Source organism: Choloepus didactylus, chromosome 4 (genome assembly GCF_015220235.1).
Source record: "Choloepus didactylus isolate mChoDid1 chromosome 4, mChoDid1.pri, whole genome shotgun sequence".
Classification (NCBI taxonomy): domain Eukaryota; kingdom Metazoa; phylum Chordata; class Mammalia; order Pilosa; family Megalonychidae; genus Choloepus; species Choloepus didactylus.
Window position 1 is genome coordinate 100,863,458 of NC_051310.1, and position 1,056,078 is coordinate 101,919,535.

The 1,056,078-nt window shown below is 40.1% G+C and overlaps 9 protein-coding genes, 2 long non-coding RNA genes, 1 other non-coding gene and 5 pseudogenes across 20 annotated transcripts in view; 13 read left to right on the plus strand and 4 right to left on the minus strand.

The window, feature by feature from the left end:
- TMEM266 (transmembrane protein 266) overlaps positions 1 to 66,687 on the plus strand; it is a 109,585-nt gene extending 42,898 nt beyond the window's left edge. For both annotated transcript variants that reach the window (XM_037833313.1, XM_037833315.1), the window contains 10 exons: positions 1,068 to 1,199; positions 5,018 to 5,206; positions 24,225 to 24,379; positions 27,402 to 27,475; positions 37,618 to 37,674; positions 38,912 to 39,050; positions 42,381 to 42,496; positions 55,074 to 55,263; positions 63,462 to 63,524; positions 65,532 to 66,687. In XM_037833313.1, coding sequence (XP_037689241.1) covers positions 1,186 to 1,199; positions 5,018 to 5,206; positions 24,225 to 24,379; positions 27,402 to 27,475; positions 37,618 to 37,674; positions 38,912 to 39,050; positions 42,381 to 42,496; positions 55,074 to 55,263; positions 63,462 to 63,524; positions 65,532 to 66,130 — 1,596 coding nt within the window. In that variant the 5' untranslated portion in view covers positions 1,068 to 1,185 and the 3' untranslated portion in view covers positions 66,131 to 66,687. The remainder of the gene's footprint in view (positions 1 to 1,067; positions 1,200 to 5,017; positions 5,207 to 24,224; positions 24,380 to 27,401; positions 27,476 to 37,617; positions 37,675 to 38,911; positions 39,051 to 42,380; positions 42,497 to 55,073; positions 55,264 to 63,461; positions 63,525 to 65,531) is intronic.
- An 11,098-nt stretch (positions 66,688 to 77,785) lies between these two features.
- ETFA (electron transfer flavoprotein subunit alpha) lies at positions 77,786 to 202,301 on the minus strand. Its single transcript, XM_037833317.1, has 12 exons — positions 202,165 to 202,301; positions 157,029 to 157,175; positions 151,626 to 151,707; positions 151,443 to 151,525; positions 144,476 to 144,575; positions 143,305 to 143,415; positions 142,569 to 142,670; positions 141,241 to 141,309; positions 123,615 to 123,697; positions 86,914 to 86,979; positions 83,766 to 83,846; positions 77,786 to 78,169 (listed from the first exon to the last, which is right to left on the minus strand). Exons 1-12 carry the CDS (start codon positions 202,201 to 202,203, stop codon positions 78,131 to 78,133), a joined length of 1,002 nt encoding a protein of 333 aa, XP_037689245.1. The 5' UTR covers positions 202,204 to 202,301; the 3' UTR covers positions 77,786 to 78,130.
- Positions 202,302 to 228,461: 26,160 nt separating this feature from the next.
- Positions 228,462 to 233,406, plus strand: ISL2 (ISL LIM homeobox 2). The gene is made up of 6 exons (XM_037835364.1): positions 228,462 to 228,519; positions 229,330 to 229,519; positions 229,785 to 230,047; positions 231,706 to 231,989; positions 232,620 to 232,787; positions 233,257 to 233,406. The coding sequence occupies exons 1-6, from the start codon at positions 228,462 to 228,464 to the stop codon at positions 233,371 to 233,373; spliced, it is 1,080 nt and encodes a 359-aa protein (XP_037691292.1). The 3' UTR covers positions 233,374 to 233,406.
- A 6,998-nt stretch (positions 233,407 to 240,404) lies between these two features.
- On the minus strand, positions 240,405 to 841,106 carry SCAPER (S-phase cyclin A associated protein in the ER). Of its 4 annotated transcripts, none has more exons than XM_037833320.1 (32): positions 841,088 to 841,106; positions 828,893 to 828,959; positions 816,269 to 816,386; positions 778,619 to 778,689; positions 749,589 to 749,786; positions 702,157 to 702,257; positions 681,962 to 682,078; positions 679,982 to 680,142; positions 650,007 to 650,269; positions 647,025 to 647,261; positions 643,017 to 643,187; positions 642,137 to 642,212; positions 641,816 to 641,933; positions 641,440 to 641,551; positions 638,351 to 638,491; positions 625,848 to 626,003; positions 620,745 to 620,887; positions 589,298 to 589,379; positions 587,705 to 587,857; positions 587,033 to 587,140; positions 559,842 to 559,978; positions 538,295 to 538,360; positions 505,150 to 505,276; positions 444,363 to 444,478; positions 393,304 to 393,427; positions 315,963 to 316,198; positions 304,846 to 305,001; positions 289,745 to 289,982; positions 267,790 to 267,939; positions 245,115 to 245,306; positions 242,697 to 242,748; positions 240,405 to 240,526 (listed from the first exon to the last, which is right to left on the minus strand). In XM_037833320.1, the coding sequence occupies exons 2-32, from the start codon at positions 828,935 to 828,937 to the stop codon at positions 240,423 to 240,425; spliced, it is 4,269 nt and encodes a 1,422-aa protein (XP_037689248.1). In that variant the 5' UTR covers positions 828,938 to 828,959; positions 841,088 to 841,106; the 3' UTR covers positions 240,405 to 240,422. The 4 variants fall into 4 exon arrangements, with proteins under 4 accessions (XP_037689248.1, XP_037689249.1, XP_037689246.1 ...); XM_037833321.1 differs by lacking the exon at positions 841,088 to 841,106 and adding an exon at positions 839,042 to 839,116 and having other exon boundaries at positions 647,043 to 647,261; XM_037833318.1 differs by lacking the exon at positions 841,088 to 841,106 and adding an exon at positions 839,042 to 839,116.
- LOC119531737 lies at positions 273,209 to 273,825 on the plus strand (annotated as a pseudogene).
- LOC119531735 lies at positions 373,035 to 374,495 on the plus strand (annotated as a pseudogene).
- On the plus strand, positions 420,504 to 422,454 carry LOC119531739. Its single transcript, XR_005216399.1, has 3 exons — positions 420,504 to 420,567; positions 421,887 to 421,955; positions 422,385 to 422,454. It is a non-coding gene; the product is annotated as an uncharacterized LOC119531739 (long non-coding RNA).
- Positions 462,994 to 464,239, plus strand: LOC119531736 (annotated as a pseudogene).
- On the plus strand, positions 787,003 to 788,023 carry LOC119531738 (annotated as a pseudogene).
- LOC119533660 lies at positions 826,873 to 827,007 on the plus strand. The gene has a single exon (XR_005216781.1). It is a non-coding gene; the product is annotated as a small nucleolar RNA SNORA70 (small nucleolar RNA).
- A 31,992-nt stretch (positions 841,107 to 873,098) lies between the features above and the next one.
- On the plus strand, positions 873,099 to 888,716 carry RCN2 (reticulocalbin 2). The gene is made up of 7 exons (XM_037833323.1): positions 873,099 to 873,487; positions 873,907 to 874,012; positions 876,087 to 876,283; positions 880,722 to 880,835; positions 884,262 to 884,358; positions 885,256 to 885,398; positions 886,468 to 888,716. Exons 1-7 carry the CDS (start codon positions 873,344 to 873,346, stop codon positions 886,618 to 886,620), a joined length of 954 nt encoding a protein of 317 aa, XP_037689251.1. The 5' UTR covers positions 873,099 to 873,343; the 3' UTR covers positions 886,621 to 888,716.
- Positions 888,717 to 890,927: 2,211 nt separating this feature from the next.
- LOC119531742 (centriole, cilia and spindle-associated protein-like) lies at positions 890,928 to 893,381 on the plus strand. Its single transcript, XM_037833324.1, has one exon. The coding sequence runs from the start codon at positions 891,041 to 891,043 to the stop codon at positions 891,851 to 891,853; it is 813 nt and encodes a 270-aa protein (XP_037689252.1). The 5' UTR covers positions 890,928 to 891,040; the 3' UTR covers positions 891,854 to 893,381.
- A 35,283-nt stretch (positions 893,382 to 928,664) lies between these two features.
- PSTPIP1 (proline-serine-threonine phosphatase interacting protein 1) lies at positions 928,665 to 970,976 on the plus strand. Of its 5 annotated transcripts, none has more exons than XM_037833326.1 (15): positions 928,665 to 929,121; positions 950,156 to 950,256; positions 950,572 to 950,646; positions 959,302 to 959,336; positions 959,632 to 959,738; positions 961,952 to 962,014; positions 962,635 to 962,733; positions 963,620 to 963,665; positions 964,602 to 964,681; positions 965,291 to 965,389; positions 966,090 to 966,186; positions 966,671 to 966,758; positions 969,181 to 969,230; positions 969,460 to 969,584; positions 970,730 to 970,976. In XM_037833326.1, exons 1-15 carry the CDS (start codon positions 929,086 to 929,088, stop codon positions 970,859 to 970,861), a joined length of 1,233 nt encoding a protein of 410 aa, XP_037689254.1. In that variant the 5' UTR covers positions 928,665 to 929,085; the 3' UTR covers positions 970,862 to 970,976. The 5 variants fall into 5 exon arrangements, with proteins under 5 accessions (XP_037689254.1, XP_037689256.1, XP_037689253.1 ...); XM_037833325.1 differs by having other exon boundaries at positions 928,668 to 929,121; positions 969,451 to 969,584; XM_037833327.1 differs by lacking the exon at positions 928,665 to 929,121 and adding an exon at positions 941,302 to 941,403 and having other exon boundaries at positions 969,451 to 969,584.
- On the minus strand, positions 937,887 to 957,874 carry LOC119531744. The gene is made up of 3 exons (XR_005216401.1): positions 957,763 to 957,874; positions 938,915 to 938,999; positions 937,887 to 937,980 (listed from the first exon to the last, which is right to left on the minus strand). It is a non-coding gene; the product is annotated as an uncharacterized LOC119531744 (long non-coding RNA).
- Positions 970,977 to 981,465: 10,489 nt separating the features above from the next.
- TSPAN3 (tetraspanin 3) lies at positions 981,466 to 1,009,752 on the minus strand. The gene is made up of 7 exons (XM_037833331.1): positions 1,009,491 to 1,009,752; positions 994,454 to 994,645; positions 994,142 to 994,216; positions 992,503 to 992,604; positions 991,367 to 991,519; positions 990,997 to 991,080; positions 981,466 to 982,375 (listed from the first exon to the last, which is right to left on the minus strand). The coding sequence occupies exons 1-7, from the start codon at positions 1,009,551 to 1,009,553 to the stop codon at positions 982,283 to 982,285; spliced, it is 762 nt and encodes a 253-aa protein (XP_037689259.1). The 5' UTR covers positions 1,009,554 to 1,009,752; the 3' UTR covers positions 981,466 to 982,282.
- On the plus strand, positions 999,411 to 1,009,407 carry LOC119530894 (non-histone chromosomal protein HMG-17-like). The gene is made up of 2 exons (XM_037831588.1): positions 999,411 to 999,670; positions 1,009,269 to 1,009,407. The coding sequence occupies exons 1-2, from the start codon at positions 999,411 to 999,413 to the stop codon at positions 1,009,405 to 1,009,407; spliced, it is 399 nt and encodes a 132-aa protein (XP_037687516.1).
- LOC119532750 lies at positions 1,009,618 to 1,042,229 on the plus strand (annotated as a pseudogene).
- Positions 1,042,230 to 1,056,078: the final 13,849 nt, after the last annotated feature.

Here is a 1,056,078-nt window from a genome sequence, read left to right on the forward strand (position 1 = left end):
CTTCCCCTTTGTGCCTCTGGTCCAGCTGCCTCTGAGAGCCGAACTTCAGGGTGGGGAGAGGGGATTTTATCTTGCTTTGGTTCCTGGGAGAAGCATTTTGTGGCACAATGCAGCTTACTAAAGGATTGCCCCTTTGAATAACCTCCCTAATGACTTGTTCAAAATCACCCAGAACCTGGGTAGATCTCTCTTTGTGTACTTTATTCTTTGATTGTACTATTTCCAGACGATTTCTAGGTGCCACTGTAGCATTGGTTTACATAAAGGTATAATTTATTTACCGGGTCCAAATTTTAATTTGGAATGTGGTCAGATTCAACATACTGTGGAATTTTAAATAATAATAATTATGGTAATAAAACTCAACATTTATGAGGGTTTATCATGTGCCAGCCACTGTTTTAAGTGTGTTACATGCATTAACTCATTTAGTTAGTTCTGTTATTATCCCCCATTTTGTAGATGGGGAAGCTGAGGACCGAGGGGTTAAGTAATTTACACAACAAGGTCACACAACTAGTAAGTGGGAACCAGGCTCTAACCCGAGTCTTCTCTTAGCTACACTGTTATGCGGCCTCTTGAGAAGAGGAGGACAGGAAAGTCTGGAAGAATGGAAAGTCAGAACTGCCAGAAGGTCAAGGGAAGTGGAAGGAAGAAATAAGTGGGAAAACACTTGATATTTTTTGAGACAAACCTTATTTTTCAGGTTTCTAAGACTGAAGTATGAAGTTACCCTGGCTTTCTTGGGTTTGGCCATTTAGTGGAAAGAGCTGTGGTTGAAGAGTCAGAAAACCTGAAATCCAACCTGAATCTTCCTCCATCTCTGTGTGACATTGAAAAGTCACTGAGCCCCTCCCAAACTGTCTCCTCATTCTAAAAAACAGAGAAATTATGCTTATTATTACACTTCCAAAGGGACAAGAATCTATTCCTCATTTATGAAAAGTTCTATATAAAGTACTATTTAAAGGAAGACCTTTGGACTTACATTTTTACATAAGCTTGAGTGGATCCCGATTTGGCATCTGACTGTAATAAATTCCTCCTATTCAATTCTTTGTTTCCAGGGCACCATATTTGTATGTCCTGTGGAAGCCACGCCTGGAAATGCTGACCGCAGGCTTCAGGACAGCTGAGCCCCACTAGACACCAAGAAAACCCACAGCTCTGGTTGCATCTTTCAACATGACCAATCCACAGTAAGTGACTTCCTTGGTTTTCTAGGGCCTCATAACAACATACCACAAACTGGATGGCTTAAAACAGAAATTTATGGCCTCACAGTTCGGGAGGCTGGAATTCTGAAACCTATAAGGAAAGAATCCTTCCTTGCCTCTTCTTAGCTTCTGGTGGTTTGCCAGCAATTCTTGGGCTTTACTTGCTATCTCAGGTGGGACATGGCCTTCTTACCTGTGTCTGTCTGTCCATGTCAAATTCTCCCCTTATAAGGAAACCCGCCATATGGGATTAGGGCTCACCCTAATCCAGTTTGGCCTCATCTTAACAAATCACAACTTCAAAGATCCTATTTCCAAATTTGGGGCACTGGGGGTTGGGACTTGAGCATATCTTTTTGGGGGACACAAGTCAACCCTTAACAGTGACATTGGGGTCTGCTCTCTGAATGCTGTCAGTACATTAGAATTGAGGATGCAACTGAGAGTCCTTCTCCAGCCCTAAGGAATGGTTTTGTCCTTGAGCCCTACATTAAAATGACTTGTTCAGATCTGCTTTTTCTCTGAGTTGCATCATTCATGTTATCTCATTTTTTTATTTCAAAAAGCAGGGGAACTCTGTAATCCAGAACTGTTGCTGTAAATCTCCTATAAGACAGGGATCTTCTAATTCAGGCAACCACACACACACACTTCCTTTAGCAGGAGGCCACAGAAAATGGGGGAAACTTTTCAAAAGCAAACCTGAAGACAAGATTAGGGAGTATTTACCAAGAATTAACAAAATGGGGAATGCAGAGAAATTTAGAAATCATGAGAGGATTCCTAAAAGCAGAGCCCTAATTCCTAAGCGCAAATTGCTTTCAGTTCCCAAAACTGTAAGATGCCATGAGGACCAACCACTTAATCTTACTGTTTGGAAAACCAAGCACTAGCAAGGTGGTCACTTATCCTGTGTTTTCCAACACATTGTTAAAAATACCAAGATGAGTACATCACTCTTTCCATTACACCATGGCGCCTTGGCCTCTCTAAGTATGGGCCTGGCTTCTCTGTCATCTGGAGAATTTGTGCACTAGCTGTTGCCACAACAATGCTGCATTACAGTCAACCACAGAAGCTCCATGGAACACAACGATAAGTTTTTATTGCTCACATGTCTGGGCTGGTCAACTTGATGGCTCTTCTGGTCTTGGCTCTGCTCACTCTTGGATTTGGGGTTCGGCTGGCTGTCAGCCGATCTGGAGGAGGACTGGTCTCTGCTCCAAGTGTCACCTTCCTCCAGCAGGCCGGGCTGGTCATCTAAGGGCAATGTTGGGGGTGCGGAACCACAAGCGGAAATTCACAAGCGCCTTTGCCTTTTTATGCCTCTGCTGGTAGCACATCTGCTAAAACATTCTGTTGGCCAAAACAGGTCACTTGACTGCACTCGGTGTCAAGGGCTGGGGAGGCAGACTCTTGCTTCTGATAGGAGCAGCTGCAAAGTCACATGGCAAGGGGTATGCAGATAAGGAGGGTCAAAGAACGGGGCCTTTGATGCATTTAGTCTACCACCTTGTTATTCCCATCCAGACCAGGGTGCAGTCTCCAGCCAATAATCAAACTGTGGACTGCAGGAACGTCCTCCCTCTGCTGAGATGACCATATGAGCCAAGATGGCCCCAGATCACTATGACCATTGGCAGAAGGGGAAGAGAGGGCAGAGAAGTCAGCAAGGCAGAGTAGCTTGTCCCATGCTCCTCGGAGCAGCATCCTGTTAGTCTCAGAAAATCTCCCCAGCCCTCCATAAACACCCCCTTGGTCAGAAAGCTCTATTTGTTCAGTCCAGCAATTCCTAGTTTCCTTGAGTGGTCCAGAAGAAAAGAGAACAAATCCAATCCAGTGTCTGCTTTATTGGAAACATCTGGAGGAGCTGGGATTCCCCCCAGAAACACCCACACTTTTATTTCAATTGTGGAGAAACACAGAATCCTCACATCCTGTGACTGTTCCATCTAAAGATCTTGAGTCATTTTGTAAATGTCATGCAATGATGAGTACTATTATCTGTGCTTGACAGGTAGCAAAAAGCAAAGGTTTAAATAAGGTCTGTAAAAGAGAACTGGGACATTGGAAATTACTTGGTGAATTCAGGTTGTTTAAGCAGCCAACCGGTGGTGTCCAAATAAAAATTCCACTTTTCCCTCAATTATCAGGATGATTCAAGCAAAAGAGAAGTAGGCAGGTTTAGCCCTTAACTTCTTGGATACCTGTTGCTGTGTACTGCTGGTTAGATTTCAATGGTTGTTGGGAAAGAAAAGTTTAGAATTTAGAGCTCCCCATCCAAGTGTAAGGATTTGTCACCCCAGCTCTCCTCCCACCTGCTCCATATTAATTTTTAATTCACACACATTTGTTTCTGTCTACTGTGGTATTACCTGATTTGTTTATCTTTATATTAGTAATATAATGTTTTACATTATTGGTTTATGTTATATCCGCCATATAATTTTTATCCATTCCAGATCATAGAGTAAGAAGGAATAGCTCTAAGGAGGCCTCTATTTTACGTCCTCATGTTTCCAGTAGGGCAATTGTGGCCCAGGGAAATGTTCCACTGAAGTTAGCATTCGAGTCGTGTCCAGAACCAAAGAACTGTGGCCCCTGGGCCAGTTTACTGCAGACCAGGCTGCCATCTTGGTATTAAAATTGGACTCTCATTACCCTGGCCACTGACTCCCAATCTTCCTGCAAATATTAATTTTTACTCCTCTCCAATGACACCGCTTTCCTTTCTAACCCTCATGGTTTGGCCAGAGGCACAAGACCCATGCTCTCAGATTCTACAGGGTGAGAGAGGGTCAAGGATGTAGTGGAGGGACCAAAGATGATACCCTGGGAAGTTAAACAAAGAGAAGGTAAAGATGGGCCCAGCATCCGGATGGGGTGCTGTTTGTATTTGCACAGGACAGTCCTTAGTTTTGAACACACTGCAAGATGTTTAATGTCCGTCCTTACATACGTGTCAGTAGTGACCCTCCCATCGTCATTGTGGCAACCAAAAATGCCTCCTCAAATTGCCAAATATGCCCTGGTGGGTTGGGACGTGGGCTGCCTCTGGCTGAGAAACCCTGTAATGCAGTGGAGCTGTCAGTGATCGGCAGTGTCCCAGGCGAGCATGAGAATAACACAAGAGGAGACCTCAAGTCTTCAGACATTTGATCAAGTGACCCCACTTCCTACACCCAACCTTAAAAGGCCGACACAATGAGACCCGTTCGAGTAGGAAAGCTGTGGCAACAAGGACACTGGGCCCTCCTGTCCTCACGTCCCAGGCCCACTGGCTTCTGCAGGTCTCCAGGGAGGCTCCCCAGTCACCAACAGGGTCACCAGTCATGAACAAAAACCTCCGTTCTCTATCACGGGACAGACACTGGGAACTTCTCAGAGGATGCACAAAGAAATCCAGTAGGCAATTTAAAACAATACATTACTCCGATACAAAGTCCATTGACCCAGAATATTTATCCTGAAAACATAAGCAATGGTTTTTCTGGTTGGCAGAGTTATCATGTGGGGCTTTACCTCCCCCTGATGGAAGACCCAGCCCCACAGGCTCATACTGTCAGATCTGAGCAGTTCCCCTTCCTTTTCTTCCACTTCTCCCCAACGGGTGGAGGAGACGGGGCTGCTTAGGGCCGTGGTTGAGCCCCTGGAGCGGCCAGCGGGGTTGGCGGCAGCCTCTCACGTCCCCAGCTCCACACCAGTGCAGGTTCAGGCTCCTTCTCCCTCCTCCCCACAGGGAACGGGAGATTCTGTTCCTGGGGGATGACTCTGCCCTGTTGCCCTCCTCCCCAACGCAGGCCTGCCATAGAAGGAGGAATTTCCGAAGTAGAGATCATCTCCCAGCAAGTGGACGAAGAAACCAAGAGCATTGCTCCCGTGCAGCTGGTGAACTTTGCCTATCGGGATCTGCCCCTGGCTGCGGTTGACCTCTCCACAGCGGGCTCGCAGCTCCTGTCAAATTTGGACGAAGATTACCAAAGGGAAGGGTAGGTGCTGGGCCCTTTGAGCCAGCTAAGAGGTCTCTTGTGCAACTCCTTGGGTTTCCAGGGGTGGGAACAGCAGAGGTTCGAGATGCTAAATGGTGAGAGGCCAGAAGTTCCCTTCAGGACCCCCAGACCCTTTTCTCCTCAGACGTTATTTCCTCAGAAAAAGGCTTTGGGCACAGAGAATACCTGTCACCACTAGACAACCTCTCATGTGACATTTACTTGGAACGCAGAGAATCACAGAATTTATTTCAGGATGGAAGTGTTCCTTAATGATCCATCGAACTCCCTCTCTGTAGGGAAACTGGAGAGCCGGGGGGGTTAAGAGACTGGCCCAAGGTCACACAGCCAATAAGAGATGGGGTGGACTGCACTTTCCCTTTTTCAAGGCAACTCTCACCAGGGAAAAAGCCGGGAAGAAAGCACTCAATGTGCAGTGACATGCCTTCTGTAAGGGAACTGAGCATAATTCTGCTGCGAGCTGTGCAGACATTGGCTTCCTCCCTTTCCAGTGAGGACATGTGGGATATGCCTGTCCCTGGCTCAGAATACGGCCCCTACCTCCTGCTGCTTAGCTTGTCAATCAGGTTGGATGCCTTTGTTTCCCAATTGCTTTTCGTTAGCCTAGTACTTCTTACATTCCAAAGGTGAATGGTGGAGGGTTAGAGCTGGAGGAGGTAGTTTGACTCCCTCATTTTACGGTAGCAGGGGAGGGATGCTGAAGAGGAGGGCAGGGGGCGGATCCTAGGGTCACACAGCAGGTCAGGCTTCTTACACCCACCAGGACGTCCCCCAGCCCCACCCTGTCGTTCTTAGACACAGAATGTTAAGCACTGGCGAGGACCTCAGGAACCTGTTCTGGGCCATTTGCCTTTCCCAGGTGCCTCTAAATATTTTGGAACACACCAGAAGCTTTGAATACAAAAACAAAGGGTTGATGAGTGTTTTAGAAACAAATGAGGAGCCTCAGCTAAAGGGAAATTTGCAGAGCTTGAATTCCCTGTGCCTGTTTCCTGAAGTCTCCCCCCCTTCCTGAAATGAACTGCCACACAATTGTGAAAATATACACCTTTTTTTTTGCAGAAATTGTACCCCGGGGGTTTTCTTTGAACACAACAATTTCTTCCCAGTACTGTGCATGGAGTCAGCAGGACATTGGAAAAGGGGATAGGCAAGCAGGTAGGAGTAGCTGAGTGATGCCTGGCTGTGGCGGTGCCATCTGGAGCACTGGCAAGACCCCCTGATGGCAGGGCCAGCTTCTCCCCGATCCCCACCGGCAAGAAGGCTGGGCTAAGTCCTTGAGGCCTCTGAGCCGGGGCCGGCTTCACGAGTGAGTGACCTTTGCAGTTGTACAGGCCCTGCACTTGGTTTAATGCTCTGCTGTCATCATTTTGAAATTCTTAATTTTTGTACAAGGCATTTTCATTGGGCTCTGCAAATCTTGCAGCCGGTCTTGCCCTGAACACCCTGTGTCACGCAGTGTCACTGCCCTCTGGTGGACAAAAGTGGTAGTGCAACCACCTAAGACAACCCAGCAGTTCCCAAGGACTGAGCCAACGTTAGGATCTTTTCAAATTTATAGTCAGAAGGCATGGAGAGAACTGTGAAAGCCTCTTAGGATTCTGGCTCAGGGCAGTGTCCACATCTGCACCCCGTGGGTATACTGCGCTGAGAGCATACCCCGTTCCAAGTATACTGTGTCGGGGGTGCACCTGCGCAGACCCTCAGCACGGAGAAGGGGGCAGGCAGAGGCCCCGCTTTATCATTCAGTTTGCTCCTGAATTGGGTCTCTGCACAGCTTCCTCCCATCAGGGAGAATACAAATGTGCCCGCAAGGCAGAGAGGCTCTTCATTTGATTTGAATCTCCAGGTGTGGCCTGGAAAGCTGCTCCTGTTGGGTAATCGGAAGCAGCCCGGGTAAAGGGATTTGCCTCGCTGCAGGAGCTCTCGGCTGGGGGTTCAGTTGGCAGCCAGAGGGCTTCTGGAGGCAGGAAGAGCAGGCACAGGACTGAAGCCAGGGGGAAAATGAAGCAAAACAAAAACACACTGTGCCTGGGGGAAAAGCCTCTGTTCACATGGCTTCTTGGCTCTTGCTACATTTCCTAGGGTTTTCCCAAAATTTCCAGCCTGGCCTTTTCTGAAGCAATGCAAAAGGACACAAGGAATACTCCCCCCTATTTGCAGTTCTAGGAGGTGTTCAGAAGCTTTGATTTTAAGTCACGTCCCAAACACCTATTCCTATCAAGGGAAATGTTATATATAGGAATGACTCTTTTCCATAGGAAATGAGACCTCAGGGACCCCAGCAAGGAAACACCCAGGCCTTATTAAATGGCCGAATTTTTCCAGCCATCCTGTCCTTCACTTCTCTGGAGCTCAAGGATATTTTGGGGCTTTTACGTTTCCCAGAATCTGAGCATGTCAGAGCTGGAAGAGCCCTTAGAATCTAATCTAAATATTCTAGGAGGACAACACAGCCCAGAGAGTGGAAGGAACTTGCCCAAGGTCACCCAGCAACAGAGAGAAATAGAACCCGGTCTCCCGGCCTCTGATCCAGGCTGGTGACATTGGGCTTCCGGTTGTCACCTCTCCCTCTGCAACGTCACGGCTGTGAGTGTGGTTAAAATCCTCTGCACATGTGATACCACTGCTAGGCTACATTGTCTAATGCCTTTAATTTTTCAGCATGGTTTCAAATTAATGTTCCCTTTTGTCCACAAAAACCCTGTGAAATGAGTAAGGAGAAGTCACCTTAATGCAGGGTAAATCCCTGGGCCCAGGTAACAGAGCTGCATCTTGGTCAAGTTCCTTGACTTTCCCAGAAGCCCTTTGCCCTTCTGCTACTCCTTTCTAGCAGAACCCAAACTGCAGAGCTACCCACTGTCCACCCTCTTCACTTATATACTCAGCCTGCCAGGTCTCAGGAAGAAAAATCAGACAACTCTGCACACTGGCACCTCCCAGACTCAAGGTCTCCAACCTCAACTTGGCTCTCAGTTTTGCCTGACAGTTGGCCCTGTGACCCTGGTCAGCTTTTCACACTAGCCCCCAAGCAGCTATTTCAGGTGTAGACCTGGGTGTAGACTGCCTCCATTTTCCTCAAACGCCCTCTGTCCTCAGCAGATGACCCCGTGTCCTCCTTCCCTGAGAAAGTGCAAACAATCACTGCGGGGCTGCACCACACTCCTCAGTCCCTCCCCGCCTCTCTTCTGGGGCACACCCCAAGTCCGTGATTTCCCTCCCCTCCCACCTGCTCATGACCTTGCTCCATCAACTACATCCACACCTGTGTCATCAGGCTCCAGTCTCTCTCATCCTCCCTCCAGTCCATGTCCCATGAGCTACTTCCATCTCCCTCTTCCTCTTTGCAGTCAAAATTCTGGAAAGCCTCACCCACACTTGCCATCTCTGCTTTGCCGTCTCCCATTCATTTTTCAGTCTTCTGCCTTCCAGCTTCAGCTCCTCCATACTGTGGAAACGGCCCTCCTTGGGCCACCTCCTTGTGGCCAGAGTTCTTATCTTGTCCTCTGCCCAGCATCTGAAACTGCCAACCACTCCTCCCTCTTGCAGAGCTCTCCCATGCCTGGGGCTACACCACTCCAGATTTCCTTCCTACTCCAGCGGCTCCTCCTTCCAGGCCTTTTAAAATTTCTTCCTTGCTTGTTCTTTACACATTGGGGTTCATTTTCTGTCTTTGGCCATCTCTCTCCATGAATTCTACACACTGGATTATTTCATCCGTTCCCATAATTTCATAAACGTGTAAATTTCCAAGCCGTGTCTCCAGTCCTGATCTGTCTCTTAAACTCCTGACTCATCCCCAGCTACTTGCTGGACATTTCACAGGGATCTGGAACTCAGACTCTTACCATGTTACCTGTGGGATTTTCTATTCTGCCTCTGAGTTGGCTTCATCTTTGGGAGGAGAAATCTTGTCACTACCCAAATCATTGCTGAAGTAGTCTTTTCAGCAATGGCCTCACCTCGGTTTGTACAATCCAGCCTGAGGGACCACAACCCACCCATCTCAGATTTACGGCCATCTCAGACTCAACACGCCCCAAACCGAACTGTCCTTCCCCCACATTTATTTTCTGTGTCCCCAGCCAGTGGAACCTCGGCATCACCTGGCTTCACCAACCTGTGGCTACCAATATGAGTCCCACGCACTGGGGCTCATTTACAGTGATCCTAAGCCTCTTTCCTACCTCATGGCTTCCCAGACACCCCAGTGCACATGAAGCCAGTTGGTTAGTTACTGAGTCTCTCCTGGAATCTGTGTCCTCCTTCCTACCCAACACTGGCTCCCTCTCATCCATGTCTGCTGTCCGTGAAGCTGCCGCTGTCGATGGTGTCCATTGTGGGAGGATGGGGAGGAAACACCCCCTCGCAAACTCTTCACCACACTGTCATGGGCCCGGAAGCAGCTCTGCTTATAGCCAGAGCTATAGTCTGGTTTATTTCTGGCCTTCAGGTCTACACCCAGGGCTCAAATTCAATCCAGCCAGCCAGGTCATCTTCCCTTCCCTCCAGCCAGGTGCCTCCCTCCTCCTATGGTGATAAAGCAAACGCCTCCATGCATAGCCACAGATGTGACTAGATACTCAGGGGAGGGGGGACAAGGGGAGTAGAAGGGGGGTCCCCACAGGCATGTCTAAGCTCCAGCTGGCTACTTCAGGTCTGTCATCTCCAAGTCCTGTAAATTTTACACCATTCTTTTCACTGGCGTACTTTGGACTGCATGTAATAGGAAACCCATCCTGAACTCGAACAATGAGGGCTTTCATTGGCCCATGTAACATGGAGTTCAAAGCCAGGGCAACTTCAAGGTTGGCCCAGAGGCCCAACAGTCAACGAGGAGCAGGTTCCTTTCATCTCTCCCCTCTGCTCTCAAGGTGTTGGCTTTATCCTGGCTCTGGTTCCCGTCACAGTTGTGAGAGCTGCCTGTAGCAATCAGGCTAATCCTTCCTCATTCATTTCTGGCAAGAGAGAATGGCTGCCCATCATTCTAAGAGCAGGGAAGAGCTTTCCCAGAAGCCTCCAGCAGCTCTTTCCTCGTGTCCCTTTGGCTAAAATGGGGTCATATGGCAAGGGATATGGGAAAATCTACTGACCAATCAACCCCACCCCTGTTACCCAGTGGGCAGGAGTGGGATGGGTAGTGAAGAATAACCCACAATGCACCACAGCCTTTGAGAGAGCCAAGTCTCATTCATAGACTTTGATCCAGAATTAGATCTTAATTTTCTTTAAACTTTCTAATCGTTGTTTGGTTTGGACAAGATCTAGGAACATGTCTGCCCTCTTAGTCTGTTTCCTCATTAACTCCTCATCTTGATTCTTTGACTCTGATTGCAATTTGACCTCTGTCTGTCATCCCTGTGGACAAATTTGGGAGCTTTGTGTTTGTATGTAACCTTAGCCTCTTCTGCCTCAATCTCATTCTTTGGCGTTGGACATCATCACCCCATTCAACAGAGGAAAAGTGAGGGTCAGAACTGCTTCTCGGTGAACCAACCCCCTTTGGAAGAAGGGACACTGAATTTGCAAGAGGCCGACTCATGGTACAGATGGGACGTTCTGTCTTCTCTTAATCAAATACATGCAGTACATTGGACACCTGGTTGTTTTTCAGGATCTGGGCTAGACAAGAGGCTACAGAAGACAGAAAATTCAGAGAGGCCTAGATTCCCGCCCCTGGCACGAGGTGACAGTGACAACGATGTGCTGAGGAAGGGAAAGCAAGGGTCAGCACCCCATGTTACAGATGGAGCTCTGTGGTCACGTGGAAAGGTAGCATTTCCTATGTTTTTGGTGAAAAGAGGTTGCAGAGAGGGTCATAGGAGTTCAGTAATGGGAGAGTAAGTGGGGTACTCTTTGTCAAAAAATAAAAATAAAGCCAGAAACAAAAGATGTCACTCAGTGTTTACTAAGGTAAATGTTTCTAGTTGAGGCCTCTAGAAGGTTCTCCATGAGAGGTCAGGGCCAGCAAGCTAGACAGGAGAAGCCTGGAGGAAGGCTGGGTCTCAGGTAGTAGAAAGGGACATCGTTACTTGGAGACAGTGCCAGTGGCATATTTCTGCCAGAACTTCATTCTCAGAGGAAGAAAACCTAATGGAGAGGTACAGGATGTTTTTTGAGATATCGGGGCGGACAGGGGAAGACAGGTCCAATGTAGCAACATCTCTAAATAAAGACTAAAATAATTTTAGATAACCCAGCAAAAGCTTGGGGCAAAGAGAAGGGAGGGGAGGGACCTAGTAAGCCTTAGCCTGAAATGCCTTCTCTTTTCCCCTACGGTCTTCTCCGGAACGCCTCCCGTCCCCCAGCCCACCCCAAGGTAGGGCCTCACCTCCGTGTCCCCAGCGACCTTGTCCACTCCATCACCGTACCAGTCTCTCCGGGCTCTGCTTGTCTGTTTACAAGTCTGTCTCCTGTTCTGGCTCAGGTCCTCCCCCAGGACGGGGTCAGATCACTTAAGCCTGGAACTGAGCAGGTGTAGACTGAACAAAGGAGTGAGGGGGTGGGGGAGGGACTGGGTGAAAATGAGGGTAAGAGGAGAGGAGGGAGCGCAGTGCATCTGGGGAGAGTTGGGGAAGAGGCACGGGAAGGGAGCAGGCTTCTCACACCCCAGAAAACAAAGACGAGGTCTGGCTGGCCCACTTCTGAGCACCCCTGCTGATTCCATGCCCCTCCGCAAGTTATCCTCAAAGAAATAAGTCAGATTTGCCTTCAGAACAAGCCAAGTTTACTTATTATGATTTTAGCATCCCATAGATACATTCAGTGCCTTTTGGGGTTCAGGGTTAAAAGATAGATTCACCCATGCCATGACCTTGAGAAGTCTAGAAGTTCTGCTTCATATGCTTTGCGAAGCCTTTTGTGTCATTTCCCCCCAAGGAGAAGAAAAGGAGCTTGAAATTCCACTTTCTTGATGTCATTGAGTTTTGACTCTAATAAATCACCACCCCTTCCTCTGGTGTACCAGCTGCCCCTGGCCCCCAGGCTGACCTTGTGATCAGTGGCTTCCTTTGTGTTTTTAGTAGACACAGGCTTTCAGGAGGGTTCTTGATGTCCAACCAGGAAATAAAAGTTTAATTCAGATCAAATAACTTTTTCTTGGTGTTCCAGTTTGCTAAAGTTGCCATTATGCCTAATACTAGAAATGGATTGACTTTTATAAAGGGGATTTATTAGGTTACAAATTTGCATTTCTAAGGCCATAAAGGAGTCCAAACTAAGGCATCAACAAGAAGATACCTTCACTGAAGAAAGACCGATGGCGTCCAGAATACCTGTCAGCTGCGGAAGCATGTGGCTAATGTCTGCTGGTCCTTTGCTCCTGGGTTCTGGTTTCAAAATGGCTTTTTCCAAAATGTCTCTGGGCTTCTTTCCTTCTTAGCTTCTCTCTCTCAGCTCCTGTGCATCCTTGGTTGTTCTTCCAGGGTGTTTCTCTCTAAGCATCTAGGGGGCCTCTCTTAGCTTCTCTGGAGCAAACTCTGGGCTTTATCTCTTGGCTTAGCACCTCCAAACGTCTTTCTGTCTGCATCTCCAAGCATCTGGGCCTGTGTTGGCCCCGATCTCTCTTAAGGACTCCAGTAAACTAATCAAGACCCCCAGAATGGGTGGGGTCATACGTCCATGGAAATAGTCTAATCAAAAGGTCTCACCCACAGTTGGGTGATTCACATCTCCATGGAAACAACCTAAAAAAAAGATCCCATCTATAATAAATCTGCACCCACAAGACTGGATTAAAGAAGCATGGCTTTTGTGGGGGGCATAGTAGATTCAAACCAGCACACTTGGTAACCAAAGGTTAGCCTTTTGCCTGCAGTCCAAGCGCCCCGAATATTTTGCATTGATTAAGATGGTAATAAATTCACAGGTATATTATTTCTCAGCAAAATACCCATCCATGCCCCCACCCATTCCCACCTACTGACAACACCCTGCAGAGTGTACAGCCTCATATGATCACTAGGTGGCAGCAGAGTGACTCCAGTAGCTGCCTGGAGTGAGGGTGGGAAAGTTTAAATCTAACACTGTGTCCCCCAGGGAAAGTGAGCTAGAATAATGGTGTCTGGGGATGGTATGGGATGGGGATCCCAGTCATCTGTGGAGGACCTAGGATCCAGAGTTTGGCCATGAAATGAGGAGCATGGCAGACCCAAGATTTGCCAAACCAGAGCTCAGAACCCGGAAAAGACTGGGCAGGGAGAAGTGGGGTGTGCCTGAAAACTGTAGCCAACTCGTTCCACCTGGTCAGGAAGCTGCCCTCGACCAGGCAGCCCCAGCTTCTAACCCTACAGGTGCATGCAGCAGTAGCCACAGTGGCCAACTTAGAACTGTGGCCGATTTCCAGAATTGAGGACCCTTGAGGTTGGATGGGCCTTACGGCCACTTGGTCCAACAGTATCCCGCTCCTTACCCCAAGTCAGGCCTGAACCCCTTGCCAAGGAGGTGGGCAGCCATGCCTGGACCACATCCTACCTATGTGATAGCCCTTCGGAGACCTGTGGGCCCCCTCAAGTAGAGGCAGCCAGCCAGGGGAGGATGTCAGCTGCTGTGCCCCAGAGGGGGGTTTCATGCCTCGCCAAGTGGGGTGAGAACCCCCACCTCCCAGCCCTGACTCTCACCACCACACTCTGCTTTCTTTCCCAGAGTTGACATTTCCAAGGATGCAAGAAATCTGAGATTCTGGGAAAGCAAATGTCAGACTCCGGTGACCCCAGCTGCACACAGCCCTCCTCCCTCGTTCCTCCCCAAGGCAGGGGGGCTAACCTTTAGCTCTGATTGCAGAACTGAAGCTGCCTATATGGAAAATCCAATTTATTTAGTTTCCTCAAAGGGCTTGGAGAATCACCTCTCACCTCTAAACTGAGAGTTCGTATTACATGAAGTGGGTTTTCTGTGCTCATGTTTCGAGGCTACTGTGGCTTGCCTCTTGGAAGTGGGAAATAAAGGGCAAGCTTGACAGCATCTCCTGTTGCTCTGGGTCTCTCTGGGGCAGTGGGGGAAAAAAAAGCCCCAAGAACCATTTCTGCTATTTAAGGAAAGGGTATCCCTGTGGGCGATAGGTTGATGGTTCTAAGAGGTCAATAGCATGTGTTTCTGGAGATGTCCTACACACTTGAGCTCATTTTCCTTTCCTCTGAGGTCTGCTTTCCCCCCTCTCTTTATTTGGTTTGCTTTTCAGGATAGGAGTCCTTTGCCTGGTTGGCGATCACTCTCGTGGCTCTGAGCTCCTGAGGATGTGGGCTCTTTGCCCTGTAAACTCTCTTGTGCCCAGCACCCAACCCAGTGCCTGGCACTAAGTGGCACATAATCATTGTGCAGAATGGAATGAACTTTGAAACTTCCCATATTTTGATAATTAATCCCCTTTCTAACACCCACATATCTAAATCATCAACTTAGTCAATACATATGGTAGCTGTGCAGTAAACACAGTGTTATGGGCATCACACATGTTATTTTTAATATTTTAAATCTTCACAACCACCTTGCAAAGGCAGCCATTGCCCATCTCCATTTTGGGGGTTAGGAAACCAAGGCTCAAAGATAGCAGTCCAGGCTCAGTCAATGGCGGCACTGTGATTTGAAAATAATGGTTGTCACCAAAACCTGAAAAGGAAGGAAAAGTTTGGCTTTCCCCACAGTGTCAACACAGAAAATAGTTGAGATAATTATCTTTTAAAACAGTTAGATAAGTTAACATTTGTAAAGTGCTAGAACACTTCCTGATGCGTTGTATGTGTTTTATAAGTATTTAAGTCAATAAAAATGAAGCCCAGGTCAATGCCAGAAGTTAGATTTAAGTCAGCCTCATGGCTTTCACTGACATTTCAATCATCCAGAATAAATCCAGTTAAGAAAAGTAAAATTGGGCCACAGGATGTTCTGCTAACAGTTGAAACCACCAAGTCTAGCTTTGCCGGGTTGGGGACACCTGGGTCACAGGTCTTCAGCATCGTAGAATTGGAGAATATGGGAGGCAGGAGACGGTCTCAGACCACCCAACCGTGGGGTTTTAGACAATCCATCAGTGAGATTCAAGGGCCCATCCTTCCCTTGAATTTTATGCACAGTGTTGGAGTTTTGGGCATTTGGAGGTGGGGACATAGCACTCATCAGTCATCAGAGAGATCTACAACTCAGGTTCTGAGCCCCTGGTCTAGCAGGGATTCCCCGAGGTCAGAGGCAGAGCAGGGTGGGAAACCCAGGGCTCCCAAGTTGCTTCTGGGCTCCTGCTACCAGACAGCTCTGATTCACCCTGACCCCCTTCCTCAGCTCCTTCATTGGGGGATTGATGTGTGAAAATCTCAGTATAGAGCTGACAGAGTCACCTGACCTGGCCCCCTACGAGGAAGTAGCCTTCTCCCAACCGAACCACCTCCCCCGGGGACCCCATGACTCTCCACTGCCTGAAGCACCTTCTTGGATAACTGGGGGGTCTCCACAGTCCCCGCACTCCAGCCACCCCCCAAATCGCACCCCAGGAGATCCAGTGCAGCCACCACTGCCGCAGCCCAACCGCGCTGTGCTTGGCTGGGGAGGGGGCGGCCAAGCCCCAGGAACAACACAGCCCCTCCCCACCTGGCACCGCTCAGCTGTGTCACCTTTCAAAACCATGCCGAGTGACACGCTTGGGAACACTGCCTGACGGAGCAGTGACCTGAGGCCTCTTTCCGGGCGACCCCCCTGGCCTTACCTCACCTGAAGGGCCCATCAGAAATGTGCCAAACTTCATTTCAGTATTCTAGAAGTTATTCTTTCAAACTTTTATCCAAACACCCAAGAATCTAAAGCAGAAGCAAAGGTACCCAGCCTCCCCTGCCGCCCCAGGATTTCTCGGAAGTCCTCAGGGGCTACTGGTGGGATCTCACAGAACGCCTGCCCACCTGCCAGGAAATGCCATCTGGCCCTTGGTATTTACAGACTTTGGCTTTGAAAGCAGCCTCCTGGAGTGGTCCACCAGGATGTGACATGTGAAGCACCTGCCCTCTGGTGGCGAGTCCAGGGATAACAGCACCCTGAGAACCAGCTCCACCTTGCCCAGTAGGGGGGCTGCTGAAGGGCTGGAAGGAAAGTACCTTTTCTAATTAAAGAATCAGTGCTGATTTCCCTTTTCGGCCGTTATGCCCCTTGAGTCAGGGATCTTTCAAAACTGGACACATTCGATTTTGCTGCTAAAACAGTCTCCTGGGAATGTCTAAGTCATTTGGATTTCAGAGGAAATTTTAACAACAGCTAGGGATTCCCAAACACCATGTCAGCCAAGAAGCCTGAAGCCCCTGCTCCCCATCCTCTAGGCAGCTGTTCTAGAGCCTTGGGGTTCATGGTCCTACGGCAGTGGCTCAGCCCTATTCCTGGCCCTGTCCCCTATCTCTGCCCTTGAAGAAGCCCAGCTCCAGAACCTACGTGGACTTGGGATTTGACCTGCAGTCTGTGGCTAAGACTGCTGTTACAGCCGTCTTCCCCCAGAGTCTGGGCCCCTCCAGACAGCCTGGCTGCTTCACCATTCCCTCAATACTGGGTGCAGCCCTCCAGCCCACACACCCCACCCTCCTAGGGGTTGGCACATGCTTGCCTGCATTATCTCATTTCTCTTGCTGTCAAACTCCCTTGGCCATGTCCTGCCCCCACTCCCAGAACACCAGTCACTGCTTGCTGGACCACCGATGCAGTGGTTCTCACCCAGATCACCTGGGGTCTCATTGACATGCAGACTCTTATTTCAGTAGGTATAGGAAAGGGCCAAGAGCCTGTAGTTCTAGCAAGCTCCCAGGCGATGCAGACGCTGCTGGTCTGCGGGCCCCACCCAGAAGCAGTGGTCCTCAAGCTCAGCTGCACAGTGCAATCACCTGGGGAGAGTTAAAGACCTCACCGAGGTCTGGCCTGGGCATGGGTGTGCCTCCGCTGCACCCAGCTCTGCCCAGCACTCTCCTTGCCCTGACCCACCCTGGACATGCCTGATGACAGATGACACTCACGGGTCTGATGCATTCCCGTGGGCTTTGGCACACACAGGGCAGGCTTGGGGTGTGGGCAGGTCCCCGAAACCAACTGCCTCCCTCCCACTCAAGGAAGCACAGCAGAGTAAGGCGACTCCGTAGGAGGGGTAACCTTGAACCCGCTCAATAACTGGTTCACATTTGTTGCTGTATTATTTATAACAAGTCATATGTGACACACAATGACCAGTAAGACACAACAATGTGCTTCCCCTAGAAATGGGCGACTCTGAGCATTTTATCCCTCTGCATCCCCCTCGCCCCTCTGGTACTGCCCTCGGGCTTGGCCCCTCCAGGTCAGGTCAGAGACAGGTGTTGCCAACCATCATTTTTAAAAGTTCATTAGGAAGTAGACAAGGGCTCGAGCACAGCTAACACCTGGGCTCATCCAGAAAGCATCTTAGTTCTGGCCTTAACACCTTTATGAATCCCATCCTCCAGAGCAGCGCGGGCCAGCAGGAATATGTGGGCCACATATATAATTTTAGATTCTCTAGTAGCCACATTTTAAATAGTAAAAAGAAGAGATGAAATTAGTTTTAACACTATATCTTATTTAACCCAGTTTATCCAAAATATTATCATTTCAGCATATAATCCATATTAAAATTGAGCTATTTTACATTTTTTTCATAACCAAGTCTTCAGAATCTGCTGTGTATTTTATACTTACAGCACATCTCATTTCAATATAGCCACAACCATGTGTTTATCCTATTGGATAGTGCAGCTCTTGAGATCCTATAGTCCTGGCCTTCCAGAAAGGTGGAAGTGACTTTCAGGGTGAAAGATCATGTCACAGGTTGGGGAGTGCTTGTTTTGACATCAATTTACTTTTGGCCTGAAGACACTTAGGTCCTGGACGTTGGCCCTGCCTTCCTGCCCTCTGATGGTGGGAGGCTAGGGTTGGATCCAGAATCCGGCTGGCCACCTGAACCCCCAATGCCGGCCCCGGGAAGGGCAGAGGGATCCAAAGGAAGGGAAGGCAGCTGCCCAGGAGCATGGGTGCATGTGCCCCCGCTGTGCCCAGCCCACCCCGGGACCCTCGTTTTCCTGATGTGGACACAAGCGTCCTCAAGTGCAGAGGAGTAGAAAGTTGATGCAGCTCTGCATAGCCATCGGGGCCCATATCCTGGGATCCACTCAGGCCATTAACCTCCCACGAATCCGGGCTGATCCCACCCTACCACCGCCTCTGCAGTTGCTGTCAGTGGCAACAACAAATCTGCTGATGGATTGATTATCTAATCTATCCTCTCACCCCTTACCCCTAAATTCTGCAGTGTGTACTTCCTAAAAACAAAGGCAATCTCTTACAGAATCACAGTATAATTATCAAAATCAAGAAATTGACATTGATAATTATTTTCTAACTTATAGACCTTATTCAAATCTAGCCAATCGTCCCACTAATGTCCATCATAGCAAAAAATATATATACATAAATTCTTCTGGTCCAGGATCCAATCCAGGATCACATTTTCCATTTAGTTGTCAAGTCTCTGTGATGTCCTTCAATCTGGCATGGTTCCTCTATCATTCTTTGTCTTTCATGACCTTAGTATTTTTAAGGAATACAGGCTATATAATTTGTACAGTGTCTCTCAATTTGGGTTTCTGATGTTTTCTTCTTACTAGATTTAGTTCATGCACTTGGGGCTGGAATATTGCAGCAGTGATGCTGTGTCCTCAGTGCATCTTTTGTTGCACACTGTACATTTTAATGTTTTAATATTATTTTAATAATATTTTAGTGTAACTGCAATTTAGCCTGTTTCTTAAATTTGTATTCAACCAGTGATATGCCAGAGATTTCCTTGAATGCCAGGAGCTAACAAAAACAAACAAATGCAAAAACATCTTTCACAGTCTTTGCAATTTGCCTCTGTGCTGGCTAGTGCTCTGCTTCAGAGCTTAGCCCCTCTACCAAGTGAACCCAGAGAACAGCCCAAGACAAAAGCACAGGGTCCCACCTCCAGTCTTTTCTGAGCACATGTCTTGTCCTGGGCGTGCACTTGCTCAGGGCTTAGAAATGTCCCTGTTTGCAGGGATCCAAATGACGCTCTTCTTCCTCTGAAATAATCCCTCTCCTCTCCAGTGTTCTATTGTATTCCTTAAAGCCAGTCTGTGTGTCTTTGCCCCAGGCCACTGCGATTTGATTGTTTTTTTACGAATTGTTCCTCCAAATAGATTGGCACAAACAAATATGCACCCAGTGTGCATGTAGGGGTCACCCTGCCCCCTCCGGGACCCTAACCAGGGACACACCCCGAGAGCAGGGCAGCCCCACACCACATCAGGGAGGGAGGATGGGGAGGGTCCAGCAAGGGTGCCGTGAGCTTTTCCTACCACTTTTTCAGTTGCCTTTTTCTTGATTCAGTGCTCGCCCAATTCTTGCAACCCTTTAACTGTTTTCTGGAGCGCTGAGGAAGATGACTCTGCCAGTTTTTGCTAGTTGTTCAAAGCTTCCAACGGGGAATGGAACCGCGTAGCGTCTTCCGGCGCGTGGCATCAGGAAGCCCAGGCTGTCTTCTTGCCTCATTACTGGTGAAGTTAACTTTGGTCACCTGGTGAAAGTGGAGCTACCAGGTTTCTCCACTATAAAGTTGCTATTTCCCCTTTTGAAATTAATAAGTATCTTAGGCAGAGCGTCTCTGAGACTGTGTAGATATCCCGTTTCTCATCAGACTTTCCTCTACTAGTGTTTGCATCCGTTGATGACTTTTGCCTGAAACAATTATTAGTATGGTGATTACCTAATTGTTATTTTTAAATTCCAGCACACTCCTTCTACATTTATTGGTTGGTATTCTACTGTAAAGAAGAATCATCCCCTCTTTATTAATTTATTTATTTAAACAAGTATGGACTCACGATTCTTGTCTCATTCTGTGGGTGACCTGTCACGATCATAATTTATCAGGATGCTCAGCTCATCCCCAGTTTGGCCGGTGGGGGCCCCGCAAGCCGGCGTGCCCTTTTGGCAGGCCTCACCATTCACCGAGCTCTTCTCTACCTTCTGGTGTGGGAAGATGTCACAGGCTCGTCTTATACTTGTCCAGCACAGTGATGGAATCAGGCATTGCTCCGAGGAGCTCCTGATTCCTTGGTATTTAAAAACCAAGCCACCAGGTGTGCTCATTACCACCAGGGTGTGTTGCTTCTAGGCTGTATCTCTATCTCTCTGTATTAAGAACCATACATTTATTTTGAAACCTACAAATCCAATCCAGTCTACCACGACAGGATTCATTCTAGCCTTCCCCTTTCATATTTGTAACTCTGTTCTCTAACAGGGAGACAGCTAGCTCCTGTAATCCATGCTGACGAATTTATGTATATGTATATGTATATGTATTTGTATATATGAGCCTGGTTGCCTGGATTACTCCTTCTCTGCAGCCCTTCAGGCTGGCTTGGGGTGGCACCTGGCACTGGCCAAGCAGGTGCATTAGAATGTTCCTGCTGCTGAGGCCAGAAGATATGGCTCACAAGCAGCCCTGATCCCCATGCCTTGCCCCGAACTCCCTCCTGCCCCCAGGCTCTGCACCTCCCAGGGTGGTACTTTTATAAAATGCACTTTGAAGGTTAATGATGTAAGAGGGACCAGAATTAAAGCTGGGCTTCTCAGCTCTGGGCATTCATTTGACTTCCAGGCCTTCCTCTGCCCAGTTTCCAAATCCTGCCGTCTACCTGGTCCTTCGTGGGCTCTCCCCTGAGGCTGAGAAGTGCTTTGGCATCAGGGCCAGGGCAGCTGTCTGCTAACTTCTAGGTGTGGAGGACTCCAGACCTTCCCTGCATCTCTTTACCTTGCTATGAGTCCCCGGGCTCAGCCACCCCACTTTGCACCCACAGCCTCTCAATAACCAACCCCTGGTCTGGTTCTTAAGTTTTTCTGACAAAAATAGTTATTTTAGATTTTTACATAGCAACATAAACTGACTTTTCCATTCTGTGGAGGCAGGTCAGGATTTGACTCCCATGTTTAAAAGGACTGAATATCCAGAAAACACTGCTCTATTTCATTCCCTTCTCACCTGGGAACTCTCCTCTCCGGGCAGGAGGGGCTTCTCTTAGGGGCTCCCCCACACTCATCAGATGTATGAGGCATGGTGGTGAACCAATACCGGAGCACCCTCTGTCCAAGGTGCAGCCCAGAGCCTTCCTGCTTCCAGGCAAACAGCCTTCGTGGGTGTCTTTTTTTATTCATAACTGTAGGAAGGTGCCTGGTTTACATTTCAAAGGACATTCAAATGGCATCAGTTTTAGGCACCACAGACAATTCCAGTTGTTTTTAAGCAGAATGTGGAATCTGTTTCATCTCCTTTAGGTCCTTAAAATGGCAAACAGTGATGCTCACAGCCATGGAGGTGGTGCTGACGGGCAGAGTGAAGGGCAAAGAACAGAGCGCAAAACTTCCAAAGGAAGTGCTGAGGCAGCTCAGAGGCTCAGGGCTAGAGGTGTGAACGATGAAAATAGAGCCCAGTGGAAGGGCAGGGATGTCACGTTGTGGGAGAACAAGCAGGAGGAGAGACACGCAGGATGACTCAGGAGGTGAGTCACAAAAGGAACCCGCAGCTGGTAGCTTCCCTGGGCCCCTGACCAGGCTAAGGCCAAGGCTGTGCTCGGCATGTAATGGAGGTTTCGCTGCACTGGGTCTCCTCCCCTGCCCCACCCAGACCAGCTCACCACCACCTCCCACCAGCAGCCTCTCTTGGGCTTTATGTAGGCTCACACTGGCTTCTTGCCTTCAGCCAAGGGTTTTCATGCATTTCTCTGACTGAATCAAGGCCACCCTCACCAGGCCTCCTCAAGACCCCTCTTCTCCAAGTTTAAGGTTGCCAGATTTAGCAAATAAAAATAAAGGATGTCCAGTTAAATTTGAATTTCCAGATATACAGCGAGTCATATTTAGTATAAGTATAACCTATTCACTCTTTGGGATATACTTATATTAAAAAATTGTTTGTTGTGAATCTGAAATGCAAATTTAACTGGGCGTCATACTTTTTTCCTGGCACCCCTACTGAACTGCACATGGTTCTTGCTTGTGGGTTGGCCCACGTGAGCCTGCGAGGAAGTGGAGAGGAGTGGTTCTGCAGTGGACTTGGAAATCCATTTGCCACGGATGGTGAAGGGATTCGCTGATGGTCCCGCAGTCTGGCCTTCACTGACTCTCATCCCCCGTCTTTCATTTGTTCCTTAATGAGAACCCTCTCTCTGGCCTGCCTGGTCTCCTCTCCCCCAGACCCCCACCCCTGGGCCACACGGGACTTATGTCGAGCCCCTTGTCCAGCATGCCCTTGTCCTCTTCCTCCGCCACCTGTTGAAATCCCCCTGCCCTCTTTCTGGGACCGGCTTCCCGAGAGTAGGGACTGAACCCCCAATCTCCAGATTCGTCGCAGGGCCGAGGAAAGGGCCTGTCATCCCCATAGGTGTTAAAAAATATCCAGAAGGACTTGAATAAGCCCAGTTCCCCACCAGGCTTCTTGAAGAGCAGTGAGCTCTTCCAGAAGTGAAGGAGGTGGCCCAGCTCCCCAAAACTGGAAGCTCCTTCATGCTTTCCCAGGGTAGATTGTGAGGAAGAAATCCCAACCTTGAGGGAATGACTCCAGGCATTCACCATTAGCCCTCGGAGAGCAGGGAGCCCTGGGGGGTTGAACCTCAAAGCTGAGCCTTCCTCCCAGCTTGCCTTTAGGAGGTGAGCCCCGGATCTCCTTGCGTGGGTGTCAGCAGATTGTCCCCTCTGGCTAGGAAGTACAGAGGCTGATGGTCAAGCATTTTAGACTATAAAGTATTTTATCATCATCATCATCATTATTAATCCATTTCAGCCATGTTGTGCTTTACAGGTGAGATACAGTCTCTCACTTAACTCCCATTAGCCCTGTGACTTAAGGAGTATTATCCTCACTGTACAGATGGAGAGGCTGAGGCCCAGAGTGGTGAGGTCCCAGGGTGGCATCCTGGCTAGTGCTGTGTGCTACTTCAAGGTTCTTAAATTCTCAGCACAGGAGGGCAGGCAGGACCAGCCCACCGCTAGCATCCCCAGTCCCAAACTCCCCCTTTGACACACCCCCTCTTTCCTGGGCTCTTGTGTTCCTGATCAAAAACCCTAGGGAACTCACCCAGCTCCAAGATTGTGTGGCTCCTTCCACTTCCAAACCTACTCAGGAAAGATTCAGCCAGCAGTGGACTCATCTCAGAATGCACAAGGTCATCTAGTCAAGAACATCCCAAAAGATAGTCCACGGAACACCAGTCCCACCAGCTCTGTGACAAATGTGTGCCACGGTCCAATGAGCTTGGGAAACACTGATAATGCAATCCTTTCTGAACCATGATGGTGCATTTTAGTATATTAAAGGCACTGAAATGTCCCGCAGAGAAAAATACCCATTTAACTTTGTTTGACCCACATTTTCAAAAACTCACTTAATTAAGGAAACTTTATCAAGTAACATTTTGTGGAACTAGTGTTTCATTCAACACACTTTGAGAAACAGGGATCTTGTTCAACTCTTTCATTTTATAGCTGAAAATTGATTCATTCATTCGTTGAGCATTTATAAAAAGGTGAATTGAGGGTCTACTCAACACCAGAGCCTGTACCAGGTTCTGAGACTACACAGAAATATAATCATAATAGCAGCTGATTTTCACGCAGCACTTGCCATATAGCCAGCCTCTCTACTAACATTTGTGATCTTCAGTGTTTACAGCACTCCTGTGAGATCTGGGTTTTCATACCCATTTTAAAGATGAGGAAACGGAGGCAGAGAGAGGCAGTGAGTTGCCAACGTCTGAATGCAAACCCAGGTCATTCTCTTAGTGAGCTGTGAAGTGGCCTCTCGTCTAAGCTTGCATCATCGCACTGAGTAGAACCCAGGGCAGTGGCGCGGGCTGGCTTGAGAGCTGGAGTTGCGGCCGGGATCTCCATCTCCTCTGCTGTGGATCCTTCTGGCTCTCAGCCCCTCCTCTCCCCACTTTTGTCCCTGCAGGTCTAACTGGCTGAAGCCGTGCTGTGGGAAGAGAGCAGCCGTGTGGCAGGTATTTTTGCTCAGTGCAAGTCTCAACAGTTTCCTGGTAGCCTGTGTAATATTGGTGGTGATTCTCCTGACTCTGGAACTTCTAATAGATATAAAGCTTCTCCAGTGTGAGTAGCAAGAGAGATACATATGCAAATACGTATGATGTCAATATTCAATGTGCATCTCCATCCATCAGGGGTCCCCAACCAGCAGATTGTGATCTACAGGGGACCTTAAAAGTCCAGCCCCCAGCCGGACGCACTGCTGAGCCCCCCCGGCCCCCTGCTCACGGGCATCACCCCCGGGGAGGAAAAGCTTCTGGCAGCTTCTCTCTGCAACCCCAGCCTCTCTCTCCCCTCTCTGCCCCATGCGGCCTCTTCAGTCCCCTTCCCCAGCATGCCATGATCAGAAACTGATGAGATAAAAAAATGTTGGGGACCCCTGTATGCATTTTTTATTGTGCCCATTTGGAATTTTCCAGGTTGGAATTTTCTGTAGTTTAAAAAGTTCCCATTTGTGGAGGTGTATCACCTTGTCATAAATAGTGATAACCACGTGACGATGATGCTTGTATTTTCATCCAGCCATAAGTTGGTAGTGTTACTTAGATGTTATCATGATAGTTTTTAAGCAAGTTTCCTTTCATTTGACTCTAACAATAACCTTGTAAGATGGGCAAGACTGATATTATCCCATTTGATAGACAAGGAAATTAAAACTTGGAGAAGTTAGATGACTTGCCCTAGGCAAGAGGTATTGGAGCTGGGTCTTCAAGCCACCAGGCCACTTACTAGCTTGGCCAGTGCTGTTTCCACAGCAGGCCCCCTTGGTGTTCGCTAGTTTTGCATTTATGGGAGCCCAATGCGCACAGCAGCAGGAGGCTGGTCTGCTGCTTCCCTGTCCTGGATGTCCTGTAGCCACCTGGCTGGCAGGGAGGGGGACCCGCTTCCTAGCTCCCACCCTTGCAGACCCGTTTGGTGCACCAGATAGGCTGGGACAGGGGTCTCGTCTCTTTTGACTTTGGATGAATGAGTGGTTTCTGGGTAGAGCTCCTGGTTCTCCCGATTTCCCTGATTCAGAAGATGAACTATCCAAGTGCAGATAAAAGAGTGGTGACATTACTGGCCCCAGAGCAATTTCCTTTCCTATCAATGGCAAAACCCAGGAGGATAGATCCAACCACCTCTAAACCCACTTGGTTGCCTCGGGCTTGTTTTCTCAAAGCCTTCCATTCCATTACCAGGTCCTCTCTACTCAGGGCTGTCAAAGCGCCCTCCAAGTCACATTAGCCTCCTCTGCTCCCTAAGAGAGGATGACAGTGAGCACAGAATTGCTTTGTCTGATAAGCCCAGTTGCGTTTTATGCAGCTGTTGACCCCTTGGTTCCAATTAAAGAATCTTCTAGCATAAAGTGACCGGCAGTAGTTTTACACTCAACCTGTCTTCAATTAAACCATGTTGTATACTTTCCCCTCCCACTCATCCATACTGTCTGCTTTTTATGAGATTTAACCATAACGGAGTCTGTCTTTCCCTGTGGTGGATTGTACTCGGGGCCCTCGGCTGCTCAGGTTGTGACAAGGCACTGAGTAGAACTGAGAACCCAGCCGACACTGGAATTTTGCTTAAAATTAAGTATCCAGGAGATTGATTTTGGTGGGAGATCCAATAGCAGCTCATAAAAGGCATCTTAAATTCCATAAAACGCACAATCAGAGATTTATTGCTCTTCTAAAGCAAACCGTAAAAAAAGGCCCAGGAATTCATTTGAGAAATAATGGGGAGAGATTTTATGTTTTCAGAATCATCTGGAGTGACACGGGCCTCAGCCTCTTGGTTCCCACTGGTATTCGTGTGGCCCGGGGCGGCAACGATCCACGGGTGTCTCTGAGGTTCATCTTCTAAGGGTCATATTGGCCTCAAGCCAGGGCACCCCAAAGTCTCCCACCTGGGAACCTGCTATTATAGTCTTCTTCCCTTTGATTTGCTCCAGGACTCGGTTTTTCCCACCCTGAGGGTTCGCAGATCCCAGAGCATGGAAGCACGGAGAGAGGCTGTGGGTTCCTCTCTTTTGAGCCAGTCCTAACCCCCGAAGGTGCTGGGCCTTTTCTTTTCGCCGCAGGGGATTCAGAGCAGCGTGCTGAGCGGGCCTGGCTGCAGCCCAGTAGGGAGGCAGAGCAAGCGTGTCCTCAGCACACTCCTGCACCCTGCTCCCTGACTCGGCCCTGCCCACTGCCCCAGGATGCCTGGCCAGTCTCCTTTGGGCCCACCCTCTGGGGAGCATCCCCTCCCACCCTCTCTCCATCAGAACTCACCTGACCCTTGTCCTGCTTCCCAGGGGCCTGCTTTTTGCCTCTCAAGTTGATACAGGATGCCATGCAAAGGTTTTGGAGGCTGATCGTGGCTTCATGTACTTTAACGAGGGCCTTCCAGACATAGTGCTTTTAACTCCAGGATCGACAGCTGGAGGATGTAGTGGGAACTTTCAGTGGCTGACAGCTCTCCCCTCTGCACATCAGAGACTGGAGGGCACGTGGAACAAGGTAGAGGTTTACCAGCTTACCAAGCTATTTGCTCTGCCACTTGCAAGAAGCTGACCCTCCTCCCTCCCCGCCCCTCTCCCAGCTCCCTCTTCCTGTCCTTGCTCCAGCCTTCCCTCCAAAACACCCTGGCTGACACTGCTGTCTCCACCACTCAGAGTTTTCAGAATGAAAAGTCAAAGTAAGCTTGCCCTGAGCCCCACTAGAAGCTTTGGGGGTGAACGGTTGGTGTGCATATCTGAAAGCCCATCTAGAGTTGACTGAAGCTGCCTCCCCAGGTCTGAAAGCCACAGATGCCTGGAGGGCTCTGTTCTTGGAGTATGGCTACAGCCAGAAGCCCACCAGGGCTGTTGGGACTGGGCAGGAACTTGGGCAGCCTGTGAGGGAGATGACGGGGGAAGGAGCAGCAGCAAACCTCCCACCACCTCCATCGCAGACACCAGTAAATCTGCCCTTGGTGTTCTCTGGCCAGATTTCAGCAAGAAATGATGTTTCTACAAGCAGGCCCCAGGTTCCCAGGGGTCCGCCTCTGTACTGCAAAGCCCCCTCTACCAATGCACCTAATTCCTTGCTCCTAAAATTTGCCCTTATCATTATGTTCGTTGCAGTTTCCAGTGCATTCCAATTTGCTGGTGTAATTCACTGGATCAGTCTGGTCATTCTCTCTGTGTTCTTCTCAGAGGTAGGTAAAGACTTGGGCCTTATAATCTCCTTTTGAGGGCAACTTCTGGACTGGGGAGACCAAGCTTTACCTCCCGAAGCATTTACAATTAAGTGCCAAAAGGGGCAATGTGACAGAGGGCGTTGAGTTCTGGGGTAGGAGGAGCACTGGGGACACCTGGAGGTGCCCTGAGGGGTGGCTGTGGAGGCTCAGCCAGAGCAGGTGAGCCCTGAGCAGGATCTCAGAGGATGAGCAGGTGAGGGGGTGGGTGGTGAGACAGGGCGTGCAGAGTTGAGGGAGAACGTATGGTTAGTGTGGCTAGTGAGGGGCAGGTGGGGGGTGAGGCTGGAGCCAGAGGGAGCCCAGAGGCAGGAGAGCAGTCAGGACTCTGGGTTGTGCTCCTGGGTGCACAGTGCACCTGACCCTCAGGTCTGCGGCAGGCAGAGGGCAGAGAGCAGGGCGGTGGACTCAGCTGGGTTCCGCAGGGGGCTCAGTGTCGGGCTAGGCACAGTGCACCTGGAGTGGGGGCATCAAAGCCACGGGCAACCCTCAGGCTTACTGGTGTCGTCTCATACAGACCAGGTCGGTGTCCCTACCATGCAAGGCAGGAGGCTCAAAGCTAGCACAAGCTCCTGGGGCACTCGGTCTGAGCGCAGGAGTTGAATAGCCTGAGTGTGGGATTGAAACATTTGGGAAGCCAGGATCTGTTTTACACAGGGCTAAGACACAGTCCTTTTGAGTAAGTTCCCTGGCTGTCACCATGATACCATGGCCTGCATTTCGGGGCCACTGACCTGAGAAGGCTGCACTTTGTCTTGTGGACAGTGGGAAGTCATTGGAGTCCTCGGAGCAGGAGAGTGTGTGTGGCAAATCAGTTCTTCCTGACAGCACTGAGCACTAGCCCCAGTTAGCTGGCCACTGGCCCCCTCTTCCCACTTCATCCCTGACTAGGCCATGCAGAGCCCTGCAGGGCCTTTCAGTGTAATTCAGCAAGCACAGGGAGAAAGAAAGGAAGGAGGCACAGAACTTGCTGGGAGGTCACATGCACACACACGCACACACACACACACACATGCACACATGCAGCTCCCACTGACACAGGTAGATTGGATGCTTCTATGCTGGAGGCACCCGAGACCCAGGATCCCAGAGCTCAGGGGGCCCTGAGGGGAGGAAGGGTGCTCTGGGGGGAGGAGCAGCATGGGCAGAGGGATGGAGCAGAGAATATCTGGGGGTGTGATCAGGGAGCCCGAGGTGTCAGGAGTGTCCTCTTGTGGGCCAGCTTTGGCCTCTTCTCACACTCTCCACCCTTGTCCTTAACAATCAGGGAGGGCTGGGCTTCAGGCCAGAGTCCAGAGTCCTGTGTCTGGGTGAGGGTTACAGCGGGGCTGGGCAGCAGGCATGTGAAGCCCGGAACATTCTCTTGCCCAGGCCTCAGCCCCGCAGCCCATGGAGTTGGCCAGTGAGCCTGGGCCAGAGGCTCCAACCGTGGGAGCAAATGCCAACTCTGTGACTCCCAGGAAGTGCCCCAACCAACTTGCTGAGACCGCGACCCTGGAGGCACCTCGGTCCCCCCCAGCAGAGTGCCTGCTCCCCAGCTAACCCCCGCCTTGAGGGTCCCACCCTCCTTGGCCCCCAAGTCTCTGCTCGTGGGGATCTGCTTCCACAAACACATGGGCCGCGGCCAGATGTCTCCTTGATGCAAACCCTGGAAAATGCACCATGTGTCTGTGACTGCCAACAAAAATGTTTAATCAGTTGCTGCGGCTCTTCCCATCTAGCCCTCTGCTTTGGTTTTATTGGCTTTTGCAGAATTTATTACCCAGTGTTAATTTGGCATTCCCTTCCTGTCACTGCCGGAGACGAGCCACCTGAAACAGACAAGCCCCTGTGCACGGGAGCAGCAGCCTCAGAGCCCCCTCCCCCTCCCCAAACCGGGGAAGGGGCTGGGGGGTCAGCAGGGAGCTGGGGGAGAAGGACTGGTGGGTCACTTGCTGGGGCCTCATGGAAGACAGTAAGGGAGGGGTGGAGCTGGCAACAGGAAAACAGGGGAGTCCTGCTGCCCTGCCCCCAGCCCCCTCCCCTCGAGAAAGGCCTGCCAGCAAACAGAGGGCTGGGGCACTGTTTTTTGGAGTGCAGCTAGTGAGTGTGGGTTTCCATGGTGTCCTAGAAGTGGAGCCTCGGGGCTAGGGCAGTCTCTTAGAGGTACCCCTTCCCCTCCCCTCCACCCCAGAGAGTTTGGAAATGTGAGAGGGCATTTGTGAGCCCTTCTCCTGGGAACGGCAGGTCAGCCCATTGTCCCATGGGCCTGCATATATGCCCGTCCCAAATGCCAGTAGTGCCCTGTTAAAAACCCTACATGGAGGAGGAGACCTGCCCATGATTGCACGGCCAGTGGTGGCCCAAACTTGGTCCCGGCCCCTGAGCTCCTAACTCATCGTCTCACCACCGCGTGGCTCTGTGGCCTTGACACCTGCAGGAATCTAGGGAAAGATCAGGGCCGAGGCCAGGAACTGAGAAGCAAAAAGTCTGACCCAGCAGTGCCTCTGGCCATAGATCCAGGGCTGGCTGGCCTGCCCTCCTTGCCTGGGCAGAAATGAAACGTCATCCCTCAGGTCAGCCCTTCTCTCTCTGGGAAGTAAATCCCAGGGATGCAGCTGTGAGCTGAGGTGGAAGGTCGCTCCAAGCCTTTTCAGGCTCAGCGAGGGAGCCGTGTTCCAGGAAGGTCCAACCTGCTTCCCTCCCCACGGCCACGGAGCCCTTCAAATTGTCCTGAGCAATTTCTAACCTTTGTCTCAACTGAGCCTTAGGACAGCCCGGGAAGGTTGGCAGGACATTTTACGAGTTGGGAAACTGAGGCCTGGAGAGGTGTGGAAACGCCCAGGGCTTCAGGGATGGCAGGTGGAACCGGACGCGGGCCTCGGGGACGTGAGCACCTTCCTCGTCCCCACCTGTGCCCGTCTGGGTTCTGAGGGCTGTTCCTGGGAAGATGGGTCAACTTGGGTCTGTGCAGCCCCAGAGAGAGGACAGAGCCAGGCCCAGAGAAAGGGAGTGAGGAGGCTTTGGGTGTGGGAAGGGAGTGGTTTGGGCTCAATTTGAAGATATCTGTTCAGACCGGCCAGGCTGCTCAGCAGTGAGACAGACGCTTCTCAGAATGGTGAGAGTGGCCGTCCCTCTCTCAGGCAGGCTGTGGAGGAGATTCCTGAAGGGCCTGAGGTGACAGAGGACGTCCTTGGGGCTGCCTAGGCCCTGATGTTTAGGGTCAGGCAGGGTCACTGAGCTTCCATGGCCCCACAGCCCCAAGAACAGGCAGAGCCTTTGGAGTCCAGATGGAGAATTGTGCAAACGGGGTTTCCAAAACACAGCCCCGCCCTTGGCTGGGACGAGGCCTGGGCCCAGAGTGGCTCCTCTTTGTGAGCCTGCACAGGACCTGGGGCCACCGGCCAAAGCCAGGCCACCTTGCAGCTGGGTCCGAGCAGAAACATGGAGTATGGGTCCCTCCCCTGGGTGCAGAGATAACTGGGCAGCCCAGCTCTTTTCCTGGGGGAGGAGAAAGCTGACCCACACTGGCCTTCTAGAAAGGAGCCCCAAGGCTGCAGCTTTATTTTAAAAAACGAGGTGAAATTTTCATAACATAAAATTAATGCTTTAAAGTGCACAATTTATAACATTGTGCAACCATCTCCTTTATCTAGTCCCAAAGCGATTTTATCGTCCCAGAGGAGACCCTGTGCCCATTAGCAGCCACTCGTATGGCTTCTGTTCCCTAGTCCCTGGAAACCACTGGTCTACTTTCTGTCTCAAGGAACTTAGCTCTTCTGGACATTTCACATAAATGGAATTATACAATTCGTGACCTTTTGTGTCTGGCTTCTTTCACTTAGCGTGTTTTTGAGATTGATCCCCCTTGTAGTGTGTATCAGAACTTCCCTTTTTTTTTGGCTGACTGATTTTCTGATATGGATATACCACATTTTGTTTATGCATTCATCTGTCGATCCACATTTTAACATCGGCATAAGAGCCACTCCCTTGCCCCAGCAGCGGCCTCTTGAAGTCACCCCTGAGCTGCACCGGGTCAGGAGCCTGGCCTGCTAGGGACGAGCTTCCCTGAGAAGTCCAAGCCAAACCAAACAAGCCAGGGCTTCATCTTTGCACGTCGGTGGCCAAGATTCAGGATCAGTCAGGGGTCCCTGTCCTGCCTGCTACCTCCTCCCAGGAGGGCCCTGGTGAACCTCATCAGACCAGTAGCAGAACGGTGTGCTGTGGTTTATGCTGTTAGATGTGAATAAGGAACATGCTTCCCTCAGTGTCTGATGAGAACTTGGCAAGAGGAGCCAGTTCAGCCACTAAGTCGCTGTGTGGCCTTGGGCAAGCCACTGCCCCTCTCTGGGCTTCGGCTTTCCCAACTTTAACACAAGGAAGTTGGACCCCCAGGAATTGCCTTCTTGACCCTGCATGAAACAGGGCCACTCTTGCACCTAAGGGGAGAGATTTTATTCTCTTACCCTTCTCCAACTTTCAGGGAGGTGAAGGGAAGTCAGGGTTGTGGGCCTGCCTCACCCGGCCACTGTGCATCCCTTCTGACCTCACCGTCCCATCTATAAAGTGAACACTCACTGCCCCACCCACTTGGGCTTTGAAAAGATCCTGCAGGAGTGAGCCATGGGCAAGAGCCTAGAGCAGCTGACCCATCAGAGGGTCAGGTTTTATCTTTGAAGTTTCCATCCTACCATAGCCCTGTCCTGTGTTGCCACACAGGGTCACAACCAGCAGTGACTCCTTCCTGGTTTTCCACCCCTGCCAGGAGCGCTTTGTCCCAGGGCTCCTCAGTTGGGGCCTCTTTGGTGCTTGTGTAAGGAAAAAAGAAACCAATGCCACAGTGTAAGGTCATAGAGATAGCAACAGAGGACTTGACTCACCCCATAGACATCGCAGATTTGTTTATCACAACAGTTTCCTGGAAGATGGCAGTCAGATGCCTAGTTTTTAAAAATCAGTGTATTATAACAGATTTCCAACAGATGGCTGAGTCAGGGACGCCTTTTTCTAATTTGCACGAAGGTGCCACGTAAGCTAGTGGCAGCCTTGTGGAACGCTGTGTTCTTATTTCGGAAATGCCTGGGCTTGTGCTTTCTGCCTGGACGCCAGGGTGCTGGCTACTGCCTCTCTGAGTCCTTCCCTTCCTTCAAGGCCCAACTCAGGCCCCCATTCCTTCAGCTCTCTCAGGCAGCCTGCGCTGACCCCAGCCCACATGGACCTCCCCTTCCCTGAGCTCCCACACCCATTCTTGTTTCATGTTCCTTGGGCACGGGTTTGTCCCCCAGCTCTGCTGCAAGCAGGCACCAGCGGCCTTGGTATATTCTCACCAGGCACAGGGCTGGCTGCGTTCACCCACCATTGAAGGAGTGAATAAATTCAACCTGATCGTGAGAAATTATTCCTCAAAATCTTGTTTCCAGTTTTTCATTCACCATGTCCTTAACTATGATCTTAGGTTTGGTCTATAATGATGAATTTTCTAAGCAAGTTGGAATGTACAGTTTAGATAGTCTCAAGCTCAGGCTAGATGAATTGGGCCATTGGACCCGGGATTAAAACATGGAAGGGAGTCAGAGCACATACATTTAAGGCTGTCCCTCCAGTTCTGAGATTCTAGGGATAATCCCAAACCCAGAACATTCCACCTACCTTAGCATTCCAGGCAAGTAGGGAGAGCTGAACTAATACTCGTAACTCCCGGAGCAGGAGCCTAGTGGGAAGGAAGCAGTCCTGCCCTACCTTGGACGTCAGAAACAGACTGAGTCCTGATGCCAAGCCATCCGTGCTACGCTTGGAAGGGGCTGGGAGTCACAGCTGGGAGGCTCCCAGACAGACAACCCAGAGGGCGGGTGCCCGGTGACTTCTCGTGCCTCGTCCGCACCAGGGTCAGTGCCGAGATGCCATCTGATCACCTGGTATGTGAGAAAGTCATCTTTACATTTACAAGAAAACTTCTGCTCATTGTAGAAAACTAAGAAAATATAGACAGGCCAAAATAAGAAAATAAAAGTCACCCATATTCTCATCACCCACAGATAACCACTATTAAAATTTTGGTTTATATCCAATCAGCCCTTTTCAGTGTCCCTCTCTCTATATATATACATACATATAAAAATATATATGTGTATATATATATACACACATACATACATATATATACACACACACACACACATACATATATATGTATATACACACACACACTTTTTCCTTAATAAAATGGGAATATAATTGAACCTGATATTCTGGAACCTGCTTTAATATTTGTCCATTAATATTTTAAAAATATCTTTCCATGTCAATATATATATATATATATATATACACACATATATATATACTATATATATTATAGCATTTTAAGGCACATTCTACCTAGTTATATTTTTATTATGAATTAGTTCAAGCATATTGAAAACATAGTGAATCGTGCACTGATGGTGCAGCCTTCTCCAGGATATATTATAAGAGAGTGAGGGGCAGATGACCTAATTTTTTGTGTAGGGAGTTCATTTAAAAAGACATACCTATATATTTGTGTCTGCCTCTATAATTTCTGGAAGTAATTTAAAAAAAGAAGAAGAAGAAAGAATTTTAAGAGCAAGGAAGCGGTCGATAGTGCCGCACACTGCTGAGCTAAGTTAGATAAATAATGGGACATTATCTGGGGGGCATTGGTGACCAAGGTGCTTGCTTCTAGTGGAGCGGTGGGGGTACGGTTGGATTGCAATAGGTTAAGGGGGAGTTTGAGATAAAGCGGAGGAGACACCTCTTTCCATCACCTTGGCTTGGGGAGGACAGAGATAAGGCAGACGTGGGGAGACGTGGGGCCAGGTGAGGGGATTTTTAGAATGGAGGAGACTTGAGAATATTCATACGCTGAGAGGAAGTTCTGCAAAAAAACCTTCTATGTCTTGTGTCATTCAGTCTCTCTCCTCCTTTCTGTCTAGCACTGTGCTCCATGCACAAGGGGCTCGCAGTCCATTCTGTCGTTTAATGGATTGACATCTGGCCTTGTTCTCCTCCACCTCATGCTCTACTAAAGGCCCTGAACCCATTCTTTTAAGATGGCCGGGGAAGAGAGCACAGCTTTGCCTGTGAGCCCAGGTCCCCTGGAGGTATCAGCTACTGCGTCTGCACTGGGAGGAGGCAGACGCCCTGGGTGACGAGCCACCATTCCTGGGAATTTGTAGGGAGTGAGGGCACGTGTTCTTTCAGTGCCTAACTCCAGGGGGCGCTCCTGTGCTGCCCTGAAATCGCTCTCAACAGCACTTGTTACCCGGGCAAACCCTTTCCTTAGACCAATTCAAGACTGTTCAGTCCCCACAAAGGTCTCTCACATTTTAAATGTTCCCTTGTAGTTGGATCCTGGAACCCACGTCTTCCTCTTGCTGCTCTGGTTTATCCCAGTGGGCTTGGGGGAGGGAGCCAGCAACCATGTCTTCAGGGAAAACTTCCCCAAGAGCAGATCTGCTTCTTGAGGAGGTGCCCGGGACTGCCCTCAGCTGCCTGCAACCTGCTGTGGATATGTCTTAGCCCAGTCTGCTCCCTCGGACAGGCACCACCAAACGCACACACCCTCTTGGGCTGCAGCATTGCAGAAGCACAGGCTGGGGCTAGACATGTATTACTCCCTTCTCCGGCTGGTGGGCCAGGCTGGCTTTGGGGATGGCTGTGCAGGAAAAAGGGTGCCCAGCCTCAGCTCTGCTCACCAAGCCGTGAGCCCAGGAATCTCTCTTCCGGGAAAAGGCGTGCCTTTTTGAAATTTGCACAAAGGCATCTTATAGACCAGCAGATACCACAGTGCTTCTGTCTGCACCCCCAAGCTTCCTAAACCCTAGGAACCTCCTTCCATGAGGCCCCTTCCCGAGGAGAGAGGCTGATACCCTGAGCAGAGGCACTTAGGCCTCAGGTATGTGGGTGGTTGAGGGTGACAAGGAAGGGGTGGGCATGACCAGGAGGCCCTTTATGCCACTCGGCCATGGCAGGGCCTGGGCCATAGGAAAGAGGCACAACTTCCCACCCTCCCCTCCTGCTCCCTAACGCTGAGCCCCCCTGCCCGGAAATCAGCTGGTCCTTTCCTTGGGAGAAATAAGGGGGGAGAGGGAGGTGAGTGACTTACTCACTGAGGTATTGATAGTCTGTAGTGTTCCTTCCTGAGAGCAGAGAAGCTGAAGGCACCTAAGAGTGAAGAAGAAGATCTGGGTCCCAGAAGGTTCATGTCCCACTCTCTGAGCCTCAGTTTCTGCATCTGTAAAATGGCACGAAATGATACATGTATGAGAGCTTGGCTCAGAGCACATTCTCAGTAACGACACCTTCCTAGAGGTTTTGCCAAGGCTCTAACCTGCCTCACTCATCAGGGCTCCCTAAGAATGAAGGAATAAAGAACCCCGAGGCCCCAGTGGGAAGGGAGGCAGCTGGAGAGGAGGATTCCAGTCCCCACAAACCCTCCCTCAAAGCCCTTTGCAATTCTTGAGTGCCTGCAGAGCAAGGCCCAGGGCCCTTGGGGTGGGAGGGGCAGGCAATAAAAGAATCCCTCTTCTTCGCACTTGCACTTATAGTCTACAAGCTTTTTCTCACTGGAGCTTTGTAGCAGGTAGTAAGAGGGGAGGGATTTCCACTTTCAGTCCAGATTGGCTGCCACCAGCATCCCACCTTTTCCTCAGCCATTCATGGAAATAAGGCCAGTCCTGAGGAAGAAGTGGATTGTATCAGCCGAGGCTTTCTGAGGCATAATGCATATGGGTGAAATGCATGGCGTTTCTGCAGTTTCGCTGACTTCCCCCTCTTTCCCTCTTCCTGGTGGGCATTCTGAAAGTCATGTTGGTTCAAGGAAGGGCCTACAGACAAGTGTACCAGGATCACACAAGGCCAGCTTTTCTGGAAGGCAGTGGCATTTGGAATGACTCATTCATTCATACATTTGTTCATTCAATCCCAATGCATGATCACTCAGGGTCTACTCTATGCCAGCAAAATAATCAGGCAGTGTCTCTTATGCCCTAATTGGGGGGACCAAGTAGGTAGTTATCACAAAGTATGATTAAATGTTCAAAGGGTACAGGGGCACCAGCCAAGCCTGGGGAGTGTGGAAGAGCGTCATGGAAGTGACATTTGAGCTGAGGCCAGAAGACAGGAAGGCCTTTGCCAGGCAAAGAAAAGGGAAAGGGCCCTATGGATTAGGACACTGGCCAAGGTGCTATCATGGGAAAACAAAAATATAGAGGCTGAAACAAGGTGGAGTTCATATCTCTCTCATGGGAGAATAGGTTGAGTAGACAGTGAAGTCTGGGCTGGTGGCTTGGGCCTGGCAGGGGCCTCGCATGCTTCCGTCTTGCTGCTCAGGCTCCCCTAGCTGAAGATGGCTCACCACCAACCTGGTATGACTACATCCTAGTTTTGGAAAGAGGGAGAAAGGAGGAAGAGCCTCATCCTTTTAAAGTCATAACCCAGAAGTTGTGCCCAGCACTTCTGCTCACCTGCCAGGGGCCAGAACTTAGTCACATGCCACCCCTGGGTGCAAGGAAAGCCGGGAAATGTAGTCTTGAGCTGGCTGGCCAAGCTCAGGCTTCACTCCTTGTGGGAGAGAACAGATACTGAGGGCCGGGGGTCAACCAGCAGTCCTCACCACATGTAAAGACAAGGCCTGGGAGAGAGCCTGCAGGTTTGAAGAGTTGCAAGTGGTTTGTGGCACGTAGGCTTGATGCGGGTGGCAAGAGATGAAGCTGGAGAGGGAGGCAGGGTCCTGAGTGTCAGTCCAAAAATGTGTGCTGTGAGCCCTGAAGGGTTTTGAGCAAGGCAGTGGCAAGGTCAGGTGTGGGCTGCAGAAGACCTCTCTGGCCGAGGGCAGATGGGCAGGAGGAGCTGGTCTGCAGGTGGAGGAGCCAGCGGGAGGCATTGCTGCCAACCAGACAGGGTGGGAGGACATGGGGGGCACTCGCCGTGGGGGTGGAGAGGGCATGTGGGCTGAGAGATGCTTTGGGGATGGTGAAGTCTTCCCTGTTATTGAACAAGGAAATCAAGCTTCTGATTCTGAGCTCCAGAGTCTTCTCCGCTGGGGGGTGGGGCAGATTGGAGAGCAAGAACCCTAACCTCTTCTCACTTCCTCTCCTCAGACCGTTCTGCGGATTGTGGTCCTTGGGATCTGGGATTACATCGAAAACAAAATAGAGGTAAAGACCAATGTCCACCCCCACGCCCCACGCATCCCGGAAGCTGGAAATTTCCAGTGTCTCATCCGTCCCAGGGTGGGAGCCATCCAAAACAACCATCCTCTCCTTCACACCCCTGGCCGCGGGAGTCTCTCCAGCTGTGCTCGGTGCCTGGGGTAGGGGAGGAGGCCGGGCCCATGAGGCGCGAATTTAGAAAGTTTCCAGCAAAGGGAGACTTTAAAAACATCTCCTTTGAAGTTCAGAAACGTTTAAAAAGCTGTTCTTGAATCAATTTGAAAATCTTTTGAAATGCGTTTTAAAAGAAATACATCCACTCTAACATGGTGCCAGGGTCGGATAGCTGAGCAGGAAACTGTAAAAATGCTTCACTTCTCGGCCTAGATTTCTGCAGAGGGTTTCCCAGCCAGACTGTTCTGCTTCACATAAAAGGGGGTGGGCTGGGGTGGGTGGGCCTACATTCTAGTAACAAGCCTCTCCCTGAGGGCAGACCTGGGTTGGGGGGGACCCGGCTGCCATCAGGGATATTTGTGCACATGGGACAAGGTAAGGCACTGCCGTCCACAACTCCCTCACGGTCCCATCCATTTTTTAGCCTTTCTGTATCTGGCCCAGTGCTGGGAGCAGACACAGAGGGTCCTGGCCCAGGAAAGGCTCAGACCAAGGCCAGACTGGGACAGGCAGAGGGATGGCCAGGGCCCAGGGCTTAAGCACGCCGGCCGGGACCCCCTCCTCTCCGAGCTCTGCCCGGCCCTGGCACCTGTTCAGGGACTCACACTGGACCCACGAGATGTGGATGCCGGGCTCCTGCTACCCAAGGGGAAGGAGGCACCCCTCAGCCTGCCTTCAGCAGCCCCTCCCCAGTGAGGCTGGCACAGTCCAGCCCGGCCCTTGGCCAAGGCCCTGGGACACGAGATGCAGGCTGCATCCTGAGAAGGGACAAGACACAGGAAATGAAACCATCCAAAGGCATCTTGGCTCAGAGTTGGAGAAGAGCTGCGGTCGCCTGGAGGAAAGAGGGTGCTCAGGAGCGTGTCTAGGAGGGGGAGGCCCCAAGTGACCGAGGAGGATCAGGAGAGGCAGCCAGGGGTGGAGCTGATCTGACTGGTGCAGGCCCCCTGAGAGGTTCCCCAGCACTCGCCACTTTGCCTGGCCTGGCCTCTGCTCCGAGACAACCAGGACAGCCCCGCAGAGCCTGCGGTGTCAGGACCCAGGCCCCGGAACGCTCCTCCTCTCGCAGGTGTTCGACGGAGCCGTGATCATTCTGTCCTTGGCCCCGATGGTGGCTTCCACTGTGGCCAACGGGCCCAGGAGCCCCTGGGACGCCATCAGCCTCATCATCATGCTCCGAATCTGGCGGGTGAAGAGAGTCATCGACGGTGAGTGGACGGAGAGGGATCAGCAGGGCCAGCAAGGTGGGGCGATGTGGGGGAGCTGCTCCGAAAATAGGAGCTGTCAACGGAAGGAGGAGAGAGCCCATGTGGTGTGGGCATCAAGGGTGGGGCTGGGGGCCACTATCACGGAGAGAAGCACCCCTCAGCCTCTCAGAGGTCGCAGGCGAGCATCTGGGTCTCCCACTGCCCACTCAGAGGTCACACGTTCATTCTGACACTGCTACACATCGTGTGCTGGGTGGTGAGCCCCTCACCTGAGAGCCTAGAGCAGTGCCTGCGTTTCTGGGGAGACCCGCTCTTTCCGTCACTGTGTCTTGATGCCCACCTGCCACTGGCCCCTCCCCGCCCCTGATGCCTGCAGCCTCACCACTAGCTTTGCTCAGATCAGCCGGCCAAGCCCTTGTTCCTGCAGGGCCCATCCCACCTTGTGTTCACCAAGGACAGCATGGATGTCACCTACCCCCCCCCAAGCCTGTTGACATGTGAGCCACTAGAGGATGTTTCTGTAGGAGCTGCTGCTTGGTTGGGTGACAGCCCATAAGCATCTCTAGTGGCACATTCCTAGCTCTGGGTTTGCATTTCCAGATGGAGTCTGATCTGCTCCTTGCTTTAGCACTGCCTTGGCTACCATCAAAGGCAGATGCCACCCCTCACAGAGCTGTCCTTTCCTAGGAAGTGGTGGCTCGGCCTGAGTATCTCATATTTTTCTAGCAGTTGGAGACAGACTAGGGTGTGTCCCCTAGAGGAGGAGGGCCGGGGTGGGGCGGGTCCTGGAAAGTTGACCCCTGAGGAACAGTGGGGGTTACTGGGGCGGACTGGCCTGCAGGATGAGGACGCAGCAGGAGGGCACCGACGCTGAGTCTCTGGGCTCCAGGGAGGGGCCCTTGGGCCCTGTGAGCATGACAAGGAGGCCCACCCCACCCCAGCCACAGAAGGACTCAGTGCCGAGCTCCCACGATTGACCGGCCACTTCTCCAAGAGGGGGGCTCCCTCCTAGAGTGTGGGGGCAGAGGGGCCAGACATAGCAGACAGGTCACACGGACTGAGGATTCCCAAACTTCTTGTTCTCTCTTTCTCCCTTTTTTTTCAGTAGTAAAACCCTTTCTTCCATAAAATCTATGCAGATGCCCAGGGTGTCTAAATAGATTTTGGGGGAAGAGAGGGTTGTTGGTTGGTGGTTTGGGAGTGTTTGTGTATTTTGGAAATTTTTCCACTGAAAAAAAAGAGTGGAGCTGTTTTGGTCGACTCCCAGTGGAGGAGGGCCAGAGCCCACACCCTTGTTCCCTGAGGCTCCATAAGGAACTAAAGGCCTTCTGGATCAGTTTTAAAACCACTGAACAGACTTTTAAGGTCTTTTCAGCCCTGAATTTTGATTGCAAATGACAGAAATTGGGGCCATGAGAATACTCCCAGCCTGTGCCCGGGATGTGAGTCAGGGAGCAGGGGCTCCGAAGTCTCATCCCCTGGGCTGGGCACCCTGTCCCCAGTCCCCGCCACCCCCCACACACAGAGTCTGTGAGCACTGAGGAGTTCGGGCCTGTGTTCTGCTCTGACACCTTGTCAGGGAGCCACTAACCCAGAGTCTGCCTCCAACTGGACGCAGTTGGGTCTAACTTTGGAATGCCCAAGCTGGGGAAGGCTCTGGGAGATCACCTAGTCCTTCCCCCATTATTTGACAAATGGGGAAACTGAGGCCAAAAGGTATGAGGGTCACACAGCAATTCACCGCCAGTGCTCTTTCAGCTGGTCTACTCCTTCCCCCCACTGCTAGAGCCCTGCTCTTGGCTCTGTCCATGAGAACGGCGGTTCCCTGTGGGGCAGGAACTACGCTAGAATCTCGCTGCCAGCATGGGCCAGCTGGAGGCCCTCACACTAATGGGTTTTGACATCCACCCTCCACCCCCGTGAATGTTCTCCCAGCAGTTCCCCCTCTTTCCTGACACATCAGGCATGACTGTGCCACGGGGAGCCTCACGCTGGAGATGAGCTGGGGTCCTGGATGGGTGCTGATTTGCTGCTGTCGCCCTGGATGTGATCTGAGATCTGAGGAGGCAGTGGCAGTTTGATGCAGCCCCTGGGGCCCTGGGCCGGATTTTAGGGACATCCTTGGGGCTGCCCTCAAGTCTGGAAGCAAACAGAAAAATCCTGATTTCTCTTCTCTACATGATCTCTGCAGCAGCCAGAGAACATCTGGATGCTGGGAGACTGCGGGTGGAAAGGAGACTTGGAGAGCAGACGTGGAGGGCTCGAGAAGGCAGTGGCAAGAGAAGGCTGTGACCGAGGTTTCCAAGAAGTGCAGGAAGGGCTGCGTTCTGAGAGGCTCAAGATGAAGATGAAGGGCAGGGGCCAGGTTAAGCTCAGGAGTTGATCCTGAGACTTCCAAGGAACCCAGAGCTGCTATGCCCAGAGAACTACCCAAGGGAGAGGAACATGGGACTGCCACTGGCTGGGAGTTCATGGGGCCCTCATGCCACAGAGTCCAGGCTTTCTCCTCTGAGTTTCAGTGCATGTGACAGTTATAAATATGACCATCTGTAACAGAGACCCAAAGTAACTATGACTTCAAACAGAAGCTGATTTCTCTCACATGAGGCTGTCCAGTGCTGATGTGGTATTGTCTCTAGTTAAGAGCCAGACTCCTTGTATTTTGTTGTTCTGCTGTGCATAGTCTACTTTCCAGTCACCTCATGGACCAAGATGGCTGCTTCAGTGCCAGTCATCACATCCTCATTTCAGCTAGCAGGAAGGAGGAAAGGAAGAAGATAAAAAGGCAAGGGGAAGGTTCCAGCTGCCTTTTTTTTTTTAAAAAAAATAACCTTTATTGAGATATAATTTACATGCCATAAAATTCATCCCTTTAAAGCATACAGTTCAATGGTTTTTACTATAGTCACAGACTTGTGCAACCACAACCATAATCTAAGTTTAGAGCATTTTCATCACCCCAGAAAGAAACCTCACACCCATTAACAGTCACAGTCCAATCCCCAACCACCCCAGCCCTAAATCACCACTAATCTGTCATCTGTCTCTAAAGATTTGCCTCTTCTGGAAATTTCATATAGATAGAACCATACACCACGTGGTCCTTTGTGACGAGTTTGTTTCACTTAGCATAATGTTTTCAAGATCCATCCATGTTGTGGAATCTATCAGTACTTCATTCCTTTTTATTGCAGTAGAGTGTTCCATTGTCCCCAGATCCTCAGGGTCTTGGGGCCCTCACATCTGCTGCTGGCTGAGTGCAGGGGCCAGCCCCTCCCTGCCCGGACACTGCCACTGCCGGTTCTTGACGGGGCTGTCTCTGTCTTCCAGCTTACATCCTGCCAGTGAAGGTGGAGCTGGAGATGGTCATCCAGCAGTATGAGAAGGCCAAGGTCATCCAGGACGAGCAGCTGGAGAGGCTGACGCAGATCTGTCAGGAGCAAGGGGTAACACGCGGCCACTCTCTGTTCTGTCCAGGGTCCTGCCAGGGTCACTGGTGGTTCCAGCCTAAAGCCCCAGGTGATAGGGCTGCAGGGGCCTCAGAGGTCAGGGAGCACCACCACCACCACCCCCAGCCCCTCATTAGGGACTGGAGGCCCAGAGAGGGCAAAATACACCTCTAGGGTGGCTCCCACACAGCCCAGCCAGGCCTGGACTCTGGCCCTGACTCCCAGGCCGGGGCTTCTCTCGTTGCTCCACGATGACCATTCAGCTGCCCGTCCCGAGCCTGCTGGATCACCAGCACAATTCATCCGAGGCTCAGGAAAATAGCCTCCAGGGCAGGGGACCTATTCCATCTACATGTTGGTGTAGCAGGGCTCACTGTCCTCCAGGAGCCGAGGGAGAGACTGAGAGACAGGCAGTGAGTCCTGTGAGGCTGTCGCCAGCAGAGCCAGGGGCAGGGGACCCGGCCAGAGAGGGGGCCCTGCCTGGGAATCCGGAGGCCTCAGGGCCCAGCCCCGCTGCCCCTCCCCCTGGGACTTCAGTCAGGTCCTGCCACTTCCTGCCCTCAGTGCCTTCATCTGTAACACGACGATGTTAGAGGCGGGGACAGGAGTGCTCAGGATGTGCGAGGACAGGGGGGCCAGGCAGCAAGCTTCAAAGTTCTCACTCTAGAAACAACGCAGCCTCAGGTGCAGGGAACGTTCCGGTACCAGATGCAGAAGGCAGGAGGTGGTGGGAACATGTGCAAGTAGACGGATCAAATGCTTGTATGTCACTCCCCTTCTGCCCCTTGGGTCTGGGGAGAGGACACGGCCCCTGCCCCTTGCTCCGTGAGCACAGGGCCTGCCTAGTGTGGAATGCCCACCCTCCATGGGCACTGAGCCCCTTGGCTCCATGCTGGGGTGCTCAAGCACTCTCAAGGGGGGCTCTAGGGGCCGAGGGCTCCCCTGTCCTGTGGCCCACCACAGTGCCTATCTCGTCAACCTCATGTATCTCCTTTGTCTGGTCCATAATAAGCACTGATCAAGCCAGATGGCATCCCCTGCCATCTGACAAGCCCTATGAGGCCCCAACTCTGCGTTCTGGTCAAGCTGTGCCCCCGCTGCATCCCTTCCCCTCACGAACTCTGCTCATCTAATTCAGATGCCGCCTTCTTCAAGTCCTGGCTTCCACAAAAGTGGGGCTCCCCTCCCATGGCAACAGCTGCACCCCCAGCCCCCAAAGCCCTCACACCTGGCAGCCACGGAGCACTGGGCACTCACGGCCAAGGGGAGTGGTTATTTGCACCCGGGGCTGCTTCTCCCCCTGAACCGGACCCTCCGGAGGGCAGGCCTATCTGATCCGTGTGTGTGAGCCCTGAGCCCAGCCTGCAGGTGCTGGTTGATGTGTGTTAAGTTTATCTCTCGGCTCCTTGAACCCAACCTCTTGAGCTGGAGGAGGGAAGCCTGTACAATGTCACCACAAATCAACCCCAGGAAACATCCCCTAGGGAGCCCGCACGCAGTGTCTTCCAAACCCTCCCCTCAGAATGCCTGTCAGGGAACCAAATCTTTTATCCATCTCAGGAGCACCCCAGCCTTTCATTTCAGCTCAGAATGCTTAGGAGGGAGCGGAGGGGACACTGGGGGACATGGCCTCAGGAGCACCTTGTCAGGAGGTCCCAGGCTGAACAGGGGCCTGGACTAGGAAGACAAGTGTCCCAGCCCCTCATTTCCCTCATCCCCTCACCCACTCCCTGCTGGTGCCTGCTCTGTGCCCATCCTTGAGCTGGACATGGGGGACATCACTGCAGACAAGAAGAGGCCCCCGTCCTCTGGGTGACTCGGGGAGCTTGGCAGGCCTGTAACTTGATGGTGGCAGCCTGGTGCGATGCCTGCTTCAGCAGGGACAGGTGGGGACACCGCATCTCAGGGTGAGGCGGGTTCCCAGAGGAGCCAGCATTTGAGCAGGGCCTTTGGAGAAGGGTGCCAGGCAGAGGGGACAGCGAGAGGCAGGAGAGTGGGTGGGGGCTGGGGGAGCCCCAGGCAGTTCAGTGTGAGCAAAGGAGGGAGGTGGAGAATTTGGTGGAGCTTGGGAAGGGCCTCCACGGCTGCCAGGGGACTTTGGACTCTGTCCTGTAGGGAAAGAGGAAACTTGAGAGTGTCGGAAGCAGGGGGTTATCTGCTCAGATTTGAATTTTTGGCAGATCTTTCTGGCTGCAGGTACAGGATGGCTGGTTGCCGGGCAGGGGTGGGGGTGGGACCCTGGGCAGGGAGGCCCAAGCAACCACCCAGGAGGGGGAGGTCTAGGTTAGGGGCAGAGGGGGTCATAGGGGAATGGGTCAGAGGGCAGCTCTGGGTGCTATTCAGAAACTGGCCAGAACCCTGGCCTGGCAGCTCTCCGTCTCCTTCCGGTGGGGAGACAAACGCCTGACTCTGCTGCAGCTGGTGACGTGAGACACTGACACAGCCGCATCTGCCCTTTGTAAATTAACAGCTGCCCAGCCCGGCTGGGATGCGCTGACCCCGCCACATGCCTCCCAGCAGCAGCCCATGTGCCACGTGGCCGGGAGAGACCCACGGCCCCCACTGATCCCATCCTGAACCCCTGGGGACCCCAGGTTCCTGCAGTCCTGGTTCAAGCCCCCCCATCCCCACATGTGGCCGCCTTCCCGGGGGTCCCAGCCAAAGGGATCCTCTCTTGGATTCTGCACAGGAAAGCGCCAATAAATAAAGACAGATTCCTTCTATGTAGTGACATCTGGAAAAGAGATGAACAGAAACAAACCATGTTAATTTAAAAACCACCTGAAGCCTGTCATCTTAGTTAAGACAGCAGAAAGGGCCAGACAGGCTGGAACCCCCACGGGCCGCGGAAGGGGGAGGAGGCCCGGGCAGAGCAGCCTTCTGCAGCTTCTGCAGAGAAACAGGGACACTGCTCTCCCAGAGCTTGGTGGTGCTGGCTCCACCACGGCAGAGCCAAGAGACCCCCACTGAGACCAAATCTGAGTCTTGACTAGGCAGCAAAGATCCTTAAAGATATGGGTGTTGGTCCACAGAAAGCCAGGCCAGCCCCAGAAAGTCTCTCTTACAGAGAGCAGCCCCCAGAATCGACTTTAGGGACAGACCAGTGTTCGAAGCCAGCTTGGCCACTTACTAGCCTCGTGGCTCTGAGCACTGCTGGGACCTGTGTGGGCCTTGGTTTTCCTGATCTGAGAAATGGGGATAGTCATAAAAGCCTTGGGGGGTGGTTGTGAAGTTGCTTAGCCTAAACATGCTAACCCCACAGAGCCCACGCCTTCCCAAACACACCCCTGTCTTTGTAAGAGCACCAAGGAGTGGTGGCTTGCCCGAGAGCACACAGCTAGTTCAGGCCTCTGCAAGCCGGGAACAGATCCAGGGGTCCCAACAAGAACACTGTTCTTTCCCAGCCTACCATGCTGCATAATCTGATGGTTATCTCCACTCAGCACCGAGACCTCAGGTTATGCACGAGGAATAACACACATAAAGCACAGCCTCAGCGCAGCTCGCTCTCAGCAGGCAGAGCCGCTCCACCGAGCTGCCTCGTAGCGTTTCCATAGGTGCCCTTGCCATCAGGTCACTGCTTCTCTGTGTCTGGCTCCCTCTCCCTGCTGGAATTCTCAGTTTAGTGAAGCAGTTTCCAAAGTGAGTTCATATGTGCTGTCTTGAAATCTGAAATTGACCCAAGTTCCAATGACATCTGTAGAGTCGCAGTTTAAATGCAACACCCACTCTGCGTTCACCTTGCTTTCTCCTTGGGATGTGTTTCTATAAACATTTGCCAAGGCTTTGCTCATCTTAGCTTTTTGTTTGTTTTTAAATACAATTTATTTTTTAGGACCATTTTAGAGTTACAGAAAAATTGGGAAGATAGTACTGAGTTCCCATATATCCTGGCCCCCTGGTTTCTCCTATTAACATCCCATTAGTATCATACATTTGCTACATTTAATGAGCCAATATTGATATATTCTTATTAACTAAGGTAGCTACTTGATCCAGCTTTCCTTAGCTTTTACCAAATGTCCTTTTTCTGTTCCCGCATCCCACATTACTTGTAGTTGTCATGCCTCCTCAGCCTCCTCTTGGCGTGACAGTTTCTCAGACTTGCCTTGTAATCGGTGATCTTGACATTTTCGAGGAGCACTGGTCAGGTGCTTTGTAGAATGTCCCTCTCCTGGGACTGGTCTGATGTTCTTCTCATGACTAGATGGGGATATGGGTTTTGGGGAGGACGACCGCAGAGGAGAAGTGCTGTTTCCATCACATCGTGTCCCAGGTACCCGCTATCGACTTGATATATAGCTGTCGATGTTGGCCGTGATGGCCGAGCTGAGGCAGGGTTTGTTTCTCCACTGTGAAGTGTTTTGTCTGAGCTTTTTAAGAACAACTGAATTCCTTTTTATCACAGTCCCATGGAGACTCCTGGGTGACATGTGGTTTGCCAGTTTCTTGCATGAACCCCACGGACATTTCATCTTCTGTGCCCCCTGGCCACTCGTTTCTTACCACAGGCCACACCAAAGGTGCCCCAGGAGCACAGAATATTATAGTTTGAAGGCCCCCAGGAGGGCGCCTGGCCCAGTCCTGGATTTGGCCCATGGAGGATCTGAGACTCGGAGAAGAGAAGAGACGTTCCCAGTATCGCATGGCTGTTGGGAGAGTAGGATGCAAACAGCAATCCCTTAGTGCCCAGCCCAGTGCTTTCCTCCTGGACCACACTGCCTCTCTGGTCCTGACAGGGAGAGAGGATCCACTGCTCTGGGCACAATTCATCCTTAATAAATTCCTCCCCGGAAAGGGGAGCCTGGAACATCCAGGGAGGGGATGAGGATGCCGTGCTGAGGAGTCGCGCCTCTCCCCGCTTCCAGACTGTGCCCCCGGCTGCCATGAAAGCATTTAGCCTCAGACCCCTGAGTTCAACAATTCATCAGCTGGAAGTTTCTTCCCGTTCACTTTTACTTTGTCCTCTGTCTGGATGCCAGCCAGAGGTTTCTTGAGAGCTAGTGTCACTGGAACTCACACAGATGAATTCCAGAGGTGGGATGCTAGCTACTGTCCTCTGAGAGGTGGCGTTAACCTTCTGTCTCTCCCTTTGTACTGGCTGCTTCAGAAATCGAGGCTATTTTAGATGCTGTAATGTGATGTAACAATATGTTGTTCTTACAGAACCACTTCTGAAACTTTATCTATGACCATGCCCAAGAGCTTGCTCCAATTCCAAAACAGATCCTGAAATATCCATTATACCTGCTCTTTGCCCTTAAAGCCTCGTAACAGCCTTTGGCCCAAAACGACAACATCTGACCTGACTCCCTGTCCAAGTTTGTTTCTCGCCTCTGCTGGGTGCTTTGGGAAGGATGGAGGGGAGTTAAGTTCTCCTTCCTCAGCATTGTTCACCCTGAGCTGGCCGGGTGTGGGGCTCAATGTAGGGAGGTTTCAGGCCTAGTGCCCAAGGAGGGCCAGGGGCCACCACAAGCTCTCAGGATGGCCTTAGGCCCAGGACGGGAGTCAGTCCCTGGAAGAGTCCTGTGTGGGGGCAGCTTGGAGGGGTGGAGACACTCCTTTTGCTTGGGGAGCTGGCAAGTGGATTCAAGCCTCAGCTCCACTGTGACTAGCTGTGTCCCCTGGAGCAGAACCATAATTCCTGAGCCTCAGGTTCCTCATTGGAAAAATGGAGGAAATAAGGCTTACATCCCATGGATGTCATGAGGATAAATATAATCAAGTACTATAAAGTCAGGCCCACTGGAGGCTCACAATAAATGCAGAAACAAGAGGATAAAAATGATGCTAAATTCATTTGTATAACGGTGACCATTTACAAATGTCCTGTCACATACTTTAGCTCATTTGACTTTGATCGTTCCTCCACCTTGGGAAGTTAGTAGGCGAGATATTATTAACCCCTTTTACAGATAAAAAGACTGAGGCCCAGAGATGCTTTTGCTAGCTCAGCATGCTGCAGTTTGTCATGGAAGTGCTGAGAATGGAATCCAGGACTTTTGTGTCCTTTTTCCCACACCAGAAATAGGGTATTTAGACCATTAGTTAGGGTGAGTAGCACTAGCTTCTGCATCAAACAAACCCAGAAACTTCAGTGGCCCAACACAAGAAGAGTATAGTTCTCACCCACGGTCCAGTCCAATGCAGGTGGCAGTGGGGGGGGGGGTATGAGGGAGCACTCTGCTTCTCACAGTCACTCAGGCCCCACGCTCCTCCCACCTTGTGGCTCCTCCCTCTTCTAAGTCCTTGTAGTCGTCTCCATTCAGTTATGAAAGGGAGAGTGGAGAGCTGTGCATGGAAGGGTTTCATGGGCCAGGCTGAAAGCAGTGACATCGCCTCTGCCCCCACTTCATCGGCAGAACTGGTTACCCTGTCATAGCTGAAGGCACCAGATGCTGGCAGAAACAATCCGTGTGCCCAAGAAGAAGAGAAAACAGTCACCTGCTACAGTCACCTCATCCATCTAATAGGCCCACTGGGCTCACAGCCCTTCCTTCCTCCTTCCTCTCCTCATATAGCCAGAGGCACAGCTCATTCATTAAAGTCCTCCCTTGATGAACGCACGTCTCCCTGGCCTGTTCCCTGAAGAAACAAGGTGATAATCTTGACCCCAACCATAGGCCTTTCTAAGGGAGGAAGGCAGTGGGGAGAGGGGACCACATCATGCTCCTCTCCCCCTCCATCCACTCCCTCTTTCATTTGTAGGAGCCAGAGCAGACCTGTTAGGTGGTGGGGGTCCTGACTGTAAAACCTGAGCCCGTGTCCCCCTCTGTGGGCCCCATTGCCACCCGGGGCTCAGCACCCCGAGAGAAGGCCGATGGCTCTGCACAAATAGCCCGCCTTTGAGGCTACGCAGACGGCTGGGAGAAGGGCTTCCCTGGTCCCAGGGGACCAACAGCCCCTCCAGTTGGCCAGGAATAGCCGGAAAGGGATTCAACCCTGGGTCCTGGGAGAGGGTTTGAAACTGGTTCATTCGGGAGCCCCTTCTTTTCCTGCAGAAGCCACATCCTCCAGCTCAGCCCAGTAGTCTTTGTTACCTGGTTATGCAAGCACTGCACTGTGGGAAGCAAAGGTTGTTTTGTTGTTGTTGTTTTTTTATCATGGGAAGTGATTTGTAAAACAGCCGATAGCTTTAATGACAAGCCTATTTAGCTGATAAAATTAGCCATCAGAGGAATAACTTATGTTATCCTTTTGCCATAATTTAAATTTATGGCCAACTGGCAGTCATCTTCACAGTGGATGGCAAAGGGCCAAGGTCGGACTCAGCTTCACCCTGCTCCTAAATCATTAGTTTTCAACTGTCTCCTGATTTTTATTGTTACCAACAATGGTGAAACTAATGGAAATAAACATTGGATGCCATCCCAACGGCAGATGGGTTTGAAGGCAGGGCAGTCTGTGCGGAGAGCACTAATAGGATGGAGCAAAGTTATTGCTATTGCATTAGAATCATCAAGCTTCTGGCCAAAGCGTGCATTGATCAGGCCAAGGCCCGTGTCAATTGTGCTCGCAACCAGATCATTAAAGCAGAGATGCGCTGGGTGTGCTCCACCCTGCTGCCCCGGTGGGCCCGGCCCTGCCCGGGTTTGGGGCTTGCATTAAAAGCCCAGCCCCGGTGGAAGGGGCCTGACTCACTCCAGTAATGCACACTGAGGTTTCCCTGCAGATCCCACTGGTCGTCAGGTTATCTGATTAGAAATACTTATCCAATGACGTGCATTAAGTGGGGCTGTGACTGTGCTTTAATTCTTCCCAAGCCTGGGGATGGCCTCCCCGCCCCCTCACTGGGCCTGTATGCCAATGGAACATTTGCTTCATTTTGTCATCAAAGCCACTGTGCCCTTTTTCTCCCAGAGGCCAAGGCCCATGTGAGCCCTGGAGAGTTTGATGCTGTGGGCGGGACTCTTAGTTTCCTCTGAACTTCTTGGATTTGTGGGTTGATGTCTCCACTTGTTTCATTCTTCTCCTTTTGAGCTCCAGTTGTGTGTTTTTGACATTGTGACCATGTGTTAGATCTTTCTTACACCCTGTTTTGTCCTTCTCATTCTTTTTTTTTTCCTGCCTGTAAGTTTTCATATTTTCCTTAGATGTATCTTCAAGTTAGACAATCCTAACTTCTGCTATGACCAGTCTTCTTTTAAACCCATCTAAGTGAGTACTCAATTTCAGATATTGTATATTAAGGTTCTAAAAGTTTCATTGGATTCTTTCGTATAGCTGAAATGCTGTATCCAATTTGTCCATCTTTTCTTGTATTTTCTTTAACATATTAATCACAGTTATTTTGCAGTTGCATTGTTAACTCAAATATTTGTATCATCTCTAGGTCAGCTTCTATTAACTGCTTTATGTCTTGATAATTGAACACTTTTTCCTGCTTATTTGCATGATTAGAAATTTTATTGTATGCTACACATTGTTGGTGATGCATTTTAGAGGCTCTGAGTTAGTGAATGCAAGGCCAAGAGAAGAAAAGTCAGAGTGAAGGGTGATGGCCAAGAGCCCAGGCTCCTGACTACAGCCCTTGATTTTCCTTCATGGGACCCTCTTGCTCCTTCCTGGCCCCTCTACCATCTAGCACCCCTGTATCCTCATCTCCACCCTGGCCCCATTCTCCACTCCAAAGCCAGCAGGATCCTTCCAAAATGCTCATCTGAATCACCACCTCACCACCTCCAACATTTTACCCTTCTGTACAAAAGGTTTCAGTGGCTTCTTGTTTAAAGACTGATGTCCTTAACACCTTACCGTGGCTACAAGGCTCTGCCTGGCATGGCCCCTACAACTCCCCACCCCCAGCCCATCTGGTGTGCTGGTTCTATCTTCTTACACACCACACTTCCACCTGCCACCAGTACCACCCCAGAGCCAGCCTTTATGACTCAGAGGAGACTCGTTCCCTGCAGTGCCTCAGGGCAACCCCTCGCTGGGTCCTCCCAGGACCTAACTCCAAGCTGGGGAAGGCATTTTCATTCCAAAACAAATACAGAATTTTAACCAAGCCCTCATCATGATTTACCTGACTTCTCAGTGATTGAATGAAGAAATGAATGAATGCGTGAGAGAACTATCACATACTTGGAGTTCATATCTTTAGCCCAAATCGCTTCTGCGTGCATGCCTGTGTCTGCACATGTGGGCTTGGGGCTGGGCAAGCACTGGCCTCAGACTGTCTAGCCTGAATTCCAGTGGGACACTCACTGGGCAGCTCCATATCAATTACAAGTCATCAATAATGCATCTGCTCAGAGTGGCCTAGGAGGCCATTAGCTGGGCCTGCCCGGCCCCGATGAGCAGCCTTGGAGAAAGTGGACTGGGTGTGCCCATGGGATGTTCAGATCAGCCTGGGCAGGAGGGGCTCCCAGCCCGAGCAGAGATCTGGATGGTTGCCTAATGGGCCCTCTGTGACCCCTGAACCCTGCTGCCAGAGGGGTGAGTCACACCCTCTTCCCCTGCACAGGAAGCCACCCTGTAATGAGCCAGCCTCTCATTCTCAATCTGAGACTGACAGTCTGGGTGCTGGGTCGCTGAGGTCCGTGGCCATAGCCCAGATCAGGGCTGAGACTGAGCTGGGGTCTGGGCCCAGTGTGTGACCAGGGTTGGGGCTCCATCTGTGCCTCAGCTTTGGGCTGGGGCCAAGTTTGTGACAGGAGTCAGGCTCAGTCTGCAACCACAGATTTAAGCAAAGAAGACTGGTTTTATTAATTCATTTAATCATTCCTTCAACAATATTTGTTGGTTGCCTCCTGTGTACCAGACAATGAAACAGACAAGGTCCCTGCTCTTATGGAGATGATATTCTGTTGGGGGTGAAGGTTGGCAGTGGTGTCCTGGGACTCACTAGGCAAGAGCTGATTTTGCACATCTCTTCCCAACTCTTCATGGCACCAAGTGGGTAATTGAAATTGGCCATGGCGGGAGTATTTACAGCACAGAAATTAGCATATACCACTAACCAGTCTTTTTTTAAAAAATATTATTTTTAAATTTTAACCAGCAAACGCTAGGGGTGAGAGAGCCGTAAATTAGTAGACAGAGGCCTTAAATAAAATGCAGGTGTGACCATGCATATGAATCTTTTCTCCTTTCCAAAACCTCACTAAATTGATAGTAAAGAAAAATACACTAGCAAATAAGAATTAAGAGAACCCATCAGGAAAAGAGGATAAGAGATTTCAGTGGGCTTGGGGAAAATGGAGAACAGACAAAGTGGTAACCTTTCTAGCGGGGTGGAGAATTTATAACCCAAGAGGGGCCAGTGAGAGAAACTGGCTGATTCTCCCTTCAGAATCCCCGAGAGTCTGGGAGGAAGGGGGTGAGGTGTGAAGCTGAAAATAGGGGGCAAGGGGAGTTGGCTGAAAATATACACACATAACAGTTGAACCCCCAAGGCCCCCTTCCAAATCCCACACAGCCTGGAGATGACATACCCCTACCCTAGAAGAATCAGGAGAGTTTATTCTCTGTAGAAATTGAACACAAGGGCCCAGCAGGCAGGCAATGGGTTAGGCACAGGATTAAGCGAAAGTCCTTACCCCAACTGTGGGAACTTCTGCCCACACAAAAGCATCCAGAGGTATATTCTCAGGCAGAAGGCTGGAGAATTCTCTAGAAAGAGAGTGATCACAGAGGCAAACTCTGTAGACATAGACATTTGAGGGTTGTCCAATGCCAGTTTGCTGCCCACTCATCCTAATGTTAGTGAATGCTTTTAGTTGGTACCTGTCTGTCTTTGACGACAATAAAATTAGTAAAACGTTAAAATAAATAAAAGTATCAGAAGGTGGTAAGTGCTATGCAGAGAATTCAAACAAGCTTATGTGACCTAGTGCCTGAGTGGCTGCTTCAGACCGGAGCCAGGGAAGGGCTCTCTAGGGGGAGCTGCCCATGTGCTCTGGAAGCGGTGAGCAGCTGGGGAAGTGGCTGTGAGGTCCACACGTGCTCGGAGTGTTTAAGGAGCAACAGGAAGTTCTGTGTTGCTGGGGGAGTGAGAGGAGGAGATGAGGTTGGCCAGGAAGGTAAGGTCAGATGATGCACCTGCCTTATGAGCCAAGGATACAAAGTCTGGATTTTCTTCCAAGTGAGGTGACAAACCACTGAGGTTTATGGACAAGGGGGTGACATCATCTGAGTTAGATTTGAGAACAAGCCCTTCGACTCCTGCAGGAGAACGGGTGGTAGAGGGGTATAAAAACTGCAGATATCTGGGTGGAGCTGGCAGTGGAGATGGAGGGAAGTGGGCAGGGATGTATTCTGGAGGTGGGGCTGGAACTTGGTGGCAGATTGGATGTTGGGGGGTCGGGGGAGGGAAAGGGAGGATGTAAGGGAGGTGCTTGGATTTGGGGCTCCAGCTAAAATGAGGTGAAAACATGGGAGAAGCAGGTTGGGGACATGGTGAAGAGTCCTGTTTTGCCCAGATTGAGTTTTTGCTCCCGTGGGCCAACCGTGTGATGCTGTCGTAGACAATTGGAGGTGCGAGTCTGATGTTCCAGGGAGGGCTCAGCGCTGAAGATAGGATTTGGGCATAATCAGCAAGTAGGTAACGTCCTAGGTAGGGAGCCCAAGCCTTGGACCTCACTGATAACCCCAACTACGCCTCAGGCCCTTGGGGGTTTCACCCAGAGCTCGTGCAGAAGCCCTGCAATGCGTCCTTAGAACACTAGGTGGCGGTGGAGGCTCTCCTTCCACACAGGCATCTCCGTCCCAAACCTTGCCTTGGCCCACTGTCTTAGGAAGGCCATCTCAGCCACAAACCCAAAAGGCACCTAAGAAGCTGTCCCTAACAAAAGAGAAACCAAGAGAAATCAAAATCAATATTTGTGTAGTTTTTTTGTTTTAACAAAGCCCTTATGAAGTACCCAAGTCTTCAAAGAGCTCTACCAGGTGAAAAAACCCATTTTGCAGATAAGGAAACCGAGGCCCAGGGAGGTAGAGGGACTCGCCCATGGCCTCATGACCAGTAGGCTGCCAGGATGGGACTAAAACCCAGTCCTGTCTGACTGGGAACCGTCACCATCCACGGAACACCTCGTGGAAGAGGGGAGGTGGGTGTTTCCAGGAGACAAATGAACCAGTGGACAGACCAGTGAGCACTGTGAGCCAGGACGGACTCTTCAGGCGGGCACGCCCCTGGCTGTAGATTTCCAGAGTTTCTCTCTTCCTTTACTGCTCAGTATAAAAACACCCGAGTAAGGCTTCCACTGTGACAAGCACTCGTGGGGGTCACACACCTGGGGAAGTAGCTAGGGCAGGAGTCAAATCTGGGCCACCCACGCCCGGCCCAGTGCTCGTTCCACGTGCAGCCTCTCACCACCTTATCCTCACAGGGACTACACGATTATCTGAGATAAGACACAGGAATACACCTTATGACTTGGAACAGGCTCCATAAACACGAGGTTCTTGGGATGATTGTTGTTCGGCGATTTCTAAGCGAGGCACATCCAGCCTTGTTCCTCTTTCCCCCGCATCCAAGAGCAAAGCCCCAGAGCGTCCCAGCCCCCGGCCTGCGCGTCCCGGCGCCCCCGCTGCTCCCCGCGGCCGCCCAGCGCGCGTCTCCCTCTTGCAGTTTGAGATCCGGCAGCTTCGCGCGCACCTGGCGCAGCAGGACCTGGACCTGGCGGCGGAGCGGGAGGCGGCGCTGCAGGCCCCGCACGTGCTCAGGCAGCCGCGCAGCCGCTACAAGGTGGTGGAGGCCGGCGCGTGGGACGAGGAGACCGCGGCCGAGAGCGTCGTGGAGGAGCTGCGGCCCTCCCAAGGTGAGCCCGCCCGCCGCTCAACCTCGGCCTCGCCTCCCACAGGCGGAAGGCCGGTGGCCGCTGTCCCCACCCTCTCCACCCACTCCCCACTATCTCCGAGGTCCCCTTGTCCCCAGCGCCTCTGCACAGAGGAGGCTGGGACTCAGATTCGTGGAGGCTGACATATCCCCCTCCTTGCAAGATGACACTCCCCATCAGCTCATACTGGGGGGGGGGGGAGTGCACCCTCAGATCAGTGACCCCAGGACTGCCCTTCTGAACCCAGGAGAGTCTAGTCAAGCTCTCACGACCTGAATTAGAAATATTCTTAGTGACTTGTGCCAGTTTCATGCCTTTGGGTTGTGTGCTTTAGGCATTCTCTCTCCTGTCCTCACAGGAGGTATGACTTTCCTAGTTTATAGCTGATGAAACTCAGACCCAAAAAAGTAGTGCAAAGCCACATGGCTAATGAATGCAGAACCTGACTTCAGGCCCAAGGCCTGGGACTTTCCCACAGAGCTACCCAGCCCACTGGAGCCCAGACAACAAGTTGCAGCCTTGGGGTGGTCGTGGATTGCAGGACGGTGATATTAGTGGGTGTGGAGACACCACCATAAAGCAGGGCAAGTTACTCTGTGGAAGGGATGTGTACCTAGCTCTGAATCCTAACCTTCGTTGGCCAGTGTGTGGCCCTGCACAAGGGACTTAGCCTTTCTGGGCCTTCGTCTCACCACCTGTCAAACAGGGGCAGTGCTGAGCCTTCCTACAGGGTTGTTGGGAGGCTCTGAGAGGGCTGTGGAATGCCCTGCAAGTGTCAAGTGGCTTTGCTTTGTGATCGGGGGTTGAAGGCTGTCACCTGGCAACACACCCACGTCCAGTTTGGGGCTTTCTGGGTGGGTTTGGAGAGACTGTGTTCTGAGCCTCAGCTCAGGAGATTTGGGAGACAGGCAGACGCATCACCCTTGTTCAGATCGGCACCCCCCGCCCCAGGGCGGGCCACTCAGCTTCAGTTGGTACTGCCTGTCGGAAAGTTCTTCCTCAGACTGAGCTAAGCCACTTGGCGCCCACCTCCCCCACTTGGCCACCGATTTTGTGCACAGGTCTGGTATGGCCTTCCCACCTGAGTCATCCTTTCAGGGGCTGGCCAGCAAGGCCCCAGCCCTTGAGGGTTTTCTCCACCAGTGATGTCACCTGTGTTCCCACAACCAATCCTCCGGGGACAAGCTTGCCAACTTCTTGCCGTGGTGTCTCCTCCCGGAGCTCTCCAATACTTCAGTCCCTCTTAGAGGGACATTGCAAATGGAACATAGTTCTCAGGGAGCTGTGAGACCAGGGCAGAGCACCAAGGGGCACCCCTGCCCTTGTCCTGGACACCAAGACCCCCCACCCCCCAACCTTGATGCAGCCAGAAGGCTCCTGAGCCTTGCGGTGGCTGCCTGGCCTGAGCTCACAGCTGACCCAGGCCCCAAGTGGTCCCCTCATGGCTCTCCTGAGCTGTGTCCCCCACGGCCCATTCTTGGGCCGTTGGCTTATTGTATCCTTGTGCAGAAGTTTACATTCATCTGTGTTCAACTGTAGTGTGATTCTTGCCTCTACTCCCAGTTTCTAGGACTTTTTCACAACCTGTCACCAGTTTCTGCTGGTTTTACTTCCCAAGCATATCTTGAAACAGTCCCATTCTTCACCTCTATCGTTCAGCCCTCATTATGTGTTGGCCTTGCCTGGCTCCCCGAGGTCCACTGCAGTCTCCCCTCCACCTCACTACACAACGATCTTTCCAGAAGCTTTCCTGTGACTCCCCGACTCAAAGCCTTCCCTAGGTCCCTGAGTCCATGGGAAAAAGCCCGAGCTGAAGTTGGCACACGAGACCCTTGATAACTTTGTTCCTGGCTGCCTCCCCAGCCTCATCTCCTCCCACCCATCTCCGCTTTCACTCGAGTGGACTAAACGTCTTTTAGTTCTGAGTCACATGTCTCTGAGCGTCCACACGCTGGTCACTGGATGGCCAGGCCTCCTGCCGCTCTCCATCCCCCAAATCTCCCTCAGATCAGAGCTCTCAGGCACCACGCCCTTCCCAGGCGACCTTACGTGAACTCCCATTAGGTGTGGCAGCCTGTGTGTGTGCCTCCTGCTCTTCCTTCAGGGCTGTCCACCTGTCCAGACCTGAGCGCAGGTGAGCACTGCCTGTGCAGCCGTGCCTCTCTGTTTCTCTCGTCAGGGTGGTTTGTTCTTGAGATAACAGCAGATTCACTGTTGTCTCTCAGCCAATGACCTATAGACCCTGGATACCTGATGCCACTTTTGGGCCCACAAACTATATCTTTAAAACAATCCCGCACATTCTGGGGGTGCTGTGAAGCTTTCCCAGTCCCTGTTCCTCCTCCCTTCACGATCCTCATAGTGAGGCAACTTCTAGGAGGAGGGGGTGTGGGCAGCAGGGGCAGAAGGGAGAAGAAAGCTGGGTCCGAGTCACAGCTCACCCGGGGTAGACTGACCGCATATCACCAGCCAGGGTGTCGGGCCAGCACTGACCCCGCTCGCCCTCCTGGAAACTAACAGGGTGTCTGAACAAGGCAGCCTTAGCCCTCCCTAGAGATGCCAAGCCGCCTCCTCCCATCCAGCCTGGAATCCCACCCCTGCTCTCCTCAGCAACACCCCCAGGTCCTCTCACCTGCCTGCACCTACCCCAGACTGCGCCACCATCACGCACAGCACATTCCTCCCTCCGCCACTTCCCATCCACTTCCCAGAACCACCAGTGGCCAGGCCGGCATCTGTGGGGCTGCGGGCAGAAGCTGGGGTGCTAGTGAGCAGCCTGCGTCCTTGTAATTCACAGTCTTGAAGGGCCGGGGGAAGCAGGGCAGCCCCTGACCGGCCTCTCTGACCAGAAGCTGTGTCCAGGGAGGATTTCCACGACACTAGAAATTATGGCCAGACAAGCCAGGGCCACTGCAGGCCACTCTGGAGACAGAGGAAGGGCAGCATTTGGTGCTCAGTGTGACTTTCAGGCCAGCGGGTCTCAGAGGCCCACTGGGTGCCCCGTAGAACACAGACCCCCGGATTCACCTGAAGTCATGGGAGGGTGAGTCACGGCGGCCTCCGGAGGGGTGACAGCCCGGGGTGGGAGTGCCAGCCCCTGCCCGGTGAGGAGGAGGCAGCTCCTGAGTCTCACCAGCTGCCAACAGGTCACAGACAGACTAATGCCGACCAGCTTCTGTTTAGACTTGCTTCAGCACAAATCATTTTTAAAACCCGGGCTGCAAAGTTCCAGGCTTTGGGGCCTGCCAAGTTCACGGTGCCCCTGTGTAGTCATTAATACTTCCCTCCCAAATTTATTAGTCTTGAAGCTCGCCCATAACTTATGAGTTACAGCCCCTGGTGGGAGTGCCACGGTTTTCACCATATATCATAGCAAACCTTGGAGTCCCCCCCTCGCTGCACCAGCGTTCAGATAAAGTACCGCAGAGGTGCACCAGGCCAAGCCCTGCCTGCCCTTCCCACTGCTGAGCAGCTGTAGTTGGAGGGAGCTGAGCTGACACCAGTGTTCACCCTTAAGAAAGGAGAGGGTCTTCCAGGCCATGGAGGGGGAGTCAGGTTTCCTACCCCACTGCTGGCTCCAAATATCAATGTCTGATGGGGGGCAGTGGGGACCTTGGGTAGCCCCAGAGCCATAGGACTAAACCTGGGGGCCTCATATAAAGTAGCATTTGAGGCCCCCAACAGGTTAGAGGGGGTAGGTAGTGCCAAGGTGGGACGTGGGCTTAGGACTCAGATCTGGGTTTAAACTGCAGTGCACCCTTGAACGAGTTACTTAACCTCTCTGAGCAGAGTAAGCTTCAAGGCTGCATGACGGTGCCGTCACCCAGGATCCCACCCTTGGTTCAGTGCTCTGCCACCACTGTCTTTAGAGTCTTAGTATTTCATAAACAAGGGGCCCTGCATTTTCATTTTGCACTGGGCTGGTCTTGTCTCTGAGCCCCAGTTTTTTTCCAGATGAGGATAGTAGCAGCAGCACATCTTAACTGAGAAGGATCGGATATTCAACTGTATGCACAGCTCTCATGTCTGGTACACAGTAGGTGCTCACTCAGTAAACAGTGGGGTCCCTATTCGGGGGTGGGGTTGGGGGCTGCTGAGCAGAGAAGCAGCCCCAACCTGGAGCCAGGGCCGGCAGCCCCCAGTACCCTGGCCCGTCCCCGCCACCTCCTGGACTGCGCTGACTCATCTCCACCTTGCTGGGCAGGTCAGGGCATCCACCCAAGGGCAAAACCCACATAATGAGCGTTGTCACTGCTGCACTCGACGGGGCTTTAGGAGGATTAGAAAGGCGCTCACACCCCAGGAAGAAAGGCGCCGGGCAGCAGGGAGCAGCTGCCACAGAAACCACTCGAGACCCGGCTGGCGGTAAACGCGGTAAATGCCGTTGGCTGGGGGTCAGGGACGTGAGGAACGGGAACTCACGGTCACCAAAGGCCTGCCCAGGCTAGACCTAACCCTCATCATCACATTAAATCTTCACAGCTCCCCGCCCTCCAGGGGTTTGTGGTCTCCATTTTACAGATGAGGAAGCTGAGGCTCAGGGTGGCGGAGGGATTTGCCCAAGATGACACAGCGAGTGTACTGCAGAGCTGGGTGGGCCCCCAGATCTGTTGCCTGTGTTTGGACTTGCCTTTCTCTCCTGGCTCTCCAGGGGTCTGCACAGCTCAGCCATCCAGTGGATTGGTTCCTGTGGGTCCACAGGGCTCCTCAGTCTGGAACCAAAACCAACGTCAGGGGCAGGAGTTTCTTCTTAGAAGGAGGGTGGGCAGCCCTCTGTGTCTGGGCCCGGCAACAACAGTGAGTGCTGTCTGCCTCCGCTCCTTTACCCCACGTTCCCAGGTGTCCATTGGTCACTAGGACTGGAGGGCGGGGGGGCGAGGCTGTGTGCCGAATGCTACAAAGAGCGTCAAGTGGTGGCCCTGTGGGTCCCTGGAGGATGGAGTGGGGGACCCTCAGAGGTCCCCCAGACCTCTGACCCATGCACACTCCTCAGCCCATGCACTCTACTTATTGGCAGCCTTCTGTTAAGTGCTGGAAAGACACAGTAACATATGGCCCCTGCCCCCCAAAGGCTACCGGGCCTCTGGGTGGGTGGGGACAGAACCCCAGCTCAAGTGGTCAGTTTTGGGAGAAGAGGAGCCATAGGCCTCCCCAAAGCAGAGAGCAGGCCAGGTGGAGCCAGTGTCAGCACTGCTGGAGAAGTCTGGGAAGGCCTTGCATTTAGACTTGTGCCTTAATGGCCACTCTGAGACCACTAGGTGGGCACAAGTCTGGAGCAGAGGGAGTGGGGGCGGGAGGAGAAAATGCAGACATCACAGATCTACAGTGGCCACCTGGGGACCCAGGGTCTGTATCAGGCACGTCCACGGAGCGAGCCACCTTATTCGTTAAATCCACGGGCACCTCCAGTTCGGAGGCGTGGCGATAGTCCAAAGGAGAAACTGTATTCGTTTCCTGTGGCTGCTCCACCAAAACTTCACCCCCCAGGTCAAGGTCACGCCACAGGTTACGGCCTTGGTGGGTGTTGGGCTGTTGGTGAGGAAAGAGGAAACGCTGAGCAGGCCCCAGGTCCCAGCCTGGTGGGGAGGGGAGCCATTCCCCAGGACGGGGGTCGCAGGAGGAGGAGCGGGTCGGGGAGCTGGAAACTGAGTTCTGTTCTGGATTGGAGTCAGAGGTGGCTGGAGGTCGTCCAGGAGAAGCGTCCAGGAAGAGTTGTCCAGACCAGGCAGAAGCAGGACAGACGTCCGAGCTGAAGATCACTCGGCCTAGGTTATCTTTCATCGATAGCTCGGATGAAGGTGTGAGCATCCTCTCAAATATGCCATCAACCCAGACCTAGGAGAGAGATCCAGGACTTTAATAGCCCGAATCGAGATTTAGAATGCTCCCAGCAGGCTAGACTTCTGGGTTGAAACCAACAAGCTGACATCTACCCAGGGCAATAAAGCCCTCCAGGGGGGCCTAAAACCTCAGTTACACGAGTGCAGGGTTGTGAGGCCTGACTGGCCCCAGCTCCTGCCCAGAAGACCTGAGCATCCACGTTGGCCAAACTCAACGTGAGTCAGTGGAGGAGGGCGGTTGCTAAACACACTTGAGGATGTTAGGGGCATTAGGGGAATGATCACACCAGATCTTGGGAAGGACTGGCCTATTAAATAATGCCAGCCTTGCGGGACTGGGGAGGATTAGAGAAGATCAGCATGTGACGTGCAGAGCCCTCTGGGTCAGGAGCTTTGATGGCAGACAGTAAACGCCAGCTCCCTCCCTCCCTCCGTCTCCCATCCTGGTCAAGCAGGAGCCCAGAGTGAAGCCCTAAAAGTGGAAAGGCTCTTATTGATGAAGAAACTGAGGCCCAGAGGGGATGTGACCTGCTCCAGCTCCCACGGTGGGTCAGGGGCTGTACCAGGACAAGGGCTTGGGGTCTGGGTTTTCTTATTTGCCCTGACCCCCTCCTGTGAGAGGCCCCCCTTGGGATGAAGGGCCATAGCATGTAGAAACCTTGCATTCCTCTTTGTCTTGCCTGCCTCGCATGGCCGCGTGAGTCCCTGTAGCCATGACCTCAGGATAAAACCAAGATCGGTGACCAGAACCTCGAGCCCCGAGCCTTGCACTGCTTGCTGGGAGCTGCCACACCAGCCCTTCCTACTTCCCAGAGTGGCCTGCAGGGCAGGACAGCATTTACAGCATAAATTATGAACGGCAAGGAGAAGTGTGCTGCCGTCTGATGCTGCTGGGAGTGTTTTTGCGGCTGATCCGGGAGCAGGGCCGGGAGCCAGCCCGGGGCTCCTCCCCCAGCTCCAGCATTAGTGCAAAACACACCTCTGACCGCAGGCATTTGAAGATCAAAGGAGGCCAAAAAAGCTTTTAAGAGCCAAGCCTCGTGTGTGCTGCACGCAGCTTCCAGCCTCACGTCAGATAGGCTTCTGCAGCCCTCTCAGGTGTGCCTGGGAAGGTGGCCTTGGAGAGCATCTGTCCCTTCACCTGCAGACTGGGGGTGCAGACTCAGGTTCTGGGGGCAACCCTGAGCACCTCCCCATGGCTTCCGTAGGAGAGGAAGGACAGACCCCTGTGTGCCAAACACCTTCTGTCCCTCTCCAAGCCCTGCCAGGCCCACCACCGGACCCCATCCCTCCCTTCCTTGTTGTCAGGCACCTCCTGCCTCCCTCGGCCTGTCTTCCCTCACCTGGGTTTTTGCAGTCTCTGGTCTCCCTGCCTCAAGTCTGGCACCCTCCAAGCCACTCTCCCCTTAACCTTGGGAGTGACTCCTCCGAATCACACCTGAGCATGTTCAGACTTTCCTGTGACTCCTCACTGCCTCTAGGACAAAGCCAAGGTCGTTGGGATGACTTTCAGGGTCTTCTCTCACCCACTTTTCCTCCCACTCTTGGGTCATTCTGAACGTCTCACCTCCCCTCTCTCCTCACCTTTCCTCTCTCCCAGTCCCTCTCTGTGTCCTCCCCTCCTATTGGTATGGCGGGGCGGTATTTCCTGAAGATTCTGTACCCGTGGCATCTCCCTTGGTCTGGAGAGTTTTTTCTCTTCTCATTCATGCATTCATTCAGTAACCATCTGCTGGGCACCTCCATCGGGCCAGGAGCTGTGCAGGTGGTGGAGGCTCCACGATGTGCTCCCCAGCCCTTGGGGCTCCATCCTTCTACTGCAAGGGGAAGATCGGGGCCCTCAGGTGGACTCATCCTTAATGTACCCTGCAGCCAGCTGTGTGTTCCCACAAGCGGAGCTTATGGAGCTTTTACACACAGGACAGCACTTCCAGGGACCCTGAGAACCTCAGGTGGACTCAGAGACTCAATCCATCCAGGTGGGGAAGGCCCTGAGGAGCTCAGAGATGGGGAAACTGAGGACAGAGGAGAAGGTCCTGTCCAGGTCACATAACAAGTGAGATGCTTTGTTGGAATCTGGGTCCCCTGATACCCAGTCCAGCTCACTCCCTGGGGTCACCAGGACACATGTGGTCCTCACGCTTCCAGTCCATGTCTAGCCATCGAGAATTAGGAAGCCACTACTGGAACAAAAGCACACAAGCAGAGGGCTCCTGGGAGACCAGTGCCTCTTCTTATGGTGATGGGGTTGAACCGAGAATATGGGGAGAGGAGTGCAAACTTGCCACGATCCCTACCTCTTGGACTCTCACTTGCTCTTCTCTGTCCCCACCTCCACAGAAGCCGCAGGGAAAGATGACATGAACAGCTACATCACTCAGTACTACAACGGGCCCAGCAGTGGTAAGTCCTCATTGTCTCGGGGGCTGCTCTGTATGTTCCAGAACCTCTGCCGCAGCCCCATGCCAGATGTAACCCCTGACAACACTGAAAACTGAGTGTGGGGTCAGCTTTCTAGCTTCAGAGACCAAGGCATGCCCATCACCTGGTGGCGTGAACCCCAACTGCAAACAGGGTTCAAGGTCAGGAATCCCTGGGGGCTTCAGTTTCCGGCACGTTCCAGTGCCGGAGCCGAGGATGCCCCAGTGCTGAGTCTGTGGGTGCTGGGTCTGGGTGCCCCATGAGCACTGATTAGGGCTGCGTGGGGAACCCGGGAATGGAAAGGGGCTGGAATCTAGAACTCTGAGTGAACTCAATACCTCCAACCCTGAGAACCTTTCGGGTGAGAGTGATGGAGGGTGAGATGGCAGCATAATTGGTCTTGAGAAGCAGCAGGCCTTAGGCATGTCCTTGCTTGATGGATGTTTCATTCTCAAACTTGAAAAAGTCTCAGGGAAGCCTAATGGTTTTGACTTACGGGAAAGGTTAAGTTTTAAAATAATACCCGGTGCTTTAATGTCTTGTTTCCCCATAGCAGATGTCTGAATCCTTGCAGTTTGGGTTTCATGGCCCTTAAAACCACTCTCACCCTGTAGCCAGGGTTCACGCCACCTGGTGATGGGCTTCCTTGGTCTTTGAGATCAAGGTTAGAAATCCCTGGGGGCCTCAGCTCCCAGCAAACCCTGGCGCTGGGGCTAGAATAGTATGTCCAGCGACACGTATAATGCATTTGAGTGTTTTTCCTCTCCACAGTCTAAGGCCTTTTCCATCTTCTCTCTTCCTTCTCAGAACCTCATTCCATCTGCTGGTTTCAAAGCCCACCATCTCCAGCCCAGACTTCTCCCCCAGTCCACTGTCCCCACAATTTGGGGGAAGACCTCCCCACACTATACCCACTGTAATTTGACCCCTTATGCTTCTCAGTTGAAGACCTTCTGAAGTGTCCTCTGGCCCCTCTCCCTACAGAAATTAGTCAACCTTCTGAAGGCTCTGATCACGTCACCCCTCTTCCACCCCCACATAAAACTTCCAGTGACTCCCTCAGACAGTGAAGGCCAAATTCCTTGTCCCAGCACACCATGCTTCCTGAGCTAGGATGGGCGAGGTTATGCTGCAGTGACAACCCCCAAATCTCAGTGTTTTAAATAAAGCAACCAAGGCAGGCGGGGGCTCTGCTCCCAGGCCCTCATCCTCACTCCAGCAGCCACCATCTGTTCTAGAACATCACTGGCTGCCAGGGCAGAGCACCAGCTGGCTCATAAGCTTCCCCCGGAAGTGCCCCAGGCCGCTTTGTCTCACAGTCCACACCTGAGTTCATTGAGATGGGGAAGCATAATCCTCCCTGTGAGGGGTGATTATCGGCAAACTGGAACTGTTTACCACAGCTCCTTCCCCAAAGGCATACCTCTGTGGAAAGAAACCAAGACCATCCAGATGAAAACAGGCAAAGTCCACTTATTCAGAGCTTGCTCTAGCAAGGGAGTCCGCCACCTACACTTGCATTTGGCAGGCAGAGTGGGGACGCTGTATAGTGGAATAAAGGGGAGACTTCACGTGTGCCCAGGCTGGGGGCTGGAAGTGGGCTAACTAGAACAGGGCATCCTATGTGACTGGTTAGGGGAGCATATTTGGCTTTCTCCAGTCGGTCCTAAGTTGGAAGCAGGAGAAAAATTAGGGAAGCTGTCAGTTATTGATCAAGCCCTGGCTTTTAGGGGCTGACTGTTATGGGAATGGTGGTTTGACTTCCTGAGCTGGTGGCTGTGGATGGTGGTTTGGCTTCCTGGGCTTGTTGCTGTCAGTTATGGCTCAGGGTTCTGTTTTTATATATGCTCTGGCCATTGTCGGTTTATGTATTCAGTCTCTCACTTCCCACCGCCCCGTTCGCCCTCCCTGCCCCACTGCGCGGCCCAGCTCCCTGACATGGGTGAGGCAGAGTGTGGCGCGTGACCGCATCCCCTTGCTTTCCTGCAGACAGCGGTGTCCCAGAACCAGCCGTGTGCGTGGTCACCACAGCTGCCATCGACATCCACCAGCCCAGCATCTCCTCCGACCTCTTCTCAGTGGACATGCCCCTGAAGCCGGGCAGCAACGGCACCTGCGCCAGCGCCACCTCCAAGAGCGCCTCCCGCTCCACCTGCAGCTCCGTCACCCGCGCCCAGAGCGGCAGCAGCCAGACGCTGGCCTCCTCCACGGACTGCAGCACCGCCCGCAAGGAGCCGTCCTCAGAGCCTGGCCTCTCTGCCCTGCCACCACTGCCACCACCCCCCGAGCAGCAGACGGCGGAGGCCGTGGTTCAGGACCTGCTCCCCTCCCTGTCGGAGGACCCCTGCCTGTCCCAGCAGGCCTTGGACCCAGCTCCCCTTACCCGGCCCAGCCCAGCGGGCTCGGCCCAAACTAGCCCCGAGCTGGAGCACAGGGTAAGTCTGTTCAACCCGCAGAACCAGGAGGGCTTCACCATCTTTCAGATCAAGCCTGTCATCCACTTCCAGCCTGCTGCACCCATGCTGGAGGAGAAGTTCAGATCTTTGGAATCCAAAGAGCCAAAGTTGCACAGAGTCCCCGAGGCCTAGAGCCTCCAGGCAGGCTGGGTGGGAGGAGGGAAGACCGCCATCTCGAAGCTCTCCCAGGGGGCCCTGGAGGCCGCCAGAAGCCATGCGTGGGGCCCAGGAGCCCGCCTGCTCCCCCTCAGGGTGCTGCCTACCTCCCGGGAGGTGACACCAGGCCAGGAGGCCACATGCCTCAGACCTCACAGCCCAGAGCTGGGGTCTCCTCTTGCCCTGCTCAGGGGAGGGTGGTGCTCATGGCTGGGTTTTTTTTTTTAACCATTTCTACAAAAACCAATCTGTGGCCCAGCTTCAGCAGGGTAGAGCGCGGGGGCCAGCTCGGTCTCTTCCGTTGCCTTTGTTCCTGATGCCCCTGGGGACCCTCAGGAACAGCACTGTGAGCAGGGGCCACCGAGCCCCGCCCCCACGCCGGCTTTCCCAGGAATGCTGGGTGGAGCCGCACAATCACCCCGAGACCGTCACCTGAGCCTGTTTCGTTTGTCCTCATTCTCTCATTTCAGCATGAGCGTTTCTGGGTATTTTCAAGATAAATCTAGTTTTCACTTTTACAGGACAGAAAGTGATGCATCTGAAGGTGGTGGTGGGGGGGTGGGGTCGTGGAGGTGGGGAGAACAGCCATTTTCCAATTTTGGCTTTAATAATAAAAACCAGCTGCACTGAGACTTGCACTGGTTGGGGGTTTTCCTTCGGTTGCTGGGCCCAGGTGCAGGCATCCGGGGTGGCTCCTTTGGGTTTGGGCTGGGGTTGGCACTGGGGAAGGCCCCGCCAGGGAGCCCCAGCCCCTCCTGTGGACCCGAGGCAGGGAGCTCTCCCGGCTGAGTGACCCTGGGCTAGTGCCCCCCTCCCTGACCTCGGGCCCCGAAATGGAACTCCTAAGGCTGCCTTCCTGGCTGACAACTCCCTGACCGGGGCCCCATCCCTCAGATGCAGCGGGTCCAAAGCCGAGCCAGCACCTTGCCAGAAGTCCACTCTTCCTCCTGTGTTCCCAGCAGGGTGCTGCCACCCACCTGGTAACAGTTGTGCACCCCATTGTTGGCTCCTCCTTGCCACCCCCCAGGCTGTCCTCCTCTGGCAGTTCTACCTTCCAAAGTGCCTGGCCCCCAGCCCCCAGCCCACTCCCCGTCTGGACTGTGCCCCCCACCCACTCCTGAGCCAGCCTCTGGTCCCACCCACCTGCAGTCCACCCTCCCAGGCTGCCAGGGTCGCCTGTCCATGATGTAAGCCCTATGAGTGTCTCCCCAGCTTAAAATCCTCCAAGAGCTTTTGTTTTTATAACTACCATATTTTATGTTTAATATGCCAAAAAACAGAAAAGGAATGAAAGGCTTTAAAAAACATATTCTTCAAGGGCTCTGCATTGCCTTGGGAGAACTCGGCATGGTTCACTGCATCCCCCTGGGCTGGCCTGGCCTGTCTCTCCAGCCACTCTGCCTCTTTCTGCTGTCCAGGACTATGCACACACACCCCCGGCCCCCAACTGTCACCTGCTCTTCCTGTCCCCCGCACCCCTCCCTTTGTCCGGGTTGTCCTCAGGGCTCCTGCTGTCCTTAGACCCACCCCTGACAGGCAGGGATCCCATGGCTCAGGCAGCATTGACTTCTCTGTTTGCCCCCGCCCTCCCTGCTCTGTGGCCCAGGAGCTCCTAGAGCTCAGGGATCCAGCCTGAGCCCCATTAGAGCCCCAGAGCCCTGCATTAGACCAGGCTCTGAGGAGGCCCTGGGCACATGGCAGGGCCTCGGAGTGAGGGGTGGGCTCGGCATGCCCTCCAGACCCTGAGAGCTTTCTGGGCAGCAGGATGGCTGGATGGGCCAGGTTTTCCGGCTGTGGGGAGGGGAAACAAGCATAGCCCCAAGCTTGTGCCAGGGACAAAGGGAAGCACGGTGTGGCCCAGGCTGGGACCGGAGGAGGCCCTTGGGGACAGTTCTCCAGGCTGGTCTCCCTGGCACCTTTGCCCCAGCCAGGCTGGTCTCCCCAGTGCCCAGCACATGCCAACCATCCCCCCCACCCCGGCCTGCCTCATAGCCCTCCACACTCATCTGTGCATTCCCAGCGCCTGTCCAGCAGCATTCTCCAGAGAGACCCCACACGCACACATTCACACTCATGCACTCACAGTCACACTCACATATAACACACCCATTCTCATACTGACACACACACCATACACACACACACAAGCTCTGGTGGGGCACAGTGCAGACATAGGGAAAGGTGATTGAATTGGAAGGGAGGGAAATGACCACCTGCAGGCAACTGCAGCAGAGCGCCCCCTCCTGGTTCATGGGGAGATCAGTTGTTGAAAAAAAGTGTCAAGGTGGCAGTACACGAGTGAGCCTTCCTTAGGGTGTCATCAGACCTGCCAAGGGGGTCTTTGTAAAGGACAAGAGCTGCCACCCTGAGGCATTCTGGCTATGGCTCCTGCTGCTGAGTGCTGTGCTAAGGCCTCTAACACTTGGGCCCGCTTAGTCTTTCAAATGACCCTGAGAGGCAGGAGTCCCTAGCCCCATTTTACAGGTGAAGAAACTGAGCCTGAGAAAGTTAAGAAGCTTTCCTGAGCTCCAACACTAATAAGACCTGCCTGGCACTGTGCTTGGTGCTGGGCTCCCAGGCTTTAGAGCTTTGGGAAGCCAAGTGTCTCAAATGACCACTCTCGGCTCTTGTCACACAATAGGCTGGAAGGCATTATGTGATTTACAATCTGAAGGGCAGGCAACTGGTGGTCCCCTCCCCTTGACCAGGCCTAGGTACAGAGTGGTGACTGGCCCTATTCACTGGCCCCTGTTGCCCCAGCTCTTGGGACTAGTGTTGCTACACCCCCAGGAAGATGAGCCTATCCTGCACAAGTGAGCACACAGGCAATTCCACTTTCCCCTTTGTGTGATCGGTACGGGGTTGCGTAGAGGTGGGCTACAAGACCAGCACTCACATCTGCTGTGGATGTCTACTCCAATGAAAGAACCACAGGACAGAGAGGGGAGCAGTGGGTAAGATGCTAGGCAAGTGGTGCCTGCTCCTTGCCTCGGTTTCCCCATAGAAAGTGAGGCTAGAGGAGAGCTCCACTTTTAAAAGCTAATTTCTTGGGGTGTTTACACATTGCTGTGAAGTCCTGTCTGAGCACTCACTGTTGCCTTCCTGTTTGAATAGTCAGTATCAGCGTTAGAACTGCCACACGCACAGACCAAGCCTGGGGACAGAGGCTCTCTCCCAGTACAGAGCCCACGGCCCCGGCATAAAAGGGTGTGTGCAGCCAGTGGGAGCTACTTGCCTGCCTGGGGACATTTGGAAGGCCTCACAGAGCTGCAAACCTTGAAATGGGGGTTTTAAAAGAATAAGTATACCAGAATCCTTCTTTCCATGTATGGAATGTGGGCAAGGAGAACACTTTCAACACTGAGCTACAAAACCGGTCCTCTTCAGAAAAATGTGAGCAAGGAAAATTTGGATAGTGTTCCTGAGTTAATAGAATCAGTATTTATTAAACCATTAAAAAAAATAAGGATAAGTAAGACTGTCAGATAGAGAATGACGGGACAGCAATGCAAGCCAAGGAAACAGCAGGGTGATGGGTGATGGGTGAGGTCTGTCTGGAGCAGGGGGGTGTTGGGTGTTAGGACAGGGGTGCCCGGGGGAAGGAGAAGGGGTGCAGGGGTAGGGGAGAGGCCGGTTGGGGGCCACATGGAAAAGGAAGGGTGGGCTGGTTACTTGATGCCCTGGATGCCAGCCAGGGACTTTGCCTTAAAGTCACAAAGAGCCAGAGAAGGGTTTTAAGCAGGGACTGGTTTTTTCAGTCCAAGTGATGACCAGAGGGAGGAGGCAGAACAGAGGCAGAAGCAGGTGTCAAAGGAGAGGGCAGGTATCAGGGAGAGTCAGCAGGAACTAGCAACCACTTGGATGCGGAGATGGGGAGCACCATACAAGGCAGAGAACACGGTTGAGTCCAGCCTGTGGTGTCTGTGGTTCCTGCAGGACATCAGAATGGCCACCTGGCACTGAGAGCCTGCAGAAAGGGACGTCCAGAGAAAGAAGGCCGGGCAGTTCTGCTGCTGAGCCTCCCTGCCCTTGCTCCAGGAGGGGGGCATCAGCCAGGCCCTAGTCAGTGGCAGGTCTCAGTCCCAGCAGCCCTGTGCCCTCCATGGGTCCTCAGGGGCCGGCTCAGCTACGGGGCAGGTGGGGCTCGGGCCTGGAGTGCAGGAGATGGAGAGTAAAAGCTTTTTGGCTTTCACGGCTCCCCGGGGCGCCATAGCACAGAGTTATGGCTGGTGGTCAGCTGGGGGCTGGTGGAGAAGGAGCCAAGCACTCCCGGGGAGGTCTGCAGCTCTGGGAAATGGCTCCCCCTTGCTTGTCCGCCCTTTCAGAGTCCACTCTGCTGGCCCAGGGGAGCTGGTCTGCATCTCTTTTGGAAGGCAGGAAGGTCCAGGTCCCACCACTGTCCGTGGTGAGTTGAGAAGAGGGTGTTGACGACAATAATGGCTACAATGACTATAATAGCGCTTCATCCCCGTTGTGACAGGTGCTCTGAGCAGTGTTTGCTCTTTATCACAGCCCTGCAAAGCAGGCCCCATTTCCCCTGTTCTACAGAGAAGACTGTGGCCGAGGATGATTAAATGACTTGGCCAAGAGCACACAGCTAATTAGTAAACCAGAGTGGCAGCCTTCAAAGCCGGGTGAAATGAGCTGCCTGGAATCAAACCAGGTGCCATCAGGAGAGCCAGGAACAGAAATCAGGATTCCAGACCCTGGCAGAGGCTGTCCGTCAGCCTGCACAGCCCCTCAGCCTTGCTGCTGGAGCCCTGAGGGGCCTGTCCTGTGGGGCAATCTTGGCATGGCAAACTTGGCATCAAGTGAGGACAGCAGGGTGCTGAGCCTGCATGCTGGTGGCTGGCCCCAGGGGGCAGAGCCAGAGTCCTGAAGCCCTGGCCACAAAACCCAGCCAGGCCCAGAGAGCTGCAGGCCCTCCCTGGTGACACAGCTGGCCTGTCTCCCGCCAGCCCTGGGCAAGGCTTCTGGCCGGCCCAAGGCTTGGCTTTTCAGATAATGTCACAGACTGGGGGGTTTCACAGCCCCTGTGTGGCTGGAGGCTGGCAGCCTGGAATTCTCTTCAGTGTGGTGGGGTTCATTCCAGCCATTGGGAACTCCCTTCTCACTCCAGGAGACCCACTGACGAAGCCAGGGTCATGAGAACAGGGCTCATGTCCCACTGCTGCCGCCACGCTCCTCTCTAGTGGGGAGACTGGGAACTGTGCCCTGCTCCCGGAGAGCTGTGAGAGCCTCAAAAGAGATAAGGAAGTCTTCTTAAAAGAAAAGCATCTTACCAGTAAGCCAACAGGACACTGCCCCACCTAGCACCTGCATAGAGTTGTTCAACGAGGGGCCGAAACAGCCAAACCCAGGTTTTAAATGGACATCCCAGGGCTGGAGAGAAGTCTGGATTGCCCCCAGACCCCCACCTCACCCCCTGCCTCACCCACCCCAGGTGCTGCTGTGCACATAGGGTGTGTCGAGGCCTGGGCACCTGGGTTCTCAGCCCAGCCCTGCTTCTGGCTTGCTCTGTGGCTCCAAGCAAATCCTTGGGCCTGCTTCCTCCCCCTGTACAAGAAGAGAACTCCTGGGCCCCCCAGCCCTGCTGGGATAGTTGGGATAATGAATGACATAATGGAAGGGAGAACCCTTTGAGAACCTTTCAAGGGAGACACAAACACAGGCTTCCTTGTTAATAATAAATGCCTGGGGTGTTTCACTGCCGGCCCACATTTGCACTTCTGAGGAAGGCCACCTAGGAGAGGCGTGGTTATTTCATCTGCTGCCTCTGATAGTTTGGTGGGGGGTGCAGGGGGGGGGGAGCGTATGGGTGCTAAGGCTGAAAAGACAAGTGCCACCACCAGTCTCCCACCCAGCCTGTGGCCAGCCCAGGCATTGTCTGCTCCTCTCCTGAGCAAATCCCTGCTTGCACACTCCTTTGGCTCTCCTGTAAACAGTACCTTAGAGTCACCCCAAGTTAGGAGAGAGAAACTGTTGTTGCCCAGACGGGAAGTATAGTTTCCGTCTTTCTCTCCCTTTTCCAAGACAGGTTAAAAACCTGTTTCCCTGGCATGAACCAAGAGAAATTCTTAATCATCCTGGACTTTTTTTTTTTTTTTTGGCTCCAGCGTTGAAAAGTTTGGTGATACCTCCTGGTAAATGGTTAATTTAATTATCCAAAGAGAATGATGGAACATTTGCTGCTAAAATTTATGGTAAGGTACCAAAGAGACAGGCCTGGCATGATTTTATGCAGAGCCCCAGGCTGCTGCTTAGGAGAGCAGGTTGCCTATTCATTCTGAAACAAGCAAATGAAATTGACTACCCCAGAGATCAATCAGGACATTAAACACTGTGATGAATGTGGCAGAATTCTTCAAAGTGTGAGATTTACAGGGCACCTTTCACCAAGTGCTCCAGGAACCTCCCCAACATCAATTAGGCCTTGTAACTCTGTAGGCTCCCCTCTGCCTCCACTGCCTAAAGAAGGGGCACGGGGCTTTGCTAAATGCCACAAAAGATAGCCAGACTGGATCCAGATTCTGGTACAAAGACCCCTGCTTCCTTCAATAAAGAGCAGTTCAGAATGGAGGAATGTCAGGCTAGAAGGAGACTCGAGGATCAGGGTGCAACTCCTATTTTCCAGAGGAAGAAATTTGAGTTGTCTGTTCTTGGGTGCTTTTGTACCTGCCCCATGGTGGGCCTTCTGTCTGGGATGCACGTCCTCATTTGGTGGATTCTGGACACTCCTTCAGGTGCTCGGCTGGGCTGTCAACCTCTCACCCCTCGCTCCCTCCACTTCAGCCCTCCGCAGCCAGGCTGGCTCGGGCGCGTCCTCAGTGCTCCCACAGGACTCAGGATGGAGAGTAGTAGACTTTGGCCTATGGTCACCACTTACCCGCTGTGAGTTCTCAGGCCAGTGTTTTAAGTTCTCTAAGCTTCCGCATTCTCATCCGTAGAGTGGGGAAATACTACTACACCTTGTAGGATTACAAGACTTAAATGAGATAATGTGTGCAAAAGGCTCAGGACAGCATCTTGGACATAGAAAATCCTCAAAAATGGTTGTTACTGTTTCTAGCTACCTACCCTGTTTGGGATCTGCCCACACATACACAGGTTAAAGCTTGAAAAATTACCTGGTCCAAGCCCCCATTTTACAGATGGTGGAATGAACCTAAAAGGAGAAGGAACGTGCCTCTATCAGACAGTGACACAGCTAGGATGAGAACTGTCACAGTGGCCAGCCCCCCAGTGCTCAGCCCTCCCTGGGTCCCCAGGTCCTAAATGCTCCCTGTGCAGTTCCAGGCTGGGAGGCGAGCAGCAGTAACCTGCCTTTAGCCAATGGCCACTCGCAGGAGGTAAAGAAGGTAAAGCTTCACCAAGGCCTTACCTCTCATTACACCCAACACCACAGACAGTAACTGTCAGCTTACTTTCCAGTAAATTCCTAACTCCATCAGTGTCCCAGGCTTCTAATGCCAGGCATTCTATTTTGAGGAAATGCGAACCAGAGGAGAGTCCTGGAGAAGCTGGAGGTGTTGGAAAGCAGCACGGTAGGCTGTGGCCTCCAGACCTGGGTTCCAGCCCTGGTGACCTGCCTCTCAACCCACTGTTGTATTAGAAGGCACCAGACACATAGTAGGTTCTAAAGTAATATTTGCCAAGACTTTGGGTTTGTGTTCCAGTTCCACCACTTGCTCTGTGGCCTGGGGTAAATCACCTCCTCTCCTGAAAGCCGGATTTCTTCAGTGCTTCCTACCCTTTGCCCCTCTGATAGGGTAATGTACATGAAACTGCTTTATAAACCAAGGATTATCAGCAACTCTTCTTCATCTGGGCTCCTCATAAGGAAAGATGAAAAATACTTGGAGCTATCGGGAAATTGTGGCAGTATTTTACCTTATGTGGGCTTTTTACAAGCCTCCTTTAGCTCAGCAACAGCTAACCAAATCTGTCTGTCGTGATCAGCAGTTCTCCAGGCTCCCCAGCTGCCTGAGCCCACTTTTACGTAGCCCCAAACCAAAACCCCTGGCGAGAGACAGCTGACCCTCCCTCTCAAGCTCTGCCAGCTGCACGGCTCTCCCACTGCCCTGGGAGGAAGGGCTGCTCCTTGCCAGCCTCGCCCACAGCACTGAAGCCACCTTACGGTCTCCAGGGAGCCGTTCTGTAACCAAAGAGCTTTCGGCCAAACCATCCAGGCATCAGGCCAGAGGATTCCTGCAACAGCCTCCTAATCGCTTCCCTCCTCTCCTCCTCCCTAGCTCTGTCCTGAATATACCATGAGGTCAGTTTCCTCCAGGTGCTTGTGTGCCTTCCTCAAAAATCATCAGTGGCTCCCAGTTGCAATTGTGGCAGGGCCCCAGGAAGTTAGGCAGCTCTTTGTGGAACACTCTTGACAGACATATTTAATTCCAACATACAAACAAGGAACACACTTATCAACTAGCAGAAAGTATTTTAACTATTCAACAAAATCACAACCTCACATGTCCACAAGTCTGTGGGTGGTCAGTGGTTGCTGACCTCCTGTGTTAATATCCACTTGCCACCTATCCATTCACTTTGGCATCTGTTCACATTCCTCACAGGACAAAGGGTAGCAGCCACCAACGTTTTAAAAAATATATAGGTGAGAAGAACACAAGATTGAGAATAATCTATTAATGTTTACTTCCTGCCAATCAGGAGATAACTTCCATGGTACCATCCCTGCTCCAGCTCCTGAAATGGTAGTTCCTTGGGGGCAAAGTTTGAGAACCATGGGCCTATGAGGATAAAGGCCAAAGTTCTTGGCCTGTCAGTCAATGTCCCCTAAATTCTGGCCCCAACTACCCCCCACCTTGGCCCGTTTCCTGGCCTCCCTGCTTCCACCCCTCTGATCTGTTTCCACTTTTGCCCCTACATGCTAAGTTCAAAGCCTCTACCCAAGGCATGGCCATGGCTGGTCCACTGAGGGTGCCCTCTCCGGGTCGCTTACACTTGTGTCTGTCTCTTCTTTCCTGGTGGTTGCAAGATCCTTGAGGGCAGAGGCTGCGCCTCAGCCAGCCCATATTCTCAGAGCGTGGCAGCTCACTGTTCTCCCTGCCAGGGCCACAAGCCACTCACAGCAGTGGCTGAGCCAGACTCTTCTAGGTGTTTGCTTGTTCCACACAGCACCACCATGAGTCAGAGAACCCCACAGGGAGTGCTGCCCACAGGACTGCTGCGGGGATGTGGGACCCAGAGAATGCTGGAGTCTGTCCGCACGCAATGGCTGAAAAGCTGAGACCAGAGGCCTCACTGGGCCTCAGTCCACAAAGTGAGGTGGTTTTTGCTTGACCCAGAGACCACAGGGAGCTATTCAGCTCTGTGCTTGCAGGGCTGCACTACTATGTGCGTGGTTTTTTTTGACATCTCTAGGACTCTGTGTTCTGCCGAAGGGTAGCCAGTCACCAAATCCCCAGGGATTTGTGTGAGGTTAACTAAGGACCTCAAAAAACTAGGGAGAAAGGCAGGAACCATACACACATACTAAAGAAAGCTACCTTAACGTTTTCCCCACATTGCTTCCAGAGCTACTGCTCTGGATCTTAAGGGAAGGCTCAGGGGCAGGGTCATAGGAACTGACAGCTTGGTCTCCAATAAAACATATAGATAAAAGGGTGCATCAAGTTGCACCTTCTGGCATACACAACAATTTCATTCCAACAACTTGCCCCCACCTCATGCACCTGAGTCTTTAAGGTAAATCCCAAGTAGGGACTCAGAGAGGCTTTTGAGTTGAGTAAATTCTGCTGGAGAGATGAGCCCAGACCACCTCTCCTTGACAACCACTGTCCTGGCTGTGTTCCCCACCCATCTGGCACGAAGCGCTTGGCACTTAGCACAGTGAGTCTCTCTGCTCCGTGAGCCGGGGTGAGGGAGAATCTCCGACTGGTGAAGCTGCTGCTCTGGAGATGACTGTCTGGTCCCAAATCCCGACTCTCACGTATAAGCTCTCTGAATCTGGGCGACTTACATAACCTCTTCGTGCCTCAGCTTCCCCATCTCTAAAATGGGGGTAATAACAGTACTCACGTTGAGAACTGACAGAGTTTACTATGTGAAAAAGTGCTAGAATAGTGCCTGGCATATAGTAAGTGCCTTACTTAATGCTGCTATTATTATTATCATGTTATGTTATCATGAGGCAAGCCCCTAGAGAGAGGGGGCTGTCGGCACCTCAATCTCCACAGACCCTCAGGATCTAGCAGAGATTTTGGTCCATAGTCGTACCCAGTAAACATTATTTCAGTGAATAGCTGCCTGGGGCTGGGGCAGGGAAATCATGACAGGAGAGAGCCAAAGGGAGAAAATCCAACCAGCTCAACCCTGGAGGCAAGGAACCATGCTGGGAGCCCCTCCCTGAGTCAACAAACCCTCTACTGGGGGAGCTTCTACAGCCACCACCTTCACCCTCTCCTGCCCCTCAATTATAGGGTCCAGTGGGAATGAGGGGTATGTGCAGAAGGCCCTCAGTCAGGCCAGCTCTTGGGAGAAGCCTGAAAGACAGCAACAACTCACGGGAATTACTTACACAAGGGTGATTCAAGCCCCATGGCCTTGGGCAAGTCACTTGCACTTCTTCACTTCAACTTGGTGCCTCAGTATCCCTATCTGTACAAGGGGGCTGAACCAGATGATCTCTCAGCACTGACATTTTAAGAGTCTATGATTCTAATGTAGAGTGTGTTAAAATGACGCTATTTGCAAAGGGGCATCGTTTTACTCCTCTCCTCTCACCTCATTAAAAGAAGGCTGAAATGCCAGAGATACTTAACTTCTAGAAGTGTTTCACAGAAAGTGACTGTGACACAAATCAGAAAGGGTTCAATTAGTCAGCAGATGCAGGCTGGTCCCCTCTGCACCTCCCTCGTGTATCACTGGCCACGTCCATCTCTCTCCTGCTGTTTACTACTGCCACTACTCCAGATCTGTGGTTCTTTTCACTCTACCATGGCCTGCTGGTTCCTGGCCTCACTGTGACTGCAGACACCTGCCCACACCTTCTTGCAGGCCTGTCCACAGCATCGGCAGCCTGTCCTCGGGCCTCCACCCACACCAGCCTGCAGCCCCCGGTGGGACTCTGAGCCTGAGTACGAGTTCCAGGTGGCCACAACGTGTGGCTGCCTTTCTATGAGAGCCCAGAGGAAGACAAGGAAGAGATCAGGGGACAACAGAAAAGCCAGAGCATGTGCAGGAGTTTAAACATTTATAACATATGAAACTATCTGTTTGCAGAAGGGGCCATACTGTTCAAAGCAGCCACTGCTTCCCCATTCCCCTCTTCTTAACAGACAAATTCCTATAAAGTGACAAAACCTTAAAATGAAATGAAAAATTAAATTTAAGTTAAGCCAACTAAATGAATCCCACAGGTTCAGGTTTAAGTCAGGTCCACTTTTGTCACATTAGCTCTAGTTTTCTGAAGACTGGAGCATCTTTAGGATAATATCACGCTTTGTGGCCATGATTTTTTAACTATGAATTTGCCCATCTAGTTCCATTCTTCTCTGAGATATGCCGTTCAACAATCAGATTAGGTTGATAAGGCTGGTGAGAACACTCATGTTTACAATCTTACCTAAAACATACAGCTCTCCATGAACAAGACCAGCAAAGAAAGAATAACGAATGCAGTTTTATTCCCTCTCTTCAATTTTTTCTCTCATTAAGGAGCAAGGCATATTTCTGGTAGTAGTTTTAGAGCTGTGGAAAGACTTTATTACAGATAATATTAAGGACTTAGAAAATTTCAAAAAATAATTGTTTAGAACCACACATAATTAAAAAGAAAAAAAAAATAATAGTCCCATAAAAAAACACTCTGGCATCTTATAGAATTTTCCCCTCAAATTATGAAATTTAGCTCTCAAGCTTTCCAATGATTGTTATAATACCCATGACTTTCTATGATTTCAGCTGAATACTTTGACACTGTTTTCCTTCTTAAGACATGATCATGATTCATTTTTTCTTCAATAGCTCAGTCATTTCAGGAACTACCTGCAAATTAAAAAGAAAAATGGGTAAGGAACTTGAGCCTTCACTGTGATCACTATCATAGCCCCTTAAAAGTACACGGAGGCCAAAAGAAACACAATGCAAATCACAGCAGTGTCCCATCTCCCCCACCCAGAAACCCCCTCTCCTCTATGGGGAAACTGCAAACCCTCTGAGGGAGAGACGCCCTGGACACAGGGCTGGCAGGGCCGAGAATTCCACTCATTTTTGTGTAACAGGCTTTATTTATTTATTATTTATTTATTTATTTATTTTTCTCCCTTTTTTTTTTCTTCATTACTCCAGGAAGCAAAAAAAGAGAGACCCCCAGATCCTGTACTTCATATCCCCTATCATTTACTCCTAGCATTGGTATGATACATGTGTTACTGTTCATGAAATAATATTGATACTACTGTTAACCATAATCTATAGTTTTCAGTAGGTATGTGATTTCCCTTATACCACTCTATTTTTAACTCCTTGTAATAGTTTTGTACATTTGTTATGGTTCATGGAAAAAACTTTTTCATGTGTACTGTTAATCACTGTCATCATCTACGACATGATTCACTGAGTTATACATTCCCATGTTTTAACCTCTGGCTTTCCTTCTATTGATATATATGACTCTAAACTTCCCCTATCAACCACACACACACACACCACAGTTCAGCATTGTTAATTATACTCACAATAATGTGCTCTCATCACCTCTATCCATTTCTACTCATTTAAATTCAACCTAGTTAAAAATTCTGCACATCTTAGGCCAGTGCTCCCCATTCTCTAGCCTCATTCTATCTCCTGGTAACCTATATTCTCGATTCTATATCTATGAGTTTACATAGTATAATCAGTTCATACTAGTGAGAGCATATATTTGTCATTTTGTGTCTGACTTACTTCACTCAACATAACGTCCTCAAGGTTCACCCATGTTGTTGCACGCATCAGGACTTCATCCCTTCTTACTGCTAAATAATATTCCACCGTATGTAGATACTGTATTTTGTTTATCCATTCATCAGTTGATAGATACCTGGATTGTTTCTGTCTTTTGATAACTGTGAATAATGCCGCTATAAGCATTGGTGTGCAAATGTCTGTTCACGCCCCTGCTTTCAGATCCTCTGAGTATATAGTAAGTAGTAGGCCTGCCAGATCACAGGGCAACTCCATATGTAGCTTCCCTAGGAACCGCCGAACTGTCCTCCACAGCAGTTGCACCATTCTACATTCCCTCCAGCAGTGAATGAGTGTTCCTATTTCTCTACATCCTCTCCAACACTTGTTCTTTTCTGCTTTCAGTAGTGACCATTCTAATAGGTGTGAAATGATATCTTACTGTGTTTTTTTTAATTCAATTTTATTGAGATATATTCACATGCCATACAATCATCCACAGTGTACGTCAATTGTTCACAGTACTGTTACATAGTTGTGCATTCATCACAATTTTTGAATCGTGGTTTTGATTTGCATTTCCCTAATAGCTAGTGAAGAAGAGCCTCTTTTCATGTCTTTCTAATCATTTGTATTTCCTCTTTGAAAAATGTTTATTCATGTCTTTTGGGCCATTTTTTAATTGGGTTGTTTTCTTTTTATTGTTGAGTTGAAGGATTTCTTTATATATTTTGGGCCATTTTTTAATTGGGTTGTTTTCTTTTTATTGTTGAGTTGAAGGATTTCTTTATATATTCTGGGTATCAAGTCCTTATCAGATATGGGATTTCCAAATATTTTCTCCTATTGAGTCAGATGCATTTTCAATTTGTTTTTTTTTTAAATGTAGTAACATATGTACCATAAAATCTGCCACTTTAACCATCTTTAAGTAGCATTAATTACATCTACAATGTTGTGCTACCATCAACACCATCCATTACAGAACCTATTTCACCACCCCATAACAGAAACTCCACACCCATGAAGCAATAGCTCCTATTATTCCCCCTCCTGCTAGCCCCTGGTAACCTCTCATCTACTTTCTGTCTCTATACATTTTCTTATTCATATAAATGGAATCATACAATATTTGTCCTTTTATGTGCCTTGGAGGCTTTTTTGACATAACCACAAGCCTCAGGAAGGTACCACAGAAAAACAGTAACTCCAATTTTTCTTGTTAGAGAGCAGCATGTATACATTTTACCTTCAAGTTTCCCCCAGCATTCTTCTTTCTCTCCATTACTGCCTCTCCTTCAAAGTCCACAAAGGTCTCTAGCTTAGCCAGGCTCCTGTCAGCCACCTCCAGCATTTGTTCTCTTGCTCATTCACTCACACAATCATTTCACAAACATTTTGGTTGCTGCCTTGGCACACATTACTATAATTTGATGCACATAAAAATGAGCTGCATGTGAACAATCAACATCACCGTCCTTTATCAAAATCAAGGCCTTCTTCAGTGCTAACACAGAGGCTGTTCAGCAGACACAATACGAAACCACAGAGAGGGGAAACTGACAAGTTGGCTCCAATTTTTAAAAGGATTAATTACTAACCCCTAGCCTTGGCAGTTCAGTGGAGCTGCTTTGTGACTGCCACGCAGGCGAGGACAGTTATGCACGGAGACTGCGGAGAATATTCCACAGAGCTCACCTGGAAACCAATATCAATTACTCAGACTTTCAAGGGGCTGTCAGCTGCCCTAGCTCACAAAGATCCCAGTTGAACTCGCCTCTGATGAACACAGCCTCTCAATTATTTAAGAGTGCTACATTTCCATTAGGTGGAAATAATGTGTTCGTACAAAATTTATTAAGGAAATTGTTGACATGTTGTTTCTTCCGAATGTCACTTTGTCTCCAGCTTATTAAAAGGCCCATGTTTACCACGGAGCCAGCAGGCATTAGCTCAGGGGCAGCATTAAGTGCTGGCACCACTTCTCCTGGCTCTCGTTGGTGGAAAGACCATGAGCTCATGCCAGGCACACGGATGACATGCTAAACGACCCTCATGTGGGGCCTTTATGTTTCATGAAAAATAGGCTACAGCCCGATTTCTTTCCCCAGGAGTCCAAACATTAATTTGATTTGGAACATACAATTTTTGAAAACCTTACAGAATGTCCCTACCACACTCTCGGGGTGGGGTGGGGGGGGGAAGCAAAATGGTTGGGGGACTTTCTTTCTCCATCATCTATGTCCTTTTTATTATACTAACCTCAGACTTTCCAAGCAAACCACACTAGGCCTTATTTAGAAAAAAGAAAATGCCAACTCTGGTTCATGAGTGTCTGATGGCCTGGGTATGCTGAAAGATCTGGAGTCATGTTTCTATTCTATTTTAGGTATTTCATCTCCCCACACAGGAAGCTCAAATGAGAGTGAACTTGAAGTTTAAAGAAGGACAATTTACTGACATAAGTCAAAATACACTTCTGTTTACCCCTTTACTTAGTACTTCCTCCTCAAGGTAAGCACTGAGGGAGATAGGAAGTTCAGGCCTGATCTCTGCCTGCAGGAATCTTCCCCACCTGAGTGAGGAGACGAGCCTAAAAACACCTGTTCAGAAATGTGCTCATCTTATCCTGTAGGGTAGGAGGAGGATAGGAAGAACAGCATTCAGTGCTCCAAATTCAAGAGTTCTGAAGAAGGATTAGGAAAATTCCTAACATCAACGTGGAGAAGAAAATGATTCTGGGCAAAAAATGAAGCATCAGAGATAAACACACAGGTTTCAGAAACAGTAAAGAGATTAGAATTACTCTAGTGAATAGCTGTGCTGGGGAGAGGTGAAAAGGAAGGTTTGAAAAAACAGGTAGTAAAACACTCAACAAACTAGGAATGGAAGGGAACTTTCTCAACCTGATAAAGGGTATTGATGAAAAATCCACAGCTGAAAACATACTTAATGGTTTAATGGTGAAACACTGAAAGCCTTCCCCACAAAATCAGGAACAAGATAAGGCTATAGTTCCCCCTATTTCCTACCCTTACAACAATTGCAACAATTTAACATTGTACTGGAGGATCTAGCCAGGGCAAGTAGGCAAGAAAAACATATAAAAAGCACCCATATTGGAAAGGAACAAGTAAAATTATCTCTACTTACAGATGACATGATTTTGTATATAGAAAATCCTAAGGAATCCACAAAAATTAGAACTAAAACATGAATTCAGCAAGCCTACAGAATACAAGATCTAAATACTACAAACAAATAATCCAAAAATGAAATTAACACAATTCAATGTATAATACCATTGAAAAGAATAAAGTACTTAGGAAAAACTTAACAAAAGTTGTACAAAGCATATACACTGAAAACTATAAAAGACCAGTGAAAGAAATCGAAGAAAAACTAAATAAATGGAAAGACATTCCATGTTCATGAGCTGGAAGACTTAATATAGTCTAGATGGCAATCTTCCCCAAGCTAATCCACAGATTCAACACAATCTCTATCAACACCTCTGTTGCCTATTTTCTTCTTTTAGAAATAGACAAGCTGATCCTAAAATTCATATGGAAATGCAACGGTCCCAAAATAGCCAAGATGATCTTGAAAAAGAAGAACAAAGTTGGAGGACTTACTCTTCCCAATTTCAAAATTTACCACAGAGCAACCGTAATAAGACTATGTTGTCCTGGCTCTTTGGGGGGCCTCCTAAAGGGACGCAACAGCCCTGTCCTAGACCCTACCTGAAGGCTGGGCCACTACCAAGTAATCCCTGAGCCTTCCTTCGTCACTGAGCCTACAGACATGCTCCCAAAGTGCAGCTCATTAGTTCATTTGGACCATATTCAGTGCTGGTCAAGTCAGGATGACAGGCCAATCCTCTCACCAAGGAGACCACCCCGGCTCTGTTCTCAGGCTGCAGCCTCCCCGTGAGGCCCACCACTCCTCATCAATCCCTGCACCAGTGGTTTCTGCACAAGGTAACCCAGAAACTTGCAGGCAGGCAAAGGGGACAAGAGGCTAAGTCATGCGAGAGCTGTGACCTTTAACTATAATCAGGTGCTGATCGACATCACTAATCAGAGTATTTCTCTCACTGGCAGGGCAAATACTGGGGTGATGATGGGGTAGAAAGAACACTTACAAAGTGAAGAGTGTGAGGAGTGGAAGGTAAGCATTGTAAGCATTCTCCCCTGCACCCATCAAGTGAAGAAGGCCTTTAACTCCCAGACACAGCAGGCAGAGCATACTTGTTGAGTCAGATCTCTTGAAAAGCTACAGTATTCTTGGCAAATCTCAAAATGTAGGGAGTTTAATGTGAATTTCTTTAAGGTACCTGCCAAATACAATACTAGGTTATAATTGCTTGAGTTAACTCACCCTGTGTAGCATAATTTAGCATGAGATGCAAAGAGCTGTGAGAATATTTTAAAGGCAATGGACTCATTTTTAGGGGAAAGTTAAAATATTCTATAAATAGCATGTATCTATTAGGGCAACTTCACTGTAAGTAGGTCAAAATTATGACCATATATTAATTGTATAGAGACACACACAGACAGACACAGACATACAGATAGATAAACATACACCCACACACACGTTTTACCATAATAGCTTCATCCCTGACCAACCCTGAGAGGTTCTAGGATAACGATGCAGATAAAGGCCATCTCTCTCAGAGCCATCTTACCTTAAATAAATCTGCGACTATTCCATAGTCTGCCACTTGGAAAATTGGAGCTTCTGGGTCTTTGTTAATAGCCACAATTGTCTATGGTAAAACAAAGAGTTTGGCCTTTATCAAGAAAATATACCACATACATTGATGGTTCTACTTTATGTCTCTTTACAACAAATTAATATTTTTATAAATGTCTACCAAGTAAGATCTATTTGATGCATCTCTGGTAATACTGTAAATTTATTAGAAATTTCTAGGTTGCAAAGTAAAAAAATATCTCCCACCCCCACTACCAGCCCAGTTTTTGAAAGTATTAAAAAGGTTTAAAAATTTTTTTAAGTTCTTTTTTTGACTTATGAAAAAAAAAAAGATTGATATTAGATGAAAAAGTAACAAATTCATGCCCCAATTCACAGGCTTTGTACTTTAAATTATTTCTCCCTTCATATATTCCAATCCATTTATTATTTAAAAAATATTATCCTAAGTCTATTCTGAGAAGATAAAAGCTAACTATCTAGTTAGCCTGTTAGTAAAGAACTTTGAAACAAAACATTTTAAATTCTTATGTATGCAGCAAATGTATGTAATAAAACAAGCAAATTACTGTATCTCCTGTGAAAATTACAAAAACTTTCTCTTATCTCTTATAAAAATATTTTTAAATATGAAAGCTTATAATGATAGATTATTAATAGTATAAGAATATTCATGCAAGAAGGTGCTGTGGTTATAATTATTCTATTATTAACAGCAGATGTATTTATATATTACAAATAGTTCAGGATTCCCCATGGATGCCTCTAACACCATTGTAATTAAAGTAAAATTAGAGCTTTTACTCTAATATGGTATTAAGTTATTTCAATAGATAGTAGATTATAATAATCCAAATTTCTAGAAGTAAAATTAAGTTTCTACATGCCAGTTAATGTATCTCATGATTATAGCTGGAACACATTTGGAAAGTGTTTTGATATATTCTGACTTAAAATATAGGACACACAACATACATGTAATTCCTTCTGAGGCCCTGAAGAGTGCCTCAAAGCGATGGGCAGAATATTGCAGAATATCTGAGACTGGGACACAGTGAAGTCCAAGTAACTGCCAATCCAGAGAAGCATACATATATATATCTATATATATATAAAGATGCCACGGTAAGAGACAATAATGATGGTTTCAAATATAAGCCTCAAATTCAAAGTCACAAGGACAAATTTTGAATTGCAGGTATTAATTTGCATCGAGGTGTTTCTCTTCTGAGAAGGTGTAGCCTTCTTCAGAGCTACTAGCAGAGATTTATTTAATTGATGATGGCTAATGATTCTCCTGGAGGCCACCTAGTCAAACATGTGATAGTTTTATCATCTGGAAGCTTTTCCATCCCAGTATATAAAAGCTATTTTATTTAAAGAAACGGCACATAGCTGCAGGCAAGGAACCACTAAGGTATTTAAGAAAAAAGTTGCAAGGTGGTTACAATTTTTCAGATTACTAAAATAATATTCTTGAATTAGCAACTGTAAATAGCTTATGATAAAGTCTTGCTTGCACCCTAAAGCTCTCCTAAAATCTCCTTAAAAGTTCACGCTCTTTCTTCTTACAGAATTTTTAAACCCACAGATTGTATTCAACCATACGGATATGTAAATAGTTCAAAAAGTGTTTTCATTTACATTTACTCATTTGACACAACAATTCAGTCTCCTATTCTTCCCACTATACCATGAAGCTAATTAAAATTGCACCTTGTATGCAGTGCAACTATCAGATTTATCCCATTTTAGAGCTGAACCAAAATTACTCCTGGACACTGTTCTGCCTCCCATAGAAGACAGTGACGACAAGGGATATTTCGTTTTCATTTAAAGCATCCCAGCTAGTACAAGGCACATGCTTAAAAATATCTGTTGATTGGATGGAGGGACAAAGTCTTGGCTCAAGCTTATTCTAATGGATGGGCCCCACAACACTGGTCCCCTTACTTCAATCAACTGTTCCCTATTTGCTTTGACATATACTATCTAGTCCTTCCCTCCCCAAGCGAGTCCTGTTGGTATGAAATGAGAATTTTCCCCTAAGATCTTCTTGGCAGGCAGAATCTTCTATTTTATAGAAACAGAATTCTACATGTGTCTGAATTGATCTTGATAAAAATATATTTTAAGGCTGATGGGTTGGAGTAGTTTTTTATCCTTTAATGCAGCAATCACATTTTCCCCACTGGCACAGCTGTTTCCATAGCTCAGTAAAGCAACCTGCCATCCAACTGTGAAATCTGACTGGTTTTGGGCCAATTCATTCAGAGGCTACAAGGAAGAAGTGCATGCATTTCTTCAAGTTAGAAGTTAAACCTCTTAAAAGTTTTATGACCTTTTATATCAAGCTTCCATCTGAATGGATAAATGCAGAAGAGTCAGAGGCATCTCTGACTTCATGAAAGACTCAGTTCATAACTCAAAACCATATTGTTATGCATGAATTAATGTGTCATATTCTGAAATATATGTTTCAGAGTCATTACGCAGGACTTGAAGATATAGTCCAAGCAGCAAGTTAAAATCAAGTGTTTCCTCTGTATGTGGTAATTTTGACAACTGCTGAGTTATTAAGATGGCCTGACACTCCAACTCAAAATATCTTGGTCACACTTTGGTAATAACCCGAGAAGAGGGGCCCTGCTGACTTATGAGCATGGTAATGTCAGGGGTCAAGGGCAAAGCAGACAAAGAGAGAATTGGGAATCAGGAACTCATAATCCAGTTAGAGGGTGAGAGCCTCATCAAGTGTCTATGCCCCGTATTTTCTACCCACAGACTATCAGAGCTGAAAGGGACCTCAGAGATCATTGTCCAACACCCACATCTGGCAGATAAGGAAGCCAAGGTATAGACACAATGCGTCGTGCAGTTAGCTAGAGGTGGAGCTGCGACTTGGGGTACAGGCCTCTTCCCATGACACAGCACTACCTCTCCTACCAATGACACATCTGCAGGTGGTCAACAGTGGCTTGCATTTCTGTCAATTTCCAAATCTGTGTTAATCCGAACAGTTCAACTACATACTCTGTAACTACATGGAAACACAGTGAAACTCAGATTTTAAAAAATGAAAACTTTTTCTCTTAACCATCATTTTTGTGTATAGTTACTTTGCTGTCTTTCATCCCAGCTAAATGCTGAATGGCTCCAGATATTCCCACAGCAATATAAAGTTCCTGAAACAAAAGAGACCACATTAATACAATAAATAAAATAAAATTTATATTTATTATATAAATAATATTTATATAATACTTTGCAACATATTTGATATTAACAATTCAAGTCTTAGGCAAAAGTTATTTTAAATTAAAAACAAAGATGCATATATATTACTCAAACTGTGCTTTCTTTCTTCGTTGGTCACCCCAATCACAGTCCTCTTTTTCCTCCGAATTCCTAAAGTAGTGGTTGTATAATAATAAATACGTGGGTAGTGAGTACTGAGCATTTACTACATGCAAGCCACTGTGCTAAGCACTTTAATCAACTGTTTCACTAACCCTCACAATGACACGTGATGCAGCATATTTTGTCTGTGCTACTCATTTGGATGTCACCCCCAACTCATACATACACCCATTTACACAATATACACAACTGCATATTAACATATAAGCACATATACACATATATTTTGACTTATTTGCTTCCTCACAAAAGGATATTTCTTAAGATAGGATACATTTATTAAACTTCATATTTAGAAAAATCAGAAATACAAATCTGTGTCAGATTCTAAACACACACAGACACACAGACACACAGACCCACACTATCTCCCTAATAAATAACAAACTTCTTGAAGGTATGGGCTGAACTTCATAATAAAAGGCCTCTGCAGTGTAGTTTCCAAGTAAATGTTGATGATGATATTTGGATCTCTTCCTTCCCCGCCACTCCCAATAATCAAAATATGAAGGGAATGATGACTGTCCCTGTCCCCTTATATAAAAGTTTTAAAGTATCCATGTTTGAAAATGAAAACTATCTTCAGAGAAAACCGAATTACTAAGTACTTAATGAAAAGAGCTTAGCTGCTTCATTCTCTCTACTCAGTAAAATCAAAGCTTCAGCGAAAAGCTTTACCCACACATAAACTGAACTAACAAGCCCTGGCTTGGGTAGGTGGTATGCCTAACATGTAACTAGACTGACACTATGGTTTGTCACAATTCACAAGAAAGTCTCTCCTCACCATGAAAAACAGGCAGAAGGCACTGAAGGGGGCTCTGTCATGCTCAGTTCTATTACAGGGTAGATAGTCTACATCCAATGACAGTGTCAAGGGGGCCCCACCTTGTTTCCTGTACTGCTCATGATCTAGTTTAACCACTGCTTGCTCCAAAATAAGAGCATTTCAACTAGGACCTGGGAATAATGTGATTGCCACTTAATGCTATTATTTTCACAGCACCTAAGTGTGTGTGGCCACATACAAGTCACTTCCCTAAAGTGCCCCAGGATACTCTAATGCGCAGTCTGAGTTGAGAAGCCCTACACCAGATGACCTCTCAACTCTTTCGCATCTTGAATCCTGTAACCACTCAGCATACTGGTGGTGTATCCCTGGGCCTCACCTCTAGAAGGTTAGCCTCTAAAGGCATAAAGTGTCCAACTGCTTCCAAAGAAAAGTATCTTCTAAAAAGAATTGGACTTGTTTTCTGATTGAACTTGCCCTATATTTATCATCACAGTTAAGTAAGAGCAATTTAACTTAGAGACACCGTGTCTTAGGGTGAGGAGGTGTACCGCAGACAGCAAAATGTATGGGTGAGGATAAAAGTAATCACATGACCAGGAGCTCTATCTTGAACAAATCCAGTGTGTTGATTCTGACCACACACAGTTGGACAACACAGTGAAGCCCTGTCGTTATACTGTCTCCTCATACACAGACACTCACAGGTGTGATAATGTGATTCTTTTCTTTGAAGAAAGCACCATCATTTTCTATTTCAGACAGACAGCCTCAATTGATAATTTGAAAGTCACTTTGTTATTCTGACAAACATTTATTTCATAAAGGGACATTCATTAAATTGTTAATCAAGACATACTAAGCAATCTCATATTGAGAAAAATCAGAAATAAAGTCAGGGCAACAAGTTCTAATGCAAAGTTTTTTTTTAAAGCAAGTCATTTAGATAGACAGAAAGAAACTGTCTCATGGCCACTCATCCTAACCACTCCACTAGGTATATTCTCAAAGCTAACATTGGAAAGGATCAATAGTCCTTCTGACACGTCTACATTAAAATTCAACAAGTCTTAAAAGCCTCTCCATTTGCATCACAAAATGCTAATAAAAATGTTGGTTCATTCTGGCAGTAAACACTTACATAACATTAATGAAATTTACTTTAAACCCCCACCTTCCCTGCCCTCCCACCCCCTGAAATGAATTCCATCGACCTTATCCTTCAATGCCGCTAAGAAAATAACAGATTCTGAACCAAAGCAAACCACAGGCAGGTGCTCCAGGGTCAGTCCTGCCTTTCCAACCAGCAAAAATAGTCTAAATGGGTCACATGACCAACATGTCCTTATTTTATTGTCTTGTAAACATGACTCTCCGAATAAATACAAAAGTGTGGAAAAGCCCTGAACAGGTTTAGGGATTTTGGGCTGCTGTTCTAAGCCTCTGACAGCTCTCTCAGGCAGGAAGAGAGGCTTTCTTTTTTCTTTTTAAAAAACATGTTCAGGCAATTAGACTAATACGCCAGGATACTTCCTTGTGGTTCAGAAAGCATTTTTGTATGTCAATAATAATAATTAGTATGTACAAAACTCTCTACAGATGCTAATTTATGGAGCACTTTAGACACTGCTTCACAATATAATAAGGCAATCCCTGCTCTAAGGCACTTTCCTTCTAAATCAAGCAGTAAGTAAATGGATAATTTGAAGAGAAAATGAGAGACAATGTTGGAGGGGAGAATAGCAATTAAGGATTCAAAAAGAAGTGGGATTAAAGAAAGGAACAGATATAGAAGGAAGGAGAGGTTGTCCTACAGATAAAGTCCTTAGAGTGAGAGAACAGATCACTCTCCACGGCTGGTAACAGTTTGGGTTGGTTATTCTGCAATTCAAGAATGGGGACTAGATGGAACAGGTAGAGTCACAGAGGGTGAGAGGACCGGCTTATTCTGAAATACAGAGAAAGGACAACACTTATCTCAATACAAACAAGGACTGGCAGAAGAAACCACAAATCCCTTTTCCTTTGCCAAAACCTAAAAAAAAAAAAAAAAAAAAAAGACTATAGCTATAGACTCATCCTAAGTCTATTAACTCAGAAGCTGAGGTCTTATTTACTTCACAGTGGGCTGAGATGGAAACAGCAGTAGGGCTTGTAAACTGCAGCATCTGATGCGGTTTAACAGAGGTTTGTCAAGGAGTATACTGCTGTGGTTAAGAACACAGACTCGGGAGTTCTACTGCCCCATTCAAATCCTAACTCTGCCATATGATAGATGCGTGTCGCTGGGCCAATTATTTAACCTCTCTATGCATCAGTTTGCTCATCTGAAAAACTGGAATTATAAGAATTCGTACTTCACAGGGTTACTGTGGGCTTCAGTTCTTAGCATGGTACACATACTGTGTGCAACTTAAGGGTTGTAGTTTGCTGAAATACTGAAATAATGATTCCCTCGCCCCACAGCACGGCCAGATGGACTCCCGAGGTAGTCTCAGGGCTGACATGTACAGCTGGGCAGGCTGTACAATGAACAACTCGGTGAGGTGGGGGTTGGGGGGCACCATTCATATCAGAGACATTATAGATCAGAATTCTTATTACAATAATTTTCCAACAGATGGCAGTAAAGTATCTTGAGAAAGAAAGGGGTACTTTTTTCTTAATTCATATGAAAGAGTTGTATGGAATACTATAAGTGCTAGGTAGCCAGAATTAGGCAGCCAGAATTCCCTGGGGTACAAATATTATCATTTTCTAAGTGTACCATAACAGGAAAAAGGTTGTGTGGCTCTGGCTAACTACTATTTTATTGTCATTGATGTTGTTGTAGGTAATATATAGGTAATATAAAGATGACTAACTCTCTTTGGCCCCTGTCCTCATGAAGCTCACAGTCTAATAACACAGGTGAGGCAAGATTATAAGAATCTGCAATCCAGCTAACACAGAGAAAGTCAAAGAAGTGTGAGAGTCTGACCTCTCATGCAAACCCTCACTTCCTGTACCTGCCATGGAAGACAGGGGAGACCTTTAGGAGCAGGAAACAGATCAGGAAAAGAGAACTCCTCTGTTGCCACCCTTACCCTCTGTCAAACAGGAGCCCACTTTTGCAGTCTATCCCATCTGTTCCTACTCCCTTAGCCCTTCAGACAAAAACAAGCTTTTTAAGCAGGTTTTATCGGTTCCAGCTTCATGACAAACCTGTATGTTTGAGAAGGAAAATGGATAGAATGAAATCTCAATACTTTCACAGAAATTTCACCAGCCTGTGGAATCAAAGTGGTTGGAGTATTCTCTGGTGGATGACTTATTTGGTTTTGGCTGCTTTCTTCCAAAAGAAAGTATGTCCTAACATCATTCCTGCTTTACCCAAACCTTGTGCAGGAAACCTGGAATCTACCAACCTAGAAATATTATCTAAGTCCTCCTTCTCCTAAGGATTTGAGTGTAAAACTAAGAAGAAAGCTGTCCCCTACTTCATGGTGATATTAACCTAATGCTTTTGTTAAAATCCAAAACAGAAATAGTCAACAGAAATACGTGAGCCACATATTTAATTTTAGATTTTCTAGTAGCCACAGTAAAATAAAAGGAAACAGGTAAAATGAATTTTAATTACATAAGCTCATTTCACACTAGCCACATTTCAGGTATCAACAGCCATATGTGGCTAGTGGTTACTGTGTTGGACAGCACAGATCCAAGATAATCATAGAATAAGCTAAAGAAGAGCCTTTTCGTAAGCCCTAGCAGGGTTCTGTGGCACAATGTCTGACAGCAAATGTTGAGGTAGAATGCTGTGGATTGTTTTTGTCCTGGCATAGAAAAAGATCATTTATAGGTTGTTTTAAACTCAGTGAGAGAACCAAAAATGGAAAGTCTCAGCAGTATGACAGAACCTAAGACTAGCATGAGAGACAGCAAGATTAAATAAGAGCACAGCCATTAGAGTCACAAATGGATGACTAAAAGCCATCAAATCTCTCAGTAGTGGACAATTTTGGGAAAACCAAATGCAGACAAAAACACCTGGTTTAGTACAGTAAGTTTAACAATGAAAAGAAAATTCTCCAACTATCAAATTTTGTTCTCTAGTAAATTATATTTATTCTCAAGACTCTGGAAGGACATGAAAAAATCTGTCCTCAAAAACTTGCACTTCTCAAAAAATTTATCTAAATCTATGAGTCAAAGAAACAAAAATGGAAATTAAAAAATCCTTGGAACAAAACACCAAAGGAAGGTGGAGTATATCAGAACCTGTGGAATGCAGCTAAAGTGAAAGATATTTAAAACTTTAAATGCATATTAAAAACCAAGGATGGCAGAAAACTGACGATGTAAGACTCAAGAAAATTGAACATGAACAATAAAACAAACTACTACATTTATTCAGTGACTATTATAACTAAATGAATAAGATCAGAGAGAACTGTTTAGATCTTGGTTCTGCCCACTTGCCAACTGTGTTCTTGGGCAAGCTATTTAACTTCTCAAAGGCTAATCTCCACATGTGTAAAATGGACATAAAGATCTGAGGCTTATAATAGGATTTTTATGATAATTAAATAACACAATGTATGTGAAGTGCTCAAAATATGTGAGCTATTTCTATTACTGTAATTATAATTACTAAAATTGTCATGAAATCTTTAAACTTAGAAGCCATTTTAATGTATTATAGTTCTGAATAAAACAGAAGACAATCAACTATCATACAAATTTCACTTTAAAATGATAACTATTACTATCTATAGTCAAGGAAAGTTATTATTAACTTAATACAATTCTCCTGGGATAATATATTGGGAAAATTTCTTTTCATTGATACCTGTGAGTTACTTCCTTGCATTCAGTACTAGCTATAAAGTCAGAATTTCTTCCCAACTTCCTAGACAGTGCTGGCCTAGGAAGTTGGGGTGAATTTCTTTACAAAGTTCTAACACAATGTCCATGCAGGGATACATATTCCAGATGTAGATACCAAGATATATTACGTTGGTCATGTTAAAAAAAAAAATGCAAAGTTAAAATTATATAAGTTTATGATATAAACTCATAAATTCACATTTTTTCTGGAATTTGAATGGTATTCTGCCTGCAGCGATCTCAGATCTGCTTTTCTTTAAACAAAATAGAAGGAAGAGATTTAAACATTTACTTTTTTGTTTATATGAAATATGAATATGAGCAGAGTGGTTAAATCTGGGGCATTCAGAGCAGAAAAACCAAGTCAACATTGCTTCCTCTCTTTAAAAATCAGTTTTTAAATTTTTTCTCCAGAAACAGTCTCCCTTTCCAGGTAGAGGTAAAGAAGGAACATGAAAAACTACATTTCTGCAAAGATAAAATTCTTTAAAAACATCACATAAGTAGTCATAACTAAACTAAAGTTCAGGGATCCAATGTTATATGTTCAGAAACAACACCCCTAAAACTGCCTCAGCCAAGACAAGAGGTTTACAGATTGGCAAATGCTCTCACAACTTTCTTTACTCAGTAAACCATAGAGGCATACCTTAAACAGCAACTTTTATAGCTAAAATATAATACACATAATAGGACAAATACCAGGTTAGGAGTTAAATGTAATCTATCATAGCAAATAATGAATCTGTCTTTGAGAAGTAGATTAACTGAACTACATTTTCTAATTATTGCAAGCGTAGTGTGCATTAATATTGCTATATTTCATCCTGATACTCATTTAAAAGGCCAAACTATTTCCTCTGTTTGCCAAATTGTGTTTAAGTCTCTTTTCTTTTTGGAAAAGGCTCCAAAATGCAAAGCACAACTATCTGTGGCTCTCTTCTCAAACAGCTCTCTGCCTGTATTATGAAATTCTCAGGCAGGATTCTAGCTAAACTGAATTTTACATGAATGGAAGACTTCATCCAAACTCTTGGTTTAGAAGATAAAAAGTATATCCCATCCAGCAGGCAATGTTTCTATAGAAAGACTAGTTTCAGTTTTATAAGGATTTAAGACTGCTTACTAATCATCACAGTTACATGTACTGAGTGTCGACACTATGTCTACACTACACTACATAGTGTATGTACTTTCTTTATATTATCTCACTTAACTATGACAGTAACTTTATTTGGGTGGACATTATTAGTCCCATTTTATAGAAGAGAAAGCAGAGACTCAGGCAGGCTTGATAAGTTGTCCAAAGTTATAAACACCTAGAAAAAGGCAGACTTCTCAAGCCAAGCCCTTTGATTCTAAGTTCAGTACTTTTTCTATTACATTGCAAACGACTCAATATTGGTACCACACTGATAACAAGCTTTAACTGAAGTCACTAGTTTAAAACTCCAGTAAAAACATTTATCTTAGAGATAAATCCTCCCCAAACAAGATAAGATAAATATGCTGTCATTTTTAGCTAATATTAGCTCTTACTCCATGTTACTACAAGTATCAGCTTGCACATTAGCTCTGGGTTCCCTATCATGAAAAAGGGCATAAGCTACACCTTCTAGACTTACTGCTCTGTCAATTGGAACGCCTCCACTGCAGACTTGCCACACAAGCACTAGCTGCAAGGCCATCAAGAACACTGACTCACAGAAGAGGCGAGACCTGAAATTATGCCTTGTTTTTCTTTTCTTTTTTTGTTATTTGTTTGTTGTAATTTATGTAACATGATGAAAATGAGCTGACACTTTTGGTTTAAGATTTTGACCTGGTTTCCAATGAAATCAATATCTGGCCCCAAATAACCATTAAAAAAAATGTCCAACATTCGCATACTGGTTTTTGTGAAGGCAGTATTCATGATTTGCAATGAGTGGAGGTAGCCTGGGGGTGCATCAACTGAGGAACGGAATATAACTGTGGCATACGCATACAATGGAATATTTAGCAACTACGAGAAGGAGTGAAGCTGTGAGACACACAATGAGGTGATGGATCCTGTAGACAGCATGATGAGTGAAGTACACCAGAAACAATGGCAAACACTATAATGCCTCTCCAATATGGACTAACTACAATGTGTAAACTCAGAATGGAATCTTAGAGCACAGCCTAACAGGGAAATGATTATTATAATGATCCCTGGATTGTAAGCTCTTGCAGCAGTCAAATCTATTCCTGAATCATAATGGCTATTTCCAAACTCGGAGATGCTGATCCCTTTGTGTACAGCCTGATTTTTCTCTGGAACATTGGGTATCTGTATCACACCTGAAAACTCAGAGCTAGAGCTCAGCAGATATGTTAGTATTAACACATACAGTAACTTTAAAAAAAAAAAAAAAAAAAAAAAAAGGTGAAAAAGAGCCCAGACTTCAATTAGATATATGAATGAAGCAGACCTGGTTAAGACTAGGGCAAATAGGGCCAAAGGGTAAAGGCTGAAACTGACTGTGTGTTAAAACTTCAGCTTCCATGTGAGACCAAGGGAAGAGATGTTTATTTAGTACAGAATCTATATTTTTGAAACAGTATAACTTCTACAGTCAGTCTGTTCAAATACCACAATTATATGAATTTTGAATATGAAGTGGGATATGATACATTTGTATAGGTTAGAGTGAAATAGCAACATATCCTGAAGTAATTTGGGTGAAGAATAAAAATATATATGCAGGGCCCCCCTGAGGAGCTGGGGGAAAATGCAGAAGTGTTGGACTTCCTCACCTGGATTGTTGCTGATGTTCTCACAAACATTGGGGAATGACGGCTTGGTGTGCTGAGCCCTCTGTCTTGGGGCCTGCCCTTGTGAGGTTGATTACTGCAAAGGAGAGGCTAAACCTGCTTATAATTGTGCCTAGGAGTCTCCCCGAGTGCCTCTGTTGCTCAGATGTGGCCCTCTCTCTAGCTAAGCCACCTTGGTGGGAGGACTCGCTGCCCTCTCCCCTGAGTGGGACATGACTCCCAGAGGTGTAAATCTTCCTGGCAACACAAGATATGACTCCTGGGAATGAGTCTGAACCCAGCATCGTGGGGCTGAGAGCATCTTCTTGACCAAAGGGGGGATGCGAGATGAGGCAAAGTGAAGCTTCAGTGGCTGGGAGATTTCAAATGGAGTTGAGAGGTCACTCTGGTGGACATTCTTACGCACTGTAAAGACAGCCCTCTTTGAGTCTTGGTGTGTTGGAGTGGCTAGAGGCAAATACCTGAAACTATCAAACTCCAACCTAGTATATCCTTGACTCTTGAAGAAAAGTGTATAGCAATGTAGCTTACAAAGGGTAGCAATGTAGCTTACAAAGGGTGGCAGTGTGGTTATGGAGACCTTATGGATTGCACTCTCTTTGTCCAATGTGTGGATGGAGGAGTGGAAAAATGGGGACTGAAATTAAATGAAGAATAGGGTGGGATGGGGAGGATGATTTGGGTGTTCTTTTTTACTTTTATTTTTTATTCTTGTTCTGATTCTTTCTGGTGTAGGGAAGATGTTCAGGAATAGATTGGGGTGATGAGTGCACAGCTGTATGGTGGTGCTGTGAACAGTTGATGGTGCACTGTGGATGACTGTATGGTATGTGACTATATCTCAATAAAACTGAAATTCATATAAAAAAAAGTAGAACAGATAAAATTGATTTATCACTATATTTTATTTAACCTGATATATCTGAAACATCATTTCAACATGTAACAAATATAAAAAATTATTAATGAAATAAAAAAAAAAAAAGAAAAGAAAACGTCCAGAAGCAAAGCCAGAAAATGCACTTGGCATTTGGAAACAAAAGTGGCAGTCCTCCTCTAGCCTCTGAAGGTTTCTCATATGAACAGACATTCCATGTCTCAGTAGATGGACTTGGTGTTAAATTGTAAGTCAGAGAATATGTAGCTTGGGCTTTTAGTCAAAGATTTTTTAAAATCCTAAATTCATCCTTAGATATAAGTTCTTCCACATTCTTTTTACCTACCTACCTTTTCTCCCAGGAAGTTTACAGAGCCAAGTAGATAAATGTCTTCCCCACAACTAGCCTAGTTATCATATGCCCAAAGCAGATGGCTATTGATACCACTAGCATACGCTTCGTTATGTACCTCACTTTTTGTACAAAATGTGAATTTAATAATCCAGTTGCTCAAATACAAGGTTAAAAGTTTTTTTTAAACAAGGACATTACACTGTGACTTGCAATTCAAAAGTTTAAATGTAAAACAGAAAAAGTGAAATTTGAATCTTTGACCTTTTAGTACTGTTATCTTAAATCACAAACTTCGATTACACAGGGTGTATGGGACCTGAAATAAGCTTTCTTATGAGAATATTTTAACATTAAAATATAATTTTAGTAATTAACTATTTTGCAATTAAATGGTTGGCATCTATCTAATTAAATGCTACACTAATTCACAGATTTTCCAATGTGGGAAAATAAGCTTCAAATATCCCTGGAATCATGGAAAGCCAATTATATGATTATACATTTGGCTAATATTCAGAGCATTGATTGTCATTGAATTATTTGGGTATATGACACTGAAATACTCGGGTATATAATCAGTCTATTACAAAGCTTTGCATTTTAACAGGTCAAATAAAAAGTTTGTCAAGTTTTTTTTTAATCAGTAAGGCTCTTCAATTGATCCAAGTCAGAATATGCTAAATTTTACATATCTATGTTGAATTTTGGAACTGTAAGGAGCCTCTGAAAATAACTATGCAATCCATTATTTTATCAGTGAAAAAACTGAGGCCTCAGGAAACAGCTAGCATTAGAACCCAGGTCTCCTGACTTCCAGGTAGTATTCTTTCCACTCACCAAGATGCCTCTTTCCCAAAACTACTAAGAAGAGTTAGGCCACTGCTTACTGCATAGTTTTTCTTGAAGATAATTGAAAATTACTTAGATAACTTCTATGCTAAGGAGTTCATCAGAGCTAAAAAGCAAACCAAGTTGTGAAGTTCAGCCCAAGTTACAGCATCTCCTTGAAGCACCGTCTAGCCTTATAAGAATTGGAGTAGATCTAATAATAGGGAAAAGATAATGCTTGTAACAATATAATAACAACCATGAATCTAATCTATCTGGGGGCCTCTAAGCAATTTTACTTTAAGAAAAGGGGTACATCCCCCAACCCACAATACCATTTATCAAATTCCTTTCCAAATCAAGTTTGGTTAATATTAATATAGACTTAAACTAAGTTATTAAAATTTTCTTTTGTACAACATCTTATTACTCATATCTTTGGCCCTGAAGTGAACACAAGTATTGAATTACATATGTTAAATGACAAATTATTCATTGAATAAACATTTCCTTCTAATATAATGTCTGAGTTTCTTTGATATTTGTGTGTGTATTTATCATACCTACAGCTATACCTGAAAAAAAATTAGTTCTTATATGAAATAACCAAAACAGCATAGTTAGAATAAGAAAAGAAATTTAGAATAGTTTTATTCTTTCCAGGTTACCACACCAAGATAGCTACAACAAGAAACTGTTGTCTACTCTTATTGATTTACATGCCTGCTGTTAAATAAGATTGATTCCCTACAAGACATGTAAATTTATCGTATCAGTGGCATGCTTTTAAACAGTTACAATATATATGAAAAGAGAATTCAATAAACTCTGCAAAACTTAAAAAATTTTAGCTTTTTATAATAAAGTGATAATGGATTTAAAAAACTTCACTGATAATTGCTTCTCTGAAATAAACTTTCAGATAAATCATTCTAATAAAAATTAGCTCAGAAAACACATTAAAAATAAAATTAGAACTCCCAATGTTTAGCAAGAGTTTTTAACTATTGCACCACAAATAATTTATATATCCAAAGAATAGTTTATAAATTCTATAACTTCTCTTTGTCATTTCAAGCTTTACTATGAGGACTTTGATCATCCAGACCATGTAATTACCTTTAAGAAGCATGCTTAGGGTGGTTTCTGGACTGCAGGTCCATACAGCATTTCTTTTGGTCCTCTTGGGAATAGAACATCAATTGCTCTCAGCTAAATGCACTCACATATGAATATTTTAGTACAATTTAATGCTTCTGTACCAACCCCAAAGGAACAGAGCATCAATTTGTGAACATAGTTCTCTTGGAGTTAAAAGCCAAGCTGGGTAATGCAGTATGAAAGGGGTTGTCAATCTTCAGCTTTTTAGCAAGTCAGAAAGGCAGTCTGTAAATTCAGTCCCAGTTATATACAAATAACTCTATAAAGTTTGTTTCTACAGTGACTTTTCAACATTAATGAATTTTCAAAAGAGGAACCCAGAAACAAAATTTCTTGTCTTGGTAAATTCTCCCACAGCTGCTTCTCCATCTAGTAACTCCAAAGTGGCCTCTATTCACCTAGTCTCAGAATTATTAATGGACCTCCTGGTCTAATAGGAAAATACCAACATGTAGGCAAAATAATCCACTTTCATTAAGAAGCTACACTAAGTGTGAGAGCACATTTCCCTGGCATTAGGTACATACTATTTAGTGATTGCAATATGCTGTTACACGTTTGGATGATTAGGAAGGTAAGGTTGGCATCATCCACAGTTAATAAAAAATAATACAGAAATAAATGTTAAATGAAAACTACCACCAAATATGCCATGGCTTAAAAAGTCATACTAATTAACGTAAATTCTAGTCATAGCATAAGATCTAAGACTCTATAAACTCAACAAATAACAATGTGCTAACAAAATCCAATGAGGCTGTCAAACAACAGTTAAAGAAATAACAATTCAGTACCTGTTCATGATTTCAAAATAAAACAAAATTCCTTAGCAAACTAGGACTTGCAATGGTAACTGTATACATAACTAACACATAGCACTTAGCTATATGCCAGGCACTATTTTAAGCGTTTTACATTTTATTAACTCACTTAATCCTCACAATCACTGTATGAAGTAGGGGCTATTACTATCAGCACTTGGCAGTTGAGAAAACTGTGGTACAGACAGGTTAAATAACTTGTCCAAAGTCACACAGCAAGCAAGTGGTAACACTAGGAGCTGAATCCAGGCAACCCGGCAAGAAAGTCTGCACTCTCAACCATTTTTTAACCATTATATAACACTGCCTGTTGTAGTAAACTTCTTTAATCTGACCATAATCCGACCACAAACATCACATCTACTAGTGAAATGCTGAAAGAATTTCCTTTAAAATAAAGGACAATACGTTTATCATCATCACTTCTATTCAACATTGCCCAGGGAGCCTCAGCTGACACAATAAAAAAATTAAACAAAGGATGAAACAAAACTTCATTATTCCCAGAAAACATGACTATGTGTGTAAAACACCCAAGAGAATCTAAAGGTAAATTAATAAGAGCAATATATACATGTCAGTTGCATTCCCATACATCTATGTACCTTTATAAAGAAAATTATAAAACTGTCTAAACAAATGGAGACATGAATCATAGTCATGGACAGAAGACCAAAATCACAAAATGTCAACTCTTCCCCAAATTAATCTCTACATCCAAAATTCCTTACATGAAGAATTTTTGTTATCTGAATATTTGTTATAACTTGTACTCCTTTTTTGCAACCCTGAATTCACTATGCAAATGAAAACAACTGTAATGAATTTGCATGAGTGCACATTTAAGGTGCTTGTGAACCCAAGAGAGACTGTCTAGTCTGCTGTGCTCGTATCTCAGCTAATTTTCCTGCCACGATGATATAGTACACTCATTCCGTAAAACACAAGCAAAAGGAACACAAAGAAAGCCACTGGAGATTTTTTTTCATCTTACAGCTTGATTTAAGATTTTGGACAATGGCTACAGTCACATATTTCTGGAGTCTCAGGACCAAGAAGAGAAAATTGCTCTCAGTTCTTTGGATTTAGCTGTGTGGCCCTTCACCAGCACCCTCCCACGCACCTTGTCCCACCACTGAACAGCACAGTGGTTACAGCTTCCTTCTACCTCTCATCGCCAAATCTCACCCAGCCAACTCTTCAGCCATCAAAGCAACATTGTTTAAGTGGCCTTGATTATTAGCTAAGAGTTATTTGTATTCATCGGTATCTTACCATATTTTTTCATTGTTTATTTACTTTATGGTACATGTTTGGGACAGTGTAGAATAACTGATTCTGTCCAGTACCACTGCATTCTGTCCAGAAACATACCAATTACTGAATTTAGTTAAATGTTAAATAATTAATTGGTGTTTTAAATACTTTTTATTATGCAGAAAATTTTGGTGGACTCATATTAATGTTTAGGAAGGTTTTAGTGTACTTTGGGGGTGGGAATTATTTGAGGTTTTTGGATGGACTGGGAACCAATCATTAATTTTCCCATTTAAAATAATATAGTCTTAGGTTCTCCAATGCTTCATTAGAATCGGCTAAATTTGGATAGCTACTTTCCAATCAAAATCCTAACTGTGGAGCTTGACAAATTGATTCTAAAACTGCAAAGAAGGGCAGAGAGCCAAGCACAGCTAAGACAGTTTTGGAGAAGCACAGGAAAGGGGGTATTGCCCAACTAGATAAGTGCAATACTGGAGCTATAACAAACAACTGACCAATAGGACAGAACAGAGTCCAGAAAGAGACCTGTGAATACATTTAAACTTAATATGCAAGAGGAGACATTGAAGATCAGTGCAGGGGATGTTGAGGGTTCAGTGGGGAGGGGTTGGGTAACAAATTATGCCAAGATCATTGAGTAGTCACAGGGAGGAATATTCAATGCCTACTTCAAGCCAAACATAAAACTCAAATAAAGTAGATTATAAATCAAAATGTGAAAATATAAAGTTAAAAACTTTTAGAAAAAAAGGAGAGGTGAATTTAAGACTCTATCTTAGGAAAGATTTCTTAAACAAGACAAAAAGTGCACATCAAAAAGGAGGAAAAACAGGTTCAACCACACGAAAATAAAAAAAAAAACTTGTTTGTCTAAAGACACAATAAAAAATGGAAAAGACAAGCTGTATACTGAGAGAAAAAGTATACAACACATATAACTAACAAAGGACTAGTATCCAGAATATACAAAGAACTTGGAAGAATCAATAAGAAAAAGGCAAAGAATCCAATAGAAAAAAAAGGAAGGGGGGGCAGGAGATATGAGCAGGCAATTCAGAGGAAAAAAACATAAACACATATTTAATAATGAAAAGATGCTCAACCCCACTAGTGATCAGGGAAAAGCAAATAAAAAGCACAATGAGATACCATTTCATGCTCATCAGACTAGCAAAACTTTTCAAAAATCTAAAAATCAAAGTTTAAAAATCTGAAAATCAAATTTAAAAATCAAAATTCAAGGATGATAGAAGCAAAGCTAACTTTTATACATGTTGGAAAGTGTGAACTGATACAACCACCTTGGAAAACGGGTTGTCAAAATTTGGTAAAGCTAAAGATATATATTCCCTATAACAGAGCAATCTCACACCTAATACGCAAGGAGACATAAAGAATCTCATAGTATTATTTGTAATAGCAAAAAATTACAGGCTACCTAAAAAAGCATCCATAGACAGGAAGAAGGGCAAAGTGTGATATATCCATATAATAGAAGACTATACATCAATGGAACACAAGTCAGAAAACTTCACCAGCCTCCACAGGAATAAACCTCAAAAATAAGATTGGCTTAAAAAAACAAAAAGGGTGAAGAACATCTATATGATGCTACTGTTGATACAAAGTTTTAAAAACTTTATACATATATATACAGTGCTTCCAAACCTTTTGATATGATGACACACAGAAAATGTTAATATTTGTAAAGCACACTGGCGCAAACAAACAAGACTGGTCACAACAACGACTGTTGCAAAGGCTGAGGGGACTGACATCTCAGCTCACTTGTAAACCACTCACAGTGCTCGAGGTAGCAGTTCTGCTGTGTACTATTTAGGGACCTGTAGCTATGCAATAAAAGTAAACAAACGTATTGAAATAATCATCATCACATTTAGAGTTACAGTTACTTTTGAGGGGAGGGAGGATGTGGATTAAAAAAAAAAAGCAGTACACAGGAGCCTTTAACTATATTTTAATACTCTGTTTCTTAAGTCTGGTGGTTAAAAACATGGATGTTCATTGTATTATTTTTAGATAATTTTATATATTTATATAAAGTTTTTAAAGAAGAAAAGAATGGGAAGTAAAGTGAATATAACAAATGTAAGCTACTTTTCCAGGAAGATTAGTGTAGCAAGAAAGGTGAAAGTCCTGTTAGTAGGGAAAAGAGGCTGCTGATTAAACAAAGAATTTTTCTTTTTTAAGGCTATAGAAAAGGAGGCAGTTGAGCAGGAGGGCAGGAGGATAAGGGTAACTAATGGAACACCGTCCCAAAGGAGGTGGGAAATGACGAGATCTAGAGGACAGAGAGAGATATTAGTATCAAATAAAAGGTTTACCTCTTTCTTTGATACATGTAGATATGTGGAGCTTTTGTTTTGTATTGTTTTGCTTTTGTAGAGAGGGCGATACATTGAATAGTAAAGTAGAAGGAGAGGTCAATGTCTGAGAATAAGGAAACAATACTAAGTAAGGGGTTGGTGACAATTTAAAATAAGGTAGTTGAAATACTAACACAAGGCAAAACCAAAATTCAGTTCAGGTAGGTATATTGGTGAAGAACTGTCTGACGCTTTGCAATCCACCAGTTTTTCCTGGACAAAAGGTTTTTATACTGTGCTTAGGACTGTAGTCCTATAATGTGCAGAAGTATCATGAAGAATCTCTCAGCAGCACTCGAGCAACACAATCCCATTTCAACTCCACTTTTCCCTATTTTATATATGGGACTTCCTGATAAGATTTCATTTGCAGAAGGTTTCCACAACTAAATCACTAGGCTGGAAATTTTACCCGAGGATAAGGCAGACCAGCAGGCCCCAAACCAAATGATTTTGGCACCTTGTGGAAATGTACTCAATATTAGGCAACTGGCCTACATCGAGGAACATCATAAGAAAAGGCCCTATGAAACCATTGTCCTATTTACAGTAAAAATATTGTTAAGGATGCCAGTAAAAATATTGTTAAGGATGCCAATCGATAGTGTCCTCTTTGTAAAGACTCAAGGGATACATATCTCTCTGATCTTGATTGCAAGTCAAACTATGCTTCTCATGTGCAATTAGTTTGTTTTTACCTCGGGGACGCTGTAAATCAGGGCACTGATCTTGTTTCTCAATATGAATCGGCTTCTAGAAAACCTAGTGCCAAATTTATGGACTACAGAACCATACAGAATTGATTTTATTTAAAAACTTCTCCCCTAGTTTAACGTTATCTTTCCAACCACCTTCGACCTGCATTTTCTCAGACTGCCCCCAACCCCTACTCCAAAAAAACAACACAAGGCAAACCTTGGCTGCCACACAGGTCAGGGAGTGGGAAGTAGGGCAGGAACACTAGGAAAGCGCTCTCCTGCAGAGGGTGTGCCTGTGACAGGCTAAATAAGAACTAAGAACCACCCCTTACCCCACTTTGAGACTAAAGGCTAAAGAGATATGACAACTGGATGCAACACTTGACCCTAAATTGGATTCTGTTTAGGGAAATATTAGGCTAACTGACAAAACTGGAAGATGAACTCACAAAATTGTAAAATGGAATAGAACTGTATTTTGGTTGTATAAGAGAATATTTTTATTTTTAGGAAATACACACTGAAATATTTATGAGTAAAGGGCCATGATGATACTTACTGTCCTAGTCAGAAAAAAAATTATGTATATATGTGTGTGTACACAAAAACACACAACTTTCTTTAAGCTCTAAATTAGTTTCAAATAAAAAGTTTCTTAAAAAATAAAAAGGAACAGAAGTCTTTGTGGCAGCAGTAAGCTAGAGACTACAGTTCCCATCACTGGGACATGATTACTACAGGGAGCATAAATCCATAAGCATACTAGGAACTGCTCCATATAAATAAGTTCACTTACTTTTCATATGTATAAATAAGCTATCATGAATAAAATAAAATTCATTTAAGAGTATAACTAAATTCATAGCATCTTATGGGTATTAAACATTTTCTCAAATTTTGTAAGAATAACAAAATTTTGCCTTTATAGTCCCCTTCCTTAAAGAAGTATGGAACTAAGTATTTACTACTTATAATCAGAGAAGAGAGAAGTGATACTTTCTGTAACAATTACAAAACTGGCAACAAAACAAAACATAAGATCCTCAAATAATACAATGTTGGGAAGAAAGTGAATGGGAAAAAATCCAACTTTAAAAGATCAAGGGGCTTCAATGGTGGGAAAACAAGCTCAAATTTAATAAAAATAAATGGAAGTACTACATTTAGCTTAAAAAACAAAGAAACACTATATTATTACAAGACAAGGGACATGTCGGGTTTAACAGCAAGTAATTCAACTGGTAGCAGGGGGTGAGCAGTGAGGGAGGGGAGAGACAGAGATTTTGGATGTCCACAAGTGTAACCCATGCCAGTAGTGGGGTATGGCTGCCAAAAACCTAATGCAATGTTAAGCAGCATTAATTAAAATATTATTTAGGGAGATAATAATCCAACTTTGCACTAGTCAGAGCACATCTAAAGTAATGCATTTAATTCTGGGCCTCAGACTCCTGCTTATGGTCATGAGGGAATAGACTGTATCATACTAATCCTCCTGCCGAGAATACTCACAAAACCTGGTTAAAATATGGGAAGCAACTGTTTAAATATATTGGAGAGCAACCAAGACAGGCAGCATTTGAGAAGGTAGAATTCTGAAGAGGAGGGAGGCACACTAAGGTCAGCTTTTATAGAGCTCTGCTTCTTCCCTTGGGGTATTTACAGATTTCTCCACTTCGGACAGAAACCTATACTTGCACTGCTTGAGGAAACACTCAGAAGACAGTATCTGCAGTTGCTGTATCAGCTGTAAAGTGAGGAAAAATTCCAAAGTGGAGAGATCCACAAAGGAAGACCACAAGCTCTGCGTATTAACTCTGCTAAAAACTCTGGCTAACACCTACCTATATTAGGCGTATGGGAGGCAAATTTTAAGCTGTCTGGCTAAGACCCAAAAGAACTGAACAGAGAAGATAGGATTTGGGGTTTGAGTTCTGCCCGCTACAAAAAAAAAAAATTAAAACTTTTTGTAGGAATGTAACAGAACCCAGTGTCCACAATATAATCCAAAAGTACTAGAACAGTGGTTCTCAAAATATGGCAGATTCCTAGAGGCCCCAAGACCTTTCATGGGGGTCTGCGGAGTCAAAGCTATTTGCATAGCAATACTAAGATGATACCCTCATTTGTTTTATTTTTGTTCCTCTCACAAGTGTATCGTAGAATTTTCAAAGGCTACATGACTTTTGAGGTCATCATCATTCTTACTGCTAAATAGAGTGTATACATGTGTATTTTTGAGTTTCTCAAAAAGTTTTAGGGTAGTAGTTTTAGATACAACTATGTGTATTTACAGAGATTAACTCAGTTTGTTCTCAGTACAGTATATAAGTTTGCGATCTTACAGTTATACCTACTATAGTCTCTGTAACCTCATTCCCATCCAATAAATCGTATTTTGAAATCCCAAAGATTTCCTTGTGCCTACAAGGAAACACAACAAGAAGTACACTTTGTCTTATATTACAAGAACATTTTTAAAATATTTGAAAACTTTTGTAAGTATTTAAGTTTAGCTGGAACTGTTATTTTATAGTTTAATAATATTTATACTATAATGCAGAAGACTAGCTTTTTCAATCCACAGCTGCAACATCAAATCTAAAGATGCTGAAAAAGATGAAAATAACAAAGTTCTCTGACTTACATAAAAGACAAATCTACTCCAAAAAAAAAAAAAAAAATACTGTGTAAAACCGTAAATAAGAAATGAAAGTTCAATGAAAGCTATTTTTCTCTTGGTTTTACAGATGCTAATAATTTACCTTATTGTGTCATATAACAAAAGTGATGGCCATTTTGAAAACAACCATTCAGAGTTTAAATAGAAATAAACTGGATATTTTAAACACAGAAATGATGAGGAGTTTAAAAGCTAAAAACTGAACTTTCCAAACCAGAAAGGAAAGTCACTGAAGCATCTTATAGGCTAAGTTATCATACTGTGTTAGCTAAAGAGGCACAGTTGCAAGTCAACACTGCTGAATGCCTGCTGAATGAAAAATCAGTAAAGGAAACTATTGTGCTGCCACATTCCAATGATACAGTAACTTGTTGAATAAAAGATTTACCTATTGTAAACATGTATACTAAGTTAACATCTCATCTGCAGAATTGTACTTTTGCCTGACAGTCAAATCAGTAAACATGCTGTTTTACTTGTATTTGTGCAGGACTAACATGAATTAATCATCAAAGAAAACTTCTTTTATGTGAATACTTGGCAACAAACACAAGTGCTGCTGAAACATTCAAAGTGTTAAATAACTTTTCCGAATCTCCTGGTTATCCTGGAAAAATTGTATTGACATTTGCACTGATGATGCAAAAGCAACAGTGGGTAAAACTGCAGCTGCCTTAGCACAAATCAAGGTAGTGGCACCAAACTGTCTAGTAATCATTGCCTTCTTCACCACCACACACTGCAGTTAAAAAAAAAGAAAAAAGAAAAAAAGATCAGTTTCACTCAAGAATGTCCTTGAGGAGGCGGGGCAAGATGGCAGACTGGTGAGCTGTATGTTTTAGTTACTCCTCCAGGAAAGTAGGTAGAAAGCCAAGAACTGCGTGGACTGGACACCACAGAGAAATCTGACTTTGGGCATACTCATGAAAACGTGGAACTGCTGAGATCAGCGAAATCTGTAAGTTTTTGCGGCCAGGGGACCTGCGCCCCTCCCTGCCAGGCTCAGTCCCGGGGGAGGAGGGGCTGTCAGCTCCGGGAAGGAGAAGGGAGAACTGCACTGACAGCCCTTATCGGAAACTCATTCTACTGATTCAAACTCCAACCATAGATAGACTGAGACCAGACACCAGAGAATCTGAGAGCAGCCAGCCCAGCAGAGAGGAGACAGGCATAGAAAAAAAACAACACGAAAAACTCCAAAATAAAAGCGGAGGATTTTTGGAGTTCTGGTGAACATAGAAAGGGGAAGGGCCCTGAGGCGCATATGCAAATCCTGAAGAAAAGCTGATCTCTCTGCCCTGTGGACCTTTCCTTAATGGCCCTGGTTGCTTTGTCTCTTAGCATTTCAATAACCCATTAGATCTCTGAGGAGGGCCCGTTTTTTCTTTTTTGTTTTTTTTTTTAAACCTTTTTTCTTTTTCTAAAACAATTACTCTAAGAAGCCCAATACAGAAAGCTTCAAAGACTTGCTATTTGGGCAGGTCAAGTCAAGAGCAGAACTAGGAGAGCTCTGAGACAAAACGCAATAATCCAGTGGCTGAGAAAATTCACTAAACACCACAACTTCCCAAGAAAAGGGGGGTGTCCGCTCACAGCCATCATCCTGGTGGACAGGAAACACTCCTGCCCATCGCCAGCCCCATAGCCCAGAACTGCCCCAGACAACCCAGTGTGACGGAAGTGCTTCAAATAACAGGCACACACCACAAAACTGGACGTGAACATTAGCCTTCCCTGCAACCTCAGCTGATTGTCCCAGAGTTGGGAAGGTAGAGCAGTGTGAATTAACAAAGCCCCATTCAGCCATCATTTCAGCAGACTGGGAGCCTCCCTACACAGCCCAGCAGCCAAGAACTGCCCAGGGGGGATGGCACTCACCTGTGGCATAGCACAGTCATCCCTCAACAGAGGACCCGGGGTGCATGGCCTGGAAGAGGGGCCCACTTGCAAGTCTCAGGAGCCATACGCCAATACCAAGGACTTGTGGGTCAGTGGCAGAGACAAACTGTGGCAGGACTGAACTGAAGGATTAGACTATTGCAGCACCTTTAAAACTCTAGGATCACCAGGGAGATTTGATTGTTAGCGCCACCCCCCCCTCCCTGACTGCCCAGAAACACGCCCCATATACAGGGCAGGCAATACCAACTACACACGCAAGCTTGGTACACCAATTGGGCCCCACAAGGCTCACTCCCCCACTCACCACAAAGGCTAAGCAGGGGAGAACTGGCTTGTGGAGAACAGGTGGCTCGTGGACACCACCTGCTGGTTAGTTAGAGAAAGTGTACTCCACGAAGCTGTAGATCTGATAAATTAGAGATAAGGACTTCAATTGGTCTACAAATCCTAAAAGAACCCTATCAAGTTCAGCAAATGCCACGAGGCCAAAAACAACAGAAAATTATAAAGCATATGAAAAAACCAGACGATATGGATAACCCAAGCCCAAGCACCCAAATCAAAAGACCAGAAGAGACACAGCACCTAGAGCAGCTACTCAAAGAACTAAAGATGAACAATGAGACCATAGTACGGGAGATAAAGGAAATCAAGAAGACCCTAGAAGAGCATAAAGAAGACATTGCAAGACTAAATAAAAAAATGGATGATCTTATGGAAATTAAAGAAACTGTTGACCAAATTAAAAAGATTCTGGACACTTATAGTACAAGACTAGAGGAAGTTGAACAACGAATCAGTGACCTCGAAGATGACAGAATGGAAAATGAAAGCATAAAAGAAAGAATGGGGAAAAAAATTGAAAAAATCGAAATGGACCTCAGGGATATGATAGATAATATGAAACGTCCAAATATAAGACTCATTGGTGTCCCAGAAGGGGAAGAAAAGGGTAAAGGTCTAGGAAGAGTATTCAAAGAAATTGTTGGGGAAAACTTCCCAAATCTTCTAAACAACATAAATACACAAATCATAAATGCTCAGCGAACTCCAAATAGAATAAATCCAAATAAACCCACTCCGAGACATATACTGATCACACTATCAAACACAGAAGAGAAGGAACAAGTTCTGAAAGCAGCAAGAGAAAAGCAATTCACCACATACAAAGGAAACAGCATAAGACTAAGTAGTGACTACTCAGCAGCCACCATGGAGGCGAGAAGGCAGTGGCACGATATATTTAAAATTCTGAGTGAGAAAAATTTCCAGCCAAGAATACTTTATCCAGCAAAGCTCTCCTTCAAATTTGAGGGAGAGCTTAAATTTTTCACAGACAAACAAATGCTGAGAGAATTTGCTAACAAGAGACCTGCCCTACTGGAGATACTCAAGGGAGCCCTACAGACAGAGAAACAAAGAAAGGACAGAGAGACTTGGAGAAAGGTTCAGTACTAAAGAGATTCGGTATGGGTACAATAAAGGATATTAATAGACAGAGGGGAAAAATATGACAAACATAAACCAAAGGATAAGATGGCTGATTCAAGAAATGCCTTCACGGTTATAACGTTGAATGTAAATGGATTAAACTCCCCAATTAAAAGATATAGATTCGCAGAATGGATCAAAAAAAATGAACCATCAATATGTTGCATACAAGAGACTCATCTTAGACACAGGGACACAAAGAAACTGAAAGTGAAAGGATGGAAAAAAATATTTCATGCAAGCTACAGCCAAAAGAAAGCAGGTGTAGCAATATTAATCTCAGATAAAATAGACTTCAAATGCAGGGATGTTTTGAGAGACAAAGAAGGCCACTACATACTAATAAAAGGGGCAATTCAGCAAGAAGAAATAACAATCGTAAATGTCTATGCACCCAACCAAGGTGCCACAAAATACATGAGAGAAACACTGGCAAAACTAAAGGAAGCAATTGATGTTTCCACAATAATTGTGGGAGACTTCAACACATCACTCTCTCCTATAGATAGATCAACCAGACAGAAGACCAATAAGGAAATTGAAAACCTAAACAATCTGATAAATGAATTAGATTTAACAGACATATACAGGACACTACATCCCAAATCACCAGGATACACATACTTTTCTAGTGCTCATGGAACTTTCTCCAGAATACATCATATGCTGGGACATAAAACAAGCCTCAATAAATTTAAAAAGATTGAAATTATTCAAAGCACATTCTCTGACCACAATGGAATACAATTAGAAGTCAATAACCATCAGAGACTTAGAAAATTCACAAACACCTGGAGGTTAAACAACACACTCCTAAACAATCAGTGGGTTAAAGAAGAAATAGCAAGAGAAATTGCTAAATATATAGAGACGAATGAAAATGAGAACACAACATACCAAAACCTATGGGATGCAGCAAAAGCAGTGCTGAGGGGGAAATTTATAGCACTAAACGCATATATTAAAAAGGAAGAAAGAGCCAAAATCAAAGAACTAATGGATCAACTGAAGAAGCTAGAAAATGAACAGCAAACCAATCCTAAACCAAGTACAAGAAAAGAAATAACAAGGATTAAAGCAGAAATAAATGACATAGAGAACAAAAAAACAATAGAGAGGATAAATATCACCAAAAGTTGGTTCTTTGAGAAGATCAACAAGATTGACAAGCCCCTAGCTAGACTGACAAAATCAAAAAGAGAGAAGACCCATATAAACAAAATAATGAATGAAAAAGGTGACATAACTGCAGATCCTGAAGAAATTAAAAAAATTATAAGAGGATACTATGAACAACTGTATGGCAACAAACTGGATAATGTAGAGGAAATGGACAATTTCCTGGAAACATATGAACAACCTAGACTGACCAGAGAAGAAATAGAAGACCTCAACCAACCCATCACAAGCAAAGAGATCCAATCAGTCATCAAAAATCTTCCCACAAATAAATGCCCAGGGCCAGATGGCTTCACAGGGGAATTCTACCAAACTTTCCAGAAAGAACTGACACCAATCTTACTCAAACTCTTTCAAAACATTGAAGAAAATGGAACACTACCTAACTCATTTTATGAAGCTAACATCAATCTAATACCAAAACCAGGCAAAGATGTTACAAAAAAGGAAAACTACCGGCCAATCTCCCTACTGAATATAGATGCAAAAATCCTCAACAAAATACTTGCAAACCGAATCCAAAAACACATTAAAAAAATCATACACCATGACCAAGTGGGGTTTATTCCAGGCATGCAAGGATGGTTCAATATAAGAAAATCAATCAATGTATTACAACACATTAACAAGTCAAAAGGGAAAAATCAATTGATCATCTCAATAGATGCTGAAAAAGCATTTGACAAAATCCAACATCCCTTTTTGATAAAAACACTTCAAAAGGTAGGAATTGAAGGAAACTTCCTCAACATGATAAAGAGCATATACGAAAAACCAACAGCCAGCATAGTACTCAATGGTGAGAGACTGAAAGCCTTCCCTCTAAGATCAGGAACAAGACAAGGATGCCTGCTATCACCACTGTTATTCAACATTGTGCTGGAAGTGCTAGCCAGGGCAATCCGGCAAGACAAAGAAATAAAAGGCATCCAAATTGGAAAAGAAGAAGTAAAACTGTCATTGTTTGCAGATGATATGATCTTATATCTAGAAAACCCTGAGAAATCGACGATACAGCTACTAGAGCTAATAAACAAATTTAGCAAAGTAGCGGGATACAAGGTTAATGCACATAAGTCAGTAATGTTTCTATATGCTAGAAACGAACAAACTGAAGAGACACTCAAGAAAAAGATACCATTTTCAATAGCAACTAAAAAAATCAAGTACCTAGGAATAAACTTAACCAAAGATGTAAAAGACCTATACAAAGAAAACTACGTAACTCTACTAAAAGAAATAGAAGGGGACCTTCAAAGATGGAAAAATATTCCATGTTCATAGATAGGAAGGCTAAATGTCACTAAGATGTCAATTCTACCCAAACTCATCTACAGATTCAATGCAATCCCAATCAAAATTCCAACAACCTACTTTGCAGACTTGGAAAAGCTAGTTATCAAATTTATTTGGAAAGGGAAGATGCCTCGAATTGCTAAAGACACTCTAAAAAAGAAAAACGAAGTGGGAGGACTTACACTCCCTGACTTTGAAGCTTATTATAAAGCCACAGTTGCCAAAACAGCATGGTACTGGCACAAAGATAGACATATAGATCAATGGAATCGAATTGAGAATTCGGAGACAGACCCTCGGATCTATGGCCGACTGATCTTTGATAAGGCCCCCAAAGTCACTGAACTGAGTCATAATGGTCTTTTCAACAAATGGGGCTCGGAGAGTTGGATATCCATATCTAAAAGAATGAAAGAGGACCCCTACCTCACCCCCTACACAAAAATTAACTCAAAATGGACCAAAGAGCTCAATATAAAAGAAAGTACCATAAAACTCCTAGAAGATAATGTAGGAAAACATCTTCAAGACCTTGTATTAGGCGGCCACTTCCTAGACTTTACACCCAAAGCACAAGCAACAAAAGAGAAAATAGATAAATGGGAACTCCTCAAGCTTAGAAGTTTCTGCACCTCAAAGGAATTTCTCAAAAAGGTAAAGAGGCAGCCAACTCAATGGGAAAAAATTTTTGGAAACCATGTATCTGACAAAAGACTGATATCTTGCATATATAAAGAAATCCTACAACTCAATGACAATAGTACAGTCGGCCCAATTATAAAATGGGCAAAAGATATGAAAAGACAGTTCTCTGAAGAGGAAATACAAATGGCCAAGAAACACATGAAAAAATGTTCAGCTTCACTAGCTATTAGAGAGATGCAAATTAAGACCACAATGAGATACCATCTAACACCGGTTAGAATGGCTGCCATTAAACAAACAGGAAACTACAAATGCTGGAGGGGATGTGGAGAAATTGGAACTCTTATTCACTGTTGGTGGGACTGTATAATGGTTCAGCCACTCTGGAAGTCAGTCTGGCAGCTCCTTAGAAAACTAGATATAGAGTTACCATTCAATCCAGCGATTGCACTTCTCAGTATATACCCGGAAGATCGGAAAGCAGTGACACGAACAGATATCTGCACGCCAATGTTCATAGCAGCATTATTCACAATTGCCAAAAGATGGAAACAACCCAAATGTCCTTCAACAGATGAGTGGATAAATAAAATGTGGTATATACACATGATGGAATACTACGCGGCAGTAAGAAGGAACGATCTCGTGAAACATATGACAACATGGATGAACCTTGAGGACATAATGCTAAGTGAAATAAGCCAGGCACAAAAAGAGAAATATTATATGCTACCACTAATGTGACCTTTGAAAAATGTAAAACAAATGGCTTATAATGTAGAATGTAGGGGAACTAGCAATAGAGAGCAATTAAGGAAGGGGGAACAATAATCCAAGAAGAACAGATAAGCTATTTAACGTTCTGGGGATGCCCAGGAATGACTATGGTCTGTTAATTTCTGATGGATATAGTAGGAGCAAGTTCACAGAAATGTTGCTATATTAGGTAACTTTCTTGGGGTAAAGTAGGAACATGTTGGAAGTTAAGCAGTTATCTTAGGTTAGTTGTCTTTTTCTTACTCCCTTGTTATGGTCTCTTTGAAATGTTCTTTTATTGTATGTTTGTTTTCTTTTTAACTTTTTTTTCATACAGTTGATTTAAAAAAGAAGGGAAAGTTAAAAAAAAAAAAAAAAACAAGGAAAAAAAAAGATGTAGTGCCCCCTTGAGGAGCCTGTGGAGAATGCAGGGGTATTTGCCTACCCCACCTCCATGGTTGCTAACATGACCACAGACATAGGGGACTGGTGGTTTGATGGGTTCAGCCCTCTACCACAGGTTTTACCCTTGGGAAGACGGTTGCTGCAAAGGAGAGGCTAGGCCTCCCTATGGTTGTGCCTAAGAGCCTCCTCCCGAATGCCTCTTTGTTGCTCAGATGTGGCCCTGTCTCTCTAGCTAAGCCAACTTGAAAGGAGAAATCACTGCCCTCCCCCCTACGTGGGATCAGACACCCAGGGGAGTGAATCTCCCTGGCAACGTGGAATATGACTCCCGGGGAGGAATGTAGACCTGGCATCGTGGGACGGAGAACATCTTCTTGACCAAAAGGGGGATGGGAAAGGAAATGAAATAAGCTTCAGTGGCAGAGAGAATCCAAAAGGAGCCGAGAGGTCACTTTGGTGGGCACTCTTACGCACACTTTAGACAACCCTTTTTAGGTTCTAAAGAATTGGGGTAGCTGGTGGTGGATACCTGAAGCTATCAAACTACAACCCAGAACCCATGAATCTCGAAGACAGTTGTATAAAAATGTAGCTTATGAGGGGTGACAAGGGGATTGGGAAAGCCATAAGGACCACACTCCACTTTGTCTAGTTTATGGATGGATGAGTAGAAAAATAGGGGAAGGAAACAAACCGACAAAGGTACCCAGTGTTCTTTTTTACTTCAATTGCTCTTTTTCACTCTAATTATTATTCTTGTTATTCTTGTGTGTGTGCTAATGAAGGTGTCAGGGATTGATTTGGGTGATGAATGTACAACTATGTAATGGTACTGTGAACAATCGAAAGTACGATTTGTTTTGTATGACTGCGTGGTATATGAATATATCTCAATAAAATGAAGATTAAAAAAAAAAAAAAAAAAAACACCAAGCACACTCCAGACACAGGGTTTTTGCCCTTGCTTTTCGTTCTGCCTGCATTTTTCTTCCTCCAGACATCCTCATCTCTGGCTCCCTCAATTCATTCAGTTCTCACTTCTGAGGCCTCCCTGCCCAGCCTGCCTGAAATAATCCTGTACCCACTTCCCGAGTCTTCTATTCCCTTCATGATTTTCTCCATATCACTTGTCACTCTCTGAAATGATCCTGTTTTCTTTTCTTCTCCCTTCTCCCTCTAACGTGGATCAGGAGAACAGGGACCTATCTGTCTGCTGCTTTATCCAGTATCCAAAAATTAATTGTTGCATGAATGAATGACTTTATAACCAAACCTGTCCTGACAAAACAGAAGAACAATGTATGGTTCCTGCCCAAAGAACTGCAGTTGGGTGGAGGGTAGGGGAGACAAAGGATGGCCATATAATTTATCATCAGGCAGGAATACATCTGGGAATGAAAGGGGCACTACTAGTAATCATGCCAGAAAAAGGCCTAAACCAGAACTCAACCTGACCCAGGCTGGTGTATGGCTGACCCCAACTGTATATGATGGAGGATCAGAGGGTCAAGATTTCTAAGAGAGGACACTGGAGCTGGACTTTGAGGAATGAGTGGTGATTTAGAAAGTGGGGCTGGAGAAGAGAATTCCCAGCAGAGCAAACTTCATGAGCAAAGACACTGGAGTATGAAAATGCATGTGTTCAGGGCACAGTATGTGTCCTGGGTGTGGCTGCTAGCAGGTGGCAAGGCTCGATGGGTAGGCTGAGGTCACTTTCTGAAAATGGGAACTCCACATGCCATGGCATTAACCTATGGACAGTGGGAAGGGGTATCAAGTGTGGTTCAGAGGGGAGAGCTCACAGGGCAGCTAAAGGAAAGGGGAAGTATTTTGCAACACCAGCTCTCTGATGTCTTCAGTTTGTACCTTATCCACCCCTCTAGGCTGCAATTCCTCCAGGAAGCCCTCTAAGATTGTCCCAGCCTGCAATATCCTCTGCTACTTCACAAGTACAGCCTAGAACCAGAATTTGGGACACTAGTGTCTGGCTGGGCTGCACCCTGTGACTTTCTTTTTCTGTGCCTAGCACCTGTCTCTGACATTCCAGGGGAATCAGGTGAAACTTTAAGCATCCTGTTGATCCTGGAAGTGGGTTCTCCACCCCAATCCTAGTTGTAGGCAGGTGCAGCCCACACTGAGTTCTGCTGCCTCCTGCACTTCCTTAGGCTCTGGACAGCGGTGCTTACCAAAAGAGATACTTGCCTATTCTACCTGCTGCATGTTTCCTTCCCACCGTGCCTGGCCTCAGCAAGAGGCCTTGGCAACCACATGTCACAGCTGCCCTCCAGGGCATGAGTCTCATCCTCAGAACCCAGTCCTGCTTGCTCACTTGTTCATGCCCTGATATATTCATTTGTTTATTCACACATATTAGCACGCCCTCTATAATGAGCACTGGAGGCATGAGATGACTCTGTTGTGGTCTCAGCCATCAGTTAGTTGAAGTCCAGTGGTGAGGCTGAGCTCGTCTCTCTTCTAGACACACACACACACACACACACACACACACACACACACACACGCTCATGTATATACACGCAAATACTCACATGAACTCATGCACAAAAAAAAAAAAAAAAAGAATGTCCTTGAAGCAGTAAAAAGTACTAATTTTATTAACTCCTGATCTTTGAATACACATCTTTTTAATATTCTGTGTGAGACAGTGAGTGTGAAGAAAGCACTTCTACTGCATACAATGGTGGTTGTGAGGAAAAACACTTGTGCAATGGTTTGAGTTGCCAGCTAACCCAGCTGCTCTTTTCACAGAATACCATTTTTAACTTCAAAGAACAACTAACAGACATTTAGGTATTTGGCAGACAGTTTATTGAAAATGAATAAAGTGAGATTGTCAATTATGAGAAAACAAATAAAAGTATTTGTTGCTAAGGATAAAATTTGAGATTTTAAGTGGGAATTGGAATTCTAAAAATCTTGTGTCCATGTATATGAGCTTTAAAGAGTTCTTACGACATCAGTGGTGATATGAAAGGATGTGATTTTTGATATTGATAAAATGGGTCAACATTTGGGAGACTGGCATAATTCAGTAAATCATTATTTTCTAAATGAACAGTGTCTGATGTTACAAAATCTTGAATGGGTAAAAGATCCATTCAAAGTGCAAGACAGATCAATGGATTTTAAGGTAAGAATATGCAAAGTTCATTGATATGGTTTCATATCACTCAACTAACATTTAAGAAACTACTACTTGTCAAGTTTTAATGTAGTGTAAAAGAATCGCACTCCTGGCAAAAGCAGCTTGAGACAGTGAAAGCAGTCTAAGAAACAATTGAGTCAGGGGCCAGGGGCAAAGGTACAAATATTTTAATTCTTGCAGTGAAGCACCTCAGAGAGGAAGAAGTTCTGTTTCCTAGAGAGAAGATGGGGCATTCAAATTCCTGTAAACAGAGGAACTCCTAAGGCCCCTAGCAAGCACAAGCCCAGGACAAGCCAGACTCAGAAGAGACAGGGAGGATCCTGTATTTTTCATTTGCCTTGGGCCTACCATCTTGACAGGAGAGCTGAACTCTGAAGGAGAGCACCAGCCAACACCAAGTCAATTTGCAAAGACTGTAAAAGGTGTTTTTTTCATTGTTTCAGCACTTTCTAGTACTCAAGAAAATCTAGTACTCACGAAAGAGGCAGCTAAGGGACTAAATCCCAGAGTTAACATTTTTAAATATTAAAATGTACAGTTGCAACAAAAGATTACAAGACAAAGAAACAGGAAATGATGCCCCTTTGAAAGGAAGAGGATAAAAATCTAGAAAACACTGAAGAAAAAACTGTAGACATACGAGACAAGGAATTTAAAATAGAATGATCTTCAGTATGCTCAAGGATATGAAAGAAAACACAGAGAAAGAACTAAAGGATATCAGGAAAACAATGAATAAACAATACGAGAATCTCAATAAAGAGAATTGTTTTTTAAAGGAACTAAACAGAACTACTGGAGTTGAAGGCCACAATAGCTGTAATGAAGAATCCCCAGGAAATTTTCGTCAGATTGGAGCTGGCAGAAGGAAAAATCAGTCAACTAGAAGAAAAGATAATGACTGAAATGAGTCAGGCTGATGTACAGAAAGAAAAAAGAATTAGAAAAGTTTTTGGTACAAGATTAACACCTCAAAATCAGTAGTGTTTCTATACAATAATAATAAACTGAAGAAGAAATCAAGAAAAAGGTTCCATTTACAATAGCAACAAAAAAATCAAATGTCTAGGAATATATTTAGCCAAGGATGTAAAGGACTTGTACACAGAAAACTATAAAATATTGCTAAAAGTCAAATAATACCTAAAAAAAATGGAAGAACATTGCATGTTCATGAATTATAAGACTAAATATTGTTAAAATTTCAATTCTACCCAGAGTAATTTGCAGATTCAATGCAATCCCAATCAAAATTCCAACAGCCTTTTTTGCAGAAATGGAAAAGCCAATCCTCAAATTCATTTGGAAGGGTAAAAGCCCCTGAACAGCCAAATGAATCTTGAAAAGAATAAAGGTGGAAGACTCATAATTCATGATCTTAAAACTTATTACAAAGCCACAGTAAACAAAAGAGCATGGTACTGGCACAGGGACAGACAAATAAACCAAGGGAACAGAACTCAAACTTCAGAAATAAACCCTCATGTTTATGGCCAACTGATTTTTTTTTTTTAGGGTTTTTTTTTTTTTAATATTCATTTTATTGAGATGTATTCACATACCACGCAGTCATACAAAACAAATCGTACATTCGATTATTCATAGTACCATTACACAGTTGTACATTCATCACCAAAATCAGTCCCTGACAGCTTCATTACCACACACACAAAAGTAACAAGAATAGTAAAAGTGAAAAAGAGCAATTAAAATACAAAAGAACACTGGGTGCCTTTGTCTGTTTGTTTGTTTGTTTCCTTCCCCTATTTTTCTACTTGTCCATCCATAAACTAGACCAAGGGGAGTGTGGTCCTTATGGCTTTCCCAATCCCATTGTCACCCCTCATAAGCTGCATTTTAATACAATTGTCTTCAAGATTCATGGGTTCTGGGTTGTAGCTTGATAGTTTCAGGTATCCACCACCAGCTACCCCAATTCATTAGAACCTAAAAAGGGTTGTCTATATTGTGCGTAAGAGTGCCCACCAGAGTGACCTCTCGGCTCCTTTTGGAATCTCTCTGCCACTGACGTTTATTTCATTTCCATTCACATCCCCCTTTTGGTCAAGTAGATGTTCTCCATCCTACGATGCTGAGTCTACATTCCTCCCCAGGAGTCATATTCTACGTTGCCAGGGAGATTCACTCCCCTGGGTGTCTGATCCCACTTAGGGGGAAGGGCAGTGTTTTGTTTTTTTTTCAGTTTTTTTTTTTTTTTTTTTTGCCAACTGATTTTTGACAAAGGTGCCAAATCCACTCAATGGGCAAAGAATAGTCTCTTCAACAAGCAGTACTGGGAAAACTGGATATCCATATGCAAAAGAATTGCTCCATGAAAATTTAAAACTTTTGCGAATAAAAGGACCTCATAATGAAACTAAAATGACAACCTACAAAATAGAAGAAAATATTTGGAAACCACATATCCAATAAAGGTTTACTATCCAAACTATATAAAAAAAATACCACAACTTAAAAACAAAAACACAAAAAACCCAATTAAAAAATGGGCAACAGACTTTTTCTCCAAAGAAGTTATACAAATGGTCAAAGAGCACACAAAAAGATGCTCAACATCATTAGCCATTAGGGAAATACAAATCAAAACCACAGTAAGCTACCATTTCGTACCTACTAAAATGGCTATTACTAAAAAACAAAAACAAAAACAAACTTACAAGTGTTAGAGAGTACATGGAGAGATAGGAACCCCGTTCATTGTTGTGGGAATGTAAAATGGTGCAGCAGCTGTGGAAGACAGTTTGATAGTTCCTCAAAAAGTCAAATATAGAATTACCATATGACCTGGAAATCCCATTTCTAGGTACACACCCTAAAGAATTGAAAGCAGGGACTCAAACAGGTATTTGCATACTGATTGTTCCAGTTTGCTAATGCCATCATGCATAACACCAGAAATAGACTGGCTTTTAAAAAGAGGGGTTATTTGGTTACAAATTTATAGTTCTAAAGTCATAAAAGCACCCAAACTAAGGCATCAACAAGAGGATACCTTCACTGAAGAATGGCTGATGGCATCTGGAATACCTTTGTTGGCTGGGAAGGCATGTGGTTGGCATCTGCTGTTCTTTGCTATCAGGTCGTGTTTCAAAATGGCTTTCTTCAAATGTCTCTGGGCTCTCTTAGCTTCTCAGGGGAAAACTCTGGGCTTCATCTCTTAGCTTAGCATCTCCAAATGTCCTTTTGTCTGCATCTCCAAGCATCTCTAAGCATCAGCAAGCATCTGGATCTGTGTCAGCTCTTAGCTTCTCTTTTAAATATTCTAGTAAACTACTCAAGACCCACCTTGAATGGGTGGGGTCCACACCTCCATGGAAATAATCTAATCAAAAATATCACCCACAGTTGGGTGAGTCACATCTGCATGGAAACATTCAATCAAAAAGGTCTATCCTAATCAAAAGACTAATAAATCTGCCCCCACAAGATTGTATTAAAGAACATGGCTTTTGGAGGGACTTATATCCAAACTGGCACACCGATGTTCAAAGTGGCATTATCCACAATTACCAAAAGATGGAAGCAACCCAAGTGTCCATCAACTGATTAATGGATAGACATAATGTGGTATACACACACAATGAAATGTTATTCAGTTGTAAAAAGGAATGAAGTTCTGATACATGCATCAACACAGATGAACCTTGAAGACATGTTGAGTGAAATAAGCCAGAGACAAAAAGTGAAAATATTGTATAATATCTCACTGATATGAAATAATTAGAATAAGCAAATTCATAGATTCAGAAACTAGAATATGGGTTACCAGGTGCTGGGAGATGGGTAGGGAATGGCGAGTTAATGCTTTAAGTTGTACAGTTTCTATTTGGGATGACGGAAAGGGTTTGGATATGGATGGTGGTGAAGACAGCACAACATTGTGAACATAACAGCACTGAAATATATATTTGAATGTGGTTAAAAGAGCAAATTTTAGGTTACATACATGTTATGAAAATTAAAATTTTTTAAAAATCCAGAGGTCTGTACATCACAGTGAACCCCAAAGTAAACCATGGTCTATAGTTAATAGTACAATTATAAAAATGTTCTTTCAATAATTGCGACACACCACAAATGTACCAAGGAGTTAATAATAGGGTAGTATATTTTATGAACATTGTATTTTATGCATTGTTTTTCTATAAGCCTGTAACTTCTTTAATAAAAAGAAAAAAGAAAAATGAAGAAGGAAGCCACAGGATGGGAAAAAAATAATCATAATATGTATATTGGAAAAAGAATTTGTATCCAGCTTAAAGAACTCCTATAAAGATACAATAAAAAAATGTAAAAACAATTTAAAAATGGGTCAAAGACTTGACAAGACACTTTAAAACAAACGTCAAAGACAAGCCTTAAAAAATTTGACACTGAGATACAAAATTTTTTAAATGGACATAACTTATTATCTCACTTTAAAATATATAAGAAATAAATTTTCCTCCAAACAATGGAAGTTTAAATGGCTGAGAATCCAATTCATTGAAAATTTATATGGCCTAAGAAATGTGAACAGTCATTCGATACTGTTCACATTTTTTAAAATTTCCTTTCTTAATTTTTTTATTATATATATATACATAACATAAAATTTGCCATTTTTAACTGTACAATTCAGTGGCAATAATTACATTTACGAAGTTGTTCTACCATCACAACCCTCAATTATCAAAATTTTTTCATCATCCCCAACAGAAACTCTGTACCCATTAAGCAATAACCCTACATTCCCCTTTCCTCAGCCACTGTTAACCTCTAATCAACTTTCTGTCTCTACGAATTTGTCTATTCTGGAGACTTCAGATGAGTGGAACCATATAATCTTTGTCCTTTGAGTCAGACTTTTTTCACTTGGAATAATGTTTTTAAGGTTCATCATGTTGTATCATGTATCAGAAGTTCATTCTTCTTTATGACTGAGGAGAAGTCTATTGTAAGTATATACCACATTTTGTTTACCCATTCACCTGTCCTTGGCATTTGGGTTGTTTCCATCTTTTGCTATTGTGAATAATGCTGCTATGAACATCAGTGTGTAAATGTCTGTTTGAGACCCTGCTTTCAATTCTTTTGTGAATATAACCAGGAATGGAATTGTTGGGTCATATGGTAATTCTATGTTTAACTTTTAAAGGAACCACCAAATTGTTTTCCACAGGTGGCTGCACCACTTTACATTCCCACTAGCAATGCAGGAAGGTTCCAATTTCTTCACATCCTCATCAGCACACCATATTTTGTTTGTTTGTTTGTTTGTTTGTTTGTTTTCATTAGGAGCCATCCTAGTGAGTGTGAGGAGGTATCTCTTTGTCGTCACGATTCACCTTTGAAACCAAAATTTTCTACCAGTCTTCTTTAAGTTCTGGATAGAATTAAACAAAGAATATTCCAGTATTATTTATCCATATGGGTCAGAATATTCTGAATTTTATACAACAAAATAAAATACAGAAATAAACTAGATGTTCTAGATGTTTAAGAATATATGAGACTTCAACTGCCATTCATAGTTCCCAATTCTGAACTTGTGTGTTCATTAAAATAGGTTCATTGTTCTTATGACTGATTTTATAGTTAAAAGCTTGTAGAAAATAAACATCATCAACGTGAACTTATAAAATCTATTTAACAATAAAATGCAGCTCATCAGTTTTATATATGGTATTGTGGTTATGACATCATTCAACAAGAGTTCCACTGCTTTAAAAATTTTGAAAACAATTACTAGATTTAAGAACTGCTAAGCGTTTTATTGAGACCAAGAAATCTGTAGACCTGAAGGGGGGAAAAAGCATATGCACAAAAAAATAAAATAAAATAAAAGTATGCACGGCAGTGAGAAGGAGGACATATCCACCATGGTACCAGCTAATGGCTTAGGAACATCTGAATAGGACATAAATCACTCAGATTATCGTTTAACAACTAGATACAGTTCTTTGCCCCATACAATTTTGCATAGCGTATTTTATGGCAATACTTACTGGCGCTACTATTTTTCCTGTCTGTCCAACTTGCATGTCATTGGGAACAAAGCCAGCATCAACAGCAGCACGGGAAGCACCAACTAAGAGGAAAAAACATTTATCATTTTGTTCAAGCTCAATTATTCAGCCACTTGGGATAATCGGTGATAATTATAAAGAAAGACACTGTTGTAAGACAGAAATTTAAATAAAACAGACCCCCTAAAAAATTCCTGTTACCAAATGAAAATTCTAAATACTAACTCCGAAAGAAAGGCACTATGAAGACAGAAGCAGAGATTGGAGCCATGTGGCCACAAGTCCAGGAGTTGGAAGAGGCCAGGAGCAGATTCTCCCACAAAGACCCCAGAGGGAGTGTGTCTCTGTCAACAACTTGATTTCAGACTTCTGGTCTCCAGAAGCAAGAGAGAATAAATTTCTGTTGTCTAAGCCACCAAGTTTGTGGTCATTTGCTATAGCAACCACAGGACACTAAAAAACGTCTGTCTCACACAATAAGAAATTTAAGTACTAAAATGACAGAGATTTTTGTTTATTTTGTTCACTGTCATTTCCCTACCAGCTAAAATAGTGCTGGCCACATGGCTGACATTCAACAAATATTTGTTTAATGAATGAAGGAAGCATGAATAAATAAACATCCTATATCAAATACAGCTATCCAGTTATAAGTCAATATTATGCTTTATCAGACAAAACCATTACTGTTTCTATAGGTACATACATTAGGTATTATAAAGACACTGGAAAAGCATGGAAACTCTTAAAAGTGGAGAGAAAGGTCAGAACTGGCACTGGTAGTCAAGGATGACTTCAGCATTGTCTATAATGTTTTAGTTTTCTATAAAGAAGAATATATTCATGTACCACTTGTGTAATGAAAAACTAATCTAAAATATTTTAAGTCTTCCTGATTATTTCATAAATATATTCCATTCTCAGCAATCAGCTTTTTTTTTCTAAAAAACTGAGGTGTAATTCATATAACCTAAAATTAAACATTTTTAAATGAACAATTCAGTGCCATTCAGAACATTCAAAACATTGTACAACCAGCAGTTCTATCTATTTCCAAAATATATTCATCACCTCAAAAGGAAATCCCTTACCCATTAAGCAGTTACTCCCACTTTTTCCAAGCCTCTGGTAACCATTAACCTGCATTCTGTCTGAAAGGATTTTATTTACTCTGAGTATTTCATATAAATGGAATTATACAAATATTACATTTTGAGTCTGGCTTCCTTCAATTAGCATGTTCCTGAGGTTCATTCACATTGTAGCATGTATCATTACTTCATTACTTTTCATGGCTGAATAATATTCCATTGTATGTATATGCCCTAATTTCTTTATCCAGTCATCTGTTGATGGACATTTAGGCTGTTTCTTCCTTTTGGCTGTGGTGAATAGTGATACTATAAACAAGCTTGTACATGTATTCTTTGAGCTCTTTTTTGCAATTCTTTTGGGTATATATACCTAGGAGAACTGCTGGGTCATATAATAATTCCATGTTTTACTTTTTGAGGAACTGCTAAACTGTTTTCCATAGTGACTGAACCTATTTGCATTCCCATCAACAGTAACGTACAAGAGTTCCAATTTCTCCAAATCCTCACCAACAGCTGTTATTTTCTGTTTATTATTATTATAGCTATCATAGTGGATGTGAAGTGGTAGCTCTTAGTGGTTTTGATTTGCATTTCCCAAATTACTCGCAGTGTTGACCCACTTAATGCACTTGTTTTCTTGCATATCTTCTTTGCAGAAAGTCTATTCAAGTCCATTGCCTAGTTTTTAATTGGGTTACGGTCTTTTTGTTGTTAAGTAGTACAAATACTTTATATATAATGGATACTAAACCCTTACTATATATATGATTTGCAACTGTTCTCTCCTATTCTGTAAGTTGTCTTTTTACTTTCTTAATAATGTCCTCAATGTACAAAAGTTTTTAATTTTGATTAAGTTCAATATATTTATTTTTTTCTTTTGTTACTCATATGCCTGTTAACATTTTGCATTAGTGTGATACATTTATTATAATTGATGAACCGATATTATTATTGTTATATTAGAAACTAAAGTCCATAATTCACATTGGGATTCACACTTTGTGTTGTACAGTTCTATGGGGTTTTTTCCTTTTAATTTTAATTGATAACATATTCACAAGATAAAATTTCCCACTTTAACCACTTTCAAGTATACAATTCAGTGGTGTTAATTATATTCTTAACGTTGTGCTCTTATCAACACCATCCATTACCAAAACCTCTCCACCACTCTAAACAGAAATTCCATACCAGTTAAACAGCATTAACTCCCCATTACCTACCCTCACCCCACCCCTTGTATTTTATATTCTAATTTCTGACTATGAATTTGCATATTCTATTTCCTATAAGTGAGATAATATAATATTTGTCTTTTTTCTTTCTGGCATATTTCATGCAACATGAGGCCTAAAGATTCACCCATGTTGTTGCATGTATCAGCACTCCATTCCTTCTTATGATGGAATAATATCCCATTGTATTTCTACACCACATTTTGTTTATCCATTCATCAGCTAAGGGACAGGGTTGCTTCCATCTTTTGGCAATTGTGACTAATGCCACTATGAACATCAGTGTGCAATTATGTCTGAGTCCCTCCTTTCAATTCTGTTGGGTATATACCTAGAAGTGGGATTGCCAAGTCATATGGTATTCTACATGTAACTTTCTGCAGAACCAGCAAACTTTTCCACAGCAGCTGCATCATTTCTTTCCCACCAACAATGCATGAGGGTTCCTATTTCTCCACATCCTCCAAACACTTGTTATTTTCCTTTTTTTTTTTAATACTAGCTATTCTAGTGCGTCTGAAATGTTCCCTCATTGTGGTTTTAATTTGCATTTCCCTATTGGCTAATGATGCTAAGCATCTTTTCCTGTGCTTATTGGCCATTTACATAGCATCTTTGGAGATATGTCTATTCAAGTCCTTTGCCATTTATTAATTGGGTTGTCTTTTTTGTCAGTGAATTGTAGTTCTTCATAAATTCTGGATATTAAACCCTGATCAGATATATAGTTTGCAACTATTTTCTCCCATTCCATTTTGATGAAGTCCAATTTATCTATTTTTTCTTTTGGTGCTCATGTTTTCATTATAAAATCCTGTAATCCATTAGCTAATACAAGGTTCTGAAGATATTCCTTATTTTTTCTTTCAGGGGTTTTATAGTTTTATTTCTTTACTTGGTCTTTGATCCATTTTCAGTTAATTTTGGTATAAGGTGTGAGATAGAGGTCATCCTTCATTCCTTTACATGTGGATATCCAGTTTTTCCAGCACCATTTAGTAAAGAGACAATTCCTTCCCAATGATCAGACTTAGCACTCTTCTCAAAAATCAATTGGCAATAAAAATGTTTAAACTGGTGGATCTGGGAATGTGGGGAGAGAGTATGTTGGAGCTCTCTGTATGGGTTTTGTATTGTTTTTGAAATTGTCCTATAACTTTGATGTTATTTCAAAATAAAAAGTTTTTTTTTTTTTTAATCAATTCATCATGAATATGAGGGCTTATTTCTGAACTCTCCATTCTATTCCATTGGTCTATGTCTGCCCTTAGGCCAGTACCATGCTCTTTTGATTACCATAACTTTGTAGTTAAGTTTTAAAATCAAGAAGTGTGAGTTCTCCAACTTCAATCTTCCTTTTTAAGATGGCATTGGTTATGTTAGAGCCCCTTACTCTTCCGAATAAATTTAATGGTTGGCTTTTCCATTTCTGTAAAGAGAGTTGTTGCAATGCTGATCGGGACTGTGTTGGATCTATAAATCACTTTGGGTAGAACTGACATCTTAACAATATTTAGACTTCCAATCCATGAATATGGAATGTCCTTCCATTTATTAAATCTTTTCAAACTTCTCTCAGCAATGTTTTGTAGTTTTCCATTATAGGTCCTTTACATTTTTGGTAAAATTTATTCCTAGATATTTGATTTTTTTAGTTGCTATTGTAAATGGAATTTTTTTTTTCTTCATTTCCTCTTTGGATTGTTCATCATAAGTGTACTACTGATTTTTGTGTGTTGATTTTGTACTCTGCAACTTTGATGAACTCATTTATTAGCTCCAGGAGCTCTGTTGTGGATTTTTTAGGCTTTTCTGTAAATAGGAACATGTCATCTGCAAACAGGGAAAGTTTTATTTCTTCCTTCCCAATTTGGATATCTTTCATTTCTTTTTCTTGCTTAACTGCTCTGGCTAGAACTTCCAATACAATGTTGAGTAACAGTGATGATAGTGGATATTCTTGCCTTGTTTCTGATCTTAGAGGGAAAGCATTCATCTTTCACCATTAAATATGATGTTAGCTGTGAGTTTTTCACATATGTCCTTTATCATGCTGAGGAAGTTTTCTTCTATTCCTAGTTTTTTAAGTGTTCTTATACCAAGAAGGTGTGCTATATTTTGACAAATGTGTTTTCTGTGTCAATAGAGATAATCATGGGATTTTTTCCTTCATTCTGTTAATGTGGTGTATTACATTATGTTGAATCATCCTTGCAAACCTGGGATAAATCCCATGTGATCATGGTGTATAATTATTTTAATGTGCTGTTGGATTCAGTTTGCTAATATTTTGTTGAGGATATTTTTCATCCATATTCATGAGCGATATGAATATGTAATTTTCTTTTCCTGTAATATCTTTATCTGGCTTTGGTAACAGGGTGTTGTTGGCTTTACAGAATGAGTTGGAAAATACTGCCTCCTCTTCAACTTTTTGGAAGAGTTTGACCAGGATTGGTATTTATTCTTCCTTGAATGTTTGGCAGAATTCATCAGTGAATCCATCTAGTCCTAGGCTTTTCTTTGCTGGGAAGTTTTTGATTCTTGATTCAATCTCTTAACTTGTTATTAGTCTGTTCAGATCTTCTTTTTCTTCTTGAATCAGTGTAGTTCGTGTGCTTCTAGGAATTTGTCCATTTCATCTAGATTATTTAATTTATTGGCATGCAATTGTTCAAAGTATTGTCTTGTAATCCTTTTCATTTCTCTGGGGTCTGCAGTTATGTTCCGTCTTTCATTCCTGATTTTAGTTATTTGCATCTTCTCTCTTTTTCCCTTTGTCATTCTAGGTAAAGGCATACCAATTTTACTGATTTTCCAAAGAACCAAATTTTGGCTTCATTCATTCTCTTTCTTTTTTTTTTTTTTTTAATTCTCTATTTCACTTCTCCATCTGAACTTTATTTCCTTTGGTTTTCATTTGTTTTTCTTTTTCTACATTTGCCAGTTGTAAGGTTAGTCTCTGATTTGAGATTTTTCTTCTTTTTATAATGTAAACATTTAGAACTATAAATTTCCCTCTGAGCACTGCCTTCACTGCATCCCATAAGTTTGATATTTTGTATTTTCATTTTCAATAGTTTTAAAATATTTCCCAATTTCTGATGCGATTTCTTCTCTGACCCACTAATTGTTTGAGAGTGTGTTATTTAACTTCCATATAGTTGTGGATTTTCAAATTCTCCATCTTTTACTGATCTAGCTTCATTCCACTGTAGTCAGAGAAAATTCTTTGCACAATGTGAATCTTCTTAAATTTATTGGGAGTTGTTTTTTGACCTAATATGTGGTCTATCCTGGATAATCATCCATCAGCCCTTAGAAAAATGTGTACCCTGCTGTTCGGGGTTACAGTGTTCTATATTTGTCTTTTAGATCTAGTTAATTAATAATAGTATTGTTCAAGTTCTTCGTTTCCTTACTGATGTTTATCAAGATTTTTCTAACCATTGATGAAAGTGGTGTATTGAAGTCTTCAACTACTATTGTAGAGGTCTCTATTTCTCCCTTCAATTTTGTCATTGTTCGCCTCACGCATTTTGGGGCACTGTAGTTAGGTGCATAAATGTTTACGATTATTATTTCTTCTTGGTGTATCAACTCTTTTGTCAATACATAGTCCTTTGTCTCTTGTAACAATTTTTGACTTAAAGTCTATTTTGTCCAATATTAGTATAGCTAGCCCAGCTCTCTTTTGGTTAATATTTGCATGAATTTTTTTTCTATCTTTTCACTTTCCTATTTGTGTCTTGTGGTCTAAGGTAAGTTTCTTGTAAATAACATACAGTTGGATCATGCTTTTATCCATTCTGCCAATCTGTGTCTTTTGATTGGAGACTTTAATCCATTTAAACTCAGTGTAATTACTGATAAGGCAGGAGTTACTTATCACTTTGTCCTTTGTTTCTAATATGTCATCTTTTTTGTCTCTTTTCCTTTATGGTAGCCTTCTTTTGTGTACAGTTGATCTTTTGTAATGATTGATCCCTTTCTCATTTCTGTTTCTGTATATATTTTAAAAACTTTCTTTGGGATTACCCTGGGGTTTGTATTAAACTACCTAAGTCTATAACCTAGTAGTTTGAAATGTACCACTTTAATTTCAAAGCATACATGTTTTCTGCTCCCATATCCCTCCCTTTCCCCTCTTTATGTTGTTTTTGTCACACATTATCTCTTTAAATTTTGCATGTCCATAACATGGAAATATGATTATTTCTTATTCAAGAGTATGTTAAATCTTATAGGAAATAAAGAGTAATGTACAGACAGAGGAAATTGTACTACTGCATTTTGCATTAACCCATGTAATTACCTTTACTGGATATCGTCACTTCTTCATACTACTTCATACATACTTCATACTATCTCCTGTACTTTCCTTTCAACCTGAAGAACTCACTCTAGCAGTTCTTATAGAGCAGATCTCTTGGTAACAAACTTGCAGTTTTTGTTTATCCGTGAAAGTCTTAAATTCTCTCTCATTTTTGAAGGACAGTTTGACAGATATAGAATTTTTGGCTGGCAGTTTTTCTCTTTCAAGATCTTAAATATGTCATACCACTGCCTTCTTGCCTCCATGGCTTCTGATGACAAATAAGCACTTGATCTTATTCAAGATCCTATGTATGTGATGAATTGCTTTTCTCTTACTGCTTTCAGAATTCTCTTTCATTCAATATTTTGATTAGTCTAGCTTTATCAGGGTTTATCCTGTTAGGAGTCTGTTGTGTTTCTAGAATATGTATATTTATGTCTTTTGTAGGAGCTGGGAAATTTCCGGTCATTATTTCCTCAAATATTCTTCTTGACCTTTGTCCCTCCTCCTCTCCTTCTGTGACTTCCACAATATACATGCTGGCTGGTACACTTCATGATGTCCCAAGGTCCTTGGGCTCTGTTCACTGTTTTTTTCATTCCTTCCTCTGCTTTTTTTTTTTTTTTTAATTAAATTCAGTTTTATTGAAATACATTCACACACCATACAATCATCCATGATATACAATCCACTGTCCACAGTATGATAACATAGTTATGCGTTCATCACCACAATCTATCTCTGAACATTTTCCTTACATCAGAAAGAACCAGAACAAGAATAAAAAATAAAAGTGAAAAAAAAAACGCCCAAATCATCCCCCCATCCCACCCCATTTGTCCTTTAGTTTTTATCCCCATTCCTCCACTCATCTATACACTAGATAAAGGGGGTGTGATCCACAAGGTCTTCACAATCACACTGTCACCCTTTGTAATCTACATTATTATATAATTGTCTTCAGAGTCCAGACTGCTGGGTTGGAGTTTGGTAGCTTCAGGTATTTACTTCTAGCTATTCCAATACATTAAAGCCTAAGAGGTGTTATCTATATAGTGCATAAGAATGTCCACCAGAGTGATCTCTCGTCTCCATTTGGAATCTCTCAGCCACTGAAACTATTTTGTCTCATTTTGCATCCCCCTTTTGGTCAAGAAGATACTCTCAGTCCCAAGATGCCGGGTCCACATTCATCCCCGGGAGTCATACTCTGCGTTGCCAGGGAGATTTACACCCCTGGGAGTCGGGTCCCACGTAGGGGGGAGGGCAGCGAGTTCACCTGTCGAGATGGCTCAGAGAGAGAGAGGGCCACATCTGAGCAACAAAGAGGTACTCAGGGGGAGACTCTTAGGCACCATTACATACAACTTTAGACTCTCCTTTGTGCTAATGAGCTTCATAAGGACAAGTCCCATGCTCAAGGGCTCAGCACATTAAACCGCCAGTCCCAATGTTTGTGACAACATACGCTAGGGGATCAGCATCTCAAAGTTTAGAGATAGGCCTTGCAATTCAGGGATAGAGTTAACTGCTGTAAGAGCTTACGATCTAGGGACTATTACAATTATTGTGTCCACATTAGGCTATGTTCTAAGATTCAATTCTGAGTTTACACATTGTAGTTAGTCCATATTGGTGAGGCATCATCCCTCTCACCATGTTTTCTCCAACACTTTTACTCCTATATATATATTTTCCTACAATTTTATAGAGTTATATTCACATACCATACATTTATCCACAGTGTACAATCAGTTGTTCATGGTATCATCATAAAGTTGTACATTTATCACCACAATCAGCATTTGAACATACTGATTACTACAAGAAAAATTGTTTTTTTTTTTAGCAGTAAGAAAAAATGATAAAAAGAAAAATAACATGTCATACAATACAATATACTACTAAGGACAGCAAATAACACCACTACCAAGAATCCCATATTACTCCCCCATATCCCCTTCTCATATACATTTAGCATTGGCGTATTGCCTTTGTTACATTTAATGGAGGTATATTACAATGTTACTGTTGACCATAGACTCCAGTTTGCTTTGATTATGTTTTTTCCTGAATACCATCCCTTTTTCAAATTTCTACATGGTTGACATTCATTTGCTTTCCCACATGCAAAAACATTTTTATATTTGTATATTTAGTAACAGTCATTGGCCACTCCAGTTTTTGCCACATTATACAGTCCCAGTCTTTATCATCTATCTTTACCTCTGGTGTTATACATTCTCCTATCCCACCTCTTTCAGCTTTACTCACAGACATCTTTGTTCAGTGTACTTACAATACCGTGCTACCATCACACAGTATTATGCTATCTATTTCTGGATCTATGCAATCAATCCTAAACATTCTGTAGTCCTTCAGCATCAAATGGCTGATCTCTGCCCTCTTTCTATCTCCTGGTCGCCTGTGTTGTCAGCTTTTAACTCCCAAAGTTTGTTCATTAATGTCCGTTCATATTAGTGAGACCATACAGAATCTGTCCTTTTGTTTCTGGCTAACTTCACTCAACATAATGTCCTCAAGGTTCATCCACATTACTACATGATCCATGTCTTTGTTCTGTCTTACAGCTGCATAATATTCCATCATGTGTATATACCACAGTTTGTTTATCCACTCGTCCTTTGATGGACATTTGGGCTGTTTCCATCTCTTGGCAATTGTGAATAATGCTGCAATAAACATCGGTTTACAAATGTCTGTTTGTGTCTTAAGTCTCAGTTCCTCTGAGTATATACCCAGCAATGGAATAGCTGGGTCATATGGCAAATCTATATTTAGCTTCCTGAGGAACCTCCATACTGTCTTCCAGAGTGGTTGCACCATTCTACATTCCCACCAACAATGAATAAGTGTGCCTCTTTCTCCACATCCTCTCCAGCACTTGTCATTTTCTGTTTTTTGGATAATGGCCATTCTGGTAGGTGTGAGATGATATCTCATTGTGGTTTTGATTTGCATTTCCTTAACAGCCAGTGAAGTTGAGCATTTTTTCATATGCTTTTGAGCCATTTGTATTTCCTCTTCAGAAAAATGTCTGTTCATTTCTTTTGCCCATTTTTTAATTGGATTGTTTGTCTTTCTGTTATTGAGATGCACGATTCCTTTATATATTCGGGATATTAAACCCTTATCTGATATGTGGTTTCCAAATATCATCTCCCATTGTGTAGGTTGCCTTTTGACTTTTCTGACAAAGTCCTTTGATGTACAAAAGTGTTTAATTTTGAGGAGATCCCATTTGTCTATTTGTTCTTTGGTTGCTTGTGCCTTGGGAGTGAGGTCTAAGAAACCACCTCCTTTCACAAGATCTTTAAGATATTGCCCTACATTTTCTTCTAAGAGTTTTATGGTCTTGGTGCTAATGTTTAGGTCTTTGATCCACTTTGAGTTAATTTTGGTATAAGGTGTGAGATGGACATCCTCTTTCATTCTTTTGGAAATGGATATCCAGTTCTCCAAACACCATTTATTGAACAGGCTGCTCGTTCCCAGTTGCTTCGGCTTCACTGCCTTATCAAAGATCAGTTGTCCATAGATGTGAGGGTCTACTTCTGAACACTCAATTCGATTCCATTGATCAGTATATCTGTCCTTATGCCAGTACCATGCTGTTTTGAGCACTGTAGCTTTGTAATATGCTTCAAAGTCAGGTAGTGTGAGACCTCCCATTTCACTCCTTTTTTCTCAAGACATTTTTGGCTATTCGGGGCACCTTACCCTTCCAAATAAATTTAGTTATTGGTTTTTCTATTTCTGTAAAGTAAGTTGTTGGGATTTGAATTGGTATTGCATTGAAACTGTAAATCAGTTTAGGTAAAATTGCCATCTTAACTATATTTAGTCTTCCAATCCATGAACTTGGTATGTTCTTCCATTTTTTCAGGTCTTGTTCAATTTCTTTTAGCAGTTTCTTATAGTTTTCTATGTAAAGGTCTTTTGTGTCCTTGGTTAAGTTTATTCCTAAATACTTGATTCTTTTGGTTGCTATTGTAAATGGAATTTTTTTCTTGATTTCCTCCTCTTGTTGCACATTACTTGTGTATAGGAACACTACAGATTTTTGCGTGTTGATCTTGTAGCCTGCTACTTTGCTGTATTCATTGACTAGTTCTAGCAGCTTTGCTGTAGATTTTTCTGGATTTCCTACATACAGAATCATGTCATCTGCAAATAGTGAAAGTTTTACTTCTTCCTCTCCAATTTGGATGCCTTTTATTTCTTTTTCTTGCCTAATTGCTCTAGCTAGAACTTCCAGCACAATGTTGAATGGCAATGGTGATAGTGGGCATCCCTGTCTTGTTCCTGATCTTAGAGGAAAAGCTTTCAGTCTCTCCCCATTGAGTGTGATGTTAGCTGTGGGTTTTTCATATATTGCCTTTATCATATTGATAAAGTTCCCTTCTATTCCTATCCTTTGAAGTGTTTTCATCAGGAAAGGATGTTGAATTTTGTCAAATGCCTTTTCTGCATCAATCGAGATGATCGTGTGGTTCTTCTGCTTTGATTTATTGATGTGGTGTATTACATTAATTGATTTTCTTGTGTTGAAACAGCCTTGCATACCTGGAATAAATCCCACCTGGTCGTGGTGTATAATTCTTTTAATGTGCTGCTGGATTCGATTTGCGAGTATTTTGTTGAGGATTTTTGTGTCTATATTCATTAAAGAAATTGGCCTATAATTTTCTTTTTTTGTGGTATCTTTGCCTGGTTTTGGTATTAGGGTGATGATGGCTTCATAGAAAGAGTTAGGTAGCTTTCCCTCTTCTTCAATTTCTTTGAAGAGATTGAGCAGGATTGGTACTAATTCGTTCTTGAACGCTTGGTAGAATTCACATGTGAAACCATCTGGTCCTGGGCTTTTCCTTTTTGGGAGCTTTTTGATGACTGACTCAATCTCTTTACCTGTGATTGGTTTGTTGAGGTCATCTATTTCTTCTTGAGTTAATGTTGGTTGTTTATGCTTTTCTAGGAAGTTGTCCATTTCATCTAAGTTGTCTAGTTTATTAGCATATAGTTGCTCATAGTATCTTCTCATTATCTCCTTAATTTCTGCAGGGTCGGTAGTTATATTTCCTTTCCCATTCCTGATTGCATTTATTTGCATCTGTTCTCTCTTTTTTTTTGTTAGCCTAGCCAGTGGTCCATCGATTTTATTGATTTTCTCAAAGAACCAACTTCCGGTTTTGTTGATTCTCTCTATTGTTTTCCTGTTCTCAATTGCATTTATTTCTGCTCTAATCTTTGTTATTTCTTCCCTTCTGCTTGCTTTGGGGTTAGTTTGCTGTTCTTTCTCTAATTCCTCCAGGTGAGCAGTTAACTCTTCAATTTTTGCTCTCTCTTCTCTTTTAATATAGGCATTTAGGGCAATAAATTTCCCTATAAGTACCGCCTTTGCTGCATCCCATAAGTTTTGATAAGTTGTGTTTTCATTGTCATTTGCCTCGAGGTATTTACCAATTTCTCTTGTAATTTCTTCCTTTACCCACTGGTTTTCTAAGAGGGTGTTGTTTAGCCTCCATATGTTTGTGAATTTTATGACCTTCTGCCTTTTATTTATTTCCAACTTCATCCATTGTGGTCTGAGAAAGTGTTTTGTATAATATCAATATTTTTAAATTTGTTGAGACTTGCTTTGTGACCCAACCTGTGGTCTATCCTAGAGAATGTTCCATGAGCACTTGAGAAAAAAGTGTATCCTGCTGTTGTTGGATGTAGTGTTCTATAAATGTCTGTCAAGTCTAGTTCATTTATCATACAATTCAACATCTCTGTTTCTTTAGTGATCCTCTGTCTAGATGTTCTATCCATTGATGAGAGTGGTGTATTGAAGTCTCCAACTATTATTGTAGAGGTATCTATTTCTCCTTTCAGTGATCGCAGTGTTTGCCTCATGAATTTTGGGGCATTCTGGTTTGGTGCATAAATATTTATGACTGTTATGTTTTCTTGATGAATTGACCCTTTTATTAATATATAGTGTCCTTCTTTGTCTCTTAATTGTTTCGCTTTTGAAGTCTAACTTGTCTGATATTAATATAGCTACTCCCGCTTTTTTCTGGTTGTTGTTTGCATGAAATATCTTTTTCCAACCTTTCACTTTCAGTCTATGTTTGTCCTTGTGTCTAAAGTGAGTTTCTTGTAGACAGCATATAGATGGGTCCTGTTTTTTAATCCATTCTGCCAGTCTGTGTCTTTTTATTGGGGAGTTTAATCCATTTACGTTTAGTGTTATTACTGTAAGGGCAGTACTTTCTACTACCATTTTGTTTTTTGGGATTTATATGTCATATCTTATTTTTTCCTCTACTTTTACCTTTCCTGATAATCTTCATTTCTGCACTCTTCTCCAACTCTCTCTCTCCTGTCTTTTCCTATCAGCCTGTAGTGCTCCCTTTAGTATTTCTTGTAGTGCCAGTCTCTTATTCACAAACTCTCTCAGTGTCTGTTTGTATGAAAATGTTTTAATCTCTCCCTCATTTTTGAAGGACAGTTTTGCCAGATATAGAATTCTTGGCTGGCAGTTTTTCTCTTTCAGTATCTTAAATATATCATGCCACTGTCTTCTTGCCTCCATAGTTTCTGCGGAGAAATCTGTACATTGTCTTATTGACTTTCCCTTGTATGTGATGGATTGCTTTTCTCTTGCTGCTTTCAGAATCCTCTCTTTGTCTTTGACATTGGACAATCTGACCAGTAAGGGTCTTGGAGTAGGTCTATTGGGATCTATTCTATTTGGGGTACGTTGTACTTCTTGAATCTCTAATTTTCTGTCTTTTATAAGAGTTGGGAAATTTTCAGTGAATATGTCTTCTATTACTCTTTCTGCCCCTTTTCCCCTCTCTTCTCCTTCTGGGATACGCATAACACGTATATTTGTGCATTTCATGTTGTCGCTCAGCTCCCTAAGACCCTGCTCATATTTTTCCATTTTTTTCACCATCTGTTCTTTTGTGTATATGAATTCGAATGACCTGTCTTCCAGTTCACTGATCCTTTCTTCTGCCTGTTCAAATCTACTGTTGTGTCCCTCCATTGTGTTTTTCATCTCCTCCATTGTGGCCTTCATTCCCATGAGTTCTGCCATTTGTTTTTTTAAGTTTATAAATTCTTCTTTATGGTCAGCCAGTGTCTTCTTTATATCCTTCAGCTCTTTTGCTATATCTTCCTTCATTTCATCAAATTTATTTAGCATTAGTTGCCTCCACTCCTGTGTCTCAGCTGAGCTATTAGTTTGTTCCTTTGGCTGGTCCATGTTTTCGTGTTTCCTGGTATGGCTTGTTATCTTAAGTTGTCTAGGCATCTGATTTTCTTGATTAGTTTATTTTGGAGCTTGTTTTCTGTCTTTCACCTAGTGGTTTTCTTGTTGGTTGGCTTTGTTCTCTGGCCTCTGTTATTCAGTTCAACTTATTCTAGACCTCTAACTCAGGTTCTATTTAGTTGATCAGAATTTTTCCCCTCTTGTTTTTTCTGTTTCTTGCTCTGCCTCTATGTAACCTTTTTGTGAGTGGGTCTCCTCAGATATGGTCGACCCTAGTCAGATTTTCCCAATCTAGTGAGGCCCAGGTCTCACTGGGAGGGTATGGCGTTTTCCTGAGAATGAGACCCTCCTATGAGGCCTTTAGAATTGGTGCTTTTCCTCTCCTGTCCAGCAGGTGGTGCTGGCCAGCCCGCAGCTCCCCCACCAGTGTAAGGAGGTATGGAGCCTTTAGTTCTCCTGGTGACTCTGATCCTGTCAGGGGCATGGCTGACTGAAGCTGGAATCTGAATTCCAGCTCCTGGGGTCTGAATTCCCAGGAGGACTGCCAGTTGAGCTGGGCCTCCCTCCACTCTCCCAATCCTCAGAACTCCAGTTGTCTCTCAGGGGCACTATTCCCTTCTCCTCTCTCCTCTTTGGGGCCTCTCCAGGTAGATTCCTTGGTCAGCCTGAGTTGCCAATTAAAGACGGGGCTGGAGGCCTTCAGTAGTGAATACAGAATTCAAAGACACCGTGGGTACTCTGTCTCCCCTCAAGCCCAGCCCAGTCCCTCAACCTGGGCTTTCTGATAGAAAATAACCACATATATTACTTTTAGATTTAAAAAAAAAAAAAAAAAGTAGAAAAGAAATCAAGAAAAAGAAAAAAGGAAAAACAAAAAAAAGAGTCTCTTTTAAACGTCTTTCCCCAGCCTGGAAGTTTTGTCAGTGTCAGAATAGAGCATTTAAAGATATGCTTTGGGCTATTGTCTGATAATTACTCTCCAACTGCTTCAGTTCCACCCCTGCCGGGGGCTATTGAAATGCAAAAAGATAAGGGATCAGTGAGAAGCCAGAAGGGACAAAATGTAAGGGAAAAAAAAAATGGCTTTTTTGGAGTCTGGGAATGGGTGTCTGCTTTTAGGTGCCCCCACTTCTTGGAGCCCAGCCCTTCTTTAGCACCCCAGCTCCCAAAGTTAGTTAATTAATTTGTTAATTAGTTCTGCAGTTGAGGCTGGGTTGAGCCTCCCTTCTTGCCCTCAGCAGATTGCTGTTTTTTGTTTTTTTTTTCCCCCCCTTTCAGGGAGCTGGCAGCAAGACAGTCTGTGAGGTCTGGGTGGGGAGGGGCGCCAGACCCCTGGTCCGGGGAACTTACAATGTTCGCTGCGGTCTCAGCTTTTCTTCCAATTCCAAACTTGTGTCCAATGTGTGACTGGTTACTGGAGATCCCGAAAACACTGTTTCATATAGTTCTTGGGTAATTGCCAGCTGCTCTAGGGGAGAGACGAAATTCTGCTCCTCACCACTCCGCCATCTTGCCTCCTCTGCTTTTTTGACTGTGTGATTTCAATTGTTCCAGCTTCTAATTCACTGATTCTTTCTTCTGCCTTTTCACATCTGCTGTTGAACATGTCTCCATTATTGTTTTTCATCCCCCCCCCCAAGTTCTGTTATGTTCCTTTTCACATTTTTTAATTCTTCTTTTTGTCCAAGAATAGTCTTCTTTATATTCTTTAGTTTCTTATCCACATTTGATTGATTTCTATTCATATTTTTCTTAGCTCCTAGAAATGATTTAGGAAATTTGACTGAATGTCTTTGATTAGTTGTTCCACTGTCTGTGTTTCCTCTGAAATTTTAATTTGTTCCAATGAATGAGCCATCTCTTTCTACTTCTTTGTCTGGCTTGCGGTCCTTTGTGGATGTCTGGGCATTTGACTGTTTGATGTGTCAGTTTCTCCTTCTTACCTAGGATTTTAGCACTGATTGGCTCTGTGTCAGGGTTCTTCTTCAATGCTTGGTCCAGCTTATGCTGAACATTTAGAGCAGTGCACATTTAATAATTTGGATTTTCTCAGGTCCTCTGCACCTGCCTCTTGCCCTGGGCATGCACAGTAACTTTTAAGTTTACCTTATTATATGCAACTGTTTCCGCTCCCCAAGAGGATTTCCTTTCCTCTGTTCTTCTTCTGGGAGTCCTGGGTGGTTCCCTTCATTTTTATACAAAGTTTCCTCCCCAGCACCTATGATTTGCTCATCTCCTCTGCTGCATGCTTTCAGCCATGGGTCTGCCCTGTCTTATATCAGTTTGTTTTCCCCTTTTTTTGCAGCTTTTCTGCCTCTGATAACTTCTGCATTAAGAGATCTCAATCCAGGGAACCAGATGGGATTGGTGTTCAAAAACATCCATTTTTTTTCATTTAGGTATACCAGGTTAGGAGTGTACCCAGCTTGCCAATAGTTCTACCATGGGTCACTCTAATCCAGGTGACTGCTTCGCATGCACCACCTTGGCTCTATGTGTCCTTAGATCCCCATGCTGGAATGTGCAAGGGCCTCTAAGTCGCTGCCATGGGTGGCTCTGTGGTCAGTGACCACAGCAGGAGGTGCCCAGGCCAGAAAGCTGTCACTGTGTGTTTCTTAACTGCATGGGACTGAGCACGGAGGAGGGGTCCAGACTATTATTTTTGGTAGGTGTTTTTTTATTCTTCAATTCAGCACTGTGGAGTCTTTTGCCAGTCTTTGTTGCGGTCAAGAGTTCCAAGTGAGTTAAATTTGCCTTTTATTTAGCTGTTTCTAAAAGGGAAACATTCCCAAAATGTCTAATGCTACCATCTTGTTCCCATCGGTGCACTTTTAATAAAGGTTCTATCTCTCCTATACATGTTTAACTATAATTTTAAAATAATTTTAAATGCATATAGATTTGTATGAGAGATTTATATTAGATCACCCATAAACAAAAAAACCAGGTAATCCTGAATCTGAGTGACATTTAAATTTTTAAAAAATTAAAGAACAACTAAGATTTGGCCACTATAAAAGTATCACATAAATACTAAGAAACAAGGACATCCTCTTCTGTTTTAGTTGCCTAGGCTGATCCAAGCAAATACCATGAAACGGTTCAGCTTAATGGGAATTTTTTAACTTACAGTTAAGAGTCCAGGAAAATGTCCAAATCAAGCCATCATCAAGGAGAAGCTTTATTCCCAAAAACTAGTTTCCAGAGATCCTTGGCTTCTCTGCCACATGGCAAGGCACAGGGTGGCATCTGCTGGTCTCTCCCTTCTCTTCCAGACTTCATTGATTTTAGCTTCTTTTCCCCTCCTCTGTAATAATTCCATTTATAAAGGATTCCAATAATAGGATTAAGACCCACCCTGAATGAGGTAGGCCTCATCTTAACTGAAGTAGCCTCATCAAAAGGTCGTACTTACAATGGGTTTATACCCACAGGAATGGATTAGATTTAAGAACATTTTTTTCTGGGGTACATACAGCTTCAAACCAGCACATCTTCCTATACTATTTACTTGGAGGAATAAGAAAAATTGTTTCAGAGAGAAAAGCAGAAAACCATAGAAAGCACAATAATTTGCAACCTTGAGTGACTTATACATAAATGGAAATAATGAAAAAAAAATTCCAACAAAAAGAGAACATTCTTCTATTAAAGAAAATAACTTTACCTGCAGCATGTAGTTGATCTGCCAAGTCATATAACAACTTGAAGTTCTCTGCATTCTTCAAACCCCGACCTCATTATGCAAAAAAAAAGCAAATTTAAATTCCATTCTATAAAAATTTTGCTACTTTGTATACCTCAGAGAACTTTCATATCACACAACTGCCAGATTTAAGCTTGCCAGCTCCTCTATAAAATGTTTCCTGACTTTTTCTAAGCTACTACTATAGCTGTACTTATTCCTGTACTTCTCCTACAGAGCATTCCATATTACTGTAATTAACTAACTAGTTGTGTAATTAGTCTTTTATGACAATCTTCCCCACAAGAACAAAAATTCTTTAACTTCAGGGCCCATACCTATCTTGGTAACTGTTACATCTGCGGTACTTAGCAAAATTCCTTATACGTAGTAAATGCTCGATAAATATTTGCTAAGTAACTGAATGAAATTATTATTTGAATGGAGATCATCCCACTAGAATTTAAACTTCTGTGCAAAAGAACAGATTGCCTTTTCATCTTTATTTCCCCAGCACTTTGCATAGGAACTGGCAGAGAACAGACACTCAATAAACATTTCTTGAATAAATAAATGAATAAATGAGTCACATATCTTCATGAAGTATTAAATTATTTCTTCTCAATGGCAACTGAAACACAAGGCTGTCTGGAACCTAAATTATTTTCTGTTTGATGTGATTATATTTAATTTGGAAAGATTTAAAAGTTATAGTGGTCCTTATTTTCTCAAAAAGTAAGTCAGCAGATTATTAAAAAGTTATTTTAATTTTTTAAATAACAAGCATGATATACAAAAGGAAGCAATATTAAGAGCTCTTATATTAAATGCACAATATTTAAGAGCTCTTGTATTAAATGTGAAGAAACTTTCAAAGAATTATCCCCAGAAACCTGAACAATTTTGGATGTCTTTCAAAGTAGAGTGAAGGGTGGGAATCATGTAAGATGGCCCTGAGATTGCGACCAGTTCTTTCTATGATTCAGAAGAAGCCAACCATGTCTGCAGATTAACATGTAAATCAGTGAATAAAAGATATACCAAGTTGCAAAGCTATGGAGATGAGAATTGTACCATGCTCCCCCTGGTGCCAGTGACATAGATTTGCAACAGAAAGCCCAAATTGTGTATTATGCTCATAATTTCAACTTCATTTTTCTAACTGGTAAAATGGGAATACTACTTGCCACTTACCCTACTTCTAATGTTTGAAAAAATCCTGTGTTCCTCTGAAATAAATACTAATAAAATCGAAGTATTACAAGTTTACATCATCTTTTAAAATTAATAAATTACAATATTCTACTTACCACCAGATACCACCACTTTGGCACCAGTTAACTCTGGTCGATCACTTTTTGTTAATTTCTGGTCAAGCCATTCTGATACTCCCACTGGTGAAGTACTTGATGCTGCATACATTGACACACAGAACAAAACAATGAATATGATTTTAAGTTTTATGATAATTGCTTTCAAGAGAAACACACAAATACATATTTCCATAAAATTGTCAGTTAACTTTCTGTGCCCCTAATTTCATTCTCTCTGATTTGGAAACAGTAAAGGACTAGATTTAAGCCTTCACCTCCTATTAGCTGTATGACTTTTAAGAAGTCATTTAATTCTGAGTTTACCTGTAAAACTGGGATAACTCCCTCTCTGTTGAGTTCAAATAAGATAGAGTATGCATTAAAGTATAACACCTCTAAACATTTTCTATTATTAATTTTTCTATTTTACTGAATCTCCCAAGTATTATAGAAATAGTGAGAAGAGAGTATAATAACTTTAACATCAATATAACCAATGAACCTTAATGGATCTTCTCTCTTACAACCCCTTGATCCACCAAAGCAACTACCCTAGTACCAAAAATGATGCCAAAAAGATGTTACAAATATTTCTTATTATTCTTATACAAACTTGGGAATATCATTTAGATTGAGCTTTCAAATACTCTCACAAGAAATCTACCCAAAGGCAACTTCTTCTTTCTGTAAACTAAAAATAAAAGCAAAAACAAAAAGGCAAATGAACACTCACCCTTTTCTGAACTGGCACTACCTCCACTTGTTGCCGCAGCTTCAAAAGATGTTCCTCGGACAGAAAACACCTTCACTTTTTCATCACACTTCACTGTACATATAGCATTTCCTGAAATACACAATTTACTTTTTAAAAACAATTTATTCAAAGGGCAAAAAACCAAACACATATTGGAGGCTAAGAATTTACTGCACAAAGACAAGAAAAGAAAATTACTGTGAACTGGATGTTTTCTATTTCTACCAAGTTTGGGGAAAAAAAGGCACCGTAACAGTGAAGAAGCATATCAATGGATATTTATATAAGCCAGGATGTCTTTAAAACCAGGACAGGTGCTGACCTGCCTAGAAGCAAGAAACTGGAACAAGGCAGCCACACTAGAAAAATACATGCTCCCTAAAATGAAAATAAACAAAACTCTGTTCTCCAAAAACAACACAATCAGTAACTCAATAATATGAGCTGCAACAACTTATTAAGAAGGAAGCTACTGTGCCTGCTAAAGAAGGAAAATAAGTAACAACATGATAAGGCATAAAAGACAAGTGCAGATGCGCCAAGATTTTAAAAGGATTTGAGATATTTCTTATAGATTAGCAACCACATCAAAAGTGACCTAAACTATGACCAAATATTTCCCTTCAAACATTTCTGAAGACGAAAGGTCTGATTTGAGAATTGACCATTTATATGGAAACACACAACTTTAATCAGAAGGAACAAAGAGTTCACTGCCTTCTCTAGCCCCACTAGAGACCAGTGTTCTTAGCGGCAGATCAATTAACTCAAGAGACACTGAAGGGAATTTCTTAATGCAGATGGAAATGAAGTAGGAAAAGCAAAGGCAATTGAGAATACCACAAAAAAGTTTTGCTTTTCCGGTGCCACTTACTAAATATATTGAAATGGTGAATCTAATTTGTATTGACCACTGGAAAAATCTTACTCTGCAAACTGAATAACAAGGCAGGAAAGAACTGTGCTCTGGATCTATCAGAGCAAATGCCATTTCGTGAGCAATTGTAAGATTTTTCTCAGAAACCTTTAAGATCATCCATTTTAAGCAACTACGTGGCTTATTTTAAAATCTAATCTTCAAGATTAATCTCTGCTTTTAAAATTTACTAAGATTCAATATATTGGTTAATTATTTTCCCTGGGTACTCACCTGCATAAATAGTTCTCACAAATGTATCAGGTGACTTGATGGCAATGATGTCAGAAATTGGGGCAACATCAAGTTTGGCTGCTATTCTTGGCAAAAGGTTCTAAAAGCAAAATAAGCTGTGAGTTACACACATACATGCTGATTGATGGCTATAAACTATCAGCAATGGCATTCTCTAAATGCATATTCCTTTGAGATTTTAATTCAAATATCTTACATCTCCTTTTTTTATATAATAAAAGTGCCTAAGCATGTGTTGCAGCTGTCACCACCACAGTAAGTTGGTTTACAGATGCTTCCACTGAGTGTCACAATAAAGTGTACCATGTGCTATGAAAAAATATGTATCTTATATCTCACATGAACTTTAGATAAACTACAATCTCAAACACAGCTTTTTGGATAGACTTTCAGATTAAGTGAGAGCCTACCATTACTTTAACAACATAGGAGTTTTGAGAGGTATAGTAAGTAAATCCTCTTGATTCAATATGTTGAATTATGAGATATGATAACTTGCTTTAATAAATTCACTTACAAAGTGTGACATTTATGGATTACTGACTTTAGATAAGATAGAAAAAGTGTTTAGAAGAGTATAATAATTCTCAAATACTAAGAAAGAAAGATTTATATTTGTGAATATTTACTTAATGTACATGAAAGAAAAAAATTTCAAAGCCAACATTTTGACCTTTTGTTTAAAGTGATATTGCATTAAAAAAAGAAAAAAAGATCAAAAGTAACCTAAATGCCCATCAATAAAATACGGACAGGTTATATAAATTATAGTTCATCTAGTTTATCCATAGAATGGAATACTATGCAACCACAGAAAATTAAAAGAATGAGGAAGATGAAGAACAGCCTGTAAAATATGCATTAAGAGCATACACTTTTCCTTATGCGTGCACATAACCTCTCCGGAATGGATACATGTGATAACTTTGCTCTCACTAGCTGGGCTCCTGGCGAAAGCCACTATCTTCATGGGTCTCATTTACCTCACCTCAAGATGAAGGGAAGAGAATCTTTACCCTTCTGTCTTAAAATCCAATGATTCTAGAGCTCTAAAACCAGAGAGAGTCAGTAAAGACTGAAAGTGCATACTTTCTGGACACAAAAGTTCTCCTAGATGATAATATCATTAACTTCAATACTATATAATCACCAATAAAATAAAGTGTTCCTTTTATTACCAGGTAGAAAAGCTGAATTCTACACTGATTTCTACACAGTGTAGAAATCTCTAGATTGAACTCAGATGGAATCTCCAGAACTTGGTCCCTGACACTGCCTCCAGTGCACATGATCTCAAAACAATGTTATTCAAGTTACTCTTCCTATCCCTCCCCCAAACCCTCTCTGTTCTCTAAGAATTCTCTCAGGATTATCTTCTAATTACTCCTCTATTCTGCAGCCTCCCACATGCATGTGTAATTATACTATATTAATATCTTATTTAAAAATAATTTTTAATATACATGTTATATGATCCTTAACCAGATTTAGAAGAACTCCAAGGACAGATGTTCTATTGCTTCTATTTATTTTGTGTAACCCTAAACCATATCTAATAAATGGTTCCACATAAATTGAAACTAACAAGTATTGAAAGCCTGAGTCACTATCCCTCCTGTCATATTTCCAACAGGAAAGGTTTCCTAATTTATATTACTACATTACATAGTAATCCTTTGTCAACCATGGTAGAAAAGATACTGAGAATTATCATACTTCATAAAACCACAGTTAGAAAAAATTAAGACCCCCCCCTCAAGGAGCTTGGGAAAACAATTTAAATGTCATTAAATATAGTTCTGACTTGTAAAGTAAGAGGTTTAGAAGACATCTAATTCTAAAACAACCATATTTATCAATACTGAAAACCTGCTTCAGTGACTAACCCATTTCCTAAAACACATTCAGTTCAGTTCCTAAACTGTTCAGGAAACATTACTAGAATACTGTTATCTGGCTGAGCAGATTCCTTACAAATTTTATATTATGCAGACTGTGCCTCTTTTTAAAGTTTTAGAACTTTCTAAATTGACTGAAATTTAATCTCTTTTTATTTCTTGTTTTATTTTAGCACATCTTGAAAACAAATTACCATGGGGCTTAAAAGTGTATGTCTTTCTGGTCTGGTCTTCCATCTCAATTTCCTGAGAGGGTGGGATAGTAAATAGACCTATCTCTATACTGTCCAACAGGCTTGACCATATGCGCTGAGAAGGGGAAGCAGTAACTGTCATTGTGTTCTTCCCATCTACAAAAAAAATGACATTTAAAAATTCTAGCACACCAGTATAAAAGTATAAAATAAAAAACAGTACACTGTGGATAACTGTATGGTATGTGAATATATCCCTATAAAATTGTAGGGAAAAAAAAACAGTATAAAAGTGTAAAACCACAGTTGGTGATGGACTACTATGAGGCAAATTGTTTAACTTCATCATATAGACTCCTGATTCCAAATCAATTTAGGGGCTAAGTACCACCCATTATGTGACCCTTGTTCTCAAAACTCCCATTATGTCACAACACAGCAGTCATGTCCAGAGTATTAAAATCTAGCTGGTAAGACCCCTCCTTTGTCTAAAAATCTTTCAAATGAACTGTTGTCACAGAAACTCAAGACCACTGAAATTTTTAAAGTCTTCCTACATAGAATCAAAATTCTCAGAGATGAAATGGTCCACAAAGATCTTTTAGTTCAAAGCTCATATATTATAGTAATCCCTTTTACAACATCCTGAAGAATAGTACTTGTATATCAAGTCTCCAACTTAATTACCTTCAGGGAAAGGGAAATTGACCATAAGAGAAAACTCATCCCACTTCTTAATATCGCTAATTGGTAGATCCTAGACATCACCTAGTCAAATGCCATCATTTTACAAATAAGAAAAGTAGACTTAAGGGAGGTAAGTGACTAGTCCATGGACATATATGTTTGTGGAACCATCTTAACTATCAATTACTAAAAACCTCATACAAAAAATTAAGCAACTTAGGACCATCCGCAATGTAACAACTTTATAAAAGAACCAGTGTCCATTGAATTCATGTGTTTACACTGTAGGCTGAAAATTCTTTTATTACCTAGAAATTCATCTAAAATCAATAATTAATATTAACCTTAAATGAAAAATTTTAAGGAGTTCAAAATGATAATTCTAGGAGTACAAAACAAACAACATTTACATGGGTGACTATATAAGGTCCCTCCATGGCTTGCAGTGATTCCTCATGCCCAGAGTCAATACTGTACCACAGATAGATATTCACCAGCTATTCACTTTGCAAGAAAGAGCAACACTTTGGAGCTGTTATTGCACTCAGAGGGTTAGTTGACAAAACTGCTCATATTTTGTTCCCCAAACTCCTATTTAAAAATCAGTGGTACACACTTCGAGTATCTGTGTGACACTTGAGACTCAGAGCTAGAGTTTGGCAGCTATGAATTCCAGTATTACCCCATACAGCAACTGCTTAAAAAAGCTGAAAAAGGGGTCAGACTTCAATTAGAGATATGAATGAAGCAGATCTGGTTGGGACTAAGGCAAGTCAGACTAAAGGGTAAAGAACGATATTGACAGTGTTTTAAAACTTCAACTTCTGTGTGAGACGAAAGGAAAAGATGTTTGGTGCAAAATCCATATTTTCTGTAGCACACTAAATAATTTCACTTGTACAATCAGTTTATTCAAACATCAAAACTTCATGGAATTTTGAATAGGGAGTAAGATCTGGTTGGTCTATACAGGTTAATGTGAAGCCCCAATACATCCCAAAGTAATTTGGGCAGAGAATAAAAACGTATTTGCAAAGCCCCCCTGAGGGACTGGGGAAAAATGTGGAAATATTAAACTTCCCCACCTGGGGAATTCCTGATATTCTCACAAGCATTGGGGACTACCAATTTAGAAGGCCAAGACCTTGATCCTGGGGCTTGCCCTTATGAAGTTTGTTACTGCAAAGGAGAGGCTAAGCCTACTAAAAATTGTGCCTAAGAGTAGCCCCCAGAGAACGTCTTTTGTTGCTCAGATGTGGCCTCTCTCTTGCTAAGCCCACTCAGCAGGTGAACTCACTGCCCTCTCTTCTACGTGGGACCTGACTCCCAAGGGTGTTAATCTCCCGGGCAATGTGGAACATGACTCTGGGGATGAGCCTGGACCCGGCATTGTGGGACTGAGAAAGTCTTCTGGACCCAAACAGGGAAGCGGAATGAAATAAAATAAATTTTCAGTGGCTGAGAGATTTCAAATGGAGTCAAGATATCATTCTGGAGGTTATTCTTGTATGTTATATAGCTATCTCTTTTTAGTTTTTAGTATATAGGAATAGCTAGAAGGAAAAACCTGAAAGTGTTGAACTGTAACCCAGTAGCTTTGATTCTTAAAGACAATTGCATAATTATGTAATTTACATGGTATAACTGTGTCATTGTGAAAACCTTGGGGCTCACACTCCCTGTATCCAGTATACGGACAGATAAGTAGATAATGGGAACAAAAATTAAGTGAATAGTAGGGGGCTGGAATATTTGGGGTGTTCTTTCTTCTTTACTTGTATTTTTATTCTTTTTTTTTGGAGTAATAAAAATGTTCAAAAATTGATTTTGGTGATGAATACACAACTATGTGATGGTACTGTGAACAACTGATTGAATACTGTGGATGACTGTATGGTATATGAATACATATCAATAAAACTGAATTAAAAAAACAATGGTACACAAAAAAATAAAAATAAAAAAACAAAAAGGAAAAAAATTCTTAAGAAAAAAATTTTAAAATAAAAAACCAACCAAAAATAAACATAAAAATCAATGGCAACAAATTCAGCAGGTGAACTCACTGCCCTCCCCCCTAAGTGGGATCTGACTCCCAGGGGTGTAAATCTCCCTGGCAACAAAGGATATGACTCCCGGGGATGAATCTGGACCTGGCGGTGTGGAATTGAGAACATCTTATTGACCAAAAGGGGGGTGCAAAATGAAACAAAATAGTTTCACTGGCTGAGACATTCAAATGGGAGTCGAGAGGTCACTCTGGTGGACATTCTTACATACTATATAGATAACGCTTTATAGGTTTTAATGTATCGGAATAGCTAGAAGTAAATACCTTAAACTATCAAACTCCAACTTAGTAGCCTTGATTCTTGAAGACGATCATATAACAATATAGCTTACAATGGGTGACACTGTGATTGTGAAAACCTTGTGGATCGCACTCCCTTTATCTAGTGTATGGATGGATAAGTAGAAAAATGGGAGAAAAAACTAAATGAAAAATAGAGTGGGATGGGGGTCATGATTTGAGTATTCTTTTTTACGTTTATTTTTTATTCTTATTCTTTCTGGTGTAAGGAAAATGTTCAAAAATAGATTGGGGTGATGAATGAGTAACTATATAATGGTACTATGAACACAATGGATGATTGTATGGTATGTGAATGTATCTCAATAAAACTGAATTTAATTTAAAAAAAAAAATGAAGTGCTTTAACCCAGCTCAAAAAAAAAAAAAAAAAAAAAAAAAAATCAGTGGCAACATAATTGTGATTTAAAAAGGAAAAAAAGCCAACTCACGACAATCCACAGAAGAAATAAAAATGAACATAAATATAAGAAAAGATGTTCAATCTCACTAGCAAGCAGAGAAATGCAAAACAAAAAGGATACAATTTTTCACCCCCCAGACCAGGGAAAAAAACATTAAAATGTATAATACCAAGTGTTGACAAGACATTCCAAAATGCAACCTTTCAGGAGAACAATCTAGTAATACCTATCAAAATTTTAAATGCACTTAGTCTTTGAACAAGATATTTCACTGGAGAACTCTATTTTAAATAAATACTAGCAAATGTATACAAAAATGTATGCACACGGTATGTGAATACATATCAATAAAATTGAATTTAAAAAAAATGTATGCACAGGGATGTTTCCTAGCAGCAAATCTTGTAAATGCAAAAAATTAGAAACAACCTAACTATCCTTCCTTGCTTAAACATGTCCCATAAAAAATGAGACAGACACATTATGAGCTAATATCATCAAGACATACTATTTAAGTAAAAATCACTAGTCACAAAACAATTCATGTGCTAGTATCCCATTTTGGAAATAAAAAAATATTTGTACACATATTATAATTTTTAAATCCATAGAAACAGGCCTAAAAGAATGTACAATTTTTAGCAGCAGCAACTTTGAAGAGGGGAGGGTAAGTTGAGGATAAAATAGGGGGATTTTGATACTTTAAATCATATGCATCCTTTACAATAAGAACAAAGTTGCTTACAACTCATTTTATAACTTTAAAAAGAAAAATCAAGACTAAAAACTGCAGCTTATTAGGAATGGAATAAAAGAAAAGGGAGCTAGGTTAATACCCACGGCCACAGAGAAGCAGACAGATCCACTGACAAATCTCACCTCTTGGACTCCCCCAACTTCATACAGACCACTGCCCATCTGCTAGCACATTCTTTCTTCAGACATATCACAACGCACATGATCAAATTACAGCTTTCTTTACCCTGAGGATATCTAACCATCTCACAGTCTTTCCCAAATCCCCCAAGTAGATAGAATTCGGTCTTTCTAAATATTCGTCAGCCGCACAAATAAACCATCCCTTAAGATGTGTTATTTACACAAATGACATTCTATCTCTCATACACACAGAGTCTAATTTGGTTTTTAAACAAAGATAATTTTAAAATAATAGCCTAAAGAAAGTTTTCTCCAACAAAATTTGAAACCTGGAAATGGCATTTTAACAGAAATTATGACAAAAACATGAAAGAATAAATTTTAGCAAAATTATCCTTTAATTGAGAAAAATCAGGATTGACTATCTGTACAATATCTGTTGTACATTTTCTCAAAATGAAATCCAACCCCTCCAAGCAATGACATCAGATTCCACATTCTCAATCTTCTCACCTTTCCAAAGGCAGATGCTCCAGCACAGATGTGTGTGTAATTGAACTGCTTCTGGGTTGACAAAATCAATGGTGTCAGTTCCTCTGAGAATTAAACACATTTGATAAACACATTTCATAATATTCTCATTTTCATACATTCAAGCATAATTAGGCACTCCACTTTTTCCAAAGGAAAACTCACCTGGAAGAAGGCCTTTGTACACATCATTCTGAGCCACAAGAACTTTTGCTACACCTGCTACTTTGCAGAGCTCCTGTGCCACCTGTGATTAAAAGTTTTTAATTATCCATCTAAGAGAAATATACAAATAGAGCCACCTCTACAAATACCAACAGAGTATAAAATTCTCATTGACCAATGTAAAAAAAATGGTCCCCTTAGAAACAGATTGTTAATGAGGAATAAAAAACTATATCCTTTGACAGAGACAATCTTATGCCAATTGATTTCACTGCCAACTGACCTTACACAAGCTTACTACAGAGGATTTTTTGCAAATACTCCTGACTTAAAAAAAAAAAGTACTAACTGATAAACCAAAATCAACGTGGCTCTCTATTAAAATTTAGATGTAAACTGTGCTCTTTACTTTGGTTCAAGGCAAGTGCAAATTCATCATTTTAGAAATGGTGAAAATGAGGTAATGGTTAGGTCCTCTCTCACACAATAACAACACAGCCAAAACATTTTACATTTACGGTTTCCTAGAGGTAAAGAACAGGACTTAACTATCCTGGTTTCTGGGCCATTGTACTTGATTTGGCAATAATAATGTCTGCTGATTTTCAAATTAGTGATCCCAGGTAATAGAAGAAATCTTATGTAATATCTCATTGTCAACCACTGAGTTTCTGTCCCAGTAAATTTATTTATCTAGAACAAAGCAAAATATTTTCAATTTCAATTCCTCATTTTTCTTCTTTGGGATCAAGATGGGGCTCTGAAAAAGCTTTCCAACCTCTCAATTTTCTGTATACAGACAACAATTAGAATTTCCCTTTCTAAAGATCCTTAATTACAGCATAACTGGCATCTGCTACAGCAGAGTCACGCCAGTCATGTTATGGTCTTCTGTCTTCTTCTTGACCTCTATGCGGATTCGCTGATTCACTGATTCACTGATGAGCTGGCATAAAAGGCTGCACCTCCTGTCCCCCTCAATGGACTCTGAGGTTGCAATGTTCACTGAAGAGAGGGCACAGGGCAAAAGTTACCTCTGGTGGACTGAAGTTCAAGATGGTAAAACAACATGCACCAGTGCTCTGCTCCCATAGAAGCTAGAAGCAATGAGCAGGAACCAGCAGAAACATCTTTCTCAAGCTCCAGAAAACAGTTAAGGGACTGCAGTAACAGGGCAAGCACCAAATCAAGAAAAAGGCAACCGAAAAGAGGTAGGATCTCCTGGTACCCTGGCTGGCGCCTCCCCCACCCCTCACAAGCTTGGCAGAGCCAGACAACACCCCCAGTGCAGATTGCTGGTCCCAGTTCTAGAAGGCACAGAGTAACCCTCACGCACATACAGAAAGCATGTACGTCTGGCCCAACTTGTCAGGTGGTGGCCTGAGGGACTCACCATCTCTGTGTGTAGAAGGCAGCTCACAGAGCTCTCCTAAAGAATGCTGTGGAAGAGGAATCAAGTCATGCTGCCTGGGTCAAGGAATTGCTGGCTACAGGACATACAGTGCAGTGCCCAGGACTGGGAGGAAACCGTTTCCTAGGGAAGATAGGACATTAAGAACCATGTAAACCACAAGAACAGGCCCAAGATGAGACTCATGCACAGAAAAGGATGAGGGAGGGCCTTAAGCTTTGGCCTGGAGCTGTTCTCTAAACTCATTGTTTGGATAAGCACTGAAGGAGAGCACTTGCATAGATCAATCTGCAAAGACTGGAAAGGTATTTTCTCCTCCTCCTCCTCCTCTTTTTTGTCAGCTCCTGGCAATCAAAGGAAGCTCTGTCATAATAGTAGCTGGATACAAGCTAAGGAACAGATGCCTCCGAGTCTAAATTCCACCAATAACACATTAAATATCAAAATGTCCAGGTTTCAACAAAGAGTCACAAACACACAAAGAAATAGGAAGTGATGGCCCAGGCAAAGAGGAAGGCTAAAGCATTAGAAATCATCAGTGTGGAGGACCAGATCTGGGACATACCAGACAAAGACTTTGAAAAAATGGTCCTAAATATGCTCAAAGAGCTAAAGGAAAACATGGACAAAGAACTAAAGGAAATCAGGAAAACAACAGATGAACACAAAGAGTATCAATAGAAAGATGGAAATTATGAAAAAGAACCAGAGCTGAAGACCACAGTAACAGAAATGAAAAATTCCCTAGAGGGTTTCAACGGCAAATTGGAGCTGGCAGAAGAAAGAACTAGAGAACTTGAAGATAAGACAATTGAAGTCATTCAGTCTGAGGAGCAGAAAGAGGAAAGAATGAAGAAAAGTGAACAGAGCCTAAGGAATCTGTGGGACACTATCAAGTGTACCAATATACACATTTGGGAATCCAGAATGGATAGAAAGGTGCAAAAAGAATATTCAAAGAAACCGTGTCCGAAAACTTCCCAAATTTAACAAAAGACATGAATATACACACTCAAGACACTCAACGAACTCCAAACAGGATAATCACAAATAGACCGACACCACACCATGTTATAATTGAACTGTCAAAATGCCAAAGATAAAGAGAGAATTCTGAAGGCCGCAAGAGGGAAGCCTGTATCACATACAAAGGAGCCTCTACAAGATTAAATGCCGACTTCTCATTGGAAACCATGGAGGCAAGAAGACAATGGGATGACATATTTATTAAAGTGCTGAAAGTAAAATATTGCCAACCAAGATCTCTATATCCTGCGAAACTGTGTTTCAAAAACGAGGGAGAGATTAAGACATTCTCAGATAAGCAAAAGAAAGGAAGTTCTTCACCTTTAGACAAGCCCTACAAGAGATGTTAAATAGAGTTCTGCATGTTGAAAGGAAAGGACCACAGAAGATAGATTAAAGCCACATGAAAAAATAAAGATCTCAGTGAGTGTAGCAACAAGGGTAAATATAAATGCCAGTACTATTCTGTATTTGATTTGTAACTCCACTTTTCACTTCCTATATGATAGTAAAAGGCAAATGCATAAAATGTAACAATAAATCAGTGATTTTGGACTCATAATGAATAAACATGGAAAGTGTGACAAGACTACATGAAAGTGGAGGAATATGGCATATAGAAATATAGTTTGTGTATACTATTGAAGTTGACATCAAAGAAAACAAGATTGTTAAAAATTCAGGATGTTAAATTTAAGCCCCTTGGTAACTACAAACAAAATATCAGAGAATACGCAAGCTCATAGAGACAGAAATTAGAATACAAGTTGCCAAAGATGGGGAACAGGGGTAATGGGAAATTAATGCATAATGGGTGTAGGGTTTCTGTTTGGGGTGATAGAAGAGTCTCAGTAATGGAAGGTGGTGGAGGTACCACAACATTGTGAATGTGATTAAACCCACAGAATGGTATGCTTGGGAGGGGGTGAGATGGAAAAGTTTATGTTGTATACATGTTCCCACAATTAAAAAAAAAAAGAGCAACTAAAGAGACAATGACAATTAAAAGCAATGCATGATCCTAGATGGCCATCTAGCAAGGGAGGATAAAAGGTTCAAAGGGATATTATTGGGATGTATGAAAAAATTGGAATATTTACTATAAGCTTTATATCAATGTTAAATTTATTAAACTCAACAACTGTACTTAAGGTGGTTACATAAGTAAATATCCTTGTTCTTAGAAAACGTACATAACAGTATTAAGCGTGAGGAACATGATATATACAACCTATACTTAAATGTTCAGAAAATGGCTTGATAAATAGGCAGATAGATGGACAGAAGAAAGAAAGAAAGAGAAAAAGAGAGAGGGAGGGAGAGAATGATATGATAAATGTGGCAAAATTTTAAAATTGGTAGATAGAGTTATCTGGGTGGGTAGGGCTATGTTGGAGTTCTCTGTGTGGGGTCTGCATTATTTTTGTAACTGTCTTGTAAGTTTAAAAGTATTTCAAAATTAAAATTTTTTTAAAAAAAGGACCTCTGGTGAATCATCAAATTTAAGCCAAGACCAGCAGACAAGCTTGTACAACAGAGGCCCCTACTATCACCACTATATTATGGATGCATTTAGCATCTCTATCTTTAAAAGAATTTCCAATTAAAACACCCTAGTTAATTCCAAAGGAGGTGTATACAAGCCCAAGATATAAAATGGAACAGAATTTTCCCATTGAAACCACCTCTTTTTACTGCCAAAAATTCCTGGCACTACTGAGAAGAATACTTGCTGCTTATGTTTATCATAAGCTAGACAAAACAGTGTAATACTGAACCTGGCTAGATTATCAATAGTTTCTTTATTCAGGTAGTGATTATTTTTCTTTAAGGCAGAATATAACCTGATAATAATACTGTGACTGAGGAGGGAAGATGATTTCTGTTTTGATTTTCCTTAAAATAGGCTAAATAAAATATCACTGTAAACATTTTCAACTAATATTAGAATAATTATTTAATCACAGCACACACACGCACACACAAAGCTAGAACTGATACATCTGAAAACAGAGCAACTAAAAAAATAGCTTAGCCATATCATTATGTATTGTGGCTTATATCACCGATATATTGTTAGCAGAATTCAGATAAAGAAATCCACATAATTTACCTAATCTTAATCCTGCTCAAATCCATTCTTTTAAATATCAATTTCACATAGGTAATTACACAGAAGTGACACTAGTTTTCTGAACACGAATTATCACATGCTCTGCATTAAAGCCACTCAAATAAATAAATAAATAAAATCCTGTAGAAAGAAACATGCCCTTACCAGATTTCCCCCTCTGAGGTCCAAGCCCCAACTACATGCTCAGCAGCTCCTGCACAGTGTGAGAGGGACTTAGTGGCTCAAGCTGTGCAAACTTAACTGAAGCACAGTTACAACTACACTGCATCCCAGTGGCACACACTCTGCAAACCACGTAACACCTTTCCAGAGGGTTTGTTTTCAAAGCTGTCATGGTCTTATTTCAACAACCACAAAACAACAACAAAAACAAAACAAGAATATCTCTTAGTGACAGCCATAGTTTGGAAAGAACAATAGTTACATTTCAATTCTTATACCAACTAAAAATTAACACCCATGATACTTTGTCCAGATTTACCACTTTCAGGAACTAAAAGCAATTAGCAAGTATATTCATAAATACAAAAAAGGGATTGGCTATTAACCTCTAAGGGGACTGAAATATTATAATTCTATTTTGTACCTGAAGGCACATCATGGTGCCAGTAAAACTAAATCAAGTATTCTTCCTCATTTCAAAAGATAAAACGCTTAGTGAGCAAACCTTTTAGTACCTTTTTCACACGTAGTAAGGGTGGTGACACTGGCCATTTAATGAGGATTAGAGCCCAGTTTGGGTTACAGTCCTCAGCATAATTCTCTGTTGCCATTTTTCCCTGTCTCTTGATGGAGATTATATTTGCTATGGCTGACCTTAAAAATTTCTCACCTTGTCACATTTGGTTCCAGCTACTAAGCAGGACACTTCACCTCCAAGACGTTTGGCGGCAGTGATGGTGTTTAAAGTTATGGGTGCTAGAGTATCATTTGCATGCTCAGCGATTACCAAGGTACTTTGAAATCGAAGCAACGAGGCCTACAAAGAGAGAAAAAAAGGGAAAGAATTTTGTCATACAAACAGATTTTTTTACTCTGTTAAGCATGCGTACTTTAAAGAAAACTGTTGTGTAAACAATACTCAAGTTTCATAAATATATTTATAAAATACTTCCTTAATAGCAAAAATTGGGCTATTATGCTTACCACTTTACTACTAACATTCTTAACTAATAAAATGGAAAATGCCAATTAGTTCCCTACTATTAAAAATATTTTTTAATTATTTCAAAACAAGTTTCCCACTAATCTATGCCTAATGGAAGACTACTAAATATACTAAATGCAAAATCCTTAGACAGAACTTAATGATCAAACCAGAAATTGGTCTAACTCTACTATCAAACACATTCAGTTACAACAATACTGCTGAAGAGTACAGTTATATACAGAAATAATGGGTCTGAAATCAACTAATGACTTCTATTGCTCCAGGCTAAATGTATATCAAAATAACTAATAATGGAAATCTGTTTTTTATCTTTAAACTTTTTAGTTTGGAATAATTTCAAACTTACAAGACAGCTGCAAAAATAATAGAAAACCCATTCAGAGAACTCCAACATACCCCCACCCCTAAATACCCAGATCCACCAATTTTAACTTTTTGCTACATTTGCCTCATCATTCCTTCCTTCCTTCCTTCTTTCCTTCTTTCTTATCTATGAATCATCTTCTGAACATTTGAGAGTAAGTTGTATAATCATGCTCCTTTAACACATAATACTTCCATGTACATTGCCTGAAAACACGGATATTCACTTGTGTAACCACTGTAAGCAAGGTTACCAAGTGCAAGAAATTTAACACTGATACAAAGCTTAAGGTCTATATTCTAATTTTTTCACAGTCCCAATAACACCCTTTAGAGCTTTTCTCCCTCATTATTAGATCTCCTCCAGGATCCTGTGCTGCATTTAATTGTCATTGTCTCTTTAGTTGCTCTTTTTTTTTTTTTTATACAAGTAACTATGCACTTTTATCTTCATTTAGCAGTATATCTTGAAGATCACTTCATACTTATAAATAAGGAGTTCTCTCTCAGGCTCATGTTATTAGACCAGCCCTCTCTTTATTCTTTTTTTTTTTTTTTAATTGTGGAAACATACATACAACATAATTTTTCCCATCTCAACCACTCCCAAGCACAACATTCAGTGAGATTAATCAATTCATAATATTGTACTATCCAATACTATAATATTACCATCACCCCAAAAAGAAACTCTATACCCTTATGATTCACTTTCATTCTCCCTGCCCCCACCTCTAGCTATTTCATATAAGTGGACTCATACAATGTCTGCCCCTTTGTGCCTGACTTATTTCACACAACTAATGTCTTCAAGGTTCATCCACATACGGCATGTATCAGAACTCCATTCCTTTTTAAGGTTGTTTAATATTCCATTGTATGTATAGACCACATTTTGTTTATCCATTCACTGGCTGATGGATACTAGGGTTGCTTCCATCTTTTGGCAATTGTGAATAAAGCCACTATAAACATTAGTGTGCAATATCTGCTTTCAATTCTTCTGGGTATACCTAAAAGTGGGATTGCTGGGTAATACAGTAGTTTTATGTTCAACTTTCTGAATAATCATCACACTGTTTTCCACAGCAGCTGCATGATTTTGCATCCCCACCAACAATGTACAAGGGTTCCTATTTCTCTGTATCCTCCTTAGCACTTGTTATTTTCCTGGAAATCTGTGTTTAAAATATAACACTGGCAGACTATCTCCACATTGAGCTCTGAACCTGCCACCATTCAGAGCAGCTCCTGAATCCATTCAGAGAAGCTCCTGAATTCAGGGCAACGTGACTCGACTTCCCACTCTATTCTTCCAGCCAGACTGCGTCCACCTTCACGTGGGAAAACCAACAATGGACATTTGCTGTGCTTCCACAAGGACACCTCCACAGTCCCACCATCTGCCATGGACTGGTAGCACAAGATTTAAAGAAAACGACAATCCCTGTGTTTCAGCATATCGTGCTAACCAGCAATTCTTTTCCAGAACTAGAATTACCATTAGTACAGTGGTGACCCACCTTGAAAGTTGAGGAAGGATGATAAATCAAAAAAAATTACAAGAGCCTGGACATCATATCAAGTTCTTGGGTACTGTCTGGTTGGGTAAAGCTAAAGCTATTTCTTCAGCTGTTGTTGTTAAAATACAAAATTATCCTACACTGCTAACTCCTAAACAATTAATAGCTTTTCTTGGTTTATTAGGTTATTGGACACTGTTTATACCCTATTTAAAAATTTAAAAACCTTTGTAAACCCCAATTAGAAAAGGAAAAGCACGGGAATGGGATTTTCCATGGCAGGCTGTGTATATAAAAGCAAAGCAAATTATCATGGAAGCATAGGCTTCAAGGGGGGTGGACCCCGATATATCCTCTGAATTGGATGTGGCCAGTGCCAATATGGCTTTGGGTGGGGTCTGTGGCTATTAGATTCTGGTCCCAACTTTGGAAGGGCACAGAACTCAGATATAGTCCATTGGAAAAGCAATTTTGTGTAGCTTATAATACTTTGTTACAAGTCAAAGGTCTAACTCAAAGGTGCCCAGTGACCTTATGGGTGACCATACCCATACAGGGGTGGACACAGGAGACTAAAAATAAGCCCCATTCAGGGAGTGCTCAGCTAAGCACACTGCTAAATGGAAAGCCTATGTCCTACAATGCCACATTTTTAACAATAGCCCTGTAAATGCAGAGATGCATGAAATTTTAGGACTGGTCTCCCATGTGGAAGAGCAACATGCCCTGCCTCCTGTTGATCCTCCCAAGGTGGCTTCTCCCATGCCCATCACTGACAGACAAGGGAGTATACCTGACTCTGCATGGTATACTGACAGATTGGCACTTGGGCAACATGCTACCTGAACGGCTATGACTGTCCAGCCAAGTACTGACATCATCTGGTGGGAGACTGGAACTTTGCAAAGGAGCCAGTGGGCTGAGCTGTGGACTGCAACTGTCCATGAACCAGGAAACACCTTGACCGTCTGCCCAGATAACTGGGCTGTATATCGAGGTCTAACAGTATGGATAGCCACATGGAAGCAGGAGCAATGGACGGTTCCTCCCCTATGGGGGAAGGAACTGTGAGAAGACATCTGGACGGCATGCCAGAAATGTAAGGTAACTGCTTTCCATGTTTCTGCCCATATTGTTTACTCACTGCCAGGTAATGCAGAAGTGGATGCCCTAGCGAGATTCCACAGCCTTAAACCAACGATGCACAAGGTGACTGAATGGCTGCATCGGAAAACCAGGCACCGAGGGTACCAGACCCTGTGGAAGCTGGCAGAGCAGTTTCAGCTGCCTATCACCCAACAAGAGTTAGAAGGAGTAGAGGGAGGAACCTAAGATGGCGGCTAGGTGAGACAGGGCAAAAAAACATCTCTGTGAAAAATACTAGATAAAAGCCAGAAAGTGACACAGAACACCAGTTCCAGCGATGCACTAGCCGGACAAGGGCTGCTAAATCCACAGGGACTGTGCATTTGGTGAAACTGGGAGTCTGCATTCTGAAATGAATGAGTGAGTCTGCTGAAAGTCCAGCGGCCGCACTGCAGTGTGAGGAAACCGTGGGGTGGCATTTGGAGATGGACTAGTTCTTTTAAAAAGAAAAAAAAAACACAAAACCTGGGAGCGGCTGCAGTTATCACGGTGAGAACCACGCAGTGAAGCACGGCAGGAGCTGGCTGTGCCAACCTCTCGGTGTCTGGCGTGGAGGATAGCCTGCTGCTGATTGTCTTTGGGCCAGGGGGGCAGAGGGGAGCTAAAAAGAGAAAGAAACCACACCCCTTGCAGCCATCTCCCTGGCGGACTGGGAACACTCCTGCCCAGGGCCAGAGCTATAGCCCAGAGCTGCGCCAAGAAACCCAGTGTGACAGGGAGTGTTTCCCACAGCACCGCGCACATATCACATTACCAGCCGTTGACAGTGGCCTTTAGTGCACCCACAGCTAACTGTCCCAGAGCTGGGAAGGCGGAGCTGTGCGAAAAGGGGGAAATTAACACACACCATTCAGCCATCTTTACAGAACGCTGGGAACGCCCCTGCAGGGCCTGGCGGCCCAGGGCTTCCCTGGAGGGCAGGCGCGCACTTCTGACATGGCACGGCCTTCCCTCAGCAGAGGTCCTGGAAGAGCACGGCTGAGAAGGGGGACCCGCTCGGAAATCCCAGGGACCCTAAGGCAATGCCAAGGACTTGTAGGTCAGCGGCAGAGACAACCTGTGGCAAGACTGAAATGAAGGTTTAGACTCTTGCAACAGCCTTAAATCTCCAGGAACATCCGGAAGGTTTGATTATTAAAGCTGCCCTGCCTCCCTAACCACCCAGACACATGCCCCACATTCAGGGCGGACAGAACCAACACCACACCCAAACTTGCTGTACCAATTGGACCCCACAAGAACCAGATCCCCACACACCACAAAGACAAAGTTGGGGAGAACTGACTTGAGGGGAATAGGTGACTCGCAGACACCATCTGCTGGCTAGTTAGAGAAAGTGTATGCCACCAAGCTGTAGGTCTGACAAATTAGAGATCGGTATTTTTTATATCCAGAAAGAACCCTATCAAGTAAAGCAAATGCCAAGAGGCCAAAAACAACAGAAAATTTTAAAGTATATGATAAAACCAGATGATACAGAGAACCCAAACCCAAACACCCAAATCACAAGATCAGAAGAGACACAGTATTTGGCACAATTAATCAAAGAACTAAAGTCAAACAACGAGAGCATGGCACAGGATATAAAGGACACGAAGAAGAGCATGGCACAGGATATAAAGGACATGAAGAAGACCCTAGAAGAGCATAAAGAAGAAATTGCAAGAGTAAATTAAAAATAGATGATCTTATGGAAATAAAAGAAACTGTTGGCCAAATTAAAGACTCTAGATATTCATAATACAAGATTAGAGGAAGTTGAACGACAACTCAGCATCCTCAAGGACCACAGAACAGAAAATGAAAGAACAAAAGAAAGAATGGGGAAAAAATCGAAAAAATTGAAATGGATCTCAGAGATATGATAGATAAAATAAAACGTCCAAATTTAAGACTCAGATTTAAGACTCTTCCCCTTCTGGGACTCAGGTGTCCCAGAAGGGGAAGAGAAGGGTAAAGGTCTAGAAAGAGTATTCAAAGAAATTGTTGGGGAAAACTTCCCAAACCTTCTACACAATACAAATACACATAACATAAATGCCCAGCGAACTCCAAATAGAATAAATCCAAATAAACACACTCCGAGACATATTCTGGTCAGACTCTCAAATACCGAAGAGAAGGAGCAAGTTCTGAAAGCAGCAAGAGAAAAGCAATTCACCACATACAAAGGAAACAACATAAGACTAAGTTGCAGCTACTCAGTGGCCACCATGGAGGCGAGAAGGCAGTAGCATGACATATTTAAAATTCTGAGAGAGAAAAATTTCCACCCAAGAATACTTTATCCAGCAAAACTCTCCTTCAAATTTGAGGGAGAACTTAAATTTTTCACAAACAAATGCTGAGAGATTCTGCTAATAAAAGACCTGCCCTACTGGAGATACTAAAGGGAGCCCTACCGACAGAGAAACAAAGAAAGGAGAGAGAGATATAGAGAAATTTAACAGACATATATAGAACATTACATCCCAAATCACCAGGACACACATTCTTCTCTAGTGATCACAGATCTTTCTCCAGAAAAGACCATATGCTGAGACATAAAACAAGCCTCAATAAATTTTTTTTAAAAATTGAATATATTCAAAGCACATTCTCTGACTACAATGGAACACAAATAGAAGTCAATAACCAACAGAGACTTAGAAAATTCACAAACAACTGGAGGATAAAAATGAGGGGGAGATGAAAACATTCCTGGATAATTAAAAGCTGAGGGACTTCATCACCAGTAGATCAGTCCAATAAGAAATGCTAAAGGGAATTGAGCAGGCTGAAAGGAAGGGACACTAAACAATTGACTAAAACCACACGAAGAAATAAAGATTTCCAGTAAAGATCATGTGGTAAATACAAATGGGTGTGCTGATTTGAAGCTATTGTAATTCCACTATTTACTTCCTACAGGATCTAAAATACAGAAATCAGTGGTTTTGGACTCAATGTAAAATATGTAATTTTTGTCAAGAACTACATAAAGGTGGGGGAATGGAGGAGTATAGGAACATAGTTTACGTGTCCTATTGAAGTTAAGTTGGTATCAAAGAAAAACAAGATTGTTATAGATTTAAGAGGTTAAATTTAAGCCCCATGGTAAACACTAAGAAAGTATCAGAGAATATGACCATAGAGATGAAAAGTGGAGTATGGGTTACGAGAAGTGGGGGAAGGGGCAATGGGGAGTTAAGAAATGAGTGTAGGGTTTCTGTTTGGGGTGAAGGGAAATTTCTAGTAATGGATGGTGGGAAAGTGATAGCATTGCAACATTCTACATGTGATTAATCCCACTAATGGAATGCTAGGGAGGGGTTGGAATGGGAAGATTTAGGCTGTATATGTTTCCACAATTGAAAAAAAAAAAAAAGACAGTCTAAATAGATAATGACAATTAAATGCCAAGGATGATCCTGGATGGGATCTGAGGATGGAGGAGAGGAGGCTCAAAGGGACACAGTTGGGACATAAGGAAAAAAAAAGGAAATATAGAATATAAGCTTTGTATCAATGTTGAATTTCTTGAACTTCTTAGCACAGCAATCTTAACGGGATTGCATAAAAGAATGTTCTTATTCATGGGAAATGTATATGTGAATTATATTGTTTGTTCAAGGATGTGTGCAGCCTGCTCTCATATGTTCAGAAGTTCAGAAGACAGAGCAATAGATGATGGGTGATAGGGAGGGAGGGAAGGAAAGAAAGAAATGGTGGCGTGACAGGATGCTAAAGGTGGTGGATCGGGGTATCGGAGAAGGGGGGTCGGGGTATGCTGGAGTTCTGTGTATGGGGTTTGTATTGTTTTTGCAACTGTTCCTGTAAGTTTGAATTTATTTCAAAATAAAATTTTAAAAAAAAATGGGTGTGCTGATTTGAAGCTATTATGTCCCCCAGAAAAGGCCATGTTCATTTAATCTGTTCCTGTAGGTGCAGACCTGCTGCGGGGTGGGACCTTTTGGTTAGCCTGTTTCAACTGAGATGTGACTCAGCTCATTCTAGGTGGGTCTTGATCCTTTACTGGAGCCCTTTATGAGAGGATAAAGGGAAGAAAAAGCCAGAGAGCTCAGAGAGAAACACCCAGAGAATTTTGCAGAGAGCTGAGAGGAAAGCCCTGGAGACGCTTATTTCACTCAGTATATTGCCCTCAAGGTTTTGTCATCAACCCATTTTTTTTTTTAATATGGTTTTGTTCACACGCCATACATTCCATCCTAAGTAAACAATCGACGGTTCTCTGTATGGTCATGTATTTATGTGTTCACCACCTTCACCACTATCTATATAAGGGCATCTATATTTCTTCTGCCCGAAGGCAGAAGCTGAAGCAGCAAAACCCAGGGGCGAAGGCCCAGCAGATGCCGCTGTGCACCTTCCCGCCTGGCAGAGGAGCCCCAGGTGCCGGCAGCCTGTCTTCAGAGAAGGCATCTTCCTGTTGATGCCTTAATTGGGACATTTTCACAGCCTTAGACTGTAAATTTGTAAACTAATAAATCCCCCTTGTAAAAACAAAAAAAAAAAGAAAAATGAGTAGAGGACACTAGCCCCTCCTGCTTGTTGTGACAGCCCAGAATGCTTCCTCACTGACTTGTACCCATCGGCTGAGACCAGATCCCATTTACCTGGTGGCAAGTAGACTATATTGGCCCCCTTCCTCTGTACAAAAGGGACAAAAATACACCTTCACCCCCATAGATATGGCTACAGGAGTGCTGGCTTTTCCAGGGGGCAAGGCCAAATAACAAGCTACCATACATAGTTTAGAAAAATTAAGTGCCTTTTCCAGAGTCCCCACACATGTGGACAGTGATGGGGGACCGCCTTCACCAGGAAATTAACCCAGGCCTGGGCTACAGAATAAAATGTCCTTTGGACATTTCACTTGCCCTATAATCCCACAGTAGCTGGGTTAACTGAAATAATGAATGGCCTTTTTTTTTTTTCTTTTTTTTCCTTTTTAATTTTTATTGGGAGTGTTCAGATTACCATACAATTATCCAAAGATCCAAAGTGTACAATCAGTTGCCCCCAGTACCCTCATACAGCTGTGCATCCATCACCACACTTAATTTTTGTTCAATTTTTAGAACCTTTTCATTACTCCAGACATGAAATAAAGTGAAAGGTGAAAAAAGAAAAAAAGAAAAGGAAACTCTAATCCTCCCATATCCTTAACCAATCCCCCTCAATTGTTGACTCACAGTGTTGGCATAGTACATTTGTTACTGTTTATGAAAAAATGTTGAAATACTACTAACTGTAGTATATAGTTTGCAATAGGTATATATTTCTTCCCTATATGCTCCTCTATTATTAACTTCTTATTGTATTGTCATACATTTGTTCTCGTTCATGGAAGAGATTTCTAATATTTGTACAGTTAATCACGGCCATTGTCCACCATAGGATTCAGTTTTATACATTCCCATCTTTTGATCTCCAACTTTCCTTCTGGTGACATATATGACTCTGAGCTTCCCCTTTCCACCTCATTCATGCACCATTCAGCAGTTAGTTATTCTCACATCTTGCTACCGACACCTCTGTTCATTTCCAAACATTTAAGTTCATCCTAGTTGAACATTCTGCTCATACTAAGCAACTGCTCCCCATTCTTAAGCCTCGTCCTATATCTTGGTACCTTATATTTCATGTCTATGAGTTTACACATTATAATTAGTTCCTATCAGTGAGACCCTGCAATATTTGTCCTTATGTGTCTGGCTTATTTCACTCAGTATATTGCCCTCGAGGTTTTGTCATCAACCCATTTTTTTTTTAATATGGTTTTGTTCACACGCCATACATTCCATCCTAAGTAAATAATCGACGGTTCTCTGTATGGTCATATATTTATGTGTTCACCACCTTCACCACTATCTATATAAGGGCATCTATATTTCTTCCACAAGGCAGGAGGGAGAGTCAAAGAAGGTAGAGAGGCAAAAGAAAGAGGAAAAAAAAATGACAGCTAGGAAGCAGCAAAAGGAAAAATAACCTTAAATCAAAGTAGAGTAAAGAGTCAGACAACACCACCAATGTCATGTGTCTAACATGCCTCCCCTATCCCCCCCTCTTATCTGTATTTACCTTGGTTTATTGCCTTTGTTACATTAAAGGAAGCATAATACAATGATTCTGTTAGTTACAGTCTCTAGTTTACTTTGTTGCATCCCTCCCCCATTGCCTCCCCATTTTTAACACCTTGCAAGGTTGACATTTGCTTGTTCTCCCTTGTAAAAGAACATATTTGTACATTTTATCACAATTGCTGAACACTCTAGATTTCACCAAGTTACACAGTCCCAGTCTTTATCTTTCCTCCTTTCTTCCGGTGTCTCACATGCTCCCAACCTTCCTCTCTCAACCATATTCACAGTTATCTTTGTTCAGTGTACTCACGTTGCTGTGCTATCATCTCCCAAAACTGTGTTCCAAACTACGCACTCCTGTCTTCTCCTATCACTTTGTAGTGCTCCCTTTAGTATTTCCTGTAGGACAGGTGTCTTGTTCACAAAGTCTCTCATTGTTTGTTTGTCAGAAAATATTTTGAGCTCTCCCTCATATTTGAAGGATAGCTTTGCTAGATATTGGATTCTTGGTTGGCGGTTTCCCTCTTTCAGTATCTTAAATATATCACACCATTTCCTTCTTGCCTCTATGGTTTCTGCTGAGAGATCCGCACATAGTCTTATTAAGCTTCCTTTGTATGTGATGGATTGCTTTTCTCTTGCTGCTTTCAGGATTCACTCTGTCTTTGACATTTGATAATCTGATTATTAAGTGCCTTGGCATAGGCCTATTCAGACCTATTCTGTTTGGAGTACGCTGTGCTTCTTGATCTGTAATTTTATGTCTTTTGGGAAAATTTCATTGATTATTTCCTCTATTATTGCTTCTGCCCCTTTTCCCTTCTCTTCTCCTTCTGGGACACCAATGAAACGTACATTCTTGTACTTTGTTTCATCCTTAAGTTCCCGGAGACGTTGCTCATATTTTTTCATTCTTTTCTCCATCTGCTCCTTTGCATGTAAGCTTTCAGGTGTTTTCTCCAGTTCCTGAGTGTTTTCTTCTGCCTCTTGAGATCTGCTGTTGTATGTTTCCACTGTGTCATAGCTAGAAGGCTTGCTTCCTTCCAGAGTCAGTACCTTCCAGCTGGCCAGCAATCTTTAGCTTTTCTGTCACATGGCCATGCACATGGTGGCATCTTCTTTCTCTTCCGGATTCCATCAACTTTCAGCTTCTGGCTGCTCCCTGTGTGCAGTGGAGTGGACTGAATTGTGAACTCTAGTTTGGACATGTTTTTCGTCTTGATCTTCGTCTTCGTCTGCATTCTGGTGAGTGTGGAACTATTATAAATAAGATCTCTTCAAGATGTAACTTCAGTTAAGGTCTGGCCCCGCTGAATCAGGTTGGGCTTTAATCCAGATTAATGGAGTCCTTTACAGGTAGAATGAAAGTCAGACAGAGAGAGAGAAGCCAGGAGAGGCCACCATGTATATTGCCATGTGACAGAAAAGCCAAGGACCAAGGATGTCTGACAGCCAGCCCCAGAATGCCATAGTCTTAGGGAGAAAAGCATCACTTTCTTTTGAACTTCTCCTAGCCTCAAAACTGTGAGCCAACAAAATCCTACTGTTTAAGCCAATCCATTGTATGGTATTTATTTTAGCAGCTAGGAAACTATAACACCAAGGCTTCTCTTTCTGTGTCCAGATTCCTCTGCTTATAAGGACTTCGGCCATACTGAATTAAGGCCCATCTTCATTCAGTTTGGGCACCTTAACCAACAGCATGTCAAAGATTCTACTTACAAATGGGTTCACACCCACAGCACCAGGGACTGGGACCTGAACATGCCTTTTGTTGGGGGCTGATTCAACCCCCAACAATGGCCTTATCTACTGCAGACTATCAAGAGACCATTAACAGTTCATCGTCATGTGGAATAATTTCATAGATTAGCAACATAAAGATGAACTAGTACAATCCCTGCACTCAAAAGACGTTACAGGAAATAAGACTTATTCACATACACAAAATTATTACAAAAGATAGAACAGTTTCAAATAATGAAGAGATCCACACGTTGGAAGCTGCACATCACTAAGTACAGAGAGAAGTGGAGGTTGAGAGGAAGGAAGTTTAGGTGCTCCTGTCACATGAAAAGAAGAAGAATGGCACCATAAGCAAGAAGAAAGAAGAAAATTTTGGAACTATCCTTGTGGAAATGGCAATGAGAAATGAGAAAAAGCAGTGCTGAGGATTAAATGGCAGGGTTGTGTGGCTTAATTCAAAAATAATCTTCAGTTCTTAAGTTGGAGTGGAGAAAGCATAGGATAAAATTTGCCCAGGGTTAGAAATTTACATGGAGGGTGTGAATGAAGGGAAACTAGTCATGGGACTATAATGCTGGTTCTACAACTAATAGGGAATTTTCACAAAACACTCGGTTTTTCATTGACGCTGTAAATATCAATTTTTATCTTTTAATACTGTTCACCTTTCTATTGGCATGGTATATGACATTTCAGTTTAACCAGTTTCTGCAAACTTGGGTTGTTAGCAATTCTTTATTATTATAAACCATGTTACAAACGTACTCAACAGATTAGAGTTCCTTTTAGTCTGGAAAAACCCTTCTGCTCGGAAGCTGGCCAGAGTGTACTCTGACTGCTCTAGTTCCACGGGCAATTAAGTCAGATTCTGCCCAACCCTTAACAAGATAGGTCCCTTCTCCACCTACATCCCTCTTCCATTACACCCCAATCTTCTCTCCAACCCTCTAAACCCCCTAACCCCGATGAACCCAATCCAGAGCTGAGGGCCAGAGACCCTACTCCCCTGGAGGCAAGTCTTCCAGGGCAGAATGCTTCCAGAACCACACCAACTTGAGAGTGGGGAGGAGGAAGAGGACACCAAAAGCAGGCTGTGCCCAGGAAGCAATCACTGCATTATGTATCAGCAAATGAGCATTTCTTGCCTTTTCCTTCTTCCCCCTTTTCTTTATTCACAGGGAGTAAAGGACAGGGGAAAAAATGAGACTTTTGTTGCTGCCAAATCAAGTACCTATTTGTATAATTTTGTATAACTTTTTCTTTTTTACAGCAAAACATGGCTATTAAGAAGGAAGGTGGTTAATGTTAAGGTTAAAAATCTTTATGAATATCTTAGATGCTTTTCTTATGACAAATTCGTACAAGTGCTAGATCAAGAGGAAGGCATATTTTTAAGATTTCTAATATTGCCTACAAACTGTTCTACAGAAAAGTTGCAGAAATTCACAATTCCTGAGGTGGAATGAAAGTTCTTGTAAGGCAAGTACGCTGACTGCTCATTTTTCTATTCCCAATCCAATACAATATTTTTTTTCAATATACATCTGTAGAATTAATTACATGGTATTTTTTTAATCAGAGAAGCACAATACCTTGTAAAGGACTTTGTAATTAAGACCCAAAGTTATAATTTATGCTTTAGATCACATTTCACAAGAACTGCCAGTAACAAACTATTTATTACCAATATATATAACACACCATATTTTTTATTATGTTTCATACATCATTTACCATAAAAACTATGAGATTTCTGCCACCATTTGAACAGTAAATCCAAGATTTGGTGGCAGAAGGCCCATATTTGCTGTAAATTATAGTCCTATCATAAGATAAACTGGGTACTTCTACCAAGGAATTGTTGAGCTTTTTAGAACTTCCAGGGGCAGATCGTATATTCTTTTTAAAAGACTGTTCAAAAAAAAGATATACCAGACAAATATAAATATAAATATACAAATATAAAAAATAAAAATAAATATAAAAAATAAAAAAATATACAAATATACAAATATAAAAAACAAACAAATATATTTAATTACCCTCTGAGTCCATCTATCTGATCCATTTTTACCAGGTACTATATACATCATAAAGGCTCTCTATATTACTTTATCAACTGACTCCTTTATAATTTTTTTTTAATGTTATGTTTCCTTCTATCTCAGTGTTCTACCTTCCCTTTCTCAGATACCACCTAGAAGAGAAGCGGCAGCCTCAAGGCACAGTTGTGTGGCTTAATTCAGTAACAATGTGGGGCCTGGAGAAGGAGAAATTCGCATTGCGACCTTTAAAATGTTATTCCTCAATTGGGAGCTCAGTTTCCTCATCTACAAATTGAGGGAGATGAACTAGATTAGAGGTTTTCAAACTATACTCCATAGAAGGCTAGGGGTTCCAAGGAGGCACTGCAGGAGCCACCACGTAGAGTAAAATGGAGACCAGGCAAGCAGGCTACCAGAATGCCACCCTTTCCTGCCTAACCGTCCCCTCCTCCCATGTTGCTTTAACCAAATTAACCAAACTAACATTTATAGAACACTCTTCCACGTACTTTTATATACATTATCTCATTTAAAACCCATGAAAAATCTCTGGTGCTGGTACTATTATTATCCTGAATTTACAGAAGGAGGAGACTGGGGCTTGTGGCCATTTAGCTGGGAAGCAGAGCCAGGTCATGAGCCCAGGTAGTTTGACTCCAGATTGGGTTCTTAATTACAAGTTCACCTAAAGCACCACCATTTTTACTGGTTTTATATATGGGTCATTCCTGTAAGATTTCACTTAGCAGAAATTCTCTTGCTTTAAAAAAGAAAAATTAGTGCTAGTGAAAAAGAAATGGAAAAGATGGTCTTAAAGTTCTCTTTTCCACCTCTAAAAATCCCATAACCCTAAAATCCTAAATTATTTTAAGTAAAAGAGTGGTATAGAATACCACTGAAGAGTCAAAAATTACAGGTCCAGTACTGAAAGGATTTTAAAGCAACAAATTTTTCATTTTATTATCTTATGATCCAATACCTCTGTACACTCCAGGTCACTCATTTAACAATAGTTGTGGAAAGAAAAGGAGCCATTCTTGAAACATTTAAAGACAACTACTGAAATATTTAATATGGTAACTGACCCCAAATGAATCTCAATCTCTCAAAACACTGCTACTTAAAATTAAGTAATGCAGACCAGTGCCACCATAAATTCTTGGTCACCAATCTTAACTGGGCCCTCAAAACTGTCTGGTAATGATGCTGACTTCCCCACTGGCACTCTTTCTTACTCTCCACAGTGACCATTTCAAGTATCCCTTCCTGATATTTCTCAAATTGTCAACACATTCTGCCCTCTATTCTCAGAAGAGAGCTTGACCTCCTAATTCACAAGGAAAACAGAAGCCATCAGAGGGTTCCTGCTTCCCCTTCCTGACAGCCAACAAGCAAATTCCCTCCCTTGTCCCTGGAAGATGCTACAGGACTTTCCTCCTATGTCTGATTCCTTCATCTGGGTTCTAAATCCCAACCCTTCAAATCTATTGCGAGACTTTCTGTAATCCCCTCTCGATAATGTCTCCAACTTCCCTTTTCCCTAGCTCCTTCTCATCAGCATTCACACATGTTTGAGACTCTGCCAATTTAAAAACATCCAAAAATTAAAAACCCACTGTACCACATTCCACTCCAGCTCCCAGCCTCTCTAATTCCTCAGCTCCCTTTCACTCCTCAGTTCCTTGCATTCTGGCTTCTGCTCTCACCAAATTACTGACTGACACTTTCCAGGCTTTAGCTTACTTATTTCCTCAGCAATGTCTGAAATTTTTGACTACTCCCTTCTTACTTCTTTACCACTTACATAAGAATGACCCACAAACAAATTTACATGATGAAATCCAGACTGTGCGTATATGAGTAGCTATAGATACCACCAGTTCAGATCTCTCTCCTAAGTGCTAGACCTATAATTACAACAGCTGCATAACCAATTGCTTTATTTGCCTGGCTCATCACTCTTCAACTCGGCAAATCCAAACCTTGACTCATCTTTCCCTCAGATGTCCCAGCCCCTTGCTATCCTGCAGGGGATGCACTCTCTACCAGCTGCCCAAAACATCATCTGAGAGTTATATCTGGGTTTTCTCTCAAACCTCATATACAATCACTAAGTCATAACAATTCTTCCTCCTAAATGCAGTATCTCCTAAATTCACTCACTTCTCTTAGTCATCAATGTCACTATCCTAGTACAGGCTTTTATCATTCCTCACCTATAATACTTCAACAGTCTCCCAACCCAGCTTGTCTCTGACTACAATTTTGATCCCCTCCAATTCATTCCCTCAGGGATCTTTCTACAACACAGATCTAGTCTCCTGCTTAAAATACTTCAATTGCTTCCTGCCACCTTAGGATATGGTAACTTAAACTCCTCAGGTTAGCTTACCAGACATTTATTTTATGACCTAACTATCTCTCTAGTCATATATCCCGTGCTCTCTTTATACCTTATTTTCAGTTACCTGAACCTGCTCTGCTCTCTCTAACCTCCAGCTTCCCACACACTGTTCCCTCTGCCTAGAGGACCTCTTCCCATTACTCGATTACCTTCCAGTTAATCATTCTTAGTTTTATACTGAAATGCCAATTCTTCCAAGAAGCCTTGGTATAGTGCAGTAGTAAAGCGCACAGCCTCTGGAGCCACACTGCCTAGGTTTGAATCCCACTTCCACCACTAACAGCTATGTAACCTTGGGGAAGTTAATTTAGTTCTCTGTGACTTCATTTCCTGATCTGCAAAATGGTGATGATGGTTGATGATGTTGATGATGATACCAATTACATATGGTTAGTGTGAGGACTAAATTAGTAAATACATATTTCTTAGAATAGTACCTGAAACGTACTAAGTGCTCAATAAGTGTGAGCTACATACAAACATTTTCTTTGGATCTCTTTGGACTAGTTAGCTTTGCTAGCACCATCACTTCTATTTCTTTCATAACAACACTTACACTTGACTATAATCACCTGATTCTCTTGTCTTCCCTACTTGATTTTGAGTACAGAGGCCATATCTGATTTTCTTACTACTGTAACTCCATTGTCGATCTCAGAGTCCAGGACAGAGTAAATGCTCCATAAATGAACTATACATTCTCTTTTCTAAAACCTCTTAAAAGACCACATTCTAAAACCTCTTCAAAGACACAACTTTAGCTTATAAGTAAAACTTCCAGTTTCAAGCCTTATTTTGAGTGTTTTTTTTTATAAGGTCACTCTGCTATCCTTATGTCACACTCCTTTCATACTTTTAACTCAATTCTCAAGCATTTCTTTCCTCAATATTTTGTCAGTTGTCATTCTCTTGCAGTGGAATAAGTCTTTCCTTTCCAATGTGCCACCACTACCCAATTCATCAGCTTGTTTAGGAAACACTGGTAGAAGTTAATAATTCTTGGGAAAAATATTTCTATCTTCATGGCTAATGGTACAGACATTAGCAGTCACAAAAGCCATGTTCTTTAATGCAATCTTGTGGGGGCAGACTTATTAGTCTTTTGATTAGGGTGGAACCTTTTGATTGAGTGTTTCCATGGAGATGTGACTTGCCCAACTGTAAGTCAGAACTTTGATTAAATTATTTTCATGGAGGTGTGGCCCTGCCCATTCAGGATAGGTCTTTAGATCACTGGAGTCTTTTAAGAGACTCAGTAAGAAACACAGGAGCCTGAGGGAACAGAGATGTTTAGATATGCTTGGAGATGCAGACAGAAGGATGTCTGGAGATGCTAAGCTAAGAGATGAAGCTCAGAGTTTGCCCCAGAGAAGCTAAGAGAGAATTCCCAGATGCTTAGAGAGAAACACTACAGGAGAACCAAGCAGAGAGCTGAGAGAAGCTAAGAGACCCAGAGACATTTTGGAGAAAGCCATTTTGAAATGCAAACTGGGATCAAAGGACCAGCAGATGCCAGGCACATACCTTCCCATATGACAAAGGTGTTTCAGGCACCACTGGCCTTTCTCCAGTGAAGGTATCCTCTTTTTGATGCCTTAGTTTGGACACTTTTATGGCCTTAGGACTGTAAATTTGTAACAAAATAAGCCTCCTTTATAAAAGCCAATCCATTTCTGGTGTTTTGCATAACGGCAGCATTAGCAAACCAGAACAGTTTCCTATTTGGAATAATGGAAATGTTTTGGCAATGGATGGTGATGATGGTAGCACAACATTGTGAACATAATTAACAGCACTGAAATAAATGTCTGAATGTGGTTAAAGAGGGAAATGTTAGGTTGTATACTGGTAGCAGAATACAAATTTTAAAAAAAATCCATGGAACTGCACAAGACGGTGAATCCTAAATTAAACTATGGACTATAGTTAATAGCACAATCACAAAAAATGCACCAATTGTAACAACTGTTCCACGCAATCCAAGGTGTTAACTATAGGGTGGTATATGGGCATCCTATATTTTACCTGTGATTGTTCTCTAATAAAGAAAGAAAAGAAAAGAAAAGTGCCTAATAAGAACATATACAGATGTCCTGGAGGTGACTCATCAACATGGTGACATAAACAGCTACTGAAAACTCCTCTCCAGAGATTCAACAAAAAAAGGACAATTCTGAATTGTTGGAAACTCTGGAAGAGGATATAGTTTGGAGAAGGATGCTGATGATGACAAATTGAAGAAATAGAAGAAATATCAGGTAGGACTCTTCTGTCCCAGACCAGCTGGTCCTCTCCCCTCCCCCTCACTCAGTCTCCATGGGGGAAAGGCACAGAATCAGTGGACAGGACCCCTCCCACCAGGGTCACTGATTTTAAAATCTCCCACAGCAGTGAGACTTACCCCTGTTTGAAGACCTGGGGACAGGAGAGGACATTTCAAATCCCAGGTCAGTGAGGGACAAAGAGACTGAGAAAACGTGGACAGGGACTGCATTTCCAGCCCTGAGTCTGAAAACCCGTTCCCCACCCTTGAGGGAAGCAGCAGCTGCAGGTCATTTCCTTGCCTTGGGGATGGCTGGAGTACTGGTTAGCTGAAGGAGTACTCTGCAACAGGTGTAGCCCCACATCAAGCCAGATTTTCGCCAGCAAAATGAGGGCATAGGAATTCCGCAGTTTCAACTCATCTGTGTAGAAACAGCCCACGCACAGAGGCAAAGCAGCCTTTGAGAACGAGTATGCTAGTGAACAGCATCATCTGCTGGACAGTCTGGAAAATGCAAGGTAAAATTGACAACTGGCCAGTGAGAGAAACAAAGAAATACAGAGATCAAAGAAAACCAACTAGAAAACCCAAGGCAAAAGAGAGAAAACAACCTATAGAATAAACTAACCAAGAAAATCAGATTCCTAGACAACAAAAAATCATGAGCCACACCAGGAAACACGAAGATATGGTCCACTCAAAGGAACAAACTAACAGCTCAACTGAGATTCAAGAGTTGAAACAACTAATTAGAGATGTTCAAACAAATCTTATAAATCAAATCAACAAGTTGAAAGAAAACGTGGCAAAAGAGATGAAGGATTTAAAGAAGACACTGGGTGACCACAAGGAAGAATTCGTTAAGTTTGAAGAAACAAATGGCAGAACTTATGGGAATGAAATGCAAAATAGAAGAGATGAAAAACACAATAGAGACATGTAACAGCAGACTTGCAGAGGCAGAAGAAAGGATTACCAAACCAGAGGACAGGTCATCTGAAATCCTACGGACAAAAGGATAGGGAAAAGAATGGAAAAAATATGAGCAGGGAACTGAATGACAACATGAAGCACACGAATATATGTGTTATAGGTGTCCCAGAAGGAGAAGAGAAGGGAAAAGGGGCAGAAAGAATAATAGAGGAAATAATCAATGAAAATTTCCCAACTCCTTTGAAAAACATAAAATTACAGGTCCAAAAAGCACAGCATACCCCTAACAGAACTGATCCAAATAGACCTACTCCAAGACACTTACTCATCAGACTGTCAAATGTGAAAGTCAAAGAGAGAATTCCGAAAGCAGCAAGAGAAAAGCAATCCATATCATACAAGGGAAATTCAATAAGACTAAGTGCAGATTTCTCAGTAGAAACCATGGAGGCAAGAAGGCAGTGGTATGATATATTCAAGATACTGAAAGAAAAAAACTGCCAACCAAGAATACTATATCTGGCAAAACTGTCCTTCAAAAATGAGGGCGATTTTAAAATATTTACAGATAGACACTGGGAGAATTCGTGAACAGGAGACCTCCTTTACAACAAATGCTAAAGGTAGTGCTACAGACAAATAGGAAAAGACAGAAGACAGAGGTTTAGAGAAGAGTGTAGAAATGATGATACCAGGAGACTGAAAGAGGGTAAAGATCAGGCATTTGATGCTGAAGGAGTACAGAATGTTCAACAGGATTGTATAGATCCAGAAATGGATACCACAATATTGGGTGATGGTAGCACAATACTGCAAGTACACTGAAAAAGATGACTGCCAGTACGGCTGAAAGAGAAAGGTTAGGGGCATGTAGGACAACAGAAGGAAAGATAGAAGACAAAGAGTGGGACACTACAACTTGGTGAAACCTAGAGTGTTCAATGATTGTGATTAAATGTACAAATATAAGAATGTTTTAACATAAGGGAGAACAAATGAATGTCAACATTGCAAGGTGTTAAAAATGGGATGGCATTGGGGAAAAAATACAGTCAATGCAAACTAGAGTTCATAGTTACCAGTAACACCGTAATATGCTTCCATTAATTGTGACAAAGGTAATATACCAAAGCTAAATGTCTATAAGAGGGGATGGATATAAGGGAGGGGTAGGGGATTCTTGGCACTGGTGGTGTTGTCTGGCTTCGTAATTGAATTTTATTTTAATTTTGTTTTTTCTTTTGTTGGTTTTTAGTTGTCATTTTTTTCTTTCTTTTTTCATCTCTTCCTCTTTCTTCATGCAAGAAATGCAAATGTCCTCTTATAGATAGTGGTAACAAACGCATTACTATGTGATTATACAGGGAACCGCTGATTGTTTGCTTAGAATAGAATGTATGGTATGTGAATAAAACTGTCCAGAAAAAAAAAAAAACAAAACAGAGGGATACAGGTGCTGGAGAAAATGTGGAGAAAGGGATGTACCTAATCACTGTCGGTGGGGAAGCAGAATGGTGCAGGCCATCTGGAGGGCAGTGTGGTGGCTCTACAGGAAGCTAAGCATGGGTTTGCCATATGGTCCTGCAACCATGTTATTGGGTATATACTTGGAAGAACTGAAAAGAGGGACATGAATGGATATTTGTACAGTGGGATTTATGGTGGTAGTATTCATGATTCGCAGTGGATGGCAGTGGCCTAAGGTACATCGACTGATGAGCAGAATGGCAAACTGTGTTGTATACATACAACGGAATACTGAGCTGCTACAAGAAGGTATGAACTTGAAAGGTGAATGGGCATTGAGGACAGTATGTTGAGTGAAATAAACCAGAAATGGAAAGAAAAACATTATAATGCCTCACTAATATGGACTAACTATAATGTGCAAACTCTGAGAATTGAATCTGAGAGAAGTTATCAGGGAAAGACTTATTGTAAAGGTCCCTAGATTGTAAGCTCTTAACAGCAGCTACATCTAGACCTGAGTTGTAGTGGCTATTTCTAAATTCCGAGATGCTGAGCTCTTTGTGTATAACTGGTCAGTCTCTGGAAGTTTGGGTATCTGTGTGACACCTGAGACTCAGAGCCAGAGTCCAGCAGATATGAATGTCAGCATTATCCTATACAGCAAATGTCAAAGAGTCTGAAAAAAGAGATCAGACTTCAATTAGAGATAAAATGAACTTGGTTAGGACTAAGGTAAATCAAATTAAAGCGTAAAGGACAATACTGACAGTGTTTTAAAACTTCAACTTGTGTGTGAGAACAAAGGAAGAGATGTTTGTTAGGTGCAAAATCTATATTATAAAAAAATATAAAAAACACACTATTTTAATTTGTATGGTTAGTTTACTCAAACACCATAATTACATGGAATTTGAATAGGGAGTGTGATTTTGCTCTGTACAGGTTAGCGTGAAGCCCCAATATATCCTAGAGTAATCTGGGTAGAGAATAAAAAAGTATTTGCAAAGCCCTCTTGAGGGACTGGGGTAAAGTATGGAAATATGAAACTTCCCCACCTGGGGAACTACTGATACTCACAAGCATTGGGGATTACTAATTTAGAAGGTCGAGAGGGAGGATTCAAGATGGCGGATTAGGAGAGACAGAGGAAAATTCTCCTCCATGAAAAACACTAGATAAAAGACAGAAAGTGCTCCAGAATACCAGCTCTAGGGTTCCACCAGCTGGGCAGTGGTTGAGCATTGGAGAAGCCAAGAGCCTGCATTTGGAATCGTGTACGTCTTTGATCTGGAGAGCCGCTGGGAAAACGGCAGCTGGACTCATGCTGTGCTTAGAGGTGGGTTAGAGTGGGATCTGCGGCACAGCCAGGGCGACACCAGAGGGAGCTGCGGTCAATCATGGCGGGGAGTGCCTTCCACACCCCAGGCACCCATCTCGGTATCTGGTGTGGGTGACAGCCCTGTGCACACCCATAGCTGAAGGCCCCCGAGTCAGGGATGTTCCGCTGCCACAAGCGGACGATCACAGAAGTGGTTTATTCCCCACACCCCAGCAACCATCTTTGAAGCCAGCTGGTAGCCACCCCTTCGGAGCCCTGCGGCTGAGAGCCTCCTCAAAAGAACTTAGGATTCAGCTGGCTTGTGAAAGTATAATACCTCTTGCACAGAAGCCCCATGGGGTGCACAGCTGAGAGGCACGGGAGCCACACAGAAGTGAAAGGAGCCCTACACCAAGCCCAGGGACTTGTGGGTCCATGGCAGACAGGGACTGAGGGGAGCCTGAGCTGAAGAGCAGGATGCCTGCTGGAGCCCTGGGGTGTCACAGCCGCAACCCCAGGAATGCCTGGGAGTAATGGGTCTTAAAGCCCTCTTCCTTGCCAAACTACACAGGGGACAACCCCCACCCACAGGGCTGGTGGTCACCACTGCACATGGAAAACTGGTGCACTGATTGGACATCCACATGATTTGAACCCCCACTGGCTGTATAAACAAGGTTGGGGAGAACTGGATTGAGGATAAGAAGTGGCTTGGGAGCACCACCTGCTGCTAGGTCAGGGAAAGTGCACTGCATCAAGCTGTATCTCTGTCAAATTATAGATAATTGTTTAAATAAGCCTCAATATCCTAAAAGAACCCTATCGAGATAAGCTAATGTCAAGAGGCCAAAAAAAAAAACAAAATAACAAAAAAACAGAAATTTATAAAACATATGAAGAAACCAGATATTGGATAACCCAAATGCCCAAATTAAAAAATCAGAGAAGATACAGAATTTGGAGATACTAATCAAAGACGTAATCACAAATACCAATACCATGGCTCAGGATATAAATGCCAGCAAGAAGACCTTAGAAGAGCATAAAGAAGAATTTGCAACAGCAAATAAAAAAAAAAAAGAGGATCTTATGGAAATAAAAGAAACTGTTGATCAAATTAAAAAGTTTCTTGATACACACAGGACTAGATTAGAGGAAGCTGAGGAAAGAATAAGCAAACTGGAAGAGTGTAGGTTGGAAAGTGAAAGCACAAAAGAACAAATGGTGAAAAAATTTTGAAAAATTAGAAATGGATCTCAGGGATATGATGGACAACATGAAGTGCACAAACATAAAAATCATTGGTGTTCCATAAGGGGAAGAGAAGGGTATAGGACTAGGAAGAGTATTCAAAGACATCGATGGAGAGAACTTCCCAACCCTTCTAAATGACATAAATAAGCAAATCATATTTAAAATTCTGAAAGAGAAAATTGCCAAACAATAGTTATTTATCCAGCAAAGCTCTCCTTCAAATTTGAGGGAGAGTTTAAAATCTTCACAGACAAACAAATGCTGAGAGAATTTGCTAACAAGAGACCTGCCCTACAAGAAATACTAAAGAGAGTCCTACCAGCTGAGAAAAAAAGAGAGGAGAGAGAGGTCTGGAGAAGGGCACAGAATTAAAGAGTTTTAGAAAAGGATACACTAAAGGAAATAAAGGGGGGAACATACATCTGACAAATAAAAACCAAAGGATATTGTTCTGGTTTGCTAATGCTGCCGTTTTGCAAAACACCAGAAATGGATTGGCTTTTATAAAGGGGGTTATTTGGTTACAAAGTTACAGTCTTAAGGCCATAAAGTGTCCAAGATAAGGCATGAACAATTGGGTACCTTCACTAAAGGATGACCATTGGCATCCGGAAAACCTCTGTTAGCTCAGAAGGCATGTGGCTGGCGTCTGCTTGTTCCTAAGTTGCATTTCAAAATGACATTCTGCAAAATGTTGCTCTTGAGGCATTTTGTCCTCTCTTAGCTGCAGCGTCTCTTCAAAATGTCACTCTCAGTTGCTCTCCAAAATGTCACTCATAGCTGCTCTGTTATATGGCTCCAGTGATTTAATTAAGACCCACCCTGAATGGGTGGGGTTAACACCTCCATGGAAACTATCCAATCAAAGGTCTTGCCCACAGTTGATTGAGTCACATCTCCATGGAAGCAATCAACAGTTTCCAACCTAATCACCACTAATACATCTGCCCTGACAAAACTGCATCAAAGCTAATAGCGTTTTGGGGGACATAATACATCTAAACTGACACATATATGATGGCTGATTCAAGAGCTGCCTTCACAGTAATAACATTCTATGTGAATGGATTAAACTCACCAATTAAAAGATATAGACTGGCAGAATAGATTAAAAAATATGAACCATCAATATGTTGCTTACAAGAGACTCAACTTAGACCCAGGGACACAAAGAAATTGAAAGTAAAGGATGGAAAAAAACATTCCACACAAGCTACAGCCAAAAGAAAGCAGGAGTAGTGTTCCAGTTTGCTAATGCTGCTGTTCTGCAAAACACCAGAAGTGGACTGGCCTCTATAAAGGGGGTTTATTTGACTACAAAGTCACAGTCTCAAGGCCACGAAGTATCCAAGGTAAGGCATCAACAACAGGGCACCTTTACTGAAGGATGGCCAATGGCATCCGAAAACGTCCACCAGCTGGGAAGGCACGTGGCTGGTGTCTGCTTATTCCCAGGTTGTGTTTCAAAATGGCATTCTCCAAAATATTAGTGTCAGCTTCCAATGGCCATCTTCAAAATGTGTCTCTCAGCTGCAGCACTGTCTGGGCTATGGCTCTTTTTAAAGCACTCCAGTAAATCAATCAAGACCCACCCTGAATGGGCAGGGCCACACCTCCATGGAAATAATCTAACCAAACATACTACCCACCATTGGGTGGGTAATATCTCCACGGAAATATCCAATCAAGAGGTCACACCCTAATCAAAAAGACTGATCAATCTGCCTCCACAAGATTTTATCAAAGAACATGGCTTTTTCTGGGGGACATAATATATCCAAACTGGCACAAGTAGGAATATTAATCTTAGATAAAAGACTTCAAATGGAAGGATGTCATAAAAGACAAAGAAGGACACTATATACAAATAAAACGGACAATTCAACAAGAAGAAATAACAATCATAAATGTATATGCACCCAATCAAGGTGCCCCAAAGTACATGAGACAAACATTGGCAAAACTGAAGGAAGCAACAGATGTTTCCACAATAATTGCAGGAGACTTGAATACATCACTTTCTCCTATAGATAGATCAATCAGATAGAGGAACAATAAGGAAACTGAAAAACTAAACAATGTGATAAACAATTTCAACTTAACATATATAGAACATTACATCCAAATCACCAGGATATACATTCTTCTCTAGTGTCCACAGAACTTTCTCCAGCATAGATCATATGCTGGGCCACAAAACAAGCCTCATTAAATTTAAAAAGACTGAAATTATTCAAAGCACATTCTCTGATCACAATAGAATATAACTAGAAGTCAATAACCACCAAAGATTTACAACATTCACAAATATCTGGAGGTTAAACAACACACTTCTAAGCAATTAGTGGGTTAAAGGAGAAATTGCTAAATATATAGAGACGAATGAGAACAAGAGCACAACATATCAAAACTTACGGGATGCAGGAAGGTGGTACTGAGGGGGAAATTTATAGTTCTAAATGCATATATTAAAAAGGAAGAAAGAGCTAAAAACAAAGAGCTAATAGAACTGAAGAAGCTAGAAAATGAACAGCAAATTAATCCTAAAACAGGCAGAAGAAAATAACAAGGATTAAAGCAGATATAAATGACATAGAGAACAACAACAACAAAAAAAAACAATAGAGAGAATAAATAAAACCAAAAGTTGGTTCTTTGAGATGATCAACAAAATTGAGAAGTTCCTAGCCAGACTGACAAAATAAAAAACAGGGAAGGCCCAAAATAAACCCAAATAAACAAAACAATATATGAGGGAGGGGACATTATTGCAGATCCCGAAGAAATTAAAACTATGATAAGAGGATACTATGAACTATATGCCAACAAACAAGATAATGTAGAGGAAATGGACAATTTCTTGGAAACACATGAACAATCTAGACTGAGCAAAGAAACAGAAGACCTCAACAAACCAATCACAAGCAAAGAGATCCAATCAGTCATCAAAAAGCTTCCCAAAAATAAATGCCCAGGGCTAGATGGCTTCACAGGGAATTCTACCAAACTTTCCAAAAACAACTGACACCAATCTTACTTAAACTCTTTCAAAACATTGAAGACAATGGAACACTATGTAACTCATTTTATGAAGCTAACCTCACTCTAATATCAAAACCAGGTAAAGATGCTACAAGTAAAGAACACTACAGGCCAATCTCCCTCATGAATATACATGCAAAAATTCTCAAGAAAATATTTGCAAATCGAATCCAAAGACAATTAAAAAAATCATACAACATGACCAAGTGGGGTTCATTCCAGGCATGCAAGAATGGTTCAACATAAGAAAATCAATCAATACAATACAATACATGAACAAATCAAAAGGGAAAAATCAAATGATCATCTCAATAGATGCTGAAAAGGCATTCAACAAAATCCAGCATTCTTTTTTGATAAAAACACTTCAAAAGATAGGAATTGAAGGAAACTTCTTCAATATGATAAAGGGGATATATGCAAAACCCACAGCCAGCATAGTACTCAATAGTGAGAGACTGAAAGCCTTCCCTCTAAGATCAGGAACGAGACAAGGATGCCCGCTGTCATCACTCATTCAACATTGTGCTAGAAGTGCTAGCCAAACCAATCCAGCAAAACAAAGAAATAAAAGGCAGCCAAATTGGAAAGGAAGAAGTAAAACTGTCATTATCTGCAGATGATACAATCTTTTTTTTTATTTTGAAATAAACTCATAGTTATAGGAACAGTTGCAAAAACAATACAAACCCCATACACAGACCTTCAGCATACCGACGCCCCTCCCCCGATACCCCAATCCACCAACTTTAACATGCTGTTACATCGCTATTTCTTTCCCTCCCTCCCTCCCTCCCTATCATCCATCATCTATTGCTCTGTCTTCTGAACATATGAGAGCTAGCTGCACACATCCTTGAACAAACATTATAATTCACATATACACTTCCCATGAACAAGAACATTCTTTTATGCAATCCCATTAAGCACAGCTAAGAAGTGCAAGAGATTCAACAATGATACAAAGCTTTTATTCTATATTTCCTTTTCCTTATGTCTCAACTGTGTCCCTTTGAGCCTCCTGTCCTCCATCCTCCAATCCCATCCAGGTTCATCCTTGGCATTCAACTGTCATCTATTTAGACCGTCTTTTTTATTTTTTACTATTTTTTTTTCAATTCTGGAAACATATATACAGCCTAAATCTTCCCATTCCACCCCCTCCCTAGCATTCCATTAGTGGGATTAATCATGTTTAGAATGTTGTAATGCTCTTTCTCACCATCCATTACTAGTAATTTCCCTTCACATCAAACAGCAACCCTACACTCATTTCTTAACTCCCCATTGCCCCTTCCCCCATTTCTCTTAACCCATACTCTACTTTTCATCTCTATGGTCATATTCTCTGATAACTTCCTTGTGTTTACTGTGGGGCTTAAACTTAACCTCTTAAATCCATAACAATCTTGTTTTTCTTTGATACCACCTTCATTTCAATAGGTCACATAAACTATGTTCCTATACTCCTCCATTCCCCCACCTTTATATAGTTGTCTAAAATTACATATTTTACATTGAGTTCAAAACCACTGATTTGTCATTAGAGTTTGTGTATTTTATATCATGTAGGAAATAAATAGTGGAGTTACAATTCAAAAATTATTGACTTCTATTTGTATTCCATTGTGGCTGGAGAATGTGCTTTGAGTATATTCAATTTTTTTTTTTTTTAATTTATTGAGGCTTGTTTTATGTCCCAGCTTATGGTCCCTTCTGGAGAAAGATCCATGATCACTAGAGAAAAATGAGTGTCCTGGTGATTTGGGATGTAAGGTTCTATATATGTCTGTTAAAATTCTCTATATCTCTTTCTACTTTCTTTGTTTCTCTGTTGGTAGGGCTCCCTTTAGTATCTGAAGTAGGGCAGGTCTTTTATTGGCAAAGTCTCTCAGCATTTGTTTGTCTGTGAAAAATTTAAGCTCTCCCTCAAATTTGAAGGAGAGTTTTGCTGGATAAAGTATTCTTGGTTGGAAATTTTTCTCGGAATTTTAAATATGTCATGCCACTGCCTTCTCGCCTCCATGGTGGCCGCTGAGTAGCTGCAACTTAGTCTTATGTTGTTTCCTTTGTATGTGGTGAACTGCTTTTCTCTTGCTGCTTTCAGAACTTGCTCCTTCTCTTCGGTATTTGAGAGTCTGATCAGAATATGTCTCGGAGTGGGTTTATTTGGATTTATTCTATTTGGAGTTCGCTGGGCATTTATGCTTTGTGTATTTATATTGTGTAGAAGGTTTGGGAAGTTTTCCCCAACAATTTCTTCGAACAATCTTTCTAGACCTTTACCCTTCTCTTCCCCTTCTGGGACACCAATGAGTCTTAAGTTTGGATGTTTTATTTTATCTATCATATCCCTGAGATCCATTTAGATTTTTTTTGTTTTTTTTCTCCATTCTTTCTTTTGTTCTTTCATTTTCTGTTCTGTGGACCTCTAGGACACTGAGATGTTGTTCAACTTCCTCTAATCTTGTATCATGAGTATCCAGAGTCTTTTTAATTTGGCCAACAGTTTCTTTTATTTCCATAAGACCTTCTATTTTTTTATTTACTCTTGCAATGTCTTCTTTATGCTCTTCTAGGGTCTTCTTTATGTCGCTTATATCCTGGGCCATGGTCTTCTTTATGTCCTTTAGATCCTTTGCCATGTTTTTGTTCCTCGATTGCAGTTCTTTGATTAATTGTGCCAAGTACTGCGTCTCTTCTGATATTTTGATTTGGGAGTTCGGAATTGGGTTCTCCGTATCGTCTGGTTTTATCATATGCATTAAGATTTTCTGTTGTTTTTTGGACTCTTGGCATTTGCTTTGCTTGATAGGGTTCTTTCAAGTTGTAAAAAAAAAGATACCAATCTAATTTTTCAGAACTACAAGTTGGTGGCATACACTTTCTCTAACTGACCAGCAGATGGCGTCCGCAAGTCACCTATACCCCTCAAGTCAGTTCTCCTCCACCTTGTCCCCGTGGTGTGTGGGGAAATGATTCTTGTGGGGTTCAGATGGTGAACTCGGTTTGGGTGTGTTGCTGTAGCTGACCACCCTGAATGTGGGGTGTGTGTCCAGGTGGCCAGGGAGGAAAGGCAGCTTTAATATTCAAATCCCCCAGGTTCCCGGAGATTCAAGGCTGCCGCAAGAGTCTAAGCCTTCATTTCAGTTCAGCCCCAGACCCTCTGACTCGCTGACCCACAAACCACCAGACTTTGCGCAGCGTCCCTGAGTTTTCCGAGCAGGCCCCCTTTCTCAGCTGTGATCTTCCAGGACCTCTGCTGAGGGAATGCTGTGCTACATCACCAGTGCGCGCCATCCCTCAAGGGAAGCCCTGGGCCGCCAGGCCGTGCAGGGGCGCTCTCAGCCTGATGCAAAGATGGCCAAACGGGGGATCTCAACCCCCCCATCCTCACACAGTTCCTCCTTCCCAGCTCCAGGACAACTGGTGGGGCTCTGGGCTGTGGGCATGGCCCGGGGCAGGAGTTTATCCAGCCCTCCGGGGAGCCAGCTGCAAGCCACGGGGTTTCTTTCTGCTTCCAGCTCTCCCCTCCACTCCCCTGTCCCTGAGGGTATCTGCAGCAGGCTATCCTCCAGGCCAGACACCGAGAGGCCAGCTCAGCCCTCTCGTGCTGTGTTTTACTGTGTGGTTCCCACTGTCACAACTGCAGCCACTCCTGGGTTTTTCCCTTTTTTTTTGTTTTTTAAAAGAACCAGTTGGTCTCCAAATACCAACCCCTGGCTTCCCCACACCGCAGCACAGCTGTGAGTCTTCCAGCCAGCTTACTCACTCGTTTCAGAATGCAGACTCCCAGTTTCATCAAGTACATGGCCCCTGTGGTACTAGCAGACCTCGTCCAGCTGGCGCATCGCTGATACCGGTATTCTGGGTCACTTTCTGGTTTTTATCTAGTATTTTTCATGGAGGTGTTTTTTTGCCCTGTCTCACGTAGCTGCCATCTTAGGTTCTCCAGAGATATGATATTTGGAAAACCCTGAGAAATCGACGACACAGCTACTTGAGTTAATAAACAAATTTAGCAAAGTAGCAGGATACAAGATTAATGCACATAAGTCAGTAATGTTCCTATTCAGTAATGTTCCTATACACTAGAAACGACCTAACTGAAGAGACACTCAAGAAAAAGATTCCATTTTCAATAGCAACTAAAAATAAACTTAACCAAGGATGTAAAAGACCAATACATAGAAAATTACATAACTTTACTAAAAGAAATAGAAGGGGACCTAAAAAGATGGAAAAACATTCTGTGTTCATGGATAGGAAGGCTAAATGTCATTAAGATGTCAATTCTACCCAAACTCATCTACAGATTCAATACAATTCCAATCAAAATTCCAACAATCTACTTTGCAGACTTGGAAAAGCTAGTTATCAAATTTACTTGGTAGGGAAAGATGCCTCGAATTGCTAAAAACATTCTAAAAATGAAAAACGAAATGGGAGGACTTACACATCCTGATTTTGAAGATTACTCTAAAGCCAGAATAGTCAAAACAGCATGGTACTGGCACAAAGATAGACGTACTGCTCAATGGAATTGAACTGAGAATTCAGAGACAGAACCCCAGATCTACAGTCAACTGATCTTTGATAAGGCCCCCAAAACCACTGAACTGGACATAACAGTCTCTTCAACAAATGGGGCTGGGAGAACCGGATATCCACATCCAAAAGAATGAAACAGGACTGTGCCAGTTTGAATGTATTATGTCCCCCAAAACACCATTATCTTTGATGTAATCTTGTGTGGGCAGACCTATCAGTGTTGATTAGATTGTAATTCTTTTGAGTGTTTCCATGGAGATGCACGCCACCCAACTGTGGTTGATGAATCTGATTGGATAATTTCCATGAAAGTGTTATCGAACCCATTCAGGGTGGGTCTAAATTAAATCACTGGAGCCATATAAATGAGCTGACAAACAGAAGGAACTCAGTGCACCTGAGAGTGACATTCTGAAGAGGAGCTACAGCCAAGAGGGACACTTTGAAGAATGCACAGAAGCTGAGAGTAGCTGCAGATGAGAGACAGTTTGAAGACGGCTATTGAAAGCAGACTCTTGCTCCGGAGAAGCTAAGAGAGGACGACCATTCCAAGAGCAACCAAGAGTGACAATTGTGAGGAACTGCAGCCTAGAGAGGAACAAACTGGGAGAAAGCCATTTTGAAACCAGAACTTTGGAGCAGATGCCAGCCATGTGCCTTCCCAGCCAACAGAGGTTTTCCGGATGCCACTGGCCATCCAGTGAAGGTACCCGATTGTTGATGACTTACCTTGGACACTTTATGGCCTTAAGACTGTAACTTTGTAATCAAATAAACCACCCTTATAAAAGTTGATCCATTTCTGGTATTTCGCATTCTGGAAGCATTAGCAAACTAGAACAAGGACCCCTACTTCACACCCTATGCAAAAATTAACTCAAAGTGGATTAAAGACCTCAATATAAGAGACAGCACCATAAAACTCCTAGAAGATAATGTAGTCAATCACTTTCAAGACCTTGTTTCAGGAGGTCACTTCTTAGACCTTACACCCAAAGCATAAGCAACAAAAGAAAAAATAGATAAATGGGAACTCCTCAAACTTAAGTTTCTTGTACCTCAAAGGAATTTGTCAAAAAAGGGAAGAGGCAGCCAACTCAATGGGAAAAAATATTTGGAAACAACATATCTGACAAAAGACTGATATCTTGCATATATAAAGAAATCCTACAACTCAACAATAGTACAGACAGCCCAATTATAAAATGGGCAAAATATATGAAAAGATAATTCACTGGAGAGGAAATACAAATGGCTAAAAACCACATGAAAAAAATGTTCATTTTCACTATTAGGGAGGTACAAATTAAGGCCACAATGAGATATCACCTCACACTAATTAGAATGGCTGCCATTAAACAAACAGGAAACTACAAACAGTGGAGAGGATATGGAGAAATTCGAACTCTTATTCATTGTTGGTGGGACTGTATAATGATATAGCCACTCCGGAAGACAGTCTGGAGGTTCCTTAGAAAACTAGATATTGAGTTACCCTTTGATCCAGCAATTTCATTTCTCGGTATATACCCGGAAGATCTGAAAGCAGTGACATGAACAGATATTTGCACTCTGATATTCATAGCAGCATTATTCACAATTGCCAAGAAATGGAAACAATCCAAATGCCCTTCAACAGATGAGTGGAAAAGCAAAATGTGGTATATATACACGATGGACTACTACATGGCAGTAAGAAGGAAAAAGGTAGTGAAACATATGACAACATGGATGAACCTTGAAGACATAATGCTGAGTGAAATAAGCCAGACACAAAAAGAGAGATATTGTATGTTACCACTAATGTGAACTCATTGAAAAATGTAAAATAAACATTTTATTTTGCAGAATGTAGGGGACCTAGGGATAGACAGCAACTAGTGAAGGGGGACTGATAACGTAATAAGAACAGATAAGCTATTGAGGGTAATCTCAATGTTATGGGAATGCTCAGGAATGATTATGGTTTGCAAATTTTCTTGGGTATGGTAGAATCATCTTGGAAGCAATGCAGTTATTTGAGGTTATTTGTTTTTCTTATTCCTGTTTTGTTAGGGCTTGTTAATTTTCTTGGGATATGGTAGGGACTTGTTGGAAGCAATATAGTTATTTTAGGTTATTTGTTTTTGTTATTCCTTTGTTTTGTTTTGTTTAAATTGTTTTTTTTAATTTTTTGATAAAGTTTAAAAAAAGCTACTGCATTAAAAAATTAGCTTCAATGTAGTTATTTCAGATTATTTGGTTTTTCTTATGCATTTGATTATGGAGTATGGTAGGAACATGTGGGAAGCAAAGTAGTTATTTTAGGTTATTTGTTTTTTTTTAATCCTTTGCTTTGTTTTGTTTGAAATGTGGGTCTTTTTGTTGTTTGTTTGCTTGTTTTAATTTTTCGATAAATAAAGTTCAAAAATTAAAAAAAAAAAAAGAAAGAAAGAAAAAGAAATTTTAGAAGGCCCAGCCCTAAATCTAGGGGCTTGCCAATATGAAGTTTGTTATTGCAAAGGAGAAGCTAAGTCTACTTACAATTGTGCCTAAGTCTCCCTAAGAGAACCTCTTTTGGTCAGATGTGGCCAATCTCTCTAAGCCAACTCTGCAGGTAAACTTACTGCCCTCCCCCCTAAGTGGGATATGACTCCCAGGGGTGTAAATCTCCCTGCCAATGTGGGATATAACTCACAGGGATGAGCTTGGCCCTGGCATCATGAGATTGAAAGAGCCTTCTTGGACCAAAAGGGGGAAAGGAAATGAAACAAAATAAAGTTTCAGTGACTCAGAGTTTTCAAATAAGAGTTGAGAGGTCATTCTGGAGGTTATTCTTATGTATTATATAGATATCCCTTTTCAGTTTTTAGTGTATTGGAATAGCTAGAAGGAAATACCTGAGACTGTTGAACTGCAACCCAGGAGCCTTGATTCTTGAAAATGACTGTAAAACCATATAGCTTACACTGTGTGACTGTGTGATTGTGAAAACGTTGGGGCTCCCACTCCTTTTATCCAGTGTATGGACAGAAGAGTAGAAAAATGAGGACAAAAAGTAAGTGAACATCAGCTAGGAATGGGGGTATGAGATGTTTTGGGTCTTCTTTTTACTTTAATTTTTATTCTTATTTTGTGTGTATATGGTAACAAAAATGCTTAAAAATTGTGGCTAGAGGCTCTAAGATGGCGGCATAGAGAGAAGTGGAAGCTAGTTAGTCCCCCTGGAACAACTAATAAACAACCAGGAACAACTAGTAAATAATCCAGAATAACTGCAGGGGGACAAAAGTGACCGTCCACTCATCATACACCAACCTGAATTGGGAGGAATGCCCAAGATTGCAGCATAAAATCTGTAAGTAAAAACTGCGGATCCAAGCTGGGAGCCCCCTCCCCCCAAGGCCCAAGCTGCAAAGCCTCGTGGTACTACAGAGCACCTCTCTCCAAGCAAGTGAATACAGCTCATCTGAGCTTCAACTAGGGTTTTAATTAACAAATGTGGACTGCTCGAAACAAGCTATGAATCCCCAATAAGGAGACAGAGGCTCTGGGTGATGACTGACCTTGGAGAGCCGGAGAGTGGCTGCAGACTGGCCCTGAAGGGGGTTTTCTGTCCCTGTTTCTGCTCAGTGGAGAAAGCCTCAGCCATTTTCAGTTCCCAGCACTCTGACCCAGACACGGGTGGAGATAGCACAGGCAGAGAGACCATTCAAATGCTAATGACATCTCCCTAGGGGGTCTATCTTCCCTAAGAGGAAAGAGGTGGGGCCCAGCTCTAAGACCCACCTTCCATTCAGAACCAGACTCCAGAGCCTGGGGGAAAACAGCCAAGGACCACAACTTCTTATATCAGTCTGGAGTGACAGGCTGACAGGCACTACCTGCTGGGCAGAAAAGCACAGTGACCTGAGGCCTCACAGGGTGTACCAATTGTCTAAGACACACCCCCAGGGAAACCAGATACTGAATAGTTCTTCCTTCTGGAACCAGAGCCCATTTTGGTCTGGGAAAATCTGATTGGGGTAACCAAGGAATCCATGCCTAGACAACAGAAAACTACAACCTACACTAAGAAAAACGAAGTTACGGTCCAAAGGAAGAAACTTACTCTTCAATTGAGATACAGGAATTTAAACAACTAATACTAAATCAATTCCAAAAGTTTAGGGAAGATATGGCAAAAGAGATGAAGCGTATAATGAAAACACTGGGCATACATAAGGTAGAAATTCAAAGTTCGAAAAACCAACTGGCAGAATCAATGGAAATGAAAGGCATAACAAAAGAGATGGAAGACACAATGGAAACATACAACAGGAAATCACAAGAGGCAGAAGAAAACACTTAGGAACTGGAGAACAAGACACCTGAAAGCCTACACACAAAAGAACAGATAGAGAAAAGAATGGAAAAATATGAGCAATGTCTCCGGGAACTTAAGGACAAAGTGAAAAGCAGGAATGTACGTGTCAGTGGTGTCCCAGAAGGAGAAGAGAAGGGGAAAGGGGCAGAAGCAATAATAGAGGAAATAATCAATGAAAATTTCCCATCTCTTATGAAAGACATAAAATTATGGATCCAAGAAGCACAGCGTACCCCAAACAGAACAGATCTGAATAGGTTTACACCAAGACACTTAATAATCAGATTATCAAAAGTCAAAGATAAAGAGAGAATCCTGAAAGCAGTAAGAGAAAAGCGATTCATCACACACAAAGGAAGCTTGATAAGACTATGTGCGGATTTCTCAGTAGAAACCATGGAGGCAAGAAGGAAGTGGGGTGATATATTTAAGATACTGAAAGAGAAAAACCACCAACCAAGAATCCTGTATCTGGCAAAACTGTCCTTCAAATATGAGGGAGAGCTTAAAATATTCTGACAGACAATGACAAGAGTTTGTGAACAAGATACCTACAGGAAACACTAAAGGAAGCACTGCAGACAGAAAGGAAAAGACAAGAGAGGTTTGGAAAACAATCTTGGGAGATAGTAGTAAAGCAATGTAAGTACACTGAACAAAGATTACTGTGAGTATGGTTGAAAGAGGAAGGTTAGGACCATGTGGGACACCAGAACAAAAGACGAAAGATAAAGTCTGGGACTGTATAACTCAGAGAAACCTAGGGTGCTCAACAATTGTAATAAAAGGTACAAATATGTTTTTACATGAGGTAGAACACATGAATGTCAACATTGCAAGATGTTAAAAAGAGGGTAGGATTGGGGAGAAAATACAATCAATGCAAACTAGAGACTATAATTAACAGAAACATTTAAATATGCTTCCTTTAATATCGCAAAGGCAATATACCAAAGCTAAATGCATATGGGAGTGGGAGGGGAATAGGGGAAGGATATAGTACTCCTGGCATTGGTGATGTTGTCTGACTCTTTATTCTACTTTAGGTTAATGCTATCTTTCCTTTTGTTGCTTTCTGGCTATCACATTTTCTGTGTTTTTTTTTCTCTCTCTCTCTCTTTCTTTTCTTTTTCTTTTGTCTCTGCCTTCTTTGACTCTTCCTCCTTCTTTGTGGAAGAAATGGAGATGTCCTTATATAGATAGTGGCGATGGTGCTGAATACATACATACGTGACTATACAGGGAACCGATCATTTACTTAGGACAGAATGTATGGTGTGTGAACAAAACCATCTTAAAAAAATGGGTTGATGAAGAAACCTCGAGGGCACTATATTGAGTGAAATAAGACAGAGACATAAAGACAAATATTGCAGGGTCTCAATGACATGAACTAATTATAATATGTAAACTCATAGACATGAAATATAAGTTACCAGGATATAGAATGAAGCTAAAGAATGGGGAGTAGTTGCTTATTATGAACAGAATGTTCAACTAGGGTGAACTTAAGCGTTTGGAAATGGATAGAGGTGATGGTAGCATGTTGTGAGAATAACTAACAGTGCTGAAAGCTGTGTGAAGGTGGTGGAAAGGGTAAGCTCAGAGTCACGTATGTCACCAGAAGAAAAGTTGGAGGTTAAAAGATGGGAATATATAAAACAAAGAATCTTGTGGTGGACAATGTCCATGATTAGCTGTACAAATATTAGAAATCTCTCTCACGAACTAGAATAAATGTATGACACTATAACTAGAAGTTCAGAATAGAGAGGCATATAGGAAAAAAATATACACCTATTGCAAACTATATACTACAGTTAGTAGTATTTTAACGTTCTTTCATCAACAGTAACAAATGTGTGATACCAATACTATGAATCAGTAATGGAGGAGGGGGGTGGTTAGGGGTATGGAGGATTTGAGTTTCCTTTTTTTGTCTTTATTTCTTTTCTAGAGTAATGAAAATGTTCTAAAAATTGAAAAAAAATTAATTGTTGTGATGGATGCACAGCTGTATGACAGTACCATGGGCAATTGATTGTACACTTTGGATCTTTGGAAGCTGTATGGTATGTGAACAATCTCAATAAAAAAATATACAAAAAAAATTGATTGTGGTGATGAATGCACAAGTATGTAATAGTACTGTGAACAAATGATTGTACACTGTGGATGCCTATGGTTTGTGAATATATCTCAATAAAACTGAATTAAAAAAAGAACACATATGATATGAACAGAATTTAAACAATGATAAACAGATGATTTACAATAAACTCAAAAATGAAGTGACTGTTTATCCAAATTAAATCCTTCACCCTTATTACTTCATCACCCAATAACAACAGTTGCAGAACACCTTAGTTTACAAAGTGAATTCACAGATATCTCTACAGAATTTCCCCAGCCCCTCAATAAATTAATCATAAATATACATACATACTCACTCATCCCCCAACACCCTATACATCCTTTCTGTAACATTTATCACACTTAAAATAATGTGTTCAATAATGTCTTCTTCAGTCTATTTGCATCACAAAGGCCTGTCTTGTTCTCCGCTGTGAACTCAGTACCCACTTCTGTGCCTGGCTCATAGCTGGCACTCAATGAACATTTAGCAACTAAATGAAGTTTCCCTCAAATGGTCAAAAACTGAAAATCAACTGGTTCTATCTCAATGATAACTTAATCATCTAAATACTTATAAGGGTCCTTAACAAGTACAGTACAAAAATAGTTGAATCACTAAAACAGATATGCTTATTATACTCGTGAAGAATTCACCTAGACTACTCACTAGATTTAGTTCAAAGAGTAAAATGTGGAAAGTTTCCTTTCACATACCAGTCACATACCCTTAAAGAATTGACTGGCCCTTATGAGATAGTTTACTTCTGAAGGGCAGAGTTTAAAGAGGTTGTCATCCTCCCTCCATCCTTTCAGAGCCAAACTTCTTCAAAATGTCCATATGTTCCAACTCCACTCCCTCAGCTCCATTTTTCTCCTTTATTCACAGCAAACTGGCTTTCATGTCCAAAACACTGAATACAATCTCTTCAATCTCAGTATAGCTAAGTCTACTGAACACATTCTGATCCTTCTCTTATTAAACCTCAACAGCTTTTGACACTGCTTTTGCTTCTCTGTCTTTTAGGAGCAATCAAGGAGATTTAATGCTCCGAAGTTCCTGCTGTGACTTTAACTGTAAATTAAAACGAGGGAAAAAAAAAGCAGCTGGGATCTAACTCCCTACTTTTCCCTTAGAAACCCACACATAACCTAAAGTAGTAAAAATAATTTTAATCCACCTCTCCCACCACCACCTTTGGAAACTAAACCAGATGAATGTTTGGGGAAGGGGAGTCTTTTGTCTCCTTAATTCACAAATAAAAACCAAAACAGCAGGAATAAGCTATACAGGCTCTCCAAGTTCTTCTCAAAGAGACAAATAACATATAATTGAAGTCACCTATCTCTATTTTAATATACATTTTGTAATAATAAAATGTATATTACACTTCTGTACTTAAATTACATAATGGACTTTAACCTCTTTAGTAATAAAATATGGCAGCTTTTAATCATGACTAGAAATGTCATATGACATTGATCATAATATTAAAAACACAGTCAATTTACTTCACTTTAAAAATAGACAAGACCCTTAGGAAACACATTGGCAGGCAGAATAATTTTACTAAATTCACCTTATGCAATAAATTATCTTTTAGAACCACACCAAAATTGGCTGTCTTCCTTCGTTCAAAAGAAATTAAAACTTCCATGTGCATTACAGAGTTCAATCTCATTCATCAATGCTAGACCATGGACTGTGAAAGTGTCATGTTTCTTCAAACCAATGTCATAGCTCCTGAATTATCAGCGTATTCTTTCCTATCTGGCAGTAAACACAGTAACAGGAGCACTCAAATGACCTTGAAAGCGTCACTTCACTTACCATATAAAATATTTCTTTGGCATCTTCTTATTAGTCAACAAATCAATTTTGAATGCAAATTAACTGCAAATGTCTGGCTCTTTATTTTCCTCCCAGTGTGTTCTCTAGCTTCTTATTGTAGATGTAAAATACCACCTTCACTGACAGATGACATTGAGGGAGGAACCACCAAACATGAAAGACTACTCAATGGCACAAACCAGTCAAAATTGAAAATGGAACTTAGATAGCAAATGCAAGTCATTTAACTTACATTCTAACAATTTAAGATAATCTTTTAAATAGAGTTTCAAACCCTATTATTAAAAACATGTTTTTGGAAATTATCTTCCTAAATTTACTCATGGCTAGCTACAGAAAAATCAGAAACATTTCAAGAGTGGAGATTTGAGATAAGCTATTGTGATTTTATGGCATCATGAATAAACAGGAGCCAGACCAAGAAGGCTCCCACTTTACAATGGGACAATCTGAACATCAAAATAAATAAGGAAAGTAATGGATTATAACCCACTAAATAAAACATGGATCTATGAATCCATATATAAATAAGAAAGAAGGCAATGTTCTTCCCTGTAGTAGAATGCTAACTAGTAAATGTAGAAGGAATGATGGACTTAGAAAGTTACCATTTTGTGAGCATAATAAACATTTCCCAGGCAAGAATCATGAAGGGATGAAAGTCTGATAAGAAACAGGATAGTTACACAGTCGCTTTGCATCTCCCCACAAATTACTTTAAAAATCACAAAGGAAGAAGAGTAAACTGCACAGTGGAGAAAGCTGGTGAAATCCACTTTAGCCAAATGATTAAAGTCACATCATCAATGATGGAATAAACCAACATTATGCACCACCTAATATGACACACTGAGATAAACACATTACATCTGTGATAATCCTCAAAAAAATAATAACCTGAATCTGATCTAAGGAATCATCAGACAAACTCAAATCAGAAGACAGTTTAAAAAATAAAAGACCCGTACTCTTCAAAAATGTCAGTGTCATCAAAGCCAAAGAAAGGCCAGGGAACTTTTCTAACAAAGACTAAAGAGACATGAAAACTAAATATAAGGCATGATCTTGGACTATCCTAGACCAGAATAAGAAAAATTGCTATGAACGACATTAATGAGATAATTGGCAAAACCTGAATAATGCCTGTATATATATAATATATACATACTGATATAATACTGTATCAGTGTTAAACTTCCTGATTTTGACAATTATACTGAGGTTTTTTAAATGAATCTCCTTTTTCTTAAAGATACACTAAAAATATTTAGGGGTAAATTTAGGGGTCCGTAACACATTCTCAAATGGTTCAGAAAAAAAAATATGTATACATAGAAAGAGCTAAAGCAAATGTGTCAAACTATCAACAGTTGGTAAAACCCAGTGAAGTATTTTGAGAATTCTTTGTACAATTCTTTCAACTTTCCTGTAAGTTTGAAATATTTCAAAATTTAAATATCTGCACATATATTTGTATGTCCTATTTTGGAAGTATTCCCACCATTTCTCATACACTTGTAATTCAAATCTCTCATACATTCTCAAAGACTTTAGAGCAGCTTCTCTCCTTAGCTTGACTTCTAAGTTTAAAAATAAATCAAGGCCAAAGTCTTTGGAAAACCACAATAAAGATTTGGAAATTCTACATATGTATATTGGTGAATGGTGTAAATTAGGATTACCATAAATTAGTCATTGTGATTTTTTTGTTAGTGCAACAAAATTAATGAGTCCAAAACTCTTAGAAGATAATATAGAGAAACATCTTCAAGACCTAGTAATAGGAGGTAGCTTTTTAGACCTTACACCCAAAGCACAAACAATAAAATAAAAAGTAGATAATTGGAAACTCCTCAAAAGCAAAAGCTTCTGTGCCTCAAAAGACTCTCTCAAAAAGGTGAAGAGGCAGTCAACTCAATGGGAGAAAATATTTGGAAACCATATGTGCCAGTTTGGATGTATTATGTCCTCCTAAACCCCATAACCCCATTATCTTTGATGCAGTCTTGTGTGGGCAGGAAAGCATTGGTGTTGATTGGCTTGCAGACTTTTGACTGGATGTTTCCATGGAGATGTGATCATTTAACTGTGGGCAAGATCTTTCACTGGATAATTTCCATGGAGGTGTGGCCCCGCCCATTCAGCATGGGCCTTGATTACCTTACTGGAGCACCATATAAGCTCAGACAGAAGGAGCCAGCTTGCTACAGCCAAGAGGGACACTTTGAAGAATGCACAGGAGCTGAGAGAGGAGCTTCAGCTTACAGAGATATTTTGGAGATGGCCCTTGAAAGCAGACTTTTGTTCTGGAGAAGCTAAGTGAGGACAAACGCCCCCAGGAGCAACTAAGAGTGACATTTTGGAGAGAAGCTGAAGCCTAGAAAGGAACATCCTGGGAGAAAGCCATTTTGAAACCAGAACTTGGAGCAGATGCCAGCCACGTGCCTTCCCAGCTAACAGAGGTTTTCCGGACGCCATTGGCCATCCTCCAGTGAAGGTACCCGATTGTTGATGTGTTACCCTGGGCACTTTATGGCCTTAAGACTGTAACTGTGTAACCAGATAAACCCCCTTTATAAAAGCCAATCCATTTCTGGTGTTTTACATCCCGGCAGCATTAGCAAACTAGAACACCATATATCTGATAAGAGATTGATATCCTGCATATATTAAAAAAATCCTACAACTCAACAACAATGGTACAAACAGCCCAATTATAAAGCGGGTAAAATATATGAAAAGGCATTTTTTCCAAAGAGGAAATACAAATGATAAAAAACACATGAAAAAATGTTCCTCTTCACTAGCTATTAGGGAAATGCAAATCACAACCACAAGGAGATACCATCCCACACCAATAAGAATGGCTGCCATTAAACAAATAGGAAACAACAATGGCTGGAGAGGATGCGGAGAAATTGAACTCTTAGTCATTGCTAGTGTGAATCTATGATGGTACAGCCACTGTGGAAGACAGTTTGGCAGTTTCTCAGAAAACTAGATATCAAATTACCCTATGATCTGGTAATTCCACTTTTTGGTATATACCCAGAAGTTCTAAAAGCAGTGACACGAACAGACATTTGTACACCGACGTTCATAGCGGCATTGTTCACAATTCAAGGGATGGAAACAATCCAAGTGTCCTTCAACAGATGAGTAGATAAACAAAATGTGGTATATACATACGCTGGAATACTATGCAGCAGTAAGAAGGAACAAGGTCCTGAAACATATGGCAACATTAAATTGAAGATATAATGCTGAGTGAAATAAGTCAGACACAAAAGGAGAGATATTGTATGTTACCACTACTATGAACTCCTGAACAATGTAAAAATCAATGTCTTATAATGTAGAATATTGGGGACCTAGTGATAGACAGAGGCTAGCAAAGGGGGAATGATAATCTAATATGTTCAGATATGTTAATGAGGGTAAATTAAAAGGTTATGGGAATGGATGGGTTGATGATTTTTTTAATGGGATTATAAGCGTCAGAGCTGTATTGATGGCGAACAGGATTGAAAGGGGTTGTTTAAAGGCATATATCCCACAGATCCGCACTACAAACATAGACAGGTGCATGCACAATATAATTCTAAGACATGACACTGGTACAGAGAGTTGACAACAGAGTGGTACATGGGAAAAATCTACCTATTGCATGCTAGGGACTATAATTAATAGGAATTCCTTACTAGTACCAAACAAACACTAGGGACAAATAATTAAGGGCTGAAAAGAGCTGAGATGTATTGGGTCATGAGAATTGTTTAAAATGGTGAGTGATGAGGACTATACAATTAAATGATGATACTGTGAGATAGGGATGGATTATCGTGGACAGAACATACGCTATGTGAACTTAGAAACCCCCTACTTTATAAATCAAGCCCTCGATCTTGGGCTTGCTCTTATGAAACTTATGGTTGTAAAGGGGAGGCTAAGCCCACCTATAATTATGCCTAGGAGTCACCTTCATAGACCTTCTTTTGTTGCTCAAATGTGGAGTTTCTCTCTCTAAGCCCAACCCTGCAAATAAATTCATCACCCTCCCCCAATGTGGGACTGGACCCCCCAGGTGAATGAATCGCTCTGGCGATGTAGGACACAGATTCCAGGAATGAGCCTAACTGTGGCATCAAGGGGTTGTTTTTGACCAAAACGGAAAAAAGACAGGCAACTAAATAAGGTTTCAGTGGCTAAGAGATTTCAAACCGAGTCGAGAAGCTGTCCTGGAGGTAATTCCTATGCAAGCTCTAGCTAGATATGCCAAGTGGCCATAGTACGATAAGCCCAAGTCAATAGTAGTCCCGAAAACCCTGAAGAATACCTGGATCCTTATCTAGACTCTATAAAAGTTTCACTCACTAAGTTTATTCTTCAGAAACTTAAATCCTCCAGAGAACTCCTATGCCAGCTAAGTCCCAAAACCCAGAGCCAACAGCCTCTTCAAGAACATCAATTACATGTGTTCCCTTTTCCCATAATGTCAACACCCCTTTTCAATATGAACAAGTTAGGATGGTCACTGCCTAGGCATCCCTGAAGATCAGGAAAGTGATTAAACTAGAGGAAGGGGTAGCAATAGACAAGAAGGAATTTAACAAAGGATTATGACTACCGATCTCTATATAATCTTAGTTGCTGGGGTATTGGAATAGCTAGAAGGAAAGAACTGAAATGGTGGAACTGTAACCCATAGCATTCTTTGAAATTAACTCTATGGCTACTTGTTAAACTGTAATTTGAAAGTTATCACCTTTTTGTAAATGTTATATCTCACAATAAGGATATAACTGAAACTATGATATTGTAACTCATAACATTTTTGGAATTTCCTATATAACTACTTGTTAAATTGTACAATAAGGAAATAACTGAAACTGTGGAACTGTAACCTATAACATTCTTTGAAATTTGTTCTCTAACTACTTGCTAAATTGCACTTGGAAAGTTATCACTTCTATGTATATATATTATATTCCACAATTAAAAAAAAAAAAGGAATCCACCCCACCACTATCATCATGTCATATAGGCCAGACTTGAAACCAGTCCACAAAACCACCTTCCAGTTATTACATAGATATGGAATATCTCATGAAAGAGTTTGCCTCTGATTCCTGGAATTTTCCCAAATGCAAGACTTTAACTTGTTTAGATCCTATGCGGGTGGGGTGGGGTGGGGGGACGACTCTTGGAGGAAAGCAAGGACACAGTCTTAAAGATGTGGGTTTTTAGAGGAAGGTGGGGGTTGGAATTTTTTAAGGAACAAGGAGTAAACCCAAAGAAACGGCCTACAGACATTTATATAGAGTAACGGCTACCTCCTGGGGAGAAAAGCTCAGCAGTGGATGGAAAATACGCAAAAGACAAAAACATGTAGAAAAGGTACAAAACATCAGGAAAGTTTCTGACCCAACTTTAGCAATCTTGTTTCTCACCTAACCTAAACTTCTCACCTAACCTAAATGTTAATTAGAAAATCTACATTAACTCGTTACTTGACTTGTATTCGGCTATTCTTCAAACACTATTCTCCCATAGCATCGGGACAAAAATAAATTCTCTATCAGCCCCTCTTAGGAGTAAGAAATGTGATAAACTCATGATTGTCACTACTGAAAGCACCAAACCTACTGCTATCAACAGTTTCCTTGGCTATTTAAACAATAATCTGCGGGTTTAAAAGCAGGTCAGATTGAGGATAAAGACGCCCGCCTTTCAAAATTGTCTGAAGTCGTCAAACTGGACCACCTGCTTTGCACACACACATCACCTAAAACCAGTTCTGCCCCACTAGCCAGAAAGCAGAGCAAGTTTCCATAACCCGACCCCCACCCTACCCTCACACTTGACGGTGAGTGGATCAGAGCAGCTACAATGTGCCCAGTGGAGATGTTTAATTCCTCCAGAAACGTCGGCTTCCAGGCTTGGACCAGGTTCTAAACTCTTCCAAGAGGGCATCCCACGGCGACATTTTGTTGCCTCGGGTAAAGAGTCTCAGCGGCCCGTTCCCTTCCCGGTGTGGAGAACCTGGGGTGCCCAGCCGGAGAGCGAACCGGAGGGTGGGGAGAGGGCGGGGCGAGAAGGAGGAGGGGCAGCAGGAGTGCAGGTTCATTGCTTGGGGTCATTTGGCCCCGATCTCTGATCCGACCCTAGCCCGGGGGAGGCAGGAGCAGGCCCAGAACCTCGCGCCCGGCCCGAGCCCCAAGTGGGGCTGGACCTGCCCACGCGAGGGCCGGTGACCTTCGCCAAGACCCTCACTGGTTGAGGTTGGACCGTCACCGAGCTCGGCCCTCCCCGCCCGGACTCACCGCCCGCCGGAGCTGCCCAGGAGCTGCCGCTCGGAACATGGTCTTCACACCCGTCTGCCCCGCAGCACACTTAGTCTCCCTACACCCCCGACCCGGCTGAGGCGCACGGCCTTTGCCGGTTACCCTAAAGCTCGCGAGACGCGCGAACGAGCGCGAACGAGCGCGAATGACCTCAGCTAGGCGCGCGAGCGCGCGGTTCCCGCCTGCCCATTGGACAATCGCGCAGCCAATGGAGACGGCGGAAAGTTGGGGCTGGACTTGGAAGTGGGGCAAAGGTGAGGCTGTTCGCCGAGAGGCCCCAGGGAAGGAAGGCAGCGGAGCGACGGAGGCAAAACCAGAGAATTCCTAGCGACTGTGGTCCAGACTGCGTCCCAGCGCCACATCAAGCAACGTTGTTGGAGTGAACTTAAAAAGCGAAGTGATGGCGTCACTCTCCCGGCTTCCCAGCCCTCAGGATGAAGTTCATCCCTCACTCCATTCATTCATTCTTCTTTTCATTTACCCACAGATATCGGTGCTGCACCTGTGATGTGCTAAGCACTTTTCAGGGTGAGGGGAATGTAATAAAAAAGATGCATAAGGTGTTGTCCTGCCTTTGGGACTTCATCAGACCCTGGAGTAAATATACAAATATGCATATCCTTTACCAATATGGGATGAAGGGGAATTAAAAAAGGGTGGGTGCACCGAGTTGATGATATTTGAACTGGATTCCAGAAGAAGAACAGCAAGGGCAAAAAGAAGGGAGGAACTTGACCAGATGGTTCAAAGAAAAGGGACAGAATTTCGTGTGCTGTAGGAGGAGGGTGGCATGACTGGAAGCTGACTTTCAGCTTCTGGCTGTTAAAGCAGATTGGGAAAGGCCTTGAATGGAGGCATCAGTTAGGGCCTGTGGTGGCTTGGAATTGTGTACCCCAGAAAAACACCTTCTTAATCTTAATCCTTTCCTATGGATATGAACCCATTGTAAATAGGACCTTTTGATGAGGTTATTTCAGTTAAGGTGTGGCCCAACTGTATCAGGACAGGTCTTAATTCTATCACTGAAGTCCTTTATAAACAGAATGAAAATCAGACACACAGAGAGAAGCCACAGAGGGAACAGCCAAAAGCTGAAAGTCAACAGAACTCAGGAAAGAAGCCAGAAGATGTGGCCATCTGTATTACCACATGACAGAAAAGCCAAGGACCAAGGATTGTCAGCAGCCAATGGGAGAAAACATTGTCTTGATTTGGACTTCTACTAAGCTCAAAACTGTAAGCCAATAAATTCCCATTGTTTAAGCCAACCCATGGTATTGCATTTGATTTAACAGCCAGGAAACTAAAACAGGGTCCCACTCTGGCCCTCTTCTCCCTCCACTTTACCTACTCTCCTTTGGCAATCCCACCCCACCCACCCCCAAGGCTTCCCTGACAAATCTCTCCTGAACTTTGGATCCATGTATCCATCTGCCTACTGGGCATCCACTCAGGATGTCCCTCAACACCTCAAGCCCACATGTCTGAGATTGAGTCATCATTCCCTCCCCAGATTAATTTTCTTCTGTAATCACTTTCTCAGAGAGTACTTCCACCTCAACCCAGCTGCTCAAGTCAGAAACCTGAGAGTCATACTTGACTCTGTTCTCCCCATTATCCTCTATCCTATCAATCACTAAGCCCTGATAATTCCATTCCCAGAACATCTCCCAAGTCCCTCTAGGACTCTCCTCTACCTTCTGGATTCCTACAGTTGCCTCCTTACTGTTCACCCAGCTTCCAGTCTTCCCCATCTCCCCCTGCAACCAAAGGACTCTTTTAAAAGTGCAACCTGGTGATGTTACTTCCCTATTTGAAACACTTCAATGGCTCTCTATTGCTTTTAGATTAAAATCCAAACCCCTTGTTCTAGTTTGCTAATGCTACCAGAAGGCAAAACACCAGAGATGGATTGGCTTTTATAAAGGGGGTTTATTTGGTTACACAGTTACTGTCTTAAGGCCATAAAGTGTCCAAGGTAACACATCAGCAATCGGGTACCTTCACTGGAGGATGGCCAATGGTGTCCGGAAAACCTCTGTTAGCTGGGAAGGCACGCAGCTGGCGTCTGCTCCGAAGTTCTTGTTTCAAAATGGCTTTCTCCCAGGACGTTCCTCTCTAGGCTGCAGTTCCTCAAAAATGTCCCTCTTAGTTGCACTTGGGATAGTTGTCCTCTCTCAGCTTCTCTGGAGCAAGAGTCTGCTTTCAATGGCCATTTTCAAACTGTCTCTCATCTGCAGCTCCTGTGCTTTCTTCAAAGTGTCCCTCCTGGCTGTGGCTCCTCTTCAAAATGTCACTATCAGCTGCACTGAGTTCTTTCTATTTGCCAGCTCATTTATATGGCTCCACTGATCAAGACCCACCCTGAATGGGTGGGGCCATGCCTCCATGGAAATTATCCAATTAGGGTCATCACCCACAGTTGGGTGGGGCACATCTCCATGGAAACACTCAAAGAATCACAATCTAATCAAAACTGATACATCTGCCCACACAAGATTACATCAAAGATAATGGTGTTTGGGGGACATAATTCATTCAAACTGGCACACCCCTTAACATGATTTACAAGCCCTCTGTGAGCTGATCCTTTCCTTCCTCTTGTGCCTTGTTTTTCACACTCCCCACCCCTACCCCCACCCCCACCCATAACCTTCATTTCCTCCAGTGCCTTGATCCTTTAGTCCCCTCTCTCCCACTTCCTTCTCCCCTATAGACCTTTAATGATTAATATCTATTCATTCTTGAAATTTCAGCCTGGTCTTTCCTCCCCCACCAAATCAGGATTAGATACCTCTCCCACATACCCTCAGCACCTTCTGGTACTCACCCTATAGCAACTGTCACATGGGTTGTAATGGCTGAGTGACTTCTCTGACTTGCAACTAGACTGTAAGATCTCTAAGAGAGAATATCCTCCTTTTTTATTATTATTATGTCCTCAACACCTAGCACAGTGCCTGGCCCATAGCAGACATTCAATCAGTATTTGTTGGACAAATCAACAAATACATAAATGACTTTGCTAAAGAGTCTTGACTTTGCCATGAAATGTTTAAGCAGGGGAGTGAGTGATATGTTCAGAAATTTTCTCAATTACCAATTTAGCAACAACCTACCTTTCCAGCCTTGACTAGTCTACCAACAAATCCTGTTAACTCTACCTTCAAAAGACATCCAGAAGCCAACCACTTCCACCATGACCCCCTTTACTCCTCCATCACTACAGCCTTCATTCAAGCCCCTTGTATCTATCTCTTGCCTGCATCATTGCAGGAGCCTCCTAACTGGTGTTTCTGCTCCTATCCATGCCTCCGGAAGCCTGTTCTCCACTCAGCAGACAGATCTTGTCTGTCTCTGCTCAAAGCCCTACAATGGTTCTGTCTTCTACCCATGCCCCTGACACACAGGCCTTCTTGCCACTCCTTGAACACACCAAGCCTGCTTCCCTCCCAGGGCTTTGTACTCACGCTGTTCCCTCTGCCCGAAATGTTCTTCCCGAGGTATCCTTATGGCCCACTCCTTCACTTCATTCAGGCCTCTGCTCAAAAGCCACATCTTCAGAAAGGCCAACCTTGGTCATCCTATGTTCAATACACTGCTCCCCTGCACTCCCTGTCACCTTGTGTGGTGGTCTGAATGTGCACCCCAATTTAGACACGTTCCTGGTCTTGATCTACATTCCTGTGGGTGTGAAGCTATTGTAAATAGGACCTCTTGAAGACGTTATTTTAGTTAAGGTGTGGCCCAGTGGATTACTGGAGACCTTTATAAGCAGAAGAATTTCAGACATAAAGAGAGAAAGCCACGGGGAGGAGTTGGAAGCTGGAAGCCAATGGACCCAGGAGAGAAAGGAGAGGACAGAGCCATGGGATGGAAAACCAAGAAATCCAAGGATGGCTAGCCAGGCAGAAGGCTACTGACCTCTGGAGGAAGCAACCCTTCCAGCCTCTGAAGCCCTGAGGTAATAAATTCCAGTTGTTTAAGCCAAAACCGGTTTGTGGTATTTGTGAAAGTAGCCTAACAAAACTAAAACACCTTGCTATATTTTTCTTCTTGGCTTTATCACCACCAAAAGCAGGATACACTGATTTGTTAATTTATTTGTCGCCAATCTCCCTGCACTAGAATGTAAGTTCCGTGAAGCAAGAACTTTGTCTGAACCACCAAACACTCCAAGGGTGCTGTGCTTTCTCTTTCCATGGCTTTCTCTCTTTATGTCTTTTTTGCTCTGTCCTTTATCTGAATCCCCTTCCCCACCTGACAGGCCTCTACTCCGCCTTTAAAACCGAGCTCAAGTGACATTTCCTCCATAAAGCCTTTCCCAGTCCTCCAGAGTGAGTGAATCCTTTCCTCCTTCTTACTCTCCTAATTCTTTGAACAAGGAGTTGAGGACCCAACTTTGAGCATAAGTTGCATCCACTCCAGACAGGTCTGGGCCCATGTGGTGGACCGGGGCTGTGGACCCCACAGTAAATCTGCACGTGGAGGGAGGGAACAATTCACAGTTCCCATTTTCACTACATTGCCTTCCAGCCAGGTCCCCCACTGGACTCAAATCTGTGTCTTATGGAAATGGACAGAAGAAGTGAGGGTACTTTAAGTAAAAACCAAAAGGGATATTTTGCTAAAAGCCACATAAAAATTTGGGATACAAAATAACCTCCTTCCCTGCCCCCTGCCCGTGACAAAGCAAAATACGAGGGGAGAGAGTGTCCCTGCCCACACCAGGCAGAGTTGGCACCTCCCAGGCTCCAGTGAATCAGCAGCAGCCGTGCCCAGCAGAGGCGCCATGCCCAGGGACGCGGCGGATCCCGGGAGAGCAGGGCCAGAGCTGGGGAAGAGGCACACATAGATGCCCCCTGGAGACTTGGGGGCAAGGGGATAGGGGAAAGTTCCTACATTTACAAGAGAGGAAAGCACCAGAGAAAGGTGTTTACTGAAACGTTAATAGCATTGGTGTCTGTCTCTCCCACTCCAGTATGTGCTTCTTGGTGGCCAGAAACATGGTTTTTGTTACCCGGTTTGTGTTTGTGGATGTTCAGTGAGCATCCATAAAAATGTGCACAGAGGAAAGGAAAGAAGGAAGGGAGTGCAGAGTTGTCACAGTCAACCTCTGAAGACTGACTCCTCTATTTTGAGAAACACCTCTTTCCTCTCCACAGGCCATTTTCAGGAGCAGCTCCTTCAGGATTCTGGTGGGAACGTCTTCCTAGGGAAACTTGGAATGGGAGGGTTAGTGAGGGGAACTACAGCCCCAGCTGCTGCAGCGACCTCAGGGCCACAACTGCTACTCACTGTCTCCTTCCTTGTTGTCCATTCTAAATTCCCTCCACCCTCAGCCAGCAGCTCAGCTGGGCTCAGTGGCTTACCCGGTGGCACGTTCCCTTCTCAGGCCAGGCTTGCTGTACTTGCCCGCTTATTGTACATTCGGGCAAGGGGGTAGGGAGAGCCGCCCAAGTGGTCACCCTTGGCCATGATGGCGACTCTTCTTGCTTGCTGGTCCCTGCATACAAGGTGCCCAAAGTGCCTAGGTAGCAGCTGTAACTTACAGTGCAATGGGACTCATGCCATGTCCTCTGGTGGGTTCCCCCTTTGGGGACAAAACCTCTAATCCCCCAGATCCTAGAGTTGTGGTGCTGGAAGCCCAAATTCCCCAAGTGCTCACTTGAGAGTGATGGTAAAATGAACCACTCCTGCTTCCACCCCTTGGTTCCCGGATCTATGCATTCTTCCCATTGGGGACACAACACCCTAGAAAGTTCTTTGATTCAACACGTACCTTGCATCCTGAAAGACGGGACCCCATCCAGGTAAGGTATTGCCTCCAAGCTGTTGCTTCACATGGGCCTTCAGCAAGCCATTGCAATGCCCTATCAGGCTGGCAGCTTCGGGTGGTACATACGTGACTCCATCGGTGAATTCTGTGATCACGGGCTCACTCCTGCATCTCCACCGCCGTAAATTTGGTCTCTGGTCTGACATGGTATTACATGAGCTCCCATGGTGGTGAATGAAATAAGCCCTTGGATAGTTACGATGGCTAGTGGGCAGGAAAGGTAAGCCATACTCAGAATATGTGCTGATTCCTATCAGAATGAATCATGGCTCTTCCAGAATGGAAGGGGTTCAGTGCAGTCAACTTGCCCCCAAGTAGCCAGTTGGTCTCCAGGAGAAGTGGTACCATATTGAGGTTCATTCAGTGGCAGCAGTAACTAGATCAGCCTTAGTAAGTGGGAGCCCATGCTATTAGGCTCATACTAGCCTCCTTCTCTGCTACTGTGGCCACTTTATGCATGTGCCCTTAGTGCTAGCACTGGGTAGCTCATGACAGAGGCTGCCTAAAATCAACTAGCAAAGTCGTTTTGGCCTTCTTGGTAATTTGGTGCCTTTTCCATGGTAGATGCTCCCTGTGGCCGTTAACATATGACACAAAGACCTTCATACTTTGTGCCAACTTCTATCCATCCATCCATGTGCCTGTACCCCAGACCTCCTTGTTCCCAATCTTCCACTCTTTCTTCATCCAGGCCCCTGACTAGCCAGGCAGGCCATTCATCACTGCCCCGAGTTCACAGATAGTCTAACCATGGAATGCTGCTCGGTCCACATCAAGCTCATGACCAGGTGCACCTCCTGAAGCTCAGTCATCGGGAAGATTTTTCTTCACCACTGTCTTTTAAGGCCACTCCCAAGTGAGACTGTAGTGCAACCGCCATCCATTTTCAGCTTGTATTCGCATACTGAACTGACCCTCCAAAAACCAAATGTGCAATTTTTCTTCCTCTTGTCAGCTGTTCATAAGGGATCCTACAGACAGCCACAAGTGGAGCTGTGGGAGGGGTGCTGGTATAGTAGTGGTGGGACCACATAGGGTCTGGCTGTCTCCACAGGCGGCTTACTCACGCCTTCTGGTTGTCATTGTGCTCCATCCCAGATGTTGACAGCTCCATCCTAGGATTAACTGTGGATGCCGACCTGACAGTACAACTTGATGAGTTTGACAGAAACCTGCTTGTGACATATGTTCCAGACCTATGGTCATTTGATGTCCTCTGGTCAGGCCCAGTAGCACACAGGAGTTATTTTTCAAAAGGCACATAAACCTTTGCTGCAGATGGCATGGCCTTGCTCCATCACCCAGGAACCTGTGATTCTCCCAGTGGAGCTTGCCATAAATGCCACACAGCATCTTTTCTACCACTGATAATGGCAACACTATCTATGGAAGCACAGATGGCCAAGTGACAGATTGCTTGCCCTGCAGCCTGGGGCTGCTGCATAGCCTTTTTCTGCTCTGAGCTCTGCTTAAAGCTGGCAGCTTTTTTGTGTGACCTGGCAAATGGGCCAGAGCAGTATTCCTGGGTGTGGAACATACTATGTCTAGAACCCAAAGAAGACTACCAGGCATTATGCTTCTTTCTCTATGATGGGAGGTGCAAGATGCAGTAATTTGTCTTTTTCTTTGGATGGCTTATCCTGGCATGCCCCTGAGATTGGATCCCTAACAATCTTACTGATGTGGCAGGCTCCTAAATCTTATAGGGTTTATCTCCCTCCCTCTGGAACACATGTGTTACAACAACGTCTCCAATGTGCTAGTCACTCTTTGCTCATCTGGTGAATTAGTATGACATCATCATGGATCATTGTGATGTTCTGCAGGACATCCAGATGGTCTAGATCTCTTCCAAATGCAAAATGTAAATGTGTCTGCTCCATATGAATATATACTGTTTCTGATCCATTTTCTTCACAGGGATAAAAAAAAGAACCTATTCACCAAATCAGTGGCCCTATGTGCCCAAGGCCACATTAATCTGCTTCTGCAAAGATAACCACAAATGGCATGGGGCTGCAATTGGACTATTACTTGATGGATTTGTAGTAGTCTACTGTCGTTCTTCAGCTTCAATCTGGTTTCTGCCAGTAGCATACTGGTGAATTAAATGGAAAAATGATGGAGATTTTTAGATCCTTGAAGGTTTTACACTCTTTGTCACCAAGACACCCTCTAGATTTTATATATACCTTGCAATTGCCTGTCAACCATTCCTATAATGGTTTCAGTTGCCTATAACCATTTCATAATTTTGTTCCTGTGGCATCAGTGGAGTTTAGCAGTAGCCACCCAATTCCATTGTTCTCATAGTTAGTATTTCCCCCATATTTTTCGTATGCCTAGTGAATTCCCTTCCATGGGCATACCCTCCCAATTCACAACCAGTGAAAGCTGTAACAGTCAGACCACTACTTTGTGCTAAGGGCTATCTGTATTCCTGCTACTGGCAATGATGGGGTCCTCACTGGCAGTCAGACAAAGAGTGATACGGCTCTAAAACACTAGCTTCCAACCTGGTGAATCAGACCTCTCCTATACTGTGTCTCTGGGCAGCAGCTCTGAGAAGAATGTGGTGTGCAGGGTGGTTTGGAGGGCATGCACTTGGGATCCACACCTGTGGAAAGGAGGGACCAAAAGGGGAATTGGATAGAGGGAGAAGTTGAGCTGCTCTGCAGACCTGAGCAATTGATAATCCACTGGAGTGGGGCTTTTTCTGTTATTGAATTAGGTAGCAAAGCATTGTATTTATTACACAATGACACTATAGTTGTGTTAAAAGAATACAATATATGTCTGTATTACCAGACTAAGCTCTCACCACAATATTTCCAACTCACAGAAGAGCAATCACAAGAAAAATTTAAGAATTTTGAAGGAACTATCTCATTTTATGCGAGATATTGAAAACAGAATACCTCATCACATCCAAATTTCTTCACAAAAGTGAAAATAAAGTTGCAACCCAAATAAGTTTCTGAGTGGCTCATTTGTTAGCTCAGTGAGGAAAGCTATTTACAGATGGTGAGTTAATTAAATTGTGTTTGATTGCAGCAGCCAAAGAAATGCATCCAGAGAAAATCAACTTGCTTACAACTATTAGCCTTTCAGTGACAACAATTGCTCAAAGAGTTGAGGACGTGGTGAGCAACATCCACAATTATTCCACAAATGATTCCAGGTGGTTTTCCTTGGTTCTTGATGATGAGTTCACAAATGCAATAATCCTTCTCAATTATTGTTGATTTGAGAAGTCAATGCCAAGTTTCAAGTGACTGAAGAATTAACTTCTTTGAATAGTCTTCATGGAACAATGGGGGAGAATATTTTCAAAGAAGTTGAGAAAACAGTAAAACCTGAAGTGGAATCTGTTAAGATGTGTTACAACTGATGGTGGTAAAATACAGGAAGTAGAGAAAGGCCTAGTTGGATAAATTTAAAAGCTTGTGTAAATGTAAGGTGTGTAAAGCCTACAGTTATTGTGTTATTCATCAGCAGGTACTTTTCCAAAAATATTTGAATCTATCTATGTGTGCTGTTGTAACAGTTGTTCTCCATTTTTTGTTCCCCTCAGTACCTTAGACTATGGCTGTGGGCAATCCCAGAAAGGTTGCTACAATTCCACATCAAAAATCCTCCTGGGATACTGTTAAGACGATAAAGCTCCCCAAGTGGATCTACAGATTGAACACAATCCCATTTAAAATCCCAGCTCCTTTTTTGCAGAAATTGAGAAGGTGATTCTAAACTTCATGTGGAAATTGAAGGACCTAGAATAATCAAGACAAACCTTCAAAAAGAACAAAGTTGGAAGACTCACACTTAATTTCAAAACTTACTACAAAGTAAGTGGTACAGGCATACAGACAGATATATAGACTGATGGAATAAAACAGAGTCCAGAAATAAACCATCATATTTATGGCCAATTGAATTTCCAAATAAGTGCTAGGACAATTAAATGGAGAAAGAATAGTCTCTTCAACAAATAGTGCTGGAACAATTAGATATCCACATGCAAAGGAATGAAGGCAGACCCCTTCCTCACACCATATACAAAACTGAACTCAAGATCATAGACTTAAATGTAAGAACTAAAATTATTTATAATAAAATATAGGAATATTTGTCACCTTGGGTTAGGTAAAACTTTCTTAGATATGAGACCAAAAGTATGTGACAAAAGGAAAAATAGATAAATTGGACTTCATTAAAATTATAACCTTGTGTGCCTCAAAGAACATCATCAAGAAAGTGAAAAAAACAATCCACAGAGTGGGAGAAAATATTCACAGACCATATATCTGATAAGAGACATATCCAGAATACATGTTTTTAAAACTCTTATAACTCAACAATAAAAAGACAAATAACCAAACTTAAAAGTGGGGAAAGGATCTGAACAGACACTTCTCCAAAGAAGATACACAAATGGCTAATAAACAGTCACCATTATTGGCCATCAGGAAAATGCAAATCAAAATAATAATATATCACTTCACACCAACTAGGATGGTTATAATAAAAAGGACAGATAATAACAAGTGTTGGCAAGGATATGGAAAAATTGGAACCCTCATACACTGCTGGTGGGAATGTAAAATGGTACAGCCACTTTGAAAAAGTCTCACAGTTCTTCAAAAGGATAAACATGGAATTACCATATAACTCAGAAATTCCACTCCTAGGAGAAATTAAAGGATATATCCACACAAAAACTTGTGCACAAATATTCATAGCAGCATTATCCATACTAATCAAAAAATGGAAACAACCCAAATATCCATCAACTGATGAACTGATAAACAAAATATCATATATCCATACAATGGAATAACATTTAGCAACACAAAGGAATGAATTACTGCTACATGTTACAACATAGATGAACCTTGAAAACATTATACTAAGTGAAAGAAGCCAGTCACAAAAGACCACATATTGTGTGATTCCATTTATATGAAAGGCCCAGAATAAGCAAATCCATAGAGTCAGAAAGTAGATTAGTGGTACTTAGGGCAAGGGGGATAGAGGAAAGGAATGGGGAGTGACTGCTATTAGGTATGATGCTTCTTTTGGGGGAGATGAACACGTTCTAAAATTGATTGTGGTGATGGTTGCACAACTCCATGAATATACGAAAACCCAATAAATTGTACACTTTAAATGTGGGAATTGAATGGTGTATGGTTTATATAGTGATAAAGCTGATATAGTTATAGATATTGTAGTAGTTGAACTATGTCCCCCAGAAAAAAACATGTTCTTAATCTTGATCCATATTCCTGTGGTTGTGAATCCACTCTAAAGAGGACCTCTTGTAGATGCTATTGTTATCTAAGGTGTGGCCCAGCTGAGTGAGGTTGGGCCTTAATCTGGATTACTGGAGTCCTTTATAAGCAGAAGAAATTCAGAAATAGTGAGAGAAAGCCAGGGGGAAGAGCCAGAAGCAGGAAGTCAGTGGAATCCAGAAGAGAAAGGAGAAGACATCACCATGTGATGGGAAAGCCAAGGAACCCAAGGATTGCCAGCCAGTCAGAACTCCACCAACCCCAAGAGAAAGTAAGCCTCCTAGCCTCTGAAACCATGAGCCAATAAACTCCTGCTGCAAAGTCAGCTCACTGAGCAGTATTTGTCCTAGCAGCTTGGAAATTAACACATCTGTCAATCTCCTGAGGCAGTGAAGTATGTCATTATGATAAGCACTCTTACCTATTTTCTTTTTTTAAAAAAAAAGGTAAATCATTTGAAAAGGCCAGTAATTTAGCTGTTAATAATTACAAAGATCTTGCATACATCTCACACACCAACCTCAACCCACCATGATTCAGGACTTGAGGAACGGGGACCACTGCTCTCCACCTAAGTTAATGTGTCTAACATCCTTCAGTTGTCTCTATGCTCCATCTGCATGATTCAGGTTCACTACTTTCTATAGCTGCTCCAGAATTTCTGTAGAGGAGGGTCTTAGAAGCAGCAGTCTGGTAGGAAAAGGTTTGTCTTGAAGCTGCATTATCACAGCGGGGCCATATTTTCACTTAGGTTTCAAGGCTGGTGGAGATTGCACCCCAAGGTACTGCTTCCGGGTGGTCTTTTCCTCTCTGCTTCAGTAAGGACTATGTGGAAATGGGTTTCATGTTCTTAAAACCTGCTTCACATTTTCAAGGCTTGGTTGTGTTCTCAACAAGCAATTCTTTTGCCATGGCATTCTGCCTTTCTAAATACAGCACATGAAAACGGACCTACCTTTCTGGGCAATGTCTGCCAACAGAACTTCTTTTTTCTTGCTGAAAATACCTACAGATTATTTTAATATGCCACTTTCAGATTTCCTTTTCAATTTATCTGTTTCTTCCCATGTGTTGTCATTTCGCTATTTGAAAATCATGACCGTGAAACCTCAAACATTTATGGGTTATACAAACAGCTTCCCTTGGTATATTTTTAATAATCATGGCACTTATTATTACCAGATGTTGAAATCCCAAATGATAACACAGTGACAGACTTTGAGGGCAAGATTATTTGGGCAAGAGAATGTGATGTTATTCTTACAAAAATTCTGAGAGAGAGAGCAGGTGTCTGACCTGGGTTTGTATTCAGCTTTTTCCATTTTTAGCTCAGATGTCTTAGTCAAGTTTCTTAATCTCTCTGATCCTTTTGTCTTCATTAGTAAAAGAGTGATGACAGTGCCTTTCTCTTAGGGTTTTGGTGGGAAATGTATGGGATTATATGTTATATTTGTTATCTATTGCTGTGTAATAAATAACTTCAAGATTTAGAAGCTTGAAACAATGAACATTTATTATCTCACATTCCATGAGTGGCTTAGCAGGACGATTTTGGTTCGGAGGCTCTCAGGAGATCACGTTCAAACTGTCAGCCAGGGCTGCAATCTCTGAAGACTTTAATGGGGCTGGAAGATTTTCTTTCAAATCCACTCACATGACTATTGGCAGGGGACTTCAGTTCCTCCCCATATGGATCTCTCTATCTGACTTCAACCAGAGCAAGTGATGAGAGAAGGAAGTGGAAGCTGCAGTGTTTTATAACCTAAACTTGGAAGTGGCATAGCATTGTGACTGCCATATTCTATTGACCACACTTAACCAAACCTGGTACAGTGTGGGAGAGGACTACAAAAGGGAGAAAATAACAGGTGACAGAGATCATTGGGGGCCATCTTGGAAGGGGGCTACCATGTGTGTGTAAAGTCTGATTTTCACTCATTAATTCAATTCAACAGCCGTTTATTGATCACTCATTATGTGTCGGTCCTCTCTAGGAACAGGAGGTGTAAGATAGATACAGTCCTTGCTCTCAAGAGTATATTCTACAAGTTCATAATGAGTGCTCAGTAAATATGAATCCCCTCCCCTTGAGGAAGAAAAATAAACCTCAGGCTTCAGAAAGGAGTCCTTGCTAATCAGAGGCACAGCCACCATCCAAGTAGCACCCACTTGGGAAAGAAGGGACCTTCCCCAGTTAAGGCGACAATTACAAGTTGGAGGACCCTTTGTAATGTTTGGTTTAGAGGCTGAGAATTTACATTCAGGATCTCATCTGTACTACATAATAAGGTAACCTTGATATTAAAATCTCCTAGCATGCACTCTGATCTTCTTCCAGTTTGTCCCACTTAGTAAGATTTTACTTTCCTGATACTTGACTTGTGCTAAAATATTCATATTTCAGGCTCTTAGAGGAGACATGTATGATTCATAGCATTAATGGCAAAGGAATTTGCCCACATTATCAAATTAGCCCTTGCATCTCCCCAGCCCTCATAACGCTGAAGTGAAGCTTGAAATTTATATATCAATATTGAAGACTTATTCTGAGCTTAATAAAACATGCATAGCTCTCCAATACGCCTGTGGATGGAAATGGACACCTGAACTTTTTCTGATGCAGAGAAGCCCACAGGTGCCCAAGAGATACCAACTGAGGCTGCATAGATGACTGTCCTTCCCTCTCATGCCCTTGACTGGCCTCTTCAGGGCACCAAAGACTTTGTGGTTCCAGGAGCTCTTTGCTGAGCCCACTCCCCTCTGCTAGTCCTGCAGAAGATGCAGCAGGGAGGGCTGTAACATCTCTGGTTTCATGGCCTTAAGGAAGGACACTTGTCCCAGATTCTTTTCCTCTGTGAGAAAGGGCAGGAATTATGTCTGTCTTGTTCATGACTATATCCTCAGTGCTTGGAAAAGAGTTTCCCAGGAATCTTCTTTATGAGGTTCCTGAGAACGCAATCTTCACTGGACCCCAGCCCCCATCAGCATCTCCACACTTAGCAACCAGGAAACCTAATGAGAGCCCTGAGGCCAAGCAAAGCAGTCAGACCTCCCATAGAATCTAAATATTATTGTTTTTGGTTTTGATTTTTCTTTTTTTTTAAATTTTCTTCCTTCCTTCCTTCTTTCATTTATTTTTAAAATTTTTGCCATTGCATTTTTTTTTTTTAGAATTTCATTTAGTAGCAAACCACATTTGTTTTAGAATTTCGTTTAGTAGCATGCCATTGCATTTTTTTTTTAATTCAGTTTTATTGAGATATTCACATACCAAACAATCATCCATGGCATACAAATCAACTGTTCACAGTACCATCTTATAGTTGTGCATTATCACCCCAATCTATTTTTGAACATTTTCCTTACACCAGAAAGAATCAGAATCAGAATCAGAATAAAAAATAAAAATAAAAATAAAAATAGAACACCCAAATCACCCCACCTCCCATCCCACCCTATTTTTCATTTAGTTTTTGTCCCCATTTTTCTACTCATCCATCCATACACTAGATAAAGGGAGTGCAATCCACAAGGTTTTCACAATCACACTGTCACCCCTTGTAAGCTACATTGTTATACAATCGTCTTCAAGAGTCATGGCTACTCCACGGTAAACACAAAGAAAGTATCAGAGAATATGACCATAGAGATGAAAAGTAAAGTATGGGTTACGAGAAGTGGGGCAAGGGGCAATGGGGAATTAAGAAATGAGTATAGGGTTTCTGTTTGGGGTGAAGAGAAACTTCTAGAAATGGATGGTGGGAAGGTGATAGCATTGCAACATTCTAACTGTGATTAATCCCACTAATGGAATGCTAGGGAGGGGGTGGAATGGGAAGATTTAGGCTGTATATATGTTTCCACAACTGAAAAAAAAAGACAGTCTAAATAGATGACAATTAAATGCCAAGGATGATCCTGGATGGGATCTGAGGATGGAGGAGAGGAGGCTCAAAGGGACAATGATGGGACATAAGAAAAAAAAAAAAAAAGGAAATACAAAGTGTAAGCTTTGTATCAATGTTGAATTTCTTGAACTTCTTAGCTGCGCTTAATGAGATTGCATGAAAGAATGTTCTTGCCCATGGGAAAGGTATATGTAAATTATATTGTTTGTTCAAAGATATGTGCAGCTTGCTCTCATATGTTCAGAGGACAGAGCAATAGATGATGGATGATAGATAGGGAGGGAGGGAGGGAGGGAGAGGGGAGGGAAAGAAAGAAATGGTGGTGTGACAGGATGTTAAAGGTGGTGGATCGGGATATCGGGGTATGCTGGAGTTCTGTGTATGCGGTTTGTACTGTTTTTGCAACTGTTCCTCTAAGTTTGAATTTATTTCAAAATAAAATTTATTAAATTAAAAAAAAAAAGAGTCATGGCTACTGGGTTGGAGTTTGGTAGTTTCAGGTATTTACTTCTAGCTATTCTGATACATTAAAACCTAAAAATGGTTATCTATATAGTGCATAAGAATGCCCACCAGAGTGACCTCTCAACTCCAATTGAAGTCTCTCAGCCACTGAAGCTTTATTTCATTTCATTTTGCATCCCCCTTTTGGTCAAGAAGATGTTCTCAGTCCCATGATGCCAGGTCCAGATTCATCCCTGGGAGTCATATCCTGCATTGCCAGGGAGATTTACACCCCTGGGAGTCAGGTCCCACGTAGAGGGGAGGGCAGCGAGATCACCCGTCAAGGTGGCATGCCATTGCATTTTGATGTGGTAAATCCATAGGTTTACCATCCCATCTGGAGCCTACCATTGTTATGCCATTTGAAAGGCTCATCTTCATCTCTAGGTTCCAAGATGAGTCACTTCCATTCTCATCTAGGACTGTTGTAGTTTTATCATTACATTTAAATTTTTTAATTCATCTGAGAAGGTTTTGGTAAATGGTGCAATGTAGAGAGGTCCAACTTCAACTGTTTTCAGTTGTACCATTGAATCATCTTTTGCTTTCCCACTAAATTCCTATCAAATCACAAGTCTAATTTTGACCTTTTCAATCTGTTACATCACATCTGTTAAGCTCTGCTTTAGTATAAAAATGGTTTCATTATTAGAACTTTACAATGCATTTGCATATGTAGTAAGGAAAAATCACCCTTCATTTATCTATTTTTATAAACTTTCCTCACTTTTTACACACGTTTATTCTTTCATTTTGTCTTTAGAATCATTTTGTCAATTCCATTGGAAATTTAATTATATTTGTGCTATACTACATTACATTTATACATTTATACACTTATAGATTAATTAACCAATATCCCATAATTCCATCTCAAAGCATGCTTTGGCACTCTATGTATTTGTTTTCTTTTACGTGGCCCTAGTAAAGATGGTTTCTTCATAGAGACTGTACACATTTCTTGTCGAATTAATGACAAGGTATTAAATTTTTTCACTTAAAATATACTAATACTGGAATACTTTAAAACTGTTTATGGCTGGATGAAAGGACAGGTATGTACTTATGTATGTATGTACACATATACATGTATATTTTAGTAATTGACCACCTTACTAAAACCTCTTTTTGATACATTATTTCCATTGTTTCTTTAGAGTTTTCCAGGTAGAAAATTATTTAATCTGTAAATGATAGTGGTTTGATCAGGGGAAGCTGACTTGTCTTCCCTAATCTCAGTTTCTCATTTGTAAAATGAGAATACGATGCCCTGCTCACAGATTTATTGTGAAGTGTAGAAGTCATGTGGTTAATTCCCGCTGCCTGACATCCATTCAACTCCCACCTCAGTGGGGGGTCAGTGGTGTGCCAGATCTGGCTCCTGAGAAACTGTTAAATTTCCAGGAATTTGTGAACTACTGTTAAATGCAGCTATTATTTAAAATTAAATTATTTAAACTTGTAACTAAACAAATTAATTGTGACCTGAGATTGGCCAGATTGAGAGTATTCACACCATGGAAATCTGCAAATGGCACAATCAGGGCTTGATTTATTGTTTCATTGATTTTCTAGGCCAGGAGCAGGGTCACCAAACAGAGGTCTACATGCCAAATCCAGCCAATGGTCTGTTTTGGTAAATAAAGTTTTATTGGAACACAGTCATACTCATTCATTTATGTATTGTCCATGGCTGCTTTCACTCCACAAAGGCCAAGTTGAGTAGTTGGGACAGAGACCATATATTTTACTATCTGGCCCATTACAGAGAAAGTTTGCTGTGCACTGGTCTAGACCAGTAATAGCAAAATGTTAATAATTCAGATTAAACTAAAAAATAATGTTGCCTTTACATTGTGGATATCACAAAGAAAAAATGAGGAAATATTCTTTTGATATTTAAAAACTATTATCTTATTCAGGAAAAAAGCCACTCATGTCATTGATAAATGAGTGAAGTTCTCACATATATCTACTCTGTTTCACTTTTCTCTTACTGGAAAATATCAGCCAACATTCATGTTTGAACTACATTCATTATTACAGCTTTAACCATAGTTGGTTATAAATACAAAAGTTTAGTCCTTCCTTGTGTTCAGTGCATGGGTGCATTGTCCTTCTCTCCCAGTACTCTCCTCTGCCCGCACAGGCCACTCTCAAGCTTTCTCATCCTTGAAGACCCAACTTAAACCTCACCTCCTTCTGGAAGTCGACCCAGCTCCTGGGGGTTTTTCTCTCAGCCTCTCCATCCCTGCACGTCCGAACCTCACCACATACTGGCATCTGTGGTTGCCTGTGCTTTCCCCAGCCTGGGTCTCATCTTCCCAGATAGAAGGAAACCGCTTGAGGGCTGGGACCATTCCTTGTTGCCTATTGGTCTCTGGCAGGCCCAGCTCAACGGCTTTCCTCTTAGAATATTCAGCTGGTATTTGGTGATGAGCCCACCAGCCATTAATCTCTTCCCCACCCGCTATCGCTTACTTTTTACAAGCTGAGGGCTCGGGCATTTAGCTCAATGAGATTCATCCAACAACACGAGGAGCATTATTATTTTGTTCTGAAGGTCTTTACAAGTGTAAGGCATGTCTAAAGTGTCCATAAATAATTTATATTGTCCATAACTCAAGCTGATCAAAATAGACCTCATCACGGTGATGCAGCAAAATCTGGTACAAGCTGCTTCTCTGCCGCCTCCAAACCAATTACATATTCAGAGCAGATGAAAATCTCACTGGATTCTCTTCTCAATCAGATTAATGCCCCATCCACAATCACATTAATCACAATCTGTCCATGATTAGCCATCGGATAATCCATTGGACAAGAGGTGACAGCCCAGATTCTATTATCTCATTTACTATCTATTTTTGGAATTTGCCAGTAACTCTAACCTCCAGGACATGTTTTCCAGTGAAAGAGAATCCTTCGTAGAGTTTTTCAGAAAAAGGTGTTGCTTGCTGTGCTTTGACTAGAAGCAAACATTTGGCGTCATTTTATAGTCCCTATTTTGTTTCAAGGGGATGAATAGACAAAATAGGACATGAGCCTGCGGTCCTTGTTATGAGAAAACAAACACATGTTGGCTTCTTAAAATGTGGTTTTGAGAGACTAAAAGTCATCCTTCAAAACCTTTAAAAGATGTTATACACAGGTATCCTCACATTCGAGGATATATGGAAAACTGTTTCCCTTTGTTTTAGTATCATAAAGTCAAGCATCTATGATTGGTCAAGGGATTGCAACTGGTCCCAAAGTCTTAGGGCCTGCAAGACCCAAACCCACATACATCTGTGCAGGACAGAGGAGCTTATTTCAGTATTCAGTTTCCCTGCTGGACATTTAAAAAATAAATAATAGAAAAAAACAATAAAAGATTTAATTAATGCATAATGCTTGGGTTGAACTGAACTCAGCCAGCTGACAATTCCTCTCATGCAAATGCAGAAATATGTGAGTCCTGGAGATTCTGACTCCACACCCATGTACATGGGCGCCCAACAACACCACAGAAAAAACCCGAAGTCACTCCCACCCCAGGTGGTGCGATTCACGGAGCAGGATTTTCCCCTTCAATATTGATGTCTATATCTCAACCCAGGTGTGTTTTTCAATATCTTTAACAAGTAAGCTGACAGTCCTCTTTCCTCGGGATCACAGATGGAAATTCTCCCCTTCACCACAGGTGAACGGTTGAGATGAGCCCATTATCCTTCCACCTACCCCCAAGCAGCCTTCCCCCAACATGCCCACTTCCAGGGAGGATCCCACCCACCCCGCGTTCCTTGGCCCCGTCTCCTCCTGCCCTCCTGACTTGGTCCTTGTCAGCCTTTGCCTTGCTTGACTTGTCTGTATGTTACTTTCCCACAGCTGTGTCCACGCCCTTTTCAGCACTCCGAGGGGCTCACTTCCCCTTTGCTGAGAGAATTCCCTCTGAACTCCTCACCTGGCACCGGAGGCTTCCCACACTCTGACCCAAGTCCCCTTGCTGTCATTTGCTCTTGCTCCTTTCCCCATGAAAGTCCACCACCTGGGCCTTGCATGGCTCGGAGGTCTTCCCTGTCCCCACGGCTTCGCTTATGCCACTGCCCATGTTCATTCCTGACTCCAGCCTCTCCTAGATGCTTTCATCCACGCCACCCACCTCTCCCAAAAATACACTGACTCACATGTCTCCCTCTGACTTCTCAGGCCATCCCCTCTTCCTGGCAGACCTTCCTGCTGCTTTTCTGCCTGGAAGAATCAAATCCACCCTACGAGGCTCAGGTGAGATGTCACAGGCTCTGGGGAAGCCTTCCCCAGCCATCCCAGTCCTGCCCTTCCTAGGGGTTCCTGGGCAGCCCTAGGTCCTGCTCCATCGCAGCTCTCCTCTCAGCACTGACCCTCCCACTTCCCCCACTGCCATCATCATCTTTGTCCTCTGTCCCTGCAGGGCTGCCTGTTTCAGTGAATGGCATCCTGTCCATCTAGGGCCTGGCCATAAATCAGGCCCATTTGCCCGGGGGCTGTCCTCTCTGCAGAAGAGCCAGCTGATCCTGGTCTGGTGAATCCATTCCCTTTGGAGCTCAGCCTCTCCCTCTCTTCCTCCTTTTGCTCAATACCCAGATTTTGGCAAGGGGAGGGCAGTTCTAGAAGAAAACAGAGCACTAGGAGGTAGACCCTGTGAGGCTGCAGGCTGGAAAGCCAGCACCCTCAGCCAATCTGCCCCAGCTTCTCCCCCACCAGGCTGAGCCTGCTGGGGGTCCCCCTTTTGGAAAGATAGAAAAGTTCTGTTCTCCTTCCTGTGGCCCCCACACCTCCCAGGAGCTAGTCTTGGCAGGATATCCTGCAGCTACTCAGGATATGATTCACAAAGAAGCAAATGTTTAAAAAAGGGGTTCACTTTTCTCATCCTTCTATAATGATACCACATGGCCCTATTATCCCCCCACCACAGGGCCCCCATTGATTCTTTAAGGACCAGACTACCATAGACTGTGGATTTTAGCTTTGTGGCTTTTTTTTTTTATAAATACAGAATGACCTTGGCACATGTCCACTATAAACAAACAAACAAACAAAACTCTTCCATCCAGACAGACTCAAGTATCACAAGTTCACTACTCGCCTCTGGGACTAGCGTGGGACGTGGGTTGGGTCTCAGCCCCACCTCTTGCTGGTTGTGCTAACTTTGTGAGGCTAGTGACTTACTCATTGCTGAACTGAAGGATGATAACAGGACCCAGCTCAGTGCCTCAGCTGGGAAGGGCCCTGAGCTTGGTTTAATTCTCTTCTGTCACTGCCTGGAAATACTTAATACTTTTTGAGCCAGGAGCCCACACTGTCATTTTGCACTGGGCCCAGCAAATTATGGAGCTGATCCTAATCAAGGGGCTGTTGGGCTCTTTAAACAGTACCTTCTATGACTGCTCAGCCCAGGGCCTGGTATACAGCAGGTGCTCAGTAAATGTCCAGGAAGAGAGACAGAGGCTCAGAAAGGAGAGAGAGGTGCCCAGCAAGTGCCGTGGGTACCTGCCTCCTTGATGCGAGTGTGGGGTAGGGGAGAGGCCGGCAGGGGAGAAAGCATGGAGTGTGGGTGTCAGGGCCCGCAGTCTGGCCCTGACTTGCCACGTTCCTTCCTCTCCCCGGCCTGAGTTGCCTTCTCTGAAACATGCTTCCCCGGTCCCCACCTGAGTGAATGCTAAGGTCCCTCTGGGCTGTCCCATATGCGTCTCCAGCTGCCTTGGAGGAAAGAAGAGGCCTATGGGAGGGCCATGGGGAGGGAGAAGGAGGCAAGAGCAAGATGAGAGGCTGGTTCAGTGACCCAGGGCATGGGGTGCAGGTGTCAGGCCTGGACAATGGCAGAATCCTGTCCACAAGGAGAAGCCCGGGTCAGGGGCTCTGGCTTTTGGCTCCATCCCTGTCACTTACTTGTTGGTTAACTGATCACTGGGCTTCGGTTTCCTTTACGGTCTGCATGGAGAGTATGAATGCCACTACCACGAGCAATGGCTTCCTTTCGTTGGTGGGCACCGGGCTTGTGGCTCCACTTTTGTGAGTGCTTGGGAGGCCACATGGTGCAGTGATCACATGTAGGATCTGGAGGCAGAGAGCCACGTTGAAATCCTAGCTCTGCCAGACATGTATGCTGAGACAAATTACTCCAGCCTCGGTTTCCTCATCTGTAAAATAATGATAATTTTAACAATAGTAACTCTTTCCTAGGATTGTCATCACAATAAAGGCAGCAAAATGTAAGAGTCACGTGGATCCAAGTAAGTCATTAGCCACAATGCTAACCATTAAGATGATGATCCTGCAGGTGTGGGGTAGGCCCAGCTCTCCCTCCTTAGCCCGGTGATTCCAGGAAGAAAAGGAGACAGAACATCACCGTCCAGCTGAAGGTCTCCCGAGTGGGTAAGAAGGGAAGAAGGCCGGGCAGTTAAGTGGGGAAGGAAGACAAGCTCACTTGGCCGCTCTGCAGCACCAGGCAGGGAGAGGAGGAGCACTGTGACATCTTCACTGCGTGACCTCCTCTTAAGCTAGTTTAGCAAAAGGAAAGCCCAGGTTATGGAAAACATTCCAAATACTATTGCTGTGATTAAATATATTAAATAACTGGTAACTCTGCTCAGTGCCTAGCCCCTAGGAGAGCCCTTCTCTCATTTTCTACAGCCTATAGAGTTGGAAATGGTCCATTCCTGCTTCCTCTTGGCCAGGGCACTCAGAGACACCCCTCCTCAAGGCCTGGCCCTCTGGGCTGGAAGGGGACAGTGGCTGCTCCTTGAAACTCACTGGCCTGGAGGAATTCAGCAGGACTAGACCCCATAGGGAGGGAGGAGGACAGAGCTCAGCCTGGGAGACATGGGAGATTCTTTCCTTCTCTGGCAAAGGAGAAAGGCAGGAGTAGGGTAGAGAGAGAACTGACCTGGAAGCCCAGTGTCCTGAGTCTGGTCTCAGCATTGTCACAGACTTGCTGTGTGACCCTGGGCAAGTCTCTTCCCCTCTCTGGGCTGCAGTTTTGTTTGTTTTAGTTTTGTTTTTTTTTGTTTTTTTTTCCATCTGTGAAACAAGAGCCTCAAATTGAAGATCTCCAAAGGCCCTTCCTGCTACCTGTTTCTAGAAGTTAAGAAGTAAGGAAGGGAAAAAGGAAGGATGGCAGGATTGACTAAGCAAAACTGTAAAATCATAAAGGCCATTTGTTTTGGTGGCCTGGCCTGATTTGGTGATCTCCCAGCCCCCGGCTCCCAGGCCTAATACTTTCCCGCTCTTTCTCTTGATCTTGTTTTCAGGCTAGTGGCTACTATTACTTTAGGGTGAATGGAACCACCTGGCCTCCCATGTCTCCTCCTAAAGATCTTTGCAGAGTAATCCTATATTGTTAGGAGAAATGTGAGCAGAGTTTTATACAGCAATGATTGGGGGCGAGGGGGGGGTGGTGGCATTTGGGGAGAAGGAATCCAGGGAGACTTACCTGTGCTTTTGAAATCTTACCAGGAGGAGGGTCAAAGCTAGGGCTGGTTTTACAGGATGATGCAGAATTAATCCATGGCACTCCAGCTGCTTTTCCCATTGAGGAAAAACAGTTCTCTAAAGCCCAGGAAAGGAGGAGACCCTGGGTCCCCTGTGTGTTGTAGCCTGGGACATGGAGAGCACTGTGGGCTTGGCCTCGCTCAGAAGGGGACCCTGGGAAGGCCAGGAGGCAGAGAACCAGGGCAGGGCCAGGTGAACAGCACCCTGTGGCTGTGCTGGGGAAAGAAGTTTTCTCTTTTCCTGCCCAGCACTAGTCTCCCAGGGGAGGCTATGACCTAGGAGACCCCCATGGAGGGATCTTGGAGATGGCTTTCTGGTTTTACAGCTCCAGAGAAGTGGAGCTGGTGAGTGATGGAGCCCACACCCATGGGGGTCTTCAATGGTACAGTGAAAAGCGCAAGGGAGTTGGAGCCAGACGGGCCTGGGTTCCAACCAACTCCAGTGTGATCAGGGGGCAATTATGTCATCTCTCTAAGCCTCAGTTTTCTCGAGGATTGAATGGGTCTAATATTATCCACCTGACAACATTGTTGTACGGTTCCAATAGGCTAATACCTAACAGGGGCTTTGCACATGGTGGGCACTGAAGAATTATTAGTTCTTGTTATGGCTGGATAAGTAACTGCTGGCCCCCTTCCTCCTTTCCAGGAGGGGTGACCATCTCCCAACCTCTCCTCCCTCGTGGGGGGCATGGTCTTAAAGAACTTGATCTTCTGGGCAGTTGGAGGAGGGCTTCTCCCCTCAACAGGAGAGAGCTGCCCCCTCCAGGCCACCTGCACCCCTGAATTACTGATGCACTTGCTCCAGATGGGTGCGCAGGAGGGGGTGCTGGGAGCCAGGCCTGGCCTGGGTTGCCTGAGGGTCCAGGCCAATAGGCCAGTGATATCACCTCCTCACTCAACATACACCCCATGCCGCCCACCCCCCATTTGGAGACTGCTCACACGGATACAAAGACATCACCTTTACATAAATGACACCCAGATCGTGTATCACATTCATTTCAAGCCCCATTCCCACAGCAAACACAAACACACAGACACACACACACACTCAGCAAGCACACACTGAAATATACAGAGAAATCATCAGATGACTTACACAGATACACACACACAGAGGCCTCACCTCCATGGCAGACACCACAGGCACGGCACACAGGAAACTCAACAGGCACCTAGAGACTCTCACACAAAGATACAGCCACAGTGACACTTATCATAGTTGAGCACTTACTGTGTGCCGGGTATTGTGTGAAGCCTTTTGGGTAAAGTAGTTTATTTAATTCTTACAATAGCAGAGGTAGCTACTATTATCTCCCATTTTACAGATACGGAAACTGAAGGACAGAGAAATAAAATAAGATGCCTGTGGTCACGGAAATGGCCTGATTCAGACACACGGGCACAGATCCAAGCCCCCTCGCTGTCTCCCCCATTTATTGACAGATATATTCATTCCAAGGCAACATTCTTCCTGTCCCTGACCCGCTCTGCACACACTCAGGGTGAGTGCTGTTTGAGGCATTAGTGACCCAAGACCCAAGAAATAGCCTGTTGGCAGAAGCTGATGGTAATGTGTGGAAGAACCGGATAGATGAGGAGACAGGAGATTCCAGTGCCGGAAGCAATGATCAAACCCCTTAAAAAATGGGAGCAGGGGCGCGAAGCGCTCCTTACAGCGCCGGCTGGGCGCCCACCGGCAGAGAGCTGGGCGAGAGACCACGATGCAGTAGTAATTTTAGTGTGCGCTCAGGTTTTAGACCTAGCCCAGGATCTGCGCAAAGCCTGACCCTGCGCCCTGGCTACACCCGTTTCACCGCCGGCCGCTCAGAACTTGAGGCCAACGCGCCTCGGGTTTTTAGAAGGGTCGCCATTCCCGACAGCGCCCTCAGGCGGACGAGCCCGCGGGGATGTGTGACCGGGTGTGAGATTCCGGTAGAGACGCTTTATCCCCAGGCCCTCACCGGCGCCCCACCCAGGCGCGCACCAAGTTCTTGCTACGCCTTTTAATGGAAAAACAACAAAAGCCACCCAGTTCGGATGAATGTTATTTATAATTCATGGGCCTATCTTCTCTCTGTAACGAAACCCATAGAGATTTCTTTGAAAGAAGATGTCCCGACTCTGCTCAGAGGTCACGGATTTTCCGAAGACTGACAGGCCGCTGCGCAGATAGTAAAATTACCACGCGCGCCACGTTGGTTTCTGATTATTTGCATTGCTGCGGGTTTGCGAAATGAAACAGAAGAGTTTGTGAAAACCGTTTATCCTGGAAGCGGGACGGAGCACTGTTCCTAGAAGGAGCTGTTCCATTCGGATGAGGAAAGGATGCGGGGAGTCCGTGCCAAATTAAAAACCAAATATTTTTGCAAGCAAGGACCCGATCGGGACCCATTCCGGGAGAGTGTTTTCGGATTCTGCATTCTGGCTCTACCTACCTAATGCTCCAGTGTGGGGAAGTTTTCCAGAGGCGGGGCGGGTGGGGGAGACTACAAGAGTTTATCCCAACCCAGGCAATCATTCCTTAGCACAAGAACAAAGGCGCACAAGAGGAGAGAGGGGACAGGCTGGACCGTTACGGTCACGTCCAAACAGGGCACTCCTGCCTTAACCCCCTCCCCAGCTCCTTCGTCCCAAGAGAGTGGAGTTTTAAATTGTTTACGTATAAAAGAAGGGAGCTTTTAAAGGAGAGTTCCCGTCCCCACCCCAGGTATCCATCACCCTACTTGGGCGCGCCGGGGAGACCGCCCGGCAAGTCCAAGAGAAGCTCAGAGCTGCGGCGGCTGCATCGCTACCTCGGCGGTGACGCAAGGTCCAGCCGGGATTGCCCGACCCGGGACCGGAGAGAAGGTCCTTGTGCATTTCGGGGGAGGGGGCTGCGCTCCATTGTTCACTCGGGACCAATCAGGGTGTGCCCACGTCCTCCCAGCCAATCCCCCTTCACCCCAGCCTTTCATCCAACCCTCCCCGCCCACCAGCCTCCAGGTCCCCTCACCTCCCCCGCAGCCCCAGCGGTTCTGGGGAAGCTTCGTGACGCCACAGGTCCCGCCCCCCGCTCCGGCCCGGGGCGAGTGCGTGCTGACGTCATGCAGCGTGCGGGCCGGTGCGGAATCGCTCCTTCAACTCCGCGCGGCAGGAGTTAGTTAGCGAAGAGCCGAGGCTGGGCGCGCGACCCTCGTCCTTCTGGCCCTGGCCGCACACTTTGCGCACATCTCTTTTCTGCATGGTGGATATTATTTTTCATTATCCTTTTCTGGGTGCTATGGGGGATCATTCCAAGAGTAAGTGTTTCTCTGTATGTCTGTGGGTGTGTATGAGTGTGCTTAATATGCAGTATTTCTAATGCAGAAGAATGTTTAGCGGATTCTACAAGTGGCTTCTATTTGACAGGACTGTTTGGGCGAGAAAAATAAAACGAATGTATTTCTCCTGAGGGACTACTTATCTTTTGGAATCTCGTTTTATTTTGTAATTAAACATTATTTCTCAGGTCGGCTCGGCTGACCTCACGCTGTGGAATCGCCTGTTTTGCGCTAAGGCAATTAGGTTTGATTTAGGAATGTGGGTTTTTGTTTATTCGTCTTTCGTCCTTTCAAATGAAGATTTCTCTAGCTTGATCTGGAATATTTAAACTAAGAAATGTCAGGATGAGCGGAGACTGGGCGTCTGCATTGGGATAGGAGGGAGTCGCTGTGAGAGGGGATGTGCGGGCGGAAATGCCGGGATGTCACCGTTGGATATTGATGCGGTGGCGTCCGCAGTGCTTAAATGTCCATTTGCTCTGTCTTCTCACCTTCGTGTAAGCGTTTAGTTACAAGACATATCGATAAAATCACTGTGTCCAAGTGAATGTGATGGCGAAAATATTTGGGGGGGAAGACAAAAAGCCGTCACAAAATCAGAAGATTTTGTTTTTTCGTTTCCAACTGGACCTTTGGAAAGCCGGTCTCCTTTTCCTTGTGGTCGCGATTATTGAAAGAGAGAGCGAGAGAGCGAGAGAGCGAGTGGGTTGGGTTGGGGCTGGAGAGGCCGAGGCTGGCCGGGGTCCGTGCAGCCAGGCCTGACGGGGGTCCCGCGCCCTTCCCCGGCAGAGAAGCCCGGGACGGCCATGTGCGTGGGCTGCGGGAGTCAGATCCACGACCAGTTTATCCTGCGGGTGTCGCCCGACCTCGAGTGGCACGCCGCCTGCCTCAAGTGCGCCGAGTGCAGCCAGTACCTGGACGAGACGTGCACGTGCTTCGTGAGAGACGGGAAGACCTACTGCAAGCGGGACTACATCAGGTGAGGCCGGTAGGAGCCGGGGCTCGGGGATGGCGGCCGCCCGCGTGCTCCGCCCGCGGAGAAGGCCGCCCTCACCCCCAACGCGCGCCGCCGCTCCGGGGAACTTTCCCCACGCGGGCGAGTCTCCGCAGCCTCGCTGTGGGCCACAAAACTCCCTGGGCGCGCGTGCCCGAAGCGGGTGAGCAGCCTAGAATCCGAGAGCAGCCGCAGGGGGTGGGCTGGGCCGCGGCCCCGCGCTGACGCCGCCCGCGCCCTCGGCCCGCAGGCTGTTCGGCATCAAGTGCGCCAAGTGTCAGGTGGGCTTTAGCAGCAGCGACCTGGTGATGCGGGCGCGGGACAGCGTGTACCACATCGAGTGCTTTCGCTGCTCCGTGTGCAGCCGCCAGCTACTTCCCGGCGACGAGTTCTCGCTGCGGGAGCACGAGCTGCTCTGTCGCGCGGATCACGGCCTCCTGCTCGAGCGCGCCGCGGCCGGCAGCCCGCGCAGCCCCGGCCCGCTGCCCGGCGCCCGCGGCCTGCATCTGCCAGGTAAGCCGCGCGCGCCGGGCCCTCCGCCGCCAGCGTCCGGGCGAGTGAGTGAGCGTGAGGGGAAATTGTCGGCAGAACTGTGTGCTGTGAACACGAGTGTGTGTTCGTGTGTGCCGGGGAGAATTCTTTGTGGGTCAGCATGAGCCAGGCTTGTGCGTGTGTGAGCGTGGGGGATTGTGTTCTCTGTGACGCGATGCGGGGAGCAGGAGGCTGTGGGACAACAGGAAACCTTAAGTGGTGTTTGTCTGGGGGACTAGTATTCAGGAATTTCTTCGAGGAATATGTGCTATTGTCAGAGAGGAAAGATAGGTTTGCTCGAGGCTATTTTTGTTACTCCAACCGGGAGCTGGGCCTGGGCTCAGCCGGCGAGGAGCCCTCTGGTAAAGACGGCTCCGAAGTTTGCCACCCCACAAAGAAGGAGTGTTTGTGTTTGTTTTTTGAGGCCCGGTTGGTTGGAGAACTTAGCCAAGTGGGTCTCAGTAGGGAGGGTATGTAAAGGCGCAGTGGACTTGGGGATTACAGAAAAATACCTAAGGGAATGCCCTGTGTCCTAATCAGGAGCCGCCGGAGGATGGCATCTGAGTGTGTGGTTAGGCCGGTTGGGGTGGTGAGAAGCAGTGGCGCTGGAGCCCCAAGCGGGGACAGCTTCCCGCAGGTAACCATAGGCCCTGAAGGGCCATCTCCAGAGCCGCCTGAGCCCCTGGGTGCTGTGTGGCCTTGCGCTCCTCCCTTCTCTGGATCTCCGTTTCTTCCTCTATAGAATGAGAAAATTGGGCTGGATGGAATATTTGTAAATGTTTGTCCAGATCTGGAAATCTCTGGAGAGGGATATAAATCGAAACAATGCGGCCCATATCGATGGGTGTGTAGATTCGGTTCCGCCGGAGGGGCGCTGGTGAAACAGGAGGAAGCGGGCATTAGGTGCTCTCCTGTCTCGGGTATTGGAGGGTCTTCCCCATCGTTTGTTGCGGGTTGAGGGCTGCAGGAACCAAGCTCTGCTTCCCCGCTGCTGAGAGAACCCGAGACGGATAGGGGAGCCGGCCCCAACGGTGGGTGGCCGCCGGGAGGGGAAACGTGGAGCGTTGAAGCAGGAACCCGGGGGCCGGGGCCCGAGGGCGAGCAGGAAGGAACCGTCCCCGGCCCCGGAGGCCCCGCCCGCGCTGCAGGCAGCTGATCTTCGCTTTGCGCGAGCGGCCCCCGAAGGAGGAAGGGACTTCGCGGGCCCCCGGGAGCGGTCGTCTTCCAGTTCCAGAGTCCCGGGCTCCCTTCTCCTTCCTCTTTCTCCGACTTCTTCCGAGGGGCTTCGCTTGTCCCGCGAAGGGACAAAGGGGCGCTCCTGAAGGGCCCGGCGAGTGGAGGAGGCTCGGCCCCGAGTCGCCACTCCCGTCCTGCGGTGGCCTAGCGCGGAACTCGGGCTCTGCTTGCGCTCCAGGAAGATCGATGCGGGGCGGGCAGCCCGGCTAGGGAGCGAGGGGGAACGGCCGAAAACGCACAACTCCCTCCGGATAAGGAGAACAGTTAGAGAGGAGAGACGAACAATAAAACGATATAAACGGAATAAAAGAAGTCGGGCCCGGTGGTGGGAGGACGGACTGCACCTGGGCAGGCGCCCGGCCGGTGGGTCGCGTCGTTCACCTCTCGCCCCCCTGTCCCCGTAGACCCCGGCTCGGGCCGGCAGCCCCCGCTGCGTCCGCATGTGCACAAGCAGACCGAGAAGACGACCCGCGTGCGGACCGTACTCAACGAGAAGCAGCTGCACACTCTGCGGACGTGTTACGCGGCCAACCCGCGGCCCGACGCACTCATGAAGGAGCAGCTGGTGGAGATGACCGGCCTGAGCCCGCGGGTCATCCGCGTTTGGTTCCAGAACAAGCGCTGCAAGGACAAGAAGAAATCCATCCTCATGAAGCAGCTGCAGCAGCAGCAGCACAACGATAAGACGGTGAGGAGCCGCGCGGCCGGAGGAGTCGGTCGGGTGGAGCATTGCGTTGGCGCGAAGCGTCTGCGTGCGCTTTTCAGGTTCGTCTCCCTTTGGAGAAATCCAGGGAGAACTGTACTCCCCGAATTGCGTGTGTTTGTGCCTTCGGAGCAAGGCTTGCCATGGGGTTTAAGGTCCCCTAATTACTTTATCTGAGGGCGAATCTTCTCCCTGACCTAGTGGCAGCCTAGATTTGAGAGGACCGGGGAGCAGCGAGGAGCCCAAGGGCGCATGGTTGTGTGCAGCGCCCGCAAGTTGAATGGCAGGTTGTGTCCTTCCCTCGGAACATCTTCGTTTGAATCTTTTTCCTCTGCATACCTGGCGAGGGATGGGAACGCAGGCTTCGCTTTCCCTCCCCACGTGGCTGGCTCCTAGCGCTGAGCCTGGCCTGTCTCTGGTGGCCGGTCTGCGGGCCTTGGGGTGTCCCGAGTGAGAAATGAGAACCCAATCTAGGGCCTGTTGAGTGTCCGCCATCCTCCACCCTCCAACCGCTGCAGGCCTCAAATCAAGCGCCAATGCCTCGGGCTCGTCTCGAAGGTGACGGAAAAGGCAAGATCCAACTCGAGTGACTCCCTCTTTCTGCTTGCTCCGCAGAGCCTCCAGGGACTGACCGGAACGCCCCTGGTGGCAGGCAGCCCCATCCGCCACGAGAGCGCTGTGCAGGGCAGCGCGGTGGAGGTGCAGACGTACCAGCCTCCGTGGAAAGCGCTCAGCGAGTTCGCCCTCCAAAGTGACTTGGACCAACCCGCCTTCCAGCAGCTGGTGAGGCTCTGCCAGCCCACCCCAGCCTCGGGACTCTCGCTGCTCCCCTATGGCAAGGGTGGGGATGGCATAGCCCTGCTCGGTGGGGACTTTGCCTTCCGAGGGGAAGAGGATGAGGTGGCTTTCCCATGGAATGGGGGTCTGGGGGATAGACCTCGGCAATAGGGTTATAGTGGCGGGGGGGGGGGGGGAGGCGTGGCTGCAGTCGCGCCCCAGCCCACAATTTGCCCTAAACCGGGTCTCCCTGGATTAAAGTGAGTACAAGGAGCTGTCACAGGGATTAACCAGCCCGGGCCCCCCTCCCTACTTCTCGGGGGTGAGCATGGGAATCTGGCCATCATCTCCGCGTGGCTTGCTGTAAGCCAGTGGCGGATCCCCACGGAACACCCCCGATTCAAAGCAGACAACCTCAGACGACCAATTTAGGCGCGTCTTCACCGGCTCCTCTCTGGTGTCTCCACCACCCCAGGTCTCCTTCTCCGAGTCCGGCTCCTTGGGTAACTCCTCTGGCAGCGACGTGACCTCCCTGTCCTCGCAGCTACCGGACACCCCCAACAGCATGGTGCCGAGTCCCGTGGAGACGTGAGGGGGACCCCTCCCCGCCATCCCGAGGACCTCGCATGCTCCCTGCATGAGACTCACCCATGCTCAGGCCATTCCAGCTCCGAAAACTCTCTTGCCTTTTTAATTATTATTATTGTTATTTAAAGAGATGGAACCGAGAGAAACGGTCAGGATCCCCAAAAGCGCCAGGACGCAACTGCTTTCACAAGACTGAAACCCCCGCTTCGAGGACTTTTATTTTTACAAAACCAGATTTTGGGATTTGCTAGGGTTTGCTCTGCCCTCTCCTCTCCGCACTCCGTGTGGCCGCTGCCGCTCTGTCTCTCCGCGCCCCCACCCTTCTGCCCGCCCTCGACGTGGAGGACACACAGGGTCCTTCTCGAGCCTGGCCAGTCCCGAGCTTTCCCACGGGCCCCTTCCCCAGGCCTGCCCGGCGCGCCCAGGCGGCTTCACCCAGGCATTAGCGAGGAAAAGGAAGGGGGGAAACCCCAAAGAACAGACTCTCCAATTCCCAAAGCGCATGATTGCTGGGGGAAAAAAGTAGAAATGAGAGTTTTCTTGAAAATGTTTTAAGTTATCAGTCGACGGAGGACAGAGTGTGTGAGCCTTTGCCGAACAAACAAACGTAAGTTATTGTTATTTATTGTGGGAACAGCCAGTTCATAGTGGGACAAATATTTTGATCTTAATAATAATAAAAAAATAATCCGACGCGATGCTGCTCCCGTGTGCTATTGGCGCAGCGGGAGGACTGGACGAATGTAAGTTTCGGAGGTGGGCTCGTTTCAACGAAAATGAGTCACGGTGGGGTGGGCGGCGGAGGCTCCGCGCGGGACCTGGCTGCTCGCGCCCGCGCCCTGCGCTCCGGGGGCCCGCGTGATCCCGCGCGGGCAGGGGGCGCGCCCGGCGGGGATTGGGCGCCGCTGGGGCGGGGTCCATGCGCGCGGCCCCGGGATGCGCGCGAGCGACAAGGCCTCCCGGAAGCCCGGCGCCTTGTGGTCGAGGCCCGCCGGGGGCTTGGGTGGGAAACGTGCTCCGCTCAGGTGGCGGCCCCGCAACTGACTCCCGCCTGAGCTCAGGCTCTCTAGGGGCGGGTCTCTTTCCGGCTCAGCCTCGCCCCCGCCCCACGCGCCCCGTTCCCGCAGCCGGCTGCAGCCTGGCACCCCGGAGACCCGGACCTCGGCCTCTCGCCTCACTTTCGGGCCCGTGCACTTGTGCCCTCCCGATGCTTCTCTTTTCCATGGCCCGAAATCCCCAGGCGCTCGTCCGCCCGCCGCGGAGCGTCGAGGCCAGCCGGCGGGCCCCGGGCGAGCAGGGGGGCCGACCCCGACCAGATCCGGCGGCCGTGACGGCTCGTCCTCCACGCTGTCCCCAGAGTGGATGCGCGACGTGATCAATCTCACTGCATTTATTAATTCCCCCGTCTAGACAGAGGAGAAGGCCGGGCGGCGGCTCCTTATCTGCATTTGGCATCACCTGCAAGCGATACACTGAAGGAACCACAACAAGCCCCCGCTAGGATCGCGGCTGCCGGGGGAAAATAAGTCCACCCAGAACCAGTCTGGCGTGTCCTCGGTTTATTTTCTTTCCAGACCCGAAATGCAGGGGGCGGGGGATAGCCCGGGTGGGAGGGGGCTTGGAATAGCCCCTGGATATGCCGTGCCCAGGTCACTTGGTGTGACATTTCAAACCCCTGCGACTTATTTTCTTGAAAACTGGCTTTAGTGATCGCAGGAAATAACCGAGAGATACCGAATCTCCAGCAGGCCCCCGGGCAAGCACAGAAAACGGGAGGCTCAGGTTTTACCCTTCACAAATATTTAACCCTTTGGCAGCCTGGGACGGTTCTTTTCCAAGACTAGCCCTCACTTGGTAGGAAGCTGCCAGCCTACCAGACTCCCCACTATTCTTAAAGAATCTCGGACACTGAGTTTTCGTTTCCTTTGTCCCCGAGTTGAGTTAAATGATCCACAAGTGTACCCTTTTGTCCAGAGTTTGACTTGAAAGAGGCCAACGTCCTAAGCGGATGGGGATAGTTGCCATCTTAGCTCAGGTAGTGACTGGTAAGGATAAAAATGTTTCCGAGGGGAAGCTGCGGTTGCGGATGGTGGAGTTGGTACCTTCTGTTAGAAAGCCACAGGCTGTTTGGACGGCTAGAGGCCACTGTAGGTTTTTCAGCAGAGCTGATGGCAGGATTCCGCGCCCCCCGCCCCCCCCCCGCCCCCATTAAAGAGGGAAGGCTTACTGACAATTATTGAAAGAAAATGGGAGGAGGTGGGAAAATAGACGCACGTTTATATTTTACTTCCTGAACGTCAAGGTGAGGCTAGAGAAAGATATTAAAGGGAAAATTCCCCTTCTTCAGGATTTAGGAAATGGTGCTGCAAACTTAGAGATAAGGCAGGAGATATGCAGGGTTAATGAGGACCAGCTTTACCTCTCAAGTGCCCAGACTAGGTTTTAATAAGCAGGACTGTGTTCTGTAAGGCTTCCTTCCCTTAACTTTGACCATTCCTTCCCAAATAGAAATACAGACATCTCCATTTACCTTCTGGCTGGCTATTGGCTAGGGGGCTAACTGTTCAAGAAAGCTTACTTTGAAATCCTTTCAATTTATTCAGAGTACTGAATTTTGTCATTTTAAGAAGAGAAATGGTTCTTGAATAAAGAATTTTATTAGTGGTTGTTAATTAGCTCTGAATTTTTGCTTTTGACAGACTGAAGTAGTGTTTTAATGCTACAAATGAAAACATCTGCCTATCTAATTAGCTTCGCTTATCATTCGTAAGCCAAAAACCTAATTCCTCTTTTTGATATTTATATTTATGTCTGTATTTGAATATTGGGTCATTATCCAGCTGAAAGGTGGGGTAACTGTGTATTAGGATGCCTGCGTCTGTATTTCTATGTAAAACATCGCATGTTTCTCTCTCCTGTAGTTTGTTTCTAGCCATGCGAAGGGGTGCATCGTTTTCCACGTGGGTTTTGGAGGAAAGGGTGTTTCTCTTATTACAAGGGTCCCTGGTGAGGTGTCAGGTCTATGGTTGGTTAGTTACACTAATAAATATCAGTTTTACTGGTTCCCAGGTCATCTTTAAATATCTTCTGTAATACAGTAGGGATTTCTTTGTAAATTAAATTACCTGTAACAATTACAAGTATAGTATTTTATGCTTAGTGTACTTTTAAAGTGAGATACCCAGGTGTGTAGTAAAAACTTGATTCAATAAAAGAATAAGCCATAGGTGGAAAATGGGAGTTAGTTATTTAGCTAGCTTCACTTTACAGTAAGATTTTCTCAGAAGATTTATCTAATGATTTGGATAGCTCCATGCAATTGAGGCAGGAAGGGAATTCCCAGAGACGGAAAGGTTTATAGCTCTTATACCACAAAATGTAATACTATTGAAAGATTGTATATAATTCTGGGAAATTCAGTCCTTGTGGCAGCATTCCCAACAAACTTTAATGTTTAATGGATTATGGAACAGAAACCAGTGTTTTGACTATTGGTTTTGAATATGGACTAGCTTAAAGCTCTCTTTTGTCAGAACTGCAAATAGTGGGCTTAAATGAGACAATGCATAAAATTGTTCGTTAAAAATTTTGAGATTCTGCCACTGCTGTCTAGGAGAGGGCATAAGTGGCCACACATTTAGTTAGTTGTGTTTTCGCATATGAATGTTCATCAGAGAGAGCATAAGAATTAGTCAAATCACAGCATGCTGGAGAGAGGAAACAATGAACGAATAACTATTTGCAGAGAAGTTTCCCATGGAGTTGTGATAAAAGCAAGAAATTCAGAAAGAATTTATTAAGCTGATGTAGGGAAGATTAGAGGCTTTTAAGTTTGGGTCTGATTGATGTAAAGGTAAATTTTTCTTGAAGATACTGGGATGCAGTGAAATAGGGAATCGGGTGACCAATTACAGACTAGCACCTTGTTGATGGGGACTGTGCATGGCAGATACACATAAATGGAGCTAGACTGAGAGTCGTAATGGGAGAGAGAAAGGGCACAAGGAAATAGTCGATTGAGAACCAGATGTGGAGCTGGGTGGGGAGTGGCTCAACTTATAAAGCACTTTGGGGGTGCTAGCAGCAATCGTACCACAGAGACGGGAGTGCTAGGTGAGCCGGGACCGAGCCCAGCCCTCGGGCCTCGTGGTCAGGAAGACAAGCAACTGGCGGGAGAGTGGGTCTTGGAGTGAGGAGAGGGACGGGCAGGAGCTCACCGAGGCTGAGGGGTTTCCTCATGGGGAAAGGGAGGTTTAAGCCGGGTAGTTTGAGTGGAGAAAACAGGAGACCCCTGTGTTCGGGGCTTGCGGGGTGAGGGGGACAGGGGAAGAGGGAAGTGGAAGAATGGGGATGGTGAATTATAATCCCTTTCCAGATTATTGAGACTCAATAAATTTGAAAGAGTGGCAAGAATCTCTGGAAGAAATGACCCAGGTGGTTTTCCCAGCTGTGCTGGGGGAGGAAGGGAGCGGCATTAGGGGAGACCTAGGTCCCGATCCCGGCTCACAGGGGCCGGGTTCAGGGTTCGAGGTCAGACGCCCGCGACCTCCAGTGCCGGGAGGGAGGGAGGGGTTCTGGAAGCGACGGGGAGCCCCGACATTCTGTTGCAGTTCCAGGGTGACCGGCCCTGCGGGGTTCCTCCCCGAGCAGGACATTCAGTTGGGCTAACGGCGTTGGCAGTTCAAAGGGCGCTGCCCTGGGTCCTCTGGGGCTGCTTCTTATTTGACGCAAATTCTGGGTCTAAAGCCTGGGCGAAGTTGTTGCTTTTGCCCCAACTGTGCCCAGTGGCACCGCCAGCTTCAAGGGCGGGACAACAGGGGCCTCTCGCCCTGGCCGGGTGGGGTTCGCTTCTGGCCCCTGAGCCTCGGGAGACCCGGGATGCGGCCCCCGCCCCAGGAGAAAGCCTGTGGGCGGCACTGCGTCTCCGCGGATCGGAACACGCTGTGCTTGCGCGCACCTGGGCGCCGCACTCTTCCCATCCCAGGAGAGTTTAGAAGTCGTAAAACCCAGGAGAATTAGAGCTTAAATCACGCGGGCCCCGAGCGCGCATTAAAGAGGGGAACTTGAGACCCACAGCAACCGCCCGGGTGGGGAATCACGGAGACGCTCTGGGGCGGCCAGGAGGCCCCAGGCCAGACCTTCGCAGCCGCGAGCCTGCGGGCTCCCCGGTGGGGGTGGGGGTTCCTTTACCAAACCCCCTCTTCTCGGGGACGAGGGCGGGGAGGGGCAATGCGACCTTTCAATTAAATGTTCAGTTGCGAATCCTGGTATGGTTTCTGGGAGGTTAATCACAGCTGTCTCAATTATTTATGACTTTCTGGCAAATTTCCGACCAGATAAGTATATTCTATTGTGAAGCGTCTTGTAGAGAATCTTATATTTGATTATTCGTTTCAGCCACAAGGATTCTGCGTCGACATCCCAAGTCGCGCAGGGCCAGCGGGGTTCGGGAACTTCTTCCCCTGTCGGGCGCTCGGGGTGACGGCTAGTCGCCGACTGGGCCTGCCGCGGACACCTGCCTCCATCCCCCTCGGGCCGCCGAGCTGCGGGGCAGACCCCGGCGGCCGCCGGGGAGTGGGTGCGGGTTCCAGGGCCCAGCCCCTCCGCCCTCCCTGGGCGCGGCGCGGCGAACGCCGGAGCCCGACCCGAGTCCAGGGTCCTGCGCCCGCGCGCCCGGTGCTGGCCCAGCCGAGCGGGAGGGGCTTCCCGAGAGCCTGTTCTCCCGCCGTCCAGCCGGGGCTGTCGGGGTGTGGGGCGGCCCCGGCCAGGCTGCGGCCCCGGCAGCCCGCAGTACCTGGAGGAAGCCCGCGTTCCGCGGCGGCGGCAGCACAGAACGCACAGGGATGAGTTCATTTTTTGTTGTTGTTTTGTTTGTTTTTTAATCGGATCTTTTTATTTTCTCTTGATTTGCAAAAAAGTATAAAAACAGCATATACAGAACTCGGCAGTGTCCTGAATGTTAGGTAGGTAAAAGTTTGCCTTTAAAAGACATATGAAACGCCTGTATTTTCCAGTTTTTACCTCCTGATAGTCTTGAGTTTGATAAATTTTCGGATCAGAATTTTTTTTCCCCGAGCAGATCTTTTTTCTAGGTAATGTTTGATCTTTATCTGACAGATACTATTACTGATATCACTCAGTGAACGGTTTAACACTGGCCATCGGCTTAAGGTGGAGAAACGATAACAAGATATGAAAAAGCCAACTTCTCCCAGGCAGACACGTCACAGGTTCAAGTGTGAGTGGTGCACAGAAGTAGTTGAAAACTTTTCAGAGCCATGCGATCTTCTGCTTTACTTTTACTTCAGTATTGCTTCATTTCACAATTATTTGAGAAAGTACTTTAGGATGATTTATTATGATTGGCCTTTTTGAATCACTAATTTTCATTCTGGAGAATAATTTCAGTCCACAATGCTAAAAAGGAAGTTCCTAGTATTCTTTGATAGGAAAGTTTAGGCAGACCAAGGAATACAATACTCTAATTTTAAATAGTCTGCTGCTCCAACAGATTATGCAATTAGAGTGCAAAAATGTTACCAACATCTTTACTCCAAACCTTAAAAAGGGAAATTTAGAACAGGTGAACTTTAATTAAATCTTTAATTAAAAATACTTCAGGTGTTAACATTTTCCTTTCAAATTAGAATTGCCTTAACAGGAAAAATCAGCAATAATGTGAAAACACCAATTTGGAAATAAAAGTCACATTGCAAACAGAATAAGTTATTTTTATTACAAGAACAAAACAGACTTGCTAATTTTATGTTTAATTTCACCCATGTTACAAATGCAAGGTATATATTATCATAGGATGGAAGTTATCAATCCCCCAAATATTGTGCATAACTGAAATAAACTCAACTTGCAAAATTAGCAAGCAGAGCATTTAAGTATCTACAATCATTATAAATAGTGCAAAGTATATACCATATCTACAGTGTAGGGGGAGAATATAAACATGAGAAAATGAGTTTCTTAAGGAATAATTAGAATGTTTGAACAATTTAAAATATTAATCAGGGTACTCAAATATAGAACCAACCAAAACATTTATTTTTTTTCTTTTTTCAAGAAAAACTGTCGAGCTTCTTCCCAGGCCTGCTGAGGAAATCTGTTAGCCAACTCGAGATAGTCTTGGGAACTGAGACATTTTCCTGAGAGGAAAAAAAGAGGGGGTGGGGTGGTGGAGAGAAGAGTTAATTAAAATGAATTGAATTCTTTGTAGTTTAAGAAATTAAATTCATTTTGATATCCGATTACTAAATGAAAACATACACTTTATGTAAACGAGGATATCTATCTATCTATCTAGTATAAACTTATATATTTTAATCACAATACGGTTTGTGCTTCTAACATACTTGGACAGTAACTTCTATGTAAAACATTGCCAAAAAATTATTTTTGGACTCCACAGTAATAAAATAATCAAAAAGTCAAATAAGCTGTAGTGGACAAAAGAAAATGAGAGTCACATCCTTCAGTTAGCCTTGAAAGGGCAAATCTGTTACTAAACAGTGACATTTGTTACTAAAATAGCCTAATTTAAAACAATTTTAGCTTAAATATAACATTAAAAATGTTGAAACTTGACATTTAGTTGCCTTTCTAATAAAGTAGAGGGAACAATTAGGGACTTTATTGACTAGCAGTGTCTCAAAGCAAACAATCTCAGAACTCTGGGGAGTTGTGAGCTTTGGGGATTTGGAAACCAGAACTCTTCCTCGATAAATAATGTGGCATTACCAGGAGCTGCTTTGTACTTAAAGGTTCACCTGGGCAATGAATTCAAAATGTTCTTGAAACATTTTATTGGGACTTAATCTAAGACCAAAAGGGGAACAGATATCCAAGCTGCAAACTGGTGCCTTAGTGAGGCATCATATTTTTTTTAATCAAGTAAGAATATTATGAGCTGTCACCAACACAGTGATGACCCTTTCTGAGCAAAGCAGAGACTGATTTCCCATTATCTGTTCTGTGAATTAAGCCCACTGTAATTGGGGAAAGAATGAAAATCAGAGAAGATGGTCCACTGGAAAAGAAAGAAGGCTGAGGCTCCCACAGGCCTCAGCCCATCAAGCAGGCAGAGGCAGCCCCTAGGACTCTGCCTTCCAGAAATGCAGCAAATGTTGACTCATCTTTTGTGATCAGGAGAAAGAGTAAGAAAAAAAGAATGTCTGTGGTTCTTACTGGAAAAAATATTGCTGAACAGTTAAAAAGAAATACATTAGGAGATTTTCCTAAGTTTTTCATGTATTCAAAATTTTAAAAAATTATAAGAAATTGTAACTTTATGCTGACCTCTCAAGTAGACTGCAATTGGTTAAAAAAAAAAAAAAGGCTGTGTCTGAGTCAGGGCAGAACTGAACTTGCACACTATTTCTGGCTTAGACAAATGGTTCCAACTATGATGCTGACCTGAATTTCTGAAAAGTTGCATAACTTTCTGTTTACTTCTCTGGGTACCTGGGTCAAAAAAACATGACATTTTTTCATGATATTGTAACAGTTTTAGCTATATTTTATTCTATATGAGTTGAAACACCTGCCCTCTGTAGATGACTTTTTCTTTTGTGGAAGAGTCCACAAATGACCCCCCTCTAAGTAAGAGCTTCTTCGTGGGTGCTGGGCCTCTGACTGAACAGTTTAAAGACTATCAAAGTAGCGTAAGAATCGGAGAAAATCTGGATTAGGGTCTCATTAATCAGAGATGCTGTCATGGCAGCCAGGCAGAGAGAAACTTGTACCTTTCTGATCTGCTCTGGGTAGCAGGACATTTTAAAAAAGTAAAAATACATCTTAAAATTCTAAATCTCCAACTCTGATCACAGGCAACACTCCAGCAGGAACACTATAGAAAAAAGCTTCTAAACCTCTTGGCTCCTGAACTCTGCTAATTTGATGGCTTTTTCATCATGTAAAACAATGATTTTCAATAAAAAAAAGTCCAAGAACTTAAATTTGGGGGGAAATATGGACTACTATCATTGATAACTTTATTCTGAACATAGATAGAGAACCAACCCTATGTGATTTCAGCATTTATGTAATTTAGGCCAATATTAATGATCTGATTGTCTCTTGTCTTACCAAAATGTTTTGTGCTTTTCTTTTACTTCCAGATTTCTCTGTAAATTATGATGCACTTATGCTTGAAGAAAAAACTGATTGTTTTACTCACTGAAATACGCTTGGTATCTGAATCTCAAATCTTTTAGGTAAAACATAATAAACTGATTTCTCTAACAGTTCCGGGGGTAGGGAAGAAACATGTCTGTTTGGCTAACAAACACATAAAATTCAATTTCAATAGTGACAAACCTTTGGGTGGACAAGACTGGTTATCTGCCTGACCTGGAGTCTGTGCAAAATCCTGTGTGAGATAAGAAAAATGTGTTTATACCAATGCCACAAACAGAGAATTTTGCTGAAGACAAGTTTTAAAAATGCTTCTGAGGCAACCGCTTTGCAACCTCTTTTGCATGATTACTTTGGAGCCAAAATACAAAAACTGAAGAAACTTTTTACATAGTCTAGGTTCTTATGAATTGAAACCAAATAGTGATGACTCTTAAATCTTGTTAAATATCATCCTGAGCCAGGTTGCTGCATATTATGGAAACTACAACTTTATTTTACATCTAACAAATTAAAAACTTCTGCCAAATTTATTCTCTTAAAAATATTGACAGATTCTATATATTTTTGAAAGTTCACAAATATAAAAGTCCTTATGTGTTCTGGAACTAAATCTGAAAATATGGTAGTTTTACTTTCAGCTGGAAAATGAAAAATGAAAAATATTCAGAAATAGATGATAAACCATTGGTGCCTATTTTAATATAATTTTCTAGTGAGTATTAATCTAACAAGTCTGACACATGAGAACCTTGAAGAACCACTTTGTAAATAAAATCCAATGTATATGTCTTTGACCACAATTGTTTACAGGAAACAATTTAACTTGCTATTCCAAATAAGCATTATAAAAAATTTCTGTAGTATTACAAAATTTGAGAGTTAAATATGAATTTTCTTGTAAAAGAGAAGGGTAGATTTAGAAGTACTCTGTGATCGATATCAGATGAAAACATATATATATATATAATACATATATAATCTTTACTTTAGATTCTGATATAATTTGTATTTTACAAGTTGTTTTCCAAGCTGTTGCAAATGTAAGGAACTGAGTTGGTACTAAATCGTCTTTACTCAAATATCACTGTCTCAGTCGAGGCCACTCTGCTCACCCATAGAAAACCGCACATCACTCTCCCGTCCTGGGCAGTCCCCAACCCTCTTTCCCACCTTACTTTTTTCTACAGCACTTATCACCATCTGAAATACTATATATATATATTTTTACTTATTTATTTGTTGTTTGACCCCCACCTTAATGAAAGATCTGTGAAGGCAGAACTTTTTGTCTGTTTTGTTCACTGATGTATCCCCACTGCCTAGAGCAGTACCCGCTGTGGGTACTCAAAAATTACCTCTGAATGAAGAAGGAATAACCTGAATTTTAACAGATTACAGTTAAAAAATTCTCTATAATGTATTTTCTATATTAAACATATTAGATTGAATATACAAAGAATTCTAAATGCTAGTTTGATGGTTATAAGAATTTATTAAGATTTTAATTTAACCATATGACATTTTTTGAAATCCCATACTCCACCTATATATCCGAATATTTGACTTGAAATTTTTTTCAGAAAATGGAACCTAGACTCAAACTAAAGCTGAAAATAAAATATCTCTAAACATAATTGACCTGTGTTTATTAACTGATCATCTCATAGGGGATAATTTAAAAAATATAAACCACTAATTACTGTCTAAGTGAAGAAGGCTTGGGGAAATTCTAGCCATCCTTTGTGTTTCCTAATGAGCTGGGTGCTCTAGCACCCATCCGACAGTGATATATGCATACTAGAATAAGGAACAATACTAATAGGGAGCTCTGCTTTCTGTTTCATTATTACAAAGAACAGAAAGCACTGTCTACTAATGTGACAGTGTGTCATGGAATGAAAACATGTTGACTTTATGGTGGAATATCTGAAAGGAAATGGAAGATTTTCAGCAAATAATTATCTACAGTGACAGAACAAAATCCAGGATTAGAGTTAGCTAATGTTAAAGAAGAGCCAACTTGATTTTTCTGTTGTGAGTTTATTGAGATGTTTGAGATGTGGAAATATTGTTTTGCTACAGCAGTACTTCTGATTCAAATCCTAAAGAATTTAATTGGGTCAGAAAGATACAAGGCCGGCATTTAAAAGTTTTAGGTTTAAAAACAAAACAAAAATAACAGATTTTAATCTTTATATATAGGAATTATATTTATTGAAAAATTTATGATAAACTCAAGTTTAATTGATTTTTCTTCAGCAATTATTATCTATTCCCTATGGCTAGACTAAAAACAGGATGAATGCAGCAGTTAAAGCTTTTAAGAAGTCTGGCAGACTTTTAAAAGCATTTCATGAGTGTGGGTTTACCATTTTGTTCATTGGAAAAATATCCTTTTCTTGAAATCCTCCAAGTAGAAATTATACAACACTCAACCCCAGTTCTATTAATCCTGATATTTCAGGAGTTAATTTTCAAGCACAGAAATATGTGAAATAGTGTGGAGGGCGATAATAATAAACAGCTGGTTTACTTTTACTTTTCAATCGCATTAGCTTCCACATAAAGCCAGAGAATTAGGCATAATATAGAAGGTACCTGAATAAACGTGGCCAGTAAAACACAGCTCATCTCTTGCTCCAGAATGATTTTGTTCTGATGGTTGTTGTAACAAGCAGCGATAAGTGAAGGGAACAGCACTTTGATCAGCCGTGGGTCACTGAAATACTGGAAGGGCAACTGGCAGAGCTTCTGCAGCACCGTGGGGTGGCGGCCGGACTGTACGATTACCTGAAACAGAGGGGGAGCCCAGGTCAGCTGCCGAAAAGCCCAGGCCTGGCCTCTGACGTGCACTACCTCCCCTACCCCCCGACAGTGTCGGTAAGACCCACGGAGAATGATATTTGAAAAGAGCAGAAAATAAAGAAATCTCATTTCCTTAACTTAAGGAAAAGATTCCAAAAGTTCTACAGCTATTTAAAAATTATTACAATCCATCATGAAAGGTACAGCTGCCATGGAAAGGGGATACCTGCAAAATGAATTCAGAATATACACGTGCTTAACAAAGTATGCGCTCACCCCCCCACACCCCCCTACAAAGTAGCCATATTTCTTAAAAATCACGGAGAACCCACTCACAAGAAAGTAAGATACCCTCTTCCATGGCCCTGCCCACTACAGTCTTCCTCTTATCTAGCTCACTGAATATATTGGATGCAGATATATCTGTTCTGTATGTAGGCAAGCCCTGGAAAGAAAAGGGGATTGTAAGGGAAATGGTAACAGTTTCAGCAAGTATGGGCTCCAAAAGACCCTTCCTCCTTATCTCTTTCTATCAGTGCCACTGAGTCTAAAAGGAGAATTGTTTAGACAAATGAGACTTGTCATCTTGAAGCAGTCTAGGTTTACAACTGTATACATTTTAAGAAATGGGGAAATGCAATTAATGGGCTTGCAGGGAAGCCCTCCTACTTTACTCCCTAGGCCTACACGATAAACTAAGAAATGTCAAAAGCAGATCTGTTTCAAGTAACCTTGACTGGGCAGGTCTAATATGAAAGAGCTGGGTGACCCACAGCCCACTTCTTTGTATAGGAGGAAGCTCCTAGAAGGTTAGGAACACTGTAAAACCTAAGGTCAGGACTGTAAATTGTACTTGGAAAAACACAATTTTACAGGTACATACCCAGACAGGACTGCATTCAAATTAAAACCAGAGGGACAGAATGAAACAGCAGAGGCAGGAGAAACATAAATTATAGGGATTTACAAGTTTTCAAAGTACTTTTAACAATACTTTAAGAACATACTCTTAGATGATAATGCAGTTTGGTTTAAGAACAAAATCAACAAAGTAATAGTTTACATATTTTAGTTCAATAGCTAAAATGACATCAAAAACCTTTAGAGAATGTAGATAGGGACCTGTTAATACCTTCAAATCCAAAAGGAATTTTAAAGACTTGCACTGTGTGACAATTCAGCACATGGTTATGTGCTGCCATTTCTGACACTGGCTCAGAAGAACATGCTCTGTCGTTCACTTTATTGATAAAGCATTTACCTAAGCCTTTAATTATTACCTACAAATTCTGTAACATAGCCAAATGGTCACCACTTGAGAATTTATAATGATACAACTATTAGAAGTCTTTTTAAAACCACTTTGGGCAAAAATTAAGAACAAGTTTTTTCTTTGGAACTTCATTGTTAAAATGCTATTACTGGAAGATTCACTAATTGAAAAGATATTAAACTGGGCAGTCTGGCTAGCACAGACACAATAACTCAAAAGACCACAACTCCTGGGGCATCAGCTCAGAACATGAGGCTTAAGCAGAACTTACTCCACCTGGACCCCTGAAATTGACTGGGTGAAACAGAGCCTCTTAGGGGCCTGTCAGTCCCCTCAAGGAACAGAGCTAGTTATCTATCAGTTGAGGAAGAGAGTTTACAGAGGTCACTTCTGTTGCAGTGAGATGACCTGCCAAAGGCCACTATTTTTAACTCGGTGGATTGCAGAAGACACAAACAGATTTAGGCCGTTTGGTTACCCTGAGCAAGGGCTTCTATCCATAAAGCCACCTACGATAGGAAGTAACCCTGGGACAAGTAAGGGGTGCACGAGGAGTGGTGAGAGCCGCATCCCCATGGCTTGGCTGTGAGCCAGAGCAGGCCAGTTTTGTTGCACTGTCCAGGGAACCACATTTCAGACATTGTGGGGAGACAGGATCAGAAGGTCCTGGAAGGGGCCAACCTATAGCACTGAGTCTTGATGGGTGAGGCATGGAGGAGTGGCCTCTCTGAGTCTTGAGCTCAATGGAACAGTCAGCTGAATTAGACTAAGCATTTTCCTTTGGGGCAGGCAAGCAAGGCCAGGAATGCAAACAGCTTGACCTCGATGCTCAGGGGCACCAGGGGAGAGTTGCACCAGAGGCTTTTGACGGATTGGAGAATGGGGGAAGGTTCAATTTTATTTCATCGAGACATTCACTCCTAGGCCTTACGGTGGTCAAATGTCACCTTGGACTGTTCAAGCTTTCTAAAGACAGAAGAAAGTCATCATGGGTCATGAGAGTCTTGTTGAATGAGAGGAATGTGCATAATCAAGAGGCATCTCTTCTAGAAAAACTCAGATTTACAATATGGTGCTCTCTATTTGCTTCCAGATGGAGCTGTAACAAAATCAGTAACTGTTGGTCTGTCACTTTTGTCTAGACAAAGAGTTGCCAATGAGTCCTGAGCCTGGCCAGACCACCTGTGCACCTTTCAGTGTGCCTAGGACCAACACAGAGATAAAGGGCTTCCCATAGAGCCCCTTCCCAGAGCACTGAGCAAAGGGAGGAAGTGGCCAAGCCCTAGATTTCTTTGACAGCCACTGTGATCAACTAGAGACAGTAAGTAGGGAGCAGGTATGACCCTACTAACAATAAGAAACTGCCTCTCATATATAACGTGCACTCTGATGCAGAACAGGACTCCAAGGAAACCAAAGGAATTTGCAGCAACATTCACATTAAGAGACTGAAATTAAACTTTCCGTTTGCTCTTCAGTGCATTTCTGAAATAGGTACTAACTAAAGAGTTAGGACATCTGATTTAATCCTGCCTTTATTCACTGACTAGTTTTGTGACCTTGGTTTGCAAACTGCTAAAGTGCTCTGAGTTTTAGCATAGAGAATTGTTTTTTTAAGTAAACTTCTTATTGAAGTATAACACACACAGACACACACCTTGAGTAACAAAGACACACATCCCCCTTGATTAAACAGTTCAATTAATTTTCAGAGAGTAAATATACCTGTGTCACCAGTACCCAAATCAAGAAACAACATAACCAAGGGTGTCAGATCTTTAAATATATTCTGTATCACTGAAAATCAGATTCTACATTTTGAATTTGAGAAAAAACATACTGAAACTATTTGACTGTATTAGAACACAAGGGAGCGTATTTCAAGGAGCCATTCTTGATCATTATCTACAGACAGGATGATGAGCAGCACAGGCACCTTCTCTAATCTTTTAAGCAGAGGACAGTGGGCACAATTCCACAGTCACTGAAGAAGGGCATCTTTTACCCAAATGCCCTTGTGACCCACCACTTTTTTTCTTTAGTATCATTGGACATAGGGTAGGGGTAGGGAGGGAGAAACACTAAGCAAGCCTAGTCCCTGACACTCCCTGTGCAGGTAAGATGGATTCCTGTGATCACTCCCTCTTCTTTTTGGAACTATCAATAGTTCTGGGAAGCAGTGGCTTTAGAAACAGAAAGATTACAGGCTGGCAATGTATACTACAGCCTGGTGGAAAGGGAGGGCAAGGAGGATCTTAATACCAGGATTAAAGAAGAATCTGGTAAAATAGGGGGGCATAAAGAGCATGGGTTTTTTCTTTTTGGAGCTATGAAAATGTTCTAAAATTGTGGTGATGTAAGCACAACTCTGTGATTATACAGAGAGCCACTGATTGTACACTTAGGATGGATTGTATGTTATGTGAATAAAATAAAAAATAAACACATAAAAAAAAGAATCTGGTATAAAAAAAAAAAAAGGAATCTGAAGTAGACAAGTGGACATGCTGATTCTTTTATCTCCTGACCCCTGGCCACCCAATAGGACTTCTGGCTCCAACCTTTGTGCTCCTCACCAAGTGGAGTACAACTTGGGCACTCCAAGAAGAGAGTGTGAGCCAGACGAGAACTCCAAATCCAGCAGACATTTATTGAATGCCTCTTGTCCCAAGTGCTATATTAAATGTTACAGGGACACAAAGAAGGTCTTTACACTCAACATTCACAAGTAAAGACGCAACACGTTGAGAGGGATCATGCTTTAGCTCTCAGGGGGATGAGATACGTACACATATGACAATAGTTCAAGAAACCTGGACACCAGAGAGGAAAGGATAAGGTGCTAGGGGACTCTGTGGGAGGGAGAGATTGTTCCTCACTTAGGTGAAGGTGGAAGATGGCACTGAGAAGGTGGATTGGACCTTGAAGGCTGAATCAGATCTGGGCACCTGGAAATTGTAGCTGGAGGGAAGAAATGGAGGGAAGAAGCAGCTCATAGATTAAATGCCAGCCCTAACTCCTTCCTACCTCCTCACCCCCAGTCAGAGTGACACTCCATTAGAAAGGCTACCCTTGCTAACCAGGTACATTTCAGAGTGGAGTGGCTTTTCCTGGGTCAACTGCCTCTCAGTGCCATTAGCCATGAAGCTATAGGCTCAAGAGTGCTGATGTTAGGTGGCCCTCAGCTGTAGGCCTGACTCTGCTCCTGATTGCTGTGGTCACTTAACCAGTTTGAACCTCAGTGTCCTTTCTATAAAATAGGGGTAGGTGGCAACCTTCAGGGTTTGGGTGAGGATCCAATGACATAGTGTCTGTGACCATAAAGTACAAAACAATGTTAGTTATGAGTGTTTGGTTAGCTCTCTGGCTCTGCTACTTTGAGCCTTCTCCTGCCAAATCTGGCTTCTGCACACTTGCAGGACTAGAAACCCCCTCCCAGTGCAAGATCTAATGAATGATTTCCATCATCTCACCACTGTCTCTCCATAAGGGCTGCTCATTAGAGCAGGGGGCTGGCAGCAGCAGGCATTGTTCCTGGCTGGGACCCATCAGCGAGCTACATGCCACCTGGGAAGCCATTTTTGCTGCAGCCTATGCAAACAGTGCTGGACATGCCAGCCAGGATCTTGTGGTGGTAGTACAGGAAATGCCTTCTGGCAACTCTGAAAAGAGAATCCCAGCATAAGCATGATCCAAGAAACACAGGTAAAGAGAAACAGGCTTAGCTTACAGAGCGTGTGCTCGTGCATGTTTGTATGTGTGTTTGTGTATGTGTTGAGGCTGTTGTGCTAGACTTGTCAATCTGAAAACAAAACAAGAAGGGCCAAAGCTAATAAGCTGGTATTGTGGGCTCCTGATTCAGTCCCAGGATGAATTTCCCAGGCAGTACAGTCAGAGACAGCTTCTTGTTTTCAACCCAAAGTTATGGCAACAGCTACCACATATCTAAGCATATATAGCTTAATTATTAGTTCCAAAAGGGCAGGAACTGTGTCTTTTATGATTGTGTCCTCTACTGTGCTGCAGGGTTAGGTACAAAGCAGGTCCTCAAAGTTACTGGAATGAATCAATCAAAGTGATGGAGGGCCCCTAGTTACACTCATTGGTACCTTGCCTCAGGGGAGAATCATACCACATCTCTTCTCCTGAGGTAAACTACCATTTTCTGACTCTGGTGTCCACATCATTTTGCCTTAGGTCTGCACATCTGGTCTCTAACAAATGGATTTTGCGACAAGCTATCTCCTATCCCAGAAGGAAGTCGGGTTCCGGATCTGTCTGCAGAGTCCTGGGCACCAACTCAGGGATACTTGACTTAGAGGTATTGGTTATAAAAAGAGGTCTGGAAAGGATCCTCTCCCTCTTGAGAGTGTGGGGACAATGGTCTCTCACATAGTGTGAAGGACTCCATGGTATTCTAGGGTATGGCACTGTCAAACTTTAGCAGTACCCTACACAGCAGAAAATATGTCATTGGCAGAGACACTACTCAATAGTCTATTAAGTCCTTCTAACTACATTAGATCTAAGTCTCTAAACTCCTTCTGAGGTAGGCAGACAGGGATGACTATCTTCTTAGAAAACGAATATTCAGAAAGTTTAAGAGACTTGCCCTAGATGCCCCAGCCAGTCAGTGGTGAAGCTGGGCCTGGCAAACTCTTATGACTCTGAGAACTGGCTTCTCCCTCACCAACCTGCACATCTAAGGCCATCGGGCTCATGAATCTGCCCCTTCCTGGGCCAAGAGGGCTCTCTGTCACCAGGCCTGAGCTTACTCCCATGGCTGGTTTCCAGCTAGCTTCTTGCATGACTTTGCCAGTCCAGATGAAGATGAGAATGACATACTGCCATTCTAAATAAACTTAACCAACTGACATACGCAGATTGAACCAACACAAAAGGCCTTTCTTCAGAAACCTAAATTCTTTGGGGCTAGCTAACAAATAACCAGTTCTTGGCTTATGTTCTGGACTGTGCCAAGGGTTTGTCTCAAATTATCAGAGGTAAGAACTTGAAAAAGATGAAGGGTTGGTGATGGGGCTAGACTCCCAGGAGTGAACTGTTGGAACATGTGACCCTGAAATGAGCACTGTCTTGTGATGGTCATGCAGAGTGGGCTGCCTTTTGGAGCAGCCTTGGACAGGTTTTTAGTGCCTGCAAACTTGGTCTTTATTTTGAGTGTTTTCAAATCTGGTCTTCTAATTTTGAAACAAATGCTCTCATGTATAATATATTCATAATATTAAAACTTGCCCAAAAGTTAAATTTAAAACAGAAAAAAAACCAAAACAACAAAAAAGGAAATGGGAGGTAGGGTACTGAATGGTTTTAAATCTGGTTTAGAAATGCAATAGGCCTGATCAAAGTTTGCAGATTTTGCATCTGAAAAATGACAACGGCTGCAACTTATAGGATACCAAGGAAAGTGGCGAGGAATGCCTGTGGGTAGTCTATCATGTTCTAGAAATGGAAAAACAAACTAATGCTTCTCACTCAGAGGGCTTGTTTCTTCCAGCTGTGACCACCTGGAATGTAGCCAAGATCTAGGAAGTGAGCAAACTGGCCTCTGAGCAGTCAGATTAGTCCACTGACCAAGTGTTTACTGAGCGAGCATCTACTCTGGCCATGTGTGGAGTGAGGCAATGGGAATGGAACAGTGAACAAGTCAGAGAAACCCCTGCCCTCACAGAGTGTCCAATCTTCCCACAAAATCCAGGTCAGTACTCATAGGAAAGTTTTGCAGCCTACCAATTCTCACTGCAGAAGCAAGTCTAATAAGAGTGGGTCTTCTGGTTACAATAGCTTGGAATTAGCAAATTAGAAAGACTGCTGGAGGCAGGTAAATTGACAAAAGGAAGAAGCATCAGCTGACACTAATAGGTGAAGGGACAGGAATTAAAATTATTTCAAACAGAAATGAGAATTCAAAAGATTGCCTGGAATCATTTGGTCTCATAATAAACATCTGTATCTTTTCAGTTGGTCTTGAAAGCATTAGTGTATTATAAAGTATCTTATTAATTATAACCCATTTTACCTTTACTTAGTACTTTTAAAATTTTGCTTTCACACTTAGAATTTTCTTTTACATACATGGTAATCCTCATGTGCCTAACACTATATTAGGAACTCATTTTTTTAAGGCATTAAAAATATCAAAATATACTCAGTATAGTTTGTTTAAGAAGGCAGGAAACTGTAATATTTTATAAAATGATCGATCAGAAATAAACAAATATTGTGTTTTAAACGTAAATTTGGTCATCCGCAAAACAGGAAACAGTTCCTTTCCTGACCATTCCAAAACCATGACACTGAATAACAAAAATAAACTAGAAAAAGGTTCTTTAGCAGTTTCTTGCAGAATTTATATATTTAATGGACACAACCAATGGGTCTTAATGTAAAATCTCTAGCTCTCTAGAACTCACCTAAATTCAAGGAAATACAACTGAAAATGGTCATGTTCTGTTTCACCTACTTAGACACTGAATCCTGTGGCTTTTGTTAAGATCAGTGATCCTGCATTCTCCTCTTATTTAGGAGGAACTTCAGTGGTTTTTGAAAGCTCTACATTTTGTTTTATTTATTTATTTTTTCTTTCAGAAGGCCCTCTATCAAATTTCTATGTACTCATGTCACTGGGGCCTCAGCCCCATGTCTGCCATAAATCAGAAGACAGAACCACACACATGTCCCTGCCTGGCCAGTGATTAGGTGGTGTTGGCTCCAGAGGCGTGTGCAGTTGCTTAAGCAAAGACAGGTCAATGTGAATCCCCAGCTTTCAACAGTCCTAAGGCTGTAAACTCCAAAGACAGGAGCAATGTCCCTTTTACTCACTGCTAAATTCCCAGGATTTTGCATTGTGCCTAGCATAGTACCTGACAAATAGTAAGTGCTCAATAAGTATCTTGGGAATGAGTAAATGAGGACTGAGCTTTGGTTCCCAAACTTGACTCCAGGGGGCCTGCAGAGACCACATCAGAGCCCTGGGCCTATTCACCTCGGGGCCTTCAAGGTCCTCAGGTCAAACTGCCTTTGACTTTGCTTGAGCAGCTGACTGGGTACTTTGGCCAATACCCTCTCTAGTCCAACAGTTTCTTAGCATAACCATACAGAGAGCAGGAATGTGGTGGGGTGGGGTGAGGTGGGGTAAGCTTCTTTCAGCAAGCCCTGTGAGCTGGCCAGTCAAACCTAAGGCCAAACCAGTTCCGATGTTCAGTGTGATGGGAAGAGTGGGGTAAAGACCCAGCCAGAAATGTATACACATAGTTAAATCTCACCAGGGCAAATTTTTCATGCCTAAGAATTCTTGTTTTGTTTTTTCCTTTTCTTGTCAGAGGCAAGAAGTCCTCAACAGAGGGGCAAAAATAGGCGTCTAGACATCTAAATTCATTAAGAGAGACAGCCACGAGAGTCTGTAAATCTTCAGAACAAAGGATATTTTTCTAGCAGAGCAGAAACAAAGTAGTTGTTGCATTCCTCTCTGTAAAACTGGCCCTGCTACAGTGCTCGAGTGAAGAGGTGGTGGCTGCAGTGGGCAGGCAAATGGACAGGCTAAGCCTCTCTGTCCACACTGCTCTTGCAATGTCGTGCACACCTGGAGCCCCGGCCCAGGACAGGAGCAATGAGACACGAGAGGCCTGGAGGCCATGACCTCTGAGTATCATGTAAAGAAAACAGCATGCCACCCCCCCCCCAACACACACACATATGCACACATACACACCTTGTTCCTTTAATCTGACACTTCGGGGTTAGGGGGTAAGATAGGAAGAGTGTAGAAGTGCCTTTATTTAAATATCTCAGAAAAAGAATTTGAAGAGACTGTCCACATATGTCATCAAACCAAATTCACTGCAGAGAAACACACAGATTCCTTTGGCTAGCAAACAAATTCCTGTCCTTCCAAGCTTGCTGCAGCCATAAGATGATTTCTAGGCTGAGATTAAATGTAGAGAACTTAGCAGACTGTATGGGAGGTAGGCTCTTTAAGCACTAGCCTTCTTCTTGGTGGTCCCAAGAACTTACTGCTGCCCAGCACTGAAACAGCATTAAAAAGGAAGGATGGGAGAGAGGTAAGAAGGGAGGAAAGCAGCTAGGTTCATTAGAAGAGGCTAAAGCCAGTGGTTGGGGGCTTGGCTTCTCACAGGTTTTAGAAATCCTGTGATCCAAGGGAAACAAGGGTTTTCCTTATGTAGGGAGCGGGTGGTAGTGGCTGTCTTATTGTCCTCCCTCTAAGGAAACGGGGTCAGAAGGCCCCTGACCTGCAGCTCTCTGCCTCCCCAGGGGAACAGGCCCTGTGCTGGGTGACATTAGCAGAGGGCTGTGAAAGAGGCTTCTGGGCAGGCCTCTCTTCAAACACCATTCTGCTCCTGTAGGGGAGGATAACGCTTCAGAACCTGCTCACAGCCTGGGTTCTGCGGAAGTTCTGGCATCCATCCCTGCATTATCTGCATACTGGAGTGGACTCTGAGGCATTGTTTGAGCATGTCATCCACCTGCTAGTAACTTTTAGGGGCTCCTTATCACCTTTAAGAGGAAAAATCCCCAAGTTCTTGGCCTAGTATGTAGGTCCTTTCATGCCCTGGGCCTGCCTGTCTCTTCACTCTCAGTTCTTGTTTTCTGCTCCTACATCCTAAGCTCTGGTCAGAATGAACAACTTGCAGTTGCCTGAACCTGTCAGGCTATTTTACATTTCATTACCTTTGCTCATGCTCTTTCCTTTACCTAAGATGTCTTTCCTACCTTGCTACCTGGTAAGTATCTACTCAGCTTTCATATATCAGCTCAAACACCACCTCCACCGTGAAGGATTTCCAAGAAGAACCTCTAGTACATGACATGATATATCCAGGTTTGTTTATTGTCTTTCTCTGCCCCCACCCCTCTGCCCCAAATGTTAGCAACTTCAGGGCAGGGACTTTGTCTATTTTGTTTCTCACTGTATCCTGGGTGTCTAGAACAGTGCCTGCCACATTGCCGGGCACTGCAGTGTTTGTAGAAAGAAGGAATGAATCTTAGCTCTGATAGCACTGCCTCTAGGCTGCAGACTCCACAAGGACAAGGTCTGGGTTGTATTTCCTTTTGTATTCATCTCCCAGCATATGGTTTGACACAGAGTGGGCACTCGGTAAAAGCTGATAAATGAGAACAAGGAGTGATGAATGCTCATATGGACACAAAGCCCATGATACTGGCATCTCCCCAAGAATAAGTCACCCTGCAGCTTTCTGTTGTGTGTTAGAAACTTTTTCCCTTCTTTCATGTTGTCTGTTCTACAAGGAGAATTGTCTACCTTTTAAATAAAGCATGTTCTAAATTCCCTTCAAACATGTCTTGAGGCACAAATGCTTGGTCTAACTCTAAACATCACGGATTCTATAATTCATGCTGCTTCCATTTACTTAAATTTGTATTTGAAAAAGAACCATGTCTGAAGAGCACAGACCTTAGAGATAATACAGAATCACTATATCACCATAAATTTGAGGGTCTACTTTATTTTGGATTTTCTGTTTATTTGCATTATCTGGGTCCCAACTGCCACTGGCAGGGGGAGGGCTGATGGTGGGACTGGTCACAGAAAGCCCTGGACAATGTGTCAGGACACCTGGTTCCAGTGACCTTGGACAAGTCCTTCTACTTTCTGGCAGTGAAAGGAATTAAACTAGATGAGCTTTGAAGGCCTATGAATGTGCAGACATAAAATAATTTTGTGCTATGAGCTTTCATACACATATATGCCCACACCTGCAGAGATGCTATATTTAAATTTCATGAAAAAAAAAAAAGCTTAGAATATGTTTTTCCTTAAGAATGAATGAAAAAAGTCAACAAGCGGCTCCTCTGATTTTCTAATCTAGCTTCTTTAAGAAAAGAAAACTGATTACTTGTAACACACACATGTACAAACACACACAGAGTACTGGAAAGGTTATATCCACTACAGATCTAACACGATGTGCACGTGGCAGTAGAGAGGTGGGTAGGTGCATTTAATAGTGCCTTAAAGCACAAATACAAATATTCCAACTGGGCTTTGGAGCTTTCTGTGAAGAGAACTTGGGACAAATCTTCTTCACCATGGAGCCTTTGGGTGGTGTGAGAACAGCAGGGTTAATAAATGCAGAGGATAAGATAATAGATTTTCTTGTCATCTAACAGCAGCCAGAGAGCATGGACACATTCCATGGAGCATTTATAGGCTTGCCAGCACTAGTCTATGACAATTTTATTTAATCATAAAAATATAATAGTAGTCAAATCTTTTTGTAGTTTCAGTTTACTGCTTTCTTAAGTGAAATAAATGGTATCTCAGATTTCTTCTGCTTTCATCTCTCTGCTCTAAGTACAGTAGGATAAGGTTCCAATTAAGGCCCATTAAATGTTCACATTGATTCATGTGAGCCATTTTCCAGTTTCTTTTCCTAACACAATCTCAATGCACCTCTGAGATATCTCTGTGGTGTGTTTTCAGTTTAGCAGTTGCTAATGCAGAAGAGAATTATTTGGTGGGAGGTCTGCCTCCCTCCTACTTCTGTAGCCCAAGGTGATGAGTGGAGAATCTCCTTCACTCCATTCCAGACAAGCATGTGCTTATCACCTATCAGGTATGTCCAGCTGAACCAGGCATGCCCCTTAGGAAAGGGAGATGGCAGCTGGCCAAGCCAGCCTGACCCTTCCAGGCTCCTTGGTGGTGTCAGAGCAGCGTGGTGAGCAGCAACCCAGAGACCTCTGCGGGAAGTCCCTCTGGTGCTTCTACATCTTTTGGGACCACAGAGGAGCCCCACAGAGCTTTCTCCAGTTTCTCAACAGATGGGGAAACAGCAGAGATGGCCCATTTAGGGTGATATCAAATGACAGAAGTGGATCCTCCAGGACTCTTCCCATTAAGAGAAGGGGCCCTGGAGGCAGACGAAGATAATTTCAACACAAAATCACGAAGTTAGCATTTGTTCGCAGGGCCAGGAAACGTGCTAATCATCACTGTGTGCATGATCTACTTTAACGTGTGCAACAACCACATGAGGTATTATTCATATTATCCCCATTTTATAGATGAGGAATCAGGCTCCAAGAAGGTAAGTGGTTCACCCAAGATCACAAAGCTAGTAAGTGATGCAGCTGGTACCAGCACTTAGGTCTGCCTGGCTCCAGAGCCCGTTTTCCTCTCACCAAGCTGCAAAACCATACTACCAACTCCTTAAAGCAGAGACCTAGCTGTGGACTGCTGCCTCAACATGAGCTCAACTCACCAGATAACCTTCTCTGACTAGGTGTGCAGCATCCGATGGCAGATTAAAGGTGCATATTCATAAAGCAATTATATATGAAGAGATTTAAGAAAAATATTTTAAAATATTTTTAATGCCCTCAGGAAACTTGCTATTATGTGTAAATTTTCCTACTGTGTGCTTTCTTAGAGCAGGACATATCTGAACAAAAAGTTTTTTTTTAAACCATTGTGGCAATGCTACCAAATTGGTGAGCAAAGACCACAAAAGCATCCCTTCTTGCAGCCGAGAGTCAAATAAACTTGGGGCCTGAAGTAATAAGGACAACATTCAATCTTCAGAACAACCCCATGAGTTAGGACTTCTTGTCTCTGTTTTACAGCCAGGAAACCAACTCTCAGGATAACCTGCTCAAGGTCCAAGTGAGAGGAAGAGCTGGGATTATTTTTTTTTTAATTGTGGTAATACATATATAACATAAAAGTTGCCATTTTAACCATTTTAAAACATACAATTCAGTGACATTAATTACTTTTTACAATTTCACTTTTACTTCCACCACCTTCTACTACGAAAACCTTTTTATTACCCCAAACAGAAACTCTTTACCCATTAAGCAATAACTCACCATTTTCCTCACCCCCAGCCCATGGTAAACATTAATCTACTTTCTGTCTCTATGAATTTGCTTGTTTACATATTTCATATAAGCAGAATCACATAATCCTTTTGTGCTTGGCTAATTTCACTCAGCATAATGTGCTCAAGGTTCATCCATGTTGTAGCACATAATATTTCAATCTTTTTTACGGCTAAACAATATTCTATTGTGTGAATATACCACATTTTGTTAATGCATTCATTTTTTGATGGACACTGGGTTGTTTCTACCTTTTGGCTATTTTGAATAATGCTGCTATGAACACTGGTGTATAGGTATATATGTTTGAGTATCTACGTTCTATTATTTGACTTAAGGAGCTGGGATTTGAACCCAAGTCTGCCTCCAAAGCTTTGCCTCTCATCTCACTGTTCTCTCAAGGACAGTATTTGCCTAACCTTAATCACAATAGTTTCCTTTGGATCTCAGAGCTACTGGCCCTGGAAAAAACACAACTAAGAAGTGGGCCATGAACAAAACAGACAAAGATCCTCCCCTCAGGTGCTTAGTTTCTAGCGAAAGTAGACAGACAATAAAATATATATGTCAGGGGTAGCAAGTATATGAAGAAAAATAAAGCAAGATGAAGGGGAAAGAGTTGACTATGGGGTAGATGTACTATTTTAGATACTATGGTCAGGATAGGCCTCTCTGATAACATGACATCCTAGACGAAAACTTTGGAAGTGAGCTCCCATTGATTTTTGAGGGGAGAGCCTTCCTAGTAGATGGCAGAAAGGACAAAAGGCCTAAGGTGGGAATAGCAAGGAGACCAGGGTGGCTAGAGTGGAGTATTTGTAATTCTATACTTAGAAATGAAAATGATTAAATTTGTCTAATTATACTGATCTGGTCATGACTTCCCAATTCATCTTAGACTTATATATTCATCATCTATCAGAGCTGGAAGGGCTCTTCAGAGCAGTCAGACTATCTCTTTTTTACAGACTGAAACTAAGCCCAGAGAAGAGCATGCAAATATCTGTTAAAGTCCCTGCTTTTAATTATTTTGGATATATGCCTAGAGGTGGGATTGCCAGGTCATATGGTAATTCTATACTTTGAAGAACTGCCAAACTGTTTTCCACAGTGGCTATACCATTTACCTCTCACCAACAATGTAGAAGTATTCCTATTTCTTGACACCCTCTCCAATATTTGTTAGTTTCCATTTAATAATAGCCATTCCAGTGGGTGGTTTTGATATGCATTTTTTAATGGCTAATGATGTTGAGCATCTTTTCATATGCTTGCTGGCCATTTGTATATCTTCTCTGGAGAAATGTCTTTTCAAGTCTTTTGCCCGTTTTTAAATTGGGTTGTCTTTTTGTTGCTGAACTGAAGGAACTCTTTATATATTCTGGATATTAAACTCTTATAAGCTATGTGATTTCCCAATATCTTCTCCCATTCTGTATCTGTAGGTTGTCTTTTCACTTTTCTTGATAATATCCATTGAGAAACAAAAATTTTTAAATTTTGAAGAAGTTCCATTGTATTAGTGAGGGTTCTCCCCAGAAACAGACCTGATAGGATATATATAATATTAATATTATGAAATTTATAATAATTGGCTCACATGACTGTGAGGATGGGCAAGTCCAAATTCTGTAGGGCAGGTTGTAAGCTGGGAACTCCGATGAAGGTTTCTGATGAATTCTCCAGGAGAAGCTGGCTGGCAGAAGTAGAGAAGGAAATTGTTCCTTTTGACTGCTGAAATCATCAGTTCTCCTTTTTAAGGTCTTCAACTGATTGGATGAGACTTTTCTCATTGTTGAAGGCAATCTCCTTAGTTGACTTTAGAAGTAATCAGCCATAGATGCAATCAACTGACTGATATTTCAATAGAGGAAATCTCCTCACAGTAACCATCAGGCCAGTGTTTGCTTGGCCTAACAATTAGATATCATTAGCTAGCCAAGTTGACACATGAACTTAACCATCACATCCATTTATCTATTTTTTCTTTTGTTGCTTGCTCTTTTGGTGTAAAATCTAAGAAACTATTGCCTAATGCAAGATCCTGGAGATGTTTCCCTATTTTTCTTGTAAGAGTTTTATAGTTTAGGTTCTTATATTTAGGTGTTTGATCCATTTGGAGTTAATTTTTGTGGTATGGTGTGAGGTAGGGGTCCATCTTCATTCTTTTGCATATGGATATTCAGTTTCCCCAGTACCATATACTAAAGAGACTATTATTTTCCCATTGAGTGGATTTTGCACCCTTGTCAAAAATTAACTGGCCACAGATGTGCAGGTTTATTTCTGAACTCTCAATTCAATTGCATTTGTCTCTATACTTGTCCTTGTGCCTGTACCATGCTGTTTTGATTACTGTAGCTTTGTAATAAGTTTTTAAATTGGGAAGAATGAGTTCTCTAACCTTGTTCTTCTTTTTCAATATGGCTTTGGCTATTCAAGGCCCATTACCTGAAAGGGATTTTTAAAGCATTTTCAGCATAATATAAAAGATGGAAATGGTCAAGTGAAAAAAGTCATTGATTTGATTACCTTAAACTTAAAAACGTTTTGATGGAAAATAAGCAAAAAATTCCTGTCTCAGGAGAGGCTTTTATCTGTGATTATAAATTGATTCTCTACAGTCTATCTCAGAGCGATTTATGAAAATGTTATGACTGAAGGCCAAGGCAGGCCTAGAAAAATTTAGATTTGTCATGGGAACATGATTTAAAGTTTGACAAAAGATTCCTTCTGGCCTCATTTTCTTATGTATATTTGACACCCAAATAGAAGAGTTTCAAGTGAGCCAAGGATAACTGAGGTTTGTGCACATACCTCCGATCTGGAAGCAGCATTTATCTCTACACCTTGCTCAGAGCTTCTGGGTTCGGGTATTCTGGGGAAAAAGTGCTGAAGGTTTACTGCTTGGCTTCCTCTTGTGTGTCTTATGCTGCTCTGAAGGAGGGTCTGGTCTTGGGATTGGGCTCAGAAGGGGCTGATTAACTTCACGTTATCCTGGGCTAAACTAAGCCCTCACAGTGACCCTACTCAGGCTTTTGGTCTCATGGCCACTGCTTAAGGAGCTTAGCGGATACCCAATTTTTTTATAGACTGACTGAGATGAAGTTATGGTTAGTTTTCAACTTCAAATTTGTGCTGTCAGATTTCATGACAGTTATTTTATTGAAGTGCTTGGAATCTGAGGTCTCCAAAAATGAGAAACTGAGAAGACTGGTAAGGGAAGGATAGTTTATCTATTCAATCCTGTTTCTTTTCAAATCACTATGCCAGAATTAAGAATTCAGTCTACTGTAATCAAATGTCTTATCCAGTGCCAGGAAGAAGATGATAACAGGGCAAGCAGGGATACCAACAACTGCCTTTCTTGAGCATTTACTATGAGTCAGGCCCTGTGTTCTCTCACTTAATTCACACAACAGCTAGGGAAACAGTGGCATCGTGACTTCCATTTCATAGATGATGAAACTGTAGCTCAGACTACACTGCTCAAGGTCACACTGCTAGGAAAAAGCAGAACAGGGATTTCAAAGCCAGCTGACTTCAGAGCCTCTGTTCTTAATCACTGTGCCATTTGATACATCAGAGTCAAATGGACCACGAGAGATCAAGTTCAAAACCTCAAATGCAGACTAATTCAAGGCGTGAATCCATTCATTTTCCTCCTTCACTACTGCATCATCCATAAGCAGGAGGATCTGTGGGAATTATAGTGAGTCGCAAATCAAAGAACAATCCACTATAAAAGGGGAAGAATGTTCCTTTCTCAGTTAAATACTACAAGTATATCTGGCCAATGTTAGCCTTGAGTGGCAAAGGTTTCCATCTGATGGCTCGGTCCGGGCTCCTTGGGGTAGCTGCCAGCTACTCCAGTTGATCCCCTGGCAATGCAGCCACAGGGCCATGCCAGGAGTTCCTGTGACCTCTCAGATGGTTTTTGTAGTCAAAAAGCTAACTGGTATGAGCATGTATTACTTCAAACCACCCTTGTATTAGAAAAATCACCAGAGTTGGTGGAAATAAAAGGTGTCTTTTTTGGATTCTGTGAAGTTGATGACTTCACTAGGCCAAAATTGCTAACTGGCAGATTTCTTCATTCTAACAACAGCCAGGTCACTCATTAGAAGTCTTAAAATAAACATTTAGGCAGGAGTTATTTTTAATGAAGAAATTTATGGCTCAATTTTGGGGGTAAATCCACATTTTTCTTTGGTGCTGTAATATTAAGAGTAATTTGGTTCCAAAATGGCCATATTTTTTAAATTCTTGGGCTCTTCTTTAGACATAAAGCATTTTTATTTCTTGAAAGAAACTGTATCTGTCACACAAAGAAAGAAAATACTGAAAGTAGAATGCTTGTGTGACAGCTAAAGAATGAGCTGCCAACACTGGAAGAAGAGAGGCCTTGAATGCTGGTGCTTCCTCTCTGAGACACCACAGCAGACTCCATTCATGGACTAGGATAGGCTGGGGGAATTTACCAAATGGGTGTGACCTAGGACCATCTGTCTGAGAAAAACAAAGCTTAAGGTAAGAATGTTTGAGCAGGAATTAGGCCACCTCTGAAAATTCTAAAAACTGGAATGGGGTTCTGGAAAACTGCCACTCTTAAAACACAATGCTCTGTTTCCCTCACCTGCAGATGGTATCCAACTAGGAGCTTCTGTTTCTGTGTTCAGGGAACTGTCTGAGGTGAGTGCAACAGATTCATTTTAGGAAACTTTAGTGACCTTGACCTTTGGATTTTCTTATTTACGTTGTGAAGTTACAAAAGAACTGGAAAAATGCATGTCACACAGCTCAGCAAAATCTAGTATCACAAGCCTCACTGTCCAGCTTACTTACCTGTTATGATCTCCCTGGAAGCATTCAGAAAACTATGGTACAATGTAGAGCAGATGATTACATGATCTGCATAAACTTCTCTACAGAGAAGCTGACTTGGCAGGGAGAGTGAGCCAAGGGTATCCTTCCTTTCAACTATCACAAGAGACTTCAGCTCAGATAGCTGGAATCTCTTGGGCCTTTCCAAATGAAACAGTCAGTCACTAACTAAAATGAATATGCAAAGGTGCTTACTCCCAATACAGTAATATGCAGGCAGTCAAATCATCTGTCATTCGAGTTAATTTAATTATCAGACCACATGTAGTTATCCAATATAAAATGTAAATAAAGTGAAGAGCTGACAGCACTTACTAATTATATTCATTATAATAATTAAATGGGAAGGAACTTAGAAAGAGTCATGAAAGTGCAATAAAATACAGGGGAGCTTTTGATTAAAACAGCATTTTAATTAGAAACTGCAACCCTATAGGAAGCAGATGATTGGTTCCATCAAGTACAGGGGCATTATTTTTATTACCCAGGTTTCCCCTCTGAAGTTATCCTTGGTATCTTGGGGCTCAGTTCTTCCACTTAATAGACTAAATGATGGCAAATAAAAAGTGCCAATCTTTATGCAAACAAGTTGCCTAAAAAAACAATCTTAGGCTGCAGCAGGATTTCAGGCTCTCCTGTCTTATAAAGATATCAGCTGTTTCCACAGAAGGAAATAAAGGATCCCCTGTGGGCAAATAGACCCAGCAAATTATTATTCTGACTAATAAGGAAGCATTAAAGGAATTGAGCATCATGATTTCTCCTCTGAAATCCCTATGATTTAGAGAAAATGGCATCAGGTTAAATAAATTCACTTTCAGAAGAACAGAAGTGAGCTAGAAAGGGTACTAACTGGACTGGCAGTCACATGGTTGGGCTGTGCTAGTTCTTGCTTGGTGATTCCTCTTCCTTCTCTGAGCCTCAGTTTCTTCATCTGTAATATGAGGAAATTGGAATAGACGTCTCAGAGCCCTACGAGGATGAAGGCTTCATGGATCAGTGATTGCGGCTTGGTTGACAGCTTAACACTGCACTTAATGCATCCCCTTAGCAAACATCATTGGGAAAATTACTGGGTTTTGGATGGGAGTAGAAGCTAGTTTTGAAAATGACAATAGTCAACCTTTTTGTTAAAAAAAAAACTCCCCAACTCTGCTGGAATATGAGCTGTTATCAACAGAGCAAGCCTGTGGCTGTTTCCCATATTCTGCCCTTGCCCTGCAGCCCAGCTGGCATGGAGCCCAGCCATGAGCTGGTGAGTATAGCCCTCTGGTGCACATGTGAAAAACTGTGGCTGGAGATGGCATCATAGAGCAAGGTACCTGACATGTCACCTATAAGAAGTCTCTGCTATGAGTGTCTGTCAATGAGTGGGATCCCTTCTGTTAAAACTGGGGGAGCCAAAGTATATTTAGCTTTTGATGATGAGTTGCCATACAGTGGATAGGCTGCTCATGAAGCCCTCCGCTGCTAACAGAAAAAGGAGTAGGGTGAGGCGGATTGGAAAAACCACAAAATGGTTTGGAATCGCCATGAGATCAGAATGCTGGTCTGTCTGTGGTTCCAATTCCAGCTTCAAAATATCCAGAGACTCACGGATAGGGGAGATCATCTAGCACAATCCATTTCTTTGTATAGTCAAAGATACTCAAGCTTCAAGAATGGAAAAGATTTATCTAAGACCACACAGCTAGTGGCACAGCTAGGACTAGAAGCCAAGCATTCTAACTGCTAAATGTTGGTCCATTTGTGCTCTTAAAATGCTCTCATTTATACCTTCCCAGGATCTTTAGGAGTCTTCCTGAGTAAGGATGGGAAGAATAGTATACAGCACTCTACAAATAGCAGAGGTTTTGCTTAGAAACAGGATCTCCATAAGGTACAGTGTCTCAGCTTTTTACAATTACTATTATTTCTATCAATTTATTTCTCCTCTACTTTTTAATCACATTCTTTCTTCCCCTAGATTGTTACATTCATAAATTGCCCTGGGGATGACTTGACTTCTTTGATCTTTACCCACATCAGAAGAGGATATCCAGGTTAGTATTCAATCTTTCTTAGAAGCAAGGTGTTGAAACACAAAGTTTGGCTTTTTTCACTTTTCTAGTTTCTTCTTGATATTGAGCGCACCTCTTAACAAATATCTCCAAGCCCCAATGCATCCTCTTCTTCCCCAACTGATAAGCCATAGGGTCTCTGTCTCCACCTCCTTACATTTTTTTCTTGTTTCAACATGCCCAGGCATCACTCTCTCCATGAGGTCCAAGACAGTTCTAACATGCCCTCTTCAAATACAAATTTCCCTGACCCTATTCCCCATTCATTTTGGTGAGCCCAGAGATATTGGAGACTTGTGTCGTACCTAAAAGAGGGAATTAGTCTGTGATCCAGCATCAGTAGAAAAACTCTCTGAAATCCCACACAATTCTGAGTTCAGTGAATTCACAATAGAATTGGTTTAAGCAAACAGTTTCAAATCAACACTGAGTACAAGGTGAGCTGAGAGATCTAAACTTTTTTTGCTGCAGAAACGCAGAGCAAAATATTATCACACACGTTACTCACCTCTTTACAAGTATAGTGAATAGTGTTATGATATATAGTAAAGAACTTAAGTATAAAAAAGAAGTTGTTAGGTAAATCATGGAACGTCCACACAAATAAAGCCAAGCAGCCATTAAAAATGAATATTCAAAAAGATTGATTCAGGTATAGTGTTAAGTGGATAGAGTAGGACATGAGTGTATGCACACTATGATCTCAGCTTTGTGGAAAATGCATAAAAAAGAAACTGGAAAGGCACCTGCCAAAACGTTAACAGCAGTTATCTTGGAATAGTGAGATCAGAAATAAGTGTAATTCCATTTTCTTCTTTATACTTGCCTGCCTTTTTCACGATGAAAATGGACTACTTTTACAATCAGAAAAATAAGAACAAAATTTTAAGGGAAAATAAATGCAGTTAAGTAACTCTAGTAAGCTTAATGGGATGTACATGAATAATAATAATAATAATCATAAACATACAGGAGATTTCCCTCAACCTTCCTTCCCTGAGCAGCTTCTAAGAGACTTGTGAACTTGCTCGGCCTGGTCCATGAAACGGACAAAGCACCACCACTTGGAGGTATTGGCAAGGGCAGCACACTGTCTGAGTGCTCCCATACGGGAGGTGAAAAAGATCCACCCTTCTGGCAACAGGGTCTGCAAAAGGGGAACTTTTCTATGAATGATATTCTGGTAAGGATTCATCTTCATTTAACTGTTGGAATCTTTCTAAAATGCACTGCATACTCCTCAACCTTCTTAAAGAGAATGCACTGAACATACATTTTGCCTCCATGTTCACTCAGGGTCAGCATTAGAGGCATCAACAATCATCTGGGAAATAAAATACAAGGCTTAGAGAGTTCTTTCAATCCAGATGCCTGTTGTAATTGCTGAGTTCTTGGGTCTGCCTTATTTTTTCTGCTTTCTTTCTCCTTGCCAGGGAGGAGATTTCAACTCTTAGTGTGCACCTTCTCACCTTGTACATGGCTCTGGCACCATAATCATCTCCTGTCCTTCTCGTGCTCTAGTTTGGTTTGTTGAAGGCCGATAAACCTAGTAAGTGTGCTTATTAAGAGATCTGCCTAACATAAAAATAAGTAAGCTTGGAGCAAGAGTTACACATTGTTTAGAGGCCTTTTTCTCAGCTATAATCCATGCAATTAAAGTTGCTGTGTAGGAGGGGATTCTGGGTAATTGAGGTGGACAGGAATTACTATTTGGTTTGTTAGTTATGCCATAACTCTTGTTTCAAAAACAAAGAGAAAAAAGATGCCTTGTTTTCTACAAAATATGTAATACAGATTTTTTAACTTCTTAAAGCAGCAGATCACTATTTACAAATGAAATCTTGCTCAGAAACCAAATAGTCAAAACTGCTGAAAGGAAAACTTCTCTGGGAGACTCAAGGGAGAGAAACCCAGAGACTTGCCTTCTCCATCTCCTCTCCAACGCCATCTGGCAGCCTCTAAGCACCTAGACAGAAGCTAGGCACCAGGCTCTAATACTATTTGTAAACTGATCCAGGTGGAAAGATGCAAGCTTCCCCATCAAAACAAAAAAATAGATGCACAGGACATCAGCATGTGTGCTAAAGAATCTACATCGTAAGGGAGCAGATGCTTCTGTGAGGTATAAGAAGGATATTTTATTTAAAATATTTTATTTTTATAGCTCTAAGAGGGAGGCCCTAGGACTACTCTAGTGCTGATCAAATCTCTTTGGAGAGAAGCAGCCAGAGACATAGCCCTGGAACCCGGTAATGGGCCTCACACAGGACAGATGGGTTCCAGCAGGCTAGCCTGCCTTTTCTCACTTCAGTACCTCACACTCACACTCTCAGTGCTGGGAGAGCAGTCCAAGGAACTCTCCGGGGCCTCTTACCTGATTATCTGGGTGGCTGACAGTGAAGTAGCCCACGCAGATGATGACTTCATGAAGGAGGCTTTCACAGGAGACTTGGCTGCAGTGGCCCAGCAGGGAGCTGGCAATGTGCCGGAATGCAAGGGACAAGCCCTCTGCCCCTACAATAGACTGACAAAGACAAGGAGCAGTTAGAACTCTCCAGCCAGGGCTGCAAATCACAAAGCAAGACTGGGCCCTGTGTGCTTTCTGCCACAGTGCTGGCAAAGCATATGAAAGTTTTAGAGCACTATGTTTAACAATTCATTGAGGGCTTCTTGCTCTAATGAATAATCATAATAAATGCAAAGTTTAACCAGAAAAGGGAGAGAAAATAGAGCACAGAAGACCAAATGCCTGTATCATATGGGTCAAGACACTATCTGTAAATCTACCATTTAGCTAACTTCTAATATATCCTTTCTTTTTTCTGAAGGAGAAGATATTTTCTTGTACACAGGGATAAAAATAAGCTTTTAATTAGTTACCTATGTCAAATAAAAGGAAATACAAATAACAACTAGCTATTATTCAAATAAACAGCTTTAGAAACTCAAGGCTCCTTAGAGAGTGTAAAAACAAAATTAAAAACTCCCCCAAATCATCAAACCCCCTCAGCTCTGATGCTTCTGGGATCCTTTATCTAGACAGGCAAAGGGCTGTCGGCAGTGGGCCACGTGAGAGGAGAGTCCGAGTCTGTCTGTGCAGCCTGGAGTTTCTATTTAATAAACATGTCAAACAGACAGAGAGACAGGAGGGCAAAGGCGAGAGGCAGAGCCCACAGAATACACTCGCAGCCGTGCACTGGAATGAAGCACCAGTGCTGGCCTGTGGGAAAAGGCAGTATTTTAAACTCATCTTTTGATTTGAGGTCTTAGTGGGCTTGAACTAGGTCAGATACATTGTAGCCTTAGAAATTTCAATTAATTCATTTTGCCTAACAGCGGGTAAAACAGTCTTTTTAATGAGTGTTGCTAACCAAAATTACTGCTAAATTTTAAGAGTAACTTCTGTCTCAGTTTCACAGCCCAGAGACCAAAAAAAAAAAAAAAAAAAAAAAAAATTGTAAGAGACTTCAGGAAAGCTTTACTCCTTTAAATCAAGCAGTGACACCTTCTCAGTTCAGCTCTTATTTAATTAGTTGTGTCCAGCATGCCATGACCCAGTGCCCTCTGTTTAACCTTCACTGATAAGAGCAGGTCAAAGGGCATGTAAGTTTGAATATAAAAATTAAGCCAATTTTTCAAGGAAACTATTTCCTTTTCAGCCAGAATTAATTGCAAAGTCAGTACATTGATTTGTTTCTTGAGACCACCTTCAATTGTAAAAACTGTCAAAGTATATACAATATACAATATCCCTGATCTCAAGGCCATCTGTGCCAATATGAATTCATAGTGAAATGCCATTCTTTGTTGATGAGAGAAAAATACTTTGACAGTGTTATGAAATAGAAACAGCTAAGAAAATATTTTAAGGGACAACTTTTTGTTAATACTACACGATGGATTTCCATACAAAAGAAGCACACAGAAAGAAAGGTATTGGAGCACTGGGAATGCTGCATTCAGCTTCTGCCGACTTTCTCACTCAATGTCTCTAAGATGGTTTGGGTAAATTCCTCATCAGAAGCTGAGTCAACACACAATTCCTGAGTACCTGTGTCCATCTGCATCAATCAGGTCTGTGTGGGTAGAGGCTGTGTTGCTTTAGCTTGCTGAACCGAGTGCAGCAGTCAAAAAAAGTCACAAATCTTTGATTGTCTTCCCATGGAAAGGTGGGGCCTTGACCTGGTGAAGGCCTGTGACTGATTCAGTCAAATGAGTGGTTAATATACCACTAAGTGACTTCTGAAGTGGGGTCATAAAAAGCCTTCTGCTACTTCTGTCTGGTTCTCTCAGAACAGTTGATTTCTAAGTTTCCTCTCAGGACACTCCCACTTAGAATCCAGACAGAAGTCCAAGTCTTATGGGCCAACAGATAAACCTAGTCTTCATGTCATCCTAGCTCAGGCTTCAAACATGACAGTGAAGGAGCCTCCAGATAATTCCAGCTCCCAGCTATCTGAGCCAACCCTCTCTGCCCTGACATCATGTTGCTGAGACAAGCCATCTCCCCAGTGATGAGGCCTGTCTGAATTCTGGACCCAAAGAATATGTAATCATAATGAAATGGTTGCTGTTTTACCCCACTAAATTGTCTTGCCTGCCTGCCTCCCTCTCCTTCCCTGTCTTTCAGCTTTGATAAAGTTTGTAATGATCTTTAACAGGTGATAACAACATTATATCATGTTCTAGTCCTTATGAAAATATTTTTAAATGATAGCAAACTACTTGCATTTACTGAATATTAAATATGTTCACAACATACCTTGAGAAGTGGGGATGCTAATATGATATTTAAAAAAATTTTAACTAGAGAAGTTGTAAGTTTACAGAAAAATCATGTAAAAAATACAGTGTCCCATAAGCCCCTTATTATTGACACTTTGCATTAGTGTGGTCCCTATGTTACAACTGATGAAAGAATAGTAAAATTGTACTATTAACTATAGTTCATAGTTTATATTAGGTCTTTATTTTTTTCCAGAAACCAACCTGTTACTAACACCTTGCATGTGTGCCACATTTGTTATAATTCATGAAAGAACATTTTTATACTTGTACTATTAACTATAGTCCATTGTTTACAATAGGGTTCACTGTGTTATACAGTCCTTGTTTTATCTTTTAATTTTTATTCTAGTAAGTTATACACAACCTAAAATGGCCTCTTTTAACCACATTCACATATATAATTCAATGCTGTTAATTATACTCACAATAATGCACTACCATCACCACCATACAATTCTAAAGTTTAAAATCAACCTAAATAGAAATTCTGCACAAATTAAGAATTTACTCCCCATTCTCTATCCCCAACCCAGCCCTTGGTAACCTATATTCTAGATTCTAACTCTATATGAGTTTGCTTATACTACTTATTTCATATCAGTGAGATCATACAACACTTGTCATTTTGTGTTTGGCTTATTTCACATAGTATAATCTCTTCAAGGTTCATCCATATTGTCATGGGCATCATGAATTCATTCCTTTTTATGGCTATACCACATTTTGTTTATTCTAGTCATCAATTGATGGACCCTTGGGTAGCTTTTGTCTTTTGACAATTGTGAACAATACTGCTATAAATTGGTGTGCAAATTATCTGTTCAAGCTTTGCTTTAAAATCTTTTGGGTATATACCTGGTAGTGGGATTGCTGGGTCATATGGTAATTCTTAGATTTCTGAGGAACTGCCACACTGTCTTCCACAGTGGCTGCACCATTTTACATTCCTACAAGCAATGAATGAGTGTTCCTATTTCTCTACATCCTCTCCAACACTTGTTCTTTTCTTTTTTAATAGTAGTCACTCTAATGGATTTGAAATGTTATCTCCTTGTGGTTTTGATTTGCAATTGCCTAATAGCTAGTGATGCAGAACATCTTCTCGTGTTTTTTAGCCATCTGTATATCCTCTTTGGAGAAATGTCGATTCAAGTCTTTTGCCCACTTTTTAGCTAGGTTATTTTTCTTTTTGTTGTTAAGTTGAAGGATATCTTTATATATACTGGATATTAATTCTTTATCAGATATGTGGTTTCCAAATACTTTCTCCCATTTTATAGGCTGTCTTTTCACTTTCATGATAAAGTCATTTGAAGTACAAACATTTAAAATTTTGACGAGGTCCTATTTATTTTTTCTTTTCTTCCTTGTGCTTTTGGTGTAAAGTCTAAGAAACCATTGTGTAACACAAGATCCTAAGGATGCTTCCCTATGTTTTCTTCTTGGAGTTTGATAGTTCTAGTCTTATATTTAGATCTTTGATCCATATTGAGCTAATTTTTGTATATGATGTGATGTAAGGATCCGCCTTTTTTTTTTTCTTTTTTTTTGTGCAAATGGCAATCCAGTTTTCCCAGCACCATTTGTTGAAGAGACTATTCTTTCCCAACTGAGTGGTCTTTGCCACCTTGTCAAAAATCAGTTGGCTATAAATGTGAGAGCTGATTTCTGAACTCTCAGTTATATTCCATTGGTCTATATGTCTGTCCCAGTGCCATTACAATGCTGTTTTGATTACTATGCCTTTGTAATACATTTTAAGATCAGGAAGTGTGAGTCCTTCAATTTCATTATTTTTCAGATGGCTTTATCTATTTGGGGCTCCTTATCTTTAAATACAAATTTGATGACTGGCTTTTGCATTTCTTCAAAGAAAGATGTTGGAATTTTGATTAGAATTGCACTGAATCTATAACTCCTTTGAGAAGTACTGACATCTTAATGATATTTAGTTTTCTAACCCGTGAACACAGAATATCCTTCCATTTATTTAGGTCTTCTTTAATTTCTTTTAGCACTGTTTTGTAGTTTTCTATGTACAAAACCTTTATATCCTTGGTTTGATTTATTCCTAGATATTTGATTCTTTTAGTTGCTATTGTGAATGGAATTTTCTTCTTTATTTCTTGTTCCAATTGCTTACTGTGTATAGAAACACTACTGATTTTGGGGTGTTGACCTTGTACCCCACCACTTTACTAAATTCATTATTAGCTCTTGGGGCTTTATTGTGGATTTCTCAGGATGTTCTGTATATAGGATCATATCATGTACAAACAGGGAAAGTTTTACTACTTCCTTTCCCATTTGGATGCTTTTGATTTCTTTTTCTAGCCTAATTGCTCTGGCAAGAACTTACAACACAGTGTTCAATAACAGTGGTGACAGTGGGCTTCCATATCTTGTTCCTGAACTTAGAGGGAAAGCTTTCAAGTACTTCACCATTAAGTAAGATGCTAGCTATGGGCTTTTCATATATGCCCTTTATCACGTTGAGGAAGTTTCCTTCTATTCCTGGTGTTCTAAGCGTTTTTATCAAGAAAGGGTGATGTGTTTTGTCAAATGACTTTTCTGCATCGATGACATGATCATGCATTTTTTCCCCTTCATTCTGTTAATGTGGTGTATTACATAAATTGATTTTCTTATGTTGAACCAACCTTGCATGCCAGGGATAAATCCCACTTGGTCATGGTGTGTAATTCTTTTAATATGCTGTTGGATTCAGCTTGCTAATATTTTTCTAAACCTTTTTTATTGTGAAATAAAACATACAGAAAAGTTATAACTTTCAAAGTATGGTTTAACAAGTAGTTTTAGAGCAAATTTCAAAGTATGGTATGGGTTACAGTTCCATAATTTCAGTTATTTCCTTCTAGTTGTTCTAATACACTAGAGACTAAAAAAAATCAATATAATGATTCAGTAGTCATAATCCTTTGTTAAATCCTACCTTAGGCAGGAGCCAGTCTGAGTGCCGACACTCTTCTCCGACCGAGCGAGCCGCTGACCCGCCAAGCAAAATGGGAAATGAGGCAAGTTATCCTTTGGAAATGTGCTCACACTTTGATGCTTATGAAATTAAAAGGCTAGGAAAGAGATTTAAGAAGCTTGATTTAGACAACTCTGGTTCTTTGAGTGTGGAAGAGTTCATGTCTCTGCCTGAGTTACAACAGAATCCTTTAGTACAGCGAGTAATAGATATATTCGACACAGATGGGAATGGAGAAGTAGACTTTAAAGAGTTCATTGAGGGAGTCTCTCAGTTCAGTGTCAAAGGAGATAAGGAACAGAAGTTGAGGTTTGCTTTCCGTATCTATGACATGGATAAAGATGGCTATATTTCCAATGGGGAACTCTAGGTGCTGAAGATGATGGTGGGGAACAATCTGAAAGATACACAGTTACAGCAAATTGTAGACAAAACCATAATAAATGCAGATAAGGATGGAGATGGAAGAATATCCTTTGAAGAATTCTGTGCCATTGTAGGTGGCCTAGATATCCACAAAAAGATGGTGGTAGATGTGTGACTCTTTTAAGAGTATTACCCAACACTTTTGCTTTCTTCTCCATCTCTGAAGTTCTGCTCAAGACGTCCAGCAATGCTCTGTGTGTATTTAAGTGGAAGTATTTTTCTCTGTGAAGCCACATTTTCCAACTTGAGCCTCATGAAGCCAACTAAGTGTTATTGAACTCTAATTCTCTCAATAACTCAGTGTAGCACTTTAGAGTCTGAAGGACAGCAAGATGAAAAGAGCATATCAATGTGGTGGAGAAAGGGAAGGGGTTGGCTTTTTAATTTATTTTTCTTCATCTTTTATGACAAGAAAGTATCTATATATACATATGTAAATATTTATATATAGATATATCTAGCTTTCTATATATGTAGTAGGTTGGCTTTAATTTAATATACTTGATTCAGAAACAAAATGATAGAGTACAAAAATGCCAAGCAGAACATAAAAGTTCAAAATCATGGATATATACATCCTTACTTTTATTTCACACAGTTTTATATATAGATAGAAGATTGTACAATTTGAGCTGGGTGTTAAGCCAGCTATTTTCCTTTTCCCGTGCTTTCTCCTTTGAGAGATTGACAAAGCATTTGTTAATGTCCTATTATTTACCTTAATTACATTTTTGTAACAAAAGAGTCTGTAACTTTATTTATACCTACAAATATATATATCCAGGGATTATGTCTCATTGCTGAACAGCTTTTAATATATCTCTGCCTGAGAGAATATAGTTCAATGCTATTGCCAAGAGCTAGTTCTTATGTTCATGTAGTGACTGCATAATGCTGGTGGCTGCTTTATTCTGTTACTTCATAACTAGGAGCCATGAAGTTTATTAAATGTCCCTAAGTAAATGTAAATTATGTGTAATTGCTATTTTATACAAGAAGACCAGAAGCTGTCTGAGGCAATCATGGTTAATCTTATGCATTACTTAGTGAAGAACACCTGAATAATCATGTAACTGCTTAGGATAGCCATTTTTTTGTTTCATTACATGGGTAAATGATTTGTCATTAAACTTATGTTTGAACCATAAATTTCCCTTCTGTGTTTCAGAAGATCTTGCAACTAATCTAATTTACTGGTGATATTTAATGTGCATGTACAGATCTAAACACCCACACATATTTGTTATTTAAATAGGAGAAATTCTGTTTATCTGTATGCCACAGAAGAGCAAAATTTTATCCCAATATAAACCTCTTAAGTTTCTTTACCACAGGCATAGAGTGCATGACAGCTTTATTCCTTTATTTGCCCACATAATTCATAATGAATGATAACTTAATAAATTTGTGTGATATAAAAGTAGCTTGTCATGTTCCACCACTTGATATTATCCCTTCCCTTTTCTGCAAAGGTACTATTGGCTGGAAGAAAAACATTTTGGTTAGCTTTCTAGGACAGTAGTCTTTCCCTATAGAGTTTTTCTATTTAAAAAACTGGTTTTATAATCATGAGTGGAAAAGGGCAGGCTGAATCAAGGTGACTGAATCAAATTGAGCACACCTGTCTGCCAACGCTGTTCCTTCAACTGAGTGCTGCACATCATGGGCTCTGTCTGTGAGAGAAAAATCCCGGTTCTTGGTGTCCTTGCATGACATGGAGTTTTGCATGCAGATCGATTTAAAATGTACCTCTTGTGTACATAATTTGCATAATTTTAAAAAATGTTGCCAAATTTTGGAAATGTTAATGTTCAAACTGAAAATCTCCACTACATGTAACTTTCTTCCTCTGGATCAGTACATGCTTTATAATCCCAGCCAGTGGTTTGATCTCTTCCAGTGTCAACTGCCATGTGCTCTGCTTCAAGGGGGAACTTGTCTTTTGTGAATTTTTTGTACATAAGTATTTGTTACAAATATTTTAGCAAATGCTTTCTATTTCTCTTGATTGTGCATATCTTGGCTGGTGTTACAGAAAATAGTGCAAACATTATTTCCTTACTGGGGAATGAGGGTTTTTTCTTTTTTTAGTTTGTGTGTGTATGAGGGAGGGGGAGGGGTGGTTTATGTTGAATGTTTAGTTTTTCTTCTGCATGATATATCATGATGTGGGATCTTTAGAAAACTTCACACTGTATGAATAAAAAAATAAAATATTTGAAACTTGAAAAAAAAAATCCTATCTTATCTGTTGCTACTTCTCCCTCTCATTTGATCACTGTCTTAATCTTCAGGGATATCTTAGCAATGGCCACTCTAACTTGTTCATATTGAAAAGGGAAGTTGACACTATGGGGAAGGGGGATGCAGCTGACTGATGTTTTTGAAGAGACTGGTGCCTGTGGGTTTTGGTATTTATCTGGCATAGGAACAATCTTGAGATTTTAATTTTCTGAAAAATAAACTTAGTGAATTAAACTTCTATAGAGTCTCAGGGACCATATTCTGTAGCATTTTTGGGAATACAGTTGGTTTGGGCTTGGTATACCGACAATTTGCAATTTATCTGGATGAAGCCTGATAAGAATAACCTCCAGGATGGCCTCTCAACTCTATTTGAAATCTCTTAGCCACTGAAACCTTATTTTGTTACATTTCTTTTCCCTCTTTTGGTCAAGAAGGCATTCTCAGTCCACGATGCCAGGGCTAGGGTCATTTCTGGGAGTCATGTCCCACATAGGGGGAAAGTAAAGAATTTATTTGCAGAGTTGGGCTTAGAGAGGGAACAACAAAAGAGGTTCTCTGAAAGTGACTCTTAGGCATAGTTATAGGTAGGCTTAGCCTCCCCTTTACAGCAGTAAGTTTCATAAGAGCAAGCCTCAAGATCGAGGGCTTACTTATAAAGCAGGAAGGCCCTAATTCCACACAGCATATATTCTGTCCAAAATAATCAATGTCTCACATTATCCTCATTTAAATGTACAATCATCATCACTATCAATTTTAAACAATTATCATAATCCCAAACACCCGATAATTCTTATCCCCACACCCAATTATTTACCCCTAGTATTGGTGTGGTACTAGCAAGGTATTCCTATTAAATACAGTCCATAGTATGCAATAGGTAGTTTTTCCCATATACCAGTCTGTTGTTAACTCTTTGTACAAGTGCCATACCTTAGAAATAAATCACGCAAGTACTTATTTCTATTTGTAGTGCTAATCTGTGGGATACATGACTTTAAACAACCCGTTTCAATCATGTTCTCTTTCAATACAGCACTGATACCTATAATCCCATTGTTTCGATTTGCTAAAGCTCCTGGAATGCAATATACCAGAAATGGATTGGCTTTTACAATGGGGGTTTATTAGTTCACAAATTTACAGTTCTAAGGCCAGGAAAATGTCCTAATTAAGGCATCAACAGGACAATATCTTCTCTGAAGAAAGGCCAATGGCATCTGGGGTTCCTCTGTCACATGGGAAGGCACATGGCCGGAGTCTGCTAGTCCTTTCCTGGGTTTAGCTTCTGGTATCTGTGACTCTCTCCAAAATGCTTCTGGGCTTCTATCTTAGCTTCTCTCTTTTAGCTTCTCTCTTAGCTTCTCCTGGAGACAAACTCTAGATTATAAATGTTAGCTTCTCTGAGCTCTCTCCAAAATGCTTCTGCCTTTTATCTTCTCATAGAGGTCTCCAGCAAGGGAACCAAGACCCACCCTGAATGGGTGGGGTCACATCCCCATGGAAACAACCTAATCAGAAAGTCCTACCCACAGTAGGTCTGCCCCCACAAGATTGGATTAAAAGAACATAGTCTGGAGTACATAACAGATCCAAACCAGCATACCCATTAACAAACTATCATCACCCCTGTCCATTACCATACCTTTAAGTTCAACCTCATTAACAGGTCTGTACATATTAAGTAATCACTCCTGCTTCTCTAGCTCTGTCTATCTCTTGGTCCCCTATATTCTACATTTTAAGACACTGATTTTACATTATTCAGGGTGTTCATATTAGTGATACCATATAATATCTCTCCTTTTGTGTCTAACTTATTTCACTAAGCATTATGTCCTCAAGGTTCATCCATGTTGTCACGTTTCAGGACCTCATTCCTTCTTACTGCTGCATAGTATTCCATCATCTGTATACAACACATTTTGTTTATCTACTCGTCTGTTGAAGGACACTTAGATTGTTTCCATCTTTTGACAATTGTGAATAATGCTGCTATGAACATCAGTGTGCAAATGTCCGTTCATGTCACTGCTTTCAGATCTTCTGGGCATATACCGAGTAGTGGAATTACTGGGTCGTAGGGTTAACTTGGTATTAGTTTTCTGAGGAACTGCCAAACTGTCCTTCACAGTGGCTGTACCATTATACATTCCCACCAGCAGTGGATGAGTTCCAATTTCTCCACATCCTCTCCAGCATTTATAGTTTCCTGTTTGTTTAATGGCAGTCATTCTTATAGGTGTGAGATATCTCATTGTGGTTTTGATTTGCATTTCCCTAATAGCTAAAGAAGATGAACACTTTTCCTGTGCTTTTTAGCCATTTGTATTTCCTCTTTGGAAAAATGTCTTTTCATATGTTTTGCTCGTTTTATAATTGGGCTGTTTGTACTATTGTTGAGTTGTGGGATTTCTTTATATACACTGGATATCAGTCCCTTATCAGAAACATGATTTCCAAGTATTTACTCCCACTGAGTTGGCTGCCTCTTCACCTTTTTGACAAAGTCCTTTGAGGCATAGAAGAATCTGATTTTGAGGAGTTTCCATTTATCTACTTTCTTTCATTGCTTGTGCTTTGAGTGTAAGATCTAAGAAGCTACTTCCTATTACTAGGTCTTGAAGATGTTTCCCTATATTTTCTTCTAGGAGTTTTATGGCACTGGCTCTTATATTTAGGTCTTTGATTCACTTTAAGTTAAATTTTTGTATAAGGTGTGAGGTAGGGGTCCTCTTTCATTCTTTTGGATATGGATATTTAGTTCTCCCAGCTCCAATTGTTGAAGAGACTATTCTGTCCCTATTCAGTGTATTTGGGGGCCTTGTCAAAAATCAATTGACCATAAATCTGGGGGTCTATTTCCAAACTCTCAATTTGATTCCATTGATTAATATGCCTGTCTTTGTGCTAGTACTATGATGTTTTGACAACTGTGGCTTTATAGTAGGCTTTTAAGTCAGGAAGTATAAGCCTTCCCACTTCATTCTTCTTTGTTAGGATGTTTTTGGCAATTCAAGACCCCTTTTCCTTCCAAATAAATTTGATAACTAGCTTTTCCAAGTCTGCAAAGTAGATTGTTGTAGTTTTGATTGGAATTGCATTGAATCTGTAGATCAATTTGGGTAGAACTGACATCTTAATGTTTAGCCTTCCTATCCATGAACACAGAATATCTTTCCACCTCTTTAGGTCCTCTTTGATTTCTTTTAGTAAAGTTTTGTAATTTTCTATGTAGAGGTCTTTTACATCTTTGATTAAGTTTATTCCTAGATACTTGATTTAGTTGCTACTGTGAATGGATTTTTTTCTTGATTGCCTCTTCAGTTAGGTCATCAATAGCATACCGAAACATTAATGATTTTTGCACATTAATCTTGTATCTGCCACTTTGCTGAATTTGTTTATTAGCTCAACTAGCTTTGTTGTCAATTTCTCAGGATATTCCAAATATAGGATCATATCATCTGTAAATAATGAAAGTTTTACTTCTTCCTTTCCAATTTGGATGCCTTTTATTTCTTTTTCTTGCCTAATTGCTCTGGTTAGAACTTCAAGCACAATGTTGAATTTTAGTGGTGACAGTGGGCATCCTTGTCTCATTCCTTATCTTAGGGGGAAGGCTTTCAGTCTCTCACCATTGAGTACTATGCTGGCTGTGGGTTTTCCATATATCTCCTTTATCATACTGAGGAGGTTTCCTTTGGTTCCTTCCTTTTGAACTGTTTTTATCAAAAAAGGATGCTGAATTTTGTTGAATGCTTTTTCAGCATCTATCAAGATGATCACTTGATTTTTCCCTTTTGATGTGTTAATGTGTTGAATTACGACTGACTTTATGTTGAACTACACTTGCATGCCTTGAATGAACCCCACTTGGTCGTAGTGTATAATTGTTTTAACGTGCCTTTGTGATTCCCAGGCTTCCAAGTGGATCAATCTCGGGCTGTGGGGCTGTGAGTTTCACTTTCTGCAGCCCTCAGCCTGCTCAGAGGGGAGCTTTTAATCAGCCTACAAGATCCCTGCCCACTGTATGCCTGCAGGCCTCTGGGGTGGGGAAGGTGCTCCTGGTGCTTCTGTGTGGCATCCTCCTTTGTCCCCGCCTCTCTACCTGTGCATGCCACAGGCCTCCACAAGAAAGGGACACATTCAGTGGAATACAGACTCTCTATCTTGCCTGCCAATTATCAGATCAGCTCTGCTCAGCTCTTTGTCCCCTATCCTCCTGAGGGGAGGGCCCCCACAGTCCTCCCTAGAGCCAGGCCCCCGCAGCAGCCCACCTCAGGGCTGAGGGGTAAGCATTGTGTACTGCACCAAGGTTTCTGTGTGAGCAACACAAGTCTGTGGGTTTCCAAATTCCCTCATGGGAGCTCTCAGCTGTGGGACTGAGAATGATTATCTCCCCAGCTGGTTGCAGAGATGGGAGTGTGGATGTATGGAGCTCCTCCCTCTCCCACTCCGGACTGCACATAGCTGCCAGCCTCAGTAGCAGTCATGATCGAATAAACTCACCCCATCCTTTCAGTCATAATTTCTCTGCTTTTTCATCCAGGTCCCCCTCTATATATTGTAGATGTCCTTCCTGGCCGCTCATACCCTGGAACTGCTGTCCTGATCGTTTTCTGCCTTTTCTTTAGTTATTCCATGGGGGAGAAGTTTTGCTCTGCCTCTCCTATTCTACCATCTTCCCGGCAGCCACCTCTATTCTAGGTTGCTAGTATTTTGTTGAGGATTTTTGCAACTATATTCATCAGAGATATTGGCCTGTAATTTTCTTTTCTTATGGTATCTTCATCCGGCTTTGGTATGAGAATGATGATAGCCTTGTAGAATGAGTTAGGGAGTATTCCGTCTTCTTCATTTTTTCGGAAGAGTTTGTGCAGAATTGGAGCTAACTCTTCCTGGAATGATTGGTAGAATTCACCTGTGAAGCCATCTGATCCTGGGCATTTCTTTGTTGGGAGGTTTTTGATTACTGATTCAATCTCTTTACTAGTAATTGGCTTGTTGTGATCTTCTGTTTCTTCTTGGGTCAATGTACGTAGTTTTTATGTTTCTAAGAATTTGTCCACTTCATCTAGGTTATCTAATTTTTTGGCATACAGTTGTTCTAAGTATCCACTTGTAGTCCTCCTTATTTCAGCACCATCAGTACTATTATCCCCCTTTTCACTTCTGATTTTCATTATTTGTATCCTCTTTCATTTTTCTTTGTCAGTCTAGCTAAAGGTTTGTCTATTTTGTTGATCTTTTCAAAGAACCAACTTTTAGTTTTGTTGACTCTACTCTTTTTTTTTTAATTATTCTCTATTTCACTTATCTCTAATCTTTGTTATTTCCTTCCTTCTACTTGGATTGGGCTTAGTTTGCTCTACTTTTTCTAGTTCTTCCAGGTTTCAGGTTAGGTCTCTGATTTGAAGTCTTTCTTCTTTTTTATTAAAAGCATAGAGCTATAAATTTTCCTCTCAGCTCTGCCTTTGCTGCAACTCATAATTTTAGTATGTTGTATTTTCATTTTTGTTCATCACAAGATATTTCCTATTTTTGCATCTAATTTCCTTTTTAACCCATTAGTTAAGAGTATGTTGCTTATTTCTACCTATTTGTGAATTTTCCCTTTTTCCTTCTGTTATTGATTTCTAGGTTTATTCCTTATGGTTGGAAATATACATTGTGTGATTCAGTATTTTTTAATTTATTGAGATTTGTTTTGTGATCCAACATATGGTCCATCCTGGAGAATGATCCAAGTGCACTTGAGAAGAATGTGCATTCTGTTTTCATTGGGTGCAGTGTTCTATATATGTCTGTTAGGTCTAGTTGATTTAGTGTATCATTCAAGTCCTGTAGTTCCCATATTGAAATTCTGACTAGATGTTCTATCCATTATTAATAGTAATGTGTTAGTCTCCTACTATTAATGTAGAACTGTCAATTTCTCCCTTCAAATCTGTTAGTATTTGTTTCATATATTTTGGGGCTCTGCTGTTAGGTGTGTATATAATTGTTACATCTTCCTGTTGAATTGCACCCTTTATCAGTATGTAATGACCATCTTTGCCTCTTGGAACTGTTTTTGACTTAAAATCTATTTTATCCAATATTAGTATAGCCACCCCAGCTCTATTTTGGTTACTACTTGCATGGTATATTATTTTTCCATCCCTTCACCATCAGCCTACTTGTATCTTTCACTTTAAGGTGAGTCCCTTGTGGAAAGCATATAGTTGGGTCATGCTTTTTTTTTTTTAATCCATTCTGCCAATCTCTGCCTTTTCACTGGACAGTTTAATCCATTTACATTTAAAGTCACTATTGATAATACAGGTCTTTCTTCTGCCATTTTGCTATTTAGCCTTTGTAAATCTTATACCTTCTTTTTCTCTAACTTCTGTTAAAACCTACTTTTATATTTATTTGCTTTGTTGTGTTGTATCATATTGAATGCCTTCCCATTTCTATCTGGATATATTTTCCATCTGTTTTCCTTGTGGTTACCACAGGGTTAACATTTAACGTCCTAAATATGTAACAGTTATATCTGGTTTGATACCAACTTAACTTCAAGAGCATGCACATATACTTTTCTTATACCCCCTGTTCTAGCTTGCTAATAATGCTGCAGAATGCAAAACACCAGAGATGGATAGGCTTTTATAAAACGGGGGTTTATTTCACTACACAGTTACAGTCTTAAGGCCACAAAGCGTCCAAGGTAACACCTCAGCAATCGGGTAGCTTCACTGAAGGATGGCCAATGGCGTCCGGAAAACCTCTGCTAGCTAGGAAGGCAGCTGGCGTCTGCTCCAAAGCTCCGACCTCAAAACGGCTTTCTCCCAGGAAGTTCCTCTCTAGCAAGCTTGCTCCTCTTCAAAACATCACTCCCAGCTGCACTCCCTTTCCTCCCCCTGAGTCAGCTCATTTATATAGCTCCACCGATCAAGGCCCACCCTGAATGGGCGGGGCCACACCTCCATGGGAACATCTCATCAGAATCATTTCCCACAGCTGAGTGGGGCACATTCCAACAAATCTAACCAGCACCAAAAACGTCTGCCCCACACAAGACTACAAAGATAATGGCATTTGGGGGACACAATACATTCAAACCGGCACACCCCCTGTTCCCATCATTTTTTTTTGTACTTGTTACCACTTATATCTTTGCACACTGTATATCCAAAAAGCTAAATGTAGCATTACTTTTATGCATTTGCGTTTTAGCACGTGTAGGGAGTAAGAAGTGGAGTTACATACCAAACAATATAATACAATAATCCTGGCATTTACAGTTACCCAAATGGTTACCTTTATCACAGATCTTTATTTCTTTATGCTGCTTTGAACCACTGTCTAGTGTCCTTTCATTTCAGTCTGATAAACTCCTTTTAGCATTGCTTGTAGGGCATGTCTAGTGGTGATGAACTCCCTCAGCTTTTGTTTATCTGAGAATGTCTAAATCTCTCCCTCATGTTTTTTTTTTTTTAACAGTCTTATTCACACACATAGACTCCATCTGAAGTGTACAATCAATGGCTTGATGGCTCTCAGTATAATATCAGAGTTGTGCATCAATCACCACAATCAATTTGAGAACATTTTCAATGCTCCAAAAAGAAAAATCCCATTCCTCATATACTCCCCTATTATTGACAATTAGCATTGGTATGGTACCTTTGTTACAACTAATGAAAGAATATTACAATATTACTGTTAACTATAGTCCATAGTTTGCGTTAGTTGTATTTTATCCCACATGCCACCCTATTATTAACTCCTTGTAATAGGGCCATACATTTGTCATCAATGACACAGGGTTCACTATGTTATACAGTCCTATGCTTTATCCTCTAGCTTTCCTTTTAGTGATATACATGACCCTAAACTTCCCCTTTCATCCACAATCACACCCATAATTCAGTGCTGTTTATTACACTAACAATAATGTGCCACCATTACCTCTATCCATTTCCACAAATTTATATTCAATCTTATTGAAAATTCTGCACAAATTACACACCTGTCTCCCATTCTCTACCTTCTTCTATCTCCTGGTAACCCATTCTCCAGATTTTAACTCCATGAGTTTGCTCATTATAATTAGTTCATATTAGTGAGACCATACAATATTTGGTCTTTTGTGTCTGGCTTATGCACTCAACGTAATGTCCTCAAGGTTCATCCAAGTTGTTGCAAGTTTCAGAACTTCATTCCTTCTTAGAGTTGAATAATATTTCATTGTATGTATATATCACATTTTGTTTATCCATTCATTGGTTGATGGACACTTGGGATGTGCTCCCTCATTTTTTTTTTTTTTTCATTCAACAGATTTTTCTTTTAATTAGGGCAGTTGTGGGTTTACAGAACAATCATGCATAAAATACAGGATTCCCATATACCACCCTGTTATTCACACCTTGCCTTAGTGTGGTACATTTTTTTACAATTTATGAAAGCATATTTTAAAATAATTGTACTATTAACTATAGTCCATGGTTTAACTTAGAGTTCACTGTTTAATAAGTAGTGCAGTTCCATGGGTTAAAAAAAAAAATTATTACATTCACAATGTTGTGCCCCCATCACCACCATCCATTACCAAAAAAAATTCCTTCTTTCCAAATAGGAATTTTGTACATTTTAAGTCTTAACTCCCTACTCCTAGCTGGTCTCCTAGTAACCTATATTCTAGATTCTGACAGTATGAGTTTGAGTATTCTAATTATTTCATATCAGTGAGATCATACAATATTTGTCCTTTTGTGTCTGGTTTATTTCACTCAACATGATGTCTTCAAGGTTCATGCATGTTGTGGCACGTATCAGAACTTCATTTCTTTTTACAGTTGAATAATATCCCGTTGTGTATATATACCACATTTTGTTTATCCATTCATTGGTTGATGGACAATTGGGTTGCTTCCATCTCTTGGAACTGTGAATAATGTTCCTAAGCAGGGACTTGAACTGATATTTTCAATAGATGTTAATTAAACGAGGCCTTTGACAGGGGTCAGAGATTTAAGGAAATGGGTCCCAAACCTGTCTGTGGCTGGAATCACCTGGGAAGCTTCAAAAGATGCTAATGCCTGCGTTGCAGCCCCAGAGATTTTGGTTTAATCGGTCTGGGGCATGACTTGGACTTTGGAATTTTAAAAACGATCTCCACATGATTCTGATGTGCCCAAGAGTTTGGGAACTGCTGCTCTAAGGGCTTTCTTCTTCATCTGTAGCAAGGAGATACTTTTACCCCCTTGGGCACATATTCTAGCCTCTAATGACCAGGAGCAGAGGTTTTTTTTTTTTTTTTTTTTTTTTGGTAAACGAAAGTGACTTGCCCACCTTTTCCTTTTCTGTTGTAGAGGACACCGTGAGAGAAGATAGACACAATCTCTGCCCAAATGGCGCTTTGGACCTGGCAGGGGAGACAGAGAGCAGCTAAGCCATTACCAAAGAAAAAAGGCAGAAGCTGTGAGCCCGGGGTGTTCGGTGGTGGGGCTGCAGTGGGGAGTGACAGGGCAGGTGGGCAGAGAGGACCCTGACGGTGAGAAGAGATGGTCCTTCCGATTGTGTCCTGCAGCCCTCTCGGCATCTTGCCTGTGTGCATTTCCCACCAGGTGGGCCACTCATAGTTTATTCAATGCACAGATATTACCTGAACGCCTGTATGCCCTGCATGATGCTAGGCCTGGCAGTGAACTAGACAGCAGAGGGCTGGGTGTGAAAAGTAAAAGAACTACCTCACTCCACCCTATAATATCTGGTGTTCTCCCTCATTTTTGAAAGAGAATCTTGCCAGATATAAAATTCTTGGCTGGCAGTTATTTTCCTTCAGCATTTTAAGTATTTCAACCCACTGCCTTCTTTCCTCCATGGTTTCTGATGAGAAATTGGTACTCAATCTTATTGGGACTCCTTTGTATGTAACACATTGCTTTTCTCTTTCAGCTTTCATAACTCTCTCCTTATCCTCTAAATTTGCTAGTGTAATCAATATATGACAGGGTATATTTTCTTCTTTTTTATCCTGTTGTGTTCTCTGAGCTTCCTGGAAGTGTATATTATATTCACGTCTCTCTTTCTTCTTCTGGAACTCCCATTATGCGTATACTGATGTGCTTGATGGTGTCCCATAGCTATATTAGGCTATTTTCATTTTTAATTTTTCTTTTTCCTTTATGCTCCTCAGCCTGACTTTGTTCAAGTGTCTTGTCTTCAAGTTCACTGATTCTTTCTTCTGCCAGCTCCAATCTGTTCCTGAAATCCTCCTGGGCATTTTTTGTTTCAGTTATTGTGGCCTTAAACTCCAGTAGTTCTGTTTGGTTCCCTTTTAAAATCTCTATCACTTTCCTCAGACTCTCATATTGGTCATTCATTGTTTGCCTGATATCCTGTAATTCTTTCTCTGTACTTTTCTTCACCTCTTTGAGCATTTTTAAGATTATTTTTTAAAAGGCTTTGTTTGGTATTCACATTATTGTCTTCTTTGTGTTTTCTGTATTTTTATCGTTTTCTTTTGGATGGGCCATCATTTCCTGTTTCTTTGTTTTGTACTCTTTTGTTGCATATTTAAATATTTTGAGATGTCAAGTCTGGCATTTACTCCCTGGGATGCCTGTTTCTTGGTTTTGTAACCAGCTAGTGATAAGACAGAGATTTTCTTGAGCTTCAGCCCTACTTTCAGGAAGGCCCAAGGCAAATGCAGTGTGCAGAGTTTTCCCTGTCTTTCTGGGCCTCTGTCTTGTCCTGGGCTTTCTGCTTGTTAGTTGTTTTGGAGTTCCTCTGTTTACAGGAGTTTAGTTGCCTCCTCTGTTTTCCTGGGAACAAACCTTCGTCTCCCAGGTATTTGAAGATGGCAGGGCTTTGTTCCAGACTGTCCACCTCTTTAGTAATTTACACTCCTTTTGTTGCTTCATGCTGCTTTTGCCTGGATGGCAAATTCTGGGAGGAGAGTCATCCCAGGGAGGGCTATCCCAAGTCTGTCTCCCTTAGTCAAAACAGGACCAGGGACCCACAAAGGGGGCAGACACCAGCTCCAAAGTGCCCTGTGGAGGGGGTCAGAAAGGATGCCAAAAACTTCTCCAATGGCTCGTCAAAGCTGATCTTTCCTGGCCTGCCAGCAAATGCAGCCCTTCAGCTAAGTGTTCCCTGCAGACCTGAGGAAGTCCTGTGTCTTTAAATCTCTACTTCCTCTGCCCCTATCCAGGGAGGCAATGTCTGCTGCTGCCTCCAGGGCAGAGTTGAAACAATGGCTGCTCTCAGAGCCAGGACCCAGTGATTTGAATTTGCTAATCAAAAGCTGAGATCAGTGATCTGTGGTGCCCACCCCTGTTCCTGGGGAAGAGGATTTTTATGTCTCTCGGTCACCAGCCTCTAGCCAAGGACCGGATCCCATAGCAGCCTGCCATGAGAGTGGGGTATGGGCACTGGTAGTTACCGTGCAGCATGGATAGAGCAATTTACAGTTCTTTCTCGTAGTTTATCAACCTCTTCCTCCTGCTCTTCCCTGGATGCTATACAGTGTTCTTCTGGCCTCTGAAGTTTCAAAATAGTTGTTTCAGACAGTTCCCGCTTGTTTAATAGTGGTTTTGGTGGAAGTACTGAGTCCTGGAGTTCCCTACTCATCCATCTTCCCCTTCCTTTCTTTTTAAGGTATATGAGTACCTGGAACAATAAGGTAATTATCAGTAAATGCATTAAAGGCCCTCATGCTAGAAATTATGGGTATTTGGGTCCCTGCAGATGCTGACAAGGAATCAGAGAGAAACGTGCTAGATCTTGAGAACCAAAAGGATGGTAGTGAGGACCTTGTAATGTTAGAGGATTGGGAAGAAAAGGAAAGTACCTGCACAGGCTTTCTTGGCCCATACTCTGGTTATGATGAAAAGGGGACCTGGGAATAACAGTTGGGGAGCAAATGAGAAACAGTGATGGCAAGACTAGCTAAAATAAAAGGAGGTGGGGTGGAACAGAGACAAAAAAGAAGACAGACCAGAAGGAAAGAATTAAGAAAGAAATAGGAGTTGCATGAAAGAGAAGAAAGAAACAAAGGCACTGCTAAAAATCAGCCAAGAAAGGACATTCCACTTGTGGCGCAGGACATTTGATTCTGAGAATGGCTTGAGTCACCCTGGGATTCTGTTTCTGGCAAAAGAGGATAAAGTGGGGCATACATTTTGGGCTGGATATGGCAAGGATATGGAAAAGAGAAATCTCGGTTTTTGTCTTGGTTTGGCATGAAGAGCTCTAGAAATAAGCTTCTGATTTTATCCATTGTGTTTAAAGGCCACTGGGGAGAAAGGATGCTTAGAGGTTCAGTGGTGCTCCTTCATGGGTGAGGCCATACAAGACATGAGCGCAAAGGAGAATGGAGGTTGCAGGGACTTGGGGTTCCCTGACACTCACAGTGACTGATGGAACGGCTGACTTAATATAGGTGCTTCTTTATGATGTGGAGTAACCTATAGCAGTATAAATCCTGGTCATAAGACCCATGAAACTAGACGCTAAGAGACAGTATTCAGATATATGCTTTTTCATAAACCCTGGTATCTCAGTTTGCCTGAGTTTCTATAATACATACCATAAATTGGTGGGCTTCAAAACAGGAACTGATTGGCTCACAGTTTTGGAGGCTAGATGTCCAAAACCAAAATTAAGGTGCTGGCAAGGGTTCTTTCTCCAAGGTCTGTGGTGTTCTAGTGGTGGTTTTCCAGGAACACCCAACATTTCTTGGCTTGTAGATGCTTCTGTGCTTCTGTCACGTGGCAATGTGTCTCCTTATGTCTTCTCCTCTGGCTTCCACTGGCTGACTGTGTCCCAGTTTCCTCTGCTTATAAGGTCTCAGTCACACTTGATAAAAACTACCCTGATTCAGTTTGAGTGCAACATCTTCAAAGGCCCTATTTACAAATGAGTTCACACTCACTAATTTCTTTTTGTGAACTGAATGACAGGAAGATGTTAATTAAAGAACTACACATTTTTAATCAACTACAAAACAGAAACGTTTCTTCCATCTCAGAATGGCCAAAGACCACCATTTTCATATATTCATATCTCTATAACCTTTTTCCCTCTGAGTAAAGCAATTCATCTAAATTATGGGTTCATCATCTGCCAAGTTTGTTCCTTTTTTAATGAAATCACTTGATGGTTAATAAACTGAAAGAGAGTCTACTCCTTGGGGCTTGCTCTGTTCTAAAGTTTCAGTGTTTTTGAAAATTAAATTTCCTTTATGAAAAAAATCTGTTTCTAAGATGACAATCTGGTGTTATAATATAAAGCAATTATTCTTTCTTTTAGCTATAAAAACTTAATTTATGGGGGTAGGCACATTTAACTATACATGTACTTTACATTGGACACAAATCAGTTAAATCCTCCATAGAAAGTCATATCAATCAAAACAACTTATCTAATTTTGGTTCTGTTTAGATTAGAAACCATTATTTCTCTAATATTTAAAAGTTGATGGGATGATAATGCCTTTAAAGAAATCAAGTCAGAAGATTTATAAATATCAGCGTAGCATGAATGAGCATAGGCTTTGGGGTCAGATAGTTATGGGTATCAGTCTTGCCTCAGTCATGTGTAACACCTTGGGCAAATTACTTAACTGCCAATTTCCCCATCTGTAAAATGGGTATAAGAATATTTTGCAGGGTAGTTATGAGAATAAATGAGAAAGCATATGGAAAGCATCTAATATGGTACCTAGAAGGTAGTAAGAGCTTAATAAATGCTATATATTATAATCCCATTTATTATAGCTTATTCCATATGCTGCATTCTAGGAAGAGAATCTCACATCCTTTCTCATTAAAATATTAACTCTTGGTTAGTTAACACCAACACAAAACAAGGCTTGTACCTGAAAAGCAGGCAGATCAAGAGCTGCAAAGCTGTTGAAGAAACGTAAACTCTGAATGGCCACTTGAACCGTGTTCTGGGTGTAACTGTCTTTGGGACTGGCAGTGCTGGGGTCTGAGATGGTGCCGTGGAAGAGGACACAGTAGAGCATGTGCAGAACTCCAGCGAGGTCTGTGGCCTGAAGAGCAGCTGTAAGCCCTGTGGGATCCTGGCGATTATTGTCAAATATCATGTATGACCTGACAAAGAAACATTCAATTCTTTAAGAAAAATCTACTTAAAGCATGTTAGTATTTTTATAGATCAAATGGAACAAAACAAGCAGACCATTAAAAGCAAACCATCTGAGTTGTGTAATAAGGTAACAAGAAACCTCAAGAATAAATGCTGCCCTCCCCCGACCAGTGCACTGTGGCTGGCCCTTTCTTCCCCCGGAAGATCAGGCTGCTGAAGCAGTGGCAACTGGGCACTCCACAGCCAGTGCTGAGGCTGCCACCACCCTCCTCATCCTTTTCAGCCTAGGGAACCCCACTTTGCTTAGTTTCTAGGTCTGGGCAAACTGGACAGGGCCCTTGAGTACTCTTGGGACTCACAGACCAAAAACACCACAGCTTCCTTTCTGGATACACAAAGGGAATCTTCTCAGGAAAGGCAGCTACCAGGAAAGCATGAGCCCTCAAAAATTCAGCAGTGTGTTGGCACACTGCAGTAGGGAGACCCTTCAACTGCTTTTGAAGGCACTGTTTCATCAACAAGGAGTACTGGCGGGGGCGGGCTATGGGGGCTGGACTCCCAAGAACAAGCAAATGCTGGATTAGTTTTACACAAATCATCATGAAGTCAGCTTAGCAACCATGGCAGGCAGTGCTATGGATGAACAAGAAGAAGCAATGGCAATGGCAAATGAATTCCTAAAATCAACGATAAAGTTAGCAAGAGCTTGCTAAATCTACCTCATTGCTGAACTCAGGTATACACAAAGTATCTAGTGACTAAGAATAGGAAGTTGTAGTAGACATTGATTCCTTCTATTGGCAAGCATTTATTCACCCTTGTTTTCCCCCCCTAGAAACTGTTCCTGATTTATCTTTGAGGAACCACCTTTCCCTAACTTGTAGCCAACGTTCTTCAGATGGGGCTTTCCTCTCTAATTCTCCTGGTTCAAGGCTGTAGTATGTAGCCTACACCTAAGGTACACTGCACATTTTCTTTCCCTAGCTGTTCAGTATGGTTTCAAGGGATGACACATGTTGCAACTGGAGCTAAAGAGACGGCAGAATAGTTTTGTTGAGATGTTTGGAAAGAAGCCCTCACTTTTTCTCTACTGGGTTGAATGTGAGAAGACGTAAGGTCTGGAGCTGCTGCAGCCTCTTGCTCTAACCACTGCAAAACTCTCAGGTCTTTCAGTGCTGTTCCAACAGGGCCAGTTGCCTTCCTTCATGGATGTAGCTTTTCCTCAGGAAAGGAAGTTATAAGTCCCCATTCAGTGTCTTCTTTTAATCTGGTAAGATATGCACAACATTGAGAAGTGCCTTCATATTTCTATCATAGGGATGATACCTTTCTCTGGTTTTTAACACTAACATAGGTTTTTCCCCATTTTTGGTTGTTTCTTTCAGGTGAAATCTTGGATGGGAGAGAGAAGTCAATGTTTCTTACCCAGAAGCACTCAAGAGATGCCACTAATTAAATAAGAATTTGGAGGTGCTGGCTGGAAAGTTTCTGATGTCTTGTCTAGTTTTCTCAATTCATAACTTACTTTTTTTCCAAAAGGATCATTTTATTTGTTTTCATTTGCTAGCTGCATCAGTTTTATTCATAATAATGGTAACCATTTATTTCCTGTGTGTGCACTATTTCTTATATTGCTAAGACTATAATCAAACAATATAACATCCTTGTAGACCTTGTTATCTTCTCAAGAAAGGTGCTCTCATGAAGTACTGTCATCTATGTATGTGGCAGGATGTGATAAATGCATTTGCATCTTCTACTGCATCTCACTTTTATTACAGTTTTTCGTGGTTGGTAGGAAAGGTATTATTCTTCCACATGAGGCAATTGAGACTTAGAGAGATTTGGTGATATGTTTAAGGTCATATAAACTTGTTAGTGGCAAAGGCAAAGGTTCCACCCAGGAATTTCGGTCCTCGGGTAGTATTTTGTCCAAGGACCAAAACCTCTTTTCTCTCAGTGTCTTCTCTTAAGACAAATTTTAGGATTATGTGAGGTGTTAAAGTACATAGAGTCTGTAAAGTTATCTTGTATCATCATGGAGAGATACTTTTTTGTCTTATGGCACTCAATAAAAATAAAAGGTTAAGAAATGATATTTATTTGCTTACAGGCACATCTGAACCTTTACACAAAGTTCTGCAAACTAATGTCAATTGGCCCTTACTTTCTTCCATCGTAGCTGTAAGAGGTAGGGGTCATACCCTGACTAGAGACATGAGTAGAGATTAATGTGTCTGAGTTTATTATATAGGTTCCAAAAAGGGGTCTGTGTTTGTTTAACACTGACTGCCTTTTAGAACCAATGACAAGACAGAAGACATTTCTCCCCAAAGCTAATTTCTAATAGACTTCCAGAATCTTGGGGATGAGTGACATCATTGCTGGTGACAATAGTTTTCCTGCTCTGTTATTCAGAGTGCTGACCTCCCCCTTACTGCTTGTGTTGTTTTAAAACTGATCATTAGCATATTCTAATGTAGATATTCAGGAATATTGCTTTTTTATCTAAAACACTTTGTAAAACTTTATCTCTTGAAATATTTATTAAATGACATGAATTCACTGCTATTACCTCACCAAAAGAATAAATTAAAAAATCTAAAAAATTAGTGAGTGAAGGTCACCAGAACAGCTTCTCTGTTCCTCTTCCTCTGCCCATTATTTAGGAAAACACGAATCTGATTTAAAACAACACATCTCAGGATGTTCTGCAATATTCTTCTAATAAAATAAAAATGTTGATTGAGAAAAATCAATTAAATATACATTCAAGAACTCAGGTATGGAAATGGTTCAAAATGAATGTATTGTTGCTTCATGGAAAAGACTATTCATTTTTAAGTGAGTCCATAGAACATATCCAGGGAGAGGAAGAAAAAGCCCTGTCTGAGCATTTGGTTTTCACAGGACTAATGCAGACCTGAAGGGATTTTAGAGAATGTTTACTTTAGATTTAGCCTGAAATACAGATAATTTGTCCATGAACAGGCCACTGGCTCCTGTTGGTCTTAACTGTCAGTTATAATCACTTAAAGCCTAAATGTTTATAATAAAAATGAAAAAGGCCTTATTCCTATCAGACATAGGATATAAAGTTTTCTTTAAAAAGAATACATGGAATTTGTGAAAAATCAGATCTGAAATTCTGTATACTGCACTCTGAGATTGTCTCTATTTTACAAGACTTTAAACTGCTTTTGTTTGGTCTCTAGGACTAGAGACCTCAGTAGTGTATTCATTTCTGTTCATTAAAAGCTAGATTCAAATAGGAAAAGCTATAACTGGGCCATCAATACTCTTGTACAGCACCTGAATACCCTACTCTAGCTTAAAGAAGAGTACAACTGGGCAAAAAATTGAATAAATGCCATACCATGAATCAAGTGCCATCCATTCTTTCTCTGGTATTTTAAGCCACTGGTATTTGTACTAGGCCTTAGTTGGCCCAAAAAAGCAGCTGTGATGGTCTCAGACACTATAAGCCCCTTTTCTCCGGTTTGTTCCTGGATTGTTTGCTCTCATCTTCCTGGACCCCAGATTCCTGGGGTGGTAACATCACGCTGATCTTTGTCACTAATTATCTTCCTTCTAGGTTGCTCTCCTGGATTCTTTGATTTTGGTTTTGTTCACTCCTTTATTTCTGGAATCCCTGCAGCATCTTGTGAAACTGTCCCATTTTAGCCCCTGATCCCAGGAATCTCCACTCAAAAGTCTCTGTAGTGTTGGGAGTAGGTAGGATTAACTCATTGTCTCTCCCAGTGATGGAAGAGGGCTTTGCTGTTCAAGGAGATGTGAATTTCTTCTTAGACTTATTCCAGATTTGGACTCTTACTTCCTAGGATATTCTAGACAAGCTGACCTGCATCTAATAATACCATTTATCACACTTTGTCCTAATTCAAAGGAGTACAACACTCAGTCAGATTTCTCTGTTTAAAAAATCAACATACCTCTGCTCAAGGAACAATGAGCAGCTCCTGTGATGTGCAAGGTCAAGGAAGACCACGCTCCTGCCCTAGAGAGGGTTACAGTCTAATAAGGGAAGTGGGTACATTAATTTCCTATTGCTGTTGTAACAAATTACCACAATCTCATGACTTAAAACAACACAAATTTATTATCTTACAGCTCTGGAAGTCAGAAGTCTGAAATTGGTCTCACTGGGCTAAAATCAAGGTATCAGCAGAGCTACAGTCCTTCTGGAGGCCCTAGGGGATAATCTGTTTCCTTGCCTTTTCCAGATTCTAGAGGCTGCCTGCATCCCTTGGCTGTTGATCCGCTTCTTCCATCTTCGAAGCCAGCAGCATAGCATCTTCAAATTTCTCTCCAACTCTGACTCCCCTGCCTCCCTCTTTCACTTATAAGGACCCTTGTGATTATTTTGGACCCACCTTTCCAGGATAATTTCCCCATCTCAAGAGCCTTAATTTAACCACATCTGCAAAGTCCCTTCTGCTATGTAAGGTAATATATTCAGGGTTTCTGGAGATTAGGATGTAGGTATATTTGGGGGGTCATTATCGTGTATCACTGTAGGCTATTCATGATTCATTCATTCAACAAATATTTATTTGAGAGTATACTATATGGCAAGCATTATTCTAGGCACTGGGGATTCGGCAATAAAATCTATTTCATTTTCTTTATGACACATTTTAGTGCAGGAAGACAGACAAAATACCAATAAACAAGTAAATATATAATATGTAATATATAGTATGTCAGGAGCAGGGGACACAAATAGGGAATGAAGAAGTAGGGAATGCTATTTTATATTAGGTGGTCAAGGAAGCCCTTTCTAAGGTGTTATTTAAGCAGAATTCTACAGGGAGTGTGGATATTTGTGGGAAGGAGGCAGAAGAGCAGCAATTTCTAAGACTTGAAGCCAGGATCATGCATGGTACATTCAAGAAACAGCAAGAAGGCCACTGGGGCAGGAGGAAAAGGGGAGTCGGTGGAAGAGTAATAGGAGATGAGGTCAGAGAGGGAACAAGGAGACCAGGTAGGGTATTAATGACCATTGTAAGGATATTATAAGGATTTTACTGAAGGAGATGGGCAGCCCATTTTGAGAAGAGGAGTGATGTAATTTGACCCAGGTTTTAAAAGGATCACCATGGCTACTGGGTTGAAAAGTCTTTAGAAGAGCCAGGGCAGAGGCAGGGAGACCAACAGGAAGCCGTTTCAATCATCCGGTGAGAGACCGATGGTGGGTAGACCAGGATGGTAGCCATGGATGTGATGAGAAGTAGACTCTGAAAATATTAGAAGGCGAATGTCACAGGATTTCCTGATATTGGATGTGGGTTACAAGAGAAAGAGGAGTAAAAAATGCCTCCAGGGTTTTGGGCCTGAGTAATTAGAAGAGTACAGTTGCCACTTACAGAACTGGGGAAGACAGTGGATGGCACATGTCTGGGAAGGAACATCAGGAGCTCAGTTTTGGAATTGTTAAATTCAAGATGCTTATTAGACTTCCAGGAGGAGATGCTGGATAGGCAGTTGGGTAAAATAAGCTTCTTTTTTTGTCTGTTTTGTTCACTGCTATATCCCCAGGGTTTAGAACAGTGCCTGAAACATAGTAGCCACTCAGTCATTTGTTAAATGACTGAATAAATATATAAGCCTGAGTTCAGAGATGTAGTGAGGGCTGGAGATATCTGGGAGTCAACACACAGAGAGTATTTAAAGCCAGGAGCTCATCTAGTGAGTGAATATAGGCAGTGATCTGAGGATTGAGACTTGGGGTACTCCAAAATTTAGAAGTTGGGGAGATGAGGAAAAACCAGCAAAGTAAACTGTGAATACAGGAATCAGTAGGGTAGGAGGAAAACTAGGAGGCTGTAGCACCGAGAAACAAAGTGAAGATCGTTTTTCAGAGAAGAGAAAGTGAGCAATAAAAAGTTTATTTAAAAATAAATATGAGGACTTCAAAAAAGATTACACTTATAGAAATGACTATTAAGTCCTATTTTTAGATTACAAAAACTAAAACTGCATATGTATAGGGTGGGAAGAGGATGAGTGGGAAAAAGATTGAGCAAATTAGCTGCCCACCAGTTCAGATGAGGAAACAGTGTTGCTTAATTACCAATCAATATAATTCAATTTTTGACTGAATCAACAGGAGTACAATTTACACAATGAGGAAGTATTAGTCCTCCACCATAGCACTGTCCGACGACCCTGAAAGTACTAGGTCCAGCACTGGTTTGCTGCATGATAAAGGACACTAATATATCAGAATGTTTCCAAGGAAAGTAACTTGAGTGGTGAAAACAGTGTCACCTGAGGAACATCTGAAGAAACTGGGATATTTAACTCAGAATTGGAGGACATGAAGGCTATCTTCAAACTGAAGAGGTATTACACTTGTAATTTATGGCCCGAGAAGAGAGAAATTACTGGAAAGCAGATATTAGATAAACTTACGGGAAATTTTCTAACAAGTATAAATACAAAAGTGAAATGGGCTGTTTGGTGAGGCCTTACATTCTTCCCCATCCTGGAAGAGGTAGATGATCACATGCCACTGATGTGGCAGAGGGCACTCAAAACTCAGCTGGGCATGGGACTGGATGACATTTAAGATTCTGTTTGATCCTGGGACATTATAAAAATATGAATCTACTTTGAAAATTAATTTCCTACATACACCCACACACATAGTACCACTCCCCCAACACTCTAGTTATGAAGACAGCAGATGTTCACAACAGATTGTTTAATGCAGACCTAATCTGGAACTCTGTTGAAGGGAATGGGGATGACTTAGTGGAGATGTGAGGGCAAGAGAATGCTCAGGATGGAATAAATGTACGTATAAGCACTAAAAGACAGTTTGGACATTTGGTTAGAGGAGAGGATAAATACCGCGACAAAGAGTGAGAACAGCAGGTAGGGAGAGGATCAGATATCTGGGGGGATTTCCAAAGTATGTGATTACACGTTTCAGTTTAACTCTTCACAGATATTCTTTTTACTTTTTAAGTAAATAAGATAATGCCATTCTCCTACTTAAAATCCTCCAAAGGCTTCCCATAACACTTAGAATAAAATCAAAACTTCTAATCTCTCTGTCCTCATCTCCTGGCCTTTAGTTCTCTGACTTCATCTCTTACCACTTTCTTTCTCGCACATCATATTCAAGCATATCTCCTCCTTTTTTTCCTAGAACACATCTACCTCAGGGTCTTGCCATTCTTCCCTGGATGTTCACATGGTTGTCTTCTTCTAAGCGTCAGTGTCAACTCCCCAGAAAGGCCTTCCCTGACCAGGCCATCTACAGAAGCCCCAGCCTAAGTCACCATATTATGCTGTTTTATTTTTTTCATATGACTTAGCAGTTAAAAATTATCTTATTTGTTAACTGATTTATTGTCTTTTCCCCCACTAGACTGTAAGTGCCATAAAAGTAGGTGTCTTGTTCATCAGCGGATCCCCAATATGTAGACAAGTGCCTAGCACAGGGCAAGTGCTCAAAAAATAAAGATTTGCCAAAGGAATGGAATGAAGGCAGAGAGAATTGATCTTAGCAAGGCATTCTAAAGGAATGAGGGCCTTGGGATCTTTCCTTCATACCTTAGAGGAAGAAGAACATGAAATGTGGGCAGCCTTTCTTCCTATGTTATGAGTAGGCCCAGGATACAGGGCTCTGGCATATATCAATGGTGCATGCTGGTATTTGCTAGCTCTGCCAATCAACAGCTATTTCCTGGGTTCTTATTTTGTTTCTAGCCTGGTGCGAGGTGATGGAAGGGGGAGCTGCTAAGATATTTGGTCTCCTTTCCTCAGGGAAATCTCTTTCATTGAAGACATAAACAATACACACAGAGCAAGAAAACAAGTGAATTAGAAGTAGGCAAGTATCAAGTGAAGTATAAAGAGGTGCCATCTCAGATTTCTAAGGCAAGCAGACAGGGCTGGATTGGATTCTGGAAGAGAGGAATCAAAGATGACTAAGGTTTGGGACCTCAAAATCTGGTCAGATGACTACAGTCATGAGCAGAATAAGGTAGTCAGGACAGCCAACCTTGGGTGAAGGTAATGAACTCAGGATCTGACATATATTAAATATAAGGTCCTGGTAGAAATTACCAGTAGGAATTCCAAGAGGAAATGTCTATAAGAGCCTTCATACGCATGCAGTTTGTGCCTTAACCTTACTTACCTCTAGCTGGGTTTACTTTTTCATACCTATTTTCTTTTGTTATAATTTTCTCATTTTTTAAATGAAAAATATTTATACCTCTTTAAGCCATATCATGACTTTTTGGAAAAAGGTGGGGTACAGTAAATATATATATATATATATATATATATATAAAATAGCATCTTAGGCAAGAGGTCAGGATCATAGATGTGTTGGTCTCCACTTGCCTCTACTCTGTCCAAACCTGTGAGGGAAGAATTATCAAATTCATTTTTAAATGTGAGGAAACAGGCTTCAAGAAGCTAAGGAACCTGAACCCAGGTAACAGGAGAGCAGGAACTGAATCCACATCTTACTGACTCCCAAATCTGTGTTCTTTAACACAATACCCAAGGGTTTCATTCTTCAGATTGCTTCTGAAAGTGCTAGATTCAATGGGGGTCAGTGGCCAGTATATCCTGAACAGAATCTGCTGCCCTAACTGGACAGTCTTCCCTCACTATACTCTATCCCCTCTGGGAGTGGTGAGTCAGTGAAGGCTGCTCCTTAACTTGGGCCCTGTGCATGGGGTCCCAGCCAGCTCTTTCTCTGGTATAGTGCTTAGCACATAATGGGAACTCAATTTGAACTGTACCAGTGAAGTGCTCATCTGTCTGTTCCTATATGTCAGCTGGGATGGATATTTCAGGGACAGCCCAGAGGTTCCTGCTCCTAGATTGTCTCACTCTCCAGATTTGAAGGACATTGACACTTACTCCTCCTTATCAGTCTGGGAGCTGTTTTGTCCCCTAGGACAGTGTGAGCAAGGCTGCTGAATGCTACTGGGGTAATCTGTAACACAGCCATAATAACTCGAACAAGGAAAAGAAAAGCAAAGGAGGAGAGTATGGAGTAGGGTGAGAAGCAGGAGAGTTCAAGGAGAACAGTAGGGTTAGATTACTCTGTAGGTCACCAAGAAGCAAGGAGGATTAATACTAATAGGTAAATTAAAGAGACAGATTATGGCTTGGTGTATAAGGAGAGACTTTCTAAGCATCAAAATTGATCACAGAGAGAACATTCTCCTTCAGCCAGTAGAGTTCCCAATGACTGCGAGATTCCAATATAGACTGTATGATTACATGGGAGGGTTACTGAAGAGATTAAATCTGAAAGGAAGACTGGATTAGGTGACTTTAAGGTCCTTTCCAATCAGTGGCAGCAGGTTAGATCTGGGGTGCCAGGAAAAGAGATGAGACAGAGATGATGAGGTTTGTAGCATGATGCTTACAAGGTCCTTGAGGACTCAATCAGCATCTGAGTCATCTCTGCTTTCTCCCAAGCCTAGCACCGGGCCTGGCACAGAGCAAGCGCTACATAAATATTTGTTTAATGAATGAATGAATAGTTCAGGCAGGCAGAGTTAAAGTTTACCCTTGAACACAACTGATTTTCAAGCACCCTTAAACACTTAAGAAGCACTCATTTGTATCCACATAATTAATGGACTAAATTACAAATCATTCTTTTCTTTTTATTACATAGGTTTCCAGAGATCTTGATTAGAACACATTTTGTTAGTGTAGTTTATGGATGTGAAAATGAAAAACAAACACATAAAACAACAAACTTTTTTGTGTTCAAATACCCTAAAATCCAGACTAGTCTTCTCCAACCAATCAGATTAGTCAGGTTTGACAAGTTCCTCTCTTTCTTCTGTGCAAAAATAAGGATCAGCTTTTTTTGTTGTTGTTGTTACTGTGGGTCCTCTGTTTCCTGGCCCTCTTGCTGTAGTACCTAGCATAGTTAACGAATACAGTAAATGATTGCTGATTTGGTGAAAGGCCTTTGTTGCCTACAATTTATAACCACTCATTTCTGTTCTGGTCCTATTCATTCTGTTATGCAGCCAGCACCTTTTGGGGGGTGGGGTGGGGTGGGGAGGGATGTTTTCAGAGCCTCAGCTAATTATGGCAGTTGAGCTGCTGTCCTGAGAACTGAAAACTACCCTTTTCTCTTTATTTTTTGTAGGACCAAGAATGGAAAACTGATCAAAGTAAAGGCCAAAGAAACAGGTATTTCTTAAAGTCCCATTCCAGATTGTTGAATTTTGTTTAAGTGATTAAGAATTACAGTTTGTGAACAATTCTCATATTAAAATTCTTGGGTAATACTAACATAAAATCAATCCTTTCACCAGAGGATCACAATTCCAATTTTTACTTAAATAAATGCAAGTTCATTGTTCAAAACCAAGCCTGTACAAAAATCATCAGTTAGCACTTTTCTCTCCCATGCTGATGCAAAGATTAACAGCACAAATTCTGACACCCAAATTGTCTTTCAGAAAACCCAGGTTAAAATTAGGAGATTAAGAGCACAATAGAAAAGGAGGGCAAAGGCAAACCTGCTGTAATCACCATCACAAAGACTGGGCCACCAGCAGACTGCAGAGTGTTTACTCAAAACCTTGTACTATCAATTAGTCCACTTAATTATCTCAGGGTCTGCCAGCACAAGAGGCAATTTTTGAAGGCCTCTCTGGCTCCTCTTTGTCTTTTATTCCTGCTGGTCACAAAAGGGCTTTCAGAACAAGCCTTCCTTGACTCGCTGACTCTTGTTGGCTTCTCCTTGAAGCCAGAAAAGGCATTATGTGAATTACTCTATTACAGCAACTATACTACTTTTCTTCCTGGACATGGCTGTGACCTAGCACAGAAATTCTATTTAATGCATGTTACAAAGTGCTTCAACAGGTCACTGTGGTTTATAGTTTAGAAGTATAATTTCCACAAAGAAATGGGAAGCAGCATGAAATGGTCTATAAATATTAGAGAAACAAATCTGTTCCCTTCTCTGTATTCCCATGGTCTGGTAGTGTTCAAGAAATGTTGAGTGAATGAAGAATGAGAGGAGGAACAGCAACTTGGGGATATTTCCCTCATCCCTTTCAGATATATGGCTTACAATGATGCTGCTAAGAATTTCCTAGGTAAATTAAGCCAGGAAACTATCTGAACCTTTTTTCCTAATCTGCTTTTATAGCAAGAAATTTGCTGAGCAATTGGGGCTGGGGGAGAAAATTATATGGGGGAAAAACGAATTAAGAAATATTAGGAGCCAACAAGAGTAAATCACTGATTTCCTTAAAATCCAGTTGTGGATCACAGAAACAATTATTATTTCAGTGTTTTGTATGTGTGCATGCACGCTAGACTTTCATCCACTCAGATAATCCTTAGACATGTCTACAGGAAAACTCATTTTTCTCCTATGGAAAATTGCTACTTGTATTTCTAATTTTGGGAACAGTACCACCTACCACTCAAAATTTTCAAATCAGAACTCTGGGATTCATCAAGCCCTATGCAAGAACCCCTAAATTTATTCTACCTCCTCTTAAATGTATTTGTGCCTCTGTATTTCCACTGCTTCTAAAGAACCCCAACATTTCTCACTTGGATCATGAGAAAGGCTCTTTACTATTCCTTCTGCCTCTAGGCTCATGTCATTCTAGTAATCTCTACACTTTTCAGGAGTGATCACTGTGCCAGTTTGGATATATTATGTCCCCCCAAAAGCCATGTTTTAATCCAATGTTGTGGGATATTTGGATTAGGTTGTATCAATAGAGATGTGACTCACCTAACTGTAGGTGGTACTTCTTATTAGATTATTTCCATGGAGGTGTGGCCCTGCCCATTCAGGGTGGGTCTTAATTAAATCACTGAGTCTTATAAGAGAGCTCACAGACAGAAGGAGCTCAGAGCAGCTGAGAGAGACATTTGAAGACAGCTGCTGAAAGCTGACGCTTAGAGATGCTTGGAGATGCGGACAGAAGGACATAGGGAGATGCAAAGCTAAGAAGAGAAAGCCATTTTGGAACACAGCCTGAGAGCAAAGGACCAGCAGACACCAGCCATGTGCTTTCCCAGCTGTGTTCCAGATGCCACTGGCAATTCTTCAGTGAAGGTATCCTCTTGTTGATGCCTTAGTTTGGACACTTTTATGGCCTTAGGACTGTATACTTGTAACCAAATAAACCCCTTTATAAAAGCCAATCCACTTCTAGTATTTTGCATAATGGCAGCATTAGCAAACAGGAACAATCGCTATAGCAGAAACTTGAGCCTGCTATTCCTTCTTTAAAAACTTCAGCAGTCTTCCACAGTGCTCGTTTGGCACATCGAGCTCTTGCCTCCCTTTGAGCCTCCCAGGAACTAACGTTTACTGAGCTCATTTCCTGCCTCTCTCCCACAGTCACCCCATTGTATAGTTACTTCTAAATGAACAAGAAATGTCTGATGTATTCTTATTGCTTTTTGGACTACCCCAAAGCAGACCATGAAACAAGGCTATAGGTACAAGTAGTTTATTTGTGAGGAAGCAGAGAAGGGAAACAGGGAAGGGAGGAAAGCTGATAAAGGACGTGCTAATGAACAGGTTACTGCTGGTGTTCCTCTGAGAGCCTGTAGAGAACACACTTCAGAATTGTCCCTCTCAGGGTTAGGGAAGCTTGAACGTCATTCCTGAGGGTGTAAACTTCCCTGAACTTCTAGGAAGTAGCGTCTTGTCCAGAGAACATCCTCAGGCAGAAAGAAGCTGTTGGCAGGTGACCTCTAGGGCAGGCTGAAAGGATGTGAGCAAGGCACCAACATCTGCTAAATTACACACTTTTCCTCAAATTTTTCCCTCCACTTGTCTTCTTAGTTAATTTGCCTCATCCTTTAAGATCCAGTCTGTTGGAGCCTTCCCTGACCTCTGGGAGTGCTTAATTCTTCCTCTGTACACATTCTCTTCTACTACAGCTCTTATGTTATAGCTATTTGTTTATAAGCCTGACTCCACACCAGGTTCTGAGTTTCCTGATGGCAGTATTTCTAGTAGCTAACTTGTTTCTGGCTCAGTGAATGTCTACTGAGCAAGGGCAGGGCTGTGCATTAAGGAGAAGAGGATCCTGTTTTCCATATAAGAAATTGAGAAAATCTTCAAAAAAATGAAATATATGCTTCCACATTTTGAATAATATAAAGTAAAATGTGTAGGAGGGCACACCAATGTAGGAATCTTGGTTTCTAATTTAAGTCAGTTTGGCTCAGGTGCTTTACCTGTAATATACGGGGGTGTGAATGACCTTTTAAGCTTCTTTCAAGTTCTGTAGATTTCAAGCTACTGACTGTGTGTGTAAGTGAAAGCTGAAGCCCACAAACTGTAAAACAACCAAATATGCAAACACTTGAAAGTTTGAAATATTCATCTGGATTCAAGAAAGAGTACAAGGAATACAGACTTGAGACACTGGCATGTTTGTAATGCTGCATATACAAAAGAGCCAGTATGGCAACAAGTCTCCTGGACATCTCCCAGGGAGGGTCCCAGTCACTGCATGGTAGGTAGCTGGGCAGTATGTAGCCTCCAAGCTGGCAGGTGCTGATGCCCTGCATGGAGCACTGTTACCGCTGCCAGGCTCTGTGTAGTATGGTGCCATCTGTCACAAACCCAGAAATAGCCACTTCCTGCGTTCTCATCTAAAACCAGAGGGTGGACTTTATTTGTATTTCCAGATGGGGAATGACTAACTTGGAACGCTGGATGCAGGCTATGTTTGGCATTCTTGACATCTTGGATGGTCTTACTCTTCCTAGAAATGTGACTGGGAGTGGAGGGATCAGGTAAGAGTAGGGAAGAATAGCTGGATTTAGGGGTCTTATGTGTAACAGACTAAAAAATGTTGGGAATATTCATCTTAGAAAACAAATTGTCTCTCTTGAAATATTCTGACAATAGTTGCGAGCATTCTGGGTGCACTGAATATATATAGATAATACTTCTTTAAGCATCTAGGCTTTAGAAATTTCAAATAATTAGCTTTTTCCTTGACAAAATCCCTAAAAATATATATTGTTTGTATGTTGTGCTGTCCAGGATTACTTTAATTGCAAGAAAATAGTTTTGCTGAATATCCTCAATATACATAAGGGGTATGACATATTCCTGTCAGAAACACTGAATCACTACTGTAATGAGCCTTACCTGGGGCACAGGGAGAGGAAAAAACACCCAAGGAGGTTTTCCCTGACCTTCTTAGAGAACTATTGTTTTTCATAGTAGTCCAGGGGTGGGATAGGGGGTTTAAACAGCCAACCAGGCCAACTGTAGTCCCTGGCATACTGGCTGTCACCATGCCCATGGGTATATGTAACTTCAAGGAGTTGTTTTCAGATATGCCCCCTGCCCCTGCACCCCCTCTCTCACTTATTCATAGGGGTACCTTGGAAGAAGGTAGAGATGGGAAAAAATAAACCTAGGAAAGAGTGTAACTGAAAGCAAGTGAATGGTGGTTGTGAACACTGTAAAGCCATGCTTTGTCAGGCTGGGGGCCTGGTTTTATCCAGTCTAGGCTTTGTCACTGACTCTGACTCAAGGAGAATTATTAGACTCCTCTGGACCTCAGTGGGAGAGGGACTGGATGACCTCTAAGGGTCTCTTCCAGCAATGATAGTTGAGTTTATGACACCAAGAAGAAAAATAGACTCTGGCCAAAGCATGTGGCCAGGGAAATGAGAAATGTAAGACAAGTCTCAATATGGAAGTCAACAAGGACAGAGAAAGGACAAAGAGGAAAGGGGACCAAGGTAACCACCTGCATACCTATGAAATGACCCTAAGACAAGCAAAATTCAAGAGATGTTTCAAAAGTTGAGGCTAAATTGAGATTGAGTAAGAGGCCATACCTTCCAGTGACAGCAAAGCACAGCATGCACATTCCATGTAAGAGTCCTGCGGCATGCTGCAGAAATGTGGCCATCTTGGGATTCTCGTCCACTGGGCCTTGCACTGAGAGGAAGCAGCTACACAGCTTGTCGATCAGACCTATGTTTACCACGTAGCTAGAAGAGGGGAGAAATGCACATTATCAGTCTGCAGGGGCCAGCAACATCTTCACCCTCAAGGATAAATCTTAGCAAACACAGGCCTGGAGGCTTCAAACAAGCAAACACTGCACAGGTTTGAATAAAGCATCTCACATAACAATATCCTTAAATGTAGGCCTGAATAATCACTATTTCTATTAAGTAATTCTTTTCTCTCTCGTCTTTTTTTTTTTTGGCTATTCTGATGCTATTTTTCAAGAAAGATGAATGAGAATGATTATCTGAGCATTCTTCTTACCAGTCTAAAGAGTCTGACAATAGTTGAAATGATTTATTATGACCTCTAGACTCGAAGAGTGGTACTTTTTAAAGACTAGAGAGCCAAATTCTCCAGAATGCAGGGATTCAAAAGATAAGATGATGATACCCAGACACAATATTGTTACAATATAAACTTCTAGCGCCACTGTAGGTTCTCCACTTTTTAAAACTCTGTCACCATTAAGAAAATAACAAACAGTGAGAATCTAATTGCTTTCTGTTATGAAAAGTGCCAGTCTGATGGTTGACAATGGCATTTAAGAATTCACTTTCACCTTTTCAGTCCATTAGACAATTTTCTAGAGCTGTTTATTAAACTGTACTGACAAAAGTAGAGTTCTTTCATTACTTCAGAAAACAGCAATTACTGAAACTAAGATTTTTAAACTGTAAATGACCCTATAGATAAATCAGCCTTGGCACAGAAATTTTATACTGATTCAGTGCTACTGCATTTACACGTATGGAAAGGGTGGGACTGTGAATATGGAAGTTATGAAAATCAACAGATATTAGCTTTCAGTGAAATGTGCAAAAGAATTGATGTTTCTGCAGGTAAGTGCACTATAACCCCCACCCCATCACTATTCATTTATCAATACACCTTTCTGCAAAAGGAAGAAAAATCTGATGAATAATTTACATTTGGAGCTTCCTCCAAGTTTACTACTTAGAAGATGCAATAATGACCTCTTTCTCCTTTTACATTAGGAAATATATTCACTCCTATTCCATGTGGTCCTGGTGGGGTTGTTAAATATGGTACACTTCTACTAGGCAGGATTGAACAAGTGTTCCAGTATAGCCAAAGTATTTATCACCCTGGACATAATGACTGGTTCAGGGATAGGAGGACCAATCAGAATCTTCTCTGGGATTACTCTATGGCCCTAAGAAGAAAGAATCTCTTTCCATTGGGAGACCCTAAATTGAGAGATGAGTCTGGGGGTTGTTAGTAGCAAACTTACTTGTTATATGGAGAACCTCAGCCTAAGAATGAACTAAGCAGGAATGAGCAGAACAGAGCAAAAGAGAGAGAGAGACAGAACCCTGATGGCATAATAGGAGCCTCAGCTTCTAGTTCCAGACCTTGTCCTTACCAAATACGTGAGTCATTTTATTATCTTTTGTGGTTTAAGTTATTTCAAATTAGATTTATACCATGTGCAGACAGAAGAGTTTCTAGCTAGAGGAAGAGAAAAATTATTTTTTCTAATTATATAAGTAATATAGGCACATTATGGCAATTTATATACTACTGAAAAGCCAAAAAAAAAAAAGAAGAAATTGCCCATAATTTCGCCATCTAAAGATAACCAAGTCTGATATGTTTTCTTTACTGTTTTTCTATTTGATTTTTTGCCCAGATGATTGACATTATACCAAATTTCTCTTAACTGACTATTTTAGGCACTTTTCAACGTCATTAAAATGTCTTTGTAAGCATTGTATTTCAAATCTTTAAAAAATTAGATCATTGACATTTTTGAACATACACCAAAAGTAGACAGAATAGTACAACAAATCTTCATGCACCCAGCCCTGAACACCAGAACTCCTAGCCAATCCAACCTATTCACACCATACTATCCCATCTTGCGTGTTTAAGCAAATCTAAGACATTAGATCATTTCATTTGTAAATGTTTCAGTTTGTATCTCTAAAAAAATAAGGACTTTAAAAAACAAAACAACACCATTATTACATCTAGAAAATAAGAATTCCTTAATATTATCAAATGATTTAGTGTCCAAATTTTCAAATGTCTCATAAATTAAAGGAAACATATCAAACTTGGTTATCTTTAGATGATGAAATTATGGGCAATTTTTTCTTTTTAAATAGATTTTTAAAAATTATGATCTAAGTAAGAGCCATGCATTGTAGCTGGTTGATATGTCTTTTTAAGTCTCTTTTAATATGTAGTTTATTCCTTCATCTCTTTTTTCTTTTCCTAGCAATTTATTTGTTGATGAAACCTGGTTGTTTATTTGATACAGTTTCCCACAATCTGAATTTTACTGATTATATCCTTGTGGTGTCATTTAACATACTTCTCTGAACTATATGTTTCCTATAAAATGATCTAGATTCTAGAGGTCTGACTGGATTCATAAACATCTTTTTTTTTTTTTAAAGCAAAATAGTAAAGTTTATTAGGGAACTTACAAACTGGAAGCTGGTCCTAGGTGGCTGCAGGATGTTCGGAGTAATGCTCTGTGTCACCCAGAGGATTACGGGGGTTACATCAGGTAAGAACAAGGAACGCACAGAGCCAAGTCAGGATTTGCAAGATCATAAACATGTCTCTAAAATTACTGAGCATTAATTTCTAATGGCTTATATTTTACCAGTGGAAAAAATTTGAAACTTTTGGTTGTTTTAAATATTCACTATTATAAACCATGTTGTGATAAACATTTTGCATACAAATCCTTGTCATAATTTCAGATTACTTCCCAGAAGTAGAATTACTAAGTCAAAGGGTATGCATAGTTTTAGGGTTCTTGATATGTATAGTCACATAACATTCCAAACTCTTTGACCGATTTACAATCCCATTAGTAAGGTATGGAAAAAAACATTTCATTTACGAGGAGGTTGGTATTACTTTACCCATTTGATAGATGAGGAAACTGAGGCTTAAGGAGGGTAAAGCACTTGCCCAAGCAAGAGAGCTAGGATGTCCTAAGGTCTTCTGACTCCTGGTAAGAGTCTTTTCACTAATACACTGCCTTCTCTGTGACATTTTTTTGGCCCTTACTGAGGTCTGAATTTTTTAAACAAGGATGTAAAATTATCTCTGAGACTAAAATAGTGACTATAGAAAGCCACAAAACCACCTAGTCTCAAGAGGAACACGGTTTAAAAGGAGTTTCTGTTCTGGCCTTGAAATAGCAAGAAAGGAGGAAAGAAACCACAATGAGTAGAGATAAAAACCACAGAAAAACCAAACCAAATTAAATAAAAAAACTACTGTTGAGCATGGGATACTTTCTGAGCCTGGTCTCTTTTGGGGTTACCTGGGGAGCTATCTAGGGTGCCTACTAATGAGTCTGACATATTTTTTCTAAACTGTCTGGGTCTTGAGCTACTGCACAATCTTCAGATGACTGACTAAGAAGATGCTGAAACTAAATAAATGCCTCTAAAAGGTTCACTGCAGAGAAATTAATTTTGTCAACTTCACGTTTCTGAGGGAAGAATACAGAATATTCTAATGAATATTAGGATCAAAGGCAACATATTTTTTACAATTCAACTCTTAGGTTGAAATTTTAATGTTGTGACTGTTACTATACCCAGAATGAAAATCCTTATTGTACAGAAACTGCCAGTCTTGGAACTTGCATCCTGGGAAACATACTGCTGTGAGTGCTCTGGTAAATGGATCTTTCCATTTGCTTTACCATTTCAGATTTAAAATGAGTCTCTCTACAGATTTCTGTCATTGGAATTTACAAATTAAAAGGGACTTCTTTATTGACTCTTATTTGTCCATCCTTGTCCAGCCATCCATCCCCATTAAGCTTTAATAGCTGTTAGTAAATTGGGGGTAAACTCATGTAATTCCATGGTTTCAACCATCCCTGAAATGCTGCTAACTCTTGATTCTCTATTTCCAGGCCTACTTTTTTTCTGAAGTTCTAGTTTCTGAACATTTCCCCTTGGGGGTCCCAAGGACCCCTACTTTTTATTAAAAATTCATTGCCTTTTCCTGAAATCTTCACCTCCAGGAGGAGGAGAAAGAATGTCACCATTCACCACCCCCTTAAGTGATACAAGAAATTTGAGGATAACCGTTTGTAATCAGGCATTCATCTATTCAATAATTCCTAAGTATGATGCTGGATTCTGACTTCAAGAACCTCTTAAGGGAGAGGTTCACACATAATTTGTACATGATATGATTAAAACTAATCATATAATAGAGGTATGTACAAAATATTACCCCAGTAAGATCTAGCAGATGTAGTGTAATTCTGTGGCCATTTGCTGTGGTGATGGTGGTGGTAGTGTTCTGATTTCTGGGCCAAGCTAAGGCAGTGAACTGAACAAATCCACCAGCTCAGCACAATTCTTGATTTTGATGGATGTAGCAACTTTTGATTTTGATAGATATAGCAGCTCCATGGTTTTGTGGAGCTGTTCTGGAGTCATTCCTGAAGACCAAGCCTAGAATAGACTCTCTTAATCCTTTTAATAATTTTGTAAGCACTAATTCCTTATATTAAATCCCCTCTGCTTGAAATAGTTACAGTGGTTTCTGTTTCCTACAACTGAATACTGTTTGATACAATGGCGAAAAAAAAATCCTCAACCCCACCAATGATAAAGAAAATACAAATGAAGACAACAATAAAATACCATTTCACCCCTATCAGATTGACAAAAATTTAAAAGTGTGTTAACACAAAACCCTGGTAAGGATACAGGGAAATGGGAACTCCTATACTTTGCTGATGGGAACTGAAATTTGTACAATCGCTTTGGAGAACAATTTGGTGTTACTTGGTAAAGCTGAACATTCATTTATCATATCATCAATAAATTCCTCCTTTAGGTATACGTCGTTGAGAAACTCTTACTCAAGTGCAGAAAGAAACTTCTACAAAGGATATTCACTACATCACTGCTTGAAATAGTGAAAAAGAAGAAACTACTGCTGTCCAGTGGAAAATGTACAAACGAACTGGGATTTATTCATATAATAGAATTCGTAAAACAGGTAAAATGAATTAACTACTTGAACAGATACTTGTACACCAATGCTCAGAGCAGCATTATTCATAATAGCCATAAAGTGGAAACAAATGAAGTGTTCATCAACAGATGAATGGATAAACAAAATATGGTATATTCATATGATGGAATTTTATTCAGCCATAAAAAGAAATGAAGTGCTGATACTTGCTACGACAAGGATGAACCTTGAAATCATTAATGTTGAGTGAAATAAACCAGAAACAAAAGGACAGATATTGTGTGATTCCACTCATATGAAATAATTTAAAAAGCAAATCCACAAAGACAGAAAGTAAGTTAGAGGATACTAGGGGCCAGGAGGAGGAAGGAATAAGGAGTTATTGTTTAATGGGTACATAGTTTCTGTTTGGAGTGATAAAATGGTTTTTGGTGATGGGCGGTGGTAATAATGGTAGCACAATATTGTGACTATAATTAATACCAATGAATTGTACAGTTCAAAATGGTTAAAATGGGAAATTTTGTATTATATGTATCTTACCACAATAAATATTTTAAAAATTAACTAGATCTATATAAATCAACATAAATCTCAAAAACATGTTAAATGCAAAAGCAATTTGCAAAATAGTGTATAACAACACATATATAGATATTAAATACACAGAAAATAAAAAGTAGAATATGCTGTTTACGGACACATAAATATAAAATTTATTTTAAAAATACACATGGGAATGATATACATAGAAACTTCAGTAGAGTGGTTTACCTACTGGAGAGAATAAGGGGAAAGACGGAGATGGAGATGAGGATTTAGCTGTATCTGCAACATTTGGCTTCTTAACAATAGAGAAAAAGATCTAAATCTAAGGAAAATATAGGAACATGGTATCAATTACCAGTTGTTAGTATATAGATGTCTATAATTTTTTTCAGTATGTTGACATACTTCATAATAAAACATTTAAAAAGGCAACAACAAGCTGTGAATAGGCATTTGTAACCTATTATTTGAAAGGTTAATGCTCTTAATATATGAAGAGCTTTTACAATGAAAAAAAAAAGTCAACATCTTCAATAGAAAAATGGGCAAAGTACATGAATAGGCAACTCACATAATAATAAAAACGGCCAGTAAACATTAAAAAATGTTCCAACATCACTGGCAATATAAAAATGAAATATTTTCACTTCTTATTTGGCTAAGATTCAAAATATTATATCCAATATTATCTAGAGTGAAAGTACAAGGACTTGCTCATGGGAGTATAGATTGGTAATCTTTGTGTAGGACAATTTGGAGATATGGATCAAAATCCTTAATACACACTCTTTAACCCAGAAATTCTATTTCTCAACATTTATCTTGAGAAAATAATCAGTTGTATGGAAAGGTAAGTGCACAAAGATGTTCTCCACAGTGTTATGTAATAGTAAACACACTGGAATAAACTTGTATGACTAATAACACGTTACCTGAAACAACGCTACATAATGAAATACTTATTTAGTCAATAAAAATCAATTTGCAATTTTCCGTTGATTTGGAAAAATGCATTAGAAAGCACATGATAGGTTGTACAATACTAGAATAAAAGTTAAAAAACAAACACAGGACTGTACAACACAAAGAGCCAAACCCTAATGTAAATGGCCTATAGTTAATAGTACAATCATAAAAATGTTCTTTCATGAATTGTAACAAATGTACCACACTAATGCAAGGTGTTAATAAGGTGATATATGGGGACTCCATATTTTATGCATGATTTTCTGTAAACCTGCAAATTCCCTATAAAAAAGCATGACAGAACAGTACTTATAAGTATTACACCATTTTAATAAAAGAGCCTTATATACAAACACACAGAAATAAAACCCAAAAAGCCCAATTCAGTGATTATCTTTGGGTGATAGGATCAAAGATAATTTTTGCATATTCTTTTAAATCCATGTGTTCTTCTGTGTTTCCCAAATTGCTTTTCTCATTGAGAACAAAGTATTCTATAATTAGGAAAGAAGTTACTTATAGGGGCTGGCTGAGGGAGACAGAAAGAGAAACACAGATACTTTGACTGCAAGAGAACCTGAATACCTGAGGCAAAGAAGTGGGCAATGGAGTGGAGGTTGATAAATCTGAGTGATATTTATAGGCAGAATCACTAGGTACTAGAGACTTCACTGAATACTGGTTTGGTAAAGGACTGCGAGGAGTCTTTTTACAATGCCAGGTTGCTGACTTAAGTAAATGAATGGATTTTAGTGCCACTGATAAGGGACAGAGGACACAGGAAGAGGAGCTTCTCTGGGTAGAAAGATCATGTATTTATAGTTTTGAACTTGTGCAGCCTGAGTGCTTGTGGGACATTCTGGTGGTACTTATTAGATATGGGGTCCGGGAGTTGTGGAAACTGAGTCTTCCATGTTGCCTGAGGCATATCTAGGGTGGTGGCTTAGAGCGCTGAGCTGCAGGCCTGCATAGAATGCCATGCAGGCCCGCCCTGTAAAGATGTGTATACACCTAATGTAAGTCTTACGATATACACCTGATGTAAGACTTGTGCTTATGACGTTCCTGATGTAAACAAGATGTACACACCTGATGTAACTACACCTGATGTAAACATAGGTATCTGGTGGGCTCTCCCGAGCCCAAGGATCTTAAGCATGTGCACCTGATGCTCTGTAATAAATAGCTGGAGCAACTCGGCATTGTAGTCCATTCGCCCTAGAGGTGAGTGGGCCTCCTGCTCCCTTAAGTCCTAGCTTTGTGTCCGTGTCTCATTCCTGCATCGCCCTGTCAGCAATAGGGAGCCAGAAAGTGCTAGGCTAAAATACAGTTTTATAAATTCTCCTTGATTACAAGCTTAATGCTTGATAACTGATGATTCCAAAAGGCTGCTATCAGTGATGCGGAGTCACCCACCTCCTGGATAGTATACAATTTGATTTTCCTGTTTTGAGAGACAGATATAAATTTGTACTTGAAACATGATGAAAATAAGGGTGAGTCTATTTTCTGAGCAAATTTCAAATCATTATCTTTCGAACTACAATTTGCTTCTATTCCACAAACAGTACTGCTGTCCTAGAACTATGCTAAACAATTTAACTGGCAGTATTTTCATTTTATAGAAAAATTCTGGTGTTTTATAGGTAATAATATTAGTTAATTATTAGTAATTTTATAGGTAATATTATTTTTTTTGTTTTTTTTTTTTTTTTGTATCCTAGCACCTTGTGTAGTATTTGGCACAAATTGAGTATACGTATATTTATAAGAATTGATAAAAATTTCCAAGGATCCCTTAGACCTAGAAACTTGACTAAACCACATAAAATAATGAGAATAAATGTTTTAACTACCTCATTTTTCTTGGACACACTTCCTGTCCCTCCTATAACAGATGAGGAGAAGGAAGGGATATACATCAGGGAGATATGCCATGCTACAGCTCTACTTCAGGGGGATAGGCCAAGGACTGTGCTGAAATCCCTTCCACTCAACTTCACAACTCTAGAGATATAAACTAACAAATGCCCAAGTTGTGGCAGGGGATGGGGTGAGATTTCTTGTCAGTTCATATCTTGGACAGTGGGAAAGAAAGCATGGACATGATTAAACATGCTCTATGTGCTCCATTAGGCAGACTTGACATTTTGTGGTTCTATACACAAGTATCGTCAAATCAACTAACAAGAATCTATACAAAAACAATATTCACCCAAAGTGATTTAAGTCAGAGAAAGAGTGGCATAGGTTGGTTCTCAGGGACTGTGGTTGTCAACTATTCTTTTTTTTTTTTTTTTTTTTTAATCTTCATTTTATTGAGATATATTCATATACCACGCAGTCATACAAAACAAATCGTACTTTCGATTGTTCACAGTACCATTACATAGTTGTACATTCATCACCAAAATCAATCCCTGACACCTTCATTAGCACACACACAAAAATAACAAGAATAATAATTAGAGTGAAAAAGAGCAATTGAAGTAAAAAAGAACACTGGGTACCTTTGTCTGTTTGTTTGTTTCCTTCTCCTATTTTTCTACTCATCCATCCATAAACTAGACAAAGTGGAGTGTGGTCCTTATGGCTTTCCCAATCCCATTGTCACCCCTCATAAGCTACATTTTTATACAACTGTCTTCGAGATTCATGGGTTCTGGGTTGTAGTTTGATAGTTTCAGGTATCCACCACCAGCTACCCCTATTCTTTAGAACCTAAAAAGGGTTGTCTAAAGTGTGCGTAAGAGTGCCCACCAGAGTGACCTCTCGGCTCCTTTTGGAATCTCTCTGCTACTGAAGCTTATTTCATTTCCTTTCACATCCCCCTGTTGGTCAAGAAGATGTTCTCCGTCCCATGATGCCAGGTCTGCATTCCTCCCCGGGAGTCATATTCCACTCAACTATTCTTTTTAAGTCAAATGAATTATTCTGTTTGGCAGATTATTACTGCTGTTTATTAAAAAAAATTTCTAAAATTTAAAATTTTAAAAATTTCCTTCCTTTAAGAAGCATCTGGTAACTATAATACTATATATGGGAACATATGTACTTTCCTCCGGAAGGCCCACTGGAATTGTACTGAAGCATTTGGCTGGGCCTTCTGCCTCATCACAGCTGAGGCATGCAGCTGAGCTGTATGGATAAGAATGCAGGCTTACTGTATCACAGGGTAGCCCAAGGGACAATGCCGGGACACAATGGTATTCATCAACAGAGAGCACTAGGTTCTACAGTGGCCATAAGGACATGGGGAAATTGAATGGGATCAAGCAACTGAGAGAAAGGCCACGGAGGGTAAAAGTCAAGTGCTGTAAGATAAATGGTTGTGGACCCAAAGGTCCTATGCTCTCCACCAATAAATAAGCTTGGGGAAAGAGGGCAGGCAGATGGAAGGAGTAAGTGAACAAAGTAATCAAGGGTAAGAAAGATATTGAATTAAACAACTGTTCCCCGGAAAGTACTAGAAGAAACCAGAGGAGTTTTATGGACTGTGAAAGAAGCAAATGCCGAGGAGGGCATTCTCTTCTTCCTTTTAACCTAGCTTCAGACAGCAACAAACTGCATAGATTTTGGGAGCCAGAGATCAGTGCAGACCACAGAAGAGTTGGTGATAAGTGCAAGAGGTAACTGATTAATACCAGATGAAACCCTGTTGGGAAATTAAATGTCCTGCCTGACTTAAAATTCATGAGGGAAAAAGATTCAGGTGCCAGAGGAGGAGTAAATTTCTCTGCAGAAAGGGTGACCTTAGAAGGAAGCAGGGCTAACCTTCAACAGGTGTCAGAAATTTGCACATCTGTGCAGTAGAAAGCATACAGGTGTTGGGAGTGTAGCTAGACTTGAGTTTTGGTCTCAGTTCTCCTAAATACTTTTTACTTATTTATTACATAATCCTGGGGAAGGAAACCTCTTTGAGCCTCAATTTCCTCATCTACAAAGTTTAAATTAGAAAACCTACCCTCATAGAGCAAAAGTAAGGCTTAACGCCTCTTCTGAAAAGTAAGGGATGCTCCATAAATGGTAGTTATTATTTTTTTAAGCCTGAACCAAATTCATAACGAGAAATGGCCTGAGATAAAGATCTCAGAAATCTCTTGAGTTGGAAAGGGTTTATAATAAAAACGCTGTAAAAGCTTGGACACTACATATTCTAATACCAAATATCTAAATATGAAGAATGACAGCTGACCTCTAACTATGGTGTTTTTCATGAATAAGATTTTCCTTCTCTACAAAATGTGGTATAGTCTCTATTTTGAATTGTGGATGAGACTGTGAGAAACACTGCAATAATACGGGTCCTGAGATTTAAACTGTTTATATAAATATATATACTATGTATATGTATATGTGTGTATATATATATATATATATATATATTTTTTTTTTTTTTTAAGAAATAAAGTTTTAAGAAGTCAAACAATTTTACCTGATGAGGTCCTGAACTCGACTGTTAAAAGTATCACCACCTTGTGGAGGTTTGTTTTTCATTTCCTGTGCAGATATTTTTGGTGTAGCTGGCCGGCTGGTTCCATCTGGTCGATTGGCAATTAGGCAGCCAAAAACCATAGCACTGACTTTGAGAAGTCCAGTTATCAAGCTTTCAAATACTTGCTTGTTTGTATTTCTTCCCAAAATAGCATTATTTTCATCTGGAACATAAGCCTAGATTTAAAAAAAAAGGACATAATTGAGTTTTAATAAAACCATCAAAATTGGACAGAAATGATTTGGGAAATTTCTGGAATCATAAATAATTCTGAAATTCTATAGGTGGCAATCTGAAATGTTCACGAGTATGGACTTTGAAGTTGGATTGCTGAGATCAAATTCAGCTTTGCCCTCACTAGCTGGGTGACCTTGGGCAGGTTACTACTTCTAAGTTCCAGTTTTGTCATCTATAAAACAGGGACAATGAGAAATCACAGGGTAGTTGTGAGGATTAAATGAGTTAATGCACATAAAAAGCTTATTAGCACATGCTTGGGCACACAGTAAGTGTTCAATAAATATTTACTCAATTGAAATACATATTAACTCAAACAACAAACTAATTGGTAAACTGACAGCACTGATTTTTGTCAAAGTGAGTTTTAAAAATATCTAATCTAAATTCCTCTATTAGGATGAAATTTGCATTTCTTATTGTAAAATGTCAAGAGTTCATTTCCTAGTAAATAGGATCACATTCAGCTCTTTTTATATAGTTTACAGGAAGTAATGTGGTTGTTAAAACTTGGAGCCTGGAGCCAGAACCTGGGTTTGGGTTCTGGCTTTCAAGTTATATGACTGTAGACAAGTTCCTTAGCCTCACTGTGCCTCATCTATGACGTAGGGAGTAACCCTATCCTATGGGGATAATCATGTTATCTATCTCATAGGATTACAGGGAATTTAAAATGAACCAATACATGTAAAACACTTTCAACAGGGTCTGGCACATAGGTAAGCCCCATAGAAATGCTATCTGCTACTACTCTTATCAAAGCTACTACTATTACCAGGAGTAAATGTTGCTGTGTATGAACACTGACTCTCACGCAGAAGGATGAGTAGAAGTACAATGGCTAGATATGGAGTCACCAGGCTGGGAGCTCTGGGAATCAGCCTGAGATACTGTCTACATGAGGCTCGCTCTTCCTAGGTAGAAGAGCGTCTGCCTCCTGAAGGCCTCACTTCCATGAAAGGGGCAGAGACAGTAAGCTAAGAGTGGGAGGGAAGGAGATCTGGACTTGGAAGCAGACAGCACTGTATTCAAGTTCATTTCTCCCCACAGATCATATAAAATTAAATTATTAAAATAATTTCGCATCTCCAAGCCTTGATTTCTGTATCTGTCTCCAAGGACTATGTGAAGTTCAAATAAGAAGATGAATGGGAAAATACTTGGTAAACTATTACATTCCACAAATGTAGTTACTTAGAACCAGTCTTTTCCTCATTTTCATTCGTTAGCTGCACCAGTTCTATCAAAAACTAGAGGAATAAACAATCACTTGGATCTGAAAAGAGGCTCTTTATAAACATAAACAGCCCCTCCATTCTCTCCCTCTCCCTCTCCCTCCCCTCTTTCTCTCCCACTCTCTCTATTTTCACTTTCCTTGAAAGTCATTTTTCTGAGAATAGCCTTGTTTAAGACTGGTGACCATAAGTCACTCTGCAGGATGTGCTCCAGTTACTAAAGTTCCTTCTGAAACTGTAATAGTTATAAACAATCACACAAATCTCTGGATTATGGCTGGTATAACCTAGTGATTTCTGAATACAGAAGGTACTTGGATTTGAACCCAGGATTTCTATATATGTCAGGATGAGCTAGATTATGCTCCAGTGATATATCCCTCAAAAACTTCAGTGGCTTCAAACAACAAAGCTTTATTTCTCATTCAAATGACATGTCCGCCATAGGCTGGATGTGGGCTGTGCTCTGCATCATGACTGTCCTAACCCAGGAACCTGAGTGACAGAGCAGCCACCATCCAGAGTAGCACTGCCCAACAGAAATTTCTGGGATGATCAAAATGTCTCAACCTGCACTGACCTATATTTGCTACTAATCACAAAGGGCTATTGAAGACTTGAAATGTTGTTAGTGTACAGATGGACTGAACTTTTAACTTTATTAATTTTAACTAATTTTAATTAAAATAGTAACATGTGGCTAGTAGCTAGAGCCCTTCAAAGTGGCAGTAAGGAAAATAGATCTTTGGAGGGTGTTGCATCAACATTAAACATTCCAGCTGTAACTGACACATATCACTTTTGCTTACAACTCTTTGGCAGTCATATTCCAACCTAACCACAAGGGAGTCAGGAAGTGCCATCCTACCTACCATGTACTTGGAAAGAGGAGAACAAGGACATTTGGTTCACTGTACTGCTGATTGCACAGTAATATTCATTGTTTCTTCCATTATGACTATCAAACATTATTCACAGCTAAGCTATTTAATAAATGATGGCTGTATTTGATAGTTTCTAGCTCAAATGTTTGGTTTCACTGAGACAATAATTTTTTTTCATTTGCTGGACTTACTAGTTATGTATCATTAATTCATCCTCATTTTTTCTGACTAAAGTGAAACTTCCTCTCAACAAGTTCAAATACATCTGGGATTGTTGATCTCCCCCGTGCCCCACCCCACTCCACTCGCCCCAAATGGAGACATTCTTCCTGCTCTATTCTGCACTGGTTACCCTCCTATACAGCCCTGATCTTGATGTCCTAAGAATTCCTTTTACTTCTCCTCTGTGTTAGTCACTTATTTCTGGATCTTTCCCCCTATATAATTCTTTCATTTTCCTGCAGCAATTTCTTAAGTGCATGGGAAGGAAAATCTTTTGAAATTGTGTGTCTGAAAATATCGTTATTCCATCCTTACACTTGACTGATAGTTTGGCTGGATATAGAATTCTTGGTTGGAACTCATTTTCCTCCAGAGTTTTAAATGACTGCTCCATTGATTTCCACCTCAATCTAATTCCTGATGTTTTTGTATATGACCTGTTTTGTCCTCTCTGGAAACTTCTAGGAACATATTATTCCTGATTTCTTGTGCTTTCATTCATACTGCTAAAACTCAGTGTCCTTTTCATGTGTTTCATTTCTGGGAAAATTTCTTGAATTATTTCTTTGCCAGTTTCTTCCTATTCATTTTTTGTTGGACTTTGGATCTGGAATGGGTCTCCAATTTTCTTACATTTTTTCTCTTACTTTTCTTTTCTTTTTCTTTTGTCCTACTTCTTTGGAGATTTCCTTAACTTTATTTTCTAGTCCTTCTACTGAGTTTTTTATTTCACCAAGTATATTTTTAATTTTTTCAAGAGCTTTTTTGGGTTCTCTGTGTGTTTTCTTTTCATAGTATCTTATTGTTTCATGTATGCAATATCTTCTCTGTGATATTATAATTTTTAAAGATTTTCTTTTGTTCCTTGCATGATCTCTGTTTCCTTTGAGTTCTTTTTCTTTCAGGTTGGAGGCTTTCCTCAAATGAGTGGTAATTTTTGGCTCTCTTCCTCCTGCTAGTTTAGGTTTTAGCTTCCAGGCAATTGCTTTTCAATCATGCTTTCCAGATTAAAAAATATTTGCTTTCCTTTCACTCTCATTCTTTTTGTCTTTGTGGGTTTATGACATTATTTACTTTAATATTACTGGAGCCTCAGGACAGAGAGAATGTAAACTTATGTGTTTAATCCGCCACATTTTAAAATTAACTCAACCAATCCTCTAAAGACATAAATTTCTTTTTCTTTTGCATGCTACAAAAAGAATGTTAAGTAATACATTTCTGGGTAATGTCAGGGTTCTTGATTTTCAGAAATTTTCATATTTCTTTCTTTTCAAGAATCTCATATTGCTTTTCATCATGAAGTATTTCAAATAAAACTCTGTGCATGAATGCATGTATATGTGTATTTAGCAAACTTTCATCTATCTAGAAGGATTTTATCCAGTAATTGCATCTTTTAAGGCTGCAGTTGAGAATCAAAAAGAAATAAAAAAGATGTCTGACATCAACATTTAATGTCGTTTATTTATTCACTCATTCTAACATTTGAGTATCTATTAATACATGTACAAGGCTTTCATTCGGACCCTAGAAACTCTGATTTTACAAACAATTTTAACAGCTATGGTTTCTTGGCTTATAAGAGAACAGAAAGAACAATACAGCAGAGCAAAGTGGTGAGGCAGGCACATTGTTAGTAGTAAGATGTGACACCAATTCTGGAAGCACAAGAAAAGACAGACATAACAACTCAAAAGGCACTATAACGTAGGGAGTTAGACTCACTTACCATTATTTCCTCCGAAATTATTATTTAATACAAATCAGTGTAAATTCTTATGTTCAAAATTACAACCTTCTGAAGAAAAAGTTACTTTATGAGCCATACTTATGGGGGGGGGGATGAAAACAAACATTTATTAGGTTTCTCTACTATGCCAGGTGCTTAAATACTTTACTTATATAATCTCCTTTACTTTTTCAAAATTTTTAAATTTTATTACCATATATACAACTGAACATTACCCTTTTAATCACATTCAGATATCTATTCCAGTTCTGTTAATTACATTCACAATGTTGTACTATCATCCATTATCAAAACATTTCCATCATTCCAAACAGGAACTCTGTACATTACTTGACTTACCATTCCCTATCCCCATCCCATCCCCTGGTAAGCTTTATTTTAGATTCTGACTCTATGAGTTAGCGTAATATAATTATTTCATATCAGTGAGATCATACAATATTTGTCCTTTTGTGTCTGGTTTATTTCACGCAACATGTTTCTTCAAGTTTCATCCATGTTGTCACATGTATCAGAACTTCATTCCTTTTTAATGCTGAATAATTCTCCATTATATGTATATACCACATTTTCTTTATCCACTCATTGGTTTATGGACACTTGGGTGGCTTCCATCTTTTGGCAATTGTGAATAATGCTGCCATGAACATCAGTATGTAAATATCTGTTTGAGTACCTGCTTCCAATTCTTTTGGGTATATATCTACAGTAGGATTGCTGCATCATATGGCAATTATATATTTAACTTTCTGAGGAACTACCAAACTCATCCACAGTGGCTGTACCATTTTACATTGTCACCAGCAATGAATGAGAGTCTTAAAAATTCTCTCCATCCTCTCCAGCACTTGTAACTTTCCATTTTAAAAAAAATTGTAGCCATTCTAGTGGGTGTGAAATGGTATCTTGTGGTTTTGAGATGCATTTCCTTAATGACTAATGATGTTGAACATCTTTTCATGTGCTTTTTAGGCCACTAGTATATCTTCTCTGGAGAGATGTCTATTCAAGGCTTTTGCCCAAATTTTAATTGGGTGTTTTTTTGTTGTTGAGTTGAAGGATTTCTTTATATATTCTGCATACTAAACCCTTATCAAATATGTGGTTTCCAAATATTTTCTCCCATTGTGTAGGCAGTCATTTTACTTTCATGATAAAGTTCTCTGAGGTACAAAAGTTTTTAATATTGATGAAGTACTATTTATATATTCTTTTCTTTTGTTGCTTGTGCTTGAGGTAAAAAGTCTAAGAAACCATTGGACCTAACACAAGGTCCTGAAGATGCTTTCCTATGTTTTCTTCCAGGAGTTTTGTGGTTTTCATTCTTCTCTTTAGGTCTTTGTCCATTTTGAGTTGATTTTTGCATAAGGCCTGAGGAGGCAGGAGTCCTCCTTTCTTTTGTAAACAGACATCCAGCTTTCCCAGCACCATTTGTTGAACAGACTATTCTTTCCCAACCGAGTGGCCTCTGTTCCCTTGCCAAGAATCAGATGGACATACATTGGCTTTGGGACCAGGTCATAGGAAAGGTCTCATGCTTAAAGGACAGTGAAGAAATTGTTTTTGGATGCTGCAGAAAACAGGGTTTTAAAATTAACGCAATTTAAATAACAAGAAAAATACTTGGCAAAACTGTTGCCTAGGGTGATACAGGAGGTAAAAAAGGTATGGAATGAAAGCCTGGATATGGCTAAGGGGATTTCCAGGCAAAATAATGGAAAAGCTGGCTTGTTTAAAGTAGAATTAGAGGAAATATAAAGGAGCCAGACTTTGCTGCTGGGTTCACATATATAAATTACTATGTAATTTCATTTTTTTAAACAAGGGGTTTTATTTCACTGATAATAAAAATCTCATAATGAAATGTAAAAAAAGTCATTCTGTCATAAATAAGTTATTAATCAAGAAATATGATTATTAAATAAATATGTACAATTATTATACTAAAAAAATCAGTTGGCCATAAAAGTGAGGACTGATTTCTGAACTCTCAATTCTATTCCACTGGTCTATATGTCTGTCCTTGTGCCAGTCCCATGCTGTTTTGATTACTGTGGCTTTGTAATAAGATTTAAGATCAGGAAGCGAGTCCTCCAACTTCATTCTTCTTTTTCAAGATGGCTTTGGCTATCCAGGAAGCCTCACCGATCCATATAATTTTTTTTTTAATAAAACATTTATGATGGTTAGGTTCATATGTCAACTTGGCCAGGTGATGGTACCCATGTGTCTGGTCAAGCAAGCACTGGCCTAACCACTGCTGCAAGGACATTTGTGGCTCCTTGATAAACCAGAAGGCTGGTTTGTTAAATCATCAGTCAATTGGCTGCAGCTGTGACTGATGACATCAACGAACGACGTCTTCCACATGAGAGAATGCAGTCAGCTGGATTTAATCCAAACAGTTGAAGACTTTTAAGCAAGACAGATAGAGGACCTTTACCTCTTCTTCGGCTGACCAGCAAAGCATTTCCTGAGAAGTTTGTCGAAGTTGCCAGTTCATTTCCTGAGGAGTTCATCAAACATGTTCATTGAAGTTGCCAGTTCGCTGCCTGAGGAGTTCATCGAACATCTTCATTGGAGTTGCCAGTTTGCTGCCTGCTCTAAGGAATTTGGACTTGTGGATACCCACAGTGCGTGAGACACTTTTATAAATTTTGTATTTATAGATATCTCTTGTTGACTCTGTTTCCCTAGAGAATCCTAACTAATACAACATTTATTTTTACATTTTCACAGAGTTCACATTAGTGGTAACATATAATATCTTTCTTTTTGTGTCTAGCTTATATCATGTAGCATTATGTAGTCAAGGTTCATCCATGTTGTCATATGTTTCACGACCTCATTCCTTCTTACTGCTGTGTAGTATTCCATTGTGTGTATATACCATATTTTGTTTATCCACTCATCTGTTGAAGGACATTTGGATTGTTTCCATCTCTTGCCAATTGTAAATAATGCTATGAACACTGGTGGGCAAATATCTGTTCATGTCACTGCTTTCACATCTTCTGTGTATATACCAAGAAGTGTAACTGCCAGATCGTAGGATAACTCAATATCTAGTTTTCTAAGGAACCGCCAGACTATCCTCCAGAGTGGCTGTACCATTATACAGTCCCACCAGTAATGAATAAGAGTTCCAATTTCTCCACATCCTCTCCAGCATTTGTAGGCTGTCTGTTTAATGGCAGCCAATCTAATTGACATGAGATGATATCTCACATGGTCTTAATTTGCATCTCCCTAATAGCTAGTGAAGATGAACATTTTTTCATGTGTTTTTTTAGCCATTAGTATTTCCTCTTCAGAGAAATGTCTTTTCATATTTTTTTGCCCATTTTATAATTGGGTTGTTTGTACTGTCATTGAGTTGTAGGATTTCTTTACATATGCAAGATATCAGTCTTTTATCAGATACATAGTTTCCAAATACTTTTTCCCATTGAGTTGGCTGCCTCTTCACCTTTTTGACAAATTCCTTTGAGGTACAGAAGCTTTTAATTCTGAGGAGTTCCCATTTATCTGTTTTATCTTTCATTGCTTGCACTTTGGGTGTGAGGTCTAAGAAGTGACCTCCTAATACAAGGTCTTGAAAATGTTTCCCTACATTATCTTCTAGGAGTTTTATGGTACTGTCTCTTATATTTAGGTCTTTGATCCAATTTGAGTTAATTTTTGTGTAGGGTGTGAAGTAGGGGTCTTCTTTCATTCCATCCATATAAATTTGATGATTGGCTTATCTGTTTCTGCAAAAAAGGTTGCTAGAATTTTACTGGGATTGCTTTAAATCAAAAATCTTTTTGGGTAGGATTTGACATCTTAATGTTTAGTCTTCCAATCTATGAATTCAGAATATCCTTCTGTTTATTTAGGTCTTGTTTTTTTTTTAGTAATGTTTTGTAGTTTTCTGTGTACAAGTCCTTTACATCCTTAGTATGATTTATTCCTATGCATTTATATTTTTTTGTTGCTATTCTAAATAGAATTTTCATTTTGATTTCTTCTGACTATTCATTGCATGTGTATAGAAAAACTACTGATTTTTGGGTGTTGATCTTGTACCACACCACTTTGCTGAATTCATTTATTAGCTCTAGGAGGTTTGCTGTGGACCTTTCAGGACTATCTGTATATAGGATCATGTCATCTGCAAAAAGGGAAAATTTTTCTTTTGCCTTTCTAATTTGTATGCCTTTGATTTCTTTTTTCTTGCCTAATTGCTTTGGATGGAACTTCTAGTACAATGCTGAGTAGTGACAGTGGGCATCAGTGTCTTGTTCCTGATCCTGGAGGGAAAGCTTTCAGTCCTTCACCATTAAGTATGATGTTAGCTGTGGGCTTTTCATATACACTCTTTATGATGTTGAGGAAGCTTTCTTCTCTTTCTAGTGTTCTAAGTGTTTTTATCAAGAAGGGGTGCTAGATTTTGATACATGCTTTTCTACATTGATTGAGATGATCATATGGCTTCTTCCCCATCATTCTGTTAATATAGTTTATTGCATTACTTCATTTTCCTATTTTGAACCACCCTTGCATACCTGTATGTTCCAGTGTGCTAATGCTGCCATTATGAAAAATACCAGAAATGGATTGGCTTTTATAAAGGGGGTTTATTTGGTTACAAAGTTACAGTCTTAAGGCCATAAAAGTGTCCAAGCTAAAGTATCAACAATAGGGTACGTTCACAGAATGGCCAATGGCATCTGGAACACCTCTGTTGTTTGGGAGGGCATGTGGCTGGCATCTTCTTCATTTGCTCCCAGGTTGTATTTCAAAATGGCTTTCTCCAAAATGTCAGCATCAGCTTTCAACAGCTGTCTTCAAGACATCTCTCTTGGCTGCAGCACCAGCTCTTTCTGTCTAAGCACTTATAGGGCTCCAGTGATTTAATTAAGACTCATGATGAATGGGTGGGGTCACACCTCCATGGAAACAATCCAATCAAAGGTATTACCTATAGTTGGGTGGGTCACATCTCCATGGAAACAAACTAATCCAAAGATTCCAACCTAATCAACACCAATATCTCTGCTCCCACAAGACTGCATTAAAGAACATGGCATTTTGGGGGACATAATACATACAAACCGGCACACTGGGAAAAATCCCACTTGTTCATGGTGTCTAATTCTTTTAATGGGCTGCTGGATTTGGTTTGCTAGCATCTATGTTCATAGGAGATATTGGCTTGTAATTTTCTTTTCTTGTGGTATCTTTATCTGGCTTTGGTATGAGAGTGATGGTGGTCTTGTAGAATGAATTAGGGAGTGCTTCTTCCTCTTCAATTTTCTGGAAGAGTTTATGCAGAATTGGAGTTAAACCTTTTTGGAATGTTTGGTAAAACTCCCCTGTGAAGCCACCTGACCCTTGGATTTTCTTTGTTGGGAGGTATTTGATTACTAATTTAATCTCTTTACTAGTAATTTGTTTGTCATGATCTTTGATTTTTCCTTAAGTCAGTGCAGGTAGTTTGTGTGTTTCTAAGAATTTGTTCATTTAGTCTAAATTTTCTAATGTATTGGCATACAGTTGTTCATAGGATACTATTGTAATCTTTTTATTTCACTGGGGTCGGTAGCAATGTCCTCCTTTTCATTTTTGATTTTCCTTATTTGTACCCACTCTTTTTTTCTTCACCAGTCTTGCTAAAGAACCAACTTTTGTTTTTGTTGATTCTCTCTACTGTTTTTCTTTAATTCTCTATTTCATTTATCTTCATTCTAATCATTGTTATTTCCTTTCCTCTGCTCACTTTAGGTTTAGTTTGCTCTTCATTTTCTAGCTCTTCTGGTTTTGAGGTTAGGTCTCTGATTTGAAGTCTTTATTCATTTTAAAAATAAGCATTTAGAGTCATAAATTTTCCTCTCAGCATTGCCTTTGCTGCATCCCATCAGATTTGGTATGCTGGACCTCCATTTTCATTCACCTCAAGATATTTCCTAATTTCCCTTGTGATTTCCTCTTTAACCAACATATTTGTGAATTTTCCATTTCTTCCTCTCCTATTGATGTCTAGCTTCATTCCGTTGTGGTTGGAGGAAATATATTGTACAATTTCAATATTTTCAAATTTATTGAGACTTGATTTGTTACCTAAGATATGGTCTATCCTGGAGAATAAGCCATGTGCACTCAAGAATGTGTACTCTGTTTTTGGGTGAAGTGTTCTATGTATGTCTGTTAGGTCTAGTTGATTTAGAGTACCATTCAAGTCTTGTATTTGCTTATTCATCTTCTGACCAGATACTTTATCCATTATTGTTAGTGGTGTATTAAAGTCTCCTAATATTAATATAGAACTGTTAATTTCTCCCTTCAAATCTGTCAGTATTTGCTTCATATATTTTGGAGCCCTGTTATTAGGTGCATATATAATTATAATTGTTACATCTTTTGGTTGAATTGACCCAATTATCAATATTTAATGACTGTCTTGGTCCCTCCTCTTTATGACTTAAAGTCTAATTTATCTGATATTAGCATAGCTAAAACCTCTCTCTCTTTCGATTAGTACTTGCATAGTATATTTTTTCCATCTTGTCACTTTCAACCTACTTTTGTCTTTGTACTTAAGGTGAATCTCTTGCAGAATACATATACTAGGGTATGCTTTTTTATCCATACTGTCAACCTCTGCCTTTTGACTGGAGAGTTTAATCCATTTACGTTTTTTTTTTTTAAATCTTCATTTCATTGAGATATATTCACATACCATGCAGTCATACAAAACAAATCGTACATTCGACTGTTCACAGTACCATTACATAGTTGTACATTCATCATGTAAATCAATCCCTGACACCTTCATTAGCACACAAACAAAATAACAAGAATAATAATTACAGTGAAAAAGAGCAATTAAAGTAAAAAAGAACACTGGGTGCCTTTGTCTGTCTGTTTGTTTGTTTGTTTCCTTCCTCTATTTTTCTACTCATCCATCCATAAACTAGACAAAGGGGAGTGTGGTCCTTATGGCTTTCCCAATCCCATTGTCACCCCACATAAGCTACATTTTTATACAATTGTCTTCGAGATTCATGGGTTCTGGGTTGTAGTTTGATAGTTTCAGGTATCCACCACCAGCTACCCCAATTCTTTAGAACCTAAAAAAGGTTGTCTAAATTGTGCGTAAGAGTGCCCACCAGAGTGACCTCTCAGCTCTTGTTGGTATCTCTCTGCCACTGAAGCTTATTTCATTTCCTTTCACATCCCTCTTTTGGTCAAGAAGATGTTCTCGATCCCACGATGCTGGGTCTACATTCCTCTCCGGAAGTCATATTCCATGTTGCCAGGGAGATTCACTCCCCTGAGTGTCTGATCCCACGAAGAGGGGAGGGCAGTGATTTCACCTTTTAAGTTAGCTTAGGTAGAGAGAGAGGGCCACATCTGAGCAACAAAGAGGCATTTGGGAGGAGGCTCTTAGGCACAATTATAGGGAGGCCTAGCCTCTCCTTTGCAGCAACAGTCTTCCCAAGGGTAAATCCTGTGGTAGATGGCTCAACCCATCAAACCACCAGTCCCCTATGTCTGTGGTCATGTTAGCAATCATCGAGGTGAGGTAGGCCAATACCCCTGCATTCTCCACAGGCTCCTCAAGGGGGCTCTACATATTTTTTTCCTTGTTTTTTTTTAACTTTTTTTTTTTAAATCAACTATACGAAGAAATATTATATGCTACCACTAATGTGAACTTTGAAAAATGTAAAACAAATGGTTTATAATGTAGAATGTAGGGGAACTAGCAATAGAGAGCAATTAAGGAAGGGGGAACAATAACAAGGGAGTAAGAAAAAGACAACCTAAGATAACTACTTTACTTCCAACATGTTCCTACTCTACCCCAAGAAAGTTACCTAACATAGCAACATTTCTGTGAACTTGTTCCTACTATACCCATCAGAAATTAACAGACCATAGTCATTCCTGGGCATTTCCAGAACGTTAAATTTACCCATGATAGCTTATCTGTTCTTGGATTATTGTTCCCCCTTCCTTAATTGTTCTCTATTGCTAGTTCCCCTACGTTCTACATTATAAACCATTTGTTTTACATTTTTCAAGGCTCACATTAGTGGCAGCATATAATATTTCTCTTTTGGTGCCTGGCTTATTTCGCTCAGCATTATGTCTTCAAGGTTCATCCATGTTGTCACGTTTCACGAGATCGTTCCTTCTTACTGCCGTGTAGTAGTCCATCGTGCGTGTATGCCACATTTTATTTATCCACTCATCTGTTGAAGGACATCTGGGTTGTTTCCATCTCTTGGCAATTATGTATAATGCCGCTATGAGCATTGGCGTGCAGATATCTGTTCGTGTCACTGCTTTCCGATATTCCAGGTATATACCGAGAAGTGCAATCGCTGGATCGAACGGTAACTCTGTATCTAGTTTTCTAAGGAACTGCCAGACTGACTTCCAGAGTGGCTGAACCATTATACAGTCCCACCAACAATGAATAAGAGTTCCAATTTCTCCACATCCTCTCCAGCATTTGTAGTTTCCTGTTTGTTTAATGGAAGCCATTCTAATCGGTCTGAGATGGTATCCCATTGTGGTCTTAATTTGCATCTCTCTAATAGCTAGTGAAGCTGAACATTTTTTCATGTGTTTCTTGGCCATTTGTATTTCCTCTTCAGAGAACTGTCTTTTCATATCTTTTGCCCATTTTATAATTGGGCTGTTGGTACTATTGTCATTGAGTTACAGGATTTCTTTATATATGCAAGATATCAGTCTTTTGTCAGACACATGGTTTCCAAAAATTTTTTCCCATTGAGTTAGCTGCCTCTTTACCTTTTTGAGAAATTCCTTTGAGGTGCAGAAACTTCTAAGCTTGAGAAGTTCCCATTTATCTATTTTCTCTTTTGTTGCTTGTGCTGCGGGTGTAAAGTCTAGGAAGTGGCCGCCTAATACAAGGTCTTGAAGATGTTTTCCTACATTATCTTCTAGGAGTTTTATGGTACTTTCTTTTATATTGAGATCTTTCGTTCCTTTTGAGTTAATTTTTGTGTAGGGTGTGAGGTAGGGGTCCTCTTTCATTCTTTTGGATATGGATATCCAACTCTCCCAGCCTCATTTGTTGAAAAGACCATTATGACCCAGTTCAGTGACTTTGGGGGCCTTATCAAAGATCAGTCGGCCATAGATCTGGGGGTCTATCTCCGAATTCTCAATTCGATTCCCTTGATCTATATGTCTATCTTTGTGCCAGTACCATGGTGTTTTGGCAACTGTGACTTTATAATAAGCTTCAAAGTCAGGGAGTGTAAGTCCTCCCACTTTGTTTTTCTTTTTTAGAGTGTCTTTAGCAATTCGAGGCATCTTCCCTTTCCAAATAAATTTGCTAACTAGCTTTTCCAAGTCTGCAAAGTAGGTTGTTGGAATTTTGATTGGGATTGCATTAAATCTGTAGATGAGTTTGGGTAGAATTGACATCTTAATGACATTTAGCCTTCCTATCCATGAACATGGAATATTTTTTCATCTTTTAAGGTCCCCTTCTATTTCTTTTAGTAGAGTTATGTAGTTCTCTTTGTATAGGTCTTTTACATCTTTGGTTAAGTTTATTCCTAGGTACTTGATTTTTTTAGTTGCTATTGAAAATGGTATCTTTTTCTTGAGTGTCTCTTCAGTTTGTTCATTTCTAGAAACATTATTGACTTATGTGCATTAATCTTGTATCCCGCTAGTTTGCTAAATTTGTTTATTAGCTCTAGAAGCTGTATTGTTGATTTCTCAGGGTTTTCCAGATATAAAATCATATCATCTGCAAACAATGACAGTTTTACTTCTTCTTTTCCAATCTGGATGCCTTTTATTTCTTTGTCTTGCCGGATTGCCCTGGCTAGCACTTCCAGCACAGTGTTGAATAACAATGGTGATAGCGGGCATCCTTGTCTTGTTCCTGATCTTAGAGGGAAGGCTTTCAGTCTCTCACCATTGAGGACTATGCTGGCTGTGGGTTTTTCATATATGCTCTTTATCATGTTGAGGAAGTTTCCTTCGATTCCTACCTTTTGAAGTGTTTTTATCAAAAATGGATGTTGGATTTTGTCAAATGCTTTTTCAGCATCTATTGAGATGATCAATTGATTTTTCCCTTTCGAATTGTTAATGTGTTGTAATACATTGATTGATTTTCTTATGCTGAACCATCCTTGCATGCCTGGAATGAGCCCCACTTGGTCATGGTGTATGATTTTTTTAATGTGTCTTTGGATTTGATTTGCAAGTATTTTGTTGAGGATTTTTGCATCTATATTCATTAGGGAGATTGGCCGGTAGTTTTCCTTTTTTGTAGCATCTTTGCCTGGTTTTGGTATTAGATTGATGTTAGCTTCATAAAATGAGTTAGGTAGTGTTCCATTTTCTTCAATGTTTTGAAAGAGTTTAAGTTAAGACTGGTGTCAGTTCTTTCTGGGAAGTTTGGTAGAATCCCCCTGTGAAGCCATCTGGCCCTGGGCATTTATTTGTGGGAAGATTTTTGATGACTGGATCTCTTTGCTTGTGATGGGTTGGTTGAGGTCTTCTATTTCTTCTCTGGTCAGTCTAGGTTGTTCATATGTTTCCAGGAAATTGTCCATTTCCTCTACATTATCTAGTTTGTTGCCATACAGTTGTTCATAGTATCCTCTTATAATTTTTTAAATTTCTTTGGGATCTGCAGTTATGTCACCCTTTTCATTCATTATTTTGTTTATATGGGTCTTCTCCCTTTTTGATTTTGTCAGTCTAGCTAGGGGCTTGTCAATCTTGTTGATCTTCTCAAAGAACCAACTTTTGGTGATATTTATCCTCTCTATTGTTTTTTTTTTGTTCTCTATGTCATTTATTTCTGCTTTAATCCTTGTTATTTCTTTTCTTCTACTTGGTTTAGGATTGGTTTGCTGTTCATTTTATAGCTTCTTCAGTTGATCCATTAGTTCTTTGATTTTGGCTCTTTCTTCCTTTTTAATATATGCGTTTAGTGCTATAAATTTCCCCCTCAGTACTGCTTTTGCTGCATCCCATAGGTTTTGGTATGTTGTAGTCTCATTTTCATTCGTCTCTATATATTTAGCAATTTCTCTTGCTATTTCTTCTTTAACCCACTGATTGTTTAGGAGTGTGTTGTTTAACCTCCAGGTATTTGTGAATTTTCTAAGTCTCTGATGGTTATTGACTTCTAATTGTATTCCATTGTGGTCAGAGAATGTGCTTTGAATAATGTCAATCTTTTTAAATTTATTGAGCCTTGTTTTATGTGCCAGCATATGATCTATTCTGGAGAAAGTTCCGTGAGCACTAGAGAAGTATGTGTATCCTGGTGATTGGGGATGTAATGTTCTATATATGTCTGTTAAATCTAATTCATTTATCAGATTGTTTAGGTTTTCAATTTCCTTATTGGTCTTCTGTCTGGTTGATCTATCTATAGGAGAGAGTGATGTGTTGAAGTCTCCCACAATTATTGTGGAAACATCAATTGCTTCCTTTTGTTTTGCCAGTGTTTCTCTCATGTATTTTGTGGCACCTTGATTGGGTGCATAAACATTTATGATTGTTATTTCTTCTTGTTGAATTGCCTCTTTTATTAGTATGTAGTGGCCTTCTTTGTCTCTCAAAACATCCCTGAATTTGAAGTCTATTTTATCTGAGATTAATATTGCTACACCTGCTTTCTTTTGGCTGTAGCTTGCATGAAATATTTTTTTCCATCCTTTCACTTTCAATTTCTTTGTGTCCCTGTGTCTAAGATAAGTCTCTTGTATGCAACATATTGATGGTTCATTTTTTTAAATCCATTCTGCGAATGTATATCTTTTAATTGGGGAGTTTAATCTATTTACATTCAATGTTATAACCGTGAAGGCATTTCTTGAATCACCCATCTTATCCTTTGGTTTATGTTTGTCATATATATTTTTCCCCTCTATTAATATCCTTTAATGTACCCATACCGAATCTCTTTAGTGCTGAACCTTTCTCCAAGTCTCTCTCTCCTTTCTTTGTTTCTCTGTCTGTAGGTCTCCCTTTAGTATCTCCAGTAGGGCAGGTCTCTTGTTAGCAAATTCTCCCAGCATTTGTTTGTGAAAAATTAAAGCTCCCCCTCAAATTTGAAGGAGAGCTTTGCTGGATAAAATATTCTTGGTTGGAAATTTTTCTCACTCAGAATTTTAAATATGTCGTGCCACTGCCTTCTTGCCTCCATGGTGGCTGCTGAGTAGTCACTACTTAGTCTTATGCCATTTCCTTTGTATGTGGTGACTTGCTTTTCTCTTGCTGCTTTCAGAACTTGCTCCTTCTCTTCCGTGTTTGACAGTGTGATCAGAATATGTCTCAGAGTGGGTTTATTTGGATTTATTCTATTTGGAGCTCGCTGGGCATTTATGATTTGTGTATTTATGGTGTTCAGAAGATTTGGGAAGTTTTCTTTGAATACTCTTCCTAGACCTTTACCCTTTTCTTCCTCTTCTGGAACAACAATGAGTCTTATATTCGGACGTTTTATATTACCTATCATATCCCTGAGGTCCATTTCGATTTTTTCGATTTTTTTCCCCATTCTTTCTTTTGTGCTTTCATTATCCATTCTGTCATCTTCCAGGTCACTGACTCATTGTTCAACTTCCTCTAGTGTTGTACTATGAGTATCCAGAGTCTTTTTAATTTGGTCAACAGTTTCTTTAATTTCCATAAGATCATCTATTTTTTTATTTAGTCTTGCAATGTCTTCTTTATGCTCTTCTAGGGTCTTCTTGATATCCTTTGTATCCCATAGTATGGTCTCATTGTTCATCCTTAGTTCTTTGATTAGTTGCTCTAGGTACTGTGTCTCTTCTGATATTTTGGTTTGGGGGCTTGGGCTTGGGGTATCCATATCGTCTGGTTTTTTCATATGCTTTATAATTTTCTGTTGTTTTTGGCCTCTTGGCATTTGCTTAACTTGATAGGGTTCTTTTAGGATTTGTAGACCAACTGAAGTCCTTATGTGTAATTTATCAGATCTACAGCTTCGTGGAGTACACTTTCTCTAACTAACCAGCAGGTGGCGTCCACGAGCCACCTGTTCTCCACAAGCCAGTTCTCCCCTGCTTTGCCTTTGTGGTGAGTGGGGGAGTGAGTCTTGTGGGTTCCAATTGGTGTACCACGCTTGCGTGTGTAGTTGGTGTTGCCCGCCCTGTATATGGGGCATGTGTCTGGGTGGTCAGGGAGGGGGGGTGGCTCTAACAATCAAATCTCCCTGGTGTTCCTGGAGTTTTAAAGCTGCTGCAATAGTCTAATCCTTCAGTTCAGTCCTGCCACAGTTTGTCTCTGCCACTGACCCACAAGTCCTTGGTATTGGTGTATGACTCCTGAGACTTGCTAGTGGGTCCCTCTTCCAGGCCGTGCACCCCCTGGTCCTCTGTTGAGGGATGACTGTGCTATGTCACAGGTGAGTGCCGTCCCCCCAGGGTGGTTCTGGGCTTCTGGGCTGTGTAGGGAGGCTCCCAGTCTGCTGAAATGATGGCTGAATGGGGCTTTGTTAATTCACACTGCTCCACCTTCCCAACTCTGGGACAACCAGCTGAGGGTGTAGGGAAGGCTAACGTCCACGCCCAGTTTTGTGGCGTGTGTGTGTTATCTGAAGCACTTCCGTCACACTGGGTTGTCTGGGGCAGCTCTGGGCCATGGGGCTGGCAACGGGCACGAGTGTTTCCTGTCCACCAGGATGATGGCTGTGAGTGGACACCCCCCTTTTCTTGGGAAGTTGTGGTGTTTAGTGAATTTTCTCAGCCACTGGATTATTGCCTTTTGTCTCAGAGCTCTCTTAGTTCTGCTCTTGTCTTGACCTGCCCAAATTGCAAGTCTTCGAGGCTTTCTGTATTGGGCTTCTTAGAGTAATTGTTTTAGAAACAGAAAAGAAAAAGATTAAAAAAAAAAAAATCCCTCCTCGCAGGTCTAATGGGTTATTGAAATGCTAAGAGACAAAGCAATTAGGGCCATTAAGGAAAGTTCCAGGGGGCAGAGAGAACAGTTTTTCTTCAGGATTTGCATATGAGCCTCAGGGCCTGAGCTCTGCCCTTCCCCTTTCTATGTTCACCAGAACTCCAAAAATCCTCAGCTTTTATTTTGGAGCTTTTCTTGCTGTTTTTTGCTATGCCTGTCTCCTCTCTGATGGTCTGGCTGCTCTCAGATTGTCTGGTGTCTGGTCTCAGTCTATCTATGGTTGGAGTTTGGATCAGTAGAATAAGTTTCCGATAAGAACTGCCACTGTAGTTCTCCCTTCTCTTTCCCAGCGCTGACGGCCCCTCCTCCCACGGGACTGAGCCTGGCAGGGAGGGGCGCGGGTCCCCTGGCCACAGAAACTTACAGATTTCACTGATCTCAGCAGTTCGACGTGTTCATGAGTGTTGTATGAAGTATGCCCAAAGTCAAATTGCTCTGTGGTGTCCAGTCTACGCAGTTCCTGGCTTTCTACTTACTTTCCTGGAGGATTAACTAAAACACACAGCTCACCAATCCGCCATCTTGCCCTGCCTCTAATCCATTTACAATTAAAGTCACTACTGATAATGCAGGACTTTCTTCTGCCACTTTGCTATCTGGACTTTGTAAGTTTTATACCTTTTTTGTCCCTCAATTATTCTGTTCATGTCTACTTTTATAGTTATTTGACTTTTTTGTGTTGTACCCATATCGAATGACTTCTCTTCTATCTTGATATATTTTTCAACTATTTCACTTGTGGTTACCACTGGGTTTAAATTTAACAACATAAATATATAACAACTAAATCTGGTTTGATACCAACTTAACTTCAATAGCATATACTGATCTATACCCCTTTTCTGCCCCCCCCAACCTTTTTTTATACTTACTACCATTATGCATTTGCCTTTTAGCACCTGTAGGAAGTAAGAAGTGGAGTTACATACTAAACAATACAATTCAGTAACACCAGTATTTATAATTACCCAAATGGTTATCTTTACTGGCGGTCTTAATTTCATTATGGTGCTTTGAACTACTGTTTACTGTCCTTTTCTTCCAGTCTAAAGAACTCCCTTTAGCATTGTTTGTAGGGCAGGTCTAGTGGTGATGAACTAGCTCAGGTTTTGTTTATTCAAGAACGTCTTAACCTTTCCCTCTTTTTGAACTAATGTCTTGCCAGATACAAATTCTTGGTTGGCAGTTGTTTTCTTTCAGCACTTTTGCATATTTCAACCCACTGCCTTCTTGTTTCCATGGTTTCTGATGAGAAATTGGAACTCAGTCTAATTGGGACTCCCTTGTACATAACATGTTACTTTTTTCTCTTGCAGCTTTCAGTACTCTCTCCTTGACCTTTGCATTTGATAATAGTGTGATCAGTATATGACAGCTTGTATTTTTCTTCATGTTTATCCTGTTTGGTGTTTTCTGGGCTTCTCTGATGTGCACATTCATGCCTTTTGCTAAGTATGGGAATTTGTCTGTCATTATTTCTTTAAATATTCCTTCTGCCCCTTTCTTTCTTCACTTTCTGGGACTCTCAAAATGTATATATCGGTATGTTTGATGGTGTCCCAGAGATGTCTTAGGCTATTTTCACTTTTTATAATTCTTTTTTCTTTCTGCTCCTCAGTCAAGACTCATTTCGATTATCTCGTCTTTGAGTTCACTGTTTCTTTCTTCTATCAGCTCCAATCTGCTGGTGAAATACTCCTGGGAATTTTTCATTTTAGTATCTCAGTCTTCAACTCTAGTAGTTCTGTTTGCTTCCTTTTTAAAATTTCTATATCTTTACTAAGATTCTCATTTTGCTCAATCATTGTTTTTCTGATATCCTTTAGTACTTTCTCTGTGTTTTCCTTCAACTACTTAAGCATTTTTAAGATCATTTTTAAAAAGTGTTTTCTGGTATGTCCACATTCTGATCTTCTTCATTGGTATTTCTGTATTTCTATCTTCTTCCTTTGGATGGGCCATCATTTCTGTTTTATTTGTCTTCTGTTACAAATTGTACCTTTCAATATTTTGAAATGTTAACTCTGGGATTTACTCCCTGGGATGTCTGTTTCTTGATTTTGTAACCAGCTGGTGATAAGACAGATTTTCTTGAGCTTCAGCCCAACTATCAGGAAGGTCTGCCCACGTTCTCCCTGTATTTTCTGGGCCTGTATCTAGTCCTGGGCTTGTGCTGGTTAGTTGTTTTGGAGTTCTCCTGTTTACAGGAGTTTGAATGCCCCTCTATTTCCCAGGAGACAGACCTCCCTCTCCCAGGTATCTGAAGCAGGCAAGCCTTTGCCCTGGGCATCCACCTCTAGAATTTCTTAAACTCCTTTCCTTGTCTCAAGCTGCTTCTGCCCGGAGGGCAAATTCTGGGAGACAGGGCATGTGGGAGAGGAGTTTCCCAAGGTAGTCTTTCCCAGCTGAAACAGGGCCACAGACCCATTGAGGGGGCACTGGCTCCAAATTGCCCTGGGGAGGGGATTGGAAAAGGAGCCAGTCACTTGTTACATGGCTCCCTTTCTTAACCTTCCCAGAAAATGTAGCCCTTCAACTGTTTCCTGCAGCCCTGAGAAAGTGGAGCATTTTTAAGTCTCCTCTACCACTGCTTTTTTCCAGGGCAAGTTGGAACAATGGCTACTTTCAGAACCAGGCCCCCAGTGATCTGAAGTAACTAATCAAAAGCTGTGATCAGCGATTGGTTGTGCCCACCTCTGGTCTTGGGGTAGAAGATTTTTATACCCTTTTCTATCATCAGCGAGCTAGCCAAGGACTGGACTCCATGGCAGCCTGCTGCGAGAGTGGGAGATGGGTGCCAGTAACTACCACAGAGGTAGCAATTTACTGATCTTTACTATAATTTACCAGCCTTTTCCTCCCACTCTTCCCTGGATGCTGTACAGTGTTCTACTGGCCTCCAGAGTTTCAAAATAGTTGTTTCAGACACTTCCTACCTGTTTAATAGTTGTTCTGGTAGAAGGACTGAATCCTGGAGCTTCCTACTCCACCACTGTCTGACCTCCTTTACTTTTTACAGATGAAGAAATCCAGAGATATTAAGCAGTATGGTCAAGTCTCATAGCTAGTTAACAGAAGATCTGGGATTTGAACCTTTGTCTGTTAGACTCTAAAGCCTATGAAGCCCATGTGCTTTCCCTTAATCCATGCTGACTCCCTCTCTTATGGTATCTCTTTCAGTGAGGATTCTAGAGAAAGTTTGTTTCTGGTGGAGGGAGGTAAAAGTTAGTCATGTGCCAAACACTGCCTTTCTGATGTTCCTTCTGTAAAATACATAACATGGATTCCACCAAAGCTTATGAGTCTCTGCTTTATTCTTGGCTAAAAGAGTAAGAAAATATTTATGGGCTGTTGGGATAATTCTGGGTGAAATATTCTGATCTCATTATTCAGAAACTGTAAATTTGATTTGGGGACCAAATCCTCCTCTACCCAAGAAAATAAACTCAATGCAAAGTAAATCAGATACAGTTTTACACTATTCTTATATTCTATGCCTATAAACTGACTTAGAGAAAACTTTTGATTTTGTAGCTCATTGGGGCTTGGCTTTAACTTTAGAAATACTATTTTGACTGTTTCTCATGAAAGAAAGACAAATTGAAATACTTCTGTGACCATTTGGCACTTTATCTGAAGTATCTTCATCACCTACAGGAGGCCATGTTAGGCTGATAGGATGGATCCTGGGACCTCAGACCTGGGTTTAAAGGTTCCCACAGACTAGTGGTTTGATGGGTTGAGCCCTCTACCATAGGTTTTACCCTTGGGAAGATGGTTGCTGCAAAGGAGAGGCTAGGCCTCCCTATGGTTGTGCCTAAGAGCCTCCTCCCGAATGCCTCTTTGTTGCTCAGATGTGGCCCTCTCTCTCTGGCTAAGCCAACTTGAAAGGTGAAATCACTGCCCTCCCCCCTACGTGGGATCAGACACCCAGGGGAGTGAATCTCCCTGGCAACGTGGAATATGACTCCCGGGGAGGAATGCAGACCTGGCATCGTGGGACGGAGAACATCTTCTTGACCAAAAGGGGGATGTGAAAAGAAATGAAATAAGCTTCAGTAGCAGAGAGATTCCAAAAGGAGCTGAGAGGTCACTCTGGTGGGCACTCTTACGCACACTTTAGACAACCCTTTTTAGGTTCTGAAGAATTGAGGTAGCTGGTGGTGGATACCTGTAACTATCAAACTACAACCCAGAACCCATGAATCTCGAAGACAGTTGTATAAAAATGTAGCTTATGAGGGGTGACAATGGGATTGGGAAAGCCATAAGGACCACACTCCACTTTGTCTAGTTTATGGATGGATGAGTAGAAAAATAGGGGAAGGAAACAAACAAACAGACAAAGGTACCCAGTGTTCTTTTTTACTTCAATTGCTCTTTTTCACTCTAATTATTATTCTTGTTATTTTTGTGTGTGCTAATGAAGGTGTCAGGGATTGATTTTGGTGATGAATGTACAACTATGTAATGGTACTGTGAACAATCGAAAGTACGATTTGTTTTGTATGACTGAGTGGTATATGAATATATCTCAATAAAATGAAGATAAAAAAATAAATAAATAAATAAAGGTTCCCACAATGCTGAACGGTCTTTACTTTCTCATCGTGATCTCTCTCCTATTTTCCAATAGGCTCAATGAGCTTCTCATTCAATTTAATTATCTAATCTTATTTTTTCTTGGAGTTTCATTTTTTTCTAACTTATTTTCCTCATTTAGTATTGGCCTTTTCATTGCTGATAATAGAATGTTCTTTTGCTTGAAAATTTTGGTGAAAGTCTTTGTATCATCAGGACATCATTTAATGTAAATACACACACACACACACACAGAAATTCTAGTTGTCCCACTCAATAGATTTGCTTCTTGCTGTTTTTAAATGATTTTGCAGAAATATTTTAGTAAGAAACCAATGTTTCACCTAGGAAAGAATTTCAAAGTTGCTAGATTTACGGTAAGTCAGTAAGACAAAAAGGTTCTTTCTAGTCTTCAAAAATGAGATTTGATTAAAAGAAACCTTAAGAAGAAACCATTTATACTGTGAGGATATTCTATGCAAAGCAGTGCACTGTACTTTTTCTTTCATCTTGTTGGATATCACCATTACTTGCCAGAGGTACAATAACTCATGAGGAGCCTGCTCTTTTGCTCTTTCGGGACACTAAATACATGAAATGCATGCCTAGAATTCTGATATCTGCTTATAGACCAACACTTGAGTTGAAATTCCTTCCAACACAGCTGCTGGGCCTAGGGCACAAGACTAGTTAAGGGACTGTCTTTAGTAAAGGTGTGCAAGCACCCTACCCCAATGCCCTGGACTGTTGCACACCTGGCTTACCTAAGCCTGTAACACATTCCCTCCTGGGGTGATTGGTCTGTGGAGGACAGGGGAAGGTTACCTTCCTAGTATGCAGCATTTTAACTACCACCTGCTGGTGTGTACCAGGCCAGGCTTGGGAAAAGACAGCTATGTAGCTTTTGGCCCTTCTGAAAATGTCACCTCTGAGGCAAATATCTTAAACCACAATTTCTCTTCAATGGAAGAAATGCATTGCATCTAGTATACTTCTTTAGAATACGCTTATTCTTATAGTAGCAGCAAATTTAAAGGTGCTTTCATGTACCTATTCTCATTGCAAAATTTTCCCTTCTCCTCAAAAGATATTTGGCCTTCTTAAAATTTGTAGATATTTTTTAAAATTCTTTCAGGTCTAGAAGGAATCTGAGAGTCAAATCTTTTCATTTCTATTTGGGGAAACCAATGTACAGAGGAAGAAGAGACTTTCCTGAGGATTCTGAAACCAACAGGGCTGGAAGTACTGTGCTGATTCTCTAAACCTACACCAAGGAGAAACAGAATATTTATAGGACCAAGTCCTAGGAAAAGTGTTTTTAGCAAAATTAAATTAAAAGTCTTTATCATCCTTAAATTCCAAGTTCATACTCTTTTTTTACCCACTACCTCCTACCACCAAAGTGGTTTCAAATACTTTCTACATTCAAATACTTTCAATACAGAAAGACACTTTTATTAGTACAAATTCATCCTTCTGTAACATGATGCCATGAAAGAGAAAATTAAATTGGTAGTCAGTGGTAATTCTATACAACTAATTTTTAGTATTTTGCAGTTGAGTTTGCATATTTTCAAGTTGTACAGTATGTTCACATTGTTCAGAATATGAATCAAGTTCACCAAGAACCAATAAGATATTGTTTAGGAAACACCTGTCGAGACAGTGTCAGAGAATAAGAAAAAAAAAGGCAAAAAACGTGGAAGGCCTCCAGAGCAGATACAGGTTTCTACATTGTTGGCTTCATTTTATTTCTTAAAGCTAAACCGTTATCTAGACATACAACAGTCTTTTGCCTTTGATATGTTATAAAACATCTATGCCATGTTATATTATGCATAAGAACAGAAGTGATGAAAAATATGTAACTTGATTTACTCAGGTTGAAATTATAAAAGGAAATTACATAAGAAAGGCTAATAGTTTTTCAATATTATCTTTCTTATTTTTTCCTTCCATTTTATCCCATGTCATGATAATATTAAAGAGAACATTATAATTTATCTCAAATATTATTACCCTAACATATCTGCCTTCAAGTCTCTTTTTATAGATTTTATGCAGCCAATATCCTAGCAAAACATAATTTCAGTAAACTTTACAGTACATGTCTTAGTGGTCAAGATGATTAAAAAACTCTGTTATAAATATCAGATCATATTATTCCTCTGCTCAAAACCCTCCCTGGCTCCTTATCTCTTGCAAAATAGAAGCCCCAAACCTCACAATGGCCAGTAAGGCCCTTCCTCATCTGTCCCCTAACCCTATTATCTCTCTAAATTCATATAGTACAATGACTCATTTGTGGGCTCACTTGCTCACTCATTTTCTGCTATTCCCTTTGTTTGGAATATGCTTCCCCTGGGCATCCTCATGACTCATTTTCCCCTTTCCTTTTGGTCTCTATTCAGATACCACCTTATCTATACAGCCTCTCCTGACTACTCCATTTAAAATAATATGCCCCTCCTCCAAATCCCCCCTCCCTTTCCTGTTTAACCCGCATTTCCCTCCATTGCAATGGTCACTTCCTGATGATATATATTTACTTATTTCCTCTCTCCCAAGTATAATACAAGCTCTATGAAGGCAAGGCTTTGTTTTGTTCACTGCTAAGTTCCTGGTGCCTAGAATGATACTGGACATGTAGTAGGTGTTCAATAAATATTTGCTGGATAAATCCAGAGATTGTTTTTCACTTAAAAAAAAATCCACCAAACCAATGATTGTGACTTATTCAGAGGCTCGAGTTAAAGCCAGCACTTTTGTTTTTTAACGTACAGTATTCAGTCACCCTGGTAAATATATAAAGTGAATAAAAGGAAGAAAGGATTTTGCACGTAACCCCCTTCTCCATGCAATATCCTACTGTGGGGAATCAGGGCCTGGGCGCCTCCCCTCCACAGTGATTTCATGTAGCCGTAGCCACCCATTTGACCTGGACAGACTTTAAAGGTCATCAGACTTCTCCAGGGGAGGAAAAAATGTATCGTAAATGGAGCTTTGAAACTCCCCTCCCGGATCACTGTTGATAACAAATCTCCATACCCTTGTGTCATAAGACCCTGCCAAAACTCTGTTCTCACAACGTTCCTTGTCCTAACCCTTATAAACTACCCCCTGGCACCATTATAAAAGAATAGCACTTTTGCTATTTTACTGTGCTTCCCCAAGGCTACATACAAAGCCTGACAACTGCCACGTTCTTGTGGCAAAGGACTTGGCTAACTGGAAAAGTCCTGCAAATGTAACTATTTCACTAACCAGTAACTCTCTTTAAGGTGCAATGTTTCCCCATGCTGCAAATACCAAAGCAACTAATGGCTTTCTTGGGGTTGTTGGAGACCTTTGTTCCTCACTTAGCCCAACTGTTAAAACCTTTGTATATTTTGATTACGAAAGACTCTCCCTGGGAATGGAACACCTCCCAATAGGCTGCGTTTAAAAAGGCAAAGGGGCAATAGCACAGGAACAAGCACTAGCGGGGCACAGATCCAGACCTGTCCTGTAAAATGGAGCAGCCAGCACTAATACTGGCCTTGAGTAGGGTCTGTGGCAGAGGCAACATTCTAAATGAATGCCTCTTGGCTTTTGGTCACAATTATGGAAAAGGGCAGAACTGAGATACAGCTCCCTAAAAAAACAATTGTGTGTTGCATATAATGCCTATTACAAGTAGAGGGAATAAGGTAAAGATGCCTAGTCACCTTAAAAACAGCCTTCCCTATTCAGGGGTAGATAACTGACACAGCTTTTAAGCCACACTCTGACAGTGCCCAATTGAGCAAACTAACAAAATGGAAAGCCTATCTGCTACAGCACAGCATTTTCAATACCAGTCCTCTGAATGCAGAAATGCATGAGATTCTCAGACCAGTGTCCCATAAAGAGGATTCAACAGCTAAAGTTGCTGCACTTGAGGTAGCTGTTGAAATGACAAGAATTGTGGAAAGACATCTGGGACGCCTGCCAATGATGAAAGTTAACTGTTGCCAGATATCACTAAAAGAGTGCTCTTCCTGCTGCCTGTGTCGACCATGTAGGCTACCACACCAGATGAGACATGTGGACTACGTCAGTCATCTTCCATTCTTGAGGTATGATTTTATTGCTGTGGACATGGCTACAGGACTTTTGTTAGCTTTCCTAGTGGGGAATGCAAACCAGTGGGCCTCCATCAGCTGTTTGGAAAGGGTGTGCACTCTGTATGGCATACCTACACAAACAGACAGTTATCAGGGGACCCCTTTCACTGAACAAATGATCCAAGCATGGGCTACGGACTATAAAATCTCTACAACAAAAACGTTTTATCAGCCTCTAACCCCCGTGAACTCCACATTGAAATGCTAACAGCAGGACCAATGCAAGCATTGAGAATCCAAGTTAAAGGGCCAGATGCTTTACAGCCTAAATGGGGAAATCATAATAATTTCTTGTTGCCTGTGCCTCAGACCACACAAGACAGGGGAAATGAAGTCAACTGGCCTTGGTGCTGGCCTATGCAGCCACGTCATTTAGGAATCCTAAGACCCTAGGGAATAAGAGTTACCTAAAATATTGTAATAAGAGCTAAATACCTGTTAAAATCTTTATCACCAATCTGGGGCCTTCTATTCCCACAGGAACTTTATGCATGACTATGTGTACCCTTCTTATGCTCAGATTAACAACTGATGCAATGGTAGAAAACTCAAAATTTGCAGAGGGAGAATATCTGGTATTTAAAACCTCCCCATAATGTTCCTCTGTCTGATACCTTGCTATCAACTAATAGATCTCTAGCATGCAATTCCCCACAAACATCTTTTCTTTTCACCTAGCAAACACCTTTCTACAGCCGATTCCAATAACTCATGCCCACAATTGAACCTAATGTTAGGTTTGCATGGATTTGCCATCTTCAGATGCTATTGGCCTTCCTTGGACTGTGACCCCTGCAAACTGGACTGTGTGGAATATACTGCTGGCTTGGCAGAATTCAGCAATTATCTGTAGACCCCTTGTCTAAATGGTTTAATTCCCTTTCTTGGCCATGGTGGCATCTTGTTGTGAAGTTATCTGTATGGGGGGGACTTCCAGTGTTCTGTTGTCTATGGATGCAATGTCTGTCCTATGGTCAATGTAGACTGCTACATGGGGGTGGATTGTGGGGACCCAGGGCCTGCACTCCCTCCCCTCCCCTCCATAGTGATTTCATGTAGCTGCCTACTTGACCTGGACAGACCTTAAAAATCATCAGACCTCCCCAGGGGAGGAAAAAATGTACTGTAAACGAAGCATCAAAACTCCCCTCCCTGATAACTGTTGATAACAGATCTCCACACCCTTGTGTCACAAAACCGTGCCGAAACTCTATTCTTATAAACCAAGCCTTGTCCTAACCCTTATAAACCCAGCCCTGGCACCCCATGCTTTTGCGGGGCGCTAACTTCCATCTTTCCCGGTCCGATGCCACTGTGGAACAAATCAACTCCTGTTCGTAAGTCCTATTAAACTCATGTCTAACTCCGTGCCTGGTGTGCTCTTCCGTCTGGGGGCTAAGCTGGGTTTTAACACCTATTTCTTCACATCATACTTCTCTTTCAGTTGTGGCCATTTATGGGATGTGTCTTCTATTTTCCCTACTCCCTATCATAAGTTATGTGCCTCAGTGTAGTCTCCAAACATTGTATATACACTCCATTTTACTACATCACTATCACAGTGTGTTTTAAATATTTCTTATCCATCTTTCCTACCAGACTGTGAGTTCCTGTTTGTCTCTGTAATTCCAGTACCCAGTATACAGTTGGTGCTCTACAATATCTGTCCAATGAAAGAATGAGTAGGCTCTACAGGCATTTACGAAGCAGCTGTCCTGGGAGTTGGGAGGCCTAGGTCCCATTCTAGCTGAGCCAAACAGTGTGGCCTGTGTTTCCAGTTCCTCATCTATAAAATGAGGACATTAAGCTTGAAATATTATTTGCTGATATAAGGCAATATAATATACTATAAGATGGTGAACTAGATATTTTTACATACATTTTTCTCATTAAATCCTTAAAATAACACTCTAATATAGTTATTTAATCCCCATTATACAAAGGATAAAACAGACTCAGAGAGGTAAGCAGCTTGCCTAAGATGAAGTCAGGACACAATGGAGCAGCTTCTCAAATTCAGAACTTTTGGCTCCACATTTAGTGACTTACTCTAGCACCAGTGTATCTTTCCTGGTAGGAGGCTGGACTGGTTAGAATCTCTAAGACCTCTATTAACTCTCAGGTTCTATGATTCCGTAGCTCTTTATTTATAATAGTAAAGTTATCTAAGTAACCTCATATATCTGGAATATAGGACTATAGGCTAGAATCAGGAAACAAAAAATAATGGAAAAGGATGTGGGGAACAGGCATACTGATGACTGTGAGAAAAGATCACTACTAGTTTAGCAATTACAGAGGAGGGTAAAAAAAGAAAAGAAAAGAAAACACCATTGGGGCGTCATCACACATTAACAATGTCAGAGGGAGGGCCTTGAAAAACTCAGAAAATCAGTGACTCTCAGAGTTGGAAGTTCCCATGGTCATTATCTGGTTTCTCTTCCCAAACAACACAGGGATTGCAAGAATTCCTTGTTATAAGTCTGATATCCTCAGCCATGTGGTGCTCACCAACTACTCACCACTGCAGGCTTTTCCAGTTTTAGACAATTCTAATTGTTTATTTTGGTTAAGCCAGTGTCTGTCCCTGCCCCAGCTCTAAAGCTCCTGCTGATCTATTGGTCACTGGTGTATTGTTTCCTCTGTGGCAATCAGAACAGGATTGTTTCCCTTTCCCTAGAAGAGTTATTCATAAATTTCAAAACAGCTTTCATATATATTGAGTCCTCGCTTCTTCATTTGTTTCTTCCATGGCATGGCTTCTATTCTCTTTAGCCTCCAGGTTACTCTCCTATTCTGCAGGAGGACTGTCATCTTCTTGTTCTGGACACCATTCAACTGCATGATGACAGGTCTTCCACAAGTCATGTAGCACACCTGACATACAGAGTTCATGGTTACCTATAGCCTCTGTCTTTCCCTCTAGCCCTAAGGCTTTTCCACTGATTCAACAGTAAAGCTAGTTTACCACCACACCCTGCACCCTGTAGCTGATTTTTTTAACCTAAATACCAGCCCACTGAAATCTTTCTCTATCCTTATTCTGTCATTCCAAAAGTCTATCCCTTCTTGTTTTGCAACTGCAAATTTGATATGCTTGCCTTCTATGCCTCATCACTAGATTCTCGTGGACACAAGGCTTAAGCCCAAAGACTCTGAATGCACACAGCAAGCACAAAACCCATGCTGTGGGATGCATCAAACCACAACAGCTTTCATTCTCTCTTAGAAACTCAAACCATGCAATTTGTAAAATGGAAGCCACTGGGGCTACTGGGCTAGAGTCAGGCATGGTGTGAAAGATTTGTGTGTGTGTCCATGTCCATGTGTGTACATATGAAGGAAGGACAGATGGTGAATATCTGTGAAGGCAAAACACTTGGCTTACTATCACTTTAGTGGGTAATTCCTGAACCAATTATTTGGCATTTCATAGCAAACAATATCCCTTTTGCTCAAAGCTACCATTCAAGATCCCTTCAAAGAAGAGCACAGAAAAATCATCCTTAACTAAAGTGGCTCTTCTCTTCCACATCTGGCCCTCTTCCCATTTTTCCTAATGTCAGAAAACGGCACTACCAGGTGCAAAAGCCAGAAACCTCGGTTTCATCTTTCTTACTTCACATATTCAATTACCAAGTCTGATCAATTCTACATCCCATTTTTTGACCTCTACATTTTCAATTGCAACCTTCATAGTCCAAGTCATCATCACCCTTCTCTCAGACTAGGAGGATAATCTTCTAATTGGTCTCTCTGCATCCATACTTGCCCTCTCCAATCCACTTTAGTATGTGCATATGATCGTATTTGACACACTTCAATAGCATGTTACTATAATTAGGATTAAAGTCTCACATCCTTAACTAAGCCCATAAAGTCCAGCATGTTCCACCCTTATCTAACTCACTTGTCTACACCCATTTCACCTCTTGCTCACTAAGGTTTAGCCTCAATGGCCCTCCATTCAGTGGTTCACTGAACTCAAGAAGCTTGCTTCCAATAAGCTCTGAGCTTTCTCTGCCTAGAACAGTCCCTTGCTTCTGCTTTATGCCTAGTTAAAACATACTCATCCTTTAGGATTCAGGTTAAATAGCACTTCTTCAGAGAAACCTTTCTTGACCCTGTTGACTTTGATTAAGTCCTCTGTTCATTCTTTCCCAGTACCTTGTACTTCTTTGTAGCACAGATCATGTTAGTGATTGCATAATTACATGACTACTATTTCTCTTATCCACTAAAATATAAGCTCTGTGAGGATTAGTATAAATATATTTCATTTGCTGCTCCACTTCTAGTGCCCAGTGTACAGTTCCTTATACACTATAGGTGCTTAACATTTTTTGAAAGAAAAAACAATCCTATGATTTGTCAATTTCCTCATCTTACAGATGAGGAGACTGGGTTTTAGAGAAGTGAAGTAATTTATTCAAAATTATAAATTAGATAGCTATGAAATTAAAATTTGAACCCATATAGTTTGATTCCAGAGCCTGAGGTTTATTATCTTCAAAGATTTAAAAGACACTTTCTAGGAGGTATCTTCTCTCTTGATCCATTTTTAAGAATCAAGTATTTTAAAATTATTTAATTTCTGGCAGATCTGAGTTCTAGCTGGGTGAGCTTGTATGCATTTTAACTTTTATTTAAAAATAATTATAGACTCACAGAAAAGTACAAACAAAAATAGTACAGAGTGATCCTGTGCCCCATCACCCAATTTTTTTTGCAATGGTTACATTTTATATGACTATTTGGAAATAAGGTCTTTGCAGATGTATTGGTTAAATTAAGATGAGGTCGTATTGGATTAGGTTGGGCCCTAATGCCAGTGACTGGTGTAAGAAGGCCATGTGAAGACACAGAGGAAAGAAGGTGTGATGATGGAAGCAGAAATTGGAGTGATAAGCCAAGGAACACCAAGGCTTGCTGGCAAACAATAGAAGCTAGGAAGAGGCAAGGAAGAATTCTTCCCTCAAGTCTTCAGAGGGAACATGGCCCTGCTGACACCTTGATTTCAGACTTGAAGCCTCCAGAACAGTCAGAGAATAAATTTCTGTTGTGTTAAGCCATCAAATTTGTAGTAATTTGCTAGGACAGCCTTACGAAACTAAAAAAAAAAAAAAAAAAAAAGTGTTTAAATCTATGCCAGTTTAACCCTTATGTAAACTGGTGTAACCACCATCACAATTAAGATGCAGAAATATTTTATCACCACAAAAATATCTCTGTTGCTAACCTTTATTTAGGCACACCCATCCCTCACCCCTGGCAACCACTTCCCATCCCTCACCCCTGGCAACCACTAATCCTTTTTTCCATCTTTATGCAAAATTTTGTCATTTTGAGAATGCTATACAAATGGAACCATGCAGTAAGTGACCTTTCGAGATTGGCTTTTTTCTCTCAACCTAATGCCTTTGAGATCCATCCAAACTGTGGTGTGTATCCATAGTTCATTCTATTTTACTTCTGACTAGTATTATACAGTATAGATGCACTAAGGTTTGTTTAACAATTTCCCACTGAAGAATGTTTTCGTTGTTTCCATTTTTGACTAGTACAAATAATATGGACCATTTATATTTAATGTAATTATTGGTATGTTAGGGTTTAAGTCTTGCATTTTTAGTCTTGTTTTCATTTTGTTCCCTTTGTTAGTTTCTCTGCTTTATTTTGCTATCTTCCAAAGGGTTAATGAACATTTTTTTGAATTCCATTTTGATTTATATACTTTTTTTTTTAAATTAAATAAGTTGTAGGTTTATAGAAAAATCATGCAGAAAATACAGAGATCCCATAAAACCCCCCTCACACATGCAGTTTTCCCTGTTATTAACACTTTGTATCAGTGGTAACTTTTTTTACAATTGATGAAACAATAATATTATAATTATACTTTTAAATATAGTCCATAATTTATATCAAGGTTTACCATTTGTATTGTTCAGTCAAAGGCCTTTTTAAAGTTTTTATTCTATTAAAATATATAAATCCTAAAAATTTTCCCATTTAATCACATTCAAATATATAATACAGTGGTGTTAATTACATGCACAATATTGTGCAACATCACCATCATCCACTACCAAAACTTTTCCATCATTCCAAACAGAAGCTCTGTATCAATTAAGCATGAACCTCTATTTCCTACCCAACCACAGCCCCTCATAACCAGTATTCTGTTTTCTGATTCTACACATTTGCTTATGCTATCATATCACTGACATCATACAATATTTGTCCTTTTGTGTCTGGCTTATTTTTCTCAATGATGACTTTGTAGTTCATCCATGTTGCATGTATCAGAACTTCATTCCTTTTTATGGCTGAATAATATTGTAAACACCACATTTTATTTATTCATCTCTTTATGGACAATTATGTTGCTTCTATCTTTTGGCCAGAGTGAATAATGCCACATGAACATTGGTGTGCAAATATCTGTCTGAGTCCCTGCTTTCAATTATTTTGGGCAGATACCTACAAGTGGGAAATTCAGGTCACATGGTAATTCTACACTTAACTTTTTAAGGAATGGCCAAACTGTTTTCCACAATGGCTGCTTCATTTTACATTCCCACCAACAATGAATGAATGTTACTATTTTTCTACATTGACTACAACATTTATTTTCTGTTTGGTTTTTTAATAGCAGCCACTAGAGTGGACATGAAATTTTTTTTGCTTATTATAATTAGTTCTCTTTAGTGAACTCATGCAATATTTGTCCTTTTCACCTGGCTTATTTCATGCAACATAATGTCCTTAAGTCCATCCATGTTGTCCCATATATCAGAACTTCATTCCTTCTTGCAGTCGAATAATATTCCATTGTATGTATATACCACATTTTGTTTATCCATTCATAAGCTGACTGACACATGGGTTGTTTCCATCTTTTAGCAACTGTGAATAATGTTGTTATGAACATTGGTGTGCAAACGTCTGTCTAGCTATATGCCTAGTAGTGGGAATGATGGGTCATATGCCAATTCTATACTTAGCTTCCTGAATAACTGCCAAACTGTCTTCCACAGCAGCTCCACCATTTTACATCCCACCAGCAGTAAATGAGTGTTCATTTCTCCACAACCTTCCCAACATTTGCAGTTTTCTTTTCTTTTTCTTTTTTTTTCAATAATGGCCATTCTATTAGGTGTAAAATGATATCTGATTGTGGTTATGATTCGCACTTCCCTAATAGGTGGAGATGTTGAGAATCTTTTCAGGTGCTTTTTAGCCATTTGAATTTCCTTTTTGGAAAAATGTCTATTCAAGTTGTATTAGTTAGGGTTCTCTAGGGAAACAGAACCAACAGGAGATATCTGTAAATATGAAATTTTATAAAAGTGTTTCATGCAACTGTGTGGATGCATGAGTCCAAATTCCATAGAGCAAGATACATGGGTCCAAATTCCATAAGGCAGGCAGCAAACTGGCAACTCTGAGGGTGTTTGATAAACTCCCCAGATGATGCTGGCTAGCTGAAGAAGTGAAGGTTCTCTCTCCTCCCTTAAAAGTCTTCAACTGATTGGATTAAATCCAGCTGATTGAATGCTCACATTGCGGAAGGCATGTCCTTTGTTGATGTAATCAGCCACATATGTAGTCAATTGACTGATGATTTAATAAACCATCCTTCTGGTTTATTAACCAGCAACAAATGTCCTTGCATTAATGTTCAGTCCAGTGCTTGCTTGACCAGATACCTGGGCACCATCACCTGGCCACCATCACATGGCCAAGTTGACACATGAACCCAACCATCACAAAAGTCTTTTGCCCATTTTTAAATTGGGTTGTTTTTTTTATTGTTGAGTTGTAGGATTTCTTTATAAGTTCTGGATATTAAACACTTAACAGATATATGGTTTCCAAATATTTTCTCCCATTGAGTAGGCTACCTTTTCACTTTCTTGATAAGGTCCTTTGAAGCACAAAAGGTTTCAATTTTGAGGAGGTCCCATTTATCTATTTTTTTCTTTTGTTGGTGGTGCTTTGGGAGTAAAGTCTGAGAAATCACAGTCCTGGCTCTTATATTTAGGTCTTTGATCCATTTTGAGTTAATTGTTGTGTAAGGTGTGAGATAGGGGTCCTTGTTCATTCTTTTGGATGTGGATATCCAGTTCTCCCAGCACAATCTGTTGAAGAGACTATTCTGTCCCAGTTGAGTGGACTTGGCAGCCTTGTAAAAAATCAGTTGACCATAGATGTGATGGTCTATTTCTGAACTCTTAATTTGACTCCACTGGTCAATATATCTATCCTTATGCCAGCACTCTGCTGTTTGGAAGCTTTGTAATATACTTTACAGTCTGGAAGTGTCAGCCTTCCAACTTCTTTCTTATTTGTTCAAGATGTTTTTGGCTATTTGGGGCCCCTTACCCTTCGAAATAAATTTGATAATTGGCTTTTCCATTTCTGAAAAGTAGGCTGTAGGAATTTTCATTGGGATTACATTGAATCTGTAAATCAATTTGGGTAGAATTAACATCTTGATGATATTTAGTCTTCTAATCCACAAACACAAAGTGTCTCTCCATTTATTTAGGTCTTCTTTGATTTCTTTTAGCAAATGTTTTGTAGTTTTCTTGGTACAAGTCCCTTCCATCCTTGGTGAAATTTATTCTTAGATATTTGCTTCTTTTAGCTGTTATTGTAAATTTGAATTTTTTTCTTGATTTCCTCCTCAGGTTGCTTATTACTAGTGTATAGAAACACCAGTGGGTTTTGTGAGTTGATCTTGTATCCCACCACTTTGCTGAACTCATTTATTAGCTCTAGTAGCTTTCTTGTAGATTTTTTGGAACTTTCTATATATAGGATCATGTCATCTGTAAACAGTGAAAGTTTGATTTCTTCTTTCCAATTCGGATGCCCTTAATTTCTTTTTCTTGTCTAAGTGCTCTAGCTAGAACATCTAGCACAATGTTGAATAACAGTGGTGACAGTGAGCATCCTTGTCTTATTCCAGATCTTAGAGGAAAAGTTTTCAGTCTTTCACTATAGAGTTCAATGTTAGTTGTGGGGTTTTCATTACATACACTTCATCATGTTGAGGAAGTTTCCTTTGATTTCTACCTTTCAAAGTATTTTTATCAAGAAAGAGATGCTGAATTTTGTCAAATGCATCAATTGAGATGATCATGTGGCTTTTCCCCTTGAGTATTTTAACATGGGGTATTACGTTAATTAATTTTCTTGTGCTGAATGACCCTTGCACAACTGGAATAAAACCCACTGAGGGAGAAACTAAGATGGTGGCTATAAGAGACAGTGCAAAAAACACCTCCATGAAAAATACTAGATAAAAGCCAGAAAGTGACCCAGCACACCAGTTCCAGCGATGCACCAGCTGGACAAGGTCTGCTAAATCCACAGGGACTGAGCACTTGGTGAAACTGGGAGTCTAAATTCTGAAATGAGTGAGTAAGCCGCTGAATATCCAGCAGCAATGCTGCGGTGTGGGGAAACCGAGGGTTGGCGTTTGGAGGCGGACTAGTTCTTTTTTAAAAAAACCCAAAAGTGGCTGCAGGTACGGCAGCAAGAACCACACAGTGAAGCATGGCAGGAATGGGCTGTGCGAACGCTTCAATATCTGGCATGGAAGATAGCCTTTCATGTACCCGCTGCTAACTGTCTCAGAGGGAAGAATGCAGAGGTTGCCAAAAGGGGAAAAATCCACACCCCTTGCAGCCATCTTCCCAGTGGGCTGGGAACATTCCTTCCTGGCACCAGAGCCACAGCCCAGAGCAGTGCCAAAAAACCCAGTGTGACAGGAAGTGTTTCCAGCAACACATGTACATGTCACAATATCGGGTGTGGACAATATTTCATGCACCTGCAGCTAATTGTCCCAGAGCTGGGAAGGCAGAGCTGTGTGAAAAGGGGGAAATTAACACGCCCCGTCAGCCATCCTTTCAGCAGGCTGGGAACACCCTTACGTGGCCCAGCGGCCCAGAACTTCCCTTGAGGGATGGTGCGCACTTGTGACATAGCACAACCTTCCCTCAGCAGATGCCCTAGAAGGGCACAGCTTGGAAGAGGGACTCACTCGGAAATCCCAGGGACCATTTGCCTATACCAAAGACTTGTGGGTCAGTGGCAGAGACAATCTGTGGCGAGACTGAAATGAAGGTTTAGACTCTTGCAACAGCCTTAAACCTCCAGGAACACCTGGGAGGTTTCATTATTAAATCTGCCCTCCCTCCCTAACTGCTCAGATACACACCCTACATTCAGGGTGGACAGCACCAACAACACACCCAAACTTGGTGCACCAATTGGATCCCACAAGAATCAGACCCCCACACACCACAAAGACAAAGTTGGGGAGAACTGACTTGAAGGGAATAGGTGACTCGCGGACGCCATCTGCTGGTTAGTTAGAGAGTGTACACCACCAAGCTGTAGATCTGACAAATTAGAGATTTGTCTTTGAATAATCCTACATATCTTAAAAGAACCCTATCAAGTAAAGCAAATGCCAAGAGGCCAAAAACAACAGAAAATTTTAAAGCATAAGAAAAAACCAGACAATATGGATAACTCAAACCCAAACACCCAAATCAAAAGATCAGAGGAGACACAGTACTTGGAGCAATTAATCAAAGAACTAAAGACAAACAACAAGAGCATGGCACAGGATATAAAGGACATGAAGAAGAGCATGGCACAGGACATAAAGGACATGAAAAAGACCCTAGAAGAGCATAAAGAAGAAATTGCAAGAGTGAATAAAAAAAACAAATGATCTTATGGAAATAAAAGAAACTGTCGACCAAATTAAAAAGATTCTAGATACTTATAGCACAAGACTAGTGGAAGGCCACCTATGTACTAATAAAAGGGGCAATTCAACAAGAAGAAATAACAATCATAAATGTTTATGCACCCAATCATGGTGCCACAAAATACATGAGATAAACACTGGCAAAACTGAAGGATACAATGGATGTTTCCACAATAATTGTGGGAGACTTCAACACATCACCCTCCTATAGATAGATCAACCAGACAGAAGATCAATAAGGAAGCTGAAAACCTAAACAATCTGATAAATGAATTTGATTTAACAGACATATATAGAACTTCACATCCCAAATCACCAGGATACACATTCTTCTCTAGTGATCACGGAACTTTCTCCAGAGTAGACCATATGCTGAGACATGAAACAAGCCTCAATAAATTTAAAAAAATTGAAATTATTCAAAGCACATTCTCTGACCACAATGGAATACAATTAGAAGTCAATAACCATCAGAGACTTAGAAAATCCACAAACACCTGGAAGTTAAACAACACATTCCTAAAACAAATGGTTTATAATGTAGCATGTAAGGGAACTAGCGGTAGACAGCAATTAATGAAGGGGGAATGATAACCCAATAAGAACAGATAAGCTATCGTGGGTAAATTTAATGTTCTGCGAATGCTCAAGAATGACTATGGTTTGTTAATTTCTGATGGGTATGGTAGGAACAAGTTTACAGACATGTTGCTATATTAGGTTATTTTCTTGGGGTAGAGTAGGAACATGTTGGAAGTAAAGTAGTTATTTTAGGTTAGTTGTCTTTTTCTTACTCCCTTGTTATGGTTTGTTTGAAATGTTTTTTATTGTATCTCTTTCTTTAAAGAAATTTTTTTGATAGTTAATTAAAAAAAGAGTTAATTAAGAGTTAATGACAATCAATGCAATACATGATACTGGAGTGGATCTAAGAATGGAGAAGAAAAGCTCAAAGGGGGCATAAGGAAAAATTGGAATATAGAATTTAAGTTTTCTATCCATATTAATTTTCTTGAATTAACTGCAGTTAAGTTAATGACATAAGTGAACATTGTTGTTCGTAGGAAATTTACATGGAAGTGTTATGAGTTCAAGGAGTATGATATATGCAACCTGCTCTCAAATGTTCAGAAGATGATAAATGGGTAGATAGATAACTGATAGAAAGATAATAGATATAGTTGAAAGAAAGAGAGGGGGAGGGAGGGAGAGAGGGAGGAAGGAAGGAAGGAGCGAGCAAGAGAAAGAAAGGTACTGCAAAGGTAGCAAAATCTAAAATTGGAAGATACGGATATCTGGGGGTGGGAGGGTGTTGGAGTTCTCTGTATGGGGTTTGTATTGTATTTGCAACTATCCTATATGTTTGAAATTATTTCAAAATAAAAATTAAAAAAAAAAAAAACCACTTGACCATGGTGCATAATTCTTTTAATGTGCTATTGGATTCAATTTACAAGTATTTTTTTGAGGATTTTTGAATCTATATCCATGAGAGAAATTGGCCTGCAATTTTCAATTCTCATAATTTCTTTATCTGGCTTTGGTATTAGGGTGATGTTGGCTTCATAGAATAAGTTAGGTAGTGTTTCCTCCTCTTCAGTTTTTTGGAAGAGTTTGAGCAGGATTGGTATTAATTCTTCTTGGAATTACTGGTGGAATTCACTTGTGAAGCCATCTGGTCCTGGGCTTTTGTTTTGAGGTTTTGATGATTGATTCAATCTGCTTACTTGTAATTGATCTGTTGATGTCTTCGATTTCTTCTAAAGTCAGTGTAGGCTGTTTGTGTGTTTCTAGGAATTTGTCCATTTCATCTAAGTTGTCCAATTTGTTGGCATAGAGTTGTTCATAGTATCGTTTTATGATCCTTTTTAATTCTGTGTGGGTGGTAGTAATGTTTCCCCTCTTATTTCTGATTTATTTAATGCATCTTCTCTTTTTTTGGTTGTCAGTCTAGCTAATGGTTTGTCAATTTTATTGATCGTCTCAAGTATCAACTTTTGATTGTTTTGTTAATTCTCTTTATTGTTTTTTATTCTCAATTTCATTTATTTCTACTCTAATCTTTGTTATTTCTTTCCTTCTATTTGCATTGGGATTAGTATGCTACTCTTTTTCTAGTTCCTTTAGGTGTGCAGTTAGGTCATTGATTTTAGCTCTTTCTTTTTTTTTTTAAATGTAGTTTAGGGCTATAAATTTTCCTCTCAGCACTGCCTTGCTTCATCCCATAAATTTTGATATATTGTTTTCTCATTTTCATTCACCTCAAGATATTTATTGATTTCTCTTGCAATTTCTTCTTTGACTCACTGACTGTTTAAGAGTTTGTTGTTCTTTGCCTGTTATCGATTTCCAGCTTCATCCCATTATGGTCAGAGAAAGTGTTTTGTATACTTCCAATCTTTTCAAATTTATTAAGACCTGTTTTGTGACCCAACATGTGGTCTATTCTGGAGAATGATCCATGTGCACTTAAGAAGAATGCATATACTGCTGTTTTGGGGTGTAATATTCCTGTATATGTTTGTTAGCTCTAGTTCATTTATCATCACATTATTCAAATTCTCTGTTTCCTTATTGAACCTCTGTCTAGAAGTTCTATTGAAGAGAGTGGTGTATTGAAATAGATCTAACTATTATTGTAGAAACATCTATTTCTCTCTTCAGTTTTGCCAGTGTTTGCCTCATGTAATTTGGGGTACCCTGGTTGGGTGCATAAATATTTATGATATTTATTTCCTCCTGATGGATTGCCCATTTTAGTAATACAGAGTATCCTTGTCTCCTATAACAGTTTTGCATTTAAAGTCTATTTTGTCTGATATTAGTATAGCTACCCCAGCTCTTTTTGGGTTACTGTATGCATGAAATATCTTTTTCTAACTTTTCACTTTCAACCTGTTTGTCTTTGGGTCCAAGGTGAGTCTCTCACAGATAGCATATCATACCTTTTTATCCATTCTGCCAATCTGTGTCTTTTGATTTGGGAGTTTAATCCATTAACATTCAATGATATTACTGCAAAGGCAGGGCATCAAACAATTTAGCTGTTTGTTTTCATGTTCCATCCTTTTTTTGTTTCTCTTTTTACCCTTTTAGTTACCCTTACCGATAATCTTCATTTCTACACTCTCCTCCAAGCCCCTCTCTCATGTCTTTCCCTTTCAGCCGGCAGAATGCCCTTTAGTATATTTTGTAGGGCAGGTCTCTTGTCAATGAATTCTCTCAGATCCTGTTTATCTATGAACATTTTAAACTCTCCATTTTTGAAGGACTGTATTTCTGGGTAAAGAACTCTTGACTGGGAGTTTTTCTCTTTCAGTACCTTAAGCATATCATACCTTTGCCTTCTTGCCTCCACGGTTTCTACTGACAAATTGGCGCTTAATCGAAAAGCTGTTCCCTTGTATGTGACAAACCTCTTTTCTCTTGCTGCTTTCAGGATTCTCTCTTTATTGTTGGCATTTGACATTCTGATTAGTATGTATCTCAGAGTAGGTCAATTAGGTTTTATTCTGTTTGGAGTATGTTGTGCTTCTTGGGCATGAATATTTATGTCTTTCATAAGAGTTAGGAAATTTTCAACCATTATTCCCTCAAATATTTTTTCTGCCCCCTTTCCCTTTTCTTCTCTTTCTGGGACTCCCATGATGTGTATATTTGACAGCTTCATGCTATAATTAAATTCTCTAAGACCCTGCTCAATTTTTTTTTTTTTCTCATTCTTTTCTGTCTGTTCTTCTGTCTGTGAGATTTCAAATGTCCTATCTTCCGGTTCACTGATTCTTTCTTCTGCCTGTTCAAATCTGCTGTTGTATGTCTCTAGAATATTTTAAATCCTTTCTCTTGGACCTTTCATTCCTGTAAGTTGTTGTGCTTCTTTTCATACTTTCAATTTCTTCTTTATGATCACCCAGTGTCTTCTTAATTTCCTTTATCTCTTTAGTCACAGTTTTCTTCATCTCCTTGAATTTATTTAAATTTGTATATTTTTGATGAGTTGTTTCAAGTTCTGAATCTCCCCTAACATTTTAATGTGTTCCTTTGATTGTGCCATAGCTTCCCGTTTCTTGGCATGGCCTGTAATTTTTTGCTGATATCTAGGTATCTAACTATCTTTATGAGTTTACTCTGAAGGTCAGTTTCTCTCTCTTATCTAGGGTTTTGCTGTTGATTGGCTTTGTATAAAGGTATGTGTTAGTTGTGGGTTATACATAGATGCCCTTTATCATATTGAAAATTACCTTCTATTCCTAGTTTTCTAAGTATTTTTATCAAGAAGCATTTCTGTATTTTGCCGAATCTCTTTTCTGCATCAATTGAGATGATTATGTAGTTTTTGTCCTTCATTTATTAATGTGGTGTATTACATTAATTAATTTTCTTATGTTTAACCAAGCTTTCATACCTGGGATAAATCCCACTTGATTAGGATGTATAATTCTTTTTAATGTCCTGTTGGATTTGATTTTCTAGTATTTTGTTGAGGATTTTTGCATCTATATTCATAGAGAATATTGGACTGAAATATTTTTTGTGTTATCTTTACCTGGCTTTGGTATTAGGGTGATGTTGGTCTCCATAGAATGAATTAAAAATTCCTCATGTCAAGTTTCTGAACAATTTGAGTGGGGCTGGTGTTAATTCTTCGTGGTATGTTTGATAAAATTCACCAGGGAACTCATGTGGTCCTGGGCTTTGCTTCACTGGAAGGTTTTTGATGACTGATTCAATTTCTTTACTTACTATTCATGTGTTGAGACCTTCAATGTCTTCTTGAGTAAGTGTAAGTATTTTGTGTGTTTCCAGGATTTTGTCCACTTCATCTAGGTTATAAAATTTGTTGGCCTACAGTTGCTCATAGTATCCTCTTATAATGCTTTGCATTTTTGTGGGGTTAATAGTAATGTCCCCTCTTTCATTTCTGAGTTTAGTTATTTGTGTCCTCTCTCTTTTTTTTCTGTCAGTCTAGCAAAAGATTTGTTGATTTCAGTGATCTTTTCAAAGAAATAACTTTTGTTTCCATTAATTCTCTCTATTGCTTTTTTATTCTCTATTTTACTTATCTCCACTCTAATGTTTGTCATTTCTGTCCTGCTAGTTTTGAGTTTAGTTTGCTCTTCTTGTTCTTGATTCTCCAGTTATGAGGTTAGGTGTCTGATTTGAGATCTTCCCTTTTTCCTCTTTTTTCTTCATTTAAAGCTATAAATTTCCCTCCCAACACTGCCTTTGCTGTATCTAATAAGTTTTGGGATATTGCTTTTTTCATTTTCACTTACCTCAAGGTATATCCTAATGCCCCTTGTGATGTCTTTTTGACCCTTTGGTTAAGATCATCGTTTTTAATTTCCTCAAATTTGTGAATTTTCTAATTTCCCTCTGTTAGTGATTTCCAGCTTTATTCCATTGTGGTTGGAGAAGATACATTGTATGATTTCAATATTTTTTTAATTAGTTGAGACTTGTTTTGTGACCTAAGATATGGTTATGATGGTTATGTTCATGTGTCAACTTGGCCAGGTTATGGTGTCCAACTGTTTAGTCAAGCAAGCACTGGCCTGATTGTCACTATGAGGATGTTTCATGGGCTTAAATCATCAGTAAGTTGATTGCATCTCTGGCTGATTACATCTACAATCAACTGAGGAGACTGCCTTCAGCAATGAGGGTCCTCTCATCCAATGAGCCGAAGGCTTTAAAAGGAGAAGTAAAGATTTTAGCAGTCCCCAAAAAGAATTTCCATCTCTACCTCAGCCAGCCAGCTTGTCTTGGGAAATTCAGTGAAAACTTTCATTGGAGTTCCCAGCTTGCGGCTTGCCCTTCAGAATTTGGACTTGCCCATCCCCACAGTTGCATAAGACAACTCTTATAAAAAATCTCATAATATTTACATTATATATATTCTGTTGGTTCCGTTAACCTAGAGAACCCTGACTAACACACATTCTATCCTGGAGAATGACCCATATGCACGAGAGAAGAGTATGTATTCTGCTGCTGTTGGGTGAAGTGTTCTATACATGTCTGTTAGGGTCAGGTTGTTTTATAGTTTTGTTCTGGTCTTCTATTTTTTTAAATTGATTTTTCTGTCTAGATAGTCTGTCCATTAACAAAAGTGATATACTGAAGTTTTGAACTATTGGTATGGAACCATCCATTTCTCCCTTCAAATCTGTCAATATTTGCTTTCTATATTTTTGGGCTCTGCCATTAGGTGCATATATATTTTTAATTTTTATGTTTTCTTGTTGAATTGACCCCTTCATCAGTATAGTGACCTTTTTTGTCCTTTCTAACAGTTTTTGATTTTAAGTGTATTTTATCTGATATTAGTATGGCTGTCCCAACTTTCTTTTGGTTACTATTTGCATGGTATATGTTCTTCTATCCATTCACTTTCAATTTAACTTGTCTTTGAATTTAAGGTGAGTTTCTAGTAAATAGCATATAGTTGGGTTATGCTTTTTTATTCATGCTGTCAATCTCTGCCTTTTGACTAAAGAGTTTAAGCCATTTAGATTTAAAATAAGTATTGATAATGCATGACTTTCTTCTGCCATTTTACTACATGGTCTTTGTAAGTCTTCTACCTTTTTGTCCCTCAATTCTTCTAATAGTGCCTACTGTCGTATTCATTTATTTTGTAATGTGCCATTTCATATTTCCCTCTATATGTATTTCTCAGTATTTCTATGTGGTCACTATGGGGCTAAAATTTAACATTCTACATCTATAATAATCACATTTGACTTGAAACAAACTTTTTTTGTTGTACTTGTTACAAATTATATCTTTATACACTGGAAGTCCCAAACCATAGATTTATCATTACCTTTTATGCATTTGCATTTTAGACTCTGTCAGAAGTAAAAAGTGGAGTTACACATAAAAAATACAATAGTACTGACATTTATGATTACCCGCATGGTTACCTTTACCTGAAGTATTTATTTCCTTGTGCCAGTTGGATCCACTGTCTAGTGTCCTTTCCTTTCAGTCTGAAGAACTCCCTTTAGTATTGCTTGTACGGCAAGTCTAGTGGTGATAAATTCCCTCAGCTTTTGCTTTTCTGGGAATGACTTAATCTCTTCCTCATTTTTGAAAGACAGGCTTGCCAGACAAAATTCTTGGCTGGCAATTGTTTTCTTTGAGCACTTTAAATCTTTCATTCCACTGACTTCTTAAGTTCAATAGTTTCTGATAAAAAATTTGCACTTTATCTTATTGGGCCTCTCTTGTCCATAACATGTTGCATTTCTCTTGCAACTTTCAGAACTCTCTCCTTGCCTCAGCATTTGAAAGTCTGTCTACTTGGTGTCTAGGCATGGTTCTTTTCAAGTTTGTCTTGTTAGGGGTTCGTTGGGCATCTTGAATGTGTATATTCAAATAAGGGAATTTTTCTGCTATTATTTCTTTGTATATTCCTTCTGCCCCTTTATCTCTCTTCTTCTGGGACTCTCATAATGTGTATATTGGTACTCTTGATAGTGTCCCACAGGTCTCTTAGGCTCGGTTAACTTTTTTAGATTCTTCTTCTTTTCTGCTCCTCAGTCTGACTCATTTCAATTGTCTTATCTTCAGGCTCACTGATTGTTCTGTCAGCTCCAATTAGCTGTTGAAACCCTCTAGGGAATTTTTCACTATAGTTATTATGGTCTGCAACTCCAGTATTTCTCTTTGGTTCCTTTTAAAAAATTTCTCTCTCTTAATATTGAGATTCTCATAATGTTCATTCATTGTTTTCCTGATACCCTTTAGTTCTTTTTCCTTTATCGCCTTGAACATATTGAAGATCCTTTTTAAAAGTCTTTTCCCAGTATGTCCATATCCTGGCATTCTTCATTCATGGTTTCTGGATTTTTATCCTGTTTCTTTGTTTGTCTTGTCATCTTTTGTCACACACTGTATATTTTAATATTTTAATGTGTTAACTCTAGGATTTAGTTCCTTAGCTGTCCGTTCCTTAAGTTTGTAGCCAGTTAGTGATATAAAAGAGATTTCCTTGAGTTTCAGGAGCTAATAAAAACAAAGTAATGTAAAAACACCTTTCACAGTCTTTGCAAATAGCTCTTCTCTCCAGAAGATTAGCTCAGGGTGAAAGTTAAGTGCAGGGTCCTGTCCATTCTGATCCTGCATCTTGTCCTGGAATCGTGGTAGCTCATGACCTTAGGAATTTCCCCATTTACAGAAATCCTAATGTCCCCACTACTCCCTATGAAACAGACTCCTCCCACTCTCCTGGATGCTCTATTGTATATCTTAAAGCCAGTAATACTTTACCCTAATTGTTTCTCAAACTGCTTTAACTGTCTGCAAGCTGCTTCTGCCTACAAGGCAAGTTCTGGAAGGATGAGCCAGAACTGATTCAGTCTTTCAAGCTGCCACCTGATGGACTGACACTGACATACAGGCACCCTGTTATGCATGAGTGTTACTCTGCTCTGTCTGCAACAGGGCCAAGAACCCACAATCAGAGTGCAGGTTTCCCCCACACCACACCACACTGGGAAGGGGATGGAGGAAGGGCCACCAACAGTGTCATGATCTTCTCCTATCATTTTTAATGTTGCATTTTCTTGATTTAGCACTCACCCAGTTACTGCCACCCTTTAACTGTTTTCCAGAGTTTTGAGGAAGTTTTTTTGCTAGTTGAGGGAATGGCAACCTGGAGCATCTTACACCACAATCTTTGTTGACTGGAAGTCCTATCTTGTTTTTTTAATTGCATTGCTTTGTAGATTTTTTTAGTGGTTGCTATAGGTATTACATTATGCATACATAACTTATCATGGTATACTAGTATTGACATTTTACCAATTTGGGTGAGGTATAGAAACCTTTATCTCCCTTTAAATCTCATTACCTTCCTCCTTTTATAATGTTATTCTCTTAAATATTCCCTCTACATACATTCAGAATCATGTTAAACAGTGTTATCATTTTTGCTTCACTCTTCAGACACAATTTTGAAAATTGAAAAGGAGAAGGAACATCTATTGTATTTACCCATTTTCTAATTCCTTCCATTGTTCTCTCATCCAAAATCATTCCAAGATTGCTTCTTTCTTTTTCTTAACAGATTTTTTTTTAGGGCAGTTGTAGGTTTACAGAAAAATTATGCAGAAAGTACAGAGTTCCTGCACTTCCCTCCATTTTCCCTATTATTAACATTTTGCATTAGGGTGGTACATTTGTTACAACTGATGAACCAATTATTAAGTAGTCTCTACAGTTCACATTAGGGTTCATTCTTTGTATTGTATAGTTGTTTTTTTCTTTGATTTTTACTGTGGTAACATATATACAACAAAAAATTTTCTATTTTAACCAATTCCAAATATACCATTTAACGGTATTAATTACATTCACAATGTTGTGCTACCATCAACACCATCCATTACCAAAAATTTTACATCACCCTAAACAGAAACTCTGTTCCCAGAAAGCAATAACTCCCATTTTCCCTCCCCACCCCTGGTAACCTGTAATCCACTTAATGTCTGTGAATTTACATATTCTAGTTATTTCATATATAAATGAGAACATGCAATATTTTTCTTTTTGCATCTGACTTATTTCATTCAACATGATTTCTTCAAAGTTCATCCATGTTGTCACATGTATCAGAGCTTCATTCCTTTTTAGGGCTGAATAACTTTCCATTGTATGTATATACATTTTGTTTATCCATTTTTTCCAGTTTGCTAATGCTGCCATTATGCAAAATACCGGAGATGGACTGGCTTTTATAAAGGGAGTCTGGTTGCAAAGTTACAGTCCTAAGGCCATAAAAGTGTCCAAACTAAGGCCTCAATAATAGGGTACATTCACTGAAGAATGGCCAATGGCGTCTGGAATATCTCTGTTGGCTAGGAAGGCATGTGGCTGGCATCTTCTTCTTTGCTTCCATGTTGTGTTTCAAAATGGCGTTCTCCAAAATGTTGCTCTTGAGGCATTTTGTCCTCTCTTAGCTTCTCTGGAGCAAACTCTGGACTAGCATCTCCAAAACATCAGCAAAAGTCTGCTTTCAACGGCTGTCTCCAAAATGTCTCTCTCAGTTGCAGCACCGAGCTCCTTCTGTCTGTGTGCTCTTATAGGACCCCAGTGATTTAATTAAGACTCACACTGAATGGGTGGGGTAACACCTCCATGGAAATAATCTAATCAAAGTATTACCCACACTTGGGTGATTCATATCTCCATGGAAATACTCAATCAAAATGTTACACCTAACAAGATTGGGTTAAAAGATCATGGCTGTTTTCAGGGGACATAATATATCCAAACCAGCACACCATTCATCAGTTGATGGACACTTGGCTTGATTCCACATTTTGGCTGTTGTGAATGATATTCTGAACACTGGTGTACAGATATCTGGTCAAGTCCCTGCTTTGAATTCTTTTGGGTATATACCAGGAAGTGGAATTTCTGGGTAATATGGTAGTTCTATGTTAAACGTTTTAAGTAACCACTTTACCATTTGATATTCCCACCAACAATTCCTATTTCTCTGCATGCTTGCCAACACTTGTTATTAGGATTGCTTCTTATATCATTTCTGTTTTATTTCAAGAACTTTTAACCATTCTTTCAGGGTATATTTGCTGGTGACAAATTCTCTTAATTTTCCTTCATCTGAGATTATCTTGTTTCCCCTTTATTCCTAAAGGGTATTTTTGCTTTTTCTGGCATTCGGGATCAACTGTTCTTTTCTTTCAGCACTTGAAAATGTTGTGTCACTTCCTTCTGGCTTTCATGGTGCCTTATCAGAAGACTGCTTTTTCTCTATAAGTAAGGTGTCATTGATCTCGTGTTGCTTTCAAGATTTTTCCTTTGTCTTTAGTTTTCAGAAGTTTGACTATTATGTGTCTTGCCATGAATTTCTTTGGGCTTATCCTGATTGTGCTTTGCAAGCTTTGTTCACAACCTATAAATTTTTGTCTTTTCACAAATTTAAGAAAATTTCAGCCATTATTTCTTAAATCCTTCCTCAGGGAGCTCTTTCTTCTCATCTTTTGAGACTCCAATGGCATAAATGTTAAACCTTTTGTTATAGGCCCACAAGTCCCTGAGGCTCTGTTCATTTTTTTTTCCTGGTCGATTTCCTCTCTGTTGTTCAGATTGGATAATTTCTATTGTTCTATCTTCAAGGTCATTTATTATTTTTCTTTCCTCTCCATGCTGCTGTTGAGCATATCCACTAAGTCTTAAAATTTCAGTTATTATAGTTTTCAGTTCTAATTTTTACATTTGGTTCTTCTTTACATCTTCTATTTCTTTGCTGAGACTTTCTATTTTTTTTTCATTTGTTTCAAGCATATTTGTAACTGCATATTGAAGCATTTTTATGATGGCTGCTTTAAAATATTCCTGAGATAAATGCAACATCTGTTAACTATGTTTTCTCATTCAAGTTGAGATTTTCCTGGTTTGTGGTATGATTACTGATTATCAGTTATAACTCATGTTATGAGACTCTGGATCTTATATAAATATTGTGTTTTAGAAAGGTCCTTATAACACCATTCTGGTGGTGGAAAGGAGGATGTCACCTCACTGCTACCAAGTAGAGGTGGAAGTCCAGGTTCCTGATTCGGTCTTCATTGAGGGGGAAGGATTCCTTATTGCTGGGTGGGTAGGAATTCAGGCTCCTGACTAGTCCTTTGCTGGCAATACTATGGTTTGGAGAGGGGGAACTGCCTTGTTACTGCTCCCCATCTGGCTTCCACTAGCATTGAACAGTGGGAGGGAAAGGGGGGCGGATATTGTTACAACAGAAGGTGAAAGTCCTAGCACCCCACTTGGACTTTTCTGACATTACCCTGGTGAATATCAGGAGGGGAGTCTCATCACCTCTAGGTGGGGGAGGAAATTCAGGTCCCCAAGATGATCTCCACTGACACCATGGTGGTAGGGGAGTGTTTCTCATTACTGTTTTTGGGATTAAAATCTCAGTTCCTCATTCAGCCTCCTCTGACACCACCATAGGGGGTGGCATATTACATGAGTGTTTAACCCTTTAAGTCTTGATTCTTCGAGAAAGTAATAGCCTCTGCTTGTAGTAGTAACTGAAGTGGTGGAAGAGGTAGCAGTAATAATAATAAGAGGAGCTAACATTTAATGAGAACTTTAAAGAGTGAGACAACATGCTAACACAGCTTCATCTGGATCTTCTCACTTAACCTCCACATACTCCCATGGATTGGTAATACTGTTATTCCTATTTTCAGGCAAGAAAACTAGGGTTTACAGAGGTTAAATTATGGCATGGTCAAGTATTCAATACAGGCAGTCTCACTCCAGAGCCTGTGCCCTTAACTACTATACTATACTATACTGATGATTAATCAAGATGACAAGTGAAAGTGCTTGAAAATTAAAAAGCACTAAACAAATGTGAGGGAAATTTTATTATCACTTTCCAGAACACTTCAACAGTGACTGTGACTAGGTAAATGAATATCCAGGCTGTATCCAGTCTAATGAGTCATTAAACACTGTTTCCCAATGCAAAAGCTACCCAAAAGGGTATGTTTCATATTTAGGAAAAGAATCTCTGAAAGTTTTAAAGGCTGAACTTCAGGAATAAACAAGCATATAATATTTTCTTGTAAGTATTTTTACATTTTGCATATACAGAAATGGGAGGTGAATTTTGCTTTGATCTCTTTGGGCAGGTTTAAGAAGAAACCCATGAGGAGAGATATGTTACAGATAATTGCTGACCCATGCTATCTATTTTACAGAATGGAGATCAACATTCTGGAGGAACATGTTCAGTTTAAAGAAGTATATGTAGATAATGAAGTAGAAATCATACGAGAAAGTACTGTCATCCACATTTCACCTGTAACTGAAATGACTGTAATTCTCTGATCCAAAAAAACACATTATCTTACAAAAATTTTTTATTCATTAACCAAATTAATTTTTGCCAGGTGTGTCCTACCCTCTTTGGAAGACAAAGTTCTGACCTTAAGAGTTCATAGGTAAGTAAACTATAATTAGAATTCTGTGTGATAATTACAACTGTAGAAGTAAACTTGTGGCACTGTACGATGACTGGTACAAGAAACATTGCTTTGAGGAGATAAGCCCTGAGCTGAGTCTCATAGCAAGAGAAGAACTTAGCTTGGCAGAGTGCTGGTGGTGTGGGTCAGTGAAGAGTCTACAAGAGCCAACAGCATGAAAGAAGGCATAAGAGAGTGTGGACATTCAGGCAGCTGCAGATTGGTGGGTGTAGTCAGAGCAGAGGAAATTAAGATTTGTCAGATTACAAAGGGACTGGCATACTTTATTAAGGAGTATGCTTTATTAAGGCTCTTAATCCTGAAGGTGATAGGTGGACTGGTGAAGGATTTTAAGCCACTGAAAGATTTCAAGCAAGAAAACGACATGAATAGTTTGCATTTTAGAAAAATGACTCATCACAACATGCTGGCTGGAGGACATTCAGTGCATTCCTCAAGACTGTGAGGAAACTGTTTCCCAGGGAAGAAGGGACATTCATATCCACATAAACCTGGGAATTCCTAGGTCCCAAGATAAGATGTGTGCTCAGAAAGAACTAGGGAGGCCTCTCTACTTTTGCTTGGAGCTATTCTCTAAACCCATTGTATGGATAAACCATGAAAGAGAGCACTGCATAAGTCAATCTGCAAAGACTGGGAAAGTGTTTTCCTTTTTCCCTTCTTTAATTTTTGTTAGCTCCTGGCATTCAAGGAAAGCTCTATCATAACTCTACCTGGATACAAGCCAAAAGAACAGATGTCTCACAGTCTAAATTCCAGAGATAACACATTATAATATCAAAATGTCCAGGTTTCAACAAAAGATTCCAAAACATACAAAGAAACAGGAAGTGATGGCCCAGGCAAAGAAGAAGAGTAAAGCTTTAGAAATCATCAGTGAGGAGGACCAGACCTGGGACATAACAGACAAAGATTTTTTAAAAAAATGATCTTAAATATGCTCAAAGAGCTAAAGTAAATTATTGATGATAATTTCATGATTTGTGTTCATGATAGATGAACACAAGTAAAATATTAATAGAGAGATGGAAATTATAGAAAGGAACCAAACAGAGCTGAAGACCACAGTAACAGAAATTTAAAATCCCCCTAGTGGGGTTCAACCGCAGATTGGAGCTGGCAGAAGAGAGAATCGGTGAACTAGAAATAAGACAACTGAAATCTTTCAGTCTGAGGAGCAGAAAGAGGAAAGACTGAAGAAAAGTGAACAAAGCCTGAGGAACTTGTGGGACACAACCAAGCAAACAGTACACACATTTGGAAGTCCCAGAAGGAGAAGAGAGAAAAGGGTGGAGCAAATATTCAAAGAAATAATGGCTGAGAACTTTACAATTTAACAAAAGACACGAATATACACCTCCAAGATGCTCAATGAATTCCAAACAGGATAAACCCAAACCTACACAGCATCATGTTATAATCAAAATGTTGAATGCCAAAGAGAGAGAGGCACTGAGAGGTGCAGAGAGTAGCAGCGTTTCACATACAAGGGAGCCTCAATAAGATTAAGTGCCAATTTCTCATCAGAAACCATGGAGGAAAGAAGGCAGTGGGAAGACATATTTAAAATGCTGAAAGGAAAACCTCCAACCAAGAATTCTATATCTGGCACAACCATGTTTCAAAAATAAGGGGGAGATTAAAACATTCCCGGATAATCAAAAGCTAAGGGACTTCATCACCAGTAGATCAGTCCTATAAGAAACGCTAAAGGGAATTGTGCAGGCTGAAAGGAAGGGACACTAAACAACTGACTGAAACTACATGAAGCAATAAAGATTTCCAGTAAAAAGCACATGGTAAATACTACTGTATTTTTGATTTGTAGCTCCACTATTTACTTCCTACAGGATCTGAAATACATAAAGTGTAATGATAAATCAGTGATTTTGGACTCAATGTAAAATATGTAACTTTTGACAAGAACTACATAAAGGTGGGGGAATGGAGGAGTATAGGAACATAGTTTACGTGTCCTATTGAAGTTAAGTTGGTATCAAAGAAAACAAGATTGCTATAGATTTAGGATGTTAAATTTAAGCCCCATGGTAAACACAAAGAAAGTATCAGAGAATATGATTACAGAGATGAAAAGCAGAGTATGGGTTACTAGAAGTGGGGGAAGGGGCAATGGGGAGTTAATGAGAAATAAGTGTAGGGTTTCTGTTTGGGGTGAAGGGAAATTCCTAGTAATGGATGGTGGGAAGGTGATGGCATTGCAACATTGTGAATGCGATTAATCCCACTAAATGGAATGCTTGGGAGGGGATGGAATGGGAAGATTTATGCTGTATATATATTTCCACAATTGAAAAAAAAGACAGTCTAAATAGATAATGACAATTAAATGCCATAGATGATCCTGGATAAGATCTAAGAATAGAGGAGAAAAGGAGCAAAAGGACATAATTGGGACATAAGAAAAAAATGAAATACAGAATGTAAGCTTTATATCAATGTTAAATTTCTTGGACTTCTTAACTACACTTAATGTGATTACATAAATGAATATTCTTGTTCATAGGAAATGTATATGTGAATTATATTATTTGTTCAAGGATGTGTACAACTAGCTCTCATATGTTCAGAAGACAGAGAGATAGACAGATGATGGATGACGGATAGATAGGGAAGGAGGGAGGGAGGGAGAGAGGGAAAGAAAGAAATGGTAAAGTGACAAAATGTTAAAGTTGGTAGATCTGGGTATCAGTGGAGGGGGTTGGATATGCTGGAGTTCTATGCATGGGATTTGTATTATTTTTACAACTGTCCTGTAAGTTTGAATTTATTTCAAAATAAAAGGTAAAAAAAAAAAAGTATATGAGGAAAGAAAATCAATAGCCCTTCCTTCAATTTTATTCCCATCAGGACACAGGATTAGGAAGGTAGTAGTATAGCTTAGAAAATGGATATAAAAGCATATGGAGATGGCTGCAGTCCTTAGCCCCTTGTATTCTCAATTCACTTGGTGTCTTTACATTGCTGCTTTTTGGAGAGGGTACTTTTTTCCCTCCAAATCCAGGGCAAAAATAAAATACCACTCAGCTTGAAATACCAAAAGCCAAAGGGGCCTTCTGCATGTAAACAAAAACACATTTCCCCCAACTTTTTATTTTGAAAAATGTATCAAATCTTTAGAAGAAAAAGAACAGTATACAGTGACTCCATTTCCCCTTTACCTAGGCCCACAAAAACTGATAACATTTTGCCACATTTACAAAAGCACATTTAAAAAATAAACTTTATTGTAAACTACACCTATTTCAAGGCACACTTTGATGAGTTTTGACAAATATATGTACTTATGTAACAGCCATCAAGATATTGAACATATTCATTACTTCCAAAAGTTCCCTTGTGCCCCTTTGAAGTAAATGCTGTTCCCTCCACTCCTGGCTCCAGGCAACCACTGATCTGTATTCTGTCAATATAGACAATTTTATAACTTCAAGTAGCTGGAATCATACAATAGGTAGACTTTTGAATCTGTTCTTTCCCCACTCTTGAATAATGCTTTAAAAATTCATCCATATTGTTGACTGTATCAGTAGTTTATTACTAAGTATTATTCCACTGATGGATATACAACAATTTGTTTATCAATTTACCTGTTAATGGATTTGTGCATTGTTTAGGAATTTTTGTTATTTATGAATAAGGCTGCTAAGATCATTGTTGCATGCCTTTCTGTGGACAAATGTTTTCATTTTTCTTGATAAATACCTAGGAGTGGAATTTCTACCAAGTAGGGTAGTTTATAAGAAACTACCAAACTAAAAGCAAACTTTTTAAAACACAGGAATTTGTTAAACTATACTGACAAAGTTCAAAAGAAGGCAAGTTAGTTTTAAGGAACACACCTACATACTAAAGTGTGGTCTATATTAAGACTTTCATTTGCCGCAGTCAGGGGTGTTAATGATACCTAATATTTCTGCCTTTTCCTCTCTAAACAGACTGCTTTCACAGGTGAGAATGAACTGAGCAAGAGCCAACTCTAACGAATGCTTTCAGGCTACTTTCCACATCGCATAAAACCCCAGGAGGAGTGGGAAAGGGCATAGAAACAGGAATTTAGCTGTGTGTATGACCATTTCAGTGTCTGGAGTTAGTTTTCTTTCATTTACTGGAAAAGCCAGGCCTCCTGCTTGATGCCCTGCTATGACTGAATACAAGCATGGTGACACTGCGATGTAAGCTTCAGGAGGGCAGGCAGAGGAACTTCATTTCAGTGGTAAAAAAAGGCAGAATGATACTCCAGCAGGATTTGAGATACAGGTCTTCCTGCTTCAACTGACAAGTTAATTACCATGTGGCATTATTTTCCAGAATATAGCAGCACAGAAAGTATATTCTTTCCTCAAATTTGAGACCTCTTCATGAGCTGATTCTTACTTACATCTCCAGCCAGAGCTCTCACCAGCAACAGTCACCCCTCTTTTCCCTACATTTACTTAGGCTGTAACCTTCGCTGAGGCTGATATTCTCTCTTACCATTTTGTAGCTAAGGATTATTTATCCTTCAGGTATCAGTTTAGATATCACCTCCTCTAGGACCCTGCAAGTCTCAGCACTTTGTCTGGTCCCATCATAACCCTTAAACATTATATTGCATTTTGTCTGGTTGCTTGTCTTAATTGAACTATCCACTAGACTGTAAATTCCAAGGGGACTGTGGCTTTAATTTTTTAATTAAAAACTTAATAACAAATCTAGAATGATACCAATACCATTATATCTCCTGCTATCTCATCCCCTGCCTCTCTACCAATGTAGCCACTAACATGAATTGTCTTTATTACTTTCTTCCTTAAAAAGTTTTTTATTAAAATTACACGTGTCTGGAACTTTGAATAGTAAGTGAGATATGGTAGATTTGTATAGGTTTGAGTGAAATAGCAACACATCACAAAGTAATTTGGGCGTAGAATAAAAATATATATGCAGGGCCCCCCTGAGGAACTGGGGGAAAATGCAGAAGTGTTGGACTTCCTCATCTGGATTGTTGCTGATGTTCTCACAAATACTGAGGACTGGCAGCTTGGTATGCTGAGCTCTCTCTCTTGGGGCTTGCCCTTGTGAAACTTGTTACTGCAAAGGAGAGGCTAAAGCTGCTTATACTTGTGCCTAGAAGTCTCTCCCTGAGTTCCTCTCCGTTGCTCAGATGTGACCCTCTCTCTCTAACTAAGCCACCTCGGCAGGTGCTCTCACTGCCCTCCCCCTTACATGGGATCTGACTCCCAGGGGTGTAAATCTCCCTGGCAACACAGGATATGACTCCTGGGGATGAATGTGGACCTGGCATCGGCACTGGCATCGTGGGACTGAGAACATCTTCTTGACAAAAAGGTGATGCGAAATGAAATGAAATAAAGCTTCAGTGGCTGAGAAATTCAAATGGAGTCGAGAGGTCACTCTGGTGGACATTCTTACACCCTACATAGATAACTCTTTTTAGGTTTTAATGTATTGGCATAGCTAGAAGTAAATACCTGAAACTATCAAAATCCAACCCAATAGCTTTGACTCTTGAAGAGAACTGTATAACAATGCAACTTTCAAGGGGTGACAGTGTGATTGTGAAAACTTTGTGGACTGCATTCCCTTTATCCAGTGTATGGATGGATGAGTAGAAAAATGTGAACAAAAACTAAACAAAAAATAGGGTGGGATGGAGGGGCATGATTTGGTTGTTTTTTACTTTTATTTTTTATTCTTATTCTGATTTTTTCTGGTGTAAAGCAAGTGTTCAAAAATAGATTGGGGTGATGAATGCACAACTATATGATGGTACTGTGAACAGCTGATTGTACACCATAGATGATTGTATGGTATGTGAGTATATCTCAATAAAGCTGAATTTAATTGAAAAAATCATCTGTCCCTAAAGAATATCATTTTAGTTTTGTCTGTTTTCACATTTTTATTTTTTTAAATAATTCAATGAATTTAATTTACTAATATTTTATTTAGAATTTTTGCATTTCAATTCATGAGACAGATTGCCCTGTTTTTTTTTTTTTTTTTTTCTTGTGCAATCTTTTCTGGTTTTGTTATCAAGGTTATACTGGCCCTCAAGAATGAATTGGGAGAACCTGGAAGTGCGAGGGACAGGAGAGACATGTGGGTCGAGCTGGTTTGCAGTTTGCATGGGAGAGTCTATCCTGCTGGCCGCCCCCGTCCTAGTGAAACAGGCGGTGCTGGAGACATTCTTCTCTCATCTGGGCATCTTCTCTTACAACAAGGCCAAGGACAATGTGGAGAAGGAGCGAGAGGCCAACAAGCACGCGGGGAGCAGCTGGCTGTCGCTGCTGGCGGCCTTGGCCCACCTGGCTGCAGCTGAGGTCTATCACAGCCTCACCTACCTGGGGCAGAAACTAGGGGGCCAGTCTTTCTTAGCAGGAAGGATTCCATCTGCACCATCTACACCTCCCTGCATAATGAGCTGAAGAAGGTGATCACTGGCCACGGGGCCCTGGGTGGGACTGCCCCTAGTGTGGAAGAACTCCTTTCCCACCTGTCAGAGCAGCTCTGCTTCTTTGTTCAGGCTCGGATGGAGATTGCAGACTTCTATGAGAAGATGTACACCCTCAGCACACAGAAGTTCATCAATGCTGAAGAGCTCGTTGGCCTCTTGGACACCATCCTCAAGAAATACAGCTCCAGATTACATCACCCAATCCTCAGTCCCTTGGAGAGCAGTTTCCAGCTGGAAGTTGATGTCCTGAGTCATCTCCTCAAGGCCCAGGCTCAGGTCTCAGAGTGCAAGTTCCTCCCATCCCTGGTTCATTTACACAGCGCTCACACCAAGCTGCAGACCTGGGGCCAGATCTTTGAAAAGCAGCAGGAGACCAAGAAACATCTGTTTGGAGGGCAGTCTTAGAAGGCGGTTCAGCCCCCACACCTTTTTCTTTGGCTGATGAAACTCAAAAACATGCCCCTTGCCAAGTTTAGCTTTTACTTTCATGAGGCATTGAACTGACAAACGACTGCTTCAGAAATGAAAACACTGACTGCAAAAGCTAACCCAGACCTCTTTGGAAAGATTTCTAGCTTCATCAGGAAAAACAATGCTGCCAATGTGTCCTTAATTTTTGACAACCGAGGTTCAGAGAGCTTCCAGGGTCACAGCTATCACCACCCCCATTCCTACAGAGAGGCCCCTAAGGGCACGGACCAATATCCAGCTGTCGTGTCTCTCCCCAGCCTGCCATGCACTGGCCCAATGTCATCATGATCATGACAGACTGCACATCCGACCTGAACAGCTTGGAGAAAGTGGTCCACTTCTATGATGACAAGGTTCAGAGCATCTACTTCCGACCTGCCCAGAGCCTCACTTTACCACTGTCATCATTTTTGAGTCAAAGAAATCTGAGAGAGACTCCCACTTTATTTCCTTCCTCGATGAACTCTCACTTGCACTTAAGAACCCCAAAGTTTTTGCAACTCTGAAACCTGGATCCAAAGGTTAGCAGACTATCTGTGTGAAAGGCTTTCAAGACTGGCTGGCAACTGTTGTAATTGCTCTAATGATCCATAGTGCTCTGTGATTCAGAGTTTGCCTTCATTCCTGCTTCCTTCCAAGCTGAATTAAAGAAAAATTCTCCCTAATTGTACTGCACACTTTATAAGCAATTAAGGTCAACTGAATTAAGTATCCAAAGAGTAATCAGGGAAGTGATCATGGCTACCATGTATCTCCATAGTACAGCAAAGTAGTTTCACTATTTTCTTCTTTTCCTGTGTTCCCTGCAGATCGAATACGGATTGGTCTTTGAGTTTTCTTTCCAGATGCTTTATATTGTTCTAAGCATTGTGTTATAATGTAATCCCAACCATCCCCTCCTTTCTTCCTGGAAGAGTAATTGTGGTAAGATGTTAATTAAATGGCCTTTTTAGACTTAAAAAAAAAAGAATGAATTGGGAAGAAGTCCCACTTTTTCTCTCCCTGGAAGAGATGAAGACTGAAATGATCTGTTCTTTGACTGTTTGGTAGAAATATTTTAAATAATTAATTCAATTTCTTCATTGGTTAAAGAATTGCTCAGGCTTTCTATTTATTCTTGAGTTGGTTTGGTGAATTATATTTTTCTAGGACTTTGTTCAAGTCATTTAAGCTTTCAAATGTAGCGATATAAAGTTGTTCTAAGTATTTCCTTTACTTTATTATTCCTCTTCAATCTGTGGCCAAATCCCCTTTTTTTATTGCTTCTATTATTTGTGCTTTTTTTTTTTTTTTGATTGGTCAGTGTGACCAGAGGTTTGCTTATTTTATTAGTTTTCATGAATAACCAATTTTTGCTTTTTTAATACTCTCCAACGTTTGTTTTCTAATGATCTTTATTATAACCTTCCTTCTCCATTCCTTGGATTAATTTGATTGCTCGTTTTCTCATGTTCTTCAGTTAGATGCTCAACTTTATATTTTGTCCTTTTCTAATATAAGTATTTAAGGCTATGTGTTTTTTTGTGGGTTTACTTTAGCTGTATCTCTCAGGATTTTATGTAATATTTTCATTACTTTTCTATTTTAAGTTTAAAAAACGTGTGATTTATTCTAAATTTGTTGTAAGTGTATCTCTAAATTTCTAAATGTATAGGGATTTTAAATTTCTTTTTGCTATTGACTTCTACCTTAATTGCAACATATTCAGAGAAAATACATTGCATAATACTTCTATTTAAAGTTACAAACTTTCCTCTAAGAGGTTTTTTTGGATATGTTATATTTTCGTTGTCATTTGGTTCAAAATATTTTCTAATTTCCCTTGTGATTTTGTAGACATATTGATTTCCAATTTTATTCCACTGTGGTCAGAAAACATATTTCATACAATTTCAATCTCTTTAAATATTGAGATTGTTTTATGGCCCAGCATATAGTCTATCTTGCTGAACACACCATGTACACTAGAAAAGAATTTGTGTATTCTTCAGTTGTTGGGTGTAGTGATCTGTAAATTAGGGTCAAGTGGTTAATAGTGTTATTGTTCATATCATCTATGGCTTTACTGATTTTTTTTTTTTTTTTTTTGTCTAGTTGATCTATCAGTTACTGAGGGAGAGGTTTTAAAATATCCAACAAGGAGATGGGATTGTTTATTTCTCTCTTTAATTCTGTCAATTTTTGCTTCATGTATTTTGAAGCTCTGTTATTGGCACATATACATTTATGATTGTTATATCTTCCTATTGATATGACTCTCATCATTCTGCAAGGTTGCTCTTTATCTCTACTAATACAATATATCTTAAAGTCTACTTCATCGATATCAATATAGCTGCTCCAGCCTTCTTATGCTTACTAACTGCATGATATATCTTTTTCATAAATTTACTTTTAACTTATGTTGATTTCATTTATGTTTTTATATTTAAAATGAATCTCATGTAGACAGCATATATTCAGGTCTTTCTTTTTATCCACTCTGGCAATCTGTGCATTTTAACTAGAGTTCATACATTACATTTAATGTGATTATTGATATGATGGGTTTAGGTCTACCATTTCATTATTTATTTTCTGTTTTCCCTTCTATGTTTTGTTTTCCTTTTCCTCCTTTCTCTCCTTCTTTAGGAATATTTGGATACATTTTAGAATTCCATTTTAATTTACTTATTGACTTTTTAAATAATTAAATTTGGTTTTATTGAGATATAGTCACATACCATACAATTATCCATACTGTACAATCAACTGTTCATAGTACCATCATATGGCTGTGCATTCATCACCTCAATCTATTTTTGAACACTTGCCTTACACTAGAAAAAATGAGAATAAGAATAAAAAATAAAAGTAAAAAAGAACACCAAAATCACCCCCCCCATCCCACCCTATTTTTCATTTAGTTTTTGTCCCCATTTTTCTACTCATCCATCCATACACTGGATAAAGGGAGTGCGAGCCACAAAGTTTTCACAATCACACTGTCACCCCTTGTAAGCTACATTGTTATACAATCGTCTTCAAGAGTCAAGGCTACTGGGTTGGATTTTGATCATTTCAGATATTTACTTCTAGCTATTCCAATAAATTAAAACCTATAAAGGGTTATCTATATAGTCGTAAGAATGTCCACCAGAGTGACCTCTTGACTCCATTTGAAATCTCTCAGCCACTGAAATTTTATTTTGTTTCATTTCATATCCCCCTTTTGCTGAAGAAGATGTTCTCAATCCCATGATGCAGAATCCAGATTCATTCTTGGGAGTCATATCCTGCGTTGTCAGGGAGATTTACACCCCTGGGAGTCAGGTCCCATGTAGAGGGGAGGGCAGTGAGTTCACCTGTCGAGTCGGCTTAGCTAAAGAGAAAGGGCCACATCTGAGCAACAAAGAGGCACTCGGGGAGACTCTTAGGCACAATTAGAAGCAGCTTTAGCCTCTCTTTTGCAGTAACAAGCTTTATAAGGGCCAGCCCCAAGATAGAGGGCTCGTCATACCAAACTGCCAGTCCTTAATGTTTGTGAGAACATCAGCAACAATCCAGGTGAGGAAGTCCAACACTTCTGCATTTTCCCCCAGTTCCTCAGGGGGGCCCTGCATATATATTTTTATTACTTTGGGATGTGTTGCTATTTCACACTAACCTATACAAACCTACCAGATCTCACTTCCTATTCAAAGTTCCATGTAATTACAGTGTTTGAACAAATTGACTGCAGAAGCTATATTGTTTAGAAAATATAGATCCTGCACCAAATAAACATCTCTTGTCTTGGTCTCACAGGGAAGTTGAAGTTTTTAAAATACAGTCTTACCTACTGACTTTTAAGCAATTTTTTTAATAGTTGCTCTTGGATTATAACATAAGTCTTAACATTTCACAGTCTACTTAGAGTTGATATTGTACTACTTTGTGTAAAATGCAGAAACATAGTAAACTTATAGGTTCATTTTCTGTCCTCCCCATCCTTTATTCTATAGTTATCAGAGGCAATACACTGACATGTTATAACCTTACAAGACAATGTTAAAAATTTTGCTTTAAAACATCATATACAATTTTTAAAAACTTTAAAGACACTAAAAAGAAAAAAAAATCATTTCCATTGCTCTTCATTATTTTTTAAAGATAGGAATTTCAACTGGATAGCATTTTTTCTTCAGCCTGAAGAATTTCCTTTGGCATTCTTGTAGTACAGTTAAGTGTCAACAAATTCTCTTAGCCATATATTTTTTGCTGGATATGGAAATTTAGGATGACAGTTTTTTCTTTTTCTTCCAGCATTTCAAAGATGTTCACTGTCTTCTGGCCTCTAATGAGAAGTCAGATGTTATCTGAATCATTATTTGCCTGTGTGTAATGGGGCTATATTCAAAATTTGGTTTTCAGAAGTTTGACTATGATTTTCCTGGGAATGGTTTTTTTCATATTTATCCTTTTTGGGGTTTGCTGAGCTTCTTGAAACTGTACATTTTTGTCTTTCACCAAATGTGGAAAATTTTTACTCATTCTTTCAAGAAAAATTTTTGGGACCCATTCTTTCTCTGCTCTCCTTATACAATGACTTGTATCTTAGACTGTTTGCTATTTTCCCACAAGTCCCTGAGGCTTTGTTCATTTACATTTTTTTCTCTATATTCTTCAGACTAAATAATTTCTAATGAAATAATCTCAAGTTCAATGACATGTTTGTCATCTCCATTCTGCGGTTATGCCCATCCAGTGAACTACCTGTTACAAATTTATTTTTTGGAAGTAATTTTACACTTTTCCCAGCTTTCCCTAATATTAACATCCTATACAACTACAGTACAATTACTGAAGCCAGAAAACTAACATCGAGAAAAAATGATGAACGAATCCACATACCTTAATACAATTTTGACAGTTTTCCCACTGACGCCTTTTTTTTCGGTCCAGGATCCAATCCAGGATCCCACATTGAACTCAGTTGCCTCTTTAGTCTTCACTAATCTGCTAGAGTTTCTCAGTTTTTGTATTTTGAAGAGTTTGGTCAGTTGTTTTGTAGGATGTCCCTCAATTTGGGTTTTCTCATAATTAGATTGCAGTATTTTTGGCAAGAATACCACAGAAATGATGTTGTGAGCTTCTCAGTACACCATATAAGAAGGAAAATGATATTGATATACTCTGTTACTGGTGATTTTAACTTGGTTAAAGTGGTATCTTACAAAATGTATTCACTGTAAAGTTACTGTTTTTCCCTTTGTAATTAAAAGTATCTTGTGGAAATTTATTTGGAAACTATGCAAATATCCTGTTTCTCAGCATACTTTTGCCAATTAATTTCTGCATACATCAAATGATTCTCTCCTTCAACAATTATTACTGGGGTGTTTGCCTAATAGAGATTTTCTATTTGCATCATTCCTTCTTATTTGTTAATTCATCCAGTAAATTTTCTATTTCAGTTACTGTACTTTATAGTTCTAGAATTTCCATGTGGTTCTTTGTTATGTTTCTTCTACTCTGCTAAGATTTTTTTTCATTATGAGCATATTTTCCTTTACGTCATTGAGCTTAGGCATAACAGTTGTTTAATATCCTTGTCTGCTAATTCTAACATCTGTCATCACATGGTCAATCTTCATTAATTTTCTTTCTTCCCGAGAATGGGTCACATTTTCCTTTCCTTTGTATGTTGAGCAATCCTGGACATTGTGAGTTTTATGTTGTGGAGGTTCTGGTTTCTGCTATATTCCTCTGACAAGTTAAAAAAAAAGTAAGCAAGCATTTTACTTCATTGGTCTCAAACTGCAAAACTCTATTCTTGTGTGGACAGCTCAAATTTCAGTTCAGTTCTTTCCTTTGGTTTTTTTTTTTTTTTTTTTAATCATCATTTTATTGAGATATATTCACATACCACACAGTCATACAAAACAAATCGTACTTTCGATTGTTTACAGTACCATTACATAGTTGTACATTCATCACCTAAATCAATCCCTGACACCTTCATTAGCACACACACAAAAATAACAAGAATAATAATTAGAGTGAAAAAGAGCAATTGAAGTAAAAAAGAACACTGGGTACCTTTGTTGGTTTGTTTCCTTCCCCTATTTTTCTACTCATCCATCCATAAACTAGACAAAGTGGAGTGTGGTCCTTATGGCTTTCCCAATCCCATTGTCACCCCTCATAAGCTACATTTTTATACAACTGTCTTCGAGATTCATGGGTTCTGGGTTGTAGTTTGATAGTTTCAGGTATCCACCACCAGCTACCCCTATTCTTTAGAACCTAAAAAGGGTTGTCTAAAGTGTGCGTAAGAGTGCCCACCAGAGTGACCTCTCGGCTCGTTTTGGAATCTCTCTGCCACTGAAGCTTATTTCATTTCCTTTCACATCCCCCTTTTGGTCAAGAAGATGTTCTCCGTCCCACGATGCTGGGTCTACATTCCTCCCCGGGAGTCATATTCCACGTTGCCAGGGAGATTCACTCCCCTGGGTGTCTGATCTCACATAGGGGGGTGGGCAGTGATTTCACCTATCAAGTTGGCTTAGCCAGAGAGAGAGGGCCACATCTGAGCAACAAAGAGGCATTCAGGAGGAGACTCTTAGGCACAAATATAGGGAGGCCTAGCCTCTCATTTGCAGCAACTGTCTTCCCAAGGGTAAAACTTATGGTAGAGGGCTCAACCCATCAAACCACCAGTCCCCTATGTCTGTGGTCATGTTAGCAACCATGGAGGTGGGGTAGGCAAATACCCCTGCATTCTCCACAGGTTCCTCAAGGGGGCACTACATCTTTTTTTTTTTTTCCTTGTTTTTCTTTTCTTTCTTTCTTTTTTTTTTTTAACTTTCCCTTCTTTTTTAAATCAACTGTATGAAAAAAAAAGTTAAAAAGAAAATAAACATACAATAAAAGAACATTTCAAAGAGACCATAACAAGGGAGTAAGAAAAAGACAACTAACCTAAGATAACTGCTTAGCTTCCAACATGTTCCTACTTTACCCCAAGAAAGTTACATAATATAGCAACATTTCTGTGAACTTGTTCCTACTATATCCATCAGAAATTAACAGACCATAGTCATTTCTGGGCATCCCCAGCACGTTAAATAGCTTATCTGTTCTTCTTGGATTATTGTTCCCCCTTCCTTAATTGCTCTCTACTGCTAGTTCCCCTACATTCTACATTATAAACCATTTGTTTTACATTTTTCAAAGTTCACATTAGTGGTAGCATATAATATTTCTCTTTTTGTGCCTGGCTTATTTCGCTCAGCATTATGTCTTCAAGGTTCATCCATGTTGTCATATGTTTCACGAGATCGTTCCTTCTTACTGCCGCGTAGTATTCCATCGTGTGTATATACCACATTTTATTTATCCATTCATCTGTTGAAGGACATTTGGGTTGTTTCCATCTCTTGGCAATTGTGAATAATGCTGCTATGAACATTGGCGTGCAGATATCTGTTCGTGTCATTGCTTTCCGATCTTCCGGGTATATACCGAGAAGTGCAATCGCTGGATCGAATGGTAGCTCTATATCTAGTTTACTAAGGAACTGCCAGACTGACTTCCAGAGTGGCTGAACCATTATACAGTCCCACCAACAGTGAATAAGAGTTCCAATTTCTCCACATCCCCTCCAGCATTTGTAGTTTCCTGTTTGTTTAATGGCAGCCATTCTAACCGGTGTTAGATGGTATCTCATTGTGGTCTTAATTTGCATCTCTCTAATAGCTAGTGAAGCTGAACATTTTTTCATGTGTTTCTTGGCCATTTGTATTTCCTCTTCAGAGAACTGTCTTTTCATATCTTTTGCCCGTTTTATAATTGGGCTGTCTGTACTATTGTCATTGAGTTGTAGGATTTCTTTGTATATGCAAGATATCAGTCTTTTGTCAGATACATGGTTTCCAAAAATTTTTTCCCATTGAGTTGGCTGCCTCTTTACCTTTTTGAGAAATTCCTTTGAGGTACAGAAACTTCTAAGCTTGAGGAGTTCCCATTTATCTATTTTCTCTTTTGTTGCTTGTGCTGCGGGTGTAAAGTCTAGGAAGTGGCCGCCTAATACAAGGTCTTGAAGATGTTTTCCTACATTATCTTCTAGGAGTTTTATGGTACTTTCTTTTATATTGAGATCTTTGGTCCATTTTGAGTTAATTTTTGTGTAGGGGGTGAGGTAGGGGTCCTCTTTCATTCTTTTGGATATGGATATCCAACTCTCCCAGCCCCATTTGTTGAAAAGACCATTATGGCTCAGTTCAGTGACTTTGGGGGCCTTATCAAAGATCAGTCGGCCATAGATCTGAGGGTCTATCTCCGAATTCTCAATTCGATTCCATTGATCTATATGTCTATCTTTGTGCCAGTACCATGCTGTTTTGGCAACTGTGGCTTTATAATAAGCTTCAAAGTCAGGGAGTGTAAGTCCTCCCACTTCGTTTTTCTTTTCTAGAGTGTCTTTAGCAATTCGAGGCATCTTCCCTTTCCAAATAAATTTGATAACTAGCTTTTCCAAGTCTGCAAAGTAGGTTGTTGGAATTTTGATTGGGATTGCATTGAATCTGTAGATGAGTTTGGGTAGAATTGACATCTTAATGACATTTAGCCTTCCTATCCATGAACATGGAATATTTTTCCATCTTTTAAGGTCCCCTTCTATTTCTTTTAGTAGAGTTATGTAGTTTTCTTTGTATAGGTCTTTTACATCTTTGGTTAAGTTGATTCCTAGGTACTTGATTTTTTAGTTGCTATTGAAAATGGTATCTTTTTCTTGAGTGTCTCTTCAGTTTGTTCGTTTCTAGCATATAGAAACATTACTGACTTATGTGCATTAACCTTGTATCCCGCTACTTTGCTAAATTTGTTTATTAGCTCTAGTAGCTGTATCGTCGATTTCTCAGGGTTTTCTAGATATAAGATCATATCATCTGCAAACAATGACAGTTTTACTTCTTCTTTTCCAATTTGGATGCCTTTTATTTCTTTGTCTTGCCGGATTGCCCTGGCTAGCACTTCCAGCACAATGTTGAATAACAGTGGTGACAGCGGGCATCCTTGTCTTGTTCCTGATCTTAGAGGGAAGGCTTTCAGTCTCTCACCGTTGAGTACTATGCTGGCTGTGGGTTTTTCATATATGCTCTTTATCATGCTGAGGAAGTTTCCTTCAATTCCTACCTTTTGAAGTGTTTTTATCAAAAAGGGATGTTGGATTTTGTCAAATGCTTTTTCAGCATCTATTGAGATGATCAATTGATTTTTCCCTTTTGACTTGTTAATGTGTTGTAATACATTGATTGATTTTCTTATGTTGAACCATCCTTGCATGCCTGGAATGAACCCCAGTTGGTCATGGTGTATGATTTTTTTAAAGTGTCTTTGGATTCGATTTGCAAGTATTTTGTTGAGGATTTTTGCATCTATATTCATTAGGGAGATTGGCCGGTAGTTTTCCTTTTTTGTAGCATCTTTGCCTGGTTTTGGTATTAGATTGATGTTAGCTTCATAAAATGAGTTAGGTAGTGTTCCATTTTCTTCAATGTTTTGAAAGAGTTTGAGTAAGATTGGTGTCAGTTCTTTCTGGAAAGTTTGGTAGAATTCCCCTGTGAAGCCATCTGGCCCTGGGCATTTATTTGTGGGAAGATTTTTGATGACTGATTGGATCTCTTTGCTTGTGATGGGTTGGTTGAGGTCTTCTATTTCTTCTCTGGTCAGTCTAGGTTGTTCATATGTTTCCAGGAAATTGTCCATTTCTTCTACATTATCCAGTTTGTTGCCATACAGTTGTTCATAATATCCTCTTATAATTTTTTTAATTTCTTCAGGATCTGCAGTTATGGCACCTTTTTCATTCATTATTTTGTTTATATGGGTCTTCTCTGTTTTTGATTTTGTCAGTCTAGCTAGGGGCTTGTCAATCTTGTTGATCTTCTCAAAGAACCAACTTTTGGTGATATTTATCCTCTCTATTGTTTTTTTGTTCTCTATGTCATTTATTTCTGCTTTAATCCTTGTTATTTCTTTTCTTCTACTTGGTTTGGGATTGGTTTGCTGTTCATTTTCTAGCTTCTGCTGTTGATCCATTAGTTCTTTGATTTTGGCTCTTTCTTCCTTTTTAATATATGTGTTTAGTGCTATAAATTTCCCCCTCAGCACTGCTTTTGCTGCATCCCATATGTTTTGGTACGTTGTGTTCTCATTTTCATTCATCTCTATATATTTAGCAATTTCTCTTGCTGTTTCTTCTTTAACCCACTGATTGTTTAGGAGTGTGTTGTTTAACCTCCAGGTGTTTGTGAATTTTCTAAGTCTCTGATGGTTATTGACTTCTAATTGTATTCCATTGTGGTCAGAGAATGTGCTTTGAATAATTTCAATCTTTTTAAATTTATTGAGGCTTGTTTTATGTCCCAGCATATGATCTATTCTGGAGAAAGTTCCGTGAGCACTAAAAAAGTATGTGTATCCTGGTGATTTGGGATGTAATGTCCTGTATATGTCTGTTAAATCTAATTCATTTATCAGATTGTTTAGGTTTTCAATTTCCTTATTGGTCTTCTGTCTGGTTGATCTATCTATAGGAGAGAGTGATGTGTTCAAGTCTCCGACAATTATTGTGGAAACATCAGTTGCTTCCTTTAGTTTTGCCAGTGTTTCTCTCATGTATTTTGTGGCACCTTGATTGGGTGCATAGACATTTACGATTGTTATTTCTTCTTGCTGAATTGCCCTTTTTATTAGTATGTAGTGGCCTTCTTTGTCTCTCAAAACATCCCTGCATTTGAAGTCTATTTTATCTGAGATTAATATTGCTACACCTGCTTTCTTTTGGCTGTAGCTTGCATGAAATATTTTTTTCCATCCTTTCACTTTCAGTTTCTTTGTGTCCCTGTGTCTAAGATGAGTCTCTTGTATGCAACATATTGATGGTTCATTTTTTTTGATCCATTCTGCGAATCTATATCTTTTAATTGGGGAGTTTAATCCATTTACATTCAACGTTATAACCGTGAAGGCATTTCCTGAATCGGCCATCTTATCCTTTGGTTTATGTTTGCCATATTTTTCCCTCTCTCTATTAATATCCTTTATTGTACCCATACCGAATCTCTTTAGTACTGAACCTTTCTCCAAGTCTCTCTGTCCTGTCTTAGTTTCTCTGTCTGTAGGGCTCCCTTTAGTATCTCCAGTAGGGCAGGTCTCTTGTTAGCAAATTCTCTCAGCATTTGTTTGTCTGTGAAAAATTTAAGCTCTCCCTCAAATCTGAAGGAGAGCTTTGCTGGATAAAGTATTCTTGGCTGGAAATTTTTCTCACTCAGAATTTTAAATATATCGTGCCACTGCCTTCTTGCCTCCATGGTGGCTGCTGAGTAGTCACTACTTAGTCTTATGCTGTTTCCTTTGTATGTGGTGAATTGCTTTTCTCTTGCTGCTTTCAGAACTTGCTCCTTCTCTTCTGTGTTTGACAGTGTGATCAGTATATGTCTCAGAGTGGGTTTATTTGGATTTATTCTATTTGGAGTTCGCTGAGCATTTATGATTTGTGTATTTATGTTGTTTAGAAGATTTGGGAAGTTTTCCCCAACAATTTCTTTGAATACTCTTCCTAGACCTTTACCTTTTTCTTCCCCTTCTGGGACACCAATGAGTCTTATATTTGGATGTTTCATATTATCTATCATATCCCTGAGGTCCATTTTGATTTTTTCAATTTTTTTCCCCATTCTTTCTTTTATGCTTTCATTTTCCATTCTGTCATCTTCCAGGTCACTGATTCGTTGTTCAACTTCCTCTAGTCTTGTACTATGAGTGTCCAGAATCTTTTTAATTTGGTCAACAGTTTCTTTAATTTCCATAAGATCATCCATTTTTTTATTTAGTCTTGCAATGTCTTCTTTATGCTCTTCTAGAGTCTTCTTGATTTCCTTTATATCCCGTACTATGGTCTCATTGTTCATCTTTAGTTCTTTGAGTAGCTGCTCTAGGTGCTGTGTCTCTTCCGGTCTTTTGATTTGGGTGCTTGGGCTTGGGTTATCCATATCGTCTGTTTTTTTTCATATGCTTTATAATTTTCTGTTGTTTTTGGCCTCGTGGCATTTGCTGAACTTGATAGGGTTCTTTTAGGGTTTGTAGACCTATTGAAGTCCTTATCTCTAATTTATCAGATCTACAGCTTCGTGGAGTACACTTTCTCTAACTAACCAGCAGGTGGCGTCCACGAGCCACCTGTTCTCCACAAGCCAGATCTCCCCTGCTTAGCCTTTTTGGTGAGTGGGGGAGTGAGTCTTGTGGGGTCCAATTGGTGTACCAAGCTTGCGTGTGTAGTTGGTGTTGCCTGCCCTGTATATGGGGCGTGTTTCTGGGCAGTCAGGGAAGGGGGGGGTGGCTCTAACAATCAAATCTCCCTGGTGATCCTAGAGTTTTAAAGCTGCTGCAATAGTCTAATCCTTCAGTTCAGTCCTGCCACAGTTTGGCTCTGCCACTGACCCACTAGTCCTTGGTATTGGCGTATGGCTCCTGAGACTTGCAAGTGGGCCCCTCTTCCAGGCTGTGCACCCCGGGTCCTCTGTTGAGGGATGACTGTGCTATGTCACAGGTGAGTGCCGTCCCCCCAGGGCAGTTCTGGGCTGCTGGGCTGTGTAGGAAGGCTCCCAGTCTGCTGAAATGATGGCTGAATGGGGCTTTGTTAATTCACACTGCTCCACCTTCCCAACTCTGGGACAATCAGCTGAAGTTGCAGGGAAGGCTAATGTCCACGCCCAGTTTTGTGTTGTGTGCCTGTTATTTGAAGCACTTTGGTCACACTGGGTTGTCTGGGGCAGCTCTGGGCTATGGGGCTGGCGATGGGCAGGAGTGTTTCCTGTCCACCAGGATGGTGGCTGTGAGCGGACACCCCCCTTTTCTTGGGAAGTTGTGGTGTTTAGTGAATTTTCTCAGCCACTGGATTATTGCCTTTTGTCTCAGAGCTCTCCTAGTTCTGCTCTTGACTTGACCTGCCCAAATTGCAATTCTTTGAAGCTTTCTGTATTGGGCTTCTTAGAGTAATTGTTTTAGAAAAAGAAAAAAGGATTAAAAAAAAAAAAAAAAAAAAAAAGGGCCCTCCTCAGAGATCTAATGGGTTATTGAAATGCTAATAGACAAAGCAGCCAGGGCCATTAAGGAAAGGTCCACAGGGCAGAGAGATCAGCTTTTCTTCGGGATTTGCATATGCGCCTCAAGGCCTGAGCTCCGCCCTTCCCCTTTCTGTGTTCACCAGAACTCCAAAAATCCTCTGCTTTTATTTTGGAGTTTTACGTGTTGTTTTTTTTTCTATGCCTGTCTCCTCTCTGCTGGGCTGGCTGCTCTCAGATTCTCTGGTGTCTGGTCTCAGTCTATCTATGGTTGGAGTCTGGATCAGTAGAATGAGTTTCCGATAAGGGCTGCCACTGCAGTTCTCCCTTCTCCTTCCCAGAGCTGACAGCTCCTCCTCCCACGGGACTGAGCCTGGCAGGGAGGGGCGCAGGTCCCCTGACCGCAAAAACTTACAGATTTCGCTGATCTCAGCAGTTCCACGTTTTCATGAGTGTTGTATGAAGTATGCCCAAAGACAGATTGCTCTGTGGTGTCCAGTCCACGCAGTTCCTGGCTTTCTACCTACTTTCCTGGAGGAGTAACTAAAACATACAGCTCACCAGTCTCGATGATTCCTTTTCTTTCCTTTGGTTTTTAATTGAGGTACCTGGAATCTGTCCTGTCCATACATGGTTCAAGGTTCATTTACACTTTTACTAACTATTATAGAGTCCTCCTTTCTGAATATTCTTCTCATTTTCTAGAAGTTGTCTTTATCCTAAACCCTACCCTCTGGTTCTTCAGGGCAGAAAGATTATGAACTCTCTACTAAAGTTTTAGTAATACCATGTGGCACAACTGTGGCCTGCCCTTGGGCTAAATGCCATAAAACTTGGAAACTCACCCAATGCTGTTCCCTTCTTCCAAGTATCTATTTCCATCAAGAATCTGCCTGCTTTAATCACTTTCCAATATCTTCAGGTACTTGTTTTTTATACTTTATCCAACATTTATATTTGTTATCTGCAGGAGCTTATTAAGACATACTGGAAACAAGTGAATCATCTGTATGGTAACAATTCTTTAGAATTTGTTAAGACTCACTTTAAGGCCTAGTAAATTTTCCATGTGTGCTTCAAGAATATTCTCTAATGTTGCACATAGGGTTCTAGCTATTGTGCATTAAACCAAGTTTAATTATTTTATTCAAACCTTTTACATCTTTATTAATTTTTTTGTTGCTTTACCTATCAATATTTGAAAGCAGTGTGCCAAAATCTCCACTTTGATGGTGAATTTGTCAGTTGCTTTTTCCAGTAGTCAATTTATGACTTTGTGTGATAATGATGATGGTGATGACACCATTTCATATGACTGAAGTGGAAGGGCAATAAGAGTTATAATACAACCCATGTTCTCTTCTTAGTTGCAAACTGAATGTAGCTCTGCGAGTAAAGCGCCACACCAGTTACAACATCCCTTAACTGCATTCATCAAATTTAAATTACCCATGCGATATGTGATATAGTGGAGAGAAGGCTAGGTTGGGATTTAGAAGACCTGGCTTTGAATCCCAGTTCTACTGGTAATGGGATATGGAACTTTTAGAAAGTAGCCCACCCCATACATCCCCTATCTTCGTCTCTTTGAATTCCATTGACCTCATTTGTAAAATAAGTGGACCAAATTGTACCAGACACTGTGAATGCCTCCTCTCTGGTTCTTATATTCTCAGTGTCAATAAGACATATTAGAACACAAACAAAGATCACATTTTTTATGAAGGGCAAAGCGTCATTGACAGGCTGAAGAACTGCCACACAGTGAGGAAAGAGGGAAGCAAGATGCAACTGATAATCATGAAGACTACTGTCACCTGTAGAATGCTGAAAGATTTCTGTTCCCATGTAATTAAGTATGGAGTCCATGTTCTGGCTCCTCAGTACAAAGAAAACAGTGTGGTGAATGGCTAGTTCCACTCCTCTGTTGCTATAATGAAAAGGAAACAGGCACCTGGATGGCTCTGCACATGACTCAGTGAAAAACAATCCTCTTGCTGATACAGGTTGCACTTAGATTTTCTTTGCATCCAGGGCTTTCTTGTCACCTTTTGAATAGCTCCCCAACAGCCTCTTTGATCCAATAGTATCATATCAATTATTAAGGTTTGTATATCACTTTTCAGTTAACAATCTCCTTGGCTCCAGAAAACACACACACAATTTATAAGTGTATTCTTTAAATATTTCATGAATAACAGGTCACCATGAATTAAAAATAAGACTGCTAATAACTACTTAATGCCTTCTGAAATGCAATGAAACACCAAGAAATTATAAGTCTTTTAATTAAATGCTTCTTTATTATATCCTACCCAGGTGACAACATTAAACTTGTACAGAAAAGAAATTAAGGTGTGATCCCTTTTCCACATCTCAGTATGCTCATCTGTATGTTGGGACTAGTTGGATCTTGTCCAACATTAAAATCCTGTTAGTCTATTTTCACTACGTGCAGTATTACTTTGACCAGTCTTTTATTGTCTTCCAATATGTTTGTCTGATCTCCTCAAGGAGACATCCTGAGTTAGAGACCCACTATTCTGTGCACTGGAATGATATAGGCACAGAAAAAATGGTTAAAATTAGTTACTGAAAGAAGGAAGAAATCTGCCTTATCATTTTTTTAAAGCTTTCATGCTTTTTTGAAGATGAAACATCTGTGTCAGACTTCATTCCTAGAGGAAGCCTACCTAAATGAACTGTTTTGCAGGGATCCAAATAAACTCCCCAAGAGCTTATCCTGAAAATCCTATTTTGCATCTACACTGAAGAAAAAGCATTTAAAGATAAGCCACACTCCTTTTACAGTGCCAGTGTATCTTTTGTAAATATTACAAGCCTAGATTTATAGAAGTTTCATCCATCCTCAAGGAATAGTCAAATCCAATTTTCTTCACCCAAGCCTCCCCATTGCCTCTAGTTAGAATTCATCCATCCTTTCCTTCCTTCCTCCCTTCCTTCACTCACTCATTCAATCATAAATATTTTATGACACCTATTATGTGTCAGGTACATTCTAGGTTTTTTGGGTTAATTCATAGCTTTAATAACATTATAAAACTTCTCATAGAACTTCTCATAGTTTGTCTATAATATTTATGTATACAATCTTTTCCCTCCTTTATTGTGGGCTTTGAGAGTGAAGAAACTGTCCAACTCACCTCTGTAATCGCAGCATCTGTATAGTGCTTTGCACATAGTAATTGAAATGAAATACAAGAATGCTAAAACAAACTCCAAGTGCCTAGATCTGAAGAGAAAGGTGTTCTAAACCATTTAGGCTGCTAAAGAACCAGGAAGGTTGAAGTGCCTTATAATGAGGTTATAAATTCCATAAGATTGTGAATAATTAGTTTCTTTTATGCTTCTTTCTATTTCTGCTGGAAAATGCCTTAATGAATATTTTCTATACTTATTTAAAGACTACTATCAAATTTGAAGTCCATTTTTCAGTTGCATGTAGATCAAAGCCAGAGTCTGTCTGTTAGCAAGAAAAATGGAAATGCACTCAAGATTTCCAGAAACATAAAAATCGCCATCACCAGCTATCCCACTGGGCAAAAAACAAAACAAAACAAACAAAAACAACCCCCCCCCCAAAAAAAAACCCCATATCTTTCTCTCCCCATTGCTACAAACCCAGTTATAGTAGTATCAGAATTGATAGAGAATAAAAAGCCTAAAAGGAACTGTAAAATCAGGAAATGTCACGTGTAAGGAGAAGGAAAAACGTGTTGGCAAACAAATGTCTCAGGATCCCAGTTCCAAATTGAGGAAAATTCACAGAGCAATTTAAACACAAAATGTGGTGAAATTCATTGGTTGAGAGATTAAAGGCTTTTCTGAGTGTCACAAAACCTTGAGGTCATAAGGAAGGGAATATTATTCAAAGGAAAATGGGGCCTTCAAAGAAGAGGGAGAGGATCAAGCTACTTATTAAGCTCCTGGCACAAGGTAAGCACTTAATAAATGATAGCCATTATGAGTAGCTAAGTCAAACTCAAATGTCCTTCCTTTGTGATGTCCCAGACAGAGCTACCAAACTCTTTCTTCTGTGCTCCCATAACCATCACACCGTTTACTATATGTCATCTATATGTCTGTTCCCACTCCTAAGCAGGGAGCTCCTGGAGGCAGGGTTCATATCCTGTCTTTTTCTGGAATTGGAACATAATAGGCACTAAATCATTAATAAATGAGAGGAAAAAATGAACTGTCTCAAATGATTTCTTTCAATAAGAATAGGCTTTGACCAGGTGAGAGTCAAAAGCCAGGATGGAAGAGCCTAATTATAAGTTTTCTTGCTCACTCCTTCATATTTCAAATGCTGTTCTCTTTCATTAGTTGTTCTGCTCAAAGTACACTAAAGTCTCTTCTTCCATTATCAATATAGAATAACTTTCACAGAGTAAATTTTTCCAGATGATGCAGCAGGTAATGGTGGGAGAGCAGAGGATTTTGCTTTTTGTTTTTCACCTCCAGTTTTGAAATAATGTTAAACTAACAGAAATGTTGCAAAAATAGTATAGAGTTCTCTTCACCCAGTATCCCCCACTGTTAACATCCTACATAACCATGGTACAATTATTGAAACCAGAAAATTAACAGTGAGCCAATAAAATTAACTATTCCACAGACCTTACTTGAATTCCCCAGTTTTCTCACTGTCCTTTTTCTGGTCTAGGATCCCACGTTAAATTTAACTGACATGTCTCTTTAGACTCTTCCAACCTGTGACAGTTCCTCAGTCTTTCCTTGCCTTTCATGACTATGATGAATAACTATTTGGAAAATAGTTATTTTGTAGAATGTCCCTCAATTTGGGTTTGACAGAGGTAAGTTGGACTCTTGGCTCTGTGACCTACTATCTACGTATACAGCCTTAGGCAAGCTAACCTCTCTAGGACTCAAATTTCCCCACTTGTAAAATGAGAATAATAATACTGACTTTATGAGGCTGTTTTGAAAATTAAATGAGATGATATATAATAAAATGCCTGAGAGATAAGGCCAACAACAAACTGTAAGCCTTTTCTCCTCGTTCTGCCTTTCAACCATTTCTGATAGAATTTTTTTGCCAAAATATCTTACTCGTATTTTAATTCCTTTGAAATCATCACATATACTTCAGCCTTCTACTGATGACTCAGGGTCATCCCTATATACAGCCATTGTTGTACTGTGTAAGTGTCTTTCTTTGTCCTCCCTGACTAAAGACGAATTAGTACGCTTGCCTAGAAGAGTCTCACAACCCCCTTTCTGATTTTCAGCTTGTGATGTGCTAGGATTACTTATTCATTCATTCAGTCATTCATTCATCCATCCATCCACCCACCCACTCATTCATTTAATGACTTACTGAATCCATGAAGTGCCAGGATCTTAGACATAGTAATAAGTTACTTTCTGTTCTTGTTGATTTGATTGCTAATAGGGAAATGGATAAGTAAATAGTGAACTAAATAAAATTCAATGTTATTGGTTCTATGAAAGCTTGTAAGTATGGAGATGTCTAGGAGAACATAAGAAAAATACCTAATCTGGACTTGAGGAGAGGGTCTGGTTAGGTATGGTTTCATGAAGAAGGTAATACGCCTGAGTTTAGGTCTGCAGAATGTGTAGAAATTAACCAGATGGAGAGGGAAGAGAGTGGGAGGCATGTAGTTTAGGTAGAGCTATTAGAACTGTGTGCTGAGTAAAAGTAAAAAGGTTCTGAAGAATGACTCTCCTGTGTTGTAAACTTACAGCTTGAGAACAATTTTGCTCCAACACCTCAGGGGCTCAGAAATTTCACCAGGAAACTTCTGGCCACAGGGCTCTGTTCTGGACGCTGAAACTGACAGGCATAAGTCTTTGAATATTATACTGCTCTTAACTCTTTCTACACCTGTGAGTTGAGGTAAAATTTACGGCTACTTTTGACTGCTTGTTTTGATGTTAAAGGTATAGCAGGTTTGTCCCTTTCTAACAGAGGAATTTCACCTTTTTTTCCCCTTAAATCTCAATGGCTATCAAAAACCCTTTTAAAATGATCTTTTTAACTGAACTGGCAATAGAGGTTTTGAGGCTTTCCTAGCTTTCTTTCCTTTCATTACTGCAGCCTTGGAGATTTGGCTTTGGGTCCAACTGATTTCAAAGTCCCAATCTAACCATGTAAATTTTTGTTCTTGGCAAGTATTGCAAGTCTATTATCCATTTAATATTGGAACTTCAGAGAATCAAAGATAAAATTTTCAAAGTATTTAGAGGTTCTTCAATCTTCTTCATTTCTTTTCATCTGGAGAGTAAACAATCCATATTCTTTTAGCTTTTCTCAATTGAGGAAATATTTTTCAATCTATAACTGCTTCTAACTTAGGCAATAACATTACATACCGTCAACTGCTGTATCAGGAGGTCCATTAAGAAGGTAATCTTGTTACTAAACAGAACATCGGTACAGTTTTCTGAGCAGTTATTGCAGGTGAGGTTGTAAACATTGATTGCATTGCAGAGAGACCTAATAGAAAGGAGAAAAACACCATTTATAAAAACTGAAAAGCTGTTCTCCGAACAGTTAAACATACATAAAATGAATGGTATGAAAGCTACAGGCATGGGTTGAAAGACACATACACGCAAAAAAACAAGTCGAGCAATCAGGCAAGAGAAATAAAATTGGAAAGGAAAAAGTAGAACTATCCCTGTTTGCAGGTGACATGATACTATATAGAGAATTCTCAAAAAGTCTATACAAAGTTACTCAAGCTAATAAATAAATTCAGCAAAGCAATGGGGTACAAGATTAGTGACAAAAACAAAACAAAACAGCGGTGCTTCAATACATCAGCAATGAACAATCTGAAAAAGGAAATCAAGAAAACAATTCCATTTACAATAGCATCTAAAAGAATAAAATACCTAGGAATAAATTTAACCAAAGAGTAAAAGATTTGTACTATAGAGAACTATAAAACATTGCTGAAAGAAATTAAAGATGACCTAAATAAATAGAAAGACATCCCTTGTTTGCAGATTGGAAGACTTAATACTGTTAAGATGTCAGTACTGCCAAAGTGATCTACAAATTCAATGAAATCCATATCAAAATTCTAGCAGCCATTTTTGCATAAATGGGAAAAACTGATCCTCAAATTCATATGGAATTGCAAGGGGCCCTGAATAGCCAAAACGATCTTGAAAAAAGATCAAAGCTGGAGAACTCAGACTTCTGATTTCAAACTTAGTACAAAGCTACCATAATTAAAACAGTGCAGGACTGGCATAAGGATAGACGTATAGAACAATGGAATAGAACTGACAGTCCAAAGATAAATTCATACATAAATGGCCAGTTGACTTTTCTCAAGGGTATCAAGCCCATTCAATGGGGAAAGAAAAGTCTCTTTAACAAATGGTATTGAAACAGCTGGAAATTCACATGCAAAAAAATGTTTGTGGACCCCTATCTCTCACCATACACAAAAATTAATTCAAAATGGACCAAAGATCTAAGTTTAAGAGTTAACACTATGAAACTCTTACAAGAAAACATAGGGGAATATCTTCAGGACTTTGTATTAGATTTTACACCAAAAGCACAAGCAAAAAAAGAAAAAATACATAAAATGGACTTCATCAAAATTATCAACTTTTGTGCACCAAAGAAAATTATCAAGAAAGTGAAAAGACAACCTACAGAATGACAGAAACTATTTGGAAACCATATACCTGATAAGGGTCTAATATCTACAATAGATAAAGAACTCCTATAACTCAACAACAAAGACAAATGACCCAAATAAAAACTGGGAAAAGGATTTGAATAGACATTTCTCCAAAGAAGATATTCAAAAGGCCAATAGGTGTATGAAAAGATGCGCATCATTAGCCATTAGAGAAATGCAAATTAAAACTACAATGAGATACAATTTCACACCCACTAGGATGGTTATTATTTAAAAAGTGGAAAATATCAAGTGTTGGCAAGGATGTGGAGAAATAAGAACCCTCATACATTCTAGGTGAGAATGTAAAATGGTGCAGCCACTGTGGAAGACACAGAATTAATATATGACCTGGCAATTCCACTCCTGGGTATATACTCCAAAGAACTGAAAGCAAGGACTCAGATATTTACTCACCAATGTTCATCACGGAATTATTCACAAAAGTCAAAAGTTGGAAGCAACCCAAGTGTTCACAACAGATTGATAAAGAAAATGTGGTATATCCATAGAATGGAATATTATACAGCTGTAAAAACAAGTGGTCCATGCTACAACATGGATGAACGTGGAACACATCATGTTGCGTGAAATAAGCTAGACATAGAAGGACAAATATTGTATGATTTCTCTTATATGAAATACTTAGAAGAGCCAAATTCATAGAGACAGAAAACAGAATAGTGGTTACCAGGGGTGGGGGGAGGAAGAATGGGGAGTTATTGCTCAATGAATATGAGTTTTGGTTTGGGATGCTGAAAACAGCGTAGAAATAGATAGTATTGTTCAATGTACTTAATGTCAAAAAACTGTCCACTTAAAATGATTTTTATATTATGTATATTTTACCACAACCAAAAACAAACTACGAAAAACAAGCCAAATACTATTAAGTACAAGGCCCATCAACTAGATATAAAAGCTTATACTTTTCATCCAAAAGCCTGGTGTTCATCAATACCTAAAAGTGATCTCTGATTAATTTCAATTAGTTGCACCAATAGACAATGGAAACATATTTATCAGATTATCTGATAATCTCCGAATAATCTAACATTCAGTATCATCACCCAGAAACTCTGGCATCTAGAATTTTTCAAATAATACCCAGAAAAAAGTTTCTGTCAAAAATCCTGTTGCCAAAGGAGAGGCTAAAGCTGCTTATAATTGTGCCCAAGAGTCTCCCCCTGAGTGCCTCTTTGTTGCTCAGATGTGTCCCTGCCTCTCTAACTAAGCCACCTTGGCAGGTGATCTCACTGCCCTCTCCCTTACGTGGGACCTGACTCCCAGGGGTGTAAATCTCCCCCCATCCTCCGCCCCCGGCAATGCAGGATATGATTCCTGGGGATGAATCTGGAACCAGCATCGTGGGATTAATAACATCTTATTGACCAAAAGGGGGTGCAAAATGAAACAAAATAAAGCTTCAGTGGCTGAGAGATTTCAAATGGAGTCAAGAGATCACTCTGGTGAACATTCTTATGCACTATATAGATAACCCTTTTTAGGTTTTAATGTATCGGAATAGCTAGAAGTAAATACCTCAAACTACCAAACTCCAACCTTGACTCTTGAAGACGATTGTATAACAATGTAGATTACAAGGGGTGACAGTGTGATTGTGAAAACCTTGTGGATTGCACTCCCTTTATCCAGTGTATGGATGGATGAGTAGGAAAATGGGGACAAAAACTAAATGAAAAATAGGGTGGGATGGGGGGGATGATTTGGGTGTTCTTCTTTACTTTTATTTTTTATTCTTATTCTGATTCTTTCTGGTGTAAGGAAAATGTTCAAAAATGGATTGGGATGATGAATGCACAACTATATGATGGTACTGTGAACAGTTGATTGTACACCATGGATGACTGTATGGTATGTGAATATATCTCAATAAAACTGAATTTAAAAAAAACATATAAAAAAAAATCCTTTTGCCAGATCTCCTGCTGCAGAATAAGGGTAGACAATGAAAGAAGGGAGAGCTCATGAGGAAAAGCTGGATGTTTTCTCTGGGAGACAAGAACTGTGGATATCTGGGGAGTCAACCCCATACCTGCCTGGAGGCTGTGTGGATATGGACCCAGAGCACCTGAGCAAATGATGACATCTTTCCTAGAGGATACAAACTGGGCTTTGCAGGCCCAGACAATCTACTAAATTGATCAAAGAAGTGTTTTTCTCTAAGGGATAAAAAGAATGATATGCCATTGTTCAATGAAATTTTTGGAGCAACACGTTCAGAGGGCACACCTTGGATGCTTTGAAGACCATGACTAAAACCTGCATTGCCTGAGTAATCAGTGTTGATTCTGGCCTGTCTGATTAAATTGTCTGCTTAAGTACTATTATAAGTGCTTTGATTCAGTCTCCTACAACCAATCCTCTAGGACAGTAGTTCTTAAAATGTGATGTGTGGACAAGCAGCATCAGCATCCTCTGGGGAACTGTGAGAAACAGAAATTCTCAGACTCCACCCCAGACCAATTTAATTAGAAACTCTGGGGATAGGGCCCAGCAATCCATGTTTTAAAAAGCTCTGCAGGTAATTCTGATAAATGTTCAAGTTAGAAAACCACTTCTTTAGGATAGGGGTCCTAGATCTTCACTGAGCATTAGAATCACCTGTACATCTTTTAAAAAATATATTTGCCTGAGTTCCTCTCCTGACAGTGCTAGCTGGGAAATGAGGTGGCTCCAGATATCAGCATGTTTCAAAAGCTCTATGTGCAGCCAGTGTTGAGAACCATAGATCTAAGAACCACCATGTGAGTTCAAATATCTAATGCCCATAATATTCCAGGCACTGTGTTAAGTGGGTAAGACAGACAAGCTCTGTCCTCATGGAGCTGATGCTCTAGTGGGAGAGAGATGGTGAAGAGAGCCTCTATTGTACTTGTAATCATCTGTTTGTCTGACAGTTATACCATGCTTCATATAATTAATAGATTTCTATAAACTGGAAACAGAGTATATGGGTTAGGTGTATACACACTGGAATAAGATATACTTGGGTTAGAATCCCACTTCTGCCACTTAAGATTTCAGTAAGTTATTAATTTAACATCTTAGCACCAATTTTCTCACCTATAAACCTGAGATGATAATACCTAAGTTTCATATGGTTGCAATAAGAATTAAATGAGATAATAGAATGTAAACTACTTGGGACAGTACCTGGCACATAATTAATTACTTAAATGGTAGACCTTATTAAGGTTATTAATGTTATAATTCTTGTTATGAATAAGGCACAAATGAAATGTTAATATATTGAATTAAATTAGAGCTTGCTATGGAAGCTTTTATTTCTTAACTTTTTAACTTGCTTCTTAACTTTTTTCATGGTATACTGGAATACATGGCACAAATGATGAAGTGACTCTGTCAGCTGGAGAAGCCAGGAAGAGACCTCATCCAGTCTCCCTGAGGACTGAACAGAGAAACCCTGGTCCAAAAATAATGCATTTGTAACACATTGGTTCTATTTAGAAACCCTTCACAAATGTAATCAGCACCATTTCATTTATTGATAGTAATCATTTTTGATTGTAAAAATAATTTTTAAAATAACTGTAAAAAATTTAAGAAAGAGAAGCACAAAGAAGAGAACAATTTGGTATTTGTATCTCCAGTCTTTTTTTCTATTCTTATAAATACGTATTTTTTAAACAAACATATAGCGAATGTTTCTCGACATTTAATAGTCTTGTGCAACATTGGTCTTCAGTTTAAAGAAAAAAGAGGCAGAACACTTTCTTCAAACAAAATTACTCCGAAGCTTAAACCACAGAACAGATAAAATCAGAGATGTACTGGCAGAAGCTGAAGTGGAGGACTCAGGGATCTACTGTGCCTCCCTCCTTTCAAAGAACCTTGAAGGTTCCTCAGAGGCCTGAGGGTGAGTTACTGTGGAGTTCAGTGAAAACTACTGTGCTACAATATAATTAAAATTTAACTTGGTAGTTTTTTGAATAGGTGATGATGACTATAATACAACATGCAGAACAAAACGATCTATAGTGAAAAACGACTCCCTCTTACCTGTAACCCCTAGCCACTCAATTCCCTGCCTTAGGAGCAATCATGGTTACTAGTTTAGGTACCCTTCCAGAGACGGTCTATGCATATGCAAGTGGTTTTTTTTTTTTTTTCCCTTTCCTTCTTTTCTACACAGAGTATTATAAAAGATTTGGAGATTGAAAATGAGTCAAAGCCACCTTACTGTGTGGCTCTTGGCTACTGCTGCTACTAAGCAAAGTTTGGAAATATGAGGCTTTCCTGCAGGAGCATTCCAGGGTCCACTTTCCAGTTTCCTTGAGTCAAGAAGCACTAGGGTGAGTTGTGCTCCTTGATTTGATTTCCTAATCTTTGGATTGCAGCTTCAGTTACCCATTCTGCGGTTTCCTATGCGAAAGACAACTGTTCGTTTGGCATTAGCTTGCTTCCTTTCTAACTCATGTTGTCCTCAGAGGGGATGCTGCCAATGGATGTTGGCTATTGTTTTTGGAGTCAATCCAGAGGTCTGCAACCTGCTCCTTCAACTCTACCAACAATTTTGTGAGCATCTAATATCTTATTCTAAAGGTATTTTCTGCTTAAAATACTTAAAACTGAAAAAGACTGCATGATTTTTGAAGGCTGCATAATGTCCCATCCTATGGATATGAAAATTTTTTTCAGTCAGTCTTTTACTATAATTGTTTCTAATTTTCAATGTTATAAATGATGCTGTTGTAACAGTTAGGGTTCTTAGTTGCAAGGCACAGGAAAAAACCACGGTTGATTTAAGCAAAAAGAGAACTAACTGAAAGGCGACTGGATATATCACAGAATTGGGGAAATCCAGGTGTACAAGTTATACTGCCAGGACCAACACCCAAATTACACTATAACTGGTCTGCTGGGAAAAAAAAAAAAAAAAAAAAGACCACTAGGCACCATATGCCACAGCTTGAACCTTGACATTGTGGCTTTGGACACTAGATGCAGCTGCCACCAACTGTCACCTGGTAGTTTGGGATGTCCCCACTTCTTTAATTCATTAGCTTCAGTGTCAAAGTCTCGAGGGATATGTTGTATTGTGAAATCTAGGTCACAGGCACACCTGCATCCCAGACACAGTGAAGACTAGAAAACCAAATACCTGGTATTCTCAGGTTCTACAGTGGGTTGGGGAACTCCTCAAATGTAGGATGGTGGTTGAGATATTGGGCAGCTCAACAACATGCAGCTCATACTTGTAACAGCTGTGCTGAACAAATCATTCTGTACAACTCTGCCTGCTTCCTCAGGATAAATTTCCAGTAAAGATAATTAGGATCAAAGGATACACACATTTTTAAGTTTATAATATAAGTTGCTAAATTTGAATTGCCCTCCAGAAAATTTTTTTTTTTAAAAATTCATATTTTTGGTAATTTTTACCAACACTGGATAATCTTATTTTAAAAATCTTGACCAATTTGAAAGCTGAAAATGGTAGTTTTAAAGGCTGCATTTCTTTTCCTTTATTACTAGTGTGATTAAAGACTTTTTCATGTGTTTATTGATCATATGTAACCCATTTTTCTACTTTTTAATTATGTTTTTTTTAATTGAAGTAAAATTCACATAAAATTAACCATTTTAAACTAAGCAATTCAGTAGTATTTAGTACATTCACAGTGTTGTGCAACCACCACCTCTAACTAGTTCTGAAATATTTTTAATACCCCAAATTATACCCTGCACACATTTAGTAGTTTCTCCGTATTCCCCCTCCCCTTCCAGCCCCTGGCAACCACCAACCTGCATTCTGTCTCTATGGATTTACCTATTCTGGATATTTCACATAAATGCAATAATTTTGTGTTTGGTTTCTTTCACTTAACTCAATGTTGTAAAGAGTCATCCATGTTGTAGCATGTATCAGTACTTCATTCTTTTTTGTGGCTGAATAATAATGCATTTTATTTATATACCACAACTTAACCATCATCTGTTGATGAACAATTAAGCTATTTCCATTTTTTAGCTATTGTGAATAATGCTGTTATGACCATTCCTATACATGGATTTGTTTGAGTACCAGTTGTCAGTTCTTTCAGGTATATATTTAGAAGTGGAATTGCTGAGTCACATGGTAATTCTATGATTAACTTTCTGAGGAACTGCCCAAATTTTTTACAACAGCCGAACCATTTTATATTCCTACCAACAATGTACAAGGATTCCAATTCTCCACATCCTTACCAATACTTTCTTTCTTTCTTAAAAAATTATTATTATAGTCATCCTAGTGAGTATGAAGTGGTATTTCATGGTTTTGATTTGCATTTCCCTGATGATATTGATGTTGAGCATCTTTTCATGTTTTGTTGGCCATATGTGTATCTTCTTTGGAGAAATGTCTATTCAAGTTCTTTGTCCCTTTTTAAATCAGTTTGTTTCTCTTTTTGTTATTGATTTGTAAGAGTTCTTTATATATTTTACATGCAATTTCCTTATATATGTTATTTGCAAATACTTTCTCCCATTCTGTGCATTATCTTTCTACTTTTTGATGGTGTCCTTTGAAACATATTTTTAATTTTCAAGTCTAGTTTATCTATTTTTTCTTTTCTTGCTCATGTTCTTGGTGTCATATATAAGAATCCTTTGCTAAATCAGAGGTCATGAAATTTACCCCCATGTTTTCTTTTAAGAGTTTTATGGTTTTTCACTCTTATTTTTAGGTCACCAATCCACTTTGAGTTAATTTGTCTATATGGTGTGAGGTGGGGACCAACTTCATTCTTTTACGTGGCTTATCCAATTGTCCAAGCGCAATTTGTGGAAGAGACTATTCTTTCCCATTGAATGGTCTTGGCACCCCTGTTGAAAACTAACTGGCCACAGATATATAGATTTTACTTTCATGGGAGGTTTACATCTTTTTCTTAATATTTATAAGGATTTGCTTAGATTATAAATATAATAAAGGGTTAATAAATGTTGCAAATATTTTTTCTGGTTTACTTTCTGCCTTTTGCCTTATGTTATTTTTAAGGTATTTTTTTTATTGAAGTTAAACACTTATGTAGTCTAACAATTTTTTTGTGGCTTTCTTTTCCTTTTTCTTTATTTTCTTTTATGCTTAAACAGTTTGCCTCACTATGAGATGACATAATTATTAATTTGCATCACCTTCTAGCCATTTCTATTTGTTTTTTTTCCTTGAATTATCACTGTGAGAGTTTTATGGTTTTATATTTCATTATCAATTCATTTAAAATTTATTTTGGAATGTGCAATGAGGAAGGAGTCTAAATTTATCCCCCGCCCCCAAAGAGATTATTGAATAATCCATCCTTTCTCCAGTGATTTGAAATGCTACATTTGTAACTATATGCAGGATATATTCCCTGGTTTCATAGTCTAATTGATAACTCTGTCTTGCTTTGTGACAGTATCACATTCTTTCATTTATTGTTGCTTTATACGTTTTTATGTATAAAATTGTAGTGCTCTGAAGGCTTGAAAAATATATTTAGGAGTATAACATTAAAAATGATGTGTGTGGAACCTTATAACTTCTATAATCTTATTTCCCCTTTGGTCTTGATCTACTATTCTGATCTATATTTTCTATGGTCTTGAATTGGGTTTCTGTTTTTCCTTTTTCTTTAATATAATTCCTATAACTTGTCTCAAATCTTTTGTGGACTATCATGAGGTATGGATAAAAATGTGAATAAAAAAGCAAACACCTAATGCCCTCTGTGTTTTACATTAAAGAAAACTCATTTACTGTTGAAGTGTGGAATGTGCACCTATATGTCCTTATACTCACAAAACTCTCTCACAAGAAACTTTCACAAAGAAACCACTTTCTGATGAGAAAACAAAAAGAAGAGGAAACCAAAAATCTCAGGGTCAGGAAAAACTTGTCCACTCAGTAAAACTGTTTGAAAGACAACCTCTATTTGAAGAGCACCTGTCTTAGAAAGATCACTTCTTTGAACTCAGCCTGGGTGGTCTGCCCAAGCAACTTCCCTGTAATTTAAAACCCAAATGACTGGAAGCACTTTTTAACATCAAACAGAAAGCCCCAGATTTCAAAAGTATCTTCTGAGAAAACATTAAAATCTCACTGTCTATTCTGTCAAAAGCACAGCACTGTAGTTGGGTTTAAGATAAAGGCTTTCTGTCCCAATCATGAGTCTCTGAGTGAATCTTGTGTCAGGAAGTCTTTCACTGAAAATGTTTCCTCTGAAAAAACAGAGGACAGAAACAACATCAGAAAACCAGGTCTTTTGGCAATAAGTACAGGAATATCTTACATGCAAAGACAATAATAAAATCCAAGCATAGTACATGCCTAAGATATCATGAAATAATTAAATAGAAAAGCCCCAGGTGGTTGCAGTCGGGGAGGGTTTGATAATTTAACTTAGAAAATACATAATTTATATCCTTATAAATTTGCAGTTTGCAGTGTTTAAAGCTTTAAAAACAACACTACTCACCAAAATTCACTGTCTTATACCAGTATCAAGAGAGAAGCCATTTTAAAACAGCCACCATGGGCAATTTTGCGAAATGTGAGTGGGGAAGAGTGAATGATCTTAAGTTCCTGCAGAGCAAAACTCTGTACTAAGGAGAGGCAATAAATACTACAGTTAAAGAAATATAGTTGCAAAGAGAAACTCAAACTTTTCAGCAATTACTGTTTCAGTTCTCATGTAATAAAGGGATTGGCCTGATAAGGAAAAATGTAGAAAAGGGAAAGATTTTCATAAAATAGAGAGGATGATTTGCAAATGATGTAGAATTAGTTTGTGGAAAGATTATCTAGACTGAATCATAATGTTCAGTTCTCAAATTTTGCCAATTTCTCAGGAAAGGGGAAATTGAATGCTAAAACAAAAGCCCCAACAAATATTATAATTTACAAATGCCTTGCTTTGCACTAAGCATTTAATAAATGGTATATAGTCGAAATGCATTAAGTAATTTTCAAATTATGCTTTGCCTAAACCAAAATAACTTCTTTATATTTATTAAAAAGAATTCTCTGAAACTTGGGACATCCAAACATAGTTAGAATTCTAAAGTCCTAAATGGATTCCCCAAGTGAATGGTACCCTCAAAGAATGGAGCCTGTGATCTAGGCCTGGCTCTGCAGTGGTGGCCCACTGGAAAGCTGTATGTGCTAACAACAGAGACATATGTCAAACCACTTAGAACTATTTTCTATTACATAACTGGAGTGTTTCTTCTTGACAAGGTCCTTGCCTGACTCATCCTTTTTGGAGTCATCACAGTGGGCAGCATAGAAGGTAGATGTCCAATGAAGGGACACCTGTCTTCCTTGTTTCAAGCAGAATATGTAAGAATGTGCAACTGTGGAATATTTTAATATATCAAATAACCATATCTCCACTATTCTACTTTTTTAACACTCATTTGATCATGAACATTTATTCCCAGTATTGTAGGCTTATTCTTAGTACCAAAGAAATGTTTTAGTTTTCATAGCCATCAAGACTAACTTGAAGAAATTTATAAAGTATTTGAAAGTTTTGAAGTTAGTTTAGAAAGCAAAAAAATTATTTTAGAATTTTGAGAATTAAATTGTGGTGAAATTGTGTTAAGAATTATGATGGAAAATAAAAATACTTAAAACAGCTACTACAGGCTTTGATCTAAGATGGCAGCATAGAGAGGGGTGGAAGCTAAGTAGTCCCCCTGGAACAACTGAAAAAAACCAGAAACAACTAGTAAATAATCCAGGATAACTGCAGGGGGACGGACGTGACCATCCACTCATCATACACCAACCTGAATTGGGAGGAATGCCTGAGATCACAGCATAAAATCTGCAAGTAAGAACTGCAGATACAAATTGGGAGACCCCTCCTACACAGCCCGAGTTACAAAGCCTCATGGTACCAGAGAGAAGCTTTCTCCCAGCAAGCGAATACAGCTCAGCTGAGCTCCAACTGGGGTTTTAATTAGCGAATGTGAACTGCTCACTATGAGGTACAAATCCCCAACAAGTAGATAGAGGCTTTGGGTGATGACTAACCTTGGAAAGCCGGAGGGTCGCCTTGGACTAGCTCTGTTCCTTTTTCGACTCAGTGGAGAAAGCCTCGGCCATTTTCAGTTACCAGTTCTGTGACCCAGACAAGGGTGTGGCACAGGCAGAGAGAGACCATTGAAATGCTAATGACCTCCTCATAGGGCATCTATCTTCTCTAAGAGGAAAGGGGTGGGGTGTAGCTCTACTACCTGCCTTTCATTCAGAACTTACACCAGTCAAGAATTAAAGGCTAATCTTTGCATCAGGCAGACAGCGCCCCTGCACAGCCCGGCGGCCCGGGGCTTCCCTTGAGGGACGACATGCACTAGTGAAGTAGCACAGCCTTCCCTCAGTAGAGGTCCTGGAAGATCACAGCTGAGAAGGGGGGCCCACTCGGAAAACCCAGGGATGCTATGTCAATGCCAGTGGTTTGTGGGTCTGCGAAAGAGAAAATCTGGGGCAAAACTGAAATGAAGGCTTAGACTCTTGCAACACCTTGAATCTCTGGGAACACCTGGGAGGTCTAAATATTAAAGCGGCCCTGCCACCCTGACCACCCAGACACACACACCACATTCAGGGCGGACGGCTCCAACAACAAACCCAAACTGAGTTCACCAACTGAACCCCACAAAAATCATTTCCCCACACACCACAGAGACAGAGTTGGGGAGAACTGACTTGAGGGGTATAGGTGACCCGCAGACACCATCTGCTGGTTACTTGGAGAAAGTGTATGCAACCAACTTGCATTTCTGAAAAATTAGTTTGGTGTTTTGTTTTTTTTTTACAACTTGAAAGAACCATATCAAGCAAAGCAAATGCCAAGAGGGCAAAAACAACAGAAAATCTTAATGCATATGATAAAACCATACGATATGGAGAACCCGATCCCAAACACCCAAATCAAAATATCAGAAGAGACACAGTACTTGGCACAATTAATCAAACAATCACAACCGAGGAACGAAAACACTGCACAGGATATAAAAGATAGAAGAAGACCATGGAACAGGATAAAAGGGACATAAAGAAGACCCTAGAAGAGCATAAAGAAGAAATTGCAAGATTAAATAAAAAAATAGAAGATCTTATGAAAATAAAAGAAATTGTTGGCCAAATTAAAAAGACTCTGGATACTCATAATACAAGATTAGAGGAAGCTGAACAACGACTCAGTGTCCTAGAGGTCCACAGAACAGGAAATCAAAGAACAAAAGAAAGAATGGAGAAAAAAATTGAAAAAATCGAAAAGGATCGCAGAGATACAACAGATAAAATAAAACGTCCAAATTTAAGACTCATTGGTGTCCCAGAAGGGGAAGAGAAGGGTAAAGGTCTAGAAAGAGTATTCAAAGAAATTGTTAGGGAAAACTTCCCAAACCTTCTACACAATATAAATGCACAAAGCATAAATGCCCAGCAAACTCCAAATAGAATAAATCCAAATAAACCCACTCCAAGACATATTCTGATCAGACTCTCAAATACTGAAGAGAAGGAACAAGTTCTGAAAGCAGCAAGAGAAAAGCAATTCACCACATACAAAGGAAACAACATAAGACCAAGTTGTGACTACTCAGTGGCCACCATGGAGGCGAGAAGGCAGTGGCATGACTTATATAAAACTCTGAGAGAGAAAAATTTCCAACCAAGAATACTTTATCCAGCAAAACTCTCCTTCAGATTTGAGGGAGAGCTTAAATTTTTCACAGACAAACAAATGCTGAGAGACTTTGCCAATAAAAGACCTGACCTACTTTAGATACTAAAGGAGCCCTACTGACAGAGAAACAAAGAAAGGAGAAAGAGATACAGAGAATTTTAACAAACATATATAGAACCTTACATCCCAAATCACCAGGACTATCATTTTTCTCTAGTGATCACGGATCTTTCTCCAGAATGGACCATATGCTGGGACATAAAACAAGCCTCAATAAATTAAAACAAAAAACAAAAAAACAATTGAACATATTCAAAGCACATTCTCTGACCACAATGGAATACAAAGAGAAGTCAATAATTTTTGAATTGTAACTCCACTATTTACTTCCTACATGATACAAAATACACAAACTCTAATGACAAATTAATGGTTTTGAACTCAATGTAAAATATGTAACTTTTGACAAGAAATATATAAAGGTGGGGGAATGGAAGAGTATAGGTACATAGTTTATGTGTCCTATTGAAATTAAGTTGGTATCAAAGAAAAACAAGATTGTTATGGATTTAAAAGTTTAATTTTAAGCCTCACAGTGAACACAAAGAAATTATCAGAGAATATGACCATAGAGATGAAAAGTAGAGTATGGGTTAAGAGAAATGGGGGAAGGGGCAATGGGGAGTTAAGAAATGAGTGTAGGGTTGAAGTTTGAGGTGAAGGGAAATTTCTAGTAATGGATGGTGGGAAGGTAGTAGCATTACAACATTCTAAATGTGATTAATCCCACTAATGGAAGGCTAGGGAGGGGGTGGAATGGGAAGATTTAGACTGTATATATGTTTCCACAATTGAGGGGAAAAAAAAAAGACAGTCTAAATAGATGACAATTGAATGCCAAGGATGACCCTGGATGGGACCTGAGGATGGAGGACAGGAGGCTCAAAGGAACACAGTTGAGACATAAGGAAAAGAAAATATAGAATGTAAGCTTTGTATCATTGTTGAATCTCTTGTACTTCTTAGCTGCGCTTAATGGGATTGCATAAAAGAATACTCTCGTTCATGGGAATTGTATATGTGAATTACAGTGTTTGTTCAAGGATGTGTGCAGCTAGCTCTCATATGTTCAGAAGACAGAGCAATAGATGATGGATGACAGATAGGGAAGGAGGGATGGAGGGAAAGAAATAGCGGTGTGACAACATGTTAAAGTTAGTGGATTGGGGTATCAGGGGAGGGGGGTCAGAGAATGCTGGAGTTCTGTGTATGGGGTTTGTATTGTTTTTGCAACTGTTCCTATAACTTTGAATTTGTTTCAAAATAAAATTAAAAAAAAATCTAATGAAAGGAAAAAAAAACAGCTACTACATTAAGTTTTCCATTGTTAGCAGTTTTGGGAGGAAGCACACTTTAATTTAGTGATTTTGTGCAAACGAGAGCTGAATTATAATAGTATATGATCGTTCATTCAACCACTGTTATTGGGCATTGACTTATTTCCAGGCACTATGCTAACTGTGGTAAGCAACAAAGAAAAAAGGTATTAGTACTGATCTGAAGACGCATGCAGACTCTTTTAAAAAAATCCTTTTTACTATAATACAAAACAGATCCAGCAAACCAGATAAAACAAATACATAGCTTAGTGAATTATTATAAGGAAAACACTTTTGTAACCATCACCCAGGTCCAGAACTTTGCTACCAAGAAACCCCACATCCACTTTCCTGTTCCCAATTATGGACCCTCCTCCCCAAACCAACCACTGTTCTGAGATTCCTTGCATTTCATTATGGATTTATCACCTAAGTTTGTATCCCTAGCACTACAGTTTAGCGCACCTCATTTTAAAACAAACATGTCTTCATATGTATTTTGTCTTTTAATCTACAGGTTCCTCCTTCATCCCTCTTTTCCTTACAATTTTGCAGACTGAGTACTCATGGTGAAGTTCAACATGTTCCTCTGTCCTCAGTACTTCCTAAGATTGGCAGCTTGATCAAGACTCAGGTTAGATTCCTTTTGGCAAGACTGTGGGTGATGGAATTCTTTATTTGGGAGGCATACAATATCGGAATGTCACTCTCTTTAATGTTAGCAATTGAAGATGATCAATACTCAGATTCATTAGTTCATTGGGGATTGCAAAATTGTGATATTCTAATTGTACATTTTGTTTTCATTTCTTAGATGAAATAAATTCATAAGGGAAGACTTCCCCTCATCTATTTGGTTGCCTAGTGGTATAGTACCATATAAATGTTTGAGTCTTTCATTTTTTCAGAATTCAACATAAATAATTGGTTCCCTGCCATACTCAGAAAGTGACCAATTAGTTTTATTTTAAATGTCATTACAATCTCATGGATTTAAACATATTTGATGGGTTTTGATCCACTGCAATTCTTATCCATACATTAGCTCAGTCTGTCCTATCTTTGGTACTGGAGCCCCTTAGTCCTTTGATTGGACCCTAGTAGTCTTTGATAATGTTCATAATATCAGGAAGAGCAAGAAGTTCCAGACTCATCATCTACATTTCCTCCCGTGGACCTGGAATCACCCATCCATCCAAAAAGTACTGGTTTATTTTAATGGGAAATAATCTTTCAGAACCATAATTTGGCACTAAGGATGCATCTCAAAGCTATTCGGTTTGTTGTTTTTTCTAGGCCTTTAGAATCAAGAGAATTAGAATATCCAGAATTACTCATTTTTTAATGCCATATTACAACGCACAACAGTTTCAGAATAACAATATTAACAGTACTACTACCAACTACAACTACTGAAAATGGTTACAACTTTTTTGGCATATGCTATATTCATTCCCCATCAATTTTTTATAGTTGTGCTATCTACATTGTCAGTACACATGGTCATTTCATATGATACTCTTTCTTTTTAATCCTCTTCAGTCTTAGGGCTATAAATAACTACATATTTAATGCTCATTACCAGTCCTCATGTCAATTATCTAGTTATTTGCTTGTCTAAGGCTTGTACTCTAGCAGATTCTTTAGAAAGGACTCACGGGAACAGTATTCCCTGAGTTCTTGCATGTTGATAACAGTGTGTCTTAGTCCTTTATAAGTGAAGATCAGTTTTGACGGATATAAAGTCTTTGACACAGATCTTCTTTTCTAGAGAACATTAACAATATTACTCCATTTTCTTCTGGAATAAAGCATTGTTATTGAAAAATTTGGTGAAAAATCAAATTTCTTTCCTTTGAAAGTAATGTATTTTTGTTTATACACAGTTAACTTCACTCTTTTTAGTGTACAGTTGAAGAGTCTTGACAAATGCTTTTAGTCATGAAGCCACCATTACAATAAAGATACAGAACAGTTCTGTCACTCCCCAAATTCCCGTGAGGCTCCTTGGTAGTGAACCCCTCTCTCAACACATGGCAATCATGTAATATTTTCTGTTCCTATAGTTTCCCCTTTCAGAATGTCATATAAATGGAATCCTACCATATGTGTAGTCTTTTAAGACTGGTTTCTTTCACTTAGCACAATGCATTTGAGATTCATCCGAATGAATCAGTATCCATCAATATGTTGTAAGCATCAGTATTCTGTTCCTTTTTATGACTGAGTAGTGTTTCATGGTATGGATTCACTATACCACAGCTTGTTTATTTATTTGCCAGTTGAGGGACATTTAGGATGTTTCCAGTTTTGGGAGATTATGAATAAAGCTGCTGAAAACATGCATTTATAAGCTTTTGTGAGAACATATGTGTTTATTTCTCTGAGATAACTACCTAGGAGTGGAATTGCTAGGTCACAAACTAAGTGAAAAAGTTACTGCCAAACTGTTATGCTAAGTAGCTGTACCATTTTGTATTCCACCAGCAGTGTAGGAGAGGTCCAGTTACTCTGTACTCTGTATGCTTGCCAACAGTTACTATTATTAAGATTTTTTGTTGTTGTTGGTTTCCATTGTTGTTGTTGTTTTTTTTTTTTTTTTTTTTTTAAGAGAAGCAGTGGGTTTATGGAGCAGTCATGCATAAAATACAGCATTCCCATATAGCAGCCTACTTTAACAATTTGTAATGGTGTGGTACATTTCCTACAATTGATGAAAGCACATTTTTATAATTGTGCTATTAACTACAGTCCATGGCTTAACTTAGGGTTCACTGTTTGTGACGTGCAGTGCCATGGATTTTTCAAAATCTTTTTATTCTAGTAACATATATGCAAACTTTTTAAACTATATTCAAGTACATAATTCAGTGCTGTTACTTACATTCACAATGTTGTGCCACCATTCATTACAAAAACTTTTCCATCATCCGAAATATAAACTCTGTACATTTTAAGCTTTGACTCCCTCTTCCCTACCCCCAGCACATCCCCTGGTAACCTATACTCTAGATTCTTACTGTATGAGTTTGCTTATTCTAATAATTTTATATCAGTGAGATCATATGATATTGGTCCTTTTGTGTCTGGCAAGGTGTATCCATGTTGTCACATGTATCAGAACTTTATTCCTTTTAACAGCTGAATAATATTCCATTGTATGCATATATAACATTTTGCTTATTCATTTTTCACCTAATGGACACCTGGGTTGCTTCCATCTTTTGGCAATTGTGAATAATACTACTATGAACATTGCTGAGCAGATACGTTTCAGTCCCTGCTTTCAATTTTTTGGGTATACACCTAGTAGTGGCATGGTAATTCTATACTTTACCTTATGAACAATTGCCAAACTGTCTTCCACAGTGGCTGCACCATTTAAAATTGCCACTAGCAATGAATGACTGTTCCTATTTCTTGGCATCCTCTCCAATGCTAATAATTTTCTGTTTTTTAAAATGGTAGCCATTCTAGAGTTGAAGAATGATCTCATTGTGTATTTTATTTGTATTTCCCTAATGGTTAATAATGTTGAACATCTTTTCATATGCTTTTTGGCCATTTGTGTATCTTCTCTGGAGAAATGTCTATCTGTCTTTTGCTGATTTTTTATTTGGGTTGGTTGCTTTTTGTTGTTCAAATGAGGGATTTCTTTATATATTCTGCATATTAAACCCCTATCAGATATGTGGTTTCTAAATATTTTCTCCCATTCTGTAGGCTGTCATTTTATTTTCATGATAAATTCCTTTGGAGCACAAAAGTTTTAAATTTTGATGAGGTCCCATTTATCTATTTTTTCTTCTGTTGTGCTTTGGATGTTAGCTCTAAGAAACCATTGCCTAACACAATACCCTAAAGATGCATCCCCATGTTTTCTTCTAGGAGTTCTATAGCTCTGGCTATTATAGTTATGTCTTTGATCTATTTAAGTTGATTTTTATATGAGGTGTGAGGTAGGGGTCTTCCTTCTTTCTTTTGCAAATGGAGATCCAGATTTCCAAGCACCATTTGTTAACAAAATTATTCTTTCCCAATTGAGTGGTCTCTTTCCCCTTGTAAAAAATCAGTTGTCCATAAATGTGAAGGTTGATTTCTGAGCTTGCAATTCGACTCCATTTGTCTATACGTCTGTTCTTGTGCCAGTACCATGTTATTTTCACTTCTGTGGCTTTGTAATAAGTTTTAAGATTGGGAAGTATGAGTCCACCAACTGTGTTCTTCTTTTTCAAGGTGGCTTTGGCTCTTCGGGGACCTTTACCCTTGCATATGAATTTGATGATTGCCTTTTCCATTTCTGCAAGAAAGCTGTTGGAATTTTGACTGGGAGTGCACTGAATCCATAAATTGCTTTGGATAGAATTGACACCTTAATAATTAGTCTTTCAATCTGTACAGATGGAATGTCCTTCCATTTATTTAGCTTTTTTTGACTTCTAGCAGTATTTTGTAGTTTTTTGTGTACAAGTCCTTTATATCTTTGGTTATACTTATTCCTAGATATTTGATTCTTTTAGTTGGTACTGTAAACTGAATTTTTTCTTGATCTCTTCTACTTTTTCATTTCTAGTGTATAGAAACGCTACTGATTTTTGGGTGTTGATCTCATACCCTGCCATGTTGCTGAAATCATTAGCTCTAGTAGCATTGTGGATTTCTCAGGATATTCTATATATAGGATCATGTTATCTGCAAAAAGGGAGAGTTTTACTTCTTCCTTTCCAATTTGGATGCCTTTTACTTCTTTTTTTTTGACTAACTGCTCCGGCATGAACTTGCAGCACAATGTTGAGTAACAGTGGGCATCCTTGTCTTGTTGATAATCTTAGAGGGAACGCTTTCAGTCTTTCATAATTAAGCAGGATATTAGCTTTGGGTTTTTCATATATGCCCTTTCTCATGTTGAGAAAGTTTCCTTCTATTTCCAGTATTATAATGTTTTTACCAAGAAAGGGTACTAGATTTTGTCATATACCTTTTCTATAACAATTGAGATGATCATGTGGTGTTTTTCCTTCATTCTGTTGATGTGGTGTACACATTAATTGATTTTCTTATATTGAACTACCCTTGCATACCTGGGATAAATCCCACTTGCTCATGATGTATAATTCTTTTAATAGGCTGGTGGATTTGGTTTGCTAGTATTTTGCTGAGGATTTTTGCATCTATGTTCATAGGTGATATTGGCCTATAATTTTCTTTTCTTGTGCCATCTTTATCTGGCTTTGCTGTAAGGGTGATGTTGGCCTCAGAGAGTGAAATAGAGAGTGTTATCACCTGTTCAACTTTTTGGAAAATTTGAGCAGGACTGGTGTTAATTCTTTCTGGACTGTTTGGTAAAATTCACCTGTGAAACCGTCTGATTTTGGGCTTTTCTTTGTTGGGAGGTTTTTGGTTACTAATTCATTCTTTTTCTGCTTGCTGGTTTGTTCAGATACTCTGTTTCTTCTACAGTTAGTGCAGGTATTTTGTGTATTTCTAGGAATTTATCCATTTAATATAGTTTATCCATTTTGCTGGCATACATTGTTGATGGAATCTTCTTAGAGACCTTTTGATTTCAGTGATGACTGTAGTGATGTCCCCATTTTCATTTCTGAATTTCTGAATACAAAATTAGTCATTTGTATCCTCTCTCTTTTTGCTTCATTAGCATAGCTAAAGGTTTGTTAATTTATTGGTCTTTCCAAAAAACCAACTTTTGGTTCTGTTGATTCTTTTTTGTTTTGTTTTTTTACTCTCTATTTTATTTATCTCTGGTCTAATCTTCGTTATTTCCTTCCTTTTGGTCACTTTGGGCTCAGTTTGCTCTACTTTTTCTACCTCTTCCAGTTTTGAGGTTACGCATCTGATTTGAAATCTTTCTTATTTTTTAATGGAAGCATTTCGAGCTATACATTTCCTTCTCATCATGCCTTTGCTCCATCTCACAGGTTTTGGTATGTTGTATTTTCATTTTTATTTGCCTCAAGAGATTTCCAAATTTCCCTTGTTCTTTCCTCTTTAATCCATTGGTTGTTTAGGACTATGTGGTTTAATTTCCAAATATTTGTGAATTTTCCATTTCTCCTTCTGTTATTGATATCTAGCTTTATTCCAGTGTGGTCATAGGAGATACACTGTGTGATTTAAATATTTTTGAATTTACTGAGACTTGTTTTGTGACCTTTTATTTCTTTTTCCTTTTATTTCTTTTTTCTATGATATGGTCTATCCTGGAGAGTGATCCATGTGCACTTGAGAAGAATTTATATTCTGTTGATGTTGGGTGAAATGTTCTACATATGTCTGTTAGGCCTAGTAAGAGTATCATTCAAATCTGTATCTCCTTATTTGTCTTCTTTCTAAATATTCTATCCAATATTGAAAGTGGTATATTTAAGTCTCCTACTATTAAGGTAGAATTGTCAATATCTCCCTTCAAATCTGTCAGTATTTGATTCAGATATTTTGGGATTCTGCTGTTAAGTGAATATATGTTTATAATTATTATGTCTTTTTGTTGAGTTGACCATTTTATCAGTATATATTGACCACCTTTGTTCCTTATAACCTTTTTTTGACTTAAAATCTATTTTATCTGTTATTAGTGTACCTACCCCAGCTCTCTTTTGGTTATACTTGCATGGTACATTTTTTCCATCCTTTCACTTTCAGTTGTCTTGTGTTTTTTAATTTGGGGCGGTGGGGGGGGGGGGCTCTTATAGACAGCATAGAGTTGGTTCATGCTTTTTAAATCAAGTTTTCCAATCTCTGTCTTTTGACTGAAGAGTTTAATCCATTTACATTTAAAGTCACTACTGATAATGCAGGACTCTCTTCTGCCATTTTGCTATCTAGTGTTCGTAGGCCATATGTCTTTGTCTTCTGTTAATACCTATTTGCATATTTATTTGATATTTTGTATTGTACTATACTGGGTTCCTTCTCATTTTTATTTGGATATATTTTTCATATATTTTCCCCATTGTTACCATGGGGTTAAAATTTAAGATCCTAAAAATGAAACAATCATATATGATTTGATACCAACTTGATTTCAATAGCATAAACATACACTGTTCCTATACCCCTCCTGCCCCCTTTTTATGTACTTGTTATTAATTACATCTTTGTACAATGTATGTCCACAACCATAGATTCATCATTACTTTTATGCATTTCCATTTAGCACCATTGGAAGTAAGAAGAAGACTTACATATAAATAAATGTAATACAAAGTACTGGCATTTATAATTACTTAAATGATTACCTTTATTGGAGGTCTTTATTTCTTTATGTCACTTTTAATCACTGTCTAGTGTTCTTTCCTTTCAGTCTGAAGAACTCCCTTTAGCATTGCCTGTAGGGCAGATCTAGTGGTGACGGTCTCCATCAATTTTTGATTATCTGGGAATGTTTTAATCACTCCCTCATTTTTTTTTTTAATTCAGTTTTATTGAGATATATTCACATACCATAAAATCATCCACAGTGTACAATCAATTGTTCACAGTACCATAATATAGTTGTGCATTAACCAAATCAATTTTTGAACATTTTCATTACTCCAAAAAAACTAAATAAAAGTAAAAAAGAACAGCCAAAACATCCCATCCCTCCCAATTTTTCATTTAACTTTTGTCCCCATTTTTCTACTCATCTGTCCATCCACTGGATAAAGGGAGTGTGAGCCTCAAGGTTTTAATCATAGAGTCACACCACAGAAGCTACATAGTTATACAATCACTTTTAAGAATCAAGGATACTGGGTTGCAGTTCAACAGTTTCAGGTATTTCCTTCTAGCTATTTCAATACATGAAAAACTACAAAAGGATATATATATATAGTGCATAAGAATACCCTCCAGAATGACCTCTTGACTCTATTTGAAATCTCTCAGCCACTGAAACTTTATTTTGTTTCATTTTGCTTCCCCCTTTTGGTCAAGAAGACTTTCTCAATCACATGATGTCAGGTCCATGGTCCATGCTCATCCTGGGGAATCATGTCCTCGTTGCCAGGGAGATTTACATTCCTAGGAGTCATGTTCTACATAGGGGACTCCCTCATTTTTGAAGGGAAGTCTTGCCAGATATAAAATTCTTTGTTGGCAATTGTTTTCTTTCAGTACTTCATAAGTTTTTCAATCCATTGCCTTATTGCCTCCATGATTTCTGATTAGATTGGAATGCAATCTAATTAGGACTCCCTTGTATATAACATGTTGCTTTTCTCTTGTAGCTTTCAGAACTCTGTTCTTGTCCTTTGCATTCCATAGTGTGATCAATATGTGTTAGGGAATTTTTTTCTTCAAAGCTATCCCTTTCAGCATTCTTTGGGCTTCTATGATGTGCATATTCACATCTATTGCTAGGTTTGGGAAGTTTTCTGTCACTATTTCTTTGAATATTCCTTCTGCTCCTTCCTCTCTTCTTCTTCTGGGACCCCCATAATATGTATAGTGGTATGTTTAATAGTATCCCAGAGGTCTCTTAGTTATTTTTACTCTTTGTAGTTTTCTTCTTCCTTTCTGCTCCTGAGCCTGATTCATTTCAATTGCCTTGTCTTCTAGTTCACTCTTCCTTCTATAAGCTCCAAGCTGCTGCTGAAGCCTTCCTGGGAATTTTCCATTTCAGCTATTGTTGTCTTCAACTCCAGTAGTTCTGTTCGGTTCCTTTTTAAAATTTCGATCTCTTTACTAAGACTCTCATATTGCTTATTCATTGTTTTCCTGATATCCTTTAGTTCTTTCTCTGTATTTTCCTTCATCTCTTGAGAACATTCAAGATCATTTTTTTAAAGTCTTCGTCTCATATATACACAGTTTGATCTTTGCTGATGTTTTCTGGATTTTAATCTTGTTCCTTTGAAGGGATAATCATTTTCTGTTTGTTTGTCTTGTAATCTTTAACTGCACACTGTACATTTTAATATTTTAATATGCTAACACTGGCATTTATTCCCTGAAATGTCTGTTTCTTGAATTTGTAACCCGCTGTTGATATGACAGAAGTTTTCTTGAGTGTTAGCCCTCCTAACAGGAAGGTCCACTCAAAGCAAATGCAAAGTGCAGGGCCCTCTCTGTCTTTTCCTGGCCTGTGTCTTGTTCTGGACTTGTGCTTGCTAGTGGCCTTAGGAGTTCTCCTTTTATAGGAGTGTGAATGTGCCCTGTACTCCCCAGGAGACAGACCTTCTTCCTTTGTCAGGTGTTTACTGCTGGATTTAAAGCAGGTAAGCCTCTGCCCCAGGCCATCTGCCTTGACTGTTTCTTGCACTGCTTTCTTGACTCAAGCTATTCTTGCCAGGAGGGCAAATTCTGGGAGAGGTAGGGAGAGGCACAACAGAGAAGAATTTCCCAAGTCAGTCTTTCCCAGCCAGAACAAGGCCAGGGTCCCACAAAAGGAGTGTTGGCTGGCTCTAAACTGCCCTGGAGAGGGGATGAGAGAGGGGTGAGGAAGGGTGCCAGAAGATTCTTCCATGTTCCTGAAGCCATGCTTTCTTGACCTGCCCAGCAAATGCAGCCCTTTAACTGTTCCTCACAACTCTGAGAAAGTGTACCATCTTTAAGTCTCCTCCATTGCCTCTGTCTTGGGTGGGTTGGAACAATGGCCATTCTCAGAGCTGGGCTCCCAGTGATCCAAAGTAGCTAATCAAAACCTGTGATCAGCAACTGACCTGGTCTATCCTGGATCTTGGGGAAGTGGATTTTATGTCCCTTTCTGTCACCAGCAAGCTACTCCAGGGGCTGGACCCCACTGCTGCCTGCCATGAGAGTGGGGGATGGGCACCAGTAACAGTACAGAGAGAGCAATTTACTGGCATTTACTATAACTTCCAGCTTCCTCCTCCAGCTCTTTTCTGGATGCTGTACAGTGTTCTTCTGGACTTCTGAGTCCAGAAGACTCTTATTTTGAAAAAATAGTTGATTCAGACAATTCTTGCCTGTTTAATAATTGTTCTGGTAGAAGGACTGATTCCTGGTGCTTCCTACTGTGCCATCTTAAATTTCATTTTTAAAGCTACTCTAACAGGGATATAGATGTGTCTCGTGGTTTTAGTTTGCATTTCCTAATGGTGTTGAGAATCTTTTCATGTGCTTATTTGTCATCTGTATATTTGCTTTGGTCAAGTGTATATTCAAATCATATTCCTATCTGTTTATTAACTATTTTGTTCAGTGATGCATCTACAGCACCTAAAACACTTTCTGGTCCATAGTAGGAACTTGAAAATATACACTGACAGAATGAAATATTAGTCTCATCACCCAAAAAAGGTAAAGAGGTCATACTACCTTGCTTAGGAAGTGAGTGGAAACCTTATGATCTTTAAAATTTTAAAACAAGTAAAAACAGCTCTCATTTACAAACATGACATCATCAGAATGACCTCTTAGTTTATCTCCATAGAAAGGACAATAACTCTAGTGTATATTATTAAAACAATGCATTTCAAATTACAAAACAACATGGAGTACTTATAGACTGTTAACAGAAAAAGAGAGTTACCTGGTTATGTTTATAAAGTTAATTATTGTGAAGGGGCAGAAAATTTTCCAATGGTACCTCATTTTAATAATATTCATTGGGTGTATTATACCAAATAGATTTTAGATGTGCAGTAGTGATCAGAATAAAATATCTTGAATAAAAGTAGAGAAAAATAGTATTCAGCATGAAAAATATATTTGTAAGTCCAATATTTGGTATTACATGTATGGGAATTTTTAAAAATATTACTGTATTGATAAAAATAGAAGACATTAATTTACTACAATTAGATAAACAAATCTTGGATAATAAGAAAATATCCTGTTATCAAGTAACTAGGGGAGACAGGAGAATGATGCAGAAAATTTAAAGAAGGGATTAGTCAGTTTTGACATTTTTACATAGGATTTTTTTTTTTTTTTTTTTTTTTTTTACAGTGGACAATCAGATAAGAACATCAATTGGGGATGGGGAGAACATAAATACATTGAGCCTGTGGGTGGAAGGGCATGGTGAACCTGACTCTTGCTAGTAATGCTGTCAAACCAAACAATCCTTACTATAGGGATGTAAATTACATGCATCCTATATGAATTTCGATCAAAAAACTCCTGTAATAACAAGTAATTATTACATTGCATATAAAATTATGCAATATATTTTACTAACATAAAAATTAAGTTTAAAATTAAACTATTTTCCTAATAATAATGATGCCTCACAGCAAGGAGTAAGAATCTTCAACAAGATATGTTCATTTCAAAGGGTTTTGTTTAATTGGTGAATTTGGTACAGTCAAATAGATTAGGCAATTTAATTATTCCATAGGAGCACATTCTAATTTAGATGGTAAGACATATATATTTTAAGCACCAACCTAATTAGACTTTCTGTATTTTCTGAAATTAACCTCCCACTGAGAAAGTGTCATGTTTCAAATATTACAATAATACAATTAAAAATGTGGGTGAGCATCAAATTAATACATATAATTTATTTTAAATTCTAGTGCTAAAGCATTATTTTTGCTGCTAACATAAATTTGTTAATATGTTATGACTAACAAGTCTTTAGATATGTTCTTAAATAGGATCTGGTTACGTAATTTTAAATTCACAATTAGACACATTGGCTCTGGACAAGACCCCAGGTGTTTGCAGTGTTAAAGAGCAGATTAAAGTTGACAAAACTAATTTCTTTACTTTAATCTTATTAGTGGTACAACAGCTGTCAACTGTAACCATCTCTGTAAAGCCTTCTGTGACATAAACAAAATGCTTCAATATGTCAAACTGAGAAGACAATTTATCAATTACTGTGGCTAATTAGCTTGCAAAACAATTTTTTACTTTTATTGTCTTGGGAGAAGTTATTTACTTTTAGTAAACCTTGATTTAAAAATAGAATTATATTAAAATAATCCTGCCTAGAAATAAGCAGTTGTTTATTAACAATGGATCCTATTCTAAATTGCACCCCACCCTGGTAAATTCTATTTTATCAACATTTACTGAGGGCCTATCATGTAGCAGATACCCAAGGTGGCACAGGGTTCCAACTCCATGATGTCTACATGTGTTACTGAAGTGCAGCTATACCCTAGAGTAAATCCTATGATAAATTTACTCCATATTTGTCATCTGACTTTGGGCACTGAAAAGAGTGTTTAAATACTTTTTTTTTTTTGTTTTTAGACTTCATTGCTAGATCTTCCCTGAACGTTTTGTCTCATACATATAAAGAGCTACAAGTGATTTCTGGTAGATGAGTTATTTTTGTTCATCTTTGGTCCTAGGTGGGGAAAATGATTCAATGCATTGTTTCCTATACCCACACAAATAAACCACTACAAAAAAACCTAAACCGAAAATTAAAAACCAATCAACCAAACAATACCTCCTCCACCAAAAGGAAAAAAACTAAACACCTCCCTCCCCAGCAATTCACCAGAATGACAATGGTAATTTTTTATAAGATATCAATGAAATTATATTTTACTTTTTTTAAAATACCGAAAGTTAAATGTTCATATAACAAAAACAATAGAGCCACTACCATGCTGCAAATATCAGTCTCGTAAGAGATCCAGCCAAGGACCTTCACAGACTCTTACACCTTAAATTGACTTCATTTTGGTGTGTGGTGTAGAATATTTTATTGATTACTCTTATCATCCCAATCATGATGCAAGCTCTTGGAAGAAAAAAAGTCGCATATTTTTCAGCACAGAAAAAATTTAACAAATACTTTCAGACTGATAATATTTCTCTTTGATGATACCATGCAGGCAATAAGGAATGGAAGGAAGAATACCAGAATAGGATGTTCAGTCCTAGCCCTGTTAGCTAATCTGATGACAAAGGGTAAGTCAGTCTTTTTAAGCCTTAGTTTTATCATTTATATAATGTGATACTTTGGTAAAGACATGCCCAAAACTCTGAATGTAAGAATATGTAATATATAAAACAGTGATGCCATGCTTACATTTCTGATAGCATCAAGTATTTTACAGGGATTCAGAACAACTTCCCAAAAGTTCCCTCTCTCACTCACGTATAAATGAAGTGCTAAGTACATGGTAATAAAAGGGGGTTAAATGACTGAATTCCTCGTTGTGTTTGATTAAAATAATATAAGCAATAGGACTTAAATCAGGGTAGTGGCAGCAATAGAAAGATGAGTGAGTGAAACCGATATGAATTCCCCCTCCCCTGATTGTAAAATAAATAAGGAATACAAACTTTTTTACTTTTAACTGAGCTAGTCTGCCCAATTCACTTTAAGTAATATTTCTTATATATTTCTGACAGTGTTCTGTTTTTTCTTCTTATTAGAACATTTTATGCTCTAGTGGTATCAAAATTTTACAGTTTCCCAAGCACATCCTCTCATTTCAGACCACAGTGCTCCTGCACATGCTGTGCTCTGTGCCTAGCGAGATGCCCTACTTTGTTAATATGGCAAACCCTTAATCTATTCTTTGAGACTCAGTTCAGATGTTATATGCTTTAGGAAAGAATTTGTGCCCTATTCTGAAAAAGCTAATTACTCAACCTTTGGGCTATGTCTGTACTTGGTGCATACTGCTATAGTTGTTCTTAGCACACTGTACTGGAATACTTCTTTCTCTGCTTAGCTCATGACCTAAAGAGTGAACCCCCGAGGGTATGGATGCTTTATTTATCACTACAATTCTATTGCCCAACACGTTCTCAATGTGGGGGTGCTACGAATCCCTCTAGAAGGCATGTGGAAATACATAATGGCATATTTGGTTGTCACAATGACTGGGGGCCTCTACTGGTATTTAATGGGTGGGATCAAGGGTTGTTATATACCCACAAAGTGCAGGACAATCCCACATTCTGTACTAAATGCAACTGGTGCCCCCTTTGAGAAACAGGGTGTTTCTAGAGTGTGACAGTTCACAAAGTCCATCGCACATTATTAGCATTTCATCCTTATAACCCTCATATGAGACAGGATTCCTTCCTCCATCACCCAGATGAAAAAAACACTATGTTTCAAAAAGCTGTTAAGAGACATTTCTCACATCAAATACTGGCAAAGCTGGTATCTGAACTCTTATGAGTTCTAAACTCCTGACTGAGTTTAATCCATCAGAGCACCATATTCCCTTTTCTGTAATTCTAAATCCAGGTATTTCTGGCTTGAATTCTAGAGCTAACAAAGTGCAGAAGTGAATACATTTACAGAAGGAATTTTCAGCTAAGATATATGTTAGACTGTGGTATGTATTTATAAAATGTGATATTATAATACCCATGCTATATAGGCTTTTCTCAAGAGTCGAAGTCCCAGAAGGTGACATGAGAAGAGAGGTTCCAAAATTAGGAAAGTGCTACATAATTCTGAAAGTGTTCTGGAATGTTTTCAATAGGACTCTGCTGCATTACAATTTCTAGAACACCAAAGACTTGGCCACCACCTCTATATCAATTGCTTAATCCACTGACAGTTTCTTCATAAAAATACACGGTTAATTTTATAAAGGAAATTAATGAAAAAACTGGGTGCACTTAACAGAAATTAGCTTTACAAGCACCTTGGCTGGAATGTATCAATTTGAATAAATGAGAGACTTGTAATTACATAAACTCAAATGCCAGTGCAGAAAACTATTATGTTTTTAAATAATATGGATTTTGATTTTCAATAGGGCAATAACCTGGTCAATGAATCAACAGCTAAATTTGATGGAAATAATACCCTGGAGAAGGTAATGGTACAAAAGAAATGGCAAGCAAGTTATGAGCCTCAGGTAAGTTGTGAGTAATGTCCCAGGAATGAGTTAACAGTGATAATTCAAGTTAAAGATTTTAAGTAGACAGGTAACCAAAAATGTTCAACCAACAAAATATTACTTGAGAGCTTTCTGCATCGAAAACAAATGAGGTAATGTAGAGTGGGGCTAAGAAAAAAAGTCTCAATACTGCTGATTTTATCAGAAAGCATGAGCCCTCCATCTTACCAGTACAATTTTCTCCTTTATAAGTTCTCTATTTAGTAGTATTATTGGCACCACAGGTAAAACCACCACCCCATCTTGAATGAAGTCTTGCATTTCTTATTGTGTGAGGGAGAGAGGAATTAGAGATGAAGCAATGCTCTAAAACCTGCATCTGATACTTGAATATGCCACGCTTTGGGATAGATATTTAATAATATGGAGATAACTGTTTGGTTTTGCTGACTCAAACAAAACTGCAATTCCTAAAAGCCTGCTTAGAAACGATACAAACCAATTCATTATTTCTTTCTGTTAAAGACTAAAAATTATGTAACCAAGAACCATTTGTCTTTTGCAAATATTGTATTTTTCTCCTAACAATTGTAACTGTGCTGTTAAATCTAATAATCTGGATAAAAAAAAAGAGGTATATAGTCAGTTTTAAAAATATAACAAAGCACTATTTTGTACTTGCAGGATTAGTTTTGAGCTGTGGCAAGCTGGAAGGATTTGAGAGAGAGATGTAGATCAGTGCTCTTATAATCTCACCTTCTCAACATATTAACCTCTCCTTCAAAATAGGCAACAAACTTCTAATTTCAGAAAAATAATTAATGAAATGATTAAGTTCCTCATGAACAAACATGTTTTCTTAAAAAGTTGGACTATGGCCAATCATGATCAAGTCTGAGAGGGCAAGATCTAAGGAAATGCACTTTTCAGTTGTTTATAAATATAAGACAATGCTACCAGGTTTCAAACTAAATCCTAATTATAAAGTTAATGATGAGGACCCAAAGGCCTTCAAAAAAGTAAAACTTGAGAGTTGAACTAAAATTGAGCTGTAAGGTATATGAATAGTACTGTCATTTGCTCTTAAAGAATGATACAAATGCATTTTTCTATCTTTGAGTCTGAAGACAAGCTCTTCACTCTAGAGTATGTTCAGTGTGTTTACTTTAGGACCCAGAGACAGCAAGTTTAATGTACACCTTTTTCTAAAGAGAGTCTCCAAACTGGGGTTAGTAGAAAAAAAGGGAAGTTCAGCTACCCCAAGCTTGTAGGAACAGCATTTAATGATCATAAAGTACTATACACTAGAGAACTTGTAGAGCATGCTTTCTCACTTCATTCCTGCTCTAAACCATGGGCAGTCATTCATTCTTCCTTGATATGAAAGAATTTAGAAAAACAACTATGAGGTCGCAAGGAAGACTCTATAGCACAGTCAAATATTTTCTACCATATCCAGAATAAAAATGATTTTAATATTTGTATTTAAGAGTATCAGGCTCATTTGGTGGGAAGGGACAGAAATTCATTCAAAATATTTCAAGTAAAAAGAGCCCTTTATTGTACGGCTATTGGCAACTTTCACATGGATCCAGGAGAAAAGGAACAACCAACCATCAGGAGGGGCAGGAACAATGCCAGCTCTCTGGCATTTATAACTTACTTCTTTCTCATGAAGCAACCCTTTTTTCTTCTTTTTTTCCAAATGACCTTTTTAAGTCCTGCTAAACTTGGAGCACACATAGCTACATAATGGCTACATCAGAAATTTCTCTACATGATTTTTCAAGTACAAACACTGAACTAAAAATGATTTAGAGTTTTGTAATTGCCCAACTGCAAATTCCTGAGAGAAACTTGATTGGACCAGTTTAATTTTTAGGCTGGGTTGTAAGTCCTTTACTGCTGGCTAGTTGATTGACTGGTTGCTCTTTAGTCAAATGTCTACTCTTCATTTAATCAGCTAAGTCCACAGGGGGAAGAATCACACGGTATAAAATACAGCTGCTCAAAAGAGGTAACAGTGAATGCCTGCAACAAATAGTATTCATAACACTCGGGAAAAAAAGGACAAAACCTATAGGAAGGGAGCTGAGGAGAACAGGCCAACCCAAGAAGAGAGATGAAAGAGTAACAGGGAAAGAAGTATGAAACTTGAGAAATCCAAATTATGCTGCAAATTTAAGAGAAAGGCAAAGAATGAACAGTAGATGAGCCCCAAAGAAAATACTCAACGGCGTCAAAAGACCAGAAAATCAAGTGATAGAGCAAATGAAGCCAGGCAGCTCAGGAAAATAAGTTGGCATGCAATGGATATGTAGCAAAACATTACTTTTATAAAGAGCCTTGTCTATACTTCTCCTTTCCAACTTGGATGCCTTTTCTTTTTTTCTTGTATAATTTTATTATTTCATTGAAGAGAAATCTGACAATATTTGTCCTTTTGTATCTGGCTTATTTCACTCACATGATGTCTTCAAGGTTCATCCATGTTGTCATATATTTGAACTTAATTTCTAGTTATGGCTGAATAACATTCCACTGTGTGTGTGTGTGTGTGTGTGTGTGTGTGTGTGTATACCACATTTGGCTTATCCATTCGTCTGTTGATGGACACTTGGGTTGCTTTCACTTTTTGATTACTGTGAATAATTCTGCTACGAACACTGGTATGCAAATATCTGTTAAATCCCTGCTTTCAGTTCTTTTGGGTATATTCCTAGAAGTGGAATTGCCAGGTAATTTAGTAATTCTATACTTATCTTTTTGAGGAACTGCCAAACTGTTTTCCACAGCGGCTGCACCGTTAGACATACCCATCAACAATGTATGAGGGTTCCTATTTCTCCACATCCTTGCCAACAAATATCTTCCTTTTTAAAAAATATTAACCATCCTAGTGGGTGTGAAGTGGTATCTTATTGTAGTTTGGACTTGTGTTTCTCTAACAGCTAATGATGTTGGCCATCTTTTCATGTACTTACTGGCCATATGTGTAACTTTTTTGGAGAAATGTCTATTCAAGTCTTCTGCCCGTTTTTAAATTGGGTTCTTTTTTTTGTTGTTGAGTTGTAAGAGTACTTTATGTATTCTGGATATTAAACCTTATCAGATGTATGGTTTTCAAATCTTTTATCCCTTGCTGTAAGTTTTCTTTCACTTTCTTGATGATGTTCTTTGATGTACAACATTTTAAAATTTTGATGAAGCCCAATTTATCGGTTTTTTTTTTTCTTTTGTTGCTCATTCTTTGGTTGTAAAATGTAAGAATCCATTGCCTAACACAAGGTTCTGGAGATACTTACTGTTTCCTTGTAAGAGTTTTATAATATTAGTGCTTATATTTAGGTCATTGGTCCATTTTGAATTCATTTTTGTATATGGTGAAAGACAGGGGACCAAATTTATTCTTTTGCATGTGGTTTTCCAACTGTCCCATTTGTGGAAGAGATTATTCTTTCCCCATTAAAGGGACTTGGCACACTTGTTTAAATTCAACTGGCCATAGATGCGTGGCTTTATTTCTGAACTCTCAATTCTATTCCATTGGTCTACGGATATTTCCTTATGTTAGTACCACACAGTTTCACTTACCATCCCATTAAAGTAAGGACTAAAATCAGGAAATGTGAATCCTTCAACTTTGCGCTTCTTTTTCTATCTTGCTTTGGCTATTTGGGACATGGTCCAATTCCATATAAATTTGAGGGCTGGCAAAAAAAAAAAATGGTGCTGTAATTTTGATAAAGATTGCAATGAATTTGTAAACCATTTTAGGTGGTATTGACATCTTAACAATATTCAGTATTCCAATCCATGAGCATGAGATATCTTTCCAATTATTTAGGTCTTCTTAATTCCTTTCAGCAATGATTTGTAGTTTTCCTTGTACAAGTCCTTTACTACTCTGATCAAATTTATTCCTAGATATTTTACTCTTTTAGTTGCTATGGTAAATGTAATTGTTTTATTGTTCCTTTTCAGATTGTTCATTACTGGTGTACAGAAACACCGGAGAATTTTGTGTGCTGGTCTCGTACCCCACCACTTTGCTGAATTTGTTTATTAGCTCTACTAACTCTGTTGTGGAATTTTCAACATTTTCTATATATATAGTATCATGTCATCTGCATGATCATATGGTTTTTTTCCTTTGTTCTATTAATGTGGTATATTATACTAATTGGTTTCCTTATGTTGAACCACCTTTGCATTAGTGGGTTGAATCCAAATTAGTCATGGTGTATAATCTTTTCAATAAGCTGTTGGATTTGGTTTGTTAGCATTTTGTTGAGGATTTCTGCATCTACATTCATGAGGGATATTGGTCTTTAATTATCTTATATATTTATCTGGCTTTGGTATTAGGTTGATGTTGGCTCCATAGAATGAGTTAAGAAGTATTCTTCCTTCAATTTTTGGAAGAGTTTGAGAAGGATTGGTGTTAATTTTTCTTTGAATGTTTGGTAAAATTCACCAATGAAGCCATCTGGTCTTTAACTTTGCTGGGAAGTTTTTGATTATTGATTCAATCTCTTTACTTGATATTGGTCTACTGAGATCTATTTCTTCTTGAGTCAGTTTAAGTAAGATTTGCATTTCTAGGAATTTGTTCTTTTCATCAGGGTTATCTAATTTGTTCATAGTTGTTCTAGTTTGCTAATGCTGCCATTATGCAAAATACCAGAAATGGATTGGCTTTTAAAAGGGGGGTTTATTTGGTTACAAAGTTACAGTCTTAAGGCCATAAAGTGTCCAAGGTAACACATCAGCAATCGGGTTCCTTCACTGAAGAAAGGCCATTGGAATCCGGAAAACCTCTGTTAGCTCGGAAGGCACATGGCTGGCGTCTGCTTGCTCCCAGGTTGCATTTCAAAATGGCATTCTCCAAAATGTTAGCTTTCAACAGCCATCTTCAAAATGTGTCTTTCAGCTGCAGCACCTCCTTCTGTCTGTGAACCCTTTTATAGGACTCTAGTGGTTCAATTAAGACCCACCCTGAATGGGTAGGGTAACACCTTCATGGAAATTGTCCAATCAAAGGTCTTGCCCACAGTTGACTGAGTCACATCTGCATGGAAACACTCAATCAAAAGGTTCCAACCTAATCAACACTAATACATCTGCCCCCACAAGACTGCATCAAAGAACATGACGTTTTGGGGGACATAATACATCCAAACTGGCACAATAGTATTCTCATAAAATATATTTTTATTTGTGTAAGGTTCATAGTAATGTTCCCCTTGCATTTCTGATTTTAGTTATTTGTATTTAGCTAAAGGTGTCATATCTTTTCAAAGAAGCAACTTTCGGTTTTGTTGATTCTCTATTGTTTTTCTATTCTCTATTTCATTTTTCTCTGCCCTACTCTTTACTATTTCCTTCTTTTTGTTTTGTGTTTTGTTTGTTCTTGTTTTTTTTCTATTTCCTCTAGGTGTGAGGTTGTTAATGATTTGAGATCTTTCTTCTTTTTAATGTGGGCATTTAAAGCTGTAAAATTCCCCCTGAAAACTGCCTTTGTTGCATACCATAAGGTTTGGTATTTTGTGGTTCACTTTAATCTATCTCAAGTTATTTCCCTATTTACACTGTGTATCCTTCTTTGACTATACGTTGTTTAAGAATATAATTTAATTTCCACAATTCGTGAATTTTCTAGTCCTCTGTTTGTCATTAATCTCTCGTTTATTCCACTGTGGTCAGGGAATATACTTTGTATAACTTCAGTATTTTAAAATTTACTGAGACTTGTTTTGTGAACTAAAATATGGACTATCCTAGTGAATGATGTGTGTGCACTTGAGAAGAAAGTGTATTCTATTGTTTTTCGATGAAGTATTCTATTGCTATTTGTCAAGTCTAGTTGGGTTATAATATTGTTCTAGTCCTCTATTTCTATCTAGATGTTTTATCTATTATTGAAAGTAGTATATTGAAGTTTCCTATTAGTAATGTAGAAATAGTTCTCCCTTCAAATATATCAATGTTTGCTTTGTATATTTGGGGTTCTGTTGTTAGGTGCACATATATTTATAATTGTTATGCCTTCTTGATTAACTGACATTATATCAATATATAGTGTTCTTCTTCAACCATTTTAACGTTTTGACATAAAGTCTATTTTGTATAATCATCTCCACTCTTTTTGGTTATTATTTGCATGGAAAATCTTATGATCCTTTCACTTTCAACCTACTTTTACCTTTGAATTTTAGATGAGTCACTTGCAACAGCATATATATGGATCATGCCTTTGTATCCACTCTGCCAATCTCTGCCTTTTGACTAGAAAGTTTAACCCATTTACATTTTTTTTTAAAATCAGTTTTATTGAAATATATTCACAAACCATACAGTCATCCATGGTATACAATCAACTGTTCACAGTATGATCATATAGTTATGCGTTCATCACCACAATCTATTTCTGAACATTTTCCTTACATCAGAAAGAATCAGAATAAGAATAAAAAATAAAAGTGAAAAGAGAATACCCAAACCATCCCCCCATCCCACCCTATTTGTCATTTAGTTTTTACTCCCATTTTTCTACTGATTTTTTTTCAATTTTTTAACTTTGTTTATCAAAAAATTAAAAACAAACAGGCAAACAACAACCAATAAAACCCCACAACATTTCAAACAAAGCAATGGATTAAGGAAAACAAATAACCTAAAATAACTACTTTGCTTCCAGTATGTTCCTACCATACCCCAAGAAAATTAATAAACCATGTCCAAACAGAGGAGTAAGAAAAACAAATAATCTAAAATAACTACATTGCTTCCAACATGTTCCTACCATACCCCAAGAAAATTAACAACCCCTAAGAAAACAAAGGAATAAGAGAAAAAAAAAACCTAAAATAACTATTGCTTCCAACATGATCTTAATATATCCAAGAAAGTTTACAAACCATAATCATTCCTGAGCATTCCCATAACATTGAGATTACCCTCCATAGTTTATCTGTTCTTATTAGATTATCATTCCCCCTCCACTAATTGGTATCTGTAGGTCCCCTACATTCTACAGTATAAAACATTGTACATTTTTCACAGAATTCACATTAGTGGTAACATACACTATCTCTCTTTTTGTGCCTGGCTTATTTTGCTCAGCATTATGTCTTTTTTTTTTTTTTTTAATCTTCATTTTATTGAGATATATTCATATACCACGCACTCATACAAAACAAATCGTACTTTCGATTGTTCACACTACCATTACGTAGTTGTACATTCATCACCCAAATCAATCCCTGACACCTTCATTAGCACACACACAAGAATAACAAGAATAATAATTAGAGTGAAAAAGAGCAATTGAAGTAAAAAAGAACACTAGGTACCTTTGTCTGTTTGTTTCCTTCCCCTATTTTTCTACTCATCCATCCATAAACTAGACGAACTGGAGTGTGGTCCTTATGGCTTTCCCAATCCCCTTGTCACCCCTCATAAGCTACATTTTTATACAACTGTCTTCGAGATTCATGGGTTCTGGGTTGTAGTTTGATAGTTTCAGGTATCCACCACCAGCTACCCCAATTCTTTAGAACCTAAAAAGGGTTGTCTAAAGTGTGTGTAAGAGTGCCCACCAGAGTGACCTCTCGGCTCCTTTTGGATTCTCTCTGCCACTGAAGCTTATTTCATTTCTTTTCACATCCCCCTTTTGGTCAAGAAGATGTTCTCCGTCCCACGATGCCAGGTCTACATTCCTCCCCGGGAGTCATATTCCACGTTGCCAGGGAGATTCACTCCCCTGGGTGTCTGATCCCATGTAGGAGGGAGGGCAGTGATTTCACCTTTCAAGTTGGCTTAGCTAGAGAGACAGGGCCACATCTGAGCAACAAAGAGGCATTCAGGAGGAGGCTCTTAGGCACAACCATAGGGAGGCCTAGCCTTTCCTTTGCAGGAACCGTCTTCCCAAGGGTAAAACCTGTGGTAGAGGGCTCAACCCATCAAACCACCAGTCCCCTATGTCTGTGGTCATGTTAGCAACCATGGAGGTGGTGTAGGCGAATACCCCTGCATTCTCCACAGGCTCCTCAAGGGAGCACTACATCTTTTTTTTTTCCTTGTTTTTCTTTTCTTTTTTTTTTTTTTTTAACTTTCCCTTCTTTTTTAAATCAACTGTATGAAAAAAAAAGTTAAAAAGAAAACAAACATACAATAAAAGAACATTTCAAAGAGACCATAACAAGGGAGTAAGAAAAAGACAACTAACCTAAGATAACTGCTTAACTTCCAACATGTTCCTACTTTACCCCAAGAAAGTTACCTAATATAGCAACATTTCTGTGAACTTGCTCCTACTATATCCATCAGAAATTAACAGACCATAGTCATTCCTGGGCAACCCCAGAACGTTAAATAGCTTATCTGTTCTTCTTGGATTATTGTTCCCCCTTCCTTAATTGCTCTCTATTGCTAGTTCCCCTACATTCTACATTATAAACCATTTGTTTTACATTTTTCAAAGTTCACATTAGTGGTAGCATATAATATTTCTCTTTTTGTGCCTGGCTTATTTCGCTCAGCATTATGTCTTCAAGGTTCATCCATGTTGTCATATGTTTCACGAGATCGTTCCTTCTTACTGCCGCGTAGTATTCCATCATGTGTATATACCACATTTTATTTATCCACTCATCTGTTGAAGGACATTTGGGTTGTTTCCATCTTTTGGCAATTGTGAATAATGCTGCTATGAACATTGGCGTGCAGATATCTGTTCGTGTCACTGCTTTCCGATCTTCCGGGTATATACCGAGAAGTGCAATCGCTGGATCGAACGGTAACTCTATATCTAGTTTTCTAAGGAGCTGCCAGACTGACTTCCAGAGTGGCTGAACCATTATACAGTCCCACCAACAGTGAATAAGAGTTCCAATTTCTCCACATCCCCTCCAGCATTTGTAGTTTCCTGTTTGTTTAATGGCAGCCATTCTAATCGGTGTTAGATGGTATCTCATTGTGGTCTTAATTTGCATCTCTCTAATAGCTAGTGAAGCTGAACATTTTTTCATGTGTTTCCTGGCCATTTGTATTTCCTCTTCAGAGAACTGTCTTTTCATATCTTTTGCCCATTTTATAATTGGGCTGTCTGTACTATTGTTATTGAGTTGTAGGATTTCTTTATATATGCAAGATATCAGTCTTTTGTCAGATACATGGTTTCCAAAAATTTTTTCCCATTGAGTTGGCTGCCTCTTTACCTTTTTGAGAAATTCCTTTGAGGTGCAGAAACTTCTAAGCTTGAGGAGTTCCCATTTATCTATTTTCTCTTTTGTTGCTTGTGCTGCGGGTGTAAAGTCTAGGAAGTGGCCGCCTAATACAAGGTCTTGAAGATGTTTTCCTACATTATCTTCTAGGAGTTTTATGGTACTTTCTTTTATATTGAGATCTTTGGTCCATTTTGAGTTAATTTTTGTGTAGGGGGTGAGGTAGGGGTCCTCTTTCATTCTTTTGGATATGGATATCCAACTCTCCCAGCCCCATTTGTTGAAAAGACCATTATGGCTCAGTTCGGTGACTTTGGGGGCCTTATCAAAGATCAGTCGGCCATAGATCTGAGGGTCTATCTCTGAATTCTCAATTCGATTCCATTGATCTATATGTCTGTCTTTGTGCCAGTACCATGCTGTTTTGGCAACTGTGGCTTTATAATAAGCTTCAAAGTCAGGGAGTGTAAGTCCTCCCACTTTGTTTTTCTTTTTTAGAGTGTCTTTAGCAATTCGAGGCATCTTCCCTTTCCAAATAAATTTGATAACTAGCTTTTCCAAGTCTGCAAAGTAGGTTGTTGGAATTTTGATTGGGATTGCATTGAATCTGTAGATGAGTTTGGGTAGAATTGACATCTTAATGACATTTAGTCTTCCTATCCATGAACATGGAATATTTTTCCATCTTTTAAGGTCCCCTTCTATTTCTTTTAGTAGAGTTATGTAGTTTTCTTTGTATAGGTCTTTTACATCTTTGGTAAGTTGATTCCTAGGTACTTGATTTTTTTAGTTGCTATTGAAAATGGTATCTTTTTCTTGAGTGTCTCTTCAGTTTGTTCGTTTCTAGCATATAGAAACATTACTGACTTATGTGCATTAACCTTGTATCCCGCTACTTTGCTAAATTTGTTGATTAGCTCTAGTAGCTGTATCGTCGATTTTTCAGGGTTTTCTAGATATAAGATCATATCATCTGCAAACAATGACAGTTTTACTTCTTCTTTTCCAATTTGGATGCCTTTTATTTCTTTGCCTTGCCGGATTGCCCTGGCTAGCACTTCCAGCACAATGTTGAATAACAGTGGTGATAGCGGGCATTCTTGTCTTGTTCCTGATCTTAGAGGGAAGGCTTTCAGTCTCTCACCATTGAGTACTGTGCTGGCTGTGGGTTTTTCATATATGCTCTTTATCATGTTGAGGAAGTTTCCTTCAATTCCTACCTTTTGAAGTGTTTTTATCAAAAAGGGATGTTGGATTTTGTCAAATGCTTTTTCAGCATCTATTGAGATGATCAATTGATTTTTCCCTTTTGACTTGTTAATGTGTTGTAATACATTGATTGATTTTCTTATGTTGAACCATCCTTGCATGCCTGGAATAAACCCCACTTGGTCATGGTGTATGATTTTTTTAATGTGTCTTTGGATTCGATTTGCAAGTATTTTGTTGAGGATTTTTGCATCTATATTCATTAGGGAGATTGGCCGGTAGTTTTCCTTTTTTGTAGCATCTTTGCCTGGTTTTGGTATTAGATTGATGTTAGCTTCATAAAATGAGTTAGGTAGTGTTCCATTTTCTTCAATGTTTTGAAAGAGTTTGAGTAAGATTGGTGTCAGTTCTTTCTGGAAAGTTTGGTAGAATTCCCCTGTGAAGCCATCTGGCCCTGGGCATTTATTTGTGGGAAGATTTTTGATGACTGATTGGATCTCTTTGCTTGTGATGGGTTGGTTGAGGTCTTCTATTTCTTCTCTGGTCAGTCTAGGTTGTTCATATGTTTCCAGGAAATTGTCCATTTCCTCTACATTATCCAGTTTGTTGCCATACAGTTGTTCATAGTATCCTCTTATAATTTTTTTAATTTCTTCAGGATCTGCAGTTATGTCACCTTTTTCATTCATTAGTTTGTTTATATGGGTCTTCTCTGTTTTTGATTTTGTCAGTCTAGCTAGGGGCTTGTCAATCTTGTTGATCTTCTCAAAGAACCAACTTTTGGTGATATTTATCCTCTCTATTGTTTTTTTGTTCTCTATGTCATTTATTTCTGCTTTAATCCTTGTTATTTCTTTTCTTCTACTTGGTTTAGGATTGGTTTGCTGTTCATTTTCTAGCTTCTTCAGTTGATCCATTAGTTCTTTGATTTTGGCTCTTTCTTCCTTTTTAATATATGCATTTAGTGGTATAAATTTCCCCCTTAGCACTGCTTTTGCCGCATCCCATAGGTTTTGGTATGCTGTGTTCTCATTTTCATTCGTCTCTATATATTTAGCAATTTCTCTTGCTATTTCTTCTTTAACCCACTGATTGTTTAGGAGTGTGTTGTTTAACCTCCAGGTATTTGTCTTCTTTATGCTCTTCTAGGGTCTTCTTGATTTCCTTTATCTCCCGTACTATGGTCTCATTGTTCATCTTTAGTTCTTTGAGTAGCTGCTCTAGGTGCTGTGTCTCTTCTGGTCTTTTGATTTGGGTGCTTGGGCTTGGGTTATCCATATCGTCTGGTTTTTTCATATGCTTTATAATTTTCTGTTGTTTTTGGCCTCGTGGCATTTGCTGAACTTGATAGGGTTCTTTTAGGATTTGTAGACCAATTGAAGTCCTTATCTCTAATTTATCACATCTACAGCTTTGTGGAGTACACTTTCTCTAACTAACCAGCAGGTGGCGTCCACGAGCCACCTGTTCTCCACAAGCCAGTTCTCCCCTGCTTAGCCTTTTTGGTGAGTGGGGGAGTGAGTCTTGTGGGGTCCAATTGGTGTACCAAGCTTGCGTGTGTAGTTGGTGTTGCCTGCCCTGTATATGGGGCGTGTTTCTGGGCAGTCAGGGAAGGGGGGGGGGTGGCTCTAACAATCAAATCTCCCTGGTGATCCTAGAGTTTTAAAGCTGCTGCAATAGTCTAATCCTTCAGTTCAGTCCTGCCACAGTTTGGCTCTACCGCTGACCCACAAGTCCTTGGTATTGGCGTATGGCTCCTGAGACTTGCAAGTGGGCCCCTCTTCCAGGCTGTGCACCCCGGGTCCTCTGTTGAGGGATGACTGTGCTATGTCACAGGTGAGTGCCGTCCCCCCAGGGCAGTTCTGGGCTGCTGGGCTGTGTAGGGAGGCTCCCAGTCTGCTGAAATGATGGCTGAATGGGGCTTTGTTAATTCACACTGCTCTACCTTCCCAACTCTGGGACAATCAGCTGAGGTTGCAGGGAAGGCTACTGTCCACGCCCAGTTTTGTGGTGTGTGCCTGTTATTTGAAGCACTTCCGTCACACTGGGTTGTCTGGGGCAGTTCTGGGCTATGGGGCTGGCGATGGGCAGGAGTGTTTCCTGTCCACTAGGATGATGGCTGTGAGCGGACACCCCCCTTTTCTTGGGAAGTTGTGGTGTTTAGTGAATTTTCTCAGCCACTGGATTATTGCGTTTTGTCTCAGAGCTCTCCTAGTTCTGCTCTTGACTTGACCTGCCCAAATAGTAAGTCTTTGAAGCTTTCTGTATTGGGCTTCTTAGAGTAATTGTTTTAGAAAAAGAAAAATGGATTAAAAAAAAAAAACAAAAAAATGGGCCCTCCTCAGAGATCTAATGGGTTATTGAAATGCTAAGAGACAAAGCAACCAGGGCCATTAAGGAAAGGTCCACAGGGCAGAGAGATCAGCTTTTCTTCGGGATTTGCATATGCGCCTCAGGGCCCTTCCCCTTCCTATGTTCACCAGAACTCCAAAAATCCTCCGCTTTTATTTTGGAGTTTTTCGTGTTGTTTTTTTTCTATGTCTGTCTCCTCTCTGCTGGGCTGGCTGCTCTCAGATTCTCTGGTGTCTGGTCTCAGTCTATCTATGTTTGGAGTTTGGATCAGTAGAATGAGTTTCCGATAAGGGCTGCCACTGCAGTTCTCCCTTCTCCTTCCCGGAGCTGACAGCCCCTCCTCCCACGGGACTGAGCCTGGCAGGGAGGGGCGCGGGTCCCCTGGCCGCAAAAACTTACAGATTTCGCTGATCTCAGCAGTTCCACGTTTTCATGAGTGTTGTATGAAGTATGCCCAAAGTCAGATTGCTCTGTGGTGTCCAGTCCACGCAGTTCCTGGCTTTCTACCTACTTTCCTGGAGGAGTAACTAAAACATACAGCTCACCAGTCTGCCATCTTGCCCCGCCCCCATTTACATTTAAAGTAACTATTGATTATGCAAGACTTACTTATGTCATTTTGCTCTTTAATTTTTATCAGTCTTATTTTTTTTGGTCCCTCAATTCTTCTATTATTGCCTATACATTTTTTTTATTTAGTTGATCCTTTATAGTGAACCCTTCAGAAATATTTCTCTTTTCTTTTTGTACATATTTTTCCAATATTTTCTTTATATTTACCATAGGGCTTAAATTTAAGATCCTCAATCTATAACAATCTTGTTTGATTTGATACCAACTTACCTTCAATAGCATATACAAACTAACTTCCTATACCCTATATCCCCTTATCTTTATGTTGTTCTTGTTGCAAACTACATATTTATAGATTGTATTTCCAAAGCCATAGATGTATCATAACTTTTTATGCATTTGCGTTCTAGATCCTCTAGGAAGTAAAAAGTGGTGTTACAAACTGAAAATATAATAGTATTGGCATTTATGTTTACCTATGTCATTATTCTTACTGGAGATCTTTATTTATCCATGCAGCTTTGATCTACTGTTTACTGTCCTTTTAATCTGCAGTGCTTTCTTTAGTCTTTTGTAGGGCTGGTCTAGTGGTCAGCTTTTGTTTACCTGGGAATGTTTTAATCACGCCCTCATTTTTTAAAGACAGTTTTTCTGGATATAGATTTCTTGGTTGGCAATTTTTTCCTTTCAGTATTTGCCTCTGTGGTTTCTGATAAGAAAGCAGCATTTTAAAAAAAAAAACTTTGTACTGTAGTAACAGATATACAATTTAAAATTTCCCATTTCCCACTTTCAAGTGTACAGTTCAATGATATTAATTACATTCACAATACTATGGTACTATCACCAACATCTTTTACTCCAATTTTTTAATCTTCTCAAAACAAAAACAAAAACAAAATAGTCTACACCTGTAAAGCAATAATTCCCCTTTCCCTTCACCCATTGGCCCCTGATAACCTATAACCTACCATCTTCCTCTATGAATTTGCTTCTTATAGGTCTTTCATATAAGCGAGTGTCTGGCTTATTTCACTCAACATGATGTCTTTAGGCTTATCTATGTTATAGTATGTATCAGCACATCATTCCTTTTTAAAAGTGAACAATATTCCATTGTTTTGTATTTCTTACATTTTGTTTAACCATTCATCAGTTCATGTGACACTTGGGTTGTTTCCACCTTTTGACTATATTGAATAATGCTGCCATGAACAGGGATATACAATAATCTGTTTGAGTCCCTATATTCAATTCTTTTGGATATAAACCAAGAATCGGGATTGCCAGGTCATATGGTAATTCTATATTCAACTTTCTGAGAATGCCACACTGATTTACACAGTGGCTATACCATTTTACAGTGTCACCAGCAATGTATAGGGGTTCCTATTTTTCCACATCCTTTCCAAGACTTCTTATTTTCTTTTTAAAAATAATACCCATCCTAGTGGGTGTGAAATGGTATCTCCTTGTGGTTTTGATTTACATTTCCCTAAATGTCCAGTGATTTTGAGCATCTTTTCATGTGCTTATTGGCCATCTGTTTATCTTCTTTGGAAAATGTCTATTCAAGTCCTTTGCCCACTTTTTAACTGAGTTGTTTGCCTTTTTGTTGTTGCATTGTAAAAATTCTTTTTATATTCTGGATATTAAACCTTTATCCAATATATGGTTTGCAGCTATTATCTCCCATTTTGTAGGTTTTTTCACTTTCTTAATAATGTCCTCTGACATACAAAAGTTTTAAATTTTAATGAAATCAGTTTTACCTACTTTTCTCTTGTTGCTTGTGCTTTTAGTGTCATATCTAAGAAATAAGTACCAGAACCAAGGCTATGAAGGTTTCACCATATGTTTTCTCCTAATAGTTTCATGGTTTAGTTCTTATGCTTAAGTCCTTGACCCATTTAGAGCTACTTTTTATATATGTTGTGAGGTAGGAGTCAACTTCATTCTTTTGTATGTGGATATCCAGTTTTCCCAACAACATTGGTTGAAGAGAACATTCTTTCCCCAATTAATGTACTTGGCACTGTGGTGGCTCAGAACTATGTACCCCAGAAAAACATGTTCCTAAATTTAATCCATTCCAACCCATTGTAAATGGGACTGTTTGATGAGATTACTTCAGCAAGGGTATGGCCCAGCTGAATCAGGATGGGAATCAATCCTATTATTAAAGGCCTTATAGGGAAGGTCACACACAAAGAGAAAGCCACAGAGAGAACAGCCAGAAGCAGAAAGTCAGTGGAATCTTGAAAAGAAAGGAGAATCCAGGAGAGGCCACCACATGCAATGCCATGTGACAGAAAAGCAAAGAACCATGGATTGCCAGCAGCCAGCTTCAGAACACCACAGTCTTTTGGGAGAATATATTAGTTGATGGGGCCTTGATTTTGGACTTCTCTTAGCTTCAAAACCAGTAGACAATAAATTCCCATTGTTTAACCCAACCCATTGTAGGGAATTTGCTTTGGCAGCCAAGATACTAAAATAGCATACTTATCGAAAATCAGGTGGCCATAGATATATGGGTGGCACTTAATCTTATTGAGGCCTCTTTGTATATAAAATTTTCACTCTCCTTTGCAGCTTTCCAGGTTTTCACTCTCTGCTTGGGCATTTGACCATGTGATTATAATGTGTGTTGTTAGGGGTCTATTGTGTTTATTCTGTTTGGTATTTGTTCAGCTCTTGGGTGTGTATATTCAAATCTTTTGTTAAATTTGGGAAGTTTTCAGTCATTATTTCATTATTTCTTTGAATATTCTTTCTGCCCCTTTCTGTCTTTCTTCTCCTTCTGGAACATCTATAATGCATATATTGGTACACTTCATGGTGCCCTACAGGTCTCTTAGGCTCTATTCACTTTTCCTTCTTCTTTTTTCTTTCTGCTCCTTAGAATGAATAATTTTTATTTTATTATCTTCAAGTTCATTATTGTTTCTTCCGTCAACTCCAATCTGCTGTTGAACTCTTCTAAGAAAGTTTTTATTTCACTTACTGTGGTCTTCAGCTCCAGTGTTTGTTTGATTCATTTTTATGATTTCTATCCCTTATTGAAATTTCCTTGTTGTTCATCTATGATTTTCCTGATTTATTTTAGTTCTTTGTTCATGTTTTCCTTTAGCTCTTTGAGCATATTTAAGCCAATATTTAAAATTCTTTTTCTGGTATATATATGATCTGGTGTTCCTCACTGATGGTTTCTTATCTTTATCTTACTCCTTTGCATGGGCCACCATTTCCTGTTTCTTTGTATGTCTTGTATTCTTCTGCACACTGGACTTTTAATATATTATGTGTTATTTCTGGAATTTAGTCACTGAGGTGTCTGCTCCTTAAGCTTGTATCTGGCTAGTGAAATGACATAAATTTCCTTGACTGCCACAAGCTAACAACAACAACAACAGAAAAAACACCTTTCTCAGTCTTTGCAGATAAGGATATATGAGTGCTCTCCTTCAGAAGTTATCCTGTCTAACAACGAGCTTAAAGAGAAGCCCACAGCAAAAGCATAGGGTCCTCCCTGGTCTTTTCTGAGCATACATCTTGTCCTGGGTATACACATGTGGCTCTAAGAATTCCTCCATTTGTCCCTTTTGTCCTAGGAATAGTGTTTCCTCCCAGTTCCGGTGCTACACTGTATGTCTCACTGCCCTAGGCAGCTGACCATTCTCCTAGTGTTCTAACTGCCCTCCAAGCTTCCTACACACAGGGAGCAAGTTTTGGGATCAGGAGCCTGTGAAGAGTGTCCTGGTTGAGTCCTTTAGACTGCCACCAGACAGACTGGCACATACAAACATGTACGTGAATATGTGTACAATTGTTACACTGCTCTGTCCAAATATGGGACCAGGCACCTGTACCAGAAGTGTATGCCAGCCCCACACCAAGCCAGAGAGGGGGTGAAGAAAGGGACATCAAGGGTGCTACAAGGTTCCCCTATCATTTTTAAGTTACCTTTTGTGTGTGTGTGTGTGTGTGCTGGGGGGGGCAGTTTGGCATTCACCCTGTTACTGTGACCCTTTAACTGTTCTGCCAGAGTTTGCTTGTTGTCTGAAGCTTCTGTGTGTGTGTGGGAGGGGGGGCAGAACCCTGGAACACCCCTCTCTGTCATCTTGTTGATATCTTTCCCCCTGGTTATACATTCTTACAATCCAAAGTGACAGAGATTTAAGGATTTATTGAGCAATAATTAAGCCATGTCATATGGAGTCAAATCAATAACAATGACTACAACAAAAACCATTGATATTAACTAATTGCTTCTTTGTATACTTTGAATCCTCAAAATAGCATTACTAGGTAGGTATTAGTCTCACCATTTAATTGAGCCTCTGATATAACAAGTAACTTTGCCCAAGATCAAATAGCTAGTAACTGAAAAGCAGAGATTTAAGCCTGTATCTGTCTTATTCCAGAGCCTATAAATTTGCAACCATACTGTGCTGTTTGCTTTGCTCCACATAAATGAGACTACATCTATGGAAGAAACTGCATTCAGTGAGATGACAAAGAAAGCTAACCAAGGCTGATAGAGAATAAACAGAGACCTGGTTAGTTTCCAAACAGAACAACCTAAAGTAACTTGGGAGTTAACCATTGGCCTCGTTGTTGTCCTTGAGGGTCTGTCAGAAATTAGGAATGCCAAGTAAGTAAAAGGCAGTGTGAGCAAGACTCAGTCCAGTGACTGTTTTTAAGGCCCAAAAGGTTTGCTGGCTTCCCTGTGAATTATGAACATCTACTGCCTCTGAAAAGGGCATGGAGATGTGGAGTGCCAGTGAGTGCCAACTCTCACTTTTATTATCATTGCTATTATGTAAACTTGCTATAAAAACACAATAAGCCTCCAGTTACAACAGACCCATGTTCTTCTTTACATAACAGGGGCTGTTTTTTTAATGCCCCCCAAAAATCACAAATCATCATTCTCAAACATTAAAAGGTATGTGAAACAATTGTTATTATCCTAAATCAAAGAAAAGGCTACACTATGTCATTCATTCTTTTGTACTTGTGTGCTGCAATTAAAGTTTGTAGGCAGAATACGAATCTTCCTCAAAGTAGATACAACATGAAATGAAAATTGCCTTGCTGCAGGGTGATATTTCTTGGCATTGAAAGAATATTATTGGAGCATATTTGTCAAGAAGGATGATTTTGGAATACCACATTCTGACTAAGTTCTCTCAATGGTAACTTGAAAAGTGTTGAAGTTTTATGGGCTTCCTTGGTTCTAACAAAAGCAAAACAACTCACTGAAGATTTGGAAAGATTTCAGAAATGTAAATTCCCAGAAGTGTGTATAATTCTCAATTTCATATTAAAAAAAAAACAAGCTGCTGGAAGGAAAATATCACTTACAAGAAGTTATCTAGCAGTGATTATAGGACAAAATATATAAGATATACAACTGTTGAGGTACCATTTGGAATGAAAAGGGTGGTGAGAAAAGAGGAAAAGGGATCTGGTTTCTTTCACACAAGCTCTAGGCTGTAGAGGCATGATACATCAGGTTTACAGTTACAGGATTCCAGATGATCCACATGGTAACTGCTACTAGACAGTGGCTTATATTTTTCAAATCTTTTGCTATTTATCATTAGAAAAATGAACTAATATAGGAGATTCAAAACCAGCCCTTCTGGGTAAGAGTCATAAAATGCCACAGGAGGAAAAGAACAGCATGAGCTAAGGTGGCAGAGGTTCACAGAGTCGAGGGGTGGGAGCTTATCGGGGATGAACAGGGAGGATCTCTGAGCAGGTCAAGAATAAAGAGAATAACACAGTGTGCTGTGGGACTATGGAAGTCCCGAGGCCAGTGCAGGGGTTTGTGTAGGATAGCAGTTGGAAGGAAAATGAGAAAGAGTACTTTCTGAATTAATTCACTGATTCATGCTCACCCATGTGCTTTGATTCTGCCTCTAAATCTAAAATAATTATAGAATTCTTCTTGCTTTTTTCTGAGTAAGCAGCATAACACTCTCACATCTTCAGCTCCTCTAGCCCTGAAACTGAGGCTACTTTAGAAACTAAAGTCATCATCTTGAGGCTGTGCTCTGGACTGGAGAATTTTACAGTCAATGCTAGAAGCCCACAGTGCTGGCCTTACTCAGAAAGTAATGCTTAGTTAAAAACACAAGCATACTGGCTTAAGGCGAGAAGAAGAAACAAGCTCTCAATCCTGGCACTGTGGTCAGCTAGTGGGCCTCAGAAGGGTACCAGTCTGTACTCTCAAGATTCCAGGGCACTTTTACAGAGGAGGTGTGTTAGTTCTTGCTTGAGTCTCTTTAGGAGCTGTGGAAACATCTCTGTTCCCTAAAGGAGAGGCACAGACGAACATTAGAACAACTGCCTTTTGCCACACGCCATTTCCTTTCCTATCTCAAATATTTACACTCTGATTCCTCCCTCCCTCCCTCCCTGCTTCCCTTCCACAGACTGCCAATTAATATACATTGAGTGATCTCTCTCTAGCTAAGCCAACTTGGCAGGTGAACTCACTGCCCTACCCCGTACATGGGACCTGACTCCCAGGGGTGTAAATCTCCCTGGCAACACAGGATATAACTCCCAAGGATGAATCTGGACCAGACATCATAGGATTGAGAACATCTTCTTGACCAAAAGGGGGATGCGAAATGAAACAAAATAAAGTTTCAGTGGCTCACAGATTCCAAATGGAGTCAAGAGGTCACTGTGGTGTGCACTCTTACGCACTATATAGATAACCCTTTTTTAGGTTTTAATGTATTGGAATAGAAGTAAATACCTGAAACTATCAAACCACAACCCAGTAGCCTTGAGTCTTAAAGATGATTATATAACAGTGTAGCTTACAAGGGGTGACTGTGATTGTGAAAACCTTGTGGATCACACTCCTTTTATCCAGTGTATGGATGGATGAACAGAGAAATGGGGACAAAAACTAAATGAAAAATAGGGTGGGTTGGGGGGATGATTTGGGTGTTCTTTTTTACTTTTATTTTTCATTCTTATTCTTTCCGGTATAAGGAAAATATTCAAAAATAGATTGGGGTAATGAATGCACAACTATATGATGGTACTGTGAACAGCTGATTGTACAACATGGATGACTGTATGGTGTGTGACTATAATTCAATAAAACTGAATTAAAAAAATATATATATATACATTGAGTGATGACAAGAAGCCAAACAACACACTGTAAATAAAGTCCATTCTGATAAAGAATACCACCTCTTCAGGGTTAAAAAGACCTCTCTGCATGCTGTAACTGCCTGATGTGGAGCTTTCTGCTCCACGGGAAGGGGCCCTGACTTAAGGATATCATACCTTCTTTCATGAATCTCTATTTTGTCAGTAGAGCAGTGGAACCCAAACTGAATTCCATGACAGAGTTTGTACTTAGAAATATCTCATGTCAAGTAGATGCACTGTCTTATACCAGCCAAGATTACTACTTTAAAAACTCTAACCTAATGTTTATATAACAGTTTACAGTTAAAAAAGCTTTTATATACATTATTTCAACTGGTCACCACAATAGCACTGTGAGGAGAATATGATTACTCCATTTTTCGAAATTAGGAAACAGAAGAAGTTTGGGTACTTGTCCAAATTCTCCCGGCTAGTAAATGCCAGAGGTAAAACTGGAACCCAGGTTTGTCTGACTCTAAAGCCAGTGCTATTTCTATTTTACCAAATGTCTCTCAAGAAAAAAGATAACATTCTTGCAACTTTTTTTTGTCATATCCAATGGACAAATGAAGGATTGATTTTTATTGGTCTAAATAAATATTATAAAGGTTTCTCAGTGATATACATTGACTTTATCAACACCTCTTATTTAAACTCTGCAAATGTAAGATCTCACAAAATGTCCAGAAATTGTGCATATTACAACTCAGGAATATACTTCTTCTGAAATAATGCTCTGTCACTATACCCCCGGGAGCCAGAGACCAAAGGGTAACTTAAGAAAATAAGAAAGCAGATATTAGGTCTATATGCAGTGTGTGATTCTTACGACAGAGAACAATTTACACTTAAAGACTAAACTGCAATTCAGTCTCCAGTGATTTGGCTGGAACTCGAGACTATGGCAGTTTTGGCCTCAGACTGCTCTTCCTGTATGTTAGGGACTTCTTCAAATTTCATAGCTCAGACCTTAGTTAATCTACTTACTCAACTCTTTTTTTTTTTTTTTGCATGTAACACAAAAAGTTAGCTTTCTGTTACTACTATTCATTTCTGTTCAATTTCTGGTAGCAGTTAGATTTACCCAGGAGTTCAATTCTTGATTTAGGATTAAAGCAGGTCATAGACTAAAGAGATTTCCTTTACAAGGCTTTTTAAAGGCACAGTATGAGTTTTGTAAGTGAAGTCAAGCATCTCTTGTTTTTTTTTTCCTCAATGGGGAGTATAAGCTTTTGCTATTCAGCCTGAATACCCAAGCAGATTTTCTTGTTCCCCATATGGAAACCATAGGACAGAAATGACTCACAAATGAAACGTGAAAGACAGATTAAAAAACTATACTTACTTAGGAGGAATTCGTGAAACTGTGTTCACATTTGTGGTTGGGACTACTACTTGAAGGATGTGTTCAAGGGCTGTTAATCCACCAGCAACTTGAAATGCAATCTGATCTGCTACATTCTAGACAGAAATATAAACAGAAGTTAGCCCAATTTCCCAGGCATAAAATTATAACCAAATGAAATATTTAGTTGTAGTTTGAAATATTCTTTTTGTTCAATTATTCTATAAATATTCATTTAATGTTTACTCAGTGCTAGGAACCAAGATCAACCGTAGTGACACAAAGACATGGTTGCTATCTCCATGAAGCTTAAAGTTAGTGGATGAGACCAACACTAATCAAATAATTACAAATAAAATTATTTCAATTATGAAAGTACCTTGAAGAAAAAGTCAAAGGTGTTTATGAGAATAATGGGTAATTTGGGGAAAAGGTCAGGGTAGGCTTTTGAGAAAACTGAGGTGTTAAGACAGGTAAAAGAAAGGCATAAGGGAAGAAGCATTCCAGGCAGAGGGAAAAACCACTTTATAAGGAATTTTTTTAGCAACACTTTTAATTAATTACCCCACAATATGGGGTAATTAATTAAACAAGATAAACTGACTTCTACAAAGCATTTCCTCTACTTTTTTTTTTTTCAGTAATACAAGATGATCTGATATACAATCATTTAGGTATATCTTTTTTTTTTAAATATTTCAGCTATTTTAGGGAAAATCTTAAGTAACCACTTTAGAACTCAATTTATGATTATTTCTATATAATTTCTAAATTGTATACAATTCTTGTGGGAAAGAACTTCAGGTTCTTTGCATTCCTCTGGCATGGGGAGGTCAAGACTGATTCTATCCTATACAATGTATTAGTTTTTAAACATACACAGAATCACTACATTATATATGTAAGAAAAAAAATAGCAATTCTTCCATTAGAATGGCACCTTACATTTCCCCAAACAGCATCCTAATGTTCACCAAACCTTGAAACCACTTTGAAATATTGAGGGTTTTTTTTGTCTGTTTGTTTCTGGTGGGAGTTAGGGGTGTGTGAGTGGATGTAGCTCCGTCAAACATGTTTACCTGATTCATCTGATGTTCTAAGCACAATGGTTGGCCTGGCTGATGTGGACTATCGATTACTGACTTTAGTACCTGTCTGGAGTTTGGTACTATAATAAAGCAAATATCTTAAACATTCAATTGTTCATTCTTTGTGCACAATAAAAAACATTTTGAGAATATAATAAGCTCATCATGAAAAGTTAGACAAGAACTCATATTTCCAAGATTAATTATTAAATTAATAATTTATTTACTAATGAGAAAATGTTCTTTGTACTAAAATTAATAACCAGAAAATTTTATAATTTGTTTAAAACGACAATCCTGTTACCACTCTTTCTTCTTAGGCTAGAATATCAACATAAATTTTTAAATATAACAATAACTTTTGTATTAACATGTAACAGCGAAAATTACACTAATCATAATTGTACAGCTGGATGAGTTATGGCAAACTGAACACACCCCTGTACCAACGCCAATATTAAAAAATAATACTTTACAACATGTGATAACCCCTGGAACACACACCACTCTCTCTCCCTCTTCCCCAAACTTAAAGGCTGTCCTGATTTTTAAAATTATAGATTTGTTTTGCCTTCTTTTCAAATTTGTAAAATGGAATCATACACTATTTTAGTCTATTGTTTCTAGCTTTTTTTGATTGTTTCTAAATTTATCCATGTTGGTGCCTGTAGCAGTTCACTTGTTTTCCTTGTTACATAGTATTCCTTTGTCTGACTATACTCCAGTTTATTTAAATGTTTCACTGCTGACTGACATTTGGATTATTTCCTCTATGAAGCTCTAGACAAAACTGCTTTAAACATTTTGTACATGTGTTTTGGGCAATGTGATATGCAGTTGTGTTGGGTAAATGGTTAGTAGAATTGCTTAGTCACAGCGTGTGCCCAGGTTCAACTTTATTAGACATGGGCAACAGCTTTCTAAAGTGTTTATAACAATTTGTGTATACATTCCAGTTATTCCACATCCTCATCAAAACTTGGTTTTATCAGTTTTTTGTTTTTTTTTCTTTTAACTTTAGACATTCTATTGGGTGTGTTCTGGTATTTTATTGAGATTTTTATTTGCCTTTTCCTGATTTCCAATGGGTTGAACACCCTACCTTTATTGGCTATTTGTGTGTGTGTGCATATTTAAATTTAAGTGTAGTTTACAACTGAATAAAAGGTTCAGATCTTCAGTAAACCATTGACTTAAATTTGATGAATGGTTATAAAGATTCAAAGAGTTCCATTACCAAAAAGTTCCCTTGTGCCCCTTTTGAAGTCAATCCCTCCTTACTGAAGTAACCACTGATTTGATTTATAGTACCATAGGTTAATTTTGCCTATGCTTGAATTTCATATAAATGAAATCACAGTATGTATCAATGTTTTCTGAATTTAATTTATCAATATTTTCTGGATTTAATTTGGTAGAGACTGTCTATTCTGCCAGCAGTTTTACCAGTGTGGCCATGGCAGCATTTGAAACATGGGGAAAATGGCAGAGGGACTCTGGATCAAGATGGGGAAGTGAATATCTCCATACACCTCCTTTCTTCTTATACTTGAAACAAATAACAATTATAAATAAAGTATTTTAAGATATTAAAAATACATGACAACATATAAAAATAAATGAAAAATCTGTTAAGTTGCAATGGAGAAGCTCATATTAATTCATAGGGCAAGGGCCCAACCCTCAGCAGATTCCCAAAAGAACATTTGCCCTTCTGGACTCTTCTCTTTCCCTCAGCTTTCACACTGATTCAGGTTCAAGGTTCTGATCATTTCATTTCTTTCTTTTATAGTTCCTGACTCTTGCCTTTTCTATTCAAGCCCACTGTTAACATGTTAATTCAGGTTCTCATTCTCTCTTAGCTTTACGTATTGTTGCAACCTCCTAATTAGTATCCCTAAGTCCAGGCTCACCTCACACCAGTCCAGTCTCTAGAGCAGTGCTTCTCCTCTCTGCCTTGAAAAAAATCTCTACTTCACTGTAAACTATATTTTTGAAATACAATAAAAATGAAATACTGGAAAAATAGGGAGAACAGATATACCAGATTCAAGTCCACATTTTAAAATATTAGATTCAACAGACATAAAATTACTCCATCAACTTGGCAAAGCTTACTCTTAATTTTGTACTTATCTTATCATGTTCTGATAAGTGTGTAGACTGACATTGGACTGTGGACTCTATTTTGAGCAGTATACTGGCATATACTTGAGGCCAGTATATGCAGTGAGAATAACATTCTACAAGGTAAATTTTTTTTTTGTCATAGTTTATTTAAAAATATTTTTTATTGTGAAATATAACATACATGCAGAAAAGTGATAAATTTCAAAGTACAGTTTGATAAGTAGTGACAAAGCATATTTCCAAGTATAGTATGGGTTACAGTTCCACAACTTCAGGTATTTCCTTCTGACTGTTCTAATAAACTAGAAACTAAAAAGAATATCTATATAATGATTCAGTAGCCATAATCATTTGTTGAATCCTAACTTCTCTGTTACAACTCCTCCCTCTCATTTGATCATTCTCTCAAACTTCAGGGATATCTGGCCAATGACCATTCTAACTTCTACATGTTGAAAAGGGGTGGCGACATTATGGGGTAGGGGAATGCAACTGGTTGATGTTCTGGGAGAGACCTTAAGTTTCAGGGCTTATCTGGCATAGAAACAATCTGGAGATTGTAAGTTTCTGAAAAACAAACTTAGTAAGTAGAACCTTTATACAGTCTTAGATAGAGCTTTGGGTTTTCAGGAATACTGTTGGCTGACAATTTGCATTATCTGGCTGAATCGCTTAAGAGTAACCTCCAGAATGACCTCTCAACTCTATTTGAAATCTCTTAGCCACTGAAACCTTATTTTGTTACATTTCTTTTTCTACAGAGTAAATTTGATCACGTTACTCCCTTGTTTAAAACATTTTATGTTTTCTTCCTTACTGTCTACAGAATAAGGCCCAAATTCCTTAGCACTATGTACACAGGCCTTCAGAATCTCTCTCTAACCAAAGTCCCTGAATTGTCTATGAACTTTCATGACTCCATAGTTTTGCATACACTCTTCTTTCCCAGAAAAGATGATCCTAGCTTTCCACCAACATCTGTGCTCCCTGAGGTCAGGGACTATGTTTCCTTCATCACCATATCCCCTTAGCACAGGGGATTACACTTAGTAAGTGCTTGATTAACAGCTGTTATATGATAGTTTTGAGAAGGAAGGCTGACAAAAATCCTTTTACACGATTTTTATGTGGAAACATAAATAGTCAGTAAGTGTTCTGGTATGATCCCAGGATAAAATCTTCCACTCTTGTTATTGGCTTTGCCTCATAAAACTGTTTATCACTGGAATTAGGCTTCGTGACCAAAGAATGAGATTCCATTTTTCAAGAGTGAAAGACATGTTCAGCTTGTATCTCCTTAACAACCCTCAAGGAAGGAAATAAACTCTCCCCTTGTACTCCATTTTAGTGTAAAGTTGTTATATATTGACATCATGTCTCAAGCCAAGCATATGCACCAACTGATGCAATCGGTCCACAGGAAAACAGAGTAGAACCACTGCGGTTCCTGGAGACTTTTCCACACAGGAGAAACGTGGTTCAACTTTGCAGAATCAGAGGGGAAAAGCACTGAGTAAAAGCAGACCATTTTAATGTACACATCTATGCCTTAAAGAAAACAAAACCTCAAAGCCTCTTATGCAGTGCCAACAACATGGATGTGACCTCTTAAAAAACTTAAGACACAGGCACTAATAAACATTAAGCAGGAAAAAATAAGCCAATTTCAGGAAGATAAATGCCATTCAAAGCCAAGTTTTTATTAATGTATTATTGAAAATTGAAGTTTTGATTTGACACTTGCAGCTTTTCAAGGATACAAAGCAAAAAGCAGCTGTGGAATAAACAACCTCAACATCTACCCTTGGAGTCAAGAAGTGTTATGGTTATTAATATTCACGGATAAGAGATGCAACAAGCCACCTTTGGACTCTCTTTCTTAGAGCATGGCCAGATGGAAACATTGCTCAATAACCTCCTCAACTTCTCTTTCATATCCTAGTCAACACCTATTCATCTCATTATCTCTGCTCTACCTCAGAGCCCCATTCTCTCTTGTCTCCTAGCTCCTTAAGGATGGCATCTCACTCATCTCTGCAGCTCCAGTCCTGGCAGAGAAGGCATGGTAAAAACCTGATGGGTGAACGCAGCAAAAATGACCTGCGAGATATAAGAGATTACTACAATAGAGGCATGGGAGCATAACAAGGCAGAACTTCCCCTGACACCCTGCAGCTGAATAGCTATTCTCCCTCTCAATTCATAGGATGAAACAATCCTATGATATCAGAGACGGCTTTTTCATTTTCATCTATTTCTCTCACGGGGGTGAAAAGGGAAAATCAAGCTGGCTATATGAGCCTCTCAAATGTTAAAATTAAGAAGAAGAAAAAAAACCTTCTCAAACTGTGGCATTAAACACTTTATAGCAAATCAAAAAAGATTGATATGTTAAGTCTGCATAACAATCCAGGTAGACTTAAATGATGCAGAAAGCTTCCCATCTCCTCTCTCTGCTCCCATCACACTAAATTCCTGTGTCGGTCACTCAACACTTCCTATACACTGCTGTCTTTTTGTTTCTGGATGCCTTACCTCCACAATCGGACTGGATGCTCTTGAGGACATCATCTTATACTTGGTTCCTATCCCTCTCAGAATGTAGAAGAGAAGCAAGCACACTAAAAACGCTCAACCATAATTATTCTCTCCAACCAAACTGTCACCTTCCCAACTTGTAATGTTCAAATGCTAGCTATCAATCCTTCAAGATCCAGATCAAATGTTGCTCCTTCCATGAAGCTTTTACTGACCCTCTCAACTAAAGTCAAAGCCCTCTGTGTATTTAACCGTTATTCCTCTAGTGGCCCTTATCTACTGTTATTTATCTAGTGGCCCTTTCTGCTTTATCCCAAAGTTATCCATGTTCACATACTAGACTGTAAAGCCCAAGGTCTCCTTTCCCTGCATCCCCATCCAGGGCCAAACACAGGATGCACACACTGTAGACACTGAGCAAAGGTTTACCAAATGACTGAAAATTTCTCATTCTAGAAACATGAACTAAATATCTTTCTTTCTCCTTTTTATCCCTTTTCCAAATACTTTGCATTCAGACACATGAAATTGGAAAAAACTTTCATAAAGAGCTTTATCATTCTGATTTGAGAAGAAATACCTCTAAAGATGAAATGTTTGGCTTTATTTATGTACCTGGAATAACACCTTAATAGCTCAGTCTTCCTCTGCTTTCTCCCACTGTGAGACTGACAACTGACTAATAGGATTAGCAGGCCCATTCTAATAACCCAGCTTAGCTAGCTAAAGGCCAGCAAAAATGACAGCCTCAATCTAAATTACATGGCCTGGGAATCCATCCAATTATTAACTAGAGTAACTTGTTATTACCTCTCCCAATCAAAGGAGAGGCAGCTGTTAATCTTTGGTGGCCTGCAAAGGCTGCTGGCCTTTGTACTTGACTTCTCTGCAGAGAGTAATTACGTTCTTTGTGATCAGGGAGGAAGGCCTTCCTAGCCTTTTAGACAGAGGTAGCAGATGGAGAAAACTGTTTGCATGTTTATTAGCAGGATGGGCTAGATTTGTTCTGAGCATCTGTGGCATCTTAAGACCTGTTTAGAGATAATACAAGTAGGTTTTGGCAAGTCTATATAAAGTCAGAACTCAGTAGCCCAATTTATAAAGATGAGAAATTCTGGGACTAAATTTTTTATAGTTGTTTTTCTCATATGGAAAACTTTCCAAACACTTAAAGGATACCATCTCTACTCATCTACTATCTTTGCCTGTTAATGTTAGCTTAAAAGAACCAAGCATAATGAGTTGATATTCCTTGTTCTATTATAGATATTTTTCCTTATACGCTTTCAAACTGCTCATTTCTTTATATTTCTATCTACATAAATGTCTATGCTCAGCTTCTCAGCTGTAGGCATTAACACTTAAAACAACTCAGGCTCTTGGGTCAAGGATACCACAAGGGCGAAGTTATAAACTTGTGGGAATGTGGTGCCAAAAAGAGTGAAATCATAACCTACAGTTTGAAGGGTTAGGTAATAAGGTAAGCGGGGCTGAGGGGAGCTGTAAAAGCTTTCTCAAGATCTGAGGAATAATTCCTTTGTGATGCTAATCAGAACTTGGACCCTCTGAAAGGATCTCCCTCAGGGAGCTTATTGTGCCTTTTCTGATCATTTGTGCTAAGGGAGATGGGGCAGGGTGAGTGAGAGGGCGTGTGTAGGAACTGAAGGATGGAAGCAGGACACAAGACCCAAGTGCTCTTTCTCTCTTTTCTTAAACTTGTAATGAGATATATGACCAAAGATTAGTGTACAGAGTTCACTAGTGCAATCCAACAAAACTCACAATAAAGATATTTTAATCAACTTCATCCTCGGGCTTGCCAAAGCTGCCAAATGGCAGGTACTGGGGCCGGACTCAGCACTCATACTCTAGTGAAAGACTTAAAAACAGATTAATGTAATATCTATGTAAAAATACTATAAAGTGGGGATGTACAAAAAGCTCTATGCACAAAGAGAAAATAATTCCTTTGACTAGTTCTTTAGGACACAGTGGGTACCCAACATAGACAACTTTCTGAGCTATCATGCCATCAAATCAAAAGACAAAGGACCCAAAGTTATGCACCTCCTTTATACTCCCACCTTTCCTAATTTCCAGGGCTATCTGCTGGTTTACAATGGGACCTGAGGGGTCTTACCAGAGCAGCTTGCTTCTTTCCTTGTCTCTGTATCACAAGTGTCCTGGTTATTTTAAGTTTGGAAGCAAAAGAAACTCAGGACCATGGGACCAAGGAGAGTCTTCTGGGGGCAAAGGGGTGAGGACATTAGAGCTTAGAGGCTTTTCTACCCTGAGACAGCAAGGAGGGGGAGAGGAGTGTTCTTACAGCACCCCGTTCTCTCTCCATCAAAACACTTATGGTTCTTTATTGATTTTTTTATTTAATTCTAAACTAGACCACACTGTTTATCTATTTACTTAATCACAAACTAGACTGAATTCTCTGGCAGGTGGGATTATGTTTATATTATACTCGGCAAAAAGTAGGTATTCACAGGACTATAAAACTCCTAGAAGAAAATATAGGGAAGCATCTTTAGGGTCTTGTGTTAGGCAATGGTTTCTTAGACTTGATACCCAAAGCACAAGCAACAGCAACAACAACAAAACAAATGGGATCACATAAAAATTAAAAACTTTTGTGCATCAAAGAACTTTATCATGGAAGTGAAAAGACAACCTACTCGATGTGAGAAAATATTTGGAACACATATATCTGACAAGGCTTTACTATCCAGAATATACAAAGAAATCTTACAACTCAACAATAAAAAGACAACCAACTCAATTTAAAAAGGGGCAAAAGACTTGAATAAATATTTCTCCAAAGAGGATATACAAATGGATAAAAAAGCACATGAAAAGATGCTTGTCATCATTTCTATTAGGGAAATGCAAGTCGAAAGCACACTGAGATACCACTCACACTTACCAGAATGGTTACTAAAAACAAACAAACAAACAAAATTACTAGTGTTGGAGAGGATGTGGAGACATAGAACAGTCACCCATTGCTGGTAGGAATGTAAAAAGGAGCAGCTGCTATGGAGAACAGTTTGGCAGTTTCTCAGAAAGCCCAGAAATTCTGCGTTATAAAATTACCATATGACCCAGCAATCTCTCTACAAGGTATATACCCCAAAGAATTGAAAGCAGGGTCTCAAAAACATATATCTACACACTGATGTTCATAGTGGCATTATTCACAATTGCCAAAAGATGGAAGCAACCCAAGTGTCCACCAACCAATGAATGGATAAACAAAATGTGGTATATACAAACAATGGAATATTATTCAGCATTAAAAAGGAAAGAAATTCTGATACATGCAACAACATGGATGAACCCTGAAAACAGTATGTGGAGTGAAATAAATCAGACACAAAAGGACAAATATTGTATGATCTCACTGATACAAAATAATTAGAATAAGCAAACTCATAAAGTTAGAATCTAGAAATTGGTTACCAGAGGCTGGGTTAGGTGTAGGGAGTGGGGAGTTAATGCTTAATTTGTATAGAAATTCTATTTGCGTTGAATATAAAGTTTTGGAAATGAATGGTGGTGATACTAGCACAACATTGTGAGTGTAGTGAACAGCACTGAACTATATATATGAATGTATATATAGTATTAGAATAAAAATTAAAAGATGAAACATAGGACTGTACAACACAGTGAACCCTATCGTAAACAATGGATTATAGTTAATAATACAATTATAAAGCTGTTCTTTAATGAATTATAATAAATGTACCACAGCAATACAAGGTGTTAATAATAGGATGATATATGGGAAAAAACACATCCTAATGTAAAACTATGGACTACAGTTAATAGTACAATTATAATATTTTTTCATTAATTGTAACCAAGACCATACTTATGCAAAGTGTTAATAATGGGGGGGGGGGATATGGGAACACTGTATTTTCTACATGATTTTTCTGTAAATCTACAACTCCTCTAATGAAGAAAAAATTTAAAAAGTAAGTGCTCAATAAATATTTGCTGAAAAAAGAAAGAAAATATGGTCTGATTACTTTAAGATGGGAAAATTCCCTTAAGAGGGGAGAAAGCCCATAAATCCACAATGAGAAAGAAAAGTCTTAGAAAGGCTTGGTAAGGTTATGAGGCAGTTAGAAACCATGGGAGGAGGAGGCAGGCCCTGGTCTCAGGCCTGCCTGAAAGGGACAAGCCTGGAAAGGAGTGGCCAGAGACATTCTGAAGGGCATTGGCAGGGCCTTTGCCAACCATCTCTGCCTATATCCTGAGCTGTTCATCTTGGGGTCAGTGTTTTGCTGTATTCTCAGGGAGAGTAATGACTCAAATCAAAAAAATATTTTTATTTTGAAATAATTTTAGATTTATAGAAGAGTTGCAAGGCTGATACACGGAGTTCCTGTATGCCTTAATTCAGCTTTCCCTAACATTAGCATCTCATATAAACATGGTACATTTATCAAAACTAAAAAATTACATTGGTTTTATATTACTAACTAAGCTACAGCCTTTATCTGGATTTCCCAGTTTTTCCACTGACGTCCTTTTTCTGTTCAAGAATTATATCTAGGATACCATACTGCATTTAGCTTAGTACTATTCTGAAGATAAGATGAAGTTATTTTTAGCTTTTGATTTTATACATTAGAGGAGGGATCCTGAACTCTCTATATCAGCATTCACTAGCAGCTAAAAAAAAGAATTCTTGAAATAATCCAGATTCAGAGAATGTAAAGGAATGCCAAATTTGACCATCACAAGTAAATAAAAAAGGAAATGAAAGAGCTAACTAGATTCTAGAGGACTGAAATATGAGTAGCTCTTTTACCTGGTAATACAGTTCTTGAGACTGTCAGGAAATGGAAAGAAAAGTGCACAACACAGCAGGAGGGAAGCAGGTCTTGGGTGAAAAGGGAGGGATGTGGGACAAGGATTAAAAGAGACCCCAGGTGGCCCAAGATGGGCTTGCCGCAGCTCCAGTCCCAACTGGCCTTCAATACCTTTCTCAGCTTGAGCAGTCTTTCAAAATCTTTTCCTTCCTGGAATTCAGGGAATTAGAATTTATCTCTGCAGGCTCTGCTTCCAACTTCAGTACAGATACTGCTTCAAAGTCTTTAGAGTATGTTTTCCAGCTTGTGCCCACGGTAGGATATTTATTGTAAGATTTTTTTTTTTTTTTTTTTTTCAAGAAGCAGCTAGGTTAAAAGCCTTGTGAAGGGCACTAGGAAAGTCAAGCACAGCCAATTTTAGAAATGATGCTGCTAGAAAGCATGGGGTCTGCTTAATTTAGTGCAGAGGAAATGAAAGGAAGGAAATGGGCTAGTGATAGGCAACATCAGTTTTTTCAAATTGATTATCTGTAGTCCACTCTGGTTTAGGCCTATCTGTTCTCTGGCATCTGGAAAGTCTATATAGGGAAAACAGAAGAGGCAAAAACAATACAAAATCTGTTACTTACAAGACTACCTGACACAAAGTGTGGCAAGGAAGAAGGCAAAAGTGAGCAGAGCTTCAGATCTGGATGAAAACTGCTTCACAATGGAGAGCTTTTGCTCTCCATTAAAATATTGTGAGCAATAGCTTCTTATATGGAGAAAAGTGTGAAGTGTGAAGGGCTTTTTCAGAATATCTGTTGTTTCTTCTTGATTTTGTTGAAGCAAACATGATCAAATGTTTATTGTAGAGTAATGTTGCCCCACTGAATTCCAACATTAGAGCTGTTCTGCACTACTGCTTTTAGCTGGTGAGAATAAGACAATATTTTTACCAAGAGCGAACCAGAATGTTTAAAAGTCTGCTTATTAAAGGCAAATGAAATTCATGGGAGTAATTAAATCTGGAGAACACTAGACCATTACAGAATCTTACTTCTTTATTAAAAGGCAAATATAAACTCCTTTCTCTTTACAAAGAACACTAAAGTTCATTTGAAGAGAAATTTGATGATCAATTTATATTTACACAAAGCCTTGAGTCTGGAGCCTGCAATAGGTGCTAGCTTTAAATAAGCATACAAGTCCACATTCTCACAATATGGGGAAGTAAAATTATCCTATGTGAAAAAATGTAAAGATTTTTAAAAGAACCTGTACCTTTGAAGATTTCCATTTGTACACACAATGCCAGAAGGCCTTTCTGGCAGGGAGAGGGAAAGGCAGGGCTCTAAGAAAGATAGGCAGAAATGATATAGGGCATGGGAGGAATCAGACAGAAAGACCATTCAGGGTTGCTAACGTAGGGATATAAGGGATTGCAATATAACTCTTGCCCTAGCAGTTTATCTCAGAACCATTAGTGCCCTCCTCTAGAATTTGAGCTGCTTGCAGGCATGGACCGTGTTTTTATTCATTGTTCAATGGCTGTTAGCACAGAGGCTAACAGCATGGCCTATGGAATAATTCTACCACGGTGTGAATCCCAGCTCTCCCACTTATTAGTCACATAACATCAGACAAGTTACTTATACTCTTATTGTCTCAGTGTTCTTATTCATAAAATACAGCTCATAATTCTTACCGCAAGTGGTTGTTGAGAAGATTAAATTAATCCATGTAAATATTTGTCATCTTCTTCATATAAGCATCATCTTCTTCATATTTCCCTCTCCAGCTAAGTACCTAGCATATATTGTCATTGAATAAATATCAGTTCCCACCCTCCTGAGGGTTCTTCCTTTTGCTAAGTTTCCAGGGTAGACCCTTAATGTTCCTGAGGGACATATCCTGGGATCTTTGTGATATCTCAAAATTGTATTACGGTATAATTTCTCCCATAAATACCTATATTTTTGCTAACAGCCTACCTACTCACCCTCTCAGTTTCAGATTCACTTCCTCAAAGGGGCTTTCTCTGACTGCTAGGTTGTGTTTAGTCTTCCTACTATATCCTTAGATAATACTCTATATTTATGCAATCATAATAGTCATTGCCCTTTATTGTAATTACTTGTTTAGTTGTCTGAAAGGGAAGGGCCTATATTTGTCTTATTCACCGCTATTACCCGTGTGTCTGGTACATAAAAAATCGCTAACATTTACTGAGTTTTTTATATTCATATCTGTATTTATCTATGTATCTATGCATCTAGACATACACACACAAACCAGACACTCTCCTAAGTGCTGTCTTGCATGCACAATCTCATTTAATATAACACTATGAGAGTGATACAAATACTATTCCATTTTATGGGGAAATGAAAGCTCAGAAAAGATAAGTAACTTGCTTAAGATTATATAACCAGTAAGTCCTTATCTGGGAATCAAACCCAGGTATGTCTAACTCTAAAATCTGAACTTTTAAGCACCACACTATATTAGTGTCTCTCTGCATATTATGCATTGAAAAACAAAATAATTTCACTGCATTAAAATGCCTGGAAGATAAGTGCAATGATAAAAAGAGTTAGTGTAGGGAGGTTTCTCTGGACAGGATGATAGCATTACAGATTTAATGGACAACAAACTTCTAGATTAGAAATGGCTCTATATTGTTCCTGAGAGAAAGGTTACTGAAGCTTTGAAAAAGGGACGTTATTCAAGTAGCTAAGAATAAATGGTAAGAGAAAAGAATTACAGAATGAAAGAAGTTTAGATAAAGAAGGAAGCTAAAAAATGATCTAATTCCCTTCTGAAAGTGGCAAAGATGTGTGACAAAATATATTAAGGTGGCCATTCTGGTTAATTTGTCAAATTGTATATGTTCTGTAGTCTCATTAGATTTTTATATGTTTTACAACTCAATGTCTTGGACTCATATAACGAACAGGTTTGTTATTGTATCAACTCAGCAAACAATCTATCTAGTGCCTAGGATATCTAAAGAAAACTGTACTAGGTGCTTCAGAAGAGTAAAAACCACGTAACTAATATCTGTACTTTGCATTCTGTATTCAAGAAATAAATGATTTAAGTTACAGGCTTTTTTGAGGTAAAAAATCTATATATTTTCCTGTTTCTTCTGGTCCTTGATATAAGTACAAAAAACTTCGGATATGTACATGAATGCAAACACAATGAGTAAGTCAGTCACTGTTATTATTGCAACACTTCAAGATAACTGATTTTGTGAAGTAATATCCCAGAACTAACTCTTTATTTCCTGGTATCACCAAATCTGCCAAATTGGCAACTTCTGTAAGTTTTTTGGCCCAGTCAATATCTGTCTCAGTATTTAAGAATTTGCTTGCCTTAAGGCAAAGACTGGACTGAACTGGAAGACAAGCCAAAACAAACAAATAAACAAACACAAACACACATACAAACTAAAAACCAAAACCAAAAATTTAATTTAACAAACATTTTACTGCCTGCCAGCCATGTGCCTGGCACTTCCTAAGAGGCAGAAATACAGAAGCAGCACACAGGACTAGGACCTGCCCTCAAGGACCTTACATTCTACTGAGAGAGAAAGAATTGAAACCAGATTAGTAAAACAAAGTGGAATAAGCTCTATGTATGATGGAGGTACAGGGTACACTTTGGGCTTACATGGAAGGTGCCTAATCTGGTTGGGAGAGAATCAGGGGAATGACAGGGAGTACTTCCTGGGGGAGGAAGACATGAGTTGAGCCTCAAAAGATAAGAAGTCATCCAGGTAAAGATATTAATTTATGGGGCAAAGGTGGGATTGTGGGGGAAGAGGGAGGAAACAGTTGGTTTGGCTGGGAGAGAACTCAATATTCCAGGGGATGAGTTTTTTTGGAGTTAGGAGGTGCTGGGCTCAGGCAAGGCACTCTAAGCCATTGGAAATTATTGGTGTGTGACATGTGAAGGAGGAAATGTTGAAAGATGATGCCAGAGTGGGTAGGCAAGACATAGATTCTGCAGTAAACCTTTTATGTAAAGATCGAGTCTGAATCTTATTCTAAAGTAATAGGAAACCACCGAAAGGTTTTAAAGCAGGGGAGTGAAGACCCACATTTTCATTTTTGAAAGCATGCTCTGGAAGCTATATAGATGATAGACTGGAGAGGGTCAAGACAAAAACAAACAAGCAAACAAACAAACAAAAAGCCAAAACCAGAAACAAAACCAAAGAGTACAAATACGAGGTCACTGTATTTCAATTGAGAAATGATTAGATTCCCAGCATCAGCAGTGACAACTCATAAAGAGAAGGCTGGTTGGCTAAATGCTATATTAAAAAATAAAGTCAACAGGTTTGGATACTGACTGGATGTGGGAAGCAAGGGAGAAAGATGAGTCAATTTACCAAGTATCTTTTAAGCATAAGGTCTTGTATAAAGGGTATAAACTGGTCTGATAAAGGATCATGGTCTCCTCCTGCAAAGACCTTAGAATTTAGTGAGTAAACCAGCATAAAAAGAATTTAACAATTTTCAAGGTAGTAGCTAAATGTTAAATTAGTATGTGGCAGTCACAGGACCCAAGGCTCAGGCAGAGATGGAGAGGGAGAGCTCTCATGCCTCTTTTACATAATGCCAAGTTAAAAACACTTTTGAAAACTACTGTATCCTCTACTTCACTTATAACCTTGGATCGTAATTTGGACAGAATTTACTGTGTATCATTAATTAGCTAGCTATCACTGTTGAATGATATTAATTCCATCAAAACATAAAGGAGTAAAATATGAAAAGGGAAGAAACAGAAGGTATACTGGTCTGCAATGATTGTCATATACTGGTTGCCATGCACTCCAAACAAAAAAGCCTACTTTTATTTCTCCTTAATTTGCACTATAAGTATTCCTGTAACATCACCACACAGGTGCCATTGTTCTCTAAGGGTTTCAGAGATATTGGTTTGGTATCTCTTCTCTGAAGGCAGCAACAGGGGCTACATCACAGGTCAAAGCATGTGGAACAGCTCAAGCAGAAGGCAATCTAATAAGGATTTTTGTATGCTCTTGACGTTTCCATGCACTAGGTAGCAATCACAAGCTCAAAGACAATGCATATTTAAGCTTTGTGAGTCGTTAGCTACCTACAGAGTTAACTGTGTCATTTCTCAGGAGGTGTATTTTATTAAGTAAATCCATTTCTGACATATCACTGTTTCTCCAACCTGCCAAGAAATTAGAGCTATCATATTTCAGATGCCCTGTGAGTGGCATTGCCTAACAGCCAGTAGATGACGACAGATGCAGCCATACGGCACCCCACCACAACTTTTAATTAAAAAAAAATACAATTTGAGAGGAAGAACTAGGATTATTTCAAGGTAAACTGGAGGTTCAAAACTCTTAAGTTAAAATTTCTATACAAGCTTAGACACCTTCTGTAAATAGTCTGAATATATTTACGTGAGTATAAGTCAGGTATATTTACTTACTATAGGTGGTGCTTTAAAAATTAATTGTATATTTCATCCACAAATCTGATTTAGTTTGGCTAATTAGATTTCCTTCCATGGATGTGAGGGAAGAAACTGTTCCTTATTCGTCCTTTTAACCCTAATATCTAACAGAGCACCTAGCACTGAACTGGTACTTAATTAAATATTTATTGAATTAACAAATGAATATTTTTGTACTAATGAACCACTAATCTAAAAATGTTAAATACCAAAACACACAAGCCGCACAGGAGAACCATTTTCTTTACAGATTGTTCTGCTCAGTACACATTACACCCAAATTTAAAGTTGTAATGTATATATACAATATATACATTCTAACTATTCAGAAATACTATTTTTTTTAAAGTAAATGCCGACATTGCCAGTAGTCAATGTGGATTTATAGAATCTAGATAACATTGCATTCCCATTTTACTCCTCCACTACTGGGTGGGAGTGGGGGATGGGGTGAGAACAGCTTCCTGCAGTTTTTATCTCTGGGTACCATCCTCTCTTCTTTTTTCTTCCTTCAGCCTGTCCAATAATTTTTGTAACAACATCTCTGTTTTAAATACCTCTCTTCTTGAAATACCTACAAAAGTTACTATTTTCTTACCTGGATACTGTCGGAGACACTAATTATCCCCCATGTCCTTCCTTTAGTACCTAATATTTCACTGGCCCTTTTGCTTAACATTTTCATTTACTTATTCAACAAACATTTATCAAGAGACCATGGTGGTCTTATACTGATGCTGGGGACAAATAAAACAGATATACCCATGTCTTCCTGGAGTTTAAAGTCTAGCATTTAAGTCTGGTATAATCAGTTTCTATTCATGAATATGTAAGGAATATAAGCTCAGTGAAAGTATGGTCATGAAGTACTACCCAATTCTGAATTGTCTAAATGTTTTAATCAGAAAGAACCTCTGAAATTAAATTTAATCCTTTATGTTAACTAAGCTATAAAAATATATTAATAAACCAAAGTGATAAGAACAGTCAGCCCTTCCTAAGGATTACTTTATGTGCCTGAACATGTAGAAGCATGCATTTCTCATTGCTATAGTTGTACTTAGTAATCCATTCATGCCCCTGAAGTAACAATGAAGTATCACAAAAACACTTTATAAATGATACTTTTATACAAAGTATATTCAAAGATCTCAGAGAAGCTGCACAGATTCACTGCAGACTTACCTAAAACTCTGTTTGAATTAGATAAGAAATTTATTAGATTTGTTTCTATGGTACTTGATGCAAAGATAGATGCAAGTCTAAAAAGTCTTCCAACAAATGGACTCAGCAGTCTAATTGCAATGGGTCCCCAGACACTAGACTACCAATTTGTTTATCAATGATCCTGATTATAAGGCCGTTAATGTATTATTCATAAGCACATTATGTGTTTTACTGCTTGTGTACAGAGAATTTAATTCAGAGAATGCTTTGTGCCAGCAAGAATTTAGTGTAAATTATCTAGATAAAAACATCATGTAATGTGTTTCTGACAAATGATTTATATAACATTTCTATTCATCAAAATAGACAATTTGGTGTATAACATTACTTGTTATTTACATAGGATTTCCTATTCTGAAAATCCAAAATCTTTCATGACGAGGTTTATTTTTCTTATAATGTCTAAATCTATGAAAAAGAATAATTTAGGTCAAGAAGTATAAACTGAATATACTTAATCCAAACTGCAAGAGAGAGAGAGAGATTCACCTGGTATAATTTATCCCTATTTGAATCTGGTGGAGAGATACCTCTTTAATCACCGTACAAATCACTGGTAGTGATTCAGTTTAAAGATTGATTTCAATTCACCAAATAAAGCAATGGCTCCTCTTCAAACAATACACTAATTTTTCAATTTTATACTCCAGAGGACAAAGAAAAAATGATAATATTCAAGTTAGTAAATCTGGAGCTCATTTACACATAAAGCTTGTGGCTAGATTATACAAAGAAACATTAATTGTTGAAAAAAATGCAAAATGTGAACCTAAGATTTTTATACTATGACAGGACAGGAAGTAAGTACTTTAACAACAGGTTTAGTAAATATTAACAGAATGCTAGCAGAGGGATGGAGAGGTTGGGGGATATTGACTAAAAGGTGTGGGGTTTCTTCTTTGGGTGATGAAAATGTTCTAAAATTGATTACAGTGATTGTACAACTCTGTGAATATATTAAAAGTCATCAAATTGGATGAGATGTATGGTATGTGACTATCTCAAAAATCTGTTAAAAATGTTAACAAAATGGTCTAATTAAAAAATACACAACCTACTGAAATATTAGTTTCCTAAACATTTGCTGCAATTCCAAAACAGATCGATTAGCTTAACTCTCTTGAATTACTAATGGCTTTAATAAAAGGGACACAGTGCTTTAAACAAACTTGATACATGAAATTGAAATTGGGAAAAGTGCTGCCACGAATCGGAGTCACCCAGTCTCTGGAGGCAGAAGTTCTTATATCCAGGGCAAACACAGCCACAAAAAGCTATAAAACTTAAGATAAATTACATTCTCCAAATAAAAGAAAACCAAGATCCATGAGTGGGCATCAATCAGCAAGGAAATGATGTAGAGGTTCTCACCCAGAGTCCCCTGTGGGCTTCAGGCATATGAGTCCTACAGGGTGTGTATTAAATAAATTGTTTCAGTTACCTACACCACCATTGTCAAGACACCAACTAAAGCGACTAGAAGATCACAAATATCAGAGTGTTGGATGGTCCCTACATGAACCTTTAACACAGGAGTATTGGGAAGGGCTAGTTGGAAGAGTTCCCTCCTGGACTGCCCCAGTCTCATTACCATCACTGGACTATCAATAAACATCTGTACAACTGTTTTATTAGTCTACTACTGCCTACAGCTACCGATCAGGCACCTCTGTGGGCATATATTGCTTGTGCAATATATGCATATATTGTTTGTGCATGTGGATGCTACAGATGGGAAACAAGCAAGAAGAACCTATAGTAATTCTCCTTTAGGAGGACTTTTTGATCATGATTATGATTCACTATCAACAGTTTTTGTGTTCCTTGGAACTTGTATTGCAGTGCAATTGGGAACAAACCCTGATTGAATGGTTTTTGTTGTTTTGCTGGGACATTCACATTTTATTGTGCACAATGGCAAACATGTTTCTGGAACACTGAGATTAGGAATAATTGATGTGACTGAGGTGCAAATCTTCCTAATAATCATGCATTTGCTGGCAGAGATTGGAGGACCACCTTTTCGGCAATCCATGATTCCAGTGCTGAATATTCAAATGAAAATTTTTCTTGCACTTTGAACTGTAGCAGGGACCATATTTTCCTGTACAAATTACTTCCATACAATCTTCACAGGTGGTGTTGGCAAAAATCGATCAACAATAGCAGGAACAAGTGTCCTTTCTCCTTTTTTCCATATTTGATCAGTGATTACATTAGCTGCAATGATCTACAAGAAATCAGCAGTTCAGCTTTTTGAAAAGCATCCCTGCTTTCATATATTGATATTTTAGTTTTGTATCTGCTAAAGTCACTAATAAACTTGTGGTTGCATACATGACGAAAAGTGAAATGCATTTGCATGACACAGCATTCATAGGCACAGCACTTTTGTTCCTGGATCAGTATTTTAAACAGCTTTATTGATGAATATATTGTACTTTGGATTGCCCTGATCTCTTTCTTTGATTTGATCCACTACTGTGTCAGTGTCTGCAATCAGACTGTATCTCACCTGCATATACATGTCTTCAGAATCAAGGTCTCTACAGCTCATTCTAATCATCATTAATGACATAATTGATGTTATATAGGAAACTCCTGATTTCTCCAGGAAAGAATTTGAACATATTAAGGAGATTGGGGTAAATAAGAACAAATAAAATTTATAATAATCAATGTTGTATGCCATTTATTCCTTGTTATTGGTAACATTCCTTAGTGATCCTATATGAGAAAGGGAATTTCAAGTCCCATCCTGTAAACTGTACATGTTGTCATGCAGGTTTGGCTCAAGAAAGCATGCAGGAAAAAACTGCCATGTGTTTGTAATTATCCTGGATTCAGAATGAAATTGTCATGGGAGCAGAATATTTGCAGGTCAAAAGATGGTGCCTTTAAAATTTTAACAAATCATCATCTTTTAGAGACATCCTTGTTTAGTGTCTTCTCAAGCTTTCTTTCCTAAGGAGTGCAACCTGTGGCACAGATAAATCCCACCTAGTTTGTGTGTTGGAACTAGTGATAAAGACCTTGAATTTGTATTGAAAGGTCTCCTATCTTTACATTGTTGTTGAGGAAGTAATTTTTTTTATTGCTCAAGAAATGATATCCCTCATGGGCTTGGAAAATCCTTTTAGCATGCAGAATAATGTGGTAACTCTGTCAATCCATTTTATTTTTTTTTAGATAAATATATAATCTGAAAGCCAAAAAAAAGGAGGAAAAGGAGGAAGAAGAATTGAAATTAGAATAACACTATTTTATAAAAATATTTTTAACTTTACCAAAGTATCTAGACTCAGTTGACCTGCTTGGAATGATAAAGTCTTAGATAATAGATCAGAAACATATATTTGGATAAAATTAAGAACAACTGGAATCAAACAAAAGTCCTTGATTCTAAGTTCTGATACGGACTGAGATGTTTTTCTCTCTGAGCTGCCAGTACATTTCCAAGAATGAGGCTATAGAAATACTGGTCTACTGGTTCCCAGGCTAGTCACTGATATCTCTTAATGAGAAAGTGATAGATCCAACTAACAATCAAGAAAGAGATTTGGTATCTGTGTGCTTCAGAAAATGTGATAATATAAATAATCTGAAGGACCCAAATTCCAAAGGCAATTAAACTACATTCAGGGATTCATTCATTCATTCAATAAACATTTTTGGGCATCAACCAAATTCCAGATACTGTGGTGGGTGTGTACTAAGAGGAAGGTAACTCATCATAATCTTACAGAAAATGCTGTAATAGATGTATGATCAGCAGGCCGAGAGAGCACAGAAGAGGAGTAATTGCTGCTTCCTTTTTTTTTTTTTAAAGAAAATAACATGCTTTAAAATAACTATTGCAGCATGATGTCAGGTATGCTTGACAAGATGATATACATTCCACTTCAGTGTCTTAGTCAGTAAAAAAAAAAAAAAAGGAAAGCATAAATCAACTATCAAAAATCTCAATTGTTGCATGTGACCTTGGTGAATTCACTTAACCTCTCCCACCTTAGTTTCCTCACATATGCCATTGATTCCTCACTCCCTTAAGACTGAAATGACTGTCAGAACTGAAATAAGACTTTTATATTAAACTATGGTTTGATGTTCCTTCAAACCATCAATAAAATCAGACTTACAGAAATCTTTCTTAATTACCCAGTTACTCAAATAGAAACTTATTTTTCCAGCAAATTTGTAAAATTTTCATAGCTTTGCATGGCAATATGCAGTAACAAATTTTATAAAATGCTTTGCTGATACAGTAAAAAAAATTCATATATATGAAACTTTCATGCAACATTTGTGGGCTGGGATGTATGGATTGTGTTAGTCTACCCTGTGGAGATCAGAGAGCCATAAAAAGAGATAAAAGTCACAACAACAAGCTATGAGCTAAGGCAAAAATTGGTACTTGTCCTAAAAGAGGTGCATATAAACTGTTCAAAGGACAAAGAGATCATTAACCCTGGGGAGATATTTTCAATTGGATTACTAGGCTTTTATAGCTGATTCCACAAAGAAACAAGACCAATATATATCTAAGTGAATTTTTAAAAATATATTTACTTATTATTTAACCCTTTTATATAATTATTTTTGCCTTTGTGTTATTTTTATGACATTTAGAAGTAGAAAATAAGGGCAGTCCCATATTCTGCTTAGAAACGTTCATTCTGTACTTTTCAGGATGCTAATAGAGCTTTTACTCTTTCTGAAGTCCTTTTACCATTCACATAAAGACTAAACATTACATGAGAGTACATCTATGAAATGAAAAGGGAATTTCAACCTAATTTTGAAAGATCTCAAGAATGAATATGACTGCCACTGTTTACAGGTTTACACGGGAGGGAGATTGTCTAAGAGATCAGGGCCATTCAAATAATCCATTATAGGTTAATTAAATTATGAATAATTAAACACAATTAATGTCCACATAAATATTGACTAAACCAATATATAATCATTAGGTAGGATTTATTTTTCTGTAGAGTTGGATTTTTAGATACTATATGTGTACTTAGAAAATACTTGGTATCCCTTGTGTAGTACCCATTGTAATTAACCACTATTAAAATTTTAACAATGTTCAAGGGTAGATCAAGTAATTTTATCTTTGTGTTTACTGTATCAATGGCCTCATCTACAATTTATCTGATTTTGAATCCTTGGTGAAGAGCACAAGAACCTTTTGAAAATTTTCACTCTCCCAACTAAATTCTAACCTTACTACTTTTCTTGTACATTCAGCAGACATCTTCTACTACATAAAATTTCCTTCCCTGAAATTGCAAAGTTATTTGCATATGTACTTAATTGTTTCCTCTTTCATGAAAATAGAAGTAGCATTTTTCCTATCTAAAGTTACTGCTTTTCCTTACAGTTTTTTATGGACTTCAAACCTATAACAATTATGCAATCTACAGGAGCTTCAATCTTTGATCTTTTAGCATTAGTATTCAAAGATGCTTAATGTTCAACATCTTTAAAATAAAAAAATCTTCCTACCTCTTCAAAATAAAAAAATCTTCCTACCTCTTCTAGCAGTTACCATCCTATTTCTCTGATCTCCTTCACAAACTTCTTAAAAGCTTGTCTACACTTGATGTCTCTAATTTTTTCACTTCTTATTAAGTCTTCAATACACTACAGTCTAGATTCTGTCCACATGAATCCTTTAAAACCACTTTCACAAAGTCACCTATTGTCTAATGGGCATTTTTTATTCCTATTTTTCTTGGTATCACCAAACCTCATCTTTTTAAAAAAAAATTCAGTTCTATTGAGATAATTTCACATACCATACAATCATCCATGGTGCACAATCGATTGTCCACAGCACCATTATACAGCCATGCATTCATCACCCCAATCCATCCTTGAACATTTTCCCCACACCAGAAAAAATAAAAATAGGAATAAAAAATAAAAGCAAAAAGAACACCCAAATCATCCCCTCCATCCAAACCTATTTTTCATTTAGCTTTTGTCCCCACTTCTCCATTCATCCATCCATACACTGGACAAAGGGAGTGTGATCCACAAGGCCTTCACAATCTCACCATCACCCCATGTAAGGTACATAGTTATACAATCGCTGCAGTTTGATAGTTTCAGATATTTACTTCTAGCTATTTCAATACACTAAAACCTAAAAAGGGATATCTATATAGTGCATAAGAATGCCCACCAGAGTGACCTCTTGACTCCATGTAAAATCTCTCAGCCACTGAAACTTTATTTTGTTTCATTTCACACCCCCCTTTTGGTCAAGAAGATACCCTCAATCCCACGATGCCGGGTCCAGGCTCATCCCCGGGAGTCATATCCTGCATTGCCAGGGAGATTTATACCCCTGGGAGTCACAAACCTCATCTTCATTGCTCTTCTCTATTGGATTTGTTTTTATATTTCACCCATTTCTGTTCAAAACATTACTCCTTTCCTTCTGATTTTTATTTAGCCCCAAGTTTATAGTTCATTTATTTTCAATTATTTTGTGTTTTAATAAACACAATAAAGACTAAATTTTCCTCAAAATGTCACAAGCTGCATGCAAGCTGACAGTGTTTTTATGTAGTATTTTCAATTTTCTATTCTAAATATATGTGGTAATTTCCATTTTGATTTTCTCTTTGATCCAAGGGTTATTTTATGCCACCTCCACCCCTCTTTTTTATTTGGTTTCCAAATATGGTATTGTTGATTCTAACTAAATTGGATCACAATCAGAAAAGTTTGGCTGGTATGACAAATTCTCTGAAATTTGTTGAGACTTCCTTTCACAACCAAGAATATAGTTCATTATTTTAAAAAGTTCCATGTGTTTTTTAAAATAATATATATTCTATATTCAATGAATATAAATATAGATCGATCTATCCATCCATTCTTAAAACATGTACGTAAAACGCTATTAGACTGATCTTAGAAGTATGGCTGTTAAAATTTTTCTAGAGGAGAAACTAAGATGGCGGCTAGGAGAGACAGGGCAAAAAACACCTCCTTGAAAAATAACAGATAGAGGCCAGAAAGTGACCCAGAACACCAGTTCTAGCAATGCACCAGCTGAACAAGGTCTGCTAAATCCACAGGGACTGTGCACTTGGTGAAACCAGGCGTCTGTGTTCTGAAATGAGTAAGTCGGCTGAATGTCCGGCTGCCACGCTGCAGTACGGGGAAACCGTGGGTTGGCTTTTGGAGGTGGACTAGTTCTTTTATGAAAAAACCCAAAAGCGGCTATAGACAGCAGTGAGAACCACACAGTGAAGCGCAGCAGGAAAGGGCTGTGCAAATGCCTCAATATTTGGTGCGGAAGATAGCCTTTCATGCACCCACTGCTAGTTGTCTCAGAGCGAGAAGGGCAGAGGAGAGCCAAAGGGAAAAAACCATGCCCCTTGCAACCATCTTCCCGGCGGGCTAGGAATGCTCCTGCCCAGCACCAGAGCCACAGCCCAGAGCCGTGACAAGGGACCCAGTGTGATGGGAAGTGTTTCTGGCAACACTGCACACATGCCATAATATCGGGTGTGGATAATAGCCTTTCATGCACCCACAGCCTAATTGTCCCGGAGCTGGGAAGGTGGAGCTGTGTGAAAAGGGGAAATTAACACGCCCCATTCAGCCATCTTTACAGCATGCTGGGAATGCCCCTGCACGGCCCGGCGGCCCAGGTCTTCCCTTCAGGGATGGTGTGCACTTGTGACGTAGCACAGCCTTTCCTCAGCAAAGGCCCTAGAAGGGCACGGCTGGGAAGAGGAACCCACCCGGAAAACCCAAGGACCCTACACCAATTCCAAGGACTTGTGGGTCAGCAGCAGAGACAATCTATGGCAAGACTGAAATGAAGGTTTAGACTCTGGCAACAGCCTTAAATCTCCTGGAGCACCTGGGAGGTTTGATTATTAAAGCTGTCCTGCCTCCCTAACCTCTCAGGCACACACCCCACATTCAGGGCGGACAGCAACAACAACACACTCAAACTTGGTGCACCAATTGGGCCCCACAAAAACCAGATCCCCACACACCACAAAGACAAAGTTGGGGAGAACTGCCTTGAGGGGAATAGGTGACTTGCAGATGCCATCTGCTAGTTAGTTTGAGAAAGTGTATGCCACCAAGCTGTAGATCTGACAAATTAGCGATTGGTGTCTAAATAATCCTTCATTTCCTAAAAGAATTCTATCAAGTAAACCAAATGCCAAGAGCCCAAAAACAACAGAAAATTTTAAAGCATATGAAAAAACCAGACGATATGGAGAACCCAAACCCAAACACCCAAATCAAAAGTTCAGAGGAGACACAGTACTTGGAGCAATTAATCAAAGAACTAAAGACAAACGAGAGCATGGCACAGGATATAAAGGACATGAAGAAGAGCATGGCACAGTTATATAAAGTACATGAAGAAGACCCTAGAAGAGCATAAAGAAGAAATTGCAAGAGTAAATAAAAAAATAGATCATCTTACTGAAATAAAAGAAACTGTTGACCAAATTAAAAAGACTCTGGATAGTCATAGTACAAGACTAATGGAAGGTGAACAACAACTCAGCGACCTTGAGAACCACAGAATGGAAAATGAAAGAACAAAAGAAAGAATGGGGAAAAAAATAAAAAAAAATTGAGATGGATCTCAGGGATATGATAGATAAAATAAAATGTCCAAATTTAAGACTCATTGGTGTCCCAAAAGGGGAAGAGAAGGATAAAGATCTAGAAAGAGTATTTGAAAAAAATTGTTGGGGAAAACTTCCCAAACCTTCTACACAAGGCATAAATGCTAGTGAACTGCAAAAAGAATAAATCCAAATAAACCCACTCCGAGACATATTCTGATCAGACTGTCAAAAACTGAAGGGAAGGAGCAAGTTCTGAAAGTAGCAAGAGAAAAGCAATTCACCACAGACAAAGGAAACAACATAAGACTAAGTAGTGGCTACTCAGAGGCCACCATGGAGGCGAGAAGGCAGTGGCATGACATATTTAAAATTCTGAGAGAGAAAAATTTCCAACCAAGAATACTTTATACAGCAAAACTCTCCTTCAAATTTGAGGGAGAGCTTTAATTTTTCACAGACAAATGCTGAGAGATTTTGCTAATAAAAGACCTGCCCTACTGGAGATACTAAAGGGAGCCCTACCGACAGAGAAACAAAGAAAGGAGAGAGAGATGCAGAGAAATTTAACAGCCATATATAGAACATTACATCCCAAATTACCAGGATACACATTCTTTTCTAATGATCATGGAACTTTCTCCAGAATAGACCATAGGCTGGGACATAAAACAAGCCTCAATAAATTTAAAAAATTGAAATTATTCAAAGCACATTCTCTGACCACAATGAAATACAAATAGAAGTCAATAATCATCAGAGACTCAGAAAATTCACAAACACCTGGAGGTTAAAAATGAGGGGGAGATGAAAACATTCCCAGATAATCAAAAGCTGAGGAACTTCATCACCAGTAGATCAGTCCTATAAGAAATGCTAAAGGGAACTGTACAGGCTGAAAGGAAGGGACATGAAACAATTGTCTGAAACCACATGAAGAAATAAAGATTTCTGGTAAAGATCACATGGTAAATATAAATACCAACACTACTGTATTTTTGATTTGTAACTCCACTATTCACTTCCTACAGGACCTAAAATACATAAAGTATAATTATAAATCAGTGGTTTTGGACTCAATGTAAAATATGTAATTTTTGACAAGAACTACATAAAGGTGGGGGAATGGAGGAGTATAGGAACATAGTTTACGTGTCCTATTGAAGTTAAGTTGGTATCAAAGAAAACAAGATTGTTATAGACTTAAGATGTTAAATTTAAGCCCCATGGTAAACACAAAGAAAGTATCAGAGAATATGATCATGGAGATGAAAAATAGAGTATGGGTTACAAGAAGTGGGGGAAGGGGCAATGGGGAGTTAATAAGAAATGAGTGTAGGGTTTCTGTTTGGGGTGAAGGGAAATTTCTAGTAATCGATGATGGGAAGGTGATGGCATTGCAACATTGTGAATGTGATTAATCCCACTAAATGGAATGCTTGGGAGGGGTTGGAATGGGAGGATTTATGCTGTAGATATATTTCCACAATTGAAAAAAAAGATAGTCTAAATAGATAATGACAATCGAATGCCACAGATGATCCTGGATGAGATCTAAGAATAGAGGAGAACAGGCTCAAAAGGACATAATTGGGACATAAGAAAAAAATGAAATACAGAATGTAAGCTTTATATCAATGTTAAATTTCTGGAACTTCTTAACTACACTTAATGTGATTACATAAATGAATATTCTTGTTCATAGGAAATGTATATGTGAATTATATTATTGGTTCAAGGATGTGTACAACTTGCTCTCATATGTTCAGAAGACAGAGCAATACATGATGGATGATGGACAGAGAAGGAAAGAAAGAAATGGTATAGCGACCAAATATTAAAGTTGGTAGATCGGGGTGGAGAGGGGTTGGGATATGCTGGAGTTCTGTGTATGGGATTTGTATTATTTTTGCAACTGTTACTGTAAGTTTGAATTTATTTCAAAATAAAAATAAAAAAAAAGTCTCAAAAAATTTTTTCTATATGCTTTCTAACTTTTTATTTGCTTGAGCTATCACTATCAGATAGAGACATTTTAAAATTTCCCACTAGGATTGTAAGTTTATCAATTGCTTCTTGTAACCTTGACAGTTCTTGCTAAAATGTACTGAGCCTGTGTGATTAGATCCAAACAAGTCTATGATGGATTTATCTATTTGTTAGACTGCTTCTTTTATTATTATGTTGTGTCCCTCTTTATTAACTTATGCACTAAATTCAATTTTGTCTGATATTAATGTAACTATACCACTTTTCCTTTGGTTATTTTTTGCTTTCATCCCTATGTCTATCTTTTTTTTTTTTTTAGCCAAGGTGATTTAATTTTTGGTATGTCTTTTCTAAGCAGCATAATAGCTGAATTTTTCAAACATCCAAATTAACCACGTGTCTCTTAATTGGAGAGTTTAATCTGTTTATATTTGTGATTACTCATTTATCTGGACTTCTCTGTCATTTTTTTGTGTTTCCTATTTATGTTTTTCTTTAAATTCCCCCCACCTTTCCTGCCTTCTGTTGGATTGACCATTTTCTTATCCCACCTTCCCCTTTGCTGATAGATTATATTTCTATTCTTTCAGTCATTAGACTTGAATTTTTATCATATATGCAAATTATACATGATCCTAATAAAGGCTGGATTAGTATTACTAGCATAAGATCCTTAGCAAAAACTCTCAACTATATACCCTCCATCTATCTTGTTATCACGAACTAAACTGTTAGCTTTCCTTCCTTTCTTCATTCCTTCCTTCCTTTTATTTTTTTGTAAATAATAAAAGGTTCAAAAATTGTCAATAGTTAATTAAATAAACTGATGTACTTTTCCAATTTACAGGCTCACCATTTTTTCATAGCCCATGCCTTCCTCTGAGGTCATTTTCTTCTTGTTGGAGTATATTTTAATTGCTCTTTTAAAGGAAGACTGTGGTAAAGTTTCCTTTTCTTTGAATGATGGAACATATCTTCATTTCGCCTTCACTCTTTTTATTTCCCATTTTTTTTTATTGTGAACCTTAACATATATACATAACAGTGATAACTTCCAATGTATGATTTCACAAATCTCAAAGAATGTCATGGGTCACAGTTCCACAACTTCAGCCATTTCCATTATTGTAAAATAAAACACTCATATAGAAAGGTGTCATCTCTTGATGTACAGCTCAACAGCAGTCATATAGGTAATTTCAAGAATTGTTATGGGTTACAGTTCCACAATTTCAGTTCTTTCCTTATTATGCAATACAAGGTATATACAGAAAGGTGAAGACCTTCAAGTTTGCCTTCACTCTTTAATCGTGTTTCACTGGGCAAAAAATTCTAGGTTGACAGTTAATGCATTTTGAAAATATTATACTCAATTATTTTCTAGCACTTCTTATTGCTAACAAGAAGTTTGCTATCAGTCTAACCGTCCTTCGAAAACAATCTGTCTCTACTCTGGTAACTTTTAATATTTTCTTCTTCTCTTTGATCTTCTGCAGTTTCACCATGATGCGAATTCATGTCTTTCTTCAATTCTTGAAAGTTCTGTTATTATGTGTCATTCTTAGTAGACCTCTCGAGTATTACAATTTTCTCTCCTGGAACACCAAATAAACATCTGGAGCTTCTCACTCTACACTCTATGACTCATAGCCATCCTTTCAGATTGTTTATCTGCTTTTCTTCAGTGTTTTGGATGTATTCCTTAATAGTATCTCCTAAAGTACTAATTCTTTCTTTGTCTATGTCTGGTCTAGATTTCACCCAGCTTTTTTTTTTTTTTTAATTTCAGAAACTATATTTTTATTTCTTAGATTTCTTTTTATTGTTTTACCTATTACCTGTTGTTTCATTCGTCTTTTTTTTCTTACTTTCTTGTTGTTTCTAAATAGATGCTTTCATTGATCTCTTTGAGCATAATAAATATTTTTAAAGATCTTTATCAGATAGTTCTGTAAAATTAATTTCATTTGCTATATGTTCTTGTTTCAATGTCTTTTGTTGTTCCATGGCTGTCTTTATTAATGTTTAATTTATGTTTGTAATTTTGGTTTGCCCACATATTTTGAATGAAAGCGTTTTTTTGTTTTATTCTATCTCTTCCTTTATGCTTACCCTTCCTTATCTAGCAGCTTCATCACTGCTTCCCTCTAGCACAGAGCCTCCAGGTCACATATATGGCAGTTCAGAGGTTGGAGTGATACTAGAGACATTGCAGATCCAGTCACTGAGCTGGGAAGTGGCTTGGTTCAATTCTCAGTTGTGAAGCTTTGTGCTCTCTTCCTCCCTACACCTGGAGATTCCTATATGCTGATGCACTAGGTAATGGTTAGCAGCAGTTTTTTTTCCCACTTCTTTCATGAGTAGTAAAGCCCATACCTCCACCTCTGACCTTAGGCTGTGGACATGGCTCTGCATAGGACATTTAGTCCCCTTTTAGTCTACTGGAGGACAAATGATGTGAATGCAATTAAGACTACAGAACTGAATATTTGAAAGTGGTTAAAATAGGAAATTTTAGGTTGCATACGTTACCAGAAAAAATACTTTTAAAAACCACAAAATTGTACAACACAAAGAATGAACTGTGCCAGTTTGAATGTATTATGTCCCCCAGAAAAAGCCATAATCTTTGATGCAATCTTGTGGGGCAGACATTTTAGTGATGATTAGATTAGAATTCTTTGAGTGTTTCCATGGAGATGTGCCCCACCCAACTGTAGGCGATAACTCTGATGAGATATTTCCATGGAGGTGTGGCCCCACCCATTCAGCACGGGCCTTGATTACTGGAGCAGTATATAAGCTGAGACAGAAGGAGCGAGCTTGCTACAGCCAAGAGGGACACTCTGAAGAAGGCCCAGGAGCTGAGAGAGGAGCTGCGGATGAGAGACAGTTTGGAGACGGCCATTGATAGCAGACTCTTTCTCCGGAGAAGCTAAGAGAGGACAAATACCCAAGTGCAACTAAGAGTGACATTTTTGAGGAACTGCTGCCTAGAGAGGAACGGCCTGGGAGAAAGCCATTTTGAAACCAGAACTTTGGAGCAGATGCCAGCCACGTGCCTTCCCAGCTAACAGAGGTTTTCTGGATGCCACTGGGCATCTTCCTGTGAAGGTACCTGATTGCTGATGTGTTACCTTGGACACTTTATGGCCTTAAGACTGAAACTGTGTAACCAAATAAACCCCCTTTTATAAAAGCCAATCCAACTCTGGTATTTTGCATTCTGGAAGCATTAGCAAACTAGAACATGAACCCTAATGTAAAATCTGCTAGAAGAATCTACTAAAATTGGTAGAGGGAGTCAGAAGATCAATTCTCTTTGAATGATTTAATGATTGCCTAAATCCTACAATGCTTCTCCTCTTTAGCCAAATAATCCTTAAAATCCCCTATCTGCCACTACCATCTAGCTTTTTAGTAGTGAGGGAGCTTCCACAGTGTGGTTCCAGAGACCATCACAGAGAGACATACTAACACACTAATTACATTAAATCAGCCTTCCAAATACTTCCACCAAGAAAGCAGTTTTGCTTCTCTCACCCATACATCAAGCCCAAGACTGTAGAACTGGAAGAACACTTGAAACTTCTGTTTCATAGATGAGGAAATTGAACCTGGAAGATTCTGTGATTCCTAAGGGCACACAAGTAATGGCACATTTGGGGCAAGAAGCTGAGGCATATCATTTCTGTGCTACTGCTCTCCCTTGTCGTGAAGATGACTACACTAACAGTAAGATGACATACATGACTAATATTGAAGCACCATTAAGATTATTTTTCCATCACTACTTTCCTCTGTTTACCATAATTTTTTTTCTTTCAAGCCTGCAAGCCAATGTTCATTTTTCATTTATCTCTATCACTCATTCATTTCTTTAGCAAGCCTGAGGGCTTATACTGTCCTCTGCAATCTCCATGGTACCAAAGACTGAGTTAATGGTAGGTTTTCTGAAGGAAATGTATCCTGTATATGGTCTTGAAGAAAACAGTAGCCATAAATAAGAAAAGGAAATGAGGGCCTATTATAGACAGAAGCAACATCACAAGGACATGCAGAAAGGAAAGACAGTGCAGGCATGATGTAGAGGATGCTGCTCTGATCAACAAGTGATGGTACCCTTGGAAAGGCAGGGAGTGAAAGAGCAAATGAGGGAGTGCCACGAATGCTAGGGTTCTAGAGCAGCAGAATGGTGTCCTAAATGAAATAATTCAACCTTTATTCAGCACCTATGTTATGCCAAACACTCTGCTTTGTACTAATGATATGTGGTTAAACAGAATACAGTCCTTGCCTTTTAGAAGCTTATAGTTTAGTAAAATCAGTAACTATATTATGAAGTAGAAAAAAATGCTATGACACAGCTGGGCAACAGAATATTAAGTAAAACAAGGGAGTGTTTCTTGCAGATTATTTAGATAAGTTTTGAAGAGTGAGAAGGGGTTGGCTTCAGGGAGTAGGTATTCCAGAGATGGAAATGGAATGTAGGGAGTCAGGAAGGAATTGTATTGTTAAAAATTCAATGTATCAAATATTTAGGAACATACATAAGATCTATAGACATCTCTTAGGCAATATTTATTTACATTTCCCTAAACAGCTCAATAAAAGACTATGAGTAAATGACTGAAATTGAGAAATTGGCTGCAATAAATAACACAACACTACACAAGCAAAGGACCACTCCTCCTTTCTAAGAACTCCTCTATCAGCACATTTTCTGAATTAACTTAGAGCTGATAGGATAGAATATTACTCCAGAAAACATACTCTATATGTGATTTTCTACACTTCATTTTTGGAAAAGACTCATTAACCAAAATGGTAATGTTTCCACTTCTTTGTTCTAATGGCTTCTTCTCATTCTTTAGCCATCATCTTTTTTGAAAAGACTAAAGCAGAGAAGTATATGGTAACTAGTACTAAAATTCTGTGCTATTCATCTTCTCCTGCAGCCATTGGTCACTATAGTGAGCAGGCCTGACAGTTTGCAGATTAAAATATAAACACTTGGCTTGACTCAGTTATGTTGAGGCCAACCATTTCTGACAGTCTCTACAACGTGATAAACACCGTCTGTCTACAGTTCCCCTGTATTTGAAAGTTACGACAAACATTTTGCTGAAATGTAAACAACTGACATCATGACTAGTGAAGCAGTGGGTTGCAAATTTATCTAAAATCAAGAAAACAAAGATCTTGTTTGACACTAGATAAACCATTAGTGGTCACCAAGGGAGCAGCTTTGGGAGGTCATAAGTGTTGTGCATCAGTCTTCAAAAAATATTGTCACAACTTAGCTGAGGCAAGAATATGTAATAAGAGAAACAAAAGAATTAGAAATCAATAAAAAAGGGAAAAATTTTCTCTTTACTCTAAAAGAGTCTAAATTGGAATAGAATCTAAAAAACCATTAGCCTTAATTTCTGTTTTTTCAATGATTTAAAATGGAAGAGCATGGAACAAAATTTATAATTCCAGTTTTCTAAAAAATTTAATGAAATTCATACTTCCATTTCCTCAGCTCTATGGATGATTGCTATTACTCCTTCCTACAGCTTTTCTGAAAAGTTATCCAGGTCCAGTGGGATGAACAGTTCTTTCGAGCACTTCAAGTTATCTTTTTAATTAAGATGGCACTGCAACTCAAAGTTAATTATTTTCTTTTTAAAAATAAGAAACATGGTAATTAAAAATATAGGGTTAGAATACTGCTTACTGAATGTTTTTATTCAGTGTATAAATGTTTACAATTCCTACATCTTTATTCCTGGGCTACATATACTTGGAGCTTAATGATGACTTTTAATATGAAGGACAAATATAGTAAATTCTTTATTTCTAAATACAGAAAAAAGTTTTTAAAAAATGGAATGGAGGTCACTTCAAGACATGATAATAAAATCTATAAGGTCAGAGTCCAAAACCAAGGACCTTAACTTGCCTTCTTATAGTTCATAATAAATACCAATTAAATTATTTTATCATTTTATATTAGGTAATTCACACTGCCACTGTATAACTAAAATCTTAAATTTTTCTAATGAATTTATTAAATTTTTCTAATGGATTCATTATGATTAATTATATTTAGTCATTTTACCAATATTTTGCATAAGTAAAATGCATTGCAAAGATCTTTTTTTTTTTAAAGACTGGAAAAGGTAAAAGAAACTCCTGCTATGCAAATGAAAACCAAAGAATTTGCCTTGATCATTATCAGCTGTAATAAAATGGACTTAGCTTTATTCATACTATACAATTATATCTTAAAATATTTTAAATCAAAACTACTAGATTTACTTTGTAAAACATGTCATTATAAAATCAAAGACAAACACATCAATTCCTTTACCCAGTCTAATCTTCTCCACTGATTAGCTCAGTCTTGTTTTTCAGAGAAAAACAGTAATATAACAAGCTGTCTACAGTTTCTTTTAAACTGTCATGCCTGTCCTTCAACATACCTAACAACAGGTAGAGAGGGAGCCCAGTGACACTGTCTAGTCACAGTCTAGTTCTAAATTATGTCTTGACCCAATCTGCGTGCCAGTTTCCATCCTTGCTGTTTTTTCTTGTTTTTTTTCCCTTCCTTTACTCTTTGCACTAGACAAGGTACCCAACCCCATTTTTCTACCTTAGAAACAGTCTACACTAGAATAGCCTGAGATAAGTACTCTGTCATCCCAGTTTGGTTCACCCTGGGACTATACACACACACACACTTTTTTAAAAGAAAAAAATTATATGCGTGTATGTGTATGCACAGGAATATGCATATTAAAAAAGCCTGGAAGGATACATTCCAAACTAGTAATAATAATTATGTCTGAGGAGAGGGACTGTGAGGGGCACATGAAGGTACTTTCACTTATTTATACACTTTTGTATTTTTTTCAATGGACATGTAGTACAGTAATAAAGATGATTTTTATCTTTAAAAACTTTGTGAAACTAAATGTCCCTCAAACAGATGAACAGCCAAATAAATTAGAGTATACTCAGATGACAGAATACTGTGTGTCCTTAAGATCGTTTGTAAAAGAATAATTAGGAAATGTTAATAGGTTACACATTTTCTACATCTAATAATTTAAAAGGATAAAATTAAAATTAAAATACATACAGCTTTTATTTGACATACTGGTAGTTGCAATACTGAACATCTTAACTGGAAGGAGCTGCTGCAATCAACTTTATATTTTCTGAGGACAATTCTGTATCCATTCCAGGCCATTAGCAGAGGAAAATCAATGCAACCAACTCATACATATTGGAGACTTGCACAGATTTACTCCTTTTCCCCTCCCCCTGACAGGACGGTATATATTTTTTCTCTTTGGGGAAATTCAATTAACAATATTAGCCTCCTCCTCTCAGTCAGTGATGGCCACCATCAAGATTCTCCTCACCACCTAAAAACATGTAAGATGGGCTTACTGATTCCTTGACTTGCTAGTTACCAGGAGAATTACTGCCCACTTCTATAAATGACTCTATATGCTTCTTGTCATAAACATAGTGACAGCTCCTGAAATCAATCTTTCATGACCTTATTGATTAGGATACTTAAAAATAATGAGACTTCACTAGTGGCAGAGTAATGCTTGGAAAAAGAAAAAAATACTCCAATGAGGGCTCGCCTATTAACACTGCCAAATTTATCTTCCCATTGCCCTTTTCCCATTACAGACATTCACCTAGAAACACATATGATAAAAAGTTCATCATCAATTTTGTGGTCATGTGATTTTTCTTTATACTTGCTGGTAACATTTTTTAAATTAACAAAATAAATAGATGGGAAAACATCTCTGATAACTGTCTTCTGAACCTGTGAGATCAGGAAACAATTTCTAAATGAGGGGAATACCTGGTGTTTTGTTTTTTGTTTTTTTTTTTTTAGAGTAACTATAGGGTAAAAGCTATTAGGAAAAATCTAAACATTGTAGAAAGGAGAAACTCTGAAAACAGTTTCACTCATCTGCTTATATGATCGTATTTTGAAGCATAACATCAAACAATTTTAAAGATGGACAAGACCCTAGAGATCTTCTACTTCAATCCTCTTCTCATATTGTAAATAAATTGAAGCCCAGATTAGGAAAGTGACTTGCCTAAGGTGTTTTCTGAACAGAGTTAGGGTTAGAATCTAGAACTCCCAGAGGTGTGATCTTTCCTTATTTTATAATGTTTCTTAAAGTGTAGAGCTTAGCTGACTAAAGGAAAAGAAAGAATTTGGTTTCTTTTTCTCTATATTTAAGTCTTAGGAAATCTAGGATATGGGTAGGAAACAAAACCATATTTTATTTAAAATACAGGCTTGTAAACATGCCTCTCATTTCTAATGAAGTGCCAGGTATACTACAGGTGCTCAACAAATAGGGGCATGCCTCCATAGTGTTGCCACAGTTAACATTTTCCTGGTAGAATGCTTCTTGATTTTTTAATACCCAAACTTGATAGAACATACTTATCTCCAATACAAAGTTTTTCAGTTGATGTATGTAGAGAAAAATTCCCTGAACTCAGTACAATATTTTAAATACAATAATGTACAAGTTGAGTTACATTTCAAATATAGTTTGTAGAATGTCAGAAGCACATGTTGACATTTTGAAAAATAACACATATTGAGTTTCAACATGCTTCTTCATAAAAAGTAAAACATTAACTGTTTTAATTGTTTTGATGTTTTAAGCATTTTACATTCTAACATGAGAGTCTGTTACCTACATAAGCATTTTACTATGTTTTAATACAGCTTAGGAAATTGTTTGGGGTTTTAGGTTGACATTTTATGCATTTTTTTCTCATTTAAAATAATGAGAAGTAGGCTTCCAGTTTGCATTTTCATATAGAATGGATTCATTTCAGGAATGGATTATGATGTTAAAAGGGAGATTTGCCATGTAAACACTGCTTACAACTCTGCTGAGCTCAGCACAACAGGTTGCACAATGGAAGGAGGAAACTGTGCTACCTCATCTTGTGCCAATGTTGGCATCTGGAAACTAGATGCATCTGTTCTACCCTCACTGGAATGGGTTCTTTGTAGTAGATTTCTTCTCTGCTTCCCCAGCCTCTGATTCAAAATTTGGCATAGGTACTTCTAAGTGCCTAGGTGACATGCCAAGGGAGGCTGGAAAAATGTACTCACAAGGCAGGGAATTCTCTTTTCACAGGAAGAGTACTCAAAAGTGTTTAGAGGCCAAAAAGAATGGCAACTGTCCACTGTATCACCAAAGCAACATTCTTTTGTTGGAAGCAAGGTGAAGGTGATATAACGTCCATAAAGTTTTTCACATACTATAAAGTTTGATAGCAACAGGATTACTCTACTGTAGTATATTTAGAGATGTAGCAGAAATCTATGTCACATAGTATCTGTGCTAACAGATCAAAGAATGACAAAAATTATTATCTGGAATATTAGGAGCAATAACAGTGGTAGAAACTAATATACAATGAGTGCTTTGTATATGCCAGGTACTTTTATAAACACTTTATATGCACTTCCATTTAATTATAAATAGGTACCATTATTTTCATACTGATTTTACAGATGAAAAAAACTGAGGCATAAAGTGGTTAAATGAGTTTCTTATGGTCACAGAGGTTAGGCAGTAAAGCCAGGATTTCAAGTCCAGGTAGTCTGGTTCACAGCCCATGGTCTTAACCACTATCCTATACTGCTTCCTGATGTAGAGAAAGCAATGGCCTTGAAGTCAGGTTGACCTAATCTTATTAGCATAGGGTAGGGAGAAAGAGGAAGGCCATTTGAAGTTGGGGGAACAGCAAAAGGAAAAGTGTGAAATATGACTTAGGTAAAGCTGTGCTCAAGAGATGTAGTGGGCACTGTGGTCATTTCTAGTCAACTCTTATGTGATAACATACAATTTATGATTTATGCCCTTATGTGCCTTGCTTATTTCACTGAGCATTTCACTTATTTCAAGGTTCTTCCATGTTGTAGCATGTTTCATAACTTCATTCTTTCTTGTGGGTGTATAATATACCATTGTGGGTATATATCAAATTTTGCTTATCCATTAATTAGCTAATGGACACTTGGGATATTGCCTCTTTTTAGCTATTGTGAATAATGCTGCTGTAAACATTAACGTACAAGTATCTATTTGAGACCCTGTTTTCACACTTTGGGAATATACCTAGAAGTGGAATTTCTGGGTTATATGGTGTGCTGGTTTGAATGTATTATGTCCCCCAAAATGCCATTATCTTTGATGTAATCTTGTATGGGCAGACTTATCAGTGTTGATTAGACTGTAATTCTTTGAGTGTCTCCGTGGGAATGTGCCCCATCCAACTGTGGGTGATGACTCTGATTGGATAATTTCCATGGAGGTGTTACCCCACCCATTCAGGGTGGGTCTAAATTAAATCACTGGAACCATATAAATGAGCTGACAAACAGAAGGAACTCAGTGCAACTGAGAGTAACATTTTGAAGAGGAGCTACAGACAAGAGGGACACTTCGAAGAATGCATAGGAGCTGAGAAGAGGAACTGCAGATGAGAGACAGTTGAAGATAGCTGCTGAAAGCAGACTTTTGCTCCGGAGAAACTAAGAGAGGAAAAATGCCCCAAGAGCAACTAAGAGTGACATTTTTGAGGAACTGCAGCCTAGAGAGGAACATCCTGGGAGAAAACCATTTTTAAACCAGAACTTTGGAGTAGACGCCAGTCATGTGCCTTCCCAGCTAACAGAGGTTTTCTGGACAACATTGGCCATCTTCCAGTGAAGGTACCCGATTGTTGACAACTTACCTTGGACAGTTTTTGGTCTTAAGACTGTAACTTTGCAACCAAATATACCCCTTTTTATAAAAGCCAATCCATTCCTGGTGTTTTGCATACCAGCAGCATTAGCAAACTAGAACATATGGTAATTCTATATTTAACTTTTTGAGGAACCGTCACGTTACTTTCCACAATGTCTGCACCATTTTACAATGCAATAGTGTTCCAATTTCTCTGCATTCTTTCTATCACCTGTTATTTTCTGTTTTTTAATAATAGCCATCTTTGTGGGGGAGAAATGGTATCTATCGCATTGTGGTTTTGATTTGCATTTCCATAATGGCTAATCATGTTAAGCATCTTTTCCCAGGAAAAATCTCAATACAAAGAACCACTGCCCACACAAGCCAATGTGAGTGTAAAGTACAAATGAAGAAAATTCAAGACTGGGATATTCTAAACTACTGATTGCCACTCATTTTCAAATTATAAAATATTATTTATGAAATATTTGAAATACACACAAAAGTATAGATAATAGAACCAAAACATACCAATTGCCCCCATTTAGTAAATGCTATTTTTAAAAAGTTACTACAGTTTTTTAAGGAATAAAATAGAACTAATAGGGTTAACATCCCACAATTTGATTTTTCAACCTCTTCAGAAGTAATGACTATCCTGAGATTGGTGTGTATTCTTCATATTGGTGCTTTTATACTTTTATGATATATGTATGTTGTAAACAATATAGCATCGCTTTGAGTATTTTAAAATGTTACAAAAATGGTAGCATACTGTATGTATACTTTTGCAATTTGCCATTTTTATTCAACATTATATTTATTAGTTTTTTAAAGTAAACATTTTAAGTATACATATAGAAAAGTGTGCATATTATAAGTACATAGCTTGATGACTTTAACAAAGGTAATGCACTCTCTACCTCTATTCATTTTAACTACCAAAATTTAAGTTCAATGTTTCAAAAGACTTTGTCTTGTTTACCACTATATCCTTAAACCTTGAAAAGTGTTTGTCATACCATGGACAGTACATTAATGTAAATGAAACTAACTGAATAAATTGCTCCAAAGAATTCTGTTTGTCAACTTTTCTACTGCCATTCTTATACTGCTGAGCATTTAGGTTGTTTTCCGGGTTTTGCTATTAAAATGATGATGTAATGCACATACTTATTTAGATCTCACTGTGCACAGATACAGGAGTTTCTCTAAAGTATAAACTTAGAAACAGAATTCTTGGGCCAAATAGGGTATGCACAGCTTCACCTGCACCAGATATTGCAAAACTGCTCTTGAAAGTAATGTCCCAATTGACACTTCCACAAGCGGTGCAGGAGGACTGCCATTCCCCATATGTTTACCAACATTTAGTATTTTGCATTTTTAATTTTTGCCAGAATAGTGGGAGTGAAATCCATATTCTTTAAATGTACAGATCTCTGATTATTAAAGAAGTTGAGTATCTTTCCAAATATTTAGATTTCTTTTTCTAGGACTCTGCCCAATTTTCCAATGGGTTGACTTTTTCTTACTAATCTGTAGGATAATACACATCCTACATACATACATATATTTGCTAACCTTTTGTCAGTTATATTTGTTGAAAATATCTTCTTTCTATTCTTTGGCTTTAACTTTATTTATGATGTGCTATTTTTTGAAGAATTTTATTTTTTAGTTTAATATGATCATTTTCCCTTTATTATTTATGCTTTGGGGATCTTAAATTCTCTCCTACCTGATGTCACAAAGATATCCTGTTCTAGTTTGCTAATGCTGCCAGGATTCAAAACACCAGAAACGGGGGTTCATTTGGTTACACAGTTACAGTCTTAAGGCCATAAAGTGTCCAAGGTAACACATCGACAACTGGGTACCTTCACTGGAGGATGGCCAATGGCGTCCAGAAAAACCTCTGTTAGCTGGGAAGGCACGTGGCTGGCGTCTGCTCTAAGTTCTGGTTTCAAAATGGCTTTCTCCCAGGACGTTCCTCTCTAGGCTTCAGTTTCTCTCCAAAATGTCACTCTTAGTTGCTCTTGGGGTGTCTGTCCTCTCTTAGCTTCTCTGGAGCAAAAGTCTGCTTTCAAAGGCTATCTCCAAAATGTCTCTGTAAACTACAGTTCCTTTCTCAGCTCCTGCGCATTCTTCAAAGTATCCCTCTGGGCTGTAGCAAGCCCGCTCCTTCTGTCTGAGCTTACATAGTACTCCAGTAAACTAATCAAGGCCCACGCTGAATGGGCGGGGCCACACCTCCATGGAAATTAGCCAACGAAAGAGCTCACCCACAGTTGAGTGATCACATCTCCACAGAAACATCCAATCAAAAGTCTCCAACCCAATCAACACCAATACCTTTCCTACCCAGACAAGACTGCATCAAAGATAATGCCGATTTGGGGGACATAACACATCCAAACCAGCACATATCCTATATTTAATTTCTTCTGAATTTTAAACGTTCCACTTTTTCACATATGGGTCTTTAACTCACCCAGGGTTACTTTTGTGTATGGAGTGAGATAGGGATCTTATTCATTCACTCACTCATTCACTTATTCATCAACTCACTGACTGACTGGTTGCTTTGGAAAAGCAATTATCACTCCCATTTACTGAAAGGTTCATTCTTTATCCACTAACTATGTCATATACCAAGATCCTCTCCCTCTCTACATATGTATGTATGTACAAGTGTGTGTTATGTTTGTATATGTAAAACAGTTTCTGAGCTAATAACTTCCACTGATCTATTTTCCACCTGCACCAACACACTTCTAATTACTACAGCTCTACAAAAAGTCTCATATATTTCTTCATCAAAGAATTTTGGTCCTCTCATACCTTTACTCTTCTATAAGGACTTTTAGGATCATCTCATGATATTCCCTGGAAAAGTCTACTGGAGTTTTAATTCAATTTTACTTATGTTTTCATTTATAGAGATTTAATATATTTACGGTATTGAGTCTTCATACATATGAACATATGTATCGCCATTTGTTTAAATATTCTTTCAATAAGTTTTATAATTTTATCCGTAAAAGTCTTGTTTATATTTTAAAGATTTATTACTAGGCATGTAATAGTTTTGTTGCTATTAACAATGGCATTAATTTTTTTACATTCCAATTGGTTGCTGGTGTCTATGAAAACAATTTATTGTGGTAAATGTATCCTATATAACCAGTTTTAGTTTTAAGAATATGGATTTTCTTAGATTTTCAATGTAGACAGGAACATCAACAGCAAATAATAACAACTTTGCTTCTTTCTTATCTTTTATTCAGGTATGATGTTTGAAATACTTTACAATCATAGCTCACAGATAACAACCAATTAGCATGGAGAAATGGCTTTATACAATTCACATGGCCGTTGGTACACACCAGCCAGTTTCCAGCACTGCTTTTCCTTATTATATTGAGCTGGCTAGGACCTCCAGGACAGTGCATAAATATTTCATTATTAAATATGATGTATATTACAGTTTTTTGGTGACTACCCTCTTCTAGGCTCTTCTTAATTTTCTAAAAAGTAGGAATGAGGGAACTTTAATTTATACTTTTTCTGTATCTATTAATCATATAGTTTTTCTCCTTTAATTTATTAAAACAATTTATATTAATTTATTTTTAAATGTTATATCATCCTTGCATTTCTATGATAAATACTATTTGATCACATTGTTAAGAAATTCTAATTTTCACAACTCAGTGAGGTAAGTATTTAATCCTGTCTTTATTTTTCAAAGGAGGAAACAAGCTTACAAAAGTTAACTAACCTGGGTGAACTCACAAAGCTACTACATGGCTGATGTGGCATTTGAATTCAGGGTGATAACTATAAGGCCTAATCTCTTCAACAGCTGCATTACATTGTATCAACATTTTCTGACTGCCTACTGATTGGGGAATTTAACATATTGTATCATTTAACAGTCACATAATCTTTCAGGATGTGTTATCATTTTACATTTTACCAATGAAGAAACTGAAGCTCAGAGAGATTAACTAACTTGTCAGGGTCACACAATAAGGAGGGAACAGGTTCTAGAGTCCATGCTTTTAACACTACTCTGATCTGCTTCCTTAAATACTTTCCCAATGCTGGTCCAATTCTGAGCCACATTACAGGCAATTTTTAACAATCCTCTACTTCTTCACAGTTCCAGGGAATGGAATACATGACAAGCAAACCAAGATGAACATGACAGTTTGAAGCTGTATGCATCCAAGAAAAACATGTTCTTAAATTTAATCCATTTCTATGGGTGTGAACCCATTGTAAGCAGGACCTTTGATGAAATTACTTCAGTTATTAAGGTGTGTCCCAACTCAGTCAGGATGGGTCTTAATCCTATTATTGCAGTCTTTTTTAAGACAATGAAATTCAGACGAAGAGAGAGAGAGAAAGCCACAGGAAACAAGAAGCTTAACAGAACCCAGAAGAGATGGAACAGACCAGGAGACTCTGCCATGTGCCTTGCCACCTGACACAGGAACCAAGCATCAATGGCAACCAGCCCCCAAATGCCTCAGTCTTTGGGAGAAACCATTGCCTTGATGATGCCTTGATTTGGGTATTTTTCTGGCCTCACAACCATGAATAAATTCCCATTGTTTAATCCACATCATTACATGGTATTTGCTTCAACAGCCTAGGAAACTAAAACGAGTTAATTTGCTCTAAGGCCGAGTCTCTCCAACTTTCCATTTAAGAATCTCAATTTCACAGAAAAGAGGGTTCCAAGGTATACACCTAGTAAAAGCAAGAGTATTTTATTTAAAAAATACAAATGTTTGCATTCTTTTCCATGATATGATCTATGCTTATTTTAATTAGAAAATAATGTTTTAAATTTTAAACTATTTAGGAAGAAAGGAGTTTTCTACTTGCCTTAGTTAATACACAAGGTATTTTCCACAGAGTCTACTAAATTATAAAATTGAACTGCACTGAAAACAGTTAATATCAAGTTCCATACACAGGCATTTTCTTGCTTCTTAGTGTCACTGTTTCCGAGAACCTAGACTTATATAAATGTGGTTAAAAACAGTAAGCATTTACTCACTGCATCAGGCAATCAATCACTAAGGTGTGCCCAAGAGCAAAATACTGCCAAAGAGCAGGATGGTACAATATTGTCAAGATTCTAGGGGCAGAAATTTCAACAAGCACACCTCCTTCCTGAGAGTTGAAATCACTTATGTCATATGGTAGGCTGAAAGGGTCTTTTCTACAGCCACTGTTACTTACTTACCTATTTATTTTTAATTATAACAAGTACAAAAGGGATTTTATTATTAGTGAAGAAATAACATTTTGTTTTAAATTTTATCATTAGAACTATCATTTTGAGTAACATAAATAAAGAGTAAATAATTCAGAGTCCCACTTTTGTCTCTCAAACATCATTTTTATGATACTTCTTGCTACATGCAATAAAAACATCGACGTTACTGAAAATTTCTTTATCAATTATTTTACCACAAAGTATTTTATAAATTACCTTTCATTAAGAGACATTATTAAAATGTCGATGACCAATTACATTTTTTTGTCCACAGTTACAGACAAAAACTTGAACGTAAAAAAATTTTCAATTCTTTTTCCTCAAATGTATGAATAAAACTGATACTCTAGGGAAATGTACATTTTGTCTTACAGTTTTAAGTAACCTCCCTGCTGTAGGGAAAGGCAATTAAGCACAGAGTGTATTTACCTTGCTAGATAAATAGAAAACTTGGTTTTGATTTGTCATACCTAGAAGTATTTCATATAACCTCTTGACTTCCAAGAAGAAATAAATAACCACCAAATGTTGTGTAGCTGGGATTCAGATAAAAAGTTAACTCTAGTGTAATGATCTATAGTCCTATTGGATAAGGATTTTTTTTTCTGAATGAGGACCTGCTTATCCTCAATCAGCAAAGATCAATCTCATTCTCCCCTATGTGTGATACTTTTCAAAGTAGAAGATGATACACAGCTGTTTTTCAAGATTTGTTACATGATTGATATGAAACAGGTTGTCCACACTTACACAAACAGCTAACTTAACTAGAACAGCCATATCCCAAACTCCTGATAACAGATATTATTTTAATATCCTTCCATTCTGTTATATATTTTACTTTGAAAAGATAGTTAAAAATGATATTAGAGGGATTTCCACATTCAGCAACAGCAAATTAGGGAATTAAGTTAAGCCCTCTTGCTGAAAAGAACTAGAAAGGTAGATGAAATATTTTAAAACTATTCTTAAAAGAATAAAAAATCCACAAGATAGAGAATTACAAGCTAAAACTCTAGAAGAAGGTGAAAACTCAGAGAGAAGCAGTTCTCAAAATTGCTTTTGCTGATCCATGAGAAAATTTACAAAAATGACTCTAGATAAACAAACCATTTCCCATGAAGACTCTGAAAAGTTTCACCCTCAGGATAAAACAGCCAATCCACATACTTTCAGCCTGTGTTCAGGATACCCAGACGGTCTAGGGAACCCCAGGCCTTGAACTTGGATTAATAGTAGTCTCAGTACCTACCAAAAATTAATGAAAATATTTCCAGAGGAAAGTACCATCAAATTAGGCTTCCAATTATTCTTAAAAATTGTGCAAATACAATAATCACAGGACAAAAATTAAAAAAAATCAAACTTATACAAAGCATCTTCTCTGATCACATGGGATGAAATCAGAAATCAGTAACAGAAAGAAATCTAGAAAATTCACAAATACGTATAAAGTAAACATTATACTCTTAAGTAAGCAATGGGTCAACAAAGAAATCACAAGGGTAATTAGAAAATATACTGAGACAAATGAAAACAGAAACACAACATTGCAAAACTTATGGGATGAAAAGAAGGCAGTGTTCTGAGGGAAATTTACAGCTATAAATGCCTTCTTTAATAAAGAAGATAGATCTCAAATCAAAACCTAACTCTACACCTTAAAGAACTAGAAAAAAGAACTTGGAAACAAGACCCAAAGCTAGCAAAAGGAAGGAAATAATGCAGATTAAAGTGGATATAAATGAAACAGAGAAAACAACAGAGAAAATCAATGAAACTAAAAGTTGATTCTTTTGAAGAGAGCAACAAAATTGACAAATATTTTGATACACTGCAGAGGAAAAAAAGAGAAGTCATTAGATCACCAGAAGCAGAAATGAAAGTGGGGACATTACTATTGACCTTATAGCAATAAAAATGATTATAAGAGCATACTATAAATAATCATATGCCAACAAATTAGATAACCTATATAAAATGGACAAATTTCTAGAAACAGAAAACTATCAAAACTGACTCAAAAAGAAATAGAAAATAGGAATAGACCTGTAACAAATAAAGAGATTGAATCAGTAATCAAAAACCTCTCAATAGAGAAAAGCCCAGGACCAAATGCAACTTACTGGCAAATTCTACCAAACATTTAAAGAAGAATGAACACCAATCCCTTTCAAACTCTTCCAAAAAATAGGAGTGTTATGAGTTGAACTGCCTCCCCACAAAAGATATATTGAAGTCCTAATCTTCATCACCTCAGAATGTGACTGTATTTGGAAATAAAGTCATTATAGACAGAATTTGGCAAGTTAAAATGAAGCCATACTGGTGTAGGGTAGTCCCCTTCCAATACTACTGGTGTTCTTATAAGAAGGGGAAAGAAGACACAGACAGACACAAAAAGATAAGGCAGCCATGTGATAGAGACAGAATTTGAACTATGCCACAAGCCTAGAAATGCCAAGGATTGTTGGCTACTGCTAGAAGCCAGGAGAGAGGCATGGAAAAGATTCCTCCCTACAGATTTCAGAGGTAACATAACTCTTCTGACACCTTGATTTCAGACTTCTAGCCTCCAGAAAGGTGAGGAGATAAATCTCTGTTGTTTCAAGTCATCCAGTTTGTGGCACTTTGTTATGACAGCCCTAGCAAACTAAGAGAAATAGGTATCACTTCCTAACTAGTTTATGAGACCAATATTACCCTGATATTGTAGCGAGACAAAGACATCACAAAAAAAGAAAACTATAGACCAATATCCTTTATGGATATAGATGTAAAAATCCTCAACAAATACAATAACCAGCATGTAGTAAAAAATTATAGGTAAAAAAGGAAAGAAGACTTGTGCTAGTGTGACTCTGTTATATACCCCATAAAAGCCTAAGTTCTTTTAATTCAATCTTGTGAGAGCAGACCTACTGTGGGTGGGACCTTTTGATTAGATTTTTTTCCATGGACATGGGACCCCATCCATTCAAGATGGGTCTTAATCATCTTTACTGGTGTCATTTCTGAGATGATAAAAGGCAGACATTTTGAAAAGAGCTCAGAGACGCTTAGAGAGAAAGCACCTAGAGATATCTTGGAGACAGCTGTTAAAATCAGAACCAGGAGAGAAGCTAAGAGATGAAATCCAGAGTTTGCCCCAGAGAAGCTAAAAGATGCTTAGAGTGAAATGCCCTGGGAGAAACAAGCAAGGACACACAGGAGCTGAGAGAGAGAAGATAAGACAGAAGCCCAGAGACATTTTGGAGCAAACAATGGAAACCAGAAGCTAACCCTGGGAGAGTCCCAGCCTTCCCATGTGACAGAGGAACCCCAGATGCCATAGGCCTTTCTTCAGTGAAGGTATCCTCTTGTTGATGCTTTAGTACTGTAGATTTGTAACTTAATAAATCCCCTTTATAAAAGCCAATCCATTTCTGGTATCTTGCATTTTGACAGCTTTAGCAACCCAAAACAACACCATAAGAGAGGACTCGTGAAAACAACAGACAACATAAATACACAAAGACTTGAGATACTGTAGTTATCAAATACATACCATAAAATAAGAATATTTTCTGTGATTAAATAAGTAAAAGATAAGACTGAAAATATAATCAAAGAACAAGAAATTATAAAAAGGGCCAGAGGAGATTTACAAAGAAACAAATAGGCTTTTTATACATGGAAAATAAATTACTATAAATTAGGAATTCAATAGACTGTTTTAAAAACATATCAGACACAATTAGAGAGAATTAATAAACTATGAGTAATAAGAACTTTCAAAGATATAATGCCTAGAAAATCAGACATGGGTAAATTCTGGCAAAAGGAAAGGCAAAGAGTACAAATGGAAAGAGTCAGGAAACTAGAACAAATCCATGTATTTTACAAACCTTTGTTAATTGACTAAAATTTAAAGGCAAAACTATAGCACTTAAGAAGACAATATAGGAATATACCTTCATAACTTTGCGGTAGGACAGGATTTTACAAATGAAAGCAAAATGTATTAACCACAATAGACTGATAAATTTGACATCAAAATTTAAAAAAATCTTATATTCATCAAAAGAACTAAAAGAGAGTAAAAAGACAGCTGAAGAACAGAAGTAGATATTTTTAATACAATGGAACAGCATAGTACTGGTGTCCATAAAATACAAAGAACTGCTACAAATCAGTAGAAAATGAGCCCAAGATCTGAAAAGACATGTCACAAAAGAAGATATCCAAATGGCCCATTAATATGAAAAAGTGCCCGCAGCTATAAGCCAATAGAAAAATGTACATTAAAACTACAGACCCACCAGAGAGCAACAATGAAAAAGACTGATAATATCAAGTGTTAGAAAAGACGGTGACATCAGAAGTCATAGGCTGCAGCCAATTGGTACAACTTCTTTAGAAAACAATGTAGCATTAACAAGAAAAGTTATTGATAGGATATCCAGCAACTCCATTCCCTAGAGAAATTCTTGTGCATGAGCAGCAGGATATGTGTTTAAAAGCACATTTTTCATAAAAACAATCCAAATGTCCATCAACAATGGCATGGATAAATTGTGGTAAATTAATACAATGGCATAAACACAACAAAACACAGCAATGGGAAAAAAAAAACAGAGATTCTTAAAAAAATGTTGATGGAAGCAAGACACCCAAATACACAGAGTAGATTCTCCTTATATAAAGTTCAAAAACGGGGATGTTTAAAACTAACATATATTGTTCAGTGATGAACACTTAGGTGATAAAACTATAAAGAAAAGTAAGGTAGTGATTATCAAAAAGTCAGAGTAATAGTTAATCTTAACATGGAGAGACAAGGGGTATGATTGGCAAAACAAATTGGGGGAAGGAGGAGGTGAGGTTTCTGGGGTGATGGCAACGTTTTGTTTCTCAACTTGGAGTTATGGGGATTTTGCCTCTATAATTATTAATTATTCTGTGCAAATGTGTTCTATGTAAATTCCTGTGTTATACTGCATAACACTAGTAGTTTTAAAAATAAGCCACAAAGAATTAACTTGCAATAGAAAAATATCACAAGATTTTGTGGAAAACATTCCTATAAACTAGCAACATCAATATTCATTACAGACTTTTTATAACACTTTTATTTACTTTTAAAAGAGTATTTTTCAGGAAGAAGCCACCATAAATGATTACATATGAGATGACTAAAACAGTTGATTTTATCAAGGCAAGCCTCACCTTGTGAATTTCAAAAGTAATTTAAACCATTTTGCAATCATTATCTAATCATATTTTTATTGAGCTATAATTAATAAACAATAATGTACACAAATTAAGATATTGAGTTTGATGAAGTATGACAATCGCACACATCTATGTAACAACCACCTAAAATAAAACACAGAACATTTCTATGACCATAGAAAGCTCCTCATGCCCCTTTCCAGGCAATTTGTCCATCCCTCAAAACTTTCTTGTCTGTCTTTGTTTCTTTGTTAAAAATACAAACCATATTTAAATCAAACCTCTGTCAGAATCTTGAAATAACAATTAATTCCATTTTTCCTTATACCAGTCTTCTAAGGCAAGCTAGCTGAAGAAGGTCTGAGAAACATTTTCATTTTATTTTTACTTGTCAACCTTCTGACAAAAGACGGGTGTCACATGAGCTATATAGTTATTTATCAGCTGCTCTGAAGAAACAACCACATAAATTGAGAATAGAGTAAGTGAGGGAATCAAAATGAGAGGTTCCTAGTATCGCATATTTTCAGTTCCTCCCAACTGAAGAATGGGGTTTGGGGGAGAGGCAGTGTGTAGCAGAACCTGTTTCTGAATACAATTATGTTTGAAAAGCTCTCAAGGTTCAGTGGTTTATCTCCTCTCAGCCTAGGCATGTGTTAAAAAGCCACAAGCCTCAGTGTCAAAAAGCAGGGAAAAAAAGGGAGGCAGAAGAGACTTTCTACCTTTCTACCTTCCACCAGTACCTGTTAGTGCAACACTACAAGGTGCATTTTGAAAACACCAAAGCATAGCAGGGTTTCTTATAGGTATCACAAATAGTGATTTGACACATCTTAATTCAGTTCAAATTATGAATTCTGCCAGCTTTGTGGTTTGCTTATTCAGGTTCAAAGTTTCACAGCTGAAACTTTACTTAAATTTGGCAGGATTCTAAAAAAGTCAGGAAAGGCAATTGGACAAACTCCATGTCCATTCCATCTGCTTAAACTGTTTACTTACGGTAACAACATACAAATGTTTCATGTTACTTATAAACCACAGAAAGCTTCTGGGATGCTGTTATTATCCAAACTGAAATGCAATGTTCATCATTGTAGAGTAATGAGAGAACTCAATGCATATACAAATTACTGTCACTTGGACCAAATTTAACAAATTAGCAAGATTGGGGAAAATGTCTTTGCACACATAAGAATGCTTTAGAACCTCTAATTTGAATTAATTAAACATTTCTGCAACAAAAGGGTCTTTGGAGCAATCTCTTTTAACTTGTATTTTTAAATATAATTTCACTGTGGAACACAACAAATCTAGAGAAAAATCAGAAAAACTAAAAAACATGAGAGTTCAGTTTAAAGCATTATTATAACTTGAACCTTGTGTAACCACCACCTGGTCAACAAAATGAGGACTGAAAGCACTCAAGAAGCTCCTCACCTCCCATTCTCCTTGAGTTACCATCATCTTGATTACTTTAAAGTATTACCATTTATGTACATATTATAAAACAATATAGGTATTTTTGTCTAGTCTTGTACTTTATATAATTGGAATTATGTTCTCATATATATACATACCTATATTATTTCTGCAAATTGCTTCTCTCACTAAACGCTGTTTGTGAGATAAAACCATGTTGTTATCCATAGCTGTAGTTCATTCATTTTCATGGGTGAATATGATATACATGTCTGCAACTTTAGTTGATAATAAACTGTTTTCTAAAGTGTTACTACCAACTTATACGTTCACAGTGTACGAGTTTTCCCATGGTTATAGATCTTTGTCAATTCATATTTTCAGTCTTTTTAATTTTTGCCACTTTGATAGATGAATCACTACCACATTGAGTTCATAATTTGTATTTTCCTGATTATAAATAAGGTTGACTACCTTTGCAATTATTTATTAGATATTTGGATTTCTTCTTTTGGAATGTCTATTCTCCTGACCATTTTTCAACTGGATTGTCTATTTTTGTCCTTAAAAATTTGTAGGAATTCTTTATATATTCTGGATACCACTGCTTTGTTGATCAGAAATATAAAACTCTTCTCCCACTCTGTTGCTTATCTTTTTACTCTTTTCCTGGCATCTTTTGATAACAGAAGTTCCTATTTTTTTTAAATACAGTCAAATCTATCAATGTTTTCCTTTTTGGTTAACGTCTTCTGTGCCTTGTTTTTGTTTGTCCAGGAAGAGGCTATTTACTGAAGAGGCTACTCTGTCCCAGTTGTGTTGGCTTGACCACCTTATCAAAAATCAACTGTCCATAGACGAGAAGGTCTATTTCTGAACACTCAGTTTGATTCCATTGGTCAGTATATCTGTCTTTATGCCAGTATCATGCTGTTTTGGCCACTGTAGCCTTGTAATATGCTTTAAAGTCAGGTAGTCATTCCTCTTTCTAAAGATGTTATTGGCTATTTGGGGCATGCTGCCCTTCCAAATAAATTTGGTTATTGGTTTTTCTATTTCTGCAAAGTAAGTTGTTGGGATTTTAAGTGATATTGCATTGAATCCATAAATCAATTTAGGTAGACTTCACATCTTAAGTATATTTAGTCTTCCAATCCATAATCATGGCATATCCTTCCTTTTACTTAGGTTCTCTGTGATTTCTTTCAGCAATTTCTTGTAGTTCGCTGCATATAGGTCTTTTGTGGCCTTGGTTAAGTTTATTCCTAAATATTTAAATATTTTGGTTGCTATTATAAATGGAATTTTTTTATTTCCTCCTCATTTGCTTATTACTAGTGTACAGGAACACTACTAATTTTTCCATGTTAATTTTCTACACTACCACTTTGCTGTATTCATTTATTAGCTCTAGTAGCTTTGCTGTAGATTTTTCCGGATTTTCTATACATAGGATCATGTCATCTGCAAGCATTGACAGTTTTACTTCTTCCTCTCCAATTTGGATGCTTTTTATTTCTTTTTTTTGCCTAATTGCTTTAGTGAGAACTTCTAGCACAATGTTGAATAACAATGTGACAGAAGCACAGTCTTAATAACTGTAGTTTGAAAAAAAGTTTTGATACCTACTAAAGTAAATCTTCTCGTATTCTGCTGCTACAAGTGTCTTGGCCATTACAATTTTAGAATTCCATACAAATTTTAGAATCTGCATTTCAACTTCTAGACAATAAACTGCTGGAATTTTTACTCAATCTAAAAGTCAGTTTGGAGATAAAAAAAGGAATATACTACAGTGATTTTTTTCTATACAAGACAAAGAAAGATTTACTCCTTATATTTAACACTTTGATATTAATTGCACACTTCAAAAAGTACATTTTTTTTTGTTGATTTTTGTACACTGTTCTTGTGTCTAGCAGCCTTGCTAAATTATTAAAACCAATAAGTGAATTTCTCTCTAAATTGTTTTGAATTTTCTATGTACAATGCACATTGCTAATAATGACTATTTCATGCTTTCCTTTCAATATCATCACTTTTATTTCTTTTATTTTACTTACAGCACTGGCCATAAATCTCAATTTTAAACAGGAGTGCTGATAGCAGGCATCCTTCTTTTGCTCCCAAATTCAAAGGGAAAAGTTTTCAACATTTCACCACTAAGTATAATGTTTGCTGAAAGCTTTTTTGTTGTAGTTTTATTTTATTTTATTTTTTTCTGTTTGTTTTGTAGATAGAATTTGTCAGGTGAAGGAAATTCCATTCTATTCCTGGTGTTCTTCAAATTTTTATCATGAATTGATGCTTAGTTTACCAAATGTTTCTGCTCCATCTTTTGAGATGATCATATATGCTTTTTCTTTTCTTCTGTTAATATGACAAACTATGATTTATTTTCTAATATTAAATTATATTTGAATATCTTTAAGAAATCCAACTTTGACATATTATTTTTTTAACACATTATACAATTCAGTTTGCTAAAATTTTGTTTAGGAATATTGAATCCAAGTTTATGAGTAAGATTGGCTTGTAAGTTGATTTTCTGAAGTGTCACAATGCCTGTAAAGTATGGGTTTCTTTTTATCTACCCTGTTGTGTTTTATTGGGATTCTTGAATCTGTGTAACGATTTGTGAGATTTAGAAATTTCTAAATGATAATCACTTCAAATCACCTCTTCTTCTGGCGCTCTGATTATACATAAATTAAGACATTTTCACTGTAGGTTCTATGCCTGTATGTGTTTTTCTCTTTATGCTTCAGCCTGGATTCTTTCTTATGACATATCTTCCAGTACACTATTTCTCTCTTCACCTGGTTTATTCTCCTGTTATCTCATCTACTGTTTTCTATTTTGATTACTACATTTTTCAGTTCTAGAATTTCTGTTTTCTTTCAAATTTGGTATACCTTTTAAAATAATTTATATTTATATATTTGAACATAGTAATCATAGTTCTAGAGCCTCTGTAGGTCTGTTTCTATTATCACTTGTTTCAGGTGATTTTACATGTTGTCTTGCCCCACTGTTATGCCTAATTACCTTTCTATGCCAGATACTGTATTTGAAAATTATTTTATCAAAATAATTTGAGACTTAGGGTTGGTATTGCCCTGCAGTGTAGATTTTCCATTTAGTTCTATAAGGCATTTGTGGGCACCAGCAAGTCAAGATCACTTGAATCTTTTTTTCACAGACATGGATTTTCCCAAGCCACCAAGCTGATTTGAAGCTGAGCTTCAGTCTGTGCAATAACTACTGTACTTTTTGTCTACCCTCTCTCCTAGTGTGGTCCTTTAAGATCACAAACCAAAAGGGGGTGCTTGCCACAGCTCTTACCACTCCAAGTCCTACACTCATATGAACATTTTTTCCCATCAGCTCTACAACGATTTTAAAAGTACTACTCAGTATCTCATCTACCTCCTCTGGATTACCAGTTATACCCAGGGCAAAAGCAGCCCCAAATGCTGAGTACCCAGATCTTGGCCCAAATAATTATTCGCTAACATTTTAGCAATTCAGTGCTCATTTATATTTTACCCAGCTTTAGTCATTGTCAACAGTGGAAGAACTGTTCTGAATTACCTACTCCGCCACTATTGTCAGGTTTACTACTGCAGATATTTTCAAGTTTGTCTTTTATTTCTTTAAAAGATAGGAAACAGTTTTATAATCTATGACTGGTAGTTGCAAAGCCTTGTAATTCCAGCTTATGCTTATTCTCACCCATAACTTATTAACTTCTGTAATTTTTTAAAATGCAATTTTGAGATATACTCACACACCATATAATCCATCTAAATGGCTCACAGTATGTTCACATAGTTGTGCATTCATCACCACAATCAATTTCTAAACATTTTCATTACTCCAAAATAAAGAAAAATTTAAAAAAGAACACTCAAACTACCCCATACCCCTTATCTGCCCCCCCATTATTTATATATTTAAAAAACAGTCACTATTTTATTACTCATCTGCTCATACTCTGGTTAAAGAGAGTGTCAGTCACCAGGTTTTCACTATCACATGGACATGTGTAATTATTTTTTGACTGTGGCTACCTGTCCTCAATGAAGGTATCTTCCTCTAATGAGGATCTGCATTTCCTTCTGTCAGGTGATAAGGGATACCACTAATCAATCTGGGATCCTATTAAACTCAATTCATCACTCAAAATAATACAGGTGTTGTGATTTAGGGCTGCAAATTTACTACAGGGTTGGATTATGGTTATACTTCCATGCACTGCAGCAAGGTGCTGCCTTTATAGTCCCTGAGGGTAGGTTGAGAGGGTTCATGATTATGTGAGGGGTGGTCTGTTGGGGCCTTAATTTTGTGGAGCAAAAATATCCACTGGACTTCATACCCTGGGCAGCCCTTATGCTTTTACTTTTGTTCCTTTGTCCCATGAAGTTGGGAAACCCATAATTCCCATTTGCCAGCAAGGCCAATGCCCTTGGGGTTATTCAGTTATAAGCACAAATTTCTTGCTTTTGCTTTGGCCAGGTAATTCTTTAATTTCATCTCAGCTCCTTGATGATTCCCTTTAATTTTATCTAGATTTTTTAGATGACATTTTTGGGAGAGTTGGTGCCAAGTACCCCAGACCACCATATTTGTGTAAATAAAAATGGTTGAAAAAATTTAAAAGCAAAACACATGCAAACAAAACTTATGATCTTTTTATTTATAAACAGAATCAGAAACCCAAAACATGAGAGGGACCTTAGACACAAAGAAGTTAAAGAACTTGTCACAGGCCACACAGATACCACTGGCACAATCAATAAGAACTATAGTTTCCTGATTCCTTTCATTATAGGAGTGTTTTTGTGCATCAAAAGTTTAAACTCTAGCTCTAAAGTAGTTCTCAGAACTTCAGAAAAACTGTCTAAGAAAAAGCTGTGTCAAAGCAATAAAAGAAAGAAGCAGAGCATAGAAGTCTAAATTAAGTGGATAAAGACCTCAAGATTCATCTCTCACCCTCCCTGAGAGCTTGTCCGAGCTCCACCAGTCCCACCTTTGTCACTTGGCTTTGGCTCTAATGACCTTGTTACTTCCGACAGCTTCCCCTAAAAAAAAGGAATGGTTATTTACAATTCCTGTCTTAAATTATAAATATCACCAGCTGAATTACACTCAAATGTGAGTGTATCTCTACAGAACAGAATTCTACATAAAGTGAGTCTGTCTTGGTTAGGTAAAAAGGATTTTAGTTGTAAAAGTAGCAAAAGGATCTTATTGTAGGTAAGTTTAGACTCTAAGGTGGTCCTGCAGTGTATACTCTGAGGACAGCTTTACAGCCAGGTTTCTGACACAGACCATTTAGACCTGGGGCCAGACTACATTTTTCTTCCCTAAATTATAAGGTGTAAGTAGTATTCCAGTAAATTGCCCCTCTGTGAACGAAATTACTTATATTCTCACACTGAATGCCTTTCTTATATAGACCATTTTAGTTTTCCTCAAAAGCTCTGTGGTTACTTAAATCTAAAACAATATTCATGAGATAAAAATCTTTCAAGGTGCATGTAGTGGTATCTTCAAGCAAATGCCTTTTAATTCAAAGTATAAGTACTCTCAATAAAGGCAAAAATAATCAGTCTGTGGTAATTCTAAAATGACTAGAGATTTTCCCTAAGACATATCAAGCCTCTAAACTCTTCATCTAGCACATGTTTGAAAATGACCAGTTTCTGAACTCCCCAACAACCTGAAAAGGATGTGTTGTACAGGAAAACTAACTCTATGTGGACCTGCCATGATGCCACACCGATTACTCCATGCTCAGTTTCTACTGAGCATTGCATTATTTGAGATCAAAATGCAGCTGAGCACTCTCTGATAAAGTTGTTCATTCATATAACTGAGAACCCATAAATTCCCTGGAGGCACAGGCCCTACACCAGAGCAACCATTCTCAAAATATAGTCCCTAGCATTAGCATCTCCTGGGAAAACTTGTTAGAAATACAAATTCTTGAAATCCGCACTAGACCACTGAATCAGAAATCCAGGGTGGGGCCCAGTAATCGGTGGTTTAATAAGTTCTCTAGGTGATTCTGATACAAGCTAAATTCTAAGATTCCCTACTATAAAGAAATACTTATTCATTCTCTCTGACACAACACTGTTGGCGCACCACTGTTTGTAATCACACATACAGAACACACACACACACAACAACCCTAAAAACAAATGTCACTACAACCCTGAAAACAAAGGTTCACTGACAGAATGGATTAAAAAACTGTAGCATTAACACAATAAGTACTTACTATACAACAGAAAACACATTAAAAAGAACTACATTTACAAGCTTAAATAAAACTTAGAACCATAATTTTGACTCAAAAAATTACAGAGGTCTATGGTATGATATTTTTTAAGGGTTAAAAAAAAAGCAAAACTAAAATGTCTAGGAACAAATTTAACTAAAAACTACCAAAACACTGTTGAAAGAAATTAAAGAAGACCTAAATAAATGGCAAGATATCCTGTATTCATGGATAAGAAGATTTAATATTATTAAGGTATCAATTCTACCCAAAGTATTCTGCAGATTCAACACAATACCTATCAAAATCCCAGCAGCATTTTTTGCAAAAATAGAAAGAGCTGATCCTTAAATTCATATGGAAACACAAGGAGCCCCAAATAGCCAAATCCATACTGCAAAAGAAGAATAAAGTTGGAGGTCTCACTCGTCCCAATTTCAAAACTCACTGTAATCAAAACAGTGTGGTAATGGCATAAAGATAAACATACAGACCAATGGAATAGAACCACAAGTTCAAAAATAAATCCATTCATCTATGGCCAACTGATTTTTGACAAAAGTATCAAGTACATTAATTGGGGAAAGAATAGTCTCTTCAACAAATGGTCTGGGAAAGCTGGTTGTCTACTTGCAAAAGAATAAAGTATGACACCTACCTCATAACATACACAAAAACTCTAAATGGAACAAGGAATAAATGTAAGAGCTAAAACCATAAAATTGTTAGAAGAAAACAAATGTGGGAACCTTCATAACATTGGATTTTTTAGTGGTTTCTTAGATAAGACCCCAAAAACATAAACAACAAAAGAAAAAAATAGATAAAATAAACATCAAAAATTTAAAACTTTTGAATGTCAATGACTACTAACAAGAAAGTAAAAAGACAACCTACAGAATGGGAGGAAACAATTGCTAACCATTATGTTTTCATTTTTCAGAAATACCATACAATGGGTTGGGTTAACAAGAGGAATTTATCAGCTCACAGTTTCAGAGGCCAGAAGGCTTGCTTCCTTCTAGGGTTGGTACTTCTGGCTGGCTGGCAATCTTTGGGGTTCCTGGCTTTTCTGTCACATGGCAATGCACATGGTGATGTCTTCTTTCTCTGCCGGGTTCCGTTGACTTCAGCTTCTGGACACTTCTATGGCTTATCTCTGTAGTCTTCTCAATAAATCTTCTGGTGACAGGATTAAGACCTATCCTGATTGAGTTGGGTCACACCTTAACTGAAGTAACTTCAACAAAAGGTCCTATTTACAATGGATTAAGATAAAGAACATGCCTTTCTGTGGTATATAACTCCAAGCCACCACACCATATACCTGGTAAAGGTTTAATATCTAGACTACATAAAAAACTGCTATAACTCAACAACAAAAGGACAAATAACCCAATTAAAAAATGGGCAAAGGACTTGAATAGGCATTTCTCCAATGAAGATATACATATAGCCAATAAGCATACGAAAAGATGCACAACATCATAAGTCATTAAAGAAATGCAAATCAAAACCACAAGGAGATACCACTTCACATCTACTAGTAAGGCTATTAAAAAAAAAGAAAGTAAGTGTTGATAAAGGTGTGCCATCTTATACATTGCTGGTGGCACTGCAAAATGGTGTAGCCACTGTGGAAATCAGTTTGATGTTTCCTCAGAAAGTTGAAAGTAGAATTACCATATGATCTGTCAATCCTACTTCTTAGTATATACCCCCCAAAAATGACAGCAGGAACTCAAACAGGTATCTGCACAACGTGGTTTAAAGTAGCATTATTCACAGCAGCGAAAAAGTGGAAGCAACCCAACTGTCCATTTACAGATGAATGGACAAACAAAATGTGGTATATACATACAATGGAATATTATTCAGCCATAAAAAGGAATGATATTCTGATACATGTTACAACATGGACAAACCTTGAAGACTGCATGTTGAGTGAAATAAACCAAAAACAAAAAAGACAAATATTGCATGATCTTGTGTATACAAAATATATACAAGTAGCAAATTTCATAGAAACAGATAGGAGATTACAGGTTAGCAAGGCCATTGGAGGGAGGAGAGGAGGGAGTTACTGCTTAATTGCTGCAGAGTTTCTGTTTGAGGCAATAAAAATGTTGGGGTATGGATATTGGTAAAAGTAGCACAATACTGTGAATGTAATTAATAATTCAGTAGTATAACAATACATTTACGTGACAAAGCAATAAAGCTATTTATAAAGGGAAATGATATACCTTTAATTCCATACAATGTTTGTTATACTTCTGAGGGTGCAGAGGCAGGGGGTGGTGGCATGAGGAAAGATCACAATGGAAGCTATGAATGTTCTGGTAATGGTCTAATTCTTAAGTTGGGTGGTTAGTTCACAGCTGTTCATTGTATTTATGCTCTTTTTATTGCTATATTCTTTTGTATATATAAAATATTATGTAATAAATTTACCTACCAGAGAGTGAAAAACATGCAAACAAAAAATAAAGCTAAGAAAAAAGATGGCCATTATTTAAAGTAGGAAGAAATGAGAAGCCACATAATTGTTATAAAAATTATGTTAACTGGGAAATTTTCAGTTACAAAGAATCTTAAAGACATGAGTAAATATTTATGATAAAATTAGCCAGATAAAGTAAAAAATAGACAGTAAAAGAAACAGACAAAAATACGATGAAATATTAACAGTAGATATTACAGGGAGTTTTATTTCTGCTTTGTACACTTAAATTTTTCTACAGTAAATAATACTTTCTAATTCATTCATGTTTTTTTTAACTGTCATTGAGACATTTAATGTTTCTAAGTCATTAAAGAAACTGCCAAATTTTCTGTTGTAAACAGGGAGGAAATTGGTTTTTGTGGACACCTCTCCTATTGTGATTTAAGAGTTTTATAATTCAAAATTTTCTATTTTCTGCCATAACATTGTCAGGTATATCTCTATCATTAGTATAACTGGTTAAATAATTTCATTACATTTGCATAGGGAAAAATGTGACTGAGAAATTCATGACCTAAAAATCATATTTTTGCCATTGAGAACTTCAATTAAAACAACTGAAAACAATTTCAATTTCATTAAAAAACAAAAGTAAAAACGTCCACCAATTGCTGAATGAATTTTGGAAACACAGAAGAAATGCATATGAGGGTGTGTAATATAGCCCTGTGTGCCGGTTTGGATGTATTATGCTCCCCAAAACATCATGTACTTTGATGCAACCTTGGAGCAGATGTATCAGTGTTGATTAGGTTGGAACCTTTTGATTGAGTGTTTCCATGGAGATGTGACTCAATCAACTGTGAGTGATAGCTTCGATTAGGGTGTGACCTCTTGATTGAATGTTTCCATGAAGATATGGACCCCGCTAATTCAGGGTCAGTCTTGATTTAATCACTGGAGTCACATAAAAGAGCTCACAAACAGAAGGACCTTAAAGCTGCAGCCAAGAAAGATATTATGAAGATGGCTACTGAAAGCAGACTTTTGCTACTCCAGAGTTTGCCTGGGAGAATACTTCCAGACACCTAGAGAGAAACGTCCTGGGAGAAAGCCATTTTGAAACGCAACCTGGGAGCAAGCAGACGCCAGCCATGTGACTTCTGAGCTAACAGAGGTTTTTCTGACACCATCAGTGTTCTTCAGTGAAGGTACCCTACTGTTGATGCCTTTGTCTGGACACTCTTATGGCCTTAGGACTATAACTCTGTAACCAAATAACCTCCCTTTATCAAAGCCAATCCATTTCTGGTATTTTGCATAATGGCAGCATTAGCAACCTGGAAAACCCTGTGTCCTGTAATAATGAGAAAGGACCACAAAGATTAAGGTTTAAAGGTCAGAGATTAGTCACATACCTCTTTTTCCAATATTCTAGCAATCTCGCCTAGGGTCCGATCCAAAGCAGAAACCTTATTGTTTGCCCACGAGCCACTGTCCTGTATCTGTAGTTGTTTTAGAAGATCTTTGGCTAATCGCTGAAGCCTTCAATACAAAATGAAAGGGAAGAATGACATTAATAAATTAGACTATACTACTTAACTTTCCTAAACTTTGTGAAACACCAGTTACTTTCAGTATTGTATTTCAAACTGCTTTGCAGTTCACTGGAGGGAAGGAAAAACCAGACAACTCATAATCTTGGTATTACCTTATATCCACTATCACCAATCTACTCCTTATGGCACAAAATAGAACTGGAGGACAGAATTATCCATCCAAATAGCAGCTAGAGCAATTGCTGCCATTAATTTCTGTATGACACACCAGAACAGAATCGGAGGTTGGGGGTTGGGGGTGGGGGTGAGAGGATGATAGCAGAAAAATGAACATGAAAGATCCTGAATGGGTTTTCACATTTTGATTCAAACTTTCAAGGTAGGCTTAAATATCACATTATTAGCACTGTAAACTCTCAGAATGTTAAACTCTCCATGTTCCAATTTACAGGCTGTTTGGGGACTGTCTGCCACTGCTGTCATTTACTTATACAATTGAGCAATTATATTTGCTTTTCACTGGGAAATACCACATATCACCTGGACTGTAAGATTCTTTAGGGAGGGGGCCACGTGTAATTCTTCCTTGTAGGCCCTACTTCCTCAGTTTTATACACCTTATTCTCTGACCAATCCTCCTATTCTTTCTATTTACTTCACCAGAATCTCCAGTTTGTGGATTTCTTCTACATTCCCCTATACATCATGTCCTGTTGTGTTTCCTCCATTTTTACCTACGGTAGATTCCATAGACCACCATTATATTCATTTGCTTTTAAATGTCCTACATTCCTTCTCTGTTGTTCTGTTTGTTACTAATACCAGTCAAACCCCAGCAGTGGTAATAATCACTAATGTTTGTTTAGCCCTTACTTATGAGCCAGGCACATTCTCAATGACTTGCATGTTAATTTATTTAGCTGGATTAATGAACAACCACCAGCCTTTTCTGTGTCTGCACTTGAAAAAAAAAATACTATTAAAAGACTGCTATAACTATAGATTCAAAATCTTACTAATTCTCTCTAGTTTACTCACTTTCTCACTCTCCAAAAAGATTTGCTTCATACCTTCCCTGTTCTCAAAACCCCATCCTTTCCTTTCTCCGTCTTGCTTTTAGAAGATCGTGCAATTCATAGAGAAAAATGAAAGTTACTGGAACAAGAAAACCCTCTAACACAAAATTTCAAGTCTATCAGTATTTTCAACCATCATCTCCTTTGCTTCTCCTATTACAACAGAGGAAAAGTAATTCCTCTTGTGTAGCGCTAATCTCTCCACACAGGTTCTTATGCCATGTCCTGTCTGGATCTCAATCCCTCTCTTCTTCCTGCTTCACTGGATATGTTATTCCCTCCTTCTGAAATGCTTCCCCCACCTCCACAAGACCTTGTATTTCCTAATTTTCCCTCAGTTCTTAGCTCAAACATTGCTTTCCCAGAATAATTTGACCATTCTTTCAAATTATTCATCACAAGTGAAATTTAATATTTATGAAGTTAGTTGTTCAAGGTCTGCTTCTCCTATTCAGAGCTTTAAACAAAAATCTCTGCAATGATGGAAATGTTCTATATCTGTACTATTGAACATCATGATTTCTAGTCACATGTGGTGAATGAGCACTTGAAATATAGTTAATGTAACCAAGGAACTGAATTTGAAATTGTATTTAATTTTAATAACTTATATTTAAATAGCCACATGTGACTAGTGGCTACCATATTGGACAGTACAGCAGCTGAGTATAAATTTCATGAGAGAGGGTCCTTTTCTATCTTGTTCACTGCCTAATCCTCTATACCTAACATGCTATGTATATATGTGTGCACTCAACAGATATTTACTGAATGGTCTATAGACATTTCTTCTTTATATTGATCTATTGATCTTAACAGCATCCATAACAGAAAAGGTTACAAAGTACTTTCATGTACATTATCTTATTTAAACCTCTCAGTAACACTGTCAACTAGTATTATCCTCACTTGAAAGAAGAAGAAACTAAGGTTCAGGAAAATTAGGTAACTTTTCCAAGATTACATATTTTGCAAAAGGTATTACTGAGATTGGAGGCAGGGCAAGATGGCAGCATACGGAGTTGTGAGATTTTGTTTGTCCTCTAGGGAAGCTAGTAAATGGCCAGGAACTGCCTGGAACAACTATTTGGGGGACTTCTGTGACTAGGCGCACATCATACACCAGTATTGAACAAGTGGAAGGGCCAAGATCACAGCAGAGAACTGTAAGTAAATTATTCCATACTGTGGAGGCTGGTGCCCCCCCCCCCCACTGGCATATCAGGCTAACTAGGCATCTCTCCCTAGTGGGAAAGAGAAGCCCTCTCTATTAGGAGCAAGAGAAGAAGAGCTGAACCAAGCTCCAATTGCAGATTTGATTAACAAATTTGGACTGGAACTGATGAATACCAGCTCCAAGCAAAGATAAATCTACAATGCAAACAAGAAACCGGGAAATCTATAGAAGCCCTGCCCCCAGTAGGGAGGAGGCAAAGCTGAAGAAAAAACAACTAAAAAAACAAAGGTTTCTAGAGTTGGCTGAGCTCAGAATACAGGAAAAGGGCTGTGCCCCAAGAAAAGGGGCACATAGAGCTGGGTACCAACTCTGGCTCTTGACTGGTGAAAACAGGGGCTGGGGAACAGCTCTGAGTATAACTCCCCTCCCTTCCCCTTCCCTTTCCTTCTTCCCCCTCTCTTTTTCTAATTTAAGCAACCCATTAAAGAAAGCAGCATGTATTCTTAGTTTGCAGTTTTCAGCCCTGCCCCCAGCAAGGGTGGAATTAAGGAATGACTAAAAGACAAAGTAATCAGGTGAAGGAAATAGTTCCCCACAGGTTGTATCTACCTCCAAAACGGGAGTGGGGGGAACAGGGCCCAGAGCAAGTGGTGGCCCTCATTCAGAAAATTTAGACCCAAGGTATTGTGATAGCAGCAGGAGTTTCAACCTACAAAAAGCAAGCCCAGCCTATCTCAAACACGTACTTGGCTGTGGGGGGTGGGGGGCAGGCAGAGGGGGAAAGAGGGCTGCTTGAGAGATACATTTCCAGCCTGCAGGGAACAGGGGGCTGAAGAGCAGCCCACCCCCACCCACCCAGTCAAAAAAAAAAGGAGCAAGGCCCAGCACAGGTGGTGACTATTATTTAGAGAATTTAGACCCCAGAAGCTGTAATTCAGAAACAGTTTAAGCTGGCCTTCAGCCTCAGCCTCTGTCTGAACCACACTCCTGGAAGGGACAGGGTCTGCTGAGAATTAAAGGCACAGTACCACTTTACACCTGTGGGGAGAGGCAGGTTAACAAAAGCTATCTGAAGGGCAGGACAGGAAAAGAACAGAATTAAGAGGTGCCACAGGAAAGACTGGCACCCTGCTGAATCTCATCTAGAGGGAACCTTGATACAGATTACACCCCCTTTGTGAGTCCTAGGCCTGTCTTATCTGGGAAAATCTGACTGGGGTTGATCCTACATGGGGAGATCCTTCTCCCAGAGCCAGAACTCCAAGTAAAAGTTGCTAAAAGTAAGGAAAGAAGTGTTAAAAACATACAGAGGCAAAAACCAAAACCAAAACAAACAACAAATCAACATTCCCTGAGGAGGAAGAGGGATGAGAGAGCTTTTTCCTGATGGTGAAACAACTGCACACACACAAAAAGGGCATCTCAAAAAACTTCCATATAGACAGGGCAAGAATCAAAAAAATAAGAGCTGAAAAATTCTTATCAGTTAAACAGAAGCTATGCTAGAGGTCTATAATAAGTCAAATCAAATGTCAAGGAACAACTACATAATAAAGCCAACCAACAAGAAAACACCAGGCAAAAGAAAAAATGACCTCCAGAATAAACTAATCAAGAAAATCAGGTGCCTAGATTATGAGTCCATGAACATATGGCCCAGTCAAAGGAAGAAACTAACACTTCAAATGAGATACAGGAGTTGAAACAACTACTTAAAGATGTTCAAACAAATTTTCTAAATCAATTCAACGAGTTGTAGGAAAATGTGGCAAAAGAGACCAAGGATATAAAAGAGATACTGGGTGACCATAAGGAAGAACTTGAAAGCTTACCAAAACAAACAGCAGAACTTGTGGAATGAAAGGCACAATAGAAGAGACAAAAAACACAATGGAGCAAGAGAGACATAAAACAACAGATTTGAAGAGGCAGAAGAAAGTAGAGGACAGGACATATGAAATCTTACACACAAAAGAACAGATAGCAGATAGGGAAAAGAATAAAAAATATAAGCAGGGTCACAGGAAATTGAGTGTCAACATGAAGCATACAAATATAGATGTTACAGGTGTCCCAGAAGGAGAAGAGAAGGGAAAAGGGACTGATAGAATAAGTGAGGAAATAATCACTGAAAATTTCCCAACTCTTATGAAAGACATAAAATTACAGGTCCAAGAAGTACAGTGCACTCCTAATGGAACAGATCCAAATAGACCTACTCCAAGATACTTACTAATCAGATTGCCAAATGTCAAAGACAAAGAGAGAATTCTGAGAGTAGCAAGAGAAAAGTGATCCATTACACACAAGGGAAGCCTGATGAGACTAAATGTGGATATCTCAGCAGAAACCATGGAGGTGAGAAGTAATTGGTATAGTATATTTAAAATACTGAAACAGAAAAACTTCTAAATCAAGAACTCTATATCTGGAAAATTGTCCTTCAAAATTGAGGGAGATATACGGCAACTGTTGAAAAAGCTGAAAAAGAATTCAGGCTTTAATTAGAGCTATGAACAAAGAGGACCTGGTTAGGACTAAGACAAATCAGGCCCAAAGGTAAAGGATGATACTAACTGGGTTTTAAAACTACAACTTATGTATGAGACCAAGGGAGGAGATGTTTATCTGGTACAGGATCTGTATTTTCTGTAGCTCACTAGATAATCTAACTTACATGATCAGTTTGTTTGAACACTACAGGTGCAGGGAGCGGTGAATGGGAAGTGGGATTTGGTGAGTTTATACAGGCTAGAGTGAAATCCCGACACATCCCAGAGAGGTAGGAGCAGAGAGTATAAGTGTATTTGTGGGGCTCCCCAAGGAGCTGGGGAGAAATGCGGAAGTGTTGGACTTCCCCACCTGGATTATTGCTGATTTTCCCGCAACCATTGAGGACTGCCAATTTAGTGGGCTGAGCTGTCGTTCTGGGAGCCTTCCCCGGTGAAGCCAGTTGCTGCAAGAGAGAGACTAAGCCCACTTACAATTGTGCCAAGGAGTACCCCCTAGAGAGCCTCTTTGTTGCTCAGATATGGCCCCCTCTTTCTCTAAGCCCACTTCGCAAGTGAATGCACTACCCTGCCCACCTACATGGGAAGTGACTCCCAGGGGTGTGACTCTCCCTGGCAACAAAGGAAATGATTCCTGGAGATGAGCCTGGACTCAGCACTGTGGGATTGAGAGGATCTTCTTGACCAAAAGGGGAAAGAGAGATGAAGCAAAGTAGGGTTCCAGAGGCTGAGAGATTTCAAATGGAGTCAAGAGGTCACTCTGGAGGGCATTCCTATGTGCTATATAGATATCACAGTCTTTAATGTGTTGGAATGGCTAGAGGGAAATACCTGAAGATATCAAACTGCAACCCAGTGACCTTGATTCTTGAAGACGATTGTATAACTATACAGATTGCACAGTGTGACTGTGTGACTGTGAAAAACTTGTGGCTCACACTCTTTTTATCCAGTATATGGACAGATGAGTGGAAAAATGGGGACAAAAATTAGATGAAGAATGGGGTGGTATGGAGGGGACGGAAAGATTTAGGTGTTCTTCTTTGCTTTTATTTTTAATTTGGAGTAAGGAGAAGGTTCAAAAATATCCTGGTGAGGAAAAGGTTCAAAAATATCCTGGTGAGGAATGCAGAACTGCATGATGGTGCTGTGAAAAACTGATTGTACAGTGTAGATGACTGCATGATGTGTGAATATATCTCAATTAAACCATATTAAAAAAAAGTAAATGAACAATAGGGGGAGGAGGGGAATGGGATGTTTTGGATAGTCTTTTATTTTAATTTTCATTTTATTTTTGGGAGTAATGAAAATGTTCAAAGTTTGTGGTGATGAAAGCTCAACTGTATGACGATACTGTGAACAACTGACTGTACACTTTAAATGACTGTATGTTATGTGATTATATCTCAATAAAATTGCATTAAAAATGAGGGAGAGTTAAAAATATTTACAGATAAACAGACACTGAGAGGTTTAGTGAACAAGAGACCTGCTCTACAAGAAATACTAAAGGGAGTGCTATAGGCAGATAGAAAAAGAAAGGAAAGAGAGGTTTGGAGAAGAGTGTAGAGATGAAGATCATCAGAAAAAGTAAGATATGAAATATAAAATCCAAAGGACAAAATGGTTGAATAAAGTATTGCCTTTATACTGGTAACATTAAATGTTAGTGGATTTAACGCCCCAATCAAAAGATACAGAGTGGCAAACAGATTAAAACAAAAAACAAAACAAAACAAAAACAGGATCCATCTATATGCTGTCTACAAGGGAAAAATAGGTTGAAGTGAAAGGTTGGAAAAAGATATTTCATGTAAACAAAACCAGAAAAGAGCATGGGTAGGTATACTAATATCAGACAAATTAGACTTCAAATGTAAAACAATGACTAAAGACAAAGAAGGAAACTATGTATTAATAAAAGGGACAATTCATCAGAAAAACATAACAATCATAAATATTTATGCACCGTGTCAGAGTTCCCCAAAATACATGAGGCAAACACTGACAACACTGAAGGGAGAAACAACACCTCTACAATAATAGTTGGAGACTTTGATACATCACTATCATCAATGCATAGAACATCTAGACAGAGGATCAATACGAAAACAGAGATCTTGAATAATATGATAAATGAACTAGACTTAGCAGACATTTATAGCACATTGCACCCCACAACAGCAAGATATACATTTTTCTTAAATGCTCATGAATCACTCTCCAGGATAGACCATGTCTGGTCAAAAAGCAGGTCTCAATAAATTTAAAAAGACTGAAATTAATACAAAACACTTTCTCAGATCATAATGGAATGAAGTTGGAAATAAATAACAGGTGGAAGGCTGAACAATTCACAAATATATGGAGGCTAAACAACATACTCTTAAACAATCAGTGGGTCAAGGAAGATATTAAAAGAGAAATCAGTAAATATCTTGAGGAAAATGAAAATAAGACCACAATATGGGTACAGCAAAGGCAGTGCTGAGAGGGAAATTGATTGCCTAAACACCTATATTAAACAAGAAGAAACAACAAAAATCAAGGAATTAACTGCTCAAACAGAGGAACTAGAGAAAGAACAGCAAACTAATAAAAAACAAACAGAAGGAAAGAAATAAAAAAGATTAGAGCAGAAATAAATGAAAATGAGACCATGAAAACAGTAAGGAAAATTGACAAAACCAGAAGTTGTTTCTTTGAGAAAAATCAATAAATTGATAGACCCTTAGCTATGGTGACAAAGCAAAAAAGAGAGAGGAAGCAAATAAATAAATCAGAAATGTGAGGGGGTACATAACTACCGACCCCAAGGAAATAAAGGAGATACCGAGAGGATACCATGAGCAACAATGTGGTAAAAAACTAGACAACCTAGACTAAAAGGACAACTTCCTAGAAAAGCATGAACAAACAACACTGACTCAAGAAGAAATAGAAGACCTCAACAAACCTATCAGAAATAAACAGACTGCAAAAGTCATCAATAACCTTCCAAAAAAAGAAAAATCCAGGATCAGATGGCGTCACGTGAACTCTACCGAGCATTCAACAAAGAATTAGTACCAATCGTGCTCAAACTCTTCAAAAACATTGAACAGGAGGGAAAGCTACCTAACTCATTCCATGAAGCCAACATTACCTAATACCAAAGGAAGACAAATATATTATAAGAAAACAAAATTACAGACAAATCTCTTAATGAATATAGATGCAAATATCCTCAATAAAATACTTGCAAATTGAATCCAGCAGCACATTTAAAGAATTATGCACTGTGACCAAGTGGGTTTTATTCCAGGTATGCAAGGGTGGTTCAATACAAGAAAATCAATTAATGTAATACACCACATCAATAAATCAAAGGGGAAAAAACCACATAATCATCTCGATACAAAAAAAGGCATTTGACAAAATTCAGCATCCTTTCATGATGAAACACTTCAAGGACAGGAACAGAAGGAAACTTCCTCAACATGATAAAGGGAATACATGAAAGGCCCACAAATAAAATCATATTAAATGGGCAAAGACTGAACGCTTTCCCTCTAAGATCAGAGACACAACAAGGATGCACACTGTCACCATCGTTATTCAACAATGTGCTGGAAGTTTGAACTAGAGCAATTAGGCAAGAAAAGAAATAAAAGGCATCCAAACTGGAAGGGAAGTAAAACTTTCACTGTTTGCAGATGAAATGATCTTCTATGTAGAAAATCTCAAAAAGTCTACAACAAAGCTACTAGATCTAATAAAGGAGCACAGCAAAGTGGCAGGATACAAGATCAACACACAAAAATCAGTAGTGTTTCAATAACAGTAATAAGCAATCTGAGGAGGATATCAAGAAGAAAATTCCATTTATGAGAGTAACCAAAAGAATCAAATATTTAGGAAAACATTTAACCAAGGACATAAAAGACTTATACAGAGAAAACTACAAAACATTGTTAAAAGAAATCGAGGAAGACCTATATAAATGAAAGGATAGACCATGTTCACAGAATGATGGAAGATTCAAAATAGTTAAGATGTGAATTGTACCCAAATCGATTTACAGATTCAATGCAATTACCAATTAAGATCCCAACAACTTACATTGCAGAAACAGAAAAACCAATAAATAAATTTATTTTGAAGGGAAGGGTTTCCCAGATAGCTAAAAATATCTTGAGAAAAAAAATGAAGTGGAAAGTCTCACACTACATGACTTTAAAACATATTACAGGGCAGGGCAAGATGGTTGAGTGGTGAGGTGTATGTTTTAGTTACTCCTCCAGCGCAGTAGGTAGAAAGCCAGGAACTGCGTGGACTGGACACCGCAGAGCAATTTGACTTTGGGCATACTTCATACAACACTCATGAACACGTGGAACAGCTGAGATCAGCAAAATCTGTAAGTTTTCGCGGCCAGGGGACCCGTGCCCCTCCCTGCCAGGCTCAGTACCGTGGGAGGAGGGGCCCTTCAGCGCTGGGAACGAGGAGGGAGAACTGCAGTTACGGCTCTTATCGGAAACTCATTCTACTGATCCAAACTCCAATCACAGATAGACTGAGACCAGACATCGGAGAATCCGGGAGCAGCCAGCCCGGCGGAGAGGAGATAGGGATGGCAAAAACAGCAAGAAAAACCCAAAAATAAAAGCAGAGGCTTTTTGGAATTCTGGTGAACAGAGAAAGGGGAAGGGCAGAGCTCATGCAGAGTCAGGCTCATATGCAAATCCAGAAGAAAAATTGGTTTCTCTGCCACCTGAACCCTTCCTTAATGGCTCTAATTGCCTTGTCTCTTACCATTTCAATAACCCATTACTTCTGCAAGGAGGACCCCCCCCCCCCTTTTAAAAATCTTTTTCTCTTTTTCTAAAACAATTACTCTAAGAAGCCCAATACAGAAAGCCTCAAAGAATTGCAATTTGGGCAAGTCAAGACAAGAACAGAACTAAGAGAGCTCTGAGACACAAGGCAATAAGTTCAGCTGTTGAGAAAACTCACTAAACACCACAACTTCCCAAGAAAAGGGCAGCATCCTCTCACAGCCATCATCCCGGTGGACAGGGAACACTCCTGCCTGTCGCTGGCCCCAGAGCCCAGAGCTGCCCCAGACAACCCAGTGTGATGGGAAGTGCTTCCAATAACACAAGCACACACCACAAAACTCGGCGTGGACATTAGCCTTCCCTGCACCCTCAGCTGGTTGTCCCAGAGTTGGGAAGGCGGAGCAGTGTGAATTAACATGCCTCATTCAGCCATCCTTTGAGCAGACTGGGAGCCTCCCTACACAGCCCAGCAGCCCAGAACCACCCTGGGGGGACGGCACTCACCTGTGACATAGCACAGTCATCCCTCAACAGAGGACCTGGGGGTGCACAGCCTGGAAAAGGGACTCACTTGCAAGTCTCAGGGGCCATACCCTAATACCAAGGACTTGTGGGTCAGGAGCAGAGACAAACTGTGGCAGGACTGAACTGAAGGATTAGGCTATTGCAGCAGCTTTAAATCTCCAGGAACTCCAGGGAGATTTGATTGTTAGAGCTGCCCTCCCTCCCTGACCACCCAGACACATGCCCCATATACAGGGCAGGCAACACCAACTACAAACGCAACCTTGGTACACCAATTGGACCCCAAAAGACACACACCCCCACGCACCACAAAGACAAAGTGGGGGAGAATTGGCTTAAGGAGAATAGGTGGCTAGCAGATGCCACCTGCTGGTTAGTTAGAGACAGTGTACTCCACGAAGCTGTAGGTCTCACAAATTAGAGATAAGGATTTTAATTGGTCTATAAATCCTAAAAGAAAGCTATTAAGTTAAGCAAATGCCAAGAGGCCAAAAACAACAGAAAATTTTAAAGCATATGAGAAAACCAGACGATATGGATAACCGAAGCCCAAGCACACAAATCAAAAGATCAGAGGAGACACAGTACTTGGAGCAACTAATCAAAGAACTAAAGATGAATGACGAGACCATGGGACAGAATATAAAGGACACAAAGAAGAGCAAGGTACAGGATATAAAGGACATCAAGAAGACCCCAGAAGAGCATAAAGAAGACATTGCAAGACTAAATAAAAAAACAGATGACCTTATGGAAATTAAAGAAACTGTTGACCAAATTAAAAAGATTCTGAATACTCATAGTACAAGAGTAGAGGAAGCTGAAGAACGAATCAGTGACCTGGAAGATGACAGAATGGAAAACGAAAGAACAAAAGAAAGAATGGGGAAAACAATTGAAAAAATTGAAATGGACCTCAGGGATATGATAGATAATGTAAAACGTCCAAATATAAGACTCATTGGTGTTCCAGAAGGGGAAGAGAAGGGTAAATGTCTAGGAAAAATATTCAAAGCAACTGTTGGGGAAAACTTCCCAAATCTTCAAAACACCATAAATACACAAATCATAAATGTCCAGCCAACTCCAAACAGAATAAATAAAAATAAACCCACTCTGAGACATATTCTGACCACACTGTCAAATACGGAAGAGAAAGAGCAAGTTCTGAAAGCAGCAAGAGAAAAGCAATTCACCATATACAAAGGAAACAGCATAAGACTAAGTAGTGGCTACTCAGCAGCCACCATGGAGGCGAGATGGCAGTGGCATGACATGTTTAAAATTCTGAGCGAGAAAAATTGTCAAATAAGAATTCTTTATCCAGCAAAGCTCTCCTTCAAATTTGAGGGAGAGCTTAAATTTTTCACAGATAAACAAATGCTGACAGAATTTGCTAATAAAAGCCCTGCCCTACTGAAGATACTAAAGGGAGCCCTACAGACAGAGAAACAAAGAAAGGAGAGAGAGACATGGAGAAAGGTTCAGTACTAAAGAGATTCAGCATGGGTATGTTAAAGGATATTAATAGAGAGAGGGAAAAAATATATATGACAAACATAAACCAACAGATAAGATGGCTGATTCAAGAAATACCTTCACAATTATAACGTTGAATGTAAATATATTAAACCCCCAATTAAAAGATATAGATTCACAGAATGGATCAAAAAAAAAGAACCATCAATATGTTGCATACAAGAGACTCATCTTAGACACAGGGACAGAAAAAAAATTGAAAGTGAAATGATGGAAAAAATATTTCATGCAAGCTACACCCAAAAGAAAGGAGTAGCAATATTAATCTCAGATAAAATAGACTTGAAATGCAAGGATGTTATGAGAGACAAAGAAGGCCACTACCTACTAATAAAAGGGGCAATTCAACAAGAAGAAATAACAATCATAAATGTTTATGCACCCAATCAAGGTGCCACAAAATACATGAGAGAAACACTGGCAAAACTAAAGGACGCAATTGATGTTTCCACAATAATTGTGGGAGACTTCAACACATCACCCTCTCCTATAGATAGATCAAGCAGACAGAAGACCAATAGGGAAATTGAAAACCTAAACAATCTGATAAATGAATTGGATTTAACAGACATATATAGAACATTACATCCCAAATCACCAGGATAGACATTCTTCTCTAGTGCTCATGGAACTTTCTCCAGAATTGATCATATTCTGTGACATAAAACAAGCCTCAATAAATTTAAAAATATTGAAATTATTCAAAGCACATTCTCTGACCACAATGGAATACAATTAGAAGTCAATAACCATCAGAGACTTAGAAAATTCACAAATACCTGGTGGTTAAGCAACACACTCCTAAACAATCAGTGGGTTAAAGAAGAAACAGCAAGAGAAATTGCTAAATATATAGAGACTAATGAAAATGAGAACACAACATACCAAAACTTATGGGATGCAGCAAAAGCAGAACTGAGGGGGAAATTTATAGCACTAAACGCATATATTAAAAAGGAAGAAAGAGCCAAAATCAAAGAACTAATGGATCAACTGAAGAAGCTAAAAAATGAACAGCAAACCAATCCTAAACCAAGTAGACGAAAAGAAATAACAAGGATTAAAGCAGAAATAAATGACATAGAGAACAAAAAACAATAGAGAGGATAAATAACACCAAAAGTTGGTTCTTTGAGAAGATCAACAAGATTGACAAGCCCCTAGCTAGACTGACAAAATCAAAAAGAGAGAAGACCCATATAAACAAAATAATGAATGATAAAGATGACATTACTGTGGATCCCAAAGATACTAAAAAAATTATAAGAGGATACTATGAACAATTTTATGCCAACAAACTGGATAATAGAGGAAACAGACAATTTCCTGGAAACATATGAAAAACCTAGACTGACCAGAGAAGAAACAGAAGACCTCAACCAACCAATCACAAGCAAAGAGATCCAATCAGTCATCAAAAAGCTTCCCACAAATAAATGCCCAGGACCAGATGGCTTCACAGGGGAATTCTACCAAACTTTCCAAAAAGAACTGACACCAATCTTACTTAAACTCTTTCAAAACATTAAAGAAAATGGAACACTACCTAACTCATTTTATGAAGCTAATATCAATCTAATACCAAAACCAGGCAAAGATGCTACAAAAAAGGAAAACTACAGGCCAATCTCTCTAATGAATACAGATGTAAAAATTCTCAACAAAATACTTGCAAATCAAATCCAAAGACACATTAAAAAAATCATACACCATGACCAGGTGGGGTACATTCCTGGCATGCAAGGATGGTTCAACATAAGAAAAACAATCAATGTATTACAACACATTAACAAATCAAAAGAGAAAAATCAAATGACCATCCCAATAGATGCTGAAAAAGCATTCAACAAAATCCAACATCCCTTTTTGATAAAAACACTTCAAAAGGTGGAATTGAAGGAAACTTCCTCAATATGATGAAGAGCATATATGAAAAACCCACAGTCAGCATAGTACTCAATGGAGCGAGACTTAAAGCCTTCCCTCTAAGATCAGGAACAAGACAAGGATGCCTGCTATCACCACTGTTATTCAACATTGTGCTGAAAGTGCTAACCAGGGCAATCTGGCAAGACAAAGAAGTAAAAGGCATCCAAATTGGAAAGGAAGAAGTAAAAGCGTCATTGTTTGCAGAAGATATGATCTTACCTGGAAAACCCCGAGAAATCGACAATACACCTACTAGAGCTAATAAACAAATTTAGCAAAGTAGCGGGGATACAAGATTAATGCACATAAGTCAGTAATGTTTCTATATGCTAGAAATGAACAAACTGAAGAGACACTCAAGTAAAAGATACCATTTTCAGTAGCAACTAAAAACAATCAAGTACCTAGGAATAAACTTAACCAAAGATGTAAAAGACCTATACAAAGAAAACTACATAACTCTTCTAAAAGAAATAGTAGGGGACCTTAAAAGATAGAAAAATATTCCATGTTCATGGATAGGAAGGCTAAATATCATTAAGATGTCAATTCTACCCAAACTCATCCACAGATTCCATGCAATCTCAATCAAAATTCCAACAACCTACTTTGCAGACTTGGAAAAGCTAGTAATCAAATTTATTTGGAAAGGGAAGATGCCTCAAATAGCTAAAGACACTTTAAAAAAGAAAAACGAAGTGGGAGGACTTACACTTCCTGACTTTGAAGCTTATTATAAAGCCACAGTTGTCGAAACAGCATGGTACTGGCACAAAGATAGACATACTGATCAAAGGAATCAAATTGAGAATTCGGAGATAGACCCCCAGATCTATGGCCGACTGATCTTTGATAAGGCCCCCAAAGTCACTGAACTGGGTCCTAACAGTCTTTTCAAAAAATGGGGCTGGGAGAGTTGGATATCCATATCGAAAAGAATGAAAGAGGACCCCTACCTCACACCCTACACAAAAATTAACTCAAAGTGGATCAAAGACCTCAATATAAAAGACAGTACCATAAAACTCCTAGAAGATAATGTAGGGAAACATCTTCAAGACCTTGTATTAGGTGGCCACTTCCTAGACTTTACACCCAAAGCACAAGCAACAGAAGAAAAAATAGATAAATGGGAACTCCTCAAGCTTAGAAGTTTCTGTACCTCAAAAGAATTTGTCAAAAAGGTAAAGAGGCAGCCAACTCAATGGGAAAAATTTTTTGGAAACCATGTATCTGACAAAAGACTGATATCTTGCATATATAAAGAAATCCTACAACTCAATAACAATAGTACAGACAGCCGAATTATAAAATGGGCAAAAGATATGAAAAGACAGTTCTCTGAGGAGGAAATACAAATGGCCAGGAAACAGAAGACAAACTGTTCAGCTTCACTAGCTATTAGAGAGATGCAAATTAAGACCACAATAAGATACCATCTCACACCGATTAGAATGGCTGCCATTAAACAAAAAGGAAACTACAAATGCTGGAGGGGATGTGGAGAAATTGGAACTCTTATTCATTGTTGGTGGGACTGTATAATGGTTTAGCCACTCTGGAAGTCAGTCTGGTAGTTCCTTACGAAACTAGATATAGAGTCACCCTTCGATCTAGTGATTGCACTTCTTGGTATATACCCGGAAGACCTGAAAGCAGTGACATGAACAGATATCTGCACACCAATGTTCATAGCAGCATTATTCACAATTGCCAAGAGATGGAAATAACCCACATGTCCTTCAACAGATGAGTGGATATTAAAATGTGGTATATACACACGATGGAATAGTACGCAGCAGTAAGAAGGAATGATGTCATGAAACATAGGATAACATGGATGAACCTTGAAGATATAATGCTGAGCGAAATAAGCCAGGCACAAAAAGACAAATATTACATGCTACCACTAATGTGAACATTGAAAAATGTAAAACAAATGGTTTATAATGTAGAATGTAGGGGAACTAGTGATAGAGAGCAATTAAGGAAGGGGGAACGATAATCCAATAAGAACAGACAAGCTATCATGGGTAAATTTAACGTTCTGGGAATGCCCAGGAATGACAATGATCTGTTAACTTCCGATCGGCATAGTGGGAACAAGTACACAGAAATGTTGCTGTATTAGGTTACTTTTTTGGGGTAGAGTAGGAACATGTTGGAAGTAAAGTAGTTATCTTAGGTTAGTTGTCTTTTTCTTACTCCCCTGTTATGGTCTCTTTCAAATGTTTTTTTAGTGTATGTTTTTTAAATTTTTTATTAATTTTTTTATGGTTTATATAGTTGATTTAAAAAAAATTTTTTTTTAAAAGAAAAAACAAGGAAAAAAATATGCAGAGCCCCCTTGAGGAGCTGGTGGAGAATACAGGGGTATTGGGCTTCCCCACCTCGATGGTTGCTAATGTGTTCACAGACATAGGAGACTGGTGGTTTGATGGATTGAGCCCTCTACCACAGGACTTGTCTTGGGTAGACTGTTGCTGCCAAGGAGAGGCTAGGCCTGCCTATAATTGTGCACAAGAGCCTCCTCCCAAATACCTCTTTGTTGCTTAGACGTGGCCCTCTCTCCCTAGCTAAGCCAACTTGGCAGGTAAAATCACTGCCCTCCCCCCTAAGCGGGATCAGGCACCAAGGGGAGTGAATCTCCCTGGCAACGTGGAATATGACTCCCGGGGAGGAAGGTAGACCCGGCCTCGTGGGATGGAGAACATCTTCTTGACCAAAAGGGGGATGTGAAAGGAAATGAAATAAGCTACAGCGGCAGACAGATTCCAAAAGGAGCTGAGAGCTCATTCTGGTGGGCACTCTTATGCACAATATAGACAACCCGTTTTAGGCTCTAATGAATTGACGTAGCTGGCGGTAGATACCTGAAACTATCAAACTACAACCCAGAACCCATGAATCTTGAAGATGATTGTATAAAAATGTAGCTTATGAGGAGTGACAATGTGATTGGGAAAGCCATATGGACCACACTCCTCTTTGTCTAGTTTGTGGATGGATGAGTAGAAAAATGGGGGAAGGAAAAAAACAAACAAAGGCACCCAGTGTTCTTTTTTACTTTAATTATTATTCTTGTTATTTGTGTGTGTGTGGTAATGAAGGTGTCAGGGATTGATTTTGGGGATAAATGCACAACTATGTAATGGTACTGTGAACAATCGAATGTATGATTTGTTTTGTATGACTGCATGGTATGTGAATATATCTCAATAAAATGAATTTTTTCAAAAACATATTACAAAGCTACAGTGGTCAAAACAGCATGGTACTCAAGGGAAGAGATGTTTATTTGGTGCAGGATGTATATTTTCTGTAGCACATTAAATAATTTAACTTTTACAGTTTATTCAAACACCATAATTACATGGAACTTGGAATAGGAAGTGAGATCTGGTAGGTTTGTACAGGTTAGTGTGAAATCCTGATACATCTCAAAGTAATCTGGGCAGAGAATAAAAATGTATTTGCATGGACCCTGAGGAACTGGGGAAAAATGCAGAAATATTAAACTTCCCCACCTGGGGAATCAGTGATATTCTCACAAGCATTGAGGACTGCCAATTTAGTAGGCCTAGCCCTCAATCTTGGGGCTTGCCCTTATGAAGTTCATTACTGCAAAGCAGAGTCTAAGCCTACTTATAATTGTGCTTAAGAGTCTCTTCTAGAAAACCTCTTTCGTTGCCCAGATGTGGCCTCTCTCTAAGCCCACTTGACAGGTACACTCACTGCCTCCCCCACTACATGGGGCATGACTCCCAGGGGTGTAAATCTCCCTGGTAATGTGGGACATGACTCCCAGGGATGAGCCTGGACCTGGCATCATGGGATTGAGAAAGTCTTCTTGACCAAAAGGGGGAAGCAAAATGAAACAAGATAAAGTTTCAGTGGCTGAGAGATTTCAATTGGCGTTAAGAGGTCATTCTGGAGGGCATTCTTATGCACTATACAGATATTCCTTTGTAGTTTTTAGTGTATTGAAATAGCTAGAAGGAAATACCTGAAACTGTTGAACTGCAACCCAGTAGCCTGATTCTTGAAGACAACTGTATAGCTATGTAGCTTACACGGTATGACTGTGTGATTTTGAAAACCTTATGGCTCATACTCTCTTTATCTAGTGTATGGAGAGATGAGTAGAAAAATTGGGACAAAAATTAAATGACAAATAAGGTGAGATGGGGGGATGGGAGGATGGGATGTTTTAGGTGTTATTACTTTTATTTTTATTCTTATTTTTAATTTTTTGGAGTAATGAAAATGTTCAAAAATTGATTGTGGTGGTGAATGCACAATTATATGATAGTATTGTGAACAATTAATTGTACTTTGCAGATGACTGTATGGTATGTGAATGTATCTCAATAAAACTGGATTTTTAAAAAACAGCATGGTACTGCCTTAAAGAAAAATATACTGACCAATGGAATTGAATTGAGAGTTCAGAAATAGACCCTCTCATCTATGGACAACTGATTTTTGATAAGGCAGCCAAGTTCACACAACTGGGACAGAGCAGAGTCTTCAAAAAATGGTGCTTGGAGAACTGGATATCCATATCCAAAAGAATGAAAAAAGACTCCTATCTCATACCTTATACAAAATTTAACACAAAATTGATCAAAGAACTAAACATTAGAGCTAAGAACATAAAACTTTTAGGAGAAAATGTAGGGAAATATCTTAAAGATCTTGTGTTAGGAGACGGTATTCTCAACCTTACACCAAAGTGCAAGCAATGAAAGAAGAAATAGATAAATGGCATCTCCTCTAAAGTGAATACTTTAGTGCATCAAAGGACTGTCAGGAAAGTAAAAAGGCAGCCCACTCAATGGGAGACAATATTTGGAAACCACATATCAGATAAGGGTTTACTATCCAAAATATATAAAGAGATCTTTCAACTCAACAACAACAAAAAAGACAAAAATTCAATTAAAAAATGGGCAAAAGACATGGATAAACACTTTTATACTTGTTATAAATCCCATTTATATTCCAAAGAACTGAAAGCAGGGACACAAACAGACATTTGCACACCGAAGTTTACAGCGGCATTATTCATGATTGCCAATAGATGGAAACAGCCCAAATGTCCATCAATGGATAAGTGGATAAACAAACTGTGGTATATACATACGATGGAATATTTCGCAGCTGTAAGATGGAATAAAGTCATGACGCGTGCAACAATGTGGATGAACCTTGAGGACATTACATTGAGTGAAATAAGCCAGAAACAAAAGGAAAAATACTGGATGGTCTCATTAATATGAATTAACTATAATGAGCAAACTCCGAGAGTTAAAGTTGAGAACACAGGTTACTACGACATAGAAAGACGGTAGAGACTGGGCATTTGATGCTGAAGGAGTACAGAATGTTCAAGAAGATTGATTGAAAATATTCAGAAATGGATAGCACAATACTGTAAGTATAATGAACAAAGCTGAGTGTGTGGTTGAAAGAGGAAAGCTAGGGGCATATGACACCAGATTGAAAAACAGAGGATAAAATCTGGGACTGTATAACTTAGTGAAACCTGGACTGGACAATGGTCATGATTAAATTCACAAATATAAGAAAATTTTAATGAGGGAGAACTAATGAATGCCACCAATGAAAGGTGTCAAAAATGGGAAAGTATACGGAAAAAATAACAATTAATGCAAACTATGGTCTATAGTTAAACAGTAACATTGTAATATTCTTTCATTAATTGTAAGAAAGGTAATATACCAAAGATAAACGTCAATAAGAGGGGGATATAAGGGTGGTCTACGGAATTTTTTGTTGTTGTTGTTATTCTTTTTTTTCTCTCTCTTCTTTCTTTGCAGAAGAAATGGAAATGTCTCACATATTTATTGCGGTGGTGAACATACACTATGTGATTATACCAGGGGCCACTGATTGTACACTTAGGATGGATTGTATGGTATGTGAGTAAAACCATTTAAAAAATAAACAGAAAGATAGAAGAGCTGGAGAAGATGTGGAAAGACAGACATACCTATTCACTGTTGGTAGGGAAGTAGAATGGTGCAACCCCTTTGGAGGGCAGTGTGGTGGTTCCACAGGAAACTATGTATAGAGTTACCATATGACCCTGCAAATCCACTATTAGATATATACTTAGAAGAACTGAAAGCACAGACAAGAATAGACATTTGCACGCTGGTGTTTATGGTGCCTTCTTCATAACTGCTAATGGATGGAGGTGGCCTAAGGGTTCACTGACCAATGAAGAGTGAACTGTGGTGTATACATACGATGGAATACTGAGCAGCTACAGAAAGGAATGAAGTCATGAGGCATGCAACTAGGTGAATAAACCTCGAGGATATTATGTTGAGTGAAATAAGCCAGAAACAAAAGGACAAATATGGTATGGTCTGACTTACATAAACTATAATGAGCAAACTCTGAGAACTGAATTCAAGAGCATAGGTTATCAGGGGATACAAAGTGGGCAGAGATTGGGCAATCAATGATTAAGGAGTACAGAATGTTCAATACGCCTCACTGTAAACGTTCCTAGGTTGTAACCTCTTACAGCAGTCACATTTATTCCTGGGTTTTAACTGTTATTTCTAAATTCTGAGATACTATGCGATTTGTGTACAAGCTGGTAGTACCCTGGAACTTTAGGTATCTGTGTGACACCTGAGACTCAGAGTCAGAGTTCTGTAGCTCTGAAAAGTCAGCATTACTCCATATAGAAACTGTTAAAGAAGCTGAAAAAGGAGATCAGACATTAATTAGAGATATGAACAAAGCAGATCCAGTTAGGACTAAGGTAAATCAGAATACAGGGTTAAAGGATGATATTGGCTGTATTTTAAAACTTCAACTTCAGTGTGAGACCAAAGGAAGAGATGTTCATTTTGTCCAAAATTTAAATTTTCTGTAGCACACTATCTAATTTAACTTGCCTGGTCAGTTTATTTAAACCACTTAATTACATGGAACCTAGGATAGGGAACAAGATCATGTTATTCTGTACAGGTTGGTGTAAAATCCTGATACATTCTGGAGTATTTGGGGCAGAAAATAAAGTATTTGCAAAGTTCCCTTGAGGAACTGATGAAAAAATGGGGAACTATTAAACTTCCTCACCTGGGGAATTCCTGATGTTCTCTGAAGCATTAGAGATTCCCAATTTAATAATGAAAGCCCTTAATATTGAGTCTTGCCCTTAAAAAACTTATTTCTACAACGGCGAAGCTAAGCCTACTTAAAATTATGCCTAAAAGTCAACCCAAGAGAACCTCTTTTATTGCTCAGATATGCTTCTCTCTCTACGCCAACTCTGCAAATAAACTCATTACCCTTCCCTCTCTGTGGGACATAGCTCCCAGGGGTGTAAGTCTCCCTGGCAACATGGGACATGACTCCCAGAGATGAGCCTGCCCTGGCATCATGGGATAGAGAATGCCTCCTTGACCAAAAGTGGGAAAAGAAATGAAACAAACTAAAGTTTCAATGGCTAACAAATTTCAAATTGAGTTGAGAGGTCATTCTGGAGGTTATTCTTAAGCAAGCTTCAGCCAGATATGGCAAACTGCCACAGTATGCCAAGTCCCAACCAACAGTATTTCTGAAAATGTAAAGAATACCCAGGGCTCTATCTAAGACTCTATAAAAGTTTTACTTGGTAAGTTTATTTTTTTCAGAAACTTAAGGCCTCCAGATTGTTTCTATGCCAGATAAGCCCTGAAACCCAGAGGTACCAGTCTATCCAAGAACATAATCAGTTTCATTTCTCTATCCATAAGGTCAGCATCCCTTTCCAGCATGAAGAAGTTAAAATGGTCATTGTCCAGATATCCATGAAGACTGAGAGAAAGATCAAATGAGACGGAGGAGGTGTAACTGAGCAATTAATATTTATCAAATGATTATGACTACTGACTCATTACATAGATATTTCTCTTTAGTTTCTAGTATATTATAATAGTCAGAAGGAAATACCTGAAATTGTTGAACTATAATCCAGTAGCCCTGATTTCTAATAATAACTGTATAACTATAGAGCTTTTATCTTTGACTGTGTGATTGTAAAAAACCTTGTGACTGACACTCCCTTTATCCAGTGTATGTGTAGATGAGTAATAAAATAAAGACATGCATGAAAATAAAATAACATTAGGTCAGGAATATGGGGAAAAATACCCATATGTAAACCATAGACAACAGTTATAGTACTACTTGAATAATCTTTCATCAATTATAACACACATAACTACTGTTAAAAAATAGTAGAATTACAAAAAATGTTTTATCATCAACTGTAAAAAATTTTCCACACCAATGCAAGTGTTGGTGGTGGGTGGTATATGGGAATCCTGTATTTTATGCATGATTGTTCCGTAAACCCACAACTTCTCTAATAAAAAATTTTTTTAATTAAAAAAAAAAGTACTACCAAAACTTGAAATCTAGGCCTTTGATCTTCAAGTCTCCTGCTTTTGTCTCCATACCATATTAATGAATTCAAACAAAGAAATTTTATACACATCTGGATAGTTTCCTAGAATACAATTTCACCTAAAATTTATTCATGTAAAATTTTAAAAATTATCAAAGAATATAACAGCAAATACAGCTTAAAAAGGCACTAGAGAACTCTAACTTAAACCTAAGCTTCCCCTACAAAGTCTACTTTAAGTCAAACTCTAAAATCAGAAATACCTATACTTGAATCCTGGCTCCAGCACAGGCCATATAGGAAAATGCTGGGGAGGTTACTTAACTTCTCTGAATCTTAGTTTCTTCATTTTAAAAGTGGGAATAATAATTTTTTCCCAGAAAGAGTTCTGAATATTAGACATAATTAATATACCTAATACATGTATTGAAGTAAACATTCAATAATAAATGATCAGCTATTATAAGTATGCATTGTCAAATGGTATCAATCTAACACAAAGGGAAAAGGAATATAGAAAAACACAAAAATAGAGTAATAGCAACATACTTCTTTTCCCTTTAATCGAATATGGGCTGGAGTCCCATCTGACTACATTACTGACCTTATCATGTGGAAGAATACTGGCAACGAGCTTAATTGTGTGATAGATAAGTAGCCACTTCAGCTTTTGGCTGAATAAAGCATGCATATCATGTAACTGAATATCCAGCAACAGATGCATATGAAGCCAGCAGTATTCTTACCAAGCATGCTCACATTCCACTGAAAACCAGGGGTACTTAAAGAGGCACAAGGACCATTTTAATTCACAGAAAACAAGAGGCTTGTATTTCACTCTGAGGTAAATCAAAATCTGGGATTCACATGAACCTACCACTCAGGGAACAATGCTTAATCAAGGGGATGCTTTGGTAACATGAGCTAAACCTCTGCCCCATTCCCTGCCTCCACGAAAGTACCACAAATAATATAGCCCCACTCAATAAAAAAGCATCAGATTTTGATTCATACCATAAATAATTACAGAATGTCAAGCCTTGGAAGCTGTATTTTCCCTACAGGTCAAGAATGGCAGCTGCTTACAGAGTATAGTTTTTAACACAGAAATTGTTATTTGGGTTTTGGCAGATAACTTTTCTAAAATAAAAAGAAAAAGGGGAGGTTCCATAGCCTAGAATATAAGAAGTATCTGTTAGGTAAACGGCTTTGTGGAGAATGTTGTAAGATAAGGTATTTTCTTCTCAAAACTTGAACAAACTCCAAAAAAATCTCTAAGCTCAAATCTGTAACTGGCAAATGTGAAATGTAAAAGTACCTCTCTAAGGAGCTTTTATCACAGCAAAGTTTTGGAGTGCCCACTAAAATCACTGGGAAGATTTGTAAAATGTAAGAAGGGTAAGTGGGTTGACTTTAGAAAATAACATGTTTTTTTAGTGTGGATGGACTTCACTTCAGGAAGTTATAAATACATTAATTTTTTTTCCTTTCATTCCTTTTATTTAGAAGGTACACAGTATGCATTTAGGGTTACCATCTATTTTTAATATGCTTAAGCCATTTCTAAATATATGAACTTAATAAATCAAACAGCCCCTTTTGATGTTCTCTATATAAAATGAAAAAAACAGTGTACATATATTGCTCCCTACAGTAGAAATATCTTTGTTTTTGCCTGCCAGCATCCCTTCTTACGGAAACAGAACCATCTGCTCCCACCCTTAGATGTGTGTGCTAGACGTGCTTAATGCTACTAGGGTGTTACTGCTCCCAGGCCCTCTCTCTCAATGGACAGAACCGAGGAATATGTTTATATTAATCTATAAATGAAGATAATATATATATAATATATAAACATATCCATATATTACCACCTATATTTATTTCTATATCTATATATATTTAAACAACATATGTTAACTCTTGTCTTAGTATGCCAGGCTGCCATGACAAATACCATACAGTGGATTGGTTTAAATAACAAGCATTTATTGTCTCACAGTTTCAGAGACTAGAAGTCCAAAATCATGATGTCAGCAAGGTTATGCTTTCTTCCAAGAGTCTATGACTTGCCACAATCCTTGGGCTCTTTGGCTTGTATCTGTGCAGTCACATGGCCATCTCTCTCTCCTTTGTGGCTACTCTTCTGGTTTTGCTGACTTCTGGCTCTTGTGTGGCTTTCCATGACTGTGTCTGAATTTCTTCTGCTTATAAAGGACTCTAGTAATACAGATTAAGGCCCACCCTGATTCAGCTGGGCCATACCTTAACTAAAAATAACATCTTCGTAAGATTCCATTTATAAAGGGGTTCATGCCCGCAGGAATGAAGATTAAAATTAAGAACATGTCTTTTGAGCAGTACATAATTCAATCTACCACAATGCTGAAACCACCAATTCACCACCACAAGGTTTTTCTGTTGTCCTTTTTCATATATGTAACTCTTCCCTAGCAGACTGCAACCTGCATTTCATCATCCTTAATATATTTATTTAACTAACTTCCATATATGTAAATCACCTCCTATTCTTTGTTACTGTATGTATTCTAGTATCTCTCTGCTCATGCTGATTCTACATGATGGGCTCTCCTGCCCTCCTCACTCTGCTTGGGTTTAGACACCCTTTGCCAGGCTCCCCTTCAATTGAGGTTTGACAGAACCTGCCAGGCAACTTTCCATACAGATACCATCCTCTTTCTGCTCTCAATCTCCTTACCAGGTCATGCATGGCTCCCCACCACACATGGAAGCCCCCTTTACCCTGCTTAGGTTCTGAGTCTCCACACCAGGCCACCCCCTGAATGAATGCCCTCCTCCCCGTGCTCAAGCTCTGATACCCTCTCGATTGTCCAGGGCTGCCCATTCCACCCCCACCCCCTACATGTCTACTTGGTGCCGCCTCATCTAATGGCTTCAGAACTGATATTTTTTTTAGAATGGGGGAGGGGCAACTGGAGGGAGACAGTAAGGGTCATTTTCATTGCTGGAATAATTTCATAAGGAGATACTTCTTTTCATCTACTATTAAGTTACTGAATTTATACAGGAAAGGCAAGAAAAACACTGATTCTTTCTCTTTATTTACTAGTTTTGAAATTAATGAATTGGTTTCCCGTCATCCTCTGAAGGTGACCAATTAATTGTTTCTAATATCATTATGAACTCACAGTTTTAGGTTTTAATCAGTTGCTGTTATTATCCTTTTCCAAGCTCTAATTGTCCATGGTCAGTGGGTGACTCTTCAAGTTGGCTCCTGAGTCCTTTGACAAGACACTAGCAGTCTCTCAGAGCTTCCTTTCTTGTATGACAAAACATTTAGACCTGGAATTTGGCATTTCTCCAAGAAGCCTTGTTTATTTTAGTGAGAGATGGCATTTCAAGTGCCAAAACATTGAGCACCAGGGATACTCACTGCTAGTGTGTTGGTCATTGTTTCCTATAAGACACACACACGAAAGTATGTATGTGTGCAGGTACATGCATATACCCAACTTTTCAAAAGATAAAATACCTCAGAAGTTCATATAATTCAAATTCAGCCCTACAGGGGGTTTTACCTGATCTCTACTATATTATATCTGCGGCAAATTGAATTATTTATCCCAGAAAAAATATATTCTTAATCATAATCCATTCCTGTGTATATGAATCCATTGTAAATAGGACCTTTGGATGAGGTTACTTTTAGTTAAGTGTAGGCCAAATGAATCAGTATGGGTTTTACTATTACTGGAGGACTTACAGAGAAGACCACAGAGAAAAAAATACGGAAGAAGTCAAAAGTCAAAGAAACCCAGAGAAGACATTGCCATGTATAATGCCCATGACAGAAAAGCCAAGGAACAAGGATAGCTAGCAACCAACCCCAGAATGCCACAGTACTCAGGAAGAAAACATCATCTTGCTGATGCCTTGATTTTGGACCTCCGGTAGCCTCAAAACCGTGAGCCAATAAATTCCCATCGTTTAAGCCAACGCATTGTTTGGCATTTGTTTTAGCATCTGGGAAACTAAAACAACATCTAAGCCCCCTCTTCCAGACCAATAATTCAGTTTCCAGGTACACGGAATGAAAGAATTCTAGTATCCTTAATCTCCTTTATTTTATCCTACATTGCAAGCATTAACAGTCTCAGAATAACATTACTAATAATAGAATCACCAATGTAATTAGGAGATTGTTAAATTTTTCACATACATTTTTTGCAAAAGTGTTAATTTTTTCTTCTAGTTACACTATAAAATTATCTGGAATATAACCATTACATATAAATTCTCTTCCTTTAGCCATCAGACAGTCTTAGTTCTACAAGGAAACTATAACTTTAATGTTCATCATCTGTCCTTATGTTGATGTCTCTTTAATCATTTTGAATGCCTGAAGGTCATTCTCTAGTCGCATTTAAGATCCTCAAGGAAAGAACATGTATGTGAAGAATTTTGCAACTGACAAAACTGATTTTGGGTAGCACAAAAGGACACAAAATTATCAACATGCAAGAATTAGAACTAAGAGGATATTGTCCACTTATCTTCTTAAGGTAGCTACTTGAGAATGAGGTTAGGTTCTTTTTCTCAAAGGTAGCTTCTTCTTAAGGTAGCTACTTGAGAATGAGGTTAGGTTCTTTTTCTCAAATTGGTCCCCTCCACATTCCAGTTAAAAACCTGTTAGTTATTCTGGAGGTATCCTTTCTTTAAATCTGTTAGCCCAGATGTTTCTCTTTGCTTTCTACCACATTGATGCCAATATAATGCAGGTCTTGTAGCTACTGGCTGTTCGTTCCCTTCCATTTGCAATTTCAATCTCATAGAGATACCTGGTAATATGGTTTTGTTGTAAATATTGAAGGATTTTTATTTTTTTAACTAGGTATTTGGTTTTCATGTGAGGATTCAGAGAGGTTGAAACATTAGCTTCTGCCACTACTGCCATTTTCCAGACTTACAGTTTAAAAGAACATCTTGGATGCCCCGTGGGGAATAGACTGTACTGAGCAAGGACAGAAGCAGTGAGACCAATCAGGAGGCAAATAAAATAATACAGATGAGAGATGATGGTAGGTTGGATTAGAGCAGTTATTATGGAGATAGTGAGTAGTGGTCAGATTCCAAATTTGATGACAGAATGAAAATGGAGTGTGGAAGAAAAAGAAAATGACACCAAAGATTTTAGTTTCAACTTAAAGGATGAGTTTCCAAAGATAATCAAGATGACGGAGAAGGGGGTAAGATATGGGAGTAAATTTCATATGTCTGATTTTGTACACGTGCATTTGAGGGGTACAAGTAAACACAGATATCTAAGTGGAAATGCTTAGGAAGGTGGATATGTTGAGTCTGGAGTTCAAGGAAAAGATCAGAATTGGACATATAATTGAAAATTCATTAGTGCCCAGATGTATATAGCCATCGAATTTGATGAGATTACCAAGAGAATAATTCCATATATGAACCCTCAGATACAGAATAGGTCCAAGGTATGCTACTGTTAAAGGTCAAGGAAATGAAAACAAATCAGGCAAAAGATATTGAAAAAGAGTTAACTAGTCAAATAAGAGAATCCAGAGAAAGTTATTTAGTGGCTTATTAATTAATGGCCCCCATGATTTCTGCCCCTTCCCACAGTAACTCAGGCTTTGGCCAAGTGACTTGTTTAGGGCAATGGGATATAAACACATATGCAAAGGAAGAGGCTTGGTAAGTGCTTACACATTGGAATTTTCCCTATTGCCATATAAAAAAGATCTGGCTCATAAATAGGAGGGAGAAGAACATCCAATAGCCAACACCAATTGTCAGGCATGTGAAAGAGATCATCTTAGACCCTCCAGCCCCAGTTAAGCTGAGAAATATTGTAGAAATAATAGTGGTTTTACATGAGAACAGCAGAACAACCATTCAGTTGACTCCAGCCCAACTTACCAACCCAAATAATCATAAGCATATAAGTGGCTATCGTTTTAACTTACTAACCTTTTGGTTTCTCAGTTATGCAGCAATTGATAACTGATACAGGGGGTATCCCAGAAATCAAATGAAGAAAATATTTCAAGATGAGAAGAACTGGATCAACCTTATCCTATATGCAGCTGAAAGGTTGAAAAAAAATGAGAATGGAGAACAGATCACTGGATTTAGCAACAAGAAGGTCACTACACACTTTGAAAAGAGATGTTTTGATGAAGTAGTATATAAGAAAGCCTTATAAGAGGAAAATCAAAACACAGTGGGGTACATTAGAAACAAGAAAGATTTCAAATCAGCAACCTAATCTCCCACCTACAGGACTAGAAAAAGAAGAGCAAATGAATACAAAGGGAACAGAAGGAAGGAAATAACAATAATAGATTAGAGAGAAGACATAAATAAAATAGAGGATAGAAAAACAATAGAAAGAATAAACAAAACAAAAGTTGGTTCTTTGAAAAGATCAATAAAATCGGTAAAACTTTAGCTAGACTGACCAAAAAAAGGAGAGAGGATGCAATTAAGTAATATCAGAAATGAAAGACAGGACTACTGACCCAACAGAAATAAAAGGGTTTATAAGAGGGCACTGTGAACAACTGTATGACAACAAATTAGATAACCTAGATCAAACTGACAAATTCTTGGAAATACACAAATTACCTAAACTGAATCAAGAAAGAGAAGAAACTCTCAACAGAAACTCTAAATGAGACTAATAACAAGTAGAGGTGGGATCAGTAATCATAAGCCTCCCAAGTTCAGGACCAGATACTTTTGCTGGTGAATTTCACTAAACATTCAAAGAAGAATTAATATCAATACTTTTATATCTCTTCCAAAAAAGCGAAGAGGAGGGAATACTTCCTAATTCATTTTACGAGGCCATCATTACCCTAATACCAAAGACATAAAGATACCAGAAGAAAAGAAAATTACAGACCGATATCCTTTATGATTACTGATGTCAAAAGCCTCAGCAAAATACCAGCCACCTGAATCCAGCAGCATATTAAAAGGATTATACACCATCACCATGTGGTTATTTATGCCAGGAATGCATAAGAAAATCAATCAATGAAACACACTACATTAACAGAAGGAAGGAGAAAAAAAATCACATAATCATCTCAATTGACAAGAAAAGGCATCTGGCAAAATCTAGCACCCTTTCCTAAGAAACTTCCTCAATATGATAAAAAGCATATATTAAAAGCCCGTACTAACATCATACTTAATGCTGAAAGAACAAAAGCTTTCTCCCTTAAAATCAGGAACAAGACAAGGATGCCTACATTACCACTGTTACTTAATATTGCACTGGAAATGCTAGCCTGAGCAATTAGGCAAGAAAAAGAAATAAAAGGTGCCCAAATGGAAAAGGAAGAAGTAAAATTATACCTATTTGCAAATGTCATTATCCTCAATATAGAAAATCACAGAAAATCTACAAGAAAGTTGCTAGAGTTAATAAATGAATTCAGCAAAGTGGCAGGGTATGAAATCAATGCACAAAAATTAGTGATGTTCCTACACACCAGCAATTAACACTGTGAACAGGAAATCAAGAAAACAATTAAATTTGCAATAGCAACAAAAGGAAAAACATACATAAATTTAACTAAGGATGTAAAGAACTTGTACATGGAAAAATACAAATACAAATCACTGCTGAAAGAAATTAAAGAAGACCTAAATAAATGAAAAGATATCACATAGTCATGGATTGAAAGACTTAATATTGTTAGGAAGTCAACAGTACTCAAAGAGATTCACAGAATCTGAATCAAAATTCCAACAGCCTTCTTTGCAGAAATGGAAAAGCCAATCATCAAATTCATATGGAAAGGCAAGGGACCCAAATAGCCAAAAACCATCCTGAAAAAGAAGAAAAAAGTAGAAGTCACACTTCTGATTTCAAACTTACTACAAAGCTACAGTAAACAAAACAGTGTGGCACTGGAACAAGGACATACATATAGACAAATGAATTAGAATTGAGAGCTCAGAAATAAACCCACACATCTATGGCCAATTGATTTTTGACAAGAGTACCAAGTCCACTCAACAGGGAGAAAATTCTTCAACAAATGGTGCTGGGAAAACTGGATATCTGCATGGAAAACAATGAAGGTGGGCCCCTACCTCACACCATATACAAAAATTAACTCAAAATGGATCAACCACCTAAATATAACAGCTAATACCATAAAACTCATAGAAAAAAAATCATAGGGAAATATCCTTAGGACCTTGTTTTAGGTAATGGATTCTCACACTCTGTAGCAACAGTACAAGCATCAAAAGAAAATTAGATACAATGGGCTTCAGCGAAATTATAAACTGTGTGCAAAGGACATTATGAAGAAACTGAAAAGACAACTAACAGAATAGGAGAAAACATCTAGAAACTAAATATCTGAAAAGGGTTTAACATCCAGAATATATAAAGAATTCCTACAACCCAACAACAAAAGACAAGCAACCCAATTTAAAAATAGGCAAAATAATGCCTCACTAATATGGACTAACTGTAATGTACAATGATGATATTGACTGTGTTCTAAAACCTCAACTTCTGTGTGAGAACAAAGGAAGAGATGTTGATTTGGTGGAAAATCTTTATTTTCTGTAGTATGCTATATAATTTAATTTGTATGGGCAGTTTATTCAAACAGCATAATTACATGGAACCTTGAATGGGGGGTGAGATCTGGTTGATTTGTACAGGTTAGTGTGAAACCCCGATACATCCCAGAGTAATCTGGGCAGAGAATAAAAAGTATTTGCAAAGCCAGATACTTTTGAGGGATTGAGGAAAAATGTGAAAATATTAAAATATTAAACTTCCTCACCTGGGGAATTCCTGATTATTCTCTCAAGCAATGAGAATTATCATTATAGTAGGCCAAGCTTTCAATCCTGGGGCATGCCCTCATGAAACTCGTTACTGCAAAGGAGAGGCTAAGCCTACTTATAATTGTGCCTAAGAGTCACCCCCAGAGAACTTCTTTTGTTTCTCAGATGTGGCCTGTCTCTCTCTAGGCCCACTCAGCAGTTAATTCACTGCCCTTCCCTCTATGTGGGACATGACTCCCAGGGGTGTAAATCTCCCTGGTAACACAGGACATGACTCCCAGGGATGAGCCTGGACCTGACCAAAGGAGGAAGAAAAATGAAACAAGATAAAGTTTCAGTGGCTGAGAGATTTCAACTGCAGTCGAGAGGTTATTCCTTTGCATTATATGGGTTTCCCTTTTTAGTTTTTAGCGTATTAGAATAGCTAGAAGGAAATACCTAAAACTGTTAAAGTGCAATCTAGTATCCTTGAGTCTTGAAGATGATCATATAACTACATAGCTCATATGGTGGATAATGGTTATAAAAACTAATTGCATTAAATCAGAAAGAAAACCTTGAATTCCAAAATAGGAAATCAGTGATCAGGATATAATTAAATTTAAGATTAACCAGAAAGGTTAGGGGGAAAAAACCTCTACACTTGGAAATTATTTTTTAAAATATTTCTAAATAATTCTTGGATTGACAGAAAATAAAAATCAGTTACGTGGAAATGAATAAAAGCAAAAACACTATAAAAAACACATAGGAAGTAAAAAAGAAATCAATGAAGTCAAAGTGAAAATTAATAAAATAGAAAGCAAAAAAACAGACTGAATCAATAAACCTTAATGCAATTTTTGGAAAGGACAAATAAAAAACAATCTTTGAAAAGCTTGATCAAGAACAAAAGAGAAAAAATTTATCAACAGTAGGAACAAAAACAGGACAAAAAATGTATTGAGAATTAAAATACAATATGGCATGTGTGAGAAGATACAGAGACTAACAGACTATAGACAAAAGTTAAACTAAGTAAATGAGAAAGAAAAAAAAAAAAAGGCCTGGCATAAGGTAAAAGCTTAGTAAGTTTATGTACTGTTGCTATTATCATATTAGTAATCAGCCATCTTACTGAATTGATTTTTCTTGTTTCTAATAGTTTTTCACTCGATTCTCTTGGTTTTTCCAGATACACACTATTATCATGATATTGACAATTTTGTTACCCCCATTAAAATTTATATTTCCCTTTTTTTCTTTTAGAATTATAATAGCTAATACTTCCAGAACAATGATAAATAAAAGTTATCTTATGGGTAACTTATTTTTGACAGGTAAAAATACTTATTGTGAATGTAAATAATGGCTACATAACATTCCATAGTATAGCTACACCAACAACTGGTTATAGATAGTCCTCTATATTAAGTATTTAACTTGTTGCTTGACTATTACATTATTAAAAATAATGGTAAAATAGTCTTTTAGTGTAATTATTTGAGTCTAGTTTGCACTCTTTCATTAAGCAGCCTAAAATTTGAAGCGGGCTTTCTAAGCTTCTGATTTCACAATGCATTTCAATAAGGCTACTACACTTCCATCAGCAGCTCCATCAGCAGTGAATGTGAGTATCTTTCTTACCGCCTCTCTATTGCCAATATTTACAAAAAGATATTTTTGTTTACTCACCTATGGTGTAATTACACTTACAGTCCAGTGGTGAAGAATAAATTCTCATTTATCTCATGGCAATAATAACAATCCTGACAGATATCTCCTCAGAACAAGCACAAGCACAGCCTTGTCTTGCCAGAACCTGATGTGTTAGAATAGGGTTTCTGAATCTTGGCAATACTGACATTTTGGCCAGACAGATTTTGCAGTGGGAGGCTGTCTTGTGCACTGTTAGATGTTTAGCAGTATTTCTGGCCACTTCCCATTAGATGCCAGTAGCACCTTCCCTGTAAGTTGTGACAATCAAAAATGTCCCAGACATAGTCAGTGTCTCTGGGGAACAAAATTGTGCCTGCCTGACAAACAGTGTTAGGAAAGCAATATTCCAGGCATCAGATATATAAAGCTCACGATCACAGGCAGAAAATAATGGCTCAGATACACGTTGGTTATAAATAGAGACTGAAGAAAAGAAGAATCAAAACGTGGAATGGAATACTCACTTTGCTTTATAAGGTGAGTCAGAGACAGAGTTTTTTGATTCCATTAAACTCTCATATTCCTTGGCCCTGAAGAGAGAAAAATTTTATCACTGTTAGTTATTTTGCCCTAATTTTTATGGCAAACCATAATCTTGGCTTTTGTTTTCCTCTCCCAGTATAAAAGTTGTGCTGCGAAAATGACAAATCAGGACCATTACTATATAATTCTGATACTTTGATTTCTTAAACGGCTTCTTGAAAATTATGATAAATGTGATCAGGAAAAACTGAAAAATACCTATTTCCTAATAGAATAATATATAGAAGATTCATGAAAACACTTCTGCATTTTAGACCTGGTTCAGAACAGTGTTTGTCTTTCACAAATGTTAGAATCATGAGAATTATGTTTCAAAGCATATTAAGTTTCCTCATGGTAGTTGAAGTGATTGAATACTTACGTACCTCAAAGAGGTATATAATGCAAAATTAAATGCAAGTAAAGAATAGTTATTTAACTATTAAAAGATAGTAGAAATAACTTGATCAGGCCCTCAAAGATTTTTTGTTTTCTTTTGTTTTTTGTTGTTTATTCTGGCTAAATACCGAAAGGTGGCTCCAGCTTGCATGAACCAGTACGTGATAGCCATCAACATCTTATTTTGAACATAGGAAGAAAAGTCTTACCATGGCAACCCATAAATATTAACTATGTTAATTCTTCTTTGGAGAAAAAAAAAGAATACATCAATTTAAATTTCAGTTCCCCACCCAAAGGGTCCTAGTCTCAAAGAATGAGTCTGGTGAACTCATTAAGCACAAGATATGATCAGTGACAGGTGGGAAAAAAATCACTCCTTCATAGAAAACATGAAATTGTAAGAACAATCCAAATGAGGAAATAGCAAACTAACACCTGTATCTAAATTAGAACAAAACATTGAATTATGTATTGGTACTAGCTAAGTACACTCACTACAATTAGCCCTAACATTAAGGCCTATCAAATCCAGGAAATAACTAGTTGGTAGCTGCAAATGATAGTGATCTCATCTGAAAGTGGTAAAAGAAACATTCAGCCAGGGTTGACTATGTTCCAGGCCTTGTGTCAGGTGCTAAACATTCATTGCTTCATTCAGTCCTCACAACTTAATATGGTATTATCCCCAATTTACAAAGAAGAAACTGAGGCTTAGAAGATGCCTGGTACAGACACACTTCATTTTCTTGTGCTTTGCTTTATTGCACTTTTCAGATATTGAGCTTTTTACAAATTGAAGGTTTGTGGCAACCATGCATCAAGCAGATCCACAGGCACTATTTTTCCAAAAGCATGTGCTCACTATGTGCCTCTGTGTCACATTTTGGAAATTTTCACAATATTTCAAACTTTCTCATTATTATATCTGTTATAGTGATCTGTAATCAGTGATCTTTGATGTTGCTATTGTAATTGTTTTGGGGTGCCACAAACCATGCCCATAATGTCTATGAGGTTCATCCATGTTATATCTGAAATATATTTTGAACATATTCCATTGTATGGATATTCCATATTTTCTTTATTCAGTTGGTAGACATTTGAGTTTTTTCCATTTTTTGGCTACTAGGCATAATACTATGAACATTTGTGTACATATTTTTGCACAAACTTACGTTTTCAATTCCCTTGGGTAAATAAATACCTAGGAGTGGAATTGTTGGGATATATGGTGATTCTATGTTTAACTTTTTGAGGAACTGTAAAACAGTTTTCCAAAGTGGCCACACTATTTTATATACCCACTAAGAATGTAGAAAGGTTCCAATTTCTCTATATTCTCACAAACTGTTGTTACTTTCTGTTTTTGTGATCGTAGAATTCTAGTGGGTGTGAAGAGGTATCTTACTGTGGTCTTGATTTACATTTCCCTAATGATTCATGATGCTGAGCATCTTTTTCATGTGCTTAATAACAGCCTTCTGTATATTTCCTTTGGGAAAATGTCTATTTAAGTACTTTTCCAACATTTTAATTGGGTAGTTTGTCTTTTTGTTGTTGGGGGATAAGAGTTCTTTATATATTCTGGATACCAGAATATATATATAAATATAATATATATAATAAAAATATATAACATATATTTTATATACCAGAATGTATATCATATATATGATTTGCAAATATATTCTCCCATTCTGTGGGTTATTTTTTCATTTTCTTGATAGTATCCTTTGATGCAAAAAAGATTTTAATTTTGATGTTCAATTTATCTATTATTTCTTTTGTTACCTGTGCTTGTGGTGTCATATTTAAAAAATCATTGCCTAATCCAAGGTCATGAAGATTTTCACTTAAGACTACGTCTAAAAGTTTTATAGTTAAAGCTATTATTAGGTCTTTGATCCATTTTGAAATAAGTTTTGTATATGATGCAAGGTAGGATCCAAATATATTCACCTGCATGTGGATATCCAGTTTTCCCAGTACCATTTACTGAAAAGACTATTATTCCCCAATGAATGGTCTTGGCATCCTTGTCAAAAATCAACTGACCATAGATGTTTATTTAACTTTCAATTCTAATCCACTGATTTATGTCTATCTTTATGACAGTACAATATCCTTCTGATTACAGTTGTTTGTAGTAAGTTTTCTGATGAGGAAGTGTGAATCCTCCAACTTTGTTCTTCTTTTTCATGACTGTTTTGGCGATACTGGATCCCTTGCATTTTCATATGAAATTTAAGTTCAGTTTGTGATTTCTGCAAAAAATGCAGTTGAATTTTGCCAGGGACTAAGTTGAATATGTGCATCAATTTGGGGAATACTGCCATCTTAACAATAAGTCCTCCAATCCAAGAACATGGAGTGTCTCCCAATTTTTTTTTGCTTCTTTAATTTCTTTCATCAATGTTTTATAGTTTTCAGTGTGCGAACCCTGTGTCTCCTTAATTAAATTTATTCCTAAGTATTTTATTCTTTTTGATGCTATTGTAAATTGAATTGTTTTCTTAATTTCATTTTCAGATTGTCCATTGCTAGTATATAAAATATAACTGATTTTTGAAGGTTGACCTGCAACTCTCTGAACTTTTAAAATAGCTATAATTGTTGTTTTCTGTGTTTTCTTCAGGGATTACTTTCTTAAACTCATGTCATCTATAACTAAAGATACTTTAACTTCTTCCTCTCTAGCCTGGATACCTTTTATTTCTTTTTCTGGCTTCAGTGTCCTGGCTAGAACTTCTAGCACAAAGTGAAGAGAGTGAACATCCTTGTCTTGTTCCTGATCTTAGAGGGAAAGCTTTCAGTCTTTCATCATTGAGTACATTAGCTTTTCATACATAGATGCCAATTATAGGTTGAATTATGTTCTCCCAAAGGGTGCAGTCAAGTCTAACCCCTGTTATCTGTGAATGTGACCTTATTTGGAAATATGGTCTTTGCAGATATAATCAAGTCTACATAAGGTCCTACTGGATTACAGTATAACCTAAAACCAATATGACTGTTATCCTTTTAAGAAGGAAATTTGGATACAGTCAGGAAAAGACAGTCATATCCAGACAGAGGCAGAGATCGAAATAAAGTTGCCAGAAGCCAAGGCATGCCTGGGGCTACCAGAACTGGAAGAAACAAGGATGGATTCTTTCCTAGAGCCCCCTGAGGGAGCTGGCCCTGCCAACACCTTGATTCTGGGCTTCTAGCCCCCAGAACTGTGAACAAATAAATTTTTGTTATTTTAAGCCAACCAATTTGTGGTACTTTGTTACAGCATTCCCAGGAAAGTACTATAATGCCTGTACTATATTAAGGAAATTGGCTTCTATTCTTAGTTTAAGTGTTTTCATCAAGAAAGGACACTGGATACTGTCAAACGCTTTTGCTGCATCAACTGAGATTGTCATGTGTTTTTTCCTTCATTCTGTTGACATGATATAGTACACTGATATTTGTTTGTTGAACAACAATTAGAATTTTCTTTTATGGAAAATTTTCTTTTATGGAAGGATTTTGATTACTGTTTCAATTTCTTTACTTGTTAGAGTTATATTCATATTTTCTGTTTCTTTTTGAGTCAGTTTTGGTATTTTATGTGTTTTTAGGAATTTATTCACTTTATCTAGGTTATCTAATTTGTTGACATACAATTGTTCATAGTGTTCTATTACAATTTTTTTTTATTTCTATATGGTAATTATGTCCCTACTTTTATTTCCTATTTTAGTAATTATAGTCAGGTCAGTTTTCCTAAAAGTTTGTCAATTTTCTTGATCTTTTCAAAGAACTAACTTTTGGTTTGTTGATGCTACTATTTTCCTAGTCTCTATTTTAATAGTTTATCTCTGCTTTAATCTTTATTATTTCCTTCCTTCTGATGGCTTTAGGTTTAGTTTGCTCTCTCCCTCAAATTCCTTAAGATGAAGGTTAAGTTTTTAATATGATAGTTTCTTTTTTTTTTTTTAATGTAGGCACTTGCAGCTATAAACTTGCTCTGAGCACTGCTTTCACTGCATGTCATAAGTTTTTGTATGTTGTGTTTTGTTCATTTATCTCAAAGTATTTTCTAAGTTCATGTTATTTTGTCTTTGACCCATTGGTTGTTTAAGAATGTTATTTAATTTCCACATATTTGTGAATTTTTTTCAGATATTCCTGTTACTGATTTCTAATTTCATTCCATGTCAGTCAGAAAAGCTACTTTGTATGATTTCAATCTTTTCAAATTTATTGAAACTTGTTTTGCAGCCTACTATATGGTAAATCCAGGAGAATGTTCCATCTATACTTAGGAAAATGCTGCTGTTGTTGGTTGGAGTGGTCTCTATATGTCTTTTAGAACCATTGGTGTTACTATTGTACAATTTTTAAAATCTTTTTTACTTTCTGTCTAGTTGTTCTATTCATTATGGAAAGTGGAGTTTAAGCCTCCAACTATTATTTTTGAACTGTCTATTTTTTTCCTATAATTCAGTCAGTTTTTGCTTCATATATTTAGGACTCTGTTGTTAGGTGCATATATGTTTATAATTTTTATATCATTTTGATGCAGTATCATTACATAATGTCCTTCTTTGTTTCTTATAACAATTTTTGTCTTAAGTTTATTTTGTCTGTTACTACCATAGTCACTCCAGCTCTCTTTTGGTTACTATTTGAATTGGATATTTTTTTTTATTCTTTCACTTTCAACCTATTTGTGTCTTTGGATTTAAAGTAAACTTCTTGTAGACAACATGTAATTGTTTAGGTTTTTTTTAATCCATTCTGCCAATTTATGCTTTTTAACTGGAGTTTAATCCATTTACATTTAATGGAATTACGGATAAGAAAGGACTCTGCCATTTTGCTATTTGTTCTCTATATGTCACATCTTTTTCCTCCATTACTATCTCTTTTGTTACATAAATATTTTCTAGTGTATCCTTTTGATTCCCTTCACATTTCTTTTACTATGTATTTCTTAGTTATTTTCTAAGTGGTTGCCCTGGGAATTACCCTTAGTATCTAATTTTATAATAATCTGGTTTAAATTAATAACAATTTATACTTAAAAGTTGTTATAAATTACATCTTTAGAAACTGTATCCATCAACATAAATTTATAATATTGTTTTATGCCATTGTCTTTTAAATCACACAGGAAAAAGAAAAGTTAAAAACCAAAATACAGTGATACTAGCTTTTATATTTATCTATGTAGTCAGCACTGCTGAGGTTCCTTATTTCTTCATGTGGATACGAGTTACTATCTATTGTGGTTTCATTTCAGCTTGAAGCACTCCCTTTAGACTTTCTCATGTGTCTAGAAGCCATGAACATTTGTTTTTGTTTATCTTGGAATGTCTTAATTTCTCCTTCAGTTTTTGAGAGAGAATTTTGTGGATATAGAATTATTGGTTGATTCTTTTTTTCCTTTCAGCACTTTGAATACGTTATCTCACCACCTTCTAGCCTCTCTGATTCTTCATTCACTTTTCTTCTGCTCTTCAGACTGGATAATCTTAATAGACCTCTCCTTCACGTTCACTCAACTTGCTTCTCCTTCTCAAATTTTCTTTTAAACCCCTCTAGTGAAATTTTCATTTCAGTAATTTAATTTTTCAACTCTAGAATTTCTATTTCTTCCTTCCTACAATTTATGTCCCTTTTTTGGTGTTCTCCATTAAGTGTAACACTGTTCGAATGGTTTCCTTTAGTTCTTTGTAAATAATTTCCTTTAGTTATTTAAGCACACTTAAAGTAATTGATTTAGAGACTATCAACTGAAGTGTTTGGGCATCCTCAGGGACAGCTGGTATTAATTCCCTTTTCTTTTCTTGCATATGGTCATACTTCCTATTTTTCTTTGTATGTCTCATAGTTTTCATTGAAAACTCGATATTCTGAATATTTTAATATGGCCACTCTGGAAATCAGATTCTCCCCTGCCTCCAGGGTTTTTTGTTGCTACTTGTTGTAATTTGTTTAGTGACTTTTCTTAACTAATTTTGTAAAATCTGTATTCTTTGTTGTGTATGGCCTTTGAAGTATGGCCTTTGAAGCCTCTGCTCTGTTATCCAAGTGGCTGGCCAGTGATTCTAGAGATTTCCTTAAATGCCTAGAACTAAAACAACAACAAAAACAACAACAACAACAACAACAAAAAAACAACTCCCAGTTTTTGCAGATGTGCTATACACGTATTGGGACATGCCTTGAAGATTCAGCCAGGCAGCTTACCCCCATTTCGTAGGTTGTATTTTCACATCATGTCTTTTGCAGCACAAAATGTTTTTAATTTTGATGTAGTCCAATTTATCAATTTTTCTTTTTGTTGCCTGTCATTTTGTTTTATAGATTCTGTTCAGTAAGGTCACTTTATTTCTCTTTTTGTATAATTTCATGTATTGATCACATTTTCTAGGCTCTGTTGTCTTTACCTGAATTAACTGTTCTTAACCAAGAATGCACATTCATAACCACTGTAAATAATGACAGTTTATTTCTCCTTTTCTGATCCTTATACTTTCAACTCTCAAATCTTACAGAAATGACTATAATATCCAGTATAATATCAGATATAATAACATCCAGCAATTGCAGGTATATCCTAGTCTTGTCTTAAAAGGGAATGCTTTCAATAGTTCATCACAAGGTATGATATTTGCTCTAGAGTTCTGGCTGATATCTTTATCAGATTCAGGAAGTTTCCTTCAATAACCTTATTTTGCTAAGAGTTTTTCTGTTAAACGGATGTACTGCTTTCTCTAAATCTACTGAATCATGATTTTTTTCCTTATTCTATTAAAATGGTAAATTACGCTGATTCATTTTCAAATATACAACCAACCCTACATTCTTGGAATAAACCCAACCTGAGATATTTTACAAGGATGGTGAACCATGTTAACAAAGACAAATTAAAGGTCACTCCTGTATTTTTTTTTAATATGGAAAATCACTATATACTTTAAAAACATTCCTAGTGTAGTTGTAAATTCTTACATAGCATTTACTATGTCATGAACAGTTAACATTAATTTATTTAATTCTTATAATAAGTCTATGAAATATGTAACCATTTTATAAAGAAACTGAGGCACTGAGAGGTTAAGAAGTTTTTTCAAGGTTATATGACATAGATGGATTCAATCCCAGGCTTTTGAGATGAAGTCTAACAGAAACCATCTGCCTTGTTTTTAAAAACAGGAAGGAAGAATAAGAAAAACAGGGCTCTTTTGCCAGAGGAAGAATAAAAAGAATCATCACATACTGGACTTGGACTTCTAACAGAATTGATTCGACTTGAATTACCTAAAAGCAGGTTGCCTAAGTACACATTCTCCTTTCAGATTCTTGTTTAATTTCTCTAGCAACATAAACAGGATACTGATTACCTGGTCACAGAGCAGAACTATAAAAGAAGGCTTTGGGTCAGGGTGATTATCTCCCAGTACATGAGATTTGCTCTTTTGGCAATATGATAAAACTGGAGAGTTAGGCAAGAAAGAGACATGGGAAATGAACAGCTAATTTCTGAGCTGTTGCTTATCATCATTTTTTTTTTTTTTTTTTTTACTTACTTTGTATAAATGAAGAACAACATGGTATCATGGAACATGGACATTAGAGATAAACAAATAGACCTGAATTTGATTTTACTTTTCCAATCACATTATGTTATAAGTTGAGTTGAGGCTACATGAGGTATAATACCACAAAAGACTGAATACAATAGCAGATGTGAGAATCTAGTTCTCTTTATTAACCCAGACATTAAAGAAATTTGCAAAAATGAAAAATAATGTCACTCTTCTTACTAAATTCTAATTTTTACAGAAATATGTTGACCTATTAGCAACTAATGGGTTTATTATCTTTAAATGATTTAATAAATATTTTTACTTCTCAGTTTTCATTTATAATATGACTAATATTGATACATATAACCCAGATAAACAGTTCTGTTGGGTCCTCAATAATTTTTACACGTCTAACAGGGGAATCCCACAACCAAAATGTTTCAAAACTACTTCAGTATCTTCACTGACCAAAAGAATAATAAATAGAAATCAAAGACAAAAAGATACCTGGAAAATCCCCAAATATTTGGAAATTGAGCAAGACACCTCTACATAACCTATGAGTGAAAGAAATTAAGAGGCAAAATAGAAAATATTTTGAACAGAAAATAAAAACATGGGATATCAAAATATGTGGGATGCAGTTAAAGCAGTGCTTAGAAAGAAATTTATAGCTATAATTGCACATATTAGAAAAAGAGAAAGGTTTCAAATCCTTAATCAAAGCAACTACCTTAAGAAACTGAAAAAAGCAAAATATGTACAAAGTGAAACAGAGGGAAAATATAATAAAGTTAAGAATATTAAATCAAAGAAAAACCAAAAAGTTGGTTCTTTGAAAAGGTTAATAAAATTGTTAAATTCCTGGCAAGACTGATCAAAGAAAAAAGAGGGAAACACAAATTACAATTTCCAGGAATGAAAGAGGGGATGTCACCACAGATTCTATAGGCATTAAAAGAATAACAATGGAATTTGTATCCAACTTTATGCTAATAAATTCAACAATTTAGATGAATTATTTTAAAGACACAAATGGCCAAAACTGAAGAAGAAACTGGTAAATAATTTGGGTCAAAATGATTATATTTTTAATTGGTAAACTACATCCCAACAATTCTCAACTTTCTTAATGACACCAGCAATCTCTTGATACCAAAAGCAAAGACATTACAAGGAAATTAAAGACTAATTTTCATCAAGAGCACAAATGCACAAATGCTTTGAAAAATTTAGCAAGCTAAAAGGATTGTGGGAAGATGGCAGAGTGGGAAACTGCAGGATTCAGTCCTTCTACCAAAACAATTATTAAACAGGCAGAAACTGTCAAAAATAACTATTTTGAAACTCTGGAGACCAGAAGAACACTGTACAGCATCCAGGGAAGAGCTGGAGGAAGAGGCTGATAAAATATGATAAAGAACAGTAAATTGCTCCCCCTGTAATAGCTCCTGACACCCATCCCCCTGAACTCGCACCAAAGGCTACAGCGGGGGTCCATCCCCTGGCTAACTCGCTGGTGACAGAAAGGGACATAAAAATCCTCAATCAGAAGAACAGGGTGGGCATGGCTGATTACTAATCACGTTATTTGATTAGCAAATTTGGATCCCTGGGGGCCCAGCTCTAAGGGCAGCTATTGTTTCAACATTCCTGGTATAAAGGTGGCAGCAGTTATTGTTTCCAACTGCCCCAGACAGGGTGGATGGCAGTGGAGACTTAAAGACAGTGCACTTCCTCAGGTCTGTGGGGGACAGTAAGCCGAAGGACTGCATTAGTTGGGAAGGCCAGGGAAGCTCAGCATTGGGGAGCTGTTGGAGAAGATTTTGCAGCCCTTCCTGATCACCTTCCCAGGGCATTTCGGAGCCAGGCTGGTCTGCAACCACTTTATGGACCTCTGGCCCTGTTTTGGTTGGGAAAGACTGACTTGGGAAGTCTTCTCCAATGTTCCCTCCTCCCAAAATTTGACCTGCAAGGAAAAGCAACTTCAAACAACAAAAGGAGAATAAAAAACTACAGAGGGGACAGTCTGGGATAAAGGCTTGCTGACTTCAAATACCCAGGAGAGTGAGATATGTCCATGGGAAACAGAGGGGACATCCTATAAACAGGGGAACTCCAAAACAACTAACAAACAAAAGCCCAGGACAAACAAAAGGCCCAGAAATATGGGGAAAACCCTCCACACTGTATTCACTTTGGGCAGACCTTCCTGATGCTGAAGCTAAAGAAAATCTCTGTCTTATCACCACCTGGTTACAAAACTGAGAAACAAACATCTCAGGGAATAAATTCCAGAGTTGATAGTTTAAAGTATTAAAATGTACAGTGTGCAACAAGACAAACAATGAAAGAGGAAATGACAGCGCATCCAAAGGAAGAGGATAAAAATCCAGAAAAAAACAACAAAGAAGATAAGAATGTGGACAAATCAAAAAAACCCTTTAAAAAAATGATCTTCAAAATGCTCAAGGAGAAGAAGGCAAATACAGAGAAAAGAACTACATGATATCAGGAAAACAATGAATGAGCAATATGAGAATCTTGTAAAGAGACAGAAATTTTGAAAAGGAACAAAAAACAACTACTGTAGTTGAAGACCATAATAACCGAAATGAAAAATGCCCAGGAGGTTTTCAAGAGCAGACTGGAGCCAACAGCAGAAAGAATCAGGGAACTTGGGAACAACACACTTGAAATGAGTCAGGGTGAGGAGCAGAAAGAAAAAAAAATATATAAAAAGCAAAAATAACCTAAGAGACTTCTGGAATACTATTCAGTGTATTGATATACACATTACAGGGGATCCAAAAAGAGAAGAAAGAAAGGAGCAGAAGAAATATTCAAATAAATGATAACAGAGAACTTCCCAAACTTAGGAAAAGACATGAATGTGTACATCAAAGATGTGGAGAGAACACCAAACAGTATAAACACACAAAAAAACACACCTGGTTATGTAATAATCACAATATTGAATGCAAAGGACAAGGAGAGAGTTCTGAACGCTGCAAAAGAAAACAAGGTATTAAATACAAGCCGGTAAAAAATTAGATGAGAGTGCCAATTACTCATCAGAAACCATGGGGGCAAAAAGACAATGGGTTGAAATACTTGAAGTGCTGAAAGAAAACAACTGCCAGTCAAGAATTTTATATCTGGTGAGACTTTCTTTCAAAAATGAGGGAGAGAATAAAACATTCTCAGATAAACAAAACCTGAGGGAGTTCATCACCACGAGATGTGCCCTACAATACTAAAGGGAGTTTTCAGACTGAAAGGAAAGGACACTAGACAGTTGTCCAAAGTGGCATAAAGAAATAAAGACTGGTGATAAAGGTAACCACTTGGGTAATTATAAATGCTAGTATTATTGCAGTGTATTATTTGGTATGTGAATCCACTTCTTACTGCCTACAGGTGCTAAAATGCAAATATATAAAAGTAATTATAAATCTATGGACATACAATATTCAAAGATACAAATAACAACAAGTACAAAAATATGATGGGGGGACAGAGGGATATAGGAAAAGTGTATGTGCATGCTATTGAAGTTAAGTTGGTATCAAACAACATATGATTGCTATATATTTAGGACATTAAACTTAACCCCATGGTAACACAAAGAAAACAGACGGAAGATATATTCTGACAGAAATGGGAAGGCACTCAATATGGTACAACACAGAAATCAAATCCATGTAAAAGTACACATTAATGGAAGTGAGGAACAAAAAGGGTATAAGACATACAACGGCTAAATAGCAAACTGGCAGAAGAAAGTTCCCTAATCTCAGTAGTGACTTTAAATGTAAATGGATTAAACTCTCTAAGCAAAAGGCAGAGAATGGCAGAATGGATAAAAAAGCAGGACCCAAATCTAGGCTGTCTTCAAGAGATTCACCTTAAATTCAAAAAGATACAAGTAAGTGAAGGGTGAAAGAATGGAACAAATATACCACGCCAGTAATAATCAAAAGAAATCTGGGGTGGCTACATTATTATTGGATAAAATAGATATTTATGTTAAAAAAAGTTACACTCCTTCAAATTTGAAGGAGAGCTTAAAATCTTCCCAGACAAACAAATGCTGAGAGAATTTGCTAACAAGAGACCTGCCCTATTTTAGATACTAACAGGAGTCCCACCAGCAGAGAAACAAAGGAAGGAGAGAGAGGTATGGAAAAGGGTTCAGAACTAAGGAGATTTAGTAAGGGAACACTGAAAGAAATAAAGAGAGAGTGGGAAAAAATATATCTGACAAACAAAAACCAAAGGATAGGCTGGCTGATTCAAGAAATGCCTTCACAGTAATAACATTAAATGTGAATGGATTAAACCCCCCAATTAAAAGATATAGATACACAGGATGAATTAAAATATATGAACCATCAAAATATCGTTTACAAGAGACTCATCTGAGACACAGCAACACAAAGAAACTGAAAGTGAAAGAACAGGAAAAAAATACTCCATGCAAGCTGCAGCCAAAAGAAAGCAGGGGTAGCAATACTAATTTCAGATAAAATAGACTTTAAATGCAAGGATGTCATAAGAGACAAAGAAGTATAGAAATATATTAATAAAAGGGATAATTCACCAAGAAGAAATAACAATCATAAATGTTTATGCACCCAATCAAGGTACTCCAAAGTACATGCAAAAACTGAAGGAAGCAACAGATGTTTCCACAATAATTGTGGGAGATTTCAATATACCACTCTCTTCTATAGATAAATCAACAAGACAGAGGACCAATAAGGAAACTGAGATCCTAAACAATGTGATAAATGAATTAGACTTAATAGACACATATATAGAACATCACATCCCAAATTACCAGGATATATGTTCTTCTCTAGTGCTCACAGAACTTCCTCCAAGATAGAACACATGCTGGGGCATAAAATGAGCCTCAATAAATTAAAAAAGATTGACTTTATTCAAAGTACATTCTCTGACCACAAAAGAATGCAACTAGAAGTCAATAGCCATCAACGATCAAGAACATTCACAAACAGTTGAAGATTAAACAACACACTCCTAACAATCAGTGGGTCAAAGAAGAAATTGCAAGACAAATTGCTAAAATCTAGAGACGAATGAAAATGAGAACACAACACATCAAAAATCAGGATACAACAAAGGCAGTATTGAGAGGGAAATTTATAGCTCTAAATGCATACATTAAAATGAAAGAAAGAGCTAAAATCAAAGAACTAAGGGAACAGTTGAAGAAGCGAGAAAATGATCAGCAAACTAATCCTAAAACAGGTAGAAGTAAAGAAATAACAAGGATTAAAGCAAAAATAAATTATATGGAGAACAACAACAACAAAAAGCAACAGAATAAATAATATCAAAAGTTTGTTCTTTGAGAAGACGAACAAGATCAACAAACCCTTAGCTTACTGACAAAGTCAAAAAGACAGAAGACCCAAATAAAATAATAAATGAGAGGGGGGACATTACTGCGGCTCTCAAAGAAATTTTAAAAATCATAAGAGGATACTGTGAAAAACTGTATGCCAACAAATTAGAGAATTTAGAGGAAATGGATAATTTCCTGGAAACACATGAACAACTTAGACTGACAAGAGAAGAAACAGAAGACTCAACAAACTGATCACAAGCAAAAAGATCCAATCAGTCGTCAAAAAGCTTTCTACAAATAAAAGCCCAGGGCCAGACGGCTTCACAGGAGAATTCTACCCAAGTTTCCAAAAAGAACTCACACAATTCCTACTTAAACTCTTTTAAAAATTGAAGAAAATGGAACACTACCTAATTCATTTTATGAAGCCAATATCACTCTAATAACCAAAACCAGATAAAGATGCTACAAGAAATGAAAACTGTAAGCCAATCTCCCTAATGAATATAGATGCAAAAATTCTCAACAATTTTCCTACAAACTGAACCCAAAGATACATTTAAAAAAATCATATACCATGACCAAGTGGGGTTCATCCCAGGCATGCAAGTGTAGTTCAACATAAGAAAATCAATCGATGTAATACAATACATTAACAAATCAAAAGGGAAAAATCAAATGATCATCTCAATAGATGCAGAAAAAGCATTCAACAAAATTCAGCATCCTTTTTTGATGAACACACTTCAAAAGGTAAGAACTGAAGGAAACTTTCTCAATAAGATAAAGAGCATATATGAAAAACCCACAGCTGGCATGGTACTCAATGGTGAGAGACTGAAAGCCTTACCTCTAAGATGAGGAATGAGACAAGGATGCCCGCTCTCACCTCTAATAATCAACATTGTGCTAGAAGTTCTACCCAGAGCAATCCAACAAGACGAAGAAATAAAAGGCATCAAATTGGAAAGGAAGAAATAAAGCTGTCATTATTTGCAGATATGATCTTATACTTGGAAAACCCTGAGAAATCAACAACACAGCTACTTGAGCTAATCAATTCAGCAAAGCGGCGGGATACAAGATTAATGCACATAAGTCAGTAATGTTCCTGTACACTAGAAATGACCTAACTGAAGAGACACTCAAGAGAAAGATTCCATTCTCAATAGCAACTAAAAAAAATAAAGTACCTGGGAATAACTTAACCACGGATGTAAAAGACCTCTACACAGAATATTACATAACTTTACTAAAAGAAATAAAAGCGGTCCTAAAGAGATGTAAGGATATTCTGTGTTCATGGATAGGAAGGCTAAATGTCATTAAGATGCTAATCCTACCCAAACTGATCTACAGATTCAATGCAATTCCCATCAAAATCCCAAAAACCTACACTGCAGACTTGGAAAAGTTAGTTCTCAACTTTATTCAGAAGGGAAGATACCTTTAATTGCTAAAAACATACTGAAAAAGAAAGTGGGAGGACTTACACTTCCTGACTTTGAAGGTTACTATAAAGCCACAGTAGTCAAAATAGCATGGTATTGGCACAAAAACAGATACATTGATGAATGGAATCGAACTGAGAATTCAGAAATAGACCCCCAGATCTATAGTTGTCTGATTTTTTAATAAGGCCCTCAAATCCACCGAAGTAGGACATAACAGTCTCTTCAACAAATGGGGCTGGGAGAACTAGATATCCATATCCAAAAGAATCAAAGAGGACCCCTACCTCACACCCTATATAAAAATTAACTCAAAGTGGATCAAAGACCTCAATATAAGAGACAGTACCATAAAACTCCTAGAAGAAAATGTAGGGAAACATTATGACCTAGTAATACGAGGTAGCTCCTTAGACCTTACATCTAAAGCACAAGCAATAAAAGAAAAAATAGAAAAATGGGAACACCTCAAAATCAAAAGCTTCTGAAACTCAAAGGAATTTGTCAAAAAAGTGAAGAGGCAGCCAACTCAGTGGGAGAAAATATTTGGAAACCATGTATGTGATAAGAGACTAATATCTTGCATATCTAAAGAAATCCTACAACTTGACAACAATAGTACAAACAGCCCAATTATGAAATGGGCAAAAGATATGAAAATACCTTTCTCTGAAGAGGAAATACAAATGGCTAAAAAACATATGAAAAAATGTTCATTTTCCCTAACTATTAGGGAGATGCATATCAAGACCACAATGAGATATCATCTCACACCAATAAGAATGGCTGCCATTAAGCAAACAAAGAAACTACACATGCTGGAGTCAATGTGGAGAAATTGGAACTCTTATTCATTCCTGTTGGGACTGTATACAGCCACTCTGGAAAACAGTTTGGCAGTTCCTCAGAAAACTAGATATCGAGTTACCCTATGTTCAGCAATTCTACTTCTTGGTATATACCCAGAAGATCTGAAAGCAGTGACACAAACAGATAGTTGCACACTGATGCTCATAGCGGCATTGTTCACAACTGCCAACAGATGGAAACAATCCAAATGTCCCTCAACAGATGAATGGATAAACAAAATGTGGTGTATACATATCATATAATATTATGCAGCAGTAAGAAGGAACAAGGTCCTGAAACATGGCAACATGGATGAACCTTGAAGATATAATGCTGAGCAAAATAAGCCAGACACAAAACGAAAGATATTGAATGTTACCACTAATGTGAACTCCATGAAAAATGTAAAGTAAGTGTCTATAATGTAGAATAAAGGGGACCTAGAGATAGAAGCCAGTGATGGGGGAACACTAACCTAATATGTACTGATATGATAATGAGGGTGCTCTTAATGGTAAGGGAATTGTCAGGTATGACTGTGGTTTGTTAATGGTATTATAAGTATCAGTGATGCATTAAAGGCGAACATGTTTGTAAATGGTTGTTTAAATGCATGTAACCCAGAGACTAGCACCACAAACCTAAATAAGTGATAGTATGATATACTTATACGGTATGGCACTGGTGCATAGAATTAACAACAGAGTGGTATGGAAAAACTACCCATTACATATTAAAGACTATATTTAATAGGAATGTCTTACCAATTCTATACTCATACTAGGGATGAATAATTAGCAGCTCATAAGAGCTCTGGGATGTATTATGTTATAATTGTTTAAAGTTGAGAGTGATGATGACTGTACAACAAGTGAAGATACTGTAAGAAACAGACCATTTATCTTGGAAGAGAATATAGATTAAGTGAAGTCAGGAACCCATGATTTACTAAATCAAGCCCTTGACTTGAGGCTTGCTCTTGTGGAATTTAGGACTGTAAATAGAAGGCTGAGCCTTCGTATAATTATGCCTAAGAGGCACCTCCAGGGAACCTTTTTTGTTGCTCAGATGTGGCCTTCTTCTCTCTAAGCCCAACTTGGCAAACAACATCCCCACAATGAGGGATATGACTCCCAGGGGAATGAATCTCCCTGGCAATGTGGGACATGACTCCAGGAGTGAGCCTGGCCCTGGCAGTGAGGGACTGAAAATTCCTACTTGACCAAAAGGGGAAAAAAGAAAGGTAACAACCTGAGGTCACAGTGGCTGAGAGATCCCAAATAGAGTCAAGAGGCTATCCTGGAGGCTTCTCTTATGCAAGCTCTAACCAGACATCCCAAATGGCCACAGGATGCCACACCCTTACTAAAAGTAGTTCCCAAATACCTAGGTCTCTACTCTGTAAAAGATTCGCTCAACTACATTTTGTCTTTCAGAAACTTAAATCCACCAAAGTGTTCCTATACCAGGCAAGTCTTAAAATCCACAGGCAACAGCCTTTGATGATCAACAATCAGATGCGGCCCCCTTCCCCATATTGCTGACACACCCTTTAATATGAACAAGTTAGGATGCTTACTGCCTAGACACCCCTAAAAGATGGAGAAAGAGATTCAGTGAGAGGAAGGGGTAGCAACAAACAAAATAAGATTTAACAAAGTCTATGAATACTGAAACTTTATATAATTATATATATATATATTTTCAGATGCTGGGGTTTTGGAATGGCTAGAAGGAGGTAAATGACATGGTAGAACTGAAGCCTATAGCATCCTTTGGGATGTTCTCTATAGCTGCTCACTGAATTGTGCCTTGAAGGTCTTCATCTTTCTGTATATACCTTGTATTCTGTAACAGGGAGTGGACTGAGACTGTGGAACTGTAACCCAGGACAATTTTTGAAATTATCTATATAATTGCTTTTTATATATACATCGATAGTTGATACCTTTCTTTACATATGTCATATTTTACAATAATGGAAATGGCTGAAGTTGTGACAAAAAAAAATACATACCATCAAAAAAAAATGCAATATAGAATAGAATTATGTGATGTGCATATAAAAATACGATACACCACACTGATAAAATAAAAGAGAAAAGGTACATGATTATCTCAATAGCTGCAGAAAAAGCATCTGAGAACATGTAATCAACATACGATGAAAACTCTCAGGAAACCAAAAACTGAAGAACATTTCCCAACCTGATAAAGAATATCTACAAAAAAACCTACAGCTAACGTTATACCCTAATGGTGAAATACTAAATGCTGCCCCCCTAAGATCAGGGCCAAGCCTTCTGTTACACATTTCACTGAAGGTGCAAGGTAGGAAATTAAGACAATAAAAAGAAATAAACGGTATACAAATTAGAAAGGAGGAAATAAAACTGCTTTTATGCTCAGATATCATTTTCATATACATTTAAAAATCCTTAAAAAATTTACAAAATCTCATACGTCAGTCTGGCAAGGACCCAGGAAATAAGGTTAACCTGAAAAAATCAATTATGCTACTGTATATTAGCAACATACAACTTAAAAATATCATTTCAACTGCATCAAAAACCAGAAAATACTAGAAACAAATTTAATGAAATATTTCTAAGATCCACACAATGAAAATTACAAAACATTAGTGACAGAAATTGAATCTCTAAAGAAATGCAGATATACATCATAATCTTCCCAAGTCGATCTATACATTCATTGCAATCCTAATCGAAATCCCATCAGCATTATTTTTTTAAAGAAACTGACAAACTGATCCCTGTATTTATAAGAAAATGCAAGAGACCCTGGATATCCTGAAAAAGAAAAGCAAAGGTGGAGGAATTCTACTACCTTATTCTAAGACTTACTATAGAGATTTGGCAATCAAGACAGTTTGAAGATCAACAAATGTATCAGTGGAACGGAACTGGACAGGTCCACATTTTTTTTTTTTAAATCAGAGTGCCAAACAGACAAGTAAACCAATGGAATAGAATAGGAAGTCCAGTAATAGACTCACACACTTACAGGGTAGAGTCTCTGTTTTTTTTTTTTTTTTTAACAACCAAAATGCCAAAAGAGTATAATGGAAAAGGAAAGCTCCATCAACCAATTGTGCTGGAGCTGGCTATCTATATAGAAAAATAAACCTGGACTTAAGCTTTATTATCATACCCAAAGATTTATTTGAGATGGATCATATATCTAAATGCAAAAGCTATAATTACAAAGCTTCTAGAAGAAAATATAGGAGACGATCTTTTTAAGCTGGGAGAAAAAAATCTGCAATACATATATCTGACAACTGGTATCCAGAATACATAAACAATTCAAAAACAAAATGACAAAAATCCCAATTTTTAAAAAATGGGCAAAAACCTTCAATAAACAGTTCATAAAGATTTTGAATGGTTAAAAAGCACATGAAAATAGGCCCAATACCATTAGTTACCAGGGAAATGTAAACTATAACCACAATGAGATAAATTACACTCCCATTAGAATTAAATAAAATTTAAAAACCGATAGTATCAAGTATTGGCAAGACTGTGGGGCAACTGGTACTCCCATAGACTGCTGGTCAGGTTTTAAATGGTGAAACCACTAAGGGAAACAGTTCGGCAATTCCAATTCTAGTTATTTACCCCAAAGAACTGAAAATGTCCACACAAAGACTTGATAAGAGTTTTATTTATAAATGCCCCAAACGTCCATCAACAGATAAAGAGATAAACGTTGTAGCCTCTCCATACAATGGATATATTTGGCTATAAAAAGGAACAAACTACTGATACACACAATAACAAAGATAAATCTCAAAATAACAGTATAACCGGCAAGAGAAGCTAGCCACAGCAGCATGTGGTTTCATCTGTTTGTATTTCCAGAACACAGAAAACTAATCTATAATGACAGAAAGCAGATCAGTGCTTGCCAGGTATCAGGGGGGTGGGAGAATGACAACAAAGAAGTACAAAGAAACTTTGTGGCATGATGGAAATGCTCTAAATTTTATAAGGGTATGGATTATATTGGTATCTGCATTTATCAAAACTTAAGCTGTACATTTACGATTGCTACATTTCACTTAAATAAATCATACATGATTGCAAAGAAAAGTCTAAAAATTAAGGTTTATATTCATAAAAAGGTTATATATGCCAAAACATTAATAGCAGCAAAATTATAGGTATTTTTTCCTATGATTATTTGTATTTCTCAGATTTTCTTTAATAAAAAGCATTACTTACGTAAAAAAAAATCAGGCCCTCAAGCGAGGCCTCACTGAAAAGGTGACATTTATGCAAAGGCCTGAAGAAGGTAAGAGAGCTGCTGTCTGGATGCATGTGAGAAAAGCCTTCCAGAAAAAAGGATAAACTTTAAGTGTAAAAGCCCTGAAGTTTTGAAAAGAGAAGTGACATGATCTGACTTACATTTAAACAAGCTCATTCTGACTAGAGTGTTTAGAATAGACAGAAATTAGGAGGTAAATCAGAGGACTACAGCAATAATCCAGGTGAGAGATGGGGGGGCAGGGAGAAGTAGAGTTAGAGAGAAATAGTCAGATTCTGGATGTATTTTAAAGCAAAGCTAACATTATTATCAGTTAGATTAGATGTGAAGGGTGGGAAAGACAGAAGTCAAGGATGACTCCAAGGTTTTTAGCCTAAGAAACTAGAACAGTTTCCATTCACTGAGGGAGAAGACTATGGAATAAGGAGGTTGGGGTTGAGAGTGTTGTGTGGACATAATAAGCTTGGGTTAAATTGGAGATTTAAATTGGTAGTTGTTGGCAAGTAGAGAGTATTTAAATCTACAAGACAGGACGTTCACCAAGGGAATGTGTAGACTGAGAAGAAAAGATGTCCAAGGAACAGGTTCTATGGCATTCATTGTTAAGAGGCCGGCAAGTTCTTAGCATAAAATAGAAAGAAAGGTCAGTAAGCTATAATTTTGTAAAACTGTTCTTTGAAAGAAATTTGAAGATACCTCAAAAGCCAAAATCAAAAAGCCTTTTCTATTCTTTGCTTGAATGAACACTCTGAAGTTGTTACTGGTTCTGTAAAATGAAATGGATACCTTATTTGTTCACAATCTGAACATGGAAACTAGAGAGAAACAACTGCAACATTCACCATTATTCTAATCCTATTTTTTCCTGTAATCCCATGGGTCAAGATTTTTCATCTGTTGAGAAATTTGGGAATAAAAGTAAAACAACATATTCAGGCTACCTTCCCTCAAATAGCAAACGATTATCTACTAAGGAGGAACTACATTTGTCTCCTCAAACAAGAGTCATCAGTCATCAGATGATGCTCCAAGCTTGTGAGGTAATGATGCACATAACACAGCTGTCTGATCTTCAAATGTCACTTTGGAGGATGATGATAAACTACAGGTCTGACAACTCACTTCCCATTTCAAGATATTTCTCCAACTTTTTCTTGTTGTGACAGGCAACCAAATTGATTAAATTTAGTTATGGGGTTTGACATTGTAGCCAGCAGACTTCTATTTGTTGATTGCTATTGATTTTCTTTGATACTTCATTTAAAAATCAATAGTTGGAAAGAAAAATAGGCTTGGTTTACACATACTTAAACATACTATTGTATGCTGGAGGAGGCACAAGTTTGGCAGGGCCTTGGCATCCAATTATAAGAAGAGCTCTTAACAGGTGAAAGCAAGGGCTTTCAATCGATATGCAGTTTTCTTTCTCAATCAAAGAAAGTGGCTATAAATTAGGCTCATCAGTGTTATATTCAAGGCTTTCCTGAAGCAAACAATTTTAAACTTTTTTTTGCCTTCTTTGGATATTCATTAAAGCAGGAATTTAAGGTACCTGGAGTTCATCCGTGCTTTTATCTTCTTGGCTTTTTTTTTATTTTTTTGCCGTTCTTCTCCATCTTTCAAAACCTCTGGTGGAGCTGAACTTTCAACTACAATGTCAATAATATACTTCTTCAAGGACAGATGCTCCTGAAAGATAAATAAATGAAACAATAACAACGATGATGTAAAATAATAAAGTATTGTTGCAGACTACAATGAGTTATAAAATACTATAGAGCTGAAACTAAAAGTAATCTCCATGAACACTGGTTTGCACAATTGCTCTGGAAAATGCTGAAGAAATTTTCTTAATTGAGATTTTCCCTGACTCACCAAACTTTCATTGTGAATCAACTGTATTAAGTGCTAAGGATACATCAACATAATCCCTGTCTCTGGGAACCACACAGTACAGTAGGAGAGATAAAACAGATATACAAAACTATAATACCAAGTGATAAATGTCCATTAGAGAATTAGAAATAAATTTCTATAGGAGCTCAAAAAGAGAAACAAGATCACTGTTCACTGGGGGTGAGGAGGGAAAACTTCAAAAAGGAAGCACCATTTCTGCTATCTCTTGAAGGATGGGTAGTATTTGAACATAAGAATACTGAGAATGTGTGTGTGGTTTGGGCAGGAGATGGGGGGCAGGGAAGGAGAAGGAGAAGAAGGGCATCACAGAGAATGCAGGCAGAGGTGAAAAAGTGGAATGTGGGTACCGGCAACAGAGGTTTGGTACGACTAGAGCACAAAGAGTTTGGCTCTACTCCTCTCCTTGTCTATCTTAGATTGTATAGCCCATCACTATGCCTATATGGTCCAAACGCACTCCCCTGCATAAACCCAAATTCCTTGCCCCTCTCTTCTTTCTTCATAACTTCATGGCAAAATAACAACCTTAAATCCAATTCTCTGCCTGTTACACTGTGCCTACACCTGAGCAGATGAATGTGGCTATAGACAACTGCAACCATGCTGACTACTCTCTTTAAATTTAAGACATTACACCCTAAGTGGGCTCTAGTATTGCCAAGCAATCAAGCTACATTATTCCAGTTAATTCACACACTCGCCTTCCTAGAGAATTATTTCAGAGCTTCTCTTCAAATCCCCCTCTATACCGTACCCCACCCCCTAACCATGGGACTGAAAACCATGCTTATTTGACTGTGGAAAAGACTATCATTCAGATGAGAACTTCTATACCCTCTCATATCCAAATTAACCATCCAATCTGCATCTGTGCCTATATACTCTGTCACCCCTCCTGCTTCCCTCCTTCACGTACCCATATAGGGCCAATGTCTCCAGTTGCACACTGGATCCCATTCACAAAGTTATTTCTCCTCTTTTCTGCATCAGAATTTCCCCTTCTCAAAACATTTTAATTCTTTCTTCTTATATGACCTCAAAAGAATCTTCCTTTGACCTAATTTTCCCCTCCAACTACTATCCTTTTATAAAACTAAAATTTTTTAAAAGAAGGCATATCTTCTCTATTTCCTTAACACTCCTTCTCTAGAGTCCAGTTTAGTACAGTTTTACCCTTCCCACTCCAAAGAACTGCTTTTGTCAAGGTCACCAACACCAATGGCCTATTCTCAGTCCTCATCTGACTCTTGCAGCCTTAGCCCTATAGAACATCACTTCCTCTTCCCTGAGACTCTTTCTTTATTAGACTTCTAGATGTTACAGTGTTCTCCTAACTCATTGGCTGTTCCTTCTAAATCTTCTTCCTCCTCTTCCTGACTCCTAAATGTTGGAAAGTCTCAGGGCTATCCTTAGATCTTTCCTCTTCTCCATCCAAACTCACTCATCAAGTGCAGTCACTTCAAATACCATTATATGCAAAAGCAATTCTCAAATCTTTATCTTTAGTCCTGACCTCTCCTTTGAGGGAGTAGTTGTGTAAATGACGATACATTTCTATGAGGAAGTATAAGTTATTAAAATGCTCATGAAGGAGGATTCTGAGAAGATGGTGGCAGTGGTAGCAGAGTTTTAGAATGTCTAAATCCCCACATAAAAACAAAAAGCAATTAGGTAGCAAAGGCAAAACCCATGAAAACATTTACAACAAAGCTATGTGACAAAGTATCCCCATAAACCCCAAAGAGAAATAGGTGAGGACAAACTATCAACAGATCAGCATGGTTTCAGTGACTTTGCAGGAGAAATCAGAGGGAATTGACAGTGTGAAAAATGGATCTGGTAACAGGAGAAGACTAAAATAGGAAAATTAATTCACTGGAAAGTTCAGTAGACCAATGTGAGAACAGCAGCCAAAACTGGGAGGTGTTTTGCTCATTCCAATAGCAGGTGAGTGAAAGGTGCCTGCAGTAAAGTGTTCTGAATGGACTGGTGTAGTCCAGCCCCTATGAACTCTTAAAACTGAGTCACGAGGGCTCCATTCTAGGATAGGGCCATCACAGAGGAGAAACTGCTGGGAAAGGAATTAAAATTGAGCAAAACCAGGATAAATGCAAATGTTATTAAAAGAAAAATACAATAAGCAGAATAGCAACCACACAATGAAAACATACCAGAAAGACATGCACAGAACAGATAAAAATGTAGCTTTTTATTTCAAAATAAGCTAAAACACATAAAGAAAATGGCACAAGCATGAGAGAACACAAGTCACAACTTTAAAAACTCAGAAATTGGTCATAAAACTCAAGGAAAACTTACAAATAAAAAAATCATTTAAGAAATGAAGATAGAAGACACATAAGAATGAATAAACATAACAGATAATGTCTTCAGAAAAATAAGGGTAACAGGAGGAAAATTTAAAAATAAAAAAGAAATAAATGAGAAAAGATTTGAGAGAAAGTAGAACTAATGAAGATTAAGCAAATATGAAATACACCAATAATAGGATTCCCTGAAAAATAAAACCAATGCAATGAACATAGCAAATACTAAAAAGTATTACTCAAGATGATTTTCCTGAAAAAAAAATTAAATTAAATATTTAAAAAAAAAAACAAAACACGCCAGGTACCTGAAAATTCTAGCCCAGAATGACCAATACCAAGACACAACATATTAAAATTTCTGCACTTTAAAACAAAAAGAAAATCTTCTTTGGGCCTCTAGGCAAAAATAGCAAGTGACTTACAATAGAAAAAAAAAAACAAAAAAACAAAACATTATCACCAGACTTTTAAACAGTTATATTTTATGCCGTAAGAAAATACAGTAATGCATTTTAACATTTTCAGAGAGAGAAAATGTGAGCCAAGGGTTTTATATCTAGTAAAATCAGCTTTCAAGTATAAAGAGCATTGTTATCAACATACAAAAACTCAGGGACTAGTGTTCTCATCAGCCCTTCCTGAGGTATCTACTAGAGAACAAACTTCAGAAAACCAAAATGACTTGGAGAGACAGTGACATAAGGACTGGTGGTAGATATAAACATATACTTATAGAAATAAGACTAAACTAGGAGTTAAAAGCTAATTGGGAGGTAATGGCTAGTATATAATGGCTATATCATAGTTTTTAATAGTAACACTATTAAAAATGATAAGAATGGGGAAGACATGAAAAATGTCTCAGTAATTATACTGGTGGTGGTAATTATCAGTATGTAATGTTATTCTGAGACAGTTATGGATGTAATGTGGGATAAAGAAATGAGATTATGGATATTATAATTCTATGATGCTCTGCGCCTTCAAGAACCTGAATGCTTGGAATGGAAGAAAACAGATACAATACAGAGGAAGTAAGAAAATCTCTCTAGTCCTGAATTTGAATTTTACAAATTTATGAGGCAATTATCTTTAAATAAATAGAAAGACAGATGTTTAGAAATGCATATATATATATATATATCTATATATATAGATATATAGATATATATATGTGCAGGTGTATATAGGTATTAAATACATGTAAAATTTATTTCTCTATTTCCTAATTCTGTCCACAATGGCCAATCCAATAGCAATGAGCATCATAGCACCCTGATTATGGTCTTTCTCTCTAAAAGTAACCAGAGCTTTTTAGAGAAATGGCTGATCAGAAGACTAAACATCTTATCATACATGCTAGGTAGCAAAAGAATTTGGGAACAAACTTTAAGAAGCTTCCACTAGCCAAAAGATGGTATAATTTGAACATCAAAAAGGGAAACTGCAAATGACTGAAACCCATCAAAAGTGTTTAAATTCACGAGTTCATAATGATATTTTTAAAACTAATTGGACACCATTAGAGGATAATAGGGAACCAATTCATTATCTTGAAAACTGGTTAAATAATCAAGAATTTATCCTACTTTTCCTATACAAATTGAATGACTAAGCAACCAAAAACATACAAACATATTCCAGTTAATACATGAAAATGAAATAAAAGAATTGGAGTATCCCCATATGCATGAACTAATGGATCTAGGAACTGAGTATCAATAGCTGCTAATATCCCCAAAAGAAACACAATCAGACATTATGCTCAACCTGCTGAAAGAACTCAACACCAATTATAGTTCTATCAAATGGATCGAACCTGAGTCTGATGAAGCCTCTAGATCCACCTGCCCATGTGCAGGAAAAACAGAAGATAGCAAAAACATATTGCATTGCGCTAGACTGGAAAATAGAGCTATAGGGAGCATGTCACACAACTGCTGAGGGAAGGACTGAATTTCCCAGTACTCCTTGTAACTAGAGGTGGCCACATGACTGAGTTCTCAAAGTGAAAGATAAATGCATGCTCACTGTTTTAAGGCCTATTTACTCTTTTCTCCTTCTTCAAACTAAGCACAGAAGTGGATGTAACCCAGCTTTGACCATGAAAGGGAGGACATGTCACAGGGAATGTCAGTGTCATAAAGTGGGTTTTTCAATAACCATATGGCATAAAGTTACCCTGACAACCCAGACTGCATACTTCAGGACTGGACTCTAAGAAATGAATTTCCATGTTCTTAAAACCACTGCGTGGGGTGAAGCCACCAACATGGTGATGGAAACATCTATGGAAAACTCCTCTTGAGAGATTAAACAAAAAAAAGGATAATTCTGAATTGTTTGAAACTCTGGAGGAGGATAAAGACTGAAGAAGGATCCTACAGATGCCAAATTGAAGAAAGAAAAGAAATAACAGGTAGAAATCTTCCGCCCCAGACCAGCTCGTCCTCTCCCCTCCCCGACTTGATCTCAGGGTGGGAAAGGCACAGAATCAGCAGGCGGGACTCCTCCCATCAGGGACATGGATTTTAAAATCTCTCACAGCAGTGAGACATACTCCAGTGTCTGAAGACCCGGGGGACAGGGGAGGACATTTCAAGGCCCAGGTCAGTGAGGGACAAAGAGACTGAGAATACATGGACAGAGACTGTGTTTCCAGCCCTGGATCTGAAAAACCTTTCCAAACCCTTAAGGAAAGCAGCAGCTGGTGGCCGCTTCCTTGCCTGGGGGATGGCTGGAGTATGGGGTCAGCTGAGGGAGTACTCTGCCACAGGTGTAGTCCCACACTGAGCCAGATTTTGGCCGGCAAAGTGAGAGCATAAGAATTCCATAGTTTCAGCCTGCCTGGGTAGAAAGCAGCCTCTAAGGATAATTAAGTTACCAAAAAGCACCCTCTGCTGCACAGTCTGGAAAGTATAAGGGAATCGAAACACTTTTCAAAAGATGCTCCAGACCCTTTATTAGGACCACAGGATCTGTTCTACATGCCCTACACGGAAACCCAGCCCTGTTTTGGCTGAGAAATACGGACAACCCAACTGTTAAAGGAGGACACTAAAACAAACCTAGGTCTTTTTGGCCAGTGGAGAGCAGAGCACAACTGGAAGCCAGCAAATTTCTATTACCACACATAGTGAACTTGCTGGGGTGCCCAGTGCCTACATCCCATACCTGTGGCAGGACATGACGGGTGCCTGATTTGGGGGGAAGACTTGAGGGCAGAGCCAGTCTGGCAACTGGCAGCAAGAGAAACAAAGAAATATAGAGATCAAAGAAAACCAACAAGAAAACCCTAGGCAAAAGAGAGATAAAACCTCCATAATAAACTAATCAAGAAAATCAGATCCCTAGACAGCAAAAACTCATGAGCCATACCAGGAAAAACAGAGATATGGCCCAGTCAAAGGAACAAGCTAACACTTCAACTCAGATTCAAGAGTTGAAACAACTAATTAAAGATGTTCAAATAAATCTTCTAAATCAAATCAATGAGTTGAAAGAAAACGTGACAAAAGAGATGAAGGATATAAAGAAGACAATGAGTGACCATAAGGAAGAATTTGTAAGCTTGAAAAAACAAATGGCAGAACTTATGGGAATGAAAGGCACAAAAGAAGAGATGAAAAACACAATGGAGACGTATACAACGGCAGACTTGGAGAGGCAGAAGAAAGGATTACCAAATTAGAGGACGAACATCTGAAATCCTACACACAAAAGAACAGATAGGGAAAACAATGGAAAAATGTGAGCAGGAGCTCAGGGAACTGAATGACAACATGAAGTACACAAATATATGTGTTATAAGTGTCCCAAAAGGAGAAGAGAAGGGAAAAGGGGCAGAAAGAATAATAGAGGAATAATCAATGAAAATTTCCAAACTCTTATGATCAAGACATAAAATTACAAGTCCAAGAAGCACAGCATACCCCAAACAGAATTGATCCAAATAGACCTATTCCAAGGCACTTACTAATCAGACTGTCAAATGTCAAAGACAAAGACAGAATTCTGAAAGCAGCAAGAAAAAAGCAATCCATCACATACAAGGGAAGCTCAATAAGACTAAGTGAGGATTTCTCAATAGAAACCATGGAGGAGAGAAGGCAGTGGTATGATATATTGAAGATACTGAAAGAGAAAAACTGCCAACCAAGAATCCTATATCTGGCAAGACTGTCCTTCAAAAATGAGGGAGAGTTTTAAATATTTACAGATAAACAGACACTGAGAGAGTTTGCAAACAGGAGACCTACTCTACAAGAAATACTAAAGAGAGTGCTACAGAGAAATAGGAAAAGACAGGAGAGAGAGGTTTGGAAAAGAGTGTAGAAATGAAGATACCAGGAGATAGAAAGAGGGTCAAGACTGGCATTCGATGCTGAGGAGTACAGAATGTTAAAAAGAATTGATTGGATAGATCCAGAAATGGATAGCATAATACTGGGTGATGATAGCACAATAGCGTAAGTACACTGAACAAAGATGACTGTGAGTATGGTTGAAAGAGGAAGGTTAGGGGCATCTAGGATGCCAGAGGAAAAGATAGAAAATAAAGACTAGGACAGTATAACTTAGTGAAACCTAGAGTGGGCAATGATTGTGATTAAATGTACAAATATAAGAATGCTTTCACATTAGAGAGAACAAACAAATGAACATCAACTTTGCAAAGTGTTGAAAATGAGGTGGTGTTGGGGAAAATACACAATGAATGCAAACTAGAGTCTACAGTTAACAGTAACATTGTAATATGCTTCCATTAACTGTAACAAAGGCAATATACCAAAGCTAAATGTCTGTAAGAGGGGGATGGAAGGGAGATATAAGAGGGGGATATATGGGGGATATATGGGATTCTTGACGTTGGTGGTGGTGTCTGACTTTTTTAATTGTATTTTATTTTAATTTTATTTCTTCTTTTGTTTTTTTTTAGTCATTTTTTTCATCTTTGTTTTTCTTTTTTGCCTCTTCCTCTTTCTTTGTGGAAGAAATGGAAATGTCCTCATATAGATAGTGCTGGTGAATGCATAACTATGTGATTATATAGGGAACCATAGATTGTTCACTTAGGAAGGAATTTATGGTGTGTGAATAGAACTGTAAAAAGTAAACAGAGGAATACAAGTGCTGATGAAAATGTGGAGAAAGGGATATACTTAATCACCATTGGTGGGGAAGTAGAATGGTGCACCCCATCTGGAGGGTAGTGTGATGTTTCCACAGGAAGCTAAGCATGGGTTTACTATATGGTCCTGCAACCATGTAATTGGGTACCTACTTGGAAGAACTGAAAAGAGGGACACAAATGGATATTTGCACAATGGGGTTTATGGTGGCAGTATTCACAATTTGCAGTGGATGGAGGTAGCCTAAGGGTACATTCACTGATGAACGGAATGGTGAACTGTGGTGTATACATACAATGGAATATTGAGCGGCTATAAGAAGGAATGAAGTTGTGAGTCATGCAACGAGGTGAAAGGACATTGAAGACAGGATGTTGAATGAAATAACCCAGAAATGAAAAGAAAAACATTATAATGCCTCACCATATGGACTAACTATAATGTGCAAACTCTGAGAATTGAATCAGAAAGCATAGCTTATCAGGGGAAGACTTATTGTAAAGGTTCCTAGATTGTAAGCTCTTACAGCAGTTACATCTAGTCCTGAGTTCTAATGGCTATTTCTAAATTCTGAGACGCTGAGCTCTTTATGCATACCCAGTTTGGTCCCTGGAACTTTGGGTATCTGTGTGACACCTGAGACTCACTGAGAGCCAGAGTCTAGCAGCTATGAATGTCAGCATTACTCCAGACAGCAAATGTTAAAGAGTCTGAAAAATGGATCAGACTTCAATTCGAGATATGAACGAAATGGACCTAGTTAGGACAAAGGTAAATTAGACTAAAGGGAAAAGGATGATATTGACGGTGTTTTAAAACTTCAACTTCTGTGTGAGAACAAAGGAAGAGATGCAAAATCTATATTTTTTTAAGCAGACTATATAATTTAATTTGTATGGTCAGCTTAGTCAAACACCATAATTACATGGAGCTTCGAATAGGGGGTGAAATATTATTGGTTTTGTTCAGGTTAGTGTGATGCCCTGATATATTCCAGAGTAATCTGAGCAGAGAATAAAAATGTATTTGCAAAGCCCTCTTAAGAGACTGGGGGAAAATGTGGAAATATTCAACTTCCCCACCTGAGGAATTACTGATATTTTCACAAGCATTGAGGAATACCAATTTAGAAGGCTGAGCCCTTGATCTTGGGGCTTGTTACTGCAAAGCAGAAGCTAAGCCTAATATAATTGTGCCCAAGAGTTACCCCAGAGAACCTCTTTTGTTGCGCAGATGGATCATCCTCTCTCTCTAAGCCAACTCTGCAGGTAAACTATGTGGGGCATGACTCCCAGGGGTTTAAATCTACCTGGCAATGTGGGACATGACTCCCGGGAATGAGCTTGGCCCTGGCACTGGAAGATTGAGAAAGCTTTCTTGAACCAAAAGGGAGAACAAAAATGAAACAAAATATAGTTTCAGTGGCTGAGAGATTTCAAATAGTCGAGAGGTCATTCAGGAAGTTATTCTTTTACATTACAAAGAAATTCCTTTCTTGCTTTCAGTGTATTGCAATGGCTAGAAGGAAATACCTGAAACTGTTGAGTTGCAATCCAGTCACCTTGATTCTTGAAGATGATTGCATATCTATATAGCTTACAATGTGTGACTGTGTGATAGTGAAAACCTTGTGGTTCCCACTCCCTTTATCCAGTGTATGGACAGATGACTAGAAAAATGAGGACAAGAATTAAAGGAATAATAGGGAGGGATGGGGGATATGGGATGTTTCAGGTGTTCTTTTTTACCTTAATTTTTATTCTTATTCTTTTTTTGTGCATGGTAATGAAAATGTTCAAAAATTGATTGTGGTGATGAATGCACAACTATATAATGGTACTGTGAACAAATGATTGTACACTGTGGATGACTGTATGGTTTGTGAATATATCTTAATATGATTGAATTAAAAAAAAAACTTTTTGGTACCTTTATTACAGCAGCTTTCCCTTTTCTCTAACTAATGCAACTATGCAATAAATATATTTGTGTATCTATATGTATATATATATACATATTTATAAAATATACTATAAGAAAATGAATCAAAATATTTATTATTTTGAATGATTGTGATAGGTTTTCAATTTTCTATTTTATAGTTAGCATGTATCACTTTCTTGAGCAGAAAAAAAATCTCCTTAAAAACAGATATAATGAAATGACATCTAGAATCAAATTAAAAACAGTATTTGTGAGGAAATGATGGGATGTCAAGGGATGCAATCACTATGACTTTATCACTGTTTTAGGACTGGATGATGAGTACTGTTATAGTTTGCTAATGCTGCCAGAATGCAAAACACCAGAGATGGATTGGCTTTTATAAAGGGGGTTTATCTGGTCACACAGTTACAGTCTGAAGACCATAAAGTGTCCAAAGTAACACATCAGCAATCAGGTACCCTCACTGGAGGATGGCCAATGGTGTCCGGAAAACCTCTGTTAGCTGGGAAGGCATGTGGCTGGTGTCTGCTCCAAAGTTCTGGTTTCAAAATGGGTTTCTCCCAGGACATTCCTCTCTAGGCTGCAGTTCCTCAAAAATGTCACTCTTAGTTGCACTTTGGATGTTTGTCCTCTCTCAGCTTCTCCGGAGTAAGAGTCTGCTTCCAATGGCTATCATCAAACTGCAGTTCCTCTCTCAGCTTCTGGGCGTTCTTCAGTGTCCTTCTTGGCTGTAGTGCCTCTTCAAAACACCACTCACAGCTGCAATGAGTTCCCTCTGCCCGTCAGCTCATTTATATGGCTCCACTGATCAAGGCCCACCCTGAATGGGTGGGGCCATACCTCCATGGAAATTATCTCATCAGACTTATCACCCACAGTTGGGTGGGGTGCATTTCCATGCAAATCTAATCAGCACCAACACGTATGCCCCACAAGATTGCATCAAAGAATACGGCTTTTTCTGGGGGACATAATATAGTCACACCAGCACAAGTACCTTGGAGTTCATCATACTATTCTGTCTACTATTAAGTATGTGTTAAACTGTCCATATAACAACCAGTTTCAAAATTAGCCATCTTGTAAGGAAAATCTCAAAATTCCATGTTTGACATGCCAAAAGAGGTAAACGAAATTACAATATTCATATCTGTGCTAGTTTGGATATATCATATCCCGCCAAAAGCCATATTCTTTGATGCAGTCTTGTGGGGGGCAGATGTATTAGTGTTGATTAGATTGGAATCCTTTGAGTGTTCCCATGCAGATGTGATTCAATCAACTGTGGACAAGACCTTTGATTGGATAATTTCCATGGAGGTGTTACCCCACCCATTCAGGGTGGGTCTGAATTAAATCACTGGAGCCATATAAATGAGCTGACAAACAGAAGGAGCTCAGAGCAACTGAGGGTGCCATTCTGAAGAGGAGCTGCAGCTAAGAGAGGACAAAACGCCCCAAGAGCAACATTTTGGAGAAAGCTATTTTGAAAGACAACCTTGGAGCAAGCAGAGGCCAGCCACGTGCCTTCCGAGCTAACAGAGGTTTTCGGATGCCAATGGCCATCCTCCAGTGAAGGTACCAGATTGTTGATCCCTTACCTTGGACACTTTATGGCCTTAAGACTGCACTGTGTAACCAAATAACCCCCCTTTTATAAAAGCCAATCCACTTCTGATGTTTTGCATTCCAGCAGCTTTAGCTAACTGGAACAATATCTATCAAGAATTTAAGAACTGAAATTAAAATAAAGTTAACTTATACTTGTACACTATTCAAATGCTGAAAGCATGTAATGAAAATCTGAAACTTGTAAGGACAAGAGAAGACAACCTCCTGCAGAAAAGTAAAAATAATAAGGAGCTGCTTTCCTAGAAAGAGTAATATATTTTTATTGATCCAATCACCTCCCTCCCCTTTTGCCTGAGGCTATGAAACAGGGTAAAAGTTAACTGGTACTTGCAGAATGATGCATAAGCTAAGCTTCCTAAGCAACATTGCTGACCTCTGCTCTCTGGAGCCAGTTCAAGATGAAGGTTCTAATGCTCTTCACCTAATTCCTCAGTTAAATCTGTCACAGATATGAAGTACACCAGAAGGACTGGTCCACTAACTGGTTGGTTCTTCAACTAGTCTTTCTACTCTAGGCCCAGAATCCAGTATACGTCAATAATCCTTGGGCACCTGTTTACACAGGCATGCAGAACTCCTTCGCACCCTAATCTACTCTTAGGCATAGTCCGCTCAATACAATTGGGTGCCTTAAATTATTTTTCTCATTGTTGTAGATTCTTGTTAACGTTTTAGCCCCGTCCTGAACCCTCAGATTCTAGTACTGGGATCTGATCCTTGCTGACAACCTTCTTTAAAACCCCAGCCAATGGCTAGTATCAGAAAAATACAGCAATTTCACCTCCTCTTACTTCAAGTGCTGTTTGCTTCAAGGCATCTATAGCTCTGGTAATCCAAAAGATGAAGCTCTCCAGGTACTGGTATCCCTACATCTGTTTTATGGTCCCATATCCTAATGATCTACCTTGCTGACCAACCAACTAGTTTCACAACGCAGCCCACCTAATATTTAATAAAATGTCCAGTAAACGATGAAAGTAATTGAACTGTATTAATTTACTTCTGCAAAACTACCATAAGTGAATTGTACCTAACACAGGAAGGTACAAAAAGCCTTCTCTACAAAGATATTCACTACAGTGAGATTTCCATAAATTATGGCACAGGCAGTAAGTTGAATGCTACCCAGATTTGAATAATTTTAACAATATTAATGATACTAAAAATGCTCATTGTATAATGTCAAACTAACAGTCAGGATTCAAATCTATGTAAACTTTGCAATTCAAATCTACAGAAATACGGGTATAAGATTTATATATCCATATATAACAAGCAGAAAATAATTGGATCAAAATATTAACAGTAGGTATTGTTTTATTTTTCTGCTTTTGAAATTTTATACAATGAATATATATTAATATTTTAATCACCATAAAATTAATGCTATGAAGGAAATGCAAGGAATTGAAGACTTTTATACTACCTTAGAAAGTAAGCTCTTCAAAGTTGGGTTATTTTGTTCTGTAGAAGAATGAGCATCAATGCAAAAAGTTTTTCATGTTTTCATATTTACTCACAGTTTTAATTATTATGCCCCAGGCATAAGTAGAAGCAAGATACATTCTTTGAGACACAGTATCCATAATTTACTTGCTCATTTTCAAAATACAAATCAATTTATATTCAAAATATGAATCCAAACCTCTGGATCTCCTTCCTCCCTAAAACAATTTTAAAAATCTGATTCCTAGCCTCACTGCATCCTGCTCACTGCAAGTCCTATTCTCCTATTAAGTCAGAAATGAGTCTCAGTCGTTGTTCTGACTAATTGATACTACTGATTATAAATAGCCATTAATAAAGTTAAACTTTCCTTTAAGCATGGAAAAACTGGTTGACGCAATAGAAACTGTGAGTCAAGAGATCTACACCAGAAGAAATTCTGTAACTCATAACTGAGTGCCTTTTCTGGGCCTCAGTTTCCTACTGATAAAATGAAGGGATTAGACAAATTCTAAAGTACTCCTCCACCCCACCCTTTCTCTAACTTTCTAAAAGCCAATATAACAAGCATAAAATCTAATTAATGATGGTTACTTCCAAACACTCAGAAAACTTTTAAGTCTAGCTTTTAAGTCACAACTGTGAGTTATTTAAATAACCTGGCTACAATACGAAACACTGATAATGTATATAATGAATGAAAAAGGTGACATAACTGCAGATCCTGAAGAAATTAAAAAAATTATAAGAGGATATTATGAACAACTGTATGGCAACAAACTGGATAACGTAGAAGAAATGGACAATTTCCTGGAAACATATGAACAACCTAGACTGACCAGAGAAGAAATAGAAGACCTCAACCAACCCATCACAAGCAAAGAGATCCAATCAGTCATCAAAAATCTTCCCACAAATAAATGCCCAGGGCCAGATGGCTTCACAGGGGAATTCTACCAAACTTCCCAGAAAGAACTGACACCAATCTTACTCAAACTCTTTCAAAACATTGAAAAAAATGGAACACTACCTAACTCATCTTATGAAGCTAACATCAATCTAATACCAAAACCAGGCAAAGATGCTACAAAAAAGGAAAACTACCGGCCAATCTCCCTAATGAATATAGATGCAAAAATCCTCAACAAAATACTTGCAAATCGAATCCAAAGACACATTAAAAAAATCATACACCATGACCAAGTGGGGTTCATTCCAGGCATGCAAGGATGGTTCAACATAAGAAAAACAATCAATGTATTACAACACATTAAAAACTCGAAAGGGAAAAATCAATTGATCATCTCAATAGATGCTGAAAAAGCATTTGACAAAATCCAACATCCCTTTTTGATAAAAACACTTCAAAAGGTAGGAATTGAAGGAAACTTCCTCAACATGATAAAGAGCATATATGAAAAACCCACAGCCAGCATAGTACTCAATGGTGAGAGACTGAAAGCCTTCCCTCTAAGATCAGGAACAAGACAAGGATGCCCGCTGTCACCACTGTTATTCAACATTGTGCTGGAAGTGCTAGCCAGGGCAATCCGGCAAGACAAAGAAATAAAAGGCATCCAAATTGGAAAAGAAGAAGTAAAACTGTCATTGTTTGCAGATGATATGATCTTATATCTAGAAAACCCTGAGAAATCAACGATACACCTACTAGAGCTAATAAACAAATTTAGCAAAGTAGCGGGATACAAGATTAATGCACATAAGTCAGTAATGTTTCTATATGCTAGAAATGAACAAACTGAAGAGACACTCAAGAAAAAGATACCATTTTCAATAGCAACTAAAAAAATCAAGTACCTAGGAATAAACTTAACCAAAGATGTAAAAGACCTATACAAAGAAAACTACATAACTCTACTAAAAGAAATAGAAGGGGACCTTAAAAGATGGAAAAATATTCCATGTTCATGGATAGGAAGGCTAAATGTCATTAAGATGTCAATTCTACCCAAACTCATCTACAGATTCAATGCAATCCCAATCAAAATTCCAACAACCTACTTTGCAGACTTGGAAAAGCTAGTTATCAAATTTATTTGGAAAGGGAAGATGCCTCGAATTGCTAAAGACACTCTAAAAAAGAAAAACGAAGTGGGAGGACTTACACTCCCTGACTTTGAAGCTTATTATAAAGCCACAGTTGCCAAAACAGCATGGTACTGGCACAAAAATAGACATATAGATCAATGGAATCGAATTGAGAATTCAGAGATAGACCCTCAGATCTATGGCCGACTGATCTTTGATAAGGCCGCCAAAGTCACCGAACTGAGCCATAATGGTCTTTTCAACAAATGGGGCTGGGAGAGTTGGATATCCATATCCAAAAGAATGAAAGAGGACCCCTACCTCACCCCCTACACAAAAATTAACTCAAAATGGACCAAAGATCTCAATATAAAAGAAAGTACCATAAAACTCCTAGAAGATAATGTAGGAAAACATCTTCAAGACCTTGTATTAGGAGGCCACTTCCTAGACTTTACACCCAAAGCACAAGCAACAAAAGAGAAAATAGATAAACGGGAACTCCTCAAGCTTAGAAGTTTCTGCACCTCAAAGGAATTTCTCAAAAAGGTAAAGAGGCAGCCAACTCAATGGGAAAAAATTTTTGGAAACCATGTATCTGACAAAAGACTGATATCTTGCATATACAAAGAAATCCTACAACTCAATGACAATAGTACAGACAGCCCAATTATAAAATGGGCAAAAGATATGAAAAGACAGTTCTCTGAAGAGGAAATACAAATGGCCAAGAAACACATGAAAAAATGTTCAGCTTCACTAGCTATTAGAGAGATGCAAATTAAGACCACAATGAGATACCATCTAACACCGGTTAGAATGGCTGCCATTAAACAAACAGGAAACTACAAATGCTGGAGGGGATGTGGAGAAATTGGAACACTTATTCATTGTTGGTGGGACTGTATAATGGTTCAGCCACTCTGGAAGTCAGTCCGGCAGTTCCTTAGAAAACTAGATATAGAGCTACCATTCGATCCAGCGATTGCAATTCTCGGTATATACCCGGAAGATCGGAAAGCAGTGACACGAACAGATATCTGCACGCCAATGTTCATAGCAGCATTATTCACAATTGCCAAGAGATGGAAACAACCCAAATGTCCTTCAACAGATGAGTGGATAAATAAAATGTGGTATATACACACGATGGAATACTACGCGGCAGTAAGAAGGAACGATCTGGTGAAACATATGACAACATGGATGAACCTTGAAGACATAATGCTGAGCGAAATAAGCCAGGCACAAAAAGAGAAATATTATATGCTACCACTAATGTGAACTTTGAAAAACGTAAAACAAATGGTTTATAATGTAGAATGTAGGGGAACTAGCAGTAGAGAGCAATTAAGGAAGGGGGAACAATAATCCAAGAAGAACAGATAAGGTATTTAACGTTCTGGGGATGCCCAGAAATGACTATGGTCTGTTAATTTCTGATGGATGTAGTAGGAACAAGTTCACTGAAATGTTGCTATATTATGTAACTTTCTTGGGGTAAAGTAGGAACATGTTGGAAGTTAAGCAGTTATCTTAGGTTAGTTGTCTTTTTCTTACTCCCTTCTTATGGTCTCTTTGAAATGTTCTTTTATTGTATGTTTGTTTTCTTTTTAACTTTTTTTTTCATACAGTTGATTTAAAAAAGAAGGGAAAGTTAAAAAAAAAAAAAAAAAGAAAAAAGACAAACAAGGAAAAAAAAAAAAAAGATGTAGTGCCCCCTTGAGGAGCCTGTGGAGAATGCGGGGGTATTCGCCTACCCCACCTCCATGGTTGCTGGCATGACCACAGACATAGGGGACTGGTGGTTTGATGGGTTGAGCCCTCTACCATAAGTTTTACCCTTGGGAAGACGGTTGCTGCAAAGGAGAGGCTAGGCCTCCCTATATTTGTGCCTAAGAGTCTCCTCCTGAATGCCTCTTTGTTGCTCAGATGTGGCCCTCTCTCTCTGGCTAAGCCAACTTGAAAGGTGAAATCACTGCCCTCCCCCCTACGTGGGACCAGACACCCAGGGGAGTGAATCTCCCTGGCAACGTGGAATATGACTCCCGGAGAGGAATGTAGACCCGGCATCGTGGGATGGAGAACATCTTCTTGACCAAAAGGGGGATGTGAAAGGAAATGAAATAAGCTTCAGTGGCAGAGAGATTCCAAAACGAGCCGAGAGATCACTCTGGTGGGCACTCTTACGCACACTTTAGACAACCTTTTTTAGGTTCTAAAGAATTGGGGTAGCTGGTGGTGGATACCTGAAACTATTAAACTACAACCCAGAACCCATGAATCTCGAAGACAGTTGTATAAAAATGTAGCTTATGAGGGGTGACAATGGGATTGGGAATGCCATAAGGACCAAACTCCACTTTGTCTAGTTTATGGATGGATGTGTAGAAAAGTAGGGGAAGGAAACAAACAGACAAAGGTACCCAGTGTTCTTTTTTACTTCAATTGCTCTTTTTCACTCTAATTATTATTCTTGTTATTTGTGTGTGTGTGCTAATGAAGGTGTCAGGGATTGATTTAGGTGATGAATGTACAACTATGTAATGGTACTGTAAACAATCGAAAGTACAATTTGTTTTGTATGACTGCGTGGTATGTGAATATATCTCAATAAAATGATGATTAAAAAAAAAAAAAAAAAGGAACCCCTTATCCATTGAAATTTATTCATAAAAATCTACAAATCAATTAGATTAAAACCGCAAATCAGAAAAAGAACAGGGTAAAAGGAACCAGTCTTAATTTCCTCCAGCTTAAAACACTGAGTTATTGCACTAACCTCTATGTAAATTCAAGGTGACTCTGGTACTTCAAATCTTACAACTTCAATAACACAATTAAAGATTGTTCATTCTGCTGAAACCCTGCTAAGAGTCAACTAACTAGCCATACCTTAGTTCTTCTGTTCTTATGTCAATTCTACAACTCCAAAAAGCAAGCTTGTACTTAAGAAGATATGCATCTGCATGAACAAAACTCATCAAAGCAACTCTAAATGGAATCTAAAATTTGGTCTCCTAGAAAGACATGAGAGATGTTACAATTCTGGTCAAAATACCCAAATTTGCTATGATGACCTTTTATGGTGCAGGATGCATTCATTTATCTACTTTAAACATATATGTAACTAACAACAGGGCTTCTAAATATATGAAGCAAATACTGACAAACTAAAGGGGAAAATAGAAAGTTCTACAATAATAGTTGGAGACTTCAATACACCACTTTCAATACCGGATAGAGCAACCAGACAGAAGATTAACATAGAAATAGAGGACTTGAATAACACTATAAACCAACTAGACCTAACAGACATATATAGAACACTTCAACGACAACAAAATACACATTCTTCTTCACTGTACACAGATCATTCTTCAGAATAGATCATATGTTAGGGCACAAAACAAGTATCAATAAATTTTAAAATACTGATCTCATACAAAGTATCTTCTCCAACCACAATGGAATGAAGCTAGAAATCAATAACAGAAGGAAACCTGGAAAATTTATAAATATGTAGACATTAAATAACATACTCTTAGAAAATCCCTGGTTTAAAAGAAGAAATCACAAGGGAAAACAGAAAAATTTTAGAGACAAATGAAAATGAAAACACAACACGCCAAAACTTACGGGATGCAGTGAAGACAGTGCTGAAAGGAAAATTTATAGCTATAAACACCTTTGTTAAAAAAGAAGATTTCAAATCAATATCCTAGCTTTGCATACTGAGGAACTAGAAGAAGAGCAAAGTATACCCAATGTGGACAGATGGAAGGAAATAATTAAGATTAGAGATAAATGAAATAGAGAATAGAAAAATAATTTAATCAACAAAAAAAAATGGTTCTTTGAAAAGATAATCAAAATAGACAAACCTTTAACCAGACTTTAAGGATACAAAGAGAAAAGATGAAAATAACTACAATCAGAAATGAAAATGGCGACTACTGATCTTATAGAAATAAAAAGATTATAAGAGAATATTACAAACAATTGTATGCCAACAAATTAAATAATGTAGATGAAATGGACAAATTCCTAGAAACACACAAATTTTCTAAACTGACTCAAGAAGAAATAAAAAAATTTCAAAAGACCCCTAACAATTAAAAGGACTGAATCAATAATCTAAAACCTTTCATCAAAGAGAAGTCCAGGTCCAGGTGTTTTCAATGATGAATTCTATCAATATTTAAAGAAGAATACATATCAATTCCTCACAGACTCTTCCAAAAAAATTCAAGGAGGGAACACTTCCTAATTCATTCTATGAGGTCAGCATTACCCTGATCTCAAAGCCAGATAAAGACAGCATAAGAAAATTACAGACCAATTTCCCTTATGAATATAGATGCATAAAACAAACAAAACAAAACAAAAAACAGTACAAAGGACATCAAAAATTCCTGAGCACACAAAATATGTATACAACTCCATGGTTCTATTTCTTTAATTTTTTTTAAAAATGCAATGGCTTTTTAAAATTTCTTTTAATTTTTAAATATTTTTCCTTTTATCAAAGTTACCAATGTATGTAATTTAAATAAAGATGCAAAAAAAAAAAGCAGTTTCCTACTGCTCTCCCCAATTTCCCCAATCCAAGGGAATGATTTTAGCTGATTATTTTGTCCTTTTTTGCCATGTTCCTTAATGCATATTTGTATTACTACTTCATTTTTCAGTTTTAGGCACTATCTGTTGACTTCTCACCATGGAACATATGGATTTAGATTTATTCCCTGCACCTGGCTCTACCACCCATAGTTTATACCCCTCCATAATTCCAAATATGAAAAGAAAAAATGTTATCTAGTTATCTAGATGGCAAGAATATGGGGTTTACTGAATTAATTTCTGATGCTGAAATATTCTGTGATATAAAAAACAATCTATTTCTGAAAGAGAAACAAATTGTAGGATTGTAAAAATTCTGTTTTATAGCTTTCCGATTTTTCTGACGCACCAGATGTGCGATCTCTGTCAACTTCCTGTGAAACCAAGTTGAGAAAATAATTATTCTTAAAACTCGTAACTGTTATCAGGGATGCACATTCCCTGCTCCTCTATAAATGTCTAATTTGGAACTAAAATACTAGCCATTGAATTTCAGATCAAGAACTTATGAAGTCTTAGTTAAGATAAGTAAAAATTACTTATTTTTTAAAATTAGGAGAATTATCCAAATTAGGCAGGTAAAATGGTAAATTGGTCACCTATCTCTACAGTCAGAGCAAACTATTCCCACTCATAAATGTCTATCAATAAACCTTTTGTTTCCTTTACTCCTCCCCACATGAAATTGTCATATGCACTTCAAGATTATGCATGCATAAAACTTCTACATAAAAGGTACCTATTACAAAACTTTAAGAGCATATTCAAGTGGAAGCAGGTTGAGCTATATAAATTTACCTCAATGTTACCCTGTTCTGAGAACAACAGTGAAATAGTTGCCACATTTGCTCCTGTCTTTTAATGGTCACAATTCCACAACTCCTCAAATTGACACAGAAGAACCAGATAAGAAAGTACCAGCCTGTATTCAATGTTTATATGAAAGTAGCCACAGTCCTAGGCATCCCAAGATAACAGGATCTGGATTAAGATTTTAAGGAGTTTACTTTTTTTTAATAAAGTAATAGTGTTTACATATGTGGTTAACTTCTTTGGCAATTACTGGTGAACTACCGATCTGCTACAAACAGATTATAACTTTTAATACTTAAAACGTCAGCTAGATTCATATGTTCAGAAGACAGAGCAATAGATGATGGATGATAGATAGGGAGGGAGGGAGGGAGGGAAAGTAAGAAATGGTGGTGTGACAGGATGTTAAAGTTGGTGGATCAGGGTATCAGGGGAGGGGAGTCAGGGTATGCTGGAGTTCTGTGTATGGGGTTTGTATTGTTTCTGCAACTGTTCCTATAACTTTGAATTTATTTCAAAATAAAATTTAAAAAAAAAGAAAAAGAAAAAAAAAATACATCAGCTAGAAACACTCCAATCTAATCCCCAAATAAACAGATTCCTAAAAGGAAAAAACAGATTTAATGATTATAAGTAAACTGCAAAATTAGGCAACCACAGTAATGCAAACTAAAAAGTAGCATGTGTTACAGTGTATATTATGCTCCAAGGGCTCATATGGCTGAAACGGCTTTTCACATTTGTATAAGCTTAACAGTATTATGAGAGCTGTCTAGGAGACACACAAAAAAAAGTTTTACAAAAAATTAAATAGCCAAGGTTTATGAACTGCAGATATGTATTACCTCTTTAAAACTGCATTTTACAACAAAGGAAGTGTTTAAAAAAAAAGATTCATGGAAAGGAAAAGTGTATTTAGTTGTAATTTACCAAAATGCTTGCACAGACCTTGCAAAGACCATAAGAAAGTTATAGATTTTTAGGTTTCTAGCCTCACTCATTGGTTAATGATCACTATCTCATAAAATAAATGTTTAATAAAAGATAGCAAAATTGGAACTATTACTGTGATCATTAACAGTGAAACAGTGAAAATGCAATGGTTATATAACATCAGAAGAAGCATGACAAATGGGTATAACTAAAGTAATATTTCAAAAATGATTAATGCTGTTATCTATTTTGCCTTTCTTAGCACTTGGCATTTGCCCAATTCAGCCCAGTCAGAGGTGATTAGATTTGTTCCAAAATAAATGCAAGAAAAAAAGCACACTCTAATAATCGGCTTTAGATACGTAAAATAGATAGGTGCAGCAAGACCACAAGTCTTATAAGACAAGCTATTATTCTGAGGAGATTTGATAAATTCATCTTGTGCTTTAGCATGTTAATAATCAAGCCTAGAGGATTCAAATTACAGAAAATGTTTCCTTTTCTGATCTCAAGGCTTAGTTACATGGCAAGAGTAGGAAGGAAAGAGAATAATATACGTAAGAGTGGTTGATGTAAATTCTATCCATTTCCAGCCTCAAAAATCTGGCGATAAAGGGAAGAAAGTAAAATAAGATGTGTGTCTCAAGCTAAGTGAGAGTAATGACAAAGTGTTACCTTTTTTAAGTCTCAAAAGATACTGTTTCTCCAGCAGCCCCTGGCACCCGATGGAGTGTGGTCACATCAACATGGCCAAGCTCTGTGATAAGGGAAAGGTCCTGGGGTTTAGCTCTCCCAAGATGCTCTTTGTTCCCACGTGGTGTAGGTCCTATGGTGGAAGCCAGCAGGGCTGGCAGGGGCCAAATGGAGACTATGGAAGAGACTCCGAGATATGTCAGCAGAGAGCACTGAAGGCAAGCAGGTAGCAAGAGATAAATAAATGGATGATGCTCCACTGAAGCATTAACCAGAAGGAAAGAATAGATCAAGAGGTCAACAGACACTCTTCAGGACTGGTTGCCAGAAAAGCTTTAAGGGAAGAGGCAGACATAGGACACACACTGGAAATCAGAAAAAATGGGAGGCATTGTACACTTAGTACCTCCTCACCATGGGGTCATGTGAGCTATGCTCCTCCTCTGATACACAAAGATGGCTTCTTAAGGAGACAAGCAAGAGGATAAGCACTGAGTAATTTTATTCAAAAGAATAAAAATTTTTAGTGAAAGTTTTATTCACTAACTAAAGAAACTGTTTAAATTATAAGATCAAACAGGTTTAAAACAAACTGGTAACTTGGCTAAATTTTTTTCTTGAACCAGAGTGGGGTATTGTGAAGAAGACTAAATCAGTTACAGATATAGAGCTATATATTCTCTGCACATGTAGTTAAATTAGTGAATTTGTAATCCTTCCACCCAAGGGATTCTAAAAGTTAGAAGAAATCTATAAATTAACAGTCAGCTATATGTGTGTGTGCATTGTATACTGAATGCATGCACACATGCACATGCACACACACAAAAACACAAAGCTATGAAAATTTTTCCAGACTTTTTAAAAAAGAAATGGTGGTAAGGGGTGCTGCATCATATAAGAAAGTGTAGGACATTTTAAGATCATTTCTCAAATTGACTTAAAACTTATAACTCTACTGAGGTACTAGAGGAAAAATGACAATTTGTTGTAAATTACTTCTACTTTGTTCATTTGACTCGATTTTTTTTGTTGAAAAGCAAACAAGATGTTTTCCTAACATGATTATACAAAGAGGGTAAATACCTCTGCTTCTACAAATAAAGGCAAGCAAGGTAAGGAAATGAATGATCCTATAAGGAATTATCTCTTATTTCCCAGACTGTCATCAATTCTAGGAGCCATCTTTAAACTTCTCCTTCTACCTCAATACCAGGGACCCCATGGTCAAAGAGAGGTCTGCTTACAAATCATTTCATTAAATACAGTGATGGCTTCATGATTTTGCTAATTTAAACATTTTTTCCTTAATCACCTAATCAGCATATTTTTTCTAGGAAAAAGCAGTGATTTGGGCTTTATACAACCACACTTGGCTGCAAACAACCCATAAATTGTAGTTAATTTAAGATGCTTCATGAAAGTACTTTGCATACTTTTCAGGTTCAAATGAAAATTATTTTCTCTATATTTAAGTACACGGGTAACAAATGGGGCTTGACACGTACATGCTTTTTAAAGTCAAGAAGTCTCACAAACATAAAAGTGTATGAACCCAAAAATGAAAAGAAAATTTAATTCATTCTCCATATAGGAATAAATGTACTTTACACAACTTGCACAAACCACAGGACAATTATAATCAACTTGTTAAGATAGTGTGAAAACAAGACCACAAAACAATCAGAATTTTAACTAAAACTCAATATTTTATTATTTCTTTAGCAATTCATGTAAAAAATTAAATTTGGGGATGTATTTAAAACTAGCATCTGTTTTTGATCTTTAAAAGTCACATACTTTTATCATTAGGATTCTAGGATGACGAAAGAGGGAAAAATCAAACATATAACACTCCTTTATATGTATTCTCAAGAAACACTAGAAAAATTCCCCAGTCAAATTATAATAAAAACACAAAACAATAAAGCTTTCTTGCTGGGCAGCTACCTATTATGTTTAACAGGCTTAAAACAAAATGTGTCAAAGATCAAGAGTAAGTTATCTGAGATGTCAAGTGCATAAGGTCAAAGGTACAATTTTATTAGGTCAGAAGTGGTATAAATAAAATCCTATATGTCAAAGAAGGGTCACAGACAAGGTGTATATAATATAAAGACATCACAGATGACAAGTAATAACTTTAAGTAAAACAAGTATGTTTAGTATAGATACCTTCACTGATTAAAAGTGAAATTTCAAAGTGAGTAAATATATAATTACCTTTCTATATCACATAACTCATATGCTATATAGCACACTCATTTTAGAAAGAAGGGGCTATAACCAAGAATAACTACATGAATTAAGTGAGAACTTAAAGAAAAGTTAATTTCTTCTACCTGAAACAGTACACAAAATGAACACATCAATCAAATCTCAAACCACAACAGCTAAATATCAGACTCCTAGGAGAGCTACAAAAATTAGATGATTCATGAGCAGAGATATTACACATTATTCTTCCAAAGTACATGAAGTCAATACTTTCCTTCTCACCTTTTTTTCACTGAAATAAATAAGCCATTTATATTTCCGTTTATATAATAGCAGTACTCCAGAAAAATTATAAATAATTTTTTGTAAATTAAATAACATATTTAGTGTTTCTATTAAGGGAACTCCATACAAATAATTTTTACAAGTGGAACAATTTCCATTATAATAGAAATAATTACATTCCACTTAATTGAGGTAACAGGATTTTCTTATACTGGAGCATACATACACATGAATAAAGAATTCAAGTACAGAATGATTTAAACTATATGAATGGTTATATGAATGGGTCAAGAAAACAAAAAGTCCATACCACTCTCTCCTAAAATACCCATAGAATTGCAGTAAAAGGGAAAAAATATTTGAGATACACTGAACAGTTCCATTAATAGAAACAGTATTAACAGAAACTAGTATTTATGTAGAAGAAATTTAGAGGACCACTCATTTCATTGATAACTTCAAGCCATTCAGTATAGTTCAACTCAACTCAATGCCCATTTATTAAATACCTTATTATGTGCCAATCAATATGTCAAACAATGGACATATAGGAATTAAACTAATTCCAGCCACAGTGAAGTGGCTTGTATTCGACTAATCTTTCAACTCCGTAAGTTACACAAAATACACTCACAAAAAACTATATGAAGGCATTAATGAACAACCAATACAGCCAGGACTTGAGAGACTATGATCCCTAAAAGAATTATAAATTATATAAAGTGAGCTCCAAATTCACTCTGGCTTTTTCCTTAAGGGCTTATGCCAGTTTGGCATGTGAGAATAGAGTTCCAATTGAAAGTCCAGTCCTTCCTGGGCTAAGGAGATAACAATTATAATTTAGAGCTGCCAAAGTGGTTAGAATTTTGGCGGCAAAAATCTTAATAAGGAAGAAATCACAGAGAAGAAAATACAATTTACCCTCAAGCACTGTCATATCCAGAAACACAAGAGAAAACAGTAGCTACCATTCCTTTTGCCTTCTAGGTAAGATTTATTAAGAACCAACCACAGAATTAACCTCTGCTTCCTGATAACATCCAATCCAGAACAATGCCCCACATCCCTGAACCCTCCCCCAAATCACCTAGCATAATTCCCAATCCCATAAGTCCTTTCTAATACCCTCTTACTGAGAAGCCCACAGCTCTTTCAAGATATGCAATTTCCCTTCTTGCAATGAATCATAACCTAATTTTATTCACCTACAGGTATGCTCCTGGTTTTCACTGCTTGGAGGATACTGACCAAAAAAAGAATGAAAAAGAATGGACTACAGCGTAACACAAGGAACAGGGAACAATCTCACAGACTTAAGGATGAGTGAAAAGAAGCCAAACACAAACAAGTATGTACTATATAAAATCATTTATATGAAGTTCAAGAAAAGGAAAGATTAACTGATGTTGCTTGAAGTCAGAAGAGTAGTAGCCTTTCAGGGCCCGGACTGGGAAAGTGCATGAGGAAGCCTTCTGGGGTGCAAGAAATAATCTATATCTTTATCTGGGTGGTGTTAGATGTAAAAATTCATCAAGCTTCACAGTGGAAATTTGTGTTACTTTACTAATGTGTGTATGGTATACTTAAGAAAATAAAAGTTACACACACATATACCATGCACTACACATAGGTACTGCCCTCAATCTAGAACAATGCCCCATTATAATTTTCCCTAGGTATTCAATTAAGAATATTAAGGGATTAAAAAATTTTTTTATTGTAGTAAGATATATATGACTTGAAGTTTCCCATTTTTATCACTTTCAAGTGTACAATTCAGCAGTATTAATTACATTCATATTATTGTGCTATCACCAATATCCATTACTCCTACTTATTTTTTCATCACCTCAAACAGAAACTCTACACCAATTAAGCAGTAACTCCGTTTCCCCCAACCCCTACCAGCCTGTAGTAACCTATAATCTACTACCTTTCTCTAAGAAATTTGCTTCTTCTAGGTATTTCATGTAAGCAAGATCATACAATATTTATTTTTTTGTATTTGGCTTACTTCACTCAACATGATGTCTTCAAAATTTATCCATTTTGTGGCATGTATCAGAACTTCATTCCTTTTTATGGCTGAATTATATGCCGTTTTGTATATATACCAAATTTGTTTATCCATTCATTTGTTGATGGAACTTGGGTTGCAAGAATCTTAAGAGATTCTTGACAAACATGAATTTCACATAATTTGCTACCACAAATAGAACAAACAAATTCACAGATTATCTAGCTATGTCATGCAAATCTCAGTAACAGTTGAATGAAAAATATTTACAAATATATATATAAATCTAAATTTCCTGTAAACAATTTTATAGATGAATAATGCATTTCCAAAAATTTCTAAATGGTTTACTGATGCAAAATGATCCATTTGTATGAAATTCACATTGTAAACTCTCTTCTAAGAAATTGGGAGCATCACTGCATAATTCTTTCTTTACAGTATTAAAATATCAAAATACCATGACCTTTTTGCATTGAAACTATATAAATAGCAGCATTAAATTCTTGTTCCCATGTTTCTTGTTAAATTAATATGCATACTAAAATAATGACACATCCAAGTTCTACATTGTAGTAGTTCTTAAATGCTACCTACAGTTTTAAATAATCACAAAATACATATTAACATGGACTTTTTTAATAATAAAAGAGTTTTGCACATGCTAGGGACTCAATAAAAACCTGTAAACAATAAAAGTAAAGCTTACCACTTCTTCATCTGAAAGTTCACGTCCTTGAATGCTGCTATTCTCTCTCACGGCTTGCTGGTGTTTTTTCCCTTTAATGTGGCTAAAAAGATATACCTCTGAAGAGATCTAAAAGCATAAAATTGTTCAAATTACAATCAAAGCAATGTAATCAACAGTAAATTATATCTAATTTTAAATACTACACATTCAATCCAGTATACTATATTCAAGTTAGGATCACTATGGCATTTAAATATTAGGCTGAAAAAGATTTTCTTCAGAACACAATTCTGAGAATCCTCTAAAAGACACATGCTAAAAAAAGTAGGCCTTCATAGCCAGCGTTAACAGGAAATCATTTACTCTAAGTGATTTAAGTTTCTGCACTGAAAATCCTACTTTTCATGTTTGGTCCCAATACTCAAAAAGATTGACTTCGGGTATCATTAAGCAGGTATACATACATTTTAGGAGCAACTACAGGCTTTGGCACTTTGCACTGCTATTTCTAATTGCTGATACTATTTTCATATTATTTACTTTGCACAAAATATCATTAAAGAAATCCATGGTACTCATTAGATGGCTTAGCATGAATTCAGAAAGACCAGGAGAATATATTTTCATGGTCTGATAAACTTTAATAATAAACTATAATATATCATTGCAATATTGATAACAACAACCTACCAGGACATTGCAAAGAGAACACTGCTTCTTCCTTTCATAAGGGGTAAGTTTGGGGGCATAATCGGTATTTGCATGCCGTCCACTGCTTAACTCAGCAGCTTTTTCTTTCCTTTGTTCAATCTGTTCCATGTGCCTTCGAATGCTTTCATCATGCTGTAGATGAAGTAAAAGTTCAAGAATATGAAAAGTGATTCACATTAGACTGAAAACTTAGAAAAACTGTATTCCCATTAAAACTTCTAAAAATAATACGAGAATGCCTTATTTCAATGTTAACTTATACAGTGAGGAAAAGAATTATGTAAGCTGCTCCACAGAAAAAGCACATGGGACAGTAATTTTAAGTAGATGTTTTGTGGAAGAGGTTTATGATCAAATACATTTAGAAAACAGTAAGTTAAAGCTAAACAGGTTTTTAACACAGAATTTTAACATAGTCTATTTGCTATGCACTGTGATTCAATAAACGTAGCTTATGGTAAGCAGTATTATCCAAAATTCCTTTACCACAACACACTTTTGAGAAGCATTTTTTGAAACACAGTTTGAGAATGTTCACCCATAGGTAAAGCCCAAGCTTATCCATATGGCAGACAAGGCTCACCATGACATAGATCTCTTCCTACCCTCACCCCTATTTCTAGTGTCATGCACCTCCAGTGACTGTCCCAGAAAACATACTATTTCACATCTTGCCCTGTGCTCATACTAGTTGGAATACCATCCCACCTACCTACCTATTCTGGTTAATTTCTACTCATACCTTCTCTCAAGATTAAATCAGGTAAATTTCTCTAAAATTATTTCCCTAACATCTGACACCCTTCATGTTAGGCTAAGTGCTACTCCTCTCTGCTTCCATAGAATTCTTGTGTATACTTCTATCTATATGGAAATTATCTGTTTAGCATCTCAATCTCACACTAGGTTTTAAATTTCATAAGACTTTGAATCATGTCTTATTTATCTCTGTATCCTCACACCTACAAAAATGCTCAATAAATATTTGTTGCATTAAATTTAAATGAATAATAAATTTCTGGAACCCTGAATACAGTAAAATATGCTCCTCAGTCATAAGGAGTTGACTGTCTTTGTGAGGAGTAGAATGTAAATAGTTGTGAAACATAAAACATTCTTACTACAAAAAAATGCCTGCATGTTGTACTAATGGGACAAATTTTCAATAAAATATCAAGTTATCATAATTCCCCAAGCCACAATTGTGTAATTCATAAGCACTGAAATTATGTGAGATAAATTATGATAAATAGCTTTCAGTTTATTTCTAAATTATTAAAATCTTTGAACATCAGAAGCCTAGCAGCAACCACTTCAAGTCATTTATGAATTGATTTGTGGAAAAAAAAAAAAAAAAACTTTAATAGTTTTCCTCAATGGTTTTATCTTATTAAAACAAGTAAATTAAGAATTCAGATAATGGGTTAGAAACGGTCATGGCCAAATATTAAGAGTTTTGCCCAAAGATTAGGAGCACAAAGTAATTCAATTTTTTATTCTATAGACAAAATTTTAATTTCATGCTCTGTTGAAAACTCTGACATTTCAAATAAAAATAAAAAATATTCCTACCTTGAGCTGAATTTTTTTCTGTAGCTCTTCCATAGCTTCTTGTTGAGCTGCTGTGAGTGCTGCCAATCGTTCTTCCCTATCTCTATAAGAAAAAGATAATAAAAATTATAAACTCAATGGCTTGCAATAACAAAGACAGCAGAAATATAAGGAGATTAAAAAATACAATCAAAAGACATGACTCATATAGTATAAAGGGTTATTAAATAATTCTTAAAATTTATTTTTATTTATTTTTTTCTGAATGCCTACTAAGTGCCAGGTATATTGCTCATTAAATGTTTGGGAATCAACATAGGTTATTAGTTTTGAAAACGTGTTTCCGGACTCAGGCATGGGTTTACATATTAGCTCCAGGACTTAGTTTAAATATGCCATGTTGAAAACATACATTTATCTCTGTTCCCTTTTAAAAACCCACTAAAACCACAAGAAAGATAGAAAAGGCATAAATTAACAAAGAGAATAAGGGAGGAAACAGTCACAAACAATGGAAATCAGTATTTCAGAAACTCAAAAGCAGACCTGAAAAAGGTAAAATCTAAGTTTTGAGGGAGAAACTAATAAGCAAGGTAATTCTCCCAGCAGAATTCCATAAAATCTCAGGAAATAGAGAAACTAGTTATAAATGAAGTTAGGAATAAAGGTTGGGGATGAAGACGGTAAGATTAAAAGCCTTAAAGGAACAGTCAATTCTCCAAATACCCTCCCCACTCTGGCATAATGCTGGGAGATTACTCCCTAGAGAGGATTACCAAACAGATCTTACATTCAGGAACACCAGGCTAGCTGAGTAGACATGAGAGACTATACTGAAAACAGGAAGTTTAAGGGAAAGTCTACATACTGAAAAGGCGAGACAGCTAGTATTCTTCCCTTTTCAATTCATACAGTGATGTTAGTCAGATTTATATACCATTCTCCACAAAACCCCCAGGAAAAATTCCTCTCTTGGGACAGCCTAAGAGAAAAGACTGACAGAAAGACATCTCGGGATCCCCCAAAGAAATGGCCAATTTCCAATAGATCACCCTAGAGTGAGTCCCACTACTCAGTAAGTACTATCTAAAAAATTATAACTTTCAAATAGCTTTTGAGTGCTTCATTCTTAAAAAGAACAGGTAACCATTGATCATCAGACACTTAAGGAAAATTTCTAACATGAAGACAGAGACCAAAATCAACAAATAAAAGTGTGAAAAAACTAAGAAAAAAAATAAGAAATAGAAGAAAATTTCAAAAGAACCATAGTTAATATCCTCTGGGAAATAAGAGAAAAAAGATGGTACCCATGAAATAAGAGCAGAACATTATTTTTTTAAAGGAATAATCAGAGAAAAAGAATTTATACATTTAAAATATGTAAAGAGATACTTTTAAAATAATGGAACATTTGAAAAGTAAAGCTGAGAAGGTCTTCCAGAAAGTAAAATAAAAATTCATGAAAGTGGAAAATAGAAGTTAAAGGATAAGAAAATTAAATTAGATCAGGAAGTCCAACATCTGCTAAAAATGTGTTACTGAAAAAGAGAACACAGAAAATGGAGTGAAGGAGATTAACAATAACAACAAAAACTGCAAAATATTTCACAGAACTAAAGGGCATGAGTATCCAGATTGAAAGGGCCTCCCCAGCACAATGAATGTAAATGTAAAGATACACTGTAAAATTTCAAAATACCTGCAATAAAGAAGTTTCTGAAGATTAAAAACAGACTGCATATACAGAATCAGGAATTATGAAACTGGACTTCTCAACAGTAACACTAGAAGCTAGAAAACAATAGAGCTGGAGTTCAATGTCTGATCAAGTCAGGGGTAGAATAAGATATTTTCAAATCTTGTATACTGCGTCACAAAAATTAAGTTCCCACATAGCTACTCAAAAATACGCTCCAGAAAATGAGAGTTCAGTAAGAAATCGAAGACATGAAAACCCAGAACCAAACACTTCAACACAGGAGGCAGGTGAAAAGAAGTTCTTGAATAATAATTGTGCAAATACCTAAAACAATCCAGATTGAAGCAAACAGATAGAGGGATTCAGAAGGATATCTCCAAAAAGAAAATTAAATTGACAAAATCCTAATATGTTTGCATATGCTCAGAGCTTTTCAGTTCTCTTTAAATGTTTGAGGATAAATCAGTGACTGCCATATAGAAAACTATGCAAATGAATATAAAGACAATTATTAACTCAGAGAAAATAACAACACTATATAATAAAGGGAAATGTACTACTACACTATTCAACTCTTTTCTGAGTAACAGAGAGCTACTGAATGCTGAATTAACCAAATCAAAAATGAGGAGTTGAGAAACATGGGTATGAAGTGGGGACAGTAGGGAGGAAACCTCATCTTCTTTAGTGGGAAATCAGATAATTTCTAGAATCAAAAACTCAAGAAATGTAAACAGAAATACGCTATTTAGAAACACTGAAGTAAATATCAGACAGCTGAAAAACAAAAGTCTTCAGCTTAAAGAGTCTAAAGTAGTTTGCTCTATGGGAATGGTCATTGAAGGTGGAGGGACATGGGGCTAGGGAATACTGTACTTCATTACAAAATTAGTAATTACTATTTGACTTTATAAATTGTAAACATTTTATTTATTTATATATTTTTTAATTTTTAAAATAACATTAAGGGTAGGACTTCTAGCTATGGAGGAGTGAAATGATCGGTGAATCCTCTTTCCAAAATAGGGAGTATAAAACAGAACAAAATTATTAAAAACAAACATGTCAGATCTCTGAGAAATCAACCAAACACAAACAACAAATTGATAAGCACTTATTTAGGAAAAACTGCTGGAGCTTCTGGTAAGACTTTGAGATCTATAGTCTTCTTGCTTGGGGCCACTTCTATCTCCATTTTACCAGTTTGGTCGGTGAGCGTGATAGTTTTAACAATGCAGAGACTGATGAAAAGATGAGCAGCTTTGCTGGCAGACTCAATTTCAGGAAAAGACAAAAATTTGCAGCAGCATTGTCAGTGAAAGTAGTGAACGTGGTAATAAACTGCATGGAACACTAGTCACACCATTTGCACCAGCAGTTCCACGACCCATGGTGCTTCACTAGGACTAGTTATAGCTGCACACACAGCTTAGATTTATTACACTGACACAGTAAGGAATTCATAACTGCACAAGTAAGGAAAAAAGACACTCATGTGGAGTCTGGAGGAATCCATATGCAGGCTAGCTATATTCCCCCCAAAGGGACCACACATAGCACACTATTCTCCCAAGTAGTAAAATTAAGAAACATGTCACTGAGTTTCTGCCCAAGGCAGCCCATTTGAGACTCAGTCCAAGGTTTTTACTGGAGGCTGGTCTCATAGGTACTCTCTGCCTATCCACAACTACCAAAATTCCACACTCCCAGAAGGAAAGCAGGTGTTCACCACAAATCATTGGTTTGTACAAAGAGTCATCTAGTCACAATACAACAACCTTATCAGTAAGAGGGGACATTTTGAAAGCCGCCTTCCTAGGTGCTAGTTAAAGACCAGCCCTGGATTCAGGACATTCTAAAGACCAGACCCACTATAACTCTTTGCACAAGATACAAATTGGGAAACCAGTAGTACTGTTCATCTGAGGTTACGGTCCAAGTTGGGGAGAGCAGCAAACAAGACAGAAAAGTAAAAAGGAATACCTCAAAATGAGAGAACCCTAAAAGAGCTATGTAATATATCCATACAATGGAATACTATTCAGAGATAAAAAGGAATGAAGTTCTGATACATGCTACAACATGAGTGAACTTTGAATATATTATGCTAAATAGAATAAGCCAGACACAAAGGACAAATATTGTATGATTCCACTTATATGAAATATCTAGCACAAGCAAATTCATAGAGATCGAAAGCAGATTAGGGGTTAAAAGGGGATGAGAGTTAAGGAAACGGGAGTTATTGCTTAATTGGTAAAGAGTTTCTGTTTTGCATGACGCGAAAGTTCTAGCAATAGAAGGTGGTGATAGCAGCATAATATTGTACAAGTAAATAACACCACTGAATTGTACACTTAAAAATGGTAAACATGGCAAATTTTAAGTTGTATATGTTACCACAATAAATTTTTAAAAAGCTATATAATTTCCACACATTCCAGGCTGACTAAAAAACTAAGCACACATGCAAGAAAAAAACACAGAAATTCCAATTAAAAGTGAAAGCCAAGATAGACAGGGCAACATGGCAGGATAGGGAAGTGTGGAAATTCATTCATCCTCTAGGGCAGTGAATAAAAAGCCAGGAAGTGTCTGGAACAACTGTTTGGGGGACATCTGTGACCAGACACACATCATATACCAGTCTGGAGGGGGTGGAAGGGCCAAGATCACAGCACATTATTGTAAGTCAGTCTTCCAAGTTTGGAGGCTGGTGCCCCTCCCCCACAAGCATGGCAGACTATTGTGGAGTCACTTCCCTGTGTGAAAAAGAAGCAAGAAGCAGTCTCTACTAGCAGCAAGGAAAGGTAGTGCAACCAAGCTCCAGCTGCGGATTTAATTAACAAATTTGGACTGCTGATTATAAGATAAACCAAAAGAAAGCACTAAAGGAATTCAGAAGTCTCTCCACTAAAGAAAGGATGCGGGGCTGAGAGAAAAAAAAATCAAACAAAAAAAAACCAGACGTATTTGGAGTTGGCTGACTGTAGAATATTAAAAAAGGGCTGTGTCCCAAGAATAGAAGCCTGATACCAACTCCATTTCTTAACTGGCAAACAAGGGGGCTGAGGAACGGCTCTGAAAAGGATTTTTTTTTTTAACTTTTTGGCATAAAGACAGCTGCAGACTTTTTTAGTAGTCAGCATTGCCCCAGGCAAGGGTAGAATTATGGAATCTTTGAGAGACAAAAGTAACTAGTCAGGTGAACAAGATAATTCCCTGAAAGGCGTATCTTCCCCAAGAAAGGGGGTTGGGGGGCAGGGCCCAGCACAAGTGGCCACTCTCATTCAGAGAATTCAGATCCCAGTGGCTGCAAAACAGAAACAGTTTAAGCCTGCTGTGCCGGTTTGAATGTATCATGTCCTCCAAAATGCCATTGTCTTTGATGTAATCTTGTGTTGGCAGATGTATCAGTGTTGATTAGATTGTAAGTCTTTGAGTGCGTCCATGGAGATGAGCCCCACCCAACTGTGGGTGATGACTCTGATTGGATAATTTCCATGGAAGTGTTCCCTCACCCATTCAGGGTGGGTCTAAATTAAATCACTGGAGCCATACAAATGAGCTGACAAGCAGAAGGAACTCAGGGCAGCTGAGAGTGACATTCTGAAAAGGAGCTACAGCCAAGAGGGACACTTTGAAGAATGCACAGAAGCTGAGAGAGTAGCTGCAGATGAGAGACAGTTTGAAGATGGCTGTTGAAAGCAGACTTTTGCTCCAGAGAAGCTAAGAGAGGACAAACACCACAAGAGCAACTGAGAGTGACATTTTTGAGGAACTGCAGCCTAGAGAGGAACGTCCTGGGAGAAAGCCATTTTGAACCGAGAACTTTGGAGCAGATACCAGCCACGTGTCTTCCCAGCTAACAGAGGTTTTCCAGACACCATTGGCCATCCTCCAGTGAAGGTACCTGATTGTCGATGTGTTACCTTGGACAGTTTATGGCCTTAAGACTGTAACTTTGCAACCAAATAACCCCCCTTTATAAAAGCCAATCCATTTCTGGTGTTTTGCATTCTGGCAGCATTAGCAAACTAGAATACCCACCCTCTGCCTCAGCCTCTGTCTCAACCATGCCCCCTGGCAGAAACAGGATCTGCTGAGAATTAAAGGCAATATACCACTTAACAAAGGTGGGGAGCTATGGGCTGACAAGTGCCACCTCCTGGGCAGGAAACACAAAACACATAATCAAGAGGCCTCACAGAAAATACCGGTACCCTGCTAGGTCTCATTGCCAGGGAACCTTGATACTGATTACACCCTCTTCTTGAGTCCTGGGCCTGTCTTATCTGGGAAATATGATTGAGGTCAACTCTATCTGAGGAGAGCTGCCTAAAAACAACAAAACAAAACAAAACAAACAAACAAACAAACAAAAACAAAAAAAAACCCTCCTATATAGGCAGGGCAAGAACCAGAAAAACAAGAACTGAAAAATTCTGATCAGTTAAACCGAAACTATGCTGGAGGTCTAGAATAAGTGAAACTGAACGTCAAAGACCATATAGAGAACAAAAACAGCCAAAAAGAAAACCCTAGGTAAACAAGAGAAAAACTACTTCCAGAATAAACAAATCAAGGAAATCAGATGCCTAGCCACAAGCAAAAAATCATGAGCCATACTAGGAAGCATGAAAATATGGCCCAGGCAAGGGAACAAACTAACACTTCAAATGAGATACAGGAGTTGAAACAACTAATTAAAGATGTTCAAACAAAGCTTTAAATCAATTCAACAAGTTGAAGGAAAATGTGGCAAAAGAGATGAAGGATATACCTAACTCATTCTAGAAAACCAACATCAACCTAATATCAAAGCCAGACAAATACACTATAAGAAAATAAAATTACAGAGTAATCACTTCAATGAGTATAGACGCAAAAATCCACAACAAAATATTTGCAAATCAAATTTAGTAGGACATTAAAAGAATTATACACCATGACCAGGTGGGTGTTATACCAGGTATGCAAGGGTGGTTCAACACAAGAAAATCAATTAATGTAATTCGCCACATCAATAAATCAAAGTAGGAAAATCACATGACCATCTGGATTGATGCAGAAAAGGAATTTAATAAAATTCAGCTTCCTTTCTTGAAGAAAACACTTCAAAGGATAGGAATAGAAGGAAATTTCCTCAACATGATAAAGGGAATATATGACAAGCCCACAGTAACATCACACTCAATGGGAAAGACTGAAAGCTTTTCCTCTAAGATCAGAAACAAGACAAGGATGCCCACTGTTACCATTGTTAGTCAACATTCTGCTGGAAGTTCTAGCTAGAGCAATTAGGCAAGAAAAAGAAATAAAAGGCATCCAAATGGGAAAGGAAGAAGTAAAACGTTCACTGTTTGCAGATGATATGATCCTATATGTAGAAAATCCCAAAAAATCTATAGCAAAGCTACCACAGCCATTCAGGTTTGCTAACGCTGCTGTTACGCAAAACAACAGAAATGGACTGGCTTTTATAAAGGGGTTTTATTTGGTTACAAAGTCCTAAGGCCATAAAAGTGTTCAAACAAAGGCATCAACAATAGGGTACCTTCAATGAAGAACACCAATAGCATCCGGAAAACCTCTGTCAGGTGGGAAGACACAGGCACATGGCTGGCATCTGCTCCAGGGTTCTGGTTTCAAAACGGCTTTCTCTTCTCTTAGCTACAGCACTGAGCTCCTTCTGTCTGAGCTCTTATACGGCTGTAGTATACTAATCAAGACCCGCGCTGAATGGGCTGGGTCACACCTCCATGGAAATAATCAAAACAAAGGTATTACCCACAGTTGGGTGGGTCACATCTCCATGGAAACACTCAATCAAAAGTTTCCAACCTAATCAACACCAATACGTCTGCCCCCACAAGATTACACCAAAGAACATGGCGTTTGGGGGGAACAAAATACATCCAAACTGGCACAACAGCTAATAAAGGAGTACAGCAAAGTGGCAGGATACAAGATCAATGTGCAAAAATCAGTAGGGTTTCTATACACTAGTAAGGAGTGATATGAGGAGAAAATAAGAAAAAAATTCCATTTATAATAGCAACCAAAAGAATCAAATATTTAGGAATAAATTCAACCAAGAAAATAAAAGACCTATACACAGAAAATAAAAAAAATTGTGAAAAGAAATCAAGGAAGACCTAAATAAATGGAAAGACATACTGTGTTCATGGATTGGAAGAACTAAATATAGTTAATATGTCAAGCCAACCAAAGTGATTTATAGATCCAATGCAATACCAATTAAAATCTCACCAACTTACTATGCAGAAATAGAAAAACCAATAATCAAATTTATTTGGAAGGGCAGGGTAACTCGAATAGCTAAAAATATCTTGAGAAGAAAAATGAAGTGAGAGGTCTCACACTACATGATTTTAAAATATATTACAAAGCTACAGTGATCAAAAGAGCATGGTACTGGCATAAAGATACGTATACTTACCAATGGAATCAAATTGAGTGTTCAGAAAGAGACCCCCTCATCTACGGACAATTGATCTTTGATAAGGCTGTCAAGCTGACTCAACTAGGACAGAGCAGCTTCTTCAACAAATGGTGCTTAGAGAACTGGATATCCATATCCAGAAGAATGAAAGAAGCCCGTATTTCATACCTTATACAAAAATTAACTCAATGGACTTAAACATTAGAGCTAAAACCATAAATCTGTAGAGGAAATGTAGAGACCTATCTTAAAGATCTTGTGACAGGAGGTGGTTTCTTAGACCTCACACCCAAAAAGCAAGCAAGGAAAGAGGAAATATATAAATGGGATCTCCTCTAAATTGAAAAGTTTTGCAAATCAAACGACTTTGGCAGGAAAGTAAAAAGGCAGCCCACTCACAATGGGAGACAATATTTGTAAACCACATATCAGGTAGGGGTTTAAAACCCACAATATATAATGACATTAACAACTTAACAACACAAAAACAAACAACCCAATTAAAAATGGGTAAAAGACATGGATAGACACTTTTCCGAGGAGGAAATATAAAAGGTTCAAAACATACGAAAAGACGTTCAACTTCACTGGCTATTAGGGAAATGCAAATCAAAACCACAATGAGATATCATCTCATGCCTACTAGAATGCCCATTATCAAACAAGCAAACAAACAAACAAACAAAAAAAACTCAGAAAACTACAAGTGTTGGCGAGGATGCGGAGAAAGAAGTACACTTATTCACTGTTGGTGGGAATATGGAATGGAGCAACCCCTCTGGAAGGCAGTTTGGCAGTTCCTCAGGAAGCTAAGTATTGAATTGCTGTATGACCCAGCAATCACATTAACAGATATATACTTGGAGGAACTGAAGGCTAGGACATGAATGGATGTGTGTACATGGATGTTCATAACGGCATTATTCACATTTGCCAAGAGATGGAAAAAGCCCAAATGTCCATCAACAGATGAGTGGATAAACAAACCATGGAATATACATACTATGGAATATTATACAGCTGTAAGACAGAATAGTCATGACACATGCAACAACATGGATGAACCTTGAGGACATTATGTTGAGGAAAATAAGCCAGAAACAAAAGGAAAATACTGTATGGTCTCACAAATATGAACCAACTATAATGATCAAACTCTGAGAGTTAAAGTTAAGAATACAGTTTATCAGGAGGTAGAAAGAGGGTAGAGATAGGGCATTTGATGCTGAAGGAGTACAGAATTTTCAACAGGATTGACTGTAAAGATCCAGAAATGAATAGCACAATACTATCTGATGGTAGCACAATACTGTAAGTACAATGAACAAATCTGAGTGTGAGTGTGTTTCAAAGAGGAAGGCTAGGGGCATATGTGACACCAGAAGGAAAGATAGAGGATAAAAACTGGGACCGTATAACTTAGCAAAACCTAGAGTGGCCAATGATGGTGATTAAATGTAGATATATAAGAAAGTTTGTACATGAGGGAGGACAAGTGACTGCCAACATTGCAAGATGTTGTAAATTGGATGGTACACTAGGAAAAATACAATCAATGCAAACCAGTGTCTATAGTTAACAGTAACATTGTAATATCTTCCATTAACTGTAACAAATGCAATATACCAAAGCTAAATGTCAATAGAGGAAGATATAAGGGAGGGGTATGGGATTTTTGTTTAGTTTCTCCTTTTTAATTTTTATTCTTTAGTCTGTTGTTTTTTCCTCTTCTTTCTTTGTGAAAGAAATCAAAATGTTCTCATATAGATTGTGGTGGTGAATGCATAACTGTGATTATACCAGGAGGCATGCAACTAGGTGAATGAACCTTCAGAACATCATGTTTTGTGAAAGAAGCCAGAAACAAAAGGACAAATATTGTAAAGCCTCACTTAAATAAATTAACTATAATGTGCAAATGCTGAGAATTGAATTCAAGAGCATACATTATAAGGGGATAGAATGTGGACAGAGATTGGGCAATTGATGCAGGAGTACAGAATGCTCACTAAGGCTTATTGTAAAGGTTCCTAGATTGTAAGCCCTTACAACTGTCACATATATTCCTGAGTTTTACCTGTTACTTAAGAGATGTTTATTTAGAACAAAATTTATATTCTCTGTAGCACACTATCTAATTTAACCTGTAAGGTCAGGTTATTTAAACAACAAAATTACATGGAGTCTGGGATGGGGAATTAGATCTTGTGGTTCTGTGCAGGTTGATGTGGTACCCCGATTACAGAGTGTTTGGGGCAGAAAAGAAAACAATGCATGAGGGTCCACTTGGGGGACTGGGGGATATGTGAAATATCCAACTTCCCCATCTGGGGAATTGCTGGTATTCTCACAGGCATTGGGGACTCCCAATTTGATGAGTCGGGCCCTTGATCTTGGGGCTTTCCCTGTGGAGCCTGTTCCAGCAGGGGAGAGGCTAGGCCTGCTAGTGATTATGCCTGAGAGTCACCCCCCAAGAACCTCTTTTGCTGCTCTGATGCAGCCTCTCTCTCTCAGCCAACTTAGCAGATGGGCTCAATGCCCTCTCTGCTGTGTGGCACATGGCTCCAGGGATGTGTGAGTCTCCTTGGTGGCATGGGACATGGCTCTCAGGGATGAGCCAGGCCCTAGCACTGTGGGATTGAGAATGCCTTCTTAGGCAAAGTGGGGAGGGGGGATGGAACAGAGTAGGGTTTCATTGGCTAGGAGACTTCAGGTGGAGTCAAAGGGTCATTCTGGAGATTATTCTTACACATTGTACAGATGTTCCTTTTTGGTTTCTGGTATACTGGAATAGCTAGAAGGAAACATCTGAATCCTTTTAACTGTAATCCAGTAGACTTGATTCTTCATTAAGATTGTATAACTGTATAACTTTTATTGTGTGACGGTGTGATTGTGAAAATCTTGTGACTGACACTCCCTTTATCCAGTGTATGGCCCAGATGAGTAGAAAAATAAAGGCAAAGTATGTATGTTTATATATATATATAAATAAAATAGGGGGGGTAAGGGGTATGGGATATTTTGGGTGCTCTTTTTTAGTTTTATTTTTTTCTTTATTTTTGAGTAATGAAAATGTTCTAAAACTGATTGTGGTGATGAATGCACAACTATATGATGAGACAATGATCCACTGATTCTAACTCTGGGTATGTGAACGTATCTTAATAAAATTGCATTTAAAAAAAATGTGAATCCCAAGGCAAACTTGAGAACTGGCTAAACTTCAAATGTACTCCCCACACAAGGCATAGATCTATCAGCAGAGGATGGATGCTTTACGTGGCCAAGGTATTTGAGCATGACTTCTGTCCAAATCACTAGCTGATGACTAAGCCACACAGAAAATGGAACAATCCCAGGAAGTCAAGAAAATAATAAAAATCAGGAAAAATAAAGCAGAGATATGAACTGCTGCATATCATAGGACAGACAGATTCTGCAGTTTAACTCAAGGCAAGTGATTTAAAAAGTACAACAGAGTTGCCAAAATATATTATCTAAAATGTCCATTTTTCAACAAAAGATTATGAGACATACAATGAAGTATGACAATGCTTAGGGGAAAAAAAGCAGAAAATTGAAAATGATCCTGAATGGGCTAATATGTTGGAATTAGGAACTATAAAACAGCGATCATAAATACATTTTAAAAATTGAAGGAAAGTATCTCAAAACAATTAAACAACACATGATTATAACGATTCAACCCAGATAGAATCTCAATGAGAAGTAAAAATTTAAAATTCTCAAATAAACAGAACCAGGATTCCTTAAAGAAACAGCTGATCCTAGGGCTTGAGCAGGGTAAACCCAGTATGAATTGGAGTATCTTATAGTGGCAGGGAGAAAGGAAGTGTTCAAAAAGCAAAATGATGGGAATATGTCCAAGGGACAAGACAATCCATCTGAAAGAGGTCCCCATGGCCAAAGCTGGAACAATTTGAGCAAAAAATAATGTAAAATTATAGTATACCAAAAGTATAAAATAAATATTGATGAGTTTATACGGACATAAATAGACAAATTCCTATACAGAAGAATTCCAAGTAACTCATGTAGGTACTCTTCTCTTAAGGAGAAGAAAATATAAACTTCCCAATCTTTACACTTGGTGTCTTGCTTCTATAGTATGGAAAGAAAGGGGGATAAAAGTAACTATAAAGTGCAGAAACCTGGTGAACACTATCTTAGTCAGAGGTTCAAGTTTAACAACATCAGTGATAAGTTGATAGACTGTATCCTTGATATGTTAAGAATAACACTTCACCTCAGTGGTCTTCCTCCCTGTTCCAGTTTGCTAATGCTGCCAGAATGCAAAATACCAGAAATGGATTGGCTTTTATAAAGGGGGTTTATGTGGTTACAAAGTTAGTTTGAAGGCCATAAAGTGTCCAAGGTGAGGCATCAACAATAGGGTACCTTCACTGGAGAAAGGTCATTGTGCTGCTTTGTATACATTGTGTCCCCCAGAAAAAGCCATATTCTTTAATATAATCTTGTGGGGGCAGACTGATCAATCTTTTTGATTAAAGAGTGGCCTCTTGATTGAATGTTTCCATGGAGACTTGGTCCCGCCCATGGGTGGGTCATGATTAGTTTACCAGAGTCCTTTAAAAAGACCCGACACAGGCCCAGACATTTGCTGGTGCCTGGAGATGCTTGAAGATATAGACAGAAGAATGTTTGTAGATGCTTAGAGAGTAAGCCACTGGAATCAGAAGCTGAAAACAATGCAACCCAGAAGCAACAGACCAGCAGACGCCAGCAATGTGCCTTCCCAGTTAACAGAGGTGTTCAGGGCACCATCGGCCATTCTTCAGTGAAGGTATCCTCTTGTAGATGCCTTAGTTTGGACACTTTTATGGCCTTAAGACTGTAAATTTGTAATCAAATAAACTCTTTATAAAAGCCAATCCACTTCTGGTATTTTGCATAATGGCAGCATTAGCAAACTGGAACAGTCATCAAAAACAAGGAAAGTCTGAGAAACTCTTGAAGCCCAGAAGATCCTAAAGAGACATGACAATTAAATACCCAAAGAACTAATGACTAAATAGTCCCCAAATTTGATGAAAATTTTTAACGTACAAATCCAAGGAGCTTAATGAACTCTAAGCAAGATACATACAAAGAAAATCAACCTAGACAATCATAGTCAAACTGGCGAAAAACACAAAGAGAAAAACCTTGAAAGCGGCAAGACAAAAACAACTTGTCATGTTCATGAGAAAAAACAGTATGACTGGTGGATGACTTTTCATTAGAAACGAGAAGTGAGAAGATTCAAAGCAGTGAAATTTAAAAATGATCTATCAAGCACTCTGTATCAGGCAAAATTATCCTTCAAAATATGAAGGCAAGATAAAGACATTCCCGGATAAACAAATATCAAGATAATTCACTGAAAGCAAAAACTTCCTACAAGAAATACCAAAGGAAGTCCATCAGGCTAAAATTGAACAACTCCAGAGGGTAACTCAAATTGATAGAAAAAAGTGAACTAAACCAGAAATGGCGAATAAAAACATAAAACATAAAAAAGTGAACAAACATAAAGGAATCTATTTTTTCTCTCAGTTTCTTTTAAAAAATATAAAAGTGTATAAAGAAGTAATTATAACATTGTATTGTTGAGCTTATGGCATATATAGGTGTAATATATTTGACAGTAATAGCACAAGGTGAGGGAAAAATACAGCTATATTGGAGAGTAAAATTGTTATATTTTACCAAAATTAAGTTAGTATTAAGGTAAAATAGACTGTGTTAAGTCAAGATGATATGATATTCCAGAATTCATGATTATACACCATGAACAAATGGGAATTAATCTAAGAATGCAAATTGGTTTAATATTCAAAAATTAATGTAATACACCATATTAATTAATAAAATAAGAACAAAAATCACATGATAATCTCAACAGAGCACAAAAAGGAGAAGCATTCAACCAAATTCAAAGTCCATCCATATTAAAAATTCTCAACAATCTAGAAGTAGAAGGGAACTTCCTTAACCTAATGAATGTAATCTATGAAAATTCTATAGCTAGCATCATACTTAAACGGTGAAAGACTGAATGCTTTCTCCCATACATCAAGAACAATAAAAAGATATCTAAAGTCAAAATCTCTATTCAATATATATTTTTTTAAATAGGAAGGGTTAGCTTCCCATTTACAGCCTTAAGTTTAACAAGAGCAAACCTCAAGATTGAGGGCTCGACTTACTAAGTAGGGGGTTCCTAATTTCACACTGCACATATTCTGTCCAAGATAAACAAACAGTGTTTCACATTATCTTCACTTAGTTGTACAATCATCATCACTCTCAATTTTAAACAATTATCATACACAAAACATCCCAGAGCTCTTATCAGCCACTAAATATTCATCCCTAATATCTGTGCAGTGCTGGTAAGGTATTCCTATTAAATACAGTCCATAATATGTAATGGGTAGTTTTTCCATACCAATCAATTGCTAACTCTTTGTACAGAAGTATATTTATAGAAGTATGTCATGCAAATACTTATTTATATTTGTAGTGCTATATGGTGGGTTATGTGCCTTTAAACAACCACTTTTGAACATGTTCGCCTTCAATGCAGCAGTGATACTTATAATCCTATTAACAAACCATCATCATCCCTGACTATACCCATACCATTAAGTTCACCCTAATTATCATGTGTCTACATATTAGATTTTCTTTCCTCCTTCACTAGCTTTTGTCTGTCTCTAGGTCCCCTATATTCTACATTATAAGACACTGATTTTACATTGTTCAGGGAGTTCACATTAGTGGTAACATATAGTATCTTTCCTTTTGTGTCTGGCTTATTTCACACAGCATTATGAATTCAGGGTTCATCCATGTTGTTATATGTTTCAGGACTTCATTCCTTCTTACTGCTGCACAGAATTCCATCATATGAATTTACCATATTTTGTTTATCCACTCGTCTGTTGAAGGACACTTAAGATTATTTGCATCTCTTGGCAATGGTGAACAATGCTGCTATGAACATCAGTGTGCAAATGTCTGTTTGTGTCAGTGCTTTCACATCTTCTGGGTATATATCGAGAAGTGTAATTGCCAGATCATAGGGTAACTCGATATCTAGTTTTCTGAGTAATGGCCAAGTTGTCTTCCATAGCAGCTATACCATTATACATTCCCACAAGCAAAGAATAAGAGTTCCAATTTCTCAAATCCCCTCCAGCATTTGTAGTTTCCTATTTGTTGAACAGCAGCCATTCTTACTGGTGTGAGATCTGTCATCGTGGTTTTGATTTGCATTTCCCTAATAGCTAGTGAATATGAACACTTTTTTTCATGTGTTTTTTAGCCATTTGTATTTCCTCTTCGGAAAAATGTCTTTACATACCATTTGCCCATTTTAGAACTGGGTTGTTTGTACTCCTGTCATTCAGTTATAGGATTTCTTTATATATGCAGGGTATCAGTCTCTTATCAGATATATGGTTTCCAAATATTTTCTCCCATTGCACTGACTTCCTCTTCACCTTTTTGACAAATTCCTTTGAGTTGCAGAAGCTTTTGATTTTGAGGAGTTCCCATTTATCTATTTTTTATTTTGTTGCTTGTGCTTTGGGTGTAAGGTCTAAGAAGCTACCTCCTAATACTAGGTCTTGAAGATTATTTCCCTACATTATCTTCTAGGAGTTTGTGCCAATTTGTATGTATTGTCTCCCCCAGAAAAGGCCATGTTCTTTGGTGCAGCCTTGTGGGGGCAGATGTGTTGGTGTTGATTAGGCTGGAACGTTTGGATTGGGTTGTTTCCATGGAGACGTGCCTCACCCAACTGTAGATGATAACTCTGGTTGGATGATTTCCATGGAGGCATGGCCCTGCCCATTCAGCAAGGGCTTTGATTAGTTTACTGGAGCACTATATAAGCTCAGACAGAAGGAGTGAGCTTGTTACAGCCAAGAGGGATACTCTGAAGAATGCACAGAAGCTGAGAGAGCTAGCGGTACCTGAGACAGACATTTTGAAGACGGCCATTGGAAGCTGATGCAGACAGTTTGGAGAATGCCATTTTGAAACGCAACCTGGGAGCAAGCAGACGCCAGCCACATGCCTTCCCAGCTAACAGAGGTTTTCTGGATGCCAATGGCCTTTCTCCAGTGAAGGTACGCTTTATTGATGGGACACTTTATAGCCTTAAGACTGTAACTGTGTAACCAAATAAATCCCCTTTTATAAAAGCCCATCTCCATTTCTGGCATTTTACAAAAAGGCAGCATTAGCAAACCAGAACAGAGTTTTATGATATTGTCTCTTATATTGCGGTCGTTGATCCATTTTGAGTTAATTTTTGTATGGAATGTGTGGTAGGGGTCCTCTTTCATTCTTTTGGATATGGATATCCAGTTCTCCCAGACCCATGTGTTGAAGAGACACAACTAAAGAGATATAATTAGTCAACAAAAAGCTGCCTTCAAATAAAAGATGGATTCACAAGGGAATTTTACCAAACTTTCCAAAAGAACTGACACCATTCCTGCTCAAAAGCTTTTAAAAAACTGAATAAAAAGGAACACCACCTAACTCCTCTCATGAAGCTAATATCACACTCATACCAAAAACAGATAAAGATGCTACAAAAAAGGAAAACCACAGGCCAATCTACTTAATGAATATAGATGCAAAAATTCTCAACAAAATACTTGCAAATCAAATCCAAAGACATATTAAAAGAATCATACACTATGAGAACGTGGGGTTCATTTCAGGCATGCAACAGTGGTTCAACAAAGAAAATCAATCAATGTAATACAACACATTAAAAATTGAAGGGGAAAAATCAAATGATCATCTCTATAGATGCAGAAAAAGAATTTGACAAAATTCAGCATCCTTTTTTTTTAATAAAATCACTTCAAAACATAGGAATTGAAGAAAACTGCTTCAATATAATAAAGGGTGGGTATGAAAAACCCACAGCCAGCATAGTACTCAATGGTGAGAGACTGAAACCCTTCCCTCCAAGATCAGGAATGAGACAAGGATGCCTGCTGTCACAACTATTACTCAACATTGTGCTAGAAGTTCTAGCCAGAGCAATCCAGCAAGACAAAGAAATAAAAAGCATCCAAGTTGGAAAAGAAGAAGTAAAACTGTCACTATTTTCAGATGATTTGATCACATACTTGGAAAATCCTGAGAAATTTGAGCTAATAAACGAATCAGCAAAGTGGCGGGATAAAAGATTAATGCACCAAAGTCAGTAATGTTCCTATACGCTAGAAATGACCTAACAGAAGAGACACTCAAGAAAAAAAAATTCCAGTCACAATAGCAACTAAAAAAATCAAGTACCTACCTCAGAATAAACTTAACCAAGGATGTAAAAGACCTCTACATGGAAAATTATATACCTTTACTAAAAGAAATAAAAGGGGACCTAAAGAGGTGGAAAGATATTCCATGTTCATGGATAGGAAGGATAAACATTATTAAGATGTCAATTCGACCCAAATTAATCTACAGATTCAATGCACTTCCAACCAAAATTTCAACAACCCATTTTGCAGACTTGGAAAAGCTAGTTATCAAATTTATCTGAAAGGGAAAGGGGTCTCAAATTGCTCAAAACATTCTAAAAAAGAAGAACGAAATGAGAGGACTTACACTTCCTGACTTTGAAGCCTACTATAAAGCCACAGTAGTCAAAACAGCATGGAACTGGCACAAAGATAGATATACTGATCAATGGAATCAAATCAAGAGTTCGGAAATAGACTCCCAGATCTATGGTCAACTGATTTTTGATAAAGCCCCCAAATCCACTGAGCTGGAACAGAACAGTCTATTCAATATTATAGCAAAGTTGTAGCCATGCAATAAAGCAAGAAAAGAAATTAAAGGCATCCAGGTTACAAAGGAAGAAGTAAAGTAGTCTTTATTCGCAATGATATGAGCCTTTATGTAGAAAAATCTTATTAAAAAACAACTAAAACTAACAATCAAGTTTAGCAAGGTCATAAAAAACTGGGTCATAGAAAGGAATATATAAAAATCTATTTATTCTATATAACAAGAAAAATGCAAAACTTAAATTAAGAAAACAATTCCATTCATAATAGCTTCAAAAAGAGTACTTAGGAATAAATTTAAAAAAGAAGTGTAAGACTTATATGCTAAAAACTACAAAACACTTCTTGGGAGAAATTAAAGGAGAATTAAATAAATGAAGAGACACACTGTGGTATACTGAATCATTAACCTTAATTCTGGTGGGTATGAACTCATTTGTAAACAGGACCCTTTCAAGATGTATAATTAGTTAAGGTGTGGACTCGTTTGTGAATAGGGTCTTCTAAATCCTATTCAAGTGTGGCCAAACTGAATCAGGTTGGGCCTTAATCTTCATTACTGAAGGCCTTATAGAGAGAAGCCAAAAACCAAAGAAAGTCACAAGAAGTCAGAAGTAAGCAGAAACCAGAAGAGCAGACACAATGAGAGAGTGATGGCCATGTAACAAGAGGCAGAGATGCAAGCCAAGGAACCCTAAGGATTGTGGCAAGCCAGTACCAGAATGCTACAGACTTCTTGGAGAAAGCATGGCCTTGACAATGCCTTGATTACAGGCTTCTAGCCTCTGAAAACTGAAAGACCATAAATTCCTGTTGTTAACCCAACCAATGTGGGGTATGTGTCACAGAAGCTCTAGCAAACCAAGACACATACCATATTCATGGATTCCAAGACTCATTACTGCTAAGATGGCAATTCTTCTTTATTTTACTTTCCTAGAGCTTAAAATAACAGAAATTTATTTTTTGGAAATTTATCACAGATCAGGAGTCCAGAGGTCCAAAATCAAGGTGTCACCAGGGTTGGTTCCTTTTAAAGTCCCTGAGGGAGAAACTTGTCTTATGCCTCTCTCCGAGTTTCTAGTGGTTTCCAGCAATCCTTGGCATTTCTTGGCTTGTAGCTACATTACTATAATCTCTGCTTCTGTGTCTTCAGCTCCGTGTCTCTCCTAGATCTGACAGCTGGAAGTATGAAATCAAGGTGTCTGTAGGGCCATGCTCCTTTTGAAGGCTCTAAAGGAGAATTCTTCCTTGCCTCTTCTTAGCATCCAGTGGTTGCCAACAATCCTTGGCTTGTAGCTGCATCATTCCAATTTCTGCTTCCATGTTCATACTGCTCTCTTCCTTCTTTGTGTCTGTGTCTAAACCTTCTGGATTTAGGTCCCACCCTAATCTACTATGACCTCATCTTAACTTAATTACATCTGCGAAGAACTTATTCCAAATAAGATTAAATTCATAGACACTGAGGGTTAGGACTTCAACAATCTTTTAGGAGGACACAATTCAACACACAGCACTCCCCAAACTGATCTACAGATTCAATGCAATTCCTAACAAAATCCTTGCAAATCCCTGCATACTATTTTGTAGAAATTGACAAGCTGATCCGAAAACTTACATGTAAATGGAATTTTGAGAAAGAACAGTAAAATTGGAGAACTTACTATCTGATTTCAAAACTTGCTATAAAGCTACAGTAACAAGGCAGTGTGGTATTGGCATAAGGACAGACATATAGATCAACAGAACAGAACAGAGTCTGGAAATAAATCCTTACATTTATGGTCAATTGATCTTCAACAGGTGGCAAAGCAATTCAGTGGTGAAAGTGGAGTCTTTTAAACAAATGGTGCTATCAAATAAATTTAGATCTTTATCTTATACCATGCACAAAATTTAAGTTAACAGGAATAACAGACCTAAATGTAAGCACTAAAACTAAAACACTTCTTGTACAAAACCTAGGAGAAACTCTGTGATTTGGTGTTAGACAAAGGTTACTTAGATATGACACCAAAAGCTTAATATAAGACAAAAATTGATATATTGGACTTGATCAAAATGAAAAACCTTTATTCTTCAAAAGACACTACTAAGAAAGTGAAACAATAAGCCTCAGATTGCAAATCATACACCTGATAAAAGATCTGTACCCAAAACATATACAACTCAATAAGAAGAAAATGACCCAGTTGAAAAATAGGCAGATTTGAGTAATCATTTCACCAAAGAAGATAAACGAATGGCTAATAAACTTATGAAAAGATGCTCAACAGCATTAGTAATCAAGGAAATGCAAATGAAAACTATATGAGATACTACGACACACTCATCAGAAAAGCATAAATTTTAAAAATTGACGCAACCAGTGTTTTTCAAGGATTGTGAAGAAACCAAAACTTTCATTTGCTGCTGGTGGTTATCTAAAATGTTACAACCACTTTGGAAAACAGGTTGGAGTTTCTTAAAAAATTAAACATACATCTGTCATACAATCCAGTCATTCTTCTCTTAGCTAATTACACAAGAAAAACAAAGCACATGTCCACACAAAGATTTGTGCATAAACATTCATAACAGCTTATTTGTAGTCAAAAATTGGAATTAACTCAAATGCTATCATCAGGTGAATAGAAAATTTGCAGTATATATATATATATATATATATATATATATATACACAAATACTACTTAGCAATTTTTTAAAAGAACAAATTATTGGTAGATGTAACATGGATGAATCTCAAAACAGTTATGCTGACTAAAAGAAGACAAAAGAGAAAGTAATTCAGTGGCTGTCTGGGGGTGGGGGTTAATGCAAGGAGACATGTATCAGTAAGGGCTATGAGAAAATTTAAGAGGGCAATGGATATGTTCATTAAGTGAATGGTTCTGATGGTTTCACAGGGTTACATATGTCAAAACTCATCAAACTGTATACTTTAACAACAGTCTTTTGTGTCAGTTATACCACAATAAAGTTGTGAATTTTTTTTTTTAACTATTAAATCCATACAGGTGGGGCAAGACAGCAACATAGAAAAGTGTGGAATTTAGTTAGATCCCGAGAGCAACTAGTAAAGAGTCAGGAACAACTAGTAAATAGTCTGGAACAACTGTTTGGGGACATTCATGACTGGACACACATGGTACACCAGCCTGGAATGGGTGGAACGGCTGAGATTGCAGCACAGAACTGTAAGTAAAGCTCCCCAAACTGCAGAGCTGGCACCCTTCCCCCAACAGAACAGCAGGCTGAGGTGTAACACTTCCGTGTGGAAAAAAGCACACTGTCTGGAGTGAGGGAAAGTAACGTAACCAAGCTCCAAATGTAGTTTTAATTAACAAATCTGGACTACTGAATATAAGCTACAAGCACAGATAAACCCAGAGCAAGCAGGAAAGGAACCCTGAGGTCTCTACCAACAGAGAGGAGGTGGTGCTGATGGGGAAAAATAAATAAATTAATTAATTAGAACAGAGGCTTTTGGAGATGGCTGAGCTCAGAATACTGGAAAAAGGCTGTCCCAAGAAAAGGGGCACAGAGAACTAGGTACCAACACCGGTCAACTGGCAAAACTGGGGGGCTGGGTCCTAACTCTGAAAAGGGGCTTTCTCTCATTTTCATTTTTTTCTCCCATTCTAAGTAACTCATTAGAGAAAGCCTCAGGCATTTTCAATTGTCAGCACTGATCCAGGCAAGGGTGGAGCTAAGAGAGTCAGAGAGACAAAAGAGGAATTCAAGTGTAGGAGATAACTCCCTAAAAGGTATATTTTCCCTAAAAAAAAGGGATGAGGCCCAGCTCAAGTGGTTGCCCTCCCTCAGAGGATTCAGACCCCAGGGCCTGGGGGTTGGGGGTGGAGGAAACAAGAAACAACATAAGCTTGGCTTCTGACACCCTTGGCTCTTGGCCAGAACAGGGACCACTGAGAATTAAAGGGACTGCACCTCTTTACACCAGTGGGAAGCTGCGGGCTGAAGCACCATCTGTTAGACAGGATAGGAAAAGCACAGAGTCTAAAGGCCTTACAGGAAAGCCTGACAACCTTCTGGGTTTCATTCTCAGGGAAACATGATATTGATTACACCTGCCTCCTGAGACCTGGGCCCGTCTGGTCTGGGAAAATCCGATATAGGTAATCAAGGAAAAGAGAAGCCTAGACGATAAAAAATTATGAGTCACATTAGGAAAAAGGAAGATATGGCCCAAAAGAACAAATTTATACTTCAAAAGAGATACAGGAGTTGAAACAACTAAACAAAGATCTTCAAACAAATATGCTAAATCAATTCAAAAATCAAATCAACAAGTTGAGAGAAGATATGGCAAAAGAGATGAGGGATATAAAGAAGACATTGGAAGAACATAGGAAAGAACTCAAAAGTTTAAAAAAAATCGACAGAACTTATGGGAATTAAAGGCATAATAGAAGAGATGAAAAACACAATTGAGACATACAATAGCAGATCTGAAAAGGCAGAAGAAAGGATTCATGAACTGAAGGACAGGACATCTGAAATCCTACACACAAAAGAACAAAAAGGGAAAAGAATGGAAAAATATGAACAGGGGCTCAGGGAACTGAACAACAACATGAAGAGCACAAATATACATGTCATGGGTGTCCCAGAAGGAGAAGAGAAGGGAAAAGGGCAGAAACAATAATGGAGAGTAAGGACTGAAAATTTCTCATCTCTTATGAAATACATACAATTACAGATCCAAGAAGTACAGGATACCCAAGCAAAATAGATCTGAACAGACCTACTCCAAAACATTTAATAATCAGATTATCAAATGTCAAAGACAAGGAGAAAACTCTGAAAGCAGCAAGAGAAAAGCAATCCATCACATACTAAAGAAGCTCAATAAGACTATGCGTGAATTTCTCAGTAGAAACAATGGAGGCAAGAAGGAGGTGGTATAATATAATTAAGATACTGAAAGAGAAAAACTGCCAACCAAGAGTTCTATATCCAGCAAAATTGTCCTTCAAAAATGAGGGACAGTTTAAAATATTCTCAGACAAACAGACACTGAGTGAGTTTGTGAACAAGATACTGCTCTACAGGAAATACTAAAGGGAGCACTGTAGGCAGTTAGGACAAGACAGGAGAGAGAGGTTTGGACCAGAATATTGGGTGATGGTAGCACAGTATCATAAGTATACTGAACAAAGATGACTGTGAATACAGTTGAAAGAGGAAGGTTAGGGGCATATACTACACCAGAAAGAAAGATAGAAGATAAAGAGTGGGACTATATAACTTAGTGTCTCCTAGAGTGCTCAATGATTGTGATTAAATATACAAATGTTTTTACCTGAGGGAGAAAAAATGAATGTCAACTTTGCAAGGTGTTAAAAATGAGGTGGTATTGGGGAAAACATACAATCAATGCAAACTGGAGTCTACAGTTAGCAGTAACATTGTAATATACTTCCATTAACTGGAGCAAACGCAATATACCAAAGCTAAATGTCTAAAAGAGGGATATAAGGGAGGGGTATGGGATTCTTCGTGTTGTCTGACTTTTTAATTTTATTTAATCTTTTGTTGCTTTTTAGTTGTCATTTTTTTCTTTCTTTTTTTTTTTTCACCTCTTCCTGTTTCATTGCTGAAGAAATGGAAATGTTCTTATATAGACACCGGTGGTGAACACATAATTATGTGATTATACAGGGAAACACTGATTGTTTACTTAGGATGGAATGTATGGTCTGTGAATAAAACTGTTTAAAAAATAAACAGAGCAATACAAGTGCTGGAGAATATGTGGAGAAAAGGACGTACCTAAACACTGTTTATGGGGAGGTAGAATGGTGCAGTCCATGTGGAGGGCAGTGTGGTGGTTCCACAGGAAGCCAGGCATAGGGTTGCTATATGGTCCTGCAACTCAGTTACTGGGTATATACTTGGAAGAACTGAAAAGAGGGACACTAATGGACATTTGCAAAGTGGGGTTTATAGTGGCAGTGGATGGAGGTGGCCTAAGGGTACATCGACTGATGAATGGAATGGCAAACTGTGGTATATACATACAATGGAATATTGAGCTACTACAAGGAGTGAAGCTGTGAGGTGAATAGACATTGAGGACAGTATGTTGACTGAAATAAATCAGAAATGAAAAGAAAAACATTATAATGCCTCACTAATACGGACTAACTATAATGTGTAAACTCTTGAGAGTACAGGTTATCAAGGGAAAGCTTATTGTAAAGGTTCCTAATTGTAAGCTCTTACAGCAGTTACATCTGTTTATGAGTTGTAATGGCTATTTCTAAATTCTGAGACATCAGGCAAAACCTGATTGGTCCCGGAACTTTGGATATCTGTGTGACACCTGAGACTCAGAGCCAGAGTCTGGCAGCAATGAATGTCAGCATTACCCCATACAGCAAATGTTAAAGAGTCTGAAAAAAGAGATCAGACTTCAATTACAAATATGAACAAAATGGACTTGGTTAGGACTAAGGTAAATCAGACTGAAGGGTAAAGGTGTTTTTAGGACTTCAACTTCTGTGTGAGACCAAAGGAAGAGATGTTTGTTAGGTGCAAATCTATATTTTTTGTAACATACTGTATAGTTTAACTTGTTTGGTCAGTTTATTCAAATAATATAATTATGTGGAATGTTGAAAAGGGAGTGAAATCTGGTTGGTTTTTACAGGTTAGTGTGAAGCCCTGATATATCCCACAGTAATTTGGACAGAGAATAACAAAGCCCCCTTGGAGTGGGGGAAAATGCGGAAATATTAAATTTCCCCACCTGGGGAATTAATGATATTCTCACAAACATTGGGGGCTGCCAGTTTGGAAGGCTGAGCCCTCAATCTTGGGGCTTTCCCTTACGAGATTTATTGCTGTGGAGGAGAAGCTAAGCCTGTTTAAGATTGTGCCTAACAGTCACCCCCAGAGAACCTCTTTTATTGCTCAGATGAGGCCTCTCTCTCTAAGCCAACTCTGCAGGTAAACTCACTGCCCTCCCCCCATGTGGAACATGACTCCCAGGGGTATAGATTTCCCTGGCAACCTGGGACACGACTCGTGGGGAAGAGCTTCACCCTGGCATTGTGGAATTGAGAAAGCCTTCTTGGACCAAAAGGGGGAAGACAAATGAAACAAAATAAAGTTTCAGTGGCTGAGCAATATCAAAGAGAGTTGAGATATCATTCTGGAGGTTATTCTTATGCCTTATATAGATACCCCTTCTTAGTTTTTGGTGTATTGGAACAGCTAGAGGGAAATACTTCAAACTGTTGAATTGCAACCCAGTTGTCTTTGTTCTTGAAGATGAATGTGTAACTGTATAGCTTACACTGTGTGGCTGTGTGATTGTGAAATCTTTGTGGCTGCCACTCCCTTTGTCCAATATTTGGACTGATGAATAGAGAGGTGAGAACAAAAAGTAAATGAATAATAGGGAGGGGTGGGGGGTATGGGATGTTTTGGGTGTTCTGTTTAACTCTTATTCTTATTCATTTTTGCATGTGGTAATGAAAATGTTCAGAAATTGTTTGGGGTGGTGAATGCACAGCTGTATTAATGGTGCTGTGAACAACTGATTTTACGCTGTGTAATAACGTATGATACGTGAATATAGCTCAATAAAATCAAATTTAAAAAACTACTGAATCCAATTTTAAGCAAAAATTAGAATATCTAGAATTCCACATTCTAGATATGTACTACTAATGAAAATGCAAACTGGTATAACTTCATTGCTAAACAGTTTGTTTAGTATCCACTAATGTTGAACATTTGCATACCCTAGGACACAACAATTCCATTCCTAGGCATATACCATATAACTAGGTTACAGTGATAAAAATTTGGGTAATGATTATTGTTGAGGAAAAAGGAGAAGTAATGGTTAGAGTGATAAAAAATACTAAAGAATCCACAAATCAATTATTAGAATTGTTTAAAAAGTTATTAAGGCTACTGGAAACAAAATCAGTGTGTAAATTCAATGATACTTCTACACATCAGAACACAGAGATTTAAAAATACCTTAAAGAGATTCTATTGACAGCACTTATGAGTTTGGAAAAAATTTCTTTCAGAGGCTAAATGGGGAGCAGCCTCGGGACCCTTGAAGGTCCTGCTGCCCCTCTGAGACCTCTCTAGTCCTCCTCAAACAACTTTCTTCCTGCTACTCCCCACCCTCAAGTATTATCACTTTCCCAACCACGAGTTCAAGACCAAATCTGCTACATCCCTCTCCAACCTTTTGTTTACTTCTATGTTTCCTGTAGCTGGGTCTGTCCCCAGGAGCCAAAAATCATGGGCCTTTTTCCGTCACCCCTCACCCTACCTACCCGTTAATTCCTTAAGTCTAAAAATGATGAACAGGGTGAAAAAAGTTACAAATCTTAAATGAAGATGTTTTTAAAGACCTAATTAAGTAGGAAAACATTTAGTAGTATGTTCATAAACTGGAAGATTCAAAAATATCAACTCTCTCCACATTAATTAGTAGATTTGACACAATTCCAACTAAAATTTTTAGTTTCTTTTTTAATATAGAACTGAGCTACCTGATTCTAAAAGTAATATAAAGTGCAAAGAGCAAAGAATACCCAAGACTATTCTAATAAAGAATAAAGTAGAGAATATTATCAGACACCAAAAACTATTACAAAACTTTGATAATTAAGGCAGACAATAAAAGAGTGACCACTGGATCAGAAAAGAGGGCATGAAAACAGACCCAGAAATACATGGAAACTTGCTTGAGGCTAGAAAGCAGAAGAGTAATGACAAAATGGATTTTTTCAATAAACTGTGATACAACAACTTTGTATTCACATGGAAAACAAATGAAATTGGACTCCTATCTCAAACCACACAATATTCCAGGTAGATGAAGACTTTAATATGAAAGATAAAACCACACAATTTTGAATAATATCTTGTCAAATGGGGCAAAAAAGGGTTTCATAAACGAGACACTAAATGCAAAAATCACAAAGAAGTTTTTCTGTTCTACAACATTACAGTTAAGAATGACATTAGTCAAAAGATATCACAGAGTGAAAAGGCAAGACATAACATACAAAAATCTGTGCAATATACATAACTGACAAAGGACTAGTCTCTAGTAAGATAAGTCCTAAATATTAATTTTAACAAAAGATCCCAATAGAGAAAGTGATAAAATATTTGAATAGGCACTTTACAAGATAAAGTCTGAGTAGCTCATAAACATCTGAAAAGTTGCTCAGCCTTACTGTTAACTGGGGACACAAAGAAAAGCAAATTAAAACCACAAGGATGGAGGGCAAGATGGAATGTAATTTAGTTAGTCCCCTGGAGCAACTAATAAACAACCAACAACTAGTAAATAATCTGGAATAACTGCTGGGAGACAACCACGACTGTCCATACATCATACACCAAACTGGATTGGGTGGAATGGCTGAGATCGCAGCACAAAATCTGTAAGTAAAAACTACAGAACTGCACCAGGAGCCCCCTCCCCCCACGGCAGGCTGACCTTCAAAACCTCGCTGTAGGGGAAAGCAACAGTCCTGGAGCAAGTGAATACAGCTCAGCCCAGCTCCAACTCAGGTTTTAATTAACAACTGTGAACTGCAGAATACAAGCTATAAACATAGACAAACCCCTAACAAGCAGACAGAGGCTTTTAGTGACGACTGACCTTAAAGAGCCAGAAAACGCCTGTGCCCCAGGAGGGGGGCTGTGGACTGGCTATGAAAGGGGTCTTTCTTTCCCTTTTTCTCTCTCTCAACCTGAGAGGCTCAGTGGAGAGCCCCTCAACCATTTTCAGTTTGCACCGCTCTAACCCAGACAGAGGAGGAGATAACAGTCAGAGAGACAAAGAAGCAATTCAAATGCAGAAGATAACTCCCTAGGGTACATATCTTCCCTAAGAGGAAGGAGGTGGGGCCCAGCTCTAGTGCCTGCCTTCTTTTCAGAATCCAGACCCCAGAGCCTGGGGAGAAATAATCAAACCAGAAACAACCTAAGCTGAGAACTAAAGGGACCACACCTCCTTACGCCAGTCAGGAGTGACAGGCTGACAGGTGTCACCTGCTGGGAAGGTTAGGAAAAGCACAGCAGCTAGAGGCCTCACAGGAAAGTCTGTCAATCTTCTAAGATACACCCTCAGGGAAACGTGAAACTGAATATAACCCCATTCTGAGATCTAAACCAATTCTGGGCTGGAAAAATCTGATCAGGGTAACCAAGGAAACCAGATGCCTAGACAACATAAAACTACAAACTACACTAGGAAAAATGAAGATATGGCCAGTCAAAGGAACAAACTTACACCTCAATTAATTGTTCTTTTTTCACTTTCATTTTTTATTCTTGTTCTTGTTCTTTCTGATGTAAGGAAAATGTTCAGAGATAGATTGTGGTGATGAACGCATAACTATGTTATCACACTGTGGACAGTTGATTGTATACCATGGATGATTGTATGGTGTGTGAATGTATCTCCATGAAACTGAATTTAATAATAAAAAAAAGATACAGTTGAGATATTGTTTCACTTTAATAAAACAATCAATTAAAGATTTTGAAAGAAATATGCTGAATCAAATCAAAAACCAAATCAATGAGTTCAGGGAAGATATGGCAAAAGAGATGAAGGACATAAAGAAAACACTGTGCGTATATAAGGTAGAAATCGTAAGTCTGAAAAAACAACTGACAGAATCTATGGAAATGAAAGGCACAACACAAGAGATGAAAAACACAATAGAGACACACAACAGAAGATCTCAAGAGGCAGAAGAAAAACACTCAGGAACTGGAGAAAAAGAAACCTGAAATCCTACACACAAAAGAACAGACAGGGAAAAGAATGGAAAAATATGAGCAATGTCTCATGGAACTGAATGACAATGTGAAGTGCATGAATGTACATGTCATGGGTATCCCAGAAGGAGAAGAGAAGGGAAAAGGGGCAGAAGCAATAAGAGAGGAAATAATTAATGCAAATTTCCCATCTCTTATGAAAGACAAAATTACAGATCCAGGAAGCGCAGCATACCCCAAACAGAATAGATATGAATAGGCCTAGGACAAGATACTTAACAATCAGATTATCAAATGTCAAAGACAAAGAGAGAATCCTGTAAGCAGCAAGAGAAAAGCGATCCATCACATACAAAGGAAGCTTGATAAAATTATGTGCAGATTTCTCAGTAGAAACCATGGAAGCAAGAAGGAAGTAGAGTGATATATTTAAGATACTGAAAGAGAAAAACTGCCAACCAAGAATCCTATACCTGGCAAAACTGTCCTTCAGATATGAGGGATAGCGTAAAACACAATGACAGAGTTTGTGAACAAGATACACGCTCTACAGGAAATACTAAAGGGAGCACTATAGACAGACAGGAAAAGACAGGAGTGAGAGGTTTGGAACACAATTCTGGGTGATGGTAGCACAGCAATGTAAGTACACTGAACAAAGATGACTGTGAGTATAGCTGAAAGAGGAAAGTTAGGAGCATGTGGGACACCAGAAGGAAAGAGGAAAGATAAAAGACTGGGACTGAATAACTCAATGAAACCTAGAGTGCGCAACAATTGTGATAAAATGTACACATATGTTTTTACATGAGGGAGAATATATGAATGTCAACCTTGTAAGATGTTAAAAATAGGGAGTTATTGGGGGAAAAATACAATCAATGCAAACTAGAGTCTATAATTAACAGAAACATTGTATTATGCGTCTTTTAATGAAAGAAAGGCAACATACCAAAGCTAAATGCCTATAAGAGGGGGACATAAGGGAGGGGTATGGGACTCTTGGCATTGGTGATGTTGTCTGATTCTTTATCCTACTTTAGTTAAATGCTATGTTTCCTTTTGTTGATTCCTAGCTGTCAGGTTTTTTTATTTTTTCTTTCTTGTTTCTTTTTTTCTCTTTCTTTTTCCTTTTTATTTTGTCTCTCTACCTTCTTTGACTCTTCCTCCATCTTTGTGGAAGAAATGGAGATGTCCTTATATAAATATGTGATTATACAGGGGACCATCGATTGTTTACTTAGGATGGAATATATGGTGGGTGAACAAAACCATCTTAATGACGTCTTGATGAGGGCACTATATTGAGTGAAATAAGTCAGACACATAAGGACAAACACTGTATAATCTCTCTGATATGAAATAATTATAATATGTAAAGTCATAGACATGAAATATGTTACCAGTATATAGAACAAGGTTAAAGAATGGGGAGCAGTTGCTTATTATGAACAGAATGTTTAACTAGGTTGAACGTAAGTGTTTTGAAATGGATAGAGGTGATGGTAGCACGTTATTGTGAGAATAACAGTGCTGAATGGTGTGTGAATGTGGTGGAAAGGGGAAGCTCAGAGTCACATATGTCACCAGAAGGAAAGTTGGAGGTTAAAAGATGGGAATGTATAAAACAGTGAATCTTGTGGTGGACAATGTCCGTGATTAACTGTAAAAATATTAGAAATCTTTCTCATGAACCAGAACAAATGTATGACACTATAACTAGAAGTTAATAACAGAGGGGTATATAGGGAAAAAATACACTTATTGAAAACTATGCACTACAGTTAGTAGTATTTTAACATTCTTTCATCAACAATAACAAATGTACTATACCAATACTATGAGTCAATAATGGAAGGGGGGTATGGGAGGATTTGAGTTTTCTTTTTTGTCTTTATTTCTTTTCTGGAGCAAAGAAAATGCTGTAAAAATTGAAAAAAAAATTAATTGTGGTGATGGATGCACAGCTATATGATGGTACCGTGCACAACTGATTGTGCACTTTGGATCTCTGGATGATTGTATGGTATACAAACAATCTCAATAAAATAAAATAAAATAAAAAAAAACACAAGGAGCTATCATTTCACAACCACCAAATCTGCCACAATTCAGCAAATACCACACCAGGAAGGATGTAAAGCAGCCAGAAGGGACTTAGGCTTGGCCAATCAAATGTTTTCTCCTGGAACTTTGAATATTGACCAAGTGATTCAAATACGTGGGATGGCTGAAGTTCATTTATCATAATTGCAGTGGCAAGATGTTGAACAGACGGTTTCTGTCAAAAGCACTGCTGTAGCTCTTGTGACTTTGATGACTTGTCATTTCCAGGCTTGGTCCTCCATCCTCCTAACTTATGTCCCAATATTTCTCAATAAATCCCCTTTGCTTAAGCTATCCAGAATCAAATTTATTTCTTGTGACTAAAAAATCTTGAAATACCAAGGTTTTTGTCCAACAGAAATTTACAAAAATTTTCCTTTTGAGTATGATGTCACAATTCCTGGAAATGGAAATTTAGTACAACAGTTCTCTATTTATGACTATTTCTAAAATAATCTGCATGACAACAAATAGCTTTAAGACTATTTCAATATTCACTCAATGCAAAATACTTATGAGGATCAAAATCAAGGCAGCAAATGAGTTACCTAGCTCTTTCTCGTGCTGCATCCTCACGGGCTTTTTCTTTCTCTTGTCTCTGCTGTTCAATTCGGGCTTCCTGTTCTTTCCTCTTCATCAATAATTCTTCTACACGGGCCTGTCGTTCTGCCTCGAGAGCTCTCTTGCGTTCCTAATATCAGAAATGTTTTAAAAGATAATAGAACTATGTGTAAAATAAAAATGATTAAAAACAACATACCACTGACACATATATCCAAGCCAAGTATATCCCAGCTTTCCCCTAGGTGTTATGCTTCTCAGAATTTAAACAAAAATAAAATCTCAGTGATATCTGGTCTTCATGTGTTATTTATCAATGTTACATTTAAGTATTTAGACCATAATGCAATTTTAAACAAATGCTGTGTTAAACATATTTCGTGGGAACCTAACAGAATACAACCTAAATTTTTACATTAGTAGATAATTGTCAATATACTTGAACATGACAAAAGCACACAGTTAACAGACTCTGTTTCTTTATTAAGCTTATTTAACGGAATTAAGTAAAGAAAAGCTTGTGAGGAGAAAGAGGAAAATATAGCATAGTGGGTACAAGAGTAGTCATTGGGTTAGATTCCCTGGCTTTGTTTCCTGATCCTATTCTTTACTGGCTGGGTGACTATGGCCCAGTTACATTCTCTATGCCTTAGTTTTCTGGCAGAAAAATAGTAATAGTGCCTATTTCACAGGAGGTTGTGAAGATCAGATGAGATAATATATGGAAAGCATTCACAGAGCCTGGCATACAGTAAATGCTCAATAACTATTTATCATCATCTTCTTCAAGGCAGAAGACACTTCGTCAAAAGAGGGCAAATTTCAATGTGAAATACTGTGCCCTGTGCATTTTTTTGCCTAGTAATAGTATTTTGCTAATTTTACCATGTTGCTAATGTACTGATACACTCTCTCAATCCATCTCCATTCCCCAGGTGCTCACACAATCTCTCTCTGTTCCCACCTCTTTATGATTAACGAAATACAATGATCTAGGCTCCAACACCTATTACTACCATAATCTTGGCAAGTTATTTCACCTTAAAGAGCCTCAGTTTGTTTTCACCTTAAAGAGCCTCAGTTTGTTTTGACAGCTAAACTATTAATATAGTTAAACACTCTGCATAGTGTTTAGCACATAGTAAGTGTTCCATAAATGACAGCAGAAAAAAAAATAAAGCAGTTATTGTTTAGAGAACAATATGAGAGATGAATTTTTCTAAAAGTTATGGAACCAACAACGGTGACTTCATATCCACAACTCCACAACAAGCTCTACCCCACGGGGAAGTAAATCTTTTAAAAGGGGAGGGAAAACTAGACGGAATGTACTGATTTCAGGAGGAAATATCCAGCAGATTGCAGATTATTGGAGACAATCACTTAGATTTTAAATATATTCATTAGCATCTGGCATACTATTCATGAATTGGTTGCAGCTATTTCTCATTAATAAGTAAGAATATGTGGACACTTGTTTAGCCATACAAGATCTCAATAACTCTTCAGACCTAAAACAATCAAATCTGATGCAGAAAATTTCTCCACTAAAGAAAATTATTTTCCTATATACTTGCGTTTATTTGATGTTTTAAAAAATCTGTTTTATGCCTGAAAACACAAGTTTTACAATGAAATACAAAAGGCTTGGACATTAAATATAAAGAATTAAACTAGAACTTTTTGTTTCATTTTCTAGAAAAACAAAAGCTTGAAGAATATAATTCTTGAAATTATAAATTGATCTTATAAATTAGATGTTAATACTATGCAAAATTGATTCGTTTATGTGTATGTGCAAAGTAGCCAAGTTGTAAATGCATAAACATGTTAACTTGTTCATTATTTCCATGGATATAAGACATATCAAAATAGAAATCTCTGGAATTCAAAAAATACCCAAACTTTTAACTTCTATTTTTAATAAATGGAGAAGAGAATTGGTAAATGTACAGCTAAAGAATAAATCAGTAAGTTCATCTAGTGTTTCCCTTTCAAAAATTTACATCCACTAAAGATAGGAAACTTGTACCCCACCCCACAAAGCACCTTGCCCAGAATAGGGATTCCAAAAATACTTGTTAAATAAATGAATAAATGAGCTTGATTTTATAAAATAATATGCACTATGAATATATATACATACAAATAAATATTATAAACCTACAGCAAAGGAATCAGAAAGATAATTAAATCTTATGCCTTCTGAATAACTTCCCCTACTCCCACAATATACTTTACTTCATATTGGATATGTTTAGGGCAGCCTAAGAAAGGATTAGGCAACAACCTCTTTATGCCTACAATTAAAATGATTATGGCAGAAAGGTTAAAGCAGAATATCTAAGGAAACTGGGCTTAAAACTAAATCAAGAAATTTATATGGCAATAATGGCAAACTGAGAATTTAAGATGGCAGCAGTAACTTAGTACTACAACTTACAAGAAACAAGGATCACAACTACCTTTAACAATTCATGGAAATGTTTCAAAACTATAAAGCAAAGTAGAAAGAGGGCCTTGGAATTCTATATCAAGTCAAATTCTTACTATTATCATTGTATTACAGAATGTGTTACATTAGTGTCTTGCAGAGCTAATAATGACTACACATTTTTAAAAATTCAATTATATATGTAAGCTACATATTACTAGTGTATTTTTCCAAGAATGTCAGTATATATCAAGTAAATTTATGTAACTAGGTTTTAAAATTTTCTTTGAAAATTAAATCCATAGGAAATTTTTTTTTTAATTTAAAAATCTTTTTAAAAAAGATAATTCTGAGTGATCAATACAATATTTAAAGTGTTGGTGAGTAGAGAAAAATCCTTACAACTTTCAGTAAAAAAAAAAATTGCTTTCCTTTAAGCTCTAAAAAATGTTCCAAATTATGAAATAAGACTCATTTTTAAACCAACGATATATATTTTATTTCAAATCTTCAATACTGCAAAATAGCTGCAGAGAAGAGAACAAAAGTATCTATTCCAAAAACATGCACTATCACTCATCTTTTTCTCCCAAAACCCAGCTGAGAAATCACTTCTTCCAAAGAACTTCCCTTGATGTTCCCCTCCCACCTAATTATTCCCCTCCCAGCTAACTATTTCCTCTCCTGGGGTATCTCTACACCTTGCACATACTTCTATTACATTCTTTCACACTGTACTGTAATTTACATTTTAGCATAAAGGCAAGGACCATATCTTATTTATCTCTGAATTACTAATGCCTGCAGATTATGAAAAGTCACACATAATTTACAAAACATACTTATTTTTATGAAATAGTCAACCTATTAAGAAAGAGTCAGTAATAATACTGACAGGAAGCCTCAAATTAAAAATTGGAAAGGCATGTTATTTTATTTACTAGTTAACAGAGTATTAAATTATAAATTATAAAAATGAAAATTTTTGCTGCTCCTTGGAAAGGAAAAGCTAAACTTTCTGTAATGGGGCATTCTATATTTTTAAACTTGTTAGCTTGGCACTCAGATTAAAATAAAATATTGGATTTGAATCAAATAAAGATCAGGAATGAAGATAGGAACACCTGCTAATACCCACAAATAGCAACTAATCAATAAAATTAGAAAATGTAGTATATAACTATATTTAATTTATTAAAACCCCTAGGGATATGAAATAGCATAAAATGTAACTAGCATTTCTAATTTTTAACATAATAACAAAGCTCTTCAAGATCCACCCCCTAATTCTATAGGCAATGCTCTCTTACATCTCCTTCTGCATGGGATGCCGTCCCACACCACTTCACATCATCTGCATCTGTCTCATTTTTCAAAAATATGTTGAGGTATCACATCATCCAGAAAGTTTTCCTGACTTTCTCATGACCTCCTCACTCCCAACTTGAGTAAGTTACTCTCAAATAAATAATAAAATGCACTTATAAATAAAATAATAAATGCACTTATCATAATGTAAGATTTTTTTTTAATTCAGTTTTATTGAAATGTATTCACATACCATACAATTATCCATGGTGTACAATCAACTGTTCACAGTACCAACATATAGTTATGCATTCATCACCCAATCTATTTTGGAACATTTCCCTTACATCAGAAAGAATCAGAATAAGAATAAAAAATAAAAATAAAAAACAACACCCAAATCATCCCCCCCCATTCCACCCTATTTTTCATTTAGTTATTGCCCCATTTTCCTACTCATCCATCCATACACTAGATTAAGGGAGTATGATCCACAAGGTTTTTATAATCACACTGTCACCCCTTGTAATCTACATTGTTATACAATCGTCTTCAGGAGTTCAGACTACTGGGTTGGAGATTGATAGTTTCAGGTATTTACTTCTAGCTATTCCAATATTGTGTTAAGATTTTGTTTATATATAGATCTCCTATACTGAGAACAAGGAACCATCTCTTTTATGTCCTTGGACCTATGGCTTACAGTGGTAATTCAGTAAATGATCACTAAATGAATGAAGGAACAAATGAACAAATAAATATTAGTGACAACAAAATATGTCAACACATATATAAATATTGCAAAATTTGTTCTCTACATTAAAATTGTTAGGTCCTAAAAAGAGTCCTTGGGCAAGACATTCTATTAAGAAAGAAGAGCTAAATTAGAATATAAACGGCAGTAGAGTTTATGCCTTACCCATTCTCCCCATCCTGAAAACTGTATCCAATTTAGGAATTACTGCAGAGATTAAAAGCTAAGCAATTAAAGTATATAATGACACTGCCCAGTAAATGTCAGGTGTCGTAAGGATGAAGGCTGAGAAGTTCTTTAAGGCAATGTACGCTGATTTAAAAGCAATCCTTTTTAATTTGGGGGAGAGTTTAGTCCTTCATCTAGTTGAGACTAGATTCTAATTCTACAACTGCAGTCTATTGATGAAAGCACTGAATTGCCTTATCTTAAGAGTACACACGGTCTTTTATTCATGTTTCCAAACAGTGCTATACCAAACCACACGCACTTGGGGGCAAAGACCAGGTCTTACACTTTTTGTATTTTCAGCACCTAGCTTAGAGCCTAGACTATGGCAGGTCCTCAATAAAGGCATGTTGAATAAAAGTTTACCTGCACAGCTTCATCACGGGCTTGCTTTTCCTCCTGTCTTCGTTGACGCTCTTCCTGTAACTCATTAAGCCTCTGCTCATATTCCTTTAATTTTGACAGAACATCATGGCGCTTATTCTGGGCTTCAAGGGTATTTATAAAAGCAATTTCATTTACCTTCAATAAAAACAAAGAAAGTTAATTTTAAGGCATATCGCCCCAAAAATTAAATACAGTCTATGTAAATAATGGTAAGACAGAAAAATAAAAAAATAAATGACTTATAGATTTTTCTACCCAATATTTACCTCAAAATGTATATAATAAATCCATAGGCCACAGGAAGAACTGACTTAGAGTAAGTAAAGCTCTACTATATAAAATATATCCAAGTGAAGAAAGAATTTAAGATTCTCCTACAGACCATCTTATAAAGTTCTACTTAATATTTCTGTAATTTGTAATTATACAAAGTACATTAACATTTAACTAGGTATGGGCATTTTAATTCCAATGCGTTTGAATAGACTAAACTGTAAATGAAGTATAAAGCATTTTTCTTCAACATATATTAAATAAGTGACAACTAGGTACAAAGTACTGAACTATATATACTACATCCTCAGCTTCACATGTATTGAGTGTTAACAGCCAAGTTCTCCTAAAGAGTACAGTTTTTATGAGTAGAGTATAGTGAATGATAAACTGGACAAGTCAGTTGTCATATTTCTCTTCCCTGAAAGCCTGAGGAAAGGTATACTACGGTAAAAATGATAGAATGAAATAAGGGAAACAAATATTGGGGCTCTCTCTGACAGAAGCATAGACTTCAGGAAATCTCAGACAAGAAAGTTTGAATACGTTTCTAACTAAGCTTCCTCTTCTCCATACACTAAGGCACATAGAAATAGATAAATCGTATACTCATTTTTCAAAATGTATTCAAAGTAGAAGACAACCAGTTATATTTGAGGAAACCTGATTCATACCATATCATGACAAACATGTTGAGCAAAATCAAGAAGAATGAAAAGGAATGGCAACTAATAAACTGTGATGGTTAGGTTCACATATCAACATCACTAGATTATTGTGCCCAGTTGTTTGGTCAAGCAAGCACTGGCCTGACTGTTAACTGTGAGGGTATTTCATGGATTTAAATCATTATTCAGCTGATTGTCTGCAGAAAAGAGAAAAGTCTCATCTGATAAAATGAACGCCTTAAAGGGAGAATTGATGACTTCAACAATCAGAAAGAAGAATTTCTATCTCTACTTCAGCCAGCCAGCTTCTCCTGGAGAATTCACTGAAAACTTCATTGGTGCAGCCTCTTTGGAAAACAGCCTGGCAGTTCCTCAAATGGTTAAATTCACAATTACCATATGAATAATCAATTCTACTGCTAGGAATATACCCAAGAGAAATGAAAATATGTGTCCACTCAAAAACTTGTACACAAATATTCACAGAAATCCTATTCATCATGGCACCAAAAAAAGCAGAACCAGCCCAAATGTCCATCCACTAATGATGGATAAATAAAATGTGAATTATCTATCCAATGGAATGACTTGAAAACATTGTGCTAAGTGAAAAAAGCCAGTCACAAAAGATTCCATTTATATGAAATATCTAGAATAGGTAATCTATACAGACAACAAAATTAACACTTCCCTAAGGTTGGAGGGAGGAAGTAGGAGTTGGGGGGAAATGGGGAATGATAGCTAATGGTGCGGGATTTCTTTGTGGAATGATAAAACTCTCAAAGTGATTACGGTGATGCTTGCATAACTCTGTTACTATAACACAAACCAAAGAATTGTACTTTAAGTGAGTACATCCACTTTAAATGGGTGAATTGTATGATATGTGAATTATAATTCAATAAAGAAGTTTTGGTAAAAAAAAAAAAATCTGTAACAGAAAGAAAGTTTCTGTGAAGTTCCTCAAATATTTAGAAGCTAAAGAACACATGTATGAATAAATCACAGGTCAAAAAGACCTCATGATGGCTATCAGAAAATATTTTGAACTAAATAAAAAGTAAAACACAACATTCTAAAAAGTGTAGTCAAGTATACTACAGTAGTCATTTGTACAACCAAGTACTTGTTAAATCAAGTATATCTCAAGGAAAATTTACTGCAGTAAGAAATTATATGAGAAAAGTAGAAAGTTGTTGAAAGGCAATAGCCTAAGTCTCTACCATAAGAACTAGATAAAAAGAAGAGTAAATAAACCCAAAGCAATCTGAAGAAAGAAAACCATAAAAAAGGAGCAAAAATAAATGAGTGATCTAGAGATTCAACACAAAAGCTATCAACAAAATTCCAGCAGCATTTTTTGCAGAAATGGAAAAGCCAATCCTCAAATTTATATGAAATTATAGGGACCCCAAATTGCCAAAAAAAATTCTTTAAATAGAAAACTGGAGGACTCACATCTCTCGCTTTCAAAATAACTAAGCTACAGTTATCAAAAGAGTGTGGTACTGGCATAACTATAAACATGGAATAGAATTTAAAGTCCAGAAACAGATCCCCACCTCTAGGGGCAACTGATTTTTGTCAAGGATGCCAAGTCCATTAAATGTGTAAAAAATAGCCACTTCAACAAATGATGCTAGGACAACTGGATATGCATTTGAAAGAAATGAATTTGGGTACTCCCCCACCTCACACCACATACAAAAGTCAAATCAAAATAGATCACAGACCTAAATAAAGACCTAAAAATATAAAACTCTAACACAAAAAACAGGGGCAAATATTCATGACCTTGGATTTGGCAAAGAGTTCTCAGATATGACAACATAAGCATGGATAACTATGAAAAAAAAATGTATTTGACCTAAAAAAACTTTTATATATATAACAAAATATTATTAAGAAAGTGAAAAAAACAACCCATGGAATGGGAGAAAATACTTGCAAATCATATTATCTGATTAGTACTTAATATCCAGAATATATAAAGAACTCTTGTTTAATTGGTAACAACCCAATTAAAAACTAGGCAAAGAACTTGAAAAGACATTTCTCCAAACAGGAAATAAATATGGCCAAACTGCATGTGAAAAGATGCTCAACATCAGGGCTGAGGTCAGCAACGTGGTGACATAAGGCAGCCCCTGAAAAAAACCTCTCCAGAGATTCAGCGAAACTTCCATCCAGGAACAACTGGTCCTCTTCCCCTGCTTCACTCCATCCTGCGCAGCTTGCAAGTTGCTCAGAGATAGCAGCCCAATCTCTCCAACCTCCTACTGGGGACAGAGACTATAGAGGCATGCACAGCAGTGAGTTAAAACCCACGTATATCCAGGCACAGGGACCCAAGTCCACAGAGACCCAGGGCAGAACACAAGCCATTGAGGGGGGCTGCATACAAAAGGGCCCCAAGGGGGACAGTGTGGGGGAGACTGGCAAGTGCTGCACTCACTGTTCCTATTAGATCACATAAATGCAAAATAGACTGGATCACATAAATGCAAAATAGATTTTTCTGAATTGACCCACTTTTCCGGATTGACCCAATGTGGCTTCCCGGGCTAAGATACTCTAATAGTGAAGAAACCAGAGGCAGAAAAGCCTCACAGAGAAAAAAAAGGAGTGGGGGGGTGTGGGCTGGTGGTGTTAAACTGAATGGTTGTAAGATGGGAAGGTGCAAGAACTGAAAACAAAGAAAAATGGGAAATTGAGTTGGAAGAGAATTTAAACAAATCATAGGAGCTGGGGATAAAATTCTACACAAAAACAAACAGAATAGATCAGGATTCCTGGAGAAGGAACAGAGGAAAGGAAGCTATCTCATGGAGGTGAAACAATTGCACAAAAAGTGCAGTCTTAAAAATTGCACTGTGTTTCCAGGGCAAGAAATCTGATACAAAAGAGGTGAGAAAATCTAATCAGTTAAACATGGGCTAATCTAAGGAACAGAATAAGTTAGACCAAGCAACAAAGAAGAACCTTAACACAAAGCCAATCAACAATAAAATCCAAGGCAAGAGGGAGAGACTTAACTTCACAGTTAACTCATCAAGCTAGTCAGATGCCTAGACATCATCAAAAATTACAAGTCATACTAAGAAACAGGAAGATATGGCTCAGGCAAGGAACAAATTAAAACTTCAGAGGAGAGGCAGAATTTGGAAAAACTAATCAAAGAAGTTGAAACAAATCTCCTAAATCAATTCAAGGAGATGAAAAAAATATGCAAAAAGAGATAAAGGATACTAAGAAGACAATGTGTGAGCGGCAAGAAGAATCTGAAAGTACAGAAAGAAAAATGAAAGAAATTATGGGGATGAAAAGCACAACAGTAAAGAGTAAAAATTCACTAGAGACACAAAACAGCAAATTTGAACAGGCAGAATAATCAGCGAACTGGAAGACAGGATAATAAAAATCATATAGTCAGAAGAACAAAAAGAGAAAAGAATAGAAAACATTGAGCAGTGTCCCAGGAATATGAGTAGTAGCACGAAGCACAAAAACACACATCATGGGTGTCCCAGACGGAAAAGAGAAAGGAAAAGGGGCAGAAAGACTATTTGAGCCCTAAACACTTCAATTAAAAAAGAAGAAAGATCTAAAATCAAAGATCTAACTGCACTCCTGGAAGAACCATAAAAAGAACAGCAAACTAATCCCAAAGCAAGCAGACAGGAACAAATAAGAAAAATTAGGGCAAAAAAAAATGAAATTGAGAAGTAAAAAACAAGAGAGGGAATTAACAAAACCAAAACTTCGTTCTTTGAGAAGATCAATAAAATTGAGAAATGCTTAGCTACCCTGACAAAGGAAAAAAGAAGACAAAAATAAATAAAATCAGAAATGAGAGGTGGGGCATTACTAGTGACCACACAGAAATAAAAAGGATCATAAGAGGATACTATGAACAAACGATGCCAACAAATTAGACAACTTAGATGAAATGGACAAACTCCTAGATACACCCAAACAACCTACAGAGTCTCAGGAAGAAGCAGTAGACCTCAACAGACCAATCATAAATAAAGAGATCAAACCATCATCAAAAACCTCCCAAAAAACCAAAGCCCATGACCAGATGGCTTCACAGGTGAATTCTACCAATCATTCTATGAAGTATTAATAATAATCCTGCTCAAACTTTTCCGAAAATTTGAAGAGAAGGGAACACTACCTAACTCATTCTATGGAACCAACATCACCCTAATAACAAAGCCACATAAACATACTACAAGAAAAGAAAATTACAGACCAATTTCTCTTTGAATATAAGTGCAAAAATCCTCAACAAAATACTTGCAAATTGAATCCAACAGCCCATTAAAATAATTACACACCATGATCAAATGGGTTTTCTCCAAGGTATGCAAGAGTGGTTCAATGCAAAAAAAATCAATTAGTGTAAAACACCACAATAAGAAAATGAAGGGAAAAAACCACATGATCATCTTGATTGATGCAGACAAGGCATCTACAAAATCCACCATCCTTTCTTGATAAAAACACTATGAAAGGTAGGACTCCAAGGAAACTTCCTCAAGATGATAAAAGGCATATATGAAAAAGCCACTGGTAATACCATACCCATTGGTGAAAGACTGAAAGCTTTCCCTCTAAGATCAGGAACAAGACAAGGATACAGACTGTTACCACTGTTGTTCAACATTGCACTAGAAGATCTAGCAAGAGCAGTTAGGCAAGAAAAAGAAATAAAAGGCATCCAAATCAGAAAGGAAGAAGTAGAATTTTCACTATTTGCAGATGACATGATCCTACATTTATAAAGTCCTGAAAAAATCTACAACAAAGCTACCAGAGCTAATAAACAAGTTCAGCAAAGTGGCAGGACACGACGATGAACACAAAAATTAGTGATGACTGAGGAACTGTGGTGTATGCATACACTGGAATATTGAGCAACAACAAGGAGTGAAGCTGTTAGACACACAACGAGGTGAATGGATCCTGTAAACAGCATGTTGAATGAAGTACGCCAGAAACCAAGGCAAATGCTAAAACGCCTCACCAATATGAACTAACTACAATGTGTAAACTCAGAATTGAATCTTAGAGCACAGCCTAACAGGGAAATGATTATTGTAATGGTCCCTAGATTGTAAGCTCTTATAGCAGTCAAATCTGTTCCTGAATTGTAATGGTTGTCTCCAAACTTCTGAGATGTTGATCCCTTCATGTATAACCTGACTGGTCTCTGGAACACTGCTTATCTGTGTTACACCTGAAACTCAGAGCTAGAGCTCGGCAGATACGAATATCAGTATTAGCGCATATAGCAACTGTAAAAAAAAAAGTTGAAATAGAAATAGAGCCCAGACTTCAATTAGAGATATGAATAAAGCAGATCTGGTTAAGACTAGAGCAAATCGGGCCAAAGGGTAAAGGTTGAAATGGACTGTGTGTTAAAACTTCAAATTCCATGTGAGACCAAGGGAAGAGGTGTTTATTTGGTATAGGATCTATATTTTCTAAATGATGTAACTTCTACAGTCAGTTTGTTCAAACACTACAATTACACGGAACTTTGAATAGGAAGTGAGCTATGGTAGGTCTGTACAGATTAGAATGAAATAGCAACACATCTTAAAGTAATTTGGGTGGAGAATAAAAATATATATTTGGGGCCCCTCTGAAGAGCTGGGGGGAGGATGGAGAGGTGTTGGACTTCCTCACCTGGATTGTTGCTGATGTTCTCACAAACATTGGAGACTGACAGCTTGACGTACTGAGCCCTCCTCTGTCTTGGGGCTGGCCCCTATGAAGCTTTTGCTGCAAGGAGAGGCTACACCTGCTTACAATTGTGCCTAAGAGTCTCCCCCTGAGTGCCTCTTTGTTGCTCAGATGCGGCCCTCTCTCTCTAACTAAGCCACCTTGGCGGGTGATCTTGCTGCTCTCCCCACTACGTGGGACCGGATTCCCAGGGGTGTAAATCTCCCTCACAATGCAGGATATGACTTCTGGGGATGAATCTGGACTGACATCATGGGATTGAGAACATCTTCTTGACCAAAAGGGGGATGCAAAACGAAGGAAATACAGTTTCAGTGGCTGAGAGATTCCAAATGGAGTTGAGAGGTCACTCTGGTGGACATTCTTAGGCACTATATAGATAACACTTCTTAGTTTTTAATATATTGGAATAGCTGAAGTAAATACCTGAAATTACCAAACTCCAACCCAGGAGCCTTGACTCTTGAAGACAATTGTATAACAATGCAGCTTACATGGGGTGACAATGTGATTGTGAAAACCCCATGGATCACACTCCCTTTATCCAGTGCGTGGATGGATGAGTAGATAAATGGGGACAAAACCTAAATGAAAAAAAGGGTGGGATGGGGGGAGGGGCGGTGATTTGGGTGCTCTTTTTTTATTTTTATTTTTTATTCTTATTCTGATTCTTTCTGGTGTAAGAAAAATGTTCAAAAGTAGATTGGGGTGATGAATGCACAAATATAAGATGGACTGTGAACAGCTGATTGTACACCATGGATGACTGTATGGTATGTGAATATATCTCAATAAAACTGAATTTAAAAAAAAATTAGTAGTGTTTCCATACACTAGCAATGAGCTATCCAAGGAGGAAATGAAGAAAAAAAATTCCATTTAAAATAGCAATTAAAAGAATTAAATACCTAGGAATAAGCTTAACCAAGGATACAAAAGATCCATATTCAGAAAACTATAAAACATTACTAAAAGAAATCAAAGAAGACCTAAATAAATGGAAGGACATTCCATGCTCATGGATCAGAAGACTGAATATCGTTAAAGATGTCAATTCTACCCAAATTGATTTACAGATTCAATGCAATACCAATCAAAATTCTAATAATCAACTTTTCAGAAATGGAAAAGACAATTATCAAATTTATTTGGAATGGAAAGCAGCCCCAAGTAGCCAAAAACATTTTGAAGAAAAAGAATGAAGTTGGAGGACTAACGCTTCCTGACTTTAAAGCATATTTACAGTCACAGTTGTTCAAAACAGCATGATACTGGCATAAAGACAGACATATTTATTAATGAAATTGAATTGAGAGTTCAGAAATAGACCCTCAGATCTATGGTCAATTGATCTTTGACCAGGGTCCCAAGACCACTAACATGAGGCAGAACAGTCTCTTCAATAAATGTAGCTGGGACAACTGGATATCCATATACAAAAAATGAAAGAGGACCCCTATCTCACACCCTATGCAAAAATTAACTGAAATGGATCAAAGACCTAAATATAAGAGTCAGAACCATAACACTCCTAGAAGAAAATGTAGGGAAGTATCTTCAAGATTTATTGATCTTCAAGATTTAGACTTTACACCCAAAGTATGAACAATGAAAGAAAAAAACAGATAAATGAGACCTCCTCAAGAGTAAATACTTCTGTGCTTCAAAGGACTTGTCTGAAAGGTGAAAAGGCAGCAGACTAAATGGAAGAAAATATTTGGAAACCACTATCTGATAAGGGTTTATATCCAGAATATGTAGAGATCCTACAACTCAACAATAAAAAGACAAACAACCCAATTTAAAAATGGGCCAAAGACATGAATACTCATTTTTCCAAAGTGAAAATTCAAATGGCTAAGAAGCACATGCCAAGATGCTGAACTTATCTAGCTATCAGAAAAATGCAAATCAAAACCACAATGAGATATTATTTCACACCAACTAGATTGGCACTATTAAACAAAGAGGAAACTACAAATGTTGGAGAGGATGTGGAGAAATAAGAACACTTATTTACTGCTGAAAGGAATGTAAAATGCTACAGCTGCTGTGGAAGACAGTTTGGTGGTTCCTCAGGAAGCTAAGTATAGAGCTGCCATATGATCTAGCAATCCCACCACTAGATACATACCCAGAAGAACAGAAAGCAGGGTTGCAAATAGACATTTGCACACCAGTGTTCACAGCGACATTATTCACAATTGTCAAAAGATAGACATAACCCAAATGTCCATCAACAGATGAATGGATATACAAAATGTGGTATATACATATGATGGAATATTATTCAGTAGTAAGAAGGAATGAAGTCCTGAAGCATGCAACAGCATGGACGAACCTTGAGGACATGATGTTGAGTGAAATAAAAAAGTCAGACACAAAAGAACAAATATTGCATGATCTCACTAACATGAACTAATTATTGTATGTAAACTCACAGAGATAAAATCTAGAATACAGGTTACCAGGAGATAGAATGAGGCTAGAGAATGGGTACCAGATGCTTAATGTGTGCAGAATTTGTAACTAGCCTGAAATGAAACAATTGGAAATGGACAGAGGTGACAGTAGCATGTTACGGTGAGTGTAATTAACAACACTGAATTATGAGTGTGACTGTGGTTCAGAGGTGAAGTTTAGAGTCATGTATGTCACTAGAAGGAAAGCTAGAGATTAAAACATGGGACTGTATAACACAGTGAACCCTGTGGGACGATGACTATGATTAATTGTACAAATATTTAAAAGTTCTTTCATTAACTAGAACAAATATATGTCACTGTTACAAGGAGTTAATAATAGAGTGGCACATGGGAAAAATGCACCTATTGTAAACCTATTGGACTAAAGTTAATAGTAATTTTAATATTTTTTCATCAACAATAACATATGTACTACACCAATACAAGGGGTCAGTAAGGGGAGAAAGGGTATGGGCTGTTTTGTTTTGCTTTTAGAGTAATGAAAATGTTCTAAAATTAACTGTGTGATGAATGCACAACTCTGCAATGGTACTGTGAGCCACCAATTGTATATTTTGGATGGATTGTATGGTGTGTGAATATATCTCAATACAACTGTATTTAAAAAAATGGATCAAATACCTAAATATAAGAACCAGGACTATAAAACTCCTAGAAGAAAATGCAGGGAAGAATGTTCAAGATCTTGTGGTAGGCAATATCTTCTTAGACTTTACACCCAAAACACAAGCAATGAATGAAATAAATAGATGAACAGGAACTCATCAAAATAAAAACATTTTTGCATTAAAGGACTTTGTCAAGAAAGTGAAAAGACAAACAACTCAATGGGAGAAAATATTTAGAAACCACATATCCAATAAGGGTCTAATATCCAGGATATATAAAGAAATCCTACAACTCAACAATAAAAAGGTCAACAACCCAATTTTAAAATGGGAAAAGGAATTGAATAGACATTTCTCTAGGAAGACATGCAAATGGCCAAGAAGCATGGGAAAAGATGCTGAACAGAATTAGCTATTAGGGAAATGCAAATCAAAATCACAATGAGATATCATTTTACACCCACTAAAATGGCTAATGTATTAATAAAAAAAAAAACAGGAAATTACAAGTGTTGGAGAGGATGTAGAGAAAAAGGAACACTCATTCATTGCTGTTGGCAATGTAAAATAGTGCAGTCACTGTGGAAGACAGTTTGGTGGTTCCTTGGGAAGCTCAATATAGAATTATCATTAGACCTAACAACCCCTCTACTAGGTTTCTATCCAAAAGAATCGAAAACAGGGAATCAAACAGATATTTGCATACCAATGTTCAAAGCAACAGTATTCACAACTGCCAAAAGATGGAAGCAACCGATGAATGGATAAACAAAATGTGGTATATACATATGATGGAATATTATTCAGCATTAAGAAGGAATGACGTCCTGATGCATGCAACAACATGGATGAACTCTGAAGACATAATGTTTAGTGAAATAAAGCCAGACACAAAAGGACAAACACTGTATGATCTCACTGATAAAAAAATAATTAGAGTAAGCAAACTCACAGAGTCAGAATCTAGAATATAAGTTACCAGGGGTTGGGTTGGAGGTAAGGAATGTGGAATTAATGCTTAAATTGCACAGTTTTCTATTTGGGTTGATTATAAAGTTTTGGTAATGGATGGTGGTGGCAGTAGCACAACAATGTGAATGTAATTAACAGCAATGAATTATATTTTTAATGTGGTTAAAAGAGGAAATTTGATGTCATACATACATTATTAGAATAAAAATTTTTAAAAATATATAGGACTGTATAATACAAACAGTGAACTCTATGGTAAACAATGGACTACTGTTATCAGTACAATTATAAAATGTTCTTTCCTGAATCAAATGTACCACACTAATTCAAGGTGTTAATAACAGGGTCGTAAATGGGAACTCTATTTTATGCATGATATTTCTGTATCATTCTCTAATACAAATTCTCTAATAGAGAAAAAAATTTTTTAAAATAAAAACACATAAAACTCTATACACAGCATGTTTGGGATTGAATCATGTCCCCCACAAAAAGCATACGAAGGTCCCAACCCCTTGTTCAGTGGGTATGAATCCATTTGTAAATAGAATCTTTGAGGATGTTATTCGTTAAGTGTGCCCAAGCTGGATGTTTTACAGAGAAGGCCACAGAGAGAGAGGCCACGGGAAGACGCCAGAAGCTGATAGTTCAAGGAGAAGAGAAGTAGAGAGACGTAGCCATGTGCACTGCTGGGTGATAGAAAAGCCAAAGAAGCCCCAAAATTGCTTGCCAGCTAGAAGATACTGACTACAAGCAAGCTTTATAGGGTCTGAAACCATGAGCCAATAAATTCCTGCTGTTAAGTCAACTCATTATATGTTATTTGTCTTAGCAACCGGAAAACTAAAACATGCCTACAAAAACAGCTAACATTAAACTGAGACCATGCCAAGTGTTGGCAAAGAACCCTCATTCACTGCTTGTAGGAATGTAATATAGTATAACCACTTGGGAAAACTGTATCTTTAAAAATTAAGCAAGAACCTATCATAAGACCCTGCAAATACATTCACAGGTATTTACTCAAGAAAAATGAAAGCACACTGCACAAATGTGCACATATGAATGCTCACAGCAGCTTTATGAACAATAGTCAAAAACTGTAAATAAACAAATGTCCATGAACAAGTGACTGTATTAGCAAATTACAGTATTTCCATATAATGGAATACTTCTTAGCTATGAAAAGGAAGGAACTACTGTTACACACAATAGCATGGATAGATCTCAAAATACTCCAAGGGAAAGAAGACAAAAGAGTACATACAGTATGATTCCATTCATATATCATTCTAAAAAATGCAAACATCTGTAGGGACAGAAAATCAGATCAGCAATTGCCTGGGGACAGTGCTGGAGAAAGGAATGAATTGTGAAAGAAACTTTTGAGGTTGACAGAACTGTTCATTATTTTCATCGTACTGATGGTTTCAGAGATACATACATATCAAAACTCATCAAACTGAATACTTTGCATACATGCTACTTATTGTCTGTCAATTATACCTCAATAAAGCTGTAAAAATAATATATAGCTTCAACAATTATTTTAAGGATAAAATATGATATTGTAACTCATAAGTTCTTTTTAAAGAACTCAGAAAATACCGTGGTTCTGGCACATTATAAACACGATAAACATTAGCTGCTATTACTATTAAATAACAACTGAAAAATCTACTTAGATAACTAATTCAATGTTTAAAACACCTACAATATACCTTAGCTTCTTCTTCCTGTGCTTTTTTCACAATTGCTTGTAATTGCACCTCTCGTTTAAACTCAGCATGAAGTAATTTCTCTTCCATCATCCTACGTCGCTGATCTAGTAATTCTTCCTTCCACTTCCGGACATCCTTCTCCTAAATATAGAGTTAATCTCAATGTAACACACTCATTTAACAGAGGTGCTAACAGATAAACAACTTAAGAATATATAAAGCATAGAACCTGGAAACCTAAATGACTAATGATTAAGAACTCATATCCTAAAGACAGACTGAATGAGTCTACATTGTTCATTTAGTAGCTGTATAACCAGGGCAACTTTTTCACTCTATGTCTCAGTTTACTTAGCTATAAATAGGATATCTTAATTGTATCTAATTCAAAAGGTTTCTGTGAGGACTGAATTAATATTAACTAACATACATTTAGACATAACTCTATAGAAATATTTACTGTTATTGTCACTGCACTGCACCATGAATACACCTAAAATAAACATAAGTATATAATTCTTATCCTTATAAACCTTAAAAGTCTTTATAAGTCAACTTCAAGATAGTAAGTAATTTTATCCTAGAGACTGGAAAATGGTGAGAAGTCTGAGAAAACACATTGTTTGCATAAGAATCATTCTCCGAAGGAGCTGAGAGGGTTTCCCCTACAGAACAATAAAGATAGATATGATAGCAACCTTTAAGTCCTTAAAACAATATCAAACAAGAGAAGTAACAGACATTCTGTGCTGCACCAGGAAATCAATCCACACCAATAAGAATAAATGATGGATAATCAGATGATGGCTCAACATGAGATAAGAGTAAAAATCCTAACATTCTGATTGATTTTCAGCTAAATAATCGTATGTTAAACCACTGGAAAATACTGTGTTACAGAAACAGCAGTGGACTAGGAGCCACAGTCCTTAAAGCCCTGGCTCTGCAAATTATTTGTCTAGTGAAAATTACTGGTCTGGTGACACTGAAAACAGCACTCAGGCTCTCCTAGCTTTAACATAGGGGTCAGTATCTGCCCTGTATACCTCACAGAGTTATTGTGATCAGACAAAATGAACATGTAAAAGAGTGCTGAAAACAAACCCATTATACAAATGGAAAGTGGAATTTACCATTATCATTTGAAGGGATCTCTGCATTGATTGGAAAATTGAACCAGAGAACTTCTAAGAATCTATGGTTATGTGTGCATGAATACCTGGAGATTATATTATATAAGGAGAAAATATACTGTGTAATTTACATGCATTTATGAATAATAAGAGGGCCAATTGTTGTGTTAGAGAGCCTCTCTTAGACTGAAAATGAAATAATGGATTAACTCTTGTAGAATCCCTCAACATGGAGGCTGCTATTCATATATGAACTTTCATTTTAAATGATTAAAATAAAAATATTGACAAATTCTTGAGATTCTAGTAAAAGAGCAAAATCGAATTTCTTCCCATCCCAGTCAACTTTACTACTATACTAAAGAGAATCTTATGCTACATAACTCATTATTATAAATATTAGCATCATTTGGTCTAACCAACTCTCCTGAATCTAAAAATATATATTAGAAGGAATACAAATAATATGCTTCACCTATGCATATTAGTACTCCTTTCTAGTACCAGAAGATAACAAAGGAGTTCACCTATAACTATAATATAATGGTCACACATCTTTTGTCATATTGTAGAGGCAGCCTTCAAGATGACTCCCAATGTCCCTAACCTCCTCCTGGTAGGCAGACCTTTGTGTAATTCCTTCCCACACTGTAACAGAGTATGTCCAACAGAATACAGCAAAAGTGATGGTATTTCACTTCTGAGATTAGGTTATAAAAGACCCTGCAGCATCCATCTTGGTAGGTCCCTTTCTCACTCTTCCCCACCCCACCCCCGCCCCGCCCCACTCTCTTGAACTACTTGTTCTGGGGAAGCTAGCAGCCATATCATGGGAGCTCTGCTAAAGAGACGACCATGTGGCAAGGAACAGAAGTCTTTAGCCAAAAGCCAGAAAAGAACTGAGACCTGTCAACACCCACAAGAATGAGTTTGGAAGTGGACAGTCTAGCTCCAGAAGGCTGCTGTCCCGGCCAAAAGTTTGACTGTAATCTCATGAGAAACTGAGCAAGTATCACTGGAAGAAGCCACTCCTGGTTTCCTTGCCCACAGAAATTGTGAGATAATAAATGTTTGTGTTTTAAGCTGCTAAGTTTTGAGGTCATTCGTTACTCAGGAAAGATAACTAATAGAGTATTCATCAATATCTACCATATATTTAAATAACAATAAGATGAACCATTACTGGAGCAACAACATTCCAGCACTATGCTAGTGTTTTACATACCTTCCTTACTTAATCATCACATTAGCCCTACAAAGTGAATAATTATAATTTTCATTTTACAGATAAAGAAACAAATACAATAATTTTAAATAACTTGTACAGGGACTTTTTATATTATAATAATATATTATATATTATAATACATATATTATATATATAATATAATATATATTATATATATAATATTATATATATTATATATATATTATAATAATATATCTTATTATGTGGTAAAACCAGTATTGAAATGTGTTGGCCACCTCCAAAGGCAATGTTCCTTTAATTATACCACACTGATCTATAGCTGCACTACTCAAAATACTCCAAGAAGGTTTTCTGCAAAAAAAAAAAAATCTCCCCAATTATTCAAACCTGATAATCTGAAGCTCAAAATCATCCTACTAAGTTATTTCTACACTTTGGACAAGACTTCTCAAGGATATCCACCAATGAAAATGGCTAAAAAAAAAAAGAAAGCCTCAATAATCTATGCTAACCCTCCAAAATAGCAATCTACTAATTTAGGAACAACAAATTCATTTCTGACAAGTAACCTTCTGGCATTCAATAGATAGAAATGCCTTTAGTCCCCAGAAAATTAAATTGTTTATATGGTTCTTTTAGCTTTTCTCAGACCAGAAGAAAAAGTCACATTGAAAATAAGCCCATCAATTCAAGACTACTATAATTTCCTAAAAAAAAAAAAAAATTTTAACTTCATTGAAACGTACCCTTTCTAACAATTTCTGAAGCTTTAATGTTTTCTCTTCACGTAACTTTTCCCTTAGTTGCTGTGCTTTCATTTGTTTTTCTTCATGTTTCTTCTTAGATTCTGCAATTGTTCTATTAACACAGACAGGAGACACAAATATTTACATGACAAAGACAAAAATACCATTCTTTAGTCTTCACAGTTCTTAAAATAAACATAAATATTATTCAAAATAATTTTGGCCTAACATTTCAGGAAAAGATTGTCACTTTTCAATGCATCTCAGACTGTCCTGAAGTAATATGCCTTGAAAGATTATGTTGCAATTCTATTTAAGTCAAGAGTGCTGGTTTCCCACTTACAAAACACTTCAAATTCATTTTCAAAGGGCAGACCTTTTGCGAGATGGTGAGGAAAGTTTTTCATGCATGTGAATTCCATGCCCTGGAGGTCTAGCAGGTTCCTCCTCTACAATATCCCCCCAGGATGTATTCTGGCGCCAAGATTCACGAGCTGTTCAAAAAAAGAAAGAAAGAAATCCATTGTTATTGTTAAACCACATAGTTCTAGAAGACCAACATCTGAAAAGAGAATATTGAAAAGGCATCAGCATTCCTCCTCCAAATTATCTGCTTTATACAGAAACTCCATGTAGTAAGATAATCTATTTTACACCCCTCTACCTACAAACACATATATAAACACACACACAATACCTTCATAATCTGCCAGGACATCATTCCAGTCCATAGACATACCACAGAAAGATATACTCCCACTGCCCATGCTTGCCTAAAGTGAAATAAAAAAAATTGAAAAACAAATCTTTGAACACAATTATAACAAACAATGAACTATATGTGACATTTTTCTACCTGTTGCAAATACATTTTATTGAACAGTTCAACACAAGTTCACCCCTCTTGTGATTACAATATTCACCAAGTTAAAATTCCATAGCCCATATACATTTTAAGAGGAAGACACCTATGTTAGTCATTAACAGACAAATCAAGTAAATTTAAAAAGAAATGCACTCACTTCATTCTATAACTATATAAATACTGCCATATATAGAGCAAACATTTGAAGAGTTTAAGATTACTCATTAGTCATCAAATTTAATAGAAAAATATGTGAAACTATTATGGTTATTCTTACTCTCCAACAAATAACCCTCATCAATATATATTTCCTAAGTACTCAGTGAGAAATAGGCAAGGTATCTATTTCTTTTTGATACTTTTTGTTAGTAAAATAGAAAAAGTAAAGTATCTAAGGTTTTTCCACCTCTACAAATTACAATCTGAATAATGTTGGTTCTTACTTTCTCTGAGATTCGATTTCTTGATTTGTACAATAATAATAACAATAACTTTCAACCTATGAACTGTCATATATAAGAACACTAAGCAATGGAAAAGTTCTAAAAAAAAAGTTTGCTACTTTTTTTGTATAAGTCTCAATCACTGTGAAGATAATTTTTAAGCAAAGAATTTTATATAGGGCTAGATGAACTCTAAGTTCTTTTGAACTTAAGAATTTTATTTCTGAATAATATTTTGAACAATTATGTTAAAAATTCTAAAAGCTCACCGAAAAATCACTATCATTGTCAGTTTCAATGTTAATATCATTGTTTTCTTCAGCTTCAATTTCTCTGGTTAACTGTTCTTCTTCAGCAATAGCACTAGCAATGGCTTCTTCATTGGCCTTTTCTAGACGATCTGCTAACTCTTCTTTTTTAGCAAGAACTTCTGCCATGGACTATAAGGTTAAAAATAAACATACATAAACAGAATCATCACTGAACTGGAAAGTTAAGAAATCATTTATGTTTTAATCATGAACTCTTTAATCATGAACTCAACAGTATAGATAAAATAGCACTCATCTCAAATTATAAAACCTCGGGTTCAGTATAGGCTTACTACTTGCTGGCTATGTGAAGTCGAAAGTTCCTTAAAACCAAAAGCTTATTTGCTATTCCATAAAATGAGACAATACTCCATTACTTACCTTCTTTACAAGACTCCTGTGTAAGAAAAACTGTGACACTATATAAGTTATTATTAATGACAAACTGTGAATTTCATTTGAGTACCAAAATTCAAAACAGTTACAAATCAAATAAACTAACTTAATAACAAAAGAAAAATATTAGGCTATAATGGGAACATGGAAATAATTGATTCTGTAATGGTAATGTACTTTCTAAACATATATACCTAATTTTTAAAATACACATTAGAAGAAATACAAATAATATGCCTCAGAATTATTAAATAATAAATCTCTGTGATAAAGCTATAGCAAACATTGAAACAGCAAAACAAAGAGTTATAGCTAATAAACCAAGAAAGATAACATGTAATTACAAAAAGATATTCAATTAATCCATAAGAAGGGAAAAAAAGAAAAAAAAATATGAAGCAAAACCTGATAGAACTGCAAAAAGAAATAAACCTGGTGGGAATGTAAAATGGTGCAACCAATTTGGAAAACAATCTGACCATTCCTCAAAAATATTAAACAAAGTGTTATTCTATGACCCAGTAATTCCACTTCAAATGACAGTTAATATCTCTACACAAAAACTTGTACACAAATAGTTAAAGTAGCATTACTGATAACAGTCAAAAAGTGGAAGCAGTCTAAACGTTCATCAACTGATGAACAAATGATGTATAACCATACAATGGAATATCATTTGGCCATAAAAAGGAATAAAATACTGAGAAACGCTACAACATGCATGAACCTTGAAACCATTATGCTAAATGAAAGAAATCACTTACAAAAGATATACTGTATTCTCAAAGTTGTTAAAAAATAAATAGATCCACAGTTATAGTCAAAAGATTCAATACCCCTCTCTCAACTGAGAAAAAGTAGACAGAAATTTAGCATGTATCTAGTAGGCTTGAACAATATTATCAAGAAAATTAACCTAGGTATTTTCCCAAAAGAAATGAAAATGTGTTCACACAAAGATTCACACAAATGTTCATAGCACCTTCATTCATAACACAGAAACCAGAAACAACCCAAATGTCCATCAACAAGTGAACGTATAAACACATTGTGTAATACTACTAAAGACAATAAAAAGAATGAACTAAAACACACTACTACATGGATGAATCTCAAAATAATTTTGCCTAACTGAAGGTAAAGAATGCACATGATTCCGTTTATATAAAATTCTAGAAAATGCAAACTAATATACAGAGACAGAAAGCAGATGAGTGTTTGCCTGGGAAGGGACTGCAGGGAAGGGTGAGAAAGAGGGATTACAAAAGGAAATGAGTAAACTTTTGCAGTCAATCAATACCTTCATCATCTTGATTGTAGTAATGGCTTCATGGGTATAAACATCTAAAAACTTACCAATTTGTACTCTTTAAAAATGTTAAGTTTATTTTAAATCAATTATACTTCAATAAAGGTATTTAAAAATGCAAATGCCTTGGCCCTAGCTTAGGATATAATTGGTCTGGAGTGGAGACTCTGCTTTGATATGTTTTTAAAGCAGTCCTCTTGCCCCAAAGTTTGTCTCTGGGGAAAAGAATGGAGGTAGGAAGAAAGAGGAGAGACTCTTTCTTTGCATCATAAGTTCATCTCTATAAATCCTAGAATACTATAGAGACTGACTATTGTTAATGGGCCACACAAATCTTACATCTAGCAACAACAATAAAAGTCCAAATATTAAAGTTGTATATATTTAATTGTGAAGAAAAGAGGCTCTCACATGAAGTCTATTTCTTTTCTCAATTTTATTTTCCCCAGAATACATTTCTATTTAGTTAACTCTCTGAAGATTTTAACCTAATAGTAAGTCTTATAGATGAAATAACAATTTAATGTTCCATATATAATTTTTATTATTTTCACAGACAGTGAAATTAAAATAAGTATCTGCATACATTGCTTTGTAAATATCCAGGAAAAAAAAAAATCCATGGCAGCTAGGTTTATATCAGTGCACTTTTACAATGTTGGCAAAAGTTGAACATAAAATCTATAGATTCTCATGGTAAGTTTTTGCTTAAGTTTCTACTAAATAAGAGAAAGATTTTTTTTTTAACTTTAAACAGTTATGTGACAATACCGTACTGAGACAGAAAAGAAACAACAGTTCTCTCATCACTGCAGCAATTCTCTAACCCTGCACTTGGAACCTAAACAATGAGGTGCTTTTCTACAGCTCAACATAGAAGTGTCTCTGCCAAGACAAATCAGTATTTTTTTAAAATCTTGGCTTAGTAAAATCTCTTCCAAGAATCCTAAGAATATGCTCATATTCATATTTAAAGAACTTATTTTCTTTCAAGTATGTAAATCTGACCCTCAAAAAACCAAGGGTTTTCATGAGTACACCACAAGATGACACATGTAAGCAAAATAAAAATGAAAAAGAATTTTTAAATACTTATTTTGTTTTATGCTTAGGTAAATATGGGATTTCTTCTTTTTAAATATGACTTTCTCACAGAATCAAAATGCAAAATAGGTCATTTAATATATCTAACTATGAAAACAAAAAATACTAACATGATTGAATTCTACCCCATATATTGAACATATTACTTACTCACATGACCATAATTGTGTTCAACTTTTAAAAAGTTCATCTCTAAAAGACCCAAGTTATAGAACAAATTGTTCAACCTTATTAATCTAAACATTTGTTTTTCTTACTACAATAATCCATTCTTTTCTATTTTTCCCCCATAAGCCACATCAAGATTTACTTACAGCTACTGTTATTCTTTCTCTAAAAAACTATAATTTGGCCTTATATCATCCTGCTGATAGCTGCTTTCAGCATTACAAGGCATTAAATTTTGGAAGACATCATAGTGTAGAGTAGACTTTAAAAAATAAAATTTGAATAACTTTCCTTGACAACTTTTTTATATGTGCCTATTTCTTTAGAAAGTTACTTTTTGAACAAAGTTAGCATGATCTATTCTGGATTATCCCCATGTCAAGAATCTTAATACAAAAGAAAAATAAGCAATGAGCAAAAATAAGTAGTCATACAAAAATATGAACCTATCAATAATCCCAAATCAGTGCAATTTTAGAGACTCTGGAATAAGGTTGGTAAATAAATTTCATATTAAAGATCTTAAAGACCTTAAAGATCTTAAAAAACACCACCAAACAAATGATAATACCTGTCCTAAAGCACTCTGCTAAGGAGAATTTTTAAAACTAAGTCCAATAAGCACCATTTCCCATCTATAAGAGTGCTACATATTGTATGGAAGACTCTATTCTTAGTGATTTAGTTTGTTGATCCCGGACTAAAGAGCATCTTATCAAATCACATGCAAACTTTATGATTTTCAGCCAAGTTACTTACTTCTCACAACCTCACTTTCTTTCTCTACAAAACAAGAAGAACCTTAACTATATCAAAAGTTTACTACAAGAATAAAACATTAAAATTAAATCACATACATAAAACACTGTTAAAAAATGCTTTGTAAAGTGTAAAGTCATACACAACAAAGTTATTATTATTATATTATTATTATTAGGCTTTATGCCTCTTAAATATGTTTACTCAGAATTCTATTAAGTTGTTCTTACCAAGATAGCAGCACTCACATTTGAAATATCTGAAGGGTCCATTTCACTTTCTATCCTTGCTTTCTCTTCTGGAAATTTGTCTTCATTTGTTTGCAAAAGAGGTGCATCAGCTTGCTGAGTAATTGAAACACAGTCTGTATCAATGTGAACAGTAGGTATTTCAGAAGTCCACATGGAACTGTCTTGTAAGACACCACTGCCAGAGTTCCTGACATCATCCAATGTACTCACTGTGAACTAACAAAAATATTTACAGAGTGAATCAGAGATGATAAAAAATATTCAGCAACTATTTCACTTCAGAAAAGCTGATTCTGTATAACCTACCAACTATGAAGCATTAATTGACTGGCTTACAGACAATTCACTCAACCAAGTCACCTCATCCACATGTTCAAGGGGAGGGGAGGGAAGGGGAGGGAGTCACACATTTTATTTGCCTGCCTACTATTTATTGAGTACTGTCTAGAGTGTGTTAAGAAATTAACCAGCATATACAGTATATATTGTATATTTTCCTTAAATAAAAAGCAGATTTCTGACACCTAGTTTACATCCTTCACAAAAGAAATCTAATCATCACAAGTATAATACTGTCTTACACTCGTGCTAATTAAAGGTATTTACATGATCTTTTAAGAAGACTGTCTAATACCAAATGAGGGTATTTGGCATTTTTAAAAACATCCTGAAGGCATTTTTCACCAAAATATACTTGAGAGCATTTTACTAAAAAAATATGAAACTTGTTCTCTTCAGATAAAATTAGCATGACCTCAAATTATCTTTGATGAAGGTCCACATGGTACATAGTACTAATTCTCTGATCTAAAAGAAAAATACAGCATTAAAAAGCACAGTAAAGCAGTGTCATATCATGTGATTTGTATTCTTCAGATTTAGAGATCCTCACCATTCCACTTTGGAAAGGTTTAACAAGTATTTCAACAGACATGCAAGAAAAAAAATAATAACATTGGTTTAGCCCAAATACATATCCATTTTTTTAAAAAACTTTATAGTTTAGTAAAAGAGAATCAAGCTTTTGTTTTCACTTCCTAACAGTGTAGAGAAAGAAGTAGTGCCATATTTACCAATTATACTCAGAGTAATGAGCTCTGAGTTGAAGAAGTGAAATCTAAAATTGTGAATTTAAAACTCACTTACATCAGTTCTTAAATAAACAGTAGATAAACATTGTACTGTCCATAAAACTCCCGTTTGATTATTTATGTAAATATTAAACTTGGCCAAATTTTATAAATGCCTTTTAAACTTCTACTATTGGTCTGAACAAAGTGTCCCAAAGTGCTGATTTTAGCTTGAGCATTATTTAAATTGTATCACATTGTTTATATTGTTATCAACTTTATTTATAAACATCAGTTACCATGGTTTACAATCTTTTTGGCAATATTTATATTAGCATTACTGATGTTTACAATATAGTCAATCCTGCTTATTAAAAATCAATATCATTTATATAACAAAAATCAAAGCTAAAACCATATGGAATGTTGAGAAAAGATATAAATATGCTAATTTCATTCTTAGGATGACAGCAAAGAAAACTAACATTATCACTAGCTTGGTCACCATCAGCAGTGAATTTTTATACTGAAACATTTTACTAATAATTTACTCAAAAGTTGTATGTATGGCTTATTCCTGAAATTTCAAAGTCATATAAATGTATTTACTACACAAAACCACCATAACTTTTATATTATATTTGTTAGCTAAAGTAACATTAACAAAAATGCTAGATGTTTAAGTGATATAAAAAGTTATTTCTTCACCAAGTATTAGCTTTAGTTCAGCTACATTAAAAACTTTCCTAAAGTTATATCCAATAAATATGCACTGATTACTTCCATATGTCTAGAACTCTGTTCCATACTGTGGAAAATATAAAAGCAGTGTAAGATGCTCCCCACAAGAGGCTTCCAAATCTCACATAGGTATAAAAAATACACACAATAAAGAATCAAACAACACCAGGAGCAGTGTACCAAATGAACATAAATCTTTGTATAAAGAAATACATAAATGGATGCCTTCTCTCACCAAATAAGTAAAATAAACTTCAAGTGGATCAACAGAAGAAATACTGGTAATATCTACATTAAGGAATTATATTAAATATTGGAAAATTTCTCCACAATTTGCAGGAAGAAAAAGTAAAATAAGTTCAAAATTATCTTTACTTTTATCACCATTCTTAATAACACTCCAAATGAAGCAGGACACCACTTTAAACAAGAGCTCAAACTTAACAACAAACTTTGGCAAATCATTATCACATACCTCTAGATGACACTAAGGACAATCGCTTTATTCCTGCCAAAATGCATGAGCTAAATTGAATAGTGAACAAATGATGGACAAGCTATAAAAAGAAAAATTGGTCTATATTCTTTGAAAATATCAATGTCAAAGACAAAAAGGTGCCATATGAAAGATACTAAAGAAACAAAACCAAATACAATGTGAGATTCTGGATTGAATCCTGGATCAGTGTAAAACAAATTCTACAAAGAAAGAATTTGGAAAACTGGACAGTTCTGAATACGGACTAAAAATTACATTATATTACATAAATGTTAAATTCACTGACTTTCTCATTATTGTTGCTAAGTAAAAAAAAAGTCCTTGCTCTTTGCAGATACATGCTGAAGTATTTAATGGTGAATGGTTGTGATTTCTGCAAATTATTGATGGTTAGCATACAATATGTGTGTGTGACATTTAATTAAAAAGAAAGAAAAAATGTGGCAAAACTGTTAACAATAGTTGAATCTAGGTAAAGGGTATAGAAAGGTTCATTATTCTATTTTTGCAACTTTTCTGCAAACCTGAAATTTTTCACAAAAAAAGCTAAAGATGAAGAAAAATAAAACTTTGCAGTATACAAACATATACACACACATGTGCACACACACCCATTAAAAAGGCAGTAAAATTATTTTCAAAATGCACTACCTGGGTTCTTTCAGCAAGAGGATGCTCACAAGAGTGTAATGAGTCCATGGGCCAAGATTCTACAATACTGGAAGGTCCATCTCCAACAAATTCACCTTTCTGTATATTTTCATCAAGTAAAAGATGTACATTTTCCTTATCACTGTCATCCTTTGACCGTAATGCTTCTGTTGCTAATGAAAATTTAGGCATTACTGCTGTTGATCGTGAACGAACAGGCCTTCCTCTCTGAACAGTCTCCCATCCTTCAGCATCTTTCCGTTCTATGCAGTTGGAAGAAGGGGAAAAAAAATCAAGATTTCATTAGATGAAAAAAGGAAAGAACAACACTAATGGGGGCAAAACGGGTAAATATAATAAATTATCCTTCTCATGAGTTTCTTGAACCATATTTGACAACGAAGCAAAAATTATACTGAAATCTGATATAGATCTCAATGTACATAAAGGAAATACTTAAGACAACTATTTAAAAAGTGGACAGGATAAAGGGACCCAAACAGAAAGAAGGTATCTACATTTCATGCAAAAGTACTAAACATCAATACAGTAGACTGTGAAAAGTTACTTATGTATACTGTAAAAGTCAATATACTCAAAAACACTACAAATAAATTAAAATAGAATAAAAAAAATACACACTGGGAAAAAAAAAAAGAGAAACAATGTAAAAACAAACAAGAGGAAAGCCAACATTACCCTAATACTAAAGCCAGATAGACATTACAAGAGAAGAAAACTTCAGATCAATCTTTCTAATGAACATACATACAAAAATCCTCAAGGAAATATTTGCAAATAAAATCCAACAGCATATTAAAAGAATTATACACCATGACCAAGTGGGTTTTATTCCAGGTATGCAAGGATGATTCAACACAAGAAAATCAATCAATGTAATACACCACATTAACAAATGAAAAGGGAAAGACCACTAGAACATCTTGACAGACATAGAAAAAAGCAATTGATAAAATTCAGCACCTTTAATGATAAAAACATTTCAAAAAGTAGGAATCGAAGGAAATTTCCTCAACATGATAAAGGCATACATAAAAAACCCACAGCTAACATCATACTCAATGGCGAGAGACTGAAAGCTTTCCCTCTAAGATCAGGAACAACAGAGGATGTCACTGTCACCATTACTATTCAACATTGTGCTAGAAGTTCTACCTAGAGCAGTTAGGCAAGAAAACGAAATAAAAGACACCAAAATTGGAAAAGAAGAAGTAACATTGTTGCCATTTGCAGATGACATGGTCCTATATTTAGAAAATCAAGAAAAAAATTACAGCAAAGCTACTTGAGCTAATAAGGGATTTCAGCAAAGTGGCAGGATACACGATCAACATGCAAAAGTCCATGGTGTTTCTATACACTAGTATACAAAACTACAAACGTTGCTAAAGGAAATCAAAGGAGACCACAATAAATGGTAGGATATTTTGTATTCATGGACTGAAAGACTAAATATCACTAAGATGCTGATTCTTCCCAAACTGATTTATAGATTCAATGCATTCCTCATCAAAATCCTACAGCCTACTTTAGAGAAATGGAAAAGCCAACTATCAAATTTATTTGGAAGGGTAAGCAGCCCTGAATAGCCAAAAACATCTTGAGAAAGAAGAATGAAGTGGGAGCTATCACATTTCCTGACATTAAAGCATATTATAAAGCAAGATGGTTAAAACAGCATGGCACTGGCATAAAGACAGACATACAGAACAATGGAATCAAATTGAGAGTTCAGAAATAGAACCTCAGATCTATGGTCAATTGATTTTTTTTTTCATCCATCATCCCAATCTATTTTTGAACATTTTCCTTACATGAGAAAGAATAAGAATTAAAAACAAAAGTAAAAAAAGAACATCCAAATCATCCCCCATTCCACCCTATTTTTCATTTAGTTTTTGTCCCCAGTTTTCTACTCATCCATCCATACACTGGATAAAGGGAGTGTAATCCACAAGGTTTTTACAAATCATACTGTCACCCATTGTATGCTACACTGTTATACAATCATCTTCAAGAGTCAAGGCTACTGGGTTAGAGTTTGAGTTTCAGGTATTTACTTCTAGCTATTCCAATACATTAAATCCTAAAAAGGGTTATCTATATAGCGCATAAGAATGTCCACCAGAGTGACCTCTCGACTCCACTTGCAATCTCTCAGCCACCGAAACTTTATTTCGTTCCATTTCGTATCCCCCTTTTGGTCAAGAAGGTTTTCTCAATCCCACGATGCTGGGTCCAGATTCATCCCCAGATGTCATATCCTGCATTGCCAGGGAGCTTTACAACCCTGGGAGTCAGGTCCCAGGTAGTGGCGAGGGCAGTGAGTTCACCTGCTGAATTTGCTTAGCTAGAGAGAAAGAGGGCCACATCTGACCAACAAAGAGGTACTCGGGTGGAGACTCTTAGGCAAAATTATAAGCAGATTTAAGCCTCTCTTTTGCGGTAACAAGCTTCATAAGGGCAAGCCCCAAGATATGGGGCTCAGCATACTAAACCGTCAGTCCTCAATGTCTGTGAGAACATCAGCAACAATACAGGTGAGGAAGTCCAACACTTTCACATTTTCCCCCACTTCCTCAAGGGGGGCCCTGCATACATATTTTTATTCTCTGCCTAAATTACTTTGGGATGGGTTGCTATTTCACTCTAACCTATAGAAACCTACCATATCTCACTTCCTATTCAAAGTTCCATGAAATTATAGTGTTTGAACAAACTGAATGTAGAAGTTATATTGTTTAGAAAATATGGATCCTGCACCTAATAAACATCTCTCTTCCCTTGGTCTCACATGGAAGTTGAAGTTTTAAAACACAGTCAGTTTTGACCTTTACCCTTTGGCCCAATTTGCCCTAGTCTTAACCAGATCTGCTTCATTCATATCTCTAATTGAAGTCTGGGCTCTTTTTCAGCTTTTTTTTTTCCTTTTTTTTTTTAAACAGTTGCTGTATGTGCTAATACTGACATTCATATCTGCCAAGCTCTAGCTCTGAGTTTCAGGTGTCACACAGATACTCAACATTCCAGATGGTCAACTGATTTTTGATAAGGCTCCCAAGCCCACTCAACTGGGACAAAACATTCTCTTCAATAAATAGTACTGGGAGAACTGGAAATCCATAACCAAAAGAATGAAAGAGGCTTCCTATCTCAAACCCTATACAAAAATTAACTCAAAATGGATCAAAGAGGTAAATATAAGACTCTTTGAAGAAAATGCAGGGAAATATCTTCAAGATCTAGTGATAAGTGATAGTTTCTAGGACTTTATACCCAAAGCACAAGCAACAAAAGAAGAAACAGATAAAAGGAAACGCCTCAAAATTGAATATCTCAGTGTTTCAAAGGACTTTGTCAAAAGGTTGAAAAGGCAACCAACTCAATGGAAGAAAATATTTGGAAACCATGTATCTGATAAGGGTTTGATATCCAGAATATATAAAGAAATCCTACAACTCAACAATAAAAAGACAACCCAATTTAAAAATGGGCAAATGATATGAATAGACATTTCTCCAAAGAGGAAATACAGATGGCTAAGACGCACATGAAAGATGCTCAGCTTCACTAGCTATTAGGGAACTGCAAATCAAAACCATAATGAAATATCACCTCACACCTACTAGAATGGCCACTATTAAACAAACAGGCAACTACAAGTGTTGGAGAGAATGTGGAGAAATTAGAACACTTATTCACTGCTGGTAGGAATGTAAAATGGCACAGCTGCTGTGGAGGGCAGTCTGGTGGTTCCTTCAGGAAACTAAGTATAGTTTTGCCTTTCAACCTGGCAATTCAGCTACTTGGGATATACCCAGTAGGTCTGAAAGCAGGGACACGAACAGACATTTGCACATCGATGTTCATAGTGGCACTATTCACAATTGCCAAAAGACGGACACAACCCAAGTGTTCATCAGCACATGCATGGATAAACAAACTGTGGTATATACATACAACAGAATTTTATTCAGCAGTAAGAAGGAATGAAGTCATGGAGCATGCAACAACAGGGATGAACCTTGAGGACATTATGTTAAGTGAAATAAGTCAGACACAAAGGAACAAATATATTATGATCTCAGTGACATGAACTAACTATAATATGTAAACTCATAGAAAGTATAGACTATAATTACCATGAGATAAAATGAGGTTGAAGAGTGGGGAGCGGTTTCTTAATATGTGCAGAATTTTTAACCAGGGTGAACTCAAATGTTTGAAAATGGAAGAGGTGATGGTAGCATATTATTGTGAGAATAAATAACAGTGATGAATGCTGTGAGAGCGTGGTGTAAAGGGAAAATTTACAGTCATGTAAGTCACCAGATGGAAAGTTGGAGTTTAAAACATGAGAATGTATAACACAGTGAATCTTGTGGTGGACAATGTTCGTGATTAACTGTACAAATATAAAAAAGTTGTTTCATGAATCAGAGCAGAGGTATGACACTATTATAAGGAGTTAAGAATAGAGGGGCATATGGGAAAAAATGTACTTATTGCAAATATGCACTATAATTAAGAGTAATATTTTAATACTCTTTCATCAACAGTAACAAATGTACCACACCAATACTAAAGGTCAATAACATGCGGGGATAAGGAGTATGGGAGTAAGAGGTCTTTTTTATTTTTATTTCTTTTCTGGAGTAATAAAACTCTCTAAATTTGATTATGGGAGAGTATGCGCAACTATGTGATGGGACTGTGAACCAGTGATTGTATACTTCAGATGGCTTCTATGAGATGTAAATGTATCTAAATACAATTCCATTTTTAAAAAAAGTGTAAGGGACTACTACAAACAACTTCACTCTGATAAACTCAATAACTTGGAATAAAAAGACAAATCCCATCAAAAAATCATCCACAAGATGAATTAGAAAATCAAAATAATACTATGATCAATATAGACATTAGAATTGCATTAAATATGTAAATTGCTATGGGTAGTAAGGACTTGAAAAGAAGTTTTTTCCAAGAAGATATACAAATGCTCAAAAAGCAAATTAAAAGAAGCTCAACAAGGCGGGGCAAGATGGCAGACTGGTGAGCTATATGTTTTAGTTACTCCTCCAGGAAAGTAGGTAGAAAGCCAGGAAGTGCGTGGACTGGACACCACAGAGCAATCTGACTTTGGGCATACTTCATACAACACTCATGAAAACGTGGAACTGCTGAGATCAACGAAATCTGTAAGTTTTTGCGGCCAGGGGACCCGCGCCCATCCCTGCCAGACTCAGTCCCGGGGGAGGAGGGGCTGTCAGCTCCGGGAAGGAGAAGGGAGAACTGCAGTGGCAGCCCTTATCGGAAACTCATTCTACTGATTCAAACTCCAACCACAGATAGACTGAGACCAGACACCAGAGAATCTGAGAGCAGCCAGCCCAGCAGAGAGGAGACAGGCATAGAAAAAAAACAACACGAAAAACTCCAAAACAAAAGCGGAGGATTTTTGGAGTTCTGGTGAACATAGAAAGGGGAAGGGCCCTGAGGCGCATATGCAAATCCTGAAGAAAAGCTGATCTCTCTGCCCTGTGGACCTTTCCTTAATGGCCCTGGTTGCTTTGTCTATTAGCATTTCAATAACCCATTAGATCTCTGAGGAGGGCCCGATTGTTTTTTGTTGTTTGTTTGTTTGTTTGTTTTTAATCCTTTTTTCTTTTTCTAAAACAATTACTCTAAAAAGCCCAATACAGAAAGCTTCAAAGACTTGCTATTTGGGCAGGTCAAGTCAAGAGCAGAACTAGGAGAGCTCTGAGACAAAATGCAATAATCCAGTGGCTGAGAAAATTCACTAAACACCACAACTTCCCAAGAAAAGGGGGGTGTCCGCTCACAGCCATCATCCTGGTGGACAGGAAACACTCCTGCCCATCGCCAGCCCCATAGCCCACAACTGCCCCAGACAACCCAGTGTGACGGAAGTGCTTCAAATAACAGGCACACACCACAAAACTGGGAGTGGACATTAGCCTTCCCTGCAACCTCAGCTGATTGTCCCAGAGTTGGGAAGGTAGAGCAAGTGTGAATTAACAAAGCCCCATTCAGCCATCATTTCAGCAGACTGGGAGCCTCCCTACACAGCCCAGCAGCCCAGAACTGCCCTGGGGGGACGGCACTCACCTGTGACATAGCACAGTCATCCCTCAACAGAGGACCCGGGGTGCACGGCCTGGAAGAAGGGCCCACTTGCAAGTCTCAGGAGCCATACGCCAATACCAAGGACTTGTGGGTCAGTGGCAGAGACAAACTGTGGCAGGACTGAACTGAAGGATTAGACTATTGCAGCAGCTTTAAAACTCTAGGATCACCAGGGAGATTTGATTGTTAGGGCCACCCCCCCCCCTGACTGCCCAGAAACACGCCCCATATACAGGGCAGGCAACACCAACTACACACGCAAGCTTGGTACACCAATTGGACCCCACAAGACTCACTCCCCCACTCACCAAAAAGGCTAAGCAGGGGAAAACTGGCTTGTGGAGAACAGGTGGCTCGTGGACGCCACCTGCTGGTTAGTTAGAGAAAGTGTACTCCACGAAGCTGTAGATCTGATAAATTAGAGATAAGGACTTCAATTGGTCTACAAATCCTAAAAGAACCCTATCGAGTTCAGCAAATGCCACGAGGCCAAAAACAACAGAAAATTATAAAGCATATGAAAAAACCAGACGATATGGATAACCCGAGCCCAAGCACCCAAATCAAAAGACCAGAAGAGACACAGCACCTAGAGCAGCTACTCAAAGAACTAAAGATGAACAATGAGACCATAGTACGGGAGACAAAGGAAATCAAGAAGACCCTAGAAGAGCATAAAGAAGACATTGCAAGACTAAATAAAAAAATGGATGATCTTATGGAAATTAAAGAAACTGTTGACCAAATTAAAAAGATTCTGGACACTCATAGTACAAGACTAGAGGAAGTTGAACAACGAATCAGTGACCTCAAAGATGACAGAATGGAAAATGAAAGCATAAAAGAAAGAATGGGAAAAAAAATTGAAAAAATCGAAATGGACCTCAGGGATATGATAGATAATATGAAACGTCCAAATATAAGACTCATTGGTGTCCCAGAAGGGGAAGAAAAGGGTAAAGGTCTAGGAAGAGTATTCAAAGAAATTGTTGGGGAAAACTTCCCAAATCTTCTAAACAACATAAATACACAAATCATAAATGCTCAGCGAACTCCAAATAGAATAAATCCAAATAAACCCACTCCGAGACATATACTGATCACACTATCAAACACAGAAGAGAAGGAACAAGTTCTGAAAGCAGCAAGAGAAAAGCAATTCACCACATACAAAGGAAACAGCATAAGACTAAGTAGTGACTACTCAGCAGCCACCATGGAGGCGAGATGGCAGTGGCACGATATATTTAAAATTCTGAGTGAGAAAAATTTCCAGCCAAGAATACTTTATACAGCAAAGCTCTCCTTCAAATTTGAGGGAGAGCTTAAATTTTTCACAGACAACCAAATGCTGAGAGAATTTGCTAACAAGAGACCTGCCCTCCTGGAGATACTCAAGGGAGCCCTACAGACAGAGAAACAAAGAAAGGACAGAGAGACTTGGAGAAAGGTTCAGTACTAAAGAGATTCGGTATGGGTACAATAAAGGATATTAATAGACAGAGGGGAAAAATATGACAAACCTAAACCAAACGATAAGATGGCTGATTCAAGAAATGCCTTCACGGTTATAACGTTGAATGTAAATGGATTAAACTCCCCAATTAAAAGATATAGATTCGCAGAATGGATCAAAAAAAATGAACCATCAATATGTTGCATACAAGAGACTCATCTTAGACACAGGGACACAAAGAAACTGAAAGTGAAAGGATGGAAAAAAATATTTCATGCAAGTTACAGCCAAAAGAAAGCAGGTGTAGCAATATTAATCTCAGATAAAATAGACTTCAAATGCAGGGATGTTTTGAGAGACAAAGAAGGCCACTACGTACTAATAAAAGGGGCAATTCAGCAAGAAGAAATAACAATCGTAAATGTCTATGCACCTAATCAAGGTGCCACAAAATACATGAGAGAAACACTGGCAAAACTAAAGGAAGCAATTGATGTTTCCACAATAATTGTGGGAGACTTCAACACATCACTCTCTCCTATAGATAGATCAACCAGACAGACGACCAATAAGGAAATTGAAAACCTAAACAATCTGATAAATGAATTAGATTTAACAGACATATACAGGACATTACATCCCAAATCACCAGGATACACATACTTTTCTAGTGCTCACGGAACTTTCTCCAGAATAGATCATATGCTGGGACATAAAACAAGCCTCAATAAATTTAAAAAGATTGAAATTATTCAAAGCACATTCTCTGACCACAATGGAATACAATTAGAAGTCAATAACCATCAGAGACTTAGAAAATTCACAAATACCTGGAGGTTAAACAACACACTCCTAAACAATCAATGGGTTAAAGAAGAAATAGCAAGAGAAATTGCTAAATATATAGGGACGAATGAAAATGAGAACACAACATACCAAAACCTATGGGATGCAGCAAAAGCAGTGCTAAGGGGGAAATTTATAGCACTAAACGCATATATTAAAAAGGAAGAAAGAGCCAAAATCAAAGAACTAATGGATCAACTGAAGAAGCTAGAAAATGAACAACAAACCAATCCTAAACCAAGTACAAGAAAAGAAATAACAAGGATTAAAGCAGAAATAAATGACATAGAGAACAAAAAAAAATAGAGAGGATAAATATCACCAGAAGTTGGTTCTTTGAGAAGATCAACAAGATTGACAAGCCCCTAGCTAGACTGACAAAATCAAAAAGAGAGAAGACCCATATAAACAAAATAATGAATGAAAAAGGTGACATAACTGCAGATCCTGAAGAAATTAAAAAAATTATAAGAGGATACTATGAACAACTGTATGGCAACAAACTGGATAATGTAGAGGAAATGGACAATTTCCTGGAAACATATGAACAACGTAGACTGACCAGAGAAGAAATAGAAGACCTCAACCAACCCATCACAAGCAAAGAGATCCAATCAGTCATCAAAAATCTTCCCACAAATAAATGCCCAGGGCCAGATGGCTTCACAGCGGAATTCTACCAAACTTTCCAGAAAGAACTGACACCAATCTTACTCAAACTCTTTCAAAACATTGAAGAAAATGGAACACTACCTAACTCATTTTATGAAGCTAACATCAATCTAATACCAAAACCAGGCAAAGATGCTACAAAAATGGAAAAACCCACAGCCAGCATAGTACTCAATAGTGAGAGACTGAAAGCCTTCCCTCTAAGATCAGGAACAAGACAAGGATGCCCGCTGTCACCACTGTTATTCAACATTGTGCTGGAAGTGCTAGCCAGGGCAATCCGGCAAGACAAAGAAATAAAGGGCATCCAAATTGGAAAAGAAGAAGTAAAACTGTCATTGTTTGCAGATGATATGATCTTATATCTAGAAAACCCTGAGAAATCGACGATACAGCTACTAGAGCGAATAAACAAATTTAGCAAAGTAGCGGGATACAAGGTTAATGCACATAAGTCAGTAATGTTTCTATATGCTAGAAATGAACAAACTGAAGAGACACTCAAGAAAAAGATACCATTTTCAATAGCAACTAAAAAAATCAAGTACCTAGGAATAAACTTAACCAAAGATGTAAAAGACCTATACAAAGAAAACTACATAACTCTACTAAAAGAAATAGAAGGGGACCTTAAAAGATGGAAAAATATTCCATGTTCATGGATAGGAAGACTAAATGTCATTAAGATGTCAATTCTACCCAAACTCATCTACAGATTCAATGCAATCCCAATCAAAATTCCAACAACCTACTTTGCAGACTTGGAAAAGCTAGTTATCAAATTTATTTGGAAAGGGAATATGCCTCAAATTGCTAAAGACACTCTAAAAAAGAAAAATGAAGTGGGAGGACTTACACTCCCTGACTTTGAAGCTTATTATAAAGCCACAGTTGCCAAAACAGCATGGTACTGGCACAAAGATAGACATATAGATCAATGGAATCGAATTGAGAATTCGGAGATAGACCCTCAGATCTATGGCCGACTGATCTTTGATAAGGCCCCCAAAGTCACTGAACTGAGTCATAATGGTCTTTTCAACAAATGGGGCTGGGAGAGTTGGATATCCATATCCAAAAGAATGAAAGAGGACCCCTACCTCATCCCCTACACAAAAATTAACTCAAAATGGACCAAAGATCTCCATATAAAAGAAAGTACCATAAAACTCCTAGAAGATAATGTAGGAAAACATCTTCAAGACCTTGTATTAGGCGGCCACTTCCTAGACTTTACACCCAAAGCACAAGCAACAAAAGAGAAAATAGATAAATGGGAACTCCTCAAGCTTAGAAGTTTCTGCACCTCAAAGGAATTTCTCAAAAAGGTAAAGAGGCAGCCAACTCAATGGGAAAAAATTTTTGGAAACCATGTATCTGACAAAAGACTGATATCTTGCATATACAAAGAAATCCTACAACTCAATGACAATAGTACAGACAGCCCAATTATAAAATGGGCAAAAGATATGAAAAGACAGTTCTCTGAAGAGGAAATACAAATGGCCAAGAAACACATGAAAAAATGTTCAGCTTCACTAGCTATTAGAGAGATGCAAATTAAGACCACAATGAGATACCATCTAACACCGGTTAGAATGGCTGCCATTAAACAAACAGGAAACTACAAATGCTGGAGGGGATGTGGAGAAATTGGAACTCTTATTCATTGTTGGTGGGACTGTATAATGGTTCAGCCACTCTGGAAGTCAGTCTGGCAGTTCCTTAGAAAACTAGATATAGAGTTACCGTTCGATCCAGCGATTACACTTCTCGGTATATACCCGGAAGATCGGAAAGCAGTGACACGAACAGATATCTGCACGCCAATGTTCATAGCAGCATTATTCACAATTGCCAAGAGATGGAAACAACCCAAATGTCCTTCAACAGATGAGTGGATAAATAAAATGTGGTATATACACACGATGGAATACTACGCGGCAGTAAGAAGGAACGATCTCGTGAAACATATGACAACATGGATGAACCTTGAGGACATAATGCTAAGCGAAATAAGCCAGGCACAAAAAGAGAAATATTATAAGCTACCACTAATGTGAACTTTGAAAAATGTAAAACAAATGGCTTATAATGTAGAATGTAGGGGAACTAGCAGTAGAGAGCAATTAAGGAAGGGGGAACAATAATCCAAGAAGAACAGATAAGCTATTTAACGTTCTGGGAATGGCCAGCAATGACTATGGTCTGTTAATTTCTGATGGATATAGTAGGAACAAGTTCACAGAAATGTTGCTATATTAGGTAACTTTCTTGGGGTAAAGTAGGAACATGTTGGAAGTTAAGCAGTTATCTTAGGTTAGTTGTCTTTTTCTTACTCCCTTGTTATGGTCTCTTTGAAATGTTCTTTTATTGTATGTTTGTTTTCTTTTTAACTTTTTTTTCATACAGTTGATTTAAAAAAGAAGGGAAAGTTAATAAAAAAAAAAAAACAAGGAAAAAAAAAGATGTAGTGCCCCCTTGAGGAGCCTGTGGAGAATGCAGGGGTATTCACCTACCCCACCTCCATGGTTGCTAACATGACCACAGACATAGGGGACTGGTGGTTTGATGGGTTGAGCCCTCTACCACAGGTTTTACCCTTGGGAAGACGGTTGCTGCAAAGGAGAGGCTAGGCCTCCCTATGGTTGTGCCTAAGAGCCTCCTCCCGAACGCCTCTTTGTTGCTCAGATGTGGCCCTGTCTCTCTAGCTAAGCCAACTTGAAAGGTGAAATCACTGCCCTCCCCCCTACGTGGGATCAGACACCCAGGGGAGTGAATCTCCCTGGCAACGTGGAATATGACTCCCGGGGAGGAATGTAGACCTGGCATCGTGGGACGGAGAACATCTTCTTGACCAAAAGGGGGATGTGAAAAGAAATGAAATAAGCTTCAGTGGCAGAGAGAATCCAAAACGAGCCGAGAGGTCACTCTGGTGGGCACTCTTACGCACACTTTAGACAACCCTTTTTAGGTTCTAAAGAATTGGGGTAGCTGGTGGTGGATACCTGAAACTATCAAACTACAACCCAGAACCCATGAATCTCGAAGACAGTTGTATAAAAATGTAGCTTATGAGGGGTGACAAGGGGATTGGGAAAGCCATAAGGACCACACTCCAGTTCGTCTAGTTTATGGATGGATGAGTAGAAAAATAGGGGAAGGAAACAAACAGACAAAGGTACCTAGTGTTCTTTTTTAGTTCAATTGCTCTTTTTCACTCTAATTATTATTCTTGTTATTCTTGTGTGTGTGCTAATGAAGGTGTCAGGGATTGATTTGGGTGATGAATGTACAACTATGTAATGGTAGTGTGAAGAATCGAAAGTACGATTTGTTTTGTATGACTGCGTGGTATACAAATATATCTCAATAAAATGAAGATTAAAAAAAAAAAAAGACATAATGCTGAGCAAAATAAGCCAGGCACAAAAAGAGAGATATTGTATGTTACCACTAATGTGAGTTCTGTGAAAAATGTACAATGTTTTATACTGTAGAATGTAGGGGACCTAGAGATACCAATTAGTGGAGGGGGAATGATAATCTAATAAGAACAGATAAACTATGGAGGGTAATCTCAATGTTATGGGAATGCTCAGGAATGATTATGGTTTGTAAACTTTCTTGGATATAGTAAGATCATGTTGGAAGCAATAGAGTTATTTTATGTTTTTTTTTTCTCTTATTCCTTTGTTTTCTTAGGGGTTGTTAATTTTCTTGGGGTACGGTAGGAACATGTTGGAAGCAATGTAGTTATTTTAGATTATTTGTTTTTCTTACTCCTCTGTTTGGACATGGTTTATTAATTTTCTTGGGGTATGGTAGGAACATACTGGAAGCAAAGTAGTTATTTTAGGTTATTTGTTTTCCTTAATCCATTGCTTTGTTTGAAATGTTGTGGGGTTTTTTTGGTTGTTGTTTGCTTGTTTGTTTTTAATTTTTTGATAAACAAAGTTAAAAAATTGAAAAAAAATCAGTAGAAAAATGGGAGTAAAAACTAAATGACAAATAGGGTGGGATGGGGGGATGGTTTGGGTATTCTCTTTTCACTTTTATTTTTTATTCTTATTCTGATTCTTTCTGATGTAAGGAAAATGTTCAGAAATAGATAGTGGTGATGAACGCATAACTATATGATCATACTGTGAACAGTTGATTGTATACCATGGATGACTGTATGGTTTATGAATATATTTCAATAAAACTGAATTAAAAAAAAAAAAGAAGCTCAACATTATTAGCCATTAGAGAACTGCATATCAAAACTTTACATACACCAGAATGGCTACCATTTTTACAATGGAAAGTTACAAGTGCTGGAGAGGATTGCTGCTGGGAATATAAAGTGGTACAAATGCTCTTGAAAACAGTATGGTGGCTCCTCAGAATTTTAAACATAGAACTAGCATATAACCCAACTATCCCACTTCTAAGTATAGTCCCCAAAAAACTGAAAGCAGGTACTCAGATATTGGCATACCCATTTTCATAGCAGCATTATTCACAAAAGCAGAAAGGTGAAAGCAACACAAATGCCCATTAGCAAATAACTAGATAAACAAAATGTGGTATATATATACATATATACACATATATATGTGGTATACACACACACACACACACACACACACACACACACAAAATGGAATATTGCTCAACCTTAAAAACAAGTGAAGTTCTGTTACATGCCACTACATGGATGAATACTGAAGATATAATGGTGTGTGTAATAAGTGAGACACAAATGTATAGATAGTGTATGATACCACTTATATGAAATAGAGCATGCAAACTCACAGAGACAGAAAGTAGAGTACAGGTTACCAGGGGCAGATGACAAAGAATTAAGGCATAATGAGTGTATGGATTCTGTTTAGGATGACAGGAAAGTTCTGGTAGTGGATAGTGGTGAGGGTAACACAAAATTCTGAATGTGATTAATCCCACTGAATGGTAGGCTTGGGAAATGGCTGACATGGGAAAGTTTATACTGCATATATGTTTCCACAATTTAAAAAAATAAAGAGCACCTGTGCCAATTTGGATATTTACATCCTCCAGGAAAAAGCCACGATCTTTTAATCCAATCTTGTGGGATATCTGGATTAGGTTGTTACAATGGAGAGGTAACTCACCCAACTGTAAGTGATAATTTTGATTAGATTATTTTCATGGAGATATGGCTCTGCCCATTCAGCAGTGGTCTTGATTAGTTTACTGGAATCCTTTAAAAAGAGCTCCAGGCCCAGACACTTGCTGACGCTGACGCTTATAAGTCCTTGGGAATGCAAACAAAAGAAAGTTTAGCTAAGATATGAAGCCCAGAGTTTGCCCCACGATATGCTAACACAGGACCCCCAAATGCTTAGAGAGAAACATCCTGGAAGAAAGAACCAAGAGCATGCTGCCACTGAGAGAGACATTTTGGAGACAGCTGTTGAAAGCAGACTTTTGCTAGCCCTGAGTTTGCCTGGAAGAAGCTAAGAGAACACCCCCAGATGCTTAGAGAGAAATGTCCTGGGAGAAAGCCATTTTGAAACCAGAACCCTGAAACAGATGCCTGCTACATGCCTTCCCAGCTAACAGAGGTTTTCCAGACACCACTGGTGTTCTTCAGTGAAGGTACCCTATTCTTGATGCCTTTGTTTGGATGCTTTTATGGCCTTAGGACTGTAACTTTGTAACCAAATAAACCCTCCTTATAAAAGCCAATCCATTTCTGGTGTTTTGCATAACAGCAGCATTAGCAAACAGGAACACCACCTGAAGATACAATGACAATTAAGCGAAATACAGGATTGTGGATGGGGTATAATAATGGAGGAGAAAAAGACTCAAAAGGACATTATAAGAGGGGACGACGCCATCAACATGGCAATGTAAACAGCTACCGAAAACTTCTCTCCAGAGACTGAATGAAAATAAAGGACAATTCTGAATTGTTTGAAATTCTGGAGGAGGATATAGGCTGGAGAAGGACCCTGTAAATGTTGAATTAAAGAAAGAAAAGAAGTATCAGGTAGGAATCTCCTGTCCTCGACCAGCCAGTCCTCTCCCCTCCCCTTTACTTGGCTTCAGTGCAGGAAAGGCACAGAAACAGCAGTCGGGAACCCTCCCATCAGGGACACAGACTATAAAATTTCTCACAGCACTGAGACATACCCCCACCATTTGAAGACCTAGGGGACAGGGAAGGACAATTCAAGGCCCAGGTCAGCGAGGGACAAAGACTCTGAGAAAACGTCGTCAGAGACTGTGTTTCCAGCCCTGGGCCCAAAAGCCTTTCTGCAACTCTTGGGGAAAACAGCAGCAGGAGGCCATTTCCTTGCCTGGGGGACAGCTGGAAGACTGAGTCTCCTGGGAGAATCTTCTGCCACATGTGGAGCCCCACACTAAGCCAGATTATGGCCAGCAAAGTGAGGGCATAGGAATCCCGCAGTTTCAGCTCACCTGTGCAACCGCAGCCTGTGCTCAGAGGCAAAGCAGCTTCTGAGGACCATTAAGTTACCAAAGAGCACCATCTACTGGACAGTATGGAGGATTCAAGGGAATTGAAACACTTAAAAAGATGCCCCAGACTGTTTCTTAGGACCACAGGAGCTGGTATACATGCCCTGCACAGAAACCCAACCTGTTTTGGCTGAGAAACATGGAAGGCCCAACTGTTAAAGCAGGACTCTAAAACAAAAACCAGGTATTGCTGGATGGTGAAAAACAGAGCACCACTAGAAGCCAGCAGATTTGTTTTACCACACACAATGAACTTGCTGGGGTGCCCAGTGCCTACATTCCCATACCTGTGGCAGGACACTGTGGGCATCAGGTTTTTGGGGGAAGACTGGGGAAAGAGCCAATCTGACAACTGGCCAGCAAAAGAAACAAAGAATAGATCGATATCAAAGACAACCAACAAGAGAACCCCAGGCAAAAGAGAAAATGACCTCCAGAATAAACTTAATCAATAAAATCAGAAACCTAGACAGCAAAATATTACAGGTCACACCAGGAAACACAAAGATATGACCCAGTCAAAGGAAAAAACTAACACCTCAACAGAGATTCAGGAGTTGAAACAACTAACAAAAGATGTTCAAACAAATATTCTAAATCAAATCAACAAGTTGAAAGAAAATGTGGCAAAAGAGATGAAGGATATAAAGAAGACACTGGGTGACCATACAGAAGAATTCAAAAGCTTGAAAAAACAAATGGACGAACTTATGGAAATGAAAGGCAACAACAGAAGAGATGAAAAACACAATGGAGACATACAACAGCAGACTTGAAGAGGGAGAAGAAAGGATTAGTGAACTAGAGGACAAGATATCTGAAATCCTACACATAAAAGAACAGTTAGGGAAAAGAATGGAAAAATACAAGCAGGGACTGAGGGAACTGAATGAAAACATGAAGCACACAAATATACATGGCATGGGTGTCTCTGAAGGAAAAGAGAAGGGAAAAGGGACAGAAAGGATAACAGAGGAAATAATAAATGAAAATTTCCCAACTCTTATGAAAAACTTAAAATTACAGATCCAAGAAGCACAGAGTACCCCAAACAGAACTAATCCAAATAGACCTGCTCCAAGACACTTATTATTCAGATTGTCAAATGTCAAATGCAAAGAAAGAATTCTGAAAGCAAAAGGAGAAAAGCAATCTGTTACATACAAGGGAAGCTCAATAAGATTAAGTGTGGATCTCTCAGCAGAAACAAGGGAGGGGAAAAGGCAGTGGTATGATACATTCAAGATACTGAAAGAGAAAAACTGCCAACCGAGAATCCTACATGCAGAAAACCTGTCCTTCAAAAATGGAGGGAGACTTTAAAATATTTACAGATAAATAGACACTGAGAGAGTGTGAATAGGAGACCGACTCTATAAGAAATACTAAAGGGAGCACTACAGACACATAGGAAAATACAATAGAGAGAACTGGAGAAGAGTATAGAAATGAAGATTAGCAGTAAGGGTAAATAAAAGGGTAAAAAAAAAACAGACATGATATATAAAATCCAAAAGGAAAAAATAGTTGAAGAAAGTAATGCCTTTACAGTAATCACATTAAATGCTAATGGATTAAACAGCCCAATCAAAAGACATAGATTGGTAGACTGAATAAAATAAAAACAGGATCCAACTATATGCTATCTACAAGTGACTCATTTAAGACTGAAGGACAAAAACAGGTGAAAGTGAAAGGTTGCCAAAAGATATTTCAGGCACACAACAACCAGAAAAGAGTGGGGGTATGTATACCAATAGAGACAAAGAAGACTTCAAATGTTAAACAATTAAAATTTTGAGACAAGGAAGGACACTATGTATTAATAAAAGGGAGAATCCACCAAGAAGACACAACAATCATAAACATCTATGCACCAAGCCAGAGCACCCCAAAATGCATGAGGTAAACACTGTCAAAACTTAAGAGAGACGTAGACACTTCTATAAAAGTTAGAGACTTCAATACAAACTCTCATCAATGGATAGAACATCTAGACAGAAGATCAATAAGGATACTGAATAAAATGATAAATAAACTAGACTTAACAAACATTTACAGAACACTGCACCCAGCAACAGCAGGATATACATTTTTCTCCAGTGCTCACTGACTGTTCTCCAGGATAGACCACATGTTGGATCAAAAAGCAAGTCACAATACATTTTAAAAGATCAAAATTATACAGAACACTTTCTCAGATCATAATGGAATGAAGTTAGAAGTCAGTAAAGGCGGAAGGCAGGAAAATTAACAAATATATGGAGGCTAAATAACACACTTTTAAACAATGTGCTTCTAAACAACATGGGTCAAGGAAGAAATTATAAATCAGTAAACATCTCCAGGCAAACAAAAACAAGAACACAACATCAAAACTTATGAGATGAAGCAAAGGCAGTGCTGACAGGGAAATTTATTGCCCTAAATGCCTAAATTAAAAAAGAAAGAGCAAAAATTGAGGACTTAATCACACCTGGAAGAACCTGAGAAAGAACAGCAAACTAACCCCAAAGCAAACAGAAGGAAAGAAATCACAAAAATTAGAACAAAAATAAATGAAATTGAGAATATAAAAACAACAGAGAGAAACAACAAAACCAGAAATTGGTTCTTTGAGAAAATCAATCAAATGCATGGACACTTAGCCAGGCTGACAAAGAAAAAAAGAGAGAGAGGATGTGAAAAAATAAAATCAGAAATGGGAGGGGAGACATAACTACTGACCCTGCAGAAATAAAGGAGATAAAGAGAAGATACTATGAACAATTACATGCTAACAAACTAGACAACTTAGGGGAAAAGAAATGAAACAAAGTAAAATTTCAGTGGCTGAGAGATCTCAAATAGAGTTGAGGTCAATCTGGAGGTTATTCTTATACATTATATAGACATTCCTTTTTTAGTTTCTAGTACATTAAAATAGCTAGAAGGAAATACCTGAATCTGTTGAACAGTAATCCCAAAGACTTGATTCTTAATGATAATTGTGTAACTATATAGCTTTTATTGTGGGACTATGTGATAGTGAAAACCTAGTGACTGACACTCACTTTAACCAGTGTATTGGCAGAAGAGTAAGAAAATAATGACAAAAATATACAAACAATTGGTGGGGGGCAAGGGATATGGGATGGTTTTGGTGTTCTTTTTTATTTTGATTTATTTTGGAGTAATGAAAATGTTTGAAAATTGTGGAGATGAATGCACAACTATATGATGATACTGTGAGCCACTGACTGTATACTTCGGATGGATTATATGATGTGTGAGTATATCAAAAAAAATTGCATTAAAAAAAGGACATTATCAGGACATATGAAAAAACTGGAATATAAACTGTAAGCTTTAGAGCAATGTTAAATTTCTTGAACTTGGTAACTATACTTAAGGTAGTTATATAAGTGAATATCCTTGTTCTTAAGAAATGTACAGAAGTATGTGTTCAAGGAGCATGATGTATAGATAGATGGATAGATAGAATGTTATGGCACATATGGCAAACTGTTAAAATTGGTGGATCTGTGTACCTTGGGGAATGAGGCGGTACGTGGGAGTTCTCTGTATGAGTTTTTATATAACTTTTGCAAATGTCCCATAAGTTTGAAATTATTTCAAAATTAAAAGTTTAAAGAAAAATATCTCAGCCATCTATGAATAGAGGAGAACTCACTCAACTTGATAAAGAGCATCTACAAAAAACCTACAGCTAACATGACACTTAATGGTGCAGGACTGAAAGCTTTTCCTCTAGGATCTAGAACAAGGCAAGAATGTCTGCTCATCACTCACATTCAATATAAGAACATATTCGACATATTCAACATAGTACTAGAAGTTCAAGACAATACAGAAAGGAAAGGGGAAAAAAAGACACATATATAGGAAAATAAGAAATAAAATGTCCCCATTTGCAAGACAACATGATTATCTATATAGAAGATACAAAGGAATATACCCCACAAAATTAAGAAATCCAATAACTAATGAGTGAGTTCAGCAAGGTTGCAGGATACATGAACAACATATGAAAATCCATCACATTTCTGTATACAAAAAATGAATGTACTGAAAATGAAATTTCAAACACACCATTTTAATAGCTCTGAAGAAAATGAAATAATTATAAATCTAACAAGAAATGTACAGAATCTGCATCTGTACACAAAATGCTGATGAAAGAAATAGAAGACCTAAATAAATGAAGAGACATAACCATGTTCACGAACTGGAAGACTCAACATAGTGAAGAAGTCAATACTCTCAAAAGTGTTTAACAGTTATAATGTAATTCCTACCAAAATCCCAACAACATATTTTTAAGACATAAATAAGCTTATTCTAAAATGTATACAGAAAGGCATAAGACCTAAAAGAGCCAAAACTGTTTAAGGAAAGAAGAATAAAGTTAGAGCAATCACTCTATCTGATATTAAGGCTTATCACATAGCTAGAGCAATAAAGAAAATATAATATTGGAGAAGAGACAGGTACATAAATCAATGAAATATCTACATTAAAAAGGAAGAAAGATCTGAAATCAATAAACTAACCCTCCACATTAATACAACGGATAGAGAAGTGCAATCTAAATCTAAGCAGACAAAAGGAAAGAAATAATAAATTAGAGTAAAAATTAATGAAACAGTAGAAAAATAGATAAAAGCAAATGAAACCAAAAGTTAGTTCTTCAAAAAAATTAACAAACCTAAGTCAGCATGGACCAAGGAAAAAAAATGGGAAAAGACACAAATTACCACAAAAAGAAATGAAAGTGGGGACATTGACACTGATCCAACAGAAATAAAAAGTATTATAAAGGAATACTAGAAACAACTGAATACCAATAAATTAGACAACTTAGATGAAATAGAAAAATTCCTAGAAAAATGTAAACTACTGAAAGTGATACAAGAAGAAATAGACAATCTGAATAGACCTATAATAAGAAAATGAATTAGTGATTAAAAACTATTCACAAATATGAATGAAGCAGATCTGGTTAAGACTAGGGCAAACCAGGCCAAAGGGTAAAGGTCGAAACTGACTGTGTTTTAAAACTTCAACTTCCATGTGAGACCAAGGGAAAAGATGTCTATTTGGTGCAGGATCTATATTTTCTAAACAGTACAACTCTACAGTCAGTTTGTTCAAACACCACAATTACATGGAACTTTGAATAGGAAGTGAGATACAGTAGGTTAGTATAGGTTAGAGTGAAATAGGGACACATCCCAAAGTAATTCGGGCAGAGAATAAAAAACGTATTTATAGCCTCCCCCTTCCCCCCACCCCGAAGCGCTGGGGGAAGGTGCAGAAGTGTTGCACTTCCTCACCTGGACTGGTGTTGATGTTGTCACAAACACTGGAATGGCGGTTTGATGTACCAAGCCCTCGATCATGGAACTTGCCCTTACAAACCTCGTTACTGCAAAGGAGAGGATAAACTTGCATATAATTCTGCCTAAGAGTCTCTCCCTGAGTACTTCTTTGTTACTCAGATGTGACCCTCTCTCTCTCTAAATGAGCCACCTCGGCAGGTGAACTCACTGCCCTCCCCCCTACGTTGGACCCAACTCCCAGGGGTGTAAATCTTCCTGGCAACGCAGGATATGACTCCCGGGGATGAATCTGGACCCCGCATCGTGGTATTGAGAATATCTTCTTGACCAAAAGGGGGATGCAAAATGAGATGAAATAGTTCCAGTGGCTGAGAGATTTCAAATGGAGCCGAGAGGTCACTCTGGTGGACATTCTTAGGCACTATATAGATAATACCTCTTAGGTTTTAATGTATTGGAATAGCTAGAAGTAAATACCTGAAATACCAAACTCCAACCCAGTAGTCTGGACTCCTGAAGACGATTACGTATAGTGTAGATTACAAGGGGTGATAGTGTGATTGTGAAAACCTTGTGGATCACACTCCCTTTATCTAGTGTATGGATGGATGAGTAGAAAAATGGGGATATAAACTAAATGACAAATAGGGTGGGATGGGGGGGGATGGTTTGGGTGTTCTTTTTTTACTTTTATTTTTTATTCTTATTCTGATTCTTTCTGATGTAAGGAAAATGTTCAGAAATAGACCGTGGTGATGAATGCATAACTATATGATCGTACTGTGAACAGTTGATTGTATACCATGGATAACTGTATGGTATGTGAATATATTTCAATAAAACTGAATTAAAAAAAAAAAAAAAAAAAACTATTCACAAAGAAAAGCCCAGCCAAGATGGCTTCACTGGTAAATTCTACCAAATATTTAAAGAAGAATTAATACCAATCTTTCACGAACTCTTCTAAGAAAACAACAGAAGAGTAGGGAACACTTTCCAACTGATTCTATGAGGCCAGTATCACCCCTGATATGAACACCAGACAATGACATCATAAAGAAAGAAAACTAAAAACCAGTAAGTCTTGCGAATATGGATGCAAAATTCCTCAGCAAAACACCAAAAAACCTAATACATCAAGATATAAAAAGAATCAAACACCATGATGAGGTGCCATTTATCCCAGGAATGCAAAGTTGTTGGTTTAATAGCTAAAAATCGATCTATCATTTAATTAATACACATAAATGGAATAAAAACACCACATGATCACCTCAGGAAACACAAAAAAGCATTTGGCAAAAACCAACAGTACTCCTTCATGATAAAAACACTCAACATACTAGGAGTATAAAGGAATCTCCTTGAGCTGATAAAGAATACCTACAAAGTAATCTCCACAGCTAGCATCATATATTACATAGTGAAAGCTTGCAGGCTTTCTTCCTAAGATCTGAAAGAAGTCAAAGATTTCTGCCTCACCACTTCTATTCCACATTGTACTAGAGGGTCTAATGAAGGAAGGCAGGAAAGGGGAGAGGAGGGGAGGGGAGAAGGAAGAAAAGACATGCAGATTGGAAAGAGAGAAAACGATCTCTATAGACAGGTGACATGATCTTAAATATAGAAAATCTAAGGAATCCACTAAAAAATCAATTAGAATTCATAAAAGAGCTCAGTAAGATTCCAGGATACCACTCACATGTCTCTCAACTGATGAATAAACAAAACGAGGAATATCCATACAACAGAATAATATTCAAGCCATATAAAGGAATGAAGTTCTGATACACGCAAAAACATAGATGAACCTTGGAAACATTATGTTAAGTAAAAGAAGCCAGTCACAAAAGACCACATATTATATGATTTCATTTTTATTAAATATCCAGAATAGACAAAGCTACAGAGACAGGAAGTAGAATAGCCATTTCTAAGGGCTAGGGGAGGGGAGGAGGTTGCAAGGTTAGGGGTAATAGCTACAGAGTATTGTTTCTGAGGTGGTGAAAATGTTCTAAAAATGACTGTGGTAATAGTTACACAATTCTGTGAATATAATAAAAACCATTAAGCTGTACACTTAAAAAGGTGAATTATACGGTATGTGAATAACATCTTAAAGCTGGTTATAAAAATTGATAGGAAGATATCAAGTTATTTCTGAAGAACTGAAAGTCTACATTACCACGAAAATTTAATTTTTCTACTTATCATGAACTAGTATGTTATAATATCATATGATTCACAAAAGGTAAGGAATTTTATTTCAAGGAAAAAAATACTTAGGAAATTCTCATGCAATATCTGATACATTAACTTATTATACTATCTTTCAATATAACAGCTGTGTTCATGTATTTATATTTATTTTGAATAAAAATTATTACAAAGAACCTGTAATCTTTTATTTCAAAGGTCTTGAGTTAAAATCTCTAAAGGGAAGTTACTCTTAATTTTTTTAAAACTTTTTATAATAAAAACTTTCAAGTACACAAAATAGAAACAACAGTATAAAGAAATCCATGTTACTCACCCAGCTTCAACAATTACTAACATTCTGACACTCTTATTTCATGTATTTATCCTTTCCCACTGTTTTTTTGAAATATTTTAAAGCAAACTTTAAACATATCATTTCACCTGATAATACATCAGTAAGTGTCTTTTAGTACATAGAAAGTTAATAAAATAATTAAACTAATTCCCATCAAAATTAAAAATGACTTCAATGCCTTCAATCTGTGTTCAATTTTCCTCCATGTTTAACTTTTTGAAAACAGTACACAGTAATAGTATACATTTCTCTTTTATCTTTTAAATATATATATATATATAACTATAAAATTGAGAAAGTTTAATAAAGGATTTCAGTTTCCAGTTGATTTAGCCGGCTCACTTTTTTTTTTAATTCAATTTTATTCAGATATATTTTTATTGAGATATAAAGTATCATCCAAAGTGTACAATCAATTGTTCACAGAACCATCATATAGTTGTGCATTCATCATCCCAATCTATTTTTTGAACATTTTCCTTGTACCAGAAAAAGTGAAAATAAGAATAAAAAAAAGTAAAAAAGAACACCCAAATCACACCTCCCCACCCGATTTTTCATTTAGTTTTTTGTCCCCATTTTTCTACTCATCCATCCATACACTGGATAAAGGGAGTATGATCCACAAGGTTTTCACAATCACAGTATCACGACCTTTGAAGCTACATTGCTATACAATCGTCTTCAGGAGTCAAGGCTACTAGGTTGCATTTTGATAGTTTCAGGTATTTACTTCTAACTATTCCAATGTATTAAAACCTAAAAAGGGTTGTCTATATAGTACATAAGAATGTCCACCAGAGTGACCTCGACTCCATTTGGAATCTCTTAGCCACTGAAACTATTTTGTTTAATTTTGCATCCCCCTTTTGGTCAAGAAGATGTTCTCATTTCCACGATGTCGGGTCCAGATTCATCCCTGGGAGTCATATCCCGCGTTGCCAGGGAGATTTACACCCCTGGGAGTCAGGTTCCACATAGTAGGGAGGGCAGTGAGTTCACCCACGGAGTTGGCTTAACTAGAGACAGAGGGCCACATCTGAGCAACAAAGAGGTACTCAGGGAGAGACTTTTAGGCACAAGTATAAGCAGGTTTAAGCTGACTCACTTCTAGAAGCACTACGATTAATCACTTTACTTTTTAAAAGAAAAGAAAAACATCCCTCTTTAAAAGCTTCCTTATATAAAGAAATACTGCTTAAAGCTTGGGCCTAATCCATTAACCAATGAGATGGCCAACACGAACACTATCATGTAATTTTTTAAAAAATTGAAATAACAATTGAAGCGTATCAAAGAGAAGTATATCAAAATAGAAACTATAACTTAAAGCTCTTAAAAACTAAGAAATTAGTTATGGACAAATAACATTTCTAATGCACCTTTAAGGAAAACTATTTTGAAAACTTAATCCCATAATAATGTTTGTTAAGGACAGAAAATAATGCACTTAAACAGCCAGAAAGCTTGTAAATGCTCTGACTGTCTTAGAACACAGGAATATAGCACTTATTTTCACATCACGGTTTTTACATTCTAATATTTGCCCAATTTTTAAAATTTTATGAATGTCATTACTAAGTAGAGCTAAACTCAAATCAATTGAACCAACAGTAGTAGAGCACCTGGAATAAACCCAACCTGATTCTGCTGTATTATCATTTTTATTTATCACCGTATTAACTAATACTTTGTTTAGGATTTTACATCAATGTTCAAGAGATAACATTCTGCTTTACTGAAATTCCCTTGTTACGTTTTGATGCTTAGGTTAACAAGCATCATAAAAAAAACTGAGAAGGGTTGCCTCTTTCCCCATTTTTAGGCAGTTTATATAAAACTGACATTACTTTTACCTTAAATGGTTGGAAAAATTCTTCAATGAAGCCATCTTGTCCTGGAATTTTCTTTTTGAAAAGATTTTTATTTAGAGACACGTTTTTGTTTTTGTTTTTAATTCAATTTAATTGAGATATATTCACTTACCATACAATCATCCACAGTGTATAATCAGTTGTTCACAGTACCATTATAGAGTTGTGCATTCATCACCACAACCAATTGTTGAACATTTTCATTACCACACACAAAAATGAATGAAAATAAAAGTTGAAGTAAAAAAGAACACCCGAAACATCCCATACCCCCATCCCTCCCTACTATTCATTTACTTTCTGTCCTCATTTTTCTATTCATCTGTCCATATACTGTATACAAGGAGTGGCAGCCACAAAGTTTTCACAATCACATGGTCACATGGTGTAAGTTGTATAGTTATACAATCATCTTCAAGAATAAAGGCTACTGGGTTGCAGTTCAACAGTTTCAGGTATGTCCCTCTAACTATTTCAATACACTAAAAACTAAAAAGGGATATCTATATAATGCATAACAATAACCTCCAGAATGACCTCTCGACTCTATTTGAGATATCTCAGCCACTGAAACTTTGTTTCATTTCTCTTCCCCCTTTTGGTCCAAGAAGGCTTTCTCAATCCCATGATGCCAGAGCAAAGCTCATCCCCACAAGTGATATTCCACATTGCCAGGGATATTTACAGCCCTGGGAGTCATGTCCCACGTAGTGGGTAGGGCAGTGAGTTTACTTGCAGAATTGGCTTAGAGAGAGAGGCCACATCTGAGCAACAAAAGAGGTTCTCTGGGGTGACTCTTAGGCACAATTTCAAATAGGCTTAGCCTTTGCAGTGACAAACTTCATAACAGCAAGCCCTAAGATCGAGGGCTCGGCCTTCTAAATTAGTAGCCCCCAATGCTTATGACTATATCATTAATTCCCCAGCTGGGGAAATTTAATATTTCCACATTTTCCCCCAGTCCCTCAGGTGGGCTTTGCAAGTACATTTTTATTCTCTGCCCAAATTATTTTGGGATGTACTGGGGCTTCACACTAACCTGTACAAAACAAAAATATTTCACTCCCTTTTCAAAGTTCAATGTAATTATGGTGTTTGAATAAACTGACCATATAAGTTAAATTATATAGTGACATGTTTTTTAACAGCTATAGGTCCTTTCAAATTTTCTAATTCTTGCTATCAAGAATTCTTCTTGCTATGAAAATTTTGATAAGTTGCATTTTTCTAAAAATTTGCCAATTTCTTCTCTATTTCCAAATTTAGTGTACAGTGGCTCACAATATCCTTTTATTATGTTTTTAGTATCTGTGGGATCCCTAGCAACGTTCCCTGATTCATTTCTGGTATTATGACTTCTCTCTCCTTTTTCTTGATCGTTATTACTGTAGATTTATTAATTTTATTAGTCTATTTGAAGAACTACCTTTTGGCTTCATTGATTTTCTCTATTCTCACTTATATATTTTCCTTCTATGTTCCTTGGGTTTAACTTGCTGTTCTTTTCTAACTTCTTGAGATGGAGAGATTTTAGCTTTTCTACTTTTATAGTATTTACACTTGAGGTTAGAAATTTTCCTCAAAACATAGCTTTGGCTTAATCCCACCAGTTCTTAAATGTTTATTTTCATCCAATTCACATTTTCTTATTTTCATTGTGATTTCTTTTGAAAAATGGATTATTTATAAGTGTATTCCAAAATTCCAAATATATGGGGATTTTCTTTTTTCTTTGTAATTGACTTCTAACTTAGTTCAAATGTGACCTGAAACAGATAGAATGACTTCAATCCTCTCAACAACTTGTTGATATTTGTTTAATGAAGAGGTATATCTCAATTTTGGTAAATGTACCATGTAAGCTTGAATATGTACTTGGATTTATAAATCCGGCCCATGACAAAGTAGCGTGTATCAGAATTAACCCTCCTCCCACCAAAAACAACTACAAAAGCTAGACAAAATATATAAATCATTTGTTTAAAGGCACTAGAAAGCAACCAATGCAGCAGTGTTTGAGGAACTACATATAATACCTGAGAAAAAGGAAGTAAAACAAGGCGAGATCTACATATACACTATGTTTTTCCCTGAGAACATTTGCAAATCCACAGTACAAGGCTGGTGAGTTCTAGAAGAAACAAGCAGTCTCAAATGGCTGAAAAGACAGATATTGAAGTGCAGGGACTCTAACACAAAGAAGAGACAGGAAACTGCAGCAAAGTGAGTCAAAAAATATGCCTTCAATCTCCCCTTAAGAAAATTGACAACTGCTAAGCTTGCATACACAAGGCATGACTCCAAGAAATCCAGCAATTAGCTAAGAGGCTAATGAGCAAAAAGCAGACATTACAGTTATCAGGGCAGTGCTGAGGAAGCAAAAGTTGGGGAATGTAGTGGCCTTGGCAAATACCCTGGACTTTCAGTTGAGACCAGAAAATTAAACACATCAGCCTTAATAAAACCCTAAACCAATCCTTGACAGGATTAAGGTGATCTACTTATACTCTATCTGCTTGACAGAAAAAAAAATAATCCTGTCAGGGGGAACCTCTGTAATTTTTAATACACAGTGTTAAACATCCAATCAAAAATTATAGGCATGCTAAAAAAAAAAAACAAACCAGGGTTAAATAAATGAAAATCAAAACAAATTATTTTTTAAGTAACAAAACCACAGGTAATTTATTTAGATTTGTTATTTTTTATATAGAGATTTTTAAAACTATGACTGCGATGTTCAAGAAAACATGGAAGAGATGGGGAATTCCAGAAGATATCAGGAATTTATTTTAATGATTAAAAGGAAATGGTAGAACAAATACATAACTGAAATTAAGAATTTAATATATGAGTTTAATATCAGATTAGACACAGCAGAATAGAAGATTAATGGACTACAAGACATACCAGTAAAACATGTCTAGAACGAAGCACCAAAAGAAAAACATATGGAAAAAATATACATTATCATCATTAAATATCAATTATGTCAAGTTCATTAATAAGGTTGTTCATAGATATTTTTACTCACTTGTTCTATCAGTTTTTAAGAAAGATATGTTCAAGTTTCCAAGCATGAGTGTAGATTTGTCAATTTTGCCTTTCAGTTCTGTCAATTTTTGCCTTGGATATGCTGAAGTCATGTATTAGATACATATAAATCTAAAATTATCATATCTTTCTGTTGAACTGACCCTTAAATCATTAAGAAACATCCCTCTTTAAAATGTTCCTTGCCTACTTTGTCTATTTTGTCTGATACAAGAGCGACACCCGCTTTGATTTTCATAGGATATGCATGAAATATCTTTTCTCATTCTTTTCTTTCAATCTTTCTAGCTCCTCATATTTAAGGTGTATTTCTTGTAAGAAGCATATAGTTTTTTATGCCATCTTACAATCTTTGTTTTTTAATTGACTATTTGAACCATTTATATGCAATGTAAGAATTGACATATTTCTATTTATATCTACCATCTTATAATTTGTTTTTTATTTGTTTTTCTGCTTTGTGTTTCTTTTTTCTTCTTTCTTGAGTTGTTTTGGAATAGTTAAATTTATTATTATTCTATTTATCCCTTTATTATGTTATTATTTATAAATTCTCTTACCCTTCATGGTCTTCTAGAGTTTATAACATACATTATAACTTATGGTAGCCTAATATCAATTAGTACTTGTCACTCTCCATTCTCTATTACTCAGTCTAATAGAGAAAAAAAGGGAAATACATTGAGTAAAATTAAGGAATATCATTTGAAATAAACCAATATAACTCACTGAGACCAAAATATAAACAAACAAAAAGCAGAAAATTCAAATAAACAAAAAACACTTCCATAATGCACAGATAAAATGCCTTTCTTATTTCCAATTAAATACTTCTTCTGAACCAAAAAGTTGAAGTAGGATATTTCTGAAGTTCTTCCTTAACTCTTAAGTACCCATAAACTCGATATTACTTACTATTACTCTAAAATGCAAGCCTCTATAAACATATAAAACTCTACTTGGGATTGCTAAATAAAAACATTTTTGGAAGGATATTCTTATAAGGTCAATTTTTCCTAGTGGTGGATCCTCAGAATAATAGCTCCTAGTTATTGTGATGGTATAGAAAGGAGATGTGTGAGCAAAGATAAACACCAAATACTATTTTGCTGTACCAAAATAATAATCAAAAACTAACCAACTGAAGTAGTAATAGGCTTCTTAAAAGTGTATATTGCCTATTGATCAGACTAGCCTATTTTTTAATTCTTGAAATCAAAAGAATTTTAAACGATCTTATAAATGAATTGACAAAAGAAGTCACTCTTCTTCACTTTTACACGGCAAACCTAAGACTAGCATGATGTCAACAGGTTCCATACAGAGCTGAAAAATATCTTTTAAAACTTTTTATTAGTTTAGTTAAGGTAAATTAATAGCATATGGATCATTCTAAAAAATAAAATATATAATTCTATTAGGAACAATTTCAAAATAAATAAATGAATATCCACCTGGCTACCAAATAAAAATGTTAATTCTAAGTCACTTGCCATTTTTGCGAGAGGTTTTCTGCATTGTCATCGGTGGGCAAGACTGGGCAGCTGCAATGTCAGAAGAAGCAGAAGAGCTTGTATGATGAGCCTTTACTTTGTCAGCCCAACTGACACCAGTGGGAGCCAGACGAGGGGCAGCCACAGTACCAGGTGAACCCCTATGGAGAAAATAACTGCATTAATAAATTAAGTACAAAAGCTACAATTTTAAATATATTCTTAATACATATTTGGATACAAAGCAAATTGTATATGTAAAATGGTATGCATCAAATTTTACAGAGTAACATACAATCATGCTAACTTAGGCAAATATATTAATAAATTTGAATTGGTCTAATACTTCATTAATTTTATATAACATATTATAATGTCTGGAAATAAAGAGAAGGGAGTAAGACTAATATACAAGAAGCCCTCATTAGAGAAAAAAGCATGAACAAACATTTCTCCAAAGAAGACATATAAATGTCCAATAAACACATGATAAAATGCTCAGTGTCATTAGCCATCAGGAAAATGCAAACCCAAAACACAAAGACATACCATTTCACACCCACTAGAATGGGTACTACAGAAAAATAAGCCGGAGAGCATATGGAGAAATAATAACCTTCATACATTGTTGACAGGCATGAAAAATGTTGTAGCCACCGTGGAAAACAGTTTGCCAATTTCTTAGGAAATATAAAATTACCATATGACCTGGCAATTGTACTTCTATGTAAATACAAAAAAGAATTGAAAGCAAGGACTCAAACAGATATTTCCACATTGATGTCCAAAGTGGCATTATTTACAACACCCAAAAGGTGGAAGCAACCCAAGAGTCCATCAACAGATGAACGGATAAACAAAATATAGTATACACATACAATGGAATATTATTTGGCCATAAAAAGGAATAAAGTTCTGATGCATGCTCCAACTTGGATCAACCTTGAAGGCATTATGCTGAGTGAAGTCATATACAAAAGGACAAATATTTTATTCTCTCACATGAAACAAGCTCAATATGCAAAATCATAAAGTCAGACACAAGAATAGTGGCCAGGTGGGGAGTGGGGAGTTAATGTTTAATTGGTATGGAGTTTCTGTTTGGGGTGATGGAAAACTTTTGGCAATGTATGATGGTAATGGAGGCAAACTTTATGAATGTAATCAACAACTATGAATTGTATATCTGAAAGTTGATAGAATGGGAAAAGTTAGGTTGTATATGAGTTACCAGGAAAAAATAACATGGAGTTGTACCACTCAAAGAGTGACCCCTAATGTAAACTATGGGCTACAGTTAATAGTTTAATTGTAATAATAATGTTTATCAGTTGTTACAAAGGTACCACACTAATGCAAAAAGTTAATAATAGGGAATACTGTGTATATAAGAACTCTAACTTCTGCACAATTTTTCTATAAATCTACAATTGCATTAATAAAATAAAATTAATTAATTAATTTTAAAAAAAAACAAACAGTATTGGCCTGGTCCATCTCACAGCACTGTAGAGGGGAAAAAAAGAAAAGACAGTAGGAAAATTTTTTTCGTGTTTCACCTGCCCTTTCCCCATGCCCTACTTGGCTTAGCAAAAGTCTTCAATAAGAGAGCAGCCTACACTCCCATATGATGTGATGCAATTATTAGCAATTCTAAATAACACAATTTATGATATATATTCAAATCTTTTGTTCTGAAGGAAATTGCCAGTTCATGACATGAATCATTTAGCATGCAAAATATTGATTGGTTTTAATATGGATCACTAATTATGTTTCATATCACATTATGTTTCATAATAAATTTTCTGAAAGTTAAACTTTATTCTTCCAGAACTATTTAACTTTTTATTCAGAGAATTTCAAACATATACATGAATATTTTTATAATGGCATATCAGTTTTATAATACTATATTATCCATAAAGAATAATTTACTGTAATACAAGCCTTAGTAGGCTTTTACTGAGTTCACCTTACCCAAAATTTAAGCTTCTTCTAGCATTTGATGTGACACTTATTCTATCTGTAGACGGACTTGGAATCACATGACGTCCTGGAGACATCTTCTTTACTTCCCATGCCAATGAAGTTGGTCTGCATATTCAAGACATACAACAGATTAGAGAAAAGGGAAAAGTAAAATAATCTTTTATTTTGGTTGGTTGTGGGTAAAAACATTATCAGGTAACAATTTTCCCTAGACCACTGCTCACCAGAAAGTTACACCACCAGTCAGGAATCACAAATGATGCATGGCCCAGGGTTTTCCATCCACTGAAGCTTAAAAGCATAACTCTACTTATTTGAAAATGGTCATGGAGTTACACAGACATGAAGATAAACTCACAAGCCTCTGCACCCTGGCTAAAAAAAAATAATTTAAAAAGACAATGGTAGTAATTCAGGCTACATGTGTCTTATCTTCTGCAAAAGTAAGTTTATTGAGCAGACATCAAAAAAAAAGATGACGGGGAAAGTTAAATGAAGAATACACTGGAAAATATGAAGTCTCCTCCCTCTTAAACATCCCTGAGAGTGGGATCATCAAAATTTCATGGCCCTTTGCTGGGAAAGCCAAGAAATGTAACTTTACTTGTATCCCCCCTTTTTCACTGGACCCACAATCAATCAGGTGACAGGACATAAATCTCTACTTTCACAAACAATGATTTCTCTATTCCTGTGCCCTCAGTCAGATCCTCATCACCCCCCTGGGTCTCCCTGCCTCTACTGTCTATTCAATCTAGTCTACACATTTTTTGTGATTTTCTTTCTATATAAAAAAGTAATATTTGCTGTTAGAAAACAAGAAAATTCAGATAACAAAAAGAAGATAAAAGTTATCCATAATACACTATTAGGAAAACAAAAGTGCTATTAACCTTCTGGTTCTTGTGTATAGATTCTCTTTTCTATGTGTAAATACCCGTACTTTAAATACACTTGTATTTAGTAATATATAAATTATAAATGTAACTTTAAATGTATTTTTTGCCTTTTAATAATATAAATACATTTCCCTTCTAAGTAAATATTATTTTACAAGATCACTTTTAATGGTTATATAATAGTCTATGGTATGGCTATTCCAATAAGAAGAGTAATTACGCCTGAGGCGGGGCAAGATGGTGGCATAGCGAGGTGTGGAATTTAATTAGTCCTCCAGAACAACTAGCATGAAGCCAGAAACAACTAGTAAATAGTCTGGAATAACTATTGGGGGACATCAGTGACCAGACACACATCACACACCAGTCTGGATTGGGCGGAACAGCTGAGATCGCAGCATAAGAACTGTAAGTAAAGTTCCCCAACTGCGGAGCTAGAGACCCTCCCCGACTGGCATGGCAGGCTGAGTTGGAAAAAGAAGCAGTATACTCCTAGCAGTCTACTAGGAGGAAGGGAAGGCAGCTCAACAAAGCTCCAACTGCAGTTTTAATTAACGAATCTGAACTACTGAATACAAGTTAGAAGCACAGATAAACCTAGAGCAAGCAGGAAAGGAAACCAGAGGTTTCTCCCGGCAGAGAGGAGGCAGGGCTGACAGAAAAAATATATATATAAATAAATAAAAACAGAGGCTTAACATTTAGCTGTGTCCCAAGAGAACAGGCACAAAGAACTGGGCACCACAACTCTGGTTCTTGATTGGTAACTGGGAGGCTAGGGACTGGCTCTGAAAGGGGGATTTCTTTCTTTTTTTCCTTTTTTTTCTCTCATTCTAAGTAACTCATTAGAGAAGTTCTCAGGCACTTTCAATTGTCAGCACTGACCCAGGCAAAGGTGGCATTAAAATAGTTAGAGAGACAAAGGAAGAAGTCAAGTGTAGGAGATATATTCCTAAAGGGCTTTTCTTTCCTAAGAAAAGGAGGAGGCAGGACCCAGCTCAAGTGGCTGCCCTCCCTCAGAGAACTCAGACTCCAGGGCCTGGGCGGTGGGGGGAGAAAACAGCTTAAGCTTGGCTTCTGGCACACTCAGTCCCTGGCATGGACAAGGTCTACTGAGAATTAAAGGCAACGCACGTCTTTATGCAGGTGGGGAGCTGTGGGCTGACAGGCACCACCTGCTGGGCAGGATAGGAAAAGCATAGCAGCTAGAGGCCTCACAGGAAAGTCTGACAACTCGCTAGGTCTCATCCTCAGGGAAATTTGATACTGATGACACCCTCTTCCTGAGACCTGGGCCCGTGTGGTCTGGGAAAATCTGACTGGTGTAATCAAGGAAACCACATGCCTGGACAACAAAAAATTATGAATCATGCTAGAAAAACCAAAGATATGGCCCAGTCAAAGGAACAAACTTACATTTCAAGTGAGATACAGGAATTGAAACAACTAATGAAAGATCCTCAAACAAATATGCTAAATCAAATCAACGAGTTGAGGGAAGTTATGGTAAAAAGATGAAGGACATAAAGAAGACATTGGGTGAACATAAGGAAGAACTTGGAAGTTTGAAAAAACAATTGGCAGAACTTAAGGGAATGAAAGGCACAAAAGAAGAGATGAAAAACACAATGGAGACATATAACAGCAGATTTGAAGAGGCAGAAGAAAGGATTCAGGAACTAGAAGACAGGACATCTGATATCCCACACAAAAAAGGATAGAGAAAAGAATGGAAAAATATGAGCAGGGTCTCAGGAAACTAAATGACAACATGACGCTCACGAATATACATGCCATGGGTGTCACAGAAGGAGAAGGGAAGAGGGGCAGAAACAATACTGGAGGAAATAATCAAATGAAAATTTGTCACCTCTTATAAAAGACAAAAAATTGCAGATCCAAGAAGCACAGCATACCCCAAACAGAGTAGATCTGAATAGAGCTACTCCAAGACACTTAAATAATCAGATTATCAAATGTCAAAGACAAAGACAGAATTCTGAAAGCAGCAAGAGAAAAGTGATTCATCACATACAAAGGAAGTGTGATAAGACTGTGCAGATTTCTAAGTAGAAACCATGGAGGCGAGAAGGCATGATATATTTAAGATACTGAAAGAGAAAAACTGCCAACCAAGAATTCTATATCCAACAAAACTGTCCTTCAAAAATGAGGGAGAGTTTAAAATATTTTCAGGCAAACAGACACTGAGAGAGTTTGTGAACAAGAGACCTGCTCTACAAGAAATACTAAAGGTAACACTACAGGCAGATAAGAAAAGACCTCGGAGAGAGAGGTTTAGAGAAGAGAGTAGAAATGAAGACTATCACTCAGAGTAAAAGAGAGAGACAGGGAAAATTAAAATTTAATTAAAATTAAATTAAATTAAAAACTAAAATAAATATAAATAATTACAAAACTTAAAAATAAAGTAACAAAAAATAAGATATAACATATAAATTCCAAAAGTCAAAATGTTAGACAGTAGACATTATGTTGAGTGAAATTAGCCAGAAACAAATGTACGGATACTCTATGGACCCACTAATAAGGACTACCATTGATGAGCAAAATTTGGGAGTTAAAGTTGAGAACACACATTATCAGGGGATAGAAAGAGGTTAGAAATTGGGCCTTTGATGCTGAAGGAGTACATAAGGGTCAACAAGACTGACTGTATAGATCCAGAAATGGAGAGCATAATACTGTGTGATGGTAGCACAATATTGTAAGTACTCTGAACAAAGATGAATGTGAGTATGGTTGAAAGAAGGCGGCTACGGGCATGTATGACACCAGAAGGAAAGACAGAAGATAAAGACTGGGATTGTATAACTTAGTGAAACCTAGAGTGGTCAATGATGGTGATTAAATGTACAAATGTAAGAATGTTTTTAAAAGAGAAGAGAACAAACGAATGTCAACATTGCAAGGTGTTGAAAATTGGATGGTACAGGGGAAAAAATACAATCAATGCAAACTAGAGTCTATAGTTAATGGCAACACTGAAAAAAGCTTCCACTAATTGTAACAAACGCAGAATACCAAAACTAAATGTCCATAAGAGGGGGTTATAATGGATATGGGATTCTTGGTGGTGGTACTGTTGTCTGACCTTTTCATTGCATTTTACTTTATTTTTTTCTTCTATCTTTCATATTTTTATTCTTCCTTTTTTTTCTCCTTTTCCTCTTTTTTTGCAGAAGAAATGGAAATGTCTTCATAAAGATTATGGTGGTAAATCTATAACTATGTACTATACCAGATATCACTGATTGTTTACTTGGAATGGATTCTATTGTGTATGAATAAAACTGTTTAAAAAGTAAAACAGAGGGATACAAGTGCTGGAGAAAATGTGGAGAGAGATATGTACCTATTCAGTGTTGGTAGGGAAGGAGAATGGTGCTGGCTGGTGTACAATGTGCATCTCTTCTCCAAAGTCCCCCGGACAGATGTTTCTTATAGTTGCTAGCTATTTGCTCTCTGCTCTGGAGGACGAACTAAAAAAACAACAACAAAAAAAAAACACGCCTCCCTTTATCCAACATATGGACAGATGAGTAGAAAAAAAGGGGGATGAAAAGTAATGAATATAATAGAAGGGGAAAAGGAGTATGAGATGTTTTGGGTGTTCTTTTGTAGTTTTATTTTTATTTTTATCCTTATTTTCTTATTTTCATTTTTATCTCTTGGAGTAATAAAAATGTTCAAAAAATTGATTTGGTGATGAATGTACAACTATATGATGATACTGTGAACAACTGACTGTACACTTTGGATAACTGTATGGTATGTGAATATATCACAATAAACTTGCATTTTAAAAAAAAGAGTAATTATTTCCTAGGGTTGTTATGGTGATTGAGAATGCACATAAGCTACTAAGAATACCATCCAGCACATGAAGCGTACAATAAATGAACACTATTATTAATTATATTACTTATAACAAATGCAAAATTCTCAAAAAAAAGTTTTCACCATTGTAAACCTCTAGCCACATCTTCTCAATCTACTTTGCCAGCTCACACTCTTCTACTCAAGAGAAGATAGCCACTTGGATATCTCAAAATCAACTAAAAACTCATGATCCCTCTTTTACCTCTAGCCCAGAATTCTTTTCCCTCTGTTGTCTTTGATAAATGAAAGCCCAGAAGATAACTTTTATACACACACACACATATATTTTTTTTTATTGAGGTTGTTCACATACCATACAACTATCCAAAGATCCAGAGTACAATCAATTGCCCATGGTACCATCATACAGCTGTGCATCCATCAACACAATTCTTTTTTCAATTTTTAGAACATTTTCATTACTCCAGAAAAGAAATAAAGACCAAAAAAAGGGAAACTCAGATCCTCGCATAGCCCTAACCACACCTCCCTCCATTATTGATTCATAGTTTTGGTATAGTACATTTGTCACTGTTGTAGAATGTTAAAATACTATTAACTGTAATATATAGTTTGCAATAGGTATATATTTTTTCCCTATATGTCTCTGTATTATTAACTTCTAATTATAGTGTCATACATTTGTTCTAGTTCATAAGAAAGATTTCTAATATTTGTATAGTTAATCACAGACATTGTCCATCACAAGATTCATTGTTTTATACATTCCCATCTTTTAACCTCCAACTTTCCTTCTGGTGACATGCATGACTCTGAGCTTACCCTTTCCACCACCTTCACACAACTTTCAGCACTGTTAGTTATTCTCACAACATGCTACCATCACCCCTGTCCATTTCTAAACATTTAAGTTCACCCTAGTTGAACATTCTGCTCATAATAAGTAATGGCCCCCCATTCTTAACCTCATTCTGTATTCTGGTAACTTATATTTCATGTATATGAGTTTACATATTTTAATTAGTTCATATCAGTGAGACCATGCAATTGCCTTTATGTGTCTGTTTTATTTCACTCAAAATACTGCCCTCAAGGTTTCTTCATCAACCCATTTCTTTTAAGATGGTTTAGTTCAAATACCATATATTCCAACCCAAGTAAACAATCATTGGTTCCCTGTATAGTCACATATTTATGTATTCAGCACCATTTCCAGTATCTATATAAGGACATCTCCATTTCTTCCACAAAGACAGAGGAAGAGTCAAAGAAGGCAGAGAGGCAAAAGAAAAAGAAAAGAGAAAGAGGAAAAAAAAAAAAAAAACTGGATAGCTAGAAAGCAACAAAAGGAAAGATAGCATTAACCTAAAGTAGAATGAAGAGTTAGACAACATCACCAATGCCAGGAGTCCCATACCCTTCCCCAATTCCCCAACCCCCTACATGCATTTAGTTTTGGTAAATTGCCTTTGTTATATTAAAGGAAGAGTAACACAATGTTTCTGTTAATTATAGTCTCTAGTTTGCATTGATTGTATTTTCCACTCAATCCCAACCTATTTTTAACACTTTGCAATGTTGACATTCATTTGTTCTACCTCATGTAAAAACATATTTGTACCTTTTATTACAATCGGTGAGCACCCTAGGTTTCCCTGAGGTACACAGTCCCAGTCTTTACTGTTCGTCTTTTGTTCTGGTGTCCCACATGGTCCCAGCCTTTCTCTTTCAACCATACTCGCAGTCATCTTTGTTCAGTGTACTTACATTGCTGTGCTACTATCTCTCAAAATTGTTTTCCAAACCTCTCACTCCTGTCCTTTCCTTTCTGTCTGCACTGCTTCCTTTAGTGTTTCCTGTAGAGCAGGTATCTTGTTCACAAACTCTGTTGTTGTCTGTTTGTCAGAGAATATTTTAAGCTCTCCCTCATATTTGAAGGATAGTTTTGCCAGATACAGGATTCTTGATTGGTGATTTTTCTCTTTCAGTATCTTGAATATATCACCGCACTTCCTTCTTGCCTCCATGGTTTCTATTGAGAAATCTGCACATAGTCTTATCAAGCTTCCCTTGTATGTGATGGATCGCTTTTCTCTTGCTGCTTTCAGGACTCTATCTTTATCTTTGACATTTGATAATCTGAATATTAAGTGTCTTGGTGTAGGCCTATTCAGATCTATTCTGTTTGGGGTACGCTGTGCTTCTTGGATCCGTAATTTTATGTCTTTCATAAGAGATTGGAAATTTTCATTTATTATTTCCTCTATTATTGCTTCTGCCCCCTTTCCCTTCTCTTCTCCTTTTGGGACCACACCGATACGTACATTCTTGCTCTTTGTTTTGTCCTTAAGTTCCTGGAGACATTGCTCATATTTTTCCATTCTTTTCTCTATCTGTTCTTTTGTGTGTAGGCTTTCAGGCGCCTCGTTATCCAGCTCCTGAGTGTTTTCTTCTGCCTCTTGAGATCTGCTGTTATATGTTTCTATTGTGTCTTTCATCTCTTGTGTTGTGCCTTTCATTTCCATAGATTCTGTCAGTTGGTTTTTCGAACTTTCAATTTCTACCTTATGTACGCCCAGTGTTTTCATTATATGGTTCATCTCTTTCACCATATCCTCCCTAAACTTTTTGAATTGACTTATTATTAGTTGTTTCAATTCCTGTATCTCAGTTGAAATGTGAGTTTGTTCCTTTGACTGGGCCATACATTTTTCTAAGTGTAGGCTGCAGTTTTCTGTTGTCTAGGCATGGTTTCCTTGGTTACCCCAACAGGTTTTCCCAGACCAGAATGGGCTCAGGTCCCGGAAGGAAGAAATATTCAGTATCTGGTTTCCCTGAGGGTGTGTCTTAGAAAATTGGTACACCCTCTGATGCCTCAGGTCACTGTGCTTTTCTGCCCAGCAGGTGGCACCTGTCGGCCTGTAATTCCAGACTGGTGTAAGGAGGTGTGGTCCATGGCTGTTTTCCCCCAGGCTCTGGGGTCTGGTTCTGAACGGAAGGCAGGTAGTAGAGCTGGGCCCCACCCCTTTCCTCTTAGAGAAGATAGACCCCTAGGGAGAGGTCATTAGCATTTCAATGGTCTCTCTCTGTCTGTGCTCTCTCTACCCTTGTCTGGGTCAGAGCACTAGGAACTGAAAATGGCTGAGGCTTTCTCCACTGAGCCAAAACAGGAACAGAAAGTCCCCTTCAGGGCTAGTCCGCGATGACCCTCCAGCTCTCTAAGGTCAGTAGTCACCCAAAGCCTCTGTCTGCTTGTTGGGGAGTCGTAGCTCATAGTAAGCAGTTTACACTAGCTAATTAAAACCCCAGTTGGAGATCAGGTGAGCTATATTTGCTCGCTAGGAGAGAGCTTCTCTCTAGCACCAAGAGGCTTTGCAGAAAAGTTGCAAAAATTATACCCCCACCAGTATTCCATTGCTCTTTGTTTTTAATGTAGGTATGTTCATTAGCATTATTAGTGAGGCTGGACTTCTTTGCCAGTCATTTGAATTTCTTCTCTTGAGATTTGCAAGTTGGTATCTTTTGCCCATTTTTTCTGATGGGATTTGCATAATTTTCTAGTTGATTTGAAATTTTTATTACTACTACTATAAATATTATTATAGCTACTGTTAACAGCTATGACTCCTTTGGTATAGATGATGCAACCATTACCTTGTCTTTTAATCATTTTTTTTTTTGTAGAAAAGTTTATTTTCTTCCTAGTAAATCAAGCCTATCAATATCTCACTTTGTACATTTTGCCTTTGCCTTACAATGTCCTTACACAATACAAATATGTATTTACCTATATTTTCTTCTCTAAACACTGACAGTTTCAATTATTACATTTAAATCTCCAGTCCAGATGAACTAAATTTTGATGCATAATTTAAGGAATGTAATATGGATATTGCAAACTATAGGAAATTTAAGGTTGCTTTTCATATCTGGGTTCTGCTCCGGAGGCAAAGGGGAGAAATGCTGATGTTGGTTAAGGTCAAAAGAGATGTCTCAGGTATATTACTGAACCAAGGTGGCAGGACAGGGATGGAAATCACTCTGTAAAGCCTGGACTTGGCCTCAGAATCCCTCTCAATAGAGTTATTAAGGCAGCCACCAGCAGGTGATTTAAGTTTCTCAAGCAAGGAAAAAAAAAATCAAGTTACCTTTTTTATGCATTGGCAGCTACATTACAGACCTTTTTGAATATAAGAAACAGAAACCCAATCAAGCTAAATAAAAAAGGAAAAGGAAAAGATAAAAAAAAGATTTACTATAAGGATATATAAAGTACATAAGGTCAAGGACATCAAAGGATTTAAAAAAACAAAACAAAAGAAACTAGAATCACCGCTCAGCAGGATTAGACCTGGTACAGACAGACTTTAAATAAACATTATTAATCTTTCAAAGACCACATGGTTTCTCTCATCTCTCCTTTCTCTGCACATCTATTCATTTCTTTCAACATTCTTAGCTCTGCTTATCTTTACAAGGCAATATAACCATCAGTCCCAAATCAGCAGGATGATCTCTAACTTGGTTAAACCTGGTGAAGAAATGCACCCCCCAAATTCAATCATGGATTAAGAGTAAAATAACTTAGCACAAAGTCACCTAGCTCTGGCTAATAACTACAGTCAAATGTTCACTGTCATGTTTCCCTCGGTTTGGTTTCCTATGGATCCACCTTCTTTCATTTGTCTCTTGGGATTCCTTCACCCTCTTGGTTTCAAGAGCCAAAAGATGCCTTCTCTTATCACATGATTCCACTCACTGAGATAGAGTCAAGGTAAATACAGGGAAAGAGGCAGCCTAGGCCTATTTTCTCTGGGCAAAAGGCATCCTTACGGCTCCATATGTGCCAAGGCCCAGTACATAAGGGCTCAAATTTCACTTATAAATCTAAATTAAATAATAAACTATGCCTTTGCTTTTGCACATATCCAAAATAATACTAACACCGGGTGAATAATGTCTCTGGAATATCTCTTAACTCTCTTTCTCTATTGCCCCTACCCTAGTCTGAGTAGTCATCAACTCTAAACTAGACTGCTACATTTCCAATCTGTAGCCAGAATGATTTTTTTTAAATATAAATGTGATATACCCCTTCCTTACTTAAAATCCTTTATTTGCTCAAAATAAAGCCGAAAATCTTTATCATGTCTACAGAGCCCTACATAATCTGGTCACAGCCTACCTCTCCAAGCTCATCTTATGCTACTCTTCCCCTTGTTCCCTCCAGTTCTGCTAAACTCTAAACTCCCTGACTGCACTATGCTCTCTTCCATCTCCAAAACTCTGCGCATATCATTATCTCTACCTGGAATTACTCATTTCCTCTCTCTGTCCACCTAACTCCTATTTGCCACTTCTGTGTCAACTTAAATATCGACTCCTCAGGGAAGACTGCCTTGTCTCAACAAACTGGTTAAGTCTCCTTATCTTATGCTCCCAAGGTATACTATTTGTTCTCGGTAACATGTGGCACAATTATAATTATTTACTAAATTTATAAATATTTAATATCACTCTTTCCTACAAGAAATGCACTCTGCACTGCATGAGGGCAAGAGCTATTTTCTTCATTCTACAGCATAGCATACACCACTCAGAAATTGCATGCTGATTCCAAATGAAGTTTTCAAAAGGAACTTTAAAATGTCATCACTCTCCTAATTGAAAACTGTTGTCTTCTGGGAAGATGGCAGACTATGAGAGACAGAGAAAAATTCTCCTCTGTGAAAAAACACTAGATAAAGGACAGAAAGCATTCCAGAACAGCAGTTCCAGGGTTCCACAGGCTGGGCAGGGACTTCTACACCCATAGTGAGTGTGTACTTGGAGAAGCTGAGAGACTGTGTTTAAAACCATTGAGTGTTTGGCCCAGAATGCCATCAGGGAACGGGTGGCTGGAGCCGGTGGACGAGCAAAGGGGGAAGTAGCTGAAGGAGAGCAGCCTTTCACTTCCCAGATACCATCCTAAGCACTTGGATCGGGTGATAACCTTTCACAGACCTGTGACCAAGAGCCCTGTATCAGGGACTGGCAGTTGGAGCAGGCAGATGAGCGCAGAAGGGGGTGGCTTTCCAGGCCCGATGCAGCCATCTTTGCAGTTGGTTGTGGAAATGACCGCTCACAGCACCATGGCTGATAGCTTCCTCAAGGGAATTCAGGATTCAGTGGGCTTCTGATGGCATCCACTCTTCCTAAATGGAAGCCAGCGGTGTGCACAGCCTAGAGGCAGGGGCGCCACAAGGAAGTGCCAGGAGGCCTTCCCATTCCCAGGGACTCATGGACACATAGCAGACAGGCACTGAGGGGCATTAGAGCTGAAAAGTGAGACACACAGCTCTGCAGCCCCAGAGTACTCCACCCGCAGCCCCAGGAACAGCTGGGACCACTGTGTCCTGGAGCAGACTCCCTGCCAAACAGAAAATTGGTGCACTGATTGGATTTCCACACAGTCTGGACACCCACTCACTGCACAGATGAAGCTGGGCGAGAACTACCTTGAAGTAAGAGGTGGCTCAAGAGCACCATCTGCTGATAGGTCAGGGAAAGCAAACACCACCAAGCTGTAGCTCAGCCAAATTACAGAAAAATATTCAGGTAATCATGCATATCCTAAAAGAACCCAATCAAGATAAGCAAATGCCAAGAGGCCAAAAACAACAGAAAATTATAAAACATAGGAAGAAACCAGAAGATATGGATAAACCAAATGTCCAAATTAAAAAGCCAGAGGAGACACAGAACTTGGAGCAATTAATCAAAGAAGTACGCAAAAACATCAATATCATGGCTCAGGATATAAAGGACATGAAGAAGACCCTAGAAGAGTATAAAGAATTTGCAAGAGTAAATTTAAAAAATAGTGGATCTTATGGAAACAAAAGATACTGTTGATCAAATTAGAAAGATTCTTGAGACATAACACCAGATTTGAAGAGGTACAGGAACAAATTAGCAAATTCAAGGATAGGGTGACAGAAAGTGAAAGCAGAAGAGAAAAGAATGTTGAAAAAAGTTGAAAAATTTGAAATGGATCTCAGATAAATGATGGAAACATGAAGTGCACAAATATAAGAATGACTGGTGTTCCAGAAGGTGAAGAGAAGAGTAAAGGGCTGGGGAGAGTAAACAAAGACACTGTTGGGGAAAACTTCCCAACCCTTCTAAATGACATAAAAATGCAAATCAAATATGCTCAACAAACTCCAAATAGAATAAATTCAAATAAACCCACTCTGAGACATATTCTGATCAGATTGTCAAATGCTGAAGAGAAGGAGAAAGTTCTGAAAGCAGCAAGGAAGAAACGATTTGCCACTTACAAAGGAAACAACAAGACTAAGTACTGACTACTCAGCCAGCACCATGGAAGTGAGAGGGCAGTGGTAAGACATACTAAAATTCTGAAAGAGAAAAACTGACAGCCACACATTCTTTACCCAGCAGAGCTCTCTTTCAAAATTGAGGGAGAGCTTAAAATATTCACATACAAACAAATGCTGAGAGAATTTGTTAACAAGAAACCTGCTCTACAAGAACTACTAGAGGGAGCTCTAAGGATCAAGAAAAAAAGACAGTAGAGAGAGGCCTGGAGAAGGGCACAGAACTGAAAAGTATTAGTAAGGGTAACTTAAGGGAAATAGAGAGAGGGGAAAAAGAGGTCTGACAAATAAAAACCAAAGGATAAGATGGCTGATTCAAGAACTGCCTTCACAATAATAACATTGAATGTGAATGGATTAAACTCCCCAATTAAAAAGATACAGATTTGCAGAACGGATTTAAAAATATGAACTGTGAATATGCTGTTTACAATAGACTCATCTTAGACTCAGCAACACAAAGAGACTGAAAGTGAAAAGATGGGAAAAAAATGTTCCATGCAAGCTACAGCCAAAAAGAAAGCAGGGGAACCAATACTAGTATCAGATAAAATACTTTAAATGCAAGGATGTCATAAGTCACAAAGAAGGACACTATTATGGTAATAAAAGGGACAATTCACCTCGAAGAAATAACCATCATAACTGTTTATGTACCCAATCAAGGCACTCCAAAGTACATGAGCCAAACACTGGAAAAACTGAAAGAAGCGATGTTTCCACAGTAATCGTGGGAGACTTCAATACACCACTCCCTCATATAGAGAGAGCAACCAGACAAAGGAGCAATAAGGAAATTGAGAACCCAAACCTAAATGAATTAGACTTAACAGACATATACAGAGCATTACATCCCAAATTACCAGGATATAGATTCTTCTCTAGTGCTTAAGGTTTCTCCAGAATAGATCATATGCTGGGGCATAAAACAAGCCTCAATAAATTTAAAAAGACTGAAATCATTCAAAGCACATTCTATGACCACAGTGGAATGCAATTAGAAGTCAATAACCATCAAAGATCTAGAACATTCACAAATATCAGAGGTTAAACAACACACCCAAACAATCAGCCGGTCAAAGAAGAAACTGAAACAAATTGCTACTTATCTAGAGACAAATGAAAAGGAGAACACAACATACCAAAACTTATGGGACACAGTGAAGGCGGTACTGAGGAGGAAATTTATAGCTCTGAACACATACATTAAAAAGGAAGAAAGAGCTAAAATCAAAGAACTAAGTGAACAACTGAAGAAGCTAGAAAATGAACAGCAAACTAAACCTAAAGCAAGTAGAGGAAAAGAAATAACAAGGACTAAAGCAGAAATAAATGATATGGAGCACACAACAAAACAAAAGAGAATAAGTAAAACTAAAAGTTGATTATTTGAGAAGATCAACAAGATTGCCAAACCCTTACCTAGACAGACAAAGTCAAAAAGAGAGAAGACCCAAATAAACCAAATAATAAATGAGAGGGGAGGACATTACTACAGATCTTGAAGAAATTAAAAAAGTCATTAAGAGGCTATGAACAACAATATGCCAAAAAACTAGACAATTTAGAGGAAATGGATAATTTCCTAGAAACACATGAACAACCTAAACTGACCAGAAAAGAAACAGAAGACCTCAACAAACCAATCACAAGTAAAGAGAGAATCCAATCAGTCATCAAAAAACACCATAAAAATAAAAGCCCAGTGCCAGATGACTTCACAGGGGAATTCTATCAAACTTTCCAAAAAGAACTGACACCATTCCTACCCAAACTCTTTCAAAAAATTGGAGAAAATAGAATAGGACCTTTGATGGTTTGTATGTATTATGTCCCCCAAAACACTATGTTCTTTGATGCAATTTTGTGGGGGCAGATGTATTTAATGTTGATTAGACTGGAATGTTTCCATGGAGATGTGACTCAATCAACTATGAGTGAAATGTTTGATTGGATAATTTCTATGAAGGTGTTACCCCACTCATTCAGGGTAGATGTTAACTGGATCACTGGAGTCATATAAAAAAGCTCACAGACAGAAGGACCCAAGAGCAACTGAGAGTAACGTTTTGAAGAGGAGCTGCAGCCATGAGAGACACTTTGAAGAATGCATAGGAGCTGAGAGAGGAGATGAAATGCAACCTAGGAGCAAGCAGACACCAGCCACCGATCTTCCCAGCTAACACAGGTTTTCCGGATACCAATAGCCTTTCTCCAGTAAAGGTACCTGACTGTGGATGCCTTACCTTGGACACTTAATGGCCTTAAGACTTTAACTTTGTAACCAAATAAACCCCCTTTATAAAAGCCAATCCATTTCTGGTGTTTTGCAAAACAGCAGGATTAGCATACTGGAACAGTACCTAACACACTTTATGAAGCCAACACCACTCTAATACCAAAACCAGATAAAGATGCTATAAGAAAGAAAAACTACAGGCCATTCTTCCTAATGAGTATAGATGAACAATTCTCAACAAAATACTTAGAAATACACCATTCCAGTTTGCTAATGCTGCTGCTATGCAAAATACCAGAAACAGATTGGCTTTTAAAAGGGGGTTTATTTGGTTACAAATTTACAGTCTGAAAGCCATGAAAATGTCCAAATTAAGGCATCAACATGAGTATACCTTCACCAGAGGAGGGCCAATGGCATCCAGAAAACCTCTGTTAGCTGGAAGGCATGTGGCTGGCATCTTTTGATTCCAGGTTGTGTTCCAGCTCCTCTCCCAGCTCCTGTGTGTTCTTTAAAATGTTGCTCTTAGAGCATTTTGTTCTCTCTTAGCTTCTCCAGAGCAAAGTGTCAGCAAAAGTCTGCTTTTAATGGCCATCTCCAAAATGTCTCTCTTGGCTGCAGCAGCGAGCTCCTTATATCTGAGCTCTTAAATAGGGCTCCAGTGATTAAATCAAGACCCACACTGAAGGGGTGGGGCCACACCTCCATGGAAATAATCTAACGAAAGTTACCCATAGTTGAGTGGTTCACCTCTCCATGGAAACAACCTAATCCAAAGATTCCAAACTAATCAACACTAATACATCTGCCCCCACAAGACTGCACTAAAGAACATGGCATTTTGGGGGACATAATACATCCAAACCAGCACAGACCCATTAGAAAGATCACACACCATGACCAAGAGGGGTTCATCCTAGGCATGTAACAGTGGTTCAACATAAGAAAATCAATCAATACAATAAATACAACACATTAACAAATGAAAAGGGAAAAATCAAATGATCATCTCAAAAGAGGCTGCAAAAGCATTCAACAAAACCCAGCATCCTTTTTTGATAAAAGCACTTCAAAAGGTAGGAATTGCAGGAAACTGCCTCAATATGATAAAGAGCATATATGAAAAACCCAGAGCCAGCACAGAACTCAATGGAGAGAGACTGAAAGCCTTCCCTCGAAGATCAAGAACGAGACAAGGAAGCCTGCTGTCATCACTATTATTCAATATTGTGCTAGAAGTTCTAGCCAGAACAATCCAGCAAAACAAGGAAATAAAAGGCAAGACAAAGAAATACACTGGAAAGGAAGAAGTAAAACTGCTATTATGTGCAGATGATATGATCTTATATTTGGAAAACCCTGAGAATCGACAACACAGCTACTTGAGCTAATACTTTCAGCAACGTGGTGGGATACAAGATTAATCCACATAAGTCAGAAACGTTTCTATACACTAGAAATGACCGAACGGAAGAGACATTCAAAAAAAAGATTTCATTCACAATAGCAACTAAAAAAATCAAGTACCTAGGAATAAATTTAACCAAGGACATAAAAGACCTCTACACAGAAAATTACATAACTTCACTAAAAGAATAAAAAGGGACCTAAAGAGATGGAAAGATATTCCATGTTCATAGACAGGATGGCTAAACGTTGTTAAGATGTCAATCCTACCGAAACTGATCTAGAGATTCAATGCAATTCCAATCCAAATTCCAACAACCTACTTTGCAGACTTGGAAAAGCCAGTTATCCAATTTATTTGGAGGGGAAAGGGGCCCTGAATTGCTAAAAACATTCTAAAAAAGAAAAACGAAGTGGGAGGACTCATACTTCCTGACTTTGAAGCCACAGTAGTCAAAACAGCGTGGTATTGGCACAAAGATAGACATATTGATCAATGGAATCAAATTGAGAATTCAGAAATATACCCCCAGATCTAAGGCTGACTGATTTTTGGTAAGGCCCCCAAAGCCACTGAACTGGGACAGAACAGACTCTTCAATAAATGGGGCTGGGAGAACTGGATACCCATATCCAAAAGAATGAAAGAAGACCCCTACCTCACACCTCACACAAAAATTAACTCAAAGTGGATCAAAGACCTCAATATAAGAAACAGTACTATAAAACTCCTAGAAGACAATGTAGAGAAACATCTCCAAGGGCTAGCAATAGGAGGTAGCTTCTTAGACCTTTCACCCAAAGCACAAGCAATGAAAGAAAAAAATAGATAAAAGGGAACTCCTCAAAATCAAAAGCTTCCCTGCCTCAAAGGAATTTGTCAAAAAGGTGAAGCAGCAGCCAATGCAATGGGAGAAAATAATTGCATACCATGTATGTGATAAGAGACTGACATCTTATATATATAAAGAAATCCTACAACTCAATGACAATAGTACAAATAGCCCAATTATAAAATGGGCAAAAGATAGGGGAAGACATTTCTCTGACAAGGAAATACAAATGGCTAAAAAACACATGAAAAAATGTTCATCTTCACTAGCTACTAGGGTGATGTACATCAAGACCACAATGAGATATCATCTCATAATAAGAATGGCTGACATTAAACAAACAAGAAACTACAAATACTGGAGAGGATTTGGAGAAATTGGAACTCTTATTCACTGCTGGTGGGACTGTATAATGGTATAGACACTCTGGAAGACAGTTTGGTGGTTCCTCAGAAAACTAAATATCAAGTTACCTTACGGTCCAGCAATTTCACTTCTCCATATATACCCAGAAGATCTGAAAGCAGTGACACAAACAGATATTTGCACACCAATGTTCATAGTGGCATTGTTCACAATTTCCAAGGATGGAAATAATCAAAATAATAATCCGTCAACAGATGAATGGATAAACAAAATGTGGTACCTACACACAATGGAATACTACACAGCAGTAAGCAGGAACAAGGTCATGAAACATATGACAACATGGATGAACCCTGAAAACATAATGTTGAGTGAAATAAGCCAGACACAAAAGGAGAGATATTGAATGTTACCACTAATGTGAATGCCACGAACAATGTAAAATAGGCGTTTGCCAGTTTGAATGTATTATGTCCCCCAAAACACCATGTTCTTTGAAGCAATCTTGTGGGGGCAAACATATTAGTGTTGATTAGGTTGGAATCCTTTGATTGAGTGTCTGGATGGAGATGTGACTCAATCAACTGTGGGCGAGACCTTTGATTGGATAATTTCTATGGAGGTGTTACCCCACCCATTCAGGATGGGTCTTAATTGAGTCACTAGAGTCCTATAAAAGTGTTCACAGATAGAAGGAAGTGCTGCAGCCAAGAGAGACACTTTGAAGAATGCACAGGAGCTAAGAGTAGAGCTGGAACACAACCTGGGATCAGCAGACGTCAGCCACATGCCTTCCCAGCTAACAGAGGTTTGCCAGATGCCATTGTCCTTTGGTGAAGGTATACTTGTGTTGATGCCTTCATTTGGACATTTTCATGGCCTTCAGACTGTAACTTTCTAACCAAATAAACCCCTTTTATAAAAGCCAATCCATTTCTGGTAGTTTGCCTAATGGCAGCATTAGCAAACTGGAACAAGGTGTCTCATAATGCAGACTATAGGGGACCTAGAGATAGACAGAAGCTAGTGAAGAGGGAATGATAATCTAACATGTACAGATATGAGAATGAGGGTGACCTTAATGGTATGGGAATGGTCAGATGTGACTATGGTTCATTAATGGGATTATAAGTATCAGTGACTCATTGAAGGCGAGCATGTTCGTACACAGTTGTTTAAAGGCATGTAACCTACAGAGTAGCACCACAAACCTAAATAAGTGTTAGTATGATATACTTAGAAGGTATGACACTTGCAGAGGGTAAACAACAGAGTGGTATGTGGAAAAACTACCCATTAAAGACTATGTTTAATAGAAATATCTTACGAACATTACACTAATACTAGAGTTGAATAATTAGCAGCTCATAAGAGCTCTGGGATATATTATGCTATGATAATTGTTTAAAGTTGAGAGTAATGAGGATTGTACAGCTAAGTAAAGATAATGCAAGAAACTGACCATTTAGCTTGGGATATAATATATATTAAGTGAAATTAGGAACCCACTATTGAATAAATCAAGCCCTTGACTTGAGGCTTGCTCTTGTGAAACTTAGAGTTATAAATGGGGGACTGTGCCCTCCTATGATGCCTAAGAGGCACCTCCAGGGAACCTTTTTGTTGCTCAGATGTGGCCTTTCTCTCTCTCAGCCCAACTTGGCAAATAAATTCATTAACCTCCCCCCCACCCCAATGAAGGACATGACTCCCAGGGGAATGACTCTCCCTGGTGATGTGGGACATGATGCCCAGGAATGAGCTGGGCCCTGGAAGCGAGGGATTGAAAATGCCTACTTGACCAAAAGGGGGAAGAAATAGAAAGGTAACAAGCTGAGTTCACAGCGGCTGAGAGATCCCAAATATTGGAGTCAAGAGGCTATCCTGAAGGTTTCTCTTACGCAAACTCCAGCTAGACATCCCAAATGGCCACAGTATGCCATATGCTTATCAAAAGTAGTCCCCAAAAATCTAGGACCCTACCTGAGATTCTATAAAATATTCACTCGCTAAGTTTTATCTCTCAGAAACTTAAATCCACCAGGGTGTTCCTATGCCAGACAAGTCCTAAAACCCAGAGGCAATAGCCTCTTTAAGAACAACAATCAAAATGAAGCCCCCTTCCCCACACTGTCGACAACCCCTTTCAATATGAACAAGTTAGGGTGCTCATTGTCTAGACAACCTAAAGATGGAGAAAGAGATTAAGTGAGAGGAAACAGTAGCAACAAACAAGATAAGATTTAACAAAGGTCTACGAATACTGAAACTTTATATAAATATAAATATATATATACACACACACACACACATACATATTTACTTTTGGATACTGGGGTGTTGGGATAGCTGGAAGTGAATGACATGGTAGCACTGTAACCTATAACATCTTCTGAAATTTGCTCTATAGCTATTCATTGAATTGTGCTTTGAAAGTCTTCAACTTTCTGTATATACCCTATATGATGCATAATAAGGAAAGAAATGAAACTGTGGAACTATACCCATAACATTTTTGAAATTACCTATATAACTGCTAGTTGTGCTATACATCAAAAGTTAACACCTTTCTGTATGCGTGTTATATTTTACAATAATGGAAACAGCTGAAGTTGTGGACTGTGACCCATGATAGTCTTTAAAATTTGCTTTCTAACTACTTGTTAAATCGTACTTTGAAAGCTATCACTGCTGTGTATACATGTTAAAGTTTACAATAAAAAGATGCATTAAAAAATTTGTCAATTTTCCTCACTGTCTACTACATCAATAAGAAGCATTATACCTTTCCCTATATTACATATCACTTTACACATGCCTTGCACTTCCATAAGTTTGTTTAATGTTAATCCCTTCATCCATAATGCCAACCTCTTGTAAAATCTGTCCCATCATTTAAACTCTAATTCTACATCCTCCATGAACCCTTTTCTGATCTCTTCCCCAATGGGTATACGAACCTGCCCATCTCTGAACATCTATAATAGTTTTTTACACTTGTAAGTTCTACTCTGTCGCACCTCAAATGGATAAAGTGTCTTGCACTGGTAGGTAGCTAATAAATATATGGCATAATCTGAATGAGAAATAAAGCACCTAACTTTTACATTTTTAAAAGTTTCAAGTCAATTTGAGGTCAATAATTGCAACTGAAAGTAGCAGACTGCTATAAAAAAAAAGACCAGTTTATTACCTGCTTTGAGCATCCGTCTTCTCTAGTTTTTCCTGAAGTTGAATCCAGTCAATCAATGCTTTGAAATCTCTCACATAGTTATCCAGCATCATTAGCACCTCCTAATTTAAAACAAACAAAAAGCAATAAATTCCATCTGAGACTAAAAAGCTCCAAGAAAAAACCATCAGAGTGAATGACTTGGGAATTAATAATTTTTACATTATACTCCTCAGTGAGAAAGCTGCATAACTTAGTGATCTGGATTTGTTCGTTTGCTTGTTTTTAAATTCTCACTGCTTAGTAAGATAGTAAGAAATTACTAGAGTTGAGAATCTAAAGACCAAGAGATGATATTGCTATTCCTTCTCAAGACTTCCCCAAATGGCCATTCTTTGAACCTCTTTTATTTTGAAGTTGAATATACAGAAAAGTGCACAAAATATAAATGTGATGAATTATCACAAAGCAAGGACCTATGTAACCACCACAACAATTACAACAATGTTAACCTGGAAAAGCTCCCCTGGTGCCCACACCTGGTCACTACCCTATTCACCCTCCAAGATCACTACTACCCTGATTCCTAATTGTTTAATTTTGCCCATTTTTGAACTTTATATAAACGAACTCATACAGAATGTATTATTTTATGGCTCCTTTTACTAGGTTCATCCATATTGAAGAGTAAACCTACAATTCATTTATTGTCATTGCTGAATCATATTCCATTGCCTGGATATATCAATAGTTATGTATCCAATCTACTGCTGATGGGCATTTGGGTGATTTTCAATTTGGGATATTTTATATTATGCTGTTATAAATAAATATTCATATACCTGTCTTCTGCACATATGCATGCATTTCTTCTGAGTAGAAACCCGAGTGGAATTGCTGAGTCATAGGATAAGCATATCATTCCACTTTAGTACATAATGCCAAACTGTTTTCCAAAGTGGTTGCCACTCCCACCAGTATTGTACATGAGTACTCCTTGATCCACACCCTCACCTGCACTTGTCATTGTCCATTTTGGGGGTTTGTTTTTAACAGTGAGCCATACTGGTATGTGCATGTGTAATGATATTTCATTATGGTTTTAATTTGTATTTCTCTGATGACTAACAATTTTTAGCACCACTTCATAATGTTATTAGCCATTTGATATCTTTTTGTGACGTTCCTGTTCAAGACTCTCACCCATTTTTCTAGAGAGTCAACTGTCCTTTGCTTATTAATGTTTAACAGGAGTTCATTTTATCTTTTGGATATCAGCCTTTGTTGATTATATGTGATGTACATGTTTTCTATTCTCTACATAACTTTTCACTTTCTTAATGCAAGAGATTTCAAAGCTTTGAACTTTTGATGAACAGAAGTTCCTAATTTTAACGTCATCTAATTTATGACTCTTTTACCTTAAGGTTGGTTGGTGCTATTTGTGTCTTTTCTCAAAAACAAAACAAAACAAAACAAAAAATACTTTCCCTACTCCAAGGTCAGGAAGATATTCTTCAGTGTCATCTTCTGGAGCTTTATCATTATACCTTTTTCATTTAGAACTACAATCTATATGGCATTGATTTTAGGTATGGTATAAAATAGATGTCAAGTTTTTTCCTTGTGTGGATATCCAAACACAACTGAAGAGTTTAATCTTTCCCCACTATTCTGCAGTATCATCTTTGTCATAAATCAAATATTCATAAGCGTGGCTCTGTTTCTAGCCTCTCTCCTCTGTTATTGGTCAGTTTATCTATTCTTGTCCCAAAACACTATCTTACATTGTTACAGATGTTAGAATAAGTCTTAAAATCCACTGTACTAAATTAAATGCTCCCACAGTATCTTTAAGGTTGTCTAGGCTAATCTAGACTTTAAGGTTGTCTAGGCTAATCTTGGCCTTTTGCATTTCCATATGAATTTTAGAATCAGATTGGCAATTTCCCCAGAAAAAAGTTGAATTTTAATTTCAATTGCATTAACTCTATAGATCAACTGGAAGAACACTAACATCTTTATAATATTAAATTTTTTAGTCCATTACGAGATAAACACCTCCATATAGTCACCTTGTTCAAGATCTTATGTTTTATATCTTTCTGTGCAGAGGTCTAGCATATTGTTTATTAGATTTAACACAAAATAAATGGTAGATGTTTTAAAATTTCATTTTCTTTTTCATTTTATGATAATAGTGATTTTTATTATTTTGAACTTGTATCCAGCAACTTTTAAACTATTTCTAATAATTTCTCTATAGATACTTATGGATTTTCTATACATACTACATGTGTGTCATTTGTAAATGACATTTATTTCTCTCCAATCTTCACACCTTTTATGTCTTATTCTTGTCCTTCCGTGTTGCACAGAACCTTAAGTACAAAGTTGCATAGGAGTAACAACAGCAAGTTTTTTGACAGTTTCACAATTTCAGAAGGAGAGTTCTCAATATTTCAGCATTAAGTATGTTTTCCATAAGGTTTCTGAAAATTTTCTTATACTAGTAAGGAAGTTCCCTTTTATTCCCAATTTGCTCAAGTTGTATCATGAATGTGTATTGAATTTTAGTACATATTTTTTCTGGATCTATTGAGACAGTCATACAATCTTTTATCTTTATTCATCTAATTTGGCAAATAACATTAATTTGTGATTCAAATGTTAAACCAACCTTGCACTGCTGGAACAAACATAATTTGATTGTGATACATTAACCGATTTTTGAATCATCTGATTCAATATATTAACATTTCAATATCTATACTCCTAAGTGGTCTTTAATTTTCCTTTCTCTTAAACATTTTAGTTATCAAGCCTCTGCTGGCTTATAAAATGAGTTGTAAAGGTCCTCTCTTTTTTCTATACTCCAGAACATTTTATGTAATACTGACAATTTTTTTGGTCAATTGTATTTTTTTTAATCGAAATCTAATTCAAATTGCATAAGATTCACCAATTTAAAGTATATATAATATCAGTTTCCTTAGGGCTGCTGTAACAAGGTACTATATAAACTAGGTGGCATAAACCAAAAGAATTTTATTTTCTCACAGTTCTAGAGGCTAGAAGTCTAAAATGAAGGTGTCAGCAGGACTATGCATGCTCTCAAGGTTCTATGGAAGAATCTTTTGCCTTTTCCTAGCTTCTGATGGTTGCCAATATTCCTTGGTGTGGCAACCTAACTCCAAACTCTGCCTCCATCTTCACATTGCCAACTTCTCCCTAGGTGTGCCTGCCTACACATGACTTTCTCCCCTCTGTGTCTGTGTATCTGTATCTCTTTTCCTCTTCTTATAATGACACTAGTCATATTGGGTAAGGGCCCACTCTAATTCAGTATGACCTTATCTTAACTTGATTATATCTGCTAAGACCTTTTTTCAAAATAAGGCACATTCACAGGTAATAAGCATTTAGAACTTCAACATATCTTTTTTGGAAGAAACAATTCAACCTGGAACAGTATATAATTCTGTCATTTTAAGAATATTTACAGTTCTGAAACCATTGTCACTAATTACAGAATATTTTCATAACCCCGAAAAGAAACCCTGAACTCACGAGCAGTCATACACACACACACACCCTAAGTCCTTGACAATCACTAATCTACTTTCTGTCTGTATGGATTTGCCTGTGTTGGATATTTCACTTAAAAGAAATTATACAATATGTAGTCTCTGTATCTGGCTTCTTTCATTTAGAACAATATCTGAGGTTTACTCATGTTTTAACATGTATCAATACTTCATTTTTATGGCTGAATAATTGCATAAATATACCACATTTTATCCATACAACAGCTAATGTACATTTGGATTGTGTCCACTTTTTGCATAGGAATGTTGTACCCCACCACTTTGCTGAGTTTGTTTATTAGCTCTGGCAGCTTTCTGTAGATTCTTCTGGGTTTTCTATATACAGTATTATGTCATCTGCTAATAAAGATAGTTTTATTTCTTCCTTTCCAATTTGTATACATTTTATTTCTTTTTCTTCCCTAACTGCTCTGGCTAGCACTTCCAGTACAATGCTGAATAGTAATGGTGATAGCAGGCATCCTGATCTTAGGGGCAAAACTTTTACTCTTTATCATTAATTAGAATGTTAGTTGTGGATTTTTCATACATGCCTTTAAACATGTTGAAGAAGTTCCTTTCTATTCCTATTTATCTGAATGTTTTTTCAAGAAAGGATGCTCAATTTTATCAAATGCCTTTTCTGTATCCATTGAGATGATTATGTGGTTCAGCGCTTCCCCTGTTAACTGCAACTCCCTGTTTTCTGGAGCTTAAAAAAAGGTGTTTCTGCCAGATCTCGGTTATTCAAACCTTCTCTGGGGGGAACTGAGCCCTAAAGCATCTCGCTCCACCATCCCGACTAGGGTGGGGTCTGTTTCCACTTTTCCAGTGTTATGAATAATACTGCTATGAACATCCATGTACAAGTTTTTCTGTGAACATATGTTTTCAATTCTCTTTGGTATATTCCTAGGAATAGAAATGCTGGATCATATGGTAACTCTAAGTTTAGCATTTTGAGGAACAACTATCAACTTGTTTTCCACAGTAGCTGTACCATTTTACTTTCCCACCAGCAATGTATGAGGGTTCTGATTCTCCACATCCCCATCTAACATTTTTAATCTAGAATCCCTAGTGGGTGTGAAATGGTATTTCATTATGGTTTTCATTTGCATTTACTTGATTACTAATAATCTTTTCACTTGGCCACTTGCATATTTCTTTGTAGAATACATATTCAATCGTTTGCCCATTTTAAAAATTTGCCTTTTTGTTGTAAAGAGTTCTTTATATCTTCTAGATACTAAATCTTTATCAATATATAGTTTGCGAATATTTTCTTTTTTTCTATGGGTTGTCTTTTTACTTGACAATGTCTATTGACATGCAAGTTTTTAATTTTGATGAAGTCCAGTTTCCCTAATTTTTCTTTGGTTGCTGTGCTTCTGGCATCACATCTAAGAAACTGTTATCTAGTTCAATGTCACAAAGATACACCCCCATGTTTTCTTCTAAGAATTTTACAGCTCTCACTTTTATGCCTTTGATCCATTTTGAGTAGATTTTTGTATACTGTGTAAGGTAGGAGTACATATTCATTCTCTTGCACATGGGAATCCAATTGTCCCAGCACCAATTTTTTAAATAATTATTCTTTCCCACTGAACAGTCTTGGCACCCATGTCAAAGATCAATTGACCATAGTTATATAGGTTTACTTCTGGACTCTAAATTCTGTTCCATTGATCTAAATATCTGTCCCTATGCCAGAATCAACTGCTTTGATTACTGGAACTTTGTAGTAAGTTTTGAAATCAAGAAGTGTGAGACCTCCAATTTTATGCTTCTTTTTCAAGATTGTTTTCACTATTAGGGGTACCCTGAATTTCCATATGAATTTCAAAATAGGTTTTGCCATTTCCACAAAGAAGGTCATTGGAATGTTGATGGAGACGACAGTGAATCTGTAGATCCCTTTGGGTAGCATTGCCTTCTTAACAATATTTAATCTTCCAATTCATGAACACAGGGTGTCTTTCCATTTATTTAGGTCATCTTTAATTTCTTTCAATGCTATTTTATAGTTTTCAGTGTAAAGTCCTACACTTCTTTGGTTTAACTTACTCTTAAATATATTATACTCTTCAATGTTACTGTAATGAAATTATTTTCTTAATTTCATTTTTGGATTGTTCATTGCTACTGGATAGATATAATACTTATTTGTGTGTGTTGATCTTGTTCCTGCAACTGTGCTGAATTTGTTTATTAGCATTAATAAATTTTTTGGTGTGGATTCTTTAAGTGTTTTCTGTATACAGAATCATGCCATCTGTAAATAGAGGTAGTTTTACTGCTTCCTTTTCACCCAGACACCTTCTATTTCTCCCTTTTGCCTCATTACCCTAGCAAAAACCTCCAGTATAAGGCTGAATAGAAGTGGAGGGATTAGACAGCATTGTCTTGTTCCTGATCTTAGGAGGAAATCTTTCAGTCTTTCATCAACAATGATGTTAGCTGTGGATTTTTCATAGATGCCCTTTACCAAGTTGAAGAAGTTCCCTTCTATTCTAAGTATACTGGTGTTTTCATTATGACAGGGTATCAGACTTTGTCAAATGATTTCTCTGCATCTATTGAAATGACCATGTGTTTTCTCCCCTTCATTCTATTAATATGATGTATTACTTTGACTGGTTTTCACATGTTGAACTACCCTTGCAGTACTGGGAAAAAATGCCCTTCAGTCATTGTACATAATTCTTTTTATACGCTACTGGATTTAGTTTGCTAGTATTTTGTTGAAGATTTTTGTATGTGTATTCATGACGGATATTGGAGCACTGGCATTATTTTTAGCTTAAATTTTTAGAAGAATTCACTGGTAAAACCACCAAAGCTGGGAATTAAATTGAGAGGGGTGTATTTTTTTTTTAATTAAAACTCCGTATCTTTAGTAGTTACAAGATTGTAGATTTTCAATTTCTTCTTGTATCACTTTCAATTAGGTTGTGTTTTCCTAAGAATGCACATATTTTATCTAAATTTTCAAATTCACTGATACAAAATTAGTTGTAATGCCCTCATCTTATTTTTCTGGATGTTTATGGTACTTTGGGGGCTGTATGTACCCCAGAAAGGATCATGTACTTTTAATCCATTCCTGTGGATGTAGACCTATTGTGGGTGGGAGCTTGTGATTACGTTATTTCAGTTGAGGAGTTTCTCAGGGTGGGTCTTAATCCTCTTTCTGGAGTCCTTTATAAGAGGATAAAACACATAGAGAGGAAATTAAGAGAAGCTCACAGAAAAAACCATAGACAGAGAAGCCAGAAGCCAAAGTAACGAAACCTAGAGAGAAGGACCAGCAGATATCGCCATGTGCCTCGCTATCTGACACAGGAGCCCAAGCTCACCAGTAACTGGTCTGAGAAAAGGTATCTGTTGATGCCTTAACTGAGACATTTTCACAGCATTAAAATTGTAAACCTGTAAGCTAAAAAATCCCCACTGTTGAAAAAAAATCCATTTCTGGTATATTGCCTTTCATCAGCTTTAGCAAATCAAAACAATGTTTTATTTTGAAATAATTTTAAACTTAAAGAAAAATTGTAAGAATAGTGCAAAAAAATCCCTTAATACCCATCAGCCAGATTCCTTAACAGTAAACATTTGGCACATTTGTTTTTATCATTCTCTCCAAATATATGTTTTTTCTGCACCAACTGACAGTAAATTGTAGACGTGATGTCACACTACTCCTAAATACTTCAGAAGTTATTTCCCCAAAACAAGTACAATCCTATACAACTAGAGAGTAATCAAATCAGGACAAAAACACTGATACAATACTACCAATAGAGCACATTCAAATTGCATCAATTGTTCCAATAATATCCCTTCATAGAAAAAGAAAAAATTTCTACTCCATGATCAATCCAGGATCCATGTATTTAATTGTCATGTCTCTTACAATATGGAACAATTGTTCCTCAGTCTTTCATGATTTGACATTCTTAAAAAGTACAGGCCAATTATTTTGTAGAACGTCTCTCAATTTAAGTTAGTATTAGATTATATTAATTAGATTTTGGTTATGGCAGAAACACCACAGAAGTTATTTTGTATTCTTCTCAGTGCATTATATCAGAAGGCATATGATATCTCTATGTCCTATTACTTGTGTAATTAACTTTGATCATTTGTTTAAGGTGGTATCTATCAGATCTCCCCCAATTAAACTTCCTATTTTTTCCTTTTATAAATTATTTTGTAGGGAGATACTCTGTGACCATATAAATATCCTATTTTTTATCAAATTTTTACCCATTAGTTTAAAATCTACTGATAATACTTGCCTGAGTCAATTATTATTATGATAGTTCCCAAATGATGATTTCCTAATTCCATCATTCCTCCTGAATTTATTAATTAGCATTCTAATGTATACAAGAGCTTTCCCTTCTCTCTCATTTACTTATTTATTTAGATCAGTATGGATTCATGGATTTCTATTTTATTGAACAATCCATTAATATCATTTTTTATTTTAGTGCTCAACTTGTTCCAGATTTAGCCAATAGGAGGCCTTAAAAGCTGGCTTCTGTGTCTTTCTGACATACCTTCCATCATTCTTTGAGTACTTCCTAACTTTCTGTCACAAAAACATTTTTCAGGCTCATCTTGTATTTTTCCTGTCCCAGCCCTGGAATCTGTCATTTCTCCAATAAGCCCTTGTTCCTTTTATTAGAGACTGGTATTTGACCAATATATAGATGCTCCAAGTGTTTACTGCTTCTGGTGTGTCAATGCTTCTAAATCCTGAGAGAACTAAGAAATATACGCTTACACATACATACCCACATCTACATCTATTTCTGTATCTAGCTATCTATAGGTATTAAAAATCATTAGTTCAGTGGGAGGCAGGGCAGAGTGGTGGAGTGGTGACGTGTGGAGTCTGGTTGCTCCTCTGGGGTGGCTTAAAAATAGCCAAGAACTGTGTGAAATAGCCATTTCAGACAGGTCTGTGATGAGTCACACATTGTGCCGCAGTCTGGAACAGGTGGAATGGCTGAGATCACAGCGAAACCTGTAGGTTTTCCGGGCCAGGGGCCTAGCTCCCCTACCCTCAGGACATGGCAGACTGTATTGGAGCTGGTTCCCCAAGGGAAAGGGAAGAGGTTCCCCAAATGCAGAGTTGATTGAGGGACTCAGACTGCTGGGTGGGAGCTCCAAGCACACATGAGCTAAGAGCAGGCACAAAAGAATCCGGGAACATTCAGCCCAGTGGAGAGGACGTGGGACTAACAAAACCAGCAAAAAGAGCAGAGACTCCTGGAGTTGGAGGTGTTTGAAGTGCTGGAGAAGGGGTTGGTCTCCAACAAGAAGGGGCGTGTGGAAATGGGTACAAACCCGGGAAGCTGAGGTCTGGCTCTAAAAAGCACAGATTTTGGGGTGTGTTTTTTCTCTTCTCTTCTTGCTCTCCAACTCTTTATCTTTTTGCATTTCAGTAGCCCATCAGAGCTCCTGCTTCAGCCCTGCCCCCCTGCAAGGGCGGATTTAAAGTTGTCTCAGAGTAACTATTCAGGTGAAAGAGATAATAGCCTAAAGGGCTTATCTTTAAATAGTCCATACTCGGACTGACAAAACTTGGGGGCTGAGGAAAGGCCTTCAAAAGGGATTCTTTTTGTTTGTTTGTTGTTTTTTTGAAATAACTATTCTGGGTGGCTCATTACAGAAAGCCTCAAATATTTGCAATTGGCCACTGAACCCAGGCAGGAGCAGAGCTGGTATGGCTCTGAGAGACCAGGCAATGAGTCTGTTGGGGGAGGGGGTGTCCCCTGAAAGGCGGAGGAGGGGGGTGGCAGGGCCAGGCTCCTGTGGTGACCCTCCTTCAGGGAACTCAGTGTCCAGGGGCTAGAAAAGAGAAACCAGCTTGAGTCAGACATGCCCCCAGCAGGGACAAAGTCTACAGAGAATTGAAGGCACCTGCGGCATCTCTGCACTGGTGGGGAGCTGTGGGCTGACGGGTGCCACCTGCTGGGCAATATAGGAGGAGCACAGAGTCTAGAGTCTTAGGAGAGTCTGACAACCTGCAGGTTCTTATCCTCAGGGAAACTCCATAACCTCCTTCTGAGACCTGGGCCTGTCTGGACTGGGAAAATCTGATTGGGGTCTATCATATCTGGGGTGACGCTCTCACAAAAAGGTTACATAGAGGCAGAGCAAGAACCAGGAAAACAAGAGGCAAAAAATTCTGATCAACTACACAGAAACTACAGTAGAGGTCTAGAATAAGTTGAACTGAACACCAAAGAACAGAGAATAAAGCCAACCAACAAGAAAACCCTCAATAAAAGAGTGAAAATGAACTCCAGAATAAATTAATCAAGAAAATCAGATGCCAGACCACTAAAGATAATGAGTTATATTAGGAAACAAGAAAATATAGACCAGCCAAAGGAGCAAACTAATACTTCAACTGAGATACAGGAGTTGAGGCAATGAGTTGAAGATGTTAAACAGGTTTCCTGGATCAATTCAGGAATCATGTCAATGAACTGAGTGAATATGTGGCAAAAGGGAAGGGGGATGTGGAGAGGACACTGGGCAAACATAGGGAGGAACATGAAAGCATGAAGAAACAAATGGCGGAGCTTGTGGGAATGGCGGCACAGTGGAAGAAATGAGGAACACAACGGAGACTTGCAGCACTGTATCTGAGGTGGCAGAAGAAAGGATGGGTGGGCTAGAGGACAGAATATCTGAAATCCTGCACACAAAGGAACAGAAGGGGAAGAGGATGGAGGGGTTTGGGTGGGGTCTTGGGGAGCTCGGTGACAACATGGCTTCACAAATATGCATGTTGTGGGTGTCCCAGAAGGGGAGGGGAGGGGAGGAGGAGTAGAAGGAATAATGGAAGAAATGATCACTGAGAGTTTCCCAGCTCCTGTGAAGGACATGAGATTACAGGTCCCCCAAATGGAATAGATCCCAATAGACTTACTCCAAGATGCTTACTGATCAGACTGTCCAATATCGAGGACAGGGGGAGAATTCTGAAGGCCATGGGAGAAGGGTGGTCCATCGCATATAAGGGAAGCTTGATGGGGCTGTATACAGATTTCTCCCCGGAGACCATGGAAGCAAGAAGGCAGTGGTATGATATATTTGGGATGCTGAGGGAGAGGGACTGCCAACCAAGGGTTCTATCCCAGGTAGGCTGTCTTTCAAAAATGATGGGAGAGACTGAAATGTTTTCATACGGACAGACACAGAGAGTTTGTGAATAGGAGGCCCGCGCTTCAGGAAATACTGGGGGGAGTGCTGCAGGCTGATGGGAGAGGATGAGAGAGAGAGGATTAGAGAAGAATGCAGAGATTAAGACTATCAGGAGAGATGGAAGGAGACAGAAAAAAAATAAGATATGACATGTGGAGTCTAGAAGATGAAATGGTAGAAGAAAGTACTGCCCTTACAGAAGTAACACTAAATGTTAATGGATTAAACTCCCCAATAAAAATACACAGACTGGCAGAATGGATTAAAAACAAGACAAATCTATATGCTATCTACAAGAAACTCACTTTAGACACAAGGAAAAAAATAGGCTGAAAGTGAAAGGCTGGAAAAAGATATATCACACAAACAACAACCAGAATAAAGCAGGAGTAGCCATCAGACAAATTAGACTTCAAATGTAAAACAATTAACAGAGACAAAGAAGGACACTATATATTAATAAAAGAGACAATTCATCAAGAAAACATAACAATCATAAATATTTATGCACCGAGTCAGAGTGCCCCAAAATACATGAGGCAAACACTGTCAACACTGAAGAGAGAAGTAGTTATCTCTACAATAATAGTTGGAGACTTCAGTACACTGCTCTCACCAATGGATAGAACATCTAGATAGATAATCAACAAGGAAACAGAGATGTTGAATTGTACGATAACTTATCTTGACTTGACCGACATTTACAGAACACTACACTCCACAATAGCAGGGTACACATTTTTCTCAAGTGCTCATGGAGCATTCTCTAGGAGAGACCATATGCTGGGTCACAAAGCAAGTCTCAACAAATTTAAAAGAATTGATATTCTACAAAAAACCTTCTCAGATCATAATGGAATGAAGTTGGAAATCAGTAACAGGCAGAAGATCAGAAAATTCACAAATACATGGAGGCTAAATAACACACTCTTAGACAACCAGTGGGTAAAGGAAGAAATTGCAAGAGAAATTAGTAAATACCTTGAGGAAAATGAAATGAAAACACAACATATCAAAACTTTTGGGATGCAGCAAAGGCAGTGATGAGAGGGAAATTTATTGCCCTAAATGTCTATATTAAAAGAGAAGACAGAGAAAACATTGAGGAATTAACTGCTTACCTGGAGGAACTACAGAAAGAACAGCAAACTAATCTCAAAGCAAACAGAAGCAAAGAAATAACAAAGATTAGAGCAGAAATTAATGAAACTGAGAACAGGAAAACAATAGAGAGAATAACAAAACAAGAAGTTGGTTCTTTGAGAAAATAAATAAAATCAATGGACCCTTATCTAGGCTTAAAAAAAAAAAAAAAAAAAAAAAGACAGCGGATGCAAATAAACATAATCAGAAATGGGAAAGGGAGCATAAACACTGACTCCACAGAAATAAAGGAGATAATGAGAAGATACTATGAGCAACAATATGCTAAAAAATTATACAACATAGATTAAATGGACAACTTCCTAGAAAAGCATGAACAACCAACACTGACTCAAGAAGAAGTAGATGACCTCAACAAACCAATCACAAGTAAAGAGATTCAGTCAGTCATCAAAAAGCTCCCAAAAAAGAAAAGCCCAGGACCAGATGGCTTCACATGTGAATTCTACCAAGCATTCAAGAAAGAATTAGTACCAATCCTGCTCAAACTCTTCAAAAAAACTGAAGCAGAAGGAAAGCTACCTAATGCATTCTATGAAGCCAACATCACCTTAATACCAAACTCAAACAAAGATACTACAACAAAAAAAGAGAATTATAGACCAATCTCTTTAATGAATATAGATGCAAAAATCCTCAACAAAACACTCATAAATCGAATCCAGCAGCACATTAAAAGAATTACACACCATGAACAAGTGGGATTTATTCCAGATATGCAAGGTTGGTTCAACATAAGAAAATCAATTAATGTAATACACCATATCAATAAATTGAAACAGAAGAACCACATGATCATCTCAATCAATGCAAAAAAGGCATCTGACAAAATTCAACATCCTTTCTTGGTGAAACACTTCAAAGGATAGGATAGAAGGGAACTTTCTCAATATGATAGAGGCAACAATGAAAAACCCACAGCTAATATTATACTCAACGGGGAAAGACTGAAAGCTTTCTAAGATCAGGAACAAGACAGGGATGCCCACTGTCACCACTGTTATTCAACATCATGCTGGAAGTTCTAGCTAGAGCTGTTAGGCAAGGAAAATAAATAAAAGGCATCCAAATGGAAGAAGAAGAAGTAAAACTTTCACTGTTTGCAGATGACAAGATCCCACATGTAGAAAATCCAGAAAAATCTACAACAAGGCTACTAGAGCTAATCAATGAATACAGCAAAGTGACAGGCTACAAGATCAACATGCAAACATCAGTAGTTTTCCTATACAGAAATAATGAGTAACAGGAGGAGGAAATCAAGAAAAAAAATTCCATTTACAATAGCAACCAAAAGATTCAAATACTTAGGAATAAATTTAACCAAGGCCAAAAAAGACCTACACAGAGAAAACTGTAAGAAACTGCTAAAAGAAACTGAACAGGACCTAAAAATATGGAAGAACATACCATGTTCATGGATTGGAAGTTAAGATGGCAATTCTACCTAAAGTGATTTATATATTCAATGCAATACCAATTAAAATCCCAAGAACTTACTTTGCAGAAAAATAAAAACCAATAACCAAATTTATTTGGAAGGGCAAGGTGCCCTGAATAGCCAAAAATATCTTGAGAAAGAGGAATGAAGTGGGAGGTCTCACACTACCTAACTTTAAAGCCTACTACAAAGCAACAGTGGTCAAAACAGCATGATACTGGCATAAAGACAGGTATACCGACCAATGGAATCAAACTGAGAGTTCAGAAATAGACCCTCGCATCTACAGACAATCGATCTTTGATAAGGCAGTCAAGCTGAAACAACTGGGACAAAGAAGCCTCTTCAATAAACGGTGTTTGAAGAACTGGAAATCCATATCCTAAGGAACGAAAGAAGACTCCTATCTTACACCTTATACAAAAATTAACTCAAAATGGATCAAGGATCTCAACATTAGAACTAAGACCATAAGACTTTTAGAAGAAAATGTAGGGAAATATCTTAAAGATCTAGTGACAGGAGGTGGTTTCCTAGACCTTATACCCAAAGCATGAGCAATCAAAGAAGAAATAGATAAATCGTATCTCCTCAAAATTAAACACTTTTTTGTACATCAAAGGACTTTGTCAGAAAAGTAAAAAGGCAGTCTACACAACAGGGGACAATATTTGGAAACCACGTATCAGATAAGGGTTTAATATCCAGAATATATAAAGGGATCCTACAACTCAGCAAGAGAAAGACAAACAACCCAATTAAAAAAATGGACAAAAGACATGGATAGGCACTTTTCTGAAGAAGAAATACAAATGGCTCAAAAACATATGCAAAGATGCTCAACTTCACTGGCTATCAGGAAAATGCAAATCAAAAACACAATGAGATATCATCTCAGACCTAACAGAATGGCCATTATCCAAAAAAAAAAGAAAATTGCAGGTGCTGGAGAGGATGTGGAGAAAGAGGCACACTTATTCACTGTTAGTGGGAATGTAGAATGGTGTAGCCACTCTGGAAGGCAGTGTGGCGGTTCCTGAGGAAGCTAAGTATAGAATTGCCATATGATCCAGCAATTCCATTACTAGGTATCTACTCAGAAGAACTGAAAGCTAAGACATGAACAGACACTTGTAAACTGATGTTTATAGCAGCATTATTCATGACTGCCAAGAGAAGGAAACAGACCCAATGTTCATCAACGGACGAGTGGATAAACAAACTGTGATATATACACACAATGGAATATTACACAGCTGTAAGACAGAACAAAGTCACAGAACGTATAATAACGTGGATAAACCTTGAGGATGTTATGTTGAGCGAAGTGAGCCAGAAACAAAAGGACAAATACTGTATGGTCTCATTAATATGAACAAACATTAATGAACAAACTGATTGTTAAAGCTGAGAACACAGGTTATCAGGAGATAGAAAGATGGCAGAGATCAGGCATTTGATGCTGAAGGGTTACAGAATGTTCAACAGGATTGACTGTGTAGATCCAGAAATGGAGAGTACAGTGCTGTCTGATAGTAGCACAGTACTGTAGGTACACTGAAAAAAGATGTCTGTAAATAAAGTTGAAAGAGGAGGGCTGGGGGCATGTATGAAACCAGAGGGAAGGATGGACAATAAAGACTGAGACTGTGTAATTTAGTGAAACCTTGAGTGGTCAGTGATGGTGACTAAATATACAAATGTAAAAATGTTTTTACATGTGAGAGAACAAATGAATGTTAACCTTGCAAGGTGTTGAAAAAGGGATGGTATTGGGGGAAAAAATATAATCAATGCAATTGGAGTCTGCAGGTAACAGTAACATTGTAATATGCTCCCATTAAATGTAACAAAGGCAATATACCAAAGCTAAATATATGTGAGAGGTGGGTGTAAGGGAGGGTATGGGATTCTTGGTAGTGGTTTTGTTGTCTGACCTGATTGCTGTATTTTATTGTTTTACTTTTTCTTTTATCCTTTTTATTACTCTTGTTTCAATTCTGTTTTTGAGTAATGAATATGTGTAAGGGCTAATTGTGGTGATGAATGCACAACCATATGATGATACCGTAAACAACTGATTGTAAGCTGTGGATGACTGTATGATATTTGAATGTATCCCTATAAAATTGCAGGGAAAAAAATAGAGGGATACAAGTGCTGGAGAGAACTTGGAGAGGGAGATGCATGTATTCATTGTTTATGGGGAGGTAGGATGGTGTAGCCTGTCTAGAGGACAGTGTGGTTGTTCCACAGGAAGCTGGGTCCTTCAACCGTACTATGGGGAGTGTGCGTGGGGGATCTGAGAGCAGGGACACAGATGGCCGTTTACACGCCGGTGTTTGTGGCGGCAGTATTCACGATTTTCAATGTGTGGAGGTGGCCGAGGGGTGCATCGACTGATGGACGGAATGGTGAACTATGGGGTATGCATACAATAGAATGTTGAGTGGCTGCAAGAAGTAATGAAGTTGTGAGACACAGAGCTGGGTGAACAGATCTTGGGTGCAGCATTCTGAGTGAAGTACACTAAAGACAAGAGGATAAACATTATAATGCCTCTCCAGTATGGACTGGCTATAGTGTGTAGAGTGAGAATTGAATCTTGGAGCACAGCTTACCAGGGGAACGCTTGTTGTAGTGGTCCCTGGGTTGTGGGCTCTTAGAGCACTCACATCTGTTCCTGAGTTGTGGTGGTTGTCTCTAGAGTCTGAGATGCTGAGCTTCTTATGGATGGCTTGTTCAGTCCCTGGAACTTTGGGTGTCTGTGTGGCGCCTGAGACTCGGAGCTAGAGCTTGGCAGCTGTGGATGTCAGTATTGCCCCCTACGGCAACTGGTGAAAGAGCTGAAGGAGGGTTCAGGCTTCATTTGGAGATACGGATGAAGCGTATCTGGTTTGGACTGGGGCAAGTCTGGCCAAGGGGTAAAGGACAATACTGACTGGGTTTTAAGGCTACAACTTTTGTGAGAGACAAAGGAAGGAGATGTTTATTTGGTGCAGGATCTATATTTTCTGTAGCACACTAGATAATTTAACCTGTAGGATCAGTTTGTTTGAACGCCATAGATAGATGGAGCTTTGAATGGGAAGTGGAATTTGGTGAATTTGTACAGGCTGGGGTGGGATCCTGATACATTCCAGACTGATATGGGCAGAGAGTAAAGGTGTATTTGCATCTCCCCCCCCCCCCAAAGAACTGGGGAGAAATGCAGAAGTGTTGGACTCCCCACTTGGGTTACTGCTGATTTTCTTGCAAACATTGAAGACCGCCAGATCTGGGGGCTTTCCCTTGTGAGGCTTGTTGCTGCAGAGGAGAGGTTGATCCTGCTTATAATTGTGCCTGGGAGTCTCACCCAGAGAGCCTCTTTGTTGCTCAGATATGGCCCCCTCTCTCTCTGTGCCCACTCGGTGGGTGAACTCGCTGCCCTCCCCTCTGCGTGGGACATGACTCTAAGGAGTGTGATTCCCCCCGGCAATGTAAGAAATGTTTCCTGGGGATGAGCCTAGAAGCAGCACTGTGGGACTGAGAAAATCTTGACCAAAACGGGGAAGAGAGATGAAACAAGGTAGGGTTTCAGTGGCTGGGAGATTTCAGGTGGAGTCGAGAGGTCATTCTGGAGGGGTATTCTTACACGCTATATACATATCACTTTTTGGGTTTTGATGTGTTGGAATGGCTAGGGGGAAATACCTGAAGCTGTCAAAATGCTACCCAGTGACCTTGATTCTTGAAGACAATTGTATAGCTGTGTAGCTTACACGGTGTGGCTGTGATTGTGAAGGTCTTGTGGCTCTCACTCCCTTGTCCAGAGTATGGACAGATAAGTGGAAAAACGGGAACAAAACTTCGATGAAAAATAGGGTGGGATGGAGGGGACGGAAAGTTTTAGGTGTTCCTTTTTGCTTTTATTTTTATTTTGGAGTAAGGGAAAGGTTCAAAAATTGATTCTGGTGATGAGCGCACAACTGTGTGATGGTGCTGTGAATTACTGATTGTACCACAGGGTGTGCGAATATATCTCAATAAAACTGTATTTAGGAGGAACCTAGGATGGCGGCTAGGTGAGACAGGACAAAAAAAAAATCTCCATGAAAAATACTAGAAAAAAAACAGGAGACCCAGAGTACCAGTTTCAGCGATGCGCCAGTTGGATGAGGCCTCCTAGCACCACAGGGGCCGTATACTTGGTGTAACGAGGAGTCTGCGTTCCGAAACGAGTGAGTAAGCCGGCTGGAAGACCCGCAGCTGTGCTGCGGTGTGGGGAAACCGGGGGTTGGCGGCTGGAGACAAACTGGGTCTTTAAAAAAAAAGGGGGGGGGGGCCCAGGAGCGGCCGCAATTGCTGATGGTGGAAACCGCGCAGTGAAACATGACAGGAGCAAGCTGAGCTGGCCTCTCGGTGTCAGCCATGGAGGAAAGCTCGTGGCAGACACCCTCGGGACCAGGGGAGTGCAGGGAAGAGCTGGAGGGAGGGAGAAGCCCCACAGCTTGTAGCTGGATCCCTGGAAGGCTGGATAAACTCCTGCCTGGGGCCGTGCCCACAGCCCAGAGCCCCAGCAATTGTCCCAGAGCTGGGAAGGAGGAACTGTGCAAAGAGAGGGGGTTGTGGAGAAGCCCCGCTCAATCATTTTTGTGTCAGGCTGAGAGCGCCCCAGAACGGCACGGCAGCCCGGGGCCTCCCTTGAGGAATGGTGCACAGTTGTGACGTAGCACAGCCCTCCCTCAGCAGAGGTCCTGGAAGATCACAGCTGAGAAAGAGGGCCCACTTGGAAAACCCAGGGACGCTGCGCCAAGTCTGGTGGTTTGTGGGTCAGCGAGAGAGAGGGTCTGGGACGGATCCGAAATGAAGGCTTAGACTCTTGTGACGGCCTTGAATCTCCAGGAACACCTGGGGGGATTGAATATTAAAACTGCCCTGCCTCCCTGGCCACCCGGACACACGCCCCACATTCAGGGTGGACGACTCTAGCAACACACCCAAACTGAGTTCACCAACTGAACCCCACAAGAATCATCTCCCCACACACCGCAGGGACAAGGTTGGGGAGAGCTGACTTGAGGGGTATTGGTGACTCATAGACGCCACCTGCTGGTTAGCTAGAGAAAGTGTACGCCACCAACCTGTGTTTCTGAAAAATTAGATTGGCATTTTTTTTTTTAACAACTCGAAAGAACCCTATCAAGCAAAGCAAATGCCAAGAGGCCAAAAACAACAGAAAATCTCAATGCATATGATAAAACCAGACGATATGGAGGACCCAAGTCCAAACACCCATATCAAAATATCAGAAGACACCCAGTTCTTGGCTTAATTAATCAAAGAACTATAATCGAGGAACGAAAACGTGGCAAAGGATTTAAAGGACATCAAGAAGACCATGGCCCAGGATATAAGCGACATAAAGAAGACCCTAGAAGAGCATAAAGAAGAAATTGCAAGAGTAAATAAAAAAATAGATCTTATGGAAATAAAAGAAACTGTTGGCCAAATTAAAAAGACTCTGGATATTCACAATACAAGATTAGAGAAAGTTGAATAAAGACTCAAAGTCCTAGAAGTCCACAGAACAGAAAATGAAAGAACAAAAGAAAGAACGGGGAAAAAAATCGAAAAAATCGAAATGGATCTCAGGGATACGACAGATAGAATAACATGCTCAAACTTAAGACTCATTGGTGTCCCAGAAGAGGAAGAGAAGGGTAAAGGTCTAGAAAGAGTATTGAAAGAAATTGTTGGGGAAAACTTCCCCAGCCTTCTACACAATATAAATACACAAAGCATAAATGCCCAGTGAACTCCAAATAGAATAAATCCAAATAAACCCACTCCGAGACATATTCTGATCAGACTCTCAAATACTGAAGAGAAGGAGCAAGTTCTGAAAGCAGCAAGAGAAAAGCAATTCACCACATACAAAGGAAACAACATAAAACTAAGTTGTGACTACTCAGTGGCCACCATGGAGGCGAGAAGGCAGTGGCATGACATATTTAAAATCCTGAGAGAGAAAAATTTCCAACCAAGAATACTTTATCCAGCAAAACTCTCCTTCAAAACTGAGGGAGAGCTTAAAATTTTCACAGACAAACAAATGCTGAGAGACTTTGCCAATAAAAGACCTGCCCTACTCCAGATACTAAAGAGTCCTACCGACAGAGAAACAAAGTAAGTAGAAAGAGACATAGAGAATTTTAACAGACATATATAGAACCTTACATCCCAAATCACCAGGACACTCATTTTTCTCTAGGGATCACGGATCTTTCTCCAGAAGGGACCATAGGCTGAGACATAAAACAAGCCTCAATAAATTTAAGAAGAAAAAAGAAAATTGAATATATTCAAAGCACATACTCCAACCACAATGGAATACAAATAGAAGTCAATAATTTTTTGAATTGTAACGCCACTATTTACTTCCTACATGATATAAAATATACAAACTCTAAGGACAAATCAGTGGTTTTGAACTCAACGTAAAATATGTAATTTTTGACAAGAACTATATAAAGGTGGGGGAATGGAGGAGTATAGGAAGACAGTCTACGTGTCCTATAGAAGTTAAGCTGGTATCAAAGAGAAATGGGGGAAGGGGCAATAGGGAATTAAGAAATGAGTGTAAGGTTGCTGTCTGAGGTGAAGGGAAATTTCTAGCAATGGAGGGTGGGAAGGTGATAGCATTACAACATTCTAAATGTGATTAATCCCACTAATGGAATGCTAGGGAGGGGGTGGAATGGGAAGATTTAGGCTGTATATATGTTTCCACAATTCAGGAAAAAAAAAAAAAAAACAGTCTAAATAGACAAAAATTGAATGCCAAGGATGACCCTGGATAGGATCAGACGATGGAGGACAGGAGACTCAAAGGGACATAATTGAGACATAAGGAAAAGGAAATATAGAATGTAAGCTTTGTATCATTGTTGAATCTCTTGTACTTCTTAGCTGTGCTTAATGGGATTACATAAAAGAATGTTCTTGTTCATGGGAAGTGTATATGTGAATTATAGTGTTTGTTCAAGGATGTGTGCAGCTAGCTCTCATATGTCCAGAAGACAGAGCAATAGATGACGGATGATACATAGGGAGGGAGGGAGGGAGGGAGGAAGGGAGGGAAAGAAATAGCAGTGGGACAACATGTTAAAATTTGTGGATCGGGGGGTATCAGGGGGTATCGGGGGGGTCAGGGAATGCTGGAGTTCTGTGTATGGGGTTTGTATGGTTTTTGCAACTGTTCCTATAACTTTGAATTTATTTCAAAATAAAATGTTAAAAAAAAAACTATTTAAAAAAAAAGTAAGTGAACAATGGGGGAGGAGACAAAGGGGATGTTTTGGAAGTTCTTTATTTTAATTTTTATTTTATTTTTTAGAGTGATGAAGATGTTCAAAGATTGATTGTGGTGACGAATACACAACTATATGATGATATTGTGAACTGACTGTAAACTTTAGATGACTGTATGTTATGTGAATATATATCAATAAAATTGCATTAAAAATCATTAGTTCACATCAATGTTTCCAAATTTCAATCAATCAGTCAGGGTTCACTCTAACCTTCTACCTTTCCATATATGTAAGTCATTTCTCTGAAAATAAGAAACCTAACTCCTTTCCTCTTCAATATATTTTCTTACTTGCTTAATTACTACTTCTGCAACCAACTCCTGAGCCTGACAGCCATTTCTTTTTTATTTTTTTGTGTTATTAGGTAAGTTCTGAGTTTATACAACAATTCTGCATATTGAAAGAAACCAGACACAAAAGGACAAATATTGCATGATCTCACTGACATGAAATAATTAGAATAAGCAAACTCATGGAGTCAGAATCTAGAATATAGGTTACCAGGGGAGACAGGGGGCAGATAGGGAATAGAGACTTAAATTTCTGCTCCTATTTTTATCATTTTCTTCCTTCTGACTTCTTTAGACTTTTTGGTTTTTTTCTAACTTCTTAAGCTGGATACTTAAGATCATTGGCTTTCTGTCTTTTATTCCTTTCAAATATATACATTTTAAGGTTACAACTTTCCCTTTAAGCAATAGTTAGGGTCCATCCCACAAGTATTGTTTTTATGGTCACATAGTTAAAAATATTTTCTAATTTCTATTGTAATTTCTTCTTCAACCAATAGGTTCTAGTTTTGCTGGGCTCCAGTCTCAGGATTTCTATCTTTTCTTGGATTATGCCCTATACTAATGGAATAGAATTCAACTCTCCTAAGCTTCTAGCAGATTTGTTATTTATTATCTAGCTCTACTAGTTGTCCTCAGTGTGAGTGTCAGACTGAATTACCTAGTTTATCCCTACTGGCAGTGGAAGCCCCTCCACCCAAACATTTTTACCAGTGACTTAGGTAAAATGCCTCTCTCAGCTGCTCTCCAAAATGTCACTCTCAGCTGCTCTGAGGTCCTTCTGTTTGTGAGCTCTTTTATAGGACTCCAGTGATTAAATCAAGACCCACCCTGAATGGGCAGGGTCCATATCTCCATGGCAAATAATTTTATCAAATGTTTCACCTCAGTTGATTGAGTTACATCTCCATGGAAACCCTCAATCAAAGGATTCCAACTTAACACTAATACATCTGCCCCCACAAGACTGCCTTAAAGAATATGGCTTTTGGTGGGACATAGGATATCCAAACTAGCACACACGCTTGTCCAAATTATAGATTTAAAAAAAAGCCATGGTAGACAACAAAATCTGAATCTCAAAAAAGAATAAACCTGTACGGTCTAATATGGTAGTCACTTACCATATATGGCTATTGTGTGCTTACAAAGTGGTTAGTCAATCCTCAAATTTATATGAAATGGTAAGGGGCCCCGAATAGCCAAAAACATCTTGAAAAAGAACAAAGTTGAAAGACCCACATTACTGATCTTAAAATTTATTACTAAGCCACAGTAATCAAAACACCATGGAAGCAGCACAAGGACAGACAAGGACAAATGGAATCTAAGTGAGGGTTCAGAAATCGATCCTCACATTTATAGTTAACTAATTTTCAACAAGTTTGCCAAGTCCACTCAACTGGGAAAGAATAACCTGTTCAAGAAGTGGTGCTGACAGATGGTCTTATCCCTCAGTTATGAGAATTAAACCTAAAAAGCATTAAAGCATTAAATGAAAATTTTTTTAAAAGTTGCTAGTCTGGATTAATATGTAATGTAGATGTAACATACACATCCGATTTCCAAGTCGTAGACCATAAAAAGCAAATTACCTTCTTAATAATGTTCATACTGATTATTTGTTGAAATGGTAATATTTTTTGATGCAGAGTTAAATAAAATATATTAAAATTAATTTCACCTGTTTCTTTATACTTTCTTAATGTGCCTACTAGAAAGCTTTAAAGTTCACCTTGTACTTCTATTGGTCAATGCTGCTCTAGACAGTCTATTGTTATTAGGAGAATCTAAAAAGATGAGAATTAAAAGGATAAATTTTAGGTTGTATCCTTTGATCCAGAATTTAACCGTATAAATACAAGACTGGGGGAAAGTTGATCTTAACAACACAGGGCACTTTATAAAAAAGATTTAAGAAATTTAGCACTAAACTTAGTTGAGTACATAATTTGCTAAGCCAAATGAAAAAGTAAATATGACCTAATACAGCATCAATATAAGTATAATAATATGTATGAAGAAGTTGAAGGTTTGAACAGCACAGAGTAAAGTGAGACCACCTCTCTGAGGGTATTCCATTTGCATTAAACATATTTTTCTTTCTTTTGAAAATTAATTGTCACTCCCTTTCGGGTTTGGGTGTTTAGGTTCTTAAAGGAGATGCACGAGGATGAAATCCTCCTCCTCCTCCTCCTCCTCCTCCTCCTCCCTCCTCCCCCTCCTCTCCCTCCTCCTCCCTACCTCTTGGAAGGCAAGCATGGAAATATAACTGGGACTTGAACAGTCAGGTTGATTTGTCTGGGACTTCACATATAAAAGGACGTGCTGAAAAGGAGTTATACTACTTCTATACAGACATGAGGTATGGAACAAAGAATGCTAGGTATAACTGACAGAAAAAAAGATTTTTTACCTGGCAGAGCTGTCTCAAAAGAGAAGTAGCTACCAATGGTAGTCAGTACTTTACCATTAGATGTGTTCAGTGACAGAGGGATATGGCCAAAGATAACTGTGTAATGGACGGGTGAATTAACAGCTCTACTTGCAGTTCTGAGATTCTATGATTTATTCACCAACTGTTTGTTAGAAACCAGCTGTGTGCCAAAATGGATGGATTATTTGCTGAATCTACAAAAGTTCAAACAGTGTTAGAAAAGTTTACTATGCTATGAAACACTGATAGCCTGGTAGCACATGCTGCTCTTTTGCCTAACTGAATTCAGCAGATTTTTCTCTCAAGATGCCTAATAAATAGGTATCAGTGCTACTCTCTGACAGAATAAATTATCATAATTTGCAATCTCTCCTAAAGCAAATTTCTATCCCCTTCATTCTTGTTTCGAGATTCTTATTCTAAAGAATTGGCTGAATATATAAAACTGTTAACTACAAAAGATAATAAATAATAAGCAATCCCAAGGAATTATTTAATGAGTGATGAAGTCACACTGTCAATAGTCGGCTACTTCATTTTAAAAATGAGAGTACTGCGGTTTAGTGATCAACTTGTGGTGGCACAAAACCCAAGTCCACTGATTCCTGGCCTACTGCTCACATCTCCAATACTGCCTATATTGGCAATAAGAAAAACAGAAAGGAATAAAAGGAATGAAAAATTATTTTTTCAATATTTTAATGTCTCAACATTTTTAGTATTTACTTCTAAACTGAAAGTATTTGAAAATGAAAATTCAAAACAACAGTTATGCTTAGTCCCTTCTAAAAAGCCTCTTCAATTCTACTAACATGTATGTGATCATCAGTTTAAAAAGACAAATGTTTGGAAATGTAAATGCTTAAAATTTTATCAACATTTCTTATGCATTTGACAAAAAGCTAAATTTATTAAAGGCTACCCTGCATGATTTAAAATCAGTTTTCAATAATATGAGTAACTTGCCTTCTGTTATCAAATGCAACATTTCAACTAACACTGAGCACCCAGATATAAAATAAATGTAAAATTCACTGGATTTGAAGGAGAATCGTCTTCAAATCACCTTAACTATGATGAGTAGGTCATCTGTGCCCATTATACATATTCATCATATACATTACCATTACTGTACTCTTATTTTCTTCTTTAGGTATCCAAAAGTATTTACTATAACACAACACTCTACATATCTGGCAAAGATTATTTTCTTGGCACTAATTAGTTATGCATCTAAATGGCAATGAAAATTTTGTGTAGGGAAAGAATATAAAAGCATGGGCCACTGAGATCTATTCCATCATTCAGAAAGGAGAAACTGACCCTAAGTGTGACTTTGTGTGTGTAAGTATTGGTACATCCACCAAAGTTGTCATTTAAATGCATAAGCCAAAGAACTTCAAGTTTATTCATTAGAAAAAAAAGTCACTCATACCAGTCTCACCTTGCTATAAAAGCTACTTTCCAAAATACCCACAAAATAACTATCAAAAATACCAGCCAGCTATAAACATGATCATTTGCATTATAAATACATTACTTTTCTATAGCAAGGTTTTAAATTGACTTTGCACTACCAATGGCACTCAAAGACCTCAAAAACACTTTTCATCTATAAAAGTTTTAAAAGTTAATAGATAAAATTTAGAAATCAAAATCAAGACTGATAATAAATTAATGCCAGATTACTCACAAATGAAATACAATACCATTCTTACTTAGTCATAAAAAGTACATTCCATTTTAAAAGAGTTGTCTAAACAAAGAAGTATTATTTATTCCTTTCAAAGATAATCCTCAGTGCCAAATCACCGGTAATGAGTCTTCTTCCATAATTAGGAAAAGAACAAATTTAAAAATTTAGTTGGCTACCTTCTCTCAATTCTACCAAGATAATTCAAATACTTTAATTAAATTCATTTAACTGAAACCACCTACTTTAGAGGACAGAAACATCTAATTGAGAATAATTTATTTCAGAAGTTTTCTACTGATTTCCCTTTTGCTGGGAGAGGGGAGACTCTAAAGGGAAAGAGACAAGCAGCTTAATTCCTGATACTAGTTGGCACAGAAAAAGTACATCTGATGGCTTAAACAACCAATTTTAAGGAATGTTTGGCTCAACGTTATCAGAAATGATCAGAGTGGTACCATGCAGCTGTAATCTGAGTCATGTTTTACGAACAAGGGAATACAAACAAGACAAGCAGCTGGAGCAGCCTCACAGTCACTGATGCACATCTTTCCCCCTAAAGCTATGAAGGCCATTTTGTCAAGCAGGATGAAACAGAACAAAAGTGGCTCTGAAAGTAATGTTATAGGCATTCAGATAACTACATATAGACATACAGCTAAAATTACCAATTAGTTTACCAATTGGCTGCAACAGATTCGATTGGTTTGTAATTAATTCTAGTTACTGGCGCACAGAGCAGGATGGTTGGCGCCATCTCTTTGTCCTCCTGACACATAATACTAGTGCACAGGCCCTTTGGCCCAGGACATCAATACAGCCCTCCAATTCAGCTACAGGAATGAGTACAGTAGTGTACCCCAGTGATACTGAAGGGGTAGAAACCTGTATCACATGAGAAGTCAGTGACAAAAGGGAATCTTTATGAAAGAAAGAGCTTTACCATACTTGAAACCAATTTTAAAAAGCATTATTTTTAAGAACAGCTTATCTAGTTTTTAAAAAGGTACTATTAAAATGAATAGTTCAAATGGAAATCATCTGGAAACAAAATAGCAAGCAAACTATTTTCAAAACTATCTAATAATATTATCATGCACAGTCATCTTCAACCCTCAATCACTCATTTATTTCAAGGTCTCCCCATAATTTTCAATGTAAGCTATCTAGAAAGGGGATGCAGAATATACTCACCAACCAAAAACATATAATTGAAAATCTGCTAAAGGGAAATCATTTTCCTATTATTTAATCCATTACTAGCATCTTTGTAGATAAATAAAATCTGCAGTTGCCTGGTTAGTGATTCAAATATTTACTGCAATGACTACTTTCAGCCATATTCTAATTTTTATCTCAAATCATTTGCAAGTTGGCTTGACTTTTCTCTTATGGTATTTCCCACTCAGAGAAAAATCAGAGATCTACTGCAGCCAAGAATAAGTAAGCAAAGATGCTAAGAACAAATTGTTATAAGTCTCAAACTCAACATGCTCACATTCAAATTTCCCACAGATTCCTGCATGCTTAATTCCAAGTAATTTCTCAACGCATTTATTTTGCCTGGAATATTCTCCCAATATCAAATCATATATTATACTCAGGTTGAAGGGTCCTTGGCCCTCATCTAGACCAACCTTTTCATTTACAAACACAAAGATTGAATAAGGTTTGATGATTTTTTTTTCAAAGTCATACAACTAGCTTAAAGGAAGCACTAGAATAACTACTATCCTGAAATGTCCTAATCTCACTTCAAGGACCAGCACAAATACCACATACACAAGCTTTTCCAATTTCATACAGACAGAAGTCATCTCTCCTACGAACAGCCAAACATTATGAAGTGCAATAACTCTGTTAACACATATTCAAAACTCACAAATGCTATACAAAGACTTTTCATCCTGAAGTCATACATATTTATAATAATACATCTCACTTTCTAACTTACCATACTTGAGGCAACATGTACGGAAGAGCAAAGTTTATTCCAAAGACATGTTGACTTTCCTTTCTCTTCAGTAATCAAATCTCATATCATTTTAATAATCCAAATGAATAATATAACCGAGTTACAACCTTCACTACAAGGCCTAGTGATCTGGGCAGCAAGAAGATGTGTTCTTTAAGGAATGTTTGGCTCAACGTTACAGTCATCATCTGCTAACTTTTCATCATTTTCAAATTAACAATAAAAAATTATCTTAAAAATTAAAAAACACAATCCCTCAATAAAAAAAAAAGAAAATAACCAAAAGATAACAGAAGGAGTAACATGGCTGTTCCCTCCTAAAAGAAAGCCTTTAAATAATTTTTTTAAAAAACTTTGCTGTGTAAATCAACATTATGTGTTTGAAATAAAGCATTTTTTTATAGTTATACTTTTGTTCAGGTTTGCTAATGCTGCCTTATGTGAAATACCAGAAATGGATTGGATTTTATAAAGAGGGTTTATTTGGTTACAAAGTTACAGTCTTAAGGCCATAAAAGTGTCCAAGCTAAGGCATCAACAATAGGGTGCCTTCACAGAAGAATGGCCAATGGCATCTGGAACACCTCTGTTGTCTAGGAAGGCACGTAGTTGGCATCTTCTTCCTTTGCTCATAGGTTGTGTTTCAAAACGGCTTTCTCCCAGGATGTTTCTCTCTAGGTGTGTGGGGGTATTTTCTTAGTTGCTCCCAGGCAAATTCTGGAGTTGCAGAAGTCTACTTTCAATAGCCATCTCCAAAATGTCTCTCTTGGCTGCAGCTGCTCTGAGGTCCTGTTTGTGAGCTCTTTTATATGGCTCCAGTGATTTAATTAAGACCCAACATGAATGGGTGGGGTAACACCTCCCTGGAAATTATCCAATCAAAGGTCTTTCCCACAGTTGACTGAGTCACATCTCCATGGAAACACCCAATCAATAGGTTCCAACCTAATCAACACTAATACGTTTGCCTCCACAAGACTGCATTAAAGAGCTTGGTGTTCTAGGAGACATAATACATCCAAATCGGCAAACACCTCTTTCACGTTCAGGAACAGCACCCAAAGTACTGCATGCTGTAATGAAGAGTTGTTGAATAAAAGATAAGACCACCTGAGTTCTAGTCCTTAACTCTTCTGCTAACTTCTTATGTAGTTTCAGGTGTGTCACTTAGCTTTACAGTTTCTTCATCCATGAAATGAGAGGACTCAATTATATGCTTTCTAAGATCATGTTCAGATCTCATGATTAATGTTATTATTTCACATTTTGCTCCAGTTTGGTTTGTAATACCAATATATGCACATTTCTTTCTTCTTTTTTCAGATACAACCAAATTTTAATATTTATCTATTTATATTTCTCTATCTTTTTAAGGTGAAGTTTTAAAAGAAGAGAAGAAAACCTCTAATTGTAAACAAGAAACAAGAATTGCACCATCGTGGGACGCTCTTTCTCTCCCAGGAGCCTTATAAAATTCATCTTTTTCATACTTCGCAGACTCAAACTTCTTTGAATAAATGCATGCCAATCTTATGCAGAATTTTACTCTATTGTGAACAGAGTTGAATCATAAAGTCAGTATTAGCCTGGATACTATACTATTTAAGTATAAAACATTTTAAAAAAATTATCCTATAACTATTAAAAAGTTCCCATCTGAGGCAAAATAACTCTATCTTAAAACAAAACCACCCATAAAAATAAATCTTTTTGGCTTAAGCTAGATAACGATAAAGGATAATATACTAAATATAAACTAAAAGAGAGAGTCAGGAAATAATACCATATATTTTGGGAGCTCTTAAATTTTTACTAGATTACCACAAACTAGGTTTAAGACCCATTTGCTAAGTTTTTACCACATATACCCAGAAGTGTGGTAGCAAAGGAGATGGTCTTTACTAAAAATGCTTCCAAATTTTATTAAAAATACAAAAATATCAAATACTTCTAAACAAAAAGCAGAGCATGATTATATTTCAATGTAAATACTCGCTAAGGAAGAAAGCCACAGAAGATACCTGTATCTTCAAACAAACACAAGCATCTTACAAAAAAACTGTCACTGATACATGAAGAGGAACTATTAGAACTGCAAACTCCCAAACCTGTGATATTTCACTTTTATAAGTATTATTTTATTATCAGAGGATATCAGGTATATTTATAAATAAATTAAACTTGTTAGTTCATATCTTCACTATCACCTAAATGCAATTAATAAAAACCATTATAAAGATCTCAATCCCATAATCATAATTACAGCATTCCAACTTAATTAAAAAAATACCTTAAGAGAATGTTCACCTGAGACATTAACATATGTAACTCAGAGGACTACAAAGATGAGCAGCATGAGAGCTGATTACTGCTACTTCTGAAGTCATTATCATTATTACCAAGGCACTCTGTAATGCAAGCTCCATGGCAGCACATCTTCATGGATTACCTTTGCAAAGCATCCCTTACCTGACTATGCCTCCATTAAATATTAAAGTAGTGAGCAAAGGGGGGAGGGGCCCATGTGGTACAACTGTATGATACTGAAGCTCCATCTCACTGAATGTATGTCTCACCCTCTTCAGAGGTATAAAATAAGAAGCCTCTTGCCTAAGAATTCTGGGAAGGACGTTTCAAGGATAAAACACTTTTAAAAAATGTTTCTCAAACATTTCTGCCTATCTCTTTTCCCCAAGAATATCAGCTCAAACTCCTTAACTTTTCCCCAGGTCACCAATAAATTCCTTTTAGATTGTCTTTACTGAAACATTAGAACTTGATTGTCACTCAGTAAACATTATGGATTCAATTTTTATCTTTTTAATCTTTTTATCTGGTTTTATTCAATGACACCACCTTATGTATTCCAATATATTTAATTTTTTTAACTGGAATCACAGAAAGATAGTAGGTACCTCCCCAGGGTGAACTAATGACCTATTTCAATTGCAGCAGGAATCATTTCAACAAGGGGCTTGACTCTGAGCTGCAGCTTAGCAGGCTGATAGGATTTGAGGCCTGGAATTGGAAGATTACCAGGTCAGAATACCAGGCAATAGGGACTGAGCCCTGACAGAGTTCACATAAGAGGATGTATAAGGTGAACAGGAATCAAGATGCAGCCATCTCCAGCCAGTTAAAGCCATAAACATAGTTAGAAAGGGACTGAGGATCTGGAGGTCTGACTTGTTACCACAATCAAGAATAGTGACCAGATTACCGGTACTGCTGAATGAAGCCTGGTGAAAACACTAGAGAAGACCAAAGCAAAGGCATTTCTAATGGGCCTCATACCTTGAGAAGAAACTGATTGACTAAGCCTTTGCCTCAAATAGCGATCTAGGATAGCCCTTCCTAACTTTTCAAGGAGGAGGTTTTAAATTTCCAAGTCTGTTATCATTATTGCCCATGATTCTTTCTTATCCATGTTAAAACAGCAGAATTTAGGTGGAAGAAAAGTTAAACCAAGGTCAGTGGTTTATCTTTTACAGGTCACAATCATCTTTAAGAATGTGACGAAGTTATGGGCCCTCTATATCAACAAAATAATTTTATAATACCTTCAGATGGTTCACACACACTGGTCCAGGAACCACAGATTAAGAATCTAGGGGTTGAGGCAGGGCAAGATGGAGGACTGGTGAGATGTATGTTTTAGTTACTCCTCCAGGAAAGTAGGTAGAAAGCCAGGAACTGCGTAGACTGGACACCACAGAGCAATCTGACTTTGGGCATACTTCATACAACACTCATGAACACGTCGAACTGCTGAGATCAGCGAAATCTGTAAGTTTTGGGGGCCAGGGGACCCGCACCCCTCCCTGCCAGGCTCAGTCCTGTGGGAGGAGGAGCTGCCAGCTCTGGGAAGGAGAAGGGAGAACTGCAGTGGCAGCCCTTATCGGAAACTCATTCTACTGATCCAAACTCCAACCATAGATAAACTGAGACCAGACACCAGAGAATCCGAGAGCAGCCAGCCCAGCAGACAGGAGACAGGCATAGAAAAAAACAGCATGAAAAACTCCAAAATAAAAGCGGAGGATTTTTGGAGTTCTGGTAAACATAGAAAGGGGAAGGGCAGAGCTCAGGCCCTGAGGCTCATATGCAAATCCTGAAGAAAAGCTGATCTCTCTGCCCTGTGGACCTTTCCTTAATGGCCCTAATTGCTTTGTCTCTTAGCATTTCAATAACCCATTAGATCTCTGAGGAGGGCCCCTTTTTTTTTTTTTTTAATCCTTTTATCTTTTTCTAAAACAATTACTCTAAGAAGCCCAATACACAAAGCTTCAAAGACTTGCAATTTGGGCAGGTCAAGACAGGAGCAGAACTAAGAGAGCTCTGGGACAAAAGGCAATAATCCAGTGGCTGAGAAAATTCACTAAACACCACAACTTCCCAAGAAAAGGGGGGTGTCCGCTCACAGCCATCATCCTGGTGGACAGGAAACACTCCTGCCCATCGCCAGCCCCATAGCCCAGAGCTGCCCCAGACAACCCAGTGTGACGGAAGTGCTTCAAATAACAGGCACACACCACAAAACTGGGCGTGGACATTAGCCTTCCCTGCAACCTCAGCTGATTGCCCCAGAGTTGGGAAGGTGGAGCAGTGTGAATTAACAAAGCCCCATTTAGCCATCATTTCAGCAGACTGGGAGCCTCCCTACACAGCCCAGCAGCCCAGAACCACCCTGGGGGGACGGCACTCACCTATGACATAGCACAGTCATCCCTCAACAGAGGACCAGGGGGTGCATGGCCTGGAAGAGGGACCCACTCGCAAGTCTCAGGAGCCATACGCCAATAACAAGGACTTGTGGGTCAGTGGCAGAGACAAACTGTGGCAGGACTGAACTGAAGGATTAGACTATTGCAGCAGCTTTAAAACTCCAGGATCACCAGGGAGATTTGATTGTTAGAGCCACCCCCCTCTCCCTGACTGCCCAGAAACAGGCCCCATATACAGGGCAGGCAACACCAACTACACACGCAAGCTTGGTACACCAATTGGACCCCACAAGACTCACTCCCCCACTCACCAAAAAGGCTAAGCAGGGGAGAACTGGCTTGTGGAGAACAGGTGGCTCGTGGACGCCACCTGCTGGTTAGTTAGAGAAAGTGTACTCCACGAAGCTGTAGATCTGATAAATTAGAGATAAGGACTTCAATAGGTCTACAAATCCTAAAAGAACCCTATCAAGTTCAGCAAATGCCACGAGGCCAAAAACAACAGAAAATTATAAAGCATATGAAAAAACCAGACGATATGGATAACCCAAGCCCAAGCACCCAAATCAAAAGATCAGAAGAGACACAGCACCTAGAGCAGCTACTCAAAGAACTAAAGATGAACAATGAGACCATAGTACGGGATACAAAGGAGATCAAGAAGACCCTAGAACAGCATAAAGAAGACATTGCAAGACTAAATAAAAAAATAGATGATCTTATGGAAATTAAAGAAACTGTTGACCAAATTAAAAAGATTCTGGACACTCATAGTACAAGACTAGAGGAAGCTGAACAACGAATCAGTGACCTCAAAGATGACAGAATGGAAAATGAAAGCATAAAAGAAAGAATGGGGAAAAAAATTGAACAAATCGAAACGGACCTCAGGGATATGATAGATAATATAAAACGTGCAAATATAAGACTCATTGGTGTTCCAGAAGGGGAAGAAAAGGGTAAAGGTCTAGGAAGAGTGTTCAAAGAAATTGTTGGGGAAAACTTTCCAAATCTTCTAAACATAAATACACAAATCATAAATGCTCAGCAAACCCCAGATAGAATAAATCCAAATAAACCCACAGCGAGACATATTCTGATCACACTGTCAAACACGAAAGAAAAGGAGCAAGTTCTGAAAGCAGCAAGAGAAAAGCAAGTCACCACATACAAAGGAAACAGCATAAGACTAAGTAGTGACTACTCAGCAGCCACCATGGAGGCGAGAAGGCAGTGCCACGATATATTTAAAATTCTGAGTGAGAAAAATTTCCAGCCAAGAATACTTTATCCAGCAAAGCTCTCCTTCAAATTTGAGGGAGAGCTTAAATTTTTCACAGACAAACAAATGCTGAGAGAATTTGCTAACAAGAGACCTGCCCTACTGGAGATACTCAAGGGAGCCCTACAGACAGAGAAACAAAGACAGGACAGAGAGACTTGGAGAAAGGTTCAGTACTAAAGAGATTCGGTATGGGTACAATAAAGGATATTAATAGAGAGATGGGAAAAATATATATGACAAACATAAAACAAAGGATAAGATGGCTGATTCAAGAAATGCCTTTACGGTTATAACGTTGAATGTAAATGGATTAAACTCCCCAATTAAAAGATATAGATTCGCAGAATGGATCAAAAAAAATGAACTATCAATATGTTGCTTACAAGAGACTCATCTTAGACACAGGGACACAAAGAAATTGAAAGTGAAAGGATGGAAGAAAATATTTCATGCAAGCTACAGCCAAAAGAAAGCAGGTATAGCAATATTAATCTCAGATAAAATAGACTTCAAATGCAGGGATGTTTTGAGAGACAAAGAAGGCCACTACATACTAATATAAGGGGCAATTCAGCAAGAAGAAATAACAATCGTAAATGTCTATGCAACCAATCAAGGTGCCACAAAATACATGAGCGAAACACTGGCAAAACTAAAGGAAGCAATTGATGTTTCCACAATAACTGTGGGAGACTTCAACACATCACTCTCTCCTATAGACAGATCAACCAGACAGAAGACCAATAAGGAAATTGAAAACCTAAACAATCTGATAAATGAATTAGATTTAACAGACATATACAGAACATTACATCCCAAATCACCAGGAAACACATACTTTTCTAGTGCTCACGGAACTTTCTCCAGAATAGATCATATGCTGGGACATAAAACAAGCCTCAATAAATTTAAAAAGATTGAAATTATTCAAAGCACATTCTCTGAACACAGTGGAATACAATTAGAGGTCAATAACCATCAGAGACTTAGAAAATTCACAAACACCTGGAGGTTAAACAACACACTCCTAAACAATCAGTGGGTTAAAGAAGAAACAGCAAGAGAAATTGCTAAATATATAGAGATGAATGAAAATGAGAACACAACGTACCAAAACTTATGGGATGCAGCAAAAGCAGTGCTGAGGGGGAAATTTATAGCACTAAACACATATATTAAAAAGGAAGAAAGAGCCAAAATCAAAGAACTAATGGATCAACAGCAGAAGCTAGAAAATGAACAGCAAACCAATCCTAAACCAAGTAGAAGAAAAGAAATCACAAGGATTAAAGCAGAAATAAATGACATAGAGAACAAAAAAAACAATAGAGAGGATAAATATCACCAAAAGTTGGTTCTTTGAGAAGATCAACAAGATTGACAAGCCCCTAGCTAGACTGACAAAAATCAAAAAAAGAGAAGACCCATATAAACAAAATAATGAATGAAAAAGGTGACATAACTGCAGATCCTGAAGAAATTAAAAAAAAAATTATAAGAGGATACTATGAACAACTGTATGGCAACAAACTAGATAATGTAGAGGAAATGGACAATTTCCTGGAAACATATGAACAACCTAGACTGACCAGAGAAGAAACAGAAGAGCTCAATCAACCCATCACAAGCAAAGAGATCCAGTCATCAAAAATCTTCCCACAAATAAATGCCCAGGGCCAGATGGCTTCACAGCGGAATTCTACCAAACTTTCCAGAAAGAACTGACACCAATCTTACTCAAACTCTTTCAAAACATTGAAGAAAATGGAACACTACCTAACTCATTTTATGAAGCTAACATCAATCTAATACCAAAACCAGGCAAAGATGCTACAAAAAAGGAAAACTACTGGCCAATCTCCCTAATGAATATAGATGCAAAAATCCTCAAGAAAATACTTGCAAATCGAATCCAACGACACATTAAAAAAATCATACACCATGACCAAGTGGGGTTCATTCCAGGCATGCAAGGATGGTTCAACATAAGAAAATCAATCAATGTATTACAACACATTAACAAGTCAAAAGGGAAAAATCAATTGATCATCTCAATAGATGCTGAAAAAGCATTTGACAAAATCCAACATCCGTTTTTGATAAAAACATTTCAAAAGGTAGTAATTGAAGGAAACTTCCTCAATATGATAAAGAGCATATATGAAAAACCCACAGCCAGCATAGTACTCAATGGTGAGAGACTGAAAGCCTTCCCTCTAAGATCAGGAATGAGACAAGGATGCCTGCTGTCACCACTGTTATTCAACATTGTGCTGGAAGTGCTAACCAGGGCAATCCAGCAAGACAAAGAAATAAAAGGCATCCAAATTGGAAAAGAAGAAGTAAAACTGTCATTGTTTGCAGATGATATGATCTTATATCTGGAAAACCCTGAGAAATCGACGATACAGCTACTAGAGCTAACAAACAAATTTAGCAAAGTAGCGGGATACAAGATTAATGCACGTAAGTCAGTAATGTTTCTATATGCTAGACATGAACAAACTGAAGAGACACTCAAGAAAAAGATACCATTTTCAATAGCAACTAAAAAAATCAAGTACCTAGAAATAAACTTAACCAAAGATGTAAAAGACCTATACAAAGAAAACTACGTAACTCTACTAAAAGAAATAGAAGGGGACCTTAAAAGATAGAAAAATATTCCATGTTCATGGACAGGAAGGCTAAATGTCATTAAGATGTCAGTTCTACCCAAACTCATCTACAGATTCAATGCAATCCCAATCAAAATTTCAACAACCTACTTTGCAGACTTGCAAAAGCTAGTTATCAAATTTATTTGGAAAGGGAAGATGCCTCGAATTGCCAAAGACACTCTAAAATAGAAAAATGAAGTGGGAGGACTTACACTCCCTGACTTTGAAGCTTATTATAAAGCCACAGTTGTCAAAACAGCATGGTACTGGCACAAAGACAGACATATAGATCAATGGAATCGAATTGAGAATTCAGAGATAGACCCCCAGATCTGTGGCCGACTGATCTTTGATAAGGCCCCCAAAGTCACTGAACTGAGTCATAATGGTCTTTTCAACAAATGGGGCTGGGAGAGTTGGATATCCATATCCAAAAGAATGAAAGAGGACCCCTACCTCACACCCTACACAAAAATTAACTCAAAATGGACCAAAGATCTCAATATAAAAGAAAGTACCATAAAACTCCTAGAAGATAATGTAGGAAAACATCTTCAAGACCTTGTATTAGGCGGACACTTCCTAGAGTTTACACCCAAAGCACAGGCAACAAAAGAAAAAATAGATAAATGGGAACTCCTCAAGCTTAGAAGTTTCTGCACCTCAAAGGAATTTCTCAAAAAGGTAAAGAGGCAGCCAACTCAATGGGAAAAAATTTTTGGAAACCATGTATCTGACAAAAGACTGATATCTTGCATATATAAAGAAATCCTACAACTCAATGATAATAGTACAGACAGCCCAGTTATAAAATGGGCAAAAGATATGAAAAGACACTTCTCTGAAGAGGAAATACAAATGGCCAAGAAACACATGAAAAAATGTTCAGCTTCACTAGCTATTAGAGAGATGCAAATTAAGACCACAATGAGATACCATCTAACACCGATTAGAATGGCTGCCATTAAACAAACAGGAAACTACAAATGCTGGAGGGGATGTGGAGAAATTGGAACTCTTATTCATTGTTGGTGGGACTGTATAATGGTTCAGCCACTCTGGAAGTCAGTCTGGCAGTTCCTTAGAAAACTAGATATAGAGTTACCGTTCGATCCAGCGATTGCACTTCTTGGTATCTACCCGGAAGATCGGAAAGCAGTGACACGAACAGATATCTGCACGCTAATGTCCATAGCAGCATTATTCACAATTGCCAAGAGATGGAAACAACCCAAATGTCCTTCAACAGATGAGTGGATAAATAAAATGTGGTATATACACACGATGGAATACTACGCGGCAGTAAGAAGGAACGATCTGGTGAAACATATGACAACATGGATGAACCTTGAAGACATAATGCTGAGCGAAATAAGCCAGGCACAGAAAGAGAAATATTATATGCTACCACTAATGTGAACTTTGAAAAATGTAAAACAAATGGTTTGTAAGAATCTAGGGGCTGAGTAAAAAAAAATCTTATTTAGATTCTTCCTTCAGTCCTGGGATCTATTTTTTCCCATTATTTGCTTCTCACAAGGTTTTCAAATCCCTCAAATACATATCCCATCAATACGGCAAAACAGCTACACTCTAGAAACAGTTGTCATGACCCTTAATTCTTAGAAATCCCAAACAATAACTTTTTTCAAAACACAGTAACCGGAAACTCAAATCAAGAGTTTTCATGAAACCGAAATGGTAGTTTCCTCAGATCCATATTTCTCTAATCCCAATATGAAGATACACCAATGTTTAATACAACAGTGTTCAAATTACATACATTTCTCTGAACTTCATTCAAAACTCACATCTAAGAAAGAAATATATAGAAAGGCATACCCAAGAGAGGTCCCTAAAATACAATTATGTCACAAATTGAATTTTACAAAATAAAACCAAGTGGTGCTGAATTTCACTCTTTGGTTACTATTCTTGCCCCAAGCTGTCTTGAACGAACAAACACTTTCCAACAACCTACCCTCTTCCTTCTCTTCATCTAAAAGCAACAGATAACCTATGGCCACTAGAGATCTAACAGTCTGAAGGCACAGATTATTTTATTCTGTTGCATTTTCCCAGTTCCCAAATGAGAGACACTAAATCCTTTTTTAATAAACTGAGCCCAGTTGGAAACCTAAAGCCTCTCAAATTCTTAACAGTGCTGGAATTGGGAATGGATCCTGAGGACTTAGTTGCTCTTCTGTACAGAACTCTTCTGTAATTCTGAACTCTATAAGAGTATGCTGGCAGCTTGGCACTGATTATGACAAGCCTAGAAAATTCAATGAAGACCAAATAAGAAAATATTTTAAAAACCAAAATGATGAGTCTATTCTGGATTCAGAAGGCTATCAACATAGAACCAATAAAAGTTTTATAACAAAGGAATAATATGATCAGAACTGTACTTTAGAAAGATTGGTCACTGGTAAGGAGGACTGTAAAAACCAGAGGAGGACACACCCAAAAGGACAAGGAAATGTTCAACAGAGAATGAGTCTTTGCAAGGCACTGGTATTGACAGTAGGAGAGGGGATTTGTGAATGAAAAAAAGAAAAATACGCAAAGGATGAACAGCTAGGAACTTTGCAGTTGACAAGACGAACATGAATGACTGGGAGAATAGTGGTTTCGTTAGCAGAAATCAGGAAATCCGGAAAAATAGTTTAAAATGAAAAGTATGGTGTGAAATTCTCTGACGCTACTCCTAGGAACTAGGCCACGGTTTTAGCCCAAATAAGTCAGGTATGACTAACCTTGATAGTATTTATGACACGGTAATTCTGGGATCAAATTATTAAGTAACTCCAAATACACAAAGGGGAAAAAAAAAAGCAAACTATGCTCTATTGATGATGTATGTGAGAACCAGGTACAAGAAACAAAGAGATGTCAACCAGGAGATCATCAATTAAGTGTCATGTTAAATAGACTAAACAAAATGACAGCTCATTTATCTCTACAACTCAAACACTCAATCATAAAAAATTTAGGGAAATATTATATCAATAGAAAAAGATTATTTATTCAACCAAACAGCAACATTTTAGAGTGAGCCTACAATATATGAAACCCAGTGCGATGGTTAAGTTCATGTGTCAACTTGGCCAGGTTTTGGTGTCTACTTGTTCGGTCAAGCAAGCACTCGTTCGATTGTCACTGTGAGGATATTTTGTGGACTTAAATCATCACTAAGTTGACTGCATCTATGGCAGATCACAATCAGCTGAGGAGGTTGCTTTCAACAATGAGAGAAGTCTTATCCAATCATTTGAAGGCCTTGAAAAGAGAAGTGATGATTTCAGCAGTCAGAAGAGAAAATTCCCATCTCTACTTCACCCAGCCAGTTTATCCTGGGGAATTCCTCGGAGTTCCCAGCTTGCAGCCTGCCCTATGGAATTTGAACTTGTGCATCCTCCTCACAGTTAGCGTGAGACAATTGTTATAAAAATCTCATAGTATTTACAGTACCTCCTGTAGGTTCTGTTTCCCAAGAGAATCCTGACTACTACACACAGCAAAGAATAAATAACTAGAATAAAGCAAGAAAGACCAGATAGACATAGAGGAAAAGATATTAATCAATGCAATACTTTAGTGAGGTAACTGAACCTAGTCTGTTAACTGCTTTTGTGAGCTGTTAGGCTGCTATCCTGGTGCTGAATATAGATATAGATACAGATATAGATATAACAAATGTCTATACCAACTAAGGTAAAACAAGCAAATCAAACATAAAAAGAGAGATTGTAACATTAAGGTTAGACAAAATAGAATTCATGGTGAAAAGCATTAAACAGACAAAAGGATCATTTTTTTTCTACTGGGAAAATGTAAAGCTCACAGTGAAAATATAACTCATGTGACCCTTTATATAACTAATAACAAGGCAGCAAAATGTATATGGCAAAAAAGTCTTAGAAATTCAGAGACAGGGAAGAAATTGCAGTAATAGCGGGTGTTCTAGTTTGCTAATGCTGCCAGCATGCAAAACACCAGAGATGCATCGGCTTTTACAAATGGGGTTTATTTGGTTACACTGTTACAGTCTTAAGGCCATAAAATGTCCAAGGTAACACATCAACAATCAGGTACCTTCACTGGAGGATGGCCAACGGTGTCCAGAAAACCTCTGTTAGCTGGGAAGGCACATGGCTGACATCTGCTCCAAGTTCTGGTTTCAAAATGGCTTTCTCCCAAGACGTTCCTCTCTAGGCTGCAGTTCCTCAAAAATGTCACTCTTGGTTGCTCTCAGGGTGTTTGTCCTCTCTTAGCTTCTCCAAAGCAAAAGTCTGCTTTCAACGGCTGTCTTCAAACTGTCTCTCATCTGCAGCTCCTCTCTCAGTTCCTGTGCATTCTTCAAAGTGTCCCTCTTGGCTGTAGCAAGCCCGCTCCTTCTGTCTGAGCCTACATAGTGCTCCAGTAAACTCATCAAGTCCATGGTAAATGGGCGGGGCCACAACTCCATGGAAATTATCTAGAGTTATCACCCACCGTTGGGTGTTTCCATGGAAACAACCTAATCCAAATGGTCCAACTTAATCCCCACTAACATGTCTGCCCCCATAACATTGCATCAAAGAACATGGCTTTTTCTGGGGGACATAATATATACAAATCATTACAGTGGGAGACTTTAAAATTCTCAGTATCTGACAAATCAAAGTGGTAAAACAAAAAATGAGTATTTGGAGAATCTAAAAATAAAATAAATCACTTTTTATCTACAGAGACTCTACTGTACCCACTCCCACCATGTCCAAGCAATATTTGCAAACACTAGCTTTCTGACTTTCTCCTTGTCTATCAGACTCCTCCCATAGTCATCTCCTTCCGCACCCAGCTTAGATTCCACAGTTGTTTACTCCAGCTACACTCACCCTCTTCAACTCCTTTACTCCACTGAAATTTCAATGTGTTTGCCTAAAAAATTGCAACTGAAGGGTAATCCATTTACCACCATCTTTGTGCTTTATTGGCATGCTACTGGCTACTAAGTATTACTACAGATGGGGTGAGTGGACAGGTGTGTGAACCACAAAATTGTGGAGACTAAAAATGTATATGTATTCCTATGGCTTCAGACACCATTCAACACCTATTTACTGAGCATGTACTATGTTCCAGTACCACTACCAGGCACTAAAAAAGAAGGGGTAAACAAGAGAGTCTCATTTTTGTTCTCTTAGAGCTCAATGTCTAACAAGAGAGATACACATTAAACAATTAAATATACAATTATTTAATTTCAATTGTGATTAGTGATGCTAAGGATAAGTATATGTTGTAACAGTATATTAAGGGCACCTGATCTAGTCTGCAATGTCAGGATAGGCTCTCTTGAGGAAGGGCACTTAAGCTGAGACCTAAATTATGAATAGGAGACAGTTAGGTAAAAGGGATGGGGGAGGCAGTGAGGAGAAGAAGCGGGAGTGTATTCTGGGCAGAAAAATCAGAATATAGAAAGGCCTGGAGACAAACGAGTTCATGGTGTGTTTGAGAAACTAAAAGAAGACTGATTCAGATGAAGCAGAAAGATGAAAGAAAGTGTGATGCGAAATGAGGTATCCATGGATCAAGTTACTTAAGACTTGAAGGCCATACTGAAAATTTTGACCATCACAGCAAACAGAAGCTTTTGAGGAGGAATGAAATAATCATATTTGCATTTTTTAACACTCATTCTACCTATAGTGTGGAGAATTGATTGGAAGAACACAGGGAGTTCTGTTAGGCCTCAGTTGTAATCTAGACATTTTATAATCGCAGCCTGGACTGGGATGATAGCAGTGGAGAATGAGAAAAATGGATGGACTGGAAAGAGTCAGGAGGTTATTCTGAAAGGAGATGATTCATTGGACAGTGGCAGAGGTGAGGTGAAGGGAGAACTAAGGATATCTCCAAAGTTTCAAACATGGAAAACTAGGTGGAGGTAGGATCTTCCATTCAGGGAAGAAAACACATTTCCAGGTTTGAGGCAGAAAGAAGAGATCATGAACTTAGTTTTATATATGTCAGTTTAAAATGCTTGTGAGATATCCAAGTAGAGGTGCCAACCAGGCAACCTGGATTTACAGGTCTGAAAATAAGAAGAGAGCTGTAGGCTAGATATAAATTTGAGAATCACCAAGAAATGAATAGTAAATGAAGCCATGGCCTGAGGGAAACTGCAGAGAAAAGTATTAAGTAAGAAAAGAAGGTGGCCTAATATGAACTTTAATGATCTCCCAACATGTAAAGTTTGGGTGGAAAAGAAAAAGCCAATAAAGGAGATGCAAAAATAGCAGCCAACATAGGAAGAGGAAAACCAGCAGAGAGTGTTCCATGAAAGCCAATGGAAGAGAATGTTGTAAGAAGAGGGAAGTGGTCAACACCGTAGAATACTCATCAGAGATCAAGGAAGGGACTGAAAAACATCCACTGGACTTAACAATACAGAGGAGACCAGCAAACTTAATAAGAGCTTTTTAAATGGACTGATAAGTGATACCAGGTTGGAGTGGACTGACAAGTACATGGAAGAAAAGGAAATGAAGGCAGCAAATGTAGAAAACTCTTCCAAGAAACTTGGCTAAGAAAGGGAAAAGAAAAGTATGGACAGCTGAAAGGATAAGTAAAGTACAGGTAGGTTTGGGAGATTTATTTCTTTTTAGAATGGAAGAGAAATAAGCATATTAAATGCTGATGAGAGAAGAATCTAATAAGGAAATATGTGAAGATACAGGAAAGAGAAGACTCCAGTCTCAACTGTGACCTCGAAGGCTCCTGGGCAATTCTGTGATTTCTCTAAGTCAGCCCTTCCACTCTCCATCACTATTTTTTCAGATTTTTTCTCCTTTCTTCAAACCTCCTACTTTTCAAAAATAAATAGGGCAAAGAACCCATCAGGTGGAATTTCAAATTCTTACCACAAATCTCCATCTTGATCCCATCTGTTCTTGTTCCTCTTGGATGCCAAACTGAAAAGGCTTTCTCTCAAATGCACTCAGTTTTGACCCCTACAGTACTACTCCTTCCATGGCTTTCAGGACATTCTTATTCACCTGGTTCTCTTCCTACCTCTGTGATTATCCTTCTCTGTTTCTGAACCTATATTCCTCTTTCTCCATCTCCATCCTTTTTTCCAATTATAAAGTTTATTTTCTTTCTATGGCATGCTTATTTAACTAGCTAAATTCTCAGCTTCAACTTATTAAGATATAAACATACAATATTTTTATACTTTCCCCACAAGTACTCAGTTGAATCCTCCTGAGTATGCACACTGAAACTACACAATTGTCAGTCACACTCAATTTATCAAAGCATAGCTTTTAAATCCCATCTATGGAGGACCTGACTCATTAGCACAAGTAAGAACTAAAAGATGCCTGTGGAGGGGAGGAGCATGGCTTGCTCTCACACTGGATCTCCCTTCCCTTCCTCAATCTTGTGCTTCCCTGCTTCTCCCTCTCTTACATTCATAAATGTGTCCTCTGCCGTAAGTGGCAGCTGTGCGGAACAAAGCAATATCCTACTTACAAGAGCTTACTAGCTATTAATGATAGATTGGCTCCTTCTCTAGGAGCTCAAATAATGTTGACTGCCAACAGAGTCAAGTGTTGCCAGGAGAAGATGTATCCCAGGTCTTTCTCTAATTCAGTCTGAGGTCAGTGGCCCCTACCGATGTCTGTAGTAGGAGGTGATCTCTGCATGGATGGCATATGTGGTTTTCTTGGTCTCCTCAGGTTCACCCTGGCTCCCTCTGCCCCATTCAGTATCTGCCCCAACTCCATCAGTTTTGTATATACTCACCTAGCCAAGTGTCCCCTAGGAAGCCCCAGTGACTCCAGTATCTTCACCAATGACCATGCTCCTTGACTCACATAAACTCTAAGACTCACTGAGGTCCTTGTTACTTGATCACTGAGAACTCCCATCCCATCTCCTTCACAGGAACATTTTCCTATAATCCCTTCAAGACCGACTGGCATGGGCTACTCCAGCAAAGGAGATGGCCATCACTTCATTAACTGTTCTCCCCAAAAAGCAATCTTCTCCTAGCCCACGCTCTAGCTCACCTAGTAAGGGGACAGGGAAGATGCAGAAGTGATAGTTAGAGTATAGTTTTGCTAGAACGCCACTTCTTAGCAAGTCATGCAGTGATGTGGCTGATGTCATAATAAGCACTTCTTCAGACTCAGAAACAGAGGAATTTAGTCTCTTTCAATCACAGGGGTGGGCTCTGGTCAGCAATCCCAAGCAAAGAGGAAATGTACCTCATACCATCATTTTAGAATTATCATATGTGTTATATAATGCAGATATTACTAACTGCATTTTACACAAAAATCACAACAGTGATAAATCCTGTCAGTGCATACACTTGCAAATATGAGGAAAACTCCTGGGTTCTCTGTCTCAAAAAGGTACTAACCAAATGAGATAACGGATAGAAATGTTTTGATGATGTCCCAGTTTGGATGTATTATGTCCCCCAAAACTCCATGTTCTTTGATGCAGTCTTGTGGAAGCAGACGTATTAATGTTGATTAGATTGGAATCCTTTGATTGTTTCCATGGAGATGTGACTCAATCAACTGTGAGTGAAAAGTTCGACTGGATAATTTCCATGGAGGTGTTATCCTGCCCATTCAGGGTGGGTGTTATTTGGAACACTGGATTCGTATAAAGGAGTTCACAGACAGAAGGAGCAGGGCAGCTGTGAGTGACATCTTGGAGAGCAACTGAGAGTGACATTTTGAAGAGCTTTAGTTAATAGAGGACAAAACACCCCAAGAGCAACATTTTGGAGAACGCCATTTTGAAACACAACCTGGGAACAAGCAGATGCCAGCCACATGTGTTCCGAGCTAACAGAGGTTTTCCAGATGCCAATGGCCATCCTTCAGTGAAGGTACCCTGTTATTGAGGCCTTACTTAAGACACTTTATGGCCTTAAGACTGTAACTCTGTACCAAATAAACCCCCTTCATAAAAACCAATCCATTTCTGGTGTTTTGCAAAAAGGCAGCATTAGCAAACTGGAACAGACAATGAACAGAGAAAAACAAAAACAAAAGGAACTGTAAGTTATTATATACTCCGCATATGCTTAGACCAAATATCAAATTGCATCTGTTTATAATCTCACCTGTAAGTCCTAAATGGAGAAGGGTAAAGCTGAGTATGAAAATAACTTCTAAGCTCCCAGATTTCTTTTCCTTAACATGAGCCTCTGAGCATTTTGGCACAGTATAAGGAAAGGAGAACACATGTCTTCTCCCCTCACTGCTGAAACCTTCCCTATTTTTCTGTTCTACAATTTATACAACACATTTCTATTAGTACTAAATTTCCACAAAGCTTTGGGTGAATGAGTGACAGAGCCAGAAATAAAAGCCATACTGTCCTATGTCCATGTCTTCTTTCCTTGAAATGCAGTATCACAGACAGATGCAATAGCTTCTGCTCATCAGAAAAAGACATGAATGCAACTGGTCAGTCTTTCTACTATAAGAAGTACACAATACAATTTTATTTTTTCTGGCAACCTTTTGTTCATTTACTTTTTTAGGAATTCCTTTTTTTACTTTTATTGTGGTAACATACATACAACACAAAATTTTCCATTTTAACCACTTTCATGTGTACAACTAAATGATGCTAATTAAATTCACAATGTTGTGCTATCATAACTACCATCCATTAACAAAGCTTTTTCATCAACTCAAACAGAAAACTCTGCAATCATTAAGCAAATAACTTCCCATTCCCCACCACCACCTCCTGGTAACCTATCTCTGCATTTCCTATCTCTATGTATTTGCTTATTCTAGGGATTTCATGTAAGTAGAATAATATATTTGTTCTTTTGTGTCTGGCCTACTTCATTAAATATGTCTTCATGGTTCAATCACCTTGTAGAATATATCAGAACTTCATTCCTTATTAAGGCTGAATAATATTCAATTGTATATATATACCAAATTTTGTTTATTCTTTCATCTTTTGACGGACACTGGGTTGTTTCCACTTTTTGGCTATTGTGAAAAATGCTGCTATGAACACTGGTGTACAAATGTCTGTTTGAGTCCTTACTTTTAATTATTTTGGGCATATAACTAGAAGTGGAATTGCTGGATCATATGGTAATTCTATGTTTAACGTTCTGAGAAATCACCAAACTATTCCACAGTGGCTGTACCAATTTACATTCCCACAAGCAATGTACAAGGGTTCTTTTTTTCCTCTCCAACACTTGCTATTTTTCTTTTTTTAAAAACAGCCATCCTAGTGAGTGTGAAGTGGTATCTCATTATAGTTTTGATTTCCATATCCCTGATGGCTAATGATGCTGAGAATTGTTTCATGTGTTTACTGGCTATTTGCATATCTTCTTTGTCAACCTCTTTGTTATTTTTAATCACAAAATCAAAGACTCTGCAAGGATACCCTAGAGATTTTCTAGTCCTGCAATCCATAGCCCCAAACAAAGTCCAGTAGTGCCTTCTACCACAACATGCTGACTCATTATATTCTAAGAATCTGATTTTACATAAAAATATTTTCTTAAAACATAAAATGTTTTCACATCCTGACAGAAATGAATATTAATTGTGACAACCAAACCATGAATTTGGGTGATATTGATATGAATTTGGTTCATTCTGAAACCTGCTTCTGAGGAATCATATCTTCAAGTTAGTCTGAAACTAACTTGGAAATGGCTGTTTACAATTTAAGAAGAAATGCAGATGCTGTCTCAATATATAACTTTTCTTTGCTCCTTCACATATTTCAAAGGTTAAGTAATGAATTCCAGGGTTCTCAACTATGTTCAATGTAGAAACATAAGACACTTCCTCTTTAATATTACTATATGATGTATCACTCTGGTATTTTTTGACATAATCTTATTCAATATAAAGTAACATAGTATATAATTTCTATTTACTAAAAGGCCAGTCTTTTTAGTGGATTTTTAGAGACAGACTCTGTGGTGTGTCTGTTTAATATCCTACTACAAATACCAAGTTATCTAAAATTAGAAAACACACCTTTCAATGACATCCCAATCCCACCCAGGATTATTTACGGTTAGCCATCAATCTCACTTTCCTCTGACCGGAGTGAATTAGGAGAGTGATAACTATCTCAGCGGAAAGGGAGCAATGTCCAATTAAAGACATTAAACATGAAACTAAAGAATGTCAAAATCTCACTAGTGCCACCTACAGCCACCAATGGAGAATGCAGATAAGAGAGATGTATATACATATATATATAAAATATACACATGCACACATACAAATATGTGTGTGGGTGTGTCCCTTGATCCTTTTGCCCAAGACTATGTATCAAGGCAGCTTCCTACCAAATCTTCTGCTGAATGTAAAAATATATATTTAGGTTAATACCAAAAGGTAGTGGGAGGGCACTTTTCAAGAAACACATGAAGGATAATGCTGATTTTAGTGTACCGATCAAAAGAATAACTTCTGACAAGAGGTAATGAAGGGAAAAATACAGAGAATTTATTAACACTAAAAAGTGAGGTAAATAATAAAGTCAGGTGTACCAAAATTGGAGAATGCAAATAGACTACAAAGCCTCAAAGCAAACCTTACCTTACATTCCACCACACTCTGATCTGATTCACAAGTTACATAGATTTCATCTACTGCCCGGCGAAGATTGTCAAAAAGAAATGCCCAATATCGAGCTCTTAGATCAATTTTCCGAGGGTGTCTTATTTTAGTGGGACTTTTATCAAAATGTTTGTCTCCAGTTGTAGATGATGTTATTTTACAGTCTACTGCAGTGTTCTGGTGAAATAAAATAAAACATGAAAAAATATAAATAAAAATATCTCCAGGGATTGGATTTTTGTATAAAATACATTTTTCAAAATAAATACTTTGAAACAAGACATTCTTCTTTTCAGCTTCTATCATATCACACTGAGTTCATCAAAACAAAGCTTCTCACCTTAAACAAAAGAGGTGGGTTCATAAGGTCAATTTTTATTTCAGATACTTCTTATTGAATATGAGAATGACTTCAACAGTGAATAAACCCTTAGCCAAAAAGGAGCACTAAAATTGTTTGTGATTAACTGGAACACATATATGACATGTTTATACATACTCACAAACAATAAATAGTAATTTCTGACATTCTGAAATTGTTCAAATATATTCTTTTCATTTACAAATGGCATGTACTACAGTTACATTCAATTTCTTAATTTTATTTTAAACTATTTTCCCACTAAAAGTAAAAATTAATATACAGGAAACAATTTACTAGAAAAGAAAATGGAAAGAATTAGTAAAAACAAGCATCAGCTGCAGAGTAGACCCATCAAATGAAATAACTTTAGTGTTCACATGACCCAGTCTTTCTTCACTTGCTCAAGTCGACTTTGAAAATACAAAGTTATATCCTACAGTTGTATAAATTATACCAGACTCATTCCAGCAAAAACAAGAGCATTCAGTTTACTAATCTAAAGACCTAAATTCAAAAGGCAAACCTGAAGCTTCTCACTAGAAATACAAAGAAGCAGTTTATTTCTCTGTGGCTACTTAAACTGGAAAAAAAAATTAATTAAATACTTACCTCCTAGTACAGTTAGAGCAACAAGCAATCTCAGATTTGTTTGGGTTTTTGTTTTTTTTGCTGTTCTTGTCGTTATTTGTTTTTTTCTTTTTAATGAAAGAGCCCCAAAGTAGGGAATATCTGAAACAGAGGCTAACACCCTCACTGTTTTGTTTCAGACCTAGGATTTCAATTATAACACTGATTGCCATACCTCATATATCTTTTATAGACAATCTTAGGTTTATATAGAACCATTACCATCAAAAAATAAACAAACAACATGCACACACATGCCTAAAAGGTTAAGGTGGAGTTCTCTGCAGTCAAGGGAGGAATGTCATATTTGGCAAACAAAAATTAGCAAATATTTTATCTGACAGACCCAAATTCTCAGTCACGATGGGAAAGGCCATCAATCACTTTACCAACATTCAAGCAATAAAAATTTTTTATTCAATTTTATTAAGATATATTCACATACCATACAATCATCCAAAGTGTACAATCAACTGTCCACACCACAATCATATAGTTAGAGCAATAAAATTTAAGCCATTTTCAAAAACTCAGAAAGCCTATGCCTCAATTGTTCTCTAAGTTCTTTCTAGCTTAACAGTAAATGATTTAATAACTATGGCAAATATTTCCTCCTTGGACTAAAGCAAACTCAAAACCCCATTTGACTATCTTCTGTCCCAGACACAAAGCTTTCTTCTATCTGTAACATTGCTGATAACTATGAAATAATAATTAACAATTTATACAGGACTATATATCATAAATCAACTTCACATAATCTCCTGACCCCCTCTATAAACTTTTTAAAGTAGGTATTTTTAGCTCCACTTTGTAGATTAGAAAATTGAGGCTCAGAGGCTAAGTGACTTGTCCACGGTCAGAAAGCCACAGGAGACCATCTTCCAGCTAGAGCTCTACAATTCTGCTGGCTTCCCATTACACTGCTGGCCAAAGCCCTTCCTGCTAGCCTTTTACCAAAGCCATGTACCTCAATTCACTGGTATCTTTCTATACATCATCTAAAGTTAAAATTAACTTGCGAAGTTTCCTAAATTATACTTCCTCCTACATTTTTTCTACATTGATCAGCAAAGGGCTAGTAGCTTCCTGTGAACCTAACTCAAACCTTATCATGAAATTCTCATTCATCTTCACCCAATTATGTATTTACCATGTCCTACATCCATAAAATGTGTATATCATTTTTACTATCTTTTCTTATAATGTAGAATAGGTAATACTACTTTGAGGTTCAGATGTTTTTGCTCTGTGTGTCTGCTATGTTTGAAGCTTTTTATTACCAATGATTCCAGGAAGGTAGAAACTACAGCTCAGTAATTCCATCTGAAAGGCACTGTACTATGCAAATTTGACATTAAATTTTGACAAAAATAGTAATACTTTATATTTTATATGTATATTTACATACATATTTCTATTTTGTAAAGGGCTCCTAGAAAGACAGTATTTAATCTTCCAACCACCTGTAAAAATAGGACAGGTATTATTATTTCTATTTTATAGGTGGCAAAATTAAGGCTCAGAGAGGGTGAATTTCTTGACAAAGTCAAAGAGTTAAGGGTGGCAGAACTGGAACCATACAACCCAGTCTTCCAGCTTCTGATCCAATGTTCATAATGCATTAGGCACAGTATCTGGCACACAATTAAGTGCCCAAATAATGTTAATTATGATTATTGTGAGAAAGATAAAAAGGAGAAGAAATATGCTTATAGAAAAAAATGTGAATAAACTAATTAGTATCAAATTTGTGAAAAAGACAGAAGAGGCTCATCAAATCCTAAAGGCTGACAAACCCAGTAGAAAGTTTCACAGTATAGGGCTCTTACCTAATACTGATAAAAAGTAATAGTAGTAATAATAATAATCGCTGCAGCAGCAGTTCCTAACATTCAAGGCATACTTGCTGTCCGTCAGACAATCGCCAAGTGCTTTCCATATAGTTACGCTTAATTTAATCTTTGAAACAATTTAAGTCATAGGTACTGTTATCTCCATTTTACAGAGGAGGAACTGAGGTTTAGCTAAGTTAAATTATGACCCCGAAGGTTGCACACTAAATAAGTGGCAAAGCCAGGATTCTAAATCTACCAACTATCCAACTGAAACTACTTACCACATGTAAGTTTCCCAAGACATTATAGAAGACAAAACAATCAAAACTTAACAGGAAAATTTAGACTCATGAATTCCATGAGGTGATACTGTTTTAATTAATAAAAGAGAAAAAGAAAGAGGGAGTAAAAGAGAAAGAAAGGGAAGGAGAGGGGGAAGAGTTGGAAAGCAAGAGATTGCTATTTCTGACCTATCCCTCTCAAAGGGACTCATAAGCTCCTCTGAGAATCTGGCAAAATCTACAGACTTACCCCCAGAAAAATGCATGTGCATATATAAAATTGAACATATATTTTCCAGATATTCATGGACCCCACCATAAACCCCAGATTAAGAAGCTCTCTTCCTGTATTTGTAGGCATTTCCAATTACCCTAATTCCAAAAATGAAGATTTCTTTTTGGTGTCTTCTCTTCCTGAGATAAGACAGGTTCTTAAATGTGTAACTAAGGAAAAAATTAAATAAATAACCCACTCAAATTATCAATACAGTAGCTTTGGTACCCAATTTTTTTCAATGTAATATGAATTAAAAATTTAAACTAGTCTGTTTTTTAATAAAATTTTCTCTACCATAAGAGAAATACATATTCAATTCAAAAGACTTAAAACAAAAAGAAACAAAGAGAATCACTCATAATATTACACTCAGAAATATCCAACGTGAAAACATTTTTTTTGCTTGCTACATACCAGGTATTCTTTTAAGTAATATACACAGATTAAATTACTTACACCTCAGAATAAACCTATAAAGTAGATACTATTATTAACTCCATTTTGAAGATGAAAAATGCACATTAGCCAGAATATATAACTATTCACATTCAGTCTTTTGTTTGTTTGTTTTTTCCCAGATATTTTTAATATAATAAAACATTTCCAAAAAAAGTTGAAGTCTTGTTTCCCTTCCCAGTTTCACTCCCTCTCCCCACTCTCCAGACATGTCTATCATGAATTTGGTATATACCCTTTCCAGACCAAGATTCTTTTACTACGTATGTATGGAACAGTAAACAGATCTAGGGAAGCGATCAGTTTATTTTGGACATTTCTGGTTACATACATCTATTAATAGCTAAGCAGAAATGTCAAGTAGGCAGCTGAAATTAACATACAAGCCTGGAACTGAGAAAAGAGGCCTAAGCTGGAGATATAAATTTGTAAGTCACTGATAAATGGTATTTGAAGCCAGCATATTGGAGATCAGCAAGAAGGTGAACATATATAACAGAAGAGCAAGAATGAGACCTGGGACACTCTAGTGTGAACTAGTTAGGAAAAGAAAGACCAATAAAGGAGACTGAGCAGGAGCAACCAGATAAAGAAAGTTATGTCCTGAATGCAAGTAAAGAAAGTATATCAAGAACCAAGTGATAAACTGTATCAAATGCTGCTAAAATGAGGACTGAGATCTGACCAATGGATTTAACAACACAAAGGTCATTGGTAACCTTGCCAAGAGCTCTTTCAGAGGAGCAAGGGGTACAAAAGCCTGATTTAAGATGCAAGTTATAACAATACATCTGTACGCTGATGAGAATGCTCCAAAGAGGCAAAAAATAGAAGCTACAAGAAAAAGAGGGTACAATTGCTGGAATAATGACCTTGAAAAGGTGAGAACACATTAGAGATCTAGTGCATAGATTCAAGAACATGGTCTATTCATCTGTAATGAAAGAGAGCACACTGCACAGGTCAAGAAGGAGGTAGGCTGGAAGATGTTGTAGTGGAAGCACATGACAGTTCTCTTCTGTTTGCTTCTATTTTCTCAGGGAAATAGGAAATAAGACCATCAGTTGAGAGTGATGATGGAAGAGAAAGTCTTGAAAGCATGAAGAGAGATGAAATGAAATAGCCTATGAGAATGGGAGAGTGAATGAATAGGGAAATGCAGTGGGACTTTGGGACAGTACTGCTCCCTTGAAGTTACTAGTCATGAAATGTAAAAAGAGCTTAATCAACATGATTGGTACTTTTCTCCAGGCATGTTCTAATGCCAAGAGGTGCACAGCAGAACAGGCAAAAAGAATAAATCCAACAAGCACAAACTACCAAGGGTTAGGGTAGCTAGATAGTTGAGAGAGTACACAAGGAAGTCATTATGATGAGAGACAAACCACAGAATCTTGGATTTCCAGGGAAGTGCAGACATATGGAGGGTGGGGTATGAAAGAGTGGTAGGATCAATAAGTTATAGATTTCATGGGGCTGAAGAATTATTGCAGTTAAGGCATCAGAGTGAGTAAGGCAAAAAAGAAAGATGGTGACAGGTGGAAGAGGGAAGGCTGATACTGAGATCATGGAGGGGGAGACGTGCTGTTAGTAAGAACAAGGCAAGACTCTGCCCATGGGAATGAGTGGAAAACAGGGTTACTGGAAGAGAGAAATTCAAGGAACTGAAAGGATAACAGTCGTGCTGTACAGTGAGCCAGAATGAGGGGAAGGGACCGGATAGTCCGTAAGTGACTGCAACAAGAAGGAGAAGCAAATTGTGTAGTCTGATGGCATGTACCTCAAATCTGGGAGTCTTAGGAGAATGGAGGGAGAACTGTCCAAAATGCCAGTAAGGAGCAAGCAGGAAACCTAATCCATCTCTAGGACCAGTGATAATGAGAGTTGTGGGGGAGAAAACAACTACTACTTAAAAAGACTGTGGGGGAGGGACTTCTGGGAAGATGGCAGAAAATGGATAGGCAGAACTCACTACTCTGCCATAAAACAATTAGAGAACCAGTAGAAAATGACCAAAGCAGCAATTGTGGAGTCTAGGTGACCAGAGAAAGACCTTTGCATTACGTAAGGACTGGATGAAAAATCAGAGAAACTACAATTGAGTATTGGGGTGAGTATATTCAATTGTGACCACCCTAAGGTCCACCACCACGCAATGGCCAAAGCAAACAGCCAAAAAGCAGCACACCCTTGCTTCGGAGAAGTGGGGGAGGCAATACTCTCAGTCCCACACACAGCCTAGCATTCCCATCTAGGAACCCAGGAACCAGGAGACTCATTTTATTCACATTCAGAGACTCTGCTGTGGTGCCCAGTGCCTATCCCCCATCCCTAGGGCAGGCCGCTGCAGGCACCTGGACTTACAGTCTGAGAAGCCCTCCCCTCAGGAGGAGAGGGGGCCGCAGAGCAGTGCTGATCTGACAATTGGTCAGCAAGAGAGAGACTCTGGGTCCCTCTGCCTTGATCCTTTCTCTACAGGGGCTTAGAGTGCTCACTGTCACATAAGCAGAGAGGCGGGGGGTGGGGAGGGGGGTGAGGGAGATGCTTTGCAATGCCAGGCCCTTCCCCCACCCCCAAGGCAGTCCTACTGGCCAGCAAAAAGCAGAGCACTCCTGGGCCACCTGCTGGCTGAAGTTGAAACTCACAGCCCCGTAGCCCAGAGTCTTTCCACATGAGAAGTCTGGGAATCATGAGACCCATTGCACCTATAAGCCAGAGTCTTCAAACGGTGAACAGAGTCCACCCCCCAACCCCAGAGCCAGTGGCTTCCATCACACCTGGGGGGGAAGGAGAGGGGCGGCAGACTTGACTAGATTTTCACCTGGTTTGGACCCTGTCCAGTGGGCTGCAGCAGTCAGGGAGACGCAGGGTTGTGGGGAAGACATGGCCCAAGAATGCCATCTGCTGGGAAGACTGGGAAAGTACACTCTGGCAAACTGCTTCTCTGCCCAGGTTCCAACAGACTTCTGAAAAGGGCTGCACTCCCCGAGTTAGGCCCTGGCCTTGGTTTGGCTGGGAATTACTGACAAATCAAGTGGCAAAGGACACCTTCAAGGCAAATTCAAGCAAAAACAAAATCTTAGATGAATGAGGGAAACCAACTTTCAAAATAACCTTATCAAGAGAATCAAATGCCAAGAAATCAACAAAAAATCACAACCCATATAAAGAAGAAAGAAGAGGGGAGGCGGGGCAAGATGGCAGACTTGTGAGCTGTATGTTTTAGTTACTCCTCCAGGAAAGTAGGTAGAAAGCCAGTAACTGCGTGGACTGGACACCACAGAGCAACCTGACTTTGGGCATACTTCATACAACACTCATGAAAACGTGGAACTGCTGAGATCAGCGAAATCTGTAAGTTTTTGCGGCCAGGGGACCCGCGCCCCTCCCTGCCAGGCTCAGTCCCGTGGGAGGAGGGTCTGTCAGCTCCGGGAAGGAGAAGGGAGAATTGCAGTGGCAGCCCTTATCGGAAACTCATTCTGCTAATCCAAACTCCAACCACAGATAGACTGAGACCAGACACCAGAGAATCTGAGAGCAGCCAGCCCAGCAGAGAGGAGACAGGCATAGAAAAAAAACAACACGGAAAACTCCAAAATAAAAGCGGAGGATTTTTGGAGTTCTGGTGAACATAGGAAGGGGAAGGGCAGAGCTCAGGCCCCAGCTCAGGCCCTGAGGCGCATATGCAAATCCCGCAGAAAAGCTGATCTCTCTGCCCTGTGGACCTTTCCTTAATGGCCCTGGTTGCTTTGTCTCTTAGCATTTCAATAACCCATTAGATCTCTGAGGAGGGCCTTTTTTTTTTTTTTTTTTTTAAATCCTTTTTTCTTTTTCTAAAACAATTACTCTAAGAAGCCCAATACACAAAGCTTCAAAGACTTGCAATTTGGGCAGGTCAAGTCAAGAGCAGAACTAGGAGAGCTCTGAGACAAAACGCAATCATCCAGTGGCTGAGAAAATTCACTAAACACCACAACTTCCCAAGAAAAGGGGGGTGTCTGCTCACAGCCATCATCCTGGTGGACAGGAAACACTCCTGACCATCACCAGCCCCATAGCCCAGAACTGCCCCAGACAACCCAGTGTGACGGAAGTGCTTCAAATAACAGGCACACACCACAAAACTGGGCGTGGACATTAGCCTTCCCTGCAACCTCAGCTGATTGTCCCAGAGTTGGGAAGGTAGAGCAGTGTGAATTAACAAAGCCCCATTCAGCCATCATTTCAGCAGACTGGGAGCCTCCCTACACAGCCCAGCAGCCCAGAACTGCCCTGGGGGGACGGCACTCACCTGTGACATAGCACAGTCATCCCTCAACAGAGGACCCGGGGTGCACGGCCTGGAAGAGGGGCCCACTTGCAAGTCTCAGGAGCCATACGCCAATACCAAGGACTTGTGGGTCAGTGGCAGAGACAAACTGTGGCAGGACTGAACTGAAGGATTAGACTATTGCAGCAGCTTTAAAACTCTAGGATCACCAGGGAGATTTGATTGTTAGGGCCACCCCCCCTCCCTGACTGCCCAGAAACACGCCCCATATACAGGGCAGGCAACACCAACTACACACGCAAGCTTGGTACACCAATTGGACCCCACAAGACTCACTCCCCCACTCACCAAAAAGGCTAAGCAGGGGAGAACTGGCTTGTGGAGAACAGGTGGCTCGTGGACGCCACCTGCTGGTTAGTTAGAGAAAGTGTACTCCACAAAGCTGTAGATCTGATAAATTAGAGATAAGGACTTCAATTGGTCTACAAATCCTAAAAGAACCCTATCAAGTTCAGCAATGCCACGAGGCCAAAAACAACAGAAAGTTATAAAGCATATGAAAAAAACAGACAATATGGATAACCCAAGCCCAAGCACCCAAATCAAAAGATCAAAAGAGACACAGCACCTAGAGCAGCTACTCAAAGAACTAAAGATGAACAATGAGACCATAGTACGGGAGACAAAGGAAATCAAGAAGACCCTAGAAGAGCATAAAGAAGACATTGCAAGACTAAATAAAAAAATGGATGATCTTATGGAAATTAAAGAAACTGTTGACCAAATTAAAAAGATTCTGGACATTCATAGTACAAGACTAGAGGAAGTTGAACAACGAATCAGTGACCTCGAAGATGATAGAATGGAAAATGAAAGCATAAAAGAAAGAATGGGGAAAAAATTGAAAAAATCAAAATGGACCTCAGGGATATGATAGATAATATGAAACGTCCAAATATAAGACTCATTGGTGTCCCAGAAGGGGAAGAAAAGGGTAAAGGTCTAGGAAGAGTATTCAAAGAAATTGTTGGGGAAAACTTCCCAAATCTTCTAAACAACATAAATACACAAATCATAAATGCTCAGCGAACCCCAAATAGAATGAATCCAAATACACCCACTCCGAGACATATACTGATCACACTGTCAAACACAGAAGAGAAGGAGCAAGTTCTGAAAGCAGCAAGAGAAAAGCAATTCACCACATACAAAGGAAACAGCATAAGACTAAGTAGTGACTACTCAGCAGCCACCATGGAGGCAAGAAGGCAGTGGCACGATATATTTAAAATTCTAAGTGAGAAAAATTTCCAGCCAAGAATACTTTATACAGCAAAGCTCTCTTTCAAATTTGAGGGAGAGCTTAAATTTTTCACAGACAAACAAATGCTGAGAGAATTTGCTAACAAGAGACCTGCCCTACTGGAGATACTCAAGGGAGCCCTGCAGACAGAGAAACAAAGAAAGGACAGAGAGACTTGGAGAAAGGCTCAGTACTAAAGAGATTCAGTATGGGTACAATAAAGGATATTAATAGACAGAGGGGAAAAATATGACAAACATAAACCAAAGGATAAGATGGCCGATTCAAGAAATGCCTTCACAGTTATAACGTTGAATGTAAATGGATTAAACTCCCCAATTAAAAGATATAGATTCGCAGAATGGATCAAAAAAAATGAACCATCAATATGTTGCATACAAGAGACTCATCTTAGACACAGGGACACAAAGAAACTGAAAGTGAAAGGATGGAAAAAAATATTTCATGCAAGCTACAGCCAAAAGAAAGGAGGTGTAGCAATATTAATCTCAGATAAAATAGACTTCAAATGCAGGGATCTTTTCAGAGACAAAGAAGGCCACTACATACTAATAAAAGGGGCAATTCAGCAAGAAGAAATAACAATCGTAAATGTCTATGCAACCAATCAAGGTGCCACAAAATACATGAGCGAAACACTGGCAAAACTAAAGGAAGCAATTGATGTTTCCACAATAACTGTGGGAGACTTCAACACATCACTCTCTCCTATAGATAGATAAACCAGACAGAAGACCAATAAGGAAATTGAAAACCTAAACAATCTGATAAATGAATTAGATTTAACAGACATATACAGGACATTACATCCCAAATCACCAGGATACACATACTTTTCTAGTGCTCATGGAACTTTCTCCAGAATAGATCATATGCTGGGACATAAAACAAGCCTCAATAAATTTAAAAAGATTGAAATTATTCAAAGCACATTCTCTGACCACAATGGAATACAATTAGAAGTCAATAACCATCAGAGACTTAGAAAATTCACAAGTACCTGGAGGTTAAACAACACACTCCTAAACAATCAGTGGGTTAAAGAAGAAATAGCAAGAGAAATTGCTAAATATATAGAGACGAATGAAAATGAGAACACAGCATACCAAAACCTATGGGATGCGGCAAAAGAAGTGCAAAGGGGGAAATTTATACCACTAAATGCATATATTAAAAAGGAAGAAAGAGCCAAAATCAAAGAACTAATGGATCAACTGAAGAAGCTAGAAAGTGAACAGCAAACCAATCCTAAACCAAGTACAAGAAAAGAAATCACAAGGATTAAAGCAGAAATAAATGACACAGAGAACAAAAAAACAATAGAGAGGATAAATATCACCAGAAGTTGGTTCTTTGAGAAGATCAACAAGATTGACAAGCCCCTAGCTAGACTGACAAAATCAAAAAGAGAGAAGACCCATATAAACAAAATAATGAATGAAAAAGGTGACATAACTGCAGATCCTGAAGAAATTAAAAAAATTATAAGAGGATACTATGAACAACTGTATGGCAACAAACTGGATAATGTAGAGGAAATGGACAATTTCCTGGAAACATATGAACAACCTAGACTGACCAGAGAAGAAACAGAAGACCTCAACCAACCCATCACAAGCAAAGAGATCCAATCAGTCATCAAAAATCTTCCCACAAATAAATGCCCAGGGCCAGATGGCTTCACAGGGGAATTCTACCAAACTTTCCAGAAAGAACTGACACCAATCTTACTCAAACTCTTTCAAAACATTGAAGAAAATGGAACACTATCTAACTCATTTTATGAAGCTAACATCAATCTAATACCAAAACCAGGCAAAGATGCTACAAAAAAGGAAAACTACCGGCCAATCTCCCTAATGAATATAGATGCAAAAATCCTCAACAAAATACTTGCAAATCGAATCCAAAGACACATTAAAAAAATCATACACCATGACCAAGTGGGGTTTATTCCAGGCATGCAAGGATGGTTCAACATAAGAAAATCAATCAATGTATTACAACACATTAAGAAGTCAAAGGGGAAAAATCAATTGATCATCTCAATAGATGCTGAAAAAGCATTTGACAAAATCCAACATCCCTTTTTGATAAAAACACTTCAAAAGGTAGGAATTGAAGGAAACTTCCTCAACATGATAAAGAGCATATATGAAAAACCCACAGCCAGCATAGTACTCAATGGTGAGAGACTGAAAGCCTTCCCTCTAAGATCAGGAACAAGACAAGGATGCCCGCTGTCACCACTGTTATTCAACATTGTGCTGGAAGTGCTAGCCAGAGCAATCCGGCAAGACAAAGAAATAAAAGGCATCCAAATTAGAAAAGAAGAAGTAAAACTGTCATTGTTTGCAGACGATATGATCTTATATCTAGAAAACCCTGAGAAATCGACGATACAGCTACTAGAGCTAATAAACAAATTTCGCAAAGTAGCGGGATACAAGGTTAATGCACATAAGTCAGTAATGTTTCTATATGCTAGAAATGAACAAACTGAAGAGACACTCAAGAAAAAGATACCATTTTCAAAAGCAACTAAAAAAATCAAGTACCTAGGAATAAACTTAACCAAAGATGTAAAAGACCTATACAAAGAAAACTACATAACTCTACTAAAAGAAATAGAAGGGGACCTTAAAAGATGGAAAAATATTCCATGTTCATGGATAGGAAGGCTAAATGTCATTAAGATGTCAATTCTACCCAAATTCATCTACAGATTCAATGCAATCCCAATCAAAAGTCCAACAACCTACTTTGCAGACTTGGAAAAGCTAGTTATCAAATTTATTTGGAAAGGGAAGATGCCTCAAATTGCTAAAGACACTCTAAAAAAGAAAAACGAAGTGGGAGGACTTACACTCCCTGACTTTGAAGCTTATTATAAAGCCACAGTTGCCAAAACAGCATGGTACTGGCACAAAGATAGACATATAGATCAATGGAATCGAATTGAGAATTCAGAGATAGACCCTCAGATCTATGGCCGACTGATCTTTGATAAGGCCCCCAAAGTCACTGAACTGAGTCATAATGGTCTTTTCAACAAATGGGGCTGGGAGAGTTGGATATCCATATCCAAAAGAATGAAAGAGGACCCCTACCTCACCCCCTACACAAAAATTAACTCAAAATGGACCAAAGATCTCAATATAAAAGAAAGTACCATAAAACTCCGAGAAGATAATGTAGGAAAACATCTTCAAGACCTTGTATTAGGCGGCCACTTCCTAGACTTTACACCCAAAGCACAAGCAACAAAAGAGTAAATAGATAAATGGGAACTCCTCAAGCTTAGAAGTTTCTGCACCTCAAAAGAATTTCTCAAAAAGGTAAAGAGGCAGCCAACTCAATGGGAAAAAATTTTTGGAAACCATGTATCTGACAAAAGACTGATATCTTGCATATATAAAGAAATCCTACAACTCAATGACAATAGCACAGTCGGCCCAATTATAAAATGGGCAAAAGATATGAAAAGACAGTTCTCTGAAGAGGAAATACAAATGGCCAAGAAACACATGAAAAAATGTTCAGCTTCACTAGCTATTAGAGAGATGCAAATTAAGACCACAATGAGATACCATCTAACACCGATTAGAATGGCTGCCATTAAACAAACAGGAAACTACAAATGCTGGAGGGGATGTGGAGAAATTGGAACTCTTATTCATTGTTGGTGGGACTGTATAATGGTTCAGCCACTCTGGAAGTCAGTCTGGCAGTTCCTTAGAAAACTAGATATAGAGTTACCGTTCGATCCAGCGATTGCACTTCTTGGTATCTACCCGGAAGATCGGAAAGCAGTGACACGAACAGATATCTGCACGCTAATGTCCATAGCAGCATTATTCACAATTGCCAAGAGATGGAAACAACCCAAATGTCCTTCAACAGATGAGTGGATAAATAAAATGTGGTATATACACACGATGGAATACTACGCGGCAGTAAGAAGGAACGATCTGGTGAAACATATGACAACATGGATGAACCTTGAAGACATAATGCTGAGCGAAATAAGCCAGGCACAAAAAGAGAAATATTATATGCTACCACTAATGTGAACTTTGAAAAATGTAAAACAAATGGTTTATAATGTAGAATGTAGAGGAACTAGCAATAGAGAGCAATTAAGGAAGGGGGAACAATAATCCAAGAAGAACAGATAAGCTATTTAATGTTCTGGGGATGCCCAGGAATGACTATGGTCTGTTAATTTCTGATGGATATAGTAGGAGCAAGTTCACAGAAATGTTGCTATATTAGGTAACTTTCTTGGGGTAAAGTAGGAACATGTTGGAAGTTAAGCAGTTATCTTAGGTTAGTTGTCTTTTTCTTACTTCCTTGTTATGGTCTCTTTGAAATGTTCTTTCATTGCATGTTTGTTTTCTTTTTAACTTTTTTTTCATACAGTTGATTTAAAAAACAAGGGAAAGTCAAAAAAAAAAACAAAGAAAGAAAAACAAGGAAAAAAAAAAGATGTAGTGCCCCCTTGAGGAGCCTGTGGAGAATGCAGGGGTATTCGCCTACCCCACCTCCACGGTTGCTAACATGACCACAGACATACGGGACTGGTGGTTTGATGGGTTGAGCCCTCTACCACAGGTTTTACCCTTGGGAAGACGGTTGCTGCAAAGGAGAGGCTAGGCCTCCCTATGGTTGTGCCTAAGAGCCTCCTCCCGAATGCCTCTTTGTTGCTCAGATGTGGCCCTGTCTCTCTAGCTAAGCCAACTTGAAAGGTGAAATCACTGCCCTCCCCCCTACGTGGGATCAGACACCCAGGGGAGTGAATCTCCCTGGCAACGTGGAATATGACTCCCGGGGAGGAATGTAAACCTGGCATCATGGGACGGAGAACGTCTTCTTGACCAAAAGGGGGATGTGAAAGGAAATGAAATAAGCTTCAGTGGCAGAGAGATTCCAAAACGAGCCGAGAGGTCACTCTGGTGGGCACTCTTATGCACACTTTCAGACAACCCTTTTTAGGTTCTAAAGAATTGGGGTAGCTGGTGGTGGATACCTGAAACTATCAAACTACAACCCAGAACCCATGAATCTCGAAGACAGTTGTATAAAAATGTAGCTTATGAGGGGTGACAATGGGATTGGGAAAGCCATAAGGACCACACTCCACTTTGTCTAGTTTATGGATGGATGAGTAGAAAAATAGGGGAAGGAAACAAACAGACAAAGGTACCCAGTGTTCTTTTTTACTTCAATTGCTCTTTTTCACTCTAATTATTATTCTTGTTATTTTTGTGTGTGTGCTAATGAAGGTGTCAGGGATTGATTTGGGTGATGAATGTACCACTATGTAATGGTACTGTAAACAATCGAAAGTACGATTTGTTTTGTATGACTGCGTGGTATGTGAATATATCTCAATAAAATGAAGATTAAAAAAAAAATTTCCAATTGTTCATCGATAGTATATAAAAATATAATTGATTTTTGTATATTCACCATTTATTCTGCAACATTGCTAAATTCTTTTTAGTTCTAGAGGCTTTTTTGGGGGGTAGATTCTTTGGGATTTTCTATGTAGACAGTCATTTCGTCTGTGAATAAAGACAGTTTTATTTCTTCCTTTCCAAAAAAAAAAAAAAAAAAAAAAAAAGAAGAAAGAAGAAATGACTAAGCCAAATGATTAAATTAAAAAGCCAGAGGAAACACAGAATTTGGAACAACTAATCAAAGATGTTCAAACAAATCTCCTAAATAACTTTAATGAGTGTGCCATAGAGATAAAGGATATCAAGAAGACACTGGGAAAGCATAAAGAAGAATTTGAAAGAATAAACAGAAACACAGATCTTATAGAAATGAAAGATACTACAGATCAAATTAAAAATACACAAGAGAGACACAACAAATTTGAGGAGGCTGAATAAAGAATAAGCAAATTAGAGGGCAAAACAACTGAATTTGAAAGCACAAAAGAACAAATGGTGGAAAAGATGGAAAAATTTGAACTGGAATGATGGACAACACAAAGCACTCAAATATAAGAATCACTAGTGTCCCAGAAGGAGAAAAGGGCTAGGAAGAATATTTGAGGAGATAATGGGGAAAACTTCTAAACCCTTATAAAAGATATAAATATGCAAATCAAAGAAGTCCAATGAACTCCAAATAGAATAAATCCAAATAGGCACACTCCAAGACACATACTAATGAGACTATCTAATGCTGAAGAGAAGGAGAGAGTCCTGAGAGCAGCAAGAGAAAAGCAATTCACCACATACAAGGGAAATCACATAAGACTAAGTGCTGACTACTCGTCAGGCATCATGGAGGGGAGAAGGCAATGGTATATTTTTAAGATTCTGAAAGAGAAAAATTGCCAGCCAAGAATTCTTTATCCAGCAAAGCTGTCCATTAAAAGTGAGGGAGACCGGGGTGAATCTGGACCAGACATCATGGGATTGAGAACATCTTCTTGACCAAAAGGGGGACGTGAAATGAAACGAAATAAAGCTTCCGTGGCGGAGAGATTTCAAATGGAGTCGAGAGGTCACTCTGTTGGACGTTCTTACGCACTACACAGATAACACTTTTTAGGTTTTAATATACTGGAATAGCTAGAAGCAAATAACTGAAACTACCAAACTCCAAACTCCAAGCCTTGACTCTTGAAGACGATTGTGTAACAATGTAGCTTACAAGGGATGACAGTGTGACTGTGAAAACCTTGTGGAGCACACTCCCTTTATCAAGTGTATGGATGGATGAGTAGAAAAATGGGAACAAAAACTAAATGAAAAATAGGGTGAGATGGGGGGGTGGTTTGGGTGTTCTTTTTTTATTTTTATTTTTTATTCTTACTCTCATTCTTTCTGGTGTAAGGGAAATGTTCAAAAATAGATTGGGGTGATGAATGCACAACTATAAGATGGTACTGTGAACAGCTGATTGTGTACCATGGATGACTGTATGGTATGTGAATATATCTCAATAAAACTGAATTTAAAAACAGTGAGGGAGAGTTTAAAATTTGCATAGATAAACAAATGCTGAGAGATTTTGTTAACAAGAGATCTGTCCTGCAAGAAATACGAAAGGGAGTTCTGTTGGCTTAAAAAAAGACAGCAGAGAGAGAATTGGAGGAGAGTATAGAAATGATGATTATCAGTAAGGGTAACTAAAAAGATAAAAAGAAAAATACTAGGTCTGATAAATAAAAGCAAAGGGATAAAATGGTTGAAGTAAGGACAGCTTTTACAGCAATAATATTGAATGTTAATGGATTAAACTCCCTAATAAAAAGACACAGATTGGCAGAATGGAATTTAAAAAATTGATCCATCTATATGCTGCTTACAAGAGACTCAGTTTAGATGCAAAGATACAAATAGGTTGAAAGTGAATGGATGGAAAAAGATATTCCAAGCAAGAAACAAAGAAACAAACAAAAAAATCAGATAAAATAGACTTGAAATGCAAAGACGTTATAAGAGACAAGGATGGACACAATAAAGAGGTAATTCACCAAGATGAAATAACAGTCATAAATGTTTATGCACCCAGTTAAGGTGCTCCTAAGTACATGAGGCAAATACTGCAAAATTGAAGACAGCAAAAGAAGTTCCTACATTAACAATGGGAGACTTCAAAACACCACTCTCCTCAAAAGACAGAACAACTAGACAGAGGATCAATAAGGAAAAAGTGGATCTAAATAATATGATAAAAGAATTAGACCTAACAGACATAGTTAAATTCTTGCATTCTAAAACAGCAGGATATATATTCTTCTCAAGTGCTCATGGTACATTCTCCAGGATAGATCATATGCTGAGGCACAAAACAGGTCTTAATAAGTTTAAAAGACTGAAATTATTCAAAGCACATTCTCCAATCACAATAGAATGAAGTTGGAAATTAATAACCACCAAAAGAACCGGAACTTTCACAAACACATGGAGGTTAAACAACATACTCTTAAAAAATCAGTGGATCAAAGAAATTGCAAGAGAAATCAGCAAGTATCTGGAGACAAATAAAAATGAGAATACAACATATCAAAACTTATGGGATGCAGCAAAGGTGGTATTGAGAGAGAAACTTATAGCTCTACATGCCTACATTAAAAAGAAACTAAGAGCTAAACCGTAAGTCCTAACTGACCAAATGGGGGGGAAAAAAAAAAAAAAACGGGAAGAACAGCAAACTAACCCTAAAGCAAGTAGAAGAAAAAGAAGAAAAGAAATAATAAAGATTAAAGCAGAAATAAATGAATTGGAGAAAAAAAAAACAGAAAATCAATAAAACCAAAAGTTGGTTCTTTGAGAAGATCAACAAGATTGACAAACCCTTAGCTAGACTGACAAAGACAAAAAGAGAGAAGACACAAATAAATAAAATTAGAAATGAGGAGAGGGGGATCATAACCACAGATCCTGAAGAAATAAAAAAGATTATAAAAGAATACTATAAACAACTGTATGACAATAAACTAGATAACTTAAAGGAAATGAACAACTTCTTAGAAACACACTTACATCCAATACTGACTTGAGAAGAAACAGAAAACTTCAACAAACCAATCACAAGTAAGGAGATTCAATCAGTCATAAAAAACCTCCCTACAAAGACAAGCCCAGAGCCAAATGGCTTCACAGGAAAACTTTATCAAACATTCCAAGAAGATTTAATGTCATTTCTGCTCAAACTCTTCCAAAAAAGACAGAAGAAAAAGGAACACTACCTAACTTTTCTATGAAGCTAACATCACTCTAATACAAAAACATTACAGATAACACAAGAAAGGAAAACTACATCAATCTCCCTAATGAATACAGATGTAAAAATACTCAACAAAATACTTGTAAATCAAATCCAGTGGCACAATGGGGTTTATTCTGGGCATGAAGAAGTGGTTCAACACAAGAAAATCAATTAATGTAAGACAACACATTAACAAATCAAAAGGGATAATTCACATGATCATCTCGATTGACAGTGAAAAGGCATTTGACAAAATTCAGCATCCTTTCTTGATAAAAACACTTCAAAAGGTAGGAATCAAAGGAAACTTCCTCAGTATGATAAAGGGCATACATATAAAACACCCTCAGCCAACACTGTACTCAGTAGTGAGAGACTGAAAGCCTTTAAGCTAAGATTCCCTCTAAGACTGGAAATGAGACAAGAATGCCCACTGTCACCACTGTTTTTCAACATTGTGCTAGAGGTTCCAGAAAAAACAAAAAAAGAAAGAAAGAAAGAAAGAAAGAAAAGGCATCCAAAGTAGAAAACATGTAAAACTCTCATTATCAGCAGACAACAAGATCCTATATTTGGAAAAATCCTGAGAAATCTACAACAAAGTTACTTGAGCTAGTAAACAAATTCAGCAAAGGAGCAGGATACAAGATCAACGTGCAAAAATCAGTAGGGAAAGGGAAAGGAAGATAGCGGAATAGAGAGGAGTGGAAGTTATTTAGTTCCCCTGGAACAACTAATAAACAAAGAGGAACAACTAGTAAATAACCTGGAATAACTGCTGGGGAACAAACATGACTATCCACACATCATACACCAGCCTGGATTGGGAGGAATACCCAAGATCACAGGATAAAATCTGTAAGTTAAAACTACGGACCTGAGCTGAGAGCCCCTCCCCAATGGCAGCCCAAACTGCAAAGCCTCGCTGTGCTATAGAGTAAGCACTCTCTGAACAAGCGAATATACCTCAGCCCAGCTCCAACAGAGGTTTTAATTACCAAATGTTGACTGTTCAATACAAGCTATGAATCCCCAACAAGCAGACAGAGACTTTTGGTGACAACTGACATTGGAGAACTGGAGGACCTCTCTGGGAGGGAGGAGGAGCCCAGAGGACTGTGTGATGTCTGGCTGGCAGGTGAAACTGCAGGTGGCCATGGACTGGCACTGAAGGGGGACTTTCTGTCCCTTTTTCGGCTCAGTGGAGAAAGCCTCAGCCATTTTCAGTTTCCAGAGCTCTGCCCCAGACAAGGGTGGAGGCAGCAGAGGCAGAAAGACTATTTTAATGCAAATTATATCCCCCCAGCGGAGTATTTTCCCTAAAAGGAAAGAGGTGGTGCCAAGCTCTACTACCTCCCTTCCATTCAGAACCAGACCTCAGAGCCTGGGGGAAAACAGCCACGGGCCACACCTCCTTAAACCAGTGTGGAGAGACAGGCTGACAGAGCCAACTGCTGGGCAGAAAATCACAGTAGCTTGAAGTTTTAAAGGGTATATCAATCTTTTAAGACACGCCCTCAGGGAGAAGTGATACTATTGCCTCCTTCTAAGACCTGAGCCCATTCTGGTATGGCAAAACCTGACTGGGGTAACTGTATTTAGTTAGGATTCTCTAGGGAAACAGAAATTAATGAGAGGTGTCTATGACTATAAAATTTATAAAAGTGACTCACACAACTGTGGGTATGCACGAGTCCAAATTCTGCAGAGCACTCAGCAAACTGTCAACTCCAAGGAAGATGTCCGATGAACTCTTCAGGAAACGAACCGGCAACTTCAACGAACTCCTCAGGAAATGAACTGGGATCTTCGAAGAACGTGTTCAACAAACTCCTCAGGAAACTGTTCGCTGGGCAGCCGAAGAAGTGAAGGTCCTCTGTCTGTCTCACTTATAAGTCTTCAACTGATTAATTGGATTAAATCCAGCCAATTGCATTCTCAAATTGTGGAAGACACGCCCTTTGGTGAGTCATCAGTCACAGCTGCAGTCAATTGACTGATGATTTAATAAACCAGCCTGTTGGTTTATTAACCAGCCACAAACGTCCTTGCAGCAATTGTTAAGCCAGTGTTTGCATGACCAGACAGCTGGGTACTGTCACCTGGCCAAGTTGACACATGACCCTAACCATCACAGTAACCAAGGAAAGCAGATGCCTAGACAACATAAAACTACAACCTACACTTAGAAAAACGAAGTTATGGCCCAGTCAAAGGAACAAACTTACAATACAACTGAGATACAGTAATTGAAACAACCAATGCTAAATCAATTCAGAAAGATTAGGGAAGATATGGCAAAAGAGATGAAGCATATAATGAAAACACTGGGCACACATAAGGTAGAAATTGAAAGGTCAAAAAAAACAACTGCCAGAATTTATGGAAATGAAAGGCGCAACACAAGAGATGAAAGCACCATGGACACATACAACAGCAGATCTCAAAAGGCAGAAGAAAACATTCAGGAACTGGAGAGCAAGACACCCGAAAGCCTACACACAAAAGAACAGATAGAGAAAAGAATGGGAAAATATGAGCAACATCTCTGGGAACTGAATGGCAACACGAAACACAGGAATGTATGTGTCACTGGTGTCCCAGAAGGAGAAGAGAAGGGAAAAGGGGCAGAAGCAATAATAAAGGAAAAAATCAGTGAAAAGTTCCCCTCTTTTCATGGATCCAAGGATCTTTTCACGGATCCAAAAAGCACATCCCTTTCATGGACCCAAGAAGCACAGTGTACCCCAAACAGAACAGGTCTGAACAGGCCTACACCAAGACACTTAATAATCAGATTATCAAACATCAAAGATAAAGAGAATCCTGAAAGCAGCAAGAGAAAAGCGCTCCAATACAAAGGAAGCTTGATAAGACTATGTGTGAATTTCTCAAGAGAAACCATGGAGGCAAGAAGGAAGTGGTGCATATAGTTAAGACACTGAAAGAGAAAAACCACCAACAAAGAATCCTATATCTGGCAAAACTATCCTTCAAATATGAGGGAGAGCTTAAAATATTCTCTGACAAACAGACAACAACAGAGTTTGTGAACAAGATACCTGCTCTACAGGAAACACTAAAGGGAGCACTACAGACAGAAAGGAAAAGACAGGAGTGAGAGGTTTGGAAGACAATTTTGGGAGATAGTATCACAGCAATGTAAGTACACTGAACAAAGATGACTGCAAATATGGTTCAAAGAGGAAGATTAGGAGCATGTGGGACACCAGAAGGAAAGAGGAAAGATAAAGACCGGGACTGTATAACTCAGTGAAACCTAGCGTGCTCAACGATTGTGATAAAATGTACAGATAATGTTTTTACATGAGGGGGAGCAAATGAATGTCAACATTGCAAGTTGTTAAAAATAGGATGATATTTGGGGGGAAATACAATCAATGCAAACTAGAGACTATAATTAACAGAAACATTGTATTATGCTTCCTTTAATATAACAAAGGCAATATACCAAAGCGAAATGAATATGGGGGGGAGGAGACACAGGGAAGGGCTATGGGACTCCTGGCATTGGGGATGCTGTCTGACTATTCTATTTTGGTTTAATGCTATCTTTCCTTTTACTGTTTCCTGGCCGTCATGGTTTTTTTGTTTGTTTGTTTGTTTTTTTCCTTTCCTCTTCATTTTCTTTTGTCTCTCTACCTTCTTTGACTCTTCCTCCTTCTTTGTGGAAGAAATGGAGATGTCCTTATATAGACAGTGGTGATGGTGGTGAATACATAAATACATGACTATACAGGGAAACACTGATTGTTTACTTAGGACAGAATGTATGATATATGAACAAAACCCTCTTAAAAAATGGGTTGATGAAGAAACCTTGAGGACACCATACTGAGTGAAGTAAGTCAGACACATAGGACAAATATTGCAGGGTCTCACTGATATGAACTAGTTATAATATGTAGACTCATAGACATAAAATATAACAAGGATATAGAACGAGGTTAAAGAATGGGGAGTGGTTGCTTATTATGAGGAGAATGTTCAACTAGAGTGAACTTAAAACATTTGGAAGTAGACAGAGGTGATGGTAGCATGTTGTGAGAATGACTAACAGTGCTGAATGGTCTGTGAATGTGGTGGAAAGGGTAAGCTCAGAGTCACGTATGTCACCAGAAGGAAAGTTGGAGGTCAAAAAATGGGAATGTATAAAACAGTGAATCTTGTGCTGGACAATGTCCATGATTAACTATACAAATATTAGAAATCTCTCTCATGAACTAGAGCAAATGTATGACACTATAACTTGAAGTTAATAATAGAGGGGCATACAGGAAAAATATATACCTATTACAAACTATATACTACAGTTAGTAGTGTTTTAAAATTCTTTAAAAATCAACAGTAATAAATGTACTATATCAATACTATCAATCAATAATGGGGAGGTGGTTAGGGGTATGGGAGGATTAGAGTTTCCTTCTTTTGTCTTTATTTCTTTTCTGGATTAATGAAAATGTTCTAAAAATTGGAAAAAAATTAATTGTGGTGATGGATGCACAGCTGTATGATGGTACTGCGGGCAACTGATTATACATTTTGGATCTTTGGATAATTGTATGGTTTGTGAACAATCTCAATAAAAATAAAAATAAAAAAAATCAGTAGGGTTTCTATACACTAGGAATGAGCTAACCAAGGAGGCAATTAAGAAAAAAATTCCATTCAAAATAGCAACTAAAAGAATCAAGCACCTAGAATAAACAGAACCAAGGATGTAAAGGAGCTATACTCAGAATATACAAAACATTCCTTAAAGAAATCTAAGAAGACCTAAATAAGTAGAAAGACATTTCACATTCAGAAAGGCTAAATGTTGTTAAGATGCCAGTTCTACCCAAACTGATCTACAGATTCAACATAATACCAATCAAAATTCCACCAACCTACTGTGCAGAATTGGAAAAGTTATCAAATTTATTTAGAAGGAAAAGAGGTCTCAAACAGCCAAAAACAGCCTGAAAAAGAAGAATGAAGTGGTATAATTTACACATCCTGACTTTAAAGCCTATTATAAAGCCACAGTAGTCAAAAGAGTATGGTACTGGCATCAGGATAAACAAATTTATCAACTGAATTGAACTGAGAGTTCAGAAATAGATCCTCAGATATATGGTCAATTGATTTCTGATAAGGCTCCCAAGTCCACTCAAGTAGGACAAAACAGTCTATTCAATAAATGGTGCTGGGAGAACTGGATATCCATGTCCAAAAGAATAAAAAGAGACCCCTATCTCACTCCCTACACAAAAAATAACTCAAAATGGATCACAGACCTAAATATAAGAGCCAGTACCATAAAACTCCTATAAGAAAATATGGGAAACATCTTCAAGACTTAGTGATAGGAGGTAGCTTCTTAGACTTCACACCCAAAGCACAAGCAACAAAAGAAAAAATTAGATAAATGGGAAATCCTCAAGACTGAACACTTCTGTGTTTCAAAGGACTTTGTCAAAACGGTGAAAAGGCAGCCAACTCAATCGGAGAGAATATTTGGCAACCATATAATCTGATAAGGGTCTGATATCCAGTATATATAAAGAAATCCTACAACTCAACAATAAAAGGACAAACAACTCAATTATAAAGTGGGCAAAAGATACAAATAGACATTCCTCCAAAGAGAAAATACAAATGGCTAAAAAAACACATGAAAAGATGTTTACCTTCATTAGCTATTAGGGAAATGGAAATCAAAACCACAATGAGGTATCATCTCACACCTGTAAGAATGGCTGCTATTAAACAAACAGGAAACTACAAGTGTTGGAGAGGATGTGGAGAAACAGGAACACTTCTTCACTGCTGGTAGGTGTGTAAAATGCTACAGCCACAGTTTGATGGTTCCTCAGAAAACTAAATATTGAGTTGCCCTATTACTCAGCAATTCTGCCACTCAGTATATACCCAGAAGATCTGAAAGCAGGAATGCAAACAGACACCGGCACACTGTTGTTCATGGCAGCATTATTCACAATTGCCAAAAGATGGAGACAATCCAAATCAACAGATGAGGGAAGAAACAAAATGTGGTATATATATAAGGTAGAATATTATGCAGCAGTAAGAAGAAATGAAGTCCTGAGGCATGTGACAACATGAATGAATCTTGAAGACATAATGCTGAGTGAAATAAGTCAGTCTCAAAAGGATAAATACTGTGTGATCTCACTAATATGAACTAGAACATGTAAACCCAGAGTCCTAAAATGTAGAATACAGGATACCTAGAAATAGAAGCTCGAGAAGGGGAGTGGTAACCTAATATGTTCAGAATGTGTAACAAGGTTGACCTTCAAATTTATGGAAATAGATATGGTGTGTGGGTAGCTCATTATTGGGAATATAAGGAATAGTGCTGTATTACAGGCGAATTTGGTTGAAAGGGGTTGTTTAGAGTCATGTATGTCACTGATTAACACTACAGAAATAAGTCCATTAATGCATGAAATTGTAAAAATGTAAAAATATAATATGATATGGCATGTTTGACTATACTTATAGAAACGTGAACTCATTATCAAGCTGAAAATGTGCTTAAATTTGTTTCTCTGGATTACTGTTTTTCATATCTATAATAAAAATTTTAAAAATCAACTAAAAAAAAAAAGACTGGGGGAAATTGTCTTCAGAGGTGAGCTGGGATTTAGTTAGAACATGAATATGAAAGGAATGTTCAGAGAAGAGTGAGGATATAGGGAATTTTGCTGACGACAATTAGTTCCAGGGGACAAAATAGTAGGGTTTCACAAGTAGTCAAGAGACATTTCCCTGACTACTATTGAAACGAACATCTTTTCACAGGTTTACAGGCCATTCAAATTTCCTCCAATTTTTACTGGATTGTCTTTTTTCTGAATAATTTTAGTTTACTGTAAATTCTTGATACAATATATGTGGTTTCTTCTCCCAGTCTGTTTCATCTTTAACTTCATGCTGGATTTTTTTAGTATATAATTTAATTTTGATAAAGTATACTTTATCCATATCTTTCTTCTAAATTGTGCTTTTTGTCTTGTCTAGGAAAACCTTCACAAATTCAAGGTCATAAAAATATTCTTCAAGACAGTTTTAAACTTTTGTTTTCACATTTAATCTTTAAACCATCAATAATTTTTATACTGTATGATGTGAAATACCTTTATATTTCATTTCTAATGTATTTACATTACAAAGAACATAATTTGATTGATGCTTATGCTCTGAAATTTATTGTGACTTCTTTCTTGACCTAGTATGTAGTCAATTTTTGCAATTTTTGAAAAGAACGTACATACTCTATTACTTGCATGCCAATAAATTCATAAGTAAATAGACATATATATATACATATGCATACATACACAAACATGTATGTTAGATCAAGCATAATCTTATTCTTAATTATTTCATATCCTTTTTTTCTGCTTGAACTATCTGTTTCTGAGTAAAAGATATTAATATCCCCTAATAAGATTGTGAGTGTACTTTTCCCCTTATAATTCTGTTAATTTGGGCTTTAAATATTTCAAGCCTATGTCATTAGGTACTCTGGTAGTTTGGAGCTATGTAACCCAGTAAAACATGTTCTTGTGTGGACTCATTGTAAACTAAGATCTCTTCAAAATGTTACTTCAGTAAAGGTGTGGTCCAAATGAATCAGGCTAGGCTTTAATCTGGATTACTGGAGCCTTTATAAGCACCATGAAAGCCAGATACAAAAGCCAGAGGGAACATCCAGAAGCTGAAGTCAAGGGAACTCAGAAGAGAAGGGAGGGGCCAGGAGGGGCCGGGAGAGGCCATCATGTGCATTGCCACGTGGCAGAAAAGCCAAGGACCAACCATCTCAAGCAGCCAGTGCAAAAACTCCATGGTTTTCTGGGAGAAAGCATCACCTTGATCACAAGGATTCTGGGCTTCTCCTAGCCTCAAAACTGTAAGCCAATAAAGTCCCATTGTTACCAACCCATCACATGGTATATGCTTTAGCAATGAGGAAACTAAAACAGGTACATAAAAGTTTAGGATTGTTACACTTCATGGAAGATTATTCTTTTTATCATTATGTAATTTCCATTTTCATCCTTATCAAAGCTTTTCATATTGAATTCTATCTGAGCTAATGTGAACATTGCTCTATTAGCTTTGGAATACATCTAGAATAGCAAGTATATACTTGGATTTTTTTTCCATCATTTGTTTCAAACCTTTCCTTGAGCTTTTATTTTAGGTGTGCCTTGTAAACAGCACAGAGCTCAATTGTGAGGTGAGAGGTTTAATCCAATCATCTGTCTTATGAATATAATCAGTACACATGTATTGTGTTTATTGATATAATACTAGCAGCTACTACCTTCTTTTGTGTTTTTTACTTCCTGTGATTTTTGTTTCTTTTTTTCTTCTCTTACATTCCGTTGAAATTGAAAACTTATTTGTTTACTTTCCCTTTTCCTCTGCTTGTTTGAAAATCATGGCTGGTATTTTTATTCCTTTAGTGGCTAGCCTTAAATTTTTATCATATACATTTAATATTCATATTTTCCTAACAAAGACTTCTTCCTAAATAAGAGAAGGATTTTATCACTCTAACTCCCTCCAACCTCCCTACAATCCACCTTCCATGTTAGTGTTATAAAAAACTGTAGTGTCACTTTATAAAACCACAATAAAATTTAGTTGTGTGGGTTTTTAAAAAAATCGATAGTTAACTGAGTTTTACCAATATATTTTACAGTTATTCTTTTCTTTCATTAAGGTTCTATAGGTGGCAAACCCACAGTCTTTGGACACCTAAAATTGGCTTCATTTCACTCTTAAACTTAAATGATCATTTGGCTGAGTAGAGAATTCTGAGTTAAAAGTTACTTTGCCTCATAACTGTGAAGATATTGCTTCCATCACCTTTTTTGTTGATAACAAGGCTGTTATTAACCTGTCATTCCTCTGTAGTTTTGTTTACTCCCTGGTGGTTTTAAAGACTTTTTTTCATAACCTTGATGTTCTACAGATTCCCTACAAGGTATCTAGGGACTAGATTTATTTTTATTTATATTGCCCAGTTTCTGAACTCAGATTCTAGGCTCTTGAGAACTTGGAAAGTGAGGAAAACTCTCAACATTCTTTCTTCAAATATTCCATGCCCACCATTTATTCTCTAATTTTGGAAGGTATATACTACAATTTATCAATCTTAAATTCTCATTCATGTTTTCAATCTCTTTAGTTCTCTATGTCCTAAATCCACCTCAATAGTGTCTTTCAATTCACAAATTCTCCTTGACTAATCTCTTCGCCCAATCTATTGTTTATTCCATTAATTGCAAGTATTTAAAATTCTAAGATTTCTGTTTGGCTCCTTTTTATTGACAAATGTTCAAAATTAATATCTACCTACTTTTATTCCCTAATTTCTTCTTTATGCTTTATATAATTGTTATTCTTTCCTTTGAGGTATTTAAATTCATTTATTTTAAAGTTCTGTTTTTAAAAATGCTCTCTTTTTTTTTTGCATTATTTCAGAAAACAAATTCTCTCATTTGTGGAATGCACTCAATAGTTATGACATTTTCCTCATGTGCTTTGGTATTTTACTTTGTAAGCTTATTTTGAGTTTAAGTTTATTGTATTTTAGTTTTCTCCTTTCCTCACTATAGGCTGAAACTTCATGTTTACTAATTTAATGGTTACCATCATCTGGTCCACTATGGTCCCACTTCTGAAGGTCTTTTATTGGGGTCTTAAAGCTCTCACCACCCTTCAAGAATATGGCAGATACAGTCCCAAACCAGGATGCCACTCTTGAGTGGTTGTCTCCACTCCCTTCTATTGCTTCAGGCATCAGCTATCACAAACCATAGCAACAGTCCGGTTGTAGCTTTTATTTTTGGTCTCCTAGTGCAGAGCTTTGCACAAGTCTAAAGTTTCAATCCATGAGCCTGGATCTGTTTCCTCACCACAAACAGGGCATTTCATCTCCTTTATCCTACAAGAATTGATCTTCAGGATGTTTCAGGATGCTTCTATCTACGAAGCTTGTGACCCCAAACTCCATTTACCTCCATTTACAGAAGTTTTTGTTTTACTTCTGATTCTCAGAGATGTTCATTTTTGAAAACATCCTTTGGCATTTTTATTTAAAAAAAAAAAGATTTTTTCACTGATGGCCTCTGTGTGGGAGGAAGGGAGTTATTTGAGAACTCACAATATCTTGACTAAAGTCTATTTCCCTACAAGAAGTTTTTCATTTACATAATACATACTAGTATAACATCAAACTAAAATAATATGATGAAAAGTTCAGAGAAAATAATTATGGATTAAAAAACTATAATTGTAGCAAAAGCTTGTGTTCTCTAAAATTTTAGTAAAGCAACTTGATAATTCTTACAGTCAATATATCTTTACTATGCTACAATACAAAGGCATCATTATACCAAAACAGAAAATTATAAAGGAACTCACAAATATGGGATACGCAGCAGAGGGGTTAAAGGCATAAATTGTGGGAAATGATAGCTTTGGGCTCAAATTCTGACTGTTTTACTTACTAAATTAAGTAACTACTCTCTCCATCAGTTTCCTCAGCTGTAAATGAGGATAATAATAACGCCTACATTAAAGGATTGTTATGAGAACCAAATAAATTAATATTTGTAAAGCATGTAGTACAAGCTAGGCACATACATTTGTTAAACAATGTTACATTAAATTTCTACATGAAAATAAAATATACGTATAATATTCAAATCCTGGAAAAGTAGATTTTATAACTGATATTACATTCAGAAATTAAAATTAAAACTCAGTATGTAAAAATTGTACATACTGTACCTGCTTAGTAGTTTTGTGAGTGCCCTGAATTGTTCTCTTCGGTTTTCCTCCAGTTTGACATTTAGGTTTTCCTTCAAGCCAAAAATTTAAAAAAACACAGATACATAGATCAACAAATAGAAAATATACAACTGATCTATAGGTACATAGATAACATAAAAGAATGATACAAATCATTCAGTCATACTAACATATAATCTTCCAAAGACCACAACACAATACAATGTATTTATTCATTGTCAATATGAACAACTGATGTAGTTAAAAAAAAAAAAAAAAGTTTCCAGAGTCCTAGAGACTCCTTTTATTGAATGGTCTTCTCAGAATAGGAATAAATCAGCTTCTTAAAGAAGGCAGATATTCTGACAATAAAACATACAGTTTCATTTTGAAAGGGGAGATTTTCAGTTCTTTGTATTTTTACAGTTAACAGATACATCTTTCCAACTTGTTCTTTTTTTATAGTAAGAAAGATACTAACATGGTTTGTAATCACTCTATTCTTGTGAGAAACTCAAAATAGGAATAAAATTCGATAATGCACAACAGAATAATTTTCACTTCTGCAAAATAATTTTGGGTCAGGTCTTCTAAAACAATACAAAGGGGGTGAGCCATAACACAGGTACCTACTGACAACTTATCCACACATAAGTGGAATCCCTCACTGTTCACCAGGTATGAAGGCACCGTCTTTTCTACCACTTGGGACCTCCTTCTTCCTGTCCAGGCATCAGTATGAAATTCTGAACTCAAAGGACAGGCTGTGGGGAATTGCTGTTATGGTAGCCCCCTGACTAAAACAACTACAATCTTTACACAGTCACAGACAGGTTGAAGTTTAAAGGCACAAAATATTATTCAATTTTGAATATCTAGGTTCCAGCACAGTAAATGGCAAACAGTGAGCACCCAATAAAATATACCAAATAATTACTTGAAAGAAGACAGAAACAGAGGAATCCTTTCAAATATAAGAAAACCAGTAATTCAGATCAGATCTCATTGCTTAAGAAAAAACAAAAGTCAATTATTTGGCTATACTAAAATTTTATATATAAAATACCCCTAAGGAATAAAGATTTAAAAATTTGTAGTCCGCTAGTTATATTTGATAATATTTTGATTAAACAGAAATAGAATTGAATTACACACTGCATAAATATCTATTTTGACCCTTACTCCAAATTTGTAACCATATCTTGAACCTACTCTATAGATATAAGGATTTTCTATACAATCCCATCAAGGTATTTCACTAAACAAGATGCTAAGAGAACCAAAGACTATCAAGTCAATCACAAGTTTATTCTGTATTACAAATAGTATATTCTAGCACACTCTGGAGCCAAACTACTTTGATTTGAATTCTATCTCAACAGTTTATAAAAATCTATGGGTTTTTTTAGCTGTTCTTTTGTGCTTCAGTTTCCTTATCTATAAAATGAGGAAAATAACAATAGTACTGTTGCAGTTTGCTGCAGTTTGCTAATGCTGCCATTTTGTAAAACACCAGAAATGGACTGGCTTTCATAAAGGGGGGTTATTTGGTTACAAAGTTACAGTCTTAAGGCCATAAAGTGTCCAGGATAAGGCATCAACAATAGGGTACCTTCACTGGAGAAAGGCCATTGGCATCCAGAAAACCTCTGTTAGCTGGGAAGGCATGTAGCTGGCGTCTGCTTGCTCCCAGGTTGTGCTTCAAAACGGCATTCTCCAAAACATCTCTAGGCTTAGCTTCTCAGGGCAAATGCTGGGCTAATATCTCCAAATTGTCAGCAACAGTCTGCTTTCAACAGCCATCTCCAAAATGTACCTCTTGGCTGCAGCTGCAAGCTCCTTCTGTCTGAGTTCTTATATAGGACTCCAGTGATTAAATCAAAGACCCATGCTGAATGGGTGGGCCCATATGTCCATGGAAACATTCAATCAAGAGGTCACACCCTAATCAAAGGTGTCACTCACAGTTGGGTGGGTCACATCTCCATGGAAACACTCAATCAAAAAGTTCCAATCTAATCAACACTAATATGTGTGATCACATAAGACTGCATCAAAGAATACGGCATTTTGGGGGACATAATACATCGAAACCAGCGCAAGAACTAATTCATATGACTAATGGGAGATTTAAATGAGTTAATATGGATAAAGCACAAAATAATATATCAGTATCGACCAGCAGAAAAATAAGCTCCATGAGGGCAGAGATTCTTGTCTTTTTGATCAGTGAGTATCCCAAGTACCTGCAATACTGTCCAGTATGAAAATGCACTCAATAAAGAACTAAATGAATAATTTATGAAGCCAACTTGTTTTTTCCTATATTTTTCTTATAACATATAAAGTATTTCTCGCAATATACACAAACAAATATACTTTAGTGAAAACATTTTCCCCAAGGCAAATATGAAACTGAACTATCACAGACTTAATCAAGATAAGACTTTAGTAACACCTCAGCATAAGTGAAAATAATTAGATACCTAGGAAGACAGGGTTCCACAACACTCCCTTAGGCCTCTATTCCTGGCATTGTCAGCTCACATAAGAAAAACCCCCTCTGCTCTTCTAGTTCCCCAAGATGCTGGTTTGAATCTATTATATCCCCACAAAACCCATGTTCTCTAATGCAATCTTATGGGGGCAGACTTATTAGTCTTTTGATTAGGGTGGGACCTTTTGGTTAGGTTGTTTCCATGGAGATGTCACTCACCCAACTGTAGGTGAAACCTTTTGATTCGATCATTTCCACTAAGATGTGACTCTGCCCATTCTGGGTGGGTCTTAATTACATCACTAGAGTCCTTTAAGAGAGCTCACAGAGAAAAGGAGCTCAGAGAAGCTGAGACAGACATTTTGGAAAGAAGATAAGATATGTCATCCAGAGTTTGCCCCTGGGAGAAGCTAAGAGCTGACACAGACCCAGACACCTGTAGATGCTTGAAGACATTTCAAACAGAAGGACATTTGCAGATGCTAAGCTAAGAGATGAAGCCCAGAGTTTTACCTGGAGAAGCTAAGAGAGCACCCTCAGATGCTTAGAGGGAAATGCCCTGGGAGAACAAGCAAGGATGCACAGAGATTGAGACAGAGAAGCCCAGAGACATTTTGGAGAAAGCCATTTTGAAACCAGAACCCAGGAGAAAAGGACCAGCAGACTCCAGCCACATGCCTTCCCAGCTGACAGAATTATTCCAGACGTCATTGGCTTTTCTTCAGTGAAGGTATCCTCTTGTTGATGCCTTAGTTTGGACACTTTCATAGCCTTAGAACTGTAAATTTGTGAACTAAGAAATCCCCATTGTAAACACCAACGATTTATGGAAATTACATTCTGGCAACATCCAAAAACCCTAGAATCCAGCCTCCCCTCAGTTGGCAATCAGTACCAGTCCACTCTAGAAAAGCCTACACGCACATATACGGTTCCTCCTTCTCCTCCTCCATGCACAGCACATGTCCAGGGTTAAGAGTTATTTTCCAAATTCTCTCCATTCCAAACGTAACTCTGGCTTGGAATTCATAGTCCAGTTTGGAAAGCAATTTAGCAGAAGTTATCAAAATTTAAATATGTATCACCTCTGACCCAGCAATTTCAGTTCTAGAAATGTATCCTACAACAATAGCTATATACACAAAAAAACAGAAACATATCTAAATGCCAATAAATTAAATACTGGTTAAATAAATTGTTGTTCCATCTTTCATTGTAGTCATCAAAGAATAATGAAGAGTCGCTCATATGGAGACATGTACAAAGTTGACTAAGTTTAAAGAAACCTTCATACAGAATAATGTGTATTTTGATGAAGCTTGTTTTGCTTTTAAAAAAAATCCTAATACATAAAAATATACATCTTTATTTTTGCATAGAAAAAAATGTCAAAAGAATATACAGCAAACTATGAACAGTGACCACCACTGGGAAATGCAAATTTAGAGGGATAAGGTGAAAACTTTCAGTTGTTACATGTCTACATTATGTGAGTTTTCATAATAAGTACATATTAATGTTATATTTTAAAATATTGTTTTAAACAGGCAAAGACAACAGAAACTAGGAGGGAAGGTAGAGGCTTGTCAACTGGAATCTGAACAGATAGTTACATTAGGGCACCAACAAACAAACAGGCAAAACAAAAACAAAAATAAAACGTAACTTGGTTTCAGATACTGAGCCTCTACATGCTTCTTTTATTGGTATACCTATTCTTGGGTTTGCAAAATAACTAGCTGAAATGGAAAGAAAGGGGTAGGGAAACGGGAAGTCTCTAACCAGACAGCACTGATTACTGACAAATTCAAACAGAGCAATACAGAAATTTTGGTCATAAACAAATTCCGAAACAGAAATTCTAATACAGAAAAGGTTAACTAAAAACTAAAGACAATATAAGGTGAAGGGAATAGACCATATAATGGAAATTCGGTGGAGCTGCGACTCAGGCCAAGAATTAAAGGATCTGATAAGGCAGAAAAGAGTAAGTGAAGTTACCCAAAGCAGAGGGACTATGTGAGCAAAACAGGAAGGTAAGGATATCCAAGATATAAGAATACATGGTCAATAAAATAATATGTCCCAAATAGGCTCGTGTTGAGTAAGAAATAAAACTGAAAAAGTTGGTAAGGCTAAGTCAGAGAGAGTTTTAAATGTTGAGGTAAATTTTTACATCTCCTTATGTAGAGGGCAGGATAGGATGAGGTGAGAGAGTGGTGGAGGACCACTGACAGTTTTTAAGCAAATAAATGATTTAAGAGCTGTTTCAGAAATAACCCAAAACGAATAATAAAAACTTTAGGATCAGTTATCCAAAAATGTTATTTGACATTTTTCTGGAGGATTCCCATTTTTCTAGATGGCAAAATATCTAATGAATTTAAGTTACAAGATTTATTCTTGTACTACTGCAAAACAGACACTAAGATTCATTATGGTGATCCTAAAATACGTTTTAAAATGACCTTTAAAAAGTTTAAACATGACTTCAAAACCAAAGGAAAGGGACGAAGCGGCGGCATAGAGAGGACTGGAAGTTAGTTAGTCCCCCTGGAGCAACTAATAAACAACCAGGAACAACTAGTAAATGATTTGGAATAACTGCTGAGAGACAATGGTGACTGTCCACACATTGTACACCAACCTGCACTGGGAGGAATGCATGAGATTGCAGCATGGAATCTGTGAGTAGAAACTGAGGATCTGAGCCAGGAGCCACCCCGCACCCCAGCGCAGCCCAAACTGCAAAGCCTCACTGTGATAGAGAGCAGTACTCTCTGAACAAGCCCATATTCCTCAGTCCAGCTCCAACTGGGGTTTTAATTGGTGAATGTGGACTGCTCAATGCAAGCTACAAATCTCCAACAAGCAGACAGAGGCTTTTAGTGACAACTGACCTTGAAGAGCCAGGGGACTTCTATGTCCCAGGAGGGGAAGCCCAGAGTACTGGGTGCTATCTCTGATGCCCAGGTGAAACTGGGGGCCGTGGACTGGCCCTGGAGGGGAGTTTTCTGTCCTGTTTTCTCTCTCTCAACCTGAGAGGCTCAGTAGAGAACACTGAAGCCATTTTCAGTTTGCAGCACTCTGATCAGACAAGGGTGGAGATAGCAGAGACAGAGAGACAAAGAACCTATTTAAATGCATATGACAACTCCCTAGGGGGTGTATCTTCCATAAGAGGAAGGAAATGGTGCCCAGCTCTACTACCTGGCTTCGATTCAGAACCAGACACCAGAGCCTGGGGGAAAACAGCCAAAAGAGAAACTAAGCGGGCCACACCTCATTACACTAGTCAGGAGCTACAGCCTGACAGGCACAGCCTGACAGGCGCCACCTGCTTGGCAGGTTAGGAAAAGCACAGCTGCTTGAGGATTCCAAGGGTGTGTCAATCATCTAAGATACACCGTCAAGGAAACCTGATACTGAATATTGCCCACTTCTGGGACTTGAGCCCATGCTGGTCTGGAAAAACCTGATTGGGGTAATCAAGGAAACGAGATGCCTAGACAACAGAAAATTACAACCTATATGGAGAAAAATGAAGTTATGGACCAACCAAAGGAACAAACTTAAACTTAAACTGAGATACAGGAATTAAGACAACAAATGCTAAATCAATTCAAAAAGTTTAGGGAAGACATGGCAAAAATGATGAAGCACATAATGAAAACACTGGGCAAACATACAGTAGAAATCAAAAGTTCGAAAAAACTGGCAGAATCTACGGAAATGAAAGGCACAACACAAGAGATGAAAGACACAATGGAAACATACAAAAGCAGATCTGAAGAGACAGAAGAAAACAGTCAGGAACTGGAGAACAAGACACATGAAATCCTACACACAAAAGAAAAAACAGGCAAAGGAATAGAAAAATATGAGCAATGTCCCCAGGAATTGAATAACAACATGAAATGCATGAATGTACATGTCATGGGTGTCCCAGAAGAAGAGAAGGGAAAAGGGGAAGAAGCCATAATAGAGGAAATAATCAATGAAAATTTCTCATCTCTTATGAAAGACATAAAATTACAGACCCAAGAAGCGCAGCTTACCCCAAACAGAATACATCTGAATAGGCCTGTGCTGGTTTGAATGTATTATGTCCCCCCAAAACGCCATTATCTTTGATGTAATCTTGTGTAGGCAGACATATCAGTGTTGATTAGATTGTAATTCTTTGACTGTTTCCATGGAGATGTGACCCACCCAACTGTGGGTGATGACTCTGATTGGATAGTTTCCATGGATGTGTGACCCCACCCATTCAGGGTGGGTCTGAATTAGTTCACTGGAGCACTATATAAGGTCAGACAGAAGAGGCAAGCTTGCTACAGCCAAGAGGGACACTTTGAAGAACACACTGGAACTGACAGAAGAGCTTCGGCTTACAGAGACATTTTGGAGACAGTCTTTGAAAGCAGACGTTTGCTCCAGAGAAGGTAAGAGAGGACAAATGCCCCAAGAGCAACTAAGAGTGACATTTTTGAGGAGCTGAATCCTAGAGAGGAACATCCTGGGGGAAAGTCATTTTGAAAGCAGAACTCTGGAGCAGACGCTGGCCACATGCCTTCCCAGCTAACAGAGGTTTTCCGGAAGCCACTGGCCATCCTCCAGTGAAGGTACCCAACTGCTGATGTGTTACCTTGGAAACTTTATGGCAAGACTGTAACTGTGTAAACAAATAAATCCCCTTTTATAAAAGCAAATCCATTTCTGGTATTTTGCATTCTGGCAGCATTAGCAAACTAGAACAAGGCCTATGCCAAGACACTTAATAATCAGATTATCAAACACCAAAGATATAGAGAGAATCCTGAAAGCAGCAAATACATATAAACAAAGCTCAATAAGACTATGTGCTGATTTCTCAGTAAAAACCATGGAGGAAAGAAGTGATGTGATATATTTACAATACTGAAAGAGAAAAACCACCAACCAAGAATACTATATCTGGCAAAACTATCCTTCAAATATGAGGGAGAGCTTAAAATATTCTCTGACAAACAGAAAATGACAGAGTTTGTGAACAAGATACCTGCTCTACAGAAAATACTAAAGGGAGCACTATAGACTGATAGGAAAAGACAGGAGTGAGAGGTTTGGAACATAATTTTGGGTGATGGTAGCACAGCAATGTAAGTATACTGAACAAAGATAACTATGAATATGGGTGAAAGAGGAAGGTTAGGAGAATATGGGACACCAGAAGAAAAGAGGAAAGATAAAGACTGGGACTGTATAACTCAGGGAAACCTAGAGTGCTCAACAATTGTGATGAAGTGTACAAATGTTTTTTCATGAGGGATAACAAATGAATGTCAACCTTGCAGGGTATTGAAAATAGGGAGGTATTGGGGGAAAAATACAATCAACGTAAACTAGAGACTATAATTGACAGAATCATTGTATTATGCTTCCTTTGATGTAACAAAGGCAATATACCAAGGTAAATACGGATAAGAGGGGAGCATAGGGGAGGGGTGTGAGACTCTTGGCATTGGTGGTGTTGTCTGACTCTTTATTCTACTCTGATCTAAGGTTATTTTTCCTTCTGCTGCTTCCTAGCTGGCATGCTGCTTTTGTTTGTTTGCTTGCTTGCTCTTTCTTTTTTCTTTTTCTTTTGCCTCTCTACCTTCTTTGACTCTTCCTCCTGCTTTGTGGAAGAAATGTAGAAGTCCTTATATAGATAGTGGTGAAGGTGGTAAACACATAAATATATGACTATTCAGGGAACCATTGACTGTTTACTTAGGATGGAATGTATGGGGTGTGAACAGAACTATCTTGAAAAAAAAAAAATGGGCTGCTCTTTCCTTGTGGTGACGGATGTCGCCAAGAGGCCGCGATGGCAGTGTCGGAGAGTCAGCTCAAGAAAATGGTGTCCAAGTTTTTAATGATGGCAGTTCCAGGGAGCTAATGAATCTCACTGGAACAATTCCTGTGCCTTATATAGGTAATACATACAATATTCCAACATGCCTGTGGTTGCTGGATACATACCCATATAATCCCCCTATTTGTTTCGTTAAGCCTGCTAGTTCAATGACTATTAAAACAGGAAAGCATGTTGATGCAAATGAGAAGATACATCTTATTTATTTACAGGAATGGAAACATCCACAGTTAGACCTGTTAGGGCTTATTCAGGTCATGATTGTGGTGTCTGGAGATGAACCTCCAGTCTTCTCGTGTCCTACTATTTCAGCATCCTACCTACCATACCCAGCAACAGGGCCACCAAATACTTCCTACATACCGGGTATGCCAAGTGGAATCTCTCCATACCCATCCGGATAACCTCCCAATCCCAGTGGTTACCCAGGCTGCCTTTACCCACCTGGTGGTCAGTATCCTGCCACAAGAAGTGTCAGTCTCCTTCCCAGCCTCCTGTGACCACTGTTGGTCCCACTAGGGATGGCACAATCAGTGAAGACACCATTCGAGCCTCTCTCGTCTCAGCAGTCAGTGACAAACTGAGATGGAGAATGAAGGAGGAAACGGATCATGCCCAGGCAGAGCTGAAGAAAGGTCACCAGAAACTGGAAGAGACGGTTACCCGTTTAGATCAAGTAGCTGAGGTTGATAAAAATATAGAACTTTTGAAAAAGAAGGATGAAGAACTCAGTTCTGCTCTGGAGAAAATGGAAAATCAATCTGAAAATAATGATATTGATGAAGTTATCATTCCCAAAGCCCCACTATACAAACAGATCCTAAATTTGTATACAGAAGAAAATGCTGTTGAAGACACTATCTTTTATCTGGGAGAAGCATTAAGGCAGAGAGTAATAGACCTGGATGTCTTTCTGAAGCATGTACATGTTCTCTCCCATAAACAGTTCCAGCTCAGGGCACTAATGCAAAAAGCAAGAAAGACTGCCGGTCTCAGTGACATCTACTGACTTCACTGATATCAGCCAGAGATTGTGCTCTTCTTAAAGTATTCTTTTCTTTGCTTCCTTTCTCTTATCAGTAGGTGCCCAGAATAAGTTATTGTAGTATATCATTCAAGTGTAAAATATTTTGAATCAATAGTATATTTTCTGTTTTCTTTTGGTAAAGACAGGCTTTTATTAATGCACTTTCTATTCTCTGTGAACTCTTTTTGTGCTAAATGTTGGGATTAACTATGCTAAATAAAATTTATTGCATAATTTTAAAAAAATGGGTTGATGACAAAACCTTGAAGGCAATATACTGAGTGAAATAAGCCAGACACATAAGGACAAATATTGCAGGGTCTCACTGATAGGAAATAATTATAATATGTAAACTCATAGACATGAAATATAAGTTACCAAGATATAGAATGAGGCTAAAGAACGGGGAGCGACTGCTTAGTATAAGCAGAATGTTCAACTAGGTTGAACTTAAATGTTTGGAAATGAACACAGGTGATGGTAGCATGTTGTGAGAATAACTAACAGTGCTGAATGGTGCGATTGTGGTGAGAAGGGGAAGCTCAGAGTCATGTATGTCACCAGAAGGAAAGTTCAAGGTTAAAAGATGGGAATGTATAAACAGTGAACCTTGTGGTGGGCAATGTCCAAGATTAACTGTACAAATATTAGAAATCTCTTCCATGAACCAGAACAAATGTATGACACTACAACTAGGAGTTAATAACAGAGGAGCATATAGGAAAAATATATACACCTGTTGCAAACTAAATACTACAGTTAGTAGTATTTCAACATTCTTTCATCAATAGTAACAAAGGTACTATACCAATACTACGAGTCAACAATGGAGGGGGGATGGGGGTGGTTAGGGGTATGAGAGGATTTGAGTTTCCTTTTTTTTTTTTTTTTTGATCTTTATTTCTTTTCTGGAGTAATGAAAATGTTCTAAAAATTGCAAAAAAAATTAATTGTGGTGATGGATGCACAGCCTTATGATGGTACCAGGGGCAACTGATTGTACACTTTGGATCTTTGTATAATTGTACAGTATGTGAACAATCACCAAAAAAAACAGATGAAAAGATGTTCAATTTCACTGGCTATCAGGGAAATACAAATAAAAACCAAAATAATATATCATCTCACGCCTACCAGAATGGCCATTATCCAAAAATCAGAAAATTACAAGTGCTGAGAGGATGTGGAGAAAGAGGCACACTTATTCACTGTTGGTGGGAATGCAGAATGGTGCAGCTACTCTGGAAGGCAGTGTGGTGGTTCCTCAAGAAGCTAAGTATAGAACTGCCATATGATCCATCAATTCCATTACTAGGTATATATCCAAATGAACTGAAAGCTCAGACCAAACGGACATTTGTAAACCGATGTTTATAGCGGCATTATTCACAATTGCCAAGAGATGGAAACAACCCAGATGTCCATCAATGGACAAGCGGATAAACAAACTGTAGTATATACACACAACAGAGTATTACACAGCTGTAAGACAGAACAAAGTCACAGAACATGTAATAATGTGGATGAACCTTGAGGACGTTATGTTGAGTGAAGTTAGCCAGAAACAAAAGGACAATTACTGTATGGTCTCACTAACATGAACTAACATTAATGAACAAACTTTGAGAGTTAAAACTGAGAACACAGGTTATCAGGAAATAGAAAGGTGTTACACATCAGGCACTTCATGCTGAAGGATTATAGAATGTTCAACAGGATTGACTGTGTAGATCCAGAAATGGAGAGTGCAGTGTTGTGTGATGGTAGCATAGTATTGCAGGTGCACTGACCAAGGACGTCTGTGAGTGATGTTAAGGGAGATGGGCTGGGGGCATGTGTGATACCAGAGGGAAGAAAGGAGGATAGAGACTGGGACTGTGTAGCTTGGTGAAACCTAGAATGGTCAGTAATGGGTGACTAAATACACAAATGTAAAAGTGTTTTTACACGAGGGAGAACAGATGAATGGTAACCTTGCGGGATGTTGAAAATGGGAGGATATTGTGGGAAAGAATATAACCAATGCAACTCGAGTATGGGGTTAACAATAACATTGTAGTATGCTCCCATTAAATGTAACAGGGGCAATATACTAAAGCTGAATGTCTGGGAGGGAGGCGTGTAGGGGAGGGGTACAGGATTCTTGGTACTGATGCTACTGACTGACCTTATTGCTGTATTTTATTTTTTCACTTTTCCTTTTATCTTTTTTATTATTCTTCTATTTCAATTCCTTTTTTTTTTTTGAGTAATGAACATGTTTAAGTGCTGTGGTGACGAATGCACAACCATATGATGATACTGTAAACGACTGTACACTGTGGATGATTGTATGGTATTTAAATATATCCCTATAAAGTTGCAGGGAAAAAAATAAACAGAGGGACCCAAGTACTAGAGAGAACTTGGAGAGACAGATGTATATATTCACTGTTGGTGGGGAAGGAAAATGGTGTAGCCTATCTGGAGGACAGTATGGTGGTCCCACAAGAAGCTAGGTATAATGGTTAGGTTCATGTGTCAACTTGGCCAGGCGATAGAACCCAGCTGTCTGGTCAAGCAAACACTGGCCTAACAATCGCTGCGAGGATGTTTGTGGCTGGTTAATAAACCAACAGGCTGGTTTATTAAATCATCAGTCAATTGACTGCAGCTGTGACTGATGACTCACCAAAGGACGTGTCTTCCACAATGAGAGAATGCAGTTGGCTGGATTTAATCCAATTAATCAGTTGAAGACTTGTAAGCGAGACAGATAGAGGACCTTCACTTCTTCCTCGGCTGCCCAGCGAAGCGTTTTCTGAGGAGTTCATTGAAGTTGCCGGTTTGTTTCCTGAGGAGTTCATCGGACATCTTCCTTGGAGTTGACAGTCTTGCTGACTGCTCTACAGAATTTGGACTCATGCATACCCACAGCTGTGTGATTCACTTTTATAAATTTTATAGTCATAGACACCTCGCATTGATTCTGTTTCCTTAGAGAACCCTAACACACTAAATACGTGGGGGTTTCAAGGTCCTGCAACCCCAATATGGGGTATATACTTGGAAGATCGGAGAGCAGGGACACAAATGGATGTTTACACACCGGTATATATGGCGGCAGTATTCACTATTTGCAATAGACGGAGGTAGCCTAAGAGTACACTGACTGATGAACAGAATGGTGAACTATAGTGTATGCATGCAACAGAATAGAGCAGCCACAAGAAGAAATGAAGCTGTGAGACACGCAACTAGGTGAATGGATCTTGAGTACAGCATTTTGAGTGAAGCATGCCAGAAATGAGAAGACAGACATTATAATGCCTCAATAATATGGACTAACTATAATGTGTAAACTCTGAGAACTGAATCTTAGAGCACAGCTTATCAGGACAATGTTTATTGTAAGGGTCTCTAGATTGTAAGCTCTTAAATCAGTCACGTCTATTTCTGAGTTGTAATGGTTATCTCTAAATCCTGAGATGCTGAGCTCCTTGTGTATAACCTGGTTGGTCTCTGGAACTTTCAGTATTGTGTGACACATGAGACTCAGAGTTAGAACTTGGCAGCTATGAATGACAGTATTACCCCATACGGCAACTGTCAAAAGAGCTGAAAAAGAATTCAGACTTTAACTAGAGATATGAATGAAGAGGATCTGGTTAGGATTAAGGCAAATCAGGCCCAAGGGTAAAGGACGATACTGACTGGCTTTTAAAACTACAACTTACGTGTGAGACCAAGGGAGGAGACATTTATCTGGTACAAGATCTGTATTTTCTGTAACACACTAGATAATTTAACTTGTACGATCAGTTTGTTTGAACACCATAGGTGCAGGGAGCGGTGAACGGGAAGTGGGACTTGGGGAGTTTGTACAGACTGGGATGAAATCCCGACACATCCCACAGTGATATGGGCAGAGAGTATACGTGTATTTGCACCCCTCCCCCGCAACCCAACCGAGGAGCTGGGGAGAAATGTGGAAGTGTTAGACTTCCCCACGTGGTCTATTGCTGATTTTCCCATAAATATTGAGGACTGCCAATTTAGTGGGCCGAGCCCTCGATCTGGGGGCTTTCCCCAGTGAGGCTAGTTTCTGCAAGGGAGAGGCTAAGTCCATTTATAATTGTGCCTAGGAGTCCCCCAGAGAGCTTCTTTATTGCCCAGATGTGACTTTGCTCTCTCTAAGCCCACTCAGTAGGTGAACTCACTGTCCTCCCCGCTACGTGGGACATGACTCCCAGGGGTGTGAATCACCCTGGAAACATGGAAAATGACTCCTGGATATAAGACTGGACCCAGCACCATGGGATTGAGAGGATCTTCTTCACCAAAAGGGGAAAGAGAGATGAAACAAAATAAGGTTCCAGTGGCTGAGAGATTTCAAATGGAGTTGAGAGGTCACTCTGAAGGGTATTCTTAGGCACTATACAGATACCACCTTTTAGTCTTCAGTGTGTTGAAGTGGCTAGAGGAAAATACCTGAAGCTGTCAAACTGCAAACCAGTGACCTTGATTGTATAACTATGTAGACTGCAAAGTATGACTGCGTGACTGTGAAAACCTTGTAGCTCACAGTCCCTTTATCCAGTGTATGGACAAATGAGTGGAAAAAATGGGGAAAAAAATTAGATGAAGAATAGGGTGGGATGGAGGGGATGGAAAGATTTAGGTGTTCTTTTTTGCTTTTATTTTTATTTTGGAGTACGGAAAAGGGTCAAAAATTGATTCTGGTGATGAATGCACAACTGTATGATGGTGCTGTGAAAACTGATTATACACTGCAGATTACCATAGGGTGTGTGAATATATCTCAATTAAACTGTATTAAAAAAAGTAAATGAACAATGGGGGGGGAGGGGAATGGGATATTCTGGATGTTCTTTTTAATTTTAATTTTAATTTTAATTTTAATTTTAATTTTAATTTTTGGAGTAATGAAAATGTTCAAAGTTTGAGTGTGGTGATGAAAGCACAACTATATGATGATACTGTAAACAACTGATGATACACTTTGAATGATTCTATGTTATGTGATTATATCTCAATAAAATTGCATAAAAAGACATATAAAAAGATACTCTGAACAATGTACAGCAACAAATTAGATAACAAAGATGAAATGGACAAACTCCTAGAAACACACAAACTACCTACAATGAACACAAGAAGAAATAGAAGATCTCAACAGACAAATGAAGAAGTAAAGAGACTGAATCAGTCATCAAAAACCTCTCAACAAACAAAAGAACCAGATGGCTTCAAAGGCAAATTTTAGCAAGAATTCCAAGAAGAATTAATACCAATTCTGTTCAAACTATTCAAAAAAATTGTAGAGGGAACAGTGCCTAACTCATTCTATGAAGCCAACGTCACACTAAAACCAAAGCCTGATAAAGATACTGAACAAAAGAAAACTACAGATCAATCTCTCTAATGAATATAGATGCAAAAATCCTCAACAAAATACTTACAAATCTAATCCAACAGCACATTAAAAGAACTATATACCATGACCAAATGGGTTTTATTCCAGATATGCAAGGGTGGTTCAAAACAAGAAAATCAATTAATGTAATACACCACATTAACAAATTGTGGATAAAAACCTCATGATCATCTTGATTGATGCAGAAAAGGCATCTGACAAAATTCAGCATCTTTTTCTTGAAAAACCACTTAGAATACTAGGAATATAAGGAAACTTCCTCAACATGATAAAGGGCATAAATGAAAAACCCACAGCTAACATTGTACTCAATAGTGAGAGACTGAAAGCTTTCCCTCGAAGATCAGGAATGAGAAGGAGTCCCACTATCACCACTGTTCTTCAACATCGTGCTAGAATTTCTAGCTAGAGCAATTAGGCAAGAAAAAGAAATAAAAGACATTCACATCAAAAAGGAAGAAGTTAACTTTTCACTATTTGCAGATGACATGATCCTATATTAAAAAAACTACAACAAAGCTACTAGAGCTAATAAACGAGTTCACCAAAGTGGCAGGATACAAGATCAATGCACAAAAATCAGTAGTGTTTCTATAAATCAGTAATGAGCATTCTGAGGAGATAATCAAGGAAAAAAAGTCCATTCAAAATAGCAACTGGTGGGAAGGTGGCAGAGTAGGTGAAGCAGAATGGGGTTCTCCTCCATGAAAGAAACTAGGGAGGGGCCAGAGGACACCTGAGATCATGGTTTTGGGGTGTGACCAGCCATAGAGGGTCCCCCACAGTATGTGGAGAGGACACGGACAAACATGTAGAGAGACGGTGCCTCGAGGGACAGGGTGAGTTTGTTTGGCCCGTCTACCTCCTGGGCCAGCAAGACAACCTCCAGCCAAGGAAGTAAGCAGCAGCTCTCCACTCTCATGCACCCACCATGCAGTTAGCCGGGGAGGTAATCCTCCACAGCCAGATGGCTGGAAGCTCCCGTAAGGGAACCCAGAAAGCAGCCTTTACTCTCCCCCCATGGAAGTCCAGGGGGTGCACTGGCAAGAAGCAGGGATAGGAGACGGCACCAGATGGACACATCAAGAGCCCCTACCACACTCCAGAAGCTAGGCAGGCACACGGCAGGCAGCGAGTGGGGCATTTTTGCACTGGAGGGTGCCCCTGAGCAGACTCCCTGCTAAACTGCTCAGGACCCACATCGCAGCCCCAGGGTAGACAGTCCCCAGTGCACACAGAGAACTGGTGCACTGATTAGTTCTCTACCAAGTGACAAGTTCCAGGAAGAATGGCTTGAAAGCACCACCTGCTGGTAGAAGAGGGAAGCTGCACTCCAGAAGCTGTAGCTCAAGAGCACCACCTGCTGGTAGGATAGGGAAACTGCATTCCAGTGAGCTACAGCTCTCCCAAATTATATATAAATGCTCAAAGAATCCTGCATTTCCCAAAATGACCTTATCAAGACAAGCAAATGCCCCAAAGCCAAGAGAAAATCACAAAGCACTTGAAGAATCTAGAAGATATGGACAAGCCAAATGAACAAATTAAAAGCTGGAAGAGACACAAAATTTTAGTAATTAATTAAAGAAGTACAAACAAATCTCCAAAACAACTTCAGTGAGATGGCTAAAGACATAAAGGAAATCAAGAAGACTCTAGAAGAGCATAAAGAAGAATTTGAAAGAGTAAATAAAAAATAGATCTTAGGAAATAAAAGACACTGTGGATCAAAATTAAAATACACTAGAGACACACAACAGCAGATCTGAAGATGCAGACAAAGGAACAGGTGAAATAGAGCCAGGGCAATCAAATGTGAACACACAAACAAATGGTGAAAATTTTGAAATGAATCTCAGAGAAATGAAGGATAACATGAAGCGAACAAATATAAGAATCAGTGATGTCCCAGAAGGAGAAGAGAAGGGTAAAGGAATGGGAAAAGTGTTTTAAGACATAGTTGAGGAAAACTTCCCAACCCTTCTAAACAACATAAATATGCAAATAAAGATGCCCAACAAACTCCAAATTGAATAAATCCACTCCGAGACATACACAGATTAGATTTCAAATGCTGAAGAGACGGAGAAAGTTCTGAAAGCAGCAAGAGAAAAGTGATTCACCACATACAAGGGAAATAACATAAGACTAAGTACTGACTACTCAGCGGACACCATGGAGGTGAGAAGGCAGTGGTATGACAAATTTCAGATTCCAAAAGAGAAAAATTGCTAGCCAAGAATTCTTTATCCAGCAAAGCTCTCCTGCAAAATTGAAGAAGAGTTTAAAATTTTCACACACAAACAAATGCTGAGAGAATCTGTTAACAAGAGACCTGCCCTGCAAGAACTACTAAAGGGAACTCTACCAGAGAATGATCAGCAAACTATCCCTAAAGCAGATAGAAGAAAAGAAATAACAAAGATTAAAGCAGAAATAAATGAGCTGGAGAACAAAAAAACAATAGGGAGAATAAATAAAACCAAAAGTTGGTTCTTCAAGAAGATCGACGAGACTGACAAAGTCAAAAAAGAGAGAAGACCCAAATGAACAAAATCAGAAATGAGAAGGGGATAATTACTATGTGTTCTAGTCTGCTAATACTGCTGGAATGCAAAACACCAGAAATAGATTGGCTTTTATAAAGGGGGTTTATTTGGTTACACAGTTATAGTCTTAAGGCCATAAAGTGTCCAAGGTAACACATCAACAATCGGGTACCTTCACTGGAGGATGGCCAATGGCATCCGGAAAACCTCTGTTAGCTGGGAAGGCACGTGGCTGGCATCTGATCCAAGTTCTGGTTTCAAAATGGCTTTCTCCCAGGACATTTCTCTCTAGGCTGCAGCGCCTCAAAAATGTCACTCTTAGTTGCTCTTGGGGTGTTTGTCAGCTTCTCTGGAGCAAGAGTCTGCTTTCAACAGCTCTCTCTAAAATGTCTCTGTAAGCTACAGCTTCTCTCTCAGCTCCTGTGCTTTTCTTCAAAGTGTCCCTCTTGGCTGTAGCAAGCCCATTCCTTCTGTCTGAGCTTATATAGTGCTCCAGTAAACTAATCAAGGCCCATGCTGAATGGGCGGGGCCACATCTCCATGGAAATTATTCAATCAGAGTTATCACCCACAGGTGGGTGGGGCACATTTCCATGGAAACCCAATCCAAACATTTCAACTTAATACCCACTAATATGTCTGCCCCCACAAGTTTGCATCAAAGAACATGGCTTTTTCTGTGGGATATAATATATACAAACCTGTACACTATGGATCCCAAAATAGTGACTAAAAAATCAAGTATCTAGGAATAACCTAAACCAAGGACATAAGGACTTATACATAGAAAACTACAAAACATTACTAAAAGAAAGCAAAGAAGACCTAAATAAATGGAAAGACATTCAGTGTTCATTGATTGGAAGGCTAAATGTCATAAAGATGTCAATTCTGCCCAAACTGATCTACAGATTCAATGCAATACTAATCAAAATTCCAACAGCCTACTTTGCTGAAATGGAAAAGCTAATTCTCAAATTTATTTGGAAGGGAAAGGGCCTCAAATAGCCAAAAACATCTTGAAAAAGGAGAATGAAGTGGGAGGAGTCACACATCCTGACTTTAAAGTTTTTGAAGCCACAGTGGTCAAACAGCATGATATTGGCATAAAGACAGACATACTAATCAATGGAATTGAATTGAGAGCTCAGAAATAGACAGGCACATCTATGGTCATTTGATTTTTGATAAGGTTCCCAAATCTACCAAAGTGGGACAAAACAGTCTACTCAATAACTGGTGCTGAGAGAACTGGTTATCCATGTCCAGAAGAATGAAAATGAGGCCCCTATCTCACTCCATATACAAAAATTAACTCAAAATGGATCAAAGACCTAAATTTAAGAACCAGTACCACAAAACTCCTGGAAGGAAATACAGGGAAACATCTTCAAGATCTAGTGATAGGAGGTAGTTTCCTAGACTTGAAACCCAAAGCACAAGCAACAAAAGACAAAATAGATAAATGCGACCTCCTCAAAACTGAATACTTCAGTGCTTCAAAAGACTTTGTTCAAGGGTGAAAAGGGTCAATGAGCAGGGAAACGCATTTGACTCAAAGGGACAAAATATTTGGAAACCACATATCTCATAAGGGTATGGTATCCAGATTATACAAAGAAATCCTACAACTCAACAATAAGAAGACAAATGACCCAATTAAAAAATGGGCAAAATATGTGAATAGACAGTTTTCCAAAGATGAAAAAGAAATGGCTAAAAAGCACAAGAAAAGATGCTCATCTCCACTAGCTATTAAAACAACAAGATATCATTTCATACACACTAGTTGGCTGCTATTAAACAAACAGAAAACTACAAGTGTTGGAGAAGATATGGAGAAATAAGAACACTTACTGCTGGTGGGAATGTAATATGGTACAACTGCTGTGGTTTCCTAGGAAGGCTAAGTGTAGAGCAGTCATATGATCCAGTAGCCCCAATACTCAGTATATGCCCAGAACTGAAAGCAGGGACATGAACAGGCATTTGCACACTGATGTTCATAGCAGCATTATACACAATTGCCAAAAGTTGGAAACAACCCAAGTGTCAATCAATCGATGAATGGATAAGCAACATTTGGTATATACATACAATGGAATATTATTCAGCAATAGGAAGGAATGAAGCCCTGAAGCATGTGACAACATGGATGAACCTTGAGGACATTATGTTGAGTAAACAAGTCAGACACAAAGGGACAAACATTGTATGATCTTGATAATATGAACTAATTATAATATGTAAACTCACAGACATAGAATCTATAACAGAGGTAACCAGGAGATAGAATGAGGCTAGGCAATGGGAAGCAGTTATTTAAGATGTAGAGAATTTTTAACTAGGTTGACTTAAAATAAATGGAAAAGGACAGAGGTGATTTTAGTACATTATTGTAAGTAAAATTAACAGTGCTTATTTGAGTATGAATGTGGTTGATATGCATAGTTTAGAGTCATAAATGTCACCAGAAGGAAAGCCAGAGGTTAACACTTGGGAATGTATAACTCAGTAAATCCTGTGGTGGATTATGACTGTGATTAACAGTACAAATATAAAAAATGTCTTCGATAAATTACAATATACAAAACTATTATAAGGAGTTAATAATAGAGTGCAATATGGGGAAAATGCACCTATTACAAACTATGGACTATAGTTAACAGTAATATTTTAATATTCTTTCACCAACAGAAACAAATGTACCAAAACAAATGCTAAGGATCAGTGATGTGGGGCGGGGGGGAAGACAGACAAGGGGTATGGGATGTTGTGGGTGTAATCTTTTTTTTGTGTGTGATTAATGAAAATGTTCTAAAATTGATTGTGATGATAAATGCACAACTATGTAACAATCCTGAGCTGTTGACTGTATACTTTGGATGGACTGTATGGTGTGTGAGTTATCTCTGAGTAAAACTGCATTAAAAAAGAAAAAAAATACTAGCAAAATGAATCCAACAGCACATTAAAAGAATTATGCACCATGATCAAGTAGGATTTTTTCCAGCTATGCAAGAGTGGTTCAACTTAAGAAAATTAATTATTGTAACACATTGCATTAACAGAAAGAAGGAATAAAAACACAATCATCACAATGAGCAGGGAAACACATTTGACAAAATCCAGAACCTCTTCTTGATTAAAACACTTAGAAAACTAGGAATAGAAGCTAACTTATACAACATGGGGCATATACAAAAATCCCATAGATAACACCATAATGATGAAAGAATGAAAGCTTAACCTCTAAGATTAGGAACAAGACAAACATGCCCATTGCCCCCACTGTTAATCAACATTGTATTGGAAATTCTAGACAGAGCAATTAAGAAAGAAAAAAATAATGAAAGGCACCCAAATTGGAAAGGAATAAGTAAAACTTTCCCTATTTGCAGATGACATTATCCTATATACAGAAAATCCTGAAAAATCCACAACAAAGCTCCTAGAGCTAGTAAATGATTTCAGCAAAGTAGAAGGGCACAAGCAAAAATTAGTATTTTTATACATTGGTAATGAACAATCTCAAAAGGAAATCAAGAAAAAACTCCATTTATAAATAGCAACTAAAATAATCAAATATCTAGGAATATTTTAACCAAGGATATATAGGATTTATAGGCAGAAAACTATAAAATATAGTGCTCCAATTTGCTAAAGCTGCTAAAATGCAATATACCAGAAATGAATTGGCTTGTACAATGGGAGTTTATTAGTTCACAAATTTACAGTTTTAAGGCCATGAAAATGTCCCAGTTAAGGCATCAACAGGACAATACCTTCTCTGAAGAAAGGTCAATGGCATCTAGGGTTCCTCATCACATGGGAAGGCACATGGCTGGAGTCTGCCGGGCCTCTCCCTTGGTTAGCTTCTGGTTTCTGTTGCTTTCTCCAAAATGTCTCTGGGCTTCTGTCTTAGCTTCTCTCTCTCAGCTCCTGTGTGTTCTTGCTTCTTTCTCCCAGGATGTTTCTCTCTAAGTGTCTGCTGGGCCTCTCTTAGCTTCTCCGGGGCAAACTCTGGATTTCATCTCTTAGCATCTCTCATCTCTAAGCTCTCTTCAAAATGCCTCTGCCTTTTATCCTCTCATAGAGGATACCAGTCAACTAATTAAGATCCACCTTGAACTGGTGGGGTCATATCTCCATGGAAATAATGTAATCAAAAGGTCTCACCCACAATTGGGTGGGTCACATCTCCATGGAAACAACCTAATCAAGAGATCCCACCCACAATAAGTTCACACCCACAAGAATCGATTAAAAGAACAAGGCTTTTGTGGGGTACACAATAGATTCAAACCAGCATACACGGCTAAAAAGAAATCAAAGGAGACCTAAATAAATGGAAGTACTTCATGCATTCATGGATTGGAAGACTAAATATTGGTAAGATGTCAATTCAACCCAAAGTGATTTACAGATTCAATACAATCCCAATAAAAATTCCAACAGCCTTCTTTCTAGAAATGAAAAACATGAAATTTATTTGGAAGGATAAGGAAGCCTGAATAGCCAAAAACATCTTGAAAAAGATGAATGAAGTTGTAGGACTCATACTTCCCAATTTTAAAACTTACTACAAAATTATAGTAATCAAAACACCATGGCACTGGCACAAGGACAGACATGTAGGTCAATGGAATCAATTTGAGAGTTCAGAAATAAACCCTCGCATCTATGGCCAAATGATTTTCAACAAGGATGCCAAGTTCACTCTATCAGGAAAGAATATCTCTTCAACAAATGGTGATGGGAAAACTAGATATCCATACGCAAAAGAATGAAGTAGCACCCGTACCTCACACCATATACAAGAGTTAACTCAAAATGAATCAAAGACCTAAATATAAGAATCAGAGCTCTAAAATTCCTAGAAAAAAACATTAAGGACGCATCTTCAGGACCTTGTATTAAACAATGGTTTCTTAGACTTTACACCAAAAGCATAAGCAACCAAAGAAAAAAATAGATAAATGGGACTTCATCAAAATTTAAAACTTTTTGCACCAAAGGACTTCATCATTAAAGTAAAAAGACAACCTACAGAAAGTAATAAAAGATTTGGAAACCACATATCAGATAATGCTGTAATATCCAGAATACATAAAGAACTCCTTCAACTCAACAGCAAAAAGGCAAAGAATCCAATTAAAAATGGCAAAAGATTTGAATAGACATTTCTCCAAAGTTCACCAAAGTAAATATACAAACAGCCAAAAAGTACATGAAAAGATGCTCAACACCATTAGCCATTAGGGAAATGCATATCAAAACCACAATGAGATACCATTTTACATCCACTAGAATGGCTACTATTTAGAAAACAGAAAATAAATGTTGGAAAAAATGTAGGGAAATGGAAACACTCATTCATTGTTGGTAGGAATCGAAAATGGTATAGCCGCCATGGAACAGAATTTGGCAGTTCTTCAGAAAGTTATGTATTGAATTACCATATGACCCAACAATCCCACTAATAAGTATATATCCGAAAGAATTTATAGCAGGGACTCCAAGAGATATTATTCACTGATGTTTATAGTGGCATTACTCACAATAGTCAAAAGATGGAAGCCACCAAAGTGTCCATCAACAGAAGAGTGGACAAACAACATGTGGTCTATGCATAGAATGGATTATTACCCAGCTGTGAAAAGGAATGAAGTTCTGATACATGTGACAACTTGGATGAACACTAAAGACATCATGTTGAATTGATTAAGTCAGAGACAAAAGGATAAATATTGTATGATTTCTCTGATAATAAATAACTACAATAAGCAAATTCATAGAATCTGAAACTAGAATACAGGTTACCAGGTACCTAGGTAGGGATACAGAGGGAGTTAATGCATAATTGGTACAGAAGGAGTCAATGCTTAATTGGTGCAGACTTTCTGTTTGGGGTGATGGGGAAGTTTTGGTAATGGATGGTAGTAAAAGTAGCATTACATTGTAGATATAATTAACACCCCTGAATTACATATTTGAAAGTTTAGGTTGTATATGTTATTAGAATAACTGAAAAAAAAAAAAAAAACAGGACTACACAACAGAAACAGTGAGCCCTAATGTAAACTATGAACTATACTTAATAATACAATTATAATTATATTCTTTCATCAATTTTAACAAAGGTAGCACTTTAATGCAAAGTGTTACTAATGAGAGGAGGGGGTATGCGGGAACTCTGTATTTTCTGCATGAATCTTCTGTAAGCCTGTAGCTTCTGTAATAAAAAAATTATTTAATAGAAAGTTTTTTTAAAAAAGGAAGACAAACGTATTTACTGTTACAGAGTGAGCTTTAAAATGATTCTAGTATTCTACTTTGATGCCTGGTTTATTTAGCACACATCTCCATCCTCTCAAGATCCCAGAAATGGAAAAAAAGATGGATAGATAGACGGATGGATAGATAAATAGACAGATGATTTACTTTTTAAAGAATAAAACCACAATGGTACTGCAAAACAAAAACCTGTACCATAGGCAGGCTAGGAATTTTGAAGAATTCAGGAATGCAGATGGGATCGGACTAACAGAGAAATCAGAGAAGAGGAAACCAAAGTCATCAAACATCTTAAGTAAGTGTTGCTCTTTATGGTGAACTCGGTAGAAAACACAGAAATCACAAGTACAATGAACAAGCACTGGCAGGGGGGCTATCATCAGGTTAATACTTAGCTTAATATCTACAATTAATTCTCTGATTAACAAAAAAAAAACAAAAGCGAAAAAGGCCACAAGCATAACACAAAACCTTGAACTGAAATATTATATTGCCTGTTCCTCTAACAAAGACCTTTCCCAAACCATATTCTCTCAAACTACATAAAGTATAAACCAAAACAAATGCTTGTAGCTGTTAGAATATCTTCACTCTCTATCCCCATGTAAATTGTACCATATTAAGATACAGTGTAACATATAGCTTGAACACGTCCTTTTGCAGTTTGCCTAATTTCTTCCAATACGGCAAATATTGCATTCACGGTAAATGGAAAAATTGTATGGGGGAATTTCATCTTCTATTACTTCTATATTCTATTCTTCCATTACATCAAATTTTGGTTCCAAAGATTGTTTCCCCATTTTACCATAAATCATTAGAAGCACCAGCCACTTTTACTTTGTGGCACAATTCAATGTTGAGCTTGCTTTCTTCATCACTAATAGTGTTCGTTATTTGCAACAACAAGTTAATATGCTACATATGACACTATTCTCAAAAAAAAAAAGAAATGTTTAATCAGTGAAGGGGTGGCTAGAATTCATTAAAAAGCTGCATGCAGAATTACTGGAACAGTTTGAGCCTCCCTGCTCCCTGACAACCCAACTTTACAGAAGAGTCCGCCTATAGAATGCCTAGACACCATTTCTACTTACAGGAGAGGCCTGCTGATGAAACACATCTCCTCAACTCAACTCCAGAGAAAATCCAAGCCAGTTACCTATACTAGGCCTTGGTCTTTTATTCACTCTTTCACTATAGAGAATAATGTACCAGCAGGTATTTTAGAATAATCAACTGAATAACCAGCTTAGAATAAACATCAGAGGAAATAAATAATACAAAGAACAGAAAAAATTTTCTAAAAATGGAATTATCTCCTCAGAAATATTTGAGTATATATTGTAGCCCCAAAACAAGTCTCTAATAAAAAAAAAAAAAAAAAAACATAAAGATTTTTCCATAAGTGGTAAAGTTTTAACAACATATAATAATCCTTAAAAAATTATGACATTAACATTCTACTTTTGACATCACTACTACAGATATCCAGATTTCTAATTCTCTGTGCTCATAGTTATGCTGTTTTGCAGTAAGCATAAATGAAGCTTTAAAATTGTACTTGCCAATTATTTACGTACTTATATGCAAAATCAGTTTATATACAGATATGTGATTCATTATATTTTCTTTCCTTTTATGTTTTTTTTAATAGAAGCAACTTTAATAAGAACACCTTAGGAACTCCTCAAAATTAAAAGCTTCTGTACCTCAAAGGAATTTGTCAAAAAAGTGAAGAGGCAGCCAACTCAATGGAAAAAAATATTTGGAAACCATGTATCTGACAAAAGACTGATACCTTGCATATATAAAGAAATCCTACAACCCAACAACAATAGTACAAACAGCCCAATTATAAAATGGGCAAAATATATGAAAAGACATTTCACTGAAGAGGAAATACAAATGGCTAAAATACATATGAAAAAATGTTCATCTTCACTAGCTATTAGGGAGATGCAAAGTAATACCACAATGAGATATCATCTCACACTAATTAGAATGGCTGCCATCAAACAAACAGGAAACTACAAATACCGGAGAAGATGTGGAGAAATTGAAACTCTTATTCATTGCTGGGGGACTGTGTAATGGTACAGCCACTCTGGAGGACAGTCTGGAAGTTCCTTAGAAAACTATATATCGAGTTACCCTTTGATCCAGCAATTTCACTTCTCAGTATATACTCAGAAGATCTGAAAGCAGTGACATGAACTGATATTTGCACACCGATGTTCACAGCAGCATTATTCACAATTGCCAAGAAACGGAAACAATCCAAATGTCCTTCAACAAATAAGTGGATAAACAAAATGTGGTATATACACACAAATGGAATACTACGTGGTAATAAGAAGGAATGAGGTCGTGAAACATATAACAACAGGGATGAACGCTGAAGACATAATGCTGAGTGAAATGAGCCAGACACAAAAAGAGAGAAAGATTATGTTACCACTAATGTGCACTCTGTGAAAAATATAAATATTTTATACTGTAGAATGTAGGGGACCTAGAGATAGACAGCAACTAGTGAAGGGGGAACAATAATCTAATAAGAACAGAAAAGCCATTGAAGGTAATCTCAATGTTATGGGAATGCTCAGGAATGATTATGGTTTGCAGACTTTCTTGGTCATGGTAGCAACATGTTGGAAGTAGTGTGGTTATTTTAGGTTATTTGTTTTTCTTATTCCTTTGTTTTATTAAGGTTGTTAATTTGCTTGGGGTAAGGTAGGGACGTGTTGGAAGCAATACAGTTATTTTAAGTTATTTGTTTTTCTTATTCCTTTGTTTTGTTTGAATTTTTTTTTTCAATAAAGTAAAAAAAAGCTATTGCATTTAAAAACAATTAGCTTCAGTGTACTTATTTTAGGTTATTTGGTTTTTCTCATGCCTTTGTTTGATTATGGTTTGTTAATTTCTTGGGGAATGGTAGGAACATGTTGGAAACAAAGTAGTTATTTTAGGTTATCTGTTTTTCTTATTCCTTTGTTTTGTTTGAAATTTGTGTTTTGTTGTTAATTGATTGTTTTTTAATTTTTTGATAAATAAAGTAAAAAACCAAAAAAACACCTTATGATTATTTTGTATTTTGAATAATGCAGGGAAAATGGGAAAATAAAATTTCATATACTAATATTTATAATACACAGCAACCATATAACATAAAGGTGGTAAATAATGTTGATATGCATTTATTATCAAAGTAATGAAGTATTAGTAAACCACTTATGAAAAGTTTAGCTAATAAGGAGATGAACCTCAAAAGATAAATATTATTTCCCCCTCTATTTAATAGTTTTTATGATTCAAAATAACTGTTCTCTAGAGGGCGGGGCAAGATGGCAGACTGGTGAGCTGTATGTTTTAGTTACTCCTCCAGGAAAGTAGGTAAAAAGCCAGGAACTGCGTGGACTGGACACCACAGAGCAATCTGTCTTTGGGCATACTTCATACAACACTCATGAAAACGTGGAACTGCTGAGATCAGCGAAATCTGTAAGTTTTTGCGGCCAGGGGACCCGCGCCCCTCCCTGCCAGGCTCAGTCCCGGGGGAGGAGGGGCTGTCAGCTCCGGGAAGGAGAAGGGAGAATTGCAGTGGCTGCTCTTATCGGAAACTCATTCTACTGATTCAAACTCCAACCATAGATAGACTGAGACCAGACACCAGAGACTCTGAGAGCAGCCAGCCCAGCAGAGAGGAGACAGACATAGAAAAAAAACAACACGAAAAACTCCAAAATAAAAGCAGAGGATTTTTCGAGTTCTGGTGAACACAGAAAGGGGAAGGGCGGAGATCAGGCCTTGAGGCTCATATGCAAATCCCGAAGCAAAGCTGATCTCTCTGCCCTGTGCACCTTTCCTTAATGGCCCTGGTTGCTTTGTCTATTAGCATTTCAATAACCCATTAGATCTCTGAGGAGGGCCGTTTTTTGTTTTTTTTTTTTTTTTTTTAAATCCTTTTTGCTTTTTCTAAAACAATTACTCTAAGAAGCTCAATACAGAAAGCTTCAAAGAATTGAAATTTGGGCACGTCAAGTCAAGAGCAGAACTAAGAGAGCTCTGAGACAAAAGGCAATATTCCAGTGGCTGAGAAAATTCACTAAACAACACAACTTCCCAAGAAAAGGGGGGTGTCCGCTCACAGCCACCATCCTGGTGGACAGGAAACACTCCTGCCCATCGCCAGCCCCATAGCCCAGAGCTGCCCCAGACAACCCAGTGTGACGGAAGTGCTTCAAATAACAGGCACACACCACAAAACTGGGCGTGGACATTAGCCTTCCCTGCAACCTCAGCTGAATGTCCCAGAGCTGGGAAGGGGGAGCAGTGTGAATTAACAGAGCCCCATTCAGCCATCATTTGAGCAGACTGGGAGCCTCCCAACACAGCCCAGCAGCCCAGAACTGCCCTGGGGGGACAGCACTCACCTGTGACATAGCACAGTCATCCCTCAACAGAGGACCCGGGGTGCACAGCCTGGAAGAGGGGCCCACTTGCAAGTCTCAGGAGCCATACGCCAATACCAAAGACTTGTGGGTCAGTGGCAGAGACAAACTGTGGCAGGACTGAACTGAAGGATTAGACTATTGCAGCAGCTTTAAAACTCTAGGATCATCAGGGAGATTTGATTGTTAGGGCCACCCTCCCTCCCCGACTGCCCAGAAACACGCCCCACATACAGGGCAGGCAACACCAACTACACACGCAAGCTTGGTACACCAACTGGGCCCCACAAGACTCACTCCCCCACTCACCAAAAAGGCTAAGCAGGGGAGATCTGGCTTGTGGAGAACAGGTGGCTCGTGGACGCCACCTGCTGGTTAGTTGGAGAAAGTGTACTCCACGAAGCTGTAGATCTGATAAATTAGAGATAAGGACTCCAACTGGTCTACAAACCCTAAAAGAACCCTATCAAGTTCAGCAAATGCCACGAGGCCAAAAACAACAGAAAATTATAAAGCATATGAAAAAACCAGACGATATGGATAACCCAAGCCCAAGCACCCAAATCAAAAGACCAGAAGAGACACACCACCTAGAGCAGCTACTCAAAGAACTAAAGATGAACAATGAGACCCTAGTACGGGATATGAAGGAAATCAAGAAGACCCTAGAAGAGCATAAAGAAGACATTGCAAGACTAAATAAAAAAATGGATGATCTTATGGAAATTAAAGAAACTGTTGACCAATTAAAAAGATTCTGGACACTCATAGTACAAGACTAGAGGAAGTTGAACAACGAATCAGTGACCTGGAAGATGACAGAATGGAAAATGAAAGCATAAAAGAAAGAATGGGGAAAAAAATTGAAAAACTCGAAATGGACCTCAGGGATATGATAGATAATATGAAGCGTCCGAATATAAGACTCATTGGTGTCCCAGAAGGGGAAGAAAAGGGTAAAGGTCTAGGAAGAGTATTCAAAGAAATTGTTGGGGAAAACTTCCCAAATCTTCTAAACAACATAAATACACAAATCATAAATGCTCAGCGAACTCCAAATAGAATAAATCCAAAAAAACCCACTCCGAGACATATACTGATCACACTGTCAAACATAGAAGAGAAGGAGCAAGTTCTGAAAGCAGCAAGAGAAAAGCAATTCACCACATACAAAGGAAACAGCATAAGACTAAGTAGTGACTACTCAGCAGCCACCATGGAGGCGAGAAGGCAGTGGCACGATATATTTAAAATTCTGAGTGAGAGGAATTTCCAGCCAAGAATACTTTATCCAGCAAAGCTCTCCTTCAAATTTGAGGGAGAGCTTAAATTTTTCACAGACAAAGAAATGCTGAGAGAATTTGCTAACAAGAGACCTGCCCTACTGGAGATACTAAAGGGAGCCCTACAGACAGAGAAACAAAGACAGGACAGAGAGACCTGGAGAAAGGTTCAGTACTAAAGAGATTCAGTATGGGTACAATAAAGGATATTAATAGAGAGAGGGAAAAATATGGCAAACATAATCCAAAGGATAAGATGGCCGATTCAAGAAATGCCTTCACGGTTTTAACGTTGAATGTAAATGGATTAAACTCCCCAATTAAAAGATATAGATTCGCAGAATGGATCAAAAAAAATGAACCATCAATATGTTGCATACAAGAGACTCATCTTAGACACAGGGACACAAAGAAACTGAAAGTGAAAGGATGGAAAAAAATATTTCATGCAAGCTACAGCCAAAAGAAAGCAGGTGTAGCAATCTTAATCTCAGATAAAATAGACTTCAAATGCAGGGATGTTTTGAGAGACAAAGAAGGCCACTACATACTAATAAAAGGGGCAATTCAGCAAGAAGAAATAACAATCGTAAATGTCTATGCACCCAATCAAGGTGCCACAAAATACATGAGAGAAACATTGGCAAAACTAAAGGAAGCAATTGATGTTTCCACAATAATTGTGGGAGACTTCAACACATCACTCTCTCCTATAGATAGATCAACCAGACAGAAGACCAATAAGGAAATTGAAAACCTAAACAATCTGATAAATGAATTAGATTTAACAGACATCTACAGGACATTACATCCCAAATCACCAGGATACACATACTTTTCTAGTGCTCACGGAACTTTCTCCAGAATAGATCATATGCTGGGACATAAAACAAGCCTCAATAAATTTAAAAAGATTGAAATTATTCAAAGCACATTCTCTGACCACAATGGAATACAATTAGAAGTCAATAACCATCAGAGACTTAGAAAATTCACAAATACCTGGAGGTTAAACAACACACTCCTAAACAATCAGTGGGTTAAAGAAGAAATAGCAAGAGAAATTGCTAAATATATAGAGACGAATGAAAATGAGAACACAACATACCAAAACCTATGGGATGCAGCAAAAGCAGTGCTAAGGGGGAAATTTATAGCACTAAACGCATATATTAAAAAGGAAGAAAGAGCCAAAATCAAAGAACTAATGGATCAACTGAAGAAGCTAGAAAATGAACAGCAAACCAATCCTAAACCAAGTACAAGAAAAGAAATAACAAGGATTAAAGCAGAAATAAATGACATAGAGAACAAAAAAACAATAGAAAGGATAAATATCACCAAAAGTTGGTTCTTTGAGAAGATCAACAAGATTGACAAGCCCCTAGCTAGACTGACAAAATCAAAAAGAGAGAAGACCCATATAAACAAAATAATGAATGAAAAAGGTAACATAACTGCAGATCCTGAAGAAATTAAAAAAATTATAAGAGGATATTATGAACAACTGTATGGCAACAAACTGGATAATGTAGAAGAAATGGACAATTTCCTGGAAACATATGAACAACCTAGACTGACCAGAGAAGAAATAGAAGACCTCAACCAACCCATCACAAGCAAAGAGATCCAATCAGTCATCAAAAATCTTCCCACAAATAAATGCCCAGGGCCAGATGGCTTCACAGGGGAATTCTACCAAACTTTCCAGAAAGAACTGACACCAATCTTACTCAAACACTTTCAAAACATTGAAAAAAATGGAACACTACCTAACTCATCTTATGAAGCTAACATCAATCTAATACCAAAACCAGGCAAAGATGCTACAAAAAAGGAAAACTACCGGCCAATCTCCCTAATGAATATAGATGCAAAAATCCTCAACAAAATACTTGCAAATCGAATCCAAAGACACATTAAAAAAATCATACACCATGACCAAGTGGGGTTCATTCCAGGCATGCAAGGATGGTTCAACATAAGAAAAACAATCAATGTATTACAACACATTAAAAACTCGAAAGGGAAAAATCAATTGATCATCTCAATAGATGCTGAAAAAGCATTTGACAAAATCCAACATCCCTTTTTGATAAAAACACTTCAAAAGGTAGGAATTGAAGGAAACTTCCTCAACATGATAAAGAGCATATATAAAAAACCCACAGCCAGCATAGTACTCAATGGTGAGAGACTGAAAGCCTTCCCTCTAAGATCAGGAACAAGACAAGGATGCCCGCTGTCACCACTGTTATTCAACATTGTGCTGGAAGTGCTAGCCAGGGCAATCTGGCAAGACAAAGAAATAAAAGGCATCCAAATTGGAAAAGAAGAAGTAAAACTGTCATTGTTTGCAGATGATATGATCTTATATCTAGAAAACCCTGAGAAATCGACGATACACCTACTAGAGCTAATAAACAAATTTAGCAAAGTAGCAGGATACAAGATTAATGCACATAAGTCAGTAATGTTTCTATATGCTAGAAATGAACAAACTGAAGAGACACTCAAGAAAAAAGATACCATTTTCAATAGCAACTAAAAAAATCAAGTACCTAGGAATAAACTTAACCAAAGATGTAAAAGACCTATACAAAGAAAACTACATAACTCTACTAAAAGAAATAGAAGGGGACCTTAAAAGATGGAAAAATATTCCATGTTCATGGATAGGAAGGCTAAATGTCATTAAGATGTCAATTCTACCCAAACTCATCTACAGATTCAATGCAATCCCAATCAAAATTCCAACAACCTACTTTGCAGACTTGGAAAAGCTAGTTATCAAATTTATTTGGAAAGGGAAGATGCCTCGAATTGCTAAAGACACTCTAAAAAAGAAAAACGAAGTGGGAGGACTTACACTCCCTGACTTTGAAGCTTATTATAAAGCCACAGTTGCCAAAACAGCATGGTACTGGCACAAAGATAGACATATAGATCAATGGAATCGAATTGAGAATTCAGAGATAGACCCTCAGATCTATGGCCGACGGATCTTTGATAAGGCCGCCAAAGTCACCGAACTGAGCCATAATGGTCTTTTCAACAAATGGGGCTGGGAGAGTTGGATATCCATATCCAAAAGAATGAAAGAGGACCCCTACCTCACCCCCTACACAAAAATTAACTCAAAATGGACCAAAGATCTCAATATAAAAGAAAGTACCATAAAACTCCTAGAAGATAATGTAGGAAAACATCTTCAAGACCTTGTATTAGGAGGCCACTTCCTAGACTTTACACCCAAAGCACAAGCAACAAAAGAGAAAATAGATAAATGGGAACTCCTCAAGCTTAGAAGTTTCTGCACCTCAAAGGAATTTCTCAAAAAGGTAAAGAGGCAGCCAACTCAATGGGAAAAAATTTTTGGAAACCATGTATCTGACAAAAGACTGATATCTTGCATATACAAAGAAATCCTACAACTCAATGACAATAGTACAGACAGCCCAATTATAAAATGGGCAAAAGATATGAAAAGACAGTTCTCTGAAGAGGAAATACAAATGGCCAAGAAACACATGAAAAAATGTTCAGCTTCACTAGCTATTAGAGAGATGCAAATTAAGACCACAATGAGATACCATCTAACACCGGTTAGAATGGCTGCCATTAAACAAACAGGAAACTACAAATGCTGGAGGGGATGTGGAGAAATTGGAACTCTTATTCATTGTTGGTGGGACTGTATAATGGTTCAGCCACTCTGGAAGTCAGTCTGGCAGTTCCTTAGAAAACTAGATATAGAGCTACCATTCGATCCAGCGATTGCACTTCTCGGTATATACCCGGAAGATCGGAAAGCAGTGACACGAACAGATATCTGCACGCCAATGTTCATAGCAGCATTATTCACAATTGCCAAGAGATGGAAACAACCCAAATGTCCTTCAACAGATGAGTGGATAAATAAAATGTGGTATATACACACGATGGAATACTACGCGGCAGTAAGAAGGAACGATCTGGTGAAACATATGACAACATGGATGAACCTTGAAGACATAATGCTGAGCGAAATAAGCCAGGCACAAAAAGAGAAATATTATATGCTACCACTAATGTGAACTTTGAAAAATGTAAAACAAATGGTTTATAATGTAGAATGTAGGGGAACTAGCAGTAGAGAGCAATTAAGGAAGGGGGAACAATAATCCAAGAAGAACAGATAAGCTATTTAACGTTCTGGGGATGCCCAGAAATGACTATGGTCTGTTAATTTCTGATGGATGTAGTAGGAACAAGTTCACTGAAATGTTGCTATATTATGTAACTTTCTTGGGGTAAAGTAGGAACATGTTGGAAGTTAAGCAGTTATCTTAGGTTAGTTGTCTTTTTCTTACTCCCTTGTTAGGGTCTCTTTGAAATATTCTTTTATTGTATGTTTGTTTTCTTTTTAACTTTTTTTTTCATACAGTTGATTTAAAAAAGAAGGGAAAGTTAAAAAAAAAAAAAAAGAAGAAAAAAGACAAACAAGGAAAAAAAAAAAAAAGATGTAGTGCCCCCTTGAGGAGCCTGTGGAGAATGCAGGGGTATTTGCCTACCCCACCTTCATGGTTGCTAACATGACCACAGACATAGGGGACTGGTGGTTTGATGGGTTGAGCCCTCTACCATAAGTTTTACCCTTGGGAAGACGGTTGCTGCAAAGGAGAGGCTAGGCCTCCCTGTATTTGTGCCTAAGAGTCTCCTCCTGAATGCCTCTTTGTTGCTCAGATGTGGCCCTCTCTCTCTGGCTAAGCCAACTTGAAAGGTGAAATCACTGCCCTCCCCCCTACGTGGGATCAGACACCCAGGGAAGTGAATCTCCCTGGCAACGTGGAATATGACTCCCGGGGAGGAATGTAGACCCGGCATCGTGGGATGGAGAACATCTTCTTGACCAAAAGGGGGATGTGAAAGGAAATGAAATAAGCTTCAGTGGCAGAGAGATTCAAAAACGAGCCGAGAGATCACTCTGGTGGGCACTCTTACGCACACTTTAGACAACCTTTTTTAGGTTCTAAAGAATTGGGGTAGCTGGTGGTGGATACCTGAAACTATTAAACTACAACCCAGAACCCATGAATCTCGAAGACAGTTGTATAAAAATGTAGCTTATGAGGGGTGACAGTGGGATTGGGAATGCCATAAGGACCAAACTCCACTTTGTCTAGTTTATGGATGGATGTGTAGAAAAGTAGGGGAAGCAAACAAACAGACAAAGGTACCCAGTGTTCTTTTTTACTTCAATTGCTCTTTTTCACTCTAATTATTATTCTTGTTATTTTTGTGTGTGTGCTAATGAAGGTGTCAGGGATTGATTTAGGTGATGAATGTACAACTATGTAATGGTACTGTAAACAATCGAAAGTACAATTTGTTTTGTATGACTGCGTGGTATGTGAATATATCTCAATAAAATGATGATTAAAAAAAAAAAAAAAATAACTGTTCTCTAAAAAGACTTGCAAGACTGACAAGAAAAAACTATAAGGGAGGTGTGGTGGTTTGAAGCTGTATGTACCCCAGAAAAGTATATTCTTTAAATAAATCCTTTCCTAGGGTGTGGTCCATTGTAAGTAGGATTTTTTATAAGATTACTTCAGTTAAGGGGTGGTCCAGGGTGGGTCTTAATCATTTTACTGGAGTCCTTTATAAGAGAATGAAATTCAGACAAAGAAGAGCCAGACAAGCAAAAAGCTGAAAGCAATGAAACCCAAAAAAGAAGGGAGAGACCAGCAGATGCCACCATGTGCCTTGCCATGTGACAGAGGAGTCCAGGATCATGGGCGGCCGGTCTTAAGGATAAAAGCATCATCTTGATGATGCTTAGATTTGGCATCTTCGCAGCTTCAAAACTGTAAACTTGTAAGCTAATAAATTCCCATAGTTAAAGCCAATGCATTCCATGGTATCTGCTTTGGGCAGCGTAGCCAACTAAAACAGAAGGATTGGTCCTACCAGATATTAAAAAATACAATAAACACTTCCTAATTAAAACAGTGCAGCACTGACATATCAATTAGATAAACAGACCAGAAAATAGAATATAAATGCATATGGAAATTCAATATACAATAAAGGCAGCATCTCAAAAAACTGTGGCAAAGATGGATTTTATAATAAATAATGCTGGGACAACTGGATAGCCATATGGAAAAAGACAAAATTAGAGCTGTGAAACAGTTCTAATTGAAAGAAGAATTATATGTAAGAATAAACTACTAAGGATCAGCAATCCAAATGAAAAAAATATAAACAAGATTAAATTTAAAAATAATTGTAATAAAATAAAAATGTAAAAAATAAAACATAAAAATAATAAAACGTAAAAATAAAATTTTAAAAAGAAAAAACCTGGGTGAATCCTTGGTGTATAAGGATGTTCTCAATAAATGATAAGGATATGTCAAAAGGAAACAGGAGCCAGGTTGAAGGGGCTCCCACTAGGCAAATCTAAAGCAATCTGATCATCAAAATAAACAGAGTAATGGATTCTAACCCACTAAAATAAAATAAGAAGTCATGAGTCCACACAAATTTAAATAACTAAATACATCATACACGAACACATAGGAGAGAAGGGAAAGCTCTTCCTTACAATGAAATGCTGTGCTGATTTAAATCTATTATGTACTCCTCAAAGCCACATTCTTTTAATCCAATCTTGTGGGTACAGATGTATTGTGAGTAGAATCTTGTGATTTAAGTTGGTTCCAGGGAGACGTGACCTAGGCAATTGAGGGTGGGACCTTTTGATTAAATTATTTACATGGAAATGTGACCCCCTCCCATTCAGGGTGGGTCTTGATTAGTTTACCAGAGTCCTTAAGAGAGCTCAGAATGGACACAGACCCAGACGCCGGGAGATGCAGACAGAAAGACATTTGGAGATGCTAAGCAAAAAAATGAAGTCCAGAGTATAGCCCAGAGAAGCTAAGAGAGAACCCACAGATGCTTAAAGACAAAGCCACTGGAATCAGAAGCTGAAAGCAACACAGCCCGTGAACAAAGGACCAGCAGATGCCAGCCATGTGCCTTCCCAGCTGACAGAGATGTTTCAGACCCATCAGCCTTTCTTCACTGAAGGCATCCTCTTGTTGATGCTTAGTTTGGACATTTTCATGACCTTAGAACTGTAAATTTGTGAACGAATAAACTCCCACTGTAAAAGCCAATACATTTCTGGTATTTTGCATTCAGCAGCTCTAGCAAACTAAAGCAAATGCCAACTAATAAATATAGATGGAATAATGAAGTTCAAAAATTACCATTTTGCAAACACCAGCAATTCTTGTTCAGCCAAGAATTATCAATGAAAGCTAATAGTGTGTGGACCATTTCAAGGGAAGCAAGATATTTACATAGTCTCAAACTATCTTCCTACAAATTACCCATTAATTACAAAGAAAAAAAAAATAGTTACTTGACAGGGAGAAACTTAGCAGACACCACCTTACCCAAGTGATTAAAATTGACATTTTTAGTAACAAGATAAACTGACATCATTTGCCACCCATGGCACACTAAAAGGGACACAACATCTCTTCTATAGAATTCCTGCCAAAAATGCATACATATATCTATCTAATCATGAACAAACATCATACAAACCCAACATGAGGAATATTCCACAAGTTCTTGAAAATGGTCCAGTGGCATCTCCTTTGGCATATTCCAACCCCTGTTTTCTATACCCTATCCAAACTTCTGGATCCCCAGGAGCACTGGCCTCACACTGCCCCTACCCACCAAACGGCAGGGACTGAGTAAAGAAGACATTTTTTTCTGGTTCAAATCATGAGAACTAAAGAAATATAATTATCTTTTATTTTTTAAATCATTACACTATATTGTACCTAACCATGGTAAGTAAAGTGAATTTTTTAAAAACCTAATTTTCAATTCACAAGAATTTTACAAAAGAAAAAACTCTAAATTCTCTTTAATCAAAAAAACACAAATCTAATAGTCATAAAAACATAAACCCAATTTCATTCTTACCTGAAAAAGCAAAACTACAATAACACTGTTATGAAACCATTGTGTATTCAATAAAATAAGAAAAGAAAGCAATAAAGGAATCATTTTATATAATATATACTAATCTGCCCAAGAGTTCTAATGTTAAACAGTTTTCAGTCTATCTAGTGTTTAAGACTAAATATATCCTTCTAATTTACACAAAAAATAAAACTAAATGTTTTAATACATACCATCATCATCTTTGCTTTCTAGTGGAACACTCCAAGCTATTAGGTTTCTTGCTGTACGGCCCTCCTCTGCAACTATTCTCCTTACTTTATCATGACTATTGGAGCGCTGGAATGAAGCCTATGTACAGAAAACAGAATGCTTATTAGATTACCTTAATTCAACATATAGAATATATCTGACAGATAAATTCACTGTTTCTCACATTTTCTCAGAATGGAAACACTGAAAACTATTTTGGGATTGGGAAGGGAGTTAAACAGAGAAAAGAGAGTAAGTCAAAATTATTTTTCGTAGCTCCAAAAAGTCACAAGTATTTTTTTCTTAGCTCCAACAAGACTGAATTCTTTAACTTTACAAATAAAAAAAAATAAAATAAAAATAAAAAAAAAGACAAAGGTACCCAGTGTTCTTTTTTACTTTAATTGTTCTTTTTCATTTTAATTATTATTCTTGTTATTTTTGTGTGTGTGCTAATGAAGGTGTCAGGGATTGATTTAGGTGATGAATGTACAACTATGTAATGGTACTATGAACAATCGAATGTACGATTTGTTTTGTACGACTGTGTGGTATGTGAATATATCTCAATAAAAGGAAGATAAAAAATAAAAATAAAAATAAATAAACATATTATTCCAAGAATAAATACAGGCTATGGTTTGAAAAAAGTGCCCTAAGGAACACAAATACCACAATGTACACAGTTAAGCATCAGCCCTTACACATCAACAGGTCAAAATGTCAAAGAGACCAGTTTGTACAAACAGGCTACAAATTTCCCTTGCCAGTTCTGTGCAGCAGAAAAAGTCTTAGAGAATATTGTTTTTCTCCCAAGAGACAGTGCTAAAGTAACTAAAGTAGCTGCATAATTTTACCTCCAAGTTATTGGGATGTAAAAAATAATTCTGTAACTGACATATTTAAATTATAAATTTTAAAACTCATACTCCTGCATGTAATGTGGATATGTATCTGTTTGTATATATACGTGTGTGTATTGGTCATATACATATATATATATATATAATTTCTTGCTGCTCTAGCCCCACCCAGCTTGAAAGCAACACTAGCTTACAGGTGCAGCCCTACCAAGACCCTGGGCCATTGGGAGCCATGACCAGTAACATAAACCTCCCCACTAAAGAATACCATTCAAAACAGTCTGTTTTTATTACCTAACTTCTATGAAAAGAAAGGGGTCCTAAAGCATCCATATGAACATGAAGATGCAGCATCCTTACTAACCCTTAACTGTAAGTAGGCTCTCTGACTCTTTCTGAAACAAGATCACCACTGAGCCCAGACCAGAATTTCAGACCAATTAACGGGTGCCTTCATCCCCTCTTCTAGTTCTTGTAAGACTGGACATTTACCATTGCTGGAATCCTTAAGCAACAATACACTTACTGAACTACTATGTACAAATCACTATAGAAGACACTGAAGAGAATACAAAGAAATATAAGGTATTGCACTTGTCCTCAAAGAGTTAATAACCCAACTGAATAAACCAAAAAATAATACATGCATTAGCTAGTGTGAAAGCTAGTCTCCAAAGATGCCCTTCCGCCCAGTAAACTACATCTACTGGTATGCATGCCCTATGTAATTCCCTCCCCTTGAATATGGCTCTGTGACTTGCTTTTTGACCAATAAAATGAGGTGAATGTAACACTGCATGACATCTGAGACAAGGTCACAAGAAGCCTTGCTGTTTTCACCCGGTTCTCTCAGAATGTTTACTTTTGGGATAGACACTTTTAAAATCAGCTGTCATGTCATGAGAAAACCAAACCACATAGAGAAACCATGCAAAGGCACTGTGACTGACAGCCCCAGCAGAACTCCCAGCTGACAGACAGCATCCACTGAGTGATATTAGACACTTCAGCCCAATGGAGCCCCCAGATGACTGCTGCAGTACCAGCATGCCAGCTGACACCACAGAAGAAGAACTACCCAGCCAACCCACAGAAGCATGAGAGACAGCAGGAACTATATATACGCATACTAAACCACACGTACACACATCTGTATTTCTGTATCTGTATGTAAATATGTATGTATGTATGTGTATTTATGTGTGTGTATGCATGTATATGTGTATATATACCATAAGTTATATCTCTGGCTTCAATCCTACACCACAGTGTTCATTTTAGCCTTCCCTTTCCTTATTTGTACCTTCTTTCTCCAACAGTAAGAAACCATGCTCTCATAATCTGTGATATATTTACTTACGCATTCAATTCTAATACACGCACACAAAGTAGTTTCAGAGTCGCTAACCCACACTCTTGTAGGAGACACATTTTCTAACTACATTTACATATAATTCTTTTTGTCCTCAGCCGTACAGTGTCTAGTCAAAGTAGTGTTTCGAAAGTTACTTAAATTAGTACTTTTCATCCTCACCCCCTTCAGAGTAGTTATATTATTCATTTGTATTGTGTACAACTATTAGCTTTCCATTTTGGGTTCCCACACACACACATATAATGACTGAGTTTAGTTGCTTGTTTATTTGGGAAGTTTGCGAACAGAAAGCAAAGTATGATTCCCACACAAGGGTACTTATTAATGAGTAGTATGATATCAGGGGAAGAAAAAATAAAAAGTCATTAGAGTCTAGAGCAGGGATCAGCAAACTTTTTCTACAAAGGGCTAGATAGTAAATCTTTTTTATTTTAGGCTTTGTAGGCCTTATCATCTCTGTGACAACTACTTAACTTCGCTGTTGTGAAAGTAGTCATAGGTAATATGTAAATGAGTGGGGTGTGGCTGTGTTCCAATAAAACTGTTAACAAAAACAATTTGCAGGCTGAGTTTGGCCCACAGGCTATAATTTGCCAAGCCCAGGTTTAGAGTGTCAAGAGGCAGGTTCAAGGAGAAAAAGAGTCTTAAGCTGAGCATTGAAGGACAGAATTTGCTAATCAAAAGACTAAAAAGATTGCCAATAGTTGTAACTAATTGGGAGAAGTAAATAAATGAATAATTTATTCACTCAGTAAATATTTATTAAATGTATACTATGCACCAGACACTATTAGAGGCACTAGGAATAAAACTGTAAACAAGATAAAGTCCCTCCCTTTACAGAGTTTAAAATCCGGTAGAAGAGATAAACAAAAAAAACTAGTAATGAAATAATATACATTTTAGGTAGTGAGTATGAAGAAAAAGAAAGCAGAAAAATGCAGGATAAAGCAATAAAAATGATCAGGGAAAAACTCTCTGGGGAGGCAACAAACTAACAAAAAACCTGAATTATGCATGGAAGCAAGCCATGCAAAGATCTGGGGAAAGAACATTCCAAGCTGAGGAACTGGAATCTCTACCCTGACAAACATGCTTGGTGGGTCCAAGGGACAGTATGAAGGGTGGGGAGAGGAAGAGGCATATCCAGGGCTCAGAGCACATAGCGCCTGGAAGACCACAATAAGGACTTAAGATTTTATTCTATTATGGGAAGTCATTGGAAGGTTTGGAGCAATAGAGTGATTTTTCTGCTTCAAATTAAAAAAAAAAAAAAATCACTCTTGCTACTTTGCAAAGATTGTAGTGGTACAAAAGTACAAGCAGAAAGACCCATTATTTGGTTAATAAAATAGTCCAGACAAGAGATGACAGTGGCTTGTAGCAAGGCAATGGTAAAAAGCCAACTGGGAGATAGTTAGAGGGATATTACTTTTTATTTTGAAATAAATTCAAAGTTCCAAATTAGTATTAAGAATACCCAAAATACCCTTACACATTTTTTTCTGAAACATCTGAGAATAAACTGCAGTCATGATACCTCTAAATACTTCAATGTGTATTTCCTATATACAAGAATACTCATTTATATAACTATACTATAACTATCAAAATTAGGAAATTATCACTTATGTAGAACTATTATCTAAACCAAGCAATTATTTAAATTTCACCATCTACCCAACTACTGCCTTTGATAGCGTAAGATAAAATTAACAAAAGATATCAGCCCAAGTCTTCCAGAAGCTCTACAAACCCCAAGCAGTGTAAGAACAAAGAAAACTACACCTAATTACATCATAGAAAAACTGATAAAACCCATTACAAGGAGTAAATCTTAAGAGCATACACAGAAGGGGAGAAAAAACTCACTTTTAAAGAAATAACAATAAGATCAACAGCTTTGCATTGTTCAGGAAGTGATGAAAGTAATTTATAATGAACTCTAATAAATCAATAAATTAATATTGCCTATTTTGTGAAATAGTAGGCCTAACTACCACTTTTACGTATATATGTATTATTCCACAATTTTAAAAATGAAGGAAAAAAAAGTGTGAATTAAATGGGTTCAACAAAGAATGATGAGGGAGAAAGTGGAAAAAGTGGGTATAATTCTTTTTTTTTTTTCCCATAAAGGATAGAGAAAGGAGAAGCTGGAAATGAACAAAGGGTGTGTTTAAGATGGGAGACAGTGTATCATATGTTTATGCTGAAGGAATGACCCAGTAGAGTGAGAAATTTCATTATGTATGGAAAAGAGGACTCCTATAGCCATAAGAGCTAAATCCATGAGTGAAAGGATTGAGTTCCAGTACACAAATGATGAATGAACCAAACGACCAGCCCAAACTACTAGGAAAACAAAGACTGCTCTCTCCTCTTAAAATACTCTGTGCTGAGGGGCTAACCTAAATTTTCCTCTCCAAAACTTAACTTTTTTACAACTTTAACAGAAACAATCTGCACTCACAGTCCTGCATTCCTCTTTACCTTTCCCTAGATATCCAGGTGGCTTCAACTTACCTGATTCATTAAACTTTCCCTGTAATTCATCAGTCTCTGAGCACCATTCAAGGTCTATTCTGTGATCAACAGATTTGTAAATTTCTGGAATTATCTCTTCTCTATTTATTCCCACATTTTCCAATCAATGTAACACCATGAAATCTCCTCCTTTACCTTAAACACTTAGAACTGATTATAAGTCAGTTCTACCTAACCTATGTTGGCATATATCATTTAGGTTAAGTATTATTTTAACCAAGACGTCTCACCATTCCTTCCTATTACCAGCCAGATAGACAAATTTAAATAGATAGCCTACTTTCAGCTCTTTTTCAGATAATTCCCTTATGTAATCATTATTTTTTAATCTTACCAGTATATACAAAGACACAGACCATATCATAAAATTTGCTATCCCATAAATTATTTTCTAACTCAGGATCCTCATACACTAATTAGTTCCCAGGAACTAGAACGAATAACCTCAAAATAGCAATGTTGTAGTCATGCTAGACCAGAAAACTGCAAAGCTAATACTCATTTCTTCTACAAACATTTCAGTTCTACTATAAATTTTACCAAGACGGTTCTTTTGTACTTGGTACACACACATACAAACACAAGGTCAAAGTAAAAGGCACAAGTTCAAGAATTTGTTTTCATTCTTAATTCCAATATTTCATATGCAAAAACACACTGATCTTATTACAACATCTGTATAAAAACTATTTTTCAATTCAAAGCACAAATGCTTTTCTATAATATATGCTGAATGAACTTTCAGTAAAAACCAATACAGTTGAATTATTTTTAATAATTCAACTCTCATAAAAAATATCAGTTGTAACTTAGACACAATAGTTTTAAACATTTTAATTTAAGTACCAGGGTTTGAAATGCAATAAATGAATCTGAGGTACCACATACCATTAATAGACATCTATTTCAAACCTAGGTTCTTTTCTTCCAGGAGATTTAAACAAATAGGTTTATTTTCATCCAAAGTCTCAGTGTGCCACCTAGTGCTATAGGGAGATTTTACAGCGCCTTATTCAAACACTAAATGTTTCAATAAAAGGCATAAACATCAGTCTTGAATGAAATTTTTATATTCAACTCTCACAGCATATAATCTAAGAAAGCAAGTGTTCAGAACGTTTCAAAGAGCCTATGTAATTCTGAGACTTGCTCCTAGACTGAAAAAGAAATTTTTAACTTCCCTCTCTATTAGGTTTAAAAAAAATACCTAAATAACTTCTATTTTTAACTTTTCTTATAACCTTGAAATGGTTATAAGCATAATTTATTATGTTTTTATATTTGCATCTCCATAATAGTTTCCACTTTACACAAGTTCTTCAAAATCCATACATACTGTTTGCTAATAAAACGAAATCCTGTATCTTTTTAAAATGGTCTGTCAGTTTCCTGAAAAACTCAGTAAAGAGTCTTTCTCTTAAATTCTGACTACTAAATCCCTTCATATTTGGGGTAGTATGAAGACAAGATTACCAGTCAATGAAGATCAGAAGGACATTAAAATTCTAAGACTGGTAATACTCGAATACTATTTTTACAAAACATGAAACTTACTCAAGAAACGATGTAAATGGTACAATTTCCCTAACATTACAAAACGATAAGACTAGCAATCTTTTCAGTAATGAATCATAGACCAAACATATTCAGTCTATGATAAATTTGTCAGTTCTTACTCATATTTTACACTTTTTTGAAAGGTAAATCCCTAGATAAACTGAGGCTACCAATACTATTATAAAATAAAAAATAAACTTCTATCTTGTATTAGCTACTGTATTTGGGGGTCTCTGTTATAGTAACTTACCCTACACCCTAAATAATACATCAAGTCTTATCAATTTTATATCATAAATATATCTTGAAACCATAAATCCACTAATACCACCATAGTCTAAACCATCATCATCTCAAGCCTAAATTACCGTAATGGCCCCCTGTATCAGAAGCTACCATATATTCACATAACCACTTGCTTTTCTGTCTGGAACAAAGCTAGACAATAGTTCTCCAACACTCTTGCAGATATGGCAATGTGATTGAGTTCTGCCCAAGAGAACATAGGTAAAAATGATGTAAACCATTTCCAGGCCTGGTTTATAAAAAGACCTCTGGGTCAACAACTAAACTTACTCTCTTTTTCCTCACTTGCTGGCAAGAGGATCCAGCAAAGGACTCCCTAGAGGAAAACAGAGCCAGAAGACAGAAGTAGATTTGGCCCAAGAATCATGATTTGGAATGCCGCATGCAGAATACATGCACTGAACTATTACATGACTAAGAAATAAACTAATCTGTTGGTTCCCTTCTGGTTACAGAGTGCTAATAAATTCAGATCAACCATCCAGTTGAGAAAAACCAGAAAACCTAAGCAAAACACTTTTTTTAAAACATCTGTTTAAAAGCACCAGAAAAACATGGAGGAAATAAGCAATTACAGAGCCAAGATCTAGGGAGAAAAGAAACCTGGAGAGGTGAGTGTAGCATTAGGGGCTGCTTTTCTCCCAAAGACACCTGCCAATTCAAAGAATCAGCCAAAGCAGAGAAGCTAAAAAGAGTCTGACAGACACAGAAAACAATGAAGACAAAATCTGTCCAAGTTTACCTAGGCTTTAGGTTGGGATACAAAAGAGCTTCATCCCAAGAATAAGGGTGAGTCAGAAGTAGATTGTGGGGATTCTTAGATAAAACACCAAAAACACAAACAACAAAAGAGGAAAATAGATACACTGAACTTCAACAAAATGAAAAACTTATGTACAAAGAACATGACCAAGAAATTGAAAAGACAACCTATAGAATGGGGGAAAATATTTGGAAACTATATATCTAATAAAGGTTAAATATCCAGAATATCTAAAGAACTCCTACAACACAATAACAAAAAGACAACCCAATTAATAAATCAGCAAAATCTAACAGTTCTGGTCAATCAAGATGATGGTGTAAGACGTTCTAGAGTGCCATTCTCCTACAGAAATTTTGAACAACTAGCAAAAACTGGCAAAGCCATCATCCTCAAAACTTAAAAACAGTTAAAGGATTTAAAAACACAGCTTTAAAAGCAGTAGAAGCCGCCCATGGCACCCTTGCTGGCCCATCTCCTGCAGCGGTGTGAGACAGCCTGCACTCCCATTGTGAGTCCCCCTGGCCCTGTTCTGGAGGGGGAAAAGTAACCCTTTGTGCATTACGGGTGTCCCAGAAGGCAAGGAAAAAAAGAGAGGAGGAGAAGGAATATTCAAAGAATTAATGGCAGAAAAAATTCTGAAATGTAACAAAAGACATGTATATGTACATTCAAGAAGCCCAAAAAACACCAAACAGGATAAACTCAAAGGAAAACACAACCAGACATACAGCAGTCAAACTGTTGAAACCAAGGCCAAGGACAGAGTTCTGAAAGCTGCAAGAGAAAAGTAACATATGACATCCAGTGATCTCCCGTAAGACCAAATGCCTATTTCTCATCAGAAACCATGGAGGCAAGAAGGCAATGGGATGAAATATCTGAAGTGCTGGAAAAAAATAAGTGCCCACCAAGAATTTTATGCCCAGCAAGATTATTCTTCCACAATGAGGGAAAGATTAAGACATTCCTAGATAAGCAAAGCCAACAGAGTTCGTCACTACCAGGCACCCCCTACAAGCAATGCTAAAGGGAATTCCTCAGATTGAAATGAAAGGACATTAGACAGTAGGTCAAAGCAGCATAAAGAAATAAAAACCTCTGGTAAAGGTAACCATATGGGTAATTAAAAAGGCCAGTACTATTGATTGTACTTTTCAGTATGTAACTCCACTTTTTACTTCTTACAAGTTCTAAAATGCAAATGCATAAAAAGTAGCGATGAATCTATGGTTTTGGACATACAAAGATACAATTTGTACAAAGCACAACAAAAAAAGTAGGGGGAGAAAGAGTGTAAGAACAGTATATAACACAACATTGTGAACATAATACTAACAGCACTGAAATATGTATGTGAATGTGATTAAAATGGGAAATGTTAGATTATATATATGGTAACAGAATAGAAATTTTAAAGAAAAATTCATGGAACTACATCACACAAACACTGAAACCTAAGTTAAACCATTGACTATAGTTAATAGTACAATTATAAAAATGTGCTATCATCAATTGTAACGAATGTTCCATACCAATGCAAGGTGTTAATAATAGGGTGGTATATAGGAATCCTGAATTTTATGCATGATTGTTCTGTAAAAACACATATTCTCTAATAAAGGAAAAAACTAGTGCAAATTAAAATTAATAACATGAAAAGATGCTCATTTAAAAAAAACAGTATGTGTGTATACTATGGAAGTTCAGTTGGTATCAAATCAAACATGTTATAGATTTGGGATGCTAAACTTTATCCCCAGAGTAAACACAAGAAAATATATAAATCTATATATAGAGAAAGAAATGAGAAAGGACTCAAAATGGTACAGTACAAAAATTTAAAGAATTATCAAAGTAAGCATTAACTCAAGAATCAAGAGACAAAAAAGGTGCAAGACTTACAAAGAATATGTATAAAGACTTATAAAAAACCAAATAGCAAAATAGTAGAAGAAAGTCCTACTGATAAGTAGTTACTTTAAATGTGAATGGATTAAACTTCCCAGTCAAAAGGCAGAGATTGGCAAGATTTAAAAAATAAAGCATAAAAAGTATTACCCAACTACATGCTGTTTACAAAAGACTCACCTTAAATTCAAAGACACAAGAAGGCTGAAAGTGAAAGGATGGGAAAAAATATACCACACAAAGAGTAAAAAAAAAGACAGGGTAGCTATACTAGTATTAATTAAATAGACTTTAAGTCAAAAACTGGTATGAAGGAAAAGATCACTATAATCTATATATCACTACATACTAATAAAGAACAATTCAACAAGAAGATACAATTATAAACATATATTCACCTAAAGGCAGAACCACAAAATATATGAAGCAAATATTGACAGATTTGAAGAGAAAAACAGATAGATGGTTCTGCATTAATAGTAGGAGACTTCAATATATCACTTCCAATAGATAAAACAAAAAGATAGAAGATCAATAAGGAAAGAGAAAGCTTGAATGACACTATAAAACAACTAGACCTAACAGACTAGACAACAACAAAGGCAGGATACACATTCTTCTCTAGTGCACATGGATCATTATTCAGATTAGACCATACATTAGGTAACAAAACAAGTCTCCATAAACTCAAAAATACTGAAATTATGCAATGTATCTTCTCCAACCAAAATGAAATGAAGCTAGAAATCAATAACAGAGGGAGAAAAGAAAAATTCACAATTATGTGGAAATTGAACAACACACTCTTAAACGACCAATGCAACAAAGAAATCACAAGTGAGATTAGGAAATATCTGAAATCAAATGAAAATGAAAAGTCAACATACCAAAACTTACAGGATGCAGCAAAGGCAGTGTTAAAGAGAGAAATTTATAGCTTTAAATACTGATATTAGGAAAGAGGATCACAAATCAGAGACCTAACTTCACACCTGGAGGATCTAGAAAGAGAAGCACAAATTAAAGCCAAAGAGAGCAGTGGGAAGGAAATAAGTTAGAGCAGAGATAAATAAAATAGAGAATAAGAAAATATTAAAGAGAATCAACAAAACCAAAGTTGGTTTTTTGAAAAGATCAATAAAATCAACAAAATTTTAGCCAGACTGACAAAAGACAGACACAAATAACTAAAATCAGAAATGAAAGGGGGGACATTACTACTGACCCCACAGAAATAAAAAAGGACTATAAGAGAAAATTATGATGCAGTCAGTTAAGCGAACTGACTTCCTCTTCCTATGGAGTCCCAGTCTGCAGTGGCTGCAGACAGCAGCTTCCTTGGTGGTGTACATGATCTGTGGTTTATACAGGTTGCCTTAAGGGACCATGGGGACAGCACTTTCCTGTTGATGGTCCTGTCTGACCTCATGCCATCCCAATCTAGGCTCCAGAAAGTACAGGAGGTACTGTGTACTGGTATGCGAGATGCATTTGGAAAGGCCCAGCATACGGTGGCCAGGGTCTACATCAACCAAGTCGCCACGTCCATCTCTACCAAGCTTCAAAGCAAAAAGCATGTGATCAAGGTGCCGCCCAGGGCCAAATTCAAGATCCCTGGCTGCCAGAAAATCTGTATCTACAAGAAGTGGAGTTTTACCAATTTTAATGCTGATGAATTTGAAGACAGGGTGCTGAGAAGCACCACATCCTGGATGGTTGTGGGATCAAATCCATCCCCAATAGTGGCCCCTTGGACAAGTGACAGGCCCTGTACTCATGAAGGTTTTGTCAGCACTGCCTTTGTCTGACTTGTGCCCACCAATAAAGTACTTCCTAGTCATCTAAAAAAGAGAGAGAGAGAGAGAGAGAATACTATGTACAACTATATAAACATGAATTACATACCCTAGATGAAATGCACAAAGTCCTAGAAACACACAAACTACCTACACTGACTCAAGGAGAAACAGAAGATCTCAACAGATCAATAAAAAGTAAAGAGACTTAATCAGTCTTCAAAAACCTCCCAGCAAAAAAAACTCCAGGACCAGATGGCTTCACTGGTGAATTTTACCAAACATATAAAAAAGAATGAACACCAATCCTGATCAAACTCTTCCAAAAAAATTAAAGAGGAGGTAACACCCTGACTCATTCTACGAGGCCATCAACACCCTAATACCAAAGCCAGATAAAGAAACACAGGAAGAGAATATTACAGACCAATATTCCTTATGAATTTAGACGCAAAACTCCTCAATAAAATACTAGAAAACCGAATCCAATAGCACATTAAAATAATTTTATACCATTATCAAGGGGGATTTGTCCCAGATATGCAAGAGTGGTTCAACATAAGAAAATCAATTAATATAATACAATACATTAATAGAACAAAGGGGGGAAACACATGATCATCTCAATTGGCAAAGAAAAGGCATTTGACAAAACACAGAACCCCTTTCTCATTAAAACACTTAGTGGACTAGAAATTGGAGGGAAATGTCCTCAATATGATAAAGGACATATATGAAAAATCCACAGACAACATCATACTCAATGGTGAAAAACTAAAAGCTTTCCTTCTAATATCAGGAACAGGACAAGGATGCCTATTGTCACCACTGTTATTCAACATTGTACTGGAATTCTAGCCAGAGCAATTAGGCAATAAAAAGAAACAAAAGACATCCAAATTATAAAGGGAGAAATAAAATTTCACTATTTGCAGATGACATTACCCTATATACAGAAAATCCTGAAAAAGTCACAATAAAGCTCCTAGAACTAGTAAACAAATTCAGCAAAATGGTGGGGTACAAGATCAACAAGCAAAAATCAGCTGTGTTTCTATACCCTACCAATGAACAATCTGAAGGGGAAAATTCCATTTACAAGAGCAACTGAAAGAAATCAAATATTTAGGAAGAAATTTTAACCAAGGATGTAAAAGACTTATACACAGAAAACCATAAAACAAAATTATTTTATATTTTAGCACAATTAAAAAGAAAAAAAAACAGGGAATGACAATGGGGACTAAGTGTCTCCAGACATTTGAGGGACACCATTGTACTCACACTCCCCCAACCACCTTTCTCCTGTTGGCAGGAATTAACGTGTGATGGGAATTTAATGACTGAAACAAATCTTAGACCAGGTCCTTTAATTTGTATCTTTGACTAAAAATGTAAAAAATTTAAAAAAATAAAATAATAAATGGAAGAGAGGGAAGCCAAAAAAAAAAAAAATTTTTAGAGTCTAAGGTGGCTGGATCACTTACCATCATTCTGTAATTCTCATCTGTGTCAAGAAGCTCATTTATCATGTAAACCCATGGGGTGCAACTCCTACAGAAAAAAAAAATACATACTATAAATCACTGACATTATCATCAAATCACGTTTATTTATAAAAAGATACAAATCACACCCACTTAAATTATTTACTACATTAAACAATACAAAAATAACAGCTCCTTTATATTGTCTGTTTGGATATAATAGCATGATTTAAACACTTCAAATGTACAATAACTCAATGCTCTCCAAAAAAAAAATTTAAATTAAGAGAAACAGTGTTTAGTATCCATGATAAATAAACTGAAAGGAAATACATGAATAGTCTAGTAGATCCTAACCCAGAGACTTCGACCTTTTTTTTTACTACAACCCACAACCCATAAACACAACACACATACAGACACACATTTTATATCTTGACCCAGTTCACACATACATGTTTAACTCAAATAAAGTCTCATGAAATAATATTTATCTCTATTCTATTTCATTTTTTAAATGTTCTCACTGTATTGATTTACGACTTACTGAGACTCAACTCAGTATGAAAACACTGTCTAAACTCTCCTGAAGAGCTTCCATAAATGCAGATTTCATCAGTATATCATAATTATTAATTACATAAGACTCTACATAGAACAGACCTTACTTTTCAGGGACGTCACTTAATAAGGCCAAAACTTTACTCAAAGAAAATCCAAAGCAGAGAAACTAGATAGAACACAAAGGGACATAGAAATTGCTATAAAGAATGGCCTAACCCTGTAAGAAGAGCCAATGAACAAAGAAAAGCAGCAATAACTGGAACCAAACACTCTTATGGGAGGAGAGCTAGGACATTTTTCCTTTGTCAACTGAATTTGCCTTTGTGAAATAAATTTGCTCCTTTTAAAGCATAAGACCTCAAATGAAAACATCTCTCCACACAAAAACTTGTGCATTCAAAACCGCACTATTCATGAGAGCCAAATGGTGGAAAAATCAATGCCCATCAATAAATGAATGGATAAAATGTGGTATAGGCAGGGACTTCCAGAAAGATGACAGAATAGGAAATTGTACAGCTCACCCCTCTCCCCAAAATAGCTAATGGACAGGCAAAACCATCAGACCCAACTGTTCTGGGGCTCCAAACACCATGGAAGTACTGCACGGCATCCAGGGAAAGGCAGGACCAAAAGACTGAGAAACTATGCTGAAAATCAGGGAGTAACTCACATGGCTGAGACTCCTGGCACCCATCCCCCACCCTTGAGGTGAAACTTATTTCTGCAACGCAAAAGCTAGGCCTACTTATAATTATGCCTACAAGTCACCCCCAGAGAATCTCTTTTGTTGCTCAGATGTGGCCTCTCTCTCTCGGCCAAGTCTGCAAACAAATTCACTACCCTCCTCCCTCCGTGGGACATGACTCCCAGGGGCATAATCCTCCCTGGCAATGTGGGACATGACTCCCAGGGATGAGCCTGGCCCTGGCATCATGGGATTGAGAATGCCTTCTTGACCAGAACAGGGAAAATTAATGAAACGAATAAAGTTTCAGTGGCTAATAAGAGATTTCAAATAGAGTTGAGACGTCATTACTCTTAATTCAGGCTTTGGCCAGATATTGCAAATTGCCACAGTATGCCAAGCCCCAACCAACAATATTCCTGAAAACTCTAAAGAATACCCTGGGTTCTATATAAAACTCTATAAAAGTTTTACTTAGTAAGTTTATTTTTTCAGAAATTTAAGGCCTCTAGATTGTTCCTATGACAGATAAGTCCTGAAACCCAGAGGTACCAGTCTCTCCAAGAATACAACCAGTTTCATTTTTCTACCCCATAAGGTTGACACCCCTTTCCAGCATGAAGAAGTTAAAATGGTCATTGCTCAGATATCCCTGAAGATTGAGAGAATGATCAAATAAGAGGAAAGAGGTATAACTGAGAAATTAAGATTTAACAAATGATTATGACTACTGACTCATTATATAGATATTTCTGTTTAGTTTCTAGTGTATTAGAATAGCCAGAAGGAAATGCCTGAAATTGCTGAACTGTAATCCAGTAGACTTGATCTTTCGTTATGATTGCATAACTATAGAGCTTTTATCATGTGACCATGTGATTGTAAAAATCTTGTGACTGACACTCCCTTTATCTAGTGTACGGTTATATAGTAAAAAATAATGACATGAATGGGGGGGACCTCCCAAAGAAAAGAACAGCTGAATTCACAATTCACAGGTGAATTCTAGCAATCATTCTGAGATGAATTAATACCATTCCTAATCAAATTCTTCCAAAAAATTGAAGAGGAGGGAACACTACTGAACTCCTTCTACAAAGCCACCATCACCTTAATACCAAAGCCAGTTAAAGATACCAAAAGAAAAGAAAACTACAGAGCAATCTCTCTAATGAATACAGAAGCAAAAATCCTCAACAAAATACCTGCAAACTGAATCCAACAGCACACTAAAAGAATTATACATCATGATCAAGTGGGTTTTCTTACATGTGTGGAAGGGTGGTTCAACACAAGAAAATCAATTAAAATAATACACCACATCAACAAATTGAAAGGGAAAATTTACATGATCATCTGGATCAACACAGAAAATACATTTGACAAAATCCAGCATCCTTTCTTGATAAAAAGTCTTTGAAAAACAGGAATAGAAGGAAACTTCCTCAACATGATAAAGGGCATATATGAATAACCCACAGCTAACATCATACTCAATGGTGAGAGACTGAAAGCTTCCCTCTAAAATCTGGAACAAGACAAGGACACCCACTGTCACCACTGTCATTTATCACTGTACTGGAAATTCTAGCCAGAGGAATTAGGAAAGAAAAAGAAATAAAAGGCATCCAAATTGGAAAGGAATAAGTGAAACTTTCACTATTTGCAAATGACATGAACCTATATTCAGAAGACCCAAAAAATCTAAAAAAAAAAAAAAAAACAAAAAAAAAACACTAGAGCTAATAAATGAGTTCAGCAAAGTGGAAGAATACAAGATCAACATGCAACAATGAGTAGTGTTACTATACACTAGTAATGAGCAATCTGAGGAAGACACCAAGAAAAAAGTATCATTTACAATAGCATTTAAAAGAATTAAATATCTAGGAATAAATTTAACCAAGGATGGAAAGGACATATACTCTGAAAACTACAAATACTGCTAAAAGAAATCAAAGAAGAACTAAAGAAACTGAAGGACACTGAAGGACATTCTTTGTTCATGGATTGGAAGAGTAAATATCATTAAGATGTCAATTCTACCCAAATTGACTTACAAATTCGATGCATTCCCAAACAAAATTCCAATAGCCTGCCTTGAAGAAATGAAAAAGCCAATTATCAAATTTATTTGGAAGGAGAAGGGGCCCCAAGCAGCCAAAAAAAGCTTGAAAAAGAACAAAGTTGGAGGACTCACACTTCCTGACTTTAAAGCATTATAAACCTACAGTAGTCAAAACAGCATGGTATTAGCACAAGGATAAACATATTGATCAATGGAACTGAATTAAGAGTTCAGAAATAGACCCACGCATTTACAGTTGATAATCAATCTTTGACAAGGCTGCCAAGCCCACTCAGCTAGAGCAGAAGCATCTCTTCAACAAATCGTACCGGGGAACACCGGATATCCATATGGATGAACAAGGACCCGTCTCATACCTTATAAAAAAATTAACTCAAAATGGATCAAAGACCTAAATATAAGAGCCAGGACCATAAAATCCTAGAAGAAAATGTAGGGAAGCATTTTCAAGATCTTGTAGTGGGCAGTATTTTCTTAGACCTTAAACCCAAAGCACAAGCAACAAAAGAAAAAATAGATAAATGGGACCTCCTTAAAATCGAAGACTTTGGCTTCAAAGGACTGTCAAAAAGGTGAAAAGGCAGCCTACTCAATGGGAGAAAATATTTCAAAACCACATATCCGTTAAAGGTTTGCTATTCAGAATATATAAAGAGTCCTACAATTCAACATTAAAAAGACAGACAACCCAATTTTTAAAATGGGCAAAAGACTTGAATAGACATTTGTCCAAAGAGGAAATACAAACGGCTAAAAAGTACATGAAAAGATGCTCAACATCGCTAGCTATTAGGGAAATGCAAATCAAAAACACAATGAGATATTTCACACCTACTACAATGCCACTGTTAAACAGAAAATGACAAGTGTTAGAGAGGATGTGGAGAAATAGGGACACTTATTCACTGCTGGTGGGAATGTAAAATGGCACAGCCTCTGTGGAAGACAGTTTGGTGATTTCTGAGAAAGTCAACTGCCATACGATCTGGCAATCCTGCTACTAGGTTTATACCCAGAAGAACTGAAAGGAGGGATGCAAACATTTTCACACCTATATTCATAGCAGCATTATTCACAATTGCCAAATGATGGAAAAAAACAAAATATCCATCAATTAATGAATGGATAAACAAAATGTGTATATACATATGACGGAGTATTATTCAGCTATAAGAAGAAATGAAGTCATGAAGCATGCGACAACATGGATGAACCTTGGGGACATTATGTTGAGTGAAATAAGCCAGACATAAAAAGACAAATATTGTATGATCTCACTAACATGAGCTAAATATAATGAGCAAACTCATGGAGTTAAAATCTAGAATATAGGTTACCAGAAGATAAAATAAGGGTAGAGAATGGGGAGTACATGTGTAATTTGTGCAGAATTTTTAATAAGGTTGATTGTAAATGCTTAGAAATGAATAGAAGTGATGGTAGCATATTATTGTGAGTGTAATTAACAGGAGTGAATCATGTTTGTGACTGTGATTGAAAAGGGAAGTTTAGGGTCATGTATGTCACTAAAAGGAGAGCTAGAGGATGAAACATGGTACTGTATAACACAGTGAACCCTGTTATGGACAACAAAGGTGATTAACAGTATAAATATAAGAATGTTCTTCCACAAACTAGAACAAATGTATGTCACTATTACCAGGCCTTAATAATAGGGTGGTATGTGGAAAAAAAACACACTTAATGCAAACTATGGACTACAGTTAACAGTGATACTATAATATTCTTCTATCGATTGTAACAAAGGTACCAGACCAATGGTAAGTGTGAATAATAGGGGAGTATAAAGGGCATGGGATTTTTTTTTTTTGGAGCAACGAAAATGTTCTAAAATTGACTGTGGTAATGAAAGCACAACTTTGTGATTATACTGAAAGCCATTGAGTGTACAAGTTGGATGGACTATATGTGGTGTGAATAAAACTGCTTTTAGGAAAAAAAAAAAATGTGGTATAGCCATACAATGGAATACTATTCAACCAAAAAAAATGAAGTACTGATACCTGCTACAATGTGAATGAACCTTGAAAACATTATGCTAAGTGAAAGAAACCAGTCACAAAAGACTAAATATTTATGATTTCATTTATTTGAAATGTCCAAAATATGCAAATCCATAAAGACAGAAAGTAGATTAGTGAATTCCTGTCTGGAACACTCAAGATTTTTGCTCAAATGTAGTTTTCTCAATGAGACCATTCCAAGCCTATTTAAAATTGCAACAATCTATCTTTACTCCCACTACTTGCATTCCCTATCCCTCTCTTCTACAGCATTTATTATTTTTTATTATATTATTTACTTACTTCATGTATTGTCTGTCTCCCTCCTCAAGAATGTAAACTCCATGAGGGGAAGGATTTTTGATGGTTTTGTTATTGTTGTAGTCCCAGAACACAGGACCAACAGTACCTGGCATTGAGTAGGTATTAATTAAATATTCATTTACCAATGAATGCAATTTATGCTAAAGAATCTTTGCCCACCTTTTCTTTTCCTCCCACCCTCTACATATGCAAAGCCTAACAATTCTTCCAGGCCAACTCAAAAGTCATTTTCATGAAGCCAACCTACTCTGACATCCCCAGCTGGCAGAAATCTTCTTTATCTGAACTCCCAGACACTTGATTTGTATCCTTCACCTCTAAAGGGCAGAAGGCTTGATATAGTGGAAAGAGTATGAAGAAGCATTGGAGTAAGCCAAGTCACTGGCTATGTGACCTTGAGAAATCATTTAACTTCTTTGAGTATCAGTATTCTCATCTATAAAAATGAAGGCTCTCCCTAACTTAACAAAGTTTTTAGGAGGATTTGGTGAGATACATATATACTTAAATCATTATGGCACAAGTGGGAAAGAGTATGCAGTTGTGGGATTGAATCCCAATTTAGCCACCTATTTTTATAGTTATATAACCTGAAAAGGCACTTAATCCCCAGGATCTCAGTTCTCTCTTCTATAATATGAGAATAACACCTACTTTATGACTTAATATTTGAAAGGTAGTATGCTAGAGTTCAAATTTCCACCAGTTAGCAGAATATTGGACATATAGTAGGCACCCAAATAATTTTTTGAAAGAATATATAAAAACTGGCACATAGTTGATGCTTAACAAATGCTATCTTCTTTTCCCCCATTTCCCTTATATGAGGGTTTTCTTCTCTACTATATTTAAGGTCCTGAAAGACAGGATCAGTGGTTGAATCATTTTTGCTCTAACCCACCTAAAGTCGTGCTTTACAAAACACTAGGCACTTGTTTTGGTTTGCTAAAGCTGCCAAAATGCAATACACCAGAAATGAGTTGACTTTTACAATGGAGATTTATTAACTTGCAATTTACACTTCTTAGGCTGTGAAAATGTCCAAATTAAGGCATCCACAAGATAATACCTTCTCTGAAGAAAGGATGCCAACATCTGGGACACCTCTGTCACATGGGAAGGCACATGGCCAGCATCTGCTGGTCCCAGGTTTCATGGCTTTCTGCTTCTGGCTTCAGTGGCTTCTGTCTCAGCTTCTATGGGTCCTTTCTTAGCTTCTCTGGGCTTTTCTCTATATTCTCTCTGGGCGTTTTCTGTCTTTTATTCTATCATAAAGGACTCCAGTAAAAGGATTAAGACCCACCTTGAATGGGTTGGGTCACACTCGATTAAAATAACCTAACCAAAAGGTCCCACCCACAACAGGTCTGCACCCACAGGAATGTATCAAAAGAACATGGCATTTTCTGGGGTACATAAACAACTCCAAACTACGACCGCACTCAATAAAGATTCTGAAAGAAAGAAAGGAAGAAAGCTGTATGGTTGGTTGGCTGTCTGGTTGGTTAAGCAGGATTATCTCTTTTCAGTCATTCCAGAATCAATCAGTGAAGCTCTGCCCTCTATTAGCTTTTCCAATAAAGACAGTTGTAGGCTAGATACCATCCAAAATTTTGTGTGTCATATGATTAAAGCTGTAAGGGAGTGAGAGGAATACCACAGGCACTGAAATATAGATAGGAAATACACAGGAAGCAATATAGGATAAAGAGAATGAGCTCTGAAGTTCGATGGACCCTGATTCATATACAAAGACTGATGCTTATAAGCTATGCAACCTCAGGCAAGTTATTGAACATGTTGGAGCCTCAGGGTTCACAGCTTTAAAATGAAGGTAAAAAATATCTACCTTGTAAGGTTATTTACAAAGTTTAAAAACTATGTGTGAAGCACCTAATGGCACAGAACTAGCACTCAATAATTGGTAGCTGTATGCCACTGGATAGTGGGTAATTATTTCTATTTCCCAGACTTGTATAATATGGATTTTACTACAACTGTAACTTTAAAACAGTGTAAGGATTTAAATTTAAACTTACTTCTGAATTACAGATTAAATTCAGCTTTGACTTTAAAAATTTCAGCCCAGATATCACAAATTTGTATTACTAGGCCTTTTTCCCCCAACGGAAAAGCTCAAGGCTGAATTTTTACCTTTAACGTCCTACCAGATACTGATTTACTTCAAATCCTTACATCACTCTGTGTCTCATGCACTATTCAATTTGGCATCTGATAGATTATTGTCTCTGTCTCTGAACTGAAAAGTTAGTGATACTTAAGATGCATGAATTTTTTTTAAATAAATTCAAGAGAGTTCTATGTGCACTAGGGCAAACAAGTACCATAATGTGTAAATTAATAAACATAAGTAGGAATGTATGTTTCACAGTATGGTATTTAAATATCACTAAGGTTTCCTGAGAAGCAGTCCACCTAACAATAGGAATAAAAAGCTGAAAGAGCACGAGAAAGAGCTCGCAAGAGCCTGTATCAGGTTAAATAGAGCCACTATGTCAGATTTAAAAGTCTATGTCCTCCAAAACCTAATGAAAAAATAAGGTGGGATGGGGGGGATGATTTAGGTGTTCTTTTTTACTTTTATTTTTTATTCTTGTTCTGATTCTTTCTGGTATAAGAAAAATGTTCAAAAATAGATTGAAGAGATGAATGCATACCTATATGATGGTACTGTGAATAGCTGATTATACACCATGGATGACTGTATGGTATGTGAATATATCTCAATAAAACTGAATTTAATTTAAAAAAAAAAAAAAAACACTATATCCTTTGGACCCAATCACCAAAACAGTTTACTTATAACCCATTTGTATAGTATCACTGATTATGCTTCTCTGTTTGTTTGACCTAAACCCACCAAATGATTAACTACAGAGAAAAAAATGTGGCTAAAGGGAGTGTGGGAAAAGTAATGGAATAAGCATTCATTGAGAGCTTACTATGGGCCACAAGCAGTTCTAAATGCTTCACAGACACCTCATTTATTGCTTTCAACAAATTTATGAGGTGGGTATTATCTCTACTGTACAGACGAGGAAGCCGAAGCTCAAAAATTTTAAATAATTTGCCAAAGGACAAGTGGTAGAGATGGGATTCAACCTCCAATCAGCCTGCCTTGAAAGCCATCAGACTATCACATTTCCTCCGACAAAGACAACTTTCCAAATCATATTAAAAATTCACTAATTAATTAAAAATATTAATTCCTTAGTGGATTATCATTCAAATCATTTCAATATGAAGTATAAATCAATCTATGCCCAATTCATTATGAGGAAAAGTCATAGTTAACAGAAGAAATACAAGGAACACAGCACCAAGCAAGTATAGTGGTCAAACTACCAACCTTAGGTCAGAAAGCTTAGTCTCAGATTTACCACGGAATGGTCTGGAGCAAAAAAATAACCTCTTTGAGTCTCAGTTTCCCATTCGTATAATGGGCATAACACCTACCCTACTTCTATCTCAAAGTCTGTTTATGAGGATGAAATAGTTCATGTTGGTAAAATCAATCTGTAAACTATAACAAGCTATATAATACAATAAAGAATCACTATCTCTTCCGTAAGATGACTATAGTGAAAATTACTTGGCATGAACACATACAGTCCACCGGCAAGAAGAATTGCTCTCAGGCAGCCGCCCTATCTCAGCGGGAGCTACTTGACCGGAGCAGGTGCTGCTCCGAAGACCAATTTGCTGCCTGCTTTCTAACACTGCCGTCACTCATTTCAGCCTTTTCCCTCTTCTAGCCTGGTCCGGTGAATGGGGCTGAAAACAGTGTGGGGGTAAGGCGCGAAAAAGAAAGTGCCGAGGAAGAAGCACTAAGGAAGGCAGAAGGCTGGGTCCTGTTACTCCCAGGTGCGAGGCCTTGGTTAAACTCTTTCAACCCCTCCGGCCCTCAGGTTTCGTGTCTATAAGGGGGACAGACTATTCCTGCTCTGCTTTCCGAGCCACAATGCAGGGAAAGCACGGCAAACCCCGCTGAACATGAGAGGACGATGGCGAGCACCTGTCAAATGACTGGCTGGGCGGGAGGCTCCCTGGGAGACCCCCTGCAGTTCTGACATTCCAGAAGCCTCGACACGCGCGGGCCGGGCCGCCCCCACCCCCGCACCCGTGAGGCAGGCCCCCGCTCACCCCTCGGCCTGCGCAGCGCACCAGGTCCCACCTCCTTCAACCTCTGCTGAGACCGCCCCCAGGTCTCCGTACTAGACCCTCCTGTCCTACCCCCTACACCACCCGAGAGGCTGCAGCTCTCCTCGCACAACGATCCCGGCCCCCCACCATCCGCTAGCCCAGGTGAGGTGGGAGGGAGGAAGGGCGTACCCAGCCGCCATTTTGTCCCCTTGGGCCCCACCACCCTGGCAGCCAGCCTGCGCCCCAGCCCAGGCCTGCCCGGGTGTGCGCAACGCGCGCCCCTCACGGACACTCACCCCCCACCGCCCTTCTCACTTCGGCGCCGCTCCGAGCGTCCCGTCGGGAAAGGGGCGGGGCGGGGCGGGGCGGCTTTGAGGGGCGGGGCGGCTACACAACGCACCACGTGACTCCCGGCCGCGGCCGGTGTCGCGCCGCTCTCCGCACCCTGCAGCCCGCGCGCATGCGCAGCCTGGTTCGCGGCGCCGAGGCGGGAGGCGGAGGCATGGGTTTGTGTTGGTTGTGTCAGAGCGGTGACTTCTTGCCGGCTGTTCTCTTCCTTAGGTCGCGCTTGCACCGCAGTTTTTAGCCGCACAGTTCCCTCACTCAGATTTCAGATTCATTCCCTTCTCTCTGCCTGCATTATCACCACAGTCAATCCCACAGATTAAGGACCAAGAGGTCCGCCTTCTAAAATTCTGTTCAGGTGAGAGAGCTTCAGAAAAGCACAGCTCACCCTCTTCTGTAAAAGTTTATTCGACCGCTTTTGTGTGTCAGGCTTGAAGTGCTAGGTATGACGCTAAGTACAAAGACCTAACAAATGTTTGATCTATTTCAAAGACAAATTGAACACATGATACGTATTTCTAAAATCTTTAAATCACGGTTCTGAACAAATTAGAAAAATGACTCAACGCAGACCATAATTATCAAATGAGTGACAAATTCCAAGTATTCCCCATCACTTTTCACCCAATGCCATGCAGCTGGGAAACTCGGAGGCTTTACCATTCGTTCTTTCTCGTTACCCATAACAGGTAGGAGGTCATGGAACCCACTGGAATCTGCCTCACAATAAGCACTTGAAGGGAGGGAACCATATTGATGGCTGTGTTCTGGATTCTTTCCCTCTTGCCTTCTTAGAAAACTTCCTCTTTCATTTATTAAACAAATGTTTATTAAGCACACACCATGTGTCAGATGTTATTCTAAATGCTTGAGTTGATAAGTGAGCAAAATAGACAAAACCCCTGTCTTCCTGGAGCAGGGTAAAGACAGACAATAAATAGTAAATATAATAAATAAATAAATTATATGAGGCATAAGAAGGTGATAAACACCACAGAAATAATGAGTAGGATAAAGGGATGGAGTGAGGAGTACACTTCAAATTCATTAATTGTTGGGGCCTTCTCTTATCAATTATCCTCTCTCCCCTGTCATTCCCAAGAGCATTTAAATAACCTAACTCCCTCCCATCTTGAAATCTCCCACCTAACCATCCAAACCCACTTCTACTTCTGCTCTCTTTCTTCTCCTTTCAGATCCACCTTTTGTAGCTCCATTTCTCCCATTATCTAAACAAGAATATCTTCATTGCCTCAACTACCCCTCATGCCTCAACTTACTGAACTCTAATTTCTGTCCCCATCTCCCCATGGAAAGTGTGCTTTCCAAAGTCATCAGGGATCTCCCTACTGCAGATCCAGTGGACACTTACCATGACCTAACAATTTCTCTGCGTCGGTTGACACTCCTTCCTTCTGGAAACACTTTATTTCCTGACCTTCCATTTTTACTCTCCTGATCTTCCTCCTTACTCTCCAGCCACTCCCTCTCCATCTCTTTTGAAGGCTACCCTTCTTTCTCCATCCCTCACATGCTGATGTCTCTCAAGGATGGGGGCATGGCCTCTCTTTTTTCCCACTGGAGACACTCTCTCTGGGTGATTGCTTTGTGTTATATGACTTAAGTTAGCATCTTTGTGCTCTTAATTTCCCAATTTGTATCTCCAGCCCTGATTTCTGTTCCTGAGCTCCATATCTACAAAGAACTACCTACTAATCAATTAGCTAGAGAGAGAGGGCCACATCTGAGCAACAAAGAGGCACTCAGGGGGAGAATCTTAGGCACAATTATAAGCAAGTTTAGCTCCTCCTTTGCAGTAATGAGCTTCATAAGGGCAAGTCCCATGATAGAGGGCTCAGCACATCAAACTGCCAGTCCTCAATGTTTGTGAGAACATCAGCAACAATCCAGGTGAAGAAGCCCAACACCTCAGCATTTTCCCCCCAAAATTCTCTCAAAATCATCAGGTTCAAAAAAAGAAAAAAACACAAACTCACTTTCTTTTGCCACAAAATCTGTTCTTGTCATTGATCTTCCAAGTATTCTGGTGCTCCTCACTTCGCTTTCTCTGCCCCGGTAGCAGCAGACTTGACCAGTGACTTGCATTGGCCAATAACCTGTGAGCAGGAGTATATGGTTTACCATGTCTCTTTTCTTTCTGTCACCAGCAATTTGTTTCAGACAGAAGCTGTTCCATCAACCTGGGTTCCAGAGTGAGGATGACATGGAACAGAACTACAGTCCATCCCTGACAAATAGTAGCATTGGCTTTTGTAAGCCATGGTAGTAGACTGAATTAAATACCACAAAAAAACACGTTCTTAATCTTAATCCACATTCCTATGGGGGTGAACCCATTGTCAATTGGATCTTTTGAAAATGTTATTTTTAGTAAAGGTGTGTCCAATTGAAAAAGGGTGGGTCTTAGTCCATGTAACAGGTGACCCTATCGACAGAAGAAACCAGAAGCCGAGTCAGAAAAACATGAGAAGAGCCAGAAGCCAGAAGTCAGTGGAAAGCCAGAAGAGCTGACAAAAGGAGATAACATCACCATGTGACGGGAGGCAAAGATATAAGCCAAGGAACCCCAAGGACTGCCAACAGCCAGCCCCAGAATGCTACTGACTCAGAGAGAAAGCAAGCTTTGCCACTATCTTGATATTGGACTTCTGCTAGCCTCAGAACTGTGAGCCAATACCAAAGGGTAAAGGATAATACTGACTGCATTTTAAAACTTCAAATTCCATGTGAGACCAAGGGAAGAGATGTTTAGTTGGTGCAAGATCTATATTTCCGAAACAATTTAACTCACACAGTTCATTCAAATCCATAATTACATGAAACTTTTAATAGGAAGTGGTAGGTTTGCATAGGTTAGTGTGAAATAGCGACACATCCCAAAGTAATTTGGACAGAGAATAAAATATATATGCAAGGCCTTCCTGAGGAGCTGGGGAAAAATGCAGAGGTGTTGGGCTTCCTCACCAGATTGTTGCTGATGTTCTCACAAACATTGAGGACTGGTGGTTTGATGTGCTGAAGCCTCTATCACAGGACTTGCCCTTATGAACTTCCTCATTGCAAAGGAGGAGATAAACCTGCTTATAATTGTGCCTAAGAGTCTCCCCCTGAGTACCTCTTTGTTGCTCAGATGTGGCCCTCTCTCTCTAGCTAAGCCAACTTGGCAGGTGAACTCACTGCCCTCCCCACTACATGGAACCTGACTCCCAGGGGTATAAATCTCCCTGGCAACATGGGATATGACTCCTGGGGATAAATCTGGACTTGGCATCATGAGATTGAGAACATCTTCTTGACCAAAAGGGGGATGCAAAATGAAACGAAATCAAGTTTCAGTGGCTGAGAGATTCCAAATGGAGTCGGGAGGTCACCCTGGTGGGCATTCTTATGCACTATATTGATACCCATTTTAGGTTTTAATACATTGGAATAGCTAGAAGTAAATACTTCAAACTACCAAACTCCAACCCAGTCGCCTTGACTCTTGAAGACGATTGTATATCAATGTAGATTACAAGGGGTTTCAGTGTGATTGTGAAAGCCTTATGGATCACACTCCCTTTATCCAGTATATGGATGGATGAGTAGAAAACTGGGGGCAAAAAAACTAAATGAAAAATAGGTTGGGGGCTGTTTTGAGTGTTCTTCTTTACTTCTATTTTTTGTTCTTATTTTCACTTTTCTGGTACAGGGAACATGTTCAAAAAATAGATTGGGGTGATGAATGCACAACTGTATGATGGTACTGTGAACAATTGGTTGTACACTTTGGATGATTATAGGATATGTGAATATAGCTCAATAAAATTGAATTAAAAAAAAAACAACAAAGAACTGTGAGCCAATAAATTCCTGTTGTTAAGCCAAACCCAGTCTGTGGTTTTTGTAATTGCAGCTTTGGCAAACTAAGGCATCTCAGTCCCCTGAGATGTTGGGGAACATTTGATACCGTCGTGTAATCTAGCCTGTCCTGTAGAACACACTAATCCTGTGTGCTGTCCACTGGCTCCATTATCCCTCCAGGCCCCTAGACATGGCCTATAAGGCTCTGCAGATCAAGCCTACTCACCCCTCCACTTTCACTTCTAGGCCATTTCCTCAATCAGCCAAGGCTCCAGACAAATTAAAATACATTTAAATCCTGGAATTCCATTCTCCCTCTCTCCCTCTCCAAACCCAGAGCTTTTTCCCAAGTTGTTCCTTATTACTGGAATAATAATAATAGCGATCTTTGCCTGAGCATTTTCAATGTGCAAGACATTTATATATGATCTCATTTCATCTGACAACAACCCTGTGAATTGGGTAATATGTCCCCATTTTGCAAATAAACAAAGGCCCTAGATTTACTTGTCGTGGAGCAAACAGCTAGGAAGGGGTATAGCCAGGACATAAACCCAGGTCTTCTTTACTCCAAAGCCCCTCTTTGAATTATTATGCTACAGCAATATCTAGAGAAAGTTAACTTTTATTGAGCATTTACTATGTGGCAGACATTGTGCTAAGGCACTTTGCATGGATTATATTTAATCCATATAAAAATGCATACAATAAAGTATAGAATAGTGATATCCCATAGCGGTTAAGACTCTAACTTTGGAGTCAGATAAATTAATTGTATGACACTGAGCAAATTACTAAACACCTCTAATTTTCCTCATCTGTAGAACGTAGGAATAAGATGTACCTCACTGGGTTTTTGTGACTGTTAAGTTAGTTCATTTTTAAAAAGCCCTTAGAACAGCTTGTTGTATAGTATGAGCTCAAATTGTACCAGCTGTAATTTATTTTGTCATATAACATCACAACAAATTTATGAGGTAAATACTACTATATAACTGTCCCCTTTCCTTCAGCTGCCCTATCCTTTGCCACCTCTTGACTTCTGACACCCTTGTGCTCCAGAATGCACTTGTTCCTTTTTTCTACCTGGCAAACTCCTACTCACCTCTAGGATCTGCCTCAGATATCCCTTCCTCCACTTCCACAGCAAGCCTGGTTTCTCCCTCCCTGGGCTTCCAAGCTCTTTGTACAAACTCTGATAGTTACAGCTGTTTGGAAGCAAAAAGTCATTCAAGTAAAAGTGGAATTTACCATAAGGCTAGGGCTGAAATGCACAAGTTCCCTCAAAATCAGCTGTTCTTGCCTCTCTGATGCATCCCCTGGCTTCTCTGATCCTTTCTTCTTTGGGTCCCATTCTCCTCTCCCAGCCACCGGTTTCTCTGCCCATTCACAGAACCTTCTCTCTTACCAGCCCACTGTGGCCAACCAGGTTGCCTTTTTCTATCGAGGCCTTTCAGTTTTAGCTCCTCCTCTAGAACTACTCTATACAATAAGATAGCCACTGACCACATATAGTTAGTTAGATCTAAATTAATTAAAATTAAATCAAATTTGAAATTGGCCAATAGCACTAACCAAATTTCAGGTACTCCATAGTCACATGTGGCTAGTGACTACCATATTGGACAGTGCAGCTATAAACAATTCCATCATCACAGAAGGATCCATTAGACAGTGAGGCTCTACAGATACATTGTCGTATTCCAAGAAAGGGAGCCTGATTCTCCCTGGTCATTTTATCAACCAAGCTCTGTCATAGATTCTCAACCAGCCTTAGCATTGGCTGCTTTTGGACCAGGTGCCCACCGCTAGCCCATTCAGCTGTAGCAGAGATGTGTAGGGGTTGGAGAGGATAGCATGGAAATTGTCCACATGATTCAAAAATAAGGCTGTCTAAGCATGGGAACATGTCCCATGGAAAGTATGGGCAAGGCAGGAATTCTGAAGCCTGACCTGCTTGGCAGAATTGTGCTGTATTGTAATTATTTATTTATGAACACATTTTCCACCACTACTTGCTCCCATTATTGACTCCCTAAGGGCAAAGTATGTCTAATGCCTATCCTAAGAGCTTAGCACAGTACATTGCACATAGTAGGGGCTCAACAAGAGTTTATTATCCATAGAAGTTTAGAGGTAAGAAAAGACTTTAGTCTGGATGTAGAAAAGACAATAGTACAGGTAGGATTCGAATTAAATTTTGAAATAAAGACTGACTTTAGATATGCAAAGAGCAAAGGGGAAAGGCATCTTGGAGGGGCAGTGATTGAACAAAGGCTCAGAGGCAGGAGAATAAAAAGTGTGATTAGGCAGCAGAAAATACAGTAACACATAACACTGGGTGGAATGGAGGTGTTAGAAGATTAATCTGTGCCTGTTTGCTCTCAGAGCCATTCCTTGACCTTTTCTGCTCTGAATTTCAAGAAACTACACCTCCTGGATTCCTTTGCCATGTGGTTTATGGGTAGATTCGGCCAATGAAAGATGCTAACAGGAGGCTGGAGAGTAGAAGCCAAGAGATTTCTCCTCTCTTGCTCTGCCTCACTCAGCATCTCCAGTGACTGCTGCATCTCCTCCATGGCTCCAGTTCACACTGAGCTGCTGCTGCCATGGTTCTAGATTCTGCCTGATAGTCTTAGCTTTGGGGCTCTGATAACAACACCTCTTTCCATTGTACTGGAGGATTAATTTGCTCACATGTTTACCTTGAATGCAGTAATCACCTCCTGGCAAGTGGAAAATGAAATGCTGGTAATGGATGGCAGACAATAGTACTACAATTGCTTAAATTAGTATCTGTGTTTGTTTGAAATGAAGTGCCAGTAAAGAAACTGGAAAATTTGGAGCTGCTATACTTTACCATGTAGTAATAATGATAATTACAAGGACTGTGTTGTAGGCTGACAACTTCAGAAGCATTAGAGAAATAAAATGTTAAGCTCAGGGCTTTGAACTCTTAGTTCAAAGCATGGTCAGAGAACTAGAAAAAAATCTACAGTGACCTTAAGAATGTCTTATTTCTTACGGTCTAAGGACAGACTATGGCTCATTATCAGAATCAAATTTATTTGTGTCAGTTGCAGATTAAAATGCAAATTGAACTTACAGTCTCTCCTGGTCACTTGTGTTAAGGTTAGGACATCAACTGGAAAGCAGTGGGACTTAGGATTGGGACATTTGAGGTGACCTCAGACAAGCTGCCTCAATATCCCTGAGCCTCCTTTGCCATTGCCTCCTCTCCTGTCTGAGGAAACTGACCTTCCCTTGCTTAACAATTCTGTAATGATCCTGTATGCAGCAGGTACCTTGCAAAGGCGTGTCTTTCCTCCCCAAAACCCACTCCACCACCTTTCATTACCTCCAGACCCATAGCTAAAGTCAAATCTAGTGGCCCAGAAGAGAATGGCAAGGTCTATTTCAAAAAAAGAATTATACACTTGCACACATACTTATACACCAAAACAAAAATATATTGTTTATCTCCATCAGCAGTAACCTGAGAAACATGTATGGGGGTAGAGTTTAAGAATGTTAGATCAGGAAAGACAGAATATAATGATAAATCATGTTAAGTTTACAATATGGATGTTCTTACCTGAGATTCTGATTTTAATGTGCTGTGTGCAGCTAGAAGCACCTCTAGCAGTTTGCCTAGTTGGTTGACTGAAATTAGAATTCAATGGAGCTGAGATGCAAGAACTTTTCACACATAATGTGAAGAAAGGAACCCAAAGGGTCATCCAAAGCGTCATATGCAAAAGTCACTAAGGCATTGAGAAAACTTTTTATCCCTGAAAGCTCTGTGATGGCTCTCCTCTCTAGCGCAAGGATGATTAAATGGGCTTGCTGATTTCAATAAGAATATTGGGATCCTAGAGTAGAAGAAGCCAGGTGTAAATACTTAACCATCAGTGACAAGGGGGCACAATTACCACAATGGGCAGCAGGGACAGAGTGGCAATCAGAATGTTTTGATCCTTAGGGTGGGGGTGGGGGTGGGGTAGAGGGTGGGAAGGTGGGGGTGTGGCTAACTGATGTCAAAGTCCCTAGGAATGAAATCACTGGGCAGCCTACCAAAGTATTACTTGATATATTAACTGAGAAACAATAGGTCTAGTGAGCAGAAACCTGACTTGAATTGCCACAAAAAGTCATAGCCTTCCACTTTGTTCCCAGACCCAAGTTACTTCACGAACCCAGGGGCCAATGATTGAAGTAGAGGCTGGGTCTCTTGAGGAAACCCAACTCTGCAACTCTGTCATAGCTGAATACTATAAATATTTTTCCAAGCCATCCCCAAAAGGACCTGTGGCTATTAACAGAGTGGGTGTGCACTGAGGAAAGGGACATACCCAGATTTTTGGGCACTGCTCTGAATTTATGCTAATCCTTGGGACTCTATATAGATCGAGGACTTTAGGTGGTCGGGGGATAAATGAAATAGATACTTAAGTCCATCACGTAGAGGATTTAATGGGTTGTGTAAACCCACTCTGAGGTTTTTTCCCAGTTCCTGAATGCATATTTGGACTACACATACTTGGCAACTGGTAGAATCCCTACACTGGTTCCCTGACCCATGAAATGAGGTCTATTATGGTAGGAAACACCAAGCAGAAGTCCCTGGAATTGCCCTTCTTTAACAAAATAATAAACCAAGAGCAATACCACATCTCCATGGGAAATGCATAGATTAGTGCCACCATCAAAGATTTAATAGATGCAGGCAGGAGTGGTGATTCTCATCACATCCCTGTTTAATGCCCCAGTTTGATTAATGGCAAAACTTGATGCTGACTCCACTTGCAGCTTCTGATCCAGGCATGGCATCTTTGCTGGAGCAAATCAACACAGTCCTGGTATCTAATATACAGCTATTGATCTGGCAAGTTATTTTTCCTTCCTTATCAATTGGCAAGGAAAATCAGAAGCAGTAAATTTTCACCTGTCAGGAACAGCAATACAGTTTCATTGTCTTACTTTAGGACTATGTCAGCTCTCAAACTCTCTGTCACCATATAGAACGTCACTTTGATCTACTATGTTGATAACATCATGCTAATTGGCTTGGTGAGCAGGAATTAGCAGGTATTCTAGAGGCCTTAGTAAGATAAATGTATGCCAGTCTCATAAAAAATTCAATTAAAGTGGAATATCTCCATAAAGCCATGGTTTCCAATGGAGATGATTTTGTCCAGAGACATTTTTGATTGTTACAACAAGGGATGAAGGAGTTGGTTGATGCTGGCATCTTGTGGGTAGAGGCCAAGGATGCTACTAAACATCTTGCAATGCACAGGACAGGTGCCACAACCAAGAATTATCCAACCCAAAATGTCAATAGCAAAGGTTGAGAAACCCAGCCTTATAGTGAAAGAAGTTTCTGCACCTTGCACATACAAACACTAAGAAAGAGGCACAATCATATTGGACCCCTTTGGATTTTGGAGGAAACATATATTGTGTTTGATATACTTCTCTGACCTATTTACTGAGAAATCTGTAAGACTGCAGTATTTGAATGTGCAAAAAAAAAGAAAAGGCTTACAGCAGATCCAGGCTGCTCTGCAAGCTACCTTTCTACACTAATAATTCAGAAGATCCAAAGTGTTTGTAGCAAGTAAGGATGCTGCACAGAGCTTCTGGCAAGCCCCAATAGGAGATCCAAATCACAGCACCCTAGGATTTTAACACAAACCATGTTCTCCTCACTGAAAGAGCACCTGGCTTTTTATTGGACTCTGGTAGAAACTAGGTCTTAATGACATCAGAGAGGTTATTTGATCTAAGCTGACTATTCATGAACTGACCACATGCCATAATATTGGGCTTGCATAGCAACAATGCATCATCAGTTAAAAATGATATATAAAAGATCAGGCTTAAGCAGGTCAAAAAACAAAAGTAAATTGCATGGGATGGTGGCTCTGACTCTAGGGCCTTGTGAGGAGTGCCCTGTAACCAGTAGGCAGAGGAAAAATATATTAGACCTGGTTTAAAGACGGAGCTTCAATATATGTTGGCACCAGTTGGAACTGAACTACTGTGGTATTATCATTCCATTCAGGAGTGGCTCTGAAAGAAAATGGTGAAAGACAATCCTCCCAGTGGGAACTTTGGGAAGTACATCTGGTTGACCACTGCCTGGGAAGAGAGAGGGCCTGAGGTACAGTTCTACTCTGACTTGTAGGTAGTGGCTAATAATTGGCTAATAATTTTGCCTGTTGTCAGGGACTTGTGAAACATAATATTAGAAGTTTGGTGACAAGGAAATCTGGAGAAGAGGTATATGGGTGTACCTCTCAAAATTGGCATATAGTATGGACTTCCAGTAGGTGAATGCTAACCAAAGGGCATCCAATTCTGTGGATATCAGTCAGCTTTTTTCCTTAGCCAGTTCTTGTTCAGTGGGCTCGTGTTCTAATAGCCATGGCACCAGGGATGAATGCTATTCATGGGCTCAACAATGTGAACTTCCCTTTCCAAGGCAGAGAGGCCAGCCTGCCAACAGCAGAAGCCAAAGTTGAGCCCCTGATATGGCACCATTTCTTGGGACACTGAGAGCATATTGATTTTGTTAGACCTTTTCTATCATGGAGGGGCAGAGTTTTGTCCTCAATGGAAGACATTTTTGTTCTGTTTTGTTTTCCATTTCTAAAATGGTTCTGCCAGTATATATCCATAAAGACTGTAGATTTATGGAATGTCATGATTCCATGATTTACCATTATGATACCCTACACAGGATTGCTTCTCACCAAGGATCTCATTTAACAGCAAGAGAAACAGGCTCATGTTCTTGGAATTCACTAGTATTATTACATACTCTATCATCCAGGAACAACTTGCTTGGTAGGTTGGTGGAATGGCCTATCAAAGTCAGAATTCCATAATTACAGCATTATCTGTGAGATCTAGTGCTGTCTCTACAGGACAGAGTGTATGCTTTGAACCAGTGACCAACAGATGGTGCTATTTCCCTTACAGCCAAAATGCCCAGATTCCAGAAACAAGAGCCATGCTCACCTTACACCTGTTGACCCACTTACAAAATGCATTTTCCGTTCTCCAGACCTTGGCCTCTTCTGGTTTAGAGGTCCTGGTTCCTGTCTTAGTTTGGGTTTTTGTCCTATGATAAGGTCTTGGGTGCAGGTAGTTTATCTGAAAGGTGATCCCATACAAACAAGTTGGGAAGTCAGGAAATCAAAAGTCAAAAGGGAGAGCCAATAAGGTACATGATGAAAAGCAGGTGACTGTTGTGGGCAACTGAGGTTCAGTCCCCCCAAGAACCCTCTGAAAAGTAGTGTGAAACAAGCCTCAGAATGCTCCTCTTGGAGAAAGGGAAGGTAAGGCATAATCAACTCCAATCCTACAGGACGTTAACACTCATATTTCTAGGTTGCACCAGCCTTTGACAGAGCAAGCTGTTGCTGTACCCAAGAAAGCCCACAGGAAGAGAAGAGAGAAAGTGGAAAGCTGTCACAGTACAAGGAATTCTCTACTGTATCTGCAGGTAAACTCTGGTGAGCTGAGGGGAAATAGAGCAAGGCATCTACAAATCTGCTAGGAGGATAAATGTGTGTTGTTTTAAGCCTCCAAGTTAGGGGTAATTTGTTACATAGCCATAGTAAACTATTATGGGAACAAACATTTCTTTGTGCACTTTAATATACTGGTTCTTAACACATGTTATCTAATTTAATCCTCATAACAACCCTATGAAGTAGGTATTTTAGAAATGAGGAACTTGCTCCTGGTGATACATTAGTCGGTAGGGCCTAAAGTTTGCCTGACTACAAAGCCCATGCTTTTTCAATGCCACACAAATCTCCTTGTCTCTCTGGCCTTTGATTTCCACACTTTCCTTCCATGCACTGACTCTTGAGGTCACAGATGTACCTGGCCAAATGAGTTAGTATCACCACATCAAGAGGGAAGCAAGGTCAAAGTTGGCTATGTGGCTGTCATTTTCTCAGGGAGAAAACTGCTCAAAGGATTGTGATTCTGGAGCTGTCAACCAAGGTGGACTTCACCCCATCCCCTGGAAGTACTAACAAACTGTAAGCATCCTCTAAATGTACTCTGCTGAGGAAGAGTTGTTACCACATCCATTCTAGGGGAGCCTTTTGGTATCAGGAAGGAGGCAATGATTGTAAACAGATGTCTAACTTCAGCAGCTAACATGAATGGGGATGCACTGTAGTGCATACTGTGGATTAAATCCCTCACCTTCTGTTCCAGTTTGCCAGCATTGCTGGAATGCAAAATACCAGAAATGGATTGGCTTTTATAAAGGGGATTTATTAGGTTACAAATTTACAGTTCTAAAGCCATAAAGGTGTCCAAACTAAGGCATAAACAAGAAGATACCTTCACTGAAGGAAGGTCAATGGTGTCCGGAACACCTCTGTCAGCTGGGAAGGCATGCGGCTGCCATCTGCTGGTCCTTTGCTCCTGGGTTGTGTTTCAAAATGGCTTTCTCCAAAATGTCTCCAGGCTTCTGTCTCTCTCAGCTTCTCTTAGCTCTCTGCTTGGTTCTCCTGGGGCGTTTTCTCTCTAAGCATCTGGGAGTCCTCTCTTAGCTTTTCCGGGGCAAACTCTGGGCTTCATCTCTTAACTTAGCATCTCCAAACATCTTTCTGTCTGCATCTCCAAGCATCAGCGTTGGCTCTTGAGCTCTCTTAAGTACTCCAGTGAACCAATCAAGACCCACCCTGACAGGGCAGAGTCCATACTACGATGGAAATAACCTAGTCAAAGGGTCTTGCCCACCTTTGGGTGAGTCACATCTCCATGGAAATGCTCAAACAAAAGTTTCCACCCTAATCAACAAACTAATAAGTCTGACCCCATGAGATTACATTAAAGAACATGGCTTCTCTGGGGGACATAATATATCCAAATTGGCACACCATCCAATCCACAAGCAATCTTCTGCTCTGCAAAGTCTGGAGAGTTGAAAATTACATTTTCCTGACTCCTTTGCAACTAGGTTTCTGGATACAAATTTAGTTTCTTGATTCTTTGGGTATTTCCATATAGACAGTCATCATCTGTAAACAGAGACAGTTTTATTTCTTCCTTGCCTATCTATATACCTTTTATTTCCTCTTCTTGTCTTATTGCATTAGCCAAGAATTCCAGTATGATGTTGAGTAGGAATGGAGAGGGGGAGCATCACTGTCTTTTCCAGATCTCAAGGGTAAAGAATCTATTTCTCATCAACGTGCCTGATGTTGGCCATAGGTTTTTTGTATATGTTCTTTATCAAGTTGAGTAAGTTCTCCTCTATTTCTAGCTTGCTGAGAGTTTTTATTATGAATGGGTGTTGGATTTTGTCAAATGCTTTTTCTGCATCTATCAATAAGATCATGTGATTTTTCTTCTTTATCCTGTTTATGTGATGGATTACATTATTTGATTTTTGAATGTTGAACCAGCCTTCCATACCTGGAATAAATCCCACTTGGTTGTGAAATACAATTCTTTTTTATAGATTGTTGGATTTGATTTGCTAATATTTTGTTGAGGGTTTTTTGCATCTATGTTCATGGGAGATATTGGTCTATAGTTTCCCTTTTTGGTAAAGTCTTTCTCTGGTTTTGGTATTAGGGTAATGCTGGCCTCATGAAGTGAGTTAGGAAATGTTCCTTCTGCTTCTATTTTCTGAAAGAGGTTGTAGAGCATCGGTATCATTTCTTCTTTAAATGTTTGGTAGAATTCACTGGTGAAACCCTCTGGGCCTGGTGCTTTCCATTTTGAAAGGCTTTAGTTGTTGATTCGGTTTCTTTAATAGATGCAGGCCTATTCAGATTATCCATTTCTCCTTGTGTAAGTTTTGTTAGATTGTGTCTTTAATGGAATTTGTCCATTTCATCTAAGTTTTCAAATTTGTGGGCATAGAGTTGCTCATTATATTCCTTTATTATCCTTTCAATGTCCATGGAATAAGTAGTGATAGTTCCTCTGTCATTTCTGATATTAGTAATGTGTGTCTTCTCTCTTATTGTCTTGATTAGCCTAGCTAGAGTTTTATCAATTTCATTGATCTTTTCAAAAAAACAGCCTTCAGTTTCATTGATTCTCCCTACTGTTTTCCTGTTTCAAATTTTATTGATTTCTACACTAGTGTCTTCTTCTTCTTCTTCTTACTTTGGATTTAATTTGCTCTTTTTCTGGTTTCCTAAGGTAGAAGCTTAGATTATTGATTTTATGTCTTTCCTGTTTTCAAATATGCGCATTTAATTCTATAAATTTCCCATTCAGCACTGTTGTTGCTGCATCCCACTAATTTTCATAAGTTGTATTTTCATTTTAATTTAGTTTAAAATGTTTTTAAAACTTCTGTCAAGACTTCTTCTGTGACCTATGTGTTCTTTAGAAGTTTGATCTCCAAATATCTGGGGATTTTATAGATGTCTTTCTGTTATTGATTGCTAGTTTGATTCCATTACAGTCTGAGAGCATACTTTGTATAATTTCTATTATTTTTAAATTGTTCAGGTGTGTTTTATGGCCCAGGATGTGGTCTAAGTTGGTGAATGTTCTATGTGAACTTGAGAAGAAGAATTAGTTTCTAATACTGGGATGAACTCATGAAATATGACAAGCAGAAGTGAGGTGAAAGCAAAAACCATCTTTTCACCCTTTATACTATCAAGAAGGGTTGTGGAAATGTCAATTTTTTTTTTCTGCCGAGGCATTCCAGGCCACTTTCTAGCTTCCTGAGTGTTGAGAGCAGTGTAATCATTCATAATGGCAGTGCCAGCAGCTTCTTGATTACAATTTCCTGATCCCTGGATCAAAGCTATGGGGATGTGTCTTGAATAGTTCAAGTGCTGACCTCAGACATAGAACTATCTCCAAGTTTTTTTCTGGGTTTTCTGTATTTTTCTAGGAGTCGTTCCTAGTAGCCCAGCCTATATCTTGCTTTTTCAGCCTTTATAAGCTTGAAATTCCTTCACATATAAAAATAAATCCTTTCATATATATAAAAATACCCAGAGTGGTTTCTACATTCTGCGTTGGACCTTGACTGATATAGCTTTCAACTAAAATAGGGAATATGACAAGTTCAACTTAAAACCTATTTCATTTAAGTTGCCACTAAACTACACCAATCCAGTTGTTCAATAAATATTTAGTGAATAACTACTATGTGTCAGGCACTGCATCAGCTAGGGAAGAAAGAACAGTGAAATGGAGATATCTGCCCTTAAGTGGCTTGATTCAGGTAGGAGAGGCAGATACATAAACAATCAGGAATGAAGTGTTATAAATTCACTGATAGGGAGAGTACCCTGTGTTATAAGGGTACTTATAATATGTAAGAGAGTTGCCTAACCCAGAGTTGGAGTTCAGGAATATGTCTTGGAGGAAATAATATCTTTCTAAGACCTTGAATAAGTCAGGGTTCACAGACGTGAACTCTATTTTAGCAGTAAAGAAATTTGTTAAAATGATATAAGAATTTGAATATGGAATATAGAGTATATAATAGTATTCTTTCAATATTACATTTCTCTATTTAGAAAATTGTGTGGTGGTTAAATAATAGAATATCCTTGTTCTTAAGAAATACACACTGAAATATTTAGGAATGAAGGGCTTTGATGTTTGTAACTTGCTCTCAAAAAATGAATCAGAAACAATACATGTCTGGGTGTGTATGTGTGTATACTGCAAAAATAGTTAAGGAGCTCCCACTCCCAGATACCTTTATTTGGATTCACCAATTGTTTACATTTTTCCCATTTCATTTACATTCTCTCTCACTCTCCCCACCCTTTCTCTCTCTCTCAATAAGAAAGTATATGGTAGTTCCTTAACTATACTCAAAATTTTTATATAAGAATGAAATCATATCAAAATTAAAAGTTTTAAACAAACAAAAAAAAATGATATTGAGGTGATCCCCAGAATTGCCGGGAAGGCTAGAGACCAGGCTCTAGGATACCTAGTCAGAAATTATACCCAAAATTCACAGCACAAAATTGATCCAGTGAAAAAACCTCTGCTGCCCAAGGAACTTGATCTTCACAATCCTCATGTGGCTAACTTCTGGTTCAGGGTATTGGGAGATGACGTCTGGTTAGTGGTGGGTCAAGTTCACAAACCCACACCCTAGCTGTAAGGAAGATAGAGAAAGTAAGTATATGCAATTTTCATCATCTATAGTGGGGGATAGATTTATAAGGGAAGAAGCCTCTAAACATCAAAAGGTAATTCAGATGTTAGATGAAAATAAGTGACAATATAGTAGAGTTCACCCCTTTGCTGCACATGCCCAATATTAACTTCTGTCACTTGACATAATGCAAGTGTTCTTTTTGAAAAAAAAAAAAAAAAATGTGACCAGGGTTTAAAAAAAGGTGACAATCTCAATTCTCATTAGTTGCTCCATCCAGCTTATCCAAAATTTGGGAGTGATGCTCAGTCCTCTTCTGGCCCCACCATGGTCCTCTCTCAGTATTTTATAATCTGTGCTCTAAATTGTAAAGTTAAACACCACCAGCACACCCTGGAGAAAAGGAATGGAAAAGAAAAGAAAAGCTAGTTTAAGTATATGTATATCAGAACAATGAAGAAAAGAGTTAGATTCTACAGTCTTTATTTCTGCAAGTGTCCACAAGGCTGTATTTGATATTTCTAACTTCCTTCCTCCACCATATGTTTCATGTTCCCTTTGCCAACAGCCGACAACTGCAGCTGGCCAGCCTTCATTATTTAATAAAATGACCCAAAACTTCACTCCTGAGGATCTGAGTCTTTGACGGTATTGCCCAGGTAAGATTGCTGAAAACCTCCACTGACTTTATTATTGGACATGACGATACTAGGAGTCACCTCAAGGAGATCCCGTGAGTCCCAACCATAGTCTTTTTAGTCCCTGCTGTGTATCAGGGATTCTATCTCTTCTTGATAGTCAGGATCAAAATCACCCCAGACACCTTTTTTGGCCTGTTTTCTTGGTGACATGAGGAACCTTAAGTATCCAAATGGCAGATGTAACTTCCAATTCAATGGAATCATAGTTGAGTCCCCTAGAAGAAGCACACCAAGACCTCTAAACCAACAATCTCAGAATCATGGGGATGGAAAACAAAAAATCGCCAGTTTGCATCATATATGAAAGGCAACTTCCGACTTCCATCATGGAGCCTATACTTTGGCAATGGAAAGAAAATAGAACCATATGTTCATTGCTGACTCAGAGCATATCATAGAACAACACCCCAACTTTAAAAAGTTTCCTTGCTAGTATTACAACTGAGTTTTCAATAGCCCATCCTACCCCACTTGTTCCTGAGCGATGGGAAAGTTAAGGTCAGTGAATTCCAAAGGCATCAGCTCACACCTTAATTCTCTCATTGTAAAGTGAAGTTCCTTTGTCAGAAGCAATGTTATGTGGGATACCATGATGATATATAACATATTCAAGGGATAGGGGTGGTGGTGTGGTCTTCAGCATCATGGGCATGGGTGTTGAAGACAAATCCAGAATGAACATCTATTCCAGAGAGGATAAATGGCTGCCCCCTTCTTGGTAGAAGGAGTCTAAAGTAATCAAACTGCCATCAAGTTAGCTGGTTGAAGAATAACCTATCAAGATATGGCACAATATAGGAAATAGGGTTGATTGCTCCTATTGGAAAATGGGGTATTTAACAGTGGATGTAGGTCGCTTTGATGAAAGGAAGTCTAAGTTATCATCCCTGCCACATTGGCCATTTTCCTCCTGACCCCACTGAGGAGGCACTGGGGTGGAGGAGGAAAGAGGCAGACTGAAAGCCACAGGCCTGCCATGTCTTCCATCTGATTATTGAGAGCATCCTCGAGGGTGGGAATTTACATAGGACATAGTATTCAAATATTCTGGGCCCATTTGTAGTGTTTCATTCGCAGAACTCCCCCAAATCTCCTTCTCTGTAATCTTCCATTCTTGTGCTTTCCAAGTCCCTGATCATCTGGCGAAACAACTAGTCACTGCTCATGATTTGGTATAGAACTTTACCTCAAGCTTGCAGGCAAAGGAGACAGTAAGTACCGTTCAAATTCTGCCCTATCTGATGATTTCACTTCTCTACTTTTTTTCACAGCCACTAATGAACATGGATATAATGCTACAGTAGTCCATTTTTGCCTTTGGCCAGCAAATCATGCAGAATTGTATTTAAACCAGTTTTGAATGTTGTCTTAGGGAATTCTCCCTGAAGCCAATTGAATGATTTGAGGAAGGAGTGGAAATATGCCATGAGTAGGAATGTGAGCCACCAGCTTATGCAACTTACTTGTACATTATGGACCTGCTTGGGTATAGTCCTATATGTGGTCCCCCTTTTGCTTTAATTATCTACTTTATTTAACAAACATTTATATAGCTCTTTCCATGTATTTCAAATATTAATTTTCCTCATGCCAACCCTTTAATGCAGGGGCTATTATTATTCTCATTTTATAGATGAGGAAATTGAGGCATAAGAGGTTAAATAATGTATCCTTGGACATATGTACAACTAGTAAAAAGTGGATCCAGGATTCAAATCTAGCAGTCTGGCTCTAGTGTCCATGCTAATTACTGCTTCACTGTAATGTATGCTTCTAGGCATTCACAAATATATGGCTATGTGTGTCAGATAACAACCTGTTCCTGCTGGGCCTCTTGGGTCACATAGACCCCTTGTGTCTCACTGTTAGGCATGCAATCTATATCAGTAGCAAATCAAAAGCTGTTTCTCCAAAGGAAACTGGTGGCCCTGACTAATATGGCAGCATGAGATGCTTCAGGGCTCCATCGTCCCACAGAAGCTTTGAACAAGCATCAAGAACCGGCAAAAACATCTTTCTCAAAGCTCCAGAGAACAATTAAAGACTGCAGTAACAGAGAAAGCACTGAGTCAAGAAAAAGGCCATTAAAAAGCAGTAGGATTTTGTGGTGCCCTGGCTGGCCCCTACTTAGCCCCTCACTAACTCAGATGGAGCCAACACACACTCCCCCTTGTGGGAGTGAGCAGAGGAACACTGTTCCCAGTTGTGTGGAGGGAAGAGAGGAATGCTTGTAAATATACTAGGGGCATGTATATCTGTCCCTATCTGTGGTGTGGTGTCCTGAGGGACTCACCATCCCAGATCTTGCCTGGCACGTTGAAGGCAACTCACAGAGCTCTCCTACAGAACGCTGTGGGAGAGCAGTCAAGTCGTGCTGCCTGGGGCAAGGGATAGCTGGCTGTAGGACACACAGTGCAGGGCCCAGGACCATGATGATACTGTTTTCATGGACAGAAGGGACATTCAGAACCATGCGAACCGTTATTCCTCAGGCCACAGGTGCATGCACAATATAAGACACATGCACAGAAAGGATCAGGGAGGCACCTATTCTTTTTCCTGGAACTATATCCACCTAGTATTCTGGCAGAGCCTTCTTTGAACTCTAGGGCCTAACAAAAAATAAATAAATAAAAGAAGGGAAAAAATGAAAACATCTTTCCCAGTCTTTGCAGATTGACCTGTTCAAGTGCTGTCCTTCACAGTTTATCCAAACAATGAGTTTGGAGAAGAGCTAAGATGACAGAAAATTTAACCTAACCTGTAGCCACTCTAATTGATAAAAAGTTCTCCCTTGGACTGAGTGGAATTTCTTCTCACTGTAATTTACATTCTTGAAACTAATATCACATCTTGAAGTCTTTCATATTTCATTGTTAATGAAGTTTCTATAAATACAATTTTCCATAAAAAAAGTGAGTCAAAGCTATTAGAATGCCTGAAAAATATAAATATAGTTATATATACCAAGATATTCTGTGGTTCAATGTTAACAATTTCTGTAACACTCAAAGTCAAGGAGTTGTTTCCTACAGTAAGATGGTAGTGTGGTTTTCTCGGCTATTAAAAATCCATTGGGAGAGGTGGGGCAATAAGACAGCATAAAGAGGTGTGGAATTTATTTAGTTCTCTACAGCAGCTAGTAAACAGCCAGAAACAACTAGTAAATAGTCTGGAACAACTGTTGGGGTACATCCATGGCTAACACATTGTACATCCTGGAATGGGTAGAATGGCTGAGATTGCAGCATAGAACTGTAAGTAAAGCTCCCCAAACTGTGGAGCTGGCATCCCACCCCCACTGGCACAGCAGGCTGAGCTGAAACACTTCCCTATGGGAGTGAGGGAAAGTAACTCAACCAAGCTCCAATTGTGGTTTTAATTAACAAATTTGGACTGCTGAATACAAGCTACAAGCACAGATAAACCAGGAGCAAGCAGGAAAGAAATCTGAGGTTCCTCTAGGCAGAGAGGAGGCAGGGCTGATGGGGGAAAAACATAAATAAATTAAAACATAGGCTTTTGGAGACAGTTGAGCTCAGAATACTAAAAAACAGCTGTATCCCAAGAAAAGGGTCACAGAGAACCAGGTACCAACGCCATTCAACCGGCGAAACAAGGGAGTTGGGTACAGGCTCTGAAAAGGGGCTTTCTCTCTCTTTTTTTCCTCTCATTCTAAGTAGGTCATTAGAGAAAGCCTCAGGCATTTTCAATTGTCAGCATTGACCCAGGCAAGGGTGGAGTTAACAGAGTCAGAGAGACAAAGGAGGAATTCGAGTGTAGAAGATAACTCCCTAAAGGGTGTATCTTCCCCATGAAAAGGGGGGTGGGGCCCAGCTCAAGTGGCTGCCCTCTCTCAGAGAATTCAGACCCCAGGGCCTGGGTGGGGGGAAGAAATAAAAAACACAGATAAAACTTAAGCTTAGTTTCTGACACCCTCGCCCTTGCCAGGACAGAGTCCACTGAGTATTAAAGGGACCACATCTCTTTACACCAGTGGGGAGCGGCAGGCTGAGAAATGCCACCTTCTGGGCAGGATAGGAAAAGCACAGAATCTAGAAACCTCACAAAAGTCTGACAATCTTCTGGGACTCACCTTCAGGGAAACTTGATATTGAATACAGCCTCCTCGTAGACATGGACCCATCTGGTCTGGGAAAATCTGATTGGAGTAATCAAGGAAACCAGATGTGTAGACAACAAAAAATTACAAATCACACTAGGAAAAATGAAGATATGGCTCAGTCAAAGGAACAAACTTACACTTCAGCTGAGATATAGGGATTGAAACAACTAATTATTAATCAAACAAATCCCCTAAATCAATTCAAAAATCAAACCAATAAGTTGAGGGAAGATATGGCAAAAGAGATGAAGGATATAAAGAAGACATTGGGCCAAAATAAGGAAGAACTCGAAAGTTTGAAAAACAATTGGCAGAACTTATGGGAATGAAAGGCACAATACAAGAGATGAAAAACACAATGGAGGCATACAACAGCAGATTTGAAGAGGCAAAAGAAAAAATTCGTGAACTGGAGAACAGGACATCTGTAATCCTACACACAAATGAACAGATAGGGAAAAGAATGGAAAAATATGAGCAGTGTTTCAGGGAATTGAATGATAACATGAAGCACATGAATGTATGTGTCAAGGGTGTCCCATAAGGAGAAGAAGAGGGGAAAGGAGCAGAAACAATAATGGAGGAAATAGTCACTGAAAATTTCCCATCTCTTATGAAAGACATAAAAGAAGCGCAGTTGTACCCCAAACAGAATAGATCTGAATAGACTTATGCCAAGACACTTAATAATCAGATTATCAAATGTCAAAGACAAAGAGAGAATTCTGAAAGTAGCAAGAGAAAAGTGATCCATCACATACAAGGAAAGCTTGATAATACTATGTGCGGATTTCTCAGTAGAAACCATGGAGGCAAGAACACAGTAATATGATACATTTAAGATACTGAAAGAGAAAAACTGCCAACCAAGAATTCTATATTCAGCAAAACTGTCCTTCAAAAATGAGGGAGAGTTTAAAATATTCTCAGACAAACAGACACTGGGAGAGTTTGTGAGAAAGATACTTGCTCTACAGGAAATACTAAAGGGGGCACTGCAGACAGATAGGAATAGACAGGAGAGAGAGGTTTGGAGCATGAAATTGGGTGACAGTAGCACAATAATGTAAGTACACTGAACAAAGATGACTGTGAGTATGGTTGAAAGAGGAAAGTTAGGGGCATGTAGGATGCCAGAAGGAAAGATAGAAGATAAAGACTGGGGCTGTATAACTTAGTGAATCCTAGAGTGCTCAATGATTGTGATTAAATGTACAAATATGTTTTTACCTGAGGGAGAACAAATGAATGTCAACTTTGCAAGGTGTTAAAAATGAGGTGGTATTGGGGAAAAATACAATCAATGCAAACTAGAGTCTATAGTTAACAGTAACATTGTAATATGCTTCCATTAATTGTAACAAAGACAATATACCAAAGCTAAATATATATAAGAGGGGTATATAAGAGAGGGGTATGGGATTATTGGCATTGGTGTGGTTGTCTGATGTTTTTATTGTATTTTATTTTAATTTTAACTTTTCTTTTGTTGCTTTTTAGTTGTCATTTTTTTTTCTTTCTTTTTCTTTTTTCTTTTTACTTTTATTGCCTCTTCCTCTTTCTTTGTGGAAGAAATGGAAATGTCCTTATATAGATAGTGGTGGTGAATGCAAAGCTATGTGATTATACAGGGAGCCATTGACTGTTTACTTTGGATGGAATGTATGGTGTGTGAATAAAACCATCTGAAATATAAAGAGGGATATAAGTGCTGGAGAAAATGTGGAGAAAGGCATATACCTAATCACCGTTGATGGGGAAGTAGAATGGTGCAGCCCATCAAGAGGGCAGTGTGCTGGTGCCACAGGGAGCAAAGCATGGGGTTGCCATATTGTCCTGCAACTCAGTTATTGGGTATATCCTTGGAAGAACTGAAAAGAGGGATGCAAATGGACATTTGCACAGTGGGGTTTATGGTGGCAGTATTCAAGATTCGCAGTGGATGGAGGTGGCCTAAGGGTACAACAACTGATGAACCGAATGGAGAACTGTGGTGTATACATACAATGGAATATTGAGGAGTGAAGTTGTGAGGTGAATGGACATTGAGGACAGTATGTTGAGTGAAATAAACCAGAAATGGAAAGAAAAACATTATAATACCTCACCAATGTGGACTAACTGTAATGTACAAACTCTGAGACTTGAGTCTGAGAGCATAGGTTACCATGGGAAGGCTTACTGTAAAGGTTCCTAGATTGTGAGCCCTTACAGCAGTTACATCTAGTCCTGAGTTATAATGGTTATTTCTAAATTCTGAGATACTGAGCTCTTTGTGTGTAACCTGGTCAGTCCCTGGAACTCTGGGTATCTGTGTGACACCTGAGACTCAGAGCCAGAGTCCAGCAGCTATGAATGTCAGCATTACCCCAAACAGAAAATGTTAAGGAGTCTGAAAAAAGAGATGAGACTTCAATTAGAAATATGAACAAAATGGACTTAGTTAGGACTAAGGTAAATCAGACAAAAGGGTAAAGGACGATATTGACAGTGTTTTTAAAACTTTAACTTCTGTGTGAGACCAAAGGAAGAGGTGTTTATTAGGTGAAAAAGCTATAGTTTCTGTAACACACTATATAATGTAACTTGTATGATCAGTTCATTCAAACAACATAATTACATGGTACATTGAATAGAGAGTGAAATGTGGTTGGTTTAGGTAAAGGTTAGTATGAAACTGCAGTATATCCCAGAGTAATTTGGGCAGAGAATAAAAATGTATTTGCAGAGCCCCCTTGAGGGAGTGGGGAAAAATATGGAACTATTAAATTTCCACACCTGGGGAATTAATGATATTCTCACAAGCATTGGGGCTACCAATTTAGAAGGCTGACCCCTATCTTGGGGCTTTCCCTTATGAAGTTTGTTACTGCAAAGGAGAGGCTAAGCGTACTTAAAATTGTGCCTAAGAGTCACTCCCAGAGAACCTCTTTTTGTTGCCCAGATGTGGCCTCTCTCTCTCAGCCAACTCTGCAAGTAAACTCACTGCCCAGTAGCCTTTATTCTTGAAGATGATTGTAAAATTATTTAGATTACACTGTGGTATTGTGTGATTATGAAAACTTTGTGGCTCCCACTCCCTTTATACAGTGTATGGACAGATGAATAGAAAAATGAGGACAAAAAGTAAATAAATAATAGGGAGGGACTGAGGGGGTGTCTTTTTTTTTACTCTAACTTTTATTCTTATTCTTTTTTATGTGTCATAATGAAAATGTTCAAAAATTGATTGTGGTGATGAATGCACAACAATATAATGGTAGTGTGAACAACTGATTGTACACCATGGATGATTGTATGGTATGTGAATATATGTCAATAAAATGAATTTAAAAAATCTATTGGGAGGCCTGCTGCAACTCTTTCCCCTAAGAGTAAAGAAAGCTTTGCTCAGGACCCTTTTGGAACACAAAGAACATTTGCTCTGCCCATTCAGCCTGGCACCTGAAGTCCCCAGCACATGTACACACTGCTTCACCAAAAATATTTGATAGGATCTTCAGAGAACTCCAATCTTCGTGCCCAAACATCTCCCAGGGCGGGACAAGTTTAAATAAAAGGAAGAAACTCCTCTTGTTTTTGCCTATTTCAGTTCTCTCACACATGCCAAAGTAGGAAAATATGAAGTGGGAATGGGAGAGAAAAAGGAAGGGAACTTTTACTGATCTTTGAATATCTGCCAAGCGCTGGGCTAGGGGCTTTCCAAGAATTATCTTATTTAATCCTCAAAATAACCTGAGAGACAACTAATTCTCTTCTTACTTTGCAGATGGGTAAACTGAAGCTCAGAGAGGTCAACTTGTTCAAAGAGACAGAGCTATAAAGGGTTAATTGACTCCAAAGTCCCCACCTTTTACCCCAACATCTGTAAAGAAAGGATTTGATAAATGTAGCTTAATTTCTTTAGTGGAGTTCAACAGAATGATGTATTAGTATTCTTTAGCCACCTAATCTGTACCATCCATGCAAATCCCCACCACCTCAGGAAGTCCCTGAGGAAGGGAAAACAGTGTTCTTATTCAGGGGAAATCTCACTGAGCTGACCAAACTCACTCCTCTGTTCTGAGCACCAGTTTGCCCACTTGTAAACAAAGGGGTTTGGACTACTTGTTTTCCTTAGGGACTGTTTCTAGCTTTAAAAAGTTTCAAAGAATCAGTCAAAGAGATTATTACCTGAGTGATGTGTGTTAAGGAATTTCTTTCAATAAACAGAGAATCCCTGCCTCTATGGGTTTTATTTTTAAATCACCTTTTTTTTTTCACATGAATATATCCTCGGAGTAGAGGGTGTTACAATGGGGACCTTTATTTATTCCTAGGGTGTTTTTGGCATAAGGAGGAACTACTATGAGAGCTTCCCCCACACATGAGCATCACAGACACCTCTCCAAGGGCTTGCAAGTGGAGCCCCATTAATCCTTTGTTGAGAAGATAGCAGCCTGCCAGGTGGGGCTGCAGGTGACAGGGAAGGTGATAGGGGAAAACACAGCTTCAGGCATCATGAGATGCCATTCTAGTGTGGACCCCCACTCAGGGTGTGACACTGGATAAGACATGGCCCTTCCAGGCCTCTATTTCTACAAAACAAAATTCACTGGGTGAATGATTTCTTTTTTAGTTTGGCTTTCCCAAAAAGGAGATCATGCAGAGGACTTGGGGGCAGGTAGTCTATTTGAGGGAAGTCTTAAGTAGGGCTCCCTAGAAACAATCTAAGATGAGGATTTGTGTGCACATGAATTATTGAAAGTGTGCTCAGGAGTGGCAGAGAAGGGAAGGAGGAAGCAGGATAGGGAAGGAGCCATGTGAGAATAGGATTTCAGGTGAAATCTAGCTTTGGGCTCATCCTACCAGGAGCTTTGGAGTATAAAATGCACTGCAGAGCCTATCTTGCCTGGCACGGGAGTGGAATTTTGGACCCCCACAATCAGTGAAAATGGGGGTATTGACATAACTCCCAGGAACCTCCAGCTCCAGAGGTTTCAGATATACAAGGGGAATCCTTCAGAGAAAGTTGCAGGTATGCCGATTATCTACAGTACCTGTGGCAGCTCAGGGATGAGCACAACAACCAAACTTGCAAAAAGGATCCCAGAAGTTCTAGGCAGATCATCAACAATGGTCCAGCTCTTGCATCATTAAGATCCATGTGACTTTTACATCCGATTCATTCCCTCCTGTCAAAGCTTCTCCAGGATTCTGGTCAGTTACTATCTCTGGCAAAACTTAAGAGAGGAGGGCTTGTGAGATAAGCTACAGGCCCTGCTGTTGCAATTGAACCCAAGGCCATAACTGGTAATTATCCTCTCTCTCTTCTACCACCTTCTAGATTCCCCTCACCTTCAGCCAGTAATTTGCCAGTCCAGGTAGTCAAGGTGAGTTGGTCCAGACCCTTGCCTCTGAGGAGTCTAAGCTCCTGGTTACCATGTACTTATCAAACTGTGATTGCTGAATTTTCCCATTTATAGTTGTAGGAGTACCCAGAGATTCCTTAGTCCTTTTGGGTCTTTTCTCCTCCATCATTAGATGTAGTCCAGGATTGTGTATTGCATTTAGTTGTTGTTATTGTCTCTTTGGTCTTTCTCTCTCTCCCTTTTTTTAAATTCTGGAAACATATACAAGAAATTTCCCACCTCAATCACTCCCAAGTGTACAGTTCAGTGGCAGTAATCACATTTACAATGCTGAGCCACCCTCACCACCATCTATTACCAGAACTTTCCCATCACCCCAAACAGAAATGCTGCACCCATTATGCCTTAACTCCCTGTTCTCCCTCCACCCACCACTGCCCCTGGTAACCTGTATGCTACTTTTTGACTCTGTGAATTTGCATATCCTAACCATTTCCTATTAGGGACATCATACAATGTCTGTCTTTCTGTGAATGACTTATTTCATTCTGCATGCTGTCTTCTACTGAGATGCTTTTTGCAGTACAAAGAAGTTGAAGGTGCTGCGAGATGAACAGGATGGTAGCAGCAAGTGGAAATCTTTATTTCTTCATAAGACTCTGGTCCATTGCCTGTTGTCCTTTCTTTTCAACCTGCAGAACTCTCTTTAGCATCTCCTGTGTGGCCTGTCTAGTGGTGGTGAACTTCCTCAGCTTTGTTTATCTACAAACAGTAACCAAAAGGACCCTGATGTAGCTATACTAACATCAGTCAAGGTAGGCTTTATGACAAAAGGCTCTACTAAAGATAAGGAAGACTTTCCATAACGATAAAATACCTATCCACCTGGAAGGTAAAACAATTATAAATCTGTTTGTCCTTAACAACATAGTTTTAAATGTATTTATGGCTTGAAATATTGGGCTTTTTTTAATGTTTGTTTTTTAATTTTTTATAAAGTTTTAAAAAAAGAAGCAAAAGGAAATTTTTAAAAATACCAAAAAATAAATATATCTGACAAAAAGTAATAAACTTAAAAGAAAAGTAGAGGAATCTAGAATACAGTGGGAGATTATAAAACAGAACTCTGAGTAATAAAACAAGCTGTCAAAATATCAGTATAGATATAAAAGAGCCACATTACACAATTAACAATAAATTCACAATTAATTGACATATGTCGAGAATTGCAATCAACAACCTCACAATTCAGATTTTTCCCCCAGTGCACATGGTTAGGACCTCTTTGGAAGAAGGCATGGGTATCAGGAGTCTAAGGTCCAGCCTCTCTAAGAGAATAAATTACAGATTCCGTAATGTCTGTTTCCCCACTGTATATTTGTGTTCTAATTCCACCCTCCTATTAAGTGAGATCCAGGTGGCAGTTTTTTCGCCGTATCTTTTGGGATATCTCTCACTTTGGATATTATGAGTAAAATCTGAGAGTAAAGACCAGGAATCATATTTGGGATGAGACACAAAGTTCTAGACCATTATACTCGATTCCAAAATAGATTGTATATTCCCAGCAGTCAGATGGATACAGGTGAAACCGCATCTGTGGGGGGAGGTGGAGACATACAACCAGTAAAACAGAGGATGAGGAATAGCACATCAGGCAAAAATTCACTGATACAGAGTGGCTACTGAGATTGAATGTGGATTTTTGCTGATGATTTTTAGGGGGTTTCTGGCTCACTAGGTCCTCTGCTTTATTTTTTTTATCAATAGTAGTATCTTCTTTTGTATCCTATTATTGCATAAGGCATATCTGCCTTTAAAAGTATAAATACTGTACACAGAGAAACTTTGGAAAGTGTACAATAATATGTTAATAGTAGCTATTTCTGAGAATAGGATTTGGGATTTGATTTTATTTTATGCTTATCTCTATATACTGATTCTCCTAAAATAAACAAATAAGCAAGAATTATTTACATAACTCCTTTCTTTCTGCACTATATTGTAGTGCAAACTTGTTTGTTTTTTTTTTAACAGAGATAACCTCAAAAGCCACAGACCTATGTTTGATCCTGAATCTATCAATTCAAAGCCCAAATCACTCACAAGTTCCTGAACATTGTCTTGTAATGGAGTTGGAATCATAGAACTGCTTTTTCTCTGTCAGATGAATCTGTGAACATGTAAGTCTTGAATGCCTGGTGTGACTATAAAGCAATGTCTGATTTGTCTTCCTATAAACAGCCTGGAATTAATACATTCAGGGAGTGCTGTCTTTCAAAGAAGTCACTTTGGTCGTAGTTTTGGATTCCCTCTCACAAAATTGTCTTCCTCACTGGTTTAGTAATGCCAAAAGGAAATCAATCCCATTTTTTAGAATTCATAAGAAATGCTTGCTTGGTCTACTCTCTTCCTCCCCTCGCTGTTCCTTCCTCAAGGCCTTCTTTAGCTAAGTTTCTTCCTCTCCTTCTCTCTATTTCTTCATTTTTACTGCTAATGTGTCTGACTAAGACTCCAAGGACCTGTTGTTGAAAACCTGGGGAAAAGGTGTGGGAAAAGTTCTGAGGCTTAATAAAGCCTGGGGAGAGGGGCAAGGAAGAGATTGGACAGTTTGAGTGTGAGACCCAAAGGCAGGGTAACCATATAACTTGCCGCCCTATTCTGGGATATTTTTGAGTGTGAAAGGAGGAGCGATTAGTAATTATGCTAGGTCAGCCAGAATGTGTGGTCCCCCTATGGGTGTAGGAACCAAGTCAGGGAAGGGACTTGGACCAATGTCTGTCCACTTGGCTGTTTTTTGTTTGTTTGTTTGTTTGTTTTATTAAATTCAGTTTTATTGAGATGTATTCACACACCATACAATCATCCATGGTGTACAATGAACTATTCACAGTACCATCATATAGTTGTGCATTCATGATCCCAATCTATTTTTGAACATTTTCCTTACAACAGAAAGAATAAGAATAATAATAAAAAATAAAAGTAAAAAAGAACACCCAAATCATCCCCCCTATCCCACCCTATTTTTCATTTAGTTTTTGTGCCCATACACTGGATGAAGGGAGTGCAATCCACAAGGTTTTCATAATCACACTGTCCCCCCTTGTAAGCTACATTGTTATACACTCGTCTTCAAGTGTCCAGGCTACTGGGCTGGAGTTTGATAGTTTCAGGTATTTACTTCTAGCTATGGCAATACATTAAAACCTAAAAAGTGTTCTCTATATAGTGCATAAGAATGTCCGCCAGAGTGACCTCTTGACTCCATTTGGAATCTCTCAGCCAGTGAAACTTTATTTCGTTTCATTTTGCATCCCCCTTTTGGTCTAGAAGATGTTCTCAATCCCACGATGCTGGGTCCAGATTCATCCCCTGGAGTCTTATCCTGCGTTGCCAGGGAGATTTACACCCCTGGGGTCAGGTCCCACATAGGGGGTTGGGCAGTGAGTTCACCTGCCGAGTTGGCTTAGCTAGAGAGAGAGGGTCACATCTGAGCAACACAGAGGCACTCAGGGGGAAACTCTTATGCACAATTATAAGCAGATTTAGCCTCTCCTTTGCAGTAACAAGCTTGATAAGGGCAAGCCCCAAGAATAGTGCTCAGCATACCGAACTGTCAGTCCTCAATGTTTGTGAGAACATCAGCAACAATCCAGGTGAGGAAGTCCAACACTTCCACATTTTCCCCCAGATTTAGCTGTTTTTTATGGTGAGAGGAGGTGGGTGTAACTGGCTAAGGACCATAAATGTGAATTGCTGGAAGTAGAGAATGGCTTCTGGTTGAGGATGGAGCTATCATTCCATTTGATCATTGGTCATATCCATGTTTAATTTAGGGAGATCTCATTCAATGAACACGAGTTAAATTGAATTCCTTGGAAGTAATTCTAATAGGTTATTAAGATTTTGTGACCATTTTCACACTTTTGGATATTCCTTAGAAATGAAAATGTTTTCTAAGTATTATAATACACCCACCCATCTACATATTTTCTGTCATCCTTTAAGATTCCGCCATCATCTGGGGGTTCTCACATCTCTTTCTCCCGTTCACTGCCCTCTAGTCTGTTCCTTTGTCTTGGGTTTTCCATTTGTGTAAAAGCTGCAAACTCATTGAGTCTGTTGGTTTTTTCACTAACGTTGTTAATTATGCCAAATCTCATCCATTCAAGCAGCAATCGCCCTGTAATATATGTCCACCCCATACATGTGAAGTAAGTATTGCTTTGTCTTTTAAGCCACTGTTCATTGTAACACACAGCTTACCAAACTCAAAAAAAATAAAAATTCCACAAATTCCCTCTTTTAATGACTTCAAAGCTACCTCTCGGAAGCTACAGTATGTACTTTCTAAAAAATGCCAACATGGCTGAATTAGTTCACTCCACAAAAATTTATTGAGTTCTCTCATTTGTAGGGGCACTAGTGAAATACAGGTGAAATCACACAGTTCCTGACCTCAAGGATCTCACAGCCCTGTAGGAATGTCAAGAAATAATCACTGTAGACTGTGTTAAATACTGTAGCAGAGGTGCATTCGCAGCACAACAATGGAACAAAGAGATATATGAGAGCAACAATTTTGTTTGTCATGGAGTGAGGGAAGGCTTTCCTTAGGATGCATGAGTAACAAATGAATAGACATTCATTAGGAGATAAGAAAGAAAAAACATTTTAAGCCCTTCTATAGGTCAGACACTACATATAGTGTTTAATATATTCCTCACACTAAATTATCAGACAGATTTTTATTATTCCATTTTTTACAGAGTTAAAAAAATGGTTGTCATTTGTTCAAGATTACATAGCAGGTGGCTATAGAGAAGATTCAATCCCAGTGTGTCTGATACCAAAATTGTCCTGATCTGTCCATGACATCATGTTGCTTCTCAGCAGGGCAGAAGGGCACATGTCCAGTAGCTTTAAATGCTGTGTAATGCCATTTATACAAAGTCTAAGAACAGGCAAAACTTAGTATGATGAGAGAGATCAGAATAGTAGCTACCTTTGACACTAGTAATGTCTGGGGAGTAGGAGGGAAAATTTGGGGTGCCACTCAGGTTACATGGGTGTACATATATCTAAAAATTCATTGACCTGTAGAGTTAAGATTTGTGCACTTTACTATATATATATAAATTATACCTCATTAAAAATGTAAATAAAAACAAATTTGCTATGTGTTATGAGTTTTTGTAAGTCAAGAAAATTCATCTCTGGATTCTTAAAATGCTTTTTTTATAGACTAATTTTATTTAATTATTTTCCTCCAATAAAATAAATTAATTACAAGAAATGACAGCAGATCAGTCTTGCCTCTCTTGAGCATAGGTCTTTATTGCTATCTGCTTCCACACAGTCCTAACTTCCAAGATCATAAAATCATGGATATTTAAAGTTGAGTTGCTTAGAGACTTCTTCATCGGCTCTTAATCTTTTTTGCCTCATGGATCCCTTTGAGATGCCGATGAAAGTAAAGATTTGACCTTCTCCCCAGAAATGTACATATGCACAAAGTTTTGCATAGGATTTGGGGATTAAAATGCCACTGAAACCCATCCAGGGACCCACATAGGAGTACTAAAAAATCTCAAATTAGGACCTCTTTAGCTGGCCCAATCCTTTTCCTACAGATGAAGAAATAGGCCACAGGAGGGAAAGTAGCCCATTTAGGGGCTGAAGGAAGACAGAACAGAAGCCTTCTGGAGCCCAGATATTTATGCTGTCTACCCCACTGCCCCCTTAGATACTGTTCTAGTTTGCTAATGCTGCCAGAATGTAAAACACCAGAGATGGATTGGTTTCATAAAAGGGGGTTTATTTGGTTACACAGTTATAGTCTTAAGGCCATAAAGTATCCAAGGTAACACATCAGCAATCAGGTACCTTCACTGGAGAATGGCCAATGGTGTCCGGAAAACCTCTGTTAGCTGGGAAGGCATGTGGCTGGTGTCTGCTCCAAAGTTCTGGGTTCAAACTGGCTTTCCCCCAGGACGTTCCTCTCTAGGCTGAGTTCCTCAAAAGTGTCACTCTCAGTTGCTCTTGGGGTGTTTGTCCTCTCTTAGCTTCTCCGGAGCAAAAGTCTGCTTTCTACAGCTGTCTTCAAACTGTCTCTCATCTGCAGCTACTCTCTCAGCTTCTATGCATTCTTCAAAGTGTCCCTCTTGGCTGTAGCTCCTCTTCAAAATGTCACTCTCAGTTGCTCTTCAAAATATCGCTCACAGCTGCACTGAGTTCCTTCTGTTTGTCAGCTCATTTATATGGCTCCAGTGATTTAATTTAGACCCACCCTGAATGGGTGGGGTAACACCTCCATGGAAATTATCCAATCAGAGTCATCACCCACAGTTGGGTGGGGCGCATCTTAATGGAAACACTGAAAGGATTCCAAAATCTAATCAACACTAATATGTCTGCCCACACAAGACTGCATCAAAGATAATGGTGTTTTGGGGGACATAATACATCGAACTGGCACAGATACCATTACATTTCCTTTGCTCCCAAACCTCTATCTGTAGAGTCCTTGAGCTTCGAATAATTTCCATAATACCTCTGTTTGTGTCTGGAGTCACATTAGAAGCTGCTTGGTTTACCTTGCAATCATTGAAGAACAACAGGAGCAAAACTGAGTTCCTTATATTAAATGGGGGCATTTATCTCTCCTTTTTTCCCAGACTGACTCAAAACCAAAAACTTAAGTTAAAATTAAAATGGCCTGGTGATTAAGGTTTTTCTTTTTCTTTTGGTCAATTTGTTTTAATGAAATCAGCTCTGAAATGTTGCCTATATTTATACTCTGAAACTTATAACTTTATTCTGTGTTGATCTACAAAACACTGGAAAGAGCATATCAAACTTACTCTTTGCTCTGTAAACTTTTCAGTGATCACTAACCAAAAGCAATAAAATTCCAACCTAATCCAGGAAATTTGTGTGTTTGTGCCCACTTAGTTTTTCAGTTTGGAACAGGATTCTTGCTCCCATTCCAAGAGACTGTGAGAAGTGAAAGCGGACCCAGAAAGCCTTTTCTTCTGTGTGAAAAGGCCTGATGGTAAGTGGAGCAATCAATGAAGAAAAAGACTCAAGCCGCAGCCTACAAATTTTCTTGGGCCTAGTGTGCTAGGAGCCAGGTAGTGAAACTACATAGATCAGCAGTAGCTACGTAATAGAACCCACCTGCACATGCACTCTATTCATAAACGTTGTGCTAAAACTGTTCATTCTCTGCAGTCACCTTTTACTTTTCTATCCATATAGATATAAGCCACGTATGTATGATAATAAAAGTTTACATTTATCAAGCACTTGACCACATGTGCCAGCTACTGTTCTAAATGCATTTCATTATTTAATTTAATCTTCACAAAAATTCCTTGAGGTACTTTTATTACTATGGCAATTTTAAAAACGAGCAAGCAAGTTTTCAGGTCCAAGAAACTTGGCCAAGTCGCATAACTTGTAAGTAGTAAGGAGCATCAGAGGTGGTCATCTGGCTACAGCAGCCGGATTGGTTTGCCAATTCCTCAAAGCAAAGATTTTTCTAGATGTATTGTTTTCACCAAAATCGCGCGCCTTTCAGACACATGGACTGAACGATCGAGTTTCTGGCAGGAACGAGGCTGACTGGAGGAGACAAGGCGAGGGTGGGGTAGGGTGGGGTGTGCGTTTCCGGAAGGAGTCGCGATGCGCGGGAAGGAGAGAAGGCGCCTGCCGCAGCCTCCCCTCCGGACAATCCCGGCCAGCCTCCGCCGCTTGCCGGCCCGCAGCAGACCGCCACATTGAGGTGGCCCGCCCCCAGCGCCACTCGGTCCAATCAGCGGTGCGGCCTGGCTCCCCGCCCCTCCGCCGCGGCTATATAGGCTTCGGCCTGGAGTAGCGCTCCGTGATAGTCGTTGTCCGGGCTTCCACCTGTGGTGGTTGGAGGAGTGGTGGCCGCCGCCCTCTCCCCAATCCGCGTTCTGTGCCCCCGGCCCCACCCACGTCGCACCTTCCCTCCCCCGCAGTGCGCGGAGAGCCTCCGCCGGTCTGGGCCCCCATCTTCTTCCCTACTGTCTCTGTGTCCGTGGCGGGCCGACGCGATGCGGCTGGGCCCGAGGCCCGCTGCCCTGGGGCTTCTGCTCTTCTGCGCGGCGGCGGCCGGCGCCGGGAACGCCGAGGACCTGCACTACCCGCAAGGCGAGCACCGCGGCGACTACGACCGCGAGGCGCTGCTGGGCGGCCAGGTGAGCGGCCAGGCCGGAGCTGGGAGGGCCAGGCCTCGCACCGCCACCGCCGCCGCCACCGCGGGCTTTGTCCCGGGACAAAGGGGGACAGCCGGGCGAGGCCTGGCCGGGGCGGCCTGACAATGGGGGTCGGGCTGGGCACCGCGATGCTTCGGTCTTCGGTCGTTGCTGCTCGCTCTCCGGGGTATCCCGGGGCCTTTCAGCCTGAGGAAATAGCGCGGCTCGGGAACCTATCCCTCTATCCTCCGGACATGCGGGCAGGATCATTGAGAGTGTGTAGGGGCCCGGGTCCCTGGAGAACAGGTGTGGGTCACCCCGGAACCCCTCGGCAAGGGAGACTTCTGGTAGCCCTATTTTCCCCCACCGCTTTGCCCCACTGTTAGTAATGCTTGACCCCTGTGTATCGCTTCCCCACAAAGGAAGAAGTCGATGAATATGTTAAACTCAGCCCCGAAGAGCAGCACAAAAGATTGAAGTCAATCATCAAGAAAATTGACTTGGACTCAGATGGCTTTCTCACTGAAAGTAAGGACGGGTCCTATACAACCAACACTGGAGAAATCCCTTTGTAGGAGAAAGTAATACAAGCATTTTAAGCGGAGGGTGTCTGTTGAAGGTAGACGGCTAATGTTCCAACAGATTAGAGGTATTGCCAGAGGGAAAAGGGGTGTGAAGAGTAGGTTTTATACCACGAAACTTTTATTTAGACATAGGGTACCAAGTAAAACTTTATACAGTAATATATAAATATCATTAACCCTGCCCAGTGTGTGCATGCTTGAGACACCTTATGCCATCGTGACTTTCAGCAATGTCAACAATATGATTAATTTTGGAGAAAAATGCACAAAGCCTTCCAAAGGCATTAAGTGATTTATTCCTCTTTTGATATATGCTTCACTAGAATTTTAATCCTCACTCTTTTTAAAAGCAAGTAGGAAAGAGTTGGTAGGAGCCTTAGAATCATTTTGTCTGTCTCTCTCATTGTAGAGATGGAGCCCAGAGAGGTAAAGTGCCTTTTTCAAATAAATGGCAAAGCCAGATTTGGAATCCAGGTCTCCTTCTAATTCAGTTTTTAATACCCTTTACTTAAAAAATAAATAAATTTAAAAAAATAGAAATAAAAAAATCTCAGTGTTCTTAAGTAGCTTCTCTAGCCAGAAATTAAATGCACAGATTGTTAAAAGACTGTGTGTCTCCCCATTACTTTGATTCAATTAAGGAACCCTATCAACTTCCCAAGTTAATTCTCAAAAAAGATTCAGAACGTAATTACTGTGACTATAAGTTATTTTTCTATATCTGTCATTTAAATGTTGCACAGCATCCAAGGACTGAAGTTGCTAGAGAGAGAATTGGAAACTGATTATTTTAAGATGTGCAGTCAATGAAATGTTCACATTGGTTCCTCCAGGAATATTAAGGTTTTGGTTTCTTCTACTTGAAACAAACAAACAAAACCTTTCTCTTTAGACAATTTTGCTTATTTACACTTTGAGGACCAGGACTGGATCAGAAGTTCCTGAGAGGCAGCAAAATTTAATGGAAAGAGTTTGATCTTTAAAGCCAAATATAGGTTTGAATCTGGACTCTGCTCCTTATTAGCTGTGAGGCCTTGGGACTTTCTGAACCTGGTTATCCTCAAATGTACAATAATGGTGATAATAATTACCTTGTTTTGGCAGAGACAGTGTATTTGGAGGACCTAATACATAGTAATTGTTTACTGCATGGTTGCCATAATAATTATTATGCTGCCCTGACAGAGTTTCAGGGGAGAGAAAGTATCTTTGCTTTACTATTCTAACCTCCCCCAAACCAAAAGTGGGATACCGTTCATTAAACCAAATGTTATATTACCTTTATACCAAAATGATATACTCTTTCTGTCACTACAAATAGGCATGTCTTCCCCTTTTTTCTATAATGCAGTAAATATCTCTGAATAGATTTTTAAAAGTTGATCAAAAGGGGACATTTAAGATTTAGAAACTTCTTCCCCGTGTCTTAACCAAGTTAAGGCAGAAAGCTGTTGCAAGAAGGGCATAAATCATAATTGTTGCCCAAACTTGGTTGAAATGTTTTATGACATGGTAAAAGGGGACATTGTTTTCCAAACTGCAGTCACTTGAATACCTTTTCACAATTTAGGCCATATCCACATACCATCTGTTATTTCCTTAATATAGTTTTGATTCAACTTAAGGTAAAATTTATTTTAAAAGAAACTTTTATATTACTTTCATAAATGAAAAACAAATCAAGTGCTGTTTTTGACCAATTGGTAATTCAGTCACCTAATACTCATTGAGCCAGGTACTTTCTAGGCATGCCTGTACATGAATGAACAAAAGAGACACAACTCTGCACTCATGGACTTTACATTTTGGTGATTACATTATAATCGTCTTAGACCTCAAACAGCTTTCCCCTCCCCTTTTCCCTATTTCTATCAATACAACTAGGCCAATTCCTCACTCAGTATTTGCAAAGCCTGAGATTTTTATTTATTTATTTTTTAAAAAAGGTTTAGAAATCCTCACTTCTCTAAGTATCAGAACTACTGTCACATTCATTGTGTTCTGGGAAATTCTCATAGGTGAACTCAGTTCATGGATTCAAATGTCTTTTAAACATTATGCTATGCAAGAAGCAAAACAACAGTTTGTTGACTATGATAAAAACGGTGATGGTAGTGTGGCATGGGATGAATACAACATTCAGATGTATGACCGTGTGATTGACTTCGATGAGAACATTGCTCTAGATGATGCAGAAGAGGAGTCTTTTAGGCAGGTGAGTGCATGTGTGCAAGCTGTTCCCTTTGATCATATCTGTTCACTTTACTTTCCTGCATGAATGAGCACAAGAGGGCCTGCAGTGCAATCACCTGTTCCACTTCAGTGGTCGTTTTGATGGTTTCCTTTCCCTCCAGCCAGATTTAGGACTCTGTTCTGGACTACCAAAATTATCCTTGCATCTGTTTTTCTCAGCTGTGTTCTTTGTCCTCATTTCCAAAGTTGCTTTTGTATGTATCCTGAATATGCATTTTACTATTTTATTTTTAACGTCATTATTGACCAGTTGGTTTTGTATCATGGTTACTAAGAAGGCTATAGTGACCCATTCCCATTTTTTTAAAGCACATAATTTTATATAACATAACTCATTTTTGAAGTTTCAGTATTAAAGATTCAGTATCCCTGAGTTCTGTTGTTTCCTGTGGTTTAATTTGTTGATATATTTGCTTCTTAACCAAACAGCTAAGGAAGACACTTTTTTGGGGAGTGGGGTAGTGTGGTTTCCATTCCATTTATTTCTTGTTTCTTTGAGGAGGACACTTTTCATTTAGGAACTTTTCAAGACTTTTAGGAAGCCTATTAAACTAAAAGTATATCAACTCAAATGACTATAAGCTTGAGAAATCTTTGGTATTTCAAAGATAATTTTAAAGAAATGCTTTTTTTTTTTGATGGCTTTTTTTATGTGGAGAAAAATAACAGTCAAACATCTTGTTACAAACTGTATGTGTCAATGCATTAGTCAAGGATGCTTGGAAAATATTTGAGCCTTTCTATTCCTTAGCTTATCCCATTATTAGTATATACCTTTTAATTTTATTGTGGCCATCTTTATCACGATACATGCTATTTATTTTAGAATTGTATTGGCCATCTGAATAGGCTGTGTGGACCTTCTACTAAATCAAAGTTGGTTGTTGCACTGCTAACGAATATGTGTATGCTAGCTATGCACATAGTGCCAGTGTGGAGGTTAAGGGCTGCTCCCGCCTTGGAACCATTCTGCCTGGCTTCACATCTTGCTCTACCACTTAAACTGTGCAGCCTTGAGTAAGTTATTCAATCTCTCTGTGTTTCAGTTTCTTCACCTCAAAAATAAAGATAATAATAGGATAGGGAAATAGTAGTAAATAGCAGTTGGACTGGTAAGCAATTCCATTTTGATTAAAGGAATATTGTTGAAGATAGCATGTATGAGTCATATAAGTTTATATTTAATATTTATGTTAATCGCCTTTTTAAAATTGCTTAGGCATTTGTTAACTACATCAACTTTAAATTAGTTAGGATTCAATTTATAGGGAAAAAAATGAACATTTTGTTTCCTCTCTTATTTGAGTCTTCATCTTGCAGCAGACTAAAGCCAAAAAAGAAAAATGGTCATACTGAGATTTGGGATCATTGTCTTATCTACTAGGTATCCTCCTTTATTACTGGAATCAGTGTATCTCAGCAGCATCTTTAGAGTTCTGGGACTGTTCAAAAACCAATTCATGGTATGATATGACTTTCCCTAGCCAGGAACAACAGAAAAGTGAACTACGGTATTTTAAAATCAGTTCTAAGTGGGTTTTTTTGTGTGGGGTACTTTGGCACCCCAAAAAGAATTAATTAAATGTTGCTGTTTTTAAAATCTGTATTCTTGGTGGGGAGGAGGGTGATAGATAATGCCATTGAGAAGGACATTTTCACTTTAGAGAGATACATCCCTCACTAATATAAACTGCTTATATACCGTTTTTCTTTTAGATGTTGTTTTGGCCTAATGCTGTATTCCCTTCAACATATAATGTATTCAGTATATGTTGACCATAAGATTCTAATGGATCTTAATAGCCTAAAAGAATTAATACAGAATCCTAAAATGAACACTTCTCAATGGAAGTCCTGTTAGTTATTCTTTGACAATCCAGGAGTATGCCTCTTTTTTTTAGAGAGAATTCTAATCATTTTCAATTGAATTTGTTATAAATAACCCCCTGAAAATTGATGTGGGAATGTGAAGATGAACCCAGAAACAGTGTATGTATATTCTTCAAAATAAAAAATAAAGGACAAAGGATGAATCAGTGTTAGAGTTACAGACTAAAAAAATATATCATGAATAAAATAAGCATTAAAAGTAATTGGATATCTGAATAAATAAAGATTTTCTTTATGAGAACCTATTAAACAAAAATCACTTTAATACCTGAATTTTATTTTATTTTTAATAAGGTTCCTTTTGGAGAATAGAGACAACCTGGAGTAATGACCCTTTTCAGGCCATGTACAGCCTGAAAAAGCGTATTTTTACAATAAGATGAACAATTATAGTCAGCACTCTTAAGCAGTGTAATTAAAGTTTGAGGACCCACCTGGCAAAAATTCGGTAGCTCTAACTTCTAAAATCAGCTGCTGAATGTGCTTGTACAAGCAATATTTATTTGCATAAGATACAATCTTGCATGTGGCTGATCAGAATTTTTAAGACCTAGACATTTCTTCTAGTATCACAGTTTTATGTATTTCCTCATGCAAATTCATTAGTCTACCAAAAGATGGCAGTTTTGTTCCTCACAAGTTTCTGTTACAATATAAAAATAGATGATTATGTTAGTGTCTATCTTTTTAATACTATACTTTCTACCTTCTAAAATGAAAGGTTTTTATACAGAAGTAAAAAAAGTGTTGAGGTTTTTATAAAACTGTCCATCTTTTTTGTTGTTTATCTTTTAGATAAACACTAAGAAAAAGTCTTTCTGCTTACTGGTTTCTTTAATATGAGCTGGTCTTAAATTGTATTTTTCAAATTGTTGTGAATAAAAGCTTTTAAAAATCACATTACTTCATTTTATTTTAAAAATTTGAGAAATGTGAACCAAAAACTACAGTTTTTCAAAAAATCTTAGTATGTTGAAAGATAATCTTTCTTTCCATAAGCAATTTGGCCAAATTCAGCTCCCTCTGCTGAAATGTGGACCTTTCTGCTCCAAAGTGAAGGGTTCTTTCATAAGGAAATATAAGCCATTGGTATTTTGAATAGTGGTTTTTTTCAAAAAGAACTTGATCTCCTCAACAAAGTACCTCAAGTTCTTGTGTACTTTCTCTCATATTAAACCTGAATGTAAAATATAAATTATTTGGTCTAGTTATTTTAAATTATGAAACATTAACTTAAAAGCAGCTATTTGGAAACAAGCTTTTTTGTTGTTGTTTTCTTTTCCATCATGTTTGGGTAACTATAACTGGCTTGTGGAGTCTGGTTTGGTAAAAGGTAAATTCTTTGGGGGAATTGGTGAGCCTCTCCTCTGTAAATCAATCATTGTAAAAGAGCTAGTGTTTACTTAAAGTAAACTGCTATCTAGCATCTGTATTATTTAGAAAATGGAAAGGAACATTTTTTTTTTCCTGCCGGTGAAACACGTAAATTAAAAGTTACTCAAATATTTGAAATTATGCTTTTTTCGATAGGTGATTTAATACACATCAATTTATAGGAAGGATTCTCAAAAATAGAATTCTCAAACTAGAAATCATGCAGGATTAGCAGTATAGCACCATGGCTTCCCAGGCTTTTGGTTACAGAGGTACATTTGAAAAATTCATCAAAAACAGCCTTGTCCTATTAGCTGCTGAATCATTTTACTACTTTCTTAAAAAAAATAAGCACATTATTTTTTTAAAGGAATATAGGAGAGGTATGTTAAACCTCAAAATGGGTCCATTTAGGCTTCTGATGTGTATCTGAACATACAGAATTAACACTATAAAGAGCCTACTAAGATTAGACTTCCAAATATTATTTATATGAACTAGTAGTATGAGATTCTCGAGATATAGGGACTATTTTTCTGAAACCTGTTAACATTCTTTTGAGAAGTTATTTAGAAGACGGGAAACAATTTGAAAAAGCCCTACCAAGACTTAGTACATAGTCTAAATTGATAGTTTTTTGTACATCCAAAAAAGTATTGGGATTAATTATTAAAGCAGATAGTGTAGTGCTATAGAAACAGCATCAATGTATTTTTGACTATTTAATCTCAGTTTTTCTATTGATAATAGTAACAGCTAGCATTTATTAAATATATAAGATTTGCTAATTGCTTGATAGGGATTCTCATCCCAGCTGCTTCATAGGTATTTTTATCCCAGTTTTACAGATGAGGAAAACAAAGGTTAAGCAACCTGCTCTGAATAACACAGCCAGTAAGTAGCATTGCTGGAATTCAGATCTGGGTCTTTCTGACTCAAAGCCTGTATCTTTATACTGCCTGTAAAAAATGTTTATTATTATTTGCCCAACGTACCTTCAACAGGATGATAAAAAGTAAAATGAGAGAATGTAGGAGAATGTATACGGTTGGTATTTTTCAAAGTAATTTTAATGATTTTATGGTATGAATTGACCTTTAAACATGTTTAAAATTTTTCTTTTTTAATTTTCAAAGCTTCATTTAAAGGACAAGAAGCGATTTGAAAAAGCCAACCAGGATTCAAGTCCTGGTTTGAATCTTGAAGAATTTATTGCTTTTGAGCATCCTGAAGAAGTTGATTATATGACGGTATGGAATAAATTTTTTTCAGACAATTATTGAGTGACCAAAACTTAAAAACCTGTGTTGACTAGATTAGTAAAATGAATTATATGGCTACCAGAATTTTCAGAGGCAGAAAGATCCAAAATTCTCCCCATCTATGATTAGAAGTGGGAAGGAGGTTCAGGGGTAGATAGGGTAGGCATGCTTCTTGGGAGAGAGAATGTGAAGGAGTGAGTTTTGTTTTTGTTTTTATTTTTTTAAATCTCTGTGCTTTATGTGTGAGCAGCAGTGTTCCCATAGCTATTTTCTCTCTGATAATGGCATTACCTTTAGTGCCTTACTTGTCCTTTTATAGCTTTGTGATTTTTCTCTGGTTTTTCAATATAAATAACATTAGAACGTCCTCTTTAGTTTCAGCACACTTACAACATCCACTTGTGAAAGCTTTTGGTCTGGAAAAATGTATCATGTTTGGATCAATTTTCATAGGGTGATGGGGGTTGCAACTGCTAATGACTATAAATGTTTTTGTAGCTTTAGGCATAATGAGTCCTCTCATCCTTTTAGCACTTAAAAGAAGTATGAGCTCTTCAAAATTTTTGTTGACTTCTAGGTTTAATTCAATAAACATTGAGTTGTTTCTATGACTTGACAAGTTTCTAGAGGGCAGAAATCATCATATTCAGGAATAAAGATTAATGTAACAAGTAGCTTTAAATAAAATAGACTAAACATTTATATAGAGATCTGTTGCATGGCATCAGTTTTCAGCTGTATAGCTTGGTTCCCTGGATATTTTAGGTAAAGAAGATACAGCTTTTTGTTTAATGGGTCACATTCAGAAGCCTCTGCGTTGAGTAACAAGGCAACAGATAGATTTTTCCCAAAGCTTACTGACATGACACTACCATTAGCACCACTACTCTCACCATTATGAAGCTTCTAGTTTCTCACTTGGCATAGAATACATGACCTAGTTTAAGAACAGTGCTGGGCACAATTTAAGTTCCCAAATTAAGTTGGAACAAGATTATTGAGCCCTAGAGTGGCAGGCAAAGGATGCTAGATCTTTATACTCTGTGGAATAAGAAACAGTTGAAGACTTTGAGGAGCAGAATGGCCAGTGAAAGCAATGAAATAATTTAGGCTTTATGTGATATGGCCCTGGAGTATGATATGATAAGGGAATGAAATAACTTGAGCAACATTTTGAAGAAAGCATAAACAGGTATGTTGACTAAATAAATATGAAGGGAAGAATCAGAGATGATGCCGAGGTGTTTTAGCTTGATGATGACAAATGATAGAAGTAGTACCTTTGACAGGATGGAGAAGGATGATCAACTTCCTTTGATTTACTGCATTGGAGGTGATGGCTGCACATTGAATTATGCAACCATAAGGCGGTATCTCATTCAGCAGCTTCATTAATTCCTGTTTACCTTATTTGTTTTTGTGTATCCTTTTGCCGTTTAGAAGTATATTTGGTATAGGAAAAAATCATTGGTGCAAGATCAAGCTAAATGATTCCTTTTTGGATTAAAAGTCAAAATTTAACAGTAGAGATTTGTCATTCATTATTGTCCAAAAATTCTTCTAGCCATGGCAGCATTATTGAAATAATTCTGTTGTTTACCAAGAAGATTACTTTGAATGGAGGAATAATCATTTTGATCAGTGGTTCTTCACTTTTATTGGATCACAGATCCCCTTAAGAATATGATGCAAACTGTGGACTCTGCCAGAAAAATCACAATGCTCATACACGCAAACTATTGGATCATAATTTCAAGGATTCTCAGATCCCTTTCTCTAAAACTAATCTTAGTTCCCCAGATTAAGATCCCCTGATTTCTATATATATATATAATTGTAATATTTGATTTAAAAGGAAGAAGTTGAATTTAAGTGATATTTCATGTAGATGTAGGTGAAGCTCCTGGATTTGTCAAGAATGAAGTTCTTGGGGACTTTTGAGAACATGTTTTCATTAGAGATGTGATGCTGGAATCCAAATTGAAAGGTTTTAGGGAGTCACCAGGTACTGAGGAAATGAGAATATTAGATGTAATCTATGAGAAACTAGGCAAGGAAGAAAAAAAACCAGGATGGTAGTTAAAAGTTGAAGCAAAGTCCTGGGGACTTGAAATCGTTTAAAGGTGTAGAATGAGCCGATGGCTTGGTTTGGAGAGGCAGAAGTTAAGAGCGAAAGAAAGCACATTTGTTTTTCTTATTCCTTTGTTTTGTTTTGTTTGAAATGTTTTTTTTTTAATTTTTTGATAATTAAATTTTTTAAAAAAAAGCACATAGGAAAGGGAAAAGTATGGGATCTAGGAAGGGATAGCTTTAACTCCTGAGATGAAAGGGAAGTATGAGAGGAACAGGTATAAAAATAGAGGTACTTAAAGGTGAGGATGTAATACTGGCAACAAGGAAACATTTCAGAAGACCTCTATCATATTTGGAAATATAGGAGGATCTTTGCCAAGAGAACATTGGGGGAGATTTGCAGTAAGGCTCAAACTAAGCGGAAGTTTGAAGAAAAAAAAGCTGTAGAGAGTGTGTTAGGAAAACTGAGGCAGAGACTAACTTCTAAGCTGCAGTGAGGGTCTGCTGACAATGCAAAAATTAATTTATAAGGACTAGGTTTACATTCTTGTATCTTTCTTTTTCAGACTTTATGGTTCTGGAATAGAAAAGGAAAAGGTGATGTGGGTCTGATGTGCGGGGGCGGGGCGGATTGGCATAATAAGAAGAGAGTACAAAATAGGAGATAGGAAGGTAATGAGGGCTGTACTGAAGCAACTGACTGAAACAGGTCATCTTGGTTCAAGTATAACTAGAAAGGATCTAATTTGGGGGTCAGAGAGGATTGGTTGTTTAGGAGCCTTCATAAGAGTGAGGAATAGTTTTCAGGCCAATTGGGATGTTTGGGAATAGATTTGGTGGAAGGGAAACAGGAGGTTGAGGTTGTGTGGGGGGCAGGCAAACTTCAGATTTGGAGGTAGAATATAGTTCTGTGCAGAGAGATCTAAGGTAAGAGTTCCTTTTTGATTGTTAATGAATTGAGGGGAAAATGGAGTTAAAGAAGACAGTAGTAATAATGTCATTCTTGAGAGGGAGAGGGATGAGCAGAAAATAGTAGCATGAATTAATGCAAAGGTTGTTTAGGAGGGTGAAAGTGGAGTTCTTCAGAATGTCAAAAGTTTAAGATGTTGGACTTCATGCTACTTAGTATTTGGGGTTGTATCCAAACCCAATTGGATACAACCAATTTCTAAATTCCAGTGTTTAGAAAAGATTATCCAACAGTACGGTTAAAATGATTTTTTGGTTAAAAAATGATTTGGGTAAAGGATTATTCTTAAAGAAGTTCTTCAATAGGATTGATTTAGATGGTGGTGGGATTGAAAATTTTGTGACTAATTTTTTTTTATGAACATGTAATAGGAATTTGTCATTCAAGAGGCTTTAGAAGAACATGACAAAAATGGTGATGGATTTGTTAGTTTGGAAGAATTTCTTGGTGATTACAGGCAGGATCCAAGTAAGTAGCCTGGGGGGATGTAGAAGAAGAAAAAAAATAGAATTAAAGAAGAAAGAAATTGAAAGACAGTTTTGCTTGTTGAGAGCTCTTTTTGAAAGAGGAAAATGGAACAAAAGAAATTGTGCTTGATTTCTGCTTATTCTGCCAAGTTAACTATAATACATGTGAAACAAAGGATTTATAGCTTTTCCGAGAATGCTCTCTTGTTCACTTTGCCACATCTAGATTTAAAAGTTTTTCTTTAAACAAATGTAATTATCAATTCAAATGGGGAAGGAAGTTAAAGGTTGATATTTTTAAACAAAATCCAGTATCTTTGCATGTAAATCTTAAAAGAGAAAGAAACAAATACTATAAATACTTGTACAGACTGTAGAAGGTGACTTACTTACTAGGTGTTGGAAATTAAAGAAGACTGTGTGTGCATGCTTTTCCATAAGTAGCTCTTTTTCAGAATTGTTGCTTAAAAGCATCAAACAATGCCATTTTAAAACTGGTCAGTAGTTTTACTTATGGCTGTCACTGTAAAATTATACATGCCATTACTTAGAACACATAGGGTACTTCTGTATAGTCTCATGGGATACATAAAAAAACATCCAATTCAAATTTGGAAAAACTAGATATTTGAACAAGCACTTATCAGTTAACAAGATTACAAGTAAGTGATACATGCAACTATTCCAAAACTGTGAGTTGTTTAGATGTGTCACTTTTGAAAATACTATATCTCTTGTATTTATTTCAGGATTTTTCAATTAAGTAGTTCTGTTTCATTGGGCTTCCTTTATGTAGTAAACTTTAAGTTCACTTCCTTTATTCTAGGGAAATGCCATACTTCTTATTGGATGTATATGATATTCTTGTGTATGTATATTTGTGTTTTTTTATGTTAAGCTGCAAATGAAGATCCAGAATGGATAATTGTTGAGAAAGACAGATTTGTGAATGACTATGACAAAGATAAGGATGGCAGGCTTGATCCCCAAGAGCTGTTATCTTGGGTAGTACCCAATAATCAGGGCATTGCCCAAGAGGAGGTAAGACTTACGGAATATTTACCCATTGCCCCTTCGATTGATTGTTTCAGTTTGGTACCATTGATAGGAAAGTCCAAAATAAACCTTAAACCAATGTAAGAAGTAATGGAATTATTTATGATTGATGCATTGCTGTGTTTTGTTCTGTTTTATTTTTGCTATGTTTTGTTTTTGCAATTTTTGAAAAAAAAACTTTTTATTTTGAAATAATTTCAAACTTATGGGACAGTTGCAAAAATAATACAAACCTCATTCAGGAAACTGCAGTATACCACCACCCTTCCCTCCCAGGTAACCAGATCCACCAAATTTAACATTTTGCCACCTTTACTGTATCATTCTATCTGTCATCTATCTGTCTATTTTCTGAACTTTGAGAGCAGGTTGCACACATCAAATTCCTTGAACATAATAATTCCATGCACTTTTTACTTATGTAATCACTTTAAGTGCAGTTATCAAGCTCAAGAAATTTAACATCGATATAAAACCTACATTCTGTCTTCCAATTTTTTCTTATGTCCCAAAATGTCCTTTTGAGCCTGTTCTCCTCCATTCTTAGATCCCATCAGTACCTCCCAGGCTGCAGAGGCAAGACTGCAGCTCTGCCACCTGCAACATGTACAGCTGGTGGCTGAGTGTGCAAGGGCCATGTGCCACTGTATTTTGATTTTAATCTGTGAACTGTTTTAGAATGTTTTAGATTATCAGAGAGACAAGCAATTAAGGCTGTTTCATCTATTAATTTGATAGTACAGTGAACAGAATTTAAAGTACATTGCTCTATAAAAGCTCAAAGTGGGTTATACTAACTTTATTTTTCCTTTTGATATCCTGGATTGGATTTGAGAGGAGCGGAGGCAGAACCCAGCAGAAATTAAGAAGAGAGATAATAAGAGCAGTAGACAGACTTGGTTACAATGTGTAAGATTTTTGGATACTTGGACAAGATAATGAGTACTTGGCACATCTGAATGGTTTTGAAAAATCAAAACCAAAACATTAAACTGTGAACACCTTCCTGAAAATACTTATTACACTTGACACCTTTGTTTTCTTTTGTTTTAAGGCTCTTCATCTAATTGATGAAATGGATTTGAATAATGACAAAAAGCTCTCTGAAGCAGAGATTCTGGAAAACCAGGATTTGTTTCTTACCAGTGAAGCTACAGATTATGGCAGACAGCTCCATGATGAATATTTCTATCATGACGAGCTTTAATCCCTGAATATGTTTGAGTACTGACTCCTTTTATAGTTTGTTACCAGCTTTACTTTTGTGATAAAATATTGATGTTATATTTTACACTCTGTCTTACACAGTCAAAATTACCTTAATGTAGATTATAATTTTAGCCTTTTAGAAGAAAGAAAAAACAAAAAGTTGATATTTATTTCAAAATGTGTAGAAGAAATAAAACAATATTGTGCCATAGGACAACAAAGTCTTTCCTAAACACTCCATCTGTTTAGTACTGTATTGTGAATATTTGAGTTGTATTTCCATACTTGAAATGAGGATTTTAGAAATGCCTGAACAATATTACTTAAGTAGTATGTGACCAAGCTATCAATTTTTGTTCTGTTTTAAGTGGATTAAATTTGGGAACTGACATACAGGAGAGTGTTTTTAGATTTAGCATTTTGTTTTACAACCTTTAAAGAAACCTTTAGAAGAACTTATACCTCACATATTAATGTTGAGAAGTTCTGCTTAATTTTAAAATGGTTTCTATAAAGGTTTTATTGTACGAAACAGAACTTTATATTTTTGCATATGTATAGATAGTAATTATATTTAATGGATAACTATAGTATTACGGTGTATGGAATTTGACATTGTCCAGAACCCTTTTCATTTTTGACTGATTAAAAATGAAATGTCCTATCTTTTTATATGTTTGTTTGTTTGGTGTTTTTTTTGTTTTGTTTTGGTTTTTTTTAACTCATCCATGTAAACCTTGGATTTATACTTAGACATTATTTCACCTTCTCCTTTCTTGTATTTGGGGAGTATATGTTTTCACAACTCTTAACAAATTGTTCTTGCATGCATATCCTCATTCGGCTTTTCTTTTTTATGTAAAAGAAACATGTTATAATTGAATGTACACTTGACACATTTCAAGTAGCAAATGTCTTTTGGGGCTAGAAATAATCTTAAGAATTACACTAGGTGGTTAAAATCAACAGAGCTGGTTAGTTATCACCAGTAGAGCCCAATATCAATTATACTAAAATTAAAATCATAGTTGATAAGCATTTGTCCACACCTGGTCAATTTTATTCTTCTTCAGATCAATTTATTTACCATTAAGGAGGGGCTAGGAAAAGTGAGAAGGTGAAGAATTCATTTTTTTCCTTGCTCGAATCTAAAGATAGTTTTTCTTTCTTTCTTTTTTTTTTTTTTTTGGTTTTTTAATTACTTTTATTTGTGAATGAAGAAGTCAGCTCAACATTCTTTTGAAGTTTTGCCAGGCTGAAGAGTTGTCTCTTATATAGCGCAATCTTACATAGGTTGTCTCTTATATAGTACTTTTGGGGGGATCAGCAAGTACTTACGAGTATTTGAGAAGAACTGAAACTATTTTTTCTGATAGAATTGACGCACCTTCACACCTCTCTACCACCCCCATCTTTGCTGATGAGAGGTATGAATGCAAATTGTAAACTTTCACAACTTATTGATAGCTTGTTCACCATGCTATCTAAAGTACATGTTTTTCATTTTAACCTAAAACAATATTTTCTGGCTATAGCTGTTTGTTAGAGGATTAAAGAAACCTTATCATTCATCTGTTATGTTTCAATCTTACTGAAATTGGGATATTTGAAATAACCAGTTTGATTAGCATGTTAACTATGTTTTTTTTCTTGTTAAATTTTCCAAAATCTAAGCCAGAATTTTTAGGTCATCATATGTGGATGTTATTTCAATCCTTATAGAAATGCCATTACTGAGTTACATTCAGCCTAGCATGACTTGTGATAGACATTATTTGTGTTCATCAGTATCTTTCCTTTCCTTCTGGCATAAAGAAAACTGCACTTCCCTTGCAGTTCCCTTGCAGGTGGGCAGGGCCATGAGACTAGTTCTGACCCGTTAAACATGAGTGAAAGTAGTATGTGTCACTTCTAGACCAGGTCACTGAGAACCCCTTTCCTCTCCCTTGGCATTGTGGAAATGCCTCAGTTCAAACGATAGGGCTACAAGATCAAAGTGGCCTTAATTGCTGAGTGACCACCTGTAAGTCAGCTGGACCCACAGTGGATTTTGCATGATCAAAAAAAAAAAATAAACTTATTTTGTTATCTTAAGCCACTGAGTTTTTGGTCCTATTTTTTTTTAACCATAGCAGAGCCCAACCTATATTGACTGAGTAAAGATTTAGCATTAAATAATTGACTTTTGTAAGCATGCAGAGAAAAAGAATCATCTATTTGAACAGTTTATCTTCTGGAAAGTCAAAATAGAAAAAAAATTTTAAAGACTTGTACTTGGATTTTAATTTTAAATAAGCCTCTTTAAAAGCAAAGCTTTGTATTTTGATTTTAATAGAATTAGGATAATTTGAATTTATCCTTGCAATGTTAAAGTAAAAATAGAATGAGGCTTTTTGAATTATTGACCTGCTCTGGCCAAAGGACTTAATCACTTCCATTATTTGACTTATGGTCCTACTTCAAAATGGAAAAATGGACAGAATTTGCACAAATCAGTCCATATATGGCTCCAATTGGGCAAATTTACAGGACGGAAAATGATTGTTCAGCTTGTGATCTAAACTTAAACCAGGAAATTCAGAGTAAAAGCTAGAATGTCATATTTCTTTAATTAGTTCTTTCCCTTGTAGTTTTAAATGTGAGAATAAATTTACTTATGTTTTTATTTCTTTAAAGCTGTAAGGTTTCTGTGTTACAGTATTTCCTTTTAAGTGAGAAATTTCTGTGTAAGATTTGCAGAGTTTGGGAGTCCTCAAGACTCCACCGTCTCTTCTGACACCAGTTATAAGTTCAGGAGGCCCCTAAGACCACCGTTGGTTCAATAATTCTCCTGAAGGATTCAAAGAACTCACTGAAAGCAGTTTTACTTAAGGTATGTTATATTTCAGTAAAAGCATACAGATTAACATCAGCCAAGGGAAGAGGAGCACGTGTGGAGCTTCCAGTTATCCTCTCTAAATGGAGTCATGGACAGCACTAACTTCTCCCATTAACAATATGTGACAATATGCACAGAGTTTCGCCAATCAGGGGAGCTCACCTGAGTCTTGGTGTCCGGAGTTTTTACTGGGGCCTGGTAACCTGGGTGACTGTTTGTGACTCTCTTTAGTTTCCAGCCCCCTGGTAAACAGGATATTCCAAAGGTTTAGAGATTAGCTGAGGGCCAAGACCAGATTCTCTTTGGATAAGATTAATTCTTTACAAATTGTATGAGACCTTTTTTAGTTGGAAAGTGGTTTAGGAAAACCACATAAGTCAAAATTTTGAAACAAATATAACAACTAATTTGCTTCTTTTCAACATTGAGTTTTTGTTAAATTAATATTTGGTTAAATTGCCTGCCTGCTGTATAAGCTTTTACAACCAATAGTGGTGAGTAGCTCAACTACCTCAGGGCTTCAGAGCAACCACTAAAACTAAAACGTCTCAATTTTCTTTGGAAAAAAGACTCAACCCAAGTATAAAGAAAAACAGGTACTGTGAAATACCTAGAGTTTGCCATATCCATATTTCAAATTGATCAAGGACAGTTCATGAACTCTAAAGTTCACACAACTTTAAGTTGTTAAAAAGATTTTTATAAATTACATAGATTTTAATCTTGGTCTCACTAACCTTTTTAAAAATACCCTAACAAACAAGGTTTTTGCTCTGTTCTGGAGAAGATATTTTTCTTTTCTTCTGAGACTAGGTCCCAGTAAGCATAAGCTCACTATTTTGCTCTCTCGTTGCAGTATTAGCATCGCTTGCTAACATAGGTAAATAAACCATCCCATTATAGCAATGCATTAAGAACATAAACAAAGGTGTTTTCCTGTGTCAGCTGCTGGTCTATCTTTGAATTAATTCTTTGTTGTTCTACCTACAACAAATGACTTCATGCAGGTGATTTATTTTGTAACAGTACTCTGTAATGAAAAACTTGATTAAGGTTAATTTTGAACTTCCTTCTTAGTGGTAAGTAAAGGGAGGGTAAGCTACACTAAGGCTGAGCTATGGTTATAAGTTATTTACAGTTATTTTATTTTACTGTCATAAACCATTAGTTTTCAGTCTCTGCTCCTTCAGCCCTTCTACTTTATATGTTCCAAGCACCCAAGCAAAATTTGCCTAAACTCCAAACAACCTATCAAAGCAAACTGATTACTGGAAGCTTAGAGAAGGAAAGCTAAATTTAAAAATATGATAAACATCTAATTTATAAAGTTTCATATGTGGCCAAAAGAAAAAGTATAAAAGTTTATCTAGGGGGGTGGGGGCGGGGCGCCCGGCCGGGCCTCTGTTTCGTGTCTCGGGTCTCTTAGGTGGCGGCGGCGGTAGCTGCGCCGCAGCGGGGCCAGGGCGAGCGGGGCGCGTGGAGAAGGGGCCCCAGCGGCCGGGACGCCAGAGCGGCGTGCGGCGCGGCGCGGCCCGGGACCATGTCCCCCGGGAGCAAGGTGAAGAGCGAGTACATGAAGCGCTACAAGGACCCGCGGTGGGACATGTACGGACCCTGCTACCGCGAGCTGCTGCACTACCGCCTGAGCCGCCGGCTGCTGGAGCAGGCGCACAACCCCTGGTTCTGGGAAGACTGGGGCCAGGCCAGCACCTCGGATGACTCGTCGTCCTCGGGCGGCGGGGGCTCCCCGTGCCCCGCGCCCCAGGAAGCTCCGGCCTCGCCCCCGCCGCCCTCTCCGCCCAGGCCCGCGGCGCAGGAGAGGCGGGAGAGGCCGGAGAGCGGCGCGGCGCCAGAGCCGGAGGCCTTGGGGGGAGAGATCCAGGACGCCGGCGCCGCGGATTCCCCGGCATTATCAGTGAAAGAAGTAGAAGAAAAGCATGAACAACAAATTGAAACAAAAGAAACTGATAAATTACCCAACAGTACTGAACCTCGACAACATCGAAGTGCCTTATTTGCTAGAGGAAATAGAAAAGCAGTCAAAAGTCCTCAAAGATCATCAATTAAAATAAAAGAAAACAAACATCCATTTGCTCTTTATGGATGGGGAGAAAAACAGACAGATACAGGAAGCCAAAAAACTCATAATGTCTGTGCTTCTGCCCCTGTGCATGAGATTCATGAGTCAGCATTACGAGCCAAGACCAGAAGACAGGTGGAAAAAAGGAAACTAGTTGCTCAAAGGCAACGTGCTCACTCTGTGAATGTGGAGAAAAATATAAAGGTTAAATCTTCTTCCTCAGATAATCCATGGATGACAGAATACATGAGATGCTATTCGGCAAGAGCTTAAAGAAACAGTTGCTTGGACATCCTCTTTTAAAAAGTGTAAAAGAAAAAAACAGAACAACCATCAAAAGAAACTGGACATGGGTTTAAGAAACCAACTGATTATGCAAGGTTTTTCTTAGGGAATTTCCAAATGATTGTCAAATATTTTGATGAATCTTGGCCACCTACCTCAGCAGTAGGACAGACAGTTGAAGCCATAGACATTTGAAGTTATTTATGAAGATGATTCCCTAAATCTTTGATATTCTTATAAAGGTTTTGTTTTAAAGCATCTTAATCTTTTAAGATACTGACACCAAATGCCTTTAAATGGCTATGGATGCTTAACAGATTTAGTCTTGTTCTGAATTAACTATTCAAACTCCATAGCTAATAAGATCATTCCGTCTTGCAACATAAGACTCATTTTCTTTATGTGCAGTTTTCTTAGTGAAAGAATTAATATCAAATCACAAATGAGTTTCAACTGTAGTATTCAGTCCATGTATAATAAAATGAGAACTTTGGTTGTTATTGAAAAATTAAACTTACTTGTATTTCAGTTTAGCATCACTTCATGTTGTAGACCATGATATTTAAGGCTTATCTGAGCTGAGTAAAGGTCATCTTTTCTCTTTAAATTATCATCCAGCCACTTATTTAATAGTTCAAATACATTCCAATAAACAAAGTACCAGTGTAATATATATTTAGTGTAGAAGTGAAGTTTTTTTTTTTAAGTCAAAGACTGTCACATTATTATTACTATTTTTTTTCCTAAATATTGCAAGAGTGTTTAGAAAACATAATGGGGAATTAAAGCACTTACTGGAGTCTGGCTTCTTGGTGCACACCCACTATAGACTTTTGCATCTTGCATAATAATTGGCAATGACATTTAAAACTTGCAGTTTGAAAATTCATTTAATTTGTAAATTGAGATTATCTGGCCCACTGAGGATGCAGGAAGACCAGTAAGATATCAATTAGAGCTGTTGCTCATCTCCACTTTCTGTTTTCCTGTACCAAACTTAACAATGATCAAGTCTGGATGATGTAAAATATTCATAATTTTGGTTGAAATACATTACCATTTGATTCCTAGTCAGAAGATCTCATATATGGAAGTTAATATGAGAATGGTGGTGTATATATAAGCACAAATGTAAGAATTTAAGTGGAGTATTCCTTGTCTTTAGTACATTTGCTTTTTGGATAGAAAAATGGTTTTAAAAAATAATGGTTTTCATCAAAGACTAAGGTCTTCTCTATCTAGTAGAGATGGAATCTATTAGGAGGGTGAGTATTAAAATTCTTTATAAGATAAGAAAGGTACCTTGCTTAAGCCAACTTAACAGCGCAAGCTGTGTGAATGAAAATTTTGTCCAAGACTGAGCATTTCCTTGATGTGTTTACTCTGGGTCTTTAATGTACTATATTCAATTATTAGAATTGGTTTTATTCCACATAAGTTCTTCACACACTGTACTAAGCTCTGAAAGATCATACTAAAGAATCGTAAGCGTTTTGTTTATAAAATTTTTACTCTATTTGCATAGTTTTGAGGTGAATTCTTGTACGTGGAGAGTTCTCCTGATCATTGAGGTGTGAGGAAATCTTAATTCTACATGTGGTCCAAAACAACCTCGCTAGTAATTTTGGTAAATTTTGGTGTTACTATTTTAAACACTGCAGGTACCAAAAGATCAAATTAAAATGCAATGTGCAATGGTGTAGCTGACTGTGAAAACTGTTGCTTTTAAAACCACTTCTTGCATGTTAGGTTTTAGCCAACAAGCTCAAGCTTTTCATGTTGCATCTGACAATCTTAGGAAAGATGGCCTCAAGGAATAATTCAGACTCCACATTGATGGGCTGCCTTAGAAACCTGATTTTCTCTTGGGCTTTGAACAAGCTGGTCTTTCTCTAGTTTAAAAAACAAGACTCATGTGCTTACTACTGAAAACTCCAGATACTGATAAGACCTAGAAGGCAAATACTGACATTTGTTCCCCATTCTTTTTAAGTAGAGGACAAATGAACAAGATTTTTAAAGTACTTTTGAGGTGCATGAGTAACAAATGAAGCAATATGAATTAACTGTGAGTCCCCTTCCAATGTCTAAGTCCTTTTGAACCTATAAAAACTTTTTAAGTTGTAATAATTCTATGGTCCTACTTTCTTCTTTACATCCTAGAAACTAATGTGTTTATAATCATGTTCTTAATTCTTGGGACAAATTGCAAGACAGTGAGATAGCTAAAATGATCTTTCATGTTGAAAAGTTTCAAACTGAGAATACAATGATATTTAAAGTATAGAATAAAATAATTGCTATATAAGACTCTTTAACATTTTGGTTTTGAGTTCTTAATTAAAAGAATTCCCATTAAAAAAAAAAAAAAAAGTTTATCTAGATTGTGGTTTGCAAACTTTGCTGCATATGGTAGGATCATGTTGGAAGCAATGCAGTTATTTTAGGTTACTTGTTTTTCTTATTCCTTTGTTTTATGTTTCAATTTTTTTTTAATTTTTTGATTAAAGAAAAGCTATTGCATTAAAAAAATTCAGCTTCAGTGTAGTTATTTTAGGTTATTTGGTTTCTCTTATGCCTTTGATTATGGTTTGTTAATTTTCTTGGGGTATGGTAGGAACATGTTGGAAGCAAAGTAGTTATTTTAGGTTATTTGTTCTTAATCCTTTGCTTTGTTTTGTTTGAAATGTTGTGTTTTTTGTTGTTATTTTTAATTTTTCAATAAAAAGTTAAACATTTTTTTAAACAGTGAAAAAAAGTTTATCTAGAAATCAATTTGTGTTGTTTTATTCTTTGTTAAGGTTAAAAAATAAAATGTAAGATCTTTGAGGACTGTGACTGTATCTTCTTTATCATTGTATCTCTAGCATGCCCAGTATGTGATTGGAGCATAGTAGATATTTATTAAATGGATTTACTCATGAAATGTACAAGATGAGAGAGACCTGACATAGTATCAGTTTAGTTCAGTGGCTGTATTTTATTTTTATGTCTAATAGCCTGTGGTCTCTATATTCTTAATCTCTTTGGCTATTAAGTATATATATTTTTAGGTATCTTTGAGATTGTTTTGTTAGTTCTAGTTATAATCTGCTGCATTTGTTAGTCTGCTGACTCTCCCTTATTGTGGTTTGCAATTTTTGACTGAATTTATCTTCAGTAAGAGTTGTTTTCCATGGGAGCCTGGTGTGTCCACGATTGTGGAGGTGTCCTTATAGAGTATGCTTTCCAGTTTGCCCCTGTTAAGTCCTGTGGATTTTATCAGTTCTGGATAAGTTTCTGTGTAAAATTTCTTAGTCTGACTTTCCCATAAGTGTGAATTTGGACCTCCCATATAACTGCATTGACACAATTTTGGGGTTCTAGTTTCTCATCAGTGATGTAATCACCCTTGACTCCAGCAAGCAATGTACTGCTTTGCTCCTTTTCTTAGACCAGTGAGTGGAGACTTTTTCCTATTCCTGTCCAGCTCCCTACCCACCAGGCCTGAGGCATCTTCTCCTTTCTTTGGCATTATGGCCCTAGCCCCAGTTAGGGCCCATATCCTTGGACCAATCTGATTCTCCTATGAGCAATTGCACTAAGATAATTCAATGGGAAAAGAATAGTATTTTCAACAAATGGTGTTGGGACAACTAGATATCCACATATACAAAAATTAACTCAAAATGGATTATAAACCTAAATGTAAGAGCTAAAACTAGTAGACTCTTAGAAGAAATTATAGGAGTAAACTTTTATGACCTTGGGTTAGGCAAAGACTTCTTAGATTTGACACCAAAAGTACAAATGAAAAAAGAAAAATAAATAAAAACTTTCATGCTTTAAAGGATACCATCAATAAAGTGAAAGATAGCCCACAGAATGAGAAAAAGTATTTGCAAATCATTTGCCTAATAAGGGATTTGTATCTAGTATATAGAAAGAGCTCTTAGAATGCAACAATAATAATAAATAACCCAAGTTTCAAATGGGCCAAGGAGCTGGATAGACATTTCTCTAAAAAAGATACATAGATGGCCAATAACCACATGAAAAGAATCTTGACATAATTAGTCATCAGGAAAATGCATATCAAAACCGCAAGATACCACTTCACACCCTTTTTTTATTAAAAAAGGCAGATAATAATACATGTTGGTGCAGATGTGGAGAAACGCAACCGTCACACATTGCTGGTGGGAATGTAAAATGGTGCGACTACTTTGGAAAAAAGTTTGACGGTTTCTCAAGAAGTTAAACACAGAATTACCTTAAGACCCAGCAATTCCACTCCTAGGCATTCATTCAAGAGAAATGAAAACATGTCTATAGAAAAACTTATACACAAATGTGCATAGCAGCATAATTCCTATCGCCAAAAAGTGGAAACAATCCAAACCTCCATCGATGAATGGATAAAATATATATATCCATGAAGTGGAATATTAGTTCCAAGGAATGATGTATTGATAACGTGGATGAACCTTGAGACCATTATTAGTGGAAGAAGCCCATCACAAAAGGCCATACTGTATGATTCCATTTATATGAACTCTATAGAGACAGAAAATAGATTAGTGATTGTCTAGGCCTGGGTGATGGGTATGAGCAGTGACGACTAAATGAATACCTGGTTCCTTCTTGGGGAGATGAACACGTTCTAAAATTAGATAGTGGTGATCACTTCACAACTCTGTGAATATGCTAAAAACTACTAACTTATACACTTTAAATGATGACTTTTATAGTATGTGAATTATAGCTCAATAAGCCAATTAAAAAAACAATATGCATATGTGTTCACCAGAAAGCTGCTGCACAGAAGCCTTCAATAATCAATTGGTCAGTGTGAGCCAGACAGTAAAGGTGACCACCTGAGAGAGGAGCGTGTCCTCCCCAGAGTCATTGTCACCAGTCCGTCCTCTCTGTCATTCCATCCTCCCCCCCGCCCCAGACCCCAACACCCAAAAGGAGCCCAGGGCAGAGGAGGGGATGCATGTGACCCACAGACTACACAACTAACCATCCTCCATTGCAGTCCCCTGAAACTTTGGGCTTAATGGAAGCCTGCTAGGGGGCATTTGGAAGGCACTCACAGGTCAAGGTCTGGCCTGCCAGGTGTCCTGCAGTTTATGGGACAGTCCTGCCAACGGAATATTGTCCTATGTCCTGCATGGTTTTTGAATGTGCCCCTGGACATAGATTATGCAGAAGACCTGCTAATGATCATTTGAGCTGTGGCTAAGATCAAACTCCATTTAAAAATATATATATTTTTTACATATTTTAATATACACCACATTCCCAGGATATTCAGCTACCATGTATGTCAAAGGAAGGTTGTGCTTTGTTTTATTCAGAATTTTTCCAAGAGTTCACCATTTCAGAAAACCAGGTCACAGTGGCATTGCCATAGTGGTGTATCGTCTTTGTCCTTGTTGTCTGCTGTAATCAGGACAATTTACATATTGAATCACATACTCTTTTAATTTAACTTACTTTCCTTGTGTTTCTCCTTCCTGATACATTTAGGGCATTACACTGTGTATCAGTCAGGGCCCCTCCCTCAGGGGCACACCATTGGCAGAGGTGAGGGCAAGATTAAGGGAACTGGCAGAGGTTGGTGAGGACCCGTAGGGCAATCAGGAGAAGAATAGCTTTACCACCCCTTGGCCTGAAGGGATCAGGGAAAGGTAAGATGTTGGTTCAGACACACACATGCACATGCACACACATGCACACACACATGAACTGTGGCCATAAAGATATGCTGCCACTAACAGTACCTTGTGAGGCAGGGAGTAAATATCCTCGCCTCTCCCTCCTGCCATTGTATCTCTTGGTAGTGAATCCCTTTGGCCTAATTCAATGGGAAGCCAGAGAGCCAGGGGGCCGGGTGACGCAGTCTGTCAAGGTGAGTCTGGGAACCGAGCAGGCCAAAGAAGGACAGAAGATAGATGAGGGAGGGGAGGCAACCAGGACATGTTGATTTTTTTAAATGTTATATGTAGATAAGTTATAATAGCTAGGAATTTCATTTCAAGATAGTAAAGCAGACATTAAAAAATAATTGTTATAACAAGGGAACATTGGGGCTGTGCAGGGTTGAAAACCACTGCCTAAAGCAACTGTACTTTTCAGAGAGGAAAGGAAAAAATAGGCTTTGAAAAGAGACTAGTTTAAATATGAAAAAGACTATGTCTTAAATACTGTGTCCTAAATAATGAAATGAGGGGTTTGTAACTGCAAAAATGACAAAAATTAAGGCATCTGACCAAGATATCTTTAAGGAACCCACTTCCCAGTGAGAAAGACAAGTTTAACACAACCACTGTTAAGGGACAATTATTTCCTCAATATATCAGTTACACATAATTGCATATATCATTTCTAAAAAAAACAATAAAAATGTCTTTCTGGACTCAGTAATATGCATATACTATAATTTTATTAAATCATGTATAATTATTGTTGGGGGTAAGATAACATATCTTAAGAGGCTAACTCAGTTCTGGCAGGCTGAAAAGGTAACATTTTTTCTGATCACAGAAATCAAAGTATAAATAATGCCAAAATGAAGGCGCTTCCACCAATAAGCTTACCTTTGGCCACTTTATCTTATTTATCTTATTTCTCACTGCCTTAATTTGCTGTCCCCTTTCCTATAGCACTTCCTACACTTGCTGTTTATAACCCACCATAAATGATAGTTTTCCTTGGTTTGTTTCTCACCTGAGGTACAGACTGTGTGTTAACTCCATCTTCCCTTGGGTTTCTGGTGAACCCATAGTAGGGACTAAATATCTTCTTTGATTGATTATTTGCTTCATTTTCCAATTTGTGGGGGTTAAACAGTGATCCTCATCCTCCCTGCATGTTAAAATCACTGGAGAGCTTTTGAACAATACTGATGCATTGGCCCCACCCCTAGAGATTCCAATTTAGTTGGTCTGAGGTGGCTCAGGTGATTCTAACACGCAGCTAGACTTGAAAAGCTTCATCTAGTTCAGGATTTCTCATTCTTGTCACTGTTGGCATTGCAGGCTGAATAATTCTTTTCTGTGGGGGGTGCTGTCCTGTGCACTATAGGATGTTTAACACCCCTGGCCTCTGCACTTGAGACTCCCGTAGCATCTGCCCACCCTCAGCTCTGACAACCCAAATGGTCTTGACCTTGCCAAATGTCCCCTGAGGGGCAAAATTGCCCCCACTTGAGAACCACTGGTTGAGGAGTTCTGAATACTGCTTTAAGAGCGTGGTTTTTAAAGCCCATAATTTTGTTTTCCATTTCTGCTCCGACAGGAAGTTGCAGAACAGTGTCTGGGAAAAGCAGCAGGCAGCCATTCAACAGCTGTGTAATCCCCACAGCTCTCTAACCTTCCTGGGTCTGTTTCCTTATCCAAGGAATTAAAAGAGATCAAGCTAAGTGGATCTTTAAATTTCCTTCCAGCTCTGACATTTTGTCTTTTTCTCCTTTACCTGGCAGCCAGTTGGAATTGGAGTGTATTTTGTATTTGATATACTTATTGAAGAGAATTTTATATCTCCCATTTAATTAAGAACAAGTTAATTAAATTGCTTTATAGGTGTGACTTCATTGATTCCCCACACTCACCTTGATAAATAAAGTTTCCCGTACCACCCTCCCCCACTCCCAGGGGACAAACTAAAAGTAGGGAATGACATTGTTTTCATTCCTAAGTTACATAACCAATTTCAGTGCAAGTATGATTTAAACAGGCAGGAAGAAACACTGCCTTTTTATGAGGTAAATTTAAAAGTGGAGATGATGGATTTAACAATTTAACTTTCAAAGACAAAAATGTCTGTAGGAATTTTTTTAATGCAATTTTACTGAGACATTCACACACCATACAATTGGAGGAATTTTTAAATGTAGACTTTATTTTTTTAAGTTGTAATGTTCATATTAAATGAACTAGCTCCAGTTTGGGGTGTGTAATTTCAAATAAATCTCTGATAATCCAAAGAAACTTGGTTTGTGCATTCCTCCGTTCCTTCCTCCATTCCCTGCTTTCCCATCCAACAGGAATTTATTGGGTTCTTTATGTGTGAAACATCATGACAGGGAAGTGGCATTGCCCATAGACTACAATGTGAACGGAGTACCCCGGAGTTGTGCAAATGGTGGTCTTGCTATGCAGGAGGATACAAAACTGGCCAAGACTGGTGCCTTGCCCTCTAAGAGCTGACAGTCAAATCAGGGGAACAGACCTGTATAAAACTTCCCTGAGTCAAGTCAGAGGAAGATGAGGTTTGGGCCAATGCAGTTAGACCTCTCAGTCAGGCTCCATGAAGCCTTCCCTACTCTCCCAGGCCAAAATCCCTGAGTCATTGACTCCTCCCTTTTGCTCCCTCCACTTCCAATCCAGCCAGCTCTTCTCCTCACTTCCACTGCCAAGGCCTGGGTCATCTCTTGCCTGGATTAATGCAATCTCCTCTTAATTCCTTGCTTCCATCCCTGCTCCTTCCTTTCCCCAAACCCCCACTGCAGGTCTATAATCTATTCTCTATACGGTACCAGAGAATAGAATGCCACTGCCTTCCACCCACCTCCATTTCACTCAGAGTAAAAGCCAAAGTCCTTACACTGGCTTCAAGTTCCCACGACCTGCTTCCCACCCCTCCCCTCATCCCTCAGACCTATTCTAGTCTTTCCCCCTGTTCAGTCCTCTCCTTCCACTCGGGACACCATCATAGTCCTCATGCACACCAGGTCCTCTGCCAAGGATGCTCTTCCCCCAGACAGCCATAGGCTAACTGCTTTACATCCTTCAGGTCTTCGTAAAATGTCACCTGCTTAATGTGGCCACCCTATTTGATACTGCAACCTGCCACCCACATACTGACTCCCCATCCCCTAAGCCCTGCTCTTCCCCCCCCCACCTCATAGCATACTATATCATATCTTTAATGTCTGTTCTTTTTTGTCTGTTCCCTCCACTGGAATGTAAGTTCCATGAGGACAGTGTTCTTTCTTTCCTTCTCTCATATTTTACAAGTACCTAGAACAAGCCTGGGACATAATAGGAGCTCCAAAAATATTTGTTGGGTGAATGAATGAATGAGTGAATGAATGAATGGTTGAGGCCTCCTTTGGCCTCCCACCACATCTTCCTATCTCTACCACAATTAATCGCTTGATCATCTGTCTCCCATAAAATGTGAAGCCTGACCTCCAGCAAGCTGCTTGGCTTCTCTGGGTCTCTGTTTCATTACTGTTCAACGGGGTTTATAAGTTAATTATATTTACCTAATAAGGCCATCGTGTGGATTAAATGAGTTATTACTTAAAAGGACTTAGCACAGTGCCTGGCACATAGAAGGTCCTTGGTTTCATGTGTGCTGAACAAAGGGTTGAATGAATGAATGAGCTCCTGGCTGCATGACAAACAAAGCCATGACATTGTTATACACAGCAGCGGGTAGGAACATAGCACCGGTCCGGATATACTGAACTGTGGGACTCCTAGGGATGAAGCAGGAAGGGCAGGTCAGGCTGGGGGATGGAGGCTCTGGGGTGCCTATGGAGGAGATTGGCCTTGATCATGTGGGCAATAGATGAATGGGATAACTGACTGGATCATTGTTTGGGGAAGAGTATGGAGAATGGATTATCAGCAAGATCAGAACGGAAAGAGAGTGGAGACAGATCAGTTAGGAAAATGTGGACTCATCAGGAAAAGAATAATGGGCCTTTGGGTAGGAAAACTGTAGGAACAGATGGTGAAGACCTCTTGGAGGTAGAATCCACAGGACTAATCTGACATACATCATTAAAAAGCAAACTCTGTATCAGCTCCTTCAAAGCAAGCCCAGGAGGGCAATCTGCTTGTTTATGTTCTATCAGGTAGCAAAAAATATGATTAAACATGAATTATATTGATTCTTACCTACCATTAATTTCTAAGCGGCCTTTAATTTTTATGAACAGACCCTTTGGCCTATTATTCAATAGAGAAGCAGGCTGTTTTTCTCCTGGGAGAATGTTTAGACGAGGAAAAGAAAAAGGAAATTCTTTCCTTGCTAGGTAATAATAGAGAGATGAAGCGAGCCTGGCCAAAATGCAATGTGAAGGAAAACTCTGGAACTTGCTGTCATAAAGCCATTCTTGTCAAGCCTCAGTGGGCACTGTAGCAGTTTTCCTTAAAGGTTAAAACAGGAAATATACACATTCTGATTCAAGCCCATCTAAGTTCTGATAGGAGCTGAAACTTTGGCATTTCAAGATCTCAATAAAGTGGCTTTCTAAGCAATAAAAGGGCAAACCTTTGATAAGGCTGCAAAGTAAGATGAATTAGGCAACTGGAGTGAAGATGCCAGAGATGAAGGCTCATTTTCTACCTATATTGGCCACCAATTGACAGTTCACGCCACTTAAACTTAATTGCATTCCTTCTGGTCCAGGAAATTTCACAGTCTATTGTCAGTCTTTGATGCTCAGGTGGCACTAAATATTTTAAAAACCAACAAACAACCCCAACCTCTAACACCTCTATGTCCTGTTGATAGCCCAGCTCAGTTCTCTGGTTTCCCTCTCAGCTTTCCTTCCATTCTAGCAATCTCTAGATTGCAACCTCTAGGATTGCAAAACCAGGTCGTTATAATTGTTATTTTAAAGTCTTTGTCATCCCTTGTTGTGAGAATTAGATTAAGTTTAGCTTTCACACAGGGTGGGGGCAGTTAAGGAATTGGCAGAAGGTTAAAAAGACAAACTGTAATCCACAGTCAGTCCCCCTGCTTATCCGCCCACCATCCACAGTCAGTCCCCCTGCTTATCCACCCACTATCTACTGTCGTTGCAAGGTGGAGACTCGGGGTAGTTTCCTTAAATAGCTTCATAGGTTGTTACCAAACTAGCTCAGACTGGCTCTGCAGCTCAAGAACAAAGGAAAGAGGGGTGGAGACTTGTTTCAAACCTTCCAAGTTTGCACAGGAGACATTTTTTCAAATGTTTCCAATTTGGGCGGGCTAGTTAGGCCTGTCAAACAGAATGTAACCTCTGAAGTATCCAGCCAATGGAGAAACAGGGGAGGGACTTGCGGTTAGGTATAGGGAATAAATACTGCTGGGTCTATTGTTCTGGGCGCCAACCCCCACATTTTGGTTGGGCACCTGTTCTTGCAAGACTGTGAGTAAATTCTTTTCTTCCCCACAATCAGGTGAGCATTTATTCCTTTTTAGGAATAGTGCTTGTTTCTCACATTGTGAATCACATCTCCTGGGAACCATATTTCTCAGGGTTTGGAATTTGCCTTTTTGAGATCCTGGGAACATATCTGAGGGCATTTTGGCACACAAGGTGTTTTTAAAAAGCTTGCTGTGGGCATGACAGTGCTCAGTGGCCTTTCTCTGATTATTTTCAGGTCCGAGATGAAATGGCTGCTTTCTTGCCAATTCTTTTTTAATGGCCAAAATTAGGTCCACAGGAGCAGTTTCCTTTGCTTTTCCAGATGAAAAGAATGGTTGGCAAGGCAAGGCTAGAATGTGTCAGACTCTCTGCTTCTAACCCTGCAAGACTTCATCTGGAGGACACGCTGTGCTGGGACCAAACACAGCTGGGCAGTCAAGGTGGCAGTGCCTGGGAAGGCCTCTTCCTCTCCCACCCTCTTCTTCTCCCCATTAAATGTCCTTAGCTCCTGAGTCCGCTCCTTTGATATTTAACAGATCATTCATTACCTGCCCTAAAGGGATGCTCTAGGGTGGAAGCACAGGTGAGGCCACCACCTCCCACCTCAGGGAGCTGCCGAGGGCCCAGGTCCACTCACACACTTTACCCCTGGGCTTTTAGAAACACTTCTTTTCTTTGAAACCCTGCTTTCTTTGGGGGGTGTTTCTCCAGGGTCATTTCATACAGTCCTTCTCAAAGTGTGGTCCGGGAACTCCTGGGATAAGCGGTACCTGGGACCTGTTTGGAAAGGCAAATTCTCAGGCCCCACCACAGATCGACTGAGGCCGAAACTCAGGGGTGAGTCCGGGAATCTGTGTTTTCACAAGCCCTCTGGGTGATTATAACCCACACTCTAGCATGAGAACCAGTGACCGGAACACCCGTTTTTGTTGGTGTGGTTTGTCAAATCCCTTTGCTTCATAATTCTGCACATCTGAAGTTGCCTCATGGTAACGTCTCGGGGTCAGTTGTCCTCCAGGCCAGGAGGGGAGGACACTGGAAAGAGCTGCAAAAGGCCAGGGGAGGAACCTGCAAACCTGCCAGGGCCTGCCTGGAATCTTTACACCTTTAAGAGGGGTGAGAACTCACTGCAGGGAAAAAAGCAACAACAGTAGAGAGAGGACAATTGCTGTTTTGAATCCAAAGCACAACGAATTGAAGTGATAGCTGTAAAACATTTACTAGAGAATCCCTTTAGGGCAGGTAATGAATGATCTGTTAAATATCAAAGGCGCTGACCCAGGAGTTCAGGACATTTAATGGGGAGAAGAGGAGGACCGGGGAGGAAGAGGCCTTCTCCCGGCACAGCCCCGCCTTGAGGAAGAGCACCCACTCAGAGAACCATGGAGAGGCCCTGAGCAGCTCCTTTTGATAATTACTGCTGCTCAGCAATGGATGGCTGTCGCAGCCCAAGAGGGCCACGCCAGTCCAAAGGCCAAAGAAGACAACGAGCATTTTCTGATACATGAACTTTTAACTCAGGGCTTACTTACAGGGTGAGAAGTCGTGGAGACATCATGACGGCTCTCTCAGGCCGGGCAGGCATGGTATTCGCAGGGAAGACGACCGAGCAATGCAAAAAGGGCAGAAAGCCTTTTATAAGGGTTTAAGACTAAGGCCTTCCTAAGGGTGGGGGGAGCATAGATGCAGGAACAGGTCATTCTGACCTGGGGGGTGGTGCAGGAAGGAGGAGAATAATACTTGAACAATTACATTTTGCTCTTTTTGTGAGACTAAGAGCCTCTCACTTCCTGCCGGCTTGCTTAAAGTTACATTTTAAGGTCAATTTACCCTTTTTTTTCTTTACTGGCTTAGAAAGGCAATAGGTTAAACATTTAGCTGCCTAGGTCATGCAGACTGCTGTGCACCAAAGATCTGCAGGCCTGTTTTGCTCAGGCCATGGGTTGCCACAATGGCATCTTAGGGGCCACAGGAGTCCCCTGACACTGAGAGCCTGTGCGTCGGGGTGGCCACCTAACAGAGATGCACAGTAGAGGGAATTCCAGGATCTGGTGAGAAACTGCACTAGGGTCAATGTTTCATCATCTTTATATTTTAATTTTATTATTTTCTGAAAGCAGACCCCTTTCTTCAAGCAAAATAATAAACCATGGTGTGATGGTTAGGTTCATGTGTCAACTTGGCCAGGTGATAGTATCCAGCTGTCTGGTCAAGCAAACACTGGCCTAACAATTGCTGTGAGGACGTTTGTGGCTGGTTGATAAACCAACAGGCTGGTTTATTAAATCATCAGTCAATTGGCTGCAGCTGTGACTGATGACTCACCAAAGGGCGTGTCTTCCACAATGAGAGAATGCAATTGGCTGGATTTAATCCAATTAATCAGTTGAAGACTTATAAGCGGGACAGATAGAGGACCTTCCCTTTTTCTTCGGCTGCCCAACGAAGCGTTTCCTGAGAAGTTCCTTGAACACGCTCGTCGAAGATCCCAGTTCATTTCCTGAGGAATTCGTCAAAGTTGCCGGTTCGTTTCCTGAGGAGTTCATCGGACATCTTCCTTGGAGCTGACAGTTTGCTGACTGCTCTACAGAATTTGGACTCGTGCATACCCACAGTTGCATGAGTCACTTTTTATAAATTTTATAGTCATAGACACCTCTCATTGATTCTTTTTCCCTAGAGAACCCTAACTAATACACATGGGGACTCAATTTATAAAACACATAAAAAAGGAACCTCTCTGGTGATCTCTGGAGAGCTCACCTGACGTCTCCCTTATTGCCATTTTGGAGCAATCCAAGTGAGTAACAAAGTCACTTCCAACATGAGTTTCTGGGACTCTGGTTCTTTGACAGTTTCAAACCAGAACTTCTGTTCTCCCTCCTCCCCAGACTTCCCCTGAGCTGTCCCTCGTGAGTCCTTGGACCTGGTGTCACCATGATAGCATGTGAAAGGGGGATGGGAACACCTAAACATGTGTTCTGCTGCAGCCACTGCCTCACATGCCTCTCTGCACGTCTTAGTTTCCCAGCTTCTGTGATATACACCTCACCATGGGTTGGCTTAAATAATGGGAATATTTTGTCTTAGAGTTTCAGAGGCTGGCAGTCTTGCTTCCTCTGGGGGTCGGTAGTATTCTGGCTGACTGGTGATCCTTGGGTTCCTTGGCTTTTCCATCGCATGGTGATGTCCTCTCCTTTCTCTTCCAGGTCTGTTGACTTCCAAACTCTGGTTCCTCTACATGGTTTTCTCACTTTATGTCTGAATTTGTTCTACTTATAAAGGATTCCAGTAATTCAGATTAAGGCCCAAACTCATTCATTTGAAACACACCTTAACTAAAAATAACTTAACAAGTCCCATTTACAATAGTTCACACCTACGGGAACGTGGGTTAAGGTTAAGAAGATGCTTTTTTCTAGGGTATATAGATCAATCTGCCACAACAGGGATAATGTAGGGAAGGCGCACAGTGAGGGCTTTCCATGTTGAGATGGAGGGTCAAGGTGGTAGAATAGGGCAGAGGCTATGATGAGCTGAACTGGAAGGATGTGCCTGCCTTTAGCTGCTGTGGGTGGAGACTGGACAAAGGCAGGTCGGCCCCAAAGCCTGGGCCAACAAGGATAGTTGGGATTTGCTCTGGCTGTGTGAAGCCCACCTTGAATGTTGCCCAGAAGGCTGCCTGGGTGTGCACCTGGAGGGGTCTCTGAGGTGAACAAGAAGCGCTTCTCCCACCCCGAAGAGTCAGATGTGAGATGACACATGGACCTGCTGCTGGGGGCCAGCAGCCAGGGCCCTCTCTTTCTGCCCCAGTTGCTAATGTCTCCGAGTCTTCTGGTTTTTTCTTTTTCTTTCAACAGAACCAGAGATTCTGTCATAAAAAAATTCTTGGACTACTTGAGCTTTTGGATTATAATGCCTTTTTTTCCCCCACTGTGATGATAGCTCTAATCTCTCTCATAAACATCTAAGAGGCAGAAAAATGTCTTACCTTCAGAAAAGTAGCAAAAAGAATTCCACCAAGGAGATTTCATTATAGCGCAGCTGCTTCTCTGGTTGGCAAGAAGAATGGCTGTGACCTGGAGCTGTTTTTGTTTTTTGGAAGGAAAGACAGGTATGCATTCACTGAATGAATATATACTGAGGATTAGTGGGTTCTGGACTTCTGGTGGGCATTGGGGGTTTGAAGTCAGCCCCAGCCTTAAGGAGTCATCAGCTGAGGGGAAGACAGACATAGAAGGGACTGAACCGTAGTCCAGGCATTCACTTGCTGACAGGGTTTGGTTTACACAGTTCGCTACATCCACACAGAGGGGCCCAGCTCAGCTCGCTGTCAGATAATTTAGAGAGATGAAAAGAAGGACCAAAAACAAAAGGCTCCTAAGCAGAGAGTAGAGCATGCAGAGGGGAGCATGGAGTCAGGGAAGTGCAGACGAGTCCTCCTGGGTGGGGCCTGGGGTGCAGGGAGAGGATGGGCTGGGGAGCTGGGCAGGGTGGCGTTTGGTAGGTCACCATCTGCTGAGCCAAGGAGTTTGGATTTGATCCCATGAGAAATGAGGAGCCATTGATGGGCTTTAAGCAGGAGAGAGTTATGACCATGTCTGTACTTTAGAAAGAATCCTCTGTGAAATGATACGATGTCTGGGATTTGCATCCAAATAAACTTGGACCAAAATACAAAATACTATTAACTGCAGGACTATTTGTATTGGCAAAAGTTTGGAAACAACCCAATTTTCTATCAATATCCTGACTGAATAAACTATAGACTATCCATGCAAAGAAATACTAGGCAACTGTCAAAACGAATGAGGATTATCTCCACATACTACAATAGAATGAACTCCAGGTATATTATGTGAGAAAATGAACGTGTACATATTTATCTAAGAAAGTCAGGGCTACAAATACACAGACATATAAACACATCTGCTTATATTAAAACCAGAGAAATAGCTTTTGGCTTTCAGCTCAGAGGAGGCCAGGGTGCAGCTTTATTTTGTTGTCCCAAATCCGGGTTCATTCCATGCCAGCTGCCTTCCACCAAGCCGCCCAAGTTCGGCCCCAGCAAAATCAAAATCATGTATGTGAAGTACACGGGTAGGGAAGTCAGTTCCATCTCTTCCCTGGCCCTCAAGATCAGCCCTCTGGGTCTGTCTCCAAAAGAGTTTGGTGATGGCATTGCCAAGGCAACCGGTGACTGGAGGAGTCTACAGATTTTGGCGAAATTGACCATTCAGAACACACAGGCCCAGAACACGGTGGTATTTTCTGGCTCCAGCTGATCATCAACGCCCTAAGGAACCACCCAGAGGCCGAAATAAGCAGAAACACAAATGCACAGTGGAAATATCACCATTGATGAGGTTGTTGCATTGCCAGACAGATGCGGCATCAATCTTTAGCCAGAGAACACTCTGGAATCCTAAAGGGATTCTGGGAACTACGCAGTCGGCAGGCTGCAGTGTTGACAGCCACCACTCTTATGACGTCATAGATGACGTCAACAGTGGGGCAGTGGGATGCCCAGCGAGTTAAGAACCTCAAAGGAAAATATTTCAGTAAAGGATCATTTGACAGCCAGTACACAAAACAAAACAAAACCAAAATAAACAAACAATAGAGAAGCAATGGAAGGATAATCCAGTGAAAAATGATTATTTATAGGAGTGGGGGGGGGATAGAAGCTGGATTTATTTGATTATATCTTTTTGGTAGATTTGACTTTGGAACCAAGGAAATAGTTCATGTAATTAAAAAAAGCAAAAGTGAATAAAAAAGGGATCTTTAAAAATCAAAATTAAGAGGACACAAATGAACATAAATATGTGTCTGGTTGGGAGTAAAAGCATGTAGAAAGAACTTTTCCAAACCCATTAATTTGACTACATATCCCTAGAGGGATATTCCTTAAGGACAAAAAGAACAGCCAACAAACAAAGAAAATGTTAAAACTGTTTTCAGCAATCATATTGCTGGTGGGAAAATTGGTATTGTTATTCTGAGACTGTTGGGTGTAACGTGAGATAAAAGCAAATGAGAAATTATATGAAATTGTAATTCTCTAATTCTTAGTGTCTTTGAAAAATGAGATGTTTGGCAGGGGAGGAAGGAGAGGTAGGTGGAAGAAAGAAGAGATTATGCAAAAACCCAAAATCCTGTAGCCATGCATTTCAATTGAAAGTTCATACTGATACTTATGATATATTTTATATCAATAACAAAAAGCATATTTCCTAGCTCTGAACAAAGAGAGGACCTAAAACAATAACCAACCCAGTAGCAACAAACACCCCTAGAGCCCAGATCAGGGTCTTGAGATACAATTTCCCAAAAAAAGAATTAGGGTTCCTTGAAACAATGGTTGATTCCAGGCCTAGGGCAGGAAACAGACAAGATGAGCCTGGGACATCTGCCAGATCAGATGTCAAGGACATCGTCAAAGACTCCTAGGATAGTGTCAAAAGGACTCAGGAAACTTGAAGAGGCTTCCTGGGGCCAAAGTTGGGGCAATTTTAGCATCAATAAAGGTAGAACTGCAATAGATTGAAACCCATGAAATATATTTATCTCCATGAGTTCATAATGATACTAAAACAAATCTAATTGGTCACCTTTGGAGGATGCTTGTGAACAAATTCATTATTTTGAAAAATGATAAAGAGAAATAATTGAGCATTTATTCTGCCTTTCCTATACAAACTGTACTTCTGGATAATCAAATAGTAGATGAGGGGCTGTTTCTCTTTATGATGGAATTGGAATATCACCATTTGGCAGTCCCTAATTAACTCATGGATATTGGCACTGATCCATGGCTCCTGACATCACAAATAGAGACAACCAGATACCTTCCGTGAAGCATTCTTACCAAAAAGTTTCTCCCTCAATCTGGATTCAAATGACAACTTATAGGAAATACAAGAACAGAAAAAAATCCATGGGGATGCAATCCGGAAAATCTATGCTGAGGAAACATCTATAGGATAAATGACTCGGTTTCTTAAACAAATAAATTGCAAGGAAAAAAAAGTGAAGGAAAAGGAAACTAATATGTAAAAGATTCCTGAGGAGACATATTACCAATCACTCTGTGTTGAACTTATTCAGATCAAATTCAGACAAATGGTAAAAAAAAATAAAAATAAAAATAATTTTTTTTTGTGCTGGTTAAAGGATGACCAGCAATTTGAACCCTGGATGGCTAGTTGATGATATTAAAAATGATCATTTGTTTTTAGGTGTGATATTGTGGTTATGTTTCTTTTTCCCCGAGAGTCCCTATCTTTCAGAGATACATACCGAAATACTTACACATGAAATGCTATAATGTCTGAGATTTGCTTCAAAATAATAGAAGAGGAGGAGGGAATGGGTGGGTAGAGATGAAATAAGTTTAGCCATGAATTGATAATTGTTGAAGGTGGGTGATATTGACAAGGGTTCTTTTATTTGATGCTGTCTATTCTTGGATATGTTTGAGATTCTCCATAATGAAGTGTTTAAAAATATAAATGTGAAGCAATTTGAGAAGAAAAAGACAAAAAGAAAGATCCCTGTGGCAGACGTGCGGAGGATGGACTGGAAGAGAATCTTTAAGGGGCATTTATTTTTCATCTCCTTCCCCCTCCCCTGCCTCATAGAAAAAGAAATGATGTTTGTACATGGGCTCCCACAAGAGAGGGTAAGGCCAGACCTGCCCCCAATATTTATGAGACCCAGGTTAAGAGTATAGATGGAGGCCACCAGCCACATATCTAAACAATCAAAGTTATAAACCAAGCTAACAAATTACTGAGTAAAATATGTTCTACCCTTTTACCTTGACAAACATACTTTCAAACAGACGTGGAAGGCCAGGTATAAATGTAAAATTCTTGGACTCTGTGCTGGGACATGCAGTCTTGGAAAGGGCTCCCCTTTTTTCCCACCCCAGCTTTGTCCCACATTGCAAGGAAATTTGCCCACATGTACGAGGACATCCCAGTCCTCATGTCCAAGCTCTGCCCATGCCGCTGCCAAAGCTGCCCGTTGGCCACCCTTTGGGTGTAGGGGTGCACCCTCAGGAGGACAGAGTTGAGGAAGAGGCCCGTGGTGTCCTTAGAAGTAGACTTGGGGCTGTTGGGCAGGCCACTCCAGGGTCCCAGGACCTGAAACTTGGTTTAAAGAGGAGGCTCAGCTCAGCATGGACACATCCCTTTGGCCCTGTAGACTCCTTATGCTGTGGGGAGGTGAGTGGTTAGAGGAGATCCAGAATGGGACCAGGGTCACTGGGTTCAGGGTCCCCAGATCCCCAGGGTGATACCAGCAGTGGCTGATGGATAAGGGAATTTTATCTCAGCTGAAGCAAATTTGGGAGGCCTTTGGAGTTTTCAAACTCAAAAATTAAATACATGACCTTCATTTAAAGGATAACCCCAACCAACTCCCAAAGCAAAATGACAAACCACAGAGAAACTAGGCAGGTGGATGGAGACATCTAAAAGGACTAATTTATCCTTTTGAGGATTTAAAATCTAGCTGTTTGCCGTAAAATTAAAATTATACAATTATTTGATTTGACAGGAAAATCAATACAGGCTCAATTACAAACCTCTTACCTTCTAAAAATTTGTAGCACTTACCAAATTAACATTGTGCCTCCAAGATGAAACTGGCATACTAGCCAAGACCAAAGAACAGGGAATATTGCTCCCCAAGAATCATTGGTATGGTTGGCCAGCTGACCTAATGTCAAAGAAACATGAGTGAAGGTCTCTTGGTTTAATTTGAAGAATCTTCTCTCCTCAGTTGCCTGCAGTCCCACCATCAGTACTTCATCTCTTTTCCTTAGCAGCAGGCAACATGCAACTTGTCTTAGGGAGGGAAATCTTTCAGTCTCTCACTCTTTAGTGAGAAAAAGTTGATCATCTTTACCCACAGAGAGCCACCGTCCCTTCAATGGAAGGGTTGAAGACTGAGTAGAGGTCTTTGAACAGAGTATAGACTTTCACCCAAATTTAACTTTGTATTAATCAGGGTTCTCCAGAGAAAGAGAACCAGAGGAAATAAAGAGATTTATTATAAGGAATTGGCTCATGCAACTGTGGCTAGTCTGAACTGCATAGGGCGGGCTGCAAACTGGAAATTCCAATAACGGTGATGCTGAGGACTTTAGTCTGAATTCCCAGGGGAAGCTGGCTGGCTGAAAATTCTAGCAAGAGCCAATGTTAAAGTTGAGGCAGAAATTCTTCTGACTTCTGAAATTGTCAATTCTGGCTTTTAAGACTTCCAACTGATTGGATGAGGAGAATCCCCACATAGCTGAGGGCATTCTTCTTTGTTGATAGATGCAATCAACTGATTATAGATATAAATCCCACTTCAAAATACTCTCATGGCAACAAGCCAGGCAGTGCTTGACTAGACAACTGGATAACAACCCAGCTGAGCTGACACAGGACCTGCTGTGCTCTAAGACCTGCCAGTCAAGAGGCTCTGATTCCAAGGAAGAGAGCAGCTTGGGGCCTGGGTCTAAGCTTCCAGCACCTTCCATCCATTCATTTGCTCATTCACTCCACAGACGTTTATTGAGCTTCCACTCAGGGCCTGATTCTGTGTTGGTTGATGCTCAATTAGACAGAACTAAGCCCCAACTCCTTCCTGCCCAAAATGCTCACAGTCCAGTTGTGAGGGCACAAAGTCAAGAGACCCCCACAGAGTGAAAAATGCTGTTGAAGTCGTGTGCACCCACACTGAGGAAGTGGAGCTGCTGAAGACCTGCATCTCCTTTTGTTGTTTTCATTGCAGAGGACACTCTGATGGTTGAGATCAAGCTCTGTGTATAATTTTATAAACTACTATTTTTATTTGGCATTGTCATAAACACTTCCTCCATTTTATTATAAAACTCTTGGTAAATATTTTCAGTAGAGCAATGTATTTTCAGTAGAGTGATGCTATAATCCAATCAGGTTTGGACATGGAAGGTTGTCTTTATTTTTTAACAATTATAATTAATACTGTTATGAACATCTTGATATATAAATCATTTCCCATGTTTCTTGTTATTTCTTTGGGAAAATGTCTAGTTGTGGAATTTCTCTAGAAAGTTTATCAACTGTGGAGTGAGTTGCTACATGGTGTGTCTGGAACACAGGCTCAGACACAACAGAAACTTTCGGCAAATGACCGTTTCATTACTTACACAGCACAAAAGGTCCAAAAGAGCAGGGGAAGAGATCCCATCGTGGCTGGTCTCCAAGAGAGGCCAAACTGCTCTGGTCAGTGTTGGAGGATGGCAGCTCCGCGTGCCCCACTTCCTTGAGGGGAGAGACAAATTTGTCTTGCCCGAGGGGGCTACTTATCCACCCCAGGGGAGGGGGCTCTGCCCCTGAGTTTCCTGCTTTGATAAGCGCCTGGTTTCTGGGTTTACAGTGTGGTCTATGGTCGGGTCTTTTCATTACACCTAACATCTCCCCCTGGGTTGTGGAATGGAAACAGACCGAAACACAGTCGCACAATAGAAGAGAAGGCGAGAGGTGGGGTGGGAGAGGGAGTGGGTAGGTGAGGGCTGGCAGATGTCCCCTGAGCATGTGGCCATGACTTCCCCAGCAAACATTTAAAAATCCCTCAATAATCTTTCAATGCTTTCTGCCAAGTGACTTTCTGAAATGGTTTTCCTGGTGCACCTTACAGTAGTCATGGCATTATAAATCCTTAAATCGGTGTAGTGGGGGGTGGGGGTGGGTGATAGTAGAAAGGGGATGGGGGGTTGTGGAGGGACTGGACCACAAGACTTGTGCTCTAGCTCCAACTCCTTCAATTCCTAATCCTGAGGTCTTGGCCCTATGTCAGCTCTCCCTCCTGAGCCTCGTTTCCTCACTGTATGAAGGGATGACAATAATGTCCTTGGGCAGTTTTGTGAGGATTAGAGACAATACTTCATTTTATTGTGCTTCCCTTTATCAAACTTTGCAAATACTGCATTTTTTTGCAAATTGATAGATTGTAGCAAGCCTGCCTAGAAGCAAGTCTATCAGCACCTTTTTTCCAACAGCTTGTGCTCACTTTGTGTCTTATGTCACATTTTGGTAATTATTGCAGTAGTTCAAACTTTGTTATTATCATGTTATTGTGATCCGTGATCAGTGCTCTTTGATGTTACTACGGGAACAGTTTTGGAGCACCATGAACTGCACCTATATAAGATGGCGAACTTAACTGATAAACGTTTTGTGTGTTCTGACTGCTCCATCCACCGTCTATTCCCCATCTCTCTTCCTCTCCTCGGGCCTCCCTATTCCCTGAAGTGCAAACATATTGAAATTAGGCCAATTAACAACCCTACAATGCCCTCTAAGTGTTCAAGTGAAAGGAAGTCATACAAGTCTCGCTTGAAGTCAAAGGCTAGAAATGATTAAGTTTAGCGAGGAAAGCATGTTGAAAGCTGAGACAGGCTGAAAGCCAGGCGTTTTGCTCCAAACAGCCGAGTTGTGAATGAATGCAAAGGAAATTTCCTTTTAATTTTTAAATCGAAGGAAATTAAAAGTGCTACTCTAGCCAACAAATGAATGATGAGAAAGCAATAAGCCTTACTGCTGATATGGAGAAAGTTTTAGTGGTCTAGATAGAAGATAAAACCAACCATAACATTCCTTTAAGCCAAAGCCTAATCCAGAGCAAGGCCCTAACTCCCTTCAATTCTTTGAAGGCTGAGACAGGTGAGGAAGCTTCAAAAGAAAAGTTTGAAGCTAGCAGAAGCTGGTTCATGAGGTTTAAGAAAGAAGCCATCTCCACAACATTAAAGTGCAAGGGGAAGTCGTTAAGTGCTGATGTAGAAGCTGCAGCAAGTTATCCAGAAGATACAGCTAAGATCATTGATGAAAGTGGCTACACTAAACAACAGATTTCAATGTAGACAAAACAACCTTCTATTGAAAGAAGAGGCCATCTAGGACTTTCATAGCTAGAAAGGAGAAGTCAATGCCTGGCTTCAACATTTCGAAGGACAGGCTGACTCTTGTTAGGGGCTAAAGCAGCTGGTGACTTTACGCTGAAGCCAATGCTTATTTACCATTCCAAAATTCCTAGGGTCCTTAAGAATCATGCTAAATCTACTCTACCTGTGCTCTATAAAATGGAACAACAAAGCCTGGATGAAAGTACATCTGTTTACAACAAGGTTTATTGAATATCTTAAAGTTGAGACCTACTGGACAGAAAAAAAAAAAAGATTCCTTTCAAAATATCACTGCTAATTGACAATGCACCTGGTCACCCAAGAGCTCTGATGGAGATGGATGAGATGAATGTTGTTTTCATGCCTGCTAGCACAACATCCATTCTGCAGCCCATGGATCAAGGAGTCATTTAGACTTTCATGTCTTATTAAGAAATACAATTCATAAGGCTATAGCTTCCATAGATAGTGATTCCTCTGATGAATCTGGGCAAGGTCAATTGAAAATCTTCAGAAAGGATTCATCTTTCTAGATGCCATTAAGAACATTTATGATTCATGGGAGGAGGTCAAAATGGCAACATTTACAGGAGTTTGGAAGAAGTTAATTTCAACCCTCATGAATGACTTCAAGGAGTTCAAGATTCCAGTGGAGGAAGTAACCGCAGATATGGTGGAAGTAACAAAAGAATAAGAATTAGAAGTGGAGCCTGAACGTGACTGAATTGCTGCAATTTCATGACAAAACTTTAATGGATGAGGAGTTGCTTCTGATGGATGAACAAAGAAAGCAGTTTCTTGAGATAGAATCTATACTGGTGAAGATGCTGTGAACATTGTTGAAATGACAATGTTCTTAACTTAGTTGATAAAGCAGTGGCAGGGTGTTCTAGTTTGCTAATGCTACGGAATGCAAAACACCAGAGACGGATTGGCTTTTATAAAAAGGGGGTTTATTTGGCTACACAGTTACACTCTTAAGGCCATAAAGTGTCCAAGGTAACACATCAGTAATTGGGTACTGTCACTGGAGGATGGCCAATGGCATCCGGAAAACCTCCGTTAGCTGGGAAGGCACGTGGCTGGCATCTGCTCCAAAGTTCTGGTTTCAAAATGGCTTTCTCCCAGGACGTTCCTCTCTAGCAAGCTTGCTCCTCTTCAAAATGTCACTCACAGCTGCACTGAGTTCCTTCTCTTTGAGTCAGCTCATTTATATGGCTCCACCGATCAAGTCCCACCCTGAATGGGTGAGGCCATGCCTCCATGGGAATATCTCATCAGAGTCATCACCCACAGCTGGGTGGGGCACATTCCAAGCAAATCTAATCAGCACCAAAACGTCTGCCCCACAAGACTACATCAAGGATAGTGGCGTTTGGGGTACACAATACATTCAAACTGGCACACAGGGTTTGAGAGGATTGATTCCAGTTTTTAAAGAAGTTCTACTGTGGATAAAGTGCTATCAAACAGCATTGCATACTACAGAAAAACCTTTCATAAAAGGAAGAGTTAATTGATGCTGCAAACTTCATTGTTGTCTTAAAGAAATTTCCACAGCCACCCCAACTTCAGCAACAGTCACCAACATGGAGGCAAGACCCTCCACCGGCAAAAAGATTATGACTCATTGAAGGCTCAGATGATGGTTGGCTTTTTTAGCAATATTTTTAAATTAAGGTCTGTACATTGTTTTTTGTTTTTTTTTTTTTTTAGACATAATGCCATTTCACACTTAATAGACTACAGCATAGTTTAAACATAATTTTTATATGCTGTGCCAGTTTGAATGTATTATGTCCCCCAAATGCCATTACCTTTGATGTAATCTTTTGTGGGCAGACCTATCAGTGTTAATTAGATTGTAATTCTTTGCCTGTTTCCATGGAGATGTGCCCCACCCAACTATGGGTGATGAGTGATTGGATAATTTCCATGGAGGTGTTGGCCCCGCCCATTCTGAGTGGGTCTGAATTAAATTACTGGAGCACTATATAACATCAGACAGAAGGAGCAAGCTGCTACAGCCAAGAGGGACACTTCGAAGAAAGCACAGCAGTTGCAGATGAGAGAGAGTTTGAAGACGGCCATTGAAAGCAGACTCTTGCTCCAGAGAAGCTAAGAGAGAACAAATACCCCAAGTGCAACTATGAGTGACATTTTTGAGGAACTGCAGCCTAGAGAGGAACGTCCTGGGAGAAAGCCATTTTGAAACCAGAACTTGGGAGCAGATGCCAGCCTTGTGCCTTCCCAGCTAACAGAGGTTTTCCGGACACCACTGGCCATCCTTCAGTGAAGGCACCTGATTGCTAATGTGTTACCTTGGACACTTTATGGCCTTAAGACTGTAACTGTGTAACCAAATAAACCCCCTTTTATAAAAGCCAATCCATCTCTGGTGTTTTGCATTCTGGCACCATTAGCAAACTAGAACATATGCACAGGAAAACCAAAAATTTGTGTGACTTGCTTTATTATTATATTAACTTTATTACAGTGGTCTGCAATTGAATCTGCAATTTCTTTGAGATTTGCCTGTACAAAGTACACAGCTCAGTGTCTGGCACACAGTAGAAGCACAATATTTGTTTTCTGCTGCAGTTTGGCAACTCTCTGATTGGGACTAGTGTGAATTCATGCTCTCTGAAAGCTGATGCTGCAGGGTGAGGCCCCAGCCCCAGGCCCTACCAACCCTCGCTCTTGTGCCCCTACTTCAATGAAGCCAGGGCCTCCAGGAGCCCCGCAGACAGAGAGGCAGAAGGCAAAGGCCAAGGCCAAGGCCATAGGAGGCAAAGAAAGGTCTCTGAAGGGAGAACAGGCCAGGGAGTGATTGCCAGGCTGCCTAGGATAGGAGAAACAAAGAAGGGCTGGGAAGGAGAGGGAAGGGGGAAGGGTAGAGGGAGAAGTCTTAGTGACCCACAGGAAAGGTCAAAAGCAGGGGGACAAGATCAAAAGGCTTGTCCAGTACGGGATGTACGGTGAATCCAGGTGCCAGGAGCCCCGAGGGTGATCCGAGGGCAGGAGAGGGCACCAGGGGCTCTGCAGGCCACCCAGTGCCTGCATCTGGGCCTTGCTCACTGTGTGACCCAGACAAGGAGACTAGCCCTGGATGGCACCAACTCCTCCACCTGCAGAAGCCTCTGGACATCCTTCCACATGGCCATCCTCAGACCTGCCAATGCCCTGAAGAAATTCTGGGGTAACAGAGAGAGGAATGAACCCTCATCAGTTTAGCAAGCTTAATTACCTACCAAATAGTTTCTCTGCTGGAGACAGAAGACAAGAACTGCCCTGGCTCTCCTGGAACAACGGGAAGACTACTCAGGAGGTTAATTGGAAAAGGGGAAGGACAAATGTCAGAGGAAGGGGGCTTGTCCAGGGAGAGAGGGTGACCACAGCCAGAGCAGAGTGGATGGGGGTGGCAGGGGGACAGAGTTGGGGGTGTCTGCATAAGTGGGAAGTGCCATGTGGAGAGCCGCAAGGCAGGGACAAGAAAGTCATGGAGCTGCTGCCGACCTGCACTATGTCTCAGTAAAAATTGGAAAATGGTGGCCACTATAGCAGAGGAAGCCCCATGTTCAGACTGCTTGGCTAGAGGAACAAAGTCTAGTTTTTAGCCCCCGACTCATCCTCTTGGCTGGATATCCTTGTGTCACAGGATAGGTTCTGCAGAGGCAGACTCAGTTTGGAGTGCAAACTGTTTATCAGGATCCACATCTGTGAAAGGAAGTGGGCAGGGAGCAGGACTGGGCAAAGGGAAAGTCAACCTGTGTTGTCGGCTTAACAAAGTCATAGTCAATCCAGCTGATCACTCTGGAGGGAGAAGTACTCATCAAACTTGTCCTAAAAGGCTGGACCTTTCTATCCTTGCCTCGCTCAGTCACCAGCTGCAGGCTGCCCCCACCCAGGAAGAGTGTGACCACAGGCCAGGTGGCTCCCTGCACCTGAGGCTGACCTTGAAGGAGCTGAGAGCTAGAGGCCACCTGCTGAGCACACTCCCTGCAGCTGGGGAACAAGGCTTTCTTTGAAGTGGGATCTGGGCAGCACATCTCCATGACTACCATATCTTGGGCAGTGAGCCACCTGCTCTGCTGTACATGGAAGCCCTGCAGAAGAGAAATTTGGACGCAGACTTTTGCCTTGTCCACATGTTTTGAAACATGCGGGTAGGGGGAAGAAAATCAAACAGATAATTGTGTTTGTACCAAAGAAGTTATTGGCAGGAGAGATGGATCCTCTGAGCCCATGGGTTCCTGATTTTCTCGTCTGACAGTTTTGAAACATCCGGTTTGTCACATCTCACCACTTCCCCCTCCCCACCCTGTGCTAGTTGCTAGGCCTGGTAATATGCTTTCTGCTGGATGAGGGTGTCAGATCATTCTTTAGTTGTGTTTAAGGCAAAGAACATCATTTCCCTCCTTTTCCCATTTCTGTGTGATTTGGTCATCAGGCCTTGAAGTCAGAGAGTGAGGAGGCAGCCCTAGAAAGAGACAGGACCCAAGTCTTCAAGGAAAGGGGGTAGATGAGACCCTCTGGCTTGTAGGCCTTCAGTGGCTCTCTAGTGTCCTTAGCTTGAAGTGCAAATCCTCAGCCTGGACTGTAAAGCATGCATGAGCCGGCCCTGCTTCCTCCCAGCTTGGCACAGGGTGGGGACTCAGTGAGTAAAGGACTCATTTCTCTAGGCTCCACCAAACATGGACACTCGTAGAGGCTCAGTATCAGCAATAACCTACAGTTTGTTGGCTCATCTGCTCCTTCAAAATTTTGGCTGTGTCCTCAAAGTCTATACCAACATTTCTGGAGGACAAGAGGTATAAGGTAATGAGTTATGAGCAAAAGCTTTGGAATCACCACTGAAAGGAACCGGGATCCTTGGAGAAAGGTTGATTCCAGAGCTGGGGTTTAGAAAGTACAAGATGAGCTTGAAACATCTTGTGCCAGAAAGTGAGGAAATGTTCAAAGAACAGCAGGGTGACATCGAAAGGAAACAGAAACCACCTCAAAGGGGTTCACACTGACCAAGTCTGGGACAATTTGAATAGCAAAATAAATAATAATTTTAATGACTAACCCATTGAATGAAATAGGAATTTCTGAGTCCACAGTGACATAAATAAATATGGAGAAGGAAACTCTTCTTACAATGGAATGCCAACTAATAAGTTTAGGAGGAAAGATGGAGTTAGAAAATCATCAATGGGTGCTAAAACAAGAGGGTGAATGTGTGATGAGGAACCAGGTATTTGCATACTCTCAAAGTATGTTCCTACAAAATACTTATTAGTCACAAGGGGAAAAATAGTAACTTTACAGTGAAGAAAACTGGTAGATATGACCTTAATCAAGTGATCAAAGTTGACATCACCAGTAATGGGACAAATCAACAGCACGTGCCTCCTGACATGGTACACTGAGGGCACGGCATCCCTTTAGGGGACTTCCTGCCAAAAGTGCACAATCTAGTCTAGTCATAAGGAAAAGGCTAGTGTGCTGGTTTGGAGCTGTTATGTACCCCAGAAAAGACTGTTCTTTTAATCCATTCTTGTTGGGGGCAGACCTATTGTGGATGGTACCTTTTGATTAGGCTATTTCCATGGAGATGTGACCCCACCCATTCAAGGTGGGTCTTAATCCCCTTGCTGGAGTCCTCTATGAGAAGATGAAAGACAAGCTCAGAAACATTTTGGAGAGAGCCATTTTGAAACCAGGATCTAGGAGAAGAAGGACCAGCAGACATTCCCATGTGACAGAGGAACCCCGGGTGGCATCAGCCTTTCCTCCGAGAAGGTGTCTACCTCTTGATACCTTAATTTGGACATTTTCGTGGCCTTAGAAATGTAAGTTTGTAACTAATAAATTCTCATTGAAAAAGCCAAACCATTTCTGGTATATTGCATTCTGGCAGCTTTAGCAAACTGAAAAAAACTAGACACAAACCCAAAAGGAGAGATATGCTACAAAATAACTGACTTGCAATCTTTCAAAGTGTTCAGGTCATGAAAATCAAGTAAAGACGGTGGAACTGGTCCAGATTGAAAGAGACCAAAGAGATTTCACAACTAAACATAATGTGAGATCCTGATTCAGGTCCTAAACCAGGAGAAAAAAATAGATTTAAAGGTCATTATCGGGACAATTTGATGGAATGAGATTTGAATGTGGAGTACAAATTAGATAATAGCATTGTATCAATGTTAATTTCTTAGTTTTGCAAATTATCCTTATCTTAGGAAATACCCACTGAACAATTTCAGGGTAAAGATGCCATGTCTCCAGTTTTCTCAAGTAATATGTAAAATTAATATGTAGATATACAAATATAGAGAAAAACACTAATAAAGCAATTGGGGTAAAATTTAAATAATTTGGTGAATCTAGGTAAAGAAGACAGGAGTTCTTTGAACTCTTTCCTATATATTTAAAATTATATCAAAATAAAAAATTTTGAAACATGCACACACAAGAAAACATGCCTCTTAGAGACAACCTGAGGAGAGCACTGCCAAGAGGTAGCCTTGGGAGGGCACCAGGGAGATTGGTGACTGCACTCCTAGAATATGGGGGTCTGATGAAGGCCTACCGTCAGGCTCCCCACCCTATTGCTCCTCAGCTTTGTTCTGCTATTTGAGGGTCCTGGGATGAGTCTTTTCCAACTGAGCCTGAGGGAACAGGGCTTTCGGGAGCAACACCACTGGATCGAAGAGGTGTCTACTGTGTGTGGGATCTGGGATAGGGGCCTTTTCATGTTACCAAACCCTGGGGAAGGCACATGTACTAGTTTCCTAGGGCTACTGCAACAAATTATCATAAACTGGGTGGCTTGAAACAAAAGCAATTTCTTCTCTGCCAGTTCTGCAGGAGATCAAGGGGTCGGCAGGGCTGTGCTCCCTCTGCAGGCGCTAGGGGAGAAGCCTTCCTTGCCTCTCGCAGCTGCTGGTGGCTGCCGGCAAGCCATGGCAATCCTCGGCTGGTAGCTGCATCGCTGCAATCTCTGCCTCTGTTGTCACGTGGCCAAGATCTTCCCCCTGAATCTCTGTGTCCTCTTCTTGAAGGACACCCTAATCTGGTATGACCTCATCTTAACTACTTACCTCTGCAAAGACCCTATTTCCACAATAAGTTCACATGCAGAGGTTACAAGTGAACACGAATTTTCATGAGACACTTATTCAACCCTCTACAGCATGCAGCACATTATAAACATCCTGGTCTTATCATCCGTGTTTTCCAGATTAGGACACTGAGTTTCAGCAAGATGAGACACAGGGCTGGAATTTAAACCCTGCTCTCCTGACTCATAGTCTGGGGCTTGTCCCTCCAACGGCCAGCCACCTCTTCAGTCGGAATGTTTTCTCCGTTTTCCTCCCGGTCTCCAAACGCTCCAGCCTTCCTGGACATGCCTGGGGCTTTATTGTTTCTCTACCTTAGCACATGCTGTTCCCTTGCTTGGCATGCATGGTCCCCAATTTTCTGTTCCAACCAAAACGGAAATCAAGGTCTCCTGAATCCCAGGTTCTTGGTGATATTTAAACACCAAATGCGCTGAAGTCCAGCTTTGCCTGACTGTGAGCAAGTGATTTTCTGACTAAATTAAAACCAAGCCAACCTGGGAGAGGATGCTGAAAAACTTGTTTTGAAGCTCTTTCGAGAAACAACTGCCTTAATGGGGGAATAAAAGCTCAGGCTAAAAAGGACACAAATACCCACAAGTATCCAAGACCATCCTTCTGGGCCTCAGCCTCCCCTTCTATAAAATGAAGCAGCAGAATAATAGCAGGAGTTCTGCTCCCAGCTGTATGGCTGACCCATGAAATCTAAAAGTAAAGCAGATTCCTTAGCCCAGACCAGCTTTCTAAGTCAGTAGGTCTAGGCTGGGGCCCAGCCTTACGTTTTTTCACAAGGGCTTCTGGTGGGCGCCCTTCCCCACCCCCACCCCCTACACCCCATTCGAGAGCATCCAGATGGTGTCTGCAGTGCCCTTTCATCACCGCAGGCCTCCTGCCCTCTGAGCTGATGGTCGGTGAAGCTTGGGGTTCACAGGAGTTCCCTCCACCCACCCCCGACATCTGCCCTGCCTCCTCAGTTCTATTTGTACCACTGATGTCTCTTAAGAATGCTGACCAGCTATATGATAGTACTGTGAACAGTTGATTGTACACCATGGATGATTGTAATATATTTCAATAAAACTGAATTTAAAAAAAAAACAGAGAAAGCACCCCAGCTTCTAGAAATTGAGTTGACACTCTTGTGGCTGCAAATTAGTAAATCTGAAAGCTACTTGTCAACTCAGAAGTGCTGTGTGTGGGAAGAAGCCTTATTTTGCAACAGCTCTCTCAGGCCAAACTGAAAACCAGAATCTATGTCACCTCCTGAGAGGCAAGGCTATGCCGGTGGTCCCCAAAGAGGACTCTGTTTCTTGGTGTCACCCCTGGGAGAAGAGTCTCCATCTGAGACTCCACCTCTCCCTGCCCCACTCAGAGCAGGTCTCCTCACGTCCCCCTCAGCTGGAGACTTCCTTTCCTTCCTTTTCCTCCTCATCCTGCTTCTGCCCCAGGCCCTGCCCTGGCCCCTCACCTCCAGCCCTACACACAGGGAGGAAAAGACCCCAGGTCAACTGACCTGTCAGAGCCTCAGTTTCCTTATCTGTTGAATGGGACCATAAGACCTCACATGGCCATAGGAGGATTAGGTGAGACATAAGGCAAGTGAAGTGCTTATGAAGAGGGTGGTGGGCAGTGAGACCCCCCGTAGGCTGTACTGATGTTCTGGAAATCCCTTCCTGCCTGGTTTCACCGGTGAGCTCCTTCTATGGCAGCACTTCCCAGGCCCTGGCTCCCCCAACACATTGCTTGCACATATTCTCTCCTTGCACACATTCTCTCCTTCCTTGCACATATTGCTGTGCTGCCCACTCGGCGTGTTTGCCCTTCCTGGCAGGAGCCCTGCCTAGTTTATTTCCATCTCCCCAGAGAGTCCCAGCCAATGCTGGTGGAATTGCACCATGCAGGGGCTTGTTCTGTTTCGGGTGGGGTTGAGAGTGGGAGCCCCAGCTCAGTGGACATGTGCCTCTGGCCACCTAGGGGACCTGCGGGCTCCTCTCCCAGGAATAGTGGACCTCCTTGGTCAGATACTGGAACACTCCAACTCAGCCATGGGTAGGCAGGCCACCTGAGAGCCAGGGCAGCACCGTGGCTGTGCCAGCTCACAAGCACCCTCTAGCCAGGGCCCACTGACAGCTCGAGGGCTGCTCCTTCAGGGGGAGATGCTTCCCTCAAGGGAAGAGACACAAATGTCACTTGGCCTACCTCAGAACAGCAGGGATTAGCCAGATGGTATTTTTACAATAAAGGGACAAAAACAATGCTGTTTCCCAACAAAATTCACAGTAACAACCCCTGTCTCCCTGGATGCCACCAAGGAGCCATCAGACGCTCTTTCTCTTCGGCCCCCTCCCCTCTTCAGAAGGGCTCAACTCTCCTCACATTACAAATTAGAAATCTAGGATCCTCAGAGGCAGCCCTGACCTCCCGCCTGACATTGGCTTCACCCCTGAGACCTGTTTCTCCTGAAAACATCTTCTCCAGCCTCTGAGGATTCTGCTGAACTTTCTTCAAATTGGTATTTATTTGCTTTCAGTCTTTTCGGCATTTTGTCATCTATCAGTCCATCCATCTATTTACTGTTCAGCACAATCATCCATTCATGTATCCATTCATTCATCCACCCATCTGTCCATCCATCCATCCATCCATCCATCCATCCAACCATCCATCATCTATCCATTCAATATTACAATATACTCAACCCTGTGCCAGGCCCTGGAATGCAGGAATCTCCTCACATCAAAAGGAAGTAAGGAAACCAATACCCAGCATGTGTTAGGCTCTGAGCTGGGGATTCACAGGACCCTCACGTCAGCCCAGCAGGTGGGGAGAAATAGCTCCCGTTTTACAGATGAAAAGCTGGGATTCAAACCTGGGGGTGTCTCATACCAAATCCCACTGTAGACACACGTCCACTCCTCAAGGCTGGCAGTCTCCAGTTGAAAAGGGGGGCTGCTTCTACGTGGGCAGAAGATGCCATGTGGAGGAAGGGGCCTTAGAGCAGAACATGAGGCTGCAGAGGAAAGGAAAGTCTTATATTTTAGTACCTTTAATGGCATTTTCCTCCTTCGTTTTGAATACGAGGCCCCACATTTTCCTTTTGCACCAGCAAATTAATGTAACTGGTCCTGGTAGTGAGCAGTCAAAGAGATCAAGCATGTAAAACAGGTGCAGTCCAGGCAGATAGGGATACTCCTTAAGTGGTGGCTAGCGTTATTGTTTTTTTCATTTATGTGGCTGGAAAGGATGGATTTCAATGCCTTTAGGAACTGAGCCCAGCTAAGACGCTTAATGTTGTAATAATTGCTTTTGCATTTTACTCTGTAACCTTCGACCTACTGCTTTTTGAATTCTTCAAGCAGATGTATTTAAATAACATGCAAAAGAGGATGGGCCTCTGCCTTATCTTGGGGAATCCCCCCACCCCTAAAAAATGGAGCCACAAGCCTGGCCTGAGGTGCAACTGCCCAGATCTCAAGGCAAATTGTGTTTAGCGGAAACAGTTGCTAAAAAGCAGTGATTTTCAGGACCCGATTCTCCTCCTCTGGGGGCTGGGCAGCCTGGGTTGAGGAAGGGGTGGCTGGTGAGGGAGGGAGACCAAGAAGAGTTCCCGTTTCCGAGGGGCACCCAGAAGCCTCCGTCCTGCTCCTCCACCTGGCCGAGGTCCCACTCATCCATCCACTCCCACCCCAGCTGCCTGTCCAGGCCTGGTCCCTCTCTCAGAGTTATCACAGCACCCTCCTCTGCCCTCCTCCCCTCCAAGCCACTTGCATCTGGAGAGATCTTTCTAGAACCTGTCAGTCTGCAGGCTCCTCAGAGCAGGGACCAGATTGGCCTCTCAGCTGGGCCTGGCAGGAGGTGGTGCCTAGCAGTGTTGATGGACCTTGGCAGAGAGAAGCCTGGGCGGACAGGGTAGACCCCCAGCACCCATAGCACCCCCATCAAGGATCCCATCCTTGTGGCCAATGGTGGCGAATTGTGAGCATGTGTCCCACTTCTGGCCAGTGGAGAAAATGAGACATCAGGGCAGATGCCCCTTTTCTTTCTCTGGATGTGCCTATGTCTGGACTTGGAGCCTAGATCTGCTGCAGCTCCTAGGGGACCAGCTGAACAGGAAGATAGTAAATGGAGGAGAATGGCTGAGAAGCTGAGCTGCCATCCTACGCACCACTCCTGGAGGCCTCCCTGACGCCAGACCCCCACCCCCACCCCGGTGTGGGAGGTAAAACCCTTTCCCAGTGGCAGACCCTCTGGGTGTACGTTCCATGCAGCCAAAGACATCCTCAACTGATGCAAATAGCACAGAGAACAAAGAAGACCACATGCAGAGGCTGGCTCTCACCCCAATAGCAACACCAAACTCAGCAGCCATCCTGGGCTCAGCTTTTCCATCTGCCAGTTGGGGCGATAGGTTCTGGAGGCAGACCTAGAGGAAGGAAGGACGAAACCCTTTGTTAACAGAGAGCGGTTGGTAAAGGATAACTGGAGGTGAAGATCCCGGGCTACGGTGTCAGGCAGACCTGGGCCCAAATCCCAGTCCTCCCTCTTACTGGCTGTGAGGCTGAGTCATATACATTCTCTAATTGCTAGTTTCCTCGGCTGTAAGATGGGGGTAATAATAGTAAGTAACTCACAGAATTGGGTGAGGACTAAATGAGGCAGTCCCTGTAAAAAGCTCACTAATGTGCCGGGTTCTCGGTCAATGCTCCAAAGCTGGAATTGACCGTTCTGGTTGCTCAGCTGCAAAAGGGCAGGGGTGGAGGGGAGAGGTGGGGGAGGACCTCTCTCCCCAGAGAAGAACTTTCGAGTCTCTTATTCCTCCTATCACTTCTTATTTCTTATTTATTTATTTATTTTTTTAATCATTTTGAGTCTGCTTATTCCTCCTAACACCTCTTTCCCCACAGCCCACCTCAGCCCACAGCCAGCAGGCCTCCCTCCAGGTGGAACAGAGCAATTGGGAAAGGAAGATCTCGGGTGTGAGAGCCTTGAGCTGGGCCTTGAGGGATGGGAGGGTTTGCCAGGCAAGAAAGCTCGAGCATGGCACACCAGGAGGGAGTCTGGGGCACGATGGAGCAAAGTGTGGAGGTGGGAGAGGGAAGGGTGCTTTTAGGGAGAGTGGAAGCCTGCCCCGAGCAGGAGTTTGTGGGAGGTGATGGGAGGTGATGGAGGAACCTGGAGAGGCAGGGGAGGGAGACTGGCTGTAAGGTTATCTGCCAATCAGAGAGTAGAGGGCTTTCTATTAACAGAGGGTTTCTAGTCTGCCTCCAGAATGAGAGGCACCACCTCATTTGAAAGATGGGAAAACTGGCCCAGGGAAACTGGGTCAGTGGTGGAGATGCCCTCGGGACGAGAGGCACAGCCTCTGCATAGGGGCTCAAGGTGACATTTACATCATTAGCCGACCTCAGCTGCAAGCAACAGAAAACCCAACTGGAGGGTCTTAACTGCTAAAGCTGTCCATTAGCTCACACCTCAAGGAGTCTGGAAGTAGGAGGTGTCCAGGTCAGTACAGCAGCTCCAGCCCCACTGCTCTGCGATTCTCCCCCATGTATCCTCTCTTGGGCAACTATTTTGGAAGCCTGAGTGTGCCCCTTCCCTCTAAACCCTGGACCCACATAACTGGTACTTAGAAGCTTAGCGGTGTCTTCCACAACAGCTCCTATCTGTCTTCTCACCCCCAGTCAATTGTAAGGGAGACATCAGTGAGGGTGATGATTTGTGGAGAATCCCTGACTCATCCCCTCTTGGCCGGCCCTGGGATCAGGACCCCCTGCCGGCATCTCCTGCTGCGTGGGCAGGCCCTGGCTGCTTGGGGCTGTGTCGGGGGCTCCAGCCCAGGGCTCTTCTCAAGATGGTACCAGACACTGCCCCCACCACCTGCTCAGCCATACCAGAAATTCCAGAAATGCTCTCCACACTCTCTCCTTTCCAAAGACTAGGGGTGGCAGATGGGGAAACCGAAGCTCAGAGAGTCAGAGGGTTGATGACGGCCCCTCGGCCACCAAAGGGTAGTGCTCAGGCAAAACAAAAACCAGGGCCTCCACGTGGGTTTTCAAGCTCCCACCCCTGTGCCTTTCTAGTCCTCTTGCTAGACTCCATCTTCAGAGGGGCCTTCCTACCCCAGAGATTGTGTAACTGCAGACATTGGGGGTTGGGCAGTGCCCATAATGTCTCAGGCTAGATGCCACTCTGTGCTCCCATGTCTGCATCCCCTCCCACCCACCCCCCTCCCCTGCCCAGAGTACAGCAGTGACTGAGTTCCTGGAGGGCAAAACTTGGTCCAGGGCCCTGAGCAGGTTTGCTGCATGATAGCTGTCCTGGGCCTGGGGGAGCCTAGGAGTGGAGAATCTAGCATCTCTGGGCCTGGCCTGGAGTGGGCTGGGCTGCCTGGAGACAGATCCCAGGCTTCCTGGTCTCCTCCTTGCCCATAGCTTCAGTGGACTTCTTCAAGCTCCCTTAAATGTATGGCCTCCGAGAATGCCCCAGCCAGAGCATAGGAAGGCGGCAAGCAGAGGCAGGCAGGCAGGATGGCAGGTGGCAGGCGAGGCTGCGTAGAGGAGCAGAGCACTGCACTTCCTGTGGGTGTGGACCCGGGTGCCTGCCCCTGGGAGGTTGCACAAACCTTCCTGCGCAGGCCTCAGGCTGCCTGCCCGCCTGGCCTGTGTGCCAGCCTGCCAATCCCTCAGGCCGCCGCCTTCCTCCTGGGGGCTGGCATCCCCGCTCCCTGCCCTGGATCCGGACTGTGTTCTCCATCACCGCGGATTGGAGAGGGGCCGGGCTGCACACTGGGTCCCGCCCTCCCATCAATGGGCACCGCTCCTTCCTCATTTTGCTGCTGATTGTAGCCCCAAACAAAACAGGTTGAGCCCTTTTCCTCCCTACGGCGGCTTGTTTCTGGCTCGCCTTCTGAGCGGCTGCAGACAGCGCCGGCCGGCCGGGGAGGGCGCACTGGGACAGGGCTGCTGGCTCGTGGCCCTCGTCGGGTCCTGCCTGGGGCAGGAGTGTGAGCTCTGCAGCAGCCGACAGACAGCCGGAGATGATGCCTCAGCTGCAGTTCAAAGATGCCTTTTGGGTGAGTGGAGACCGCCGCTGCCAGGCACTAACAAGTGGAAACCGCTGAGGGCGGGTGGGGTGGGGGAGGACAGCTCTGCTGAAATTTCCCGGTGCAGTTGAGAGGGATGTGGCTTCTAGAGAGAGGTTTTCTCATAAAAGCAGCAGTCAATTTGCAGTTTTCATTGTCGCGGCTGTGGCCTGGGACACTGTCCCATCTGAGTTAACAGAACTCAGCCTGGGCTCCCGCGGGCAAGGGATGTCCTGTGTCTCCATGCTCCTGGGCTGCTTTCTCCTCTGGAAGATCCCTCTCCCGTCCTGCAGGATCTTTTTAGGCAAGTCTAGTACAGGGGTGGAGGCTTGAGGGGTGAAGGAAGGGCCACAGGTTCGGGGACCAGTCAAACTTGGGGTCAGATCTTGGCTCTGTTACTTACAGCTAGACAAGTCAGTTTACGTCTCCAAGCCTCAGCTTCTCCATCTATATAGTGGAGGTAGATAATAATAAAAGTACCAACTGAGTGGGAGGATTAAACACAGCAATTTAATATAATAAATTCCCAGCACCTGCTGGCACAACAAATGGTCATGCTTGGCCCCTCACCCAACTCCTATTTCCTTGGAGGCTTTAGGGTTCTTCGAAGAGCTGGGGGCTGGGGCCATTCCTTGCTCACTTTCTTAAATTCAGCACAGGCATAAAGTAAGTCCTTTTCCCACGGAACTATGGCACCTGACCGGCCCACGCAGGTAAAATGCCTCACATGGCTGGCAAGCCCAGTTTGGACCCCATGCCCTCAGCTGTTGTCCAGCTGTCGTGCCACCTTGTCCTCGGGTTGTCCTGCTCTGGCTGTCCTCAGAGGCTCATGGGGAAAAGCTGGGACCTCTGGTTTGAGCCGGGGAATGGGACTATCTCGCCCTGCAGAGGGCTCGCTGGCCCTGTGCTCAGCCGGCTCAGCCAACAGCCTGGCCCTCCCCGGGCCCTTTCCTGGGGCCTGTGGCCAGGAGGGAAAAAACTAATGAGCTAGGCCTTCCTTCCCTTCCGGGCCACACTCTGCTTAGGGCCCGGGGCCCTGTGTTTTGAGTGGCCTGCTTTCCGCCTGCGCTGACCGCACGGTGGGCAGAGGGCCCAGTCTGGGGAGGGAGCCCTGCCTCTCTCTGGGCCTCCGTTTCCCCATCGCTGCAAAGAGGGGGTGGGGCCAGCCCAGAGAATCGGATGGAGGAAGTCCCGGCTTCCAAGCACCAGGGTGCTCCCTGCCCAGGCGGGCAGCTGGGGAGGGGGAGGGGGGAAGGGGGAGGGGAGTGAGTCACCACGTCACTGCCCTGACTGGAGTGCAATGTCGGGGAAGAGGTAGGGCCTGGAAATCCAGTGCTCTGTAGCCTGGGGCAGGCCAGGAGACCTGGCCATTCTCTCTAAGAAATCTGTCCCAGCCCAGAACCCCTGAGTGCATCTTCCCTGGGGCAGAGATGTGGCAAGGAGCTGCCCCACGGTAGTATCTGAGTTTGGGGAGGGGGAGAGGGAGAGGATGTCAGTGAGCAGGGTGTGGCAGCAGCAGCAGCAGCAAGAAATGGGCCACAGAGGTAGCTTCCTGCGTAGCATCCTCCGCCCCGTGGCTGAGCGGCTGTGGGCCTCCCGGCCTCCAGGGGCCTCCTCTCCTCCACGGCTGGTGCTGGGCCTGGGGTGAGGATGTGGCTTCCCCAGGGAAGGCCAGAACAGGGAGGGGAAAAGAGGCCAATGGGAACCTCCTACATCAAGCCTTGGCACAAGCTCCAGAAGTCACTGTCAGCATCATCTGCCCCCAGAGTTCTGAATTGTAGCACCTCTCCATGCTGTTCGGCCCAGCCCAGCTAGTAATAACAAGTAACATTTACTGAGCACTAATAATGTGCCAGCTGCTGTTCTCAGGGCTGTGTAGACAGTAACTCATTTAATCCCCACAGCAACTGATGAAGTAGATTCTGTTGTTATCCTTATTATCCAAAGGAGGACGTTGAGGCCCAGAGAACTGTAGTCACTTGTCCAAGGTCACTTGTCCAGCCGGGATTGAACCCCGACAGGCTGGCTCCAGATCCTTGGGCCTCAGCATCCACATCTGCAAAGTGGAGGCAAAGATTCTCTCCTTCCTGCCTCCCAGAGGGGTAAGAGGGTCAGACTAGTTGGCTGGAGCAGTATTTTGCAGCTCATTTAAAGACACAATGTTTCGATGGTGTGTGTTAGGGACAGAGCCTCTCCTCCGTGGCACTGGCTTCCGGTGCCCCCGGGCTGAGGCAATGCCATCTCCTCCTGCATCCTGGCTGTGCACTGTTTGAAAGTCACTAGTCTTTAAATAACGGAAGGAAACCCCTGAAGAAGTGTGTCTCATTCCACAGCACTTTATTTATCGGGTGCTTCTGGCACCAGCACACAGTGAACCTTGGGCAAGGAGGGAAGCAAAAGTGGTTTCTGAGTAGCCAAACTTGCTGTCCCCGAGAGCTTGCATTCAAAGCTTATATACTTTACTCATGGGAGAAGGCCCATAGCTTTTGGTCGGGGCCCGAGAACTCTGATTTTACCCATAATTCTAACAAACTTGTCATGTAGTCTTTCAATCCAATGATGCAGCAATTGGTAGGGTCTGTAGAGTATCTGATACGCAGTTGGTGATCATAAATGTTGGTGGACCTGGACTTCTAGAGGCAGTGTCACTGGTGGCTTTTAGCCTGATAGCAAAAAAGGAGACAGAAAAGTTGCGAAAAGCAGGCATAGTGGTTCAGAAGTGGTGGTGCCCTTCAGAGTGGGGGCAGACAGAGTCCTGTCCCTCAGGAGGCCTGTATCGCAATTTTGTCCATGTGGCTACACAGTATTTATTTACCTCCTACTTGTATCTGTGGCAGGCCAGTGTGGGAGTGAGGTGGGGTGGACTAGCGGCAGTAGGAGAGAAGGAATAATTTGATTTCTGTTACACACACAGCGATAAAGGGCATCACTGCTTTGCAGGAAGTTTGTGGCTCAGCCTGAGCAGCGCCTGCCAGTAGGACAAGGTTGAGTCTGAGAATCTCAGCCGTCTGAGCTGAGAGGGTCTTACATCTCATCTAACCTGCCCAGTACTTGTCAAAGGGGCTCAAAAGCCTAGAGAAGACAGAGTCCTGACCCTGTCCCCAGCTCTGCTCCCAGCAGGCAGCCAAACTGTGCCAGAAAACACGTCTGTCTGCATCCTCAGCAGAGAGCTGGCAAGTGGAGTGCATGCTCAGTAAATGTTTGTAGAATAAACGATGAACAGTGGATGCCTCCATGGCCCACCTGCCCTCCAGAACCCATTTTCTCCTTCGTTGCACATCAGTTCTGTTCTACAAACATTTTTTGAGCAGGTTTCTCTACCAGGTGGTCTAAGCCATACCCCTGAGCTCACCCCCACATGCCTTCAGCCAAAAGTCTTCAAGTTCTATCCAAACCAGACCTCTGAGCTGGGCCCTCCCTCCCACCCTCCCATGCCTTCCTACAAACCTATATATCCAATGGCCTTTGGAAGGACAGAATTAGATATTGTTTTAAGTGTTGAAGTCTAGTTCTGGCCCAGGCTTTATTGACAGCCACGCCCCATCCCTTTTGGGCTAGTCAAAAAGAGAAGTAAAGGCCTGAGTTGGTGAGGACCCATACACCACAGAGACCCCCAGGTTGGAACTGCCGAGAGGGTGTGGGAAGAGGCCTGAACTTTTCTCTCTAACACACAGTCATATTTTTCCACTTTGAGGCTGGTTTCTGTCTTCGTCTGGAAACCTCTGAGCCTGGCTGGGAGACGCTGAGCCTCCCCAACCCCATTTGACAGGTGAAGGTGGGGGTGCAACTCTCCCAGGGACTCACAGTGGGTCTCAGGCTGGGCTCCCCTCCCCCGCAATGGCTCAGTTGCTGTTGCTTCTTCTCCTTCCCAATTCTGAGGCTCTGAAGTTCCCCATTTAGGAGGCTACAGAAAGGGGGCTGAGCGGTCCCACTCTGGCCTGTCCTAAAACTGCCTATCTCCTCCCAGGACCACCTGATCACAGCCCCAGGCATCATAAGGGAACCGAGGGCTGATATTTACTGGGCACCTGTTCTGTACTGGGGACTTAAAACTAAGTATGTAAAAATTAATTAATTAATGTAAGATCCTGAAAGGAAAGTGGGAAGATAGAGAAAAATGGGGAGAAGCACTTGTGCCAGTTTGAAACTAGTATGGACCCCAGAAAAGCCATGATCTTTTAACCCAATCATGTTAGGTGACACCTTTCGATTGAGTGTTTGCATGGAGATGACTCACCCAACTGTAGGTGAGACCTTTGGTTAAATTATTTCAATGGAGGTGTGGACCCCACCCATGTTGACGCTTAGAGATGCTTGGAGATGCAGACCGAAGGATGTTTGGAGATGCAAAGCTAAAAGATGAAGCCCAGAGTTTGCCCCAGAGAAGCTAATTGAGGATCCCCAGATGTTTAGGGAGAAACACCCTTGAAGAACAAGCAAAGATGCACAGGAACTGAGAGAGAAGAGCTAAGACAGAAGCCAAGAGACATTTTGGAGAAAGTCATTTTGAAACACAACCTGGGAGCAAAGGACCAACAGACGCCAGCTGTGTGCCTTCCTGGCTGACAGAGGTGTTCCGGACGCCATCGACCTTTTTTCACTGAAGGTATCCTCTTGTTGATGCCTTAATTTGGACATTTTCATGGCCTTCGAACTGCAAATTTGCAACCTAATGTAAATTTGTAACCAAATAAACCCCCTTTATAAAGCCAATCCATTTCTGGTATTTTGTATAATTGCAGCTCTAGCAAACCGGAACAGCACTCAGTCTCATCACACATAGACAATTGGTAATATTTTGGTGTGTTTCCATAAGATTGTTTAACACAGGTGCAAACATATTGTGTATACAATTTTGTATTCTGCCTTTTTAGTTTTTTTTCATTTTTATTTTATGTCACTGAGAACATTTGTGGGGTATGGATATGAGTTCCTCATCTTCAACAATGCCATTGTTAATGGCTCACAATTCCCCAGCTTATAGATATGGTCGACATGCTATGATTGTCTATCCAATCCCCAATCCTCTATAGTTGGATGTTTAGGTTACTGTCAACTATTTGCTTTTCTGGACAGTGAGGCAATGGGGAGATCTTTGAGTATAAAGGTTTTTTTCACTTGAGGATTTATTCCCTTGGGTAAATTCCCAGAAGAGGGAGACTTTCTGGGTGACAGGACAGGGCCAGTTCTCCTGCTCTGGGCACTTGCAGCCACTTGGGGACCCCTTGTATCCCCTGGTTTGGCAGGAGACTTTTTATGCAGGAAGGAGGGGCCAGAGAGGTCTGGAAGCAGGGCCGGCCTGTGGGCCAATCCTGGTGGGGCCCTTCTGGGAATAAGAGCCCGCTCAGACATCCAGCAGGACAGGCCCCTGTGGCCTTGAAGGCCAAGGATGTGAGTGGGCTGCGGAGCTGGTCTCTGGAGCAACAGAGGCTTGTGAGCGATGCAGGAAGTAGGAGAGGAAGGCTCTGGCTGTGCCGCCTCTGCCTCCACCAACTGCCTTCCCCATGCCTTCCTGGCAGCGGCTCAGAAAGAACGAGGGCATCTGTGCTGATTGGAAACGCTCTGCAAGACTTGCTGTTAAGTGCAAAAAGCACAGAGCTGAGCTGTTTGTCTGGTGTGTGACCCATTGTGAAAAGTGGGGGAAATAAGCATTTTTACTGACATAGGTTTGTATTCACAAAAAGAATCTTGGGAGGGATACACAGGAAACTAATTAAAGTGGTTACCTGTGAGACAGTGAGAGAAAAGTGATGGATGGGGTTGAGGGTGGGTGGCAGGGAGAGCTCTCACTATAGATAGTCAATACTCAGGATTCATGGCTTCTGTATTTGTAAATTTTCCTACTCATGAAAATGTACTTGTAACCCCACAGTCAATACTCATGGCATCTTCGCCACCATTCACAAACATGTGCAGAGCCACCCAATGTGCATGCTCCCAGAGTGCCTTCTTGTTTCAGCTTGCATACTGTGAGAAAAAGGTACTTTTCGCAGTACATTTAGTGCCATGTTTTTTGCATTTGTTTTTGCTTCTTACTGGTGATTTCTCTATTTACAATGGCCCCCCAGCGCAGCACTGAAGGGCTGTCTAGTGTTCCAAAGCGCAAGAAGGCTACAACGTGCCTTAGGGAGAAAATATGCATGTTAGGTAAGCTTCATTTGGGCACGAGTTATGGTGCTTTGGCAGCGAGTTCAAGATTAATGAATCTTGAATAATCAAGATTAATGAATACGAGTAAATATGCTGTCTTTAAACAAAAGCACGTAAAACAAAGTTATGTACTGATGGGTTGATGAAAATGTTGTAATCAGAGGCTTGCAGGAATCTCACCCTTTGTTTCCCCTGGGAGCCAGGATGCAGTACTGGCGAATTCAGTGTTCACAGTGACTTTATAGAACATAACTACTGCAAATAATGGGAATCGACTGTACTTTTCTATACTGTTTGATTTTTGATTAAAAAATCAAATGGTATAAAATTTTTAAAATGCATTACTTATTAAAAATTTTAATTATAAAATGAAAAATGAAGAAGAGGACATTCATTTCCAGAGGAAAGCCAGAGCTGGCTCCCAGCTACTGAATCATCCACAGAGGAGTGGCAGCCGTGCCCACTGGGTGAGTGCCGGCACTGTGCCAGGCACCGCACAGGCCACTCCACGTATCCCCCAGTCCACCCTGCAAGGAAGGGCCTGTCCGTGTCCTCCTACATCTGTGGGCAGATCAAGGGCTTAGTCCTGGGTCTCATGGAGGGGACAGAGAAGGGCCTCCTCTCCAGGTCTGTCCGACCCCATCATGCTCTGCCTCTGGATTTGAAGGAGATGGGCCCATTTGTACTTGGTTCAATAATAATGCATGTTTGAAGTGCACCTAGGAAGAAAGGGTGGCCCCGAAATGTTAATGCTGGTTTCTTTGGGTTTGGAAGTGGGGTGAGCTTTCTCCCCATTTCTCCCTAATTTTCTGCAAGTGGACACAGATCACATATATCTAAAAAAGAAAATGCTTAATAACAAAACTAAGCAGCACCTATTTTTAAGGCCAAGATGATGTTGGGCTGAATTTGTGGTTTGAAGCATCACCCCTGCCACATATTCTGTGCACCCTTTGTGGTCCCCACAGCCCTCCCACCCGACTCGAGAGCTTGGCTCCTTCCTCCTTGCATCTTCCACAGGATGGGGCCGGCTGTTTGATGGTGTTAGAAGATTGCAGAGGTTTGCAGTCATGCTGGCTCTGCTTGTGCAGATGGTTGCCTTTAGGATTTACTGTCTGCAGAGTCTGGGGTTAAGAACTCAATACCCATCTTTGATTTTATTCTTGGCAGAAAACAGCATCTGCTTTTGATGACATACTTTGAACTCCAGTTCCCAGGAACTCACATACTTTTCCTGGCTGTTCCTGCATCTACACAGAGCAGGAGTAGCCCCTGGAATAGAGAAGGGGCTCCTTGCTTGGTCCTTGAAGGGTAGGTGGGAATTTTGGAGATGGTAGGAGGGAGGACGCCCCTCCAGGTGGAAGGAATTGTGTGGGGAAAGATGTGGAAGTGAGAGCGGGCACAGTGGGTTTCGAATACTGTTTCCTGGTCCAGGGGATTGAGTGGGGCGACGGGTAGTACGGGAAGGTCCAAGCTGGCTTGTGCAAGTTCCTTACTGCCCACTTAAATGGTGACTGGGATATTTTTTTCTGCCTCTTCTGTTTCCTCTCGTGCAAAACAGCCTGGAGGCTGCAGGCTCTGTGTGTGTGTGTGTGTGTGTGTGTGTGTGTGTGTGTGTGTTGGGGGGGGTGACCCTTCCTCCTCACCGAGAGCCTGGCTGACGCTGCAAACCACATGCTGGGGGGAACTTGGTGTGGAAACTGAAACTGCTTCTGCTTCCAGCGAGAGTGGCGTCCTGTGTCCTGGAGGCTGCCCACGCCAGGGCTTTCCTCTGGGCTGGTTCTGGAAGTCCCCAACCTCACAGTCCTCCAGACTCAGAAGGAAACAACAGATGTCTCTGAAGCCTCACCTTGCCCCCATCCTTGCTTGCTGGGTGCCCTTGGAGAGTCCTTGCTGAACGTCTGTTTCCTTATCTGTAGGATGTCAGAGGATGTGATTCTCACCTAATATAAGGGCATTGAAGGCGAGTTTCTCAGGGCAGTTGCTAAGGGAACTACCTCCTGCTGCTCACCATAGAGAATTAGCAGGAAGGGTCTGAGGGACCAGATTCCAGATGTATAATTAAATATGCACTGAGACACCTATAGGGTGAGCCTTTTATGCAAATCCTCCTGTTCACAGAATGCCTCCCCAACTCTGCTCACCGCTGCATATTAAATTCCACTATTAGAAAGTTTTTCCTTTGTTTCAAGTAAAAAGATGCACCAAATTATCTCATTTAATTCCATCAATAGCCCTGTGAGGCTGGTATTTTTATTTCTGTTTTACAGAGAGGAAACTGAGGTTCATAGAGAGGACGTGGGTCTGGGGGACGCCACACTGTTGGACTTTGGGGCTAGGCTGGGCCTGGCTGCTACCTTCCCAGGCCTGGGTCAGAGACCCTTTGGGGGCCAGTGGAGGATGTGGCCATTTCCTCAGTCCGGTACCCATAGCAAGTGGGTGGTGGAGCAGGCAGGCAGTGACAGCCCCTTCCGCTGCTGTTGACAGGCTGCCCACCATTGGGCAACAGGAAGTGCCAGCTGGAGCTCCCGGGACTAGCAGCTGGGGTGGGGATGGGGTTGCCAGATGGGGCTCAGGGCTTCCCAACTGCAGAAACAGGAAAATGGGAAGCTGAGCCATACGGGGATGGCAGCGACGGGGTGACAGGTTGAGGCAGGAGCACGCTGGCATGTTCAAGGAGCAGTAAGGAGGCCTGTGTGGCTGCAGCAGAGTGAATGAGGGGGAGAGTATTTGGGACAAGGTCAGAAATATAGCAGAGGAACAGACCTTGTAGGACTGTAGTTCTCAAAAATCCCAAAGCCACACCCAGGCCAACTACATCTGCATTTCTGGGGATAGGGCCCAGGCATCTGTGTTTTCCAAAGTTTCCCCTCATTTCCGAACATGCAGCCAGGGTCGAGAACCACTGGCATAGGCCACTGTAGTGATTCTAGATTAATAGGCTTTCCTGTTTACATGACCTCACTTGACTTCTGCTGTCAATAGAGGTGTTTTTATTGTTCCCATTTTGTGGGTGAGGAAACTGAGGTTTGGGCCTTCCTGAGATTGCAGCCTGGACTGGCTGCCAGTCTGTGACATATACCAGCCCCCACAACTACCCCAGCCTGGGCACGCTTGGGGAGACACCCTATCAGGGCAACCCCCAGGGTTGGTGGGCTCCTTCCTATGGGTGCTTCACCTTCAGGCCCCCTGGGCAGGCTCTTGACTTCTGGGCTTCCTTGAGGCCCTACCAACTCTCCGTCTTCTTTGAGGGGGGTCAGGAATGAAGGCCCCAGACTGGGTCACAGGCTTCCTCAATGGAGCATGGGAAGGCCACACAGGGACCCGGAATCTGCCCTGGGCTCGGCCTGCCTGGACTGGAGGGGCCCTTGGAAATGAAGACTTCCAGGCCCCTACCTCCCAGCCAGTGCTGCTAAAGCAGAGGGGGCCCCTCAGTCACCCAAGCATTTCCCTTCTGTCTGGACCAGCTCTGAGCCCACTCTCCCAGGCCTGGGCACCCCAGACCGCAGGTGGCAGGAAGGCCCAGGCCGCTGGGGACCATCTGGGCAGGCAGGGCTGGGGGTGGTGGGCAGGGTGCAGCCCAGGAGCCTGGAGCTGTGGTGGATGCTAACCTGGAGCTGTGAGAGATACTAACCAACCACAGCCTGGGGCTGGAAGTCCTGCAAGCACAGGTGGGCACGGAGTAGGCACCGTGTTGGTGGCATCTGTGATGATTCTCACTATGACAGAGAATAGTATGAAATCAGCTTCGAACCAAAGGAACAGGTGTGCCTCATGCCAGGGCCAGGGTGATGTCAGACCAGGAGCTACCAGAATTTCATCTATGCCCTCAGAGAAACCCCAATCCTAGAGGGAAAGAGTTTGTATCCTGGTTTGAGTCCTGCCATCCCTGGGGTGGGTGAGAGAGGCCCAGATGGGAAGTTAAACAATGAATGGCCCAGAAAGCACAGGGTCCTGGGGCCCAGGGTTGGGCATCTCGCTCTGCTTAGAGATGTGCGTTTTTCTACAGTGTGGTCCTAGGCAAGATGCAAACTCTGCCTTGGGCTTGGCAGGGCGAACTGCCAGACTCCAACATGGAACACCAGGTGGACAGTGCCATCCTTGCTTATGGGCTGACTTTGGAGCCTGACCCTGCTTCAGTTCCACTGTACTCGTGGGGTGGCCTGGCAAGTCCTCATTAGCTCTCCAAGTCTCTGGGTCCTTGTCTGGAGACATCCAAATATTGTCAGTTTATATGGTTAGAGGATTGAGAAGAGGAGCGGTGCACGCTAGTGGCCTGGCAAGGACCTAGGCGCCTCATATGTAGAAGCCCCTGCTGGGGCAGCCCTCCAGGGTCTCCAGGAGCCCAGCCAGCCCCCAGGCTGGGACCCAGGTCAGCTCCGAGGTCCAGAACCTGCCATGGCTGCTCTAGGGACCACCTCCAAGAGGCTGGAGGGGTGCTGTCCTCTTTGGGGGAAATAATTGGGGGCAGAAGTGGGGGCTCCCTCACAACTCGGGGGACCCAGCTCCATCTCTTGAGCAAGTTCCAAGCCCAGGGGAGGCTGCCGGTCCTCACACCTGCCACAGTTCACAGCCACGAAGCAGGACAGCCCACAGCAGCCCCATGAGGGCGCAGGCCCAAGGGTTTGCCCCACTTTGTAGATGAAAAACCGAGGCCAAGAGATTGGGAGCAGTGAGTCAGGATGAGTATCACAGTTGGGATTCAAACCCAGCTCCTCTTTTTAATTTCCTTCCTTGGTTGACTTTTGGTTAATAGGACTTTCAGTTTATAGTTTTGTAATACTCACCACAGTCACCATTTTTTGGGAGCTCGTTAAGAGTCAGGGCACTCTTTGCTGGTTTCCTACATGTATTATTTCATCCTCAGAGCCCCCTGGGAGGGGGATAATAGGTTCATCCCCATTTTGCAAAGAAGGGAATTGGTGCTTGGGAGGTAAAGTGACTTCAAAGTCATACAGTCTGTGCAGGTGGAACAGGCAGGAACCAGAGCCCAGTGTCTGAGCTCTCTCCACACCTGACTGCCTGGGACCCCCTTGGGCCAGTGTCCCCTGGAGCACCCCTGGCAGGCTTGAACAGCTGTGCTGTTGGGGGCTGAGGTGTAGGGAGGGAGTTGTGCAGGGTCTGGGGGCTGCCTCAGAGGTGATTAGAGGAGGCAACTGAGATAGAGCCTGTGCCATTGGTGCCACCTCCAGCCCCTGGCTGATGACTCACAGGCTGGAGCCACAGGGCAGGGAGCAGGACATAGGCAAGACATGGACAGGACAGGAGCTGCCCTTTCTGTGAGGCCAGCCTGGGCCCCTCGTGGCTTGGTGGAGGGGTCGGCGTCTCCTACAGGGCTCAGTGCCGGAGGTGTCTCAGCTCCCTCCTACCCTCCTTTAACCATCCCCTGGGACCCCCTGCCTCCCTTCCCCACCTGCCCTCACCCTCAGCCAGGAGGCATCTGCCATCTTCCCTGCCCTCCACTGGATGCCAGAGAGCCCCAACTGCCAAATCAGCTTGGTTGGGGCATGCAGAGGAGCTGCGTGTCCCTGGCGCGTCACTAACTTTGCCGGGCCTCGGTTCCCCCATCTGAACGTGGGGCAATAATAGCACAGTGCTGATTTCACAGGGTTCTGTGGGAATCAGAGGGGATGAGGTAGAAGAGCTGGCCTGGCACCCACCCACACCCCACCAGGCTCTGGTTCCCCGTTGCCTCCCGGGCAGGTCCCGTACCTCACCCTGGTCTGACTCTGGCTTCACGCATCTCCATCCCCCCTCAGACCTCTCACCTCTGCCTTTATGCCCAGGCTGGCAAATTATGAGCAACTTAGAGCTGCAAGCATCAGACTTCCCAGCCTCCTAGACCTGAGGGGCTCACTCCCACCCCTGAGCCTCTGCAGGGCCCTGTCTGGGTCTCTGACGTTTCTACATGTTTCAGTTTCACAGAGCGGGAGGAAGGGGTGGGGGTGGGGGGCTCCTGAGACTTGAGAGGCTGAGGGGAAGTGGGCGGGACTGCAGGGGGGGAGTGGAGGTCCGGTGGGGAGACCTCTCCTTTCCTTCCTGAGAGCTGAGGTGGCCGCTTCAGAACAAAGCTTTCAAGCCTGGTTGGCCCACACGATTGCTGTTTGAGCGTGGACAAATGAGGTAACCTTGCTCATCTCACTTTCCTCACCCTTATGACAATCACCAACTTGCAGTCACTGTCACTGTGCCAAGGCAGCCAAGCTCTCTCTGTGCACAGCCCCAGGCCTGCACAGGAGGTCCTTTTCAAACACTCTTGCTGCTCCCTCAGGGACTCCCTCACAGGGCTCTATCGGGGTCCCCAGGAGGCTGTAGGGTGACCGGTCAGCCACAGACCTGCAGCTCCCCAGCACATTCAAGCCCAGCTGGGGCCCAGGCCAATGGGCCCTGGGCATCTAAGGATCCTGTGTGCTGAGCTGCTTGGTGATGGGCCCTGTGAGACCCCAGGGAGGAAACAGCATTGGGGAACCCCCGAGGCCACCAGACTGGGCCTCACTGGAGAGATGGGGCACTCTGGAAGCTTATTTGTACTCTCAAGTTCCCGTCAGTCCAGCTGAACCCAGAGTAGCTCATGTAACCACATGTTCTTTTATAAGTCTTTCTTTGCCTCCTTGGCTATTTCTCTCCAACACCTATCCTGGGCCATCTCAGGAAAGCTGTAAATCACCCCACATTTATCTGCTTATACAATGACCACTTGAATCCTTGGGTTGTGGGAGACTAGACACAAAACACCTAGTTCAACATATCGTCTCCGATGTGAGTCCTCTCTGTGGATTCGCTGACCTGCTTCCATAGCTCTAGTGATGGGGAGCTCTCCACCTATCGAAGAGGCTCACCTGCACTCCGTATTTGGACTCTGGTGGGGAAGACCTCCCTTGCACTGAGCGGAGGTTGGCCTCCATCTCTCTGCCCCTGTGAGTCCCGGCTGAGGCCTTGGGGGTGCCAACTACAGATGCGACCTCCGCTCCCGACGGCCTCATAGAGATCTGCAGGCGAGACAATGTTACTCAGCGGTTCCTTGAGGGTCTTGGCTCGGGACAGAGTGTCTGCTGCACATGGGGTCTGGTCCTTGTGTTTAAGACATGTGGGTACCTAGCACTCAGTCCTCAGTGTTTACTGAGGCCTCTCCCCAGGCTCTGCCCTACTGAGCATTCTGACACTCCAGCTTCAGATAACTAGAACCTCATTTGAGCATAAGGATGACATTACCATGGTCTTGTTATGCAGGGTATAGAACCAGACTTATGCAGACAGATGTAAGTACTGCAAGATGCCAGACATGGCAGGGTCCGCGACGGGGCAGGGCAGGGAAGGTCAGCAGAGGCGGAGGGAGTTCTCAAGGGGGCGGCTAACGTTGGGGAGAATTTGATGAGGTGGCGGAGAAGGGAAGGAACAGCAGGGAGAAGCTTTTAAATTTTTAATGAAGCTTTCTTTCTATATTTTTTTATTTTAAATGTTTTTCTTTTAAATTTTAAAAGCACAGGTCCATGATTCCAAGATCCAAGAAAACCAAAAGGCTTTACATAAACTTTACATAAACTTGGCAACCAAATCTGACCCAAACTAACATGAATCTACTTCCAGGCTTTGTTTGCCCTGTGGATGGTGACTATTCATATATTTCACTGCAGAAATATGATGATGTTTGACAATCAGGACTTCCCTAGATCCTGATACAACATAGCAACTGCTCCATACAAACTAAAATTTGAAAAATTTGGAAACACTTCTGGTGCCAAGGGTGTTGAAGAAGGGATTATGGACCTGTCATACACCCTGGTGGGTGCAAATTCAAACAATACAGAGATGCATGATGTGAGAGTCCTCAGCTACCTCCTGGTGCTCCTTAACGGTACCTGCTGATGATACTTGGGTGGGATGGTCCAGTCCTTTTCCTGTTCTATGCTATATGCTCTATACAGTTGGTTTTTAATTTAACTTTTATTTTGTATTGTTCTATAAGAATGGAATCATTCTATATATCTCGTTCTGCCAATTACTTTTTCATTCAATGATGTGTCCTGGTCATCATTCTTTTAAATGGCTGTAAAGTATTCTATGGTGTGCAAATATAATAATTGATTCAGCCATTGTCTCATTGATAAACACTTGGATGTTTCCCAGTTTTCTAAAACTACGAGTTATCGTCCTGGTAATCTATTTTTGTGTACTTGTGAGAGCATACTTTGTAGGAGAGAATCTTATAGGTAGGATTGCTGTGTCAGAAGGAGAATGCATTTTAAATGTGCTGGGAATTCTGGGTTGCCCTCTGAGAAACTTACCAGTTTACACTTATGCCAATAGTTTCTGGGTGTGCCTGTGTCCCCGCAACCCCGGTCTCCTGGCCTCTGACTACCTCAGACACATCCTCCTTCTCCCGTCAGATCTCTCCCTGCTGCCTTTAAACCAGTCTTGCAAAATGTATGGCAACTTACCAGCCCACAAGAGCCTACACGTGTCTTCTTAACTTTTCCTCATGGGTTCCCAGGTTATTTAACAGGTGAAAGGGATTTTTTTTTTCTTTGCAGAAGTGGTTGGTCTCAGAGGGAAAAGAGGTCAGTGGCAGGACTAACCTGAATCTTGTTCCAAGAGCATGAGTTAGTTTGGCGGCCCAGGGCCCTTGAAGACTCACGCCTTCGCAGGAGTCACCCTCTACTCATGATTTTTCCAAGGAACAAACTAGAATTCCCCAGACTTCAGTAGGAGGAGGCAGCAGAACCCTCTTGTCAGGACTTGGTGGGGCTGCCGTGGGTCCTGGGTCTCCCTCAGCCCAGATTAGCCTGAGGCTGATTGACAAGTGTAAAAACCATAAATGTGCACCCCAGGGAGTGGGTATCAAAGGGCCTGAGGATTTCCTTAGCTTACCCAGGCTGCTCAGACACGCCTGCTTGGGGTGGGCTACTCTGAGCCAGCAGGGCCGGGACAGGGAGAAGCAAAACAGCTTATGAGTCAACACTCACCCATCTGCGGCCTGGCTCCGAGCCCCGTGTGGCCCCCTCACACCGCAGGCTGGACTCCTGAAGCTGAGGGGTCCCCCTGCTGGAGGGGCTACTGCAAGTCACTTCGGCACTCTCCCTATGCACATTTCTCAGTCAGGAAGGCCCAGAGAGGGCAAGTGACTTTATCACGACTGCCCAGCAGATGGGAACTGGGATGAAAACCCAGGTCTCTCCTTCCAGGGTTAGGGGTTTTTAGCTTTTCTCTGCTGTACTTTATGTTCTGGAATTCATTGTAATGGAGCATCTGAAAAAGGTTCCACTGCCTTTTAAATGGAATCCTCTGGTGGATGCACGGTGAGTATCAAGATAACTCGTTTTTTCCAAGTCTGGCCAAGGCGGAAGTCAGAGGCGGGGGCAGGGCATGGAGAGCTACCCACATGCTATTCAGCTACTGGATGCTGGGTCCTGAGTGTGGGGCTCTGCGGAGACTTGAAGCAGAGTGGGTGGGCATTTAAGAGCAAAGATCTTGGTCTGGAAGACTTGGGTTTAAATCCTGGCTCTGCCCTGCAGGTTGCTGGCAGGTTAGATAACCTCTCTGGATTCCGTTCTCCTCATCTGTAATACGGGGGTAGAGAACCTTAGCTTAGTACCTGCCTCAGGGTAAGCTCTGAACTGGTGTTAGCTATTCTCACCTGCATATATCATTTCATTTGTTTTCCAGATCAACCCTAAGTGGTGGGAACTATTAGGCCCATTTTTAAAATGCATTTTTAATTGCAAACATAACAGTGATAACTTTCAAAGTATAATTTAACAAGTAGAGAGCAAATTTCAAAGAATGTTATGGGTTACAGTTCCACTATTTCAGTTATCTCCATTATTGTAAATTATAACATATATATAGAAAGGTGTTAACTTTCAAAGTATAGCTCAACAAGCAGTTATATAGGTATCTTCAAAAAATGTTGTGGGTTACAGTTCCACAGTTTCAGTTCTTTCCTTATTGTGAAATATAGGATATATACAGAAGGGTGAAAACTTTCAAAGCACAATTCAATGAATAGCTGTAGAGCAAATTTCAAGGAATGTTATAGGTTACAGATCCACCGTTTCAGTTATTTCCTTTTAGCTATTCTAATACCCTAGCATCTAAATATATATAAATTTCTATATGGTTTCAGTATACGTAATCCTTTGTTAAATCCTGTCTTGTCTGTTGCTACCCCTTCCTCTCATTTAATCACCTTTTCCATCTTCAGGGGTGTCTGGGCAGTGACCACCCTAACTTGTTCATATTGGAAGAGGGTGTCGACAGTATGGGGAAGGGGCTGCATCTGATTGTTGTTCTTAAAGAGGCTGTTGCCTCTGGGTTTTAGGCCTTGTCTGGCATAGGAACACTCTGGTGGATTTAAGATTCTGAGAGATAAAACTTAGTGAGTGAATCTTTTATATAATCTCAGGTAGGAACCTATGTATTTGGGGACTACTTTTGGTAAGTGCATGGCTTTCTGTGGCCATGTGGGATGTCTAGCTGGAGCTTGCATAAGAGAAACCTCCACGATAGCCTCTTGACTCTATTAGGGATCTCTCAGCCACCGTGACCTCAGCTGGTTACCTTTCTTTTCCCCCTTTCAGTCAAGTAGGCACTTTCAATCCCTCGCTGCCAGGGTCAGGCTCATTCCTGGGAGTCGTGTCCCACGTTATTAGGCCCATATTTACAGGGACGGACATAGAGGCTCAGAATGACTAAATGAGTTGCCCAGAGTCATGGAGTGGCATTTGAACCCACATCTAGCCTGTCAAACTCTTCCTGATTCTCATTTCAGGCCTGGGCACCCTCTCTGACCTGGAGCCTTAATGGGGCTGAGCCCTTGAGGAGGCAGGTTGTCGGGCCAGGAGAGAGGTCAGCCCCCCGCTTCAGTTCCCTGATGACACAACCAGGTGTCAAGGAGGGAAGTGCCTTGCTGGGAGCCCTAGTCTCTGTGGCTTAGCCCCTGCAGCCACCGAGAGTGATATGGGCAGGAAAGGAGGAAGTGGTGGTGGGTACAGAAGCCACTTCTACCCAAGCAGTGGGGGCATGGCAGAGCCGGGCCAGCTCTCAGGCCTGGATAATGGTTCATACCCAGACCCACCCCAGAAGGAGGCGGGTGAGCTGTCTCAGGCAGGACAGGGCACCCAGGCCCTCCCGACCCTGGCCAGAGGCTAAGGTGGGGACTTGCTTCCTCCTGCCCAAGCCTTCCTGAGCACCTCTGCTTGGAGCCCTTGGGGAGCAGCCTGGAGAACAGATCTGGCCCCTCTGCAGGGAACACAAGGCCCAGAGTGGCTGCACAGCACAGCAAGGGCTGGAACTCGATTCCCAGGCCTTGGGCCTGTGTCCCACATCCCAGAGGAAGGGACAACACCTGCACGGCTCCAGAGCATGTGGCTCTAGGTGCCATGTGGCTGGGGCATGGCTTCTGGCCAGGTGCTGGCTCACCTGCTCACTTCCACAGGGCCTGGCCTTTCTCCAGGGCAGTGGCAATGCTGACCCAGCCTGGGCTCAGAGCTGGTCTCTGTGAACACCCCAGAACTGAGTTACAGCCCAAAGTACAGCTTTGACTGAGGTGGAGAGAATATGAGCAACTGTTTTCAAAAGCTACTTTTTAAAAATCATTTTTTGATGCTTCAAAATGAAAAAACATTTACTGGGCTGTCTATTGAATAACTGATTTGGGTGTGGGGCATTGGGGACTGGCTGATCTGGGTCCACATCTCAAATTCTGCCCTTTACCAGCTGCATGACCTTGGCAGTCACTTCCCATCTTTGGGCCTCCTAGTCACCGTCCTTACCTCCCTGGGCCTGTAGAGCTTTCAGTGAGATAACGGCCATGATGTTCTTGGTGAGTATGTGACAGGTGGATTCAAGAAATGGCAATTTCGCACAGAGCAAGGCCAGGGGAAGTTGCAAGTGGCAGAGGTCAAGGGTGTGCAGAAGGAGCCAAGGGCCCTGCTTTCTGGGAGCCACCCTATCAGCAAAATGTCAGCTCGAGCCCCCAAATGAGGAGGCCCTTAGTACACAGATGATGGAGCAGGGTGGGTGCAGGGGGCAGGGGGAAGGAAGGGCCACCCAGGGGGAGAGACTCTGGTGCTGGACCTTGGACGGTGGACCTGCATGACTGATGGATTAGCTGAGAGGCTGATTGATCCTCTCCTTCCCTCCCTCATTCATTTCCTCAGTAGCAGGCTGAGCCCCGACTCTGCCCTGCTCTGATCCATGAGTCAGAGCCCGTCCCTCGAGGGGTGAGGTGAGCAGGAGGGTGCAGGCTGGGGAGAGCTGCAGGGAGGGGCAGGGTGAGCAGCCCCCGGGGAGTCAGGCACTTCCTGGGAACAGCCTGGTCACTTGTGACCTTGGCTCATTTCGCCGCAGCTCCCGGGAGCGTGGCCTTGGCTCTGAGCAGAGCTGGATGGGACTCCGAGCCTGCGGTGCTTTGGGAAGTGAGCTCCTGGGGACCCAGCCCGCGGGGCCCCTCCTTGCCTTCCACCTCCTCCAGAATGGCCAATGTAGGTTTGCTTTTGCTTCTTTCCCCTCTGGGGGTCTCACTAAGGACAGAAGAAGGGTTCCTCTGGGGAGTCGGGGCTGGGCGTGGGGCTGGGAGGGACGAGCACAGAGTCCTGCTGCGGGGCCAGACTGCAGTCGGGGTTTCCCTGCTCAGGAGCCATCTTCTTCCCTGGAGGCATCAGAAGCAATAATAGGTTCCCTGCGGGTCTGGACTCTTGTCCTCACTCTGCCCTGTGTGACCTCAGTCAGGCTCTTCCCTTCTCTGGGCCTCGGTTTCCCCCTTTGACTGTGGGGCCTGGACAAGATGCTTCCCAGGGCTGGGGGTCTGTTGCATTCTGACCTGCCTGCTGCCGTCCAGCCCTGAATGTCCCCCTCCCGGGGAAGGCGCAGGAGGCTGAGGTTCCAGATTCGTCTCTCCTCTCGCCTGCTGCAAGGCTTCTGACCTGGGGGTGGGGAGAGGGTAGAGGCCGAGAGGCCAGGAAACCATGGTCTGCTGGCTGGTTATTGGGCAAAAGACCACACACAAGAGCCACAGACACGGAAGCCTGGCCCAGCCTGGCCTGCGACACCAGCCCCGGACACTGGGGCTGATGTCTGGCCCAGGACGGGCCTGCAGGGGTTTGAGGGGACAACTAACTGTCATTGGGGGCCTGAGTGGGCAGCCAGGGCCTGGGCATCCTGCTTGTCACCCTGTGAGTAGCTGAGCCCAGGCCAGGGCAGCCTCAGGAATGTCTAGGGATGCTTATGAAGAAAGGTATGAGTGTGGGGTTCAAAGTTTCCTATGGGCCTGGAGAGTCCACTCTTTTGAGTTTGGTGAGGGTGGGCTAGACCTGGAGCAGGGGGCCAGGTGGGGTAATGTGTGCTGCCCCTTCCCCTCCCCACCATGTCTGAGACCCCTAAGATCTTGAAAAACAGCAGCTTCTCTTCTCAGAACTTGGCTCAAATGCAGGAAGCTTTCTTTGCTATTGATTTCCCACACACCCATAATATTGCATTTGAGGAGGGGCACAGGGCAGGGGAAGGAGCACCAGCTTTTGACTCCGAGACAGGGAACCCCCCCCCCTCCCCAATGCATGTGAGCTTGGGAAAGTCCCATCAATTCTCTCAGCTTCAGGTTCCCACTCTGTAACTGGGGAGGTGGTGCTCACTGCCAGGGAAGCCAGGACTGCTTTCCCCAGTCTCCTTGGCTTTTTGAGGTCTGTGGGAACTGAAAAGAAGACAGAGACCAGGTGCTGAATGAATCTCAGTGCCTGCCCTGACTTGTGGTTGCCTGACAGAATACCCTGGGGACATCCTCAAAAAAACGGACCTGAGTGCCACACTCACACAAGAGGGACAGGAGCCCCTTCTTTCAGCACAAAGTTTTACCACCTCCTCCCAGGATCGATCTCTGCTGGTAGTAAGCTGTGTGTGCAGGGCCCTGGGAGAGCTGGAAGTGAGCAGCCTGGCCCTAAAACTAGGGGTGTCCTAGGAGACCCTCCTTCCCCCATTCCTGCACCAGCAGCTCAGACACACACCCAGAATCCAGACCAGTGGTGTAAAATGTGAATCAGGTCAGGCAGGAATGCCAGGACTGGATGAGAAAGTGCCAGAATAGGAATAGCAGAGAGGCAGCTGTGTCCTGGAAAATTCCCCAAGACCCCCTATCTTCTGTCTGGGGGGCTCAGGGTATGCCCAGTCCTGACTGAAGTCACCCTCCACACCCAACTCACAGGGTCTGTGCAGGTATCTGAGGCCACACAGAGCAAGCCCAGGATAGTGTCTGGCACACTGTAGTGCTCAAGAAATGACAGTCTCTATTGCTGTAGAGGCCAGATAGTGTAGAGGTTAAGAGCATGGACTCTGGAGCCAGACTGCCTGGGTTCAATGACAGGCCTGCCACTTGCAAGCTGTGAGACCCTAGGCAAGTTACTTCCCCTCTCTGTGTCTCAGCTTTCTCATTTAGATAGAACCTGAGATAGCAGGGTTCTTGGGATGGTGACAGGACCCAATAAGCATGTTCCAGGGCTGGCCTTATTATTAAAGGCCTCGGTGGTGGCCCTTCCCATCAGTTCTCTTGTGTTTGAGTCAATGAGTCCTGAACTGTAAGCCCTGTTATCAGGAACTGTGCCCCGTGCCCAGCCAGCCAGGCAGGGTTCACTGATGACACTGTTACCTCCAGAGCACTTGGGGAGGACCTACTGCACACCTGTGTGGAACTAGGTCCTGAATCCCAAGAACTTGACCTTGTTTGGGGGAGATGAAGGCAGATGGGGAGACTGGGCCCTGGAGCAGGAGAGCAGCTTTTCCCGGAGGTGGTTGGAGGCTCCTTGCTGGGCTGTGCTCAGTGCCACCTCCCATGCCCCCAACACTGCCCAGTGCGTGGCCCTCATCTGTCACTTGTCCTGTGTTGCAGTGCAGGGACTTCACAGCCCACACGGGCTACGAGGTGCTGTTGCAGCGGCTGCTGGATGGCAGGAAGATGTGCAAGGACGTGGAGGACCTGCTGAGGCAGAGGTGAGCTGGCTCAGCCCCCGCCTGCTCTAAAAATTCTAGCGCCTGACTCTCCTGTTTTTCTCCAGGCCTAGACCTCCCCAAATGTGGGGAAGCCCTAAGTGGGCAACTGATTTGATGACCTTCAAATGTCACTGTATTTGGCCAGCATTTATTTAGAGGAAGGGCTGGAGGGTTGACTTTCTCAAAGAGGAGCCTGCTGGTCCATGCCCATCCCCAAGGCTGAAAGTTGGAACCATGGGTTCTGCCATGGAGGTTTTAGGGACCCATAACTGGCAGAACTGGAGGAGCCTCAGTGCCCACCCTTTGTTCTTGCAGGGCCCAAGCGGAGGAGCGCTACGGGAAGGAGCTGGTGCAGATTGCCCGGAAAGCAGGCGGCCAGACAGAGATCAAGTAAGAGGCCCCGTCCCTGGGGCTCACTCTTCTCCTTTGCCTGGCACGTTCTGGGCCTTCAGACAGGGTTTAAGGCTTCCTGGTGTGGGGCGGGCTGGGGAGGGTCTGAACTGCCCTCGAGGCAGGGGTGTCAGGACCTTCCTTGGTGCCTCAGGGACAACTCTCTTGGATATTGGGCATCCTGGGTGAGGGTCCCTGGGAAGTCAAATTTGGGGTTGGGGAGGCAGAAAATCCAGGGGCCTAAGTCTCCGAGAATCCTGGAGGAGGCAGGTGACTGGCCCCTCCAGAGCCTCCTGCAGTCTGGGCTCAGCCTGGGCCTCCGGGACAGGAGTGTGGCCAGAGACGGAGCAGCCGGGGACACACCTGGGTTCCAGGACCAGCTTCTTACTCACTGGCTGTGTGACCTGAGGCTTGTCGCTGAAATTGTGCCTCTGTTTCCCCATGATTGAGATGGGATATGGATACTCTCCTCCTTGAAGGTTAAATCAGTCCAGGGGCCCAGCTAGGGCCTGGCTCAGAGGAGAAGCAATAAGTGTAGTTGATACTATGAAGCAATGGGGCTCTCTAGCCTCTGAGACCTTGGTCTCTATGTGCAGACTGCCAGGGAGAGGGGAGCACAGAGAGCAGATGGGGAGTGAGGACTGATCAGAATGAAGCAGCTGAAGGATGACTTTCTAACTGTGGAGCGGGGGTGGGGTGGGGCTGTCTCGGGAGGCGCTGACTCTCCCCCTGGGTGAAGACTGAGCTAGGCTGGGGATTAAGGTACTGGACCCCAAGTCCCAAAAGGGCTCGTATTTCTCCTCCCTGGAGCCCCTGGGGCCTGACTCCAGCCCACAGCTCTCCCCTAGGCTCCTCACCCCCACCCCCCGGGACATGACTGGCCCTGCCCAAGGGAGATGGCCCCAAAGGCTACTGGCTCTGGTGCCAGAGATGCAGCCCCTCATTTGAGTCTCTGACTGTACAAAACTAGGTCTAAGACACAGAGACCCTGCCTGGCTCCTGCTTCCCATGCGGAGCCAGAGGAGACATGGGAAGGAAGGTTTCAAGGTGGTGTGAGCCAGGGGAGATCAGTGGCCCCATGTGTCCCACCCAGACATGGGCAGCTCTTGGGGTGGGGAGACCCCGAGCTCAGGCCCCGCTCGGGCTTGTTGAACCTGGGACTGTGGGCAAGTGGCTTGACTTGAGTCTGTCCCTCACCTGCCCCCAGTGGGCAGCTGTGCAGATAAACACGGACACTGACTGAGGGCTCCCCAAGGCGGGGCTGAGGGCCGGATCAGAGGGCTCAGGACAGGTTAAGGAAGGAATGGAGTGCGTTGGGCCCTGCCTTTGTCTTTCCCAGGGATGGAGCTGAAGGAGATACCCAGGCAGGGGTGGTGCAGATGGAGAGGGGTGGGGGATGGACGTGACTGGGGAGTCCCTGCCCACCTCACAGCCTCCCAGGCCAGCCAGGAAATGAGAACTTTCCCAGGAAGAGAGGAGGGTTGGACCCCAGCAGTCTTGGGGCTGGGAGTGGGGTGGGATTCAGAGGTGGTGAGAGTTGGAGAGGGTGCCCCAGGAAGACTATGTGAGGCACACGCAGGGGGCTGTGAGTCCCAGGGGACTTACAATAAAAGGAGAAACCACCATAAAGAGGCAAAAATGGAGTGGGAGCCAGGTGAGCAGTGGGAATGGGGGTGGCTACACAATATCTCGTCCCATCTTTGGAAACATAAAGTGGCCAGGGTGAGGCTCCTGCTGGCCCTGAATCCCTGTGTGATGACAGGAGCCGACTGTGGCAGGGTCTGAGCTGACTTATTTACTGTATGTCCCTGGGATGGTCACTCACCCTCTCTGAGTCCTGGGTCCTTGGCTGTGGAAGGGGCTCCGGGCAGTAAAATGACGAGCAGAGAGTGCCAAACACATGAGGGATTAATAAACAGTGAAATCTTTACAAATCCCACAGACCCCACCCTCCTTACATCAGATAAATCGGGGTCACCCTGGTTTGGGGCTAAGAAGACTGGCTGGGCAGCCTGGATCATTTCCTTTTGGACCCAGAGCCAAAGACCCTCAAGAAAAACTACATGTGGAGCTGGAAGCTGGAAGTCCCTGGAGGGAGAGCCTTTAACCCAAAGTGGGTCCTAGGGGTGGAACCCCCGGCTGGGGCAGGGAGCAGAGCAAGAGTTGAGCCATCATTCAGCCAAGTTAGCAGCAGGAAAGGCAGAAACAAAATTCAGAGTGGGCCCAAGCCAGGGGCCCCAAGGAGGCACCCCTGGGGTTGCCCCTCCCAGTTATCTGCCCACAAAACATCCCGGGGCAGGCCAGGGAGTGGTGCCGGAGAAAGCAGCACCGCTCGGAGCTCACCACCAGGTGGGGGCAGCCTTAGGCGCAGGGCGAGTGGCATGGGCTGGTGGAGAGCAGGGGAGGGCATTCCTGCCAGAGCGGCTGGCCTGGACAAAGGCTCAGAGGTGGGACAGTGCAGGGCACATCCTGAGTCAGCAAATGACAGGAGCAGGAGTTTAACCCATCCCAGCTCACCTGCTGCCTCCCATAGGGCCAAGCTCCATGCAGATCCCCCACTCAGTTCTACTCAATAAGTGTTCAGTAAGTGTTGTTGTTGGCCTACATGGCAGGTACTAGGGCCTGTGGAGGTGACTGCCATTCACTCATTGCATTAGCATTCTTTAACCATGCACCAAGCATCCCTCACCCATCCATTTAGTCAGCAAGTGTTTGTGGAGCACCTACTACGCACCATGCCCTGGGCTGAGTCAGGAGTTTTTGGCATTTAAAAAAAATGATATAAGGGGCTCCACCATCCTTGAGCCAGAATCCAGCATGTCATAGGAGACTTCATTCTCTTCCTCAGTTCTTTGCACCAGAACCTCCTTCAAGGCTCTCCCATGCCCTGCTTCCTCCAGGAAGCCTCCCCAGACACTCTAGCCTGGCCTCACTGTCAAGGTCTTAGCTCAGACCAGGTCACCTGGTCCCTATGACAACCTGGGTCACTTATCACAGAAACCCACTGGGTGTGTGTCTCAGGTTGGCCTCTGGGAAAGGTAGTTTGGCTGTTCAGCTCCAGGGCCCATCCGTGGGTCCTGTGAGATGCTCAATTCCCACTACCTTGGAAGGCAGGCAAAGGGGTCGGAGGGTGGAAAGGCTGGGACTGGATGAGCCGGGAGGTCGAAAGCCAGGAGGTTGAATGCCAGGGGATTAAGTGACCACAGAAATAGCCCAGTGAGAGCTGGAAGGTCAGGGCCAGTGGGCCTCCCTATCTCTGCTGCCTGAAATTGCATCATTCAGAACCTCCAGCCAGCCCAGAGCTTCTTACTCAGGTCTGGAGACTCAGGCCATATAAATGAAAGGGTGGTTATTCCCACCTTAAAATGAGTTTGTTGGCGTTCACCACCTTCACCCCTCACTCAGCAATCATCCACTGGGCAATGGCAATGCAGAACGCATAGGTAGGGCCTGGTCCCCAGGCTCCAGCCCTGTCAGTGCATTTTAAAGACAGCATCAGGCATGTCCAGGGATCAGTATGCATCATTCGCACACCCAGCCCGGCAGGAAGTTTGCCTCGATTCCATGCTCCAGCCTCCTGAGGTTGCCCCCTCCCAATCCCATCGATCCTTCCTCATCTAGCTGAGACGCCACCTCCCTCCCCTCCTCCCCAAGCCGGATGTGCTTGCTTCCTCCTCTGAGCCCTCCTCTTGCTCATTCTGCCCCAGGTGGGGTGCAGGCGGTGCTGAATGCTCCCAGTATCTGCACAGGTCCGGGGCTGGGGATGTACATGGAGAACTGAGGTGGGCAGGGCTGGGACTGGCTTCCTAGGAGGCCCTCCGTGGCTACTAGCAAGAAAGACAGGAGTCCCAGAGGCGCAGGTTCAAATCCCATCGGCCCACCCCACCCTGCCCCCACTTGTCGCAAACCTGAAGTGCTGTGGTTTTCCTGTCAGAAGAGATTTTTTTTTTCATGGTCTCTTTTCCTCTGAGCTCAGAGAGAATGAAAATATCACTGAGGGTGTTGAAAGGAGAGAGTCAGGCCTGGTTCCCATTAAGGCATCCTCGGTGCAGCTCATTATGGCCCAGCCTCCAGCCCAGGGAGGCGGAAGGAGCCCACTCCTGTCAGCTGGAAGGTGTGCACCTCCTGTCGGCAGGTGGGCAGGGATAGGGATGCCAAAGCAGGGATATGAGGTGGTGCTCGCCAGGTGGCAGGGAGAGGGCAAGAGGAGATATTAGATATCTAGACTTCATTTAAGCACAGACTTTCAGGCTGAGCTTCCTGGGAGCCACATCAAAAAGGGCAATGAGATAAATTAAGCATGAGGGCCTTGGTGACTGGTAACAGGAGGCAGGGGACTGCACAGGGGACCCTGGCCTGGACACGTGATTGGGTCAGAATGGAGGAATGCTCAAGATGCTTTTGGTGGTGGTTTCCCTGTGGGGCAAGGTAGAAAAACCCAGGAGTGATAGAAAACCCAAGAGAAAGCATCTCTTCTGGGTCTCATAGGGCAGACAGAGACTTTACATGGGTCCCCAAACCTCCACAAGATCACAACTCAAGTTCATTCACCTGAGCAAAGCTGGGTTCCTGCCCTTGCCTGCAGAGCTGAGGCTGCCTTCTTGGAAAGAGGGGGACGTCCCAGGCCCTGCTTTGTGACCCAAACTACATTGGACTGAAGATGTCAGCCCTAGGAACCCTAAGGCAGAGGCAGAAAAGCCTGCAGCCTAGGGGAGAGCAGACAGGGGACCTGGTGTGGTTAGAGCGTCCGTCTTGCCTAGATGTCCCAGGCAGAGTGAGCACAGGCTCCAAGGCCAGCCAGGCTCATGAGCAAATGGGAGCTAGAGGTGAGCACAGACATTCCCACCATCTGGACTGTCTCAGGGGTGAGGACTGAGGCTGACTATCCATCTGGCAAAGCTGCTGGCTGGGCAAAGGGCTCCCAGCATCCAGTGGGCAGAGGGAAGAAGGACCAACTGCTTCCAGTGGCTGTAGATCCCTGGATCACAGGCCTGGGCGGGAGGGCCTGAGTCAGTGGGCTGAGGGGCGTGGGGCACAGGTGGGTTTGGGGTTGAGAAAGGCCTCAGTATTTGTGGAGTGTTGAGCCTGTAGCTCCGGGTTGTGAGCCTGGGGATAATGGGGAGGGGAACCAGGCATCCCCCCTGTCCTCACTGGCTCACAATCATGGACAGAAGGTAACAAGGACAACTGCTCAGAAGGGAAAGAAAAGGATGGCAGGCAAAGACTGTAGAGGGGGAATTAGCACATGCAAAGGCCCTGAGGTGAGAAGGAGCATGGTATGTAAAAAGAACTGAGAGAAGGCCAGGTGACTGGGGGAGCAGACAGCCAGGCTAACGGTGGGAAGTCCAGCCAGATGGAGGTGATGGGGACTAGGGTGGCGGCAGCAAGAGAATCAGGAGGTAAAATAGAAGATGGTGGTGGGAGGAGGGAGAAGACACAGCCGAGGACGACTCCTGGGTTTCTGACGTGTATCACTGGTGGGCAGTGGTGCCTTTGCCAAGAGGAGAGGCCTGGGGAGGAGCAGGTTCGTGGGGCAGGTGCTGAGTCTAGTTTTGGGCATGCTGAGTTTGAGGCGTCTATGAGACGTGAGATCCAAAAGGTGAAGACCTGGCAGTGGGTGGGCAGTGCCCAAGGATGTTACCGACGCCGTGGTGTTGGTGAGGACCGTTGGGGGAGAGAAGGGGCCATGCTGAGCCTGGAGGGGCTCTAACCATGAATGGGGAGACAGAAGGAGTAGCGAGAGAAGTGGGAGAAGAGTGGGGCATGCGAAAGCTGAGGTAGGAGTGTGTCAGGAAGGAAGGGATTGAAGGTGGAATGAGTAACGAGAAGAACAGAAGAGTAAGGAGAGGTCCCTCCCCAACCACAACGGAAGGTGTGCGCAGCACGGCAGTAGCCCCTTCCCCTCCTCTGGTAGGAAGCAGGGGGCTGGCCTCACCTGTGTCTTACCTGGCACTGCCTCTAACCAGCTGTGTGGCCATACAACAGTTTCCACACCTCTCCCGCCCTCCTTTTTCTCACCTGTAAATAATAAAAGTACCCACTCCCACCCCCGCCCTCCCCTGCACAGAGTTGTGAGTTAAATAATTTGGACCAGAGGCATGAGCAGCACCTGGAGGCTTGTTAAAACACAGCGGTCTCCCCCGCCCCGAGTTTCTGCTTCAGGAGGTCTGGGGCGGGCCTGAGAATCTGTATTTGTAACAAGCTCCCCCGGGATGCTCATGCTGCAGGTCTGTGGACTGCACTTCGATATTCACTGGTTTAGGGTAAAGTGTCTGGTCTGGATCGCTGTTGGTCCTTCCAGATTGTTGCTCCTCCTTGGGCCTCAGTTTCCCCAGCTGCCCAGTGAGAGGAGGGAGCCCTCTACGGAGCCTGCCTTGCAAGGGCTGCCGGGAGAGACAGGCCGGTGGGCAGGAGCCGGCGCTGCCCTCTCCGCCCTGGGCTGCCTGGGGCCGGCGTCATGCGGCCGCGTGGCCACCAGGGGGCGGGCGAGCTGCTCCGCACAGGGAGGCGCCGGCCCCGCCCGGCCGAGAACCGCAGCCCGGGGCTGAGTGCACAGGAGACGGAGCCGCGCTGCCCCTGTGTGACCCGGGCAAGCCTGGCCGCACTTTCCCTATCTGCCTCAATTGACTGCTGCTCCTCAGACGTCCCGGTGGGCAGGGAGCCATAGCATCGTTTACCTCCTAGGGTAAGGAGACTCAACCACAGGCGAGGATTTCACAACAGCCGTTTACGACAACGCGAAGTAGGGGCTGCAGTGCTTTGCGGCAGGTCCCGGTGGAGGTGGTTTTTTACCGCTAAGCTCATTTGATTTTCACAACCATCCTGTTTGTGCTATTATTATCACTGTTTTATAGAGGGGGAAAATGAGACACAGAGAGGTTAAGTAAGTTGCCCAAGGTCACTCAGCGAGGGGTGACAGAGCCTGGACGGAGCCCGGGCGCTCGGGCCCCAGGGTCTGCTGCTGTTGCCTGTGGGAGCCCAGCGCAGAAAGCAGCCCCTGCCAGGCCCGGCCGGTGTCCTAGCCCCGCTTCCATACCGTCCCCTGCTCCTTGGAATGGGGAGCTCCCCCCTCAGACCTGATTCCCTGAGTGCTGATGGGCTGGGGTAGGTGCTCACCTTCACTGGCGCTGTTCTGCCCCGGGACTCTCGACCTCCTGGTGCCACCTTGCTCATCAGCAGACAGGTTGGGTCCGGCGTGGGCTCCGGCATCTGCACCTTTGCTCAAGCCTCAACTCCGTTTGTGGCTCTGTGGGATAAAATACACAATGGCCAGTTAAAGTTGAATTTCAGATAAGCCACAGATGCTCTTTTAGTATATGTCTTTTAGTATATGGAGCATGCTTATACTAAAAAAAAAAAATTAAAATTTTACTGGGTGACATTTTTATTTTTTATTTGTCTAATCTGGCAGCCCTCCCCCTGGGGCCTCACCCCTCCGCAGGCTGGTGCCGACCTCTTCCCGTCCTGTGCTCCCTGGAGCCCTCTGTGGATTGGATGGTGCCCACATCTCTGCTCTAGGCTGGCCCACGCTGCTGTCTCCTGACATCTCCTTCTGGGTGTTCTCAGGCACCCCAAGCTCGGCACAGCCTGAAGTACACTCCCCGTTTTCCCCTCCTGGGGCCCCCTGTTGGTGTCACCTCCATCTGCCCAGCCTCCTGAGCCAGGAACTGGGGATGTCTTCAGCCTCCTGCTCTCTTCACCTGTGCACCATCAGTCCCGTCCTCATCTGCTGCTAAGGCCCCTCCCAAGTCTCCCCTCTTTGTTCTCTTCCCCTCCCCCAACACTGCTACCTGCATCTGTGCTCCAGCCTCCCATCCTACCTTCTCCAAAACAACTTCCACATCACCTGCCGAAAGCCAGATCTGCTTCAAACTTGTCCCAGCAACTCTGTGGCCCACCAGGAAAAAGCCAAACTCCCTAACCTGATGTTGGAGCCCTTTGTGACCTGGCCCCTACTTACCTGCCCGGCCTCATCTTTTAACCCAGCTCCACCTGCCACTCCTCTAAACTCCAATCGTGATGGGTGAACCATGGGCATTCTGGTGGTTTGATTTGTGTTTTCCTGCCTCTGCACAGGCTGCTCCCTCGGCCTGGGAGGCAATTGCCCCTCCTCTTTACCTGGAAAACCGATATGTTCTTCAAGACTCAGCTCTGGCACCATCTCAGAGGCTTTTCTGGCCCCGAAGGCCAAAACTCAGGTGCCCTAGCCTGAAACAGTTTGCTGCAATACTTTAAGCATTTCTTTCTCCTTTTAAAAATGTGAATGGAGCAGCCTGGAAGTGTTGGGTACCTGAAAAGGTGGTGTGAGAGCTGTGATGTGGAGAGAAGGGTTCTGAGGAGGGAGGGTCCTAAGACAGCCCAGTCTTCTCCAAGAAAGCAGCCAGGACAGAGGTGGGGGCACTGACACCTCCCTCTTCTGGGATGCCACAGGGGGATGGTTTATTTGATAATTTCCAGACAGCGTTGCCTTCCAGAAACCCCAGCTAGGACACTGAGTGGATGGTCACTCGCTGGCCATCTTGAGGCGCCTTCGGTTTAGAGCACCTTGAGAGCAGTTGAGAGCCTTCCTGCTGAAGTAGAAGTCCCTCAGGGCAGCTGGGGAGCAGGTTGGCGCTGGGCTCTCCTCCTCCTTACCCTGCCCTTTCTGTTTTGCAGCTCTCTGAGGGCCTCCTTTGACTCCATGAAGCTGCGTAAGTCCCAACTGTCCCTAGCCCCTGGCCGACAGGATGACAGGACTTCCTGTCTGCTATCACCAGGCTCTTTTTTCTCCCATGGTTGGAGGTGGATAGATTCTGGCCAGAAGGGGTGGACTCAGACTGTGGCCCAGCTGTGCACTAGGGATGCAGGCTGGTGGAGGGCTGGGGTGTGGAGGCGGCAGGGTGGGCAACAGAAAAAGAGGTGTGGGTGCTGGGCTGGCCAAGGCAGGGCTGTTTGTGCTGGTGGCTGAGCCCATCAGGTCTGACGCTGGGGACCCTCTGCCCCCAGAATTGGAGAATGTGGGCAGCTCACACATCCAGCTGGCACAGGCCCTGCGTGAGGAGCTGAGGAGCCTTGAGGAGTTCCGCGAGAGGCAGAAGGAGCAGAGGAAGAAGGTGAGGTGGGCGCTAGGGGAATAGTTCCCTAATCAGCAGCGCCCTAAGAGGGAGGACACTGCCTTCGCTGTGGTGAGGGTGGCACTGGCCCTCCTGACAGGGCTCATGGAGGGGGCAGGGCCCAGACTTTCGGGGTTGAGGGTGATTTGAAGGAGGAGGACTAAGCCTGAGGGCCCCACTGGGATCCTTCCCACTGAGCTGCCTTGGAAAGAGCCGCCTCCTTGGAGACAAGTGTTCGATGTCAGGGAAGCAGGACAGAAAATGGTCTTTTTGATTTTCCTCCCACAACAAAGTGTAGAGGGTCAGCAACAACTTGGGGGTATCCAAAGGAGGCAACCTGAGTTTGTGGGGGGAGATGGGGGTCAGTAGAAACCAGCCCCCAGCCCAGGGATCAGGGCTGATTGTCCTGGAGAAGGGCAGACTTGGGTGCCACAGTCATGGTGGCCTCCAGGGCTGCCCAAGGCTGAGGAGGGAGTAGCAGGCTGCGCTGAGCATCCAGAGGCCTGGGCTTGGTGACCTCTGTGCCCCAGGCCCCTGTCCCCGCCCAGGGCTCTCTGATTGGCTGAACACCTGCCCACTGGGAGGGCCAGTGGGATCCAGCTGGCCTTGAGGTTGGGCCTGGGGAGACGGGCCACTGCTCACAGCTTGGCCTCCGGGGGCTACAGCGATGAGGGTGTGCCCTGGACAGGGCGGGAAAGGCCACACACAACACAGAAGTGCTTCTTGCTTGGGAATAAGGATCAGGCTGACCCAGAAGAGAAATTCTAAAGCGTCTGAAGAATTGAAAATGGGCAAGTTCACATGACTGAGCTTCAAAGGGGAAGGAGGCTCCAGCTGATGGCTGGGGCCAGGCTGGGCCTGGGTGCCCCTTCCTATCTCTGGGCCTCGGTTTCTCTCTTGCAGGATGGGAAACTTATGCCCACCTCCCAAGCTTCAGGGACCCAGCCCAGAATAGGCCCCTTCCATCTTCATGTCAGGGCACTAGCTCCCATTATGGGGTGGCTGCAATCCTTGTCTACCTGTCAGGCCAGCTGGGATCTCAGGCTTTCAGGATTCTAAACATGGGTCCCCATGGGGAGCAGACAGGTCCCCAAAGCCAGTGCCAGAAGCAGGCCTCCCCTCGAGGTGTGGAGCAGGTGACCCCTCTGAGCAGTTCTTGCCCACAGAGCCTGCAGTGCACCTGCCACAACTGGGTGGCCCTGGGCAGCTATTTTGAGCTCTCATTTGTCCAGAAGGTCCGCATTGTCTTCAAAAGCTTCTTACGACAGACCAACTCCTTACCCAGAGTGGGTGGGCCCTGTAAGCAGAGTTGTGCTGTAGGGTGTGGGAGGGCCGGCCAGGGTATGCGTGTGTGCACACGTGTCTGTGTGGGGAGCATGAGCACACACGTGTGCATCTGTAAGCAGGTCTCCCTGTTGGGTGCTGTGTGTCTGTACCTGTGTGATGAGTAGGCTTGCCTGAGGGCTCCCAGCTGGCCCAGAGTTCCCTCTGTGGCCTCAGGACAAACGCTCCAGCCCCAACATGAGGGGCATTTCCATTGCCAATTCTGCTCCTGCCTTATAACCTGATCTCTCTCTAAGTTGAGTTTCATCTTTTCTGTCTGAACAGCAAGCCTGGGAGGTGAGGGGTGAGGGTGCAGTGGCCCAGTATGCTCATGAGGCTGGTGTGTGTTCATCCAAGGTGTGCGTGGAAGGGCATGAGAGAGTGCACTTGTGTGTGCCTGTGAGTAGTGCCTGTGGATGTGTCTGTGTGCATGAAGGCCTGTGTGTGCAAGTGTGGCAGCTGGGAGTATGGGGCCATGTTAGTATGCAACTTCTGAGCACGTGGATCTGTATGTACATGTGCCAGGTTGTGTGCATAGAGTGATCTGTGTGTGTGCATCTGGGAGTGCGTACAGAGGCTTGTGAATGAAGGACCATGTGTGTGGGAGGAGGGGGGTTGGGCACACCCCAGCTAGAGACCAAGGCCCAGCAAAGGGTCTGCAGCAAGAAGACAAACGGTCATATCTGTGCCCTGGGCTTCTCTCTAGGTTTCCATTCTGAGCGGTAATTGGTAAAGATCAGGCTCTCAGGAGAGGGGGGCATCCTGTTGTACCCCCCCTCTTCAGAGCCAGGAGTGGGTGTTGTGCCTCATCCCAGGGACACCCGTCCTCTTGGCCTAGGGGAGCGTCCTGAGGCCGCAGCCCCCTGCTCAGAGCCTCATGTCCCCTGCAGTATGAGGCCGTCATGGACCGTGTCCAGAAGAGCAAGCTGTCGCTCTACAAGAAGACGATGGAGGTGAGTGTGAGGTCTTGGGTCTGGGGCCTCAGGCCTGCCTTGTGTCAGGGTTCAGGGGTGTAGTCCCCAAGGGCCCTGGGCTGGGCATCTGGGACAGGCTTCCTTAGACCTCTGTCCAGCAACACGTGCTGAGCCCTGTTGGGTGCTAGGGACCACGCTGGGTGCCCAGGCCCTACCCTCAGGGGGACTGATGGGCAGACAGTCCCAGACAGTGGTCCCTGCGGACTCCAGAGTGGAGGGAGGAGGGACCCCTGAGCTGTGTCCTAGAGGACACTGGGCACGAAGGGGGAGAAGTATTCCGTAAGAGGGCACAGCATGGGCAAAAGCTCAGCATCATGAGGATGCTCAGCACTTCCGGGACCTGCCAATGGTATGATATGAACACCCCACAAAGAGGCTGGGACCATGGACAGGGCTCCACTGTCCCCAGTGGGATGGGGTCAGCAGTCCCCAGCCCTTCCATCTCCATTTTGGACACCCAGATCCCTGTCTCTGCTGAGGATGCTCCCACAGCCCCCTCAACAGGAGAGGGAGGGAGGTTGAGCTCAGGGGCCATCACTCTGAGGGACCACAGGGTAGGACTGTGCGGCTCCCGGAGTCACGCCCCTCCACACCCCCAGTCCAAGAAGTCATATGAGCAGAAGTGCCGGGACGCGGACGATGCCGAGCAGGCCTTCGAGCGCATCAGTGCCAATGGCAACCAGAAGCAGGTGGAGAAGGTGTGTGGGGCTGCTGGGACAAGGGTGTCACCCAAGACTGGGGTGGGGGGAAAAGGAGGGGGTACCACAGACACCCCCAACATGTCAGGGACATGCTGGCTTTCCACCTGTGAGACCACCTTGCACCCTCTCTCTGCATCCGGGTGCCTCAAATCCCAGGCCAGGGACTGACGGGGTCAGCTGGACCCCTCATGCCATCTCCAGGCCACACCGAAGGGCCCATTCCTCTGAGCAGGTAGAGGGCAGTAGCAGCAACCCCAGCCCACTCCCGTTACCTCACTGACCTTCACGACCCTTGGAGAGGGGCTCAGTGGCATGTCACGGAGAGGAGACAGGTCCAGACATGGTGAGCAACTTGCCCAAGGCCACAGAGCCAGAAAGCAGCAGAGAAAGGATCCAAACCAGGTTTGTCCAGAGCCCAAACTCTTGACTGCCAGGGATCCAGAGTGGGGATGTCAGAGCCCCCAGGGCCCAAGAACACATCTTACCCATCACACAGACAGGAAAGCTGAGGTCCAGGGAGGGCAGGGCCCTGACAGGTGAGTCAGGGGGCAGCGAGCTGGGGGCCAGAGCTGGGTCCCAGCCACTGAGGTCAGCAGTGGCCACGTGGAGCTGTGGGCCAGCCCCTGGTCCACAGTTCTCTCTCAGGGTCTTGAGATCTAGTTTTCATGTGTACTTTGATGGGCTCAGGGTTTCTGTTTTTATTCTTTTTTATCCAAGCCAGCCTGTGGTCCTTGATGGGGTGATACCGACAGTAGATGAGCGTCCCCCTGGGCAGTCGGGAAGGTGTGACCGAGTCCCTTTGGAGTGGCTCCGGGAGGCTGGGGCCAGGTGGGCTCTGGTTCCCTGGGAGGAGTTCAGCCCTGCTTTCCCTCTGTCTCCCCAGAGCCAGAACAAAGCCAAGCAGTGCAAGGACTCGGCCACGGAGGCGGGTATGCGGGCCCTGCCCATCTTCTCAGACTGGGTGTGGTGGCCTGGGGAGTTCTTCCCACACACACACTTCCCTTGCCCCAGGAGCACATGCAGACTCACACCCAACTACGCACTCATTTCTGCGTGCATGTCCTCCTGTTTGCCAAGACTCCATGGTGTTTTACATGTTTTATCCAATCCTCACAACAATCCCATGATTGCTATTTATCCCCCTTCTTTAACAGATGAAAAAGCCAAGGAACAGAGAGGTTAAGTAACTTGCCCAAGGTCACACAGTCAATAAGTGGTGATGACTACATTTGACCCTATGCCATCTGGCTCCAGAGCCCAGGGCTTACATGGCACATTTATGGGAGATGGACCCACTTATCACACACACACTGACACAGTGACACACATGCACACGCTCACAAGCTTGTGCACATGTGTGTGTGAGTACACACAGCCTTCTCTGGGTCCCTGTCTCCTCGTCATCTCCTGGAACAGTCACCCCTCCTCCCTTACTGTGGCTCTCCTGCTCTGCTTCTCCCAGGACCTGGCTGCTCCCTTGGCTAGGGCACAGGTCATACCCCAAGCCTGCTCGTCTTCCAGCCCAGCAGCTTGTGATGCTCCACCCACCCTCTGAGCCTCAGTTTCCCATCCTGTAAAGTCAGGGGGTGGGACCCAGGGATAGGACCTTGACCCTGAACTTGTATAAGGCTCTACTCCAGCTTTGCGGCAGCTCAGAGCCTAGTAGGGGAGCTACGAGTCACCCTGAAAAGGGCAGCATCAGAGTGAACTGCACAAACAGCGCAACACCAGGAGCCAGGGCAGGTCCCTCTGGGAGAGGTGGGGCTCTGAGGATGTGGAGGGGGTTAGGGCACTCTGAGGGGGCAAGCTGCAGAAGCAGAGGTGTGGGAGGCTGTCTAGGCTGCTTGGCCTCCCTGTGCTTCCAGAGCGAGTGTACCGGCTGAACGTCGAGCAGCTGGAGAAGGTGCGGGATGAGTGGGAGCAGGAGCACCGGACCACCTCTGAGGTGAGGGACCCCTGCGTGGAGTCTCAGTCTCCCCAGGTGCCATGTGGGGAAGATGTCAAACCCTAGGCTGCTTCATGGGGGACAAATGAGGCAGTGATGGGGGAAGGCTTCATTCAGTCAGTCACTCACTCTTCACACACACACGCCTCACCAGGCCCCGTGGTCTCACCACCTGGCTGTGTGCCCTGGGTCTCTTTGTCGCAGGCAGGCTTGGAATTCTTCACCCTTTTTGGCTGAAGCTGAAACAGGTTCAGACAAAACCTGTAGCTTCCTTGGGCCCCTGCAGATGAGCAGGCCTGGGAGACAGGCCTCAGAACGTGGGGCCAGTGTTCCTCTCACTACCCCCAGGGCCTCTTCCAGTGTGGGAGGGAGGTCCTGGAGGGAGGGCTGGGGCAGGAATCCCCTTGCCCAGAAGCCTCAGGAGCTGGCACAAGCTGGAGGTGTGGGGTCCCCAGGGAGGGTCTTTTTTTTAGACTTGGCTTTCAGAAAAGATGGCCCCAAGTGGGGACTGGGCTGCCCAGACCCAGCTGAGCTGTGAGCTGGGCCCAGCCTGGCCTGGACTTGCAGCCCCCTCCTTTTCACCTTGCTCAACCACACCCCGACCCCCAGGCCTTCCAGCTGCAAGAGTCTGACCGGCTTACCATCCTCCGCAATGCCCTCTGGGTGCACTGCAACCAGCTCTCCATGCAGTGTGTCAAGGACGATGAGGTGGGGTGCTGAGGGCAGGGATGGGGCTGGGGGCAGGGTGAGGAGGGCAGGAGGTTGGGGAAGGGGCAGCCTCAGGGCAACAGTGCACCCAGGCCCACTAAGTCAGTCAACAAATGCCTGGGCCTCCGTGAACTGGGCCCTGGCTCCAGGCTCAGACCCCAGCCACTCAGCCTCTGCTCCCACTGTCCTAAGGATGGTGAGCTGAGCACTGCACAGGGCCACCGGCTTCTCTGCCTGGAAGCCTGTTGTTGTTGTGTTTGTTTTGTGTGTGTGTGTGTGTGTGTGGTTACCCTGGCCCCTGACTTCTTTGGCTCCCACCACAAGGTCCCTAGCTTTGTTCTGGGAGCCACAGAGCACCTGCTCCCGCTGAGCATGGCATTCTTGCTCTGTGACCTTGGGCAAGTCACCTTCCTTCTCTGAGTTTCCCCATTGATGATATGTGGGACTAATGTCTACTGTAGAGGACAGGTGTGCATTAAGTCCCTTCCATAGGGCATTGTGCACAGTAGGTGTTCAGGAAACAGGTGAAGGTAAACTTCCATCCCTGGGGCCCTGAGCACAGGCACTGAGCTGGGCCAGGAAGACATGAGGAGGCCCTAGGTGGGTGCCATGGGCAGAGTTCAGGCCCACAGAAGGACGGGCCTTGGCTGAGGGGGGGCATCAACGTGAGCCTGGGCTCACAGCCTCCTCTCCTTCCCAGCTCTACGAGGAGGTGCGGCTGACGCTGGAAGGCTGCTGTGTGGATGCCGACATTGACAGCTTTATCCAGGCCAAGAGCACGGGCACCGAGCCCCCAGGTGAGGCCCAGCCTGGCCTGTGGGCAGCACAGCCTTTGGGTCTAGGACCACCTGTCCCTAGAAGGTGGCCCCAGGTTCTTGAGCCTCCTGTGCCAGAACAGGGCCGGAGTGGCTCCCAGCTGCCGTTTGGGTGGAGGAGCGCTGGCCAGACCCAGGGGTAGCGGTGGGGACAGAGCAGTCTCCTGGCTGGGCCCTTGGCCTGCTGCCTTCCCAAGGGGTGAGGAATGGAGATTAGAGTTCAGGAGTCTCCTCAGAGGCCCCCGCCCCCAAATCTTGAGTCCAGAATATCCCATCTCAGAGACAGTGGAGTCTCTCATGGGAGTGGGAGAGGCCTCTCTGTAAGCACCAGATGGGCCAGGGCCAGAGAGTGGGGGCCCAGCCTGGGCCTCTGGGCAGAGACAAGTTGGGGCATCGGGGGGCACAAGGTCATGCCTGCTCTGCCCCCCAACTCCCCGCCCTGGGCTCACTGGCTTGCTGCCTACAGCTCCGGTGCTCTACCACAACTACTACGATCGGGAGGTTACCCCGACAGGCAGTCCTGGCGTGCAGCCATCCTGCGGCATGATCAAGAGGTGAGGAGCCAAAGGATGCCCTCTGCCTCCGGCTGGGTCGCAGAGGCAGAGGGCACAATGCAGTGGACCAGGAAGTGGGCCCAGACTCTCCTACTGCACCCAGCTCCTTCCACACATATTTACTGAGCATCTACTGTGTGCCTGCTTTAGTGTTTAGGTGCTGTGGGGACAAGGCAGGCTCAATCCAGCCTCGGCCCAAGGGGACCCAGTCAGGCATTAAACAAATAATCACACCCCAGTTATTCACTGGCGACTGTGCTCAGAACTCTGGGGAGGACCCAGGCCAGCCTCCTTGTCCCTGGGGCCCTGTTCTTGGACTGCATTGGTGCCCTGGAGGTCAGGCTGCAGTGGCTGTGCTCTCAGCTGGCATGGGATCTGGGGCATGGGGGCAGGGTCTTGCACCTGTGCTCCTGGGAGAATTTTCCAGGTCCTGGTGCCATGCCTCTAGGTGTGACCTGTGTGAGTCACTCACCTTCTCTAGGTTCCAGGGCCCATGAGTGCTGGGGTCAGACCCAAGACCTAGAGGACCCTCAGGGTTCAGGCCTTGGGTGACAGTGCTGACAGCTCACTGGCAGCACCACAGCCTGCTCAGGGAGCCCCCAGCAGCTAGGTCCCTGAGGGGGCATCTAGGCGCATCTGTCCCCCACCCCCCATTCGAGGACCCAAGACCTCCTCTCTCCCACCAACCATCAGCAAAGAAGGGCCTGACACCTCGGGGTAGGTCCTGCCTTGCCTTTGGGAGGTGAGGATGGTGGGGAAGACACTGGCTGTCCTGGCCCTCCAAGGGTAGCTCATTTCCAAGGCTCAGGGGCTCCTGGAGCTACCTGGAAGGAAGCATCCTGGGAAGCAGAGGCTCACGGGAATCACCTGTGCTCAGAACAGGGGTGCACAGCACACCCCTTTGAGGACCTTGTATCAGCAGTGACCCCAGAAGGAGGCTTGTTCGCACCCTCATAATATTACCAAAACTTGGGGGCTGAGGACCTGGATCCCATGTAGGTGGTCACTTAAGCAACTGGATGAAAGAACTCACCTGGGGTAGTTGAGGATAAAAGAGAGAGGGTAGAGGAGGCTGTATTTGAGCCTAGCCACTGGAGGGGGGCAGTCAGGGGCCATGGATGGGGCAGCCAGAAGCATGGTAGGGTTGGAGGTGTGGGGAGAGAGGCAGGGGGCGGTGGCTGAGAAGGGGGTAGAGGGGAGGCACTGGCGGTGGTAGTGTAGACAACTGGGAAACAGGACAGTGGGTGGGAAGGGGACCATGGGGGAGGGTAGCATAGTGAGCCCTAAAAGCACAGAGCCTGGGGCCCTCCACAGCCCCCGCTGGTTTAGCACCCCCTGCCCTGGGCTGCCAGAGGGAGCTGGCGTGAGGCAGCAAGGGTACCTGTGAGCGCCTGTTAGCTGAGTCCTCCTCAGGGGCCCAGGCCTGGCTCGTGGGTCCGTGTTTCATCCAGGGCACGTGTGTCCACTCCTGGCCTTGGCTCCACAAACCTACTGGGGAGCACTGAGTGACCATGAGAAAGGCCACTGACAACCGTACCTCACATTACAGGGCATCCCCCCACAGGCCCCTGACTCAAGGCCCAGCCTCTATTCCAGTCCTTCCACGCACCCCAAACGACCACTGTACTCTCCAAACCCCACCTGTATGGTCCCTCCTCTGCACCTGTGTACTTCCTCTCCCATTCACGGGCAATACCTCACACCCATCTCTACTTGTTGAAGATTCACTCATCTTTGAAAACTTATCTCAACCCCACCTTCTCCAGGTGCCTTGTGGGGTGTGAGGTGCCCTCAGTGTCTGCCTCATGGTTCTTTCATTCTGTTATTCAACAAACTTTCATGACCCCGGCTCATTGCAGGCCATATCTGAGTCAGGAGCAGAGGCAAGAGTGAATAAGCCCATGATGACATACACTGAGTTCCCCCAGCCCCCAGGGCCTGGCGAGGCAGTGGCCAAGCTGGCCGGGACACTGGGGGGCTGCAGGGAGGAGGGCTGGCTGCTGGGGAAGGGTGGGCAGGGCGTGTGGGGGCTGAGCTTTGCCGGGCAGCTCATTGCCTGTGGGGGTGACGTTAGGAGGCTGGAGTGGCGGGCCTGGCAGGTGTGGGGACCTGTGTGTTATCCTATGTGGCTGCAGCATGGAGGCCCTAGAACTCCAAAGCAGGCCCTGGGGCACTGCATGGGTAACTGCTGAGAAAAGGTTTATGGAGTAAGGGAGAGGGAGGGTGCTGATGGGGGAAGGCAAAAGGCACGCTTCGGGGAGCCTTTGTTCTTAAGGGATGCCCCATAAATCAGGCCTCTGCTTGGAGGCTAAAGGTGGCCATAAGCCCTGGGAGATCCGAGTGCGAGGGGCTCTGAAAGGGCTCCCTTCCTAAACCTGCTCCCTTCCAGGACCTACCCACCCTCTTTCCTCCCTGCCCCCAGGTTCTCTGGGCTGCTGCATGGAAGTCCCAAGACCATGGCAATTCCTGCTGGTAATTAGGAGTGATTTGGGATGCACTCCCTGTCCCCAACACATTGTGACCCCAGGGGTAAGGAGGAGACTCCTGCGTGGCACCAAAGAGGAAACAGCGAGGCAGGGGAGGCAGCGAGAGGAGAGGGCTGAGCCAAGCCTCGGGAAGCCCCACCCCAGCCAGGCCTCTAGGGAGCATTGTCCTTTGAAAGGGATAGGGTCTAGCCTCACCCTACTCTCAGCCTCCACAGAAACCCGGACGCCCACCCCTGACCGGAATGAGGTTGTCTATGCCGCCATCGCGGTGCAGGAGACGCCGGGAGCTCCAGTCCTGCCAGCCCAGGACTACAGGGCGCTCTATGACTACACGGCGCAGGTGAGCCAGCTGCTCCCCTCCCCAGACCAACTTCTGGCCCCACATGAGGCTGTCCTGGCTGGGACATCCACAGTTCCTAGGAAGGAATGGGTCTCAGTGGAGTTGGGGCATATGTATCTGGGGAGATGGGTATGTATTCGTGAGAAAGTCACCAGGCTGTGCACATGTAGGCCCAAATCCGTGTGCACGCATAGGTGGGGCACCTGTGAAGGAGCATGGGGCATGTGCATGTAGAACAGCACCCAGCACCTAGGAGGGGCTTGGTGACTGTCTCTGTTGGATGAATGGGTGTGAGAGCCCATGTCTGCTTGAGTCTGTACACATGCACACATGGTGTTCGTGCAGGCACTGTGCGTGTGTGTGCATGTATGCAGGGAGGCTGGCAGAGCCTGGGGCTACCTGCAGGTAATGGCCTGAGGATCAGCATTAAGGCCTTATTCTTACGGTCATGGCTATGGAGAACAAGCCACAGCCAGATGAGTCCTTCAGCTGTGCTGGAGCTGAAATCCAGGGGGAGAAGATGGGTCAAGGCAGCAGCTGTGCCAAGTCCAGTCTGCTCTCTGCGTCGAGGTGAGGGGTGCACAGCCAGACCCCAGATCTGTCTGGACTGAGGGCAAGCATCCCCATGTGGCTAGGCAGGCAGTGAGACTGCAGCTCAGTGTGGGCACTAATAGCCCAGGCCCCAGTGGGGAGACAAGCCAGGAGAATGCTGGTGTGCTTGTATGACAGGGGCTAGCAGGGCTGGGGCAGCTCTGGGGCAGCTTCTCAGGAGGGCACAGGAGCTCACCAGCAGAGAGGAAGGCCAGTGTGGCAGCCCTGGAATGACAGTGAGCCCTTGGGCTTGGTGAGCAAACCTGACCCCTGACTTGCCAGTCACTGTGTGTCTGGAGCTGAAGAGGGAGGAGGGATCAGCAGGAGAACAGGTAATGGTGACAAAGGGGAACAGGAGGCCAAGTCCCATGGGGCACCCCATATCCTGTATGTCTCCAAGCGGCTACCCCAGCCCAGAGAGAGCAGTCTTGACCTGCAGCCCCAGGAAGCATGGGCAGGCTCAGCTCTACTGCCTAGGTGGGGGGAGGGAAGGCCAGAGCAGAGCCTTCCCAGCAGGCCCCTCCAGCCTGATGCGCTTTGAATCTCTTGCACAGAATTCTGATGAGCTGGACATCTCCGCGGGGGACATCCTGCAGGTCATCCTGGAAGGGGAGGATGGCTGGTGGACAGTGGAACGGAACGGGCAGCGTGGCTTCGTCCCTGGTTCTTACCTGGAGAAGCTCTGAGGAAAGGCAGGAGCGCCACCTGGACCTCCCCAGCCTGTGGAGCCAGCAGTGCCCTCCTCACTGCTGGGGCCCGAGAGTCTCTCCCACAGGGAATAAAGGAGCATGTTCGTTTCTCCTTGGTCTGTGGCATCACTTTCTCAGGTGCTTGGGTGCAAAGGTGGTAAAAGAGTGTGAGGAGCTCTGGGAATGCAGAGCTCCCCCACTGTCATACAAGTCTTCAGCGGCTGTCACTGAGGGCACTGCCCAGGCCTGTCCCAAGCTCTGGTGTGGGAATGGAGCACAGCTCTGGGAGCTCTCACACTTCCAGGGAGACACACTCACACCCTGGCAAATGGGAGGAGGAAGCAGGATAAGAAAGGATGGGGAAGGGGCCAGAGGAGCTCAGGAGGGCTGGGTTGGGGGGACTGTGCTTCCTGGGGGCACAGGGAGTGGAGCAGAGCCTTGGATGGGCAGCAGCAGACAGGATGTGAGGAAGAAGAGTACCAGGGCAGGGTGGGTGTGAGCACAGGAGACGGGGCGGGAACACCTGGGGAACATTCTGGGGATAGACCAAGCGCAGCTGGGGCAGGGGATAGGTGATGATCCTGTTGGAGGTGGAGGGGCCATGTCAGGGAGTCTGAAGACAGGCTTGGAGGCAGGTGGGCACACATGGCATCAAGGTCTCTTTAACCCAGTGGGGGCCGAGGGGAGCCACTGCTGCCTGTGATGTTCCCTCAAATATAGCCAACCTTGCCTGGGCTGACCATGGGCATGGAGGTAGTCCTGTTACTCCCCTGTGCTTGACAGCCCTTTCTTTTTTTGGACCTGGACCCCAGAAACGTCTACTGCTGGTACAGCCCTGCCAAAGCCCAGCTTCAGCGACACCAAGGGCTTTGGGAGCAGGTGCAGGAGAGAGGGGCACCAGGAACTGTGCTGGCCCCGGAGCCAGCAGCTCCCCAGTTCTGGGCTTCCCTGGGGTGGACGGCTGAGCTGGCCCACCCCAAAATTCACCTGTTGGAGCTGAGAGCCCCAATACTGAGCCAGCACAACAGGCCAGCAGCCCACCCTGTCTCTGGGCCACACCTTGTTCTCCTGCCCAGGGACTGCAGGGCCACTGCAGGGCCAGGTGCTGGGCTGGGGGACACATTGGTTCCCCTCCACTGGGCCCTAACTGGGGAAACTGTTGAATGGTGTTAACTTGGCTCCTGTACATCACCTTTATCTGGGACCATTAATTCACTTACTCCTTCATAAACCTTTGAGGACCACCTCCTACAGACACAGCTCTGTGCTAGGCCCGGTGAGGGGAAGATGAGTAAAGCCCCTTGCTTTATTCAAGGAGCTTTGACCTGGTAGAGGGGACCAAACAGCCTAGAAATTAAACAACAGTCACAGAGCCTTCTGTTTCAGGAAACGAAAAGGGGAGGATTTCTTTCTGCTCCTTCCTGCCTCTGGTAGCTCTACAATGGGTGGGGAGAGAGATGGTGCAAGTAACAGAGAGAAACTGAATGAGGGTTATCACTGGAATTCACCAGAATTTAGAATTTGAAGAGACTTTGGAATCGAATTTGACCTCCTTGACAAGTGAGCACAGGGTACCCTGCTCTGCTTCAATACTCCTAGTGACAGGAAGCTCATCACACCCCCGAGAAGCCTGCTGTGGCACTGGGGCGTCCCCCATTGGTCCTGGCTCCACCTGGCCACCCACCTGACAACTGGCATACAAAGGCCTACTCCACATGCCCAGGCAAGTATCAGATGTCACGGGGGGCAAAAATAGGGCCTTTGACCAAACTCTGCCCGAGGAAGGGGCAAAAATGGGGGCTTGGGGAATGGTCTATCCAGTAAAAGGGGGCTGCTCCAGTATTTAGTGCAGCCACCTATTTTTATCATGTGAGCAAAAAAAGTGGGTTTGGTTAAGCCAACATGAAGCCTGGGGAGGGAGGGGGATGGGTTTTCTTCTTTGAGGAGGGAAATTGTCCTTGGCTGTGGCCGCCTAGCCATCTCAGGTGCTGGGCACCTCTCCCAGCCCATGCAGTGACGGGATTACATTACCACCGAAGTGCCTCTGTGCCGGGGCCAGGCAGAGGTGCAAAGGCAGGCAGCAGCCCCCGAGCTGCAGGTACAGGACGCCAGGAAGCAGAGCTCTAGACTGAAGACAGGCTAGTTGCCTGCTGGGTGTTACCCATCACCATTTCCCACCAGGTGGGTGTGCCACACACAGGGTGGAAAAGACTTTGGGTCTCTGAAAAAAAAAATCAGACTGAGGCTTAAATCCCTCCTAGAATGTCAGTCCCCTCTTAAAGCATGTCCTAATAGCCAACCAATCACCCATACCTGTCCCTGTAAACAGGGATGTTTGGAGAGAGAATGTAACCTGGTACTTGGTCTTACACTCCCCTGAAAGAGAGCGAGCGAGCAGTCTGTGAATAAAGACTTGCCTAGGAAAATGTGCCTGGGCCAAAGAGGTTGCCCAGGACAAGCATATCAAGCCCTGCCAGGCTCAGCCAGGTACCAGACTTGTTATGCAGCTCCAGATATTTTAATGACTTCTGTGTGACGGACACTGTGTTTGATGGGTGTCGGGGAAGCTAAGACAAAGGGGTGCCCTCACCCAAGAAGGGGTAGACAGACATTCTATAACCTGTTGGCTGCAAGGTTGTGGGTAGGGCAAGAGTAGGGCAGGTAGACAGGTGCAGGCGGTCCAACAGAGAGGACAGTGGCAACTGGGCTGGAAGAACATAGGAAGTAGATCAAGAGGACTTGGTAACTTATGGGAGATGAGTCAGGCATGGGGAAGAGTGGAAAGGGAAGAGGTGAGGAATGATTCCTGAGCTGAGCCTTGAAGATGGGTAGGTCTTCCCCAGGAGAAGTAGAAGATGGAGGAAGGGTATCAGTGAGTCAAAGCATGAGGCAACTTTGGGGTTGCTGCCTGCTAGGAAGGGACTGAGAGGGGCAGAACCGAGAAGAGGCAGGACAGCCAAGTAGGCTGACCACTAGGGTCAGGTCATGTGTGGACAGCAAAGAGGAAAGAAAAAAGTAAAAAGCTAGGTATGAGTCCTTTCTTTAGTCCTTGAAAATATCTTGTCATCTTGATTGCTTGAGCATTCTATTCTGCTGCAAAGATTTTTTTTCACTTTTGACCTAGATATTTATCTTCATTCCTGACAAATGCTACCACTGCTAAGGGCCCCAGAGGGTGATGGGTAATGTTAAATAACAGAGCCTGTGCTTGATCAAGCCGTTCAGACAGTTGGACAACAGAACTGAAAGCACCTCTTGGGTCACAATCTATATCAGGAAAAAAAGGGAAAACAAACCCACAATGCATCCAAGTCAAAGTCATTGCCTCTGCAGCTTTCTCCATTCTCCTGTGCACCAGCTCACAACCTCAGCTGCTGGGAACCAACTGCATGGACAGGTGGCCTTCTAAGCATAGTAAGTGCCAGATAAAGAAGGAGTTGGCATATGTATAACTGGGTGTATAAATAACTGCAGCCCTCTTCCTGATAGAGGGCCTCAAAGATGGCACAGAGCAATGGGGGTAAAGCATGGCCTTGGAAGCTAGAGCATCAGCCTCTGAATCCAAGCTCACACTTAGTTGTGTGGTCCTAGGCAAGTAACAATATCTCTAGGCCTCAGTTTCATCCTCAGTAAGATGAGTACAGTAAGCCCCTGTGCAAGTAGCCATCATCGTAAGGTTCAAATTAGATACCAGTCAGTACTAATTACAAGCAAGAGATTAAGGTCCACTCTCTCCAAATCGTGGCTATAATCAACAGCAGCACTAGGCTTAGCAAAATCATGCTTATTCAGTATGTCCCCTGAAAGATCTGTGGTACTGTCAGCAAAACCTTCACAATGGAGATAAGGAGAAGCAATTCACTATTTGGCCGAACTGGACTTGTGCACCACTGGTGTCCAATGCCTAATTGTGATCATTCTCTGACAGCTATTCCTATGCCCAGCCACTTCAACACAGGGGTTATCTGTGTGGGTTGGGTCAGCCTGCAACTGCAGACGTCTGCCTATTTCCCTATCCTGGCATGTGAAACAGCAGCATAAGCCTAGAACAAGGTTGCCACCAGCAAGTGGGCTCACTGCCTTTGTCATCCTCACAGGATCACGAGGACCATGGACGTGGCTTTCAAACTATACTCAGCAGAGCCCCCTCAGGGGCCAAAGGGAGAAGAAAGGGACCCCCACACAATCACATGCTCTTCTTGGATAGCTAACATAATGGACTAGCAGAGGTTCTCAACCCTGACTGCTCAATGGAATCACCTGAGAAGCTTTAAAAAATACTGTTTTGGCCTCACCTTAAGACAAACTGAAACAGATTCTCTGTAAGTTGAACTTGAGCATAAATATTTCAAACATCCCTCTGGTGATTCTAATATGCAGCCAGGGTTGAGAACCATCTAGATAATGGGTTTTTCAGCTAAAAAAGGAAAAAAAAAAATCATATTCTTATGGCAACTCAGTGACTTATTTCAGACACTTACTGCCTTCTATGTGCAAGGTACAAGGGCTGCAAAGATGAACAAGTCTCCTTTCCACCCTATATTATAAATTCTACATTTATTTTAATTTCTTCAGTGGGTAAACTCAGGAGAGCAGCAGGTGTGTATGAGTCAACCTCCTCACAACTAGCACTGTACTCAGCACTCTCCAAAAAGGAATTCAGTAGTTAAACTTAGGAAGTTTCTGCAAGGTCACTGTATAATACCCTCAGGAGACCTCAGGGATGCTGGCAATAAAGAGCCAACAGAACATTCTAAATATTTTCAAGAATTGCAAGGATATTGGATACAAGATCAACATGCCCAAAAAGTGCTCCAACACACCAGCAATAATCAGTTAGGAAACATATCAGGAAAATCATTCCATTCACAATAGCAACAGACATTAAGTTTCCTAGAAAAGACTTTCCTAAGTAAACTTAACTCTGTTAAGATTTGTAAGGAAAAAATAAAACCTGACAAGGGATAGAAACTAGAAATTCAGAGGAGATTCAAAATAGCTGAAACAATTTTAAAAACATCTTGAACCTAGCTAACAATTAAAGAATCAAAGAAATATTTTCATCTGTCAGACTGGAGAAAAGATTTAAAAGCTGGTAATACACAAAGTGTCTGCAAGGGTACAGAGAAAGGCATATTTTCATACACTACTAGTGGGAGTATAAATTAGTATAGCCTTTCTGGAGGGCAACTGGACCTATCAATGAAAAAATTTTAAATGTGACTTTTGGTCCAGAGTAAATTCAGTACTAAGAACCCATCCCTGAGTCCACACAGAAATGTACAGAGATGTTCACTGCAGTGAGGCTGGAGGCAACCTAATGTCCCTTCACTGTAGATTGGTTAATCATAGAGTATTAGTGTTCTCCGGAGAAATAAAACTGACAGGAGGTATATATGTAAATATTAAGAGATTCATTGTAGGAAGTTGCTCACTCAACCATGGGGACTAGCAAGTCCGAATTCCACAGAGCAGGCCGTAAGTTGGGAACTCCGATGAAGGTTTCGGTGAATTCCCCAGAAGATGGCTGGTTGAACTAGAGATGAAAATGTTTCCTTTTGACTGCTGAATTTATCAGTTCTCCATTCAATGCTATCAACTGAATGAGATTTCTCTCATTGCTGCAGGCATTCTCCTTTGTTGATGGTAGATGTAACCAGCCATAGATGCAATGAACTGACGATTTAAATCCACAAAAATATCCTCACAGTAACAAGTAGGCCAGAGCTTGCTTGGCCAAACAACTAGACACCATAACCTAGCCAAGTTGACACATGAACTTAATCATCACACAAGGTATTAATACATCCATGCAGCTAACAAAATAAATGATATAGATTGACAGTCTAACACAGAAAGAGTACCACACTATATTGTGAAGACAAAATGAGGAACTTGGAGAATAAAACATATAATAACAAAAGCAAAACCAAAAGCCACCACCAAATCTGGTTTTTTATACATAGAGAAAATAGCCTGCTATTTGCAGCTAAATTGGGAAACCTGCGTATCTATGGGCACATTTTTCTTTATAGATTTCCAAATAGGTTACATTTTTTTTAAAGCACTAATTACTTCCGGAAAAAATAGCAAGATTAAAAATTTTTCAAGGTCAATAAGATAAGCCCTGTCCATCTATAGCACAAGAAGTAAAGACACCTCGGTAGTAATGGCATACCTAGTGCCAGGGACCAGGGTTCTGGGAGAACAGCAGATTCTACAGGCTGGGGCAAAGGTTGGTACAAGATGAGCCTGGAACATCTTGTTAGGTCAAAGATTACAGAAATGCTCAAGGAAATGTTGGGCATGTTTCAAGAACACAGGTATAAACTTAAAGGTGCTCCCACTGGCCAATTCTGGAGCTATTTAAGGACCAAAAATACGGACATTAATGATTTACAGACTACTTAAAGAAATGGGGACTCACTGGTACCTAATGGGTATAAGGAGGAGGGCTGACTAGTAAATGAAGGAGGAGGACGATTAGAAAAACAATGTTTTACAATCGTAACAGTAAAGATTCATCAGGCCAGAATCAGCAATGTTTGCTAAACCTAGGGGGAAGTTTGATGAGGAGCAGGATATTTATATGGCTTAAAGTATCTCTCCAGAGACTGCTTAGTAGTTGGAAGGGGAAAAAGAGTATACCATGTTATTGCCTCTTAGCTCCAAACTCACCTTTCCCTGCCCTTCCCTGTCACATGGAAGCTAAGACTCTGCAAACTCTCTCTCTTTTGTCAGCCAGCCAACAGGAGGGCTCTGAAGGAGACTGCAAGGCTGGAGGAGGAAGGACTTTTTTTTCCGTTTTTATTTTCAGTGTGGCACTGCTCCCAGCAGCATTCACCACAGCGGCAGTTCTCTGCGCCTGTGGCGACAGGCACTCTCCGGCGAGTTTTTTCTTCAGCACAAGGAAAGCAACATGTTCCTGTGGCAGCTAATTCTCTCCTTGTAGGTCTGATTCTCAATCTTGCAAGGCCCTCCTCTGAGTTTCTAAGTTCCTTCCTTGTTCACTCTTCTGTCAGCCCTACCTATGGATGGTGGTTGTTTTCTGCAGCTGCCACTTAGCTCTGTGACACCTTACAGTTCTTTATCAGATGAATTCCTTACATTAAAATTATCCTGCTCAGAGATCCTCAACGGCAGGTAGAGAGGGCACCCGTGGCACCACCAAAGGGCTCTAAGGGGGAAGGCAGAGCCATGGAAGCCACGGAGGCTGCAGATGAAGACACAGGCACTTCTACTGGCACAGTGAGTGTAGGTCATGGTTCCCAGCATAGCCTTGATAGTCCTCATGGCTCCTAAGGCCCAAGAGGTGAGGACCGTGAGTCAGCGATGCTCCCCGGGTTGCATGGGTACCACATGACCCAGGGCCATGTGGAGATACAGTTATCAGTACCTGGCTGGAAGGCCAAGAAGCTGACTGCTGGAGTTTACCCTCATGGTGCCTTTCCAATCCTCCCTGGAGGTGGAAACGGCCCACAGGTCCCTGACCCCTGATGCCCAACACCAAGGGCAAGTGGCTCAGAAGTTTACAGTAACTGACAGTGTCCTGGCTGCCAGACGGACTGCTGAAGATCCTGCTCTCTTTCAAATTTCCATCAAGTCCTTTCTTGCCCAGATTTCCCTGGTGGTATAGATCATTCACCACATTGGACCCCCGTTTCCACTAAGCCTTGGCCAGGAAAAGGGGCTGAGGCCAAATATCTTGTTTTCCCTATGATGCAATGCATTAGGGCACTGACTTCTGGAATACTTGCCAGTTTATTATTAGGGTCTAACTTTTTTGCCTATCTTGGCATTTGGGAGCTTGAGGCCCACTTGCTTTCCCTATATTTGAAGTAAGGGTAGGCTTAAATGTTTGTTACTGCAGAAAATAAAACTGAGCTATCAAAACAAAACAAAACAAAACAAATTTCATGTTCAAATTCTCTCTTCACTGAGTCCTGAATGATATATCAGGTGACCAAAATTAATATCACCAATGAGGGGCAGATGGACACTGCGTGCCTCCAGATGCAATGCCCCGAGAGGACACAACAGAGCACAAGTAGCAGCCCAGCCACTTGGAATCCAAAACTTGATCTCATCAAGAGGAGAGCATTATTTTAAAATGGGACTATATTCTTCCAAAATATCAATGTCATAAGTGACAAAACCACAGAACTGCTCCAGATTAAAGGAAACCAAGGCACAATTAAATGTAATACCTGATCCCAAATTGACTTCAAAACTGTGGAAAAGGGGAAAAAAGTGCTACCAAGGATGTTGAGGTCAGTTGGAATATGAATGTAGATTTGATTAAAGCATGGTATCAGTGTTAAACTTAAGGAATTTGACAACTGCACTGTGGCTCTGTCAGAGAATATCTTTACTCTTAGGAAACACCCTCTGAAGTGTTAGGGGTAAAGCACAGGGTGGGGGCGGGAGTTCAGGGGGTCACACAAATGCATGCAAGTGAGCAGGCACACAAGAGAACACAAATGATAAATCCAGTGGGGGCAGAATGTTAATAGGTGAACCTGGGTAAAGGGTATTTGGGCCTTATATGTATACTTCTTATCTAGCAACTTCTCTTAAGTTTGAAATTATTCCCAAATAAAGTTTGTTGTTGTTGTTGTTTTAAGGCAATAAGATATTGCAGTGGTTCTCAGCAGTGGCTGTACAATGGATGTACTCCCAGACCACTTCAGAAACTCTGAGGCCCAGACATCTGTAGTTTTCAAAGTTCCTCAAGTGATTCCTGTGTGTAGACAAGGTTGGGAAGCACTAGCATAGGGGGAGACCTCATTCATGGCATTTCACACATGAGGGGTAGCTCTTTTGCCCTCTGATTTATGAACAGCACTGGGAAAAAGGGTCTCAGGGTAATGCAAGATTCCTGGTTTCAAAAGTGAACTACCTGCAGTATGGCAGAGACTCTGGAGATGGCAGAAGCTGGATTTGTATGGTCCAGGCCAACATGGACAGATTCTCCTTCTAGAATTTCCAAAACTAGGATAAAAGGCATTTCCATGACTATTGTCACAGGAATTAAACACAAAGCTGGAAGAAGCTGGAATAGTTAAATTGGCCCTGGAGCTACCACCTCTTGTCTTTTTAGCTTCACTATTACAGAGGTAGAGCTGGGTCCAGATGACAGAACCCAGCCAGAGGAGGCAACTGCCCCCACACCAGACAGGAATGTGTGAAGGCAAAGTATGTGTGAAATTAGCCTCACAGGCAAGTTCAAGGTATGGGCCACCAATTGGCACCTTTTCCCAAAGCAATCTCCTCTGGAGGCCCAGGTTTGTTGTACAGCAAGAGCCAAGGGCAACCAACATCACACACTAGATATTGTTCACTTCAGCTCCAATCTGTGTCGGGGTAGCCAAAGAATGGTACATACAGAAAACTGTAGGGACAGGGCTGGAAGAGGAAATGTGGTTGTGAAAGGTCACAAGGACAAGCAACACTCTTACCCACTATGCAACAGGTAGGGACAAGAGGTAGGATGGGTCAATACCAACATTATCAAACCCCTCTAAGGTCTCTGACATCATGAATGTTTTGGTAACTTCCACTTTTTGAACAGGAGTTAGCTTTTACTCCTCTCCTTTCCAACATCATCTCCATATTCAGGCATGACAGACCTGCATGCTATGGACATCATAAAATCAATGGTCCAAAATCAAATCTGAGTTCACTCTGCTAGAACTGGTCCATATTTGTTCTCTGCCTCTATGCCTAACTCTATTTCCCAGGTGACTGAACCAGAAACCTGGGATTCATCCTACACTCCTTCCTTTCTCTCCCTTCTCTCTGCTCCACATCCAACTGATGATCAAATTCTGCCATTTCCCCCCTCCACACAGTCTACAAGTCCACCACCCTTCACCACTTTGACCAGCACTGCCCTACTTCATGCCCTTAAGCTCTCTCGAATGACTACTACATCTTAACCAATGACTAGCCCCACCTTCTTCAATCCATCCTCCCTATCATCCGTAACAGATCTGCATGCATGACTACCATGTTCAAACCCTTTAACAGCTGCCTCTGCCTTCAAGTCATGGCTGAGTTCCACAGAATGTCATTTAAGACCCTAGAGGACCTGGGGATTTGCCACTTCTCCAACTTCTTTTCCTAGCCTTGTATTTTAATCTCCAGGCACAAGGAGCTACTTGTAACTCCTTACATACTCCATCCCATTTCATACTCTCCTACAAAGCCTGTTCAACTTCCAGCTTGGGTACCTTCTCCAGAAAGCCATCCTGGAAAGCTTGCAGGGCCAGGTTAAGCACACCTCCTGTAGACTTCTGTTCTTTTATTACTATAGTCACTGCACTGTATGGAAATTATCCTTCTGTATATGTCTCCTATACTAAGACTCCAAGGTCCTTGAAGACACTGGTCCTGTATCCCCAGTGCCTTGCGCATAGTACATGCTCCATATTTATAGGATTTACTGAACTAAAAAGCATACACGGTTTTTGAATACCAAGGCCTTTAGAATTTGCCAACAGATATAATTAAAAAACAAATCATGATGAACTGCAGACAGCACCAACATTACATTGCTGCTCTGGAACTGAATTATCCCTAAAATAAATAAAAACTACAAGTTGAGGGATGATACAGAGTTTATTGAATTAGATTTTTCTATTTACAACTGAGATCACATCTACATACTATTCTGCTAGTCTATATGGGTACATTATTTTCAAATGAGTTTAAGACTTACGATGAACAGGGCTCAATCATACAAAAACACACGTACTCACACTAATTGTTTTAAAACAGTAGTGCATACATTATATTCCTCCTATAAAGCCAGCTTTGATTAAAAACCACAAGTTTCAAAAGATCAGTCTCTGATTTTGAAGATGAACCAAGATATACACCACATGATTCTAAAGTCTATTTTAGCCATTTTATACAATTGCTATCTTATGGACTATGGAATATATATATATTTTTAAAGGACACTGATGAGAGGGCACCATCTGGTGTTAAGTTCAACCAGAGAGCTGGCTTCCTCCCCCTTCTCCCAAAACCTTTGGCCAAGAATTCTAATTGTAAAGACTGAAAGGATCTGGTGATAGTCCCATTAATTTGAGGTAACAAAAGCAGGCCCACATCCTCTTTCAATTCTACCACACTACACAACTCGCAAATGGTTCTGAAATTAGAACATTTACCACGATACTTGAAAAACTTAGGGACATGGAGAGGCAGCTAGAACGAGGGAAAAGAAAGTCGAGGATAAGTAGGTAAAAGGTACATAAAAAAGTAGGTACATGAAGAGCCAAGCTGCTTTGTCCAAACCAGTGTGCATGTGCTTTAACTAAATGAACTCAGGAGGCCAACAGCAGCAGACCTGCTCAATTCACCTTCCAAACCAGAAAAACAAGACCAAAAAGCTCAGGTTTGAATTTTCTACTATGCATAGGTTCCACCGGTGATGAGGAGCTCATAAGCAGGGTCTCTACTCCTTCTGCACAACACGATGCATGCACACAGCATGCCCAGCAGCTGTAGGGAAGAAAACAACAGTGGAAAAAAAAGGCTGAAAACCCTCTAATGGCAAGTGTGTACTTACTTCTATGATGGCAATGGAGATGTTTCAAAGCTCAATGACCTCAAATCATCAAAAAAAGCAATTACAAGAGTAAACAAGGAATTTCTTATGAATAAATTTTCTAGGAACTATCTATGTACCAAATTTTAACTTCCCTGCTTTATACCTAGGAACTCTTTATGAAGCCACAGAGAGTAAAGGCTATCTTGTTGCCATTCCCACCATTAATCTAGAACAGCACCATCCAAAATAATTTTCTGCAATGATAGAAATGTTTTATATCTACACTGTTCAGTATAGTAGCCACTAGCCACGTGCGGCTATTGAGGACTTGAAATGCAGCTACTGCAACTAAGAAACTGCATTTTAAAATTTTTATTTAAATTAACTTAAATTTAGACACGTGACTTGTGGCTACCATATTGGACAGCAAAAGTCTATTGAGTGGAATGGTCAAGATTATGTGTGTTAATGGTGGTCTTTTGAATTTGGGGGAGAAAGGCTTTACAACAATCCACAAACTTCAGTACAGCAGGCCTATGGTGGAAAATCAATCCTGATGCCAAAATATGGGCCTATGGTGGAAAATCAATCCTGATGCCAAAATATGCTGTATCTGAAGGTGTTTGTTTCTTTCACAATTATTTATTATTTTGAAATCCAGGTTTGGCTTCTGTGGTATTATAGGCACATTACATTTTAAAGGTCACTATTCCTTTTTACATTTTATTTTAATAAGCCACAATTCTTCTATGATAGCATACTGCAATAGTAATAAAATCATGCTCTTTTATTTTGGATAAGCAAGAGGATTAAGTGGATTAACGAGAAAACAATTCTAGAATTTCTGATTCAGCTTCTCACAACATATAAACAGTAACCAAAGGATTAAATAAGGGTATATTACTTTGTTGTTCTAACTTTTTATTGTAAGTGAAAGGCCTCAATTACTTGATTTTAAAAGGCCATCTGGGGTCAATCTAATTTCAGCAAAATGTACCCCATCTGTAAACAGACTCTCAAGTTTGAAGTGGAAAATTAACTACTAATAAAGATACATATAGAGAATAAGGATGTCCTCAATCTGAATGCTCCTTGGTATAAAGTTGCACACTCCAACTTCTGCCTTCACATTAGCCTATATTCTAACCATTTAGGGTATATACTTGCTGCTCAAATCCATTAGTTTCATTGTATCAATCTTTGCTGAGTGCTACCTAGTGCAAAGCAACCTGAAGGATTTTAAAAATGGATATTGTTGAAAGTTTACTAAATATCTTAAGCCAATTCTTGACATGTTTAGTAACAAATCTCTTAAGAAATACATTTCTGTTCATTGTACATCAAAACATTATTAGCAGAGCTATAAAATCAAACACAATTAGGTTCCCAGGCAATGTTAAATTGAGCAATAAAAACACTAAGCTCAGAAATTACTGATCTGTTGAGGGGAAAAAAAATCTCTTCTCATCTCCACCTCCTCACATTTCTTTCAGTTGGTTAACTCCTACTGAAGTAGTCAGCATTCTCAAAATAGGGTCTGAAAAAGTATCATTTCTTTCCTAATTCTTTTATTTCAATTAAGTCAACTTGCATTAATTTAAAAACAATTACATAAACTTGATAAAACCCTTCTCATGCTTAGGAATGAGTCTATTTATGAACACTAAGCTCCAAATAATAATTTAATACAGTCCAAAAACCTCATTACCAAGTATTACAAGTTTATTTCCAAAGTGTTGTGATATGAAATTTCATTGATTATTGAAATTGTTTCAACAGCAGACTTGAAAATATTACACAAATATTTGAGCTCTAATTTCTAATTAATTTCTTGCAATGAAATTTTCCCTTTTACAGGGAATATTCAAGTCATGAAAACTAAATCTTCACTTAGCCCAATATAACACTCCACAACTGCAAAAAATGATTACTAAATACAGAAGCAAGTGATGATTAAAAACTGAGTGCCAAGGATGAAAATGTTTTCAAAGACACGATGTGGGTAAAGGTGTGGGGAAACAGCAATTCTTATAGAAAGTTAATGGAACTGCACATTGGAAACACCGTTTTCTGAGAAAATTTGGAAATATCTATGAAAATTCATTCCTATACTCTGATCTCTGAATTTCACCACTATCAATTTTTGCCCTACATAGACTTTGCACAAACTTATAAAACTTGTATTTTATAAAACTTATAAAAACTTGCATTTTTGTAACAGCAAGACTTACATGTCTACTAATGCGGATTAGATAAATCAAAGTTTATGCCCAAAAATTAGAATATTATATAGTCATGAAATTAAAAAAGAAGACCTATGTTCAAAACATGCTAATTAGTTTTTAAAAAGGAAGATACAAAAGGTTTACATACTGTATGATTCCATTTATATAACATTTTTTAATGGCAAAATTTTAGAAATGGAAGACAGATAAGTGGTTGTGAGGATATAAGGAGGGAGATGGGTGTAGTTACATAAGGGTAACAGGAGAATTCCTTGTGGTCTTGGAACTTTTCAGTATCTTGACTGTAGTGATGGATACATGAACCTACAAAGATGTACAACTGTATAAAACTTAACACACACACACACAAACAAAAATTTGAGTAAGACTGTGGATAGTATCAATGTCAATATGGTAGTGATAATTTTGCAAAATGTTACCACTGGGAGAAACAGGATAAAGCGTACAAGGGATCTCTCTGTATTATTTCTTTTGTTCTTTCATTTTCTGTTCTGTGGACTTCTAGGACAGAGACATTGTTCAGCTTCCTCTAGTCTTGTATTGTGAATATCCAGTCTTTTTACTTTGGCCAACAGTTTCTTTTATTTCCATAAGATCATCTATTTTTTTATTTACTCTTGCAATGTCTTCTTTATGCTCTTCTAGGGTTTTTTTTATGTCACTTATATCCTGGGCCATGGTCTTCCTGATGTCCTTTAAATCCTTTGCCATGTTTTCGTTTCTGGATTATAGTTCTTTGATTAATTTTGCCAGATACTGTGTCTCTTCAGATATCCTGATTTGTGTGTTTGGAGTTGGATTCTCCATATCATCTGTTTTTATCACATGCATTAAGATTTTCTGTTGTTTTTGGCCTCTTGGCATTTGCTTTGCTTGGTAGGGTTCTTTCAAGTTGTAAAAAAAATACCAATCTAATTTTTCAGAAACCAGTTTGGTGGCGTACACTTTAACTAACCAGCAGATGGCATCTGTGAGTCACCTATACTCCTTCAGTCAGTTCTCTACCTTGTCCCCGTGGTGTGTGGGGAGATGATTCTTGTGGGGTTCAGCTGGAGAACTCAGTTTGGGTGTGTTGCTGGAGCCGTCTGCCCTGAATGCGGGGCGTGTGTACGGGTGGCCAGGGAGGAAGGACGGTTTTAACATTCAAAGCCCCCAGGTTCCCGAAGATTCACGGCCGCCGCAAGAGTCTAAGCCTTCATTTCATTTCAGCCCCAGACCCTCTCTCTCGCTGTCCCACAAACCACCAGACTTGGCTTAGTGTCCCTGGGTTCTCCGAGTGGGTCCCCCCTCCCAGCCGCAATCCTCCAGGGCCTCTGCCGAGAGAATGCCGTGCTACGTCACCAGTGCGCGCCGTCCCTCAAGGGAAGCCCCGGGCCACCGGGCTGTGGAGGGGCACTTTCAGCCTGATGCAAAGATGGCCGAATGGGGCGTCTCAACCCCCACCCCCTCCTCGCACAGTTCCTCCTTCCCAGCTCCGGATAACTGGCGGGGCTCTGGGCTGTGGGCACGGCCCCAGGCAGGAGTTTATCCAGCCCTGTGGGGAGCCAGCTGCTAGCTGAGGGGTTTCTTTCTGCTTCCGGCTCTCCCCTCCGTTCCCCCAGCCCCAAGGGTATCTGCAGCGGGTTATCTTCCAGGCCAGACACCGAGAGGCCGGCCCAGCCCCCTCTTGCTGTGTTTTACTGTGTGGTTCCCACTATCGCAACTGCAGCCATTCCTGGGTTTTTCCCCCTTTTTTTTTTTAAAAGAGCCCGTTGGTCTCCAAACACCAAACCCTGGCTTCCCCAGACTGCCACGCGGCTGCGGGTCTTCCAGCCAGCTTACTCATTTCAGAATGCAGACTCCCGGTTTCACCAAGTATACGGCCCCTCTGGAACTAGGAGACCTCGTCCAGCTGGCACATTGCTGTAACTAGTATTCTGGGTCACTTTCTGGTTTTTATCTAGTGTTCTTCACGGAGGTGATTTTTCGCCCTGTCTCACCTAGCCGCCATCTTAGTTTCTCCTGTATTATTTCTTACAATGACATAAATATACTATTATCTCAACTAAAAAAAAGCAAGGTACAAAATTGCATGCTGTAAGTTTCTATGTGTATAAAAAGTATATATGTGCTTTTATAAACACAAGCTACTCCGGAAGGTTATATAGGTAATGGATAACTGTGGTTACCTCTGCAGAGGGGCACTCAAGAACTGAGGGTTAAGATTGAAAAGGGAGATTTATCTTTTACTAAATATACTTTTGAATCATTTGAAAAGAGTTTTTTTTTTTAATCAAATGGGTATTTTCCATTAAAAAAAAAACTTTCACAAGACTGATTTTATCAAAATTAAAACAAAACAAAACAAAACAAAAAAACAAAAAAAACATAACTCTGAGCCAATAATGAACTAGCTTCCAAATTCATATTCGGGAACTAGAATACAGGTTACCAGGGGCTGAGATGACAGTAGTGAATGGGGAGCTAATTCTTAATCGGTGTCGAGTTTCTGTTTGGGGTGATGGAAAAGTTTTGGTTATGTATAGTTGGTGATGAATGAAATTAACACCACAGAATTATATATCTGAATGTGGGTGAAAGGGGAAATTTTTAGGTGGTATATATATTGCAAGAATAAAAATGTTTAAAAAAAAAAACAAAAAAAACAAAAAACAAAAACAACCAGAGGACTATACAACACAGTGAACCCTGATGTAAACTACTGACTATAATTAGTATTATCAAGTACAGTAGTATCGTCTCATCAGTTGTAACAAAGGTACTACACCAATGCAAAATGCAAAATGTTAAAAAACGGGGGCAGGTTTATGGGAATGCTGTATTTTCTGCATGATCCTTCTGGAAACTTGTAACTTCTCTAATAAAAATAACTTTAAAAAGAAAAAAGTAAACTAAAAAAGAACTAGCTTCCCATGCTCTTATTGAATCAAGGAAAGTATTACTTTTAAGGAAGTATTACTTGGAATGTTTTTTAAAAGAATGTCAGAATCAAGCCACTCAGCCTTAACTCCTACCTACAGACCCAACCTTAAATGCTCTTCATTTATGTTTTTCAACTCGTTTTAATAAATAACTGGTACCCAAGAAGGAGGAGGATGGAAAGAACGGTCCCAATCTCCTTCACACTTGGCATATAGGCCAGAAAATAGCATCACGGTCTTGGGAAGTACTTCTCTACGAAGTTTGCTCTTGATCATTCCATCTTAAGGATGTGCCAACTTCATGTGACTATGAATTAAAGACTGACAATTCTCATTTCCCCCATATTGCCTTTGCAGAGAGCCCTGTCTCCAGTTGTACTTAAGAGCTTGCCAAATCAAAATTTAGATTTTTGTCTATTATTAGGACTAGATCCTCTAAATACAAAATTCACAGTTGGCCATTTGTTAATTTAAGAGACTGGCTAGTCTCAAAGACAACAAACCATCTTGCTGATTGCTAACAAGATGAGGGGTACAGCAAAATTTTTAAAATGTTCCTTCTCCTATATCCAAAAATTCTATTATAACTATTACCTAGTATGTTTCAGGTTTTTTTCTTCCTTAATCATTTTGGTTCAACCTACACTGTGACCAAACCTACATGTTTGGTCAGCAAACTTTTTCTTAAAGGGTCATATAGAAAACATTTTAGGCTTTGCAAACCAAAAGACAAAATCCATCTCGTCACAACTACTCAACTCTGCCATTGTAGCACAAAAGGAGCCACAGACAATCAATAAACAAATGAGTGTGGCTCATACAAAAGCAGGTAGTGGGTCTGATTTTGCCCCTTGGGGCCAGTCTGTCAACACTTAAACCAGAGCCTTTTGTAGGAAATTAAGTTTAGAAAATTCTTCTTAAATTCACTTTTCTGCAATAGTACTTTGATGAAAGGTGGCTTAACAGTACCACGAATCACACTCAAACAAGAGGAGACAATACTTAAAACAGTTTTGAAACTCACACTACCAGAAATCATCTATCATCTTTGACATTGTTTAAAACTGTATTACCTGTTACAATTCTTACAGCTTCTCAGTTTTAGAACCTGAAGGAAAGTGCTAATGACATTTTGATGCTATTATCTTGTGAATTTTAACCAGATAAAGCATCTATTAACTGTCAGGCTTAATAACAGAATTTAGGAATTAATCCTCCGAGAATTTTAATTCTTGTATATGTAAGTGGAGGCAGAGTACAAATGGAGTCAGGATTCAAGCCTTGGTTTCACAACTATCTATATGATGGTCATTATCCGTGCCCCTTTCCCTTAAAACAAAGGGACAGAAACTAGAGAATCTCCACGAGTCCTTCTGGTTATAAATTTTTATATTGGGATCAGTATACGAGTGTAAAAGCTCACTGATCTTTTGAGTTATTTCTGCTTTTGTTCAGGTTTTCCACATGCAGGGTACCAATCTACATCAGATTTTGAATAGTAGAAGTTTAGAACATTTACAGGTCCTCTTAAAAAAATGAAAGGACACATATTAGGGAAAATTCTTTTATTATTTCTAATGGATGCTATTTCCCTTGAAACCAAAGTTTTATTTTCAAAACCACTTGATTTTGAGTCCATGAAAGCTCTGAATCCCTGACTTTGCCTTGCTGAACTGAAAATATAAAATCTTTATCAGTTATTACTTAAGTCAGAGCCATTTAAATACAGCACATATGGCAGGCAAAAGTAAATTAAGAAATTAGTTAAAAATTTATTAACTCCCACTGAAAAATATTTAATGAAGAAATATCTGGCTGGTTAATAAGCTTAACTAGATGAAGGATAAGGCTAATGTGATAATTTTTATCAGTCTTCTATATACATGTTGCATATTCCATGATCACAAGCACCATACAATTTCAAAGCTTTTTTTGCTGCATGCTAATATGTGCAGCTTTATTACCACAAGTAAAATAATTAAGAATGCACAGATCAGGATTTCACCTGGGAAAAGAGACCTCCTCCTTTCATTACTTTTAGCTAAATGCATCTGTTTGCACATACAATCAAAATATGAAATACATCCCTGCTGATCACCGTATTACTGCTATGCTAAGCTACAAAGTAAATGCTTAAAAGGGCATAGACCATAGCAAATAAAGAGCTTGGCTTTGTAATGAATCATTTCAGGGCTGCTTTAATACCAGCAAAGTAAACAATCACCCTTTTGCCATTTTAAATGGATGCCCTATTAATAAATACACTAGCTTCTGTTCAAATATACAAAGCAGGCAATCCAAGCAAGTAACAATTACACTGGTTTTCTCTAACAATTAAAAGATACCTACACTTTCTGAAATAGCCTGAAGCCTATTTCAAGAACAACTAATAGAAACACTTTGAAAACTAGATCTGATGAAAAGGATTTTCTATCATTTTCAAATTGCTGGCTACTTTCAGTTCTAAGACTCCTCTGAGACATTCCTTTACAGTTCCATAAGATATACTGTATAGCCTGAGAAATCAGGAAAATGAGTAGCTGTACTGGGTGGGAAAATGGTTGTTTTTCTTCTTCAACTGTTTTTCAAGGAAAGGTGAGGGATAACTGAGTGTTTAGGGTGAGGTGGGGGAAGCAGATAAAGTGAAAGGTGATTAAGCAATTACTAGCTACTCTGCATAAGGTATTATCAGAGAGAAAAAAATCCCTGGTTGTTTTCATTGGTAGGAGTTGGGAAAACAAGTCCCCTCAGCAATCAACACTGTCATGGCATACTTCCAAATGTGCCAAGTAGTGTCCTGGACTCTTTCATGGCTGTCATTCTTAAAAAATCTAAGTCCACAAATACAGAAGGGGTTAGACTATCTGTGTTTACTGGAAGGTCTTTTCTGTAAAGCAATCAAAATGTTCCTTTTAGTCTAAAAGGCTAGTGCTGTCACACTAGTTTTTGATTTATGTATTGGAATACGTAAAACCCTCGAGGACAGAAACACAAGAACTGTAAGTAGAAATATTACACAGAAAAACTGAACTAAGGCTTTTCCATTTCTAAACTGAAATGAAGCAGTACAATTTTTAAAAACTTCTGTGAAGTTCTATTAAAATACCTCTCCCAAATCCAGTATAACAACAGTTTATATTCTAAACAGGTAACTCATTAACCAAGGCAAGAAAAATAAGGTGAAGAGCCCCCTCACACGTGGTGCCTACCCATCTAGATCTCTGGTTTCTCTGGATCTTCCTGGGTTCAGGTGTAGAGGCATGAAAAGGAAGATGTTAGAAACTGGTGGCTAGTACCTCAACCATTTCCAAGTTATCTATATACACAAAGATACACTGTACTTGGTGGTTAAAACCATTCAGACTGATACTAAAGAACCAGCGAACTCTGATAAGCTGTGCTTACCTGAATAGCTGCAAATGCCAGTGCTGCCCAGATAACATGCATCATGATTTCTTGTAGCTTCTTCACAACCAGAGCCTCACACCCCTGAAAACACAGTCATCCTTATCAGAAGTCTTTTTCAAAAGTGAAGGCTGAAGAGTCACAGATTACTACTCATTGGCAGAAAACAGAAATGACAGAAACTGTAGAGCAAAAGTTACAGGCACATAATTAAAGCAAAAGACAATGCATTTAAAAATAATTTAGTGCAAAATAAAACGGTGTTGAAGACAAGCAAAAGAGGGTGGAAAAGAAGTTCCAGGTAGAGATAAGACAGAGAAAAATAGGTTATCAGGCTAGACTCAATTCTTAGCCAAGAGATCCAACTCACCTCAGCATAGAGGTCAGAGGGGTGGGCCAGGCTGCCATTGCAGCTGCTGGCAGTCTCTCTGCAACAGCTAAGAGGGACACTCTGGTTTTTGGTTTCTTTGAACCAGTCTGTATTTTCCCAGTCTGAGTAGTTGTGAATTCCACAACAGTGCAGCTAGAGGAGACAGAAGAGAATGAAGATATTACTCCTCACAAAACACATTAACACCTGGAGTGAACTTCACATTTCCACACAGTGCAGAGCTTTTAAAATAAGCTACTCTAGAACAGAGCTGCCCAACAGAACTTTCTGCAATTATGGAAGTATTCTGTATCTGTGAAGTCCAATATGGTAGATACTAACCACATGAGGTTACTGAGCACTTAAAATGTGGCTGGTACAATTAAGGAAATGAATTTTTGGTTTTAATTTAAATAGCCATACACGGCTAGTGGCTAATGTATTAAAGCACATAGTTCTAGAACCTCCAAATGAAAACCACATTGCCTATAAGGCATAGTTTTGAAGAGCTAAGAAAATCTTCATGTCTTACATGTTAAATATCTGGTTCCAAGTTAAATATTACTTTCAATGAAAAAGTGTTTAAAATGTTTCATTTGAAATGTCTGAGTTTTGCTTTAAGGTTACCAAGAAAAAAAATGTGGAGGCAATAGATGAAACAAGATTGACAAAGGTTAATTTTTGAAGCTGGATTATGGGTATATAGTTTATACTATTCTATCCTTACGTATGTTTCAAATTGTCCATAACAGATTTTTTTTTTTTTTTTACAGTTTTTTCTGTTGCCTTTTCTGGCCTTGCTTACCAGAAATAGATTCTAGGGGAGGTGGGAGGTCTATATCTATCTGGACTTTTACCTTTCCTGTGACACACACCCCTCTGACAAATTTTTTTTGAAAAAACATCAGATGATTAAAAAAAAAAAAGTTTAAGACACTCCTCTGGCTTTGACTAGGGGATGGCAAATAAAACTTTTCAAGGGTGAAGGTTGAAGAAAAAGATTGGACACATCAGGAGGTAAATTCAAGATGGCTGTGATGGTACATGGCTAATTTATGGAGTAATAATACAGTCAGTTTAATGTTGATTGAACAGCGATTGGCCCTTAAAAACAAATTCACCTCAAAAGAGCTCACCTGTCGTTGTACATAATCAATAGCCCGGCTAGCAGCATCAGGGCTGGTTCCATTGTAGGTCTTATACACTTTCTGAATGCTGCGATCAACCTCATTTTCCACCTGAGTTGAAACAAAGGATTCAGTCCCTCAAAAACACTGGTACAAAGTAACAGTAGTCAAAGCTCCAGTTAAAATACCTAAATGACATGTTTTTAAGCTGCCAAATATTTCTGTGAATTTCTTATAAGAAAAAAAATTTTCCCCCTTCCTGCATCAACATAGATTCAGACTGACAGGTAAAAATTCAGACATATACCATGTGGATTAAAAGCATTCAAAGAGAAAGCTGTGTGCAAGATGGCAGACTAACAATCTATTCAAGAGGGAGAGAGCAGTTGAGCCCTGGGATAGATATACTACATTATTGATGGACTACCTTCTTTTTTCAAAAGGACCTACTTTTTCCTTTCTTAATGGAGGTAAAAATAAAACAACTTCAAAGCCCCCACAAGATACTTTTAGGACAAATACCAACATTTCCATTTTACTTATGCAATATGTAAACTAAGCTAAATATGCAAAAATAATCAGCAGGTTAAAAAAAAGCCCTTAGAAATGGCACTTTCTGAGAAAACTGCAATTCAATGTACGTCAAAGAGGAGATAGGAAATAAACTCTTTGTAATTCCTTGCTGACAATGACTACAGTGGCAAATAAGTGTCACTTAACGAAGTTTCCTTGCACCAGATTCTCCTCACCCCTCTAAAATGAAGAGACTTATTTGGTAATAATGTCAGTGATGTGATGAGACTATAAAGTCGATAACCAGATCACAGATAGGCACCTAATCCATTACTTCTCCTTTTTTTTTTTTTGGCATGGCTGCAGCATGGTACCTTATGCTATCAATGGTTTTACTATTTAGTTGGTATATGTCTTTAACTTAAAACTGTAAATGAGAATGGTTCTATTACACTTTCATCATGGCTCTAAAGTAAAACCTAAATTAATTTAAAACAGACTGTTTAGCCTTAAATGGTACTGGGGATAGACAAGCAAAAGCAGTCAAGATTAAGACAGGAGAGAAGGAAAGGAAAGGGGAAAGAAGAGGGAATGACCAAAAAAGAGGAAAGAGAGGTAAGACGGGAGTGGCTGGTAGCAGCTGCCGGGATGTTCTAAGTTGGCAGGGCCCCTTGCTCCTCAGGATAGGGAAAAAGGGTAGAATCTCAACTCAAAGGCACCTTTTATGTCCAGAGCCAAGATGTTTTTTTAAAGAGACAATCAAAAGTGATATCCTCAATTTTCTTCTAAAAGAGAAATCAGAAAATTTACATTTATCCTCTCCTATCTAGGGAATATCGGGCTGAGGAAATGTGAATAAACTTCTCAGCTGACCAATTATTCATCTGCAGCTTATCCTAATATAATTTAAAGAAAATAAATATCTATAGTCAAGAACAGAATTAACACTTTGCTATATTAAATGAGACCAGAAATCTTGATATGCAGATAATTTCTAATTAACTTTAAAGATTTAAAGCACTGACTAACCTAATAAAAGAAAATGTCTACCTTGATAAAATGAATTTTTTTTACTTCACTTGGAACACTTAAAACACCATTTAAAGCATTATGTGACTCATAGCAGACAACATACCTTTGCTCTGTAAACGTATCCCAAAACCACTACAACGACTTCCGTGACAAAAACCAAGAGAAGGATGATAACAAACTGTAAGGAAATATTGGCAAAAAATTAAATACAAACAAAAGCAATAACTTTAAATGCTCTCTTGATAAAAAACAATGATCAGAGAGACTGCTAGAAGTTTAAAACAAGTGCTAGATCTGTTTCAATCATAAAAGCCAAAAAATCTATGAAGTTTCATGCTCAATTCAAGAAACGACAGTACAAATTAGATATTCCTGCATATTATGACAACACGTGGTCAGTGAGATGCTAACTCACCGTGGCAAGTCCGCAGTGGCTTTCCCGGATTGTGGCACAGCAGCCAATTAGTCCAATAATGAAAAGCAGGGCTCCTACAGCTATGATCACTACAGCAGGGATGAGAGTGTACACATCTTCAAAGAAGTGGTCATAGTCATCATAAGTGATGAAGACATAGGCTCCCACGTAGCATAAAATGCCAGCTGCTCCCTGTAGAAAACAAGGTCAGAGTATTGGCAAGGGTCTAAGCCCTGTCCAGTAATGTTTTCCTACTGTTTCTAATTTATAATTTAATGAGATTTCCCATCCTTTTAGATCAATTTGTAGATTTTTTTCAGCAAAGGTGAAGTCTCCTATTATTCATTATTAAGAACACTTCTTTAACAGATAAAGTTGAAAAGTTTGGAAGCAAGTATGCAATTTAAAATATATATATTCTTTTAAATCTTTCTTCCTTTGGCTTCCAAGAGGTTCCACTGCTGGTTTTCTTTTTACTTCTCTAGCTGCTCACTTTCTTATTCTCTTCATGGACTCTTCTTTACCAGACTCTGAAAAGTTAGTGGTTCTATCTTCGGCCCTATTTTCTCATTATCCAGGTTGTCCTTGGGCTATATTAGCTATGGCTTCACTAGTCATTATATCTCACTGTCAAAGTTATCATCTCAGACCTACAAATTTTCATGTGGAAGTCCAACAGACACCTCACCCACAATCTGTCTCAAACCCTCTTGGCCTTCATGCCCACCCCATCTTGTCTTCCTCTCATATTACTATCTCAGCAACTAATTTTTCCAGTTAAAGGCCTAAGAGTTATCCTATACTCTTGCTCCACTTCTATATCCCATCAATCACCAAACTCCTTCAATTCTACTTCCAAAACACTGGAACTTCTCTTAAAACCCACTGCAGTCCTTCTCTCTTAATTTGGGCCTTATCATTGTTCACCCTAAATCTTACTTGCTGGTGGGTTTTTTTTTTTTTTTTTTTTTTCCTAGTGTGTGTATGGTGTGTGAATATATGTCAATAAAATGCATTAAAAAAAATCTTACTTGCTGATTCTCTCTGCCCCTTAATATGTTCTCTACATTATAAGGGTTATTTTTGTTAAAAATGCAAATCAGATCAAGATATTAGCTTGTTTAAAATCCTTTACTAACTACTCCCAGCACCCACAGATGAGGCAAATAAGGCCCTTGACAAATTATGCTGTTCCTCTATCTTTCAGCCTCAAAGTTCATCAATTGCCCCTCATACACTCTGAACAACATAAAACCGTTATACCCAAATGCACCACACACTCTCTCAGTAACACATAGCAGATACTGGTCAAAATTCATGGAGGACTCCTCACCTTACCCTTATCTTGAAATCACCCTCTCCCCACTATCATAAGATGTTTTTCTTTTTCTTCAGTCCAATGTGTATAGTTTTTAGTTCACCATTCAAACATTATCTGGCAACTTAACTCAGCTGCTGAATCCCTATTGTGTTTGTCTATTATAATTATAAATACTGCACTTACAGCAACCATGCCTGCTCAAAGGTCCTCAGAGTCCAATGAAATAACTGCTTGAGGAGAAACAGCTTAATAGTTTTTGTGCACTTAAAGAAGTACATGAACTACTTAACACTTACCAAATACTTATTTTTCACTATGTAAATGTTAAGATGTTATGTAGAAACACATATATATGTATTTTTACACTCACATATATGTGTATATATATGCATGTACACAACATATTACAAAAGTAAACTTTTCACTATCAAACTGAATTAGCAGGAATTCCTAATGAAATAATCAAATTTCCCCGTTTGTCTTCATTAGCCACCTCTCTGTCCTTTCAAGTCTTAGTTTTTCTTACTCCAAAAGTAATATTATTTCTTAAAAGGTTTGAATTTAAATGAATTCCATTTTTGAGTTTCTAGTAAGTAAAGTTTTAGCCTACATAAATTTGAATAAAAACAAGATAAAACTGAAAGATATATGTCAACAATCTGAAGCATAGGACACTGAAGAACTACTTATATTTTAGATAAAAAATGGTGAGTTTTCAATCTAAAGAGATGCCTATGAGTGACAGTGCTGTCTGGGAGCGGGCCAAGTGAAACACTTCCAGGGCTGTCACCCTCAACCCAGACTGAGGCACTCATCTGAAAATGAGACTGAGAGAAGGCAGAAAACAAAACCAACAGTAGATATCACTAGACATGTAACAAAGGCAATAGAAGGTAGGAGGAGATTCCATTTGTAAAGGTACCTATTCTCATCTAATAGATTCAGCAGTTTCTTTCTCCAGGCTGCAAACCACTCAACAGCCAATTCACACAGGAGAGATGAACTTGTAACAGAGCTCTATTTGACTACATATAGAGAAGCAACTTACTAGTTGCAAGCCTCATGCACACACCAAAGAGGAAACTGCACTGATTGCTGATATGAGACTATCAATTTACTTGTAAATTAAAATTACTTATAAATAGGGGTTGTGCTCCCTAAACTGAAGGCAATTTCAAAATTCTCTTTTAATGATCTCTGTATATGTTGTTTTTATCTTAAATTGCATAATCAAAGTAACACCAGTTACTTTGAAAATAGAGAGCAGGTGTCCTAACAACAGCGGACGACCTAAAAGCAGCTATAAGCAACTGCTTTAATGATATCCAGTCATCAGTGTGAAAAACATTCAAAGGAACAGGGGAAAGGGTAAAGTCTGCACGGTAAAAGGAGGGAAGATTATAAGTAATCCTGAACTAGTATGCGTAAGGACTTTGTAGTCAGATTCTTAATAAAGGAGTCGTGGCTAGCAGAAAGGCTAACAAGTAAGCTTGGTTAAATCGCTCTTTTGAAGGGCCATGATGGGACTGGGATCTCTCAAAGATCTGGGCTTTACTGACAAAGCAGCAGGGGGTGGGGTGGGGGTGAGTGGGTATGGGAAGGGGTGTGTGTGCCAGGAGTGAAAGAGGAGAGGAGATGAAATGTACAACTTGGAACCAGCTGAACTGCTTTAATCATCACTGAGAAAATCTGAGCCTACAAAGAGGATTTGTGCCAGGACAGTTTACTAAAAATACTCATCCTTTTACAAAGGAATGAAGGGGAATTTAAGGGAAAAACTGAGAACTGAAACTATAGAAATATTAAAAACAAAAAAACAAAAAAAAAAAACACCACTCTTCTTAATCTTTTAAAAACCCATGTTCTAAATAAAATCACAAAATTTTAAAACTTCAGGAGCACCAATGCTTTTGCCATGACACCAAGCTGTTCCTCTAAAAAAAAAAAAAAAGGCCTTCTGTATAAAAATTTAGAGGTATATAACTTCCAAAAGTATGATACTTCATTTTATCCTTTTACCCTTCCTCTACATATAAACAAATACGAAATCTCTTTTAAAATAAGAATTTTCATTCTTACATAAGACTTTTTTATACCGTTTAGAAACAAGTTTTTTGGTAATTTGCAAATCCTCTCTGAAAGAATCAGATGAGCTGATGAAACGCTAAAATCCTTAAAACTACTAAATTCCTTTTTTTTTTTTTTTTAGGAAGAACAAATATGAAATGAAAGAGGGTGCATCAACCATAGTAAAACTTGTCATTGGAATGTGGCAATATTAAAAATGAGACAGACTTGTTACAAAGCGGGGGCTGTCAAAAGAGTATATGGAAATTTAGAAACGTGAAAGTAGAAGCATCCCACAGAACATCTGAGTGAAGATAAGGCAAAGAATAGCAGTGATTTTCTTGCAGTGGTATGGAGTAGACATGGATGGTTCGAATAGAATAAGCAAGAATCAGGACAGTATAAAGATGAGGGACCATCTGGATGTCAATGCAACTAAAATTAAAGCACAGTGCGTGACAAGTTCTTGCTGTTTGCCTGCGTGAACTTTTCCTCTGGAGTGATTTTTGCCTCAATGAGTCAACTGGTAAAGAAGGGAACGGAACATTGGAGAAAAATAGTCAAGAAGAGAAAAACTGCTGTGTACTTTAAGAAAGCCAATGTTTAAAACAGAAAGCAGAGAGGAAAACAAATTAGCGGAAAACCATTTCATGCACACATCTTTTAACATTTAATTCAGAGAGCTCCCTGTACAGTCATATTAGTTTTTTATGTACCTCACCTCTCTCCTGAGAAGAATCATTGGTAATTCTATACAGGGCATTTCTTAAAGCATCTCAAAATTCTACCCTCATGCACCAACAGAGTCTTAAAACCACCTTGTCAACAATCTTTTAGCATTCTAAAAGCACTCTCTAGTACAACCATGTTTTGTTTTAATTCTTAGTCTGAAAAAATAGTTGATGTCATTAAACACAATTACTCCTTTACCAAATCAACTACCTGCATATTTCATTCACTCTTATCAACTATCAAGAAAAAAAAAAAAGACTATTTTGAGGGTACAGAGAGAAGGTCCCTCAGGCTCAAGAAGTATAAATTAATACAGAATAATCTTTCTGGAAGGCAATCTGGCAATGTGTATCAGCCTCAGCATTTATGCTTTTGTATTTCCTAATTGCACTTCTACAAATCTAGCCTTAATAAGTCAGGTGAGAAAAAAGGTTTGTATAGAAGGTATGTTCATCACAGTGTTAGGATAACAAAATTATAAGAGCAACAAACAAACAATAATAATAATAATAATACTAATAATAAATACCCTGGCACCCAGACTTATGGTTACATTATAGTCCTTAACATATTTTGTTAAAGCATAATTTGTCCATGGTGAGGTGCGTTAGGGGAAAAACACACATATATCACATATAGACATTTAAAAACATATCAAAATATGTTAATATTGGCTATCTCTGGGTGGTGGGATTACGGGTGACTTTTTTTTTTTTTAAACTTTGCAGTATCTTCAAAAAAAATGTGGAAGAGGCCAGAACGACCCCCGGACCAAGCAAAGCCTGTGCAGCGCTGCATCCCCACACCCAGTGCCTACATTCCACCGCCGTCACCACCATGCCCAAGAGAAAGGCTGAAGGGGATGCTAAAGAAGATAAAGTCAAGGTACAAGATGAACCACAGAGAAGATCTGCAAGATTATCTGCTAAACGTGCTCCTCCAAAATCAGAACCCAAGACTAAAAGGGGCCCTGCAAAGAAGGGAAAGAAGGTACCTAAAGGGAAAAAAGGGAAAGCTGATACTGGCAAGGACGGGAATAACCCTGCAGAACGTGGAGATGCCAAAACAGACCAGGCACAGAAAGCTGCAGGTGCCAAGTGAAGTGTGTGCATTTTTGTTAACTGTGTACTTCTGGTGACCATACAGTTTGAAATACTATTTTTTAAATCAAGTTTTAGAAAAATGCAGAATTCTGTTTTCCTTTTTTTTTTTTTTAAGCCATGTTGTTAGCACACAGAACACTTTGTTGTTTTTTGGGGAAGGGGCCAATGTCACCGATAGTCTCTCTGAAGCTGGACTGATGGGAGAAAACACCTTTCCCTTCTAATTTTGAGAGACTTTCTCTTTACTCCCAGGAGATGAGATTCCCTGATGCTGACACACATTAGCCACCTTGTTACAAATGCCTTATGGTATGGAAAAACTAAAATATGTTTTTATGTCCTCATGTCCTCTTCTCCCTCTCAGCCATCAACAAAGACTTGACTTCTTAAACCTGTTGGGACCTAACCCAAAAGAATTGGTTACCAGAATCCCAGGCAATGTGGACCTTCCAGTGATGCCCCTGAGATGACACCTTGCAGAAGAGGAGAGAGTCCTTGTTTAGGCTGTGGATCTTAAATCTGTTAATTCTGCCGTTTTCATTTCATTTCCTGAAAGTCAGGGTCGGCTTGTGAAAAGTTGTTAAACAACTGCTAAATGTGAATTATCAACCCTCTGAACTTTCCCTGCTGAGAGCCTCAAATGAAGACTTCATTGGGTTTTATAGTGGCTTTCTGATTTTGGTAGTCCACTGAAGAAGGGAGTTTGAAAGTTGTTGTACACTGTTACCAACTGTCTGCCCACATCCTGCCTGAAATACCATATACCATGATTGTTTATGAAAAGTATCTTTAATAAAACTGGATACAGTTTGGCTTGGGAAAAAAAATTATTACCTGCATAATCAGAAAAGTAAATATTTAAAATTACATCAGAAATTGAGACTTTATGTTGTTCTCTCACAAATTAATTCTAGAGCTGCCCATAACCATTGACATAAAATAGGCATCTCTTAAATTCTGAATGTTTTAAGCACTTCTGCCAATCTCCCACATTTATATTACTCTTCTTGGGGTCTGTATGGCTCAGACTCATCCTTCAGATGTTTTCTGATGATCTCTTCTAACACAATTCTGATTCTTTCAGTATGCATTATCTTTTCTCAAAAATATCACTTTTCAAGGAGATGAGTTAAAAAAAATTCTATTTGGGGACAAAAGTTTGACAATAAGCTACTTCTGCCAACCTCATCATCACTGTCATTATTATTACCAATATTCTTTTTTTTATAAGAAATTTTATTTTGAGATAAATTCAAACTTACAGGAACAGTTGCAAAAACAGTACAAACCCCATACATAGAATTCCAGCCTACCCCGACCCCCCTCCCCCGATCCACCACCTTTAACATCCTGTCACACCATTTCTTTCTTTCTTTCCCTCCCTCCCTCTCTCCCTCCCTATCTCTCTCCCTCCTATCATCCATCATCTATTGCTCTGTCTTCTGAACATATGAGAGCAAGCTGCACACATCCTTGAAAAAACAATATAATTCACATACACATTTCCCATGAACAAGAACATGCTTTTATGCAATCCCATTAAATGCAGCTAAGAAGTCCAAGAAATTCAACCTTGATACAAAGCTTACATTCCATATTTTCTTTTTTTTCCCCCTTATGTCCCATCTGCATCCCTTTGAGCCTCCTCTCCTCCATCCTCAGATCCCATCCAGGATCATCCTTGGCATTTAATTGTCATCTATTTAGACAGTCTTTTTTTTCAATTGTGGAAACATATATACAGCCTAAATCTTCCCATTCCACCCCCTCCCTAGCATTCCATTAGTGGGATTAATCACATTTAGAATGTTGCAATGCTATCAACTTCCCACCATCCCTTTCTAGAAGTTTCCCTACTTTTCATTTCTATGGTCATTCTCTGATACTTTCTTTGTGTTTACCGTGGGGCTTAAATTTAACATCTTAAATCTATAACAATCTTCTTTTTCTTTGATACCTACTTAACTTCAATATGACACATAGTTTATGTTCCTATACTCCCTCATTCCCCCACTTTTATGTAGTTCTTGTCAAAAATTACATATTTTACATGGAGTCCAAAACCACTGATTTATCATTACACTTTATGTATTTTAGATCCTGTAGGAAGTAAATAGTGGAGTTACAAATCAAAAATACAGTAGTACTGGCATTTATATTTACCACGTGATCTTTAGTGGTACTCTTTATTTCTTCATGTAGTTTCAGTCAATTGTTTAGTGTCCCTTCCTTTCAGCCTGCTCAACTCCCTTTAGCATTTCTTATAGGACTGATCTACTGGTGGTGAAATCCCTCAGTTTTTTTCTCTGTCGGTAGGGCTCCCTTTAGTATCTGAAGTAGGGCAGGTCTTTTATTAGCAAAATCTCTCAGTATTTGTTTGTGAAAAAATTAAGCTCTCCCTCAAATTTGAAGGAGAGTTTTGCTGGATAAAGTATTCTTGGTTGGAAATTTTTCTCTCTCAAGAGTTTTAAATATGTCATGCCACTGCCTTCTCGCCTCCATGGTGGCTGCTGAGTAGTCACTATTTAGTCTTATGTTGTTTCCTTTGTATGTGGTGAATTGCTTTTCTCTTTCTGCTTTCAGAACTTGCTCCTTATCTTCAGTATTTGGCAGTCTAATCAGAATATGTCTTGGAGTGGGTTTATTTGGATTTATTCTATTGGAGTTCGCTGGGCATTTATGATTTGTGTATTTACATTATGTAGAAGGTTTGGGAAGTTTTCCCCAACACTTTCTTTGAATACTCTTTCTAGACCTTTACCCTTCTCTTCCCCTTCTGGGACACCAATGAGTCTTAAATTTGGATGTTTTATTTTATCTATCATATCCCTGAGATCCATTTCGATTTTTTTCCCCATTCTTTCTTTTGTTCCTTCATTTTCTGTTCTGTGGTCCTCGAGGAGGCTGAGTTGCTGTTCAACTTCCTCTAATCTTGTATTATGAGTATCCAGAGTCTTTTTAATTTGGCCAACAGTTTCTTTTATTTCCACAAGATCTTCTATTTTTTTATTTACTCTTGCAATTTCTTTATGCTCTTCTACGGTCTTCTTTATGTCCTTTATATCCTGTGCCATGCTCTTCTTCATGTCCTTTATATCCTGAGCCCTTGTTGCCTGTCTGTAATTCTTCAATTAATTGTGCTAAGTACCGTGTGTCTTCTGATCTTTTGATTTGGGTGTTTTGGTTTGAGTTCTCCATATCATCTGGTTTTATCATATGCTTTAAGATTTTCTGTTGTTTTTAGCCTTTGCCATTTCCTTTACTTGATCCCTAATTTGACAGATCTACAGCTTAGTGGCGTACTCGTTCTCTAACTAACCAGAAGATGGCATCCGTGAGTCACCTATTCTCCTCAAGTCAGATCTCCCAACTTTGTCTTTGTGGTGTATGGGGGTCTGATGCTTGTGGGGTCCAACTGGTGCACCAAGTTTGGGTGTGTTGCTGGTGCTGTCTGCCCTGAATGTGGGGCGTGTGTCTGGGTGGTGAGGCAGGCAGGGCAGCTTTAATAATCAAACCTCCCAGGTGTTCACGGAGATTTAAGGCTGTTGCCGGAGCCTAAGCCTTCATTTCAGTCTTTCCACTGATTGTCTCTGCCGCTGACCCACAAGTCCTTGGTATTCGTATAGGGTCCCTGGGATTTCCGAGCGGTTCCCCCTTCCCAGCTGTGCTCTTCCAGGACCTCTGCTGAGGGAGGGCTGCGCCACGTCACTAGAGCGCGCCGGCCCGCCAGGGAAGCCCTGGGTCGCTGGGCCATGCAGGGGCGCTCCCAACCCGCTTCAAAGATGGTTGAATGGGATACGTTAACTTCCCCCTTTTCGCACAGCTCCGCCCTCCCAGCTCCAGGACAATCAGCCGTGGGTGTATTAAAGGCCACTGTCCACAGCCGATATTGTGGCTTGTGTGTAGTGCTGCTGGAAAGAGTCCCCATCACACTGGGTTTCTTGGCGCGGCTCTGGGCTGTGGGTCTGGCCCTGGGCAGGAGCGTCCCCCACCCGCTGGGGAGACGGCTGCAAGAAATGCAGTTTTCTTTCTCCTTTTGGCTCCCCTCTGCTCCACTGGTCTCGAGACAATCAGCAGCAGGTGTGAGAAGGGGTATCCTCCATGCCAGACACCGAAGTGTTAGCCCAGCCTGCTCCCGCTGTGCTTCACTGCGCGGCTCTCCCCATCGTATCTGCAGCCACTCCCAGGCTTTTTTTTTTAAAGAACTAGTCCGTCTCCAAACGCCAGCCCACTGTTTCTCCACACCACAGTGTGGCTGTGGGACTTTCAGCCAGCTCACTCACTCGTTTCAGAATGCAGGCTCCTGGTTTCACCAAATACACATTCCCTGTGGATTTAGCAGACCTTGTCCGTCTGGTGCATCACTGGCAGTGGTGTTCTGGGTCACTTTCTGGTTTTTATCTAGTATTTTTCACGGAGGTGTTTTTTTGCCCTGTCTCACCTAGTCGCCATCTTAGGTTCCTCTCCGCCATTATTCTTAAAGGAGAAATAAAATCCTTTTAAACTATTACTCTGATAACATTCCAACGGTTATGCTCCTCAATTCTGCCCTATTTTCATTTTTTCTATATTCTGTTTTTTACAATTGTTTATTCTGCTTAACAAATTTGTTATATTTAACCCAATTTACACCTGCCAGCTAAGAGACCCAAAAGTTCAGGTGCCAATATCAGATTATTGTAACAGCATGGAAATTGGCTATTTTCAGACCTGAGAAGCATAGAATTTAGACATGCATTTTCTTTGAGACCTTCTGTCTCTATACTCTAATATTTGAACCTACTCTAGCTGTAAATACAGTCAATTATTACTGTAAAGGCCTGGGGCAATTATACTTTATAACATTACAGTTTGTCATATGTTTCATGAGTAACAACAACAATGTAAGATAAATATGTCAGCAGTTACTACAGACCCAGTTTAGATAAAAAGCACATAAATCCAAACAATTTTTCTCATTTACTGACTCTCAAACTATTAAAAGGAAGGCAGGAAGGGAGAAGGGGGAGGAAGAGGCAGAGGGGAGGAGGAAGAGGAGGACTCCAAATGTCCACAAGCATAAAGTTTGTGGGGAGAGATGCACCTAGAAATGAAATTCAATGAAGAACAACATGATTCTGCCTGTCTGCCTGCACCCCATATCATTAGCTGTTGACAGCAGGGGCTATGTCTTTTGATTCTTTGTATTACCCAGAAACAGATAAAGCGTAGACGTTCAAAAAACATTTACTAAGTGAATGATTTTTCGGATATACTTGTTTGGTGCAAGTGTAAATTTTATGGAATAAACTGCAAAAAAACTTAACCTTAAATGGATCTAATGGAATAAAATTCATTAAAATATCTCAAAGCATGATAAGCATCCTAGTTTTCTAATAAACAACCCATTTCTGAAATTGCAACTGAAGAGAGCGTTCCTTCATATGGCAGCCCTGCTCATTCCAAGTTCACAATGTTAGGAGTTCTTTCCATTAATGATTACTCAGGGACACAAGGCACTCGGTCAGGGGATAGGTGCTAAGAATGCAGTAGACTGGAAACATCCATTTTCTTAACTGTCATAGACACATTAAGAAATAAGTTATATATCAAATACCTATATTCTATAGAAACTTGATACATCTCCTAGTTAGGTACACCCAAACATGACTTGCTTACTGACAAAGTTAGCTTTCCTTTTAGAGAATTGTAAAACTAGAGAAAAATAATCTGCTAACTGAAGGTGTGTTCCATTTTTTGTCAGAACAGTTATTCACTGTTCTCCTGGGAGAAATACAGGAGGTAGGGAAACAAATTACCAACTCAAATGTGTAGGATGTGCTAGAAAACACCAAATATGTATAAGGAGATTTGGGACAAGTGGGAAAACACTTGAAATAGTTCATTATAAATTTTTATTTTTTGAACAAGAGCATGAAGGTATAGTTAAACCTTTTGGTAATTTGAACATGCCAAGTATATTCTTGCCTTAGGGCCCATAAGCTGTTCCCCCAGCCCTGAATGCTTCCCACCTCTCCCAAAGCACCCCCCAAACCAGCTCCTTGTACTCCAGATTAAATTTCACCTCCTTGGAGAAGTCTCTTTTACCAATCTAAAGCTACCCAATCACTCTATCATATCACCCTGTTTTAACTCTCCATATAACACATCACTATCTCATATTTTTCTTGTTTCTTTTTTAATTGTCTTCCTCTACCAGAAAGAAAATTCTGTGAGTACAGGGAGCATCACTCTTTTTCAGCACGTTAGCAACAATATAGGCACAAAGGAGATACCCAAATATCTGTGGTTATTTGTTTAACAAAGCAATTTTCCTTAATTATATACATTCACAGAAGGGAATGTGATGTGAAAAGTCCTTTTTTTAAAGGGAGGAATAAATTTCAAGGGTTATATTTGGCTTTTAAAAACTATCTGTATGTATAGGTTATTTATACATGACTGAATGATGATTAATGAAGGTGCCACATTCTGAAGTTATTTCTGTAGGCATTCAAAAAGTGTCTAACTTTCTTGTGGTCTTTCCCACTTTATAGGTGTTTTAGTGTTACTATCACCTCTCATGCAGATGAAAAACAACAGCCTAAACAGATATGTCAGATTTTAAACTCTAGAAACATGGACAAAGCTTCCATTTCTCTGGTAGTCCCTATAATGCCTAAGACACATATAAGCAAAATAAATATTAGACAATAGTTTTTTCTCATAGTACAGAAAAAATAAAGGTAATCTGATGCAGTACTCAATTAACTTGCCAGATTAAAAACATGAAAATTTGAAAGTACTGATTTAAACTTGTTTTAGACAAGGCCTCCTGTCTAAATTTAGACCGCTATCTGACCTTGGTACAAAGGCACAGTTTATAGAAGAGGCAAGTAAATGTTTTTTTCCAATAGCCTTCAAATTTTAGTACTGTACCTCGAACATCCCTAAACTTCTTCACAAATCATCAGTGGTTTCGTGATCTAATACAATTACATTTAAAGCTACACCACTCCATAAAAACCAAGAAATCCATGTAGTGCAAAATTATCTTTCAATATGCAAGCCCTAATATTCTGGAATTTGTTGAGGAGCTCTCTATTCCCATTATGACAACCTTCAGGATTTTATAAATGATTGTTTCTATCTTTTTAGTTTTTGCCTTTCCACAGACAATCTAGACCAAACCAACTTTAACAATTTTGGATGTCATTAGCTCATTTAGTGCCAAGTTTCAGTATTCCATGTACATCTATTTTCACATCACAGCTCACAGAACAAACTGCGAAGTGAACCAGGATATCAAGACATAAAAAAGGTGTTGTCTAAAGATCTTGCCAAAGCAATTATACTTTAACACTTAGCCACAATCAGTCATTACCATCTGACAGTTAAAACCCAGTGCAAGAGTGTTAAAAATTTTTTGCTAAAGTTGCCCAAAGGAACCTAGATAAACTTCTGATATGCTCTAAATAGGAAATGTTTATTCTTCCACCTGTAGATTTCAAGACACTAAAAGGGGGGAAGGGAGAGTGGGTCACTAAATATGAATACACTTATTAGAAATGAACAACGCATTACAAATTCCCAGAGAGACCCGGTTAACATTTGCTTTATGTACTTCCTCATAATGACCCCAATTTTTTTAACAGACAAGTTAAATAGTGTACTTTAAATGCCGACACAGGTCCTAATCAAGGTTTAAATCAGTATATTTTGAAGAAAGTGACTCTCTAACCTAGCCTAACAGGTCCCTTCCCCTTTCCAAATCTTTTGAAATCACACCTTGCTCTAATGTCAAAGGTTCTCCAGTATGGGACAACCTAGGTTTGAACACTGGCTCTGCCACACCTTGGGTGTGCTACTTCAACTCAGGAAACCTAATGCCCTCCACCTCTAAAATAAGCACAATAATATTCCCTGCCAGATATATTTGCTGTGGGGATACTCTGTGTAAAATGCTTAGCACAGTGTCTGGCTTATACTAAGCACTCAAATGTTAGTTATCAATACTATCATCGACCAATTTCAATAGTTTGTCACTAACTCATCATGTGGCAGGAGACACATCTAAAGCTGTTTCCTTGTTAGTTATGTTGCACTAATCCTGCTCTATGCCACAATTTTTTTCCATACATGTCTGTTTAACTTCCTTATGATAGCTCACAAAAACTTTACTATCCGACTAACCCAGATAAAAGGTGTTTTTACCACAAAGTATGATTTCAGTCTTGGCAATAACCCACTATGAAAGGCACAGCGGAAGTTCACCAAAACTTCCTTCACTGAATTAAGGTATTATAGGGTTTCTGATTTCGGGATTCTTAAAAATTCTTTTCCCATTAAAAAAGGTCTGTACTTCAAACACTATTCTGATTGAAAAAGAAGAAACCATGGAAACCCCAATGTCACCAGGGTGATTTTGAACAGGTACCAGTCAGAACTCTTTCCTTCACACCATAAATACCCTAAAAATCTCTACAGTAATGCCTGTATGTAGCAAATGCCTTACTATATATAACTATCCTATGCTACAGCAGTCAGGACATGAGGTTTCATCCTTTGGTAGGCAGGGTAGGAAAGAAAGGATTCTTTCCAGAACAGGTGTGTCTGTGTTGAATAGGGAGAAGTTGAATAGGGATCAGTGAGGATGGGGAGAAAAAGTATGGAAAGCCCAGCTGTTCAAGGAGTGTTCTGGGGACTGGACACGTAAGTTTGCCCAGGGCAGCAAGTGTTTAGGAAAATGAAGGGTGAGCAGGGAGGAAAGGTGATTTAGAACCAGACAGAGAACTCTGGTTCTAAAACCAGGTAGAGGAGCACGAACCTTCTATTACAGTTGAAGTTTTCTTGTTATTTTTGTTGTTATTGTGTTATTATTATTTTTGAAATGTAACAGAAAGTAATGTGATGGAGGAAATGCTTAAGATTTATCCGGGTGCAAGGTCCAGAGAGAGTGCAGGGTGGAGAGACTGATAGGAACAACACAAGTTATTACAAAGTCTCTGCTGAGATAAGGACCTCATTAAGATGGAGTGGTTACATGTCCAAAGAAAATTTATAAGCCACCTTTAAATGAACGTGAACTCATCCCTTTCAAAATCTTGTGACATCCAAATCACATTTAACCGAGGTTTATAACCTCAGCTGCCCATAACCATGACCAAAACAAGTAAATTGATTTTCTTGGGCAGAAGACTAGTTGGCTTCTAAAGTTGAAATCCTTCGGTTTCCTGGGCTGATGACCAACCAGTTCTTCACACACAAAGAGCCCTAAGTCAAAACCCCTCACCCCTGACTCAATAGCGTCCCCGCAAATCTGCACCGTTTGCTCACATGCCTTGGGGCTGCCACTGTTTCTACCGAGCTCTGCGCCCTGACAAAGAAAGCGGAGTTGACCCTTTGGGAATATCCTGTTTCGAACCTGAAATACTTAAAGAATCTGCAATGAGAGCTTTCTGCCCAGCAAGCTGCTCCAGGAGAGGAGATTCAGCCTAAAAACCTCCTCGACGCGGAGAGTCTGGCAAGGAGCCAAGAGTCCCGGGCGTCGGGCCCGAGTACCGAGGCCGCAGAAAGTGCCTGAGGGTTTCCCTTCGCCGCTCTCCATATCCAGGGTCTTCGTCTCGCCCTGGACCGCTAGCGAAGCGGTCTCCGGGACCCTGACCGGGCCCTCCCCGCGCCTAAGCCGCAAGGCCCTGCCATCTCCCCGGGCTCGCCGCCGCGACCCCCAAAAGCGCCAGGCCCCGGCCTAGCCCCCGACGGGCCCCTCAGCCGAGGCCTCCCCCGGTCCACGCTGCCGGCTCCTAGCCCTTCCCCGTCCGCCAGACCCGCTTACCCAGAAGATGAGGTTGAGAAAGACGAGCACGGTCTTAGAGGAGGTGATGCCGCACTGGCCCATGGTGCCGGCGGCCCGCGGAGGCCCAGCTCGGCGAGCGGAGCCGCGCTCACCGAGCGAGGCGGCAATGGCGGCGGCACCTCCCCACTGGAAACTGCGTGAACTGCGCGGCCTGAGCAGCGATCCCCGCAGCCCCGGCTCAGTCGCGAAGCGCGAGCCCGGGCAGGTGCCTAGATCCTTCGCGCAGCCGCCGCAATCCCCCAAAGGCCTCTGCGCCGCTCCCTAGCAACGGAGTCCCGCCCCCGGCGGCCAAACCAGCCGCATCAGTCAATCACTCCAGCGACCACAGCAGAGAGGCCACGCCTTTTAAAGGCGCCGAAAGTTCAGCGCGTTTTCTTGGCCTTTGGACTCCCTTGTATGGTCCATTAGAGAGGTTCTGGTGAACCAGGCCCACTCCCCTCCTACTAAGCTCCTGTTAAGATACTATGCCATAAAAGAATGATCCTGTTCATGGGAATTGTATATGTGAATTACGTTGTTTGTTCAAGGATGTGTGTAGCTTGCTCTCATGTGTTCAGAAGACAGAGCAATAGATGATGGATGATAGGGAGGGAGGGAGGGAGGGAAAGAAAGAAATGGTGGCGTGACAGGATGTTAAAGGTTGTGGATCCGGGTATCGGGGGAGGGTATGCTGGAGTTCTGTGTATGGGTTTTGTATTGTTTTTGCAACTGTTCCTGTAAGTTTGAATTTATTTCAAAAAAAAAAAAAAAAAAAGATACTATGCCAGCATCATAGATGGCGCAGAGGCCATAGGGCTCTTTCTACCTAGGCTGTTCTCCCCTAGGAAGTTCGGAGACACTAATTTCTCCCTTACCAGAGATTTTCCTGACTAGAGGTATGTCATTAGGCAGAGAGAATTGCAGTGACCCATCAACAAATATTTATGGGGGACTAATTATGCCAGGTGCTAGGCTACCTTTCACAAGGAGAAAAGCCGATGATGGGATTGGCAAGGTGGACACATGTTTACGTGGGTGTGTGGTTGAGGGCAAGGCAGGACATCAAGGCTATTCCAGGGCAGTACATTTTGGAACAAGTCTTACATTACTGAAACGTCTTCTGTTTTGTTATTTTAACTTTTTTATTAGAGAAGTTGTGGGTTTCACAGACTACTCATGCGTAAAATACAAGATTCCCGTACATCACCCCACCAACAACAATTTGCATTGGTGTGGAACATTTGTTACAATTGATGATAGCACTTTTTTGTAATTGTACTAATTTTTTTAACAGTAGTTACCTTTGTTAAAATTGCATAAAAATGATTAAAATAGTACCATTAACTATGTCCATAGTTTACATTAGCTGTTTTTTCCATATACCACAATATTATTAACAACTTGTATTAGTGTTGTACATTTGTTATAATTCATGAAAGAACAATTTTATACTTGTACTATAAACTGTAGTCCCTTATCTACAATAGAGTTCACTTTGTTATACAGTCCTATGCTTTATCTTTTTTTATTCTAGTAACATATATGACCTAAAGTTTCCTGTTTTAACCACATTCACCTCTATAATTCAGTGCTGTTAATTACACTCACAATAATGTGCTACCATCACCATCATCCATTTCCAAACCTGTACAATCAACCTAAATATAAATTCTGTACAAATTAAACATTGATTCCCCATTTTCTAACCCCAGTCTATACCCTGGTAACCTATATTCTAGATTCTAACTCTATGAGTTTGCTTATAATAATCAGTTCATATCAGTGAGATCATGCAATATTTTCCTTTTGTGTCTGGCTTATTTCACTCAGCATAAATGTCTTCAAGATTCATCTATATTGTTGCATGTATAAGGACTTCATTATTTTTATGGCTAAATAATATTCCAATGTATGTATATACCATATTTTGTTTATCCATTCATCAGTTGATGGACAATTAGGATGCTTCCATCTTTAAGCAATTGTGAATAATGCTACTGTGAACACTAGTGTGTAAATGTCTGTTCACATCCCTGCTTTCAATTCTTTTGGGCATATACCTTATAGAGGGATTGCCGGGTCATATGGTAATTCTTTACTTAGCTTCCCACATCCTCTCCAATACCTACAGTTTTCCGTTTTTTGATACAGCACTCTAGTAGGTGTGCTCTGATACCTCTTTCTGGTTTTGATTTTCATTTCCCTAATAACTAGTGATGTTGAGCATCTTTTCATGTGCTTTTAGCCATTTGTATTTCCTCTTTGGAAAACTGTCTGTTCATGTCATTTGACCATTTTTAAATTGGGTTGTTTGTATTTTTATTGTTAAGTTGTAGGATTTCTTTATATATTCTGGATATTAAACCCTTATGGGATATGTGGTTTCCAAATATTTTCTCCCATTGACTAGGTTGTCTTTTCACTTTTGTGATAAAGTCTTTTGATGCTCAAAAGTTTTTAATTTTGAGGAGGATCCATTCATCTATTTTTTCTTTTGTTGCTTGAACTTTGGGTGTAAAGTTCTAGAAACCACTGCCAACACAAGATTCTGAAGATACTTCCCTATATTTTCTTCTAGGAATTTTATAACTGTGGCTCTTATATTTAGGTCTTTGATCCATTTTGAGTTAATTTCTGTGGGTGTGAGATAGGGGTTGTGCCAGTTTGAATGTATTATGTCCCCCAGAAAAAGCCATATTCTTTGATGCAATCTTGTGGGGTAGACATATTAGTGGGGATTAAGTTGGAACGTTTGGATTAGGTTGTTTCCATGGAAATGCGCCCCATCCAACTGTGGGTGATAACTCTGATTGGATAGTTTCCATGGAGGTGTGGCCCTGCCCATTCAGCATGAGCCTTGATTCGTTTACTGGAGCACTATATAAGCTCAGACAGAAGGAGCAGGCTTGCTACAGCCAAGAGGGACACTGAAGAACGCACTGGAACTGAGAGAGGAGCTATCCTCCGGTGAAGGTACCCAATTACTGATGTGTTACCTTGGACACTTTATGGCCTTAAGACTGTAACTGTGTAACCAAATAAACCTCCTTTTGTAAAGGCCAATCTGTTTCTGGTGTTTTGCACTCCTGCAGCATTAGCAAACTAGAACAGGGGTCCTCCTTCATTTTTTTGCATATGGATATCCATTTTCCCAGCATCATTTGTTGAGGAGACAATTCTATCCCAGTAGAGTGGACATGGGAGCCTTGTCAAAAATCAATTGGCCATAGATGTAAAGGTCTATTTCTGAATTCTCAATTTGATTCCATTGTTCAATATGTCCATCCTGGGCCAATACCATACTATGTTCACCAATGTAGTTTTGTAATATGTTTTAAAGTCAAGAAGTGAGAGTCCTCGACCTTTGTTTTTCTTTTTCAAGATATTTTTGGCTATTCAGGGCCCTTTACCCTTCCAAATAAATTTGATAATTGGCTTTTCCATTTCTGCAAAGAAGGCTGTTGGAATTTTGATTGGGATTTCATTGAATCTATGAATCATTTTGGGTAGAATTGACATCTTAATGATATTTAGTCTTCCAATCCATGAACAGAGAATGCCCTTCTATTTTATTTATTTTATTTATTTAGGTCTTCTTTGATTTCTTTTAGCAATGTTTTGTAGTTTTCTGTGTACAAATCCTTTCCATCCCTGGCGAAATTTATTCCTAGACACTTGATTCTTTTAGTTGCTGTTGTAAATGGAATCTTTTTTCTTGATTTCCTCCTCAGATTGCTCAGTACTACTGTATAGAAACTACTGATTTTTGCATGTTGATCTTGTACCCCACCACTTTGCTGAATTTGTTTACTAGCTGTAGTAGCTTTATTGTCGATTTTGGGGACTTTCTAGATATAGGACCATGTCATCTACAAATAGTGGAAGTTTTACTATTTCTTTCTGATTTGTATGACTTCTATTTCTTTTTCTTGCCTAACTGCTCTGGCTAGAACTTCCAGAACAATGTTTAATAACAGTAGTAACTATGGCCATCCTCATCTTGTTCCACATCTTAGAAGGAAATCTTTTGGTCTTTCACCATTGAGTATGATGTTAGCTGTGGGTTTTTCCTGTATTCCCTTTATCATGTTAAGTATGTGTGATGGTTAGGTTCATGTGTCAACTTGGCCAGGTGACCCAGCTGTCTGGTCAAGCAAACACTGGCCTAACAATTGCTGTGAGGACGTTTGAGGCTGGTTGATAAACCAACAGGCTGGTTTATTGGATCATCAGTCAATTGACTGCAGCTGTGACTGATGACTCATCAAAGGGCATGCCTTCCACAATGAGAGAATGCAATTGGCTGGATTTGATCCAATTAATCAGTTGATTAATCAGTTGAAGACTTATAAGCAAGACAGATAGAGGACCTTCACTTCTTCTTCAGCTGCCCAGTGAAGCATTTCCTGAGGAGTTCCTGAAGTTGCCGGTTCGTTTCCTGAGGAGTTCATCGAACACGTTTGTCGAAGATCCCAGTTCATTTCCTGAGGAGTTCGTCGAAGTTGCCGGTTCGTTTCCTAAGGAGTTCATCGGATATCTTCCTTGGAGTTGACAGTTTGTTGACGGCTCTACAGAATTTGGACTCGTGCATACCCACAGTTGCGTGAGTCACTTTTAAAATTTGATAATCAGAGACACCTCTCATTGATTCTGTTTCCCTAGAGAACCCTAACTAATACAGTATGTTTCCATCTATTCCTATTTTTTATGTGTTTTTATCCAGAAAAGATGCTGCATTTTGTCAAATGCCTTTTCTATGTCAATGGAGTTGATCATGTGTTTTTTCCCCTTCATTTCGTTAATGTTGTATATTACATTAATTGATTTTCTTGTGTTGAACACCCTTGCATTCCTGGGTGTGCCAGTTTGGATATATTATATCCCCCCAAAAGCCATGTTTTAATCCTTTGTAAAAGACAATCCATTTCTGGAATTTTGCATAATGGCAGCTCTAGCAAACCGGAACACAGGCATAAACCCCACATGATCAAGGTGTATAATTCTTTTAATGTGATGTTAGATTTGATTTGCAAGTATTTTGTTGAGAATTTTTGCATCTATAGTCATAAAAGAAATTGTTCTGTAATTTTCTTTTCTTGCAGTATCTTTTCTGCCTTTGGTATTATGGTGATGTTGGTCTCATAGAATTAGTTAGGTAGTTTTCCCTCTTCTGTTTTTTGGAGGAGTTTGAGCAGATTGGTACTGATTCTTCTTATTCACCTGTGAAGCCATCTGTTCCTGGGCTTTGCAATGTTGGAAGGTTTTTGATGACTGATTCTATCTCTTTACTTGTAACTGGTCTGATGAAATCTTCTATTTCTTCTAGAGTCAGTGTAGGTTGTTCATGTGTTTCTAAGAATTTGTCCATTTCATCTAGGTTGTCTAATTTATTGTCATACAGTTGTTCATCTTATACTCTTATGTTCCTGTGATGTCAGTACTAATGTTCCCCCTCTGATTTTATTTATTTGCATCTTCTCTCATTTTTTCTTTGTCAGTATGGCTAAGGGTTTGTCAATTTTATTGATCTTTTCAAAGAATCATTTTTTTGGTTTTGTTAATGATCTCTATTGTTTTTTAAATTATCAATTTCATTTATTTCTACTCTAATCTTCATTATTTCTTTCCTTCTGTTTGCTTTGGGATTAGTTTGCTGTTTTTTTTCTATTTCTTCCAGATGTACAGTTAAGTCTTTGGTTTTAGCCTTTTCTTCTTTCTTAATGTAAGCATTTAGAGCTACTAATCTCCATTTCAGCACTGCCTTTGCTGCCTCCCATTAGTTTTGATATATTGTGTTCTCATTTTCATTTGTCTCAAGATATTTACTGATTTCCCTTGCAATTTCTTCTTTGACTGATTGTTTAAGTGTATTATTTAACTTCCATATGGTTGTGGATTTTCCAGTTCTCTGCCTGTTATTGATTTACAGCTTCATTCCATTATGGCCAGAGAAGATGCTTTCTATAATTTCAATCTTTTTAAATTTATTGAGACTTGTTTAGTGATACAACATGTGGTCTATTGTGGAGAAAGATCCATGTGTACTTGAGAAGAATGTAAATACTGCTGTTTTGGGGTGTAAAATTGTGTATGTGTCTGTTAGCTCTAGTTCATTTATCATATGATTTAAGTTCTCCTTCCTTATTGATCTTCTGTCTAGATGTTTTATCTGTCGACGAGAGTGGGGTATTAAAGTCTCCAACTCTTGTAGTAGAGGTGTGTTTCTCCCTTTGGTTTTGCCAGCGTTTGCCTCATGTATTTTGGGCCACTGTGGTTAGGTGCATAATATTTATGATTGTTATTTCTTCTTGGTGGATTGCTCCTCTTGTTAATATATAGTGTCCTTCTTTGTATCTAATAACAGCTTTTGACTTAAAGTCTATTTCATTTGATATTAGTATAGCTGCCCCAGCTGTTCTGCGGCTACTATTTGCATGGAATATTTTTTTCCAGACTTTCACTTCCAACCTATCTGTGTCTTTGGATCTAAGGTGAATCTTTTGTAACCAACATATAATTGGGTCATGCCTTTTTTTTTTTTTTAATCCATTCTGCTACTCTGTGTCTTTTCCATTAGGGACTTTAATCCATTAACATTCAATGGATTTGTCCTTTGGTTTTATATGTCGTATCTTTTTTGTCTTTTCCTTTATTGCAACCTCTTTATTCTGTATAGTTGATCTTTTGTGATCCCTTCTCATTTCTGTTTCTGCATATTCTGTATATTTTAAAAATATTTTCTTTGTGGTTACCCTGGAGTTTATATTATACAAACTACATTTATAATTTACTAATTTAAAAATATACCAATCTAACTTCAGTAGTATACATGTTCCCTGCTCCCATATCCTTCTGTTTCCCCACTTTATGTTGTTTTTTTACCATTTTACCTCTTTATATTTTGCATGTCCATTATCAGGAAATATGCCTTTTGCTTATTCAATTTTATTCTGACTCTTACAGGAATTAAAAGGTAGAGTTGTATATTGAGGATACAATACTACTGGGTTTTGCATATACCCTTTTAGTTACCCTTACTGATAATCTTCATTTCTACACTATTTCAAGGCACTCTCCCCTGTCTTCTCCTTTCAACCTGTAGAACTACCTTTAATAATTCTTGTAGGTCAGATCTCTTGTTAACAAACTCTCTCAGTTTCTGTTTATCTGTGAATATTTTCAATTCTCCCTCATTTTGAAGGACAGTTTTGCCATATAAAGAATTTTGGGTTGGCAGTTTTTCTCTTTCAGTACCCTAAATATATCATACCACTGCCTTCTTGCCTCCATGGTTTCTGATGAGAAATCGACACCTACTCTTATTGAGGATCCCATGTATGTGACAAATTACTTTTGCTGTTTTCAGAATTCTCTCTTTATCTCTGGCATTTGACATTCCAATTAGTATGTGTCTCAGAGTAGGTATGTTAGGATTTATTTTATTCAGAGTATTTTGTGCTTCTTGGACATGTATATTTATGTCTTTCATACAAGCTGGGAAATTTTTAGCCATTAGTTCCTCAAATATTCTTTCTGGCCTTCTTCCCTTCTCTTTTCCTTCTGGGATACCAATGATGCTTATGTTTGTGCACTTCGTGCTATCACTCAAATCCCTGAGACAATGCTCAATTTTTTCTATTTTCTCTATCTATTCTACTAACTGCATTTCTACTGTCCTGTCTTCTAGTTCACTGATTCTTTCTTCTGCCTCTTCAAATCTGCTGTTTGTATGCCCCTAGTGTATTTTTAATCTCTTTAAGCTCACACATTGTCTTCTTAATATCCTTTATCTCTATATGCATGTTTTCCTTCATCTCCTTGAATTGATTTTGATTTGTTTGAAAGTCTTTGATTAGTTATTTCAAATTCTGTGTCTCCTCTGAAGTTTTAATTTGTTCCCTTGACTGAGCCATATCTTCCTTTTTCGTAGTATGACGTAATTTTTTTGCTGATATCTAGGCATCTGTTTATCTTGATGAGTTAACTCTGAAGGTCTATATCTCTTGTCTAGGGTTTTATTATTGATTGGTTTTGTGTTAGGGCTTTTCTTTGATGCTTGGTCCAACATATTCTAGAAATTTAGAATAGCCTGTGTCTAACTAATCAGACTTTCTCAGCTCTTCTTCTTCTGATTCTTGCCCTGGATATGTGCTACAAGTTTTAAGATTGTGATTTTTGTGTAATTGTTTCACTTCCAGGAGAAAACTACCTTTTCTCTGTTCCTTCTCTGGGACTATTGATCTGTTCTGTTTTTGTGCAGAATTTTCTCCCCAGATCCTATGATTTGTTTAAATTCTCTCCCTCACTCAGTCCCCTTTTCCTTTTCTTTTTCAGTTCTGGGACCCTCCTGTCTTACAGCAATTCAGTTTAATTCCCCTCCTTTTTTCCTTTGTGAGGCTTTTCTGCCTCCAGTTTCTTCTCTGTTGGGTATCCCACCCTGGAGAGCCAGATGGGGTCAATCCAGAAAGGTGGGTCACTCCAGAAAAGTTATTTTTGTGTTTAGGTGGTCCAGTCAACCGCAACTGGATAGAGCAAGCACAGCACTTTCCAGCCGCAGTTTCACTGAGGTCTCCACCGCCCCCACCCCCACCTTATGTCTGCAGCACCCCTCTGGCTTGTGTTCCACCTGCGGTCCTTGTGGACTTGGGTCCCTCACCTGGATATACATGGGGTTCTATTGCTGCTGTCTGTGGTGGGAGGTGGGAGGGTTCTGGGTCACTGCCTCTGAGCAACCCCCAAGCTATTTGGTACCAAGTAAGGGAGAGGGAGTGGACCAGTGGATCTGAGATGGAAGCTTCCTGCCTGATATTTTCCTTTTTCTTCAGTTCAGAGTTTATGGAGTCCTTCTCCAGTCTCTACCACCCTTCAGAGTTCTAAGCAAGTGGGATTTGTCCTTTTCTTTGCTGACTCTCTGGGGAGGTTTTTTCAGGGGATGTCTTATGACATTACGTTGATGACATTACCTTGGAAATGTCCTTTTACATTGCAACATTTCACAATCTTCCCTCAATCTTGGATCGTCATAGCATTGAACACTTATTGAGTGCTTATCCAAGCTCTTTACATTAGCTGCTAGGACTGCCACCACAACCTTAGGTGGAAGGTACTCTGGTTACCAGCTTCATTTTACTCAAGGGGAAACTGAGGGTTCGAAATACTGAGAAACTGGCACCTAAAGCCACATAGGGAGCTTACTGCAAAAACCACCTTCTCAGCGACACACTAAACTGCCTCTGCTCAGTCTTTTCTGCCATTTCAAATCCTGTACTCCCTCTTCAGTCGGGCCCTTAATGGTAGCCATTGATTTGTCCATAATCAGCTCACTCTCCCACCCTTGCCACTCTCCAGCAATCCCCTGGGTTAATCATTTTCACCAGGCACTCTCATCATTCTTTCACATCCTATTCATTTATACAAAGCAGCAGCAGTAGCCATTTATTCATTCATTAAATTTTCATCAAGTGTTTCCTTATTTGCCAGGCACTGTTCTAGGTGGCTGGGATTCCACAGTGAGCGAGACAAGTCCTTGCAGAGGAGGCAGACCATAAACAAATAGACAAATAGGTATAAAGCTGTAAAGTTGGGTAGTGATAGAAAACAATTCAGAGGATGGGGATAGGGAGTGATGAGGGAAGGTCTCTCCGAGAACAGGACACTGGAGAAGACCTGCATGAAGTGAGGGAGCAAGTCACATAAACATCTGGAGGAAGAACAGCCCTGGAGCAGGAACAGCAAGTCAAAGGCCCTGACGTAGGAACATGCTCGGTGTGCTGTGAGAGAAGGAACACCAAAGAGCCTAGCATGATGGAAGTCAGTGGAGGGCAGAGAATGAAGTTAGCAAAGCCAGATCCCCAGGGGTCTGGTAAGCCATGTGTGATGTGAAGACACTACAAGGCTTTGAGCAGACCAGTAACACCATCTGACTTAAGTTTTTAAAGTCCCATTCTTGCCACATCATGCATATCCTAGTTAAAAATTTTTAAGAATCATGGCTGTAAGCATGATTCTCTTTGAGTATCTATTTCTTCACTGGCTCCCATCACCTGCAAATCTATCTCCCTTTCTGCTTTACTCTTACTACTCTACCTCCTTCCCCAAACCCCTCCTTTTCATGTCTTCATCCTCATTGCATCCCTTCCCATTTCCCCGAGGAAACCCTCATCCATTTGCCATTCCTTGGTGCCTGTACCCCCATCCTGACCTTCCTTACTTGTACCTTCCTCTTGCAGAGGGGTGTGTGTGTGTGTGTGTGTTTCGACTCCCTGTACATTAGAATTGTCTGGCCCACACAGACAAATTCCATCAGAGTCTTGGGGAGGGGAGGTGTGAATCTCAGGATTAATCTTTTTAAAAAGCACCCCAGGTGATCCTAATGTGCTGCCAGAGTTTTGAACCACTGTTCTAAGCTAATAAACTTCCTGAAAAAGTAAAACCCCTCATTTAACATTGTGTTTTCTTTCTCTCCCTCATATCTCAACCAATGTTACTGAAAGAGTCATCCAGTTCAGTGCTTCTCAGTGTGCTCAGGAAGGGTCTTGTTAAATTGTAGACTGTGAGTCAGGAGGTCAGGCTGGGGCCCACGGTTCTGCATTTCTCACAAGGTCCCACGTGATCTTGATGCAGCTGGACCACTCTTTAAGTAGCGAGGGGCTAGACTCCTGGTCTTCATTTTCTCACTTTCAATTCACTTTTTAACTCACAGCAGTTGTGGCTTCACCCCATTGTTTCTTTGAAACCAATCTCAACCTCTTCTCTGAGGCAGCATGTATAATGGTTAAGAGCCAGACAGCCTGGGTTCAAAATGTAACCCTACCACTTGCTAGCTGGGTGACTGCTCTGTGCCTCAGTCTCCTCATCCTGGAGAGAGATGGTGATGATTATACCTGTCTCATGTGGTTGCTGTGAGAACTAAATAAGTTACTACACTTAGAGCCATCAGAACAGTGCCTGGCACAGAAGCTTCATAAGCACTGGCATTTATCATCTTACAAGACTTCTCAGAAGCATTTGATTCCATTGCCTTCTCCATGTTTAAACTTTGTCTTCCCTTCACCCTCTCTTGGTTCTCTGACTACATCTGGATGCTCCTCTTTCTCACCTTCTCAGATATTGGTGTTTCCCAGGGTTCTGGCTTAGGCTCTTTGATTTTCCCAAACCCTCTGGGCCATCTCACCTGGCCCTTTGCATTTAGTTACTATCAGTGTGCAGAACTCCCCTGAATCTGGAGCTTCGGCCCAGGTCTTTCTCTTAATTCCCTATCCATAGATCCAACAGCCTGCTACATAGGTCAACATTGATTTACTTGTTCATTTAATACATTTTGTTGGTTACTTACCCTGTGCTTGACCCTATGCCGGATGCTGGAGAGAGAGCAGTGAAGTGATTAGACATGGGCCCTGGTCTCAGGAAGCTTGCAATCTGGAGCTGAGACTAAACACTAATTACAGATCCAGAGAAGATGGAGGCCGAGGACCAAGGATTGCCAGTAATCACCAGAAGAAGCTGGAGGAAGCAAGGAAGAATTTTTTCCTAGAGGCTTCAGAATGAGCACTGCCCTGCCAACACCTTGATTTCAGACTTCTGGCTTCCAGAACTATGAGAGAAATTTTTTTTATTGTTGAATACATTCAGTTGGTGGTACTTGTTACAGCAGCCCTAGGAAACTAATACGATTGGGATAACACTACAAACAGAAGCACAGGCTGCTGTGAAAGTATATAAACAGGGCCTGACTTTGGGGGTCAGGGACAGTTTCCTTGCGGATGACTCAAAGGGGCTCCCGATTCGGCACATCCCAAACTGAATTCACTCCCCCAAGCCTGCCCCTCCTCTCCCAGTGTTCCTGAGCTTGACGACAGCATACCCATCCTCCCACCTGGGTCAAGACCTGGGCATCACTCCTTACCCAAATGACCCACATTCTCACTAACCCCTTCCATCCATTTGAAGTCCCCATCTTCCTGGAGAATTAGCCTTCTTGGGGAACTCCTGGCACCCCAAATCCCTACTGCCCCAAGGGTAAGAAGCCTAATTTTCCCTCACTGGCAAAGTTGTGCTTACACCTGGCCAGTAAGAAGAGAGAGCAGAAGTGGGGTGAGGTCCCTCCCCAGAATCACACCTGGCATGGCACACCTGTCTGTGGGAGGATGGGCACTCCTGCCTTCTTTTACTGACTCTCAGTTTATAACTTTCCACAGTGAAACCTATTCCTTAACCCATACCATGTGAAGTTGTAAAATTCACTGAGACCGACTTTGTGTGACACAAGTGATTATCTTTACCAAAAAGAAAGAGGAGGTGGAGAAGGGAAAGAGAAAGATTGTCTGTTTTCCCATCACAATGCCTGCTTGTGGTGATAGGTGTCTTTATTAGACCAGCTCTGTAGCCCAATTTAGGATATTAGGGGGAAAAAAAAAGTAATGCCTGCTTGTAGTCTCTTGAGCTATTCTGCATTTGAACACCCTTCCTGTTTGGGAGAATTCCCATCGTGTGAGTCTTGAGAAATGCCCAGCTGTCCAGCTGTAATGAGTTAAACAGCCACCCCCCCCCCCCCCGCCACCCCATTCATGTCCACCTGGGACCTCAGAATGTGTCCTTACTTGGAAATAGGGTATTTGCAGATGCAAGTAGTTAAGATGAAGTCATAGCACATTAGGGTGGGCCCTAAATCCAATGGGTAGCCTTAGAAGAGGAGGAGCGGACACAGAGAGACACAGAGAAGAAGACCATGTGAAGACGGAGGCAGAGATTGAAGCGATTCATCTACAAGCCAAGGAACACCAAGGATTGCCAATAGCCACCAGAAGACAGAAGAGGCACGGAAGGATTCTTCGCTAGAGCCTTCCCTAGTGCACGGCCCTGCCGACACTTTGATTTTGGACTTCTAGCCTCCAGAACAGTCAGAGAATAAATTTCTGTTTAAAGCTACCCAATTTGCAGCACTTCGTTACAGCAGCCACAGGAAACACCAGCCAAGAGCCATACAAGTTCTTGTCCCTGCCCTCTGGCAGCTAGAGTGTGGTCATGTGACATCAGCTGATCCTGCCTGGAAATCTGAACTCTGAGAGCCCAAGGCAAAGACCCAGGGACAGTTAGAGAGAGGGCTCTAGGAGGCGCACGGGCGTCGGAGTCCAGCACCAGTGGTGACATGTGTGCCCAGGTGGCAGTGCCAGCGGCTGTCTCCTGTGGTTTGACCTTGGCTGAGTTCTCTCCTGCTAAGCCTTCCTTGGATTTCAGCATTCCTGAAGATTCTGATAACTACCTAATATCCTTGCCTTAAATCCTTTTCTGCTTGAGGTAGCCAGAGTCAATTTCATTATTTATAATCAAGATTCCTGACTGACAGGATGCTTGTTATAGAAATACTGGAAAATTCCAAAAAGTAGAAGGAAGGAAAAAACACTCATTGCTCTATATCCAGAAAAAAGCAGCTTTTAAAGAGTTTCTTCCAGTCATTCACGATATACATATTTTGGAATAATTGTAATCATATAAAGAGTTTACCCCACACTGATTTTTAAATTGTTTATGATTTAAAAGGTGACAAATTCATTGTAGAAAATTTGAGAATACAAAAAAAGGCCACAATCCAGAGATAACTACCGTTAATAATTCAGTGTATTTCCTAAAAGCTTTTCTCTCCACTTCTACATAGCTGAAAATATACTGATTATTCCAAATTTTATGCATATTTAACTGAGAAACTAATGGTTCCTAGATAAAAGATAATATAAAGAGGTGCTAGAGATGGAAAATATCTGCCATTTGCATGGTGTATTACTCTTTACCAATTAAAAAGCCTTAATAGATTCAGGGCTTTAAAGATGCAGAAAATCATTATGCAAGTTTCCTGGCAATGAAAATGCATATTATGCTGCCCTTCACAAGTCTGCTTCTACTGACAAAAATATAGAAGAAATTTTGTTCTGCCATTTTCCTGGCAGTTGTCCATTATTGGCAAAGTGCTGAAACACAAGGGGGTCATCACTGTGTTGAGTGTTCTCAAACATGGCAAAGACTCCACATGGATTGTGGAATGAATTATGTACCTTGAGAAACATCTTTCCAGGAGATATCATTTCATTTCATACCTACTAGAATGCCTACTATTAAACAAACAAGAAACCACAAAAGTTGGAGAGGATGCGGAGAAATAGAAACACTTAGTCACATCTGGTGGGAACGTAAAATGGTATAGCCACTGTGGAATACGGTTTGGCAGTTCCTCAGAACGCTAAGTATAGAGCTGCCATATGATCTGACTATTCTGCTACTAGGTATATACCTAGAAGAACTGAAAGCAGGGATGCAAACAGACATTTGCACACCAAAGTTCATAACAGCATTATTCACAATTGCCAAAAATAGTAACAACCCAAGTGTCCGTCAACGGATGAATGGATAAACAAAATGTGGTATATACTTATAATGGAATATTATTCAGCGGTAAGAAGGAATGAAGTCCTAATGCATGTGACAACATGGATAAACCTTCAAGTTTATTGAGTGAAATAAGGCAGACACAAAAGGACAAATATATGATTTCACTGGTATGAACTAATGATAATTTGTAAACTAATACAGTTAAATCTAGAATATAGGTTACAAGGAGATAAAATGAGGCTAGAGAATGGGGAGCAGATGCTTAATATGTGCAGAATTTTTAACTAGGTTGAATTTAAATGAGTAGAAATGGATAGAGGTGATGGTAGCACATTATGGTGAGTGTAAATAACAGCACTGAACTATGTGTGTGATTGTGGTATAAAGGGGGAGTTTAGAGTCATGTATGTCACTAGAAGGAAAGCTAGAGGTTAAAACATGGACCATGTAACACAATGAAACTTGTGAGGGACAATAACTGTGATTAACAGTACAAATATAAAAAAGTTCTTTCACTGACTAGAACAAATGTACGACACTATTACAAGGAGTTAATAATAGAGTGTACATGGGGAAAATGTGCCTATTGCAAACTATGAACTATAGTTAAAAGTAGTAGTTTAATATTCTTTCATCAACAGTAACAAATGTACCACAGCAATGCTGATGTCAATAATAGGGGCAATTAAGGAGTATGGGATGTTTTGTTTTCTTTCCTCTTGTTTTGTTTTGTTTTGGAAGTAATAAAAATGTTCTAAAATTGATTGTGGTGATGAATGCACAACTATGTGATGATACTGTGAGCCAGTGATTATATACTTTGGATGGATTGTATGGTGTGTGAATATGTCTCAATAAAATTGCATTAAAATGTATGATCTCACTGATGGGAAATAATTAGAATAAGCAAACTCATAGAGCTGAATCTAGAACAGATTACCACATAGGGTGGGGGTAAGGAATAGGGAGTTAAGGCTTAAAATGTACAGAGTTTCTATTTGGGATGATGGAAAAGTTTTAATAATGGATGGTGGTGATGGTAGCACAACATTGTAAACATAATTAACAGCACTGAATTATATGAATTACATATTTGAATGTGGTTAAAAGGGGAAATTTTAGGTTGTATATATTGTACTAGAATAAAAATTTTGAAAGAATTCATGGAACTGCACAATACAGTGAACCCTAAATTAAACCATGGACTATACGTAATAGTACAATAAAATAAAATAATAAAAATGTGCTATTATCAATTGTAACAAATGTATTACACCAATGCAAGGTGCTAACAATAGGGTGGTATATGGGTATCCTATATGTTATGAATGATTGTTTTGTAAACCCACAACTCTTCCAATACATTTTTTTAAAACAAATTTACAGTTGGTTGGTTCATTTTCAAATAGGCCTAATCTTTTTATGATGTCTGTTTCTTTGTTTTGTACAATAAATTCATTCTTTTATCTCTTTAAAAAACGGTTAAAATGGCAAATTGTATGATATATATGTGTTACTACAACTTTAAAAATTATGTCTTTGTAGTAAAGTTTTAATAATGTATTAACTTTCTTTAACAAAATTAAATATAGGACTGTTTAGATGTTTGTGCAAGTTTGAATGTATTATATCCCCCAAAACACCATTATCTTTGATGCAATCTTGTGTGGGCAGACATTTGTTTTAGTGCTGATTAGATTGTAACTCTTTGATTGAGTGTTTCCCTGGAGATGTGACCCACCCAACTGTAGGTGATAACTCTGGATAATTTCCATGGAGGCATGGCCCCGCCCATTCAGCATGGGCCTTGATTAGTTTACTGGAGCACTATATAAGCTCAGACAGAAGGAGCTGGCTTGCTACAGCCAAGAGGGACACTTTGAAGAATGCACAGGAGCTGAGAGAGTTAGCTGCAGCTTACAGAGACATTTTGAAGATGGCCATTGGAAGCTGAAACAGACATTTTGGAGAAAGCCATTTTGAATGCAACCTGGGAGCAAGCAGACACCAGCCACGCGCCTTCCCAGCTAACAGAGGTTTTCCGGACGCCACTGGCAATCCTCCAGTGAAGGTATCCGATTGTTGATGAGTTACCTTGGACACTTTATGGCCTTAAGACTATAACTGTGTAGCCAAATAAACCCCCTTTTACAAAAGCCAATCCATCTCTGGTGTTTTGCATCCCGGAAGCATTAGCAAACTAGAACAATGTTCTATTGCTTTTTGTATCAGTTGGTAAGTCCTGTTTTTTAACAAATTTTTCCATTTCATCTAAGTTGTCAAATTTATGGGCATAAAGTTTCCCATAATATCTTCTTATTCTCTTTTTCAAGTCTATAGGATATGTCTAAAGAATATCCCCTTTATTCCTAACATAGTTTTTGTGCCTTCTTTTTTCTTTTTTTTAGAGAAGTTTATCAGTTTTATTTGCGTTTCAAAGAGCCTTTGGTTTTGTTGCATGTCTGTTTTTCTATTTCATTAACTTCTAGTTTAATCTTTATTATTTCCTGCCCTCTGCTTCACTTGGGCTTAACTTTCTGTTCTTTTTCTAGCTTCTTGCTCTGTGGTGAGGTGGGGTCTCCCTTTGTTCCCTTTGAGTGGTCTTTGCCATGCTGTATTGATCGAGTAGGTGCCCGGCTGCCACCCACATCACGCATCCCCACCAAGTCTCCTCTTCCCATCTCAGTGCTTCACCTCGAGTTGCTTCACCTTCCAGGATTCTCGGTGCCGGCTGCACGCTCCCCTATGTTCTCTCCTTTTGTTTTCTTGGAGTTGCAACCGTAGGTAATCGTAGAAGGGTGACTGCAAGAAGGGCGGGAATTTGAGAACACTTCTCCGGCTACCTGAAAAAGCAGCTCATATATAGCAAAGGGGCAGCTGTGCAATTTTCTAGTTGTTAAGAGATTTGGGGTGTCTGGACATCAGGGGAACTAAGAGTATTTCCATCTTTATGTAGGTGATTGGATTGCTTTGTTTCCTACTCACAGTAGGGGCAAGCAATTGTTATGCTTTTCAGATTCTGGTAATTGATTGTCAGATTTGATTTTCAGAATTGTTTTGCATTTTTGAGTTTTTCCTGTGAGAAGTACAGAAGGCTATAATAGAGGCTGCTCTTCAGATATCACTTAAAATGAATGATCTTTCTAAAATGCAGTTCTGGCCATGTCTTATCCCCACTCAAAGGACTTCAATAATTCTCATTGTCTACTGCATAGAGACCAAACTCCTAGCTTGGTTTAAAAGACTCTGCAACAAAGCTCCTGGCTGAGTTTCTGGCCACACTAAACTATTTGCAGTTCCCCTAAACTGCCAGGCACCCTTGGCCTGGAATGCCCTCTCTCATCCTGCTTTACCTTGAGTACTGGTCATCTTTAAAGATTCAGCTCAGGCATCACCCCAGGAAGCCCTCCTGACCTCTCCGCTTTGGGTAAAAGCCTTTTCCCTGGGCTCCCACAGTGCCCCATGTATTCCCCTATTAAAGCCCATTCATTACATTAGCTTATGATAGACTGTGAGCTCTTTTAGAGAAAGGACTGTTTTGTGTGCATCTCTTTATCCCATGGTCAACTCATGGGAGGGTCTCAGTAACAGTCTGTAGATTGCATAGTGTAGCTGCTTCTGGGCTAAGAGCTCTTATTACATGTGATTCTGGTGGTATTACGGCCAACACACATATGAAGGTGCTAACGCACTGAAAAGGCAAAGACAGTTTCATTTACTCCCGTAATACCTGCTGTCCCTTGCAAGCTGTGCTCTCATGTACATCCATCTGTAGACAAGTAGTTCCTGGTGTGTCAAGCATTACCTCCCACCTCTCACTCTGTGCAGCCCGATTCCAATTCCCCTCTTCCATCCTCTGGGCCCAGCTCTGACCAATACCCCCAGCCTGTTGCACTGAGGGTGGAAGAGAGGCAGGGAAAGGAACCAGGGTGAAAGCTGCTCCTTTATCAGATGAGAGAGCACTTGCTCCCACCAGTGGAAATAGCCTGGCACTAGAAGTCAGCCATCTTGGAATCAAATCCTGCCTCTGTGCTTGCTGCAGGACCTTATGCAAGTCACCCAGCTCCCTGGGCCTCAGTTTTCTCTTCTGTAAAGTGAGATTAGCAGTACATAACTTGTAAGGTGGTTGTGAGAATAAAATGAGGCAAGGTAAGTAAAGCACCAAGCATAGAATAAAGACGTGGGAAAGCAGAAAAGAGTGGCTGCGAAGTATGATCCTGAGTGGTAGGCCAGGGGAGCCCAATGGCCAAGATGGACTTGAATCCACTTGGGTGGGGCTGGGGTAGGGGTGGAGGTGGGGAGGGACAGTGCCCAGGGGGCCAGGGAAGGCTGAGGGTTGGGTTAAAATGAGGGAGGCAGAGGGTAAAGACCACCTTCCTCCACACTACCATTTGCTGATGGGTCTAGGAGTCAAAACATGGCCCCTCGTGAGGGCTCTGTCTACTACAACTCAGAAAGGGAAGCCAAACATAGCCACCCTCAAGGCCATGGATGTGGGGTGGAGGGCAGCTGCCTGTTCTGGACCCACAGCCATTGGTGCTTCCCTGATTGAGGCCCTGAGTGAGAGAGGACCCTCCTGGAGCAGGGTGTGGGAGTGGGTCCAGCAGGGCTGTGGGCAGGTAGGGGCGGAGTGCAGGGCAGTGGCACAGGGAGGCTTTGAAAGCTTTCACATTTTCACTGCCACCAAATCAGCAGGCAGAACAATTTCTATGAGTGAGGAAAAAAAATAAGCAGAAAATTTGAGCTAGTTGAGAAGCCTACTTCTAAAATTCATAGAGTCAAGCCAGGGCAAGCAGAGGTGGGACAGATGCCAGAAGGCCTTGCGGTAAGATAAGGATGACAGGCTTTTATCCCTGCCATGAGCAAGCCCTAGGACAGGTGCTTTAGCTTCCTGCCAACCTGGCAAATATCTCCTGATAACAGCTGCTCCTTTGTCTTACATGAGGCCCATCTCACCGCTGCACAGGGTCAATGGGCTTCCAATAAACTGGCATAGTCTTTTGTCCCAGGGACAGTTACTCCCCAAGACATTAGTCTCCTGCTTTGGGCTCCCCCTTACCCATCTGGGGTTTTCACAACATGGGCCCTTCGTTTTCTCTGGGGTTTTAGCCCCAAAGGGGAGAAACGCCCCTCGCATCTGGTTTCCACTCCTGTCTGTGCACAGGCTGGCTCTCTCTCTTCCACCCCCCCCCCCCCGAGAAACCCCACTCCCTCCCTCCTGCATGTCACTCACTGCAAACTCACACTTTTAAGCACTGCTGTTGATAGGAAAAGGAAGTTCTGGAATTTTGGAAACACTGAAATTTCCCAACAAAACCTGGCTCTTTAGTCTTTCTCTACTGCAGGTGGCCCAGGGCAACATGATTTAAGTGGAATTAAAAATGCATCAGCTGGCATTGCAACATTGTGAATGTGATTAATCCCACTAAATGGAATGCTTGGGAGGGGTTGGAATGGGAAGATTTATGCTGTATATATGTTTCCACAATTGAAAAAAAAGACAGTCTAAATAGATAATGACAATTAAATGCCAGAGATGATCCTGGATGAGATCTAAGAATAGAGGAGAAAAGGCTCAAAAGGACACAATTGGGACATAAGAAAAAAATGAAATATAGAACGTAAGCTTTACATCAATGTTAAATTTCTTGAACTTAACTACACTTAATGTGATTACATAAATGAATATTCTTGTTCATAGGAAATGTATATGTGAATTATATTATTTGTTTAAGGATGTGTGCAACTTGCTTTCCTATGTTCAGAAGACAGAGCAATAGATGATGGATGTTAAATAGAGAGGGAGGGAAAGAAAGAAATGGTAAAGTGACAAAATATTGAAGTTGGTAGATCGGGGTATCGGTGGAGGGGGGTTGGGGTATGCTGGAGTTCTGTGTATGGGGTTTGTATTATTTTTGCAACTGTTCCTGTAAGTTTGAATTTATTTCAGAAAAAAAAAAATTACCTATTAAAAAAAAAATGCATCACCTTATGAGATGGAAAGTTCTCCAGGGCTGTTAAATGAAAAAAGCAAGATACAGAACAAAGTATATAGTATGCTATGCTACCTTTGTGTAAGAAAGGGGGGTATGAATATATATTCATATTTGCTTGTATCTGCCAAAAGAAATGCTGGAAAAGATACAGCAGAAATTAATAAAAGTGGTTGCCAAAAGGGGACTGAGGAATGGATGAATGGGGACAGCGGTGGGAGCTAGACTTCCCGGTATGTCCCTTTTTGCTTTGTTTTGATTTGTGAACAATATGCATGTATTACCCATTAATTTTTTTAATTCAATTTTACTGAGATTGTTCACATGCCATACAATCATCCAAACTGTACAATCAACTGTTCATGGTACCATTACATAGTTGTGCATTCATCACAATTAATTTTTTTTCCAATTTTTAGAACATTTTCATTACTCCAGAAAAGAAATAAAAATTAAAAAAGAAAACTCAGCTTTTAAGCTGTGATCTCAGCCATTCCACCCAATGCAGGCTGGTGTACGATGTGTGGACAGTCATGGTTGTCCCCCAGCAGTCGTTCTAGACTATTTACTAGTTGTTCTTGGTTGTTTATTAATTGCTCTAGAGGACTAACTAAATTCCACACCTCTCTATGCCGCTAATCTTGCCCCCCTCTCCCCATTTTTAAAAATAAAAATAAATTAATCCCATAATGTCTAAATTGCAAGGCACAAAAATCACTTATGGCACTCAAGAGAAGGATGTGGGGAGGATGTTAACGTGAAGACACAGAAAAATATTCTGGAAACCAGGTACTGCTAAACCTCATGGGACTGGGAAAGTTAGGGCAGAGGGTCTCTCTGGAGTCCCCTGGTCTCTTGTCTGAGTTTCTGTCTGTTCCCTTCTCCTTTCTGCTACTGGGCTTGTTTGATTTTGCATCTGCCTGAGTTTCTCTAGCATTCTCTTCATTTCCGTAACTCAGGCTTGCCCCTGACTCTGTCTGGCTTTGCTCAGACCAGGCTGGTTGCCACCCAATCAGGTATGGCCTGGGGTAGGGGTTACTCAGCACAAACATGACCCCCCAAGGTCAGGCTCCTTCAGGAGAGGCTGTGGGTGGAGACAATTTCAAAGAAGAGGATTTTGGGTAGGGAGGTAATCCTAGGCTTGCTTGCTACCGGCTATTGATAGACTAGTGACTCAGCCATCAGGGTAAAGTCCCGCCTGCACTGGGGGACCCCTGGACATGGGAGAGCAGACTGAAGGCTTGTGAGTGCCTGGAGAGGCAGAGACAAGCTTGACAGTGGGTCAGGAGTCGGTCTTAATTTGCTGTGTGATTTGGGCAAGTCACTTCCCCTCTCTGGGCCTCAGTTTCCCATTTGTGGGACAAGGGGTTTGGACTGGATGATGTCTGAGGTCCCTTTGGTCTCTAAAGGAGGGAGAAACAAAGCGTAGTGAAAAGAACACTGAACAAGGGCTCCAGAGACCCGGTTTCCAGTGCCACTTTTCCCATAGTCCTGCTACTGGGCCTCCAGAAGGCCATGTGACATCTGTGAACCTCAATTTCCTCAGCCAGAAAATGGGGATAATAACACACCCTGCAGATTGCCATTAGTGTTAAATAAATTCATGAACATAAAAGTGCCTTGTCTACTGTCCTGTGCCTGTGGATATGGAGCTACCTCCTCCAGAAAACAGGGGTGTGACCCCCTCCCTGCCCCTGTGTCTGGATGACTGTGGGGGCAATGAGACAGCGCAGCCCAGATGCAGGGACTGAGCCCTGGACTGGGACACCAGAAAGCTGGACTCTATATGACCCTGATTAAGGGTCCCTCCTCTCTGGACCTTCACTTCTCCTCTATAGGATAGAGGTGATAAAGTCTGCCTAACAGGGTTGTAGCCTCACTACAAGAAAAGTGGTAAGTGGAACCGTGATGTGCTTTGTGGTGAGAGGAAGGATCAATGGGACTGGGCCCTGGTTCCATCCCTGAGAGCCCCAAGCCACCGGAGGAGATGCTGTGATGCTAGTTAGGCTCACTTATGCAGGCCTTTCCAGAGTCCCCCAAGGGGTGTCAGCAAGGCATTTACATGGTCAAATGTTTCTGTAAAATTTATAGAAGATATTTCAACTACAGTCAATTAAGGCTACTGTCTCTTTCATATTTCCCCTCACATTGGATGGTGTTGGGTGGCCACGGGCATTTTGGGGATCTGGCTAGGAGAAGTTGAGTTGAAGACACAACTTATATATTCATGTAGTTTATAGTTTATTATAAACTATATATTCATGTAGTTTACAGTCACTTCCGTGTATCGTTAAATTATTGCTAGCCATTCTGGCGTGGGAATGGCTTCCGGGACTACTGCTCCTACTATCCACTGTGCCGACATCATTGTGCCATGAATGCACAGGGCCAGAGGCCGCGGGAAGATACGAATGTGTGCCACAGCGCCCTGCATGCCAGACTGTGGAGGAGAAACAAGGGGTGAGATGTACACAGCCAGAAACTAGTGTGGAAAACTCTTCTACCATCGGAACACAGGACTCATTTCTCATTGATGCCCAGTCAAAATGAACACTTTCCCCTGTCAAGAATATACTCAATAACGCCACATAAATGATCATAAACACAAAACATATCTTGGTTCTTTTTTTTGATGGGAATAATAAAAAATAAACATTTTCAGATTTCCGGTGTTTGTAGGGCATAAGAACTGCAGCCATACTACAAGCATGATGACTTCTGTGAGTGAAGATGCTTGTTTTACACATCCTAATATAGAGAATCCCTTCTTGGTGTAACTGATGCATCTTGTCCTTACGAGGTCTGGCAGTTCCAGATGAAATGGCACATGAAATTGCCACCTATACAGCAAGACGGCCTGGAAAGACAAGTGTTCCAGTGACAAAACTCCTACACACACTCATCAGTAAGTACAGTGTATGGAGCATAAGAGGAATTTTATTACACAATTATGTAGCTCAAAGCAATGTACTAGCAATTTCAAAATGTATCTGAATCACTCTGGTTAATGAGCACCATCAATCAAAGAGTATTTAAGACCAGTCCCTGCACAGAAAAACTTGAAACACTTGGAAACCTTACAGCCCACTTACAAAAGAAAGTTGACAGAGGTTTCCTCAAATATGATAACAATCCTAAAAACTTACATGACTTTACCAACAAGTGGTGAAACTGTAAGAAACTTTTCTAATCGATTAATAATAAAATAACAACTTTTGGTTAACCATGCTGGGGAAACACTGGATTACCTTTCTATTCTCTCTATAGGAAATGGTATCACAAAAACATTGCCATATTGTCATAGGAAGAGGCAACCAAAGGATAGGTAGCCAAAAACGAAGGAAAAAAGATTATAATGGTATGCTAAGCACTTAAACATAATAATATGTGATTTGGGGGGATTTTGTGATATTTGTGGCATCTGTCAGCTTTTCTTATTTGTAAGTTGTTTTTATCTCTTTTCTCATTCTAAATAAATATTCATATTTTTATCTGGTTTTATATTTATAATTTTTATTATTTTCCTTAAGGAAAGCTGCCAAATAACACAAGATTGAGGCCCTGCCAAATTGGATCCCCTGCTGCCTGAGGGGCTGCACTAACTCACACCCCACAAGAGACCCCTCCCACCCTGGTCCCTCCTGCTCTCCCAGCCACCCCGGCCTCCCCAGCCATGCTGGCATTCTTTTTCCTTGCAGAATAAAGCTGATAAATAGGAAAGCAATTTTGTATCTGGCCAACACAGTAAACTCTTTAATTTTCCTATTCTTTTTTTTTAATCACCCATTGATTTTCTATGAAATTCTAGGAAGTCGAGCATGTCATCTGCAAATAACAATGTGGCTTATTCCTTGCTGTGCCGGTTTGAATGTATTATGTCCCCCAGAAAAAGCCATATTCTTTGATGCAATCTTGTAGGGCAGACATAATAGTGGGGATTAAGTTGGAATGTTTGGATTAGGTTGTTTGCATGGAAATGCGCCCCACCCAACTGTAGATGATAACTGATGGGATATTTCCATGGAGGCATGGCCCCACCCATTCAGGGTGTGCCTTGATCAGTGGAGCCATATAAATGAGCTGTCTCAAAGAGAAGTAACTCAGTGCAGCTGTGAGTGATGTTTTGCAGAGGAGCAGGCTTGCTAGAGAGAAATGTCCTGGGAGAAAGTCATTTTGAAACCAGAACTTTGGAGCAGACACCAGCCACGTGCCTTCCCAGCTAACAGGTTTTCCGGATGCCATTGGCCATCCTCCACTGAAGGTACCCGATTACTGATGTGTTACCTTGGACACTTTATGGCCTTAAGACTGTAACTGTGTAGCCAAATAAACCCCCTTTTTATAAAAGCCAATCCATCTCTGGTGTTTTGCATTCTGCAGCATTAGCAAACTAGAACACTAGCCAATACTTAAACTTCTGTGCTAATCAGAGATTTTGTTTGCAAACAATAGAAAATAACTCTAGTTAAACTAACTTTGGAAGGCTACTGAGAGAATCAAACTCTAGGTAGCCAAAATAACCAACAAATTTTCAACACAGTTTACCTTCTGTCAGTGCTTGTAGTGCCCCCCGCCCCCAAAAAAATCTGGCCTAACATAAGTGAAATTATCCTCACCTCTTAATTATCAGTTACTCTGTACAAGTCCAGGATTTCTGGGTGAGGTCCTTTCTTTCTCTAATTCTGTCCCAATCCTGTTTCAATATTCTGCAAATCATATATATACAATAGTGGATTAAAGGGAAAGACAAGAAAAGAGAAATTCATCAAAATAAGTAGATATATACATGGCAGCATAAGGAAGAAAATATAGGAAGAGAATATAGGGCTCTATTCTGCATCTGCCTTGGCTGTAATGCATGACCTCCCTCCTCTGTCATCCACTCCGCATTGACTTTGCCTTCAGCCAACACCTCAGCTGGCTGGGGTTTTTTACCATTATTCCTGAGGCTTCTGACACCTGGTGGTCTTGCCTAAATAAATTTGCTATAGTTTGCTTCCTTGTTGTCCACCACACATGGCAGTACTGGCAGGCAGAGTGGAGGGTTCCCAGAATGCCAACCTCATTTCTTCATGCTCCCATTGAACAACCATCTCCCATACCCTTAGAGAGTCTAAATCAACAATGTCCAACAGAACTTTCTGCAATGACAGACGTGTTCCATATCTGCGCTACGTAATATGAGCACCACCAGCCACATGTAATTACCGACTGCTTGAAATATGGCTAGTGTGGCTGAGGAACTGAATTTCTAATTTTAGAAATTAGAAACTTAGTGGCTAGTGGCTACCAATTGGACAGCACAGGTTTAAATTAGTCCTTCCTGCCAGTTCTGTGGCCTCCCTTTTGGGCCTGTTCACTCAGTGGCATGGGGAGTCCACCACGGCTGGGCGGCATCATTAGCTTCCTATTCAGAACCACCATGTGCCCAGATTGAAGTTTTCCTCCCTTGTATATCAAAACCTCTAAAGCGGCCGCTACAGAGTTGTGGGAACAAAAAGCAAATTTTCTGAAAGGGAATTATTTGGGTTAGTAGTAAAGGGCACAATTCCCATATCTACGCCTTGGTTGCCGGTTGAGCACATATACCACATTCTTCCTTTATCTTAAAGGATAACACATGTTTACAGCCAAGTAGCTCTGTTGGCCCGTTTCCTGCCACAGAATCCCAGAAGTCCAACAGCCTTTCTTCATTTTGTCTCATCTCTATCCTCTTTGGTCCAAGTTGGCAGTGTTTGGTGACACAATGTTTTGAAAACCCTTGTGGGTCTTTGCATGTTGAGCGATCCATGATGTTAGATACGAGAGTTCTCCAAAGATTCTTCCTGGAGACCAGGGTCCCAAACTCACAAGATTCTGTCTACCAGAGTGCTATATCTGATCCTTCAATAGTCCATTCTACTCTTTTTTTAATACAGGCCGGCTGCTTCTGAGTGTATGAGAAGATGAGGAAATCCCATGGCTATCAATCCATTGCTTCACTTCTTTGACTGTAAAGTGTGTTCCCTGGTCAGAAACAGTTTTGTATATATAAGTTTCTGTGATGGTGTGGAAGGCATTTACTCAGTTTACTGATGGCAGGGCTGATGGAAGCCCGAAGGGCCATGAACCAATGGCCAGGCCACCCATGTGCCCAAGTGAACACACAGTTATCTCCAACTGCAGCAACTTCTCCCTCAGGGCAGCCTGCACCCCAGCCCTCCTGCTTTTTCTGCAGCCATTCTCATAAAGAAAATTCCAGTGTTAGTTTTGTGTATCAGATTTTGATATCAGGTTATACCAGTGTATTCGTTTTCTAGGGCTGCCACAACAAAGTACCACAAACTGGATGGCTTAAAATAATAGAAATTCATTGTCTCACAGTTCTGGAGGCTAGAAGTCCAAGACCAAGGTGTCAGCAAGGCCACGTTCCCTCTGAAGTCTCTAAGGAAGAATCTTTCCTTGCCTCTTCTGGCTTCTGCTGGTTGCTGGCAATTCTTGGTGTTTCTTGGCTTGTAGTTCCAACCTCTGCCTCTGTCTTCACATGATCTTCTCCTCTGTGTCTAAATCTCTCTCTCCTCAGAGGGACACTATTCATTAGATTTTGCGCCATCTCTAACACAGTATGGCTTCATCTTAACTTGATTACATCTGTAAAACCCTATTTCCAAAAAAGGTGACACTCATAGGTACTGGGAGTTAAGACTTCAACATTATCTTTTTGGAGGATACAAGTCAACCAACAGCACTCCACCCTCTGGGCTCCCCAAATTCACGTCCTTCCCATGCACAAATTACATTCACTCCATCCCAACAGCTCCAAAATTCTTAACTCATTCCAGCATTAATTCTAAGTCTATAATTTCATCTAAATATAATCAACTCAAAAAGTCCCAAGTCTTATCTTCTAAATCAGTTATGGGTGAAACTCTGGGTATGGTCCATCCTGGAGCAAAATTCCTCTCCATTTGTAGATCCGTAAGCCTAGAAAACAAGTTATCTGCTTCTAAAGTACAGTAGTGGGACAGGCATAGAAGAGACATTCCCACTGCAAAATGGAGAAAAGAGAAGGAATAAAGGGGTCACTAACCCAAAACAAGTTAACAACCCTGCAGGAAAATTCCATCATGTTTTAAAGCCTGCATACATCCTGTCCTCTGGGCCCATGATGGTGGAGGCGTCTCCACCCTCTCTGGCCTCTCCATCTGTGGCTCTGCTCTCAAAGTCATTCATCCTTTATCTTAAAGGATAACACATGTTTACAGCCAAGTAGCTCTGCTGGCCCGTTTACTGCCACAGAATCCCAGAAGTCCAACAGCCTTTCTTCATTTGGTGTCATCTCTTAGGTCCAAGTTGGCAGTGTTTGGTGATACAATGTTTTGAAAACCCTTGTGGGTTTTCTTTGTATGTCCAGTGATTCATGATGCTAGATATGAGAGTTCTCCAAAGATTCTTCCTGGACAATCCCATCTCTATTTCTGGCTTCTGCTGAGATGAGTCACATGACTAATCTCTCCAGCAGAAGGTTGTCCAGCCACACACTTGGTGTTCTCTCCAGAGCATGTGTGAACTCTTTTGCAATATGGATAGTCTGAGAATTTTCCAAATCAAGTTCTGGTTCCTTTTTGCTTAACAGTTCTTTTCTCAACTTATCTTTTTCCTCTCACATTTTATTATACACACATTGAAAGAGATTAATTTCACAGAATTGGCTCACATGATTGTGGGGGTTGGCAAGTTTGAAATGTGCTAGGCAGACCTGCAGGCTGGAAACTCAAGCAGGAATTGATGCTGCACTTTTGAGGCAGAATTTCTTCTTTTCTGGGAAATCTTAGTTTTTGCTCTTAAGGCTTTCTGTCTGATTGGATGTTCCCCCTTCCCCCCACCCCCAACTATTGTGGGAAATACCCTTTACATGAAGAGAAATTGTTGTAGACATTATCAACATCTACAAATACCTTCAGCAACACCTAGATTAGTGTTGTATTAAACAACTGGGTACTATAGCCTAGCCAAATTCACAAATAAAACTACCATATCCAGCCTTGCAAAAGAGTCTCTGTCTTTACGCTCTACATAGTTTAAATAAGATTATCAGTGCCTAGAAAATTTGCCATGATTTATTGTGAAGTCATCTAGTATTTATATGTTTTAGTGGGTGGATCCTGAACTATTTTCTTCTGTGGTTACTGGACTGCTTGGGTTTTCTGCCTCTTATTGATCCAATTTTGGTAATTTACATATTTCTAGAAATTTGTCCATTCTAAGTTTCCAAATTTTGACATCATGTTCTACATATTATTTGTTTATAATCTATACAACCTCCTCCATATCTGCATTTATATCCCCTTTGCCATTTCTAATGATACCTATTTGTGATTTCTCTTTTTTCTTGATGAGACTTGGTAGAGCCTGATCAGATCTTAATTTGATCAATTCTACTCTTTTTTTCTCTAAGTCATTAACTTATACATTTTCTTTATTACTCCCTCTTACCTTTTTGAGGTATTTTATTGTATCTTTCAAGCTTCTTGAGGTAAATTTTTTTTTTCAATAATTTTTACAATTATCCACTTAAACTTTCCCTCTTTGGGTCACTACCCCCAGAATCTAGAGCAGTGCTACCCACACTAGACCCTCAGAAAATATCTGCAGAATGAATGATGAGTTGTTGACTTTACACATAGGAGTTTCAGACTAGGACGTCTCCTCTGAGGAAATCATCAGTCATATTATCTAGGTTTTGATATGACATATCCTTACTGCTAATAATTTTGGACAGTTTATAATCCCAATTTTCATTTTTTAAGTTTAACTTGAACTCTTTAGAGAAATGTTTGGAAATTTCTAAGTGGTTTGATTTGGGGTCAGTGAGCTATCTTTTTGTTGTCAATTTCTAGTTTTATTACACTGTGGCCAGGAAATGTGGCCCACATAATTTCCATTTGACAAGTAGCTCCTGAACAATCATTTCAATCTTTTTTTCGGTAGTTATTGGACTATTCAGGCTTTGGTTATTGAGAATTTTTGTGGCCTGGTCCTGGTCAGTTTTTGTTATTTTCCATGAAGATTTGAAATGTAAACAGATAGTTTGTTTAGGGCTATGTATGAAGCTTGTTAAATTTGATATTCAAACCTTCTCTTTCCTCTACTCAATCTGATTCTCAGAGTTATGATAAATCCTCCCACTATGACTAAGGTTTGGTTAAACTCCTTTTTCATTTCATATCTTCTTGGCAGAATGAACCTTTTCTTTAAATAAAATTATGTTCTTTATCTTGTTTAATACTTCTTGCCTTGGATTCTACTTTGTCTGATATGAATACATCCTATCCAGCTTTCTTTTTGTCAGCATTTCCCTGGGATATCTTTGCTCAGACCTTTAATGTTAATCTTTGTCATTTTTGTTTTAAGTGAGGATTTTGTAACTAGTGTGCAGCTGGGTTTGGGTTTGTCTCTGTGTGTACAAGGCAGTGTGTGTGTGTGTGTGTGTGTGTGTGTGTGTGTGTGTGTATGCCTAACATCAGGCTCTTTATCTTTAATGGAGAAACTTAACTAACTCACAGTTATGCTGTAACAATGAAATGTTTGGTCTTCTTCCTGCCATTTTATTTCATGTTTTCTGCTTATTATTTTTTCTCAATATTTTCCTTTTTCCCTTTCCTGAATTTTGTTGGATTGACAATGTGTTGTTTTTTCCTTGTTTTCACTTCTCTAGTTTATAAAGTTCCATAGTCCATATCTATACTACCATTGCTTGTCTTTAAATTATTACATATATTTGAATATATAATTCCCTATTTACATTAATAATTAAACAGAATATATTTTACCCATTGAATAATAAAAGTCTGGACTACTATCAGTTTTAAGTGCAAAATACCCAACCCAAACTGACTTAAGAGAGTGATTCACATGACAGAGGGGCCTGGAAGCCTGGCCCATTACAGGGCCTCATATATTGTCATCAAGGCACTGTGTTTGTCTCCACCTCTTGGACAGACTCTCTCCATGTGATGGGCAATATGGCAACTGGTAGCACTCACAGGAAAGTTCCAGGAGAACTCTGATTGGCTCACCAAAAAACAAGAGCCCACTTCTACACCAATCACTATATCGGGGAATGGGAGATTCTAATTGGCTGGCCTGGATTTTTTTCATCCATATGGTGATGGGAAAGGGATAGTCCCATAGGAAATCTAGAGTAGCGAGTGGGTGGCACTCCAGAGGAAGGGAAGTGAGAAAAACAACACATGTCCACCAAAACAATGTCCTTTCTTATACTTTTCCTGTCATCCCTACTCCTTACAACCCCTACCTTCACAGTTATGTTGAAATTAATTAAAATTTGATTACTAGTTGATTTTTATATTGTTTCATTTTAGGAATAAATGTCATAAACACATTATCAAGAATTATTTATGCTTATCTATTTTTATTGGTTTCATTTGCTAACCACTGTTTCCTGAATACCCTATTTTTACTCTTCTTGAGTGTTATCTGAATATAGTATTTCCTAAAGTAATTTTTCAGAAAGGCTATGTTGATAGTACAATTTCTGCATCTTTTCATGTCAGAAAATGTCTCTATTTTATCCTCACATGTGAATGAGAATTTAGCAGGGTGTAGAATTCCATTGCACAGATCTTTTTCCTCAGAATTCTACAAACATTGTCCCTTTGTTTTTTTAACATTTTGTGATACAAATCAGAACACTGATTTGGTGCCAGTGTGCTTCTGTACTTCGGAGGAAAAACATTTTTAAAGACTGAAAATTTATAGTTTTCTCTTTTCTCTTCGGAATTCTGAATTTCACCAAGCTTTATCTAGTTTTTTGTCTTTTTCTTTTTTCACTATTCTTGATTATCAATCATTTCTTTTTTGTTCATGGAAATTTTCTTCTATTATTTAAAAAAATTACTCTTCAATCTGCTTCGTTCTCTCATATCTCATATTATAGAGCTGTTAGTTCTTCTGACTCTGTCTTCCAGGTCTCTTCTTCTTTTCTTCTCATAATTTCCTTGTCTTTATCTTCTTGGTCTATCTTGTAGGAGAATTCTTTGAGCTGATTTTCTAATTTATGAATTTAGGCTTTAAAACTTTTTACTTTTATTATTTAAAAAGCTGATTGTGGCGATCAATGCACAACCATGAACAACTGTACACTTCGAAGGATTGTATATTATGTGAATATATCTCAATAAAAGTGGATTAAAAATTTTTAAAAAAAGCAATTCATTTACCTAAGATAAAAATGATTTAATAGTTTAGAAATGTCTACAATGAAACCAAACATCCTACCCATCCCAGTCCTCATTCTCCTCTCCAGAGTTAATCACCATCGATACAGTCTTACATATCCTTCTAGAAATATTTCCTACACACATACACACACATGTATAGATACATATATGCAACTACATGCTCATAAGAAATTTTGTAATAAGTAATATACTTACATCTTTTAAAATCAAGACTATACAAAAAGGTAAACTAAGAGTTTATCTTCCCCTGATCCCTGCCCTATTTTCCCCACCCCTACAGATAACAATTTTAAAATTAGCTTATTGTTTAATCCTTCTAGGCTTTTTAATGCAAAATACAAGCAAATTGTATATGGATAAATATTCCTATTTTTCGCTTTTCTTACACAAAAGATAACCTATTTCATCCACTGTTCAAAACTTTGCTTTTTTTTTAACTTAACAATATACTTACATAGAGATCTTCCCAAGCTTCTCCTTTTTCTTCTTTAGCCCCTTTTCCTTCACAGCTGCAAAGTATTACATTGTATAGCTGTACCACTGTTTTTTCAACCAGCCCCTTTTGCTGAGCACTTGAGTTGTTTCCAATATTTTGCTATTGACAAATTCTGCTAGATTCCCAGAAGTGAAATTGTTGGTCAAAGGGTAAAAAGTATTGGTAAATGGTGGACACCTACTTGTACTCTCTTGCACTCCCACCAACAAAATATGAAAGAGCCAGTTTAAAAAAAAAAAAAAAGCCAGCCTTGGCGTGGAGCCCCCCAACTTCTCGTGGGTGCTCCCTGGCCTCCTGGCGGGGCTGCTACCGCGGCTCCTCGCCAGCCACCAGTTCCTGTGGGACCCGGGCGTGCGGCGCCTGCTGCCCCTGACCGAGCGGGCTCACCCTGCACCGGCTTCGCATCCCAGACTTCTGCCCGCCGGCCTGGGACCAGATGGACAGCTCCGCACAGCCCGTGGACAAGGCCCGCGCTCGGAGAGGGGCAGTGGGACGGCGCCGTGCGCGGGGCTTTGACCCCACCGGCACCACGCGGGCTTGTTACCTGGTAAAGCAGTGGAGTCCCACTGCAGGAGGCGCCGGCGCTGAAGTCCCGCGCCTTCGCCCGGGTTCCACGGAGACCTAGCATCCGGAGAACGCGGTCTTCCGGTCGGACGCCCTTCTGCCGCCCGCCACGCTGCGCCACGTGGCGGATGGGGCCCGAGACCCGGAAGTGGACTGAAGATTGTCAGCCCTGCAGCTCCGCGCTGGGCGAGGTAGTCTAGCCGTCCCCTGCAGGCAGGGCCCGATCTGATCAAATGGATGGCTGCGCCTCATTGCAGTGGTGGGGTCCCTCTGCGGCTGCCTAGAATAAATAATCTATAAGAACCAGAAAAAAAAAAAAGCTATATTTTATTTAGTTGATTCTATGACAAATTCTTTATTCATAAACTTCACCTAAACTAACTGAAAATTTTCAGTTGTGTGTTCTTTGTATTCCTTTTATTTCTCATTTCTGCTCTCCTCCCTGCATTTGGAAAAAATGATTGCATAGTTTTTCCTTTGTTTGTTGGTTATTATTCATGGTTGACAAGGTTTTTCTAGTCTTTGTGGTCTGGGTTTGTATGGAAGGATAGTATGGAGGAGAAGCCAGGTTGTATCTTGGTCTGTGCCTTCTAGGACTTTCTGTAGTACACTGAAAAACCTGTGACTTTGCAGATGTGATTAAATTAAGGATCTAGAGATGAGGAGATTATCCTGATTATCCCCATGTGCCTTTCTAAGACAGAGGCAGAGGGAGGTTTGGCACCCACACAGAAGAGAACAAGGCAGTGCGACTGTGGAGGCAGAGATTGCAGCGACTCAGCCACTAGCTAAGGAATGTCGGCAGCCACCAGCAGCTGGGAGGGACAGGGGAGGATTCTCTCCCTCAGTCCCAGAGGGAGAGCGGCCCTTGATTTCAGACTTCTGGCCCCCAGCACTGACAGCATAAATTTCTCATTTTAAGCCACCAAGCCTGTGGCAGTTTGTTAAGCAGCCCTTGGAAGCTAACACATTTTCTAATTCACAGTGTCTCCTGGGGGTGCAGTTTTTCCCCAGGCTGGTTGAACGCTCACAGTCAACGCTCTGGCATGTCCACAGCCCTGGAATGTCTTGTTTCTGCTGGTTCAGTCTTTGCTTCTCTTCACCCACCAAGATCGGCAGCTGCTGGGCTGCTGTTTCCCAACAGACAGATGTCCAGCTTCTGGTGTGTTCAGCACTCCCTCCTCTGCCAGGCCACAGTGTCATCTAGACTTCAGGAAGCTTCCGCAGTCCACCCAAAGGCTCTGACCTTGCTGTTCCAAGAGAGGGGCCTTCGGTTCCATCCCCCTTAGTCTCTAAGGGCATGTGGTGTCTCAGAGTCCCTGTCTGGTTCCAGTTTCATAGCATGCATTTCTTTCTCCATGTATGTTTGGGATTATGAGAGTGTCCTAGTTTCATTGAACAGAGTGTTTTCTTTCCTGTTTCTCATTCTTCTTAATGTTTCCAATTGGTTGCAGAGAGGAAAAGAGGGGTAGAGACCCCTTTGCTCCACTGTATTTAACTAGAAGTCTCACTAATTTGGAGAAGAGTTCATTCTGTGATTGATTAGTTTTCAAGTTTTTTGGTTTGACAGTCATTTTGTAATTTCCAAGATCTCTTTCCTTTTCATAGTGGCCTGCTCTAATTTCATGTATGCAATATTCTCTTGCATCTCACAAAAAATGCTAATCAAAATATTTAAAAGGTTATATCCTATGTACTGTACTCCTTTTCATTGGAAGTAATTTCTTCTGATTATTAAGCTTAGTCCCCTCTTTTGACTCTCTCCTCCTCATATATCTGGTGATTTATTATTGTTGTCATTCTTTTGATTTCTCGTATTTATAGATGAAAATCTAGGTCCTCATTCTCCAGAATGAAGTCTATGGCACACTAGTTCCATGGGATTTTAAAAAAGATTATTTAAAAAAAAGTTCAGTGGCTCAATGCTGAGTTAAACAATTTTTTTTTTAAAGTTACTATGGAACTGGGAGAAAATATTTGCAAAACATATCCAATAAAAGATGTCTACCCACAATATACAAAGAACCCTTAAAACTCAACAATAATAAAACAACCCAATTTTAAAAATGAGCAAAAGATATGAACAGACACTTCATGAAAGAAGATAGACAGCAAAAATGCGTATGAAAAGATGCTTAACATATGTCATTAGGGAACTGCAAATCTAAATAACAATGAGATACCACAGCACACCTGTTAGAAAGCATGTGACAACATCAAATGCTTGCAAGGATGTGGAGTAATAGGAGCTCTGATTCATTGCTGGTGGGAGTGCAAAATGGTACAGACAATTTGGCAGTTTCTTACAAAGTTAATCATTGTTTTACCACATGACCCAGCTATCACACTGCTAGGTATTTACCCAAATGAGTTGAAAAGTTATGTCCACACAAAAACCTGCACGTGAATGTTTATAGCAGCTTGATTCATCATTATCAAAAATGGGAAGCAACCAAGATGTCCTTCAATCGGTGAATGGATTAAAAAAACTGTGGTACATCTATACAATGGCGATTATTCAATAATAAAAAGAAATGAGCTATCAAGCTATGACAAGAGATGGAAGAGCCTTAAATGCTTATTGCTAAGTGAAAGAATCCAGTCTGTGAGTCTACATATTGTATGATTCCAACCATATGACATTTTGGAAGGGGCAAAAACCATAGAGACCATAAAAAGATCAGTGGTTGCTAAGGGTTTTTGGGGAGGGGAGAAGGGATGAATGGGTGGGCTCCAGGAAGCTTTTAGGGCAGTGAATCTATTCTGTATGATCCTGTAATGGTGGCTACATAATGCATGTGTCAAACCCACAGAACTATGCAACCCAAAGACTCAACTCTAATGTAAACTAAGATTTTAGTTAATGTATCAATATTGGTTCATCAATTGCAACAAATGTACCATGTTAATGCAAGATAGTTTAAAATAGGGGAAACTGTGTGCAGGGGTGTTGGCAGGAAGGAGAGGGGGTATGTTGGGTACTCTGTACTTTCTGTACCATTTTTTCTGTAAATCTAAAACTGCTCTAAAAAATAAAGTCTATTAATTTTCTTTAAGTTACTGGAGAAACAATACCAAATAATTGCAAGGATGTGGAACAACAGAAACTCTCATACATTGCTGGGGGGAGTGTAAAATGGTATTTTGGGAAGACAGTTTGGCAGTTTGCACACACCTACCTGTGATTGGCAATTCCACTCCTAGGTTCCTACCCAAGAAAAATGAAAACATATGTTCACAATAAAACTGGTGCACAGTGTTCATAGCAGTTTTGTTCACAGCCAAAACTGGAAAATCCTAAATATTTATCAGCAGGAAAATAAACACACTGCAGTATATTATTACAATGGAATACTCCTCAACAATAAAAAGTAATGAGCTACTGACACAAGTGACAACGGAGATGACTTTTATAGACATTTTGCTGAGTGAAAAAGCCAGGCACCAAAGAGAACATATTGTATGAGAGTCCATTTATATGAAGTTCTAGAACAGGCAAAACTAATCTGTCATTATAGCAGTCATAAAGTGTTTGCTTCCGGGGGCAGGGGTGGTGATGGGAAAGGGACATGGGGGAACTTTCTGGGGGTGATGAAGATGTTCTATATTCTGATTGGGGTGTAGGCTATGTGGGTATAATCAATTTGTCAAAAGTCATTGAACTGCACACAATATCTGTACACGTCACTGAATGTAAATTATACCTCAATAAAAAGTCACTGCAGGACTTCTCAGAGCTTTAATGAGGTAAGACATAGGGCTGTTAAGAGGGAGTTACAGCACTTAGGGCTTTCTAACCTTATGACCCTTGTTGGAAGTGGTGTGAGCAGGAAGCCTTCTCTTTTGAATGAGCTGGGGACAAATGGGAATATGGGGTCAGAAGCTGCAGGGTTCCATGTGCCTCCAATCCCAGGTCCCAGGATCATTTGCACCTGGAGGCTGGGGCTGGGCCTGGGGAGGAGTGAGCCTCTATGAACCGCTCCCCAACCGCCCACTCCTCCAGCTTCTGCTATAGGACCTCAGGGCTGTGGCAACTAGGCTATACTAGCCAACAGCAGTAGGGAAGAAGTTTCTGGCATGGCAGGAGCTGCCTCCCTGGGCTGAGACCCACCCATGCTTTCCTTCTTTGATGGGTGAGGTCCCATCTCTTCTGTCCTGGCCAGGCTGGACACTACTGACTCAGCAGGCAGACCCCACCCAGCAAAGCCTGGGGACAAAGGCTGGGCTCCACGCAGCTCCCGAGGCCTCCTCCGGCCCCTTTGCCCAGCCCTCTGCCCACAGTTGGGGTTCTCTGGACTCTGCTGTGGAAACCAGTCTCCAGAGTTGTCTGGGTTCTCGTTTGGCCTGATCCTATCTGCTTCACAGCTTCTAGAAATTCCTCAGAATAAGTGCTCGGTCGATGCTACCCTTTTCTGTTTTCCAACACTGCCAAAGAGATGTTCTTATTTTTCTCTTTCTTCTGTCATTGCAATAGGATTGCATTGGGGCAGAGCAGGCAATTTATGAAAGAATCAGAGTGTGCAAGTGTGGTGCATGCCTGTGATTGTGTGGTGTGAGTTTTTGTGAACGCCTGTGCGGGCTGAGCCCAGGAGAGGGGAAGGGGCCGGAGGAGGGAGCTGGCAGCCAGGCCGGCAGCTGATGGGCGCCTCGTGAAAGGTCCTTGCTGTGCTGGAGAATGACACTGCCGTGTGGTGGGGCTGACAGATGCTCCGCGGGAGATTAGGAAATAAGTCTGCATCTCCCCTGGGCCCTGATACCATCAGCAGTTAAGAGGCCTGTCTGATTTCATTACAAATCTCCCATACGCGGGGCTTAGTGCTCAGCCTCAGGACTCACAGGTGTGGAAGGACAGCGGGCCACAGCCAAGGGCATTTTGCTTTTAATTGTGGCCATTAATCTGGCACCAACAGCTGGTCTGTCCTGCAGGAGTGGGTGGGTAGGTGGGTGGGGGGTGTGATAGGAAACCCATCAATTGGGAACGAGTTGACCCTGCTGCTTTGTTCTCTAGCAGGTGGGGAGAGAGAAAAGGTTCCTTAACCTGCTTCTCAGGGCGCACTTTCTCAGCCTCCTTGGGAAGGGTCGTGGTTACCTCCATCCCTGGGTTTTGTGGGAGTCTCCTGGAGCTGGTGGATTCCCAGCTTCCAAGCTGTGCTCCTCTTCTTTTCCCAGGGCAGGGCCACTGTGGTGTGTCGTGGGTCCTTGCCTGGTGCCAGACCCTGCCCCCAAGTCAGGACATGTCCCAGTGAGACGGGCAGGGTGGGGATGACCCAGGGGTCCAGTGGGCATCCAGAACAGCCCTATGAAGGACAGCGGGGAACGGGGAGGCCCCAGAGCCAGACAGGACAGAGCTGGAGAGGAGGCTTGCCCTGGCCACAAAATGGGAAGATGTCCCGGACAGCGGTGATGCATGTGCAACGGGGGGGTGGGGAGGAGCAGCCCTCCGGTGAATTCCATCCCAGCTCCATCCATCCACAACCCTTATGCTGTGGCCTACCAAGGATACGGCTCTGGCGCCCCGGTGCCGATTCAGAGGTGCAGGCCTGCCCCAGGAGCTTCAGCATCAGAACAGTGATGGCTGGCAGAGTGGGTGGGGGGATCCAGGTGGGCACCCAGAGGGAGTGCGGAGCAGGTGGGCAGAGATCCAGGGGTGTGGGAGGAGGTGGGCCAGACTGAGGCCTGCAGATGGAGACTGGTGGGGTTGGTGGATGGAGACAGGGTGTGCCACTGGGGCTTCCAGCAAAGAAACTGCCAGGAGGCTGGGGAGGGAGGCGGCTGACTAGGGGAAGAGGCTCCCCCAATGGTGAGCTTGATTCCTGGGGGGGGCAGGCCCTGGGGCCCATCTCTGGGGTTAGCAGCTGCCCTGTAAGGACACTGTACCGAGGCTGGCCCTGTGTCCTCAGACTCCCTCGGCCTGGAGAGAGCCAGGAGCACGGTCAGGGCAGCCTAATCACAGCAGCCGTCACTTCCTGTCTGCCAGTCAGTTAAAACCCATTCGAATGTGGGGTGCACATTTATTTGGGGTAGATCAGAGAGGCCCTGGCTCCCACCGTCCCACTTACTAGCACTGTGACCTTGGGCAAGTCATTGGCCATCTCTTGCGTCAGTTTCCTCACTGGAGAAACAGGGTAACAACAGGACCCATCTCACAGGGTTGCTGTGAGAATTAAACGAGTTATGCAGGCAAAGCCCATGGAATGGTTTATGGCCCAAGGCAGGTGCTCGGCATGAGCTGCCACTGCTGTTGCAAGTCTTGCCATCCTCTTCCCCGCTCCCAGCACATTCAGAGGGAAGGGCAGGCCATTCCATTGCCAAGAAGGGAGGATGTCAGCTCCTCCTTTCCTCCTTAGCTGCTCCCTCCCAGGGGTGCCTTCCAGAGGTCCTGACTTCTACCTCCTAAATAATTTTTAGAATCTGGTCTTGTCCCTCTGTCTTCATGCCAATGACCTGAGCTAGGTGCCCCCAGCCTCTCTCAGTGGCTCTCCCTGCCCTTAGGTTCCCCATCAGACACTTCTCCACCACAACAACCAGAGTGATCTTTCCAATGGTACAATCAAAGCATGTCCTGCCTTTGACAAGACCCTTCTTTGGCTCCTGTGAGCCATGAACCAAACTTCCCTGGTGCATGTATCTTTCAGAGACTTGACTGCTGCCTTCCTCTTGGGCCTTTTGGCTCTCATGTGTTTCCCAGAACATGCCAGGATGAACTTGGCTTTGCACATGCTGTTGCCACTGTCTGGATACCCTTCAACACATTTTGTCTACTCAGTGAACTTCTATTTATCCTTCAAAACCCCATGCAGATATAACCCCTCTTCCTAGACTGCCCTTCCTCTCCTGCCCCTCACATTGCCTTCCTATATTCTGTGGATCCCTCCAAGGTCACACGGTTTACACAACTATCACTGTCACCTCCTTGAGGGCAGGGACCACCTCAGACTACCTCCATCTTCTCACCTAGCCCAGGGCCTGGCTCACATCAGCACTGGTTTTCCCAGAATGAATTTCTTACTAGTTGAAGATGCCATGGGCTATAGGCATTACCGCACCAGGGCCGTGCTGTGAGGTCTTGGCCATGCCCCTTCCCTCTCAGGGCTGCAGTTTCTGCATCTCTACAATGCGGTGGCTGCCAGGGTCTCTCGGCCATTCTGAGTTTCAGTAACTGCCGAGGACAAGAAGCTTGGGGGTCTCGGCTGCTCTGCATGTGACCCACCTCTCAGGCCGACTGTGCGCACAGGAAGCAGCAGTTTTGTCCTCCACGGTGACTACTATTCTTGGGCATCAAAGGGATATTTGCCAAACCTAAAACTTCTTTCTCTCCCCAAGAGAAATGGAGAGAAACCTCATTAAGCCAAGACGGGAGAACTGGGTCACGCCCTGATGATGCCACTTGTGAGCGAAGCAGGCTATTAAATTTCAGATATAAGAAATCTGCTCCCCGCACTCACCTGATCGCTCTATTAGCACAAAAGATAAATTTAAGCCACAGACTCCTGGCAAAAAGAAGTAAGTCTGCATTCTCCCCCTAATTAAACCAAGAGCAGCCAGCTAGATCCAAGGACACCCAGCCCACTCAATTAATTAAATTTATTACAATCAGAAAACAATCTAATTCAATTAAAATGCTTCCACAAAAGTAGTTTAATGACTTTCCCCAAAACAAAGTACGTTCCACCAGAGCATTTTTTTATGCCAAGGCACAATGTCGTGAGGAGAGCGGAAATGACTTCCCAAGGTGGTCAGCAAAACCTGTGGAGTGGACTGGGGCCCCTTGTTGAGCTGGGGAGGGGGTGCTTCCGGAACCACCACCCCTTGAATGAGCAGGCAGCCCGGAGCCGGAGGGGCCCCCAGAGTTGCCTTCGTCCCCCATCTCCACCCCCTTCTTCCTGTAGCCCCCCTGCCCCGTCCTGTCCTGCCACTCCCGGGTTAAAGGTTCAGGATTGTGTAGAGAAGACAGTGACAGGCTTGGATCAGGGCCTGCACCTGCTTCTGCCTCTGATGCTCCGTGTCACCTTGGGCAGGTTGGGGGTGCTCAGAGGCAGGGCTGCTCACAGGGCTTCCTGAAACTCGGCCAGGAGACTTTTGGAAAGCTGGAGAAACTGCCATTTAAAAGCTGCAAGCAGTTTTCAGCGTCTCATGAGGCAGAGATTTGAATTCACAGTGCCTTTGGTTCAGCAAAAAAATCCCTTGATGGGTCCTTAGTTATAAAAGCAGAAAGCAAATACGTGCTCAGAATTTGTTCTTTTGAGCTAACGAAATTTGAGCACTACTATTGCCAGCCAGTGGGTTAAATGTGCTTGATGGGTTATGTTCTTTCATCCTCTCGATGACCCTGTGAAGTAGGAATCTCCATTTCCCAGCTGGGGAACCAAGGCTCAGGGGGAAACATGTTAGCTAGAGGTGGACCCTGGGTCCAAACCAGGCAGCCAGACTCAGGGCAGAGAGGCCCTGGCAAGCTCAGAATAACTGGGGGCGCAGAGGAGAGGAGGCTTCCGAGTCATCGGCCTTGGGCGGGCCCTGCAGAAGGTCCTATCGAAAAGCTCCCTGGCAACTCTGGTGCTCTGCCTTCAGAATCTGAAGTCCCTACAGCCCACCCTGTCTTCTGGGGTCAGCCCTGGCCTGACATGCCAGGCCGAGAGCCCACAGCTCAGCTGCAGACCCAGAAAAGGGGCTGGAGGAAGTCAGCTTGATCCACCCAATTCAGCTGCACCAGTGGCAGCTGAACTGTGTGCACCGTCACCAGCGTTGAGTACTCATAAGCTTAAAGAGAGAGTTTTGATAATCCGATAGGCAAAAAGTGGGATGCCAACAAGGTGATTCTAATTAAAAATGAAAAAGACAGCATGAGCAGCACTCACCAGAAATATAGCAAACGTGAGTGATGGTCATTTCTGCCTGATGACCTAGTGGGTTGATTTTATTTTCTTTTTATTTTCCAAAATTTCTACCACAAACATATATTATTTTTATAATCAGAGAAAGTTATCAAAATATTTTCCAGATATGCTTAGTTTATCATTTCTCCTATTTCTAAAAAGGTTAAACATTGGAATTCTTTTTGTTTCTCTGTTCTCATCTCTGTACCTATTGGGTTTTATGTTCTTAATGATTTATATAAGCTCTTGATAACGAAGGATTTTAACCCTGTGTCTGTAATATTTGTTGAGTCATTTTTTCCCAGATGGTTATTTACTTTTCAATTTTGTTTCTGTTTTCAGTGGACGAAGGCTTATCATCTTTTTTGTAGTCAAATCTATTGATTTTTCCTTTTCAGATGTCTTCCATTGCTTTTTAACTTAGAAAGTCCTTTCTCAACAAGACAGGAAACAGATATTGACTTAGAATTCTTTCTAGTTCTTAGGGGTTACTTTCTTTTTTCTTTCCTTAGTGGTATGTAACTCGTTTGAATTTATTTTGCTTTATTGTATGTGGATTGTTTTCTGAATAGCTACCAATTGTCTCAGCACATTTATTGGATAACATTTCCTTCCATTGCCATACAATGAAGTCTTAGTTATAGAATACATTTTCATAGATATTAAGTTTTGTTTTTAGGCTACCTATTGTGTTTCATTGATCCATTTTTTTTTTCTTGTACTTGTGTCACACTGTTTTATTGATCAGAGCTTTATCATATGCTTAAATATCCTCTCAATGTTAACAATTTCTGAGTTTCTTTTACCTAGTCATTCTTCCAAGTGACTTTGAGAATCATTTTGTAAAGTTCTGAAAACAAACGAAACAAAACAAAACAAAAACCAGCACTGAGATTTAGACTCAAAGTTTTGAGTCAAATATTTCAGGAGAAAATGGTCTTTCTACCCAGCCTGATGGTTCACTTCCCCCTCTGTGCATCTTCCTTTACAATTCTCAGGAGTTTTGAAGTTTCTCATATTTTGTGTTCCCTGGGAATATGTAACTGGAAGCCCAGAGAGGTAGAAATAATAATAATTTTATATGTAACATGCTATATACTATTATTAGTGAGAGAAATGATCTCTTAAGAAGGGCTGTGTCCATGACGTATTGCTCCGTGAGAAAAGCAAGTTGCAGTGTACTGTGCTTAGTAATATCCCTTTTTGGTAAAAGAGCAAAACCCTGTGAGTTATATGCTTTGTATGTATTTGTGGAAGCATGGAGCAAGGTTTTGAGGGCTTTGTGACCTGCTCACATGGCGGGTGGGAGTGGAAAAGGAGGTGGTGAATGGAGAGCAGATTATTAACAACAACAAAAAGACAAGAAAGAGTAAAAAAGGAAAAGAAAGTTGCTAGCTGCTTCTTCGGTCCTGGGCAGTCCCCTTGGGAGGGAAGCAGTGAAGGAGGCAGGCACCTGCTGAGAGGGGGTGGCGGAGGCTCACTTCCTTGACACACTTCCACCCCACCCGTGGAAGGTTTTGTTGTGGTGTGTGTCTGTGTGTGTGTGAGGGGAGTCTGCCTTGGGGGGCCTCATGGGGGGAAAGCCCTCGAAGGCAGCCAGTGCTGACTTCTCCTGGGCTGAAGCCCAGTGCCTGGCCCGGCCGTCCTTCAGGAGCTCAGTGAAGGTCGACTGGAGAGGGAACCGGCCCTACGGGACTCTGTACGGATGTGACTCCTTGGCCTGGCAGGCCCCTCTGGACTAGCCCCTTCCTCCCCATGCTCACCTCAGGAAGCGTTCCTTGGCTATCCCAGTCTGTCATGGTTGAAACAAATGCCTGTAAGCACAAACATGGGCCAGCAGGTGAAGACTTGTGAAGTTGCAGGAGAACTGGATTGTTAGTCGGCCAGGCTGAGGTTTGAATTTCAGCTCTACCACTTACTTTCTGTGCGATCTCGTCAAGTTCCTTACCTACGATTTCCTCATCTGTAGAATGGGGGTTGTAGGGCTATAGTGAGGATCAAATGAGGTAACGTGTGGGAAAGCCTGGCCAGACCAGGGCCCGGCTCGCTGGAGCAGCTGGAGCAACGCTCATCCTTCTCAAGGCAAAGCCTGTCTTCCCTGGAAAGGAGGGGTCAGGACCTGGCCCACACACTCCAGGCCAAGAGTGGAGTCTGGGGAGCAAGTTGTCGTTTCAGAAGGTTGAGGGAGCATTTCCAGCTGGAGCTGCTCAAAAAGCATCTTGGAGCATGGGGTTTGAAGAGGCCACTGAAGGATGGGGGGAAAGGAATAGGAACAATGTGGGTGTAGAAAATCTGAAGGCCGTTTGACCAGGCAACGAGGAGGCCAACCTAGCAGGGGGAAGCTCATATGGGGGCTTTGATCAGCAATAAGTGTGCAGAGGTGGGTGGGGCATAGATTGAACTCCAAGCTGCAATTGGGTTTTCTTCTCTGGGCACTGGGGAGCCACTGATAATTCCTGCAGCAGTAGAATGAAGAAAGCTATCAGCTCTTTGAGAAGCTGGGAAGTAGAGTCAAACTGCCTGACCACAAGTCCTAGTCCCCTCTCCAGGGATTTGGGACAAAAAAATCTGTTTTCTCATTGGTAAAATGGGGATGATTCTAGAACCTACTTCAAAGGATTGTTGTGAAGATAAAATTAAGATAGTGCTTGGAAACCTTCCCCAGGGCTAGCTTTCTTAGAGAAACCAGACACTCCCTTACCCTGGAGCAGCTCCTTAGCTCTCCAGGGTACTCAACATTGCCTCTCCGCTGAGGTGACCCACACTCTCTCACCCAAGGTACCCCCACTGTCCGCTCTACTTGTCAGAGTTGGCACAGGGCTCCTGCTGGTTTTCTCTACTGTTGGGTCCCTAGCACATGGTGCTTAAAAGAACAAAAGAACAAATGCAGACAAGGCCTCCCTCTCCTTCCAGGCTCTGTGACCACCACCCACGGAACTCTTCTCTGCTCTCCTTTTAGTTCCTATGTTTCTCCTAGTGTTCTTGCTGCACACAGGTGCTAGGAATGGGGTGGAGGAAAGAACATCAGATTAGGAGTCACACAGATCTGGATTCAAATCCTGCCTTTGATTAGTTGAATGAAAAACAGGGCTCATTTTCCTTATCTGAAAAATGGGAAGAATGGTGCCACCTCATGGGGTGGTTGTGAAGCTGAAGTGAGATTGTGTACGTGTGAAGCACTGATTTTGGGGGAAGTGTTCACCAAATGTTACTGTTAACTGCTCTTACTAGGCTGGGGCTTGGCGGGACTTTGGAGCACAGAAGTGCTTGGGAAAGGCTGGCTGCCCTGACTTTCGGGAGCAGGCCCAGGGTCAGGAGGCTGAGGAAAGAAGAGTTGATGGAAGAAGCTGGGAAGCTCAGAGCTCCCAGGCAGTGAGAGAGGGAGAGGCCTGCAGAGGTTGATGACGGGTGGGGTTCTGTCCCCAGCATCAGCTGGCATCAGCAGGGCAGGGCCTGGGAGGAGACTGTAGCAGTGGGGTTGGGTGCTGTAGATACCAATGGCTGGAGTCAGATCGGACTGAGATGGAGAGAGACGCATGTACCCATGGGTTGTTTGGATTCTCGAGCTGATACTGGCAACTAGCACTTCTATGCCTTCTGGTTACTTCCATGCACCTTCTGGGATCCAAAGGGTAAGAGGCTGTTAGTTGGGATGTATATCTTAGTGTGTGTGCACCGACAGCTACCTGGAATCTCCAGGAAGTCAGGTGTGTGCCTGGGTAGCCTGTTTCTGCTCAGAAGTTTGCAAATCTGAGAGAATTGGATCTTCCTCTCCCACCCCCACCCAATGTGAAATCTGGTTTTGAAGTTTCAGCTGTAATTGCCTTGAGCTGCCCTTAATGACCACTTGTGATCTGCCAACTGCAGTTCTGGGCTCCTGAGGCATTAATGAAGTTCCTTTGCTCACAGAGTGCAGGGCTTGCAGGCAGCCAGCTCACTCAAAAGGAAGCATAACTTACTAGGCCTTAGAGAGCAAGCAAGGGGCTCCTGGGGCAGAGAGTGCACACTCAGCACAAGGTACTCAGCGTTCCCTGTACCAGTTAATTCAAGGAAGGAAATTCAGATTCTCTGTGACCTGGGTTGAAAGAAGTCAGTCTGTAGACACAGGATGGCAAAGGCCCCCTCCAAATGTCAATGGGCCAAGGCCTCTAGACAAGCCAGAGTCAAAGCAAAAGGTGGTCCCATGAAGACCCACTAATGGAATTCCCAGGAATGGGGACCATGCTGGGTGAGGCGCTGGAGGGGAAACAAGATGACTTCTCTCCAGTTATACCGAAGGACAAAGCAATCCCATTGGAAGGACAGAATCTCAGGCTTTCTCTGGCCTTGCTCCACATCACCTGGAGTCTAGCTAGGGCAATGCTGAATGGTCCCACCATCCGCTGGTCCATATCCTTTCAGGGCCCCGGGCTGGCCACTCATGCCAGCAGAGCTTTAGACAATGACCAACCCTAGTGCACTCCCTCTCTGTGGCCTCACAGCCTCAACTGTCTGCTTCTCTTTTTGGCTCCTTTCTTCTAGGAGCCAGTGTGTTGTGCTCACAACCTGGAAGGCAGTTCCCTGGCTCCTCTCCAGCAAGCAGCTAGAGAACCGTAACAGGCGGAGACTGGGTCCCTGGGAATGCTCTAGTCTACTTTGCTGCTGATCCTTCCTCCCAATCCCAGGCATCAGAGAGACAGTTTTTAAGCCCCCACCAATGTAAGTTTTGCCTCCTCCACAATATAAAACGAGTCTGACAGTCACTTTAGAGTGCTTGCTAGTGGAGAAGTGCAGAAACACTGGGTAAAGACAGTGTGTCTAATAATGGGTTTAGAGCTTTAAAACCTAGTCTAAATTTAGAGTCTACATATTTGCACTTTTATCCATCTCATTCTAATAACGTGGCAGCTGTTACTACCACTGCAGACTGCTGACTCTTCTTGGTTAAGCCTAGGCCTCCTCTCCCTACTATTGAAGTGTCTGCACATCAGCTTGTTTGCCTTTGTGAGGACCCTGTGTGTGACCGTGTGCCTTAAGGAACAGGCAAAGGCATGTGAA

Excerpts from the sequence above, each read along its gene's own strand:
- ETFA (XM_037833317.1), bottom strand. The coding sequence starts at position 202,203 with ATGTTCCGAGCGGCAGCTCCTGGGCAGCTCCGGCGGGCG. Across the intron at positions 151,708-157,028 it reads CTGGAACCAAATGTGACAAG|GTGGCACAGGAGCTCTGCAA; the intron begins GTGAGAAATTTT and ends TTTTAATCACAG. Across the intron at positions 83,847-86,913 it reads CTGGGATGAAAGACAGCAAA|ACAATTGTGGCTATTAACAA; the intron begins GTAACTATACAC and ends GTTTTACCATAG.
- ISL2 (XM_037835364.1), top strand. The coding sequence starts at position 228,462 with ATGGTGGATATTATTTTTCATTATCCTTTTCTGGGTGCTATGGGGGAT. Across the intron at positions 230,048-231,705 it reads CCGCGGCCTGCATCTGCCAG|ACCCCGGCTCGGGCCGGCAG; the intron begins GTAAGCCGCGCG and ends CTGTCCCCGTAG. Across the intron at positions 231,990-232,619 it reads AGCAGCACAACGATAAGACG|AGCCTCCAGGGACTGACCGG; the intron begins GTGAGGAGCCGC and ends CTTGCTCCGCAG.
- SCAPER (XM_037833320.1), bottom strand. The coding sequence starts at position 828,937 with ATGATAAATGAGCTTCTTGACACAGATGAGAATTACAGAATGATG. Across the intron at positions 749,787-778,618 it reads CTCACAAAACTACTAAGCAG|AACACTGCAGTAGACTGTAA; the intron begins GTACAGTATGTA and ends TTATTTCACCAG. Across the intron at positions 702,258-749,588 it reads AGAGTGTGGTGGAATGTAAG|GAGGTGCTAATGATGCTGGA; the intron begins GTAAGGTTTGCT and ends GTTTTAAATTAG.
- RCN2 (XM_037833323.1), top strand. The coding sequence starts at position 873,344 with ATGCGGCTGGGCCCGAGGCCCGCTGCCCTGGGGCTTCTGCTCTTCTGC. Across the intron at positions 873,488-873,906 it reads AGGCGCTGCTGGGCGGCCAG|GAAGAAGTCGATGAATATGT; the intron begins GTGAGCGGCCAG and ends TTCCCCACAAAG. Across the intron at positions 874,013-876,086 it reads AGATGGCTTTCTCACTGAAA|GTGAACTCAGTTCATGGATT; the intron begins GTAAGGACGGGT and ends AAATTCTCATAG.
- LOC119531742 (XM_037833324.1), top strand. The coding sequence starts at position 891,041 with ATGTCCCCCGGGAGCAAGGTGAAGAGCGAGTACATGAAGCGCTACAAG.
- PSTPIP1 (XM_037833325.1), top strand. The coding sequence starts at position 929,086 with ATGATGCCTCAGCTGCAGTTCAAAGATGCCTTTTGG. Across the intron at positions 950,257-950,571 it reads GAGGACCTGCTGAGGCAGAG|GGCCCAAGCGGAGGAGCGCT; the intron begins GTGAGCTGGCTC and ends TTGTTCTTGCAG. Across the intron at positions 969,231-969,450 it reads GACCATGGCAATTCCTGCTG|CCTCCACAGAAACCCGGACG; the intron begins GTAATTAGGAGT and ends CCCTACTCTCAG.
- LOC119530894 (XM_037831588.1), top strand. The coding sequence starts at position 999,411 with ATGCCCAAGAGAAAGGCTGAAGGGGATGCTAAAGAAGATAAAGTCAAG. Across the intron at positions 999,671-1,009,268 it reads CAGAAAGCTGCAGGTGCCAA|GGTCTTCGTCTCGCCCTGGA; the intron begins GTGAAGTGTGTG and ends CTCCATATCCAG.
- TSPAN3 (XM_037833331.1), bottom strand. The coding sequence starts at position 1,009,553 with ATGGGCCAGTGCGGCATCACCTCCTCTAAGACCGTGCTCGTCTTTCTC. Across the intron at positions 994,646-1,009,490 it reads TTCTCAACCTCATCTTCTGG|GGAGCAGCTGGCATTTTATG; the intron begins GTAAGCGGGTCT and ends TGTTTTCTACAG. Across the intron at positions 982,376-990,996 it reads TGGCATTTGCAGCTATTCAG|CTGCTGGGCATGCTGTGTGC; the intron begins GTAAGCACAGCT and ends TCTTCCCTACAG.